General features: G+C 39.3%; 1 protein-coding gene across 1 annotated transcript; it reads left to right on the top strand.

Moving 5' to 3' along the window:
- The first annotated feature begins 240,393 nt into the window (after positions 1 to 240,393).
- On the top strand, positions 240,394 to 242,227 carry LOC126413300 (piggyBac transposable element-derived protein 4-like). Its single transcript, XM_050083199.1, has 2 exons — positions 240,394 to 240,508; positions 240,612 to 242,227. Exons 1-2 carry the CDS (start codon positions 240,394 to 240,396, stop codon positions 242,225 to 242,227), a joined length of 1,731 nt encoding a protein of 576 aa, XP_049939156.1.
- The last annotated feature ends 911,206 nt before the right edge of the window (positions 242,228 to 1,153,433 follow it).

The following is a 1,153,433-nucleotide window of genomic DNA, read 5'->3' as shown; positions in this document are numbered from 1 at the left end:
TAAGTACAAGAGGACTGACAATCTACCTTTCTATAATTTGAACCTCTCCTGTGAGTCCAGTTTTGGATTCCGATGCTACACTTCAGGTTCACTGTATTCCTTGGACCTTCTTATTGACAATGAAACACAGAAAAAGCATTGGAATTAAATTCAAAAAGGCACAATGCCGACTTAAGTACAAGAGAACTGACACTCTAACTTTCTATGGTTTGAACCTCTCCTGTGAGTCCAGTTTCAGATTCCGATGCTTCACTTCAGGTTTACTGTATCCCTTGGCCCTTCTAATTGACGATGAAACACAGAGTTTGCATCCGAATTTCATATAAAATGTACAATGCCGACGTAAGTACAAGAGGACTGACACACTAACTTTCTATGATTTGAACCTCTCCTGTGAGTCCAGTTTTAGATTCCGATGCTTCACTTCAGGTTTACTGTATCCCTTCGACCTTCTTATTGACGATGAAACACAGAAATTGCATGCGAATTTAATACAAATGGCACAATGCCGACTTAAGTACAAGAGGACTGACACTCTCACTTTCTATGATTTGAATCTCTCCTGTGAGTCCAGTTTTAGATTCCGATGCTTTACTTCAGGTTTACTGTATCCCTTGGACCTTCTTATTGACGATGAAACACAGAAATTGCATGCGAATTTAATACATATGGCACAATGCCGACTTAAGTACATGAGGACTGACACTCTCACTTTCTATGATTTGAACCTCTCCTGTGAGCCCAGTTTTAGATTCCGATGCTTCACTTCAGGTTTACTGTATCCCTTGGACCTTCTTATTGACGATGAAACACAGAGATTGCATCCGAATTTAATACAAATGGCGCAATGTCGACTTAAGTGCAAGAGGCCTGACAATCTTACTTTCTATGATTTGAACCTCTCCTGTGAGTCCAGTTTTAGATTCCGATGCTTCACTTCAGGTTTACTGTATACCTTGCACCTTCTTATTGATGATGAAACACAGAAATTGCATCCGAATTTAATACACAAGGCACAATGGCGACTTAAGTACAAGAGGACTGACATTCTAACTTTCTATGATTTGAACCTCTCCTGTGAGTCCAGTTTTAGATTCCGATGCTACACTTCAGGTTTACTGTATCCCTTGGACCTTCTTATTGACAATGAAACACAGAAAAAGCATTGGAATTAAATTCAAAAGGCACAATGACGACTTAAGTACAAGAGAACTGACACTCTAACTTTCTATGATTTGAACTTCTCCTGTGAGTCCAGTTTTAGATTCCGATGCTTCACTTCAGGTTTACTGTATCCCTTGGACCATTTAATTGACGATGAAACACAGAGTTTGCATCCGAATTTAATACAAAAGGTACAATGCCGACGTAAGTACAAGAGGACTGACACTCTAACTTTCTATGATTTGAACCTCTCCTGTGAGTCCAGTTTTAGATTCCGATGCTTCACTTCAGGTTTACTGTATCCCTTGGACCTTCTTATTGACGATGAAACACAGAAATTGCATGCGAATTTAATACAAATGGCACAATGGCGACTTAAGTACAAGAGGCCTGACACTCTCACTTTCTATAATTTGAATCTCTCCTGTGAGTCCAGTTTTTGGTTCCGATGCTTCACTTCAGGTTTACTGTATCCCTTGGACCTTCTTATTGACAATGAAACACAGAAATAGCATCGGAATTAAATTCAAAAAGCACAATGCCGACATAAGTACAAGAGGACTGACACTCTAACTTTTTATGATTTGAACCTCTCCTGTGAGTCCAGTTTTAGATTCCGATGCTTCACTTCATGTTTACTCTATCCCTTGGACATTATTGTTGACGATGAAACACAGAGTTTGCATCCGAATTTAATACAAAAGGCACAATGCCGACTTAAGTACAAGAGGACTGACACTCTAACTTTCTATGATTTGATCCTCTCCTGTGAGTCCAGTTTTAGATTCCGATGCTTCACTTCAGGTTTACTGTATCTCTTGGACCTTCCTATTGACGATGAAACACAGAAATTGCATCCGAATTTAATACCAAAATCACAATGGCGACTTAAGTACAAGAGGACTGACTCTCTCACATTCTATGATTTGATCATCTCCTGTGAGTCCAGGTTTTGATTCCGATGCTTCACTTCAGGTTTACTGTATCCCTTGGACCTTCTTATTGACGATGAAACACAGAAATTGCATCGGAATTAAATTCAAAACGCACAATGCCGACTTAAGTACAAGAGGACTGACTCTCTCACTTTCTATGATTTGATAATCTCCTGTGAGTCCAGTTTTAGATTCCGATGCTTCACTTCAGGTTTACTGTATCCCTTGGACCTTCTTATTGACGATGAAACACAGAAATTGCATCGGAATTAAATTCAAAACGCACAATGCCGGCTTAAGCAAAGGAAGGACTGACACTCTCACTTTCTATGATTTGAACCTCTCCTGTGAGTCCAGTTTTAGATTCCGATGCTTCACTTGAGGTTTATTGTATCCCTTGGACCTTCTTATTGACGACGAAACACAGAGTTTGCATCCGAATTTAATACAAAAGGAACAATGCCGACTTAAGTACAAGAGGACTGACACTCTAACTTTCTATGATTTGAACCTCTCCTGTGAGTCCAGTTTTGGATTCCGATGCTTCACTTCAGGTTTACTGTATCCCTTGGACCTTCTTATTGACGATGAAACACAGAAATTGCATCCGAATTTAATACAAAGGGCACAATGGCGACTTAAGTACAAGAGGACTGACACTCTCACTTTCTATGATTTGAACCTCACTTGTGAGTCCAGTTTTAGATTCCGATGCATCACTTCAGGTTTACTGTATCCCTTGGACCTTCTTATTGACGATGAAACACAGAAATTGCATCCGAATTTAATACAAATGGCACAATGTCGACTTAAGTACAAGAGGACTGACACTCTTACTTTCTATGATTTGAACCTCTCCTGTGAGTCCAGTTTTAGATTCCGATGCTTCACTTCAGGTTTACTGTATCCCTTGGACCTTCTTATTGACGATGAAACACAGAAATTGCATGCGAATTTAATACAAATGGCACAATGCCGACTTAAGTACAAGAGGACTGACACTCTCACTTTCTATGATTTGAATCTCTCCTGTGAGTCCAGTTTTAGATTCCGATGCTTTACTTCAGGTTTACTGTATCCCTTGGACCTTCTTATTGACGATGAAACACAGAAATTGCATGCGAATTTAATACATATGGCACAATGCCGACTTAAGTACATGAGGACTGACACTCTCACTTTCTATGATTTGAACCTCTCCTGTGAGCCCAGTTTTAGATTCCGATGCTTCACTTCAGGTTTACTGTATCCCTTGGACCTTCTTATTGACGATGAAACACAGAAATTGCATCCGAATTTAATACAAATGGCTCAATGTCGACTTAAGTGCAAGAGGCCTGACAATCTTACTTTCTATGATTTGAACCTCTCCTGTGAGTACAGTTTTAGATTCCGATGCTTCACTTCAGGTTTACTGTATACCTTGCACCTTCTTATTGATGATGAAACACAGAAATTGCATCCGAATTTAATACACAAGGCACAATGGCGACTTAAGAACAAGAGGACTGACATTCTAACTTTCTATGATTTGAACCTCTCCTGTGAGTCCAGTTTTAGATTCCGATGCTACACTTCAGGTTTACTGTATCCCTTGGACCTTCTTATTGACAATGAAACACAGAAAAAGCATTGGAATTAAATTCAAAAGGCACAATGACGACTTAAGTACAAGAGAACTGACACTCTAACTTTCTATGATTTGAACTTCTCCTGTGAGTCCAGTTTTAGATTCCGATGCTTCACTTCAGGTTTACTGTATCCCTTGGACCATTTAATTGACGATGAAACACAGAGTTTGCATCCGAATTTAATACAAAAGGTACAATGCCGACGTAAGTACAAGAGGACTGACACTCTAACTTTCTATGATTTGAACCTCTCCTGTGAGTCCAGTTTTAGATTCCGATGCTTCACTTCAGGTTTACTGTATCCCTTGGACCTTCTTATTGACGATGAAACACAGAAATTGCATGCGAATTTAATACAAATGGCACAATGGCGACTTAAGTACAAGAGGACTGACACTCTCACTTTCTATAATTTGAATCTCTCCTGTGAGTCCAGTTTTTGGTTCCGATGCTTCACTTCAGGTTTACTGTATCCCTTGGACCTTCTTATTGACAATGAAACACAGAAATAGCATCGGAATTAAATTCAAAAAGCACAATGCCGACTTAAGTACAAGAGGACTGACACTCTAACTTTTTATGATTTGAACCTCTCCTGTGAGTCCAGTTTTAGATTCCGATGCTTCACTTCATGTTTACTCTATCCCTTGGACATTATTGTTGACGATGAAACACAGAGTTTGCATCCGAATTTAATACAAAAGGCACAATGCCGACTTAAGTACAAGAGGACTGACACTCTAACTTTCTATGATTTGATCCTCTCCTGTGAGTCCAGTTTTAGATTCCGATGCTTCACTTCAGGTTTACTGTATCTCTTGGACCTTCCTATTGACGATGAAACACAGAAATTGCATCCGAATTTAATACCAAAATCACAATGGCGACTTAAGTACAAGAGGACTGACTCTCTCACATTCTATGATTTGATCATCTCCTGTGAGTCCAGGTTTTGATTCCGATGCTTCACTTCAGGTTTACTGTATCCCTTGGACCTTCTTATTGACGATGAAACACAGAAATTGCATCGGAATTAAATTCAAAACGCACAATGCCGACTTAAGCAAAAGAGGACTGACACTCTCACTTTCTATGATTTGAACCTCTTCTGTGAGTCCAGTTTTAGATTCCGATGCTTCACTTCAGGTTTACTGTATCCCTTGGACCTTCTTATTGACGATGAAACACAGAAATTGCATCGGAATTAAATTCAAATAGCACAATGCCGACTTAAGTACAAGAGGACTGACACTCTAACTTTCTATGATTTGAACCTAACCTGTGAATCCAGTTTTAGATTCCGATGCTTCACTTCAGGTTTACTGTATCTCTTGGACCTTCTTATTGACGATGAAACACAGAAATTGCATCCGAATTTAATACAAATGGCACAATGTCGACTTAAGTACAAGAGGACTGACTATCTTTCTTTCTATGATTTGAACCTCTCCTGTGAGTCCAGTTTCAGATTCCGATGCTTCACTTCCGGTTTACTGTATACCTTGCACCTTCTTATTGACGATGAAACACAGAAATTGCATCCGAATTTAATACACAAGGCACAATGCCGACCTAAGTACAAGAGGACTGACACTCAAACTTTCTATGATTTGAACCTCTCCTGTGAGTCCAGTTTTGGATTCCGATGCTTCACTTCAGGTTAACTGTATCCCTTGGACCTTCTTATTGACGATGAAACACAGAAATTGCATCCGAATTTAATACACAAGGCACAATGCCGACTTAAGTACAAGAGGACTGACACTCTCACTTTCTATGATTTGAATCTCTCCTGTGAGTCCAGTTTTAGATTCCGATGCTTTACTTCAGGTTTACTGTATCCCTTGGACCTTCTTATTGACGATGAAACACAGAAATTGCATGCGAATTTAATACAAATAGCACAATGCCGACTTAAGTACATGAGGACTGACACTCTCACTTTCTATGATTTGAACCTCTCCTGTGAGCCCAGTTTTAGATTCCGATGCTTCACTTCAGGTTTACTGTATCCCTTGGACCTTCTTATTGACGATGAAACACAGAAATTGCATCCGAATTTAATACAAATGGCGCAATGTCGACTTAAGTACAAGAGGACTGACAATCTTACTTTCTATGATTTGAACCTCTCCTGTGAGTCCAGTTTTAGATTCCAATGCTTCACTTCAGGTTTACTGTATACCTTGCACCTTCTTATTGATGATGAAACACAGAAATTGCATCCGAATTTAATACACAAGGCACAATGGCGACTTAAGTACAAGAGGACTGACACTCTAACTTTCTATGATTTGAACTTCTCCTGTGAGTCCAGTTTTAGATTCCGATGCTTCACTTCAGGTTTACTGTATCCCTTGGACCATCTAATTGACGATGAAACACAGAGTTTGCATCCGAATTTAATACAAAAGGTACAATGCCGACGTAAGTACAAGAGGACTGACACTCTAACTTTCTATGATTTGAACCTCTCCTGTGAGTCCAGTTTTAGATTCCGATGCTTCACTTCAGGTTTACTGTATCCCTTGGACCTTCTTATTGACGATGAAACACAGAAATTGCATGCGAATTTAATACAAATGGCACAATGGCGACTTAAGTACAAGAGGACTGACACTCTCACTTTCTTTAATTTGAATCTCTCCTGTGAGTCCAGTTTTTGGTTCCGATGCTTCACTTCAGGTTTACTGTATCCCTTGGACCTTCTTATTGACAATGACACACAGAAATAGCATCGGAATTAAATTCAAAAAGCACAATGCCGACTTAAGTACAAGAGGACTGACACTCTAACTTTTTATGATTTGAACCTCTCCTGTGAGTCCAGTTTTAGATTCCGATGCTTCACTTCATGTTTACTCTATCCCTTGGACATTATTGTTGACGATGAAACACAGAGTTTGCATCCGAATTTAATACAAAAGGCACAGTGCCGACTTAAGTACAAGAGGACTGACACTCTAACTTTCTATGATTTGAACCTCTCCTGTGAGTCCAGTTTTAGATTCCGATGCTTTACTTCAGGTTTACTGTATCCCTTGGACCTTCTTATTGACGATGAAACACAGAAATTGCATGCGAATTTAATACATATGGCACAATGCCGACTTAAGTACATGAGGACTGACACTCTCACTTTCTATGATTTGAACCTCTCCTGTGAGCCCAGTTTTAGATTCCGATGCTTCACTTCAGGTTTACTGTATCCCTTGGACCTTCTTATTGACGATGAAACACAGATATTGCATCCAAATTTAATACAAATGGCGCAATGTCGACTTAAGTGCAAGAGGCCTGACAATCTTACTTTCTATGATTTGAACCTCACCTGTGAGTCCGGTTTTAGATTCCGATGCTTCACTTCAGGTTTACTGTATACCTTGCACCTTCTTATTGATGATGAAACACAGAAATTGCATCCGAATTTAATACACAAGGCACAATGGCGACTTAAGTACAAGAGGACTGACATTCTAACTTTCTATGATTTGAACCTCTCCTGTGAGTCCAGTTTTAGATTCCGATGCTACACTTCAGGTTTACTGTATCCCTTGGACCTTCTTATTGACAATGAAACACAGAAAAAGCATTGGAATTAAATTCAAAAGGCACAATGACGACTTAAGTACAAGAGAACTGACACTCTAACTTTCTATGATTTGAACTTCTCCTGTGAGTCCAGTTTTAGATTCCGATGCTTCACTTCAGGTTTACTGTATCCCTTGGACCATTTAATTGACGATGAAACACAGAGTTTGCATCCGAATTTAATACAAAAGGTACAATGCCGACGTAAGTACAAGAGGACTGACACTCTAACTTTCTATGATTTGAACCTCTCCTGTGAGTCCAGTTTTAGATTCCGATGCTTCACTTCAGGTTTACTGTATCCCTTGGACCTTCTTATTGACGATGAAACACAGAAATTGCATGCGAACTTAATACAAATGGCACAATGGCGACTTAAGTACAAGAGGACTGACACTCTCACTTTCTATAATTTGAATCTCTCCTGTGAGTCCAGTTTTTGGTTCCGATGCTTCACTTCAGGTTTACTGTATCCCTTGGACCTTCTTATTGACAATGAAACACAGAAATAGCATCGGAATTAAATTCAAAAAGCACAATGCCGACTTAAGTACAAGAGGACTGACACTCTAACTTTTTATGATTTGAACCTCTCCTGTGAGTCCAGTTTTAGATTCCGATGCTTCACTTCATGTTTACTCTATCCCTTGGACATTATTGTTGACGATGAAACACAGAGTTTGCATCCGAATTTAATACAAAAGGCACAATGCCGACTTAAGTACAAGAGGACTGACACTCTAACTTTCTATGATTTGATCCTCTCCTGTGAGTCCAGTTTTAGATTCCGATGCTTCACTTCAGGTTTACTGTATCTCTTGGACCTTCCTATTGACGATGAAACACAGAAATTGCATCCGAATTTAATACCAAAATCACAATAACGACTTAAGTACAAGAGGACTGACTCTCTCACATTCTATGATTTGATCATCTCCTGTGAGTCCAGGTTTTGATTCCGATGCTTCACTTCAGGTTTACTGTATCCCTTGGACCTTCTTATTGACGATGAAACACAGAAATTGCATCGGAATTAAATTCAAAACGCACAATGCCGACTTAAGCAAAAGAGGACTGACACTCGCACTTTCTATGATTTGAACCTCTTCTGTGAGTCCAGTTGTAGATTCCGATGCTTCACTTCAGGTTTACTGTATCCCTTGGACCTTCTTATTGACGATGAAACACAGAAATTGCATCCGAATTTAATACACAAGGCACAATGCCGACTTAAGTACAAGAGGACTGACACTCTCACTTTCTATGATTTGAATCTCTCCTGTGAGTCCAGTTTTAGATTCCGATGCTTTACTTCAGGTTTACTGTATCCCTTGGACCTTCTTATAGACGATGAAACACAGAAATTGCATGCGAATTTAATACAAATAGCACAATGCCGACTTAAGTACATGAGGACTGAAACTCTCACTTTCTATGATTTGAACCTCTCCTGTGAGCCCAGTTTTAGATTCCGATGCTTCACTTCAGGTTTACTGTATCCCTTGGACCTTCTTATTGACGATGAAACACAGAAATTGCATCCGAATTTAATACAAATGGCGCAATGTCGACTTAAGTACAAGAGGACTGACAATCTTACTTTCTATGATTTGAACCTCTCCTGTGAGTCCAGTTTTAGATTCCAATGCTTCACTTCAGGTTTACTGTATACCTTGCACCTTCTTATTGATGATGAAACACAGAAATTGCATCCGAATTTAATACACAAGGCACAATGGCGACTTAAGTACAAGAGGACTGACACTCTAACTTTCTATGATTTGAACTTCTCCTGTGAGTCCAGTTTTAGATTCCGATGCTTCACTTCAGGTTTACTGTATCCCTTGGACCATCTAATTGACGATGAAACACAGAGTTTGCATCCGAATTTAATACAAAAGGTACAATGCCGACGTAAGTACAAGAGGACTGACACTCTAACTTTCTATGATTTGAACCTCTCCTGTGAGTCCAGTTTTAGATTCCGATGCTTCACTTCAGGTTTACTGTATCCCTTGGACCTTCTTATTGACGATGAAACACAGAAATTGCATGCGAATTTAATACAAATGGCACAATGGCGACTTAAGTACAAGAGGACTGACACTCTCACTTTCTATAATTTGAATCTCTCCTGTGAGTCCAGTTTTTGGTTCCGATGCTTCACTTCAGGTTTACTGTATCCCTTGGACCTTCTTATTGACAATGAAACACAGAAATAGCATCGGAATTAAATTCAAAAAGCACAATGCCGACTTAAGTACAAGAGGACTGACACTCTAACTTTTTATGATTTGAACCTCTCCTGTGAGTCCAGTTTTAGATTCCGATGCTTCACTTCATGTTTACTCTATCCCTTGGACATTATTGTTGACGATGAAACACAGAGTTTGCATCCGAATTTAATACAAAAGGCACAATGCCGACTTAAGTACAAGAGGACTGACACTCTAACTTTCTATGATTTGAACCTCTCCTGTGAGTCCAGTTTTAGATTCCGATGCTTTACTTCAGGTTTACTGTATCCCTTGGACCTTCTTATTGACGATGAATACAGAAATTGCATCCGAATTTAATACAAAAGGCACAATGGCGACTTAAGTACAAGAGGACTGACACTCTTACTTTCTATGATTTGAACCTCCCCTGTGAGTCCAGTTTTAGATTCCGATGCTTCACTTCAGGTTTACTGTATCCCTTGGACCTTCTTATTGACGACGAAACACAGAAATTGCATCCGAATTTAATACAAATGGGACAATTGCGACTTAAGTACAAGAGGACTGACACTCTCACTTTCTATGATTCGAACCTCTCCTGTGAGGTCAGATTTAGATTCCGATGCTTCACTTCAGGTTTACTGTATACCTTGCACCTTCTTATTGACGATGAAGCACAGAAATTGCATCGGAATTAAATTCAAAAGGCACCATGCCGTTTTAAGTACAAGAGGACTGATACTCTCACTCTCTATGAATTGAACCTCTCCTGTGAGTCCAGTTTTAGATTCCGATGCTTCACTTCAGGTTTACTGTATCCCTTGGACCTTCTAATTGACGATGAAACACAGAGTTTGCATCCGAATTAAATACAAAAGTACAATGCCGACGTAAGTACAAGAGGACTGACACTCTAACTTTCTATGATTTGATCCTCTCCTGTGAGTCCAGTTTTAGATTCCGATGCTTCACTTCAGGTTTACTGTATCTCTTGGACCTTCTTATTGACGATGAAACACAGATATTGCATTAGAATTTAATACCAAAATCACAATGGCGACTTAAGTACAAGAGGACTGACTCTCTCACTTTCTATGATTTGATCATCTCCTGTGAGTCCAGGTTTTGATTCCGATGCTTCACTTCAGGTTTACTGTATCCCTTGGACCTTCTTATTGACGATGAAACACAGAAATTGCATCGGAACTAAATTCAAAACGCACAATGCCGACTTAAGCAAAAGAGGACTGACACTCTCACTTTCTATGATTTGAACGTCTCCTGTGAGTCCAGTTTTAGATTCTGATGCTTCACTTCAGGTTTACTGTATCCCTTGGACCTTCTTATTGACGATGAAACACAGAAATTGCATCGGAATTAAATTCAAATGGCACAATGCCGACTTTAGTACAAGAGGACTGACACTCTAACTTTCTATGATTTGAACCTAACCTGTGAGTCCAGTTTTAGATTCCGATGCTTCACTTCAGGTTTACTGTATCTCTTGGACCTTCTTATTGACGATGAAACACAGAAATTGCATCCGAATTTAATACAAATGGCACAATGTCGACTTAAGTACAAGAGGACAGACTATCTTTCTTTCTATGATTTGAACCTCTCCTGTGAGTCCAGTTTCAGATTCCGATGCTTCACTTCCGGTTTACTGTATACCTTGCACCTTCTTATTGACGATGAAACACAGAAATTGCATCCGAATTTAATACACAAGGCACAATGCCGACTTAAGTACAAGAGGACTGACACTCTAACTTTCTATGATTTGAACCTCTCCTGTGAGTCCAGTTTTGGATTCCGATGCTTCACTTCAGGTTTACTGTATCCCTTGGACCTTCTTATTGACGATGAAACACAGAAATTGCATCCGAATTTAATACACAAGGCACAATGCCGACTTAAGTACAAGAGGACTGACACTCTAACTTTCTATGATTTGAACCTCTCCTGTGAGTCCAGTTTTAGATTCCATTGCTTCACTTCAGGTTTACTGTATCCCTTGGACCTTCTTATTGACGATGAAACACAGAAATTGCATTGGAATTAAATTCAAAAGGCACAATGCCGATTTAAGTACAAGAGGACTGACACTCTAACTATCTATGATTTGAACCTCTCCTGTGAGTCTAGTTTTAGATTCCGATGCTTCACTTCAGGTTTACTGTATGCCTTGCACCATCTTATTGACGATGAAACTCAGAGTTTGCATCCCAATTTAATACAAAAGGCACAATGCCGACTTAAGTACAAGAGGACTGACACTCTAACTTTCCATGATTTGAACCTCTCCTGTGAGTCCAGTTTTGGATTCCGATGCTTCACTTCACGTTTACTGTATCCCTTGGACCTTCTTATTGACGATGAAACACAGAAATTGCATCGGAATTAAATTCAAAAGGCACAATTCCGACATAAGTACAAGAGGACTGACACTCTCACTTTCTCTGATTTGAACCTCTCCTGTGAGTCCAGTTTTAGATTCCGATGCTTCACTTCAGGTTTACTGTATCCCTTGGACCTTCTAATTGACGATGAAACGCAGAGTTTGCATCCGAATTTAATACAAAAGGTACAATGCCGACTTAAGTACAAGAGGACTGACACTCTAACTTTCTATGATTTGAACCTCTCCAGTGAGTCCAGTTTTAGATTCCGATGCCTCACTTCAGGTTTACTGTACTCCTTGCACCTTCTTATTGAAGATGAAACACAGAAATTGCATCCGAATTTAATACAAAAATCACAATGGCGACTTAAGTACAAGAGGACTGACACTCTCACTTTCTATGATTTGAACATCTCCTGTGAGTCCAGTTTCAGATTCCGATGCTTCACTTCAGATTTACTGTATCCCTTGGACCTTCTTATTGACGATGAAACACAGAAATTGCATCGGAATTAAATTCAAATGGCAAAAAGCTGACTTAAGTACAAGAGGACTGACACTCTAACTTTCTATGATTTGTACCTCTCCTGTGAGTCCAGTTTTAGATTCCGATGCTTCACTTCAGGTTTACTGTATCCCTTGGACCTTCTTATTGACGACGAAACATAGAGTTTGCATCCGAATTTAATACAAAAGGCACAATGCCGACTTAAGTACAAGAGGACTGACACTCTAACTTTCTATGATTTGTACCTTTCCTGTAAGTTCAGTTTTGGATTCCGATGCTTCACTTCAGGTTTACTGTATCCCTTGGACCTTCTTATTGACGATGAAACACAGAAATTGCATCCGAATTTAATACAAAAGGCACAATGGCGACTTAAGTACAAGAGGACTGACACTCTCACTTTCTATGATTTGAACCTCTCCTATGAGTCCAGTTTTAGTTTCCGATGCTTCACTTCAGGTTTACTGTATCCCTTGGACCTTCTTATTGACAATGAAACACAGAAAAAGCATCAGAATTAAATTCAAAAGGCACAATGCCGACTTAAGTACAAGAGGACTGACACTCTAACTTTCTATTATTTGAACCTCTCCTGTGAGTCCAGTTTTAGATTCCGATGCTTCACTTCAGGTTTACTGTATCCCTTGGACCTTCTTATTGACGATGACACACAGAAATTGCATCCGAATTTAATACAAATGGCACAATGCCGACTTAAGTACAAGAGCACTGACACTCTCACTTTCCATGATTCGAACTTCTCCTGTGAGGTCAGATTTAGATTCCGATGCTTCACTTCAGGTTTACTGTACCCCTAGGACCTTCTTATTGACAATGAAACACAGAAATAGCATCGGAATTAAATTCAAAAGGCACAATGCCGACTTAAGTACAAGAGGATTGACACTCTAACTTTTTATGATTTGAACCTCTCCTGTGAGTCCAGTTTTAGATACCGATGCTTCACTTCATGTTTACTCTATCCCTTGGACATTCTTATTGACGATGAAACACAGAGTTTGCATCCAAATTTAATACAAAAGGCACAATGCCGACTTAAGTACAAGAGGACTGACACTCTAACTTTCTATGATTTGAACCTCTCCTGTGAGTCCAGTTTTAGATTCCGATGCTTTACTTCAGGTTTAATGTATCCCTTGGACCTTCTTATTGACGATGAATACAGAAATTGCATCCGAATTTAGTACAAAAGGCACAATGGCGACTTAAGTACAAGAGGACTGACACTCTCACTTTCTATGATTTGAACCTCCCCTGTGAGTCCAGTTTTAGATTCCGATGCTTCACTTCAGGTTTACTGTATCCCTTGGACCTTCTTATTGACGACGAAACACAGAAATTGCATCCGAATTAAATACAAATGGCACAATCGCGACTTAAGTACAAGAGGACTGACACTCTCACTTTCTATGATTCGAACTTCTCCTGTGAGGTCAGATTTAGATTCCGATGCTTCACTTCAGGTTTACTGTATACCTTGCACTTTCTTATTGACGATGAAGCACAGAAATTGCATCGGAATTAAATTCAAAAGGCACAATGCCGTATTAAGTAAAAGAGGACTGATACTCTCACTCTCTATGATTTGAACCTCTTCTGTGAGTCCAGTTTTAGATTCCGATGCTTCACTTCAGGTTTACTGTATCCCTTGGACCTATTAATAGACGATGAAACACAGAGTTTGCATCCGAATTTAATACAAAAGTACAATGCCGACGTAAGTACAAGAGGACTGACACTCTAAATTTCTATGATTTGATCCTCTCCTGTAAGTCCAGTTTTAGATTCCGATGCTTCACTTCAGGTTTACTGTATCCCTTGGACCTTCTTATTGACGATGAAACACAGAAATTGCATCCGAATTTAATACCAAAATCACAATGGCGACTTAAGTACAAGAGGACTGACTCTCTCACTTTCTATGATTTGATCATCTCCTGTGAGTCCAGTTTTTGATTCCGATGCTTCACTTCAGGTTTACTGTATCCCTTGGACCTTCTTATTGACGATGAAACACAGAAATTGCATCGGAATTAAATTCAAAACGCACAATGCCGACTTAAGCAAAAGAGGACTGACACTCTCACTTTCTATGATTTGAACCTCTCCTGTGAGTCCAGTTTTAGATTCCGATGCTTCACTTCAGGTTTACTGTATCCCTTGGACCTTCTGATTGACGATGAAACACAGAAATTGCATCCGAATTTAATACCAAAATCACAATGGAGACTTAAGTACAAGAGGACTGACTCTCTCACTTTCTATGATTTGATCATCTCCTGTGAGTCCAGTTTTTGATTCCGATGCTTCACTTCAGGTCTACTGTATCCCTTGGACCTTGTTATTGACGATGAAACACAGAAATTGCATCGGAATTAAATTCAAAACGCACAATGCCGACTTAAGCAAAAGAGGACTGACACTCTCACTTTCTATGATTTGAACCTCTCCTGTGAGTCCAGTTTTAGATTCCGATGCTTCACTTCAGGTTTACTGTATCCCTTGGACCTTCTTATTGACGATGAAACACAGAAATTGCATCGGAATTAAATTCAAATGGCACAATGCCGACTTAAGTACAAGAGGACTGACACTCTAACTTTCTATGATTTGTACCTCTCCTGTGAGTCCAGTTTTAGATTCCGATGCTTCACTTCAGGTTTACTGTATCCCTTGGACCTTCTTATTGACGACGAAACACAGAGTTTGCATCCGAATTTAATACAAAAGGCACAATGCCGACTTAAGTACAAGAGGACTGACACTCTAACTTTCTATGATTTGTACCTTTCCTGTAAGTTCAGTTTTGGATTCCGATGCTTCACTTCAGGTTTACTGTATCCCTTGGACCTTCTTATTGACGATGAAACACAGAAATTGCATCCGAATTTAATACAAAAGGCACAATGGCGACTTAAGTACAAGAGGACTGACACTCTCACTTTCTATGATTTGAACCTCTCCTATGAGTCCAGTTTTAGATTCCGATGCTTCACTTCAGGTTTACTGTATCCTTTGGACCTTCTTATTGACAATGAAACACAGAAAAAGCATCGGAATTAAATTCAAAAGGCACAATGCCGACTTAAGTACAAGAGGACTAACACTCTAACTTTCTATGATTTGTACCTCTCCTGTGAGTCCAGTTTTAGATTCCGATGCTTCACTTCAGGTTTACTGTATCCCTTGGACCTTCTTATTGACGATGACACACAGAAATTGCATCCGAATTTAATACAAATGGCACAATGCCGACTTAAGTACAAGAGCACTGACACTCTCACTTTCCATGATTCGAACTTCTCCTGTGAGGTCAGATTTAGATTCCGATGCTTCACTTCAGGTTTACTGTATCCCTTGGACCTTCTTATTGACAATGAAACACAGAAATAGCATCGGAATTAAATTCAAAAGGCACAATGCCGACTTAAGTACAAGAGGATTGACACTCTAACTTTTTATGATTTGAACCTCTCCTGTGAGTCCAGTTTTAGATTCCGATGCTTCACTTCATGTTTACTCTATCCCTTGGACATTCTTATTGACGATGAAACACAGAGTTTGCATCCGAATTTAATACAAAAGGCACAATGCCGACTTAAGTACAAGAGGACTGACACTCTAACTTTCTATGATTTGAACCTCTCCTGTGAGTCCAGTTTTAGATTCCGATGCTTTACTTCAGGTTTAATGTATCCCTTGGACCTTCTTATTGACGATGAATACAGATATTGCATCCGAATTTAGTACAAAAGGCACAATGGCGACTTAAGTACAAGAGGACTGACACTCTCACTTTCTATGATTTGAACCTCCCCTGTGAGTCCAGTTTTAGATTCCGATACTTCACTTCAGGTTTACTGTATACCTTGGACCTTCTTATTGACGACGAAACACAGAAATTGCATCCGAATTAAATACAAATGGCACAATCGCGACTTAAGTACAAGAGGACTGACACTCTCACTTTCTATGATTCGAACTTCTCCTGTGAGGTCAGATTTAGATTCCGATGCTTCACTTCAGGTTTACTGTATACCTTGCACCTTCTTATTGACGATGAAGCACAGAAATTGCATCGGAATTAAATTCAAAAGGCACAATGCCGTTTTAAGTAAAAGAGGACTGATACTCTCACTCTCTATGATTTGAACCTCTTCTGTGAGTCCAGTTTTAGATTCCGATGCTTCACTTCAGGATTACTGTATCCCTTGGACCTATTAATAGACGATGAAACACAGAGTTTGCATCCGAATTTAATACAAAAGTACAATTCCGACGTAAGTACAAGAGGAATGACACTCTAAATTTCTATGATTTGATCCTCTCCTGTAAGTCCAGTTTTAGATTCCGATGCTTCACTTCAAGTTTACTGTATCCCTTGGACCTTCTTATTGACGATGAAACACAGAAATTGCATCCGAATTTAATACCAAAATCACAATGGCGACTTAAGTACAAGAGGACTGACTCTCTCAATTTCTATGATTTGATCATCTCCTGTGAGTCCAGTTTTTGATTCCGATGCTTCACTTCAGGTTTACTGTATCCCTTGGACCTTCTTATTGACGATGAAACACAGAAATTGCATCGGAATTAAATTCAAAAGGCACAATTCCGACATAAGTACAAGAGGACTGACACTCTCACTTTCTCTGATTTGAACCTCTCCTGTGAGTCCAGTTTTAGATTCCGATGCTTCACTTCAGGTATACTGTATCCCTTGGACCTTCTAATTGACGATGAAACACAGAGTTTGCATCCGAATTTAATACAAAAGGTACAATGCCGACTTAAGTACAAGAGGACTGACACTCTAACTTTCTATGATTTGAACCTCTCCAGTGAGTCCAGTTTTAGATTCCGATGCCTCACTTCAGGTTTACTGTATCCCTTGGACTTTCTTATTGTAGATGAAACACAGAAATTGCATCCGAATTTAATACAAAAATCACAATGGCGACTTAAGTACAAGAGGACTGACACTCTCACTTTCTATGATTTGAACAACTCCTGTGAGTCCAGTTTCAGATTCCGATGCTTCACTTCAGATTTACTGTATCCCTTGGACCTTCTTATTGACGATGAAACACAGAAATTGCATCGGAATTAAATTCAAATGGCACAAAGCCGACTTAAGTACAAGAGGAGTGACACTCTAACTTTCTATGATTTGTACCTCTCCTGTGAGTCCAGTTTTAGATTCCGATGCTTCACTTCAGGTTTACTGTATCCCTTGGACCTTCTTATTGACGACGAAACACAGAGTTTGCATCCGAATTTAATACAAAAGGCACAATGCCGACTTAAGTACAAGAGGACTGACACTCTAACTTTCTATGATTTGTACCTTTCCTGTAAGTTCAGTTTTCAATTCCGATGCTTCACTTCAGGTTTACTGTGTCCGTTGGACCTTCTTATTGACGATGAAACACAGAAATTGCATCCGAATTTATTACAAAAGGCACAATGGCGACTTAAGTACAAGAGGACTGACACTCTCACTTTCTATGATTTGAACCTCTCCTATGAGTCCAGTTTTAGATTCCGATGCTTCACTTCAGGTTTACTGTATCCCTTGGACCTTCTTATTGACAATGAAACACAGAAAAAGCATCGGAATTAAATTGAAAAGGCACAATGCCTACTTAAGTACAAGAGGACTGACACTCTAACTTTCTATACTTTGAACCTCTCCTGTGAGTCCAGATTTAGATTCCGATGCTTCACTTCAGGTTTAATGTATCCCTTGCACCTTCTTATTGACGATGACACACAGAAATTGCATCCGAATTTAATACAAATGGCACAATGCCGACTTAAGTACAAGAGCACTGTCACTCTCACTTTCCATGATTCGAACTTCTCCTGTGAGGTCAGATTTAGATTCCGATGTTTCATTTAAGGTTTACTGTATACCTTGCACATTCTTATTGTCGATGAAACACAGAAAGTGCATCGGAATTAAATTCAAAAGGCACAATTCCGAGTTAAGTACAAGAGGACTGACACTCTCACTTTCTCTGCTTTGAACCTCTCCTGTGAGTCCAGTCTTAGATTCCGATGCTTCACTTCAGGTTTACTGTATCCCTTGGACCTTCTAATTGACGATGAAACACAGAGTTTGCATCCGAATTTAATACAAAAGTACAATGCCGACTTAAGTACAAGAGGACTGACACTCTAACTTTCTATGATTTGAACCTCTCCTGTGGGTCCATTTTTAGATTCCGATGCTTCACTTCAGGTTTACTGTATCCGTTGGACCTTCTTATTGACGATGAAACACAGAGTTTGCATCCGAATTTAATAGAAAAGGCACAATGCCGACTTAAGTACAAGAAGACTGACACTCTAACTTTCTATGATTTGATCATCTCCTGTGAGTCCAGTTTTTGATTCCGATGCTTCACTTCAGGTTTACTGTATCCCTTGGACCTTCTTATTGACGATGAAACACAGAAATTGCATCGGAATTAAATTCAAAACGCACAATGCCGACTTAAGCAAAAGAGGACTGACACTCTCACTTTCTATGATTTGAACCTCTCCTGTGAGTCCAGTTTTAGATTCCGATGCTATACTTCAGGTTTACTGTATCCCTTGGACCTTCTTATTGACGATGAAACACAGAAATTGCATCGGAATTAAATTCAAATGGGACAATGCCGACTTAAGTACAAGAGGACTGACACTCTAACTTTCTATGATTTGAACCTCTCCTGTGAGTCCAGTTTTAGATTCCGATGCTTCACTTCAGGTTTACTGTATCTCTTGGACCTTCTTATTGACGATGAAACACAGAAATTGCATCCGAATTTAATACAAATGGCACAATGTCGACTTAAGTACAAGAGGACTGACTATCTTACTTTCTATGATTTGAACCTCTCCTGTGAGTCCAGTTTCAAATTCCGATGCTTCACTTCCGGTTTACTGTATACCTTGCACCTTCTTATTGACGATGAAACACAGAAATTGCATCCGAATTTAATACACAAGGCACAATGCCGACTTAAGTCAAGAGGACTTACACTCTAACTTTCTATGATTTGAACCTCTCCTGTGAGTCCAGTTTTGGATTCCGATGCTTCACTTCAGGTTTACTGTATCCCTTGGACCTTCTTATTGACGATGAAACACAGAAATTGCATCCGAATTTAATACAAATGGCACAATGCTGACTTAAGTACAAGAGCACTGACACTGTCACTTTCCATGAATCGACCTTCTTCTGTGAGGTCAGATTTAGATACCGATGCTACACTTCAGGTTTACTGTATACCTTGCACCTTCTTATTGACGATGAAACACAGAAATTGCATCGGAATTAAATTCAAAAGGCACAATTCCGACATAAGTATAAGGGGACTGACACTCTCACTTTCTCTGATTTCAACCTCTCCTGTGAGTCCAGTTTTAGATTCCGATGCTTCACTTCAGGTTTACTGTATGCCTTGGACCTTCTGATTGACGATGAAACACAGAAATTGCATCCGAATTTAATACCAAAATCACAATGGAGACTTAAGTACAAGAGGACTGGCTCTCTCACTTTCTTTGATTTGATCATCTCCTGTGAGTCCAGTTTTTGATTCCGATGCTTCACTTCAGGTTTACTGTATCCCTTGGACCTTCTTATTGACGATGAAACACAGAAATTGCATCGGAATTAAATTCAAAACGCACAATGCCGACTTAAGCAAAAGAGGACTGACACTCTCACTTTCTATGATTTGAACCTCTCCTGTGAGTCCAGTTTTAGATTCCGATGCTATACTTCAGGTTTACTGTATCCCTTGGACCTTCTTATTGACGATGAAACACAGAAATTGCATCGGAATTAAATTCAAATGGGACAATGCCGACTTAAGTACAAGAGGACTGACACTCTAACTTTCTATGATTTGAACCTCTCCTGTGAGTCCAGTTTTAGATTCCGATGCTTCACTTCAGGTTTACTGTATCTCTTGGACCTTCTTATTGACGATGAAACACAGAAATTGCATCCGAATTTAATACAAATGGCACAATGTCGACTTAAGTACAAGAGGACTGACTATCTTACTTTCTATGATTTGAACCTCTCCTGTGAGTCCGGTTTCAGATTCCGATGCTTCACTTCCGGTTTACTGTATACCTTGCACCTTCTTATTGACGATGAAACACAGAAATTGCATCCGAATTTAATACACAAGGCACAATGCCGACTTAAGTACAAGAGGACTTACACTCTAACTTTCTATGATTTGAACCTCTCCTGTGAGTCCAGTTTTGGATTCCGATGCTTCACTTCAGGTTTACTGTATCCCTTGGACCTTCTTATTGACGATGAAACACAGAAATTGCATCCGAATTTAATACAAATGGCACAATGCTGACTTAAGTACAAGAGCACTGACACTGTCACTTTCCATGAATCGACCTTCTCCTGTGAGGTCAGATTTAGATACCGATGCTACACTTCAGGTTTACTGTATACCTTGCACCTTCTTATTGACGATGAAACACAGAAATTGCATCGGAATTAAATTCAAAAGGCACAATTCCGACATAAGTATAAGGGGACTGACACTCTCACTTTCTCTGATTTGAACCTCTCCTGTGAGTCCAGTTTTAGATTCCGATGCTTCACTTCAGGTTTACTGTATCCCTTGGACCTTCTAATTGACGATGAAACACAGAGTGTGCATCCGAATTTAATACAAAAGGTACAATGCCGACTTAAGTACAAGAGGACTGACACTCTAACTTTCTATGATTTGAACCTCTCCTGTGAGTACAGTTTTAGATTCCGATGCCTCACTTCAGGTTTACTGTATCCCTTGGACCTTCTTATTGAAGATGAAACACAGAAAAATGCATCCGAATTTAATACAAAAATCACAATGGCGACTTATGTACAAGAGGACTGACACTCTCACTTTCTATGATATGAACATCTCCTGTGAGTCCAGTTTCAGATTCCGATGCTTCACTTCTAATTTACTGTATAGCTTGGACCTTCTTATTGACGATGAAACACAGAAATTGTATCGGAATTAAATTCAAATGGCACAAAGCCGACTTAAGTACAAGAGGACTGACACTCTTTCTATGATTTGTACCTCTCCTGTGAGTCCAGTTTTAGATTCCGATGCTTCACTTCAGGTTTACTGTATCCCTTGGACCTTCTTATTGACGACGAAACACAGAGTTTGCATCCGAATTTAATACAAAAGGCACAATGCCGACTTAAGTACAAGAGGACTGACACTCTAACTTTCTATGATTTGTACCTTTCCTGTAAGTTCAGTTTTGGATTCCGATGCTTCACTTCAGGTTTACTGTATCCCTTGGACCTTCTTATTGACGATGAAACACAGAAATTGCATCCGAATTTAATACAAAAGGCACAATGGCGACTTAAGTACAAGAGGACTGACACTCTCACTTTCTATGATTTGAACCTCTCCTATGAGTCCAGTTTTAGATTCCGATGCTTCACTTCAGGTTTACTGTATCCCTTGGACCTTCTTATTGACAATGAAACACAGAAAAAGCATCGGAATTAAATTCAAAAGGCACAATGCCGACTTAAGTACAAGAGGACTGACACTCTAACTTTCTATGATTTGAACCTCTCCTGTGAGTCCAGTTTTAGATTCCGATGCTTCACTTCAGGTTTACTGTATCCCTTGCACCTTCTTATTGACGATGACACACAGAAATTGCATCCGAATTTAATACATATGGCACAATGCCGACTTAAGTACAAGAGCACTGTCACTCTCACTTTCCATGATTCGAACTTCTCCTGTGAGGTCAGATTTGAATTCCGATGCTTCATTTAAGGTTTACTGTATACCTTGCACCTTCTTATTGACGATGAAACACAGAAAGTGCATCGGAATTAAATTCAAAAGGCACAATTCCGACTTAAGTACAAGAGGACTGACACTCTCACTTTCTCTGATTTGAACCTCTCCTGTGAGTCCAGTCTTAGATTCCGATGCTTCACTTCAGGTTTACTGTATCCCTTGGACCTTCTAATTGACGATGAAACACAGAGTTTGCATCCGAATTTAATACAAAAGTACAATGCCGACTTAAGTACAAGAGGACTGGCACTCTAACTTTCTATGATTTGAACCTCTCCTGTGGGTCCAGTTTTAGATTCCGATGCTTCACTTCACGTTTACTGTATCCGTTGGACCTTCTTATTGACGACGAAACACAGAGTTAGCATCCGAATTTAATACAAAAGGCACAATGCCGACTTAAGTACAAGAGGACTGACACTCTAACTTTCTATGATTTGAACCTCTCCTGTGAGTCCAGTTTTAGATTCCGATGCTTTACTTCAGGTTTACTGTATCCCTTGGACCTTCATATTGACGATGAAACACAAAAATTGCATCCGAATTTAATACAAATGGCACAATGCCGACTTAAGTACAAGAGGACTGACACTCTCACTTTCTATGATTTGAATCCCTCCTGTGAGTCCAGTTTTAGGCTCCGATGCTTCACTTCAGGTTTACTGTATCCCTTGGACCTTCTTATTGACAATGAAACACAGAAATAGCATCGGAATTAAATTAAAAAGGCACTAAGCCGACTTAAGTCTAAGCGGACTGACACTCTACCTTTTTTTGATTTGAACCTCACCTGTGAGTCCAGTTTTAGAATCCGATGCTTCACTTCAGGTTTACTGTATCCCTTGGACCTTCTGATTGACGATGAAACACAGAGTTTGCATCCGAATTTAATACAAAAGGCACAATGCCGACTTAAGTACAAGAGGACTGACACTCTAACTTTCTATGATTTGAACCACTCCTGTGAGTCCAGTTTTAGATTCCGATGCTTTACTTCAGGTTTACTGTATCCCTTGGACCTTCTTATTGACGATGAAAACAGAAATTGCATCCGAATTTAATACAAAAGGCACAATGGTGACTTAAGTACAAGAGGACTGACACTCTCACTTTCTATGATTTGAACCTCCCCTGTGAGTCCAGTTTTAGATACCGATGCTTCACTTCAGGTTTACTGTATCCCTTGGACCTTCTTATTGACGACGAAACACAGAAATTGCATCCGAATTTAATACAAATGGCACAATTGCGACTTAAGTACAAGAGGACTGACACTCTCACTTTCTATGTTTCGAACCTCTCCTGTGAGGTCAGATTTAGGTTCCGATGCTTCACTTCAGGTTAACTGTATACCTTGCACCTTCTTATTGACGATGAAACACAGAAATTGCATCGGAATTAAATTCAAAAGGCACAATGCCGTCTTAAGTACAAGAGGACTGACACTCTCACTTTCTATGATTTGAACCTCTCCAGTGAGTCCAGTTTTAGATTCCGATGCTTCACTTCAGGTTTACTGTATCCCTTGGACCTTCTAATTGACGATGGAACACAGAGTGTGCATCCGAATTTAATACAAAAGGTACAATGCCAACGTAAGTACAAGGGGACTGACACTCTAACTTTCTATGATTTGAACCTCTCCTATGAGTCCAGTTTTAGATTCCGATGCTTCACTTCAGGTTTACTGTATCCCTTGGACCTTCTTATTGACGATGAATCACAGAAATTGCATCCGAATTTAATAACAAAATCACAATGGCGACTTAAGTACAAGAAGACTGACTCTCTCACTTTCTATGATTTGAACATCTCCTGTGAGTCCAGTATTAGATTCCGATGCTTCACTTCATTTTTACTGTATCCCTTGGACGTTCTTATTGATGATGAAACACAGAAATTGCATCGGAATTAAATTCAAAACGCACAATGCCGACTTAAGCAAAAGAGGACTGACACTCTCACTTTCTATGATTTGAACCTCTCCTGTGGGTCCTGTTTTAGATTCCATGCTTCACTTCAGGTTTACTGTATCCCTTGGACTTTCTTATTGACGATGAAACACAGAAATTGCATCGGAATTAAATTCAAATGGCACAATGCTGACTTAAGTACAAGAGGACTGATACTCTAACTTTCTATGATTTGAACCTCTCCTGTGAGTCCAGTTTTAGATTCCGATGCTTCACTTCAGGTTTACTGTATCCGCTGTACCTTCTTATTTACGACGAAACACAGAGTTTGCATCCGAATTTAATACAAAAGGCACAATGCCGACTTAAGTACAAGAGGACTGACACTCTCACTTACTATGATTTGAACCTCTCCTGTGAGTCCAGTTTTAGATTCCGATGCTTAACTTCAGGTTTACTGTATCCCTTGGACCTACTTATTGACGATGAAACACAGAAATTGCATCCGAATTTAATACAAATGGCACAATGCTGACTTAAGTACAAGAGCACTGACACTCTCACGTTCCATGAATCGAACTTCTCCTGTGAGGTCAGATTTAGATACCGATGCTACACTTCAGGTTTACTGTATACCTTGCACCTTCTTATTGACGATGAAAACCAGAAATTGCATCGGAATTAAACTCAAAAGGCACAATTCCGACATAAGTACAAGAGGACTGACACTCTCACTTTCTCTGATTTGAACCTCTCCTGTGAGTCCAGTTTTAGATTCCGATGCTTCACTTCAGGTTTACTGTATCCCTTGGACCTTCTAATTGACGATGAAACACAGAGTTTGCATCCGAATTTAATACAAAAGGTACAATGCCGACTTAAGTACAAGAGGACTGACACTCTAACTTTCTATGATTTGAACCTCTCCAGTGAGTCCAGTTTCAGATTCCGATGCCTCACTTCAGGTTTACTGTATCCCTTGGACCTTCTTATTGTAGATGAAACACAGAAATTGCATCCGAATTTAATACAAAAATCACAATGGCGACTTAAGTACAAGAGGACTGACACTCTCACTTTCTATGATTTGAACAACTCCTGTGAGTCCAGTTTCAGATTCCGATGCTTCACTTCAGATTTACTGTATCCCTTGGACCTTCTTATTGACGATGAAACACAGAAATTGCATCGGAATTAAATTCAAATGGCACAAAGCCGACTTAAGTACAAGAGGACTGACACTCTAACTTTCTATGATTTGTACCTCTCCTGTGAGTCCAGTTTTAGATTCCGATGCTTCACTTCAGGTTTACTGTATCCCTTGGACCTTCTTATTGACGACGAAACACAGAGTTAGCATCCGAATTTAATACAAAAGGCACAATGCCGACTTAAGTACAAGAGGACTGACACTCTAACTTTCTATGATTTGTACCTTTCCTGTAAGTTCAGTTTTCAATTCCGATGCTTCACTTCAGGTTTACTGTGTCCGTTGGACCTTCTTATTGACGATGAAACACAGAAATTGCATCCGAATTTAATACAAAAGGCACAATGGCGACTTAAGTACAAGAGGACTGACACTCTCACTTTCTATGATTTGAACCTCTCCTATGAGTCCAGTTTTAGATTCCGATGCTTCACTTCAGGTTTACTGTATCCCTTGGACCTTCTTATTGACAATGAAACACAGAAAAAGCATCGGAATTAAATTGAAAAGGCACAATGCCAACTTAAGTACAAGAGGACTGACACTCTCACTTTCTATGATTTGAACCTCTCCAGTGAGTCCAGTTTTAGATTCCGATGCTTCACTTCAGGTTTACTGTATCCCTTGGACCTTCTAATTGACGATGGAACACAGAGTGTGCATCCGAATTTAATACAAAAGGTACAATGCCAACGTAAGTACAAGGGGACTGACACTCTAACTTTCTATGATTTGAACCTCTCCTATGAGTCCAGTTTTAGATTCCGATGCTTCACTTCAGGTTTACTGTATCCCTTGGACCTTCTTATTGACGATGAATCACAGAAATTGCATCCGAATTTAATAACAAAATCACAATGGCGACTTAAGTACAAGAAGACTGACTCTCTCACTTTCTATGATTTGAACATCTCCTGTGAGTCCAGTATTAGATTCCGATGCTTCACTTCATTTTTACTGTATCCCTTGGACGTTCTTATTGATGATGAAACACAGAAATTGCATCGGAATTAAATTCAAAACGCACAATGCCGACTTAAGCAAAAGAGGACTGACACTCTCACTTTCTATGATTTGAACCTCTCCTGTGGGTCCTGTTTTAGATTCCATGCTTCACTTCAGGTTTACTGTATCCCTTGGACTTTCTTATTGACGATGAAACACAGAAATTGCATCGGAATTAAATTCAAATGGCACAATGCTGACTTAAGTACAAGAGGACTGATACTCTAACTTTCTATGATTTGAACCTCTCCTGTGAGTCCAGTTTTAGATTCCGATGCTTCACTTCAGGTTTACTGTATCCGCTGTACCTTCTTATTTACGACGAAACACAGAGTTTGCATCCGAATTTAATACAAAAGGCACAATGCCGACTTAAGTACAAGAGGACTGACACTCTCACTTACTATGATTTGAACCTCTCCTGTGAGTCCAGTTTTAGATTCCGATGCTTAACTTCAGGTTTACTGTATCCCTTGGACCTACTTATTGACGATGAAACACAGAAATTGCATCCGAATTTAATACAAATGGCACAATGCTGACTTAAGTACAAGAGCACTGACACTCTCACGTTCCATGAATCGAACTTCTCCTGTGAGGTCAGATTTAGATACCGATGCTACACTTCAGGTTTACTGTATACCTTGCACCTTCTTATTGACGATGAAAACCAGAAATTGCATCGGAATTAAACTCAAAAGGCACAATTCCGACATAAGTACAAGAGGACTGACACTCTCACTTTCTCTGATTTGAACCTCTCCTGTGAGTCCAGTTTTAGATTCCGATGCTTCACTTCAGGTTTACTGTATCCCTTGGACCTTCTAATTGACGATGAAACACAGAGTTTGCATCCGAATTTAATACAAAAGGTACAATGCCGACTTAAGTACAAGAGGACTGACACTCTAACTTTCTATGATTTGAACCTCTCCAGTGAGTCCAGTTTCAGATTCCGATGCCTCACTTCAGGTTTACTGTATCCCTTGGACCTTCTTATTGTAGATGAAACACAGAAATTGCATCCGAATTTAATACAAAAATCACAATGGCGACTTAAGTACAAGAGGACTGACACTCTCACTTTCTATGATTTGAACAACTCCTGTGAGTCCAGTTTCAGATTCCGATGCTTCACTTCAGATTTACTGTATCCCTTGGACCTTCTTATTGACGATGAAACACAGAAATTGCATCGGAATTAAATTCAAATGGCACAAAGCCGACTTAAGTACAAGAGGACTGACACTCTAACTTTCTATGATTTGTACCTCTCCTGTGAGTCCAGTTTTAGATTCCGATGCTTCACTTCAGGTTTACTGTATCCCTTGGACCTTCTTATTGACGACGAAACACAGAGTTAGCATCCGAATTTAATACAAAAGGCACAATGCCGACTTAAGTACAAGAGGACTGACACTCTAACTTTCTATGATTTGTACCTTTCCTGTAAGTTCAGTTTTCAATTCCGATGCTTCACTTCAGGTTTACTGTGTCCGTTGGACCTTCTTATTGACGATGAAACACAGAAATTGCATCCGAATTTAATACAAAAGGCACAATGGCGACTTAAGTACAAGAGGACTGACACTCTCACTTTCTATGATTTGAACCTCTCCTATGAGTCCAGTTTTAGATTCCGATGCTTCACTTCAGGTTTACTGTATCCCTTGGACCTTCTTATTGACAATGAAACACAGAAAAAGCATCGGAATTAAATTGAAAAGGCACAATGCCAACTTAAGTACAAGAGGACTGACACTCTAACTTTCTATGATTTGAACCTCTCCTGTGAGTCCAGTTTTAGATTCCGATGCTTCACTTCAGGTTTACTGTATCCCTTGCACCTTCTTATTGACGATGACACACAGAAATTGCATCCGAATTTAATACAAATGGCACAATGCCGACTTAAGTACAAGAGCACTGTCACTCTCACTTTCCATGATTCGAACTTCTCCTGTGAGGTCAGATTTAGATTCCGATGTTTCATTTAAGGTTTACTGTATACCTTGCACATTCTTATTGTCGATGAAACACAGAAAGTGCATCGGAATTAAATTCAAAAGGCACAATTCCGAGTTAAGTACAAGAGGACTGACACTCTCACTTTCTCTGCTTTGAACCTCTCCTGTGAGTCCAGTCTTAGATTCCGATGCTTCACTTCAGGTTTACTGTATCCCTTGGACCTTCTAATTGACGATGAAACACAGAGTTTGCATCCGAATTTAATACAAAAGTACAATGCCGACTTAAGTACAAGAGGACTGACACTCTAACTTTCTATGATTTGAACCTCTCCTGTGGGTCCATTTTTAGATTCCGATGCTTCACTTCAGGTTTACTGTATCCGTTGGACCTTCTTATTGACGATGAAACACAGAGTTTGCATCCGAATTTAATAGGAAAGGCACAATGCCGACTTAAGTACAAGAGGACTGACACTCTAACTTTCTATGATTTGATCATCTCCTGTGAGTCCAGTTTTTGATTCCGATGCTTCACTTCAGGTTTACTGTATCCCTTGGACCTTCTTATTGACGATGAAACACAGAAATTGAATCGGAATTAAATTCAAAACGCACAATGCCGACTTAAGCAAAAGAGGACTGACACTCTCACTTTCTATGATTTGAACCTCCCCTGTGAGTCCAGTTTTAGATTCCGATGCTTCACTTCAGGTTTACTGTATGCCTTGGACCTTCTGATTGACGATGAAACACAGAAATTGCATCCGAATTTAATACCAAAATCACAATGGAGACTTAAGTACAAGAGGACTGACTCTCTCACATTCTTTGATTTGATCATCTCCTGTGAGACCAGTTTTTGATTCCGATGCTTCACTTCAGGTTTACTGTATCCCTTGGACCTTCTTATTGACGATGAAACACAGAAATTGCATCGGAATTAAATTCAAAACGCACAATGCCGACTTAAGCAAAAGAGGACTGACACTCTCACTTTCTATGATTTGAACCTCTCCTGTGAGTCCAGTTTTAGATTCCGATGCTATACTTCAGGTTTACTGTATCCCTTGGACCTTCTTATTGACGATGAAACACAGAAATTGCATCGGAATTAAATTCAAATGGGACAATGCCGACTTAAGTACAAGAGGACTGACACTCTAACTTTCTATGATTTGAACCTCTCCTGTGAGTCCAGTTTTAGATTCCGATGCTTCACTTCAGGTTTACTGTATCTCTTGGACCTTCTTATTGACGATGAAACACAGAAATTGCATCCGAATTTAATACAAATGGCACAATGTCGACTTAAGTACAAGAGGACTGACTATCTTACTTTCTATGATTTGAACCTCTCCTGTGAGTCCAGTTTCAGATTCCGATGCTTCACTTCAGGTTTACTGTATCCCTTGCACCTTCTTATTGACGATGACACACAGAAATTGCATCCGAATTTAATACAAATGGCACAATGCCGACTTAAGTACAAGAGCACTGTCACTCTCACTTTCCATGATTCGAACTTCTCCTGTGAGGTCAGATTTAGATTCCGATGCTTCATTTAAGGTTTACTGTATACCTTGCACCTTCTTATTGACGATGAAACACAGAAAGTGCATCGGAATTAAATTCAAAAGGCACAATTCCGACTTAAGTACAAGAGGACTGACACTCTCACTTTCTCTGATTTGAACCTCTCCTGTGAGTCCAGTCTTAGATTCCGATGCTTCACTTCAGGTTTACTGTATCCCTTGGACCTTCTAATTGACGATGAAACACAGAGTTTGCATCCGAATTTAATACAAAAGTACAATGCCGACTTAAGTACAAGAGGACTGGCACTCTAACTTTCTATGATTTGAACCTCTCCTGTGGGTCCAGTTTTAGATTCCGATGCTTCACTTCAGGTTTACTGTATCCGTTGGACCTTCTTATTGACGACGAAACACAGAGTTAGCATCCGAATTTAATACAAAAGGCACAATGCCGACTTAAGTACAAGAGGACTGACACTCTAACTTTCTATGATTTGAACCTCTCCTGTGAGTCCAGTTTTAGATTCCGATGCTTTACTTCAGGTTTACTGTATCCCTTGGACCTTCATATTGACGATGAAACACAAAAATTGCATCCGAATTTAATACAAATGGCACAATGCCGACTTAAGTACAAGAGGACTGACACTCTCACTTTCTATGATTTGAATCCCTCCTGTGAGTCCAGTTTTAGGCTCCGATGCTTCACTTCAGGTTTACTGTATCCCTTGGACCTTCTTATTGACAATGAAACACAGAAATAGCATCGGAATTAAATTCAAAAGGCACTAAGCCGACTTAAGTCTAAGCGGACTGACACTCTATTTTTTTTTGATTTGAACCTCACCTGTGAGTCCAGTCTTAGAATCCGATGCTTCACTTCAGGTTTACTGTATCCCTTGGACCTTCTGATTGACGATGAAACACAGAGTTTGCATCCGAATTTAATACAAAAGGCACAATGCCGACTTAAGTACAAGAGGACTGACACTCTAAATTTCTATGATTTGAACCTCTCCTGTGAGTCCAGTTTTAGATTCCGATGCTTTACTTCAGGTTTACTGTATCCCTTGGACCTTCTTATTGACGATGAAAACAGAAATTGCATCCGAATTTAATACAAAAGGCACAATGGTGACTTAAGTACAAGAGGACTGACACTCTCACTTTCTATGATTTGAACCTCCCCTGTGAGTCCAGTTTTAGATACCGATGCTTCACTTCAGGTTTACTGTATCCCTTGGACCTTCTTATTGACGACGAAACACAGAAATTGCATCCGAATTTAATACAAATGGCACAATTGCGACTTAAGTACAAGAGGACTGACACTCTCACTTTCTATGATTCGAACCTCTCCTGTGAGGTCAGATTTAGGTTCCGATGCTTCACTTCAGGTTAACTGTATACCTTGCACCTTCTTATTGACGATGAAACACAGAAATTGCATCGGAATTAAATTCAAAAGGCACAATGCCGTCTTAAGTACAAGAGGACTGACACTCTCACTTTCTATGATTTGAACCTCTCCAGTGAGTCCAGTTTTAGATTCCGATGCTTCACTTCAGGTTTACTGTATCCCTTGGACCTTCTAATTGACGATGGAACACAGAGTGTGCATCCGAATTTAATACAAAAGGTACAATGCCAACGTAAGTACAAGGGGACTGACACTCTAACTTTCTATGATTTGAACCTCTCCTATGAGTCCAGTTTTAGATTCCGATGCTTCACTTCAGGTTTACTGTATCCCATGGACCTTCTTATTGACGATGAATCACAGAAATTGCATCCGAATTTAATAACAAAATCACAATGGCGACTTAAGTACAAGAAGACTGACTCTCTCACTTTCTATGATTTGAACATCTCCTGTGAGTCCAGTATTATATTCCGATGCTTCACTTCATTTTTACTGTATCCCTTGGACGTTCTTATTGACGATGAAACACAGAAATTGCATCGGAATTAAATTCAAAACGCACAATGCCGACTTAAGCAAAAGAGGACTGACACTCTCACTTTCTATGATTTGAACCTCTCCTGTGGGTCCTGTTTTAGATTCCATGCTTCACTTCAGGTTTACTGTATCCCTTGGACTTTCTTATTGACGATGAAACACAGAAATTGTATCGGAATTAAATTCAAATGGCACAATGCTGACTTAAGTACAAGAGGACTGATACTCTAACTTTCTATGATTTGAACCTCTCCTGTGAGTACAGTTTTAGATTCCGATGCTTCACTTCAGGTTTACTGTATCCGCTGTACCTTCTTATTTACGACGAAACACAGAGTTTGCATCCGAATTTAATACAAAAGGCACAATGCCGACTTAAGTACAAGAGGACTGACACTCTCACTTACTATGATTTGAACCTCTCCTGTGAGTCCAGTTTTAGATTCCGATGCTTCACTTCAGGTTTACTGTATCCCTTGGACCTACTTATTGACGATGAAACACAGAAATTGCATCCTAATTTAATACAAATGGCACAATGACGACTTAAGTACAAGAGAACTGACACTCTTACTTTCTATGATTTGAACCTCTCCTGTGAGTCCAGTTTTAGATTCCGATGCTTCACTTCAGGTTTACTGTATCCCTCGGAACTTCTAATTGACGATGAAACACAGAGTTTGCATCCGAAATTAATACAAAAGGTACAATGCCGACGTAAGTACAAGAGGACTGACAATCTAACTTTCTATGATTTGAACCTCTCCTGTGAGTCCAGTTTTAGATTCCGATGCTTTACTTCAGGTTTACTGTATCCCTTGGACCTTCGTATTGACGATGACACACAGAAATTGAATCGGAATTAAATTCAAATGGCACAATGCCGAAAAAGTACAAGAGGACTGACACTCTAACTTTCTGTGATTTGAACCTCTCCTGTGAGTCCAGTTCTAGATTCCGATGCTTCACTTCAGGTTTACTGTATCCCTTGGACCTTCTTATTGACGACGAAACACAGAGTTGGCATCCGTATTTAATACAAAAGGCACAATGCCGACTTAAGTACAAGAGGACTGACACTCTAACTTTCTTTGATTTGAACCTCTCCTGTGAGTCCAGTTTTCGATTCCGATGCTTCACTTCAGGTTTACTGTATCCCTTGGACCTTCTTATTGACGATGAAACACAGAAATTGCATCCGAATTTAATACAAAATGCACAATGGCGACTTAAGTACAAGAGGACTGACGCTCTCACTTTCTATGATTTGAACCTCTCCTGTGAGTCCAGTTTTAGATTCCGATGCATCGCTTCAGGTTTACTGTATCCCTTGGAACTTCTTATTGACGATGAAACACAGAAATTGCATCCGAATTTAATACAAATGGCACAATGTCGACTTAAGTACAAGAGGACTGACACTCTTACTTTCTATGATCTGAACCTCTCCTGTGAGTCCAGTTTTAGATTCCGATGCTTCACTTCAGGTTTACTGTATACCTTGCACCTTCTTATTGACGATGAAACACAGAAATTGCATCCGAATTTAATACACAAGGCACAATGCCGACTTAAGTACAAGAGGACTGACATTCTAACTTTCTATGATTTGAACCTCTCCTGTGAGTCCAGTTTTAGATTCCGATGCTACACGTCGGGTTTACTGTATCCCTTGGACCTTCTTATTGACAATGAAACATAGAAAAAGCATTGGAATTAAATTCAAAAGGCACAATGCCGACTAAAGTACAAGAGGACTGACACTCCAACTTTCTATGATTTGAACCGCTCCTGTGAGTCCAGTTTTAGATTCCGATGCTTCACTTCAGGTTTACTGTATCCCTTGGACCTTCTTAATGACGATCAAACACAGATATTGCATCCGAATTTAATACAAATGGCACAATGCTGACTTAAGTACAAGAGCACTGACACTCTCACTTTCCATGATTCGAACTTCTCCTGTGAGGTCAGATTTAGATTCCGATGCTTCATTTCAGGTTTACTGTATACCTTGCACCTTCTTATTGACGATGAAACACAGAAAGTGCATCGGAATTAAATTCAAAAGGCACAATTCCGACTTAAGTACAAGAGGACTGACACTCTCACTTTCTCTGATTTGAACCTCTCCTGTGAGTCCAGTCTTAGGTTCCGATGCTTCACTTCAGGTTTACTGTATCCCTTGGACATTCTAATTGACGATGAAACACAGAGTTTGCATCCGAATTTAATACAAAAGGTACAATGCCGACTTAAGTACAAGAGGACTGACACTCTAACTTTCTATGATTTGAACCTCTCCTGTGGGTCCAGTTTTAGATTCCGGTGCTTCACTTCAGGTTTACTGTATCCTTTGGACCTTCTTATTGACGACGAAACACAGAGTTTGCATCCGAATTTAATACAAAAAGCACAATGCCGTCTTAAGTACAAGAGGACTGACACTCTAACTTTCTATGATTTGAACCTCTCCTGTGAGTCCAGTTTTAGATTCCGATGCTTTACTTCAGGTTTACTGTATCCCTTGGACCTTCTTATTGACGATGAAACACAAAAATTGCATCCGAATTTAATACAAATGGCACAATGCCGACTTAAGTACAAGAGGACTGACACTCTCACTTTCTATGATTTGAATCTCTCCTGTGAGTCCAGTTTTAGGTTCCGATGCTTCACTTCAGGTTTACTGTATCCCTTGGACCTTCTTATTGACAATGAAACACAGAAATTGCATCGGAATTAAATTCAAAAGGCACAATGCCGACTTAAGTATAAGCGGACTGACACTCTAACTTTTTTTGATTTGAACCTCACCTGTGAGTCCAGTTTTAGATTCCGATGCTTCACTTCAGATTTACTGTATACCTTGCACCTTCTTATTGACGATGAAACACAGAAATTGCATCGAAATTAAATTCAAAAGGCACAATGCCGTCTTAAGAACAAGAGGACTGACACTCTCACTTTCTATGATTTGAACCTCTCCAGTGAGTCCAGTTGTAGATTCCGATGCTTCACTTCAGGTTACTGTATCCCTTGGACCTTCTAATTGACGATGAAACACAGAGTTTGCATCCGAATTTAATACAAAAGGTACAATGCCGACGTAAGTACAAGGGGACTGACACTCTAACTTTCTATGAATTGAACCCCTCCTATGAGTCCAGTTTTAGATTCCGATGCTTCACTTCAGGTTTACTGTATCCCTTGGACCTTCTTATTGACGATGAATCACAGAAATTGCATCCGAATTTAATACCAAAATCACAATGGCAACTTAAGTACAAGAAGACTGATCTCTCACTTTCTATCATTTGAACATCTCCTGTGAGTCCAGTATTAGATTCCGATGCTTCAGTTCAGGTTTACTGTATCCCTTGGACGTTCTTATTGACGATGAAACACAGAAATTGCATCGGAATTAAATTCAAAACGCACAATGCCGACTTAAGCAAAAGAGGACTGACACTCTCACTTTCTATGATTTGAACCTCTCCTGTGAGTCCTGTTTTAGATTCCGATGCTTCACTTCAGGTTTACTGTATCCCTTGGACTTTCTTTTTCACGATGAACCACAGAAATTGCATCGGAATTTAATTCAAATGGCACAATGCCGACTTAAGTACAAGAGGACTGATACTCCAACTTTCTATGATTTGTACCTCTCCTGTGAGTCTAGTTTTAGATTCCGATGCTTCACTTCAGGTTTACTGTATCCGCTGTACCTTCTTATTGACGACGAAACTCAGAGTTTGCATCCGAATTTAATACAAAAGGCACAATGCCGACTTAAGTACAAGAGGACTGACACTCTCACTTACTATGATTTGAACCTCTCCTGTGAGTCCAGTTTTAGATTCCGATGCTTCACTTCAGGTTTACTGTATCCCTTGGACCTTCTTATTGACGATGAAACACAGAAATTGCATCGGAATTAAATTCAAAACGCACAATCCCGACTTAAGCAAAAGAGGTCTGACACTCTCACTTTCTATGATTTGAACCTCTCCTGTGAGTCCTGTTTTAGATTCCGATGCTTCACTTCAGGTTTACTGTATCCCTTGGACCATCGTATTGACGATGAAACACAGAAATTGCATCGGAATTAAATTCAAAACGCACAATCCCGACTTAAGCAAAAGAGGTCTGACACTCTCACTTTCTATGATTTGAACCTCTTCTGTGATTCCAGTTTTAGATTCCGATGCATCGCTTCAGGTTTACTGTATCCCTTGGAACTTCTTATTGACGATGAAACACAGAAATTGCATCCGATTTTAATACAAATGGCACAATGTCGACTTAAGTACAAGAGGACTGACACTCTTACTTTCTATGATCTGAACCTCTCCTGTGAGTCCAGTTTTAGATTCCGATGCTTCACTTCAGGTTTACTGTATACCTTGCACCTTCTTATTGACGATGAAACACAGAAATTGCTCCGAATTTAATACACAAGGCACAATGCCGACATAAGTACAAGAGGACTGACATTCTAACTTTCTATGATTTGAACCTCTCCTGTGAGTCCAGTTATAGATTCCGATGCTACACGTCGGGTTAACTGTTTTCCTTGGACCTTCTTATTGACAATGAAACACAGAAAAAGCATTGGAATTAAATTCAAAAGGCACAATGCCGACTTAAGTACAAGAGGACTGACACTCTAACTTTCTATGATTTGAACCTCTCCTGTGAGTCCAGTTTTAGATTCCGATGCATCACTTCAGGTTAACTGTATCCCTTGGACGTTCTTATTGACGATGAAACACAGATATTGCATCCGAATTTAATACAAAAATCACAATGGCGACTTAAGTACAAGAGGACTGACACTCTCACTTTGTATGATTTGAACATCTCCTGTGAGTCCAGTTTCAGATTCCGATGCTTCACTTCAGATTTACTGTATCCCTTGGACCTTCTTATTGACGATGAAACACAGAAATTGCATCGGAATTAAATTCAAATGGCACAATGCCGACTTAAGTACAAGAGGACTGACACTCTAACTTTCAATGATTTGAACCTCTCCTGTGAGTCCAGTATTAGATTCCGATGCTTCACTTCAGATTTACTGTTTCCCTTGGACCTTCTTATGACGACGAAACACAGAGTTTGCATCCGAATTTAATACAAAAGGCACAATGCCGACTTAAGTACAAGAGGACTGACACTCTAACTTTCTATGATTTGAACCTTTCCTGTAAGTCCAGTTTTGGATTCCGATGCTTCACTTCAGGTTTACTGTATCCCTTGGACCTTCTTATTGACGATGAAACACAGAAATTGCATCCGAATTTAATACAAAAGGCACAATGGCGACTTAAGTACAAGAGGACTGACACTCTCACTTTCTATGATTTGAACCTCTCCTGTGAGTCCAGTTTTAGATTCCGATGCTTCACTTCAGGTTTACTGTATCCCTTGGACCTTCTATTTGACGATGAAACACAGAATTTGTATCCGAATTTAATACAAAACGTACAATGCCGACTTAAGTACAAGAGGACTGACACTCTCACTTTCTATGATTTGAACATCTCCTGTGAGTCCTGTTTCAGATTCCAATGCTTCACTTCAGATTTACTGTATCCCTTGGACCTTCTTATTGACGATGAAACACAGAAATTGCATCGGAATTAAAGTCAAATGGCACAATGCCGACTTAAGTACAATAGGACTCACACTCTAACTTTCTATGATTTGTACCTTTCCTGTAAGTTCAGTTTTGGATTCCGATGCTTCACTTCATGTTTACTGTATCCCTTGGACCTTCTTATTGACGATGAAACACAGAAATTGCATCCGAATTTAATACAAAAGACACAATGGCGACTTAAGTACAAGAGGACTGACATTCTCACTTTCTATGATTTGAACCTCTCCTGTGAGTCCAGTTTTAGATTCCGATGCTTCTCTTCAGGTTTACTGTATCCCTTGGACCTTCTTATTGACAATAAAACACAGAAAAAGCATCGGAATTAAATTCAAAAGGCACAATGCCGACATAAGTACAAGAGGACTGACACTCTAACTTTCTATGATTTGAACCTCTCCTGTGAGTCGAGTTTTAGATTCCGACGCTTCACTTCAGGTTTACTGTATCCCTTGGACCTTCTTATTGACGATGAAACACAGAAATTGCATCCGAATTTAATACAAATGGCACAATGAAGACTTAAGTACAAGAGCACTGACACTCTCACTTTCCATTATTCGAACTTCTCCTGTGAGGTCAGATTTAGATTCCGATGCTTCATTTCAGGCTTACTGTATACCTTGCACCTTCTTATTGACGATGAAACACGGAAAGTGCATCGGAATTAAATTCAAAAGGCACAATTCCGACTTAAGTACAAGAGGACTGACACTCTCACTTTCTCTGATTTGAACCTCTCCTGTGAGTCCAGTCTTCGATTCCGATGCTTCACTTCAGGTTTACTGTATCCCTTGGACCTTCTAATTGACGATGAAACACAGAGCTTGCATCCGAATTTAATACAAAAGGTACAATGCCGACTTAAGTACAAGAGGACTGACACTCTAACTTTCTATGATTTGAACCTCTCCTGTGAGTCCAGTTTTAGATTCCGATGCTTCACTTCAGGTTTAGTGTATCCGTGGGACCTTCTTATTGACGATGAAACACAGAGTTTGCATCCGAATTTAATACAAAAGGCACAATGCCGACTTAAGTACAAGAGGACTGACACTCTAACTTTCTATGATTTGAACCTCTCCTGTGAGTCCAGTTTTAGATTCCGATGCTTTACTACAGGTTTACTGTATCCCTTGGACCTTCTTATTGACGATGAAACACAGAAATTGCATCCGAATTTAATACAAAAATCACAATGCCGACTTAAGTACAAGAGGACTGACACTCTCACTTTCTATGATTTGAATCTCTCCTGTGAGTCCAGTTTTAGGTTCCGATGCTTCACTTCAGGTTTACTGTATCCCTTCGACCTTCTTATTGACAATGAAACACAGAAATAGCTTCGGAATTAAATTCAAAAGGCACAATGCCGACTTAAGTCTAAGCGGACTGACACTCTAACTTTTTTTGATTTGAACCTCACCTGTGAGTCCGGTTTTAGATTCCGATGCTTCACTTCAGGTTTACTGTATCCCTTGGGCCTTCTGATTGACGATGACACACAGAGTTTGCATCCGAATTTAATACAAAAGGCACAATGCCGACTTAAGTACAAGAGGACTGACACTCTAACTTTCTATGATTTGAACCTCTCCTGTGATTCCAGTTTTAGATTCCGATGCATCGCTTCAGGTTTACTGTATCCCTTGGAACTTCTTATTGACGATGAAACACAGAAATTGCATCCGAATTTAATACAAATGGCACAATGTCGACTTAAGTACAAGAGGACTGACACTCTTACTTTCTATGATCTGAACGTCTCCTGTGAGTCCAGTTTTAGATTCCGATGCTTCACTTCAGGTTTACTGTATACCTTGCACCTTCTTATTGACGATGAAACACAGAAATTGCATCCGAATGTAATACACAAGGCACAATGCCGACTTAAGTACAAGAGGACTGACATTCTAACTTTCTATGATGTGAACCTCTCCTGTGAGTCCAGTTTTAGATTCCGATGCTTCACTTCAGGTTTACTGTTTCCCTTGGACCTTCTTATTGACGACGAAACACAGAGTTTGCATCCGAATTTAATACAAAAGGCACAATGCCGACTTAAGTACAAGAGGACTGACACTCTCACTTTCTATGATTTGAACCTTTCCTGTAAGTCCAGTTTTGGATTCCGATGCTTCACTTCAGGTTTACTGTATCCCTTGGACGTTCTTATTGACGATGAAACACAGAAATTGCATCGGAATTAAATTCAAAACCCACAATGCCGACTTAAGCAAAAGAGGACTGACACTCTCACTTTCTATGATTTGAACCTCTCCTGTGAGTCCTGTTTTAGATTCCGATGCTTCACTTCTGGTTTACTGTATCCCTTGGACCTTCTTATTGACGATGCAACACAGAAATTGCATCGGAATTAAATTCAAATGGCACAATGCCGACTTAAGTACAAGAGGACTGACACTCTCACTTTCTATGATTTGAACCTCTCCTGTGAGTCCTGTTTTAGATTCCGATGCTTCACTTCAGGTTTACTGTATCCCTTGGACTTTCTTATTGACGATAAAACACAGAAATTGCATCGGAATTAAATTCAAATGGCACAATGCCGACTTAAGTACAAGAGGACTGATACTCTAACTTTCTATGATTTGAACCTCTCCTGAGAGTCCAGTTTTAGATTCCGATGCTTCACTTCAGGTTTACTGTATCCCTTGGACCTTCTTATTGACGACGAAACACAGAGTTGGCATCCGTATTTAACACAAAAGGCACAATGCCGACTTAAGTACAAGAGGACTGACACTCTAACTTTCTTTGATTTGAACCTCTCCTGTGAGTCCAGTTTTCGATTCCGATGCTTCAGTTCAGGTTTACTGTATCCCTTGGACCTTCTTATTGACGATGAAACACAGAAATTGCATCCGAATTTAATACAAAAGGCACAATGGCGACTTAAGTACAAGAGGACTGACACTCTCACTTTCTATGATTTGAACCTTTCCTGTGAGTCCAGTTTTAGATTCCGATGAATCGCTTCAGGTTTACTGTATCCCTTGGAACTTCTTATTGACGATGAAACACAGAAATTGCATCCGAATTTAATACATATGGCACAATGTCGACTTAAGTACAAGAGGACTGACACCCTTACTTTCTATGATCGGAACCGCTCCTGTGAGTCCAGTTTTAGATTCCGATGCTTCACTTCAGGTTTACTGTATCCCTTGGACCTTATTATTGACGATGAAACACATATATTGCATCCGAATTTAATACAAATGGCACAATGCTGACTTAAGTACAAGAGCACTGACACTCTCACTTTCCATGATTCGAACTTCTCCTGTGAGGTCAGATTTAGATTCCGATGCTTCACTTCAGGTTTACTGTATACCTTGCACCTTCTTATTGACGATGAAACTCAGACATTGTATCCGAATTTAATACAAAAATCACAATGGCGACTTAAGTACAAGAGGACTGACACTCTAACTTTCTATGATTTGAACCCCTCCTGTGAGTCCAGTTTTAGATTCCGATGCTTCACTTCAGGTTTACTGTATCCCTTGGACCTTCTTATTGACGATGAAACACAGAAATTGCATCCGAATTTAATACCAAAATCACAATGGCGACTTAAGTACAAGTGGACGGACTCTCTCAATTTCTATGATTTGAACATCTCCTGTGAGACCAGTTTTAGATTCCGATGCTTCACTTCAGGTTTACTGTATCCCTTGGACCTTCTTATTGACGATGAAACACAGAAATTGCATCGGAATTAAATTCAAAACGCACAATCCCGACTTAAGCAAAAGAGGACTGACACTCTCACTTTCTATGATTTGAACCTCTCCTGTGAGTCCTGTTTTAGATTCCGATGCTTCAATTCAGGTTTACTGTATCCCTTGGACCTTCTTATTGACGATGAAACACAGAAATTGCATCGGAATTAAATTCAAATGGCACAATGCCGACTTAAACACAAGAGGACTGACACTCTAACTTTCTGTGATTTGAACCTCTCCTGTGAGTCCAGTTTTAGATTCCGATGCTTTACTTCAGGTTTACTGTATCCCTTGGACCTTCTTATTGACGACGAAACACAGAGTTGGCATCCGTATTTAATACAAAAGGCACAATGCCGACTTAAGTACAAGAGGACTGACACTCTAACTTTCTTTGATTTGAACCTCTACAGTGAGTCCAGTTTTCGATTCCGATGCTTCACTTCAGGTTTACTGTATCCCTTGGACCTTCTTATTGACGATGAAGCACAGAAATTGCATCCGAATTTAATACAAAAGGCACAATGGCAACTTAAGTACAAGAGGACTGACACTCTCACTTTCCATGATTCGAACTTCTCCTGTGAGGTCAGATTTAGATTCCGATGCTTCACTTCAGGTTTACTGTATACCTTGCACCTCCTTATTGACGTTGAAACACAGACATTGTATCCGAATTTAATACAAAAATCACAATGGCGACTTAAGTACAAGAGGACTGACACTCTAACTTTCTATGATTTGAACCACTCCTGTGAGTCCAGTTTTACATTCCGATGCTTCACTTCAGGTTTACTGTATCCCTTGGACCTTCTTATTGACGATGAAAACAGAAATTGCATCCGAATTTAATACAAAAGGCACAATGGCGACTTAAGTACAAGAGGACTGACACTCTCACTTTCTATGATTTGAACCTCCCCTGTGAGTCCAGTTTTAGATTCCGATGCTTCACTTCAGGTTTACTGTATCCCTTGGACCTTCTTATTTACGACGAAACACAGAAATTGCATCCGAATTTAATACAAATGGCACAATTGCGACTTAAGTACAAGAGGACTGACACTCTCACTTTCCATGATTCGAACTTCTCCTGTGAGGTCAGATTTAGATTCCGATGCTTCATTTCAGGCTTACTGTATACCTTGCACCTTCTTATTGACGATGAAACACAGAAAGTGCATCGGAATTAAATTCAAAAGGCACAATGCCGACTTAAGTACAAGAGGACTGACACTCTAACTTTCTATGATTTGAACCACTCCTGTGAGTGCAGTTTTAGATTCCGATGCTTTACTTCAAGTTTACTGTATCCCTTGGACCTTCTTATTGACGATGAAAACAGAAATTGCATCCGAATTTAATACAAAAGGCACAATGGCGACTTAAGTACAAGACGACTGACACTCTCACTTTCTATGATTTGAACCTCCCCTGTGAGTCCAGTTTTAGATTCCGATGCTTCACTTCAGGTTTACTGTATCCCTTGGACCTTCTTATTTACGACGAAACACAGAAATTGCATCCGAATTTAATACAAATGGCACAATTGCGACTTAAGTACAAGAGGACTGACACTCTCACTTTCTATGATTCGAACCTCTCCTGTGAGGTCAGATTTTGATTCCGATGCTTCACTTCCGGTTTACTGTATACCTTGCACCTTCTTATTGACGATGAAACACAGAAATTGCATCGGAATTAAATTCAAAAGGCACAATGCCGTCTTAAGTACAAGAGGACTGACACTCTCACTTTCTATGATTTGAACCTCTCCAGTGAGTCCAGTTTTAGATTCCGATGCTTCACTTCAGGTTTACTGTATCCCTTGGAACTTCTAATTGACGATGAAACACAGAGTTTGCATCCGAATTTAATACAAAAGGTACAATGCCGACGTAAGTACAAGGGGACTGACACTCTAACTTTCTATGATTTGAACCTCTCCTATGAGTCCAGTTTTAGATTCCGATGCTTCACATCAGGTTTACTGTATCCCTTGGACCTTCTTATTGACGATGAAACACAGAAATTGCATCCGAATTTAATACCAAAATCACAATGGCGACTTAAGTACAAGAGGACTGACTCTCACACTTTCTATGATTTGAACATCTCCTGTGAGTCCAGTATTAGATTGCGATGCTTCACTTCAGGTTTACTGTATCCCTTGGACGTTCTTATTGACGATGAAACACAGAAATTGCATCGGAATTAAATTCAAAACCCACAATGCCGACTTAAGCAAAAGAGGACTGACACTCTCACTTTCTATGATTTGAACCTCTCCTGTGAGTTCTGTTTTAGATTCCGATGCTTCACTTCTGGTTTACTGTATCCCTTGGACCTTCTTATTGACGATGCAACACAGAAATTGCATCGGAATTAAATTCAAATGGCACAATGCCGACTTAAGTACAAGACGACAGACACTCACACTTTCTATGATTTGAACCTCTCCTGTGAGTCCTGTTTTAGATTCCGATGCTTCACATCAGGTTTACTGTATCCCTTGGACCTTCTTATTGACGATGAAACACAGAAATTGCATCCGAATTTAATACCAAAATCACAATGGCGACTTAAGTACAAGAGGACAGACTCTCTCACTTTCTATGATTTGAACATCTCCTGTGAGTCCAGTATTAGATTGCGATGCTTCACTTCAGGTTTACTGTATCCCTTGGACCTTCTTATTGACGATGAAACACAGAAATTGCATCCGAATTTAATACAAAAGGCACAATGGCGACTTATGTACAAGAGGACTGACACTCTCACTTTCTATGATTTGAACCTCTCCTGTGAGTCCAGTTTTAGATTCCGATGCATCGCTTCAGGTTTACTGTATCCCTTGGAACTTCTTATTGACGATGAAACACAGAAATTGCATCCGAATTTAATACAAATGGCACAATGTCGACTTAAGTACAAGAGGACTGACACCCTTACTCTCTATGATCTGAACCGCTCCTGTGAGTCCAGTTTTAGATTCCGATGCTTCACTTCAGGTTTACTGTATCCCTTGGACCTTCTTATTGACGATGAAACACAGATATTGCATCCGAATTTAATACAAATGGCACAATGCTGACTTAAGTACAAGAGCACTGACACTCTCACTTTCCATGATTCGAACTTCTCCTGTGAGGTCAGATTTAGATTCCGATGCTTCACTTATGGTTTACTGTATACCTTGCACCTTCTTATTGACGATGAAACACAGACATTGTATCCGAATTTAATACAAAAATCACAATGGCGACTTAAGTACAAGAGGACTGACACTCTAACTTTCTATGATTTGAACCTCTCCTGTGAGTCCAGTTTTAGATTTCGATGCTTCACTTCAGGTTTACTGTATCCCTTGGACCTTCTTATTGACGATGAAACACAGAAATTGCATCCGAATTTAATACCAAAATCACAATGGCGACTTAAGTACAAGTGGACGGACTCTCTCAATTTCTATGATTTGAACATCTCCTGTGAGACCAGTTTTAGATTCCGATGCTTCACTTCAGGTTTACTGTATCCCTTGGACCTTCTTATTGACGATGAAACACAGAAATTGCATCGGAATTAAATTCAAAACGCACAATCCCGACTTAAGCAAAAGAGGACTGACACTCTCACTTTCTATGATTTGAACCTCTCCTGTGAGTCCTGTTTTAGATTCCGATGCTTCAGTTCAGGTTTACTGTATCCCATGGACCTTCTTATTGACGATGAAACACAGAAATTGCATCGGAATTAAATTCAAATGGCACAATGCCGACTTAAGTACAAGAGGACTGACACTCTCACTTTCTATGATTTGAACCTCTCCTGTGAGTCCAGTTTTAGATTCCGATGCATCGCTTCAGGTTTACTGTATCCCTGGGAACTTCTTATTGACGATGAAACACAGAAATTGCATCCGAATTTAATACAAATGGCACAATGTCGACTTAAGTACAAGAGGACTGACACTCTTACTTTCTATGATTTGAACCTCTCCTGTGAGTCCTGTTTTAGATTCCGATGCTTCACTTCAGGTTTACTGTATCCCTTGGACTTTCTTATTGACGATGAAACACAGAAATTGCATCGGAATTAAATTCAAATGGCACAATGCCGACTTAAGTACAAGAGGACTGATACTCTAACTTTCTATGATTTGAACCTCTCCTAAGAGTCCAGTTTTAGATTCCGATGCTTCACTTCAGGTTTACTGTATCCGTTGTACCTTCTTATTGACGACGAAACAAAGAGTTTGCATCCGAATTTAATACAAAAGGCACAATGCCGACTTAAGTACAAGAGGACTGATACTCTCACTTACTATGATTTGAACCTCTCCTGTGAGTCCAGTTTTAGATTCCGATGCTTCACTTCAGGTTTACTGTATCCCTTGGACATTCTTATTGACGATGAAACACAGAAATTGCATCCGAATTTAATACCAAAATCACAATGGCGACTTAAGTACAAGTGGACGGAGTCTCTCACTTTCTATGATATGAATATCTCCTGTGAGTCCAGTTTTAGATTTCGATGCTTCACTTCAGGTTTACTGTATCCCTTGGACCTTCTTATTGACGATGAAACACAGAAATTGCATCGGAATTAAATTCAAAACGCACAATCCTGACTTAAGCAAAAGAGGACTGACACTCTCACTTTCTATGATTTGAACCTCTCCTGTGAGTCCTGTTTTAGATTCCGATGCTTCACTTCAGGTTTACTGTATCCCTTGGACCTTCTATTGACGATGAAACACAGAAATTGCATCGGAATTAAATTCAAATGGCACAATGCCGACTTAAGTACAAGAGGACTGACACTCTAACTTTCTGTGATTTGAACCTCTCCTGTGAGTCCAGTTTTAGATTCCGATGCTTCACTTCAGGTTTACTGTATCCCTTGGACCTTCTAATTGACGATGAAACACAGAGTTTGCATCCGAATTTAATACAAAAGGTACAATGCAGACGTAAGTACAAGGGGACTGACACTCTAACTTTCTATGATTTGAACCTCTCCTATGAGTCCAGTTTTAGATTCCGATGCTTCACTTCAGGTTTACTGTATCCCTTGGACCTTCTTATTGACGATGAAACACAGAAATTGCATCCGAATTTAATACCAAAATCACAATGGCGACTTAAGTACAAGAGGACTGACTCTCTCACTTTCTATGATTTGAACATCTCCTGTGAGTCCAGTATTAGATTGCGATGCTTCACTTCAGGTTTACTGTATCCCTTGGACGTTCTTATTGACGATGAAACACAGAAATTGCATCGGAATTAAATTCAAAACCCACAATGCCGACTTAAGCAAAAGAGGACTGACACTCTCACTTTCTATGATTTGAACCTCTCCTGTGAGTCCTGTTTTAGATTCCGACGCTTCACTTCTGGTTTACTGTATCCCTTGGACCTTCTTATTGACGATGCAACACAGAAATTGCATCGGAATTAAATTCAAATGGCACAATGCCGACTTAAGTACAAGAGGACTGACACTCTCACTTTCTATGATTTGAACCTCTCCTGTGAGTCCTGTTTTAGATTCCGATGCTTCACTTCAGGTTTACTGTATCCCTTGGACTTTCTTATTGACGATGAAACACAGAAATTGCATCGGAATTAAATTCAAATGGCACAATGCCGACTTAAGTACAAGAGGACTGATACTCTAACTTTCTATGATTTGAACCTCTCCTGAGAGTCCAGTTTTAGATTCCGATGCTTCACTTTAGGTTTACTGTATCCCTTGGACCTTCTTATTGACGACGAAACACAGAGTTGGCATCCGTATTTAACACCAAAGGCACAATGCCGACTTAAGTACAAGAGGACTGACACTCTAACTTTCTTTGATTTGAACCTCTCCTGTGAGTCCAGTTATCGATTCCGATGCTTCAGTTCAGGTTTACTGTATCCCTTGGACCTTCTTACTGACGATGAAACACAGAAATTGCATCCGAATTTAATACAAAAGGCACAATGGCGACTTAAGTACAAGAGGACTGACACTCTCACTTTCTATGATTTGAACCTCTCCTGTGAGTCCAGTTTTAGATTCCGATGCATCGCTTCAGGTTTACTGTATCCCTTGGAACTTCTTATTGACGATGAAACACAGAAATTGCATCCGAATTTAATACAAATGGCACAATGTCGACTTAAGTACAAGAGGACTGACACCCTTACTTTCTATGATCTGAACCGCTCCTGTGAGTCCAGTTTTAGATTCCGATGCTTCACTTCAGGTTTACTGTATCCCTTGGACCTTCTTATTGACGATGAAACACAGATATTGCATCCGAAATTAATACAAATGGCACAATGCTGACTTAAGTTCAAGAGCACTGACACTCTCACTTTCCATGATTCGAACTTCTCCTGTGAGGTCAGATTTAGATTCCGATGCTTCACTTCAGGTTTACTGTATACCTTGCACCTTCTTATTGACGATGAAACACAGACATTGTATCCGAATTTAATACAAAAATCACAATGGCGACTTAAGTACAAGAGGACTGACACTCTAACTTTCTATGATTTGAACCTCTCCTGTGAGTCCAGTTTTAGATTCCGATGCTTCACTTCAGGTTTACTGTATCCCTTGGACCTTCTTATTGACGATGAAACACAGAAATTGCATCCGAATTTAATACCAAAATCACAATGGCGACTTAAGTACAAGTGGACGGACTCTCTCAATTTCTATGATTTGAACATCTCCTGTGAGACCAGTTTTAGATTCCGATGCTTCACTTCAGGTTTACTGTATCCCTTGGACCTTCTTATTGACGATGAAACACAGAAATTGCATCGGAATTAAATTCAAAACGCACAATCCCGACTTAAGCAAAAAGGACTGACACTCTCACTTTCTATGATTTGAACCTCTCCTGTGAGTCCTGTTTTAGATTCCGATGCTTCAATTCAGGTTTACTGTATCCCTTGGACCTTCTTATTGACGATGAAACACAGAAATTGCATCGGAATTAAATTCAAATGGCACAATGCCGACTTAAGTACAAGAGGACTGACACTCTAACTTTCTGTGATTTGAACCTCTCCTGTGAGTCCAGTTTTAGATTCCGATGCTTTACTTCAGGTTTACTGTATCCCTTGGACCTTCTTATTGACGACGAAACACAGAGTTGGCATCCGTATTTAATACAAAAGGCACAATGCCGACTTAAGTACAAGAGGACTGACACTCTAACTTTCTTTGATTTGAACCTCTACTGTGAGTCCAGTTTTCGATTCCGATGCTTCACTTCAGGTTTACTGTATCCCTTGGACCTTCTTATTGACGATGAAGCACAGAAATTGCATCCGACTTTAATACAAAAGGCACAATGGCGACTTAAGTACAAGAGGACTGACACTCTCACTTTCTATGATTTGAACCTCTCCTGTGAGTCCAGTTTTAGATTCCGATGCATCGCTTCAGGTTTACTGTATCCCTGGGAACTTCTTATTGACGATGAAACACAGAAATTGCATCCGAATTTAATACAAATGGCACAATGTCGACTTAAGTACAAGAGGACTGACACTCTTACTTTCTATGATTTGAACCTCTCCTGTGAGTCCTGCTTTAGATTCCGATGCTTCACTTCAGGTTTACTGTATCCCTTGGACTTTCTTATTGACGATGAAACACAGAAATTGCATCGGAATTAAATTCAAATGGCACAATGCCGACTTAAGTACAAGAGGACTGATACTCTAACTTTCTATGATTTGAACCTCTCCTGAGAGTCCAGTTTTAGATTCCGATGCTTCACTTCAGGTTTACTGTATCCGTTGTACCTTCTTATTGACGACGAAACAAAGAGTTTGCATCCGAATTTAATACAAATGGCACTATGCCGACTTAAGTACAAGAGGACTGATACTCTCACTTACTATGATTTGAACCTCTCCTGTGAGTCCAGTTTTAGATTCCGATGCTTCACTTCAGGTTTACTGTATCCCTTGGACATTCTTATTGACGATGAAACACAGAAATTGCATCCGAATTTAATACCAAAATCACAATGGCGACTTAAGTACAAGTGGACGGAGTCTCTCACTTTCTATGATATGAATATCTCCTGTGAGTCCAGTTTTAGATTTCGAAGCTTCACTTCAGGTTTACTGTATCCCTTGGACCTTCTTATTGACGATGAAACACAGAAATTGCATCGGAATTAAATTCAAAACGCACAATCCTGACTTAAGCAAAAGAGGACTGACACTCTCACTTTCTATGATTTGAACCTCTCCTGTGAGTCCTGTTTTAGATTCCGATGCTTCACTTCAGGTTTACTGTATCCCTTGGACCTTCTATTGACGATGAAACACAGAAATTGCATCGGAATTAAATTCAAATGGCACATTGCCGACTTAAGTACAAGAGGACTGACACTCTAACTTTCTGTGATTTGAACCTCTCCTGTGAGTCCAGTTTTAGATTCCGATGCTTCACTTCAGGTTTACTGTATCCCTTGGACCTTCTAATTGACGATGAAACACAGAGTTTGCATCCGAATTTAATACAAAAGGTACAATGCCGACGTAAGTACAAGGGGACTGACACTCTAACTTTCTATGATTTGAACCTCTCCTATGAGTCCAGTTTTAGATTCCGATGCTTCACTTCAGGTTTACTGTATCCCTTGGACCTTCTTATTGACGATGAAACACAGAAATTGCATCCGAATGTAATACCAAAATCACAATGGCGACATAAGTACAAGAGGACTGACTCTCTCACTTTCTATGATTTGAACATCTCCTGTGAGTCCAGTATTAGATTGCGATGCTTCACTTCAGGTTTACTGTATCCCTTGGACGTTCTTATTGACGATGAAACACAGAAATTGCATCGGAATTAAATTCAAAACCCACAATGCCGACTTAAGCAAAAGAGGACTGACACTCTCACTTTCTATGATTTGAACCTCTCCTGTGAGTCCTGTTTTAGATTCCGATGCTTCACTTCTGGTTTACTGTATCCCTTGGACCTTCTTATTGACGATGCAACACAGAAATTGCATCGGAATTAAATTCAAATAGCACAATGCCGACTTAAGTACAAGAGGACTGACACTCTCACTTTGTATGATTTGAACCTCTCCTGTGAGTCCTGTTTTAGATTCCGATGCTTCACTTCAGGTTTACTGTATCCCTTGGACTTTCTTACTGACGATGAAACACAGAAATTGCATCGGAATTAAATTCAAATGGCACAATGCCGACTTAAGTACAAGAGGACTGATACTCTAACTTTCTATGATTTGAACCTCTCCTGAGAGTCCAGTTTTAGATTCCGATGCTTCACTTCAGGTTTACTGTATCCCTTGGACCTTCTTATTGACGACGAAACACAGAGTTGGCATCCGTATTTAACACCAAAGGCACAATGCCGACTTAAGTACAAGAGGACTGACACTCTAACTTTCTTTGATTTGAACCTCTCCTGTGAGTCCAGTTTTCGATTCCGATGCTTCAGTTCAGGTTTACTGTATCCCTTGGACCTTCTTACTGACGATGAAACACAGAAATTGCATCCGAATTTAATACAAAAGGCACAATGGCGACTTAAGTACAAGAGGACTGACACTCTCACTTTCTATGATTTGAACCTCTCCTGTGAGTCCAGTTTTCGATTCCGATGCTTCACTTCAGGTTTACTGTATCCCTTGGACCTTCTTATTGACGATGATGCACAGAAATTGCATCCGACTTTAATACAAAAGGCACAATGGCGACTTAAGTACAAGAGGACTGACACTCTCACTTTCTATGATTTGAACCTCTCCTGTGAGTCCAGTTTTAGATTCCGATGCATCGCTTCAGGTTTACTGTATCCCTGGGAACTTCTTAATGACGATGAAACACAGAAATTGCATCCGAATTTAATACAAATGGCACAATGTCGACTTAAGTACAAGAGGACTGACACTCTTACTTTCTATGATTTGAACCTCTCCTGTGAGTCCTGTTTTAGATTCCGATGCTTCACTTCAGGTTTACTGTATCCCTTGGACTTTCTTATTGACGATGAAACACAGAAATTGCATCGGAATTAAATTCAAATGGCACAATGCCGACTTAAGTACAAGAGGACTGATACTCTAACTTTCTATGATTTGAACCTCTCCTGAGAGTCCAGTTTTAGATTCCGATGCTTCACTTCAGGTTTACTGTATCCGTTGTACCTTCTTATTGACGACGAAACAAAGAGTTTGCATCCGAATTTAATACAAAAGGCACAATGCCGACTTAAGTACAAGAGGACTGATACTCTCACTTACTATGATTTGAACCTCTCCTGTGAGTCCCGTTTTAGATTCCGATGGTTCACTTCAGGTTTACTGTATCCCTTGGACATTCTTATTGACGATGAAACACAGAAATTGCATCCGAATTTAATACCAAAATCACAATGGCGACTTAAGTACAAGTGGACGGAGTCTCTCACTTTCTATGATATGAATATCTCCTGTGAGTCCAGTTTTAGATTTCGATGCTTCACTTCAGGTTTACTGTATCCCTTGGACCTTCTTATTGACGATGAAACACAGAAATTGCATCGGAATTAAATTCAAAACGCACAATCCTGACTTAAGCAAAAGAGGACTGACACTCTCACTTTCTATGATTTGAACCTCTCCTGTGAGTCCTGTTTTAGATTCCGATGCTTCACTTCAGGTTTACTGTATCCCTTGGACCTTCTATTGACGATGAAACACAGAAATTGCATCGGAATTAAATTCAAATGGCACAATGCCGACTTAAGTACAAGAGGACTGACACTCTAACTTTCTGTGATTTGAACCTCTCCTGTGAGTCCAGTTTTAGATTCCGATGCTTCACTTCAGGTTTACTGTATCCCTTGGACCTTCTAATTGACGATGAAACACAGAGTTTGCATCCGAATTTAATACAAAAGGTACAATGCCGACGTAAGTACAAGGGGACTGACACTCTAACTTTCTATGATTTGAACCTCTCCTATGAGTCCAGTTTTAGATTCCGATGCTTCACTTCAGGTTTACTGTATCCCTTGGACCTTCTTATTGACGATGAAACACAGAAATTGCATCCGAATTTAATAACAAAATCACAATGGCGACTTAAGTACAAGAGGACTGACTCTCTCACTTTCTATGATTTGAACATCTCCTGTGAGTCCAGTATTAGATTGCGATGCTTCACTTCAGGTTTACTGTATCCCTTGGACGTTCTTATTGACGATGAAACACAGAAATTGCATCGGAATTAAATTCAAAACCCACAATGCCGACTTAAGCAAAAGAGGACTGACACTCTCACTTTCTATGATTTGAACCTCTCCTGTGAGTCCTGTTTTAGATTCCGATGCTTCACTTCTGGTTTACTGTATCCCTTGGACCTTCTTATTGACGATGCAACACAGAAATTGCATCGGAATTAAATTCAAATGGCACAATGCCGACTTAAGTACAAGAGGACTGACACTCTCACTTTCTATGATTTGAACCTCTCCTGTGAGTCCTGTTTTAGATTCCGATGCTTCACTTCAGGTTTACTGTATCCCTTGGACTTTCTTATTGACGATGAAACACAGAAATTGCATCGGAATTAAATTCAAATGGCACAATGCCGACTTAAGTACAAGAGGACTGATACTCTAACTTTCTATGATTTGAACCTCTCCTGAGAGTCCAGTTTTAGATTCCGATGCTTCACTTCCGGTTTACTGTATCCCTTGGACCTTCTTATTGACGACGAAACACAGAGTTGGCATCCGTATTTAACACCAAAGGCACAATGCCGACTTAAGTACAAGAGGACTGACACTCTAACTTTCTTTGATTTGAACATCTCCTGTGAGTCCAGTTTTCGATTCCGATGCTTCAGTTCAGGTTTACTGTATCCCTTGGACCTTCTTACTGACGATGAAACACAGAAATTGCATCCGAATTTAACACAAAAGGCACAATGGCGACTTAAGTACAAGAGGACTGACACTCTCACTTTCTATGATTTGAACCTCTCCTGTGAGTCCAGTTTTAGATTCCGATGCATCGCTTCAGGTTTACTGTATCCCTTGGAACTTCTTATTGACGATGAAACACAGAAATTGCATCCGAATTTAATACAAATTGCACAATGTCGACTTAAGTACAAGAGGACTGACACCCTTACTATCTATAATCTGAACCGCTCCTGTGAGTCCAGTTTTAGATTCCGATGCTTCACTTCAGGTTTACTGTATCCCTTGGACCTTCTTATTGACGATGAAACACAGATATTGCATCCGAATTTAATACAAATGGCACAATGCTGACTTAAGTACAAGAGCACTGACACTCTCACTTTCCATGATTCGAACTTCTCCTGTGAGGTCAGATTTAGATTCCGATGCTTCACTTCAGGTTTACTGTATACCTTGCACCTTCTTATTGACGATGAAACACAGACATTGTATCCGAATTTAATACAAAAATCACAATGGCGACTTAAGTACAAGAGGACTGACACTCTAACTTTCTATGATTTGAACCTCTCCTGTGAGTCCAGATTTAGATTCCGATGCTTCACTTCAGGTTTACTGTATCCCTTGGACCTTCTTATTGACGATGAAACACAGAAATTGCATCCGAATTTAATACCAAAATCACAATGGCGACTTAAGTACAAGTGGACGGACTCTCTCAATTTCTATGATTTGAACATCTCCTGTGAGACCAGTTTTAGATTCCGATGCTTCACTTCAGGTTTACTGTATCCCTTGGACCTTCTTATTGACGATGAAACACAGAAATTGCATCGGAATTAAATTCAAATGGCACAATGCCGACTTAAGTACAAGAGGACTGACACTCTAACTTTCTGTGATTTGAACCTCTCCTGTGAGTCCAGTTTTAGATTCCGATGCTTTACTTCAGGTTTACTGTATCCCTTGGATCTTCTTATTGACGACGAAACACAGAGTTGGCATCCGTATTTAATACAAAAGGCACAATGCCGACTTAAGTACAAGAGGACTGACACTCTAACTTTCTTTGATTTGAACCTCTACTGTGAGTCCAGTTTTCGATTCCGATGCTTCACTTCAGGTTTACTGTATCCCTTGGACCTTCTTATTGACGATGAAGCACAGAAATTGCATCCGAATTTAATACAAAAGGCACAATGGCGACTTAAGTACAAGAGGACTGACACTCTCACTTTCTATGATTTGAACCTCTCCTGTGAGTCCAGTTTTAGATTCCGATGCATCGCTTCAGGTTTACTGTATCCCTGGGAACTTCTTATTGACGATGAAACACAGAAATTGCATCCGAATTTAATACAAATGGCACAATGTCGACTTAAGTACAAGAGGACTGACACTCTTACTTTCTATGATTTGAACCTCTCCTGTGAGTCCTGTTTTAGATTCCGATGCTTCACTTCAGGTTTACTGTATCCCTTGGACTTTCTTATTGACGATGAAAGACAGAAATTGCATCGGAATTAAATTCAAATGGCACAATGCCGACTTAAGTACAAGAGGACTGATACTCTAACTTTCTATGATTTGAACCTCTCCTGAGAGTCCAGTTTTAGATTCCGATGCTTCACTTCAGGTTTACTGTATCCGTTGTACCTTCTTAGTGACGACGAAACAAAGAGTTTGCATCCGAATTTAATACAAAAGGCACAATGCCGACTTAAGTACAAGAGGACTGATACTCTCACTTACTATGATTTGAACCTCTCCTGTGAGTCCAGTTTTAGATTCCGATGCTTCACTTCAGGTTTACTGTATCCGTTGGACATTCTTATTGACGATGAAACACAGAAATTGCATCCGAATTTAATACCAAAATCACAATGGCGACTTAAGTACAAGTGGACGGAGTCTCTCACTTTCTATGATATGAATATCTCCTGTGGGTCCAGTTTTAGATTTCGATGCTTCACTTCAGGTTTACTGTATCCCTTGGACCTTCTTATTGACGATGAAACACAGAAATTGCATCGGAATTAAATTCAAAACGCACAATCCTGACTTAAGCAAAAGAGGACTGACACTCTCACTTTCTATGATTTGAACCTCTCCTGTGAGTCCTGTTTTAGATTCCGATGCTTCACTTCAGGTTTACTGTATCCTTTGGACCTTCTATTGACGATGAAACACAGAAATTGCATCGGAATTAAATTCAAATGGCACAATGCCGACTTAAGTACAAGAGGACTGACACTCTAACTTTCTGTGATTTGAACCTCTCCTGTGAGTCCAGTTTTAGATTCCGATGCTTCACTGCAGGTTTACTGTATCCCTTGGACCTTCTTATTGACGACGAAACACAGAGTTGGCATCCGTATTTAATACAAAAGGCACAATGCCGACTTAAGTACAAGAGGACTGACACTCTAACTTTCTTTGATTTGAACCTCTCCTGTGAGTCCAGTTTCCGATTCCGATGCTTCGGTTCAGGTTTACTGTATCCCTTGGACCTTCTTATTGACGATGAAACACAGAAATTGCATCCGAATTTAATACAAAAGGCACAATGGCGACTTAAGTACAAGAGGACTGACACTCTCACTTTCTATGATCTGAACCTCTCCTGTGTGTCCAGTTTTAGATTCCGATGCTTCACTTCAGGTTTACTGTATACCTTGCACCTTCTTATTGACGATGAAACACAGAAATTGCATCCGAATTTAATACACAAGGCACAATGCCGGCTTAAGTACAAGAGGACTGACATTCTAACTTTCTATGATTTGAACCTCTCCTGTGAGTCCAGTTTTAGATTCCGATGCTACACGTCAGGTTTACTGTATCCCTTGGACCTTCTTATTGACAATGAAACACAGAAAAAGCATTGGAATTAAATTCAAAAGGCACAATGCCGACTTAAGTACAAGAGGACTGACACTCTCACTTTCTAAGATTTGAACCTCTCCTGTGAGTCCAGTTTTAGATTCCGATGCTTCACTTCAGGTTTACTGTATCCCTTGGACCTTCTAATTGACGATGAAACACAGAGTTTGCATCCGAATTTAATACAAAAGGTACAATGCCGACTTAAGTACAAGAGGATTGACACTCTCACTTTCTATGATTTGAACATCTCCTGTGAGTCCAGTTTCAGATTCCAATGCTTCACATCAGATTTACTGTATCCCTTGGACCTTCTTATTGACGATGAAACACAGAAATTGCATCGGAATTAAATTCAAATGGCACAATGCCGACTTATGTACAATAGGACTGACACTCTAACTTTCTATGATTTGAACATCTCCTGTGAGTCAAGTTTTAGATTCCGATGCTTCACTTCAGGTTTACTGTATCCCTTGGACCTTCTTATTGAAGACGAAACACAGAGTTTGCATCCGAATTTAATACAAAAGGCACAATGCCGACTTAAGTACAAGAGGACTGACACTCTAATTTTCTATGATTTGAACCTTTCCTGTAAGTCCAGTTTTGGTTTCCGATGCTTCACTTCAGGTTTACTGTATCCCTTGGACCCTCTTATTGACAATGAAACACAGAAAAAGCATCGGAATTAAATTCAAAAGGCACAATGCCGACTTAAGTACAAGAGCACTGACACTCTCACTTTCCATGATTCGAACTTCTCCTGTGAGGTCAGATTTCGATTCCGATGCTTCATTTCAGGTTTACTGTATACCTTGCACCTTCTTATTGACGATGAAACACAGAAATTGCATCCGAATTTAATACAAATGGCACAATGCTGACTTAAGTACAAGAGCACTGACACTCTCACTTTCCATGATTCGAACTTCTCCTGTGAGGTCAGATTTAGATTACGATGCTTCACTTCAGGTTTACTGTATACCTTGCACCTTCTTATTGACGATGAAACACAGAAATTGCATCCGAATTTAATACAAGAGGCACAATGGCGACTTAAGTACAAGAGAACTGACACTCTCGCTTTCTGTGATTTGAACATCTCCTGTGAGTCCAGTTTCAGATTCCGATGGTTCACTTCAGATTTACTGTATCCCTTGGACCTTCTTATTGACGATGAAACACAGAAATTGCATCGGAATTAAATTCAAATGGCACAATGCCGACTTAAGTACAGGAGGACTGACACTCTAACTTTCTATGATTTGAACCTCTCCTGTGAGTCCAGTTTTAGATTCCGATGCTTCACTTCAGGTTTACTGTATCCCTTGGACCTTCTTATTGACGACGAAACACAGAGTTTGCATCTGAATTTAATACAAAAAGCACAATGCCGACTTAAGTACAAGAGGACTGATACTCTAACTTTCTATGATTTGAACCTTTCCTGTAAGTCCAGTTTTGGATTCCGATGCTTCACTTCAGGTTTACTGTATCCCTTGGACCTTCTTATTGACGATGGAACACAGAAATTGCATCCGAATTTAATACAAAAGGCACAATGGCGACTTATGTACAAGAGGACTCACACTCTCACTTTCTATGATTTGAACATCTCCTGTGAGTCCAGTTTCAAATTCCGATGCTTCACTTCAGATTTACTGTATCCCTTAAACCTTCTTATTGACGATGAAACACAGAAATTGCATCGGAATTTATTTCAAATGGCACAATGTCGACTTAAGTACAAGAGGACTGACACTCTCACTTTCTATGATTTGAACATTCCCTGTGAGTCCAGTTTCAGATTCCGATGCTTCACTTCAGATTTACTGTATCCCTTGGACCTTCTTATTGACGATGAAACACACAAATTGCATCGGAATTAAATTCAAATGGCACAATGCCGACTCAAGTACAGGAGGACTGACACTCTAACTTTCTATGATTTGAACCTCTCCTGTGAGTCCAGTTTTAGATTCCGATGCTTCACTTCAGGTTTACTGTATTCCTTGGACCTTCTTATTGACGACGAAACACAGAGTTTGCATCCGAATTTAATACAAATGGCACAATACCGACTTAAGTACAAGAGGACTGACACTCTAACTTTCTAAGATTTGAACCTTTCCTGTAAGTCCAGTTTTGGATTCCGATGCTTCACTTCAGATTTACTGTATCCCTTGGACCTTCTTATTGACGATGAAACACAGAAATTGCATCGGAATTAAATTCAAATGGCACAATGCCGACTTGAGTACAGGAGGACTGACACTCTAACTTTCTAAGATTTGAACCTTTCCTGTAAGTCCAGTTTAGGATTCCGATGCTTCATTTCAGATTTACTGTATCCGTTGGACCTTCTTATTGACGATGAAACACAGAAATTGCATCGGAATTAAATTCAAATGGCACAATGCCGACTTGAGTACAGGAGGACTGACACTCTCACTTTCTATGATTCGAACTTCTCCTGTGAGGTCAGATTTAGATTCCGATGCTTCACTTCAGGTGTACTGTATATCTTGCACCTTCTTATTGACGATGAAACACAGACATTGTATCCGAATTTAATACAAAAATCACAATGGCGACTTAAGTACAAGAGGACTGCCACTCTAACTTTCTATGATTTGAACCTCTCCTGTGAGTCCAGTTTTAGATTCCGATGCTTCACTTCAGGTTTACTGTATCCCTTGGACCTTCTTAATGACGATGAAACACAGAAATTGCATCCGAATTTAATACCAAAATCACAATGGCGACTTAAGTTCAAGTGGACGGACTCTCTCACTTTCTATGATTTGAACATCTCCTGTGAGTCTAGTTTTAGATTCCGATGCTTCACTTCAGGTTTACTGTATCCCTTGGACCTTCTTATTGACGATGAAACACAGAAATTGCATCGGAATTAAATTCAAAACGCACAATCCCGACTTAAGCAAAAGAGGACTGACACTCTCACTTTCTATGGTTTGAACCTCTCCTGTGAGTCCTGTTTTAGATTCCGATGCTTCAATTCAGGTTTACTGTATCCCTTGGACCTTCTTATTGACGATGAAACACAGAAATTGCATCGGAATTAAATTCAAATGGCACAATGCCGACTTAAGTACAAGAGGACTGACACTCTAACTTTCTGTGATTTGAACCTCTCCTGTGAGTCCAGTTTTAGATTCCGATGCTTTACTTCAGGTTTACTGTATCCCTTGGACCTTCTTATTGACGACGAAACACAGAGTTGGCATCCGTATTTAATACAAAAGGCACAATGCCGACTTAAGTACAAGAGGACTGACACTCTAACATTCTTTGATTTGAACCTCTCCTGTGAGTCCAGTTTTCGATTCCGATGCTTCACTTCAGGTTTACTGTATCCCTTGGACCTTCTTATTGACGATGAAGCACAGAAATTGCATCCGAATTTAATACAAAATGCACAATGGCGACTTAAGTACAAGAGGACTGACACTCTCACTTTCTATGATTTGAACCTCTCCTGTGAGTCCAGTTTTAGATTCCGATGCATCGCTTCAGGTTTACTGTATCCCTGGGAACTTCTTATTGACGATGAAACACAGAAATTGCATCCGAATTTAATACAAATGGCACAATGTCGACTTAAGTACAAGAGGACTGACACTCTTACTTTCTATGATCGGAACCTCTCCTGTGAGTCCAGTTTTAGATTCCGATGCTTCACTTCAGGTTTACTGTATACCTTGCACCTTCTTATTGACGATGAAACACAGAAATTGCATCCGAATTTAATACACAAGGCACAATGCCGACTTAAGTACAAGAGGACTGACATTCTAACTTTCTATGATTTGAACCTCTCCTGTGAGTCCAGTTTTAGATTCCGATGCTACACGTCAGGTTTACTGTATCCCTTGGACCTTCTTATTGACGATGAAACACAGATATTGCATCCGAATTTAATACAAATGGCACAATCCTGACTTAACTACAAGAGCACTGACACTCTCACTTTCCATGATTCGAACTTCTCCTGTGAGGTCAGATTTAGATTCCGATGCTTCACTTCAGGTTTACTGTATACATTGCACCATCTTATTGACGATGAAACACAGAAATTGCATCCGAATTTAATGCAAAAATCACAATGGCGACTTAAGTACAAGAGGACTTACACTCTCACTTTCTATGATTTGAACATCTCCTGTGAGTCCAGTTTCAGATTCCGATTCTTCACTTGAGATTTACTGTATCCCTTGGACCTTCTTACTGACGATGAAACACAGAAATTGCATCCGAAATTAATACAAAAGGCACAATGGCGACTTAAGTACAAGAGGACTGACACTCTCACTTTATATGATTTGAACCTCTCCTGTGAGTCCAGTTTTAGATTCCGATGCTTCACTTCAGGTTTACTGTTTCCCTTGGACCTTCTTATTGACGACGAAACACAGAGTTTGCATCCGAATTTAATACAAAAGGCACAATGCCGACTTAAGTACAAGAGGACTGACACTCTAACTTTCTTTGATTTGAACTTTTCCTGTAAGTCCAGTTTTGGATTCCGATGCTTCACTTCAGGTTTACTGTATCCCTTGGACCTTCTTATTGACGATGAAACACAGAAATTGCATCCGAAATTAATACAAAAGGCACAATGGCGACTTATGTACAAGAGGACTGACACTCTCACTTTCTATGATTTGAACCTCTCCTGTGAGTCCAGTTTTAGATTCCGATGCTTCACTTCAGGTTTACTGTATCCCTTGGACCTTCTAATTGACGAAGAAACACAGAGTTTGCATCCGAATTTAATACAAAAGGTACAATGCCGACTTAAGTACAAGAGGACTGACACTCTCACTTTCTATGATTTGAACATCTCCTGTGAGTCCAGTTTCAGATTCCAATGCTTCACATCAGATTTACTGTATCCCTTGGACCTTCTTATTGACGATGAAGCACAGAAATTGCATCCGAATTTAATACAAAATGCACAATGGCGACTTAAGTACAAGAGGACTGACACTCTCACTTTCTATGATTTGAACCTCTCCTGTGAGTCCAGTTTTAGATTCCGATGCATCGCTTCAGGTTTACTGTATCCCTGGGAACTTCTTATTGACGATGAAACACAGAAATTGCATCCGAATTTAATACAAATGGCACAATGTCGACTTAAGTACAAGAGGACTGACACTCTTACTTTCTATGATCGGAACCTCTCCTGTGAGTCCAGTTTTAGATTCCGATGCTTCACTTCAGGTTTACTGTATACCTTGCACCTTCTTATTGACGATGAAACACAGAAATTGCATCCGAATTTAATACACAAGGCACAATGCCGACTTAAGTACAAGAGGACTGACATTCTAACTTTCTATGATTTGAACCTCTCCTGTGAGTCCAGTTTTAGATTCCGATGCTACACGTCAGGTTTACTGTATCCCTTGGACCTTCTTATTGACGATGAAACACAGATATTGCATCCGAATTTAATACAAATGGCACAATCCTGACTTAACTACAAGAGCACTGACACTCTCACTTTCCATGATTCGAACTTCTCCTGTGAGGTCAGATTTAGATTCCGATGCTTCACTTCAGGTTTACTGTATACATTGCACCATCTTATTGACGATGAAACACAGAAATTGCATCCGAATTTAATGCAAAAATCACAATGGCGACTTAAGTACAAGAGGACTTACACTCTCACTTTCTATGATTTGAACATCTCCTGTGAGTCCAGTTTCAGATTCCGATTCTTCACTTGAGATTTACTGTATCCCTTGGACCTTCTTACTGACGATGAAACACAGAAATTGCATCCGAAATTAATACAAAAGGCACAATGGCGACTTAAGTACAAGAGGACTGACACTCTCACTTTATATGATTTGAACCTCTCCTGTGAGTCCAGTTTTAGATTCCGATGCTTCACTTCAGGTTTACTGTTTCCCTTGGACCTTCTTATTGACGACGAAACACAGAGTTTGCATCCGAATTTAATACAAAAGGCACAATGCCGACTTAAGTACAAGAGGACTGACACTCTAACTTTCTTTGATTTGAACTTTTCCTGTAAGTCCAGTTTTGGATTCCGATGCTTCACTTCAGGTTTACTGTATCCCTTGGACCTTCTTATTGACGATGAAACACAGAAATTGCATCCGAAATTAATACAAAAGGCACAATGGCGACTTATGTACAAGAGGACTGACACTCTCACTTTCTATGATTTGAACCTCTCCTGTGAGTCCAGTTTTAGATTCCGATGCTTCACTTCAGGTTTACTGTATCCCTTGGACCTTCTAATTGACGAAGAAACACAGAGTTTGCATCCGAATTTAATACAAAAGGTACAATGCCGACTTAAGTACAAGAGGACTGACACTCTCACTTTCTATGATTTGAACATCTCCTGTGAGTCCAGTTTCAGATTCCAATGCTTCACATCAGATTTACTGTATCCCTTGGACCTTCTTATTGACGATGAAACACAGAAATTGCATCGGAATTAAATTCAAATGGCACAATGCCGACTTATGTATAATAGGACTGACACTCTAACTTTCTATGATTTGAACATCTCCTGTGAGTTCAGTTTTAGATTCCGATGCTTCACTTCAGGTTTACTGTATCCCTTGGACCTTCTTATTGACGACGAAACACAGAGTTTGCATCCGAATTTAATACAAAAGGCACAATGCCGACTTAAGTACAAGAGGACTGACACTCTAACTTTCTATGATTTGAACCTTTCCTGTAAGTCCAGTTTTGGATTCCGATGCTTCACTTCAGGTTTACTGTATCCCTTGGACCTTCTTATTGACGATGAAACACAGATATTGCATCCGAATTTAATACAAATGGCACAATGCTGACTCAAGTACAAGAGCACTGACACTCTCACTTTCCATGATTCGAACTTCTCCTGTGAGGTCAGATTTAGATTCCGATGATTCACTCCAGGTTTACTGTATACCTTGCACCTTCTTATTGACGATGAAACACAGAAATTGCATCCGAATTTAATACAAAAATCACAATGGCGACTTAAGTACAAGAGGACTCACACTCTCACTTTCTATGGTTTGAACATCTCCTGTGAGTCCAGTTTCAGATTCCGATGCTTCTCTTCAGATTTACTGTATCCCTTGGACCTTCTTATTGACGATGAAACACAGAAATTCCATCGGAATTAAATTCAAATGGCACAATGCCGACTTAAGTACAAGAGGACTGACACTCTAACTTTCTATGATTTGAACCTCTCCTGTGAGTCCAGTTTTAGATTCCGATGCTTCACTTCAGGTTTACTGTTTCCCTTGGACCTTCTTATTGACGACGAAACACAGAGTTTGCATCCGAATTTAATACAAAAGGCACAATGCCGACTTAAGTACAAGAGGACTGACACTCTAACTTTCTATGAATTGAACTTTTCCTGTAAGTCCAGTTTTGGATTCCGATGCTTCACTTCAGGTTTACTGTATCCCTTGGACCTTCTTATTGACGATGAAACACAGAAATTGCATCCGAATTTAATACAAAAGGCACAATGGCGACTTAAGTACAAGAGGACTGACACTCTCACTTTCTGTGATTTGAACCTCTCCTGTGAGTCCAGTTTTAGATTCCGATGCTTCACTTCAGGTTTACTGTATCCCTTGGACCTTCTAATTGACGATGAAACACAGAGTTTGCATCCGAATTTAATACAAAAGGTACAATGCCGACTTAAGTACAAGAGGATTGACACTCTCAGTTTCTATGATTTGAACGTCTCCTGAGAGTCCAGTTTCAGATTCCAATGCTTCACATCAGATTTACTGTATCCCTTGGACCTTCTTATTGACGATGAAACACAGAAATTGCATCGGAATTAAATTCAAATGGCACAATGCCGACTTATGTACAATAGGACTGACACTCTAACTTTCTATGATTTAAACATCTCCTGTGAGTCCAGTTTTAGATTCCGATGCTTCACTTCAGGTTTACTGTATCCCTTGGACCTTCTTATTGACGACGAAACACAGAGTTTGCATCCGAATTTTATACAAAAGGCACAATGCCGACTTAAGTACAAGAGGACTGACACTCTAACTTTCTAAGATTTGAACTTTTCCTGCAAGTCCAGTTTTGGATTCCGATGCTTCACTTCAGATTTACTGTATCCCTTGGACCTTCTTATTGACGATGAAACACAGAAATTGCATCGGAATTAAATTCAAATGGCACAATGCCGACTTGAGTACAGGAGGACTGACACTCTAACTTTCTATGATTTGAACCTCTCCTGTGAGTCCAGTTTTAGATTCCGATGCTTCACTTCAGGTTTACTGTATCCCTTGGACATTCTTATTGACGATGGAACACAGAAATTGCATCCGAATTTAATACAAAAGGCACAATGGCGACTTAAGTACAAGAGGACTGACACTCTCACTTTCTATGATTTGAACCTTTCCTGTAAGTCCAGTTTTAGATTCCGATGCTTCACTTCAGGTTTACTGGATCCTTTGGACCTTCTTATTGACGATGAAACACAGAAATTGCATCGAAATTAAATTCAAATGGCACAATGCCGACTTATGTACAATAGGACTGACACCCTAACTTTCTATGATTTGAACATCTCCTGTGAGTCCAGTTTTAGATTCCGATGCTTCACTTCAGGTTTACTGTATCCCTTGGACCTTGTTATTGACGACGAAACACAGAGTTTGCATTCGAATTTAATACAAAAGGCACAATGCCGACTTAAGTACAAGAGGACTGACACTCTAACTTTCTATGATTTGAACCTTTCCTGTAAGTCCAGTTTTGGTTTCCGATGCTTCACTTCAGGTGTACTGTATCCCTTGGACCTTCTTATTGACAATGAAACACAGAAAAAGCATCGGAATTAAATTCAAAAGGCACAATGCCGACTTAAGTACAAGAGCACTGACACTCTCACTTTCTATGATTTGAACATCTCCTGTGAGTCCAGTTTCAAATTCCGATGCTTCACTTCAGACTTACTGTATCCCTTGGACCTTTTTATTGACGATGAAGCACACAAATTGCATCGGAATTAAATTCAAATGGCACAATGCCGACTCAAGTACAGGAGGACTGACACTCTAACTTTCTATGATTTGAACCTCTCCTGTGAGTCCAGTTTTAGATTCCGATGCTTCACTTCAGGTTTACTGTATCCCTTGGACCTTCTTATTGACGACGAAACACAGAGTTAGCATCCGAATTTAATACAAAAGGCACAATGCCGACTTAAGTACAAGAGGACTGACACTCTAACTTTCTAAGATTTGAACCTTTCCTGTAAGTCCAGATTTGGATTCCGATGCTTCACTTCAGATTTACTGTATCCCTTAAACCTTCTTATTGACGATGAAACACAGAAATTGCATCGGAATTAAATTCAAATGGCACAATGCCGACTTGAGTACAGGAGGACTGAAACTCTAACTTTCTATGATTTGAACCTCTCCTGTGAGTCCAGTTTTAGATTCCGATGCTTCACTTCAGGTTTACTGTATCCCTTGGACATTCTTATTGACGATGGAACACAGAAATTGCATCCGAATTTAATACAAAAGGCACAATGGCGACTTAAGTACAAGAGGACTGACACTCTCACTTTCTATGATTTGAACCTTTCCTGTAAGTCCAGTTTTAGATTCCGATGCTTCACTTCAGGTTTACTGTATCCTTTGGACCTTCTTATTGACGATGACACACAGAAATTGCATCCGAATTTAATACAAATGGCACAATGTCGACTTAAGTACAAGAGGACTGACACTCTCACTTTCTATGATTTGAACCTCTCCTGTGAGTCCAGTTTTAGATTCCGATGCTTCACTTCAGTTTTACTGTATCCCTTGGACCTTCTTATTGACAATGAAACACAGAAAAAGCATCGGATTTAAATTAAAAAGGCACAATGCCGACTTAAGAACAAGAACACTGACACTCTCACTTTCCATGATTCGAACTTCTCCTGTGAGGTCAGATTTAGATTCCGATGCTTCACTTCAGGTTTACTGTATCGCTTGGACCTTCTTATTGACGATGAAACACAGAAATTGCATCGCGATTAAATTCAAAAGCACAGTGCCGACCTAAGTAAAAGAAGACTAACACTCTCACTTTCAATGATTTGAACCTTTCCTGTAAGTCCAGTTTTAGATTCCGATGCTTCACTTCAGGTTTACTGTATCCTTTGGACCTTCTTATTGACTATGAAACACAGAAATTGCATCGGAATTAAATTCAAATGGCACAATGCCGACTTATGTACAATAGGACTGACACTCTAACTTTCTATGATTTGAACCTTTCCTGTAAGTCCAGTTTTGGATTCCGGTGCTTCACTTCAGATTTACTGTATCCCTTGCACCTTCTTATTGACGATGAAACACAGAAATTGCATCGGAATTAAATTCAAATGGCACAATGCCGACTTAAGTGCAGGAGGACTGACACTCTAACTTTCTATGATTTTAACCTCTCCTGTGAGTCCAGTTTTAGATTCCGATGCTTCACTTCAAGTTTACTGTATCTCTTGGACCTTCTTATTGACGATGAAACACAGAGTTTGCACCTGAATTTAATACAAAAGGCACAATGCCGACTTAAGTACTACAAGACTGACACTCTAACTTTCTATGATTTGAACCTCTCCTGTGAGGCCAGTTTTAGATTCCGATGCTTCACTTCAGGTTTACTGTATCCCTTGGACCTTCTTATTGACGATGAAACACAGAAATTGCTTCCGAAATTAATACAAAAGGTACAATGGTGACTTAAGTACAAGAAGACTGACACTCTCACTTTCTATGATTTGAACATCTCCTGTGAGTCCAGTTTCAGATTCCGATGCTTCACTTCAGGTTTACTGTATCCCTTGGACGTTCTTATTGACGATGAAACACAGAAATTGCATCGCGATTAAATTCAAAAGCACAGTGCCGACCTAAGTAGAAGACGACTAACACTCTCACTTTCTATGATTTGAACCTATCCTGTGAGTCCAGTTTTAGATTCCGACGCTTCACTTCAGGTTTACTGTATACCTTGCACCTACTTATTGACAATGAAACACATAAATTGCATCGGAATTAAATTTAAAAGGCACAATGCCGACATAAGTACAAGAGGACTAACACTCTCACTTTCTATGATTTGAACCTCTCCTGTGAGTCCAGTTTTAGATTCCGATGCTTTACTTCAGGTTTACTGTATCCCTTGGACCTTCTAATTGACGATGAAACACAGAGTTTGCATCCGAATTTAATACAAAAGGAACAATGCCGACTTAAGTACAAGAAGACTGACACTCTAACTTTCTATGATTTGAACCTCTCCTGTGAGTCCAGTTTTAGATTCCGATGCTTCACTTCAGGTTTACTGTATCCCTTGGACCTTCTTATTGACGATGAAACACAGAAATTGCATCGCGATTAAATTCAAAAGCACAGTGCCGACCTAAGTAGAAGACGACTAACACTCTCACTTTCTATGATTTGAACCTATCCTGTGAGTCCAGTTTTAGATTCCGACGCTTCACTTCAGGTGTACTGTATACCTTGCACCTTCTTATTGACGATGAAACACAGATATTGCATCGGAAATGAATTTAAAACTCACATTGCCGACTTAAGTAAAAGAGGACTGACACTCTCACTTTCTATGATTTGAACCTCTCCTGTGAGTCCAGTTTTAGATTCCGATGCTTTACTTCAGGTTTACTATATCCCTTCGACCTTCTTATTGACGATGACACACAGAAATTGCATCCGAATTTAATACAAAAGGCACAATGGGGACTTAAGTACAGGAGGATTGACAATCTCACTTTCTATGATTTGAACCTCTCCTGTGAGTCCAGTTTAGATTCCGATGCTTCACTTCAGGTTTACTGTATCCCTTTGACCTTCTTATTGACGATGAAACACAGAAATTGCATTCGAAATTATTACATAAGTCACAATGGTGACTTAAGTACAAGAGGACTGACACTCTCACTTTCTATGATTTGAACATCTCCTGGGAGTCCAGTTTTAGATTCCGATGCTTCACCTCAGGTTTACTGTATCCCTTGGACCTTCGTATTGTCGATGAAACACAGAAATTGCATCCGAAATTAATACAAAAGTCACAATGGTGACTTAAGTACAAGAGGACTGACACCCTCACTTTCTACGATTTGAACCTCTCCTGTGAGTCCAGTTTTAGATTCCGATGCTTCACCACACGTTTACTGTATCTCTTGGACCTTCTTATTGACGATGAAACACAGAAATTGCATCCGAATTTAATACAAATGGCACAATGCCGACTTAAGTACAAGAGGACTGACACTCTCACTTTCTATGATTTGGACCTCTCGTGTGAGTCCAGGTTGAAATTACGATGCTTCACTTCAGGTTTACTGTATCCCTTGGACCTTCTAATTGACGATGAATCACAGAGTTTCCATCCGAATTTAATACAAAAGGTACAATGCCGACTTTAGTACAAGAGGACTGACACTCTAACTTTCTATGATTTGCACCTCTCCTGTGAGTCCAGTTTTAGATTCCGATGCTTCACTTCAGGTTTACTGTATACCTTGCACCTTCTTATTGACGATGAAACACAGAATTTGCATCGGAATTAAATTCAAAAGGCACAATACCGACTTAAGTACAAGAGGACTGACACTCTCACTTTCTATGATTTGGACCTCTCGTGTGAGTCCAGGTTGAAATTACGATGCTTCACTTCAGGTTTACTGTATCCCTTGGACCTTCTAATTGACGATGAAACACAGAGTTTCCATCCGAATTTAATACAAAAGGTACAATGCCGACTTTAGTACAAGAGGACTGACACTCTAACTTTCTATGATTTGCACCTCTCCTGTGAGTCCAGTTTTAGATTCCGATGCTTCACTTCATGTTTACTGTATCCCTTGTACTTTGTTATTGACGATAAAACACAGAAATTGCATCCGAATTTAATACAAAAATCACAATGGCGACTTTAGTAGAAGAGGACCGACAATCTCACTTTCTATGATTTGAACATCTCCTGTGAGTCCAGTTTTAGATTCCGATGCTTCACTTCAGGTTCAATGTATCCCTTGGACCTTCTTATTGACGATGAAACACAGATATTGCATCGGAATTAAATTTAAAAAACACAATGCCGACTTAAATAAAAGAGGAGTGACACTCTCACTTTCTATGGTTTGAACCTCTCCTGTGAGGTCAGATTTAGATTACGATGCATCACTTCAGGTTTACTGTATCCCTTGGACCTTCTTATTGACAATGAAACACAGAAATAGCATCGGAATTAAATTCAAAAGGCACAATGCCGACTTAAGTACAAGAGGACTGACACTTTCAATTCCTATGATTTGAACCTCTCCTCTGAGTCCAGATTTAGATTCAGATGCTTCACTTCAGGTTTACTGTATCCCTTAGACCTTCTTATTGTCGATGAAACACAGAGTTTGCATCCGAATTTAATATAAAAGGCACAATGCCGACTTAAGTACAAGAGGACTGACACTCTAACTTTCTATGATTTGAACCTCTCCTGTGAGTCCAGTTTTACATTCCGATGCTTTACTTCAGGTTTACTGTATCCCTTGGACCTTCTTATTGACGATGACACACAGAAATTGCATCCGAATTTAATACAAAAGGCACAATGGCAACTTAAGTACAAGAGGACTGACACTCTCACTTTTTATGATTTGAAACTCTCCTGTGAGTCCAGTTTTAGAATCCGATGCTTCACTTGAGGCTTACTGTATGCTTTGGACCTTCTTATTGACGATGAAACACAGAAATTGCATCCGAAATTAATACAAAAGTCACAATGGTGACTTAAGTACAAGAGGATTGACACTCTCACTTTCTATGATTTGAACCACTCCTGTGAGTCCAGTTTTAGATTCCGATGCTTCACTTCAGGTTTACAGTATCCCTTGGACGTTCTTACTGACGATGAAACACAGAAATTGCATCGGAATTAAATTCAAAAGGCACAGTGCCGACCTAAGTATAAGAGGATTAACGCTCTCACTTTCTATGATTTGAACCTCTCCTGTGAGTCCAGTTTTAGATTCTGAAGCTTCACTTCAGGTTTACTGTATACTTTGCAGCTTCTTATTGACGATGAAACACAGAAATTGCATCGGTATTAAATTCAAAAGGCACAATGCCGACTTAAGTACAAGAGGACTGACACTCTCACTTTCTATGATTTGAACCTCTCCTGTGAGTCGAGTTTTACATTCCGATGCTTCACTTCAGGTTTACTGTATCCCTTGGACCTTCTAATTGACAATGAAACACAGAGTTTGCATCCGAATTTAATACAAAACGTACAATGCCGACTTAAGTACAAGAGGCCTGACACTCTAACTTTCTATGATTTGCACCTCTCCTGTGAGTCCAGTTTTAGATTCCGATGCTTCACTTCAGGTTTACTGTATCCCTTGGACCTTCTTATTGACGATGAAACACAGAAATTGCATCCGAATTTAATACAAAAATCACAATGGCGGCTTAAGTACAAGAGGACTGACACTCTCACTTTCTATGATTTGAACATCTCCTGCGAGTCCAGTTTTAGATTCCGATGCTTCACTTCAGGTTTACTGTATCCCTTGGACCTTCTTATTGACAATGAAACACAGAAATTGCATCGGAATTAAATTCAAAAGGCACAATGCCGACTTAAGTACAAGAGGACTGACACTCTAACTTTCTATGATTTGAACCTCTCCTGTGAGTCCAGTTTTAGATTCCGACGCTTCACTTGTGGTTTACTGTATACCTTGGACCTTCTTATTGACGATGAAACACAGAGTTTGCATCCGAATTTAATACAAAAGGTACAATACCGACTTAAGTACAAGAGGACTGACACTCTAACTTTCTATGATATGAACCTCACCTGTGTATCCAGTTTTGGATTCCCATGCTTCACTTCAGGTTTACTGTATCCCTTGGACCTTCTTATTGACGATGAAACACAGAAATTGCATCCGAATTTTGTACAAAAGGCACAATGGCGACTTAAGTACAAGAGGACTGACACTCTCACTTTCTATGATTTGAACCTCTCCTGTGAGTCCAGTTTTAGATTCCGATGCTTCACTTAAGGTTTACTGTACCCCTTGGACCTTCTTATTGTCAATGAAGCACAGAAATTGCATCCGAATTTAATACAAATGGCACAATGGCGACTTAAGTACAAGAGGACTGACACTCTCACTTTCTATGATTTGAACCTCTCCTGTGAGTCCAGTTTTAGATTCCGATGCTTCACTTCAGGTTTGCTGTATACCTTGCACCTTCTTATTGACGATGAAACACAGAAATTGCATCCGAATTTAATACAAAAGGCACAATGCCAACTTAAGTACAAGAGGACTGACATTCCAACTTTCTATGATTTGAACCTCTCCTGTGAGTCCAGTTTTAGATTCCGATGCTTCACTTCAGGTTTACTGTATCCCTTCGACCTTCTTATTGACAATGAAACACAGAAAAAGCATCGGAATTAAATTCAAAAGGCACAATGCCGACTTAAATACAAGAGGACTGACATTCTAACTTTCTATGATTTGAACCTCTCCTAAGAGACCAGTTTTACATTCTGATGCTTCACTTAAGGTTTACTGTATCCCTTGGACCTTCTTATTGACGATGAAACACAGAGTTTGCATTCGAATTTAATACAAAGGGCACAATGCCGACTTAAGTACAAGAGGACTGACACTCTAACTTTCTATGAATTGAACCTCTCCTCTGAGTCCAGTTTTGGATTCCGATGCTTCACTTCAGGTTTACTGTATCCCTTGGACCTTCTTATTGACGATGAAACACAGAAATTGAATCCGAATTTAATACAAATGGCACAATGCCGACTTAAGTACAAGAGGACTGACACTCTCACTCTTTATGATTCGAACCTCTCCTGTAAGGTAATATTTAGATTCCGATGCTTCACTTCAGGTTTACTATATACCTTGCACCTTGTTATTGACGATGAAACACAGAAATTGCATCGGAATTAAATTCAAAAGGCACAATGCCGTCTAAAGTACAAGAGGACTGACACCCTCACTGTCTATGATTTGAACCACTCCTGTGAGTCCAGTTTTAGATTCCGATGCTTCACTTCATGTTTACTGTATCCCTGGGACCTTCTAATTGACGATGAAACACAAAGTTTGCATCCGAATTTAATACAAAAGGTACAATGCTGACTTAAGTACAAGAGGAGTGACACTCTAACTTTCTATGATTTGAACCTCTCCTGTGAGTCCAGTTTTAGATTCCGATGCTTCACTTCTGGTTTACTGTATCCCTTGGACCTTCTTATTGACGATGAAACACAGAAATTGCATCCGAATGTAATACAAAAATCACAATGGCGATTTAAGTCCAAGAGGACTGACACTCTCACTTTCTATGATTTGAACATCTCCTGTGAGTCCAGTTTTAGATTCCGACGCTTCACTTCTGGTTTAGTGTATCCCTTGGAATTTCTTATTGACGATGAAACACAGAAATTGCATCGGAATCAAATTCAAAACGCACATACCCGACATAAGTAAAAGAGGACTGACACTCTCACTTTCAATGATTTCATCCTCTCCTGTGAGTCCAGTTTTAGATTCCGATGCTTCACTTCAGGTTTACTGTATCCCTTGGACCTTCTTATTGACGATGAAATACAGAAATTCCATCGCGATTAAATTCAAAAGCACAGTGCCGACCTAAGTAGAAGACGACTAACACTCTCACTTTCTATGATTTGAACCTATCCTGTGAGTCCAGTTTTAGATTCCGATGCTTCACTTCAGGATTACTGTATCCTTTGGACCTTCTTATTGACGATGAAACACAGAAATTGCATCCGAATTTAATACAAATGGCACAATGTCGACTTAATTACAAGAGGACTGACACTCTAACTTTCTATGATTTGAACCTTTCCTGTAATTCCAGTTTTGGATTCCGATGCTTCACTTCAGATTTACTGTATCCCTTGGAGCTTCTTATTGACGATGAAACACAGAAATTGCATCGGAATTAAATTCAAATGGCACAATGCCGACTAAAGTACAGGAGGACTGACACTCTAACTTTCTATGATTTGAACCTCTCCTGTCAGTCCAGTTTTAGATTCCGATGCTTCACTTCAAGTTTACTGTATCTCTTGGACCTTCTTATTGACGATGAAACACAGAGTTTGCACCTGAATTTAATACAAAAGGCACAATGCCGACTTAAGTACTGCAAGACTGACACTCTAACTTTCTATGATTTGAACCTCTCCTGTGAGGCCAGTTTTAGATTCCGATGCTTCACTTCAGGTTTACTGTATCCCTTGGACCTTCTTATTGACGATGAAAGACAGAAATTGCATCGGAATTAAATTCAAACGGCACAGTGCCGACCTAAGTAGAAGACGACTAACACTCTCACTTTCTATGATTTGAACCTCTCCTGTGAGTGCAGTTTTAGATTCCGATGCTTCCCTTCAGGTTTACTGTATACCTTGCACCTTCTTATTGACGATGAAACACAGAAATTGCATCGGAATTAAATTCAAAAGGCACAATGCCGATTTAAGTACAAGAGGACTGACACTCTCACTTTCTATGATTTGGACCTCTCCTGTGAGTCCAGGTTTAAATTACGATGCTTCACTTCAGGTTTACTGTATCCCTTGGACCTTCTAATTGACGATGAAACACAGAGTTTCCATCCGAATTTAATACAAAAGGTACAATGCCGACTTTAGTACAAGAGGACTGACACTCTAACTTTCTATGATTTGCACCTCTCCTGTGAGTCCGGTTTTAGATTCCGATGCTTCACTTCATGTTTACTGTATCCCTTGGACCTTGTTATTGACGATAAAACACAGAAATTGCATCCGAATGTAATACAAAAATCACAATGGCGACTTTAGTAGAAGAGGACCGACAATCTCACTTTCTATGATTTGAACATCTCCTGTGAGTCCAGTTTTAGATTCCGATGCTTCACTTCAGGTTCAATGTATCCCTTGGACCTTCTTATTGACGATGAAACACAGATATTGCATCGGAATTAAATTTAAAAAACACAATGCCGACTTAAGTAAAAGAGGACTGACACTCTCACTTTCTATGGTTTGAACCTCTCCTTTGAGGTCAGATTTAGATTACGATGCTTCACTTCAGGTTTACTGTATCCCTTGGACCTTCTTATTGACAATGAAACACAGAAATAGCATCGGAATTAAATTCAAAAGGCACAATGCCGACTTAAGTACAAGAGGACTGACACTCTCACTTTCTATGATTTGAACCTCTCCTCTGGGTCCAGATTTAGATTCCGATGCTTCACTTCAGGTTTACTGTATCCCTTAGACCTTCTTATTGTCGATGAAACACAGAGTTTGCATCCGAATTTAATACAAAAGGCACAATGCCGACTTAAGTACAAGAGGACTGACACTCTAACTTTCTATGATTTGAAACTCTCCTGTGAGTCCAGTTTTAGATTCCGATGCTTCACTTCAGGTTTACTATATACCTTGCACCTTGTTATTGACGATGAAACACAGAAATTGCATCGGAATTAAATTCAAAAGGCACAATGCCGTCTAAAGTACAAGAGGACTGACACCCTCACTGTCTATGATTTGAACCTCTCCTGTGAGTCCAGTTTTAGATTCCGATGCTTCACTTCATGTTTACTGTATCCCTGGGACCTTCTAATTGACGATGAAACACAAAGTTTGCATCCGAATTTAATACAAAAGGTACAATGCTGACTTAAGTACAAGAGGAGTGACACTCTAACTTTCTATGATTTGAACCTCTCCTGTGAGTCCAGTTTTAGATTCCGATGCTTCACTTCTGGTTTACTGTATCCCTTGGACCTTCTTATTGACGATGAAACACAGAAATTGCATCCGAATGTAATACAAAAATCACAATGGCGATTTCAGTCCAAGAGGACTGACACTCTCACTTTCTATGATTTGAACAACTCCTGTGAGTCCAGTTTTAGATTCCGACGCTTCACTTCTGGTTTACTGTATCCCTTGGAATTTCTTATTGACGATGAAACACAGAAATTGCATCGGAATCAAATTCAAAACGCACATACCCGACATAAGTAAAAGAGGACTGACACTCTCACTTTCAATGATTTCATCCTCTCCTGTGAGTCCAGTTTTAGATTCCGATGCTTCACTTCAGGTTTACTGTATCCCTTGGACCTTCTTATTGACGATGACATACAGAAATTCCATCGCGATTAAATTCAAAAGCACAGTGCCGACCTAAGTAGAAGACGACTAACACTCTCACTTTCTATGATTTGAACCTATCCTGTGAGTCCAGTTTTAGATTCCGATGCTTCACTTCAGGATTACTGTATCCTTTGGACCTTCTTATTGACGATGAAACACAGAAATTGCATCCGAATTTAATACAAATGGCACAATGTCGACTTAATTACAAGAGGACTGACACTCTAACTTTCTATGATTTGAACCTTTCCTGTAATTCCAGTTTTGGATTCCGATGCTTCACTTCTGATTTACTGTATCCCTTGGACCTTCTTATTGACGATGAAACACAGAAATTGCATCGGAATTAAATTCAAATGGCACAATGCCGACTAAAGTACAGGAGGACTGACACTCCAACTTTCTATGATTTGAACCTCTCCTGTCAGTCCAGTTTTAGATTCCGATGCTTCACTTCAAGTTTACTGTATCTCTTGGACCTTCTTATTGACGATGAAACACAGAGTTTGCACCTGAATTTAATACAAAAGGCACAATGCCGACTTAAGTACTGCAAGACTGACACTCTAACTTTCTATGATTTGAACCTCTCCTGTGAGGCCAGTTTTAGATTCCGATGCTTCACTTCAGGTTTACTGTATCCCTTGGACCTTCTTATTGACGATGAAACACAGAAATTGCATCGGAATTAAATTCAAAAGGCACAGTGCCGACCTAAGTAGAAGACGACTAACACTCTCACTTTCTATGATTTGAACCTCTCCTGTGAGTCCAGTTTTAGATTCCGATGCTTCACTTCAGGTTTACTGTATACCTTGCACCTTCTTATTGACGATGAAACACAGAAATTGCATCGGAATTAAATTCAAAAGGCACAATGCCGATTTAAGTACAAGAGGACTGACACTCTCACTTTCTATGATTTGGACCTCTCCTGTGAGTCCAGGTTTAAATTACGATGCTTCACTTCAGGTTTACTGTATCCCTTGGACCTTCTAATTGACGATGAAACACAGAGTTTCCATCCGAATTTAATACAAAAGGTACAATGCCGACTTTAGTACAAGAGGACTGACACTCTAACTTTCTATGATTTGCACCTCTCCTGTGAGTCCGGTTTTAGATTCCGATGCTTCACTTCATGTTTACTGTATCCCTTGGACCTTGTTATTGACGATAAAACACAGAAATTGCATCCGAATGTAATACAAAAATCACAATGGCGACTTTAGTAGAAGAGGACCGACAATCTCACTTTCTATGATTTGAACATCTCCTGTGAGTCCAGTTTTAGATTCCGATGCTTCACTTCATGTTTACTGTATCCCTGGGACCTTCTAATTGACGATGAAACACAAAGTTTGCATCCGAATTTAATACAAAAGGTACAATGCTGACTTAAGTACAAGAGGAGTGACACTCTAACTTTCTTTGATTTGAACCTCTCCTGTGAGTCCAGTTTTAGATTCCGATGCTTCACTTCTGGTTTACTGTATCCCTTGGACCTTCTTATTGACGATGAAACACAGAAATTGCATCCGAATGTAATACAAAAATCACAATGGCGATTTAAGTCCAAGAGGACTGACACTCTCACTTTCTATGATTTGAACATCTCCTGTGAGTCCAGTTTTAGATTCCGACGCTTCACTTCTGGTTTAGTGTATCCCTTGGAATTTCTTATTGACGATGAAACACAGAAATTGCATCGGAATCAAATTCAAAACGCACATACCCGACATAAGTAAAAGAGGACTGACACTCTCACTTTCAATGATTTCATCCTCTCCTGTGAGTCCAGTTTTAGATTCCGATGCTTCACTTCAGGTTTACTGTATCCCTTGGACCTTCTTATTGACGATGAAATACAGAAATTCCATCGCGATTAAATTCAAAAGCACAGTGCCGACCTAGGTAGAAGACGACTAACACTCTCACTTTCTATGATTTGAACCTATCCTGTGAGTCCAGTTTTAGATTCCGATGCTTCACTTCAGGATTACTGTATCCTTTGGACCTTCTTATTGACGATGAAACACAGAAATTGCATCCGAATTTAATACAAATGGCACAATGTCGACTTAATTACAAGAGGACTGACACTCTAACTTTCTATGATTTGAACCTTTCCTGTAATTCCAGTTTTGGATTCCGATGCTTCACTTCAGATTTACTGTATCCCTTGGAGCTTCTTATTGACGATGAAACACAGAAATTGCATCGGAATTAAATTCAAATGGCACAATGCCGACTAAAGTACAGGAGGACTGACACTCTAACTTTCTATGATTTGAACCTCTCCTGTCAGTCCAGTTTTAGATTCCGATGCTTCACTTCAAGTTTACTGTATCTCTTGGACCTTCTTATTGACGATGAAACACAGAGTTTGCACCTGAATTTAATACAAAAGGCACAATGCCGACTTAAGTACTGCAAGACTGACACTCTAACTTTCTATGATTTGAACCTCTCCTGTGAGGCCAGTTTTAGATTCCGATGCTTCACTTCAGGTTTACTGTATCCCTTGGACCTTCTTATTGACGATGAAACACAGAAATTGCATCGGAATTAAATTCAAACGGCACAGTGCCGACCTAAGTAGAAGACGACTAACACTCTCACTTTCTATGATTTGAACCTCTCCTGTGAGTGCAGTTTTAGATTCCGATGCTTCCCTTCAGGTTTACTGTATACCTTGCACCTTCTTATTGACGATGAAACACAGAAATTGCATCGGAATTAAATTCAAAAGGCACAATGCCGATTTAAGTACAAGAGGACTGACACTCACACTTTCTATGATTTGGACCTCTCCTGTGAGTCCAGGTTTAAATTACGATGCTTCACTTCAGGTTTACTGTATCCCTTGGACCTTCTAATTGACGATGAAACACAGAGTTTCCATCCGAATTTAATACAAAAGGTACAATGCCGACTTTAGTACAAGAGGACTGACACTCTAACTTTCTATGATTTGCACCTCTCCTGTGAGTCCGGTTTTAGATTCCGATGCTTCACTTCATGTTTACTGTATCCCTTGGACCTTGTTATTGACGATAAAACACAGAAATTGCATCCGAATGTAATACAAAAATCACAATGGCGACTTTAGTAGAAGAGGACCGACAATCTCACTTTCTATGATTTCAACATCTCCTGTGAGTCCAGTTTTAGATTCCGATGCTTCACTTCAGGTTCAATGTATCCCTTGGACCTTCTTATTGACGATGAAACACAGATATTGCATCGGAATTAAATTTAAAAAACACAATGCCGACTTAAGTAAAAGAGGACTGACACTCTCACTTTCTATGGTTTGAACCTCTCCTTTGAGGTCAGATTTAGATTACGATGCTTCACTTCAGGTTTACTGTATCCCTTGGACCTTCTTATTGACAATGAAACACAGAAATAGCATCGGAATTAAATTCAAAAGGCACAATGCCGACTTAAGTACAAGAGGACTGACACTCTCACTTTCTATGATTTGAACCTCTCCTCTGGGTCCAGATTTAGATTCCGATGCTTCACTTCAGGTTTACTGTATCCCTTAGACCTTCTTATTGTCGATGAAACACAGAGTTTGCATCCGAATTTAATACAAAAGGCACAATGCCGACTTAAGTACAAGAGGACTGACACTCTAACTTTCTATGATTTGAAACTCTCCTGTGAGTCCAGTTTTAGATTCCGATGCTTCACTTCAGGTTTACTATATACCTTGCACCTTGTTATTGACGATGAAACACAGAAATTGCATCGGAATTAAATTCAAAAGGCACAATGCCGTCTAAAGTACAAGAGGACTGACACCCTCACTGTCTATGATTTGAACCTCTCCTGTGAGTCCAGTTTTAGATTCCGATGCTTCACTTCATGTTTACTGTATCCCTGGGACCTTCTAATTGACGATGAAACACAAAGTTTGCATCCGAATTTAATACAAAAGGTACAATGCTGACTTAAGTACAAGAGGAGTGACACTCTAACTTTCTATGATATGAACCTCTCCTGTGAGTCCAGTTTTAGATTCCGATGCTTCACTTCTGGTTTACTGTATCCCTTGGACCTTCTTATTGACGATGAAACACAGAAATTGCATCCGAATGTAATACAAAAATCACAATGGCGATTTAAGTCCAAGAGGACTGACACTCTCACTTTCTATGATTTGAACAACTCCTGTGAGTCCAGTTTTAGATTCCGACGCTTCACTTCTGGTTTACTGTATCCCTTGGAATTTCTTATTGACGATGAAACACAGAAATTGCATCGGAATCAAATTCAAAACGCACATACCCGACATAAGTAAAAGAGGACTGACACTCTCACTTTCAATGATTTCATCCTCTCCTGTGAGTCCAGTTTTAGATTCCGATGCTTCACTTCAGGTTTACTGTATCCCTTGGACCTTCTTATTGACGATGACATACAGAAATTCCATCGCGATTAAATTCAAAAGCACAGTGCCGACCTAAGTAGAAGACGACTAACACTCTCACTTTCTATGATTTGAACCTATCCTGTGAGTCCAGTTTTAGATTCCGATGCTTCACTTCAGGATTACTGTATCCTTTGGACCTTCTTATTGACGATGAAACACAGAAATTGCATCCGAATTTAATACAAATGGCACAATGTCGACTTAATTACAAGAGGACTGACACTCTAACTTTCTATGATTTGAACCTTTCCTGTAATTCCAGTTTTGGATTCCGATGCTTCACTTCTGATTTACTGTATCCCTTGGACCTTCTTATTGACGATGAAACACAGAAATTGCATCGGAATTAAATTCAAATGGCACAATGCCGACTAAAGTACAGGAGGACTGACACTCTAACTTTCTATGATTTGAACCTCTCCTGTCAGTCCAGTTTTAGATTCCGATGCTTCACTTCAAGTTTACTGTATCTCTTGGACCTTCTTATTGACGATGAAACACAGAGTTTGCACCTGAATTTAATACAAAAGGCACAATGACGACTTAAGTACTGCAAGACTGACACTCTAACTTTCTATGATTTGAACCTCTCCTGTGAGGCCAGTTTTAGATTCCGATGCTTCACTTCAGGTTTACTGTATCCCTTGGACCTTCTTATTGACGATGAAACACAGAAATTGCATCGGAATTAAATTCAAAAGGCACAGTGCCGACCTAAGTAGAAGACGACTAACACTCTCACTTTCTATGATTTGAACCTCTCCTGTGAGTCCAGTTTTAGATTCCGATGCTTCACTTCAGGTTTACTGTATACCTTGCACCTTCTTATTGACGATGAAACACAGAAATTGCATCGGAATTAAATTCAAAAGGCACAATGCCGATTTAAGTACAAGAGGACTGACACTCTCACTTTCTATGATTTGGACCTCTCCTGTGAGTCCAGGTTTAAATTACGATGCTTCACTTCAGGTTTACTGTATCCCTTGGACCTTCTAATTGACGATGAAACACAGAGTTTCCATCCGAATTTAATACAAAAGGTACAATGCCGACTTTAGTACAAGAGGACTGACACTCTAACTTTCTATGATTTGCACCTCTCCTGTGAGTCCGGTTTTAGATTCCGATGCTTCACTTCATGTTTACTGTATCCCTTGGACCTTCTTATTGACAATGAAACACAGAAATAGCTTCGGAATTAAATTCAAAAGGCACAATGCCGACTTAAGTACAAGAGGACTGACACTCTCACTTTCTATGATTTGAACCTCTCCTCTCGATCCAGATTTAGATTCCGATGCTTCACTTCAGGTTTACTGTATCCCTTAGACCTTCTTATTGTCGATGAAACACAGAGTTTGCATCCGAATTTAATACAAAAGGCACAATGGCGACTTAAGTACAAGAGGACTGACACTCTCACTTTTTATGATTTGAAACTCTCCTGTGAGTCCAGTTTTAGATTACGATGCTTCTCTTCAGGTTTACTGTATCCCTTGGACGTTCTTACTGACGATGAAACACAGAAATTGCATCGGAATTAAATTCAAAAGGCACAGTGCCGACCTAAGTAGAAGAGGATTAACGCTCTCACTTTCTATGATTTGAACCTCTCCTGTGAGTCCAGTTTTAGATTCTGAAGCTTCACTTCAGGTTTACTGTATACTTTGCAGCTTCTTATTGACGATGAAACACAGAAATTGCATCGGTATTAAATTCAAGAGGCACAATGCCGACTTAAGTACAAGAGGACTGACACTCTCACTTTCTATGATTTGAACCTCTCCTGTGAGTCCAGTTTAACATTCCGATGCTTCACTTCAGGTTTACTGTATCCCTTGGACCTTCTAATTCACAATGAAACACAGAGTTTGCATCCGAATTTAATACAAAACGTACAATGCCGACTTAAGTAAAAGAGGACTGACACTCTAACTTTCTATGATTTGCACCTCTCCTGTGAGTCCAGTTTTAGATTCCGATGCTTCACTTCAGGTTTACTGTATCCCTTGGACCTTCTTATTGACGATGAAACACAGAAATTGCATCCGAATTTAATACAAAAATCACAATGGCGGCTTAAGTACAAGAGGACTGACACTCTCACTTTCTATGATTTGAACATCTCCTGTGAGTCCAGTTTTAGATTCCGATGCTTCACTTCAGGTTTACTGTATCCCTTGGACCTTCTTATTGACAATGAAACACAGAAATTGCATTGGAATTAAATTCAAAAGGCACAATGCCGACTTAAGTACAAGGGGACTGACACTCTAACTTTCTATGATTTGAACCTCTCCTGTGAGTCCAGTTTTAGATTCCGACGCTTCACTTGTGGTTTACTGTATCCCTTGGACCTTCTTATTGACGATGAAGCACAGAGTTTGCATCCGAATTTAATACAAAAGGTACAATACCGACTTAAGTACAAGAGGACTGACACTCTAACTTTCTATGATATGAACCTCACCTGTGAGTCCAGTTTTGGATTCCCATGCTTCACTTCAGGTTTACTGTATCCCTTGGACCTTCTTATTGTCGATGAAACACAGAAATTGCATCCGAATTTTGTACAAAAGGCACAATGGCGACTTAAGTACAAGAGGACTGACACTCTCACTTTCCATGATTTGAACCTCTCCTGTGAGTCCAGTTTTAGATTCCGATGCTTCACTTCAGGTTTGCTGTATACCTTGCACCTTCTTATTGACGAAGAAACACAGAAATTGCATCCGAATTTAATACAAAAGGCACAATGCCAACTTAAGTACAAGAGGACTGACATTCTAACTTTCTATGATTTGAACCTCTCCTGTGAGTCCAGTTTTAGATTCCGATGCTTCACTTCAGGTTTAATGTATCCCTTGGACTTTCTTATTGACGATGAAACACAGAAATTGCATCCGAATTTAATACAAATTGCACAATGCCGACTTAAGTACAAGAGGACTGACACTCTCACTCTTTATGATTCGAACCTCTCCTGTGAGGTCATATTTAGATTCCGATGCTTCACTTCAGGTTTACTATATACCTTGCACCTTGTTATTGACGATGAAACACAGAAATTGCATCGGAATTAAATTCAAAAGGCACAATGCCGTCTAAAGTACAAGAGGACTGACACCCTCACTGTCTATGATTTGAACCTCTCCTGTGAGTCCAGTTTTAGATTCCGATGCTTCACTTCATGTTTACTGTATCCCTGGGACCTTCTAATTGACGATGAAACACAAAGTTTGCATCCGAATTTAATACAAAAGGTACAATGCTGACTTAAGTACAAGAGGAGTGACACTCTAACTTTCTATGATTTGAACCTCTCCTGTGAGTCCAGTTTTAGATTCCGATGCTTCACTTCAGGTTTACTGTATCCCTTGGACCTTCTTATTGACGATGAAACACAGAAATTGCATCCGAATGTAATACAAAAATCACAATGGCGACTTAAGTCCAAGAGGACTGGCACTCTCACATTCTATGATTTGAACATCTCCTGTGAGTCCAGTTTTAGATACCGACGCTTCACTTTTGGTTTACTGTATGCCTTGGAATTTCTTATTGACGATGAAACACAGAAATTGCATCAGAATCAAATTCAAAACGCACAATGCCGACATAAGTAAAAGAGGACTGACACTCTCACTTTCAATGATTTGAACCTCTTCTGTGAGTCCAGTTTTAGATTCCGATGCTTCACTTCAGGTTTACTGTATCCCTTGGACCTTCTTATTGACGATGAAACACAGAAATTGCATCGGAATTAAATTCAAAAGGCACAATGCCGACTTAAGTACAAGAGGACTGACACTCTAACTTCCTATGATTTGAACCTCTCCTGTGATTCCAGTTTTAGATTCCGATGCTTCACTTCAGGTTTACTGTATCCCTTGGACCTTCTTATTGACGATGAAACACAGAGTTTGCATCCGAATTTAATACAAAAGGCACAATGCCGACTTAAGTACAAGAGGACTGAGGCTCTAACTTTCTATGATTTGAACCTCTCCTAAGAGTCCAGTTTTGGATGCCGATGCTTCACCTCAGATTTACTGTATCCCTTGGACCTTCTTATTGACGATGAAACACAGAAATTGCAGCCGAATTTAATACAAAAGGCACAATCGCGACTTAAGTACAAGAGGACTGACACTTTCACTTTCTATGATTTGAACCTCTCCTGTGAGTCCTGTTTGAGATTCCGATGCTTCACCTCAGGTTTACTGTATCCCTTGGACATTCTTATTGACGATGAAACACAGAAATTGCATCCGAATTTAATACAAAAGGCACAATGCCGACTTAAGTAAAAGAGGACTGACACTCTAACTTTCAATGATTTGAACGTCTCCTGTGAGTCCAGTTTTAGATTCCGATGCTTCACTTCAGGTTTACTGTATACCTTGCTCCTTCTTACTTACGATGAAACACAGAAATTCCATCCGAATTTAATACAAAAGACACAATGCCGACTTAAGTACAAGAGGACGGACAGTCTAACTTTCTATGATTTGAACTTCTCCTGTAGGTCCAGTTTTAGATTCCGATGCTTCACTTCAGGTTTAATGTATACCTTGCACCTTCTGATTGACGATGAAACACAGACATTGCATCGGAATTTAATACAAAAGGCACAATACCGACTTAAGTAAAAGAGGACTGACACTCTGACATTCTATGATTTGAACCTCTCCTGCGAGTCCAGTTTTAGACTCCGATGCTTCACTTAATGTTTACTGTATCCCTTGGACCTTCTTATTGATGATGAAAAACAGAAATTACATCCGAATTTAATACAAAAGGCACAATTCCGACTTAAGTACAAGAGGAGTGACACTCTAACTTTCTATGATTTGAATCTCTGCTGTGAGTCCAGTTTTTGATTCCGATGCTTCACTTCAGGTTTACTGTATCCCTTTGACCTTCTTATTGACGATGACACACAGAAATTGCACCCGATTTTAATACAAAAGGCACAATACCGACTCAAGTACAAAAGGAGTGACACTCTAACTTTCTATGATTTGAACCTCTCCTGTGAGTCCAGTTTTAGATTCCGATGCTTCACTTCAGATTTATTGTATCCCTTGGATCTTCTTATTGACGATGAAACACAGAAATTGCATCCAAATTTAATACAAATGCCACAATGACGACTTAAGTACAAGAGGACTGACACTCTCACTTTCTATGATTTGAACCTTTCCTGTGAGTCAAGTTTTTGATTCCGATCCTTCACTTCAGGTTTACTGTACCACTTGGAACTTCTTATTGACGATGAAACCCAGAAATTGCACCCGAATTTAATACAAATGGCACAATGCCGACTTAAGTACAAGAGGACTGACACTCTCACTTTCTATGATTTGAACCTCTCCTGTGAGTCCAGTTTTAGATTCCGATGCTTCACTTCAGGTTTACTGTATCCCTTGGACCTTCTTATTGACAATGAAACACAGAGTTTGCATCCGAAATTAATACAAAAGGCACAATGCCGACTTAAATACTAGAGGAATGACACTCTAACTTTCTATGATGTGAACGTCTCCTGTGAGTCCAGTTTTGGATTCCGATGCTTCACTTCAGGTTAACTGTATCCCTTGGACCTTCTTATTGACGATGAAACTCAGAAATTGCATCCGAATTTAATACAAATGCCACAATGCCGACTTAAGTACAAGAGGACTGACACTCTCACTTTCTATGATTTGAACCTCTCCAGTGAGTCCAGTTTTAGATTCCCATGCTTCTCTTCAGGTTTACTGTATACCTTGCACCTTCTTATTGACGATGAAACACAGATATTGCATCCTAATTCAATACAAAAGTCACAATGCCGACTTAAGTACAAGAGGACTGACATTCTAACTTTCTATAATTTGAACCTCTCCTGTGAGTCCAGTTTTAGAGTCCGATACTTCACTTCAGGTTTACTGTATCCCTTGGACCTTCTTATTGACGATGACACACAGAAATTGCACCCGAATTTAATACAAAAGGCACAAAACCGACTCAAGTACAAGAGGAGTGACACTCTAACTTTCTATGATTTGAACCTCTCCTGTGAGTCCAGTTTTAGATTCCGATGCTTCACTTCAGGTTTATTGTATCCCTTCGACCTTCTTATTGACGATGAAACCCAGAAATTGCACCCGAATTTAAAACAAATGGCACAATGCCGACTTAAGTACAAGAGGACTGACACTCTAACTATCTATGATTTGAACCTCTCCTGTGAGTCCAGTTTTAGATTCCGATGCTTTACTTCCGGTTTACTGTATCCCTTGGACCTTCTTATTGACGATGACACACAGGAATTGCATCCGAATTTAATACAAAAGGCACAATGGCGACTTAAGTACAAGAGGACTGACACTCTCACTTTTTATGATTTGAAACTCTCCTGTGAGTCAAGTTTTAGATTCCGATGCTTCACTTCTGGTTTACTGTATGCTTAGGACCTTCTTATTGACGATGAAACACAGAAATTGCATCCGAAATTAATACAAAAGTCACAATGGTGACTTAAGTACAAGAGGATTGACACTCTCATTTATATGATTTGAACCTCTCCTCTGAGTCCAGTTTTAGATTCCGATGCTTCACCTCAGATTTACTGTATCCCTTGGACCTTCTTATTGACGATGAAACACAGAAATTGCATCCAAATTTAATACAAATGGCGCAATGACTACTTAAGTACTAGAGGACTGACACTCTCACTTTCTATGATTCGAACCACTCCTGTGAGTCCAGTTTTAGATTCCGATGCTTCACTTCAGGTGTACTGTATCCCTTGGACGTTCTTACTGACGATGAAACACAGAAATTGCATCGGAATTAAATTCAAAAGGCACAGTGCCGACCTAAGTAGAAGAGGATTAACGCTCTCACTTTCTATGATTTGAACCTCTCCTGTGAGTCCAGTTTTAGATTCTGAAGCTTCACTTCAGGTTTACTGTATACTTTGCAGCTTCTTATTGACGATGAAACACAGAAATTGCATCGGTATTAAATTCAAAAGGCACAATGCCGACTTAAGTACAAGAGGACTGACACTCTCATTTTCTATGATTTGAACCTCTCCTGTGAGTCCAGTTTTACATTCCGATGCTTCACTTCAGGTTTACTGTATCCCTTGGACCTTCTAATTGACAATGAAACACAGAGTTTGCATCCGAATTTAATACAAAACGTACAATGCCGACTTAAGTACAAGAGGACTGACACTCTAACTTTCTATGATTTGCACCTCTCCTGTGAGTCCAGTTTTAGATTCCGATGCTTCACTTCAGGTTTACTGTATCCCTTGGACCTTCTTATTGACGATGAAACGCAGAAATTCCATCCGAATTCAATACAAAAATCACAATGGCGGCTTAAGTACAAGAGGACTGACACTCTCACTTTCTATGATTTGAACATCTCCTGTGAGTCCAGTTTTAGATTCCGATGCTACACTTCAGGTTTACTGTATCCCTTGGACCTTCTTATTGACAATGAAACACAGAAATTGCATCGGAATTAAATTCAAAAGGCACAATGCCGACTTAAGTACAAGAGGACTGACACTCTAACTTTCTATGATTTGAACCTCTCCTGTGAGTCCAGTTTTAGATTCCGACGCTTCACTTGTGGTTTACTGTATCCCTTGGACCTTCTTATTGACGATGAAACACAGAGTTTGCATCCGAATTTAATTCAAAAGGTACAATACCGACTTAAGTACAAGAGGACTGACACTCTAACTTTCTATGATATGAACCTCACCTGTGAGTCCAGTTTTGGATTCCCATGCTTCACTTCAGGTTTACTGTATTCCTTGGACCTTCTTATTGACGATGAAACACAGAAATTGCATCCGAATTTTGTACAAAAGGCACAATGGCGACTTAAGTACCAGAGGACTGACACTCTCACTTTCTATGATTTGAACCTCTCCTGTGAGTCCAGTTTTAGATTCCGATGCTTCACTTAAGGTTTACTGTATCCCTTGGACCTTCTTATTGTCGATGAAACACAGAAATTGCATCCGAATTTAATACAAATGGCACAATGGCGACTTAAGTACAATAGGACTGACACTCTCACTTTCTATGATTTGAACCTCTCCTGTGAGTCCAGTTTTAGATTCCGATGCTTCACTTCAGGTTTGCTGTATACCTTGCACCTTCTTATTGACGATGAAACACAGAAATTGCATCCGAATTTAATACAAAAGGCACAATGCCAACTTAAGTACAAGAGGACTGACATTCTAACTTTCTAAGATTTGAACCTCTCCTGGGAGTCCAGTTTTAGATTCCGATGCTTCACTTCAGGTTTACTGTATCCCTTCGACCTTCTTATTGACAATGAAACACAGAAAAAGCATCGGAATTAAATTAAAAAGGCACAATGCCGACTTAAATACAAGAGGACTGACATTCTAACTTTCTATGATTTGAACCTCTCCTAAGAGACCAGTTTTACATTCTGATGCTTCACTTAAGGTTTACTGTATCCCTTGGACCTTCTTATTGACGATGAAACACAGAGTTTGCATTCGAATTTAATACAAAGGGCACAATGTCGACTTAAGTACAAGAGGACTGACACTCTAACTTTCTATGAATTGAACCTCTCCTCTGAGTCCAGTTTTGGATTCCGATGCTTCACTTCAGGTTTACTGTATCCCTTGGACCTTCTTATTGACGATGAAACACAGAAATTGAATCCGAATTTAATACAAAAGGCACAATGGCGGCTTAAGTACAAGAGGACTGACACTTTCACTTTCTATGATTTGAACCTTTCCTGTGAGTCCAGTTTTAGATTCAGATGCTTCACTTCAGGTTTACTGTATCCCTTGGACTTTCTTATTGACGATGAAACACAGATATTGCATCCGAATTTAATACAAATGGCGCAATGCCGACTTAAGTATAAGAGGACTGACACTCTAACTTTCTATGATTTGAACCTCTCCTGTGAGTCCAGTTTTAGATTCCGATGCTTCACTTCAGGTTTACTGTATACCTTGCACCTTGTTATTGACGATGAAACACAGAAATTGCATCGGAATTAAATTCAAAAGGCACAATGCCGTCTAAAGTACAAGAGGACTGACACCCTCACTGTCTATGATTTGAACCTCTCCTGTGAGTCCAGTTTTAGATTCCGATGCTTCACTTCATGTTTACTGTATCCCTGGGACCTTCTAATTGACGATGAAACACAAAGTTTGCATCCGAATTTAATACAAAAGGTACAATGCTGACTTAAGTACAAGAGGAGTGACACTCTAACTTTCTATGATTTGAACCTCTCCTGTGAGTCCAGTTTTAGATTCCGATGCTTCACTTCAGGTTTACTGTATCCCTTGGACCTTCTTATTGACGATGAAACACAGAAATTGCATCCGAATGTAATACAAAAATCACAATGGCGACTTAAGTCCAAGAGGACTGACACTCTCACTTTCTATAATTTGAACATCTCCTGTGAGTCCAGTTTTAGATTCCGACGCTTCACTTCTGGTTTACTGTATCCCTTGGAATTTCTTATTGACGATGAAACACAGAAATTGCATCGGAATCAAATTCAAAACGCACAATGCCGACATAAGTAAAAGAGGACTGACACTCTCACTTTCAATGATTTGAACCTCTCCTGTGAGTCCAGTTTTAGATTCCGATGCTTCACTTCAGGTTTACTGTATCCCTTGGACCTTCTTATTGACGATGAAACACAGAAATTGCATCAGAATTAAATTCAAAAGGCACAATGCCGACTTAAGTACAAGAGGACTGACACTCTAACTTTCTATGATTTGAACCTCTCCTGTGATTCCAGTTTTAGATTCCGATGCTTCACTTAAGGTTTACTGTATCCCTTGGACCTTCTTATTGACGATGAAACACAGAGTTTGCATCCGAATTTAATACAAAAGGCACAATGCCGACATAAGTACAAGAGGTCTGAGACTCTAACTTTCTATGATTTGAACCTCTCCTAAGAGTCCAGTTTTGGATTCCGATGCTTCACCTCAGATTTACTGTATCCCTTGGACCTTCTTATTGACGATGAAACACAGAAATTGCAGCCGAATTTAATACAAAAGGCACAATCGCGACTTAAGTACAAGCGGACTGACACTTTCACTTTCTATGATTTGAACCTCTCCTGTGAGTCCTGTTTGAGATTCCGATGCTTCACCTCAGGTTTACTGTATCCCTTGGACATTCTTATTGACGATGAAACACAGAAATTGCATCCGAATTTAATACAAAAGGAACAATGCCGACTTAAGTAAAAGAGGACTGACACTCTAACTTTCAATGATTTGAACGTCTCCTGTGAGTCCAGTTTTAGATTCCGATGCTTCACTTCAGGTTTACTGTATACCTTGCTCCTTCTTATTTACGATGAAACACAGAAATTCCATCCGAATTTAATACAAAAGACACAATGCCGACTAAAGTACAAGAGGACGGACAGCCTAACTTTCTATGATTTGAACTTCTCCTGTAGGTCCAGTTTTAGATTCCGATGCTTCACTTCAGGTTTAATGTATACCTTGCACCTTCTGATTGACGATGAAACACAGACATTGCATCGGAATTTAATACAAAAGGCACAATGCCGACTTAAGTAAAAGAGGACTGACACTCAAACTTTCTATGATTTGAACCTCTCCTGTGAGTCCAGTTTTAGATTCTGATGCTTCACTTGAGGTTTACTGTATCCCTTGGACCATCTTATTGATGATGAAACACAGAAATTGCATCGGAATTTAATACAAAAGGCACAATGCCGACTTAAGTAAAAGAGGACTGACACTCTGACATTCTATGATTTGAACCTCTCCTGCGAGTCCAGTTTTAGTTTCCGATGCTTGACTTAATGTTTACTGTATCCCTTGGACCTTCTTATTGATGATGAAAAACAGATATTCCATCCGAACTTAATACAAAAGGCACAATTCCGACTTAAGTACAAGGGGAGTGACACTCTAACTTTCTATGATTTGAATCTCTCCTGTGAGTCCAGTTTTTGATTCCGATGCTTCACTTCAGGTTTACTGTATCCCTTGGACTTTCTTATTGACGATGACACACAGAAATTGAACTCGAACTTAATACAAAAGGCACAATACCGACTCAAGTACAAGAGGATTGACACTCTAACTTTCTATGATTTGAACCTCTCCTGTGAGTCCAGTTTTAGATTCCGATGCTTCACTTCAGATTTATTGTATCCCTTGGACCTTCTTATTGACGATGAAACACAGAAATAGCATCCAAATTTAATACAAATGCCACAATGACGACTTAAGTACAAGAGGACTGACACTCTCACTTTCTATGATTTGAAGCTTTCCTGTGAGTCAAGTTTTTGATTCCGATCCTTCACTTCAGGTTTACTGTACCCCTTGGACCTTCTTATTGACGATGAAACCCAGAAATTGCACCCGAATTTAATGCAAATGGCACAATTCCGACTTAAGTACAAGAGGACTGACACTCTCACATTCTATGATGTGAACCTCTCCTGTGAGTCCAGTTTTAGATTCCGCTGCTTCACTTCAGGTTTACTGTATCCCTTGGACCTTCTTATTGACGTTGAAACACAGACATTGCATCGGAATTAAACTCAAAACGCACAATGCCGACTTAAGAAAAAGAGGACTGACACTCTCACTTTCTATGATTTGAAGCTCTCCTGTGAGTCCAGTCTTAGATTCCGATGCTTCACTCCAGGTTTACTGTATCCCTTGGACCTTCTTATTGACGATGAGTCACAGAAATTGCATCGAAATTAAATTCAAAAATCACAATGCCGACTTAAGTACAAGAGGACTGACACTCTAACTTTCTATGATTTGAACTTCTTCTGTGAGTCCAGTTTTAGATTTCGATGATTCACTTCAGGTTTACTGTATCCCTTGGACCTCCTTATTGACAATGAAACACAGAGTTCGCATCCGAAATTATTACAAAAGGCACAATGCCGACTTAAATACAAGAGGTATGACACTCTAACTTTCTATGATGTGAACGTCTCCTGTGAGTCCAGTTTTGGATTCCGATGCTTCACTTCAGGTTTACTGTATCCCTTGGACCTTCTTATTGATGATGAAACACAGAAATTGCATCGGAATTAAATTCAAAAGGCACAATGCCGACTTAAGTACAAGAGGACCGACACTCTCACTTTCTATGATTTGAATCTCTCCTGTGAGTCCAGTTTTAGATTCCGACGCTTCACTTGTGGTTTACTGTATCCCTTGGACCTTCTTATTGACGATGAAACACAGAGTTTGCATCCGAATTTAATACAAAAGGTACAATACCGACTTAAGTACAAGAGGACTGACACTCTAACTTTCTATGATATGAACCTCACCTGTGAGTCCAGTTTTGGATTCCCATGCTTCACTTCAGGTTTACTGTATCCCTTGGACCTTCTTATTGACGATGAAACACAGAAATTGCATCCGAATTTTGTACAAAAGGCACAATGGCGACTTAAGTACAAGAGGACTGACACTCTCACTTTCTATGATTTGAACCTCTCCTATGAGTCCAGTTTTAGATTCCGATGCTTCACTTAAGGTTTACTGTACCCCTTGGACCTTCTTATTGTCGATGAAACACAGAAATTGCATCCGAATTTAATGCAAATGGCACAATGGCGACTTAAGTACAAGAGGACTGACATTCTCACTTTCTATGATTTGAACCTCTCCTGTGAGTCCAGTTTTAGATTCCGATGCTTCACTTCAGGTTTGCTGTATACCTTGCACCTTCTTATTGACGATGAAACACAGAAATTGCATCCGAATTTAATACAAAAGGTACAATGCCAACTTAAGTACAAGAGGAATGACATTCTAACTTTCTATGATTTGAACCTCTCCTGTGAGTCAGTTTTAGATTCCGATGCTTCACTTCAGGTTTACTGTATCCCTTCGACCTTCTTATTGACAATGAAACACAGAAAAAGCATCGGAATTAAATTCAAAAGGCACAATGCCGACTTAAATACAAGAGGACTGACATTCTAACTATCTATGATTTGAACCTCTCCTAAGAGACCAGTTTTACATTCTGATGCTTCACTTAAGGTTTACTGTATCCCTTGGACCTTCTTATTGACGATGAAACACAGAGTTTGCATTCGAATTTAATACAAAAGGGCACAATGCCGACTTAAGTACAAGAGGACTGACACTCTAACTTTCCATGAATTGAACCTCTCCTCTGAGTCCAGTTTTGGATTCCGATGCGTCACTTCAGGTTTACTGTATCCCTTGGACCTTCTTATTGACGATGAAACACAGAAATTGAATCCGAATTTAATACAAAAGGCACAATGGCGGCTTAAGTACAAGAGGACTGACACTTTCACTTTCTATGATTTGAACCTTTCCTGTGAGTCCAGTTTTAGATTCAGATGCTTCAGTTCAGGTTTAATGTATCCCTTGGACTTTCTTATTGACGATGAGACACAGAAATTGCATCCGAATTTAATACAAATGGCACAATGCCGACTTAAGTACAAGAGGACTGACACTCTAACTCTTTATGATTCGAACCTCTCCTGTGAGGTCATACTTAGATTCCGATGCTTCACTTCATGTTTACTATATACCTTGCACCTTGTTATTGACGATGAAACACAGAAATTGCATCGGAATTAAATTCAAAAGGCACAATGCCGTCTAAAGTACAAGAGGACTGACACCCTCACTGTCTATGATTTGAACCTTTCCTGTGATTCCAGTTTTAGATTCCGATGCTTCACTTCATGTTTACTGTATCCCTGGGACTTTCTAATTGTTGATGAAACACAAAGTTTGCATCCGAATTTAATTCAAAATGCACAATGCCGACATAAGTAAAAGAGGACTGACACTCTCACTTTCAATGATTTGAACCTCTCCTGTGAGTCCAGTTTTAGATTCCGATGCTTCACTTCAGGTTTACTGTATCCCTGGGACCTTCTAATTGACGATGAAACACAAAGTTTGCATCCGAATTTAATACAAAAGGCACAATGCCGACTTAAGTACAAGAGGACTGAGACTCTAACTTTCTATGATTTGAACCTCTCCTAAGAGTCCAGTTTTGGATGCCGATGCTTCACCTCAGATTTACTGTATCCCTTGGACCTTCTTATTGACGATGAAACACAGAAATTGCAGCCGAATTTAATACAAAAGGCACAATCGCGACTTAAGTACAAGAGGACTGACACTTTCACTTTCTATGATTTGAAACTCTCCTGTGAGTCCTGTTTGAGATTCTGATGCTTCACCTCAGGTTTACTGTATCCCTTGGACATTCTTATTGACGATGAAACACAGAAATTGCATCCGAATTTAATACAAAAGGCACAATGCCGACCTAAGTAAAAGAGGACTGACACTCTAACTTTCAATGATTTGAACGTCTCCTGTGAGTCCAGTTTTAGATTCCGATGCTTCAGTTCAGGTTTACTGTATACCTTGCTCCTTCTTATTTACGATGAAACACAGAAATTCCATCCGAATTTAATACAAAAGACACAATGCCGACTTAAGTACAAGAGGACGGACAGTCTAACTTTCTATGATTTGAACTTCTCCTGTAGGTCCAGTTTTAGATTCCGATGCTTCACTTCAGGTTTAATGTATACCTTGCACCTTCTGATTGACGATGAAACACAGATATTGCATCGGAATTTAATACAAAAGGCACAATGCCGACTTAAGTAAAAGAGGACTGACACTCTAACTTTCTATAATTTGAACCTCTCCTGTGAGTCCAGTTTTAGATTCTGATGCTTCACTTGAGGTTTACTGTATCCCTTGGACCATCTTATTGATGATGAAACACAGAAATTGCATCGGAATTTAATACAAAAGGCTCAATGCCGACTTAAGTAAAAGAGGACTGACACTCTGACATTCTATGATTTGAACCTCTCCTGCGAGTCCAGTTTTATATTCCGATGCTTCACTTAATGTTTACTGCATCCCTTGGACCTTCTTATTGATGATGAAAAACAGAAATTCCATCCGAATTTAATACAAAAGGCACAATTCCGACTTAAGTACAAGAGGACTGACACTCTCACTTTCTATGATTTGAACCTCTCCTGTGAGTCCAGTTTTAGAATCCGATGCTTCACTTCAGGTTTGCTGTATACCTTGCACCTTCTTATTGACGATGAAACACAGAAATTTCATCCGAATTTAATACAAAAGGCACAATGTAAACTTAAGTACAAGAGGACTGACATTCTAACTTTCTATGATTTCAACCTCTCCTGTGAGTCCAGTTTTAGATTCCGATGCTTCACTTCAGGTTTACTGTATCCCTTCGACCTTCTTATTGACAATGAAACACAGAAAAAGCATCGGAATTAAAAATCAAAAGGCACAATGCCGACTTAAATACAAGAGGACTGACATTCTAACTTTCTATGATTTGAACCTCTCCTAAGAGACCAGTTTTACATTCTAATGCTTCACTTAAGGTTTACTGTATCCCTTGGACCTTCTTATTGACGATGAAACACAGAGTTTGCATTCGAATTTAATACAAAGGGCACAATGCCGACTTAAGTACAAGAGGACTGACACTCTAACTTTCTATGAATTGGACCTCTCCTCTGAGTCCAGTTTTGGATTCCGATGCTTCACTTCAGGTCTACTGTATCCCTTGGACCTTCTTATTGACGATGAAACACAGAAATTGAATCCGAATTTAATACAAAAGGCACAATGGCGTCTTAAGTACAAGAGGACTGACACTTTACTTTCTATGATTTGAACCTTTCCTGTGAGTCCAGTTTTAGATTCAGATGCTTCACTTCAGGTTTAATGTATCCCTTGGACTTTCTTATTGACGATGAAACACAGAAATTGCATCCGAATTTAATACAAATGGCACAATGCCGACTTAAGTACAAGAGGACTGACACTCTCACTCTTTATAATTCGAACCTCTCCTGTGAGGTCATATTTAGATTCCGATGCTTCACTTCAGGTTTACTATATACCTTGCACCTTGTTATTGACGATGAAACACAGAAATTGCATCGGAATTAAATTCAAAAGGCACAATGCCGTCTAAAGTACAAGAGGACTGACACCCTCACTGTCTATGATTTGAACCTCTCCTGTGAGTGCAGTTTTAGATTCCGATGCTTCACTTCATGTTTACTGTATCCCTGGGACTTTCTAATTGACGATGATACACAAAGTTTGCATCCGAATTTAATACAAAAGGTACAATGCTGACTTAAGTACAAGAGGAGTGACAGTCTAACTTTCTATGATTTGAACCTCTCCTGTGAGTCCAGTTTTAGATTCCGATGCTTCACTTCAGGTTTACTGTATCCCTTGGACCTTCTTATTGACGATGAAACACAGAAATTGCATCCGAATGTAATACAAAAATCACAATGGCGACTTAAGTCCAAGAGGACTGACACTCTCACTTTCTATGATTTGAACATCTCCTGTGAGTCCAGTTTTAGATTCCGACGCTTCACTTCTGGTTTACTGTATCCCTTGGAATTTCTTATTGACGATGAAACACAGAAATTGCATCGGAATCAAATTCAAAACGCACAATGCCGACATAAGTAAAAGAGGACTGACACTCTCACTTTCAATGATTTGAACCTCTCCTGTGAGTCCAGTTTTAGATTCCGATGCTTCACTTCAGGTTTACTGAATCCCTTGGACGTTCTTATTGACGATGAAACACAGAAATTGCATCGGAATTAAATTCAAAAGGCACAATGCCGACTTAAGTACAAGAGGACTGACACTCTAACTTCCTATGATTTGAACCTCTCCTGTGATTCCAGTTTTAGATTCCGATGCTTCACTTCATGTTTACTGTATCCCTTGGCCCTTCTTATTGACGATGAAACACAGGGTTTGCATCCGAATTTAATACAAAAGGCACAATGCCGACTTAAGGACAAGAGGACTGAGACTCTAACTTTCTATGATTTGAACCTCTCCTAAGAGTCCAGTTTTGGATTCCGATGCTTCACCTCAGATTTACTGTATCCCTTGGACCTTCTTATTGACGATGAAACACAGAAATTGCAGCCGAATTTAATACAAAAGGCACAATTGCGACTTAAGTACAAGAGGACTGACACTTTCACTTTCTATGATTTGAACCTCTCCTGTGAGTCCTGTTTGAGATTCCGATGCTTCACCTCAGGTTTACTGTATCCCTTGGACGTTCTTATTGACGATGAAACACAGAAATTGCATCGGAATTAAATTCAAAACGCACAATGCCGACATAAGTAAAAGAGGACTGACACTCTCACTTTCAATGATTTGAACCTCTCCTGTGAGTCCAGTTTTAGATTCCGATGCTTCACTTCAGGTTTACTGAATCCCTTGGACGTTCTTATTGACGATGAAAAACAGAAATTGCATCGGAATTAAATTCAAAAAGCACAATGCCGACTTAAGTACAAGAGGACTGACACTCTAACTTTCAATGATTTTAACGTCTCCTGTGAGTCCAGTTTTAGTTTCCGATGCTTCACTTCAGGTTTACTGTATACCTTGCTCCTTCATATTTACGATGAAACACAGAAATTCCATCCGAATTTAATACAAAAGACACAATGCCGACTTAAGTACAAGAGGACGGACAGTCTAACTTTCTATAATTTGAACCTCTCCTGTGAGTCCAGTTTTAGATTCTGATGCTTCACTTGAGGTTTACTGTATCCCTTGGACCATCTTATTGATGATGAAACACAGAAATTGCATCGGAATTTAACACAAAAGGCACAATGCCGACTTAAGTAAAAGAGGACTGACACTCTGACATTCTATGATTTGAACCTCTCCTGCGAGTCCAGTTTTAGATTCCGATGCTTCACTTAATGTTTACTGTACCCCTTGGACCTTCTTATTGATGATGAAAAACAGAAATTCCATCCGAATTTATTACAAAAGGCACAATTCCGACTTAAGTACAAGAGGACTGACACTCTCACTTTCTATGATTTGAACCTCTCCTGTGAGTCCAGTTTTAGAATCCGATGCTTCACTTCAGGTTTGCTGTATACCTTGCACCTTCTTATTGACGATGAAACACAGAAATTGCATCCGAATTTAATACAAAAGGCACAATGCCAACTTAAGTACAAGAGGACTGACATTCTAACTTTCTATGATTTGAACCTCTCCTGTGAGTCCAGTTTTAGATTCCGATGCTTCACTTCAGGTTTACTGTATCCCTTCGACCTTCTTATTGACAATGAAACACAGAAAAAGCATCGGAATTAAATTCAAAAGGCACAATGCCGACTTAAATACAAGAGGACTGACATTCTAACTTTCTATGATTTGAACCTCTCCTAAGAGACCAGTTTTACATTCTGATGCTTCACTTAAGGTTTACTGTATCCCTTGGACCTTCTTATTGACGATGAAACACAGAGTTTGCATTCGAATTTAATACAAAGGGCACAATGCCGACTTAAGTACAAGAGGACTGACACTCTAACTTTCTATGAATTGAACCTCTCCTCTGAGTCCAGTTTTGGTTTCCGATGCTTCACTTCAGGTTTACTGTATCCCTTGGACCTTCTTATTGACGATGAAACACAGAAATTGAATCCGAATTTAATACAAAAGGCACAATGGCGGCTTAAGTACAAGAGGACTGACACTTTCACTTTCTATGATTTGAACCTTTCCTGTGAGTCCAGTTTTAGATTCAGATGCATCACTTCAGGTTTAATGTATCCCTTGGACTTTCTTATTGACGATGAAACACAGAAATTGCATCCGAATTTAATACAAATGGCACAATGCCGAATTAAGTACAAGAGGACTGACACTCTCACTCTTTATAATTCGAACCTCTCCTGTGAGGTCATATTTAGATTCCGATGCTTCACTTCAGGTTTACTATATACCTTGCACCTTGTTATTGACGATGAAACACAGAAATTGCATCGGAATTAAATTCAAAAGGCACAATGCCGTCTAAAGTACAAGAGGACTGACACCCTCACTGTCTATGATTTGAACCTCTCCTGTGAGTCCAGTTTTAGATTCTGATGCTTCACTTTATGTTTACTGTATCCCTGGGACCTTCTAATTGACGATGAAACACAAAGTTTGCATCCGAATTTAATACAAAAGGTACAATGCTGACTTAAGTACAAGAGGAGTGACACTCTAACTTTCTATGATTTGAACCTCTCCTGTGAGTCCAGTTTTAGATTCCGATGCTTCACTTCAGGTTTACTGTATCCCTTGGACCTTCTTATTGACGATGAAACACAGAAATTGCATCCGAATGTAATACAAAAATCACAATGGCGACTTAAGTCCAAGAGGACTGACACTCTCACTTTCTATGATTTGAACATCTCCTGTGAGTCCAGTTTTAGATTCCGACGCTTCACTTCTGGTTTACTGTATCCCTTGGAATTTCTTATTGACGATGAAACACAGAAATTGCATCGGAATCAAATTCAAAACGCACAATGCCGACATAAGTAAAAGAGGACTGACACTCTCACTTTCAATGATTTGAACCTCTCCTGTGAGTCCAGTTTTAGATTCCGATGCTTCACTTCAGGTTTACTGAATCCCTTGGACCTTCTTATTGACGATGAAACACAGAAATTGCATCGGAATTAAATTCAAAAGGCACAATGCCGACTTAAGTACAAGAGGACTGACACTCTAACTTCCTATGATTTGAACCTCTCCTGTGATTCCAGTTTTAGATTCCGATGCTTCACTTCAGGTTTACTGTATCCCTTGGACCTTCTTATTGACGATGAAACACAGAGTTTGCATCCGAATTTAATACAAAAGGCACAATGCCGACTTAAGTACAAGAGGACTGAGACTCTAACTTTCTATGATTTGAACCTCTCCTAAGAGTCCAGTTTTGGATTCCGATGCTTCACCTCAGATTTACTGTATCCCTTGGACCTTCTTATTGACGATGAAACACAGAAATTGCAGCCGAATTTAATACAAAAGGCACAATCGCGACTTAAGTACAAGAGGACTGACACTTTCACTTTCTATGATTTGAACCTCTCCTGTGAGTCCTGTTTGAGATTCCGATGCTTCACCTCAGGTTTACTGTATCCCTTGGACATTCTTATTGACGATGAGACACAGAAATTGCATCCGAATTTAATACAAAAGGCACAATGCCGACTTAAGTAAAAGAGGACTGACACTCTAACTTTCAATGATTTGAACGTCTCCTGTGAGTCCAGTTTTAGATTCCGATGCTTCACTTCAGGTTTATTGTATACCTTGCTCCTTCTTATTTACGATGAAACACAGAAATTCCATCCGAATTTAATACAAAAGACACAATGCCGACTTAAGTACAAGAGGGCGGACAGTCTAACTTTCTATGATTTGAACTTCTCCTGTAGGTCCAGTTTTAGATTCCGATGCTTCACTTCAGGTTTAATGTATACCTTGCACCTTCTGATTGACGATGAAACACAGACATTGCATCGGAATTTAATACAAAAGGCACAATGCCGACTTAAGTAAAAGAGGACTGACACTCTAACTATCTATAATTTGAACCTCTCCTGTGAGTCCAGTTTTAGATTCAGATACTTCACTTGAGGTTTACTGTATCCCTTGGACCATCTTATTGATGATGAAAAACAGAAATTCCATCCGAATTTAATACAAAAGGCACAATTCCGACTTAAGTACAAGAGGAGTGACACTCTAACTTTTTATGATTTGAACCTCTCCTGTGAGTCCAGTTTTAGATTCCGATGCTTCACTTCAGGTTTACTGTATCCCTTGGACCTTCTTATTGACGTTGAAACACAGACATTGCATCGGAATTAAATTCAAAACGCACAATGCCGACTTAAGAAAAAGAGGACTGACACTCTCACTTTCTATGATTTGAAGCTCTCCTGTGAGTCCAGTCTTAGATTCCGATGCTTCACTCCAGGTTTACTGTATCCCTTGGACCTTCTTATTGACGTTGAATCACAGAAATTGCATCGGAATTAAATTCAAAAATCACAATGCCGACTTAAGTACAAGAGGACTGACACTCTAACTTTCTATGATTTGAACTTCTTCTGTGAGACCAGTTTTAGATTTCGATGCTTCACTTCAGGTTTACTGTATCCCTTGGACCTTCTTATTGACAATGAAATACAGAGTTTGCACCCGAAATTAATACAAAAGGCACAATGCCGACTTAAATACAAGAGGAATGACACTCTAACTTTCTATGATGTGAACGTCTCCTGTGAGTCCAGTTTTGGATTCCGATGCTTCACTTCAGGTTTACTGTATCCCTTGGACCTTCTTATTGACGATGAAACACAGAAATTGCATCCGAATTTAATACAAATGCCACAATGCCGACTTAAGTACAATAGGACTGACACTCTCACTTTCTATGATTTGAACCTCTCCAGTGAGTCCAGTTTTAGATTCCCATGCTTCTCTTTAGGTTTACTGTATACCTTGCACTTTCTTATTGACGATGAAACACAGAAATTGCATCCTAATTCAATACAAAAGTCACAATGCCGACTTAAGTACAAGAGGACTGACACTCTAACTTTCTATGATTTGAACCTCTCCTGTGAGTCCAGTTTTAGATTCCGATGCTTTACTTCAGGTTTACTGTATCCCTTGGACCTTCTTATGGACGATGACACACAGAAATTGCATCCGAATTTAATACAAAAGGCACAATGGCGACTTCAGTACAAGAGGACTGACACTCTCACTTTTTATGATTTGAAACTCTCCTGTGAGTCAAGTTTTAGATTCCGATGCTTCACTTCAGGTTTACTGTATGCTTTGGACCTTCTTATTGACGATGAAACACAGAAATTGCATCCGAAATTAATACAAAAGTCACAATGGTGACTTAAGTACAAGAGGATTGACACTCTCATTTATATGATTTGAACCTCTCCTCTGAGTCCAGTTTTAGATTCCGATGCTTCACCTCAGATTTACAGTATCCCTTGGACCTTCTTATTGACGATGAAACACAGAAATTGCATCCAAATTTAATACAAATGGCGCAATGACTACTTAAGTACAAGAGGACTGACACTCTCACTTTCTATGATTCGAACCACTCCTGTGAGTCCAGTTTTAGATTCCGATGCTTCACTTCAGGTTTACTGTATCCCTTGGACGTTCTTACTGACGATGAAACACAGAAATTGCATCGGAATTAAATTCAAAAGGCACAGTGCCGACCTAAGTAGAAGAGGATTAACGCTCTCACTTTCTATGATATGAACCTCTCCTGTGAGTCCAGTTTTAGATTCTGAAGCTTCACTTCAGGTTTACTGTATACTTTGCAGCTTTTTTTTGACGATGAAACACAGAAATTGCATCGGTATTAAATTCAAAAGGCACAATGCCGACTTAAGTACAAGAGGACTGACACTCTCATTTTCTATGATTTGAACCTCTCCTGTGAGTCCAGTTTTACATTCCGATGCTTCACTTCAGGTTTACTGTATCCCTTGGACCTTCTAATTGACAATGAAACACAGAGTTTGCATCCGAATTTAATACAAAACGTACAATGCCGACTTAAGTACAAGAGGACTGACACTCTAACTTTCTATGATTTGCACCTCTCCTGTGAGTCCAGTTTTAGATTCCGATGCTTCACTTCAGGTTTACTGTATCCCTTGGACCTTCTTATTGACGATGAAACACAGAAATTGCATCCGAATATAATACAAAAATCACAATGGCGGCTTAAGTACAAGAGGACTGACACTCTCACTTTCTATGATTTGAACATCTCCTGTGAGTCCAGTTTTAGATTCCGATGCTTCACTTCAGGTTTACTGTATCCCTTGGACCTTCTTATTGACAATGAAACACAGAAATTGCATCGGAATTAAATTCAAAAGGCACAATGCCGACTTAAGTACAAGAGGACTGACACTCTAACTTTCTATGATTTGAACCTCTCCTGTGAGTCCAGATTTAGATTCCGACGCTTCACTTGTGGTTTACTGTATCCCTTGGACCTTCTTATTGACGATGAAACACAGAGTTTTTCATCCGAATTTAATACAAAAGGTACAATACCGACTTAAGTACAAGAGGACTGACACTCTAACTTTCTATGATATGAACCTCACCTGTGAGTCCAGTTTTGGATTCCCATGCTTCACTTCAGGTTTACTGTATCCCTGGGACCTTCTTATTGTCGATGAAACACAGAAATTGCATCCGAATTAAATACAAATGGCACAATGGCGACTTAAGTACAAGAGGACTGACACTCTCACTTTCTATGATTTGAACCTCTCCTGTGAGTCCAGTTTTACATTCTGATGCTTCACTTAAGGTTTACTGTATCCCTTGGACCTTCTTATTGACGATGAAACACAGAGTTTGCATTCGAATTTAATACAAAGGGCACAATGTCGACTTAAGTACAAGAGGACTGACACTCTAACTTTCTATGAATTGAACCTCTCCTCTGAGTCCAGTTTTGGATTCCGATGCTTCACTTCAGGTTTACTGTATCCCTTGGACCTTCTTATTGACAATGAAACACAGAAATTGCATCGGAATTAAATTCAAAAGGCACAATGCCGACTTAAGTACAAGAGGACTGACACTCTCACTTTCTATGATTTGAACCTCTCCTGTGAGTCCAGTTTTAGATTCCGATGCTTCACTTCAGGTTTGCTGTATACCTTGCACCTTCTTATTGACGATGAAACACGGAAACTGCATCCGAATTTAATACAAAAGGCAAAATGCCAACTGAAGTACAAGAGGACTGACATTCTAACTTTCTATGATTTGAACCTCTCCTGTGAGTCCAGTTTTAGATTCCGATGCTTCACTTAAGGTTTACTGTATCCCTTGGACCTTCTTATTGTCGAAGAAACACAGAAATTGCATCCGACTTAAATACAAATGGCACAATGGCGACTTAAGTACAAGAGGACTGACACTCTCACTTTCTATGATTTGAACCTCTCCTGTGAGTCCAGTTTTACATTCTGATGCTTCACTTAAGGTTTACTGTATCCCTTGGACCTTCTTATTGACGATGAAACACAGAGTTTGCATTCGAATTTAATACAAAGGGCACAATGTCGACTTAAGTACAAGAGGACTGACACTCTAACTTTCTATGAATTGAACCTCTCCTCTGAGTCCAGTTTTGGATTCCGATGCTTCACTTCAGGTTTACTGTATCCCTTGGACCTTCTTATTGACGATGAAACACAGAAATTGAATCCGAATTTAATACAAAAGGCACAATGGCGGCTTCAGTACAAGAGGACTGACACTTTCACTTTCTATGATTTCAACCTTTCCTGTGAGTCCAGTCTTAGATTCAGATGCTTCACTTCAGGTTTACTGTATCCATTGGACTTTCTTATTGACGATGAAACACAGAAATTGCATCCGAATTTAATACAAATGGCGCAATGCCGACTTAAGTACAAGAGGACTGACACTCTCACTCTTTATGATTCGAACCTCTCCTGTGAGGTCATATTTAGATTCCGATGCTTCACTTCAGGTTTACTGTATACCTCGCACCTTGTTATTGACGATGAAACACAGAATTTGCATCGGAATTAAATTCAAAAGGCACAATGGCGTCTAAAGTACAAGAGGACTGACACCCTCACTGTCTATGATTTGAACCTCTCCTGTGAGTCCAGTTTTAGATTCCGATGCTTCACTTCATGTTTACTGTATCCCTGGGACCTTCTAATTGACGATGAAACACAACGTTTGCATCCGAATTTAATACAAAAGGTACAATGCTGACTTAAGTACAAGAGGAGTGACACTCTAACTTTCTATGATTTGAACCTCTCCTGTGAGTCCAGTTTTAGATTCCGATGCTTCACTTCAGGTTTACTGTATCCCTTGGACCTTCTTATTGGCGATGAAACACAGAAATTGCATCCGAATGTAATACAAAAATCACAATGGCGACTTAAGTCCAAGAGGACTGACACTCTCACTTTCTATAATTTGAACATCTCCTGTGAGTCCAGTTTTAGATTCCGACGCTTCACTTCTGGTTTACTGTATCCCTTGGAATTTCTTATTGACGATGAAAACACAGAAATTGCATCGGAATCAAATTCAAAACGCATAATGCCGACATAAGTAAAAGAGGACTGACACTCTCACTTTCAATGATTTGAACCTCTCCTGTGAGTCCAGTTTTAGATTCCGATGCTTCACTTCAGGTTTACTGTATCCCTTGGACCTTCTTATTGACGATGAAACACAGAGTTTGCAGCCGAATTTAATACAAAAGGCACAATCGCGACTTAAGTACAAGAGGACTGACACTTTCACTTTCTATGATTTGAACCTCTCCTGTGAGTCCTGTTTGAGATTCCGATGCTTCACCTCAGGTTTACTGCACCCCTTGGACATTCTTATTGACGATGAAACACAGAAATTGCATCCGAATTTGATACAAAAGGCACAATGCCGACTTAAGTAAAAGAGGACTGACACTCTAACTTTCAATGATTTGAACGTCTCCTGTGAGTCCAGTTTTAGATTCCGATGCTTCACTTCAGGTTTACTGTATACCTTGCTCCTTCTTATTTACGATGAAACACAGAAATTCCATTCGAATTTAATACAAAGACACAATGCCGACTAAAGTACAAGAGGACGGACAGTCTAACTTACTATGATTTGAACTTCTCCTGTAGGTCCAGTTTTAGATTCCGATGCTTCACTTCAGGTTTAATGTATACCTTGCACCTTCTGATTGACGATGAAACACAGACATTGCATCGGAATTTAATACAAAAGGCACAATGCCGACTTAAGTAAAAGAGGACTGACACTCTAACTTTCTATATTTGAACCTCTCCTGTGAGTCCAGTTTTAGATTCTGATGCTTCACTTGAGGTTTACTGTATCCCTTGGACCATCTTATTGATGATGAAACACAGAAATTGCATCGGAATTTAATACAAAAGGCACAATGCCGACTTAAGTAAAAGAGGACTGACACTCTGACATTCTATGATTTGAACCTCTCCTGTGAGTCCAGTTTTAGATTCCGATGCTTGACTTAATGTTTACTGTATCCCTTGGACCTTCTTATTGATGATGAAAAACAGAAATTCCATCCGAATTTAATACAAAAGGCACAATTCCGACTTAAGTACAAGAGGAGTGACACTCTAACTTTCTATGATTTGAATCTCTCCTGTGAGTCCAGTTTTTGATTCCGATGCTTCACTTCAGGTTTACTGTATCCCTTGGACCTTCTTATGGACGATGACACACAGAAATTGCACCCGAATTTAATACAAAAGGCACAATACCGACACAAGTACAAGAGGAGTGACACTCTAACTTTCTATGATTTGAACCTCTCCTGTGAGTCCAGTTTTAGATTCCGATGCTTCACTTCAGATTTATTGTATCCCTTGGACCTTCTTATTGACGATGAAACACAGAAATAGCATCCAAATTTAATACAAATGCCACAATGGCAACTTAAGTACAAGAGGACTGACACTCTCACTTTCTATGATTTGAACCTTTCCTGTGAGTCAAGTTTTTGATTCCGATCCTTCACTTCAGGTTTACTATACCCCTTGGACCTTCTTATTGACGATGAAACCCAGAAATTCCTGCCGAATTTAATACAAATGGCACAATACCGACTGAAGTACAAGAGGACTGACACTCTCACTTTCTATGATTTGAACCTCTCCTGTGAGTCCAGTTTTAGATTCCGATGCTTCACTTCAGGTCTACTGTATCCCTTGGACCTTCTTATTGACGTTGAAACACAGACATTGCATCGGAATTAAATTCAAAACGCACAATGCCGACTTAAGAAAAAGAGGACTGACACTCTCACTTTCTATGATTTGAAGCTCTCCTGTGAGTCCAGTCTTAGATTCCGATGCTTCACTCCAGGTTTACTGTATCCCTTGGACCTTCTTATTGACGATGAATCACAGAAATTGCATCGGAATTAAATTCAAAAATCACAATGCCGACTTAAGTACAAGAGGACTGACACTCTCACTTTCTATGATTTGAACCTCTCCAGTGAGTCCAGTTTTAGATTCCCATGCTTCTCTTCAGGTTTACTGTATACCTTGCACCTTCTTATTGACGATGAAACACAGAAATTGCATCCTAATTCAATACAAAAGTCACAATGCCGACTTAAGTACAAGAGGACTGACATTCTAACTTTCTATGATTTGAACCTCTCCTGTGAGTCCAGTTTTAGAGTCCGATGCTTCACTTCAGGTTTACTGTATCCCTTGGACCTTCTTATTGACGATGACACACAGAAAATGCACCCGAATTTAATACAAAAGGCACAAAACCGACTCAAGTACAAGAGGAGTGACACTCTAACTTTCTATGATTTGAACCTCTCCTGTGAGTCCAGTTTTAGATTCCGATGCTTCACTTCAGGTTTACTGTATCCCTTGGACCTTGTTATTGACAATGAAACACAGAGTTCGCATCCGAAATTAATACAAAAGGCACAATGCCGACTTAAATACAAGAGGAATGACACTCTAACTTTCTATGATGTGAACGACTCCTGTGAGTCCAGTTTTGGATTCCGATGCTTCACTTCAGGTTTAATGTATCCCTTGGACCTTCTTATTGACGATGAAACACAGAAATTGCATCCGAATTTAATACAAAAGGCACAATACCGAATTATTAACAAGAGGAGAAACACTCTAACTTTCTATGATTTGAATCTCTCCTGTGAGTCTAGTTTTAGATTCCGATGCTTCACTTCAGTTTTACTGTATCCTTTGGACCTTCTTATTGACGATGAAACACAGAAATTGCATCGGAATTAAATTAAAAAGGCACAATGCCGACCTAAGTAGAAGAGAACTGACACTCTCACCTTCTATGATTTGAACCTCACCTGTGAGTCCAGTTTTAGATACCGATGCTTCACTTCAGGTTTAATGTATCCCTCGGACCTTCTTATTGACGATGAAACACAGAAAATGCATCCGAATTTGATACAAATGCCCCAATGCCGACATAAGTACAAGAGGACTGACACTCTCCCTTTCTATGATTTGAACCTTTCCACTGAGTCCAGTTTTAGATTCCGATGCTTCACTTTAGGTTTGCTGTATACCTTGCACCTTCTTATTGACGTTGAAACACAGAAATTGCATCCGAATTTAATACAAAAGGCACAATGCCGACTTAAGTACAAGAGGACTGACATTCTAACTTTCTATGATTAGAACCTCTCCTGTGAGTCCTGTTTTAGATTCCGATGCTTCACTTCAGGTTTACTGTATCCCTTGGACCTTCTTATTGACAATGAAGCACAGAAATAGCATCGGCATTAAATTCAAAAGGCACAATGCCGACTTAAGTAAAAGAGGACTGACACTCTAACTTTCTATGATTTGAACCTCTCCTGTGAGTCCAGTTTTAGATTCTGATGCTTCACTTCAGGTTTACTGTATCCCTTGGACCTTCTTATTGACAATGAAACACAGAAATTGCATCCGAATTTAATACAAATGGCACAATGTCGACTTAAGTACAAGAGGACTGACACTATAACTTTCTATGATTTGAACCTCTCCTGTGAGTCCAGTTTTGGATTCCGATGCTTCACTTCAGGTTTACTATATCCCTTGGACCGTCTTATTGACGATGAAACAAAGAAATAGCATCGGAATTAAATTCAAAAGGCACAATGCCGACTTAAGTAAAAGAGGACTGACACTCTAACTTTCTATGATTTGAACCTCTCCTGTGAGTCCAGTTTTAGATTCCGATGCTTCACTTCAGGTTTACTGTATCCCTTGGACCTTCTTATTGACGATGAAACACAGATATTGCATCCGAATTTAATGCAAATGGCGCCATGTCGACTTAAGTACAAGAGGACTGACACTCTCACTTTCTATGATTTGAACCTCTCCTGTGAGTTCACTTTTAGATTCCGATGATTTACTACAGGTTTACTGTATACCTTGCGCCTTCTTATTGACGATGTAACACAGAAATTGCATCCGAATTTAATACAAAAGGCACAATGCCGACTTAAGTACAAGAGGAATGACATACTAACTTTCTATTATTTGAACCTCTCCTGTGAGTCCAGTTTTAGATTCCGATGCTTCACTTCGGGTTTACTGTATCCCTTGGATCTTCTTATTGACAATGAAATACAGAAATAACATCCTAATTAAATTCAAAAGGCACAATGGCGACTTAGGTACAAGTGGACTGACACTCTATTTTTCTATGATTTGAACCTCTCCTGTGAGGTCAGATTTAGATTCCGATGCTTCACTCCAGGTTTACTGTATACTTTGCACATTCTTATTGATGATGAAACACAGAAATTGCATCGGAATTAAATTCAAAAGGCACAATGCCGTCTTAAGTACAAGAGGACTGACACTCTCACTTTCTATGATTTGAACCTCTCCAGTGAGTCCAGTTTTAGATTCCGATGCTTCACTTCAGGTTTACTGTATCCCTTGGACCTTCTAATTGATGATGAAACACAGAGTTTGCATTCGAATTTAATACAAAATTTACAATACCGACTTAAGAACAAGAGGACTGACACTCTAACTTTCTATGATTTGAACCTCTCCTGTGAGTCCAGTTTTAGATTCCGACGCTTCACTTCAGGTTTACTGTATCCCTTGGACCTTCTTATTGACGATGAAACACAGAAATTGCATCCGAATGTAATACAAAAGGCAATATGCCGACTTAAGTACAAGAGGAATGACATTCTAACTTTCTATGATTAGAACCTCTCCTGTGAGTCCAGTTTTAGATTCCGATGCTTCACTTCAGGTTTACTGTATCCCTTGGACCTTCTTATAGACAATGAAACACAGCAATAGCATCGGAATTAAATTCAAAAGGCACAATGCCGACTTAAGTGAAAGAGGACTGACACTCTAACTTTCTATGATTTGAACCTCTCCTGTGAGTCCAGTTTTAGATTCCGATGCTTCACTTCAGGTTTACTGTATCCCTTGGACCTTCTTATTGACGATGAAACACAGATATTGCATCCGAATTTAATACAAATGGCACAATGTCGACATAAGTACAAGAGGACTGACACTCTCACTTTCTATGATTTGAACCTCTCCTGTGACTCCAGTTTTAGATTCCGATGCTTCACTTCAGGTTTACTGTATACCTTGCGCCTTCTTATTGACGATGAAATACAGAAATTGCATCCGAAATTAATACAAAAGGCACAATGCCGACTTAAGTACAAGAGGACTGACATCCTAACTTTCTATTATTTGAATCTCTCCTGTGAGTCCTATTTTAGATTCCGAGGCTTCACTTCGGGTTTACTGTATCCCTTGGATCTTCTTATTGACAATGAAACACAGAAATAGCATCAGAATTAAATTCAAAAGGCACAATGCCGACTTAGGTACAAGAGGACAGACACTCTCACTTTCTATGATTTGAACCTCTCCTGTGAGTCCAGTTTTAGATTCCGATGCTTCACTTCAGGTTTACAGTATCCCTTGGACCTTCTTATTGACGATGAAACACAGAAATTGCATCCGAATTTAATACAAATGGCACAATGCCGACTTAAGTACAAGAGGACAGACACTCTCACTTTCTATGATTCGAACCTCTCCTGTGAGGTCAGATTTAGATTCCGGTGCTTCACTCCAGGTTTACTGTATACCTTGCACCTTCTTATTGATGATGAAACACAGAAATTGCATCGGAATTAAATTCAAAAGGCACAATGCCGTCTTAAGTACAAGAGGACAGACACTCTCACTTTCTATGATTTGAACCTCTCCTGTGAGTCCAGTTTTAGATTCCGATGCTTCACTTCAGGTTTACTGTATCCCTTGGACCTTCTAATTGATGATGAAACACAGAGTTTGCATCCGAATTTAATACAAAAGGTACAATACCGACTTAAGGAAAAGAGGACTGACACCCTAACATTCTATGATTTGAACCTCTCCTGTGAGTCCAGTTTTAGATTCCGATGCTTCACTTCAGGATTACTGTATCCATTGGACCTTCTTATTGACGATGAAACACAGAAATTGCATCCGAATTTAATACAAAACTCACAATGGCGACTTAAGTAAAAGACGACTGACACTCTCACTTTCTATGAATTGAACCTCTCCTGTGAGCCCAGTTTTAGATTCCGATGCTTCACTTCAGGTTTACTGTATCCCTTGGACCTGCTTTTTGACGATGAAACACAGAAATTGCATCCGAATTTAATACAAAAGGCACAATGGCGACTTAAGTACAAGAGGACTGACACTCTCACTTTCTATGATTTAAACCTCTCCTGTGAGTCCAGTTTTAGATTCCGACGCTTCCCCTCAGGTTTACTGCATCCCTTGGACTTTCTTATTGATGATGAAACACAGAAATTGCATCCGAATTTAATACAAACGGCACAATGCCGACGTAAGTACAAGAGGGCTGACACACTCACTTTCCATGATTCAAACCCCTTCTGTGAGGTCAGATTTAGATTCCGAAGCTTCACTTTAGGTTTACTGTATCCCTTGGACCTTCTTATTGACGATAAAACACAGAAATCGCATTCGAATTTAATACAAATGGCACAATGCCGACTTAGGTACAAGAGGACTGACACTCTCACTTTCTATGATTTGAACCTCTCCTGTGAGACCGGATTTAAATTCCGATGCTTCAATTCAGGTTTACTGTATACCTTGCACTTTCTTATTGACGATGAAACATAGAAATTGCATCGGAATTTAATACAAAAGGCACAATGCCGACATAAGTAAAAGAGGGGTGACACTCTAACTTTCTATGATTTGAACCTCTCCTGTGAGTCCAGTTTTAGATTCCGATGCTTCACTTCAGCTTTACTGTATTCCTTGGACCTTCTTATTGACGATGAAACACAGAAATTACATCGGAATTTAATACAAAAGGCACAATGCCGACTTAAGTAAAAGAGGACTGACACTCTGACATTCTATGATTTGAACCTCTCCTGCGAGTCCAGTTTTAGATTCCGATGCTTCACTTAATGTTTACTGTATCCCTTGGACCTTCTTATTGACGATGAAACACAGAAATTGCATCCGAGTTTAATACAAAAGGCACAATACCGACTTAAGTACAAGAGTATTGACACTCTAACATTCTATGATTTGAATCACTCCTGTGAGTCCAGTTTTTGATTCTGATGCTTCACTTCAGGTTTACTGTATCCTTATGACCTTCTTATTGACGATGAAACACAGAAATTGCATCGGAAATAAATTCGAAAGGCACAATGCCGACCTAAGTAGAAGAGGACTGACACTCTCACTTTCTATGATTTGAACCTCTCCTGTGAGTCCAGTTTTACATTCCGATGCTTCACTTCAGGTTTACTGTATACCTTGCACCTTTTTATTGACGATGAAACATAGAAATTGCATCGGAATTTAATACAAAAGGCACAATGCCGACTTAAGTAAAAGAGGACTGCCACTCTAACTATCTGTGAATAAAACCTCTCCTGTGAGTCCAGTTTTAGATTCCGATGCATCACTTCAGGTTTTTTGTATCCCTTGGACAATCTTATTGACGATGAAACACAGAAATTGCATCCGAATTTAATACAAATTCCACAATGCCGACTTAAGTACAAGAGGAGTGACACTCCCACTGTCTATGATTTGAATCTTTCCTGTGAGTCCAGTTTTCGATTCCGATGCTTCACTTCAGGTTTACTGTATTCCTTGGACCTTCTTATTGACGATGAAACATAGAATTGGCATCGGAATTAAATTCAAAACGCACAATGCCGACTTAAGTAAAAGAGGACTGACACTCTCATTTTCTATGATTTGAACCTCTCCTGTGAGTCCAGTCTTAGATTCCAATGCTTCATTCCAGGTTTACTGTATCCCTTGGACCTTCTTATTGACGATGAAACACAGAAATTGCATCGGAATTAAATTCAAAAATCACAATGAAGAGTTAAGTACAAGAGGAATGACACTCTAACTTTCTATGATTTGAACCTCTCCTGTGAGTCCAGTTTTAGATTCCAATGCTTTACTTAACTTTTACTGTATCCCTTGGACCTTCCTATTGATGATGAAACACAGAAATTGCATCCGAATTTAATACAAAAGGCACGATAGCGACTTAAGTACAAGAGGAGTGACACTCTAGCTTTCTATGATATGAATCTCTCCTGTGAGTTCAGTTTTAGATTCCGATGCTTCACTTCAGCTTTACTGTATCCTTTGGACCTTCTTATTGACGATGAAACCCAGAAATTGCATCGACATTAAATTCAAAAGGCACAATGCCGACCTGAGTAGCAGAGGACTGACCCTCTCACTTTCTATGATTCGAACCTCTCTTGTGACTCCAGTTTTAGATTCCGATGCTTCACTTTAGGTTTACTGTATCCCTTGGACCTTCTTATTGACGATGAAACACAGAAATTGCACCCAAATTTAATACAAATGGCACAATGCCGACTTAAGTACAAGAGGACTGACACTTTCACTTTCTGTGATTTGAACCTCTCCTGTGAGTCCAGTTTCAGATTCCGATGCATCACTTCAGATTTACTGTATCCCTTGTACCTTCTAATTGACGATGAAACACAGAGTTTGCATCCGAATTTAATACAAAAGTCACAATGCCGACTTAAGTACAAAAGGACTGACACTCTAACTTTCTATGATTTGAACCTCTCCTGTTAGTCCAGTTTTAGATTCCGAAGCTTCACTTCAGGTTTACTGTATCCCTTGGACCTTCTTATTGACGATGAAACACAGAAATTGCATCCGAATTTAATACAAAAGGTACAATGGCGACTTAAGTACAATACTACTGACACTCTCACTTCCTATGATGTGAACCTCTCCTGTGATTCCAGTTTTAGATCCCGATGCTTCACTTCAGGTTTACTGTATCCCTTGGACCTTCTTATAGACGATTAAACACAGAGGTTGCATCCGAAATTAATACAAAGGGATCAATGCCGACTTAAGTACAAGAGGACTGACACTCTAACTTTCTATGATTTGAACCTCTCCTGTGAGTCCAGGTTTAGATTCCGATGCTTCACTTCAGGTTTACTGCATACCTTGCACCTTCTTATTGACGATGAAACACAGAAATTGCATCGGAATTAAATTCAAAATGCACAATACCGACTTAACTACAAGAGGACTGACACTCTCACTATCTATGATTTGAACCTCTCCTATGATTCCAGTTTTAGATCCCGATGCTTCACTTCAGGTTTACTGTATCCCTTGGACCTTCTTATTGACGATTAAACACAGAGTTTGCATCCGAAATTAATACAAAGGGATCAATGCCGACTTAAGTACAAGAGGACTGACACTCTAACTTTCTATGATTTGAACCTCTACTGTGAGTCCAGTTTTAGATTCCGATGCTTCACTTCAGGCTTACTGTATCCCTTGGACCTTCTTATTGACGATTAAACACAGAGTTTGCATCCGAAATTAATACAAAAGGCACATTGCCGACTTAAGTACAAGAGGACTGACACTCTAACTTTCTATGATTTGAACCTCTCCTGTGAGTCCAGTTTTAGATTCCGATGCTTTACCTAAGGTTTACTGTATCCCTTGGACCTTCTTATTGACGATGAAACACAGAAATTGCATCCGAATTTAATACAAATGCCACAATGCCGACTTAAGTACAAGAGGACTGACACTTTCACTTTCTATGACTTGAACCTTTACTGTGAGTCCAGTTTTTGATTTTGATGCTTCACTTCAGATTTACTGTATCGCTTGGACCTTCTTATTGACGATGAAACACAGAATTTGCATCGGAATTAAATTCAAAACCCACAATGCCCACTTAAGTAAAAGAGGACTGACACTCTCATTTTCTATGATTTGAACATCTCCTGTGAGTCCAGTCTTAGATTCCAATTATTCATTCCAGGTTTACTGTATCCCTTGGACCTTCTTACTGACGATGAAACACAGAAATTGCATCGGATTTAAATTCAAAAATCACAATGCAGAGTTAAGTACAAGAGGAACGACACTCTAACTTTCTATGATTTGAACCTCTCCTGTGAGTCCAGTTTTAGATTCCGACGCTTCACTTCAGCTTTACTGTATCCCTTGCACCTTCTTATTGACGATGAAACACAGAGTTTGCATCCAAAATTAATACTAAAGGCACAATGCCGACTTAAGTACGAGAGGACTGACACTCTAACTTTCTATGATTTGAACCTCTCCTGTGAGTCCAGTTTTAGATTCCGATGCTTTACTTAAGGTTTACTGTATCCCATGGACCTTCTTATTGATGATGAAACACAGACATTGCATCAGAATTTAATACAAAAGGCACAATGGCGACTTAAGTAGAAGACTACTGACACTCTCACTTTCTATGATGTGAACCTCTCCTGTGAGTCCAGTTTCAGATTCCGATGCTTGACTTCAGGTTTACTGTATACCTTGCACCTTCTTATTGACGATGAAACACAGAAATTGCATCGGAATTAAATTCAAAAGGCACAATGCCGACCTAAGTAGAAGAGGACTGACACTCTCACTTTCTATGATTTGAACCTCTCCTGTGAGTCCAGTTTTAGATTCCGATGCTTCACTTCAGGTTTACCGTATACCTTGCACCTTTTTATTGACGATGAAACAGTGAAATTGCATTGGAATTTAATACAAAAGGCACAATGCCGACTTAAGTAAATGAGGACTGACACTCTAACTTTCTATGATTTGAACCTCTCCTGTTTGTCCAGTTTTAGATTCCAATGCTTCACTTCAGGTTTATTGTATCCCTTGGACATTCTTATTGACGATGAAACACAGAAATTGCATCCGAATTTAATACAAATGCCACAATGCCGACTTAAGCACAAGAGGACTGACACTTTCACTTTCTATGACTTGAACCTTTACTGTGAGTCCAGTTTTTGATTCCGATGCTTAACTTCAGATTTACTGTATCGCTTGCACCTACTTATTGACGATGAAACACAGAATTTGCATCGGAATGAAATTCAAAACGCACAATGCCGCCTTAAGTGAAAGAGGACTGACACTCTCATTTTCTATGATTTGAACATCTCCTGTGAGTCCAGTCTTAGATTCCAATTATTCATTCCAGGTTTACTGTATCCCTTGGACCTTCTTACTGACGATGAAACACAGAAATTGCATCGGATTTAAATTCAAAAATCACAATGCAGAGTTAAGTACAAGAGGAACGACACTCTAACTTTCTATGATTTGAACCTCTCCTGTGAGTCCAGTTTTAGATTCCGATGCTTCACTTCAGTTTTACTGTATCCCTTGGACCTTCTTATTGACGATGAAACACAGAGTTTGCATCCGAAATTAATACTAAAGGCACAATGCCGACTTAAGTACATGAGGACTGACACTCTAACTTTCTATGATTTGAACCTCTCCTGTGAGTCCAGTTTTACATTCCGATGCTTTACTTAAGGTTTACTGTATCCCTTGGACCTTCTTATTGATGATGAAACACAGAAATTGCATCCGAATTTAATACAAAAAGCACAATACCGACTTAAGTACAAGAGGAGTGACGCTCTAGCTTTCTATGATTTGAATCTCTCCTGTGAGTTCAGTTTTAGATTCCGATGCTTCACTTCAGGTTTACTGTATCCCTTGGACCTTCTTATTGACGATGAAACACAGAAATTGCATCGGAATTTAATTCAAAAGGCACAATGCCGACCTAAGTAGAAGAGGACTGACACTCTCACTTTCTATGATTTGAACCTCTCCTGTGAGTCCAGTTTTAGATTCCGATGCTTCACTTCAGGTTTCCTGTTTACCTTGCACCTTTTTATTGACAGTGAAACATAGAAATTGCATCGGAATTTAATACAAAAGGCACAATGCCGATTTAAGTAAAAGAGGACTGACACTATAACTTTCTAGGATTTGAACCTCTCCTGTGAGTCCAGTTTTAGATTCCGATGCTTCACTTCAGGCTTACTGTATCCCTTGGACCTTCTTATTGACGATTAAACACAGAGTTAGCATCCGAAATTAATACAAAGGGATCAATGCCGACTTAAGTACAAGAGGACTGACACTCTAACTTTCTATGATTTGAACCTCTCCTGTGAGTCCAGGTTTAGATTCCGATGCTTCACTTCAGGTTTACTGCATACCTTGCACCTTCTTATTGACGATGAAACACAGAAATTGCATCGGAATTAAATTCAAAATGCACAATACCGACTTAACTACAAGAGGACTGACACTCTCACTATATATGATTTGAACCTCTCCTATGATTCCAGTTTTAGATCCCGATGCTTCACTTCAGGTTTACTGTATCCCTTGGACCGTCTTATTGACGATTAAACACAGAGTTTGCATCCGAAATTAATACAAAGGGATCAATGCCGACTTAAGTACAAGAGGACTGACACTCTAACTTTCTATGATTTGAACCTCTACTGTGAGTCCAGTTTTAGATTCCGATGCTTCACTTCAGGCTTACTGTATCCCTTGGACCTTCTTATTGACGATTAAACACAGAGTTTGCATCCGAAATTAATACAAAAGGCACATTGCCGACTTAAGTACAAGAGGACTGACACTCTAACTTTCTATGATTTGAACCTCTCCTGTGAGTCCAGTTTTAGATTCCGATGCTTTACCTAAGGTTTACTGTATCCCTTGGACCTTCTTATTGACGATGAAACACAGAAATTGCATCCGAATTTAATACAAATGCCACAATGCCGACTTAAGTACAAGAGGACTGACACTTTCACTTTCTATGACTTGAACCTTTACTGTGAGTCCAGTTTTTGATTTTGATGCTTCACTTCAGATTTACTGTATCGCTTGGACCTTCTTATTGACGATGAAACACAGAATTTGCATCGGAATTAAATTCAAAACCCACAATGCCCACTTAAGTAAAAGAGGACTGACACTCTCATTTTCTATGATTTGAACATCTCCTGTGAGTCCAGTCTTAGATTCCAATTATTCATTCCAGGTTTACTGTATCCCTTGGACCTTCTTACTAACGATGAAACACAGAAATTGCATCGGATTTAAATTCAAAAATCACAATGCAGAGTTAAGTACAAGAGGAACGACACTCTAACTTTCTATGATTTGTACCTCTCCTGTGAGTCCAGTTTTAGATTCCGACGCTTCACTTCAGCTTTACTGTATCCCTTGCACCTTCTTATTGACGATGAAACACAGAGTTTGCATCCAAAATTAATACTAAAGGCACAATGCCGACTTAAGTACGAGAGGACTGACACTCTAACTTTCTATGATTTGAACCTCTCCTGTGAGTCCAGTTTTAGATTCCGATGCTTTACTTAAGGTTTACTGTATCCCATGGACCTTCTTATTGATGATGAAACACAGACATTGCATCAGAATTTAATACAAAAGGCACAATGGCGACTTAAGTAGAAGACTACTGACACTCTCACTTTCTATGATGTGAACCTCTCCTGTGAGTCCAGTTTCAGATTCCGATGCTTCACTTCAGGTTTACTGCATACCTTGCACCTTCTTATTGACGATGAAACACAGAAATTGCATCGGAATTAAATTCAAAATGCACAATACCGACTTAACTTCAAGAGGACTGACACTCTCACTTTCTATGATTTGAACCTCTTCTATGAGTCCAGTTTTAGATCCCAATGCTTCACTTCAGGTTTACTGTATCCCTTGGACCTTTTTATTGACGATGATACACAGAGTTTGCATCCAAATATAATATAAAAGGTACAATGCCGACTTAAGTACAAGAGGACTGACACTCCTACTTTCTATGATTTGAACCTCTCCTGTGAGACCAGTTTTAGACTCCGATGTTGCACTTCAGGTTTACTGTATCCCTTGGACCTTCTTATTGACTATGAAACACAGGAATTGCCTCCGAATTTAATACAAATGGCACAATGCCAACTTAGGTACAAGAGGACTGACACTCTCTCTTTCTATGATTTGAACGTCTCCTGTGAGTCCGATTTTAAATTCCTATGCTTCACTTCAGGTTTACTGTATACCTTGCACCTTCTTATTGACGATGAAACACAGAAATTGCATCGGAATTAAATTCAAAAGGCACAATGCCGACCTAAGTAGAAGAGGACTGACACTCTCACTTTCTATGATTTGAACCTCTCCTGTGAGTCCAGTTTTAGATTCCGATGCTTCACTTCAGGTTTACCGTATACCTTGCACTTTTTATTGACGATGAAACAGTGAAATTGCATTGGAATTTAATACAAAAGGCACAATGCCGACTTAAGTAAATGAGGACTGACACTCTAACTTTCTATGATTTGAACCTCTCCTGTTTGTCCAGTTTTAGATTCCAATGCTTCACTTCAGGTTTATTGTATCCCTTGGACATTCTTATTGACGATGAAACACAGAAATTGCATCCGAATTTAATACAAATGCCACAATGCCGACTTAAGCACAAGAGGACTGACACTTTCACTTTCTATGACTTGAACCTTTACTGTGAGTCCAGTTTTTGATTCCGATGCTTAACTTCAGATTTACTGTATCGCTTGCACCTTCTTATTGACGATGAAACACAGAATTTGCATCGGAATGAAATTCAAAACGCACAATGCCGACTTAAGTGAAAGAGGACTGACACTCTCATTTTCTATGATTTGAACATCTCCTGTGAGTCCAGTCTTAGATTCCAATTATTCATTCCAGGTTTACTGTATCCCTTGGACCTTCTTACTGACGATGAAACACAGAAATTGCATCGGATTTAAATTCAAAAATCACAATGCAGAGTTAAGTACTAGAGGAACGACACTCTAACTTTCTATGATTTGAACCTCTCCTGTGAGTCCAGTTTTAGATTCCGATGCTTCACTTCAGTTTTACTGTATCCCTTGGACCTTCTTATTGACGATGAAACACAGAGTTTGCATCCGAAATTAATACTAAAGGCACAATGCCGACTTAAGTACATGAGGACTGACACTCTAACTTTCTATGATTTGAACCTCTCCTGTGAGTCCAGTTTTAGATTCCGATGCTTTACTTAAGGTTTACTGTATCCCTTGGACCTTCTTATTGATGATGAAACACAGAAATTGCATCCGAATTAATACAAAAAGCACAATACCGACTTAAGTACAAGAGGAGTGACGCTCTAGCTTTCTATGATTTGAATCTCTCCTGTGAGTTCAGTTTTAGATTCCGATGCTTCACTTCAGGTTTACTGTATCCCTTGGACCTTCTTATTGACGATGAAACACAGAAATTGCATCGGAATTTAATTCAAAAGGCACAATGCCGACCTAAGTAGAAGAGGACTGACACTCTCACTTTCTATGATTTGAACCTCTCCTGTGAGTCCAGTTTTAGATTCCGATGCTTCACTTCAGGTTTCCTGTTTACCTTGCACCTTTTTATTGACGATGAAACATAGAAATTGCATCGGAATTTAATACAAAAGGCACGATGCCGATTTAAGTAAAAGAGGACTGACACTATAACTTTCTAGGATTTGAACCTCTCCTGTGAGTCCAGTTTTAGATTCCGATGCTTCACTTCAGACTTACTGTATCCCTTGGACCTTCTTATTGACGATTAAACACAGAGTTTGCATCCGAAATTAATACAAAGGGATCAATGCCGACTTAAGTACAAGAGGACTGACACTCTAACTTTCTATGATTTGAACCTCTCCTGTGAGTCCAGTTTTAGATTCCGATGCTTCACTTCAGGCTTACTGTATCCCTTGGACCTTCGTATTGACGATTAAACACAGAGTTTGCATCCGAAATTAATACAAAAGGCACATTGCCGACTTAAGTACAAGAGGACTGACACTCTAACTTTCTATGATTTGAACCTCTCCTGTGAGTCCAGTTTTAGATTCCGATGCTTCACTTCAGGCTTACTGTATTCCTTGGACCCTCTTTTTGACGATTAAACACAGAGTTTGCATCCGAAATTAATACAAAAGGCACATTGCCGACTTAAGTACAAGAGGACTGACACTCTAACTTTCTATGATTTGAACCTCTCCTGTGAGTCCAGTTTTAGATTCCGATGCTTTACCTAAGGTTTACTGTGTCCCTGGGACCTTCTTATAGACGATGAAACACAGAAATTGCATCCGAATTTAATACAAATGCCACAATGCCGACTTAAGTACAAGAGGACTGACACTTTCACTTTCTATGACTTGAACCTTTACTGTGAGTCCAGTTTTTGATTTCGATGCTTCACATCTGATTTACTGTATCGCTTGGACCTTCTTATTGACGATGAAACACAGAATTTGCATCGGAATTAAATTCAAAACGCACAATGCCCCCTTAAGTAAAAGAGGACTGACACTCTCATTTTCTATGATTTGAACATCTCCTGTGAGTCCAGTCTTAGATTCCAATTATTCATTCCAGGTTTACTGTATCCCTTGGACCTTCTTACTGACGATGAAACACAGAAATTGCATCGGATTTAAATTCAAAAATCACAATGCAGAGTTAAGTACAAGAGGAACGACACTCTAACTTTCTATGATTTGAACCTCTCCTGTGAGTCCAGTTTTAGATTCCGATGCTTCACTTCAGCTTTACTGTATCCCTTGCACCTTCTTATTGACGATGAAACACAGAGTTTGCATCCGAAATTAATACTAAAGGCACAATGCCGACTTAAGTACGAGAGGACTGACACTCTAACTTTCTATGATTTGAACCTCTCCTGTGAGTCCAGTTTTAGATTCCGATGCTTTACTTATGGTTTACTGTATCCCTTGGACCTTCTTATTGATGATGAAACACAGACATTGCATCCGAATTTAATCCAAAAGGCACAATGGCGACATAAGTAGAAGACTACTGACACTCTCACTTTCTATGATCTGAACCTCTCCTGTGAGTCCAGTTTCAGATTCCGATGCTTCACTTCAGGTTTACTGCATACCTTGCACCTTCTTATTGACGATGAAACACAGAAATTGCATCGGAATTAAATTCAAAATGCACAATACCGACTTATCTTCAAGAGGACTGACACTCTCACTTTCTATGATTTGAACCTCTTCTATGAGTCCAGTTTTAGATCCCAATGCTTCACTTCAGGTTTACTGTATCCCTTGGACCTTTTTATTGACGATGATACACAGAGTTTGCATCCAAATTTAATATAAAAGGTACAATGCCGACTTAAGTACAAGAGGACTGACACTCCTACTTTCTATGATTTGAACCTCTCCTGTGAGACCAGTTTTAGATTCCGATGTTGCACTTCAGGATTACTGTATTCCTTGGACCTTCTTATTGACTATGAAACACAGGAATTGCCTCCGAATTTAATACAAATGGCACAATGCCAACTTAAGTACAAGAGGACTGACACTCTCTCTTTCTATGATTTGAACGTCTCCTGTGAGTCCGATTTTAAATTCCTATGCTTCACTTCAGGTTTACTGTATACCTTGCACCTTCTTATTGACGATGAAACACAGAAATTGCATCGGAATTAAATTCCAAAGGCACAATGCCGACCTAAGTAGAAGAGGACTGACACTCTCACTTTCTATGATTTGAACCTCTCCTGTGAGTCCAGTTTTAGATTCCGATGCTTCACTTCAGGTTTACCGTATACCTTGCACCTTTTTATTGACGATGAAACAGTGAAATTGCATTGGAATTTAATACAAAAGGCACAATGCCGACTTAAGTAAATGAGGACTGACACTCTAACTTTCTATGATTTGAACCTCTCCTGTGGGTCCAGTTTTAGATTCCAATGCTTCACTTCAGGTTTATTGTATCCCTTGGACATTCTTATTGACGATGAAACACAGAAATTGCATCCGAGTTTAATACAAATGCCACAATGCCGACTTAAGTACAAGAGGACTGACACTTTCACTTTCTATGACTTGAACCTTTACTGTGAGTCCAGTTTTTGATTCCGATGCTTAACTTCAGATTTACTGTATCGCTTGGACCTTCTTATTGACGATGAAACACAGAATTTGCATCGGAATGAAATTCAAAACGCACAATGCAGACTTAAGTGAAAGAGGACTGACACTCTCATTTTCTATGATTTGAACATCTCCTGTGAGTCCAGTCTTAGATTCCAATTATTCATTCCAGGTTTACTGTATCCCTTGGACCTTCTTACTGACGATGAAACACAGAAATTGCATCGGATTTAAATTCAAAAATCACAATGCAGAGTTAAGTACAAGAGGAACGACACTCTAACTTTCTGTGATTTGAACCCCTCCTGTGGGTCCAGTTTTAGATTCCGATGCTTCACTTCAGTTTTACTGTATCCCTTGGACCTTCTTATTGACGATGAAACACAGAGTTTGCATCCGAAATTAATACTAAAGGCACAATGCCGACTTAAGTACAAGAGGACTGACACTCTAACTTTCTATGATTTGAACCTCTCCTGTGAGTCCAGTTTTAGATTCCGATGCTTTACTTAAGGTTTACTGTATCCCTTGGACCTTCTTATTGATGATGAAACACAGAAATTGCATCCGAATTTAATACAAAAAGCACAATACCGACTTAAGTACAAGCGGAGTGACGCTCTAGCTTTCTATGATTTGAATCTCTCCTGTGAGTTCAGTTTTAGATTCCGATGCTTTACTTCAGGTTTACTGTATCCCTTGGACCTTCCTATTGACGATGAAACACAGAAATTTAATCCGAATTTAATACAAAAGGCACAATACCGACTCAGGTACAAGAGGAGTGACACTCTAACTTTCAATGATTTGAATCTCTCCTGTGAGTCCAGTTTTAGACTCCGATGCTTCACTTCAGGTTTACTGTATCCCTTGGACCTTCTTATTGACGATGAAACACAGAAATTGCATCGGAATTAAATTCAAAACGCACAATGCCGACCTAAGTAGAAGAGGACTGACACTCTCACTTTCTATGATTTGAACCTCTCCTGTGAGTCCAGTTTTAGATTCCGATGCTTCACTTCAGGTTTACTGTTTACTTTGCACCTTTTTATTGACGATGAAACATAGAAATTGCATCGGAATTTAATACAAAAGGCACAATGCCGACTTAAGTAAAAGAGGACTGACACTATAACTTTCTATAATTTGAACCTCTCCTGTGAGTTCAGTTTTAGATTCCGATGCTTCACTTCAGGCTTACTGTATCCCTTGGACCTTCTTATTGACGATTAAACACAGAGTTTGCATCTGAAATTAATACAAAGGGATCAATGCCGACTTAAGTACAAGAGGGCTGACACTCTAACTTTCTATGATTTGAACCTCTCCTGTGAGTCCAGTTTTAGATTCCGATGCTTCACTTCAGGCTTACTGTATCCCTTGGACCTTCTTATTGACGATTAAACACAGAGTTTGCATCCGAAATTAATACAAAAGGCACATAGCCGACTTAAGTACAAGAGGACTGACACTTTAACATTCTATGATTTGAACCTCTCCTGTGAGGCCAGTTTTAGATTCCGATGCTTTACCTAAGGTTTACTGTATCCCTTGGACCTTCTTATTGACGATGAAACACAGAAATTGCATCCGAATTTAATACAATTGGCACAATGCCGGCTTAAGTAAAAGAGGACTGACACTCTAACATTCTATGATTTGAACCTCTCCTGCGAGTGCATTTTTAGATTCCGATGCTTCACTTAAGGTTAACTGTATCCCTTGGACCTTGTTATTGACGATGAAACACAGAAATTGCATCCGAATTTAATACAAAAGGCACAATACTGACTCAAGTACAAGAGGAGTGACACTCTAACTTTCTATAATTTGAAGCTCTCCTGTGTGACCAGTTTTAGATTCCGATGCTTCACTTCAGGCTTACTGTATCCCTTGGACCTTCTTATTGACGATTAAACACAGAGTTTGCATCCGAAATTAATACAAAAGGCACAATGCCGACTTAAGTACAAGAGGACTGACATTCTAAATTTCTATGATTTGAACCTTTCCTGTGAGTCCAGTTTTAGATTCCGATGCTTCACTTCAGGTTTACTGTATCCCTTGGACCTTCTTATTGACGATGAAACACAGAAATTGCACCCGAATTTAATACAATTGGCACAATGCCGACTTAAGTAAAAGAGGACTGACACTCTAACATTCTTTGATTTGAACCTCTCCTGCGAGTGCAGTTTTAGATTCCGATGCTTCACTTAAGGTTAACTGTATCCCTTGGACCTTGTTATTGACGATGAAACACAGAAATTGCATCAGAATTTAATACAAAAGGCACAATACCGACTCAAGTACAAGAGGGGTGACACTCTCACTTTCTATGATTTGAACCTCTCCTGTGAGTCCAGTTTTAGATTACGATGCTTCACTTCAGGTTTACTGTATACCTTGCACCTTTTTATTGACCATGAAACATAGAAATTGCATCGGAATTTAATACAAAAGGCACAATGCCGACTTAAGTAAAAGAGGACTGACACTCTAACTTTCTATGATTTGAACCTCTCCTGTGAGTCCAGTTTTAGATTCCGATGCTTCACTTCATTCTTACTGTATCCCTTGGACCTTCTTATTGACGATTAAACACAGAGTTTGCATCCGAAATTAATACAAAAGGATCAATGCCGACTTAAGTACAAGAGGACTGACACTCTAACTTTCTATGATTTGAACCTCTCCTGTGAGTCCAGTTTTAGATTCCGATGCTTCACTTCAGGCTTACTGTATCCCTTGGACCTTCTTATTGACGATGAAACACAGAGTTTGAATCCGAAATTAATACTTAAGGCACAGTGCCGACTTAAGTACAAGAGGACTGACACTCTAACTTTCTATGATTTGAACCTCGTCTGTGAGTCCAGTTTTAGATTCCGATGCTTCACTTCAGGCTTACTGTATCCCTTGGACCTTCTTATTGACGATTAAACACAGAAATTTCTTCCGATTTTAATACAAAAGGCACAATGCCGACTTAAGTACAAGAGGACTGACATTCTAAATTTCTATGATTTGAACCTCTCCTGTGAGTCCAGTTTTAGATTCCGATGCTTCACTTCAGGTTTACTGTATCCCTTGGACCTTCTTATTGACGATGAAACACAGAAATTGCATCCGAATTTAATACAATTGGCACAATACCGACTTAAGTAAAAGAGGACTGACACTCTAACTTTCTATGATTTGAACCTCTCCTGTGAGTACAGTTTTAGATTCCGATGCTTCACTTCAGGCTTACTGTATCCCTTGGACCTTCTTATTGACGATTAAACACAGAGTTTGCATCCGAAATTAATACAAAAGGCTCAATGCCGACTTAAGTACAAGAGGACTGACACTCTAACTTTCTATGATTTGAACCTCTCCTGTGAGTCCAGTTTTAGATTCCGATGCTTTACTTAAGGTTTACTGTATCCCTTGGACCTTCTTATTGACGATGAAACACAGAAATTGCATCCGAATTTAATACAAATGCCACAATGCCGACTTAAGTACAAGAGGACTGACACTTTCACTTTCTATGACTTGAACCTTTACTGTGAGTCCACTATTTGATTTCGATGCTTCACTTCAGATTTACTGTATCGCTTGGAACTTCTTATTGACGATGAAACACAGAATTTGCATCGGAATTAAATTCAAAACGCACAATGCCGACTTCAGTAAAAGAGGACTGACACTCTCATTTTATATGGTTTGAACATCTCCTGTGAGTCCAGTCTTAGATTCCAATTATTCATTCCAGGTTTACCGTATCCCTTGGACCTTCTTACTGACGATGAAACACAGAAATTGCATCGGAATTAAATTCAAAAATCACAATGCAGAGTTAAGTACAAGAGGAACGACACTCTAACTTTCTATGATTTGAACCTCTCCTGTGAGTCCAGTTTTAGATCCCGATGCTTCACTTCAGGTTTACTGTATCCCTTGGACCTTCTTATTGACGATGAAACATAGAAATTGCATCGGAATTTAATGCAAAAGCCACAATGCCGACTTAAATAAAAGAGGACTAACACTCTAACTTTCTATGACTTGAACCTCTCCTGTGGGTCCAGTTTTTGATTCCGATGCTTCACTTCAGGTTTACTGTATCCCTTGGACCTTCTTATTGACGATGAAACACAGAAATTGCATCAGAATTTAATACAATTGGCACAATGCCGACGTAAGTAAAAGAGGACTCACACTCTAACATTCTATGATTTGAACCTCTCCTGTGAGTCCAGTTTTAGATTCCGATGCTTTACTTAAGGTTTACTGTATCCCTTGGACCTTCTTATTCACGATGAAACACAGAAATTGCATCCGAATTTAATACAAATGCTACAATGCCGACTTAAGTACAAGAGGACTGACACTCTCACTTTCTATGATTAGAACCTCTCCTGTGAGTCCAGTTTTAGTTTCCGATGCTTCACTTCAGGTTTCCAGTATACCATGCACCTTCTTATTGACGATGAAACACAGAAATTTCTTCCGATATTAATCCAAAAGGCATAATGCCGTTTTAAGTACAAGAGGACTGACATTCTAAATTTCTATGATTTGAACCTCTCCTGTGAGTCCAGTTTTAGATTCCGATGCTTCACTTCAGGTTTACTGTATCCCTTGGACCTTCTTATTGACGATGAAACACAGAAATCGCATCCGAATTTAATACAATTGGCACAGTGCCGACTTAAGTAAAAGAGGACCGACACTCTAACATTGTATGATTTGAACCTCTCCTGCGAGTGCAGTTTTAGATTCCGAAGCTTCACTTAAGGTTAACTGTATCCCCTGGACCTTGTTATTGACGATGAAACACAGAAATTGCATCCGAATTTAATACAAAAAGCACAATACCGACTTAAGTAAGGGAGGAGTGACGCTCTAGCTTTCTATGATTTGAATCTCTCCTGTGAGTTCAGTTTTAGATTCCGATGCTTCACTTCAGGTTTACTGTATTCCTTTGGACCTTCTTATTGACGATGAAACACAGAAATTGCACCCGAATTTAATACAAATGGCACAAAGTCGACTTAAGTACAAGAGGACTGACACTCTCACTTTCTATGATTTGAACCTCTCCTGTGAGTCCAGTTTTAGTTTCTGATGCTTCACATCAAGTTCCCAGTATACCATGCACCTTCTTATTGACGATGAAACTCAGAAATTTCTTCCGATTTTAATACAAAAGGCACAATGCCGACTTAAGTAGAAGAGGACTGACACTCTAACTTTCTATGATTTGAACCTCTCCTGTGAGTCCAGTTTTAGATTCCGATGCTTCACTTCAGGCTTACTGTATCCCTTGGACCTTCTTATTGACGATTAAACACAGAGTTTGCATCCGAAATTAATACATAAGGCACAATGCCGACTTAAGTACAAGAGGACTGACATTCTAAATTTCTATGATTTGAACCTCTCCTGTGAGTCCAGTTTTAGATTCCGATGCTTCACTTCAGGTTTACTGTATACCTTGCACCTTTTTATTGACGATGAAACATAGAAATTGCATCGGAATTTAATACAAAAGGCACAATGCCGACTTAAGTAAAAGAGGACTGACACTCTAACTTTCTATAATTTGAACCTCTCCTGTGAGTCCAGTTTTAGATTCCGATGTTTCACTTCAGGTTTACTGTATTCCTTGGACCTTCTTATTGACTAGAAACACAGGAATTGCATCCGAATTTAATACAAATGGCACAATGCCAACATAAGTACAAGAGGACTGAAACTCTCTCTTTCTATTATTTGAACCTCTCCTGTGAGTCCGGTTTTAAATTCCGATGCTTCACTTCAGGTTTACTGTATACCTTGCACCTTCTTATTGACGATGAAACATAGAAATTGCATCGGAATTTAATGCAAAAGCCACAATGCCGACTTAAATAAAAGAGGACTAACACTCTAACTCTCTATGATTTGAACCTCTCCTGTGGGTCCAGTTTTAGATTCCGATGCTTCACTTCAGGTTTACTGTATCCCTTGGACCTTCTTATTGACGATGAAACACAGAAATTGCATCCGAATTTAATACAATTGGCACAATGCCGACTTAAGTAAAAGAGGACTCACACTCTAACATTCTATGATTTGAACCTCTCCTGTGAGTCCAGTTTTAGATTCCGATGCTTTACTTAAGGTTTACTGTATCCCTTGGACCTTCTTATTCACGATGAAACACAGAAATTGCATCCGAATGTAATACAAATGCCACAATGCCGACTTAAGTACAAGATGACTGACACTCTCACTTTCTATGATTAGAACCTCTCCTGTGAGTCCAGTTTTAGTTTCCGATGCTTCACTTCAGGTTTCCAGTATACCATGCACCTTCTTATTGACGATGAAACACAGAAATTTCTTCCGATATTAATACAAAAGGCACAATGCCGTTTTAAGTACAAGAGGACTGACATTCTAAATTTCTATGATTTGAACCTCTCCTGTGAGTCCAGTTTTAGATTCCGATGCTTCACTTCAGGTTTACTGTATCCCTTGGACCTTCTTATTGACGATGAAACTCAGAAATTGCATCCGAATTTAATACAATTGGCACAGTGCCGACTTAAGTAAAAGAGGACTGACACTCTAACATTCTATGATTTGACCCTCTCCTACGGGTGCAGTTTTAGATTCCGAAGCTTCACTTAAGGTTAACTGTATCCCCTGGACCTTGTTATTGACGATGAAACACAGAAATTGCATCCGAATTTAATACAAAAAGCACAATACCGACTTAAGTACAAGAGGAGTGACGCTCTAGCTTACTATGATTTGAATCTCTCCTGTGAGTTCAGTTTTAGATTCCGATGCTTCACTTCAGGTTTACTGTATCCCTTGGACCTTCTTATTGACGATGAAACACAGAAATTGCACCCGAATTTAATACAAATGGCACAAAGTCGACTTAAGTACAAGAGGACTGACACTCTCACTTTCTATGATTTGAACCTCTCCTGTGAGTCCAGTTTTAGTTTCCGATGCTTCACTTCAGGTTCCCAGTATACCATGCACCTTCTTATTGACGATGAAACACAGAAATTTCTTCCGATTTTAATACAAAAGGCACAATGCCGACTTAAGTATAAGAGGACTGACACTATAACTTTCTATGATTTGAACCTCTCCTGTGAGTCCAGTTTTAGATTCCGATGCTTCATTTCAGGCTTACTGCATCCCTTGGACCTTCTTATTGACGATTAAAAACAGAGTTTGCATCCGAAATTAATACAAAAGGCACAATGCCGACTTAAGTACAAGAGGACTGACACTCTAACTTTCTTTGATTTGAACCTCTCCTGTGAGTCCAGTTTTAGATTCCGATGCTTTACCTAAGGTCTACTGTATCCCTTGGACCTTCTTATTCACGATGAAACACAGAAATTGCATCCGAATTTAATACAAATGCCACAATGCCGACTTAAGTACAAGAGGACTGACACTTTCACTTTCTATGACTTGAACCTTTACTGTGAGTCCAGTTTTTGATTTCGATGCTTCACTTCAGATTTACTGTATCGCTTGGACCTTCTTATTGACGATGAAACACAGAATTTGCATCGGAATTAAATTCAAAACGCACAATGCCCACTTAAGTAAAAGAGGACTGACACTCTCATTTTCTATGATTTGAACATCTCCTGTGAGTCCAGTATTAGATTCCAATTATTCATTCCAGGTTTACTGTATCCCTTGGACCTTCTTACTGACGATGAAACACAGAAATTGCATCGGAATTAAATTCAAAAATCACAATGCAGAGTTAAGTACGAGAGGACTGACACTCTAACTTTCTATGATGTGAACCTCTCCTGTGAGTCTAGTTTCAGATTCCGATGCTTCACTTCAGGTTTACTGCATACCTTGCACCTTCTTATTGACGATGAAACATAGAAATTGCATCGGAATTAAATTCAAAATGCACAATACCGACTTAACTACAAGAGGACTAACACTCTCACTTTCTATGATTTGAACCTCTTCTATGAGTCCAGTTTTAGATCCCAATGCTTAACTTCAGGTTTACTGTATCCCTTGGACCTTTTTATTGACGATGATACACAGAGTTTGCATCCAAATTTAATATAAATGGTACAATGCTGACTTAAGTACAAGAGGACTGACACTCCTACTTTCTATGATTTCAACCTCTCCTGTGAGACCAGTTTTAGATTCCGATGTTACACTTCAGGTTTACTGTATTCCTTGGACCTTCTTATTGACTATGAAACACAGGAATTGCCTCCAAATTTAATACAAATGGCACAATGCCGACTTAAGTAAAAGAGGACTGACAGTCTAACATTCTATGATTTGAAACTCTCCTGCGAGTGCAGTTTTACATTCCGATGCTTCACTTAAGGTTAACTGTATCCCTTGGACCTTGTTATTGACGATGAAACACAAAAATTGCGTCCGAATTTAATACAAAAGGCACAATACCGACTCAAGTACAAGAGGAGTGACACTCTAACTTTCAATGATTTGAATCTCTCCTGTGAGTCCAGTTTTAGACTCCCATGCTTCACTTAAGGTTTACTGTATCCCTTGGACCTCCTTATTGACGATGAAACACAGAAATTGCATCGGAATTAAATTCAAAAGGCACAATGCCGACCTAAGTAGAAGAGGACTGACACTTTCACTTTCTATGATTTGAACCTCTCCTGTGAGTCCAGTTTCAGAATCCGATGCATCACTTCAGGTTTACTGTATCCCTTGTACCTTCTTATTGACGATGAAACACAGAAACTGCATCGGAATTAAATTCAAAATGCACAATACCGACTTAACTACAAGAGGACTGACACTCTCACTATCTATGATTTGAACCTCTCCTATGAGTCCAGTTTTAGATCCCGATGCTTCACTTCGGGTTTACTGTATCCCTTGGACCTTTTTATTGACGATGAAACACAGAGTTTGCATCCAAATTTAATACAAAAGGTACAATACCGACTTAAGTACAAGAGGACTGACACTCTTACATTCTATGATTTGAACCTCTACTGTGAGTCCAGTTTTAGATTACGATGTTTCACTTCAGGTTTACTGTATTCCTTGGACCTTCTTATTGACTATGAAACACAGGAATTGCATCCGAATTTAATACAAATGGCACAACACAATGCCAACTTAAGTACAAGAGGACTGACACTCTCATTTTCTATGATTTGAACCTCTCCTGTGAGTCCAGTTTTAGTTTCCGATGCTTCACTTCAGGTTCCCAGTATACCATGCACCTTCTTATTGACGATGAAACACAGAAATTTCTTCCGATTTTAATACAATAGGCACAATGCCGACTTAAGTACAAGAGGACTGACATTCTAAATTTCTATGATTTGAACCTCTCCTGTGAGTTCAGTTTTAGATTCCGATGCTTCACTTCAGGTTTACTGTATCCCTTGGACCTTCTTATTGACGATGAAACACAGAAATTGCATCCGAATTTAATACAATTGTCACAATGCCGACTTAAGTAAAAGAGGACTGACACTCTAACATTCTATCATTTGAACCTCTCCTGCGAGTGCAGTTTTAGATTCCGATGCTACACTTGAGGTTAACTGTATCCCTTGGACCTTGTTATTGACGATGAAACACAGAAATTTAATCCGAATTTAATACAAAAGGCACAATACCAACTCAAGTACAAGAGGAGTGACACTCTAACTTTCAATGATTTGAATCTCTCCTGTGAGTCCAGTTTTAGACTCCGATGCTTCACTTCAGGTTTACTGTATCCCTTGGACCTTCTTATTGACGAAGAAACACAGAAATTGCATCGGAATTAAATTCAAAAGGCACAATGCCGACCTAAGTAGAAGAGGACTGACACTCTCACTTTCTATGATTTGAACCTCTCCTGTGAGTCCAGTTTTAGATTCCGATGCTTCACTTCAGGTTTACTGTATACCTTGCACCTTTTTATTGGCGATGAAACATAGAAATTGCATCGGAATTTAATACAAAAGGCACAATGTCCACTTAAGTAAAAGAGGACTGACACTATAACTTTCTGTGATTTGAACCTCTCCTGTGAGTCCAGTTTTAGATCCGATGCTTCACTTCAGGCTTACTGTATCCCTTGGACCTTCTTATTGACGATTAAACACAGAGTTTGCATCCGAAATTAATACAAAGGGATCAATGCCGACTTAAGTACAAGAGGACTGACACTCAAACTTTCTATGATTTGAACCCCTCCTGTGAGTCCAGTTTTAGATTACGATGCTTCACTTCAGGCTTACTGTATCCCTTGGACCTTCTTATTGACGATTAAACACAGAGTTTGCATCCGAAATTAATACAAAAGGCACAATCCCGACTTAAGTACAAGAGGACTGACACTCTAACTTTCTATGATATGAACCTCACCTGTGAGTCCAGTTTTAGACTCCGATGCTTCACTTCAGGTTTACTGTATCCCTTGGACCTTCTTATTGACGATGAAACACAGAAATTGCATCCGAATTTAATACAAATGCCACAATGCCGACTTAAGTACAAGAGGACTGACACTTTCACTTTCTATGACTTGAACCTTTACTGTGAGTCCAGTTTTTGATTTCGATGCTTCACTTCAGATTTACTGTATCGCTTGGACCTTCTTATTGACGATGAAACACAGAATTTGCATCGGAATTAAATTCAAAACGCACAATGCCCACTTAAGTAAAAGAGGACTGACACTCTCATTTTCTATGATTTGAACATCTCCTGTGAGTCCAGTCTTAGTTTCCAATTATTCATTCCAGGTTTACTGTATCCCTTGGACCTTCTTACTGACGATGAAACACAGAAATTGCATCGGATTTAAATTCAAAAATCACAATGCAGAGTTAAGTACAAGAGGAACGACACTCTAACTTTCTATGATTTGAACCTCTCCTGTGAGTCCAGTTTTAGATTCCGATGCTTCACTTCAGGTTTACTGTTTCCCTGGCACCTAATTATTGACGATGAAACACAGAATTTGCATCCGAAATTAATACTAAAGGCACAATGCCGACTTACGTACGAGAGGACTGACACTCTAACTTTCTATGATTTGAACCTCTCCTGTGAGTCCAGTTTTAGATTCCGATGCTTTACTTAAGGTTTACTGTATCCCTTGGACCTTCTTATTGATGATGAAACACAGAAATTGCATCCGAATTTAATACAAAAGGCACAATGTCGACTTAAGTAGAAAACTACTGACACTCTCACTTCCTATGATGTGAACCTCTCCTGTGAGTCCAGTTTCAGATTCCGATGCTTCACTTCAGGTTTACTGCATACCTTGCACCTTCTTATTGACGATGAAACACAGAAATTGCATCGGAATTAAATTCAAAATGCACAATACCGACTTAACTTCAAGAGGACTGACACTCTCACTTTCTATGATTTGAACCTCTTCTATGAGTCCAGTTTTAGATCCCAATGCTTCACTTCAGGTTTACTGTATCCCTTGGACCTTTTTATTGACGATGTTACTCAGAGTTTGCATCCAAATTTAATATAAAAGGTACAATGCCGACTTAAGTACAAGAGGACTGACACTCCTACTTTCTATGATTTGAACCTCTCCTGTGAGACCAGTTATAGATTCCGATGTTGCACTTCAGGTTTACTGTATTCCTCGGACCATCTTATTGACTGTGAAACACAGGAATTGCCTAAGATTATAATACAAATGGCACAATGCCAACTTAAGTACAAGAGGACTGACACTCTCTCTTTCTATGATTTGAACGTCTCCTGTGAGTCCGATTTTAAATTCCTATGCTTCACTTCCGGTTTACTGTATACCTTGCACCTTCTTATTGACGATGAAACACAGAAATTGCATCGGAATTAAATTCAAAAGGCACAATGCCGACCTAAGTAGAAGAGGACTGACACTCTCACTTTCCATGATTTGAACCTCTCCTGTGAGTCCAGTTTTAGATTCCGATGCTTCACTTCAGGTTTACTGTATACCTTGCACCTTTTTATTGACGATGAAACATACAAATTGCATCGGAATTTAATACAAAAGGCACAATGCCGACTTAAGTAAAAGAGGACTGACACTATAACTTTCTATGATTTGAACCTCTCCTGTGAGTCCAGTTTTAGGTTCCGATGCTTCACTTCAGGCTTACTGTATCCCTTGGACATTCTTATTGACGATTAAACACAGAGTTTGCATCCGAAATTAATACAAAGGGATCAATGCCGACTTAAGTACAAGAGGACTGACACTCTAACTTTCTATGATTTGAACCTCTCCTGTGAGTCCAGTTTTAGATTCCGATGCTTCACTTCAGGCTTACTGTATCCCTTGGACCTTCTTATTGACGATTAAACACAGAGTTTGCATCCGAAATTAATACAAAAGGCACAATGCCGACTTAAGTACAAGAGGACTGACACTCTAACTTTCTATGATTTGAACCTCTCCTGTGAGTCCAGTTTTAGATTCCGATGCTTTACCTAAGGTTTACTGTATCCCTTGGACCATCTTATTGACGATGAAACACAGAAATTGCATCCGAATTTAATACAAATGCCACAATGCCGACTTAAGTACAAGAGGACTGACACTTTCACTTTCTATGACTTGAACCTTTACTGTGAGTCCAGTTTTTGATTTCGATGCTTCACTTCAGATTTACTGTATCGCTTGGACCTTCTTATTGACGATGAAACACAGAATTTGCATCGGAATTAAATTCAAAACGCACAATGCCCACTTAAGTAAAAGAGGACAGACACTCTCATTTTCTATGATTTGAACATCTCCTGTGAGTCCAGTCTTAGATTCCAATTATTCATTCCAGGTTTACTGTATCCCTTGGACCTTCTTACTGACGATGAAACACAGAAATTGCATCGGATTTAAATTCAAAAATCACAATGCAGAGTTAAGTACAAGAGGAACGACACTCTAACTTTCTATGATTGGAACCTCTCCTGTGAGTCCAGTTTTAGATTCCGATGCTTCACTTCAGGTTTACTGTATCCCTGGCACCTTCTTATTGACGATGAAACACAGAGTTTGCATCCGAAATTAATACTAAAGGCACAATGCCGACTTAAGTACGAGAGGACTGACACTCTATCTTTCTATTATTTGAAACTCTCCTGTGAGTCCAGTTTTAGATTCCGATGCTTTACTTAAGGTTTACTGTATCCCTTGGACCTTCTTATTGATGATGAAACACAGAAATTGCATCCGAATTTAATACAAAAGGCACAATGGCGACTTAAGTAGAAGACTACTGACACTCTCACTTTCTATGATGTGAACCTCTCCTGTGAGTCCAGTTTCAGATTCCGATGCTTCACTTCAGGTTTACTGCATACCTTGCACCTTCTTATTGACGATGAAACACAGAAATTGCATCGGAATTAAGTTCAAAATGCACAATACCGACTTAACTACAAGAGGACTGACACTCTCACTTTCTATGATTTGAGCCTCTTCTATGAGTCCAGTTTTAGATCCCAATGCTTCACTTCAGGTTTACTGTATCCCTTGGACCTTTTTATTGACGATGATATACAGAGTTTACATCCAAATTTAATATAAAAGGTACAATGCCGACTTAAGTACAAGAGGACTGACACTCCTACTTTCTATGATTTGAACCTCTCCTGTGAGACCAATTTTAGATTCCGATGTTGCACTTCAGGTTTACTGTATTCCTTGGACCTTCTTATTGACTATGAAACACAGGAATTGCCTCCGAATTTAATACAAATGGCACAATGCCAACTTAAGTACAAGAGGACTGACACTCTCTCTTTCTATGATTTGAACGTCTCCTGTGAGTCCGATTTTAAAATCCTATGCTTCACTTCAGGTTTACTGTATACCTTGCACCTTCTTATTGACGATGAAACACAAGAATTGCATCGGAATTAAATTCAAAAGGCACAATGCCGACCTAAGTAGAAGAGGACTGACACTCTCACTTTCTATGATTTGAACCTCTCCTGTGAGTCCAGTTTTAGATTTCGATGCTTCACTTCAGGTTTACCGTATACCTTGCACCTTTTTATTGACGATGAAACAGTGAAATTGCATCGGAATTTAATACAAAAGGCACAATGCCGACTTAAGTAAAAGAGGACTGGCACTCTAACTTTCTATGATTTGAAACTCTCCTGTGAGTCCAGTTTTAGATTCCAATGCTTCACTTCAGGTTTATTGTATCCCTTGGACATTCTTATTGACGTTGAAACACAGAAATTGCATCCGAATTTAACACAAATGCCACAATGCCGACTTAAGTACAAGAGGACTGACACTTTCGATTTCTATGACTTGAACCTTTACTGTGAGTCCAGTCTTTGATTCCGATGCTTAACTTCAGATTTACTGTATCGCTTGGACCTTCTTATTGACGATGAAACACGGAATTTGCATCGCAATTAAATTCAAAACGCACAATGCCGACTTAAGTGAAAGAGGACTGACACTCTCATTTTCTATGATTTGAACAACCCCTGTGAGTCCAGTCATAGATTCCAATTATTCATTCCAGGTTTACTGTATCCCTTGGACCTTCTTACTGACGATGAAACACAGTAATTGCATCGGAGTTAAATTCAAAAATCACAATGCAGAGTTAAGTACAAGAGGAACGACACTCTAACTTTCTATGATTTGAACCTCTCCTGTGAGTCCAGTTTTAGATTCCGATGCTTCACTTCAGGTTTACTGTATCCCTTGGACCTTCTTATTGACGATGAAACACAGAGTTTGCATCCGAAATTAATACTAAAGGCACAATGCCGACTTAAGTACAAGAGGACTGACACTCTAACTTTCTATGAATTGAACCTCTCCAGTGAGTCCAGTTTTAGATTCCGATGCTTTACTTAAGGTTTACTGTATCCCTTGGACCTTCTTATTGATGATGAAACACAGAAATTGCATCCGAATTTAATACAAAAAGCACAATACCGACTTAAGTACAAGAGGAGTGACGCTCTAGCTTTCTATGATTTGAATCTCTCCTGTGAGTTCAGTTTTAGATTCCGATGCTTCACTTCTGGTTTACTGTATCCTTTGGACCTTGTTATTGACGATGAAACACAGAAATTGCACCCGAATTTAATACAAATGGCACAATGTCGACTTAAGTACAAGAGGACTGACATACTAAATTTCTATGATTTGACCCTCTCCTGTGAGTCCAGTTTTAGATTCCGATGCTTCACTTCAGGTTTACTGTATCCATTGGACCTTCTTATTGACGATGAAACACAGAAATTGCATCCGAATTTAATACAATTGGCACAATGCCGACATAAGTAAAAGAGGACTGACACTCTAACATTCTATGATTTGAACCTCTCCTGCGAGTGCAGTTTTAGATTCCGATGCTTCACTTAAGGTTAACTGCATCCCTTGGACCTTGTTATTGACGATGAAACACAGAAATTGCATCCGAATTTAATACAAGAGGCACAATACCGACTCAAGTACAAGAGGAGTGACACTCTCACTTTCTATGATTTGAACCTCTCCTGTGAGTCCAGTTTTAGATTCCGATGCTTCACTTCAGGTTTACTGTATACCTTGCACCTTTTTATTGACGATGAAACATAGAAATTGCATCGGAATTTAATACAAAAGGCACAATGCCGACTTAAGTAAAAGAGGACTGACACTCTAACTTTCTATGATTTGAACCTCTCCTGTGAGTCCAGTTTTAGATTCCGATGCTTCACTTCAGGCTTACTGTATCCCTTGGACCTTCTTATTGACGATTAAACACAGAGTTTGCATCCGAAATTAATACAAAAGGATCAATGCCGACATAAGTACAAGAGGACTGACACTCTAACTTTCTATGATTTGAACCTCTCCTGTGAGTCCAGTTTTAGATTCCGATGCTTCACTTCAGGCTTACTGTATCCCTTGGTCCTTCTTATTGACGATTATACATAGAGTTTGCATCCGAAATTAATACAAAAGGCTCAATGCCGACTTAAGTACAAGAGGACTGACACTCTAACTTTTTATGCTTTGAACCTCTCCTGTGAGTCCAGTTTTAGATTCCGATGCTTTACTTAAGGTTTACTGTATCCCTTGGACCTTCTTATTGACGATGAAACACATAAATTGCATCCGAATTTAATACAAATGCCACAATGCCGACTTAAGTACAAGAGGACTGACACTTTCACTTTCTATGACTTGAACCTCTCCTGTGAGTCCAGTTTTAGTTTCCGATGCTTCACTTTAGGTTCCCAGTATACCATGCACCTTCTTATTGACGATGAAACACAGAAATTTATTCCGATTTTAATACAAAAGGCACAATGCCGACTTAAGTACAAGAGGACTGACATTCTAAATTTCTATGATTTGAACCTCTCCTGTGAGTCCAGTCTTAGATACCGATGCTTCACTTCAGGTTTACTGTATCCCTTGGACCTTCCTATTGACGATGAAACACAGAAATTGCATCCGAATTTAATACAATTGGCACAATGCCGACTTAAGTAAAAGAGGACTGACACTCTAACATTCTATGATTTGAAACTCTCCTGCGAGTGCAGTTTTAGATTCCGATGCTTCACTTAAGGTTAACTGTATCCCTTGGACCTTGTTATTGACGATGAAACACAGAAATTGCATCCGAATTTAATACAAAAGGCACAATACCGACTCAAGTACAAGAGGAGTGAAACTCTCACTTTCTATGATTTGATCCTCTCCTGTGAGTCCAGTTTTAGATTCCGATGCTTCACTTGAGGTTTTCTGTATACCTTGCACCTTTTTATTGACGATGAAACATAGAAATTGCATCGGAATTTAATACAAAAGGCACAATGCCGACTTAAGTAAAAGAGGACTGACACTCTAACTTTCTATGATTTGAACCTCTCCTGTGAGTCCAGTTTTAGATTCCGATGCTTCACTTCAGGCTTACTGTATCCCTTGGACCTTCTTATTGACGATTAAACACAGAGTGTGCATCCGAAATTAATACAAAAGGATCAATGCCGACTTAAGTACAAGAGGACTGACACTCTAACTTTCTATGATTTGAACCTCTCCTGTGAGTCCAGTTTTAGATTCCGATGCTTCACTTCAGGCTTACTGTATCCCATGGACCTTCTTATTGACGATGAAACACAGAGTTTGCATCCGAAATTAATACTAAAGGCACAATGCTGATTTAAGTACAAGAGGACTGACACTCTAACTTTCTATGATTTGAACCTCTCCTGTGAGTCCAGTTTTAGATTCCGATGCTTCACTTCAGGCTTACTGTATCCCTTGGACCTTCTTATTGACGATGAAACACAGAGTTTGCATCCGAAATTAATACTAAAGGCACAATGCCGACTTAAGTACAAGAGGACTGACACTCTAACTTTCTATGATTTGAACCTCTCCTGTGAGTCCAGTTTTAGATTCCGATGCTTTACTTAAGGTTTATTGTATCCTTTGGACCTTCTTATTGATGATGAAACACAGAAATGGCATCCGAATTTAATACAAATAGCACAATACCGACTTAAGTACAAGAGGAGTGACGCTCTAGCTTTCTATGATTTGAGTCTCTCCTGTGAGTTCAGTTTTAGATTCCGATGCTTCACTTCAGGTTTACTGTATCCCTTGGCCTTCTTATTGACGATGAAACACAGAAATTGCACCCGAATTTAATACAAATGACACAATGTCGACTTAAGTACAAGAGGACTGACTCTCTCACTTTCTATGATTAGAAACTCTCCTGTGAGTCCAGTTTTAGTTTCCGATGCTTCACTTCAGGTTCCCAGTATACCATGCAGCTTTTTATTGACGATGAAACACAGAAATTTCTTCCGATTTTAATACAAAAGGCACAATGCCGACTTAAGTACAAGAGGACTGACACTCTAAATTTCTATGATTTGAACCTCTCCTGTGAGTCCAGTTTTAGATTCCGATGCTTCACTTCAGGTTTACTGTATCCCTTGGACCTTCTTATTGACGATGAAACACAGAAATTGCATCGGAATTTAATGCAATTGGCACAATGCCGACTTAAGTAAAAGAGGACTGACACTCTAACATTCTATGATTTGAACCTCTCCTGCGTGTGCAGTTTTAGATTCCGATGCTTCACTTAAGGTTAACTGTATCCCTTGGACCTTGTTATTGACGATGAAACACAGAAATTGCATCCGAATTTAATACAAAAGGCACAATACCGACTCAAGTACAAGAGGAGTGACACTCTCACTTTCTATGATTTGAACCTCTCCTGTGAGTCCAGTTTTAGATTCCGATGCTTCACTTCATGTTTACTGTATACCTTGCACCTTTTTATTGACGGTGAAACATAGAAATTGCATCGGAATTTAATACAAAAGGCACAATGCCGACTTAAGTAAAAGAGGACTGACACTCTAACTTTCTATGATTTGAACCTCTCCTGTGAGTCCAGTTTTAGATTCCGATGCTTCACTTCAGGCTTACTGAATCCCTTGGACCTTCTTATTGACGATTAAACACAGAGTTTGCATCCGAAATTAATACAAAAGGCACAATGCCGACTTAAGTACAAGATGACTGACACTTTCACTTTCTATGACTTCAACCTTTACTGTGAGTCCACTTTTTGATTTCAATACTTCACTTCAGATTTACTGTATCGCTTGGACCTTCTTATTGACGATGAAACACAGAATTTGCATCGGAATTAAATTAAAAACGCACAATGCCGACTTCAGTAAAAGAGGACTGACACTCTCATTTTCTATGATTTCAACATCTCCTGTGAGTCCAGTCTTAGATTCCAATTATTCATTCCAGGTTTACTGTATCCCTTGGACCTTCTTACTGATGATGAAACACAGAAATTGCATCGGAATTAAATTCAAAAATCACAATGCAGAGTTAAGTACAAGAGGAACGACACTCTAACTTTCTATAATTTGAACCTCTCCTGTGAGTCCAGTTTTAGATTCCGATGCTTTACTTAAGGTTTACTGTATCCCTTGGACCTTCTTATTGATGATGAAACAGAGAAATTGCATCCGAATTTAATACAAATAGAACAATACCGACTTAAGTACAAGAGGAGTGACGCTCTAGCTTTCTATGATTTGAGTCTCTCCTGTGAGTTCAGTTTTAGATTCCGATGCTTCACTTCAGGTTTACTGTATCCCTTGGACCTTCTTATTGACGATGAAACACAGAAATTGCACCCGAATTTAATACAAATGGAACAAAGGCGACTTAAGTACAAGAGGACTGACACTCTAACTTTCTATGATTTGAACCTCTCCTGTGAGTCCAGTTTAAGTTTCCGATGCTTCACTTCAGGTTCCCAGTATAGCATGCACCTTTTTATTGACGATGAAACACAGAAATTTCTTCCGATTTTGATACAATAGGCTCAATGAAGACTTAAGTACAAGAGGACTGACATTCTAAATTTCTATGATTTGAACCTCTCCTGTGAGTCCAGTTTTAGATTCCGATGCTTCACTTCAGGTTTACTGTATCCCTTGGACCTTCTTATTGACGATGAAACACAGAAATTGCATCCGAATTTAATACAATTGGCACAATGCCGACTTAAGTAAAAGAGGACTGACACTCTAACATTCTATGATTTGAACCTCTCCTGCGAGTGCAGTTTTAGATTCCGATGCTTCACTTAAGGTTAACTGTATCCCTTGGACCTTGTTATTGACGATGAAACACAGAAATTGCATCCGAATTTAATACAAAAGGCACAATACCGACTCAAGTACAAGAGGAGTGACACTCTCACATTCTATGGTTTGAACTTCTCCTGTGAGTCCAGTTTTAGATTCCGATGCTTCACTTCAGGTTTACTGTATACCTTGCACCTTTTTATTGACGATGAAACATAGAAATTGCATCGGAATTTAATACAAAAGGCACAATGCCGACTTAACTAAAAGAGGACTGACACTCTAACTTTCTATGATTTGAACCTCTCCTGTGAGTCCAGTTTTAGATTCCGATGCTTCACTTCAGGTTCCCAGTATACCATGCACCTTCTTATTGACGATGAAACACAGAAATTTATTCCGATTTTAATACAAAAGGCACAATGCCGACTTAAGTACAAGAGGACTGACATTCTAAATTTCTATGATTTGAACCTCTCCTGTGAGTCCAGTCTTAGATACCGATGCTTCACTTCAGGTTTACTGTATCCCTTGGACCTTCCTATTGACGATGAAACACAGAAATTGCATCCGAATTTAATACAATTGGCACAATGCCGACTTAAGTAAAAGAGGACTGACACTCTAACATTCTATGATTTGAAACTCTCCTGCGAGTGCAGTTTTAGATTCCGATGCTTCACTTAAGGTTAACTGTATCCCTTGGACCTTGTTATTGACGATGAAACACAGAAATTGCATCCGAATTTAATACAAAAGGCACAATACCGACTCAAGTACAAGAGGAGTGAAACTCTCACTTTCTATGATTTGATCCTCTCCTGTGAGTCCAGTTTTAGATTCCGATGCTTCACTTGAGGTTTTCTGTATACCTTGCACCTTTTTATTGACGATGAAACATAGAAATTGCATCGGAATTTAATACAAAAGGCACAATGCCGACTTAAGTAAAAGAGGACTGACACTCTAACTTTCTATGATTTGAACCTCTCCTGTGAGTCCAGTTTTAGATTCCGATGCTTCACTTCAGGCTTACTGTATCCCTTGGACCTTCTTATTGACGATTAAACACAGAGTGTGCATCCGAAATTAATACAAAAGGATCAATGCCGACTTAAGTACAAGAGGACTGACACTCTAACTTTCTATGATTTGAACCTCTCCTGTGAGTCCAGTTTTAGATTCCGATGCTTCACTTCAGGCTTACTGTATCCCATGGACCTTCTTATTGACGATGAAACACAGAGTTTGCATCCGAAATTAATACTAAAGGCACAATGCTGATTTAAGTACAAGAGGACTGACACTCTAACTTTCTATGATTTGAACCTCTCCTGTGAGTCCAGTTTTAGATTCCGATGCTTCACTTCAGGCTTACTGTATCCCTTGGACCTTCTTATTGACGATGAAACACAGAGTTTGCATCCGAAATTAATACTAAAGGCACAATGCCGACTTAAGTACAAGAGGACTGACACTCTAACTTTCTATGATTTGAACCTCTCCTGTGAGTCCAGTTTTAGATTCCGATGCTTTACTTAAGGTTTATTGTATCCTTTGGACCTTCTTATTGATGATGAAACACAGAAATGGCATCCGAATTTAATACAAATAGCACAATACCGACTTAAGTACAAGAGGAGTGACGCTCTAGCTTTCTATGATTTGAGTCTCTCCTGTGAGTTCAGTTTTAGATTCCGATGCTTCACTTCAGGTTTACTGTATCCCTTGGCCTTCTTATTGACGATGAAACACAGAAATTGCACCCGAATTTAATACAAATGACACAATGTCGACTTAAGTACAAGAGGACTGACTCTCTCACTTTCTATGATTAGAAACTCTCCTGTGAGTCCAGTTTTAGTTTCCGATGCTTCACTTCAGGTTCCCAGTATACCATGCAGCTTTTTATTGACGATGAAACACAGAAATTTCTTCCGATTTTAATACAAAAGGCACAATGCCGACTTAAGTACAAGAGGACTGACACTCTAAATTTCTATGATTTGAACCTCTCCTGTGAGTCCAGTTTTAGATTCCGATGCTTCACTTCAGGTTTACTGTATCCCTTGGACCTTCTTATTGACGATGAAACACAGAAATTGCATCGGAATTTAATGCAATTGGCACAATGCCGACTTAAGTAAAAGAGGACTGACACTCTAACATTCTATGATTTGAACCTCTCCTGCGTGTGCAGTTTTAGATTCCGATGCTTCACTTAAGGTTAACTGTATCCCTTGGACCTTGTTATTGACGATGAAACACAGAAATTGCATCCGAATTTAATACAAAAGGCACAATACCGACTCAAGTACAAGAGGAGTGACACTCTCACTTTCTATGATTTGAACCTCTCCTGTGAGTCCAGTTTTAGATTCCGATGCTTCACTTCATGTTTACTGTATACCTTGCACCTTTTTATTGACGGTGAAACATAGAAATTGCATCGGAATTTAATACAAAAGGCACAATGCCGACTTAAGTAAAAGAGGACTGACACTCTAACTTTCTATGATTTGAACCTCTCCTGTGAGTCCAGTTTTAGATTCCGATGCTTCACTTCAGGCTTACTGAATCCCTTGGACCTTCTTATTGACGATTAAACACAGAGTTTGCATCCGAAATTAATACAAAAGGCACAATGCCGACTTAAGTACAAGATGACTGACACTTTCACTTTCTATGACTTCAACCTTTACTGTGAGTCCACTTTTTGATTTCAATACTTCACTTCAGATTTACTGTATCGCTTGGACCTTCTTATTGACGATGAAACACAGAATTTGCATCGGAATTAAATTAAAAACGCACAATGCCGACTTCAGTAAAAGAGGACTGACACTCTCATTTTCTATGATTTCAACATCTCCTGTGAGTCCAGTCTTAGATTCCAATTATTCATTCCAGGTTTACTGTATCCCTTGGACCTTCTTACTGATGATGAAACACAGAAATTGCATCGGAATTAAATTCAAAAATCACAATGCAGAGTTAAGTACAAGAGGAACGACACTCTAACTTTCTATAATTTGAACCTCTCCTGTGAGTCCAGTTTTAGATTCCGATGCTTTACTTAAGGTTTACTGTATCCCTTGGACCTTCTTATTGATGATGAAACAGAGAAATTGCATCCGAATTTAATACAAATAGAACAATACCGACTTAAGTACAAGAGGAGTGACGCTCTAGCTTTCTATGATTTGAGTCTCTCCTGTGAGTTCAGTTTTAGATTCCGATGCTTCACTTCAGGTTTACTGTATCCCTTGGACCTTCTTATTGACGATGAAACACAGAAATTGCACCCGAATTTAATACAAATGGAACAAAGGCGACTTAAGTACAAGAGGACTGACACTCTAACTTTCTATGATTTGAACCTCTCCTGTGAGTCCAGTTTAAGTTTCCGATGCTTCACTTCAGGTTCCCAGTATAGCATGCACCTTTTTATTGACGATGAAACACAGAAATTTCTTCCGATTTTGATACAATAGGCTCAATGAAGACTTAAGTACAAGAGGACTGACATTCTAAATTTCTATGATTTGAACCTCTCCTGTGAGTCCAGTTTTAGATTCCGATGCTTCACTTCAGGTTTACTGTATCCCTTGGACCTTCTTATTGACGATGAAACACAGAAATTGCATCCGAATTTAATACAATTGGCACAATGCCGACTTAAGTAAAAGAGGACTGACACTCTAACATTCTATGATTTGAACCTCTCCTGCGAGTGCAGTTTTAGATTCCGATGCTTCACTTAAGGTTAACTGTATCCCTTGGACCTTGTTATTGACGATGAAACACAGAAATTGCATCCGAATTTAATACAAAAGGCACAATACCGACTCAAGTACAAGAGGAGTGACACTCTCACATTCTATGGTTTGAACTTCTCCTGTGAGTCCAGTTTTAGATTCCGATGCTTCACTTCAGGTTTACTGTATACCTTGCACCTTTTTATTGACGATGAAACATAGAAATTGCATCGGAATTTAATACAAAAGGCACAATGCCGACTTAACTAAAAGAGGACTGACACTCTAACTTTCTATGATTTGAACCTCTCCTGTGAGTCCAGTTTTAGATTCCGATGCTTCACTTCAGGTTTACTGTATCCCTTGGACCTTCTTATTGACGATGAAACACAGAGTTTGCATCCGAAATTAATACTAAAGGCACAATGCTGACTTAAGTACTAGAGGACTGACACTCTAACTTTCTATGATTTGAACCTCTCCTGTGAGTCCAGTTTTAGATTCCGATGCTTCACTTCAGGCTTACTGTATCCCTTGGACCTTCTTATTGACGATGAAACACAGAGTTTGCATCCGAAATTAATACTAAAGGCACAATGCCGACTTAAGTACAAGAGGACTGACACTCTAACTTTCTATGATTTGAACCTCTCCTGTGAGTCCAGTTTTAGATTCCGATGCTTTACTTAAGGTTTACTGTATCCCTTGGACCATCTTATTGATGATGAAACACAGAAATTGCATCCGAATTTAATACAAATAGCACAATACCGACTTAAGTACAAGAGGAGTGACGCTCTAGCTTTCTATGATTTGAGTCTCTCCTGTGAGTTCAGTTTTAGATTCCGATGCTTCACTTCAGGTTTACTGTATCCCTTGGACCTTCTTATTGACGATGAAACACAGAAATTGCACCCGAATTTAATACAAATGGCACAAAGTCGACATAAGTACAAGAGGACTGACGCTCTCACTTTCTATGATTTGAACCTCTCCTGTGAGTCCAGTTTTAGTTTCCGATGCTTCACTTCAGGTTCCCAGTATACCATGCACCTTTTTATTGACGATGAAACACAGAAATTTCTTCCGATTTTAATACAAAAGGCACAATGCCGACTTAAGTACAGGACGACTGACATTCTAAATTTCTATGATTTGAACCTCTCCTGTGAGTCCAGTTTTAGATTCCGATGCTTCACTTCAGGTTTACTGTATCCCTTGGACCTTCTTATTGACGATGAAACACAGAAAGTGCATCGGAATTTAATACAATTGGCACAATGCCGACTTAAGTAAAAGAGGACTGACACTCTAACATTCTATGATTTGAACCTCTCCTGCGAGTGCAGTTTAAGATTCCGATGCTTCACTTAAGGTTAACTGTATCCCTTGGACCTTGTTATTGACGATGAAACACAAAAATTGCATCCGAATTTAATACAAAAGGCACAATACCGACTCAAGTACAAGAGGAGTGACACTCTCACTTTCTATGATTTGAACCTCTCCTGTGAGTCCAGTTTTAGATTCCGATGCTTCACTTCAGGTTTACTGTATACCTTGCACCTTTTTATTGACGATGAAACATAGAAATTGCATCGGAATTTAATACAAAAGGCACAATGCCGACTTAAGTAAAAGAGGACTGACACTCTAACTTTCTATGATTTGAACCTCTCCTGTGAGTCCAGTTCTAGATTCCGATGCTTCACTTCAGGTTTACTGTATCCCTTGGACCTTCGTATTGACGATTAAACACAGAGTTTGCATCCGAAATTAATACTAAAGGCACAATGCTGACTTAAGTACAAGAGGACTGACACTCTAACTTTCTATGATTTGAACCTCTCGTGTGAGTCCAGTTTTAGATTCCGATGCTTCACTTCAGGCTTACTGTATCCCTTGGACCTTCTTATTGACGATAAAACACAGAGTTTGCATCCGAAATTAATACTAAAGGCACAATGCCGACTTAAGTACAAGAGGACTGACACTCTAACTTTCTATGATTTGAACCTCTCCTGTGAGTCCAGTTTTAGATTCCGATGCTTTACTTAAGGTTTACTGTATCCCTTGGACCTTCTTATTGATGATGAAACACAGAAATTGCATCCGAATTTAATACAAATAGCACAATACCGACTTAAGTACAAGGGGAGTGACGCTCTAGCTTTCTATGATTTGAGTCTCTCCTGTGAGTTCAGTTTTAGATTCCGATGCTTCACTTCAGGTTTACTGTATCCCTTGGACCTTCTTATTGACGATGAAACACAGAAATTGCACCCGAATTTAATACAAATGGCACAAAGTCGACTTAAGTACAAGAGGACTGACACTCTCACTTTCAATGATTTGAATCTCTCCTGTGAGTCCAGTTTTAGACTCCGATGCTTCACTTCAGGTTTACTGTATCCCTTGGACCTTCTTATTGACGATGAAACACAGAATTTGCAACGGAATTAAATTCAAAAGGCACAATGCCGACCTAAGTAGAAGAGGACTGACACTCTCACTTTCTATGATTTGAACCTCTCCTGTGAGTCCAGTTTTAGATTCCGATGCCTCACTTCAGGCTTACTGTATCCCTTGGACCTTATTATTGACGATTAAACACAGAGTTTGCATCCGAAATTAATACAAAAGGATCAATGCCGACTTAAGTAGAAGAGGACTGACACTCTAACTTTCTATGATTTGAACCTCTCCTGTGAGTCCAGTTTTAGATTCCGATGCTTCACTTCAGGCTTACTGTATCCCTTCGACCTTCTTATTGACGATTAAACACAGAGTTTGCATCCGAAATTAATACAAAAGGCACAATGCCTACTTAAGTACAAGAGGACTGACACTCTCATTTTCTATGATTTGAACATCTCCTGTGAGTCCAGTCTTGGATTCCAATTATTCATTCCAGGTTTACTGTATCCCTTGGACCTTCTTACTGACGATGAAACACAGAAATTGCATCGGAATTAAATTCAAAAATCACAATGCAGAGTTATGTACAAGCGGAACGACACCCTAAATTTCTATGATTTGAACCTCTCCTGTGAGTCCAGTTTTAGATTCCGATGCTTTACCTAAGGATTACTGTATCCCTTGGACCTTCTTATTGACGATGAAACCCAGAAATTGCATCCGAATTTAATACAAATGCCACAATGCCGACTTAAGTACAAGAGGACTGACACTTTCACTTTCTATGACTTGAACCTTTACTGTGAGTCCAGTTTTTGATTTCGATGCTTCACTTCAGATATACTGTATCGCTTGGACCTTCTTATTGACGATGAAACACAGAATTTGCATCGGAATTAAATTCAAAACGCACAATGCACACTTAAGTAAAAGAGGACTGACACTCTCATTTTCTATGATTTGAACATCTCCTGTGAGTCCAGTCTTAGATTCCAATTATTCATTCCAGGTTTACTGTATCCCTTGGACCTTCTTACTGACGATGAAACACAGAAATTGCATCGGAATTAAATTCAAAAATCACAATGCAGAGTTAAGTACAAGAGGAACGACACTCTAACTTTCTATGATTTGAACCTCTCCTGTGAGTCCAGTTTTTGATTCCGATGCTTCACCTCAGGTTTACTGTATCCCTTGGACTTTCTTATTGACGATGAAACACAGAGTTTGCATCCGAAATTAATACAAAAGGCACAATGCCGACTTAAGTACGAGAGGACTGACACTCTAACTTTCTATGATTTGAACCTCTCCTGTGAGTCCAGTTTTAGATTCCGTTGCTTTACTTAAGGTTTACTGTATCCCTTGGACCTTCTTATTGATGATGAAACACAGAAATTGCATCCGAATTTAATACAAAAGGCACAATGGCGACTTAAGTAGAAGACTACTGACACTCTCACTTTCTATGATGTGAACCTCTCCTGTGAGTCTGGTTTCAGATTCCGATGCTTCACTTCAGGTTTACTGCATACCTTGCACCTTCTTATTGACGATGAAACACAGAAATTGCACCGGAATTAAATTCAAAATGCACAATACCGACTTAACTACAAGAGGATTGACACTCTCACTTTCTATGATTTGAACCTTTTCTATGAGTCCAGTTTTAGATCCCAATGCTTCACTTCAGGTTTACTGTATCCCTTGGACCTTTTTATTGACGATGATACACAGAGTTTGCATCCAAATTTAATATAAAAGGTACAATGTCGACTTAAGTACAAGAGGACTGACACTCCTACTTTCTATGATTTGAACCTCTCCTGTGAGACCAGTTTTAGATTCCGATGTTGCACTTCAGGTTTACTGTATACCGTGGACCTTCTTATTGACTACGAAACACAGGAATTGCCTCCGAATTTAATACAAATGGCACAATGACGACTTAAGTAAAAGAGGACTGACACTCTAACATTCTATGATTTGAACCTCTCCTGCGAGTGCAGTTTTAGATTCCGATGCTTCACTTAAGGTTAACTGTATCCCTTGGACCTTGTTATTGACGATGAAACACAGAAATTGCATCCGAATTTAATACAAAAGGCACAATACCGACTCAAGTACAAGTGGAGTGACACTCTAACTTTCAATGATTTGAATCTCTCCTGTGAGTCCAGTTTTAGACTCCCATGCTTCACTTCAAGTTTACTGTATCCCTTGGACCTTCTTATTGACGATGAAACACAGAAATTGCATCGGAATTAAATTCAAAAGTCACAATGCCGACCTAAGTAGAAGAGGACTGACACTCTCACTTTCTATGATTTGAACCTCTCCTGTGAGTCCAGTTTTAGATTCCGATGCTTCACTTCAGGTTTACTGTATACCTTGCACCTTTTTATTGACGATGAAACATAGAAATTGCATCGGAATTTAATACAAAAGGCACAATGCCGACTTAAGTAAAAGAGGACTGACACTCTAACTTTCTATGATTTGAACCTCTCCTGTGACTCCAGTTTTAGATTCCGATGCTTCACTTCAGGCTTACTGTATCCCTTGGACCTTCTTATTGACGATTAAACACAGAGTTTGCATCCGAAATTAATACAAAAGGATCAAAGACGACTTAAGTACAAGAGGACTGACACTCTCACTTTCTATGATTTGAACCTCTCCTGTGAGTCCAGTTTTAGTTTCCGATGCTTCACTTCAGGTTCCCAGTATACCATGCACCTTCTTATTGACGATTAAACACAGAAATTTCTTCCGATTTTAATACAAAGGGCACAATGCCGACTTAATTACAAGAGGACTGACATTCTAAATTTCTATGATTTGAACCTCTCCTGTGAGTCCAGTTTTAGATTCCGATGCTTCACTTCAGGTTTACTGTATCCCTTGGACCTTCTTATTGACGATGAGACACAGAAATTGCATCCGAATTTAATACAATTGGCACGATGCCGACTTAAGTAAAAGAGGACTGACACTCTAACATTCTATGATTTGAACCTCTCCTGCGAGTGCAGTTTTAGATTCTGATGCTTCACTTAAGGTTAACTGTATCCCTTGGACCTTGTTATTGACGATGAAACACAGAAATTGCATCCGAATTTAATACAAAAGGCACAATACCGACTCAAGTACAAGAGGAGTGACACTCTAACTTTCAATGATTTGAATCTCTCCTCTGAGTCCAGTTTTAGACTCCGATGCTTCACTTCAGGTTCACTGTATCCCTTGGACCTTCTTATTGACGATGAAACACAGAAATAGCATCGGAATTTAATTCAAAAGGCACAATGCCGACCTAAGTAGAAGTGGACTGACACTCTCACTTTCTATGATTTGAACCTCTCCTGTGAGTCCAGTTTTAGATTCCGATGCTTCACTTCAGGTTTACTGTATACCTTGCACCTTTTTATTGACGATGAAACATAGAAATTGCATCGGAATTTAATACAAAAGGCAGAATGCCGACTTAAGTAAAAGAGGACTGACACTCTAACTTTCTATGATTTGAACCTCTCCTGTGACTCCAGTTTTAGATTCCGATGCTTCACTTCAGGTTTACTGTATACCTTGCACCTTTTTATTGACGATGAAACATAGAAATAGCATCGGAATTTAATACAAAAGGCACAATGCCGACTTAAGTAAAAGAGTACTGACACTATAACTTTCTATGGTTTCAACCTCTCCTGTGAGTCCAGTTTTAGATTCCGATGCTTCACTTCAGGCTTACTGTATCCCTTGGACCTTCTTATTGAAGATTAAACACAGAGTTTGCATCCGAAATTAATACAAAAGGCACAATGGCGACTTAAGTACAAGAGGACTGACACTCTAACTTTCTAGGATTTGAACCTCTCCTGTGAGTCCAGTTTTAGATTCCAATGCTTTACTTAAGGTTTACTGTATCCCTTGGACCTTCTTATTGACGATGAAACACAGAAATTGCATCCGAATTTAATACAAATGCTACAATGCCGACTTAAGTAGAAGAGGGCTGACACTTTCACTTTCTATGACTTGAACCTTTACTGTGAGTCCAGTTTTTGATTTCGATGCTTCACTTCAGATTTACTGTATCGCTTGGACCTTCTTATTGACGATGAAACACAGAATTTGCATCGGAATTAAATTCAAAACGCACAATGCCGACTTCAGTAAAAGAGGACTGACACTCTCATTTTCTATGATTTGAACATCTCCTGTGAGTCCAGTCTTAAATTATTCATTCCAGGTTTACTGTATCCCTTGGACCTTCTTACTGACGATGAAACACAGAAATTGCATCGGAATTAAATTCAAAAATCACAATGCAGAGTTAAGTACAAGAGAAACGACGGTCTAACTTTCTATGATTTGAACCTCTCCTGTGAGTCCAGTTTTAGATTCCGATGCTTCACTTCAGGTTTACTGTATCCCTTGGACCTTCTTATTGACGATGAAACACAGAGTTTGCATTCGAAATTAATACAAAAGGCACAATGCCGACTTAAGTACTAGAGGACTGACACTCTAACTTTCTATGATTTGAACCTCTCCTGTGAGTCCAGTTTTAGATTCCGATGCTTTACTTAAGGTTTACTGTATCCCTTGGACCTTCTTATTGATGATCAAACACAGAAATTGCATCCGAATTTAATACAAAAGGCACAATACCGACTCAAGTACGAGAGGAGTGACACACTAACTTTCAATGATTTGAATCTCTCCTCTGAGTCCAGTTTTAGACTCCGATGCTTCACTTCAGGTTTACTGTATCCCTTGGACCTTCTTATTGACGATGAAACACAGAAATTGCATCGGAATTAAATTCAAATGGCACAATGCCGACCTAAGTAGAAGAGGACTGACACTCTCACTTTCTATGATTTGAACCTCTCCTGTGAGTCCAGTTTTAGATTCCGATGCTTCACTTCAGGTTTACTGTATACCTTGCACCTTTTTATTGACGATGAAACATAGAAATTGCATCGGAATTTAATACAAAAGGCACAATGCCGACTTAAGTAAAAGAGGACTGACACTCTAACTTTCTATGATTTGAACCTCTCCTGTGAGTCCAGTTTTAGATTCCGATGCTTCACTTCAGGTTTACTGTATACCTTGCACCTTTTTATTGACGATGAAACATAGAAATTGCATCGGAATTTAATACAAAAGGCACAATGCCGACTTAAGTAAAAGAGACTGACACTCTAACTTTCTATGGTTTGAACCTCTCCTGTGAGTCCAGTTTTAGATTCCGATGCTTCACTTCAGGCTTACTGTATCCCTTGGACCTTCTTATTGACGATTAAACACAGAGTTTGCATCCGAAATTAATACAAAAGGCACAATGGCGACTTAAGTACAAGAGGACTGACACTCTAACTTTCTAGGATTTGAACCTCTCCTGTGAGTCCAGTTTTAGATTCCGATGCTTTACTTAAGGTTTACTGTATCCCTTGGACCTTCTTATTGACGATGAAACACAGAAATTGCATCCGAATTTTATACAAATGCCACAATGCCGACTTAAGTAGAAGAGGACTGACACTTTCGCTTTCTATGACTTGAACCTTTACTGTGAGTCCAGTTTTTGATTTCGATGCTTCACTTCAGATTTACTGTATCGCTTGGACCTTCTTATTGACGATGAAACACAGAATTTGCATCGGAATTAAATTCAAAACGCACAATGCCGACTTCAGTAAAAGAGGACTGACACTCTCATTTTCTATGATTTGAACATCTCCTGTGAGTCCAGTCTTAGATTCCAATTATTCATTCCAGGTTTGCTGTATCCCTTGCACCTTCTTACTGACGATGATACACAGAATTTGCATCCAAATTTAATATAAAAGGTACAATGCCGACTTAAGTACAAGAGGACTGACACTCCTACTTTCTATGATTTGAACCTCTCCTGTGAGACCAGTTTTAGATTCCGATGTTGCACTTCAGGTTTACTGTATTCCTTGGACCTTCTTGTTGACTATGAAACACAGGAATTGTCTCCGAATTTAATACATAAGGCACAATGCCAACTTAAGTACAAGAGGACTGACACTCTCGCTTTCTATGATTTGAACCTCTCCTGTGAGTCCGATTTTGAATTCCTATGCTTCACTTCAGGTTTACTGTATACCTTGCACCTTCTTCTTGACGATGAAACACAGAAATTGCCTCCGAATTTAATACAAAAAGGCACAATACCGACTCAAGTAGAAGAGGAGTGACACTCTAACTTTCAATGATTTGAATCTCTCCTGTGAGTCCAGTTTTAGACTCCGATGCTTCACTTCAGGTTCACTGTATCCCTTGGACCTTCTTATTGACGATGAAACACAGAAATTGCATCGGAATTATATTCACAAGGCACAATGCTGACCTAAGTACAAGAGGACTGACACTCTAACTTTCTATGATTTGAACCTCTCCTGTGAGTCCAGTTTTAGATTCCGATGCTTTACTTATGGTTTACTGTATCCCTTGGACCTTCTTATTGACGATGAAACACAGAAATTGCATCCGAATTTAATACAAATGCCACAATGCCGACTTAAGTACAAGAGGACTGACACTTTCACTTTCTATGACTTGAACCTTTACTGTGAGTCCAGTTTTTGATTCCGATGCATCACTTCAGATTTACTGTATCGCTTGGACCTTCTTATTGACGATGAAACACAGAATTTGCATCGGAATTACATTCAAAACGCACAATGCCGACTTAAGTAAAACAGGACTGACACTCTCATTTTCTAAGATTTGAACATCTCCTGTGAGTCCAGTCTTAGATTCCAATTATTCATTCCAGGTTTACTGTATCCCTTGGACCTTCTTACTGATGATGAAACACAGAGTTTGCATCCTAAATTAATACTAAAGGCACAATGCCGACTTAAGTAGAAAAGGACTGACACTCTAAGTTTCTATGATTTGAACCCCTCCTGTGAGTCCAGTTTTAGATTCCGATTTTTTACTTAAGGTTTACTGTATCCCTTGGACCCTCTTATTGATGATGAAACACAGAAATTGCATCCCAATTTAATACAAAAAGCACAATACCGACATAAGTACAAGAGGAGTAACGCTCTAGCTTTCTATGATTTGAATCTCTCCTGTGAGTTCAGTTTTAGATTCCGATGCTTCACTTCAGGTCTACTGTATCCCTTGGACCTTCTTATTGACGATGAAACACAGAAATTGCACCCGAATTTAATACAAATGGCACAATGCCGACTTTAGTACAAGAGGACTGACACTCTCACTTTCTATGATTTGAACCTCTCCTGTGAGTCCAATTTCAGATTCAGATGCATCACTTCAGGTTTACTGTATCCCTTGGACCTTCTAATTGACGATGAAACACAGAGTTTGCATCCAAATTTAATACAAAAGGTACAATGCCGACTTAAGTACAAGAGGACTGACACTATTACTTTCTATGATTTAAACCTCTCCTGTGAGTCCAGATTTAGATTCCGATGTTTCACTTCAGGTTTACTGTATTCCTTGGACCTTCTTATTGACTATGAAACACAGGAATTGCATCCGAATTTAATACAATTGGCACAATGCCAACTTCAGTACAAGAGGACTGACACTATCTCTTTCTATGATTTGAACCTCTCCTGTGGGTCCGGTTTTAAATTCCGATGCTTCACTTCAGGTTTACTGTATACCTTGCACCTTCTTATTGACGATGAAACATAGAAATTGGATCGGAATTTAATGCAAAAGCCACAATGGCGACTTAAATAAAAGAGGAGTAACACTCTAACTTTCTATGATTTGAACCTCACCTGTGAGTCCAGTTTTAGATTCCGATGCTTCACTTCAGGTTTACTGTATCCCTTGGACCTTCTTATTGACGATGAAACACAGAAATTGCATCCGATTTTAATACAAAAGGCACAATGCCGACTTAAGTACAAGAGGACTGACATTCTAAATTTCTATGATTTGAACCTCTCCTGTGAGTCCAGTTTTAGATTCCGATGCTTCACTTCAGGTTTACTGTATCCCTTTTACCTCCTTATTGACGATGAAACACAGAAATTGCATCCGAATTTAATACAAAAGGCACAATGCCGACTTAAGTAAAAGAGGACAGACACTCTAACATTCTATGATTTGAACCTCTCCTGCGAGTGCAGTTTTAGATTCCGATGCTTCACTTAAGGTTTGCTGTATCCCTTGGACCTTCTTATTGACGATGAAACACAGAAATTGCACCCGAATTTAATACAAATGGCACAATGCCGACTTAAGTACAAGAGGACTGACACTCTCACATTCTATGATTTGAACCTCTCCTGTGAGTCCAGTTTCAGATTCCGATGCATCACTTCAGGTTTACTGTATCCCTTGGACCTTCTAATTGACGATGAGACACAGGGTTTGCATCCGAATTTAATGCAAAACTCACAATGCCGACTTAGGTACAAAAGGACTGACACTCTAACTTTCTATGATTTGAACCTCTCCTGTGAGTCCAGTTTTAGATTCCGAAGCTTCACTTCAGGTTTACTGTATCCCTTGGACCTTCTTATTGACGATGAAACACAGAAATTCCATCCGAATTTAATACAAATTGCACAATGGCGACTTAAGTACAAGACTACTGACACTGTCACTTTCTATGATGTGAACCTCTCCTGTGAGTCCAGTTTCAGATTCCGATGCTTCACTTCAGGTTTACTGCATACCTTGGTCATTCTTATTGACGATGAAACACAGAAATTGCATCCGATTTTAATACAAAAGGCACAATTCCGACTTAAGTATAAGGGGACTGACATTCTAAATTTCTATGATTTGAACCTCTCCTGTGAGTCCAGTTTTAGATTCCGATGCTTCACTTCAGGTTTACTGTATCCCTTGGACCTTCTTATTGACGATGAAACACAAAAATTGCATCCGAATATAATACAAAAGGCACAATGCCGACTTAAGTAAATGAGGACAGACACTCTAACATTCTATGATTTGAACCTCTCCTGCGAGTGCAGTTTTAGATTCCGATGCTTCACTTAAGGTTTACTGTATCCCTTGCACCTTCTTATTGACGATGAAACACAGAAATTGCCTCCGAATTTAATACAAAAGGCACAATACCGACTCAAGTAGAAGAGGAGTGACACTCTAACTTTCAATGATTTGAATCTCTCCTGTGAATCCAGTTTTAGACTCCGATGCTTCACTTCAGGTTCACTGTATCCCTTGGACCTTCTTATTGACGATGAAACACAGAAATTGCATCGGAATTATATTCAAAAGGCACAATGCTGACCTAAGTACAAGAGGACTGACACTCTAACTTTCTATGATTTGAACCTCTCCTGTGAGTCCAGTTTTAGATTCCGATGCTTTACTTATGGTTTACTGTATCCCTTGGACCTTCTTATTGACGATGAAACACAGAAATTGCATCCGAATTTAATACAAATGCCACAATGCCGACTTAAGTACAAGAGGACTGACACTTTCACTTTCTATGACTTGAACCTTTACTGTGAGTCCAGTTTTTGATTCCGATGCTTCACTTCAGATTTACTGTATCGCTTGGACCTTCTTATTGACGATGAAACACAGAATTTGCATCGGAATTACATTCAAAACGTACAATGCCGACTTAAGTAAAACTGGACTGACAATCTCATTTTCTAAGATTTGAACATCTCCTGTGAGTCCAGTCTTAGATTCCAATTATTCATTCCAGGTTTACTGTATCCCTTGGACCTTCTTACTGATGATGAAACACAGAGTTTGCATCCTAAATTAATACTAAAGGCACAATGCCGACTTAAGTAGAAAAGGACTGACACTCTAACTTTCTATGATTTGAACCTCTTTTGTGAGTCCAGTTTTAGATTCCGATGCTTTACTTAAGGTTTACTGTATCCCTTGGACCTTCTTATTGACGATGAAACACAGAAATTGCACCCGAATTTAATACAAATGGCACAATGCCGACTTTAGTACAAGAGGACTGACTTTCTCACTTTCTATGATTTGAACCTCTCCTGTGAGTCCAATTTCAGATTCCGATGCATCACTTCAGGTTTACTGTATCCCTTTTACCTCCTTATTGACGATGAAACACAGAAATTGCATCCGAATTTAATACAAAAGGCACAATGCCGACTTAAGTAAAAGAGGACTGACACTCTAACATTCTATGATTTGAACCTCTCCTGCGAGTGCAGTTTTAGATTCCGATGCTTCACTTAAGGTTTGCTGTATCCCTTGGACCTTCTTATTGACGATGAAACACAGAAATTGCACCCGAATTTAATACAAATGGCACAATGCCGACTTAAGTACAAGAGGAGTGACACTCTCACTTTCTATGATTTGAACCTCTCCTGTGAGTCCAGTTTCAGATTCCGATGCATCACTTCAGGTTTACTGTATCCCTTGGACCTTCTAATTGACGATGAGACACAGGGTTTGCATCCGAATTTAATGCAAAACTCACAATGCCGACTTAGGTACAAGAGGACTGACACTCTAACATTCTATGATTTGAACCTCTCCTGTGAGTCCAGTTTCAGATTCCGATTCTTCACTTCAGGTTTACTGCATACCTTGCACCTTCTTATTGACGATGAAACACAGAAATTGCATCGGAATTAAATTCAAAATGCACAATACCGACTTAACTACAAGTGGAAAGACACTCTCACTTTCTATGATTTCAACATCTCCTATGAGTCCAGTTTTAGATCCCGATTCTTCACTTCAGGTTTACTGTATCCCTTCTACCTTTTTATTGACGATGAAACACAGAGTTTGCATCCAAATTTAATACAAAAGGTACAATGCCGACTTAAGTACAAGTGGACTGACACTCTTACTTTCTATGATTTGAACCTCTCCTGTGAGTCCAGTTTTAGATTCCGATGTTTCACTTCAGGTTTACTGTATTCCTTGGACCTTCTTATTGACTATGAAACACAGGAATTGCATCCGAATTTAATACAAATGGCACAATGCCACCTTAAGTACAAGACGACTGACACTCTCTCTTTCTATGATTTGAACCTCTCCTGTGAGTCCGGTTTTAAATTCTGATGCTTCACTTCAGGTTTACTGTATACCTTGCACCTTCTTATTGACGATGAAACATAGAAATTGCATCGGAATTTAATGCAAAAGGCACAATGCCGACTTAAATAAAACAGGACTAACACTCTAACTTTCTATGATTTGAACCTCTCCTGTGAGTCCAGTTTTAGATTCCGATGCTTCACTTCAGGTTTACTGCATCCCTTGGTCCTTCTTATTGACGATGAAACACAAAAATTGCATCCGATTTTAATACAAAAGGCACAATATCGACTTAAGTACAAGGGGACTGACATTCTAAATTTCTATGATTTGTACCTCTCCTGTGAGTCCAGTTTTAGATTCCGATGCTTCACTTCAGGTTTACTGTATCCCTTGGACCTTCTTATTGACGATGAAACACAAAAATTGCATCCGAATATAATACAAAAGGCACAATGCCGACTTAAGTAAATGAGGACAGACACTCTAACATTCTATGATTTGAACCTCTCCTGCGAGTGCAGTTTTAGATTCCGATGCTTCACTTAAGGTTTACTGTATCCCTTGGACCTTCTTATTGACGATGAAACACAGAAATTGCATCCGAATTTAATACAAAAGGCACAATACCGACTCAAGTAGAAGAGGAGTGACACTCTAACTTTCAATGATTTGAATCTCTCCTGTGAGTCCAATTTTAGACTCCAATGGTTCACTTCAGGTTCACTGTATCCCGTAGACCTTCTTATTGACGATGAAACACAGAAATTGCATCGGAATTATATTCAAAAGGCACAATGCTCACCTAAGTACAAGAGGACTGACACTCTAACTTTCTATGATTTGAACCTCTTCTATGAGTCCAGTTTTAGATCCCGATGCTTCACTTCAGGTTTACTGTATCCCTTGGACCTTTTTATTGACGATGAAACACAGAGTTTGCATCCAAATTTAATACAAAACGTACAATGCCGACTTAAGTACAAGAGGACTGACACTCCTACCTACTATGATTTGAACCTCTCCTGTGAGACCAGTTTTTGATTCCGATGTTTCACTTCAGGTTTACTGTATTCCTTGGACCTTCTTATTGACTATGAAACACAGGAATTGCCCTCGAATTTAATACAAATGGGACAATGCCAACTTAAGTACAAGAGGACTGACACTCTCGCTTTCTATGATTTTAACCTCTCCTGTGAGTCCGATTTTAAATTCCGATGCTTCACTTCAGGTTCACTGTATACCTTGCACCTTCTTATTGACGATGAAACACAGAAATTGCATCGGAATTAAATTCAAAAATCACAATGCAGAGTTAAGTACAAGAGGAACGACACTCTAACTTTCTATGATTTGAACCTCTGCTGTGAGTCCAGTTTTAGATTCCGATGCTTCACTTCAGGTTTACTGTATCACTTGGACCTTCTTATTGACGATGAAACACAGAGTTTGCATCCGAAATTAATACAAAAGGCACAATGCCGACTTAAGTACGAGAGGACTGACACTCTAACTTTCTATGATTTGAACCTCTCCTGTGAGTCCAGTTTTAGATTCCGATGCTTTACTTAAGGTTTACTGTATCCCTTGGACCTTCTTATTGATGATGAAACACAGAAATTGCATCCGAATGTAATACAAAAGGCACAATGGCGACTTAAGTACAAGACTACTGACACTCTCACTTTCTATGATGTGAACCTCACCTGTGAGTCCAGTTTCAGATTCCGATGCTTCACTTCAGGTTTACTGCATACCTTGCACCTTCTTATTGACGATGAAACACAGAAATTGCATCGGAATTAAATTCAAAATGCACAATACCGACTTAACTACAAGAGGACTGACACTCTCACTTTCTATGATTTTAACCTCTTCTATGAGTCCAGATTTAGATCCCGATGCTTCACTTCAGGTTTACTGTATCCCTTGGACCTTTTTATTGACGATGAAACACAGAGTTTGCATCCAAATTTAATACAAAAGGTACAATGCCGACTTAAGTACAAGAGGACTGACACTCCTACCTTCTATGATTTGAACCTCTCCTGTGAGACCAGTTTTAGATTCCGATGTTTCACTTCAGGTTTACTGTATTCCTTGGACCTTCTTATTGACTATGAAACACAGGAATTGCCTCCGAATTTAATACAAATGGCACAATGCCAACTTAAGTACAAGAGGACTGACACTCTCGCTTTCTATGATTTGAACCTCTCCTGTGAGTCCGATTTTAAATTCCGATGCTTCACTTCAGGTTCACTGTATACCTTGCACCTTCTTATTGACGATGAAACACAGAAATTGCATCGGAATGAAATTCAAAAGGCACAATGCAGACCTAAGTAGAAGAGGACTGACACTCTCAATTTCTATGACTTGAACCTCTCCTGTGAGTCCAGTCTTAGATTCCGATGCTTCACTTCAGGTTTACTGTATACCTTGCACCTTTTTATTGACGATGAAACAGTGAAATTGCATCGGAATTTAATACAAAAGGCACAATGCCGACTTAAGTAAAAGAGGACTGACACTCTAACTTTCTATGATTTGAACCTCTCCTGTGAGTCCAGTTTTAGATTCCGATGCTTCACTTCAGGTTTATTGTATCCCTTGGACATTCTTATTGACGATGAAACACAGAAATTGCATCCGAATTTAATACAAATGCCACAATGCCGACTTAAGTACAAGAGGACTGACACTCTCACTTTCTATGACTTGAACCTTTACTGTGAGTCCAGTTTTTGATTCCGATGCTTCACTTCAGATTTACTGTATCGCTTGGACCTTCTTATTTACGATGAAACACAGAATTTGCATCGGAATTAAATTCAAAACGCACAATGCCGACTTAAGTAAAAGCTGACTGACACTCTCATTTTCTATGATTTGAACATCTCCTGTGAGTCCAGTCTTAGATTCCAATTATTCATACCAGGTTTACTGTATCCCTTGGACCTTCTTATTGACGATGAAACACAGAGTTTGCATCCGAAATTAATACTAAAGGCACAATGCCGACTTAAGTACAAGAGGACTGACACTCTAACTTTCTATGATTTGAACCACTCCTGTGAGTCTAGTTTTAGATTCCGATGCTTTACTTAAGGTTTACTGTATCCCTTGGACCTTCTTATTGATGAAGAAACACAGAAATTGCATCCGAATTTAATACAAAAAGCACAATACCGACTTAAGTACAAGAGGAGTGACGCTCTAGCTTTCTATGATTTGAATCTCTCCTGTGAGTTCAGTTTTAGATTCCGATGCTTCACTTCAGGTTTACTGTATCCCTTGGACCTTCTTATTGACGATGAAACACAGAAATTGCACCCGAATTTAATACAAATGGCACAATGCCAACTTTAGTACAAGAGGACTGACACTCTCACTTTCTATGATTTGAACCTCTCCTGTGAGTCCAGTTTCAGATTCCAATGCATCACTTCAGGTTTACTGTATCCCTTGGACCTTCTTATTGACGATGAAACACAGAAATTGCACCCGAATTTAATACAAATGGCACAATGCCAACTTTAGTACAAGAGGACTGACACTCTCACTTTCTATGATTTGAACCTCTCCTGTGAGTCCAGTTTCAGATTCCGATGCATCACTTCAGGTTTACTGTATTCCTTGGACCTTCTTATTGACTATGAAACACAGGAATTGCATCCGAATTTAATACAATTGGCACAATGCCAACTTAAGTGAAAGAGGACTGACACTCTCTCTTTCTATTATTTGAACCTCTCCTGTGAGTCCAGTTTCAGATTCCGATGCTTCACTTCAGGTTTACTGCATACCTTGCACCTTCTTATTGACGATGAAACACAGAAATTGCATCGGAATTAAATTCAAAATGCACAATACCGACTTAACTACAAGAGGGCAGACACTCTCCCTTTCTATGATTTGAACCTCTCCTATGAGTCCAGTTTTAGATCCCGATGCTTCACTTCAGGTTTACTGTATCCCTTGGACCTTTTTATTGACGATGAAACACAGAGTTTGCATCCAAATTTAATACAAAAGGTACTATGCCAACTTAAGTATAAGAGGACTGACCCTCTTACTTTCTATGATTTGAACCTCTCCTGTGAGTCCAGTTTTAGATTCCGATGTTTCACTTCAGGTTTACTGTATTCCTTGGACCTTCTTATTGACTATGAAACACAGGAATTGCATCCGAATTTAATACAAATGGCACAATGGCACCTTAAGTACAAGAGGACTGACACTCTCTCTTTCTATGATTTGAACCTCTCCTGTGAGTCCGGTTTTAAAATCCGATGCTTCACTTCAGGTTTACTGTATACCTTGCACCTTCTTATTGCCGATGAAACATAGAAATTGCATCGGAATTTAATGCAAAAGCCACAATGCCGACTTAAATAAAAGAGGACTAACACTCTAATTTTCTATGATTTGAACCTCTCCTGTGAGTCCGGTTTTAGATTCCGATGCTTCACTTCAGGTTTACTGCATCCCTTGGTCCTTCTTATTGACGATGAAACACAGAAATTGCATCCGATCTTAATACAAAAGCCACAATGCCGACTTAAGTACAAGGGGACTGACATTCTAAATTTCTATGATTTGAACCTCTCCTGTGAGTCCAGTTTTAGATTCCGATGCTTCACTTCAGGTTTACTGTATCCCCTGGACCTTCTTATTGACGATGAAACACAGAAATTGCATCCGGATATAATACAAAAGGCACAATGCCGACTTAAGTAAATGAGGACTGACACTCTAACGTTCTATGATTTGAACCTCTCCTGCGAGTCCAGTTTCAGATTCCGATGCTTCACTTCAGGTTTACTGCATACCTTGCACCATCTTATTGACGATGAAACACAGAAATTGCATCGGAATTAAATTCAAAATGCACAATACCGACTTAACTACAAGAGGACTGACACTCTCACTTTCTATGATTTGAACCTCTTCTATGAGTCCAGTTTTAGATCCTGATGCTTCACTTCAGGTTTACTGTATCCCTTGGACCTTTTTATTTACGATGAGACACAGAGTTTGCATCCAAATTTAATACAAAAGTTACAATGCCGACTAAAGTACAAGAGGACTGACACTCCTACTTTCTATGATTTGAACCTCTCCTGTGAGACCAGTTTTAGAATCCGATGTTTCACTTCAGGTTTACTGTATTCCTTGGACCTTCTTATTGACTATGAAACACAGGAATTGCCTCCGAATTTAATACAAATGGCACAATGCCAACTTAAGTACAAGAGGACAGACACTCTCTCTTTCTATGATTTGAACCTCTCCTGTGAGTCCGATTTTAAATTCCGATGCTTCACTTCAGGTTTACTGTATACCTTGCACCTTCTTATTGACGATGAAACACAGAAATTGCATCGGAATGAAATTCAAAATGCACAATTCCGACCTAAGTAGAAGAGGACTGACACTCTCACTTTCTATGATTTGAACCTCCCCTGTGAGTCCAGTTTTAGATTCCGATGCTTCACTTCAGGTTTACTGTATACCTTGCACCTTTTTATTGACGATGAAACAGTGAAATTGCATCGGAATTTAATACAAAAGGCACAATGCCGACTTAAGTTAAAGAGGACTGACACTCTAACTTTCTATGATTTGAACCTCTCCTGTGAGTCCAGTTTTAGATTCCGATGCTTCACTTCACGTTTATTGTATCCCTTGGACATTCTTATTGACGATGAAACACAGAAATTGCATCCGAATTTAATATAAAAGCCACAATGCCGACTTAAGTACAAGAGGACTGACACTTTCACTTTCTATGGCTTGAACCTTTACTGTGAGTCCAGTTTTTGATTCCGATGCTTCACTTCAGATTTATTGTATCGCTTGGACCTTCTTATTGACGATGAAACACAGAATTTGCATCGGAATTAAATTCAAAATGCACAATGCCGACTTAAGTAAAAGAGGACTGACAATCTCATTTTCTATGATTTGAACATCTCCTGTGAGTCCAGTCTTAGATTCCAATTATTCATTCCAGGTTTACTGCCTCCCTTGGACCTTCTTTCTGACGATGAAACACAGAAATTGCATCGGAATTAAATTCAAAAATCACAATGCAGATTTAAGTACAAGAGGAACGACACTCTAACTTTCTATGATTTGAACCTCTCCTGTGAGTCCAGTTTTAGATTCCGATGCTTCACTTCAGGTTTACTGTATACCTTGGACCTTCTTATTGACGATGAAACACAGAGTTTGCATCCGAAATTAATACTAAAGGCACAATGCCGAGTTAAGTACAAGAGGACTGACACTCTAACTTTCTATGATTTGAACCCCTCCTGTGAGTCCAGTTTTAGATTCCGATGCTTTACTTAAGGTTTACTGTATCCCTTGGACTTTCTTATTTATGATGAAACACAGAAATTGCATCCGAATTTAATACAAAAAGCACAATGCCGACTTTAGTACAAGAGGACTGACACTCTCACTTTCTATGATTTGAACCTCTCCTGTGAGTCCAGTTTCAGATTCCGATGCATCACTTCAGGTTTACTGTATCCCTTGGACCTCCTTATTGACTATTAAACACAGGAATTGCATCCGAATTTAATACAAATGGCACAATGCCAACTTAAGTACAAGAGGACTGACACTCTCTCTTTCTATGATTTGAACCTCTCCTGTGAGTCCGGTTTTAAATTCCGATGCTTCACTTCAGGTTTACTGTATACCCTGCACCTTCTTATTGACGATGAAACATAGAAATTGCATCGGAATTTAATGCAAAAGCCACAATGCCGACTTAAATAAAAGAGGACTAACACTCTAACTTTCTATGATTTGTACCTCTCCTGTGAGTCCAGTTTTAGATTCCGATGCTTCACTTCAGTTTTACTGTATCCCTTGGACCTTTTTATTATCGATGAAACACAGAAATTGCATCCGAATTTAATACAAATGGCACAATGTCGACTTAAGTACAAGAGGACTGACACTCTCACTTTCTATGATTTGAACCTCTCCTGTGAGTCCAGTTTTAGATTCCGATGCTTCACTTCAGGTTTGCAGTATACCATGCACCTTCTTAATAACGGCGAAACACAGAAATTGCATCCAAATTTAATACAAAAGGCACAATGCCGACTTAAGTACAAGAGGACTGACATTCTAACTTTCTATGATTCTAACCTCTCCTGTGAGTCCAGTTTTAGATTCCGATGCTTCACTTCAGGTTTACTGTATCCCTTGGACCTTCTTATTGACGATGAAACACAGAAATTGCATCCGAATTTAATACAAAAGGCACAATGCCGACTTAAGTAAAAGAGGACTGACCCTCTAACATTCTATGATTTGAACCTCTCCTGCGAGTGCAGTTTTAGATTCCTTTTGCTTCACTTAAGGTTTACTGTATACCTTGGCCCTTCCTAATCACGATGAAACACAGAAATTGCATCCGAATTTATTACAAAAGGCACAATACCAACTCAAATACAAGAGGAGTGACACTCTAACTTTCAATGATTTGAATCTCTCCTGTGAGTCCAGTTTTAGACTCCGATGCTTCACTTCAGGTTTACTGTATCCCTTGGACATTCTTATTGACGATGAAACACAGAAATTGCATAGGAATTAAATTCAAGAGGCACAATGCCGACCTAAGTAGAAGAGACTGACACTCTCACTTTCTATGATTTGAACCTCTCCTGTGAGTCCAGTTTTAGACTCCGATGCTTCACTTCAGGTTTACTGTATCCCTTGGACCTTCTTATTGACGATGAAACACAGAAATTGCATCGGAATTAAATTCAAGAGGCACAATGCCGACCTAAGTAGAAGAGGACTGACACTCTCACTTTCTATGATTTGAACCTCTCCTGTGAGTCCAGTTTAAGATTCCGATGCTTCACTTCAGGTTTACTGTATCCCTTGGATCTTCTTATTGACGATGAAACACAGAAATTGCATCCGAATTTAATACAAAAATAAGAATGGCGACTTAAGTACAAGAGGACTGATACTCTCACTTTCTATGATTTGAACCTCTCCTGTGAGTCCAGTTTTAGATTTCGATGCTTCACTTCAGTTTTACTGTATCCCTTGGACCTTCTTATTGACGATGAAACACAGAAATTTCATCCGAATTTAATACAAATGCAACAATGCCGACTTAAGTACAAGAGGACTGACATTCTAACCTTCTATGATTTGTACCTCTCCTGTGAGTCCAGTTTCAGATTCCGATGCATCACTTCAGGTTTACTGTATCCCTTGGACCTTCTAATTGACGATGAAACACAGAGTTTGCATCCAAATTTAATACAAAAGGCACAATGCCGACTTAAGTACAAGAGGACTGACACTCTTACTTTCTATGATTTGAACCTCTCCTGTGAGTCCAGTTTTAGATTCCGATGTTTCACTTCAGCTTTGCTATATTCCTTGGACCTTCTTATTGACTATGAAACACAGGAATTGCATCCGAATTTAACACAAATGGCACAATGCCAACTTAAGTACAAGAGGACTGACACTCTCTCTTTCTATGATTTGAACCTCTCCTGTGAGTCCGGTTTTAAATTCCGATGCTTCACTTCAGGTTTACTGTATACCTTGCACCTTCTTATTGACGATGAAACATAGAAATTGCATCGGAATTTAATGCAAAAGCCACAATGCCAACTGAATAAAAGAGGACTAACACTCTAACTTTCTATGATTTGAACCTCTCCTGTGAGTCCAGCTTTAGCTTCCGATGCTTCACTTCAGGTTTACTGTATCCCTTGGACCTTCTTATTGACGATGAAACACAGAAATTGCATCCGAATTTAATACAAATGGCACAATGTCGAGTTAAGTACAAGAGGACTGACACTCTCACATTCTATGATTTGAACCTCTCCTGTGAGTCCAGTTATAGATTCCGATGCTTCACTTCAGGTTTACAGTATACCTTGCACCTTCTTATTGACGGTGAAACACAGAAATTGCATCCGAATTTAATACAACAGGCACAATGGCGACTTAAGTGCATGAGGACTGACATTCTAACTTTCTATGATTTGAACGTCTCCTGTGAGTCCAGTTTTAGTTTCCGATGCTTCACTTCAGGTTTACTGTATCCCTTGGACCTTCTTATTGACGTTGAAACACAGAAATTGCATCGGAATTAAATTCAAAAGGCACAATGCCGACCTAAGTAGAAGAGGACTGACACTCTCACTTTCTATGATTTGAACCTCTCCTGTGAGTCCAGTTTCAGATTCCGATGCATCACTTCAGGTTTACTGTATCCCTTGGACCTTCTAATTGACGATAAAACACAGAGTTTGCATCCGAATTTAATACAAAAGTCACAATGCCGACTTAAGTACAAAAGGACTGACATTCTAACTTTCTATGATTTGAACCTCTCCTGTGAATCCAGTTTGAGACTCCGAAGCTTCACTTCAGGTTTACTGTATCCCTTGGACCTTCTAATTGACGATGAAACACAGAAATTGCATCCGAATTTAATACAAACGGCACAATGGCGACTTATGTACAAGACAACTGACACTTTCACTTTCTATGATTTGAACATCTCCTGTGAGTCCAGTCTTAGATTCCAATGCTTCATTCCAGGTTTACTGTATCCCTTGGATCCTTCGTACTGACGAAGAAACACAGAAATTGCATCGGTATAAAATTCAAAAATCACAATGCAGAGTTAAGTACAAGAGGAATGACACTCTAATTTTCTATGATTTGAACCCCTCCTGTGAGTCCAGTTTTAGATTCCGATGCTTCACTTCAGGTTTACTATATCCCTTGGACCTTCTTATTGACGATGAAACACAGAGTTTGCATCCGAAATTAATACAAAAGCACAATGCCGACTTAAGTACAAGAGGACTGACACTCTAACTTTCTATGATTTGAACCTCTCCTGTGAGTCCAGTTTTAGATTCCGATGCTTTACTTAAGGTTTACTGTATCCCTTGGACCTTCTTATTGATGATGAAACACAGAAATTGCATCCGAATTTAATGCAAAAGCCAAAATGCCGACTTAAATAAAAGAGGACTAACACTCTAATTTTCTATGATTTGAACCTCTCCTGTGAGTTCAGTTTTAGATTCCGATGCTTCACTTCAGGTTTACTGCATCCCTTGGTCCTTCTTATTGACGATGAAACACAGAAATTGCATCCGATCTTAATACAAAAGCCACAATGCCGACTTAAGTACAAGGGGACTGACATTCTAAATTTCTATGATTTGAACCTCTCCTGTGAGTCCAGTTTTAGATTCCGATGCTTCACTTCAGGTTTACTGTATCCCCTGGACCTTCTTATTGACGATGAAACACAGAAATTGCATCCGGATATAATACAAAAGGCACAATGCCGACTTAAGTAAATGAGGACTGACACTCTAACGTTCTATGATTTGAACCTCTCCTGCGAGTGCAGTTTTTGATTCCGATGCTTCACTTAAGGTTTACTGTATCCCTTGGACCTTCTTATTGACGATGAAACACAGAAATTGCATCCGAATTTAATACAAAAGGCACAATGGCGACTTAAGTACAAGACTACTGACACTCTCACTTTCTATGATGTGAACCTCTCCTGTGAGTCCAGTTTCAGATTCCGATGCTTCACTTCAGGTTTACTGCATACCTTGCACCATCTTATTGACGATGAAACACAGAAATTGCATCGGAATTAAATTCAAAATGCACAATACCGACTTAACTACAAGAGGACTGACACTCTCACTTTCTATGATTTGAACCTCTTCTATGAGTCCAGTTTTAGATCCTGATGCTTCACTTCAGGTTTACTGTATCCCTTGGACCTTTTTATTGACGATGAGACACAGAGTTTGCATCCAAATTTAATACAAAAGTTACAATGCCGACTAAAGTACAAGAGGACTGACACTCCTACTTTCTATGATTTGAACCTCTCCTGTGAGACCAGTTTTAGATTCCGATGTTTCACTTCAGGTTTACTGTATTCCTTGGACCTTCTTATTGACTATGAAACACAGGAATTGCCTCCGAATTTAATACAAATGGCACAATGCCAACTTAAGTACAAGAGGACACACACTCTCTCTTTCTATGATTTGAACCTCTCCTGTGAGTCCGATTTTAAATTCCGATGCTTCACTTCAGGTTTACTGTATACCTTGCACATTCTTATTGACGATGAAACACAGAAATTGCATCGGAATGAAATTCAAAATGCACAATTCCGACCTAAGTAGAAGAGGACTGACACTCTCACTTTCTATGATTTGAACCTCTCCTGTGAGTCCAGTTTTAGATTCCGATGCTTCACTTCAGGTTTACTGTATACCTTGCACCTTTTTATTGACGATGAAACAGTGAAATTGCATCGGAATTTAATACAAAAGGCACAATGCCGACTTAAGTTAAAGAGGACTGACACTCTAACTTTCTATGATTTGAACCTCTCCTGTGAGTCCAGTTTTAGATTCCGATGCTTCACTTCACGTTTATTGTATCCCTTGGACATTCTTATTTACGATGAAACACAGAAATTGCATCCGAATTTAATATAAAAGCCACAATGCCGACTTAAGTACAAGAGGACTGACACTCTCACTTTCTATGATTTGAACCTCTCCTGTGAGTCCAGTTTCAGATTCCGATGCTTCACTTCAGGTTTACTGTATCCCTTGGACCTTCTTATTGACGATGAAACACAGAGTTTGCATCCGAATTTAATACAAAAGATACAATGCCGACTTCAGTACAAGAGGACTGACACTCTAACTTTCTATGATTTGAACGTCTCCTGTGAGTCCAGTTTCAGATTCCGATGCTTCACCTCAGGTTTACTGTATCTCTTGGATCTTCTTATTGACGATGAAACGCAGAAATTGCATCCAAATTTAATACAAAAATCGCAATGGCGACTTAAGTAAAAGAGGACTGACACTCTAACTTTCTATGTTTTGAACCTCTCCTGTGAGTCCAGTTTTAGATTCCGAAGCTTCACTTAAGGTTTACTGTATCCCTTGGACCTTCTTATTGACGATGAAACACAGAAATTGCTTCCGAATTTAATACAAAAGGCACAATACCGACTTAAGTACAAGAGGAGTGACACACTAACTTTCTATGATTTGAATCTCTCCTGTGAGTCCAGTTTCAGATTCCGATGCTTCACTTCAGGTTTACTGTATCCTTTGCACCTTCTTATTGACGATGAAACACAGAAAATGCATCGGAATTAAATTCAAAAGGCACAATGCCGACCTAAGTAGAAGTGGACTGACACTCTCATTTTCTATGATTTGAATATCTCCTGTGAGTCCAGTTTTTGATTCCGATGCTTCACTTCAGATTTATTGTATCGCTTGGACCTTCTTATTGACGATGAAACACAGAATTTGCATCGGAATTAAATTCAAAATGCACAATGCCGACTTAAGTAAGAGAGGACTGACAATCTCATTTTCTATGATTTGAACATCTCCTGTGAGTCCAGTCTTAGATTCCAATTATTCATTCCAGGTTTACTGCCTCCCTTGGACCTTCTTTCTGACGATGAAACACAGAAATTGCATCGGAATTAAATTCAAAAATCACAATGCAGATTTAAGTACAAGAGGAACGACACTCTAACTTTCTATGATTTGAACCTCTCCTGTGAGTCCAGTTTTAGATTCCGATGCTTCACTTCAGGTTTACTGTATACCTTGGACCTTCTTATTGACGATGAAACACAGAGTTTGCATCCGAAATTAATACTAAAGGCACAATGCCGAGTTAAGTACAAGAGGACTGACACTCTAACTTTCTATGATTTGAACCTCTCCTGTGAGTCCAGTTTTAGATTCCGATGCTTTACTTAAGGTTTACTGTATCCCTTGGACCTTCTTATTGATGATGAAACACAGAAATTGCATCCGAATTTAATACAAAAAGCACAATGCCGACTTTAGTACAAGAGGACTGACACTCTCACTTTCTATGATTTGAACCTCTCCTGTGAGTCCAGTTTCAGATTCCGATGCATCACTTCAGGTTTACTGTATCCCTTGGACCTTCTTATTGACTATTAAACACAGGAATTGCATCCGAATTTAATACAAATGGCACAATGCCAACTTAAGTACAAGAGGACTGACACTCTCTCTTTCTATGATTTGAACCTCTCCTGTGAGTCCGGTTTTAAATTCCGATGCTTCACTTCAGGTTTACTGTATACCTTGCACCTTCTTATTGACGATGAAACATAGAAATTGCATCGGAATTTAATGCAAAAGCCACAATGCCGACTTAAATAAAAGAGGACTAACACTCTAACTTTCTATGATTTGTACCTCCCCTGTGAGTCCAGTTTTAGATTCCGATGCTTCACTTCAGTTTTACTGTATCCCTTGGACCTTTTTATTATCGATGAAACACAGAAATTGCATCCGAATTTAATACAAATGGCACAATGTCGACTTAAGTACAAGAGGACTGACACTCTCACTTTCTATGATTTGAACCTCTCCTGTGAGTCCAGTTTTAGATTCCGATGCTTCACTTCAGGTTTGCAGTATACCATGCACCTTCTTAATAACGGCGAAACACAGAAATTGCATCCAAATTTAATACAAAAGGCACAATGCCGACATAAGTACAAGAGGACTGACATTCTAACTTTCTATGATTCTAACCTCTCCTGTGAGTCCAGTTTTAGATTCCGATGCTTCACTTCAGGTTTACTGTATCCCTTGGACCTTCTTATTGACGATGAAACACAGAAATTGCATCCGAATTTAATACAAAAGGCACAATGCCGACTTAAGTAAAAGAGGACTGACCCTCTAACATTCTATGATTTGAACCTCTCCTGCGAGTGCAGTTTTAGATTCCTTTTGCTTCACTTAAGGTTTACTGTATACCTTGGCCCTTCCTAATCACGATGAAACACAGAAATTGCATCCGAATTTATTACAAAAGGCACAATACCGACTCAAATACAAGAGGAGTGACACTCTAACTTTCAATGATTTGAATCTCTCCTGTGAGTCCAGTTTTAGACTCCGATGCTTCACTTCAGGTTTACTGTATCCCTTGGACATTCTTATTGACGATGAAACACAGAAATTGCATAGGAATTAAATTCAAGAGGCACAATGCCGACCTAAGTAGAAGAGACTGACACTCTCACTTTCTATGATTTGAACCTCTCCTGTGAGTCCAGTTTTAGACTCCGATGCTTCACTTCAGGTTTACTGTATCCCTTGGACCTTCTTATTGACGATGAAACACAGAAATTGCATCGGAATTAAATTCAAGAGGCACAATGCCGACCTAAGTAGAAGAGGACTGACACTCTCACTTTCTATGATTTGAACCTCTCCTGTGAGACCAGTTTAAGATTCCGATGCTTCACTTCAGGTTTACTGTATCCCTTGGATCTTCTTATTGACGATGAAACACAGAAATTGCATCCGAATTTAATACAAAAATAAGAATGGCGACTTAAGTACAAGAGGACTGATACTCTCACTTTCTATGATTTGAACCTCTCCTGTGAGTCCAGTTTTAGATTTCGATGCCTCACTTCAGTTTTACTGTATCCCTTGGACCTTCTTATTGACGATGAAACACAGAAATTTCATCCGAATTTAATACAAATGCCACAATGCCGACTTAAGTACAAGAGGACTGACATTCTAACCTTCTATGATTTGTACCTCTCCTGTGAGTCCAGTTTCAGATTCCGATGCATCACTTCAGGTTTACTGTATCCCTTGGACCTTCTAATTGACGATGAAACACAGAGTTTGCATCCAAATTTAATACAAAAGGCACAATGCCGACTTAAGTACAAGAGGACTGACACTCTTACTTTCTATGATTTGAACCTCTCCTGTGAGTCCAGTTTTAGATTCCGATGTTTCACTTCAGCTTTGCTATATTCCTTGGACCTTCTTATTGACTATGAAACACAGGAATTGCATCCGAATTTAATACAAATGGCACAATGCCAACTTAAGTACAAGAGGACTTACACTCTCTCTTTCTATGATTTGAACCTCTCCTGTGAGTCCGGTTTTAAATTCCGATGCTTCACTTCAGGTTTACTGTATACCTTGCACCTTCTTATTGACGATGAAACATAGAAATTGCATCGGAATTTAATGCAAAAGCCACAATGCCAACTGAATAAAAGAGGACTAACACTCTAACTTTCTATGATTTGAACCTCTCCTGTGAGTCCAGCTTTAGCTTCCGATGCTTCACTTCAGGTTTACTGTATCCCTTGGACCTTCTTATTGACGATGAAACACAGAAATTGCATCCGAATTTAATACAAATGGCACAATGTCGAGTTAAGTACAAGAGGACTGACACTCTCACATTCTATGATTTGAACCTCTCCTGTGAGTCCAGTTATAGATTCCGATGCTTCACTTCAGGTTTACAGTATACCTTGCACCTTCTTATTGACGGTGAAACACAGAAATTGCATCCGAATTTAATACAACAGGCACAATGGCGACTTAACTACATGAGGACTGACATTCTAACTTTCTATGATTTGAACGTCTCCTGTGAGTCCAGTTTTAGTTTCCGATGCTTCACTTCAGGTTTACTGTATCCCTTGGACCTTCTTAGTGACGTTGAAACACAGTAATTGCATCGGAATTAAATTCAAAAGGCACAATGCCGACCTAAGTAGAAGAGGACTGACACTCTCACTTTCTATGATTTGAACCTCTCCTGTGAGTCCAGTTTCAGATTCCGATGCATCACTTCAGGTTTACTGTATCCCTTGGACCTTCTAATTGACGATAAAACACAGAGTTTGCATCCGAATTTAATACAAAAGTCACAATGCCGACTTAAGTACAAAAGGACTGACACTCTAACTTTCTATGATTTGAACCTCTCCTGTGAATCCAGTTTGAGACTCCGAAGCTTCACTTCAGGTTTACTGTATCCCTTGGACCTTCTAATTGACGATGAAACACAGAAATTGCATCCGAATTTAATACAAACGGCACAATGGCGACTTATGTACAAGACAACTGACACTTTCACTTTCTATGATTTGAACATCTCCTGTGAGTCCAGTCTTAGATTCCAATGCTTCATTCCAGGTTTACTGTATCCCTTGGATCCTTCGTACTGACGAAGAAACACAGAAATTGCATCGGTATAAAATTCAAAAATCACAATGCAGAGTTAAGTACAAGAGGAATGACACTCTAATTTTCTATGATTTGAACCCCTCCTGTGAGTCCAGTTTTAGATTCCGATGCTTCACTTCAGGTTTACTATATCCCTTGGACCTTCTTATTGACGATGAAACACAGAGTTTGCATCCGAAATTAATACAAAAGGCACAATGCCGACTTAAGTACAAGAGGACTGACACTCTAACTTTCTATGATTTGAACCTCTCCTGTGAGTCTTGTTTTATATTCCGATGCTTTACTTAAGGTTTACTGTATCCCTTGGACCTTCTTATTGACGATGAAACACAGAAATTGCATCCGAATTTAATACAAAAAGCACAATACCGACTTAAGTACAAGAGGAGTGACACTCTCACTTTCTATGATTAGAACCTCTCCTGTGAGTCCAGTTCTAGATTCCGATGCTTCACTTCAGGTTTACTGTATCCCTTGGACCTTCTTATTGACGATGAAACACAGAAATTGCACCCGAATTTAATACAAAAGGCACAATGCCGACTTAAGTACAAGAGGACTGACACTCTCACTTTCTATGATTTGAACCTCTCCTGTGAGTCCAGTTTCAGATTCCGATGCATCACTTCAGGTTTACTGTATCCCTTGGACCTTCTAATTGACGATAAAACACAGAGTTTGCATCCGAATTTAATACAAAAGTCACAATGCCGACTTAAGTACAAAAGGACTAACACTCAAACTTTCTATGATTTGAACCTCTCCTGTGAATCCAGTTTGAGACTCCGAAGCTTCAATTCAGGTTTACTGTATCCCTTGGACCTTCTAATTGACGATGAAACACAGAAATTGCATCCGAATTTAATACAAACGGCACAAAGGCGACTTATGTACAAGACTACTGACACTCTCACTTTCTATGATGTGAACCTCTCCTGCGAATTCAGTTTCAGATTCCGATACTTCACTTCAGGTTTACTGCATACCTTGCACCTACTTATTGACGATGAAACACAGAAATTGCATCGGAATTAAATTCAAAATGCACAATACCGACTTAACTACAAGAGGACTGACACTCTCACTTTCTATGGGTTGAACCTCTCCTATGAGTCCAGTTTTAGATCCCGATGCTTCACTTCAAGTTTACTGTATCCCTTGGACCTTTATATTGACGATGAAACACAGAGTTTGCATCCAAATTTAATACAAAAGGCACAATGCCAAATTAAGTACAAGAGGACTGACACTCTTACTTTCTATGATTTGAACCTCTACTGTGAGTCCAGTTTTAGATTCCGATGTTTCACTTCAGGTTAACTGTATTCCTTGGACCTTCTTATTGACTATGAAACACAGGAATTGCATCCGAATTTAATACAAATGGCACAATGCCAACTTAAGTACAAGAGGACTGACACTCTCTCTTTCTATGATTTGAACCTCTCCAGTGAGTCCGGTTTTAAATTCCGATGCTTCACTTCAGGTTTACTGTATACCTTGCACCTTCTTATTGACGATGAAACATAGAAATTGCATCGGAATTTAATGGAAAAGCCACAGTGCCGACTTAAATAAAAGAGGACAAAACTCTAACTTTCTATGATTTGACTCTCTCCTGTGAGTCCAGTTTTAGATTCCGATGCTTCACTTCAGTTTTACTGTATCCCTTGGACCTTCTTATTGACGAAGAAACACAGAAATTGCATCCGAATTAAATACAAATGGCACAATGCCGACTTAAGAACAAGAGGATTGACACTCTAACTTTCTATGATTTGAACCTCTCCTGTGAGTCCAGTTTTAGATTCCGATGCTTCACTTCAGGTTTACAGTATACCTTGCACCGTCTTAATAACTGCGAAACACAGAAATTGCATCCAAATTTAATACAAAAGGCACAATGCCGACATAAGTACAAGAGGACTGACATTCTAACTTTCTATGATTTGAACCTCTCCTGTGAGTCCAGTTTTAGATTCCGATGCTTCACTTCAGGTTTACTGTATCCCTTGGACCTTCTTATTGACGATGAAACACAGAAATTGCATCCGAATTTAATACAAATGGCACAATGTCGAGTTAAGTACAAGAGGACTGACACTCTCACTTTCTATGATTTGAACCTCTCCTGTGAGTCCAGTTTTAGATTCCGATGCTTCACTTCAGGTTTACAGTATACCTTGCACCTTCTTATTGACGATGAAACACAGAAATTGCATCCGAATTTAATACAACAGGCACAATGCCGACTTAAGGACAAGAGGACTGACATTCTAACTTTCTACGATTTGAACGTCTCCTGTGAGTTCAGTTTTAGTTTCCGATGCTTCACTTCAGGTTTACTGTATCCCTTGCACCTTCGTATTGACGATGAAACACAGAAATTGCATCCGAATTTAATACAAAAGGCACAATGCCGACTTAAGTAAAAGAGGACTGACACTCTAACATTCTATGATTTGAACCTCTCCTGCGAGTGCAGTTTTAGATTCCGATGCTTCACTTCAGGTTTACTGTATCCCTTGGACCATCTTATTGACGATGAAGCAGGGAAATTGCATCCGAATTTAATACAAAAGGCACAATACCGACTCAAGTACAAGAGGAGTGACACTCTAGCTTTCTATGATTTGAACCTCTCCTGTGAGTCCAGTTTCAGATTCCGATGCATCACTTCAGGTTTACTGTATCCCTTGGACCTTCTAATTGACGATAAAACACAGAGTTTGCATCCGAATTTAATACAAAAGTCACAATGCCGACTTAAGTACAAAAGGACTAACACTCTAACTTTCTATGATTTGAACCTCTCCTGTGAATCCAGTTTGAGACTCCGAAGCTTCACTTCAGGTTTACTGTATCCCTTGGACCTGCTAATTGACGATGAAACACAGAAATTGCATCCGAATTTAATACAAACGGCACAATGGCGACTTATGTACAAGACTACTGACACTTTCACTTTCTATGATTTGAACCTCTCCTGTGAGTCCAGTTTCAGATTCCGATGCATCACTTCAGGTTTACTGTATCCCTTGGACCTTCTAATTGACGATAAAACACAGAGTTTGCATCCGAATTTAATACAAAAGTCACAATGCCGACTTAAGTACAAAAGGACTAACACTCAAACTTTCTATGATTTGAACCTCTCCTGTGAATCCAGTTTGAGACTCCGAAGCTTCACTTCAGGTTTACTGTATCCCTTGGACCTTCTAATTGACGATGAAACACAGAAATTGCATCCGAATTTAATACAAACGGCACAAAGGCGACTTATGTACAAGACTACTGACACTCTCACTTTCTATGATGTGAACCTCTCCTGCGAATTCAGTTTCAGATTCCGATACTTCACTTCAGGTTTACTGCATACCTTGCACCTACTTATTGACGATGAAACACAGAAATTGCATCGGAATTAAATTCAAAATGCACAATCCCGACTCAACTACAAGAGGACTGACACTCTCACTTTCTATGGGTTGAACCTCTCCTATGAGTCCAGTTTTAGATCCCGATGCTTCACTTCAAGTTTACTGTATCCCTTGGACCTTTATATTGACGATGAAACACAGAGTTTGCATCCAAATTTAATACAAAAGGCACAATGCCAAATTAAGTACAAGAGGACTGACACTCTTACTTTCTATGATTTGAACCTCTACTGTGAGTCCAGTTTTAGATTCCGATGTTTCACTTCAGGTTAACTGTATTCCTTGGACCTTCTTATTGACTATGAAACACAGGAATTGCATCCGAATTTAATACAAATGGCACAATGCCAACTTAAGTACAAGAGGACTGACACTCTCTCTTTCTATGATTTGAACCTCTCCAGTGAGTCCGGTTTTAAATTCCGATGCTTCACTTCAGGTTTACTGTATACCTTGCACCTTCTTATTGACGATGAAACATAGAAATTGCATCGGAATTTAATGGAAAAGCCACAGTGCCGACTTAAATAAAAGAGGACAAAACTCTAACTTTCTATGATTTGACTCTCTCCTGTGAGTCCAGTTTTAGATTCCGATGCTTCACTTCAGTTTTACTGTATCCCTTGGACCTTCTTATTGAAGAAGAAACACAGAAATTGCATCCGAATTAAATACAAATGGCACAATGTCGACTTAAATACAAGAGGACTGACACTCTCACTTTCTATGATTTGAACCTCTCCTGTGAGTCCAGTTTTAGATTCCGATGCTTCACTTCAGGTTTACAGTATACCTTGCACCGTCTTAATAACTGCGAAACACAGAAATTGCATCCAAATTTAATACAAAAGGCACAATGCCGACATAAGTACAAGAGGACTGACATTCTAACTTTCTATGATTTGAACCTCTCCTGTGAGTCCAGTTTTAGATTCCGATGCTTCACTTCAGGTTTACTGTATCCCTTGGACCTTCTTATTGACGATGAAACACAGAAATTGCATCCGAATTTAATACAAATGGCACAATGTCGAGTTAAGTACAAGAGGACTGACACTCTCACTTTCTATGATTTGAACCTCGCCTGTGAGTCCAGTTTTAGATTCCGATGCTTCACTTCAGGTTTACAGTATACCTTGCACCTTCTTATTGACGATGAAACACAGAAATTGCATCCGAATTTAATACAACAGGCACAATGCCGACTTAAGTACAAGAGGACTGACATTCTAACTTTCTATGATTTGAACGTCTCCTGTGAGTCCAGTTTTAGTTTCCGATGCTTCACTTCAGGTTTACTGTATCCCTTGCACCTTCTTATTGACGATGAAACACAGAAATTGCATCCGAATTTAATACAAAAGGCACAATGCCGACTTAAGTAAAAGAGGACTGACACTCTAACATTCTATGATTTGAACCTCTCCTGCGAGTGCAGTTTTAGATTCCGATGCTTCACTTCAGGTTTACTGTATCCCTTGGACCATCTTATTGACGATGAAGCAGAGAAATTGCATCCGAATTTAATACAAAAGGCACAATACCGACTCAAGTACAAGAGGAGTGACACTCTAGCTTTCTATGATTTGAACCTCTCCTGTGAGTCCAGTTTCAGATTCCGATGCATCACTTCAGGTTTACTGTATCCCTTGGACCTTCTAATTGACGATAAAACACAGAGTTTGCATCCGAATTTAATACAAAAGTCACAATGCCGACTTAAGTACAAAAGGACTAACACTCTAACTTTCTATGATTTGAACCTCTCCTGTGAATCCAGTTTGAGACTCCGAAGCTTCACTTCAGGTTTACTGTATCCCTTGGACCTGCTAATTGACGATGAAACACAGAAATTGCATCCGAATTTAATACAAACGGCACAATGGCGACTTATGTACAAGACTACTGACACTTTCACTTTCTATGATTTGAACATCTCCTGTGAGTCCAGTCTTAGATTCCAATGCTTCATTCCAGGTTTACTGTATCCCTTGGACCTTCGTACTGACGAAGAAACACAGAAATTGCATCGGTATAAAATTCAAAAATCACAATGCAGAGTTAAGTACAAGAGGAATGACACTCTAACTTTCTATGATTTGAACCCCTCCTGTGAGTCCTGTTTTAGATTCCGATGTTTCACTTCAGGTTTACTATATCCCTTGGACCTTCTTATTGACGATGAAACACAGAGTTTGCATCCGAAATTAATACAATAGGCACAATGCCGACTTAAGTACAAGAGGACTGACACTCTAGCTTTCTATGATTTGAACCTCTCCTGTGAGTCCAGTTTTAGATTCCGATGCTTCACTTCAGGTTTACAGTATACCTTGCACCGTCTTAATAACTGCGAAACACAGAAATTGCATTCAAATTTAATACAAAAGGCACAATGCCGACATAAGTACAAGAGGACTGACATTCTAACTTTCTATGATTTGAACCTCTCCTGTGAGTCCAGTTTTAGATTCCGATGCTGCACTTCAGGTTTACTGTATCCCTTGGACCTTCTTATTGACGATGAAACACAGAAATTGCATCCGAATTTAATACAAAAGGCACAATGCCGACTTAAGTAAAAGAGGACTGACACTCTAACATTCTATGATTTGAACCTCTCCTGTGAGTGCAGTTTTAGATTCTGATGCTTCACTTAAGGTTTACTGTATCCCTTGGCCCTTCTTATTGACGATGAAACACAGAAATTGCATCCGAATTTAATACAAAAAGCACAATACCGACTCAAGTACAAGAGGAGTGACACTCTAACTTTCAATGATTTGAATCTCTCCTGTGAGTCCAGTTTTGGACTCCAATGCTTCACTTCAGGTTTACTGTATCCCTTGGACGTTCTTATTGACGATGAAACACAGAAATTGCATCGGAATTAAATTCAAGAGGCACAATGCCGACCTAGGTAGAAGAGGACTGACACTCTAACTTTCTATGATTTGAACCTCTCCTGTGAGTCCGGTTTTAGACACCAATGCTTCACTTCAGGTTTACTGTATCCCTTGGACCTTCTAATTGACGATGAAACACAGAAATTGCATCCGAATTAAATTCAAAATGCACAATACCGACTTAACTACAAGAGGACTGACACTCTCACTTTCTATGATTTGAACCTCTCCTATGAGTCCAGTTTTAGATCCCGATGCTTCACTTTAATTTTACTGTATCCCTTGGACCTTTATATTGACGATGAAACACAGAGTTTGCATCCAAATTTAATACAAAAGGTACAATGCCAAATTAAGTACAAGAGGACTGACACTCTTACTTTCTATGATTTGAACCTCTACTGTTAGTCCAGTTTTAGATTCCGATGTTTCACTTCAGGTTAACTGTATTCCTTGGACCTTCTTATTGACTATGAAACACAGGAATTGCATCGGAATTAAATTCAAAATGCACAATACCGACTTAACTACAAGAGGACTGACACTCTCACTTTCTATGATTTGAACCTCTCCTATGAGTCCAGTTTTAGATCCCGATGCTTCACTTCAGGTTTATTGCATACCTTGCACCTTCTTATTGACGATGAAACACAGAAATTGCATCGGAATTAAATTCAAAACGCACAATACCGATTTAACTACACGAGGACTGACACTCTCACTTTCTATGATTTGAACCTCTCCTATGAGTCCAGTTTTAGATCCCGATGCTTCACTTCAATTTTACTGTATCCCTTGGACCTTTATATTGACGATGAAACACAGAGTTTGCATCCAAATTTAATACAAAAGATACAATGCCAAATTAAGTACAAGAGGACTGACACTCTTACTTTCTATGATTTGAACCTCTACTGTTAGTCCAGTTTTAGATTCCGATGTTTCACTTCAGGTTAACTGTATTCCTTGGACCTTCTTATTGACTATGAAACACAGGAATTGCATCCGAATTTAATACAAAAGGCACAATGCCGACTTAAGTAAAAGAGGACTGACACTCTAACATTCTATGATTTGAACCTCTCCTGTGAGTGCAGTTTTAGATTCCGATGCTTCACTTAAGGTTTACTGTATCCCTTGGCCCTTCTTATTGACGATGAAACACAGAAATTGCATCCGAATTTGATACAAGAGGCACAATACCGACTCAAGTACAAGAGGAGTGACACTCTAACTTTCAATGATTTGAATCTCTCCTGTGAGTCCAGTTTTGGACTCCAATGCTTCACTTCAGGTTTACTGTATCCCTTGGACCTTCTTATTGACGATGAAACACACAAATTGCATCGCAATTAAATTCAAGAGGCACAATGCCGACCTAGGTAGAAGAGGACTGACACTCTCACTTTCTATGATTTGAACCTCTCCTGTGAGTCCGGTTTTAGACACCGATGCTTCACTTCAGGTTTACTGTATCCCTTGGCCCTTCTTATTGACGATGAAACACAGAAATTGCATCCGAAATTAATACAAAAGGCACAATACCGACTTAAGTACAAGAGGACTGACACTCTTACTTTATATGATTTGAACCTCTACTGTTAGTCCAGTTTTAGATTCCGATGTTTCACTTCAGGTTAACTGTATTCCTTGGACGTTCTTATTGACTATGAAACACAGGAATTGCATCCGAATTTAATACAAATTGCACAATGCCAACTTAAGTACAAGAGGACTGACACTCTCTCTTTCTATGATTTGAACCTCTCCTGTGAGTCCGGTTTTAAATTCCGATGCTTCACTTCAGGTTTACTGTATACCTTGCACCTTCTTATTGACGATGAAACATAGAAATTGCATCGGAATTTAATGCAAAAGCCACAGTGCCGACTTAAATAAAAGAGGACTAACACTCTAACTTTCTATGATTTGAACCTCTCCTGTGAGTCCAGTTTTAGATTCCGATGCTTCACTTCAGTTTTACTGTATCCCTTGGACCTTCTTATTGACGATGAAACACAGAAATTGCATCCGAATTAAATACAAATGGCACAATGTCGACTTAAGTACAAGAGGACTGACACTCTCACTTTCTATGATTTGAACCTCTCCTGTGAGTCCAGTTTTAGATTCCGATGCTTCACTTCATGTTTACAGTATACCTTGCACCGTCTTAATAACTGCGAAACACAGAAATTGCATCCAAATTTAATACAAAAGGCACAATGCCGACATAAGTACAAGAGGACTGACATTCTAACTTTCTATGATTTGAACCTCTCCTGTGAGTCCAGTTTTAGATTCCGATGCTTCACTTCAGGTTTACTGTATCCCTTGGACCTTCTTATTGACGATGAAACACAGAAATTGCATCCGAATGTAATACAAAAGGCACAATGCCGACTTAAGTAAAAGAGGACTGACACTCTAACATTCTATGATTTGAACCTCACCTGTGAGTGCAGTTTTAGATTCCGATGCTTCACTTAAGGTTTACTGTATCCCTTGGCCCTTCTTATTGACGATGAAACACAGAAATTGCATCCGAAATTAATACAAAAATAACAATGGCGACTTAAGTACAAGAGGACTTACACTCTCACTTTCTATGATTTGAACCTCTCCTGTGAGTCCAGTTTTAGATTTCGATGCTTCACTTCAGTTTTACTGTATCCCTTGGACCTTCTTATTGACGATGAAACGCAGAAATTTCATCCGAATTTAATACAAATGCAACAATGCCGACTTAAGTACAAAAGGGCTGACATTCTAACTTTCTATGATTTGAACCTCTCCTGTGAGTCCAGCTTCAGATTCCGATGCATCACTTCAGGTTTACTGTATCCCTTGGACCTTCTAATTGACGATGAAACACAGAGTTTGCATCCAAATTTAATACAAAAGGTACAATGCCGACTTAAGTACAAGAGGACTGACACTCTTACTTTCTATGATTTGAACCTCTCCTGTGAGTCCAGTTTTAAATTCCGATGTTTCACTTCAGGTTTACTGTATTCCTTGGACCGTCTTATTGACTATGAAACACAGGAATTGCATCCGAATTTAATACAAATGGCACAATGCCAACTTAAGTACAAGAGGACTGACACTCTCTCTTTCTATGATTTGAAACTCTCCTGTGGGTCCGGTTTTAAATTCCGATGCTTCACTTCAGGTTTACTGTATACCTTGCACCTTCTTATTGACGATGAAACACAGAAATTGCATCCGAATTTAATACAAAAGGCACAATGCCGACTTAAGTACAAGAGGACTGACATTCTAGCTTTCTATGATTTGAACGTCTCCTGTGAGTCCAGTTTTAGTTTCCGATGCTTCACTTCAGGTTTACTGTATCCCTTGGACCTTCTTATTGACGATGAAACACAGAAATTGCATCCGAATTTAATACAAAGGCACAATGCCGACTTAAGTAAAAGAGGACTGACACTCAAACATTCTATGATTTGAACCTCTCCTGCGAGTCCAGTTTTAGATTCCGATGCTTCACTTAAGGTTTACTGTATCCCTTGGACATTCTTATTGACGATGAAACACAGAAATTGCATCCGAATTTAATACAAAAGGCACAATACCGACTCAAGTACAAGAGGAGTGACACTCTCACTTTCTATGATTTGAACCTCTCCTGTGAGTCCAGTTTTAGATTCCGATGCTTCACTTCAGGTTTACTGTATACCTTGCACCTTCTTATTGACGATGAAACACAGAAATTGCATCGGAATTAAATTCAAAAGGCACAATGCCGACTTAAGTACAAGAGGACTGACACTCTCACTTTCTTTGATTTGAACCTCTCCTGTGAGTCCAGATTTAGATTCCGATGCTTCACTTCAGGTTTACTGTATCCCTTGGACCTTCTTATTGACGATGAAACACAGAGTTTGCATCCGAATTTAATACAAAAGATACAATGCCGACTTCAGTACAAGAGGACTGACACTCTAACTTTCTATGATTTGAACGTCTCCTGTGAGTCCAGTTTCAGATTCCGATGCTTCACCTCAGGTTTACTGTATCTCTTGGATCTTCTTATTGACGATGAAACGCAGAAATTGCATCCAAATTTAATACAAAAATCGCAATGGCGACTTAAGTAAAAGAGGACTGACACTCTAACTTTCTATGTTTTGAACCTCTCCTGTGAGTCCAGTTTTAGATTCCGAAGCTTCACTTAAGGTTTACTGTATCCCTTGGACCTTCTTATTGACGATGAAACACAGAAATTGCTTCCGAATTTAATACAAAAGGCACAATACCGACTTAAGTACAAGAGGAGTGACACACTAACTTTCTATGATTTGAATCTCTCCTGTGAGTCCAGTTTCAGATTCCGATGCTTCACTTCAGGTTTACTGTATCCTTTGCACCTTCTTATTGACGATGAAACACAGAAAATGCATCGGAATTAAATTCAAAAGGCACAATGCCGACCTAAGTAGAAGTGGACTGACACTCTCATTTTCTATGATTTGAATATCTCCTGTGAGTCCAGTTTTTGATTCCGATGCTTCACTTCAGGTTTATTGTATACTTTGCACCTTCTTATTGACGATGAAACACAGGAATTGCATCGGAAATAAATTCAAAAGACACAATGCCGACTTAAGTACAAGAGGACTGACACTCTCAGTTTCTATGATGTGAACCTATCCTGTGAGTCCAGTTTTAGATTCCGATGCTTCACTTCAGGTTTACTGTATCCCTTGGACCCCCTTATTGACGATGAAACACAGAGTTTGCATCCGAATTTAATACAAAAGGTGCAATGCCGACTTAAGTACAAGAGGACTGACACTCTGACTTTCTATGATTTGAACCTCTCCTGTGAGTCCAGTTTAAGCTTCCGATGCATCACTTCAGGTATACTGTATCGCTTGGACCTTCTTATTGACGATGAAACACAGAAATTTCATCCGAATTTAATACAAAAATCACAATGGCGAATAAAGTACAAGAGTACTGACACTCTCACTTTCTATGAATTGAACCTCTCCTGTGAGTCCAGTTTTAGATTCCGATGCTTCACTTCAGGTTTACTGTATCCCATTGACCTTCTTATTGACGATGAAACACAATAATTCCATCCTAAGTAAATACAAATGCCACAATGCCGACTTAAGTACAAGAGGACTGACACTCTCATTTTCTATGATTTGAACCTCTCCTGTGAGTCCAGTTTTAGATTCCGATGCTTCACTTCAGGTTTACTGTATACCTTGGTCCTTCTTGTTGACGATGAGACACAGAATTTGCATCCGAATTTAATACAAAAGGCACAATGCCTACTTAAGTACAAGAGGACTGACATTCTAAATTTCTATGATTTGAACCTCTCCTGTGAATCCAGTTTTAGATTCCGATGCTTCACTTCAGGTTTACTGTATACCTTGGACATTCTTATTGACGATGAAACACAGAAGTTGCTCCCCAATTTAATACAAAAGCACAATACCGACTCAAGTACAAGAGGAGTGACACTCTAACTTTCTATGATTTGAACCACTCCTGTGAGTCCAGTTTTAGATTCCGATGCTTCACTTCAGGTTTATTGTATCCCTTGGACCTTCTTATTGACGATGAAACACAGAAATTGCACCCGAATTTAATACAAGTGACACAATGCCGACTTAAGTACAAGAGGACTGACACTCTCACTTTCTATGATTTGAACCTCTCCTGAGAGTCCAGTTTTAGATTCCGATGCTTCACTTCAGGTTTACTGTATCCCTTGGACCTTCTTATTGAAGATGAAACACAGAAATTGCATCGGAATTAAATTCAAAACGTACAATTCCGACTCAAGTAAAAGAGGACTGACACTCTCACTTTCTATGATTTGAACGTCTCCTGTGAGTCCAGTTTCAGATTCCGATGCTTCACTCCAGGTTTACTGTATCCCTTGGACCTTCTTATTGACGATGAAACACAGAAATTGCATCGGAATTAAATTCAAAAATCACAATGCCGACTTAAGTACAAGAGGACTGACACTCTAACTTTCTATGATTTGAACCTATCCTGTGAGTCCAGTTTTAGATTCCGATGCTTCACTTCAGGTTCGCTGTATCCCTTGGACCTTCTTATTGACGATGAAACACAGAAATTGCATCCGAATTTAATACAAAAATCACAATGGCGACTAAAGTACAAGAGTAATGACACTCTCACTTTCGATGAATTGAACCTCTCCTGTGAGTCCAGTTTTATATTCTGATGCTTCACTTCAGGTTTACTGTATCCCTTGGACCTGCTTATTGACAATGAAACACAGATATTTCATCCTAATTAAATACAAATGCCACAATGCCGACTTAAGTACAAGAGGACTGACACTCTCATTTACAATGATTTGAACCTCTCCTGTGAGTCCAGTTTTAGATTCCGATGCTTCACTTCAGGTTTACTGAATACCTTGGTCCTTCTTATTGACGATGAAACACAGAAATTGCATCCGAATTTAATACAAAGGGCACAATGCCGACTTAAGTACAGGAGGACTGACATTCTAACTTTCTATGATTTGAACCGCTCCTGTGAGTCCAGGTTTAGATTCCGATGCATCACTTCAGGTTTACTGTATCCCTTGGACCTTCTAATTGACGATGAAACACAGAGTTTGCATCCAAATTTAATACAAAAGGTACAATGCCGACTTAAGTACAAGAGGATTGACACTCTTACTTTCTATGATTTGAACCTCTCCTGTGAGTCCAGTTTTAAATTCCGATGTTTCACATCAGGTTTACTGTATTCCTTGGACCTTCTTATTGACTATGAAACACAGGAATTGCATCCGAATTTAATACAAATGGCACAATGCCAACTTAAGTACAAGAGGACTGACACTCTCTCATTCTATGATTTGAAACTCTCCTGTGAGTCCGGTTTTAAATTCCGATGCTTCACTTCAGGTTTACTGTATACCTTGCACCTTCTTATTGACGATGAAACACAGAAATTGCATCCGAATTTAATACAAATGGCACAATGTCGACTTAAGTACAAGAGGACTGACACTCTCACTTTCTATGATTTGAACCTCTCCTGTGAGTCCAGTTTTAGATTCCGATGCTTCACTTCAGGTTTACAGTATACCTTGCACCATCTTATTGACGATGAAACACAGAAATTGCATCCGAATTCAATACAAAAGGCACAATGCCGACTTAAGTACAAGAGGACTGACATTCTAACTTTCTATGATTTGAACGTCTCCTGTGAGTCCAGTTTTAGTTTCCGATGCTTCACTTCAGGTTTACTGTATCCCTTGGACCTTCTTATTGACGATGAAACACAGAAATTGCATCCGAATTTAATACAAAAGGCACAATGCCGACTTAAGTAAAAGAGGACTGTCACTCAAACATTCTATGATTTGAACCTCTCCTGCGAGTCCAGTTTTAGATTCCGATGCTTCACTTAAGGTTTACTGTATCCCTTGGACATTCTTATTGACGATGAAACACAGAAATTGCATCCGAATTTAATACAAAAGGCACAATACCGACTCAAGTACAAGAGGAGTGACACTCTCACTTTCTATGATTTGAACCTCTCCTGTGAGTCCAGTTTTAGATTCCGATGCTTCACTTCAGGTTTACTGTATACCTTGCACCTTCTTATTGCCAATGAAACACAGAAATTGCATCGGAATTAAATTCAAAAGGCACAATGCCGACTTAAGTACAAGAGGACTGACATTCTAACTTTCTATGATTTGAACGTCTCCTGTGAGTCCAGTTTCAGATTCCGATGCTTCACTTCAGGTTTACTGTATCTCTTGGATCTTCTTATTGACGATGAAACACAGAAATTGCATCCGAATTTAATACAAACATCGCTATGGCGACTTAAGTAAAAGAGGACTGACACTCTCACTTTCTATGATTTGAACCTCTCCTGTGAGTCCAGTTTTAGTTTCCGATGCTTCACTTCAGTTTTACTGTATCCCTTGGACCTTCTTATTGACGATGAAACATAGAAATTTCATCCGAATTTAATACAAATGCCACAATGCCGACTTAAGTACAACAGGACTGACACGCTCACTTTCAATGATTTGAACCTCTCCTGTGAGTCCAGTCTTAGATTCCGATGCTTCACTCCAGGTTTACTGTATCCCTGTGACCTTCTTATTGACGATGAAACACAGAAAATGCATCCGAATTAAATTCAAAAGTCACAATGCCGACTGAAGTACAAGAGGACTGACACTCTAACTTTCTATGATTTGAACCTCTCCTGTGTGTCCAGTTTTAGTTTCCGATGCTTCACTTCAGGTTTACTGTATCCCTTGGACCTTCTTATTAACGATGGAACACAGAGTTTACATCCGAATTTAATACAAAAGGCACAATGGAGACTTAAGTACAAGAGGACTGACACTCTAACTTTCTATGATTTGAACCTCTCCTGTGAGTCCAGTTTTAGATTCCGAAGCTTCACTTAATGTTTACTGTATCCCTTGGACCTTCTTATTGACGATGAAACACAGAAATTGCTTCCGAATTAAATACAAAAGGCACAATGCCGACTTAAGTACAAGAGGACTGACACTCTAACTTTCTTTGATTTGAACCGCTCCTTTGAGTCCAGTTTTAGATTCCGATGCTTCACTTCTGGTTTACTGTATCCCTTGAACCTTCTTATTGACGACGAAACACAGAAATTGGATCCGAATTTAATGCAAAAGGCACAATGGCGACTTAAGTACAAGAGAACTCACACTCTCACTTTCAATGATTTGAACCTCTCCTGTGAGTCCAGTTTCAGATGCCGATGCTTCACTTCAGGTTTACTGTATACCTTGCAACTTCTTATTGACGATGAAACACAGAAATTGCATCGCAATTAAATTCAAAAGACACAATGCCGACTTAAGTACAAGAGGACTGACACTCTCAGTTTCTATGATGTGAACCTATCCTGTGAGTCCAGTTTTAGATTCCGATGCTTCACTTCAGGTTTACTGTATCCCTTGGACCCCATTATTGACGATGAAACACAGAGTTTGCATCCGAATTTAATACAAAAGGTGCAATGCCGACTTAAATACAAGAGGACTGACACTCTGACTTTCTATGATTTGAACCTCTCCTGTGAGTCCAGTTTAAGCTTCCGATGGATCAATTCAGGTGTACTGTATCCCTTGGACCTTCTTATTGACGACGAAACACAGAAATTGCATCCGAATTTAATACAAAAATCACAATGGCGACTAAAGTACAAGAGTACTGACACTCTCACTTTCTATGAATTGAACCTCTCCTGTGAGTCCAGTTTTAGATTCCGATGCTTCACTTCAGGTTTACTGTATCCCATGGACCTTCTTATTGACGATGAAACACAATAATTCCATCCTAAGTAAATACAAATGCCACAATGCCGACTTAAGTACAAGAGGACTGACACTCTCATTTTCTATGATTTGAACCTCTCCTGTGAATCCAGTTTTAGATTCCGATGCTTCACTTCAGGTTTACTGTACCCCTTGGACATTCTTATTGACGATGAAACACAGAAATTGCTCCCCAATTTAATACAAAAGCACAATACCGACTGAAGTACAAGAGGAGTGACACTCTAACTTTCTATGATTTGAACCTCTCCTGTGAGACCAGTTTTAGATTCCGATGCTTCACTTCAGGTTTATTGTATCCCTTGGACCTTCTTATTGAAGATGAAACACAGAAATTTCAACCGAATTTAATACAAATGCCACAATGCCGACAAAAGTACAAGAGGACGGACACTCTCACTTTCTATGATTTGAACCATTCCTGTGAGTCCAGTTTTAGATTCCGATGTTTCACTTCAGGTTTACTGTATCCCTTGGACCTTCTTATTGACGATGAAACACAGAAATTGCACCCGAATTTAATACAAGTGACACAATACCGAATCAAGTACAAGGGGAGTGACACTCTAACTTTCTATGATTTGAACGTCTCCTGTGAGTCCAGTTTCAGATTCCGATGCTTCACATCAGGTTTACTGTATCCCTTGGACCTTCTTATTGACGATGAAACACAGAAATTGCATCCGAATTTAATACAAAAATCACAATGGCGAATAAAGTACAAGAGTAATGACACTCTCACTTTCGATGAATTGAACCTCTCCTGTGAGTCCAGTTTTAGATTCTGATGCTTCACTTCCGGTTTACTGTATCCCTTGGACCTTCTTATTGACAATGAAACACAGATATTTCATCCTAATTAAATACAAATGCCACAATGCCGACTTAAGTACAAGAGGACTGACACTCTCATTTTCTATAATTTGAACCTCTCCTCTGAGTCCAGTTTTAGATTCCAATGCTTCACTTCAGGTTTACTGAATACCTTGGTCCTTCTTATTGACGATGAAACACAGAAATTGCATCCGAATTTAATACAAAGGGCACAATGCCGACTTAAGTACAGGAGGACTGACATTCTAACTTTCTATGATTTGAACCTCTCCTGTGAATCCAGTTTTAGATTCCGATGCTTCACTACAGGTTTACTGTATCCCTTGGACATTCTTATTGACGATGAAACACAGAAATTGCTCCCCAATTTAATACAAAAGCACAATACCGACTCAAGTACAAGAGCAGTGACACTCTCACTTGCTATGATTCGAACCTTTCCTGTGAGTCCAGTTTTTGATTCCGATGCTTCACTTCAGGTTTACAGTATCCCTTGGACCTTCTTATTGACGATGAAACACAGAAATTGCACCCGAATTTAATACAAATGACACAATGCCGACTTAAGTACAAGAGGACTGACACTATCATTTTCTATGATTTGAACCTCTCCTGTGAGTCCAGTTTTAGATTCCGATGCTTCACTTCAGGTTTACTGTATCCCTTGGACCTTCTTCTTGACGATGAAACACAGAAATTGCATCCGAATGTAATACAAAAAGCAGAATGCCGACTTAAGTAAAAGAGGACAAACACTCTAACTTTCTATGATTTGAACCTCTCCTGTGAGTCCAGTTTTAGATTCCGATGCTTCACTTCAGGTTTACTGTATCCCTTGGACCTTCTTATTGACGATGAAACACAGAAATTGCATCCGAATTTAATACAAATGCCACAAAGCCGACTTAAGTACAAGAGGACTGACACTTTCACTTTCTATGATTTGAACCTCTCCTGTGAGTCCAGTTATAGATTCCGATGCTTCACTTCAGGTTTACTGTATCCCTTGGACCTTCTTGTTGACGATGAAACACAGAAATTGCTTCGGAATTAAATTCGAAACTCACAATGCCGACTTAAGTAAAAGAGGAGTGACACTCTCACTTTCTATGATTTGAACCTCTCCTGTGAGTCCAGTTTTAGATTCCGATGCTTCACTTCAGGTTTACTGTATCCCTTGGACCTTCTTATTGACGATGAAACACTGACATTGCACCTGAATTTAATACAAATGGCACAATGCCGACTTAAGTACAAGAGGACTGACACTTTCACTTTCTATGATTTGAACCTCTCCTGTGAGTCCAGTTTTAGATTCCGATGCTTCACTTCAGGTTTACTGTATCCCTTGGACCTTCTTGTTGACGATGAAACACAGAAATTGCTTCGGAATTAAATTCGAAACTCACAATGCCGACTTAAGTAAAAGAGGAGTGACACTCTCACTTTCTATGATTTGAACCTCTCCTGTGAGTCCAGTTTTAGATTCCGATGTTTCACTTCAGGTTTACTGTATCACTTAGACCTTCTTATTGACGATGAAATACAGAAATTGCATCAGAATTAAATTTAAAAGGCACAATGCCGACTTAAGTACAAGAGGACTGACACTCTCACTTTCTATGATTTGAACCTCTCCTGTGAGTCCAGTTTTAGATTCCGATGCTTCACTTCAGGTTTACTGTATCCCTTGGACCTTCTTATTGACGATGAAACACAGAGTTTGCATCCGAATTTAAAACAAAAGGTACAATGCCGACTTAAGTACAAGAGGACTGACACACTAACTCTCTATGATTTGAACCTCTCCTGTGAGTCCAGTTTTAGATTCCGATGCTTCACTTCAGGTTTACTGTATCCCTTGAACCTTCTTATTGACGACGAAACACAGAAATTGGATCCGAATTTAATCCAAAAGGCACAATGGCGACATAAATACAAGAGGACTGACACTCTCACATTCAATGGTTTGAACCTCTCCTGTGAGTCCAGTTTCAGATTCCGATGCTTCATTTCAGGTTTACTGAATTCCTTGCAACTTCTTATTGACGATGAAACACAGAAATTGCATCGGAATTAAATTTAAAAAGCCACAATGCCGACTTAAGTACAAGAGGACTGACACTCTCACTTTCTATGACTTGAACCTCTCCTGTGAGTCCAGTTTTAGATTCCGAAGCTTCACTTCAGGTTTACTGTATCCCTTGGACCTTCTTATTGACGATGAAACACAGAAATTGCATCCTAATTTAATACAAAAGGCACAATGCCGACTTAAGTACAAGAGGACTGACATTCTAACTTTCTATGATTTGAACCTCTCCTGTGAGTCCAGTTTTAGATTCGATGCTTCACTTCAGGTTTACAGTATCCCTTGGACTTTCTTATTGACGATGAAACACAGAAATTGCATCCGAATGTAATACAAATGGCACAATACCGACTTAAGTACAAGAGGACTAACACTCTCACTCTCTATGATTTGAACCTCTCCTGTGAGTCCACTTTTAGATTCTGATGCTTCAGTTCAGGTTTACTGTATACCTTGCACCTTCTGATTGACGATGAAACACAGATATTGCATCGGAATTTAATACAAAAGGCACAATACCGACCTAAGTAAAAGAGGACTGACACCCTAACTTTCTATGATTTGAACCTCTCCAGTGAGACCAGTTTTAGATTCCGATGCTTCACTTAAGGTTTACTGTATCCCTTGGACCTTCTTATTGACGATGAAAGACAGAAATTGCATCCGAATTTAATACAAAAGGCACAATACCGACTTAAGTACAAGGGGAGTGACACTTTAACATTCTATGATTTGAATCTCTCCTGTGAGTCCAGTTTCAGATTCCTATGCGTCATATCAGGTTTACTGTATAACTTGCACCTTCTTATTGACGATGAAACACAGAAATTGCATCGGAATTAAATTCAAAAGGCACAATGCCGACGTAAGTACAAGAGGACTGACATTCTCACTTTCTATGATTTGAACCTCTCCTGTGAGTCCGGTTTTAGATTCCCATGCTTCACTTCAGGTTTACTGTATCCCTTGGACCTTCTTATTGACGATAAAACAAATAAATTGCGTCCGAATTTAATACAAAAGGCACACTACCGACTTAAGTACAAGAGGACTGACACTGTCACTTTCTACGATTTGACCCTTTCCTATGAGTCCAGTTTTAGATTCCGATGCTTCACTTCTGGTTTACTGTATCCCTTGGACCTTCTTATTAACGATGAAACACAGAAATCGCAACCCGAATTTAATACAAATGGCACAATGCCGACTTAAGTACAAGAGGACTGACACTCTCACTTTCTATGATTTGAACCTCTCCTGTGAGTCCAGTTTTAGATTCCGATGCTTCACTTCTGGTTTACTCTATCCCTTGGACCTTCTTATTGACGATGAAACACAGAAATTGCATCCGAATTTAATACAAATGCCACAAAGCCGACTTAAGTATAACAGGACTGACACCCTCACTTTCTATGATTTGAACATTTCCTGTGAGTCCAGTTTTAGATTCCGATGCTTCACTTCAAGTTTACTGTTTCCCTTGGACCTTCTTATTGACGATGAAACACTGACATTGCACCTGAATTTAATACAAATGGCACAATGCCGACATAAGTACAAGAGGACTGACACTTTCACTTTCTATGATTTGAACCTCTCCTGTGAGTCCAGTTTTAGATTCCGATGCTTCACTTCAGGTTTACTGTATCCCTTGGACCTTCTTATTGACGATGAAACACAGAAATTGCATCGGAATTAAATTCGAAACTCACAATGCCGACTTAAGTAAAAGAGGACTGACACTCTCACTTTCTATGATTTGAACCTCTCCTGTGAGTCCAGTTTTAGATTCCGATGCTTCACTTCAGGTTTACTGTATCCCTTGGACCTTCTTGTTGACGATGAAACACAGAAATTGCTTCGGAATTAAATTCGAAACTCACAATGCTGACTTAAGTAAAAGAGGAGTGACACTCTCACTTTCTATGATTTGAACCTCTCCTGTGAGTCCAGTTTTAGATTCCGATGCTTCACTTCAGGTTTACTGTATCACTTAGACCTTCTTATTGACGATGAAATACAGAAATTGCATCAGAATTAAATTTAAAAGGCACAATGCCGACTTAAGTACAAGAGGACTGACACTCTCACTTTCTATGATTTGAACCTCTCCTGTGAGTCCAGTTTTAGATTCCGATGCTTCACTTCAGGTTTACTGTATCCCTTGGACCTTCTTATTGACGATGAAACACAGAGTTTGCATCCGAATTTAAAACAAAAGGTACAATGCCGACTTAAGTACAAGAGGACTGACACACTAACTCTCTATGATTTGAACCTCTCCTGTGAGTCCAGTTTTAGATTCCGATGCTTCACTTCTGGTTTACTGTATCCCTTGGACCTTCTTATTAACGATGAAACACAGAAATCGCAACCCGAATTTAATACAAATGGCACAATGCCGACTTAAGTACAAGAGGACTGACACTCTCACTTTCTATGATTTGAACCTCTCCTGTGAGTCCAGTTTTAGATTCCGATGCTTCACTTCAGGTTTACTCTATCCCTTGGACCTTCTTATTGACGATGAAACACAGAAATTGCATCCGAATTTAATACAAATGCCACAAAGCCGACTTAAGTATAACAGGACTGACACCCTCACTTTCTATGATTTGAACATTTCCTGTGAGTCCAGTTTTAGATTCCGATGCTTCACTTCAGGTTTACTGTTTCCCTTGGACCTTCTTATTGACGATGAAACACTGACATTGCACCTGAATTTAATACAAATGGCACAATGCCGACATTAGTACAAGAGGACTGACACTTTCACTTTCTATGATTTGAACCTCTCCTGTGAGTCCAGTTTTAGATTCCGATGCTTCACTTCAGGTTTACTGTATCCCTTGGACCTTCTTATTGACGATGAAACACAGAAATTGCATCGGAATTAAATTCGAAACTCACAATGCCGACTTAAGTAAAAGAGGACTGACACTCTCACTTTCTATGATTTGAACCTCTCCTGTGAGTCCAGTTTTAGATTCCGATGCTTCACTTCAGGTTTACTGTATCCCTTGGACCTTCTTGTTGACGATGAAACACAGAAATTGCTTCGGAATTAAATTCGAAACTCACAATGCCGACTTAAGTAAAAGAGGAGTGACACTCTCACTTTCTATGATTTGAACCTCTCCTGTGAGTCCAGTTTTAGATTCCGATGCTTCACTTCAGGTTTACTGTATCCCTTGGACCTTCTTATTGACGATGAAACACTGACATTGCACCTGAATTTAATACAAATGGCACAATGCCGACTTAAGTACAAGAGGACTGACACTTTCACTTTCTATGATTTGAACCTATCCTGTGAGTCCAGTTTTAGATTCCGATGCTTCACTTCAGGTTTACTGTATCCCTTGGACCTTCTTGTTGACGATGAAACACAGAAATTGCTTCGGAATTAAATTCGAAACTCACAATGCCGACTTAAGTAAAAGAGGAGTGACACTCTCACTTTCTATGATTTGAACCTCTCCTGTGAGTCCAGTTTTAGATTCCGATGCTTCACTTCAGGTTTACTGTATCACTTAGACCTTCTTATTGACGATGAAATACAGAAATTGCATCAGAATTAAATTTAAAAGGCACAATGCCGACTTAAGTACAAGAGGACTGACACTCTCACTTTCTATGATTTGAACCTCTCCTGTGAGTCCAGTTTTAGATTCCGATGCTTCACTTCAGGTTTACTGTATCCCTTGGACCTTCTTATTGACGATGAAACACAGAGTTTGCATCCGAATTTAAAACAAAAGGTACAATGCCGACTTAAGTACAAGAGGACTGACACACTAACTCTCTATGATTTGAACCTCTCCTGTGAGTCCAGTTTTAGATTCCGATGCTTCACTTCAGGTTTACTGTATCCCTTGAACCTTCTTATTGACGACGAAACGCAGAAATTTGATCCGAATTTAATCCAAAAGGCACAATGGCGACATAAATACAAGAGGACTGACACTCTCACATTCAATGGTTTGAACCTCTCCTGTGAGTCCAGTTTCAGATTCCGATGCTTCACTTCAGGTTTACTGAATACCTTGCAACTTCTTATTGACGATGAAACACAGAAATTGCATCGGAATTAAATTTAAAAAGCCACAATGCCGACTTAAGTACAAGAGTACTGACACTCTCACTTTCTATGATTTGAACCTCTCCTGTGAGTCCAGTTTTAGATTCCGAAGCTTCACTTCAGGTTTACTGTATCCCTTGGACCTTCTTATTGACGATGAAACACAGAAATTGCATCCTAATTTAATACAAAAGCCACAATGCCGACTTAAGTACAAGAGGACTGACATTCTAACTTTCTATGATTTGAACCTCTCCTGTGAGTCCAGTTTTAGATTCGATGCTTCACTTCAGGTTTACAGTATCCCTTGGACATTCTTATTGACGATGGAACACAGAAATTGCATCCGAATGTAATACAAATGGCACAATACCGACTTAAGTACAAGAGGACTAACACTCTCACTCTCTATGATTTGAACCTCTCCTGTGAGTCCACTTTTAGATTCTGATGCTTCAGTTCAGGTTTACTGTATACCTTGCACCTTCTGATTGACGATGAAACACAGATATTGCATCGGAATTTAATACAAAAGGCACAATACCGACCTAAGTAAAAGAGGACTGACACTCTAACTTTCTATGATTTGAACCTCTCCAGTGAGACCAGTTTTAGATTCCGATGCTTCACTTAAGGTTTACTGTATCCCTGGGACCTTCTTATTGACGATGAAAGACAGAAATTGCATCCGAATTTAATACAAAAGGCACAATACCGACTTAAGTACAAGGGGAGTGACACTTTAACATTCTATGATTTGAATCTCTCCTGTGAGTCCAGTTTCAGATTCCTATGCGTCATATCAGGTTTACTGTATAACTTGTAACTTCTTATTGACGATGAAACACAGAATTTGCATCGGAATTAAATTCAAAAGGCACAATGCCGACGTAAGTACAAGAGGACTGACATTCTCATTTTCTATGATTTGAACCTCTCCTGTGAGTCCGGTTTTAGATTCCCATGCTTCACTTCAGGTTTACTGTATCCCTTGGACCTTCTTATTGACGATAAAACAAATAAATTGCGTCCGAATTTAATACAAAAGGCACACTACCGACTTAAGTACAAGAGGACTGACACTGTCACTTTGTACGATTTGACCCTTTCCTATGAGTCCAGTTTTAGATTCCGATGCTTCACTTCTGGTTTACTGTATCCCTTGGACCTTCTTATTAACGATGAAACAAAGAAATCGCAACCCGAATTTAATACAAATGGCACAATGCCGACTTAAGTACAAGAGGACTGACACTCTCACTTTCTATGATTTGAACCTCTCCTGTGAGTCCAGTTTTAGATTCCGATGCTTCACTTCAGGTTTACTCTATCCCTTGGACCTTCTTATTGACGATGAAACACAGAAATTGCATCCGAATTTAATACAAATGCCACAAAGCCGACTTAAGTATAACAGCACTGACACCCTCACTTTCTATGATTTGAACATTTCCTGTGAGTCCAGTTTTAGATTCCGATGCTTCACTTCAGGTTTACTGTTTCCCTTGGACCTTCTTATTGACGATGAAACACTGACATTGCACCTGAATTTAATACAAATGGCACAATGCCGACATAAGTACAAGAGGACTGACACTTTCACTTTCTATGTTTTGAACCTCTCCTGTGAGTCCAGTTTTAGATTCCGATGCTTCACTTCAGGTTTACTGTATCCCTTGGACCTTCTTATTGACGATGAAACACAGAAATTGCATCGGAATTAAATTCGAAACTCACAATGCCGACTTAAGTAAAAGAGGACTGACACTCTCACTTTCTATGATTTGAACCTCTCCTGTGAGTCCAGTTTTAGATTCCGATGCTTCACTTCAGGTTTACTGTATCCCTTGGACCTTCTTGTTGACGATGAAACACAGAAATTGCTTCGGAATTAAATTCGAAACTCACAATGCCGACTTCAGTAAAAGAGGAGTGACACTCTCACTTTCTATGATTTGAACCTCTCCTGTGAGTCCAGTTTTAGATTCCGATGCTTCACTTCAGGTTTACTGTATCCCTTGGACCTTCTTATTGACGATGAAACACTGACATTGCACCTGAATTTAATACAAATGGCACAATGCCGACTTAAGTACAAGAGGACTGACACTTTCACTTTCTATGATTTGAACCTCTCCTGTGAGTCCAGTTTTAGATTCCGATGCTTCACTTCAGGTTTACTGTATCCCTTGGACCTTCTTGTTGACGATGAAACACAGAAATTGCTTCGGAATTAAATTCGAAACTCACAATGCCGACTTAAGTAAAAGAGGAGTGACACTCTCACTTTCTATGATTTGAACCTCTCCTGTGAGTCCAGTTTTAGATTCCGATGCTTCACTTCAGGTTTACTGTATCACTTAGACCTTCTTATTGACGATGAAATACAGATATTGCATCAGAATTAAATTTAAAAGGCACAATGCCGACTTAAGTACAAGAGGACTGACACTCTCACTTTCTATGATTTGAACCTCTCCTGTGAGTCCAGTTTTAGATTCCGATGCTTCACTTCAGGTTTACTGTATCCCTTGGACCTACTTATTGACGATGAAACACAGAGTTTGCATCCGAATTTAAAACAAAAGGTACAATGCCGACTTAAGTACAAGAGGACTGACACACTAACTCTCTATGATTTGAACCTCTCCTGTGAGTCCAGTTTTAGATTCCGATGCTTCACTTCAGGTTTACTGTATCCCTTGAACCTTCTTATTGACGACGAAACACAGAAATTGGATCCGAATTTAATCCAAAAGGCACAATGGCGACATAAATACAAGAGGACTGACACTCTCACATTCAATGGTTTGAACCTCTCCTGTGAGTCCAGTTTCAGATTCCGATGCTTCACTTCAGGTTTACTGAATACCTTGCAACTTCTTATTGACGATGAAACACAGAAATTGCATCGGAATTAAATTTAAAAAGCCACAATGCCGACTTAAGTACAAGAGGACTGACACTCTCACTTTCTATGATTTGAACCTCTCCTGTGAGTCCAGTTTTAGATTCCGAAGCTTCACTTCAGGTTTACTGTATCCCTTGGACCTTCTTATTGACGATGAAACACAGAAATTGCATCCTAATTTAATACAAAAGGCACAATGCCGACTTAAGTACAAGAGGACTGACATTCTAACTTTCTATGATTTGAACCTCTCCTGTGAGTCCAGTTTTAGATTCGATGCTTCACTTCAGGTTTACAGTATCCCTTGGACTTTCTTATTGACGATGAAACACAGAAATTGCATCCGAATGTAATACAAATGGCACAATACCGACTTAAGTACAAGAGGACTAACACTCTCTCTATGATTTGAACCTCTCCTGTGAGTCCACTTTTAGATTCTGATGCTTCAGTTCAGGTTTACTGTATACCTTGCACCTTCTGATTGACGATGAAACACAGATATTGCATCGGAATTTAATACAAAAGGCACAATACCGACCTAAGTAAAAGAGGACTGACACTCTAACTTTCTATGATTTGAACCTCTCCAGTGAGACCAGTTTTAGATTCCGATGCTTCACTTAAGGTTTACTGTATCCCTTGGACCTTCTTATTGACGATGAAAGACAGAAATTGCATCCGAATTTAATACAAAAGGCACAATACCGACTTAAGTACAAGGGGAGTGACACTTTAACATTCTATGATTTGAATCTCTCCTGTGAGTCCAGTTTCAGATTCCTATGCGTCATATCAGGTTTACTGTATAACTTGCACCTTCTTATTGACGATGAAACACAGAAATTGCATCGGAATTAAATTCAAAAGGCACAATGCCGATGTAAGTACAAGAGGACTGACATTCTCATTTTCTATTATTTGAACCTCTCCTGTGAGTCCGGTTTTAGATTCCCATGCTTCACTTCAGGTTTACTGTATCCCTTGGACATTCTTATTGACGATAAAACAAATAAATTGCGTCCGAATTTAATACAAAAGGCACACTACCGACTTAAGTACAAGAGGACTGACACTGTCACTTTCTACGATTTGACCCTTTCCTATGAGTCCAGTTTTAGATTCCGATGCTTCACTTCTGGTTTACTGTATCCCTTGGACCTTCTTATTAACGATGAAACACAGAAATCGCAAACCGAATTTAATACAAATGGCACAATGCCGACTTAAGTACAAGAGGACTGACACTTTCACTTTCTATGATTTGAACCTCTCCTGTGAGTCCAGATTTAGATTCCGATGCTTCACTTCAGGTTTACTGTATCCCTTGGACCTTCTTATTGACGATGAAACACAGAAATTGCATCGGAATTAAATTCGAAACTCACAATGCCGACTTAAGTAAAAGAGGACTGACACTCTCACTTTCTATGATTTGAACCTCTCCTGTGAGTCCAGTTTTAGATTCCGATGCTTCACTTCAGGTTTACTGTATCACTTAGACCTTCTTATTGACGATGAAACACAGAAATTACATCGGAATTAAATTCAAAAATCACAATGTCGACATAAGTACAAGAGGACTGACACTCTAACTTTCTATGATTTGAACCTCTCCTGTGTGTCCAGCTTTAGATTCCGATGCTTCACAGCAGGTTTACTGTATACCCTGCACCTTCTTATTGACGATGAAACACCGAAATTGCATCAGAATTAAATTTAAAGGGCACAATGCCGACTTAAGTACAAGAGGACTGACACTCTCACTTTCTATGATTTGAACCTCTCCTGTGAGTCCAGTTTTAGATTCCGATGCTTCACTTCAGGTTTACTGTATCCCTTGAACCTTCTTATTGACGATGAAACACAGAAATTGCATCCTAATTTAATACAAAAGGCACAATGCCGACTTAAGTACAAGAGGACTGACATTTTAACTTTCTATGATTTGAACCTCTCCTGTGAGTCCAGTTTTAGATTCCGATGCTTCACTTCAGGTTTACAGTATCCCTTGGACATTCTTGTTGACGATGAACCACCGAAATTGCATCGGAATTAAATTCAAAAGGCACAATGCCGACTTAAGTACAAGAAGGCTGACACTCTCACTTTCTATCATTTGAACCTCTCCTGTGAGTCCAGTTTTAGATTCCGATGCTTCACTTTAGGTTTACTGTATACCTTGCACCTTCTTATTGACGATGAAACACAGTAATTGTATCCTAATTTAATACAAAATGCACAATGCCGACTTAAGTACAAGAGGACTGACATTCTAACTTTCTATGATTTGAACCTCTCCTGTGAGTCCAGTTTTAGATTCCGATGCTTCACTTCAGGATTACAGTATCCCTTGGACTTTCTTATTGATGATGAAACACAGAAATTGCATCCGAATGTAATACAAATGGCACAATACCGACTTAAGTACAAGAGGAGTGACACTCTAACTTTCTATGATTTGAACCTCTCCTGTGAGTCCAGTTTTAGATTCCGATGCTTCACTTCAGGTTTACTGTATACCTTGGACCTTCTTATTGACGATGAAAGACAGAAATTGCATCCGAATTTAATTCAAAAGGCACAAAACCGACTTAAGTACAAGGGGAGTGACACTTTAACATTCTATGATTTGAATCTCTCCTGTGAGACCACTTTTAGATTCTGATGCTTCACTTCAGGTTTACTGTATACCTTGCACCTTCTGATTGACGATGAAACACAGAAATTGCATCGGAATTTAATACAAAAGGCACAATGCCGACCTAAGTGAAAGAGGACTGACACTCTAACTTTCTATGATTTGAACCTCTCCAGTGAGTCCAGTTTTAGATTCCGATGCTTCACTTAAGGTTTACTGTATGCCTTGGACCTTCTTATTGACGATGAAAGACAGAAATTGCATCCGAATTTAATACAAAAGGCACAAAACCGACTTAAGTACAAGGGGAGTGACACTTTAACATTCTATGATTTGAATCTCTCTCCTGTGAGTCCAGTTTCAGATTCCGATGCGTCATATCAGGTTTAATGTATACCTTGCACCTTCTTATTGACGATGAAACACAGAAATTGCATCGGAATTAAATTAAAAAATCACAATGCCGACTTAAGTACAAGAGGACTGACATTCTCACTTTCTTTGATTTGAACCTCTCCTGTGAGTCCGGTTTTAGATTCCGATGCTCCACTTCAGGTTTACTTATCCCTTGGACCTTCTTATTGACTATGAAACACAGGATTTGCATCCGAGTTTAATTCAAATGGCACAATGCCGACTTAAGTACAAGAGGACTGACACTCTCTCTTTCTATGATTTGAACCTCTCCTGATAGTCCGGTTTTAAATTCCGATGCTTCACTCCAGGTTTACTGTATACCTTGCACCTTCATGTTGACGATGAACATAGAATTTGCATGCGAATTTAATACAAAAGGTACAATGCCGACTTAAGTACAAGAGGACTGACACTCACACTTTTTATGATTTGAACCTCTCCTCTGAGTCCAGTTTCAGATTCCGATGCGTCAATTCAGGTTTACTGTATCCCTTGGACTTTCTTATTGACGATGAAACACAGAAATTGCATCCGAATGTAATACCAATGGCACAATACTGACTTAAGTACAACAGGAGTGACACTCTAACTTTCTATGATTTGAACCTCTCCTGTGAGTCCAGTTTTAGATTCCGATGCTTCACTTCAGGTGTACTATATCCCTTGGACCTTCTCATTGACGATGAAACACAGAAATTGCATCCGAATTTAATACAAATTCCACAATGCCGACTTAAGTACAAGAGGACTGACACTGTCACTTTCTATGATTTGAACCTTTCCTGTGAGTCCAGTTTTAGATTCCGATGCTTCACTTCTGGTTTACTGTATCCCTTGGACCTTCTTATTGACGATGAAACACAGAAATCGCACCCGAATTTAAAACAAATGGCACAATGCCGACTTAAGTACAAGAGGACTGACACTCTCACTTTCTATGATTTGAACCTCTCCTGTGAGTCCAGTTTTAGATTCCGATGCTTCACTTCAGGTTTACTGTATCCCTTGGACCTTCTTATTGACGATGAAACACAGAGTTTGCATCCGAATTTAATACAAAAGGCACAATGCCGACTTAAGTACAAGCGGACTGATACTCTAACTTTCTATGATTTGAACCCATCCTGTGAGTCAAGTTTTGGATTCCGATGCTTCACTTCAGGTTTACTGTATCCGAATGACCTTCTTATTGACGATGAAACACAAAAATTTGATCCGAATTTAATACAAAAGGCACAATGCTGACTTAAGTACAAGAGGACTAACAAACTAACTTTCTATGATTTGGACGTCTCCTGTGAGTCCAGTTTTAGATTCCGATGCTTCACTTCAGGTTTACTGTATACCTTGCACCTTCTGATTGACGATGAAACACAGAAATTGCATCGGAATTTAATACAAAATGCACAATGCCGACCTAAGTAAGAAGGACTGACACTCTAAGTTTCTACGATTTGAACCTCTCCAGTGAGTCCAGTTTTCGATTCCGATGCTTCACTAAAGGTTTACTGTATCACGTGGACCTTCTTATTGACGATGAAACACAGAAATTGCATCAGAATTTAATACAAAAGGCACAATACCGACTTAAGTACAAGAGGAGTGACACTTTAACTTTCTATGATATGAATCTCTCCTGTGAGTCCAGTTTTAGATTCCGATGCTTCACTTCATGTTTACTGTATCCCTTGGACCTACTAATTGTCGATGAAACACAGAAATTGCATCGGAATTTAATTCAAAAGGCACAATGCCGACCTAAGTAGAAGAGGACTGACACTCTCACTTTCTATTAATTGAACCTCTCCTGTGAGTCCAGTTTTAGATTCCGATGCTTCACTTCAGGTTTACTGTATCCCTTTGACATTCTTACTGACGATGAAACACAAAGTTTGCAACCGAATTTAATACAAAAGGTACAATGCCGACTTAAGTACAAGAGGACCGACACTCTCACTTTCTATGATTTGAACCTCTCCTGTGAGTCCAGTTTTTGATTCCGATGCTTCACTTCAGGTTCACTGTATCCCTTGGACCTTCTTATTGACGTTGAAACACAGAAATTGCACCCGAATTTAATACAAATGCCACAATGCCGACTTAATTACAAGAGGTCTGACACTCTCACTGTCTATGATTTGAACCTCTCCTGTGAGTCCAGTTTTAGATTCCGATGCTTCACTTCAGGTTTACTGTATACCTTGCACCTTCTTATTGACGATGAAACACAGAAATAGCATCCGAATTTAATACAAAAGGCACAATGCCGACTAAAGTACATGAGGAATGACATTCTAACTATCTATGATTTGAACCTCTTATGTGAGACCAGTTCTAGATTCCGATGCTCGATTCAGGTTAATGAATCCCTTGAACCTTCTTATTGACGATGATACACAGAAATTGCACCCGAATTTAATACAAAAGGCACAATACCGCCTCATGTACAAGAGGAGTGACACTCTAACTATCTATGATTTGAACTTCTCCTGTGAGTCCAGTTTTAGATTCCGATGCTTCACTTCAGGTTTACTGTATCCCTTGGACCTTCTTATTGACGATGAAACACAGAAATTGCATCAGAATTTAATACAAAAGGCACAATACCGGCTTAAGTACAAGAGGAGTGACACTTTAACTTTCTATGATACGAATCGCTCCTGTGAGTCCAGTTATAGATTCCGATGCTTCACTTCATGTTTACTGTATCCCTTGGACCTACTTATTGTCGATGAAACACAGAAATTGCATCGGAATTTATTCCAAAAGGCACAATGCCGACCTAAGTAGAAGAGGACTGACACTCTCACTTTCTATAATTTGAACCTCTCCTGTGAGTCCAGTTTTAGATTCCGATGCTTCACTTCAGGTTTACTGTATACCTTGCACCTTCTTATTGTCGATGAAACACAGAAATTGCATCGGAAATAAATTCAAAATGCTCAATGCCGGCTTAAGTACAACAGGACCGACACTCTCACTTTCTATGATTTGAACCTCTCCTGTGAGTCCAGTTTTAGATTCCGATGCTTCACTTCAGGTTTACTGTATCCCTTGGACCTTCATATTGACGATGAAACACAGAAACTGCACCCGAATTTAATACAAATGCCACAAAGCCGACTTAAGTACAAGAGGACTGACACCCTCACTTTCTATGATTTGAACATTTCCTGTGAGTCCAGTTTTAGATTCCGATGCTTCACTTCAGGTTTACTGTATCCCTTGGACCTTCTTATTGACGATGAAACACTGACATTGCACCTGAATTTAATACAAATGGCACAATGCCGACTTAAGTACAAGAGGACTCACACTTTCACTTTCCATGATTTGAACCTCTCCTGAGAGTCCAGTTTTAAATTCCGATGCGTCACTTCAGGTTTACTCTATCCCTTGGACCCTCTTATTGACGATGAAACACAGAGTTTGCATCCGAATTTAATACAAAAGGTACAATGCCGACTTAAGTACAAGAGGACTGACACACTAACTTTCTATGATTTGAACCCCTCCTGTGAGTCCAGTTTTAGATTCCGATGCTTCACTTCAGGGTTACTGTATCCCTTGAACCTTCTTATTGACGACGAAACACAGAAATTGGATCCGAATTAAATCCAAAAGGCACAATGGCGACTTAAATACAAGAGGACTGACTATCTCACATTCAATGATTTGAACCTCTCCTGTGAGTCCAGTTTCAGATTCCGATGCTTCACTTCAGGTTTACTGTATACCTTGCAACTTCTTATTGACGATGAAACACAGAAATTGCATCGGAATTAAATTCAAAAGGCACAATGCCGACTTAAGTACAAGAGGACTGACACTCTCACTTTCTATGATTTGAACCTCTCCTGTGAGGCCAGTTTTAGATTCCGAAGCTTCACTTCAGGTTTACTGTATCCCTTGGACCTTCTTATTGACGATGAAACACAGAGTTTGCATCGGAATTTAATACAAAAGGCACAATGCCGAATTAAGTACAAGAGGACAGACATTCTAACTTTCTATGATTTGAACCTCATCTGTGAGTCCAGTTTAAGATTCCGATGCTTCACTTCAGGTTTACAGTATCCCTTGGACTTTCTTATTGACGATGAAACACAGAAATTGCATCGGAATTTAATACAAAAGGCACAATGCCGACCTAAGTAAAAGAGGACTGACACTCAATCTTTCTATGATTTGAACCCCTCCAGTGAGTCCAGTTTTAGATTCCGATGCTTCACTTAAGGTTTACTGTATCCCTTGGACCTTCTTATTGACGTTGAAAGACAGAAATTGCATCCGAATTTAATACAAAAGGCACAATACCGACTTAAGTACAAGGGGAGTGACACTTTAACATTATGTGATTTGAATCTCTCCTGTGAGTCCACTTTTAGATTCCGATGCTTCACTTCATGTTTATTGTATCCCTTGGACATACTTATTGACGAAGAAACACAGAAATTGCAACGGAATTTAATTCAAAAGCACAACGCCGACCTAAGTAGATGAGGACTGACACTCTCACTTTCTATGATTTGAACCTCTCCTCTGAGTCCAGTTTCAGATTCTGATGCGTCATATCAGGTTTACTGTATACCTTGCACCTTCTTATTGACGATGAAATACAGAAATTGCATCGGAATTAAATTCAAAAGGCACAATGCCGACTTAAGTACAAGAGGACTGACATTCTCACTTTCTATGATTTGAACCTCTCCTGCGAATCCGGTTTTAGATTCCGATGCTTCACTTCAGGTCTACTGTATCCCTTGGACCTTCTTATTGACTATATAACACATAAATTGCGTCCGAATTTAATACAAAAGGCACAATACCGACTTAAGTACAAGAGGAGCGACACTCTAACTTCCTATGATTTGAACCTCTCCTGTGAGTTCAGTTTTAGATTCCGATGTTTAACTAACTTCAGGTTTACTTATCCCTTGGACCTTATTATTGACTATGAAACACAGGAATTGCATACAAGTTTAATACAAATGGCACAATGCCGACTTAAGTACAAGAGGACTGACACTCTCTCTTTCTATGATTTGAACCTCTCCTGATAGTCCGGTTTTAAATTCCGATGCTTCACTCCAGGTTTACTGTATACCTTGCACCTTCTTATTGACGAAGAACATAGAATTTGCATCCGAATTTAATACAAAAGGTACAATGCCGACTTAAGTACAAGAGGACTGACACTCTCACTTTCTATGATTTGAACCCATCCTGTGAGTCAAGTTTTGGATTCCGATGCTTCACTTCAGGTTTACTGTATCCGAATGACCTTCTTATTGACGATGAAACACAAAAATTTGATCCGAATTTAATACAAAAGGCACAATGCTGACTTAAGTACAAGAGGACTAACAAACTAACTTTCTATGATTTGGACGTCTCCTGTGAGTCCAGTTTTAGATTCCGATGCTTCACTTCAGGTTTACTGTATACCTTGCACCTTCTGATTGACGATGAAACACAGAAATTGCATCGGAATTTAATACAAAATGCACAATGCCGACCTAAGTAAGAAGGACTGACACTCTAAGTTTCTACGATTTGAACCTCTCCAGTGAGTCCAGTTTTCGATTCCGATGCTTCACTAAGGGTTTACTGTATCACGTGGACCTTCTTATTGACGATGAAACACAGAAATTGCATCAGAATTTAATACAAAAGGCACAATACCGACTTAAGTACAAGAGGAGTGACACTTTAACTTTCTATGATATGAATCTCTCCTGTGAGTCCAGTTTTAGATTCCGATGCTTCACTTCATGTTTACTGTATCCCTTGGACCTACTTATTGTCGATGAAACACAGAAATTGCATCGGAATTTAATTCAAAAGGCACAATGCCGACCTAAGTAGAAGAGGACTGACACTCTCACTTTCTATTAATTGAACCTCTCCTGTGAGTCCAGTTTTAGATTCCGATGCTTCACTTCAGGTTTACTGTATCCCTTGGACTTTCTTGTTGACGATGAACCACCGAAATTGCATCGGAATTAAATTCAAAAGGCACAATGCCGACTTAAGTACAAGAAGGCTGACACTCTCACTTTCTATCATTTGAACCTCTCCTGTGAGTCCAGTTTTAGATTCCGATGCTTCACTTTAGGTTTACTGTATACCTTGCACCTTCTTATTGACGATGAAACACAGTAATTGTATCCTAATTTAATCCAAAATGCACAATGCCGACTTAAGTACAAGAGGACTGACATTCTAACTTTCTATGATTTGAACCTCTCCTGTGAGTCCAGTTTTAGATTCCGATGCTTCACTTCAGGATTACAGTATCCCTTGGACTTTCTTATTGATGATGAAACACAGAAATTGCATCCAAATGTAATACAAATGGCACAATACCGACTTAAGTACAAGAGGAGTGACACTCTAACTTTCTATGATTTGAACCTCTCCTGTGAGTCCAGTTTTAGATTCCGATGCTTCACTTCAGGTTTACTGTATACCTTGGACCTTCTTATTGACGATGAAAGACAGAAATTGCATCCGAATTTAATACAAAGGCACAAAACCGACTTAAGTACAAGGGGAGTGACACTTTAACATTCTATGATTTGAATCTCTCCTGTGAGTCCACTTTTAGATTCTGATGCTTCACTTCAGGTTTACTGTATACCTTGCACCTTCTGATTGACGATGAAACACAGAAATTGCATCGGAATTTAATACAAAAGGCACAATGCCGACCTAAGTGAAAGAGGACTGACACTCTAACTTTCTATGATTTGAACCTCTCCAGTGAGTCCAGTTTTAGATTCCGATGCTTCACTTAAGGTTTACTGTATGCCTTGGACCTTCTTATTGACGATGAAAGACAGAAATTGCATCCGAATTTAATACAAAAGGCACAAAACCGACTTAAGTACAAGGGGAGTGACACTTTAACATTCTATGATTTGAATCTCTCTCCTGTGAGTCCAGTTTCAGATTCCGATGCGTCATATCAGGTTTAATGTATACCTTGCACCTTCTTATTGACGATGAAACACAGAAATTGCATCGGAATTAAATTAAAAAATCACAATGCCGACTTAAGTACAAGAGGACTGACATTCTCACTTTCTTTGATTTGAACCTCTCCTGTGAGTCCGGTTTTAGATTCCGATGCTCCACTTCAGGTTTACTTATCCCTTGGACCTTCTTATTGACTATGAAACACAGGATTTGCATCCGAGTTTAATTGAAATGGCACAATGCCGACTTAAGTACAAGAGGACTGACACTCTCTCTTTCTATGATTTGAACCTCTCCTGATAGTCCGGTTTTAAATTCCGATGCTTCACTCCAGGTTTACTGTATACCTTGCACCTTCATGTTGACGATGAACATAGAATTTGCATGCGAATTTAATACAAAAGGTACAATGCCGACTTAAGTACAAGAGGACTGACACTCACACTTTTTATGATTTGAACCTCTCCTCTGAGTCCAGTTTCAGATTCCGATGCGTCAATTCAGGTTTACTGTATCCCTTGGACTTTCTTATTGACGATGAAACACAGAAATTGCATCCGAATGTAATACCAATGGCACAATACTGACTTAAGTACAACAGGAGTGACACTCTAACTTTCTATGATTTGAACCTCTCCTGTGAGTCCAGTTTTAGATTCCGATGCTTCACTTCAGGTGTACTATATCCCTTGGACCTTCTCATTGACGATGAAACACAGAAATTGCATCCGAATTTAATACAAATTCCACAATGCCGACTTAAGTACAAGAGGACTGACACTGTCACTTTCTATGATTTGAACCTTTCCTGTGAGTCCAGTTTTAGATTCCGATGCTTCACTTCTGGTTTACTGTATCCCTTGGACCTTCTTATTGACGATGAAACACAGAAATCGCACCCGAATTTAATACAAATGGCACAATGCCGACTTAAGTACAAGAGGACTGACACTCTCACTTTCTATGATTTGAACCTCTCCTGTGAGTCCAGTTTTAGATTCCGATGCTTCACTTCAGGTTTACTGTATCCCTTGGACCTTGTTATTGACGATGAAACACAGAGTTTGCATCCGAATTTAATACAAAAGGCACAATGCCGACTTAAGTACAAGCGGACTGATACTCTAACTTTCTATGATTTGAACCCATCCTGTGAGTCAAGTTTTGGATTCCGATGCTTCACTTCAGGTTTACTGTATCCGAATGACCTTCTTATTGACGATGAAACACAGAAATTTGATCCGAATTTAATACAAAAGGCACAATGCTGACTTAAGTACAAGAGGACTAACAAACTAACTTTCTATGATTTGGACGTCCCCTGTGAGTCCAGTTTTAGATTCCGATGCTTCACTTCAGGTTTACTGTATACCTTGCACCTTCTGATTGACGATGAAACACAGAAATTGCATCGGAATTTAATACAAAATGCACAATGCCGACCTAAGTAAGAAGGACTGACACTCTAAGTTTCTACGATTTGAACCTCTCCAGTGAGTCCAGTTTTCGATTCCGATGCTTCACTAAAGGTTTACTGTATCACGTGGACCTTCTTATTGACGATGAAACACAGAAATTGCATCAGAATTTAATACAAAAGGCACAATACCGACTTAAGTACAAGAGGAGTGACACTTTAACTTTCTATGATATGAATCTCTCCTGTGAGTCCAGTTTTAGATTCCGATGCTTCACTTCATGTTTACTGTATCCCTTGGACCTACTTATTGTCGATGAAACACAGAAATTGCATCGGAATTTAATTCAAAAGGCACAATGCCGACCTAAGTAGAAGAGGACTGACACTCTCACTTTCTATTAATTGAACCACTCCTGTGAGTCCAGTTTTAGATTCCGATGCTTCACTTCAGGTTTACTGTATCCCTTTGACATTCTTACTGACGATGAAACACAAAGTTTGCAACCGAATTTAATACAAAAGGTACAATGCCGACTTAAGTACAAGAGGACCGACACTCTCACTTTCTATGATTTGAACCTCTCCTGTGAGTCCAGTTTTTGATTCCGATGCTTCACTTCAGGTTCACTGTATCCCTTGGACCTTCTTATTGACGTTGAAACACAGAAATTGCACCCGAATTTAATACAAATGCCACAATGCCGACTTAATTACAAGAGGTCTGACACTCTCACTGTCTATGATTTGAACCTCTCCTGTGAGTCCAGTTTTAGATTCCGATGCTTCACTTCAGGTTTACTGTATACCTTGCACCTTCTTATTGACGATGAAACACAGAAATAGCATCCGAATTTAATACAAAAGGCACAATGCCGACTAAAGTACATGAGGAATGACATTCTAACTATCTATGATTTGAACCTCTTATGTGAGACCAGTTCTAGATTCCTATGCTCGATTCAGGTTAATGAATCCCTTGAACCTTCTTATTGACGATGAAAGACAGAAATTGCACCCGAATTTAATACAAAAGGCACAATACCGCCTCATGTACAAGAGGAGTGACACTCTAACTATCTATGATTTGAACTTCTCCTGTGAGTCCAGTTTTAGATTCCGATGCTTCACTTCAGGTTTACTGTATCCCTTGGACCTTCTTATTGACGATGAAACACAGAAATTGCATCAGAATTTAATACAAAAGGCACAATACCGGCTTAAGTACAAGAGGAGTGACACTTTAACTTTCTATGATACGAATCGCTCCTGTGAGTCCAGTTATAGATTCCGATGCTTCACTTCATGTTTACTGTATCCCTTGGACCTACTTATTGTCGATGAAACACAGAAATTGCATCGGAATTTATTTCAAAAGGCACAATGCCGACCTAAGTAGAAGAGGACTGACACTCTCACTTTCTATAATTTGAACCTCTCCTGTGAGTCCAGTTTTAGATTCCGATGCTTCACTTCAGGTTTACTGTATACCTTGCACCTTCTTATTGTCGATGAAACACAGAAATTGCATCGGAAATAAATTCAAAATGCTCAATGCCGGCTTAAGTACAACAGGACCGACACTCTCACTTTCTATGATTTGAACCTCTCCTGTGAGTCCAGTTTTAGATTCCGATGCTTCACTTCAGGTTTACTGTATCCCTTGGACCTTCATATTGACGATGAAACACAGAAACTGCACCCGAATTTAATACAAATGCCACAAAGCCGACTTAAGTACAAGAGGACTGACACCCTCACTTTCTATGATTTGAACATTTCCTGTGAGTCCAGTTTTAGATTCCGATGCTTCACTTCAGGTTTACTGTATCCCTTGGACCTTCTTATTGACGATGAAACACTGACATTGCACCTGAATTTAATACAAATGGCACAATGCCGACTTAAGTACAAGAGGACTCACACTTTCACTTTCCATGATTTGAACCTCTACTGTGAGTCCAGTTTTAGATTCCGATGCTTCACTTCAGGTTTACTGTATCCCTTGGACCTTCTTATTGACAATGAAACACAGAAATTGCATCGGAATTAAATTCGAAACTCACAATGCCGACTTAAGTAAAAGAGGACTGACACTCTCACTTTCTATGATATGAACCTCTCCTGTGTGTCCAGTTTTAGATTCCGATGCTTCACTTCAGGTTTACTGTATACCCTGCCCTTTCTTATTGACGATGAAACACAGAAATTGCATCGGAATTAAATTTAAAAGGCACAATGCCGACTTAGGTACAAGAGGACTGACACTCTCACTTTCTATTATTTGAACCTCTCCTGAGAGTCCAGTTTTAGATTCCGATGCGTCACTTCAGGTTTACTCTATCCCTTGGACCTTCTTATTGACGATGAAACACTGAGTTTGCATCCGAATTTAATACAAAAGGTACAATGCCGACTTAAGTACAAGAGGACTGACACACTAACTTTCTATGATTTGAACCCCTCCTGTGAGTCCAGTTTTAGATTCCGATGCTTCACTTCAGGGTTACTGTATCCCTTGAACCTTCTTATTGACGACGAAACACAGAAATTGGATCCGAATTTAATCCAAAAGGCACAATGGCGACTTAAATACAAGAGGACTGACTATCTCACATTCAATGATTTGAACCTCTCCCGTGAGTCCAGTTTCAGATTCCGATGCTTCACTTCAGGTTTACTGTATACCTTGCAACTTCTTATTGACGATGAAACACAGAAATTGCATCGGAATTAAATTCAAAAGGCACAATGCCGACTTAAGAACAAGAGGACTGACACTCTCACTTTCTATGATTTGAACCTCTCCTGTGAGGCCAGTTTTAGATTCCGAAGCTTCACTTCAGGTTTACTGTATCCCTTGGACCTTCTTATTGACGATGAAACACAGAGTTTGCATCGGAATTTAATACAAAAGGCACAATGCCGAATTAAGTACAAGAGGACAGACATTCTAACTTTCTATGAATTGAACCTCATCTGTGAGTCCAGTTTAAGATTCCGATGCTTCACTTCAGGTTTACAGTATCCCTTGGACTTTCTTATTGACGATGAAACACAGAAATTGCATCGGAATTTAATACAAAAGGCACAATGCCGACCTAAGTAAAAGAGGACTGACACTCAATCTTTCTATGATTTGAACCCCTCCAGTGAGTCCAGTTTTAGATTCCGATGCTTCACTTAAGGTTTACTGTATCCCTTGGACCTTCTTATTGACGTTGAAAGACAGAAATTGCATCCGAATTTAATACAAAAGGCACAATACCGACTTAAGTACAAGGGGAGTGACACTTTAACATTATGTGATTTGAATCTCTCCTGTGAGTCCACTTTTAGATTCCGATGCTTCACTTCATGTTTATTGTATCCCTTGGACATACTTATTGACGAAGAAACACAGAAATTGCAACGGAATTTAATTCAAAAGCACAACGCCGACCTAAGTAGAAGAGGACTGACACTCTCACTTTCTATGATTTGAACCTCTCCTCTGAGTCCAGTTTCAGATTCTGATGCGTCATATCAGGTTTACTGTATACCTTGCACCTTCTTATTGACGATGAAATACAGAAATTGCATCGGAATTAAATTCAAAAGGCACAATGCCGACTTAAGTACAAGAGGACTGACATTCTCACTTTCTATGATTTGAACCTCTCCTGCGAATCCGGTTTTAGATTCCGATGCTTCACTTCAGGTTTACTGTATCCCTTGGACCTTCTTATTGACTATATAACACATAAATTGCGTCCGAATTTAATACAAAAGGCACAATACCGACTTAAGTACAAGAGGAGCGACACTCTAACTTCCTATGATTTGAACCTCTCCTGTGAGTTCAGTTTTAGATTCCGATGTTTAACTAACTTCAGGTTTACTTATCCCTTGGACCTTATTATTGACTATGAAACACAGGAATTGCATACAAGTTTAATACAAATGGCACAATGCCGACTTAAGTACAAGAGGACTGACACTCTCTCTTTCTATGATTTGAACCTCTCCTGATAGTCCGGTTTTAAATTCCGATGCTTCACTCCAGGTTTACTGTATACCTTGCACCTTCTTATTGACGATGAACATAGAATTTGCATCCGAATTTAATACAAAAGGTACAATGCCGACTTAAGTACAAGAGGACTGACACTCTCACTTTCTATGATTTGAACCTCTCCTCTGAGTCCAGTTTCAGATTCCGATGCGTCAATTCAGGTTTACTGTATCCCTTGGACTTTCTTAATGACGATGAAACACAGAAATTGCATCCGAATGTAATACAAATGGCTCAATAGCGACTTAAGAACAAGAGGAGTGACACTCTAACTTTCTATGATTTGAACCTCTCCTGTGAGTCCAGTTTTAGATTCCGATGCTTCACTTCAGGTTTACTATATCCCTTGGACCTTCTTATTGACGATGAAACACTGAAATTGCATCCGAATTTAATACAAATGCCACAATGCCTACTTAAGTACAAGAGGACTGACGCTGTCACTTTCTATGATTCGAACCTTTCCTGTGAGTCCAGTTTTTAATTCCGATGCTTCACTTCTGGTTTACTGTATCCCTTGGACCTTCTTATTGACGATGAAACACAGAAATCTCACCCGAATTTAATACAAATGGCACAATGCCGACTTAAGTACAAGAGGACTGACACTCTCACTTTCTATGATTTGAACCTCTCCTGTGGGTCCAGTTTTAGATCCCGATGCTTAACTTCAGGTTTACTGTATCCCTTGGACCTTCTTATTGACAATGAAACACAGAGTTTGCATCCGAATTTAATACAAAAGGCACAATGCCGACTTAAGTACAAGAGGACTGACACTCTGACTTTCTATGATTTGAACCCCTCCTGTGAGTCCAGTTTTAGATTCCGATGCTTCACTTCAGGTTTACTGTATCCGATGGACCTTCTTATTGACGATGAAACACAGAAATTGGATCCGAATTTATTACAAAATGCACAATGCCGACTTCAGTACAAGAGGACTGACATTCTAACTTTCTATGTTTTGAACCTCTCCTGGGAGTCCAGTTTTAGATTCTGATGCTTCACTTCATGTTTACTGTATCCCTTGGACCTTCTTATTGTCGATGAAACACAGAAATTGCATTGGAATTTAATTCAAAAGCACAATGCCGACCTAAGTAGAAGAGGACTGACACTCTCACTTTCTATTATTTGAACCTCTCCTGTGAGTCCAGTTTTGGATTCCGATGCTTCACTTCAGGGTTACTGTATACCTTGCACCCTCTTACTGTCGATGAAACACAGAAATTGCATCGGAAATAAATTCAAAATGCTCAATGCCGGCTTAAGTACTACAGGACTGACACTCTCACTTTCTATGATTTGAACCACTCCTGTGAGTGCAGTTTTAGATTCGGATGCTTCACTTCAGGTTTACTGTATACCTTGCACCTTCTTATTGACGATGAAACACAGAAATTGCATCCGAATTTAATACAAAAGGCACAATGCCGACCAAAGTACAGGAGGACTGACATTCTAACTATCTATGATTTGAACCTCTCCTGTGAGTCCAGTTCTAGACTCCGATGCTCGCTTCAGGTTACTGTATCCCTTGGACCTTCTTATTGACGATGAAACACAGAAATTGCACCCGAATTTAATACAAAAGGCACAATACCGACTTAAGTACAAGAGGAGTGACACTCTAACTTTCTATGAATTGTACCTCTCTTGTGAGTCCAGTTTTAGATTCCGATGCTTCACTTCAGGTTTACTGTATCGCTTGGACATTCTTATTGCCGATGAAACACAGAAATTACATCCGAATTTAATACAAATGCCACAAAGCCGACTTAAGTACAAGAGGACTGACACCCTCACTTTCTATGATTTGAACATTTCCTGTGAGTCCAGTTTTAGATTCCGATGCTTCACTTCAGGTTTACTGTATCCCTTGGACCTTCTTATTGACGATGAAACACTGACATTGCACCTGAATTTAATACAAATGGCACATTGCCGACTTAAGTACAAGAGGACTTACACTTTCACTTTCTATGATTTGAACCTCTCCTGTGAGTCCAGTTTTAGATTCCGATGCTTCACTTCAGGTTTACTGTATCCCTTGGACCTTCTTATTGACGATGAAACACAGAGTTTGCATCCGAATTTAATACAAAAGGTACAATGCCGACTTAAGTACAAGAGGACTGACACACTAACTTTCTATGATCTGAACCTCTCCTGTGAGTCCAGATTAAGAATCCGATGCTTCACTTCAGGTTTACTGTATCCCTTGGACCTTCTTATTGACGATCAAACACAGAAATTGCACCCGAATTTAATACAAATGGCACAATGCCGACTTAAGTACAAGAGGACTGACACTCTCACTATCTATGATTTGAACCTCTCCTGTGAGTGCAGTTTTAGATTCCGATGCTCCACTTCAGGTTTACTGTATCCCTTGGACCTTCTTATTGACGATGAAACACAGAGTTTGCATTAGAAATTAATACAAAAGGCACAATGCCGACTTAAGTACAAGAGTAATGACACTCCAACTTTCTACGATTTGAACCCCTCCTGTGAGTCCAGTTTTAGATTCCGATGCTTCACTTCAGGTTTATGAATCCTTTGGACCATCTTATTGACGATGAGACACAGAAATTGGATACGAATTTAATACAAAAGGCACAATGGCGACTTAAGTACAGGAGGACTGACACTCTCACTTTCTATGATTTGAACCTCTCCTGTGAGTCCAGTTTTAGATTCCGTAGCTTCACTTCAGGTTTACTGTATCCCTTGGACCTTCTTATTGACGATGAAACACAGAGTTTGCATCCAAATTTAATACAAAAGGCACAATGCCGACTTAGGTACAAGAGTAATGACACACTAACTTTCTATAATTTGAACCTCTCCTGTGAGTCCAGTTTAAGAATCCGATGCTTCACTTCAGGTTTACTGTATCCCTTGGACCTTCTTATTGACGATGAGACACAGAAATTGGATCCGAATTTAATACAAAAGGCACAATGGCGACTTAAGTACAAGAGGACTGACACTCTCACTTTCAATGATTTGATCCTCTCCTGTGAGTCCAGTTTCAGATTCCGATGCTTTACTTCAGGTTTACTGTATACCTTGCACCTTGTTATTGACGATGAAACACAGAAATTGCATCGAAATTAAATTCAAAAGGCACAATGCCGACTTAAGTACAAGAGGACTGACACTCTCACTTTCTATGATTTGAACCTGTCCTGTGAGTCCAGTTTTAGATTCCGATGCTTCACTTCAGGTTTACTGTATCCCTTGGACCTTCTTATTGACGATGAAACACAGAAATTGCATCGGAATTAAATTCGAAACTCACAATGCCGCCTTAAGTAAAAGAGGACTGACACTTTCACTTTCTATGATTTGAACCTCTCCTGTGAGTCCAGATAGATTCCGATGCTTATCTTCAGGTTTACTGTATCACTTAGACCTACTTATTGTCAATGAAACACAGAAATTGCATCGGAATTAAATTCAAAAATCACAATGCCGACTTCAGTACAAGAGGACTGACACTATAACTGTCTATGATTTGAACTTCTCCTGTGAGTCCACTTTTAGATTCCGTAGCTTCACTTCAGGTTTACTGTATCCCTTGGACCTTCTTCTTGACGATGAAACACAGAGTTTGCATCCGAATTTCATACAAAAGGCAGAATGCCGACTTAAGTACAAGTGGACTGACACTCTAACTTTCTATGATTTGAACCTCTCCTATGAGTCCAGTTTTAGATTCCGATGCTTCACTTCAGGTTTACTGTATACCCTGCACCTTCTTATTGACGATGAAACACAGAAATTGCATCGGAATTAAATTCAAAAGGCACAATGCCGACTTAAGTACAAGAGGAATGACACTCTCACTTTCTATGATTTGAATCACTCCTGTGAGTCCGGTTTTGGATTCCGATGCTTCACTTTAGGTTTACTGTATCCCTTGGACCTTCTTATTGACGATGAAACACAGAGTTTGCATCCGAATTTAATACAAAAGGTACAATGCTGACTTAAGTACAAGAGGACTCACACTAACTTTCTATGATTTGAACCTCTCCTGTGAGTCCAGTTTAAGTATCCGATGCTTCACTTCAGGTTTACTGTATCCCTTGGACCTTTTTAATGACGATGAAACACAGAAATTGCATCCGAATTTAATGCAAAAGGCACAATGGCGACTTAAGTACACGAGGACTGACACTCTCTCTTTCTATGATTTGAACCTCTCCTGTGAGTCCAGTTTTAGATTCTGATGCTTCACTTCAGGTTTACTTTATCCCTTGGACCTTCTTATTGACGATGAAACACAGAAATTTCATCCAAATTTAATACAAAAGGCACAATGCCGACTTAAGTAAAAGAGGACTGACACTCTAACTTTCAATGATTTGAACCTCTCCTGCAAGTCCAGTTTTAGATTCCGATGCTTCACTTCAGGTTTACTGTATACCTTGGACCTTCTTATTGAAGATAAAACACAGAAATTGCATCCAAACTTAATTCAAAAGGCACAATAGCGACTTAAGTACAAGAGGACTGACTCTCTAACTTTCTATGATTTGAACCTCTCCCGTGAGTCCAGTTTTAGATTCCGATGCTTCACTTCAGGTTTTCTATATCCCTTGGACCTTCTTGTTGACGATGAAACACAGAAATTGCATCCGAGTTTAATACAAATTCCACAATGCCGACTTAAGTACAAGAGAACTGACACTGTCACTTGCTATGATTTGAACCTTTCCTGTGAGTCCAGTTTTAGATTCTGATGCTTCACTTCAGGTTTACTGTATCCCTTGGACCTTCTTATTGACGATGAAACACAAAAATTGCAACCGAATTTAATACAAATGGCACAATACCGACTTAAGTACAAGAGGACTGACACTCTCACTATCTATGATTTGAACCTCTCCTGTGAGTCCAGTTTTAGATTCCGATGCTTCATTTCAGGTTTACTGTATCCCTTGGACCTTCTTATTGACGATGAAACACAGAAATTGCATCCGAATTTAATACAAATGCCACAAAGCCGACTTAAGTACAAGAAGACTGACACCCTCACTTTCTATGATTTGAACATTTCCTGTGAGTCCAGTTTTAGATTCCGATGCTTCACCTCAGGTTTACTGTATCCCTTGGACCTTCTTATTGACGATGAAACACAGAGTTTGCATTAGAATTTAATACAAAAGGCACAATGCCGACTTAAGTACAAGAGTAATGACACTCCAACTTTCTACGATTTGAACCCCTCCTGTGAGTCCAGTTTTAGATTCCGATGCTTCAATTCAGGTTTATGAATCCCTTGGACCTTCTTATTGACGATGAGACACAGAAATTGGATACGAATTTAATACAAAAGGCACAATGGCGACTTAAGTACAAGAGGACTGACACTCTCACTTTCTATGATTTGAACCTCTCCTGTGAGTCCAGTTTTAGATTCCGATACTCCACTTCAGGTTTACTGTATCCCTTGGACCTTCTTATTGACGATGAAACACAGAGTTTGCATCCGAATTTAATACAAAAGGCACAATGCCGACTTAGGTACAAGAGTAATGAAACACTAACTTTCTATGATCTGAACCTCTCCTGTGAGTCCAGATTAAGAATCAGATGCTTCACTTCAGGTTTACTGTATACCTTGCACCTTGTTATTGACGATGAAACACAGAAATTGCATCGAAATTAAATTCAAAAGGCACAATGCCGAGTTAAGTACAAGAGGACTGACACTCTCACTTTCTATGATTTGAACCTGTCCTGTGAGTCCAGTTTTAGATTCCGATGCTTCACTTCAGGTTTACTGTATCCCTTGGACCTTCTTATTGACGATGAAACACAGAGATTGCATCGGAATTAAATTCGAAACTCACAATGCCGACTTAAGTAAAAGAGGACTGACACTTTCACTTTCTATGATTTGAACCTCTCCTGTGAGTCCAGATAGATTCCGATGCTTATCTTCAGGTTTACTGTATCACTTAGACCTACTTATTGTCAATGAAACACAGAAATTGCATCGGAATTAAATTCAAAAATCACAATGCCGACTTAAGTACAAGAGGACTGACACTATAACTTTCTATGATTTGAACCTCTCCTGTGAGTCCACTTTCAGTTTCCGAAGCTTCACTTCAGGTTTACTGTATCCCTTGGACCTTCTTCTTGACGATGAAACACAGAGTTTGCATCCGAATTTAATACAAAAGGCAGAATGCCGACTTAAGTACAAGTGGACTGACACTCTCTCTTTCTATGATTTGTACCTCTCCTGTGAGTCCAGTTTTAGATTTTGATGCTTCACTTCAGGTTTACTGTATCTATTGGACCTTCTTATTGACGATGAAACACAGAAATTTCATCCGAATTTAATACAAAAGGCACAATGCCGACTTAAGTAAAAGAGGAATGACACTCTAACTTTCTATGATTTGAACCTCTCCTGCAAGTCCAGTTTTAGATTCCGATGCTTCACTTCAGGTTTACTGTATACCTTGGACCTTCTTATTGAAGATAATACACAGAAATGGCATCTGAATTTAATAAAAAGGCACAATACCGACTTAAGTACAAGAGGAGTGACACTCTAAATTTCTATGATTTGAATCTCTCCTGTGAGTCCAGTTTTAGATTCCAATGTTTCACTTCAGGTTTACTGTATCCCTTGGACCTTCTTATTGACTATGAAACACAGGAATTGCATCCGAATTTAATACAAATAGCACAATGCCGTTTTAAGTACAAGAGGACTGACACTCTAACTTTCTATGATTTGAACCTCTCCCGTAAGTCCAGTTTTAGATTCCGATGCTTCACTTCAGGTTTTCTATATCCCTTGGACCTTCTTATTGACGATGAAACACAGAAATTGCATCCGAATTTAATACAAATGCCACAATGCCGACTTAAGTACAAGAGAACTGACACTGTCACTTTCTATGATTTGAACCTTTCCTGTGAGTCCAGTTTTAGATTCTGATGCTTCACTTCAGGTTTACTGTATCCCTTGGACCTTCTTATTGACGATGAAACACAGAAATTGCACCCGAATTTAATACAAATGGCACAATACCGACTTAAGTACAAGAGGACTGACACTCTCACTATCTATGATTAGAACCTCTCCTGTGAGACCAGTTTTAGATTTCGATGCTTCACTTCAGGTTTACTGTATCACTTGGACCTTCTTATTGACGATGAAACACAGAGTTTGCATCCGAATTTAATACAAAAGGCACAATGCCGACTTAAGTACAAGAGTAATGACACTCTATCTTTCTATGATTTTAACCCCTCCTGTGAGTCCAGTTTTAGATTCCGATGCTTCACTTCAGGTTTACTGTATCCCTTGGACCTTCTTATTGACGATGAAACACAGAAATTGCATCCGAATTTGATACAAATGCCACAAAGCCGACTTAAGTACAAGAGGACTGACACCCTCACTTTCTATGATTTGAACATTTCCTGTGAGTCCAGTTTTAGATTCCGATGCTTCACTTCAGGTTTACTGTATCCCTTGGACCTTCTTATTGACGATGAAACACAGAGTTTGCATTAGAATTTAATACAAAAGGCACAATGCCGACCTAAGTACAAGAGTAATGACACTCCAACTATCTACGATTTGAACCCCTCCTGTGAGTCCAGTTTTAGATTCCGATGCTTCACTTCAGGTTTATGAATCCCTTGGACCTTCTTATTGACGATGAGACACAGAAATTGGATACGAATTTAATACAAAAGGCACAATGGCGACTTAAGTACAAGAGGACTGACACTCTCACTTTCTATTATTTGAACCTGTCCTGTGAGTCCAGTTTTAGATTCCGATGCTTCACTTCAGGTTTACTGTATCCCATGGACCTTCTTATTGACGATGAAGCTCAGAAATTGCATCGGAATTAAATTCGAAACTCACAATGCCGACTTAAGTAAAAGAGGACTGACACTTTCACTTTCTATGATTTGAACCTCTCCTGTGAGTCCAGATAGATTCCGATGCTTATCTTCAGGTTTACTGTATCACTTAGACCTACTTATTGTCAATGAAACACAGAAATTGCATCGGAATTAAATTCAAAAATCACAATGCCGACTTAAGTACAAGAGGACTGACACTATAACTTTCTATGATTTGAACCTCTCCTGTGAGTCCACTTTTAGTTTCCGAAGCTTCACTTCAGGTTTACTGTATCCCTTGGACCTTCTTCTTGACGATGAAACACAGAGTTTGCATCCGAATTTAATACAAAAGGCAGAATGCCGACTTAAGTACAAGTGGACTGACACTCTAACTTTCTATGATTTGAACCTCTCCTATGAGTCCAGTTTTAGATTCCGATGCTTCACTTCAGGTTTACTGTATACCCTGCACCTTCTTATTGACGATGAAACACAGAAATTGCATCGGAATTAAATTCAAAAGGCACAATGCCGACTTAAGTACAAGAGGACTGACACTATAACTTTCTATGATTTGAACCACTCCTGTGAGTCCAGTTTTAGATTCCGATGCTTCACTTTAGGTTAACTGTATCCCTTGGACCTTCTTATTGACGATGAAACACAGAGTTTGCATCCGAATTTAATACAAAATGTTCAATGCTGACTTAAGTACAAGAGGACTCACACTAACTTTCTATGATTTGAACCTCTCCTGTGAGTCCAGTTTAAGAATCCGATGCTGCACTTCAGGTTTACTGTATCCCTTGGACCTTTTTAATGACGATGAAACACAGAAATTGCAATCCGAATTTAATGCAAAAGGCACAATGGCGACTTAAGTACAAGTGGACTGACACTCTCTCTTTCTATGATTTGAACCTCTCCTGTGAGTCCAGTTTTAGATTCTGATGCTTCACTTCAGGTTTACTGTATTCCTTGGACCTTCTTATTGACGATGAAACACAGAAATTTCATCCGAATTTAATACAAAAGGCACAATGCCGACTTAAGTAAAAGAGGAATGACACTCTAACTTTCTATGATTTGAACCTCTCTTGCAAGTCCAGTTTTAGATTCCGATGCTTCACTTCAGGTTTACTGTATACCTTGGACCTTCTTATTGAAGATAATACACAGAAATGGCATCTGAATTTAATAAAAAGGCACAATACCGACTTAAGTACAAGAGGAGTGACACTCTAAATTTCTATGATTTGAATCTCTCCTGTGAGTCCAGTTTTAGATTCCAAAGTTTTACTTCAGGTTTACTGTATCCCTTGGACCTTCTTATTGACTATGAGACACAGGAATTGCATCCGAATTTAATACAAATAGCAGAATGCCGATTTAAGTACAAGAGGACTGACACTCTAACTTTCTATGATTTGAACCTCTCCCGTGAGTCCAGTTTTAGATTCCGATGCTTCACTTCAGGTTATCTATATCCCTTGGACCTTCTTATTGACGATGAAACACAGAAATTGCATCCGAATTTAATACAAATGCCACAATGCCGACTTAAGTACAAGAGAACTGACACTGTCACTTTCTATGATTTGAACCTTTCCTGTGAGTCCAGTTTTAGATTCTGATGCTTCACTTCAGGTTTACTGTATCCCTTGGACCTTCTTATTGACGATGAAACACAGATATTGCACCCGAATTTAATACAAATGGCACAATACCGACTTAAGGACAAGAGGACTGACACTCTCACTATCTATGATTTGAACCTCTCCTGTGAGACCAGTTTTAGATTTCGATGCTTCACTTCAGGTTTACTGTATCACTTGGACCTTCTTATTGACGATGAAACACAGAGTTTGCATCCGAATTTAATACAAAAGGCACAATGCCGACTTAAGTACAAGAGTAATGACACTCTATCTTTCTATGATTTTAACCCCTCCTGTGAGTCCAGTTTTAGATTCCGATGCTTCACTTCAGGTTTACTGTATCTCTTGGTCCTTCTAATTGACGATGAAACACAGAAATTGGATCCGAATTTAATACAAAAGGCACAATGGCGACTTAAGTACAAGAGGACTGACACTTTCACTTTCAATGATTTGAACCTTTCCTGTGAGTCCAGTTTCAGATTCCGATGCTTCACTTCAGGTTTACTGTATACCTTGCTCCTTCTTATTGACGATGAAACACAGAAATTGCATCGGAATTAAATTCAAAAATCACAATGCCGACTTAAGTACAAGAGGACTGACACTATTACTTTCTATGATTTGAACCTCTCCTGTGAGTCCAGTTTTAGATTCCGAAGCGTCACTTCAGGTTTACTGTATCCCTTGGACCTTCTTCTTGACGATGAAACACAGAGTTTGCATCCGAATTTAATACAAAAGGCACAATGCCGACTTAAGTACAAGTGGACTGACACTCTAACTTTCTATGATTTGAACCTCTCCTATGAGTCCAGTTTTAGATTCCGATGCTTCACTTCAGGTTTACTGTATACCCTGCACCTTCTTATTGACGATGAAACACAGAAATTGCATCGGAATTAAATTCAATAGGCACAATGCCGACTTAAGTACAAGAGGAATGACACTCTCACTTTCTATGATTTGAACCACTCCTGTGAGTCCAGTTTTAGATTCCGATGCTTCACTTTAGGTTTACTGTATCCCTTGGACCTTCTTATTGACGATGAAACACAGAGTTTGCATCCGAATTTAATACAAAATGTACAATGCTGACTTAAGTACAAGAGGACTCACACTAACTTTCTACGATTTGAACCTCTCCTGTGAGTCCAGTTTAAGAATCCGATGCTTCACTTCAGGTTTACTGTATCCCTTGGACCTTTTTAATGACGATGAAACACAGAAATTGCAATCCGAATTTAACGCAAAAGGCACAATGGCGACTTAAGTACAAGAGGACTGACACTCTCTCTTTCTATGATTTGAACCTCTCCTGTGAGTCCAGTTTTAGATTCTGATGCTTCACTTCAGGTTTACTGTATCCCTTGGACCTTCTTTTTGACGATGAAACAGAGAAATTTCATCCGAATTTAATACAAAAGGCACAATGCCGACTTAAGTAAAAGAGGAATGACACTCTAACTTTCTATGATTTGAACCTCTCCTGCAAGTCCAGTTTTAGATTCCGAATCTTCACTTCAGGTTTACTGTATACCTTGGACCTTCTTATTGAAGATAATACACAGAAATGGCATCTGAATTTAATAAAAAGGCACAATACCGACTTAAGTACAAGAGGAGTGACACTCTAAATTTCTATGATTTGAATCTCTCCTGTGAGTCCAGTTTTAGATTCCAATGTTTCACTTCAGGTTTACTGTATCCCTTGGACTTTCTTATTGACTATGAAACACAGGAATTGCATTAGAATTTAATACAAATAGCACAATGCCGTTTTAAGTACAAGAGGACTGACACTCTAACTTTCTATGATTTGAACCTCTCCCGTGAGTCCAGTTTTAGATTCCGATGCTTCACTTCAGGTTTTCAATATCCCTTGGACCTTCTTATTGACGATGAAACACAGAAATTGCATCCGAATTTAATACGAATGCCACAATGCCGACTTAAGTACAAGAGGACTGACACTTTCACTTTCAATGATTTGAACCTTTCCTGTGAGTCCAGTTTCAGATTCCGATGCTTCACTTCAGGTTTACTGTATACCTTGCTCCTTGTTATTGACGATGAAACACAGAAATTGCATCGGAATTAAATTCAAAAATCACAATGCCGACTTAAGTACAAGAGGACTGACACTATAACTTTCTATGATTTGAACCTCTCCTGTGAGTCCAGTTTTAGATTCCGATGCTTCACTTCAGGTTTACTGTATACCTTGCACCTTCTGATTGACGATGAAACACAGAAATTGCATCGGAATTTAATACAAAATGCACAATGCCGACCTAAGTAAGAAGGACTGACACTCTAAGTTTCTATGATTTGAACCTCTCCAGTGAGTCCAGTTTTGATTCTGATGCTTCACTAAAGGTTTACTGTATCACGTGGACCTTCTTATTGACGATGAAACACAGAAATTGCATCAGAATTTAATACAAAAGGCACAATACCGACTTAAGTACAAGAGGAGTGACACTTTAACTTTCTATGATATGAATCTCTCCTGTGAGTCCAGTTTTAGATTCCGATGCTTCACTTCATGTTTACTGTATCCCTTGGACCTACTTATTGTCGATGAAACACAGAAATTGCATCGGAATTTAATTCAAAAGGCACAATGCCGACCTAAGTAGAAGAGGACTGACACTCTCACTTTCTATTAATTGAACCTCTCCTGTGAGTCCAGTTTTAGATTCCGATGCTTCACTTCAGGTTTACTGTATCCCTTTGACATTCTTACTGACGATGAAACACAAAGTTTGCAACCGAATTTAATACAAAAGGTACAATGCCGACTTAAGTACAAGAGGACCGACACTCTCACTATCTATGATTTGAACCTCTCCTGTGAGTCCAGTTTTTGATTCTGATGCTTCACTTCAGGTTCACTGTATCCCTTGGACCTTCTTATTGACGTTGAAACACAGAAATTGCACCCGAATTTAATACAAATGCCACAATGCCGACTTAATTACAAGAGGTCTGACACTCTCACTGTCTATGATTTGAACCTCTCCTGTGAGTCCAGTTTTAGATTCCGATGCTTCACTTCAGGTTTACTGTATACCTTGCACCTTCTTATTGACGATGAAACACAGAAATAGCATCCGAATTTAATACAAAAGGCACAATGCCGACTAAAGTACATGAGGAATGACATTCTAACTATCTATGATTTGAACCTCTCCTGTGAGACCAGTTCTAGATTCCGATGCCCGATTGAGGTTAATGAATCCCTTGAACCTTCTTATTGACGATGAAACACAGAAATTGCACCCGAATTTAATTTCAAAAGGCACAATACCGCCTCATGTACAAGAGGAGTGACACTCTAACTATCTATGATTTGAACTTCTCCTGTGAGTCCAGTTTTAGATTCCGATGCTTCACTTCATGTTTACTGTATCCCTTGGACCTACTTATTGTCGATGAAACACAGAAATTGCATCGGAATTAAATTCAAAAATCACAATGCCGACTTAAGTACAAGAGGACTGACACTATTACTTTCTATGATTTGAACCCCTCCTGTGAGTCCAGTTTTAGATTCCGAAGCGTCACTTCAGGTTTACTGTATCCCTTGGACCTTCTTCTTGACGATGAAACACAGAGTTTGCATCCGAATTTAATACAAAAGGCACAATGCCGACTTAAGTACAAGTGGACTGACACTCTAACTTTCTATGATTTGAACCTCTCCTATGAGTCCAGTTTTAGATTCCGATGCTTCACTTCAGGTTTACTGTATACCCTGCACCTTCTTATTGACGATGAAACACAGAAATTACATCGGAATTAAATTCAAAAGGCACAATGCCGACTTAAGTACAAGAGGAATGACACTCTCACTTTCTATGATTTGAACCACTCCTGTGAGTCCAGTTTTAGATTCCGATGCTTCACTTTAGGTTTACTGTATCCCTTGGACCTTCTTATTGACGATGAAACACAGAGTTTGCATCCGAATTTAATACAAAATGTACAATGCTGACTTAAGTACAAGAGGACTCACACTAACTTTCTATGATTTGAACCTCTCCTGTGAGTCCAGTTTAAGAATCCGATGCTTCACTTCAGGTTTACTGTATCCCTTGGACCTTTTTAATGACGATGAAACACAGAGTTTGCATCCGAATTTAATACAAAAGGTACAATGCCGACTTAAGTACAAGAGGACTGACACACTAACTTTCTATGATTTGAACCCCTCCTGTGAGTCCAGTTTTAGATTCCGAAGCTTCACTTCAGGTTTACTGTATCCCTTGGACCTTCTTATTGACGATGAAACACAGAGTTTGCATCGGAATTTAATACAAAAGGCACAATGCCGAATTAAGTACAAGAGGACAGACATTCTAACTTTCTATGATTTGAACCTCATCTGTGAGTCCAGTTTAAGATTCCGATGCTTCACTTCAGGTTTACAGTATCCCTTGGACTTTCTTATTGACGATGAAACACAGAAATTGCATCGGAATTTAATACAAAAGGCACAATGCCGACCTAAGTAAAAGAGGACTGACACTCAATCTTTCTATGATTTGAACCCCTCCAGTGAGTCCAGTTTTAGATTCCGATGCTTCACTTAAGGTTTACTGTATCCCTTGGACCTTCTTATTGACGTTGAAAGACAGAAATTGCATCCGAATTTAATACAAAAGGCACAATACCGACTTAAGTACAAGGGGAGTGACACTTTAACATTATGTGATTTGAATCTCTCCTGTGAGTCCACTTTTAGATTCCGATGCTTCACTTCATGTTTATTGTATCCCTTGGATATACTTATTGACGAAGAAACACAGAAATTGCAACGGAATTTAATTCAAAAGCACAACGCCGACCTAAGTAGAAGAGGACTGACACTCTCACTTTCTATGATTTGAACCTCTCCTCTGAGTCCAGTTTCAGATTCTGATGCGTCATATCAGGTTTACTGTATACCTTGCACCTTCTTATTGACGATGAAACACAGAAATTGCATCGGAATTAAATTCAAAAGGCACAATGCCGACTTAAGTACAAGAGGACTGACATTCTCACTTTCTATGATTTGAACCTCTCCTGCGAATCCGGTTTTAGATTCCGATGCTTCACTTCAGGTTTACTGTATCCCTTGGACCTTCTTATTGACTATATAACACATAAATTGCGTCCGAATTTAATACAAAAGGCACAATACCGACTTAAGTACAAGAGGAGCGACACTCTAACTTCCTATGATTTGAACCTCTCCTGTGAGTTCAGTTTTAGATTCCGATGTTTAACTAACTTCAGGTTTACTTATCCCTTGGACCTTATTATTGACTATGAAACACAGGAATTGCATACAAGTTTAATACAAATGGCACAATGCCGACTTAAGTACAAGAGGACTGACACTCTCTCTTTCTATGATTTGAACCTCTCCTGATAGTCCGGTTTTAAATTCCGATGCTTCACTCCAGGTTTACTGTATACCTTGCACCTTCTTATTGACGATGTACATAGAATTTGCATCCGAATTTAATACAAAAGGTACAATGCCGACTTAAGTACAAGAGGACTGACACTCTCACTTTCTATGATTTGAACCTCTCCTCTGAGTCCAGTTTCAGATTCCGTTGCGTCAATTCAGGTTTACTGTATCCCTTGGACTTTCTTAATGACGATGAAACACAGAAATTGCATCCGAATGTAATACAAATGGCTCAATAGCGACTTAAGAACAAGAGGAGTGACACTCTAACTTTCTATGAATTGAACCTCTCCTGTGAGTCCAGTTTTAGATTCCGATGCTTCACTTCAGGTTTACTATATCCCTTGGACCTTCTTATTGACGATGAAACACTGAAATTGTATCCGAATTTAATACAAATGCCACAATGCCTACTTAAGTACAAGAGGACTGACGCTGTCACTTTCTATGATTCGAACCTTTCCTGTGAGTCCAGTTTTAGATTCCGATGCTTCACTTCTGGTTTACTGTATCCCTTGGACCTTCTTATTGACGATGAAACACAGAAATCGCACCCGAATTTAATACAAATGGCACAATGCCGACTTAAGTACAAGAGGACTGACACTCTCACTTTCTATGATTTGAACCTCTCCTGTGAGTCCAGTTTTAGATCCCGATGCTTAACTTCAGGTTTACTGTATCCCTTGGACCTTCTTATTGACAATGAAACACAGAGTTTGCATCCGAATTTAATACAAAAGGCACAATGCCGACTTAAGTACAAGAGGACTGACACTCTGACTTTCTATGATTTGAACCCCTCCTGTGAGTCCAGTTTTAGATTCCGATGCTTCACTTCAGGTTTACTGTATCCGATGGACCTTCTTATTGACGATGAAACACAGAAATTGGATCCGAATTTAATACAAAATGCACAATGCCGACTTCAGTACAAGAGGACTGACATTCTAACTTTCTATGATTTGAACCTCTCCTGTGAGTCCAGTTTTAGATTCTGATGCTTCACTTCATGTTTACTGTATCCCTTGGACCTACTTATTGTCGACGAAACACAGAAATTGCATTGGAATTTAATTCAAAAGCACAATGCCGACCTAAGTAGAAGAGGACTGACACTCTCACTTTCTATTATTTGAACCTCTCCTGTGAGTCCAGTTTTGGATTCCGATGCTTCACTTCAGGGTTACTGTATACCTTGCACCCTCTTACTGTCGATGAAGCACAGAAATTGCATCGGAAATAAATTCAAAATGCTCAATGCCGGCTTAAGTACAACAGGACTGACACTCTCACTTTCTATGATTTGAACCACTCCTGTGAGTCCAGTTTTAGATTCGGGTGCTTCACTTCAGGTTTACTGTATACCTTGCACCTTCTTATTGACGATGAAACACAGAAATTGCATCCGAATTTAATCCAAAAGGCACAATGCCGACTAAAGTACAGGAGGACTGACATTCTAACTATCTATGATTTGAACCTCTCCTGTGAGACCAGTTCTAGACTCCGATGCTCGCTTCAGGTTACTGTATCCCTTGGACCTTCTTATTGACGATGAAACACAGAAATTGCACCCGAATTTAATACAAAAGGCACAATACCGACTTAAGTACAAGAGGAGTGACACTCTAACTTTCTATGAATTGTACCTCTCTTGTGAGTCCAGTTTTAGATTCCGATGCTTCACTTCAGGTTTACTGTATCCCTTGGACCTTCTTATTGCCGATGAAACACAGAAATTACATCCGAATTTAATACAAATGCCACAAAGCCGACTTAAGTACAAGAGGACTGACACCCTCACTTTCTATGATTTGAACATTTCCTGTGAGTCCAGTTTTAGATTCCGATGCTTCACTTCAGGTTTACTGTATCCCTTGGACCTTCTTATTGACGATGAAACACTGACATTGCACCTGAATTTAATACAAATGGCACATTGCCGACTTAAGTACAAGAGGACTGACACTTTCACTTTCTATGATTTGAACCTCTCCTGTGAGTCCAGTTTTAGATTCCGATGCTTCACTTCAGGTTTACTGTATCCCTTGGACCTTCTTATTGACGATGAAACACAGAGTTTGCATCCGAATTTAATACAAAATGTACAATGCCGACTTAAGTACAAGAGGACTGACACACTAACTTTCTATGATCTGAACCTCTCCTGTGAGTCCAGATTAAGAATCCGATGCTTCACTTCAGGTTTACTGTATCCCTTGGACCTTCTTATTGACGATCAAACACAGAAATTGCACCCGAATTTAATACAAATGGCACAATGCCGACTTAAGTACAAGAGGACTGACACTCTCACTATCTATGATTTGAACCCCTCCTGTGAGTGCAGTTTTAGATTCCGATGCTCCACTTCAGGTTTACTGTATCCCTTGGACCTTCTTATTGACGATGAAACACAGAGTTTACATTAGAAATTAATACAAAAGGCACAATGCCGACTTAAGTACAAGAGTAATGACACTCCAACTTTCTACGATTTGAACCCCTCCTGTGAGTCCAGTTTTAGTTTCCGATGCTTCACTTCAGGTTTATGAATCCCTTGGACCATCTTATTGACGATGAGACACAGAAATTGGATACGAATTTAATACAAAAGGCACAATGGCGACTTAAGTACAGGAGGACTGACACTCTCACTTTCTATGATTTGAACCTCTCCTGTGAGTCCAGTTTTAGATTCCGATACTCCACTTCAGGTTTACTGTATCCTTTGGACCTTCTTATTGACGATGAAACACAGAGTTTGCATCCGAATTTAATACAAAAGGCACAATGCCGACTTAGGTACAAGAGTAATGACACACTAACTTTCTATAATTTGAACCTCTCCTATGAGTCCAGTTTAAGAATCCGATGCTTCACTTCAGGTTTACTGTATCCCTTGGACCTTCTTATTGACGATGAGACACAGAAATTGGATCCGAATTTAATACAAAAGGCACAATGGCGACTTAAGTACAAGGGGACTGACACTCTCACTTTCAATGATTTGATCCTCTCCTGTGAGTCCAGTTTCAGATTCCGATGCTTTACTTCAGGTTTACTGTTTACCTTGCACCTTGTTATTGACGATGAAACACAGAAATTGCATCGAAATTAAATTCAAAAGGCACAATGCCGACTTAAGTACAAGAGGACTGACACTCTCACTTTCTATGATTTGAACCTGTCCTGTGAGTCCAGTTTTAGATTCCGATGCTTCACTTCAGGTTTACTGTATCCCTTGGACCTTCTTATTGACGATGAAACACAGAAATTGCATCGGAATTAAATTCGAAACTCACAATGCCGACTTAAGTAAAAGAGGACTGACACTTTCACTTTCTATGATTTGAACCTCTCCTGTGAGTCCAGATAGATTCCGATGCTTATCTTCAGGTTTACTGTATCACTTAGACCTACTTATTGTCAATGAAACACAGAAATTGCATCGGAATTAAATTCAAAAATCACAATGCCGTCTTAAGTACAAGAGGACTGACACTATAACTTTCTATGATTTGAACTTCTCCTGTGAGTCCACTTTTAGATTCCGTAGCTTCACTTCAGGTTTACTGTATCCCTTGGACCTTCTTCTTGACGATGAAACACAGAGTTTGCATCCGAATTTCATACAAAAGGCAGAATGCCGACTTAAGTACAAGTGGACTGACACTCTAACTTTCTATGATTTGAACCTCTCCTATGAGTCCAGTTTTAGATTCCGATGCTTCACTTCAGGTTTACTGTATACCCTGCACCTTCTTATTGACGATGAAACACAGAAATTGCATCGGAATTAAATTCAAAAGGCACAATGCCGACTTAAGTACAAGAGGACTGACACTCTGACTTTCTATGATTTGAACCCCTCCTGTGAGTCCAGTTTTAGATTCCGATGCTTCACTACAGGTTTACTGTATCCGATGGACCTTCTTATTGACGATGAAACACAGAAATTGGATCCGAATTTAATACAAAATGCACAATGCCGACTTCAGTACAAGAGGACTGACATTCTAACTTTCTATGATTTGAACCTCTCCTGTGAGTCCAGTTTTAGATTCTGATGCTTCACTTCATGTTTACTGTATCCCTTGGACCTACTTATTGTCGATGAAACACAGAAATTGCATTGGAATTTAATTCAAAAGCACAATGCCGACCTAAGTAGAAGAGGACTGACACTCTCACTTTCTATTATTTGAACCTCTCCTGTGAGTCCAGTTTTGGATTCCGATGCTTCACTTCAGGGTTACTGTATACCTTGCACCCTCTTACTGTCGATGAAACACAGAAATTGCATCGGAAATAAATTCAAAATGCTCAATGCCGGCTTAAGTACAACAGGACTGACACTCTCACTTTCTATGATTTGAACCACTCCTGTGAGTCCAGTTTTAGATTCGGATGCTTCACTTCAGGTTTACTGTATACCTTGCACCTTCTTATTGACGATGAAACACAGAAATTGCATCCGAATTTAATACAAAAGGCACAATGCCGACTAAAGTACAGGAGGACTGACTTTCTAACTATCTATGATTTGAACCTCTCCTGTGAGTCCAGTTCTAGACTCCGATGCTCGCTTCAGGTTACTGTATCCCTTGGACCTTCTTATTGACGATGAAACACAGAAATTGCACCCGAATTTAATACAAAAGGCACAATACCGACTTAAGTACAAGAGGAGTGACACTCTAACTTTCTATGAATTGTACCTCTCTTGTGAGTCCAGTTTTAGATTCCGATGCTTCACTTCAGGTTTACTGTATCCCTTGGACCTTCTTATTGCCGATGAAACACAGAAATTACATCCGAATTTAATACAAATGCCACAAAGCCGACTTAAGTACAAGAGGACTGACACCCTCACTTTCTATGATTTGAACATTCCCTGTGAGTCCAGTTTTAGATTCCGATGCTTCACTTCAGGTTTACTGTATCCCTTGGACCTTCTTATTGACGATGAAACACTGACATTGCACCTGAATTTAATACAAATGGCACATTGCCGACTTAAGTACAAGAGGACTGACACTTTCACTTTCTATGATTTGAACCTCTCCTGTGAGTCCAGTTTTAGATTCCGATGCTTCACTTCAGGTTTACTGTATCCCTTGGACCTTCTTATTGACGATGAAACACAGAGTTTGCATCCGAATTTAATACAAAAGGTACAATGCCGACTTAAGTACAAGAGGACTGACACACTAACTTTCTATGATCTGAACCTCTCCTGTGAGTCCAGATTAAGAATCCGATGCTTCACTTCAGGTTTACTGTATCCCTTGGACCTTCTTATTGACGATCAAACACAGAAATTGCACCCGAATTTAATACAAATGGCACAATGCCGACTTAAGTACAAGAGGACTGACACTCTCACTATCTATGATTTGAACCTCTCCTGTGAGTGCAGTTTTAGATTCCGATGCTTCACCTCAGGTTTACTGTATCCCTTGGACCTTCTTATTGACGATGAAACACAGAGTTTGCATTAGAAATTAATACAAAAGGCACAATGCCGACTTAAGTACAAGAGTAATGACACTCCAACTTTCTACGATTTGAACCCCTCCTGTGAGTCCAGTTTTAGATTCCGATGCTTCACTTCAGGTTTATGAATCCCTTGGACCATCTTATTGACGATGAGACACAGAAATTGGATACGAATTTAATACAAAAGGCACAATGGCGACTTAAGTACAGGAGGACTGACACTCTCACTTTCTATGATTTGAACCTCTCCTGTGAGTCCAGTTTTAGATTCCGATACTCCACTTCAGGTTTACTGTATCCTTTGGACCTTCTTATTGACGATGAAACACAGAGTTTGCATCCGAATTTAATACAAAAGGCACAATGCCGACTTAGGTACAAGAGTAATGACACACTAACTTTCTATAATTTGAACCTCTCCTGTGAGTCCAGTTTAAGAATCCGATGCTTCACTTCAGGTTTACTGTATCCCTTGGACCTTCTTATTGACGATGAGACACAGAAATTGGATCCGAATTTAATACAAAAGGCACAATGGCGACTTAAGTACAAGAGGACTGACACTCTCACTTTCAATGATTTGATTCTCTCCTGTGAGTCCAGTTTCAGATTCCGATGCTTTACTTCAGGTTTACTGTATACGTTGCACCTTGTTATTGTCGATGAAACACAGAAATTGCATCGAAATTAAATTCAAAAGGCACAATGCCGACTTAAGTACAAGAGGACTGACACTCTAACTTTCTATGATTTGAACCTGTCCTGTGAGTCCAGTTTTAGATTCCGATGCTTCACTTCAGGTTTACTGTATCCCTTGGACCTTCTTATTGACGATGAAACACAGAAATTGCATCGGAATTAAATTCGAAACTCACAATGCCGACTTAAGTAAAAGAGGACTGACACTTTCACTTTCTATGATTTGAACCTCTCCTGTGAGTCCAGATAGATTCCGATGCTTATCTTCAGGTTTACTGTATCACTTAGACCTACTTATTGTCAATGAAACACAGAAATTGCATCGGAATTAAATTCAGAAATCACAATGCCGACTTAAGTACAAGAGGACTGACACTATAACTTTCTATGATTTGAACTTCTCCTGTGAGTCCACTTTTAGATTCCGTAGCTTCACTTCAGGTTTACTGTATCCCTTGGACCTTCTTCTTGACGATGAAACACAGAGTTTGCATCCGAATTTCATACAAAAGGCAGAATGCCGACTTAAGTACAAGTGGACTGACACTCTAACTTTCTATGATTTGAACCTCTCCTATGAGTCCAGTTTTAGATTCCGATGCCTCACTTCAGGTTTACTGTATACCCTGCACCTTCTTATTGACGATGAAACACAGAAATTGCATCGGAATTAAATTCAAAAGGCACAATGCCGACTTAAGTACAAGAGGAATGACACTCTCACTTTCTATGATTTGAATCACTCCTGTGAGTCCAGTTTTAGATTCCGATGCTTCACTTTAGGTTTACTGTATCCCTTGGACCTTCTTATTGACGATGAAACACAGAGTTTGCATCCGAATTTAATACAAAATGTACAATGCTGACTTAAGTACAAGAGGACTCACACTAACTTTCTATGATTTGAACCTCTCCTGTGAGTCCAGTTTAAGAATCCGATGCTTCACTTCAGGTTTACTGTATCCCTTGGACCTTTTTAATGACGATGAAACACAGAAATTGCATCCGAATTTAATGCAAAAGGCACAATGGCGACTTAAGTACAAGAGGACTGACACTCTCTCTTTCTATGATTTGAACCTCTCCTGTGAGTCCAGTTTTAGATTCTGATGCTTCACTTCAGGTTTACTTTATCCCTTGGACCTTCTTATTGACGATGAAACACAGAAATTTCATCCGAATTTAATACAAAAGGCACAATACCGACTTAAGTAAAACAGGACTGACACTCTAACTTTCTATGATTTGAACCTCTCCTGCAAGTCCAGCTTTAGATTCCGATGCTTCACTTCAGGTTTACTGTATACCTTGAACCTTCTTATTGAAGATAAAACACAGAAATGGCATCTGAATTTAATAAAATGGCACAATACCGACTTAAGTACAAGAGGAGTGACACTCTAAATTTCTATGATTTGAATCTCTCCTGTGAGTCCAGTTTTAGATTCCAATGTTTCACTTCAGGTTTACTGTATCCCTTGGACCTTCTTATTGACTATGAAACACAGGAATTGCATCCGAATTTAATACAAATAACACAATGCCGTTTTAAGTACAAGAGGACTAACGCTCTAACTATCTATGATTTGAACCTCTCCCGTGAGTCCAGTTTTAGATTCCGATGCTTCACTTCAGGTTTTCTATATCCCTTGGACCTTCATATTGACGATGAAACACAGAAATTGCATCCGAATTTAACACTCTAAGCGCCAAGCCCGTAAAATTTACGGGCCTGGGATCGCGCGAAAATCACCAAGCCCGTAAAATTTACGGGCCGCTACATTTAATTTCATTCAAAACACTGCAACGTTATTTCTACGGGTTTGGCCAGCGCTATACGTTTTTCAGATGTTTATTAACAAAATGCGTCCATAGATGTCACGGCAGCGCTGTAATTCATGTTAAAACTTATCTTTGCGTTCTCAGTCTGTATATCATTCAGTTGTTTGTCATCATGTTTCGGCGCGGTTTATCAGACGCAGAAATTGCGGATTTGATCAATCATAGCGACACTCTGGATAATGTAGAGAGTGATTCAGACGATTCTGAATGCAATGGTGTGTTTGAAGGTACGTATTTCCGAATTTTCCACGTAATTGTGCAGTACGCACATATCTGTTGAACATGTGTAAACGATGTATGTAGTTACACATAATGTGATATTCTTTTTAGAAGACGAGATTGATGACAGTTTGTCTTCAGATGAAGACGAGAATGATGTTGAAGGTGTTGCTTCAAATCCAGCAGCTGTGCCGTATCCGAAAGACAGTGAGTGGACTGCAGTTGACACCTACCGACCTCTGCCTGTCAACACGACACCCAGGCAGATACTAGTGGATATTGATGAGTCGAGTTCTGTACTGGATTGCAGTAAAGTGTTCCTTACTGACAGTGACGTAAATGAACTCAAGAGACAGACAAATTTGTATGCATCACAGACAATACAGAAGAAAAGAAGAGGAAATAATCTGAAGCCCCATTCAGTTTTGAGTTCGTGGAAGCCAGTGACTATAAGTGAGATGAGGCGTTTCTTGGGTATTATTTTCCACATGTGTGTTTCGAAAAAGCCAAAAATTGCGGACCATTGGAGCACTAATCCTGTTCTTAGTTGTAACTTTTGTCCCCATGTCATGAGCCGTTTGCGTTTCACTCAGATACTGTCATGCTTGCATCTTGTTGACAATTCAAATCAGAAAAAACCAGGCGAAGATGGATTTCATCCACTTTACAAAGTTTTGCCATATTATAATAATTTGAAGGAGCGATGTATCCAGGCATATCGTCCCTCAGAAAAAGTGACAATTGATGAAGGAATTTGCCCATTTCGAGGTCGTGTGAGTTTCCGTGTTTACATGCAAAATAAGCCTCATAAGTATGGACTGAAAGTATATGCTGTTGCTGAAGCCAGTAGTGGCTATGTTGTAAATTTTGAAGTTTATGCTGGTAAGCATATTGTTGACAATTCTTCGTCTGCGGTTATTTTGCGATTGTTGTCTGACAGCAGCTTGCTGAACAAAGGCCACACTGTGTATTTAGATCGATTTTATTCCAGTCCAGAGCTATTTCAGCAACTGGCAGAGAAAGGCACTGGAGCTGTTGGTACTGTGAACAAATCCAGGAAAGGATTGCCTAAAGATTTAGTATCTGCTAAGCTGAAAAAGGGCGAAATGTCTTTTCGGCGTAAAGATAATGTATTGGCAATGAAGTGGAAAGATAAGAGAGATGTGTATACATTGTCTACAAGGCATCAAGCAACATTTGGTACGCATACTAAGAGAAATGGGTCTGTAGTATTGAAACCACTTCAGGTACTTGATTACAACCTCAATAAAATTGGAGTGGATATTGGAGACCAACGCCTGCAGTACAATCCGTTCCAGCACAGAACTGTGAAATGGTGGCGAAAATTATATTTCCATTTGCTGCTTATGGGAGTATCAAATGCATTTTGGCTGTACAATGCAGTGCACAGGAAGAAAATTACAATAACAGACTTTATAACAGTGCTTGCAGTTCAGCTTGTTGAAGACGACACACTTGAATTCATTCCAAGAAATGAAGGAACTGTAGGTCGGCTAACAAAGAGACATTTTTTGCAGCACATACCTGCAACTACTAAGAAGTATGCTGCTCGTGTGTGTCACGTGTGCAGTTCCAGGAGCAAGAAACAGAGTGGCAAGGCTTCTCGCAAAGAGACACGATACGAATGTGAACAGTGTGGCGTTGCACTCTGCCTGGAACCTTGCTTTAAAATTTTCCACACTAAAAAACAATATGATTCTGTGTGAAATTTATATGTAATACTGTATACTATCAGAAACATGTAATGTAGTGCCACAATTTTGGTTAAAAATAAATCACAATTGTATTCCCTTATTCGTATGACTTTTTCTAAATTCTTAAAACATCTAAGTGATTTCTATAACTGTACCTTAAAGCTGTGCATTGTAAAGTAGTTTCTTTCACTCAGAATTAAAGTAGAAATGTGCAGCTTCAAGATGGTACCAAATTTGCCACAATCCAAACAGTAGATTTGATGCAGTAATTTTTTTAATATTGGTAAAATTGCCCGGTTTCTAGGGACGGGTGCATAAAATAGGCCTGGTACAGAGAGTGTTAATACAAATGCCACAATGCCGACTTAAGTACAAGAGAACTGACACTGTCACTTTCTATGATTTGAACCTTTCCTGTGAGTCCAGTTTTAGATTCTGATGCTTCACTTCAGGTTTACTGTATCCCTTGGACCTTCTTATTGACGATGAAACACAGAAATTGCACCCGAATTTAATACAAATGGCACAATACCGACTTAAGTACAAGAGGACTGACGCTCTCACTATCTGTGATTTGAACCTCTCCTGTGAGACCAGTTTTAGATTTCGATGCTTCACTTCAGGTTTACTGTATCACTTGGACCTTCTTATTGACGATGAAACACAGAGTTTACATACGAATTTAATACAAAAGGCACAATGCCGACATAAATACAAGAGTAATGACACTCTATCTTTCTATGATTTTAACCCCTCCTGTGAGTCCAGTTTTAGATTCCGATGCTTCACTTCAGGTTTACTGTATCCCTTGGTCCTTCTTATTGACGACGAAACACAGAAATTGGATCCGAATTTAATACAAAAGGCACAATGCCGACTTAAGTACAAGAGGACTGACACTCTCACTTTCAATGATTTGAACCTTTCCTGTGAGTCCAGTTTCAGATTCCGATGCTTCACTTCAGGTTTACTGTATACCTTGCTCCTTCTTATTGACGATGAAACACAGAAATTGCATCGGAATTAAATTCAAAAATCACAATGCCGACTTAAGTACAAGAGGACTGACACTATAACTTTCTATGATTGGAACCTCTCCTGTGAGTCCAGTTTTAGATTCCGAAGCTTCACTTCAGGTTTACTGTATCCCTTGGACCTTCTTCTTGACGATGAAACACAGAGTTTGCATCCGAATTTAATACAAAAGGCACAATGCCGACTTAAGTAGAAGTGGACTGACACTCTAACTTTCTATGATTTGAACCTCTCCTATGAGTCCAGTTTTAGATTCCGATGCTTCACTTCAGGTTTACTGTATACCCTGCACCTTCGTATTGACGATGAAACACAGAAATTGCATCGGAATTAAATTCAAAAGGCAGAATGCCGACTTAAGTACAAGAGGAATGACACTCTCACTTTCTATGATTTGAAGCGCTCCTGTGAGTCCAGTTTTAGATTCCGATGCTTCACTTTAGGTTTACTGTATCCTTGGACCTTCTACTTGACGATGAAACACAGAGTTTGCATCCGAATTTAATACAAAATGTACAATGTCGACTTAAGTACAAGAGGACTGACACACTAACTTTCTATGATTTGAACCTCTCCTGTGAGTCCAGTTTAAGAATCCGATGCTTCACTTCAGGTTTACTGTATCCCTTGGACCTTCTTAATGACGATGAAACACAGAAATTGCATCCGAATTTAATGCAAAAGGCACAGTGGCGACTTATAGTACAAGAGGACTGACACTCTCTCTTTCTATGATTTGAACCTCTCCTGTGAGTCCAGTTTTAGATTCTGATGCTTCACTTCAGGTTTAATGTATCCCTTGGGCCTTCTTATTGACGATGAAACACAGAAATTTCATCCGAATTTAATACAAAAGGCACAATGCCGACTTAAGTAAAAGAGGACTGACACTCTAACTTTCAATGATTTGAACCTCTCCTGCAAGACCAGTTTTAGATTCCGATGCTTCACTTCAGATTTACTGTATACCTTGGACCTTCTTATTGAAGATAAAACACAGAAATTGCATCCGAATTTAATACAAAAGGCACAATACCGACTTAAGTACAAGAGGAGTTACATTCTAACTTTCTATGATTTGAATCTCTCCTGTGAGTCCAGTTTTAGATTCCGATGTTTCACTTCAGGTTTACTGTATCCCTTGGACCTTCTTATTGACTATGAAACACAGGAATTGCATCCGAATTTAATACAAATGCCACAATGCCGACTTAAGTACAAGAGAACTGACACTGTCACTTTCTATGATTGGAACCTTTCCTGTGAGTCCAGTTTTAGATTCTGATGCTTCACTTCAGGTTTAATGTATCCCTTGGGCCTTCTTATTGACGATGAAACACAGAAATTTCATCCGAATTTAATACAAAAGGCACAATGCCGAGTTAAGTAAAAGAGGACTGACACTCTAACTTTCAATGATTTGAACCTCTCCTGCAAGTCCAGTTTTAGATTCCGATGCTTCACTTCAGGTTTACTGTATACCTTGGACCTTCTTATTGAAGATAAAACACAGAAATTGCATCCAAATTTAATACAAAAGGCACAATACCGACTTAAGTACAAGAGGACGGACACTCTAACTTACTATGATTTGAACCTCTCCCGTGAGTCCAGTTTTAGATTCCGATGCTTCACTTCAGGTTTTCTATATCCCTTGGACCTTCTTGTTGACGATGAAACACAGAAATTGCATCCGAATTTAATACAAATTCCACAATGCCGACTTAAGTACAAGAGAACTGACACTGTCACTTTCTATGATTTGAACCTTTCCTGTGAGTCCAGTTTTAGATTCTGATGCTTCACTTCAGGTTTACTGTATCCCTTGGACCTTCTTATTGACGATGAAACACAAAAATTGCAACCGAATTTAATACAAATGGCACAATACCGACTTAAGTACAAGAGTACTGACACTCTCACTATCTATGATTTGAACCTCTCCTGTGAGTCCAGTTTTAGATTCCGATGCTTCATTTCAGGTTTACTGTATCCCTTGGACCTTCTTATTGACGATGAAACACAGAAATTGCATCCGAATTTAATACAAATGCCACAAAGCCGACTAAAGTACAAGAAGACTGACACCCTCACTTTCTATGATTTGAACATTTCCTGTGAGTCCAGTTTTAGATTCCGATGCTTCACCTCAGGTTTACTGTATCCCTTGGACCTTCTTATTGACGATGAAACACAGAGTTTGCATTAGAATTTAATACAAAAGGCACAATGCCGACTTAAGTACAAGAGTAATGACACTCCAACTTTCTACGATTTGAACCCCTCCTGTGAGTCCATTTTTAGATTCCGATGCTTCAATTCAGGTTTATGAATCCCTTGGACCTTCTTATTGACGATGAGACACAGAAATTGGATACGAATTTAATACAAAAGGCACAATGGCGACTTAAGTACAAGAGGACTGACACTCTCACTTTCTATGATTTGAACCTCTCCTGTGAGTCCAGTTTTAGATTCCGATACTCCACTTCAGGTTTACTGTATCCCTTGGACCTTCTTATTGACGATGAAACACAGAGTTTGCATCCGAATTTAATACAAAAGGCACAATGCCGACTTAGGTACAAGAGTAATGAAACACTAACTTTCTATGATCTGAACCTCTCCTGTGAGTCCAGATTAAGAATCCGATGCTTCACTTCAGGTTTACTGTATACCTTGCACCTTGTTATTGACGATGAAACACAGAAATTGCATCGGAATTAAATTCGAAACTCACAATGCCGACTTAAGTAAAAGAGGACTGACACTTTCACTTTCTATGATTTGAACCTCTCCTGTGAGTCCAGATAGATTCCGATGCTTATCTTCAGGTTTACTGTATCACTTAGACCTACTTATTGTCAATGAAACACAGAAATTGCATCGGAATTAAATTCAGAAATCACAATGCCGACTTAAGTACAAGAGGACTGACACTATAACTTTCTATGATTTGAACTTCTCCTGTGAGTCCACTTTTAGATTCCGTAGCTTCACTTCAGGTTTACTGTATCCCTTGGACCTTCTTCTTGACGATGAAACACAGAGTTTGCATCCGAATTTCATACAAAAGGCAGAATGCCGACTTAAGTACAAGTGGACTGACACTCTAACTTTCTATGATTTGAACCTCTCCTATGAGTCCAGTTTTAGATTCCGATGCTTCACTTCAGGTTTACTGTATACCCTGCACCTTCTTATTGACGATGAAACACAGAAATTGCATCGGAATTAAATTCAAAAGGCACAATGCCGACTTAAGTACAAGAGGAATGACACTCTCACTTTCTATGATTTGAATCACTCCTGTGAGTCCAGTTTTAGATTCCGATGCTTCACTTTAGGTTTACTGTATCCCTTGGACCTTCTTATTGACGATGAAACACAGAGTTTGCATCCGAATTTAATACAAAATGTACAATGCTGACTTAAGTACAAGAGGACTCACACTAACTTTCTATGATTTGAACCTCTCCTGTGAGTCCAGTTTAAGAATCCGATGCTTCACTTCAGGTTTACTGTATCCCTTGGACCTTTTTAATGACGATGAAACACAGAAATTGCATCCGAATTTAATGCAAAAGGCACAATGGCGACTTAAGTACAAGAGGACTGACACTCTCTCTTTCTATGATTTGATCCTCTCCTGTGAGTCCAGTTTTAGATTCTGATGCTTCACTTCAGGTTTACTTTATCCCTTGGACCTTCTTATTGACGATGAAACACAGAAATTTCATCCGAATTTAATACAAAAGGCACAATACCGACTTAAGTAAAACAGGACTGACACTCTAACTTTCTATGATTTGAACCTCTCCTGCAAGTCCAGCTTTAGATTCCGATGCTTCACTTCAGGTTTACTGTATACCTTGAACCTTCTTATTGAAGATAAAACACAGAAATGGCATCTGAATTTAATAAAATGGCACAATACCGACTTAAGTACAAGAGGAGAGACACTCTAAATTTCTATGATTTGAATCTCTCCTGTGAGTCCAGTTTTAGATTCCAATGTTTCACTTCAGGTTTACTGTATCCCTTGGACCTTCTTATTGACTATGAAACACAGGAATTGCATCCGAATTTAATACAAATAACACAATGCCGTTTTAAGTACAAGAGGACTAACGCTCTAACTATCTATGATTTGAACCTCTCCCGTGAGTCCAGTTTTAGATTCCGATGCTTCACTTCAGGTTTTCTATATCCCTTGGACCTTCATATTGACGATGAAACACAGAAATTGCATCCGAATTTAATACAAATGCCACAATGCCGACTTAAGTACAAGAGAACTGACACTGTCACTTTCTATGATTTGAACCTTTCCTGTGAGTCCAGTTTTAGATTCTGATGCTTCACTTCAGGTTTACTGTATCCCTTGGACCTTCTTATTGACGATGAAACACAGAAATTGCACCCGAATTTAATACAAATGGCACAATACCGACTTAAGTACAAGAGGACTGACGCTCTCACTATCTGTGATTTGAACCTCTCCTGTGAGACCAGTTTTAGATTTCGATGCTTCACTTCAGGTTTACTGTATCACTTGGACCTTCTTATTGACGATGAAACACAGAGTTTACATACGAATTTAATACAAAAGGCACAATGCCGACATAAATACAAGAGTAATGACACTCTATCTTTCTATGATTTTAACCCCTCCTGTGAGTCCAGTTTTAGATTCCGATGCTTCACTTCAGGTTTACTGTATCCCTTGGTCCTTCTTATTGACGACGAAACACAGAAATTGGATCCGAATTTAATACAAAAGGCACAATGCCGACTTAAGTACAAGAGGACTGACACTCTCACTTTCAATGATTTGAACCTTTCCTGTGAGTCCAGTTTCAGATTCCGATGCTTCACTTCAGGTTTACTGTATACCTTGCTCCTTCTTATTGACGATGAAACACAGAAATTGCATCGGAATTAAATTCAAAAATCACAATGCCGACTTAAGTACAAGAGGACTGACACTATAACTTTCTATGATTGGAACCTCTCCTGTGAGTCCAGTTTTAGATTCCGAAGCTTCACTTCAGGTTTACTGTATCCCTTGGACCTTCTTCTTGACGATGAAACACAGAGTTTGCATCCGAATTTAATACAAAAGGCACAATGCCGACTTAAGTAGAAGTGGACTGACACTCTAACTTTCTATGATTTGAACCTCTCCTATGAGTCCAGTTTTAGATTCCGATGCTTCACTTCAGGTTTACTGTATACCCTGCACCTTCGTATTGACGATGAAACACAGAAATTGCATCGGAATTAAATTCAAAAGGCAGAATGCCGACTTAAGTACAAGAGGAATGACACTCTCACTTTCTATGATTTGAAGCGCTCCTGTGAGTCCAGTTTTAGATTCCGATGCTTCACTTTAGGTTTACTGTATCCTTGGACCTTCTACTTGACGATGAAACACAGAGTTTGCATCCGAATTTAATACAAAATGTACAATGTCGACTTAAGTACAAGAGGACTGACACACTAACTTTCTATGATTTGAACCTCTCCTGTGAGTCCAGTTTAAGAATCCGATGCTTCACTTCAGGTTTACTGTATCCCTTGGACCTTCTTAATGACGATGAAACACAGAAATTGCATCCGAATTTAATGCAAAAGGCACAGTGGCGACTTATAGTACAAGAGGACTGACACTCTCTCTTTCTATGATTTGAACCTCTCCTGTGAGTCCAGTTTTAGATTCTGATGCTTCACTTCAGGTTTAATGTATCCCTTGGGCCTTCTTATTGACGATGAAACACAGAAATTTCATCCGAATTTAATACAAAAGGCACAATGCCGACTTAAGTAAAAGAGGACTGACACTCTAACTTTCAATGATTTGAACCTCTCCTGCAAGACCAGTTTTAGATTCCGATGCTTCACTTCAGGTTTACTGTATACCTTGGACCTTCTTATTGAAGATAAAACACAGAAATTGCATCCGAATTTAATACAAAAGGCACAATACCGACTTAAGTACAAGAGGAGTTACACTCTAACTTTCTATGATTTGAATCTCTCCTGTGAGTCCAGTTTTAGATTCCGATGTTTCACTTCAGGTTTACTGTATCCCTTGGACCTTCTTATTGACTATGAAACACAGGAATTGCATCCGAATTTAATACAAATAGAACAATGCCGACTTAAGTACAAGAGAACTGACACTGTCACTTTCTATGATTGGAACCTTTCCTGTGAGTCCAGTTTTAGATTCTGATGCTTCACTTCAGGTTTAATGTATCCCTTGGGCCTTCTTATTGACGATGAAACACAGAAATTTCATCCGAATTTAATACAAAAGGCACAATGCCGAGTTAAGTAAAAGAGGACTGACACTCTAACTTCCAATGATTTGAACCTCTCCTGCAAGTCCAGTTTTAGATTCCGATGCTTCACTTCAGGTTTACTGTATACCTTGGACCTTCTTATTGAAGATAAAACACAGAAATTGCATCCAAATTTAATACAAAAGGCACAATACCGACTTAAGTACAAGAGGACGGACACTCTAACTTACTATGATTTGAACCTCTCCCGTGAGTCCAGTTTTAGATTCCGATGCTTCACTTCAGGTTTTCTATATCCCTTGGACCTTCTTGTTGACGATGAAACACAGAAATTGCATCCGAATTTAATACAAATTCCACAATGCCGACTTAAGTACAAGAGAACTGACACTGTCACTTTCTATGATTTGAACCTTTCCTGTGAGTCCAGTTTTAGATTCTGATGCTTCACTTCAGGTTTACTGTATCCCTTGGACCTTCTTATTGACGATGAAACACAAAAATTGCAACCGAATTTAATACAAATGGCACAATACCGACTTAAGTACAAGAGGACTGACACTCTCACTATCTATGATTTGAACCTCTCCTGTGAGTCCAGTTTTAGATTCCGATGCTTCATTTCAGGTTTACTGTATCCCTTGGACCTTCTTATTGACGATGAAACACAGAAATTGCATCCGAATTTAATACAAATGCCACAAAGCCGACTAAAGTACAAGAAGACTGACACCCTCACTTTCTATGATTTGAACATTTCCTGTGAGTCCAGTTTTAGATTCCGATGCTTCACCTCAGGTTTACTGTATCCCTTGGACCTTCTTATTGACGATGAAACACAGAGTTTGCATTAGAATTTAATACAAAAGGCACAATGCCGACTTAAGTACAAGAGTAATGACACTCCAACTTTCTACGATTTGAACCCCTCCTGTGAGTCCAGTTTTAGATTCCGATGCTTCAATTCAGGTTTACTGTATCCCTTGGACCTTCTTATTGACGATGAAACACAGAGTTTGCATCCGAATTTAATACAAAAGGCACAATGCCGACTTAGGTACAAGAGTAATGAAACACTAACTTTCTATGATCTGAACCTCTCCTGTGAGTCCAGATTAAGAATCCGATGCTTCACTTCAGGTTTACTGTATACCTTGCACCTTGTTATTGACGATGAAACACAGAAATTGCATCGAAATTAAATTCAAAAGGCACAATGCCGAGTTAAGTACAAGAGGACTGACACTCTCACTTTCTATGATTTGAACCTGTCCTGTGAGTCCAGTTTTAGATTCCGATGCTTCACTTCAGGTTTACTGTATCCCTTGGACCTTCTTATTGACGATGAAACACAGAAATTGCATCGGAATTAAATTCGAAACTCACAATGCCGACTTAAGTAAAAGAGGACTGACACTTTCACTTTCTATGATTTGAGCCTCTCCTGTGCGTCCAGATAGATTCCGATGCTTATTTTCAGGTTTACTGTATACCTTGCTCCTTCTTATTGACGATGAAACACAGAAATTGCATCGGAATTAAATTCAAAAATCACAATGCCGACTTAAGTACAAGAGGACTGACACTATAACTTTCTATGATTTGAACCTCTCCTGTGAGTCCACTTTCAGTTTCCGAAGCTTCACTTCAGGTTTACTGTATCCCTTGGACCTTCTTCTTGACGATGAAACACAGAGTTTGCATCCGAATTTAATACAAAAGGCAGAATGCCGACTTAAGTACAAGTGGACTGACACTCTCTCTTTCTATGATTTGAACCTCTCCTGTGAGTCCAGTTTTAGATTCTGATGCTTCACTTCAGGTTTACTGTATCCCTTGGACCTTCTTATTGACGATGAAACACAGAAATTTCATCCGAATTTAATACAAAAGGCACAATGCCGACTTAAGTAAAAGAGGAATGACACTCTAACTTTCTATGATTTGAACCTCTCCTGCAAGTCCAGTTTTAGATTCCGATGCTTCACTTCAGGTTTACTGTATACCCTGCACCTTCTTATTGACGATGAAACACAGAAATTGCATCGGAATTAAATTCAAAAGGCACAATGCCGACTTAAGTACAAGAGGAATGACACTCTCACTTTCTATGATTTGAATCACTCCTGTGAGTCCAGTTTTAGATTCCGATGCTTCACTTTAGGTTTACTGTATCACTTGGACCTTCTTATTGACGATGAAACACAGAGTTTGCATCCGAATTTAATACAAAATGTACAATGCTGACTTAAGTACAAGAGGACTCACACTAACTTTCTATGATTTGAACCTCTCCTGTGAGTCCAGTTTAAGAATCCGATGCTTCACTTCAGGTTTACTGTATCCCTTGGACCTTTTTAATGACGATGAAACACAGAAATTGCATCCGAATTTAATGCAAAAGGCACAATGGCGACTTAAGTACAAGAGGACTGACACTCTCTCTTTCTATGATTTGAACCTCTCCTGTGAGTCCAGTTTTAGATTCTGATGCTTCACTTCAGGTTTACTTTATCCCTTGGACCTTCTTATTGACGATGAAACACAGAAATTTCATCCGAATTTAATACAAAAGGCACAATACCGACTTAAGTAAAACAGGACTGACATTCTAACTTTCTATGATTTGAACCTCTCCTGCAAGTCCAGCTTTAGATTCCGATGCTTCACTTCAGGTTTACTGTATACCTTGAACCTTCTTATTGAAGATAAAACACAGAAATGGCATCTGAATTTAATAAAAAGGCACAATACCGACTTAAGTACAAGAAGACTGACACCCTCACTTTCTATGATTTGAACATTTCCTGTGAGTCCAGTTTTAGATTCCGATGCTTCACCTCAGGTTTACTGTATCCCTTGGACCTTCTTATTGACGATGAAACACAGAGTTTGCATTAGAATTTAATACAAAAGGCACAATGCCGACTTAAGTACAAGAGTAATGACACTCCAACTTTCTACGATTTGAACCCCTCCTGTGATTCCAGTTTTAGATTCCGATGCTTCAATTCAGGTTTATGAATCCCTTGGACCTTCTTATTGACGATGAGACACAGAAATTGGATACGAATTTAATACAAAAGGCACAATGCCGTTTTAAGTACAAGCGGACTGACACTCTAACTTTCTATGATTTGAACCTCTCCCGTGAGTCCAGTTTTAGATTCCGATGCTTCACTTCAGGTTATCTATATCCCTTGGACCTTCTTATTGACGATGAAACACAGAAATTGCATCCGAATTTAATACAAATGCCACAATGCCGACTTAAGTACAAGAGAACTGACACTGTCACTTTCTATGATTTGAACCTTTCCTGTGAGTCCAGTTTTAGATTCTGATGCTTCACTTCAGGTTTACTGTATCCCTTGGACCTTCTTATTGACGATGAAACACAGAAATTGCACCCGAATTTAATACAAATGGCACAATACCGACTTAAGGACAAGAGGACTGACACTCTCACTATCTATGATTTGAACCTCTCCTGTGAGACCAGTTTTAGATTTCGATGCTTCACTTCAGGTTTACTGTATCACTTGGACCTTCTTATTGACGATGAAACACAGAGTTTGCATCCGAATTTAATACAAAAGGCACAATGCCGACTTAAGTACAAGAGTAATGACACTCTATCTTTCTATGATTTTAACCCCTCCTGTGAGTCCAGTTTTAGATTCCGATGCTTCACTTCAGGTTTACTGTATCCCTTGGTCCTTCTTATTGACGATGAAACACAGAAATTGGATCCGAATTTAATACAAAAGGCACAATGGCGACTTAAGTACAAGAGGACTGACACTTTCACTTTCAATGATTTGAACCTTTCCTGTGAGTCCAGTTTCAGATTCCGATGCTTCACTTCAGGTTTACCGTATACCTTGCTCCTTCTTATTGACGATGAAACACAGAAATTGCATCGGAATTAAATTCAAAAATCACAATGCCGACTTAAGTACAAGAGGACTGACACTATTACTTTCTATGATTTGAACCTCTCCTGTGAGTCCAGTTTTAGATTCCGAAGCTTCACTTCAGGTTTACTGTATCCCTTGGACCTTCTTCTTGACGATGAAACACAGAGTTTGCATCCGAATTTAATACAAAAGGCACAATGCCGACTTAAGTACAAGTGGACTGACACTCTAACTTTCTATGATTTGAACCTCTCCTATGAGTCCAGTTTTAGATTCCGATGCTTCACTTCAGGTTTACTGTATACGCTGCACCTTCTTATTGACGATGAAACACAGAAATTGCATCGGAATTAAATTCAAAAGGCAGAATGCCGACTTAAGTACAAGAGGAATGACACTCTCACTTTCTATGATTTGAAGCGCTCCTGTGAGTCCAGTTTTAGATTCCGATGCTTCACTTTAGGTTTACTGTATCCTTGGACCTTCTACTTGACGATGAAACACAGAGTTTGCATCCGAATTTAATACAAAATGTACAATGTCGACTTAAGTACAAGAGGACTGACACACTAACTTTCTATGATTTGAACCTCTCCTGTGAGTCCAGTTTAAGAATCCGATGCTTCACTTCAGGTTTACTGTATCCCTTGGACCTTCTTAATGACGATGAAACACAGAAATTGCATCCGAATTTAATGCAAAAGGCACAGTGGCGACTTATAGTACAAGAGGACTGACACTCTCTCTTTCTATGATTTGAACCTCTCCTGTGAGTCCAGTTTTAGATTCTGATGCTTCACTTCAGGTTTAATGTATCCCTTGGGCCTTCTTATTGACGATGAAACACAGAAATTTCATCCGAATTTAATACAAAAGGCACAATGCCGACTTAAGTAAAAGAGGACTGACACTCTAACTTTCAATGATTTGAACCTCTCCTGCAAGACCAGTTTTAGATTCCGATGCTTCACTTCAGGTTTACTGTATACCTTGGACCTTCTTATTGAAGATAAAACACAGAAATTGCATCCGAATTTAATACAAAAGGCACAATACCGACTTAAGTACAAGAGGAGTTACACTCTAACTTTCTATGATTTGAATCTCTCCTGTGAGTCCAGTTTTAGATTCCGATGTTTCACTTCAGGTTTACTGTATCCCTTGGACCTTCTTATTGACTATGAAACACAGGAATTGCATCCGAATTTAATACAAATAGAACAATGCCGACTTAAGTACAAGAGAACTGACACTGTCACTTTCTATGATTGGAACCTTTCCTGTGAGTCCAGTTTTAGATTCTGATGCTTCACTTCAGGTTTAATGTATCCCTTGGGCCTTCTTATTGACGATGAAACACAGAAATTTCATCCGAATTTAATACAAAAGGCACAATGCCGAGTTAAGTAAAAGAGGACTGACACTCTAACTTTCAATGATTTGAACCTCTCCTGCAAGTCCAGTTTTAGATTCCGATGCTTCACTTCAGGTTTACTGTATACCTTGGACCTTCTTATTGAAGATAAAACACAGAAATTGCATCCAAATTTAATACAAAAGGCACAATACCGACTTAAGTACAAGAGGACGGACACTCTAACTTACTATGATTTGAACCTCTCCCGTGAGTCCAGTTTTAGATTCCGATGCTTCACTTCAGGTTTTCTATATCCCTTGGACCTTCTTGTTGACGATGAAACACAGAAATTGCATCCGAATTTAATACAAATTCCACAATGCCGACTTAAGTACAAGAGAACTGACACTGTCACTTTCTATGATTTGAACCTTTCCTGTGAGTCCAGTTTTAGATTCTGATGCTTCACTTCAGGTTTACTGTATCCCTTGGACCTTCTTATTGACGATGAAACACAAAAATTGCAACCGAATTTAATACAAATGGCACAATACCGACTTAAGTACAAGAGGACTGACACTCTCACTATCTATGATTTGAACCTCTCCTGTGAGTCCAGTTTTAGATTCCGATGCTTCATTTCAGGTTTACTGTATCCCTTGGACCTTCTTATTGACGATGAAACACAGAAATTGCATCCGAATTTAATACAAATGCCACAAAGCCGACTAAAGTACAAGAAGACTGACACCCTCACTTTCTATGATTTGAACATTTCCTGTGAGTCCAGTTTTAGATTCCGATGCTTCACCTCAGGTTTACTGTATCCCTTGGACCTTCTTATTGACGATGAAACACAGAGTTTGCATTAGAATTTAATACAAAAGGCACAATGCCGACTTAAGTACAAGAGTAATGACACTCCAACTTTCTACGATTTGAACCCCTCCTGTGAGTCCAGTTTTAGATTCCGATGCTTCAATTCAGGTTTATGAATCCCTTGGACCTTCTTATTGACGATGAGACACAGAAATTGGATACGAATTTAATACAAAAGGCACAATGGCGACTTAAGTACAAGAGGACTGACACTCTCACTTTCTATGATTTGAACCTCTCCTGTGAGTCCAGTTTTAGATTCCGATACTCCACTTCAGGTTTACTGTATCCCTTGGACCTTCTTATTGACGATGAAACACAGAGTTTGCATCCGAATTTAATACAAAAGGCACAATGCCGACTTAGGTACAAGAGTAATGAAACACTAACTTTCTATGATCTGAACCTCTCCTGTGAGTCCAGATTAAGAATCCGATGCTTCACTTCAGGTTTACTGTATACCTTGCACCTTGTTATTGACGATGAAACACAGAAATTGCATCGAAATTAAATTCAAAAGGCACAATGCCGAGTTAAGTACAAGAGGACTGACACTCTCACTTTCTATGATTTGAACCTGTCCTGTGAGTCCAGTTTTAGATTCCGATGCTTCACTTCAGGTTTACTGTATCCCTTGGACCTTCTTATTGACGATGAAACACAGAAATTGCATCGGAATTAAATTCGAAACTCACAATGCCGACTTAAGTAAAAGAGGACTGACACTTTCACTTTCTATGATTTGAGCCTCTCCTGTGCGTCCAGATAGATTCCGATGCTTATTTTCAGGTTTACTGTATACCTTGCTCCTTCTTATTGACGATGAAACACAGAAATTGCATCGGAATTAAATTCAAAAATCACAATGCCGACTTAAGTACAAGAGGACTGACACTATAACTTTCTATGATTTGAACCTCTCCTGTGAGTCCACTTTCAGTTTCCGAAGCTTCACTTCAGGTTTACTGTATCCCTTGGACCTTCTTCTTGACGATGAAACACAGAGTTTGCATCCGAATTTAATACAAAAGGCAGAATGCCGACTTAAGTACAAGTGGACTGACACTCTCTCTTTCTATGATTTGAACCTCTCCTGTGAGTCCAGTTTTAGATTCTGATGCTTCACTTCAGGTTTACTGTATCCCTTGGACCTTCTTATTGACGATGAAACACAGAAATTTCATCCGAATTTAATACAAAAGGCACAATGCCGACTTAAGTAAAAGAGGAATGACACTCTAACTTTCTATGATTTGAACCTCTCCTGCAAGTCCAGTTTTAGATTCCGATGCTTCACTTCAGGTTTACTGTATACCCTGCACCTTCTTATTGACGATGAAACACAGAAATTGCATCGGAATTAAATTCAAAAGGCACAATGCCGACTTAAGTACAAGAGGAATGACACTCTCACTTTCTATGATTTGAATCACTCCTGTGAGTCCAGTTTTAGATTCCGATGCTTCACTTTAGGTTTACTGTATCACTTGGACCTTCTTATTGACGATGAAACACAGAGTTTGCATCCGAATTTAATACAAAATGTACAATGCTGACTTAAGTACAAGAGGACTCACACTAACTTTCTATGATTTGAACCTCTCCTGTGAGTCCAGTTTAAGAATCCGATGCTTCACTTCAGGTTTACTGTATCCCTTGGACCTTTTTAATGACGATGAAACACAGAAATTGCATCCGAATTTAATGCAAAAGGCACAATGGCGACTTAAGTACAAGAGGACTGACACTCTCTCTTTCTATGATTTGAACCTCTCCTGTGAGTCCAGTTTTAGATTCTGATGCTTCACTTCAGGTTTACTTTATCCCTTGGACCTTCTTATTGACGATGAAACACAGAAATTTCATCCGAATTTAATACAAAAGGCACAATACCGACTTAAGTAAAACAGGACTGACATTCTAACTTTCTATGATTTGAACCTCTCCTGCAAGTCCAGCTTTAGATTCCGATGCTTCACTTCAGGTTTACTGTATACCTTGAACCTTCTTATTGAAGATAAAACACAGAAATGGCATCTGAATTTAATAAAAAGGCACAATACCGACTTAAGTACAAGAAGACTGACACCCTCACTTTCTATGATTTGAACATTTCCTGTGAGTCCAGTTTTAGATTCCGATGCTTCACCTCAGGTTTACTGTATCCCTTGGACCTTCTTATTGACGATGAAACACAGAGTTTGCATTAGAATTTAATACAAAAGGCACAATGCCGACTTAAGTACAAGAGTAATGACACTCCAACTTTCTACGATTTGAACCCCTCCTGTGAGTCCAGTTTTAGATTCCGATGCTTCAATTCAGGTTTATGAATCCCTTGGACCTTCTTATTGACGATGAGACACAGAAATTGGATACGAATTTAATACAAAAGGCACAATGCCGTTTTAAGTACAAGCGGACTGACACTCTAACTTTCTATGATTTGAACCTCTCCCGTGAGTCCAGTTTTAGATTCCGATGCTTCACTTCAGGTTATCTATATCCCTTGGACCTTCTTATTGACGATGAAACACAGAAATTGCATCCGAATTTAATACAAATGCCACAATGCCGACTTAAGTACAAGAGAACTGACACTGTCACTTTCTATGATTTGAACCTTTCCTGTGAGTCCAGTTTTAGATTCTGATGCTTCACTTCAGGTTTACTGTATCCCTTGGACCTTCTTATTGACGATGAAACACAGAAATTGCACCCGAATTTAATACAAATGGCACAATACCGACTTAAGGACAAGAGGACTGACACTCTCACTATCTATGATTTGAACCTCTCCTGTGAGACCAGTTTTAGATTTCGATGCTTCACTTCAGGTTTACTGTATCACTTGGACCTTCTTATTGACGATGAAACACAGAGTTTGCATCCGAATTTAATACAAAAGGCACAATGCCGACTTAAGTACAAGAGTAATGACACTCTATCTTTCTATGATTTTAACCCCTCCTGTGAGTCCAGTTTTAGATTCCGATGCTTCACTTCAGGTTTACTGTATCCCTTGGTCCTTCTTATTGACGATGAAACACAGAAATTGGATCCGAATTTAATACAAAAGGCACAATGGCGACTTAAGTACAAGAGGACTGACACTTTCACTTTCAATGATTTGAACCTTTCCTGTGAGTCCAGTTTCAGATTCCGATGCTTCACTTCAGGTTTACCGTATACCTTGCTCCTTCTTATTGACGATGAAACACAGAAATTGCATCGGAATTAAATTCAAAAATCACAATGCCGACTTAAGTACAAGAGGACTGACACTATTACTTTCTATGATTTGAACCTCTCCTGTGAGTCCAGTTTTAGATTCCGAAGCTTCACTTCAGGTTTACTGTATCCCTTGGACCTTCTTCTTGACGATGAAACACAGAGTTTGCATCCGAATTTAATACAAAAGGCACAATGCCGACTTAAGTACAAGTGGACTGACACTCTAACTTTCTATGATTTGAACCTCTCCTATGAGTCCAGTTTTAGATTCCGATGCTTCACTTCAGGTTTACTGTATACGCTGCACCTTCTTATTGACGATGAAACACAGAAATTGCATCGGAATTAAATTCAAAAGGCACAATGCCGACTTAAGTACAAGAGGAATGACACTCTCACTTTCTATGATTTGAACCACTCCTGTGAGTCCAGTTTTAGATTCCGATGCTTCACTTTAGGTTTACTGTATCCCTTGGACCTTCTTATTGACGATGAAACACAGAGTTTGCATCCGAATTTAATACAAAATGTACAATGCTGACTTAAGTACAAGAGGACTCACACTAACTTTCTATGATTTGAACCTCTCCTGTGAAACCAGTTTAAGAATCCGATGCTTCACTTCAGGTTTACTGTATCCCTTGGACCTTTTTAATGACGATGAAACACAGAAATTGCAATCCGAATTTAATGCAAAAGGCACAATGGCGACTTAAGTACAAGAGGACTGACACTCTCTCTTTCTATGATTTGAACCTCTCCTGTGAGTCCAGTTTTAGATTCTGATGCTTCACTTCAGGTTTACTGTATCCCTTGGACCTTCTTTTTGACGATGAAACACAGAAATTTCACCCGAATTTAATACAAAAGGCACAATGCCGACTTAAGTAAAAGAGGAATGACACTCTAACTTTCTATGATTTGAACCTCTCCTGCAAGTCCAGTTTTAGATTCCGAATATTCACTTCAGGTTTACTGTATACCTTGGACCTTCTTATTGAAGATAATACACAGAAAAGGCATCTGAATTTAATAAAAAGGCACAATACCGACTTAAGTACAAGAGGAGTGACACTCTAAATTTCTATGATTTGAATCTCTCCTGTGAGTCCAGTTTTAGATTCCAATGTTTCACTTCAGGTTTACTGTATCCCTTGGACTTTCTTATTGACTATGAAACACAGGAGTTGCATTAGATTTTAATACAAATAGCACAATGCCGTTTTAAGTACAAGAGGACTGACACTCTAACTTTCTATGATTTGAACCTCTCCCGTGAGTCCAGTTTTAGATTCCGATGCTTCACTTCAGGTTTTCTATATCCCTTGGACCTTCTTATTGACGATGAAACACAGAAATTGCATCCGAATTTAATACGAATGCCACAATGCCGACTTAAGTACAAGAGGACTGACACTTTCACTTTCAATGATTTGAACCTTTCCTGTGAGTCCAGTTTCAGATTCCGATGCTTCACTTCAGGTTTACTGTATACCTTGCTCCTTCTTATTGACGATGAAACACAGAAATTGCATCGGAATTAAATTCAAAAATCACAATGCCGACTTAAGTACAAGAGGACTGACACTATCACTTTCTATGATTTGAACCTCTCCTGTGAGTCCAGTTTTAGATTCCGAAGCTTCACTTCAGGTTTACTGTATCCCTTGGACCTTCTTCTTGACGATGAAACACAGAGTTTGCATCCGAATTTAATACAAAAGGCACAATGCCGACTTAAGTACAAGTGGACTGACACTCTAACTTTCTATGATTTGAACCTCTTCTATGAGTCCAGTTTTAGATTCCGATGCTTCACTTCAGGTTTACTGTATACCCTGCACCTTCGTATTGACGATGAAACACAGAAATTGCATTGCAATTAAATTCAAAAGGCACAATGCCGACTTAAGTACAAGAGGAATGACACTCTCACTTTCTATGATTTGAAGCGCTCCTGTGAGTCCTGTTTTAGATTCCGATGCTTCACTTTAGGTTTACTGTATCCTTGGACCTTCAATTTGACGATGAAACTCAGAGTTTGCATCCGAATTTAATACAAAATGTACAATGCCGACTTAAGTACAAGAGGACTGACACACTAACATTCTATGATTTGAACCTCTCCTGTGAGTCCAGTTTAAGAATCCGATGCTTCACTTCATGTTTACTGTATCCCTTGGACCTTCTTAATGACGATGAAACACAGAGTTTGCATCCGAAATTAATACAAAAGGCACAATGCCGACTTAAGTACAAGAGTAATGACACTCTATCTTTCTATGATTTTAACCCCTCCTGTGAGTCCAGTTTTAGATTCCGATGCTTCACTTCAGGTTTACTGTATCCCTTGGTCCTTCTTATTGACGATGAAACACAGAAATTGGATCCGAATTTAATACAAAAGGCACAATGGTGACTTAAGTACAAGAGGACTGACACTTTCACTTTCAATGATTTGAACCTTTCCTGTGAGTCCAGTTTCAGATTCCGATGCTTCACTTCAGGTTTACTATATACCTTGCTCCTTCTTATTGACGATGAAACACAGAAATTGCATCGGAATTAAATTCAAAAATCACTATGCCGACTTAAGTACAAGAGGACTGACACTATAACTTTCTATTATTTGAACCTCTACTGTGAGTCCAGTTTTAGATTCCGAAGCTTCATCTCAGGTTTACTGTATCCCTTGGACCTTCTTCTTGACGATGAAACACAGAGTTTGCATCCGAATTTAATACAAAAGGCACAATGCCGACTTATGTGCAAGTGGACTGACACTCTAACTTTCTATGATTTGAACCTCTCCTATGAGTCCAGTTTTAGATTCCGATGCTTCACTTCAGGTTTACTGTATACCCTGCACCTTCGTATTGACGATGAAACACAGAAATTGCATTGGAATTAAATTCAAAAGGCACAATGCCGACTTAAGTACAAGAGGAATGACACTCTCACTTTCTATGATTTGAACCTTTCCTGTGCGTCCAGTTTCAGATTCCGATGCTTCACTTCAGGTTTACTGTATCCCTTGGACCTTCTTAATGACGATGAAACACAGAAATTGCATCCGAATTTAATGCAAAAGGCACAGTGGCGACTTATAGTACAAGAGGACTGACACTCTCTCTTTCTATGATTTGAAACTCTCCTGTGAGTCCAGTTTTAGATTCTGATGATTCACTTCTGGTTTAATGTATCCCTTGGACCTTCTTATTGACGATGAAACACAGAAATTTCATCCGAATTTAATACAAAAGGCACAATGCCGACTTAAGTAAAAGAGGACTGACACTCTAACTTTCAATGATTTGAACCTCTCCTGCAAGTCCAGTTTTAGATTCCGATGCTTCACTTCAGGTTTACTGTATGCCTTGGACCTTCTTATTGAAGATAAAACACAGAAATTGCATCCGAATTTAATACAAAGGGCACAATACCGACTTAAGTACAAGAGGAGTTACGCTCTAACTTTCTATGATTTGAATCTCTCCTGTGAGTCCAGTTTTTGATTCCGATGTTTCACTTCAGGTTTACTGTATCCCTTGGACCTTCTTATTGACTATGAAACACAGGAATTGCATCCGAATTTAATACAAATAGAACAATGCCGACTTAAGTACAAGAGGACTGACACTCTAACTTTCTATGATTTGAACCTCTCCCGTGAGTCCAGTTTTAGATTCCGATGCTTCACTTCAGGTTTTCTATATCCCTTGGACCTTCTTGTTGACGATGAAACACAGAAATTGCATCCGAATTTAATACAAATGCCACAATGCCGACTTAAGTACAAGAGAACTGACACTGTCACTTTCTATGATTTGAACCTTTCCTGTGAGTCCAGTTTTAGTGTCTGATGCTTCACTTCAGGTTTACTGTATCCCTTGGACCTTCTTGTTGACGATGAAACACAGAAATTGCATCCGAATTTAATCTAAATGGCACAATACCGACTTAAGTACAAGAGGACTGACTCTCTCACTAACTATGATTTGAACCTCTCCTGTGAGACCAGTTTTAGATTTCGATGCTTCACTTCAGGTTTACTGTATCACTTGGACCTTCTTTTTGACGATGAAACACAGAGTTTGCATCCGAATTTAATACAAAAGGCACAATGCCGACTTAAGTACAAGAGTAATGACACTCTAACTTTCTATGATTTGAACCCCTCCTGTGAGTCCAGATTTAGATTCCGATGCTTCACTTCAGGTTTACTGTATCCCTTGGTCCTTCTTATTGACGATGAAACACAGAAATTGGATCTGAATTTAATACAAAAGGCACAATGGCGACTTAAGTACAAGAGGACTGACACTCTCACTTTCAATGATTTGAACCTTTCCTGTGAGTCCAGTTTCAGATTCCGATGCTTCACTTCAGGTTTACTGTATACCTTGCTCCTTCTTATTGACGATGAAACACAGAAATTGCATCGGAATTAAATTCAAAAGGCACAATGCCGACTTAATTACAAGAGGACTGACACTCTCACTTTCTATGATTAGAACCTCTCCAGTGAGTCCAGTTTTAGATTCTGAAGCTTCACTTCAGGTTTACTGTATCCCTTGGAGCTTCTTATTGACGATGAAACACAGTGTTTGCATCCGAATTTAATACAAAAGGATCAAGGCCGACTTAAGTCCAAGAGGACTGACATTCTAACTTTCTATGATTTGAACCTCTCCTGTGAGTCCAGTTTTAGATTCCGATGTTTCACTTCAGGTTTACTGTATCCCTTGGACTTTCTTATTGACGATGAAACACAGATATTGCATCCGAATGTAATACAAATGGCAAAATACCGACTTAAGTACAAGAGGAGTGACACTCTAACTTTCTATGATTTGAATCTCTCCTGTGAGTCCAGTTTTTGATTCCGATGCTTCACTTCAGGTTTACTGTATACCTTTGACCATCTGATTGACGATGAAACACAGAAATTTTATCCAAATTTAATACAAATGGCACAATGCCGGCTTAAGTACAAGAGGACTGACACTCTCACTTTCTATGATTTGAACCTCTCCTGTGAGTCCAGTTTTAGATTCCGATGCTTCACTTCAGGTTTACTGTGTACCTTGCACCTTCTGATTGACGATGAAACACAGAAATTGCATCGGAATTTAATACAAAAGGCACAATGCCGACCTAAGTAAAAGAGGACTGACACTCTAACTTTGTATGATTTGAACCTCTCCATTGTGTCCAGTTTTAGATTCCGATGTTTACCTTAAGGTTTACTGTATCCCTTGGACCTTCTTATTGACGATGAAACACAGAAATTGCATCCGAATTTAATACAAAAGGCACAATATCGACTTATGTACAAGAGGAGTGACACTTTAACATTCAATGATTTGAATCTCTCCTGTGAGTCCAGTTTTAGATTCCGATGCTTCACTTCATGTTTACTGTATCCCTTGGACCTACTTATTGACGATGGAACACAGAAATTGCAACGGAATTTAATTCAAAAGGCACAATGCCGACCTAAGTAGAAGAGGACTGACACTCTCACTTTCTATTATTTGAACCTCTCCTGTGAGTCCAGTTTTAGATTCCGATGTTTCACTTCAGGTTTACTGAATACCTTGCACCTTCTTATTGACGATGAAACACAGAAATTGCATCGGAATTAAATTCAAAAGGCACAATGCCGACTTAAGTACAAGAGGACTGACACTCTAACTTTCTATGATTTGAACCTCTCCTGTGAGTCCAGTTTTAGATTCCGATGCTTCACTTCTGGTTTGCTGTATCCCTTGGACCTTCATACTGACGATGAAACACAGAGTTTGCATCCGAATTAAATACAAAAAGTACAATGCCGACGTAAGTACTAGAGGACTGACACACTAACTTTCTATGATTTGAACCTCTCCTGTGAGTCCAGTTTAAGAATCCGATGCTTCACTTCAGGTTTACTGTATCCCTTGGACCTTCTTATTGACGATGAAACACAGAAATTGCATCCGAATTTTATACAAAAGGCACAATGGCGACTTAAGTACAAGAGGACTGACACACTCTCTTTCTATGATTTGAACCTCTCCTGTGAGTCCACTTTTAGATTCTGATGCTTCACTTCAGGTTTACTGTATCCCTTGGACCTTCTTATTGACGATGAAACACAGAAATTTCGTCCGAAGTTAATACAAAAGGCGCAATGCCGACTTAATTAAAAGAGGACTGACACTCTAACTTTCTATGATTTGAACCTCTCCTGCAAGTCCAGTTTTAGATTCCGATGCTTCACTTCATGTTTACTGTATCCCTTGGACCTACTTATTGACGATGAAACACAGAAATTGCAACGCAATTTAATTCAAAAGGCACAATGCCGACCTAAGTAGAAGAGGACTGACACTCTCACTTTCTATTATTTGAACCTCTCCTGTGAGTCCAGTTTTAGATTCCGATGTTTCACTTCAGGTTTACTGTATACCTTGCACCTTCTTATTGACGATGAAACACAGAAATTGCATCGGAATTAAATTCAAAAGGCACAATGCCGACTTAAGTACAGAGGACTGACACTCTCACTTTCTATGATTTGAACCTCTCCTGTGAGTCCAGTTTTAGATTCCGATGCTTCACTTCAGGTTTGCTGTATCCCTTGGACCTTCATACTAACGATGAAACACAGAGTTTGCATCCGAATTAAATACAAAAAGTACAATGCCGACTTAAGTACAAGAGGACGGACACACTAACTTTCTATGATTTGAACCTCTCCTGTGAGTCCATTTTAAGAATCCGATGCTTCACTTCAGGTTTACTGTATCCCTTGGACTTTCTTATTGACGATGGAACACAGAAATTGCATCCGAATTTAATACAAAAGGCACAATGGCGTCTTAAGTACAAGAGGACTGACACACTCTCTTTCTATGATTTGAACCTCTCCTGTGAGTCCAGTTTTAGATTCTGATGCTTCACTTCAGGTTTAATGTATCCCTTGGACATTCTTATTGACGATGAGACACAGAAATTTCATCCGAATTTAATACAAAAGGCACAATGCCGACTTAACTAAAAGAGGACTGACACTCTAACTTTCTATGATTTGAACCTCTCCTGCAAGTCCAGTTTTAGATTCCGATGCTTCACTTCAGGTTTGCTGTATACCTTGGACCTTCTTATTGACGATAAAACACAGAAATTTCATCCGAATTTAATACAAAAGGCACAATACCGACTTAAGTACAAGAGGAGTGACACTCTAACTTTGTATGATTTGAATCTCTCCTGTGTGTCCGTTTCAGATTCCTATGTTTCACTTCAGGTTTACTGTATCCCTTGGACCTTCTTATTGACTATGAAACACAGGAATTGCATCTGAATTTAATTCAAATGGCACAATGCCGACTTAAGTACAAGAGGACTGACACTCTCTCTTTCTATGATTTGAGCCTCTCCTGTGAGTCCAGTTTTAAATTACGAAGCTTCACTCCAGGTTTACTGTATACCTTGCACCTTCTTATTGACGATGAAACATAAAAATTGCTTCGGAATTTAATACAAAAGGCACAATGCCGACTTAAGTGAAAGAGGACAAACACTCTAACTTTCTATGATTTGAACCTCTCCTGTGAGTCTAGTTTTAGATTCCGATGCTTCACTTCTGGTTTACTGTATCCCTTGGTCCTTCTTATTGACGATGAAACACAGAAATTGGATCCGAATTTAATACAAAAGGCACAATGGCGACTTAAATACAAGAGGACTGACACTCTTACTTTCAATGATTTGAACCTTTCCTGTGAGTCCAGTTTCAGATTCCGATGCTTCACTTCAGGTTTACTGTATACCTTGCACCTTCTTATTGACGATGAAACACAGAAATTGCATCGGAATTAAATTCAAAAGGCACAATGCCGACTTAAGTACAAGAGGACTGACACTCTAACTTTCTATGATTTGAACCTCTCCTCCGTATCCAGTTTTAGATTCCGAGGCTGCACAACAGGTTTACTGTATCCCTTGGACCTTCTTATTGACGATGAAACACAGAAATTGCATCCGAATTTAATACAAAAATCACAATGGCGACTTAAGTACAAGAGGACTGACACTCTCACTTTCTATGATTTGAACCTCTCCTGTGAGTCCAGTTTTAGATTCCGATGCTTCACTTTAGGTTTACTGTATACCTTGCACCTTCTTATTGACGATGATACAAAGAAATTGCATCCGAATGTAATACAAATGGCACAATACCGACTTAAGTACAAGAGGAGTGACACTCTAACTTTCTATGATTTGAATCTCTCCTGTGAGTCCAGTTTTAGATTCCGATGCTTCACATCATGTTTACTGTATCCCTTGGACCTACTTATTGACGATGAAACACAGAAATTGCAACGGAATTTTATTCAAAAGGCACAATGCCGACCTAAGTAGAAGAGGACTGACACTCTCACTTTCTATTATTTGAACCTCTCCTGTGAGTCCAGTTTTAGATTCCGATGTTTCACTTCAGGTATACTGTATACCTTGCACCTTCTTATTGACGATGAAACACAGAAATTGCATCGGAATTAAATTCAAAAGGCACAATGCCGACTTAAGTACAAGAGGACTGACACTCTCACTTTCTATGATTTGAACCTCTCCTGTGAGTCCAGTTTTAGATTCCAATGCTTCACTTCAGGTTTGCTGTATCCCTTGGACCTTCATACTAACGATGAAACACAGAGTTTGCATCCGAATTAAATACAAAAAGTACAATGCCGACTTAAGTACAAGAGGACGGACACACTAACTTTCTATGATTTGAACCTCTCCTGTGAGTCCAGTTTAAGAATCCGATGCTTCACTTCAGGTTTACTGTATCCCTTGGACCTTCTTATTGACGATGAAACACAGAAATCGCATCCGAATTTAATACCAAAGGCACAATGGCGTCTTAAGTACAAGAGGACTGACACACTCTCTTTCTATGATTTGAACCTCTCCTGTAGGTCCAGTTTTAGATTCTGATGCTTCACTTCAGGTTTAATGTATCCCTAGGACATTCTTATTGGCGATGAAACACAGAAATTTCATCCGAATTTAATACAAAAGGCACAATGCCGACTTAACTAAAAGAGGACTGACACTCTAACATTCTATGATTTGAACCTCTCCTGCAAGTCCAGTTTAGATTCCGATGCTTCACTTCAGGTTTGCTGTATACCTTGGACCTTCTTATTGACGATAAAACACAGAAATTTCATCCGAATTTAATACAAAAGGCACAATACCGACTTAAGTACAAGAGGAGTGACACTAACTTTCTATGATTTGAATCTCTCCTGTGAGTCCAGTTTTAGATTCCGATGTTTCACTTCAGGTTTACTGTATCCCTTGGACCTTCTTATTGACTATGAAACACAGGAATTGCATCTGAATTTAATTCAAATGGCACAATGCCGACTTAAGTACAAGAGGACTGACACTCTCTCTTTCTATGATTTGAACCTCTCCTGTGAGTCCGTTTTTAAATTCCGAAGCTTCACTCCAGGTTTACTGTATACCTTGCACCTTCTTATTGACGATGAAACATAAAAATTGCATCGGAATTTAATACAAAAGGCACAATGCCGACTTAAGTGAAAGAGGACAAACACTCTAACTTTCTATGATTTGAACCTCTCCTGTGAGTCTAGTTTTAGATTCCGATGCTTCACTTCAGGTTTACTGTATCCCTTGGTACTTCTTATTGACGATGAAACACAGAAATTGGATCCGAATTTAATACAAAAGGCACAATGGCGACTTAAATACAAGAGGACTGACACTCTTACTTTCAATGATTTGAACCTTTCCTGTGAGTCCAGTTTCAGATTCCGATGCTTCACTTCAGGTTTACTGTATACCTTGCACCTTCTTATTGACGATGAGACACAGAAATTCCATCGGAATTAAACTCAAAAGGCACAATGCCGACTTAAGTACAAGAGGACTGACACTCTCACTTTCTATGATTAGAACCTCTCCTGTGAGTCCAGTTTTAGATTCCATGCTTCACTTCAGGTTTACTGTATACCTTGGACCTTCTTATTGACGATGAAACACAGTGTTTGCATCCGAATTTAATACAAAAGGTTCAATGCCGACTTAAGTACAAGAGGACTGACACTCTAACTTTCTATGATTTGAACCTCTCCTGCGTATCCAGTTTTAGATTCCGAGGCTGCACTACATGTTTACTGTATCCCTTGGACCTTCTTATTGACGATGAAACACAGAAATTGCATCCCAATTTAATACAAAAATCACAATGGCGACTTAAGTACAAGAGGACTGACACTCTCACTTTCTATGATTTGAACCTCTCCTGTGAGTCCAGTTTTAGATTCCGATGCTTCACTTCAGGTTTACTGTATCCCTTGGACTTTCTTATTGACGATGAAACACAGAAATTTTATCCAAATTTAATACAAATGGCACAATGCCGACTTAAGTACAAGAGGACTGACACTCTCACTTTCTATGATTTGAACCTCTCGTGTGAGTCCAGTTTCAGATTCCGATGCTTCACTTCAGGTTTACTGTATACGTTTGACCATCTGATTGACGATGAAACACAGAAATTTTATCCAAATTTAATACAAATGGCACAATGCCGACTTAAGTACAAGAGGACTGACACTCTCACTTTCTATGATTTGAACCTCTCCTGTGAGCCCAGTTTTAGATTCCGATGCTTCACTTCAGGTTTACTGTGTACCTTGCACCTTCTGATTGACGACGAAACACAGTAATTGCATCGGAATTTAATACAAAAGGCACAATGCCGACCTAAGTAAAAGAGGACTGACACTCTAACTTTCTATGATTTGAACCTCTCCATTGTGTCCAGTTTTAGATTCCGATGCTTCACTTAAGGTTTACTGTATCCCTTGGACCTTGTTAATGACGATGAAACACAGAAATTGCATCCGAATTTAATACAAAAGGCACAATACCGACTTATGTACAAGAGGAGTGACACTTTAACATTCTATGATTTGAATCTCTCCTGTGAGTCCAGTTTTAGATTCCGATGCTTCACTTCATGTATACTGTATCCCTTGGACCTACTTATTGACGATGAAACACAGAAATTGCAACGGAAATTAATTCAAAAGGCACAATGCCGACCTAAGTAGAAGAGGACTGACACTCTCACATTCTATTATTTAAACCTCTCCTGTGAGTCCAGTTTTAGATTCCGATGCTTCACTACAGGTTTACTGTATACCTTGCACCTTCTTATTGACGATGAAACACAGAAATTGCATCGGAATTAAATTCAAAAGGCACAATGCCGACTTAAGTACAAGAGGACTGACACTCTCACTTTCTATGATTTGAACCTCTCCTGTGAGTCCAGTTTTAGATTCCGATGCTTCACTTCAGGTTTGCTGTATCCCTTGGACCTTCATACTGACGATGAAACACAGAGTTTGCATCCGAATTTAATACAAAAAGTACAATGCCGACTTAAGTACAAGAGGACGGACACACAAACTTTCTATGATTTGAACGTCTCCTGTGAGTCCAGTTTAAGAATCCGAAGCTTCACTTCAGGTTTACTGTATCCCTTGGACCTTCTTATTGACGATGAAACACAGAAATTGCATCCGAATTTAATACAAAAGGCACAATGGCGACTTAAGTACAAGAGGACTGACACACTCTCTTTCTATGATTTGAACCTCTCCCGTGAGTCCACTTTTAGATTCTGATGCTTCACTTCAGGTTTACTGTATCCCTTGGACCTTCTTATTGACGATGAAACACAGAAATTTCATCCAAATTTAATACAAAATGCACAATGCCGTCTTAACTAAAAGAGGACTGACACTCTAACTTTCTATGATTTGAACCTCTCCTGCAAGTCCAGTTTTAGATTCCGATGCTTCACTTCAGGTTTACTGTATACCTTGGACCTTCTTATTGACGATAAAACACAGAAATTTCATCCGAATTTAATACAAAAGTCACAATACCGACTTAAGTACAAGAGGAGTGACATTCTAACTTTCTATGATTTGAATCTCTCCTGTGAGTCCAGTTTTAGATTCCGATGTTTCACTTCAGGTTTACTGTATCCCTTGGACCTTCTTATTGACTATGAAACACAGGAATTGCATCTGAATTTAATTCAAATGGCCCAATGCCGACTTAAGTACAAGAGGACTGACACTCTCTCTTTCTATGATTTGAACCTCTCCTGTGAGTCCGGTTTTAAATTCCGAAGCTTCACTCCAGGTTTACTGTATACCTTGCACCTTCTTATTGACGATGAAACGTAGAGATTGCATCGGTATTTAACACAAAAGGCACAATGCCGACTTAAGTAAAAGAGGACAAACGCTCTAACTTTCTATGATTTGAACCTCTCCTGTGAATCAAGTTTTAGATTCTGATGCTTCACATCAGGTTTACTGTATCCCTTGGTCCTTCTTATTTACGATGAAACACAGAAATTGGATCCGAATTTAATACAAAAGGCACAATGGCGACTTAAGTACAAGGGGACTGACACTCTCACTTTCAATTATTTGAACCTTTCCTGTGAGTCCAGTTTCAGATTCCGATGCTTCACTTCAGGTTTACTGTATACCTTGCACCTTCTTATTGACGATGAAACACAGAAATTGCATCGGAATTAAATTCAAAAGGCACAATGCCGACTTAAGTACAAGAGGACTGACACACTCACTTTCTATGATTAGAACCTCTCCTGTGAGTCCAGTTTTAGAGTCCGAAGCTTCACTTCAGGTTTACTGTATACCTTGGACCTTCTTATTGACGATGAAACACAGTGTTTGCATCCGAATTTAATACAAAAGGTTCAATGCCGACTTAAGTACAAGAGGACTGACACTCTAACTTTCTATGATTTGAACCTCTCCTGCGAATCCAGTTTTAGATTCCGATGCTTCACTACAGGTTTACTGTATCCCTTGGACCTTCTTATTGACGATGAAACACAGAAATTGCATCCGAATTTAATACAAAAATCTCAATGGCGACTTAAGTACAAGAGGACTGACACTCTCACTTTCTATGATTAGAACCTCTCCTGTGAGTCCAGTTTTAGATTCCGATGCTTCACTTCAGGTTTACTGTGTACCTTGCACCTTCTGATTGACGACGAAACACAGTAATTGCATCGGAATTTAATACAAAAGCACAATGCCGACTTAAGTGAAAGAGGACAAACACTCTAACTTTCTATGATTTGAACCTCTCCTGTGAGTCTAGTTTTAGATTCCGATGCTTCACTTCAGGTTTACTGTATCCCTTGGTACTTCTTATTGACGATGAAACACAGAAATTGGATCCGAATTTAATACAAAAGGCACAATGGCGACTTAAATACAAGAGGACTGACACTCTTACTTTCAATGATTTGAACCTTTCCTGTGAGTCCAGTTTCAGATTCCGATGCTTCACTTCAGGTTTACTGTATACCTTGCACCTTCTTATTGACGATGAAACACAGAAATTCCATCGGAATTAAATTCAAAAGGCACAATGCCGACTTAAGTACAAGAGGACTGACACTCTCACTTTCTATGATTAGAACCTCTCCTGTGAGTCCAGTTTTAGATTCCATGCTTCACTTCAGGTTTACTGTATACCTTGGACCTTCTCATTGACGATGAAACACAGTGTTTGCATCCGAATTTAATACAAAAGGTTCAATGCCGACTTAAGTACAAGAGGACTGACACTCTAACTTTCTATGATTTGAACCTCTCCTGCGTATCCAGTTTTAGATTCCGAGGCTGCACTACATGTTTACTGTATCCCTTGGACCTTCTTATTGACGATGAAACACAGAAATTGCATCCGAATTTAATACAAAAATCACAATGGCGACTTAAGTACAAGAGGACTGACACTCTCACTTTCTATGATTTGAACCTCTCCTGTGAGTCCAGTTTTAGATTCCGATGCTACACTTCAGGTTTACTGTATCCCTTGGACTTTCTTATTGACGATGAAACACAGAAATTTTATCCAAATTTAATACAAATGGCACAATGCCGACTTAAGTACAAGAGGACTGACACTCTCACTTTCTATGATTTGAACCTCTCGTGTGAGTCCAGTTTCAGATTCCGATGCTTCACTTCAGGTTTACTGTATACGTTTGACCATCTGATTGACGATGAAACACAGAAATTTTATCCAAATTTAATACAAATGGCACAATGCCGACTTAAGTACAAGAGGACTGACACTCTCACTTTCTATGATTTGAACCTCTCCTGTGAGCCCAGTTTTAGATTCCGATGCTTCACTTCAGGTTTACTGTGTACCTTGCACCTTCTGATTGACGACGAAACACAGTAATTGCATCGGAATTTAATACAAAAGGCACAATGCCGACCTAAGTAAAAGAGGACTGACACTCTAACTTTCTATGATTTGAACCCCTCCATTGTGTCCAGTTTTAGATTCCGATGCTTCACTTAAGGTTTACTGTATCCCTTGGACCTTGTTAATGACGATGAAACACAGAAATTGCATCCGAATTTAATACAAAAGGCACAATACCGACTTATGTACAAGAGGAGTGACACTTTAACATTCTATGATTTGAATCTCTCCTGTGAGTCCAGTTTTAGATTCCGATGCTTCACTTCATGTATACTGTATCCCTTGGACCTACTTATTGACGATGAAACACAGAAATTGCAACGGAAATTAATTCAAAAGGCACAATGCCGACCTAAGTAGAAGAGGACTGACACTCTCACATTCTATTATTTGAACCTCTCCTGTGAGTCCAGTTTTAGATTCCGATGCTTCACTACAGGTTTACTGTATACCTTGCACCTTCTTATTGACGATGAAACACAGAAATTGCATCGGAATTAAATTCAAAAGGCACAATGCCGACTTAAGTACAAGAGGACTGACACTCTCACTTTCTATGATTTGAACCTCTCCTGTGAGTCCAGTTTTAGATTCCGATGCTTCACTTCAGGTTTGCTGTATCCCTTGGACCTTCATACTGACGATGAAACACAGAGTTTGCATCCGAATTTAATACAAAAAGTACAATGCCGACTTAAGTACAAGAGGACGGACACACAAACTTTCTATGATTTGAACGTCTCCTGTGAGTCCAGTTTAAGAATCCGAAGCTTCACTTCAGGTTTACTGTATCCCTTGGACCTTCTTATTGACGATGAAACACAGAAATTGCATCCGAATTTAATACAAAAGGCACAATGGCGACTTAAGTACAAGAGGACTGACACACTCTCTTTCTATGATTTGAACCTCTCCCGTGAGTCCACTTTTCGATTCTGATGCTTCACTTCAGGTTTACTGTATCCCTTGGACCTTCTTATTGACGATGAAACACAGAAATTTCATCCAAATTTAATACAAAATGCACAATGCCGTCTTAACTAAAAGAGTACTGACACTCTAACTTTCTATGATTTGAACCTCTCCTGCAAGTCCAGTTTTAGATTCCGATGCTTCACTTCAGGTTTACTGTATACCTTGGACCTTCTTATTGACGATAAAACACAGAAATTTCATCCGAATTTAATACAAAAGTCACAATACCGACTTAAGTACAAGAGGAGTGACATTCTAACTTTCTATGATTTGAACCTCTCCTGCGAATCCAGTTTTAGATTCCGATGCTTCACTACAGGTTTACTGTATCCCTTGGACCTTCTTATTGACGATGAAACACAGAAATTGCATCCGAATTTAATACAAAAATCTCAATGGCGACTTAAGTACAAGAGGACTGACACTCTCACTTTCAATTATTTGAACCTTTCCTGTGAGTCCAGTTTTAGATTCCGATGCTTCACTTCAGGTTTACTGTGTACCTTGCACCTTCTGATTGACGACGAAACACAGTAATTGCATCGGAATTTAATACAAAAGGCACAATGCCGACCTAAGTAAAAGAGGACTGACACTCTAACTTTCTGTGATTTCAACCTCTCCAGTGAGTTTAGTTTTAGATCCCGATGCTTCACTTAAGGTTTACTGTATCCCTTGGACCTTCTTATGGACGATGAAACACAGAAATTGCATCCGAATTTAATACAAAAGGCACAATACCGACTTATGTACAAGAGGAGTGACACTTTAACATTCTATGATTTGAATCTCTCCTGTGAGTCAAGTTTTAGATTCCGATGCTTCACTTCATGTTTACTGTATCCCTTGGACCTACTTATTGACGATGGAACACTGAAATTGCAACGGAATTTAATTCAAAAAGCACAATGCCGACCTAAGTAGAAGAGGACTGACACTCTCACATTCTATTATTTGAACCTCTCCTGTGAGTCCAGTTTTAGATTCCGATGCTTCACTTCAGGTTTACTGTATACCTTGCACCTTCTTATTGACGACGAAACACAGAAATTGCATCGGAATTAAATTCAAAAGGCACAATGCCGACTTAAGTACAAGAGGACTGACACTCTCACTTTCTATGATTTGAACCTCTCCTGTGAGTCCAGTTTTAGATTCCGATGCTTCACTTCAGGTTTGCTGTATCCCTTGGACCTTCTTACTGACAATGAAACACAGAGTTTGCATCCGAATTAAATACAAAAGGTACAATGCCGACTTAAGTACAAGAGGAATGACACACTAACTTTCTATGATTTGAACCTCCCCTGTGAGTCCAGTTTAAGAATCCGATGCTTCACTTCAGGTTGACTGTATCCCTTGGACCTTCTTATTGACGATGAAACACAGAAATTGCATCCGAATTTAATACAAAAGGCACAATGGCGACTTAAGTTCAAGAGGACTGACACCCTCCCTTTCTATGATTTGAACCTGTCCTGTGAGTCCAGTTTTAGATTCTGATGCTTCACTTCAGGTTTACTGTATCTCTTGGACCTTCTTATTGACGATGAAACACAGAAATTTCATCCGAATTTAATACAAAAGGCATAATGCCGACTTAAGTAAAAGAGGACTGACACTTTAACTTTCTATGATTTGAACCTCTCCTGCAAGTCCAGGTTTAGATTCCGATGCTTCACTTCAGGTTTACTGTATACCTTGGACCTTCTTATAGACGATAAAACACAGAAATTTCATCCGAATTTAATACAAAAGGCACAATACCGACTTAAGTACAAGAGGAGTGACACTCTAACTTTCTATGATTTGAATCTCTCCTGTGAGTATAGTTTTAGATTCCGATGTTTCACTTCAGGTTTACTGTATCCCTTGGACCTTCTTATTGACTATGAAACACAGGAATTGCATCTGAATTTAATTCAAATGGCACAATGCCGACTTAAGTACAAGAGGACTGACACTCTCTCTTTCTTTGATTTGAACCTCTCCTGTGAGTCCGGTTTTTAATTCCGAAGCTTCACTCCAGGTTTACTTTATACCTTGCACCTTCTTATTGACGATGAAACATAGAAATTGCATCGGAATTTAATACAAAAGACACAATGCCGACTTAAGTAAAAGAGGACAAACACTCTAACTTTCTATGATTTGAACCTCTCCTGTGAATCTAGTTTTAGATTCCGATGCTTCACTTCAGGTTTACTGTATCCCTTGGTCCTTCTTATTTACGATGAAACACAGAAATTGGATCCGAATTTAATACAAAAGCACAATGGCGACTTAAGAACAAGAGGACTGACACTCTCGCTTTCGATGATTTGAACCTTTCCTGTGAGTCCAGTTTCAGATTCCGATGCTTCACTTCAGGTTTACTGTATACCTTGCACCTTCTTATTGACGATGAAACACAGAAATAGCATCGGAATTAAATTCAAAGGGTACAATGCCGACTTAAGTACAAGAGGACTGACACATTCACTTTCTATGATTAGAACCTCTCCAGTGAATCCAGTTTTAGATTCCGAAGCTTCACTTCAGGTTTACTGTATACCTTGGACCTTCTTATTGACGATGAAACACAGTGTTTGCATCCGAATTTAATACAAAAGGTTCGATGCCGACTTAAGTACAAGAGGACTGACACTCTAACTTTCTATGATTTGAACCTCTCCTGCGAATCCAGTTTTAGATTCCGATGCTTCACTACAGTTTTACTGTATCCCTTGGACCTTCTTATTGACGATGAAACACAGAAATTGCATCCGAATTTAATACAAAAATCACAATGGCGACTTAAGTACAAGAGGACTGACACTCTCACTTTCTATGATTTGAACCTCTCCTGTGAGTCCAGTTTTAGATTCCGATGCTTCACTTCAGGTTTACTGTATCCCTTGGACTTTCTTATTGACGATGAAACACAGAAAAATCATCCGAATGTAATACAAATGGCACAATAACGACTTAAGTACAAGAGGAGTGACACTCTAACTTTCTATGATTTGAATCTCTCCTGTGAGTCCAGTTTTAGATTCCGATACTTCACTTCAGGTTTACTGTATAGCTTTAGCCATATGATTGACCATGAAACACAGAAATTTTATCCAAATCTAATACAAATGGCACAATGCCAACTTAAGTACAAGTGGACTGACACTCTCACTTTCTATGATTTGAACCTCTCCTGTGAGTCCAGTTTTAGATTCCGATGCTTCACTTCAGATTTACTGTATACCTTGCACCTTCTGATTGACGATGAAACATAGATATTGCATCGGAATTTAATTCAAAAGGCACAATGCCGACCTAAGTAAAAGAGGACTGACGCTCTAACTTTCTGTGATTTGAACCTCTCCAGTGAGTCCAGCTTTAGATTCCGATGCTTCACTTAAGGTTTACTGTATCCCTTGGACCTTCTTATGGACGATGAAACACAGAAGTTGCATCCGAATTTAATACAAAAGGCACAATACCGACTTATGTACAAGAGGAGTGACACTTTAACATTCTATGATTTGAATCTCTCCTGTGAGTCAAGTTTTAGATTCCGATGCTTCACTTCATGTTTACTGTATCCCTTGGACCTACTTATTGACGATGAAACACTGAAATTGCAACGGAATTTAATTCAAAAAGCACAATGCCGACCTAAGTAGAAGAGGACTGACACTCTCACATTCTATTATTTGAACCTCTCCTGTGAGTCCAGTTTTAGATTCCGATGCTTCACTTCAGGTTTACTGTATACCTTGCACCTTCTTATTGACGATGAAACACAGAAATTGCATCGGAATTAAATCCTAAAGGCACAATGCCGACTTAAGTACAAGAGGGCTGACACTCTCACTTTCTATGATTTGAACCTCTCCTGTGAGTCCAGTTTTAGATTCCGATGCTTCACTTCAGGTTTGCTGTATCCCTTGGACCTTCTTACTGACAATGAAACACAGAGTTTGCATCCGAATTAAATACAAAAGGTACAATGCCGACTTAAGTACATGAGGACTGACACACTAACTTTCTATGATTTGAACCTCTCCTGTGAGTCCAGTTTAAGAATCCGATGCTTCACTTCAGGTTGACTGTATCCCTTGGACCTTCTTATTGACGATGAAACACAGAAATTGCATCCGAATTTAATACAAAATGCACAATGGCGACTTAAGTTCAAGAGGACTGACACCCTCCCTTTCTATGATTTGAATATCTCCTGTGAGTCCAGTTTTAGATTCTGATGCTTCACTTCAGGTTTACTGTATCCCTTGGACCTTCTTATTGACGATGAAGCACAGAAATTTCATCCGAATTTAATACAAAAGGCACAATGCCGACTTAAGTAAAAGAGGACTGACACTCTAACTTTCTATGATTTGAACCTCACCTGCAAGTCCAGGTTTAGATTCCGATGCTTCACTTCAGGTTTACTGTATACCTTGGACCTTCTTATTGACGATAAAACACAGAAATTGCATCCAAATTTAATACAAAAGGCACAATACCGACTTAAGTACAAGAGGAGTGACACTCTAACTTTCTATGATTTGAATCTCTCCTGTGAGTCCAGTTATAGATTCCGATGTTTCACTTCTGGTTTACTGAATCACTTGGACCTTCTTATTGACTATGAAACACAGAAATTGCATCGGAATTAAATTTAAAACTCACAATGCCGGCTTAAGTACAAGAGGACTGACACTCTAACTTTCTATGAATTGAACCTATCCTGTGAGTCCAGTTTTAGATTCCGATGCTTCACTTCAGGTTTACTGTATCCCTTGCACCTTCTTATTGACGATGAAAAACAGAAGTTGCATCGGAATTAAATTCAAAAGGCACAATGCCGACTTAAGTACAAAAGGACTGACACTCTCACTATCTATGATTTGAACGTCTCCTGTGAGACCAGTTTTAGACTCCGATGCTTCACTTCAGGTTTACTGTATCTCTTGGACCTTCGTATTGACGATGAAACACAGAGTATGCCTCCGAATTTAATACAAAAGCACAATGCCGACTTATTACAAGAGTAATGACACTCTAACTTTCTATGATTTGAACCCCTCCTGTGAGTCCAGTTTTAGATTCCGATGCTTCACTTCAGGTTTACTGTCTCCCTTGGTAATTCTTATTGACGATGAAACACAGAAATTGGATCCGAATTTAATACAAAAGGCACAATGGCGAGTTAAGTACAAGAGGACTGACACTCTCACTTTCAATGATTTGAACCTTTCCTGTGAGTCCAGTTTCAGATTCCGATGCTTCGCTTCAGGTTTACTGTATACCTTGCACCTTCTTATTGACGATGAAAAACAGAAGTTGCATCGGAATTAAATTCAAAAGGCACAATGCCGACTTAAGTACAAAAGGACTGACACTCTCACTTTCTACGATTTGAACCCCTCCTGTGAGTCCAGTTTTAGACTCCGATGCTTCACTTCAGGTTTACTGTATACCTTGCAGGTTCTGATTGACGATGAAACACTGAAATTGCATCGGAATTTAATACAGAAGGCACAATGCCGACCTAAGTAAAAGAGGACTGACATTCTAACTTTCTATGATTTGAACCTGTCCAGTGAGTCCAGTTTTAGATTCCGATGCTTCACTTAAGGTTTACTGTATCCCTTGGACCTACTTATTGACGAGAAACACAGAAATTGCTTCCGAATTTATTACAAAAATCACAATGGCGACTTAAGTACAAGAGGACTGACACTCTCACTTTCTATGATTTGAACCTCTCCTGTGAGTCCAGTTTTAGATTCTGAAGCTTCACTTCAGGTTTACTGTATCCCTTGGACCTTCTTATTGACGATGAAACACAGAGTTTGCATCCGAATATAATATAAAAGGTACAATGCCGACTTAAGTACAGGAGGACTGACACACTAACTTTCTATGATTTGAACCTCTCCTGTGAGTCCAGTTTTAGATTCCGATGCTTCACTTCAGGTTTACAGTATACATTGCACCTTCTTATTGACGATGAAACACAGAAATTGCATCGGAATTAAATCCTAAAGGCACAATGCCGACTTAACTACAAGAGGGCTGACACTCTCACTTTCTATGATTTGAACCTCTCCTGTGAGTCCAGTTTTAGATTCCGATGCTTCACTTCAGGTTTGCTGTATCCCTTGGACCTTCTTACTGACAATGAAACACAGAGTTTGCATCCGAATTAAATACAAAAGGCACAATGAGGACTTAAGTACAAGAGTAATGACACTCTAACTTTCTATGATTTGAACCCCTCCTGTGAGTCCAGTTTTAGATTCCGATGCTTCACTTCAGGTTTACTGTATCACGTGGACCTTCTTATTGACGATGAGACACAGAAATTGGATCCGAATTTAATACAAAAGGCACAATGGCGACTTAAGTACAAGAGGACTGACACTCTCACTTTCAATGATTTGAACCTCTCCTGTGAGTCCAGTTTCAGATTCCGATGCTTCACTTCAGGTTTACTGTATAACTTGCACCTTGTTGTTGACGATGAAAAACAGAAATTGCATCGGAATTAAATTCAAAAGGCACAATGCCGACTTAAGTACAAGAGTAGTGACACTTTAACTTTCTATGATTTGAACCCCTCCTGTGAGTCCAGTTTTAGATTCCGATGCTTCACTTCAGGTTTACTGTATCCCTTGGTCCTTCTTATTGACGATGAAACACAGAAATTGGATCCGAGTTTAATACAAAAGGCACAATGGCGACTTAAGTACAAGAGGACTGACACTCTCACTTTCAATGATTTGAACCTTTCCTGTGAGTCCAGTTTCAGATTCCAATGCTTGACTTCAGGTTTACTGTATACCTTGCACCTTCTAATTGACGATGAAACACAGAAATTGCATCGGAATTAAATTCAAAAGGCACAATGCCGACTTAAGTACAAGAGGACTGACACTCTCACTTTCTATGATTTGAACCTCTCCTGTGAGACCAGTTTTAGATTCCGATGTTTCACTTCATATTTACTGTATCCCTTGGACCTACTTATTGACGATGAAACACAGAAATTGCAACGGAATTTAATTCAAAAGGCACAATGCCGACCTAAGTAGAAGAGGACTGACACTCTAACTTTCTATTATTTGAACCGCTCCTGTGAGTCCAGTTTTAGATTCCGATGCTTCACTTCAGGTTTACTGTATACCTTGCACCTTCTTATTGACGATGAAACACAGAAATTGCATCGGAATTAAATTGAAAAGGCACAATGCCGACTTAAGTACAAGAGGACTGACACTCTCACTTTCTATGATTTGAACCTCTCCTGTGAGTCCAGTTTTAGATTCCGACGCTTCACTTCAGGTTTGCTGTATCCCTTGGACCTTCTTACTGACGATGAAACACAGAGTTTGCATCCGAATCAAATACAAAAGGTACAATGCCGACTTAAGTACAAGAGGACTGACACACTAACTTTCTATGATTTGAACCTCTCCTGTGAGTCCAGTTTAAGAATCCGATGCTTCACTTCAGGTTTACTGTATCCCTTGGACCTTCTTATTGACGATGAAACACAGAAATTGCAAACGAATTTAATACAAAAGGCACAATGGCGACTTAAGTACAAGAGGAGTGACACACTCTCTTTCTTTGATTTGAACCTCTCCTGTGAGTCCAGTTTTGGATTCTGATGCTTCACTTCAGGTTTACTGTATCCCTTGGACCTTCTTATTGACGATGAAACACAGAAATTTCATCCGAATTTAATACAAAAGCCACAATGCCGACTTAAGTAAAAGAGGACTGACACTCTAACTTTCTATGATTTGAACCTCTCCTGCAAGTCCAGTTTTAGATTCCGATCCTTGACTTCAGGTTTACTGTATACCTTGGACGTTCTTATTGACGATAAAACACAGAAATTGCATCCGAATTTAATACAAAAGGCACAATACCGACTTAAGTACAAGAGGAGTGACACTCTAACTTTCCATGATTTGAATCTCTCCTGTGAGTCCAGTTTCAGATTCCGATGTTTGACTTCAGGTTTACTGTATCCCTTGGACCTTCTTATTGACTATGAAACACAGGAATTGCATCCGAATGTAATATAAATGGCACAATGCCGACTTAAGTACAAGAGGACTGACACTCTCTCTTTCTATGATTTGAAACTCTCCTGTGAGTCCGGTTTTAAATTCCGATGCTTCACTCCAGGTTTACTGTATACCTTGCACCTTCTTATTGACGATGAAACATAGAAATTGCATCGGGATTTAATACAAAAGGCAGAAAGCCGACTTAAGTAAAAGAGGACAAACACTTTAACTTTCTATGATTTGAACCTCTCCTGTGAGTCTAGTTTCAGATTCCGATGCTTCATTTCAGGTTTACTGTATCCATTGGACCTTCTTATTGACGATGAAACACAGAAATTGCATCCTAATTTAATACAAACGCACAATGCCGACTTAAGTACAAGAGGACTGACACTGTCACTTTCAATGATTTGAACCTCTCCTGTGAGTCCAGTTTCAGATTCCGATCCTTCACTTCAGGTTTACTGTATACCTTGCACCTTCTTATTGACGATGAAACACAGAATTTGCATCCGAATTTAATATAAAAATCACAATAGCGACTTAAGTACAAGAGGACTGACATTCTAACTTTCTATGATTTGAACCTCTCCTGTTAGTCCAGTTTTAGATTCCGATGCTTCACTTCAGGTTTACTGTTTACCTTTGACCATCTGATTGACGATGAAACACAGAAATTTTATCCAAATTTAATACAAATGGCAGAATGCTGACTTAAGTACAAGAGGACTGACACTCTCACTTTCTATGATTTGAACCTCTCCTGTGAGTCCAGTTTCAGATTCCGATGCTTCACTTCAGGTTTACTGTATACCTTGCACCTTGTTATTGACGATGAAACACAGAAATTGCATCGGAATTAAATTCAAAAGGCACAATGCCGACTTAAGTACAAGAGGACTGACACTCTCATTATCTATGATTTGAACTTCTCCTGTGAGTCCAGTTTTAGATTCCGATGCTCCACTTCAGGTTTACTGTATCACTTGGACCTTCTTATTGACGATGAGACACAGAAATTGGATCCGAATTTAATACAAAAGGCACAATGGCGACTTAAGTACAAGAGGACTGACACTCTCACTTTCAATGATTTGAACCTCTCCTGTGAGTCCAGTTTCAGATTCCGATGCTTCACTTCAGGTTTACTGTATAACTTGCACCTTGTTGCTGACGATGAAAAACAGAAATTGCATCGGAATTAAATTCAAACGGCACAATGCCGACTTAAGTACAAGAGGACTGACACTCTCACTTTCTATGATTTGAACCTCTCCTGTGAGTCCAGTTTTAGATTCCGATGCTTCACTTCAGGTTTACTGTATCCCTTGGACCTTCTTATTGACGATGAAACACAGAGTTTGCATCCGAATTTAATACAAAAGGCACAATGCCGACTTAAGTACAAGAGGACTGACACTCTAACTTTCTATGATTTGAACCTCTCCTGTGAGTCCAGTTTTAGATTCCAATGCTTCACTTCAGGTTTGCTGTATCCCTTGGACCTTCTTACTGACGATGAAACACAGAAATTGCATCGGAATTAAATTCAAAAGGCACAATGCCAACTTAAGTACAAGAGGACTGACACTCTCACTTTCTATGATTTGAACCTTTCCTGTGAGTCCAGTTTTAGATTCTGTTGCTTCACTTCAGGTTTACTGTATCCCTTGGACCTTCTTATTGATGATGAAACATAGAAATTGCACCCGAATTTAATACAAATGGCACAATACCGACTTAAGTACAAGAGGACTGACACTCTCACTATCTATGATTTGAACCTCTCCTGTGAGACAAGTTTTAGATTCCGATGCTTCACTTCAGGTTTACTGTATCACTTGGACCTTCTTATTGACGATGAAACACAGAGTTTGCATCCGAATGTAATACAAAATGCACAATGCCGACATATGTACAAGAGTAGTGACACTTTAACTTTCTATGAATTGAACCCCTCCTGTGAGTCCAGTTTTAGATTCCGATGCTTCACTTCAGGTTTACTGTATCCCTTGGTCCTTCTTATTGACGATGAAACACAGAAATTGGATCCGAGTTTAATACAAAAGGCACAAAGGCGACTTAAGTACAAGAGGACTGACACTCTCACTTTCAATGATTTGAACCTTTCCTGTGAGTCCAGTTTCAGATTCCAATGCTTGACTTCAGGTTTACTGTATACCTTGCACCTTCTAATTGACGATGAAACACAGAAATTGCATCGGAATTAAATTCAAAAGGCACAATGCCGACTTAAGTACAAGAGGACTGACACTCTCACTTTCTATGATTTGAACCTCTCCTGTGAGACCAGTTTTAGATTCCGATGTTTCACTTCATATTTACTGTATCCCTTGGACCTACTTATTGACGATGAAACACAGAAATTGCAACGGAATTTAATTCAAAAGGCACAATCCCGACCTAAGTAGAAGAGGACTGACACTCTCACTTTCTATTATTTGAACCGCTCCTGTGAGTCCAGTTTTAGATTCCGATGCTTCACTTCAGGTTTACTGTATACCTTGCACCTTCTTATTGACGATGAAACACAGAAATTGCATCGGAATTAAATTGAAAAGGCACAATGCCGACTTAAGTACAAGAGGACTGACACTCTCACTTTCTATGATTTGAACCTCTCCTGTGAGTCCAGTTTTAGATTCCGACGCTTCACTTCAGGTTTGCTGTATCCCTTGGACCTTCTTACTGACGATGAAACACAGAGTTTGCATCCGAATCAAATACAAAAGGTACAATGCCGACTTAAGTACAAGAGGACTGACACACTAACTTTCTATGATTTGAACCTCTCCTGTGAGTCCAGTTTAAGAATCCGATGCTTCACTTCAGGTTTACTGTATCCCTTGGACCTTCTTATTGACGATGAAACACAGAAATTGCAAACGAATTTAATACAAAAGGCACAATGGCGACTTAAGTACAAGAGGAGTGACACACTCTCTTTCTTTGATTTGAACCTCTCCTGTGAGTCCAGTTTTAGATTCTGATGCTTCACTTCAGGGGTACTGTATCCCTTGGATCTTCTTATTGACGATGAAACACAGAAATTTCATCCGAATTTAATACAAAAGGTACAATGCCGACTTAAGTACAAGAGGACTGACACACTAACTTTCTATGATTTGAACCTCTCCTGTGAGACCAGTTTAAGAATCCGATGCTTCACTTCAGGTTTACTGTATCCCTTGGACCTTCTTATTGACGATGAAACACAGAAATTGCATCCGAATTTAATACAAAAGGAACAATGGCGACTTAAGTACAAGAGGAGTGACACACTCTCTTTCTATGATTTGAACCTCTCCTGTGAGTCCGGTTTTAAATTCCGATGCTTCACTCCAGGTTTACTGTATACCTTGCACCTTCTTATTGACGATGAAACATAGAAATTGCATCGGAATTTAATACAAAAGGCACAAAGCTGACTTAAGTAAAAAAGGACAAACACTCTAACTTTCTATGATTTGAACCTCTCCTGTGAGTCTAGTTTTAGATTCCGATGCTTCACTTCAGGTTTACTGTATCCCTTGGACCTTCTTATTGACGATGAAACACAGAAATTGCATTCTAATTTAATACAAAAGGCCTAATGCCGACTTAAGTACAAGAGGACTGACACTCTAACTTTCTATGATTTGAACCTCTCCCATGAGTCCAGTTTTAGATTCCGATGCTTCACTTCAGGTTTACTATATCCCTTGGACTTTCTTATTGACGATGAAACACAGAAATTGCATCCGAATTTAATACAAATGCCACAATGCCGACTTAAGTACAAGAGGACTGACACTGTCACTCTCTATGATTTGAACCTTTCCTGTGAGTCCAGTTTTAGATTCCGATGCTTCACTTAGGGTTTACTGTATCCCTTGCACCTTCTTATTGACGATGAAATACAGAAATTGCATCCGAATTTAATACAAAAATCACAATGGCGACTTAAGTACAAGAGGACTGACATTCTAAGTTTCTATGATTAGAACCCCTCCTGTGAGTTCAGTTTTAGATTCCGATGCTTCACTTCAGGTTTACTGTATCCCTTGGACTTTCTTATTGACGATGAAACAGAGAAATTGCATCCGAATGTAATACAAATGGCACAATACTGACTTAAGTACAAGAGGAGTGGCACTCTAACTTTCTATGATTTGAACCTCTCCTGTGAGTCCAGTTTTAGATTCCGATGCTTCACTTCAGGTTTACTGTATACCCTGCTCCTTCGTATTGACGATGAAACACAGAAATTGCATCGGAATTAAATTCAAAAGGCACAATGCCGACTTAAGTACAAGAGGACTGACACTCTCTCTTTCTATGATTTGAACCTCTCCTGTGAGTCCAGTTTTAGATTCCGATGCTTCACTTTAGGTTTACTGTATCCCTTGGACCTTCTTAATGACGATGAAACACAGAGTTTTCATCCGAATTTAATACAAAAGGTACAATGCCGACTTAAGTACAAGAGGACTGACACACTAACTTTCTATGATTTGAACCTCTCCTGTGAGTCCAGTTTAAGAATCCGATGCTTCACTTCAGGTTTACAGTATCCCTTGGACCTTCTTATTGACGATGAAACACAGAAATTTCATCCGAATTTAATACAAAAGGCACAATGCCGACTTAAGTAAAAGAGGACTGACACTCCAACTTTCTACGATTTGAACCTCTCCTGCAAGTCCAGTTTTAGATTCCGATGCTTCACTTCCGGTTTACTGTATCCCTTGGACCTTCTTATTGACGATGAAACACAGAAATTGCACCCGAATTTAATACAAATGGCACAATACCGACTTAAGTACAAGAGGACTGACACTCTCACTATCTATGATATGAACCTCTCCTGTGAGACCAGTTTTAGATTCCGATGCTTCACTTCAGGTTACTGTATCACTTGGACCTTCTTATTGACGATGAAACACAGAGTTTGCATTCGAATTAAATACAAATGGTACAATGCCGACTTAAGTACAAGAGGACTGACACACTAAGTTTCTATGATTTGAACCTCTCCAGTGAGTCCAGTTTGAGAATCCGATGCTTCACTTTTGTTTTACTGTATCCCTTGGACCTTCTTATTGACGATGAAACACAGAAATTGCATCCGAATTTAATACATAAGGCAAAATGGCGACTTAAGTACAAGAGGAGTGACACACTCTCTTTCTATGATTTGAACCTCTCCTGTGAGTCCAGTTTTAGATTCTGATGCTTCACTTCAGGTTTACTGTATCCCATTGACCTTCTTATTGACGATGAAACACAGAAATTCCATCCGAATTTAATACAAAATGCACAATGCCGACTTAAGTAAAAGAGGACTGACACTCTAACTTTCTATGATTTGAACCTCTCCTGCAAGTCCAGTTTTAGATTCCGATGCTTGAATTCAGGTTTACTGTATACCTTGGACCTTCTTATTGACGATAAAACACAGAAATTACATCCGAATTTAATACAAAAGGCACAATACCGACCTAAGTACAAGAGGAGTGACACTCTCACTTTCTATGATTTGAATCTCTAATGTGAGTCCAGTTTTAGATTCCGAAGTTTCACTTCAGGTTTACTGTATCCCTTGGACCTTCTTATTGACTATGAAACACAGGAATTGTATCCGAATTTAATATAAATGGAACAATGCCGACTTAAGTACAAGAGGACTTACACTCTCTCTTTCTATGATTTGAACCTCTCCTGTGAGTCCGGTTTTAAATTCCGATGCTTCACTCCAGGTTTACTGTATACCTTGCACCTTCTTATTGACGATGAAACATAGAAATTGCATCGGAATTTAATACAAAATGCACAAAGCCGACTTAAGTAAAAGAGGACAAAAACTCTTACTTTCTATGATTTGAACCTCTCCTGTGAGTCTAGTTTTAGATTCCGATGCTTCAGTTCAGGTTTACTGTATCCCTTGGACCTTCTTATTGACGATGAAACACAGAAATTGCATCCTAATTTAATACTAAAGGCACAATGCCGACTTCAGTACAAGAGGACTGACACTCTAACTTTCTATGATTTGAACCTCTCCCATGAGTGCAGTTTTAGATTCCGATGATTCACTTCAGGTTTACTATATCCCTTGGACCTTCTTATTGACGATGAAACACAGAAATTGCATCCGAATTTAATACAAATGCCACAATGCCGACTTAAGTACAAGAGGACTGACACTGTCACTTTCTATGATTTGAACCTTTCCTGTGAGTCCAGTTTTAGATTCCGATGCTTCACTTCGGGTTTACTGTATCCCTTGGACCTTCTTATTGACGATGAAACACAGATATTGGATCCGAATTTAATACAAAAGGCACAATGGCGCCTTAAGTACAAGAGGACTGACACTCTCACTTTCAATGATTTGAACCTCTCCTGTGAGTCCAGTTTCAGATTCTGATGCTTCACTTCAGGTTTACTGTATACCTTGCACCTTCTTAATGACGATGAAACACAGAAATTGCATCCGAATTTAATACAAAATTCACAATGGCGACTTAAGTACAAGAGGACTGACATTCTAACTTTCTATGATTTGAACCTCTCCTTTAAGTCCAGTTTTACATTCCGATAATTAACTTCAAGTTTACTGTATCACTTAGAAATACTTATTGACAATGAAACACAGAAATTGCATCGGAATTAAATTCAAAAATCACAATGCCGACTTAAGTACAAGAGGACTGACACTATAACTTTCTATGACTTGAATCTCTCCTGTGAGTCCAGTTTTAGATTCTGATGATTCACTTCAGGTTTACTGTATCCCTTGGACCTTCTTATTGACTATGAAACACAGGAATTGCATCCGAATTTAATATAAATGGCACAATGCCGACTTAAGTACAAGAGGACTGACACCTTCTCTTTCTATGATTTGAACCTCTCCTGTGAGTCCGTTTTTAAATACCGATGCTTCACTCCAGGTTTACTGTATACCTTGCACCTTCTTATTGACGATGAAACATAGAAATTGCATCGGAATTTAATACAAAAGGCACAATGCCGACTTAAGTACAAGAGGACTGACACTGTCACTTTCTATGATTTGACGCTTTCCTGTGAGTCCAGTTTTAGATTCCGATGCTTCACTTCGGGTTTACTGTATCCGTTGGACCTTCTTATTGACGATGAAACACAGAAATTGGATCGAATTTAATACAAAAGGCACAATGGCGACTTAAGTACAAGAGGACTGACACTGTCACTTTCTATGATTTGAACCTTTCCTGTGAGTCCAGTTTTAGATTCCGATGGTTCACTTCGGGTTTACTGTATCCCTTGGACCTTCTTATTGACGATGAAACACAGATATTGGATCCGAATTTAATACAAAAGGCACAATGGCGCCTTAAGTACAAGAGGACTGACACTCTCACTTTCAATGATTTGAACCTCTCCTGTGAGTCCAGTTTCAGATTCTGATGCTTCACTTCAGGTTTACTGTATACCTTGCACCTTCTTAATGACGATGAAACACAGAAATTGCATCCGAATTTAATACAAAATTCACAATGGCGACTTAAGTACAAGAGGACTGACATTCTAACTTTCTATGATTTGAACCTCTCCTTTAAGTCCAGTTTTACATTCCGATAATTAACTTCAAGTTTACTGTATCACTTAGAAATACTTATTGACAATGAAACACAGAAATTGCATCGGAATTAAATTCAAAAATCACAATGCCGACTTAAGTACAAGAGGACTGACACTATAACTTTCTATGACTTGAATCTCTCCTGTGAGTCCAGTTTTAGATTCTGATGATTCACTTCAGGTTTACTGTATCCCTTGGACCTTCTTATTGACTATGAAACACAGCAATTGCATCCGAATTTAATATAAATGGCACAATGCCGACTTAAGTACAAGAGGACTGACACTCTCTCTTTCTATGATTTGAACCTCTCCTGTGAGTCCGTTTTTAAATACCGATGCTTCACTCCAGGTTTACTGTATACCTTGCACCTTCTTATTGACGATGAAACATAGAAATTGCATCGGAATTTAATACAAAAGGCACAATGCCGACTTAAGTACAAGAGGACTGACACTGTCACTTTCTATGATTTGACGCTTTCCTGTGAGTCCAGTTTTAGATTCCGATGCTTCACTTCGGGTTTACTGTATCCGTTGGACCTTCTTATTGACGATGAAACACAGAAATTGGATCGAATTTAATACAAAAGGCACAATGGCGACTTAAGTACAAGAGGACTGACACTCTCACTTTCAATGATTTGAACCTCTCCTGTGAGTCCAGTTTCAGATTCCGATGCTTCACTTCAGGTTTACTGTATGCCTTGCACCTTCTTATTGACGATGAAACACAGAAATTGCATCCGAATTTAATACAAAAATCACAATGGCGACTTAAGTACAAGAGGACTGACATTCTAACTTTCTATGATTTGAACCTCTACTGTGAGTCCAGATTTAGATTCCGATGCTTCACTTCAGGTTTACTGTATCCCTTGGACTTTCTTATTGACGATGAAACACAGAAATTGCATCCGAATGTAATACAAATGGCACAATACTGACTTAAGTACAAGAGGAGTGACACTCTAACTTTCTATGATTTGAACCTCTCCTGTAAGTCCAGTTTTAGATTCCGATGCTTCACTTCAGGTTTACTGATTACCTTTGACCATCTGATTGACGATGAAACAGAGAAATATTATCCAAATTTAATACAAATGGCTCAATGCCGACTTAAGTACAAGAGGACAGACACTCTCACTTTCTATGATTTGAACCTCTCCTGTGAGTCCAGTTACAGATTCCGATGCTTCACTTCAGGTTTACTGTATACCTTGCACCTTGTTATTGACGATGATACACAGAAATTGCATCGGAATTAAATTCAAAAGGCACAATGCCGACTTAAGTACAAGAGGACTGACACTCTCATTCTCTTTGATTTGAACCTCTCCTGTGAGTCCAGTTTTAGATTCCGATGCTTCACTTCAGGTTTACTGTATCCCTTGGACCTTCTTATTGACGATGAAACACAGAATTTGCACCCAAATGTAATACAAATGGCACAAAGCCGACTTAAGTAAAAGAGGATAAACACTCTCACCTTCTATGATTTGAATCTCTCCTGTGAGTCTAGTTTAAGATTCCGATGCTTCACTTCAGGTTTACTGTATCCCTTGGACCTTCTTATTGACGATGAAACACAGAAATTGCATCCGAATTTAATACAAATGCCACAGTGCCGACTTAAGTACAAGAGGACTGACACTGTCAGTTTCTATGATTTGAACCTTTCCTGTGAGTCCAGTTTTAGATTCCGATGCTTCACTTCGGGTTTACTGTATCCCTTGGACCTTCTTATTGACGATGAAACACAGAAATTGCATCGGAATTAAATTCGAAACTCACAATGCCGACTTAAGTAAAAGAGGACTGACACTCTCCCTTTCTATGATTTGAACCTCTCCTGTGAGTCCAGTTTTAGATTCCGATGCTTAACTTCAGGTTTACTGTATCACTTAGACCTACTTATTGACAATGAAACACAGAAATTGCATCGGAATTAAATACAAAAATCACAATGCCGACTTAAGTACAAGAGGACTGACACTATAACTTTCTATGACTTAAACCTCTCCTGTGAGTCCAGTTTTAGATTCCGATGCTTCACTTCAGGTTTGCTGTATACCCTGCACCTTCGTATTGACGATGAAACACAGAAATTGCATCGGAATTAAATTCAAAAGGCACAATGCCGACTTAAGTACAAGAGGACTGACACTCTCTCTTTCTATGATTTGAAACACTCCTGTGAGTCCAGTTTTAGATTCCGATGCTTCACTTTAGGTTTGCTGTCTCCCTTGGACCTTCTAATTGACGATGAAACACAGAGTTTGCATCCAAATTTAATACAAAATGTACAATGCCAACTTAAGTACAAGAGGACAGACACACTAAATTTCTATGATTTGAACCTCTCCTGTGAGTCCAGTTTAAGAATCCGATGCTTCACTTCAGGTTTACTGTATCCCTTGGACCGTCTTAATGACGATGAAACACAGAAATTGCATCCGAATTTAATACAAAAGGCACAATGCCGACTTAAGTACAAGAGGACTGACACTCTAACTTTCTATGATTTGAACCTCTCCTGTGAGTCCAGTTTTAGATTCCGATGCTTCACTTCAGGTTTACAGTATACCCTGCACCTTCGTATTGACGATGAAACACAGAAATTGCATCGGAATTAAATTCAAAAGGCACAATGCCGACATAAGTACAAGAGGACTGACACTCTCTCTTTCTATGATTTGAACCTCTCCTGTGAGTCCGGTTTTAAATTCCGATGCATCACTCCAGGTTTACTGTATACCTTGCACCTTCTTATTTACGATGAAACATAGAAATTGCATCGGAATTTAATACAAAATGCACAAAGCCGACTTAAGTAAAAGAGGACAAAAACTCTAACTTTCTATGATTTGAACCTCTCCTGTGAGTCTAGTTTTAGATTCCGATGCTTCAGTTCAGGTTTACTGTATCCCTTGGACCTTCTTATTGACGATGAAACACAGAAATTGTATCCTAATTTAATACAAAAGGCACAATGCCGACTTAAGTACAAGAGGACTGACACTCTAACTTTCTATGATTTAACCCCTCCCATGAGTCCAGTTTTAGATTCCGATGCTTCACTTCAGGTTTACTATATCCCTTGGACCTTCTTATTGACGATGAAACACAGAAATTGCATCCGAATTTAATACAAATGCCACAATGCCGACTTAAGTACAAAAGGACTGACACTGTCAGTTTCTATGATTTGAACCTTTCCTGTGAGTCCAGTTTTAGATTCCGATGCTTCACTTCGGGTTTACTGTATCCCTTGGACCTTCTTATTGACGATGAAACACAGAAATTGGATCCGAAGTTAATACAAAAGGCACAATGGCGACTTAAGTACAAGAGGACTGACACTCTCACTTTCAATGATTTGAACCTCTCCTGTGAGTCCAGTTTCAGATTCCGATGCTTCACTTCAGGTTTACTGTATACCTTGCACCTTCTTATTGCCGATGAAACACAGAAATTGCATCCGAATTTAATACAAAAATCACAATGGCGACTTAAGTACAAGAGGACTGACATTCTAACTTTCTATGATTTGAACCTCTCCTGTGAGTCCAGTTTTAGATTCCGATGCTTCACTTCAGGTTTACTGTATCCCTTGGACCTTCTTATTGACGATGAAACACAGAAATTGCATCGGAATTAAATTCGAAACTCACAATGCCGACTTAAGTAAAAGAGGACTGACACTCTCCCTTTCTATGATTTGAACCTCTCCTGTGAGTCCAGTTTTAGATTCCGATGCTGAACTTCAGGTTTACTGTATCACTTAGACCTACTTATTGACAATGAAACACAGAAATTGCATCGGAATTAAATTCAAAATTCACAATGCCGACTTATGTACAAGAGGACTGACACTATAACTTTCTATGACTTGAACCTCTCCTGTGAGTCCAGTTTTAGATTCCGATGCTTCACTTCAGGTTTACTGTATCCCTTGGACCTTCTTATTGACGATGAAACACAGAGTTTGCATCCGAATTTAATACGAAAGGCACAATGCCGACTTAAGTACAAGAGGACTGACACTCTAACTTTCTATGATTTGAACCTCTCCTGTGAGTCCAGTTTTAGATTCCGATGCTTCACTTCAGGTTTACTGTATACCCTGCACCTTCGTATTGACGATGAAACACAGAAATTGCATCGGAATTAAATTCAAAAGGCACAATGCCGACATAAGTACAAGAGGACTGACACTCTCTCTTTCTATGATTTGAACCACTCCTGTGAGTCCAGTTTTAGATTACGATTCTTCACTTTAGGTTTACTGTATCCCTTGGACCTTCTAATTGACGATGAAACACAGAGTTTGCATCCGAATTTAATACAAAAGGTACAATGCCAACTTAAGTACAAGAGGACTGACACACTAACTTTCTATGATTTGAACCCCTCCTGTGAGTCCAGTTTTAGATTCCGATGCTTCACTTCAGGTTTACTGTATCCCTTGGTCCTTCTTATTGACGATGAAACACAGAAATTGGATCCGAATTTAATACAAAAGGCACAATGGCGACTTAAGTACAAGAGGACTGACACTCTCACCTTCAGTGATTTGAACCTTTCCGGTGAGTCCAGTTTCAGATTCCGATGCTTCATTTCAGGTTTACTGTTTACCTTGCACCTTCTTATTGACGATGAAACACAGAAATTGCATCGGAATTAAATTCAAAAGGCACAATGCCGACTTAAGTACAAGAGGACTGACACTCTCAGTTTCTATGATTATAACCTCGCCTGTGATTCCAGTTTTAGATTCTGAAGCTTCACTTCAGGTTTACTGTATCCCTTGGACCTTCTTATTGACTATGAAACACAGTGTTTGCATCCGAATTTAATAAAAAAGGTTTAATGCCGACTTAAGTACAAGAGGACTGACACTCTAACTTCCTATGATTTGAACCTCTCCTGTGAGTCCAGTTTTAGATTCCGATGCTTCACTACAGGTTTACTGTATCCCTTGGAACTTCTTATTGACGATGAAACACAGAAATTGCATCCGAATTTAATACAAAAATCACAATGGCGACTTAAGTACAAGAGGACTGACACTCTCACTTTCTATGATTTGAAACTCTTCTGTGAGTCCAGTGTTAGATTCCGATGCATCACTTCAAGGTTTACTGTATCCCTTGGACCTTCTTATTGACGATGAAACACAGAAATTGCATCCGAATTTAATACAAATGCCACAATGCCGACTTAATTACAAGAGGACTGACATTCTCACTTTCTATGATTTGAACCTCTCCTGTGAGTCCAGTTTTAGATTCCGATGCTTCACTTCAGGTTTACTGTATACCTTGCACCTTCTTATTGACGATGAAACACAGATATTGCATCCGAATTTAATAAAAAATGCACAATGCCGACTTAAGTACAAGAGGACTGACATTCTAACTTTCTATGATTTGAACCTCTCCTGCGAGTCCAGTTTTAGATTCCGATGCTTCACTTCATGTTTACTGTATCCCTTGGACTTTCTTATTGACGATGAAACACAGAAATTGCATCCGAATGTAATACAAATGGCAGAATACCGACTTAAGTACAAGAGGAGTGACACTCTAACTTTCTATGATTTGAATCTCTCCTGTGAGTCCAGTTTTAGATTCCGATGCTTCACTTCAAGATTACTGTATACCTTTGACCATCTGATTGACGATGAAACACAGAAATTTTATCCAAATTTAATACAAATGGCACAATGCCGACTTAAGTACAAGAGGACTGACACTCTCACTTTCTATGATATGAACCTCTCCTGTGAGTCCAGTTTTAGATTCCGATGCTTCACTTCAGGTTTACTGTATCCCTTGGACCTTCTTATTGACGATGAAACACAGAAATTGCACCCGAATTTAATACAAATGGCACAATACAGACTTAAGTACAAGAGGACTGACACTCTCACTATCTATGATTTGAACCTCTCCTGTGAGACCAGTTTTAGATTCCGATGCTTCACTTCAGGTTTACTGTATACCTTGCACCTTCTTATTGACGATGAAACACAGAAATTGGATCCGAATTTAATACAAATGGCACAATGGCGACTTAAGTACAAGAGGACTGACACTCTCACTTTCAGTGATTTGAACCTTTCCGGTGAGTCCAGTTTCAGATTCCGATGCTTCACTTCAGGTTTACTGTATACCTTGCACCTTCTTATTCACGATGAAACACAGAAATTGCATCGGAATTATATTCAAAAGGCACAATGCCGACTTAAGTACAAGAGGACTGACACTCTCACTTTCTATGATTATAAACTCGCCTGTGATTCCAGTTTTACATTCCGAAGCTTCACTTCAGGTTTACTGTATCCCTTGGACCTTCTTATTGACTATGAAACACAGTGTTTGCATCCGAATTTAATAAAAAAGGTTTAATGCCGACTTAAGTACAAGAGGACTGACACTCTAACTTTCTATGATTTGAACCTCTCCTGAGAGTCCAGTTTTAGATTCCGATGCTTCACTACAGGTTTACTGTATCCCTTGGAACTTCTTATTGACGATGAAACACAGAAATTGTATCCGAATTTAATACAAAAATCACAATGGCGACTTAAGTACAAGAGGACTGACACTCTCACTTTCTATGATTTGAAACTCTTCTGTGAGTCCAGTGTTAGATTCCGATGCATCACTTCAAGGTTTACTGTATCCCTTGGACCTTCTTATTGACGATGAAACACAGAAATTGCATCCGAATTTAATACAAATGCCACAATGCCGACTTAATTACAAGAGGACTGACATTCTCACTTTCTATGATTTGAACCTCAACTGTGAGTCCAGTTTTAGATTCCGATGCTTCACTTCAGGTTTACTGTATACCTTGCACCTTCTTATTGACGATGAAACACAGATATTGCATCCGAATTTAATAAAAAATGCACAATGCCGACTTAAGTACAAGAGGACTGACATTCTAACTTTCTATGATTTGAACCTCTCCTGTGAGTCCAGTTTTAGATTCCGATGCTTCACTTCATGTTTACTGTATCCCTTGGACATTCTTATTGACGATGAAACACAGAAATTGCATCCGAATGTAATACAAATGGCAGAATACCGACTTAAGTACAAGAGGGGTGACACTCTAACTTTCTATGATTTGAATCTCTCCTGTGAGTCCAGTTTTAGATTCCGATGCTTCACTTCAAGATTACTGTACACCTTTGACCATCTGATTGACGATGAAACACAGAAATTTTATCCAAATTTAATACAAATGGCACAATGCCGACTTAAGTACAAGAGGACTGACACTCTCACTTTCTATGATATGAACCTCTCCTGTGAGTTCAGTTTTAGATTCCGATGCTTCACTTCAGGTTTACTGTATCCCTTGGACCTTCTTATTGACGATGAAACACAGAAATTGCACCCGAATTTAATAAAAATGGCACAATACCGACTTAAGTACAAGAGGACTGACACTCTCACTATCTATGATTTGAACCTCTCCTGTGAGACCAGTTTTAGATTCCGATGCTTCACTTCAGGTTTACTGTATACCTTGCACCTTCTTATTGACGATGAAACACAGAAATTGCATCAGAATTAAATTCAAAAGGCAAAATGCCGACTTAAGTACAAGAGGACTGACACTCCATCTTTCTATGATTTGAACCTCTCCTGCAAGTCCAGTTGTAGATTCCGATGCTTCACTTCAGGTTTACTGTATACCTTGGACCTTCTTATTGACGATAAAACACAGAAATTGCTTCCGAATTTAATACAAAAGGCACAATACCGACTTAAGTACAAGAGGAGTGACACTCTAACATTCTATGATTTGAATCTCTCCTGTGAGTCCAGTTTTAAATCCCGATGTTTCACTTCAGGTTTACTGTATACCTTGGACCTTCTTATTGACTATGAAACACAGGAATTGCATCCGAATTTAATACAAATAGCACAATGCCGACTTAAGTACAAGAGGACTGACACTCTAACTTTCTATGATTTGAATCTCTCCCGTGAGTCCAGTTTTAGATTCCGATGCTTCACTTCAGGTTTACTAAATCCCTTGGACCTTCTTATTGACGATGAAACACAGAAATTGCATCCGAATTTAATACAAATGCCACAATGCCGACTTAAGTACAAGAGGACTGACACTCTCACTTTCTATGATTTGAACCTTTCCAGTGAGTCCAGTTTTAGAGTCTGATGCTTCACTTCAGGTTTACTGTATCCCTTGGTCCTTCTTATTGACGATGAAACACAGAAATTGCATCCGAATTTAATACAAAAGGCACAATGGCGACTTAAGTACAAGAGGACTGAAACTCTCACTTTCAGTGATTTGAACCTTTCCGGTGAGTCCAGTTTCAGATTCCGATGCTTCACTTCAGGTTTACTGTATACCTTGCACCTTCTTATTGACGATGAAACACAGAAATTGCATCGGAATTAAATTCAAAAGGCACAATGCCGACTTAAGTACAAGAGGACTGACACTCTCACTTTCTATGATTAGAACCTCCCTTGTGAGTCCAGTTTTAGATTCCGAAGCTTCCCTTCAGGTTTACTGTATTCCTTGGACCTTCTTATTGACTATGAAACACAGTGTTTGCATCCGAATTTAATACAAAATGTTTAATGCCGACTTAAGTACAAGAGGACTGACACTCTAACTTTCTATGTTTTGAACCTCTCCTGTGAGTCCAGTTTTAGATTCCGATGCTTCACTACAGGTTTACTGTATCCCTTGGACCTTCTTATTGACGATGAAACACAGAAATTGCATCCGAATTTAATACAAAAATCACAATGGCGACTTAAGTACAAGAGGACTGATCCTTTCACTTTCTATGATATGAACCTCTCCTGTGAGTCCAATTTTAGATTCCGATGCTTCACTTCAGGTCTACTGTATCCCTTGGACCTTCTTATTGACGATGAAACAAAGAAATTGCATCCGAATTTAATACAAAGGCACCATACCGACTTATGTACAAGAGGAGTGACATTTTAACATTCTATGATTTGAATCTCTCCTGTGAGTCCTGTTTTATATTTCGATGCATCACTTCATTTTTACTGTATCCCTTGGACCTACTTATTGACGATGAAACACAGAAATAGCAACGGAATTTAATTCAAAAGCCACAATGCCGACCTAAGTAGAAGAGGACTGACACTCTAACTTTCTATGATTTGAACCTCTCCAGTGAGTCCAGTTTAAATTCCGATGCTTCACTTAAGGTCTACTGTATCCCTTGGACCTTCTTATTGACGATGAAACAAAGAAATTGCATCCGAATTTAATACAAAGGCACCATACCGACTTATGAACAAGAGGAGTGACATTTTAACATTCTATGATTTGAATCTCTCCTGTGAGTCCTGTTTTATATTTCGATGCATCACTTCATGTTTACTGTATCCCTTGGACCTACTTATTGACGATGAAACACAGAAATAGCAACGGAATTTAATTCAAAAGCCACAATGCCGACCTAAGTAGAAGAGGACTGACACTCTCACTTTCTATTATTTGAACCTCTCCTGTGAGTCCAGTTTTTGATTCCGATGCTTCACTTCAGGTTTACTGTATACCTTGCACCTTCTTATTGACGATGAAACACAGAAATTGCATCGGAATTAAATTCAAAAATCACAATGCCGACTTATGTACAAGAGGACTGACACTATAACTTTCTATGACTTGAACCTCTCCTGTGAGTCCAGTTTTAGATTCCGATGCTTCACTTCAGGTTTACTGTATCCCTTGGACCTTCTTATTGACGATGAAACACAGAGTTTGCATCCGAATTTAATACGAAAGGCACAATGCCGACTTAAGTACAAGAGGACTGACACTCTAACTTTCTATGATTTGAACCTCTCCTGTGAGTCCAGTTTTAGATTCCGATGCTTCACTTCAGGTTTACTGTATACCCTGCACCTTCGTATTGACGATGAAACACAGAAATTGCATCGGAATTAAATTCAAAAGGCACAATGCCGACTTAAGTACAAGAGGACTGACACTCTCTCTTTCTATGATTTGAACCACTCCTGTGAGTCCAGTTTTAGATTACGATGCTTCACTTTAGGTTTACTGTATCCCTTGGACCTTCTAATTGACGATGAAACACAGAGTTTGCACCCGAATTTAATACAAAAGGTACAATGCCAACTTAAGTACAAGAGGACTGACACACTAACTTTCTATGATTTGAACCCCTCCTGTGAGTCCAGTTTTAGATTCCGATGCTTCACTTCAGGTTTACTGTATCCCTTGGTCCTTCTTATTGACGATGAAACACAGAAATTGGATCCCAATTTAATACAAAAGGCACAATGGCGACTTAAGTACAAGAGGACTGACACTCTCACCTTCAGTGATTTGAACCTTTCCGGTGAGTCCAGTTTCAGATTCCGATGCTTCATTTCAGGTTTACTGTTTACCTTGCACCTTCTTATTGACGATGAAACACAGAAATTGCATCGGAATTAAATTCAAAAGGCACAATGCCGACTTAAGTACAAGAGGACTGTCACTCTCAGTTTCTATGATTATAACCTCGCCTGTGATTCCAGTTTTAGATTCTGAAGCTTCACTTCAGGTTTACTGTATCCCTTGGACCTTCTTATTGACTATGAAACACAGTGTTTGCATCCGAATTTAATAAAAAAGGTTTAATGCCGACTTAAGTACAAGAGGACTGACACTCTAACTTTCTATGATTTGAACCTCTCCTGTGAGTCCAGTTTTAGATTCCGATGCTTCACTACAGGTTTACTGTATCCTTTGGAACTTCTTATTGACGATGAAACACAGAAATTGCATCCGAATTTAATACAAAAATCACAATGGCGACTTAAGTACAAGAGGACTGACACTCTCACTTTCTATGATTTGAAACTCTTCTGTGAGTCCAGTGTTAGATTCCGATGCATCACTTCAAGGTTTACTGTATCCCTTGGACCTTCTTATTGACGATGAAACACAGAAATTGCATCCGAATTTAATACAAATGCCACAATGCCGACTTAATTACAAGAGGACTGACATTCTCACTTTCTATGATTTGAACCTGTCCTGTGAGTCCAGTTTTAGATTCCGATGCTTCACTTCAGGTTTACTGTGTACCTTGACCCTTCTTATTGACGATGAAACACAGATATTGCATCCGAATTTAATAAAAAATGCACAATGCCGACTTAAGTACAAGAGGACTGACATTCTAACTTTCTATGATTTGAACCTCTCCTGTGATTCCAGTTTTAGATTCCGATGCTTCACTTCATGTTTACTGTATCCCTTGGACATTCTTATTGACGATGAAACACAGAAATTGCACCCGAATTTAATACAAATGGCACAATACCGACTTAAGTACAAGAGGACTGACACTCTCACTATCTATGATTTGAACCTCTCCTGTGAGACCAGTTTTAGATTCCGATGCTTCACTTCAGGTTTACTGTATACCTTGCACCTTCTTATTGACGATGAAACACAGAAATTGCATCAGAATTAAATTCAAAAGGCACAATGCCGACTTAAGTACAAGAGGACTGACACTCCATCTTTCTATGATTTGAACCTCTCCTGTGAGTCCAGTTTTAGATTCCGATGCTTCACTACAGGTTTACTGTATCCCTTGGACCTTCTTATTGACGATGAAACACAGAAATTGCATCCGAATTTAATACAAAAATCACAATGGCGACTTAAGTACAAGAGGACTGACACTATCACTTTCTATGATTTGAAACTCTTCTGTGAGTCCAGTGTTAGATTCCGATGCATCACTTCAGGTTTACTGTATCCCTTGGACCTACTTATTGACGATGAAACACAGAAATTGCATCCGAATTTAATACAAATGCCACAATGCCGACTTAAGTACAAGAGGACTAACACTCTCACTTTCTATGATTTGAACCTCTCCTGTGAGTCCAGTTTTAGATTCCCATGCTTCACTTTAATTTTACTGTATAGCTTGCACCTTCTTATTGACGATGAAACACAGATATTGCATCCGAATTTAATACAAAAGGCACAATGCCGACTTAAGTACAAGAGGACAGACATTCTTACTTTCCATGATTTGAACCTCTCCTGTGAGTCCAGTTTTAGATTCCGATGCTTCACTTCATGTTTACTGTATCCCTTGGACTTTCTTATTGACGATGAAACACAGAAATTGCATCCGAATGTAATACAAATGGCAGAATACCGACTTAAGTACAAGAGGAGTGACCCTCTAACTTTCTATGATTTGAATCTCTCCTGTGAGTCCAGTTTTGGATTCCGATGCTTCACTTCAGGTTTACTGTATACCTTTGACCATCTGATTGAAGATGAAACACAGAAATTTTATCCAAATTTAATACAAATGGCACAATGCCGACCTAAGTACAAGAGGACTGACACTCTCACATTCTATGATATGAACCTCTCCTGTGAGTCCAGTTTTAGATTCCGATGCTTCACTTCAGGTTTACTGTATACCTTGCACCTTCTGATTGACGATGAAACACAGAAATTGCATCGGAATTTAATACAAAAGGCACAATGCCGACCTAAGTAAAAGAGGAATGATGCTCTAACTTTCTATGATTTGAACCTCTCCAGTTTGTCCAGTTTTAGATTCCGATGCTTCACTTAATGTTTACTGTATCCCTTGGACCTACTTATTGACGATGAAACACAGAAATTGCATCCTAATTTAATACAAAAGCAAAATACCGACTTATGTACAAGAGGAGGGACACTTTAACATTCTATGATTTGAATCTCTCCTGTGAGTCCAGTTTTAGATTCCGATGCTTCACTTCAGGTTTACTGTATACCCTGCACCTTCGTATTGACGATGAAACACAGAAATTGCATCGGAATTAAATTCAAAAGGCACAATGCCGACTTAAGTACAAGAGGACTGACACTCTCTCTTTCTATGATTTGAACCACTCCTGTGAGTCCAGTTTTAGATTCCGATGCTTCACTTTAGGTTTACTGTATCCCTTGGACCTTCTTATTGACGATGAAACACAGAGTTTGCATGCGAATTTAATACAAAAGGTACAATGCCGACTTAAGTACAAGAGGACTGACACACTAGCTTTCTATGATTTGAACCTCTCCTGTGAGTCCAGTTTAAGAAGCCGATGCTTCACTTCAGGTTTACTGTATCCCTTGGACCTTCTTAATGACGATGAAACACAGAAATTGCATCCGAATTTAATACAAAAGGCACAATGGCGACTTAAGTACAAGAGGACTGACACTCTCTCTTACTATGTTTTGAACCTCTCCTGTGAGTCCAGTTTTAGATTCTGATGCTTCACTTCAGGTTTACTGTATCCCTTGGACCTTCTTATTGACGATGAAACACAGAAATTTCATCCGAATTAAATACAAAAGGCACAATGCCGACTTAAGTAAAAGAGGACTGACACTCTAACTTTCTATGATTTGAACCTCTCCTGCAAGTCCAGTTGTAGATTCCGATGCTTCACTTCAGGTTTACTGTATACCTTGGACCTTCTTATTGACGATAAAACACAGAAATTGCTTCCGAATTTAATACAAAAGGCACAATACCGACTTAAGTACAAGAGGAGTGACACTCTAACATTCTATGATTTGAATCTCTCCTGTGAGTCCAGTTTTAAATCCCGATGTTTCACTTCAGGTTTACTGTATACCTTGGACCTTCTTATTGACTATGAAACACAGGAATTGCATCCGAATTTAATACAAATAGCACAATGCCGACTTAAGTACAAGAGGACTGACACTCTAACTTTCTATGATTTGAATCTCTCCCGTGAGTCCAGTTTTAGATTCCGATGCTTCACTTCAGGTTTACTATATCCCTTGGACCTTCTTATTGACGATGAAACACAGAAATTGCATCCGAATTTAATACAAAAATCACAATGGCGACTTAAGTACAAGAGGACTGACACTCTCACTTTCTATGATATGAACCTCTCCTGTGAGTCCAATTTTAGATTCCGATGCTTCACTTCAGGTTTACTGTTTACCTTGCACCTTCTGATTGACGATGAAACACTGAAAATGCATCGGAATTTAATACAAAAGGCACAATGCCAACCTAAGTAAAAGAGGACTGACACTCTAACTTTCTATGATTTGAACCTCTCCAGTGAGTCCAGTTTAAATTCCGATGCTTCACTTAAGGTCTACTGTATCCCTTGGACCTTCTTATTGACGATGAAACAAAGAAATTGCATCCGAATTTAATACAAAGGCACCATACCGACTTATGTACAAGAGGAGTGACATTTTAACATTCTATGATTTGAATCTCTCCTGTGAGTCCTGTTTTATATTTCGATGCATCACTTCATGTTTACTGTATCCCTTGGACCTACTTATTGACGATGAAACACAGAAATACCAACGGAATTTAATTCAAAAGCCACAATGCCGACCTAAGTAGAAGAGGACTGACACTCTCACTTTCTATTATTTGAACCTCTCCTGTGAGTCCAGTTTTTGATTCCGATGCTTCACTTCAGGTTTACTGTATACCTTGCACCTTCTTATTGACGATGAAACACAGAAATTGCATCGGAATTAAATTCAAAATGCACAATGCCGACTTAAGTACAAGAGGACTGACACTCTCACTTTCTATGATTTGAGCCTCTCCTGTGAGTCCAGTTTTAGATTCCGATGCATCACTCCAGGTTTGCTGTATCCCTTGGACCTTCTTACTGACGATGAAACACAGAGTTTGCATCCGAATTAAATAAAAAAGGTACAATGCCGACTTAAATACAAGAGGACTGACTCACTAACTTTCTATGATTTGAACTTCTCCTGTGAGTCCAGTTTAAGAATCCGATGCTTCACTTCAGGTTTACTGTATCCCTTGGACCTTCTTATTGACGATGAAACACAGAAATTGCATCCGAATTTAATACAAAAGGCACAATGGCGACTTAAGTACAAGAGGACTGAAACACTCTCTTTCTATGATTTGAACCTCTCCTGTGAGTCCAGTTTTAGATTCTAATGCTTCACTTCAGGTTTACTGTATCTCTTGGACCTTCTTATTGACGATGAAACACAGAAATTTCATCCGAATTTAATACAAAAGGCACAATGCCGACTTAAGTAAAAGAGGACTGACACTCTAACTTTCTATGATTTGAACCTCTCCTGCAAGTCCAGTTTTTGATTCCGATGCTTCACTTCAGGTTTACTGTATACCTGGGACCTTCTTATTGACGATAATGCACAGAAATTGCATCCGAATTTAATGCAAAAGGCATAATACCGACTTAAGTACAAGAGGAGTGACACTCTAACATTCTATGATTTGAATCTCTCCTGTGAGTCCAGTTTTAGATTCCGATGCTTCACTTCAGGTTTACTATATCCCTTGGACCTTCTTATTGACGATGAAACACAGAAATTGCATCCGAATTTAATACAAATGCCACAATTCCGACTTAAGTACAAGAGGACTGGCACTGTCACTTTCTATGATTTGAACCATTCCTGTGAGTCCAGTTTTAGAGTCTGATGCTTCACTTCAGGGTTACTGAATCCCTTGGCCCTTCTTATTGACGATGAAACACAGAAATTGGATCCGAATTTAATACAAAAGGCACAATGGCGACTTAAGTACAAGAGGACTGACACTCTCACTTTCAGTGATTTGAACCTTTCCGGTGAGTCCAGTTTCAGATTCCGATGCTTCACTTCAGGTTTACTGTATACCTTGCACCTTCTTAATGACGATGAAACACAGAAATTGCATCGGAATTAAATTCAAAAGGCACAATGTCGACTTAAGTACAAGAGGACTGACACTCTCACTTTCTATGATTAGAACCTCTCCTGTGAGTCCAGTTTTAGATTCCGAAGCTTCACCTCAGGTTTACTGTATCCCTTGGACCTTCTTATTGACTATGAAACACAGTGTTTCCATCCGAATTTAATACAAAAGGTTTAATGCCGACTTAAGTACAAGAGGACTGACACTCTAACTTTCTATGTTTTGAACCTCTCCTGTGAGTCAAGTTTTAGATTCCGATGCTTCAATACAGGTTTACTGTATCCCTTGGACCTTCTTATTGACGATGAATTACAGATATTGAATCCGAATTTAATACAAATGCCACAATGCCGACTTAAGTACAAGAGGACTGACACTCTAACTTTCTATGATTTGAACCTCTCCTGTGAGTCCAGTTTTAGATTCCGATGCTTCACTTCAGGTTTACTGAATACCTTGGACCTTCTTATTGACGAAAAAACACAGAAATTGCATCCGAATTTAATACAAAAGGCACAATACCGAGTTAAGTACAAGAGGAGTGACACTCTAACTTTCTATGATTTGAATCTCTCCTATGAGTCCAGTTTTAGATTCCGATGTTTCACTCAGGTTTACTGTATCCCTTGGACCTTCTTATTGACTATGAAACACAGGAATTGCATCCGAATTTAATACAAATGCACAATGCCGACTTAAGTACACGAGGACTGACACTCCCTCTTTCTATGATTTGAACCTCTCCTGTGAGTCCGGTTTTAAATTACGATGCTTCACTCCAGGTTTACTGTATACCTTGCACCTCCTTATTGACGATGAAACATAGAAATTGCATCGGAATTTAATACAAAAGGCACAATGCCGACTTAAGTAAAAGAGGACAAACACTCTAACTGTCTATGATTTGAACCTCTCCCGTGAGTCCAGTTTTAGTTTCCGATGCTTCACTTCAGGTTTACTATATCCCTTGGACCTTCTTATTAACGATGAAACACAGAAATTGCATCCGAATTTAATACAAAAGCCACAATGCCGACTAAAGTACAAGAGGACTGACACTGTCACTTTCTATGATTTGAACATCTCCTGTGAGTCCAGTTTTAGATTCCGTTGCTTCACTTCAGGTTTACTGTATCCCTTGGACCTTCTTATTGACGATGAAACACAGAAATTGCATCCGAATTTAATACAAATGCCACAATGCCGACTTAAGTACAAGAGGACTGACACTCTCACTTTCTATGATTTGAACATTTCCTGTGAGTCCAGTTTTAGCTTGCGATGCTTCACTTCAGGTGTACTGTATCCCTTGGACCTTCTTATTGACGGTGAAACAGTGACATTGCACCTGAATTTAATACAAAAGGCACAATGCCGACTTAAGTACAAGAGGACTGACACTTTCACTTTCTATGATTTGAACGTCTCCAGTGAGTCCAGTTCTAGATTCCGACGCTTCACTTCAGGTTTACTGTATCCCTTGGACCTTCTTATTGACGATGAAACACAGAAATTGCATCCGAATTTAATACAAATGCCACAATGCCGACTTAAGTACAAGCGGACTGACACTGTCACTTTCTATGATTCGAACCTTTCCTGTGAGTCCAGTTTTAGATTCCAATGCTTCACTTCAGGTTTACTGTATCCCTTGGAACTTCTTATTGACGATGAAACACAGAAATTGGATAAGAATTTAATACAAAAGGCAGAATGGCGACTTAAGTACCAGAGGACTGACACTCTTACTTTCAATGATTTGAACCTATACTGTGAGTCCAGTTTCAGATTCCGATGCTTCACTTCAGGTTTACTGTATACCTTGCACCTTCATATTGACGATGAAACACAGAAATTGCATCGGAATTAAATTCAAAAGGCACAATGCCGACTTAAGTACAAGAGGACTGACACTCTCACTTTCTAGGATTTGAACCTGTCCTGTGAGTCCAGTTTTAGATTCCGAAGCTTCACTTCAGGTTTACTGTATCCCTTGGACCTTCTTATTGACGATGAAACACAGTGTTTGTATCCGAATTTAATACAAATGGTTCAATGCCGACTTGAGTACAAGAGGACTGACACTCTAACTTTCTATGATTTGAACCTCTCCTTTGAGTCCAGTTTCAGATTCCGATGCTTCACTACACGTTTACTGTATCCCTTGGACCTTCTTGTTGACGATGAAACACACAAATTGCATCCGAATTTAATAAAAAAATCACAATGGCGACTTAAGTACAAGAGGACTGACATTCTAACTTTCTATGATTTGAACCTTTCCTGTGAGTCCAGTTTTAGATTCCGATGCTTCACTTCAGGTTTACTAAATCCCTTGGTCTTTCTTATAGACGATGAAACACAGCAATTGCATCTGAATGTAATACAAATGGCACAATACTGACTTAAGTACTAGAGGAGTGACACTCTAACTTTCTATGATTTGAACCTCTCCTGTAAGTCCAGTTTTAGATTCCGATGCTTCACTTCAGGTTTACTGTATACCTTTGACCATCTGATTGACGATAAAACACAGAAATTTTATCCAAATTTAATACAAATGGCACAATGCCGACTTAAGTACAAGAGGACTTACACTCTCACTTTATATGATTTGAACCTCTCCTGCGAGTCCAGTTTTAGATTCCGATGCTTCACTTCAGGTTTACTGTATACCTTGCACCTTCTGATTGACGATGAAACACAGAAATTGCATCGGAATTTAATACAAAGGGCACAATGCCGACCTAAGTAAAAGAGGACTGACACTCTAACTTTCTATGATCTGAACCTGTCCAGTGAGTCCAGTTTCAGATTCCGATGCTTCACATAAGGTTTACTGTATCCCTTGGACCTTCTTATTGACGATGAAACACAGGAATTGCATCCGAATTTAATACAAAAGGCACAATACCAACTTATGTACAAGAGGGGTGACACTTTAACATTCTTTGATTTGAATCTCTCCAGTGAGTCCAGTTTTAGATTCCGATGCTTCACTTCATGTTTACTGTATCCCTTGGACCTACTTATTGACGATGAAACACAGAAATTGCATTCGAATTTAATACAAAAGGCACAATGCCGACTAAAGTACAGGTGGACTGACATTCTAACTTTCTATGATTTGAACCTCTCCTGTGAGTCCAGTTCTAGATTCCGATGCTCACTTCAGGTTACTGTATCCCTTGGACCTTCTTATTAACGATGAAACACAGAAATTGCATCCGAATTTAATACAAAAGGCACAATACCGACTCAAGTACAAGAGGAGTGACACTCTAACTTTCTATGATTTGAACCTCTCCTGTGAGTTCAGTTTTAGATTCCGATGCTTCACTTCAGGTTTACTGTATCCCTTGGACCTTCTTATTGACGATGAAACACAGAAATTGCATCCGAATTTAATACAAATGCCACAATGCCGACTTAAGTACAAGAGGACTGAGACTCTCACTTTCTATGATTTGAACATTTCCTGTGAGTCCAGTTTTAGCTTGCGATGCTTCACTTCAGGTGTACTGTATCCCTTGGACCTTCTTATTGACGATGAAACAGTGTCATTGCACCTGAATTTAATACAAATGGCACATTGCCGACTTAAGTACAAGAGGACTGACATTCTCACTTTCTATGATTTGAATCTCTCCTGTGAGTCCAGTTTTAGATTCCAATGCTTCACTTCAGGTTTTCTGTATCCCTTAGACCTTCTTATTGACGATGAAACACAGAAATTGCATCGGAATTAAATTAATAAATCACAATGCCGACTTAAGTACAAGAGGACTGAAACTATAATTTTCTATGATTTGAACCTCTCCTGTGAGTCCAGTTTAAGATTCCGATGCTTCACTTCAGGTTTACTGTATCCCTTGGACCTTCTTATTGACGATGAAACACAGAGTTTGCATCCGAATTTAATACAAAAGACACAATGCCGACTTAAGTACAAGAGGACTGACACTCTAACTTTCTATGATTTGTACCTCTCCTGTGAGTCCAGTTTTAGATTCCGATGCTTCACTTCAGGTTTACTGTATACCCTGCACCTTCTTATTGGCGATGAACACAGTAGTTGCATCGCAAATAAATTCAAATGGCACAATGCCGACTTAAGTACAAGAGGACTGACACTCTCACTTTCTATGATTTGAACCTCTCCTGTGAGTCCAGTTTTAGATTCCGATGCTTCATTTCAGGTTTACTGTATCCCTTGGACCTTCATATTGACGATGAAACACAGAGTTTGCATCCGATTTTAATACAAAAGGTACAATGCCGACTTAAGTACAAGCGGACTGTCACTCTAACTTTCTATGATTTGAACCTCTCCTGTGAGTCCAGTTTAAGAATCCGATGCTTCACTTCAGGTTTACTGTATCCCTTGGACCTTCTTATTGACGATGAAACACAGAAATTGCTTCCGAATTTAATACAAAAATCACAATTGCGACTTAAGTACAAGAGGACTGACACTCTCACTCTCTATGATTTGAACCTGTCCTGTGAGTCCAGTTTTAGATTCCGATGCTTCACTTCAGGTTTACTGTATATCTTGGACCTTCTTATTGACGTCGAAACACAGAAATTGCATCCGAATTTAATACAAGAGGCACAATGGCGGCTTAAGTAAAAGAGGACTGACACTCTCTCTTTCTATGATTTGAACCTCTCCTGTGAGTCCAGTTTCAGATTCCGATGCTTCACTTTAGGTTTACTGTATACCTTGCACCTTCTGATTGACGATGAAACACAGAAATTGCATCGGAATTTAATACAAAAGGCACAATGCCGACTTAAGTAAAAGAGGACTGACACTCTAACTTTCTATGATTTGAATCTCTCCAGTGAGTCCAGTTTTTGATTCCAATGCTTCACTTCATGTTTACTGTATCCCTTGGACTTACTTATTGATGATGAAACACAGAAATTGCATCCGAATTTAATACAAAAGGCACAATAGCTACTAAAGTACAGGAGGACTGACATTCTAACTTTCTATGATTTGAACCTCTCTTGTGAGTCCATTTCTAGTTTCCGATGCTCACTTCAGGTTACTGCATCCCTTGGACCTTCTTATTGACGATGAAACACTGAAATTGCATCGGAATTAAATTCGAAACGCACAGTGCCGACTTAAGTAAAAGAGGACTGACACTCTCACTTTCTATGATTTGAACCTCTCCTGTGAGTCCAGTTTTAGATTCCGATGCTTCACTTCAGGTTTTCTGTATCCCTTAGACCTTCCTATTGACGATGAAACACAGTAATTGCATCGGAATTAAATTAAAAAATCACAATGCCGACTTAAGTACAAGACGACTGACACTATAGTTTTCTATGATTTGAACCTCTCCTGTGAGTCCAGTTTTAGATTCCGATGCTTCACTTCAGGTTTACTGTATTCCTTGGACCTACTTATTGACGATGAAACACAGAGTTTGCATCCGAATTTAATACAAAAGGCACAATGCCGACTTAAGTACAAGAGGACTGACACTCTAACTTTCTATGATTTGAATCTCTCCTGTGAGTACAGTTTTAGATTCCGATGCTTCACTTCAGGTTTACTGTATCCCTTGGACCTTCTTATTCGCGATGAAACACAGAAATTGCATTGGAATTAAATTCAAAAGGCACAATGCCGACCTAAGTAGAAGAGGACTGACACTCTCACTTTCTATGATTTGAACCTCTCCTGTGAGTCCGGTTTTAGATTCCGATGCTTCACTTCAGGTTTATTGTATACCTTGCACCTTCTTATTGACGATGAAACACAGAAATTGCATCGGAACTAAATTCAAAAGACACAATGCCGACTTGAGTAAAGAATACAGACACTCTCACTTTCTATGATTTGGACCTCTCCTGTGAGTCCAGTTTTAGATTCCGATGTTTCACTTCAGGTTTGCTGTATCCCTTGGACCTTCTTACGGACGATGAAACACACAGTTTGCAACCGAATTTAATACAAAATGTACAATGGCGACTTAAGTACAAGAGGACAGACACTCTAACTTTCTATGATTTAAACCTCTCCTGTGAGTCCAGTTTAAGATTCCGATGCTTCACTTCAGGTTTACTGTATCCCTTGGAGCATCTTATTGACGATGAAACACAGAAATTGCATCCGAATTTAATACAAAAATCACAATGGCGGCTTAAGTACAAGAGGACTGACACTCTCACTTTCTATGATTTGATCCTCTCCTGTGAGTCCAGTTTTAGATTCCGATGCTTCACTTCAGGTTTACTGTATCCCTAGGACCTTCTTATTGACGATGAAACACAGAAATTGCATCCGAATTTAATACAAAATGCACAATGCCGACTAAAGTGCAAGAGGACTCACATTCTAACTTTCTATGATTCGAACCTCTCCTGTGAGTCCAGTTTTAGATTCCGATGCTTCACTTCAGGGTTACTGTATCCCTTATAGATTCGTATTGACGATGAAACACAAAAATTGCACCCGAATTTAATACAACAGGCACAATACCAACTCAAGTACAACAGGAGTGACACTCTAACATTCTATGATTTGAACCTCACCAGCGACTCCAGTTTTAGATTCCGATGCTTCATTTCAGGTTTACTGTATCCCTTAGACCTTCTTATTGACGATGAAACACAGAAATTGCATCTGAAATTAATACAAATGCCACAATGCCGACTTAAGTACAAGAGGACTGATACTCACACTTTCTATGATTTGAACCTTTCCTGTGAGTCCAGGTTTAGATTCCGATGCTTCACTTCAGGTTTACTGTATCCCTTGGACCTTCTTATTGACGATAAAACACTGAAATTGCACACGAAGTTAATACAAATGGCACAATGCCGACTTAAGTACAAGAGGACTGACGCTCTCACTTTCTGTGATTTGAACCTCTCCTGTGAGTCCAGTTTCAGATTCCGATGCTTCACTTCAGGTATACTGTATCCCATGGACCTTCTTATTGACGATGAAACACACAAATTGCATCGGAATTAAATTCAAATGGCACAATGCCGACTAAAGTAAAACAGGACTGACACTCTCACTTTCTATGATTCGAACGTCTCCTGTGAGTCTAGTTTTAGATTCCGATGCTTCACTTCAGGTTTACTGTATCCTTTGGACCTTCTTATTGACGAGAAACACAGAAATTGCATCGGAATTAAATTCAAAAATCACGATGCCGACTTAAGTACAAGAGGACTGACACTCTAACATTCTATGATTTGAACCTCTCCTGTAAGTCCAGTTTAAGATTCCGATGCTTCACTTCAGGTTTACTGTATCCCGTGGACCTTCTTATTGACGATGAAACACAGAGTTTGCATCCGAATTTAATACAAAAGGCACAATGCCGACTTAAGTACAATTGGACTGACACTCTAACTTTCTATGAATTGAACCTCTCCTGTGAGTCCAGTTTTAGATTCCAACGCTTCACTTCAGGTTTACTGTATCCCTTGGACCTTCTTATTGACGATGAAACACAGAAATTGCATCCGAATTTAATACAAAATGCTCAATGGTGACTTAAGTACAAGAGGACTGACACTCTCCTTTCTATGATTTGAACCTCTCCTGTGAGTCCAGTTTCAGATTGCGATGCTTCACTTCAGGTTTACTGTTTACCTTGCACCTTCTTATTGACGATGAAACTCAGAAATTGCATCGGAATTAAATTCAAAAGGCACAATGCCGACTTAAGTAAAAGAGGACTGATACTCTCTCTGTCTATGATTTGAACCTCTCCTGTGAGTCTAGTTTTAGATTCCGATGCTTCACTTCAGTTTTACTCTTTCCCTTGGACCTTCTTATTGACGATGAAACACAGAAATTGCATCCGAATTTAATACAAATGCCACAATGCCGACTTAAGTACAAGAGGACTGACACTTTCACTTTCTGTGATTTGAACCTTTAATGTGAGTCCAGTTTTAGATTCCGATGATTCACTTCAGGTTTACTGTATCCCTTGGACCTTCTTATTGATGATGAAATACAGAAATTGCACCCGAATTAAATACAAATGGCACAATGCCGACTTAAGTAAAAGAGGACTGACACTCTCACTTTCTGTGATTTGAACCTCTCCTGTGAGTCCAGTTTTAGATTCCGATGCATCACTTCAGGTTTATTGTATCCCTTGGACCTTCATATTGACGATGAAACACAGAGTTTGCATCCGAATTTAATACAAAAGGTACAATGCCGACTTAAGTACAAGCGGACTGTCACTCTAACTTTCTATGATTTGAACCTCTCCTGTGAGTCCAGTTTTAGATTCCGATGCTTCACTTCAGGTTTTCTGTATCCCTTAGACCTTCCTATTGACGATGAAACACAGTAATTGCATCGGAAATAAATTAAAAATTCACAATGCCGACTTAAGTACAAGAGGACTGACACTATAGTTTTCTATGATTTGAACCTCTCCTGTGAGTCCAGTTTTAGATTCCGATGCTTCACTTCAGGTTTACTGTATTCCTTGGACCTTCTTATTGACGATGAAACACAGAGTTTGCATCCGAATTTAATACAAAATGCACAATGCCGACTTAAGTACAAGAGGACTGACACTCTAACTTTCTATGATTTGAATCTCCCCTGTGAGTACAGTTTTAGATTCCGATGCTTCACTTCAGGTTTACTGTATCCCTTGGACCTTCTTATTCGCGATGAAACACAGAAATTGCATCGGAATTAAATTCAAAAGGCACAATGCCGACCTAAGTAGAAGAGGACTGACACACTCTCTTTCTATGATTTGAATCTCTCCTGTGAGTCCGGTTTTAGATTCCGATGCTTCACTTCAGGTTTACTGTATACTTTGCACCTTCTTATTGACGATGAAACACAGAAATTGCATCGGAACTAAATTCAAAAGGCACAATGCCGACTTAAGTAAAGAATACAGACACTCTCACTTTCTATGATTTGGACCTCTCCTGTGAGTCCAGTTTTAGATTCCGATGTTTCACTTCAGGTTTGCTGTATCCCTTGGACCTTCTTACTGACGATGAAACACACAGTTTGCAACCGAATTTAATACAAAATGTACAATGGCGACTTAAGTACAAGAGGACAGACACTCTAACTTTCTATGATTTAAACCTCTCCTGTGAGTCCAGTTTAAGTTTCCGATGCTTCACTTCAGGTTTACTGTATCCCTTGGAGCATCTTATTGACGATGAAACACAGAAATTGCATCCGAATTTAATACAAAAATCACAATGGCGGCTTAAGTACAAGAGGACTGACACTCTCACTTTCTATGATTTGATCCTCTCCTGTGAGTCCAGTTTTAGATTCCGATGCTTCACTTCAGGTTTACTGTATTCCTAGGACCTTTTTATTGACGATGAAACACAGAAATTGCATCCGAATTTAATACAAATGCCACAATGCCGACTTAAGTACAAGCGGACTGACGCTCTCACTTTCTATGATTTGAACCTCTCCTGTGAGTCCAGTTTCAGATTCCGATGCTTCACTTCAGGTATACTGTATCCCATGGACCTTCTTATTGACGATGAAACACACAAATTGCATCGGAATTAAATTCAAAAGGCACAATGCCGACTAAAGTAAAACAGGACTGACACTCTCACTTTCTATGATTCGAACGTCTCCTGTGAGTCCAGTTTTAGATTCCGATGCTTCACTTCAGGTTTACTGTATCCCTTGGACCTTCTTATTGACGAGAAACACAGAAATTGCATCGGAATTAAATTCAAAAATCACAATGCCGACTTAAGTACAAGAGGACTGACACTCTAACATTCTATGATTTGAACCTCTCCTGTAAGTCCAGTTTAAGATTCCGATGCTTCACCTCAGGTTTACTGTATCCCTTGGACCTTCTTATTGACGATGAAACACAGAGTTTGCATCCGAATTTAATACAAAAGGCACAATGCCGACTTAAGTACAATTGGACTGACACTCTAACTTTCTATGAATTGAACCTCTCCTGTGAGTCCAGTTTTAGATTCCAACGCTTCACTTCAGGTTTACTGTATCCCTTGGACCTTCTTATTGACGATAAAACACAGAAATTGCATCCGAATTTAATACAAAATGCACAATGGTGACTTAAGTACAAGAGGACTGACACTCTCACTTTCTATGATTTGAACCTCTCCTGTGAGTCCAGTTTCAGATTGCGATGCTTCACTTCAGGTTTACTGTTTACGTTGCACCTTCTTATTGACGATGAAACACAGAAATTGCATCGGAATTATATTCAAAAGGCACAATGCCGACTTAAGTACAAGAGGACTGACACTTTCACTTTCTGTGATTTGAACCTTTAATGTGAGTGCAGTTTTAGATTCCGATGCTTCACTTCAGGTTTACTGTATCCCTTGGACCTTCTTATTGATGATGAAATACAGAAATTGCACCCGAATTAAATACAAATGGCACAAAGCCGACTTAAGTACAAGTGGACTGACACTCTCGCTATCTATGATTTGAACCTCTCCTGTGAGTGCAGTTTTAGATTCCGATGATTGCCTTCAGGTTTACTGTATCCCTTGGACCTTCTTAATGACGATGAAACACAAAAATTGCATCGGAATTAAATTCAAAACGCACAATGCCGACTTAACTAAAAGAGGTGTGACACTCTATTTTTCTTTGATTTGAACCTCACCTGTGAGTCCAGTTTTAGATTCCGATGCTTCACTTCAGGTTTACTGTATCCCTTGGACCTTCTTATTGACGATGAAACACAGAAATTGCATCTGAATTAAATTCAAAAATCACTATGCCGACTTAGGTACAAGAGGACTGACACTGTAACATTCTATGATTTTATCTTCTCCTGTGAGTCCAGTTTTAGATTCCGATGCTTCACTTCAGGTTTACTGTATCCCTTGGACCTTCTTATTGAAGATCAAACACAGAGTATGCATCCGAATTTAATACAAAAGGCACAATGCCGACTTAAGTACAAGAGGACTGACACTCAAACTTTCTATGATTTGAACGTCTCCTGTGAGTCCAGTTTTAGATTCCGATGCTTCACTTCAGGTTTACTGTATCCCTTGGACCTTCTTATTGACGATGAAACACAGATACTGCATCCGAATTTAATACAAAAGGCACAATGGCGACTTTAGTACAAGAGGACTGACACTCTCACTTTCTATGATTTGAACCTTTCCTGTGAGTCCAGTTTTAGATTCCGATGCTTCACTTCAGGTTTAGTGCATCCCTTGGACCTTCTTATTGACGATGAAACACAGAAATTGCATCCGAATTTAATACAAATGGCACAATACCAACTTGGTACAAGAGGAGTGACACTCTAACTCTCTATGATTTGAAACTCTCCTGTGAGTCCAGTTTTAGATTCCGATGCTTCACTTCAGGTTTACTGTATCCCTTGGACCTTCTTATTGACGATGAAATACAGATACTGCATCCGAATTTAATACAAAAGGCACAATGGCGACTTAAGTACAAGAGGACTGACACTCTCACTTTCTATGATTGGAACCTCTCATGTGAGTCCAGTTTTAGATTCCGATGATTCACTTCAGGTTTGCTGTATCCCTTGGACCTTCTTATTGAAGATGAAACACAGAAATTGCATCCGAATTTAATACAAATGGCACAATGCCGACTTAAGTACAAGAGGACTGACACTCTCACTATCTATGATTTGAAGCTCTCCTGAGAGTCCAGTTTTAGATTTTGATGCATCACTTCAGGTTTACTGTATCCCATTGACCTTCTTATTGACGATGAAACACACAAATTGCATCGGAATTAAATTCAAAAGGCACAATGCCGACTTAAGTACAAGAGGACTGACACTCTAACTTTCTATGATTTGAACCTCTCCTGTGAGTCCAGTTTAAGATTCCGATGCTTCACTTCAGGTATACTGTATCCCTTGGACCTTCTTACTGACGATGAAACACAGAGTTTGCTTCCGAATTTAATACAAAAGGCACAATGCCGACTTAAGTACAATTGGACTGACACTCTAACTTTCTATGATTTGAACCTCTCCTGTGAGTACAGTTTTAGATTCCGACGCTTCACTTCAGGGTTACTGTATCCCTTGGACCTTCTTTTTGACAATGAAACACAGAAATTGCATCCGAATTTAATACAAAAGGCACAATGGTGACTTAAGTACAAGAGGACTGACACTCTCGCTTTCTTTGATTTGAACCTCTCCTGTGAGTCCAGTTTCAGATTCCGATCCTTCACTTCAGGTTTACTGTATACCTTGCACCTTCTTATTGACGATGAAACATAGAAATTGCATCGGAATTAAATTCAAAACGCACAATGCCGACTTAACTAAAAGAGGTGTGACACTCTATTTTTCTTTGATTTGAACCTCTCCTGTGAGTCCAGTTTTAGATTCCGATGCTTCACTTCAGGTTTACTGTATCCCTTGGACCTTCTTATTGACGATGAAACACAGAAATTGCATCTGAATTAAATTCAAAAATCACTATGCCGACTTAGGTACAAGAGGACTGACACTGTAACATTCTATGATTTGATCTTCTCCTGTGAGTCCAGTTTTAGATTCCGATGCTTCACTTCAGGTTTACTGTATCCCTTGGACCTTCTTATTGACGATGAAACACACAAATTGCATCGGAATTAAATTCAAAAGGCACAATGCCGACTAAAGTAAAACAGGACTGACACTCTCACTTTCTATGATTCGAACGTCTCCTGTGAGTCCAGTTTTAGATTCCGATGCTTCACTTCAGGTTTTCTGTATCCCTTGGACCTTCTTATTGACGAGAAACACAGAAATTGCATCGGAATTAAATTCAAAAATCACAATGCCGACTTAAGTACAAGAGGACTGACACTCTAACATTCTATGATTTGAACCTCTCCTGTAAGTCCAGTTTAAGATTCCGATGCTTCACCTCAGGTTTACTGTATCCCTTGGACCTTCTTATTGACGATGAAACACAGAGTTTGCATCCGAATTTAATACAAAAGGCACAATGCCGACTTAAGTACAATTGGACTGACACTCTAACTTTCTATGAATTGAACCTCTCCTGTGAGTCCAGTTTTAGATTCCAACGCTTCACTTCAGGTTTACTGTATCCCTTGGACCTTCTTATTGACGATAAAACACAGAAATTGCATCCGAATTTAATACAAAATGCACAATGGTGACTTAAGTACAAGATGACTGACACTCTCACTTTCTATGATTTGAACCTCTCCTGTGAGTCCAGTTTCAGATTGCGATGCTTCACTTCAGGTTTACTGTTTACGTTGCACCTTCTTATTGACGATGAAACACAGAAATTGCATCGGAATTATATTCAAAAGGCACAATGCCGACTTAAGTACAAGAGGACTGACACTTTCACTTTCTGTGAATTGAACCTTTAATGTGAGTCCAGTTTTAGATTCCGATGCTTCACTTCAGGTTTACTGTATCCCTTGGACCTTCTTATTGATGATGAAATACAGAAATTGCACCCGAATTAAATACAAATGGCACAAAGCCGACTTAAGTACAAGTGGACTGACACTCTCACTATCTATGATTTGAACCTCTCCTGTGAGTGCAGTTTTAGATTCCGATGATTGACTTCAGGTTTACTGTATCCCTTGGACCTTCTTAATGACGATGAAACACAAAAATTGCATCGGAATTAAATTCAAAACGCACAATGCCGACTTAACTAAAAGAGGTGTGACACTCTATTTTTCTTTGATTTGAACCTCACCTGTGAGTCCAGTTTTAGATTCCGATGCTTCACTTCAGGTTTACTGTATCCCTTGGACCTTCTTATTGACGATGAAACACAGAAATTGCATCTGAATTAAATTCAAAAATCACTATGCCGACTTAGGTACAAGAGGACTGACACTGTAACATTCTATGATTTTATCTTCTCCTGTGAGTCCAGTTTTAGATTCCGATGCTTCACTTCAGGTTTACTGTATCCCTTGGACCTTCTTATTGAAGATCAAACACAGAGTATGCATCCGAATTTAATACAAAAGGCACAATGCCGACTTAAGTACAAGAGGACTGACACTCAAACTTTCTATGATTTGAACGTCTCCTGTGAGTCCAGTTTTAGATTCCGATGCTTCACTTCAGGTTTACTGTATCCCTTGGACCTTCTTATTGACGATGAAACACAGATACTGCATCCGAATTTAATACAAAAGGCACAATGGCGACTTAAGTACAAGAGGACTGACACTCTCACTTTCTATGATTTGAACCTTTCCTGTGAGTCCAGTTTTAGATTCCGATGCTTCACTTCAGGTTTAGTGCATCCCTTGGACCTTCTTACTGACGATGAAACACAGAAATTGCATCCGAATTTAATACAAATGGCACAATACCAACTTGGTACAAGAGGAGTGACACTCTAACTCTCTATGATTTGAAACTCTCCTGTGAGTCCAGTTTTAGATTCCGATGCTTCACTTCAGGTTTACTGTATCCCTTGGACCTTCTTATTGACGATGAAATACAGATACTGCATCCGAATTTAATACAAAAGGCACAATGGCGACTTAAGTACAAGAGGACTGACACTCTCACTTTCTATGATTGGAACCTCTCATGTGAGTCCAGTTTTAGATTCCGATGATTCACTTCAGGTTTGCTGTATCCCTTGGACCTTCTTATTGAAGATGAAACACAGAAATTGCATCCGAATTTAATACAAATGGCACAATGCCGACTTAAGTACAAGAGGACTGACACTCTCACTATCTATGATTTGAAGCTCTCCTGAGAGTCCAGTTTTAGATTTTGATTCATCACTTCAGGTTTACTGTATCCCATTGACCTTCTTATTGACGATGAAACACACAAATTGCATCGGAATTAAATTCAAAACGCACAATGCCGACTTAAGTACAAGAGGACTGACACTCTAACTTTCTATGATTTGAACCTCTCCTGTGAGTCCAGTTTAAGATTCCGATGCTTCACTTCAGGTATACTGTATCCCTTGGACCTTCTTACTGACGATGAAACACAGAGTTTGCTTCCGAATTTAATACAAAAGGCACAATGCCGACTTAAGTACAATTGGACTGACACTCTAACTTTCTATGATTTGAACCTCTCCTGTGAGTACAGTTTTAGATTCCGACGCTTCACTTCAGGGTTACTGTATCCCTTGGACCTTCTTTTTGACAATGAAACACAGAAATTGCATCCGAATTTAATACAAAAGGCACAATGGTGACTTAAGTACAAGAGGACTGACACTCTCGCTTTCTTTGATTTGAACCTCTCCTGTGAGTCCAGTTTCAGATTCCGATCCTTCACTTCAGGTTTACTGTATACCTTGCACCTTCTTATTGACGATGAAACATAGAAATTGCATCGGAATTAAATTCAAAACGCACAATGCCGACTTAACTAAAAGAGGTGTGACACTCTATTTTTCTTTGATTTGAACCTCTCCTGTGAGTCCAGTTTTAGATTCCGATGCTTCACTTCAGGTTTACTGTATCCCTTGGACCTTCTTATTGACGATGAAACACAGAAATTGCATCTGAATTAAATTCAAAAATCACTATGCCGACTTAGGTACAAGAGGACTGACACTGTAACATTCTATGATTTGATCTTCTCCTGTGAGTCCAGTTTTAGATTCCGATGCTTCACTTCAGGTTTACTGTATCCCTTGGACCTTCTTATTGACGATGAAACACACAAATTGCATCGGAATTAAATTCAAAAGGCACAATGCCGACTAAAGTAAAACAGGACTGACACTCTCACTTTCTATGATTCGAACGTCTCCTGTGAGTCCAGTTTTAGATTCCGATGCTTCACTTCAGGTTTTCTGTATCCCTTGGACCTTCTTATTGACGAGAAACACAGAAATTGCATCGGAATTAAATTCAAAAATCACAATGCCGACTTAAGTACAAGAGGACTGACACTCTAACATTCTATGATTTGAACCTCTCCTGTAAGTCCAGTTTAAGATTCCGATGCTTCACCTCAGGTTTACTGTATCCCTTGGACCTTCTTATTGACGATGAAACACAGAGTTTGCATCCGAATTTAATACAAAAGGCACAATGCCGACTTAAGTACAATTGGACTGACACTCTAACTTTCTATGAATTGAACCTCTCCTGTGAGTCCAGTTTTAGATTCCAACGCTTCACTTCAGGTTTACTGTATCCCTTGGACCTTCTTATTGACGATAAAACACAGAAATTGCATCCGAATTTAATACAAAATGCACAATGGTGACTTAAGTACAAGAGGACTGACACTCTCACTTTCTATGATTTGAACCTCTCCTGTGAGTCCAGTTTCAGATTGCGATGCTTCACTTCAGGTTTACTGTTTACGTTGCACCTTCTTATTGACGATGAAACACAGAAATTGCATCGGAATTATATTCAAAAGGCACAATGCCGACTTAAGTACAAGAGGACTGACACTTTCACTTTCTGTGAATTGAACCTTTAATGTGAGTCCAGTTTTAGATTCCGATGCTTCACTTCAGGTTTACTGTATCCCTTGGACCTTCTTATTGATGATGAAATACAGAAATTGCACCCGAATTAAATACAAATGGCACAAAGCCGACTTAAGTACAAGTGGACTGACACTCTCACTATCTATGATTTGAACCTCTCCTGTGAGTGCAGTTTTAGATTCCGATGCTTGACTTCAGGTTTACTGTATCCCTTGGACCTTCTTAATGACGATGAAACACAAAAATTGCATCGGAATTAAATTCAAAACGCACAATGCCGACTTAACTAAAAGAGGTGTGACACTCTATTTTTCTTTGATTTGAACCTCACCTGTGAGTCCAGTTTTAGATTCCGATGCTTCACTTCAGGTTTACTGTATCCCTTGGACCTTCTTATTGACGATGAAACACAGAAATTGCATCTGAATTAAATTCAAAAATCACTATGCCGACTTAGGTACAAGAGGACTGACACTGTAACATTCTATGATTTGATCTTCTCCTGTGAGTCCAGTTTTAGATTCCGATGCTTCACTTCAGGTTTACTGTATCCCTTGGACCTTCTTATTGAAGATCAAACACAGAGTATGCATCCGAATTTAATACAAAAGGCACAATGCCGACTTAAGTACAAGAGGACTGACACTCAAACTTTCTATGATTTGAACGTCTCCTGTGAGTCCAGTTTTAGATTCCGATGCTTCACTTCAGGTTTACTGTATCCCTTGGACCTTCTTATTGACGATGAAACACAGATACTGCATCCGAATTTAATACAAAAGGCACAATGGCGACTTAAGTACAAGAGGACTGACACTCTCACTTTCTATGATTTGAACCTTTCCTGTGAGTCCAGTTTTAGATTCCGATGCTTCACTTCAGGTTTAGTGCATCCCTTGGACCTTCTTATTGACGATGAAACACAGAAATTGCATCCGAATTTAATACAAATGGCACAATACCAACTTGGTACAAGAGGAGTGACACTCTAACTCTCTATGATTTGAAACTCTCCTGTGAGTCCAGTTTTAGATTCCGATGCTTCACTTCAGGTTTACTGTATCCCTTGGACCTTCTTATTGACGATGAAATACAGATACTGCATCCGAATTTAATACAAAAGGCACAATGGCGACTTAAGTACAAGAGGACTGACACTCTCACTTTCTATGATTGGAACCTCTCATGTGAGTCCAGTTTTAGATTCCGATGATTCACTTCAGGTTTGCTGTATCCCTTGGACCTTCTTATTGAAGATGAAACACAGAAATTGCATCCGAATTTAATACAAATGGCACAATGCCGACTTAAGTACAAGAGGACTGACACTCTCACTATCTATGATTTGAAGCTCTCCTGAGAGTCCAGTTTTAGATTTTGATGCATCACTTCAGGTTTACTGTATCCCATTGACCTTCTTATTGACGATGAAACACACAAATTGCATCGGAATTAAATTCAAAAGGCACAATGCCGACTTAAGTACAAGAGGACTGACACTCTAACTTTCTATGATTTGAACCTCTCCTGTGAGTCCAGTTTAAGATTCCGATGCTTCACTTCAGGTTTACTGTATCCCTTGGACCTTCTTACTGACGATGAAACACAGAGTTTGCTTCCGAATTAAATACAAAAGGCACAATGCCGACTTAAGTGCAATTGGACTGACACTCTAACTTTCTATGATTTGAACCTCTCCTGTGAGTACAGTTTTAGATTCCGACGCTTCACTTCAGGGTTACTGTATCCCTTGGACCTTCTTTTTGACAATGAAACACAGAAATTGCATCCGAATTTAATACAAAAGGCACAATGGTGACTTAAGTACAAGAGGACTGACACTCTCGCTTTCTTTGATTTGAACCTCTCCTGTGAGTCCAGTTTCAGATTCCGATGCTTCACTTCAGGTTTACTGTATACCTTGCACCTTCTTATTGACGATGAAACATAGAAATTGCATCGGAATTAAATTCAAAACGCACAATGCCGACTTAACTAAAAGAGGTGTGACACTCTATTTTTCTTTGATTTGAACCTCTCCTGTGAGTCCAGTTTTAGATTCCGATGCTTCACTTCAGGTTTACTGTATCCCTTGGACCTTCTTATTGACGATGAAACACAGAAATTGCATCTGAATTAAATTCAAAAATCACTATGCCGACTTAGGTACAAGAGGACTGACACTGTAACATTCTATGATTTGATCTTCTCCTGTGAGTCCAGTTTTAGATTCCGATGCTTCACTTCAGGTTTACTGTATCCCTTGGACCTTCTTATTGAAGATCAAACACAGAGTATGGATCCGAATTTAATACAAAAGGCACAATGCCGACTTAAGTACAAGAGGACTGACACTCAAACTTTCTATGATTTGAACGTCTCCTGTGAGTCCAGTTTTAGATTCCGATGCTTCACTTCAGGTTTACTGTATCCCTTGGACCTTCTTATTGACGATGAAACACAGATACTGCATCCGAATTTAATACAAAAGGCACAATGGCGACTTAAGTACAAGAGGACTGACACTCTCACTTTCTATGATTTGAACCTTTCCTGTGAGTCCAGTTTTAGATTCCGATGCTTCACTTCAGGTTTAGTGCATCCCTTGGACCTTCTTATTGACGATGAAACACAGAAATTGCATCCGAATTTAATACAAATGGCACAATACCAACTTGGTACAAGAGGAGTGACACTCTAACTCTCTATGATTTGAAACTCTCCTGTGAGTCCAGTTTTAGATTCCGATGCTTCACTTCAGGTTTACTGTATCCCTTGGACCTTCTTATTGACGATGAAATACAGATACTGCATCCGAATTTAATACAAAAGGCACAATGGCGACTTAAGTACAAGAGGACTGACACTCTCACTTTCTATGATTGGAACCTCTCATGTGAGTCCAGTTTTAGATTCCGATGATTCACTTCAGGTTTGCTGTATCCCTTGGACCTTCTTATTGAAGATGAAACACAGAAATTGCATCCGAATTTAATACAAATGGCACAATGCCGACTTAAGTACAAGAGGACTGACACTCTCACTATCTATGATTTGAAGCTCTCCTGAGAGTCCAGTTTTAGATTTTGATGCATCACTTCAGGTTTACTGTATCCCATTGACCTTCTTATTGACGATGAAACACACAAATTGCATCGGAATTAAATTCAAAAGGCACAATGCCGACTTAAGTACAAGAGGACTGACACTCTAACTTTCTATGATTTGAACCTCTCCTGTGAGTCCAGTTTAAGATTCCGATGCTTCACTTCAGGTTTACTGTATCCCTTGGACCTTCTTACTGACGATGAAACACAGAGTTTGCTTCCGAATTTAATACAAAAGGCACAATGCCGACTTAAGTACAATTGGACTGACACTCTAACTTTCTATGATTTGAACCTCTCCTGTGAGTACAGTTTTAGATTCCGACGCTTCACTTCAGGGTTACTGTATCCCTTGGACCTTCTTTTTGACAATGAAACACAGAAATTGCATCCGAATTTAATACAAAAGGCACAATGGTGACTTAAGTACAAGAGGACTGACACTCTCGCTTTCTTTGATTTGAACCTCTCCTGTGAGTCCAGTTTCAGATTCCGATCCTTCACTTCAGGTTTACTGTATACCTTGCACCTTCTTATTGACGATGAAACATAGAAATTGCATCGGAATTAAATTCAAAACGCACAATGCCGACTTAACTAAAAGAGGTGTGACACTCTATTTTTCTTTGATTTGAACCTCTCCTGTGAGTCCAGTTTTAGATTCCGATGCTTCACTTCAGGTTTACTGTATCCCTTGGACCTTCTTATTGACGATGAAACACAGAAATTGCATCTGAATTAAATTCAAAAATCACTATGCCGACTTAGGTACAAGAGGACTGACACTGTAACATTCTATGATTTGATCTTCTCCTGTGAGTCCAGTTTTAGATTCCGATGCTTCACTTCAGGTTTACTGTATCCCTTGGACCTTCTTATTGACGATGAAACACACAAATTGCATCGGAATTAAATTCAAAAGGCACAATGCCGACTAAAGTAAAACAGGACTGACACTCTCACTTTCTATGATTCGAACGTCTCCTGTGAGTCCAGTTTTAGATTCCGATGCTTCACTTCAGGTTTACTGTATCCCTTGGACCTTCTTATTGACGAGAAACACAGAAATTGCATCGGAATTAAATTCAAAAATCACAATGCCGACTTAAGTACAAGAGGACTGACACTCTAACATTCTATGATTTGAACCTCTCCTTTAAGTCCAGTTTAAGATTCCGATGCTTCACCTCAGGTTTACTGTATCCCTTGGACCTTCTTATTGACGATGAAACACAGAGTTTGCATCCGAATTTAATACAAAAGGCACAATGCCGACTTAAGTACAATTGGACTGACACTCTAACTTTCTATGAATTGAACCTCTCCTGTGAGTCCAGTTTTAGATTCCAACGCTTCACTTCAGGTTTACTGTATCCCTTGGACCTTCTTATTGACGATAAAACACAGAAATTGCATCCGAATTTAATACAAAATGCACAATGGTGACTTAAGTACAAGAGGACAGACACTCTCACTTTCTATGATTTGAACCTCTCCTGTGAGTCCAGTTTCAGATTGCGATGCTTCACTTCAGGTTTACTGTTTACGTTGCACCTTCTTATTGACGATGAAACACAGAAATTGCATCGGAATTATATTCAAAAGGCACAATGCCGACTTAAGTACAAGAGGACTGACACTTTCACTTTCTGTGATTTGAACCTTTAATGTGAGTCCAGTTTTAGATTCCGATGCTTCACTTCAGGTTTACTGTATCCCTTGGACCTTCTTATTGATGATGAAATACAGAAATTGCACCCGAATTAAATACAAATGGCACAAAGCAGACTTAAGTACAAGTGGACTGACACTCTCACTATCTATGATTTGAACCTCTCCTGTGAGTGCAGTTTTAGATTCCGATGCTTGACTTCAGGTTTACTGTATCCCTTGGACCTTCTTAATGACGATGAAACACAAAAATTGCATCGGAATTAAATTCAAAACGCACAATGCCGACTTAACTAAAAGAGGTGTGACACTCTATTTTTCTTTGATTTGAACCTCACCTGTGAGTCCAGTTTTAGATTCCGATGCTTCACTTCAGGTTTACTGTATCCCTTGGACCTTCTTATTGACGATGAAACACAGAAATTGCATCTGAATTAAATTCAAAAATCACTATGCCGACTTAGGTACAAGAGGACTGACACTGTAACATTCTATGATTTGATCTTCTCCTGTGAGTCCAGTTTTAGATTCCGATGCTTCACTTCAGGTTTACTGTATCCCTTGGACCTTCTTATTGAAGATCAAACACAGAGTATGCATCCGAATTTAATACAAAAGGCACAATGCCGACTTAAGTACAAGAGGACTGACACTCAAACTTTCTATGATTTGAACGTCTCCTGTGAGTCCAGTTTTAGTTTCCGATGCTTCACTTCAGGTTTACTGTATCCCTTGGACCTTCTTATTGACGATGAAACAGAGATACTGCATCCGAATTTAATACAAAAGGCACAATGGCGACTTAAGTACAAGAGGACTGACACTCTCACTTTCTATGATTTGAACCTTTCCTGTGAGTCCAGTTTTAGATTCCGATGCTTCACTTCAGGTTTAGTGCATCCCTTGGACCTTCTTATTGACGATGAAACACAGAAATTGCATCCGAATTTAATACAAATGGCACAATACCAACTTGGTACAAGAGGAGTGACACTCTAACTCTCTATGATTTGAAACTCTCCTGTGAGTCCAGTTTTAGATTCCGATGCTTCACTTCAGGTTTACTGTATCCCTTGGACCTTCTTATTGACGATGAAATACAGATACTGCATCCGAATGTAATACAAAAGGCACAATGGCGATTTAAGTACAAGAGGACTGACACTCTCACTTTCTATGATTGGAACCTCTCATGTGAGTCCAGTTTTAGATTCCGATGATTCACTTCAGGTTTGCTGTATCCCTTGGACCTTCTTATTGAAGATGAAACACAGAAATTGCATCCGAATTTAATACAAATGGCACAATGCCGACTTAAGTACAAGAGGACTGACACTCTCACTATCTATGATTTGAAGCTCTCCTGAGAGTCCAGTTTTAGATTTTGATGCATCACTTCAGGTTTACTGTATCCCATAGACCTTCTTATTGACGATGAAACACACAAATTGCATCGGAATTAAATTCAAAAGGCACAATGCCGACTTAAGTACAAGAGGACTGACACTCTAACTTTCTATGATTTGAACCTCTCCTGTGAGTCCAGTTTAAGATTCCGATGCTTCACTTCAGGTTTACTGTATCCCTTGGACCTTCTTACTGACGATGAAACACAGAGTTTGCTTCCGAATTTAATACAAAAGGCACAATGCCGACTTAAGTACAATTGGACTGACACTCTAACTTTCTATGATTTGAACCTCTCCTGTGAGTACAGTTTTAGATTCCGACGCTTCACTTCAGGGTTACTGTATCCCTTGGACCTTCTTTTTGACAATGAAACACAGAAATTGCATCCGAATTTAATACAAAAGGCACAATGGTGACTTAAGTACAAGAGGACTGACACTCTCGCTTTCTTTGATTTGAACCTCTCCTGTGAGTCCAGTTTCAGATTCCGATGCTTCACTTCAGGTTTACTGTATACCTTGCACCTTCTTATTGACGATGAAACATAGAAATTGCATCGGAATTAAATTCAAAACGCACAATGCCGACTTAACTAAAAGAGGTGTGACACTCTATTTTTCTTTGATTTGAACCTCTCCTGTGAGTCCAGTTTTAGATTCCGATGCTTCACTTCAGGTTTACTGTATCCCTTGGACCTTCTTATTGACGATGAAACACAGAAATTGCATCTGAATTAAATTCAAAAATCACTATGCCGACTTAGGTACAAGAGGACTGACACTGTAACATTCTATGATTTGATCTTCTCCTGTGAGTCCAGTTTTAGATTCCGATGCTTCACTTCAGGTTTACTGTATCCCTTGGACCTTCTTATTGAAGATCAAACACAGAGTATGTATCCGAATTTAATACAAAAGGCACAATGCCGACTTAAGTACAAGAGGACTGACACTCAAACTTTCTATGATTTGAACGTCTCCTGTGAGTCCAGTTTTAGATTCCGATGCTTCACTTCAGGTTTACTGTATCCCTTGGACCTTCTTATTGACGATGAAACACAGATACTGCATCCGAATTTAATACAAAAGGCACAATGGCGACTTAAGTACAAGAGGACTGACACTCTCAATTTCTATGATTTGAACCTTTCCTGTGAGTCCAGTTTTAGATTCCGATGCTTCACTTCAGGTTTAGTGCATCCCTTGGACCTTCTTATTGACGATGAAACACAGAAATTGCATCCGAATTTAATACAAATGGCACAATACCAACTTGGTACAAGAGGAGTGACACTCTAACTCTCTATGATTTGAACCTCTCCTGTGAGTCCAGTTTTAGATTCCGATGCTTCACTTCAGGTTTACTGTATCCCTTGGACCTTCTTATTGACGATGAAACACAGATACTGCATCCGAATTTAATACAAAAGGCACAATGGCGACTTAAGTACAAGAGGACTGACACTCTCACTTTCTATGATTGGAACCTCTCATGTGAGTCCAGTTTTAGATTCCGATGATTCACTTCAGGTTTGCTGTATCCCTTGGACCTTCTTATTGAAGATGAAACACAGAAATTGCATCCGAATTTAATACAAATTGCACAATGCCGACTTAAGTACAAGAGGACTGACACTCTCACTATCTATGATTTGAAGCTCTCCTGAGAGTCCAGTTTTAGATTTTGATGCATCACTTCAGGTTTACTGTATCCCATAGACCTTCTTATTGACGATGAAACACACAAATTGCATCGGAATTTAATTCAAAAGGCACAATGCCGACTTAAGTACAAGAGGACTGACACTCTAACTTTCTATGATTTGAACCTCTCCTGTGAGTCCAGTTTAAGATTCCGATGCTTCACTTCAGGTTTACTGTATCCCTTGGACCTTCTTACTGACGATGAAACACAGAGTTTGCTTCCGAATTTAATACAAAAGGCACAATGCCGACTTAAGTACAATTGGACTGACACTATAACTTTCTATGATTTGAACCTCTCCTGTGAGTACAGTTTTAGATTCCGACGCTTCACTTCAGGTTTACTGTATCCCTTGGACCTTCTTTTTGACAATGAAACACAGAAATTGCATCCGAATTTAATACAAAAGGCACAATGGTGACTTAAGTACAAGAGGACTGACACTCTCGCTTTCTTTGATTTGAACCTCCCCTGTGAGTCCAGTTTCAGATTCCGATGCTTCACTTCAGGTTTACTGTATACCTTGCACCTTCTTATTGACGATGAAACATAGAAATTGCATCGGAATTAAATTCAAAAGGCACAATGCCGACTTAAGTAAAAGAGGACTGATTCACTGTCTATGATTTGAACCTCTCCTGTGAGTCCAGTTTTAGATTCCGATGCTTCACTTCAGTTTTACTCTTTCCCTTGGACCTTCTTATTGACGATGGAACACAGAAATTGCATCCGAATTTAATACAAATGCCACAATTCTGACTTAAGTACAAGAGGACTGACACTTTCACTTTCTGTGATTTGAACCTTTAATGTGAGTCCAGTTTTACATTCCGATGCTTCACTTCAGGTTTACTGTATCCCTTGAACCTTCTTATTGATGATGAAACACAGAAATTGCACCCGAATTTAATACAAATGGCACAAAGACGACTTAAGTACAAGAGGACAGACACTCTCACTTTCTATGATTTGAACCTCTCCTGTGAGTGCAGTTTTAGATTCCGATGCTTCACTTCAGGGTTACTGTATCCCTTGGACCTTCTTATTGACGATGAAACACAGAAATTGCATCGGAATTAAATTCAAAACGCACAATGCCGACGTAATTTAAAGGGGTCTGACACTCTAACTTTCAATGATTTGAACCTCTCCTGTGAGTCCAGTTTTAGATTCCGATGCTTAACTTCAGGTTTACTGTATCCCTTGGATCTTCTTATTGACGATGAAATACAGATACTGCATCCGAATTTAATACAAAAGGCACAATGGCGACTTAAGTACAAGAGGACTGACACTCTCACTTTCTATGATTTGAACCTTTCCTGTGAGTCCAGTTTCAGATTCCGATGCTTCACTTCAGGTTTACTGTATACCTTGTACCTTCTTATTGACGATGAAACACAGATATTGCATCGGAATTAAATTCAAAAGGCACAATGCCGACTTAAGTACAAGAGGACTGACACTCTCACTATCTATGATTTGAAGCTCTCCTGAGAGTCCAGTTTTAGATTCTGATGCTTCACTTCAGGTTTACTGTATCCCTTAAACCTTCTTATTATCGAAGAATCACAGAAATTGAATCCGAATTTAATACAAAAGGCACAAAGCCGACTTAAGTACAAGAGAACTGACACTCTATCTTTCTATGATTTGAACCTCTCCTGTGAGTCCAGTTTTAGAATCCGACGCTTCACTTCAGGTTTACTGTATCCCTTGGATCTTCATATTGACGATGAAACACAGAAATTGAATCCGAATTTATTACAAAAGCCACAATGGTGACTTAATTACAATCGGACTGACAATCTCACTTTCTGTGATTTGAACCTTTAATGTGAGTACAGTTTTAGATTCCGATGCTTCACTTCAGGTTTACTGTATCCCTTGGACCTTCTTATTGACGATGAAACACAGAAATTGCATCTGAACTAAATTCAAAAATCACTATGCCGACTTAAGTACAAGAGGACGGACACTGTAACATTCTATGATTTGACCCTTTCCTGTGAGTCCAGTTTTAGATTCCGATGCTTCACTTCAGGTTTACTGTATCCCTTGGACCTTCTTATTGATAATGAAACACAGAGTACGCATCCGAATTTAATACAAAAGGCATAATACCGACTTAAGTACAAGAGGACTGACACTCTAACTTTCTATGATTTGAACCTCTCCTGTGAGTCCAGTTTTAGATTCCGATGCTTCACTTCAGGTTTACTGTATCCCTCGGACCTTCTTATTGACGATGAAACACAGATACAGCATCCGAATTTAATACAAAAGGCACAATGGCGACTTAAGTACAAGAGGACTGACACTCTCACTTTCTATGATTTGAACCTTTCCTGTGAGTCCAGTTTCAGATTCCGATGCTTCACTTCAGGTTTACTGTATCCCTTGGACCTTCTTATTGACGATGAAACACAGATACTGCATCCGAATTTAATACAAAAGGCACAATGCCGACTTAAGTACAAATGGACTGACACTCTAACTTTCTATGATTTGAACCTCTCCTGTGAGTCCAGTTTTAGGTTCCGACGCTTCACTTCAGGTTTACTGTATCCCTTGGACCTTCTTATTGACGATGAAACACAGAAATTGCATCCGAATTTATTACAAAAGCCACAATGGTGACATAAGTACAAGAGGACTGACACTCTCACTTTCTGTGATTTGAACCTTTAATGTGAGTACAGTTTTAGATTCCGATGCTTCACTTCAGGGTTACTGTATCCCATGGACCTTCTTATTGACGATGAAACACAGAAATTGTATCTGAATTAAATTCAAAAATCCCTATGCCGACCTAAGTACAAGAGGACTGACACTGTAACATTCTATGATTTGATCCTCTCCTGTGAGTCCAGTTTTAGATTCCGATGCTTCACTTCATGTTTACTGTATCCCTTGGACCTTCTTATTGAAGATGAAACACAGATTATGCATCCGAATTTAATACAAAAGGCACAATGCCGACTTAAGTACAAGAGGACTGACACTCTTACTTTCTATGATTTGAACCTCTCCTGTGAGTCCAGTTTTAGATTCCGATGCTTCACTTCAGGTTTACTGTATCCCTTGGACCTTCTTATTCACGATGAAACACAGATACTGCATCCGAATTTAATACAAAATTCACAATGGCGTCTTAAGTACAAGAGGACTGACACTCTCACTTTCTATGATTTGAACCTTTCCTGTGAGTCCAGTTTCAGATTCCGATGCTTCACTTCAGGTTTACTGTATACCTTGTACCTTCTTATTGACGATGAAACACAGAAATTGCATCGGAATTAATTTCAAAAGGCACAATGCCGACTTAAGTACAAGAGGACTGACACTCTAACTTTCTATGATTTGAACTTCTCCTGTGAGTCCAGTTTTAGATTCCGATGCTTCACTTCAGGTTTACTGTATCCCTTGGACCATCTTAATGACGATGAAACACAGAAATTGCATCCGAATTTAATACAAATGGCACAATACCAACTTGGTACAAGAGGAGTGACACTCTAACTCTCTATTATTTTAACCTCTCCTGTGAGTCCAGTTTTAGATTCTGATGCTTCACTTCAGGTTTACTGTATATCATAAGCCTTCTTATTAACGAAGAATCACAGAAATTGAATCCGAATTTAATACAAAAGCACAAAGCCGACTAAAGTACAAGAGGACTGACTCTCTCACTTTCTATTTTTTGAACCTCTCCTGTGAGTCCAGTTTTAAATTCCGATGCTTCACTTCAGGTTTACTGTATCCATTGGACCTTCTTATTGACGATGAAACACAGAAATTGCATCGGAATTAAAATCAAAACGCACAATGCCGACTTAAATAAATAGGACTGACACTCTGACTTTCTATGATTTGAACCTCTCCTGTGAGTCCAGTTTTAGATTCCATTGCTTAACTTCAGGTTTACTGTATCCCTTGGACCATCTTATTGACGATGAAACACAGAAATTCCATCCGAATTTAATACAAATGGCACAATACCAACTTTGTACAAGAGGAGTGACACTCTAACTCTCTATTATTTTAACCTCTCCTGTGAGTCCAGTTTTAGATTCTGATGCTTCACTTCAGGTTTACTGTATCCCTTAAAACTTCTTATTAACGAAGAATCACAGAAATTGAATCCGAATTTAATACAAAAGCACAAAGCCGACTTAAGTACAAGAGGACTGACTCTCTCACTTTCTATGATTGGAACCTCTCCTGTGAGTCCAGTTTTAGATTCCGATGCTTCCCTTCAGGTTTGCTGTATCCCTTGGACCTTCTTATTGAAGATGAAATACAGAAATTGCATCCGAATTTAATACAAATGCCACAATTCCGACTTAAGTACAAGAGGACTGACACTTTCACTTTCTGTGATTTGAACCTTTAATGTGAGTCCAGTTTTAGATTCCGATGCTTCACTTCAGGTTTACTGTATCCCTTGGACCTTCTTATTGATGATGAAACACAGAAATTGCACCCAAATTTAATACAAATGGCACAAAGCCGACTTAAGTACAGGAGGACCGACACTCTCACTTTCTATGATTTGAACCTCTGCTGTGAGTGCAGTTTTAGATTCCGATGCTTCACTTCAGGTTTACTGTATCTCTTGGATCTTCTTATTGACGATGAAACACAGAAATTGCACCGGAATTAAATTCGAAACGCACAATGCCGACTTAAGTAAAAGTGGTCTGACACTCTAACTTTCTATGATTTGAACCTCTCCTGTGAGTCCAGTTTTAGATTCCTATGCTTAACTTCAGGTTTACTGTATTCCTTGGACCTCCTTATTGACGATGAAACACAGAAATTGCATCTGAATTAAATTCAAAAATCACTATGCCGACTTAATTACAAGAGGACTGACACTGTATCATTCTATGATTTGATCCTCTCCTGTGAGTCCAATTTTATATTCCGATGCTTCACTTCAAGTTTACTGTATCCCTTGGACCTTCTTATTGAAGATGAAACACAGAGTATGCATCCGAATTTAATACAAAATGCACAATGCCGACTTAAGTACAAGAGGACTGACACTCTAACTTTCTATGATTAGAACCTCTCCTGTGAGTCCAGTTTTAGATTCCGATGCTTCACTTCAGGTTTACTGTATCGCTTGGACCTTCTTATTGACGATGAAACACAGATACTGCATCCGAATTTAATACAAAAGGCACAATGGCGACTTAAGTACAAGAGGACTGACACTCTCACTTTCTATGATTTGAACATTTCCTGTGCGTCCAGTTTCAGATTCCGATGCTTCACTTCAGGTTTACTGTATACCTTGTACCTTCTTATTGACGATGAAACACAGAAATTGCATCGGAATTAATTTCAAAAGGCACAATGCCGACTTAAGTACAAGAGGACTGACACTCTAACTTTCTATGATTTGAACTTCTCCTGTGAGTCCAGTTTTAGATTCCGATGCTTCACTTCAGGTTTACTGTATCCCTTGGACCATCTTAATGACGATGAAACACAGAAATTGCATCCGAATTTAATACAAATGGCACAATACCAACTTGGTACAAGAGGAGTGACACTCTAACTCTCTATTATTTTAACCTCTCCTGTGAGTCCAGTTTTAGATTATGATGCTTCACTTCAGGTTTACTGTATATCATAAGCCTTCTTATTAACGAAGAATCACAGAAATTGAATCCGAATTTAATACAAAAGCACAAAGCCGACTAAAGTACAAGAGGACTGACTCTCTCACTTTCTATTTTTTGAACCTCTCCTGTGAGTCCAGTTTTAAATTCCGATGCTTCACTTCAGGTTTACTGTATCCATTGGACCTTCTTATTGACGATGAAACACAGAAATTGCATCGGAATTAAAATCAAAACGCACAATGCCGACTTAAATAAATAGGACTGACACTCTGACTTTCTATGATTTGAACCTCTCCTGTGAGTCCAGTTTTAGATTCCAATGCTTAACTTCAGGTTTACTGTATCCCTTGGACCATCTTATTGACGATGAAACACAGAAATTCCATCCGAATTTAATACAAATGGCACAATACCAACTTGGTACAAGAGGAGTGACACTCTAACTCTCTATTATTTTAACCTCTCCTGTGAGTCCAGTTTTAGATTCTGATGCTTCACTTCAGGTTTACTGTATCCCTTAAAACTTCTTATTAACGAAGAATCACAGAAATTGAATCCGAATTTAATACAAAAGCACAAAGCCGACTTAAGTACAAGAGGACTGACTCTCTCACTTTCTATGATTGGAACCTCTCCTGTGAGTCCAGTTTTAGATTCCGATGCTTCCCTTCAGGTTTGCTGTATCCCTTGGACCTTCTTATTGAAGATGAAATACAGAAATTGCATCCGAATTTAATACAAATGCCACAATTCCGACTTAAGTACAAGAGGACTGACACTTTCACTTTCTGTGATTTGAACCTTTAATGTGAGTCCAGTTTTAGATTCCGATGCTTCACTTCAGGTTTACTGTATCCCTTGGACCTTCTTATTGATGATGAAACACAGAAATTGCACCCAAATTTAATACAAATGGCACAAAGCCGACTTAAGTACAGGAGGACCGACACTCTCACTTTCTATGATTTGAACCTCTGCTGTGAGTGCAGTTTTAGATTCCGATGCTTCACTTCAGGTTTACTGTATCTCTTGGATCTTCTTATTGACGATGAAACACAGAAATTGCACCGGAATTAAATTCGAAACGCACAATGCCGACTTAAGTAAAAGTGGTCTGACACTCTAACTTTCTATGATTTGAACCTCTCCTGTGAGTCCAGTTTTAGATTCCTATGCTTAACTTCAGGTTTACTGTATTCCTTGGACCTCCTTATTGACGATGAAACACAGAAATTGCATCTGAATTAAATTCAAAAATCACTATGCCGACTTAATTACAAGAGGACTGACACTGTATCATTCTATGATTTGATCCTCTCCTGTGAGTCCAATTTTATATTCCGATGCTTCACTTCAAGTTTACTGTATCCCTTGGACCTTCTTATTGAAGATGAAACACAGAGTATGCATCCGAATTTAATACAAAATGCACAATGCCGACTTAAGTACAAGAGGACTGACACTCTAACTTTCTATGATTAGAACCTCTCCTGTGAGTCCAGTTTTAGATTCCGATGCTTCACTTCAGGTTTACTGTATCGCTTGGACCTTCTTATTGACGATGAAACACAGATACTGCATCCGAATTTAATACAAAAGGCACAATGGCGACTTAAGTACAAGAGGACTGACACTCTCACTTTCTATGATTTGAACATTTCCTGTGCGTCCAGTTTCAGATTCCGATGCTTCACTTCAGGTTTACTGTATACCTTGTACCTTCTTATTGACGATGAAACACAGAAATTGCATCGGAATTAATTTCAAAAGGCACAATGCCGAGTTAAGTACAAGAGGACTGACACTCTAACTTTCTATGATTTGAACCTCTCCTGTGAGTCCAGTTTTAGATTCCGATGCTTCACTTCAGGTTTACTGTATCCCTTGGACCTTCTTATTGACGATGAAACACAGAAATTGCATCCGAATTTAATACAAATGGCACAATAGCAACTTGGTACAAGAGGAGTGACACTCTAATTCTCTATTATTTTAACCTCTCCTGTGAGTCCAGTTTTAGATTCTGATGCTTCACTTCAGGTTTACTGTATCTCTTAACCCTTCTTATTAACGAAGAATGACAGAAATTGAATCCGAATTTAATACAAAAGGCACAAAGCCGACTTAAGTACAAGAGGACTGACACTCTCACTTTCCATGATTGGAACCTCTCCTGTGAGTCCAGTTTTACATTCCGATGCTTCACTTCAGGTCTGCTGTATCCCTTGGACCTTCTTATTGTAGATGAAACACAGAAATTGCATCCGAATTTAATACAAATGGCACAAGCCGACTTAAGTACAAGAGGACTGACACTCTCACTTCCTATGATTTGAACCTCTCCTGTGAGTCCAGTTTTAGATTCCGATGCTTTACTTCAGGATTACTGTATCGCTAGGACTTTCTTACTGACGATGAAACACAGAAATTGCATCCGAATTTAATACAAATGCTACAATGCCGACTCAAGTACAAGAGTACTGACACTCTCACTTTCTATGATTTGAACCTCTAATGTGAGTCCAGTTTTAGTTTCCGAAGCTTCACTTCTGTTTTACTGTATACCTTGCACCTTCTTATTGATGATGAAACACAGAAATTGAATCCGAATTTAATACAAAAGGCACAATGCCGACTTAAGTACAGGAGGACTGACATTCTAACTTTCTATGATTTGAAACTCTCCTGTGAGTCCAGTTTTAGATTCCGATGCTTCACTTTAGGTTCACTGTATCCCTTGGACCTTCTTATTGACGATGAAACACAGAGTTTGCATCCGAATTTAATACAAAAGGCACAATGCTGACTTAAGTAAAAGAGGACTGACACACTAACTTTCTATGATTTGAACCTCTCCTGTGAGTCCAGTTTTAGATTCCGATGCTTCACTTCAGGTTTACTGTATCCCTTGGACCTTCTTATTGACGATGAAACACAGAAATTGCATCCGAATTTAATACAAATGGCATAATGCCGATTTAAGTACAAGAGGACCGACACTCTCAATTTCTATGTTTTGAACCTCTCCTGTGAGTCCAGTTTTAGATTCCGATGCTTCACTTCAGGTTTACTGTATCCCTTGGACCTTCTTAGTGACGATGAATCACAGAAATTGCATCGGAATTAAATTGAAAAAGCACAATGCCGACTTAAGTAAAAGAGGACTGACACTCTAACTTTCTATGATTTGAACCTCTCCTGTGAGTCCGGTTTTAGATTCCGATGCTTCACTTCAGGTTTACTGTATCCCTTCGACCTTCTTATTGACGATGAAACACAGAGTTTGCATCCGAATTTAATACATAAGGCACAATGCCGACTTAAGTACAGGAGGACTGACACTCTAACTTTCTATGATTTGAACCTCTCCTGTGAGTCCAGTTTTAGATTCCGATGCTTCACTTCAAGTTTACTGTATCACTTGGACCTTCATATTGACGATGAGACACAGAAATTGCATCCGAATTTAATACAAAAAGCACAATGGCGGCTTAAGTACAAGAGGACTGACACTCTCACTTTCTATGATTTGAACCTCTCCTGTGAGTCCAGTTTTAGATTCCGATGCTTCACTACAGGTTTACTGTATACCTTGCACCTTCTTATTGATGATGAAACACAGAAGTTGCATCGGAGTTAAATTCAAAAGGAACCACGCCGACTTAAGTACAAGAGGACTGTCACTTTAACTTCCTATGATTTGAACCTCTCCTGCGAGTCCAGTTTTAAATTCCGATGCTTCACTTCAGGTTTACTGTATCCCTTAAACCTTCTTATTAACGAAGAATCACAGAAATTGAATCCGAATTTAATACAAAAGCACAAAGCCGACTTAAGTACAAGAGGACTGACACTCTCACTTTCTATGATTGGAACCTCTCCTGTGAGTACAGTTTTAGATTCCGATGCTTCACTTCAGGTTTGCTGTATCCCTTGGACCTTCTTATTGAAGATGAAATACAGAAATTGCATCCGAATTTAATACAAATGCCACAATGTCGACTTAAGTACAAGAGGACTGACACTTTCACCCTCTGTGATTTGAACCTTTAATGTGAGTCCAGTTTTGATTCTGATGCTTCACTTCAGGTTTACTGTATCCCTTGGACCTTCTTATTGATGATGAAACACAGAAATTGCACCCAAATTTAATACAAATGGCACAAAGCCGACCTAAGTACAGGAGGACTGACACTCTCACTTTCTATGATTTGAACCTCTGCTGTGAGTGCAGTTTTAGATTCCGATGCTTCACTTCAGGTTTACTGTATCGCTTGGATCTTCTTATTGACGATGAAACACAGAAATTGCACCGGAATTAGATTCGAAACGCACAATGCCGACTTAAGTAAAAGTGGTCTGACACTCTAACTTTCTATGATTTGAATCTCTCCTGTGAGTCCAGTTTTAGATTCCTATGCTTAACTTCAGGTTTACTGTATTCCTTGGACCTTCTTATTGACGATGAAACACAGAAATTGCATCTGAATTAAATTCAAAAATCACTATGCCGACATAAGTACAAGAGGACTGACACTGTATCATTCTATGATTTGATCCTCTCCTGTGAGTCCAGTTTTATATTCCGATGCTTCACTTCAAGTTTACTGTATCCCTTGGACCTACTTATTGAAGATGAAACACAGAGTATGCATCCGAATTTAATACAAAATGCACAATGCCGACTTAAGTACAAGAGGACTGACACTCTAACTTTCTATGATTTGAACCTCTCCTCTGAGTCCAGTTTTAGATTCCGATGCTTCACTTCAGGTTTACTATATCCCTTGGACCTTCTTATTGACGATGAAACACAGATACTGCATCCGAATTTAATACAAAAGGCACAATGGCGACTTAAGTACAAGAGGACTGAAACTCTCACTTTCTATGATTTGAACCTTTCCTGTGCGTCCAGTTTCAGATTCCGATGCTTCACTTCAGGTTTACTGTATACCTTGTACCTTCTTATTGACGATGAAACACAGAAATTGCATCGGAATTAATTTCAAAAGGCACAATGCCGAGTTAAGTACAAGAGGACTGACACTCTAACTTTCTATGATTTGAACCTCTCCTGTGAGTCCAGTTTTAGATTCCGATGCTTCACTTCAGGTTTACTGTATCACTTGGACCTTCATATTGACGATGAGACACAGAAATTGCATCCGAATTTAATACAAAAAGCACAATGGCGGCTTAAGTACAAGAGGACTGACACTCTCACTTTCTATGATTTGAACCTTTCCTGTGAGTCCAGTTTTAGATTCCGATGCTTCACTTCAGGTTTACTGTATCTCTTAAACCTTCTTATTAACGAAGAATCACAGAAATTGAATCCGAATTTAATACAAAAGGCACCAAGCCGACTTAAGTACAAGAGGACTGACACTCTCACTTTCTATGATTGGAACCTCTCTTGTGAGTCCAGTTTTAGATTCCGATGCTTCACTTCAGGTTTGCTGTATCCCTTGGACCTTCTTATTGTAGATGAAACACAGAAATTGCATCCGAATTTAATACAAATGGCACAAGCCGACTTAAGTACAATAGGACTGACACTCTCACTTCCTATGATTTGAACCTCTCCTTTGAGTCCAGTTTTAGATTCCGATGCTTTACTTCAGGATTACTGTATCGCTAGGACTTTCTTACTGACGATGAAACACAGATATTGCATCCGAATTTAATACAAATGCTACAATGCCGACTCAAGTACAAGAGTACTGACACTCTCACTTTCTATGATTTGAACCTCTAATGTGAGTCCAGTTTTAGTTTCCGAAGCTTCACTTCAGTTTTACTGTATTCCTTGCACCTTCTTATTGATGATGAAACACAGAAATTGAATCCGAATTTAATACAAAAGGCACAATGCCGACTTAAGTACAGGAGGACTGACATTCTAACTTTCTATGATTTGAAACTCTCCTGTGAGTCCAGTTATAGATTCCGATGCTTCACTTTAGGTTCACTGTATCCCTTGGACCTTCTTATTGACGATGAAACACAGAGTTTGCATCCGAATTTAATACAAAAGGCACAATGCTGACTTAAGTAAAAGAGGACTGACACACTAACTTTCTATGATTTGAACCTCTCCTGTGAGTCCAGTTTTAGATTCCGATGCTTCACTTCAGGTTTACTGTATCCCTTGGACCTTCTTAGTGACGATGAATCACAGAAATTGCATCGGAATTAAATTGAAAAGGCACAATGTCGACTTAAGTAAAAGAGGACTGACACTCTAACCTTCTATGATTTGAACCTCTCCTGTGAGTCCGGTTTTAGATTCCGATGCTTCACTTCAGGTTTACTGTATCCCTTCGACCTTCTTATTGACGATGAAACACAGAGTTTGCATCCGAATTTAATACATAAGGCACAATGCCGACTTAAGTACAGGAGGACTGACACTCTAACTTTCTATGATTTGAACCTCTCCTGTGAGTCCAGTTTTAGATTCCGATGCTTCGCTTCAGGTTTACTGTATCACTTGGACCTTCATATTGACGATGAGACACAGAAATTGCATCCGAATTTAATACAAAAAGCACAATGGCGGCTTAAGTACAAGAGGACTGACACTCTCACTTTCAATGATTTGAACCTCTCCTGTGAGTCCAGTTTTAGATTCCGATGCTTCACTTCAGGTTTACTGTATACCTTGCACCTTATTATTGATGATGAAACACAGAAGTTGCATCGGAGTTAAATTCAAAAGGAACCACGCCGACTTAAGTACAAGAGGACTGACACTCTAACTTCCTATGATTTGAACCTCTCCTGCGAGTCCAGTTTTAAATTCCAATGCTTCACTTCAGGTTTACTGTATCCCTTCGACCTTCTTATTGACGATGAAACACAGAGTTTGCATCAGAATTTAATACAAAAGGCACAATGCCGACTTAAGTACAAGAGGACTGACACACTAACTTTCTATGATTTGAACCCCTCCTGTGAGTCCAGTTTTAGATTCCGATGCTTCACTTCAGGTTCACTGTATCCCTTGAACCTTCTTATTGACGATGAAACACAGAAATTGCATCCGAACTTAATACAAATGGCACAATGCCGACTTAAGTACAAGAGGACCGACACTCTCATTTTCTCTGATTTGAAACTCTCCTGCGAGCCCAGTTTTAGATTCCGATGCTTCACTTCCGGTTTGCTGTATCCCTTGGACCTTCTTATTGACGATGAAACACAGAAATTGCATAGGAATTATATTCAAAAGGCACAATGCCGACTTAAGTAAAAGAGGACAGACACTTTCACTTTCTATGATTTAGATAATTCCTTTGAGTCCAGTTTTAGAATCCGATGCTTCACTTCAGGTTCACTGTATCCCTTGGACCATCTTATTGATGATCAAAAACAGAAATTGCATCCGAATTTAATACAAATGGCACAATGCCGACTTAAGTACAAGAGGACTGACACTCTCACTTTCTCTGATATGAACCTCTCCTGCGAGTCAAGTTTTGGATTCCGATGCTTCACTTCAGGTTTGCTGTATCCCTTGGACCTTCTTATTGACGATGAAACACAGAAATTGCATCGGAATTAAATTCAAAATGCACAATGCCGACTTAAGTAAAAGAGGACTGACACTCTCACTTTCTATGATTTAAATCTCTCCTGTGAGTCCAGTTTTAGATTACGATGCTTCACGTCAGGTTTACTGTATCCCTTGGACCTTCTTATTGACGATGAAACACAGAAATTGCATCCGAATGTAATACAAATGCCACAATGCAGACTTAAGTACAAGAGGACTGACACTTTCACTTTCTACGATTTGAACTTTTCCTGTGGGTCCAGTTTTGGGTTCCGATGCTTCACTTCAGGTTTACTGTATCCCTTGGACCTTCTTATTGAAGATGAAACACAGAAATTGCATCGGAATTAAATTCAAAAATCACAATGCCAACTTATGTACAAGAGGACTGACACTCTAACTTTCTATGATTTGAACCTCTCCCGTGAGTCCAGTTTTAGATTCCGATGCTTCACTTCAGGTTTACTGTATCCCTTGCACCTTCTTATTGACGATGAAACACAGAGATTGCATCGGAATTAAGTTCAAAATGCACAATGCCGACTTAAGTACAAGAGGACTGACACTCTAACTTTCTATGATTTGAACCTCTCCTGCGAGTCAAGTTTTGGATTCCGATGCTTCACTTCAGGTTTGCTGTATCACTTGGACCTTCATATTGACGATGAAACACAGAAATGGCATCCGAATTTAATACTAAAGGCACAATCCCGACTTAAGTACAAGAGGAGTGACGCTCTAACTTTCTATGATTTCAACCGCTCCTGTGAGTCCAGTTTAAGGTTCGGATGTTTCACTTCAGGTTTACTGTATCCCTTGGACCTTCTTATTGACCTTGAATCACAGGAATTGCATCCGAATTTAATACAAATGGCACAATGCCGACTTAAGTACAAGAGGACTGAGACTATCACTTTCTATGATTTGAACCTCTCCTGTGAGTCCGGTTTTAGATTCCGATGCTTCACTTCAGGTTTACTGTATATCTTGCACCTTCTTATTGACGATGAAACATAGAAATTGCATCGGAATTTAATACAAAAGGCACAATGCTGACTTAAGTAAAAGAGGATCGGACATGTAACTTTCTATGATTTGAACCTCTCCTAAGAGTCCAGTTTTAGATTCCGATGCTTCACTTAAGGTTTACTGCATCCCTTGGACCTTCTTATTGACGATGAAACACAGAATTTGCATTCGAATTTAATACAAAGGGCACAATGCCGACATAAGTACAAGAATACAGACACTCTAACTTTCTATGATTTGAACCTCTCCTGTGAGTCAAGTTTTAGATTCCGATGCTTCACTTCAGGTTTACTGTATCCCTTGGACCATCTTATTGACGAGGAAACACAGAAATAGCATCTGAATGTAATACAAAAAGCACAATACCGACTTTAGTACAAGAGGAGAGACACTCTAACTCTCTATGATTTGAACCTACCCTGTGAGTCCAGTTTTAGATTCTGATGCTTCACTTCAGGTTTACTGTATCCCTTGGACCTTCTTATTGACGAAGAATCACAGAAATTGCAACCGATTTTAATACAAAAGTCACAATGCCGACTTAAGTACAAGAGGACTGACACTCTCACTTTCTATGATTTGAACCTCTCCTGTGAGTCCGGTTTTAGATTCCGATGCTTCACTTCAGGTTTACTGTATACCTTGCACCCTCTTAGTGACGATGAGACATAGAAATTGCATCGGAATTTAATAGAAAAGGCACAATGATGACTTATGCAAAAGAGGACTGACACTCTAACTTTCTATGAATTGAACCTCTCCTGTGAGTCCAGTTTTAGATTCCGATGCCTCACTTCAGGTTTTTATGTATCCCTTGGACCTTCTTATTGACGATGAAGCACAGAAATTGCATCCGAATTTAATACAAAAGGCACAATACCGACTTAAGTACAAGAGGAGTGACACTATATCTATGATTTGAATCTCTCCTGTGAGTCCAGTTTTAGACTCCGATGCTTCACTTCAGGTTTACTGTATCCCTTGGACCTTCTTATTTACGATGAAACACAGAAATTGCATCCGAATTTAATACAGATGGCACAATGACGACTTAAGTACAAGAGGACCGACACTCTCACTATCTGTAATTTGAACCTCTCCTGTGAGTACAGTTTTAGATTCCGATACTTCACTTCAGGTTTACTGTATCCCTTGGACCTTCTTATTGACGATGAAACACAGAAATTGCGTCAGAATTAAATTCAAAAGGCACAATGCCGAATTAAGTAAAAGTGGACTGACACTCTCACTTTCTATGATTTGAACCTCTCCTGTGAGTCCAGTTTTAGATTCCGACGCTATATTTCAGGTTTACTGTATCCCTTGGACCTTCTTATTGACGATGAAACACAGAAATTGCATCCGAATTTAATACAAACGGCACAATGGCGACTAAAGTACAAGCGGACTGACACTCTCACTTTCTATGATTTGAACCTCTCCTGTGAGCCAAGTTTTAGATTCCGGTGCATCACTTCGGGTTTACTGTATACCTTGCACCTTCTTATTGACGATGAAACACAGAAGTTGCATCGGAATTAAATTCAAAAGGCACCACGCCGACTTAAGTACAAGAGGACTGACACTCTAACTTTCTGTATTTTGAACCTCTCCTGTGAGTCCACTTTTAGATTCCGATGCTTCACTTCAGGTTTACTGTATCCCTTGGACCTTCATATTGACGATGAAACACAGAGTTTGCATCCGAATTTAATACAAAAGGCACAATGCCGGCCTACGTGCAAGAGGACTGACACTCTAACTTTCTATGATTTGAACCTCTCCTGTGAGTCTAGTTTTAGTTTCCGATGCTTCACTTCAGGTTTGCTGTATCCCTTGGACCTTCCTATTGACGATGAAACACAGAAATTGCGTCCGAATTTAATACAAAAGGCACAATGGCGACTTTAGTACAAGAGGACTGAGACTCTCACTTTCTATGATTTGAACCTCTCCTGTGAGTCCAGTTTCAGATTCCGATGCTTCACTTCAGGTTTACTGTATACCTTGGACCTTCTTATTGACGATGAAACACAGAAGTTGCATCGGAATTAAATTCAAAAGGCACCACGACGACATAAGTACAAGAGGACTGACACTCTTACTCTCTATGATTCGAACCTCTCCTGTGAGGTCAGTATTAGGTTCGGATGCTTCACTTCAAGTTAAATGTATCCCTTGGACCTTCTTATTGACGAAAAAACACAGAAATTGAATCCGTATTTAATACAAATGGCACAATACCGACTTAAGTACAAGAGGAGTGACACTCTAACTTTCTATGATTTTAACCTCTCCTGTGAGTCCAGTTTTAGATTCCGATGCTTCACTTCAGGTTTACTGTATCCCTTGGACCTTCTTATTGACGATGAAACACAGGGTTTGCATCCGAATCTAATACAAAAGGCACAATGCCGACTTAAGTGCAAGAGGACTGACACCCTCACTTTCTATGATTTGAACCTCTCCTGTCAGTCCAGTTTTAGATTCCGATGCTTCACTTCAGGTTTACTGTATCCCTTGGACCTTCATATTGACGATGAAACACAGAAGTTGCATCGGAATTAAATTCAAAACGCACAATGCTGCTTAAGTAAAAGTGGACTGACACTCTCACTTTCTATGATTTGAACCTCTCCTTTGAGTCCAGTTTTAGATTCCGATGCTTAACTTCAGGTTTACTGTATCCCTTGGACCTTCTTATTGACGATGAAACACAGAAATTGCATCGGATTTAATTAAAAAATCACAATGCCGTCTTAAGTACAAGAGGACTGACACTCTAAATTTCTATGATTTGAACCTCTCCCGTGAGTCCAGTTTTAGATTCCGATGCTTCACTTCAGGTTTACTGTATCCCTTGGACCTTCTTATTGGCGATGAAACACAGAAATTACACCTGAATGTAATACAAAAGGCACAATACCGACTTAAGTACAAGAGGAGTGCCACTATATCTATGATTTGAATCTCTCCTGTGAGTCCAGTTTTAGATTCCGATGCTTCACTTCAGGTTTACTGTACCCCTTGGACCATCTTATTGACGATGATACACAGAAATTGCATCGAAATTAAATTCAAAAGGCACAATGCCGACTTAAGTACAAGAGGACTGACACTCAAACTTTCTATGATTTGAACCTCTCCTGTGAGTCTAGTTTTAGATTCCGATGCTTCACTTCAGGTTTATTGTATCCCTTGGACCTTCTTATTGGAGATGAAACGCAGAAATTGCATCCGAATTTAATACAAATTGCACAATGCCAACTTAAGTACAAGAGGACTGACACTCTCACATTCTATGATTTGAACCTTTCCTGTGAGTCCAGTTTTAGATTCCGATGCTTCACTTCAGGTTTACTGTATTCCTCGGACCTTCTTATTGACGATGAAACACAGAAATTGCATCGGAATTAAATTCAAAAGGGACAATGCCGACTTAAGTACAAGAGGACTGACACTCAAACTTTCTATGATTTGAACCTCTCCTGTGGGTCCAGTTTTAGATTCCGATGCTTCACTTCAGGTTTACTGTATCCCTTGGACCTTCGTATTGACGATGAAACACAGAGTTTGCATCCGAATTTAATACAAAAGGCACAATGCCGACTTAAGTACAAGAGGACTGACACTCTAACTTTCTATGATTTGAACCTCTCCTGTGAGTACAGTTTTAGATTCCGATACTTCACTTCAGGTTTACTGTATCCCTTGGACATTCTTATTGACGATGAAACACAGAAATTGCATCGGAATTAAATTCAAAAGGCACAATGCCGACTTAAGTAAAAGAGGACTGACACTCTCACTCTCTATGATTTGAACCTCTCCTGTGAGTCCAGTTTTAGATTCCGATGCTTCGCTTAAGGTTTACTGTATCCCTTGGGCCATCTTATTGACAAAGATACACAGAAATTGCATCGGAATTAAATTCAAAAAGCACAATGCCGACTTAAGTACAAGAGGACTGACACTCAAACTTTCTATGATTTGAACCTCTCCTGTGAGTCCAGTTTTAGATTTCGATGCTTCACTTCAGGTTTACTGTATCCCTTGGATCTTCTAATTGACCATGAAACACAGGGTTTGCATCCGAATCTAATACAAAAGGCACAATGCCGACTTTAGTGCAAGAGGACTGACACCCTTACTTTCTATGATTTGAACCTCTCCTGTCAGTCCAGTTTTAGATTCCGATGCTTCACTTCAGGTTTACTGTATCCCTTGGACCTTCATATTGACGATGAAACACAGAAATTGCATCGGAATTAATTTAAAAACGCACAATGCTGCTTAAGTAAAAGTGGACTGACACTCTCACTTTCTATGATTTGAACCTCTCCTTTGAGTCCAGTTTTAGATTCCGATGCTTAACTTCAGGTTTACTGTATCCCTTGGACCTTCTTATTGACGATGAAACACAGAAATTGCATCGGAATTAAATTCAAAAATCACAATGCCGTCTTAAGTACAAGAGGACTGACACTCTAAACTTCTATGATTTGAACCTCTCCCGTGAGTCCAGATTTAGAATCCGATGCTTCACTTCAGGTTTACTGTATCCCTTGGACCTTCTTATTGACGATGAAACACAGAAATTGCACCCGAATTTAATACAAAAGGCACAATACCGACTTAAGTACAAGAGGAGTGACACTATATCTATGATTTGAATCTCTCCTGTGAGTCAAGTTTTAGATTCCGATGCTTCACTTCAGGTTTACTGTATACCTTGGACCATCCTATTGACGATGATACACTGAAATTGCATCGAAATTAAATTCAAAAGGCACAATGCCGACTTAAGTTCAAGAGGACTGACACTCAAACTTTCCATGATTTGAACCTCTCCTGTGATTCCAGTTTTAGATTCCGATGCTTCACTTCAGGTTTACTGTATCCCTTGGACCTTCTTATTGACGATGAAACAGAGAGTTTGCATCCGAATTTAATACAAAAGGCTCAATTCCGACTTAAGTACAAGAGGACTGACACTCTAACTTTCTATGATTTGAACCTGTCCTGTGAGTCCAGTTTTAGATTCCGATGCTATACTTTAGGTTTACTGTATCCCTTGGACCTTCTTATTGACGATGAAACACAGAAATTGCATCCGAATTTAATACAAACGGCACAATGGCGACTAAAGTACAAGAGGACTGACACTCTCACTTTCTATGATATGAAACTCTCCTGTGAGCCCAGTTTTAGATTCCGGTGCTTCACTTCAGGTTTACTGTATACCTTGCACCTTCTTATTGACGATGAAACACAGAAGTTGCATCGGAATTAAATTCAAAAGGCACCACGCCGACTTAAGTACAAGAGGACTGACACTCTAATTTTCTAAGTTTTGAACCTCTCCTGTGAGTCCATTTTTAGATTCCGATGCTTCACTTCAGGTTTACTGTATGCCTTGGACCATTTTATTGACGATGAAACACAGAAAATGCATCCGAATTTAATCCAAAAGGCACAATACCGACTTAAGTACAAGAGGAGTGACACTCTAACTTTCTATGATTTGAACCTCTCCTGTGGGTCCAGTTTTCGATTCCGATGCTTCACTTCAGGTTTACTGTATCCCTTGGACCTTCCTATTGACGATGAAACACAGAGTTTGCATCCGAATTTAATACAAAAGGCACAATGCCGACTTAAGTACAAGAGGACTACCACTCTAACTTTCTATGGTTTGAACCTCTACTGTGAGTACAGTTTTAGATTCCGGTACTTTACTTCAGGTTTACTGTATCCCTTGGACCTTCTTATTGACGATGAAACACAGAAATTGCATCGGAATTAAATTCAAAAGGCACAATGCCGACTTAAGTAAAAGAGGACTGACACTCTCACTCTCTATGATTTGAACCTCTCCTGTGAGTCCAGTTTTAGATTCCAATGCTTCGCTTAAGGATTACTGTATCCCTTGGACCATCTTATTGACGAAGATACACAGAAATTGCATCGGAATTAAATTCAAAAGGCACATTGCCGACATAAGTACAAGAGGACTGACACTCAAACTTTCTATGATTTGAACCTCTCCTGTGAGTCCAGTTTTAGATTCCGATGCTATACTTTAGGTTTACTGTATCCCTTGGACCTTCTTACTGACGATGAAACACAGAGTTTGCATCCGAATTTAATACAAAAGGCACAATGCCGACTTACGTGCAAGAGGACTGACACTCTAACTTTCTATGATTTGAACCTCTCCTGTGAGTCTAGTTTTAGATTCCGATGGTTCACTTCAGGTTTATAGTACCCCTTGGACCTTCTTATTGACGATGAAACACAGAAATTGCATCCGAATTTAATACAAATGGCCCAATGCCGACTTAAGTACAAGAGGACCGACACTCTAACTTTCTATGATTTGACCATCTCCTGCGAGTCCAGTTTTAGATTCCGATGCTTCACTTCAGGTTTGCTGTATCCTTTGGACCTTCTTATTGACGATGAAACACAGAAATTGCATCGGAATGAAATTCAAAAGGCACAATGCCGACTTAAGTACAAGAGGACTGACACTCAAACTTTCTATGATTTGAACCTCTCCTGTGGGTCCAGTTTTCGATTCCGATGCTTCACTTCAGGTTTACTGTAGGCCTTGGACCATTTTATTGACGATGAAACACAGAAAATGCATCCGAATTTAATCCAAAAGGCACTATACCAACTTAAGTACAAGAGGAGTGACACTCTAACTTTCTATGATTTGAACCTCTCCTGTGGGTCCAGTTTTCGATTCCGATTCTTCACTTCAGGTTTACTGTATCCCTTGGACCTTCCTATTGGCGATGAAACACAGAGTTTGCATCCGAATTTAATACAAAAAGGCACAATGCCGACTTAAGTACAAGAGGACTACCACTCTAACTTTCTATGATATGAACCTCTCCTGTGAGAACAGTTTTAGATTCCGATACTTCACTTCAGGTTTACTGTATCCCTTGGACCTTCTTATTGACGATGAAACACAGAAATTGCATCGGAATTAAATTCAAAAGGCACAATGCCGACTTAAGTGAAAGAGGACTGACACTCTCACTCTCTATGATTTTAACCTCTCCTGTGAGTCCAGTTTTAGATTCCAATGCTTCGCTTAATGTTTACTGTATCCCTTGGACCATCTTATTGACGAAGATACACAGAAATTGCATCGGAATTAAATTCAAACGGCACAATGGCGACTAAAGTACAAGAGGACTGACACTCTCACTTTCTATGATTTGAACCTCTCCTGTCAGTCCAGTTTTAGATTCCGATGCTTCACTTCAGGTTTACTGTATACCTTGACCTTCTTATTGCCGATGAAACACAGAAGTTGCATGGGAATTAAATTCAAAAGGCACCACGCCGACTTAAGTACAAGAGGACTGACACTCTAACTTTCTATGATTTGAACCTCTCCTGTGAGTCCACATTTAGATTCCGATGTTTCACTTCAGGTTTACTGTATCCCTTAGACCTTCTTATAGACGATGAAACACAGGGTTTGCATCCGAATTTAATACAAAAGGCACAATGCCGACTTAAGTGCGAGAGGTCTGACACTCTCACTTTCTATGATATGAACCTCTCCTGTCAGTCCAGTTTTAGATTCCGATGCTTCTCTTCAGGTTTACTGTATCCCTTGGACCTTCTTATTGACGATGAAACACAGAAATTGCATCGGAATTAAATTCAAAAATCGCAATGCCGACTTAAGTACAAGAGGACTGACACTCTAACTTTCTATGATTCGAACCTTTCCCGTGAGTCCAGTTTTAGATTCCGATGCTTCACTTCAGGTTTACTGTATACCTTGGACCTTCTTATTGACGATGAAACACAGATATTGCATCCGAATTTAATACAAACACACAATGGCGACTTACGTACAAGAGGACGGACACTCTCACTTTCTATGATTTGAACCTCTCCTGTGAGTCCAAATTCAGATTCCGATGCTTCACTTCAGGTTTACTGTATACCTTGCACCTTCTAATTGACGATAAAACACAGAAATTGCATCGGAATTAAGTTCAAAATACACAATGCCGACTTAAGTACAAGAGGACTGACACTCTCACTTTCTATGATTTGAAACTCTCCTGTGAGTCAATTTTTAGATTCCTATGCTTCACTTCAGGTTTACTGTATACCTTGCACCTTCTTATTGACGATGAAACACAGAAGGTGCATCGAAATTAAATTCAAAAGGCACCACGAGGACTTAAGTTCAAGAGGACTGACACTCTAACTTTCTATGTTTTGAACCTCTCCTGTGAGTCCATTTTTAGATTCCGATGCTTCACTTCAGGTTTACTGTATCCCTTGGACCGTCTTATTGACGATGAAACACAGAAATTGCATCCGAATTTAATACAAAAATCACAATGGCGACTTAAGTGCAAGAGGACTGACACTCTCAATCTCTATGATTTGAACCTCTCCTGTTAGTCCAGTTTTAGATTCCGATGCTTCACTTCAGGTTTACTGTATCCCTTGGACCTTTTTATTTACGATGAAACACAGAAAATGCATCCGAATTTAATCCAAAAGGCACAATACCGACTTAAGTACAAGAGGAGTGACACTCTAACTTTCTATGATTTGAACCTCTCCTGTGAGTCCAGTTTTAGATTCCGATGCTCTACTTCAGGTTTACTGTATCCTTTGGCCTTCTTATTGACGATGAAACACAGAAATTGCATCCGAATTTAATACAAAAGGCACAATGGCGACTTAAGTACAAGAGGACTGACACTCTCACTTTCTATGATTTGAACCTCTCCTGTGAGTCCAGTTTTAGATTCCGATGCTTCACTTCAGGTTTACTGTATACCTTGCACCTTCTTATTGACGAAGAAACACAGAAGTTGCATGGGAATTAAATTCAAAAGGCACCACGCCGACTTAAGTACAAGAGGACTGACACTCTAACTTTCTATGATTTGAACCTCTCCTGTGAGTCCACTTTTAGATTCCGATGCTTCACTTCAGGTTTACTGTATCCCTTGGACCTTCTTATTGACGATGAAACACAGATATTGCTTCCGAATTTAATACAAACGCACAATGGCGACTTACGTATAAGAGGACGGACACTCTCACTTTCTATGATTTGAACCTCTCCTGTGAGTCCAAATTCAGATTCCGATGCTTCACTTCAGGTTTACTGTATACCTTGCACCTTCTTATTGACGATGAAACACAGAAATTGCATCGGAATTAATTTCAAAATGCACAATGGCGACTTAAGAACAAGAGGACTGACACTCTAACTTTCTATGATTTGAACCTCTCCTGTGAATCCAGTTTCACATTCCGATGCTTCACTTCATGTTCACTGTATCCCTTGGACCTTCTTATTGACGATGAAACATAGAAAATGCATCTGAATTTAATACAAATGGCACAAAGCCGACATAAGTAAAAGAGGACTGACATTCTAACTTTCTATGATTTGAACCTCCCCTGTGGGCCCAGTTTTAGATTCCGATGCTCCACTTCAGGTTTACTGTATCCCTTGGACCTTCTTATTGACGATGAAACACAGAAACTGCATCCGAATTTAATACATAAGGCACAATACCGACTTAAGTACAAGAGGAGTGACACTCTAACTTTCTATGATTTGATCCTCTCCTGTGAGTCCAGTTTTAGATTCCGATGTTTCACTACAGGTTTACTGTATCTCTTGGACCTTCTTATTGACTTTGAATCTTAGGAATTGCATCCGAATTTAATAAAAATGGCACAATGCCGACTTAAGTACAAGAGGACCGACACTCTCACTTTCTATGATTTGAACCTCTCCTGCGAGTCCAGTTTTAGATTCCGATGCTTCACTTCAGGTTTGCTGTATCCCTCGGACCTTCTTATTGACAATGAAACACAGAGATTGCATCGGAATTAAATTCAAAAGGCACAATGCCGACTTAAGTAAAAGAGGACTGACACTCTCACTTTCTATGATTTAAATCTCTCCTGTGAGTCCAGTTTTAGATTCCGATGCTACACTTCAGGTTTACTGTATCCCTTGGACCTTCTTATTGACGATGAAACACAGAATTTGCATCCGAATTTAATACAAAAGGCACAATGCCGACTTAAGTGCGAGAGGTCTGACACTCTCACTTTCTATGATATGAACCTCTCCTGTCAGTCCAGTTTTAGATTCCGATGCTTCTCTTCAGGTTTACTGTATCCCTTGGACCTTCTTTTGACGATGAAACACAGAAATTGCATCGGAATTAAATTCAAAAATCACAATGCCGACTTAAGTACAAGAGGACTGACACTCTAACTTTCTATGATTTGAACCTTTCCCGTGAGTCCAGTTTTAGATTCCCATGCTTCACTTCAGGTTTACTGTATCCCTTGGACCTTCTTATTGACGATGAAACACAGATATTGCATCCGAATTTAATACAAACGCACAATGCCGACTTACGTACAAGAGGACGGACACTCTCACATTCTATGATTTGAATCTCTCCTGTGAGTCCAAACTCAGATTCCGATGCTTCACTTCAGGTTTACTGTATACCTTGCACCTTCTTATTGACGATGAAACACAGAAATTGCATCGGAATTAAGTTCAAAATGCACAATGCCGACTTAAGTACAAGAGGACTGACACTCTCACTTTCTATGATTTGAAACTCTCCTGTGAGTCCATTTTTAGATTCCGATGCTTCACTTCAGGTTTACTGTATACCTTGCACCTTCTTATTGACGATGAAACACAGAAGTTGCATCGAAATTAAATTCAAAAGGCACCACGAGGACTTAAGTACAAGAGGACTGACACTCTAACTTTCTATGTTTTGAACCTCTCCTGTGAGTCCATTTTTAGATTCCGATGCTTCACTTCAGGTTTACTGTATCCCTTGGACAGTCTTATTGACGATGAAACACAGAAATTGCATCCGAATTTAATACAAAAATCACAATGGCGACTTAAGTGCAAGAGGACTGACACTCTCACCCTCTATGATTTTAACCTCTCCTGTGAGTCCAGTTTTAGATTCCGATGCTTCACTTCAGGTTTACTGTATGCCTTGGACCTTTTTATTGACGATGAAACACAGAAAATGCATCCGAATTTAATCCAAAAGGCACAATACCGACTTAAGTACAAGAGGACTGACACTCTCACTTTCTATGATTTGAACCTCTCCTGTGAGTCCAGTTTTAGATTCCGATGCTTCACTTCAGGTTTACTGTATACCTTGCACCTTCTTATTGACGAAGAAACACAGAAGTTGCATGGGAATTAAATTCAAAGAGCACCACGCCGACTTAAGTACAAGAGGACTGACACTCTAACTTTCTATGATTTGAACCTCCCCTGTGAGTCCACTTTTAGATTCCGATGCTTCACTTCAGGTTTACTGTATCCCTTGGACCTTCTTATTGACGATGAAACACAGGGTTTGCATCCGAATTTAATACAAAAGGCACAATGCCGACTTAAGTGCAAGAGGACTACCACTCTCACTTTATATGATTTGAACCTCTTCTGTCAGTCCAGTTTTAGATTCCGATGCTTCTCTTCAGGTTTACTGTATCCCTTGGACCTTCTTATTGACGATGAAACACAGAAATTGCATCGGAATTAAATTCAAAAATCACAATGCCGACTTAAGTACAAGAGGACTGACACTCTAACTTTCTATGATTTGAACCTTTCCCGTGAGTCCAGTTTTAGATTCCGATGCTTCACTTCAGGTTTACTGTATCCCTTGGACCTTCTTATTGACGATGAAACACAGATATTGCTTCCGAATTTAATACAAACGCACAATGGCGACTTACGTACAAGAGGACGGACACTCTAACTTTCAATGATTTGAACCTCTCCTGTGAGTCCAAATTCAGATTCCGATGCTTCACGTCAGGTTTACTGTATACCTTGCACCTTCTTATTGACGATGAAACACAGAAATTGCATCGGAATTAAGTTCAAAATGCACAATGCCGACTTAAGTACAAGAGGACTGACACTCTAACTTTCTATGATTTGAACCTCTCCTGTGAGTCCAGTTTTACATTCCGATGCTTCACTTCATGTTTACTGTATCCCTTGGACCTTCTTATTTACGATGAAACATAGAAATTGCATCCGAATTTAATACAAATGGCACAATGCCGACATAAGTAAAAGAGGACTGACATTCTAACTTTCTATGATTTGAAACACCCCTGTGGGTCCAGTTTTAGATTCCGATGCTTCACTTCAGGTTTACTGTATCCCTAGGACCTTCTTATTGACGATGAAACACAGAAATTGCATCCGAATTTAATACAAAAGGCACAATACCGACTTAAGTACAAGAGGAGTGACACTCTAAGTTTCTATGATTTGAACCTCTCCTGTGAGTCCAGTTTTAGATTCCGATGTTTCACTACAGGTTTACTGTATCTCTTGGACCTTCTTATTGTCTTTGAATCTTAGGAATTGCATCCGAATATAATAAAAATGGCACAATGCCGACTTAAGTACAAGAGGACCGACACTCTCACTTTCTATGATTTGAACCTCTCCTCCGAGTCCAGTTTTAGATTCCGATGCTTCACTTCAGGTTTGCTGTATCCCTCGGACCTTCTTATTGACGATGAAACACAGAAATTGCATCGGAATTAAATTCAGAAGGCACAATGCCGACTTAAGTAAAAGAGGACTGACACTCTCACTTTCTATGATTTAAATCTCTCCTGTGAGTCCAGTTTTAGATTCCGATGCTACACTTCAGGTTTACTGTATCCCTTGGACCTTCTTATTGACGATGAAACACAGAAATTGCATCCGAATTTTATACAAATGCCACAATGCCGACTTAAGTACAAGAGGACAGACACTCTCACTTTTTATGATTTGAACCTTTCCTGTGAGTCCAGTTTTAGATTCCGATGCTTCACTTCAGGTTTACTGTACACCTTGGACCTTCTTATTGACGATGAAACACAGAAATTGCACCTGAATTTATTACAAATGGCACAATGCCGACTTAAGTACAAGAGGACTGACACTCTCACTTTCTATGATTTGAACCTCTCCTGTTAGTCCAGTTTTAGATTCCGATGCTTCACTTCAGGTTTACTGTATCCCTTGGACCTTCTTATTGACGATGAAACACAGAAATTGCATCGGAACTAAATTCAAAACGCACAATGCCGACTTAAGTAAAAGAGGACTGACACTCTCACTTTCTATGATTTTAAACTCTCCTGTGAGTCCAGTTTTGACTTCTGATGCTTCACTTCAGGTTTACTGTATCCCATGGACCTTCTTATTGACGAAGAATCACAGAAATTGCATCCGATTTTAATATAAAAATCACAATGCCGACTTAAGTACAAGAGGACTGATACTCTAACTTTCTATGATTTGAACCTCTCCTGTAAGTCCAGTTTTAGATCCCGATGCTTCACTTCAGGTTTACTGTATCCCTTGGACCTTCTTATTGACGAGGAAACACAGAAATAGCATACGAATTTAATACAAAAGGCACAATACCGACTTAAGTACAAGAGGAGAGACACTCTAACTCTCATTGTATTGAACCTCCCCTGTGAGTCCAGTTTTAGATTCTGATGCTTCACTTCAGGTTTACTGTATACCTTGGACCTTCTTATTGACGAAGAATCACAGAAATTGCATCCGATTTTAATACAAAAGTCACAATGCCGCCTTAAGTACAAGAGGACTGACACTCTCACTTTCTATGATTGGAACCTCTCCTGTGAGTCCAGCTTTAGATTCCGATGCTTCACTTCAGGTTTACTGTATCCCTCGGACCTTCTTATTGAAGATGAAACACAGAATGTGCATCCGAATTTAATACAAATTGCACAATGCCGACTTAAGTACAAGAGGACTGACACTCTCACTTTCTATGATTTGAACCTCTCCTGTGAGTCCATTTTTAAATTCCGATGCTTCACTTCAGGTTTACTGTATCCCTTGGACCTTCTTATTGACGATGAAACACAGAAATTGCATCCGAATTTTTTACAAATGGCACAATGCCGACTTAAGTACAAGAGGACTGACACTCTCACTTTCTATGATTTGAACCTCTCCTGTGAGTCCAGTTTTAGATTCCAATGCTTCACTTCAGGTTTACTGTATCCCTTGGACCTTCTTATTGACGATGAAACACAGAAATTGCATCCGAATTTAATACAGATGGCACAACACCGACTTAAGTACAAGAGGACCGACACTCTCAATCTCTATGATTTGAACCTCTCCTCTGTGTACAGTTTTAGATTCCGATACTTCACTTCAGGTTTACTGTATCCCTTGGACCTTCTTATTGACGAAGAAACACAGAAGTTGCATGGGAATTAAATTCAAAAAGCACCACGCCGACTTAAGTACAAGAGGACTGACACTCTAACTTTCTATGATTTGAACCTCCCCTGTGAGTCCACTTTTAGATTCCGATGCTTCACTTCAGGTTTACTGTATCCCTTGGACCTTCTTATTGACGATGAAACACAGGGTTTGCATCCGAATTTAATACAAAAGGCACAATGCCGACTTAAGTGCAAGAGGACTACCACTCTCACTTTATATGATTTGAACCTCTTCTGTCAGTCCAGTTTTAGATTCCGATGCTTCTCTTCAGGTTTACTGTATCCCTTGGACCTTCTTATTGACGATGAAACACAGAAATTGCATCGGAATTAAATTCAAAAATCACAATGCCGACTTAAGTACAAGAGGACTGACACTCTAACATTCTATGATTTGAACCTTTCCCGTGAGTCCAGTTTTAGATTCCGATGCTTCACTTCAGGTTTATTGTATCCCTTGGACCTTCTTATTGACGATGAAACACAGATATTGCTTCCGAATTTAATACAAACGCACAATGGCGACTTACGTACAAGAGGACGGACACTCTAACTTTCAATGATTTGAACCTCTCCTGTGAGTCCAAATTCAGATTCCGATGCTTCACGTCAGGTTTACTGTATACCTTGCACCTTCTTATTGACGATGAAACACAGAAATTGCATCGGAATTAAGTTCAAAATGCACAATGCCGACTTAAGTACAAGAGGACTGACACTCTAACTTTCTATGATTTGAACCTCTCCTGTGAGTCCAGTTTTACATTCCGATGCTTCACTTCATGTTTACTGTATCCCTTGGACCTTCTTATTTACGATGAAACATAGAAATTGCTTCCGAATTTAATACAAATGGCACAATGCCGACATAAGTAAAAGAGGACTGACATTCTAACTTTCTATGATTTGAACCTCCCCTGTGGGTCCAGTTTTAGATTCCGATGCTTCACTTCAGGTTTACTGTATCCCTAGGACCTTCTTATTGACGATGAAACACAGAAATTGCATCCGAATTTAATACAAAAGGCACAATACCGACTTAAGTACAAGAGGAGAGACACTCTAAGTTTCTATGATTTGAACCTCTCCTGTGAGTCCAGTTTTAGATTCCGATGTTTCACTACAGGTTTACTGTATCTCTTGTACCTTCTTATTGTCTTTGAATCTTAGGAATTGCATCCGAATTTAATAAAAATGGCACAATGCCGACTTAAGTACAAGAGGACCGACACTCTCACTTTCTATGATTTGAACCTCTCCTCCGAGTCCAGTTTTAGATTCCGATGCTTCACTTCAGGTTTGCTGTATCCCTCGGACCTTCTTATTGACGATGAAACACAGAAATTGCATCGGAATTAAATTCAGAAGGCACAATGCCGACTTAAGTAAAAGAGGACTGACACTCTCACTTTCTATGATTTAAATCTCTCCTGTGAGTCCAGTTTTAGATTCCGATGCTACACTTCAGGTTTACTGTATCCCTTGGACCTTCTTATTGACGATGAAACACAGAAATTGCATCCGAATTTTATACAAATGCCACAATGCCGACTTAAGTACAAGAGGACAGACACTCTCACTTTTTATGATTTGAACCTTTCCTGTGAGTCCAGTTTTAGATTCCGATGCTTCACTTCAGGTTTACTGTATACCTTGGACCTTCTTATTGACGATGAAACACAGAAATTGCACCTGAATTTATTACAAATGGCACAATGCCGACATAAGTACAAGAGGACTGACACTTTCACTTTCTATGATTTGAACCTCTCCTGTTAGTCCAGTTTTAGATTCCGATGCTTCACTTCAGGTTTACTGTATCCCTTGGACCTTCTTATTGACGATGAAACACAGAAATTGCATCGGAGCTAAATTCAAAACGCACAATGCCGACTTAAGTAAAAGAGGACTGACACTCTCACTTTCTATGATTTTAAACTCTCCTGTGAGTCCAGTTTTGACTTCTGATGCTTCACTTCAGGTTTACTGTATCCCATGGACCTTCTTATTGACGAAGAATCACAGAAATTGCATCCGATTTTAATACAAAAATCACAATGCCGACTTAAGTACAAGAGGACTGATACTCTAACTTTCTATGATTTGAACCTCTCCTGTAAGTCCAGTTTTAGATCCCGATGCTTCACTTCAGGTTTACTGTATCCCTTGGACCTTCTTATTGACGAGGAAACACAGAAATAGCATACGAATTTAATACAAAAGGCACAATACCGACTTAAGTACAAGAGGAGAGACACTCTAACTCTCATTGTATTGAACCTCCCCTGTGAGTCCAGTTTTAGATTCTGATGCTTCACTTCAGGTTTACTGTATACCTTGGACCTTCTTATTGACGAAGAATCACAGAAATTGCATCCGATTTTAATACAAAAGTCACAATGCCGCCTTAAGTACAAGAGGACTGACAACCTCACTTTCTATGATTGGAACCTCTCCTGTGAGTCCAGCTTTAGATTCCGATGCTTCACTTCAGGTTTACTGTATCCCTTGTACCTTCTTATTGAAGATGAAACACAGAATGTGCATCCGAATTTAATACAAATTGCACAATGCCGACTTAAGTACAAGAGGACTGACACTCTCACTTTCTATGATTTGAACCTCTCCTGTGAGTCCATTTTTAAATTCCGATGCTTCACTTCAGGTTTACTGTATCCCTTGGACCTTCTTATTGACGATGAAACACAGAAATTGCATCCGAATTTTTTACAAATGGCACAATGCCAGCTTAAGTACAAGAGGACTGACACTCTCACTTTCTATGATTTGAACCTCTCCTGTGAGTCCAGTTTTAGATTCCAATGCTTCACTTCAGGTTTACTGTATCCCTTGGACCTTCTTATTGACGATGAAACACAGAAATTGCATCCGAATTTAATACAGATGGCACAACACCGACTTAAGTACAAGAGGACCGACACTCTCAATTTCTATGATTTGAACCTCTCCTCTGTGTACAGTTTTAGATTCCGATACTTCACTTCAGGTTTACTGTATCCCTTGGACCTTCTTATTGACGAAGAAACACAGAAGTTGCATGGGAATTAAATTCAAAAAGCACCACGCAGACTTAAGTACAAGAGGACTGACACTCTAACTTTCTATGATTTGAACCTCCCCTGTGAGTCCACTTTTAGATTCCGATGCTTCACTTCAGGTTTACTGTATCCCTGGGACCTTCTTATTGACGATGAAACACAGGGTTTGCATCCGAATTTAATACAAAAGGCACAATGCCGACTTAAGTGCAAGAGGACTACCACTCTCACTTTATATGATTTGAACCTCTTCTGTCAGTCCAGTTTTAGATTCCGATGCTTCTCTTCAGGTTTACTGTATCCCTTGGACCTTCTTATTGACGATGAAACACAGAAATTGCATCGGAATTAAATTCAAAAATCACAATGCCGACTTAAGTACAAGAGGACTGACACTCTAACTTTCTATAGTTGAACCTTTCCCGTGAGTCCAGTTTTAGATTCCGATGCTTCACTTCAGGTTTACTGTATCCCTTGGACCTTCTTATTGACGATGAAACACAGATATTGCTTCCGAATTTAATACAAACGCACAATGCAGACTTACGTACAAGAGGACGGACACTCTAACTTTCAATGATTTGAACCTCTCCTGTGAGTCCAAATTCAGATTCCGATGCTTCACGTCAGGTTTACTGTATACCTTGCACCTTCTTATTGACGATGAAACACAGAAATTGCATCGGAATTAAGTTCAAAATGCACAATGCCGACTTAAGTACAAGAGGACTGACACTCTAACTTTCTATGATTTGAACCTCTCCTGTGAGTCCAGTTTTACATTCCGATGCTTCACTTCATGTTTACTGTATCCCTTGGACCTTCTTATTTGCGATGAAACATAGAAATTGCATCCGAATTTAATACAAATGGCACAATGCCGACATAAGTAAAAGAGGACTGACATTCTAACTTTCTATGATTTGAACCTCCCCTGTGGGTCCAGTTTTAGATTCCGATGCTTCACTTCAGGTTTACTGTATCCCTAGGACCTTCTTATTGACGATGAAACACAGAAATTGCATCCGAATTTAATACAAAAGGCACAATACCGACTTAAGTACAAGAGGAGTGACACTCTAAGTTTCTATGATTTGAACCTCTCCTGTGAGTCCAGTTTTAGATTCCGATGTTTCACTACAGGTTTCCTGTATCTCTTGTACCTTCTTATTGTCTTTGAATCTTAGGAATTGCATCCGAATTTAATAAAAATGGCACAATGCCGACTTAAGTACAAGAGGACCGACACTCTCACTTTCTATGATTTGAACCTCTCCTGTGAGTCCAAATTCAGATTCCGATGCTTCACTTCAGGTTTACTGTATACCTTGCACCTTCTAATTGACGATGAAACACAGAAATTGCATCGGAATTAAGTTCAAAATACACAATGCCGACTTAAGTACAAGAGGACTGACACTCTCACTTTCTATGATTTGAAACTCTCCTGTGAGTCAATTTTTAGATTCCTATGCTTCACTTCAGGTTTACTGTATACCTTGCACCTTCTTATTGACGATGAAACACAGAAGGTGCATCGAAATTAAATTCAAAAGGCACCACGAGGACTTAAGTTCAAGAGGACTGACACTCTAACTTTCTATGTTTTGAACCTCTCCTGTGAGTCCATTTTTAGATTCCGATGCTTCACTTCAGGTTTACTGTATCCCTTGGACCGTCTTATTGACGATGAAACACAGAAATTGCATCCGAATTTAATACAAAAATCACAATGGCGACTTAAGTGCAAGAGGACTGACACTCTCAATCTCTATGATTTGAACCTCTCCTGTTAGTCCAGTTTTAGATTCCGATGCTTCACTTCAGGTTTACTGTATCCCTTGGACCTTTTTATTTACGATGAAACACAGAAAATGCATCCGAATTTAATCCAAAAGGCACAATACCGACTTAAGTACAAGAGGAGTGACACTCTAACTTTCTATGATTTGAACCTCTCCTGTGAGTCCAGTTTTAGATTCCGATGCTCTACTTCAGGTTTACTGTATCCTTTGGCCTTCTTATTGACGATGAAACACAGAAATTGCATCCGAATTTAATACAAAAGGCACAATGGCGACTTAAGTACAAGAGGACTGACACTCTCACTTTCTATGATTTGAACCTCTCCTGTGAGTCCAGTTTTAGATTCCGATGCTTCACTTCAGGTTTACTGTATACCTTGCACCTTCTTATTGACGAAGAAACACAGAAGTTGCATGGGAATTAAATTCAAAAGGCACCACGCCGACTTAAGTACAAGAGGACTGACACTCTAACTTTCTATGATTTGAACCTCTCCTGTGAGTCCACTTTTAGATTCCGATGCTTCACTTCAGGTTTACTGTATCCCTTGGACCTTCTTATTGACGATGAAACACAGATATTGCTTCCGAATTTAATACAAACGCACAATGGCGACTTACGTATAAGAGGACGGACACTCTCACTTTCTATGATTTGAACCTCTCCTGTGAGTCCAAATTCAGATTCCGATGCTTCACTTCAGGTTTACTGTATACCTTGCACCTTCTTATTGACGATGAAACACAGAAATTGCATCGGAATTAATTTCAAAATGCACAATGGCGACTTAAGAACAAGAGGACTGACACTCTAACTTTCTATGATTTGAACCTCTCCTGTGAGTCCAGTTTTACATTCCGATGCTTCACTTCATGTTCACTGTATCCCTTGGACCTTCTTATTGACGATGAAACATAGAAAATGCATCTGAATTTAATACAAATGGCACAAAGCCGACATAAGTAAAAGAGGACTGACATTCTAACTTTCTATGATTTGAACCTCCCCTGTGGGTCCAGTTTTAGATTCCGATGCTCCACTTCAGGTTTACTGTATCCCTTGGACCTTCTTATTGACGATGAAACACAGAAACTGCATCCGAATTTAATACATAAGGCACAATACCGACTTAAGTACAAGAGGAGTGACACTCTAACTTTCTATGATTTGATCCTCTCCTGTGAGTCCAGTTTTAGATTCCGATGTTTCACTACAGGTTTACTGTATCTCTTGGACCTTCTTATTGACTTTGAATCTTAGGAATTGCATCCGAATTTAATAAAAATGGCACAATGCCGACTTAAGTACAAGAGGACCGACACTCTCACTTTCTATGATTTGAACCTCTCCTGCGAGTCCAGTTTTAGATTCCGATGCTTCACTTCAGGTTTGCTGTATCCCTCGGACCTTCTTATTGACAATGAAACACAGAGATTGCATCGGAATTAAATTCAAAAGGCACAATGCCGACTTAAGTAAAAGAGGACTGACACTCTCACTTTCTATGATTTAAATCTCTCCTGTGAGTCCAGTTTTAGATTCCGATGCTACACTTCAGGTTTACTGTATCCCTTGGACCTTCTTATTGACGATGAAACACAGAATTTGCATCCGAATTTAATACAAAAGGCACAATGCCGACTTAAGTGCGAGAGGTCTGACACTCTCACTTTCTATGATATGAACCTCTCCTGTCAGTCCAGTTTTAGATTCCGATGCTTCTCTTCAGGTTTACTGTATCCCTTGGACCTTCTTTTGACGATGAAACACAGAAATTGCATCGGAATTAAATTCAAAAATCACAATGCCGACTTAAGTACAAGAGGACTGACACTCTAACTTTCTATGATTTGAACCTTTCCCGTGAGTCCAGTTTTAGATTCCCATGCTTCACTTCAGGTTTACTGTATCCCTTGGACCTTCTTATTGACGATGAAACACAGATATTGCATCCGAATTTAATACAAACGCACAATGCCGACTTACGTACAAGAGGACGGACACTCTCACATTCTATGATTTGAATCTCTCCTGTGAGTCCAAACTCAGATTCCGATGCTTCACTTCAGGTTTACTGTATACCTTGCACCTTCTTATTGACGATGAAACACAGAAATTGCATCGGAATTAAGTTCAAAATGCACAATGCCGACTTAAGTACAAGAGGACTGACACTCTCACTTTCTATGATTTGAAACTCTCCTGTGAGTCCATTTTTAGATTCCGATGCTTCACTTCAGGTTTACTGTATACCTTGCACCTTCTTATTGACGATGAAACACAGAAGTTGCATCGAAATTAAATTCAAAAGGCACCACGAGGACTTAAGTACAAGAGGACTGACACTCTAACTTTCTATGTTTTGAACCTCTCCTGTGAGTCCATTTTTAGATTCCGATGCTTCACTTCAGGTTTACTGTATCCCTTGGACAGTCTTATTGACGATGAAACACAGAAATTGCATCCGAATTTAATACAAAAATCACAATGGCGACTTAAGTGCAAGAGGACTGACACTCTCACCCTCTATGATTTTAACCTCTCCTGTGAGTCCAGTTTTAGATTCCGATGCTTCACTTCAGGTTTACTGTATGCCTTGGACCTTTTTATTGACGATGAAACACAGAAAATGCATCCGAATTTAATCCAAAAGGCACAATACCGACTTAAGTACAAGAGGACTGACACTCTCACTTTCTATGATTTGAACCTCTCCTGTGAGTCCAGTTTTAGATTCCGATGCTTCACTTCAGGTTTACTGTATACCTTGCACCTTCTTATTGACGAAGAAACACAGAAGTTGCATGGGAATTAAATTCAAAGAGCACCACGCCGACTTAAGTACAAGAGGACTGACACTCTAACTTTCTATGATTTGAACCTCCCCTGTGAGTCCACTTTTAGATTCCGATGCTTCACTTCAGGTTTACTGTATCCCTTGGACCTTCTTATTGACGATGAAACACAGGGTTTGCATCCGAATTTAATACAAAAGGCACAATGCCGACTTAAGTGCAAGAGGACTACCACTCTCACTTTATATGATTTGAACCTCTTCTGTCAGTCCAGTTTTAGATTCCGATGCTTCTCTTCAGGTTTACTGTATCCCTTGGACCTTCTTATTGACGATGAAACACAGAAATTGCATCGGAATTAAATTCAAAAATCACAATGCCGACTTAAGTACAAGAGGACTGACACTCTAACTTTCTATGATTTGAACCTTTCCCGTGAGTCCAGTTTTAGATTCCGATGCTTCACTTCAGGTTTACTGTATCCCTTGGACCTTCTTATTGACGATGAAACACAGATATTGCTTCCGAATTTAATACAAACGCACAATGGCGACTTACGTACAAGAGGACGGACACTCTAACTTTCAATGATTTGAACCTCTCCTGTGAGTCCAAATTCAGATTCCGATGCTTCACGTCAGGTTTACTGTATACCTTGCACCTTCTTATTGACGATGAAACACAGAAATTGCATCGGAATTAAGTTCAAAATGCACAATGCCGACTTAAGTACAAGAGGACTGACACTCTAACTTTCTATGATTTGAACCTCTCCTGTGAGTCCAATTTTACATTCCGATGCTTCACTTCATGTTTACTGTATCCCTTGGACCTTCTTATTTACGATGAAACATAGAAATTGCATCCGAATTTAATACAAATGGCACAATGCCGACATAAGTAAAAGAGGACTGACATTCTAACTTTCTATGATTTGAAACACCCCTGTGGGTCCAGTTTTAGATTCCGATGCTTCACTTCAGGTTTACTGTATCCCTAGGACCTTCTTATTGACGATGAAACACAGAAATTGCATCCGAATTTAATACAAAAGGCACAATACCGACTTAAGTACAAGAGGAGTGACACTCTAAGTTTCTATGATTTGAACCTCTCCTGTGAGTCCAGTTTTAGATTCCGATGTTTCACTACAGGTTTACTGTATCTCTTGGACCTTCTTATTGTCTTTGAATCTTAGGAATTGCATCCGAATATAATAAAAATGGCACAATGCCGACTTAAGTACAAGAGGACCGACACTCTCACTTTCTATGATTTGAACCTCTCCTCCGAGTCCAGTTTTAGATTCCGATGCTTCACTTCAGGTTTGCTGTATCCCTCGGACCTTCTTATTGACGATGAAACACAGAAATTGCATCGGAATTAAATTCAGAAGGCACAATGCCGACTTAAGTAAAAGAGGACTGACACTCTCACTTTCTATGATTTAAATCTCTCCTGTGAGTCCAGTTTTAGATTCCGATGCTACACTTCAGGTTTACTGTATCCCTTGGACCTTCTTATTGACGATGAAACACAGAAATTGCATCCGAATTTTATACAAATGCCACAATGCCGACTTAAGTACAAGAGGACAGACACTCTCACTTTTTATGATTTGAACCTTTCCTGTGAGTCCAGTTTTAGATTCCGATGCTTCACTTCAGGTTTACTGTATACCTTGGACCTTCTTATTGACGATGAAACACAGAAATTGCACCTGAATTTATTACAAATGGCACAATGCCGACTTAAGTACAAGAGGACTGACACTCTCACTTTCTATGATTTGAACCTCTCCTGTTAGTCCAGTTTTAGATTCCGATGCTTCACTTCAGGTTTACTGTATCCCTTGGACCTTCTTATTGACGATGAAACACAGAAATTGCATCGGAACTAAATTCAAAACGCACAATGACGACTTAAGTAAAAGAGGACTGACACTCTCACTTTCTATGATTTTAAACTCTCCTGTGAGTCCAGTTTTGACTTCTGATGCTTCACTTCAGGTTTACTGTATCCCATGGACCTTCTTATTGACGAAGAATCACAGAAATTGCATCCGATTTTAATATAAAAATCACAATGCCGACTTAAGTACAAGAGGACTGATACTCTAACTTTCTATGATTTGAACCTCTCCTGTAAGTCCAGTTTTAGATCCCGATGCTTCACTTCAGGTTTACTGTATCCCTTGGACCTTCTTATTGACGAGGAAACACAGAAATAGCATACGAATTTAATACAAAAGGCACAATACCGACTTAAGTACAAGAGGAGAGACACTCTAACTCTCATTGTATTGAACCTCCCCTGTGAGTCCAGTTTTAGATTCTGATGCTTCACTTCAGGTTTACTGTATACCTTGGACCTTCTTATTGACGAAGAATCACAGAAATTGCATCCGATTTTAATACAAAAGTCACAATGCCGCCTTAAGTACAAGAGGACTGACACTCTCACTTTCTATGATTGGAACCTCTCCTGTGAGTCCAGCTTTAGATTCCGATGCTTCACTTCAGGTTTACTGTATCCCTTGGACCTTCTTATTGAAGATGAAACACAGAATGTGCATCCGAATTTAATACAAATTGCACAATGCCGACTTAAGTACAAGAGGACTGACACTCTCACTTTCTATGATTTGAACCTCTCCTGTGAGTCCATTTTTAAATTCCGATGCTTCACTTCAGGTTTACTGTATCCCTTGGACCTTCTTATTGACGATGAAACACAGAAATTGCATCCGAATTTTTTACAAATGGCACAATGCCGACTTAAGTACAAGAGGACTGACACTCTCACTTTCTATGATTTGAACCTCTCCTGTGAGTCCAGTTTTAGATTCCAATGCTTCACTTCAGGTTTACTGTATCCCTTGGACCTTCTTATTGACGATGAAACACAGAAATTGCATCCGAATTTAATACAAATGGCACAACACCGACTTAAGTACAAGAGGACCGACACTCTCAATCTCTATGATTTGAACCTCTCCTCTGTGTACAGTTTTAGATTCCGATACTTCACTTCAGGTTTACTGTATCCCTTGGACCTTCTTATTGACGAAGAAACACAGAAGTTGCATGGGAATTAAATTCAAAAAGCACCACGCCGACTTAAGTACAAGAGGACTGACACTCTAACTTTCTATGATTTGAACCTCCCCTGTGAGTCCACTTTTAGATTCCGATGCTTCACTTCAGGTTTACTGTATCCCTTGGACCTTCTTATTGACGATGAAACACAGGGTTTGCATCCGAATTTAATACAAAAGGCACAATGCCGACTTAAGTGCAAGAGGACTACCACTCTCACTTTATATGATTTGAACCTCTTCTGTCAGTCCAGTTTTAGATTCCGATGCTTCTCTTCAGGTTTACTGTATCCCTTGGACCTTCTTATTGACGATGAAACACAGAAATTGCATCGGAATTAAATTCAAAAATCACAATGCCGACTTAAGTACAAGAGGACTGACACTCTAACATTCTATGATTTGAACCTTTCCCGTGAGTCTAGTTTTAGATTCCGATGCTTCACTTCAGGTTTACTGTATCCCTTGGACCTTCTTATTGACGATGAAACACAGATATTGCTTCCGAATTTAATACAAACGCACAATGGCGACTTACGTACAAGAGGACGGACACTCTAACTTTCAATGATTTGAACCTCTCCTGTGAGTCCAAATTCAGATTCCGATGCTTCACGTCAGGTTTACTGTATACCTTGCACCTTCTTATTGACGATGAAACACAGAAATTGCATCGGAATTAAGTTCAAAATGCACAATGCCGACTTAAGTACAAGAGGACTGACACTCTAACTTTTTATGATTTGAACCTCTCCTGTGAGTCCAGTTTTACATTCCGATGCTTCACTTCATGTTTACTGTATCCCTTGGACCTTCTTATTTACGATGAAACATAGAAATTGCTTCCGAATTTAATACAAATGGCACAATGCCGACATAAGTAAAAGAGGACTGACATTCTAACTTTCTATGATTTGAACCTCCCCTGTGGGTCCAGTTTTAGATTCCGATGCTTCACTTCAGGTTTACTGTATCCCTAGGACCTTCTTATTGACGATGAAACACAGAAATTGCATCCGAATTTAATACAAAAGGCACAATACCGACTTAAGTACAAGAGGAGAGACACTCTAAGTTTCTATGATTTGAACCTCTCCTGTGAGTCCAGTTTTAGATTCCGATGTTTCACTACAGGTTTACTGTATCTCTTGTACCTTCTTATTGTCTTTGAATCTTAGGAATTGCATCCGAATTTAATAAAAATGGCACAATGCCGACTTAAGTACAAGAGGACCGACACTCTCACTTTCTATGATTTGAACCTCTCCTCCGAGTCCAGTTTTAGATTCCGATGCTTCACTTCAGGTTTGCTGTATCCCTCGGACCTTCTTATTGACGATGAAACACAGAAATTGCATCGGAATTAAATTCAGAAGGCACAATGCCGACTTAAGTAAAAGAGGACTGACACTCTCACTTTCTATGATTTAAATCTCTCCTGTGAGTCCAGTTTTAGATTCCGATGCTACACTTCAGGTTTACTGTATCCCTTGGACCTTCTTATTGACGATGAAACACAGAAATTGCATCCGAATTTTATACAAATGCCACAATGCCGACTTAAGTACAAGAGGACAGACACTCTCACTTTTTATGATTTGAACCTTTCCTGTGAGTCCAGTTTTAGATTCCGATGCTTCACTTCAGGTTTACTGTATACCTTGGACCTTCTTATTGACGATGAAACACAGAAATTGCACCTGAATTTATTACAAATGGCACAATGCCGACTTAAGTACAAGAGGACTGACACTCTCACTTTCTATGATTTGAACCTCTCCTGTTAGTCCAGTTTTAGATTCCGATGCTTCACTTCAGGTTTACTGTATCCCTTGGACCTTCTTATTGACGATGAAACACAGAAATTGCATCGGAGCTAAATTCAAAACGCACAATGCCGACTTAAGTAAAAGAGGACTGACACTCTCACTTTCTATGATTTTAAACTCTCCTGTGAGTCCAGTTTTGACTTCTGATGCTTCACTTCAGGTTTACTGTATCCCATGGACCTTCTTATTGACGAAGAATCACAGAAATTGCATCCGATTTTAATACAAAAATCACAATGCCGACTTAAGTACAAGAGGACTGATACTCTAACTTTCTATGATTTGAACCTCTCCTGTAAGTCCAGTTTTAGATCCCGATGCTTCACTTCAGGTTTACTGTATCCCTTGGACCTTCTTATTGACGAGGAAACACAGAAATAGCATACGAATTTAATACAAAAGGCACAATACCGACTTAAGTACAAGAGGAGAGACACTCTAACTCTCATTGTATTGAACCTCCCCTGTGAGTCCAGTTTTAGATTCTGATGCTTCACTTCAGGTTTACTGTATACCTTGGACCTTCTTATTGACGAAGAATCACAGAAATTGCATCCGATTTTAATACAAAAGTCACAATGCCGCCTTAAGTACAAGAGGACTGACAACCTCACTTTCTATGATTGGAACCTCTCCTGTGAGTCCAGCTTTAGATTCCGATGCTTCACTTCAGGTTTACTGTATCCCTTGTACCTTCTTATTGAAGATGAAACACAGAATGTGCATCCGAATTTAATACAAATTGCACAATGCCGACTTAAGTACAAGAGGACTGACACTCTCACTTTCTATGATTTGAACCTCTCCTGTGAGTCCATTTTTAAATTCCGATGCTTCACTTCAGGTTTACTGTATCCCTTGGACCTTCTTATTGACGATGAAACACAGAAATTGCATCCGAATTTTTTACAAATGGCACAATGCCGACTTAAGTACAAGAGGACTGACACTCTCACTTTCTATGATTTGAACCTCTCCTGTGAGTCCAGTTTTAGATTCCAATGCTTCACTTCAGGTTTACTGTATCCCTTGGACCTTCTTATTGACGATGAAACACAGAAATTGCATCCGAATTTAATACAGATGGCACAACACCGACTTAAGTACAAGAGGACCGACACTCTCAATTTCTATGATTTGAACCTCTCCTCTGTGTACAGTTTTAGATTCCGATACTTCACTTCAGGTTTACTGTATCCCTTGGACCTTCTTATTGACGAAGAAACACAGAAGTTGCATGGGAATTAAATTCAAAAAGCACCACGCAGACTTAAGTACAAGAGGACTGACACTCTAACTTTCTATGATTTGAACCTCCCCTGTGAGTCCACTTTTAGATTCCGATGCTTCACTTCAGGTTTACTGTATCCCTGGGACCTTCTTATTGACGATGAAACACAGGGTTTGCATCCGAATTTAATACAAAAGGCACAATGCCGACTTAAGTGCAAGAGGACTACCACTCTCACTTTATATGATTTGAACCTCTTCTGTCAGTCCAGTTTTAGATTCCGATGCTTCTCTTCAGGTTTACTGTATCCCTTGGACCTTCTTATTGACGATGAAACACAGAAATTGCATCGGAATTAAATTCAAAAATCACAATGCCGACTTAAGTACAAGAGGACTGACACTCTAACTTTCTATGATTTGAACCTTTCCCGTGAGTCCAGTTTTAGATTCCGATGCTTCACTTCTGGTTTACTGTATCCCTTGGACCTTCTTATTGACGATGAAACACAGATATTGCTTCCGAATTTAATACAAACGCACAATGCCGACTTACGTACAAGAGGACGGACACTCTAACTTTCAATGATTTGAACCTCTCCTGTGAGTCCAAATTCAGATTCCGATGCTTCACGTCAGGTTTACTGTATACCTTGCACCTTCTTATTGACGATGAAACACAGAAATTGCATCGGAATTAAGTTCAAAATGCACAATGCCGACTTAAGTACAAGAGGACAGACACTCTAACTTTCTATGATTTGAACCTCTCCTGTGAGTCCAGTTTTACATTCCGATGCTTCACTTCATGTTTACTGTATCCCTTGGACCTTCTTATTTGCGATGAAACATAGAAATTGCATCCGAATTTAATACAAATGGCACAATGCCGACATAAGTAAAAGAGGACTGACATTCTAACTTTCTATGATTTGAACCTCCCCTGTGGGTCCAGTTTTAGATTCCGATGCTTCACTTCAGGTTTACTGTATCCCTAGGACCTTCTTATTGACGATGAAACACAGAAATTGCATCCGAATTTAATACAAAAGGCACAATACCGACTTAAGTACAAGAGGAGTGACACTCTAAGTTTCTATGATTTGAACCTCTCCTGTGAGTCCAGTTTTAGATTCCGATGTTTCACTACAGGTTTCCTGTATCTCTTGTACCTTCTTATTGTCTTTGAATCTTAGGAATTGCATCCGAATTTAATAAAAATGGCACAATGCCGACTTAAGTACAAGAGGACCGACACTCTCACTTTCTATGATTTGAACCTCTCCTCCGAGTCCAGTTTTAGATTCCGATGCTTCACTTCAGGTTTGCTGTATCCCTCGGACCTTCTTATTGACGATGAAACACAGAAATTGCATCGGAATTAAATTCAGAAGGCACAATGCCGACTTAAGTAAAAGAGGACTGACACTCTCACTTTCTATGATTTAAATCTCTCCTGTGAGTCCAGTTTTAGATTCCGATGCTACATTTCAGGTTTACTGTATCCCTTGGACCTTCTTATTGACGATGAAACACAGAAATTGCATCCGAATTTTATACAAATGCCACAATGCCGACTTAAGTACAAGAGGACAGACACTCTCACTTTTTATGATTTGAACCTTTCCTGTGAGTCCAGTTTTAGATTCCGATGCTTCACTTCAGGTTTACTGTATCCCTTGGACCTTCTTATTGACGAGGAAACACAGAAATAGCATACGAATTTAATACAAAAGGCACAATACCGACTTAAGTACAAGAGGAGAGACACTCTAACTCTCATTGTATTGAACCTCCCCTGTGAGTCCAGTTTTAGATTCTGATGCTTCACTTCAGGTTTACTGTATACCTTGGACCTTCTTATTGACGAAGAATCACAGAAATTGCATCCGATTTTAATACAAAAGTCACAATGCCGCCTTAAGTACAAGAGGACTGTCACTCTCACTTTCTATGATTTGAACCTCTCCTGTGAGTCCAGCTTTAGATTCCGATGCTTCACTTCAGGTTTACTGTATCCCTTGGACCTTCTTATTGACGAGGAAACACAGAAATAGCATACGAATTTAATACAAAAGGCACAATACCGACTTAAGTACAAGAGGAGAGACACTCTAACTCTCATTGTATTGAACCTCCCCTGTGAGTCCAGTTTTAGATTCTGATGCTTCACTTCAGGTTTACTGTATACCTTGGACCTTCTTATTGACGAAGAATCACAGAAATTGCATCCGATTTTAATACAAAAGTCACAATGCCGCCTTAAGTACAAGAGGACTGTCACTCTCACTTTCTATGATTTGAACCTCTCCTGTGAGTCCAGCTTTAGATTCCGATGCTTCACTTCAGGTTTACTGTATCCCTTGGACCTTCTTATTGAAGATGAAACACAGAATGTGCATCCGAATTTAATACAAATTGCACAATGCCGACTTAAGTACAAGAGGACCGACACTCTCACTTTCTATGATTTGAACCTCTCCTGTGAGTCCATTTTTAAATTCCGTTGCTTCACTTCAGGTTTACTGTATCCCTTGGACCTTCTTATTGACGATGAAACACAGAAATTGCATCCCAATTTTTTACAAATGGCACAATGCCGACTTAAGTACAAGAGGACTGACACTCTCACTTTCTATGATTTGAACCTCTCCTGTGAGTCCAGTTTTAGATTCCAATGCTTCACTTCAGGTTTACTGTATCCCTTGGACCTTCTTATTGACGATGAAACACAGAAATTGCATCCGAATTTAATACAGATGGCACAACGCCGACTTAAGTACAAGAGGACCGACACTCTCAATTTCTATGATTTGAACCTCTCCTCTGTGTACAGTTTTAGATTCCGATACTTCACTTCAGGTTTACTGTATACCTTGGACCATCTTATTGACGATGAAACACAGAAATTCCATCGGAATTAAATTGAAAAGGCACAATGCCGACTTAAGTACAAGAGGACTGAATCTCAAACTTTCTATGATTTGAACCTCTCCTGTGAGACCAGTTTTAGATTCCGATGCTTTACTCCAGGTTTACTGTATCCCTTGGACCTTCTTATTGACGATGAAACACAGAAATTGCATCCGAATTTAATACAAACGGCACAATGGCGACTGAAGTACAAGTGGACTGACACTTTCACTTTCTATGATTTGAACCTCTCCTGTGAGCCCAGTTTTAGATTCCGGTGCTTCACTTCAGGTTTACTGTATACCTTGCACCTTCTTATTGACGATGAGACACAGAAGTTGCATCGGAATTAAGTTCAAAATGCACAATGCCGACTTAAGTACAAGAGGACTGACACTCTCACATTCTATGATTTGAAACTCTCCTGTGAGTCCATTTTTAGATTCCGATGCTTCACTTCAGGTTTACTGTATACCTTGCACCTTCTTATTGACGATGAAACACAGAAGTTGCATCGATATTAAATTCAAAAGGCACCACGAGGACTTAAGTACAAGAGGACTGACACTCTAACTTTCTATGTTTTGAACCTCTCCTGTGAGTCCATTTTTAGATTCCGATGCTTCACTTCAGGTTTACTGTATCCCTTGGACAGTCTTATTTACGACGAAACACAGAAATTGCATCCGAATTTAATACAAAAATCACAATGGCGACTTATGTGCAAGAGGACTGACACTCTCACTCTCTATGATTTGAACCTCTCCTGTGAGTCCAGTTTTAGATTCCGATTCTTCACTTCAGGTTTACTGTATGCCTTGGACCTTTTTATTGACGATGAAACACAGAAAATGCATCCGAATTTAATCCAAAAGGCACAATACCGACTTAAGTACAAGAGGAGTGACACTCTAACTTTCTATGATTTGAACCTCTCCTGTGAGTCCAGTCTTAGATTCCGATGCTCTACTTCAGGTTTACTGTATCCCTTGGACCTTCTTGTTGACGATAAAACACAGAAATTGCATCCGAATTTAATACAAAAGGCACAATGGCGACTTAAGTACAAGAGGACTGACACTCTCACTTTCTATGATTTGAACCTCTCCTGTGAGTCCAGTTTTAGATTCCGATGCTTCACTTCAGGTTTACTGTATCCCTTGGACAGTCTTATTGACGACGAAACACAGAAATTGCATCCGAATTTAATACAAAAATCACAATGGCGACTTATGTGCAAGAGGACTGACACTCTCACTCTCTATGATTTGACCCTCTCCTGTGAGTCCAGTTTTAGATTCCGATGCTTCACTTCAGGTTTACTGTATGCCTTGGACCTTTTTATTGACGATGAAACACAGAAAATGCATCCGAATTTAATCCAAAAGGCACAATACCGACTTAAGTACAAGAGGAGTGACACTCTAACTTTCTATGATTTGAAACTCTCCTGTGAGTCCAGTCTTAGATTCCGATGCTCTACTTCAGGTTTACTGTATCCCTTGGACCTTCTTGTTGACGATAAAACACAGAAATTGCATTCGAATTTAATACAAAAGGCACAATGGCGACTTAAGTACAAGAGGACTGACACTCTCACTTTCTATGATTTGAACCTCTCCTGTGAGTCCAGTTTTAGATTCCGATGCTTCACTTCAGGTTTACTGTATACCTTGCACCTTCTTATTGACGAAGAAACACAGAAGTTGCATGGGAATTAAATTCAAAAGGCACCACGCCGACTTAAGTACAAGAGGACTGACACTCTAACTTTCTATGATTTGAACCTCCCCTGTGAGTCCACTTTTAGATTCCGATGCTTCACTTCTGGTTTACTGTATCCCTTGGACCTGCTTATTGACGATGAAACACAGGGTTTGCATCCGAATTTAATACAAAAGGCACAATGCCGACTTAAGTGCAAGAGGACTACCACTCTCACTATATATGATTTGAACCTCATCTGTCTGTCCAGTTTTAGATTCCGATGCTTCTCTTCAGGTTTACTGTATCCCTTGGACCTTCTTATTGACGATGAAACACAGATATTGCTTCCGAATTTAATACAAACGCACAATGGCGACTTACGTACAACAGGACGGACACTCTCACTTTCAATGATTTGAACCTCTCCTGTGAGTCCAAATTCAGATTCCGATGCTTCACGTCAGGTTTACTGTATACCTTGCACCTTCTTATTGACGATGAAACACAGAAATTGCATCGGAATTAAGTTCAAAATGCACAATGCCGACTTAAGTACAAGAGGACTGACACTCTAACTTTCTATGATTTGAACCTCTCCTGTGAGTCCAGTTTTACATTCCGATGCTTCACTTCATGTTTACTGTATCCCTTGGACCTTCTTATTGACGATGAAACATAGAAATTGCATCCGAATTTAATACAATGGCACAATGCCGACATAAGTAAAAGAGGACTGACATTCTAACTTTCTATGATTTGAACAACCCCTGTGGGTCCAGTTTTAGATTCCGATGCTTCACTTCAGGTTTACTGTATCCCTTGGACCTTCTTATTGACGATGAAACACAGAAATTGCATCCGAATTTAATACAAAAGGCACAATACCGACTTAAGTACAAGAGGAGTGACACTCTAACTTTCTATGATTTGAACCTCTCCTGTGAGTCCAGTTTTAGATTCCGATGTTTCACTACAGGTTTACTGTATCCCTTGGACCTTCTTATTGACGATGAAACACAGAAATTGCATCCGAATTTTATACAAATGCCACAATGCCGACTTAAGTACAAGAGGACAGACACTCTCACTTTTTATGATTTGAACCTTTCCTGTGAGTCCAGTTTTAGATTCCGATGCTTCACTTCAGGTTTGCTGTATCCCTCGGACCTTCTTATTGACGATGAAACACAGAAATTGCATCGGAATTAAATTCAAAAGGCACAATGCCGACTTAAGTAAAATAGGACTGACGCTCTCACTTTCTATGATTTAAATCTCTCCTGTGAGTCCAGTTTTAGATTCCGATGCTACACTTCAGGTTTACTGTATCCCTTGGACCTTCTTATTGACGATGAAACACAAAAATTGCATGCGAATTTTATACAAATGCCACAATGCCGACTTAAGTACAAGAGGACAGACACTCTCACTTTTTATGATTTGAACCTTTCCTGTGAGTCCAGTTTTAGATTCCGATGCTTCACTTCAGGTTTACTGTATACCTTGGACCTTCTTATTGACGATGAAACACAGAAATTGCACCTGAATTTATTACAAATGGCACAATGCCGACTTAAGTACAAGAGGACTGACACACTCACTTTCTATGATTTGAACCTCTCCTGTAAGTCCAGTTTTAGATTCCGATGCTTCACTTCAGGTTTACTGTATCCCTTGGACCTTCTTATTGACGATGAAACACAGAAATTGCATCGGAGCTAAATTCAAAACGCACAATGCCGACTTAAGTAAAAGAGCACTGACACTCTCACTTTCTATGATTTTAAACTCTCCTGTGAGTCCAGTTTTGACTTCTGATGCTTCACTTCAGGTTTACTGTATCCCATGGACCTTCTTATTGACGAAGAATCACAGAAATTGCATCCGATTTTAATACAAAAATCACAATGCCGACTTAAGTACAAGAGGACTGATACTCTAACTTTCTATGATTTGAACCTCTCCTGTAAGTCCAGTTTTAGATTCCGATGCTTCACTTCAGGTTTACTGTATCCCTTGGACCTTCTTATTGACGAGGAAACACAGAAATAGCATACGAATTTAATACAAAAGGCACAATACCGACTTAAGTACAAGAGGAGAGACACTCTAACTCTCTATGTATTAAACCTCCCCTGTGAGTCCAGTTTTAGATTCTGATGCCTCACTTCAGGTTTACTGTATACCTTGGACCTTCTTATTGACGAAGAATCACAGAAATTGCATCCGATTCTAATACAAAAGTCACAATGCCGCCTTAAGTACAAGAGGACTGACACTCTCACTTTTTATGATTGGAACCTCTCCTGTGAGTCCAGCTTTAGATTCCGATGCTTCACTTCAGGTTTATTGTATCCCTTGGACCTTCTTATTGAAGATGAAACACAGAATGTGCATCCGAATTTAATACAAATTGCACAATGCCGACTTAAGTACAAGAGGACTGACACTCTCACTTTCTATGATTTGAACCTCTCCTGTGAGTCCATTTTTAAATTCCGATGCTTCACTTCAGGTTTACTGTATCCCTTGGACCTTCTTATTGACGATGAAACACAGAAATTGCATCCGAATTTTTTACAAATGGCACAATGCCGACTTAAGTACAAGAGGACTGACACTCTCACTTTCTATGATTTGAACCACTCCTGTGAGTCCAGTTTTAGATTCCAATGCTTCACTTCAGGTTTACTGTATCCCTTGGACCTTCTTATTGACGATGAAACACAGAAATCGCATCCGAATTTAATACAGATGGCACAACGCCGACTTAAGTACAAGAGGACCGACACTCTCAATTTCTATGATTTGAACCTCTCCTCTGTGTACAGTTTTAGATTCCGATACTTCACTTCAGGTTTACTGTATCCCTTGGACCTTCCTATTGACGATGGAACACAGAAATGGCATCGGAATTAAATTCAAAAGGCACAATGCCGACTTAAGTAAAAGAGGACTGACACTCTCACTGTCTATGATTTGAACCTCTCCTGTGAGTCCAGTTTTAGATTCCGATGCTTCGCTTAAGGTTTACTGTATCCCTTGGACCATCTTATTGACGATGAAACACAGAAATTGCATCGGAATTAAATTGAAAAGGCACAATGCCGACTTAAGTACAAGAGGACTGAATCTCAAACTTTCTATGATTTGAACCTCTCCTGTGAGACCAGTTTTAGATTCCGATGCTATACTTCAGGTTTACTGTATCCCTTGGACCTTCTTATTGACGATGAAACACAGAAATTGCATCCGAACTTAATACAAACGGCACAATGGCGACTGAAGTACAAGTGGACTGACACTTTCACTTTCTATGATTTGAATCTCTCCTGTGAGCCCAGTTTTAGATTCCGGTGCTTCACTTCAGGTTTACTGTATACCTTGCACCTTCTCATTGACGATGAGACACAGAAGTTGCATCGGAATTAAATTCAAAAGGCATCACGTGGACTTAAGTAAAGAGGACTGACACTCTTACTTGCTATGATTCGAACCTCTCCTGTGAGGTCAGTTTTAGATTCGGATGATTCACTTCAGGTTAACTGTATCCCTTGGACCTTCTTATTGACGAAAAATCACAGAAATTGCATCCGTATTTAATAGAAGTGGCACAATAGCGAGTTAAGTACAAGAGGAGTGACACTCTAACTTTCTATCATTTGAACCTCTCCTGTGAGTCCAGTTTTAGATTCCGATGTTTCACTTCAGGTTTACTGTATCCCTTGGACCTTCTTATTGACGATGAAACACAGAAATTGCATCCGAATTTAATACAAAAATCACAATGGCGACTTATGTGCAAGAGGACTGACACTCTCACTCTCTATGATTTGAACCTCTCCTGTGAGTCCAGTTTTAGATTCCGATGCTTCACTTCAGGTTTACTGTATGCCTTGGACCTTTTTATTGACGATGAAACACAGAAAATGCATCCGAATTTAATCCAAAAGGCACAATACCGACTTAAGTACAAGAGGAGTGACACTCTAACTTTCTATGATTTGAACCTCTCCTGTGAGTCCAGTCTTAGATTCCGATGCTCTACTTCAGGTTTACTGTATCCCTTGGACCTTCTTGTTGACGATAAAACACAGAAATTGCATCCGAATTTAATACAAAAGGCACAATGGCGACTTAAGTACAAGAGGACTGACACTCTCACTTTCTAAGATTTGAACCTCTCCTGTGAGTCCAGTTTTAGATTCCGATGCTTCACTTCAGGTTTACTGTATCCCTTGGACAGTCTTATTGACGACGAAACACAGAAATTGCATCCGAATTTAATACAAAAATCACAATGGCGACTTATGTGCAAGAGGACTGACACTCTCACTCTCTATGATTTGACCCTCTCCTGTGAGTCCAGTTTTAGATTCCGATGCTTCACTTCAGGTTTACTGTATGCCTTGGACCTTTTTATTGACGATGAAACACAGAAAATGCATCCGAATTTAATCCAAAGGGCACAATACCGACTTAAGTACAAGAGGAGTGACACTCTAACTTTCTATGATTTGAACCTCTCCTGTGAGTCCAGTCTTAGATTCCGATGCTCTACTTCAGGTTTACTGTATCCCTTGGACCTTCTTGTTGACGATAAAACACAGAAATTGCATCCGAATTTAATACAAAAGGCACAATGGCGACTTAAGAACAAGAGGACTGACACTCTCACTTTCTATGATTTGAACCTCTCCTGTGAGTCCAGTTTTAGATTCCGATGCTTCACTTCAGGTTTACTGTATACCTTGCACCTTCTTATTGACGAAGAAACACAGAAGTTGCATGGGAATTAAATTCAAAAGGCACCACGCCGACTTAAGTACAAGAGGACTGACACTCTAACTTTCTATGATTTGAACCTCCCCTGTGAGTCCACTTTTAGATTCCGATGCTTCACTTCAGGTTTACTGCATCCCTTGGACCTGCTTATTGACGATGAAACACAGGGTTTGCATCCGAATTTAATACAAAAGGCACAATGCCGATTTAAGTGCAAGAGGACTACCACTCTCACTTTATATGATTTGAACCTCTTCTGTCTGTCCAGTTTTAGATTCCGATGCTTCTCTTCAGGTTTACTGTATCCCTTGGACCTTCTTATTGACGATGAAACACAGAAATTGCATCGGAGCTAAATTCAAAACGCACAATGCCGACTTAAGTAAAAGAGGACTGACACTCTCACTTTCTATGATTTTAAACTCTCCTGTGAGTCCAGTTTTGACTTCTGATGCTTCACTTCAGGTTTACTGTATCCCATGGACCTTCTTATTGACGAAGAATCACAGAAATTGCATCCGATTTTAATACAAAAATCACAATGCCGACTTAAGTACAAGAGGACTGATACTCTAACTTTCTATGATTTGAACCTCTCCTGTAAGTCCAGTTTTAGAATCCGATGCTTCACTTCAGGTTTACTGTATCCCTTGGACCATCTTATTGACGAGGAAACACAGAAATAGCATACGAATTTAATACAAAAGGCATAATACCGACTTAAGTACAAGAGGAGAGACACTCTAACTCTCTATGTATTAAACCTCCCCTGTGAGTCCAGTTTTAGATTCTGATGCTTCACTTCAGGTTTACTGTATACCTTGGACCTTCTTATTGACGAAGAATCACAGAAATTGCATCCGATTCTAATACAAAAGTCACAATGCCGCCTTAAGTACAAGAGGACTGACACTCTCACTTTTTATGATTGGAACCTCTCCTGTGAGTCCAGCTTTAGATTCCGATGCTTCACTTCAGGTTTACTGTATCCCTTGGACCTTCTTATTGAAGATGAAACACAGAATGTGCATCCGAATTTAATACAAATTGCACAATGCCGACTGAAGTACAAGAGGACTGACACTCTCACTTTCTATGATTTGAACCTCTCCTGTGAGTCCATTTTTAAATTCCGATGCTTCACTTCAGATTTACTGTATCCCTTGGACCTTCTTATTGACGATGAAACACAGAAATTGCATCCGAATTTTTTACAAATGGCACAATGCCGACTTAAGTACAAGAGGACTGACACTCTCACTTTCTATGATTTGAACCAATCCTGTGAGTCCAGTTTTAGATTCCAATGCTTCACTTCAGGTTTACTGTATCCCTTGGACCTTCTTATTGACGATGAAACACAGAAATCGCATCCGAATTTAATACAGATGGCACAACGCCGACTTAAGTACAAGAGGACCGACACTCTCAATTTCTATGATTTGAACCTCTCCTCTGTGTACAGTTTTAGATTCCGATACTTCACTTCAGGTTTACTGTATCCCTTGGACCTTCTTATTGACGATGGAACACAGAAATGGCATCGGAATTAAATTCAAAAGGCACAATGCCGCCTTAAGTAAAAGAGGACTGACACTCTCACTGTCTATGATTTGAACCTCTCCTGTGAGTCCAGTTTTAGATTCCGATGCTTCGCTTAAGGTTTACTGTATCCCTTGGACCATCTTATTGACGATGAAACACAGAAATTGCATCGGAATTAAATTGAAAAGACACAATGCCGACTTAAGTACAAGAGGACTGAATCTCAAACTTTCTATGATTTGAACCTCTCCTGTGAGACCAGTTTTAGATTCCGATGCTATACTTCAGGTTTACTGTATCCCTTGGACCTTCTTATTGACGATGAAACACAGAAATTGCATCCGAATTTAATACAAACGGCACAATGGCGACTGAAGTACAAGTGGACTGACACTTTCACTTTCTATGATTTGAACCTCTCCTGTGAGCCCAGTTTTAGATTCCGGTGCTTCACTTCAGGTTTACTGTATACCTTGCACCTTCTTATTGACGATGAGACACAGAAGTTGCATCGGAATTAAATTCAAAAGGCATCACGTGGACTTAAGTAAAGAGGACTGACACTCTAACTTTCTATGTTCTGAACCTCTTCTGTGAGTCCAGTTTTAGATTCCGATGCTTCACTTCAGGTTTACTGTATCCCTTGGACCTTCTTTTTGACGATGAAACACAGAGTTTGCGTCCAAATATAATACAAAAGGCACAATGCCGACTTACGTGCAAGAGGACTGACACTCTAACTTTCTATGATTTAAACCTCTCCTGTGAGTCTAGTTTTAGATTCCGATGCTTCACTTCAGGTTTACTGTATCCCTTGGACCTTCTTATTGAAGATGAAACACAAAAATTGAATCCGAATTTAATACAAATGGCACAACGCCGACTTAAGTACAAGAGGACTGACACACTCACTTTCTATGATTTGAACCTCTCCTGTGAGTCCAGTTTTAGATTCCAATGCTTCACTTCAGGTTTACTGTATTCCTTGGACCTTCTTATTGACGATGAAACACCGAAATTGCATCCGAATTTAATACAAATGGCACAATGCCGACTTAAGTACAAGATGACTGACACTCTTACTTGCTATGATTCGAACCTCTCCTGTGAGGTCAGTTTTAGATTCGGATGATTCACTTCAGGTTTACTGTATCCCTTGGACCTTCTTATTGACGAAAAATCACAGAAATTGCATCCGTATTTAATACAAGTGGCACAATAGCGAGTTAAGTACAAGAGGAGTGACACTCTAACTTTCTATCATTTGAACCTCTCCTGTGAGTCCAGTTTTAGATTCCGATGTTTCACTTCAGGTTTACTGTATCCCTTGGACCTTCTTATTGACGATGAAACACAGAAATTGCATCCGAATTAAATACAAATGGCACAATGGCGACTTAAGTACAAGAGGACTGAGACTCTCATTTTCTATGATTTGAACCTCTCCTGTGAGTCCAGTTTCAGATTCCGATTCTTCACTTCAGGTTTACTGTATACCTTGCACCTTCTTATTGACGATGAAACACAGAAGTTGCATCGGAATTAAATTCAAAAGGCACCACGCCGACATAAGTAGAAGAGGACTGACACTCTAACTTTCTATGACTTGAACGTCTCCTGTGAGTCCAGTTTTGATTCCGATTCTTCACTTCAGGTTTACTGTATCCCTTGGACCTTTTTACTGACGATGAAACACAGAAATTGTTTCCATATTTAATCCAAAAGGCACAATACCGACTTAAGTACAAGAGGAATGACACTCTAACTTTCTATGATATGAACCTCTCCTGTGAGTCCAGTTTTAGATTCCGATGCTTTACTTCAGGTTTACAGTATCCCTTGGACCTTCTTATTTACGATGAAACACAGAAATTGCATCCAAATTTAATACAAAAGGCACAATGGCGACTGAAGTACAAAAGGACTGACACTATCACTTTCTATGATTTGAACCTCTCCTGTGAGTCCAGTTTTAGATTCCGATGCTTCACTTCAGGTTTACTGTATACCTTGCACCTTCTTATTGACGATGAAACACAGAAGTTGCATGGGAATTAAATTCAAAAGGTACCACGCCGACTTAAATACAAGAGGAATGACACTCTAACTTTCTATGATTTGAAACTCTCCTGTGAGTCCAGTTTTAGATTCCGATGCTTCACTTCAGGTTTACTGTATCACTTGGACCTTCTTATTGACGATGAAACACAGGGTTTGCATCCGTATTTTATACAAAAGGCACAATGCCGACTTAAGTGCAAGAGGACTGACACACTAACTTTCTATGGTTTGAACCTCTCCTGTGAGTCTAGTTTTAGATTCCGTTGCTTCACTTCAGCTTTACTGTATCCCTTGGACATTCTTATTGAAGATGAAACACAGAAATTGCATCCGAATTTAATAGAAATGGCACAATTTCGACTTAAGTACAAGAGGAGTGACACTCTCACTTTCTATGATTCGAACCTCTCCCGTGAGGTCAGTATTAGATTCGGATGCTTCACTTCAGGTGTACTGTATCCCTTGGACCTTCTTATTGACGAAATAACACAGAAATTGCATCCGTATTTAATACAAATGGTACAATAACGACTTAAGTACAAGAGGAGTGACACCCTAATTTTCTATGATTTGAACCTCTCCTGTGAGTCCAATTTTAGATTCCGATGCTTCACTTCAGGTTTACTGTATCGCTTGGACCTTCATATTGAGGATGAAACACAGAAATTGCATCCGAATTTAATACAAATTGCACAATGCCGACTTAAGTACAAGAGGACCGACACTCTCACTTTCTATGATTTGAACCTCTCCTGCGAGTCCAGTTTTAGATTCCGATGCTTCACTTCAGGTTTGCTGTATCCCTTGGACCTTCTTATTGACGATGAAACACAGAAATTGCATCGGAATAAATTCAAAAGGCACAATGCCGACCTAAGTACAAGAGGACTGACACTCAAACTTTCTATGATTTGAACCTCTCCTGTGAATCCAGTTTTAGATTCCGATGCTTCACTTCAGGTTTACTGTATCCCTTGGACCTTCTTGTTGACGATGAAACACAGAAATTGCATCCGAATTTAATACAAACGGCACAATGCCGACTTTAGTACAAGAGGACTGACACTCTCAGTTTCTATGATTTGAACTTCTACTGTGAGTCTAGTTTTAGATTCCGATGCTTCACTTCAGGTTTACTGTATCCCTTGGTTCTTCTTATTGACGATGAAACACAGAGTTTGCATCTGAATTTATTACAAAAGGCACAATGCCGACTTAAGTAGAAGAGGACTACCACTCTAAATTTCTATGAATTCAACCTCTCCTGTGAGTCCACTTTTAGATTCCGATGCTTCACTTCAGGTTTACTGTATCCCTTGCACCTTCTTATTGACGATGAAACACAGAAATTGCATCCGAATTTAATACAAAAGGCACAATGGCGACTTAAGTACAAGAGGACTGACACTCTCACTTTCTATGATTTGAACCTCTCCTGTGAGTCCAGTTTTAGATTCCGATACTTCACTTCAGGTTTACTGTTTACCTTGGACCTTCTTATTTACGATGAAACACAGAAGGTGCATCGGAATTAAATTCAAAAGGCACCACGCCGACTTAAGTGCAAGAGGACGGACACTCTAAATTTCAATGATTTGAACCTCTCCTGTGAGTTCAGTTTTAGATTCCGATGCTTCACTTCAGGTTTACTGTATCCCTTGGAGCTTTTTATTCACTATGAAACACAGAAATTGCATCCGAATTTAATACGAAAGGCACAATACCGACTTAAGTACAAGAGGACTGACACTCTCACTTTCTATGATTTGGACCTCTCCTGTGAGTCCAGTTTTAGATTCCGATGCTTCACTTCAGGTTTACTGTATCCCTTGTTCCTTTTTGTTGACGATGAAACACAGAAATTGCATCCGAATGTAATACAAACGGCACAATGCCGACTTAAGTACAAGAGGACTGACATTCTAAGTGTCTATGATTTGAACCTCTCCTACGAGTCCAGTTTTAGATTCCGATGCTTCACTTCAGGTTTACTGTATACCATACACCTTCTTATTGACGATGAAACACAGAATTTGCATCCGAATTTAATACAAAAGGCACAATGCCGACTTAAGTACAAGAAGACTGACACTCTCACTTTCTATGATTTGAACCTTTACTGTGAGTTCAGTTTAGAATCCGATCCTTCACTTCAGGTTTACTGTATCCCTTGGCCCTTGTTATTGACGATGAAACACAGAGTTTGCATCCGACTTTAATACAAAAGGCACAATGATGACTTAAGTGCAAGAGGACTGACACTGTAAAATTCTATGATTTGAACCTCTCCTGTGAGTCTAGTTTTAGATTCCGATGCTTCACTTCAGGTTTACTGTATCTCTTGGACCTTGTTATTGACTATGAACCACAGGAATTGCATCCGAATTTAATACAAATGGCACAATGCCGACTTAGGTACAAGAGGACTGACACACTCACTTTCTATGATTTGAACCTCTCCTGTGAGTCCGGTTTTAGATTCTGATGCTTTACTTCAGGTTTACTGTATACCTTGCACCTTCTTATTGACGATGAAACATAGAAATTGCATCGGAATTTAATACAAATGGGCACAATGCTGACTTAAGTAATAGAGGACCGACACTCTAACTTTCTATGATTTAAACCTCTCCTGTGAATCCGGTTTTAGATTCTGATGCTTCACTTCAGGATTACTGTATCCCTTGGACCTTCTTATTGACGATGAAACACAGAAATTGCATCGGAATTAAATTCAATAGGCACCACGCCGACTTAAGTACAAGAGGACTGACACTCTAACTTTCTATGATTTGAACCTCTCCTGTGAGTCCAGTTTAGATTCCGATGCTTCACTCCAGGTTTTCTGTATCCCTTGGACCTTCTTATTGACGATGAAACACAGAAATTGCATCCGAATTTAATACAAAAGGGACAATGCCGACTAAAGTGCAAGAGGACTGACATTCTAATTATCTATGATTTGAACCTCTCCTGTGAGTCTACTTTTGGATTCCGATGCTTCACTTCAGGTTTACTGTATCCCTTGGACCTTCTTATTGAGGATGAAACACAGATATTGCATCCGAATTTTATACAAATGGCACAATGCCGACTTAAGTACAAGAGGACTGACACTCTCACTTTCTATGATTTGAACCTCTCCTGTGAGTTCCGTTTTAGTTTCCGATGCTTCACTTCAGGTTTACTGTATCCCTTGGACCTTCTTATTGACGATGAAACACAGAAATTGCATCTGAATTTAATACAAAAGGCACAATGACGACTCAAGTTCAAGAGGACTGACACTCTCACATTCTATGAGTTGAACCTTTCCTGTGAGTCCAGTTTTAGATTCCGATGCTTCACTTCAGGTTTACTGTATACCTTGCACCTTGTTATTGACGATGGAACACAGAAATTGCATCCGAATTTAATATAAAACGCACAATGCCGACATAAGTACAAGAGGACTGACACTCTCACTATCTATGGTTTGAACCTCTCTTGTGAGTCCAGTTTTAGATTCCGATGCTTCACTTCAGGTTTACTGTATACCTTGCACCTTCTTATTGACGATGAAAAACAGAATTTGCATACGAATTCAATACAAAAGGCACAATGCCGACTTAAGTACAAGAGGACTGACACTCTCACTTTCTGTGATTTGAACCTGTACTGTGAGTTCAGTTTAGATTCTGCTGCTTCAATTCAGGTTTACTATATCCCTTGGACCTTCTTATTGAGGATGATACACAGATATTGCATCAGAATTTTATACAAATGGCACAATGCCGACTTAAGTACAAGAGGACTGACACTCTCACTTTCTATGATTTGAACCTCTCCTGTGAGTTCCGTTTTAGTTTCCGATGCTTCACTTCAGGTTTACTGTATCCCTTGGACTTTCTTATTGACGATGAAACACAGAAATTGCATCTGAATTTAATACAAAAGGCACAATGACGACTCAAGTACAAGAGGACTGACACTCTCACATTCTATGAGTTGAACCTTTCCTGTGAGTCCAGTTTTAGAATCCGATGCTTCACTTCAGGTTTACTGTATACCTTGCACCTTGTTATTGACGATGAAACACAGAAATTGCATCCGAATGTAATACAAAACGCACCATGCCGACTTTAGTACAAGAGGACTGACACTTTCACTTTCTATGATTTGAACCTCTGCTTTGAGTCCAGTTTTAGATTCCAATGCTTCACTTCAAGTTTACTATATCCCTTGAACCCTCGTATTGACGATGAAACACAGATTTTGCATCCGAATGTAACAAAAAAGGGGCAATGCCGACATAAGTACAAGAGGACTGGCACTCTAACTTTCTAAGAATTGAACCTCTCCTGTGAGTCCAGTTTTAGGCTCCCATGTTTCACTTCAGGTTTACTATATCCCTTGGACTATCTTATTGACGATGAAACACAGAAATTGCATCCGAATTTTATACAAAAGGCACACTGCCGACTTAAGTACAAGAGGACTGACACTCTAACTCTCTATGATTGGAACCTCATTTGTGGGTCCAGTTTTAGATTCCGATGCTTCACTTATGGTTTACTGTATCCCTTGGAACTTCTTATTGACGATGAAACACAGAAATTGCAACCGGATTTAATACAAATGGCACAATGCCGACTTAAGTACAAGAGGACTGACACTCTCACTTTCTATGATTAGAACCTCTCCTGTGAGTCCAGTTTTAGATTCCGATGCTTCACTTCAGGTTTACAGTATACCTTCCACCCTCTATTGACGATGAAACACAGAAATAGCATCGGAATTAAATTCACAAGGCACAATGCCGACTTAATTATAAGATGACCGACACTCTCACTTTCTATGATTTGAACCTCTCCTGTGAGGCCAGTTTTAGATTCCGATGCTTCACTTCAGGTTTACTGTATCCCTTGGACCTTCTTATTGACGATGAAACACAGAAATTGCATCCGAATTTAATACAAAATGCACAATGCCGTCTTATGTAAAAGAGGACTGACACTCTAATATTCTATGTTTTGGACCTCTCCTGTGAGTCCAGTTTTAGATTCCGATGCTTCACATAAGGTTTACTGTATACCTTGTACCTTCTTATTGACGATGAAACACAGAAATTGCATACGAATTCAATACAAAAGTTACAATGCCGACTTAAGTACAAGAGGACTGACACTCTCACTTTCTATGATTTGAACCTCTCCTGTTAGTCCAGTTTTAAATTCCGATGCTTCACTTCAGGTTTACTGTATTCCTTGCACCTCCTTATCGACGTTGAAACACAGAAATTGCATCAGAATTAAATTCAAAATGCACAATGCCGACTTAAGTACAAGAGGACTGACACCCTAACTTTCTATGATTGGACCCTCTCCTGTGAGTCCAGTTTTAGAATCCGATGCCTCACTTCAGGTTTACTGTATCCCTTGGGCCTTCTTATTGACGATGAAACACAGAAATTGCAACCGAATTTAATTCAAATGGCACAATGCCGACTTAAGTACAAGAGGACTGACACTCTCACTTTCTATGATTTGAACCTCTCCTGTGAGTCCAGTTTTAGATTCCGATGCTTCACTTCATGTTTACTGTATCCCTTGAGACCTTCTTATCGGCGATGAAACACAGAAATTGCATCCGCATTTAATACAAATGGCACATAGCCGACTTAAGTGAAAGAGGAATGACACTCTCACTTTCTATAATTTGAACATCTCCTTTGAGTCCAGTTTTAGATTCCGATGCTTCACTTCAGGTTTACTGTATACCTTGCACCTTCTTATTGACGAAGAAACACAGAAATTGCATCTGAATTTAATACAAATCGCACCATGCCGACTTTAGTACTAAAGCACTGACACTCTCACTTTCTATGATTTGAACCTCTCCTGTGAGTCCAGTTTTAGATTCCGATGCTTCACTTCAGGTTTATTGTATCCCTTGGACCTTATTATTGACGACGAAACACAGAAATTGCATCCGAATTTAATATAATACGCACAATGCCGACATAAGTACAAGAGGACTGACACTCTCACTATCTATGGTTTGAACCTCTCTTGTGAGTCCAGTTATAGATTCCGATGCTTCACTTCAGGTTTACTGTATACCTTGTACCTTCTTATTGACGATGAAACACAGAAATTGCATACGAATTCAATACAAAAGTTACAATGCCGACTTAAGTACAAGAGGACTGACACTCTCACTTTCTATGGTTTGAACCTCTACTGTGAGTTCAGTTTAGATTCCGCTGCCTCAATTCAGGTTTACTGTATCCCTTGGACCTTCTTATTGACGAAGAAACACAGAGTTTGCATCCGAATTTAATACAAAAGGGACAATGCCGACTAAAGTGCAAGAGGACTGACATTCTAATTATCTATGATTTGAACCTCTCCTGTGAGTCTACTTTTAGATTCCGATGCTTCACTTCAGGTTTACTGTATCCCTTGGACCTTCTTATTGAGGATGAAACACAGATATTGCATCCGAATTTTATACAAATGGCACAATGCCGACTTAAGTACAAGAGGACTGACACTCTTACTTTCTATGATTTGAACCTCTCCTGTGAGTTCCGTTTTAGATTCCGATGCTTCACGTCAGGTTTACTGTATCCCTTGGACCTTCTTATTGACGATGAAACACAGAAATTGCATCTGAAATTAATACAAAAAGCACAATGACGACTCAAGTACAAGAGGACTGACACTCTCACATTCTATGAGTTGAACCTTTCCTGTGAGTCCAGTTTTAGATTCCGATGCTTCACTTCAGGTTTACTGTATACCTTGCACCTTCTTATTGACGATGAAACACAGAAATTGCATCCGACTTTAATACAAAACGCACCATGCCGACTTTAGTACAAGAGGACTGACACTCTCACTTTCCATGATTTGAACCTCTCCAGTGAGTCCAGTTTTAGATTCCAATGCTTCACTTCAAGTTTACTATATCCCTTGAACCCTCGTATTGACGATGAAACACAGATTTTGCATCCGAATGTAACAAAAAAGGGGCAATGCCGACTTAAGTACAAGAGGACTGACACTCTAACTCTCTATGATTGGAACCTCTCCTGTGGGTCCAGTTTTAGATTCCGATGCTTCACTTAAGTTTTACTGTATCCCTTGGAACTTCTTATTGACGATGAAACACAGAAATTGCAACCGGATCTAATACAAATGGCACAATGCCGACTTAAGTACAAGAGGACTTACACTCTCACTTTCTATGATTTGAACCTCTCCTGTGAGTCCAGTTTTAGATTCCGATGCTTCACTTCAGGTTTACAGTATACCTTCCACCCTCTTATTGACGATGAAACACAGAAATTGCATCGGATTTAAATGCACAAGGCACAATGCCGACTTAATTACAAGATGACCGACACTCTCACTTTCTATGATTTGAACCTCTCCTGTGAGGCCAGTTTTAGATTCCGATGCTTCACTTCAGGTTTACTGTATCCCTTGGACCTTCTTATTGACGATGAAACACAGAAATTGCATCCGAATTTAATACAAAAGGCACAAACCCGACTTAAGTACAAGCGGAGTGACACTCTAACTTTCTATGATTTGAATCTCTCCTGTGGGTCCAGTTTTAGATTCCGATGCTTCACTTCAGGTTTACTGTATCCCTTGGACCTTCTTATTGACGATGAAACACAGAATTTGCATCCGAATTTAATACAAATGGCACAATGCCGGCTTAAGTTCAAGAGGACTGACACTCTCACTTTCTATGATTTGAACCTCTCCTGTTAGTCCAGTTTTAAATTCCGATGCTACACTTCAGGTTTACTGTATACCTTGCACCTCCTTATCGACGATGAAACACAGAAATTGCATCCGAATTAAATTCAAAAGGCACAATGCCGACTTAAGTACAAGAGGACTGACACCCTAACTTTCTATGATTGGACCCTCTCCTGTGAGTCCAGTTTTAGATTCCGATGCCTCACTTCAGGTTTACTGTATCCCTTGCACCTTCTTATTGACGATGAAACACAGAAATTGCAGCCAGCCGAAGTGGCCGTGCGGTTAAAGGAGCTGCAGTCTGGAACCGCAAGACCGCTACGGTCGCAGGTTCGAATCCTGCCTCGGGCATGGATGTTTGTGATGTCCTTAGGTTAGTTAGGTTTAACTAGTTCTAAGTTCTAGGGGCCTAATGACCTCAGCAATTGAGTCCCATAGTGCTCAGAGCCATTTGAACCATTTTGAACAGAAATTGCATCCGAATTTAATACAAAACGCACCATGCCGACTTTAGTACAAGAGGACTGACACTCTCACTTTCTATGATTTGAACCTCTCCAGTGAGTCCAGTTTTAGATTCCAATGCTTCACTTCAGGTTTACTATATCCCTTGGACTATCTTATTGACGATGAAACACAGAAATTGCATCCGAATTTAATACAAAAGACACAATGCCGACTTATGTACAAGAGGACTGACACACTAAATTTCTATGATTTTAACGTCTTCTGTGAGAATAGTTTTAGATTCCGATGCTTCACTTCAGGTTTACTGTATACTTTGCACCCTTTTATTGACGATGAAACACAGAAATTGCATCCGAATTAAATACAAAAGGCACAATGCCGACTTAAGTACAAGATGACTGACACTCTCATTTTCTATGATTTGAACCTCTCCTGTGAGTCCAGTTTTAGAATCCGATGCTTCACCTCATGTTTACAGTATCCCTTGAGACCTTCTTATCTTCGATGAAACACAGAAATTGCATCCGAATTTAATACAAAATGCACAATGTCGTCTTAAGTAAAAGAGGACTGACACTCTAATGTTCTATGTTTTGAACCTCTCCTGTGAGTCCAGTTTTAGATTACGATGCTTCACATAAGGCTTACTGTATCCCTTGGACCTTCTTATTGACAATGAAACACAGAAATTGCATCCGAATTTAATACAAAAGGCACAAAACCGACTTAAGTACAGGCGGAGTGACACTCTAACTTTCAATGATTTGAATCTCTGCTGTGGGTCCAGATTTAGATTCTGATGCTTCACTTCAGGTTTACTGTATCCCTTGGACCTTCTTATTGACGATGAAAGACAGAAATTGCATCCGAATTTAATACAAATGGCACAATGCCGGCTTAAGTACAAGAGGACTGACACTCTCACTTTCTATGATTTGAACCTCTCCTGTGAGCCCAGTTTTAGATTCCGAGGCTTCACTTCAGGTTTACTGTATAGCTTGCACCTCCTTATTGACGATGAAACACAGAAATTACATCAGAATTAAATTCAAAAGGCACAATGCTGATTTAAGTACAAGAGGACTGACACTCTAACTTTCTATGATTGGACCCTCTCCTGTGAGTCCAGTTTTAGATTCCGATGCCTCACATCAGGTTTACTGTATCCCTTGGACCTTCTTAAAGACGATGAAACAAGGAAATTGCAACCGAATTTAATACAAATGGCACAATGCCGACTTAAGTACAAGAGGACTGACAATCTCACTTTCTATGATTTGAACCTCTCCTGTGAGTCCAATTTTAGATTCCGATGATTCACTTCATGTTTACTGTATCCCTTGAGAGCTTCTTATCGGCGATGAAACACAGAAATTGCATCCGCATTTAATACAAAAGGCACATTGCCGACTTAAGTACAAGAGCACTGACACTCTCACTTTCTATGATTTGAACCTCTCCTGTTAGTCCAGATTTAAATTCCGATGCTTCACTTCAGGTTTACTGTATACCTTGCACCTCCTTATCGACGATGAAACACAGAAATTGCATCAGAATTAAATTCAAAAGGCACAATGCCGACTTAAGTACAAGAGGACTGACACCCTAACTTTCTATGATTGGACCCGCTCCTGTGAGTCCAGTTTTAGATTCCGATGCCTCACTTCAGGTTTACTGTAACCCTTGCACCTTCTTATTGCCGATGAAACACAGAAATTGCAGCCGGCCGAAGTGGCCGTGCGGTTAAAGGCGCTGCAGTCTGGAACCGCAAGACCGCTACGGTCGCAGGTTCGAATCCTGCCTCGGGCATGGATGTTTGTGATGTCCTTAGGTTAGTTAGGTTTAACTAGTTCTAAGTTCTAGGGGCCTAATGACCTCAGCAATTGAGTCCCATAGTGCTCAGAGCCATTTGAACCATTTTGAACAGAAATTGCATCAGAATTTAATACAAAACGCACCATGCCGACTTTAGTACAAGAGGACTGACACTCTCACTTTCTATGATTTGAACCTCTCCAGTGAGTCCAGTTTTAGATTCCAATGCTTCACTTCAGGTTTACTATATCCCTTGGACTATCTTATTGACGATGACACACAGAAATTGCATCCGAATTTAATACAAAAGACACAATGCCGACTTATGTACAAGAGGACTGACACACTAACTTTCTATGATTTTAACGTCTTCTGTGAGAATAGTTTTAGATTCCGATGCTATACTTCAGGTTTACTGTATACCTTGCACCCTCTTATTGACGATCAAACACAGAAATTGCATCCGAATTAAATACAAAAGGCACAATGCCGACTTAAGTACAAGATGAGCGACACTCTCATTTTCTATGATTTGAACCTCTCCTGTGAGTCCAATTTTAGATTCCGATGCTTCACCTCATGTTTACTGTATCCCTTGAGACCTTCTTATCGGCGATGAAACACAGAAATTGCATCCGAATTTAATACAAAATGCACAATGTCGTCTTAAGTAAAAGAGGACTGACACTCTAATGTTCTATGTTTTGAACCTCTCCTGTGAGTCCAGTTTTAGATTCCGATGCTTCACATAAGGCTTACTGTATCCCTTGGACCTTCTTATTGACAATGAAACACAGAAATTGCATCCGAATTTAATACAAAAGGCACAAAACCGACTTAAGTACAAGCGGAGTGACACTCTAACTTTCAATGATATGAATCTCTGCTGTGGGTCCAGTTTTAGATTCTGATGCTTCACTTCAGGTTTACTGTATCCCTTGGACCTTCTTATTGACGATGAATGACAGAAATTGCATCCGAATTTAATACAAATGGCACAATGCCGGCTTAAGTACAAGAGGACTGACACTCTCACTTTCTATGATTTGAACCTCTCCTGTGAGCCCAGTTTTAGATTCCGAGGCTTCACTTCAGGTTTACTGTATAGCTTGCACCTCCTTATTGACGATGAAACACAGAAATTACATCAGAATTACATTCAAAAGGCACAATGCTGATTTAAGTACAAGAGGACTGACACTCTAACTTTCTATGATTGGACCCTCTCCTGTGAGTCCAGTTTTAGATTCCGATGCCTCACATCAGGTTTACTGTATCCCTTGGACCTTCTTAAAGACGATGAAACAAGGAAATTGCAACCGAATTTAATACAAATGGCACAATGCCGACTTAAGTACAAGAGGACTGACACTCTCACTTTCTATGATTTGAACCTCTCCTGTGAGTCCAATTTTAGATTCCGATGCTTCACTTCATGTTTACTGTATCCCTTGAGAGCTTCTTATCGGCGATGAAACACAGAAATTGCATCCGCATTTAATACAAAAGGCACATTGTCGACTTAAGTACAAGAGCACTGACACTCTCACTTTCTATGATTTGAAACTCTCCTGTGAGTCCAGTTTTAGATTCCGATGCTTCACTTCAGGTTTACTGTATCCCTTGGGTCCTCTTATTGACAATGAAACACAGAAATTGCATCCGAATTTAATACAAAAGGCACACTGCCGACTTCAGTACAAGAGGACTGACACTCTCACTTTCTATGATTTGAACCTCTCCTGTGAGTCCAGTTTTAGATTCCGAAGCTTCACTTCAGGTTTACAGTATACCATCCCCCCTTTTCTTGACGATGAAACACAGAAATTGCATCGGAATTAAATTCACAAGGCACAATGCCGACTTAATTACAAGATGATCGACACTCTCACTTTCTATGATTTGAACCTCTCCTGTGAGGCCAGTTTTAGATTCCCATGCTTCACTTCAGGTTTACTGTATCCCTTGGACCTTCTTATTGACGATGAAACACAGAAATTGCATCCGAATTTAATACAAAATGCACAATGCCGTCTTATGTAAAAGAGGACTGACACTCTAATATTCTATGTTTTGAACCTCTCCTGTGAGTCCAGTTTTAGATTCCGAAGCTTCACATAAGGTTTACTGTATCCCTTGGACCTTCTTATTGACGATGAAACACAGAAATTGCATCCGAATTTAATACAAAAGGCACAAAACCGACTTAAGTACAAGCGGAGTGACACTCTAACTTTCTATGATTTGAATCTCTACTGTGGGTCCAGTTTTAGATTCCGATGCTTGACCTCATGTTTACTGTATCCCTTGAGACCTTCCTATCGGCGATGAAACACAGAAATTGCATCCGCATTTAATACAAATGGCACATTGCCGACTTAAGTACAAGAGCACTGACACTCTCCCTTTCTATGATTTGAACCTCTCCTGTGAGTCCAGTTTTAGATTCCGATGCTTCACTTCAGGTTTACTGTATCCCTTGGGCCTTCTAATTGACGATGAAACACAGAAATTGAATCGCAATTAAATTGAAAAGGCACAATGCCGACTTAAGTGAAAGAGGACTGACACTCTCACTTCCTATAATTTGAACATCTCCTTTGAGTCCAGTTTTAAATTCCGATGCTTCACTTCAGGTTTACTGTATACCTTGCACATTCTTATTGACGATGAAACACAGAAATTGCATCCGAATTTAATACAAAACGCACCATGCCACTTTAGTACAAGAGGACTGACACTCTCACTTTCAATGATTTGAACCTCTCCAGTGAGTCCAGTTTTAGATTCCAATGCTTCACTTCAGGTTTACTATATCCCTTGAACCTTCGTATTGACGATGAAACACAGATTTTGCATCCGAATGTAACAATATAGGGGCAATGCCGACTTAAGTACAAGATGACTGACACTCTCACTTTCTATGATTTGAAACTCTCCTGTGAGGCCAGTTTTAGATTCCGATGCTTCACTTCAGGTTTACTGCATCCCGTGGACTTTCTTATTGACGATGAAACACAGAAATTGCATCCGAATTTAATACAAAATGCACAATGCCGTCTTAAGTGAAAGAGGACTGACACTCTAATATTCTATGTTTTGAACCTCTCCTGTGAGTCCAGTTTTAGATTCCGATGCTTCACATAAGGTTTACTGTATCCCTTGGACCTACTTATTGACGATGAGACACAGAAATTGCAACCGAATTTAATACAAAGGCACAAAACCGACTTAAGTACAAGCAGAGTGACACTCTAACTTTCTATGATTTGAATCTCTCCTGTGGGTCCTGTTTTAGATTCCGATGCTTCACTTCAGGTTTACTGTATCCCTTGGACCTTCTTATTGACGATGAAACACAGAAATTGCACCGGAATTAAATTCAAAAGGCACAATGCCGACTTAAGTACAAGACGACTGACACTCTAACTTTCTATGATTTGAACCTCTCCTGTGAGGCCAGTTTTAGATTCCGATGCTTCACTTCATGTTTACTGTATCTCTTGGACCTTCTTATTGACGATGAAACGCAGAAATTGCATCCGAATTTAATACAAAAGGCACAATACCGACTTAAGTACAAAAGGAGTGAGACTCTAACTTTCTATGATTTGACCTCTCCTGTGAGTCCAGTTTTAGATTCCGATGCTTCACTTCAGGTTTACTGTATCCCTTGGACCATCTTATTGACGATGAAACACAGAAATTGCATCAGAATTTAATACAAATGGCACAATGCCGACTTAAGTACAAGAGGACTGACACTCTCACTTTCTATGATTTGAACCTCTCCTGTGAGTCCAGTTTTAGATTCCCAGGCTTCACTTTAGGTTTACTGTATAGCTTGCACCTCCTTATTGACGATGAAACACAGCAATTGCATCAGAATTAAATTCAAAAGGCACAATGCTGATTTAAGTACAAGAGGACTGACACTCTAACTTTCTATGATTGGACCCTCTCCTGTGAGTCCAGTTTTAGATTCCGATGCCTCACTTCAGGTTTACTGTATCCCTTGGACCTTCTTAAAGACGATGAAACACAGAAATTGCAACCGAATTTAATACAAATGGCACAATGCCGACTTAAGTACAAGAGGACTGACACTCTCACTTTCTATGATTTGAACCTCTCCTGTGAGTCCAATTTTAGATTCCGATGCTTCACTTCATGTTTACTGTATCCCTTGAGAGCTTCTTATCGGCGATGAAACACAGAAATTGCATCCGCATTTAATACAAAAGGCACATTGCCGACTTAAGTACAAGAGCACTGACACTCTCACTTTCTATGATTTGAACCTCTCCTGTGAGTCCAGTTTTAGATTCCGATGCTTCACTTCAGGTTTACTGTATCCCTTGGGTCCTCTTATTGACGATGAAACACAGAAATTGCATCCGAATTTAATACAAAAGGCACTCTGCCGACTTAAGTACAAGAGGACTGACACTCTCACTTTCTATGATTTGAACCTCTCCTGCGAGTCCAGTTTTAGATTCCGATGCTTAACTTCAGGTTTACAGTATACCATCCCCCCTCTTATTGACGATGAAACACAGAAATTGCATCGGAATTAAATTCACAAGGCACAATGCCGACTTAATTACAAGATGATCGACACTCTCACTTTCTATGATTTGAACCTCTCCTGTGAGGCCAGTTTTAGATTCCGATGCTTCACTTCAGGTTTACTGTATCCCTTGGACCTTCTTATTGACGATGAAACACAGAAATTGCATCCGAATTTAATACAAAATGCACAATGCCGTCTTATGTAAAAGAGGACTGAAACTCTAATATTCTATGTTTTGAACTTCTCCTGTGAGTCCAGTTTGAGATTCCGAAGCTTCACATAAGGTTTACTGTATCCCTTGGACCTTCTTATTGACGATGAAACAGAGAAATTGCATCCGAATTTAATACAAAAGGCACAAAACCGACTTAAGTACAAGCGGAGTGACACTCTAACTTTCTATGATTTGAATCTCTACTGTGGGTCCAGTTTTAGATTCCGATGCTTCACTTCAGGTTTAATGTATCCCTTGGACCTTCTTATTGACGATGAAACACAGAAATTGCATCCGAATTTAATACAAATGGCACAATGCCGGCTTAAGTACAAGAGGACTGACACTCTCACTTTCGTTGATTTGAACCTCTCCTGTTAGTCCAGTTTTAAATTCCGATGCTTCACTTCAGGTTTACTGTATACCTAGCACCTCCTTATCGACAATGAAACACAGAAATTGCATCAGAATTAAATTCAAAAGGCACAATGCCGACTTAAGTACAAGAGGACTGACACCCTAACTTTCTATGTTTGGACCCGCTCCTGTGAGTCCAGCTTTAGATTCCGATGCCTCACTTCAGGTTTACTGTATCCCTTGGCCCTTCTAATTGACGATGAAACACAGAAATTGCAACCGAATTTAATACAAATGGCACAATGCCGACTTAAGTACAAGAGGACTGACACTCTCACTTTCTATGATTTGAACCTCTCCTGTGAGTCCAGTTTTAGATTCCGATGCTTGACCTCATGTTTACTGTATCCCTTGAGACCTTCTTATCGGCGATGAAACACAGAAATTGCATCCGCATTTAATACAAATGGCACATTGCCGACTTAAGTACAAGAGCACTGACACTCTCCCTTTCTATGATTTGAACCTCTCCTGTGAGTCCAGTTTTAGATTCCGATGCTTCACTTCAGGTTTACTGTATCCCTTGGGCCTTCTAATTGACGATGAAACACAGAAATTGCATCGCAATTAAATTGAAAAGGCACAATGCCGACTTAAGTGAAAGAGGACTGACACTCTCACTTCCTATAATTTGAACATCTCCTTTGAGTCCAGTTTTAGATTCTGATGCTTCACTTCAGGTTTACTGTATACCTTGCACCTTCTTATTGACGATGAAACACAGAAATTGCATCCGAATTTTATACAAAACGCACCATGCCGACTTTAGTACAAGAGGACTGACACTCTCACTTTCTATGATTTGAACCTCTCTAGTGAGTCCAGTTTTAGATTCCAATGCTTCACTTCAAGTTTACTATATCCCTTGACCCCTCGTATTGACGATGAAACACAGATTTTGCATCCGAATGTAACAAAAAAGGGGCAATGCCGACTTAAGTACAAGAGGACTGACACCCTAACCTTCTAAGAATTGAACCTCTCCTGTGATTCCCGTTTTAGACTCCCATGCTTCACTTCAGGTTTACTATTTCCCTTGGACTATCTTATTGACGATGAAACACAGAAATTGCATCCGAATTTAATACAAAAGACACAATGCCGACTTATGTACAAGAGGACTGACACTCTCACTTTCTATGATTTGAAACTCTCCTGTGAGGCCAGTTTTAGATTCCGATGCTTCACTTCAGGTTTACTGCATCCCGTGGACTTTCTTATTGACGATGAAACACAGAAATTGCATCCGAATTTAATACAAAATGCACAATGCCGTCTTAAGTAAAAGAGGACTGACACTCTAATATTCTATGCTTTGAACCTCTCCTGTGAGTCCAGTTTTAGATTCCGATGCTTCACATAAGGTTTACTGTATCCCTTGGACCTACTTATTGACGACGAGACTCAGAAATTGCAACCGAATTTAATACAAAGGCACAAAACCGACTAAAGGACAAGCAGAGTGACACTCTAACTTTCTATGATTTGAATCTCTCCTGTGGGTCCTGTTTTAGATTCCGATGCTTCACTTCAGGTTTACTGTATCCCTTGGACCTTCTTATTGACGATGAAACACAGAAATTGCACCGGAATTAAATACAAAAGGCACAATGCCGACTTAAGTACAAGACGACTGACACTCTAACTTTCTATGATTTGAACCTCTCCTGTGAGGCCAGTTTTAGATTCCGATGCTTCACTTCATGTTTACTGTATCCCTTGGACCATCTTATTGACGATGAAACACAGAAATTGCATCAGAATTTAATACAAATGGCACAATGCCGACTTAAGTACAAAAGGAGTGAGACTCTAACTTTCTATGATTTGACCTCTCCTGTGAGTCCAGTTTTAGATTCCGATGCTTCACTTCAGGTTTACTGTATCCCTTGGACCATCTTATTGACGATGAAACACAGAAATTGCATCAGAATATAATACAAATGGCACAATGCCGACTTAAGTACAAGAGGACTGACACTCTCACTTTCTATGATTTGAACCTCTCCTGTAAGTTCCGTTTTAGATTCCGATGCTTCACTTCAGGTTTACTGTATATCTTGGACCTTCTTATAGACGATGAAACACAGAAATAGCATCTGAATTTAATACAAAAGGCACAATGACGACTCAAGTACAAGAGGACTGAGACTCTCACATTCTATGAGTTGAACCTTTCCTGTGAGTTTAGTTTTAGATACCGATGCTTCACTTCAGGTTTACTGTATACCTTGCACCTTCTAATTGACGATGAAACACAGAAATTGCATCCGAATTTAATACAAAACGCACCATGCCGACTTTAGTACAAGAGGACTGACACTCTCACTTTCTATGATTTGAACCTCTCCAGTGAGTCCAGTTTTAGATTCCAATGCTTCACTTCAAGTTTACTATATCCCTTGACCCCTCGTATTGACGATGAAACACAGATTTTGCATCCGAATGTAACAAAAAAGGGGCAATGCCGACTTAAGTACAAGAGGACTGACACCCTAACCTTCTAAGAATTGAACCTCTCCTGTGATTCCCGTTTTAGACTCCCATGCTTCACTTCAGGTTTACTATATCCCTTGGACTATCTTATTGACGATGAAACACAGAAATTGCATCCGAATTTAATACAAAAGACACAATGCCGACTTATGTACAAGTGGACTGACACACTAACTTTCTATGATTTGAACGTCTTCTGTGAGAATAGTTTTAGATTCCGATGCTTCACTTCAGGTTTACTGTATTCCTTGCACCCTCTTATTGACGATGAAACACAGAAATTGCATCCGAATTAAATACAAAAGGCACAATGCCGACTTAAGTACAAGATGACTGACACTCTCATTTTCTATGATTTGAACCTCTCCTGTGAGTCCAGTTTCAGATTCCGATGCTTCACTTCAGGTTTACTGTATCCCTTGGACCTTCTTGTTGACGATGAAACACAGAAATTGCATCCGAAATTTATACAAATATCACAATGCCGACTTAAGTACAAGAGGACTGACACTTTCACTTTCTATGATTTGAACCTCTCCTGTGAGTCCAGTTTTAGATTCCGATGCTTCACTTCAGGTTTACTGTATCCCTTGGGCCCTCTAATTGACGATGAAACACAGAAATTGAATCGCAATTAAATTGAAAAGGCACAATGCCGACTTAAGTGAAAGAGGACTGACACTCTCACTTTCTATAATTTGAACATCTCCTTTGAGTCCAGTTTTAGATTCCGATGCTTCACTTCAGGTTTACAGTATACCTTCCACCCTCTTATTGACGAAGAAACACAGAAATTGCATCGGAATTAAATTCAAAAGGCACAATGCCGACTTAATTACAAGATGACTGACACTCTCACTTTCTATGATTTGAACCTCTCCTGTGAGGCCAGTTTTAGTTTCCGATGCTTCACTTCAGGTTTACTGTATCCCTTGGACCTTCTTATTGATGATGAAACCCAGAAATTGCATCCGAATTGAATACAAAATGCACAATGCCGTCTTAAGTAAAGGAGGACTGACACTCTAATGTTCTATGTTTTGAACCTCTCCTGTGGGTCCAGTTTTAGATTCCTATGCTTCACATAAGGCTTACTGTATCCCTTGGACCTTCTTATTCACGATGAAACACAGAAATTGCATCCGAATTTATTACAAAAGGCACAAAACCGACTTAAGTACAAGCCGAGTGACACTCTAACTTTCAATGATTTGAATCTCTCCTGTGGGTCCAGTTTTAGATTCCGATGCTTCACTTCAGGTTTACTGTATCCCTTGGAGCTTCTAATTGACGATGAAAGACAGAAATTGCATCCGAATTTAATACCAATGGCACAATGCTGGCTTAAGTACAAGAGGACTGACACTCTCACTTTCTATGATTTGAACGTCTGCTGTGAGTCCAGTTTTAGATTCCGATGCTTCACTTCAGGTTTACTATATACCTTGCACCTCCTTATTGACGATGAAACACAGAAATTACATCAGAATTAAATTCAAAAGGCACAATGCCGAATTAAGTACAAGAGGACTGACACTCTAACTTTCTATGATTGGACCCTCTCCTTTGAGTCCAGTTTTAGATTCCGATGCCTCACTTTAGGTTTACTGTATCCCTTGGACCTTCTTATAGACGATGAAACACAGAAATTGCAACCGAAATTAATACAAATGGCACAATGCCGACTTAGGTACAAGAGGACTGACACTCTCACTTTCTATGATTTGAACCTCTCCTGTTAGTCCAGTTTTAAATTCCGATGCTTCACTTCAGGTTTACTGTATACCTTGCACCTCCTTATCGACGATGAAACACAGAAATTGCATCAGAATTAAATTCAAAAGGCACAATGCCGACTTAAGTACAAGAGGACTGACACCCTAACTTTCTATGATTGGACCCCTCTCCTGTGAGTCCAGTTTTAGATTCTGATGCCTCACTTCATGTTTACTGTATCCCTTGAGACCTTCTTATCGGCGATGAAACACAGAAATTGCATCCGCATTTCATACAAATGGCACATTGCCGACTTAAGTACAAGAGCACTGACACTCTCCCTTTCTAAGATTTGAACCTCTCCTGTGAGTCCAGTTTTAGATGCCGATGCTTCACTTCAGGTTTACTGTATCCCTTGGGCCTTCTAATTGACGATGAAACACAGAAAATGAATCGCAATTAAATTGAAAAGGCACAATGCCGACTTAAGTGAAAGAGGACTGACACTCTCACTTTCTATAATTTGAACATCTCCTTTGAGTCCAGTTTTAGATTCCGATACTTCACTTCAGCTTTACTGTATACCTTGCACCTTCTTATTGACGATGAAACACAGAAATTGCATCCGAATTTAATACAAAACGCACCATGCCGACTTTAGTACAAGAGGACTGACACTCTCACTTTCTATGATTTGAACCTCTCCAGTGAGTCCAGTTTTAGATTCCAATGCTTCACTTCATGTTTACTATATCCCTTGAACCTTCGTATTGACGATGAAACACAGATTTTGCATCCGAATGTAACAAAAAAGGGGCAATGCCGACTTAAGTACAAGATGACTGACACTTTCACTTTCTATGATTTGAAACTCTCCTGTGAGGTCAGTTTTAGATTCCGATGCTTCACTTCAGGTTTACTGCATCCCTTGGCCCTTTTTATTGACGATGAAACACAGAAATTGCATCCGAATTTAATACAAAATGCACAATGCCGTCTTAAGTAAAAGAGGACTGACACTCTAATATTCTATGTTTTGAACCTCTCCTGTGGGTCCAGTTTTAGATTCCGATGCTTCACTTCAGGTTTACTGTATCCCTTGGACCTTCTTATTGACGATGAAACACAGAAATTGCATCCGAATTTAATACAAAATGCACAATGCCGTCTTAAGTAAAAGAGGACTGACACTCTAATATTCTATGTTTTGAACCTCTCCTGTGAGTCCAGTTTTAGATTCCGATGCTTCACTTCAGGTTTACTGTATCCCTTGGACCGTCTTATTGACGATGAAACACAGAAATTGCATCCGAAATTAATACAAAAATCACAATGGCGACTTAAGTGCAAGAGGACTGACACTCTCACTCTCAATGTATTGATCCTCTCCTGTGAGTCCAGTTTTAGATTCCGATGCTTCACTTCATGTTTACTATATACCTTGCACCTTCTTATTGATGATAAAACACAGAAATTGCACCGGAATTAAATTCAAAAGGCACAATGCCGACTTAAGTACAAGACGACTGACACTCTCACTTTCCATCATTTGAACCTCTCCTGTGAGTCCAGTTTTAGATTCCGAATCTTTAGGTTTACTGTATACCTTGCACTTTCTTATTGACGATGAAACACAGATATTGCATTCGAATTTAATACAAAAGTCACAATGCCGACTTTAGTACAAGACGAATAACATTCTAACATTCTATGATTTGAACCTCTCCTGTGAGCCCAGTTTTAGATTCCGATGCTTCACTTCAGGTTTACTGTATCCCTTGGACCTTCTTATTGACGATGAAACACAGAGTTTGCATCCGAATTTAATACAAAAGGCACAATACCGACTGAAGTACTAGAGGAGTGACACTCTAACTTTCTATGATTTGACCTCTCCTGTGAGTCCAGTTTTAGATTCCGATGCTTCACTTCAGGTTTACTGTATCCCTTGGACCTTCTTAATGACGATGAAACACAGAAATTGCATCCGAATTTAATACAAATGGCACAATGCCGACTTAAGTACAAGACGACTGACACTCACACTTTCTATGATTGGACCCTCTCCTGTGAGTCCAGTTTTAGATTCCGATGCCTCACTTCAGGTTTACTGTATCCCTTTGACCTTCTTATAGACGATGAAACACAGAAATTGCAACCGAATTTAATACAAATGGCACAATGCCGACTTAAGTAAAAGAGGACTGACACTCTCACTTTCTATGATTTGAACCTCTCCTGTGAGTCCAATTTTAGATTCCGATGCTTCACTTCATGTTTACTGTATCCCTTGAGACCGTCTTATCGGCGATGAAACACAGAAATTGCATCCGCATTTATTGCAAATGGCACATTGCCGACTTAAGTACAAGAGCACTGACACTCTCACTTTCTATGATTGGACCCTCTCCTGTGAGTCCAGTTTTAGATTCCGATGCTTCCCTTCAGGTTTACTGTATCCCTTGGACATTCTTATTGACGATGAAACACAGAAATTGCATCCGAATTTAATACAAAATGCACAATGCCGTCTTAAGTAAAAGAGGACTGACACTCTAATATTCTATGTTTTGAACCTCTCCTGTGAGTCCAGTTTTTGATTCCGATGCTTCACATAAGGTTTACTGTATCCCTTGGACCTACTTATTGACGATGAAACACAGAAATTGCATCCGAATTTAATACAAAAGGCACAAAAGCGACTTAAGTACAAGCAGAATGACACTCTAACTTTCTATGATTTGAATCTCTCCTGTGGGTCCAGTTTTAGATTCCGATGCTTCACTTCAGGTTTACTGTATCCCTTGGACCTTCTTATTGACGATGAAACACAGAAATTGCATCCGAATTTAATACAAAATGCACAATGCCGTCTTAAGTAAAAGAGGACTGACACTCTAATATTCTATGTTTTGAACCTCTCCTGTGAGTCCAGTTTTAGATTCCGATGCTTCACTTCAGGTTTACAGTATCCCTTGTACCGTCTTATTGACGATGAAACACAGAAATTGCATCCGAATTTAATACAAAAATCACAATGGCGACTTAAGTGCAAGAGGACTGACACTCTCACTCTCAATGATTTGATCCTCTATTGTGAGTCCAGTTTTAGATTCCGATGCTTCACTTCAGGTTTACTATATACCTTGCACCTTCTTATTGATGATGAAACACAGATATTGCACCGGAATTAAATTCAAAAGGCACAATGTCGACTTAAGTACAAGACGACTGACACTCTAACTTTCTATGATTTGAACTTCTCCTGTGAGGCCAGTTTTAGATTCCGATGCTTCACTTCAGGTTTACTGTATCCCTTGGACCATCTTATTGACGATGAAACACAGAAATTGCATCAGAATTTAAAACAAATGGCATAATGCCGACTTAATTACAAGATGACTGACACTCTCACTTTCTATGATTTGAACCTATCCTGTGAGTCCAGTTTTAGATTCCGATGTTTCACTTAAGGTTTACTGTATCCCTTGGACCATCTTATTGACGATCAAACTCAGAAATTGCATCAGAATTTAATACAAATGGCACAATGCCGACTTAAGTACAAGAGGACTGACACTCTCACTTTCTATGATTTGTACCTCTCCTGTGAGACCAGTTTAAAATTCCGGTGCTTTACATAAGGCTTACTGTATCCCTTGGACCTTCTTATTGAGGATGAAACACAGAAATTGCATCCGAATTTAATACAAAAGGCATAATACCAACTTAAGTACAAGCGGAGTGACACTCTAACTCTCTATGATTTGAATCTCTCCTGTGGGTCCAGTTTTAGATTCCGATGCTTCACTTCAGGTTTACTGTATCCCTTGGACCTTCTTATTGACGATGAAACACAGAAATTGCATCCGAATTTAATACAAATGGCCCAATGCCGGCTTAAGAACAAGAGGACTGACACTCTCACTTTCTATGATTTGAATCTCTCCTGTGAGTCCAGTTTTAGATTCCGATGCTTCACTTCAGGTTTACTGTATACCTTGCACCTCCTTATTGACGATGAAACACAGAAATTGCATCGGAATTAAATTCAAAAGGCACAATGCCGACTTAAGTACAAGAGGACTGACACTCAACCTTTCTATGATTGGAACCTCTCCTGTGAGTCCAGTTTTAGATTCCGATGCTTCACTTCAGGTTTACTGTATCCCTTGGACCTTCTTATTGAAGATGAAACACAGAAATTGCAACCGAATTTAATACAAATGGCACAGTGCCAACTTAAGTACAAGAGGACTGACACTCTCACTTTCTATGATTTGAACCTCTCCTGTGAGTCCAGTTTTAGATTCCGATGCTTCATTTCATGTTTACTGTATCCCTTGAGACCTTCATATCGGCGATGAAACACAGAAATTGCATCCGCATTTAATACAAATGGCACATTGCCGACTTAAGTACAAGTGCACTGACACTCTCACTTTCTATGATTTGAACCTCTCCTGTGAGTTCAGTTTTAGATTCCGATGCTTCACTTCAGGTTTACTGTATACCTTGCACCTTCTTATTGACGATGAAACACAGAAATTGCATCCGAATTTAATACAAATGGCCCAATGCCGGCTTAAGTACAAGAGGACTGACACTCTCACTTTCTATGATTTGAATCTCTCCTGTGAGTTCAGTTTTAGATTCCGATGCTTCACTTCAGGTTTACTAAATACCTGGCACCTTCTTATTGATGATGAAACACAGAAATTGCACCGGAATTAAATTCAAAAGGCACAATGCCGACTTAAGTACAAGACGACTGACACTCTAACTTTCTATGATTTGAACCTCTCCTGTGAGTCCAGTTTTAGATTCCGATGCTTCACTTCAGGTTTACTGTATCCCTTGGACCATCTGATTGACAATGAAACACAGAAATTGCATCAGAATTTAATACAAATGGCACAATGCCGACTGAAGTACAAGAGGACTGACACTCTCACTTTCTATGATTTGAACCTCTCCTGTGAGTCCAGTTTTAGATTCCGAATCTTCAGGTTTACTGTATACTTTGCACCTTCTTATTGACGATGAAACACAGAAATTGCATTCGAATTTAATACAAAAGGCACAATACCGACTTAAGTACAAGAGGAATAACATTCAAACTTTCTATGATTTGAACCTCTCCTGTGAGCCCAGTTTTAGATTCCGATGCTTCACTTCAGGTTTACTGTATCCCTTGGACCTTCTTATTGACGATGAAACACAGAGTTTGCATCCGAATTTAATACAAAAGGCACAATACTGACTGAAGTACAAGAGGAGTGACACTCTAACTTTCTATGATTTGACCTCTCCTGTGAGGCCAGTTTTAGATTCCGATGCTTCACTTCAGGTTTACTGTATCCCTTGGACCTTCTTATTGACGATGAAACACAGAAATTGCATCCGAATTTAATTCAAATGGCACATGGCCGACTTAAGTAAAGAGGACTGACACTCACACTTTCTATGATTTGAACTTTTCCTGTGAGTCCAGTTTTAGATTCAGATGCTACACTTCAGGTTTAATGTATCTCTTGGACCTTCTTATTGACCATGAAACACTGAAATTGCATCCGAATTCAATACAAATGGCATAATGCCGACTTAATTACAAGATGACTGACACTCTCACTTTCTATGATTTGAACCTATCCTGTGAGTCCAGTTTTAGATTCCGATGTTTCACTTAAGGTTTACTGTATCCCTTGGACCTTCTTATTGACGATGAAACACAAATTGCATCCGAATTTAATACAAAAGGCACAATACCGACTTAAGTACAAGCGGAGTGACACTCTAACTTTCTATGATTTGAACCTCTCCTGTGAGTCCAGTTTTAGATTCCGATGCTTCACTTCAGGTTTACTGTATCGCCTGGTCCTTCTTGTTGACGATGAATGACAGAAATTGCATCCGAATTTAATACAAAAGGCACAATGGCGACTTACGTACAAGTGGACTGACACTCTCACATTCTATGATTTGAACCTCTCCTGTGAGTCCAGTTTTAGATTCCGATGCTTCACTTCAGGTTTACTGTATACCTTGCACCTTCTTATTGACGATGAAACACAGAAATTGCATCGGAATTAAATTCAAAAGGCACAATGCCGACTTAAGTACAAGAGGAGTGACACTCTCACTTTCTCTAATTTGAACATCTCCTGTGAGTCCAGTTTTACATTTCCGATGCTTCATTTCAGGTTTACTGTATACCTTGCTCCCTCCTATTGACGATGAAACACAGAAATTGCATCGGAATTAAATTCAAAAGGCACAATGCCGACTTAATTACAAGATGACTTACTCTCTCACTTTCTATGATTTGAACCTCTCCTGTGAGTCCAGTTTTAGATTCCGATGCTTCACTTCAGGTTTACTGTATCCCTTGGACCTTCTTATTGACGATGAAACACAGAAATTGCATCCGAATTTATTACAAAATGCACAATGCCGTCTTAAGTAAATGAGGACTGACACTCTAATATCCTATGATTTGAACCTCTCCTGTGAGTCCAGATTTAGATTCCGATGCTTCACATAAGGCTTACTGTATCCCTTGGACCTTCTTATTGACGATGAAACACAGAAATTGCATACGAATTTAATACAAAAGGCACAAGACCGACTTAAGTACAAGCGCAGTGACACTCTAACTCTCTATGATTTGAATCTCTCCTGTGGGTCCAGTTTTAGATTCCGATGCTTCACTTCAGGTTTACTGTATCCCTTGGACCTTCTTATTGACGATGAAACACAGAAATTGCATCCGAATTTAATACAAATGGCACAATGCCGGCTTAAGTACAAGAGGACTGACACTCTCACTTTCCATGATATGAACCTCTCCTGTGAGTCCAGTTTTAGATTCTTATGCTTCACTTCAGGTTTACTGTATACCTTGCACCTCCTTATTGACGATGAAGCACAGAAATTGCATCGGAATTAAATTCAAAAGGCACAATGCCGACTTAAGTACAAGAGGACTGACACCCAAACTTTCTATGATTGGAACCTCTCCTGTGAGTCCATTTTAGATTCCGATGCTTCACTTCAGGTTTACTGTATCCCTTGGACCTTCTTATCGGCGATGAAACACAGAAATTGCATCCGCATTTAATACAAATGGCACATTGCCGACTTAAGTACAAGAGCACTGACACTCTTACTTTCTATGATTTGAACCTCTCCTGTGAGTTCAGTTTTAGATTCCGATGCTTCACTTTAGGTTTACTGTATACCTTGCACCTTCTTATTGTCGATGAGACACAGAGTTTGCATCCGAATTTAATACAAAGATCACAATGGCGACTTAAGTGCAAGAGGACTGACACTCTCACTCTCTATGACTTGAACCTCTCCTGTGAGTCCAGTTTTAGATTCCGATGCTTCACTTCATGTTTACTGTATCTCTTGGACCTTCTTATTGACGATGAAACACAGAAATTGCATCCGAATTTAATACAAATGGCATAATGCCGACTTAATTACAAGATGACTCACACTCTCACTTTCTATGATTTGAACCTATCCTGTGAGTCCAGTTTTAGATTCCGATGTTTCACTTAAGGTTTACTGTATCCGTTGGGCCTTCTTATTGACGATGAAACACAGAAACTGCATCCGAATTTAATACAAAAGGCACCATACTGACTTAAGTACAAGCGGAGTGACACTCTAACTTTCTATGATTTGTTCCTCTCCTGTGAGTCCAGTTTTAGATTCCGATGCTTCACTTCTGGTTTACTGTATCCCTTGGACCTTCTTATTGACGATGAAACACAGACATTGCATCGGAATTAAATTCAAAAGGCACAATGCCGACTTAAGTACAAGAGGACTGACACTCTAACTTTCTATGATTGGAACCTCTCCTGTGAGTCCAGATTTATATTCCGATTCTTCACTACGGGCTTACTGTATCCCTTGGACCTTTTTATTGACGATGAAACACAGAAATTGCATCCGAATTTAATACAAAAGGCACAATGCCGACTTAAGTAAAAGAGGACTGACACTCTCACTTTCTATAATTTGAACATCTCCAGTGAGTCCAGTTTTAGATTCCGATGCTTCATTTCAGGTTTACTGTATACCTTGCTCCCTCTTATTGACGATGAAACACAGAAATTGCATCGGAATTAAATTCAAAAGGCACAATGCCAACTTAAGAACAAGGGGACTGACACTCTCACTTTCTATGATTTGAACCGCGCCTGTGAGTCCAGTTTTAGATTCCGATGCTTCACTTCAAGTATACTGTATACTTTGCACCTTCTTATTGACGATGAAACACAGAAATTGCATCGGAATTTAATACAAACGGCACAATGCCGACTTAAGTACAAGAGGACTGACACTCTAACTTTCTATGATTTGAACCTCTACTGTGAGTCTAGTTTTAGGTTCCGATGCTTCACTTCAGGTTTACTGTATCCCTTGGTTCTTCTTATTGACGATGAAACACAGAAATTGCATCCGAATTTAATACAAATGGCATAATGCCGACTTAATTACAAGATGACTGACACTCTCACTTTCTATGATTTGAACCTATCCTGTGAGTCCAGTTTTAGATTCCGATGTTTCACTTAAGGTTTACTGTATCACTTGGACCTTCGTATTGACGATGAAACACAGAAATTGCATCCGAATTTAATACAAAAGGCACAATACCGACTTAAGTACAAGCGGAGTGACACTCTAACTTTCTATGATATGAACCTCTCCTGTGAGTCCAGTTTTAGATTCCGATGCTTCACTTCAGGTTTACTGTATCGCTTGGTCCTTCTTGTTGACGATGAAAGACAGAAATGGCATCCGAATTTAATACAAATGGCACAATGCCGACTTAAGTACAAGAGGACTGACACTCTCACTTTCTATAATTTGAACATCTCCTGTGAGTCCAGTTTTAGATTCCGAAGCTTCATTTCAGGTTTACTGTATATCTTGCTCCCTCTTATTGACGACGAAACACAGAAATTGCATCGGAATTAAATTCAAAAGGCACAATGCCGACGTAATTACAAGATGACTGACACTCTCACTTTCTATGATTTGAACCTCTCCTGTGAGTCCACTTTTACATTCCGATGCTTCACTTCAGGTTTACTGTATCCCTTGGACCTTCTTATTGACGATGAAACACAGAAATTGAATCCGAATTTAATACAAAAGGCACAATGCCGACTTAAGTACAAGTTGACCGACACTCTAACTTTCTATTATTTGAACAGCTCCTGTGAGTCCAGTTTTAGATTCCGATGCTTCACTTTAAGTTTACTGTATACCTTGCACCTTCTTATTGACGATGAAACACAGAAGTTGCATCGGAATTAAATTCAATAGGCAGTACGCCGACTTAAGTACAAGAGGACTGACACTCTAACTTTCTATGATTTGAACCTCTCCTGTGAGTCCAGTTAAGATTCCGATGCTTCACTTCAGGTTTACCGTATCCCTTGGTCCTTCTTATTGACGATGAAACACAGAAATTGCATCCGAATTTAATACAAAATGCACAATACCGACTTAAGTACAAGTGGAGTGACACTCTAACTCTCTATGATCTGAACCTCTCCTGTGAGTCCAGTTTTAGATTCCGATGCTTCACTTCAGGTTTACTGTATCCCTTGGACCTTCTTATTGACGATGAAACACAGAAACTGCATCCGAATTTAATACAAAAGGCACAATACTGACTTAAGTACAAGCGGAGTGACACTCTAACCTTCTATGATTTGTACCTCTCCTGTGAGTCCACTTTTAGATTCCGATGCCTCACTTCAGCTTTACTGTATCCCTTGGACCTTCTTATTGACGATGAAACACAGACATTGCATCGGAATTAAATTCAAAAGGCACAATGCCGACTTAAGTACAAGAGGACTGACACTCTAACTTTCTATGATTGGAACCTCTCCTGTGAGTCCAGATTTATATTCCGATTCTTCACTACGGGCTTACTGTATCCCTTGGACCTTTTTATTGACGATGAAACACAGAAATTGCATCCGAATTTAATACAAAAGGCACAATGCAGGCTTAAGTAAAAGAGGACTGACACTCTCACTTTCTATAATTTGAACATCTCCTGTGAGTCCAGTTTTAGATTCCGATGCTTCATTTCAGGTTTACTGTATACCTTGCTCCCTCTTATTGACGATGAAACACAGAAATTGCATCGGAATTAAATTCAAAAGGCACAAAGCCAACTTAAGACCAAGGGGACTGACACTCTCACTTTCTATGATTTGAACCGCGCCTGTGAGTCCAGTTTTAGATTCCGATGGTTCACTTCAAGTATACTGTATACTTTGCACCTTCTTATTGACGATGAAACACAGAAATTGCATCCGAATTTAATACAAACGGCACAATGCCGACTTAAGTACAAGAGGACTGACACTCTAACTTTCTATGATTTGAACCTTTACTGTGAGTCTAGTTTTAGATTCCGATGCTTCACTTCAGGTTTACTGTATCCCTTGGTTCTTCTTATTGACGATGAAACACAGAAATTGCATCCGAATTTAATACAAATGGCATAATGCCGACTTAATTACAAGATGACTGACACTCTCACTTTCTATGATTTGAACCTATCCTGTGAGTCCAGTTTTAGATTCCGATGATTCACTTAAGGTTTACTGTATCACTTGGACCTTCGTATTGACGATGAAACACAGAAATTGCATCCGAATTTAATACAAAAGGCACAATACCGACTTAAGTACAAGCGGAGTGACACTCTAACTTTCTATGATATGAACCTCTCCTGTGTGTCCAGTTTTAGATTCCGATGCTTCACTTCAGGTTTACTGTATCGCTTGGTCCTTCTTGTTGACGATGAAAGACAGAAGTGGCATCTGAATTTAATACAAAAGGCACAATGCCGACTTAAGTACAAGAGGACTGACACTCTCACTTTCTATAATTTGAACATCTCCTGTGAGTCCAGTTTAGGATTCCGAAGCTTCATTTCAGGTTTACTGTATATCTTGCTCCCTCTTATTGACGACGAAATAAAGAAATTGCATCGGAATTAAATTCAAAAGGCACAATGCCGACTTAATTACAAGATGACTGACACTCTCACTTTCTATGATTTGAACCTCTCCTGTGAGTCCAGTTTTAGATTCCGATGCTTCACTTCAGGTTTACTGTATCCCTTGGACCTTCTTATTGACGATGAAACACAGAAATTGCATCCGAATTTAATACAAAAGGCACAATGCCGACTTAAGTACAAGTTGACCGACACTCTAACTTTCTATTATTTGAACATCTCCTGTGACTCCAGTTTTAGATTCCGATGCTTCACTTTAAGTTTACTGTATACCTTGCACCTTCTTATTGACGATGAAACACAGAAGTTCCATCGGAATTAAATTCAATAGGCAGTACGCCGACTTAAGTACAAGAGGACTGACACTCTAACTTTCTATGATTTGAACCTCTCCTGTGAGTCCAGTTTAGATTCCGATGCTTCACTTCAGGTTTACTGTATCCCTTGGACCTTCTTATTGACGATGAAACACAGAAATTGCATCCGAATTTAATACAAAATGCACAATACCGACTTAAGTACAAGTGGAGTGACACTCTAACTCTCTATGATCTGTACCTCTCCTGTGAGTCCAGTTTTAGATTCCGATGCTTCACAGCAGGTTTACTGTATCCCTTGGACCTTCTTATTGACGATGAAACACAGAAATTGCATATGAATGTAATACAAAAGTCACAATGCCGACTTAAGTACAAGAGGACTGACACTCTCACTTTCTATGATTTGAACCTCTACTGTGAGTCCAGTTTTAGATACCGATGCTTCACTTCAGGTTTACTGTATACCTTGCACCTTCTTATTGACGATGAAACACAGAAATTGCATCCGAATTTAATACAAAAGTCTCAATGCCGACTTAAGTACAAGAGGACTGACACTCTCACTTTCTATGATTTGAACCTCTTCTGTGAGTTCAGTTTAGAATCCGATGCTTCACTTCAGGTTTACTGTATCCCTTGGACCTTCTTATTGACGATGAAACACAGAGTTTGCATCCGAATTTAATACAAAAGGCACAATGCCGACTTAAGTGCAAGAGAACTGACACTGTAAATTTCTATGATTTGAACCTCTCCTCTGAGTCTAGTTGTAGATTCCGATGCTTCCCTTCAGGTTTACTGTATCCCTTGGACCTTGTTACTGACTATTAACCACAGGAATTGCATCCGAATTTAATACAAATGGCACAATGCCGACTTAGGTACAAGAGGACTAACACTCTCACTTTCTATGATTTGAACCTCTCCTGTGAGTCCGGTTTTAGATTCCGATGCTTTACTTCAGGTTTACTGTATACCTTGCACCTTCTTATTGACGATGAAACACAGACATTGCATCGGAATTAAATTCAAAAGGCACAATGCCGATTAAGTACAAGAGGACTGACACTCTAGCTTTCTATGACTGGAACCTCTCCTGTGAGTCCAGATTTATATTCCGATTCTTCCCTACAGGCTTACTGTATCCCTTGGACCTTTTTATTGACGATGAAACACAGAAATTGCATCCGAATTTCATACAAAATGCACAATACCGACTTAAGTACAAGTGGAGTGACACTCTAACTCTCTATGATCCGAACCTCTCCTGTGAGTCCAGTTTTCGATTCTGATGCTTCACTTCAGGTTTACTGTATCCCTCGGACCTTCTTATTGACGATGAAACACTGAAATTGCATCCGAATTTAATACAAAACGCACAATGCCGACTTAAGTACAAGAGGACTGAAACTCTCACTTTCTATGGTTTGAAACTCTCTTGTGAGTCCAGTTTTAGATTCTGATGCTTCACTTCAGGTTTACTGTATCCCTTGGACCTATCTTATTGACGATGAAACACAGAATTTGCATATGAATTCAGTAAAAAAGGCACAATGCCGACTTAAGTACAAGAGGACTGACACTCTCACTTTCTATGATTTGAAGCTCTACTGTGAGTTCAGTTTAGATTCCGCTGCTTCAATTCAGGTTTACTGTATCCCTTGGACCTTCTTATTGACGATGAAACACAGACATTGCATCGGAATTAAATTCAAAAGGCACAATGCCGATTAAGTACAAGAGGACTGACACTCTAGCTTTCTATGACTGGAACCTCTCCTGTGAGTCCAGATTTATATTCCGATTCTTCCCTACAGGCTTACTGTATCCCTTGGACCTTTTTATTGACGATGAAACACAGAAATAGCATCCGAATTTAATACAAAAGGCACAATGCCGACTTAAGTAAAAGAGGACTGACACTCTCACTTTCTATAATGTGAACATCTCCTGTGAGTCCAGTTTTAGATTCCAATGTTTCATTTCAGGTTTACTGTATACCTTGCTCCCTATTATTGACGATGAAACACAGAAATTGCATCGGAAGTAATTCTAAAGGCACAATGCCAACTTAAGAACAAGAGGACTGACACTCTCACTTTCTATGATTTGAACCTCTCCTGTGATTCCAGTTTTAGATTCCGATGCTTCACTTCAGGTTTACTGTATACCTTGCACCTTCTTACTGACGATGAAACACAGAAATTGCATCCGAATTTAATACAAATGGCACAATGCCGACTTAAGTACAAGAAGACTGACACTCTCACTTTCTATGATTTGAATCTCTCCTGTGAGCCCCGTTTTAGATTCCGATGCTTCACTTCAGGTATACTGTATACTTTGCACTTTCTTATTGACGATGAAACACAGAAATTGCATCCGAATTTAATACAAACGGCACAATGCCGACTTAAGTACAAGAGGACTGACACTCTCACTTTCTATGATTTGAGCCTCTACTGTGAGTCTAGTTTTAGATTCCGATGCTTCACTTCAGGTTTACTGTATCCCTTGGTTCTTCTTACTGACGATGAAACACAGAAATTTCATCCGAATTTAATACAAATGGCATAATGCCGACTTAATTACAAGATGACTGACACTCTCACTTTCTATGATTTGGACCTATCCTGTGAGTCCAGTTTTAGATTCCGATGTTTCACTTAAGGTTTACTGTATAACTTCGACCTTCTTATTGACGATGAAACACAGAAATTGCATCCGAATTTAATACAAAAGGCACAATACTGACTTAAGTACAAGCGGAGTGACACTCTAACTTTCTATGATTTGAACCTCTCCTGTGAGTCCAGTTTTAGATTCCGATGCTTCACTTCAGGTTTACTGTATCGCTTGGTCCTTCTTGTTGACGATGAAAGACAGAAATTGCATCCGAATTTAATACAAAAGGCACAATGGCGACTTATGTACAAGTGGACTGACACTCTCACATTCTATGATTTGAACCTCTCCTGTGAGTCCAGTTTTAGATTCCGATGCTTCACCTCAGGTTTACTGTATACCTTGCAACTTCTTATTGACGATGAAACACAGAAGTTGCATCGGAATTAAATTCAATAGGCAGTACGCCGACTTAAGTACAAGAGGACTGACACTCTAACTTTCTATGATTTGAACCTGTGAGTCCAGTTTAGATTCCGATGCTTCACTTCAGGTTTACTGTATCCCTTGGACCTTCTTATTGACGATGAACCACAAAAATTGCATCCGAATTTAATACAAAATGCACAATACCGACTTAAGTACAAGTGCAGTGACACTCTTACTCTCTATGATCTGAACCTCTCCTGTGAGTCCAGTTTTTGATTCTGATGCTTCACTTCACGTTTACTGTATCCCTTGGACCTTCTTATTGACGATGAAACACAGAAATTGCATATGAATTCAATACAAAAGGCACAATGCCGACTTAGGTACAAGAGGACTCACACTCCCAATTTCTATGATTTGAACCTCTACTGTGAGTTCAGTTTAGATTCCGCTGCTTCAATTCAGGTTTACTGTATCCCTTGGACCTTCTTATTGACGAAGAAGCACAGAGTTTGCATCCGAATTTAATACAAATGGGACAATTAGGACTTAAGTGCAAGAAGACTGAAACTCTAATTTTCTTTGATTTGAACCTTTCCTGTGAGTCTACTTTTAGATTCCGATGCTTCACTTCAGGTTTACTGTATCCCTTGGTTCCTCTTATTGACGATGAAACACAGATTTTGCATCCGAATTTAATACAAAAGGCACAATGCCGACTTAAGTACAAGAGGACTGATACTCTAAGTTTCTATGGTTTGAACCTCTCCTGTGAGTCCAGTTTTAGATACCAATGCTTCACTTCAGGTTTACTGTATACCTTGCACCTTGTTATTGACGATGAAACACAGGAATTGCATCCGAATTTTATACAAAAGTCACAATGCCGACTTAAGTACAAGAGGACTGACACTCTCACTTTCTATGATTTGAACCTCTACTGTGAGTTCAGTTTAGAATCCGATTCTTCACTTCAGGTTTACTGTATCCCTTGGACCTTCTTATTGACGATGAAACACAGAGTTTGCATCCGAATTTAATACAAAAGGCACAATGCCGACTTAAGTGCAAGAGGACTGACACTGTAAATTTCTATGATTTGAACCTCTCCTGTGGGTCTAGTTGTAGATTACGATGCTTCACTTCAGGTTTACTGTATCCCTTGGACCTTGTTATTGACTATTAACCACAGGAATTGCATCCGAATTTAATACAAATGGCACAATGCCGACTTAGGTACAAGAGGACTGACACTCTCACTTTCTATGATTTGAACCTCTCCTGTGAGTACGGTTTTAGATTCCGATTCTTTACTTCAGGTTTATTGTATACCTTGCACCTTCTTATTGACGATGGAAGATAGAAATTGCATCGGAATTTAATACAAATTGGCACAATGTTGACTTAAGTAAAAGAGGACCGACACTCTAACTTTCAATTATTTGAACCTCTCCTGTGAGTCCAGTTTTAGATTCCGATGCTTCACTTCAGGTTTACTGTATCCCTTGGACCTTCTTATTGACGATGAAACACAGAAATTGCATCCGAAATTAATACAAAATGCACAATACCGACTTAGGTACAAGTGGAGTGACACTCTAACTCTCTATGATCTGAACCTCTCCTGTGAGTCCAGTTTTTGATTCTGATGCTTCACTTCAGGTTTACTGTATCCCTTGGACCTTCTTATTGACGATGAAACACAGAAATTGTATCCGAATTTAATAAAAAACGCACAATGCTGTTTTAAGTACAAGAGGACTGACTTAAGTACAAGAGGACTGACACTCTCACTTTCTATGGTTTGAACCTCTCTTGTGAGTCCAGTCTTAGGTTCTGATGCTTCACTTCAGGTTTACTGTATCCCTTGGACCTTCTTATTGACGATGAAACACAGAAATTGCATATGAATTCAGTACAAAAGGCACAATGCCGACATAAGTACAAGAGGTCTGACACTCTCACGTTCTATGATTTGAAGCTCTACTGTCAGTTCAGTTTAGATTCCGCTGCTTCAATTCAGGTTTACTGTATCGCTTGGACCTTCTTATTGACGAAGAAACACAGAGTTTGCATCCGAATTTAATACAAAAGGGACTATGCCGACTTAAGTGCAAGAGGACTGACACTCTAATTTTCTATGATTTGAACCTCTCCTGTGAGTCTACTTTCAGATTTCGATGCCTCACTTTAGGTTTACTGTATCCCTTGGACCTTCTTTTTGACGATGAAACACAGACATTGCATCCGAATTTAATACAAATGTCACAATGCCGACTTAAGTACAAGAGGACTGACACTCTCACTTTCTATGATTTGAACCTCTACTGTGAGTTCAGTTTAGATTCCGCTGCTTCAATTCAGGTTTACTGTATCCCTTGGACCTTCTTATTGACGAAGAAACACAGAGTTTGCATCCGAATTTAATACAAAAGGGACAATGCCGACTTAAGTGCAAGAGGACAGACACTCTAATTTTCTATGATTTGAAACTCTCCTGTGAGACTACTTTTAGATTCCGATGCTTCACTTCAGGTTTACTGTATCCCTTGGACCTTCTAATTGACTATGAAACACAGAAATTGCATCCGAATTTAATACAAAATGCACAATACCGACGTAAGTACAAGTGGAGTGACACTCTAACTCTCTATGATCTGAACCTCTCCTGTGAGTCCAGTTTTAGACTCTGATGCTTCCCTTCAGGTTTACTGTATCCCTTGGACCTTCTTATTGACGATGAAACACAGAAATTGCATCCGAATTTAATACAAAACGCACAATGCCGACATAAGTACAAGAGGACTGACACTCAAACTTTCTATGATTTGAACCTCTCCTGTGAGTATAGTCTTAGATTCCGCTGCTTCAGTTCAGGTTTACTTTATCCCTTGGACCTTCTTATTGACGAAGAAGCACAGAGTTTGCATCCGAATTTAATACAAATGGGACAATGAGGACTTAAGTGCAAGAGGACTGACACTCTAATTTTCTTTGATTTGAACCTTTCCTGTGAGTCTACTTGTAGATTCCGATGCTTCACTTCAGGTTTACTGTATCCCTTGGTTCCTCTTATTGACGATGAAACACAGAGTTTGCATCCGAATTTAATACAAAAGGCACAATGCCGACTTAAGTACAAGAGGACTGACACTCTAAGTTTCTATGGTTTGAACCTCTCCTGTGAGTCCAGTTTTAGATACCAATGCTTCACTTCAGGTTTACTGTATACCTTGCACCTTGTTATTGACGATGAAACACAGAAATTGCATCCGAATTTAATACAAAAGTCACAATGCCGACTTAAGTACAAGAGAACTGACACTCTCACTTTCTATGATTTGAACCTCTACTGTGAGTTCAGTTTAGAATCCGATTCTTCACTTCAGGTTTACTGTATCCCTTGGACCTTCTTACTGACGATGAAACACAGAGTTTGCATCCGAATTTAATACAAAAGGCACAATGCCGACTTAAGTGCAAGAGGACTGACACTGTAAATTTCTATGATTTGAACCTCTCCTGTGAGTCTAGTTGTAGATTACGATGCTTCACTTCAGGTTTACTGTATCCCTTGGACCTTGTTATTGACTATTAACCACAGGAATTGCATCCGAATTTAAAACAAATGGCACAATGCCGACTTAGGTACAAGAGGACTGTCACTCTCACTTTCTATGATTTGAACCTCTCCTGTGAGTCCGGTTTTAGATTCCGATGCTTTACTTCAGGTTTACTGTATACCTTGCACCTTCTTATTGACGATGGAAGATAGAAATTGCATCGGAATTTAATACAAATTGGCACAATGTTGACTTAAGTAAAAGAGGACCGACACTCTAACTTTCAATTATTTGAACCTCTCCTGTGAGTCCAGTTTTAGATTCCGATGCTTCACTTCAGGTTTACTGTATCCCTTGGACCTTCTTATTGACGATGAAACACAGAAATTGCATCCGAAATTAATACAAAATGCACAATACCGACTTAGGTACAAGTGGAGTGACACTCTAACTCTCTATGATCTGAACCTCTCCTGTGAGTCCAGTTTTTGATTCTGATGCTTCACTTCAGGTTTACTGTATCCCTTGGACCTTCCTATTGACGATGAAACACAGAAATTGCATATGAATTCAGTACAAAAGGCACAATGCCGACATAAGTACAAGAGGACTGACACTCTCACTTTCTATGATTTGAAGCTCTACTGTGAGTTCAGTTTAGATTCCGCTGCTTCAATTCAGGTTTACTGTATCCCTTGGACCTTCTTATTGACGAAGAAACACAGAGTTTGCATCCGAATTTAATACAAAAGGGACTATGCCGACTTAAGTGCAAGAGGACTGACACTCTAATTTTCTATGATTTGAACCTCTCCTGTGAGTCTACTTTCAGATTTCGATGCTTCACTTTAGGTTTACTGTATCCCTTGGACCTTCTTTTTGACAATGAAACACAGAAATTGCATCCGAATTTAATACAAATGTCACAATGCCGACTTAAGTACAAGAGGACTGACACTCTCACTTTCTATGATTTGAACCTCTACTGTGAGTTCAGTTTAGATTCCGCTGCTTCAATTCAGGTTTACTGTATCCCTTGGACCTTCTTAGTCACGAAGAAACACAGAGTTTGCATCCGAATTTAATACAAAAGGGACAATGCCGACTTAAGTGCAAGAGGACAGACACTCTAATTTTCTATGATTTGAAACTCTCCTGTGAGTCTACTTTTCGATTCCGATGCTTCACTTCAGGTTTACTGTATCCCTTGGACCTTCTTATTGACTATGAAACACAGAAATTGCATCCAAATTTAATACAAAATGCACAATACCGACTTAAGTACAAGTGGAGTGACACTCTAACTCTCTATGATCTGAACCTCTCCTGTGAGTCCAGTTTTAGACTCTGATGCTTCCCTTCAGGTTTACTGTATCCCTTGGACCTTCTTATTGACGATGAAACACAGAAATTTCATCCGAATTTAATACAAAACGCACAATGCCGACATAAGTACAAGAGGACTGACACTCAAACTTTCTATGATTTGAACCTCTCCTGTGAGTATAGTCTTAGATTCCGCTGCTTCAATTCAGGTTTACTGTATCCCTTGGCCCTTCATATTGACGAAGAAGCACACAGTTTGCATCCGAATTTAATACAAATGGGACAATGAGGACTTAAGTGCAAGAGGACTGACACTCTAATTTTCTTTGATTTGAACCTTTCCTGTGAGTCTACTTTTAGATTCCGATGCTTCACTTCAGGTTCACTGTATCCCTTGGTTCCTCTTATTGACGATGAAACACAGAGTTTGCATCCGAATTTAATACAAAAGGCACAATGCCGACTTAAGTACAAGAGGACTGACACTCTAAGTTTCTATGGTTTGAACCTCTCCTGTGAGTCCAGTTTTAGATACCGATGCTTCACTTGAGGTTTACTGTATACCTTGCACCTTCTTATTGACGATGAAACACAGAAATTGCATCCGAATTTAATACAAAAGTCACAATGCCGACTTAAGTACAAGAGGACTGACACTCTCAATTTCTATGATTTGAACTTCTACTGTGAGTTCTGTTTAGAATCCGATTCTTCACTTCAGGTTTACTGCATCCCTTGGATCTTCTTATTGACGATGAAACACAGAAATTGCATCCGAATTTAATACAAAAGGCACAATGTCGACTTAAGTGCAAGAGGACTGACACTGTAAATTTCTATGATTTGAACCTCTCCTGTGAGTCTAGTTGTAGATTACGATGCTTCACTTCAGGTTTACTGTATCCCTTGGACCTTGTTATTGACTATTAACCACAGGAATTGCATCCGAATTTAATACAAATGGCACAATGCCGACTTAGGTACAAGAGGACTGACACTCTCACTTTCTATGATTTGAACCTCTCCTGTGAGTCCGGTTTTAGATTCCGATGCTTTACTTCAGGTTTACTGTATACCTTGCACCTTCTTATTGACGATGAAAGATAGAAATTGCATCGGAATTTAATACAAATTGGCACAATGTTGACTTAAGTAAAAGAGGACCGACACTCTAACTTCCTATTATTTGAACCTCTCCTGTGAGTCCAATTTTACATTCCGATGCTTCACTTCAGGTTTACTGTATCCCTTGGACCTTCTTATTGACGATGAAACACAGAAATTGCATCCGAATTTAATACAAAATGCACAATACCGACTTAAGTACAAGTGGAGTGACACTCTAACTCACTATGATCTGAACCTCTCCTGTGAGTCCAGTTTTAGATTCTGATGCTTCACTTCAGGTTTACTGTATCACTTGGACCTTCTTATTGACGATGAAACACAGAAATTGCATCCGAATTTAATACAAAACGCACAATGCTGACTTAAGTACAAGAGGACTGACTTAAGTACAAGAGGACTGACACTCTCACTTTCTATGGTTTGAACCTCTCTTGTGAGTCCAGTCTTAGGTTCTGATGCTTCACTTCAGGTTTACTGTATCCCTTGGACCTTCTTATTGACGATGAAACACAGAAATTGCATATGAATTCAGAACAAAAGGCACAATGCCGTTATATGTACAAGAGGACTGTTACTCTCACTTTCTATGATTTGAAGCTCTACTGTGAGTTCAGTTTAGATTCCGCTGCTTCAATTCAGGTTTACTGTATCCCTTGGGCCTTCTTATTGACGATGAAACACAGAAATTGCATCCGAATTTAATACAAAATTCACAATACCGACTTCAGTACAAGTGGAGTGACACTCTAACTCTCTATGATCTGAACCTCTCCTGTGAGTCCAGTTTTAGACTCTGATGCTTCACTTCAGGTTTACTGTATCCCTTGGACCTTCTTATTGACGATGAAACACAGAAATTGCATCCGAATTTAATACAAAACGCACAATGCCGACATAAGTACAAGAGGACTGACACTCATACTTTCTATGATTTGAACCTCTCCTTTGAGTATAGTTTTAGATTCCGATGCTTCACTTCAGGTTTACTGTATACCTTGGACCTTCTTATTGACGATTAAACACAGAAATTGCATCCGAATTTAATACAAAACGCACAATGCCGACTGAAGTACAAGAGCACTGTCACTCTCACTTTCTATGATTTGAACCTCTCCTGTGAGTTCAGTTTTAGATTGCGATTCTTCACTTCAGGTTTATTGTATACCTTGCACCTTCTTATTGACGATGAAACACAGAGTTAGCATCCGAATTTAATACAAAAGGCACTATTGACTTAAGTACAAGAGGAGTGACACTCTAACTTTCTATGATTTGAACCTCTCCTGTGAGTCTACTTTTAGATTTCGATGCTTCACTTTAGGTTTACTGTATCCCTTGGACCTTCTTTTTGACGATGAAACACAGAAATTGCATCCGAATTTAATACAAATGTCACAATGCCGACTTAAGTATAAGAGGACTGACACTCTCACATTCTATGATTTGAACCTCTACTGTGAGTTCAGTTTAGATTCCGCTGCTTCAATTCAGGTTTACTGTATCCCTTGGACCTTCTTATTGACGAAGAAACACAGAGTTTGCATCCGAATTTAATACAAAAGGGACAATGCCGACTTAAGTGCAAGAAGACTGACACTCTAATTTTCTATGATTTGAAACTCTCCTGTGAGTCTACTTTTAGATTCCGATGCTTCACTTCAGATTTACTGTATCCCTTGGACCTTCTTATTGACGATGAAACACAGAAATTGCATCCGAATTTAATACAAAATTCACAATACCGACTTAAGTACAAGTGGAGTGACCCTCTAACTCTCTATGATCTGAACCTCTCCTGTGAGTCCAGTTTTAGACTCTGATGCTTCACTTCAGGTTTACTGTATCCCTTGGACCTTCTTATTGACGATGAAACACAGAAATTGCATCCGAATTTAATACAAAACGCACAACGCCGACATAAGTACAAGAGGACTGACACTCAAACTTTCTATGATTTGAACCTCTCCTGTGAGTATAGTTTTAGATTCCGATGCTTCACTTCAGGTTTACTGTATACCTTGCACCTTCTTATTGACGATGAAACACAGAAATTGCATCCGAATTTAATACAAAACGCACAATGCCGACTTAAGTACAAGAGCACTGACACTCTCACTTTCTATGATTTGAACCTCTCCCGTGAGTTCAGTTTTAGATTGCGATTCTTCACTTCAGGTTTATTGTATACCTTGCACCATCTTATTGACGATGAAACACAGAGTTTGCATCCGAATTTAATACAAAAGGCACTATTGACTTAAGTACAAGAGGAGTGACACTCTAATTTTCTATGATTTGAACCTCAACTGTGAGTTCAGTTTTAGATTCCGATGCTTCACTTCAGGTTTACTGTATCCCTTGGACCGTCTTATTGACGATGAAACACAGAAATTGCATCCGAATTTAATACAAAAATCACAATGGCGACTTAAGTACAAGAGGACTGACACTCCCACTCTCTATGATTTGAACCTCTCCGGTGATTCCAGTTTTAGATTCCGATGCTTCACTTTTGGTTTACTGTAAACCTTGCACCTTCTTATTGACGATGAAACACAGAAATTGCACCGGAATTAAATTCAAAGGGCACAATGCCGACTTAAGTACAAGACGACTGACAATCTACTTTCTATGATTTGAACCTCTCCTGTGAGGCCAGTTTTAGATTCCGATGCTTCACTTCATGTTTACTGTATCTCTTGGACCTTCTTATTGACGATGAAACGCAGAAATTGCATCCGAATTTAATAAAAAATGCACAATACCGACATAAGTACAAAAGGAGTGACACTCTAACTTTCTATCATTTGACCTTTCCTGTGAGTCCAGTTTTAGATTCCGATGCTTCACTTCAGGTTTACTGTATCCCTTGGACCTTCTTATTGACGATGAAACACAAAAATTGCATCCGAATTTAATACAAATGGCACAATGCCGACTTAAGTACAAGAGGACTGACACTCTCACTTTCTATGATATGAACCTCTCCTGTGAGTCCAATTTTAGATTCCGATTCTTCAGGTTTACTGTATACCTTGCACCTTCTTATTGACGATGAAACACAGAAATTGCATCCGAATTTAATACAAAAGGCACAATGCCGACTTGAGTACAAGAGGACTGACATTCTAACTTTCTATGATTTGAACCTCTCCTGTGAGCCCAGTTTTAGATCCCGATGCTACACTTCAGGTTTACTGTATCCATTGGTCCTTCTTATTGACGATGAAACACAGAGTTTGCATAAGAATTTAATACAAAAGGCACAATACCGACTCAAGTACAAGAGGAGTGACTCTCTAACTTTCTATTATTTTACCTCTCCTGTGGGTCCAGTTTTAGATTTCGATGCTTCACTTCAGGTTTACTGTATCCCTTGGAACTTCTTATTGACGATGAAACACAGAAATTGCATCCGAATTTAATACAAATGGCACAATGCCGACTTAAGTACAAGAGGACTGACACTCACACTTTCTCTGATTTGAACCTTTCCTGTAAGTCCAGTTCTAGATTCAGATGCTTCACTTCAGGTTTACTGTATCTCTTGGACCTTCTTATTGACGATGAAACACAGAAATTGCATCCGAATTTAATACAAATGGCATAATGCCGACTTAATTACAAGATGACTGACACTCTCACTTTCTATGATTAGAACCTATCCTGTGAGTCCACTTTTAGATTCCGATGTTTCACTTAAGGTTTACTGTATCCCTTGGACCTTCTTATTGACGATGAAACACAGAAATTGCATCCGAATTTAATACAAAATGCACAATACCGACTTAGGTACAAGAGGACTGAGGCTCTCAGTTACTATAATTTGAACATCTCCTGTGAGTCCAGTTTTAGATTCCGATGCTTCATTTCAGGTTAACTGTATACCTTGCACCCTCTTATTGACGATGAAACACAGAAATTGCATCGGAATTAAATTCAAAAGGCACAATGCCGACTTAATTACAAGATGACTGACACTCTCACTTTCTATGATTTGAACCTCTCCTGTGAGTACAGTTTTAGATTCCGATGCTTCACTTCAGGTTAACTGTATCCCTTGGACCTTGTTATTGACGATGAAACACAGAAATTGCTTACGAATTTAATACAAAATGCACAATGCCGACTTAAGTACAAGCGGAGTGACACTCTAACTTTCTATGATTTGAACCTCTCCTGTGAGTCCAGTTTTAGATTTCGATGCTTTACTTCAGGTTTACTGTATCCCTTGGACCTTCTTATTGACGATGGAACACAGAGTTTGCATTCGAAATTAATACAAAAGGCACAATGCCGACTTAAGTAAAAGAGGACAGACACTCTAACTTGCTATGATTTGAACCTCTCCTGCGAGTCCAGTTTTAGATTCCGATGCTTCACTTCAGGTTTACTGTATCCCTTGGAACTTCTTGTTGACAATGAATCACAGAAATTGCATCCTAATTTAATACAAAAGGCACAATGGCGACTTAAGTACAAGAGGACTGACACTCTAACTATCTATGATTTGAATCTCTCCTGTGAGTCCAGTTTTAGATTCCGATGCTTCACTACAGATTTACTGTATCCCTTGGACCTTCTTATAGACGATGAAACACAGACATTGCATCCGAATTTAATACAAAAGGCACAATGCCGACTTAAGTACAAGCGGAGTGACACTCTAACTTTCTATGATTTGAACCTCTCCTGTGAGTCCAGTTTTAGATTCCGATGCTTCATTTCAGGTTTACTGTATCCCTTGGACCTTCTTATTGACGATGAAACACAGACATTGCATCGGAACTAAATTCAAAAGGCACAATGCCGACTTAAGTAAAAGAGGACTGACACTCTCACTTTCTATGATTTGAACCTCTCCTGTGAGAACAGTCTTAGATTCCGATGCTTCACTTCAGGTTAACTGTATCCCTTGGACCTTCTTATTGACGATGAAACACAGAGTTTGCATTCGAAATTAATACAAAAGGCACAATGCCGACTTAAGTAAAAGAGGACTGACACTCTAACTTTCTATGATTTGAAGCTCTCCCGCGAGTACAGTTTTAGATTCCGATGCTTCACTTCAGGTTTACTGTATCCCTTGGACCTACTTGTTGACGATGAAAGACAGAAATTGCATCCGAATGTAATACAAAAGGCACAATGGCGACTTAAGTACAAGTCGACTGACACTCTCACATTCTATGATTTGAACCTCTCCTGTGAGTCCACTTTTAGATTCCGATGCTTCACTTCAGGTTTACTGTATACCTTGCACCTTCTTATTGACGATGAAACACAGAAATTGCATCGGAATTAAATTTAAAATGCACAATGCCGACTTAAGTACAAGAGGAGTGACACTCTAACTCTCTATGATTTGAACCTCTCCTGTGAGAACAGTCTTAGATTCCGATGCTTCACTTCAGGTTAACTGTATCCCTTGGACCTTCTTATTGACGATGAAACACAGGGTTTGCATTCGAAATTAATACAAAATTCACAATACCGACTTAAGTACAAGTGGAGTGACACTCTAACTCTCTATGATCTGAACCTCTCCTGTGAGTACAGTTTAAGACTCTGATGCTTAACTTCAGGTTTACTGTATCCCTTGGACCTTCTTATTGACGATGAAACACAGAAATTGCATCCGAATTTAATACAAAACGCACAATTTAGACATAAGTACAAGTGGACTGACACTCAAACTTTCTATGATTTGAACCTCTCCTGTGAGTATAGTTTTAGATTCCGATGCTTCACTTCAGGTTTACTGTATACCTTGCACCTTCTTATTGACGATTAAACACAGAAATTGCATCCGAATTTAATACAAAACGCACAATGCGACTTAAGTACAAGAGCACTGACACTCTCACTTTCTATGATTTGAACCTCTCCTGTGAGTTCAGTTTTAGATTGCGATTCTTCACTTCAGGTTTATTGTATACCTTGCACCTTCTTATTGACGATGAAACACAGAGTTTGCATTCGAATTTGATACAAAAGGCACTATTGACTTAAGTACAAGAGGAGTGACACTCTAACTTTCTATGATTTGAACCTCAACTGTGAGTCCAGTTTTAGATTCCGATGCTTCACTTCAGGTTTACTGTATCCCTTGGACCTTCTTATTGACGATGAAACACAGAAATTTCATCCGAATTTAATACAAATGGCACAATGCCGACTTAAGTACAAGAGGACTGACACTCTCACTTTCTATGATATGAACCTCTCCTGTGAGTCCAATTTTAGATTCCGATTCTTCAGGTTTACTGTATACCTTGCACCTTCTTATTGACGATGAAGCACAGAAATTGCATCCGAATTTAATACACAAGGCACAATGCCGACTTGAGTACAAGAGGACTGACATTCTAACTTTCTATGATTTGAACCTCTCCTGTGAGCCCAGTTTTAGATCCCGATACTTCACTTCAGGTTTACTGTATCCCTTGGACCTTCTTATTGACGATGAAACACAGAGTTTGCATAAGAATTTAATACAAAAGGCACAATACCGACTCAAGTACAAGAGGAGTGACACTCTAACGTTCTATGATTTTACCTCTCCTGTGAGTCCAGTTTTAGATTTCGATGCTTCATTTCAGGTTTACTGTATCCCTTGGAACTTCTTATTGACGATGAAACACAGAAATTGCATCCGAATTTAATACAAATGGCACAATGCCGACTTAAGTACAAGAGGAATGACACTCACACTTTCTCTGATTTTAACCTTTCCTGTAAGTCCAGTTTTAGATTCAGATGCTTCACTTCAGGTTTACTGTATCTCTTGGACCTTCTTATTGACGATGAAACACAGAAATTGCATCAGAATTTAATACAAATGGCATAATGCCGACTTAATTACAAGATGACTGACACTCTCACTTTCTATGATTTGAACCTATCCTGTGAGTCCACTTTTAGATTCCGATGTTTCACTTAAGGTTTACTGTATCCCTTGGACCTTCTTATTGACGATGAAACACAGAAATTGCATCCGAATTTAATACAAAATGCACAATACCGACTTAAGTACAAGCGGAGTGACACTCTAATTTTCTACGATTTGAACCTCTCCTGTGAGTCCAGTTTTAGATTCCGATGCTTCACTTCAGGTTTACTGTATCACTTGGTCCTTCTTGTTGACGATGAAAGACAGAATTTACATCCGAATTTAATAGAAAAGGCACAATGGCGACTTAAGTAAAAGTGGACTGACACTCTCACATTCTTTGTTTTGAACCTCTCCTGTGTGTCCAGTTTTAAATTCCGATGCTTCACTTCAGGTTTACTGTATACCTTGCACCTTCTTATTGGCAATAAAACACAGAAATTGCATCGGAATTAAATTCAAAAGGCACAATGCTGACTTAAGTACAAGAGAACTGACACTCTAACTTTCTATGATTGGAACCTCTCCTGTGAGTCCAGATTTTGATTCCGATGCTTCACTGCAGGTTACTGTATCCCTTGGACCTTCTTATTGACGATGAAACACAGAAATTGCATCCGAATTTCATACAAAAGGCACAATGCCGACTTAAGTACAAGAGGACTGAGGCTCTCAGTTACTATAATTTGAACATCTCCTGTGAGTCCAGTTTTTGATTCCGATGCTTCACTTCAGGTTTACTGTATCCCTTGGACCTTCGTGTTGACGATGAAACACAGAAATTGCATCCGAATCTAATACAAATGCACAAAGGCGACTTAAGTACAAGAGGACTGACACTCTCACTTTCTATGATTTGAACCTCTCCTGTGAGTTCAGTTTCAGATTCCCATGCTTCACTTCAGGTTTACTGTATCCCTTGGACCATCTTATTGACAATGATACACAGAGTTTGCATTCGAAATTAATACAAAAGGCACAATGGCGACTTAAGTACAAGACGACTGACACTCTAACTATCTATGATTTGAATCTCTCCTGTGAGTCCAGTTTTAGATTCCGATTCTTCACTACAGATTTACTGTATCCCTTGGACCTTCTTATAAACGATGAAACACAGACATTGCATCCGAATTTAATACAAATGGCACAATACCGACTTAAGTACAAGCGGACTGACACTCTCACTTTCTATGATTTGAACCTCTCCTGTGAGTCCAGTTTTAGATTCCGATGCTTCATTTCAGGTTTACTGTATCCCTTGGACCTTCTTATTGACGATGAAACACAGACATTGCATCGGAACTAAATTCAAAAGGCACAATGCCGACTTAAGTAAAAAAGGACTGACACTCTGACTTTCTATGATTTGAACCTCACCTGTGAGTCCAATTTTGGATTCCGACGCTTCACTTCAGGTTTACTGTATAACTTGGACCTTCTTATTGACGTTGAAACACAGAAATTGCATCGGAATTAAATTCAAAAGGCACAATGCCGACTTAACTACAAGAGAACTGACACTCTAACTTTCTGTGATTTGAACCTCTCCAGTGAGTCCAGCTTTAGATTCCGATGCTTCACTTCAGGTTTACTGTATCCCTAGGACCTTCTTATTGACGATGAAACACAGAGTTTGCATCCGAATTTAATACAAAAGGCACAATGGCGTTTTAAGTACAAGAGGACTGACACTCTATCTTTCAATGATTTGAACCTCTCCTGTGAGTGCAGTTTCAAATTTCGATGCTTCACTTCAGGTTTACTGTATCCCTTAAACCTTCTTATTGGCGATGAAACACAGAAATTGCATCCGAATTTAATACAAATGGCACAATGCCGACTTAAGTACAAGAGGACTGACTCTCTCACTTTCTAAGTTTTGAACCTTTATTGTGAGTCCAGTTTTAGATTCCGATGCTTCACTTCAGATTAACTGTATCCCTTGGACCTTCTTATTGACGATGAAACACAGAAATTGCTTCCGAATTTAATACTAAATGCACAATGCCGACTTAAGTAAAAGAGGACTGACACTCTAACATTCTATCTATCCTGTGAGTCCAGTTTTAGATACCGATGCTTCACTTAAGGTTTACTGTATCCCTAGGACCTTCTTATTGACGATGAAACACAGAAATTGTATCCGATTTTATTACAAAAGGCACAATACCGACTTAAGTACAAGCGGAGTGACGCTCTAACTTTCTATGATTTGAACCTCTCCTGTGAGTCCATTTTTAGATTTCAATGCTTCACTTCAGGTTTACTGTATCCCTTGGACCTTCTTATTGACGATGAAGCACAGAGTTTGCATTCGAAATTAATACAAAAGGCACAATGCCGACTTAAGAAAAAGAGGACTGACACTCTAACTTTCTATAATTTGAACCTCTCCTGTGAGTCCAATTTTGGATTCCGACGCTTTAGTTCAGGATTACTGTATCCCTTGGACCTTCTTATTGACGATGAAACACAGACGTTGCACCGGAACTAAATTCAAAAGGCACAATGCCGACTTAAGTAAAAGAGGACTGACACTCTCACATTCTATGATTTGAACCTCTCCTGTGAGTCCACTTTTGGTTTCCGACGCTTCACTTCAGGTTTACTGTATACCTTGCACTTTTTATTGACGAGGAAACACAGAAATTGCATCAGAATTAAATTCAAATGGCACAATGCCGACTTAAGTACAAGAGGACTGACACTCTAACTTTCTATGATTGGAACCTCTTCTGTGAGTCCAGTTTTAGATTCCGATGCTTCACTACAGATTTACTGTATCCCTTGGACCTTCTTATTGACGATGAAACACAGAAATTGCATCCGAATTTAATACAAGTGGCACAATGCCGACTTAAGTACAAGTGGACTGACACTCTCACTTTCTATGATTTGAACCTCTCCTGTGAGTCCAGTTTTAAATTCCGATACTTCACTTCAGGTTTACTGTTTCCCTTGGACCTACTTATTGACGATGAAACACAGAAATTGCATCCGAATTTAATACAAATGACACAATGCCGACTTAAGTACAAGAGGACTGACACTCTCACTTTCTATGATTTGAACCTCTCCGGTGAGTTCAGTTTTAGATTCACATGCTTCACTTCAGGTTTACTGTATACCTTGCACCTTCTTATTGACGATGAAACACAGAAATTGCATCGGAATTTAATACAAAAGGCAAAATGATGACTCAAGTAATAGAGGACTGACCCTCTAACTTTCTATGATTTGAACCTCTCCTGTGAGTCCTGTTTTAGATTCCGATGCTTCACTTCAGGTTTACTGTATACCTTGGACCTTCTTATTGACGATGAAACACAGAAATTGCATCCGAATTTAATACAAAAAACACAATACCGACTTAAGCACAAGAGGAGTAACACTCTATCTATATGTGATTTGAATCTCTCCTGTGAGTCCAGTTTTAGATTTCGATGCTTCACTTCAGGTTTAGTGTATCCCTTGGACCTTCTTATTGACGATGAATCACAGAAATTGCATCCGAATTTAATACAAATGGCACAATGCCGACTTAAGTACAATCGGATTGACACTCTCGCTTTCTATGATTTGAACCTCTCCTGTGACTCCAGTTTTAGATTCCGATGCTTCACTTCAGGTTTACTGTATCCCCTGGACCTTCTTATTGACGATGATACACAGAAATTGCATCCGAATGTAATACAAATGGCACAATGGCGACTTAAGTAAAGTGGACTGACACTCTCACTTTCTATGATTTGAACCTCTCCTGTGACACCAGTTTTAGATTCCGATGCGTCACTTCAGGTTTACTGTATACATTGCACCTTCTTATTGACGATGAAACAGAGAAATTGCATCGGAATTAAAATTAAAAGGCACAATGCCGACTTAAGTACAAGAGGACTGACACTCTACCTTTCAATGATTTGAACCTCTTCTGTGAGTCCAGTTTTAGATTCCGAAGCTTCACTTCAAGTTTAGTGTATCCCTTGGACCTTCTTATTGACGATGAAACACAGAAATTTCATCGGAATTAAATTCATAAGGCTCAATGCCGACTTAAGTACAAGAGGACTGACACTCAATTTTTCTACGATTTGAACCTCTCCTGTGAGTTCAGTTTTAGATTCCGATGCTTCAATTGAGGTTTACTGTCTCCCTTGGACCTTCTTATTGACGATAAAACACAGAGCTTGCATTCGAATTTAATACAAAAGGCACAATGACGACTTAAGTACAAGAGGACTGACACTCTAACTTTCTATGGTTCGAACCTCTCCTGTGAGTCCAGTTTTAGATTCCGATGCTTCACTTCAGGTATACTGTATCCCTTGGACCTTCTTGTTGACGATGAAACACAGAAATTGCATCCGAATCTAATACAAAAGGCACAAAGGCGACTTAAGTACAAGAGGACTGACACTCTCACTTTCTATGATTTGAACGTCTCCTGTGAGTTCAGTTTCAGATTCCCATGCTTCACTTCAGGTTTACTGTATACCTTGGACCTTCTTATTGACGATGAAACACAGACATTGCATCGGAAATAAATTCAAACGGCACAATGCCGACTTAAGTAAAAGAGGACTGACACTCTCACTTTCTATGATTTGAACCTCTCCTGTGAGTCCAATTTTGGATTCCGACGCTTCACTTCAGGTTTACTGTATCCCTTGGACCTTCTTATTGACGATGAAACACAGAAATTGCATCGGAATTAAAATTAAAAGGCACAATGCCGACTTAAGTACAAGAGGACTGACATTCTAACTTTCTATGATTGGAACCTCTTCTGTGAGTCCAGTTTTAGATTCCGATGCTTCACTACAGATTTACTGTATCCCTTGGACCTTCTTATTGACGATGAAACACAGAAACTGCATCCGAATTTAATACAAGTGGCACAATGCCGACTTAAGTACAAGTGGACTGACACTCTAACTTTCTATGATTGGAACATCTTCTGTGAGTCCAGTTTTAGATTCCGATCCTTCACTACAGATTTATTGTATCCCCTGGTCCTTCTTATTGACGATGAAACACAGAAATTGCATCCGAATTTAATACCAGTGGCAAATTGCCGACTTAAGTACAAGTGGACTGACACACTCACTTTCTATGATTTGAACCTCTCCTGTGAGTCCAGTTTTAGATTCCGATACTTCACTTCAGGTTTACTGTATCTCTTGGACCTTCTTATTGACGATGAATCACAGAAATTGCATCCGAATTTAATACAAATGGCACAATGCCGACTTAAGTACAAGAGGGCTGACACTCTCACTTTCTATGATTTGAACCTCTCCGGTGAGTTCAGTTTTAGATTCCCATGCTTCACTTCAGGTTTACTGTATACCTTGCACCTTCTTATTGACGATGAAACACAGAAATTGCATCGGAATTTAATACAAAAGGCAAAATGCCGACTCAAGTAAAAGAGGACTGACACTCTAACTTTCTATGATTTGAACCTCTCCTGTGAGTCCAGTTTTAGATTCCGATGCTTCACTTCAGGTTTACTGCATACCTTGGACCTTCTTATTGACGATGAAACAGAGAAATTGCATCGGAATTAAAACTAAAAGGCACAATGCCGACTTAAGTGCAAGAGGACTGACACTCTAACTTTCAATGATTTGAACATCTTCTCTGAGTCCAGTTTTAGATTCCGATGCTTCACTTCAGGTTTACTGTATCCCTTGGACCTTCTTATTGACGATAAAACACAGAGCTTGCATTCGAATTTAATACAAAAGGCACAATGACGACTTAAGTACAAGAGGACTGACACTCTAACTTTCTATGGTTTGAACCTCTCCTGTGAGTCCAGTTTTAGATTCCGATGCTTCACTTCAAGTTTACTGTATCCCTTGGACCTTCTTGTTGACGATGAAACACAGAAATTGCATCCGAATCTAAAACAAAAGGCACAAAGGCGACTTAAGTACAAGAGGACTGACACTCTCACTTTCTATGATTTGAACTTCTCCTGTGAGTTCAGTTTCAGATCCCATGCTTCACTTCAGGTTTACTGTATACCTTGCACCTTCTTTTTGACGATGAAACACAAATATTGCATCGGAATTTAATACTAACGGAACAATGCCGACTTAAGTAAAAGAGGACTGGCACTTTAACTTTCTATGATTTGAACCTCTCCTGCGAGTCCAGTTTTAGATTCCGATGCTTCACTTCAGGTTTAGTGTATCCCTTGGACCTTCTTATTGACGATGAAACACAGAAATTGCATCCGAATTTAATACAAATGGCACAATGCCGACTTAAGTACAATCGGGCTGACACTCTCACTTTCTATGATTTGAACCTCTCCTGTGACTCCAGTTTTAGATTCCGATGCTTCGCTTCAGGTTTACTGTATCCCTTGGACCTTCTTATTGACGATGAAACACAGAAATTGCATCGGAATTTAATACAAAAGGCAAAATGCCGACTCAAGTAAAAGAGGACTGACACTCTAACTTTCTATGATTTGAACCTCTCCTGTGAGTCCAGTTTTAGATTCCGATGCTTCACTTCAGGTTTACTGTATACCTTGGACCTTCTTATTGACGATGAAACACAGAAATTGCATCCGAATTTAATACAAAAGGCACAATACCGACTTAAGTACAAGAGGAGTGACACTCTAACTATCTGTGATTTGAATGTCTCCTGTGAGTACAGTTTTAGATTCCGATGCTTCACTTCAGGTTTAGTGTATCCCTTGGACCTTCTTATTGACGATGAATCACAGAAATTGCATCCGAATTTAATACAAATGGCACAATGCCGACTTAAGTACAATCGGGCTGACACTCTCACTTTCTATGATTTGAACCTCTCCTGTGACACCAGTTTTAGATTCCGATGCGTCACTTCAGGTATACTGTATACATTGCACCTTCTTATTGACGATGAAACACAGAATTTGCATCCGAATTTAATACAAAAGGCACAATACCGACTTAAGTACAAGAGGACTGACACACTAACTTTCTATGGTTTGAACCTCTCCTGTGCATCCAGTTTTAGATTCCGATGCTTCACTTCAGGTTTACTGTATCCCTTGGACCTTCTTGTTGACGATGAAACACAGAAATTGCATCCGAATCTAAAACAAAAGGCACAAAGGCAACTTAAGTACAAGAGGACTGACACTCTCACTTTCTATGATTTGAACTTCTCCTGTGAGTTCAGTTTCAGATCCCATGCTTCACTACAGGTTTACTGTATACCTTGCACCATCTTATTGACGATGAAACACAGAAATTGCGTCGGAATTAACTTCAAAAGGCACAATACTGACTAAAGTACAAGAGGACTGACACTCTAACTTTCTCTGGTTTGAACCTCTCCTGTGAGTCCAGTTTTAGATTCCGATGCTTCACTTCAGGTTTACTGTATCCCTTGGACCTTCTTATTGACGATGAAACACAGAAATTGCTTCCGAATTTAATACAAAATGCACAATGCCGACTTAAGTAAAAGAGGACTGACACTCTAACATTCTATCTATCCTGTGAGTCCAGTTTTAGATACCCATGCTTCACTTAAGGTTTACTGTATCCCTTGGACCTTCTTATTGACGATGAAACACAGAAATTGTATCCGATTTTAATACAAAAGGCACAATACCGACTTAAGTACAAGCGGAGTGACACTCTAACTTTCTACGATTTGAACCTCTCCTGTGAGTCCAGTTTTAGATTTCAATGCTTCACTTCAGGTTTACTGTATCCGTTGGACCTTCTTATTGACGATGAAACACAGAGTTTGCATTCGAAATTAATACAAAAGGCACAATGCCGACTTAAGTAAAAGAGGACTGACACTCTAAGTTTCTATGATTTGAATGTCTCCTGTGAGTCCAATTTTGGATTCCGACGCTTTAGTTCTGGTTTACTGTATCCCTTGGACCTTCTTATTGACGATGAAACACAGACATTGCATCGGAACTAAATTCAAAAGGCTCAATGCCGACTTAAGTAAAAGAGGACTGACACTCTCACATTCTATGATTTGAACGTCTCCTGTGAGTCCAATTTTGGATTCCGACGCTTCACTTCAGGTTTACTGTATACCTTGCACCTTCTTATTGACGATGAAACACAGAAATTGCATCGGAATTAAAATTAAAAGGCACAATACCAACTTAAGTACAAGAGGGCAGACACTCTAACTTTCAATGATTTGAACCTCTCCTGTGAGTCCACTTTTAGATTCCGATGCTTCACTACAGATTTACTGTATCCCTTGGACCATCTTATTGACGATGAAACACAGTAATGGCATCCGAATTTAATACAAGTGGCACAATGTCGCGTTAAGTACAAGTGGACTGACACTCTCACTTTCTATGATTTGAACCTCTCCTGTGAGTCCAGTTTTAGATTCCGATACTTCACTTCAGGTTTACTGTATCCCTTGGACCTACTTATTGACGATGAAACACAGAAATTGCATCCGAATTTAATACAAATGACACAATGCCGTCTTAAGTACAAGAGGACTGACACTCTCACTTTCTATGATTTGAACCTCTCCGGTGAGTTCAGTTTTAGATTCCCATGCTTCACTTCAGGTTTACTGTATACCTTGCACCTTCTTATTGACGATGAAACACAGAAATTGCATCGGAATTTAATACAAAAGGCAAAATGCCGACTCAAGTAAAAGAGGACTGACCCTCTAACTTTCTATGATTTGAACCTCTCCTGTGACACCAGTTTTAGATTCCGATGCGTCACTTAAGGTTTACTGTATACATTGCCCTTCTTATTGACGATGGAACAGAGAAATTGCATCGGAAATAAAATTAAAAGGCACAATGCCGACTTAAGTACAAGAGGACTGACACTCTAACTTTCAATGATTTGAACCTCTTCTGTGAGTCCAGTTTTAGATTCCGATGCTTCACTTCAGGTTTACTGTATACCTTGCACCTTCTTATTGACGATGAAACACAGAAATTTCATCGGAATTAAATTCAAAATGCTCAATGCCGACTTAGGTACAAGAAGACTGACACTCAAACTTTCTATGATTTGAACCTCTCCTGTGAGTTCAGTTTTAGATTCCGATGCTTCAATTGAGGTTTACTGTCTCCCTTGGACCTTCTTATTGACGATAAAACACATAGCTTGCATTCGAATGTAATACAAAAGGCACAATGACGACTTAAGTACAAGAGGACTGAAAGTCTAACTTTCAATGCTTTGAAACTCTCCTGTGAGTCCAGTTTTAGATTCCGATGCTTCACTTCAGGTTTACTGTATCCCTTGGACCTTCTTGTTGACGATTAAACACAGAAATTGCATCGGAAATAAATTCATACGGCACAATGCCGACTTAAGTAAAAGAGGACTGACACTCTCACTTTCTATGATTTGAACCTCTCCTGTGAGTCCAATTTTGGATTCCGACGCCTCACTTCAGGTTTACTGTATCCCTTGGACCTTCTTATTGACGATGAAACACTGAAACTGCATCCGAATTTAATACAAGTGGCACAATGCCGACTTAAGTACAAGTGGACTGACACTCTAACTTTCTATGATTGGAATCTCTTCTGTGAGTCCAGTTTTAGATTCCGATGCTTCACTACAGATTTATTGTATCCCTTGGACATTCTTATTGACGATGAAACACAGAAATTGCATCCGAATTTAATACAAGTGGCACAATGCCGACTTAAGTACAAGTGGACTGACTCTCTCACTTTCTATGATTTGAACCTCTCCTGTGAGTCCAGTTTTAGATTCCGATACTTCACTTCAGGTTTACTGTATCCCTTGGACCTTCTTATTGACGATGAATCATAGAAATTGCATCCGAATTTAATACAAATGGTACAATGCCGACTTAAGTACAAGAGGGCTGACACTCTCACTTTCTATGATTTGAACCTCTCCGGTGAGTTCAGTTTTAGATTCCCATGCTTCACTTCAGGTTTACTGTATACCTTGCACCTTCTTATTGACGATGAAACACAGAAATTGCATCGGAATTTAATACAAAAGGCAAAATGCCGACTCAAGTAAAAGAGGACTGACACTCTAACTTTCTATGATTTGAACCTCTCCTGTGAGTCCAGTTTTAGATTCCGATGCTTCACTTCAGGTTTAGTGTATCCCTTGGACCTTCTTATTGACGATGAATCACAGAAATTGCATCCGAATTTAATACAAATGGCACAATGCCGACTTAAGTACAATCGGACTGACACTCAAACTTTCTAAGATTTGAACCTCTCCTGTGAGTTCAGTTTCAGATCCCATGCTTCACTTCAGGTTTACCGTATACCTTGCACCTTCTTATTGACGATGAAACACAGAAATTGCGTCGGAATTAACTTCAAAAGGAAAAATGCCGACTAAAGTACAAGAGGACTGACACTCTAACTTTCTCTGGTTTGAACCTCTCCTGTGAGTCCAGTTTTAGATTCCGATGCTTCACTTCAGGTTTACTGTATCCCTTGGACCTTCTTATTGACGATGAAACACAGAAATTGCTTCCGAATTTAATACAAAATGCACAATGCCGACTTAAGTAAAAGAGGACTGACACTCTAACATTCTATCTATCCTGTGAGTCCAGTTTTAGATACCCATGCTTCACTTAAGGTTTACTGCATCCCTTGGACCTTCTTATTGACGATGAAACACAGAAATTGTATCCGATTTTAATACAAAAGGCACAATACCGACTTAAGTACAAGCGGAGTGACACTCTAACTTTCTATGATTTGAACCTCTCCTGTGAGTCCAGTTTTAGATTTCAATGCTTCACTTCAGGTTTACTGTATCCCTTGGACCTTCTTATTGCTGATGAAACACAGAGTTTGCATTCGAAATTAATACAAAAGGCACAATGCCTATTAAGTAAAAGAGGACTGACACTCTAAGTATCTATGATTTGAACCTCTCCTGTGAGTCCAATTTTGGATTCCGACGCTTTAGTTCAGGTTTACTGTATCCCTTGGACCTTCTTATTGACGATAAAACACAGACATTGCATCGGAACTAAATTCAAAAGGCTCAATGCCGACTTAAGTAAAAGAGGACTGACACTCTCACATTCTATGATTTGAACCTCTCCTGTGAGTCCAATTTTGGATTCCGACGCTTCACTTCAGGTTTACTGTATACCTTGCACCTTCTTATTGACGATGAAACACAGAAATTGCATCGGAATTAAAATTAAAAGGCACAATACCGACTTAAGTACAAGAGGGCAGACACTCTAACTTTCAATGATTTGAGCCTCTCCTGTGAGTCCACTTTTAGATTCCGATGCTTCACTACAGATTTACTGTATGCCTTGGACCATCTTATTGACGATGAATCACAGAAATTGCATCCTAATTTAATACAAATGGCACAATGCCGACTTAAGTACAATCGGACTGACACTCTCACTTTCTATGATTTGAACCTCTCCTGTGACTCCAGTTTTAGATTCCGATGCTTCACTTCAGGTTTACTGTATCCCTTGGACCTTCTTATTGACGATGATACACAGAAATTGCATCCGAACTTAATACAAAAGGCACAATGGCGACTTAAGTAAAGTGGACTGACACTCTCACTTTCTATGATTTGAACCTCTCCTGTGACACCAGTTTTCAATTCCGATGCGTCACTTAAGGTTTACTGTATACATTGCCCTTCTTATTGACGATGAAACAGAGAAATTGCATCGGAATTAAAATTAAAAGGCACAATGCCGACTTAAGTACAAGAGGACTGACACTCTAACTTTCTATGATTGGAACCTCTTCTGTGAGTCCAGTTTTAGATTCCGATGCTTCACTACAGATTTATTGTATCCCTTGGACCTTCTTATTGACAATGAATCACAGAAATTGCATCCGAATTTAATACAAGTGACACAATGCCGACTTAAGTACAAGTGGACTGACACTCTCACTTTCTATGATTTGAACCTCTCCTGTGAGTCCAGTTTTAGATTCCGATACTTCACTTCAGGTTTACTGTATCCCTTGGACCTTCTTATTGACGATGAATCATAGAAATTGCATCCGAATTTAATATAAATGGCACAATGCCGACTTAAGTACAAGAGGGCTGACACTCTCACTTTCTATGATTTGAACCTCTCCGGTGAGTTCAGTTTTAGATTCCCATGCTTCACTTCAGGTTTACTGTATACCTTGCACCTTCTTATTGACGATGAAACACAGAAATTGCATCGGAATTTAATACAAAAGGCAAAATGCCGACTCAAGAAAAAGAGGACTGACACTCTAACTTTCTATGATTTGAACCTCTCCTGTGAGTCCAGTTTTAGATTCCGATGCTTCACTTCAGGTTTAGTGTATCCCTTGGACCTTCTTATTGACGATGAATCACAGAAATTGCATCCGAATTTAATACAAATGGCACAATGCCGACTTAAGTACAATCGGGCTGACACTCTCACTTTCTATGATTTGAACCTCTCCTGTGACTCCAGTTTTAGATTCCGATGCATCACTTCAGGTTTACTGTATCCCTTGGACCTTCTCATTGACGATGAAACACGGAAATTGAATCCGAATTTAATACAAAAGGCACAATGGCGACTTAAGTAAAGTGGACTGACACTCTCACTTTCTATGATTTGAACCTCTCCTGTGACACCAGTTTTAGATTCCGATGCGTCACTTCAGGTATACTGTATACATTGCACCTTCTTATTGACGATGAAACAGAGAAATTGCATCGGAATTAAAATTTAAAGGCACAATGCCGTCTTAAGTACAAGAGGACTGACACTCTCACTTTCTATGGTTTGAACATCTCCTGTGAGTCCAGTTTTAGATTCCGATGCTTCACTTCAGGTTTACTGTATCCCTTGGACCTTCTTGTTGACGATGAAACACAGAAATTGCATCCGAATCTAATACAAAAGGCACAAAGGCGACTTAAGTCCAAGAGGACTGACACTCTCACTTTCTATGATATGAACTTCTCCTGTGAGTTCAGTTTCAGATCCCATGCTTCACTTCAGGTTTACTGTATACCTTGCACCTTCTTATTGACGATGAAACACAAAAATTGCATCGGAATTTAATACAAACGGAACAATGCCGACTTAAGTAAAAGAGGACTGGCACTTTAACTTTCTATGATTTGAACCTCTCCTGTGAGTCCAGTTTTATATTCCGATGCTTCACTTCAGGTTTACTGTATCCCTTGGACCTTCTTATTGACGCTGAAACACAGACATTGCATGGGAACTAAATTCAAAAGGCACAATGCCGAATTAATTAAAAGAGGACTGACACTCTCACTTTCTATCATTTGAACCTCTCCTGTGAGTCCAATTTTAGAATCCGACGTTTCACTGCAGGTTTACTGTATCCCTTGGACCTTCTTATTGACGATGAAACACAGAAATTGTATCCGAATTTAATACAAAAGGCACAATGGCGACTTAAGTAGAGAGGACAGACACTCTCACTTTCTATGATTTGAACCTCTCCTTTGAGACCAGTTTTAGATTCCGAAGCTTCACTTCAGGTTTACCGTATACCTTGCACCATCTTATTGACGATGAAACACAGAAATTGCATCGGAATTAAAATTAAAAGGCACAATGCCGACTTAAGTACAAGAGGACTGACACTCTAACTTTCAATGATTTGAACCTCTCCTGTGAGTCCACTTTTAGATTCCGATGCTTCACTTCAGGTTTACTGTATCCCATGGACATTCTTGTTGACGATGAAACACAGAAATTGCATCCGAATTGAATACAAATGACACAATACCGACTTAAAAACAAGAGGAGTGACACTCTAACTGTCGGCGATTTGATCCTCTCCTGTGAGTCCATTTTTAGGTTCTGATGCTTCACTTCAGGTTTACTGTATTCCTTGGACCTTCTTATTGACGATGAAACACAGAAATTGCATCCGAATTTAATACAAAAGGCACAATGCCGGCTTAAGTACAAGAGGACTGACACTCTTACTTTCAATGATTTGAACCTTTTCTGTGAAAAGGTTTTCAGAAATTACTGCAACCAGTCGCCTTTTATGTAGATGTATTTTATTTAACCATGACCGGTTTCGAGCTGCCTAGCAACTCATCATCAGATGGTATATACATTTAGTGCTTTTTTGTACCCATTGTGTGGGTGGTTGAGTATCTGTGGCGATAAATCTTTCTGCAGGTATATATATATCTCTTTTAGGACGTATTTTTGAAACCATTGTGTCTTGTTTTTCACAATTTCACAAATTAAAACTTTCACTAGATGTATATTACTTTTATGAGGCACTGTTGGAAACATATATCTTGTTTTTCGTAAACATCGCTGAATGTGTAAATCCTGTATTCGTATCTGTGGCTAAGTGTGTTCAGCGATGTTTACGAAAAACAAGATATATGTTTCCAACAGTGCCTCATAAAAGTAATATACATCTAGTGAAAGTTTTAATTTGTGAAATTGTGAAAAACAAGACACAATGGTTTCAAAAATACGTCCTAAAAGAGATATATATATACCTGCAGAAAGATTTATCTCCACAGATACTCAACCACCCACACAATGCGTACAAAAAAGCACTAAATGTATATACCATCTGATGATGAGTTGCTAGGCAGCTCGAAACCGGTCATGGTTAAATAAAATACATCTACATAAAAGGCGACTGGTTGCAGTAATTTCTGAAAACCTTTTCACACCACAGTCGCAGTGTTCCACATTCACAATGGATAAAAGTCTCCTTTTCTGTGAGTCCAGTTTTAGATTCCGATGCTTCACTTCAGGTTTACTGTATCCCTTGGACCTTCTTATTGACGATGAAACACAGAAATTGCATCCGAATTTAATACAAATGGCACAATGCCGACTTAAGTACAGGAGGACTGACACTCTGACATTCTATGATTTGAACCTCTCCTGTGAGGCCAGTTTTAGATTCCGATGCTTCACTTCAGGTTAACTGTATCCCTTAGACCTTCATATTGACGATGAAACACAGAAATTGCATCCGAATTTAATACAAATGACACAATGCCGACTTAGGTATAAGAAGACTGACACTCTAACTTTCTATGATTTGAACCTCTCCTGTGAGTTCAGTTTTAGATTCCGATGCTTCCGTTCAGGTTTACTGTATCCCTTGGACCTTCTTATTGACGATGAAACAAATAAATTGCATCCGAATTTAATACAAAGGGCACAATACCGACTTAAGTACAAGAGGAGTGACAGTCTAACTTTCTATGATTTGAACCTCTCCTGTGGGTCCAGTTTTAGATTCCGATGTTGCACTTCAGGTTTATTGTATCCCTTGGATTTTCTTATTGACGATGAAACACTGGAATCGCATCCGAATTTAATACAAATGGCACAATGCCGACTTAAGTACAAGAGGACTGACACTCTCACTAACTATGATTTGAACCTCTCCTGGGAGTCCGGTTTCATATTCCGATGCTTCACTTCAGGTTTACTGTATATCTTGCACCTTCTTATTGACGATGAAACACAAATATTGCATCGGAATTTAATACAAAAGGCACAATGCCGACTTAAGTAAAAGAGGACTGACACTCTTACTTTCTATGATTTGAACCACTCCCATGTGTCCAGTTTTAGATTCCGATGCTTCACTTCTGGTTTACTGTATCCCTTGGACCTTCTTATTGACGATGAACCACAGAGTTTGCATCCGAAATAATATAAAAGGCACAATGCTGACTTAAGTACAAGACGACTGACACTCTAACTTTCTATGATTTGAACCTCTCCTGTGAGTCCAGTTTTAAATTCCTATGCTTCACTTCAGGTTTACTGTATCCCTTGGACCTTCTTATTGACGATGAAACAGAGATATCGCATCCGAATTTAATACAAAAGGCACAATACTGACTTAAGTACAAGAGGAGTGACACTCTAACGCTCCATGGTTTGAACCTCTCCTGTGAGTCCAGTTGTAGATTCTGATGCTTCACTTCAGGTTTACTGTATCCCTTGGACCTTCTTATTGACGATGAAACACAGAAATTGCATCCGAATTTAATACAATGGGCACAATGCCGACTTAAGTACAAGAGAACTGACACTCTCACTTTCAATGATTTGGACCACTCCTGTGAGTCCAGTTTCAGATTTCGATGCTTCACTTCAGGTTTACTGTATAACTTGCACCTTCTAATTGACGATGAAACACAGAAATCGCATCCGAATTTAATACAAAAGGCACAATGCCGACTTAAGTACAATCGGACTGACACTCTCACTTTCTATGATTTGAACCTCTCCTGTGACTCCAGTTTTACATTCCGATGCTTCACTTCAGGTTTACTGTACCCCTTGGACCTTCTTATTGAAGATGAAACACAGAAATTGCATCCGAATTTAATACAAAGGGCACATTGGCGACTTAAGTAAAGACGACTGACACCCTCACTTTCTATGATTTGAACCTCTCCTGTGAGACCAGTTTTAGATTCCGATGCGTCACTTCAGGTTTACTGTATACATTGCACCTTCTTATTGACGATGAAACAGAGAAATTGCATCAGAATTAAAATTAAAAGGCACACTGCCGACTTAAGTACAAGAGGACTGACACTCAAACTTTCTATGATTTGAACCTCTCCTGTGAGTTCAGTTTTAGATTCCGAGGCTTCAATTGAGGTTTACTGTCTCCCTTGGACCATCTTATTGGCGATAAAACACAGAGCTTGCATTCGAATTTAATACAAAAGGCACAATGACGACTTAAGTACAAGAGGACTGACACTCTAACTTTCTATGGTTTGAACCTCTCCTGTAAGTCCAGTTTTTGATTCCGATGCTTCACTTCAGGTTTACTGTATACATTGCACCTTCTTATTGACGATGAAACAGAGAAATTGCATCGGAATTAAAATTAAAAGGCACAATGCCGACTTAAGTACAAGAGGACTGACACTCTAACTTTCAATGATTTGAACCTCTTCTGTGAGTCCAGTTTTAGATTCCGATGATTCACTTCAGGTTTATTGTATATCTTGGATTTTCTTATTGACGATGAAACACAGGAATCGCACCCGAATTTAATACAAAAGGCACAATGCCGACTTAAGTACAATCGGACTGACACTCTCACTTTCTATGATTTGAACCTCTCCTGTGACTCCAGTTTTAGATTCCGATGCTTCAATTCAGGTTTACTGTATCCCTTGGACCTTCTTATTGACGATGAAACACAGAAATTGCATCCGAATTTAATACAAAAGGCACATTGGCGACTTAAGTAAAGAGGACTGACACTCTCACTTTCTATGATTTGAACCTCTCCTGTGAGACCAGTTTTAGATTCCGATGCGTCACTTCAGGTTTACTGTATACATTGCACCTTCTTATTGACGATGAAACAGAGAAATTGCATCGGAATTAAAATTAAAAGGCACAATGCCGACTTAAGTACAAGAGGACTGACACTCTAACTTTCAATGATTTGAACCTCTTCTGTGAGTCCAGTTTTAGATTCCGATGCTTCACTTCAGGTTTACTGTATCCCTTGGATGTTCTAATTGACGATGAAACACAGAAATTGCATCCGAATTTAATACAAAAGGCACAATGCTGGCTTAAGTACAAGAGGACTGACACTCTCACTTTCAATGATTTGAACCTTTTCTGTGAGTCCAGTTTTAGATTCCGATGCTTCTCTTCAGGTTTACTGTATCCCTTGGACCTTCTTATTGATGATGAACCACAGAGTTTGCATCCGAATTAATATAAAAGGCACAATGCCGACTTAAGTACAAGACGACTGACACTCTAACTTTCTATGATTTGAACCTCTCCTGTGAGTCCGGTTTTAAATTCCGATGCTTCACTTCAGGTTTACTGTATCCCTTGGACCTTCTTATTGACGATGAAACACAGAAATCTCATCCGAATTTAAGACAAAAGGCACAATACTGACTAAAGTACAAGAGGAGTGACACTCTAACGCTCTATGATTTGAACCTCTCCTGTGAGTCCAGTTTTAGATTCTGATGCTTCACTTCAAGTTTACTGTATCCCTTGGACCTTCTTATTGACGATGAAACACAGAAATTGCATCCGAATTTAATACAATGTGCACAATGCCGACTTAAGTACAAGAGGACTGACACTCTCACTTTCAACGATTTGGACCACTCCTGTGAGTCCAGTTTTAGATTTCGATGCTTCACTTCAGGTTTACTGTATAAATTGCACCTTCTAATTGACGATGAAACACAGAAATTGCATCCCAATTTAATACAAAAGGCACAATGCCGACTTAAGTACAATCGGACTGACACTCTAACTTTCAATGAATTGAACCTCTTCTGTGATTCCAGTTTTAGATTCCGATGCTTCACTTCAGGTTTACTGTATCCCTTGGACCATCTTATTGACGATGAAACACAGAAATTTCATCGGAATTAAATTCAAAAGGCTCAATGCCGACTTAAGTACAAGAGGACTGACACTCAAACTTTCTATGATTTGAACCTCTCCTGTGAGTTCAGTTTTGGATTCCGATGCTTCAATTGAGGTTTACTGTCTCCCTTGGACCTTCTTATTGACGATAAAACACAGAGCTTGCATTCGAATTTAATACAAAGGGCACAATGACGACTTAAGTACAAGAGTACTGACACTCTAATTTTGTATGGTTTGAACCTCTCCTGTGAGTCCAGTTTTAGATTCCGATGCTTCACTTCAGGTTTACTGTATCCCTTGGACCTTCTTGTTGACGATGAAACACAGAAATTGCATCTGAATCTAATACAAAAGGCACATTGGCGACTTAAGTACAAGAGGACTGACACTCTCACTTTCTATGATTTGAACCTCTCCTGTGAGTTCAGTTTTAGATTCCCATGCTTCACTTCAGGTTTACTGTATACCTTGCACCTTCTTATTGACGATGAAACACAAAAATTGCATCGGAATTTAATACAAAAGGAACAATGCCGACTTAAGTAAAAGAGGACTGACACTCTAACTTTCTATGATTTGAACCACTCCCGTGTGTCCAGTTTTAGATTCCGATGCTTCACTTCTGGTTTACTGTATCCCTTGGACCTTCTTATTGACGATGAACCACAGAGTTTGCATCCGAAATAATATAAAAGGCACAATGCTGACTTAAGTACAAGACGACTGACACTCTAACTTTCTATGATTTGAACCTCTCCTGTGAGTCCAGTTTTAAATTCCTATGCTTCACTTCAGGTTTACTGTATCCCTTGGACCTTCTTATTGACGATGAAACAGAGAAATCGCATCCGAATTTAATACAAATGGCACAATGCCGACTTAAGTACAAGAGGACTGACACTCTCACTAACTATGATTTGAACCTCTCCTGGGAGTCCGGTTTCATATTCCGATGCTTCACTTCAGGTTTACTGTATATCTTGCACCTTCTTATTGACGATGAAACACAAAAATTGCATCGGAATTTAATACAAAAGGCACAATGCCGACTTAAGTAAAAGAGGACTGACACTCTTACTTTCTATGATTTGTACCACTCCCGTGTGTCCAGTTTTAGATTCCGATGCTTCACTTCTGGTTTACTGTATCCCTTGGACCTTCTTATTGACGATGAACCACAGAGTTTGCATCCGAAATAATATAAAAGGCACAATGCTGACTTAAGTACAAGACGACTGACACTCTAACTTTCTATGATTTGAACCTCTCCTGTGAGTCCAGTTTTAAATTCCTATACTTCACTTCAGGTTTACTGTATCCCTTGGACCTTCTTATTGACGATGAAACAGAGAAATCGCGTCCGAATTTAATACAAAAGGCACAATACTGACTTAAGTACAAGAGGAGTGACACTCTAACGCTCCATGGTTTGAACCTCTCCTGTGAGTCCAGTTGTAGATTCTGATGCTTCACTTCAGCTTTACTGTATCCCTTGGACCTTCTTATTGACGATGAAACACAGAAATTGCATCCGAATTTAATACAATGGGCACAATGCCGACTTAAGTACAAGAGAACTGACACTCTCACTTTCAATGATTTGGACCACTCCTGTGAGTCCAGTTTCAGATTTCGATGCTTCACTTCAGGTTTACTGTATAACTTGCACCTTCTAATTGACGATGAAACACAGAAATCGCATCCGAATTTAATACAAAAGGCACAATGCCGACTTAAGTACAATCGGACTGACACTCTCACTTTCTATGATTAGAACCTCTCCTGTGACTCCAGTTTTAGATTCCGATGCTTCACTTCAGGTTTACTGTACCCCTTGGACCTTCTTATTGAAGATGAAACACAGAAATTGTATCCGAATTTAATACAAAAGGCACATTGGCGACTTAAGTAAAGAGGACTGACACCCTCACTTTCTATGATTTGAACCTCTCCTGTGAGACCAGTTTTAGATTCCGATGCGTCACTTCAGGTTTACTGTATACATTGCACCTTCTTATTGACGATGAAACAGAGAAATTGCATCGGAATTAAAATTAAAAGGCACAATGCCGACTTAAGTACAAGAGGACTGACACTCAAACTTTCTATGATTTGAACCTCTCCTGTGAGTTCAGTTTTAGATTCCGAGGCTTCAATTGAGGTTTACTGTCTCCCTTGGACCATCTTATTGGCGATAAAACACAGAGCTTGCATTCGAATTTAATACAAAAGGCACAATGACGACTTAAGTACAAGAGGACTGACACTCTAACTTTCTATGGTTTGAACCTCTCCTGTAAGTCCAGTTTTTGATTCCGATGCTTCACTTCAGGTTTACTGTATCCCTTGGACCTTCTTGTTGACGATGAAACACATAAATTGCATCCGAATCTAATACAAAAGGCACAAAGGCGACTTAAGTACAAGAGGACTGACACTCTCACTTTCGATGATTTGAACCTCTCCTGTGAGTTCAGTTTTAGATTCCCATGCTTCACTTCAGGTTTACTGTATACCTTGCACCTTCTTATTGACGATGAAACACAGAAATTGCATCCGAATTGAATACAAATGACACAATACAGACTTAAGTACAAGAGGAGTGACACTCTAACTGTCTACTATTTGAACCTCTCCTGTGAGTCCAGTTTTAGATTCTTATGCTTCACTTCAGGTTTACTGTATCCCTTGGATCTTCTAATTGACGATGAAACACACAAATTGCATCCGAATTTAATACAAAAAGCACAATGCCGGCTTAAGTACAAGAGGACTGACACTCTCACTTTCAATGATTTGAACCTTTTCTGTGAGTCCAGTTTTAGATTCCGATTCAGGTTTACTGTATCCCTTGGACCTTCTTATTGACGATGAAACACAGAAATTGCATCCGAATTTAATACAAATGGCACAATGCCGACTTAAGTACAAGAGGAGTGACACTTTAACTTTCTATGATTTGAACCTCTCCTGTGGGTCCAGTTTTAGATTCCGATGATTCACTTCAGGTTTATTGTATACCTTGGATTTTCTTATTGACGATGAAACACAGAAATTGCATCCGAATTTAATACAATGTGCACAATGCCGACTTAAGTACAAGAGGACTGACACTCTAACTTTCAATGATTTGAACCTCTTCTGTGAGTCCAGTTTTAGATTCCGATGCTTCACTTCAGGTTTACTGTATCCCTTGGATGTTCTAATTGACGATGAAACACAGAAATTGCATCCGAATTTAATACAAAAGGCACAATGCTGGCTTAAGTACAAGAGGACTGACACTCTCACTTTCAATGATTTGAACCTTTTCTGTGAGTCCAGTTTTAGATTCCGATGCTTCTCTTCAGGTTTACTGTATCCCTTGGACCTTCTTATTGATGATGAACCACAGAGTTTGCATCCGAATTAATATAAAAGGCACAATGCCGACTTAAGTACAAGACGACTGACACTCTAACTTTCTATGATTTGAACCTCTCCTGTGAGTCCGGTTTTAAATTCCGATGCTTCACTTCAGGTTTACTGTATCCCTTGGACCTTCTTATTGACGATGAAACACAGAAATCTCATCCGAATTTAAGACAAAAGGCACAATACTGACTTAAGTACAAGAGGAGTGACACTCTAACGCTCCATGGTTTGAACCTCTCCTGTGAGTCCAGTTGTAGATTCTGATGCTTCACTTCAGCTTTACTGTATCCCTTGGACCTTCTTATTGACGATGAAACACAGAAATTGCATCCGAATTTAATACAATGGGCACAATGCCGACTTAAGTACAAGAGAACTGACACTCTCACTTTCAATGATTTGGACCACTCCTGTGAGTCCAGTTTCAGATTTCGATGCTTCACTTCAGGTTTACTGTATAACTTGCACCTTCTAATTGACGATGAAACACAGAAATCGCATCCGAATTTAATACAAAAGGCACAATGCCGACTTAAGTACAATCGGACTGACACTCTCACTTTCTATGATTAGAACCTCTCCTGTGACTCCAGTTTTAGATTCCGATGCTTCACTTCAGGTTTACTGTACCCCTTGGACCTTCTTATTGAAGATGAAACACAGAAATTGTATCCGAATTTAATACAAAAGGCACATTGGCGACTTAAGTAAAGAGGACTGACACCCTCACTTTCTATGATTTGAACCTCTCCTGTGAGACCAGTTTTAGATTCCGATGCGTCACTTCAGGTTTACTGTATACATTGCACCTTCTTATTGACGATGAAACAGAGAAATTGCATCGGAATTAAAATTAAAAGGCACAATGCCGACTTAAGTACAAGAGGACTGACACTCAAACTTTCTATGATTTGAACCTCTCCTGTGAGTTCAGTTTTAGATTCCGAGGCTTCAATTGAGGTTTACTGTCTCCCTTGGACCATCTTATTGGCGATAAAACACAGAGCTTGCATTCGAATTTAATACAAAAGGCACAATGACGACTTAAGTACAAGAGGACTGACACTCTAACTTTCTATGGTTTGAACCTCTCCTGTAAGTCCAGTTTTTGATTCCGATGCTTCACTTCAGGTTTACTGTATCCCTTGGACCTTCTTGTTGACGATGAAACACATAAATTGCATCCGAATCTAATACAAAAGGCACAAAGGCGACTTAAGTACAAGAGGACTGACACTCTCACTTTCGATGATTTGAACCTCTCCTGTGAGTTCAGTTTTAGATTCCCATGCTTCACTTCAGGTTTACTGTATACCTTGCACCTTCTTATTGACGATGAAACACAGAAATTGCATCCGAATTGAATACAAATGACACAATACAGACTTAAGTACAAGAGGAGTGACACTCTAACTGTCTACTATTTGAACCTCTCCTGTGAGTCCAGTTTTAGATTCCGATGCTTCACTTCAGGTTTACTGTATCCCTTGGACCTTCATATTGACGATGAAACACAGACATTGCATGGCAACTAAATTCAAAAGGCACAATGCCGAAATAAGTAAAAGAGGACTGACACTCTCACTTTCTATCATGTGAACCTCTCCTGTGAGTCCAATTATAGATTCCGACGTTTCACTTCAGGTTTACTGTATCCCTTGGGCCATCTTATTGATGATGAAACACAGATATTGCATCCGAATTTAATACAAAAGGCACCATGCCGGCTTAAGTACAAGGGGACTGACACACTCACTTTCAATGATTTGAACCTTTTCTGTGAGTCCAGTTTTAGATTCCGATGCTTCACTTCAGGTTTACTGTATCCCTTGGACCTTCTTATTGACGATGAAACACATAAATTGCATCCGAATTTAATACAAAGGGCACAATACCGACTTAAGTACAAGAGGAGTGACACTCTAACTTTGTATGATTTGAACCTCTCCTGTGGGTCCAGTTTTAGATTCCGATGATTCACTTCAGGTTAATTGTATCCCTTGGATTTTCTTATTGATGATGAAACACAGGAATCGCATCCGAATTTAATACAAATGGCACAATGCCGACTTAAGTACAAGAGGACTGACACTCTCACTAACTATGATTTGAACCTCTCCTGGGAATCCAGTTTTAGATTCCGATGCTTCACTTCAGGTTTGCTGTATCCCATGGACCTTCTTATTGACGATGAACCACAGAGTTTGCATCCGAATTAATATAAAAGGCACAATGCCGACTTAAGTACAAGACGACTGACACTCTCAACTTTCTATGATTTGAACCTCTCCTGTGAGTCCAGTTTTAAATTCCGATGCTTCACTTCAGGTTTACTGTATCCCTTGGACCTTCTTATTGACGATGAAACACAGAAATCGCATCCGAATTTAATACAAAAGGCACAATACTGACTAAAGTACAAGAGGACTGACACTCTCACTTTCAATGATTTGGACCACTCCTGTGAGTCCAGTTTTAGATTTCGATGCTTCACTTCAGGTTTACTGTATAACTTGCACCTTCTAATTGACGATGAAACACAGAAATAGCATCCGAAATTAATACAAAAGGCACAATGCCGACTTAAGTACAATCGGACTGACACTCTAACCTTCAATGATTTGAACCTCTTCTGTGATTCCAGTTTTAGATTCCGATGCTTCACTTCAGGTTTACTGTATCCCTTGGACCTTCTTATGGACGATGAAACACAGAAATTTCATCGGAATTAAATTCAAAAGGCTCAATGCCGACTTAAGTACAAGAGGACTGACACTCAAACTTTCTATGATTTGAACCTCTCCTGTGAGTTCAGTTTTAGATTCCGATGCTTCAATTGAGGTTTACTGTCTCCCTTGGACCTTCTTATTGGCGATAAAACACAGAGCTTGCATTCGAATTTAATACAAAAGGCACAATGACGACTTAAGTACAAGAGGACTGACACTCTAACTTTCTATGGATTGAACCTCTCCTGTGAGTCCAGTTTTAGATTCCGATGCTTCACTTCAGGTTTACTGTATCCCTTGGACCTTCTTATTGACGATGAAACACAGACATTGCATGGCAACTAAATTCAAAAGGCACAATGCCGAATTAAGTAAAAGAGGACTGACACTCTCACTTTCTATCATTTGAACCTCCCCTGTGAGTCCAATTTTAGATTCCGACGTTTCACTTCAGGTTTACTGTATCCCTTGGACCATCTTATTGTTGATGAAACACAGAAATTCCATCCGAATTTAATACAAAAGGCACTATGCCGGCTTAAGTACAAGAGGACTGACACTCTCACTTTCAATGATTTGTACCTTTTCTGTGAGTCCAGTTTTAGATTCCGATGCTTCACTTCAGGTTTACTGTATCCCTTGGACCTTCTTATTGACGATGAAACACAGAAATTGCATCCGAATTTAATACAAATGGCACAATGCCGACTTAAGTACAAGAGGACTGACACTCTCACATTCTATGATTTGAACCTCTCCTGTGAGGCCAGTTTTAGATTCCGATGCTTCACTTCAGGTTAACTGTATCCTGTAGACCTTCATATGACGATGAAACACAGAAATTGCATCCGAATTTAATACAAATGGCACAATGCTGACTTAAGTACAAGAAGACTGGCACTGTCACTTTCTATGATTTGAAGCTCTCCTGTGAGTTCAGTTTTAGATTCCGATGCTTCCGTTCAGGTTTACTGTAACCCTTGGACCTTCTAATTTGCGATGAAACACAGAAATTGCATCCGAATTTAATACAAAAGGCACAATACCGACTTAAGTACAAGAGGACTGACACTCTAACTTTCTATGGATTGAACCTCTCCTGTGAGTCCAGTTTTAGATTCCGAGGCTTCAATTGAGGTTTACTGTCTCCCTTGGACCATCTTATTGGCGATAAAACACAGAGCTTGCATTCGAATTTAATACAAAAGGCACAATGACGACTTAAGTACAAGAGGACTGACACTCTAACTTTCTATGGTTTGAACCTCTCCTGTAAGTCCAGTTTTTGATTCCGATGCTTCACTTCAGGTTTACTGTATCCCTTGGACCTTCTTGTTGACGATGAAACACATAAATTGCATCCGAATCTAATACAAAAGGCACAAAGGCGACTTAAGTACAAGAGGACTGACACTCTCACTTTCGATGATTTGAACCTCTCCTGTGAGTTCAGTTTTAGATTCCCATGCTTCACTTCAGGTTTACTGTATACCTTGCACCTTCTTATTGACGATGAAACACAGAAATTGCATCCGAATTTAATACAAATGGCACAATGCCGACTTAAGTACAAGAGGACTGACACTCTCACATTCTATGATTTGAACCTCTCCTGTGAGTCCAGTTTTAGATTCCGATGCTTCACTTCAGGTTTACTGTATCCCTTGGACCTTCTTGTTGACGATGAAACACAGAAATTGCATCCGAATTGAATACAAATGACACAATACAGACTTAAGTACAAGAGGAGTGACACTCTAACTGTCTACGATTTGAACCTCTCCTGTGAGTCCAGTTTTAGATTCTGATGCTTCACTTCAGGTTTACTGTATACCTTGGATCTTCTAATTGACGATGAAACATACAAATTGCATCCGAATTTAATACAAAAAGCACAATGCCGGCTTAAGTACAAGAGGACTGACACTCTCACTTTCAATGATTTGAACCTTTTCTGTGAGTCCAGTTTTAGATTCCGATTCAGGTTTACTGTATCCCTTGGACCTTCTTATTGACGATGAAACACAGAAATTGCATCCGAATTTAATACAAATGGCACAATGCCGACTTAAGTACAAGAGGAGTGACACTCTAACTTTCTATGATTTGAACCTCTCCTGTGGGTCCAGTTTTAGATTCCGATGATTCACTTCAGGTTTATTGTATACCTTGGATTTTCTTATTGACGATGAAACACAGGAATCGCACCCGAATTTAATACAAAAGGCACAATGCCGACTTAAGTACAATCGGACTGACACTCTCACTTTCTATGATTTGAACCTCTCCTGTGACTCCAGTTTTAGATTCCGATGCTTCACTTCAGGTTTACTGTATACCTTGGACCTTCTTATTGACGATGAAACACAGAAATTGCATCCGAATTTAATACAAAAGGCACATTGGCGACTTAAGTAAAGAGGACTGACACTCTCACTTTCTATGATTTTAACCTCTCCTGTGAGACCAGTTTTAGATTCCGATGCGTCACTTCAGGTTTACTGTATACATTGCACCTTCTTATTGACGATGAAACAGAGAAATTGCATCGGAATTAAAATTAAAAGGCACAATGCCGACTTAAGTACAAGAGGACTGACACTCTAATTTTCAATGATTTGAACCTCTTCTGTGAGTCCAGTTTTAGATTCCGATGCTTCACTTCAGGTTTACTGTATCCCTTGGATGTTCTAATTGACGATGAAACACAGAAATTGCATCCGAATTTAATACAAAAGGCACAATGCTGGCTTAAGTACAAGAGGACTGACACTCTCACTTTCAATGATTTGAACCTTTTCTGTGAGTCCAGTTTTAGATTCCGATGCTTCTCTTCAGGTTTACTGTATCCCTTGGACCTTCTTATTGATGATGAACCACAGAGTTTGCATCCGAATTAATATAAAAGGCACAATGCCGACTTAAGTACAAGACGACTGACACTCTAACTTTCTATGATTTGAACCTCTCCTGTGAGTCCGGTTTTAAATTCCGATGCTTCACTTCAGGTTTACTGTATCCCTTGGACCTTCTTATTGACGATGAAACACAGAAATCTCATCCGAATTTAAGACAAAAGGCACAATACTGACTAAAGTACAAGAGGAGTGACACTCTAACGCTCTATGATTTGAACCTCTCCTGTGAGTCCAGTTTTAGATTCTGATGCTTCACTTCAAGTTTACTGTATCCCTTGGACCTTCTTATTGACGATGAAACACAGAAATTGCATCCGAATTTAATACAATGTGCACAATGCCGACTTAAGTACAAGAGGACTGACACTCTCACTTTCAATGATTTGGTCCACTCCTGTGAGTCCAGTTTTAGATTTCGATGCTTCACTTCAGGTATACTGTATAAATTGCACCTTCTAATTGAAGATGAAACACAGAAATTGCATCCGAATTTAATACAAAAGGCACAATGCCGACTTAAGTACAATCGGACTGACACTCTAACTTTCAATGATTTGAACCTCTTCTGTGATTCCAGTTTTAGATTCCGATGCTTCACTTCAGGTTTACTGTATCCCTTGGACCATCTTATTGACGATGAAACACAGAAATTTCATCGGAATTAAATTCAAAAGGCTCAATGCCGACTTAAGTACAAGAGGACTGACACTCAAACTTTCTATGATTTGAACCTCTCCTGTGAGTTCAGTTTTAGATTCCGATGCTTCAATTGAGGTTTACTGTCTCCCTTGGACCTTCTTATTGACGATAAAACACAGAGCTTGCATTCGAATTTAAGACAAAGGGCACAATGACGACTTAAGTACAAGAGTACTGACACTCTAATTTTCTATGGTTTGAACCTCTCCTGTGAGTCCAGTTTTAGATTCCGATGCTTCACTTCAGGTTTACTGTATCCCTTGGACCTTCTTGTTGACGATGAAACACAGAAATTGCATCTGAATCTAATACAAAAGGCACAAAGGCGACTTAAGTACAAGAGGACTGACACTCTCACTTTCTATGATTTGAACCTCTCCTGTGAGTTCAGTTTTAGATTCCCATGCTTCACTTCAGGTTTACTGTATACCTTGCACCTTCTTATTGACGATGAAACACAAAAATTGCATCGGAATTTAATACAAAAGGAACAATGCCGACTTAAGTAAAAGAGGACTGCCACTCTAACTTTCTATGATTTGGACCTCTCCTGTGAGTACAGTTTTAGATTCCGATGCTTCACTTCAGGTTTACTGTATCCCTTGGACCTTCTTATTGACGATGAAACACAGACATTGCATGGCAACTAAATTCAAAAGGCACAATGCCGAATTAAGTAAAAGAGGACTGACACTCTCAATTTCTATCATGTGAACCTCTCCTGTGAGTCCAATTTTAGATTCCGACGTTTCACTTCAGGTTTACTGTATCCCTTGGGCCATCTTATTGATGATGAAACACAGATATTGCATCCGAATTTAATACAAAAGGCACCATGCCGGCTTAAGTACAAGGGGACTGACACACTCACTTTCAATGATTTGAACCTTTTCTGTGAGTCCAGTTTTAGATTCCGATGCTTCACTTCAGGTTTACTGTATCCCTTGGACCTTCTTATTGACGATGAAACACATAAATTGCATCCGAATTTAATACAAAGGTCACAATACCGACTTAAGTACAAGAGGAGTGACACTCTAACTTTGTATGATTTGAACCTCTCCTGTGGGTCCAGTTTTAGATTCCGATGATTCACTTCAGGTTTATTGTATCCCTTGGATTTTCTTATTGATGATGAATCACAGGAATCGCATCCGAATTTAATACAAATGGCACAATGCCGACTTAAGTACAAGAGGACTGACACTCTCACTAACTATGATTTGAACCTCTCCTGGGAGTCCAGTTTTAGATTCCGATGCTTCACTTCAGGTTTGCTGTATCCCATGGACCTTCTTATTGACGATGAACCACAGAGTTTGCATCCGAATTAATATAAAAGGCACAATGCCGACTTAAGTACAAGACGACTGGCACTCTCAACTTTCTATGATTTGAACCTCTCCTGTGAGTCCAGTTTTAAATTCCGATGCTTCACTTCAGGTTTACTGTATCCCTTGGACCTTCTTATTGACGATGAAACACAGAAATCGCATCCGAATTTAATACAAAAGGCACAATACTGACTAAAGTACAAGAGGACTGACACTCTCACTTTCAATGATTTGGACCACTCCTGTGAGTCCAGTTTTAGATTTCGATGCTTCACTTCAGGTTTACTGTATAACTTGCACCTTCTAATTGACGATGAAACACAGAAATTGCATCCGAAATTAATACAAAAGTCACAATGCCGACTTAAGTACAATCGGACTGACACTCTAACCTTCAATGATTTGAACCTCTTCTGTGATTCCAGTTTTAGATTCCGATGCTTCACTTCAGGTTTACTGTATCCCTTGGACCTTCTTATTGACGATGAAACACAGAAATTTCATCGGAATTAAATTCAAAAGGCTCAATGCCGACTTAAGTACAAGAGGACTGACACTCAAACTTTCTATGATTTGAACCTCTCCTGTGAGTTCAGTTTTAGATTCCGATGCTTCAATTGAGGTTTACTGTCTCCCTTGGACCTTCTTATTGGCGATAAAACACAGAGCTTGCATTCGAATTTAATACAAAAGGCACAATGACGACTTAAGTACAAGAGGACTGACACTCTAACTTTCTATGGATTGAACCTCTCCTGTGAGTCCAGTTTTAGATTCCGATGCTTCACTTCAGGTTTACTGTATCCCTTGGACCTTCTTATTGACGATGAAACACAGACATTGCATGGCAACTAAATTCAAAAGGCACAATGCCGAATTAAGTAAAAGAGGACTGACACTCTCACTTTCAATGATTTGAACCTTTTCTGTGAGTCCAGTTTTAGATTCCGATGCTTCACTTCGGGTTTACTGTATCCCTTGGACCTTCTTATTGACGATGAAACACAGAAATTGCATCCGAATTTAATACAAATGGCACAATGCCGACTTAAGTACAAGAGGACTGACACTCTCACATTCTATGATTTGAACCTCTCCTGTGAGGCCAGTTTTAGATTCCGATGCTTCACTTCAGGTTAACTGTATCCCTTAGACCTTCATATGACGATGAAACACAGAAATTGCATCCGAATTTAATACAAATGGCACAATGCTGACTTAAGTACAAGAAGACTGGCACTGTCACTTTCTATGATTTGAAGCTCTCCTGTGAGTTCAGTTTTAGATTCCGATGCTTCCGTTCAGGTTTACTGTAACCCTTGGACCTTCTAATTTGCGATGAAACACAGAAATTGCATCCGAATTTAATACAAAAGGCACAATACCGACTTAAGTACAAGAGGAGTGACACTCTAACTTTCTATGATTTGAACCTCTCCTGTGGGTCCAGTTTTAGATTCCGATGTTTCACTTCAGGTTTATTGTATCCCTTGGACCTTCTTATTGACGATGAAACAGAGAAATCGCATCCGAATTTAACACAAAAGGCACAATACTGACTTAAGTAGAAGAGGAGTGACACTCTAACGCTCTATGATTTGAACCTCTCCTGTGACTCCAGTTTTAGATTCCGATGCTTCACTTCAGGTTTACTGTATCCCTTGGACCTTCTTGTTGACGATGAAACACAGAAATTGCATCCGAATCTAATACAAAAGGCACAAAGGCGACTTAAGTACAAGAGGACTGACACTCTCACTCTCGATGATTTGAACCTCTCCTGTGAGTTCAATTTTAGATTCCCATGCTTCACTTCAGGTTTACTGTATACCTTGCACCTTCTTATTGACGATGAAACACAAAAATTGCATCGGAATTTAATACAAAAGGAACAATGCCGACTTAAGTAAAAGAGGACTGACACTCTAACTTCCTATGATTTGAACCTCTCCTGTGAGTCCAGTTTTAGATTCCGATGCTTCACTTCAGGTTTACTGTATCCCTTGGACCTTATAATTGACGATGAAACACAGAAACTGCATACGAATTTAATACAAAAGGCACAATGCCGGCATAAGTACAAGAGGACTGACACTCTCACTTTCAATGATTTTAACCTTTTCTGTGAGTCCAGTTTTAGATTCCGATGCTTCTCTTCAGGTTTACTGTATCCCTTGGACCTTCTTATTGACGATGAAACACATAAATTGCATCCGAATTTAATACAAATGGCACAATGCCGACTTAAGTACAAGAGGACTGACACTCTGACATTCTATGATTTGAACCTCTCCTGTGAGTCCAGTTTTAGATTCCGATGCTTCACTTCAGGTTAACTGTATCCCTTAGACCTTCATATTGACGATGAAACACAGAAATTGCATACGAATTTAATACAAATGGCAGAATGCCGACTTAAGTATAAGAAGACTGACACTCTCACTTTCTATGATTTGAACCTCTCCTGTGAGTTCAGTTTTAGATTCCGATGCTTCCGTTCAGGTTTACTGTATCTCTTGGACCTTCTTATTGACGATGAAACACAAAAATTGCATCCAAATTTAATACAAAGGGCACAATACCGACTTAAGTACAAGAGGAGTGCCACTCTAAAACTGGACCCACAGGAGAGGTTCAAATCATAGAAAGTTAGATTCCGATGATTCACTTCAGGTTTATTGTATCCCTTGGATTTTCTTATTGACGATGAAACACAGGAATCGCATCCGAATTTAATACAAATGGCACAATGCCGACTTAAGTACAAGAGGACTGACACTCTCACTAACTATGATTTGAACCTCTCCTGGGAGTCCAGTTTCATATTCCGATGCTTCACTTCAGGTTTACTGTATATCTTGCACCTTCTTATAGACGATGAAACACAAAAATTGCATCGGAATTTAATAAAAAAGGCACAATGCCGACTTAAGTAAAAGAGGACTGACACTCTAACTTTCTATGATTAGAACCACTCCTGTGAGTCCAGTTTTAGATTCCGATGCTTCACTTCAGGTTTACTGTATCCCTTGGACCTTCTTATTGACGATGAACCACAGAGTTTGCATCCGAATTAATATAAAAGGCACAATGCCGACTTAAGTACAAGACGACTGACACTCTAACTTTCTATGAATTGAACCTCTCCTGTGAGTCCAGTTTTAAATTCAGATGCTTCACTTCAGGTTTACTGTATCCCTTGGACCTTCTTATTGACGATGAAACACAGAAATCGCAACCGAATTTAATACAAAAGGCACAATACTGACTAAAGTACAAGAGGAGTGACACTCTAACGCTCTATGATTTGAACCTTTCCTGTGAGTCCAGTTTTAGATTCTAATGCTTCACTTCAAGTTTACTGTATCCCTTGGACCTTCTTATTGACGATGAAACACAGAAATTGCATCCGAATTTAATACAATGGGCAAAAGGCCGACTTAAGTACAAGAGGACTGACACTCTCACTTTCAATGATTTGGACCACTCCTGTGAGTACAGTTTTAGATTTCGATGCTTCACTTCAGGTTTACTGTATCACTTGCACCTTCTAATTGACGATGAATCACAGAAATTGCATCCGAATTTAATACAAAAGGCACAATGCCGACTTAAGTACAATCGGACTGACACTCTAACTTTCAATGATTTGAACCTCTTCTGTGATTCCAGTTTTAGATTCCGATGCTTCACTTCAGGTTTACTGTATCCCTTGGACCTTCTTATTGACGATGAAACACAGAAATTTCATCGGAATTAAATTCAAAAGGCTCAATGCCGACTTAAGTACAAGAGGACTGACACTCAAACTTTCTATGATTTGAACCTCTCCTGTGAGTTCAGTTTAAGATTCCGATGCTTCACTTCAGGTTTACTGTATCCCTTGGACCATCTTATTGATGATGAAACACAGAAATTGCATCCGAATTTAATACAAAAGGCACAATGCCGGCTTAAGTACAAGAGGACTGACACTCTCACTTTCAATGATTTGAACCTTTTCTGTGAGTCCAGTTTTAGATTCCGATGCTTCACTTCAGGTTTACTGTATCCCTTGGACCTTCTTATTGACGATGAAACACAGAAATTGCATCCGAATTTAATACAAATGGCACAATGCCGACTTAAGTACAAGAGGACTAACACTCTCACATTCTATGATTTGAACCTCTCCTGTGAGTCCAGTTTTAGATTCCGATGCTTCACTTCAGGTTAACTGTATCCCTTAGACCTTCATATTGACGATGAAACACAGAAATTGCATCCGAATTTAATACAAATGGCACAATGCCGACTTAAGTACAAGAAGACTGACACTCTCACTTTCTATGATTTGAACCTCTCCTGTGAGTTCAGTTTTAGATTCCGATGCTTCCGTTCAGGTTTACTGTATGCCTTGGACCTTCTTACTGACGATGAAACACAGAAATTGCATCCGAATTTAAAACAAAAGGCACAATACCGACTTAAGTACATGAGGAGTGACACTCTAACTTTCTATGATTTGAACCTCTCCTGTGAGTTCAGTTTTAGATTCCGATGCTTCCGTTCAGGTTTACTGTATCCCTTGGACCTTCTTATTGACGATGAAACACAGAAATTGCATCGGAATTTAATACAAAAGGCACAATGCCGACTTAAGTAAAAGAGGACTGACACTCTAACTTTCTATGATTTGAACCTCTCCTGTGAGTCCAGTTTTGGATTCCGATGCTTCACTTCAGGTTTACTGTATCCCTTGAACCTTCTTATTGACGATGAAACATAGAAATTGCATCCGAATTTAATACAAAACACACAATACCGACTTAAGTACAAGAGGAGTGACACTCTAACTATCTATGATTTGAATCTCTCCTCTGAGTCCAGTTTTAGTTTCCAATGCTTCTCTTCAGGTTTACTGTATCCCTTGGACCTTCTTATTGACGATGAACCACAGAGATTGCATCCGAATTAATACAAAAGGCACAATGCCGACTTAAGTACAAGACGACTGACACTCTAACTTTCTATGATTTGAACCTCTCCTGTGAGTCCAGTTTTAAATTCCGATGCTTCACTTTTGGTTTACTGTATCCCCTGGAACTTCATATTGACGATGAAACACAGAAATCGCATCCGAATTTAATACAAAAGGCACAATACTGACCTAAGTACAAGAGGAGTGACACTCTAAAGCTCTATGATTTGAACCTCTTCTGTGAGTCCAGTTTTAGATTCTGATGCTTCACTTCAGGTTTACTGTATCCCTTGGATCTTTCTTATTGTCGATGAAACACAGTAATTGCATCCGAATTTAATACAATGAGCACAATGCCGACTTAAGTACAAGAGGACTGACACTCTCACTTTCAATGATTTGGACCACACCAGTGAGTCCAGTTTTAGATTTCGATTCTTCACTTCAGGTTTACTGCACAACTTGCACCTTCTAATTAACGATGAATCACAGAAATTGCATTCGAATTTAATACAAAAGGCACAATGCCGACTTAAGTACAAGAGGACTGATACTCTCACTATCTATGATTTGAACCTCTACTGTGAGTCGAGTTTAGATTCCGATGCTTCACTTCATTTTTACTGTATCCATTGGACCTTCTTATTGACGATGAAACACAGAAATTACATCCGAATTTAATACAAAAGGCAAAATGCCGACTTAAGGACAAGAGGACTGACAATCTAACTTTCTATGATTTGAACTTCTCCTGTGAGTCCAGTTTTAGATTCCGATGCTTCACTTCAGGTTTACTGTATCCTTTGGACTTTCTTATTGACGATGTAACACAGAAATTGCATCTGAATTTAATACAAAAGGCACAATGCCGACTAAAGTAAAAGAGGACTGATACTCTCACTTTCTATGATTTGAACGTCTCCTGTGAGTCCAGTTTTAGATTCCGATGCTTCACTTCCGGTTTACTGTATCCCTAGGACCTACTTATTGAAGATGAAACACAGAAATTGCATCCGAATTTTATACAAAAGGCACAAAGCCGACATAAGTACAAGAGGACTGACACTCTCACTTTCTACGATTTGAACCTCTCCTTTGAAACCAGTTTTAGATTCCGATGCTTCACTTTAGGTGTACTGTATACCTTGCACCTTCTTATTGACGATGAAGCACAGAAATTGCATCCGAATTTAATACAAAAGGCACAATGCCGACTTAAGGACAAGAGGAGTGACACTCTAACGCTATATGATTTGAACCTCTTCTGTGAATCCAGTTTTAGATTCTGATGCTTCACTTCAGGTTTACTGTATCCCTTGGACCTTCTTATTGACGAAGAAACACAGAAATTGCATCCGAATTTAATACAATGGGCACAATGCCGACTTAAGAACCAGAGGACTGACACTCTCACTTTCTATGATTTGAACCTCTCCTGTGAGTCCAGTTTTAGATTCCGATGCTTCACTTTTGGTTTACTGTATACCTTGCACCTTCTAATTGACGATGAAACACAGAAATTGCATCCGAATTTAATACAAATGGCACATTGCCGACTTAAGTACAAGAGGACTGACACTCTCACTTTCTATTATTTGAACCTCTCCTGTGGGTTCAGTTTTAGATTCCCATGCTTCACTTCAGGTTTACTGTATACCCTGCACCTTCTTATTGACGATGAAACACAAAAATTGCATCGGAATTTAATACAAGAGGCACAATGCCGACTTAAGTAAAAGAGGACTGACACTCTAACTTTCTATGATTTGAACGTCTCCTGTGAGTCCAGTTTTAGATTCCGATGCTTCACTTCAGGTTTACTGCATCCCTTGGACCTTCTTATTGACGATGAAACACAGAAATTGCATCCGAATTTAATACAAAAGGCACAATACCGACTTAAGTACAAGAGGAGTGACACTCTAACTATCTGTGACTTGAATCTCTCCTGTGATTCCTGTTTTAGATTCCGATGCTTCACTTCAGGATTACTGTATCACTTGAACCTTCTTATTGACGATGAAACACAGAAATTGCATCGGAATTTAATACTAAAGGAACAATGCCAACTTAAGTAAAAGAGGACTGACACTCTAACTTTCTATGATTTGAACCTCTCCTGTGAGTCCAGTTTTAGATTCCGATGCTTCACTTCAGGTTTACTGTATCGCTCGGACCTTCTTATTGACGATGAAACACAGACATTGCATCGGAACTAAATTCAAAAGGCACAATGCCGAATTAAGTATAAGAGGACTGACACTCTCACTTTCTATTATTTGAACCTCTCCTGTGAGTCAAATTTTAGATTCCGACGCTTCACTTCAGGTTTACTGTATCCCTTGGACCTTCTTATTGACGAAGAAACACAGATATTGCATCCGAATTTAATACAAATGGCACAATGCCGACTAAAGTACAAGCGGACTGACACTCTCACTTTCTATGATTTGAACCTCTCCTGTGAGTCCAGTTTTAGATTCCGATGCTTCACATCAGGTTTACTCTATCCCTTAGACCTTCTTATTGACGATGAAACACAGACATTGCATCGGAAGTAAATTCAAAAGGCACAATGCCGAATTAAGTAAAGGAGGACTGACACTCTCACTTTCTATCATTTGAACCTCTCCTGTGAGTCCAATTTTAGATTCCGACGCTTCACTTCAAGTTTACTGTATCCCTTGGACCTTCTTATTGACGATGAAACACAGAAATTGCATCGGAAATAACTTCAAATGGCACAATGCCGACTAAGTACAAGAGGACTGACACTCTAACTTTCTATGATTTGAACCTCTCCTGTGGGTCCAGTTTTAGATTCCGATGCTTCACTTCAGGTTTACTGTATCCCTTGGACCTTCTTATTGACGATGAAACACAGAGTTTGCATCCGAATTTAATACAAAATGCACAATGCCAGCTTAAGTACAAGAGGGCTGACACTATAACTTTCTATGATTTGAACATCTCCTGTGAGTCCAGTTTCAAATTCCGACGCTTCACTTCAGGCTTACTGTATCCCTTGGACCTTCTTATTGACAATGAAACACAGAAATTGTATCCGAATCTAATACAAAATCACAAGGGCGACTTAAGTAAAGAGGACTGACACTCTCACTTTCTATGATTTGAACCTCTCCTGTGAGACCAGTTATAGATTCCGATGCTTCACTTCAGGTTTTCCGTATACCTTGCACCTTCTTATTGACGATGAAACACAGAAATTGCATCGGAATAAAAATTAAAAGGCACAATGCCGACTTAAGTACAAGAGGACTGACACTCTAACTTTCAATGATTTGAACCTCTCCTGTGAGTCCAGTTATAGATTCCGATGCTTCAGTTCAGGTTTACCGTATCCCTTGGACCATCTTATTGAAGATGAAACACAGAAATTGCATCCGAATTTAATACAAAAGGCACAATGCCGACATAAGTACAAGAGGACTGGCACTCTCACTTTCTACGATTTGAACCTCTCCTTTGAGACCAGTTTTAGATTCCGATGCTTCACTTTAGGTGTACCGTATACCTTGCACCTTCTTATTGACGAGGAAGCACAGAAATTGCATCCGAATTTAATACAAAAGGCACAATGCCGACTTAAGTACCAGAGGACTGACACTCTCACTTTCTATGATTTGAACCTCTCCTGTGAGTCCAGTTTAGAATCCGATGCTTCACATCTGGTTGACTGTATACCTTGCACCTTCTAATTGACGATGAAACACAGAAATTGCATCCGAATTTAATTCAAATGGCACATTGCCGACTTAAGTAAAAGAGGACTGACACTCTAACTTTCTATGATTTGAACCTCTCCTGTGAGTCCAGTTTTAGATTCCGATGCTTCAATTCAGGTTTACTGCATCCCTTGGACCTTCTTATTGACGATGAAACACAGAAATTGCATCCGAATTTAATACAAAAGGCACAATACCGACTTAAGTACAAGAGGAGTGACACTCTAACTATCTGTGATTTGAATCTCTCCAGTGATTCCTGTTTTAGATTCCGATGCTTCACTTCAGGATTACTTTATCCCTTGAACCTTCTTATTGACGATGAAACACAGAAATTGCATCCGAATTTAATACAAATGGCACAATGCCAACTTAAGTACAATCGGACTGACACTCTCACTTTCCATGATTGGAACCTCTCCTGCGAGTCCAGTTTTAGATTCCGATGCTTCACTAAAGGTTTACTGTATCCCTTGGACCTTCTTATTGACGATGAAACACAGAAATTGCATCCGAATTTAATACAAATGGCACAATGCCGACTTAAGTACAAGAGCACTGACACTCTCACTTTCTATGATTTGAACCTGTCCTGTGAATCCAGTTTTAGATTCCGATACTTCACTTCAGGTTTACTGTACCCCTTGGACCTTCTTATTAACGATGAAACACAGAAATTGCATCCAAATTTAATACAAATGGCACAATGCCGACATAAGTACAAGAGGACTGACACTCTTACTTTCTATGATTTGAACGTCTCCTGTGAGTTCAGTTTTAGAATCCCATGCTTCACTTCAGGTTTACTGTATACATTGCACCTTCTTATTGACGATGAAACACAAAAATTGCATCGGAATTTAATACTAAAGGAACAATGCCAACTTAAGTAAAAGAGGACTGACACTCTAACTTTCTATGATTTGAACCTCTCCTGTGAGTCCAGTTTTAGATTCCGATGCTTCACTTCAGGTTTACTGTATCCCTCGGACCTTCTTATTGATGATGAAACACAGACATTGCATCGGAAATAAATTCAAAAGGCACAATGGCGAATTAAGTAAAAGAGGACTGACACTCTCACTTTCTATGATTTGAACCTCTTCTGTGAGTCCAGTTTTAGATTCCGATGCTTCACTTCAGGTTTATCGTATACCTTGCAACTTCTTATTGTCGATGAAACACAGAAATTGCATCCGAATTGAATACAAATGGAACAATATCGACTTAAGTACAATAAGAGTGACACTCTAACTGTCTATGATTTGAACCTCTCCTGTGAGTCCAGTTTTAGATTCTGATGCTTCACTTCAGGTTTACTGTATTCCTTGGACCTTCTTATTGACGATGAATCACAGAAATTGCATCCGAATTTAATACAAAAGGCACAATGCCGGCTTAAGTACAAGAGGACTGACACTCTCACTTTCAATGATTTGAACCTCTTCTGTGAGTCCAGTTTTAGATTCCGATGCTTCACTTCAGGTTAACTGTATACCCTGCACCTTCTTATAGACGATGAAACACAAAAATTGCATCGGAATTTAATACAAAAGGCACAATGCCGACTTAAGTATAAGAGGACTGACACTCTAACTTTCTATGATTTGAACCTTTCCTGTGAGACCACGTTTAGATTCCGATGCTTCACTTCAGGTTTACTGTATCCCTTGGACCTTCTTATTGACCATGAAACACAGAAATTGCATCCGAATTTAATACAAAAGTCACAAAACCGACTTAAGTACAACAGGAGTGACACTGTAACTATCTATGATTTGAATCTCTCCTGTGAGTCCAGTTTTAGTTTCCAATGCTTCACTTCAGGTTTACTGTATCCCTTGGACCTTCTTATTGACGATGAACCACAGAGTTTGCATCCGAATTAATACAAAAGGCACAATGGCGGCTTAAGTACAAGAGGACTGACACTCTCACTTTCAATGATTTTAACCCCTCCTGTGAGTCCAGTTTTAGATTCCGATGCTTCACTTCAGGTTTAGTGTATACCTTGGACCTTCTTATTGACGATGAAACACAGAAATTGCATCGGAATTAAAATTAAAAAGCACAATGCCGACTTATGTACAAGAGGACTGACACTCTAACTTTCTATGATTTGAACCTCTCCTGTGAGTCCAGTTTTAGATTCCGATGCTTCACTTCAGGTTTACTGTATCCCTTGGACCTTCTTATTGACGATGAAACACAGACATTGCATCGGAACTAAATTCAAAAGGCACAATGCCGAATTAAATAAAAGAGGACTGACACTCTCTCTTTCTACCATTTGAACCCACCTGTGAGTCCAATTTTAGATTCCGACGCTTTACTTCAAGAGTACTGTATCCCTTGGAGCTTCTTATTGACGATGAAACACAGAAATTTGCTTCCGAATTTAATACAAACGGCACAATACCGACTTAAGTACAAGAGGAGTGACACTCTAACTTTCTATGATTAGAACCTCTCCTGTGAGTCCAGTTTTAGATTCCGATGTTTCACTTCAGGTTTACTGTATTCCTTGGATTTACTTATTGACGATGAAACACAAGAATCGCATCCGAATGTAATACAAATGGCACAATGCCGACTTAAGTACAAGAGGACTGACACTCTCACTTTCTATGATGAGAACCTCTCCTGGTTGTCCAGGTTCGGATTCCGATGCTTCACTTCAGGTTAACTGTATACCTTGCACCTTCTTATAGACGATGAAACACAAAAATTGCATCGGAATTTAATACAAAAGGCACAATGCCGACTGAAGTAAAAGAGGACTGACACTCTAACTTTCTATGATTTGAACCTTTCCTGTGAGTCCACGTTTAGATTCCGATGCTTCACTTCAGGTTTACTGTATCCCTTGGACCTTCTTATTGACCATGACACACAGAAATTGCATCCGAATTTAATACAAAAGTCACAATACCGACTTAAGTACAAGAGGAGTGGCACTCTAACTATCTATGATTTGAATCTCTCCTGTGAGTCCAGTTTTAGTTTCCAATGCTTCACTTCAGGTTTACTGTATCCCTTGGACCTTCTTATTGACCATGAAACACAGAAATTGCATCCGAATTTAATACAAAAGTCACAATACCGACTTAAGTACAAGAGGAGTGACACTCTAACTATCTATGATTTGAATCTCTCCTGTGAGTCCAGTTTTAGTTTCCGATGCTTCACTTCAGGTTTACTGTATCCCTTGGACCTTCTTATTGATGATGAACCAAAGAGTTTGCATCCGAATTAATACAAAATGCACCACGCCGACTTATGTACAAGAGGACTGACACTCTAACTTTCTATGATTTGAACATCTCCTGTGAGTCCAGTTTTAAATTCCGATGCTTCACTTAAGGTTTACTGTATCCCTTGGACCTTCTTATTGACGATGAAACACAGAAATTGCATCCGAATTTAATACAAAAGGCACAATACCGACTTAAGTACAAGAGGAGTGACACTCTAACTGTCTGTGATTTGAATCTCTCCAGTGATTCCTGTTTTAGATTCCGATGCTTCACTTCAGGATTACTGTATCCCTTGAACCTTCTTATCGACGATGAAACACAGAAATTGCATCCGAATTTAATACAAATGGCACAATGCCGACTTAAGTACAATCGGACTGACACTCTCACTTTCTATGATTGGAACCTCTCCTGCGAGTCCAGTTTTTGATTCCGATGCTTCACTACAGGTTTACTGTATCCCTTGGACCTTCTTATTGACGATGAAACACAGAAATTGCATCCGAATTTAATACAAATGGCACAATGCCGACTTTAGTACAAAGGCACTGACACTCTCACTTTCTATGATTTGAACCTGTCCTGTGAGTCCAGTTTTAGATTCCGATACTTCACTTCAGGTTTACTGTACCCCTTGGACCTTCTTATTAACGATGAAACACAGAAATTGCATCCGAATTTAATACAAATGGCACAATGCCGACATAAGTACAGGAGGACAGACACTCTAACTTTCTATGATTTGAACCTCTCCTGTGAGTTCAGTTTTAGAATCCCATGCTTCACTTCAGGTTTACTGTATACCTTGCACCCTCTTATTGATGATGAAACACAAAAATTGCATCGGAATTTAATACTAAAGGAACAATGCCGACTTAAGTAAAAGAGGACTGACACTCTAACTTTCTATGATTTGAACCTCTCCTGTGAGTTCAGTTTTAGATTCCGATGCTTCACTTCAGGTTTACTGTATCCCTCGGACCTTCTTATTGAAACACAGACATTGCATCGGAACTAAATTCAAAAGGCACAATGGCGAATTAAGTAAAAGAGGACTGACACTCTCACTTTCTATGATTTGATCCTATCCTGTGAGTCCAATTTTAGATTTCGACGCATCACTTCAAGTTGACTGTATCCCTTGGACCTTCTTATTGACGATGAAACACAGAAATTGCATCGGAATTAACTTCAGAAGGCAGAATGCCGACTTAAGTACAAGAGGATTGACACCCTAACTTTCTATGATTTGAACCTCTCCTGTGAGTCCAGTTTCAGATTCCGATGCTTCACTTCAGGTTTACTGTATCCCTTGGACCTTCTTATTGACGATGAAACACAGAAATTGTATCCGAATCTAATACAAAAGGCACAAGGGCGACTTAAGTAAAGAGGATAGGCACTCTCACTTTCTATGATTTGAACCTCTCCTGTGAGACTAGTTTTAGATTCCGATGCTTCACTTCAGGTTTTTCGTATACCTTGCAACTTCAAATTGACGATGAAACACAGAAATTGCATCGGAATAATAATGAAAAGGCACAATGCCGACTTAAGCACAAGAGGACTGACACTTTAACTTTCAATGATTTGAACCTCTCCTGTGAGTCCAGTTATAGATTCCGTTGCTTCACTTCAGGTATACCGTATCCCTTGGACCTTCTTATTGTCGATGAAACACAGAAATTGCATCCGAATTGAATACAAATGGCACAAGATCGACTTAAGTACAATAGGAGTGACACTCTAACTGTCTATGATTTGAACCTCTCCTGTGAGTCCAGTTTTAGATTCTGATGCTTCACTTCAGGTTCTTCTGTATTCCTTGGACCTTCTTATTGACGATGAAACACAGAAATTGCATCCGAATTTAATACAAAAGGCACATTGCCGGCTTAAGTACAAGAGGACTGACACTCTCACTATCAATGATTTGAACCTCTTCTGTGAGTCCAGTTTTAGTTTCCGATGCTTCACTTCAGGTTAACTGTATACCCTGCACCTTCTTATAGACGATGAAACACAAAAATTGCATCCGAATTTAATACAAAAGGCACAATGCCGACTTAAGTAAAAGAGGACTGACACTCTAACTTTCTATGATTTGAACAACTCCTGTGAGTCCAGTTTTTAATTCCGATGCTTCACTTAAGGTTTACTGTATCCCTTGGACCTTCTTATTGACGATGAAACACAGAAATTGCAACCGAATATAATACAAAAGGCACAATGGCGACTTAAGTACAAGAGGACTGACACTCTCACTTTCAATGATGTTAACCTCTCCTGTGAGTCCAGTTTTAGATTCTGATGCTTCACTTCAGGTTTACTGTATACCTTGCACCTTCTTATTGACGATGAAACACAGAAATTGCATCGGAATTAAAATTAAAAAGCACAATGCCGACTTATGTACAAGAGGACTGACACTCTAACTTTCATTGATTTTAACCTCTCCTGTGAGTCCAGTTTTAGATTCCGATGTTTCACTTCAGGTTTACTGTATTCCTTGGATTTAGTTATTGACGATGAAACACAGGAATCGCATCCGAATGTAATACAAATGGCACAATGCCGACTTAAGTACAAGAGGACTGACACTCTCACTTTCTATGATGTGAACCTCTCCTGGGTATCCAGTTTCCGATTCCGATGCTTCACTTCAGGTTTACTGTATACCTTGCACCTTCTTATTGACGATGAAACACAAAAATTGCATCGGAATTTAATACAAAAGGCACTATGCCGACTTAAGTAAAGGAGGAGTGACACTCTAACTTTCTATTATTTGAACCTTTCCTGTGAGTCCACGTTTAGATTCCGATGCTTCACTTCAGGTTTACTGTATCCCTTGGACCTTCTTATTGGCGATGAACCACAGAGTTTGCTTCCGAATTAATACAAAATGCACCACGCCGACTTATGTACAAGAGGACTGACACTCTAACTTTCTATGATTTGAACATCTCCTGTGAGTCCAGTTTTAAATTCCGATGCTTCACTTAAGGTTTACTGTATCCGTTGGACCTTCTTATAGACGATGAAACACAGAAATTGCATCCGAATATAATACAAAAGGCACAATGGCGACTTAAGAACAAGAGGACTGACACTCTCACTTTCAATGATTTTAACCTCTCCTGTGAGTCCAGTTTTAGATTCCGATGCTTCACTTCAGGTTTACTGTATACCTTGCACCTTCTTATTGACGATGAAACACAGAAATTGCATCGGAATGAAAATAAAAAAGCACAATGCCGACTTATGTACAAGAGGACGGACACTCTAACTTTCTATGATTTGAACCTCTCCTGTGAGTCCAGTTTTAGATTCCGATGCTTCACTTCAGGTTTACTGTATCCCTTGGACCTTCTTATTGACGATGAAACACAGAAATTGCATCCGAATTTAATACAAAAGGCCCAATACTGACTTAAGTACAAGAGGAGTGACACTCTAACGCTCTATGATTTGCACCTCTCCTGTGAGTCCAGTTTTAGTTTCTGATGCTTCACTTCAGGTTTACTGTATCACTTGGACCTTCTTATTGACGATGAAACACAGAAATTGCATCCGAATTTAATACAAAAGGCACAATGCCGACATAAGTACAAGAGGACTGATACTCTCACTTTCTATGATTTGAACCTCTACTGTGAGTCCAGTTTGGTTTCCGATGCTTCACTTCTGGTTTACTATATCCCTGGGACCTTCTTATTGACGATGAAACACAGAGTTTGCATCCGAATTTAATACAAAAGGCAAAATGCCGACTTAAGTACAACAGGACTGACACTCTAACTTTCTATGATTTGAACTTCTCCTGTAAGTCCAGTTTTAGATTCCGATGCTTCACTTCAGGTTTACTGTATCCCTGGGACCTTCTTATTGACGATGAAACACAGAGTTTGCATCCGAATTTAACACAAAAGGCACAATGCCGACTTAAGTACAAGAGGACAGACACTCTAATTTTCTATGATTTGAACCTCTCCTGTGAGTGCAGTTTTAAATTCCGATGCTTCACTTGAGGTTTACTGTATCCCTTGGACCTTCTTATTGACGATGAAACGCAGAAATTGCATCCGAATTTAATACGAAAGCACAATGCCGACATAAGTACTAGAGGACTGACACTCTCACTTTCCATGATTTGAACCTCTCCTGTGAGTCCAGTTCTTAGTTCCGATGCTTCACTTCAAGTTTACTGTATCCCTTGGTGATTCTTATTGACGATGAAACACAGAAATTGCATCCGAATTTAATACAATAGGCACAATACCGACTTAAGAACAAGAGGACTGACACTCTAACTATCTATGAATTGAACCTCTCCTGTGAGTCCAGTTTTAGATTCCGATGCTTCACTTCAGGTTTACTGCATCCTTTGGACTTTCTAATTGACGATGAAACACATAAATTGCATCCGAATTTAATACAAAAGGCACAATCCCGATTTAAGTGAAAGAGGACTGATACTCTCACTTTCTATGATTTGAACCTGTCCTGTGAATCCAGTTTTAGATTCCGATGCTTCACTTCAGGTTTACGGTATCCCTAGGACCTACTAATTGTCGATGAAACACAGAAATTGCATCCGAATTTCATACAAAAGGCGCAATGCCGACATAAGTACCAGAGTACTGACACTCTCACTTTCTACGATGTGAACCTCTCCTTTGAGAGCAGTTTTAGATTCCGATGCTTCACTTTAGGTGTACTGTATACCATGCACCTTCTTATTGACGATGGAGCACACAAATTGAATGCGAATTTAATACGAAATGCACAATGCCGACTTAAGTACCAGAGGACTGACACTCTCACTCTCTATGATTTGAACCTCTCCTGTGAGTCCAGTTTAAGATCCCGATGCTTCACTTCAGGTTTACTGTATCCCTTGGACATTCTTATTGACGATGAAACACAGAAATTACATCCGAATTTAACACAAAAGGCACAATGCCGACTTAAGTACAAGAGGACTGACGCTCTAACTTTCTACGATTTGAACCTCTACTGCGAGTCCAGTTGTAGATTCCGATGCTTCACTTCAGGTTTACTGTATACCTTGCACCTTCTTATTGACGATGAAACGCAGAAATTGCATCCGAATTTAATACAAAAGGCAAAATGCCGACTTAAGTATAAGAGGACTGACACTCTCACTTTCTACGATTTGAACCTCTCCTGTGAGTCCAGTTTTAAAATCCGATGCTTCACTTCAGGTTTACTGTATCCCTTGGACCTTCTTATAGACGATCAAACACAGAAATTGCACCCGAATTTAATACAAAAGGCACAAAGCCGACATAAGTACAAGAGGACTGACACTCTAACTTTCTATGATTTGAACCTCTCCTGTGAGTCCAGTTTTAGATTCTGATGCTTCACTTCGGGTTTACTGTATTCCTTGGACCTTCTTATTGACGATGAAACACAGAAATTGCATCCGAATTTAATACAAAAGGCACAAAACCGACTTAAGTACAAGAGGAGTGACACTCTAACGCTCTATGATTTGAACCTCTCCTGTGAGTCCAGTTTTAGTTTCTGATGCCTCACTTCAGGTTTACTGTATCCCTTGGACCTTCTTATTGACGATGAAACACAGAAATTGCATCCGAATATAATACAATAGGCACAATGCCGACTTAAGTACAGGAGAGGTGACACTCTCACTTTCAATGATTTGGACCACTCCTGTGAGTCCAGTTTTAGATTTCGAAGCTTCACTTCAGGTTTACTGTATCCCTTTGACCTTCTTATTGACGATGAAACAGAGAGTTTGCATCCGAATTTAACACAAAAGGCACAATGCCGACTTAAGTACAAGAGGACTGACACTCTAACTTTCTATGATTTGAACCTCACCTGTGAGTGCAGTTTTAAATTCCGATGCATCACTTCAGGTATACTGTATCCCTTGGACCTTCTTATTGACGATGAAACAGAGAGTTTGCATCCGAATTTAACACAAAAGGCACAATGCCGACTTAAGTACAAGAGGACTGACACTCTAACTTTCTATGATTTGAACCTCACCTGTGAGTGCAGTTTTAAATTCCGATGCATCACTTCAGGTATACTGTATCCCTTGGACCTTCTTATTGACGATGAAACACAGAAATTGCATCCGAATTTAATACAAAATCACAATGCCGACTTAAGTACAAGAGGACTCACACTCTCACTTTCCATGATTTGAACCTCTCCTGTGAGTCCAGTTTTTAGTTCCGTTGCTTCACTTCAGGTTTACAGCATCCCTAGGTCCTTCTTATTGACGATGAAACGCAGAAATTGCATCCGAATGTAATACAAAAGGCACAATGCCGAGTTAAGAACAAGAGGACAGACACTCTAACTATCTATGATTTGAACCTTTCCTGTGAGTCCAGTTTTAGATTCCGATACTTCACTTCAGGTTTACTGTATCCTTTGGACTTTCTTATTGACGATGAAACACATAAATTGCATCCGAATTTAATACAAAAGGCACAATGCCGACTTATGTAAAAGAGGACTGATACTCTCACTTTCTATGATTTGAACCTGTCCTGTGAGTCCAGTTTTAGATTCCGAAGCTTCACTTCAGGTTTACTGTATCCCTAGGACCTACTAATTGACGATGAAACACAGAAGTTGCATCCGAATTTAATAAAAAAGGCACAATGCCGACATAAGTACAAGAGGACAGACACTCTCACTTTCTACGTTTTGGACCTCTGCTTTGAGACCAGTTTTAGATTCCGATGCTTCACTTTAGGTGACTGTATACTTGCACCTTCTTATTGACGATGAAGCACAGAAATTGCATCCGAATTTAATACAAAAGGCACAATGCCGACTTAAGTACCAGAGGACTGACACTCTCACTTTCTATGATTTGAACCTCTCCTGTGAGTCCAGTTTTAGAACCTGATGCTTCACTTCTGGTTTACTGTATACCTTGCACCTTCTAATTGACGATGAAACACAAAAATTGCATCCGAATTTAATACAAAAGGCACAATGCCGACTTAAGTACAAGAGTACTGACACTCTCACTCTCTACGATTTGAACCTCTCCTGTGAGTCCAGTTATAGACTCCGATGCTTCACTTCTGGTTTTCTGTATCCCTTGGACCTTCTTATTGACAATGATAAACAGAAATTGCATCCGAATTTAATACAAAAGGCACAATGCCGACTTAAGTACAAGAGGACTGACACTCTCACATTGTACGATTTGAACCTCTCCTGTGAGTCCAGTTTTAGATTCCGATGCTTCACTTCAGGTTTACTGTATCCCTTGGACCTTCTTATTGACGATCAAACACAGAAATTACATCCGAATTTAACACAAAAGGCACAATGCCGACTTAAGTACAAGAGGACTGACGCTCTACCTTTCTATGACTTGAACCTCTCCTGCGAGTCCAGTTTTAGATGCCGATGCTTCACTTCAGGTTTACTGTATACCTTGCACCTTCTTATTGACGATGAAACACAGAAATTGCATCCGAATTTAATACAAAAGGCAAAATGCCGACTTAAGTACAAGAGGACTGACACTCTCACTTTCTACGATTTTAACCTCTCCTGTGAGTCCAGTTTTAAAATCCAATGCTTCACTTCAGGTTTACTGTATCCCTTGGACCTTCTTATAGACGGTGAAACACAGAAATTGCTTCCGAATTTAATACAAAAGGCACAATGCCGACTTAAGTACAAGAGGACTGACACTCTATGATTTGAACCTCTCCTGTGAGTCCAGTTTTACATTCCGATGCTTCACTTCAGGTTTACAGTATACCTTGGACTTTCTTATTGACGATGAAACACAGAAATTGCATCCAAATCTAATACATAAGTCACAATGCCGACTTAAGTAAAAGAGGACTGACACTCTCACTTTCTACGATTTGAACCTCTCCTGTGAGTCCAGTTTTAGATTCCGAAGCTTCACTTCAGGTTTACTGTATACCTTGCACCTTCTTATTGACGATGAAACACAAAAATTACATCCGAATTTAATACAAAAGCACAATGCCGACTTAAATACAAGAGGACTGACACGCTCACTTTCCATGATTTGAACCTCTCCTGTGAGTCCAGTTTTTAGTTCTGTTGCTTCACTTCAGGTTTACTGTATCCCTTGGTCCTTCTTATTGACGACGAAATACAGATATTGCATACGAATATAATACAAAAAGCACAATGCCGACTTAAGAACAAGAGGACAGACACTCTAACTATCTATGATTTGAACCACTCCTGTGAGTCCAGTTTTAGATTCCGGTGCTTCACTTCAGGTTTACAGTATACCTTGGACTTTCTTATTGACGATGAAACACAGAAATTGCATCCAAATTTAATACAAAAGGCACAATGCCGACTTAAGTAAAAGAGGACTGACACTCTCACTTTCTACGATTTGAACCTCTCCTGTGAGTCCAGTTTTAGATTCCGATGCTTCACTTCAGGTTTACTGTATACCTTGCACCTTCTTATTGACGATGAAACACAGAAATTGCATCCGAATTTAATACAAAAGCACAATGCCGACTTAAGTACAAGAGGACTGACACTCTCACTTTCCATGATTTGAACCTCTCCTGTGAGTCCAGTATTTAGTTCCGTTGCTTCACTTCAGATTTACTGTATCCCTTGGTCCTTCTTATTGACGACGAAACACAGAAATAGCTTCCGAATTTAATACACAAGGCACAATGCCGACTTAAGAACAAGAGGACTGACACTCCAACTATCTATGATTTGAACCTCTCCTGTGAGTCCTCTTGTTCTTAAGTCGGCATTGTGCCTTTTGTATTAAATTCGGATGCAATTTCTGTGTTTCATCGTCAATAAGAAGGACGAAGGGATACAGTAAACCTGAAGTGAAGCAACGGAACTAAAAACTGGACTCACAGGAGAGGTTCAAATCATGGAAAGTGAGAGTGTCAGTCCTCTTGTACTTAAGTCAGCATTGTGCTTATGTATTAAATTCGGCACAATGCCGACTTAAGAACAAGAGGACTGACACTCTAACTATCTATGATTTGAACCTCTCCTGTGAGTCCAGTTTTTGATTCCGATGCTTCGTTTCAGGTTTACTGTATCCTTTGGACTTTCTTATTGACGATGAAACACAGAAATTGCATCCGCATTTAATACAAAAGTCACAATGCAGACTTAAGTAAAAGATCACTTTCTATGATTTGAACCTGTCCTGTGAGTCCAGTTTTAGATTCCGATGCTTCACTTCAGGTTTACTGTATCCCTAAGACCTACTTATTGACGATGAAACACAGAAATTGCATCCAAATTTAACACAAAAGGCACAATGCCGACTTAAGTACAAGAGGACTGACGCTCTACCTTTCTATGATTTGAACCACTCCTGCGAGTCCAGTTTTAGATTCCGATGCTTCACTTCAGCTTTACTGTATACCTTGCACCTTCTTATTGACGATGAAACACAGAAATTGCATCCGAATTTAATACAAAAGGCAAATTGCCGACTTAAGAACAAGAGGACTGACACTCTCACTTTCTACGATTTGAACCTCTCCTGTGAGTCCAGTTCTAAAATCCGATGCTTCACTTCAGGTTTACTGTATCCCTTGGACCTTCGTATAGACGGTGAAACACAGAAATTGCATCCGAATTTAACACAAAAGGCACAATGCCGACTTAAGTACAAGAGGACTGACGCTCTACCTTTCTATGATTTGAACCACTCCTGCGAGTCCAGTTTTAGATTCCGATGCTTCACTTCAGCTTTACTGTATACCTTGCACCTTCTTATTGACGATGAAACACAGAAATTGCATCCGAATTTAATACAAAAGGCAAAATGCCGACTTAAGTACAAGAGGACTCACACTCTCACTTTCTACGATTTGAACCTCTCCTGTGAGTCAAGTTTTAAAATCCGATGCTTCACTTTAGGTTTACTGTATCCCTTGGACCTTCTTATAGACGGTGAAACACAGAAATTGCATCCGAATTTAGTACAAAGGCACAAAGTCGACTTAAGTACAAGAGGACTGACACTCTCACTTTCTACGATTTGAACCTCTCCTGTGAGTCCAGTTTTAGATTCCGATGCTTCACTTCAGGTTTACAGTATACCTTGGACCGTCTTATTGACGATGAAACACAGAAATTGCATCCAAATTTAATACAAAAGTTCGAATGCCAACTTAAGTAAAAGAGGACTGACACTCTCACTTTCTACGATTTGAACCTCTCCTTTGAGTATAGTTTTAGATTCCGATGCTTCACTTCAGGTTTACTGTATACCTTGCACCTTCTTATTGACGATGAAACACAGAAATTGCATCCGAATTTAACACACAAGGCACAATGCCGACTTAAGAACAAGAGGACTGACACTCTAAGTTTCTATGATTTGAAAATCTCCTGTGAGTCCAGTTTTAGATTCCGATGCTTCGCTTCAGGTTTACTGTATCCTTTGGACTTTCTTATTGACGATGAAACACAGAAATTGCATCCGAATTTAATACAAAAGGCACAATGCCGGCTTAAGTAAAAGAGGACTGATACTCTCACATTCTATGATTTGAACCTGTCCTGTGAGTCCAGTTTTGGATTCCGATGCTTCACTTCCGGTTTACTGTATCCCTTGGACCTTCTTATTGACGATGAAACACAGAAATTGCATCCGAATTTAATACAAAAGGCACAATGCCCACATAAGTACAAGAGGACTGACACTCTCACTTTCTACGATTTGAACCTCTCCTTTGAGACTAGTTTTAGGTTCCGATGCTTCACTTTAGGTGTACTTTATACCTTGCATCTTCTTATTGACGATGAATCACAGAAATTGCATCCGGATTTAATACAAAAGGAACAATGTCGACTTAAGTACAAGAGGACTGACACTCTCACACTCTACGATTTGAACCTCTTCTGTGAGTCCAGTTATAGACTCCAAAGCTTCACTTCAGGTTTACTGTATCCCTTGGACCTTCTTATTGACAATGAAACACAGAAATTGCATCCGAATTTAATGCAAAAGGCACAATGCCGACTTAAGTACAAGAGGACTGACACTCCCACTATGTTCGATTTTAACCTCTCCTGTGAGTCCAGTTTTAGATTCCGATGCTTCACTTCAGGTTTACTGTATCCCTTGGACCTTCTTATTGAGGATGAAACACAGAAATTACTTCCGAATTTAATACAAAAGCACAATGCCGACTTAAGTACAAGAGGACTGACCCTCTACCTTTCTATGATTTGAACCTCTCCTGTGAGTCCAGTTTTAGATTCCTATGCTTAACTTCAGGTTTACTGTATACCTTGGACCTTCTTATTGACGATGAAACACAGAATTTGCATCCGAATTTAATACAAAAGGCACAATGCCGACTTAAGTACAAGAGGACTGACACTCTAACTTTCTATGATTTGAACCTCTCCTGCGAGTCCAGTTTTAGATTCCAATGCTTCACTTCAGGTTTACTTGTTACCTTGGACCTTCTTATTGACGATGAAACACAGAAATTGCATCCAAATTTAATACAAAAGTAACAATGCCGACTTAAGTAAAAGAGGACCGACACACTCACTTTCTACGATATGAACCGCTAATGTGAGTCCAGTTTTAGATTCCGATGCTTCACCTCAGGTTTACTGTATACCTTGCACCTTCTAAATGACGATGAAATACAGAAATTGCATCCGAATTTAATACAAATGGCACAATGCCGACTTAAGTACAAGAGGACTGATACTCTCACTTTCTACGATTTGAACCTCTCCTGTGAGTCCAGTTTTATATTCCGATGCTTCACTTCTGGTCTAGTGTTTACCTTGCACCTTCTTATTGACGATGAAACACAGAAATTGCTTTTGAATGTAACACAAAAGGTACAATGCCGACTTAAGTAAAAGAGGACTGACACTCTCATTTTCTATGATATGAACCTCTACTGTGAGTACAGTTTGACATTCCGATGCTTCTCTTCAGGTTTACTGTGTACATTGCACCTTCTTATTGACGATGAAACACAGAAATTGCATCCGAATAAAATACAAATGGCACAATGCCGACTTAAGTACAAGAGGACTGACACTCTCACTTTCTACGATTTGAACCTCTCATGTGAGTCCAGTTTTAGATTCCGATGCTTCACTTTAGGTTTACTGTATACCTTGCACCTTCTTATTGAGGATGAAACACAGAAATTGCATTCGAATTTAATACAAAAGGCACAATGCCGACTTAAGCACTAGAGGACTGACACTCTCACTTTCTATGATTTGAACCTCTCCTGTGAGTCCAGTTTTAGATTCCGATGCTTCACTTCAGGTTTACTGTATCCTTTGGACTTTCTTATTCAAGATGAAACACAGAAATTGCATCCGAATTTAATACAAAAGGCACAATGCCGACTTAAGTAAAAGATCACTTTCTATGATTTGAACCTGTCCTGTGAGTCCAGTTTTAAATTCCGATGCTTCACTTTAGGTGTACTGTATACCTTGCATCTTCTTATTGACGGTGAAGCACAGAAATTGCATCCGAATTTAATACAAAAGGCACAATGCCGACTTAAGTAACAAAGGACTGACACTCTCATTTCGTATGATTTGAACCTCTCCTGTGAGTCCAGTTTTTAGTTCCGATGCTTCACTTCAGGTTTACTGTATCCCTTGGTCCTTCTTATTGACGACGAAACACAGAAATTGCATCCGCATTTAATACAAAAGGCACAATGCCGACTTGAGAACAAGAGGACTGACACTCTAATTTTCTATGATTTGAACCTCTCCTGTGAGTCCAGTTTTAGATTCCGATGCTTCACTTCAGGATTACTGTATCCTTTGGACTTTCTTATTGACGATGAAACACAGAAATTGCATCCGAATTTGATACAAAAGGCACAATGCCGACGTAAGTAAAAGAGGACTGATACTCTCACTTTCTATGATTTGAATCTGTCCTGTGAGTCCAGTTTTAGATTCCGATGCTTCACTTCAGGTTTACTGTATCCCTAGGACCTACTTATTGACGATGAAACACAGAAATTGAATCCGAATTTAATACAAAAGGCACATTGCCGACATAAGTACAAGAGGACTGACACTCTCACTTTCTACGATTTGAACCTCTCCTTTGAGACCAGCTTTAGATTCCGATGCTTCACTTTAGGTGTACTGTATACCTTGCATCTTCTTATTGACGATGAAGCACAGAAATTGCATCCGAATTTAGTACAAAATGAACAATGCCGACTTAAGTACCAGAGGACTGACACTCTCACTTTCTATGATTTGAACCTCTCCTGTGAGTCCAGTTTTAGATTCCGATGCTTCACTTCTGGTTTACTGTATACCTTGCACCTTCTAATTGACGATGAAACACAGAAATTGGATCCGAATTTGATACAAAATGCACAATGCCGACTTAAGTACAAGAGGACTGACACTCTCACACTTTACGATTTGAACCTCTCCTGTGAGTCCAGTTATAGACTCCGAAGCTTCACTTCAGGTTAACTGTATCCTTTGGACCTTCTTATTCACAATGAAACACAGAAATTGCATCCGAATTTAATGCAAAAGCACAATGCCGACTTAAGTACAAGAGGACTGACACTCTCACTATGTACGATTTGAACCTCTCCTGTGAGTCCAGTTTTAGATTCCGATGCTTCACTTCAGGTTTACTGTATCCCTTGGACCTTCTTATTGACGATGAAACACAGAACTTACTTCCGAATTTAATACAAAAGCACAATGCCGATTTAAGTACAAGAGGACTGACCCTCTACCTTCCTATGATTTGAACCTCTCCTGTGAGTCCAGTTTTAGGTTCCGATGCTTTACTTCAGGTTTACTGTTTCTTTTGGACCTTCTTATTGACGATGAAACACTGTAATTACATCCGAACTTAATTCAAAATCACAATGACCACTTAAGTGCGAGAGCACTGACACTCGAACTTCCTATGATCGGAACCTCTATTGTGCGTCCCGTTTTACATCCCGATGCTTCACTTCAGGTTTACTGTATTACTTGGACCTTCTTATTGACAATGAAACACAGAAACTGCATCCGAATTTAATACAAAGGCACAATGCCGACATAAGTACAAGAGGACTGGCACTCTAATTTTCTATGATTTGAACCTCTCCTGTCAGTCCAGTTTTAGATTCCGATGCTTCACTTCAGGTTTACTGTATCCCTTGGACCTTCTTATTGAAAATGAAACACAGAAATTGCATCGGAATTAAATTCAAAAAGCACAGTGCCGACTTAAGTACATACGGACTGACACTCTAACTTCCTAGGATTTGAACCTCTCCTGTGAGTCCAGTTTTAGATTCCGATGCTTCACTTCAGCTTAATTGTATCTTTTGGACCTTCTTATTGACGATGAAACTCAGAAATTGCATCCGAATTTAATCCAAAAGGCACAATGCCGACTTAAGTACAAGAGGACTGACACTCTATGACTTGAACCTCTCCTGTGAGTCCAGTTTTAGATTCCGATTCTTCCATCTCGGTTTACTGTATCCCTTGGACCTTCTTATTGACGATGAAACACAGTAATGGCATCGGAATTAAGTTTAAAAGGCACAATGCCGACTTAATTACAAGAGGACTGACACTCTAACTATATATGATTTGAACCTCTCCTGTGAATCCAGTTTTAGATTCCATTGCTTCACTTCAGGTTTAATGTTTCACTTGGACCTCCTTATTGACGGCGAAACACAGAAATTGCATCCGAAACTAATACGAAAGGCACAATGCCGATTTAAGTACAAGAGGACTGACACTCAAACTTTCTATGTTTTGAACCTCTCCTGTTGGTCCAGTTTTAGAAACCGATGCTTCACTTCAGTTTTACTGAATACCTTGGACCTTCTTATTGCCGATGAAGCACAGAAATTGCATCGGAATTAAAATCAAAAGGCACAATGCCGACATAAGTACAAGAGGACTGACACTCTAACTTTCTATGATTGGAACCTCTCCTAGAAGTCCAGTTTTAGATTCCGATGCTTCACTTCAGGTTTACTGTATACCTTGGACCTTCTTATTGGCGAGGAAACACAGAAATTGCAACGAATTAATTTCAAAAGGCACAATGCCGACTTAAGTACAATAGGAACGACACTCTAACTTTCTATGATTTAAACCTCTCCAGTGAGTCCACTTTTAGATTCCAACGCTTCGCTTCAGGTTTACTATATCCCATGGCCTTCTTCTTATTGACGATGAAACACAGAAATTGCATCCGAATTTAATACCAAAGGCACAATGCCGACTTAAGTACAAGAGGACTCACACTCTAACTTTCTATGATTTGAACCTCTCCTGTGAGTCCAGTTTTAGATTCCGATGCTTCACTTCAGGTTTTCTGTTTCCCTTGGACCTTCTTATTGACGATGAAACACTGTGATTGCATCTGAACTTAATTCAAAATCACAATGCCCACTTAAGTACAAGAGCACTGAGACTCTAATTTCCAATGATCGGAACCTCTCCTGTGAGTCCAGTTTTACATTCCGATGCTTCACTTCAGGTTTACTGTATTACTTGGACCTTCTTATTGACGATGAAACACAGAAATTGCATCCGAATTTAATACAAAAGTCACAATGACGACTTAAGTACAAGAGGACTGACACTCTAACTTTCTATGATTTGAACATCTCCTGTGAGTCGAGTTTTAAATTCCGATGCTTCTCTTCAGGTTTACTGTATCCCTTGGACCTTCTTATTGGCGATGAAACACAGAAATTGCATCCGAATTTAATGCAAAAGCCACAATGCCGACTTAAGTACAAGAGGACTCACACTCTAACTTTCTATGATTTGAACATCTCCTGTGAGTACAGTTTTAGATACCGATGCTTCATTTCAGGTTTACTGCATACCTTGGACCTTCTTATTGACGATGAAACACAGAAATTGATCGAATTAAATTCTTAAGGCACAATGCCGACTTAAGTACAAGGGGACTGACACTCTAACTTTCTATGATTTGAACCTCTCCTGTGAGTCCAGTTTTAGATTCCGATGCTTCGCTTCAGGTTTACTGTATCCCTTGGACCTTCTTAATGACAATGAAACACAGAAATTGCATCCGAATTTAATACAAAAGTCACAATGCCGACTTAAGTACAAGGGGACTGACACTCTAACTTTCTATGATTAGAACCTCTCCTGTGAGTCCAGTTTCAGATTCCGATGCTTCACTTCAGGTTTACTGTATACCTTGGACCTTCTTAAATCCGATGAAGCACAGAAATTGCATCGGATTTAAATTCAAAAGGCACAATGCCGACTTAAGTACAAGGGGACTGACACTCTAACTTTCTATGATTTGAACCTCTCTTGTGAGTCCTGTTTTAGATTCCGATGCTTCGCTTCAGGTTTACTATATCCTTTGGACCTTCTTATTGTCGATGAACCACAAAAAGTGCATCCAAATATACAAAAGGCACAATGCCGACTTAAGTACATGAGGACTGACACTCTAACTTTCTATGATTTGAACCTCACCAGTGAGTCCAGTTTTAGATTCCGATGCTTCACTTCAGCTTTACTGTATAACTTGGGGTTCCTTATTGACGGCGAAACACAGAAATTGCATCGGTATTAAATTGAAAAGGCACAATGCCGACTTAAGTACAAGATGACTGACGCTCTAACTTTCTATGATATGAACCGCTCCTGTGAGTCCAGTTATAGTTTCTGATGATTCCCTTCAGGTTTCCTGTATCCCTTGGACCTTCTTATTGACGATGAAACACAGAAATGGCATCGGAATTAAATTCAAAAGGCACAATGCCCACTTAAGTACAAGAGGACTGACACTCTAACTTTCTATGATTTGAAACTCTCCTGTGAGTCCAGTTTTAGATTCCATTGCTTCACTTCAGGTTTTATGTTTCACTTGGACCTTATTATTGACGGCGAAACACAGAAATTGCATCCGAAACTAATACAAAAGGCACAATGCCGACTTAAGGACAAGAGGACTGACACACTAACTTTCTATGATTTGAACCTCTCCTGTGGGTCCAGTTTTGGATTCCGATGCTTCACTTCAGGTTTACTGAATACCTTGGACCTTCTTATTGCCGATGGAGCACAGAAATTGCATCGGAATTAAAATCAAAAGGCACAATGCCGACTTAAGTACAAGAGGACTGACACTCTAACTTTCTATGATTGGAACCTCTCCTGTAAGTCCAGTTTTAGATTCCGATGCTTCACTTCAGGTTTACTGTATACCTTGGACCTTCTTATTGGCGAGGAAACACAGAAATTACAACGAATTAAATTCAAAAGGCACAATGCCGACTTAAGTAAAAGACAAATGACACTCTAAGTTTCTATGATTTGAACCTCTCCTGTGAGTCCAGTTTTAGATTCCAACGCTTCGCTTCAGGTTTACTGTATCCCTTGGATCTTCTTATTGACGATGAAAGACAGAAATTGCATCAGAATTTAATACAAAAGGCACAATGCCGACTTAAGTACAAGAGGACTCCCACTCTAACTTTCTATGATTTGAACCTCTCCTGTGAGTCCAGTTTTAGATTCCGATGCTTCACTTCAGGTTTACTGTTTCCCTTGGACCTTCTTATTGACGATGAAACACTGTAATTGCATCCGAACTTAATTCAAAATCACAATGCCCACTTAAGTACAAGAGCACTGACACTCTAACTTCCTATAATCGGAACCTCTCCTGTGAGTCCAGTTTTACATTCCGATGCTTCACTTCAGGTTTACCGTATTACTTGGACCTTCTTATTGACGATGAAACACAGAAATTGCATCCGAATATAATACAAAAGGCACAATGCAGACTTAAGTACAAGTGGACTGACACTCTAACTTTCTATGATTTGAACCTCTCCTGTGAGTCCAGTTTTAGATTACGATGCTTCACTTCAGGTTTACTGTATCCCTTGGACCTTCTTATTGACGATGAAACACAGAAATTGCATCCGAATATAATACAAAAGGCACAATGCCGACTTAAGTACAAGTGGACTGACACTCTAACTTTCTATGATATGAACCTCTCCTGTGAATCCAGTTCTGGATTCCGATACTTCACTTCAGCTTTATTGTATCTTTTGAACTTTCTTATTGACTATGAAACACAGAAATTGCATCCGAATTTAATACAAAACGCACAATGCCGACTTAAGTACAAGAGGACTGACACTCTATGACTTGAACCTCACCTGTGAGTCCAGTTTTAGATTCCGATTCTTCACTCTCGGTTTACTGTATCCCTTGGACCTTCTTATTGACGATGAAACACATAAACTGCATCCAAATTTAATACAAAAGGCCAAATGCCGACTTAGGTACAAGAGGACTGACACTCTAACTTTCTATGATTTGAACCTCTACTGTGAGTGCAGTTTTAGATTCCGATGCTTCGCTTGAGGTTTACTGTATCCCTTGGACCTTCTTATTGACGATGAAAAACAGTAATTGCATCCGAACTTAATTCAAAATAACAATGCCGACTTAAGTACAAGAGGACTGACACTCTAACTTTCTATTATCTGAAACTCTCCTGAGAGTCCAGTTTTAGATTCCGATGCTTCACTTCAGGTTTACTGTATCCCTTGCACCTTCTTATTGACGATGAAACACAGAAATTGCATCCGAATGTAATACAAAGTGCACAATGCCGACTTAAGTGCAAGAGCACTGACACTCTAAGTTTCTATGATTTGAACCTCTCCTGTGAGTCCAGTTTTAGATTCCGATGCTTCACTTCAGGTTTACTGTATCCCTTGGACCCTCTTATTGACGTTGAAACACAGAAATTGCATCGGAATTTAATTCAAAATGTGCAATGCCGACTTAAGTACAAGAGGATTGACACTCTAACGTTCTATGATTTGAACCTTTGCTGTGAGTCCACTTTTAGATTCCGATGCTTCACTTCAGGTCTACTGTATCCCTTGGACCTTCTTATTGACGATGAAACACATAAATTGCATCGGAAATAAATTCATATGGCACAATGCCGACTTAAGTACAAGAGGACTGACACTCTAACTTTCTATGATTTGAACCTCTCCTGTGGGTCCAGTTTTAGATTCCGATGCTTCACTTCAGGTTTACTGTATACCTTGGACATTCTTATTGCCGATGAAGCACAGAAATTGCATCGGAATTAAAATGAAAAGGCACAATGCCGACTTAAGTACAAGAGGACTGACACTCTAACTTTCTATGATTGGAACCTCTCCTGTAAGTCCAGTTTTAGATTCCGATGCTTCACTTCAGGTTTACTGTATACCTTGGACCTTCTTATTGGCGAGGAAACACAGAAATTGCAACGAATTAAATTCAAAAGACACAATGCCGACTTAAGTACAAGAGGAATGACACTTTAACTTTCCATGATTTGAACCTCTCCTGTGAGTCCAGTTTTAGATTCCGATGCTTCACTTCAGGTTTACTGTATCCCTTGGACCTTCTTATTGACGATGAAACACATAAATTGCATCGGAAATAAATTCATATGGCACAATGCCGACTTAAGTACAAGAGGACTGACACTCTAACTTTCTATGATTTTAACCTCTACTATGAGTCCAGTTTTAGATTCCGATGCTTCACTTCAGGTTTACTGTTTCACTTGGACCTTCTTATTGACGGCGAAACACAGAAATTGCATCCGAAATTAATACAAAAGCACAATGCCGACTTAAGTACAAGAGGATTGACACTCTAACTTTCTATGATTTGAACCTCTCCTGTGAGTCCAGTTTTAGATTCCGATGCTTCACTTCAGGTTTACTATATCCCTTGGACCTTCTTATTGACGATGAAACACAGAAACTGCATCCGAATTTAATACAAAAGGCCAATGCCGACTTAAGTACAAGCGGACTGACACTCTATCTATCTATGATATGAACCTCTCCTGTGAGTCCAGTTCTGGATTCCGAAGCTTCACTTCAGGATTACTGTATCCCTTGGACTCTCTTATTGACGATGAAGCACAGAAATTGCATCGGAATTCAATTCAAAAGGCACAATGCCGACTTAAGTACAAGAGGACTGAAACTCTAACTTTCTATGATTTGAACCTCTCTGTGAGTCCAGTTTTAGATTCCGATGCTTCACTTCAGGTTTACTGTATCCCTTGGAACCTCTTATTGACGTTGAAACACAGATATTGCATCGGAATTAAATTCAAAATGTGCAATGCCGACTTAAGTACAAGAGGACTGACACTCTAACTTTCTATGATTTGAACCTTTGCTGTGAGTCCAGTCTTAGATTCCGATGCTTCACTTCAGGTTTACTGTATCCCTTGGACCTTCTTATTGACGATGAAACACATAAATTGCATCGGAAACAAATTCAAAAGGCACAATGACGACTTAAGTACAAGAGGACTGACACTCTAACTTTCTATGATTTGAACCTCTCCTGTGGGTCCAGTTTTAGATTCCGATGCTTCACTTCAGGTTTACTGTATACCTTGGACCTTCTTATTGCCGATGAAGCACAGAAATTGCATCGGAATTAAAATGAAAAGGCACAATGCCGACTTAAGTACAAGAGGAATGACACTCTAACTTTCTATGATTTAAACCTCTCATGTGAGTCCAGTTTTAGATTCCGATGCTTCACTTCAGGTTTACTGTTTCCCTTGGACCTTCTTATTGACGATGACACACTGTAATTGCATCCGAACTTAATTCAAAATCACAATGCCCACTTAAGTACAAGAGCACTGACACTCTAACTTCCTATGATTGGAACCTCTCCTGTGAGTCCAGTTTTACATTCCGATGCTTCACTTCAGGTTTACTGTATTACTTGGACATTCTTATAGACGATGAAACACAGAAATTACATCCGAATTTAATACAAAAGGCACAATGCCAACTTAAGTACCAGAGGACGGACACTCTAACTTTCTATGATTTGAACCTCTCCTGTGAGTCCAGTTTTAGTTTCCGATGCTTCACTTCAGCTTTATTGTATTTTTTGGACCTTCTTTTTGACGATGAAACACAGAAATTACATCCGAATTTAGTACAAAAGGCACAATGCCGTCTTAAGTACAAGAGGACTGACACTCTATGACTTGAACCTCTCCTGTGAGTCCAGTTTTAGATTCCGATTCTTCACTCTCGGTTTACTGTATCCCTTGGACCTTCTTATTGACGATGAAACACAGAAACTGCATCAGAATTCTATACAAAAGGCCCAATGCCGACTTATGTACAAGAGGACTGACACTCTAACTTTCTATGAGTTGAACCCCTACTGTGAGTCCAGTTTTAGATTCCGATGCTTCACTTCAGGTTTACTGTATCCCTTGGACCTTCTTATTGACGATGAAACACAGATATTGCATCGGAAATAAATTCAAAAGGCACAATGCTGAGGTAAGTACAAGAGGACAGACACTCTAACTTTCTATGATTTGAACCTCTCCTGTGGGTCCAGTTTTACATTCCGATGCTTCACTTCAGGTTTACTGTATTACTTGGACCTTCTTATTGACGATGAAACACAGAAATTGCATCCGAATTTAATACAAATGGCACAATGCCGACTTAAGTACTAGTGGACTGACACTCTAACTTTCTATGATTTGAACCTCTACTGTGAGTCCAGTTTTAGATTCCGATGCTTCACTTCAGGTTTACTGTTTCACTTGGACCTTCTTATTGACGGCGAAACACAGAAATTGCATCCGAAATTAATACAAAAGCACAATGCCGACTTAAGTACAAGAGGACTGACACTCTAACTTTCTATGATTTAAAACCTCTCCAGTGAGTCCAGTTTTAGATTACGATGCTTCACTTCAGGTTTACTGTATCCCTTGGACCTTCTTATTGACGATGAAACACAGAAACTGCAATCGAATTTAATACAAAAGGCACAATGCCGACTTAAGTACAAACGGACTGACACTCTAACTTTCTATGATATGAACCTCTCCTGTGAGTCCAGTTCTGGATTCCGATGCTTCACTTCAGGATTACTGTATCACTTGGACTTTCTTATTGACGATGAAGCACAGAAATTGCATCGGAATTAAATTCAAAAGACACAATGCCGACTTAAGTACAAGAGGACTGACACTCTAACTTTCTATGATTTGAACCTCTCCTGTGATTCCAGTTTTAGATTCCGATGGTTCGCTTCAGGTTTATTGTATCCCTTGTACCTTCTTATTGACAATGAAACACAGAAACTGCATCCGAATTTAATACAAAAGGCACAATGCCGACACAAGTACAAGTGGACTGACACTCTAACTTTCTATAACTTGAACCTCTCCTGTGAGTCCTGTTTTAGATTCCGATGCTTCACTTCAGGTTTACTGTATCTCTTGGACTTTCTTATTGACGATGAAGCACAGAAATTGCATCGAATTAAAATCAAAAATCACTATGCCGACTTAAGTACAAGAGGACTGACACTCTAATTTTCAATGATTTGGACCTCTCCTGTCAGTCCAGTTTTAGATTCCGATGCTTCACTTCAGGTTTACTGTATCCCTTGGCCCTTCTTATTGACGATGAAACACAGAAATTGCATCCGAATTTAATACAATATGCACAATGCCGACTTAAGTACAAGAGGACTCACACTCTAACTTTCTATGATATGAACCTCCCCTGTGAGTCCAGTTTTAGATTCCGATGCTTCACTTCAGGTTTACTGTATCCCTTGGACCCTCTTATTGACGTTGAAACACAGAAATTGCATCGGAATGAAATTCAAAAGGCACAATGCCGACTTAAGTACAAGAGGACTGACACTCTAACTTTCTATGATTTGAACCTCTCCTGTGAGTCCAGTTTTAGATTCCGATGCTGCACTTCAGGTTTGCTGTTTCACTTGGACCTTCTTATTGACGGCGAAACACAGAAATTGCATCCGAAATTAATACAAAAGGCACAATGCCGACTTAAGTACAAGAGGACTGAAACTCTAACTTTCTATGATTTGAACCTCTCCTGTGAGTCCAGTTTTAGACTCCGATGATTCACTTCAGGTTTACTGCATCACTTGGACTTTATTATTGACGATGAAATACAGAAATTGCATCCGAATTTAATACAAAATGCACAATGCTGACATAAGTACAAGAGGACTGACACTCTAACTTTCTATGATTAGAACCTCTCCTGTGAGTGCAGTTTTAGATTCCGATGCTTCACTTCAGGTTTAATGTATACCTTGGACCTTCTTATTCACAATGAAACACAGAAATTGCATCGGATTTAAATTCAAAAGCCGCAATGCCGACATAAGTACAAGGGGATTGACACTCTAACTTTCTATGATTTGAACCTCTCCTGTGAGTCCAGTTTAAGATTCCGATGCTTCACTTCAGGTTTACAGTATACCTTGGACCTTCTTAGATCCGATGAAGCACAGAAATTGCATCGGATTTAAATTCAAAAGCCGCAATGCCGACATAAGTACAAGGGGATTGACACTCTAACTTTCTATGATTTGAACCTCTCCTGTGAGTCCAGTTTAAGATTCCGATGCTTCACTTCAGGTTTACTGTATACCTTGGACCTCCTTGTTGACGATGAAACACAGAAATTGTATCCGAATTTAATACAAAAGGCACAATGCCGACTTAAGTACAAGATGACTGACACTCTTTCTATGATATCAAACACTCCTGTCAGTCATGTTTTAGATTCCGATGCTTCACTTCAGGTTTATTGTATCCCTTGGACCTTGTTATTGGCGATGAAACACAGAAATTGCATCCGAATTTAATACAAAAGGCACAATGCCTACTTAAGCACAAGAGGTGTGACACTCTAACTTTCTATGATTTGAACCTCTCACGTGAGTCCAGTTTTAGACTCCGATGCTTCACTTCACGTTTACTGTATCCCTTGGACCTTCTTATTGACGATGAAATACAGAAATTGCATCCGAATTTAATACAAAAGGCACAATGTCGAATTAAGTACAAGAGGACTGACACTCTAAGTTTCTCTGATTGGAACCTCTCCTGTGAGTCCAGTTTTAGATTCCGATGCTTCACTTCAGGTTTACTGTATCCCTTGAACCTTCTTATTGACGATGAAACACAGAAACTGCATCCGAATTTAATACAAAAGGCACAATGCCGACTTAAGTACAAGCGGACTGACACTCTATCTATTTATGATATGAACCTCTCCTGTGAGTCCAGTTCTGGATTCCGAAGCTTCACTTCAGGATTACTGTATCCCTTGGACTCTCTTATTGACGATGAAGCACAGAAATTGCATCGGAATTCAATTCAAAAGGCAAAATGCCGACTTAAGTACAAGAGGACTGAAACTCTAACTTTCTATGATTTGAACCTCTCCTGTGAGTCCAGTTTTAGTTTCCGATGCTTCACTTCAGGTTTACTGTATCCCTTGGCCCTTCTTATTGACGATGAAACACAGAAATTGCATCGGAATTTAATACAATATGCACAATGCCGACTTAAGTACAAGAGGACTGACACTCTAACTTTCTTTGATTTGAACCTCTCCTGTGAGTCCAGTTTCAGATTGCGATGCTTCACTTCAGGTTTACAGTATACCTTGGACCTTCTTAGATCCGATGAAGCACAGAAATTGCATCGGATTTAAATTCAAAAGCCGCAATGCCGACATAAGTACAAGGGGATTGACTCTCTAACTTTCTATGATTTGAACCTCTCCTGTGAGTCCAGTTTAAGATTCCGATGCTTCACTTCAGGTTTACTGTATACCTTGGACCTCCTTGTTGACGATGAAACACAGAAATTGTATCCGAATTTAATACAAAAGGCACAATGCCGACTTAAGTACAAGATGACTGACACACTTTCTATGATATCAAACACTCCTGTCAGTCATGTTTTAGATTCCGATGCTTCACTTCAGGTTTATTGTATCCCTTGGACCTTGTTATTGACGATGAAACACAGAAATTGCATCCGAATTTAATACAAAAGGCACAATGCCTACTTAAGCACAAGAGGTGTGACACTCTAACTTTCTATGATTTGAACCTCTCCTGTGAGTCCAGTTTTAGACTCCGATGCTTCACTTCACGTTTACTGTATCCCTTGGACCTTCTTATTGACGATGAAATACAGAAATTGCATCCGAATTTAATACAAAAGGCACAATGTCGAATTAAGTACAAGAGGACTGACACTCTAAGTTTCTCTGATTGGAACCTCTCCTGTGAGTCCAGTTTTAGATTCCGATGCTTCACTTCAGGTTTACTGTATCCCTTGAACCTTCTTATTGACGATGAAACACAGAAAATGCATCCGAATTTAATACAAAAGGCACAATGCCGACTTAAGTACAAGCGGACTGACACTATATCTATTTATGATATGAACCTCTCCTGTGAGTCCAGTTCTGGATTCTGAAGCTTCACTTCAGGATTACTGTATCCCTTGGACTCTCTTATTGACGATGAAGCACAGAAATTGCATCGGAATTCAATTCAAAAGGCAAAATGCCGACTTAAGTACAAGAGGACTGAAACTCTAACTTTCTATGTTTTGAACCTCTCCTGTGAGTCCAGTTTTAGATTCCGATGCTTCACTTCAGGTTTACTGTATCCCTTGGAACCTCTTATTGACGTTGAAACACAGAAATTGCATCGGAATTAAATTCAAAATGTGCAATGCCGACTTAAGTACAAGAGGACTGACACTCTAACTTTCTATGATCTGAACCTTTGCTGTGAGTCCAGTTTTAGATTCCGATGCTTCACTTCAGGTTTACTGTATCCCTTGGACCTTCTTATTGACGATGAAACACATAAATTGCATCGGAAACAAATTCAAAAGGCACAATGCCGACTTAAGTACAAGAGGACTGACACTCTAACTTTCTATGATTTGAACCTCTCCTGTGGGTCCAGTTTTAGATACCGATGCTTCACTTCAGGTTTACTGTATACCTTGGACCTTCTTATTGCCGATGAAGCACAGAAATTGCATCGGAATTAAAATGAAAAGGCACAATGCCGACTTAAGTACAAGAGGACTGACACTCTAACTTTCTATAATTGGAACCTCTCCTGTAAGTCCAGTTTTAGATTCCGATGCTTCACTTCAGGTTTACTGTATACCATGGACCTTCTTATTGGCGAGGAAACACAGAAATTGCAACGAATTAAATTCAAAAGGCACAATGCCGACTTAAGTACAAGAGGAATGACACTCTAACTTTCTATGATTTAAACCACTCATGTGAGTCCAGTTTTGGATTCCGATGCTTCACTTCAGGTTTACTGTTTCCCTTGGACCTTCTTATTGACGATGAAACACTGTAATTGCATCCGAACTTAATTCAAAATCACAATGCCCACTTAAGTACAAGAGCACTGACACTCTAACTTCCTATGATTGGAACCTCTCCTGTGAGTCCAGTTTTACATTCCGATGCTTCACTTCAGGTTTACTGTATTACTTGGACATTCTTATAGACGATGAAACACAGAAATTACATCCGAATTTAATACAAAAGGCACAATGCCGACTTAAGTACAAGAGGACGGACACTCTAACTTTCTATGATTTGAACCTCTCCTGTGAGTCCAGTTTTAGTTTCCGATGCTTCACTTCAGCTTTATTGTATTTTTTGGACCTTCTTTTTGACGATGAAACACAGAAATTCCATCCGAATTTAATACAAAAGGCACAATGCCGTCTTAAGTACAAGAGGACTGACACTCTATGACTTGAACCTCTCCTGTGAGTCCAGTTTTAGATTCCGATTCTTCACTCTCGGTTTACTGTATCCCTTGGACCTTCTTATTGACGATGAAACACAGAAACTGCATCAGAATTCTATACAAAAGGCCCAATGCCGACTTAAGTACAAGAGGACTGACACTCTAACTTTCTATGATTTGAACCTCTACTGTGAGTCCAGTTTTAGATTCCGATGCTTCACTTCAGGTTTATGTATCCCTTGGACCTTCTTATTGACGATGAAACACAGAAATTGCATCGGAAATAAATTCAAAAGGCACAATGCTGACGTAAGTACAAGAGGACTGACACTCTAACTTTCTATGATTTGAACCTCTCCTGTGTGTCCAGTTTTACATTCCGATGCTTCACTTCAGGTTTACTGTATTACTTGGACCTTCTTATTGACGATGAAACACAGAAATTGCATCCGAATTTAATACAAAAGGCACAATGCCGACTTAAGTACTGGTGGACTGACACTCTAACTTTCTATGATTTGAACCTCTACTGTGAGTCCAGTTTTAGATTCCGATGCTTCACTTCAGGTTTACTGTTTCACTTGGACCTTCTTATTGACGGCGAAACACAGAAATTGCATCCGAAATTAATACAAAAGCACAATGCCGACTTAAGTACAAGAGGACTGACACTCTAACTTTCTATGATTTAAAACCTCTCCAGTGAGTCCAGTTTTAGATTACGATGCTTCACTTCAGGTTTACTGTATCCCTTGGACCTTCTTATTGACGATGAAACACAGAAACTGCATCCGAATTTAATACAAAAGGCACAATGCCGACTTAAGTACAAACGGACTGACACTCTAACTTTCTATGATATGAACCTCTCCTGTGAGTCCAGTTCTGGATTCCGATGCTTCACTTCAGGATTACTGTATCACTTGGACTTTCTTATTGACGATGAAGCACAGAAATTGCATCGGAATTAAATTCAAAAGGCACAATGCCGACTTAAGTACAAGAGGACTGACACTCTAACTTTCTATGATTTGAACCTCTCCTGTGAGTCCAGTTTTAGATTCCGATGCTTCGCTTCAGGTTTATTGTATCCCTTGTACCTTCTTATTGACAATGAAACACAGAAACTGCATCCGAATTTAATACAAATGGCACAATGCCGACATAAGTACAAGTGGACTGACACTCTAACTTTCTATAACTTGAACCTCTCCTGTGAGTCCTGTTTTAGATTCCGATGCTTCACTTCAGGTTTACTGTATCCCTTGGACTTTCTTATTGACGATGAAGCACAGAAATTGCATCGAATTAAAATCAAAAATCACTATGCCGACTTAAGTACAAGAGGACTGACACTCTAATTTTCAATGATTTGAATCTCTCCTGTCAGTCCAGTTTTAGATTCCGATGCTTCACTTCAGGTTTACTGTATCCCTTGGACCTTCTTATTGACGATGAAACACAGAAATTGCATCCGAATTTAATACAATATGCACAATGCCGACTTAAGTACAAGAGGACTCATACTCTAACTTTCTATGATATGAACCTCCCCTGTGAGTCCAGTTTTAGATTTCGATGCTTCACTTCAGGTTTACTGTATCCCTTGGGCCCTCTTATTGACGTTGAAACACAGAAATTGCATCGGTATTAAATTGAAAAGGCACAATGCCGACTTAAGTACAAGATGACTGACGCTCTAACTTTCTATGATATGAACCGCTCCTGTGAGTCCAGTTTTCGTTTCCGATGATTCCCATCAGGTTTCCTGTATCCCTTGGACCCTCTTATTGACGTTGAAACACAGAAATTGCATCGGAATGAAATTCAAAAGGCACAATGCCGACTTAAGTACAAGAGGACTGAAACTCTAACTTTCTATGATTTGATCCTCTCCTGTGAGTCCAGTTTTAGACTCCGATGATTCACTTCAGGTTTACTGCATCACTTGGACTTTTTTATTGACGATGAAATACAGAAATTGCATCCGAATTTAATACAAAAGGCACAATGCTGACATAAGTACAAGAGGACTGACACTCTAACTTTCTATGATTAGAACCTCTCCTGTGAGTGCAGTTTTAGATTCCGATGCTTCACTTCAGGTTTACTGTATCCCTTGGACCCTCTTATTGACGTTGAAACACAGAAATTGCATCGGAATGAAATTCAAAAGGCACAATGCCGACTTAAGTACAAGAGGACTGACACTCTAACTTTCTATGATTTGAACCTCTCCTGTGAGTCCAGTTTTAGATTCCGATGCTGCGCTTCAGGTTTGCTGTTTCACTTGGACCTTCTTATTGACGGCGAAACACAGAAATTGCATCCGAAATTAATACAAAAGGCAAAATGCCGACTTAAGTACAAGAGGACTGAAACTCTAACTTTCTATGATTTGAACCTCTCCTGTGAGTCCAGTTTTAGACTCCGATGATTCACTTCAGGTTTACTGCATCACTCGGACTTTTTTATTGACGATGAAATACAGGAATTGCATCCGAATTTAATACAAAAGGCACAATGCTGACATAAGTACAAGAGGACTGACACTCTAACTTTCTATGATTAGAACCTCTCCTGTGAGTGCAGTTTTAGATTCCGATGCTTCACTTCAGGTTTAATGTATACTTTGGACCTTCTTATTGACAATGAAACACAGAAATTGCATCGGAATTATATACAGAAGGCACAATGCCGACTTAAGTACAAGGGACCGACACTCTAACTTTCTATGATTTGAACCTCTCCTGTGAGTCCAGTTTCAGATTCCGTTGCTTCACTTCAGGTTTACTGTATACCTTGGACCTTCTTAGATCCGATGAAGCACAGAAATTGCATCGGATTTAAATTCAAATGTCATAATGCCGACTTAAGTACAAGGAGACTGACACTCTAACTTCTATGATTTGAACCTCTCCTGTGAGTCCAGTTTAAGATTCCGATGCTTCACTTCAGGTTTACTGTATACCTTGGACCTCCTTGTTGACGATGAAACACAGAAATTGTATCCGAATTTAATACAAAAGGCACAATCCCGACGTAAGTACAAGAGGACTGACACTCTTTCTATGATTTCAAACACTCCTGTCAGTCATGTTTTAGATTCCGATGCTTCACTGCAGGTTTATTGTATCCCTTGGACCTTGTTATAGACGATGAAACACAGAAATTGCATCCGAATTTAATACAAAAGGCACAATGCCTACTGAAGTACAAGAGGAGTGACACTCTAACTTTCTATGATTTGAACCTCTCCTGTGAGTCCAGTTTTAGACTCCGATGCTTCACTTCACGTTTACTGAATCCCTTGGACATTCTTATTGACGATGAAATACAGAAATTGCATCCGAATTTAATACAAAAGGCACAATGTCGAATTAAGTACAAGAGGACTGACACTCTAAGTTTCTCTGATTTGAACCTCTCCTGTGAGTCCAGTTTTAGATTCCGATGCTTCACTTCAGGTTTACTGTGTACCTTGAACCTCCTTATTGACGATGAAACATAGAAATTGCATCGAATTAAATTCAAAAGGCACAATGCCGACATAAGTACAAGAGGACTGACACTCTAACTTCCTATGATTTGAACCTCTCTTGTGAGTCCTGTTTTAGATTCCGATGCTTCGCTTCAGGTTTACTGTATCCTTTGGACCTTCTTATTGACGATGAACCACAGAAATCGCATCCGAATTTAATACAAAAGGCACAATGCCGACATAAGTACATGAGGACTGACACTCTAACTTTCTATGATTTGAACCTCTCCTGTGATTCCAGTTTTAGATTCCGATGCTTCACTTCAGCTTTACTGTATAACTTGGACTTTCTTATTGACGGCGAAACACAGAAATTGCATCGGTATTAAATTGAAAAGGCACAATGCCGACTTAAGTACAAGATGACTGACACTCTTTCTATGATTTCAAACTCTCCTGTCAGTCATGTTTTAGATTCCGATGCTTCACTTCAGGTTTATTGTATCCCTTGGACCTTCTTATTGACGGCGAAACACAGAAATTGCATCCGAAATTAATACAAAAGGCACAAGGCCGACTTAAGTACAAGAGGACTGAGACTCTAACTTTCTATGATATGAACCGCTCCTGTGAGTCCAGTTTTAGTTTCCGATGTTTCCCATCAGGTTTCCTGTATCCCTTGGACCTTCTTATTGACGATGAAACACAGAAATGGCATCTGAATTAAATTCAAAAGGCACAATGACGACTTAAGTACAAGAGGACTGACACTCTAACTTTCTATGATTTGAACCTCTCCTGTGAGTCCAGTTTTAGATTCCATTGCTTCACTTCAGGTTTAATGTTTCACTTGGGGCTTCTTATTGATGGCGAAACACAGAAATTGTATCCGAAGCTAATACAAAAGGCACAATGCCGACTTAAGTACAAGAGGACTGAGACTCTAACTTTCTATGATTTGAACCTCTCCTGTGTGTCCAGTTTTAGATTCCGACGCTTCACTTCAGGTTTATTGTATACCTTGGACCTTCTTATTGACGATGAAACACAGAAATTGCATCGGAAATATATACAAAAGGCACAATGCCGACTTAAGTACAAGGGGACTGACACTCTAACTTTCTATGATTTGAACCTCTCCTGTGAGTCCAGTTTCAGATTCCGATGCTTCACTTCAGGTTTACTGTATACCTTGGACCTTCTTAGATCCGATGAAGCACAGAAATTGCATCGGATTTAAATTCAAAAGCCACAATGCCGACTTAAGTACAAGGGGACTGACACTCTAACTTTCTATGATTTGAACCACTCCTTTGTGTCCAGTTTTAGATTCCGATGCTTCACTTCAGGTTTGCTGTTTCACTTGGACCTTCTTATTGACGGCGAAACACAGAAATTGCATCCGAAATTAATACAAAAGGCACAATGCCGACTTAAGTACAAGAGGACCGAAACTCTAACTTTCTATGATTTGAACCTCTCCTGTGAGTCCAGTTTTAGACTCCGATGATTCACTTCAGGTTTACTGCATCCCTTGGACTTTTTTATTGACGATGAAATACAGAAATTGCATCCGAATTTAATACAAAAGGCACAATGCCGACATAAGTGCCAGAGGACTGACACTCTAACTTTCTATGATTAGAACCTCTCCTGTGAGTGCAGTTTTAGATTCCGATGCTTCACTTCAGGTTTAATGTATACCTTGGACCTTCGTATTGACGATGAAACACAGAAATTGCATCGCAATTATATACAAAAGGCACAATGCCGACTTAAGTACAAGGGGACTGACACTCTAACTTTCTATGATTTTAACCTCTCCTGTGAGTCCAGTTTCAGATTCCGATGCTTCACTTCAGGTTTACTGTATACCTTGGACCTTCTTAGATCCGATGAAGCACAGAAATTGCATCGGATTTAAATTCAAAAGCCACAATGCCGACTTAAGTACAAGGGGACTGACACTCTAACTTTCTATGATTTGAACCTCTCCTGTGAGTCCAGTTTCAGATACCGATGCTTCACTTCAGGTTTACTGTATACCTTGGACCTCCTTATTGACGATGAAACACAGATATTGTATCCGAATTTAATACAAAAGGCACAATGCCGACTTAAGTACAAGAGGACTGACACTCTTTCTATGATTTCAAACTCTCCTGTCAGTCATGTTTTAGATTCCGATGCTTCACTTCAGGTTTATTTTATCCCTTGGACCTTGTTATTGACGATGGAACACAGAAATTGTATCCGAATTTAATACAAAAAGCACAATGCCTACTTAAGTACAAGAGGAGTGACACTCTAATTTTCTATGATTTGAACCTCTCCTGTGAGTCCAGTTTTAGACTCTGATGCTTCACTTCACGTTTACTGTATCCCTTGGACCTTCTTATTGACGATGAAATACATAAATTGCATCCGAATTTAATACAAAAGGCACAATGTCGAATTAAGTACAAGAGGACTGACACTCTAAGTTTCTCTGATTTGAACCTCTCCTGTGAGTCCAGTTTTAGATTCCGATGCTTCACTTCAGGTTTACTGTGTACCTTGGACCTCCTTATTGACGATGAAACATAGAAATTGCATCGAATTAAATTCAAAAGGCACAATGCCGACATAAGTACAAGAGGACTGACACTCTAACTTTCTATGATTTGAACCTCTCCTGTGAGTCCAGTTTTAGACTCCGATGCATCACTTCACGTTTACTGTATACCTTGGACCTCCTTATTGACGATGAAACACAGAAATTGTATCCGAATTTAATACAAAAGGCACAATGCCGACTTAAGTACAAGAGGACTGACACTCTTTCTATGATTTCAAACTCTCCTGTCAGTCATGTTTTAGATTCCGATGCTTCACTTCAGGTGTATTGTATCCCTTGGACCTTGTTATTGACGATGAAACACAGAAATTGCATCCGAATTTAATACAAAAGGCACAATGCCGACTTAACTACAAGAGGAGTGACACTCTAACTTTCTATGATTTGAACCTCTCCTGTGAGTCCAGTTTTAGACTCCGATGCATCTCTTCACGTTTACTGTATCCCTTGGACCTTCTTATTGACGATGAAATACAGAAATTGCATCCGAATTTAATACAAAAGGCACAATGTCGAATTAAGTACAAGAGGACTGACACCCTAAGTTTATCTGATTTGAACCTCTCCTGTGAGTCCAGTTTTAGATTCCGATGCTTCACTTCAGATTTACTGTGTACCTTGGACCTCCTTATTGACGATGAAACATAGAAATTGCATCGAATTAAATTCAAAAGGCACAATGCCGACATAAGTACAAGAGGACTGACACTCTAACTTTCTATGATTTGAACCTCTCTTGTGAGTCCTGTTTTAGATTCCGATACTTCGCTTCAGGTTTACTGTATCCTTTGGACCTTCTTATTGACGATGAACCACAGAAATTGCATCCGAATTTAATACAAAAGGCACAATGCCGACATAAGTACATGACGACTGACACTCTAACTATCTATGATTTAAACCTCTCCTGTGATTCCAGTTTTAGATTCCGATGCTTCACTTCAGCTTTACTGTATAACTTGGACTTTCTTATTGACGGCGAAACACAGAAATTGCATCGGTATTAAATTGAAAAGGCACAATGCCGACTTAGGTACAAGATGACTGACGCTCTAACTTTCTATGATATGAACCGCTCCTGTGAGTCCAGTTTTGGTTTCCGATGATTCCCATCAGGTTTCCTGTATCCCTTGGACCTTCTATTTGACGATGAAACACAGAAATGGCATCGGAATTAAATTCAAAAGGCACAATGACAACTTAAGTACAAGAGGACTGACACTCTAACTTTCTATGATTTGAACCACTCCTGTGAGTCCAGTTTTAGATTCCATTGCTTCGCTTCAGGTTTAATGTTTCACTTGGGCCTTCTTATTGACGGCGAAACACAGAAATTGCATCCGAAGCTAATACAAAAGGCACAATGCCGACTTAAGTACAAGAGGACTGAGACTCTAACTTTCTATGATTTGAACCTCTCCTGTGTGTTCAGTTTTAGATTCCGATGCTTCACTTCAGGTTTACTGTATACCTTGGACCTTCTTATTGCCGATGAAGCACAGTAATTGCATCGGAATTAAAATCAAAAGGCACAATGCCGACTTAAGTACAAGAGGACTGACACTCTATGACTTGAACCTCTCCTGTGAGTCCAGTTTTAGATTCCGAAGCTTCACTTCAGGTTTACTGTATCCCTTGGACCTTCTTATTGACGATGAAACACAGAAATTGCATCGGAATTATATTCAAAAGGCACAATGAAGACTTAAGTACAAGAGGACTGACACTCTAACTTTCTATGATTTGAACCTCTCCTGTGATTCCAGTTATAGATTCCGATGCTTCACTTCAGGTTTAATGTATACCTTGGACCTTCTTATAGACGATGAAACACAGAAATTGCATCGGAATTATATACAAAAGGCACAAAGCCGACTTAAGTACAAGGGGACTGACACTCTAACTTTCTACGATTTGAACATCTCCTGTGAGTCCAGTTTCAGATTCCGATGCTTCACTTCAGGTTTACTGTATACCTTGGACCTTCTTAGATCCGATGAAGCACAGAAATTGCATCGGATTTAAATTCAAAAACCACAATGCCGACTTAAGTACAAGGGGACTGACACTCTAACTTTCTATGATTTGAACCTCTCCTGTGAGCCCAGTTTCAGTTTCCGATGCTTCACTTCAGGTTTACTGTATACCTTGGACCTCCTTATTGACGATGAAACACAGAAATTGTATCCGAATTGAATACAAAAGGCACAATGCCGACTTAAGTACAAGAGGACTGACACTCTTTCTATGATATCAAACTCTCCTGTCAGTCATGTTTTAGATTCCGATGCTTCACTTCAGGTTTATTGTATCCCTTGGACCTTGTTATTGACGATGAAACACAGAAATTGCATCCGAATTTAATACAAAAGGCACAATGCCGACTTAAGTACAAGAGGAGTGACACTCTTACCTTCTATGATTTGAACCTCTCCTGTGAGTCCAGTTTTAGACTCCGATGCTTCACTTCACGTTTACTGTATCCCTTGGACCTTCTTATTGACGATGAAATACAGAAATTGCATCCGAATTTAATACAAAAGGCACAATGTCGAATTAAGTACAAGAGGACTGACACTCTAAGTTTCTCTGATTTGAACCTCTCCTGTGAGTCCAGTTTTAGATTCCGATGCTTCACTTCAGGTTTACTGTGTACCTTGGACCTCCTTATTGACGATGAAACATAGAAATTGCATCCAATTAAATTCAAAAGGCACAATGGGGACATAAGTACAAGAGGACTGACTCTCTTACTTTCTATGATTTGAACCTCTCTTGTGAGTCCTGTTTTAGATTCCGATGCTCCGCTTCAGGTTTACTGTATCCTTTGGACCTTCTTATTGACGATGAACCACAGAAATTGCATCCGAATTTAATACAAAAGGCACAATGCCGACATAAGTACATGAGGACTGACACTCTAACTTTCTATGATTTGAACCTCTCCTGTGATTCCAGTTTCAGATTCCGATGCTTCACTTCAGCTTTACTGTATAACTTGGACTTTCTTATTGACGGCGAAACACAGAAATGGCATCGGAATTAAACTCAAAAGGCACAATGACGACCTAAGTACAAGAGGACTGACACTCTAACTTTCTATGATTTGAACCTCTCCTGTGAGTCCAGTTTTAGATTCCATTGCTTCACTTCAGGTTTAATGTTTCACTTGGGCCTTCTTATTGACGGCGAAACACAGAAATTGCATCCGAAGCTAATACAAAAGGCACAATGCCGACTTAAGTACAAGAGGACTGAGACTCTATCTTTCTATGATTGGAACCTCTCCTGTGCGTCTAGTTTTAGATTCCGATACTTCACTTTAGGTTTACTGTATACCTTGGACCTTCTTATTGCCGATGAAACACAGTAATTGCATCGGAATTAAAATCAAAAGGCACAATGCCGACATAAGTACATGAGGACTGACACTCTAACTTTCTATGATTTGAACCTCTCTTGTGAGTCCTGTTTTAGATTCCGATGCTCCGCTTCAGGTTTACTGTATCCTTTGGACCTTCTTATTGACGATGAACCACAGAAATTGCATCCGAATTTAATAGAAATAGCACAATGCCGACATAAGTACAAGAGGACTGACACTCTAACTTTCTATGATTAGAACCTCTCCTGTGAGTGCAGTTTTAGATTCCGATGCTTCACTTCAGGTTTAATGTATTCCTTGGACCTTCTAATTGACGATGAAACACAGAAATTGCATCGGAATTATATACAAAAGGCACAATGCCGACTGAAGTACAAGGGGACTGACACTCTAACTTTCTATGATTTGAACGTCTCCTGTGAGTCCAGTTTTAGATTCCGATGCTTCACTTCAGGTTTACTGTATACCTTGGACCTTCTTAGATCCGATGAAGCACAGAAATTGCATCGGATTTAAATTCAAAAGCCACAATGCCGACTTAAGTACAAGGGGACTGACATTCTAACTTTCTATGATTTGAACCTCTCCTGTGAGTCCAGTTTCAGATTCCGATGCTTCACTTCAGGTTTACTGTATACCTTGGACCTCCTTATTGACGATGAAACACAGAAATTGTATCCGAATTTAATACAAAAGGCACAATGCCGACTTAAGTACAAGAGGACTGACACTCTTTCTATGATTTCAAACTCTCTTGTCAGTCATGTTTTAGATTCCGATGCTTCACTTCAGGTTTATTGTATCCCTTGGACCTTGTTATTGACGATGAAACACAGAAATTGCATCCGAATTTAATACAAAAGGCACAATGCCGACTTACGTACAAGAGGAGTGACACTCTAACTTTCTATGATTTGAACCTCTCCTGTGAGTCCAGTTTTAGACTCCGATGCTTCACTTCACGTTTACTGTATCCCTTGGACCTTCTTATTGACGATGAAATACAGAAATTGCATCCGAATTTAATACAAAAGGCACAATGTCGAATTAAGTACAAGAGGACTGACACTCTAAGTTTCTCTGATTTGAACCTCTCCTGTGAGTCCAGCTTTAGATTCCGATGCTTCACTTCAGGTTTACTGTGTACCTTGGACCTCCTTATTGACGATGAAACATAGAAATTGCATGGAATTAAATTCAAAAGGCACAATGCCGACATAAGTACAAGAGGACTGACTCTCTAACTTTCTATGATTTGAACCTCTCTTGTGAGTCCTGTTTTAGATTCCGATGCTTCGCTTCAGGTTTACTGTATCCTTTGGACCTTCTTATTGACGATGAACCACAGAAATTGCATCCGAATTTAATACAAAAGGCACAATGCCGACATAAGTACATGAGGACTGACACTCTAACTTTCTATGATTTGAACCTCTCCTGTGATTCCAGTTTTAGATTCCGATGCTTCACTTCAGCTTTACTGTATAACTTGGACTTTCTTATTGACGGCGAAACACAGAAATTGCATCGGTATTAAATTGAAAAGGCACAATGCCGACTTAAGTACAAGATGACTGACGCTCTAACTTTCTATGATATGAACCGCTCCTGTGAGTCCAGTTTTAGCTTCCGATGATTCCCATCAGTTTTCCTGTATCCCTTGGACCTTCTTATTGACGATGAAACACAGAAATGGCATCGGAATTAAATTCAAAAGGCACAATGACGACTTAAGTGCAAGAGGACTGACACTCTAACTTTCTATGATTTGAACCTCTCCTGTGAGTCCAGTTTTAGATTCCATTGCTTCACTTCAGGTTTAATGTTTCACTCGGGCCTTCTTATTGACGGCGAAACACAGAAATTGCATCCGAAGCTAATACAAAAGGCACAATGCCGACTTAAGTACAAGAGGACTGAGACTCTGACTTTCTATGATTTGAACCTCTCCTGTGTGTCCAGTTTTATATTCCGATCCTTCACTTCAGGTTTACTGTATACCTTGGACCTTCTTATTGACGATGAAGCACAGAAATTGCATCGGAAATATATACAAAAGGCTCAATGCCGACTTAAGTACAAGGGGACTGACACTCTAACTTTCTATGATTTGAACCTCTCCTGTGAGTCCAGTTTCAGATTCCGATGCTTCACTTCAGGTTTACTGTATACCTTGGACCTTCTTAAATCCGATGAAGCACAGAAATTGCATCGGATTTAAATTCAAAAGCCACAATGCCGACTTAAGTACAAGGGGACTGACACTCTAACTTTCTATGATTTTAATCTCTCCTGTGAGTCCAGTTTCAGATTCCGATGTTTCTCTTCAGGTTTACTGTATACCTTGGACCTTCTTAGATCCGATGAAGCACAGAAATTGCATCGGATTTAAATTCGAAAGCCACAATGCCGACTTAAGAACAAGGGGACTGACACACTAACTTTCTATGATTTGAACCTCTCCTGTGAGTCCAGTTTCAGATTCCGATGCTTCACTTCAGGTTTCCTGTATCCCTTGGACCTTCTTATTGACGATGAAACACAGAAATGGCATCGGAATTAAATTCAAAAGGCACAATGCCGACTTAAGTACAAGAGGACTGACACTCTACCTTTCTATGATTTGAACCTCTCCTGTGAGTCCAGTTTTAGACTCCGATGCTTCACTTCACGTTTACTGTATCCCTTGGACCTTGTTATTGACGATGAAACACAGAAATTGCATCCGAATTTAATACAAAAGGCACAATGCCGACTTAAGTACAAGAGGAGTGACACTCTAACTTTCTATGATTTGAAAATCCCCTGTGGGTCCAGTTTTAGACTCCGATGCTTCACTTCACGTTTACTGTATCCCTTGGACCTTCTTATTGACGATGAAATACAGAAATTGCATCCGAATTTAATACAAAAGGCACAATGTCGAATTAAGTACAAGAGGACTGACAGTCTAAGTTTCTCTGATTTGAACCTCTCCTGTGAGTCCAGTTTTAGATTCCGATGTTTCACTTCAGGTTTACTGTGTACCTTGGACCTCCTTATTGACGATGAAACATAGAAATTGCATCGAATTAAATTCAAAAGGCACAATGCCGACATATGTACAGGAGGACTGACTATCTAACTTTCTATGATTTGAACCTCTCTTGTGAGTCCTGTTTTAGATTCCGATGCTTCGCTTCAGGTTTACTGTATCCTTTGGACCTTCTTATTGACGATGAACCATAGAAATTGCATCCGAATTTAATACAACAGGCACAATGCCGACATAAGTACATGAGGACTGACACTCTGACTTTCTATGATTTGAACTTCTCCTGTGATTCCAGTTTTAGATTCCGATGCTTCACTTCAGCTTTACTGTATAACTTGGACTTTCTTATTGACGGCGAAACACAGAAATTGCATCGGTATTAAATTGAAAAGGCACAATGCCGACTTAAGTACAATGTGACTGACGCTCTAACTTTCTATGATATGAACCGCTCCTGTGAGTCCAGTTTTAGTTTCCGATGATTCCTGTCAGGTTTCCTGTATCCCTTGGACCTTCTTGTTGACGATGAAACACAGAAATGGCATCGGATTTAAATTCAAAAGGCACAATGACGACTTAAGTACAAGAGGACTGAGACTCTAACTTTCTATGATTTGAACCTCTCCTGTGAGTCCAGTTTTAGATTCCATTGCTTCACTTCAGGTTTAATGTTTCACTTGGGCCTTCTTATTGACGGCGAAACACAGAAATTGCATCCGAAGCTAATACAAAAGGCACAATGCCGACTTAAGTACAAGAGGACTGAGACTCTAACTTTCTATGATTTGAACCTCTCCTGTGTATCCAGTTTTAGATTCCGATGCTTCACTTCAGGTTTGCTGTTTCACTTGGACCTTCTTATTGACGGCGAAACACAGAAATTGCATCCGAAATTAATACAAAAGGCACAATGCTGACTTAAGTACAAGAGGACTGAAACTCTAAGTTTCAATGATTTGAACCTCTCCTGTGAGTCCAGTTTTAGACTCCGATGTATCACTTCAGGTTTACTGCATCACTTGGACTTTTTTATTGACGATGAAATACAGAAATTGCATCCGAATTTAATACAAATAGCACAATGCAGACATAAGTACAAGAGGACTGACACTCTAACTTTCTATGATTAGAACCTCTCCTGTGAGTGCAGTTTTAGATTCCGATGCTTCACTTCAGGTTTAATGTATTCCTTGGACCTTCTTATTGACGATGAAACACAGAAATTGCATCGGAATTATATACAAAAGGCACAATGCCGACTTAAGTACAAGGGGACTGACACTCTAACTTTCTATGATTTGAACCTCTCCTGTGAGTCCCGTTTCAGATTCCGATGCTTCACTTCAGGTTTACTGTATACCTTGGACCTTCTTAGATCCGATGAAGCACAGAAATTGCATCGGATTTAAATTCAAAAGCCACAATGCCGACTTAAGTACAAGGGGACTGACACTCTAACTTTCTATGATTTAACCTCTCCTGTGAGTCCAGTTTCAGATTCCGATGCTTCACTTCAGGTTTACTGTATACCTTGGACCTCCTTATTGACGATGAAACACAGAAATTGTATCCGAATTTAATACAAAAGGCACAATGCCGACTTAAGTACAAGAGGACTGACACTCTTTCTATGAAATCAAACTCTCTTGTCAGTCATGTTTTAGATGTCGATGCTTCACTTCAGGTTTATTGTATCCCTTGGACCTTGTTATTGACGATGAAACACAGAAATTGCATCCGAATTTAATACAAAAGGCTCAATGCCGACATAAGTACAAGAGGAGTGACACTCTAACTTTCTATGATTTGAACCTCTCCTGTGAGTCCAGTTTTAGACTCCGATGCTTCACTTCACGTTTACTGTATCCCTTGGACCTTCTTATTGACGATGAAATACAGAAATTGCATCCGAATTTAATACAAAAGGCACAATGTCGAATTAAGTACAAGAGGACTGACACTCTAAGTTTCTCTGATTTGAACCTCTCCTGTGAGTCCAGCTTTAGATTCCGATGCTTCACTTCAGGTTTACTGTGTACCTTGGACCTCCTTATTGACGATGAAACATAGAAATTGCATCGAATTAAATTCAAAAGGCACAATGCCGACTTAAGTACAAGGGGACTGTCACTCTAACTTTCTATGATTTGAACCTCTCTTGTGAGTCCTGTTTTAGATTCCGATGCTTCGCTTCAGGTTTACTGTATCCTTTGGACCTTCTTATTGACGATGAACCACAGAAATTGCATCCGAATTTAATACAAAAGGCACAATGCCGACATAAGTACATGAGGACTGACACTCTAACTTTCTATGATTTGAACCTCTCCTGTGATTCCAGTTTTAGATTCCGATGCTTCACTTCAGCTTTACTGTATAACTTGGACTTTCTTATTGACGGCGAAACACAGAAATTGCATCGGTATTAAATTGAAAAGGCACAATGCCGACTTAAGTACAAGATGACTGACGCTCTAACTTTCTATGATATGAACCGCTCCTGTGAGTCCAGTTTTAGTTTCCGATGATTCCCATCAGGTTTCCTGTATCCCTTGGACCTTCTTATTGACGATGAAACACAGAAATGGCATCGGAATTAAATTCAAAAGGCACAATGACGACATAAGTACAAGAGGACTGACACTCTAACTTTCTATGATTTGATCCTCTCCTGTGAGTCCAGTTTTAGATTCCATTGCTTCACTTCAGGTTTAATGTTTCACTTGGGCCTTCTTATTGACGGCGAAACACAGATATTGCATCCGAAGCTAATACAAAAGGCACAATGCCGACTTAAGTACAAGAGGACTGAGACTCTAACTTTCTATGATTTGAACCTCTCCTGTGTGTCCAGTTTTAGATTCCGATCCTTCACTTCAGGTTTACTGTATACCTTGGACCTTCTTATTGACGATGAAACACAGAAATTGCATCGGAAATCTATACAAAAGGCACAATGCCGACTTAAGTACAAGGGGACTGACACTCTAACTTTCTATGATTTGAACCTCTCCTGTGAGTCCAGTTTCAGATTCCGATGCTTCACTTCAGGTTTACTGTATACCTTGGACCTTCTTAAATCCGATGAAACACAGAAATTGCATCCGAATTTAATACAAAAGGCAGAATGCCGACTTAAGTACAAGAGGAGTGACACTCTAACTTTCTATGATTTGAACCTCTCCTGTGAGTCCAGTTTTAGACTCCGATGCTTCACTTCACGTTTACTGTATCCCTTGGACCTTCTTATTGACGATGAAATACAGAAATTGCATCCGAATTTAATACAAAAGGCACAATGTCGAATTAAGTACAAGAGGACTGACACTCTAAGTTTCTCTGATTTGAACCTCTCCTGTGAGTCCAGTTTTAGATTCCGATGCTTCACTTCAGGTTGACTGTTTACCTTGGACCTCCTTATTGTCGATGAAACATAGAAATTTCATCGAATTAAATCAAAATGCACAATGCCGACATAAGTACAAGAGGACTGACACTCTAACTTTCTATGATTTGAACCTCTCTTGTGAGTCCTGTTTTAGATTCCGATGCTTCACTTCAGGTTTACTGTTTCCCTCGGACCGTCTTATTGACGATGAAACACTGTAAATGCATCCGAACTTAATTCAAAATCACAATGCCCACTTAAGTACAAGAGCACTGACACTCTAACTTCCTATGATCGGGACCTCTCCTGTGAGTCCAGTTTTACATTCCGATGCTTCACTTCAGGTTTACTGTATTACGTGGACCTTCTTATTGACGGTGAAACACAGAAATTGCATCCGAATTTAATACAAAAGGCACAATGCCGACTTAAGTACAAGTGGACTGACACTCTAACTATCTATGATTTGAACCTCTCCTGTGAGTCCAGTTTTAGATTCCGATGCTTCACTTCAGGTTTACTGAATCCCTTGGACCTTCTTATTGACGATGAAACACAGAAATTGCATCGGAATTGAATTCAAAAGGCACAATACCGACTTAAGTACAAGAGGACTGACACTCTAACTTTCTATGATTTGAACCTCTACTGTGAGTCCAGTTTTAGGTTCCGATGCTTCACTTCGGGTTTACTGTTTCACTTGGACCTTCTAATTGACGGCGAAACACAGAAATTGCATCCGAAATTAATACAAAAGCACAATGCCGACATAAGTACGAGAGGACTGACACTCTAACTTTCTATGATTTGAACCTCTCCTGTTAGTCCAGTTTTAGATTCCAATGCTTCACTTCAGGTTTGCTGTTTCACTTGGACCTTCTTATTGACGGCGAAACACAGAAATTGCATCCGAAATTAATACAAAAGGCACAATGCTGACTTAAGTACGAGAGGACTGAAACTCTAACTTTCAATGATTTGAACCTCTCCTGTGAGTCCAGTTTTAGACTCCGATGTATCACTTCAGGTTTACTGCATCACTTGGACTTTTTTATTGACGATGAAATACAGAAATTGCATCCGAATTTAATACAAATAGCACAATGCAGACATAAGTACAAGAGGACTGACACTCTAACTTTCTATGATTAGAACCTCTCCTGTGAGTGCAGTTTTAGATTCCGATGCTTCACTTCAGGTTTAATGTATTCCTTGGACCTTCTTATTGACGATGAAACACAGAAATTGCATCGGAATTATATACAAAAGGCACAATGCCGACTTAAGTACAAGGGGACTGACACTCTAACTTTCGATGATTTGAACCTCTCCTGTGAGTCCAGTTTCAGATTCCGATGCTTCACTTCAGGTTTACTGTATACCTTGGACCTTCTTCGATCCGATGAAGCACAGAAATTACATCGGATTTAAATTCAAAAGCCACAATGCCGACTTAAGTACAAGGGGACTGACACTCTAACTTTCTAGGATTTGAACCTCTCCTGTGAGTCCAGTTTTAGACTCCGATGCTTCACTTCACGTTAACTGTATCCCTTGGACCTTCTTATTGACGATGAAATACAGAAATTGCATCCGAATTTAATACAAAAGGCACAATGTCGAATTAAGTACAAGAGGACTGACACTCTTTCTATGATTTCAAACTCTCTTGTCAGTCATGTTTTAGATGTCGATGCTTCACTTCAGGTTTATTGTATCCCTTGGACCTTGTTATTGACGATGAAACACAGAAATTGCATCCGAATTTAATACAAAAGGCACAATGCCGACATAAGTACAAGAGGAGTGACACTCTAACTTTCTATGATTTGAACCTCTCCTGTGAGTCCAGTTTTAGACTCCGATGCTTCACTTCACGTTAACTGTATCCCTTGGACCTTCTTATTGACGATGAAATACAGAAATTGCATCCGAATTTAATACAAAAGGCACAATGTCGAATTAAGTACAAGAGGACTGACACTCTAAGTTTCTCTGATTTGAACCTCTCCTGGGAGTCCAGCTTTAGATTCCGATGCTTCACTTCAGGTTTACTGTGTACCTTGGACCTCCTTATTGACGATGAAACATAGAAATTGCATCGAATTAAATTCAAAAGGCACAATGCCGACTTAAGTACAAGAGGACTGACACTCTTTCTATGATTTCAAACTCTCTTGTGAGTCCTGTTTTAGATTCCGATGCTTCGCTTCAGGTTTACTGTATCCTTTGGACCTTCTTATTGACGATGAACCACAGAAATTGCATCCGAATTTAATACAAAAGGCACAATGCCGACATAAGTACATGAGGACTGACACTCTAACTTTCTATGATTTGAACCTCTCCTGTGATTCCAGTTTTAGATTCCGATGCTTCACTTCAGCTTTACTGTATAACTTGGACTTTCTTATTGACGGCGAAACACAGAAATTGCATCGGTATTAAATCGAAAAGGCACAATGCCGACTTAAGTACAAGATGACTGACGCTCTAACTTTCTATGATATGAACCGCTCCTGTGAGTCCAGTTTTAGTTTCCGATGATTCCCATCAGGTTTCCTGTATCCCTTGGACCTTCTTATTGACGATGAAACACAGAAATGGCATCGGAATTAAATTCAAAAGGCACAATGACGACATAAGTACAAGAGGACTGACACTCTAACTTTCTATGATTTGAACCTCTCCTGTGAGTCGAGTTTTAGATTCCATTGCTTCACTTCAGGTTTAATGTTTCACTTGGGCCTTCTTATTGACGGCGAAACACAGATATTGCATCCGAAGCTAATACAAAAGGCACAATGCCGACTTAAGTACAAGAGGACTGAGACTCTAACTTTCTATGATTTGAACCTCTCCTGTGTGTCCAGTTTTAGATTCCGATCCTTCACTTCAGGTTTACTGTATACCTTGGACCTTCATATTGACGATGAAACACAGAAATTGCATCGGAAATCTATACAAAAGGCACAATGCCGACTTAAGTACAAGGGGACTGACACTCTAACTTTCTATGATTTGAACCTCTCCTGTGAGTCCAGTTTCAGATTCCGATGCTTCACTTCAGATTTACAGTATACCTTGGACCTTCTTATTGCCGATGAAGCACAGAAATTGCATCGCAATTAAAATCAAAAGGCACAATGCCGACTTAAGTATAAGTGGACTGACACTCTAACTTTCTATGATTGGAACCTCTCCTGTAAGTCCAGTTTTAGATTCCGATGCTTCACTTCAGGTTTACAGTATACCTTGGACCTTCTTAATGGCGAGGAAACACAGAAATTGCAACGAATTAAATTCAAAAGGCACAATGACGACTTAAGTACAAGAGGAATGACACTCTAACTTTCTATGATTTGAACCTCTCCTGTGAGTCCAGTTTTAGATTCCGGTGCTTCACTTCAGGTTTACTGTTTCCCTCGGACCGTCTTATTGACGATGAAACACTGTAAATGCATCCGAACTTAATTCAAAATCACAATGCCCACTTAAGTACAAGAGCACTGACACTCTAACTTCCTATGATCGGGACCTCTCCTGTGAGTCCAGTTTTACATTCCGATGCTTCACTTCAGGTTTACTGTATCCTTTGGACCTTCTCATTGACGATGAAACACAAAAACTGCATCCGAATTTAATACAAAAGGACAATGCCGACTTAAGTACAAGCGGACTGACACTCTAACTTTCTATGATATGAACCTCTCCTGTGAGTCCAGTTCTGGATTCCGATGCTTCACTTCAGGATTACTGTATCCCTTGGACTTTCTTATTGACGATGAAGCACAGAAATTGCATCGGAATTAAATTCAAAAGGCAGAATGCCGACTTAAGTACAAGAGGACTGACACTCTAATTTGCTATGTTTTGAACCTCTCCTGTCAGCCCAGTTTTAGATTCCGATGCTTCACTTCAGGTTTACTGTATCCCTTGGACCTTCTTATTGACGATGAAACACAGAAATTGCATCCGAATTTAATACAAAAGGCACAATGCCGACTTAAGTACAAGAGGACTGACTCTCTATGACTTGAACCTCTCCTGTGAGTCCAGTTTTAGATTCCGATTTTTCACTCTTGGTTTACTGTATCCCTTGGACCTTCTTATTGACGATGAATCACAGTTATGGCATCGGAATTAAATTCAAAAGGCACAATGCCGACTGAATTACAAGAGGACTGACACTCTAACTTTCTATGATTTGAACCTCTCCTGCGAGTCCAGTTTTAGATTCCATTGCTTCACGTCAGGTTTAATGTTTCACTTGGACCTTCTTATTGACGGCGGAACACAGAAATTGCATCCGAAACTAATACAAAAGCACAATGCCGACTTAAGTACTAGAGGACTGACACTCTAACTTTCTATGATTTGATCCTCTCCTGTGGGTCCAGTTTTAGATTCCGATGCTTCACTTCAGGATTACTGTATACCTTGGACCTTCTTATTGCCGATGAAGCACAGAAATTGCATCGGAATTAAAATCAAAAGGCACAATGCCGACTTAAGTACAAGAGGACTGACACTCTAACTTTCTATGATTGGAACCTCTCCTGTAAGTCCAGTTCTAGATTCCGATGCTTCACTTCAGGTTTACTGTATACCTTGGACCTTCTTATTGACGATGAAACACAGAAATTGCATCCGAAATTAATACAAAAGGCACAATGCCGACTTAAGTACAAGAGGACTGACACTTTACCTTTCTATGATTTGAACCTCTTCTGTGAGTCCTGTTTTAGATTCCGATGCTTCACTTCAGGTTTACTGTACCCCTTGGACCTTCTTATTGACGATGAAACATAGTAACTGCACACGAATTTAATACAAAAGTCACAATGCCGACTTAAGTACAAGCGGACTGACACTCTAACTTTCTATGATTTGATCCTTATCTGTGAGTCCAGTTTTAGATTCCGAAGCTTCACTTCAGGTTTACTGTATCCCTTGGACCTTCTTATTGACGATGAAGCACAGAAATCGCATCGGAATTAAATTCAAAAGGCACAATGCCGACTTAAGTACAAGAGGACTGACACTCTAATTTTCTATGATTTGAACCTCTCCTGTGAGTCCAGTTTTAGATTCCGATGCTTCACTTCAGGTTTGCTGTTTCACTTGGACCTTCTTATTGACGGCGAAACACAGAAATTGCATCCGAAATTAATACAAAAGGCACAATGCCGACTTAAGTACAAGAGGACTGACACTCTAACTTTCTATGATTAGAACCCCTCCTGTGACTGCAGTTTTAGATTCCGACGCTTCACTTCAGGTTTAATGTATACCTTGGACCTTCTTATTGACGATGAAACACAGAAATTGCATCGGAATTATATACAAAAGGCACAATGCCGACTTAAGTACAAGGTGACTGACACTCTAACTTTCTATGATTTGAACCTCTCCTGTGAGTCCAGATTCAGATTCCGATGCTTCACTTCAGGTTTACTGTATACCTTGGACCTTCGTAAATCCGATGAAGCACAGAAATTGCATCGGATTTAAATCCAAAAGCCAAGATGCCGACTTAAGTACAAGGGGACTGACACTCTAACTTTCAATGATTTGAACCTCTCCTGTGAGTCCAGTTTTAGACTCCGATGCTTCACTTCACGTTTACTGTATCCCTTGGACCTTCTTATTGACGATGAAATACAGAAATTGCATCCGAATATAATACAAAAGGCACAATGTCGAATTAAGTACAAGAGGACTTACACTCTAAGTTTCTCTGATTTGAACCTCTCCTTTGAGTCCAGTTTTAGATTCCGATGCTTCACTTCAGGTTTACTGGTTACCTTGTACCTCCTTATTGACGATGAAACATAGAAATCGCATCGAATTAAATTCAAATGGCACAATGCCGACATAAGTACAAGAGGACTGACACTCTAACTTTCTATGATTTGAACCTATATTGTTAGTCCTGTTTTAGATTCTGATGCTTCGCTTCAGGTTTACTGTATCCTTTGGACCATCTTATTCACGATGAACCACAGAAATTGCATCCGAATTTAATAAAAAAGGCACATGCCGACATAAGTACATGAGAACAGACACTCTAACTTCCTATGATTTGAACCTCTCCTGTGGGTCTAGTTTTAGATTCCGATGCTTCACTTCAGCTTTACTGTATAACTTGGACTTTCTTATTGACGGCGAAACACAGAAATTGCATCGGTAATAAATTGAAAAGGCACAATGCCGACTTAAGTAAAGGATGACTGACGCTCTAACTTTCTATCATATGAACCGCTCCTGTGAGTCTAGTTTTAGTTTCCGATGATTCCCTTAAGGTTTCCTGTATCCCTTGGAACTTCTTATTGACGATGAAACACAGAAATGGCATCGGAATTAATTTCAAAAGGCACAATGCCGACTTAAGTACAAGAGGACTGACACTCTAACTTTCTATGATTTGAACCCCTCCTGTGAGTCGAGTTTTAGATTCCATTGCTTCACTTCAGGTTTAATGTTTCAGTTGGACATTCTTATTGATGGCGAAACACAGAAATTGCATCCGAAGCTAATACAAAAGGCACAATGCCGACTTAAGTACAAGAGGACTGACACTCTAACTTTCTATGATATGAACGTCTCCTGTGAGTCCAGTTCTGGATTCCGATGCATCACTACTGGATTACTGTATCCCTTGGACTTTCTTATTGACGATGAAGCACAGAAATTGCATCGGAATTAAATTCAAAAGGCACAATGCCGACTTAAGTACAAGAGGACTGACACTCTAATTTTCTATGATTTGAACCTCTCCTGTCAGTCCAGTTTTAGATTCCGATGCTTCACTTCAGGTTTACTGTATCCCTTGGACCTTCTTATTGACGATGAAACACAGAAATTACATCCGAATTTAAGGGGATACGGAATCACCTATCCCCGCAATGTTAATATATGCCTACTATAGGGAACATTTTCTCACAAACTACTGGAGACAGAGAGGTAAAAATTTTACTGTATGTGCATTCATATGTTACAACAATACTGAAACAACAGTTTATTGTCAAAGTATTTTCTTACAGAGATATTGTACATTTATTTTTAAGTAAATTTTTTCCATCGCTTTTTACTAGACTATCACCCCTAAGTCTTTTGTAAATCAAGTAATTAAAAAATCGTTGTTTCAGTATGTAATAGGGACCTATGTCACTACGTCATAAAAATTTCAGACTTCTAGGTTGACCAGTACCTGAGATAATGTTCCTAGATGAAGTAAAAAGTAAACTTACGGGAAACGGAGAAAGAAGATTAAAACATTCCTGATCCGTAGCTAATACCCCCTTCACAGTCTTCATAATCATCTTCAAGTCTTCTTTTGGCACCCCTCTGCACCTGTCTTGCTTTTTTCACTAATGTCTTGATTATATTATCAGCATGCCTTAGTCTGTGCTGATCTAAAAAGAACATAGCACGTACCGTACGGGAACCAACACACATACCCAACTTTTGAAGGACCTGGCATTTAGTTATATTTCCGAGATTGAAGGTTGCCACAGCATCATACACACCAAAATGTAGTGTATTAATTCCGACAAACACTGTTTTTGGGAGACGATGCCATATCACACTATTCAAGCACTCGTTGGGGTTCTGCGTTTTTCCGTGAAGACATTTCATCAGAAGACTTCTGTCAGCCAGATCTCTGAAAATGGGCTTTATTTCTGCCATGATGGCTGATGGTAGACTGTGGTGGTGAATGTATTTCTCTCCTGTTGTTAGTCCCCTATTGTATTTACACCAGCTGTATTCACCTTTGGGGCACAAACCATGTTGTGGATGCTCATCCGTGGATGCGGTGTGGAAATATAAAGCCCATATAGCTCTCCTCATTTCTTCAAGATTGCCTGTATTTTGCCTGATTGCAAGGCCATAGCAGTTCTGAATGTGGTCTATTATGGAATCAGTCAATCTTCCTCTGCCATCCAAGGTTTTCCCATCATCTAGTTTTTTCCCTTTCATAACTGATTTTAACCTTCTCAGCCTGGCACCCATTCTCTTCTGCACATGTCCTATACATTCAAGTTTGCTTATATTTACACTGTTCCCATATGGTTTGCTTTCCAAAACTTCTTTGAATGCTTTAGAGTCACCATCTCCCAGATATTTGACATAGCGAACATTATACCACTGTGAAGAGCGATGAAAAATTTTCTTCACCCCAGCAACCTCCATGCCACCACTACTACCACAATAATTAGCAATACAGTCATCACTGTGTTCATTTTTCAGCCTGCCTGTGCACCTACAGTATTTAGACATTATTGCAACATCAATAACCTTGCCAGTATCAACACTAGTTGCTGTTACAACACCATTGTTGGAGGTGTGGCCCCTTTTCTGCCATGTGCCATCAAACGCCACTGTGAGGTCACGACTGCCGTCATTTTCTTCCACTGCTTCTTCCACAGCAACCTGCATTGACTTCTGTGCTACATCTTCAACTGCAGATCCTAGTACATAATTGTAAGCTTCAAACTTTGAAGGTGCACTTGGAAGATTTGGAACACCACATAGCATATCACCAGCTGCTTTGCCCTTACCAATTGCTCGCAATCCATAAACTAACCTAATATTTACACTATAAAGTTCAGTTTTCTTGTATCCATTATTTACAGTTACTGAAACCGAACTTGGAAACTTACAGCTGTATTTACATACACTGCATATTAAATTAAACTGGGCAGCCAGGCCAACATGGGATTCTACTTTCAGAGAAACGTTTCCATGACATTTTTTGCAGCACAAACTGTTTTCAAGAGCTTCATACAATATATTCGTATCAATGAGTTCAAAAACTTCATTCCCTCTATCAAGTAAATTATATTTCTCTTCCAAATCTCTTAGTTTTTACGAGAAGCACTGTTTTCATTTGGTGTAAGTTCGTTCGGCAAATCAGTAATAAGTGGATTCACATTTTCCAACAGTGATGATGATGAACTGCTTTGCTTTGCTAATGAATCATTATTTCTTTTCTTTTGCCAGTTCACACGCTTTTTAAATACTTTTGCTTTAGCTCTAGGCATTTTCACTGCGAAAAATGAAGCACTAAATACGAAATAACTCAACAACAACTACTTTCTTATATCACACTGTTTACAAAACAGTCCCGCCACAAAGTCAAAGAGTAACTTGAGGAAACCAGAGAGAAACATTTTCGGGCAACTAGTGTATAAATAGTCGCTGGAAACCGGGATATTTGAATTCATGTCACTTTAAAGGTACTGCCAAAAAGTTCATGGTCAGCCACGAGAGACGTGTATAACTAAAGCGCAATACCCGATCTCACAAATATATAAAAGTAAAATAGTTATAATTGTAGTAGAGCTATGTATGATACGTCATTTTAAAGAGGAAACATGGCAGAATATAATACGCCAATAAAAAAAAATTCGATTTTTTAACCCAAAATCCGATTCCGTATCCCCTTAATACAAAAGGCACAATGCCGACTTAAGTACAAGAGGACTGACACTCTAACTTTCTATGATTTGAACCTCTCCTGTGAGTCCAGTTTTAGATTGCGATGCTTCACTTCAGGTTTACTGTATGCCTTGGACCTTCTTATTGACTGCGAAACACAGAAATTGCATCCGAAATTAATACAAACGGCACAATGCCGACTTAAGTAGTAGAGGACTGACACTCTAACTTTCTATGATTGGAATCTCTCCTGTAAGTCCAGTTTTAGATTCCGATGCTTCACTTCAGGTTTACTGTATACCTTTGACCTTCTTATTGGCGAGGAAACACAGAAATTGCAACGAATTAAATTCAAAAGGCACAATGCCGACTTAAGTACAAGAGGAATAACACTCTAAATTTCTATGATTTAAACCTCTCCTGTGAGTCCAGTTTTAGATTCCAACACTTCGCTTCAGGTACACTGTATCCCTTGGATCTTCGTATTGACGATGAAACACAGAAACTGCATCCGAATTTAACACAAGAGGCACAATGCCGACTTAAGTACAAGAGGACTCACCCTCGAACTTTCTATGATTTGAACCTCTCCTGTGAGTCCAGTTTTAGATTCTGATGCTTCACTTCAGGTTTACTGTTTCCCTTGGACCTTCTTGTTGACGATGAATCACAGTAATTGCATCCGAACTTAATTCAAAATCACAATGCCCACTTGAGTACAAGAGCACTGACACTCTAACTTTCTATGATCGGAACCTCTCTTGTGAGTCCAGTTTTAAATTCCAATGCTTCACTTCAGGTTTACTTTATTACTTGGACCTTCTTATTGACGATGAAACACAGAAATTGCATCCGAATGTAATACAAAAGGCACAATGCCGACTTAAGTACAAGTGGACTGACACTCTAACTTTCTATGATTTGAACCTCTACTGTGAGTCCAGTTTTAGATTCCGATACTTCACTTCAGGTTTACTGTATCCCTTGGACCTTCTTATTGACGATGAAACACAGAAACTGCATCCGAATTTAATACAAAAGGCACAATGCCGACTAAAGTAAAAGCGGACTTACACTCTAACTTTCTATGATATGTACCTCTAATGTGAGTCCAGTTCTGAATTCCGATGCTTTACTTCAGGATTACTGAATCCCTTGGACTTTCTTATTGACGATGAAGCACAGAAATTGCATCGGAATTAAAGTCAAAAGGCACAATGCCGACTTAAGTACAGGAGGACTGACACTCTAACTTTCTATGATTTGAACCTCTCCTGTGATTCCAGTTTTAGATTCCGATGCTTCGCATCAGGTTTATTGTATCCCTTGGACCTTCTTATTGACGATGAAACACAGAAACTGCATCCGAATTTAAAACAAAAGGCACAATGCCGACTTAAGTACAAGCGGACTTACTCTCTAACTTTCTATGATATGTACCTCTCCTGTGAGTCCAGTTCTGGAATCCGATGCTTTACTTCAGGGTTACTGTATCCCTTGGACTTTCTTATTGACGATGAAGCACAGAAATTGCATCGAATTAAAATCAAAAGGCACTATGCCGACTTATGTACAAGAGGACTGACACTCTAACTTTCTATGATTTGAACCTCTCCTATCAGTCCAGATTTAGATTCCGATGCTTCACTTCAGGTGTACTGTTTCCCTTGGACCTTCTTATTGACGATGAAACACAGAAATTGCATCCGAATTTAATACAAAAGGCACAATGCCGACTTAAGTACAAGAGGACTGACACTCTAACTTTCTATGATTTGAACCTCTCCTGTGAGTCCAGTTTTAGATTCCGATGCTTCACTTCAGCTTTATTGTATCTTTTGGACCTTCTTATTGACGATGAAACACAGAAATTGCATCCGAATTTAATACAAAAGGCACAATGCCGACATAAGTAAATGAGGACTGACACTATAACTTTCTATGATTTGAACCTCTCCTGTGAGTCCAGTTTTAGACTCCGATGTATCACTTCAGGTTTACTGCATCACTTGGACTTTTTTATTGACGATGAAATACAGAAATTGCATCCGAATTTAATACAAAAGGCACAATGCCGACATAAGTACAAGAGGACTGACACTCTAACTTTCTATGATTAGAACCTCTCATGTGAGTGCAGTTTTAGATTCCGATGCTTCACTTCAGGTTTAATGTATACCTTGGACCTTCTTATTGACGATGAGACACAGAAATTGCATCGGAATTATATACAAAAGACACAATGCCGACTTAAGTACAAGAGGACTGACACTCTACCTTTCTATGATTTGAACCTCTACTGTGAGTCCAGTTTTGGATTCTGATGCTTCGCTTCAGGTTTACTGTATCCCTTGGACCTTCTTATTAACGATGAAACACAGAAATTGCATCCGAAGTTAATATAAAATGCACAATGCCGACTTAAGTACAAGAGGACTGACACTCTAACTTTCCATGATTTGAACCTCTCCTGTGAGTACAGTTTTAGATTCCGATGCTTCACTTCAGGTTTACTGTATCCCTTGGACCTTCTTATTGACAATGAAACACAGAAACTGCATCCGAATGTAATACAAAAGGCACAATGCCGACATAAGTACAAGTGGACTGACACTCTAACTTTCTATAACTTCAACCTCTCCTGTGAGTCCTGTTTTAGATTCCGATGCTTCACTTCAGGTTTACTGTATCCCTTGGACTTTCTTATTGACGATGAAGCACAGAAATTGCATCGAATTAAAATCAAAATGCACTATGCCGACTTAAGTACAAGAGGACCGACACTCTAACTTTCTATGATTTGACCCTCTCCTGTCAGTCCAGTTTTAGATTCCGATGCTTCACTTCAGATTTGCTGTATCCCTTGGACCTTCTTATTGACGATGAAACACAGAAACTGCATCCGAATTTAATACAAAAGGCCCAATGCCGACTTAAGTACAAGAGGACTGACACTCTAACTTTCTACGATTTGAACCTCTACTGTGAGTCCAGTTTTAGATTCCGATGCTTCGCTTCAGGTTTACTGTATCCCTTGGATCTTCGTATTGACGATGAAACACAGAAACTGCATCCGAATTTAACACAAGAGGCACAATGCCGACTTAAGTACAAGAGGACTCACCCTCTAACTTTCTATGATTTGAATCTCTCCTGTGAGTCCAATTTTAGATTCCGATGCTTCACTTCAAGTTTACTGTTTCCCTTGGACCTTCTTGTTGACGATGAAACACAGTAATTGCATCCGAACTTAATTCAAAATCACAATGCCCACTTGAGTACAAGAGCACTGACACTCTAACTTTCTATGATCGGAACCTCTCTTGTGAGTCCAGTTTTACATTCCAATGCTTCACTTCAGGTTTACTGTATTACTTGGACCTTCTTATTGACGATGAAACACAGAAATTGCATCCGAATTTAATACAAAAGGCACAATGCCGACTTAAGTACAAGTGGACTGACACTCTAACTTTCTATGATTTGAACCTCTACTGTGAGTCCAGTTTTAGATTCCGATACTTCACTTCAGGTTTACTGTATCCCTTGGACCTTCTTATTGACGATGAAACACAGAAACTGCATCCGAATTTAATACAAAAGGCACAATGCCGACTTAAGTACAAGCGGACTTACACTCTAACTTTCTATGATATGTACCTCTCCTGTGAGTCCAGTTCTGGATTCCGATGCCTTACTTCAGGATTAGTGAATCCCTTGGACTTTCTTATTGACGATGAAGCACAGAAATTGCATCGGAATTAAAGTCAAAAGCCACAATGCCGACTTAAGTACAAGAGGACTGACACTCTAACTTTCTAAGATTTGAACCTCTCCTGTGAGTCCAGTTTTAGATTCCGATGCTTCGCATCAGGTTTATTGTATCCCTTGGACCTTCTTATTGACGATGAAACACAGAAACTGCATCCAAATTTAATACAAAAGGCACAATGCCAACTTAAGTACAAGCGGGCTTACACTCTAACTTTCTATGATATGTACCTGTCCTGTGAGTCCAGTTCTGGATTCCGATGCTTTACTTCAAGTTTACTGTATCCCTTGGACTTTCTTATTGACGATGAAGCACAGAAATTGCATCGAATTAAAATCTAAAGGCACTATGCCGACTTATGTACAAGAGGACAGACACTCTAACTTTCTATGATTTGAACCTCTCCTATAAGTCCAGTTTTAGATTCCGATGCTTCACTTCAAGTGTACTGTTTCCCTTGGACCTTCTTATTGACGATGAAACACAGAAGTGGCATCGGCATTAAATTCAAAAGGCACAATGACGACTTAAGTACAAGAGGACTGACACTCTAACTTTCTATGATTTGAACCTCTCCTGTGAGTCCAGTTTTAGATTCCATTGCTTCACTTCAGGTTTAATGTTTCACTTGGGCCTTCTTATTGACGGCGAAACACAGAAATTGCATCCGAAGCTAATACAAAAGGCACTATGCCGACTTAAGTACAAGAGGACTGAGACTCTAACTTTCTATGATTTGAACCTCTCCTGTGTGTCCAGTTTTAGATTCCGATGCTTCACTTCAGGTTTACTGTATACCTTGGACCTTCTTATTGACGATGAAACACAGAAATTGCATCGGAAATATATACAATAGGCACAATGCGACTTAAGTACAAGGGGACTGACACTCTAACTTTCTATGATTTGAACCTCTCCTGTGAGTCCAGGTTCAGATTCCGATGCTTCACTTCAGGTTTACTGTATACCTTGGACCTTCTTAAATCCGATGAAACACAGAAATTGCATCGGATTTAAATTCGAAAGCCACAATGCCGACTTAAGTACACGGGGACTGACACTCTAAATTTCTATGATTTGAACCTCTCCTGTGAGTCCAGTTTCAGATTCCGAAGCTTCACTTCAGGTTTACTGTATACCTTGGACCTCCTTATTGACGATGAAACACAGAAATTGCATCCGAATTTAATACAAATGGCACAATGCCGACTTAAGTACAAGAGGACTGACACTCTTTCTATGATTTCAAACTCTCCTGTCAGTCATGTTTTAGATTCCGATGCTTCACTTCAGGTTTATTGTATCCCTTGGACCTTGTTATTGACGATGAAACACAGAAATTGCATCCGAATTTAATACAAAAGGCACAATGCCGACATAAGTACATGAGGACTGACACTCTAACTTTCTATGATTTGAACCTCTCCTGTGATTCCAGTTTTAGATTCCGATGCTTCACTTCAGGTTTACTGTATACCTTGGACCTTCTTATTGCCGATGAAGCACAGTAATTGCATCGGAATTAAAATCAAAAGGCACAATGCCGACTTAAGTACAAGAGGACTGACACTCTATGACTTGAACCTCTCCTGTGAGTCCAGTTTTAGATTCCGATGCTTCAATTTAGGCTTACTGTATATCTTGGTCCTTCTTATTGACCATGAAGCACAGGAATTGCATCGGCATTAAATTCAAGAGGCACAATGCCGACATAAGTACAAGAGGACTGACACTCTAACTTTCTATGATTTGAACGTCTCATAAGAGTCAAGTTTAGGATTCCGATGCTTCACTTCAGGTTTATTGTATACCTTGGACCTTACTATTGACTATGAAGCACAGTAATTGCATCGGAATTAAATTCAAAAGACACAATGCCGACTTAAGAACGAGAGGACTGACACTCTAACTTTCTATGATTTGAACCTCTCCTGTGAGTCCAGTTTTAGATTCCAATGCTTCACTTCAGGTTTACTGTATCCCTTGGACCTTCTTATTGACGATGAAACACAGAAATTGCATTAGAATTTAATACAAAATACACAATGCCGACTTAAGTACAAGAGGACTGACCCTCTAACTTTCTATGATTTGAATCTCTCCTGTGAGTCAAGTTTTACATTCCGATGCTTCACTTCAGGTTTACTGTATCCCTTGGACCTTCTTATTGACGACGAAACACAGAAATTGCATTGGAATTAAATTGAAACGGTACAATGCCGACTTAAGTACAAGAGGTCTGACACTCTAACTTTCTATGATTTGAACCTCTCCTGAGAGTCCAGTTTTAGATTCCGGTGCTTCATTTCAGGCTTACTGTATCCCTTGGACCTTCTTATTGACGATGAAACACAGTAATTGCATCCGAATTTAATACAAAAAGCACAACGCCGATTTAAGTACAAGAGGACTGACACTCTAACTTTCAATGATTTAAACCTCTCCTGTGAGTCCAGTTTTAGATTCCGATGCTTCACTTCAGGTTTACTGTATACCTTGCACCTTCTTATTGGCGATGAAACACAGAAATTGCATCGAATTAAATTCAAAAGGCACAATGACGACTTAAGTACAAGAGGACTGTCACTCTAACTATCTATGATTTGAACCTCACCTGTGAGTCCAGTTTTACATTCCGATGCTTCACTTCACGTTTACTGTATCCTTTGGACCTTCTTATTGACGATGAATCAGAGAAATTGCATCCGAATTTAACAAAAAATGCACAATGCTGACTTTAGTACAAGAGTACTGACACTCTAACTTTCTATGGTTTGAACCTCTCCTGTGAGACCAGTTTTAGATTCCGATGCTTCACTTCAGGTTTACTGTATACCTTGGACCTTCTTATTGACGATGAAACACAGAAATTGCAACGGAATTAAATTCAAAAGGCACAGTGCCGACTTATGTACAAGAGGACTGACACTCTAACTTTCTAGGATTTGAACCTCTCCTGTGAGTCCAGTTCTACATTCCAATGCTTCACTTCAGGTTTACTGTATCCCTTGGATCTTCTTATTGACGATGAAACACTGAAATTGTATTCGAATTTAATACAAAAGGCACAATGCCGACTTAAGTACAAGAGGTTTGACACTCTAACTTTCTATGATTTGAACATCTCCTGTGAGTCCAATTTTAGATTCCGATGCTTCACTTCAGGTTTACTGTATACCTTGGACCTTCTTATTGACGATGAAGCACAGAAATTGCGTCGGAATTAAATTCAAATGGCACAATGCCGACTTAAGTGCAAGAGGACTGACACTCTAACTTTCTATGATTTGAAGGTCTCCTAAGAGTCAAGTTTAGGATTCCGATGCTTCACTTCAGGTTTACTGAATACCTTGGTCCTTCCTATAGACGATGAAGCACAGTTATTGCATCGGAATTAAATTAAAAAGGCACAATGCCGACTTAAGTACAAGAGGACCGACACTCTAACTTTCTATGATTTGAACCTCTCCTGTGAGTCCAGTTTTAGATTCCGATGCTTCACTTCAGGTTTACTGTATCCCTTGGATCATCTTATTGACGATGAAACACAGAAATTGCATCCGAATTTAATACAAAAGGCACAATGCCGAGTTAAGTACAAGAGGACTGACGTTCTAACTTTCTATGATTTGAACCTCTCCAGTGAGTCCAGTTTTAGATCCCGATGCTTCAGTTCAGGTTTACTGTATACCTTGGACCTTCTTATTGACGATAAAGCAATGACATTGCCTTGGAATTAAATTCAAAAGGCAGAATGCCGACTTAAGTACAAGATGACTGACACTCTAACTTTCTATGATTTGAACCTCTCCTGTGAGTCCACTTTTAGATTCCGATGCTTCACTTCAGGTTTACTGTATACCTTGGACCTTCTTATTGATGATGAAACACAGAAATTGCATCGAATTAAATTCAAAAGGCACAATTCCGACTTAAGTACAAGAGGACTGACACTGTAACTATCTATGATTTGATCCTCTCCTGTGGGTCCAGTTTTAGATTCCGATGCTTCACTTCAGGTTTACTGTATCCCTTGGACCTTCTTATTGACGATGAAAGACAGAAATTGAATCCGAATTTAATACAAAAGTCACAATGCCGACTTCAGTACAAGAGGACTGACACTCTAATTTTCTATGATTTGAACATCTCCTGCGAGTCCAGTTTTACATTCCGATGCTTCACTGCAGGTTTACTGTGTACCTTGGATCTTCTTATTGACGATGAAACACAGAAATTGCATCCGAATTTAATACAAAAGGCACAATGCCGACTTAAGTACAAGAGGACTCACATTTTAACTTTCTATGATTTGAACCTCTCCAGTGAGTCCAGTTTTAGATTCCGATGCTTCACTTCTGGTTTACTGTATACCTTGGACCTTCTTATTGACGATGAAGCAATGAAATTGCGTCGGAATTAAATTCAAAAGGCACAATGCCGTCTTAAGTACAAGAGGAGTGACACTCTAACTTTCTATGATTTGAACCTCTCCTGTGAGTCCAGTTTTAGATTCCGATGCTTCACTTCAGGTTTACTGTATACCTTGGACCTTCTTATTGATGATGAAGCACAGAAATTGCGTCGGAATTAAATTCAAATGGCATAATGCCGACTTAAGTGCAAGAGGACTGACACTCTAACTTTCTATGATTTGAACCTCTCCTGTGAGTCCAGTTTTAGATTCCGATGCTTCACTTCAGGTTTACTGTAAATCTTGGTCCTTCTTATTGACGATGAAACACAGAAATTGCATCGGAATTAAATTCAAAAGGCACAATGCCGACTTAAGTACACGAGGACTGGCACTCTAACTTTCTATGATTTGAACGTCTGCTAAGAGTCAAGTTTAGGATTCCGATGCTTCACTTCAGGTTTACTGTACACCTTGGACCTTCCTATTGACGATGAAGCATAGTAATTGCTTCGGAATTAAATTCAAAAGGCACAATGCCGACTTAAGTACAAGAGGACTGACACTCTAACTTTCTATGATTTGAACCTCTCCTGTGAGTCAGGTTTTAGATTCCGATGCTTCACTTCAGGTTTACTGTATCCCTCGGATCTTCTTATTGACGATGAAACACAGAAATTGCATCCGAATATAATACAAAAGGCACAATGCCAAGTTAAGTACAAGAGGACTAACGTTCTAACTTTCTATGATTTGAACCTCTCCAGTGAGTCCTGTTTTAGATTCCGATGCTTCACTTCAGGTTTACTGTATACCTTGGACCTTCTTATTGACGATAAAGCAATGACATTGCCTCGGAATTAAATTCAAAAGGCAGAATGCCGACTTAAGTACAAGAGGACTGACACTCTAACTTTCTATGATTTGAACCTCTCCTGTGAGTCCACTTTTAGATTCCGATGCTTCACTTCAGGTTTACTGTATACCTTGGACCTTCTTATTGACGATGAAACACAGAAATTGCATCGAATTAAATTCAAAAGGCACAATGCCGACTTAAGTACAAGAGGACTGACACTCTAACTATCTATGATTTGAACCTCTCCTGTGAGTCCAGTTTTAGATTCCGATGCTTCACTTCAGGTTTACTGTATCCCTTGGACCTTCTTCTAGACGATGAAAGAGAGAAATTGCATCCAAATTTTATACAAAAGTCACAATGCCGACTTAAGTACAAGAGGACTGACACTCTAACTTTCTATGATTTGAACGTCTTCTAAGTGTCAAGTTTAGGATTACGATGCTTCACTTCAGGTTTACTGTATACCTTGGACTTTCTTATTGACGATGAAGCACAGAAATTGCATTGGAATTAAATTCAAAAGGCACAATGCCGACTTAAGTACATAAGGACTGACACTCCAACATTCTATGATTTGAACATCTCCTGCGAGTCCAGTTTTACATTCCGATGCTTCACTGCAGGTTTACTGTATCCCTTGGATCTTCTTATTGACGATGAAACACAGAAATTGCATCCGAATTTAATACTTAAGGCACAATGCCGACTTAAGTACAAGAGGACACACATTCTAACTTACTATGATTTGAACCTCTCCAGTGAGTCCAGTTTTAGATTCCGATGCTTCACTCCTGGTTTACTGTATACCTTGGACCTTCTTATTGACGATGAAGCAATGAAATTGCGTCGGAATTAAATTCAAAAGGCACAATGCCGACTTAAGTACAAGAGGAGTGACACTCTATCTTTCTATGATTTGAACCTCTCCTGTGAGTCCAGTTTTAGATTCCGATGCTTCACTTCAGGTTTACTGTATACCTTGGACCTTCTTATTGACGATGAAGCACAGAGATTGCGTCGGAATTAAATTCAAATGGCACAATGCCGACTTAAGTGCAAGAGGACTGACACTCTAACTTTCTATGAATGGAACCTCTCCTGTGAGTCCAGTTTTAGATTCCGATGCTTCACTTCAGGTTTACTGTATATCTAGGTCCTTCTTATTGACGATGAAACACAGAAATTGCATCGGAATTAAATTCAAAAGGCACAATGCCGACTTAAGTACAAGAGGACTGACACTCTAACTTTCTATGATTTGAACGTCTCCTAAGAGTCAAGTTTAGGATTCCGATGCTTCACTTCAGGTTTATACCTTGGACCTTCTTATTGACGATAAAGCAATGAATTTGCGTCGGAATTAAATTCAAAAGGCACAATGCCGACTTAAGTACACGTGGACTGACACTCTAACTTTCTATGATTTGAACCTCTCCTGTGAGTCCACTTTTAGATTCCGATGCTTCACTTCAGTTTTACTGTATACCTTGGACCTTCTTATTGACGATGAAGCACAGAAATTGCTTCGGAATTAAATTCAAAAGGCACAATGCCGACTTAAGTACAAGAGGAGTGACACTCTAACTTTCTATGATTTGAACATCTACTGTGAGTCCAGTTTTACATTCCGATGCTTCACTTCAGGTATACTGTATCTCTTGGACCTTTTTATTGACGATGAAACACAGAAATTGCATCCGAATTTAATACAATAAACACAATGCCGACATAAGTACAAGAGGATTGACACTCTAACTTTCTATGATTTGAATCTCTCCTGTGAGTCCAGTTTTACATTCCGATGCTTCACTTCAGGTTTACTGTATCCCTTGAACCTTCTTATTGACGACGAAACACAGATATTGCATTGGAATTAAGTTGAAACGGTACAATGCCGACTTAAGTACAAGAGGACTGACACTCTAACTTTCTATGATTTGAACCTCTCCTGAGAGTCCAGTTTTAGATTCCGGTGCTTCATTTCAGGCTTACTGTATCCCTTGGACCTTCTTATTGACGATGAAACACAGAAATTGCATCCGAATTTAATACAAAAAGCACAATGCCGACTTAAGTACAAGAGGACTGACACTCTAACTTTCAATGATTTAAACCTCTCCTGTGAGTCCAGTTTTAGATTCCGATGCTTCACTTCAGGTTTACTGTATACCTTGCACCTGCTTATTGACGATGAAACACAGAAATTGCATCAAATTAAATTCAAAAGGCACAATGACGACTCAAGTACAAGAGGACTGTCACTCTAACTATCTATGTTTTGAGCCTCTCCTGTGAGTCCAGTTTCACATTCCGATGCTTCACTTCACGTTTACTGTATCCTTTGGTCCTTCTTATTGACGATGAATCAGAGAAATTGCATCCGAATTTAACACAAAATGCACAATGCTGACTTAAGTACACGAGGACTGACACTCTAACTTTCTATGATTAGAACCTCTCCTGTGAGACCAGTTTTAGATTCCGATGCTACACTTCAGGTTTACTGTATACCTTGGACCTTCTTATTGACGATGAAACACAGATTTTGCAATGGAATTAAATTCAAAAGGTACAGTGCCGACTTATGTACAAGAGGACTGACACTCTAACTTTCTAGGATTTGAACCTCTCCTGTGAGTCCAGTTCTACATTCCAATGCTTCACTTCAGGTTTACTGTATCCCTTGGATCTTCTTATTGACGATGAAACACTGAAATTGCATTCGAATTTAATACAAAAGGCACAATGCCGACTTAAGTACAAGAGGTTTGACACTCTAACTTTCTATGATTTGAACATCTCCTGTGAGTCCAATTTTAGATTCCGATGCTTCACTTCAGGTTTACTGTATACCTTGGACCTTGTTATTGACGATGAAGCACAGAAATTGCGTCGGAATTAAATTCAAATGGCACAATGCCGACTTAAGTGCAAGAGGACTGACACTCTAACTTTCTATGTTTTGAACCTCTCCTGTGAGTCCAGTTTTAGATTCCGATTCTTCACTTCAGGTGTACTGTATATCTTGGTCCTTCTTGTTGACGATGAAACACAGAAATTGCATCGGAATTAAATTCAAAAGGCACAATGCCGACTTAAGTACAAGAGGACTGACACTCTAACTTTCTATGATTTGAACGTTTCCTAAGAGTCAAGTTTAGGATTCCGATGCTTCACTTCAGGTTTACTGAATACCTTGGTCCTTCCTATTGACGATGAAGCACAGTTATTGCATCGGAATTAAATTCAAAAGGCCCAATGCCGACTTAAGTACATAAGGACTGACACTCTAACCTTCTATGTTTTGAACATCTCCTGCGAGTCCAGTTTTACATTCCGATGCTTCACTGCAGGTTTACTGTATCCCTTGGATCTTCTTATTGACGATGAAACACAGAAATTGCATCCGAATTTAATACAAAAGGCACAATGCCGACTTAAATACAAGAGGACTCACATTCTAACTTTCTATGATTTGAACCTCTCCAGTGAGTCCAGTTTTAGATTCCGATGCTTCACTTCTGGTTTACTGTATACCTTGGACCTTCTTATTGACGATGAAGCAATGAAATTGCGTCGGAATTAAATTCAAAAGGCACAATGCCGACTTAAGTACAAGAGGAGTGACACTCTTTCTATGATTTGAACCTCTCCTGTGAGTCCAGTTTTAGATTCCGATGCTTCACTTCAGGTTTACTGTATACCTTGGACCTTCTTATTGATGATGAAGCACAGAAATTGCGTCGGAATTAAATTCAAATGGCACAATGCCGACTTAAGTGCAAGAGGACTGACACTCTAACTTTCTATGAATTGAATCTCTCCTGTGAGTCCAGTTTTAGATTCCGATGCTTCACTTCAGGTTTACTGTATATCTTGGTCCTTCTTATTGACGATGAAACACAGAAATTGCATCGGAATTAAATTCAAAAGTCACAATGCCGACTTAAGTACAAGAGGACTGGCACTCTAACTTCCTATGATTTGAAAGTCTCCTAAGAGTCAAGTTTAGGATTCCGATGCTTCACTTCGGGTTTACTGTATACCATGGACCTTCATATTGACGATGAAGCATAGTAATTGCATCGGAATGAAATTCAAAATGCACAATGCCGACTTAAGTACAAGAGGACTGACACTCTAACTTTCTATGACTTGAACCTCTCCTGTGAGTCAGGTTTTAGATTCCGATGCTTCACTTCAGGTTTACTGTATCCCTTGGATCTTCTTATTGACGATGAAACACAGAAATTGCATCCGAATTTAATACAAAAGGCACAATGCCAAGTTAAGTACAAGAAGACTGACGTTCTAACATTCTATGATTTGAACCTCTCCAGTGAGTCCAGTTTTAGATTCCGATGCTTCACTTCAGGTTTACTGTATACCTTGGACCTTCTTATTGACGATAAAGCAATGACATTGCCTCGGAATTAAATTCAAAAGGCAGGATGCCGACTTAAGTACAAGAAGACTGACACTCTAACTTTCTATGATTTGAACCTCTCCTGTGAGTCCACTTTTAGATTCCGATGCTTCACTTCAGGTTTACTGTATACCTTGGACCTTCTTATTGACGATGAAACACAGAAAATGCATCGAAGTAAATTCAAAAGGCACAATGCCGACTTAAGTACAAGAGGACTGACACTCTAACTATCTATGATTTGAACCTCTCCTGTGAGTCCAGTTTTAGATTCCGATGCTTCACTTCAGGTTTACTGTATCCCTTGGACCTTCTTATAGACGATGTAAGAGAGAAATTGCATCCGAATTTTATTCAAAAGTCACAATGCCGACTTAAGTACAAGAGGACTTACACTCTAACTTTCTATGATTTGAACGTCTTCTAAGTGTCAAGTTTAGGATTACGATGCTTCACTTCAGGTTTACCGTATACCTTGGACTTTCTTATTGACGATGAAGCACAGAAATTGCATCGGAATTAAATTCAAAAGGCACAGTGCCGACTTAAGTACATAAGGACTGACACTCCAACATTCTATGATTTGAACATCTCCTGCGAATCCAGTTTTACATTCCGATGCTTCACTGCAGGTTTACTGTATCCCTTGGATCTTCTTATTGACGATGAAACACAGAAATTGCATCCAAATTTAATACAAAAGGCACAATGCCGACTTAAGTACAAGAGGACACACATTCTAACTTTCTATGATTTGAACCTCTCCAGTGAGTCCAGTTTTAGATTCCGATGCTTCACTCCTGGTTTACTGTATACCTTGGACCTTCTTATTGACGATGAAGCAATGAAATTGCGTCGGAATTAAATACAAAAGGCACAATGCCGACTTAAGTACAAGAGGAGTGACACTCTAACATTCTATGATTTGAACCTATCCTGTGAGTCCAGTTTTAGATTCCGATGCTTCACTTCAGGTTTACTGTATACCTTGGACCTTCTTATTGACGATGAAGCACAGAGATTGCGTCGGAATTAAATTCAAATGGCACAATGCCGACTTAAGTGCAAGAGGACTGACACTCTAACTTTCTATGAATTGAACCTCTCCTGTGAGTCCAGTTTTAGATTCCGATGCTTCACTTCAGGTTTACTGTTTATCTTGGTCCTTCTTATTGACGATGAAAGTCAGAAATTGAATCCGAATTTAATACAAAAGTCACAATGACGACTTCAGTACAAGAGGACTGACACTCTAACTTTCTATGATTTTAACGTCTTCTAAGTGTCAAGTTTAGGATTCCGATGCTTCACTTCAGGTTTACTATATACCTTGGACCTTCTTATTGACGATAAAGCAATGAAATTGCGTCGGAATTAAATTCAAAAGGCACAATGCCGACTTATGTACACGAGGACTGACACTCTAACTCTCTATGATTTGAACCTCTCCTGTGAGTCCACTTTTAGATTCCGATGCTTCACTTCAGTTTTACTGTATACCTTTTGACCTTCTTATTGACGATGAAGCACAGAAATTGCTTCGGAATTAAATTCAAAAGGCACAATGCGGACTTAAGTACAAGAGGACTGACACTCTAACTTTTTATGATTTGAACATCTACTGTGAGTCCAGTTTCACATTCCAATGCGTCACTTCAGGTTTACTGTATCTCTTGGACCTTTTTATTGACATTCAAACACAGAAATTGCATCCGAATTTAATACAAAAGGCACAATGCCGACTTAAGTACAAGAGGACTGAAACTCTAACTTTCTATGATTTGAACCTCTCCTGTGAGACCAGTTTTAGATTCGGATGCTTTACTTCAGGTTTACTGTATACCTTGGACCTTCTTATTGACGATGAAGCACAGAAATTGCGTCGGAATTAAATTAAAAAGGCACAATGCCGACTTAAGTACAAGAGGACTGACACTCTAACTTTCTATGATTTGAACGTCTCATAAGAGTCAAGTTTAGGATTCCGATGCTTCACTTCAGGTTTACTGTATACCTTGGGCCTTCCTATTGACGATGAAGCACAGTAATTGCATCGGAATTAAATTCAAAAGACACAATGCCGACTTAAGTACAAGAGGACTGACACTCTAACTTTCTATGATTTGAACCTCTCCTGTAAGTCCAGTTTTAGATTCCGATGCTTCGCTACTGGTTTACTGTATCCCTTGGACCTTCTTATTGACGATGAAACAGAGAAATTTCATCCGAATTTAATACAAAAATCACAATGCCAAATTAAGTACAAGAGGACTGACACTCTAACTTTCTATGATTTGAACCTCTCCTGTGAGTCCACTTTTAGAATCCGATGCTTCACTTCAGGATTACTGTATACCTTGGACCTTCTTATTGACGATGAAGCAATGAAATTGCGTCGAAATTTAATTCAAAAGGCACAATGCGACATAAGTACAAGAGGAGTGACACTATAACTTTCTATGATTTGAATCTCTCCTGTGAGTCCAGTTTTAGATTCCGATGCTTCACTTCAGGTTTACTGTATACCTTGGACCTTCTTATTGACGATGAAACACAGAAATGGCATCGAATTAAATTCAAAAGGCACAATGCCGACCTAAGTAGAAGAGGACTGACACTCTAACTATCTATGATTTGATCCTATCCTGTGAGTCCAGTTTTAGATTCCGATGCTTCACTTCAGGTTTACTGTATACCTTGGACCTTCTTATTGACGATGGAGCACAGAAATTGCGTCGGAATTAAATTCAAAAGGCACAATGTCGACTTAAGTACAAGAGGACTGACACTCTAACTTTCTATGATTTGAACCTCTCCTGTAAGTCCAGTTTTAGATTCCGATGCTTCGCTACTGGTTTACTGTATCCCTTGGACCTTCTTATTGACGATGAAACAGAGAAATTTCATCCGAATTTAATACAAAAGTCACAATGCCAAATTAAGTACAAGAGGATTGACACTCTAACTTTCTATGATTTGAACCTCTCCTGTGAGTCCACTTTTAGATTCCGATGCTTCACTTCAGTTTTACTGTATACCTTGGAACTTCTTATTGACGATGAAGCACAGAAATTGAATCCGAATTTAATACAATAAACACAATGCCGACTTAAGTACAAGAGGATTGACACTCTAACTTTCTATGATTTGAACCTCTCCTGTGAGTCCAGTTTTAGATTCCGATGCTTCACTTCAGGTTTACTGTCTACCTTGGACCTTCTTATTGACGAAGAAGCACAGAAATTGCGTCGAAATTAAATTCAATAGGCACAATGCCGACTTAAGTACAAGAGGACTGACACTTTATCTTTCTATGATTTGAGCCTCTCCTGTGAGTCCAGTTTTAGATTCCGATGTTTCACTTCAGGTTTACTGTATATCTTGGTCCTTCTTATTGACGATGAAACACAGAAATTGCATCGGAATTAAATTCAAAAGGCACAATGCCGACTTAAGTACAAGAGGACTGACACTCTAACTTTCTATGATTTGAACGTCTCCTAAGAGTCAAGTTTAGGATTCCGATGCTTCACTTCAGGTTTACTGTATACCTTGGACCTTCTTATTGACGATAAAGGAATGAAATTGCATCGGAATTAAATTCAAAAGGCACAATGCCGACTTAAGTACACGAGGACTGACACTCTAACTTTCTATGATTTGAACCTCTCCTGTGAGTCCACTTTTAGATTCCGATGCTTCACTTCAGTTTTACAGTATACCTTGGACCTTCTTATTGACGATGAAGCACAGAAATTGCTTCGGAATTAAATTCAAAAGGCACAATGCTGACTTAAGTACAAGAGGACTGACACTCTAACTTTCTATGATTTGAACATCTACTGTGAGTCCAGTTTTACATTCCGATGCTTCACTTCAGGTTTACTGTATCTCTTGGACCTTTTTATTGACGATGAAACACAGAAATTGCATCCGAATTTAATACAATAAACACAATGCCGACATAAGTACAAGAGGACTGGCACTCTAACTTTCTATGATTTGAACGACTCCTAAGAGTCAAGTTTAGGATTCCGATGCTTCACTTCAAGTTTACTGTATACCTTGGACCTTCCTATTGACGATGAAGCATAGTAATTGCATCGGAATTAAATTCAAAAGGCACAATGCCGACTGAAGTACAAGAGGACTGACACTCTAACTTTCTATGATTTGAACCTCTCCTGTGAGTCCAGTTTTAGATTCCGATGCTTCACTTCAGGTTTACTGTATCCTTTGGATCTTCTTATTGACGATGAAACACAGAAATTGCATCCGAATTTAATACAAAAGGCACAATGTCAAGTTAAGTACAAGAGGACTGACGTTCTAACTTTCTATGATTTGAACCTATCCAGTGAGTCCAGTTTTAGATTCCGATGCTTCACTTCAGGTTTACTGTATACCTTGGATGTTCTTATTGACGATAAAGCAATGACATTGCCTCGGAATTAAATTCAAAAGGCAGAATGCCGACTTAAGTACAAGAGGACTGACACTCTAACTTTCTATGATTTGAACCTCTCCTGTGAGTCCACTTTTAGATTCCGATGCTACACTTCAGGTTTACTGTATACCTTGGACCTTCTTATTGACGATGATACACAGAAATTGCATCGAATTAAATTCAAAAGGCACAATGCCGACTTAAGTACAAGAGGACTGACACTCTAACTATCTATGATTTGAACCTCTCCTGTGAGTCCAGTTTTAGATTCCGATGCTTCACTTCAGGTTTACTGCATCCCTTGGACCTTCTTATAGACGATGAAAGAGAGAAATTGCATCCGAATTTAATACAATAGGCACAATCCCGACTAAAGTACAAGCGGACTGACACTCTAACTTTCTATGATTTGAACCTCTCCTGTGAGTCCAGTTTTAGATTCCGATGCTTCACTTCAGGATTACTGTATCCCTTGGATATTCTTATTGACGATGAAACACAGAAATTGCATCCGAATTTAATACAAAATGCACAATGCCGAGTTAAGTACAAGAGGACTGACATTCTAACTTTCTATGATTTGAACCTCTCCAGTGAGTCCAGTTTTAGATTCCGATGCTTCACTTCAGGTTTACTATATACCTTGGACCTTCTTATTGACGATAAAGCAATGAAATTGCGTCGGAATTAAATTCAAAAGGCACAATGCCGACTTAAGTACAAGAGGACTGACACTCTAACTTTCTATGATTTGAACCTCTCCTGTGAGTCCAGTTTTAGATTCCGATGCTTCACTTTAGTTTTACTGTATACCTTGGACCTACTTATTGATGATGAAGCACAGAAATTGCTTCGGAATTAAATTCAAAAGGCACAATGCCGACTTAAGTACAAGAGGACTGACACTCTAACTTTCTATGATTTGAACATCTACTGTGATTTCAGCTTTACATTCCGATGCTTCACTTCAGGTTTACTGTATCTCTTGGACCTTCTTATTGACGTTTAAACACAGAAATTGCATCCGAATTTAATACAAAAGGCACAATGCCGACTTAAGTACAAGAGAACTGGCACTCTAACTTTCAATGATTTGAACCTCTCCTGTGAGTCCAGTTTTAGATCCCGATGCTTCACTTCAGGCTTACTGTATATCTTGGTCCTTCTTATTGACGTTGAAACACAGAAATTGCATCGGCATTAAATTCAAAAGGCACAATGACGACTTAAGTACAAGAGGACTGACACTCTAACTTTCTATGATTTGAACGTCTCATAAGAGTCAAGTTTAGGTTTCCAATGCTTCACTTCAGGTTTACTGTATACCTTGGACCTTCCTATTGACGATGAAGCACAGTAATTGCATCGGAATTAAATTCAAAAGACACAATGCCGACTTAAGTAAGAGAGGACTGACACTCTAACTTTCTATGATTTGAACCTCTCCTGTGAGTCCAGTTTTACATTCCGATGCTTCACTTCAGGTTTACTGTATCCCTTGGACCTTCGTATTGACGACGAAACACAGATATTGCATCGGAATTAAATTCAAAAGGCACAATGCCGACTTAAGTACAAGAGGACTGACACTCTAACTTTCTATGATTTGAACCTCTCCTGTGAGTCCAGTTTTAGATTCCGATGCTTCACTTCAGGTTTACTGTATACCTTGCACCTTCTTATTGACGATGAAACACAGAAATTGCATCGAATTAAATTCAAAAGGCACAATGCCGACTTAAGAACAAGAGGACTGACACTCTAACTATCTATGATTTGAGCCTCTCCTGTGAGTCCAGTTTTACATTCCGATGCTTCACTTTACGCTTACTGTATCCTTTGGACCTTCTTATTGACGATGAAACTGAGAAATTGCATCCGAATTTAACACAAAAGGCACAATGCTGACTTAAGTACAAGAGGACTGACACTCTAAATTGCTATGATTTGAACCTCTCCTGTGAGTCCAGTTTTAGATTCCGATGCTTCACTTTAGTTTTACTGTATACCTTGGACCTACTTATTGATGATGAAGCACAGAAATTGCTTCGGAATTAAATTCAAAAGGCACAATGCCGACCTAAGTACAAGAGGACTGACACTCTAACTATCTATGATTTTAACCTCTCCTGTGAGTCCAGTTTCAGATTCCGATGCTTCACTTCAGTTTTACTGTATACCTTGGACCTTCTTATTGACGATGGAGCACAGAAATTGCGTCGGAATTAAATTCAAAGGGCACAATGCCGACTTAAGTACAAGAGGACTGACACTCTAACTTTCTATGATTTGAACCTCTCCTGTGAGTCCAGTTTTAGATTCCGATGCTTCGCTACTGGTATACTGTATCCCTTGGTCCTTCTTATTGACGATGAAGCAGAGAAATTTCATCCGAATTTAATACAAAAGTCACAATGCCAAATTAAGTACAAGAGGACTGACACTCTAACTTTCTATGATTTGAACCTCTCCTGTGAGTCCACTTTTAGATTCCGATGCTTCACTTCAGGTTTACTGTGTACCTTGGACCTTCTTATTGACGATAAAGCAATGAAATTGCGTCGAAATTTAATTCAAAAGGCACAATGCCGACATAAGTACAAGAGGAGTGACACTATAACTTTCTATGATTTGAATCTCTCCTGTGAGTCCAGTTTTAGATTCCGATGCTTCACTTCAGGTTTACTGTATACCTTGGACCTTCTTATTGACGATGAAACACAGAAATGGCATCGAATTAAATTCAAAAGGCACAATGCCGACTTAAGTACAAGAGGACTGACACTCTAACTATCTATGATTTGAACCTCTCCTGTGAGTCCAGTTTTAGATTCCGATGGTTCACTTCAGGTTTACTGTATACCTTGGACCTTCTTATTGACGATGGAGCACAGAAATTGCGTCGAAATTAAATTCAAAAGGCACAATGCCGACTTAAGTACAAGAGGACTGACACTCTAACTTTCTATGATTTGAACCTCTCCTGTGAGTAAAGTTTTAGATTCCGATGCTTCGCTACTGGTTTACTGTATCCCTTGGACCTTCTTATTGACGATGAAACAGAGAAATTTCATCCGAATTTAATACAAAAGTCACAATGCCAAATTAAGTACAAGAGGACTGACACTCTAACTTTCTATGATTTGAACCTCTCCTGTGAGTCCACTTTTAGATTCCGATGCTTCACTTCAGGTTTACTGTATACCTTGGACCTTCTTATTGACGATGAAGCACAGAAATTGCTTCGGAATTTAATTCAGAAGGCACAATGCAGACTGAAGTACAAGAGGACTGACACTCTAATTTTCTATGATTTGAACATCTACTGTGAGTCCAGTTTTAGATTCCGATGCTTCACTTCAGGTTTACTGTATCCCTTGGACCTTTTTATTGACGATGAAACACAGAAATTGAATCCGAATTTAATACAATAAACACAATCCCGACTTAAGTACAAGAGGATTGACACTCTAACTTTCTATGATTTGAACCTCTCCTGTGAGTCCAGTTTTAGATTCCGTTGCTTCACTTCAGGTTTACTGTATACCTTGTACCTTCTTATTGACGATGAAGCACAGAAATTGCGTCGAAATTAAATTCAATAGGCACAATGCCGACTTAAGTACAAGAGGACTTACACTCTAACTTTCTATGATTTGAACCTCTCCTGTGAGTCCAGTTTTAGATTCCGATGCTTCACTTCAGGTTTACTGTATATCTTGGTCCTTCTTATTGACGATGAAACACAGAAATTGCATCGGAATTAAATTCAAAAGGCACAATGCCGACTTAAGTACAAGAGGACTGACACTCTAACTATCTATGATTTGAACCCCTCCTGTGAGTCCAGTTTTAGATTCCGATGCTTCACTTCAGGTTTACTGTATCCCTTGGACCTTCTTATTGACGATGAAACAGAGAAATTGAATCCGAATTTAATACAAATATCACAATGCCGACTTAAGTACAAGAAGACTTACACTCTAACTTTCTATGATTTGAACCTCTCCTGTGAGTTCACTTTTAGATTCCGATGCTTCACTTCAGGTTTACTCTATACCTTGGACCTTCTTATTGACGACGAAACACAGAAATTGCATCGGAATTAAATTCAAAAGGCACAATGCCGACTAAAGTACAAGAGGACTGACACTCTAACTTTCTATGATTTGAACCTCTCCTGTGAGTCCAGTTTTAGATTCCGATGCTTCGCTTCAGGTTTACTGTATACCTTTGCCTTCTTATTGACGATGAAGCACAGAAATTGCATCGGAATTAAATTCAAAAGGCACAATGCCGACTTAAGTACAAGAGGACTGACACTTTAACATTCTATTATTTGAACATCTACTGTGAGTCCCGTTTTACATTCCGATGCTTCACTTCAGGTTTACTGTATCCCTTGGATCTCCTTATTGACGATGAAACACAGAAATTGCGTCGGAATTAAAATTCAAAAGGCACAATGCCGACTTAAGTACACGAGGACTGACACTCTAACTTTCTATGATTTGAACCTCTCCTGTGAGTCCAGTTTTAGATTCCGAAGCTTCACTTGAGGTTTACTGTATACCTTGGACCTTCTTATTGACGATGAAGCACAGAAATTGCGTCGGAATTAAATTCAAAGGGCACAATGCCGACTTAAGTACAAGAGGATTGACACTCGAACTTTCTATGATTTGAACCTCTCCTGTGAGTCCAGTTTTAGATTCCGATGCTTCACTTCAGGTCTACTGTATACCTTGGACCTTCTTATTGACGATGAAACACAGAAATTGCATCCGAATTTAATACAAAATACACAATGCCGACTTAAGTACAAGAGGACTGACACTCTAACTTTCTATGATTTGAACCTCTCCTGTGAGTCCAGTTTCAGATTCCGATGCTTCACTTCACGTTTGCTGTATACCTTGGACCTTCTTATTGACGACGAAACACAGATATTGCATCGGAATTAAATTCAAAAGGCACAATGCCGACTTAAGTACAAGGGGACCGACACTCTAACTTTCAATGATTTGAACCTCTCCTGGGAGTCCAGTTTTAGATTCCGATGCTTCACTTCAGGTTTACTGTATCCCTTGGACCTTCTTATTGACTATGAAACACAGAAATTGCATCCGAATGTAATACAAAATACACAATGCTGACTTAAGTAAAAGAAGACTGACACTCTAACTTTCAATGATTTGAACCTCTCCTGTGAGTCCAGTTTTAGATTCCGATGCTTCACTTCAGGTTTACTGTATCCCTTGGACCTTCTTATTGACGATGAAACACAGAAATTGCATCCGAATTTAATACAAAATACACAATGCCGACTTAAGTACAAGGGGACTGACCCTCTAACTTTTTATGATTTGAATCTCTCCTGTGAGTCCAGTTTTACATTCCGGTGCTTCACTTCAGGTTTACTGTATCCCTTAAACCTTCTTATTGACGACGAAACACAGATATTGCGTCGGAATTAAATTCAAACGGCACAATGCCGACTTAAGTACAAGAGGACTGACACTCTAACTTTCTATGATTTGAACCTCTCCTGTGAGTCCAGTTTTAGATTCCGATGCTTCACTTCACGTTTGCTGTATATCTTGGTCCTTCCTATTGACGATGAAACACAGAAATTGCATCGGAATTAAATTCAAAAGGCACAATGCCGACTTAAGTACAAGAGGACTGACACTCTAACTTTCTATGATTTGAACCTCTCCTGTGAGTCCAGTTTTAGATTCCGATGCTTCACTTCAGGTTTACTGTATCCCTTGGATCTTCTTATTGACGAAGAAACATTGAAATTGCATCCGAATTTGATACAAAAGGCACAATGCCGAGTTAAGTACAAGGGGACTGACATTCTATCTTTCTATGATTTGAACCTCTCCTGAGAGTCCAGCTTTAGATTCCGATGCTTCATTTCAGGCTTACTGTATCCCTTGGACCTTCTTATTGACGATGAAACACAGAATTTACATCCGAATTTAAACAAAATGCACAATGCTTACTTAAGTACAAGAGGACGGACACTCTAATTTTCAATGATTTAACCCTCTCCTGTGAGTCCAGTTTTAGATTCCGATGCTTCGCTACTGGTTTACTGTATCCCTTGGACTTTCTTATTGACGATGAAACAGAGAAATTTCATCCAAATTTAATACAAAAGTCACAATGCCAAATTAAGTACAAGAGGACTGACACTCTAACTTTCTATGATTTGAACCTCTCCTGTGAGTCCACTTTTAGATTCCGATGCTTCACTTCAGTTTTACTGTATACCTTGGACCTTCTTATTGACCATGAAGCACAGAAATTGCTTCGGAATGTAATTCAAAAGGCACAATGCAGACTGAAGTACAAGAGGACTGACACTCTAACTTTCTATGATTTGAACATCTACTGTGAGTCCAGTTTTAGATTCCGATGCTTCACTTCAGGTTTACTGTATCCCTTGGACCTTTTTATTGACGATGAAACACAGAAATTGAATACGAATTTAATACAATAAACACAATGCCGACTTAAGTACAAGAGGATTGACACTCTAACTTTCTATGATTTGAACCTCTCCTGTGAGTCCAGTTTTAGATTCCGTTGCTTCACTTCAGGTTTACTGTATACCTTGTACCTTCTTATTGACGATGAAGCACAGAAATTGCGTCGAAATTAAATTCAATAGGCACAATGCCGACTTAAGTACAAGAGGACTGACACTCTAACTTTCTATGATTTGAACCTCTCCTGTGAGTCCAGTTTTAGATTCCGATGCATCACTTCAGGTTTACTGTATATCTTGGTCCTTCTTATTGACGATGAAACACAGAAATTGCATCGGAATTAAATTCAAAAGGCACAATGCCGACTTAAGTACAAGAGGACTGACACTCTAACTATCTATGATTTGAACCTCTCCTGTGAGTCCAGTTTTAGAATCCGATGCTTCACTTCAGGTTTACTGTATCCCTTGGACCTTCTTATTGACGATGAAACAGAGAAATTGCATCCGAATTTAATACAAAAGTCACAATGCCGACTTAAGTACAAGAAGACTGACACTCTAACTTTCTATGATTTGAACCTCTCCTGTGAGTCCACTTTTAGATTCCGATGCTTCACTTCAGGTTTACTCTATACCTTGGACCTTCTTATTGACGACGAAACACAGAAATTGCATCGGAATTAAATTCAAAAGGCACAATGCCGACTAAAGTACAAGAGGACTGACACTCTAACTTTCTATGATTTGAACCTCTCCTGTGAGTCCAGTTTTAGATTCCGATGCTTCGCTTCAGGTTTACAGTATACCTTGGACTTCTTATTGACGATGAAGCACAGAAATTGCGTCGGAATTAAATTCAAAAGGCACAATGCCGACTTAAGTACAAGAGGACTGACACTTTAACATTCTATGATTTGAACATCTACTGTGAGTCCCGTTTTACATTCCGATGCTTCACTTCAGGTTTACTGTATCCCTTGGATCTCCTTATTGACGATGAAACACAGAAATTACGTCGGAATTAAATTCAAAAGGCACAATGCCGACTTAAGTACACGAGGACTGACACTCTAACTTTCTATGATTTGAACCTCTCCTGTGAGTCCAGTTTTAGATTCCGAAGCTTCACTTCAGGTTTACTGTATACCTTGGACCTTCTTATTGACGATGAAGCACAGAAATTGCGTCGGAATTAAATTCAAAGAGCACAATGCCGACTTAAGTACAAGAGGATTGACGCTCAAACTTTCTATGATTTGAACCTCTCCTGTGAGTCCAGTTTTAGATTCCGATGCTTCACTTCAGGTCTATTGTATACCTTGGACCTTCTTAATGACGATGAAACACAGAAATTGAATCCGAATTTAATACAAAATACACAATGCCGACTTAAGCACAAGAGGACTGACACTCTAACTTTCTATGATTTGAACCTCTCCTGTGAGTCCAGTTTCAGATTCCGATGCTTCACTTCACGTTTGCTGTATACCTTGGACCTTCTTATTGACGACGAAACACAGATATTGCATCGGAATTAAATTCAAAAGGCACAATGCCGACTTAAGTACAAGAGGACTGACACTCTAACTTTCTATGATTTGAACCTCTCCTGTGAGTCCAGTTTTAGATTCCGATGCTTCACTTCACGTTTGCTGTATATCTTGGTCCTTCTTATTGACGATGAATCACAGAAATTGCATCGGAATTAAATTCAAAAGGCACAATGCCGACTTAAGTACAAGAGGACTGACACTCTAACTTTCTATGATTTGAACCTCTCCTGTGAGTCCAGTTTTAGATTCCGATGCTTCACTTCAGGTTTACTGTATCCCTTGGATCTTCTTATTGACGAAGAAACATAGAAATTGCATCCGAATTTGATACAAAAGGCACAATGCCGAGTTAAGTACAAGAGGACTGACATTCTATCTTTCTATGATTTGAACCTCTCCAGTGAGTCCAGTTTTACATTCCGATGCTTCACTTCAGGTTTACTGTATCCCTTGGACCTTCGTATTGACGACGAAACACAGATATTGCATCGGAATTAAATTCAAAAGGCACAATGCCGACTTAAGTACAAGAGGACTGACACTCTAACTTTCTATGATTTGAACCTCTCCTGAGAGTCCAGCTTTAGATTCCGATGCTTCATTTCAGGCTTACTGTATCCCTTGGACCTTCTTATTGACGATGAAACACAGAATTTGCATCCGAATTTAAACAAAATGCACAATGCCGACTTAAGTACAAGAGGACGGACACTCTAACTTTCAATGATTTAACCCTCTCCTGTGAGTCCAGTTTTAGATTCCGATGCTTCGCTACTGGTTTACTGTATCCCTTGGACTTTCTTATTGACGATGAAACAGAGAAATTTCATGCGAATTTAATACAAAAGTCACAATGCCGACATAAGTACAAGAAGACTGACACTCTAACTTTCTATGATTTGAACCTCTCCTGTGAGTCCACTTTTAGATTCCGATGCTTCACTTCAGGTTTACTCTATACCTTGGACCTTCTTATTGACGACGAAACACAGAAATTGCATCGGAATTAAATTCAAAAGGCACAATGCCGACTAAAGTACAAGAGGACTGACACTCTAACTTTCTATGATTTGAACCTCTCCTGTGAGTCCAGTTTTAGATTCCGATGCTTCGCTTCAGGTTTACTGTATACCTTGGCCTTCTTATTGACGATGAAGCACAGAAATTGCGTCGGAATTAAATTCAAAAGGCACAATGCCGACTTAAGTACAAGAGGACTGACACTTTAACATTCTATGATTTGAACATCTACTGTGAGTCCCGTTTTACATTCCGATGCTTCACTTCAGGTTTACTGAATCCCTTTGATCTCCTTATTGACGAAGAAACACAGAAATTGCGTCGGAATTAAATTCAAAAGGCAAAATGCCGACTTAAGTACACGAGGACTGACACTCTAACTTTCTATGATTTGAACCTCTCCTGTGAGTCAAGTTTTAGATTCCGAAGCTTCACTTCAGGTTTACTGTATACCTTGGCCCTTCTTATTGACGATGAAGCACAGAAATTGCGTCGGAATTAAATTCAAAGGGCACAATGCCGACTTAAGTACAAGAGGATTGACACTCTAACTTTCTATGATTTGAACCTCTTCTGTGAGTCCAGTTTTAGATTCCGATGCTTCACTTCAGGTCTACTGTATACCTTGGACCTTCTTATTGACGATGAAACACAGAAATTGCATCCGAATTTAATACAAAATACACAATGCCGACTTAAGTACAAGAGGACTGACACTCTAACTTTCTATGATTTGAACCTCTCCTGTGAGTCCAGATTCAGATTCCGATGCTTCACTTCACGTTTGCTGTATACCTTGGACCTTCTTATTGACGACGAAACACAGATATTGCATCGGAATTAAATTCAAAAGGCACAATGCCGACTTAAGTACAAGGGGACCGACACTCTAACTTTCAATGATTTGAACCTCTCCTGGGAGTCCAGTTTTAGATTCCGATGCTTCACTTCAGGTTTACTGTATCCCTTGAACCTTCTTATTGACGATGAAACACAGAAATTGCATCCGAATTTAATACAAAATACACAATACCGACTTAAGTAAAAGAAGACTGACACTCTAACTTTCAATGATTTGAACCTCTCCTGTGAGTCCAGTTTTAGATTCCGATGCTTCACTTCAGGTTTACTGTATCCCTTGGACCTTCTTATTGACGATGAAACACAGAAATTGCATCCGAATTTAATACAAAATACACAATGCCGACTTAAGTACAAGAGGACTGACCCTCTAACTTTTTATGATTTGAATCTCTCCTGTGAGTCCAGTTTTACATTCCGATGCTTCACTTCAGGTTTACTGTATCCCTTAAACCTTCTTATTGACGATGAAACACAGAAATTGCATCGGAATTAAATTCAAAAGGCACAATGCCGACTTAAGTACAAGAGGACTGACACTCTAACTTTCTATGATTTGAACCTCTCCTGTGAGTCCAGTTTTAGATTCCGATGCTTCACTTCAGGTTTACTGTATCCCTTGGATCTTCTTATTGACGAAGAAACATAGAAATTGCATCCGAATTTGATACAAAAGGCACAATGCCGAGTTAAGTACAAGAGGACTGACATTCTATCTTTCTATGATTTGAACCTCTCCAGTGAGTCCAGTTTTACATTCCGATGCTTCACTTCAGGTTTACTGTATCCCTTGGACCTTCGTATTGACGACGAAACACAGATATTGCATCGGAATTAAATTCAAAAGGCACAATGCCGACTTAAGTACAAGAGGACTGACACTCTAACTTTCTATGAATTGAACCTCTCCTGTGAGTCCAGTTTTAGATTCCGATGCTTCACTTCAGGTTTACTGTATCCCTTGGATCTTCTTATTGACGAAGAAACATAGAAATTGCATCCGAATTTGATACAAAAGGCACAATGCCGAGTTAAGTACAAGAGGACTGACATTCTATCTTTCTATGATTTGAACCTCTCCAGTGAGACCAGTTTTACATTCCGATGCTTCACTTCAGGTTTACTGTATCCCTTGGACCTTCGTATTGACGACGAAACACAGATATTGCATCGGAATTAAATTCAAAAGGCACAATGCCGACTTAAGTACAAGAGGACTGACACTCTAACTTTCTATGATTTGAACCTCTCCTGAGAGTCCAGCTTTAGATTCCGATGCTTCATTTCAGGCTTACTGTATCCCTTGGACCTTCTTATTGACGATGAAACACAGAATTTGCAGCCGAATTTAAACAAAATGCACAATGCCGACTTAAGTACAAGAGGACGGACACTCTAACTTTCAATGATTTAACCCTCTCCTGTGAGTCCAGTTTTAGATTCCGATGCTTCGCTACTGGTTTACTGTATCCCTTGGACTTTCTTATTGACGATGAAACAGAGAAATTTCATGCGAATTTAATACAAAAGTCACAATGCCGACATAAGTACAAGAAGACTGACACTCTAACTTTCTATGATTTGAACCTCTCCTGTGAGTCCACTTTTAGATTCCGATGCTTCACTTCAGGTTTACTCTATACCTTGGACCTTCTTATTGACGACGAAACACAGAAATTGCATCGGAATTAAATTCAAAAGGCACAATGCCGACTAAAGTACAAGAGGACTGACACTCTAACTTTCTATGATTTGAACCTCTCCTGTGAGTCCAGTTTTAGATTCCGATGCTTCGCTTCAGGTTTACTGTATACCTTGGCCTTCTTATTGACGATGAAGCACAGAAATTGCGTCGGAATTAAATTCAAAAGGCACAATGCCGACTTAAGTACAAGAGGACTGACACTTTAACATTCTATGATTTGAACATCTACTGTGAGTCCCGTTTTACATTCCGATGCTTCACTTCAGGTTTACTGAATCCCTTTGATCTCCTTATTGACGAAGAAACACAGAAATTGCGTCGGAATTAAATTCAAAAGGCAAAATGCCGACTTAAGTACACGAGGACTGACACTCTAACTTTCTATGATTTGAACCTCTCCTGTGAGTCAAGTTTTAGATTCCGAAGCTTCACTTCAGGTTTACTGTATACCTTGGCCCTTCTTATTGACGATGAAGCACAGAAATTGCGTCGGAATTAAATTCAAAGGGCACAATGCCGACTTAAGTACAAGAGGATTGACACTCTAACTTTCTATGATTTGAACCTCTTCTGTGAGTCCAGTTTTAGATTCCGATGCTTCACTTCAGGTCTACTGTATACCTTGGACCTTCTTATTGACGATGAAACACAGAAATTGCATCCGAATTTAATACAAAATACACAATGCCGACTTAAGTACAAGAGGACTGACACTCTAACTTTCTATGATTTGAACCTCTCCTGTGAGTCCAGATTCAGATTCCGATGCTTCACTTCACGTTTGCTGTATACCTTGGACCTTCTTATTGACGACGAAACACAGATATTGCATCGGAATTAAATTCAAAAGGCACAATGCCGACTTAAGTACAAGGGGACCGACACTCTAACTTTCAATGATTTGAACCTCTCCTGGGAGTCCAGTTTTAGATTCCGATGCTTCACTTCAGGTTTACTGTATCCCTTGAACCTTCTTATTGACGATGAAACACAGAAATTGCATCAGAATTTAATACAAAATACACAATACCGACTTAAGTGAAAGAAGACTGACACTCTAACTTTCAATGATTTGAACCTCTCCTGTGAGTCCAGTTTTAGATTCCGATGCTTCACTTCAGGTTTACTGTATCCCTTGGACCTTCTTATTGACGATGAAACACAGAAATTGCATCCGAATTTAATACAAAATACACAATGCCGACTTAAGTACAAGAGGACTGACCCTCTAACTTTTTATGATTTGAATCTCTCCTGTGAGTCCAGTTTTACATTCCGATGCTTCACTTCAGGTTTACTGTATCCCTTAAACCTTCTTATTGACGATGAAACACAGAAATTGCATCGGAATTAAATTCAAAAGGCACAATGCCGACTTAAGTACAAGAGGACTGACACTCTAACTTTCTATGATTTGAACCTCTCCTGTGAGTCCAGTTTTAGATTCCGATGCTTCACTTCAGGTTTACTGTATCCCTTGGATCTTCTTATTGACGAAGAAACATAGAAATTGCATCCGAATTTGATACAAAAGGCACAATGCCGAGTTAAGTACAAGAGGACTGACATTCTATCTTTCTATGATTTGAACCTCTCCAGTGAGTCCAGTTTTACATTCCGATGCTTCACTTCAGGTTTACTGTATCCCTTGGACCTTCGTATTGACGACGAAACGCAGATATTGCATCGGAATTAAATTCAAAAGGCACAATGCCGACTTAAGTACAAGAGGACTGACACTCTAACTTTCTATGATTTGAACCTCTCCTGAGAGTCCAGCTTTAGATTCCGATGCTTCATTTCAGGCTTACTGTATCCCTTGGACCTTCTTATTGACGATGAAACACAGAATTTGCATCCGAATTTAAACAAAATGCACAATGCCGACTTAAGTACAAGAGGACGGACAATCTAACTTTCAATGATTTAACCCTCTCCTGTGAGTCCAGTTTTAGATTCCGATGCTTCACTTCAGGTTTACTGTATACCTTGGACCTTCTTATTGACGATGAAACACAGAAATTGCATCGGAATTAAATTCAAAAGGCACAGTCCCGACATAAGTACAAGAGGACTGACACTCTAACTTTCTATGATTTGAACCTCTCCTGTGAGTCCAGTTTTAGATTCCGATGCTTCACTTCACGTTTGCTGTAACCTTTGGACCTTCTTATTGACGATGAAACTGAGAAATTGCATCCGAATTTAACACAAAAGGCACAATGCTGACTTAAGTACAAGAGGACTGACACTCTAACTTGCTATGAATTGAACCTCTCCTGTGAGACCAGTTTTAGATTCCGATGCTTCACTTCAGGTTTACTGTATACCTTGGACCTTCTTATTGACGATGAAACACAGAAATTGCATCGGAATTAAATTCAAAAGGCACAGTCCCGACTTAAGTACAAGAGGACTGACACTCTAACTTTCTATGATTTGAACCTCTCCTGTGAGTCCAGTTTTAGATTCCGATGCTTCACTTCACGTTTGCTGTATATCTTGGTCCTTCTTATTGACGATGAAACACAGAAATTGCATCGGAATTAAATTCAAAAGGCACAATGCCGACTTAAGTACAAGAGAACTGACACCCTAACTTTCTATGATTTGAACCTCTCCTGTGAGTCCAGTTTTAAATTCCGATGCTTCACTTCAGGTTTACTGTATCCCTTTGATCTCCTTATTGACGAAGAAACACAGAAATTGCGTCGGAATTAAATTCAAAAGGCAAAATGCCGACTTAAGTACACGAGGACTGACACTCTAACTTTCTATGATTTGAACCTCTCCTGTGAGTCCAGTTTTAGATTCCGAAGCTTCACTTCAGGTTTACTGTATACCTTGGCCCTTCTTATTGACGATGAAGCACAGAAATTGCGTCGGAATTAAATTCAAAGGGCACAATGCCGACTCAAGTACAAGAGGATTGACACTCTAACTTTCTATGATTTGAACCTCTTCTGTGAGTCCAGTTTTAGATTCCGATGCTTCACTTCAGGTCTACTGTATACCTTGGACCTTCTTATTGACGATGAAACACAGAAATAGCATCCGAATTTAATACAAAATACACAATGCCGACTTAAGTACAAGAGGACTGACACTCTAACTTTCTATGATTTGAACCTCTCCTGTGAGTCCAGATTCAGATTCCGATGCTTCACTTCACGTTTGCTGTATACCTTGGACCTTCTTATTGACGACGAAACACAGATATAGCATCGGAATTAAATTCAAAAGGCACAATGCCGACTTAAGTACAAGGGGACCGACACTCTAACTTTCAATGATTTGAACCTCTCCTGGGAGTCCAGTTTTAGATTCCGATGCTTCACTTCAGGTTTACTGTATCCCTTGAACCTTCTTATTGACGATGAAACACAGAAATTGCATCCGAATTTAATACAAAATACACAATACCGACTTAAGTAAAAGAAGACTGACACTCTAACTTTCAATGATTTGAACCTCTCCTGTGAGTCCAGTTTTAGATTCCGATGCTTCACTTCAGGTTTACTGTATCCCTTGGACCTTCTTATTGACGATGAAACACAGAAATTGCATCCGAATTTAATACAAAATACACAATGCCGACTTAAGTACAAGAGGACTGACCCTCTAACTTTTTATGATTTGAATCTCTCCTGTGAGTCCAGTTTTACATTCCGATGCTTCACTTCAGGTTTACTGTATCCCTTAAACCTTCTTATTGACGACGAAACACAGATATTGCGTCGGAATTAAATTCAAACGGCACAATGCCGACTTAAGTACAAGAGGACTGACACTCTAACTTTCTTTGATTTGAACCTCTCCTGTGAGTCCAGTTTTAGATTCCGATGCTTCACTTCACGTTTGCTGTATATCTTGGTCCTTCTTATTGACGATGAAACACAGAAATTGCATCAGAATTAAATTCATAAGGCACAATGCCGACTTAAGTACAAGAGGACTGACACTCTAACTTTCTATGATTTGAACCTCTCCTGTGAGTCCAGTTTTAGATTCCGATGCTTCACTTCAGGTTTACTGTATCCCTTGGATCTTCTTATTGACGAAGAAACATAGAAATTGCATCCGAATTTGATACAAAAGGCACAATGCCGAGTTAAGTACAAGAGGACTGACATTCTATCTTTCTATGATTTGAACCTCTCCAGTGAGTCCAGTTTTACATTCCGATGCTTCACTTCAGGTTTACTGTATACCTTGGCCCTTCTTATTGACGATGAAGCACAGAAATTGCGTCGGAATTAAATTCAAAGGGCACAATGCCGACTTAAGTACAAGAGGATTGACACTCTAACTTTCTATGATTTGAACCTCTCCTGAGAGTCCAGTTTAGATTCCGATGCTTCATTTCAGGCTTACTGTATCCCTTGGACCTTCTTATTGACGATGAAACACAGAATTTGCATCCGAATGTAAACAAAATGCACAATGCCGACTTAAGTACAAGAGGACGGACACTCTAACTTTCAATGATTTAACCCTCTCCTGTGAGTCCAGTTTTAGATTTCGATGCTTCATTTCAGGTTTACTGTATACCTTGGACCTTCTTATTGACGATGAAACACAGAAATTGCATCGGAATTAAATTCAAAAGGCACAGTCCCGACATAAGTACAAGAGGACTGACACTCTAACTTTCTATGATTTGAACCTCTCCTGTGAGTCCAGTTTTAGATTCCGATGCTTCACTTCACGTTTGCAGTAACCTTTGGACCTTCTTATTGACGATGAAACTGAGAAATTGCATCCGAATTTAACACAAAAGGCACAATGCTGACTTAAGTACAAGAGGACTGACACTCTAACTTGCTATGATTTGAACCTCTCCTGTGAGACCAGTTTTAGATTCCGATGCTTCACTTCAGGTTTACTGTATACCTTGGACCTTCTTATTGACGATGAAACACAGAAATTGCATCGGAATTAAATTCAAAAGGCACAGTCCCGACTTAAGTACAAGAGGACTGACACTCTAACTTTCTATGATTTGAACCTCTCCTGTGAGTCCAGTTTTAGATTCCGATGCTTCACTTCACGTTTGCTGTATATCTTGGTCCTTCTTATTGACGATGAAACACAGAAATTGCATCGGAATTAAATTCAAAAGGCACAATGCCGACTTAAGTACAAGAGAACTGACACCCTAACTTTCTATGATTTGAATCTCTCCTGTGAGTCCAGTTTTAAATTCCGATGCTTCACTTCTGGTTTACTGTATCCCTTGGATCTTCTTATTGACGAAGAAACATAGAAATTGCATCCGAATTTGATACAAAATGCACAATGCCGAGTTAAGTACAAGAGGACTGACATTCTATCTTTCTATGATTTGAACCTCTCCAGTGAGTCCAGTTTTACATTCCGATGCTTCACTTCAGGTTTACTGTATCCCTTGGACCTTGTTATTGACGATGAAACACAGAATTTGCATCCGAAATTTAACAAAATGCACAATGCCGACTTAAGTACAAGAGGACGGACACTCTAACTTTCAATGATTTAACCCTCTCCTGTGAGTCCGGTTTTAGATTCCGATGCTTCGCTACTGGTTTAGTGTATCCCTTGGACCTTCTTTTTGACGATGAAACAGAGAAATTTAATCCGAATTTAATACAAAAGTCACAATGCCAAATGAAGTACAAGAGGACTGACACTCTAACTTTCTATGATTTGAACCTCTCCTGTGAGTCCACTTTTAGATTCCGATGCTTCACTTCAGTTTTACTGTATACCTTGGACCTTCTTATTGACGATGAAGCACAGAAATTGCTTCGGAATTTAATTCAAAAGGCACAATGCAGACTGAAGTACAAGAGCACTGACACTCTAACTTTCTATGATTTGAACATCTACTGTGAGTCCAGTTTTAGATTCCGATGCTTCACTTCAGGTTTACTGTATCCCTTGGACCTTCTTATTGACGATGAAACAGAGAAATTGCATCCGAATTTAATACAAAAGTCACAATGCCGACTTAAGTACAAGAAGACTGACACTCTAACTTTCTATGATTTGAACCTCTCCTGTGAGTCCACTTTCAGATTCCGATGCTTCACTTCAGGTTTACTCTATACCTTGGACCTTCTTATTGACGACGAAACACAGAAATTGCATCGGAATTAAATTCAAAAGGCACAATGCCGACTAAAGTACTAGAGGACTGACACTCTAACTTTCTATGATTTGAACCTCTCCTGTGAGTCCAGTTTTAGATTCCGATGCTTCGCTTCAGGTTTACTGTATACCGTGGCCTTCTTATTGACGATGCAGCACAGAAATTGCATCGGAATTAAATTCATAAGGCACAATGCCGACTTAAGTACAAGAGGACTGACACTTTAACATTTTATGATTTGAATCTCTCCTGTGAGTCCAGTTTTACATTCCGATGCTTCACTTCAGGTTTACTGTATCCCTTAAACCTTCTTATTGACGACGAAACACAGATATTGCGTCGGAATTAAATTCAAACGGCACAATGCCGACTTAAGTACAAGAGGACTGACACTCTAACTTTCTTTGATTTGAACCTCTCCTGTGAGTCCAGTTTTAGATTCCGATGCTTCACTTCACGTTTGCTGTATATCTTGGTCCTTCTTATTGACGATGAAACACAGAAATTGCATCGGAATTAAATTCAAAAGGCACAATGCCGACTTAAGTACAAGAGGACTGACACTCTAACTTTCTATGATTTGAACCTCTCCTGTGAGTCCAGTTTTAGATTCTGATGCTTCACTTCAGGTTTACTGTATCCCTTGGATCTTCTTATTGACGAAGAAACATAGAAATTGCATCCGAATTTGATACAAAAGGCACAATGCCGAGTTAAGTACAAGAGGACTGACATTCTATCTTTCTATGATTTGAACCTCTCCAGTGAGTCCAGTTTTACATTCCGATGCTTCACTTCAGGTTTACTGTATCCCTTGGACCTTCGTATTGACGACGAAACGCAGATATTGCATCGGAATTAAATTCAAAAGGCACAATGCCGACTTAAGTACAAGAGGACTGACACTCTAACTTTCTATGATTTGAACCTCTCCTGAGAGTCCAGCTTTAGATTCCGATGCTTCATTTCAGGCTTACTGTATCCCTTGGACCTTCTTATTGACGATGAAACACAGAATTTGCATCCGAATTTAAACAAAATGCACAATGCCGACTTAAGTACAAGAGGACGGACACTCTAACTTTCAATGATTTAACCCTCTCCTGTGAGTCCAGTTTTAGATTCCGATGCTTCACTTCAGGTTTACTGTATACCTTGGACCTTCTTATTGACGATGAAACACAGAAATTGCATCGGAATTAAATTCAAAAGGCACAGTCCCGACATAAGTACAAGAGGACTGACACTCTAACTTTCTATGATTTGAACCTCTCCTGTGAGTCCACTTTTAGATTCCGATGCTTCACTTCACGTTTGCTGTAACCTTTGGACCTTCTTATTGACGATGAAACTGAGAAATTGCATCCGAATTTAACACAAAAGGCACAATGCTGACTTAAGTACAAGAGGACTGACACTCTAACTTTCTATGATTTGAACCTCTCCTGTGAGTCCAGTTTTAGATTCCGATGCTTCACTTCACGTTTGCTGTATATCTTGGTCCTTCTTATTGACGATGAAACACAGAAATTGCATCGGAATTAAATTCAAAAGGCACAATGCCGACTTAAGTACAAGAGAACTGACACCCTAACTTTCTATGATTTGAACCTCTCCTGTGAGTCCAGTTTTAAATTCCGATGCTTCACTTCTGGTTTACTGTATCCCTTGGATCTTCTTATTGACGAAGAAACATAGAAATTGCATCCGAATTTGATACAAAAGGCACAATGCCGAGTTAAGTACAAGAGGACTGACATTCTATCTTTCTATGATTTGAACCTCTCCAGTGAGTCCAGTTTTACATTCCGATGCTTCACTTCAGGTTTACTGTATCCCTTGGACCTTGTTATTGACGATGAAACACAGAATTTGCATCCGAAATTAAACAAAATGCACAATGCCGACTTAAGTACAAGAGGACGGACACTCTAACTTTCAATGATTTAACCCTCTCCTGTGAGTCCGGTTTTAGATTCCGATGCTTCGCTACTGGTTTAGTGTATCCCTTGGACCTTCTTATTGACGATGAAACAGAGAAATTTAATCCGAATTTAATACAAAAGTCACAATGCCAAATGAAGTACAAGAGGACTGACACTCTAACTTTCTATGATTTGAACCTCTCCTGTGAGTCCACTTTTAGATTCCGATGCTTCACTTCAGTTTTACTGTATACCTTGGACCTTCTTATTGACGATGAAGCACAGAAATTGCTTCGGAATTTAATTCAAAAGGCACAATGCAGACTGAAGTACAAGAGCACTGACACTCTAACTTTCTATGATTTGAACATCTACTGTGAGTCCAGTTTTAGATTCCGATGCTTCACTTCAGGTTTACTGTATCCCTTGGACCTTCTTATTGACGATGGAACACAGAAATTGCATCCGAATTTAATACAAAAGTCACAATGCCGACTTAAGTACAAGAAGACTGACACTCTAACTTTCTATGATTTGAACCTCTCCTGTGAGTCCACTTTTAGATTCCGATGCTTCACTTCAGGTTTACTCTATACCTTGGATCTTCTTATTGACGACGAAACACAGAAATTGCATCGGAATTAAATTCAAAAGGCACAATGCCGACTAAAGTACTAGAGGACTGACACTCTAACTTTCTATGATTTGAACCTCTCCTGTGAGTCCAGTTTTAGATTCCGATGCTTCGCTTCAGGTTTACTGTATACCGTGGCCTTCTTATTGACGATGCAGCACAGAAATTGCATCGGAATTAAATTCATAAGGCACAATGCCGACTTAAGTACAAGAGGACTGACTCTTTAACATTTTATGATTTGAACATCTACTGTGAGTCCCGTTTTACATTCCGATGCTTCACTTCAGGTTTACTGTATACCTTGGACCTTCTTATTGACGACGAAACACAGATATTGCATCGGAATTAAATTCAAAAGGCACAATGCCGACTTAAGTACAAGGGGACCGACACTCTAACTTTCAATGATTTGAGCCTCTCCTGGGAGTCCAGTTTTAGATTCCGATGTTTCACTTCAAGTTTACTGTATCCCTTGGACCTTCTTATTGACGATGAAACACAGAAATTGCATCCGAATTTAATACAAAATACACAATGCCGACTTAAGTAAAAGAAGACTGACACTCTAACTTTCAATGATTTGAACCTCTCCTGTGAGTCCAGTTTTAGATTCTGATGCTTCACTTCAGGTTTACTGTATCCCTTGGACCTTCTTATTGACGATGAAACACAGAAATTGCATCCGAATTTAATACAAAATACACAATGCCGACTTAAGTACAAGAGGACTGACCATCTAACTTTTTATGATTTGAATCTCTCCTGTGAGTCCAGTTTTACATTCCGATGCTTCACTTCAGGTTTACTGTATCCCTTAAACCTTCTTATTGACGACGAAACACAGATATTGCGTCGGAATTAAATTGAAACGGCACAATGCCGACTTAAGTACAAGAGGACTGACACTCTAACTTTCTATGATTTGAACCTCTCCTGTGAGTCCAGTTTTAGATTCCGATGCTTCACTTCACGTTTGCTGTATATCTTGGTCATTCTTATTGACGATGAAACACAGAAATTGCATCGGAATTAAATTCAAAAGGCACAATGCCGACTTAAGTGCAAGAGGACTGACACTCTAACTTTCTATGATTTGAACCTCTCCTGTGAGTCCAGTTTTAGATTCCGATGCTTCACTTCAGGTTTACTGTATCCATTGGATCTTCTTATTGACGAAGAAACATAGAAATTGCATCCGAATATGATACAAAAGGCACAATGCCGAGTTAAGTACAAGAGGACTGACATTCTATCTTTCTACGATTTGAACCTCACCAGTGAGTCCAGTTTTACATTCCGATGCTTCACTGCAGGTTTACTGTATCCCTTGGACCTTCGTATTGACGACGAAACACAGATATGGCATCGGAATTAAATTCAAAAGGCACAATGCCGACTTAAGTACAAGAGGACTGACACTCTAACTTTCTATGACTTGAACCTCTCCTGAGAGTCCAGCTTTAGATTCCGATGCTTCACTTCAGGTTTACTGTATACCTTGCACCTTTTTATTGACGATGAAACACAGAAATTGCATCGAATTAATTTCAAAAGGCACAATGCCGACTTAAGTACAAGAGGACTGACACTCTAACTAACTAAGATTTGAGCCTCTCCTGTGAGTCCAGTTTTACATTCCGATGCTTCACTTCACGTTTACTGTACCCTATGGACCTTCTTATTGACGATGAAACTGAGAAATTGCATCCGAATTGAACACAAAAGGCACAATGCTGACTTAAGTACAAGAGGACTGACACTCTAACTTGCTATGATTTGAACCTCTCCTGTGAGACCAGTTTTAGATTCCGATGCTTCACTTCAGGTTTACTGTATACCTTGGACCTTCTTATTGACGATGAAACACAGAAATTGCATCGGAATTAAATTCAAAAGGCACAGTCCCGACTTAAGTACAAGAGGACTGACACTCTAACTTTCTATGATTTGAACCTCTCCTGTGAGCCTGTTTTATATTCCGATGCTTCACTTCAGGTTTACTGTATATCTTGGTCCTTCTTATTGACGATGAAACACAGAAATTGCATCGGAATTAAATTCAAAAGTCATAATGCCGACTTAAGTACAAGAGGACTGACACTCTGACTTTCTATGATTTTAACGTCTCCTAAGAGTCAAGTTTAGGATTCCAATGCTTCATTTCAGGTTTACTGTATACCTTGGACCTTTCTATTGACGATGAAGCACAATAATTGCATCGGAATTAAATTCAAAAGGCACAACGCCGACTTAAGTACAAGAAGACTGACACTCTAACTTTCTATGAATTGAACCTCATCTGTGAGTCCAGTTTTAGATTCCGATGCTTCACTTCAGGCTTACTGTATCCCTTGGACCTTCTTATTGACGAAGAAACACAGAAATTGCATCCGAATTTAATACAAAATGCACAATGCCGAGTTAAGTACAAGAGGACTGACATTCTAACTTTCTATGATTTGAACCTCTCCAGTGAGTCCAGTTTTAGATTCCGATGCTTCACTTCAGGTTTACTGTATACCTTGGACTTTCTTATTGACGAAAAAGCAATGAAATTGCGTCGGAATTAAATTCAATAGGCACAATGCCGACTAAAGTACAAGAGGACTGACACTCTAACTTTCTATGATTTGAACCTCTCCTGTGAGTCCACTTTTAGATTCCGATGCTTCGCTTCAGGTTTACTGTATACCTTGGCCTACTTATTGACGATGAAGCACAGAAATTGCATCGGAATTAAATTCAAAAGGCACAATGCCGACTTAAGTACAAGAGGACTGACACTTTAACATTCTATGATTTGAACATCTACTGTGAGTCCCGTTTTACATTCCGATGCTTCACTTCAGGTTTACTGTCTCCCTTGGTCCTTCTTATTGACGATGAAACACAGATATTGCATCGGAATTAAATTCAAAAGGCACAATGCCGACTTAAGTATACGAGGACTGACACTCTAACTATCTATGATTTGAACCTCTCCTGTGAGTCCAGTTTTAGATTCCGATGCTTCACTTCAGGTTTACTGTATCCCTTGGACCTTCTTATTGACGATGAAACAGAGAAATTGCATCCGAATTTAATACAAAAGTCACAATGCCGACTTAAGTACAAGAAGCCTGACACTCTAACTTTCTATGATTTGAACCTCTCCTGTGAGTCCACTTTTAGATTCCGATGCTTCACTTCAGGTTTACTCTATACCTTGGACCTTCTTATTGACGACGAAACACAGAAATTGCATCGGAATTAAATTCAAAAGGCACAATGCCGACTAAAGTACAAGAGGACTGACACTCTAACTTTCTATGATTTGAACCTCTCCTGTGAGTCCAGTTTTAGATTCCGATGCTTCGCTTCAGGTTTACTGTATACCTTGGACTTCTTATTGACGATGAAGCACAGAAATTGCGTCGGAATTAAATTCAAAAGACACAATGCCGACTTAAGTACAAGAGGACTGACACTTTAACATTCTATGATTTGAACATCTACTGTGAGTCCCGTTTTACATTCCGATGCTTCACTTCAGGTTTACTGTATCCCTTGGATCTCCTTATTGACGATGAAACACAGAAATTGCGTCGGAATTAAATTCAAAAGGCACAATGCCGACTTAAGTACACGAGGACTGACACTCTAACTTTCTATGATTTGAACCTCTCCTGTGAGTCCAGTTTTAGATTCCGATGCTTCACTTCACGTTTGCTGTATATCTTGGTCCTTCTTATTGACGATGAAACACAGAAATTGCATCGGAATTAAATTCAAAAGGCACAATGCCGACTTAAGTACAAGAGGACTGACACTCTAACTTTCTATGATTTGAACCTCTCCTGTGAGTCCAGTTTTAGATTCCGATGCTTCACTTCAGGTTTACTGTATCCCTTGGATCTTCTTATTGACGAAGAAACATAGAAATTGCATCCGAATTTGAAACAAAAGGCACAATGCCGAGTTAAGTACAAGAGGACTGAATTTCTATCTTTCTATGATTTGAACCTCTCCAGTGAGTCCAGTTTTACATTCCGATGCTTCACTTCAGGTTTACTGTATCCCTTGGACCTTCGTATTGACGACGAAACACAGATATTGCATCGGAATTAAATTCAAAAGGCACAATGCCGACTTAAGTACAAGAGGACTGACACTCTAACTTTCTATGATTTGAACCTCTCCTGAGAGTCCAGCTTTAGATTCCGATGCTTCATTTCAGGCTTACTGTATCCCTTGGACCTTCTTATTGACGATGAAACACAGAATTTGCATCCGAATTTAAACAAAATGCACAATGCCGACTTAAGTACAAGAGGACGGACACTCTAACTTTCAATGATTTAACCCTCTCCTGTGAGTCCAGTTTTAGATTCCGATGCTTCGCTACTGGTTTACTGCATCCCTTGGACTTTCTTATTGACGATGAAACAGAGAAATTTCATCCGAATTTAATACAAAAGTCACAATGCCAAATTAAGTACAAGAGGACTGACACTCTAACTTTCTATGATTTGAACCTCTCCTGTGAGTCCACTTTTAGATTCCGATGCTTCACTTCAGTTTTACTGTATACCTTGGACCTTCTTATTGACGATGAAGCACAGAAATTGCATCGGAATTTAATTCAAAAGGCACAATGCAGACTGAAGTACAAGAGGACTGACACTCTAACTTTCTATGATTTGAACATCTACTGTGTGTCCAGTTTTAGATTCCGATGCTTCACTTCAGGTTTACTGTATCCTTTGGACCTTTTTATTGACGATGAAACACAGAAATTGAATCCGAATTTATAGAATAAACACAATGCCGACTTAAGTACAAGAGGATTGACACTCTAACTTTCTATGATTTGAACCTCTCCTGTGAGTCCAGTTTTAGGTTCCGTTGCTTCACTTCAGGTTTACTGTATACCTTGTACCTTCTTATTGACGATGAAGCACAGAAATTGCGTCGAAATTAAATCCAATAGGCACAATGCCGACTTAAGTACAAGAGGACTGACACTCTAACTTTCTATGATTTGAACCTCTCCTGTGAGTCCAGTTTTAGTTTCCGATGCTTCACTTCAGGTTTACTGTATATCTTGGTCCTTCTTATTGACGATGAAACACAGAAATTGCATCGGAATTACATTCAAAAGGCACAATGCCGACTTAAGTACAAAGGGACTAACACTCTAACCATCTATGATTTGAACCTCTCCTGTGAGTCGAGTTTTAGATTCCGATGCTTCACTTCAGGTTTACTGTATCCCTTGGACCTTCTTATTGACGATGAAACAGAGAAATTGCATCCGAATTTAATACAAAAGTCACAATGCCGACTTAAGTACAAGAAGCCTCACACTCTAACTTTCTATGATTTGAACCTCTCCTGTGAGTCCAGTTTTTAGATTCCGATGCTTCACTTCAGGTTTACTGTATACCTTGCACCTTTTTATTGACGATGAAACACAGAAATTGCATCGAATTAATTTCAAAAGGCACAATGCCGACTTAAGTACAAGAGGACTGACACTCTAACTAACTATGATTTGAGCCTCTCCTGTGAGTCCAGTTTTACATTCCGATGCTTCACTTCACGTTTACTGTAACCTTTGGACCTTCTTATTGACGATGAAACTGAGAAATTGCATCCGAATTTAACACAAAAGGCACAATGCTGACTTAAGTACAAGAGGACTGACACTCTAACTTGCTATGATTTGAACCTCTCCTGTGAGACCAGTTTTAGATTCCGATGCTTCACTTCAGGTTTACTGTATACCTTGGACCTTCTTATTGACGATGAAACACAGAAATTGCATCGGAATTAAATTCAAAAGGCACAGTCCCGACTTAAGTACAAGAGGACAGACACTCTAACTTTCTATGATTTGAACCTCTCCTGTGAGTCCAGCTTTAGATTCCGATGCTTCATTTCAGGCTTACTGTATCCCTTGGACCTTCTTATTGACGATGAAACACAGAATTTGCATCCGAATTTAAACAAAATGCACAATGCCGACTTAAGTACATGAGGACGGACACTCTAACTTTCAATGATTTAACCCTCTCCTGTGAGTCCAGTTTTAGATTCCGAAGCTTCGCTACTGGTTTACTGTATCCCTTGGACCTTCTTATTGACGATGAAACAGAGAAATTTCATCCGAATTTAATACAAAAGTCACAATGCCAAATTAAGTACAAGAGGACTGACACTCTAACTTTCTATGATTTGAACCTCTCCTGTGAGTCTACTTTTAGATTCCGATGCTTCACTTCAGTTTTACTGTATACCTTGGACCTTCTTATTGACGATGAAGCACAGAAATTGCTTCGGAATTTAATTCAAAAGGCACAATGCAGACTGAAGTACAAGAGCACTGACACTCTAACTTTCTATGATTTGAACATCTACTGTGAGTCCAGTTTTAGATTCCGATGCTTCACTTCAGGTTTACTGTATCCCTTGGACTTTTTATTGACGATGAAACACAGAAATTGAATCCGAATTTAATACAAAAGTCACAATGCCTACTTAAGTACAAGAAGACTGACACTCTAACTTTCTATGATTTCAACCTCTCCTGTGAGTCCACTTTTAGATTTCGATGCTTCACTTCAGGTTTACTCTATACCTTGGACCTTCTTATTGACGACGAAACATAGAAATTGCATCGGAAATAAATTCAAAAGGCACAATGCCGACTAAAGTACAAGAGGACTGACACTCTAACTTTCTATGATTTGAACCTCTCCTGTGAGTCCAGTTTTAGATTCCGATGCTTCGCTTCAGGTTTACTGTATACCGTGGCCTTCTTATTGACGATGAAGCACAGAAATTGCATCGGAATTAAATTCAAAAGGCACAATGCCGACTTAGGTTCAAGAGGACTGACACTTTAACATTTTATGATTTGAAAATCTACTGTGAGTCCCGTTTTACATTCCGATGCTTCACTTCAGGTTTACTGTATCCCTTGGATCTCCTTTTTGACGATGAAACACAGAAATTGCGTCGGAATTAAATTCAAAAGGCACAATGCCGACTTAAGTACACGAGGACTGACACTCTAACTTTCAATGATTTGAACTTCTCCTGTGAGTCCAGTTTTAGATTCCGAAGCTTCACTTCAGGTTTACTGTATACCTTGGACCTTCTTATTGACGATGAAGCACAGAAATTGCGTCGGAATTAAATTCAAAGTGCACAATGCCGACTTAAGTACAAGAGGATTGACACTCTAACTTTCTATGATTTGAACCTCTCCTGTGAGTCCAGTTTTAGATTCCGATGCTTCACTTCAGGTCTACTGTATACCTTGGACCTTCTTATTGACGATGAAACACAGAAATTGCATCCGAATTTAATACAAAATACACAATGCCGACTTAAGTACAAGAGGACTGACACTCATACTTTCTATGATTTGAACCTCTCCTGTGAGTCCAGATTCAGATTCCGATGCTTCACTTCACGTTTGCTGTATACCTTGGACCTTCTTATTGACGACGAAACACAGATATAGCATCGGAATTAAATTCAAAAGGCACAACGCCGACTTAAGTACAAGGGGACCGACACTCTAACTTTCAATGATTTGAGCCTCTCCTGGGAGTCCAGTTTTAGATTCCGATGTTTCCCTTCAGGTTTACTGTATCCCTTGGACCTTCTTATTGACGATGAAACACAGAAATTGCATCCGAATTTAATACAAAATACACAATGCCGACTTAAGTAAAAGAAGACTGACACTCTAACTTTCAATGATTTGAACCTCTCCTGTGAGTCCAGTTTTAGATTCCGATGCTTCACTTCAGGTTTACTGTATCCCTTGGACCTTCTTATTGACGATGAAACACAGAAATTGCATCCGAATTTAATACAAAATACACAATGCCGACTTAAGTACAAGAGGACTGACCATCTAACTTTTTATGATTTGAATCTCTCCTGTGAGTCCAGTTTTACATTCCGATGCTTCACTTCAGGTTTACTGTATCCCTTAAACCTTCTTATTGACGACGAAACACAGATATTGCGTCGGAATTAAATTCAAACGGCACAATGCCGACTTAAGTACAAGAGGACTGACACTCTAACTTTCTATGATTTGAACCTCTCCTGTGAGTCCAATTTTAGATTCCGATGCTTCACTTCACGTTTGCTGTATATCTTGGTCCTTCTTATTGACGATGAAACACAGAAATTGCATCGGAATTAAATTCAAAAGGCACAATGCCGACTTAAGTACAAGAGGACTGACACTCTAACTTTCTATGATTTGAACCTCTCCTGTGAGTCCAGTTTTAGATTCCGATGCTTCACTTCAGGTTTACTGTATCCCTTGGATCTTCTTATTGACGAAGAAACATAGAAATTGCATCCGAATTTGATACAAAAGGCACAATGCCGAGTTAAGTACAAGTGGACTGACATTCTATCTTTCTATGATTTGAACCTCACCAGTGAGTCCAGTTTTACATTCCGATGCTTCACTGCAGGTTTACTGTATCCCTTGGACCTTCGTATTGACGACGAAACACAGATATTGCATCGGAATTAAATTCAAAAGGCACAATGCCGACTTAAGTACAAGAGGACTGACACTCTAACTTTCTATGATTTGAACCTCTCCTGAGAGTCCAGCTTTAGATTCCGATGCTTCATTTCAGGCTTACTGTATCCCTTGCACCTTCTTATTGACGATGAAACACAGAATTTGCATCCGAATTTAAACAAAATGCACAATGCCGACTTAAGTACAAGAGGACGGACACTCTAACTTTCAATGATTTAACCTTCTCCTGTGAGTCCAGTTTTAGATTCCGATGCTTCACTTCAGGTTTACTGTATACCTTGCACCTTTTTATTGACGATGAAACACAGAAAATGCATCGAATTAAATTCAAAAGGCACAATGCCGACTTAAGTACAAGAGGACTGACACTCTAACTAACTATGATTTGAGCCTCTCCTGTGAGTCCAGTTTTACATTCCGATGCTTCACTTCACGTTTACTGTATCCTTTGGACTTTCTTATTGACGATGAAACTGAGAAATTGCATCCGAATTTAACACAAAAGGCACAATGCTGACTTAAGTACAAGAGGACTGACACTTTAAATTGCTATGATTTGAACCTCTCCTGTGAGACCAGTTTTAGATTCCGATGCTTCACTTCAGGTTTACTGTATACCTTGGACCTTCTTATTGACGATGAAACACAGAAATTGCATCGGAATTAAATTCAAAAGGCACAGTCCCGACTTAAGTACAAGAGGACTGACACTCTAACTTTCTCTGATTTGAACCTCTCCTGTGAGCCTGTTTTATATTCCGATGCTTCACTTCAGGTTTACTGTATATCTTGGTCCTTCTTATTGACGATGAAACACAGAAATTGCATCGGAATTAAATTCAAAAGTCATAATGCCGACTTAAGTACAAGAGGACTGACACTCTGATTTTCTATGATTGTAACGTCTCCTAAGAGTCAAGTTTAGGATTCCAATGCTTCATTTCAGGTTTACTGTATACCTTGGACCTTCCTATTGACGATGAAGCACAATAATTGCATCGGAATTAAATTCAAAAAGCACAATGCCGACTTAAGTACAAGAAGACTGACACTCTAACTTTCTATGATTTGAACCTCATCTGTGAGTCCAGTTTTAGATTCCGATGCTTCACTTCAGGTTTACTGTATTCCTTGGATCTTCTTATTGACGAAGAAACACAGAAATTGCATCCGAATTTAATACAAAATGCACAATGCCGAGTTAAGTACAAGAGGACTCACATTCTAACTTTCTATGATTTGAACCTCTCCAGTGAGTCCAGTTTTAGATTCCGATGCTTCACTTCAGGTTTACTGTATTCCTTGGACTTTCTTATTGACGATAAAGCAATGAAATTGCGTCGGAATTAAATTCAAAAGGCACAATGCCGACTAAAGTACAAGAGGACTGACACTCTAACTTTCTATGATTTGAACCTCTCCTGTGAGTCCACTTTTACATTCCGATGCTTCGCTTCAGGTTTACTGCATACCTTGGCCTTCTTATTGACGATGAAGCACAGAAATTGCATCGGAATTAAATTCAAAAGGCACAATGCCGACTTAAGTACAAGAGGACTGACACTTTAACATTCTATGATTTGAACATCTACTGTGAGTCCCGTTTTACATTCCGATGCTTCACTTCAGGTCTACTGTATACCTTGGACCTTCTTATTGACGATGAAACACAGAAATTGCATCCGAATTTAATACAAAATACACAATGCCGACTTAAGTACAAGAGGACTGACACTCTAACTTTCTATGATTTGAACCTCTCCTGTGAGTCCAGTTTCAGATTCCGATGCTTCACTTCACGTTTGCTGTATACCTTGGACCTTCTTATTGACGACGAAACACAGATATTGCATCGGAATTAAATTCAAAAGGCACAATGCCGACTTAAGTACAAGGGGACCGACACTCTAACTTTCAATGATTTGAACCTCTCCTGGGAGTCCAGTATTAGATTCCAATGCTTCACTTCAGGTTTACTGTATCCCTTGGACCTTCTTATTGACGATGAAACACAGAAATTGCATCCGAATTTAATACAAAATACACAATGCCGACTTAAGTAAAAGAAGACTGACACTCTAACTTTCAATGATTTGAACCTCTCCTGTGAGTCCAGTTTTAGATTCCGATGCTTCACTTCAGGTTTACTGTATCCCTTGGACCTTCTTATTGACGATGAAACACAGAAATTGCATCCGAATTTAATACAAAATACACAATGCCGACTTAAGTACAAGAGGACTGACCCTCTAACTTTTTATGATTTGAATCTCTCCTGTGAGTTCAGTTTTACATTCCGATGCTTCACTTCAGGTTTACTGTATCCCTTAAACCTTCTTATTGACGACGAAACACAGATATTGCGTCGGAATTAAATTCAAACGGCACAATGCCGACTTAAGTACAAGAGGACTGACACTCTAACTTTCTATGATTTGAACTTCTCCTGTGAGTCCAGTTTTAGATTCCAATGCTTCACTTCACGTTTGCAGTATATCTTGGTCCTTCTTATTGACGATGAAACACAGAAATTGCATCGGAATTAAATTCAAAAGGCACAATGCCGACTTAAGTACAAGAGGACTGACACTCTAACTTTCTATGATTTGAACCTCTCCTGTGAGTCCAGTTTTAGATTCCGATGCTTCACTTCAGGTTTACTGTATCCCTTGGATCTTCTTATTGACGATGAAACATAGAAATTGCATCCGAATTTGATACAAAAGGCTCAATGCCGAGTTAAGTACAAGTGGACTGACATTCTATCTTTCTATGATTTGAACCTCTCCAGTGAGTCCAGTTTTACATTCCGATGCTTCACTTCAGGTTTACTGTATCCCTTGGACCTTCGTATTGATGACGAAACACAGATATTGCATCGGAATTAAATTCAAAAGGCACAATGCCGACTTAAGTACAAGAGGACTGACACTCTAACTTTCTATGATTTGAACCTCTCCTGAGAGTCCAGCTTTAGATTCCATTGCTTCATTTCAGACTTACTGTATCCCTTGGACCTTCTTATTGACGATGAAACACAGAATTTGCATCCGAATTTAAACAAAATGCACAATGCCGAATTAAGTACAAGAGGACGGACACTCTAACTTTCAATGATTTAACCCTCTCCTGTGAGTCCAGTTTTAGATTCCGATGCTTCACTTCAGGTTTACTGTATACCTTGCACCTTTTTATTGACGATGAAACACAGAAAATGCATCGAATTAAATTCAAAAGGCACTATGCCGACTTAAGTACAAGAGGACTGACACTCTAACTAACTATGATTTGAGCCTCTCCTGTGAGTCCAGTTTTAGATTCCGATGCTTCACTTCAGGTTTACTGTATCCCTTGGATCTTCTTATTGACGATGAAACATAGAAATTGCATCCGAATTTGATACAAAAGGCTCAATGCCGAGTTAAGTACAAGTGGACTGATACTCTAACTTGCTATGATTTGAACCTCTCCTGTGAGACCAGTTTTAGATTCCTATGCTTCACTTCAGGTTTACTGTATACCTTGAACCTTCTTATTGACGATGAAACACAGAAATTGCATCGGAATTAAATTCAAAAGGCACAGTCCCGACTTAATTACAAGAGGACAGACACTCTAACTTTCTATGATTTGAACCTCTCCTGTGAGTCCTGTTTTATATTCCGATGCTTCACTTCAGGTTTACTGTATATCTTGGTCCTTCTTATTGACGATGAAACACAGAAATTGCATCGGAATTAAATTCAAAAGTCATAATGCCGACTTAAGTACAAGAGGACTGACACTCTGACTTTCTATGATTTGAACGTCTCCTAAGAGTCAAGTTTAGGATTCCGATGCTTCATTTCAGGTTTACTGCATACCTTGGACCTTCCTATTGACGATGAAGCACAATAATTGCATCGGAATTAAATTCAAAAGGCACAATGCCGACTTAAGTACAAGAAGACTGACACTATAACTTTCTATAATTTGAACCTCATCTGTGAGTCCAGTTTTAGATTCCGATGCTTCACTTCAGGTTTACTGTATCCCGTGGATCTTCTTATTGACGAAGAAACACAGAAATTGCATCCGAATTTAATACAAAAGGCACAATGCCGAGTTAAGTACAAGAGGACTGACATTCTAACTTTCTATGATTTGAACCTCTCCAGTGAGTCCAGTTTTACATTCCGATGCTTCGCTTCAGGTTTACTGTATACCTTGGCCTTCTTATTGACGATGAAGCACAGAAATTGCATCGGAATTAAATTCAAAAGGCACAATGCCGACTTAAGTACAAGAGGATTGACACTTTAACATTCTATGATTTGAACATTTACTGTGAGTCCCGGTTTACATTCCGATGCTTCACTTCAGGTTTACTGTATCCCTTGGACCTCCTTATTGACAATGAAACACAGAAATTGCGTCGGAATTAAATTCAAAAGGCACAATGCCGACTTAAGTAGACGTGGACTGACACTCTGACTTTCTATGATTTGAACCTCTCCTGTGAGTCCAGTTTTAGATTCCGAAGCTTCACTTCAGGTTTACTGTATACCTTGGACCTTCTTATTGACGATGAAGCACAGAAATTGCGTCGGAATTAAATTCAAAGGGCACAATGCCGACTTAAGTACAAGAGGATTGACACTCTAACTTTCTATGATTTGAACCTCTCCTGTGAGTCCAGTTTTAGATTCCGATGCTTCACTTCAGGTCTACTGTATACCTTGGACCTTCTTATTGACGATGAAACACAGAAATTGCATCCGAATTTAATACAAAATACACAATGCCGACTTAAGTACAAGAGAACTGACACTCTAACTTTCTATGATTTGAACCTCTCCAGTGAGTCCAGTGTCAGATTCCGATGCTTCACTTCACGTTTGCTGTATACCTTGGACCTTCTTATTGACGACGAAACACAGATATTGCATCGGAATTAAATTCAAAAGGCACAATGCCGACTTAAGTACATGGGGACCGACACTCTAACTTTCAATGATTTGAACCTCTCCTGGGAGTCCAGTTTTAGATTCCGATGCTTCACTTAAGGTTTACTGTATACCTTGGACCTTCTTATTGACGATGAAACACAGAAATTGCATCCGAATTTAATACAAAATACACAATGCCGACTTAAGTAAAAGAACACTGACACTGTAACTTTCAATGATTTGAACCCCTCCTGTGAGTCCAGTTTTAGATTCCGATGCTTCACTTCAGGTTTACTGTATCCCTTGGACCTTCTTATTGACGATGAAACACAGAAATTGCATCCGAATTTAATACAAAAAACGCAATGCCGACTTAAGTACAAGAGGACTGACCCATTAACTTTTTATGATTTGAATCTCTCCTGTGAGTCCAGTTTTACATTCCGATGCTTCACTTCAGGTTTACTGTATCCCTTAAACCTTCTTATTGACGACGAAACACAGATATTGCGTCGGAATTAAATTCAAACGGCACAATGCCGACTTAAGTACAAGAGGACTGACACTCTAACTTTCTATGATTTGAACCTCTCCTGTGAGTCCAGTTTTAGATTCCGATGCTTCACTTCAGGTTTACTGTATACCTTGGACCTTCGTATTGACGACGAAACACAGATATTGCATCGGAATTAAATTCAAAAGGCACAATGCCGACTTAAGTACAAGAGGACGGACACTCTAACTTTCAATGATTTAACCCTCTCCTGTGAGTCCAGTTTTAGATTCCGATGCTTCACCTCAGGTTTACTGTATACCTTGCACCTTTTTATTGACGATGAAACACAGAAATTGCATCGAATTAAATTCAAAAGGCACAATGCCGACTTAAGTACAAGAGGACTGACACTCTAACTAACTATGAGTTGAGACTCTCCTGTGAGTCCAGTTTTACATTCCGATGCTTCACTTCACGTTTACTGTATCCTTTGGACCTTCTTATTGACGATGAAACTGAGAAATTGCATCCGAATTTAACACAAAAGGCACAATGCTGACTTAAGTACAAGAGGACTGACACTCTAACTTGCTATGATTTGAACCTCTCCTGTGAGACCAGTTTTAGATTCCGATGCTTCACTTCAGGTTTACTGTATACCTTGGACCTTCTTATTGACGATGAAACACAGAAATTGCATCGGAATTAAATTCAAAAGGCACAGTCCCGACTTAAGTACAAGAGGACTGACACTCTAACTTTCTATGATTTGAACCTCTCCTGTGAGTCCTGTTTTATATTCCGATGCTTCACTTCATGTTTACTGTATATCTTGGTCCTTCTTATTGACGATGAAACACAGAAATTGCATCGGAATTAATTTCAAAAGTCATAATGCCGACTTAAGTACAAGAGGAGTGACACTCTGACTTTCTACGATTTGAACGTCTCCTAAGAGTCAAGTTTAGGATTCCGATGCTTCATTTCAGGTTTACTGTATACCTTGGACCTTCCTATTGACGATGAAGCACAATAATTGCATCGGAATTAAATTCAAAAGGCACAATGCCGACTTAAGTACAAGAAGACTGACACTCTAAATTTCTATGATTTGAACCTCATCTGTGAGTCCCGTTTTAGATTCCGATGCTTCACTTCAGGTTTACTGTATCCCTTGGATCTTCTTATTGACGAAGAAACACAGAAATTGCATCCAAATTTAATACAAAAAGCACAATGCCGAGTTAAGTACAAGAGGACTGACATTCTAACTTTCTATGATTTGAACCTCTCCAGTGAGTCCAGTTTTAGATTCCGATGCTTCACTTCAGGTTTACTGTATACCTTGGACTTTCTTATTGACGATAAAGCAATGAAATTGCGTCGGAATTAAATTCAAAAGGCACAATGCCGACTTAAGTACAAGAGGTCTGACACTCTAACTTTCTATGATTTGAACATCTACTGTGAGTCCAGTTTTACATTCCGATGCTTCACTTCAGGTTTACTGTATCTCTTGGACCTTTTTATTGACGATGAAACACAGAAATTGCATCCGAATTTAATACAATAAACACAATGCCGACATAAGTACAAGAGGATTGACACTCTAACTTTCTATGATTTGAACCTCTCCTGTGAGTCCAGTTTTAGATTCCGATGCTTCACTTCAGGTTTACTGTATCCCTTCGACCTTCTTATTGACGTTTAAACACAGAAATTGCATCCGAATTTAATACAAAAGGCACAATGCCGACTTAAGTACAAGAATACTGACACTCTAACTTTCTATGATTTGAACCTCTCCTGTGAGTCCAGTTTTAGATACCGATGCTTCACATCAGGTTTACTGTATATCTTGGTCCTTCTTATTGACGATGAATCACAGAAATTGCATCGGCAAAAAATTCAAAAGGCACAATGCCGACTTAAGTACAAGAGGACTGACACTCTAACTTTCTATGATTTGAACCTCTCCTGAGAGTCCAGCTTTAGATTCCGATGCTTCATTTCAGGCTTACTGTATCCCTTGGACCTTCTTATTGACGATGAAACACAGAAATTGCATCCGAATTTAAACAAAATGCACAATGCCGACTTAAGTACAAGAGGACGGACACTCTAACTTTCAATGATTTAACCCTCTCCTGTGAGTCCAGTTTTAGATTCCGATGCTTCACTTCAGGTTTACTGTATACCTTGCACCTTCTTATTGACGATGAAACACAGAAATTGCATCGAATTAAATTCAAAAGGCACAATGCCGACTTAAGTACAAGAGGACTGACACTCTAACTAACTATGATTTGAGCCTCTTCTGTGAGTCCAGTTTTACATTCCGATGCTTCACTTCACGTTTACTGTATCCTTTGGACCTTCTTATTGACGATGAAACTGAGAAATTGCATCCGAATTTAACACAAAAGGCACAATGCTGACTTAAGTACAAGAGGACTGACACTCTAACTTGCTATGATTTGAACCTCTCCTGTGAGACCAGTTTTAGATTCCGAAGCTTCACTTCAGGTTTACTGTATACCTTGGACCTTCTTATTGACGATGAAGCACAGAAATTGCGTCGGAATTAAATTCAAAGGGCACAATGCCGACTTAAGTACAAGAGGATTGACACTCTAACTTTCTATGATTTGAACCTCTCCTGTGAGTCCAGTTTTAGATTCCGATGCTTCACTTCAGGTCTACTGTATACCTTGGACCTTCTTATTGACGATGAAACACAGAAATTGCATCCGAATTTAATACAAAATACACAATGCCGACTTAAGTACAAGAGAACTGACACTCTAACTTTCTATGATTTGAACCTCTCCAGTGAGTCCAGTGTCAGATTCCGATGCTTCACTTCACGTTTGCTGTATACCTTGGACCTTCTTATTGACGACGAAACACAGATATTGCATCGGAATTAAATTCAAAAGGCACAATGCCGACTTAAGTACATGGGGACCGACACTCTAACTTTCAATGATTTGAACCTCTCCTGGGAGTCCAGTTTTAGATTCCGATGCTTCACTTAAGGTTTACTGTATACCTTGGACCTTCTTATTGACGATGAAACACAGAAATTGCATCCGAATTTAATACAAAATACACAATGCCGACTTAAGTAAAAGAACACTGACACTGTAACTTTCAATGATTTGAACCCCTCCTGTGAGTCCAGTTTTAGATTCCGATGCTTCACTTCAGGTTTACTGTATCCCTTGGACCTTCTTATTGACGATGAAACACAGAAATTGCATCCCAATTTAATACAAAAAACGCAATGCCGACTTAAGTACAAGAGGACTGACCCATTAACTTTTTATGATTTGAATCTCTCCTGTGAGTCCAGTTTTACATTCCGATGCTTCACTTCAGGTTTACTGTATCCCTTAAACCTTCTTATTGACGACGAAACACAGATATTGCGTCGGAATTAAATTCAAACGGCACAATGCCGACTTAAGTACAAGAGGACTGACACTCTAACTTTCTATGATTTGAACCTCTCCTGTGAGTCCAGTTTTAGATTCCGATGCTTCACTTCAGGTTTACTGTATACCTTGGACCTTCGTATTGACGACGAAACACAGATATTGCATCGGAATTAAATTCAAAAGGCACAATGCCGACTTAAGTACAAGAGGACGGACACTCTAACTTTCAATGATTTAACCCTCTCCTGTGAGTCCAGTTTTAGATTCCGATGCTTCACCTCAGGTTTACTGTATACCTTGCACCTTTTTATTGACGATGAAACACAGAAATTGCATCGAATTAAATTCAAAAGGCACAATGCCGACTTAAGTACAAGAGGACTGACACTCTAACTAACTATGAGTTGAGACTCTCCTGTGAGTCCAGTTTTACATTCCGATGCTTCACTTCACGTTTACTGTATCCTTTGGACCTTCTTATTGACGATGAAACTGAGAAATTGCATCCGAATTTAACACAAAAGGCACAATGCTGACTTAAGTACAAGAGGACTGACACTCTAACTTGCTATGATTTGAACCTCTCCTGTGAGACCAGTTTTAGATTCCGATGCTTCACTTCAGGTTTACTGTATACCTTGGACCTTCTTATTGACGATGAAACACAGAAATTGCATCGGAATTAAATTCAAAAGGCACAGTCCCGACTTAAGTACAAGAGGACTGACACTCTAACTTTCTATGATTTGAACCTCTCCTGTGAGTCCTGTTTTATATTCCGATGCTTCACTTCATGTTTACTGTATATCTTGGTCCTTCTTATTGACGATGAAACACAGAAATTGCATCGGAATTAATTTCAAAAGTCATAATGCCGACTTAAGTACAAGAGGAGTGACACTCTGACTTTCTACGATTTGAACGTCTCCTAAGAGTCAAGTTTAGGATTCCGATGCTTCATTTCAGGTTTACTGTATACCTTGGACCTTCCTATTGACGATGAAGCACAATAATTGCATCGGAATTAAATTCAAAAGGCACAATGCCGACTTAAGTACAAGAAGACTGACACTCTAACTTTCTATGATTTGAACCTCATCTGTGAGTCCCGTTTTAGATTCCGATGCTTCACTTCAGGTTTACTGTATCCCTTGGATCTTCTTATTGACGAAGAAACACAGAAATTGCATCCAAATTTAATACAAAAAGCACAATGCCGAGTTAAGTACAAGAGGACTGACATTCTAACTTTCTATGATTTGAACCTCTCCAGTGAGTCCAGTTTTAGATTCCGATGCTTCACTTCAGGTTTACTGTATACCTTGGACTTTCTTATTGACGATAAAGCAATGAAATTGCGTCGGAATTAAATTCAAAAGGCACAATGCCGACTTAAGTACAAGAGGTCTGACACTCTAACTTTCTATGATTTGAACATCTACTGTGAGTCCAGTTTTACATTCCGATGCTTCACTTCAGGTTTACTGTATCTCTTGGACCTTTTTATTGACGATGAAACACAGAAATTGCATCCGAATTTAATACAATAAACACAATGCCGACATAAGTACAAGAGGATTGACACTCTAACTTTCTATGATTTGAACCTCTCCTGTGAGTCCAGTTTTAGATTCCGATGCTTCACTTCAGGTTTACTGTATCCCTTCGACCTTCTTATTGACGTTTAAACACAGAAATTGCATCCGAATTTAATACAAAAGGCACAATGCCGACTTAAGTACAAGAATACTGACACTCTAACTTTCTATGATTTGAACCTCTCCTGTGAGTCCAGTTTTAGATACCGATGCTTCACATCAGGTTTACTGTATATCTTGGTCCTTCTTATTGACGATGAATCACAGAAATTGCATCGGCAAAAAATTCAAAAGGCACAATGCCGACTTAAGTACAAGAGGACTGACACTCTAACTTTCTATGATTTGAACCTCTCCTGAGAGTCCAGCTTTAGATTCCGATGCTTCATTTCAGGCTTACTGTATCCCTTGGACCTTCTTATTGACGATGAAACACAGAAATTGCATCCGAATTTAAACAAAATGCACAATGCCGACTTAAGTACAAGAGGACGGACACTCTAACTTTCAATGATTTAACCCTCTCCTGTGAGTCCAGTTTTAGATTCCGATGCTTCACTTCAGGTTTACTGTATACCTTGCACCTTCTTATTGACGATGAAACACAGAAATTGCATCGAATTAAATTCAAAAGGCACAATGCCGACTTAAGTACAAGAGGACTGACACTCTAACTAACTATGATTTGAGCCTCTTCTGTGAGTCCAGTTTTACATTCCGATGCTTCACTTCACGTTTACTGTATCCTTTGGACCTTCTTATTGACGATGAAACTGAGAAATTGCATCCGAATTTAACACAAAAGGCACAATGCTGACTTAAGTACAAGAGGACTGACACTCTAACTTGCTATGATTTGAACCTCTCCTGTGAGACCAGTTTTAGATTCCTATGCTTCACTTCAGGTTTACTGTATACCTTGAACCTTCTTATTGACGATGAAACACAGAAATTGCATCGGAATTAAATTCAAAAGGCACAGTCCCGACTTAAGTACAAGAGGACAGACACTCTAACTTTCTATGATTTGAACCTCTCCTGTGAGTCCTGTTTTATATTCCGATGCTTCACTTCAGGTTTACTGTATATCTTGGTCCTTCTTATTGACGATGAAACACAGAAATTGCATCGGAATTAAATTCAAAAGTCATAATGCCGACTTAAGTACAAGAGGACTGACACTCTGACTTTCTATGATTTGAACGTCTCCTAAGAGTCAAGTTTAGGATTCCGATGCTTCATTTCAGGTTTACTGTATACCTTGGACCTTCCTATTGACGATGAAGCACAATAATTGCATCGGAATTAAATTCAAAAGGCACAATGCCGACTTAAGTACAAGAAGACTGACACTCTAACTTTCTATAATTTGAACCTCATCTGTGAGTCCAGTTTTAGATTCCGATGCTTCACTTCAGGTTTACTGTATCCCGTGGATCTTCTTATTGACGAAGAAACACAGAAATTGCATCCGAATTTAATACAAAAGGCACAATGCCGAGTTAAGTACAAGAGGACTGACATTCTAACTTTCTATGATTTGAACCTCTCCAGTGAGTCCAGTTTTACATTCCGATGCTTCGCTTCAGGTTTACTGTATACCTTGGCCTTCTTATTGACGATGAAGCACAGAAATTGCATCGGAATTAAATTCAAAAGGCACAATGCCGACTTAAGTACAAGAGGATTGACACTTTAACATTCTATGATTTGAACATTTACTGTGAGTCCCGGTTTACATTCCGATGCTTCACTTCAGGTTTACTGTATCCCTTGGACCTCCTTATTGACGATGAAACACAGAAATTGCGTCGGAATTAAATTCAAAAGGCACAATGCCGACTTAAGTAGACGTGGACTGACACTCTGACTTTCTATGATTTGAACGTCTCCTAAGAGTCAAGTTTAGGATTCCGATGCTTCATTTCAGGTTTACTGTATACCTTGGACCTTCCTATTGACGATGAAGCACAATAATTGCATCGGAATTAAATTCAAAAGGCACAATGCCGACTTAAGTACAAGAAGACTGACACTCTAACTTTCTATGATTTGAACCTCATCTGTGAGTCCAGTTTTAGATTCTGATGCTTCACTTCAGGTTTACTGTATCCCTTTGACCTTCTTATTGACGTTTAAACACAGAAATTGCATCCGAATTTAATACAAAAGGCACAATGCCGACTTAAGTACAAGAGGACTGACACTCTAACTTTCTATGATTTGAACCTCTCCTGTGAGTCCAGTTTTAGATACCGATGCTTCACGTCAGGTTTACTGTATATCTTGGTCCTTCTTATTGACGATGAATCACAGAAATTGCATCGGCAAAAAATTCAAAAGGCACAATGCCGACTTAAGTACAAGAGGACTGACACTCTAACTTTCTATGATTTGAACGTCTCATAAGAGTCAAGTTTAGGATTCCGATGCTTCACTTCAGGTTTACTGTATACCTTGGACCTTCCTATTGACGATGAAACACAGAAATTGCATCGAATTAAATTCAAAAGGCACAATGCCGACTTAAGTACAAGAGGACTGACACTCTAACTAACTATGATTTGAGCCTCATCTGTGAGTCCAGTTTTAGATTCCGATGCTTCACTTCAGGTTTACTGTATCCCTTGGATCTTCTTATTGACGAAGAAACACAGAAATTGCATCCAAATTTAATACAAAAAGCACAATGCCGAGTTAAGTACAAGAGGACTGACATTCTAACTTTCTATGATTTGAACCTCTCCAGTGAGTCCAGTTTTAGATTCCGATGCTTCACTTCGGGTTTACTGTATACCTTGGACTTTCTTATTGACGATAAAGCAATGAAATTGCGTCGGAATTAAATTCAAAAGGCACAATGCCGACTTAAGTACAAGAGGTCTGACACTCTAACTTTCTATGATTTGAACATCTACTGTGAGTCCAGTTTTACATTCCGATGCTTCACTTCAGGTTTACTGTATCTCTTGGACCTTTTTATTGACGATGAAACACAGAAATTGCATCCGAATTTAATACAATAAACACAATGCCGACATAAGTACTAGAGGATTGACACTCTAACTTTCTATGATTTGAACCTCTCCTGTGAGTCCAGTTTTAGATTCCGATGCTTCACTTCAGGTTTACTGTATCCCTTTGACCTTCTTATTGACGTTTAAACACAGAAATTGCATCCGAATTTAATACAAAAGGCACAATGCCCACTTAAGTACAAGAGGACTGACACTCTAACTTTCTATGATTTGAACCTCTCCTGTGAGTCCAGTTTTAGATACCGATGCTTCACATCAGGTTTACTGTATATCTTGGTCCTTCTTATTGACGATGAATCACAGAAATTGCATCGGCAAAAAATTCAAAAGGCACAATGCCGACTTAAGTACAAGAGGACTGACACTCTAACTTTCTATGATTTGAACGTCTCATAAGAGTCAAGTTTAGGATTCCGATGCTTCACTTCAGGTTTACTGTATACCTTGGACCTTCCTATTGACGATGAAGCACAGTAATTGCATCGGAATTAAATTCCAAAGACACAATGCCGACTTAAGTAAGAGAGGACTGACACTCTAACTTTCTATGATTTGAACCTCTCCTGTGAGTCCAGTTATACATTCCGATGCTTCACTTCAGGTTTACTGTATCCCTTGGACCTTCGTATTGACGACGAAACACAGATATTGCATCGGAATTAATTTCAAAAGGCACAATGCCGACTTAAGTACAAGAGGACTGACACTGTAACTTTCTATGATTTGAACCTCTCCTGAGAGTCCAGCTTTAGATTCCGATGCTTCATTTCAGGCTTACTGTATCCCTTGGACCTTCTTATTGACGATGAAACACAGAAATTGCATCCGAATTTAAACAAAATGCACAATGCCGACTTAAGTACAAGAGGACGGACACTCTAACTTTCAATGATTTAACCCTCTCCTGTGAGTCCAGTTTTAGATTCCGATGCTTCACTTCAGGTTTACTGTATACCTTGCACCTTCTTATTGACGATGAAACACAGAAATTGCATCGAATTAAATTCAAAAGGCACAATGCCGACTTAAGTACAAGAGGACTGACACTCTAACTAACTATGATTTGAGCCTCTTCTGTGAGTCCAGTTTTACATTCCGATGCTTCACTTCACGTTTACTGTATCCTTTGGACCTTCTTATTGACGATGAAACTGAGAAATTGCATCCGAATTTAACACAAAAGGCACAATGCTGACTTAAGTACAAGAGGACTGACACTCTAACTTGCTATGATTTGAACCTCTCCTGTGAAACCAGTTTTAGATTCCGATGCTTCACTTCAGGTTTACTGTATACCTTGGACCATCTAATTGACGATGAAACACAGAAATTGCATCGGAATTAAATTCAAAAGGCACAGTCCCGACTTAAGTACAAGAGGACTGACACTCTAACTTTCTATGATTTGAACCTCTCCTGTGAGTCCTGTTTTAAATTCCGATGCTTCACTTCAGGTCTACTGTATATCTTGGTCCTTCTTATTGACGATGAAACACAGAAATTGCATCGGAATTAAATTCAAAAGTCATAATGCCGACTTAAGTACAAGAGGACTGACACTCTGACTTTCTATGATTTGAACGTCTCCTAAGAGTCAAGTTTAGGATTCCGATGCTTCATTTCAGGTTTACTGTATACCTTGGACCTTCCTATTGACGATGAAGCACAATAATTGCATCGGAATTAAATTCAAAAGGCACAATGCCGACTTAAGTACAAGAAGACTGACACTCTAACTTTCTAAGATTTGAACCTCATCTGTGAGTCCAGTTTTAGATTCCGATGCTTCACTTCAGGTTTACTGTATCCCGTGGATCTTCTTATTGACGAAGAAACACAGAAATTGCATCCGAATTTAATACAAAAGGCACAATGCCGAGTTAAGTACAAGAGGACTGACATTCTAACTTTCTATGATTTGAACCTCTCCAGTGAGTCCAGTTTTACATTCCGATGCTTCGCTTCAGGTTTACTGTATACCTTGGCCTTCTTATTGACGATGAAGCACAGAAATTGCATCGGAATTAAATTCAAAAGGCACAATGCCGACTTAAGTACAAGAGGATTGACACTTTAACATTCTATGATTTGAACATTTACTGTGAGTCCCGGTTTACATTCCGATGCTTCACTTCAGGTTTACTGTATCCCTTGGACCTCCTTATTGACGATGAAACACAGAAATTGCGTCGGAATTAAATTCAAAAGGCACAATGCCGACTTAAGTAGACGTGGACTGACACTCTGACTTTCTATGATTTGAACGTCTCCTAAGAGTCAAGTTTAGGATTCCGATGCTTCATTTCAGGTTTACTGTATACCTTGGACCTTCCTATTGACGATGAAGCACAATAATTGCATCGGAATTAAATTCAAAAGGCACAATGCCGACTTAAGTACAAGAAGACTGACACTCTAACTTTCTATGATTTGAACCTCATCTGTGAGTCCAGTTTTAGATTCCGATGCTTCACTTCAGGTTTACTGTATCCCTTGGATCTTCTTATTGACGAAGAAACACAGAAATTGCATCCAAATTTAATACAAAAAGCACAATGCCGAGTTAAGTACAAGAGGACTGACATTCTAACTTTCTATGATTTGAACCTCTCCAGTGAGTCCAGTTTTAGATTCCGATGCTTCACTTCAGGTTTACTGTATACCTTGGACTTTCTTATTGACGATAAAGCAATGAAATTGCGTCGGAATTAAATTCAAAAGGCACAATGCCGACTTAAGTACAAGAGGTCTGACACTCTAACTTTCTATGATTTGAACATCTACTGTGAGTCCAGTTTTACATTCCGATGCTTCACTTCAGGTTTACTGTATCTCTTGGACCTTTTTATTGACGATGAAACACAGAAATTGCATCCGAATTTAATACAATAAACACAATGCCGACATAAGTACTAGAGGATTGACACTCTAACTTTCTATGATTTGAACCTCTCCTGTGAGTCCAGTTTTAGATTCCGATGCTTCACTTCAGGTTTACTGTATCCCTTTGACCTTCTTATTGACGTTTAAACACAGAAATTGCATCCGAATTTAATACAAAAGGCACAATGCCGACTTAAGTACAAGAGGACTGACACTCTAACTTTCTATGATTTGAACCTCTCCTGTGAGTCCAGTTTTAGATACCGATGCTTCACATCAGGTTTACTGTATATCTTGGTCCTTCTTATTGACGATGAATCACTGAAATTGCATCGGCAAAAAATTCAAAAGGCACAATGCCGACTTAAGTACAAGAGGACTGACACTCTAACTTTCTATGATTTGAACGTCTCATAAGAGTCAAGTTTAGGATTCCGATGCTTCACTTCAGGTTTACTGTATACCTTGGACCTTCCTATTGACGATGAAGCACAGTAATTGCATCGGAATTAAATTCCAAAGACACAATGCCGACTTAAGTAAGAGAGGACTGACACTCTAACTTTCTATGATTTGAACCTCTCCTGTGAGTCCAGTTATACATTCCGATGCTTCACTTCAGGTTTACTGTATCCCTTGGACCTTCGTATTGACGACGAAACACAGATATTGCATCGGAATTAATTTCAAAAGGCACAATACCGACTTAAGTACAAGAGGACTGACACTGTAACTTTCTATGATTTGAACCTCTCCTGAGAGTCCAGCTTTAGATTCCGATGCTTCATTTCAGGCTTACTGTATCCCTTGGACCTTCTTATTGACGATGAAACACAGAAATTGCATCCGAATTTAAACAAAATGCACAATGCCGACTTAAGTACAAGAGGACGGACACTCTAACTTTCAATGATTTAACCCTCTCCTGTGAGTCCAGTTTTAGATTCCGATGCTTCACTTCAGGTTTACTGTATACCTTGCACCTTGTTATTGACGATGAAACACAGAAATTGCATCGAATTAAATTCAAAAGGCACAATGCCGACTTAAGTACAAGAGGACTGACACTCTAACTAACTATGATTTGAGCCTCTTCTGTGAGTCCAGTTTTACATTCCGATGCTTCACTTCACGTTTACTGTATCCTTTGGACCTTCTTATTGACGATGAAACTGAGAAATTGCATCCGAATTTAACACAAAAGGCACAATGCTGACTTAAGTACAAGAGGACTGACACTCTAACTTGCTATGATTTGAACCTCTCCTGTGAAACCAGTTTTAGATTCCGATGCTTCACTTCAGGTTTACTGTATACCTTGGACCATCTAATTGACGATGAAACACAGAAATTGCATCGGAATTAAATTCAAAAGGCACAGTCCCGACTTAAGTACAAGAGGACTGACACTCTAACTTTCTATGATTTGAACCTCTCTTGTGAGTCCTGTTTTAAATTCCGATGCTTCACTTCAGGTCTACTGTATATCTTGGTCCTTCTTATTGACGATGAAACACAGAAATTGCATCGGAATTAAATTCAAAAGTCATAATGCCGACTTAAGTACAAGAGGACTGACACTCTGACTTTCTATGATTTGAACGTCTCCTAAGAGTCAAGTTTAGGATTCCGATGCTTCATTTCAGGTTTACTGTATACCTTGGACCTTCCTATTGACGATGAAGCACAATAATTGCATCGGAATTAAATTCAAAAGGCACAATGCCGACTTAAGTACAAGAAGACTGACACTCTAACTTTCTAAGATTTGAACCTCATCTGTGAGTCCAGTTTTAGATTCCGATGCTTCACTTCAGGTTTACTGTATCCCTTGGATCTTCTTATTGACGAAGAAACACAGAAATTGCATCCGAATTTAATATAAAAGGCACAATGCCGAGTTAAGTACAAGAGGACTGACATTCTAACTTTCTATGATTTGAACCTCTCCAGTGAGTCCAGTTTTAGATTCCGATGCTTCAATTGAGGTTTACTGTATACCTTGGACCATCTTATTGACGATAAAGCAATGAAATTGCGTCGAAATTTAATACAAAAGGCACAATGCCGACTTAAGTACAAGAGGACTGACACTCTAACATTCTATGATTTGAACCTCTCCTGTGAGTCCAGTTTTAGATACCGATGCTTCACATCAGTTTTACTGTATATCTTGGTCCTTCTTATTGACGATGAATCACAGAAATTGCATCGGCAAAAAATTCAAAACGCACAATGCCGACTTAAGTACAAGAGGACTGACACTGTAACTTTCTATGATTTGAACCTCTCCTGAGAGTCCAGCTTTAGATTCCGATGCTTCATTTCAGGCTTACTGTATCCCTTGGACCTTCTTATTGACGATGAAACACAGAAATTGCATCCGAATTTAAACAAAATGCACAGTGCCGACTTAAGTACAAGAGGACGGACACTCTAACTTTCAATGATTTAACCCTCTCCTGTGAGTCCAGTTTTAGATTCCGATGCTTCACTTCAGGTTTACCGTATACCTTGGACCTTCTTATTGACGATGAAACACAGAAAATGCGTCGGAATTAAATTCAAAAGGCACATTGCCTACTTAAGTACAAGAGGACTGATACTCTAACTTTCTATGATTTGAACCTCTCCTGTGAGTCCAGTTTTAGATTCCGATGCTTCGCTACTGGTTTACTGTATCCCTTGGACCGTCTTATTGACGATGAAACAGAGAAATGTCATCCGAAATTAATACAAAAGTCACAATGCCAAATTAAGTACAAGGGGACTGACACTCTATTTTTCTATGATTTGAACCTCTCCTGTGAGTCCACTTTTAGATTCCGATGCTTCACTTCAGGTTTACTGTATACCTTGGACCTTCTTATTGACGATGAAACACAGAAATTGCATCGGAATTAAATTCAAAAGGCACAATGCCGACTTAAGTACAAGAGGACTTACACTCTAACTTTGTATGATTTGAATCTCTCCTGTGAGTCCAGTTTTAGATTCCGATGCTTCACTTCAGTTTTACTGTATACCTTGGACCTTCTTATTGACGATGAAGCACAGATATTGCTTCGGAATTTAATTCAAAAGGTACAATGCCGACTGAAGTACAAGAGGACTGACACTCTAACTTTCTATGATTTGAACATCTACTGCGAGTCCAGTTTTACATTCCTATGTTTCACTTCAGGTTTACTGTACCCCTTGGACATTTTTATTGACGATGAAACACATTAATTGCATCCGAAGTTAATACAATAAACACAATGCCGACTGAAGTACAAGAGGATTGACACTCTAACTTTCTATGATTTGAACCTCTCCTGTGAGTCCAGCTTTAGGTTACGATGCTTCACTTCAGGTTTACTGTATACCTTGGACCTTCTTATTGACGATGAAGCACAGAAATTGCGTCGAAATTAAATTCAATAGGCACAATGCCGACTTAAGTACAAGAGGACTGACACTCTAACTTTCTATGATTTGAATCTCTCCTGTGAGTCCAGTTTTAGATTCCGATGCTTCACTTCAGGTTTACTGTATATCTTGGTCCTTCTTATTGACGATGAAACAAAGAAATTGCATCGGAATTAAATTCAAAAGGCACAATGCCGACTTAAGTACAAGAGGACTGACACTCTAACTATCTATGATTTGAATTTCTCCTGTGAGTCCAGTTTTAGATTCCGATGCTTCACTTCAGGTTTACTGTATCCCTTGGACCTTCTTATTGACGATGAAACACAGAAATTGCATCCGAATTTAATACAAAATACACAATGCCGACTTAAGTTCAAGAGGACTGACCCTCTAACTTTTTATGATTTGAATCTCTCCTGTGAGTCCAGTTTTACATTCCGATGCTTCACTTCAGGTTTACTGTATCCCTTAAACCTTCTTATTGACGATGAAACACAGATATTGCATCGGAATTAAATTCAAACGGCACAATGCCGACTTAAGTACAAGAGGACTGACACTCTAACTTTCTATGATTTGAACCTCTCCTGAGAGTCCAGTTTTAGATTCCGATGCTTCATTTCAGGCTTACTGTATCCCTTGGACCTTCTTAATGACGATGAAACACAGAAATTGCATCCGAATTTAATACAAAAGGCACAATGCCGACTTAAGTACAAGAGGACTGACACTCTAACTTTCAATGATTTAAACCTCTCCTGTGAGTCCAGTTATAGATTCCAATGCTTCACTTCAGGTTTACTGTATACCTTGCACCTTCTTATTGACGATGAAACACAGAAATTGCATCGAATTAAATTAAAAAGGCACAATGCCGACATAAGTACAAGAGCACAGAAACTCTAACTATCTATGATTAGAGCCTCTCCTGTGAGTTCAGTTTTACATTCCGATGCTTCACTTGACGTTTACTGTATCCTTTGGACCTTCTTATTGACGATGAAACAGAGAAATTGCATCCGAATTTAACACAAAAGGCACGTTGCTGACTTAAGTACAAGAGGACTGACACTCTAACTTTCTATGATTTGAACCTCTCCTGTGAGACCAGTTTTAGATTCCGATGCTTCACTTCAGGTTTACTGTATACCTTGGACCTTCTTATTGACGATGAAACACAGAAATTGCATCGGAATTAAATTCAAAAGGCACAGTGCCGACTTAAGTACATACGGACTGACACTCTAACTTCCTAGGATTTAAACCTCTCCTGTGAGTCCAGTTCTACATTCCAATGCTTCACTTCAGGTTTACTGTATCTCTTGGATCTTCTTATTGACGATAAAACACAGAAATTGCACCCGAATTTAATACAAAAGGCACAATGCCGACTTAAGTACATGAGGATTGACACTCTAACTTTCTATGATTTGAACCTCACCTGTGAGTCCAGTTTTAGATTCCGATGCTTCACTTCAGGTTTACTGTATACCTTGGACCTTCTTATTGACGATGAAGCATAGATATTGCGTCGGAATTAAATTCAAATGGCACAATGCCGACTTAAGTGCAAGAGGACTGACACTCTAACTTTCTATGATTTGAACCTCTCCTGTGAGTCCTGTTTTAGATTCCGATGCTGCACTTCAGGTTTACTGTATCCCTTGGACCTTCTTATTGACGATGAAGCACAGAAATTGCTTCGGAATTTAATTCAAAAGGCACAATGCCGACTGAAGTACAAGAGGACTGACACTCTAACTTTCTATGATTTGAACATCTACTGCGAGTCCAGTTTTACATTCCGATGCTTCACTTCAGGTTTACTGTATCCCTTGGACCTTTTTATTGACGATGAAACACATTAATTGCATCCGAAGTTAATACAATAAACACAATGCCGACTGAAGTACAAGAGGATTGACACTCTAACTTTCTATGGTTTGAACCTCTCCTGTGAGTCCAGTTTTAGATTACGATGCTTCACTTCAGGTTTACTGTATACCTTGGACCTTCTTATTGACGATGAAGCACAGAAATTGCGTCGAAATTAAATTCAATAGGCACAATGCCGACTTAAGTACAAGAGGACTGACGCTCTAACTTTCTATGATTTGAACCTCTCCTGTGAGTCCAGTTTTAGATTCCGATGCTTCACTTCAGGTTTACTGTATATCTTGGTCCTTCTTATTGACGATGGAACACAGAAATTGCATCGGAATTAAATTCAAAAGGCACAATGCCGACTTAAGTACAAGAGGACTGACACTCTAAGTATCTATGATTTGAAACTCTCCTGTGAGTCCAGTTTTAGATTCCGATGCTTCACTTCAAGTTTACTGTATCCCTTGGACCTTCTTATTGACGATGAAACACAGAAATTGCATCCGAATTTAATACAAAATACACAATGCCGACTTAAGTAAAAGAAGACTGACACTCTAACTTTCAATGATTTGAATCTCTCCCGTGAGTCCAGTTTTTGACTCCGATGCTTCACTTCAGGTTTACTGTATCCCTTGGACCTTCTTATTGACGATGAAACACAGAAATTGCATCCGCATTAAATACAAAATACACAATGCCGACTTAAGTTAAAGAGGACTGACCCTCCAACTTTTTATGATTTGAATCTCTCCTGTGAGTCCAGTTTTACATTCCGATGCTTCACTTCAGGTTTACTGTATCCCTTAAACCTTCTTATTGACGACGAAACACAGATATTGCATCGGAATTAAATTCAAACGGCACAATGCCGACTTAAGTACAAGAGGACTGACACTCTAACTTTCTATGATTTGAACCTCTCCTGAGAGTCCAGTTTTAGATTCCGATGCTTCATTTCAGGCTTACTGTATCCCTTGGACCTTCTTATTGACGATGAAACACAGAAATTGCATCCGAATTTAATATAAAAGGCACAATGCCGACTTAAGTTCAAGAGGACTGACACTCTAACTTTCAATTATTTAAACCTCTCCTGTGAGTCCAGTTATAGATTCCAATGCTTCACTTCAGGTTTACTGTATACCTTGCACCTTCTTATTGACGATGAAACACAGAAATTGCATCGAATTACATTAAAAAGGCACAATGCCGACATAAGAGCACTGACACTCTAACTATCTATGATTTGAACCTCTCCTGTGAGTCCAGTTTTACATTCCGATGCTTCACTTCACGTTTACTGTATCCTTTGGACCTTCTTATTGACGATGAAACAGAGAAATTGCATCCGAATTTAACACAAAAGGCACAATGCTGACTTAAGTACAAGAGGACTAACACTCTAACTTTCTATGATTTGAACCTCTCCTGTGAGACCAGTTTTAGATTCCGATGCTTCACTTCAGGTTTACTGTATACCTTGGACCTTCTTATTGACGATGAAACACAGAAATTGCACCGGAATTAAATTCAAAAGGCACAGTGCCGACTTAAGTACATACGGACTGACACTCTAACTTCCTAGGATTTGAACCTCTCCTGTGAGTCCAGTTCTACATTCCAATGCTTCACTTCAGGTTTACTGTGTCTCTTGGATCTTCGTATTGACGATAAAACACAGAAATTGCATCCGAATTTAATACAAAAGGCACAATGCCGACTTAAGTACAAGAGGATTGACACTCTAACTTTCTATGATTTGAACCTCTCCTGTGAGTCCAGTTTTAGATTCCGATGCTTCACTTCAGGTTTACTCTATACCATGGACCTTCTTATTGACGATGAAGCACAGAAATTGCGTCGGAATTAAATTCAAATGGCACAATACCGACTTAAGTGCAAGATGACTGACACTCTAACTTTCTATGATTTGAACCTCTCCTGTGAGTCCTGTTTTAGATTCCGATGCTTCACTTCAGGTTTACTGTATCCCTTGGACCTTCTTATTGACGATGAAACAGAGAAATTGCATCCGAATTTAATACAAAAGGCACAATGCCGACTTAGGTACAAGAGGACTGACACCCTAACTTTCTATGACTTGAACCTCTCCTGTGAGTCCAGTTTTAGATTCCGATGCTTCACTTCAGGTTTACTGTATACCTTGGACCTTCTTATTGACGATGAAGCACAGAAATTGCATCGGAATTAAATTCAAAAGGCACAATGCCGACTTAAGTACAAGAGGACTGATACTCTAACTTTCTTTGATTTGAACCTCTCCTGTGAGCCCAGTTTTAGATTCCGATGCTTCACTTCTGGTTTACTGTTTCCCTTGGCCCTTCTAATTGACGATGAAACACAGAAATTGTATCCGAATTTAATACAATAAACACAATGCTGACTTAAGTACAAGAGGATTGACACTCTAACTTTCTATGATTTGAACCTTTCCTGTGAGTCCAGTTTTAGATTCCGATGCTTCACTTCAGGTTTACTGTATACCTTGGACCTTCTTATTGACGTTGAAGCACAGAAATTGCGTCGAAATTAAATTCAATAGTCACAATGCCGACTTAAGTACAAGACGACTGACACTCTAACTTTCTATGATTTGAACCTCTCCTGTGAGTCCAGTTTTAGATTCCGATGCTTCACTTCAGGTTTACTGTATACCTTGGACCTTCTTATTGACGATGAAGCACAGAAATTGCGTCGAAATTAAATTCAATAGGCACAATGCCGACTTAAGTACAAGAGGACTGACACTCTAACTTTCTATGATTTGAACCTCTCCTGTGAGTCCAGTTTTAGATTCCGATGCTTCACTTCAGGTTTACTGTATGTCTTGGTCCTTCTTATTGACGATGAAACACAGAAATTGCATCGGAATTAAATTCAAAAGGCACAGTGCCGACTTAAGTACATACGGACTGACACTCTAACTTCCTAGGATTTCAACCTCTCCTGTGAGTCCAGTTTTAGACTCCGATGCTTCACTTCAGGTTTACTGTATCCCGTGGACCTTCTTATTGACGATGAAACACAGAAATTGCATCCGAATTAAATACAAAATACACAATGCCGACTTAAGTTCAAGAGGACTGACCCTCTAACTTTTTATGATTTGAATCTCTCCTGTGAGTCCAGTTTTACATTCCGATGCTTCACTTCAGGTTTACTGTATCCCTTGAACCTTCTTATTGACGACGAAACACAGATATTGCATCGGAATTAAATTCAAACGGCACAATGCCGACTTAAGTACAAGAGGACTGACACTCTAACTTTCTATGATTTGAACCTCTCCTGAGAGTCCAGTTTTAGATTCCGATGCTTCATTTCAGGCTTACTGTGTCCCTTGGACCTTCTTATTGACGATGAAACACAGAAATTGCATCCGAATGTAATACAAAAGGCACAATGCCGACTTAAGTACAAGAGGACTGACACTCTAACTTTCAATGATTTAAACCTCTCCTGTGAGTCCATTTATAGATTCCAATGCTTCACTTCAGGTTTACTGTATACCTTGCACCTTCTTATTGACGATGAAACACAGAAATTGCATCGAATTACATTAAAAAGGCACAATGCCGACATAAGTACAAGAGCACTGACACTCTAACTATCTATGATTTGAGCCTCTCCTGTGAGTCCAGTTTTACATTCCGATGCTTCACTTCACGTTTACTGTATCCTTTGGACCTTCTTATTGACGATGAAACAGAGAAATTGCATCCGAATTTAACACAAAAGGCACAATGCTGACTTAAGTACAAGAGGACTAACACTCTAACTGTCTATGATTTGAACCTCTCCTGTGAGACCAGTTTTAGATTCCGATGCTTCACTTCAGGTTTACTGTATACCTTAGACCTTCTTATTGACGATGAAACACAGAAATTGCATCGGAATTCAATTCAAAAGGCACAGTGTCGACTTAAGTACATACGGACTGACACTCTAACTTCCTAGGAATTGAACCTCTCCTGTGAGTCCAGTTCTACATTCCAATGCTTCACTTCAGGTTTACTGTATCTCTTGGATCTTCTTATTGACGATAAAACACAGAAATTGCATCCGAATTTAATACAAAAGGCACAATGCCGACTTAAGTACATACGGACTGACACTCTAACTTCCTAGGATTTGAAACTCTCCTGTGAGTCCAGTTTTAGATTGCGATGCTTCATTTCAGGCTTACTGTATCCCTTGGACCTTCTTATTGACGATGAAACACAGAAATTGCATCCGAATTTAATACAAAAGGCACAATGCCGACTTAAGTACAAGAAGACTGACACTCTAACTTTCTATGATTTGAACCTCTCCTGAGAGTCCAGTTTTAGATTCCGATGCTTCATTTCAGGCTTACTGTATCCCTTGGACCTTCTTATTGACGATGAAACAGAGATATTGCATCTGAATTTAACACAAAAGGCACAATGCTGACTTAAGTACAAGAGGACTAACACTCTAACTTTCTATGATTTGAACCTCTCCTGTGAGACCAGTTTTAGGCTCCGATGCTTCACTTCAGGTTTACTGTATCCCTTGGACCTTCTTATTGACGATGAAACACAGAAATTGCATCCGAATTAAATACAAAATACACAATGCCGACCTAAGTTCAAGAGGACTGACCCTCCAACTTTTTATGATTTGAATCTCTCCTGTGAGTCCAGTTTTACATTCCGATGCTTCACTTGAGGTTTACTGTATCCCTTAAACCTTCTTATTGACGACGAAACACAGATATTGCATCGGAATTAAATTCAAACGGCACAATGCCGACTTAAGTACAAGAGGACTGACACTCTAACTTTCTATGATTTGAACCTCTCCTGAGAGTCCAGTTTTAGATTCCGATGCTTCACTTCAGGTTTACTGTATACCTTGCACCTTCTTATTGACGATGAAACACAGAAATTGCATCGAATTACATTAAAAAGGCACAATGCCGACATAAGAGCACTGACACTCTAACTATCTATGATTTGAGCCTCTCCTGTGAGTCCAGTTTTACATTCCGATGCTTCACTTCACGTTTACTGTATCCTTTGGACCTTCTTATTGACGATGAAACAGAGAAATTGCATCCGAATTTAACACAAAAGGCACAATGCTGACTTAAGTACAAGAGGACTAACACTCTAACTTTCTATGATTTGAACCTCTCCTGTGAGACCAGTTTTAGATTCCGATGCTTCACTTCAGGTTTACTGTATACCTTGGACCTTCTTATTGACGATGAAACACAGAAATTGCATCGGAATTAAATTCAAAAGGCACAGTGCCGACTTAAGTACATACGGACTGACACTCTAACTTCCTAGGATTTGAACCTCTCCTGTGAGTCCAGTTCTACATTCCAATGCTTCACTTCAGGTTTACTGTATCTCTTGGATCTTCGTATTGACGATAAAACACAGAAATTGCATCTGAATTTAATACAAAAGCCACAATGCCGACTTAAGTACAAGAGGATTGACACTCTAACTATCTATGATTTGAACCTCTCCTGTGAGTCCTGTTTTAGATTCCGATGCTTCACTTCAGGTTTACTGTATCCCTTGTACCTTCTTATTGACGATGAAACAGAGAAATTGCATCCGAATTTAATACAAAAGGCACAATGCCGACTTAAGTACAAGAGGACTGACACTCTAACTATCTATGATTTGAACCTCTCCTGTGAGTCCACTTTTAGCCTCCGATGCTTCACTTTAGGTTTACTGTATACCTTGGACCTTCTTATTGACGATGAAACACAGAAATTGCATAGGAATTAAGTTCAAAAGGCACAATGCCGACTTAAGTACAAGAGGACTGACACCCTAACTTTCTATGACTTGAACCTCTCCTGTGAGTCCAGTTTTTGATTCCGATGCTTCACTTCAGGTTTACTGTATACCTTGGACCTTCTTGTTGACGATGAAGCACAGAAATTGCATCGGAATTAAATTCAAAAGGCACAATGCCGACTTAAGTACAAGAGGACTGATACTCTAACTTCCTATGATTTGAACCTCTCCTGTGAGCCCAGTTTTAGATTCCGATGCTTCACTTCAGGTTTACTGTTTCCCTTGGCCCTTCTAATTGACGATGAAACACAGAAATTGTATCCGAATTTAATACAATAAACACAATGCTGACTTAAGTACATGAGGATTGACACTCTAACTTTCTATGATTTGAACCTCTCCTGTGAGTCCAGTTTTAGATTCCGATGCTTCACTTCAGGTTTACTGTATACCTTGGACCTTCTTATTGACGATGAAGCACAGAAATTGCGTCGAAACTAAATTCAATAGGCACAATGCCGACTTAAGTACAAGAGGACTGACACTCTAACTTTCTATGATTTGAACCGTTCCTGTGAGTCCAGTTTTAGATTCCGATGCTTCACTTCAGGCTTACTGTATACCTTGGACCTTCTTATTGACGATGAAGCACAGAAATTGCGTCGAAATTAAATTCAATAGGCACAATGCTGACTTAAGTACAAGAGGACTGACACTCTAACTTTCTATGATTTGAACCTCTCCTGTGAGTCAAGTTTTAGATTCCGATGCTTCACTTCAGGTTTACTGTATATCTTGGTCCTTCTTATTGACGATGAAACACAGAAATTGCATCGGAATTAAATTCAAAAGGCACAATGCCGACTTAAGTAGAAGAGCACTGACACTCTAACTATCTATGATTTGAGCCTCTCCTGTGAGTCCAGTTTTACATTCCGATGCTTCACTTCACGTTTACTGTATCCTTTGGACCTTCTTATTGACGATGAAACAGAGAAATTGCATCCGAATTTAACACAAAAGGCACAATGCCGACTTGAGGACAAGAGGACTGACACTCTAACTTTCTATGATTTGAACCTCTCCTGTGAGACCAGTTTTAGATTCCGATGCTTCACTTCAGGTTTACTGTATACCTTGGACCTTCTTATTGACGATGAAGCACAGAAATTGCATCGGAATTAAATTCAAAAGGCACAATGCTGACTTAAGTACAAGAGGACTGACACTCTAACTTTCTATGATTTGAACCTCTCCTGTGAGTCCAGTTTTAGATTCCGATGCTTCACTTCAGGTTTACTGTATGTCTTGGTCCTTCTTATTGACGATGAAACACAGAAATTGCATCGGAATTAAATTCAAAAGGCACAGTGCCGACTTAAGTACATACGGACTGACACTCTAACTTCCTAGGATTACAACCTCTCCTGTGAGTCCAGTTTTAGACTCCGATGCTTCACTTCAGGTTTACTGTATCCCGTGGACCTTCTTATTGACGATGAAACACAGAAATTCCATCCGAATTAAATACAAAATACACAATGCCGACTTAAGTTCAAGAGGACTGACCCTCTAACTTTTTATGATTTGAATCTCTCCTGTGAGTCCAGTTTTACATTCCGATGCTTCACTTCAGGTTTACTGTATCCCTTGAACCTTCTTATTGACGACGAAACACAGATATTGCATCGGAATTAAATTCAAACGGCACAATGCCGACTTAAGTACAAGAGGACTGACACTCTAACTTTCTATGATTTGAACCTCTCCTGAGAGTCCAGTTTTAGATTCCGATGCTTCATTTCAGGCTTACTGTGTCCCTTGGACCTTCTTATTGACGATGAAACACAGAAATTGCATCCGAATGTAATACAAAAGGCACAATGCCGACTTAAGTACAAGAGGACTGACACTCTAACTTTCAATGATTTAAACCTCTCCTGTGAGTCCATTTATAGATTCCAATGCTTCACTTCAGGTTTACTGTTTACCTTGCACCTTCTTATTGACGATGAAACACAGAAATTGCATCGAATTACATTAAAAAGGCACAATGCCGACATAAGTACAAGAGCACTGACACTCTAACTATCTATGATTTGAGCCTCTCCTGTGAGTCCAGTTTTACATTCCAATGCTTCACTTCACGTTTACTGTATCCTTTGGACCTTCTTATTGACGATGAAACAGAGAAATTGCATCCGAATTTAACACAAAAGGCACAATGCTGACTTAAGTACAAGAGGACTAACACTCTAACTGTCTATGATTTGAACCTCTCCTGTGAGACCAGTTTTAGATTCCGATGCTTCACTTCAGGTTTACTGTATACCTTAGACCTTCTTATTGACGATGAAACACAGAAATTGCATCGGAATTCAATTCAAAAGGCACAGTGTCGACTTAAGTACATACGGACTGACACTCTAACTTCCTAGGATTTGAACCTCTCCTGTGAGTCCAGTTCTACATTCCAATGCTTCACTTCAGGTTTACTGTATCTCTTGGATCTTCTTATTGACGATAAAACACAGAAATTGCATCCGAATTTAATACAAAAGGCACAATGCTGACTTAAGTACATACGGACTGACACTCTAACTTCCTAGGATTTGAAACTCTCCTGTGAGTCCAGTTTTAGATTGCGATGCTTCATTTCAGGCTTACTGTATCCCTTGGACCTTCTTATTGACGATGAAACACAGAAATTGCATCCGAATTTAATACAAAAGGCACAATGCCGACTTAAGTACAAGAGGACTGACACTCTAACTTTCTATGATTTGAACCTCTCCTGAGAGTCCAGTTTTAGATTCCGATGCTTCACTTCAGGTTTACTGTATACCTTGGACCTTCTTATTGACGATGAAGCACAGAAATTGCGTCGAAATTAAATTCAATAGGCACAATGCCGACTTAAGTACAAGACGACAGACACTCTAACTTTCTATGATTTGAACCTCTCCTGAGAGTCCAGTTTTAGATTCCGATGCTTCACTTCAGGTTTACTGTATACCTTGGACCTTCTTATTGACGATGAAGCACAGAAATTGCGTCGAAATTAAATTCAATAGGCACAATGCCGACTTAAGTACAAGAGGACTGACACTCTAACTTTCTATGATTTGAACCTCTCCTGTGAGTCCAGTTTTAGATTCCGATGCTTCACTTCAGGTTTACTGTATGTCTTGGTCCTTCTTATTGACGATGAAACACAGAAATTGCATCGGAATTAAATTCAAAAGGCACAGTGCCGACTTAAGTACATACGGACTGACACTCTAACTTCCTAGGATTTGAACCTCTCCTGTGAGTCCAGTTTTAGACTCCGATGCTTCACTTCAGGTTTACTGTATCCCGTGGACCTTCTTATTGACGATGAAACACAGAAATTGCATCCGAATTAAATACAAAATACACAATGCCGACTTAAGTTCAAGAGGACTGACCCTCTAACTTTTTATGATTTGAATCTCTCCTGTGAGTCCAGTTTTACATTCCGATGCTTCACTTCAGGTTTACTGTATCCCTTGAACCTTCTTATTGACGACGAAACACAGATATTGCATCGGAATTAAATTCAAACGGCACAATGCCGACTTAAGTACAAGAGGACTGACACTCTAACTTTCTATGATTTGAACCTCTCCTGAGAGTCCAGTTTTAGATTCCGATGCTTCATTTCAGGCTTACTGTGTCCCTTGGACCTTCTTATCGACGATGAAACACAGAAATTGCATCCGAATGTAATACAAAAGGCACAATGCCGACTTAAGTACAAGAGGACTGACACTCTAACTTTCAATGATTTAAACCTCTCCTGTGAGTCCATTTATAGATTCCAATGCTTCACTTCAGGTTTACTGTATACCTTGCACCTTCTTATTGACGATGAAACACAGAAATTGCATCGAATTACATTAAAAAGGCACAATGCCGACATAAGTACAAGAGCACTGACACTCTAACTATCTATGATTTGAGCCTCTCCTGTGAGTCCAGTTTTACATTCCGATGCTTCACTTCACGTTTACTGTATCCTTTGGACCTTCTTATTGACGATGAAACAGAGAAATTGCATCCGAATTTAACACAAAAGGCACAATGCTGACTTAAGTACAAGAGGACTAACACTCTAACTGTCTATGATTTGAACCTCTCCTGTGAGACCAGTTTTAGATTCCGATGCTTCACTTCAGGTTTACTGTATACCTTAGACCTTCTTATTGACGATGAAACACAGAAATTGCATCGGAATTAAATTCAAAAGGCACAGTGTCGACTTAAGTACATACGGACTGACACTCTAACTTCCTAGGATTTGAACCTCTCCTGTGAGTCCAGTTCTACATTCCAATGCTTCACTTCAGGTTTACTGTATCTCTTGGATCTTCTTATTGACGATAAAACACAGAAATTGCATCCGAATTTAATACAAAAGGCACAATGCCGACTTAAGTACATACGGACTGACACTCTAACTTCCTAGGATTTGAAACTCTCCTGTGAGTCCAGTTTTAGATTGCGATGCTTCATTTCAGGCTTACTGTATCCCTTGGACCTTCTTATTGACGATGAAACACAGAAATTGCATCCGAATTTAATACAAAAGGCACAATGCCGACTTAAGTACAAGAGGACTGACACTCTAACTTTCTATGATTTGAACCTCTCCTGAGAGTCCAGTTTTAGATTCCGATGCTTCATTTCAGGCTTACTGTATCCCTTGGACCTTCTTATTGACGATGAAACAGAGATATTGCATCCGAATTTAACACAAAAGGCACAATGCTGACTTAAGTACAAGAGGACTAACACTCTAACTTTCTATGATTTGAACCTCTCCTGTGAGACCAGTTTTAGACTCCGATGCTTCACTTCAGGTTTACTGTATCCCTTGGACCTTCTTATTGACGATGAAACACAGAAATTGCATCCGAATTAAATACAAAATACACAATGCCGACCTAAGTTCAAGAGGACTGACCCTCCAACTTTTTATGATTTGAATCTCTCCTGTGAGTCCAGTTTTACATTCCGATGCTTCACTTCAGGTTTACTGTATCCCTTAAACCTTCTTATTGACGACGAAACACAGATATTGCATCGGAATTAAATTCAAACGGCACAATGCCGACTTAAGTACAAGAGGACTGACACTCTAACTTTCTATGATTTGAACCTCTCCTGAGAGTCCAGTTTTAGATTCCGATGCTTCATTTCAGGCTTACTGTATCCCTTGGACCTTCTTATTGACGATGAAACACTGAAATTGCATCCGAATTTAATACAAAAGGCACAATGCCGACTTAAGTACAAGAGGACTGACACTCTAACTTTCAATGATTTAAACCTCTCCTGTGAGTCCAGTTATAGATTCCAATGCTTCACTTCAGGTTTACTGTATACCTTGCACCTTCTTATTGACGATGAAACACAGAAATTGCATCGAATTACATTAAAAAGGCACAATGCCGACATAAGAGCACTGACACTCTAACTATCTACGATTTGAGCCTCTCCTGTGAGTCCAGTTTTACATTCCGATGCTTCACTTCACGTTTACTGTATCCTTTGGACCTTCTTATTGACGATGAAACAGAGAAATTGCATCCGAATTTAACACAAAAGGCACAATGCTGACTTAAGTACAAGAGGACTAACACTCTAACTTTCTATGATTTGAACCTCTCCTGTGAGACCAGTTTTAGATTCCGATGCTTCACTTCAGGTTTACTGTATACCTTGGACCTTCTTATTGACGATGAAACACAGAAATTGCATCGGAATTAAATTCAAAAGGCACAGTGCCGACTTAAGTACATACGGACTGACACTCTAACTTCCTAGGATTTGAACCTCTCCTGTGAGTCCAGTTCTACATTCCAATGCTTCACTTCAGGTTTACTGTATCTCTTGGATCTTCGTATTGACGATAAAACACAGAAATTGCATCCGAATTTAATACAAAAGCCACAATGCCGACTTAAGTACAAGAGGATTGACACTCTAACTATCTATGATTTGAACCTCTCCTGTGAGTCCTGTTTTAGATTCCGATGCTTCACTTCAGGTTTACTGTATCCCTTGTACCTTCTTATTGACGATGAAACAGAGAAATTGCATCCGAATTTAATACAAAAGACACAATGCCGACTTAAGTACAAGAGGACTGACACTCTAACTATCTATGATTTGAACCTCTCCTGTGAGTCCACTTTTAGCCTCCGATGCTTCACTTTAGGTTTACTGTATACCTTGGACCTTCTTATTGACGATGAAACACAGAAATTGCATAGGAATTAAGTTCAAAAGGCACAATGCCGACTTAAGTACAAGAGGACTGACACCCTAACATTCTATGACTTGAACCTCTCCTGTGAGTCCAGTTTTAGATTCCGATGCTTCACTTCAGGTTTACTGTATACCTTGGACCTTCTTATTGACGATGAAGCACAGAAATTGCATCGGAATTAAATTCAAAAGGCACAATGCCGACTTAAGTACAAGAGGACTGATACTCTAACTTCCTATGATTTGAACCTCTCCTGTGAGCCCAGTTTTAGATTCCGATGTTTCACTTCAGGTTTACTGTTTCCCTTGGCCCTTCTAATTGACGATGAAACACAGAAATTGTATCCGAATTTAATACAATAAACACAATGCTGACTTAAGTACATGAGGATTGACACTCTAACTTTCTATGATTTGAACCTCTCCTGTGAGTCCAGTTTTAGATTCCGATGCTTCACTTCAGGTTTACTGTATACCTTGGACCTTCTTATTGACGATGAAGCACAGAAATTGCGTCGAAATTAAATTCAATAGGCACAATGCCGACTTAAGTACAAGAGGACTGACACTCTAACTTTCTATGATTTGAACCGTTCCTGTGAGTCCAGTTTTAGATTCCGATGCTTCACTTCAGGTTTACTGTATACCTTGGACCTTCTTAATGACGATGAAGCACAGAAATTGCGTCGAAATTAAATTCAATAGGCACAATGCTGACTTAAGTACAAGAGGACTGACACTCTAACTTTCTATGATTTGAACCTCTCCTGTGAGTCCAGTTTTAGATTCCGATGCTTCACTTCAGGTTTACTGTATATCTTGGTCCTTCTTATTGACGATGAAACACAGAAATTGCATCGGAATTAAATTCAAAAGGCACAATGCCGACTTAAGTAGAAGAGCACTGACACTCTAACTATCTATGATTTGAGCCTCTCCTGTGAGTCCAGTTTTACATTCCGTTGCTTCACTTCACGTTTACTGTATCCTTTGGACCTTCTTATTGACGATGAAACACAGAAATTGCATCCGAATTTAACACAAAAGGCACAATGCCGACTTGAGGACAAGAGGACTGACACTCTAACTTTCTATGATTTGAACCTCTCCTGTGAGACCAGTTTTAGATTCCGATGCTTCACTTCAGGTTTACTGTATACCTTGGACCTTCGTATTGACGATGAAACACAGAAATTGCATCGGAATTAAATTCAAAAGGCACAGTGCCGACTTAAGTACATACGGACTGACACTCTAACTTCCTAGGATTTGAACCTCTCCTGTGAGTCCAGTTCTACATTCCAATGCTTCACTTCAGGTTTACTGTATCTCTTGGATCTTCTTATTGACGATAAAACACAGAAATTGCATCCGAATTAAATACAAAATACACAATGCCGACTGAAGTTCAAGAGGACTGACCCTCTAACTTTTTATGATTTGAATCTCTCCTGTGAGTCCAGTTTTACATTCCGATGCTTCACTTCAGGTTTTCTGTATCCCTTAAACCTTCTTATTGACGACGAAACACAGATATTGCATCGGAATTAAATTCAAACGGCACAATGCCGACTTAAGTACAAGAGGACTGACACTCTAACTTTCTATGATTTGAACCTCTCCTGTGAGACCAGTTTTAGATTCCGATGCTTCACTTCAGGTTTACTGTATACCTTGGACCTTCTTATTGACGATGAAACACAGAAATTGCATCGGAATTAAATTCAAATGCACAGTGCCGACTTAAGTACATACGGACTGACACTCTAACTTCCTAGGATTTGAACCTCTCCTGTGAGTCCAGTTTTAGACTCCGATGCTTCACTTCAGGTTTACTGTATCCCTTGGACCTTCTTATTGACGATGAAACACAGAAATTGCATCCGAATTAAATACAAAATACACAATGCCGACTTAAGTTCAAGAGGACTGACCCTCTAACTTTTTATGGTTTGAATCTCTCCTGTGAGTCCAGTTTTACATTCCGATGCTTCACTTCAGGTATACTGTATCCCTTAAACCTTCTTATTGACGACGAAACACAGATATTGCATCGGCATTAAATTCAAACGGCACAATGCCGACTTAAGTACAAGAGGACTGACACTCTAACTTTCTATGATTTGAACCTCTCCTGAGAGTCCAGTTTTAGATTCCGATGCTTCATTTCAGGCTTACTGTGTCCCTTGGACCTTCTTATTGACGATGAAACACAGAAATTGCATCCGAATTTAATACAAAAGGCACAATGCCGACTTAAGTACAAGAGGACTGACACTCTAACTTTCAATGATTTAAACCTCTCCTGTGAGTCCATTTATAGATTCCAATGCTTCACTTCAGGTTTACTGTATACCTTGCACCTTCTTATTGACGATGAAACACAGAAATTGCATCGAATTACATTAAAAAGGCACAATGCCGACATAAGTACAAGAGCACTGACACTCTAACTATCTATGATTTGAGCCTCTCCTGTGAGTCCAGTTTTACATTCCGATGCTTCACTTCACGTTTACTGTATCCTTTGGACCTTCTTATTGACGATGAAACAGAGAAATTGCATCCGAATTTAACACAAAAGGCACAATGCTGACTTAAGTACAAGAGGACTAACACTCTAACTTTCTATGATTTGAACCTCTCCTGTGAGACCAGTTTTAGATTCCGATGCTTCACTTCAGGTTTACTGTATACCTTTGACCTTCTTATTGACGATGAAACACAGAAATTGCATTGGAATTAAATTCAAAAGGCACAGTGTCGACTTAAGTACATACGGACTGACACTCTAACTTCCTAGGATTTGAACCTCTCCTGTGAGTCCAGTTCTACATTCCAATGCTTCACTTCAGGTTTACTGTATCTCTTGGATCTTCTTATTGACGATAAAACACAGAAATTGCATCCGAATTTAATACAAAAGGCACAATGCCGACTTAAGTACAAGAGGATTGACACTCTAACATTCTATGATTTGAACCTCTCCTGTGAGTCCAGTTTTAGATTCCGATGCTTCACTTCAGGTTTACTGTATACCATGGACCTTCTTATTGACGATGAAGCACAGAAATTGCGTCGGAATTAAATTCTAATGGCACAATGCCGACTTAAGTACAAGAGGACTGACACTCTAACTATCTATGATTTGAACCTCTCGTGTGAGTCCAGTTTTAGAATCCGATGCTTCACTTCAGGTTTACTGTATCCCTTGGACCTTCTTATTGACGATGAAACAGGGAAATTGCATCCGAATTTAATACAAAAGGCACAATGCCGACTTAAGTACAAGAGGACTGACACTCTAACTATCTATGATTTGAGCCTCTCCTGTGAGTCCACTTTTAGCTTCCGATGCTTCACTTTAGGTTTACTGTTTGCCTTGGCCCTTCTAATTGACGATGAAACACAGAAATTGTATCCGAATTTAATACAATAAACACAATGCTGACTTAAGTACATGAGGATTGACACTCTAACTTTCTATGATTTGAACCTCTCCTGTGAGTCCAGTTTTAGATTCCGATGCTTCACTTCAGGTTTACTGTATACCTTGGACCTTCTTATTGACGATGAAGCACAGAAATTGCGTCGAAATTAAATTCAATAGGCACAATGCCGACTTAAGTACAAGAGGACTGACACTCTAACTTTCTATGATTTGAATCGTTCCTGTGAGTCCAGTTTTAGATTCCGATGCTTCACTTCAGGTTTACTGTATACCTTGGACCTTCTTATTGACGATGAAGCACAGAAATTGCGTCGAAATTAAATTCAATAGGCACAATGCTGACTTAAGTACAAGAGGACTGACACTCTAACTTTCTATGGTTTGAACCTCTCCTGTGAGTCCAGTTTTAGATTCCGATGCTTCACTTCAGGTTTACTGTATATCTTGGTCCTTCTTATTGACGATGAAACACAGAAATTGCATCGGAATTAAATTCAAAAGGCACAATGCCGACTTAAGTACAAGAGCACTGACACTCTAACTATCTATGATTTGAGCCTCTCCTGTGAGTCCAGTTTTACATTCCGATGCTTCACTTCACGTTTACTGTATCCTTTGGACCTTCTTATTGACGATGAAACAGAGAAATTGCATCCGAATTTAACACAAAAGGCACAATGCCGACTTAAGTACAAGAGGACTGACACTCTAACTTTCTATGATTTGAACCTCTCCTGTGAGACCAGTTTTAGATTCCGATGCTTCACTTCAGGTTTACTGTATACCTTGGACCTTCTTATTGACGATGAAACAAAGAAATTGCATCGGAATTAAATTCAAAAGGCACAGTGCCGACTTAAGTACATACGGACTGACACTCTAACTTCCTAGGATTTGAACCTCTCCTGTGAGTCCAGTTCTACATTCCAATGCTTCACTTCAGGTTTACTGTATCTCTTGGATCTTCTAATTGACGATAAAACACAGAAATTGCATCCGAATTAAATACAAAATACACAATGCCGACTTAAGTTCAAGAGGACTGACCCTCTAACTTTTTATGATTTGAATCTCTCCTGTGAGTCCAGTTTTACATTCCGATGCTTCACTTCAGGTTTTCTGTATCCCTTAAACCTTCTTATTGACGACGAAACACAGATATTGCATCGGAATTAAATTCAAACGGCACAATGCCGACTTAAGTACAAGAGGACTGACACTCTAACTTTCTATGATTTGAAGCTCTCCTGTGAGACCAGTTTTAGATTCCGATGCTTCACTTCAGGTTTACTGTATACCTTGGACCTTCTTATTGACGATGAAACACAGAAATTGCATCGGAATTAAATTCAAAAGGCACAGTGCCGACTTAAGTACATACGGACTGACACTCTAACTTCCTAGGATTTGAACCTCTCCTGTGAGTCCAGTTTTAGACTCCGATGCTTCACTTCAGGTTTACTGTATCCCTTGGACCTTCTTATTGACGATGAAACACAGAAATTGCATCCGAATTAAATACAAAATACACAATGCCCACTTAAGTTCTAGAGGACTGACCCTCTAACTTTTTATGATTTGAATCTCTCCTGTGAGTCCAGTTTTACATTCCGATGCTTCACTTCAGGTTTACTGTATCCCTTAAACCTTCTTATTGACGACGAAACACAGATATTGCATCGGAATTAAATTCAAACGGCACAATGCCGACTTAAGTACAAGAGGACTGACACTCTAACTTTCTATGATTTGAACCTCTCCTGAGAGTCCAGTTTTAGATTCCGATGCTTCATTTCAGGCTTACTGTGTCCCTTGGACCTTCTTATTGACGATGAAACACAGAAATTGCATCCGAATTTAATACAAAAGGCACAATGCCGACTTAAGTACAAGAGGACTGACACTCTAACTTTCAATGATTTAAACCTCTCCTGTGAGTCCATTTATAGATTCCAATGCTTCACTTCAGGTTTACTGTATACCTTGCACCTTCTTATTGACGATGAAACACAGAAATTGCATCGAATTACATTAAAAAGGCACAATGCCGACATAAGTACAAGAGCACTGACACTCTAACTATCTATGATTTGAGCCTCTCCTGTGAGTCCAGTTTTACATTCCGATGCTTCACTTCACGTTTACTGTATCCTTTGGACCTTCTTATTGACGATGAAACAGAGAAATTGCATCCGAATTTAACACAAAAGGCACAATGCTGACTTAAGTACAAGAGGACTAACACTCTAACTTTCTATGATTTGAACCTCTCCTGTGAGACCAGTTTTAGATTCCGATGCTTCACTTCAGGTTTACTGTATACCTTTGACCTTCTTATTGACGATGAAACACAGAAATTGCATCGGAATTAAATTCAAAAGGCACAGTGTCGACTTAAGTACATACGGACTGACACTCTAACTTCCTAGGATTTGAACCTCTCCTGTGAGTCCAGTTCTACATTCCAATGCTTCACTTCAGGTTTACTGTATCTCTTGGATCTTCTTATTGACGATAAAACACAGAAATTGCATCCGAATTTAATACAAAAGGCACAATGCCGACTTAAGTACAAGAGGATTGACACTCTAACTTTCTATGATTTGATCCTCTCCTGTGAGTCCAGTTTTAGATTCCGATGCTTCACTTCAGGTTTACTGTATACCATGGACCTTCTTATTGACGATGAAACACAGAAATTGCGTCGGAATTAAATTCAAATGGCACAATGCCGACTTAAGTGCAAGAGGACTGACACTCTAACTTTCTATGATTTGAACCTCTCCTGTGAGTCCTGTTTTAGATTCCGATGCTTCACTTCAGGTTTACTGTATCCCTTGGACCTTCTTATTGACGATGAAACAGAGATATTGCATCCGAATTTAATACAAAATGCACAATGCCTACTTAAGTACAAGAGGACTGACACTCTAACTATCTATGATTTGAGCCTCTCCTGTGAGTCCACTTTTAGCTTCCGATGCTTCACTTTAGGTTTACTGTATACCTTGGACCTCCTTATTGACGATGAAACACAGAAATTGCATAGGAATTAAATTCAAAAGGCACAATGCCGACTTAAGTACAAGAGGACTGACACCCTAACTTTCTATGACTTGAACCTCTCCTGTGAGTCCAGTTTTAGATTCCGATGCTTCACTTCAGGTTTACTGTATACCTTGGACCTTCTTATTGACGATGAAGCACAGAAATTGCATCGGAATTAAATTCAAAAGGCACAATGCCGACTTAAGTACAAGAGGACTGATACTCTAACTTTCTATGATTTGAACCTCTCCTGTGAGCCCAGTTTTAGATTCCGATGCTTCACTTCAGGTTTACTGTTTCCCTTGGCCCTTCTAATTGACGATGAAACACAGAAATTGTATCCGAATTTAATACAATAAACACAATGCCGACTTAAGTACAAGAGGTTTGACACTCTAACTTTCTATGATTTGAACCTCTCCTGTGAGTCCAGTTTTAGATTCCGATGCTTCACTTGAGGTTTACTGTATACCTTGGACCTTCTTATTGACGATGAAGCACAGAAATTGCGTCGAAATTAAATTCAATAGGCACAATGCCGACTTAAGTACAAGAGGACTGACACTCTAACTTTCTATGATTTGAACCTCTCCTGTGAGTCCAGTTTTAGATTCCGATGCTTCACTTCAGGTTTACTGTATATCTTGGTCCTTCTTATTGACGATGAAACACAGAAATTGCATCGGAATTAAATTCAAAAGGCACAATGCCGACTTAAGTACAAGAGCACTGACACTCTAACTATCTATGATTTGAGCCTCTCCTGTGAGTCCAGTTTTACATTCCGATGCTTCACTTCACGTTTGATGTATCCTTTGGACCTTCTTATTGACGATGAAACAGAGAAATAGCATCCGAATTTAACACAAAAGGCACAATGCTGACTTAAGTACAAGAGGACTGACACTCTAACTTTCTATGATTTGAACCTCTCCTGTGAGACCAGTTTTAGATTCCGATGCTTCACTTCAGGTTTACTGTATACCTTGGACCTTCTTATTGACGATGAAACACAGAAATTGCATCGGAATTAAATTCAAAAGGCACAGTGCCGACTTAATTACATACGGACTGACACTCTAGCTTCCTAGGATTTGAACCTCTCCTGTGAGTCCAGTTCTACATTCCAATGCTTCACTTCAGGTTTACTGTATCTCTTGGATCTTCTTATTGACGATAAAACACAGAAATTGCATCCGAATTTAATACAAAAAACACAATGCCTACTTAAGTACAAGAGGACTGAAACTCTAACTTTCTATGATTTGAACCTCTCGTGTGAGTCCAGTTTTAGATTCCGAAGCTTCACTTCAGGTTTACTGTATACCTTGGACCTTCTTATTGACGATGAAGCACAGAAATTGCGTCGGAATTAAATTCAAAGGGCACAATGCCGAATTAAGTACAAGAGGATTGACACTCTAACTTTCTATGATATGAACCTCTCCTGTGAGCCCAGTTTTAGATTCCGATGCTTCACTTCAGGTCTACTGTTTCCCTTGGCCCCTCTAATTGACGATGAAACACAGAAATTGCATCCGAATTTAATACAAAATACACTATGCCGACTAAAGTACAAGAGGACTGACACTCTAACTTTCTATGATTTGAACATCTACTGCGAGTCCAGTTTTACATTCCGATGCTTCACTTCAGGTTTACTGTATCCCTTGGACCTTTTTATTGACGATGAAACACATTAATTGCATCCGAAGTTAATACAATAAACACAATGCCGACTGAAGTACAAGAGGATTGACACTCTAACTTTCTATGGTTTGAACCTCTCCTGTGAGTCCAGTTTTAGATTACGATGCTTCACTTCAGGTTTACTGTATACCTTGGACCTTCTTATTGACGATGAAGCACAGAAATTGCGTCGAAATTAAATTCAATAGGCACAATGCCGACTTAAGTACAAGAGGACTGACACTCTAACTTTCTATGATTTGAACATCTCCTGTGAGTCCAGTTTTAGATTCCGATGCTTCACTTCAGGTTTACTGTAAATCTTGGTCCTTCTTATTGACGATGAAACACAGAAATTGCATCGGAATTAAATTCAAAAGGCACAATGCCGACTTAAGTACAAGAGGACTGACACTCTAACTATCTATGATTTGAAACTCTCCTGTGAGTCCAGTTTTGGATTCCGATGCTTCACTTCAAGTTTACTGTATCCCTTGGACCTTCTTATTGACGATGAAACACAGAAATTGCATCCGAATTTAATACAAAATACACAATGCCGACTTTAATAAAAGAAGACTGACACTCTAACTTTCAATGATTTGAACCTCTCCTGTGAGTCCAGTTTTAGACTCCGATACTTCACTTCAGGTTTACTGTATCCCTTGGACCTTCTTATTGACGATGAAACACAGAAATTGCATCCGAATTTAATACAAAATACACAATGCCGACTTAAGTTCAAGAAAACTGACCCTCTAACTTTTTATGATTTGAATCTCTCCTGTGAGTCCAGTTTTACATTCCGATGCTTCACTTCAGGTTTACTGTATCCCTTAAACCTTCTTATTGACGACGAAACACAGATATTGCATCGGAATTAAATTCAAACAGCACAATGCCGACTTAAGTACAAGAGGACTGACACTCTAACTTTCTATGATTTGAACCTCTCCTGAGAGTCCAGTTTTAGATTCCGATGCTTCATTTCAGGCTTACTGTATCCCTTGGACCTTCTTATTGACGATGAAACACAGAAATTGCATCCGAATTTAATACAAAAGGCACAATGCCGACTTAAGTACAAGAGGATTGACACTCTAACTTTCTATGATTTGAACCTCTCCTGTGAGTCCAGTTTTAGATTCCGATGCTTCACTTCAGGTTTACTGTATACCATGGACCTTCTTATTGACGATGAAGCACAGAAATTGCGTCGGAATTAAATTCAAATGGCACAATGCCGACTTAAGTGCAAGAGGACTGACACTCTAACTTTCTATGATTTGAACCTCTCCTGTGAGTCCAGTTTTAGATTCCGAAGCTTCACTTCAGGTTTACTGTATACCTTGGACCTTCTTTTTTGACGATGAAGCACAGAAATTGCATCGGATTTAAATTCGAAATGCACAATGCCGACTTAAGTACAAGAGGACTGATACTCTAACTTTCTATGATTTGAACCTCTACTGTGAGCCCTGTTTTAGATTCCGATGCTTCACTTCAGGTTTACTGTTTCCCTTGGCCCCTCTAATTGACGATGAAACACAGAAATTGCATAGGAATTAAATTCAAAAGGCACAATGCCGACTTAAGTACATACGGACTGACACTCTAACTTCCTAGGATTTGAACCTCTCCTGTGAGTCCAGTTCTACATTCCAATGCTTCACTTCAGGTTTACTGTATCTCTTGGATCTTCTAATTGACGATAAAACACAGAAATTGCATCCGAATTAAATACAAAATACACAATGCCGACTTAAGTTCAAGAGGACTGACCCTCTAACTTTTTATGATTTGAATCTCTCCTGTGAGTCCAGTTTTACATTCCGATGCTTCACTTCAGGTTTTCTGTATCCCTTAAACCTTCTTATTGACGACGAAACACAGATATTGCATCGGAATTAAATTCAAACGGCACATTGCCGACTTAAGTACAAGAGGACTGACACTCTAACTTTCTATGATTTGAACCTCTCCTGTGAGTCCAGTTTTAGATTCCGATGCTTCACTTCAGGTTTACTGTATACCATGGACCTTCTTATTGACGATGAAGCACAGAAATTGCGTCGGAATTAAATTCAAATGGCACAATGCCGACTTAAGTGCAAGAGGACTGACACTCTAACTTTCTATGATTTGAACCTCTCCTGTGAGTCCAGTTTTACATTCCGATGCTTCACTTCACGTTTACTCTATCCTTTGGACCTTCTTATTGACGATGAAACAGAGAAATTGCATCCGAATTTAACACAAAAGGCACAATGCCGACTTAAGTACAAGAGAACTGACACTCTAACTTTCTATGATTTGAACCTCTCCTGTGAGACCAGTTTTAGATTCCGATGCTTCACTTCAGGTTTACTGTATACCTTGGACCTTCTTATTGACGATGAAACAAAGAAATTGCATCGGAATTAAATTCAAAAGGCACAGTGCCGACTTAAGTACATACGGACTGACACTCTAACTTCCTAGGATTTGAACCTCTCCTGTGAGTCCAGTTCTACATTCCAATGCTTCACTTCAGGTTTATTGTATCTCTTGGATCTTGTAATTGACGATAAAACACAGAAATTGCATCCGAATTAAATACAAAATACACAATGCCGACTTAAGTTCAAGAGGACTGACCCTCTAACTTTTTATGATTTGAATCTCTCCTGTGAGTCTAGTTTTACATTCCGATGCTTCACTTCAGGTTTTCTGTATCCCTTAAACCTTCTTATTGACGACGAAACACAGATATTGCATCGGAATTAAATTCAAACGGCACAATGCCGACTTAAGTACAAGAGGACTGACACTCTAACTTTCTATGATTTGAACCTCTCCTGTGAGACCAGTTTTAGATTCCGATGCTTCACTTCAGGTTTACTGTATACCTTGGACCTTCTTATTGACGATGAAACACAGAAATTGCATCGGAATTAAATTCAAAAGGCACAGTGCCGACTTAAGTACATACGGACTGACACTCTAACTTCCTAGGATTTGAACCTCTCCTGTGAATCCAGTTTTAGACTCCGATGCTTCACTTCAGGTTTACTGTATCCCTTGGACCTTCTTATTGACGATGAAACACAGAAATTGCATCCGAATTAAATACAAAATACACAATGCCGACTTAAGTTCTAGAGGACTGACCCTCTAACTTTTTATGATTTGAATCTCTCCTGTGAGTCCAGTTTTACATTCCGATGCTTCACTTCAGGTTTACTGTATCCCTTAAACCTTCTTATTGACGACGAAACACAGATATTGCATCGGAATTAAATTCAAACGGCACAATGCCGACTTAAGTACAAGAGGACTGACACTCTAACTTTCTATGATTTGAACCTCTCCTGAGAGTCCAGTTTTAGATTCCGATGCTTCATTTCAGGCTTACTGTGTCCCTTGGACCTTCTTATTGACGATGAAACACAGAAATTGCATCCGAATTTAATACAAAAGGCACAATGCCGACTTAAGTACAAGAGGACTGACACTCTAACTTTCAATGATTTAAACCTCTCCTGTGAGTCCATTTATAGATTCCAATGCTTCACTTCAGGTTTACTGTATACCTTGCACCTTCTTATTGACGATGAAACACAGAAATTGCATCGAATTACATTAAAAAGGCACAATGCCGACATAAGTACAAGAGCACTGACACTCTAACTATCTATGATTTGAGCCTCTCCTGTGAGTCCCGTTTTACATTCTGATGCTTCACTTCACGTTTACTGTATCCTTTGGACCTTCTTATTGACGATGAAACAGAGAAATTGCATCCGAATTTAACACAAAAGGCACAATGCTGACTTAAGTACAAGAGGACTAACACTCTAACTTTCTATGATTTGAACCTCTCCTGTGAGACCAGTTTTAGATTCCGATGCTTCACTTCAGGTTTACTGTATACCTTTGACCTTCTTATTGACGATGAAACACAGAAATTGCATCGGAATTAAATTCAAAAGGCACAGTGTCGACTTAAGTACATACGGACTGACACTCTAACTTCCTAGGATTTGAACCTCTCCTGTGAGTCCAGTTCTACATTCCAATGCTTCACTTCAGGTTTACTGTATCTCTTGGATCTTCTTATTGACGATAAAACACAGAAATTGCATCCGAATTTAATACAAAAGGCACAATGCCGACTTAAGTACAAGAGGATTGACACTCTAACTTTCTATGATTTGAACCTCTCCTGTGAGTCCAGTTTTAGATTCCGATGCTTCACTTCAGGTTTACTGTATACCATGGACCTTTTATTGACGATGAAACACAGAAATTGCGTCGGAATTAAATTCAAATGGCACAATGCCGACTTAAGTGCAAGAGGACTGACACTCTAACTTTCTATGATTTGAACCTCTCCTGTGAGTCCTGTTTTAGATTCCGATGCTTCACTTCAGGTTTACTGTATCCCTTGGACCTTCTTATTGACGATGAAACAGAGATATTGCATCCGAATTTAATACAAAAGGCACAATGCCTACTTAAGTACAAGAGGACTGACACTCTAACTATCTATGATTTGAGCCTCTCCTGTGAGTCCACTTTTAGCTTCCGATGCTTCACTTTAGGTTTACTGTATACCTTGTACCTCCTTATTGACGATGAAACACAGAAATTGCATAGGAATTAAATTCAAAAGGCACAATGCCGACTTAAGTACAAGAGGACTGACACCCTAACTTTCTATGACTTGAACCTCTCCTGTGAGTCCAGTTTTAGATTCCGATGCTTCACTTCAGGTTTACTGTATACCTTGGACCTTCTTATTGACGATGAAGCACAGAAATTGCATCGGAATTAAATTCAAAAGGCACAATGCCGACTTAAGTACAAGAGGACTGATACTCTAACTTTCTATGGTTTGAACCTCTCCTGTGAGCCCAGTTTTAGATTCCGATGCTTCACTTCAGGTTTACTGTTTCCCTTGGCCCTTCTAATTGACGATGAAACACAGAAATTGTATCCGAATTTAATACAATAAACACAATGCCGACTTAAGTACAAGAGGATTGACACTCTAACTTTCTATGATTTGAACCTCTCCTGTGAGTCCAGTATTAGATTCCGATGCTTCACTTGAGGTTTACTGTATACCTTGGACCTTCTTATTGACGATGAAGCACAGAAATTGCGTCGAAATTAAATTCAATAGGCACAATGCCGACTTAAGTACAAGAGGACTGACACTCTAACTTTCTATGATTTGAACCTCTCCTGTGAGTCCAGTTTTAGATTCCGATGCTTCACTTCAGGTTTACTGTATATCTTGGTCCTTCTTATTGACGATGAAACACAGAAATTGCATCGGAATTAAATTCAAAAGGCACAATGCCGACTTAAGTACAAGAGCACTGACACTCTAACTATCTATGATTTGAGCCTCTCCTGTGAGTCCAGTTTTACATTCCGATGCTTCACTTCACGTTTACTGTATCCTTTGGACCTTCTTATTGACGATGAAACAGAGAAATAGCATCCGAATTTAACACAAAAGGCACAATGCTGACTTAAGTACAAGAGGACTGACACTCTAACTTTCTATGATTTGAACCTCTCCTGTGAGACCAGTTTTAGATTCCGATGCTTCACTTCAGGTTTACTGTATACCTTGGACCTTCTTATTGACGATGAAACACAGAAATTGCATCGGAATTAAATTCAAAAGGCACAGTGCCGACTTAATTACATACGGACTGACACTCTAGCTTCCTAGGATTTGAACCTCTCCTGTGAGTCCAGTTCTACATTCCAATGCTCCACTTCAGGTTTACTGTATCTCTTGGATCTTCTTATTGACGATAAAACACAGAAATTGCATCCGAATTTAATACAAAAAACACAATGCCGACTTAAGTACAAGAGGACTGACACTCTAACTTTCTATGATTTGAACCTCTCCTGTGAGTCCAGTTTTAGATTCCGAAGCTTCACTTCAGGTTTACTGTATACCTTGGACCTTCTTATTGACGATGAAGCACAGAAATTGCGTCGGAATTAATTTCAAAGGGCACAATGCCGACTTAAGTACAAGAGGATTGACACTCTAACTTTCTATGATATGAACCTCTCCTGTGAGCCCAGTTTTAGATTCCGATGCTTCACTTCAGGTCTACTGTTTCCCTTGGACCCTCTAATTGACGATGAAACACAGAAATTGCATCCGAATTTAATACAAAATACACAATGCCGACTAAAGTACAAGAGGACTGACACTCTAACTTTCTATGATTTCAACATCTACTGCGAGTCCAGTTTTACAATCCGATGCTTCACTTCAGGTTTACTGTATCCCTTGGACCTTTTTATTGACGATGAAACACATTAATTGCATCCGAAGTTAATACAATAAACACAATGCCGACTGAAGTACAAGAGGATTGACACTCTAACTTTCTATGGTTTGAACCTCTCCTGTGAGTCCAGTTTTAGATTACGATGCTTCACTTCAGGTTTACTGTATACCTTGGACCTTCTTATTGACGATGAAGCACAGAAATTGCGTCGAAATTAAATTCAATAGGCACAATGCCGACTTAAGTAGAAGAGGACTGACACTCTAACTTTCTATGATTTGAACATCTCCTGTGAGTCCAGTTTTAGATTCCGATGCTTCACTTCAGGTTTACTGTAAATCTTGGTCCTTCTTATTGACGATGAAACACAGAAATTGCATCGGAATTAAATTCAAAAGGCACAACGCCGACTTAAGTACAAGAGGACTGACACTCTAACTATCTATGATTTGAAACTCTCCTGTGAGTCCAGTTTTGGATTCCGATGCTTCACTTCAAGTTTACTGTATCCCTTGGACCTTCTTATTGACGATGAAACACAGAAATTGCATCCGAATTTAATACAAAATACACAATGCCGACTTTAATAAAAGAAGACTGACACTTTAACTTTCAATGATTTGAACCTCTCCTGTGAGTCCAGTTTTAGACTCCGATGCTTCACTTCAGGTTTACTGTATCCCTTGGACCTTCTTATTGACGATGAAACACAGAAATTGCATCCGAATTTAATACAAAATACACAATGCCGACTTAAGTTCAAGAGGACTGACCCTCTAACTTTTTATGATTTGAATCTCTCCTGTGAGTCCAGTTTTACATTCCGATGCTTCACTTCAGGTTTACTGTATCCCTTAAACCTTCTTATTGACGACGAAACACAGATATTGCATCGGAATTAAATTCAAACGGCACAATGCCGACTTAAGTACAAGAGGACTGACACTCTAACTTTCTATGATTTGAACCTCTCCAGAGAGTCCAGTTTTAGATTCCGATGCTTCATTTCAGGCTTACTGTATCCCTTGGACCTTCTTATTGACGATGAAACACAGAAATTGCATCCGAATTTAATACAAAAGGCACAATGCCGACTTAAGTACAAGAGGACTGACACTCTAACTTTCTATGATTTGAACCTCTCCTGTGAGTCCAGTTTTAGATTCCGAAGCTTCACTTCAGGTTTACTGTATACCTTGGACCTTCTTATTGACGATGAAGCACAGATATTGCGTCGGAATTAAATTCAAAGGGCACAAAGCCGACTTAAGTACAAGAGGATTGACACTCTAACTTTCTATGATTTGAACCTCTCCTGTGAGTCCAGTTTTAGATTCCGATGCTTCACTTCAGGTTTACTGTATACCATGGACCTTCTTATTGACGATGAAGCACAGAAATTGCGTCGGAATTAAATTCAAATGGCACAATGCCGACTTAAGTGCAAGAGGACTGACACTCTAACTTTCTATGATTTGAACCTCTCCTGTGAGTCCAGTTTTAGATTCCGAAGCTTCACTTCAGGTTTACTGTATACCTTGGACCTTCTTTTTTGACGATGAAGCACAGAAATTGCATCGGATTTAAATTCGAAATGCACAATGCCGACTTAAGTACAAGAGGACTGATACTCTAACTTTCTATGATTTGAACCTCTACTGTGAGCCCAGTTTTAGATTCCGATGCTTCACTTCAGGTTTACTGTTTCCCTTGGCCCCTCTAATTGACGATGAAACACAGAAATTGCATAGGAATTAAATTCAAAAGGCACAATGCCGACTTAAGTACAAGAGGACTGACACTCTAAATTTCTATGATTTGAACCTCTCCTGTGAGTCCAGTTTTAGATTCCGATGCTTTACTTCAGGTTTACTGTATACCTTGGACCTTCTTATTGACGATGAAACACAGAAATTGCATCGGAATTAAATTCAAAAGCACAATGCCGACTTAAGTACATACGGACTGACACTCTAACTTCCTAGGATTTGAACCTCTCCTGTGAGTCCAGTTCTACATTCCTATGCTTCACTTCGGGTTTACTGTATCTCTTGGATCTTCTAATTGACGATAAAACACAGAAATTGCATCCGAATTAAATACAAAATACACAATGCCGACTTAAGTTCAAGAGGACTGACCCTCTAACTTTTTATGATTTGAATCTCTCCTGTGAGTCCAGTTTTACATTCCGATGCTTCATTTCAGGTTTTCTGTATCCCTTAAACCTTCTTATTGGCGACGAAACACAGATATTGCATCGGAATTAAATTCAAACGGCACAATGCCGACTTAAGTACAAGAGGACTGACACTCTAACTTTCTATGATTTGAACCTCTCCTGTGAGACCAGTTTTAGATTCCGATGCTTCACTTCAGGTTTACTGTATCCCTTAAACCTTCTTATTGACGACGAAACACAGATATCGCATCCGAATTAAATACAAAATACAAAATGCCGACTTAAGTTCTAGAGGACTGACCCTCTAACTTTTTATGATTTGAATCTCTCCTGTGAGACCAGTTTTAGACTCCGATGCTTCACTTCAGGTTTACTGTATCCCTTAAACCTTCTTATTGACGACGAAACACAGATATTGCATCCGAATTAAATACAAAATACACAATGCCGACTTAAGTTCTAGAGGACTGACCCTCTAACTTTTTATGATTTGAATCTCTCCTGTGAGTCCAGTTTTACATTCCGATGCTTCACTTCAGGTTTACTGTATCCCTTAAACCTTCTTATTGACGACGAAACACAGATATTGCATCGGAATTAAATTCAAACGGCACAATGCCGACTTAAGTACAAGAGGACTGACACTCTAACTTTCTATGATTTGAACCTCTCCTGAGAGTCCAGTTTTAGATTCCGATGCTTCATTTCAGGCTTACTGTGTCCCTTGGACCTTCTTATTGACGATGAAACACAGAAATTGCATCCGAATTTAACACAAAAGGCACAATGCTGACTTAAGTACAAGAGGACTAACACTCTAACTTTCTATGATTTGAACCTCTCCTGTGAGACCAGTTTTAGATTCCGATGCTTCACTTCAGGTTTACTGTATACCTTTGACCTTTTTATTGACGATGAAACACAGAAATTGCATCGGAATTAAATTCAAAAGGCACAGTGTCGACTTAAGTACATACGGACTGACACTCTAACTTCCTAGGATTTGAACCTCTCCTGTGAGTCCAGTTCTACGTTCCAATGCTTCACTTCAGGTTTACTGTATCTCTTGGATCTTCTTATTGACGATAAAACACAGAAATTGCATCCGAATTTAATACAAAAGGCACAATGCCGACTTAAGTACAAGAGGATTGACACTCTAACTTTCTATGATTTGAACCTCTCCTGTGAGTCCAGTTTTAGATTCCGATGCTTCACTTCAGGTTTACTGTATACCATGGACCTTCTTATTGACGATGAAACACAGAAATTGCGTCGGAATTAAATTCAAATGGCACAATGCCGACTTAAGTGCAAGAGGACTGACACTCTAACTTTCTATGATTTGAACCTCTCCTGTGAGTCCAGTTTTAGATTCCGATGCTTCACTTCAGGTTTACTGTATCCCTTGGACCTTCTTATTGACGATGAAACAGAGATATTGCATCCGAATTTAATACAAAAGGCACAATGCCTACTTAAGTACAAGAGGACTGACACTCTAACTATCTATGATTTGAGCCTCTCCTGTGAGTCCACTTTTAGCTTCCGATGCTTCACTTTAGGTTTACTGTATACCTTGGACCTCCTTATTGACGATGAAACACAGAAATTGCATAGGAATTAAATTCAAAAGGCACAATGCCGACTTAAGTACAAGAGGACTGACACCCTAACTTTCTATGACTTGAACCTCTCCTGTGAGTCCAGTTTTAGATTCCGATGCTTCACTTCAGGTTTACTGTATACCTTGGACCTTCTTATTGACGATGAAGCACAGAAATTGCATCGGAATTAAATTCAAAAGGCACAATGCCGACTTAAGTACAAGAGGACTGATACTCTAACTTTCTATGATTTGAACCTCTCCTGTGAGCCCAGTTTTAGATTCCGATGCTTCACTTCCGGTTTACTGTTTCCCTTGGCCCGTCTAATTGACGATGAAACACAGAAATTGTATCCGAATTTAATACAATAAACACAATGCCGACTTAAGTACAAGAGGATTGACACTCTAACTTTCTATGATTTGAACCTCTCCTGTGAGTCCAGTTTTAGATTCCGATGCTTCACTTCAGGTTTACTGTATATCTTGGTCCTTCTTATTGACGATGAAACACAGAAATTGCATCGGAATTAAATTCAAAAGGCACAATGCCGACTTAAGTACAAGAGCACTGACACTCTAACTATCTATGATTTGAGCCTCTCCTGTGAGTCCAGTTTTACATTCCGTTGCTTCACTTCACGTTTACTGTATCCTTTGGACCTTCTTATTGACGATGAAACAGAGAAATAGCATCCGAATTTAACACAAAAGGCACAATGCTGACTTAAGTACAAGAGGACTGACACTCTAACTTTCTATGATTTGAACCTCTCCTGTGAGACCAGTTTTAGATTCCGATGCTTCACTTCAGGTTTACTGTATACCTTGGACCTTCTTATTGACGATGAAACACAGAAATTGCATCGGAATTAAATTCAAAAGGCACAGTGCCGACTTAATTACATACGGACTGACACTCTAGCTTCCTAGGATTTGAACCTCTCCTGTGAGTCCAGTTCTACATTCCAATGCTTCACTTCAGGTTTACTGTATCTCTTGGATCTTCTTATTGACGATAAAACACAGAAATTGCATCCGAATTTAATACAAAAAACACAATGCCGACTTAAGTACAAGAGGACTGACACTCTAACTTTCTATGATTTGAACCTCTCCTGTGAGTCCAGTTTTAGATTCCGAAGCTTCACTTCAGGTTTACTGTATACCTTGGACCTTCTTATTGACGATGAAGCACAGAAATTGCGTCGGAATTAAATTCAATGGGCACAATGCCGACTTAAGTACAAGAGGATTGACACTCTAACTTTCTATGATATGAACCTCTCCTGTGAGCCCAGTTTTAGATTCCGATGCTTCACTTCAGGTCTACTGTTTCCCTTGGCCCCTCTAATTGACGATGAAACACAGAAATTGCATCCGAATTTAATACAAAATACACAATGCCGACTAAAGTACAAGAGGACTGACACTCTAACTTTCTATGATTTGAACATCTACTGCGAGTCCAGTTTTACATTCCCATGCTTCACTTCAGGTTTACTGTATCCCTTGGACCTTTTTATTGACGATGAAACACATTAATTGCATCCGAAGTTAATACAATAAACACAATGCCGACTGAAGTACAAGAGGATTGACACTCTAACTTTCTATGGTTTGAACCTCTCCTGTGAGTCCAGTTTTAGATTACGATGCTTCACTTCAGGTTTACTGTATACCTTGGACCTTCTTATTGACGATGAAGCACAGAAATTGCGTCGAAATTAAATTCAATAGGCACAATGCCGACTTAAGTACAAGAGGACTGACACTCTAACTTTCTATGATTTGAACATCTCCTGTGAGTCCAGTTTTAGATTCCGATGCTTCACTTCAGGTTTACTGTAAATCTTGGTCCTTCTTATTGACGATGAAACACAGAAATTGCATCGGAATTAAATTCAAAAGGCACAATGCCGACTTAAGTACAAGAGGACTGACACTCTAACTATCTATGGTTTTGAAACTCTCCTGTGAGTCCAGTTTTGGATTCCGATGCTTCACTTCAAGTTTACTGTATCCCTTGGACCTTCTTATTGACGATGAAACACAGAAATTGCATCCGAATTTAATACAAAATACACAATGCCGACTTTAATAAAAGAAGACTGACACTCTAACTTTCAATGATTTGAACCTCTCCTGTGAGTCCAGTTTTAGACTCCGATGCTTCACTTCAGGTTTACTGTATCCCTTGGACCTTCTTATTGACGATGAAACACAGAAATTGCATCCGAATTTAATACAAAATACACAATGCCGACTTAAGTTCAAGAGGACTGACCCTCTAACTTTTTATGATTTGAATCTCTCCTGTGAGTCCAGTTTTACATTCCGATGCTTCACTTCAGGTTTACTGTATCCCTTAAACCTTCTTATTGACGACGAAACACAGATATTGCATCGGAATTAAATTCAAACGGCACAATGCCGACTTAAGTACAAGAGGACTGACACTCTAACTTTCTATGATTTGAACCTCTCCTGAGAGTCCAGTTTTAGATTCCGATGCTTCATTTCAGGCTTACTGTATCCCTTGGACCTTCTTATTGACGATGAAACACAGAAATTGCATCCGAATTTAATACAAAAGGCACAATGCCGACTTAAGTACAAGAGGATTAACACTCTAACTTTCTATGATTTGAACCTCTCCTGTGAGTCCAGTTTTAGATTCCGATGCTTCACTTCAGGTTTACTGTATACCATGGACCTTCTTATTGACGATGAAGCACAGAAATTGCGTCGGAATTAAATTCAAATGGCACAATGCCGACTTAAGTGCAAGAGGACTGACACTCTAACTTTCTATGATTTGAACCTCTCCTGTGAGTCCAGTTTTAGATTCCGAAGCTTCACTTCAGGTTTACTGTATACCTTGGACCTTCTTTTTTGACGATGAAGCACAGAAATTGCATCGGATTTAAATTCGAAATGCACAATGCCGACTTAAGTACAAGAGGACTGATACTCTAACTTTCTATGATTTGAACCTCTACTGTGAGCCCAGTTTTAGATTCCGATGCTTCACTTCAGGTTTACTGTTTCCCTTGGCCCCTCTAATTGACGATGAAACACAGAAATTGCATAGGAATTAAATTCAAAAGGCACAATGCCGACTTAAGTACAAGAGGACTGACACTCTAACTTTCTATGATTTGAACCTCTCCTGTGAGTCCAGTTTTAGATTCCGATGCTTTACTTCAGGTTTACTGTATACCTTGGACCTTCTTATTGACGATGAAACACAGAAATTGCATCGGAATTAAATTCAAAAGCACAATGCCGACTTAAGTACACGAGGACTGACACTTTAACAATCTATGATTTGAACATCTACTGTGAGTCCAGTTTTACATTCCGATGCTTCACTTCAGGTTTACTGTATCCCTTGGACCTTCTTATTGACGATGAAACACTGAAATTGCTTCCGAATATAATACAAAAAACACAATGCCAACTTCAGTACAAGAGGACTGACACTCTAACTTTCTATGATTTGAACCTCTCCTGTGAGTCCAGTTTTAGATTCCGATGCTTCACTTGAGGTTTACTGTATACCTTGGACCTTCTTATTGACGATGAAGCACAGAAATTGCGTCGAAATTAAATTCAATAGGCACAATGCCGACTTAAGTACAAGAGGACTGACACTCTAACTTTCTATGATTTGAACCTCTCCTGTGAGTCCAGTTTTAGATTCCGATGCTTCACTTCAGGTTTACTGTATATCTTGGTCCTTCTTATTGACGATGAAACACAGAAATTGCATCGGAATTAAATTCAAAAGGCACAATGCCGACTTAAGTACAAGAGCACTGACACTCTAACTATCTATGATTTGAGCCTCTCCTGTGAGTCCAGTTTTACATTCCGATGCTTCACTTCACGTTTACTGTATCCTTTGGACCTTCTTATTGACGATGAAACAGAGAAATAGCATCCGAATTTAACACAAAGGCACAATGCTGACTTAAGTACAAGAGGACTGACACTCTAACTTTCTATGATTTGAACCTCTCCTGTGAGACCAGTTTTAGATTCCGATGCTTCACTTCAGGTTTACTGTATACCTTGGACCTTCTTATTGACGATGAAACACAGAAATTGCATCGGAATTAAATTCAAAAGGCACAGTGCCGACTTAATTACACACGGACTGACACTCTAGCTTCCTAGGATTTGAACCTCTCCTGTGAGTCCAGTTCTACATTCCAATGCTTCACTTCAGGTTTACTGTATCTCTTGGATCTTCTTATTGACGATAAAACACAGAAATTGCATCCGAATTTAATACAAAAAACACAATGCCGACTTAAGTACAAGAGGACTGACACTCTAACTTTCTATGATTTGAACCTCTCCTGTGAGTCCAGTTTTAGATTCCGAAGCTTCACTTCAGGTTTACTGTATACCTTGGACCTTCTTATTGACGATGAAGCACAGAAATTGCGTCGGAATTAAATTCAAAGGGCACAATGCCGACTTAAGTACAAGAGGATTGACACTCTAACTTTCTATGATATGAACCTCTCCTGTGAGCCCAGTTTTAGATTCCGATGCTTCACTTCAGGTCTACTGTTTCCCTTGGCCCCTCTAATTGACGATGAAACACAGAAATTGCATCCGAATTTAATACAAAATACACAATGCCGACTAAAGTACAAGAGGACTGACACTCTAACTTTCTATGATTTGAACATCTACTGCGAGTCCAGTTTTACATTCCGATGCTTCACTTCAGGTTTACTGTATCCCTTGGACCTTTTTATTGACGATGAAACACATTAATTGCATCCGAAGTTAATACAATAAACACAATGCCGACTGAAGTACAAGAGGATTGACACTCTAACTTTCTATGGTTTGAACCTCTCCTGTGAGTCCAGTTTTAGATTACGATGCTTCACTTCAGGTTTACTGTATACCTTGGACCTTCTTATTGACGATGAAGCACAGAAATTGCGTCGAAATTAAATTCAATAGGCACAATGCCGACTTAAGTACAAGAGGACTGACACTCTAACTTTCTATGTTTTGAACATCTCCTGTGAGTCCAGTTTTAGATTCCGATGCTTCACTTCAGGTTTACTGTAAATCTTGGTCCTTCTTATTGACGATGAAACACAGAAATTGCATCGGAATTAAATTCAAAAGGCACAATGCCGACTTAAGTACAAGAGGACTGACACTCTAACTATCTATGATTTGAAACTCTCCTGTGAGTCCAGTTTTGGATTCCGATGCTTCACTTCAAGTTTACTGTATCCCTTGGACCTTCTTATTGACGATGAAACACAGAAATTGCATCCGAATTTAATACAAAATACACAATGCCGACTTTAATAAAAGAAGACTGACACTCTAACTTTCAATGATTTGAACCTCTCCTGTGAGTCCAGTTTTAGACTCCGATGCTTCACTTCAGGTTTACTGTATCCCTTGGACCTTCTTATTGACGATGAAACACAGAAATTGCATCCGAATTTAATACAAAATACACAATGCCGACTTAAGTTCAAGAGGACTGACCCTCTAACTTTTTATGATTTGAATCTCTCCTGTGAGTCCAGTTTTACATTCCGATGCTTCACTTCAGGTTTACTGTATCCCTTAAACCTTCTTATTGACGACGAAACACAGATATTGCATCGGAATTAAATTCAAACGGCACAATGCCGACTTAAGTACAAGAGGACTGACACTCTAACTTTCTATGATTTGAACCTCTCCTGAGAGTCCAGTTTTAGATTCCGATGCTTCATTTCAGGCTTACTGTATCCCTTGGACCTTCTTATTGACGATGAAACACAGAAATTGCATCCGAATTTAATACAAAAGGCACAATGCCGACTTAAGTACTAGAGGATTGACACTCTAACTTTCTATGATTTGAACCTCTCCTGTGAGTCCAGTTTTAGATTCCGATGCTTCACTTCGGGTTTACTGTATACCATGGACCTTCTTATTGACGATGAAGCACAGAAATTGCGTCGGAATTAAATTCAAATGGCACAATGCCGACTTAAGTGCAAGAGGACTGACACTCTAACTTTCTATGATTTGAACCTCTCCTGTGAGTCCAGTTTTAGATTCCGAAGCTTCACTTCAGGTTTACTGTATACCTTGGACCTTCTTTTTTGACGATGAAGCACAGAAATTGCATCGGATTTAAATTCGAAATGCACAATGCCGACTTAAGTACAAGAGGACTGATACTCTAACTTTCTATGATTTGAACCTCTACTGTGAGCCCAGTTTTAGATTCCGATGCTTCACTTCAGGTTTACTGTTTCCCTTGGCCCCTCTAATTGACGATGAAACACAGAAATTGAATAGGAATTAAATTCAAAAGGCACAATGCCGACTTAAGTACAAGAGGACTGACACTCTAACTTTCTATGATTTGAACCTCTCCTGTGAGTCCAGTTTTAGATTCCGATGCTTTACTTCAGGTTTACTGTATACCTTGGACCTTCTTATTGACGATGAAACACAGAAGTTGCATCGGAATTAAATTCAAAAGCACAATGCCGACTTAAGTACACGAGGACTGACACTTTAACAATCTATGATTTGAACATCGACTGTGAGTCCAGTTTTACATTCCGATGCTTCACTTCAGGTTTACTGTATCCCTTGGACCTTCTTATTGACGATGAAACACTGAAATTGCTTCCGAATATAATACAAAAAACACAATGCCAACTTCAGTACAAGAGGACTGACACTCTAACTTTCTATGATTTGAACCTCTCCTGTGAGTCCAGTTTTAGATTCCGAAGCTTCACTTCAGGTTTACTGTATACCTTGGACCTTCTTATTGACGATGAAGCACAGAAATTGCGTCGGAATTAAATTCAAAGGGCACAATGCCGACTTAAGTACAAGAGGATTGACACTCTAACTTTCTATGATTTGAACCTCTCCTGTGAGTCCAGTTTTAGATTCCGTTGCTTCACTTTAGGTCTACTGTATACCTTGGACCTTCTTATTGACGATGAAACACAGAAATTGCATCCGAATTTAATACAAAATACACAATGCCGACTTAAGTACAAGAGGACTGACACTCTAACTTTCTATGATTTTAACCTCTCCTGTGAGTCCAGTTTTAGATTCCGATGCTTCACTTCACGTTTGCTGTATACCTTGGACCTTCTTATTGACGTCGAAACACAGATATTGCATCGGAATTAAATTCAAAAGGCACAATGCCGACTTAAGTACAAGGGGACCGACACTCTAACTTTCAATGATTTGAACCTCTCCTGGGAGTCCAGTTTTAGATTCCGATGATTCCCATCAGGTTTACTATATCCCTTGGACCTTCTTATTGACGAAGAAACACAGAAATTGCATCCGAATTTAATACACAATACACAATGCCGACTTAAGTAAAATAGGACTGACACTCTAACTTTCAATGATTTGAACCTCTCCTGTGAGTCCAGTTTTAGATTCCGATGCTTCACTTCAGGTTTACTGTATCCCTTGGACTTTCTTATTGACGATGAAACACAGAAATTGCATCCGAATTTAATACAAAATTCACAATGCCGACTTAAGTACAAGAGGACTGACCCTCTAACTTTTTATGATTTGAATCTCTCCTGTGAGTCCAGTTTTACATTCCGATGCTTCACTTCACGTTTACTGTATCCCTTAAACCTTCTTATTGACGACGAAACACACATATTGCATCGGAATTAAATTCAAACGGCACAATGCCGACTTAAGTACAAGAGGACTGACACTCTAACTTTCTATGATTTGAACCTCTCCTGAGAGTCCAGTTTTAGATTCAGATGCTTCATTTCAGGCTTACTGTATCCCTTGGACCTTCTTATTGACGATGAAACACAGAAATTGCATCCGAATTTAATACAAAAGGCACAATGCCGACTTAAGTACAAGAGGACTGACACTCTAACTTTCAATGATTTAAACCTCTCCTTTGAGTCCAGTTATAGATTCCGAAACTTCACTTCAGGTTTACTGTATACCTTGCACCTTCTTATTGACGATGAAGCACAGAAATTGCATCGGAATTAAATTCAAAAGGCACAATGCCGACTTAAGTACAAGAGGACTGATACTCTAACATTCTATGATTTGAAAATCTCCTGTGAGCCCAGTTTTAGATTCCGATGCTTCACTTCAGGTTTACTGTTTCCCTTGGACCTTCTAATTGACGATGAAACACAGAAATTGCATCCGAATTTAATACAAAAGGCACAATGCCGACTAAAGTGCAAGAGGACTGACACTCTACTTTCTATGATTTGAAACTCTCCTGTGAGTCCAGTCTTGGATACCCATGCTTCACTTTAGGTTCACTGTATACCTTGAAACCTTCTTATTGACGATGTAACACAGAAATTCCATCGGAATTAAATTCAAAAGGCACAATGCCGACTTAAGTACAAGAGGACTGACACTCTAACTTTCTATGATTTGACCCTCTCCTGTGAGTCCAGTTTTAGATTCCGATGCTTCACTTCAGGATTACTGTATCCCTTGGACTTTCTTATTGATGATGAATCACAGAAATCGCATCCGAATTTAATACAAAAGGCACAATGCCGACTTAAGTACAATAGGACTGACATTCTAACTTTCTATGATTTGAACCTCTCCAGTGAGTCAAGTTTTAGATTCCGATGCTTCACTTCAGGTTTACAGTATACCTTGGACCTCCTTATTGACGATGAAACACAGAAATTGCATCGGAATGAAATACAAAAGGCACAATGCCGACTAAAGTGCAAGAGGACTGACACTCTACTTTCTATGATTTGAAACTCTCCTGTGAGTCCAGTCTTGGATACCCATGCTTCACTTTAGGTTCACTGTATACCTTGAAACCTTCTTATTGACGATGTAACACAGAAATTCCATCGGAATTAAATTCAAAAGGCACAATGCCGACTTAAGTACAAGAGGACTGACACTCTAACTTTCAATGATTTAAACCTCTCCTTTGAGTCCAGTTATAGATTCCGAAACTTCACTTCAGGTTTACTGTATACCTTGCACCTTCTTATTGACGATGAAGCACAGAAATTGCATCGGAATTAAATTCAAAAGGCACAATGCCTACTTAAGTACATGAGGACTGACACTCTAACTTTCTATGATTTCAACATCTCCTGCGAGTCCAGTTTAACATTCCGATGCTTCACTTCAGGTTTACTGTATCCCTTGGATCTTCTTATTGACGATGAAACACAAAAATTGCATCCGAACTTAATACAAAAGGCACAATGCCGACTTAAGTACAAGAGGACTCACATTCTAAATTTCTATGATTAGAACCTCTCCAGTGAGTCCAGTTTTTGATTCCGATGCTTTACTTCAGGTTTACTGTATACCTTGGACCTTCTTATTGACGATGAAGCATTGAAATTGCGTCGGAATTAAATGCAAATGGCACAATGCTGACTTAACTACAAGAGGAGTGACACTCTAACTTTCTATGATTTGAACCTCTCCTGTGAGTCCAGTTTTAGATTCCGATGCTTCTCTTCAGGTTTACTGTATCCCTTGGACCTTCTTATTGACGATGAAACAGAGAAATTGCATCCGAATTTAATACAAAAGTCACAATGCCGACTTAAGTACAAGAGGACTGACACTCTAACTTTCTATGATTTGAACGTCTTCTAAGTGTCAAGTTTAGGATTACGATGCTTCACTTCAGGTTTACTGTATACATTAGACCTTCTTATTGACGATGATGCACAGAAATTGCTTCGGAATTTAATTCAAAAGGCACAATGCCGACTGAAGTACAAGAGGACTGACACTCTCACTTTCTATGATCTGAACATCTACTGTGAGTCCAGTTTTACATTCCGATGCTTCACTTCAGGTTTACTGTATCCCTTGGATCTTTTTACTGACGATGAAACACAGAAATTGCATCCGAATTTAATACAATAAACACAATGCCGACTTAAGTACAAGAGGATTGACACTCTAACTTCTATGATTTGAACCTCTCCTGTGAGTCCACTTTTAGATTCCGATGCTTCACTTCAGGTTTACTGTATACCTTGGACCTTCTTATTGACGACGAAACACAGAATTTGCATCGGAATTAAATTCAAAAGGCACAATGCCGACTAAAGTACAAGAGGACTGACACTCTAACTTTCTATGATTTGATCCTCTCCTGTGAGTCCAGTTTTAGATTCCGATGCTTCACTTCAGGTTTACTGTATACCTTGGCCTTCTTATGGACGATGAAGCACAGAAATTCCATCGGAATTAAATTCAAAAGGCACAATGCCGACTTAAGTACAAGAGGACTGACACTTTAACATTCTATGATTTGAACATCTACTGTGAGTCCAGTTTTACATTCCGATGCTTCACTTCAGGTTTACTGTATCCCTTGGACCTTCTTATTGACGATGAAACACAGAAATTGCATCCGAATTTAATACAAAAAACACAATGCCGACTTAAATACAAGAGGACTGACACTCTAACTTTCTATGATTTGAACCTCTCCTGTGAGTCCAGTTTTAGATTCCGATGCTTCACTTCAGGTTTACTGTATACCTTGGACCTTCTTTTTTGACGATGAAGCACAGGAATTGCATCGGAATTAAATTCAAAATGCACAATGCCGACTTAAGTACAAGAGGACTGATACTCTAACTTTCTATGATTTGAACCTCTACTGTGAGCCCAGTTTTAGATTCCGATGCTTCACTTCAGGTTTACTGTTTCCCTTGGCCCTTCTAATTGACGATGAAACACAGAAATTGCATAGGAATTAAATTCAAAAGGCACAATGCCGACTTAAGTACAAGAGGACTGACACTCTAACTTTATATGATTTGAACCTCTCCTGTGAGTCCAGTTTTAGATTCCGATGCTTTACTTCAGGTTTACTGTATACCTTGGACCTTCTTATTGACGATGAAGCACAGAAATTGCATCGGAATTAAATTCAAAAGGCACAATGCCGACTTAAGTACACGAGGACTGACACTTTAACAATCTATGATTTGAACATCTACTGTGAGTCCAGTTTTACATTCCGATGCTTCACTTCAGGTTTACTGTATCCCTTGGACCTTCTTATTGACGATGAAACACAGATATTGCTTCTGAATATAATACAAAAAACACAATGCCGACTTCAGTACTAGAGGACTGACACTCTATCTTTCTATGATTTGAACCTCTCCTGTGAGTCCAGTTTTAGATTCCGAAGCTTCACTTCAGGTTTACTGTATACCTTGGACCTTCTTATTGACGATGAAGCACAGAAATTGCGTCGGAATTAAATTCGAAGGGCACAATGCCGACTTAAGTTCAAGAGGATTGACACTCTAACTTTCTATGATTTGAACCTCTCCTGTGAGTCCAGTTTTAGATTCCGTTGCTTCACTTTAGGTCTACTGTATACCTTGGACCTTCTTATTGACAATGAAACACAGAAATTGCATCCGAATTTAATACAAAATACACAATGCCGACTTAAGTACAAGAGGACTGACACTCTAACTTTCTATGATTTTAACCTCTCCTGTGAGTCCAGTTTTAGATTCCGATGCTTCACTTCACGTTTGCTGTATACCTTGGACCTTCTTATTGACGTCGAAACACAGATATTGCATCGGAATTAAATTCAAAAGGCACAATGCCGACTTAAGTACAAGGGGACCGACACTCTAACTTTCAATGATTTGAACCTCTCCTGGGAGTCCAGTATTAGATTCCGATGATTCCCATCAGGTTTACTATATCCCTTGGACCTTCTTATTGACGAAGAAACACAGAAATTGCATCCGAATTTAATACACAATACACAATGCCGACTTAAGTAAAATAGGACTGACACTCTAACTTTCAATGATTTGAACCTCTCCTGTGAGTCCAGTTTTAGATTCCGATGCTTCACTTCAGGTTTACTGTATCCCTTGGACCTTCTTATTGACGATGAAACACAGAAATTGCATCCGAATTTAATACAAAATTCACAATGCCGACTTAAGTACAAGAGGACTGACCCTCTAACTTTTTATGATTTGAATCTCTCCTGTGAGTCCAGTTTTACATTCCGATGCTTCACTTCACGTTTACTGTATCCCTTAAACCTTCTTATTGACGACGAAACACAGATATTGCATCGGAATTAAATTCAAACGGCACAATGCCGACTTAAGTACAAGAGGACTGACACTCTAACTTTCTGTGATTTGAACCTCTCCTGAGAGTCCAGTTTTAGATCCAGATGCTTCATTTCAGGCTTACTGTATCCCTTGGACCTTCTTATTGACGATGAAACACAGAAATTGCATCCGAATTTAATACAAAAGGCACAATGCCGACTTAAGTACAAGAGGACTGACACTCTAACTTTCAATGATTTAAACCCCTCCTGTGAGTCCAGTTATAGATTCCGAAACTTCACTTCAGGTTTACTGTATACCTTGCACCTTCTTATTGGCGATGAAACACAGAAATTGCATCGAATTAAATTCAAAAGGCACAATGCCGACATAAGTACAAGAGTACTGACACTCCAACTATCTATGCTTTGAGCCTCTCCTGTGAGTCCAGTTTTACATTCCGATGCTTCACTTCACGTTTACTGTATCCTTTGGACCTTCTTATTGACGATGAAACAGAGAAATTGCACCCGAATTTAACACAAAAGGCACAATGCTGACTTAAGTACAAGAGGACTGACAATCTAACTTTCAATGATTTGAACCTCTCCTGTGAGACCAGTTTTAGATTCCGATGCTTCACTTCAGGTTTACTGTATACCTTGGACCTTCTTATTGACGATGAAACACAGAAATTGCATCGCAATTAAATTCAAAAGGCACAGTGCCGACTTAAGTACATAAGGACTGACACTCTAACTTTCTAGGATTTGAACCTCTCCTGTGAGTCCAGTTCTACATTCCAATGCTTCACTTCAGGTTTACTGTATCCCTTGGATCTTCTTATTGACGATAAAACACAGAAATTGCATCCGAATTTAATACAAAAGGCACAATGCCGACTTAAGTACAAGAGGATTGACACTATGATTTGAACCTCTCCTGTGAGTCCAGTTTTAGATTCCGATGCTTCACTTCAGGTTTACTGTATACCTTGGACCTTCTTATTGACGATGAAGCACAGAAATTGCGTCGGAATTAAATTCAAATGGCACAATGCCGACTTAAGTGCAAGATGACTGACACTCTAACTTTCTATTATTTGTACCTCTCCTGTGAGTCCTGTTTTAGATTCCGATGCTTCACTTCAGGTTTACTGTATCCCTTGGACCTTCTTATTGACGATGAAACAGAGAAATTGCATCCGAATTTAATACAAAAGCCACAATGCCGACTTAAGTACAAGAGGACTGACACTCTAACTATCTATGTTTTGAACCTCTCCTGTGAGTCCACTTTTAGATTCCGATGCTTCACGTTAGGTTTACTGTATACCTTGGACCTTCTTATTGACGATGAAACATAGAAATTGCATAGGAATTAAATTCAAAAGGCACAATGCCGACTTATGTACAAGAGGACTGACACTCTAACTTTCTATGATTTGAACCTCACCTGTGAGTCCTGTTTTAGATTCCGATGCTTCACTTCAGGTTTACTGTATACCTTGGACGTTCTTATTGACGATGTAGCACAGAAATTGCATCGGAATTAAATTCAAAAGGCACAATGCCGACTTAAGTACAAGAGGACTGATACTCTAACATTCTATGATTTGAACCTCTCCTGTGAGCCCAGTTTTAGATTCCGATGCTTCACTTCAGGTTTACTGTTTCCCTTGGACCTTCTAATTGACGATGAAACACAGAAATTGCATCCGAATTTAATACAAAAGGCACAATGCCGACTAAAGTGCAAGAGGACAGACACTCTACTTTCTATGATTTGAAACTCTCCTGTGAGTCCAGTCTTGGATACCCATGCTTCACTTTAGGTTTACTGTATACCTTGAAACCTTCTTATTGACGATGTAACACAGAAATTCCATCGGAATTAAATTCAAAAGGCACAGTGCCGACTTAAGTACAAGAGGACTGACACTCTAACTATCTATGATTTGAACCTCTCCTGTGAGTCCAGTTTTAGATTCCGATGCTTCTCTTCAGGTTTACTGTATCCCTTGGACCTTCTTATTGACGATGAAACAGAGAAAATGCATCCGAATTTAATACAAAAGTCACAATGCCGACTTAAGTACAAGAGGACTGACACTCTAACTTTCTATGATTTGAACGTCTTCTAAGTGTCAAGTTTAGGATTACGATGCTTCACTTCAGGTTTACTGTATACCTTGGACTTTATTATTGACGATGAAGCACAGGAATTGCATTGGAATTAAATTCAAAAGGCACAATGCCGACTGAAGTACATGAGGACTGACACTCTAACTTTCTATGATTTCAACATCTCCTGCGAGTCCAGTTTAACATTCCGATGCTTCACTTCAGGTTTACTGTATCCCTTGGATCTTCTTATTGACGATGAAACACAGAAATTGCATCCAAACTTAATACAAAAGGCACAATGCCGAGTTAAGTACAAGAGGACTCACATTCTAACTTTCTATGATTAGAACCTCTCCAGTGAGTCCAGTTTTTGATTCCGATGCTTCACTTCAGGTTTACTGTATACCTTGGACCTTCTTATTGACGATGAAGCATTGAAATTGCGTCGGAATTAAATGCAAATGGCACAATGCTGACTTAACTACAAGAGGAGTGACACTCTAACTTTCTATGATTTGAACCTCTCCTGTGAGTCCAGTTTTTGATTCCGATGCTTCACTTCAGGTTTACTGTATAACTTGGACCTTCTTATTGACGATGAAACACAGAAATTGCATCGAATTAAATTCAAAAGGCACAATGCCGACTTAAGTACAAGAGGACTGACACTCTAACTATCTATGATTTGAACCTCTCCTGTGAGTCCAGTTTTAGATTCCGATGCTTCTCTTCAGGTTTACTGTAATCCCTTGGACCTTCTTATTGACGATGAAACAGAGAAAATGCATCCGAATTTAATACAAAAGTCACAATGCCGACTTAAGTACAAGAGGACTGACACTCTAACTTTCTATGATTTGAACGTCTTCTAAGTGTCAAGTTTACGATTACGATGCTTCACTTCAGGTTTACTGTATACATTAGACCTTCTTATTGACGATGATGCACAGACATTGCTTCGGAATTTAATTCAAAAGGCACAATGCCGACTGAAGTACAAGAGGACTGACACTCTCACTTTCTATGATCTGAACATCTACTGTGAGTCCAGTTTTACATTCCGATGCTTCACTTCAGGTTTACTGTATCCCTTGGATCTTTTTACTGACGATGAAACACAGAAATTGCATCCGAATTTAATACAATAGACACAATGCCGACTTAAGTACAAGAGGATTGACACTCTAACTTTCTATGATTTGAACCACTCCTGTGAGTCCAGTTTTAGATTCCGATGCTTCACTTCAGGTTTACTGTATAACTTGGACCTTCTTATTGACGATGAAGCACAGAAATTGCGTCGAAATTAAATTCAATATGCACAATGCCGACTTAAGTACAAGAGGACTGACACTCTAACTTTCTTTGATTTGAACCTTTCCTGTGAGTCCAGTTTTAGATTCCGATGCTTCACTTCAGGTTTACTGTATATCTTGGTCCTTCTTATTGACGATGAAACACAGAAATTGCATCGGAATTAAATTCAAAAGGCACAAGGCCTTCTTAAGTACAAGAGGACTGACACTCTAACTATCTATGATTTGAACCTCTCCTGTGAGTCCAGTTTTAGATTCCGATGCTTCACTTCAGGTTTACTGTATCCCTTGGACCTTCTTATTGACGATGAAACAGAGAAATTGCATCCGAATTTAATACAAAAGTCACAATGCCGACTTAAGTACAAGAAGACTGACACTCTAACTTTCTATGATTTGAACCTCTCCTGTGAGTCCACTTTTAGATTCCGATGCTTCACTTCAGGTTTACTGTATACCTTGGACCTTGTAATTGACGACGAAACACAGAATTTGCATCGGAATTAAATTCAAAAGGCACAATGCCGACTAAAGTACAAGAGGACTGACACTCTAACTTTCTATGATTTGATCCTCTCCTGTGAGTCCACTTTTAGATTCCGATGCTTCACTTCAGGTTTACTGTATACCTTGGCCTTCTTATGGACGATGAAGCACAGAAATTCCATCGGAATTAAATTCAAAAGGCACAATGCCGACTTAAGTACAAGAGGACTGACACTTTAACATTCTATGATTTGAACATCTACTGTAAGTCCAGTTTTACATTCCGTTGCTTCACTTCAGGTTTACTGTATCCCTTGGACCTTCTTATAGACGATGAAACACAGAAATTGCATCCGAATTTAATACAAAAAACACAATGCCGACTTAAGTACAAGAGGACTGACACTCTAACTTTCTATGATTTGAACCTCTCCTGTGAGTCCAGTTTTAGATTCCTAAGCTTCACTTCAGGTTTACTGTATACCTTGGACCTTCTTATTGACGATGAAGCACAGAAATTGCGTCGGAATTAAATTCAAATGGCACAATGCCGACTTAAGTACAAGAGGATTGACACTCTAACTTTCTATGATTTGAACCTCTCCTGTGAGTCCAGTTTTAGATTCCGATGCTTCACTTCAGGTCTACTGTATACCTTGGACCATCCTATTGACGATGAATCACAGAAAATGCATCCGAATTTAATACAAAATACACAATGCCGACTTAAGTACAAGAGGTCTGACACTCTAACTTTCTATGATTTGAACCTCTCCTGTGAGTCCAGTTTTAGATTCCGATGATTCACTTCACGTTTGCTGTATACCTTGGACCTTCTAATTGACGACGAAACACAGATATTGCATCGGAATTAAATTCAAAAGGCACAATGCCGACTTAAGTACAAGGGGACCGACACTCTAACTTTCAATGATTTGAACCTCTCCTGGGAGTCCAGTTTTAGATTCCGATGCTTCACTTCATGTTTACTGTATCCCTTGGACCTTCTTATTGACGATGAAACACAGAAATTGCTTCCGAATTTAATACAAAATACACAATGCCGACTTAAGTAAAAGAGGACTGACACTCTAACTTTCAATGATTTGAACCTCTCCTGTGAGTCCAGTTTTAGATTCCGATGCTTCACTTCAGGTTTACTGTATCCCTTGGACCTTCTTATTGACGATGAAACACAGAAATTGCATCCGAATTTAATACAAAATACACAATGCCGACTAAAGTACAAGAGGACTGACCCTCTAACTTTTTATGATTTGAATCTCTCCTGTGAGTCCAGTTTTACATTCCGATGCTTCACTTCAGGTTTACTGTATCCCTTAAACCTACTTATTGACGACGAAACACAGAAATTGCATCGGAATTATATACAAAAGGCACAATGCCGACTAAAAAACAAGAGGACTGACACTCTAACTTTCTATGATTTGAACGTCTTCTAAGTGTCAAGTTTAGGATTCCGATGCTTCACTTCAGGTTTACTGTATACCTTGGACTTTATTATTGACGATGAAGCACAGAAATTGCATTGGAATTAAATTCAAAAGGCACAATGCCGACTTAAGTACATGAGGACTGACACTCTAACTTTCTATGATTTAAACATCTCCTGCGAGTCCAGTTTAACATTCCGATGCTTCACTTCAGGTTTACTGTATCCCTTGGATCTTCTTATTGACGATGAAACACAGAAATTGCATCCGAACTTAATACAAAAGGCACAATGCCGACTTAAGTACAAGAGGACTCACATTCTAACTTTCTATGATTAGAACCTCTCCAGTGAGTCCAGTTTTTGATTCCGATGCTTCACTTCAGGTTTACTGTATACCTTGGACCTCCTTGTTGACGATGAAGCATTGAAATTGCGTCGGAATTAAATGCAAATGGCACAATGCTGACTTAACTACAAGAGGAGTGACACTCTAACTTTCTATTATTTGAACCTCTCCTGTGAGTCCAGTTTTAGATTCCGATGCTTCACTTCAGGTTTACTGTATAACTTGGACCTTCTTATTGACGATGAAACACAGAAATTGCATCGAATTAAATTCAAAAGGCACAATGCCGACTTAAGTACAAGAGGACTGACACTCTAACTATCTATGATTTGAACCTCTCCTGTGAGTCCAGTTTTAGATTCCGATACTTCTCTTCAGGTTTACTGTATCCCTTGGACCTTCTTATTGACGATGAAACAGTGAAATTGCATCCGAATTTAATACAAAAGTCACAATGCCGACTTAAGTACAAGAGGACTGACACTCTAACTTTCTATGATTTGAACGTCTTCTAAGTGACAAGTTTAGGATTACGATGCTTCACTTCAGGTTTACTGTATACATTGGACCTTCTTATTGACGATGATGCACAGACATTGCTTCGGAATTTAATTCAAAAGGCACAATGCCAACTGAAGTGCAAGAGGACTGACACTCTCACTTTCTATGATTTGAACATCTACTGTGAGTCCAGTTTTACATTCCGATGCTTCACTTCAGGTTTACTGTATCCCTTGGACCTTTTTACTGACGATGAAACACAGAAATTGCATCCGAATTTAATACAATAAACACAATGCCGACTTAAGTACAAGAGGATTGACACTCTAACTTTCTATGATTTGAACCACTCCTGTGAGTCCAGTTTTAGATTCCGATGCTTCACTTCAGGTTTACTGTATAACTTGGACCTTCTTATTGACGATGAAGCACAGAAATTGCGTCGAAATTAAATTCAATAGGCACAATGCCGACTTAAGTACAAGAGGACTGACACTCTAACTTTCTATGATTTGAACCTCTCCTGTGAGTCCAGTTTTAGATTCCGATGCTTCACTTCAGGTTTACTGTATATCTTGGTCCTTCTTATTGACGATGAAACACAGAAACTGCATCGGAATTAAATTCAAAAGGCACAAGGCCTTCTTAAGTACAAGAGGACTGACACTCTAACTATCTATGATTTGAACCTCTCCTGTGAGTCCAGTTTTAGATTCCGATGCTTCACTTCAGGTTTACTGTATCCCTTGGACCTTCTTATTGACGATGAAACAGAGAAATTGCATCCGAATTTAATACAAAAGTCACAATGCCGACGTAAGTACAAGAAGAATGACACTCTAACTTTCTATGATTTGAACCTCTCCTGTGAGTCCACTTTTAGATTCCGATGCTTCACTTCAGGTTTACTGTATACCTTGGACCTTCTTATTGACGACGAAACACAGAATTTGCATCGGAATTAAATTCAAAAGGCACAATGCCGACTAAAGTACAAGAGGACTGACACTCTAACTTTCTATGATTTGATCCTCTCCTGTGAGTCCAGTTTTAGATTCCGATGCTTCACTTCAGGTTTACTGTATACCTTGGCCTTCTTATGGACGATGAAGCACAGAAATTCCATCGGAATTAAATTCAAAAGGCACAATGCCGACTTAAGTACAAGGGGACCGACACTCTAACTTTAATGATTTGAACCTCTCCTGGGAGTCCAGTTTTAGATTCCGATGCTTCACTTCATGTTTACTGTATTCCTTGGACCTTCTTATTGACGATGAAACACAGAAATTGCATCCGAATTTAATACAAAATACACAATGCCGACTTAAGTAAAAGAGGACTGACACTCTAACTTTCAATGATTTGAACCTCTCCTGTGAGTCCAGTTTTAGATTCCGATGCTTCACTTCAGGTTTACTGTATCCCTTGGACCTTCTTATTGACGATGAAACACAGAAATTGCATCCGAATTTAATACAAAATACACAATGCCGACTAAAGTACAAGAGGACTGACCCTCTACCTTTTTATGATTTGAATCTCTCCTGTGAGTCCAGTTTTACATTCCGATGCTTCACTTCAGGTTTACTGTATCCCTTAAACCTTCTTATTGACGACGAAACACAGATATTGCATCGGAATTAAATTCAAACGGCACAATGCCGACTTAAGTACAAGAGGACTGACACTCTAACTTTCTATGATTTGAACCTCTCCTGAGAGTCCAGTTTTACATTCCGATGCTTCACTTCACGTTTACTGTATCCTTTGGACCTTCTTATTGACGATGAAACAGAGAAATTGCATCCGAATTTAACACAAAAGGCACAATGCCGACTTAAGTACAAGAGGATTGACACTCTAACTTTCTATGATTTGAACCTCTCCTGTGAGTCCAGTTTTAGATTCCGATGCTTCACTTCAGGTTTACTGTATACCTTGGACCTTCTTATTGACGATGAAGCACAGAAATTGCGTCGAAATTAAATTCAATAGGCACAATGCCGACTTAAGTACAAGAGGACTGACACTCTAACTTTCTATGATTTGAACCTCTCCTGAGAGTCCAGTTTTAGATTCCGATGCTTCACTTCTGGTCTACTGTATACCTTGGACCATCCTATTGACGATGAATCACAGAAAATGCATACGAATTTAATACAAATTACACAATGCCGACTTAAGTACAAGAGGTCTGACACTCTAACTTTCTATGATTTGAACCTCTCCTGTGAGTCCAGTTTTAGATTCCGATGATTCACTTCACGTTTGCTGTATACCTTGGACCTTCTTATTGACGACGAAACACAGATATTGCATCGGAATTAAATTCAAAAGGCACAATGCCGACTTAAGTACAAGGGGACCGACACTCTAACTTTCAATGATTTGAACCTCTCCTGGGAGTCCAGTTTTAGATTCCGATGCTTCACTTCATGTTTACTGTATCCCTTGGACCTTCTTATTGACGATGAAACACAGAAATTGCTTCCGAATTTAATACAAAATACACAATGCCGACTTAAGTAAAAGAGGACTGACACTCTAACTTTCAATGATTTGAACCTCTCCTGTGAGTCCAGTTTTAGATTCCGATGCTTCACTTCAGGTTTACTGTATCCCTTGGACCTTCTTATTGACGATGAAACACCGAAATTGCATCCGAATTTAATACAAAATACACAATGCCGACTAAAGTACAAGAGGACTGACCCTCTAACTTCTTATGATTTGAATCTCTCCTGTGAGTCCAGTTTTACATTCCGATGCTTCACTTCAGGTTTACTGTATCCCTTAAACCTACTTATTGACGACGAAACACAGAAATTGCATCGGAATTAAATACAAAAGGCACAATGCCGACTAAAAAACAAGAGGACTGACACTCTAACTTTCTATGATTTGAACGTCTTCTAAGTGTCAAGTTTAGGATTCCGATGCTTCACTTCAGGTTTACTGTATACCTTGGACTTTATTATTGACGATGAAGCACAGAAATTGCATTGGAATTAAATTCAAAAGGCACAATGCCGACTTAAGTACATGAGGACTGACACTCTAACTTTCTATGATTTAAACATCTCCTGCGAGTCCAGTTTAACATTCCGATGCTTCACTTCAGGTTTACTGTATCCCTTGGATCTTCTTATTGACGATGAAACACAGAAATTGCATCCGAACTTAATACAAAAGGCACAATGCCGACTTAAGTACAAGAGGACTCACATTCTAACTTTCTATGATTAGAACCTCTCCAGTGAGTCCAGTTTTTGATTCCGATGCTTCACTTCAGGTTTACTGTATACCTTGGACCTTCTTGTTGACGATGAAGCATTGAAATAGCGTCGGAATTAAATGCAAATGGCACAATGCTGACTTAACTACAAGAGGAGTGACACTCTAACTTACTATGATTTGAACCTCTCCTGTGAGTCCAGTTTTAGATTCCGATGCTTCACTTCAGGTTTACTGTATAACTTGGACCTTCTTATTGACGATGAAACACAGAAATTGCATCGAATTAAATTCAAAAGGCACAATGCCGACTTAAGTACAAGAGGACTGACACTCTAACTATCTATGATTTGAACCTCTCCTGTGAGTCCAGTTTTAGATTCCGATACTTCTCTTCAGGTTTACTGTATCCCTTGGACCTTCTTATTGACGATGAAACAGAGAAATTGCATCCGAATTTAATACAAAAGTCACAATGCCGACTTAAGTACAAGAGGACTGACACTCTAACTTTCTATGATTTGAACGTCTTCTAAGTGTCAAGTTTAGGATTACGATGCTTCACTTCAGGTTTACTGTATACATTGGACCTTCTTATTGACGATGATGCACAGAAATTGCTTCGGAATTTAATTCAAAAGGCACAATGCCGACTGAAGTGCAAGAGGACGGACACTCTCACTTTCTATGATTTGAACATCTACTGTGAGTCCAGTTTTACATTCCGATGCTTCACTTCAGGTTTACTGTATCCCTTGGACCTTTTTACTGACGATGAAACACAGAAATTGCATACGAATTTAATACAATAAACACAATGCCGACATAAGTACAAGAGGATTGACACTCTAACTTTCTATGATTTGAACCACTCCTGTGAGTCCAGTTTTAGATTCCGATGCTTCACTTCAGGTTTACTGTATAACTTGGACCTTCTTATTGACGATCATGCACAGAAATTGCGTCGAAATTAAATTCAATAGGCACAATGCCGACTTAAGTACAAGAGGACTGACACTCTAACTTTCTATGATTTGAACCTCTCCTGTGAGTCCAGTTTTAGATTCCGATGCTTCACTTCAGGTTTACTGTATATCTTGGTCCTTCTTATTGACGATGAAACACAGAAACTGCATCGGAATTAAATTCAAAAGGCACAAGGCCTTCTTAAGTACAAGAGGACTGACACTCTAACTATCTATGATTTGAACCTCTCCTGTGAGTCCAGTTTTAGATTCCGATGCTTCACTTCAGGTTTACTGTATCCCTTGGACCTTCTTATTGACGATGAAACAGAGAAATTGCATCCGAATTTAATACAAAAGTCACAATGCCGACGTAAGTACAAGAAGAATGACACTCTAACTTTCTATGATTTGAACCTCTCCTGTGAGTCCACTTTTAGATTCCGATGCTTCACTTCAGGTTTACTGTATACCTTGGACCTTCTTATTGACGACGAAACACAGAATTTGCATCGGAATTAAATTCAAAAGGCACAATGCCGACTAAAGTACAAGAGGACTGACACTCTAACTTTCTATGATTTGATCCTCTCCTGTGAGTCCAGTTTTAGATTCCGATGCTTCACTTCAGGTTTACTGTATACCTTGGCCTTCTTATGGACGATGAAGCACAGAAATTCCATCGGAATTAAATTCAAAAGGCACAATGCCGACTTAAGTACAAGAGGACTGACACTTTAACATTCTATGATTTGAACATCTACTGTAAGTCCAGTTTTACATTCCGATGCTTCACTTCAGGTTTACTGTATCCCTTGGACCATCTTATTGACGATGAAACACAGAAATTGCATCCGAATTTAATACAAAAAACACAATGCCGACTTAAGTACAAGAGGACTGACACTCTAACTTTCTATGATTTGAACCTCTCCTGTGAGTCCAGTTTTAGATTCCGATGCTTCACTTCAGGTCTACTGTATACCTTGGACCATCTTATTGACGATGAAACACAGAAATTGCATCCGAATTTAATACAAAACACACAATGCCGACTTAAGTACAAGAGGTCTGACACTCTAACTTTCTATGATTTGAACCTTTCCTGTGAGTCCAGTTTTAGATTCCGATGATTCACTTCACGTTTGCTGTATACCTTGGACCTTCTTATTGACGACGAAACACAGATATTGCATCGGAATTAAATTCAAAAGGCACAATGCCGACTTAAGTACAAGGGGACCGACACTCTAACTTTAATGATTTGAACCTCTCCTGGGAGTCCAGTTTTAGATTCCGATGCTTCACTTCATGTTTACTGTATTCCTTGGACCTTCTTATTGACGATGAAACACAGAAATTGCATCCGAATTTAATACAAAATACACAATGCCGACTTAAGTAAAAGAGGACTGACACTCTAACTTTCAATGATTTGAACCTCTCCTGTGAGTCCAGTTTTAGATTCCGATGCTTCACTTCAGGTTTACTGTATCCCTTGGACCTTCTTATTGACGATGAAACACAGAAATTGCATCCGAATTTAATACAAAATACACAATGCCGACTAAAGTACAAGAGGTCTGACCCTCTAACTTTTTATGATTTGAATCTCTCCTGTGAGTCCAGTTTTACATTCCGATGATTCACTTCAGGTTTACTGTATCCCTTAAACCTTCTTATTGACGACGAAACACAGATATTGCATCGGAATTAAATTCAAACGGCACAATGCCGACTTAAGTACAAGAGGACTGACACTCTAACTTTCTATGATTTGAACCTCTCCTGAGAGTCCAGTTTTACATTCCGATGCTTCACTTCACGTTTACTGTATCCTTTGGACCTTCTTATTGACGATGAAACAGACAAATTGCAACCGAATTTAACACAAAAGGCACAATGCTGACTTAAGTACAAGAATACTGACACTCTAGCTTTCTATGACTTGAACCTCTCCTGTGAGTCCAGTTTTAGATTCCGATGCTTCACTTCAGGTTTGCTGTATACCTTGGACCTTCTTATTGACGATGAAGCACAGAAATTGCATCGGAATTAAATTCAAAAGGCACAATGCCGACTTAAGTACTAGAGGACTGATACTCTAACTCTCTATGTTTTGAACCTCTCCTGTGAGCCCAGTTTTAGATTCCGATGCTTCACTTCAGGTTTACTGTTTCCCTTGACCCTTCTAATTGACGATGAAACACAGAAATTGTATCCGAATTTAATACAATAAACACAATGCCGACTTAAGTACAAGAGGATTGACACTCTAACTTTCTATGATTTGAACCTCTCCTGTGAGTCCAGTTTTAGATTCCGATGCTTCACTTCAGGTTTACTGTATACCTTGGACCTTCTTATTGACGATGAAGCACAGAAATTGCGTCGAAATTAAATTCAATAGGCACAATGCCGACTTAAGTACAAGAGGACTGACACTCTAACTTTCTATGATTTGAACCTCTCCTGTGAGTCCAGTTTTAGATTCCGATGCTTCACTTCAGGTTTACTGTATATCTTGGTCCTTCTTATTGACGCTGAAACACAGAAATTGCATCGGAATTAAATTCAAAAGGCACAATGCCGACTTAAGTACAAGAGGACTGACACTCTAACTATCTATGATTTGAACCTCTCCTGTGAGTCCAGTTTTAGATTCCGATGCTTCACTTCAGGTTTACTGTATCCCTTGGACCTTCTTATTGACGATGAAACAGAGAAATTGCATCCGAATTTAATACAAAAGTCACAATGCCGACTTAAATACAAGAAGACTGACACTCTAACTTTCTATGATTTGAACCTCTCCTGTGGGTCCACTTCTAGATTCCGATGCTTCACTTCAGGTTTACTGTATCCCTTGGACCTTCTTATTGACGACGAAACACAGAAATTGCATCGGAATTAAATTCGAAAGGCACAATGCCGACTAAAGTACAAGAGGACTAACACTCTAACTTTCTATGATTTGAACCTCTCCTGTGAGTCCAGTTTTAGATTCCGATGCTTCACTTCAGGTTTACTGTATCCCTTGGCCTTCTTATTGACGATGAAGCACAGAAATTGCATCGGAATTTAATTCAAAAGGCACAATGCCGACTTAAGTACAAGAGGACTGACACTTTAACATTCTATGATTTGAACATCTACTGTGAGTCCAGTTTTACATTCCGATGCATCACTTCAGGTTTACTGTATCCCTTGGACCTTCTTATTGACGATGAAACACAGAAATTGCATCCGAATTTAATACAAAAAACACAATGCCGACTTAAATACAAGAGGACTGACACTCTAACTTTCTATGATTTGAACCTCTCCTGTGAGTCCAGTTATAGATTCCGATGCTTCACTTCAGGTTTACTGTATACCTTGCACATTCTTATTGACGATGAAACACAGAAATTGCATCGAATTAAATTCAAAAGGCACAATGCCGACATAAGTTCAAGAGGACTGAAACTCTAACTTTCTATGATTTGAAACTCTCCTGTGAGTCCAGTTTTAGATTCCGATGCTTCACTTCTGGTTTACTGTATACCTTGGACCTTCTTATTGACGATGAAGCACAGAAATTGCGTCGGAATTAAATTCAAAAGGCACAATGCCGACTTAAGTGCAAGAGGGCTGACACTCTAACTTTCTATGATTTTAACCTCTCCTGTGAGTCCTGTTTTAGATTCCGATGCTTCACTTCAGGTTTACTGTATCCCTTAGACCTTGTTATTGACTATGAAACAGAGAAATTGCATCCGAATTTAATACAAAATACACAATGCCGACTTAAGTACAAGAGGTCTGACACTCTAACTTTCTATGATTTGCACCTCTCCTGTGAGTCCAGTTTTAGATTCCGATGCTTCACTTCAGGTTTACTGTATACCTTGGACCTTCTTATTGACGATGAAGCACAGAAATTGCATCGGAATTAAATTCAAAACGCACAATGCCGACTTAAGTACAAGAGGACTGATACTCTAACTTTCTCAGATTTGAACCTCTACTGTGAGCCCAGTTTTAGATTCCGATGCTTCACTTCAGGTTTACTGTTTCCCTTGGCCCTTCTAATTGACGATGAAACACAGACATTGCATAGGAATTAAATTCAAAAGGCACAATGCCGACTTACGTACAAGAGGACTGACACTCTAACTTTCTATGATTTGAACCTCTCCTGTGAGTCCAGTTTTAGATTCCAATGCTTTACTTCAGGTTTACTGTATGCCTTGGACCTTCTTATTGACGATGAAGCACAGAAATTGCATCGGAATTAAATTCAAAGGGCACAATGCCGACTTAAGTACAAGAGGATTGACACTCTAATTTTCTATGATTTGAACCTCTCCTGTGAGTCCAGTTTTAGATTCCGTTGCTTCACTTTAGGTCTACTGTATACCTTGGACCTTCTTATTGACGATGAAACACAGAAATTGCATCCGAATTTAATACAAAATACACAATGCCGACTTAAGTACAAGAGGACTGACACTCTAACTTTCTATGATTTTAACCTCTCCTGTGAGTCCAGTTTTAGATTCCGATGCTTCACTTCACGTTTGCTGTATACCTTGGACCTTCTTATTGACGTCGAAACACAGATATTGCATCGGAATTAAATTCAAAAGGCACAATGCCGACTTAAGTACAAGGGGACCGACACTCTAACTTTCAATGATTTGAACCTCTCCTGGGAGTCCAGTTTTAGATTCCGATGCTTCACTTCAGGTTTACTATATCCCTTGGACCTTCTTATTGACGAAGAAACACAGAAATTGCATCCGAATTTAATACACAATACACAATGCCGACTTAAGTAAAATAGGACTGACACTCTAACTTTCAATGATTTGAACCTCTCCTGTAAGTCCAGTTTTGGATTCCGATGCTTCACTTCAGGTTTACTGTATCCCTTGGACCTTCTTATTGACGATGAAACACAGAAATTGCATCCGAATTTAATACAAAATTCACAATGCCGACTTAAGTACAAGAGGAATGACCCTCTAACTTTTTATGATTTGAATCTCTCCTGTGAGTCCAGTTTTACATTCCGATGCTTCACTTCACGTTTACTGTATCCCTTAAACCTTCTTATTGACGACGAAACACAGATATTGCATCGGAATTAAATTCAAACGGCACAATGCCGACTTAAGTACAAGAGGACTGACACTCTAACTTTCTATGATTTGAACCTCTCCTGAGAGTCCAGTTTTAGATTCAGATGCTTCATTTCAGGCTTACTGTATCCCTTGGACCTTCTTACTGACGATGAAACACAGAAATTGCATCCGAATTTAATACAAAAGGCACAATGCCGACTTAAGTACAAGAGGACTGACACTCTAACTTTCAATGATTTAAACCTCTCCTGTGAGTCCAGTTAGAGATTCCGAAACTTCACTTCAGGTTTACTGTGTACCTTGCACCTTCTTATTGACGATGAAACACAGAAATTGCATCGAATTAAATTCAAAAGGCACAATGCCGACATAAGTACAAGAGGACTGACACTCCAACTATCTATGATTTGAGCCTCTCCTGTGAGTCCAGTTTTACATTCCGATGCTTCACTTCACGTTTACTGTATCCTTTGGACCTTCTTATTGACGATGAAACAGAGAAATTGCATCCGAATTTAACACAAAAGGCACAATGCTGACTTAAGTACAAGAGGACTGACAATCTAACTTTCAATGATTTGAACCTCTCCTGTGAGACCAGTTTTAGATTCCGATGCTTCACTTCAGGTTTACTGTATACCTTGGACCTTCTTATTGACGATGAAACACAGAAATTGCATCGGAATTAAATTCAATAGGCACAGTGCCGACTTAAGTACATAAGGACTGACACTCTAACTTTCTAGGATTTGAACCTCTCCTGTGAGTCCAGTTCTACATTCCAATGCTTCACTTCAGGTTTACTGTATCCCTTGGATCTTCTTATTGACGATAAATCACAGAAATTGCATCCGAATTTAATACAAACGGCACAATGCCGACTTAAGTACAAGAGGATTGACACTATAACTTTCTATGATTTGAACCTCTCCTGTGAGTCCAGTTTTAGATTCCGATGCTTCACTTCAGGTTTACTGTATACCTTGGACCTTCTTATTGACGATGAAGCACAGACATTGCGTCGGAATTAAATTCAAATGGCACAATGCCGACTTAAGTGCAAGATGACTGACACTCTAACTTTCTATTATTTGAACCTCTATTGTGAGTCCTGTTTTAGATTCCGATGCTTCACTTCAGGTTTACTGTATCACTTGGACCTTCTTATTGACTATGAAACAGAGAAATTGCATCCGAATTTAATACAAAATACACAATGCCGACTTAAGTACAAGAGGTCTGACACTCTAACTTTCTATGATTTGAACCTCTCCTGTGAGTCCAGTTTTAGATTCCGATGCTTCACTTCAGGTTTACTGTATACCTTGGACCTTCTTATTGACGATGAAGCACAGAAATTGCATCGGAATTAAATTCAAAAGGCACAATGCCGACTTAAGTACAAGAGGACTGATACTCTAACTTTCTATGATTTGAACCTCTAGTGTGAGCCCAGTTTTAGATTCCGATGCTTCACTTCAGGTTTACTGTTTCCCTTGGCCCTTCTAATTGACGATGAAACACAGAAATTGCATAGGAATTAAATTCAAAAGGCACAATGCCGACTTAAGTACAAGAGGACTGACACTCTAAATTTCTATGATTTGAACCTCTCCTGTGAGTCCAGTTTTAGATTCCAATGCTTTACTTCAGGTTTACTGTATACCTTGGACCTTCTTATTGACGATGAAGCATAGAAATTGCATCGGAATTAAATTCAAAGGGCACAATGCCGACTTAAGTACAAGAGGATTGACACTCTAATTTTCTATGATTTGAACCTCTCCTGTGAGTCCAGTTTTAGATTCCGTTGCTTCACTTTAGGTCTACTGTATACCTTGCACCTTGTTATTGACGATGAAGCACAGAAATTGCATCGGAATTAAATTCAAAAGGCACAATGCCGACATAAGTACACGAGGACTGACACTTTAACAATCTATGATTTGAACATCTACTGTGAGTTCAGTTTTACATTCCGATGCTTCACTTCAGGTTTACTGTATCCCTTGGACCTTCTTATTGACGATGAAACACAGAAATTGCTTCCAAATATAATACAAAAAACACAATGCCGACTTCAGTACAAGAGGACTGACACACTAACTTTCTATGATTTGAATCTCTCCTGTGAGTCCAGTTTTAGATTCCGAAGCTTCACTTCAGGTTTACTGTATACCTTGGACCTTCTTATTGACGATGAAGCACAGAAATTGCGTCGGAATTAAATTCAAAGGGCACAATGCCGACTTAAGTACAAGAGGATTGACACTCTAACTTTCTATGATTTGAACCTCTCCTGTGAGTCCAGTTTTAGATTCCGTTGCTTCACTTTAGGTCTACTGTATTCCTTGGACCTTCTTATTGACGATGAAACACAGAAATTGCATCCGAATTTAATACAAAATACACAATGCCGACTTAAGTACAAGAGGACTGACACTCTAACTTTCTATGATTTTAACCTCTCCTGTGAGTCCAGTTTTAGATTCCGATGCTTCACTTCACGTTTGCTGTATACCTTGGACCTTCTTATTGACGTCGAAACACAGATATTGCATCGGAATTAAATTCAAAAGGCACAATGCCGACTTAAGTACAAGGGGACCGACACTCTAACTTTCAATGATTTGAACCTCTCCTGGGAGTCCAGTTTTAGATTCCGATGCTTCACTTCAGGTTTACTGTATCCCTTGGACCTTCTTATTGACGATGAAACACAGAAATTGCATCCGAATTTAATACAAAATTCACAATGCCGACTTAAGTACAAGAGGACTGACCCTCTAACTTTTTATGATTTGAATCTCTCCTGTGAGTCCAGTTTTTCATTCCGATGCTTCACTTCACGTTTACCGTATCCCTTAAACCTCCTTATTGACGACGAAACACAGATATTGCATCGGAATTAAATTCAAACGGCACAATGGCGACTTAAGTACAAGAGGACTGACACTCTAACTTTCTATGATTTTAACCTCTCCTGAGAGTCCAGTTTTAGATTCAGATGCTTCATTTCAGGCTTACTGTATCCCTTGGACCTTCTTACTGACGATGAAACACAGAAATTGCATCCGAATTTAATACAAAAGGCACAATGCCGACTTAAGTACAAGAGGACTGCCACTCTAACTTTCAATGATTTAAACCTCTCCTGTGAGTCCAGTTATAGATTCCGAAACTTCACTTCAGGTTTACTGTATACCTTGCACCTTCTTATTGACGATGAAACACAGAAATTGCATCGAATTAAATTCAAAAGGCACAATGCCGACATAAGTACAAGAGGACTGACACTCCAACTATCTATGATTTGAGCCTCTCCTGTGAGTCCAGTTTTACATTCCGATGCTTCACTTCACGTTTACTGTATCCTTTGGACCTTCTTATTGACGATGAAACAGAGAAATTGCATCCGAATTTAACACAAAAGGCACAATGCTGACTTAAGTACTAGAGGACTGACAATCTAACTTTCTATGATTTGAACCTCTCCTGTGAGACCAGTTTTAGATTCCGATGCTTCACTTCAGGTTTACTGTATACCTTGGACCTTCTTATTGACGATGAAACACAGAAATTGCATCGGAATTAAACTCAATAGGCACAGTGCCGACTTAAGTACTTAAGGACTGACACTCTAACTTTCTAGGATTTGAACCTCTCCTGTGAGTCCAGTTCTACATTCCGATGCTTCACTTCACGTTTACTGTATCCTTTGGACCTTCTTATTGACGATGAAACAGAGAAATTGCATCCGAATTTAATACAAAAGGCACAATGCCGACTTAAGTACAAGAGGATTGACACTATAAGTTTCTATGATTTGAACCTCTCCTGTGAGTCCAGTTTTAGATTCCGATGCTTCACTTCAGGTTTACTGTATACCTTGGACCTTCTTATTGACGATGAAGCACATAAATTGCGTCGGAATTAAATTCAAATGGCACAATGCCGACTTAAGTGCAAGATGACTGACACTCTAACTTTCTATTATTTGAACCTCTCCTGTGAGTCCTGTTTTAGATTCCGATGCTTCACTTCAGGTTCACTGTATCCCTTGGACCTTCTTATTGACGATGAAACAGAGAAATTGCATGCGAATTTAATACAAAAGCCACAATGCCGACTTAAGTACAAGAGGACTGACACTCTAACTATCTATGATTTGAACCTCTCCTGTGAGTCCACTTTTAGATTCCGATGCTTCACTTTAGGTTTACTGTATACCTTGGACCTTCTTATTGACGATGAAACATAGAAATTGCATAGGAATTAAATTCAAAAGGCACTATGCCGACTTATGTACAAGAGGACTGACACTCTAACTTTCTATGATTTGAACCTCTCCTGTGAGTCCTGTTTTAGATTCCGATGCTTCACTTATGGTTTACTGTATACCTTGGACCTTCTTATTGACGATGAAGCACAGAAATTGCATCGGAATTAAATTCAAAAGGCACAACGCCGACTTAAGTACAAGAGGACTGATACTCGAACATTCTATGATTTGAACCTCTCCTGTGAGCCCAGTTTTAGATTCCGATGCTTCACTTCAGGTTTACTGTTTCCCTTGGAACTTCTAATTGACGATGAAACACAGAAATTGCATCCAAATTTAATACAAAAGGCACAATGCCGACTTAAGTGCAAGAGGACTGACACTCTACTTTCTATGATTTGAAACTCTCCTGTGAGTCCAGTCTTGGATACCCATGCTTCACTTTAGGTTTACTGTATACCTTGAAACCTTCTTATTGACGATGTAACACAGAAATTCCATCGGAATTAAATTCAAAAGGCACAATGCCGACTTAAGTACAAGAGGACTGACACTCTAACTTTCTATGATTTGACCCTCTCCTGTGAGTCCAGTTTTAGATTCCGATGCTTCACTTCAGGATTACTGTATCCCTTGGACTTTCTTATTGATGATGAATCACAGAAATCGCATCCGAATTTAATACAAAAGGCACAATGCCGACTTAAGTACAATAGGACTGACATTCTAACTTTCTATGATTTGAACCTCTCCAGTGAGTCAAGTTTTAGATTCTGATGCTTCACTTGAGGTTTACAGTATACCTTGGACCTCCTTATTGACGATGAAACACAGAAATTGCATCGGAATTAAATACAAAATGCACAATGCCGACTAAAGTACAAGAGGACTGACACTCTAATTTTCTATGATTTGAACGTCTTCTAAGTGTCAAGTGTAGGATTCCGATGCTTCACTTCAGGTTTACTGTATTCCTTGGACTTTATTATTGACGATGAAGCACAGAAATTTCATTGGAATTAAATTCAAAAGGCACAATGCCGACTTAAGTACATGAGGACTGACACTCTAACTTTCTATGATTTCAACATCTCCTGCGAGTCCAGTTTAACATTCCGATGCTTCACTTCAGGTTTACTGTATCCCTTGGATCTTCTTATTGACGATGAAACACAGAAATTGCATCCGAATTTAATACAAAAGGCACAATGCCGACTTAAGTACAAGAAGACTCACATTCTAACTTTCTATGATTAGAACCTCTCCAGTGAGTCCAGTTTTTGATTCCGATGCTTCACTACAGGTTTACTGTATACCTTGGACCTTCTTATTGACGATGAAACATTGAAATTGCGTCGGAATTAAATGCAAATGGCACAATGCTGACTTAACTACAAGAGGAGTGACACTCTAACTTTCTATGATTTGAACCTCTCCTGTGAGTCCAGTTTTAGATTCCGATACTTCACTTCAGGTTTACTGTATAACTTGGACCTTCTTATTGACGATGAAACACAGAAATTGCATCGAATTAAATTCAAATGGCACAATGCCGACTTAAGTACAAGAGGACTGACACTCCAACTATCTATGATTTGAACCTCTCCTGTGAGTCCAGTTTTAGATTCCGATGCTTCTCTTCAGGTTTACTGTATCCCTTGGACCTTCTTATTGACGATGAAACAGAGAAATTGCATCCCAATTTAATACAAAAGTCACAATGCCGACTTAAGTACAAGAGGACTGACACTCTAACTTTCTATGATTTGAACGTCTTCTAAGTGTCAAATTTAGGATTACAATGCTTCACTTCAGGTTTACTGTATACATTGGACCTTCTTATTGACGATGATGCACAGAAATTGCTTCGGAATTTAATTCAAAAGGCACAATGCCGACTGAAGTACAAGAGGACTGACACTCTCACTTTCTATGATTTGAACATCTACTGTGAGTCCAGTTTTACATTCCGATGCTTCACTTCAGGTTTACTGTATCCCTTGGACATTTTTACTGACGATGAAACACAGAAATTGCATCCGAATTTAATACAATAAACACAATGCCGACTTAAGTACAAGAGGATTGACACTCTAACTTTCTATGATTTGAACCACTCCTGTGAGTCCAGTTTTAGATTCCGATGCTTCACTTCAGGTTTACTGTATAACTTGGACCTTCTTATTGACGATGAAGCACAGATATTGCGTCGAAATTAAATTCAATAGGCACAATGCCGACTTAAGTACAAGAGGACTGACACTCTAACTTTCTATGATTTGAACCTCTCCTGTGAGTCCAGTTTTAGATTCCGAGGCTTCACTTCAGGTTTACTGTATATCTTGGTCCTTCTTATTGACGATGAAACACAGAAATTGCATCGGAATTAAATTCAAAAGGCACAATGCCTTCTTAAGTACAAGAGGACTGACACTCTAACTATCTATGATTTGAACCTCTCCTGTGAGTCCAGTTTTAGATTCCGATGCTTCACTTCAGGTTTACTGTATCCCTTGGACCTTCTTATTGACGATGAAACAGAGAAATTGTATCCGAATTTAATACAAAAGTCACAATGCCGACTTAAGTACAAGAAGACTGACACTCCAACTTTCTATGATTTGAACCTCTCCTGTGAGTCCACTTTTAGATTCCGATGCTTCACTTCAGGTTTACTGTATACCTTGGACCTTCTTATTGACGACGAAACACAGAATTTGCATCGGAATTAAATTCAAAAGGCACAATGCCGACTAAAGTACAAGAGGACTGACACTCTAACTTTCTATGATTTGATCCTCTCCTGTGAGTCCAGTTTTAGATTCCGATGCTTCACTTCAGGTTTACTGTATACCTTGGCATTCTTATGGACGATGAAGCACAGAAATTCCATCGGAATTAAATTCAAAAGGCACAATGCCGACTTATGTACAAGAGGACTGACACTTTAACATTCTATGATTTGAACATCTACTGTAAGTCCAGTTTTACATTCCGATGCTTCACTTCAGGTTTACTGTAACCCTTGGACCTTCTTATTGACGATGAAACACAGAAATTGCATCCGAATTTAATACAAAAAACACAATGCCGACTTAAGTACAAGAGGACTGACACTCTAACTTTCTATGATTTGAACCTCTCCTGTGAGTCCAGTTTTAGCTTCCTAAGCTTCACTTCAGGTTTACTGTATACCTTGGACCTTCTTATTGACGATGAAGCACAGAAATTGCGTCGGAATTAAATTCAAAGGGCACAATGCCGACTTAAGTACAAGAGGATTGACACTCTAACTTTCTATGATTTGAACCTCTCCTGTGAGTCCAGTTTTAGATTCCGATGCTTCACTTCAGGTCTACTGTATACCTTGGACCATCTTATTGACGATGAAACACAGAAATTGCATCCGAATTTAATACAAAATACACAATGCCGACTTAAGTACAAGAGGTCTGACACTCTAACTTTCAATGATTTGAACCTCTCCTGTGAGTCCAGTTTTAGATTCCGATGCTTCACTTCAGGTTTACTGTATCCCTTGGATGTCTTATTGACGATGAAACACAGAAATTGCATCCGAATTTAATACAAAATACACAATGCCGACTAAAGTACAAGAGGACTGACCCTCTAACTTTTTATGATTTGAATCTCTCCTGTGAGTCCAGTTTTACATTCCGATGCTTCACTTCAGGTTTACTGTATCCCTTAAACCTTCTTATTGACGACGAAACACAGATATTGCATCGGAATTAAATTCAAACGGCACAATGTCGACTTAAGTACAAGAGGACTGACACTCTAACTTTCTATGATTTGAACCTCTCCTGAGAGTCCAGTTTTACATTCCGATGCTTCACTTCACGTTTACTGTATCCTTTGGACCTTCTTATTGACGATGAAACAGAGAAATTGCAACCGAATTTAACACAAAAGGCACAATGCTGACATAAGTACAAGAATACTGACACTCTAACTTTCTATGATTTGAACCTCTCCTGTGAGACCAGTTTTAGATTCCGATGCTTCACCTCAGGTTTACTGTATACCTTGGACCTTCTTATTGACGATGAAGCACAGAAATTGCATCGGAATTAAATACAAAAGGCACAATGCCGACTTAAGTAAAAGAGGACTGATACTCTAACTTTCTATGATTTGAACCTCTCCTGTGAGCCCAGTTTTGGATTCCGATGCTTCACTTCAGGTTCACTGTATCCCTTGGACCTTCTTATTGACGATGAAACAGAGAAATTGCATGCGAATTTAATACAAAAGCCACAATGCCGACTTAAGTACAAGAGGACTGACACTCTAACTATCTATGATTTGAACCTCTCCTGTGAGTCCACTTTTAGATTCCGAAGCTTCACTTTAGGTTTACTGTATACCTTGGACCTTCTTATTGACGATGAAACATAGAAATTGCATAGGAATTAAATTCAAAAGGCACTATGCCGACTTATGTACAAGAGGACTGACACTCTAACTTTCTATGATTTGAACCTCTCCTGTGAGTCCTGTTTTAGATTCCGATGCTTCACTTATGGTTTACTGTATACCTTGGACCTTCTTATTGACGATGAAGCACAGAAATTGCATCGGAATTAAATTCAAAAGGCACAATGCCGACTTAAGTACAAGAGGACTGATCCTCGAACATTCTATGATTTGAACCTCTCCTGTGAGCCCAGTTTTAGATTCCGATGCTTCACTTCAGGTTTACTGTTTCCCTTGGACCTTCTAATTGACGATGAAACACAGAAATTGCATCCGAATTTAATACAAAAGGCACAATGCCGACTTAAGTGCAAGAGGACTGACACTCTACTTTCTATGATTTGAAACTCTCCTGTGAGTCCAGTCTTGGATACCCATCCTTCACTTTAGGTTTACTGTATACCTTGAAACCTTCTTATTGACGATGTAACACAGAAATTCCATCGGAATTAAATTCAAAAGGCACAATGCCGACTCAAGTACAAGAGGACTGACACTCTAACTTTCTATGATTTGACCCTCTCCTGTGAGTCCAGTTTTAGATTCCGATGCTTCACTTCAGGATTACTGTATCCCTTGGACTTTCTTATTGATGATGAATCACAGAAATCGCATCCGAATTTAATACAAAAGGCACAATGCCGACTTAAGTACAATAGGACTGACATTCTAACTTTCTATGATTTGAACCTCTCCAGTGAGTCAAGTTTTAGATTCCGATGCTTCACTTCAGGTTTACAGTATACCTTGGACCTCCTTATTGACGATGAAACACAGAAATTGCATCGGAATTAAATACAAAATGCACAATGCCGACTAAAGTACAAGAGGACTGACACTCTAATTTTCTATGATTTGAACGTCTTCTAAGTGTCAAGTGTAGGATTCCGATGCTTCACTTCAGGTTTACTGTATTCCTTGGACTTTATTATTGACGATGAAGCACAGAAATTGCATTGGAATTAAATTCAAAAGGCACAATGCCGACTTAAGTACATGAGGACTGACACTCTAACTTTCTATGATTTCAACATCTCCTGCGAGTCCAGTTTAACATTCCGATGCTTCACTTCTGGTTTACTGTATCCCTTGGATCTTCTTATTGACGATGAAACACAGAAATTGCATCCGAATTTAATACAAAAGGCACAATGCCGACTTAAGTACAAGAAGACTCACATTCTAACTTTCTATGATTAGAACCTCTCCAGTGAGTCCAGTTTTTGATTCCGATGCTTCACTACAGGTTTACTGTATACCTTGGACCTTCTTATTGACGATGAAACATTGAAATTGCGTCGGAATTAAATGCAAATGGCACAATGCTGACTTAACTACAAGAGGAGTGACACTCTAACTTTCTATGATTTGAACCTCTCCTGTGAGTCCACTTTTAGATTCCGATGCTTCACTTCAGGTTTACTGTATACCTTGGACCTTCTTATTGACGACGAAACACAGAATTTGCATCGGAATTAAATTCCAAAGGCACAATGCCGACTAAAGTACAAGAGGACTGACACTCTAACTTTCTATGATTTGATCCTCTCCTGTGAGTCCAGTTTTAGATTCCGATGCTTCACTTCAGGTTTACTGTATACCTTGGCATTCTTATGGACGATGAAGCACAGAAATTCCATCGGAATTAAATTCAAAAGGCACAATGCCGACTTATGTACAAGAGGACTGACACTTTAACATTCTATGATTTGAACATCTACTGTAAGTCCAGTTTTACATTCCGATGCTTCACTTCAGGTTTACTGTAACCCTTGGACCTTCTTATTGACGATGAAACACAGAAATTGCATCCGAATTTAATACAAAAAACACAATGCCGACTTAAGTACAAGAGGACTGACACTCTAACTTTCTATGATTTGAACCTCTCCTGTGAGTCCAGTTTTAGCTTCCTAAGCTTCACTTCAGGTTTACTGTATACCTTGGACCTTCTTATTGACGATGAAGCACAGAAATTGCGTCGGAATTAAATTCAATGGGCACAATGCCGACTTAAGTACAAGAGGATTGACACTCTAACTTTCTATGATTTGAACCTCTCCTGTGAGTCCAGTTTTAGATTCCGATGCTTCACTTCAGGTCTACTGTATACCTTGGACCATCTTATTGACGATGAAACACAGAAATTGCATCCGAATTTAATACAAAATACACAATGCCGACTTAAGTACAAGAGGTCTGACACTCTAACTTTCTATGATTTGAACCTCTCCTGTGAGTCCAGTTTTAGATTCCGATGATTCACTTCACGTTTGCTGTATACCTTGGACCTTCTTATTGACGACGAAACACAGATATTGCATCGGAATTAAATTCAAAAGGCACAATGCCGACTTAAGTACAAGGGGACCGACACTCTAAGTTTCAATGATTTGAACCTCTCCTGGGAGTCTAGTTTTAGATTCCGATGCTTCACTTCATGTTTACTGTATCCCTTGGACCTTCTTATTGACGATGAAACACAGAAATTGCATCCGAATTTAATACAAAATACACAATGCCGACTTAAGTAAAAGAGGACTGACACTCTAACTTTCAATGATTTGAACCTCTCCTGTGAGTCCAGTTTTAGATTCCGATGCTTCACTTCAGGTTTACTGTATCCCTTGGATGTCTTATTGACGATGAAACACAGAAATTGCATCCGAATTTAATACAAAATACACAATGCCGACTAAAGTACAAGAGGACTGACCCTCTAACTTTTTATGATTTGAATCTCTCCTGTGAGTCCAGTTTTACATTCCGATGCTTCACTTCAGGTTTACTGTATCCCTTAAACCTTCTTATTGACGACGAAACACAGATATTGCATCGGAATTAAATTCAAACGGCACAATGTCGACTTAAGTACAAGAGGACTGACACTCTAACTTTCTATGATTTGAACCTCTCCTGAGAGTCCAGTTTTACATTCCGATGCTTCACTTCACGTTTACTGTATCCTTTGGACCTTCTTATTGACGATGAAACAGAGAAATTGCATCCGAATTTAACACAAAAGGCACAATGCTGACATAAGTACAAGAATACTGACACTCTAACTTTCTATGATTTAAACCTCTCCTGTGAGACCAGTTTTAGATTCCGATGCTTCACCTCAGGTTTACTGTATACCTTGGACCTTCTTATTGACGATGAAGCACAGAAATTGCATCGGAATTAAATACAAAAGGCACAATGCCGACTTAAGTAAAAGAGGACTGATACTCTAACTTTCTATGATTTGAACCTCTCCTGTGAGCCCAGTTTTGGATTCCGATGCTTCACTTCAGGTTCACTGTATCCCTTGGACCTTCTTATTGACGATGAAACAGAGAAATTGCATGCGAATTTAATACAAAAGCCACAATGACGACTTAAGTACAAGAGGACTGACACTCTAACTATCTATGATTTGAACCTCTCCTGTGAGTCCACTTTTAGATTCCGATGCTTCACTTTAGGTTTACTGTATACCTTGGACCTTCTTATTGACGATGAAACATAGAAATTGCATAGGAATTAAATTCAAAAGGCACTATGCCGACTTATGTACAAGAGGACTGACACTCTAACTTTCTATGATTTGAACCTCTCCTGTGAGTCCTGTTTTAGATTCCGATGCTTCACTTCAGGATTACTGTATCCCTTGGACTTTCTTATTGATGATGAATCACAGAAATCGCATCCGAATTTAATACAAAAGGCACAATGCCGACTTAAGTACAATAGGACTGACATTCTAACTTTCTATGATTTGAACCTCTCCAGTGAGTCAAGTTTTAGATTCCGATGCTTCACTTCAGGTTTACAGTATACCTTGGACCTCCTTATTGACGATGAAACACAGAAATTGCATCGGAATTAAATACAAAATGCACAATGCCGACTAAAGTACAAGAGGACTGACACTCTAATTTTCTATGATTTGAACGTCTTCTAAGTGTCAAGTGTAGGATTCCGATGCTTCACTTCAGGTTTACTGTATTCCTTGGACTTTATTATTGACGATGAAGCACAGAAATTGCATTGGAATTAAATTCAAAAGGCACAATGCCGACTTAAGTACATGAGGACTGACACTCTAACTTTCTATGATTTCAACATCTCCTGCGAGTCCAGTTTAACATTCCGATGCTTCACTTCAGGTTTACTGTATCCCTTGGATCTTCTTATTGACGATGAAACACAGAAATTGCATCCGAATTTAATACAAAAGGCACAATGCCGACTTAAGTACAAGAGGACTGACACTCTCACTTTCTATGATTTGAACATCTACTGTGAGTCCAGTTTTACATTCCGATGCTTCACTTCAGGTTTACTGTATCCCTTGGACATTTTTACTGACGATGAAACACAGAAATTGCATCCGAATTTAATACAATAAACACAATGCCGACTTAAGTACAAGAGGATTGACACTCTAACTTTCTATGATTTGAACCACTCCTGTGAGTCCAGTTTTAGATTCCGATGCTTCACTTCAGGTTTACTGTATAACTTGGACCTTCTTATTGACGATGAAGCACAGATATTGCGTCGAAATTAAATTCAATAGGCACAATGCCGACTTAAGTACAAGAGGACTGACACTCTAACTTTCTATGATTTGAACCTCTCCTGTGAGTCCAGTTTTAGATTCCGATGCTTCACTTCAGGTTTACTGTATATCTTGGTCCTTCTTATTGACGATGAAACACAGAAATTGCATCGGAATTAAATTCAAAAGGCACAATGCCTTCTTAAGTACAAGAGGACTGACACTCTAACTATCTATGATTTGAACCTCTCCTGTGAGTCCAGTTTTAGATTCCGATGCTTCACTTCAGGTTTACTGTATCCCTTGGACCTTCTTATTGACGATGAAACAGAGAAATTGCATCCGAATTTAATACAAAAGTCACAATGCCGACTTAAGTACAAGAAGACTGACACTCTAACTTTCTATGATTTGAACCTCTCCTGTGAGTCCACTTTTAGATTCCGATGCTTCACTTCAGGTTTACTGTATACCTTGGACCTTCTTATTGACGACGAAACACAGAATTTGCATCGGAATTAAATTCAAAAGGCACAATGCCGACTAAAGTACAAGAGGACTGACACTCTAACTTTCTATGATTTGATCCTCTCCTGTGAGTCCAGTTTTAGATTCCGATGCTTCACTTCAGGTTTACTGTATACCTTGGCATTCTTATGGACGATGAAGCACAGAAATTCCATCGGAATTAAATTCAAAAGGCACAATGCCGACTTATGTACAAGAGGACTGACACTTTAACATTCTATGATTTGAACATCTACTGTAAGTCCAGTTTTACATTCCGATGCTTCACTTCAGGTTTACTGTAACCCTTGGACCTTCTTATTGACGATGAAACACAGAAATTGCATCCGAATTTAATACAAAAAACACAATGCCGACTTAAGTACAAGAGGACTGACACTCTAACTTTCTATGATTTGAACCTCTCCTGTGAGTCCAGTTTTAGCTTCCTAAGCTTCACTTCAGGTTTACTGTATACCTTGGACCTTCTTATTGACGATGAAGCACAGAAATTGCGTCGGAATTAAATTCAAAGGGCACAATGCCGACTTAAGTACAAGAGGATTGACACTCTAACTTTCTATGATTTGAGCCTCTCCTGTGAGTCCAGTTTTAGATTCCGATGCTTCACTTCAGGTCTACTGTATACCTTGGACCATCTTATTGACGATGAAACACAGAAATTGCATCCGAATTTAATACAAAATACACAATGCCGACTTAAGTACAAGAGGTCTGACACTCTAACTTTCTATGATTTGAACCTCTCCTGTGAGTCCAGTTTTAGATTCCGATGATTCACTTCACGTTTGCTGTATACCTTGGACCTTCTTATTGACGACGAAACACAGATATTGCATCGGAATTAAATTCAAAAGGCACAATGCCGACTTAAGTACAAGGGGACCGACACTCTAAGTTTCAATGATTTGAACCTCTCCTGGGAGTCTAGTTTTAGATTCCGATGCTTCACTTCATGTTTACTGTATCCCTTGGACCTTCTTATTGACGATGAAACACAGAAATTGCATCCGAATTTAATACAAAATACACAATGCCGACTTAAGTAAAAGAGGACTGACACTCTAACTTTCAATGATTTGAACCTCTCCTGTGAGTCCAGTTTTAGATTCCGATGCTTCACTTCAGGTTTACTGTATCCCTTGGATGTCTTATTGACGATGAAACACAGAAATTGCATCCGAATTTAATACAAAATACACAATGCCGACTAAAGTACAAGAGGACTGACCCTCTAACTTTTTATGATTTGAATCTCTCCTGTGAGTCCAGTTTTTCATTCCGATGCTTCACTTCAGGTTTACTGTATCCCTTAAACCTTCTTATTGACGACGAAACACAGATATTGCATCGGAATTAAATTCAAACGGCACAATGTCGACTTAAGTACAAGAGGACTGACACTCTAACTTTCTATGATTTGAACCTCTCCTGAGAGTCCAGTTTTACATTCCGATGCTTCACTTCACGATTACTGTATCCTTTGGACCTTCTTATTGACGATGAAACAGAGAAATTGCATCCGAATTTAACACAAAAGGCACAATGCTGACATAAGTACAAGAATACTGACACTCTAACTTTCTATGATTTGAACCTCTCCTGTGAGACCAGTTTTAGATTCCGTTGCTTCACCTCAGGTTTACTGTATACCTTGGACCTTCTTATTGACGATGAAGCACAGAAATTGCATCGGAATTAAATACAAAAGGCACAATGCCGACTTAAGTAAAAGAGGACTGATACTCTAACTTTCTATGATTTGAACCTCTCCTGTGAGGCCAGTTTTGGATTCCGATGCTTCACTTCAGGTTTACTGTTTCCCTTGGCCCTTCTAATTGACGATGAAACACAGAAATTGCATCCAAATTTAATACAAAAGGCACAATGCCGACTGAAGTACAAGAGGACTGATACTCTACTTTCTATGATTTGAAACTCTCCTGTGAGTCCAGTCTTAGATTCCCATGCTTCACTTTAGGTTTACTGTATACCTTGAAACCTTCTTATTGACGATGTAACACAGAAATTCCATCGGAATTAAATTCAAAAGGCACAATGCCGACTTAAATTCAAGAGGACTGACACTCTAACTTTCTATGATTTGACACTCTCCTGTGAGTCCAGTTTTAGATTCCGATGCTTCACTTTTGGTTTACTGTATACCTCGGACCTTCTTATTGACGATGAAGCACAGAAATTGCATCGGAATTAAATACAAAAGGCACAATGCCCACTTAAGTACAAGAGAACTGACACTCTAACTTTCTATGATTTGAACCTTTCCTGAGAGTCCAGTTTTAGATTCCGATGCTTCACTTCAGGATTACTGTATCCCTTGGACTTTCATATTGACGATGAATCACAGAAATTGCATCCGAATTTAATACAAAAGGCACAATGCCGACTTAAGTACAATAGGACTGACATTCTAACTTTCTATGATTGGAACCTCTCCAGTGAGTCAAGTTTTACATTCCAATGCTTCACTTCAGGTTTACTGTATCCCTTGGACCTTCTTATTGACGATGAAACACAGAAATTGCATCCGAATTTAATCCAAAAGGCACAATGCGGACTTAAGTACAAGAGGACTCACACTCTAACTTTCTATGATTTGAACCTCTCCTGTGAGTCCAGTTTTAGACTCCGATGCTTCACTTCAGGTTTCCTGTATACCCTGGACATTCTTATTGACGATGAAACACAGAAATTGCATCGAATTAAATTCAAAAGGCACAATGCTGACTTAAGAACAAGAGGACTGAATCTGTAACTTTCTATGACTTGAAACCCTCCTGGGAGTCCAGTTTTAGATTCCGATGCTTCACTTCAGGTTTACTGTATACCTTGGACCTCCTTACTAACGATGAAACACAGAAATTGCATCGGAATTAAATACAAAAGGCACAATGCCGACTAAAGTACAAGAGGACTGACACTCTAACTTTCTATGATTTGAACGTCTTCTGAGTGTCAAGTTTAGGATTCCGATGCTTCACTTCAGGTTTACTGTATACCTTGGACTTTCTTATTGACGATGAAGCACAGAAATTGCATTGGAATTAAATTCAAAAGGCACAATGCCGACTTAAGTACATGAGGACTGGCACTCTAACTTTCTATGATTTCAACATCTCCTGCGAGTCCAGTTTAACATTCCGATGCTTCACTTCAGGTTTACTGTATCCCTTGGATCTTCTTATTGACGATGAAACACAGAAATTGCATCCGAATTTAATACAAAAGGCACAATGCCGACTTAAGTACAAGAGGACTCACATTCTAACTTTCTATGATTAGAACCTCTCCAGTGAGTCCAGTTTTTGATTCCGATGCTTCACTTCAGGTTTACTGTATACCTTGGACATTCTTATTGACGATGAAGCATTGAAATTGCGTCGGAATTAAATTCAAATGGCACAATGCTGACTTAACTACAAGAGGAGTGACACTCTAACTTTCTATGATTTGAACCTCTCCTGTGAGTCCAGTTTTAGGTTCCGATGCTTCTCTTCAGGTTTACTGTATCCCTTGGACCTTCTTATTGACGATGAAACAGAGAATTTGCATCCGAATTTAATACAAAAGTCACAATGCCGACATAAGTACAAGAGGACTGACACTCAAACTTTCTATGATTTGAACGTCTTCTAAGTGTCAAGTTTAGGATTACGATGCTTCACTTCAGGTTTACTGTATATCTTGGACTTTCTTATTGACGATGAATCACAGAAATTGCATCGGAATTAAATTCAAAAGGCACAATGCCGACTTAAGTACATGAGGACTGACACTCTAATTTTCTATGATTTGAACATCTCCTGCGAGTCCAGTTTTACACTCCGATGTTTCACTGCAGGTTTACTGTATCCCTTGGATCTTCTTATTGACGATGAAACACAGAAATTGCATCCGAATTTAATACAAAAGGCAAAATGCCGACTTAAGTACAAGAGGACTCACATTCTAACTTTCTATGATTTGAAAGTCTCCAGTGAGTCCAGTTTTAGATTCCGATGCTTCAATTCAGGTTTACTGTATACCTTGGACCTTCTTATTGACGATGAAGCAATGAAATTGCGTCGGAATTAAATTCAAAAGGCACAATGCCGACTTAAGTACAAGAGGAGTGCCACTCTAACTTTCTATGATTTGAACCTCTCCTGTGAGTCCAGTTTTAGATTCCCATGCTTCACTTCAGGTTTACTGCATACCTTGGACCTTCTTATTGACGATGAAACACAGAAATTGCATCGAATTAAATTGAAAAGGCACAATGCCGACTTAAGTACAAGAGGACTGGCACTCTAACTATCTATGATTTGAACCTCTCCTGTGAGTCCAGTTTTAGATTCCGATGCTTCACTTCAGGTTTACTGTATATCTTGGTCCTGCTTATTGGCGATGAAACACAGGAATTGCATCGGCATTAAATTCAAAAGGCACAATGCTGACATAAGTACAAGAGTACTGACACTCTAACTTTCTATGATTTGAACGTCTCATAAGAGTCAAGTTTAGGATTCCGATGCTTCACTTCAGGTTTACTGCATACCTTAGACCTTACTATTGACGATGAAGCACCGTAATTGCATCGGAATTAAATTCAAAAGACACAATGCCGACTTAAGAACGAGAGGACTGACACTCTAACTTTCTATGATTTGAACCTCTCCTGTGAGTCCAATTTTATTTTCCGATGCTTCACTTCAGGTTTACTGTATCCTTTGGACCTTCTTATTGACGATGAAACACAATAATTGCATCCGAATTCAATACAAAATGGACAATGCTTACTTAAGCACAAGAGGACTGACCCTCTAACTTTCTATGATTTGAACCTCTCCTGTGAGTACAGTTTTACATTCCGATGCTTCACTTCAGGTTTACTGTATCCCTTGGACCTTCTTATTGACGACGAAACACAGATATTGCATTGGAATTAATTCAAACGGCACAATGCCGTCTTAAGTACAAGAGGACTGACACTCTAAATTTCTATGATTTGAACCTCTCCTGAGAGTCCAGTTTTAGATTCCGATGCTTCATTTCAGGCTTACTGTATCCCTTGGACCTTCTTATTGACGATGAAACACAGAAATTGCATCCGAATTTAATACAAAAAGCACAATGCCGACTTAAGTACAAGAGGACTGACACTCTAACTTTCAATGATTTAAACCTCTCCTGTGAGTCCAGTTTTAGATTCCGATGCTTCACTTCAGGTTTACTGTATACCTTGCACTTTCTTATTGACGATGAAACACAGAAATTGCATCGAATTAAATTCAAAAGGCACAATGCCGACTTAAGTACAAGAGGACTGACACTCTAATTATCTATGATTTGAGCCTCTCCTGTGAGTCCAGTTTTACATTCCGATGCTTCACTTCCATTTTCTGTATCCTTTGGACCTTCTTATTGACGATGAAACAGAGAAATTGCATCCGAATTTAACACAAAATGCACAATGCTGACTTAAGTACAAGAGGACTGACACTCTAACTTTCTATGATTTGAACCTCACCTGTGAGACCAGTTTTAGATTCCGATGCTTCACTTCAGGTTTACTGTATACCTTGGACCTTCTAATTGACGATGAAACACAGAAATTGCAATGGAATTAAATTCAAAAGGCACAGTGCCGACTTAAGTACAAGAGGACTGGCACTCTAACTTTCTAGGATTTGAACCTCTCCTGTGAGTCCAGTTCTACATTCCAATGCTTCACTTCAGGTTTACTGTATCCCTTGGATCTTCTTATTGACGATGAAACATAGAAATTGCATCCGAATTTAATACAAAAGGCACAATGCCGACTTAAGTGCAAGAGGACTGACACTCTAACTTTCTATGATTTGAACCTCTCCTGTGAGTCCAGTTTTAGATTCCGATGCTTCACTTCAGGTTTACTGTATATCTTGGTCCTTCTTATTGACGATGAAACACAGAAATTGCATCGGAATTAAATTCAATAGCCACAATGCCGACTTAAATACAAGAGGACTGACACTCTAACTTTCTATGATTTGAACCTCTCCTAAGAGTCAAGTTTAGGATTCCGATGCTTCACTTCAGGTTCACTGTATACCTTGGACCTTCCTATTGACGATGAAGCACAGTAATTGCATCGGAATTAAATTCAAAAGGCACAATGCCGACTTAAGTACAAGAGGACTGACACTCTAATTTTCTATGATTTGAACCTCTCCTGTGAGTCAAGTTTTAGATTCCGATGCTTCACTTCAGGTTTACTGTATCCCTTGGATCTTCTTATTGACGATGAAACACAGAAATTGCATCCGAATTTAATACAAAAGGCACAATGCCGAGTTAAGTACAAGAGGACTGACGTTCTAACTTTCTATGATTTGAACCTCTCCAGTGAGTCCAGTTTTAGATTCCGATGCCTCACGTCAGGTTTACTGTATACCTTGGACCTTCTTATTGACGATAAAGCAATGACATTGCGTCGGAATTAAATTCAAAACCACAATGCCGACTTAAGTACAAGAGGACTGACACTCTAACATTCCATGATTTGAACCTCTCCTGTGAGTCCACTTTTATATTCCGATGCTTCACTTCAGGTTTACTGTATACCTTGGACCTTCTTATTGACGATGAAACACAAAAATTGCATCGGAATTAAATTCAAAAGGCATAAAGCCGACTTAAGTACAAGAGCACTGACACTCTAACTTTCTATGATTTGAACCTCTCCTGTGAGTCCAGTTTTAGATTCCGATGCTTCACTTCAGTTTTACTGTATACCTTGGACCTTCTTATTGACGATGAAGCACAGAAATTGCTTCGGAAGTAAATTCAAAAGGCACAATGCCGACTTAAGTACAAGAGGACTGACACTCTAACTTTCTATGATTTGAACGTCTCATAAGAGTCAAGTTTAGGATTCCGATGCTTCACTTCAGGTTTACTGTATACCTTGGACTTTCTTATTGACGATGAAGCACAGAAATTGCATCGGAATTAAATTCAAAAGGCACAATGGCGACATAAGTACATGAGGACTGACACTAAAACTTTCTATGATATGAACATCTCCTGCGAGTCCAGTTTTACACTCCGATGTTTCACTGCAGGTTTACTGTATCCCTTGGATCTTCTTATTGACGATGAAACACAGAAATTGCATCCGAAATAAATACAAAAGGCAGAATGCCGACTTAAGTACAAGAGGACTCACATTCTAACTTTCTATGATTTGAACCTCTCCTGTGAGTCCAGTTTTAGATTCCGATGCTTCACTTCAGGTTTACTGTATATCTTGGTCCTTCTTATTGACGATGAAACACAGAAATTGCATCGGAATTAATTTCAAAAGGCACAATGCCGACTTAAGTACAAGAGGATTGACACTCTAACTTTCTATGATTTGAACCTCTCCTGTGAGTCAAATTTTAGATTCCGATGCTTCACTTCAGGTTCACTGTATACCTTGGACCTTCCTATTGACGATGAAGCACAGTAATTGCATCGGAATTAAATTCAAAGGGCACAATGCCGAGTTAAGTACAAGAGGACTGACATTCTGACTTTCTATGATTTGAACCTCTCCAGTTAGTCCAGTTTTAGATTCCGATGCTTCACTTCAGGTTTACTGTATATCTTGGTCCTTCTTATTGACGATGAAACACAGAAATTGCATCGGAATTAAATTCAAAAGGCACAATGCCGACTTAAGTACAACAGGACTGACACTTTAACTTTCTATGATTAGAACGTCTCCTAAGAGTCAAGTTTAGGATTCTGATGCTTCACTTCAGGTTTACTGTATACCTTGGACCTTCCTATTGACGATGAAGCACAGTAATTGCATCGGAATTAAATTCAAAAGACACAATGCCGACTTAAGTACAAGAGGACTGACACTCAAACTTTATATGATTTGAACCTCTCCTCTGAGTCCAGTTTTAGATTCCGATGCTTCACTTCAGGTTTACTGTATCCCTTGGATCTTCTTATTGACGATGAAACACAGAAATTGCATCCGAATTTAATACAAAAGGCACAATTTCGAGTTAAGTACAAGGGGACTGACGTTCTAACTTTCTATGATTTGAACCTCTCCACTGAATCCAGTTTTAGATTCCGATGCTTCACGTCAGGTTTACTATATACCTTGAACCTTCTTATTGACGATAAAACAATGACATTGCGTCGGAATTAAATTCAAAAGCACAATGCCGACTTAAGTACAAGAGGACTGACACTCTAACTTTCTATGATTTGAACCTCTCCTGTGAGTCCACTTTTAGATTCCGATGCTTCACTTCAGGTTTACTGTATACCTTGGACCTTCTTAGTGAGGATGAAACACAGAAATTGCATCGAATTAAATTCAAAAGGCACAATGCTGACTTAAGTACAAGAGGACTGACACTCTAACTATCTATGATTTGAACCTCCCCTGTGAGTCCAGTTTTAGATTCCGATGCTTCACTTCAGGTTTACTGTATCCCTTGGACCTTCTTATTGACGATGAAAGAGAGAAATTGCATCCGAATTTAATACAAAAGTCACAATGCCAACTTCAGTACAAGAGGACTGACACTCTAACTTTCTATGATTTGAACGTCTTCTACGTGTCAAGTTTAGGATTACGATGCTTCACTTCAGGTTTACTGTATACCTTGGACTTTCTTATTGACGATGAAGCACAGAAATTGCATCGGAATTAAATTCAAAATGCACAATGCCGTCTTAAGTACATAAGGACTGACACTCTAACTTTCTATGATTTACACATCTCCTGCGAGTCCAGTTTTACATTCCGATGCGTCACTGCAGGTTTACTGTATCCCTTAGATCTTCTAATTGACGATGAAACACAGATAATGCATCCGAATTTAATTCAAAAGCACAATGCCGACTTAAGTACAAGAGGACTCACATTGTAACTTTCTATGATTTGAACCTCTCCAGTGAGTCCAGTTTTAGATTCCGATGCTTCACTTCTGGTTTACTGTATACCTTGGACCTTCTTATTGACGATGAAGCAATGAAATTGCGTCGGAATTAAATTCAAAAGGCACAATGCCGACTTAACTACAAGAGGAGTGACACTCTAACTTTCTATGTTTACAACCTCTCCTGTGAGTCCAGTTTTAGACTCCGATGCTTCACTTCAGGTTTACTGTATAACTTGGACATTCTTATTGACGATGAAGCACAGAAATTGCGTCGGAATTAAATTCAAATGGCACAATGCCGACTTAAGTACAAGAGGACTGACACTCTAACATTCAATGATTTGAACGTCTCCTGTGAGTCCAGTTTTAGATTCCGATGCTTCACTTCAGGTTAACTGTATATCTTGGCCCTTCTTATTGACGATGAAACACAGATATTGCATCGGAATTAAATTCTAAAGGCACAATGCCGACTTAAGTACAAGAGGACTGACACTCTAACATTTTATGATTTGAACGTCTCCTAAGAGTCAAGTTTAGGATTCCGATGCTTCCCTTCAGGTTTACTGTATACCTTGGACCTTCCTTTTGACGATGAAGCACAGTAATTGCATCGGAATTAAATTCAAAAGGCCCAATGCCGACTTAAGGACAAGAGGATTGACACTCTAACTTTCTATGATTTGAACCTCTCCTGTGAGTCCAGTTTTTGATTCCGATGCTTCACTTCAGGTTTACTGTATCCCTTGGATCTTCTTATTGACGATGAAACACAGAAATTGCATCAGAATTTAATACAAAAGGCACAATGCCGAGTTAAGTACAAGAGGACTGACATTCTAACTTTCTATGATTTGAACCTCTCCAGTGAGTCCAGTTTTAGATTCCGACGCTTCACTTCAGGTTTACTGTATACCTTGGACCTTCTTATTGATGATAAAGCAATGAAATTGCATCAGAATTTAATACAAAAGGCACAATGCCGAGTTAAGTACAAGAGGACTGACATTCTAACTTTCTATGATTTGAACCTCTCCAGTGAGTCCACTTTTAGATTCCGATGCTTCACTTCAGGTTTACTGTATACCTTGGACCTTCTTATTGACGATGAAACACAAAAATTGCATCGGAATTAAATTCAAAAGGCACAATGCCGACTTAAGTACAAGAGGACTGACACTCTAACTTTCTATGATTTGAACCTAATCTGTGGGTCCAGTTTTAGATTCCGATGCTTCACTTCAGTTTTACTGTATACCTTAAACCTTCTTATTGACGATGAAGCACAGAAATTGCTTCGGAAATAAATTCAAAAGGCACAATGCCGACTTAAGTACAAGAGGACTGACACTCTAACTTTCTGTGATTTGAGCATCTAATGTGAGTCCAGTTTTACATTCCGATGCTTCACTTCAGGTTTACTGTATCTCTTGGACCTTTTTATTGACGATGAAACACAGAAATTGCATCCGAATTTAATACAATAAACAAAATGCCGACATAAGTACAAGAGGATTGACACTCTAACTTTCTGTGATTTGAACCTCTCCTGTGAGTCCAGTTTTAGATTCCGATGCTTCACTTCAGGTTTACTGTATCCCTTTGACCTTCTTATTGACGTTTAAACACAGAAATTGCATCCGAATTTAATACAAAAGGCACACTGCTGACTTAAGTACAAGAGGACTGACACTCTAACTTTCTATGATTTGAACCTCTCCTGTGAGTCCAGTTTTAGATTCCAATGCTTCACTTCAGGTTTACTGTATACCTTGGACCTTCTCATTGACGATGTAGCAAAGAAATTGCGTCGGAATTAAATTCAAAAGGCACAATGCCGACTTAAGTACACGAGGACTGACACTCTAACTTTCAATGATTTGAACCTCTCCTGTGAGTCCAGTTTTAGATTCCGATGCTTCACTTCAGGTTTACTGTATATCTTGGTCCTTCTTATTGACGATGAAACACAGAAATTGCATCGGCATTAAATTCAAAAGGCACAATGCCGACTTAAGTACAAGAGGACTGACACTCTAACTTTCTATGATTTGAACGTCTCATAAGAGTCAAGTTTAGGATTCCGATGCTTCACCTCAGGTGTACTGTATCCTCTGGACCTTCTTATAGACGATGAAACACAGAAATTGCATCGGAATTAAATTCAAAAGGCACAATGCCGACTTAAGTACAAGAGGACTGACACTTTAACTTTCTATGATTTGAACCTCTCCTGAGAGTCCAGCTTTAGATTCCGATGCTTCATTTCAGGCTTACTGTATCCCTTGGACCTTCTTGTTGACGATGAAACACAGAAATTGCATCCGAATTTAATACAAAATGCACAATGCCGACATAAGTAAAAGAGGACGGACACTCTAACTTTCAATGATTTAAACCTCTCCTGTGAGTCCAGTTTTAGATTCCGATGCTTCACTTCAGGTTTACTGTATACCTTGCACCTTCTTATTGACGATGAAACACAGAAATTGCATCGAATTAAATTCAAAAGGCACAATGCCGACTTAAGTACAAGAGGACTGACACTCTAACTATCTATGATTTGAGCCTCTCCTGTGAGTCCAGTTTTACATTCCGATGCTTCACTTCACGTTTACTGTATCCTTTGGACCTTCTTATTGACGATGAAACAGAGAAATTGCATCCGAATTTAACACAAAAGGCACAATGCTGACTTAAGTACAAGAGGATTGACACTCCAACTTGCTATGATTTGAACCTCTCCTGTGAGACCAGTTTTAGATTCCGATGCTTCACTTCAGGTTTACTGTATACCTTGGACCTTCTTATTGACGATGAAACACTGAAATTGCATCGGAATTAAATTCAAAAGGCACAGTGCCGACTTAAGTACAAGAGGACTGACACTCTAACTTTCTATGATTTGAACCTCACCTGTGAGTCCTTTTTGAGATTCCAATGCTTCACTTCAGGTTTACTGTATATCTTGGTCCTTCTTATTGACGATGAAACACAGAAATTGCATCGGAATTAAATTCAAAACGCATAATGCCGACTTAAGTACAAGAGGACTGACACTCTGACTTTCTATGATTTGAACGTCTCCTAAGAGTCAAGTTTAGGATTCCGATGCTTCACTTCAGGTTTACTGTATACCTTGGACATTCCTATTGACGATGAAGCACAGTAATTGCATCGGAATTAAATTCAAAAGGCACAATGCCGACTTAAGTACAAGAAGACTGACACTCTAACTTTCTATGATTTGAACCTCATCTGTGAGTCCAGTTTTAGATTCCGATGCTTCACTTCAGGTTTACTGTATCCCTTGGATCTTCTTATTGACGTAGAAACACAGAAATTGCATCCGAATTTAATACAAAAGGCACAATGCCGAGTTAAGTACAAGAGGACTGACATTCTAACTTTCTATGATTTGAACCTCTCCAGTGAGTCCAGTCTTAGATTCCGATGCTTCACTTCAGGTTTACTGTATACCTTGGACCTTCTTATAGACGATAAAGCAATGAAATTGCGTCGAAATTTAATTCAAAAGGCACAATGCCGACATAAGTATAAGAGGAGTGACACTATAACTTTCTGTGATTTGAACCTCTCCTGTGAGTCCAGTTTTAGATTCCGATGCTTCACTTCAGGTTTACTGTATACCTTGGACCTTCTTATTGACGATGAAACACAGAAATTGCATCGAATTAAATTGAAAAGGCACAATGCCGTCCTAAGTACAATAGGAATGACACTCTAACTATCTATGATTTGAACCTCTCCTGTGGGTCCAGTTTTAGATTCCGATGCTTCACTTCAGGTTTACTTTATACCTTGGACCTTCTTATTGACGGTGAAGCACAGAAATTGCGTCGGAATTAAATTCAAAAGGCACAATGCCGTCTTAAGTACAAGAGGACTGACACTCTAACTTTCTATGATTTGAACCTCTCCTGTGAGTCCAGTTTTAGATTCCGATGCTTCGATACGGGTTTACTGTATCCCTTGGACCTTCTTATTGACGATGAAACAGAGAAATTTCATCCGAATTTTATACAAAAGCCACAATGCCAAATTAAGTACAAGGGGACTGACACTCTAACTTTCTATGATTTGAACCTCTCCTGTGAGTCCACTTTTAGATTCCGATGCTTCACTTGAGGTTTACTGTATACATTGGACCTTCTTATTGACGATGAAACACAGAAATTGCATCGGAATTAAATTCAAAAGGCACAATGCCGACTTAAGTACAAGAGGACTGACACTCTAACTTTCTATGATTTGAATCTCCCCTGTGAGTCCAATTTTAGATTCCGATGCTTCACTTCAGTTTTACTGTATACCTTGGACCTTCTTATTGACGATGATGCACAGAAATTGCTTCGGAATTTAATTCAAAAGGCACAATGCCGACTGAGGTACAAGAGGACTGGCACTCTAACTCTCTATGATTTGAACATCTACTGTGAGTCCAGTTTTACATTCCGATTCTTCACTTCAGGTTTACTTTATCCCTTGGACCTTTTTATTGACGATTAAACACAGAAATTGCATCCGAATTTAATACAATTAACACAATGCCGACTTAAGTACAAGAGGATTGACATTCTAACTTTCTGTGATTTGAACCTCTCCTGTGAGTCCAGTTTTAGATTCCGATGCTTCACTTCAGGTTTACTGTATACCTTGGACCTTCTTATTGACGATGAAGCACAGAAATTGCGTCGGAATTAAATTCAATAGGCACAATGCCGACTTAAGTACAAGAGGACTGACACTCTATCTTTCTATGATTTGAACCTCCCCTGTGAGTCCAGTTTTAGCTTCCGATGCTTCACTTCTGGTTTACTGTATATCTTGGTCCTTCTTATTGACGACGAAACACAGAAATGGCATCGGAATTAAATTCAAAAGGCACAATGCCGACTAAAGTACAAGAGGACTGACACTCTAACTGTCTATGATTTGAACCTCTCCTGTGAGTCCAGTTTTAGATTCCGATGCATCACTTCAGGTTTACTGTATACCTTTGCCTTCTTATTGACGGTGAAGCACAGAAATTGCATCGGAATTAAATTCAAAAGGCACAATGCCGACTTAAGTACAAGAGGACTGACACTTTAACATTCCATGATTTGAACATCTACTGTGAGTCCAGTTTTACATTCCGATGCTTCACTTCAGGTTTACTGTATCCCTTGGACCTTCTTATTGACGATGAAACACAGAAATTGCATCCGAATTTAATACAAAAAACACAATGCCGACTTAAGTACAAAAGGACTGACACTCTAACTTTCTATGATTTGAACCTCTCCTGTGAGTCCAGTTTTAGATTCCGAAGCTTGACTTCAGGTTTACTGTATACCTTGGACCTTCTTATTGACGATGAAGCACAGAAATTGCGTCGGAATTAAATTCAAAGGGCACAATGCCGACTTAAGTACAAGAGGATTGACACTTTAACATTCTATGATTTGAACATCTACTGTGAGTCCAGTTTTAGATTCAGATGCTTCACTTCAGGTTTACTGTATACCTTGGACCTTCTTATTGACGATGAAGCACAGAAATTGCGTCGGAATAAAATTCAAAGGGCACAATGCCGATTTAAGTACAAGAGGATTGACACTTTAACATTCTATGATTTGAACATCTACTGTGAGTCCAGTTTTACATTCCGATGCTTCACTTCAGGTTTACTGTATCCCTTGGATCTTCTTATTGACGTAGAAACACAGAAATTGCATCCGAATTTAATACAAAAGGCACAATGCCGAGTTAAGTACAAGAGGACTGACATTCTAACTTTCTATGATTTGAAACTCTCCAGTGAGTCCAGTTTTAGATTCCGATGCTTCACTTCAGGTTTACTGTATACCTTGGACCTTCTTATTGACGGTGAAGCACAGAAATTGCGTCGGAATTAAATTCAAAAGGCACAATGCTGTCTTAAGTACAAGAGGACTGATACTCTAACTTTCTATGATTTGAACCTCTCCTGTGAGTCCAGTTTTAGATTCCGATGCTTCGATGCAGGTTTACTGTATCCCTTGGACCTTCTTATTGACGATGAAACAGAGAAATTTCATCCGAATTTTATACAAAAGCCACAATGCCAAATTAAGTACAATGGGACTGACACTCTAACTTTCTATGATTTGAACCTCTCCTGTGAGTCCACTTCTAGATTCCGATGCTTCACTTGAGGTTTACTGTATACCTTGGACCTTCTTATTGACGATGAAACACAGAAATTGCATCGGAATTAAATTCAAAAGGCACAATGCCGACTTAAGTACAAGAGGACTGACACTCTAACTTTCTATGATTTGAATCTCCCCTGTGAGTCCAATTTTAGATTCCGATGCTTCACTTCAGTTTTACTGTATACCTTGGACCTTCTTATTGACGATGATGCACAGAAATTGCTTCAGAATTTAATTCAAAAGGCACAATGCCGACTGAGGTACAAGAGGACTGACACTCTAACTTTCTATGATTTGAACATCTACTGTGAGTCCAGTTTTACATTCCGATTCTTCACTTCAGGTTTACTTTATCCCTTGGACCTTTTTATTGACGATTAAACACAGAAATTGCATCCGAATTTAATACAATAAACACAATGCCGACTTAAGTACAAGAGGATTGACATTCTAACTTTCTGTGATTTGAACCTCTCCTGTGAGTCCAGTTTTAGATTCCGATGCTTCACTTCAGGTTTACAGTATACCTTGGACCTTCTTATTGACGATGAAGCACAGAAATTGCGTCGGAATTAAATTCAATAGGCACAATGCCGACTTAAGTACAAGAGGACTGACACTCTATCTTTCTATGATTTGAACCTCTCCTGTGAGTCCAGTTTTAGCTTCCGATGCTTCACTTCTGGTTTAGTGTATATCTTGGTCCTTCTTATTGACGACGAAACACAGAAATGGCATCGGAATTAAATTCAAAAGGCACAATGCCGACTAAAGTACAAGAGGACTGACGCTCTAACTGTCTATGATTTGAACCTCTCCTGTGAGTCCAGTTTTAGATTCCGATGCTTCACTTCAGGTTTACTGTATACCTTTGCCTTCTTATTGACGGTGAAGCACAGAAATTGCATCCGAATTTAATTCAAAAGGCACAATGCCGACTTAAGTACAAGAGGACTGACACTTTAAAATTCTATGATTTGAACATCTACTGTGAGTCCAGTTTTACATTCCGATGCTTCACTTCAGGTTTACTGTATCCCTTAGACCTTCTTATTAACGATGAAACACAGAAATTGCATCCGAATTAATACAAAAAACACAATGCCGACTTGAGTACAAAAGGAGTGACACTCTAAGTTTCTATGATTTGAACCTCTCCTGTGAGTCCAGTTTTAGATTCCGAATCTTGACTTCAGGTTTACTGTATACCTTGGACCCTCTTATTGACGATGAAGCACAGAAATTGCGTCGTAATTAAATTCAAAGGGCACAATGCCGACTTAAGTACAAGAGGATTGACACTCTAACTTTTATGATTAGAAGCTCTCCTGTGAGTCCAGTTGTAGATTCCGATGCTTCACTTCAGGTCTACTGTATACCTTGGACCTTCTTATTGACGACGAAACACAGAAATTGCATCCGACTTTAATACAAAATACACAATGCCGACTTAAGTAAAAGAGGACTGACACTCTAACTTTCTTTGATTTGAACCTCTCCTGTGAGTCCAGTTTTAGATTCCGATGCTTCACTTCACGTTTGCTGTATACCTTGGACCATCTTATTGACGACGAAACACAGAAATTGCATCGGAATTATATTCAAAAGGCACAATGCCGACTTAAGTACAAGGGGACCGACACTCTAACTTTCAATGATTTGAACTTCTCCTGGGAGTCCAGTTTTAGATTCCGATGCTTCGATACAGGTTTACTGTATCCCTTGGACCTTCTTATTGACGATGAAACAGAGAAATTTCATCCGAATTTTATACAAAAGCCACAATGCCAAATTAAGTACAAGGGGACTGACACTCTAACTTTCTATGATTTGAACCTCTCCTGTGAGTCCACTTTTAGATTCCGATGCTTCACTTGAGGTTTACTGTATACCTTGGACCTTCTTATTGACGATGAAACACAGAAGTTGCATCGGAATTAAATTCAAAAGGCACAATGCCGACTTAAGTACAAGAGGACTGACACTCTAACTTTCTATGATTTGAATCTCCCCTGTGAGTCCAGTTTTAGATTCCGATGCTTCACTTCAGTTTTACTGTATACCTTGGACCTTCTTATTGACGATGATGCACAGAAATTGCTTCGGAATATAATTCAAAAGGCACAATGCCGACTGAGGTACAAGAGGACTGACACTCTAACTTTCTATGATTTGAACATCTACTGTGAGTCCAGTTTAACATTCTGATTCTTCACTTCAGGTTTACTTTATCCCTTGGACCTTTTTATTGACGATTAAACACAGAAATTGCATCCGAATTTAATACAATAAACACAATGCCGACTTAAGTACAAGAGGATTGACATTCTAACTTTCTGTGATTTGAACCTCTCCTGTGAGTCCAGTTTTAGATTCCGATGGTTCACTTCAGGTTTACTGTATACCTTGGACCTTCTTATTGACGATGAAGCACAGAAATTGCGTCGGAATTAAATTCCATAGGCACAATGCCGACTTAAGTACAAGAGGACTGACACTCTATCTTTCTATGATTTGAACCTCTCCTGTGAGTCCAGTTTTAGCTTCCGATGCTTCACTTCTGGTTTACTGTATATCTTGGTCCTTCTTATTGACAACGAAACACAGAAATGGCATCGGAATTAAATTCAAAAGGCACAATGCCGACTAAAGTACAAGAGGACTGACACTCTTACTGTCTATGATTTGAACCTCTCCTGTGAGTCCAGTTTTAGATTCCGATGCTTCACTTCAGGTTTACTGTATACCTTTGCCTTCTTATTGACGGTGAAGCACAGAAATTGCATCGGAATTGAATTCAAAAGGCACAATGCCGACTTAAGTACAAGAGGACTGACACTTTAACATTCTATGATTTGAACATCTACTGTGAGTCCAGTTTTACATTCCGATGCTTCACTTCAGGTTTACTGTATCCCTTGGACCTTCTTATTGACGATGGAACACAGAAATTGCATCCGAATTTAATACAAAAAACACAATGCCGACTTAAGTACAAAAGGACTGACACTCTAATTTTCTATCATTTGAACCTCTCCTGTGAGTCCAGTTTTAGATTCCGAAGCTTGACTTCAGGTTTACTGTATACCTTGGACCTTCTTATTGACGATGAAGCACAGAAATTGCGTCGGAATTAAATTCAAAGGGCACAATGCCGACTTAAGTACAAGAGGATTGACACTCTAACTTTCTATGATTTGAACCTCTCCTGTGAGTCCAGTTTTAGATTCCGATGCTTCACTTCACGTTTGCTGTATACCTAGGACCTTCTTATTGACGACGAAACACAGATATTGCATCGGAATTATATTCAAAAGGCACAATGCCGACTTAAGTACAAGGGGACCGACACTCTAACTTTCAATGATTTGAACTTCTCCATGGAGTCCAGTTTTAGATTTCGATGCTTCACTTCAGGTTTACTGTATCCCTGGGACCTTCTTATTGGCGTTGAAACACAGAAATTGCATCCGAATTTAATGCAAAATACACACTGCCGACTTAAGTAAAAGAGGACTGACACTCTAACTTACAATGATTTGAACCTCTCCTGTGAGTCCAGTTTTAGATTCCGATGCTTCACTTCAGGTTTACTGTATCCCTTAGACCTTCTTATTGACGATGAAACACAGAAATTGCATCCGAATTTAATACAAAATACACAATGCCGACTTAAGTACAAGAGGAATGACTCTCTAACTTTTTAATGATTTGAATCTCTCCTGTGAGTCCAGTGTTACATTCCGATGCTTCACTTCAGGTTTACTGTATCCCTTAAACTTTCTTATTGACGACGAAACACAGATATTGCATCGGAATTAAATTCAAACGGCACAATGCCGACTTAAGTACAAGAGGACTGACACTCTAACTTTCTATGATTTGAACCTCTCCAGTGAGTCCAGTTTTAGATTCCGATGCTTCACTTCTGGTTTACTGTATACCTTGGACCTTCTTATTGACGATAAAGCAATGAAATTGCGTCGAAATTTAATTCAAAAGGCACAATGCCGACATAAGTACAAGAGGAGTGACACTATAACTTTCTGTGATTTGAACCTCTCCTGTGAGTCCAGTTTTAGATTCCGATGCTTCACTTCAGGTTTACTGTATACCTTGGACCTTCTTATTGACGATGAAACACAGAAATTGCATCGAATTAAATTCAAAAGGCACAATGCCGACCTAAGTACAAGAGGACTGACACTCTAACTTTCTATTATTTGAACCTCTCCTGTGAGTCCAGTTTTAGATTCCGATGCTTCGATACAGGTTTACTGTATCCCTTGGACCTTCTTATTGACGATGAAACAGAGAAATTTCATCCGAATTTTATACAAAAGCCACAATGCCAAATTAAGTACAAGAGGACTGACACTCTAACTTTCTATGATTTGAACCTCTCCTGTGAGTCCACTTTTAGATTCCGATGCTTCACTTCAGGTTTACTGTATACCTTGGACCTTCTTATTGACGATGAAACACAGAAATTGCAGTGGAATTAAATTCAAAAGGCACAATGCCGACTTAAGTGCAAGAGGACAGACACTCTAACTTTCTATGATTTGAACCTCTCCAGTGAGTCCAGTTTTAGATTCCGATGCTTCACTTCAGTTTTAATGTATCCCTTGGACCTTCTTATTGACGATAAAGCAATGAAATTGAGTCGGAATTAAATTCAAAAGGCACAATGCCGACATAAGTAAAAGAGGACTGACACTCTAACATTCAATGATTTGAACCTCTCCTGTGAGTCCACTTTTAGATTCCGATGCTTCACTTCAGGTTTACTGGATACCTTGGACCTTCTTATTGACGACGAAACACAGAAATTGCATCGGAATTAAATTCAAAAGGCACAATGCCGAGAAAAGTACAAGAGGACTGACACTCTAACTTTCTATGATTTGAACCTCTCCTGTGAGTCCAGTTTTAGATTCCGATGCTTCACTTCAGGTTTACTGTATACCTTGGCCTTCTTATTGACGATGAGGCACAGAAATATAATCGGAATTAAATTCAAAAGGCACAGTGCCGACTTAAGTACATAAGGACTGACACTCTAACTTTCTAGGATTTGAACCTCTCCTGTGAGTCCAGTTCTACATTCCAATGCTTCACTTCAGGTTTACTGCATCCCTTGGATCTTCTTATTGACGATGAAACACAGAAATTGCATCCGAATTTAATACAAAAGGCAGAATGCCGACTTAAGTACAAGAGGATTGACACTCTAACTTTCTTTGATTTGAACCTCTCCTGTGAGTCCAGTTTTAGATTCCGATGCTTCACTTCAGGTTTACTGTATACCTTGGACCTCCTTATTGACGATGAAGCACAGAAATTGCGTCGGAATTAAATTCAAATGGGACAATGCCGACTTAAGTGCAAGAGGACTGACACTCTAACTTTCTATGATTTGAACCTCTCCTGTGAGTCCTGTTATAGATTCCGATGCTTGACTTCAGGTTTACTGTATATCTTGGTCCTTCTTATTGACGTTGAAACACAGAAATTGCATCGGAATTAAATTCGAAAGGCATAATGCCGACTTAAGTACAAGAGGACTGACACTCTAACTTTCTATGATGTGGACGTCTCCTAAGAGTCAAGTATAGGATTCCAATGCTTCACTTCAGGTTTACTGTATACCTTTGACCTTCCTATTGACGATGAAGCACAGTAATTGCATCGGAATTAAATTCAAAAGGCACAATGCCGACTTAAGTACAAGAGGACTGACACTCTAACTTTCTATGATTTGAACCTCTCCTGTGAGTCCAGTTCTAGATTCCGATGCTTCACTTCAGGTTTACTTTATCCCTTGGATCTTCTTATTGACGAAGAAACACAGAAATTGCATCCGAATTTAATAAAAAAGGCACAATGCCGTGTTAAGTACAAGAGGACTGACATTCTAACTTTCTATGATTTGAACCTCTCCAGTGAGTCCAGTTTTAGATTCCGATGCTTCACTTCAGTTTTAATGTATCCCTTGGACCTTCTTATTGACGATAAAGCAATGAAATTGCGTCGGAATTAAATTCAAAAGGCACAATGCCGACAAAAGTAAAAGAGGAATGACACTCTAACTTTCTATGATTTGAACCTCTCCGGTGAGTCCACTTTTAGATTCCGATGCTTCACTTCAGGTTTACTGTATACCTTGGACCTTATTATTGACGATGAAACACACAAATTGCATCGGAATTAAATTTAAAAGGCACAATGCCGACAAAAGTACAAGAGGACTGACACTCTAACTTTCTATGATTTGAACCTCTCCTGTGAGTCCAGTTTTAGATTCCGATGCTTCACTTCAGGTTTACTGTATACCTTGGCCTTCTTATTGACGATGAAGCACAGAAATTGCATCGGAATTAAATTCAAAAGGCACAATGCCGACTTAAGTACAAGAGGACTGACACTTTAAAATTCTATGATTTGAACATCTACTGTGAGTCCAGTTTTATATTTCGATGCTTCACTTCAGGTTTACTGTATCGCTTGGACCTTCTTATTGACGATGAAACACAGAAATTGCATCCGAATTTAATACAAAAAGCACAATGCCGACTTAAGTACAGGAGGACTGACACTCCAACTTTCTATGATTTGAACCTCTCCTGTGAGTCCAGTTTTAGATTCCGATGCTTCACTTCAGGTTTACTGTATACCTTGGACCTTCTTATTGACGTTGAAGCACAGATATTGCGTCGGAATTAAATTCAAAGGGCACAATGCCGACTTAAGTGCAAGAGGATTGACACTCTAACTTTCTATGATTTGAACCTCTTCTGTGAGTCCAGTTTTAGATTCCGATGCTTCACTTAAGGTTTACTGTATACTTTGGACCTTCCTGTTGACGATGAAACACCGAAATTGCATCCGAATTTAATACAAAATACACAATGCCGACTTAAGTACAAGAGGACTGACCCTCTAACTTCTTATGATTTGAATCTCTCCTGTGAGTCCAGTTTTACATTCCGATGCTTCACTTCAGGTTTACTGTATCCCTTAAACCTTCTTATTGACGACGAAACACAGATATTGCATCGGAATTAAATTCAAACGGCACAATGCCGACTTAAGTACAAGAGGAATGACACTCTATCTTTCTATGATTTGAACCTCTCCTGTGAGTCCAGTTTTAGAATCCGATGCTTCACTTCAGGTTTACTGTATACCTTGGACCTTCTTATTGACGATGAAGCACAGAAATTGCGTCGGAATTAAATTCAAATGGCACAATGCCGACTAAAGTGCAAGAGGACTGACACTCTAACTTCTATGATTTGAACCTCTCCTGTGAGTCCTGTTTTTTGATTCCGATGCTTCACTTCAGGTTTACTGTATATCTTGGTCCTTCTTATTGACGATGAAACACAGAAATTGCATCGAAATTAAATTCAAAAGCCATAATGCCGACTTAAGTACAAGGGGACTGACACTCTAACTTTCTATGATTTGGACGTCTCCTAAGAGTCAAGTTTAGGATTCCGATGCTTCACTTCAGGTTTACTGTATACCTTGGACCTTACTATTGACGATGAAGCTCAGTAATTGCATCGGAATTAAATTCAAAAGGCACAATGCCGACTTAAGTACGAGAGGACTGACACTCTAACTTTCTATGATTTGAACCTCTCCCGTGAGTCCAGTTTTAGATTCCGATGCTTCACTTCAGGATTACTGTATCCCTTGGATCTTCTTATTGACGAAGAAGCACAGAAATTGCATCCGAATTTAATACAAAAGGCACAATGCCGTGTTGAGTATAAGAGGACTGACATTCTAACTTTCTATGATTTGAACCTATCCAGTGAGTCCAGTTTTAGATTCCGATGCTTCACTTCAGGTTTAATGTATACCTTGGACCTTCTAATTGACGATAAAGCAATGAAATTGCGTCGGAATTAAATTCAAAAGGCACAATGCCGACATAAGTACAAGAGGACTGACACTCTATCTTTCTATGATTTGAACCTCTCCTGTGAGTCCACTTTTAGATTCCGATGCTTCACTTCAGGTTTAGTGTATACCTTGGACCTTCTTATTGACGACGAAACACAGAAATTGCATCGGAATTAAATTCAAAAGGCACAATGCCAACTTAAGTACAAGAGGACTGACACTTTAAAATTCTATGATTTGAACATCTACTGTGAGTCCACTTTTACATACCGATGCTTCACTTCAGGTTTACTGTATCCCTTGGACCTTCTTATAGACGATGAAACACAGAAATTGCATCCGAATTTAATACAAAAAACACAATGCCGACTTAAGTACAAGAGGACTGACACTCTAACTTTCTATGATTTGAACCTCTCCTGTGAGTCCAGTTTTAGATTCCGATGCTTCACTTCAGGTTTACTGTATACCTTGGACCTTCTTATTGACGATGAAGCACAGAAATTGCGTCGGAATTAAATTCAAATGGCACAATGCCGACATAAGTGCAAGAGGACTGACACTCTAACTTTCTATGATTTGAACCTCTCCTGTGAGTCCTGTTTTAGATTCCGATGCTTCACTTCAGGTTTACTGTATATCTTAGTCCTTCTTATTGACGATGAAACACAGAAATTGCATCGGAATTAAATTCAAAAGGCATAATGCCGACTTAAGTACAAGAGGACTGACACTCTAACTTTCTATGATTTGGACGTCTCCTAAGAGTCAAGTTTAGGATTCCGATGCTTCACTTCAGGTTTACTGTATACCTTGGACCTTCCTATTGACGATGAAGCACAGTAATTGCATCGGAATTAAATTCAAAGGGCACAATGCCGACTTAAGTACAAGAGGACTGACACTCTAACATTCTATGATTTGAACCTCTCCTGTGAGTCCAGTTTTAGATTCCGATGCTTCACTTCAGGTTTACTGTATCCCTTGGATCTTCTTATTGACGAAGAAACACAGAAATTGCATCCGAATTTAATACAAAAGCACAATGACGTGTTAAGTACAAGAGGACTGACATTCTAACATTGTATGATTTGAACATCTCCAGTGAGTCCAGTTTTAGATTCCGTTGCTTCACTTCAGGTTTACTGTATCCCTTGGACCTTCTTATTGACGATGAAACATAGAAATTGCATCCGAATTTAATACAAAAGGCACAATGCCGACTTAGGTACAAGAGGACTGACACTCTAACTTTCTATGATTTGAACCTCTCCAGTGAGTCCAGTTATAGATTCCTATGCTTCACTTCAGGTTTACTGTATCCCTTGGACCTTCTTATTGACGATGAAACACAGAAATTGCATCCGAATTTAATACAAAAGGCACAATGCGGACTTAAGTACAAGCGGACTGACATTCTAACTTTCTATGATTTGAACCTCTCCAATGACCCCAGTTTTAGATTCCTATGCTTCACTTCAAATTTACTGTATCCCTTGGACCTTCTTATTGACGATGAAACACAGAAATTGCATCCGAATTTAATATGAAATACACAATGCCGACTTAAGTACAAGAGGACTACCCCTCTAACTTTTTATGATTTGAATCTCTCCTGTGAGTCCAGTTTTACATTCCGATGCTTCACTTCAGGTTTACTGTATACCTTGGACCTTCTTATTGACGATGAAACACAGAAATTGCATCGGAATTAAATTCAAAAGGCACAGTGCCGACTTAAGTACAAGAGTACTGACTCTCTAACTTTCTAGGATTTGAACCTGTCCTGTGAGTCCAGTTCTACATTGCAATGCTTCACTTCAGGTTTACTGTATCCCTTGGATCTTCTTATTGACGATGAAAGACAGAAATTGCATCCGAATTTAATACAAAAGGCACAATGCCGACTTAAGTACAAGAGGATTGACACTCTAACTTTCTATGATTTGAACCTCTCGTGTGAGTCCAGTTTTAGATTCCGATGCTTCACTTCAGGATTACTGTATACCTTGGACCTTCTTATTGACGATGAAGCACAGAAATTGCGTCGGAATTAAATTCAAATGGCACAATGCCGACTGAAGTGCAACAGGACTGACACTCTAACTTTCTATGATTTGAACCTCTCCTGTGAGTCCTGTTTTAGATTCCGATGCTACACTTCAGGTTTACTGTATATCTTGGTCCTTCTTATTGACGATGAAACACAGAAATTGCATCGGAATTAAATTCAAAAGGCATATTGCCGACTTAAGTACAAGAGGACTGACACTCAAACTATCTTTGATTTGGACGTCTCCTAAGAGTCAAGTTTAGGATTCCGATGCTTCACTTCAGGTTTACTGTATACCTTGGACCTTCCTATTGACGATGAAGCACAGTAATTGCATCGGAATTAAATTCAAAAGGCACAATGCCGACTTAAGTACAAGAGGACTGACACTCTAACTATCTATGATTTGAACCACTCCTGTGAGTCCAGTTTTAGATTCCGATGCTTCACTTCAGGTTTACTGTATCCCTTGGATCTTCTTATTGACGAAGAAACACAGAAATTGCATCCGAATTTAATACTAAAGGCACAATGACGTATTAAGTACAAGAGGACTGACATTCTAACATTCTATGATTTGAACCTCTCCAGTGAGTCCAGTTTTAGATTCCGATGCTTCACTTCAGGTTTACTGTATCCCTTGGACCTTCTTATTGACGATGAAACACAGAAATTGCATCCGAATTTAATGCAAAAGGCACAATGCCGACTTAGGTACAAGAGGGCTGACACTCTAACTTTCTATGATTTGAACCTCTCCAGTGAGTCCAGTTTTAGATTCCTATGCTTCACTTCAGGTTTACTGTATACCTTGGACCCTCTTATTGACGATGAAACACAGAAATTGATTCCGAATTTAATACAAAAGGCACAATGCGGACTTAAGTACAAGAGGACTGACATTCTCAATTTCTATGATTTGAACCTCTCCAGTGAGTCCAGTTTTAGATTCCTATGCTTCACTTCAAATTTACTATATCCCTTGGACCTTCTTATTGACGATGAAACACAGAAATTGCATCCGAATTTAATATAAAATACACAATGCCGACTTAAGTACAAGAGGACTGACCCTCTAACTTTTTATGATTTGAATCTCTCCTGTGAGTCCAGTTTTACATTCCGATGCTTCACTTCAGGTTTACTGTATCCCTTAAACCTTCTTATTGACGACGAAACACAGATATTGCATCGGAATTAAATTCAAAAGGCACAATGCCGACTTAAGTACAAGAGGACTGACACTCTAACTATCTATGATTTGAGCCTCTCCTGTGAGTCCAGTTTTACATTCCGATGATTCACTTCACGTTTACTGTATTCTTTGGACCTTCTTATTGACGATGAAACAGAGAAATTGCATCCGACTTTAACACAAAAGGCACAATGCTGACTTAAGTACAAGGGGGCTGACACTCTAACTTTCTATGATTTGAACCTCTCCTGTGAGACCAGTTTTAGACTCCGATGCTTCACTTCAGGTTTACTGTATACCTTGGACCTTCTTATTGACGATGAAACACAGAAATTGCATCGGAATTGAATTCAAAAGATACAGTGCCGACTTAAGTACAAGAGGACGGACTCTCTAACTTTCTAGGATTTGAACCTCTCCTGTGAGTCCAGTTCTACATTGCAATGCTTCACTTCAGGTTTACTGTATCCCTTGGATCTTCTTATTGACGATGAAAGACAGAAATTGCATCCGAAATTAATACAAAAGGCACAATGCCGACTTAAGTACAAGGGGATTGACACTCTAACTTTCTATGATTTGAACCTCTCCTGTGAGTCCTGTTTTAGATTCCGATGCTACACTTCAGGTTTACTGTATATCTTGGTCCTTCTTATTGACGATGAAACACAGAAATTGCATCGGAATTAAATTCAAAAGGCATATTGCCGACTTAAGTACAAGAGGACTGACACTCAAACTTTCTATGATTTGGACGTCTCCTAAGAGTCAAGTTTAGGATTTCGATGCTTCACTTCAGGTTTACTGTATACCTTGGACCTTCTTATTGACGATGAAACACAGAAATTGCATCGGAATTAAATTCAAAATGCACAATGCCGACTTAAGTACAAGAGGACTGACGCTCTAACTTTCTATGATTTGAACCTCCCCTGTCAGTCCAGTTATAGATTCCGATGCTTCACTTCAGGTTTACTGTATCCCTTGGACCTTCTTATTGACGATGAAACACAGAAATTGCATCCGAATTTAATACAAAAGACACAATGCCGACTTAGGTACAAGAGGACTGACACTCTAACTTTCTATGATTTGAACCTCTCCTGTGAGTCCAGTTTTAGATTCCGATGCTTCACTTTAGGTTTACTGTATACCTTGGACCTTCTTATTGACGATGAAACACAGAAATTGCATCGAATTAAATTCAAAAGGCACAATGCTGACTTTAGTACAAGAGGATTGACACTCTAACTTTCTATGAATTGAACCTCTCCTGTGAGTCCAGTTTTAGATTCCGATGCTTCACCTAAGGTTTAGTGTATACCTTGCACCTCCTTATTGACGATGAAACACAGAAATTGCATCGGAATGAAATACAAAAGGCACAATGCCGACTTAAGTACAAGTGGACTGACACTCTAACTTTCTATGATTTGAACGTCTTCTAAGTGTCAAGTTTAGCATTCCGATGCTTCACTTCAGGTTTACTGTATACCATGGACTTTCTTATTGACGAAGAAGCACAGAAATTGCATCGGAATTAAATTCAAAAGGCACAATGCCGACTTAAGTACAAGAGGACTCACATTCTAACTTTCTATGATTTGAACCTCGACAGTGAGTCCAGTTTTAGATTCCGATGCTTCACTTCAGGTTTACTGTATAACTTGGACCTTCTTATTGACGATGAAGCAATGAAATTGCGTCCGAATTAAATTCAAAAAGCACAATGCCGGCTTAAGTACAAGAGGACTGACACTCTAAATTTCTATGATTTGAACCTCTCCTGTGAGTCCAGTTTTAGATTCCGATGCTTCACTTCAGGTTTACTGTATCCCTCGGACCTTCTTATTGACGATGAAACACAGAAATTGCATTTGAATTTAATACAAAAGGCACAATGCCGAATTAAGTACAAGAGGACTGACACTCTAACTTTCAATGATATGAACCTCTCCAGTGAGTCCAGTTTTAGATTCCATTGCTTCACTTCTGGTTTACTATATCCCTTGGACCTTCTTATTGACGATGAATCACAGAAATTGCATCCGAATTTAATACAAAATGCACAATGCCGACTTAAGTACAAGAGGAGAGACACTCTAATTTTCGATGACTTGAACCTCTCCTGTGAGTCCAGTTTTAGATTCCGATGCTTCACTTCAGGTTTACTGTATCCCTGGGACCTTCTTATTGACGATGCAACACAGAAATTGCATCCGAATTTAATGCAAAAGGCATAATGCCGACTTAGGTACAAGAGGACTGACACTCTAACTTTCTATGATTTGAACCTCTCCAGTGAGTCCAGTTTTAGATTCCGTTGCTTCACTTCAGTTTTACTGTATCCCTTGCACCTTCTTACTGACGATGAAACACAGAAACTGCATCCGAATTTAATACAAAAGGCACAATGCGGACTTAAGTTTAAGCGGACTGACACTCTAACATTCTATGATTTGAACCTCTCCTGTGAGTCCAGTTTTAGATTCCGATGCTTCACTTCAGGTTTACTGTATCCCTTGGACCTTCTTATTGACGATGAAACACAGTAATTGCATCCGAATTTAATACAAAAGGCACAATGCCGTGTTGAGTATAAGAGGACTGACATTCTAACTTTCTATGATTTGAACCTATCCAGTGAGTCCAGTTTTAGATTCCGATGCTTCACTTCAGGTTTACTGTATCCCTTGGACCTTCTTATTGACGATGAAACACAGTAATTGCATCGGAATTAAATTCAAAAGGCACAATGCCGACTTAAGTACGAGAGGACTGACACTCTAACTTTCTATGATTTGAACCTCTCCCGTGAGTCCAGTTTTAGATTCCGATGCTTCACTTCAGGATTACTGTATCCCTTGGATCTTCTTATTGACGAAGAAGCACAGAAATTGCATCCGAATTTAATACAAAAGGCACAATGCCGTGTTGAGTATAAGAGGACTGACATTCTAACTTTCTATGATTTGAACCTATCCAGTGAGTCCAGTTTTAGATTCCGATGCTTCACTTCAGGTTTAATGTATACCTTGGACCTTCTAATTGACGATAAAGCAATGAAATTGCGTCGGAATTAAATTCAAAAGGCACAATGCCGACATAAGTACAAGAGGACTGACACTCTATCTTTCTATGATTTGAACCTCTCCTGTGAGTCCACTTTTAGATTCCGATGCTTCACTTCAGGTTTACTGTATACCTTGGACCTTCTTATTGACGATGAAACACAGAAATTGCATCGGAATTAAATTCAAAATGCACAATGCCGACTTAAGTACAAGAGGACTGACGCTCTAACTTTCTATGATTTGAACCTCCCCTGTCAGTCCAGTTATAGATTCCGATGCTTCACTTCAGGTTTACTGTATCCCTTGGACCTTCTTATTGACGATGAAACACAGAAATTGCATCCGAATTTAATACAAAAGACACAATGCCGACTTAGGTACAAGAGGACTGACACTCTAACTTTCTATGATTTGAACCTCTCCTGTGAGTCCAGTTTTAGATTCCGATGCTTCACTTCAGGTTTACTGTATCCCTTGGACCTTGTTATTGACGATGAAACACAGAAATTGCATCTTAATTTAATACAAAAGGCACAATGCGGACTTAAGTACTAGAGGACTGACACTCTAACTTTCTATTATTTGAACCTCTCCTGTGAGTCCAGTTTTAGCTTCCGATGCTTCACTTCAGGTTTACTGTATACCTTGGACTTTCTTATTGACGATGAAACACAGAAATTGCATCGAATTAAATTCAAAAGGCACAATGCTGACTTTAGTACAAGAGGATTGACACTCTAACTTTCTATGAATTGATCCTCTCCTGTGAGTCCAGTTTTAGATTCCGATGCTTCACCTAAGGTTTAGTGTATACCTTGCACCTCCTTATTGACGATGAAACACAGAAATTGCATCGGAATGAAATACAAAAGGCACAATGCCGACTTAAGTACAAGTGGACTGACACTCTAACTTTCTATGATTTGAACGTCTTCTAAGTGTCAAGTTTAGCATTCCGATGCTTCACTTCAGGTTTACTGTATACCATGGACTTTCTTATTGACGAAGAAGCACAGAAATTGCATCGGAATTAAATTCAAAAGGCACAATGCCGACTTAAGTACAAGAGGACTCACATTCTAACTTTCTATGATTTGAACCTCGACAGTGAGTCCAGTTTTAGATTCCGATGCTTCACTTCAGGTTTACTGTATAACTTGGACCTTCTTATTGACGATGAAGCAATGAAATTGCGTCCGAATTAAATTCAAAAAGCACAATGCCGGCTTAAGTACAAGAGGACTGACACTCTAAATTTCTATGATTTGAACCTCTCCTGTGAGTCCAGTTTTAGATTCCGATGCTTCACTTCAGGTTTACTGTATCCCTCGGACCTTCTTATTGACGATGAAACACAGAAATTGCATTTGAATTTAATACAAAAGGCACAATGCCGAATTAAGTACAAGAGGACTGACACTCTAACTTTCAATGATTTGAACCTCTCCAGTGAGTCCAGTTTTAGATTCCATTGCTTCACTTCTGGTTTACTATATCCCTTGGACCTTCTTATTGACGATGAATCACAGAAATTGCATCCGAATTTAATACAAAATGCACAATGCCGACTTAAGTACAAGAGGAGAGACACTCTAATTTTCGATGACTTGAACCTCTCCTGTGAGTCCAGTTTTAGATTCCGATGCTTCAATTCAGGTTTACTGTATCCCTGGGACCTTCTTATTGACGATGCAACACAGAAATTGCATCCGAATTTAATGCAAAAGGCATAATGCCGACTTAGGTACAAGAGGACTGACACTCTAACTTTCTATGATTTGAACCTCTCCAGTGAGTCCAGTTTTAGATTCCGTTGCTTCACTTCAGTTTTACTGTATCCCTTGCACCTTCTTACTGACGATGAAACACAGAAACTGCATCCGAATTTAATACAAAAGGCACAATGCGGACTTAAGTTTAAGCGGACTGACACTCTAACATTCTATGATTTGAACCTCTCCTGTGAGTCCAGTTTTAGATTCCGATGCTTCACTTCAGGTTTACTGTATCCCTTGGACCTTCTTATTGACGATGAAACACAGTAATTGCATCCGAATTTAATACAAAAGGCACAATGCCGTGTTGAGTATAAGAGGACTGACATTCTAACTTTCTATGATTTGAACCTATCCAGTGAGTCCAGTTTTAGATTCCGATGCTTCACTTCAGGTTTACTGTATCCCTTGGACCTTCTTATTGACGATGAAACACAGTAATTGCATCGGAATTAAATTCAAAAGGCACAATGCCGACTTAAGTACGAGAGGACTGACACTCTAACTTTCTATGATTTGAACCTCTCCCGTGAGTCCAGTTTTAGATTCCGATGCTTCACTTCAGGATTACTGTATCCCTTGGATCTTCTTATTGACGAAGAAGCACAGAAATTGCATCCGAATTTAATACAAAAGGCACAATGCCGTGTTGAGTATAAGAGGACTGACATTCTAACTTTCTATGATTTGAACCTATCCAGTGAGACCAGTTTTAGATTCCGATGCTTCACTTCAGGTTTAATGTATACCTTGGACCTTCTAATTGACGATAAAGCAATGAAATTGCGTCGGAATTAAATTCAAAAGGCACAATGCCGACATAAGTACAAGAGGACTGACACTCTATCTTTCTATGATTTGAACCTCTCCTGTGAGTCCACTTTTAGATTCCGATGCTTCACTTCAGGTTTACTGTATACCTTGGACTTTCTTATTGACGATGAAACACAGAAATTGCATCGGAATTAAATTCAAAATGCACAATGCCGACTTAAGTACAAGAGGACTGACGCTCTAACTTTCTATGATTTGAACCTCCCCTGTCAGTCCAGTTATAGATTCCGATGCTTCACTTCAGGTTTACTGTATCCCTTGGACCTTCTTATTGACGATGAAACACAGAAATTGCATCCGAATTTAATACAAAAGACACAATGCCGACTTAGGTACAAGAGGACTGACACTCTAACTTTCTATGATTTGAACCTCTCCTGTGAGTCCAGTTTTAGATTCCGATGCTTCACTTCAGGTTTACTGTATCCCTTGGACCTTGTTATTGACGATGAAACACAGAAATTGCATCTTAATTTAATACAAAAGGCACAATGCGGACTTAAGTACTAGAGGACTGACACTCTAACTTTCTATTATTTGAACCTCTCCTGTGAGTCCAGTTTTAGATTCCGTTGCTTCACTTCAGTTTTACTGTATCCCTTGCACCTTCTTACTGACGATGAAACACAGAAACTGCATCCGAATTTAATACAAAAGGCACAATGCGGACTTAAGTTTAAGCGGACTGACACTCTAACATTCTATGATTTGAACCTCTCCTGTGAGTCCAGTTTTAGATTCCGATGCTTCACGTCAGGTTTACTGTATCCCTTGGACCTTCTTATTGACGATGAAACACAGTAATTGCATCCGAATTTAATACAAAAGGCACAATGCCGTGTTGAGTATAAGAGGACTGACATTCTAACTTTCTATGATTTGAACCTATCCAGTGAGTCCAGTTTTAGATTCCGATGCTTCACTTCAGGTTTACTGTATCCCTTGGACCTTCTTATTGACGATGAAACACAGTAATTGCATCGGAATTAAATTCAAAAGGCACAATGCCGACTTAAGTACGAGAGGACTGACACTCTAACTTTCTATGATTTGAACCTCTCCCGTGAGTCCAGTTTTAGATTCCGATGCTTCACTTCAGGATTACTGTATCCCTTGGATCTTCTTATTGACGAAGAAGCACAGAAATTGCATCCGAATTTAATACAAAAAGCACAATGCCGTGTTGAGTATAAGAGGACTGACATTCTAACTTTCTATGATTTGAACCTATCCAGTGAGTCCAGTTTTAGATTCAGATGCTTCACTTCAGGTTTAATGTATACCTTGGACCTTCTAATTGACGATAAAGCAATGAAATTGCGTCGGAATTAAATTCAAAAGGCACAATGCCGACATAAGTACAAGAGGACTGACACTCTATCTTTCTATGATTTGAACCTCTCCTGTGAGTCCACTTTTAGATTCCGATGCTTCACTTCAGGTTTAGTGTATACCTTGGACCTTCTTATTGACGACGAAACACAGAAATTGCATCGGAATTAAATTCAAAAGGCACAATGCCGACTAATGTACAAGAGGACTGATACTTTAAAATTCTATGATTTGAACATCTACTGTGAGTCCACTTTTACATTCCGATGCTTCACTTCAGGTTTACTGTATCCCTTGGACCTTCTTATAGACGATGAAACACAGAAATTGCATCCGAATTTAATACAAAAAACACAATGCCGACTTAAGTACAAGAGGACTGACACTCTAACTTTCTATGATTTGAACCTCTTCTGTGAGTCCAGTTTTAGATTCCGATGCTTCACTTCAGGTTTACTGTATACCTTGGACCTTCTTATTGACGATGAAGCACAGTAATTGCGTCGGAATTAAATTCAAATGGCACAATGCCGACATAAGTGCAAGAGGACTGACACTCTAACTTTCTATGATTTGAACCTCTCCTGTGAGTCCTGTTTTAGATTCCGATGCTTCACTTCAGGTTTACTGTATATCTTAGTCCTTCTTATTGACGATGAAACACAGAAATTGCATCGGAATTAAATTCAAAAGGCATAATGCCGACTTAAGTACAAGAGGACTGACACTCTAACTTTCTATGATTTGGACGTCTCCTAAGAGTCAAGTTTAGGATTCCGATGCTTCACTTCAGGTTTACTGTATACCTTGGACCTTCCTATTGACGATGAAGCACAGTAATTGCATCGGAATTAAATTCAAAGGGCACAATGCCGACTTAAGTACAAGAGGACTGACACTCTAACATTCTATGATTTGAACCTCTCCTGTGAGTCCAGTTTTAGATTCCGATGCTTCACTTCAGGTTTACTGTATCCCTTGGACCTTCTTATTGACGATGAAACACAGTAATTGCATCCGAATTTAATACAAAAGGCACAATGCCGTGTTGAGTATAAGAGGACTGACATTCTAACTTTCTATGATTTGAACCTATCCAGTGAGTCCAGTTTTAGATTCCGATGCTTCACTTCAGGTTTACTGTATCCCTTGGACCTTCTTATTGACGATGAAACACAGTAATTGCATCGGAATTAAATTCAAAAGGCACAATGCCGACTTAAGTACGAGAGGACTGACACTCTAACTTTCTATGATTTGAACCTCTCCCGTGAGTCCAGTTTTAGATTCCGATGCTTCACTTCAGGATTACTGTATCCCTTGGATCTTCTTATTGACGAAGAAGCACAGAAATTGCATCCGAATTTAATACAAAAGGCACAATGCCGTGTTGAGTATAAGAGGACTGACATTCTAACTTTCTATGATTTGAACCTATCCAGTGAGTCCAGTTTTAGATTCCGATGCTTCACTTCAGGTTTAATGTATACCTTGGACCTTCTAATTGACGATAAAGCAATGAAATTGCGTCGGAATTAAATTCAAAAGGCACAATGCCGACATAAGTACAAGAGGACTGACACTCTATCTTTCTATGATTTGAACCTCTCCTGTGAGTCCACTTTTAGATTCCGATGCTTCACTTCAGGTTTACTGTATACCTTGGACCTTCTTATTGACGATGAAACACAGAAATTGCATCGGAATTAAATTCAAAATGCACAATGCCGACTTAAGTACAAGAGGACTGACGCTCTAACTTTCTATGATTTGAACCTCCCCTGTCAGTCCAGTTATAGATTCCGATGCTTCACTTCAGGTTTACTGTATCCCTTGGACCTTCTTATTGACGATGAAACACAGAAATTGCATCCGAATTTAATACAAAAGACACAATGCCGACTTAGGTACAAGAGGACTGACACTCTAACTTTCTATGATTTGAACCTCTCCTGTGAGTCCAGTTTTAGATTCCGATGCTTCACTTCAGGTTTACTGTATCCCTTGGACCTTGTTATTGACGATGAAACACAGAAATTGCATCTTAATTTAATACAAAAGGCACAATGCGGACTTAAGTACTAGAGGACTGACACTCTAACTTTCTATTATTTGAACCTCTCCTGTGAGTCCAGTTCTAGCTTCCGATGCTTCACTTCAGGTTTACTGTATACCTTGGACCTTCTTATTGACGATGAAACACAGAAATTGCATCGAATTAAATTCAAAAGGCACAATGCTGACTTTAGTACAAGAGGATTGACACTCTAACTTTCTATGAATTGAACCTCTCCTGTGAGTCCAGTTTTAGATTCCGATGCTTCACCTAAGGTTTAGTGTATACCTTGCACCTCCTTATTGACGATGAAACACAGAAATTGCATCGGAATGAAATACAAAAGGCACAATGCCGACTTAAGTACAAGTGGACTGACACTCTAACTTTCTATGATTTGAACGTCTTCTAAGTGTCAAGTTTAGCATTCCGATGCTTCACTTCAGGTTTACTGTATACCATGGACTTTCTTATTGACGAAGAAGCACAGAAATTGCATCGGAATTAAATTCAAAAGGCACAATGCCGACTTAAGTACAAGAGGACTCACATTCTAACTTTCTATGATTTGAACCTCGACAGTGAGTCCAGTTTTAGATTCCGATGCTTCACTTCAGGTTTACTGTATAACTTGGACCTTCTTATTGACGATGAAGCAATGAAATTGCGTCCGAATTAAATTCAAAAAGCACAATGCCGGCTTAAGTACAAGAGGACTGACACTCTAAATTTCTATGATTTGAACCTCTCCTGTGAGTCCAGTTTTAGATTCCGATGCTTCACTTCAGGTTTACTGTATCCCTCGGACCTTCTTATTGACGATGAAACACAGAAATTGCATTTGAATTTAATACAAAAGGCACAATGCCGAATTAAGTACAAGAGGACTGACACTCTAACTTTCAATGATTTGAACCTCTCCAGTGAGTCCAGTTTTAGATTCCATTGCTTCACTTCTGGTTTACTATATCCCTTGGACCTTCTTATTGACGATGAATCACAGAAATTGCATCCGAATTTAATACAAAATGCACAATGCCGACTTAAGTACAAGAGGAGAGACACTCTAATTTTCGATGACTTGAACCTCTCCTGTGAGTCCAGTTTTAGATTCCGATGCTTCACTTCAGGTTTACTGTATCCCTTGCACCTTCTTACTGACGATGAAACACAGAAACTGCATCCGAATTTAATACAAAAGGCACAATGCGGACTTAAGTTTAAGCGGACTGACACTCTAACATTCTATGATTTGAACCTCTCCTGTGAGTCCAGTTTTAGATTCCGATGCTTCACTTCAGGTTTACTGTATCCCTTGGACCTTCTTATTGACGATGAAACACAGTAATTGCATCCGAATTTAATACAAAAGGCACAATGCCGTGTTGAGTATAAGAGGACTGACATTCTAACTTTCTATGATTTGAACCTATCCAGTGAGTCCAGTTTTAGATTCCGATGCTTCACTTCAGGTTTACTGTATCCCTTGGACCTTCTTATTGACGATGAAACACAGTAATTGCATCGGAATTAAATTCAAAAGGCACAATGCCGACTTAAGTACGAGAGGACTGACACTCTAACTTTCTATGATTTGAACCTCTCCCGTGAGTCCAGTTTTAGATTCCGATGCTTCACTTCAGGATTACTGTATCCCTTGGATCTTCTTATTGACGAAGAAGCACAGAAATTGCATCCGAATTTAATACAAAAAGCACAATGCCGTGTTGAGTATAAGAGGACTGACATTCTAACTTTCTATGATTTGAACCTATCCAGTGAGTCCAGTTTTAGATTCCGATGCTTCACTTCAGGTTTAATGTATACCTTGGACCTTCTAATTGACGATAAAGCAATGAAATTGCGTCGGAATTAAATTCAAAAGGCACAATGCCGACATAAGTACAAGAGGACTGACACTCTATCTTTCTATGATTTGAACCTCTCCTGTGAGTCCACTTTTAGATTCCGATGCTTCACTTCAGGTTTAGTGTATACCTTGGACCTTCTTATTGACGACGAAACACAGAAATTGCATCGGAATTAAATTCAAAAGGCACAATGCCGACTAATGTACAAGAGGACTGATACTGTAACTTTCTATGATTTGAACCTCTCCTGTGAGTCCAGTTTTAGATACCGATGCTTCACTTCAGGTTTACTGTATACCTTGGCCTTCTTATTGACGATGAAGCACAGAAATTGCATCGGAATTAAATTCAAAAGGCACAATGCCAACTTAAGTACAAGAGGACTGACACTTTAAAATTCTATGATTTGAACATCTACTGTGAGTCCACTTTTACATTCCGATGCTTCACTTCAGGTTTACTGTATCCCTTGGACCTTCATATAGACGATGAAACACAGAAATTGCATCCGAATTTAATACAAAAAACACAATGCCGACTTAAGTACAAGAGGACTGACACTCCAACTTTCTATGATTTGAACCTCTCCTGTGAGTCCAGTTTTAGATTCCGATGCTTCACTTCAGGTTTACTGTATACCTTGGACCTTCTTATTGACGATGAAGCACAGAAATTGCGTCGGAATTAAATTCAAATGGCACAATGCCGACATAAGTGCAAGAGGACTGACACTCTAACTTTCTATGATTTGAACCTCTCCTGTGAGTCCTGTTTTAGATTCCGATGCTTCACTTCAGGTTTACTGTATATCTTAGTCCTTCTAATTGACGATGAAACACAGAAATTGCATCGGAATTAAATTCAAAAGGCATAATGCCGACTTAAGTACAAGAGGACTGACACTCTAACTTTCTATGATTTGGACGTCTCCTAAGAGTCAAGTTTAGGATTCCGATGCTTCACTTCAGGTTTACTGTATACCTTGGACCTTCCTATTGACGATGAAGCACAGTAATTGCATCGGAATTAAATTCAAAGGGCACAATGCCGACTTAAGTACAAGAGGACTGACACTCTAACATTCTATGATTTGAACCTCTCCTGTGAGTCCAGTTTTAGATTCCGATGCTTCACTTCAGGTTTACTGTATCCCTTGGATCTTCTTATTGACGAAGAAACACAGAAATTGCATCCGAATTTAATACAAAAGCACAATGACGTGTTAAGTACAAGAGGACTGACATTCTAACATTGTATGATTTGAACATCTCCAGTGAGTCCAGTTTTAGATTCCGTTGCTTCACTTCAGGTTTACTGTATCCCTTTGACCTTCTTATTGACGATGAAACATAGAAATTGCATCCGAATTTAATACAAAAGGCACAATGCCGACTTAGGTAAAAGAGGACTGACACTCTAACTTTCTATGATTTGAACCTCTCCAGTGAGTCCAGTTTTAGATTCCTATGCTTCACTTCAGGTTTACTGTATCCCTTGGACCTTCTTATTGACGATGAAACACAGAAATTGCATCCGAATTTAATACAAAAGGCACAATGCGGACTTAAGTACAAGCGGACTGACATTCTAACTTTCTATGATTTGAACCTCTCCAATGACCCCAGTTTTAGATTCCTATGCTTCACTTCAAATTTACTGTATCCCTTGGACCTTCTTATTGACGATGAAACACAGAAATTGGATCCGAATTTAATATGAAATACACAATGCCGACTTAAGTACAAGAGGACTGACCCTCTAACTTTTTATGATTTGAATCTCTCCTGTGAGTCCAGTTTTACATTCCGATGCATCACTTCAGGTTTACTGTATACCTTGGACCTTCTTATTGACGATGAAACACAGAAATTGCATCGGAATTAAATTCAAAAGGCACAGTGCCGACTTAAGTACAAGAGGACTGACTCTCTAACTTTCTAGGATTTGAACCTGTCCTGTGAGTCCAGTTCTACATTGCAATGCTTCACTTCAGGTTTACTGTATCTCTTGGATCTTCTTATTGACGATGAAAGACAGAAATTGCATCCGAATTTAATACAAAAGGCACAATGCCGACTTAAGTACAAGAGGATTGACACTCTAACTTTCTATGATTTGAACCTCTCGTGTGAGTCCAGTTTTAGATTCCGATGCTTCACTTCAGGTTTACTGTATACCTTGGACCTTCTTATTGACGATGAAGCACAGAAATTGCGTCGGAATTAAATTCAAATGGCACAATGCCGACTGAAGTGCAACAGGACTGACACTCTAACTTTCTATGATTTGAACCTATCCTGTGAGTCCTGTTTTAGATTCCGATGCTACACTTCAGGTTTACTGTATATCTTGGTCCTTCTTATTGACGATGAAACACAGAAATTGCATCGGAATTAAATTCAAAAGGCATATTGCCGACTTAAGTACAAGAGGACTGACCCTCAAACTATCTATGATTTGGACGTCTCCTAAGAGTCAAGTTTAGGATTCCGATGCTTCACTTCAGGTTTACTGTATACCTTGGACCTTCCTATTGACGATGAAGCACAGTAATTGCATCGGAATTAAATTCAAAAGGCACAATGCCGACTTAAGTACAAGAGGACTGACACTCTAACTATCTATGATTTGAACCACTCCTGTGAGTCCAGTTTTAGATTCCGATGCTTCACTTCAGGTTTACTGTATCCCTTGGATCTTCTTATTGACGAAGAAACACAGAAATTGCATCCGAATTTAATACTAAAGGCACAATGACGTATTAAGTACAAGAGGACTGACATTCTAACATTCTATGATTTGAACCTCTCCAGTGAGTCCAGTTTTAGATTCCGATGCTTCACTTCAGGTTTACTGTATCCCTTGGACCTTCTTATTGACGATGAAACACAGAAATTGCATCCGAATTTAATACAAAAGGCACAATGCCGACTTAGGTACAAGAGGGCTGACACTCTAACTTTCTATGATTTGAACCTCTCCAGTGAGTCCAGTTTTAGATTCCTATGCTTCACTTCAGGTTTACTGTATACCTTGGACCTTCTTATTGACGATGAAACACAGAAATTGATTCCGAATTTAATACAAAAGGCACAATGCGGACTTAAGTACAAGAGGACTGACATTCTAAATTTCTATGATATGAACCTCTCCAGTGAGTCCAGTTTTAGATTCCTATGCTTCACTTCAAATTTACTATATCCCTTGGACCTTCTTATTGACGATGAAACACAGAAATTGCATCCGAATTTAATATAAAATACACAATGCCGACTTAAGTACAAGAGGACTGACCCTCTAACTTTTTATGATTTGAATCTCTCCTGTGAGTCCAGTTTTACATTCCGATGCTTCACTTCAGGTTTACTGTATCCCTTAAACCTTCTTATTGACGACGAAACACAGATATTGCATCGGAATTAAATTCAAAAGGCACAATGCCGACTTAAGTACAAGAGGACTGACACTCTAACTATCTATGATTTGAGCCTCTCCTGTGAGTCCAGTTTTACATTCCGATGATTCACTTCACGTTTACTGTATCCTTTGGACCTTCTTATTGACGATGAAACAGAGAAATTGCATCCGACTTTAACACAAAAGGCACAATGCTGACTTAAGTACAAGGGGGCTGACACTCTAACTTTCTATGATTTGAACCTCTCCTGTGAGACCAGTTTTAGACTCCGATGCTTCACTTCAGGTTTACTGTATACCTTGGACCTTCTTATTGACGATGAAACACAGAAATTGCATCGGAATTGAATTCAAAAGACACAGTGCCGACTTAAGTACAAGAGGACGGACTCTCTAACTTTCTAGGATTTGAACCTCTCCTGTGAGTCCAGTTCTACATTGCAATGCTTCACTTCAGGTTTACTGTATCCCTTGGATCTTCTTATTGACGATGAAAGACAGAAATTGCATCCGAATTTAATACAAAAGGCACAATGCCGACTTAAGTACAAGGGGATTGACACTCTAACTTTCTATGATTTGAACCTCTCCTGTGAGTCCTGTTTTAGATTCCGATGCTACACTTCAGGTTTACTGTATATCTTGGTCCTTCTTATTGACGATGAAACACAGAAATTGCATCGGAATTAAATTCAAAAGGCATATTGCCGACATAAGTACAAGAGGACTGACACTCAAACTGTCTATGATTTGGACGTCTCCTAAGAGTCAAGTTTAGGATTTCGATGCTTCACTTCAGGTTTACTGTATACCTTGGACCTTCTTATTGACGATGAAACACAGAAATTGCATCGGAATTAAATTCAAAATGCACAATGCCGACTTAAGTAGAAGAGGACTGACGCTCTAACTTTCTATGATTTGAACCTCCCCTGTCAGTCCAGTTATAGATTCCGATGCTTCACTTCAGGTTTACTGTATCCCTTGGACCTTCTTATTGACGATGAAACACAGAAATTGCATCCGAATTTAATACAAAAGACACAATGCCGACTTAGGTACAAGGGGACTGACACTCTAACTTTCTATGATTTGAACCTCTCCTGTGAGTCCAGTTTTAGATTCCGATGCTTCACTTCAGGTTTACTGTATCCCTTGGACCTTGTTATTGACGATGAAACACAGAAATTGCATCTTAATTTAATACAAAAGGCACAATGCGGACTTAAGTACTAGAGGACTGACACTCTAACTTTCTATTATTTGAACCTCTCCTGTGAGTCCAGTTTTAGCTTCCGATGCTTCACTTCAGGTTTACTGTATACCTTGGACCTTCTTATTGACGATGAAACACAGAAATTGCATCGAATTAAATTCAAAAGGCACAATGCTGACTTTAGTACAAGAGGATTGACACTCTAACTTTCTATGAATTGAACCTCTCCTGTGAGTCCAGTTTTAGATTCCGATGCTTCACCTAAGGTTTAGTGTATACCTTGCACCTCCTTATTGACGATGAAACACAGAAATTGCATCGGAATGAAATACAAAAGGCACAATGCCGACTTAAGTACAAGTGGACTAACACTCTAACTTTCTATGATTTGAACGTCTTCTAAGTGTCAAGTTTAGCATTCCGATGCTTCACTTCAGGTTTACTGTATACCATGGACTTTCTTATTGACGAAGAAGCACAGAAATTGCATCGGAATTAAATTCAAAAGGCACAATGCCGACTTAAGTACAAGAGGACTCACATTCTAACTTTCTATGATTTGAACCTCGACAGTGAGTCCAGTTTTAGATTCCGATGCTTCACTTCAGGTTTACTGTATAACTTGGACCTTCTTATTGACGATGAAGCAATGAAATTGCGTCCGAATTAAATTCAAAAGGCACAATGCCGGCTTAAGTACAAGAGGACTGACACTCTAAATTTCTATGATTTGAACCTCTCCTGTGAGTCCAGTTTTAGATTCCGATGCTTCACTTCAGGTTTACTGTATCCCTCGGACCTTCTTATTGACGATGAAACACAGAAATTGCATTTGAATTTAATACAAAAGGCATAATGGCGACTTAGGTACAAGAGGACTGACACTCTAACTTTCTATGATTTGAACCTCTCCAGTGAGTCCAGTTTTAGATTCCGTTGCTTCACTTCAGTTTTACTGTATCCCTTGCACCTTCTTACTGACGATGAAACACAGAAACTGCATCCGAATTTAATACAAAAGGCACAATGCGGACTTAAGTTTAAGCGGACTGACACTCTAACATTCTATGATTTGAACCTCTCCTGTGAGTCCAGTTTTAGATTCCGATGCTTCACTTCAGGTTTACTGTATCCCTTGGACCTTCTTATTGACGATGAAACACAGTAATTGCATCCGAACTTAATCCAAAATCACAATGCCGACTTAAGTACAAGAGGACTGACACTCTAACTTTCTATGTGATGAACCTCTCCTGTGAGACCAGTTGTAGATTCCGATGCTTCACTTCAGGTTTACAGTATCCCTTGGACGTTCTTATTGACGACGAAAAACAGAAATTGCATCCGAAACTAATACAAAAGGCACAATGCCGACTCAAGGACAAGAGGAGTGACACTCTAACTCTCTGTGATTTGAACCTCTCCTGTGAGTCCAGTTTTAGATTCCGTGCTTCACTTCAGGTTTACTCTATACCTTCGTCGTTCTTATTGACGATGAAACACAGAAACTGCATCGAATTAATTTCAAAAGGCACAATAACGACTTAAGTACAAGACGACTGACAATCTAACTTTCTATGACTTGAACCACTCCTGGTAGTCCAGTTTTAGATTGCGATGCTTCACTTCAGGTTTAATGTATACCTTGGACCTCCTTATTGACGATGAAACACAGAAATTGCATCGGAATTAAATACAAAAACACAATGCCGACTTAAGTACAAGAGGACCTGACACTCTAACTTTCTATGATTTGAACGTCTTCTAAGTGTCAAGTTTAGGATTCCGATGCTTCACTTCAGGTTTACTGTATACCTTGGACTTTCTTATTGACGATGAAGCACAGAAATTGCATCGGAATTAATTTCAAAAGGCACAATGCCGACTTAAGTACAAGAGGATTGACACTCTAACTATCTATGATTTGAACCTCTCCTGTGAGTCCAGTTTTAGATTCCGATGCTTCACTTCAGGTTTACTGTATCCCTTGGATCTTCTTATTGACGAAGAAACACAGAAATTGCATCCGAATTTAATACAAAAGCACAATGACGTGTTAAGTACACGAGGACTGACATTCTAACATTGTATGATTTGAACATCTCCAGTGAGTCCAGTTTTAGATTCCGTTGCTTCACTTCAGGTTTACTGTATCCCTTGGACCTTCTTATTGACGATGAAACATAGAAATTGCATCCGAATTTAATACAAAAGGCACAATGCCGACTTAGGTACAAGAGGACTGACACTCTAACTTTCTATGATTTGAACCTCTCCAGTGAGTCCAGTTTTAGATTCCTATGCTTCACTTCAGGTTTACTGTATCCCTTGGACCTTCTTATTGACGATGAAACATAGAAATTGCATCCGAATTTAATACAAAAGGCACAATGCGGACTTAAGTACAAGCGGACTGACATTCTAACTTTCTATGATTTGAACCTCTCCAATGACCCCAGTTTTAGATTCCTATGCTTCACTTCAAATTTACTGTATCCCTTGGACCTTCTTATTGACGATGAAACACAGAAATTGCATCCGAATTTAATATGAAATACACAATGCCGACTTAAGTACAAGAGGACTGACCCTCTAACTTTTTATGATTTGAATCTCTCCTGTGAGTCCAGTTTTACATTCCGATGCATCACTTCAGGTTTACTGTATACCTTGGACCTTCTTAATGACGATGAAACACAGAAATTGCATCGGAATTAAATTCAAAAGGCACAGTGCCGACTTAAGTACAAGAGGACTGACTCTCTAACTTTCTAGGATTTGAACCTGTCCTGTGAGTCCAGTTCTATATTGCAATGCTTCACTTCAGGTTTACTGTATCTCTTGGATCTTCTTATTGACGATGAAAGACAGAAATTGCATCCGAATTTAATACAAAAGGCACAATGCCGACTTAAGTACAAGAGGATTGACACTCTAACTTTCTATGATTTGAACCTCTCGTGTGAGTCCAGTTTTAGATTCCGATGCTTCACTTCAGGTTTACTGTATACCTTGGACCTTCTTATTGACGATGAAGCACAGAAATTGCGTCGGAATTAAATTCAAATGTCACAATGCCGACTGAAGTGCAACAGGACTGACACTCTAACTTTCTATGATTTGAACCTCTCCTGTGAGTCCTGTTTTAGATTCCGATGCTACACTTCAGGTTTACTGTATATCTTGGTCCTTCTTATTGACGATGAAACACAGAAATTGCATCGGAATTAAATTCAAAAGGCATATTGCCGACTTAAGTATAAGAGGACTGACCCTCAAACTATCTATGATTTGGACGTCTCCTAAGAGTCAAGTTTAGGATTCCGATGCTTCACTTCAGGTTTACTGTATACCTTGGACCTTCCTATTGACGATGAAGCACAGTAATTGCATCGGAATTAAATTCAAAAGGCACAATGCCGACTTAAGTACAAGAGGACTGACACTCTAACTAACTATGATTTGAACCACTCCTGTGAGTCCAGTTTTAGATTCCGATGCTTCACTTCAGGTTTACTGTATCCCTTGGATCTTCTTATTGACGAAGAAACACAGAAATTGCATCCGAATTTAATACTAAAGGCACAATGACGTATTACGTACAAGAGGACTGACATTCTAACATTCTATGATTTGAACCTCTCCAGTGAGTCCAGTTTTAGATTCCGATGCTTCACTTCAGGTTTACTGTATCCCTTGGACCTTCTTATTGACGATGAAACACAGAAATTGCATCCGAATTTAATACAAAAGGCACAATGCCGACTTAGGTACAAGAGGGCTGACACTCTAACTTTCTATGAATTGAACCTCTCCAGTGAGTCCAGTTTTAGATTCCTATGCTTCACTTCAGGTTTACTGTATACCTTGGACCTTCTTATTGACGATGAAACACAGAAATTGATTCCGAATGTAATACAAAAGGCACAATGCGGACTTAAGTACAAGAGGACTGACATTCTAAATTTCTATGATTTGAACCTCTCCAGTGAGTCCAGTTTTAGATTCCTATGCTTCACTTCAAATTTACTATATCCCTTGGACCTTCTTATTGACGATGAAACACAGAAATTGCATCCGAATTTAATATAAAATACACAATGCCGACTTAAGTACAAGAGGACTGACCCTCTAACTTTTTATGATTTGAATCTCTCCTGTGAGTCCAGTTTTACATTCCGATGCTTCACTTCAGGTTTACTGTATCCCTTAAACCTTCTTATTGACGATGAAACACAGATATTGCATCGGAATTAAATTCAAAAGCCACAATGCCGACTTAAGTACAAGAGGACTGACACTCTAACTATCTATGATTTGAGCCTCTCCTGTGAGTCCAGTTTTACATTCCGATGATTCACTTCCCGTTTACTGTATCCTTTGGACCTTCTTATTGACGATGAAACAGAGAAATTGCATCCGACTTTAACACAAAAGGCACAATGCTGACTTAAGTACAAGGGGGCTGACACTCTAACTTTCTATGATTTGAACCTCTCCTGTGAGACCAGTTTTAGACTCCGATGCTTCACTTCAGGTTTACTGTATACCTTGGACCTTCTTATTGACGATGAAACACAGAAATTGCATCGGAATTGAATTCAAAAGACACAGTGCCGACTTAAGTACAAGAGGACGGACTCTCTAACTTTCTAGGATTTGAACCTCTCCTGTGAGTCCAGTTCTACATTGCAATGCTTCACTTCAGGTTTACTGTATCCCTTGGATCTTCTTATTGACGATGAAAGACAGAAATTGCATCCGAATTTAATACAAAAGGCACAATGCCGACTTAAGTACAAGGGGATTGACACTCTAACTTTCTATGATTTGAACCTCTCCTGTGAGTCCTGTTTTAGATTCCGATGCTACACTTCAGGTTTACTGTATATCTTGGTCCTTCTTATTGACGATGAAACACAGAAATTGCATCGGAATTAAATTCAAAAGGCATATTGCCGACTTAAGTACAAGAGGACTGACACTCAAACTGTCTATGATTTGGACGTCTCCTAAGAGTCAAGTTTAGGATTTCGATGCTTCACTTCAGGTTTACTGTATACCTTGGACCTTCTTATTGACGATGAAACACAGAAATTGCATCGGAATTAAATTCAAAATGCACAATGCCGACTTAAGTACAAGAGGACTGACGCTCTAACTTTCTATGATTTGAACCTCCCCTGTCAGTCCAGTTATAGATTCCGATGCTTCACTTCAGGTTTACTGTATCCCTTGGACCTTCTTATTGACGATGAAACACAGAAATTGCATCCGAATTTAATACAAAAGACACAATGCCGACTTAGGTACAAGAGGACTGACACTCTAACTTTCTATGATTTGAACCTCTCCTGTGAGTCCAGTTTTAGATTCCGATGCTTCACTTCAGGTTTACTGTATCCCTTGGACCTTGTTATTGACGATGAAACACAGAAATTGCATCTTAATTTAATACAAAAGGCACAATGCGGACTTAAGTACTAGAGGACTGACACTCTAACTTTCTATTATTTGAACCTCTCCTGTGAGTCCAGTTTTAGCTTCCGATGCTTCACTTCAGGTTTACTGTATACCTTGGACCTTCTTATTGACGATGAAACACAGAAATTGCATCGAATTAAATTCAAAAGGCACAATGCTGACTTTAGTACAAGAGGATTGACACTATAACTTTCTATGAATTGAACCTCTCCTGTGAGTCCAGTTTTAGATTCCGATGCTTCACCTAAGGTTTAGTGTATACCTTGCACCTCCTTATTGACGATGAAACACAGAAATTGCATCGGAATGAAATACAAAAGGCACAATGCCGACTTAAGTACAAGTGGACTAACACTCTAACTTTCTATGATTTGAACGTCTTCTAAGTGTCAAGTTTAGCATTCCGATGCTTCACTTCAGGTTTACTGTATACCATGGACTTTCTTATTGACGAAGAAGCACAGAAATTGCATCGGAATTAAATTCAAAAGGCACAATGCCGACTTAAGTACAAGAGGACTCACATTCTAACTTTCTATGATTTGAACCTCGACAGTGAGTCCAGTTTTAGATTCCGATGCTTCACTTCAGGTTTACTGTATAACTCGGACCTTCTTATTGACGATGAAGCAATGAAATTGCGTCCGAATTAAATTCAAAAGGCACAATGCCGGCTTAAGTACAAGAGGACTGACACTCTAAATTTCTATGATTTGAACCTCTCCTGTGAGTCCAGTTTTAGATTCCGATGCTTCACTTCAGGTTTACTGTATCCCTCGGACCTTCTTATTCACGATGAAACACAGAAATTGCATTTGAATTTAATACAAAAGGCATAATGCCGACTTAGGTACAAGAGGACTGACACTCTAACTTTCTATGATTTGAACCTCTCCAGTGAGTCCAGTTTTAGATTCCGTTGCTTCACTTCAGTTTTACTGTATCCCTTGCACCTTCTTACTGACGATGAAACACAGAAACTGCATCCGAATTTAATACAAAAGGCACAATGCGGACTTAAGTTTAAGCGGACTGACACTCTAACATTCTATGATTTGAACCTCTCCTGTGAGTCCAGTTTTAGATTCCGATGCTTCACTTCAGGTTTACTGGTTCCCTTGGCCCTTCTAATTAACGATGAAACACAGAAATTGCATCCGAATTTAATACAAAACGCACAATGCCGACTTAAGTACAAGAGGACTGACACTCTACTTTCTATGATATGAAACTCCCCTGTGTGTCCAGATTTAGATTCCGATGCTTCACTTTAGGTTTACAGTATCCCTTAGACCTTCTTATTGACGATGGAACACAGAAATTGCATCGAATTAAATTCAAAAGGCACAATGACGACTTAAGTACAAGAGGACTGACACTCTAACTTTCTATTATTTGAACCTCTCCTGGTAGTCCAGTTTTAGATTGCGATGCTTCACTTCAGGTTTATTGTATACCTTGGACCTCCTTATTGACGATGAAACACAGAAATTGCTTCGGAATTAAATACAAAAACACAATGCCGACTTAAGTACAAGAGGATCTGACACTCTAACTTTCTATGATTTGAACGTCTTCTAAGTGTCAACTTTAGGATTCCGATGCATCACTTCAGGTTTACTGTATACCTTGGACTTTCTTATTGACGATGAAGCACAGAAATTGCATCGGAATTAATTTCAAAAGGCACAATGCCGACTTAAGTACAAGAGGACTGACACTCTAACTATCTATGATTTGAACCTCTCCTGTGAGTCCAGTTTTAGTTTCCGATGCTTCACTTCAGGTTTACTGTATCCCTTGGACCTTCTTATTGACGATGAAACACAGAAATTGCATCCGAATTTAATACAAAAGTCACAATGCCGACTTAAGTACAAGAGGACTGATACTCTAACTTTCTATGATTTGAACCTCTCCTGTGAGTCCACTTTTAGTTTCCGATGCTTCACCTCAGGTTTACTGTATACCTTGGACCTTCTTATTGACGATGAAACACAGAAATTGCATCTGAATTAAATTCAAAAGGCACAATGCCGACTTAAGTACAAGAGGACTGACACTCAAACTATCTGTGATTTGAACCTCTCCTGTCAGTCCAATTTAAATTCCGATGCTTCACTTCAGGTTTACTGTATCCCTTGGACCTTCTTATTGATGATGAAACACAGAAATTGCATCCGAATTTAACACAAAAGGCAAAATGCCGACTTAGGTACAAGAGGACTGACACTCTAACTTTCTATGATTTGAACCTCTCCAGTGAGTCCAGTTTTAGATTCCTATTCTTCACTTCAGGTTTACTGTATCCCTTGGACCGTCTTATTGACGATGAAACATAGAAATTGCATCCGAATTTAATACAAAAGGCACAATGCGGACTTAAGTACATGAGGACTGACATTCTAACTTTCTATGATTTGAACCTCTCCTGTGAGTCCAGTTTTAGTTTCCGATGCTTCACTTCAGGTTTACTTTATCCCTCGGACCTTCTTATTGACGATGAAACACAGAAATTGCATCGAATTAAATTCAAAAGGCACAATGCTGACTTTAGTACAAGAGGACTGACACTCTAACTTTCTATGATTTGAACGTCTTCTAAGTGTCAAGTTTAGGATTCCGATGCTTCACTTCAGGTTTACTGTATACCAAGGACTTTCCTATTGACGAAGAAGCACAGAAATTGCATCGGAATTAAATTCAAAAGGCACAATGCCGACTTAAGTACAAGAGGACTGACACTCTAACTTTCTATGATTTGAACATCTCCTGCGAGTCCAGTTTTACATTCCGATGCTTCACTTCAAGTTTACTGTATCCCTTGGACCTTCTCATTGACGATGAAACACAGAAATTGCATCCGAATTTAATACAAAAGGCACAATGCGGACTTAAGCACAAGACGACTGACACTCTAACTTTCTATGATTTGAACCTCTCCTGTGAGTCCAGTTTTAGATTCCGATGCTCAACTTCAGGTTTACTGTATACCTTGGACCTCCTTATTGACGATGAAACACAGAAATTGCATCGGGATTAAATACAAAAGGCACAATGCCGACTTAAGAACAAGGGGACCTGACACTCTAACTTTCTATGATTTGAACGTCTTCTAAGTGTCAAGTTTAGGATTCCGATGCTTCACTTCAGGTTTAAAGTAAACCTTGGACTTTCTTATTGACGATGAGGCACAGAAACTGCATCGGAATTAATTTCAAAAGGCACAATGCCGACTTAAGTACAAGAGGACTGATACTCTAACTATCTATGATTTGAACCTCTCCTGTGAGTCCAGTTTTAGATTCCGATGCTTCACTTCAGGTTTACTGCATCCCTTGGACCTTCGTATTGACGATGAAACAGAGAAATTGCATCCGAATTTAATACAAAAGTCACAATGCCGACTTAAGTACAAGAGGACTGACACTCTAACTTTCTATGATTTGAACCTGTCCTGAGACTCCACTTTTAGATTCCGATGCTTCACTTTAGGTTTACTGTATACCTTGGACCTTCTTATTGACAATGAAACACAGAAATTGCATAGGAATTAAATTCAAAAGGCACAAAGCCGACTTAAGTACAAGAGGACTGACACTCTAACTTTCTATGATTTGAACCTCTCCTGTGAGTCCAGTTTTAGATTCCGATGCTTCACTTCAGGTTTACTGTATACCTTGGACCTCCTTATTGACGATGAAACACAGAAATTGCATCGGAATTAAATACAAAAGGCACAATGCCGACTTAAGTACAAGAGGACCTGACACTCTAACTTTCTATGATTTGAACGTCTTCTAATTGTCAAGTTTAGGATTCCGATGCTACACTTCAGGTTTACTGTAAACCTTGGATTTTCTTATTGACGATGAGGCACAGAAATTGCATCGGAATTAAATTCAAAAGGCACAATGCTGACTTAAGTACATGAATACTGACACTCTAACTTTCTATGATTAGAACATCTCCTGCGAGTCCAGTTTTACATTCCGATGCTTCACTTCAGGTTTACTGTATCCCTTGGATCTTCTTATTTACGATGAAACACAGAAATTGCATCCGTATTTAATACAAAAGGCACAATGCCGACTTAAGTACAAGCGACCTCACATTCTAACTTTCTATGATTTGACCCTCTCCAGTGAGTCCAGTTTTAGATTCCGATGCTTCACTTCAGGTTTACTGTATACCTTGGACCTTCTTATTGACGATGAAACAGAGAAATTGCATCCGAATTTAATACAAAAGTCACAATGCTGACTTAAGTACAAGAAGACTGACACTCTAACTTTCTATGATTTGAACCTCTCCTGTGAGTCCACTTTTAGATTCCGATGCTTCACTTCAGGTTTACTGTATACCTTGGACTTTCTTATTGACGATGAAACACAGAAATTGCATCGGAAATAAATTCAAAAGGCACAATGCCGACTTAAGTACAAGAGGACTGACACTCTAACTTTCTATGATTTGAACCTCTCCTGTCAGTCCAGTTTTAGATTCCGAAGCTTCACTACAGGTTTACTGTATCCCTTGGACCTTCTTATTGACGATGAAATACAGAAATTGCATCCGAATTTAATACAAAAGGCACAATGCCGACTTAGGTACAAGAGGACTGACACTCTAACTTTCTATGATTTGAACCTCTCCTGTGAGTCCAGTTTTAGATTCCGATGCTTCACTTCAGGTTTACTGTATCCCTTGGACCTTGTTATTGACGATGAAACACAGAAATTGCATCCGAATTTAATACAAAAGGCAGAATGCCGACTTAGGTACAAGAGGACTGACACTCTAACTTTCTATGATTTGAACCTCTCCTGTGAGTCCACTTTTAGATTCCGATGCTTCACTTTAGGTTTACTGTATACCTTGGACCTCCTTATTGACGATGAAACACAGAAATTGCATCGGAATTAAATACAAAAGGCACAATGCCGACTTAAGTACAAGAGGACCTAACACTCTAATTTTCTATGATTTGAACGTCTTCTAAGTGTCAAGTTTAGCATTCCGATGCTTCACTTCAGGTTTACTGTATACCATGGACTTTCTTATTGACGAAGAAGCACAGAAATTGCATCGGAATTAAATTCAAAAGGCACAATGCCGACTTAAGTACAAGAGGACTCACATTCTAACTTTCTATGATTTGAACCTCGACAGTGAGTCCAGTTTTAGATTCCGATGCTTCACTTCAGGTTTACTGTATAACTCGGACCTTCTTATTGACGATGAAGCAATGAAATTGCGTCCGAATTAAATTCAAAAGGCACAATGCCGGCTTAAGTACAAGAGGACTGACACTCTAAATTTCTATGATTTGAACCTCTCCTGTGAGTCCAGTTTTAGATTCCGATGCTTCACTTCAGGTTTACTGTATCCCTCGGACCTTCTTATTCACGATGAAACACAGAAATTGCATTTGAATTTAATACAAAAGGCATAATGCCGACTTAGGTACAAGAGGACTGACACTCTAACTTTCTATGATTTGAACCTCTCCAGTGAGTCCAGTTTTAGATTCCGTTGCTTCACTTCAGTTTTACTGTATCCCTTGCACCTTCTTACTGACGATGAAACACAGAAACTGCATCCGAATTTAATACAAAAGGCACAATGCGGACTTAAGTTTAAGCGGACTGACACTCTAACATTCTATGATTTGAACCTCTCCTGTGAGTCCAGTTTTAGATTCCGATGCTTCACTTCAGGTTTACTGGTTCCCTTGGCCCTTCTAATTAACGATGAAACACAGAAATTGCATCCGAATTTAATACAAAACGCACAATGCCGACTTAAGTACAAGAGGACTGACACTCTACTTTCTATGATATGAAACTCCCCTGTGTGTCCAGATTTAGATTCCGATGCTTCACTTTAGGTTTACAGTATCCCTTAGACCTTCTTATTGACGATGGAACACAGAAATTGCATCGAATTAAATTCAAAAGGCACAATGACGACTTAAGTACAAGAGGACTGACACTCTAACTTTCTATTATTTGAACCTCTCCTGGTAGTCCAGTTTTAGATTGCGATGCTTCACTTCAGGTTTATTGTATACCTTGGACCTCCTTATTGACGATGAAACACAGAAATTGCTTCGGAATTAAATACAAAAACACAATGCCGACTTAAGTACAAGAGGACCTGACACTCTAACTTTCTATGATTTGAACGTCTTCTAAGTGTCAACTTTAGGATTCCGATGCATCACTTCAGGTTTACTGTATACCTTGGACTTTCTTATTGACGATGAAGCACAGAAATTGCATCGGAATTAATTTCAAAAGGCACAATGCCGACTTAAGTACAAGAGGACTGACACTCTAACTATCTATGATTTGAACCTCTCCTGTGAGTCCAGTTTTAGTTTCCGATGCTTCACTTCAGGTTTACTGTATCCCTTGGACCTTCTTATTGACGATGAAACACAGAAATTGCATCCGAATTTAATACAAAAGTCACAATGCCGACTTAAGTACAAGAGGACTGATACTCTAACTTTCTATGATTTGAACCTCTCCTGTGAGTCCACTTTTAGTTTCCGATGCTTCACCTCAGGTTTACTGTATACCTTGGACCTTCTTATTGACGATGAAACACAGAAATTGCATCTGAATTAAATTCAAAAGGCACAATGCCGACTTAAGTACAAGAGGACTGACACTCAAACTATCTGTGATTTGAACCTCTCCTGTCAGTCCAATTTAAATTCCGATGCTTCACTTCAGGTTTACTGTATCCCTTGGACCTTCTTATTGATGATGAAACACAGAAATTGCATCCGAATTTAACACAAAAGGCAAAATGCCGACTTAGGTACAAGAGGACTGACACTCTAACTTTCTATGATTTGAACCTCTCCAGTGAGTCCAGTTTTAGATTCCTATTCTTCACTTCAGGTTTACTGTATCCCTTGGACCGTCTTATTGACGATGAAACATAGAAATTGCATCCGAATTTAATACAAAAGGCACAATGCGGACTTAAGTACATGAGGACTGACATTCTAACTTTCTATGATTTGAACCTCTCCTGTGAGTCCAGTTTTAGTTTCCGATGCTTCACTTCAGGTTTACTTTATCCCTCGGACCTTCTTATTGACGATGAAACACAGAAATTGCATCGAATTAAATTCAAAAGGCACAATGCTGACTTTAGTACAAGAGGACTGACACTCTAACTTTCTATGATTTGAACGTCTTCTAAGTGTCAAGTTTAGGATTCCGATGCTTCACTTCAGGTTTACTGTATACCAAGGACTTTCCTATTGACGAAGAAGCACAGAAATTGCATCGGAATTAAATTCAAAAGGCACAATGCCGACTTAAGTACAAGAGGACTGACACTCTAACTTTCTATGATTTGAACATCTCCTGCGAGTCCAGTTTTACATTCCGATGCTTCACTTCAAGTTTACTGTATCCCTTGGACCTTCTCATTGACGATGAAACACAGAAATTGCATCCGAATTTAATACAAAAGGCACAATGCGGACTTAAGCACAAGACGACTGACACTCTAACTTTCTATGATTTGAACCTCTCCTGTGAGTCCAGTTTTAGATTCCGATGCTTCACTTAAGGTTTACTGTATACCTTAGACCTTCTTCTTGACGATGAAACACAGAAATTCCATCGAATTAAATTCAAAAGGCACAATGCTGACTTAAGTACAAGAGGACTGACACTCTAACTTTCTATGATTTGAACGTCTTCTAAGTGTCAAGTTTAGGATTCCGATGCTTCACTTCAGGTTTACTGTATACCTTGGACTTTCTTATTGACGAATAAGCACAGAAATTGCATCGGAATTAAATTCAAAAGGCACAATGCCGACTTAAGTACAAGAGGACTCACATTCTAACTTTCTATGATTTGAACATCTCCAGTGAGTCCGGTTTTAGATTCCGATGCTTCACTTCAGGTTTACTGTATAACTTGCACCTTCTTATTGACGATGAAGCAATGAAATTGCGTCGAAATTAAACTCAAAAGGCACAATGCCGACTTAAGTACAAGAGGTGTGATACTCTAACTTTCTATGATTTGAACCTCTCCTGTGAGTCCAGTTTTAGATTCCGATGCTCAACTTCAGGTTTACTGTATACCTTGGACCTCCTTATTGACGATGAAACACAGAAATTGCATCGGGATTAAATACAAAAGGCACAATGCCGACTTAAGAACAAGGGGACCTGACACTCTAACTTTCTATGATTTGAACGTCTTCTAAGTGTCAAGTTTAGGATTCCGATGCTTCACTTCAGGTTTAAAGTAAACCTTGGACTTTCTTATTGACGATGAGGCACAGAAACTGCATCGGAATTAATTTCAAAAGGCACAATGCCGACTTAAGTACAAGAGGACTGATACTCTAACTATCTATGATTTGAACCTCTCCTGTGAGTCCAGTTTTAGATTCCGATGCTTCACTTCAGGTTTACTGCATCCCTTGGACCTTCGTATTGACGATGAAACAGAGAAATTGCATCCGAATTTAATACAAAAGTCACAATGCCGACTTAAGTACAAGAGGACTGACACTCTAACTTTCTATGATTTGAACCTGTCCTGAGACTCCACTTTTAGATTCCGATGCTTCACTTTAGGTTTACTGTATACCTTGGACCTTCTTATTGACGATGAAACACAGAAATTGCATAGGAATTAAATTCAAAAGGCACAAAGCCGACTTAAGTACAAGAGGACTGACACTCTAACTTTCTATGATTTGAACCTCTCCTGTGAGTCCAGTTTTAGATTCCGATGCTTCACTTCAGGTTTACTGTATACCTTGGACCTCCTTATTGACGATGAAACACAGAAATTGCATCGGAATTAAATACAAAAGGCACAATGCCGACTTAAGTACAAGAGGACCTGACACTCTAACTTTCTATGATTTGAACGTCTTCTAATTGTCAAGTTTAGGATTCCGATGCTACACTTCAGGTTTACTGTAAACCTTGGATTTTCTTATTGACGATGAGGCACAGAAATTGCATCGGAATTAAATTCAAAAGGCACAATGCTGACTTAAGTACATGAATACTGACACTCTAACTTTCTATGATTTGAACATCTCCTGCGAGTCCAGTTTTACATTCCGATGCTTCACTTCAGGTTTACTGTATCCCTTGGATCTTCTTATTTACGATGAAACACAGAAATTGCATCCGTATTTAATACAAAAGGCACAATGCCGACTTAAGTACAAGCGACCTCACATTCTAACTTTCTATGATTTGACCCTCTCCAGTGAGTCCAGTTTTAGATTCCGATGCTTCACTTCAGGTTTACTGTATACCTTGGACCTTCTTATTGACGATGAAACAGAGAAATTGCATCCGAATTTAATACAAAAGTCACAATGCTGACTTAAGTACAAGAAGACTGACACTCTAACTTTCTATGATTTGAACCTCTCCTGTGAGTCCACTTTTAGATTCCGATGCTTCACTTCAGGTTTACTGTATACCTTGGACTTTCTTATTGACGATGAAACACAGAAATTGCATCGGAAATAAATTCAAAAGGCACAATGCCGACTTAAGTACAAGAGGACTGACACTCTAACTTTCTATGATTTGAACCTCTCCTGTCAGTCCAGTTTTAGATTCCGAAGCTTCACTACAGGTTTACTGTATCCCTTGGACCTTCTTATTGACGATGAAATACAGAAATTGCATCCGAATTTAATACAAAAGGCACAATGCCGACTTAGGTACAAGAGGACTGACACTCTAACTTTCTATGATTTGAACCTCTCCTGTGAGTCCAGTTTTAGATTCCGATGCTTCACTTCAGGTTTACTGTATCCCTTGGACCTTGTTATTGACGATGAAACACAGAAATTGCATCCGAATTTAATACAAAAGGCAGAATGCCGACTTAGGTACAAGAGGACTGACACTCTAACTTTCTATGATTTGAACCTCTCCTGTGAGTCCAGTTTTAGATTCCGATGCTTCACTTCAGGTTTACTGTATACCTTGGACCTCCTTATTGACGATGAAACACAGAAATTGCATCGGAATTAAATACAAAAGGCACAATGCCGACTTAAGTACAAGAGGACCTAACACTCTAATTTTCTATGATTTGAACGTCTTCTAAGTGTTAAGTTTAGGATTCCGATGCTTCACTTCAGGTTTACTGTATACCTTGTACTTTCTTATTGACGATGAAGCACAGATATTGCATTGGAATTAAATTCAAAGGGCACAATGCCGACTTAAGTACATGAATACTGACACTCTTACATTCTATGATTTGAACATCTCCTGCGAGTCCAGTTTTACATTCCGATGCTTCACTTCAGGTTTACAGTATCCCTTGGATCTTCTTATTGACGATGAAACACAGAAATTGCATCCGAATGTAAACAAAATTCACAATGCCGACTTAAGTACAAGAGGACTGACACTCTAACTTTCTATGATTTGAACCTCTCCTGTGAGTCCACTTTTAGATTCCGATGCTTCACTTTAGGTTTACTGTATACCTTGGACCTTCTTATTGACGATGAAACACAGAAATTGCATCGGAATGAAATACAAAAGGCACAATGCCGACTTAAGTACAAGTGGACTAACACTCTAACTTTCTATGATTTGAACGTCTTCTAAGTGTCAAGTTTAGCATTCCGATGCTTCACTTCAGGTTTACTGTATACCATGGACTTTCTTATTGACGAAGAAGCACAGAAATTGCATCGGAATTAAATTCAAAAGGCACAATGCCGACTTAAGTACAAGAGGACTCACATTCTAACTTTCTATGATTTGAACCTCGACAGTGAGTCCAGTTTTAGATTCCGATGCTTCACTTCAGGTTTACTGTATAACTCGGACCTTCTTATTGACGATGAAGCAATGAAATTGCGTCCGAATTAAATTCAAAAGGCACAATGCCGGCTTAAGTACAAGAGGACTGACACTCTAAATTTCTATGATTTGAACCTCTCCTGTGAGTCCAGTTTTAGATTCCGATGCTTCACTTCAGGTTTACTGTATCCCTCGGACCTTCTTATTCACGATGAAACACAGAAATTGCATTTGAATTTAATACAAAAGGCATAATGCCGACTTAGGTACAAGAGGACTGACACTCTAACTTTCTATGATTTGAACCTCTCCAGTGAGTCCAGTTTTAGATTCCGTTGCTTCACTTCAGTTTTACTGTATCCCTTGCACCTTCTTACTGACGATGAAACACAGAAACTGCATCCGAATTTAATACAAAAGGCACAATGCGGACTTAAGTTTAAGCGGACTGACACTCTAACATTCTATGATTTGAACCTCTCCTGTGAGTCCAGTTTTAGATTCCGATGCTTCACTTCAGGTTTACTGGTTCCCTTGGCCCTTCTAATTAACGATGAAACACAGAAATTGCATCCGAATTTAATACAAAACGCACAATGCCGACTTAAGTACAAGAGGACTGACACTCTACTTTCTATGATATGAAACTCCCCTGTGTGTCCAGATTTAGATTCCGATGCTTCACTTTAGGTTTACAGTATCCCTTAGACCTTCTTATTGACGATGGAACACAGAAATTGCATCGAATTAAATTCAAAAGGCACAATGACGACTTAAGTACAAGAGGACTGACACTCTAACTTTCTATTATTTGAACCTCTCCTGGTAGTCCAGTTTTAGATTGCGATGCTTCACTTCAGGTTTATTGTATACCTTGGACCTCCTTATTGACGATGAAACACAGAAATTGCTTCGGAATTAAATACAAAAACACAATGCCGACTTAAGTACAAGAGGACCTGACACTCTAACTTTCTATGATTTGAACGTCTTCTAAGTGTCAACTTTAGGATTCCGATGCATCACTTCAGGTTTACTGTATACCTTGGACTTTCTTATTGACGATGAAGCACAGAAATTGCATCGGAATTAATTTCAAAAGGCACAATGCCGACTTAAGTACAAGAGGACTGACACTCTAACTATCTATGATTTGAACCTTTCCTGTGAGTCCAGTTTTAGTTTCCGATGCTTCACTTCAGGTTTACTGTATCCCTTGGACCTTCTTATTGACGATGAAACACAGAAATTGCATCCGAATTTAATACAAAAGTCACAATGCCGACTTAAGTACAAGAGGACTGATACTCTAACTTTCTATGATTTGAACCTCTCCTGTGAGTCCACTTTTAGTTTCCGATGCTTCACCTCAGGTTTACTGTATACCTTGGACCTTCTTATTGACGATGAAACACAGAAATTGCATCTGAATTAAATTCAAAAGGCACAATGCCGACTTAAGTACAAGAGGACTGACACTCAAACTATCTGTGATTTGAACCTCTCCTGTCAGTCCAATTTAAATTCCGATGCTTCACTTCAGGTTTACTGTATCCCTTGGACCTTCTTATTGATGATGAAACACAGAAATTGCATCCGAATTTAACACAAAAGGCAAAATGCCGACTTAGGTACAAGAGGACTGACACTCTAACTTTCTATGATTTGAACCTCTCCAGTGAGTCCAGTTTTAGATTCCTATTCTTCACTTCAGGTTTACTGTATCCCTTGGACCGTCTTATTGACGATGAAACATAGAAATTGCATCCGAATTTAATACAAAAGGCACAATGCGGACTTAAGTACATGAGGACTGACATTCTAACTTTCTATGATTTGAACCTCTCCTGTGAGTCCAGTTTTAGTTTCCGATGCTTCACTTCAGGTTTACTTTATCCCTCGGACCTTCTTATTGACGATGAAACACAGAAATTGCATCGAATTAAATTCAAAAGGCACAATGCTGACTTTAGTACAAGAGGACTGACACTCTAACTTTCTATGATTTGAACGTCTTCTAAGTGTCAAGTTTAGGATTCCGATGCTTCACTTCAGGTTTACTGTATACCAAGGACTTTCCTATTGACGAAGAAGCACAGAAATTGCATCGGAATTAAATTCAAAAGGCACAATGCCGACTTAAGTACAAGAGGACTGACACTCTAACTTTCTATGATTTGAACATCTCCTGCGAGTCCAGTTTTACATTCCGATGCTTCACTTCAGGTTTACTGTATCCCTTGGACCTTCTTATTGACGATGAAACACAGAAATTGCATCCGAATTTAATACAAAAGTCACAATGCCGACTTAAGTACAAGAGGACTGATACTCTAACTTTCTATGATTTGAACCTCTCCTGTGAGTCCACTTTTAGTTTCCGATGCTTCACCTCAGGTTTACTGTATACCTTGGACCTTCTTATTGACGATGAAACACAGAAATTGCATCTGAATTAAATTCAAAAGGCACAATGCCGACTTAAGTACAAGAGGACTGACACTCAAACTATCTGTGATTTGAACCTCTCCTGTCAGTCCAATTTAAATTCCGATGCTTCACTTCAGGTTTACTGTATCCCTTGGACCTTCTTATTGATGATGAAACACAGAAATTGCATCCGAATTTAACACAAAAGGCAAAATGCCGACTTAGGTACAAGAGGACTGACACTCTAACTTTCTATGATTTGAACCTCTCCAGTGAGTCCAGTTTTAGATTCCTATTCTTCACTTCAGGTTTACTGTATCCCTTGGACCGTCTTATTGACGATGAAACATAGAAATTGCATCCGAATTTAATACAAAAGGCACAATGCGGACTTAAGTACATGAGGACTGACATTCTAACTTTCTATGATTTGAACCTCTCCTGTGAGTCCAGTTTTAGTTTCCGATGCTTCACTTCAGGTTTACTTTATCCCTCGGACCTTCTTATTGACGATGAAACACAGAAATTGCATCGAATTAAATTCAAAAGGCACAATGCTGACTTTAGTACAAGAGGACTGACACTCTAACTTTCTATGATTTGAACGTCTTCTAAGTGTCAAGTTTAGGATTCCGATGCTTCACTTCAGGTTTACTGTATACCTTGGACTTTCTTATTGACGAATAAGCACAGAAATTGCATCGGAATTAAATTCAAAAGGCACAATGCCGACTTAAGTACAAGAGGACTCACATTCTAACTTTCTATGATTTGAACATCTCCAGTGAGTCCGGTTTTAGATTCCGATGCTTCACTTCAGGTTTACTGTATAACTTGCACCTTCTTATTGACGATGAAGCAATGAAATTGCGTCGAAATTAAACTCAAAAGGCACAATGCCGACTTAAGTACAAGAGGTGTGATACTCTAACTTTCTATGATTTGAACCTCTCCTGTGAGTCCAGTTTTAGATTCCGATGCTCAACTTCAGGTTTACTGTATACCTTGGACCTCCTTATTGACGATGAAACACAGAAATTGCATCGGGATTAAATACAAAAGGCACAATGCCGACTTAAGAACAAGGGGACCTGACACTCTAACTTTCTATGATTTGAACGTCTTCTAAGTGTCAAGTTTAGGATTCCGATGCTTCACTTCAGGTTTAAAGTAAACCTTGGACTTTCTTATTGACGATGAGGCACAGAAACTGCATCGGAATTAATTTCAAAAGGCACAATGCCGACTTAAGTACAAGAGGACTGATACTCTAACTATCTATGATTTGAACCTCTCCTGTGAGTCCAGTTTTAGATTCCGATGCTTCACTTCAGGTTTACTGCATCCCTTGGACCTTCGTATTGACGATGAAACAGAGAAATTGCATCCGAATTTAATACAAAAGTCACAATGCCGACTTAAGTACAAGAGGACTGACACTCTAACTTTCTATGATTTGAACCTGTCCTGAGACTCCACTTTTAGATTCCGATGCTTCACTTTAGGTTTACTGTATACCTTGAACCTTCTTATTGACGATGAAACACAGAAATTGCATAGGAATTAAATTCAAAAGGCACAAAGCCGACTTAAGTACAAGAGGACTGACACTCTAACTTTCTATGATTTGAACCTCTCCTGTGAGTCCAGTTTTAGATTCCGATGCTTCACTTCAGGTTTACTGTATACCTTGGACCTCCTTATTGACGATGAAACACAGAAATTGCATCGGAATTAAATACAAAAGGCACAATGCCGACTTAAGTACAAGAGGACCTGACACTCTAACTTTCTATGATTTGAACGTCTTCTAATTGTCAAGTTTAGGATTCCGATGCTACACTTCAGGTTTACTGTAAACCTTGGATTTTCTTATTGACGATGAGGCACAGAAATTGCATCGGAATTAAATTCAAAAGGCACAATGCTGACTTAAGTACATGAATACTGACACTCTAACTTTCTATGATTTGAACATCTCCTGCGAGTCCAGTTTTACATTCCGATGCTTCACTTCAGGTTTACTGTATCCCTTGGATCTTCTTATTTACGATGAAACACAGAAATTGCATCCGTATTTAATACAAAAGGCACAATGCCGACTTAAGTACAAGCGACCTCACATTCTAACTTTCTATGATTTGACCCTCTCCAGTGAGTCCAGTTTTAGATTCCGATGCTTCACTTCAGGTTTACTGTATACCTTGGACCTTCTTATTGACGATGAAACAGAGAAATTGCATCCGAATTTAATACAAAAGTCACAATGCTGACTTAAGTACAAGAAGACTGACACTCTAACTTTCTATGATTTGAACCTCTCCTGTGAGTCCACTTTTAGATTCCGATGCTTCACTTCAGGTTTACTGTATACCTTGGACTTTCTTATTGACGATGAAACACAGAAATTGCATCGGAAATAAATTCAAAAGGCACAATGCCGACTTAAGTACAAGAGGACTGACACTCTAACTTTCTATGATTTGAACCTCTCCTGTCAGTCCAGTTTTAGATTCCGAAGCTTCACTACAGGTTTACTGTATCCCTTGGACCTTCTTATTGACGATGAAATACAGAAATTGCATCCGAATTTAATACAAAAGGCACAATGCCGACTTAGGTACAAGAGGACTGACACTCTAACTTTCTATGATTTGAACCTCTCCTGTGAGTCCAGTTTTAGATTCCGATGCTTCACTTCAGGTTTACTGTATCCCTTGGACCTTGTTATTGACGATGAAACACAGAAATTGCATCCGAATTTAATACAAAAGGCAGAATGCCGACTTAGGTACAAGAGGACTGACACTCTAACTTTCTATGATTTGAACCTCTCCTGTGAGTCCAGTTTTAGATTCCGATGCTTCACTTCAGGTTTACTGTATACCTTGGACCTCCTTATTGACGATGAAACACAGAAATTGCATCGGAATTAAATACAAAAGGCACAATGCCGACTTAAGTACAAGAGGACCTAACACTCTAATTTTCTATGATTTGAACGTCTTCTAAGTGTTAAGTTTAGGATTCCGATGCTTCACTTCAGGTTTACTGTATACCTTGTACTTTCTTATTGACGATGAAGCACAGATATTGCATTGGAATTAAATTCAAAGGGCACAATGCCGACTTAAGTACATGAATACTGACACTCTTACATTCTATGATTTGAACATCTCCTGCGAGTCCAGTTTTACATTCCGATGCTTCACTTCAGGTTTACAGTATCCCTTGGATCTTCTTATTGACGATGAAACACAGAAATTGCATCCGAATGTAAACAAAATTCACAATGCCGACTTAAGTACAAGAGGACTGACACTCTAACTTTCTATGATTTGAACCTCTCCTGTGAGTCCACTTTTAGATTCCGATGCTTCACTTTAGGTTTACTGTATACCTTGGACCTTCTTATTGACGATGAATCACAGAAATTGCATAGGAATTAAATTCAAAAGCACAATGCCGACTCAAGTACAAGAGGACTGACACTCTAACTAACTATGATTTGAACCTCTCCTGTGAGTCCACTTTTAGATTTCGATCTTCACTTCAGTTTTACTGTATGCCTTGGAACCTCTTAGTGACGATGAAACACAGAAATTGCATCCGAATTTAATACAAAAGGCACAATGCCGACTTAGGTACAAGAGGACTGACACTCTAACTTTCTATGATTTGAACCTCTCCTGTGAGTCCAGTTTTAGATTCCGATGCTTCACTTCAGGTTTACTGTATCCCTTGGACCTTGTTATTGACGATGAAACACAGAAATTGCATCTGAATTTAATACAAAAGGCACAATGCGGACTTAAGTACAAGAGGACTGACAATCTAACTTTCTATGATTTGAACCTCTCCTGTGAGTCCGGTTTTAGATTCCGATGCTTCACTTCAGGTTTACTTTATCCCTTGGACCTTCTTATTGACGATGAAACACAGAAATTGCATCGAATTAAATTCAAAAGGCACAATGCTGATTTTAGTACAAGAGGACTGACACTCTAACTTTCTATGATTTGAACGTCTTCTAAGTGTCAAGTTTTGGATTCCGATGCTTCACTTCAGGTTACTGTATACCATGGACTTTCTTATTGACGAAGATGCACAGAAATTGCATCGGATTAAATTCAAAAGGCACAAAGCCGACTTAGGTACAAGAGGACTGACACTCTAACTTTCTATGATTTGAACGTCTTCTCAGTGTCAAGTTTAGGATTCCGATGCTTCACTTCAGGTTTACTGTATACCTTGGACCTCCTTATTGACGATGAAACACAGAAATTGCATCGGAATTAAATTCAAAAGGCACAATGCCGACTTAAGTACAAGAGGACCTAACACTCTAACTTTCTATGATTTGAACGGCTTCTAAGTATCAAGTTTAGTATTCCGATGCTTCCCTTCAGGTTTACTGTATACCTTGGACCTTCTTATTGACGATGAAACAAAGAAATTGCATCGGAATTAAATTCAAATGGCACAATGCCGACTTAAGTACAAGAGGACTGACACTCTAACTTTCTATGATTTGAACCTCTCCTGTGAGTCCAGTTTTAGATTCCGATGCTTCACTTCAGGTTTACTGTATCCCTTGGACCTTCTTATTGACGATGAGACACAGAAATTGCATCCGAATTTAATACAAAAGGCACAATTCCGACTTAGGTACAAGAGGAGTGACACTCTAACTTTCTATGATTTGAACCTCTCCTGTGAGACCAGTTTTAGATTCCGATGCTTCACTTCAGGTTTACTGTATCCCTTGGACCTTGTTATTGACAATGAAACACAGAAATTGCATCCGAATTTAATACAAAAGGCACAATGCGGATTTAAGTACAATTGGACTGACACTCTAACTTTCTATGATTTGAACCTCTCCTGTGAGTCCAGTTTTAGATTCCGATGCTTCACTTCAGGTTTACTGCATACCTTGGACCTTCTTACTGACGATGAAACACAGAAATTGCATCGAATTAAATTCAAATGGCACAATGCTTACTTTAGTACAAGAGGACTGACACTCTAACTTTCTATGATTTGAACGTCTTCTCAGTGTCAAGTTTAGGATTCCGATGCTTCACTTCAGGTTTACTGTATACCATGGACTTTCTTATTGACGAAGAAGCACAGAAATTGCATCGGAATTAAATTCAAAAGGCACAATGCCGACTTAGGTACAAGAGGACTGACACTCTAACTTTCTATGATTTGAACCTCTCCAGTGGGTCCAGTTTTAGATTCCGATGCTTCACTTCAGGTTTACTGTATCCCTTGGACCTTCTTATTGACGATGAAACACAGAAATTGCATCCGAATTTAATACAAAAGGCACAATGCGGACTTAAGCACAAGACGACTGACACTCTAACTTTCTATGATTTGAATCTCTCCTGAGAGTCCAGTTTTAGATTCCGATGCTTCACTTCAGGTTTACTGTATACCTTGGACCTTCTTCTTGACGATGAAACACAGAAATTGCATCGAATTAAATTCAAAAGGCACAATGCTGACATAAGTACAAGAGGACTGACACTCTAACTTTCTATGATTTGAACGTCTCCTAAGTGTCAAGTTTAGGATTCCGATGCTTCACTTCAGGTTTACTGTATACCATGGACTTTCTTATTGACCAAGAAGCACAGAAATTGCAAATGAATTAAATTCAAAAGGCACAATGCCGACTTAAGTACAAGAGGACTCACATTCTAACTTTCTATGATTTGAACCTCTCCAGTGAGTCCAGTTTTAGATTCCGATGCTTCACTTAAGGTTTACTGTATAACTTGCACCTTCTTATTGACGATGAAGAAATGAAATTGCGTCGAAATTAATCTCAAAAGGCACAATGCCGACTTAAGTACAAGAGGAGTGACACTCTAACTTTCTACGATTTGAATCTCTCCTGTGAGTCCAGTTTTAGATTCCAATGCTTCACTTCAGGTTTACTGTATACCTTGGACCTTCTTATTGACGATGAGACACAGAAATTGCATCGAATTAAATTCAAAAGGCACTATGCCGACTTAAGTACAAGAGGACTGACACTCTAACTATCTATGATTTGAACCTCTCCTGTGAGTCCAGTTTTAGATTCCGATGCTTCACTTCAGGTTTACTGTATCCCTTGGACCTTTTTATTGACGATGAAACAGAGAAATTGCATCCGAATTTAATACAAAAGTCACAATCCCGACTTAAGTACAAGGGGACTGACACTCTAACTTTCTATGATTTGAACCTCTCCTGTGAGTCCACTTTAAGATTCCGATGCTTCACTTTAGGTCTACTGTATATCTTGGACCTTCTTATTGACGATGAAACACAGAAATTTCATAGGAATTAAATTCAAAAGACACAAAGCCGACTTAAGTACAAGACGACTGACATTCTAACTTTCTATGATTTGAACCTCTCCTGTGAGTCCAGTTTTAGATTCCGATGCTTCACTTCAGGTTTACTGTAAACCTTGGACTTTCTTATTGACGATGAGGCACATAAATTGCATCGGAATTAAATTCAAAAGGCACAATGCTGACTTAAGTACATGAATACTGACACTCTAACTTTCTATGATTTGAACATCTCCTGCGAGTCCAGTTTTACATTCCGATGCTTCACTTCAGGTTTACTGTATCCCTTGGATCTTCTTATTTACGATGAAACACAGAAATTGCATCCGAATTTAATACAAAAGGCACAATGCCGACTTAAGTACAAGTGGACTCACATTCTAACTTTCTATGATTTGACCCTCTCCAGTGAGTCCAGTTTTAGATTCCGATGCTTCACTTCAGGTTCACCGTATACCTTGGACCTTCTTATTGACGATGAAGCAATGAAATTGCGTCGGAATTAAATTCAAAAGGCACAATTCCGACTTAAGTACAAGAGGAGTGACACTCTAACTTTCTATGATTTGAACCTCTCCTATGAGTCCAGTTTTAGATTCCGATGCTTCACTTCAGGTTTTCTGTATACCTTGGACCTTCTTATTGACGATGAAACACAGAAATTGCATCGAATTAAATTCAAAAGGCACAATGCCGACTTAAGTACAAGAGGACTGACACTCTAACTATCTATGATTTGAACCTCTCCTGTGAGTCCAGTTTTAGATTCCGATGATTCACTTCAGGTTTACTGTATACCTTGGACCTTCTTATTGACGATGAAGCAAATGAAATTGCGTCGGAATTAAATTCAAAAGCACAATGCCGACTTAAGTACAAGAGGGGTGCCACTCTAACTTTCTATGATTTGAACGTCTCCTGTGAGTCCAGTTTAAGATTCCGATGCTTCACTTCAGGTTTACTGTATACCTTGGACCTTCTTATTGACGACGAAACACAGTAATTGCATCGAATTAAATTCAAAAGGCACAATGCCGACTTCAGTACAAGAGGACTGACACTCTAACTATCTATGATTTGAACCTCTCCTGTTAGTCCACTTTTAGATTCCGATGCTTCACTTAAGGTTTACTGTATCCCTTGGACCTTCTTATTGACGATGAAACACAGAAATTGCATTCGAATTAAATACAAAAGTCACAATGCCGACTTAAGTACAAGAGGACTGACACTCTAACTTTCTATGATTTGAACCTCTCCTGTGAGTCCACTTTTAGATTCCGATGCTTCACTTCAGGTTTACTGTATACCTTGGACCTTCTTATTGACGATGAAACACAGAAATTGCATCGGAATTTAGTTCAAAAGGCACAATGCCGACTTAAGTACAAGAGGACTGACACTCTAATTTTCTATGATTTGAACCTCTCCTGTCAGTCCAGTTTTAGATTCCGATGCTTCACTTCAGGTTTACTGTATCCCTTGGACCTTCTTATTGACGATAAAACACAGAAATTGCATCCGAATTTAATACAGAAGGCACAATGCCGACTTAGGTACAAGAGGACTGACACGCTAACTTTCTATGATTTGAACCGCTCCAGTGAGTCCAGTTTTAGATTCCTATGCTTCACTTCAGGTTTACTGTATCCCTTGGACCTTCTTATTGACGATGAAACACAGAAACCGCATCCGAATTTAATACAAAAGGCACAATGCGGACTTAAGTACAAGACGACTGACACTCTAACTTTCTATGATTTGAACATCTCCTGCGAGTCCAGTTTCACATTCCGATGCTTCACTTCAGGTTTACTGTATCCCTTGGATCTTCTTATTGACGATGAAACACAGAAATTGCAACCGAATTTAATACAAAAGGCACAATGCTGACTTAAGTACAAGAGGACTCACATTCTAACTTTCTATGATTTGACCCTCTCCAGTGAGTCCAGTTTTAGATTCCGATGCTTCACTTCAGGTTTACTGTATACCTTGGAACTTCTTATTGACGATGAAGCAATGAAATTTCGTCGGAATTAAATTGAAAAGGCACAATGCCGACTTAAGTACAAGAGGAGTGAAACTCTAACTTTCTATGATTTGAACCTCTCCTGTGAGTCCAGTTTTAGATTCCGATGCTTCACTTCAGGTTTACTGTATCCCTTGGACCTTGTTATTGACGATGAAACACAGAAATTGCATCCGAATTTAATACAAAAGGCACAATGCGGACTTAAGTACAAGAGGACTGACACTCTAACTTTCTATGATTTGAACCTCTCCTGTGAGTCCGGTTCTAGATTCCGATGCTTCACTTCAGGTTTACGGTATACCTTGGACCTTCTTATTGACGATGAAACACAGAAATTACATCGAATTAAATTCAAAAGGCACAATGCTGATTTTAGTACAAGAGGACTGACACTCTAACTTTCTATGATTTGAACGTCTTCTAAGTGTCAATTTTGGGATTCCGATGCTTTACTTCAGGTTTACTGTATACCATGGACTTTCTTATTCACGAAGAAGCACAGAAATTGCATCGGAATTAAATTCAAAAGGCACAATGCCCACTTAGGTACAAGAGGACTGACACTCAAACTTTCTATGATTTGAACCTCTCCAGTGAGTCCAGTTTTAGATTCCGATGCTTCATTTCAGGTTTACTGTATCCCTTGGACCTTCTTATTGACGATGAAACACAGAAATTGCATTCGAATTTAATACAAACGGCACAATGCGGACTTAAGTACTTGAGGACTGACACTCTAACTTTCTATGATTTGAACCTCTCCTGTGAGTCCAGTTTTAGATTCCGATGCTTCACCTCAGGTTTACTGTATCCCTTGGACCTTCTTATTGACGATGAAACAGAGAAATTGCATCCGAATTTAATACAAAAGTCACAATGCCGACTTAAGTACAAGAGGACTGACACTCTAACTTTCTATGATTTGAACCTCTCCTGTGAGTCCACTTTTAGATTCCGATGCTTCACTTTAGGTTTACTGTATACCTTGGACCTTCTTATTGACGATGAAACACAGAAATTGCATAGGAATTAAATTCAAAAGGCACAAAGCCGACTTAAGTACAAGAGGACTGACACTCTAACTTTCTATGATTTGAACCTCTCCTGTGAGTCCAGTTTTAGATTCCGATGCTTCACTTCAGGTTTACTGTATACCTTGGACCTCCTTATTGATGATGAAACACAGAAATTGCATCGGAATTAAATACAAAAGGCACAATGCCGACTTAAGTACAAGAGGACCTAACACTCTAACTTTCTATGTTTTGAACGTCTTCTAAGTATCAAGTTTAGGATTCCGATGCTTCACTTCAGATTTACTGTATACCTTGGACCTTCTTATTGACGATGAAACACAGAAATTGCATCGGAATTAAATTCAAATGGCACAATGCCGACTTAAGTACAAGAGGACTGACACTCTAACTTTCTATGATTTGAACCTCTCCTGTGAGTCCAGTTTTAGATTCCGATGCTTCACTTCAGGTTTACTGTATCCCTTGGACCTTCTTATTGACGATGAAACACAGAAATTGCATCCGAATTTAATACAAAAGGCACAATGCCGACTTAGGTACAAGAGGACTGACACTCTAACTTTCTATGATTTGGACCTCTTCTGTGAGACCAGTTTTAGATTCCGATGCTTCACTTCAGGTTTACTGTATCCCTTGGACCTTGTTATTGACGATGAAACACAGAAATTGCATCCGAATTTAATACAAAAGGCACAATGCGGATTTAAGTACAATTGGACTAACAGTCAAACTTTCTATGATTTGAACCTCTCCAGTGAGTCCAGTTTTAGATTCCGATGCTTCACTTCAGGTTTACTGCATACCTTGGACCTTCTTATTGACGATGAAACACAGAAATTGCATCGAATTAAATTCAAAAGGCACAATGCTGACTTAAGTACAAGAGGACTGACACTCTAACTTTCTATGATTTGAACGTCTTCTAAGTGTCAAGTTTAGGATTCCGATGCTTCACTTCAGGTTTACTGTATACCATGGACTTTCTTATTGACCAAGAAGCACAGAAATTGCATCGGAATTAAATTCAAAAGGCTCAATGCCGACTTAAGTACAAGAGGCCTCACATTCTAACTTTCTATGATTTGAACCTCTCCAGTGAGTCCAGTTTTAGATTCCGATGCTTCACTTAAGGTTTACTGTATAACTTGCACCTTCTTATTGACGATGAAGCAATGAAATTGCGTCGAAATTAAACTCAAAAGGCACAATGCCGACTTAAGTACAAGAGGAGTGACACTCTAACTTTCTATGATTTGAACCTCTCCTGTGAGTCCAGTTTTAGATTCTGATCTTTCACTTCAGGTTTACTGTATACCTTGGACCTTCTTATTGACGATGAGACACAGAAATTGCATCGAATTAAATTCAAAAGGCACAATGCCGACTTAAGTACAAGAGGACTGACACTCTAACTAACTATGATTTGAACCTCTCCTGTGAGTCCAGTTTTAGATTCCGATGCTTCACTTCTGGTTTACTGTATCCCTTGGACCTTCTTATTGACGATGAAACAGAGAAATTGCATCCGAATTTAATACAAAAGTCACAATGCCGACTTAAGTACAAGGGGACTGACACACTAACTTTCTATGATTTGAACCTCTCCTGTGAGTCCACTTTTAGATTCCGATGCTTCACTTTAGGTTTACTGTATATCTTGGACCTTCTTATTGACGATGAAACACAGAAATTGCATAGGAATTAAATTCAAAAGGCACAAAGCCGACTTAAGTACAAGACGACTGACACTCTAACTTTCTATATTTGAACCTCTCCTGTGAGTCCAGTTTTAGGTTCCGATGCTTCACTTCAGGTTTACTGTATACCTTGGACCTCCTTATTGACGATGAAACACAGAAATTGCATCGGAATTAAATACAAAAGGCACAATGCCGACTTAAGTACAAGAGGACCTGACACTCTAAGTTTCTATGATTTGAACATCTTCTAAGTGTCAAGTTTAGGATTCCGATGCTTCACTTCAGGTTTACTGTAAACCTTGGACTTTCTTATTGACGATGAGGCACAGAAATTGCAACATAATTAAATTCAAAAGGCACAATGCTGACTTAAGTACATGAATACTGACACTCTAACTTTCTATGATTTGAACATCTCCTGCGAGTCCAGTTTTACATTCCGATGCTTCACTTCAGGTTTACTGTATCCCTTGGATCTTCTTATTTACGATGAAACACAGAAATTGCATCCGAATTTAATACAAAAGGCACAATGCCGACTTAAGTACAAGCGGACTCACATTCTAACTTTCTATGATTTGACCCTCTCCAGTGAGTCCAGTTTTAGATTCCGATGCTTCACTTCAGGTTTACCGTATACCTTGGACCTTCTTATTGACGATGAAGCAATGAAATTGCGTCGGAATTAAATTCAAAAGCCACAATGCCGACTTAAGTACAAGAGGAGTGACACTCTAACTTTCTATGATTTGAACCTCTCCTATGAGTCCAGTTTTAGATTCCGATGCTTCTCTTCAGGTTTTCTGTATACCTTGGACCTTCTTATTGACGATGAAACACAGAAATTGCATCGAATTAAATTCAAAAGGCACAATGCCGACTTAAGTACAAGAGGACTGACACTCTAACTATCTATGATTTGAACCTCTCCTGTGAGTCCAGTTTTAGATTCCGATGATTCACTTCAGGTTTACTGTATCCCTTGGACCTTCTTATTGACGATGAAACAGAGAAATTGCATCCGAATTTAATACAAAAGTCACAATGCCGACTTAAGTACAAGAAGACTGACACTCTACCTTTCTATGATTTGAACCTCTCCTGTGAGTCCACTTTTAGATTCCGAAGCTTCACTTCAGGTTTACTGTATACCTTGGACCTTCTTATTGACGATGAAACACAGAAATTGCATCGGAATTAAATACAAAAGGCACAATGCCGACTTAAGTACAAGAGGACCTAACACTCTAACTTTCTATGATTTGAACGTCTTCTAAGTGTCAAGTTTAGGATTCCGATGCTTCACTTCAGGTTCACTGTATACCTTGGACTTTCTTATTGACGATGAAGCACAGAAATTGCATTGCAATTAAATTCAAAAGGCACAATGCCGACTTAAGTACATGAATACTGACACTCTAACTTTCTATGATTTGAACATCTCCTGCGAGTCCAGTTTTACATTCCGATGCTTCACTTCAGGTTTACTGTATCCCTTGGATCTTCTTATTGACGATGAAACACAGAAATTGCATCCGAATTTAATACAAAAGGCACAATGCCGACTTAAGTACAAGAGGACTCACATTCTAACTTTCTATGATTTGAACCTCTCCAGTGAGTCCAGTTTTAGATTCCAATGCTTCACTTCAGGTTTACTGTATACCTTGGACCTTCTTATTGACGATGAAGCAAATGTAATTGCGTCGGAATTAAATTCAAAAGCACAATGCCGAGTTAAGTACAAGAGGGGTGACACTCTAACTTTCTATGATTTGAACGTCTCCTGTGAGTCCAGTTTAAGATTCCGATGCTTCACTTCAGGTTTACTGTATACCTTGGACCTTCTTATTGACGACGAAACACAGTAATTGCATCGAATTAAATTCAAAAGGCACAATGCCGACTTAAGTACAAGAGGACTGACACTCTAACTATCTATCATTTGAACCTCTCCTGTGAGTCCACTTTTAGATTCCGATGCTTCACTTCAGGTTTACTGTATACCTTGGACCTTCTTATTGACGATGAAACACAGAAATTACATCGGAATTAAATTCAAAAGGCACAATGCCGACTTAAGTACAAGAGGACTGACACTCTAATTTTCTATGATTTGAACCTCTCCTGTCAGTCCAGTTTTAGATTCCGATGCTTCACTTCAGGTTTACTGTATCCCTTGGACCTTCTTATTGACGATGAAACACAGAAATTGCATCCGAATTTAATGCAAAAGGCACAATGCCGACTTGGGTACAAGAGGACTGACACGCTAACTTTCTATGATTTGAACGTCTTCTAAGTGTCAATTTTTGAATTCCGATGCTTTACTTCAGGTTTACTGTATACCATGGACTTTCTTATTCACGAAGAAGCACAGAAATTGCATCGGAATTAAATTCAAGAGGCACAATGCCCACTTAGGTACAAGAGGACTGACACCCTAACTTTCTATGATTTGAACCTCTCCAGTGAGTCAAGTTTTAGGTTCCGATGCTTCACTTCAGGTTTACTGTATCCCTTGGACCTTCTTATTGACGATGAAACACAGAAATTGCATCCGAATTTTATACAAAAGGCACAATGCGGACTTAAGTACTTGAGGACTGACACTCTAACTTTCTATGATTTGAACCTCTCCTGTGAGTCCAGTTTTAGATTCCGATGCTTCACCTCAGGTTTACTGTATCCCTTGGACCTTCTTATTGACGATGAAACACAGAAATTGCATCCGAATTTAATACAAAAGTCACAATGCCGACTTAAGTACAAGAAGACTGACACTCTACCTTTCTATGATTTGAACCTCTCCTGTGAGTCCACTTTTAGATTCCGAAGCTTCACTTCAGGTTTACTGTATAACTTGGACCTTCTTATTGACGATGAAACACAGAAATTGCATCGAATTAAATTCAAAAGGCACAATGCTGACTTAAGTACAAGAGGACTGACACTCTAACTTTCTATGATTTGAACGTCTTCTAAGTGTCAAGTTTAGGATTCCGATGCTTCACTTCAGGTTTACTGTTTACCATGGACTTTCTTATTGACCAAGAAGCACAGAAATTGCATCGGAATTAAATTCAAAAGGCACAATGCCGACTTAAGTACAAGAGGCCTCACATTCTAACTTTCTATGATTTGAACCTCTCCAGTGAGTCCAGTTTTAGATTCCGATGCTTCACTTAAGGTTTACCGTATAACTTGCACCTTCTTATTGACGATGAAGCAATGAAATTGCGTCGAAATTAAACTCAAAAGACACAATGCCGACTTAAGTACAAGAGGAGTGACACTCTAACTTTCTATGATTTGAACCTCTCCTGTGAGTCCAGTTTTAGATTCTGATCTTTCACTTCAGGTTTACTGTATACCTTGGACCTTCTTATTGACGATGAGACACAGAAATTGCATCGAATTAAATTCAAAAGGCACAATGCCGACTTAAGTACAAGAGGACTGACACTCTAACTAACTATGATTTGAACCTCTCCTGTGAGTCCAGTTTTAGATTCCGATGCTTCACTTCTGGTTTACTGTATCCCTTGGACCTTCTTATTGACGATGAAACAGAGAAATTGCATCCGAATTTAATACAAAAGTCACAATGCCGACTTAAGTACAAGGGGACTGACACACTAACTTTCTATGATTTGAACCTCTCCTGTGAGTCCACTTTTAGATTCCGATGCTTCACTTTAGGTTTACTGTATATCTTGGACCTTCTTATTGACGATGAAACACAGAAATTGCATAGGAATTAAATTCAAAAGGCACAAAGCCGACTTAAGTACAAGACGACTGACACTCTAACTTTCTATGATTTGAACCTCTCCTGTGAGTCCAGTTTTAGATTCCGATGCTTCACTTCAGGTTTACTGTATACCTTGGACCTCCTTATTGACGATGAAACACAGAAATTGCATCGGAATTAAATACAAAAGGCACAATGCCGACTTAAGTACAAGAGGACCTGACACTCTAACTTTCTATGATTTGAACATCTTCTAAGTGTCAAGTTTAGGATTCCGATGCTTCACTTCAGGTTTACTGTAAACCTTGGACTTTCTTATTGACGATGAGGCACAGAAATTGCAACATAATTAAATTCAAAAGGCACAATGCTGACTTAAGTACATGAATACTGACACTCTAACTTTCTATGATTTGAACATCTCCTGCGAGTCCAGTTTTACATTCCGATGCTTCACTTCAGGTTTACTGTTCCCCTTGGATCTTCTTATTTACGATGAAACACAGAAATTGCATCCGAATTTAATACAAAAGGCACAATGCCGACTTAAGTACAAGCGGACTCACATTCTAACTTTCTATGATTTGACCCTCTCCAGTGAGTCCAGTTTTAGATTCCGATGCTTCACTTCAGGTTTACCGTATACCTTGGACCTTCTTATTGACGATGAAGCAATGAAATTGCGTCGGAATTAAATTCAGAAGCCACAATGCCGACTTAAGTACAAGAGGAGTTACACTCTAACTTTCTATGATTTGAACCTCTCCTATGAGTCCAGTTTTAGATTCCGATGCTTCACTTCAGGTTTTCTGTATACCTTGGACCTTCTTATTGACGATGAAACACAGAAATTGCATCGAATTAAATTCAAAAGGCACAATGCCGACTTATGTACAAGAGGACTGACACTCTAAATATCTATGATTTGAAACTCTCCTGTGAGTCCAGTTTTAGATTCCGATGATTCACTTCAGGTTTACTGTATCCCTTGGACCTTCTTATTGACGATGAAACAGAGAAATTGCATCCGAATTTAATACAAAAGTCACAATGCCGACTTAAGTACAAGAAGACTGACACTCTACCTTTCTATGATTTGAACCTCTCCTGTGAGTCCACTTTTAGATTCCGAAGCTTCACTTCAGGTTTACTGTATACCTTGGACCTTCTTATTGACGATGAAACACAGAAATTGCATCGGAATTAAATACAAAAGGCACAATGCCGACTTAAGTACAAGAGGACCTAACACTCTAACTTTCTATGATTTGAACGTCTTCTAAGTGTCAAGTTTAGGATTCCGATGCTTCACTTCAGGTTCACGGTATACCTTGGACTTTCTTATTGACGATGAAGCACAGAAATTGCATTGCAATTAAATTCAAAAGGCACAATGCCGACTTAAGTACATGAATACTGACACTCTAACTTTCTATGATTTGAACATCTCCTGCGAGTCCAGTTTTACATTCCGATGCTTCACTTCAGGTTTACTGTATCCCTTGGATCTTCTTATTGACGATGAAACACAGAAATTGCATCCGAATTTAATACAAAAGGCACAATGCCGACTTAAGTACAAGAGGACTCACATTCTAACTTTCTATGATTTGAACCTCTCCAGTGAGTCCAGTTTTAGATTCCAATGCTTCACTTCAGGTTTACTGTATACCTTGGACCTTCTTATTGACGATGAAGCAAATGAAATTGCGTCGGAATTAAATTCAAAAGCACAATGCCGAGTTAAGTACAAGAGGGGTGACACTCTAACTTTCTATGATTTGAACGTATCCTGTGAGTCCAGTTTAAGATTCCGATGCTTCACTTCAGGTTTACTGTATACCTTGGACCTTCTTATTGACGACGAAACACAGTAATTGCATCGAATTAAATTCAAAAGGCACAATGCCGACTTAAGTACAAGAGGACTGACACTCTAACTATCTATCATTTGAACCTCTCCTGTGAGTCCACTTTTAGATTCCGATGCTTCACTTCAGGTTTACTGTATACCTTGGACCTTCTTATTGACGATGAAACACAGAAATTACATCGGAATTAAATTCAAAAGGCACAATGCCGACTTAAGTACAAGAGGACTGACACTCTAATTTTCTATGATTTGAACCTCTCCTGTCAGTCCAGTTTTAGATTCCGATGCTTCACTTCAGGTTTACTGTATCCCTTGGACCTTCTTATTGACGATGAAACACAGAAATTGCATCCGAATTTAATGCAAAAGGCACAATGCCGACTTGGGTACAAGAGGACTGACACGCTAACTTTCTATGATTTGAACGTCTTCTAAGTGTCAATTTTTGAATTCCGATGCTTTACTTCAGGTTTACTGTATACCATGGACTTTCTTATTCACGAAGAAGCACAGAAATTGCATCGGAATTAAATTCAAAAAGCACAATGCCCACTTAGGTACAAGAGGACTGACACTCTAACTTTCTATGATTTGAACCTCTCCAGTGAGTCCTGTTTTAGATTCCGATGCTTCACTTCAGGTTTACTGTATCCCTTGGACCTTCTTATTGACGATGAAACACAGAAATTGCATCCGAATTTAATACAAAAGGCACAATGCGGACTTAAGTACTTGAGGACTGACACTCTAACTTTCTATGATTTGAACCTCTCCTGTGAGTCCAGTTTTAGATTCCGATGCTTCACCTCAGGTTTACTGTATCCCTTGGACCTTCTTATTGACGATGAAACAGAGAAATTGCATCCGAATTTAATACAAAAGTCACAATGCCGACATAAGTACAAGAGGACTGACACTCTAACTTTCTATGATTTGAACCTCTCCTGTGAGTCCACTTTTAGATTCCGATGCTTCACTTTAGGTTTACTGTATACCTTGGACCATCTTATTGACGATGAAACACAGAAATTGCATAGGAATTAAATTCAAAAGGCACAAAACCGACTTAAGTACAAGAGGACTGACACTCTAACTTTCTATGATTTGAACGTCTTCTAAGTATCAAGTTTAGGATTCCGATGCTTCACTTCAGATTTACTGTATACCTTGGACCTTCTTATTGACGATGAAACACAGAAATTGCATCGGAATTAAATTCAAATGGCACAATGCCGACTTAAGTACAAGAGGACTGACACTCTAACTTTCTATGATTTGAACCTCTCCTGTGAGTCCAGTTTTAGATTCCGATGCTTCACTTCAGGTTTACTGTATCCCTTGGACCTTGTTATTGACGATGAAACACAGAAATTGCATCCGAATTTAATACAAAAGGCACAATGTGGATTTAAGTACAATTGGACTAACAGTCAAACTTCCTATGATTTGAACCTCTCCAGTGAGTCCAGTTTTAGATTCCGATGCTTCACTTCAGGTTTACTGCATACCTTGGACCTTCTTATTGACGATGAAACACAGAAATTGCATCGAATTAAATTCAAAAGGCACATTGCTGACTTAAGTACAAGAGGACTGACACTCTAACTTTCTATGATTTGAACGACTTCTAAGTGACAAGTTTAGGATTCCGATGCTTCACTTCAGGTTTACTGTATACCATGGACTTTCTTATTGACCAAGAAGCACAGAAATTGCATCGGAGTTAAATTCAAAAGGCACAATGCCGACTTAAGTACAAGAGGCCTCACATTCTAACTTTCTATGATTTGAACCTCTCCAGTGAGTCCAGTTTTAGATTCCGATGCTTCACTTAAGGTTTACTGTATAACTTGCACCTTCTTATTGACGATGAAGCAATGAAATTGCGTCGAAATTAAACTCAAAAGGCACAATGCCGACTTAAGTACAAGAGGAGTGACACTCTAACTTTCTTTGATTTGAACCTCTCCTGTGAGTCCAGGTTTAGATTCCGATCTTTCACTTCAGGTTTACTGTATACCTTGGACCTTCTTATTGACGATGAGACACAGAAATTGCATCGAATTAAATTCAAAAGGCACAAAGCCGACTTAAGTACAAGAGGACTGGCACTCTAACTATCTATGATTTGAACCTCTCCTGTGAGTCCAGTTTTAGATTCCGATGCTTCACTTCAGGTTTACTGTATCCCTTGGACCTTCTTATTGACGATGAAACAGAGAAATTGCATCCGAATTTAATACAAAAGTCACAATGCCGACTTAAGTACAAGGGGACTGACACTCTAACTTTCTATGATTTGAACCTCTCCTGTGAGTCCAGTTTTAGATTCCGATGCTTCACTTCAGGTTTACTGTATACCTTGGACCTTCTTATTGACGATGAAACACAGAAATTGCATCGGAATTAAATTCAAATGGCACAATGCCGACTTAAGTACAAGAGGACTGACACTCTAACTTTCTATGATTTGAACCTCTCCTGTGAGTCCAGTTTTAGATTCCGATGCTTCACTTCAGGTTTACTGTATCCCTTGGACCTTGTTATTGACGATGAAACACAGAAATTTTATCCGAATTTAATACAAAAGGCACAATGTGGATTTAAGTACAATTGGACTAACAGTCAAACTTTCTATGATTTGAACCTCTCCAGTGAGTCGAGTTTTAGATTCCGATGCTTCACTTCAGGTTTACTGCATACCTTGGACCTTCTTATTGACGATGAAACACAGAAATTGCATCGAATTAAATTCAAAAGGCACAATGCTGACTTAAGTACAAGAGGACTGACACTCTAACTTTCTATGGTTTGAACGACTACTAAGTGACAAGTTTAGGATTCCGATGCTTCACTTCAGGTTTACTGTATACCATGGACTTTCTTATTGACCAAGAAGCACAGAAATTGCATCGGAGTTAAATTCAAAAGGCACAATGCCGACTTAAGTACAAGAGGCCTCACATTCTAACTTTCTATGATTTGAACCTCTCCAGTGAGTCCAGTTTTAGATTCCGATGCTTCACTTAAGGTTTACTGTATAACTTGCACCTTCTTATTGACGATGAAGCAATGAAATTGCCTCGAAATTAAACTCAAAAGGCACAATGCCGACTTAAGTACAAGAGGAGTGACACTCTAACTTTCTTTGATTTGAACCTCTCCTGTGAGTCCAGTTTTAGATTCCGATCTTTCACTTCAGGTTTACTGTATACCTTGGACCTTCTTATTGACGATGAGACACAGAAATTGCATCGAATTTAATACAAAAGTCACAATGCCGACTTAAGTACAAGGGGACTGACACTCTAACTTTCTATGATTTGAACCTCTCCTGTGAGTCCACTTTTAGATTCCGATGCTTCACTTTAGGTTTACTGTATATCTTGGACCTTCTTATTGACGATGAAACACAGAAATTGCATAGGAATTAAATTCAAAAGGCACAAAGCCGACTTAAGTACAAGACGACTGACACTCTAACTTTCTATGATTTGAACCTCTCCTGTGAGTCCAGTTTTAGATTCCGATGCTTCACTTCAGGTTTACTGTATACCTTGGACCTCCTTATTGACGATGAAACACAGAAATTGCATCCGAATTTAATACAAAAGGCACAATGCCGACTTAAGTACAAGAGGACCTGACACTCTAACTTTCTATGATTTGAACATCTTCTAAGTGTCAAGTTTAGGATTCCGATGCTTCACTTCATGTTTACTGTAAACCTTGGACTTTCTTATTGACGATGAGGCACAGAAATTGCATCGGAATTAAATTCAAAAGGCACAATGCTTACTTAAGTACATGAATACTGACACTCTAATTTTCTATGATTTGAACCTCTCCTGTCAGTCCAGTTTTAGATTCCGATGCTTCACTTCAGGTTTACTGTATCCCTTGGACCTTCTTATTGACGATGAAACACAGAAATTGCATCCGAATTTAATGCAAAAAGCACAATGCCGACTTGGGTACAAGAGGACTGACACGCTAACTTTCTATGATTTGAACCTCTCCAGTGAGTCCAGTTTTAGATTCCTATGCTTCACTTCAGGTTTACTGTATCCCTTGGACCTTCTTATTGACGATGAAACACAGAAATTGCATCCGAATTTAATACAAAAGGCACAATTCCGACTTAGGTACAAGAGGACTGACGCGCTAACTTTCTATGATTTGGACCGCTCCAGTGAGTCCAGTTTTAGATTCCTATGCTTCACTTCAGGTTTACTGTATCCCTTGGACCTTCTTATTGACGATGAAACAGAGAAACTGCATCCGAATTTAATACAAAAGGCACAATGCGGACTTAAGTACAAGACGACTGACACTCTAACTTTCTATGATTTGAACATCTCCTGCGAGTACAGTTTCACATTCCGATGCTTCACTTCAGGTTTACTGTATTCCTTGGATCTTCTTATTGACGATGAAACACAGAAATTGCAACCGAATTTAATACAAAAGGCACAATACCGACTTAAGTACAAGAGGACTCACATTCTAACTTTCTATGATTTGACCCTCTCCAGTGAGTGCAGTTTTAGATTCCGATGATTCACTTCAGGTTTACTGTATACCTTGGAACTTCTTATTGACGATGAAGCAATGAAATTTCGTCGGAATTAAATAGAAAAGGCACAATGCCGACTTAAGTACAAGAGGAGTGAAACTTTAACTTTCTATGATTTGAACCTCTCCTGTGAGTCCAGTTTTAGATTCCGATGCTTCACTTCAGGTTTTCTGTATACCTTGGACCTTCTTATTGACGATGAAACACAGAAATTGCATCGAATTAAATTCAAAAGGCACAATGCCGACTTAAGTACAAGAGGACTGACACTCTAACTATCTATGATTTGAACCTCTCCTGTGAGTCCAGTTTTAGATTCCGATGCTTGACTTCAGGTTTACTGTATCCCTTGGACCTTCTTATTGACGATGAAACACAGAAATTGCATCGGAATTAAATACAAAAGGCACAATGCCGACTTAAGTAGAAGAGGACTGACACTCTAAATTTCTTTGATTTGAACATCTCCTGCAAGTCCAGTTTTACATTCCGATGCTTCACTTCAGGTTTACTGTATCCCTTGGATCTTCTTATTGTCGATGAAACACAGAAATTGCATCCGAATTTAATACAAAAGGCACAATGCCGACTTAAGTACAAGAGGACTCACATTCTAACTTTCTATGATTTGACCCTCTCCAGTGAGTCCAGTTATAGATTCCGATGCTTCACGTCAGGTTTTCTGTATACCTTGGACCTTCTTACGGACGATGAAACACAGAAATTGCATCGAATTAAATTCAAAAGGCACAATGCCAACTTAAGTACAAGAGGACTGACACTCTAAATATCTATGATTTGAACCTCTCGTGTGAGTCCAGTTTTAGATTCCGATGCTTCACTTCAGGTTTGCTGTATCCCTTGGTCCTTCTTATTGACGATGAAACAGAGAAATTGCATCCGAATTTAATACAAAAGACACAATGCCGACTTAGGTACAAGAAGACTGACACTCTAACTTTCTATGATTTGAACCTCTCCTGTCAGTCCAGTTTTAGATTCCGATGCTTCACTTCAGTTTTACTGTATCCCTTGGACCTTCTTATTGACGATGAAACACAGAAATTGCATCCGAATTTAATACAAAAGTCACAATGCCGACTTAAGTACAAGAAGACTGACACTCTAACTTTCTATGATTTGAAGCTCTCCTGTGAGTCCACTTTTAGATTCCGATGCTTCACTTCGGGTTTACTGTATACCTTGGACCTTCTTATTGACGATGAAACACAGAAATTGCATCGAATTAAATTCAAAAGGCACAATGCTGACTTTAGTACAAGAGGACTGACACTCTAACTTTCTATGATTTGAACGTCTTCTAAGTGTCAAGTTTAGGATTCCGATGCTTCACTTCAGGTTTACTGTATACCATGGACTTTCTTATTGACGAAGAAGCACAGAAATTGCATCGTAATTAAATTCAAAAGGCACAATGCCGACTTAGGTACAAGAGGACTGACACTCTAACTTTCTATGATTTGAACCTCTCCAGTGGGTCCAGTTTTAGATTCCGATGCTTCACTTCAGGTTTACTGTATCCCTTGGACCTTCTTATTGACGATGAAACACAGAAATTTCATCCGAATTTAATACAAAAGGCACAATGCGGACTTAAGCACAAGACGACTGACACTCTAACTTTCTATGATTTGAACCTCTCCTGTGAGTCCAGTTTTAGATTCCGATGCTTCACTTCAGGTTTACTGTATACCTTGGACCTCCTTAATGACGATGAAACACAGAAATTGCATCGGAATTAAATACAAAAGGCACAATGCCGACTTAAGAATAAGAGGACCTGACACTCTAACTTTCTATGATTTGAATGTCTTCTAAGTGTCAAATTTAGGATTCCGATGCTTCACTTCAGGTTTAAAGTAAACCTTGGAATTTCTTATTGACGATGAGGCACAGAAACTGCATCGGAATTAAATTCAAAAGGCACAATGCCGACCTAAGTACAAGAGGACTGATACTCTAACTATCTATGATTTGAACCTCTCCTGTGAGTCCAGTTTTAGATTCTGATGCTTCACTTCAGGTTTACTGCATCCCTCGGACCTTCTTATTGACGATGAAACAGAGAAATTGCATCCGAATTTAATACAAAAGTCAAAATGCCGACTTAAGTACAAGAGGACTGACACTCTAACTTTCTATGATTTGAACCTCTCCTGTGAGTCCACTTTTATATTCCGATGCTTCACTTTAGGTTTACTGTATACCTTGGACCTTCTGATTGACGATGAAACACAGAAATTGCATAGGAATTAAATTCAAAAGGCACAAAGCCGACTTAAGTACAAGAGGACTGACACTCTAACTTTCTATGATTTGAACCTCTCCTGTGAGTCCAGTTTTAGATTCCGATGCTTCACTTCAGGTTTACTGTATACCTTGGACCTCCTTATTGACGATGAAACACAGAAATTGCATCGGAATTAAATACAAAAGGCACAATGCCGACTTAAGTACAAGAGGACCTGACACTCTAACTTTCTATGATTTGAACGTCTTCTAATTGTCAAGTTTAGGATTCCGATGCTACACTTCAGGTTTACTGTAAACCTTGGACTTTCTTATTGACGATGAGGCACAGAAATTGCATCGGAATTAAATTCAAAAGGCACAATGCTGACTTAAGTACATGAATACAGACACTCTAACTTTCTATGATTTGAACATCTCCTGCGAGTCCAGTTTTACATTCCGATGCTTCACTTCAGGTTTACTGTATCCTTTGGATCGTCTTATTTACGATGAAACACAGAAATTGCATCCGAATTTAATACAAAAGGCACAATGCCGACTTAAGTACAAGCGACCTCACATTCTAACATTCTATGATTTGACCCTCTCCAGTGAGTCCAATTTTAGATTCCGATGCTTCACTTCAGGTTTACTGTATACCTTGGACCTTCTTATTGACGATGAAACAGAGAAATTGCATCCGAATTTAATACAAAAGTCACAATGCCGACTTAAGTACAAGAAGACTGACACTCTAACTTTCTATGATTTGAACCACTCCTGTAAGTCCACTTTTACATTCCGATGCTTCACTTCAGGTTTACTGTATACCTTGGACCTTCTTATTGACGATGCAACACAGAAATTGCATCGGAATTAAATTCAAAAGGCACAATGCCGACTTAAGTACAAGAGGACTGACACTCTAAATTTCTTTGATTTGAACATCTCCTGCAAGTCCAGTTTTACATTCCGATGCTTCACTTCAGGTTTACTGTATCCCTTGGATCTTCTTATTGACGATGAAACACAGAAATTGCATCCGAATTTAATACAAAAGGCACAATGCCGACTTAAGTACAAGAGGACTCACATTCTAACTTTCTATGATTTGACCCTCTCCAGTGCGCCCAGTTTTAGATTCCGATGCTTCACTTCAGGTTTACTGTATACCTTGGACCTTCTTATTGACGATGAAGCAATGAAATTGCGTCGGAATTAAATTCAAAAGGCACAATGCCGACTTAAGTACAAGAGGAGTGACACTCTAACTTTCTATGATTTGAACCTCTCCTGTGAGTCCAGTTATAGATCCCGATGCTTCACGTCAGGTTTTCTGTATACCTTGGACCTTCTTACGGACGATGAAACACAGAAATTGCATCGAATTAAATTCAAAAGGCACAATGCCAACTTAAGTACAAGAGGACTGACACTCTAAATATCTACGATTTGAACCTCTCGTGTGAGTCCAGTTTTAGATTCCGATGCTTCACTTCAGGTTTACTGTATCCCTTGGACCTTCTTATTGACGATGAAACAGAGAAATTGCATCCGAATTTAATACAAAAGACACAATGCCGACTTAGGTACAAGAAGACTGACACTCTAACTTTCTATGATTTGAACCTCTCCTGTCAGTCCAGTTTTAGATTCCGATGCTTCACTTCAGTTTTACTGTATCCCTTGGACCATCTTATTGACGATGAAACACAGAAATTGCATCCGAATTTAATACAAAAGTCACAATGCCGACTTAAGTACAAGAAGACTGACACTCTAACTTTCTATGATTTGAACCTCTCCTGTGAGTCCACTTTTAGATTCCGATGCTTCACTTCAGGTTTACTGTATACCTTGGACCTTCTTATTGACGATGAATCACAGAAAATGCATCGAATTAAATTCAAAAGGCACAATGCTGACTTTAGTACAAGAGGACTGACACTCTAACTTTCTATGATTTGAACGTCTTCTAAGTGTCAAGTTTAGGATTCCGATGCTTCACTTCAGGTTTACTGTATACCATGGACTTTCTTATTGACGAAGAAGCACAGAAATTGCATCGTAATTATATTCAAAAGGCACAATGCCGACTTAGGTACAAGAGGACTGACACTCTAACTTTTTTATGAATTGAAGCTCTCCAGTGGGTCCAGTTTTAGATTCCGATGCTTCACTTCAGGTTTACTGTATCCCTTGCACCTTCTTATTGACGATGAAACACAGAAATTTCATCCGAATTTAATACAAAAGGCACAATGCGGACTTAAGCACAAGACGACTGACACTCTAACTTTCTATGATTTGAACCTCTCCTGTGAGTCCAGTTTTAGATTCCGATGCTTCACTTAAGGTTTACTGTATACCTTAGACCTTCTTCTTGACGATGAAACACAGAAATTGCATCGAATTAAATTCAAAAGGCACAATGCTGGCTTAAGTACAAGAGGACTGACACTCTAACTTTCTATGATTTGAACGTCTTCTAAGTGTCAAGTTTAGGATTCCGATGCTTCACTTCAGGTTTACTGTATACCTTGGACTTTCTTATTGACGAAGAAGCACCGAAATTGCATCGGAATTAAATTCAAAAGGCACAATGCCGACTTAAGTACAAGAGGACTCACATTCTAGCTTTCTATGATTTGAACCTCTCCAGTGAGTCCAGTTTTAGATTCCGATGCTTCACTTCAGGTTTACTGTATAACTTACACCTTCTTATTGACGATGAAGCAATGAAATTGCGTCGAAATTAAACTCAAAAGGCACAATGCCGACTTAAGTACAAGAGGTGTGACACTCTAACTTTCTATGATTTGAACCTCTCCTGTGAGTCCAGTTTTAGATTCCGATGCTCAACTTCAGGTTTACTGTATACCTTCGACCTCCTTATTGACGATGAAACACAGAAATTGCATCGGAATTAAATACAAAAGGCACAATGCCGACTTAAGAACAAGAGGACCTGACACTCTAACTTTCTATGATTTGAACGTCTTCTAAGTGTCAAATTTAGGATTCCGATGCTTCACTTCAGGTTTAAAGTAAACCTTGGACTTTCTTATTGACGATGAGGCACAGAAACTGCATCGGAATTAAATTCAAAAGGCACAATGCCGACCTAAGTACAAGAGGACTGATACTCTAACTATCTATGATTTGAACCTCTCCTGTGAGTCCAGTTTTAGATTCTGATGCTTCACTTCAGGTTTACTGCATCCCTCGGACCTTCTTATTGACGATGAAACAGAGAAATTGCATCCGAATTTAATACAAAAGTCAAAATGCCGACTTAAGTACAAGAGGACTGACACTCTAACTTTCTATGATTTGAACCTCTCCTGTGAGTCCACTTTTAGATTCCGATGCTTCACTTTAGGTTTACTGTATACCTTGGACCTTCTGATTGACGATGAAACACAGAAATTGCATAGGAATTAAATTCAAAAGGCACAAAGCCGACTTAAGTATAAGAGGACTGACACTCTAACTTTCTATGATTTGAACCTCTCCTGTGAGTCCAGTTTTAGATTCCGATGCTTCACTTCAGGTTTACTGTATACCTTGGACCTCCTTATTGACGATGAAACACAGAAATTGCATCGGAATTAAATACAAAAGGCACAATGCCGACTTAAGTACAAGAGGACCTGACACTCTAACTTTCTATGATTTGAACGTCTTCTAATTGTCAAGTTTAGGATTCCGATGCTACACTTCAGGTTTACTGTAAGCCTTGGACTTTCTTATTGACGATGAGGCACAGAAATTGCATCGGAATTAAATTCAAAAGGCACAATGCTGACTTAAGTACATGAATACAGACACTCTAACTTTCTATGATTTGAACATCTCCTGCGAGTCCAGTTTTACATTCCGATGCTTCACTTCAGGTTTACTGTATCCCTTGGATCTTCTTATTTACGATGAAACACAGAAATTGCATCCGAATTTAATACAAAAGGCACAATGCCGACTTAAGTACAAGCGACCTCACATTCTAACTTTCTATGATTTGACCCTCTCCAGTGAGTCCAATTTTAGATTCCGATGCTTCACTTCAGGTTTACTGTATACCTTGGACCTTCTTATTGACGATGAAACAGAGAAATTGCATCCGAATTTAAACAAAAGTCACAATGCCGACTTAAGTACAAGAGGACTGACACTCTAACTTTCTATGATTTGAACCTCTCCTGTGAGTCCACTTTTAGATTCCGATGCTTCACTTTAGGTTTACTGTATACCTAGGACCTTCTTATTGACGATGAAACACAGAAATTGCATAGGAATTAAATTCAAAAGCACAATGCCGACTTAAGTACAAGAGGACTGACACTCTAACTAACTATGATTTGAACCTCTCCCGTGAGTCCACTTTTAGATTCCGATGCTTCACTTCAGGTTTACTGGATCCCTTGGACCTTCTTATTGACGATAAAACACAGAAATTGCATCCGAATTTTTATACAAGAGGCACAATGCGGACTTAAGTACAAGAGGACTGACACTCTAACTTTCTATGATTTGAACCTCTCCTGTGAGTCCAGTTTTAGATTCCGATGCTTCACTTCAGGTTTACTGTATCCCTTGGACCTTCTTATTGACGATGAAACAGAGAAATTGCATCCGAATTTAATACAAAGGTCACAATGCCGACTTAAGTACAAGAGGACTGACACTCTAACATTCTATGATTTGAACCTCTCCTGTGAGTCCAGTTTTAGATTCCGATGCTTCACTTCAGGTTTACTGTATACCTAGGACCTCCTTATTGACGATGAAACACAGAAATTGCATCGGAATTAAATACAAAAGGCACAATGCCGACTTAAGTACAAGAGGACCTAACACTCTAACTTTCTATGATTTGAACGTCTTCTAAGTGTCAAGTTTAGGATTCCGATGCTTCACTTCAGGTTTACTGTATACCTTGGACCTTCTTATTGACGATGAAACACAGAAATTGCATCGGAATTAAATTCAAATGGCACAATGCCGAATTAAGTACAAGAGGACTGACACTCTAACTTTCTATGATTTGAACCTCTCCTGTGAGTCCAGTTTTAGATTCCGATGCTTCACTTCAGGTTTACTGTATCCCTTGGACCTTCATATTGACGATGATACACAGAAATTGCTTCCGAATTTAATACAAAAGGCACAATGCCGACTTAGGTACAAGAGGACTGACACTCTACCTTTCTATGATGTGAACCTCTCCTGTGAGACCAGTTTTAGATTCCGATGCTTCACTTCAGGTTTACTGTATCCCTTGGACCTTGTTATTGACGATGGAACACAGTAATTGCATCCGAATTTAATACAATAGGCACAATGCGGATTTAAGTACAATTGGACTGACATTCTAACTTTCTATGATTTGAACCTCTCCTGTGAGTCCAGTTTTAGATTCCGATGCTTCACTTCAGGTTTACTGCATACCTTGGACCTTCTTATTGACGATGAAACACAGAAATTGCATCGAATTAAATTCAAATGGCACAATGCTGACTTTAGTACAAGAGGACTGACACTCTAACTTTCTATGATTTGAACGTCTTCTCAGTGTCACGTTTAGGATTCCGATGCTTCACTTCAGGTTTACTGTATACCATGGACTTTCTTATTGACCAAGAAGCACAGAAATTGCATGGGAATTAAATTCAAAAGGCACAATGCCGACTTAAGTAGAAGAGGACTCACATTCTAACTTTCTATGATTTGAACCTCTCCTGTGAGTCCAGTTTTAGATTCCGATGCTTCACTTCAGGTTTACTGTATCCCTTGGACCTTCTTATTGACGATGAAACAGATAAATTGCATCCGAATTTAATACAAAAGTCACAATGCCGACTTAAGTACAAGAGGACTGACACTCTAACATTCTATGATTTGAACCTCTCCTGTGAGTCCAGTTTTAGATTCCGATGCTTCACTTCAGGTTTACTGTATACCTTGGACCTCCTTATTGACGATGAAACACAGAAATTGCATCGGAATTAAATACAAAAGGCACAATGCCGACTTAAGTACAAGAGGACCTAACACTCTAACTTTCTATGATTTGAACGTCTTCTAAGTGTCAAGTTTAGGATTCCGATGCTTCACTTCAGGTTTACTGTATACCTTGGACCTTCTTATTGACGATGAAACACAGAAATTGCATCGGAATTAAATTCAAATGGCACAATGCCGACTTAAGTACAAGAGGACTGACACTCTAACTTTCTATGATTTGAACCTCTCCTGTGAGTCCAGTTTTAGATTCCGATGCTTCACTTCAGGTTTACTGTATCCCTTGGACCTTCATATTGACGATGAAACACAGAAATTGCATCCGAATTTAATAAAAAAGGCACAATGCCGACTTAGGTACAAGAGGACTGACACTGTAATTTTCTATAATTTGAACCTCTAGAGTGAGTCCAGTTTTAGATTCCGATGCTTCACTTCAGGTTTACTCTATCCCTTGGACTTTGTTATTGACGATGAAACCTAGAAATTACATCGAAATTAAAACAAAAGGCACAATGCGGACTTAAGTACAAGAGGACTGACACTCTAACTTTCTATGATTTGAACCTCTCCTGAGAGTCCACTTTTAGATTCCGGTGCTTCACTTCAGGTTTACTGTATACCTTGGACCTTCTTATTGACGATGAAATACAGAAATTGCATCGAATTAAATTCAAAAGGTACAATGCTGACTTTAGTACAAGAGGACTGACACTCTAACTTTCTATGATTTGAACGTCTTCTAAGTGTCAAGTTTAGGATTCCGATGCTTCACTTCAGGTTTACTGTATACCATGGACTTTCTTATTGACGAAGAAGCACAGAAAATGCTTCGGAATTAAATTCAAAAGGCACAATGCCAACTTAAGTACAAGAGGACTGACACTCTAACTTTCTATGATTTGAACCTCTCCAGTGAGTCCAGTTTTAGATTCCGATGCTTCACTTCAGGTTTATGGTATCCCTTGGACCTTCTTGTTGACGATGAAACACAGAAATTGCATCCGAATTTAATACAAAAAGCACAATGCGGACTTAAGTACGAGAGGACTGACACTCTAACTTTCTATGATTTGAACCTCTCCTGTGAGTCCAGTTTTGAATTCCGATGCTTCACTTTAGGTTTACTGTATCCCTTGGACCTTCTTATTGACGATGAAACACAGAAATGGCATCCGAATATAATACAAAAGGCACAATGCGGACTTAAGTACAAGAGGACTGACACTCTAACTTTCTATGATTTGAACCTCTCCTGTGAGTCCAGTTTTAGATTCCGATGCTTCACTTCAGGTTTACTGTACACCTTGGACCTTCTCATAGACGATGAAACACAGAAATTGCATCGAATTTAATTCAAAAGGCACAATGCTGACTTTAGTACAAGAGGACTGACACTCTAACTTTCTATGATTTGAACCTCTCCTGGGAGTCCAGTTTTAGATTCCGATGCTTCACTTAAGGTTTACTGTATACCTTGCACCTCCTTATTGACGATGGAACACAGAAATTGCATCGCAATTAAATACAAAAGGCACAATGCCGACTTAAGTAAATGAGGACTGACACTCTAACTTTACATGATTTGAACATCTCCTGCGAGTCCAGTTTTACATTCCGATGCTTCACTTCAGGTTTACAGTATCCCTTGGATCTTCTTATTGACGATGAAACACAGATATTGCATCCGAATTTAATAAAAAAGGCACAATGCCGACTTAAGTACAAGAGCACTCACATTCTAACTTTCTATGATTTGACCCTCTCCAGTGAGTCCAGTTTTAGAATCCGATGCTTCACTTCAGGTTTACTGTATACCTTCGACCATCTTATTGACGATGAAGCAATGAAATTGCGTCGGAATTAAATTCAAAAGGCACAATGCCGACTTAAGTACAAGAGGAGTGACACTCTAAATTTCTATGATTTGAACCTCTCCTGTGAGTCCACTTTTAGATTCCGATGCTTCATTTCAGGTTTACTGTATACCTTGGACATTCTTATTGACGATGAAACACAGAAATTGCATCCGATTTTAATACAAAAGGCACAATGCCGACTTAGGTACAAGAGGACTGACACTCTAACTTTCTATGATTTGAACCTCTCCAGTGAGTCCAGTTTCAGATTCCGATGTTTCACTGAAGGTTTACTGTATCCCTTGGACCTACTTATTGACGATGAAACACAGAAATTGCATCCGAATTTAATACAAAAGGCACAATGCGGACTTAAGTACAAGAGGACTGACACTCTAACTTTCTATGATTTGAACCTCTCCTGTGAGTCCAGTTTTAGATTCCGATGCTTCACTTCAGGTTTACTTTATACCTTGGACCTTCTTATTGACGATGAAACACAGAAATTGCATCGATTTAAATTCAAAAGGCACAATGCTGACTTTAGTACAAGAGGACTGACAATCTAACTTTCTATGATCTGAACCTCTCCTGGGAGTCCAGTTTTAGATTCCGATGCTTCACTTCAGGTTTACTGTATGCCTTGCACCTCCTTATTGACGATTAAACACAGAAATTGCATCGGACTTAAATACAAAAGGCACAATGACGACTTAAGTGCAAGAGGACTGACACTCTCACTTTCTATGATTTGAACGTCTTCTAAGTGTCAAGTTTAGGATTGCGATGCTTCACTTCAGGTTTACTGTATACCTTGGACTTTCTTATTGACGATGAAGCACAGAAATTGCATCGGAATTAAATTCAAAAGCCACAATGCCGACTTAAGTACATGAATACCGACACTCTAACTTTCTATGATTTGAACATCTCCTGCGAGTCCAGTTATACATTCCGATGCTTCACTTCAGGTTTACTGTATCCCGTGGATCTTCTTATTGACGATGATACACAGAAATTGCATCCGAATTTAATACAAAAGGCACAATGCCGACTTCAGTACAAGAGGACTCACATTCAAACTTTCTATGATTTGAACCTCTCCAGTGAGTCCAGTTTTAGATTCCGATGCTTCACTTCAGGTTTACTGTATACCTTGGACCTTCTTATTGACGATGAAGCAAATGAAATTGCGTCGGAATTAAATTCAAAAGGCACAGTGCCGACTTAAGTACAAGAGGGGTGACACTCTAACTTTCTATGATTTGAACCTCTCCTGTGAGTCCAGTTTTAGATTCCGATGCTTCACTTCAGGTTTACTGTACCCTTGGACCATCTTATTGACGATGAAACACAGAAATTGCATCCGAATTTAATACAAAAGGCACAATGCGGACTTAAGTACAAGAGGACTGACACTCTAACTTTCTATGATTTGAACCTCTCCTGTGAGTCCAGTTTTAGATTCCGATGCTTCACTTCAGGTTTACTGTACACGTTGGACCTTCTTATTGACGATGAAACACAGAAATTGCATCGAGTTAAATTCAAAAGGCACAATGCTGACTTTAGTACAAGAGGACTGACACTCTAACTTTCTATGATTTGAACCTCTCCTGGGAGTCCTGTTTAAGATTCCGATGCTTCACTTAAGGTTTACTGTATACCTTGCACCTCCTTATTGACGATGGAACACAGAAATTGCATCGGAATAAAATACAAAAGGCACAATGCCGACTTAAGTACAAGAGGACTGACACTCTAACTTTATATGATTTGAACATCTCCTGCGAGTCCAGTTAGATTCCGATGCTTCACTTCAGGTTTACTGTATCCCTTGGACATTCTTATTGACGATGAAACACAGAAATTGCATCCGATTTCAATACAAAAGGCACAATGCCGACTTAGGTACAAGAGGACTGACACTCTAACTTTCTATGATTTGAACCTCTCCAGTGAGTCTAGTTTTAGATTCCGATGCTTCACTGAAGGTTTACTGTATCCCTTGGACCTACTTATTGACGATGAAACACAGAAATTGCATCCGAATTTAATACAAAAGGCACAATGCGGACTTAAGTACAAGAGGACTGACACTCTAACTTTCTATGATTTGAACGTCTTCTAAGTGTCAAGTTTAGGATTGCGATGCTTCACTTCAGGTTTACTGTATACCTTGGACTTTCTTATTGACAATGAAGCACAGAAATTGCATCGGAATTAAATTCAAAAGGCACAATGCCGACTTAAGTACTTGAATACTGACACTCTAACTTTCTATGATTTGAACATCTCCTGCGAGTCCAGATATACATTCCGATGCTTCACTTCAGGTTTACTGTATCCCTTGGATCTTCTTATTGACGATGATACACAGAAATTGCATCCGAATTTAATACAAAAGGCACAATGCCGACTTCAGTACAAGAGGACTCACATTCTAACTTTCTATGATTTGAACCTCTCCAGTGAGTCCAGGTTTTGATTCCGATGCTTCACTTCAGGTTTACTGTATACCTTGGACCTTCTTATTGACGATGAAGCAAATGAAATTGCGTCGGAATTAAATTCAAAAGGCACAGTGCCGACTTAAGTACAAGAGGGGTGACACTCTAACTTTCTATGATTTGAACCTCTCCTGTGAGTCCAGTTTTAGATTCCGATGCTTCACTTCAGGTTTACAGTACCCTTGGACCTTCTTATTGACGATGAAACACAGAAATTGCATCCGAATTTAATACAAAAGGCACAATGCGGACTTAAGTACAAGAGGACTGACACTCTAACTTTCTATGATTGGAACCTCTCCTGTGAGTCCAGTTTTAGATTCCGATGCTTCACTTCAGGTTTACTGTACACCTTGGACCTTCTTATTGACGATGATACACAGAAATTGCATCGAGTTAAATTCAAAAGGCACAATGCTGACTTTAGTACAAGAGGACTGACACTCTAACTTTCTATGATTTGAACCTCTCCTGGGAGTCCTGTTTAAGATTCCGATGCTTCTCTTAAGGTTTACTGTATACCTTGCACCTCCTTATTGACGATGGAACACAGAAATTGCATCGGAATTAAATACAAAAAGCACAATGCCGACTTAAGTACAAGAGGACTGTCACTCTAACTTTCTATGATTTGAACCTCTCCTGGGAGTCCACTTTTAGATTCCGATGCTTCACTTCAGGTTGAATGTATACCTTGGACCTTCTTATTGACGATGAAACACAGAAATTGCATCCGAATTTAATACAAAAGGCACAATGCCGACTTCAGTACAAGAGGACTCACATTCTAACTTTCTATGATTTGAACCTCTCCAGTGAGTCCAGGTTTTGATTCCGATGCTTCACTTCAGGTTTACTGTATACCTTGGACCTTCTTATTGACGATGAAGCAAATGAAATTGCGTCGGAATTAAATTCAAAAGGCACAGTGCCGACTTAAGTACAAGAGGGGTGACACTCTAACTTTCTATGATTTGAACTTCTCCTGTGAGTCCAGTTTTAGATTCCGATGCTTCACTTCAGGTTTACAGTACCCTTGGACCTTCTTATTGACGATGAAACACAGAAATTGCATCCGAATTTAATACAAAAGGCACAATGCGGACTTAAGTACAAGAGGACTGACACTCTAACTTTCTATGATTGGAACCTCTCCTGTGAGTCCAGTTTTAGATTCCGATGCTTCACTTCAGGTTTACTGTACACCTTGGACCTTCTTATTGACGATGAAACACAGTAATTGCATCGAATTAAATTCAAAAGGCACAATGCCGACTTAAGTACAAGAGGACTGACACTCTAACTATCTATGATTTGAACCTCTCCTGTTAGTCCACTTTTAGATTCCGATGCTTAACTTCAGTTTTACTGTATCCCTTGGACCTTCTTATTGACGATGAAACACAGAAATTGCATCCGAATTTAATACAAAAGTCACAATGCCGACTTAAGTATAAGAGGACTGACACTAACTTTCTATGATTTGAACCTCTCCTGTGAGTCCACTTTTAGATTCCGATGCTTCACTTCAGGTTTACTGTATACCTTGGACCTTCTTATTGACGATGAAACACAGAAATTGCATCGGAATTAAATTCAAAAGGCACAATGCCGACTTAAGTACAAAAGGACTGACACTCTAATTTTCTATGATTTGAACCTCTCCTGTCAGTCCAGTTTTAGATTCCGATGCTTCACTTCAGGTTTACTGTATCCCTTGGATGTTCTTATTGACGATGAATCACAGAAATTGCATCCGAATTTAATACAAAAGGCACAATGCGGACTTAAGTACAAGAGGACTGACACTCTAAATTTCTATGATTTGAACCTCTCCTGTGAGTCCTGTTTTAGATTCCGATGCTTCACTTCAGGTTTACTGTATACCTTGGACTTTCTTATTGTCGATGAAATACACAAATTGCATCGAATTAAATCCAAATGCACAATGCTGACTTTAGTACAAGAGGACTGACACTCTAACTTTCTATGATTTGAACGTCTTCTAAGTGTCAAGTTTAGGATTCCGATGCTTCACTTCAGGTTTACTGTATACCATGCACTTTCTTATTGATGAAGAAGCACAGAAATTGCATCGGAATTAAATTCAAAAAGCACAATGCCGACTTAGGTACAAGAGGACTGACACTCTAACTTTCTATGATTTGAACCTCTCCAGTGAGTCCAGTTTTAGATTCCGATGCTTCACTTCTGGTTTACTGTATCCCTTGGACCTTCTTATTGACGATGAAACACAGAAATTGCATCCGAATTTAATACAAAAAGCACAATGCGGACTTAATTACAAGAGGACTGACACTCTGACTTTCTATGATTTGAACCTCTCCTGTGATTTCAGTTTTAGATTCCGATGCTTCACTTCAGGTTTACTGTATCCCTTGGACCTTCTTATTGACGATGAAACACAGAAATTGCATCGGAATTAAATTCAAAAGGCACAATGCCGACTTAAGTACAAGAGGACTGACACTCTAACTTTCTATGATTTGAACCTCTCCTGTCAGTCCAGTTTTAGATTCCGATGCTTCACTTCAGGTTTACTGTATCCCTTGGACCTTCTTATTGACGATGAAACACAGAAATTGCATCCGAATTTAATACAAAAGGCACAATGCCGACTTAGGTAGAAGAGGACTGACTTTCTAACTTTCTATAATTTGAACCTCTCCAGTGAGTCCAGTTTTAGATTCCTATGCTTCACTTCAGGTTTACTATATCCCTTGGACCTTCTTATTGACGATGAAACACAGAAACTGCATCCGAATTTAATACAAAAGGCACAATGCGGACTTAAGTACAAGACGACTGACACTCTAACTTTCTATGATTTGAACATCTCCTGCGAGTCCAGTTTCACATTCCGATGCTTCACTTCAGGTTTACTGTATCCCTTGGATCTTCTTATTGACGATGAAACACAGAAATTGCAACCGAATTTAATACAAAAGGCACAATGCCGACTTAAGTACAAGAGGACTCACATTCTAACTTTCTATGTTTAGACCCTCTCCAGTGAGTCCAGTTTTAGATTCGGATGCTTCACTTCAGGTTTACTGTATACCTTGGAACTTCTTATTGACGATAAAGCAATGATAATTCGTCGGAATTAAATTCAAAAGGCACAATGCCGACTTAAGTACAAGAGGAGTGACACTCTAACATTCTATGATTTGAACCTCTCCTGTGAGTCCAGTTTTAGATTCCGATGCTTCACTTCAGGTTTGCTGTAACCCTTGGACCTTCTTATTGACGATGAAACAGAGAAATTGCATCCGAATTTAATACAAAAGTCACAATGCCGACTTAAGTACAAGAAGAGTGACACTCTAACTTTCTATGATTTGAACCTCTCCTGTCAGTCCAGTTTTAGATCCGATGCTTCACTTCAGGTTTACTGTATCCCTTAGAACTTCTTATTGACGATGAAACACAGAAATTGCATCCGAATTTAATACAAAAGGCACAATGCCGACTTAGGTACAAGAGGACTGACACTGTAACTATCTATGATTTGAACCTCTAGCGTGAGTCCAGTTTTAGATTCCGATGCTTCACTTCAGGTTTACTGTATCCCTTGGACCTTCTTATTGACGATGAAACCCTGAAATTGCATCCGAATTTAATACAAAAGGCACAATGCGGACTTAAGTACAAGAGGACTGACACTCTAACTTTATATGATTTGAACCTCTCCTGTGAGTCCAGTTTTGGATTCCGATGCTTCACTTCAGGTTTACTGTATACCATGGACTTTCTTATTGACGAAGAAGCACAGAAATTGCATCGGAATTAAATTCAAAAGGCACAATGCCGACTTAGGTACAAGAGGACTGACACTCTAACTTTCTATGATTTGAACCTCTCCAGTGAGTCCAGTTTTAGATTCCGATGCTTCACTTCAGGTTTACTGTATCCCTTGGACCTTCTTATTGACGATGAAACACAGAAATTGCATCCGAATTTAATACAAAAAGCACAATGCGGACTTAAGTACAAGAGGACTGACACTCTAACTTTCTATGATTTGAACCTCTCCTGTGATTCCAGTTTTAGATTCCGATGCTTCACTTCAGGTTTACTGTTTCCCTTGGACCTTCTTATTGACGATGAAACACAGAAATTGCATCCCAATGTAATACAAAAGGCACAATGCTGACTTAAGTACAAGAGGACTGACACTCTAACTTTCTATGATTTGAACCTCTCCTGTGAGTCCAGTTTTAGAGTCCGATGCTTCACTTCAGGTTTACTGTACACCTTGGACCTTCTTATTGACGATGAAACACAGAAATTGCATCGAATTAAATTCAAAAGGCACAATGCTGACATTAGTACAAGAGGACTGACACTCTAACTTTCTATGATTTGAACCTCTCCTGGGAGTCCAGTCTTAGATTCCGATGCTTCACTTAAGGTTTACTGTATACCTTGCACCTCCTTATTGACGATGGAACACAGAAATTGCATCCGAATTTAATACAAAAGGCACAATGCCGACTTAAGTACAAGAGCACTCACATTCTAACTTTCTATGATTTGACCCTCTCCAGTGAGTCCAGTTTTAGATTCCGATGCTTCACTTCAGCTTTAATGTATACCTTCGACCTTCTTATTGACGATGAAGCAATGAAATTGCATCCGAATTTAATACAAAAGGCACAATGCGGACTTAAGTACAAGAGGACTGACACTCTAACTTTCTATGATTTGAACCTCTCCTGTAAGTCCAGTTTTAGATTCTGATGCTTCACTTTAGGTTTACTGTATACCTTGGACCTTCTTATTGACGATGAAACACAGAAATTGCATCGAATTAAATTCAAAAGGCACAATGCTGACTTTAGTACAAGAGGACTGACAATCAAACTGTCTATGATCTGAATCTCTCCTGGGAGTCCAGTTTTAGATTCCGATGCTTCACTTCAGGTTTACTGTATGCCTTGCACCTCCTTATTGACGATTGAACACAGAAATTGCATCGGAATTAAATACAAAAGGCACAATGCCGACTTAAGTACAAGAGTACTGACACTCTAACTTTCTATGATTTGAACGTCTTCTAAGAGTCAAGTTTTGGATTCCGATGCTTCACTTCAGGTTTACTGTATACCATAGACTTTCTTATTGACGAAGAAGCACAGAAAGTGCATCGGAATTAATTTCAAAAGGAACAATGCCGACTTAAGTACAAGAGGACTGACACTCTAACTTTCTATGATTTGAACCTCTCCTGTGAGTCCACTTTTAGATACCAATGCTTCACTTCAGGTTTACTGTATACCTTTGACCTTCTTATTGACGATGAAACACAGAAATTGCATCGGAATTAAACTCAAAAGGCACAATACCGACTTAAGTACAAGAGGACCTACACTCTAACTTTCTATGATTTGAACCCCTCCTGTCAGTCCAGTTTTAGATTCCGATGCTTCACTTCAGGTTTACTGTATCCCTTGGACCTTCGTATTGACGATGAAACACAGAAATTGCATCCGAATTTAGTACAAAAGGCACAATGCTGACTTAGGTACAAGAGGACTGACACTCTAACTTTCTATGATTTGAACCTCTCCAGTGAGTCCAGTTTTAGATTCCGATGCTCCACTTCAGGTTCACTGTATCCCTTGGACCTTCTTATTGACGATGAAACACAGAAATTGCATCCGAATTTAATACCAAAGGCACAATGCGGACTTAAGTACAAGAGGACTGACACTCTATCTTTCTATGATTTGAACCTCTCCTGTGAGTCCAGTTTTAGATTCCGATGCTTCACTTCAGGTTTACTGTATACCTTGGACCTTCTTATTGACGATGAAACACAGAAATTGCATCGAATTAAATTCAAAAGGCACAATGCTGATTTTAGTACAAGAGGACTGACACTCTAACTTTCTATGATTTGAACGTCTCCTGGGAGTCCAGTTTTAGATTCCGATGCTTCACTTCCGGTTTACTGTATACCTTGCACCTCCTTATTGACGATGTTACACAGAAATTGCATCGGAATTAAATACAAAAGGCACAATGCCGACTTAAGTACAAGAGCACTGAAACTCTAACTTTCTATGATTTGAACGTCTTCTAAGTGTCAAGGTTAGGATTCCGGTGCTTCACTTCAGGTTTACTGTATACCATGGACTTTCTTATAGACGAAGAAGCACAGAAATTGCATCGGAATTAAATTCAAAAGGCACAATGCCGACTTAAGTACAAGAGGAGTGACACTCTAAATTCCTATGATTTGAACCTCTCCTGTGAGTCCAGTTTTAGATTCCGATGCTTCACTTCAGGTTTACTGTATACCTTGCACCTCCTTATTGACGATGGAACACAGAAATTGCATCGGAATTAAATACAAAAGGCACAATGCCGACTTAAGTACTAGAGGACCGACACTCTAACTTCATATGATTTGAACATCTCCCGCGAGTCCAGTTTTACATTCCGATGCTTCACTTCAGGTTTACTGTATCCCTTGTATCTTCTTATTGACGATGAAACACAGAAATTGCATCCGAATTTAATACAAAAGGCACAGTGCCGACTTAAGTTCAAGAGCACTCACATTCTAACTTTCTGTGATTTGACCCTCTCCAGTGAGTCCAGTTTTAGATTCCGATGCTTCACTTCAGATTTACTGTATACCTTCGACCTTCTTAATGACGATGAAGCAATGAAATTGCGTCGGAATTAAATTCAAAAGGCACAATGCCGACTTAAGTACAAGAGGAGTGACACTCTAACTTTCTATGATTTGAACCTCTCCTGTGAGTATAGTTTTACTTTCCGATGCTTCACTTCAGGTTAACAGTATCCCTTGGACCTCCTTATTGACGATGAAACAGAGAAATTGCGTCCGAATTTAATACAAAAGTCACAATGCCGACTTAAGTACAAGACGACTGACACTCTAAATTTCTATGATTTGAACCTCTCCTGTGAGTCTACTTTTAGATTCCGATGCTTCATTTCAGGTTTACTGTATACCTTGGACCTTCTTATTGACGATGAAACACAGAAATTGCACCGGAATTAAATACAAAAGGCACAATGCCGACTTAAGTACAAGAGGACTGACACTCTAACCTTCTATGATTTGAACCTCTCCTGTCAGTCCAGTTTTAGATTCCGATGCTGCACTTCTGGTTTACTGTATCCCTTGGACATTCTTATTGACGATGAAACACAGAAATTGCATCCGATTTTAATACAAAAGGCACAATGCCAACTTAGGTACAAGAGGACTGACATTCTAACATTCTATGATTCGAACCTCTCCAGTGAGTCCAGTTTTAGATTCCGATGCTTCACTTAAGGTTTACTGTATCCCTTGGACCTACTTATTGACGATGAAACATAGAAATTGCATCCGAATTTAATACAAAACGCACAATGCGGACTTAAGTACAAGAGGACTGACACTCTAACTTTCTATGATTTGAACCTCTCCTGTAAGTCCAGTTTTAGATTCCGATGCTTCACTTCTGGTTTACTGTATACGTTGGACCTTCTTATTGACGATGAAACACAGAAATAGCTTCGAATTAAATCCAAAAGGCACAATGCTGACTTTAGTACAAGAGGACTGACAATCTAACTTTCTATGATATGAACCTCTCCTGGGAGTCCAGTTTTAGATTCTGATGCTTCACTTCAGGTTTACTGTATGCCTTGCACCTCCTTATTGACGATTAAACACAGAAATTGCATCGGAATTATATACAAAATGCACAATGCCGACTTAAGTACAAGAGGACTGACACTCTAACTTTCTATGATTTGAACGTCTTCTAAGTGTCAAGTTTAGGATTCCGATGCTTCACTTCAGGTTTACTGTATACCATAGACTTTCTTATCGACGAAGAAGCACAGAAAGTGCATCGGAATTAAATTCAAAAGGCACAATGCCGACTTAAGTACAAGAGGACTCACATTCTACCTTTCTATGATTTGAACCTCTCCAGTGAGTCCAGTTTTAGATTCCGATGCTTCACTTCAGGTTTACTGTATAACTTGGACCTTCTTATTGACGATGAAGCAATGAAATTGCGTCGGAATTAAATTCAAAAGGCACAATGCTGACTTAAGTACAAGAGGAGTGACACTCTAACTTTCTATGATTTGAACCGCTCCTGTGAGTCCAGTTTTAGATTCCGAGGCTTCACTTCAGGTTTACTGTACACCTTGGACCTTCTTATTGACGATGAGACACAGAAATTGCATCGAATTAAATTCAAAAGGAACAATGCCGACTTAAGTACAAGAGGACTGACACTCAAACTTTCTATGATTTGAACCTCTCCTGTGAGTCCACTTTTAGATACCAATGCTTCACTTCAGGTTTACTGTATACCTTGGACCTTCTTATTGACGATGAAACACAGAAATTGCATCCGAATTAAATTCAAAAGGCACAATGCCAACTTAAGTACAAGAGGACTGACACTCTAACTTTCTATGATTTCAACCTCTCCTGTCAGTCCAGTTTTAGATTCCGATGCTTCACTTCAGGTTTACTGTATCCCTTGGACCTTCTTATTGACGATGAAGCAATGAAATTGCATCCGAATTTAATACAAAAGGCACAATGCGGACTTAAGTACAAGAGGACTGACACTCTAACTTTCTATGATTTGAACCTCTCCTGTAAGTCCAGTTTTAGATTCAGATGCTTCACTTTAGGTTTACTGTATACCTTGGACCTTCTTATTGACGATGAAACACAGAAATTGCATCGAATTAAATTCAAAAGGCACAATGCTGACTTTAGTACAAGAGGACTGACAATCAAACTGTCTATGATCTGAATCTCTCCTGGGAGTCCAGTTTTAGATTCCGATGCTTCACTTCAGGTTTACTGTATGCCTTGCACCTCCTTATTGACGATTGAACACAGAAATTGCATCGGAATTAAATACAAAAGGCACAATGCTGACTTAAGTACAAGAGTACTGACACTCTAACTTTCTATGATTTGAACGTCTTCTAAGAGTCAAGTTTAGGATTCCGATGCTTCACTTCAGGTTTACTGTATACCATAGACTTTCTTATTGACGAAGAAGCACAGAAAGTGCATCGGAATTAATTTCAAAAGGAACAATGCCGACTTAAGTACAAGAGGACTGACACTCTAACTTTTTTATGATTTGAACCTCTCCTGTGAGTCCACTTTTAGATACCAATGCTTCACTTCAGGTTTACTGTATACCTTTGACCTTCTTATTGACGATGAAACACAGAAATTGCATCGGAATTAAACTCAAAAGGCACAATACCGACTTAAGTACAAGAGGACTTACACTCTAACTTTCTATGATTTGAACCCCTCCTGTCAGTCCAGTTTTAGATTCCGATGCTTCACTTCAGGTTTACTGTATCCCTTGGACCTTCGTATTGACGATGAAACACAGAAATTGCATCCGAATTTAGTACAAAAGGCACAATGCTGACTTAGGTACAAGAGGACTGACACTCTAACTTTCTATGATTTGAACCTCTCCAGTGAGTCCAGTTTTAGATTCCGATGCTCCACTTCAGGTTTACTGTATCCCTTGGACCTTCTTATTGACGATGAAACACAGAAATTGCATCCGAATTTAATACCAAAGGCACAATGCGGACTTAAGTACAAGAGGACTGACACTCTATCTTTCTATGATTTGAACCTCTCCTGTGAGTCCAGTTTTAGATTCCGATGCTTCACTTCAGGTTTACTGTATACCTTGGACCTTCTTATTGACGATGAAACACAGAAATTGCATCGAATTAAATTCAAAAGGCACAATGCTGATTTTAGTACAAGAGGACTGACACTCTAACTTTCTATGATTTGAACGTCTCCTGGGAGTCCAGTTTTAGATTCCGATGCTTCACTTCCGGTTTACTGTATACCTTGCACCTCCTTATTGACGATGTTACACAGAAATTGCATCGGAATTAAATACAAAAGGCACAATGCCGACTTAAGTGCAAGAGCACTGAAACTCTAACTTTCTATGATTTGAACGTCTTCTAAGTGTCAAGGTTAGGATTCCGGTGCTTCACTTCAGGTTTACTGTATACCATGGACTTTCTTACAGACGAAGAAGCACAGAAATTGCATCGGAATTAAATTCAAAAGGCACAATGCCGACTTAAGTACAAGAGGTCTCACATTCTAACTTTCTATGATTTGAACCTCTCCAGTGAGTCCAGTTATAGATTCCGATGCTTCACTTCAGGTTTTGTATAACTTGGATCTTCTTATTGACGATGAAGCAATGAAATTGCGTCGGAATTAAATTCAAAAGGCACAATGCCGACTTAAGTACAAGAGGAGTGACACTCTAAATTCCTATGATTTGAACCTCTCCTGTGAGTCCAGTTTTAGATTCCGATGCTTCACTTCAGGTTTACTGTATACCTTGCACCTTCTTATTGACGATGAAACACAGAAATTGCATCGCATTAAATTCAAAAGGCACAATGCCGATCTAAGTACAAGAGGAGTGACACTCTAACTATCTATGATTTGAACCTCTCCTGTGAGTCCAGTTTTAGATTCCGATGCCTCACTTCAGGTTTACTGTATCCCTTGGACCTTCTTATTGACGATGAAACAGAGAAATTGCATCCTAATTTAATACAAAAGGCACAATGCCGACTTAAGTACAAGAGGACTGACACTCTAACTATCTATGATTTGAACCTCTCCTGTGAGTATACTTTTAGATTCCGATGCTTCACTTTAGGTTTACTGTATACCTTGGACTTTCTTGTTGACGATGAAACACAGAAATTGCATAGGAATTAAATTCAAAAGCCACAATGCCGACTTAAGTACAAGAGGACTGACACTCTAACTTTCTGTGATTTGAACCTCTCCTGTGAGTCCAGTTTATATTCTGATGCTCACTTCAGGTTTACTGTATACCTTGGACCTTCTTATTGACGATGAAGCACAGAAATTGCATCGGAATTAAATTCAAAAGGCACAATGCCGACTTAAGTACAAGAGGACTGATACTCTAACTTTCTGTGATTTGAACCTCTCCTGTGAGTCCAGTTTTAGATTCAGATGCTTCACTTCAGGTTTACTGTATCCCTTGGAACTTCTTATTGACGATGAAACACAGAAATTGCATCCGAATTTAATACAAAAGGCACAATGCCGACTTAGGTACAAGAAGACTGAGACTGTAACTTTCTATGATTTGAACCTCTAGAGTGAGTCCAGTTTTAGATTCCGATGCTTCACGTCAGGTTTACTGTATCCCTCGGACCTTCTTATTGACGATGAAACCCAGAAATTGCATCCGAATTTAATACAAAAGGCACAATGCGGACTTAAATACAAGAGGACTGACACTCTAACTTTCTATGATTTGAACCTCTCCTATGAGTCCAGTTTTAGATTCCGATGCTTCACTTCAGGTTTACTGTATACCTTGGACCTTCTTATTGACGATGAAATACACAAATTGCATCGAATTAAATTCAAAAGGCACAATGCTGGCTTTAGTACGAGAGGACTGACACTCTAACTTTCTATGATTTGAACGTCTTCTAAGTGTCAAGTGTAGGATTCCGATGCTTCACTTCAGGTTTACTGAATACCATGGACTTTCTTATTGACGAAGAAGCACAGAAATTGCATCGGAATTAAATTCAAAAGGCACAATGCCGACTTAGGTACAAGAGGACTGACACTCTAACTTTCTATGATTTGAACCTCTCCAGTGAGTCCAGTTTTAGATTCCGATGCTTCACTTCAGGTTTACTGTATCCCTTGGACCTTCTTATTGACGATGAAACACAGAAATTGCATCCGAATTTAATACAAAAAGCACAATGCGGACTTAAGTACAAGAGGACTGACACTCTAACTTTCTATGATTTGAACCTCTCCTGTGATTCCAGTTTTAGATTCCGATGCTTCAGTTCAGGTTTACTGTATACCTTGGACCTTCTTATTGACGATGAAACACAGAAATTGCATCGAATTAAATTCAAAAGGCACAATGCTGACTTTAGTACAAGAGGACTGACACTCTAAGTTTCTATGATTTGAACCTCTCCTGGGAGTCCAGTTTTAGATTCCGATGCTTCACTTAAGGTTTACTGTATACCTTGCACCTCCTTATTGACGATGGAACACAGAAATTGCATCGGATTTAAATACAAAAGGCACAATGCCGACTTAAGTACTAGAGGACCGACACTCTAACTTCATATGATTTGAACATCTCCCGCGAGTCCAGTTTTACATTCCGATGCTTCACTTCAGGTTTACTGTATCCCTTGTATCTTCTTATTGACGATGAAACACAGAAATTGCATCCGAATTTAATACAAAAGGCACAATGCCGACTTAAGTTCAAGAGCACTCACATTCTAACTTTCTGTGATTTGACCCTCTCCAGTGAGTCCAGTTTTAGATTCCGATGCTTCACTTCAGATTTACTGTATACCTTCGACCTTCTTAATGACGATGAAGCAATGAAATTGCGTCGGAATTAAATTCAAAAGGCACAATGCCGACTTAAGTACAAGAGGAGTGACACTCTAACTTTCTATGATTTGAACCTCTCCTGTGAGTATAGTTTTACTTTCCGATGCTTCACTTCAGGTTTACTGTATCCCTTGGACCTTCTTATTGACGATGAAACAGAGAAATTGCGTCCGAAATTAATACAAAAGTCACAATGCCGACTTAAGTACAAGACGACTGACACTTTAAATTTCTATGATTTGAACCTCTCCTGTGAGTCTACTTTTAGATTCCGATGCTTCATTTCAGGTTTACTGTATACCTTGGACCTTCTTATTGACGATGAAACACAGAAATTGCACCGGAATTAAATACAAAAGGCACAATGCCGACTTAAGTACAAGAGGACTGACACTCTAACCTTCTATGATTTGAACCTCTCCTGTCAGTCCAGTTTTAGATTCCGATGCTGCACTTCTGGTTTACTGTATCCCTTGGACATTCTTATTGACGATGAAACACAGAAATTGCATCCGATTTTAATACAAAAGGCACAATGCCAACTTAGGTACAAGAGGACTGACATTCTAACATTCTATGATTCGAACCTCTCCAGTGAGTCCAGTTTTAGATTCCGATGCTTCACATAAGGTTTACTGTATCCCTTGGACCTACTTATTGACGATGAAACATAGAAATTGCATCCGAATTTAATACAAAACGCACAATGCGGACTTAAGTACAAGAGGACTGACACTCTAACTTTCTATGATTTGAACCTCTCCTGTAAGTCCAGTTTTAGATTCCGATGCTTCACTTCTGGTTTACTGTATACCTTGGACCTTCTTATTGACGATGAAACACAGAAATAGCTTCGAATTAAATCCAAAAGGCACAATGCTGACTTTAGTACAAGAGGACTGACAATCTAACTTTCTATGATATGAACCTCTCCTGGGAGTCCAGTTTTAGATTCTGATGCTTCACTTCAGGTTTACTGTATGCCTTGCACCTCCTTATTGACGATTAAACACAGAAATTGCATCGGAATTAAATACAAAAGGCACAATGCCGACTTAAGTACAAGAGGACTGACACTCTAACTTTCTTTGATTTGAACGTCTTCTAAGTGTCAAGTTTAGGATTCCGATGCTTCACTTCAGGTTTACTGTATACCATAGACTTTCTTATCGACGAAGAAGCACAGAAAGTGCATCGGAATTAAATTCAAAAGGCACAATGCCGACTTAAGTACAAGAGGACTCACATTCTACCCATCTATGATTTGAACCTCTCCAGTGAGTCCAGTTTTAGATTCCGATGCTTCACTTCAGGTTTACTGTATAACTTGGACTTTCTTATTGACGATGAAGCAATGAAATTGCGTCGGAATTAAATTCAAAAGGCACAATGCTGACTTAAGTACAAGAGGAGTGACACTCTAACTTTCTATGATTTGAACCGCTCCTGTGAGTCCAGTTTTAGATTCCGAGGCTTCACTTCAGGTTTACTGTACACCTTGGACCTTCTTATTGACGATGAGACACAGAAATTGCATCGAATTAAATTCAAAAGGAACAATGCCGACTTAAGTACAAGAGGACTGTCACTCTAACTTTCTATGATTTGAACCTCTCCTGTGAGTCCACTTTTAGATACCATTGCTTCACTTCAGGTTTACTGTATACCTTGGACCTTCTTATTGACGATGAAACACAGAAATTGCACCGGAATTAAATACTAAAGGCACAATGCCGACTTAAGTACAAGAGGACTGACACTCTAACCTTCTATGATTTGAACCTCTCCTGTCAGTCCAGTTTTAGATTCCGATGCTGCACTTCTGGTTTACTGTATCCCTTGGACATTCTTATTGACGATGAAACACAGAAATTGCATCCGATTTTAATACAAAAGGCACAATGCCGACTTAGGTACAAGAGGACTGACATTCTAACTTTCTATGATTTGAATCTCTCCAGTGAGTCCAGTTTTAGATTCCGATGCTTCACTTAAGGTTTTCTGTATCCCTTGGACCTACTTATTGACGATGAAACACAGAAATTGCATCCGAATTTAATACAAAAGGCACAATGCGGACTTAAGTACAAGAGGACTGACACTCTAACTTTCTATGATTTGAACCTCTCCTGTAAGTCCAGTTTTAGATTCCGATGCTTCACTTCTGGTTTACTGTATACCTTGGACCTTCTTATTGACAATGAAACACAGAAATTGCTTCGAATTTAATCCAAAAGGCACAATGCTGACTTTAGTACAAGAGGACTGACAATCTAACTTTCTATGATATGAACCTCTCCTGGGAGTCCAGTTTTAGATTCCGATGCTTCACTTCAGGTTTACTGTATGCCTTGCACCTCCTTATTGACAATTAAACACAGAAATTGCATCGGAATTAAATTCAAAAGGCACAATGCCGACTTAAGTACAAGAGGACTGACACTCTAACTTTCCATGATTTGAACGTCTTCTAAGTGTCAAGTTTAGGATTCCGATGCTTCACTTCAGGTTTACTGTATACCATAGACTTTCTTATCGACGAAGAAGCAGCAGAAAGTGCATCGGAATTAAATTCAAAAGGCACAATGCCGACTTAAGTACAAGAGGACCCACATTCTAACTTTCTATGATTTGAACCTCTCCAGTGAGTCCAGTTTTAGATTCCGATGCTTCACTTCAGGTTTACTGTATAACTTGGACCTTCTTATTGACGATGAAGCAATGAAATTGCGTCGGAATTAAATTCAAAAGGCACAATGCTGACTTAAGTACAAGAGGACTGACACTCAAACTTTCTATGATTTGAACCTCTCCTGTGAGTCCAGTTTTAGATTCCGATGCTTCACTTCAGGTTTACTGTATACCTTGGACCTTCTTATTGACGATGAGACACAGAAATTGCATCGAATTAAATTCAAAAGGAACAATGCCGACTTAAGTACAAGAGGACTGACACTCAAACTTTCTATGATTTGAACCTCTCCTGTGAGTCCACTTTTAGATACCAATGCTTCACTTCAGGTTTACTGTATACCTTGGACCTTCTTATTGACGATGAAACACAGAAATTGCATCCGAATTAAATTCAAAAGGCACAATGCCAACTTAAGTACATGAGGACTGACACTCTAAATTTCTATGATTTCAACCTCTCCTGTCAGTCCAGTTTTAGATTCCGATGCTTCACTTCAGGTTTACTGTATCCCTTGGACCTTCGTATTGACGATGAAACACAGAAATTGCATCCGAATTTAATACAAAAGGCACAATGCTGACTTAGGTACAAGAGGACTGACACTCTAACTTTCTATGATTTGAACCTCTCCAGTGAGTCCAGTTTTAGATTCCGATGCTCCACTTCAGGCTTACTGTATCCCTTGGACCTTCTTATTGACGATGAAACACAGAAATTGCATCCGAATTTAATACAAAAGGCACAATGCGGACTTAAGTACAAGAGGTCTGACACTCTATCTTTCTATGATTTGAACCTCTCCTGTGAGTCCAGTTTTAGATTCCGATGCTTCACTTCAGGTTTACTGTATACCTTGGGCCTTCTTATTGACGATGAAACACAGAAATTGCATCGAATTAAATTCAAAAGGCACAATGCTGACTTTAGTACAAGAGGACTGACACTCTAACTTTCTATGATTTGAACTTCTCCTGGGAGTCCAGTTTTAGATTCCGATGCTTCACTTCAGGTTTTGTATAACTTGGATCTTCTTATTGACGACGAAGCACTGATATTGCGTCGGAATTAAATTCAAAAGGCACAATGCCGACTTAAGTACAAGAGGAGTGACACTCTAAATTCCTATGATTTGGACCTCTCCTGTGAGTCCAGTTTTAGAATCCGATACTTCACTTCAGGTTTACTGTATACCTTGGACCTTCTTATTGACGATGAAACACAGAAATTGCATCGCATTAAATTCAAAAGGCACAATGCCGATCAAAGTACAAGAGGAGTGACACTCTAACTAACTATGATTTGAACCTCTCTTGTGAGTCCAGTTTTAGATTCCGATGCCTCACTTCAGGTTTACTGTATCCCTTGGACCTTCTTATTGACGATGAAACAGAGAAATTGCATCCTAATTTAATACAAAAGGCACAATGCCGACTTAAGTACAAGAGGACTGACACTCTAACTATCTATGATGTGAACCTCTCCTGTGAGTCCACTTTCAGATTCCGATGCTTCACTTTAGGTTTACTGTATACCTTGGATCTTCTTATTGACGATGAAACACAGAAATTGCATAGGAATTAAATTCAAAAGGCACAATGCCGACTTAAGTACAAGAGGACTGACACTCTAACTTTCTGTGATTTGAACCTCTCCTGTGAGTCCAGTTTTAGATTCCGATGCTCACTTCAGTTTTACTGTATACCTTGGACCTTCTTATTGACGATGAAGCACAGAAATTACATCGGAATTAAATTCAAAAAGCACAATGCCGACTTAAGTACAAGAGGACTGACACTCTACTTTCTATGAATTGAAACTCTCCTGTGAGTCCGGTTTTAGATTCCCATGCTTCACTTTAGGTTTACTGTATACCTTGAAACCTTCTTATTGACGATGTAACACAGAAATTCCATCGGAATTAAATTCAAAAGGTACAATGCCGACTTAAGTACAAGAGGACTGACACTCTAACTTTCTATGATTTGAGCCTCTCCTGTGAGTCCAGTTTTAGATTCCGATGCTTCACTTCTGGTTTACTGTATACCTCGGACCTTCTTATTGACGATGAAGCACAGAAATTGCATCGGAATTAAATACAAAAGGCACAATGCCGACTTAAGTACAAGAGGACTGACACTCTAACTTTCTATGATTTGAACATCTACTGTGAGTCCAGTTTTAGATTCCGATGCTTCACTTCAGGTTTACTGTATCCCTTGGACCTTCTTATTGACGATGAAACAGAGAAATTGCATCCGAATTTAATACAAAAGTCACAATGCCGACTTAAGTACAAGAGGACTGACACTCTAACTTTCTATGATTTGAACCTATCCTGTGAGTCCACTTTTAGATTCCAATGCTTCACTTCAGGTTTACTGTATACCTTGGACCTTCTTATTGACGATGAAACACAGAAATTGCATCGGAATTAAATTCAAAAGGCACAATGGCGACTTAAGTACAAGAGGTCTGACACTCTAACTTTCTATGATCTGAACCTCTCCTGTCAGTCCAGTTTTAGATTCCGATGCTTCACTTCAGGTTTACTGTATCCCTTGGACATTCGTATTGACGATGAAATACAGAAATTGCATCCGAATTTATTACAAAAGGCACAATGCTGACTTAGGTACAAGAGGACTGACATTCTAACTTTCTATGATTTGAACGTCTCCTGTGAGTCCAGTTTTAGATTCCGATGCTCCACTTCAGGTTCACTGTATCCCTTGGACCTTCTTATTGACGATGAAACACAGAAATTGCATCCGAATTTAATACAAAAGGCACAATGCGGACTTAAGTACAAGAGGATTGACACTCTATCTTTCTATGATTTGAACCTCTCCTGTGAGTCCAGTTTTAGATTACGATGCTTCACTTCAGGTATACTGTATCCCTTGGACCTTCTTATTGACGATGAAACACAGAAATTGCATGCGAATTTAATACAAAAGGCACAATTCGGACTTAAGTACAAGAGGACTGACACTCTAACTTTCTATGATTTGAACCTCTCCTGTGAGTCCAGTTTTAGATTCCGATGCTTCACTACAGGTTTCCTGTGTACCTTGGACATTCTTATTGACGATGAAACCCAGAAATTGCATCGGAATTAAATACAAAAGGCACAATGCCGACTTAAGTACAAGAGGACTGACACTCTAACTTTCTATGATTTGAACGTCTTCTAAGTGTCAAGTTTAGGATTCCGATGCTTCACTTCAGGTTTACTGTATACCTTGGACTTTCTTATTGACGATGAAGCACAGAAATTGCATTGGAATTAAAATCAAAAGGCACAATGCCGACTTAAGAACATGAGGACTGACACTCTAACTTTCTATGATTTCAACATCTCCTGCGAGTCCAGTTTAACATTCCGATGCTTCACTTCAGGTTTACTGTATCCCTTGGCTCTTCTTATTGACGATGAAACACAGAAATTGCATCCGAACTTAATACAAAAGGCACAATACCGACTTAAGTACAAGAGGACTCACATTCTAACTTTCTTTGATTAGAACCTCTCCAGTGAGTCCAGTTTTTGATTCCGATGCTTCACTTCAGGTTTACTGTATACCTTGGACCTTCATATTGACGATGAAGCATTGAAATTGCGTCCGAATTAAATTCAAATATCACAATGCCGACTTAACTACAAGAGGAGTGACACTCTAATTTTCTATGATTTGAACCTCTCCTGTGAGTCCAGTTTTAGATTCCGATGCTTCACTTCAGGTTTACTGTATAACTCGGACCTTCTTATTGACGATGAAACACAGAAATTGCATCGAATTAAGTTCAAAAGGCACAATGCCGACTTAAGTACAAGAGGACTGACACTCTAACTATCTATGATTTGAACCTCTCCTGTGAGTCCAGTTTTTGATTCCGATGCTTCTGTTCAGGGTTACTGTATCCCTTGGACCTTCTTATTGACGATGAAACAGAGAAATTGCATCCGAAATTAATACAAATCCACAATGCCGACTTAAGTACAAGAGGACTGACACTCTAACTTTCTATGATTTGAACGTCTTCTAAGTGTCAAGTTTAGGATTCCGATGCTTCACTTCAGGTTTACTGTATACCTTGGACTTTCTTATTGACGATGAAGCCCAGAAATTGCATCGGAATTAAATTCAAATGGCACAAAGCCGACTTAAGTACATGAGGACTGACACTCTAACTTTCTATGATTTGAACGTCTCCTGCGAGTCCACTTTTGCATTCCGATGTTTCACTGCAGGTTTACTGTATCCCTTGGATCTTCTTATTGACGATGAAACAGAGAAATTGCATCCGAATTTAATACAAAAGGCACAATGCCGACTTAAGTACAAGAGGACTCACATTCAAACTTTCTATGATTTGAACCTCTCCTGTGAGTCCACTTCCAGATTCCGATGCTTCACATTAGGTTTACTGTATACCTTGGACCTTCTTATTGACGATGAAACACAGAAATTGCATAGGAATTAAATTCAAAAGGCACAATGCTGACTTTAGTACGAGAGGACTGACACTCTAACTTTCTATGATTTGAACGTCATCTAAGTGTCAAGTTTAGGATTCCGATGCTTCTCTTCAGGTTTACTGTATACCATGGACTTTCTTATTGACGAAGAAGCACAGAAATTGCATCGGAATTAAATTCAAAAGGCAGAATGCCGACTTAGGTACAAGAGGACAGACACTCTAACTTTCTATGATTTGAACCTCTCTAGTGAGTCCAGTTTTAGATTCCGATGCTTCACTTCAGGTTTAATGTATCCCTTGGACCTTCTTATTGACGATGAAACACAGAAATTGCATCCGAATTTAATACAAAAATCACAATGCGGACTTAAGTACAAGAGGACTGACACTCTAACTTTCTATGATTTGAACCTCTCCTGTGATTCCAGTTTTAGATTCCGATGCTTCAGTTCAGGTTTACTGTATACCTTGGACCTTATTATTGACGATGAAACACAGAAATTCCATCGAATTAAATTCAAAAGGCACAATGCTGACTTTAGTACAAGAGGACTGACACTCTAACTTTCTATGATTTGAACCTCTCCTGGGAGTCCAGTTTTAGATTCCGTTGCTTCACTTAAGGTTTACTGTATACCTTGCACCTCCTTATTGACGATGGAACACAGAAATTGCATCGGAATTAAATACAAAAGGCACAATGCCGACTTAAGTACAAGAGGACCGACACTCTAAATTTATATGATTTGAACATCTCCTGCGAGTCCAGTTTTACATTCCAATGCTTCACTTCAGGTTTACTGTATCCCTTGGATCTTCTTATTGACGATGAAACACAGAAAATGCATCCGAATTTAATACAAAAGGCACAATGCCGACTTAAGTACATGAGCACTGATACTGTAACTATCTATGATTTGAACCACTCCTGTGAGTCCAGTTTTAGATTCCGATGCTTCACTTCAGGTTTACTGTATCCCTTGGACCTTCTTATTGACTATGAAACAGAGAAATTGCATCCGAATTTAATACAAAAGTCACAATGCAGACATAAGTACAAGAGGACTGACACTCTAAATTTCTATGATTTGAACCTCTCCTGTGAGTCTACTTTTAGATTCCGATGCTTCATTTCAGGTTTACTGTATACCTTGGACCTTCTTATTGACGATGAAACACAGAAATTGCACCGGAATTAAATACAAAAGGCACAATGCCGACTTAAGTACAAGAGGACTGACACTCTAACCTTCTATGATTTGAACCTCTCCTGTCAGTCCAGTTTTAGATTCCGATGCTGCACTTCTGGTTTACTGTATCCCTTGGACATTCTTATTGACGATGAAACACAGAAATTGCATCCGATTATAATACAAAAGGCACAATACGGATTTAAGTACAAGAGGACTGACACTCTAACTTTCTATGATTTGAACCTCTCCTGTAAGTCCAGTTTTAGATTCCGATGCTTCACTTCAGGTTTACTGTATACCTTGGACCTTCTTATTGACGATGAGACACAGAAATTGCATCGAATTAAATTCAAAAGGAACTATGCCGACTTAAGTACAAGAGGACTGACACTCTAACTTTCTATGATTTGAATCTCTCCTGTGAGTCCACTTTTAGATACCAATGCTTCACTTCAGGTTTACTGTATACCTTGGACCTTCTTATTGACGATGAAACACAGAAATTGCATCTGAATTAAATTCAAAAGGCACAATGCCAACTTAAGTACAAGAGGACTGACACTCTAACTTCCTATGATTTGAACCTCTCCTGTCAGTCCAGTTTTAGATTCCGATGCTTCACTTCAGGTTTACTGTATCCCTTGGACCTTCGAATTGACGACGAAACACAGAAATTGCATCCGAATTTAATACAAAAGGCACAATGCTGATTTAGGTACAAGAGGACTGACACTCTAACTTTCTATGATTTGAACCTCTCCAGTGAGACCAGTTTTAGATTCCGATGCTCCACTTCAGGTTTACTGTATCCCTTGGACCTTCTTATTGACGATGAAACACAGAAATTGCATCCGAATTTAATACAAAAGGCACAATGCGGACTTAAGTACAAGAGGTCTGACACTCTACCTTTCTATGATTTGAACCTCTAATGTGAGTCCAGTTTTAGATTCCGATGCTTCACTTCAGGTATACTGTATACCTTGGACCTTCTTATTGACGATGAAACACAGAAATTGCATCGAATTAAATTCAAAAGGCACAATGCCGACTTAAGTACAAGAGGACTGAAACTCTAACTTGCTATGATTTGAACGTCTTCTAAGTGTCAAGGTTAGGATTCCGGTGCTTCACTTCAGGTTTACTGTATACCATGGACTTTCTTATAGACGAAGAAGCACAGAAATTGCATCGGAATTAAATTCAAAAGGCACAATGCCGACTTAAGTACAAGAGGACTCAAATTCTAACTTTCTATGATTTGAAACTCTCCAGTGAGTCCAGTTATAGATTCCGATGCTTCACTTCAGGTTTTGTATAACTTGGATCTTCTTATTGACGACGAAGCACTGAAATTGCGTCGGAATTAAATTCAAAAGGCACAATGCCGACTTAAGTACAAGAGGAGTGACACTCTAAATTCCTATGATTTGAACCTCTCCTGTGAGTCCAGTTTTAGATTCCGATGCTTCACTTCAGGTTTACTGTATACCTTGGACCTTCTTATTGACGATGAAACACAGAAATTGCATCGCATTAAATTCAAAAGGCACAATGCCGATCTAAGTATAAGAGGAGTGACACTCTAACTATCTATGATTTGAACCTCTCTTGTGAGTCCAGTTTTAGATTCCGATGCCTCACTTCAGGTTTACTGTATTCCTTGGACCTTCTTATTGACGATGAAACAGAGAAATTGCATCCTAATTTAATACAAAAGGCACAATGCCGACTTAAGTACAAGAGGACTGACACTCTAACTATCTATGATTTGAACCTCTCCTGTGAGTCCACTTTTAGATTCCGATGCTTCACTTTAAGTTTACTGTATACCTTGGACCTTCTTATTGACGATAAAACACAGAAATTGCATAGGAATTAAATTCAAAAGGCACAATGCCGACTTAAGTACAAGAGGACTGACACTCTAACTTTCTGTGATTTGAACCTCTCCTGTGAGTCCAGTTTTAGATTCCGATGCTCACTTCAGGTTTACTGTATACCTTGGACCTTCTTATTGACGATGAAGCACAGAAATTGCATCGGAATTAAATTCAAAAGGCACAATGCCGACTTAAGTACAAGAGGACTGACACTCTAACTATCTATGATTTGAACCTCTCCTGTGAGTCCACTTTTAGATTCCGATGCTTCACTTTAAGTTTACTGTATACCTTGGACCTTCTTATTGACGATAAAACACAGAAATTGCATAGGAATTAAATTCAAAAGGCACAATGCCGACTTAAGTACAAGAGGACTGACACTCTACTTTCTATGATTTGAAACTCGCCTGTGAGTCCAGTCTTAGATTCCAATGCTTCACTTTAGGTTTACTGTATACCTTGAAACCTTCTTATTGACGATGTAACACAGAAATTCCATCGGAATTAAATTCAAAAGGCACAATGCCGACTTAAGTACAAGAGGACTGACACTCTACTTTCTATGAATTGAAACTCTCCTGTGAGTCCAGTTATAGATTCCCATGCTTCACTTTAGATTTACTGTATACCTTGAAACCTTCTTATTGACGATGAAGCACAGATATTGCATCGGAATTAAATACAAAAGGCACAATGCCGACTTAAGTACAAGAGGACTGACACTCTAACTTTCTATGATTTGAACATCTACTGTGAGTCCAGTTTTAGATTCCGATGCTTCACTTCAGGTTTACTGTATCCCTTGGACCTTCTAATAGACGATGAAACAGAGAAATTGCATCCGAATTTAATACAAAAGTCACAATGCCGACTTAAGTACAAGAGGACTGACACTCTAACTTTCTATGATTTGAACCTCTCCTGTGAGTCCACTTTTAGATTCCAATGCTTCACTTCAGGTTTACTGTATACCTTGGACCTTCTTATTGACGATGAAACACAGAAATTGCATCGGAATTAAATTCAAAAGGCACAATGCCGACTTAAGTACAAGAGGACTGACACTCTAACTTTCTATGATCTGAACCTCTCCTGTCAGTCCAGTTTTAGATTCCGATGCTTCACTTCAGGTTTACTGTATCCCTTGGACATTCGTATTGACGATGAAATACAGAATATGCATCCGAATTTAATACAAAAGGTACAATGCTGACTTAGGTACAAGAGGACTGACATTCTAACTTTCTATGATTTGAACATCTACTGTGAGTCCAGTTTTAGATTCCGATGCTTCACTTCAGGTTTACTGTATCCCTTGGACCTTCTAATTGACGATGAAACAGAGAAATTGCATCCGAATTTAATACAAAAGGACAATGCGGACTTAAGTACAAGAGGACTGACACTCTATCTTTCTATGATTTGAACCTCTCCTGTGAGTCCAGTTTTAGATTCCGATGCTTCACTTCAGGTATACTGTATCCCTTGGACCTTCTTATTGACGATGAAACACAGAAATTGCATCCGAATTTAATACAAAAGGCACAATTCGGACTTAAGTACAAGAGGACTGACACTCTAACTTTCTACGATTTGAACCTCTCCTGTGAGTCCAGTTTTAGATTCCGATGCTTCACTTCAGGTTTCCTGTGTACCTTGGACATTCTTATTGACGATGAAACACAGAAATTGCATCGAATTAAATTCAAAAGGCACAATGCCCACTTAAGAACAAGAGACTGACACTCTAACTTTCTATGATTTGAAACTCTCCTGGGAGTCCAGTTTCAGATTCCGATGCTTCACTTCAGGTTTACTGTATACCTTGGACCTCCTTATTGACGATGAATCACAGAAATTGCATCGGAATTAAATACAAAAGGCACAATGCCGACTTAAGTACAAGAGGACTGACACTCTAACTTTCTATGATTTGAACGTCTTCTAAGTGTCAAGTTTAGGATTCCGATGCTTCACTTCAGGTTTACTGTATACCTTGGACTTTCTTACTGACGATGAAGCACAGAAATTGCATTGGAATTAAATTCAAAAGGCACAATGCCGACTTAAGAACATGAGGACTGACACTCTGACTTTCTATGATTTGAACATCTCCTGCGAGTCCAGTTTAACATTCCGATGCTTCACTTCAGGTTTACTGTATACCTTGGATCTTCTTATTGACGATGAGACACAGAAATTGCATCCGAATTTAATACAAAAGGCACAATGCTAACTTAAGTACAAGAGGACTCACATTCTAACTTTCTTTGATTAGAACCTCTCCAGTGAGTCCAGTTTTTCATTCCGATGCTTCACTTCAGGTTTACTGTATACCTTGGACCTTCATATTGACGATGAAGCATTGAAATTGCGTCGGAATTAAATTCAAATTTCACAATGCCGACTTAACTACAAGAGGAGTGACACTCTAACTTTCTATGATTTGAACCTCTCCTGTGAGTTCAGTTTTAGATTCCGATGCTTCACTTCAGGTTTACTGTATAACTTGGACCTTCTTATTGACGATGAAACAGAGAAATTGCATCCGATTTTAATACAAAAGCCACAATTCCGACTTAAGTACAAGAGGACTGACACTCCAACTTTCTATGATTTGAACGTCTTCAAAGTGTCAAGTTTAGGATTCCGATGCTTCACTTCAGGTTTACTGTATACCTTGGACTTTCTTATTGACAATGAAGCACAGAAATTGCATCGGAATTAAATTCAAAAGGCACAAAGCCGACTTAAGTACATGAGGACTGACACTCTAACTTTCTATGATTTGAACGTCTCCTGCGAGTCCAGTTTTGCATTCCGATGTTTCACTGCAGGTTTACTGTATCCCTTGGATCTTCTTATTGACGATGAAACAGAGAAATTGCATCCGAATTTAATACAAAAGGCACAATGCCGACTTAAGTACAAGAGGACTCGCATTCTAACTTTCTATGATTTGAACCTCTCCTGTGAGTCCACTTCCAGATTCCGATGCTTCACTTTAGGTTTTCTGTATACCTTGGACCTTCTTATTGACGATGAAACACAGAAATTGCATAGGAATTAAATTCAAAAGGCACAAAGCCGACTTAAGTACAAGAGGACTGACACTCTAACTGTCTATGATTTGAACCTCTCCTGTGAGTCAAGTTTTAGATTCCGATGCTTCACTTCAGGTTTACTGTATACCTTGGACCTTCTTATTGACGATGAAGCACAGAAATTGCATCGGAATTAAATTCAAAAGGCACAATGCCGACTTAAGTACAAGAGGACTGATACTCTAACTTTCTATGATTTGAACCTCTCCTGTGAGCCCAGTTTTATATTCCGATGCTTCACTTCAGGTTTACTGTTTCCCTTGGCCCTTCTAATATACGATGAAACACAGAAATTGCATCCGAATTTAATACTAAAGGCACAATGCCGACTTAAGTACAAGAGGACTGACACTCTACTTTCTATGAATTGAAACTCACCTGTGAGTCCAGTTTTAGATTCCCATGCTTCACTTTAGGTTTACTGTATACCTTGAAACCTTCTTATTGACGATGTAACACAGAAAATCCATCGGAATTAAATTCAAAAGGTACAATGCCGACTTAAGTACAAAAGGACTGACACTCTAACTTTCTATGATTTGAGCCTCTCCTGTGAGTCCAGTTTTAGATTCCGATGCTTCACTTCTCGTTTACTGTATACCTCGGACCTTCTTATTGACGATGAAGCACAGAAATTGCATCGGAATTAAATACAAAAGGCACAATGCCGAGTTAAGTACATGAGGACTGACACTCTAACTTTCTATGATTTGAACATCTACTGTGAGTCCAGTTTTAGATTCCGATGCTACACTTCAGGTTTACTGTATCCGTTGGACCTTCTTATTGACGATGAAACAGAGAAATTGCATCCGAATTTAATACAAAAGTCACAATGCCGACTTAAGTACAAGAGGACTGACACTCTAACTTTCTATGATTTGAACCTCTCCTATGATTCCACTTTTAGATTCCAATGCTTCACTTCAGGTTTACTGTATACCTTGGACCTTCTTATTGACGATGACTCACAGAAATTGCATCGGAATTAAATTCAAAAGGCACAATGCCGACTTAAGTACAAGAGGTCTGACACTCTAACTTTCTATGAATTGAACCTCTCATGTCAGTCCAGTTTTAGATTCCGATGCTTCACTTCAGGTTTACTGTATCCCTTGGACCTTCTTATTGACCATGAAATACAGAAATTGCAACCGAATTTAATACTAAAGGCACAATGCCGACTTAAGTACAAGAGGACTGACACTCTACTTTCTATGAATTGAAACTCTCCTGTGATTCCAGTTTTAGATTCCCATGCTTCACTTTAGGTTTACTGTATACCTTGAAACCTTCTTATTGACGATGTAACACAGAAATTCCATCGGAATTAAATTCAAAAGGTACAATGCCGACTTAAGTACAAGAGGATTGACACTCTAACTTTCTATGATTTGAACCTCTCCTGTGAATCCACTTTTAGATTCCAATGCTTCACTACAGGTTTACTGTATACCTTGGACCTTCTTATTGACGATGAAACACAGAAATTGCATCGGAATTAAATTCAAAAGGCACAATGCTGACTTAAGTACAAGAGGACTGACACTGTAACTTTCTATGTTCTGAACCTCTCCTGTCAGTCGAGTTTTAGATTCCGATGCTTCACTTCAGGTTTACTGTATCCCTTGGACATTCGTATTGACGATGAAATACAGAAATTGCATCCGAATTTAATACAAAAGGCACAATGCTGACTTAGGTACAAGAGGACTGACATTCTAACTTTCTATGATTTGAACGTCTCCTGTGAGTCCAGTTTTAGATTCCGATGCTCCACTTCAGGTTTTCTGTATCCCTTGGACCTTCTTATTGACGATGAAACACAGAAATTGCATCCGAATTTAATACAAAAGGCACAATGCGGACTTAAGTACAAGAGGACTGACACTCTATCTTTCTATGATTTGAACCTCTCCTGTGAGTCCAGTTTTAGATTCCGATGCTTCACTTCAGGTATACTGTATCCCTTGGACCTTCTTATTGACGATGAAACACAGAAATTGCATCCGAATTTAATACAAAAGGCACAATGCGGACTTAAGTACAAGAGGACTGACACACTAACTTTCTATGATTTGAACACCTCCTGTGAGTCCAGTTTTAGATTCCGATGCTTCACTTCAGGTTTCCTGTATACCTTGGACATTCTTATTGACGATGAAACACAGAAATTGCATCGAATTAAATTCAAAAGGCACAATGCCCACTTAAGAACAAGAGGACTGACACTCTAACAATCTATGATTTGAAACTCTCCTGGGAGTCCAGTTTCAGATTCCGATGCTTCACTTCAGGTTTACTGTATACCTTGGACCTCCTTATTGACGATGAAACACAGAAATTGCATCGGAATTAAATACAAAAGGCACAATGCCGACTTAAGTACAAGAGGACTCACATTCTAACTTTCTATGATTAGAACCTCTCCAGTGAGTCCAGTTTTTGATTCCGATGCTTCACATCAGGTTTACTGTATACCTTGGACCTTCATATTGACGATGAAGCATTGAAATTGCGTCGGAATTAAATTCAAATATCACAATGCTGACTTAACTACAAAAGGAGTGACACTCTAATTTTCTATGATTTGAACCTCTCATTTGAGTCCAGTTTTAGATTCCGATGCTTCACTTCAGGTTTACTGTATAACTTGGACCTTCTTATTGACGATGAAACACAGAAATTGCATCGAATTAAGTTCAAAAGGCACAATGCCGACTTAAGAACAAGAGGACTGACACTCTAACTATCTATGATTTGAACCTCTCCTGTGAGTCCAGTTTTAGATTCCGATGCTTCTGTTCAGGTTTACTGTATCCCTTGGACCTTCTTATTGACGATGAAACAGAGAAATTGCATACGAATTTAATACAAAAGCCACAATGCCGACTTAAGTACAAGAGGACTGACACTCTAACTTTCTATGATTTGAGCCGCTCCAGTGAGTCCAGTTTTAGATTCCGATGCTTCACTTCTGGTTTACTGTATACCTCGGACCTTCTTATTGACGATGAAGCACAGAAATTGCATCGGAATTAAATACAATAGGCACAATGCCGACTTAAGTACATGAGGACTGACACTCTAACTTTCTATGATTTGAACATCTACTGTGAGTCCAGTTTTAGATTCCGATGCTACACTTCAGGTTTACTGTATCCCTTGGACCTTCCTATTGACGATGAAACAGAGAAATTGCATCTGAATTTAATACAAAAGTCACAATGCCGACTTAAGTACAAGAGGACTGACACTCTAACTTTCTTTGATTTGAACCGCTCCTGTGATCACACTTTTAGATTCCAATGCTTCACTTCAGGTTTACTGTATACCTTGGACCTTCTTATTGACGATGAATCACAGAAATTGCATCGGAATTAAATTCAAAAGGCACAATGCCGACTTAAGTACAAGAGGACTGACACTCTAACTTTCTATGATTTGAACCTCTCCTGTCAGTCCAGTTTTAGATTCCGATGCTTCACCTCAGGTTTACTGTATCCCCTGGACCTTCGTATTGACGATGAAACACAGAAATTGCATCGTATTAAATTAAAAACGCACAATGCTGACTTTAGTACAAGAGGACTGACGGTCTTACTTTCTATGATTTGAACTTCTACTGGGAGTCCAGTTTTAGATTCCGATGCTTCACTTCAGGTTTACTGTATACCTTGCACCTCCTTATTAACGATGAAACACAGAAATTGCATCGTAATTAAATACAAAAGGCACAATGCCGACTTAAGTACAACAGGACTGAAACTCTAACTTTCTATGATTTGAATGTCTTCTAAGTGTCAAGTTTAGGATTCCGGTGCTTCACTTCAGGTTTAGTGTATACCATGGACTTTCTTATAGACGAAGAAGCACAGAAATTGCATCGGAATTAAATTCAAAAGGCACAATGCCGACTTAAGTACAAGAGGACTCACATTATAACTCTCTATGATTTGAACCTCTCCTGTGAGTCCAGTTTTAGGTTCCGATGCTTCACTTCAGGTTTACTGTATACCTTGGACCTTCTTATTGACGATGAAACACAGAAATTGCATCGAATAAATTTCAAAAGGCACAATGCCGATCTAAGTACAAGAGGACTGACACTCTAACTATCTATGATTTGAACCTCTCCTGTGAGTCCAGTTTTAGATTCCGATGCTTCACTTCAGGTTTACTGTATACCTTGGACCTTGTTATTGACGATGAAGCACAGAAATTGCATCGGAATTAAATTCAAAAGGCACAATGCCGACTTAAGTACAAGAGGACTGATACTCTAACTTTCTATGATTTGAACCTCTCCTGTGAGCCCAGTTTTAGATTCCGATGCTACACTTCAGGTTTACTGTTTCCCTTGGCCCTTCTAATTGACGATGAAACACAGAAATTGCATCCGAAATTAATACAAAAGGCACAATGCCGACTTAAGTACAAGAGGACTAACACCCTACTTTCTATGATTTGAAACTCTCCTGTGAGTCCAGTCTTAGATTCCCATGCTTCACTTTAGGTTTACTGTGTACCTTGAAACATTCTTATTGACGATGTAACACAGAAATTCCATCGGAATTAAATTCAAAAGGCACAATGCCGACTTCAGTACAAGAGGACTGCCACTCTAACTTTCTATGATTTGACCCTCTCCTGTGAGTCCAGTTTTAGATTCCGATGCTTCACTTCTGGTTTACTGTATACCTCGGACCTTCTTATTGACGATGAAGCACAGAAATTGCACCGGAATTAAATACAAAACGCACAATGCCCACTTAAGTACAAGAGGACTGACACTCTAACTTTCTATGATTTGAACCTTTCCTGTGAGTCCAGTTTTAGATTCCGATGCTTCACTTCAGGATTACTGTATCCCTTGGACTTTCTTATTGACGATGAATCACAGAAATTGCATCCGAATTTAATACAAAAGGCACAATGCCGACTTAAGTACAATAGGACTAACATTCCAACTTTCTATGATTTGAAACTCTCCAGTGAGTCAAGTTTTAGATTCCGATGCTTCACTTCAGGTATACTGTATCCCTTGGACCTTCTTATTGACGCTGAAACACAGAAATTGCATCCGAATTTAATACAAAAGGCACAATGCGGACATAAGTACAAGAGGACTGACACTCTAACCTTCTATGACATGACCCTCTCCTGTGAGTCCAGTTTTAGATTCCGATGCTTCACTTCAGGTTTCCTGTATACCTTGGACATTCTTATTGACGATGAATCACAGAAATTGCATAGAATTAAATTCAAAAGGGACAATGCCGACTTAAGAACAAGAGGACTGACACTCTAACTTTCTATGATTTGAATCTCTCCTGGGAGTCCAGTTTCAGATTCCGATGCTTCACTTCAGGTTTACTGTATACCTTGGACCTCCTTATTGACGATGAAACACAGAAATTGCATCGGAATTAAATACAAAAGGCACAATGCCGACTTAAGTACAAGAGGACTGACACTCTAACTTTCTATGATTTGAACGTCTTCTAAGTGTCAAGTTTAGGATTCCGATGCTTCACTTCAGGTTTACTGTATACCTTGGACTTTCTTATTGACGATGAAGCACAGAAATTGCATTGGAATTAAATTCAAAAGGCACAATGCCGACTTAAGTACATGAGGACTGACACTCTAACTTTCTATGATTTCAACATCTCCTGCGAGTCCAGTTTAACATTCCGATGCTTCACTTCAGGTTTACTGTATCCCTTGGATCTTCTTATTGACGATGAAACACAGAAATTGCATGCGAATTTAATACAAAAGGCACAATGCCGACTTAAGTACTAGAGGTCTCACATTCTAACTTTCTATGATTAGAACCTCTCCAGTGAGTCCAGTTTTTGATTACGAAGCTTCACTTCAGGTTTACTGTATACCTTGGACCTTCTTATTGACGATGAAGCATTGAAATTGCGTCGGAATTAAATTCAAATATCACAATGCTGACTTAACTACAAGAGGAGTGACACTCTAACTTTCTATGATTTGAACCGCTCCTGTGAGTCCAGTTTTAGATTCCGATGCTTCACTTCAGGTTTACTGTATAACTTGGACCTTCTTATTGACGATGAAACACAGAAATTGCATCGCATTAAATTCAAAAGGCACAATGCCGACTTAAGTACAAGAGGACTGACACTCTAACTATCTATGATGTGAACCTCTCCTGTGAGTCCAGTTTTAGATTCCGATGCTTCTGTTCAGGTTTACTGTATCCCTTGGACCTTCTTATTGACAATGAAACAGAGAAATTGCATCCGAATTTAATACAAAAGCCACAATGCCGACTTAAGTACAAGAGGACTGACACTCTAACTTTCTATGATTTGAACGTCATCTAAGTGTCAGGTATAGGATTCCGATGCTTCACTTCAGGTTTACTGTATACCTTGGACTTTCTTATTGACGATGAAGCACAGAAATTGCATCGGAATTAAATTCAAAAGGCACAATGCCGACTTAAGTACATGAGGACTGACACTCTAACTATCTATGATGTGAACCTCTCCTGTGAGTCCAGTTTTGGATTCCGATGCTTCTGTTGAGGTTTACTGTATCCCTTGGATCTTCTTATTGACGATGAAACACAGAAATTGCATCCGAATTTAATACAAAAGGCACAATGCCGACTTAAGTACAAGTGGACTCACATTCTAACTTTCTATGATTTGAACCTCTCCAGTGAGTCCTGTTTTAGATTCCGATGCTTCACTTCAGGTTTACTGTATACCTTGGACCTTCTTATTGACGATGAAGCACAGAAATTGCGTCGGAATTAAATTCAAAGGGCACAATGCCGACTTAAGTACAAGAGGATTGACACTCTAACTTTCTTTGATTTGAACCTCTCCTGTGAGTCCAGTTTTAGATTCCGATGCTTCTGTTCAGGTTTACTGTATCCCTTGGACCTTCTTATTGACGATGAAACAGAGCAATTGCATCCGAATTTAATACAAAAGCCACAATGCCGACTTAAGTACAAGAGGACTGACACTCTAACTTTCTATGATTTGAACGTCATCTAAGTGTCAAGTTTAGGATTCCGATGCTTCACTTCAGGTTTACTGTATCCATTGGATCTTCTTATTGATGATGAAGCACAGAAATTGCATCGGAATTTAATTCAAAAGGCACAATGGCGTCTTAAGTACAAGAGCAGTGACACTCTGCCTTTCTATGATTTGAACATCTACTGTGAGTCCAGTTTTAGATTCCGATGCTTCATTTCATGTTTACTGTATCCCTTGGACCTTCTTATTAACGTTGAAACACAGAAATTGCATCCGAATTTAATACAAAAGGCAAAATGCCGACTTAAGTACAAGAGGACTGACACTCTAACTTTCTATGATTTGAACCTCTCCTGTGAGTCCAGTTTTAGATTCCGATGCTTCACTTCAGGTTTACTTATACCTTGGACCTTCTAATTGCCGATGAAGCACGGAAATTGCGTCGGAATTAAATTCAAAAGGCACAATGCCGACATAAGTACACGAGGACTGCCACTCTAACTTTACATGATTTGAGCCTCTCCTGTGAGTCCAGTTTTAGATTCCGATGCTACACTTCAGGTTTACTGTATATCTTGGTCCTTCTTATTGACGATGAAACACAGGAATTGCATCGGCATTAAATTCAAGAGGCACAATGCCGACATAAGTACAAGAGGACTGACACTCTAACTTTCTATGATTTGAACGTCTCATAAGAGTCAAGTTTAGGATTCCGATGCTTCACTTCAGGTTTACTGTATCCCTTGGACATTCTTATTGACGATGGAACACAGAAATTGCATCCGAATTTAATACAAAATACACAATGCCGACTTAAGTACAAGAGGACTGACCCTCTAACTTTCTATGATTTGAAACTCTCCTGTGAGTCCAGTTTTACATTCCGATGCTTCACTTCAGGTTTACTGTATCCCTTGGACCTTCTTATTGACGACGAAACACAGATATTGCATTGGAATTAAATTGAAACGGTACAATGCCGACTAAAGTACAAGAGGACTGACACTCTAACTTTCTATGATTTGAACCTCTCCTGAGAGTCCAGTTTTAGATTCCGATGCTTCTTTTCAGGCTTAATGTATCCCTTGGACCTTCTTATTGACGATGAAACACAGAAATTGCATCCGAATTTAATACAAAAAGCACAATGCCGACTTAAGTACAAGAGGACTGACACTCTAACTTTCAATGATTCAAACCTCTCCTGTGAGTCCAGTTTTAGCTTCCGATGCTTCACTTCAGGTTTACTGGATACCTTGCACCTTCTTATTGACGACGAAACACAGATATTGCATTGGAATTAAATTGAAACGGTACAATGCCGACTAAAGTACAAGAAGACTGACACTCTAACTTTCTATGATTTGAACCTCTCCTGAGAGTCCAGTTTTAGATTCCGATGCTTCTTTTCAGGCTTACTGTATCCTTTGGACCTTCTTATTGACGATGATACACAGAAATTGCATCCGAATTTAATACAAAAAGCACAATGCCGACTTAAGTACAAGAGGACTGACACTCTAACTTTCAATGATTCAAACCTCTCCTGTGAGTCCAGTTTTAGCTTCCGATGCTTCACTTCAGGTTTACTGGATACCTTGCACCTTCTTATTGACGATGAAACACAGAAATTGCATCGAATTAAATTCAAAAGGCACAATGACGACTTAAGTACAAGAGGACTGTCACTCTAACTATCTAAGATTTGAGCCTCTCCTGTGAGTCCAGTTTTACATTCCGATGCTTCACTTCACGTTTACTGTATCTTTTGGACCTTCTTATTGACGATGAATCAGAGAAATTGCATCCGAATTTAACACAAAATGCACAATTCTGACTTAAGTACAAGAGGACAGACACTCTAACTTTGTATGATTTGAACCTCTCCTGTGAGACCAGTTTTAGATTCCGATGCTTCACTTCAGGTTTACTGTATACCTTGGACCTTCTTATTGACGATGAAACACAGAAATTGCAATGGAATTAAATTCAAAAGGCACAGTGCCGACTTATGTACAAGAGGACTGACTCTCTAACTTTCTAGGATTTGAACCTCTCCTGTGAGTCCAGTTCTACATTCCAATGCTTCACTTCAGGTTTACTGTATCCCTTGGATCTTCTTATTGACGATGAAACACAGAAATTGCATCCGAATTTAATACAAAAGGCACAATGCCGACTTAAGTACAAGAGGATTGACACTCTTACCTTCTATGATTTGAACCTCTCCTGTGAGTCCAATTTTAGATTCCGATGCTTCACTTCAGGTTTACTGTATACCTTGGACCTTCTTATTGCCGATGAAGCACAGAAATTGCGTCGGAATTAAATTCAAATGGCACAATGCCGACTTAAGTGCAATGGGTCCGACACTCTAACTTTCTATTATTTGAACCTCTCCTGTTAGTCCAGTTTTAGTTTCCGATGCTTCACTTCAGGTTTACTGTATATCTTGGTCCTTCTTATTGACGATGAAACAGAGAAATTGCATCCGAATTTAATACAAACGCCACAATGCCGACTTAAGTACAAGAGGACTGACACTCTAACTTTCTATGATTTGAACGTCATCTAAGTGTCAAGTTTAGGATTCCGATGCTTCACTTCAGGTTTACTGTATCCATTGGATCTTCTTATTGACGATGAAGCACAGAAAATGCATCGGAATTTAATTTAAAAGGCACAATGCCGTCTTAAGTACAAGAGGAGTGACACTCTACCTTACTATGATTTGAACATCTACTGTGAGTCCAGTTTTAGATTCCGATGCTTCATTTCAGGTTTACTGTATCCCTTGGACCTTCTTATTGACGTTGAAACACAGAAATTGCATCCGAATTTAATACAAAAGGCACAATGCCGACTTAAGTACAAGAGGACTGACACTCTAACTTTCTATGATTTGAACCTCTCCTGTGAGTCCAGTTTTAGATTCCGATGCTTCACATCAGGTTTACTTATACCTTGGACCTTCTAATTGCCGATGAAGCACGGAAATTGCGTCGGAATTAAATTCGAAAGGCACAATGCCGACATAAGTACACGTGGACTGCCACTCTAACTTTACATGATTTGAACCTCTCCTGTGAGTCCAGTTTTAGATTCCGATGCTACACTTCAGGTTTACTGTATATCTTGGTCCTTCTTATTGACGATGAAACACAGGAATTGCATCGGCATTAAATTCAAGAGGCACAATGCCGACATAAGTACAAGAGGACTGACACTCTAACTTTCAATGATTTGAACGTCTCATAAGAGTCATGTTTAGGATTCCGATGCTTCACTTCAGGTTTACTATATACCTTGGACCTTACTATTGACGATGAAGCACAGTAATTGCATCGGAATTAAATTCAAAAGACACAATGCCGACTTAAGAACGAGAGGACTGAACTCTAACTTTCTATGATTTGGACCTCTCCTGTGAGTCCAGTTTTAGATCCCGATGCTTCACTTCAGGTTTACTGTATCCCTTGGACATTCTTATTGACGATGGAACACAGAAATTGCATCCGAATTTAATACAAAATAAACAATGCCGACTTAAGTACAAGAGGACTGACCCTCTAACTTTCTATGATTTGAATCTCTCCTGTGAGTCCAGTTTTACATTCCAACGCTTCACTTCGTGTTTACTGTATCCCTTGGACCTTCTTATTGACGACGAAACACAGATATTGCATTGGAATTAAATTGAAACGGTACAATGCCGAGTAAAGTTCAAGAGGACTGACACTCTAACTTTCTATGATTTGAACCTCTCCTGAGAGTCCAGTTTTAGATTCCGATGATTCTTTTCAGGCTTACTGTATCCCTTGGACCTTCTTATAGACGATGAAACACAGAAATTGCATCCGAATTTAATACAAAAAGCACAATGCCGACTTAAGTACAAGAGGACTGACACTCTAACTTTCAATGATTCAAACCTCTCCTGTGAGTCCAGTTTTAGATTCCGATGCTTCACTTCAGGTTTACTGGATACCTTGCACCTTCTTATTGACGATGAAACACAGAAATTGCATCGAATTAAATTCAATAGGCACAATGACGACTTAAGTACAAGAGGACTGTCACTCTAACTATCTATGATTTGAGCCTCTCCTGTGAGTCCAGTTTTACATTCCGATGCTTCACTTCACGTTTACTGTATCCTTTGGACCTTCTTATTGACGATGAATCAGAGAAATTGCATCCGAATTTAACACAAAATGCACAATGCTGACTTAAGTACAAGAATACTGACACTCTTACTTTGTATGATTTGAACCTCTCCTGTGAGACCAGTTTTAGATTGCGATGCTTCACTTCAGGTTTACTGTATACCTTGGACCTTCTTATTGACGATGAAACACAGAAATTGCAATGGAATTAAATTCAAAAGGCACAGTGCCGACTTATGTACAAGAGGACAGACACTCTAACTTTCTAGGATTTGAACCTCTCCTGTGAGTCCAGTTCTACACTCCAATGCTTCACTTCATTTTTACTGTATCCCTTGGATCTTCTTATTGACGATGAAACACAGATATTGCATCCGAATTTAATACAAAAGGCACAATGCCGACTTAAGTACAAGAGGATTGACACTCTTACTTTCTATGATTTGAACCTCTCCTGTGAGTCCAATTTAAGATTCCGATGCTTCACTTCAGGTTTACTGTATACCTTGGACCTTCTTATTGACGATGAAGCACAGAAATTGCGTCGGAATTAAATTCAAATGGCACAATGCCGACTTAAGTGCAATGGGGCCGACACTCTAACTTTCTATAATTTGAACCTCTCCTGTGAGTCCAGTTTTAGATTCCGATGCTTCACTTCAGGTTTACTGTATATCTTGGTCCTTCTTATTGACGATGAAACACAGAAATTGCATCGGAATTAAATTCAAAAGGCACAATGCCGACTTAACTACAAGAGGACTGACACTCTAACTTTCTATGATTTGAACGTCTCCTAAGAGTCAAGTTTTGGATTCCGATGCTTCACTTCAGGTTTACTGAATACCTTGGACCTTCCTATTAACGATGAAGCACAGTAAATGCATCGGAACTAAATTCAAAAGGCACAATGCCGACTTAAGTACAAGAGGACTGACACTCTAACTTTCTATGATTTGAACCTCTCCTCTGAGTCCAGTTTTAGATTCCGATGCTTCACTTCAGGTTTACTGTATCCCTTGGATCTTCTTATTGACGATGAAACACAGAAATTGCATCCGAATTTAATACAAAAGGCACAATGCCGAGTTAAGTACAAAAGGATTGACGTTCTAACTTTCTATGATTTGAACCTCTCCAGTGAGTCCAGTTTTAGATTCCGATGCTTCACTTCAGGATTACTGTATACCTTGGACCTTCTTATTGACGATAAAGCAATGATATTGCCTCGGAATTAAATTCAAAAGGCAGAATGCCGACTTAAGAACAAGAGGACTGACACTCTAACTATCTATGATTTGAACCTCTCCTGTGAGTCCAGTTTTAGATTCCGATGCTTCACTTCAGGTTTACTGTATCCCTTGGACCTTCTTATTGACGATGAAAGAGAGAAATTGCATCCGAATTTAATTCAAAAGTCACAATGCCGACTTAAGTACGCGAGGACTGACACTCTAATTTTCTATGATTTGAACGTCTTCTATGTGTCAAGTTTAGGATTACGATGCTTCATTTCAGGTTTACTATATACCTTGTACTTTCTTATTGACGATGAAGCACAGATATTGCATCGGAATTAAATTCAAATGGCACAATGCCGACTTAAGTACATAAGGACTGACAGTATAACTTTCTATGATTTGAACATCTCCTGCGAGTCCAGTTTTACATTCCGATGCTTCACTGCAGGTTTTCTGTATCCCTTGGATCTTCTTATTGACGATGAAACACAGAAATTGCTTCGGAATTTAATTCAAAAGGCACAATGCCGTCTTAAGTACAAGAGGAGTGACACTCTACCTTTCTATGATTTGAACATCTACTGTGAGTCCAGTTTTAGATTCCGATGCTTCATTTCAGGTTTACTGTATCCCTTGGACCTTCTTATTGACGTTGAAACACAGAAATTGCATCCGAATTTAATACAAAAGGCACAATGCCGACTTAAGTACAAGAGGACTGACACTCTAACTTTCTATGATTTGAACCCCTCCTGTGAGTCCAGTTTTAGATTCCGATGCTTCACTTCAGGTTTACTTATACCTTGGACCTTCTAATTGCCGATGAAGCACGGAAATTGCGTCGGAATTAAATTCGAAAGGCACAATGCCGACATAAGTACACGTGGACTGCCACTCTAACTTTACATGATTTTAACCTCTCCTGTGAGTCCAGTTTTAGATTCCGATGCTACACTTCAGGTTTACTGTATATCTTGGTCCTTCTTATTGACGATGAAACACAGGAATTGCATCGGCATTAAATTCAAGAGGCACAATGCCGACATAAGTACAAGAGGACTGACACTCTAACTTTCAATGATTTGAACGTCTCATAAGAGTCAACTTTAGGATTCCGATGCTTCACTTCAGGTTTACTATACACCTTGGACCTTACTATTGACGATGAAGCACAGTAATTGCATCGGAATTAAATTCAAAAGACACAATGCCGACTTAAGAACGAGAGGACTGAACTCTAACTTTCTTTGATTTGGACCTCTCCTGTGAGTCCAGTTTTAGATTCCGATGCTTCACTTCAGGTTTACTGTATCCCTTGGACATTCTTATTGACGATGGAACACAGAAATTGCATCCGAATTTAATACAAAATACACAATGCCGACTTAAGTACAAGAGGACTGACCCTCTAACTTTCTATGATTTGAATCTCCCCTGTGAGTCCAGTTTTACGTTCCAACGCTTCACTTCGTGTTTACTGTATCCCTTGGACCTTCTTATTGACAACGAAACACAGATATTGCATTGGAATTAAATTGAAACGGTACAATGCCGAGTAAAGTACAAGAGGACTGACACTCTAACTTTCTATGATTTGAACCTCTCCTGAGAGTCCAGTTTTAGATTCCGATGATTCTTTTCAGGCTTACTGTATCCCTTGGACCTTCTTATAGACGATGAAACACAGAAATTGCATCCGAATTTAATACAAAAAGCACAATGCCGACTTAAGTACAAGAGGACTGACACTCTAACTTTCAATGATTCAAACCTCTCCTGTGAGTCCAGTTTTAGATTCCGATGCTTCACTTCAGGTTTACTGGATACCTTGCACCTTCTTATTGACGATGAAACACAGAAATTGCATCGAATTAAATTCAATAGGCACAATGACGACTTAAGTACAAGAGGACTGTCACTCTAACTATCTATGATTTGATCCTCTCCTGTGAGTCCAGTTTTACATTCCGATGCTTCACTTCACGTTTACTGTATCCTTTGGACCTTCTTATTGACGATGAATCAGAGAAATTGCATCCGAATTTAACACAAAATGCACAATGCTGACTTAAGTACAAGAATACTGACACTCTAACTTTGTATGATTTGAACCTCTCCTGTGAGACCAGTTTTAGATTCCGATGCTTCACTTCAGGTTTACTGTATACCTTGGACCTTCTTATTGACGATGAAACACAGAAATTGCAATGGAATTAAATTCAAAAGGCACAGTGCCGACTTATGTACAAGAGGACTGACACTCTAACTTTCTAGGATTTGAACCTCTCCTGTGAGTCCAGTTCTACATTCCAATGCTTCACTTCATTTTTACTGTATCCCTTGGAACTTCTTATTGACGATGAAACACAGATATTGCATCCGAAATTAATACAAAAGGCACAATGCCGACTTAAGTACAAGAGGATTGACACTCTTACTTTCTATGATTTGAACCTCTCCTGTGAGTCCAATTTAAGATTCCGATGCTTCACTTCAGGTTTACTGTATACCTTGGACCTTCTTATTGACGATGAAGCACAGAAATTGCGTCGGAATTAAATTCAAATGGCACAATGCCGACTTAAGTGCAATGGTGCCGACACTCTAACTTTCTATTATTTGAACCTCTCCTGTGAGTGCAGTTTTAGATTCCGATGCTTCACTTCAGGTTTACTGTATATCTTGGTCCTTCTTATTGACGATGAAACACAGAAATTGCATCGGAATTAAATTCAAAAGGCACAATGCCGACTTAACTACAAGAGGACTGACACTCTAACTCTCTATGATTTGAACGTCTCCTAAGAGTCAAGTTTAGGATTCCGATGCTTCACTTCAGGTTTACTGAATACCTTGGACCTTCCTATTAACGATGAAGCACAGTAAATGCATCGGAATTAAATTCAAAAGGCACAATGCCGACTTAAGTACAAGAGGACTGACACTCTAACTTTCTATGATTTGAACCTCTCCTCTGAGTCCAGTTTTAGATTCCGATGCTTCACTTCAGGTTTACTGTATCCCTTGGATCTTCTTATTGACGATGAAACACAGAAATTGCATCCGAATTTAATACAAAAGGCAGAATGCCGAGTTAAGTACAAAAGGACTGACGTTCTAACTTTCTATGATTTGAACCTCTCCAGTGAGTCCAGTTTTAGATTCCGATGCTTCACTTCAGGATTACTGTATACCTTGGACCTTCTTATTGACGATAAAGCAATGATATTGCCTCGGTATTAAATTCAAAAGGCAGAATGCCGACTTAAGTACAAGAGGACTGACACTCTAACTATCTATGATTTGAACCTCTCCTGTGAGTCCAGTTTTAGATTCCGATGCTTCACTTCAGGTTTACTGTATCCCTTGGACCTTCTTATTGACGATGAAAGAGAGAAATTGCATCCGAATTTAATTCAAAAGTCACAATGCCGACTTAAGTACGCGAGGACTGACACTCTAATTTTCTATGATTTGAACGTCTTCTATGTGTCAAGTTTAGGATTACGATGCTTCATTTCAGGTTTACTATGTACCTTGTACTTTCTTATTGACGATGAAGCACAGAAATTGCATCGGAATTAAATTCAAATGGCACAATGCCGACTTAAGTACATAAGGACTGACACTATAACTTTCTATGATTTGAACATCTCCTGCGAGTCCAGTTTTACATTCCGATGCTTCACTGCAGGTTTACTGTATCCCTTGGATCTTCTTATTGACGATGAAACACAGAAATTGCATCCGAATTTAATACAAAAGGCACAATGCCGACTTAAGTACAAGAGGACTCACATTCTAACTTTCTATGATTTGAACCTCTCCAGTGAGTCCAGTTTTAGATTCCGATGCTTCACTTCTGGTTTACTGTATACCTTGGACCTTCTTATTGACGGTGAAGCACAGAAATTGCGTCGGAGTTAAATTCAAATGGCACACTGCCGACTTAAGTGCAAGAGGACTGCCACTCTAACTTTCTATGATTTGAACCTCTCCTGTGAGTCCAGTTTTAGATTCCGATGCTTCACTTCAGGTTTACTGTATCCCTTGGATCTTCTTATTGACGATGAAACACAGAAATTGCATCCGAATTTAATACAAAAGGCACAATGCCGAGTTAAGTACAAGAGGACTGACACTCTAACTTTCTATGATTGGAACGTCTCCTAAGAGTCAAGTTTAGGATTCCGATGCTACACTTCAGGTTTACTGTATACCTTGGACCTTCCTATTGACGATGAAGCACAGTAATTGCATCGGAATTAAATTCAAAAGGCACAATGCCGACTTAAGTACAAGAGGACTGACACTCTAACTTTCTATGATTTGAACCTCTCCTGTGAGTCCAGTTTTAGATTCCGATGCTTCACTTCAGGTTTACTGTATCCCTTGGATCTTCTTATTGACGATGAAACACAGAAATTGCATCCGAATTTAATACAAAAGGCACAATGCCGAGTTAAGTACAAGAGGACTGACGTTCTAACTTTCTAGATTTGAACCTCTCCAGTGAGCCCAGTTTTAGATTCCGATGCTTCACTTCAGGTTTACTGTATACCTTGGACCTTCTTATTGACGATAAAGCAATGACATTGCCTCGGAATTAAATTCAAAAGGCAGAATGCCGACTTAAATACAAGAGGACTGACACTCTAACTTTCTATGATTTGAGCCTCTCCTGTGAGTCCACTTTTAGATTCCGATGCTTCACGTCAGGTTTATGGTATACCTTGGACCTTCTTATTCACGATGAAACACAGAAATTGCATCGAATTAAATTCAAAAGGCACAATGCCGACTTAAGTACAAGAGGACTGACACTCTAATTATCTATGATTTGAACCTCTCCTGTGAGTCCAGTTTTAGATTCCGATGCTTCACTTCAGGTTTACTGTATCCCATGGATCTTCTTATTGACGATGAAACACAGAAATTGCATCCGAATTTGATACAAAAGGCACAATGCCGAGTTAAGTACAAGAGGACTGACATTCTAACTTTCTATGATTTGAACCTCTCCAGTGAGTCCAGTTTTAGATTCCGATGCTTCACGGCAGGTTTACTGTATACCTTGGACCTTCTTATTGACGATAAAGCAATGAAATTGCGTCGGAATTAAATTCAAAAGGCACAATGCCGACTTAAGTACAAGAGGAGTGACACTCTAACTTTCTAAGATTTGAACCTCTCCTGTGAGTCCAGTTCTACATTCCAATGCTTCACTTCAGGTTTACTGTATCCCTTGGATCTTCTTATTGACGATGAAACACAGAAATTGCATCCGAATTTAATACAAAAGGCGCAATGCCGACTTAAGTACAAGAGGATTGACACTCTTACTGTCTATCATTTGAACCTCTCCTGTGAGTCCAATTTTAGATTCCGATGCTTCACTTCAGGTTTACTGTATACCTTGGACCTTCTTATTGACGATGAAGCACAGAAATTGCGTCGGAATTAAATTCAAATGGCTCAATGCCGACTTAAGTGCAATGGGGCCGACACTCTAACTTTCTATTATTTGAACCTCTCCTGTGAGTCCAGTTTTAGATTCCGATGCTTCACTTCAGGTTTACTGTATATCTTGGTCCTTCTTATTGACGATGAAACACAGAAATTGCATCGGAATTAAATTCAAAATGCACAATGCCGACTTAAGTACATAAGGACTGACACTCTATCTTTCTATGATTTGAACCTCTCCTGTGAGTCCACTTTTAGATTCCGATGCTTCATTCAGGTTTACTGTATACCTTGGACCTTCTTATTGACGATGAAACACAGAAATTGCAACGAATTAAATTCAAAAGGCACAATGCCGACTTAAGTACAAGAGGACTGACACTCTAACTATCTATGATTTGAACCACTCCTGTGAGTCCAGTTTTAGATTCCGATGCTTCACTTCAGGTTTACTGTATCCCTTGGACCTTCTTATTGACGACGATAGAGAGAAATTGCATCCGAATTTAATTCAAAAGTCACAATGCCGACTTAAGTACAAGAGGACTGACACTCTAATTTTCTATGATTTGAACGTCTTCTAAGTGTGAAGTTTAGGATTACGATGCTTCACTTCAGGTTTACTATATACCTTGGACTTTCTTATTGACGATGAAGCACAGAAATTGCATCGGAATTAAATTCAAAATGCACAATGCCGACTTAAGTACTTAAGGACTGACACTATAACTTTCTATGATTTGAACATCTCCTGCGAGTCCAGTTTTACATTCCGATGCTTCACTGCAGGTTTACTGTATCCCTTGGATCTTCTTGTTGACGATGAAACACAGAAATTGCATCCGAATTAAATACAAAAGGCACAATGCCGACTTAAGTACAAGAGGACTCACATTCTAACATTCTATGATTTGAACCTCTCCAGTGAGTCCAGTTTTAGATTCCGATGCTTCACTTCTGGTTTACTGTATGCCTTGGACCTTCTTATTGACGATGAAGCACAGAAATTGCGTCGGAATTAAATTCAAATGGCACAATGCCGACTTAAGTGCAAGAGGACTGACACTCTAACTTTCTATGATTTGAACCTCTCCTGTGAGTCCAGTTTTAGATTCCGATGCTTCACTTCAGGTTTACTGTGTATCTTGGTCCTTTGTATTGACGATGAAACACAGAATTTGCATCGGAATTAAATTCAAAAGGCACAATGCCGACTTAAGTACAAGAGGACTGACACTCTAACTTTCTATGATTTGAACGTCTCCTAAGAGTCAAGTTTAGGATTCAATTGCTTCACTTCAGGTTTACTGTATACCTTGGACCTTCCTTTGGACGATGAAGCACAGTAATTGCATCGGAATTAATTTCAAAAGGCACAATGCCGACTTAAGTACAAGAGGAGTGACACTCTAACTTTCTAAGATTTGAACCTCTCCTGTGAGTCCAGTTCTACATTCCAATGCTTCACATCAGGTTTACTGTATCCCTTGGATCTTCTTATTGACGATGAAACACAGAAATTGCATCCGAATTTAATACAAAAGGCGCAATGCCGACTTAAGTACAAGAGGATTGACACTCTTACTTTCTATCATTTGAACCTCTCCTGTGAGTCCAATTTTAGATTCCGATGCTTCACTTCAGGTTTACTGTATACCTTGGACCTTCTTATTGACGATGAAGCACAGAAATTGCGTCGGAATTAAATTCAAATGGCACAATGCCGACTTAAGTGCAATGGGGCCGACACTCTAACTTTCTATTTTTTGAACCTCTCCTGTGAGTCCAGTTTTAGATTCCGATGCTTCACTTCAGGTTTACTGTATATCTTGGTCCTTCTTATTGACGATGAAACACAGAAATTGCATCGGAATTAAATTCAAAAGGCACAATGCCGACTTAAGTACATAAGGACTGACACTCTATCTTTCTATGATTTGAACCTCTCCTGTGAGTCCACTTTTAGATTCCGATGCTTCATTCAGGTTTACTGTATACCTTGGACCTTCTTATTGACGATGAAACACAGAAATTGCAACGAATTAAATTCAAAAGGCACAATGCCGACTTAAGTACAAGAGGACTGACACTCTAACTATCTATGATTTGAACCTCTCCTGTGAGTCCAGTTTTAGATTCCGATGCTTCACTTCAGGTTTACTGTATCCCTTGGACCTTCTTATTGACGACGATAGAGAGAAATTGCATCCGAATTTAATTCAAAAGTCACAATGCCGACTTAAGTACAAGAGGACTGACACTCTAATTTTCTATGATTTGAACGTCTTCTAAGTGTCAAGTTTAGGATTACGATGCTTCACTTCAGGTTTACTATATACCTTGGACTTTCTTATTGACGATGAAGCACAGAAATTGCATCGGAATTAAATTCAAAATGCACAATGCCGACTTAAGTACTTAAGGACTGACACTATAACTTTCTATGATTTGAACATCTCCTGCGAGTCCAGTTTTACATTCCGATGCTTCACTGCAGGTTTACTGTATCCCTTGGATCTTCTTGTTGACGATGAAACACAGAAATTGCATCCGAATTAAATACAAAAGGCACAATGCCGACTTAAGTACAAGAGGACTCACATTCTAACATTCTATGATTTGAACCTCTCCAGTGAGTCCAGTTTTAGATTCCGATGCTTCACTTCTGGTTTACTGTATGCCTTGGACCTTCTTATTGACGATGAAGCACAGAAATTGCGTCGGAATTAAATTCAAATGGCACAATGCCGACTTAAGTGCAAGAGGACTGACACTCTAACTTTCTATGATTTGAACCTCTCCTGTGAGTCCAGTTTTAGATTCCGATGCTTCACTTCAGGTTTACTGTGTATCTTGGTCCTTTGTATTGACGATGAAACACAGAATTTGCATCGGAATTAAATTCAAAAGGCACAATGCCGACTTAAGTACAAGAGGACTGACACTCTAACTTTCTATGATTTGAACGTCTCCTAAGAGTCAAGTTTAGGATTCAATTGCTTCACTTCAGGTTTACTGTATACCTTGGACCTTCCTTTGGACGATGAAGCACAGTAATTGCATCGGAATTAAATTCAAAAGGCACAATGCCGACTTAAGTACAAGAGGAATGACACTCTAACTTTCTATGATTTGAACCTCTCCAGTGAGTCCAGTTTTAGATTCCGATGCTTCACTTCAGGTTTACTGTATCCCTTGGATCTTCATATTGACGATGAAACACAGAAATTGCATCCGAATTTAATACAAAAGGCACAATGCCGAGTTAAGTACAAGAGGACTGACGTTCTAACTTTCTATGATTTGAACCTCTTCAGTGAGTCCAGTTTTAGATTCCGATGCTTCACTTCAGGTTTACTGTATACCTTGGACTTTCTTATTGACGATAAAGCAATGACATTGCCTCGGAATTAAATTCAAAAGGCAGAATGCCGACTTAAGTACAAGAGGACTGACACTGTAAGTTTCTATGATTTGAACCTCTCCTGTGAGTCCACTTTTAGATTCCGATGCTTCACATTTAGGTTTACGGTATACCTTGGACCTTCTTATTGACGATGAAACACAGAAATTGCATCGAATTAAATTCAAAAGGCACAATGCCGACTTAAGAACAAGACGACTGACACTCTAATTATCTATGATTTGAACCTCTCCTGTGAGTCCAGTTTTAGATTCCGATGCTTCACTTCAGGTTTACTGTATCCCTTGGATCTTCTTATTGACGATGAAACACAGAAATTGCATTCGAATTTGATACAAAAGGCACAATGCCGAGTTAAGTACAAGAGGACTGACATTCTAACTTTCTATGATTTGAACCTCTCCAGTGAGTCCAGTTTTAGATTCCGATGCTTCACTTCAGGTTTACTGTATACCTTGGACTTTCTTATTGACGATAAAGCAATGAAATTGCGTCGGAATTAAATTCAAAAGGCACAATGCCGACTTAAGTACACGAGGACTGAGACTCTAACTTTCTATGATTTGAACCTCTCCTGTGAGTCCACTTTTAGATTCCGATGCTTCACTTCAGGTTTACTGTATACCTTGGACCTTCTTATTGACGATGAAGCACAGAAATTGCTTCGGAATTAAATTCGAAAAGCACAATGCCGACTTAAGTACAAGAGGACTGACACTCAAACTTTCTATGATTTGAACATCTACTGTGAGTCCAAATTTACATTCCGATGCTTCACTTCAGGTTTACTGTATCTCTTGGACCTTTTTATTGACGATGAAACACAGAAATTGCATCCGAATTTAATACAATAAACACAATGCCGACATAAGTACAAGAGCATTGACACTCTAACTTTCTATGATTTGAACCTCTCCTGTGAGTCCAGTTTTAGATTCCGATGCTTCACTTCAGGTTTACTGTATCCCTTTGACCTTCTTATGTACGTATAAACACAGAAATTGCATCCGAATTTAATACAAAATGCACAATGCCGACTTAAGTACAAGAGGACTGACACTCTAACTTTCTATGATTTGAACCTCTCCTGTGAGTCCAGTTTTAGATTCCGATGCTTCACTTCAGGTTTACTGTATACCTTGAACTTTCTTATTGACGATGAAGCACAGCAATTGCGTCGGAATTAAATCCAAAAGGCACAATGCCGACTTAAGTACACGAGGACTGGCACTCTAACTTTCAATGATTTGAACCTCTCCTGTGAGTCCAGTTTTAGATTCCGATGCTTCACTTCAGGTTTACTGTATATCTTGGTCCTTCTTATTGACCATGAAACACAGAAATTGCATCGGCATTAAATTCAAAAGGCACAATGCCGACTTAAGTACAAGAGGACTGACACTCTAACTTTCTATGATTTGAAACTCTCCTCTGAGTCCAGTTTTAGATTCCGATGCTTCACTTCAAGTTTACTGTATCCCTTGGATCTTCTTATTGACGATGAAACACAGAAATTGCATCCGAATTTAATACAAAAGGCACAATGCCGAGTTAAGTACAAAAGGACTGACGTTCTAACTTTCTATGATTTGAACCTCTCCAGTGAGTCCAGTTTTAGATTCCGATGCTTCACTTCAGGATTACTGTATACCTTGGACCTTCTTATTGACGATAAAGCAATGATATTGCCTCGGAATTAAATTCAAAAGGCAGAATGCCGACTTAAGTACAAGAGGACTGACACTCTAACTATCTATGATTTGAACCTCTCCTGTGAGTCCAGTTTTAGATTCCGATGCTTCACTTCAGGTTTACTGTATCCCTTGGACCTTCTTATTGACGATGAAAGAGAGAAATTGCATCCGAATTTAATTCAAAAGTCACAATGCCGACTTAAGTTCAAGAGGACTGACACTCTAATTTTCTATGATTTTAACGTCTTCTATGTGTCAAGTTTAGGATTACGATGCTTCACTTCAGGTTTACTATATACCTTGTACTTTCTTATTGACGATGAAGCACAGAAATTGCATCGGAATTAAATTCAAATGGCACAATGCCGACTTAAGTACATAAGGACTGACACTATAACTTTCTATGATTTGAACATCTCCTGCGAGTCCAGTTTTACATTCCGATGCTTCACTGCAGGTTTACTGTATCCCTTGGATCTTCTTATTGACGATGAAACACAGAAATTGCATCCGAATTTAATACAAAAGGCACAATGCCGACTTAAGTACAAGAGGACTCACATTCTAACTTTCTATGATTTGAACCTCTCCAGTGAGTCCAGTTTTAGATTCCGATGCTTCACTTCTGGTTTACTGTATACCTTGGACCTTCTTATTGACGATGAAGCACAGAAATTGCGTCGGAGTTAAATTCAAATGGCACAATGCCGACTTAAGTGCAAGAGGACTGACACTCTAACTTTCTATGATTTGAACCTCTCCTGTGAGTCCAGTTTTAGATTCCGATGCTTCACTTCAGGTTTACTGTATATCTTGGTCCTTCGTATTGACGATGAAACACAGAAATTGCATCGGAATTAAATTCAAAAGGCACAATGCCGACTTAAGTACAAGAGGACTGACACTCTAACTTTCTATGATTGGAACGTCTCCTAAGAGTCAAGTTTAGGATTCCGATGCTACACTTCAGGTTTACTGTATACCTTGGACCTTCCTATTGACGATGAAGCACAGTAATTGCATCGGAATTAAATTCAAACGGCACAATGCCGACTTAAGTACAAGAGGACTGACACTCTAACTTTCTATGATTTGAACCTCTCCTGTGAGTCCAGTTTTAGATTCCGATGCTTCACTTCAGGTTTACTGTATCCCTTGGATCTTCTTATTGACGATGAAACACAGAAATTGCATCCGAATTCGATACAAAAGGCACAATGCCGAGTTAAGTACAAGAGGACTGACATTCTAACTTTCTATGATTTGAACCTCTCCAGTGAGTCCAGTTTTAGATTCCGATGCTTCACTTCAGGTTTACTGTATACCTTGGACCTTCTTATTGACGATAAAGCAATGACATTGCCTCGGAATTAAATTCAAAAGGCAGAATGCCGACTTAAATACAAGAGGACTGACACTCTAACTTTCTATGATTTGAACCTCTCCTGTGAGTCCACTTTTAGATTCCGATGCTTCACGTCAGGTTTACGGTATACCTTGGACCTTCTTATTCACGATGAAACACAGAAATTGCATCGAATTAAATTCAAAAGGCACAATGCCGACTTAAGTACAAGAGGACTTACACTCTAATTATCTATGATTTGAACCTCTCCTGTGAGTCCAGTTTTAGATTCCGATGCTTCACTTCAGGTTTACTGTATCCCTTGGATCTTCTTATTGACGATGATACACAGAAATTGCATCCGAATTTGATACAAAAGGCACAATGCCGAGTTAAGTACAAGAGGACTGACATTCTAACTTTCTATGATTTGAACCTCTCCAGTGAGTCCAGTTTTAGATTCCGATGCTTCACGGCAGGTTTACTGTATACCTTGGACCTTCTTATTGACGAAAAAGCAATGAAATTGCGTCGGAATTAAATTCAAAAGGCACAATGCCGACTTAAGTACAAGAGGAGTGACACTCTAACTTTCTATGATTTGAACCTCCCCTGTGAGTCCAGTTCTACATTCCAATGCTTCACTTCAGGTTTACTGTATCCCTTGGATCTTCTTATTGACGATGAAACACAGAAATTGCATCCGAATTTAATACAAAAGGCGCAATGCCGACTTAAGTACAAGAGGATTGACACTCTTACTTTCTATGATTTGAACCTCTCCTGTGAGTCCAATTTTAGATTCCGATGCTTCACTTCAGGTTTACTGTATACCTTGGACCTTCTTATTGACGATGAAGCACAGAAATTGCGTCGGAATTAAATTCAAATGGCACAATGCCGACTTAAGTGCAATGGGGCCGACACTCTAACTTTCTATTATTTGAACCTCTCCTGTGAGTCCAGTTTTAGATTCCGATGCTTCACTTCAGGTTTACTGTATATCTTGGTCCTTCTTATTGACGATGAAACACAGAAATTGCATCGGAATTAAATTCAAAAGGCACAATGCCGACTTAAGTACATAAGGACTGACACTCTAACTTTCTATGATTTGAACCTCTCCTGTGAGTCCACTTTTAGATTCCGATGCTTCATTCAGGTTTACTGTATACCTTGGACCTTCTTATTGACGATGAAACACAGAAATTGCAACGAATTAAATTCAAAAGGCACAATGCCGACTTAAGTACAAGAGGACTGACACTCTAACTATCTATGATTTGAACCTCTCCTGTGAGTCCAGTTTTAGATTCCGATGCTTCACTTCAGGTTTACTGCATCCCTTGGACCTTCTTATTGACGATGAAAGAGAGATATTGCATCCGAATTTAATTCAAAAGTCACAATGCCGACTTAACTACAAGAGGACTGACACTCTAATTTTCTATGATTTGAACGTCTTCTAAGTGTCAAGTTTAGGATTACGATGCTTCACTTCAGGTTTACTATATACCTTGGACTTTCTTATTGACGATGAAGCACAGAAATTGCATCGGAATTAAATTCAAAAGGCACAATGCCGACTTAAGTACTTAAGGACTGACACTATAACTTTCTATGATTTGAACATCTCCTGCGAGTCCAGTTTTACATTCCGATGCTTCACTGCAGGTTTACTGTATCCCTTGGATCTTCTTATTGACGATGAAACACAGAAATTGCATCCGAATTTAATACAAAAGGCACAATGCCGACTTAAGTACAAGAGGACTCACATTCTAACTTTCTATGATTTGAACCTCTCCAGTGAGTCCAGTTTTAGATTCCGATGCTTCACTTCTGGTTTACTGTATACCTTGGACCTTCTTATTGACGATGAAGCACAGAAATTGCGTCGGAATTAAATTCAAATGGCACAATGCCGACTTAAGTGCAAGAGGACTGACACTCTAACTTTCTATGATTTGAACCTCTCCTGTGAGTCCAGTTTTAGATTCCGATGCTTCACTTCAGGTTTACTGTATATCTTGGTCCTTTGTATTGACGATGAAACACAGAAATTGCATCGGAATTAAATTCAAAAGGCACAATGCCGACTTAAGTACAAGAGGACTGACACTCTAACTTTCTATGATTTGAACGTCTCCTAAGAGTCAAGTTTAGGATTCCGATGCTTCACTTCAGGTTTACTGTATACCTTGGACCTTCCTTTGGACGATGAAGCACAGTAATTGCATCGGAATTAAATTCAAAAGGCACAATGCCGACTTAAGTACAAGAGGAATGACACTCTAACTTTCTATGATTTGAACCTCTCCTGTGAGTCCAGTTTTAGATTCCGATGCTTCACTTCAGGTTTACTGTATCCCTTGGATCTTCTTATTGACGATGAAACACAGAAATTGCATCCGAATTTAATACAAAAGGCACAATGCCGAGTTAAGTACAAGAGGACTGACGTTCTAACTTTCTATGATTTGAACCTCTCCAGTGAGTCCAGTTTTAGATTCCGATGCTTCACTTCAGGTTTACTGTATACCTTGGACTTTCTTATTGACGATAAAGCAATGACATTGCCTCGGAATTAAATTCAAAAGGCAGAATGCCGACTTAAGTACAAGAGGACTGACACTGTAAGTTTTGTATGATTTGAACCTCTCCTGTGAGTCCACTTTTAGATTCCGATGCTTCACATTTAGGTTTACGGTATACCTTGGACCTTCTTATTGACGATGAAACACAGAAATTGCATCGAATTAAATTCAAAAGGCACAATGCCGACTTAAGAACAAGAGGACTGACACTCTAATTATCTATGATTTGAACCTCTCCTGTGAGTCCAGTTTTAGATTCCGATGCTTCACTTCAGGTTTACTGTATCCCTTGGATCTTCTTATTGACGATGAAACACAAAAATTGCATCCGAATTTGATACAAAAGGCACAATGCCGAGTTAAGTACAAGAGGACTGACATTCTACCTTTCTATGATTTGAACCTCTCCAGTGAGTCCAGTTTTAGATTCCGATGCTTCACTTCAGGTTTACTGTATACCTTGGACCTTCTTATTGACGATAAAGCAATGAAATTGCGTCGGAATTAAATTCAAAAGGCACAATGCCGACTTAAGTACACGAGGACTGAGACTCTAACTTTCTATGATTTGAACCTCTCCTGTGAGTCCACTTTTAGATTCCGATGCTTCACTTCAGTTTTACTGTATACCTTGGACCTTCTTATTGACGATGAACCACAGAAATTGCTTCGGAATTAAATTCGAAAGGCACAATGCCGACTTAAGTACAAGAGGACTGACACTCTAACTTTCTATGATTTGAACTTCTACTGTGAGTCCAAATTTACATTCCGATGCTTCACTTCAGGTTTACTGTATCTCTTGGACCTTTTTAATGACGATGAAACACAGAAATTGCATCCGAATTTAATACAATAAACACAATGCCGACATAAGTACAAGAGCATTGACACTCTAACTTTCTATGATTTGAACCTCTCCTGTGAGTCCAGTTTTAGATTCCGATGCTTCACTTCAGGTTTACTGTATCCCTTTGACCTTCTTATTGACGTATAAACACAGAAATTGCATCCGAATTTAATACAAAATGCACAATGCCGACTTAAGTACAAGAGGACTGACACTCTAACTTTCTATGATTTGAACCTCTCCTGTGAGTCCAGTTTTAGATTCCGATGCTTCACTTCATGTTTACTGTATACCTTGAAATTTCTTATTGACGATGAAGCACAGCAATTGCGTCGGAATTAAATCCAAAAGGCACAATGTGAACTTAAGTACACGAGGACTGGCACTCTAACTTTCAATGATTTGAACCTCTCCTGTGAGTCCAGTTTTAGATTCCGATGCTTCACTTCAGGTTTACTGTATATCTTGGTCCTTCTTATTGACCATGAAACACAGAAATTGCATCGGCATTAAATTCAAAAGGCACAATGCCGACTTAAGTACAAGAGGACTGACACTATAACTTTCTATGATTTGAACGTCTCCTAAGAGTCAAGTTTAGGATTCCGATGCTTCACTTCAGGTTTACTGTATAACTTGGACCTTCCTATTGACGATGAAGCACAGTAATTGCAACGGAATTAAATTCAAAAGGCACAATGCCGACCTAGGTACAAGAGGACTGACACTCTAACTTTCTATGATTTGAACCTCCCTGTGAGTCCAGTTTTAGATTCCGATGCTTCACTTCAGGTTTACTGTATCCCTTGGATCTTCTTATTGACAATGAAAGACAGAAATTGCATCCGAATTTAATACAAAAGGCACAATGCCGAGTTAAGTACAAGAGGACTGACGTTCTAACTTTCTATGATTTGAACCTCTCCAGTGAGTCCAGTTTTAGATTCCGATGCTTCACTTCAGGTTTACTGTATACCTTGGACCTTCTTATTGTCGATAAAGCAATGAGATTGCCTCGGAATTAAATTCAAAAGTCAGAATGCCGACTTAAGTACAAGAGGACTGACACTCTAACTTTCTATGATTTGAACCTCTCCTGTGAGTCCACTTTTAGATTCCGATGCTTCACTTCAGGTTTACGGTATACCTTGGACCTTCTTATTGACGATGAAACACAGAAATTGCATCGAATTAAATTCAAAAGGCACAATGCCGACTTAAGTACAAGAGGACTGACACTCTAACTATCTATGATTAGAACCTCTCCTGTGAGTCAAGTTTTAGATTCCGATGCTTCACTTCAGGTTTACTGTATCCCTTGGATCTTCTTATTGACGATGAAACACAGAAATTGCATCCGAATTTGATACAAAAGGCACAATGCCGAGTTAAGTACAAGAGGACTGACATTTTAACTTTCTATGATTTGAACCTCTCCAGTGAGTCCAGATTTAGATTCCGATGTTTCACTTCAGGTTTACTGTATACCTTGGACCTTCTTATTGACGATAAAGCAATGAAATTGCGTCGGAATTAAATTCAAAAAGCACAAAGCCGACTTAAGTACACGAGGACTGAGACTCTAACTTTCTATGATTTGAACCTCTCCTGTGAGTCCACTTTTAGATTCCGATGCTTCACTTCAGTTTTACTGTATACCTTGGACCTTCTTATTGACGATGAAGCACAGAAATTGCTTCGGAATTAAATTCAAAAGGCACAATGCCGCCTTAAGTACAAGAGGACTGACACTCTAACTTTCTATGATTTGAACATCTACTGTGAGTCCAGTTTTACATTCCGACTCTTCACTTCAGGTTTACTGTATCTCTTGGACCTTTTTATTGACGATGAAACATAGAAATTGCATCCGAATTTAATACAATAAACACAATGCCGACATAAGTACAAGAGGATTGACACTCTAACTTTCTATGATTTGAACTTCTCCTGTGAGTCCAGTTTTAGATTCCGATGCTTCACTTCAGGTTTACTGTATCCCTTTGACCTTCTTATTGACGTTTAAACACAGAAATTGCATCCGAATTTAATACAAAAGGCACAATGCCGACTTAAGTACAAGAGGACTGACACTCTAACTCTCTATGATTTGAACCTCTCCTGTGAGTCCAGTTTTAGATTCCGATGCTTCACTTCAGGTTTACTGTATATCTTGGTCCTTCTTATTGACGATGAAACACAGAAATTGCATCGGCATTAAATTCAAAAGGCACAATGCCGACTTAAGTACAAGAGGACTGACACTCTAACTTTCTATGATTTGAACCTCTCCTGTGAGCCCACTCTTAGATTCGGATGCTTCACTTCAATTTTACTGTATACCTTGGACATTCTTATTGACGATGAAGCACAGAAATTGCTTCGGAATTAAATTCAAAAGGCACAATACCGACTTAATTACAAGAGGACTGACACTCTAACTTTCTATGATTTGAACATCTACTGTGAGTCCAGTTTTACATTCCGATGCTTCACTTCAGGTTTACTGTATCTCTTGGACCTTTTTATTGACGATGAAACACAGAAATTGCATCCGAATTTAATACAATAAACACAATGCCGACATAAGTACAAGAGGATTGACACCCTAACTTTCTATGATTTGAACATCTCCTGCGAGTCCAGTTTTAGATTCCGATGCTTCACTTCAGGTTTTCTGTATACCTTGGACCTTCTTATTGACGATGAAGCACAGAAATTGCGTCGGAATTAAATTCAAAAGGCACAATGGCGACTTAAGTACACGTGGACTGGCACTCTAACTTTCAATGATTTGAACCTCTCCTGTGAGTCCAGTTTTAGATTCCGATGCTTCACTTCAGGTTTACTGTATATCTTGGTCCTTCTTATTGACGATGAAACACAGAAATTGCATCCGAATTTAATACAAAAGGCACAGTGCCGAGTTAAGTACAAGAGGACTGACATTCTAACTTTCTATGATTTGAACCTCTCCAGTGAGTCCAGTTTTAGATTCCGATGCTTCACTTCAGGTTTACTGTATACCTTGGACCTTCTTATTGACGATAAAGCAATGAAATTGCGTCGGAATTGAATGCAAAAGGCACAAGGCCGACTTAAGTACAAGAGGACTGACACTCTAACTTTCTATGATTTGAACCTCTCCTGTGAGTCCAGTTTTAGATTCCGATGCTTCAGTTCAGTTTTACTGTATACCTTGGACATTCTTATTGACGATGAAGCACAGAAATTGCTTCGGAATTAAATTCAAAAGGCACAATGCCGACATAAGTACAAGAGGACTGACACTCTAACTTTCTATGATTTGAACAACTACTGTGAGTCCAGTTTTACATTCCGATGCTTCACTTCAGGTTTACTGTATCTCTTGGACGTTTTTATTGACGATGAAACACCGAAATTGCATCCGAATTTAATACAATAAACACAATGCCGTCATAAGTACAAGAGGATTGACACTCTAACTTTCTATGACTTGAACATCTCCTGCGAGTCCAGTTTTACATTCCGATGCTTCACTTCAGGTTTACTGTTTCCCTTGGCCTTTCTAATTGACGATGAAACACAGAAATTGCCTCCGAATTTAATACAAAAGGCACAATGCCGACTTAAATACAAGAGGACTGACACTCTACTTTCTATGATTTGAAACTCTCCTGTGAGTCCAGTCTTAGATTCCCATGCTTCACTTTAGGTTTACTGTATACCTTGCAACCTTCTTATTGACGATGTAACACAGAAATTCCATCGGAATTAAATTCAAAAGGCACAATGCCGACTTAAGTACAAGAGGACTGACACACTAACTTTCTACGATTTGACCCTCTCCTGTGAGTCCAGTTTTAGATTCGGATGCTTCACTTCTGGTTTACTGTATACCTCGGGCCTTCTTATTGACGATGAAGCACAGAAATAGCATCGGAATTAAATACAAAACGCACAATGCCCACTAAGTACATGAGGACTGACACTCTAACTTTCTATGATTTGAACCTTTCCTGTGAGTCCAGTTTTAGATTTCGATGCTTCACTTCAGGATTACTGTATCCCTTGGACTTTCGTATTGACGATGAATCACAGAAATTGCATCCGAATTTAATACAAAAGGCACAATGCCGACTTAAGTACAATAGGACTGACATTCTAACTTTCTATGATTTGAACCTCTCCAGTGAGTCAAGTTTTAGATTCCGATGCTTCACTTCAGGTATACTGTATCCCTTGGACCTTCTTATTGACGATGAAACACAGAAATTGCATCCGAATTTAATACAAAAGGCACAATGCGGACTTAAGTACAAGAGGACTGACACTCTAACTTTCTATGATTTGAACCTCTCCTGTGAGTCCAGTTTTAGATTCCGATGCTTCACTTCAGGTCTCCTGTATACCTTGGACATTCTTATTGACGATGAAACACAGAAATTGCATCGAATTAAATTCAAAAGGCACAATGCTGACTTAAGAACAAGAGGACTGACACTCTAACTTTCTATGATTTGAAACTCTCCTGGGAGTCCAGTTTCAGATTCCGATGCTTCACTTCAGGTTTACTGTATACCTTGGACCTCCTTATTGACGATGAAACACAGAAATTGCATCCGAATTAAATACAAAAGGCACAATGCCGACTTAAGTACAAGAGGACTGACACTCTAACTTTCTATGATTTGAACGTCTTCTAAGTGTCAAGTTTAGGATTCCGATGCTTCACTTCAGGTTTACTATAAACCTTGGACTTTCTTATTGACGATGAAGCACAGAAATTGCATTGGAATTAAATTCAAAAGGCACAATGCCGACTTAAGTACATGAGGACTGACACTCTAACTTTCTATGATTTCAACATCTCCTGCGAGTCCAGTTTAACATTCCGATGCTTCACTTCAGGTTTACTGTATCCCTTGGATCTTCTTATTGACGATGAAACACAGAAATTGCATCCGAATTTAATACAAAAGGCACAATGCCGACTTAAGTACAAGAGGACTCACATTCTAAGTTTCTATGATTAGAACCTCTCCAGTGAGTCCAGTTTTTGATTCCGATGCTTCACTTCAGGTTTACTGTATACCTTGGACCTTCTTATTGACGATGAAGCATTGAAATTGCGTCGGAATTAAATTCAAATATCACAATGCTGACTTAACTACAAGAGGACTGACATTCTAACTTTCTATGATTTGAACCTCTCCAGTGAGTCCAGTTTTAGATTCCGATGCTTCACTTCAGGTTTACTGTATACCTTGGACATTCTTATTGACGATAAAGCAATGACATTGCCTCGCAATTAAATTCAAAAGGCAGAATGCCGACTTAAGTACAAGAGGACTGACACTCTAACTTTCTATGATTTGATCCTCTCCTGTGAGTCCACTTTTAGATTCCGATGCTTCACTTCAGGTTTACTGTACACCTTGGACCTTCTTATTGACGATGAAGCACAGAAATTGCGTCGGAATTAAATTCAAAAGGCACAATGGCGACTTAAGTACACGAGGACTGGCACTCTAACTTTCAATGATTTGAACCTCTCCTGTGAGTCCAGTTTTAGATTCCGATGCTTCACTTCGGGTTTACTGTATATCTTGGTCCTTCTTATTGACGATGAAACACAGAAATTGCATCGGCATTAAATTCAAAAGGCACAATGCCGACTTAAGTACAAGAGGACTGACACTCTAACTTTCTATGATTTGAACGTCTCCTAAGAGTCAAGTTCAGGATTCCGATGCTTCACTTCAGGTTTACTGTATACCTTGGACCTTCCTATTGACGATGAAGCACAGTAATTGCATCGGAATTAATATCAAAGGGGACAATGCCGAGTTAAGTACAAGAGGACTGACATTCTAAGTTTCTATGATTTGAACCTCTCCAGTGAGTCCAGTTTTAGATTCCGATGCTTCACTTCAGGTTTACTGTATACCTTGGACCTTCTTATTGACGATAAAGCAATGAAATTGCGTCGGAATTAAATTCAAAAGGCACAAGGCCGACTTAAGTACAAGAGGACTGACACTCTAACTTTCTATGATGTGTCCAGTTTTAGATTCCGATGCTTCACATCAGTTTTACTGTATACCTTGGACATTCTTATTGACGATGAAGCACAGAAATTGCTTCGGAATTAAATTCAAAAGGCACAATGCCGACTTATGTACAAGAGGACTGACACTCTAACTTTCTATGATTTGAACAACTACTGTGAGTCCAGTTTTACATTCCGACGCTTCACTTCATGTTTACTGTATCTCTTGGACGTTTTTATTGACGATGAAACACCGAAATTGCATCCGAATTTAATACAATAAACACAATGCCGACATAAGTACAAGAGGATTGACACTCTAACTTTCTATGACTTGAACATCTCCTGCGAGTCCAGTTTTACATTCCGATGCTTCACTTCAGGTTTACTGTTTCCCTTGGCCTTTCTAATTGACGATGAAACACAGAAATTGCCTCCGAATGTAATACAAAAGGCACAATGCCGACTTAAGTACAAGAGGACTGACACTCTACTTTCTATGATTTGAAACTCTCCTGTGAGTCCAGTCTTAGACTCCCATGCTTCACTTTAGGTTTACTGTATACCTTGCAACCTTCTTATTGACGATGTTACACAGAAATTCCATCGGAATTAAATTCAAAAGGCACAATGCCGACTTATGTACAAGAGGACTGACACTCTAACTTTCTACGATTTGACCCTCTCCTGTGAGTCCAGTTTTAGATTCGGATGCTTCACTTCTGGTTTACTGTATACCGAGGACCTTCTTATTGACGATGAAGCACAGAAATAGCATCGGAATTAAATACAAAACGCACAATGCCCACTTAAGTACAAGAGGACTGACACTAACTTTCTATGATTTGAACCTTTCCTGTGAGTCCAGTTTTAGATTCCGATGCTTCACTTCAGGATTACTGTATCCCTTGGACTTTCGTATTGCCGATGAATCACAGAAATTGCATCCGAATTTAATACAAAAGGCACAATGCCGACTTAAGTACAATAGGACTGACATTCTAACTTTCTATGATTTGAACCTCTCCAGTGAGTCAAGTTTTAGATTCCGATGCTTCACTTCAGGTATACTGTATCCCTTGGACCTTCTTATTGACGATGAAACACAGAAATTGCATCCGAATTTAATACAAAAGGCACAATGCGGACTTAAGTACAAGAGGACTGACACTCTAACTTTCTATGATTTGAACCTCTCCTGTGAGTCCAGTTTTCGATTCCGATGCTTCACTTCAGGTCTCCTGTATACCTTGGACATTCTTATTGACGATGAAACACAGAAATTGTATCGAATTAAATTCAAAAGGCACAATGCTGACTTAAGAACAAGAGGACTGACACTCTAACTTTCTATGATTTGAAACTCTCCTGGGAGTCCAGTTTCAGATTCCGATGCTTCACTTCAGGTTTACTGTATACCTTGGACCTCCTTATTGACGATGAAACACAGAAATTGCATCGGAATTAAATACAAAAGGCACAATGCCGACTTAAGTACAAGAGGACTGACACTCTAACTTTCTATGATTTGAACGTCTTCTAAGTGTCAAGTTTAGGTTTCCGATGGTTCACTTCAGGTTTACTGTATACCTTGGACTTTCTTATTGACGATGAAGCACAGAAATTGCATTGGAGTTAAATTCAAAAGGCACAATGCCGACTTAAGTACATGAGGACTGACACTCTAACTTTCTATGATTTCAACATCTCCTGCGAGTCCAGTTTAACATTCCGATGCTTCACTTCAGGTTTACTGTATCCCTTGGATCTTCTTATTGACGATGAAACACAGAAATTGCATCCGAATTTAATACAAAAGGCACAATGCCGACTTAAGTACAAGAGGACTCACATTCTAAGTTTCTATGATTAGAACCTCTCCAGTGAGTCCAGTTTTTGATTCCGATGCTTCACTTCAGGTTTACTGTATACCTTGGACCTTCTTATTGACGATGAAGCATTGAAATTGCGTCGGAATTAAATTCAAATATCACAATGCTGACTTAACTACAAGAGGACTGACATTCTAACTTTCTATGATTTGAACCTCTCCAGTGAGTCCAGTTTTAAATTCCCATGCTTCACTTCAGGTTTACTGTATACCTTGGACATTCTTATTGACGAAAAAGCAATGACATTGCCTCGCAATTAAATTCAAAAGGCAGAATGCCGACTTAAGTACAAGAGGACTGACACTCTAACTTTCTATGATTTGAACCTCTCCTGTGAGTCCAGTTTTAGATTCCGATGCTTCACTTCAGGTTTACTGTATATCTTGGTCCTTCTTATTGACGATGAAACACAGAAATTGTATCGGCATAAATTCAAAAGGCACAATGCCGACTTAAGTACAAGAGGACTGACACTCTAACTTTCTATGATTTGAACGTCTCCTAAGAGTCAAGTTCAGGATTCCGATGCTTCACTTCAGGTTTACTGTATACCTTGGACCTTCCTATTGACGATGAAGCACAGTAATTGCATCGGAATTAAATTCAAAAGGCACAATGCCTACTTAAGTACAAGAGGACGGACACTCTAACTTTCTATGATTTGAATCTCTCCTGTGAGTCCAGTTTTAGATTCCGATGCTTCACTTCAGTTTTACTGTATACCTTGGACATTCTTATTGACGATGAAGCACAGAAATTGCTTCGGAATTAAATTCAAAAGGCACAATGCCGACTTAAGTACAAGAGGACTGACACTCTAACTTTCTATGATTTGAACATCTACTGTGAGTCCAGTTTTACATTCCGATGCTTCACTTCAGGTTTACTGTATCTCTTGGACCTTTTTATTGACGTTTAACACAGAAATTGCATCCGAATTTAATACAATAAACACAATGCCGACATAAGTACAAGAGGATTGACACTCTAACTTTCTATGATTTGAACATCTCCTGCGAGTCCAGTTTTAGATTCCGATGCTTCACTTCAGGTTTACTGTATACCTTGGACCTTCTTATTGACGATGAAGCACAGAAATTGCGTCGGAATTAAATTCAAAAGGCAATATGGCGACTTAAGTACACGAGGACTGGCACTCTAACTTTCAATGATTTGAACCTCACCTGTGGGTCCAGTTTTAGATTCCGATGCTTCACTTCAGGTTTACTGTATACCTTGGACCTTCTTATTGACGATGAAGCATTGAAATTGCGTCGGAATTAAATTCAAATATCACAATGCTGACTTAACTACAAGAGGACTGACATTCTAACTTTCTATGATTTGAACCTCTCCAGTGAGTCCAGTTTTAGATTCCGATGCTTCACTTCAGGTTTACTGTATACCTTGGACATTCTTATTGACGTTAAAGCAATGACATTGCCTCGCAATTAAATTCAAAAGGCAGAATGCCGACTTAAGTACAAGAGGACTGACACTCTAACTTTCTATGATTTGAACCTCTCCTGTGAGTCCACTTTTAGATTCCGATGCTTCACTTCAGGTTTACTGTATCCCTTGGATCTTCTTATTGACGATGAAACACAGAAATTGCATCCGAATTTAATACAAAAGGCACAATGCCGAGTTTAGTACAAGAGGACTGACATTCTAACTTTCTTTGATTTGAACCTCTCCAGTGAGTCCAGTTTTAGATTCCGATGCTTCACTTCAGGTTTACTGTATACCTTGGACCTTCTTATTGACGATAAAGCAATGTAATTGCGTCGGAATTAAATTCAAAAGGCACAAGGCCGACTTAAGTACAAGAGGACTGACACTCTAACTTTCTATGATTTGAACCACTCCTGTGAGTCCAGTTTTAGATTCCGATGCTTCACTTCAGTTTTAATGTATACCTTGGACATTCTTATTGACGATGAAGCACAGAAAATGCTTCGGAATTAAATTCAAAAGGCACAATGCCGACTTAAGTACAAGAGGACTGAGACTCTAACTATCTATGATTTGAACCTCTCCTGTGAGTCCAGTTTTAGATTCCGATGCTTCACTTCAGGTTTACTGTATCCATTGGATTTTCTTATTGACGAAGAAGCACAAAAATTGCATCGGAATGAAATTCAAAAGGCACAATGCCGACATAAGTACACGAGGACTGCCTCTCTAACTTTCCATGATTTGAACCTCTCCTGTGAGTCCAGTTTTAGATTCCGATGCCTCACTTTAGGTTTACTGTATATCTTGGTCCTTCTTATTGACCATGAAACACAGGAATTGCATCGGCATTAAATTCAAGAGGCACAATGCCGACATAAGTACAAGAGGACTGACACTCTAACTTTCTATGATTTGAACGTCTCATAAGAGTCAAGTTTAGGATTCCGATGCTTCACTTCAGGTTTACTGTATACCTTGGACCTTACTATTGACGATGAAGCACAGTAATTGCATCGGAATTAAATTCAAAAGACACAATGCCGACTTAAGAACGAGAGGACTGACACTCTAACTTTCTATGATTTGAACCTCTCCTGTGAGTCCAGTTTTAAATTCCGATGCTTCACTTCAGGTTTACTGTATCCCTTGGACCTTCTTATTGACGATGAAACACAGATATTGCATCCGAATTTAATACAAAATACACAATGCCGACTTAAGTACAAGAGGACTGACCCTCTAACTTTCTATGATTTGAATCTCTCCTGTGAGCCCAGTTTTACATTCCGATGCTTCACTTCAGGTTTACTGTATCCCTTGGACCTTCTTATTGACGACGAAACACAGATATTGCATTGGAATTAAATTGAAACGGTACAATGCCGACTTAAGTACAAGAGGACTGACACTCTAACTTTCTATGATTTGAACCTCTCCTGAGAGTCCTGTATTAGATTCCGATGCTTCATTTCAGGCTTACTGTATCCCTTGGACCTTCTTATTGACGATGAAACACAGAAATTGCATCCGAATTTAATACAAAAAGCACAATGCCGACTTAAGTACAAGAGGACTGACACTCCAACTTTCAATGATTTAAACCTCTCCTGTGAGTCCAGTTTTAGATTCCGATGCTTCACTTCAGGTTTACTGTATCCCTTGGATCTTCTTATTGACGATGAAACACAGAAATTGCATCCGAATTTAACACAAAATGCACAATGCTGACTTAAGTACAAGAGGACTGACACTCTAACTTTCTATGATTTGAACCTCGCCTGTGAGACCAGTTTTAGATTCCGATGCTTCACTTCAGGTTTACTGTATACCTTGGACCTTCTTATTGACGATGAAACACAGAAATTGCAATGGAATTAAATTCAAAAGGCACAGTGCCGACTTATGTACAAGAGGACTGACACTCTAACTTTCTAGGATTTGTACCTCTCCTGTGAGTCCAGTTCTACATTCCAATGCTTCACTTCAGGTTTACTGTATCCCTTGGATCTTCTTAGTGACGATGAAACACAGAAATAGCATCCGAATTTAATACAAAAGGCACAATGCCGACTTAAGTACAAGAGGACTCACATTCTAACTTTCAATGATTTGAACCTCTCCAGTGAGTCCAGTTTTAGATTCCGATGCTTCACTTCTGGTATACTGTATACCTTGGACCTTCTTATTGACGATGAAGCAATGAAATTGCGTCGCATTAAATTCAAAAGGCACAATGCCGACTTAAGTACAAGAGGAGTGGCAATCCAACTTTCTATGATTTGAATCTCTCCTGTGAGTCCAGTTTTAGATTCCGATGCTTCACTTCAGGTTTACTGTATACCTTGGACCTTCTTATTGAAGATTAAGCACAGAAATTGCGTCGGAATTAAATTCAAATGGCACAATGCCGACTTAAGTGCAGGAGGACTGACACTCTAACTTTCTATGATTTGAACCTCTCCTGTGAGTCCAGTTTTAGATTCCGATGCTTCACTTCAGGTTTACTGTATATCTTGGTCCTTCTTATTGACGATGAAACACAGAAATTGCATCGGAATTAAATTCAAAAGGCACAATGCCGACTTAAGTACAAGAGGACTGACACTCTAACTTTCTATGATTTGAACGTCTCCTAAGAGTCAAGTTTAGGATTCCGATGCTTCACTTCAGGTTTACTGTATACCTTGGAACTTCCTATTGACGATGAAGCACAGTAATTGCATCGGAATTATATTCAAAAGGCACAATGCCGACTTAAGTACAAGAGGACTGACACTCTAACTTTCTATGATTTGAACCTCTCCTGTGAGTCCAGTTTTAGATTCCGATGCTTCACTTCAGGTTTACTGTATCCCTTGGATCTTCTTATTGACGATGAAACACAGAAATTGCATCCGAATTTAATACAAAAGGCACAATGCCGAGTTAAGTACAAGAGGACTGACGTTCTAACTTTCTATGATTTGAACCTCTCCAGTGAGTCCAGTTTTGGATTCCGATGCTTCACTTCAGGTTTACTGTATCCCTTGGACCTTCTTATTGACGATGAAAGAGAGACATTGCATCCGAATTTAATACAAAAGTCACAATGCCGACTTAAGTACAAGAGGACTGACACTCAAACTTTCTATGATTTGAACGTCTTCTAAGTGTCAAGTTTAGGATTACGATGCTTCACTTCAGGTTTACTGTATACCTTGGACTTTCTTATTGACGTTGAAGCACAGAAATTGCATCTGAATTAAATTGAAAAGGCACAATGCCGACTTAAGTACATAAGGACTGACACTCTAACTTTCTATGATTTGAATATCTCCTGCGAGTCCAGTTTTACATTCCGATGCTTCACTGCAGGTTTACTGTATCCCTTGGATCTTCTTATTGACGATGAAACACAGAAATTGCATCTGAATTTAATACAAAAGTCACAATGCCGACTTAAGTACAAGAGGACTCACATTCTAACTTTCTATGATTTGAACCTCTCCAGTGAGTCTAGTTTTAGATTCCGATGCTTCACTTCTGGTTTACAGTATACTTTGGACCTTCTTATTGACGATGAAGCAATGAAATTGCGTCGGAATTAAATTCAAATCGCACAATGCCGACTTAAGTACAAGAGGAGTGACACTCTAACTTTCTATTATTTGAACCTCTCCTGTAAGTCCAGTTTTAGATTCCGATGCTTCACTTCAGGTTTACTGTATCCCTTGGACCTTCCAATTGACGATGAAGCACAGTAATTGCATGGGAATTAATTTCAAAAGGCACAATGCCGACTTAAGTACAAGAGGACTGACACTCTAACTTTCTATGATTTGAACCTCTCCTGTGAGTCCAGTTTTAGATTCCGATGCTTCTCTTCAGGTTTACTGTATCCCTTGGATCTTCTTATTGACGATGAAACACAGAAATTGCATCCCAATTTAATAAAAAAGGCACAATGCCGAGTTAAGTACAAGAGGACTGACGTTCCAAATTTCTATGATTTGAACCTCTCCAGTGAATCCAGTTTTAGATTCCGATGCTTCACTTCAGGTTTACTGTACACCTTGGACCTTCTTATTGACGATAAAGCAATGACTTTGCCTCGGAATTAAATTCAAAAGGCAGAATGCCGACTTAAGAACAAGAGGACTGACACTCTAACTTTCTATGATTTGAACCTCTCCTGTGAGTCCACTTTTAGATTCCGATGCTTCACTTCAGGTTTACTGTATACCTTGGACCTTCTTATTGACGATGAAACACAGAAATTGCATCGAATTAAATTCAAAAGGCACAATGCCGACTTAAGTACAAGAGGACTGACACTCTAACCATCTATGATTCGAACCTCTCCTGTGAGTCCAGTTTTAGATTCCGATGCTTCACTTCAGGTTTACTGTATCCCTTGGACCTTCTTATTGACGATGAAAGAGAGAAATTGCATCCGAATTTAATACAAATGTCACAATGCCGACTTAAGTACATGAGGACTGACACTCTAACTTTCTATGATTTGAACGTCTTCTAAGTGTCAAGTTTAGGATTACGATGCTTCACTTCAGGTTTACTGTATACCTTGGACTTTCTTATTGACGATGAAGCACAGAAATTGCATCGGAATTAAATTCAAAAGGCACAATGCCGACTTAAGTACATAAGGACTGACACTCTAACTTTCTATGATTTGAATATCTCCTGCGAGTCCAGCTTTACATTCCGATGCTTCACTGCAGGTTTACTGTATCCCTTGGATCTTCTTATTGACGATGAAACACAGAAATTGCATCCGAATTTAATACAAAGGGCACAATGCCGACTTAAGTACAAGAGGACTCACATTCTAACTTTCTATGATTTGACCTCTCCAGTGGGTCTAGTTTTAGATTCCGATGCTTCACTTCTGGTTTACTGTATACCTTGGACCTTCTTATTGACGATGAAGCAATGAAATTGCGTCGGAATTAAATTCAAAATGCACAATGCCGACTTACGTACAAGTCGAGTGGCACTCTAACTTTCTATGATTTGAACCTCTCCTGTGAGTCCAGTTTTGGATTCCGATGCTTCACTTCAGGTTTACTGTATACCTTGGACCTTCTTATTGACAATCAAGCACAGAAATTGCGTCGGAATTAAATTCAAATGGCACAATGCCGACTTAAGTGCAAAAGGACTGACACTCTAACTTTCTATGATTTGAACCTCTCCTGTGAGTCCAGTTTTAGATTCCGATGCTTCACTTCAGGTTTACTGTATATCTTGGTCCTTCTTGTTTACGATGAAACACAGAAATTGCATCGGAATTAAATTCAAAAGGCACAATGCCGACTTAAGTACAAGAGGACTGACACTCTAACTTTCTATGATTTGAACGTCTCCTAAGAGTCAAGTTTAGGATTCCGATGCTTCACTTCAGGTTTACTGTATACCTTGGACCTTCCTATTGACGATGAAGCACAGTAATTGCATCGGAATTAAATTCAAAAGGCACAATGCCGACTTAAGTACAAGAGGACTGACACTCTAACTTTCTATGATTTGAACCTCTCCAGTGAGTCCAGTTTTAGATTCCGATGCTTCACTTCAGGTTTACTGTATGCCTCGGATCTTCTTATTGACGATGAAACACAGAAATTCCATCCGAATTTGATACAAAAGGCACAATGCCGAGTTAAGTACAAGAGGACTGACATTCTAACTTTCTATGATTTGAACCTCTCCAGTGAGTCCAGGTTTAGATTCCGATGCTTCACTTCAGGTTTACTGTATACCTTGGACATTCTTATTGACGATAAAGCAATGAAATTGCGACGGATTTAAATTCAAAAGGCACAATGCCGACTTAAGTACACGAGGACTGACACTCTATCTTTCTATGATTTGAACCTCTCCTGTGAGTCCAGTTTTAGATTCCGATGCTTCACTTCAGTTTTACTGTATACCTTGGACATTCTTATTGACGATGAAGCACAGAAATTGCTTCGGAATTAAATTCAAAAGGCACAATGCCGACTTAAGTACGAGAGGACTGACACTCTAACTTTCTATGATTTGAACATCTAGTGTGAGTCCAGTTTTACATTCCGATGCTTCACTTCAGGTTTACTGTATCTCTTGGACCCTTTTATTGACGATGAAACACAGAAATTGCATCCGAATTTAATACAATAAACACAATGCCGACATAAGTACAAGAGGATTGACACTCTAACTTTCTATGATTTGAACCTCTCCTGTGAGTCCAGTTTTAGATTCCGATGCTTCACTTCAGGTTTACTGTATACCTTGGACCCTCTTATTGACGATGAATCACAGAAATTGCGTCGGAATTAAATTCAAAAGGCACAATGCCGACTTAGGTACACGAGGACTCGCACTCTAACTTTCAATGATTTGAACCTCTCCTGTGAGTCCAGTTTTAGATTCCGATGCTTCACTTCAGGTTTACTGTATATCTTGGTCCTTCTTATTGACGATGAAACACAGAAATTGCATTGGCATTAAATTCAAAAGGCACAATGCCGACTTAAGTATAAGAGGACTGACACTCTAACTTTCTATGATTTGAACGTCTCCTAAGAGTCAAGTTTAGGATTCCGATGCTTCACTTCAGGTTTACTGTGTACCTTGGACCTTCCTATTGACGATGAAGCACAGTAATTGCATCGGAATTAAATTCAAAAGGCACAATGCCGACTTAAGTACAAGAGGACTGACACTCTAACTATCTATGATTTGAACCTCTCCTGTGAGTCCAGTTTTAGATTCCGATGCTTCACTTCAGTTTTACTGTATACCTTGGACATTCTTTTTGACGATGAAGCACAGAAATTGCTTCGGAATTAAATTCAAATGGCACAATGCCGACCTAAGTACGAGAGGACTGACACTCTAACTTTCTATGATTTGAACATCTATTGTCAGTCCAGTTTTACATTCCGATGCTTCACTTCAGGTTTACTGTATCTCTTCGACCTTTTTATTGACGATGAAACACAGAAATTGCATCCGAATTTAATACAATAAACACAATGCCGACATAAGTACAAGAGGATTGACACTCTAACTTTCTATGATTTGAACCTCTCCTGTGAGTCCACTTTTAGATTCCGTTGCTTCACTTCAGGTTTACTGTATACCTTGGACCTTCTTATTGACGATGAAACACAGAAATTGGATCGAATTAAATTCAAAAGGCACAATGCCGACTTAAGTACAAGAGGACTGACACTCTAACTATCTTTGATTTGAACCTCTCCTGTGAGTCCAGTTTTAGATTCCGATGCTTCACTTCAGGTTTACTGTATCCCTTGGACCTTCTTATTGACGATGAAAGAGAGAAATTGCATCCGAATTTAATACAAAAGTCACAATGCCGACTTAAGTACAAGAGGACTGACACTCTAACTTTCTATGATTTGAACGTCTTCTAAGTGTCAAGTTTAGGATTACGATGCTTCACTTCAGGTTTACTGTATACCTTGGACTTTCTTATTGACGATGAAGCACAGAAATTGCATCGGAATTAAATTCAAAAGGCACAATGCCGACTTAAGTACATAAGGACTGACACTCTAACTTTCTATGATTTGAATATCTCCTGCGAGTCCAGTTTTACATTCCGATGCTTCACTGCAGGTTTACTGTATCCTTTGAATCTTCTTATTGACGATGAAACACAGAAATTGCATCCGAATTTAATACAAAAGGCACAATGCCGACTTAAGTACAAGAGGACTCACATTCTAACTTTCTATGATTTGAACCTCTCCAGTGAGTCTAGTTTTAGATTCCGATGCTTCACTTCTGGTTTACTGTATACTTTGGACCTTCTTATTGACGATGAAGCAATGAAATTGCGTCGGAATTAAATTCAAAACGCACAATGCCGACTTAAGTACAAGAGGAGTGGCACTCTAACTTTCTATTATTTGAACCTCTCCTGTGAGTCCAGTTTTAGATTCCGATGCTTCACTTCAGGTTTACTGTATACCTTGGACCTTCTTATTGACGATCAAGCACAGAAATTGCGTCGGAATTAAATTCAAATGGCACAATGCCGACTTAAAAGCAAGAGGACTGACACTCTAACTTTCTATGATTTGAACCCCTCCTGTGAGTCCAGTTTTAGATTCCGATGCTTCACTTCAGGTTTACTGTATACCTTGGTCCTTCTTATTGACGATGAAACACAGAAATTGCATCGGAATTAAATTCAAAAGGCACAATGCCGACTTAAGTGCAAGAGGACTGACACTCTAACTTTCTATGATTTGAACGTCTCCTAAGTGTCAAGTTTAGGATTCCGATGCTTCACTTCAGGTTTACTGTATACCTTGGACCTTCCTATTGACGATGAAGCACAGTAATTGCATGGGAATTAAATTCAAAAGACACAATGCCGACTTAAGTACAAGAGGACTGACACTCTAACTTTCTATGATTTGAACCTCTCCTGTGAGTCCAGTTTTAGATTCCGATGCTTCACTTCAGGTTTATTGTATCCCTTGGATCTTCTTATTGACGATGAAACACAGAAATTGCATCCCAATTTAATACAAAAGGCACAATGCCGAGTTAAGTACAAGAGGACTGACGTTCTAACTTTCTATGATTTGAACCTCTCCAGTGAGTCCAGTTTTAGATTCCGATACTTCACTTCAGGTTTACTGTACACCTTGGACCTTCTTATTGACGATAAAGCAATGACATTGCCTCGGAATTAAATTCAAAAGGCAGAATGCCGACTTAAGTACAAGAGGACTGACACTCTAACTTTCTATGATTTGAACCTCTCCTGTTAGTCCACTTTTAGATTCCGATGCTTCACTTCAGGTTTACTATATACCTTGGACCTTCTTATTGACGATGAAACACAGAAATTGCATCGAATTAAATTCAAAAGGCACAATGCCGACTTAAGTACAAGAGGACTGACACTCTAACTATCTATGATTCGAACCTCTCCTGTGAGTCCAGTTTTAGATTCCGATGCTTCACTTCAGGTTTACTGTATCCCTTGGACCTTCTTATTGACGATGAAAGAGAGAAATTGCATCCGAATTTAATACAAAAGTCACAATGCCGACTTAAGTACAAGAGGACTGACAGTCTAACTTTCTATGATTTGAACGTCTTCTAAGTGTCAAGTTTAGGATTACGATGCTTCACTTCAGGTTTACTGTATACCTTGGACTTTCTTATTGACGATGAAGCACAGAAATTGCATCGGAATTAAATTCAAAAGGCACAATGCCGACTTAACTACATAAGGACTGACACTCTAACTTTCTATGATTTGAATATCTCCTGCGAGTCCAGCTTTACATTCCGATGCTTCACTGCAGGTTTACTGTATCCCTTGGATCTTCTTATTGACGATGAAACACAGAAATTGCATCCGAATTTAATACAAAGGGCACAATGCCGACTTAAGTACAAGAGGACTCACATTCTAACTTTCTATGATTTGACCTCTCCAGTGGGTCTAGTTTTAGATTCCGATGCTTCACTTCTGGTTTACTGTATACCTTGGACATTCTTATTGACGATAAAGCAATGAAATTGCGACGGAATTAAATTTAAAAGGCACAATGCCGACTTAAGTACACGAGGACTGACACTCTATCTTTCTATGATTTGAACCTCTCCTGTGAGTCCAGTTTTAGATTCCGATGCTTCACTTCAGTTTTACTGTATACCTTGGACATTCTTATTGACGATGAAGCACAGAAATTGCTTCGGAATTAAATTCAAAAGGCACAATGCCGACTTAAGTACGAGAGGACTGACACTCTAACTTTCTATGATTTGAACATCTAGTGTGAGTCCAGTTTTACATTCCGATGCTTCACTTCAGGTTTACTGTATCTCTTGGACCTTTTTATTGACGATGAAACACAGAAATTGCATCCGAATTTAATACAATAAACACAATGCCGACATAAGTACAAGAGGATTGACACTCTAACTTTCTATGATTTGAACCTCTCCTGTGAGTCCAGTTTTAGATTCCGATGCTTCACTTCAGGTTTACTGTATATCTTGGTCCTTCTTATTGACGATGAAACACAGAAATTGCATTGGCATTAAATTCAAAAGGCACAATGCCGACTTAAGTATAAGAGGACTGACACTCTAACTTTCTATGATTTGAACGTCTCCTAAGAGTCAAGTTTAGGATTCCGATGCTTCACTTCAAGTTTACTGTGTACCTTGGACCTTCCTATTGACGATGAAGCACAGTAATTGCATCGGAATTAAATTCAAAAGGCACAATGCCGACTTAAGTACAAGAGGACTGACACTCTAACTATCTATGATTTGAACCTCTCCTGTGAGTCCAGTTTTAGATTCCGATGCTTCACTTCAGTTTTACTGTATACCTTGGACATTCTTATTGACGATGAAGCACAGAAATTGCTTCGGAATTAAATTCAAAAGGCACAATGCCGACCTAAGTACGAGAGGACTGACACTCTAACTTTCTATGATTTGAACATCTATTGTCAGTCCAGTTTTACATTCCGATGCTTCACTTCAGGTTTACTGTATCTCTTCGACCTTTTTATTGACGATGAAACACAGAAATTGCATCCGAATTTAATACAATAAACACAATGCCGACATAAGTACAAGAGGATTGACACTCTAACTTTCTATGATTTGAACCTCTCCTGTGAGTCCAGTTTTAGATTCCGATGCTTCACTTCAGGTTTACTGTATATCTTGGTCCTTCTTATTGACGATGAAACACAGAAATTGCATTGGCATTAAATTCAAAAGGCACAATGCCGACTTAAGTACAAGAGGACTGACACTCTAAATTTCTATGATTTGAACCTCTCCTGTGAGTCCACTTTTAGATTCCGTAGCTTCACTTCAGGTTTACTGTATACCTTGGACCTTCTTATTGACGATGAAACACAGAAATTGGATCGAATTAAATTCAAAAGGCACAATGCCGACTTAAGTACAAGAGGACTGACACTCTAACTATCTATGATTTGAACCTCTCCTGTGAGTCCAGTTTTAGATTCCGATGCTTCACTTCAGGTTTACTGTATCCCTTGGACCTTCTTATTGACGATGAAAGAGAGAAATTGCATCCGAATTTAATACAAAAGTCACAATGCCGACTTAAGTACAAGAGGACTGACACTCTAACTTTCTATGATTTGAACGTCTTCTAAGTGTCAAGTTTAGGATTACGATGCTTCACTTCAGGTTTACTGTATACCTTGGACTTTCTTATTGACGATGAAGCACAGAAATTGCATCGGAATTAAATTCAAAAGGCACAATGCCGACTTAAGTACATAAGGACTGACACTCTAACTTTCTATGATTTGAATATCTCCTGCGAGTCCAGTTTTACATTCCGATGCTTCACTGCAGGTTTACTGTATCCTTTGAATCTTCTTATTGACGATGAAACACAGAAATTGCATCCGAATTTAATACAAAAGGCACAATGCCGACTTAAGTACAAGAGGACTCACATTCTAACTTTCTATGATTTGAACCTCTCCAGTGAGTCTAGTTTTAGATTCCGATGCTTCACTTCTGGTTTTCTGTATACTTTGGACCTTCTTATTGACGATGAAGCAATGAAATTGCGTCGGAATTAAATTCAAATGGCACAATGCCGACTTAAGTACAAGAGGAGTGACACTCTAACTTTCTATTATTTGAACCTCTCCTGTGAGTCCAGTTTTAGATTCCGATGCTTCACTGCAGGTTTACTGTATACCTTGGACCTTCTTATTGACGATCAAGCACAGAAATTGCGTCGGAATTAAATTCAAATGGCACAATGCCGACTTAAAAGCAAGAGGACTGACACTCTAACTTTCTATGATTTGAACCCCTCCTGTGAGTCCAGTTTTAGATTCCGATGCTTCACTTCAGGTTTACTGTATACCTTGGTCCTTCTTATTGACGATGAAACACAGAAATTGCATCGGAATTAAATTCAAAAGGCACAATGCCGACTTAAGTGCAAGAGGACTGACACTCTAACTTTCTATGATTTGAACGTCTCCTAAGTGTCAAGTTTAGGATTCCGATGCTTCACTTCAGGTTTACTGTATACCTTGGACCTTCCTATTGACGATGAAGCACAGTAATTGCATGGGAATTAAATTCAAAAGGCACAATGCCGACTTAAGTACAAGAGGACTGACACTCTAACTTTCTATGATTTGAACCTCTCCTGTGAGTCCAGTTTTAGATTCCGATGCTTCACTTCAGGTTTATTGTATCCCTTGGATCTTCTTATTGACGATGAAACACAGAAATTGCATCCCAATTTAATACAAAAGGCACAATGCCGAGTTAAGTACAAGAGGACTGACGTTCTAACTTTCTATGATTTGAACCTCTCCAGTGAGTCCAGTTTTAGATTCCGATACTTCACTTCAGGTTTACTGTACACCTTGGACCTTCTTATTGACGATAAAGCAATGACATTGCCTCGGAATTAAATTCAAAAGGCAGAATGCCGACTTAAGTACAAGAGGACTGACACTCTAACTTTCTATGATTTGAACCTCTCCTGTTAGTCCACTTTTAGATTCCGATGCTTCACTTCAGGTTTACTGTATACCTTGGACCTTCTTATTGACGATGAAACACAGAAATTGCATCGAATTAAATTCAAAAGGCACAATGCCGACTTAAGTACAAGAGGACTGACACTCTAACTATCTATGATTCGAACCTCTCCTGTGAGTCCAGTTTTAGATTCCGATGCTTCACTTCAGGTTTACTGTATCCCTTGGACCTTCTTATTGACGATGAAAGAGAGAAATTGCATCCGAATTTAATACAAAAGTCACAATGCCGACTTAAGTACAAGAGGACTGACAGTCTAACTTTCTATGATTTGAACGTCTTCTAAGTGTCAAGTTTAGGATTACGATGCTTCACTTCAGGTTTACTGTATACCTTGGACTTTCTTATTGACGATGAAGCACAGAAATTGCATCGGAATTAAATTCAAAAGGCACAATGCCGACTTAACTACATAAGGACTGACACTCTAACTTTCTATGATTTGAATATCTCCTGCGAGTCCAGCTTTACATTACGATGCTTCACTGCAGGTTTACTGTATCCCTTGGATCTTCTTATTGACGATGAAACACAGAAATTGCATCCGAATTTAATACAAGGGGCACAATGCCGACTTAAGTACAAGAGGACTCACATTCTAACTTTCTATGATTTGACCTCTCCAGTGGGTCTAGTTTTAGATTCCGATGCTTCACTTCTGGTTTACTGTATACCTTGGACCTTCTTATTGACGATGAAGCAATGAAATTGCGTCGGAATTAAATTCAAAAGGCACAATGCCGACTTAAGTACGAGAGGACTGACACTCTAACTTTCTATGATTTGAACATCTAGTGTGAGTCCAGTTTTACATTCCGATGCTTCACTTCAGGTTTACTGTATCTCTTGGACCTTTTTATTGACGATGAAACACAGAAATTGCATCCGAATTTAATACAATAAACACAATGCCGACATAAGTACAAGAGGATTGACACTCTAACTTTCTATGATTTGAACCTCTCCTGTGAGTCCAGTTTTCGATTCCGATGCTTCACTTCAGGTTTACTGTATACCTTGGACCTTCTTATTGACAATCAAGCACAGAAATTGCGTCGGAATTAAATTCAAATGGCACAATGCCGACTTAAGTGCAAGAGGACTGACACTCTAACTTTCTAAGATTTGAACCTCTCCTGTGAGTCCAGTTTTAGATTCCGATGCTTCACTTCAGGTTTACTGTATATCTTGGTCCTTCTTGTTGACGATGAAACACAGTAATTGCATCGGAATTAAATTCAAAAGGCACAATGCCGACTTAAGTACAAGAGGACTGACACTCTAACTTTCTATGGTTTGAACCTCTCCAGTGAGTCCAGTTTTAGATTCCGATGCTTCACTTCAGGTTTACTGTATGCCTTGGATCTTCTTATTGACGATGAAACACAGAAATTGCATCCGAATTTGATACAAAAGGCACAATGCCGAGTTAAGTACAAGAGGACTGACATTCTAACTTTCTATGATTTGAACCTCTCCAGTGAGTCCAGGTTTAGATTCCGATGCTTCACTTCAGGTTTACTGTATACCTTGGACATTCTTATTGACGATAAAGCAATGAAATTGCGTCGGAATTAAATTAAAAAGGCACAATGCCGACTTAAGTACACGAGGACTGACACTCTATCTTTCTATGATTTGAACCTCTCCTGTGAGTCCAGTTTTAGATTCCGATGCTTTACTTCAGTTTTACTGTATACCTTGGACATTCTTATTGACGATGAAGCACAGAAATTGCTTAGGAATTAAATTCAAAAGGCACAATGCCGACTTAAGTACGAGAGGACTGACACTCTAACTTTCTATGATTTGAACATCTAGTGTGAGTCCAGTTTTACATTCCGATGCTTCACTTCAGGTTTACTGTATCTCTTGGACCTTTTTATTGACGATGAAACACAGAAATTGCATCCGAATTTAATACAATATACACAATGCCGACATAAGTACAAGAGGATTGACACTCTAACTTTCTATGATTTGAACCTCTCCTGTGAGTCCAGTTGTAGATTCCGATGCTTCACTTCAGGTTTACTGTATACCTTGGACCCTCTTATTGACGATGAATCACAGAAATTGCGTCGGAATTAAATTCAAAAGGCACAATGCCGACTTAGGTACACGAGGACTGGCACTCTAGCTTTCAATGATTTGAACCTCTCCTGTGAGTCCAGTTTTAGATTCCGATGCTTCACTTCAGGTTTACAGTATATCTTGGTCCTTCTTATTGACGATGAAACACAGAAATTGCATTGGCATTAAATTCAAGAGGCACAATGCCGACTTAAGTACAAGAGGACTGACACTCTAACTTTCTATGATTTGAACGTCTCCTAAGAGTCAAGTTTAGGATTCCGATGCTTCACTTCAGGTTTACTGTGTACCTTGGACCTTCCTATTGACGATAAAGCACAGTAATTGCATCGGAATTAAATTCAAAAGGCGCAATGCCGACTTAAGTACAAGAGGACTGACACTCTAACTATCTATGATTTGAACCTCTCCTGTGAGTCCAGTTTCAGATTCCGATGCTTCACTTCAGTTTTACTGTATACCTTCGACATTCTTATTGACGATGAAGCACAGAAATTGCTTCGGAATTAAATTCAAAAGGCACAATGCCGACCTAAGTACGAGAGGACTGACACTCTAACTTTCTATGATTTGAACATCTAGTGTGAGTCCAGTTTTACATTCCGAAGCTTCACTTCAGGTTTACTGTATCTCTTCGACCTTTTTATTGACGATGAAACACAGAAATTGCATCCGAATTTAATACAATAAACACAATGCCGACATAAGTACAAGAGGATTGACACTCTAACTTTCTATGATTTGAACCTCTCCTGTGAGTCCAGTTTTAGATTCCGATGCTTTACTTCAGGTTTACTGTATACCTTGGACCCTCTTATTGACGATGAATCACAGAAATTGCGTCGGAATTAAATTCAAAAGGAACAATGCCGACATAGGTACACGAGGACTGGCACTCTAACTTTCAATGATTTGAACCTCTCCTGTGAGTCCAGTTTTAGATTCCGATGCTTCACTTCAGGTTTACTGCATATCTTGGTCCTTCTTATTGACGATGAAACACAGAAATTGCATTGGCATTAAATTCAAAAGGCACAATGCCGACTTAAGTACAAGAGGACTGACACTCTAACTTTCTATGATTTGAACGTCTCCTAAGAGTCAAGTTTAGGATTCCGATGCTTCACTTCAGGTTTACTGTGTACCTTGGACCTTCCTATTGACGATGAAGCACAGTAATTGCATCGGAATTAAATTCAAAAGGCACAATGCCGCCTTCAGTACAAGAGGACTGACCCTCTAACTTTTTATGATTTGAATCTCTCCTGTGAGTCCAGTTTTAGATTCCGATGCTTCACTTCAGGTTTACTGTATCCCTTAAACCTTCTTATTCACGACGAAACACAGATATTGCATTGGAATTAAATTCAAACGGCACAATGCCTACTTAAGTACAAGAGGACTGACACTCTAACTTTCAATGATTTGAAACTCTCCTGTGAGTCCAGTTTTAGATTCCGATGCTTCACTTCACGTTTGCTGTATATCTTGGTCCTTCTTATTGACAATGAAACACAGAAATTGCATCCGAATTTGATACAAAAGGCACAATGCCGAGTTAAGTACAAGAGGACTGATATTCTAACTTTCTATGATTTGAACCTCTCCAGTGAGTCCAGGTTTAGATTCCGATGCTTCACTTCAGGTTTACTGTATACCTTTGACATTCTTATTGACGATAAAGCAATGAAATTGCGTCGGAATTAAATTCAAAAGGCACAATGCCGACTTAAGTACACGAGGACTGACACTCTATCTTTCTATGATTTGAACCTCTCCTGTGAGTCCAGTTTTAGATTCCGATGCTTCACTTCAGTTTTACTGTATACCTTGGACATTCTTATTGACGATGAAGCACAGAAATTGCTTCGGAATTAAATTCAAAAGGCACAATGCCGACTTAAGTACGAGAGGACTGACACTCTAACTTTCTATGATTTGAACATCTAGTGTGAGTCCAGTTTTACATTCCGATGCTTCACTTCAGGTTTACTGTATCTCTTGGACCTTTTTATTGACGATGAAACACAGAAATTGCATCCGAATTTAATACAATAAACACAATGCCGACATAAGTACAAGAGGATTGACACTCTAACTTTCTATGATTTGAACCTCTCCTGTGAGTCCAGTTTTAGATTCCGATGCTTCACTTCAGGTTTACTGTATACCTTGGACCCTCTTATTGACGATGAATCACAGAAATTGCGTCGGAATTAAATTCAAAAGGCACAATGCCGACTTAGGTACACGAGGACTGGCACTCTAACTTTAAATGATTTGAACCTCTCCTGTGAGTCCAGTTTTAGATTCCGATGCTTCACTTCAGGTTTACTGTATATCTTGGTCCTTCTTATTGACGATGAAACACAGAAATTGCATCGGCATTAAATTCAAAAGGCACAATGCCGACTTAAGTACAAGAGGACTGACACTCTAACTTTCTATGATTTGAACCTCTCCTGTGAGTCCAGTTTTAGATTCCGATGCTTCACTTCAGGTTTACTGTATCCCTTGGATCTTCTTATTGACGATGAAACACAGAAATTGCATCCGAATTTAATACAAACGGCACAATGCCGAGTTAAGTACAAGAGGACTGACATTCTAACTTTCTATGATTTGAACCTCTCCAGTGAGTCCAGTTTTAGATTCCGATGCTTCACTTCAGGTTTACTATATACCTTGGATCTTCTTATTGACGATAAAGCAATGAAATTGCGTCGGAATTAAATTCAAAAGGCACAATGCCGACTTAAGTACAATAGGACTGACACTCTAACTTTCTATGATTTGAACCTCTCCTGTGAGTCCAGTTTTAGATTCCGATGCTTCACTTCAGTTTTACTGTATACCTTGGACCTTCTTATTGACGATGAAGCACAGAAATTGCTTCGGAATTAAATTCAAAAGGCACAATGCCGACATAAGTACAAGAGGACTGACACTCTAACTTTCTATGATTTGAACATCTACTGTGAGTCCAGCTTTACATTCCGATGTTTCACTTCAGGTTTACTGTATCTCTTGGTCCTTTTTATTGACGATGAAACACAGAAATTGCATCCGAATTTAATACAATAAACACAATGCCGACATAAGTACAAGAGGATTGACACACTAACTTTCTATGATTTGAACCTCTCCTGTGAGTCCAGTCTTAGATTCCGATGCTTCACTTCAGGTTTACTGTATCCCTTTGACCTTCTTATTGACGTTTAAACACAGAAATTGCATCCGAATTTAATACAAAAGGCACAATGCCGACTTAAGTACAAGAGGACTGACACTCTAACTTTCTATGATTAGAACCTCTCCTGTGAGTCCAGTTTTAGATTCCGATGCTTCACTTCAGGTTTACTGTATACCTTGGACCTTCTTATTGACGATGAAGCACAGAAATTGCGTCGGAATTAAATTCAAAAGGCACAATGCCGACATAAGTACACGAGGACTGGCACTCTAACTTTCAATGATTTGAACCTATCCTGTGAGTCCAGTTTTGGATCCCGATGCTTCACTTCAGGTTTACTGTATATCTTGGTCCTTCTTATTGACGTTGAAACACAGAAATTGCATCGGCATTAAATTCAAAAGGCACAATGCCGACTTAAGTACAAGAGGACTGACACTCTAACTTTCTATGATTTGAACCTCTCCTGAGAGTCCAGCTTTAGATTCCGATGCTTCATATCAGGCTTACTGTATCCCTTGGACCTTCTTATTGACGATGAAACACAGAAATTGCATCCGAATTTAAACAAAATGCACAATGCCGACTTAAGTACAAGAGGACGGAAACTCTAACTTTCAATGATTTACACCTCCACTGTGAGTCCATTTTTAGATTCCGATGCTTCACTTCAGGTTTACTGTATACCTTGCACCTTCTTATTGACGATGAAACACAGAAATTGCATCGAATTAAATTCAAAAGGCACAAAGCCGACTTAAGAACAAGAGGACTGACACTCTAACTATCTATGATTTGAACCTCTCCTGTGAGTCCAGTTTTACATTCCGATGCTTCACTTTACGTTTACTGTATCCTTTGGTCCTTCTTATTGACGATGAAACTGAGAAATTGCATCCGAATTTAACACAAAAGGCACAATGCCAAATTAAGTACAAGAGGACTGATACTCTAACTTTCTATGATTTGAACCTCTCCTGTGAGTCCACTTTTAGATTCCGATGCTTCACTTCAGGTTTACTGTATACCTTGGACCTTCTTATTGACGATGAAACACAGATATTGCATCGGAATTAAATTCAAAAGGCACAATGCCGACTTAAGTACAAGAGGACTGACACTCTAACTTTCTATGATTTGAATCTCTCCTGTGAGTCCAGTTTTAGATTCCGATGCTTCACTTCAGTTTTACTGTATACCTTCGACCTTCTTACTGACGATGAAGCACAGAAATTGCTTCGGAATTTAATTCAAAAGGCACAATGCCGACTGAAGTACAAGAGGACTGACACTCTAACTTTCTATGATTTGAACATCTACTGTGAGTCCAGTTTTAGATTCCGATGCTTCACTTCAGGTTTACTGTATCCCTTGGACCTTTTTATTGACGATGAAACACAGAAATTGCATCCGAATTTAATACAATACACACAATGCCGACTTAAGTACAAGAGGATTGACACTCTAACTTTCTATGATTTGAACCTCTCCTGTGAGTCCAGTTTTAGATTCCGATGCTTCACTTCAGGTTTACTGTATACCTTGGACCTTCTTATTGACGATGAAGCACAGAAATTGCGTCGGAATTAAATTCAAAAGGCACAATGCCGACTTAAGTACACGAGGACTGGCACTCTAACTTTCAATGATTTGAACCTCTCCTGTGAGTCCAGTTTTAGATCCCGACGCTTCACTTCAGGTTTACTGTATATCTTGGTCCTTCTTATTGACGTTGCAACACAGAAATTGCATCGGCGTTAAATTCAAAAGGCACAATGCCGACTTAAGTACAAAAGGACTGACACTCTAACTTTCTATGATTTGAACCTCTCCTGAGAGTCCAGCTTTAGATTCCGATGCTTCATTTCAGGCTTACTGTATCCCTTGGACCTTCTTATTGACGATGAAACTGAGAAATTGCATCCGAATTAAACACAAAAGGCACAATGCCAAATTAAGTACAAGAGGACTGACACTCTAACTTTCTATGATTTGAACCTCTCCTGTGAGTCCAGTTTTAGATTCCGATGCTTCACTTCAGGTTTACAGTATACCTTGGACCTTCTTATTGACGATAAAACACAGAAATTGCATCGGAATTAAATTCGAAAGGCACAATGCCGACTTAAGTACAAGAGGACTGACACTCTAACTTTCTATGATTTGAATCTCTCCTGTGAGTCTAGTTTTAGATTCCGATGCTTCACTTCAGTTTTACTGTATACCTTGGACTTTCTTATTGACGATGAAGCTCAGAAATTGCTTCGGAATTTAATTCAAAAGGCACAATGCCGACTGAAGTACAAGAGGACTGACACTCTAACTTTCTATGATTTGAACATCTACTGTGAGTCCAGTTTTAGATTCCGATGCTTCACTTCAGGTTTACTGTATCCCTTGAACCTTTTTATTGACGATGAAACACAGAAATTGCATCCGTATTTAATACAATAAAAACAATGCCGACCTAAGTACAAGAGGATTGACACTCTAACTTTCTATGATTTGAACCTCTCCTGTGAGTCCAGTTTTAGATTCCGATGCTTCACTTCAGGTTTACTGTATACCTTGGACCTTCTTATTGGCGATGAAGCACAGAAATTGCGCCGAAATTAAATTCAATAGGCACAATGCCGACTTAAGTACAAGAGGACTGACACTCTAACTTTCTATGATTTGAACCTCTCCTGTGAGTCCAGTTTTAGATTCCGATGCTTCACTTCAGGTTTACTGTATATCTTGGTCCTTCTTATTGACGATGAAACACAGAAATTGCATCGGAATTAAATTCGAAAGGCACAATGCCGACCTAAGTACAAGAGGACTGACACTCTAACTAACTATGATTTGAACCTCTCCTGTGAGTCCAGTTTTAGATTCCGATGCTTCACTTCAGGTTTACTGTATCCCTTGGACCGTCTTATTGACGATGAAACAGAGAAATTGCATCCGAATTTAATACAAAAGTCACAATGCCGACTTAAGTACAAGAAGACTGACACTCTAACTTTCTATGATTTGAACCTCTCCTGTGAGTCCACTTTTAGATTCCGATGCTTTACTTCAGGGTTACTGTATACCTTGGACCTTCTTATTGACGACGAAACACAGAAATTGCATCGGAATTAAATTCAAAAGGCACAATGACGACTAAAGTACAAGAGGACTGACACTCTAACTTTCTATGATTTGGAAATCTCCTGTGAGTCCAGTTTTAGATTCCGATGCTTCACTTCAGGTTTACTGTATACCTTGGCCTTCTTATTGACGATGAAGCACAGAAATTGCATCGGAATTAAATTCAAAAGGCACAATGCCGACTTAAGTACAAGAGGACTGACACTTTAACATTCTATGATTTGAACATCTACTGTGAGTCCAGTTTTACATTCCGATGCTTCACTTCAGGTTTAGTGTATCCCTTGGACCTTCTTATTGACGATGAAACACAGAAATTGCATCCGAATTTAATAGAAAAAACCCAATGCCGACTTAAGTACAAGAGGACTGACACTCTAACTTTCTATGATTTGAACCTCTCCTGTGAGTCCACTTTTAGATTCCGAAGCTTCACTTCAGGTTTACTGTATATCTTGGACATTCTTATTGACGATGAAGCACAGAAATTGCGCCGGAATTAAATTCAAAGGGCACAATGCCGACTTAAGTACAAGAGGATTGACACTCTAACTTTCTATGATTTGAACCTCTCCTGTGAGTCCAGCTTTAGATACCGATGCTTCACTTCAGGTCTACTGTATACCTTGGACCTTCTTATTGACGATGAAACACAGAAATTGCATCCGAATTTAATACAAAATACACAATGCCGACTTAAGTACAAGAGGACTGACACTCTAACTTTCTATGATTTGAACCTCTCCTGTGAGTCCAGTTTTAGATTCCGATGCTTCACTTCACGTTTGCTGTATACCTTGGACCTTCTTATTGACGACGAAACACAGATATTGCATCGTAATTAAATTCAAAAGGCACAATGCCGACTTAAGTACAAGGGGACCGACACTCTAACTTTCAATGATTTGAACCTCTCCTGGGAGTCCAGTTTTAGATTCTGATGCTTCACTTCAGGTTTACTGTATCCCTTGGACGTTCTTATTGACGATGAAACACAGAAATTGCATCCGAATTTAATACAAAATACACAATGCAGACTTAAGTACAAGAGTACTGACCCTCTAACTTTTTATGATTTGAATCTCTCCTGTGAGTCCAGTTTTACATTCCGATGCTTCACTTCAGGTTTAATGTATCCCTTAAACCTTCTTATTCACGACGAAACACAGATATTGCATTGGAATTAAATTCAAACGGCACAATGCCGACTTAAGTACAAGAGAACTGACACTCTAACTTTCAATGATTTGAAACTCTCCTGTGAGTCCAGTTTTAGATTCCGATGCTTCACTTCACGTTTGCTGTATATCTTGGTCCTTCTTATTGACGATGAAACACAGAAATTGCATCCGAATTTGATACAAAAGGCACAATGCCGAGTTAAGTACAAGAGGACGGACATTCTAACTTTCTATGATTTGAACCTCTCCAGTGAGTCCAGGTTTAGATTCCGATGCTTCACTTCAGGTTTACTGTATACCTTGGACATTCTTATTGACGATAAAGCAATGAAATTGCGTCGGAATTAAATTCAAAAGGCACAATGCCGACTTAAGTACACGAGGACTGACACTCTAACTTTCTATGATTTGAACCTCTCCTGTGAGTCCAGTTTTAGATTCCGATGCTTCACTTCAGTTTTACTGTATACCTTGGACACTCTTATTGACGATGAAGCACAGAAATTGCTTCGGAATTAAATTCAAAAGGCACTATGCCGACTTAAGTACGAGAGGACTGACACTCTAACTTTCTATGATTTGAACATCTAGTGTGAGTCCAGTTTTACATTCCGATGCTTCACTTCAGGTTTACTGTATCTCTTGGACCTTTTTATTGACGATGAAACACAGAAATTGCAACCGAATTTAATACAATAAACACAATGCCGACATAAGTACAAGAGGATTGACACTCTAACTTTCTATGATTTGAACCTCTCCTGTGAGTCCAGTTTTAGATTCCGATGCTTTACTTCAGGTTAACTGTATACCTTGGACCCTCTTATTGACGATGAATCACAGAAATTGCTTCGGAATTAAATTCAAAAGGCACAATGCCGACTTAGGTACACGAGGACTGGCACTCTAACTTTCAATGATTTGAACCTCTCCTGTGAGTCCAGTTTTAGATTCCGATGCTTCACTTCAGGTTTACTGTATATCTTGGTCCTTCTTATTGACGATGAAACACAGAAATTGCATCGGCATTAAATTCAAAAGGCACAATGCCGACTTAAGTACAAGAGGACTGACACTCTAACTTTCTATGATTTGAACCTCTCCTGTGAGTCCAGTTTTAGATTCCGATGCTTCACTTCAGGTTTACTGTATCCCTTGGATCTTCTTATTGACGATGAAACACAGAAATTGCATCCGAATTTAATATAAACGGCACAATGCCGAGTTAAGTACAAGAGGACTGACATTCTAACTTTCTATGATTTGAACCTCTCCAGTGAGTCCAGTTTTAGATTCCGATGCTTCACTTCAGGTTTACTATATACCTTGGACCTTCTTATTGACGATAAAGCAATGATATTGCGTCGGAATTAAATTCAAAAGGCACAATGCCGACTTAAGTACAATAGGACTGACACTCTAACTTTCTATGATTTGAACCTCTCCGGTGAGTCCAGTTTTAGATTCCGATGCTTCACTTCAGTTTTACTGTATACCTTGGACCTTCTTATTGACGATGAAGCACAGAAATTGCTTCGGAATTAAATTCAAAAGGCACAATGCCGACTTAAGTACAAGAGGACTGACACTCTAACTTTCTATGATTTGAACATCTACTGTGAGTCCAGCTTTACATTCCGATGCATCACTTCAGGTTTACTGTATCTCTTGGACCTTTTTATTGACGATGAAACACAGAAATTGCATCCGAATTTAATACAATAAACACAATGCCGACATAAGTACAAGAGGATTGACACTCTAACTTTCTATGATTTGAACCTCTCCTGTGAGTCCAGTCTTCGATTCCGATGCTTCACTTCAGGTTTACTGTATCCCTTTGACCTTCTTATTGACGTTTAAACACAGAAATTGCATCCGAATTTAATACAAAAGGCACAATGCCGACTTAAGTACAAGAGGACTGACACTCTAACTTTCTATGATTAGAACCTCTCCTGTGAGTCCAGTTTTAGATTCCGATGCTTCACTTCAGGTTTACTGTATACCTTGGACCTTCTTATTGACGATGAAGCACAGAAATTGCGTCGGAATTAAATTCAAAAGGCACAATGCCGACTTAAGTACACGAGGACTGGCACTCTAACTTTCAATGATTTGAACCTCTCCTGTGGGTCCAGTTTAAGATCCCGATGCTTCACTTCAGGTTTACTGTATATCTTGGTCCTTCTTATTGACGTTGAAACACAGAAATTGCATCGGCATTAAATTCAAAAGGCACAATGCCGACTTAAGTACAAGAGGACTGACACTCTAACTTTCTATGATTTGAACCTCTCCTGAGAGTCCAGCTTTAGATTCCGATGCTTCATTTCAGGCTTACTGTATCCCTTGGACCTTCTTATTGACGATGAAACACAGAAATTGCATCCGAATTTAAACAAAATGCACAATGCCGACTTAAGTACAAGAGGACGGACACTCTAACTTTCAATGATTTAAACCTCTACTGTGAGTCCAGTTTTAGATTCCGATGCTTCACTTCAGGTTTACTGTATACCTTGCACCTTCTTATTGACGATGAAACACAGAAATTGCGTCGAATTAAATTCAAAAGGCACAAAGCCGACTTAAGAACAAGAGGACTGACACTCTAACTATCTATGATTTGAACCTCTCCTGTGAGTCCAGTTTTACATTCCGATGCTTCACTTTACGTTTACTGTATCCTTTGGACCTTCTTATTGACGATGAAACTGAGAAATTGCATCCGAATTTAACACAAAAGGCACAATGCCAAATTAAGTACAAGAGGACTGACACTCTAACTTTCTATGATTTGAACATCTACTGTGAGTCCAGTTTTAGATTCCGATGCTTCACTTCAGGTTTACTGTATCCCTTGAACCTTTTTATTGACGATGAAACACAGAATTTGCATCCGAATTTAATACAATAAAAACAATGCCGACTTAAGTACAAGAGGATTGACACTCTAACTTTCTATGATTTGAACCTCTCCTGTGAGTCCAGTTTTAGATTCCGATGCTTCACTTCAGGTTTACTGTATACCTTGGACCTTCTTATTGGCGATGAAGCACAGAAATTGCGCCGAAATTAAATTCAATAGGCACAATGCCGACTTAAGTACAAGAGGACTGACACTCTAACTTTCTATGATTTGAACCTCTCCTGTGAGTCCAGTTTTAGATTCCGATGCTTCACTTCAGGTTTACTGTATATCTTGGTCCTTCTTATTGAAGATGAAACACAGAAATTGCATCGGAATTAAATTCAAAAGGCACAATGCCGACTTAAGTACAAGAGGACTGACACTCTAACTAACTATGATTTGAACCTCTCCTGTGAGTCCAGTTTTAGATTCCGATGCTTCACTTCAGGTTTACTGTATACCTTGCACCTTCTTATTGACGATGAAACACAGAAATTGCATCGAATTAAATTCAAAAGGCACAAAGCCGACTTAAGAACAAGAGGACTGACACTCTAACTATCTATGATTTGAACCTCTCCTGTGAGTCCAGTTTTACATTCCGATGCTTCACTTTACGTTTACTGTATCCTTTGGACCTTCTTATTGACGATGAAACTGAGAAATTGCATCCGAATTTAACACAAAAGGCACAATGCCAAATTAAGTACAAGAGGACTGACACTCTAACTTTCTATGATTTGAACATCTACTGTGAGTCCAGTTTTAGATTCCGATGCTTCACTTCAGGTTTACTGTATACCTTGGACATTCTTATTGACGATGAAGCACAGAAATTGCTTCGGAATTAAATTCAAAAGGCACAATGCCGACTTAAGTACGAGAGGACTGACACTCTAACTTTCTATGATTTGAACATCTAGTGGGAGTCCAGTTTTACATTCCGATGCTTCACTTCAGGTGTACTGTATCTCTTGGACCTTTTTATTGACGATGAAACACAGAAATTGCATCCGAATTTAATACAATAAACACAATGCCGACATAAGTACAAGAGGATTGACACTCTAACTTTCTATGATTTGAACCTCTCCTGTGAGTCCAGTTTTAGATTCCGATGCTTCACTTCAGGTTTACTGTATACCTTGGACCCTCTTATTGACGATGAATCACAGAAATTGCGTCGGAATTAAATTCAAAAGGCACAATGCCGACTTAGGTACACGAGGACTGGCACTCTAACTTTCAATGATTTGAACCTCTCCTGTGAGTCCAGTTTTAGATTCCGATGCTTCACTTCAGGTTTACTGTATATCTTGGTCAGTCTTATTGACGATAAAGCAATGAAATTGCATCGGCATTAAATTCAAAAGGCACAATGCCGACTTAAGTACAAGAGGACTGACACTCTAACTTTCTATGATTTGAACCTCTCCTGTGAGTCCAGTTTTAGATTCCGATGCTTCACTTCAGGTTTACTGTATCCCTTGGATCTTCTTATTGACGATGAAACACAGAAATAGCATCCGAATTTAATACATACGGCACAATGCCGAGTTAAGTACACGAGGACTGACACTCTAACTTTCTATGATTTGAACCTCTCCTGTGAGTCCAGTTTTAGATTCCGATGCTTCACTTCTGTTTTACTGTATACCTTGGACCTTCTTATTGACGATGAAGCACAGAAATTGCTTCGGAATTAAATTCAAAAGGCACAATGCCGACTTAAGTACAAGAGGACTGACACTCTAACTTTCTATGATTTGAACATCTACTGTGAGTCCTGCTATACATTCCGATGCTTCACTTCAGGTTTACTGTATCTCTTGGACCTTTTTATTGACGATGAAACTCAGAAATTGCATCCGAAATTAATACAATAAACACAATGCCGACATAAGTCCAAGAGGATTGACACTCTAACTTTCTATGATTTGAACCTCTCCTGTGAGTCCAGTCTTAGATTCCGATGCTTCACTTCAGGTTTACTGTATCCCTTTGACCTTCTTATTGACGTTTAAACACAGAAATTGCATCCGAATTTAATACAAAAGACACAATGCCGACTTAAGTACAGGAGGACTGACACTCTAACTTTCTATGATTAGAACCTCTCCTGTGAGTCCAGTTTTAGATTCCGATGCTTCACTTCAGGTTTACTGTATACCTTGGACCTTCTTATTGACGATGAAGCACAGAAATTGCGTCGGAATTAAATTAAAAAGGCACAATGCCGACTTAAGTACACGAGGAATGGCACTCTAACTTTCAATGATTTGAACCTCTCCTGTGAGTCCAGTTTTAGATCCCGATGCTTCACTTCAGGTTTACTGTATATCTTGGTCCTTCTTATTGACGTTGAATCACGGAAATTGCATCGGCATTAAATTCAAAAGGCACAATGCCGACTTAAGTACAAGAGGACTGACACTCTAACTTTCTATGATTTGAACCTCTCCTGAGAGTCCAGATTTAGATTCCGATGCTTCATTTCAGGCTTACTGTATCCCTTGGACCTTCTTATTGACGATGAAACACAGAAATTGCATCCGAATTTAAACAAAATGCACAATGCCGACTTAAGTACAAGATGACGGACACTCTAACTTTCAATGATTTAAACCTCTACTGTGAGGCCAGCTTCAGATTCCGATGCTTCACTTCAGGTTTACTGTATACCTTGGACCTTCTTATTGACGATAAAGCAATGAAATTGCGTCGGAATTAAATTCAAAAGGCACAATGCCGACTTAAGTACAATAGGACTGACACTCTAACTTTCTATGATTTGAACCTCTCCGGTGAGTCCAGTTTTAGATTCCGATGCTTCACTTCAGTTTTACTGTATACCTTGGACCTTCTTATTGACGATGAAGCACAGAAATTGCTTCGGAATTAAATTCTAAAGGCACAATGCCGACTTAAGTACAAGAGGACTGACACTCTAACTTTCTATGATTTGAACCTTTCCAGTGAGTCCAGTTTTAGATTCCGATGCTTCACTTCAGGTTTACTATATACCTTGGACCTTCATATTGACGATAAAGCAATGAAATTGCGTCGGAATGAAATTCAAAAGGCACAATGCCGACTTAAGTACAATAGGACTGACACTCTAACTTTCTATGATTTGAACCTCTCCGGTGAGTCCAGTTTTAGATTCCGATGCTTCACTTCAGTTTTACTGTATACCTTGGACCTTCTTATTGACGATCAAGCACAGAAATTGCTTCGGAATTAAATTCAAAAGGCACAATGCCGACTTAAGTACAAGAGGACTGACACTCTAACTTTCTATGATTTGAACATCTACTGTGAGTCCAGCTTTACATTCCGATGCTTCACTTCAGGTTTACTGTATCTCTTGGACCTTTTTATTGACGATGAAACACAGAAATTGCATCCGAATTTAATACAATAAACACAATGCCGACATAAGTACAAGAGGATTGACACTCTAACTTTCTATGATTTGAACCTCTCCTGTGAGTCCAGTCTTAGATTCCGATGCTTCACTTCAGGTTTACTGTATCCCTTTGTCCTTCTTATTGACGTTTAAACACAGAAATTGCATCCGAATTTAATACAAAAGGCACAATGCCGACTTAAGTACAAGAGGACTGACACTCTAACTTTCTATGATTAGAACCTCTCCTGTGAGTCCAGTTTTAGATTCCGATGCTTCACTTCAGGTTTACTGTATACCTTGGACCTTCTTATTGACGATGAAGCACAGAAATTGCGTCGGAATTAAATTCAAAAGGCATAATGCCGACTTAAGTACACGAGGACTGGCACTCTAACTTTCAATGATTTGAACCTCTCCTGTGAGTCCTGTTTTAGATCCCGATGCTTCACTTCAGGTTTACTGTATATCTTGGTCCATCTTATTGACGTTGAAACACAGAAATTGCATCGGCATTAAATTCAAAAGGCACAAAGCCGACTTAAGAACAAGAGGACTGACACTCTAACTATCTATGATTTGAACCTCTCCTGTGAGTCCAGTTTTACATTCCGATGCTTCACTTTACGTTTACTGTATCCTTTGGACCTTCTTATTGACGATGAAACTGAGAAATTGCATCCGAATTTAACACAAAAGGCACAATGCCAAATTAAGTACAAGAGGACTGACACTCTAACTTTCTATGATTTGAACCTCTCCTGTGAGTCCACTTTTAGATTCCGATGCTTCACTTCAGGTTTACTGTATACCTTGGACCTTCTTATTGACGATGAAACACAGAAATTGCATCGGAATTAAATTCAAAAGGCACAATGCCGACTTAAGTACAAGAGGACTGACACACTAACTTTCTATGATTTGAACCTCTCCTGTGAGTCCAGTTTTAGATTCCGATGCTTCACTTCAGTTTTACTGTATACCTTGGACCTTCTTATTGACGATGAAGCACAGAAATTGCTTCGGAATTTAATTCAAAAGGCACAATGCCGACTGAAGTGCAAGAGGACTGACACTCTAACTTTCTATGATTTGAACATCTACTGTGAGTCCAGTTTTAGATTCCGATGCTTCACTTCTGGTTTACTGTATCCCTTGGACCTTTTTATTGACGATGAAACACAGAAATTGCATCCGAATTTAATACAATAAACACAATGCCGACTTAAGTACAAGAGGATTGACACTCTAACTTTCTATGATTTGAACCTCTCCTGTGAGTCCAGTTTTAGATTCCGATGCTTCACTTCAGGTTTACTGTATACCTTGGACATTCTTATTGGCGATGAAGCACAGAAATTGCGCCGAAATTAAATTCAATAGGCACAATGTCGACTTAAGTACAAGAGGACTGACACTCTAACTTGCTATGATTTGAACCTCTCCTGTGAGTCCAGCTTTAGATTCCGATGCTTAACTTCAGGTTTACTGTATATCTTGGTCCTTCTTATTGACGATGAAACACAGAAATTGCATCGGAATTAAATTCAAAAGGCACAATGCCGACTTAAGTACAAGAGGACTGACACTCTAACTATCTATGATTTGAACCTCTCCTGTGAGTCCAGTTTTAGATTCCGATGCTTCACTTCAGGTTTACTGTATCCCTTGGACCTTCTTATTGACGATGAAACAGAGAAATTGCATCCGAGTTTAATACAAAAGTCACAATGCCGACTTAAGTACAAGAAGACTGACACTCTAACTTTCTAAGATTTGAACCTCTCCTGTGAGTCCACTTTTAGATTCCGATGCTTTACTTCAGGTTTACTGTATACCTTGGACCTTCTTATTGACGACGAAACACAGAAATTGCATCGGAATTTAATTCAAAAGGCACAATGACGACTAAAGTACAAGAGGACTGACACTCTAACTTTCTATGATTTGAACCTCTCCTGTGAGTCCAGTTTTAGATTCCGATGCTTCACTTCAGGTTTACTGTATTCCTTGGCCTTCTTATTGACGATGAAGCACAGATATTGCATCGGAATTAAATTCAAAAGGCACAATGCCGACTTAAGTACAAGAGGACTGACACTTTAACATTCTATGATTTGAACATCTACCGTGAGTCCAGTTTTACATTCCGATGCTTCACTTCAGGTTTACTGTATCCCTTGGACCTTCTTATTGACGATGAAACACAGAAATTGCATCCGAATTTAATACAAAAAACACAATGCCGACTTAAGTACAAGAGGTCTGACACTCTAACTTTCTATGATTTGAACCTCTCCTGTGAGTCCAGTTTTAGATTCCGAAGCTTCACTTCAGGTTTACTGTATACCTTGGACATTCTTATTGACGATGAAGCACAGAAATTGCGCCGGAATTAAATTCAAAGGGCACAATGCCGACTTAAGTACAAGAGGATTGACACTCTAACTTTCTATGATTTGAACCTCTCCTGTGAGTCCAGCTTTAGATACCGATGCTTCACTTCAGGTCTACTGTATACCTCGGACCTTCTTATTGACGATGAAACACAGAAATTGCTTCCGAATTTAATACAAAATACACAATTCCGACTTAAGTACAAGAGGACTGACACTCTAACTTTCTATGATTTGAACCTCTCCTGTGAGTCCAGTTTTATATTCCGATGCTTCACTTCACGTTTGCTGTATATCTTGGTCCTTCTTATTGAAGATGAAACACAGAAATTGCATCGGAATTAAATTCAAAAGGCACAATGCCGACTTAAGTACAAGAGGACTGACACTCTAACTAACTATGATTTGAACCTCTCCTGTGAGTCCAGTTTTAGATTCCGATGCTTCACTTCAGCTTTACTGTATACCTTGCACCTTCTTATTGACGATGAAACACAGAAATTGCATCGAATTAAATTCAAAAGGCACAAAGCCGACTTAAGAACAAGAGGACTGACACTCTAACTATCTATGATTTGAACCTCTCCTGTGAGTCCAGTTTTACATTCCGATGCTTCACTTTACGTTTACTGTATCCTTTGGACCTTCTTATTGACGATGAAACTGAGAAATTGCATCCGAATTTAACACAAAAGGCACAATGCCAAATTAAGTACAAGAGGACTGACACTCTAACTTTCTATGATTTGAACATCTACTGTGAGTCCAGTTTTAGATTCCGATGCTTCACTTCAGGTTTACTGTATACCTTGGACATTCTTATTGACGATGAAGCACAGAAATTGCTTCGGAATTAAATTCAAAAGGCACAATGCCGACTTAAGTACGAGAGGACTGACACTCTAACTTTCTATGATTTGAACATCTAGTGGGAGTCCAGTTTTACATTCCGATGCTTCACTTCAGGTGTACTGTATCTCTTGGACCTTTTTATTGACGATGAAACACAGAAATTGCATCCGAATTTAATACAATAAACACAATGCCGACATAAGTACAAGAGGATTGACACTCTAACTTTCTATGATTTGAACCTCTCCTGTGAGTCCAGTTTTAGATTCCGATGCTTCACTTCAGGTTTACTGTATACCTTGGACCCTCTTATTGACGATGAATCACAGAAATTGCGTCGGAATTAAATTCAAAAGGCACAATGCCGACTTAGGTACACGAGGACTGGCACTCTAACTTTCAATGATTTGAACCTCTCCTGTGAGTCCAGTTTTAGATTCCGATGCTTCACTTCAGGTTTACTGTATATCTTGGTCAGTCTTATTGACGATAAAGCAATGAAATTGCATCGGCATTAAATTCAAAAGGCACAATGCCGACTTAAGTACAAGAGGACTGACACTCTAACTTTCTATGATTTGAACCTCTCCTGTGAGTCCAGTTTTAGATTCCGATGCTTCACTTCAGGTTTACTGTATCCCTTGGATCTTCTTATTGACGATGAAACACAGAAATAGCATCCGAATTTAATACATACGGCACAATGCCGAGTTAAGTACACGAGGACTGACACTCTAACTTTCTATGATTTGAACCTCTCCTGTGAGTCCAGTTTTAGATTCCGATGCTTCACTTCTGTTTTACTGTATACCTTGGACCTTCTTATTGACGATGAAGCACAGAAATTGCTTCGGAATTAAATTCAAAAGGCACAATGCCGACTTAAGTACAAGAGGACTGACACTCTAACTTTCTATGATTTGAACATCTACTGTGAGTCCTGCTATACATTCCGATGCTTCACTTCAGGTTTACTGTATCTCTTGGACCTTTTTATTGACGATGAAACTCAGAAATTGCATCCGAAATTAATACAATAAACACAATGCCGACATAAGTCCAAGAGGATTGACACTCTAACTTTCTATGATTTGAACCTCTCCTGTGAGTCCAGTCTTAGATTCCGATGCTTCACTTCAGGTTTACTGTATCCCTTTGACCTTCTTATTGACGTTTAAACACAGAAATTGCATCCGAATTTAATACAAAAGACACAATGCCGACTTAAGTACAGGAGGACTGACACTCTAACTTTCTATGATTAGAACCTCTCCTGTGAGTCCAGTTTTAGATTCCGATGCTTCACTTCAGGTTTACTGTATACCTTGGACCTTCTTATTGACGATGAAGCACAGAAATTGCGTCGGAATTAAATTCAAAAGGCACAATGCCGACTTAAGTACACGAGGAATGGCACTCTAACTTTCAATGATTTGAACCTCTCCTGTGAGTCCAGTTTTAGATCCCGATGCTTCACTTCAGGTTTACTGTATATCTTGGTCCTTCTTATTGACGTTGAATCACGGAAATTGCATCGGCATTAAATTCAAAAGGCACAATGCCGACTTAAGTACAAGAGGACTGACACTCTAACTTTCTATGATTTGAACCTCTCCTGAGAGTCCAGATTTAGATTCCGATGCTTCATTTCAGGCTTACTGTATCCCTTGGACCTTCTTATTGACGATGAAACACAGAAATTGCATCCGAATTTAAACAAAATGCACAATGCCGACTTAAGTACAAGATGACGGACACTCTAACTTTCAATGATTTAAACCTCTACTGTGAGGCCAGCTTCAGATTCCGATGCTTCACTTCAGGTTTACTGTATACCTTGGACCTTCTTATTGACGATAAAGCAATGAAATTGCGTCGGAATTAAATTCAAAAGGCACAATGCCGACTTAAGTACAATAGGACTGACACTCTAACTTTCTATGATTTGAACCTCTCCGGTGAGTCCAGTTTTAGATTCCGATGCTTCACTTCAGTTTTACTGTATACCTTGGACCTTCTTATTGACGATGAAGCACAGAAATTGCTTCGGAATTAAATTCTAAAGGCACAATGCCGACTTAAGTACAAGAGGACTGACACTCTAACTTTCTATGATTTGAACCTTTCCAGTGAGTCCAGTTTTAGATTCCGATGCTTCACTTCAGGTTTACTATATACCTTGGACCTTCATATTGACGATAAAGCAATGAAATTGCGTCGGAATGAAATTCAAAAGGCACAATGCCGACTTAAGTACAATAGGACTGACACTCTAACTTTCTATGATTTGAACCTCTCCGGTGAGTCCAGTTTTAGATTCCGATGCTTCACTTCAGTTTTACTGTATACCTTGGACCTTCTTATTGACGATCAAGCACAGAAATTGCTTCGGAATTAAATTCAAAAGGCACAATGCCGACTTAAGTACAAGAGGACTGACACTCTAACTTTCTATGATTTGAACATCTACTGTGAGTCCAGCTTTACATTCCGATGCTTCACTTCAGGTTTACTGTATCTCTTGGACCTTTTTATTGACGATGAAACACAGAAATTGCATCCGAATTTAATACAATAAACACAATGCCGACATAAGTACAAGAGGATTGACACTCTAACTTTCTATGATTTGAACCTCTCCTGTGAGTCCAGTCTTAGATTCCGATGCTTCACTTCAGGTTTACTGTATCCCTTTGTCCTTCTTATTGACGTTTAAACACAGAAATTGCATCCGAATTTAATACAAAAGGCACAATGCCGACTTAAGTACAAGAGGACTGACACTCTAACTTTCTATGATTAGAACCTCTCCTGTGAGTCCAGTTTTAGATTCCGATGCTTCACTTCAGGTTTACTGTATACCTTGGACCTTCTTATTGACGATGAAGCACAGAAATTGCGTCGGAATTAAATTCAAAAGGCATAATGCCGACTTAAGTACACGAGGACTGGCACTCTAACTTTCAATGATTTGAACCTCTCCTGTGAGTCCTGTTTTAGATCCCGATGCTTCACTTCAGGTTTACTGTATATCTTGGTCCATCTTATTGACGTTGAAACACAGAAATTGCATCGGCATTAAATTCAAAAGGCACAAAGCCGACTTAAGAACAAGAGGACTGACACTCTAACTATCTATGATTTGAACCTCTCCTGTGAGTCCAGTTTTACATTCCGATGCTTCACTTTACGTTTACTGTATCCTTTGGACCTTCTTATTGACGATGAAACTGAGAAATTGCATCCGAATTTAACACAAAAGGCACAATGCCAAATTAAGTACAAGAGGACTGACACTCTAACTTTCTATGATTTGAACCTCTCCTGTGAGTCCACTTTTAGATTCCGATGCTTCACTTCAGGTTTACTGTATACCTTGGACCTTCTTATTGACGATGAAACACAGAAATTGCATCGGAATTAAATTCAAAAGGCACAATGCCGACTTAAGTACAAGAGGACTGACACACTAACTTTCTATGATTTGAACCTCTCCTGTGAGTCCAGTTTTAGATTCCGATGCTTCACTTCAGTTTTACTGTATACCTTGGACCTTCTTATTGACGATGAAGCACAGAAATTGCTTCGGAATTTAATTCAAAAGGCACAATGCCGACTGAAGTGCAAGAGGACTGACACTCTAACTTTCTATGATTTGAACATCTACTGTGAGTCCAGTTTTAGATTCCGATGCTTCACTTCTGGTTTACTGTATCCCTTGGACCTTTTTATTGACGATGAAACACAGAAATTGCATCCGAATTTAATACAATAAACACAATGCCGACTTAAGTACAAGAGGATTGACACTCTAACTTTCTATGATTTGAACCTCTCCTGTGAGTCCAGTTTTAGATTCCGATGCTTCACTTCAGGTTTACTGTATACCTTGGACATTCTTATTGGCGATGAAGCACAGAAATTGCGCCGAAATTAAATTCAATAGGCACAATGTCGACTTAAGTACAAGAGGACTGACACTCTAACTTGCTATGATTTGAACCTCTCCTGTGAGTCCAGCTTTAGATTCCGATGCTTAACTTCAGGTTTACTGTATATCTTGGTCCTTCTTATTGACGATGAAACACAGAAATTGCATCGGAATTAAATTCAAAAGGCACAATGCCGACTTAAGTACAAGAGGACTGACACTCTAACTATCTATGATTTGAACCTCTCCTGTGAGTCCAGTTTTAGATTCCGATGCTTCACTTCAGGTTTACTGTATCCCTTGGACCTTCTTATTGACGATGAAACAGAGAAATTGCATCCGAGTTTAATACAAAAGTCACAATGCCGACTTAAGTACAAGAAGACTGACACTCTAACTTTCTAAGATTTGAACCTCTCCTGTGAGTCCACTTTTAGATTCCGATGCTTTACTTCAGGTTTACTGTATACCTTGGACCTTCTTATTGACGACGAAACACAGAAATTGCATCGGAATTTAATTCAAAAGGCACAATGACGACTAAAGTACAAGAGGACTGACACTCTAACTTTCTATGATTTGAACCTCTCCTGTGAGTCCAGTTTTAGATTCCGATGCTTCACTTCAGGTTTACTGTATTCCTTGGCCTTCTTATTGACGATGAAGCACAGATATTGCATCGGAATTAAATTCAAAAGGCACAATGCCGACTTAAGTACAAGAGGACTGACACTTTAACATTCTATGATTTGAACATCTACCGTGAGTCCAGTTTTACATTCCGATGCTTCACTTCAGGTTTACTGTATCCCTTGGACCTTCTTATTGACGATGAAACACAGAAATTGCATCCGAATTTAATACAAAAAACACAATGCCGACTTAAGTACAAGAGGTCTGACACTCTAACTTTCTATGATTTGAACCTCTTCTGTGAGTCCAGTTTTAGATTCCGAAGCTTCACTTCAGGTTTACTGTATACCTTGGACATTCTTATTGACGATGAAGCACAGAAATTGCGCCGGAATTAAATTCAAAGGGCACAATGCCGACTTAAGTACAAGAGGATTGACACTCTAACTTTCTATGATTTGAACCTCTCCTGTGAGTCCAGCTTTAGATACCGATGCTTCACTTCAGGTCTACTGTATACCTCGGACCTTCTTATTGACGATGAAACACAGAAATTGCTTCCGAATTTAATACAAAATACACAATTCCGACTTAAGTACAAGAGGACTGACACTCTAACTTTCTATGATTTGAACCTCTCCTGTGAGTCCAGTTTTATATTCCGATGCTTCACTTCACGTTTGCTGTATACCTTGGACCTTCTTATTGACGATGAAGCACAGTAATTGCATCGGAATTAAATTCAAAAGGCACAATGCCGACTTAAGTACAAGGGGACTGTCACTCTAACTTCTATGATTTGAACCTCTCCTGTGAGTCCAGTTTAGATTCCGATGCTTCACTTCAGGTTTACTGTATCCCTTGGATTTTCTTATTGACGATGAAACACAGAAATTGCATCCGAATTTAATACAAAAGGCACAATGCCGACTTAAGTACAAGAGGACTCACATTCTAACTTTCTATGATTTGAACCTCTCCAGTGAGTCCAGTTTTAGATTCCGATGCTTCACTTCAGGTTTACTGAATACCTTGGACCTTCGTATTGACGATAAAGCAATGAAATTGCGTCGGAATTAAATTCAAAAGGCACAATGCCGACTTAAGTAGAAGAGGACTGACACTCTAACTTTCTATGATTTGAACCTCTCCTGTGAGTCCAGTTTTAGATTCTGATGCTTCACTTCAGTTTTACTGTATACCTTGGACCTTCTTATTGACGATGAAGCACAGAAATTGCTTCGGATTTAAATTCAAAAGGCACAATGCCGACTTAAGTGCAAGAGGACTGACACTCCAACTTTCTATGATTTGAACATCTCCTGTGAGTCCAGTTTTACATTCCGATGCTTCACTTCAGGTTTACTGTATCTCTTGGACCTTTTTATTGACGATGAAACACAGAAATTGCATCCGAATTTAATACAATAAACACAATGCCGACATAAGTACAAGACGATTGATACTCTAACTTTCTATGATTTGAACCTCTCCTGTGAGTCCAGTTTTAAATTCCGATGCTTCACTTCAGGTTTACTGTATATCTTTGACCTTCTTATTGACGTTTGAACACAGAAATTGCATCCGAGTTTAATACAAAAGGCACAATGCCGACTTAAGTACAAGAGGACTGACAATCTAACTTTCTATGATTTGAACCTCTCCTGTGAGTCCAATTTTAGATTCCGATGCTTCACTTCAGGTTTACTGTATATCTTAGTCCTTCTTATTGACGATGAAACAGAGAAATTGCATCGGCATTAAATTCAAAAGGCACAATGCCGACTTAAGTACAAGAGGACTGACACTCTAACTTTCGATGATTTGAACCTCTCCTGAGAGTCCAGCTTTAGATTCCGATGCTTCATTTCAGGCTTACTGTATCCCTTGGACCTTCTTATTGACGATGAAACACAGAAATTGCATCCGAATTTAAACAAAATGCACAATGCCGTCTTAAGTACAAGGGGACTGACACTCCAACTTTATATGATTTGAACATCTACTGTGAGTCCAGTTTTACATTCCGATGCTTCACTTCAGGTTTACTGTATCCCTTGGATCTTCTTATTGGCGAAGAAACACAGAAATTGCATCCGAATTTAATACAAAAGTCACAATGCCGAGTTAAGTACAAGAGGACTGACATTCTAACTTTCTATGATTTGAACCTCTCCAGTGAGTCCAGTTTTAGATTCCGATGTTTCACTTCAGGTTTACTGTATACCTTGGACCTTCTTATTGACGATAAAGCAATGAATTTGCGTCGAAATTTAATTCAAAAGGCACAATGCCGACATAAGTACAAGAGGAGTGACACTATATCTTTCTATGATTTGAACCTCTCCTGTGAGTCCAGTTTTAGATTCCGATGCTTCACTTCAAGTTTACTGTATACCTTGGACCTTCTTATTGACGATGAAGCACAGAAATTGCATCGAATTAAATTCAAAAGGCACAATGCCGACATAAGTACAAGAGGAGTGACACTATAACTTTCTATGATTTGAACCTCTCCTGTGAGTCCAGTTTTAGATTCCGATGCTTCACTTCAGGTTTACTGTATACCTTGGACCTTCTTATTGACGATGAAGCACAGAAATTGCGTCGGAATTAAATTCAAGAGGCACAATGCCGACTTAAGTACAAGAAGTCTGACACTCTAACTTTCTATGATTTGAACCTCTCCTGTGAGTCCAGTTTTAGATTCTGATGCTTCGCTACTGGTTAACTGTATCCCTTGGACCTTCTTATTGACGATGAAACAGAGAAATTTCATCCGAATTTAATACAAAAGTCACAATGCCAAATTAAGTAGAAGAGGACTGACACTCTAACTTTCTATGATTTGAACCTCTCCTGTGAGTCCACTTTTAGATTCCGATGCTTCACTTCAGGTTTACTGTATACCTTGGACCTTCTTATTGACGATGAAGCACAGAAATTGCTTCGGAATTTAATTCAAAAGGCACAATGCCGACTGAAGTACAAGAGGACTGACACTCTAACTTTCTATGATTTGAACATCTACTGTGAGTCCAGTTTTACATTCCGATGCTTCACTTCAGGTTTACTGTATCCCTTGGACCTTTTTATTGACGATGAAACACTGAAATTGCATCCGAAGTTAATACAACAAATACAATGCCGACTTAAGTACAAGAGGATTGACACTCTAACTTTCTATGATTTGAACCTCTCCTGTGATTCCAGTTTTAGATTCCGATGCTTCACTTCAGGTTTACTGCATACCTTGGACCTTCTTATTGACGATGAAGCACAGAAATTGCGTCGAAATTAAATTCAATAGGCACAATGCCGACTTAAGTACAAGAGGACTGACAATCTAACTTTCTATTATTTGAACCTCTCCTGTGAGTCCACTTTTAGATTCCGATGCTTCACTTCAGGTTTACTGTATACCTTGGACCTTCTTATTGACGACGAAACACAGAAATTGCATCGGAATTAAATTCAAAAGGCACAGTGCCGACTAAAGTACAAAAGGACTGACACGCTGACTTTCTATGATTTGAACCTCTCCTGTGAGTCCTGTTTTAGATTCCGATGCTTCACTTCAGGTTTACTGTATACCTTGGCCTACTTATTGACGATGAAGGACAGAAATTGCATCGGAATTAAATTAAAAAGCCACAATGCTGACTTAAGTACAAGAGGACTGACACTTTAACATTCTTTGATTTGAACATCTACTGTGAGTCCAGTTTTACATCCGATGCTTCACTTCAGGTTTACTGTATCCCTTGGACCTTCTTATTGACGATGAAACACAGAAATTGCATCCGAATTTAATACAAAAAACACAATGCCGACTTAAGTACAAGAGGACTGACACTCTAACTTTCTATGATTTGAACCTCTCCTGTGAGTCCAGTTTTAGATTCCGAAGCTTCACTTCAGGTTTACTGTATACCTTGGAAAATCTTATTGACGATGAAGCACAGAAATTGCGTCGGAATTAAATTCAAAGGGCACAATGCCGACTTAAGTACAAGAGGATTGACACTCTAACTTTCTATGATTTGAACCTCTCCTATGAGTCCAGTTTTAGATTCCGATGCTTCACTTCAGGTCTACTGTATACCTTGGACCATCTTATTGACGATGAAACACAGAAATTGCATCCGAATTTAATACAAAATACACAATGCCGACTTAAGTACAAGAGGACTGACACTCTAACTTTCTATGATTTGAACCTCTCCTGTGAGTCCAGTTTTAGATTCCGATGCTTCACTTCACGTTTGCTGTATACCTTGGACCTTCTTATTGACGACGAACACAGATGTTGCATCGGAATTAATATCAAAAGGCACAATGCCGACTTAAGTACAAGGGGACCGACACTCTAACTTTCAATGATTTGAACCTCTCCTGGGAGTCCAGTTTTAGATTCCGATGCTTCACTTTAGGTTTACTGTATCCCTTGGACCTTCTTATTGACGATGAAACACAGAAATTGCATCCGAATTTAATACAAAATACACAATGCCGACTTAAGTTCAAGAGGACTGACCCTCTTACTTTTTATGATTTGAATCTCTCCTGTGAGTCCAGTTTTACATTCCGATGCTTCACTTCAGGTTTACTGTATCCCTTAAACCTTCTTTTGACGACGAAACACAGATATTGCATCGGAATTAAATTCAAACGGCACAATGCCGACTTAAGTACCAGAGGATAGACACTCTAACTTCCAAGGATTTGAACCTCTCCTGTGAGTCCAGTTCTACATTCCAATGCTTCACTTCAGGTTTACTGTATCTCTTGGATCTTCTTATTGACGATAAAACACAGAAATTGCATCGGAATTAAATTCAAAACGCACAATGCCGACTTAAGTACAAGAGGACTGATACTCTAACTTTCTATGATTTGAACCTCTCCCGTGAGACCAGTTTTAGATTCCGATGCTTCACTTCAGGTTTACTGTCTCCCTTGGCCCTTCTAATTGACGATGAAACACAGAAATTGTATCCGAATTTAATACAATAAACACAATGCCGACTTAAGTACAAGAAGATTGACACTCTAACTTTCTATGATTTGAACCTCTCCTGTGAGTCCAGTTTTAGATTCCGATTCTTCACTTCAGGTTTACTGTATACCTTGGACCTTCTTATTGACGATGAAGCACAGAAATTGCGTCGAAATTAAATTCAATAGGCACAATGCCGACTTAAGTACAAGAGGACTGACACTCTAACTTTCGATGGTTTCAACCTGCCCTGTGAGTCCAGTTTTAGATTTCGATGCTTCACTTCAGGTTTACTGTATGTCTTGGTCCTTCTTATTGACGATGAAACACAGAAATTGCATTGGAATTAAATTCAAAAGGCACAATGCCGACTTAAGTACAAGAGGACTGACACTCTAACTATCTATGATTTGAACCTCTCCTGTGAGTCCAGTTTTAGATTCCGATGCTTCACTTCAGGTTTACTGTATCCCTTGGACCTTCATATTGACGATGAAACAGAGAAATTGCATCCGAATTTAATACAAAAGCCACAATGCCGACTTAAGTACAAGAAGACTGACACTCCAACTTTCTATGATTTGAACCTCTCCTGTGAGTCCAGTTTTAGATTCCGATGCTTCACTTCACGTTTGCTGTATACCTTGGACCTTCTTATTGACGACGAAACACAGATATTGCATCGGAATTAAATTCAAAAGGCACAATGCCGACTTAAGTACAAGGTTACCGACACTCTAACTTTCAATGATTTGAACCTCTCCTGGGAGTCCAGTTTTAGATTCCGATGCTTCACTTCAGGTTTACTGTATCCCTTGGACCTTCTTATTGACGATGAAACGCAGAAATTGCATCCGAATTTAATACAAAATACACAATGCCGACTTAAGTAAAAGAAGACTGACACTCTAACTTTCAATGATTTGAACCTCTCCTGTGAATCCAGTTTTAGATTCCGATTCTTCACTTCAGGTTTACTATATCCCTTGGACCTTCTTATTGACGATGAAACACAGAAATTGCATCCGAATTTAATACAAAACACACAATTCCGACTTAAGTACAAGAGGACAGACCCTCTAACTTTTTATGATTTGAATCTGTCCTGTGAGTCCAGTTTTACAATCCGATGCTTCACTTCAGGTTTACTGTATCCCTTAAACCTTCTTTTTGACGACGAAACACAGATATTGCATCGGAATTAAATTCTAACGGCACAATGCCGACTTAAGTTTAAGAGGATTTTTACTCTAACTTTCTATGATTTGAACCTCTCCTGTGAGCCCAGTTTTAGATTCCGATGCTTCACTTCAGGTTTACTGTTTCCCTTGGCCCTTCTAATTGACGATGAAACACAGAAATTGCATAGGAATTAAATTCAAAAGGCACAATGCCGACTTTAGTACAAGAGGCTTTTTACTCTACCTTTCTATGATTTGAACCTCTCCTGTGAGTCCAGTTTTAGATTCCGAAGCTTCACTTCAGGTTTACTGTATACCTTGGACCTTCTTATTGACGATGAAGCACAGAAATTGCGTCGGAATTAAATTCAAAGGGCACAATGCCGACTTAAGTGCAAGAGGATTGACACTCTAACTTTCTATGATTTGAACCTCTCCTGTGAGTCCAGTTTTAGATTCCGTTGCTTCACTTCAGGTCTACTGTATACCTTGGACCTTCTTATTGACGATGAAACACAGAAATTGCATCCGAATTTAATACAAAATACACAATGCCGACTTAAGTACAAGAGGACTGACACTCTAACTTTCTATGATTTGAACCTCTCCTGTGAGTCCAGTTTTAGATTCCGATGCTTCACTTCACGTTTGCTGTATACCTTGGACCTTCTTATTGACGACGAAACACAGATATTGCATCGGAATTAAATTCAAACGGCACAATGCCGACTTAAGTACAAGAGGATTTTTACTCTAACTTTCTATGATTTGAACCTCTCCTGTGAGACCAGTTTTAGATTTCGATGCTTTACTTCAGGTTTACTGTATACCTTGGACCTTCTTATTGACGATGAAACACAGAAATTGCATAGGAGTTAAATTCAAAAGGCACAATGCCGACTTAAGTACAAGAGGACTGACACTCTAACTTTCTATGACTTGAACCTCTCCTGTGAGTCCAGTTTTAGATTCCGATGCTTCACTTCAGGTTTACTGTATACCTTGGACCTTCTTATTGACGATGAAGCACAGAAATTGCATCGGAATTAAATTCAAAAGGCACAATGCCGACTTAAGTACAAGAGGACTGATACTCTAACTTTCTATGATTTGAACCTCTCCTGTGAGCCCAGTCTTAGATTCCGATGCTTCACTTCAGGTTTACTGTTCCCCTTGGCCCTTCTAATTGACGATGAAACACAGAAATTGCATAGGAATTAAATTCAAAAGGCACAATGCCGACTTAAGTACAAGACGATTGACACTCTAACTTTCTATGATTTGAACCTCTCCTGTGAGTCCAGTTTTAGATTCCGATGCTTCACTTCAGGTTTACTGTATACCTTGGACCATCTTATTGACGATGAAGCACAGAAATTGCATCGGAATTAAATTCAAAAGGCACAATGCCGACTTAAGTACACGAGGACTGACACTTTAACAATCTATGATTTGAACATCTACTGTGAGTCCAGTTTTACATTCCGATGCTTCACTTCAGGTTTACTGTATCCCTCGGACCTTCTTATTGACGATGAAACACAGAAATTGCATCCGCATTTAATACAAAAAACACAATGCCGACTTAAGTACAAGAGGACTGACACTCTAACTTTCTATGATTTAAACCTCTACTGTGAGTCCAGTTTTAGATTCCGAAGCTTCACTTCAGGTTTACTGTATACCTTGGACCTTCTTATTGACGATGAAGCACAGAAATTGCGTCGGAATTAAATTCAAAGGGCACAATGCCGACTTAAGTACAAGAGGATTGACACTCTAACTTTCTATCATTTGAACCTCTCCTGTGAGTCCAGTTTTAGATTCCGTTGCTTCACTTCAGGTCTACTGTATTCCTTGGACCTTCTTATTGACGATGTAACACAGAAATAGCATCCGAATTTAATACAAAATACACAATGCCGACTTAAGTACAAGAGGACTGACACTCTAACTTTCTATGATTTTAACCTCTCCTGTGAGTCCAGTTTTAGATTCCGATGCTTCACTTCACGTTTGCTGTATACCTTGGACCTTCTTATTGACGACGAAACACAGATATTGCATCGGAATTAAATTCAAAAGGCACAATGCCGACTTAAGTACAAGGGGACCGACACTCTAACTTTCAATGATTTGAACCTCTCCTGGGAGTCCAGTTTTAGATTGCGATGCTTCACTTCAGGTTTACTGTATCCCTTGGACCGTCTTATTGACGATGAAACACAGAAATTGCATCCGAATTTAATACAAAATACACAATGCCGACTTAAGTAAAAGAGGACTGACACTCTAACTTACAATGATTTGAACCTCTCCTGTGAGTCCAGTTTTAGATTCCGATGCTTCACTTCAGGTTTACTGTATCCCTTGGACCTTCTTATTGACGATGAAACACAGAAATTGCATCCGAATTTAATACAAAATACACAATGCCGACTTAAGTACAAGAGGACTGATCCTCTAACTTTTTATGATTTGAATCTCTCCTGTGAGTCCAGTTTTACATTCCGATGCTTCACTTCAGGTTTACTGTATCCCTTAAACCTTCTTATTGACGACGAAACACTGATATTGCATCGGAATTAAATTCAAACGGCACAATTCCGACTTAAGTACAAGAGGACTGACACTCTAACTTTCTATGATTTGAACCTCTCCTGAGAGTCCAGTTATAGATTCCGATGCTTCACTTCAGGTTTACTGTATACCTTGCACCTTCTTATTGACGATGAAACACAGAAATTGCATCGAATTAAATTCAAAAGGCACAATGCCGACATAAGTACAAGAGGACTGACACTCCAACTATCTATGATTTGAGCCTCTCCTGTGAGTCCAGTTTTACATTCCGATGCTTCACTTCACATTTACTGTATCCATTGGACCTTCTTATTGACGATGAAACAGAGAAATTGCATCCGAATTTAACACAAAAGGCACAATGCTGACTTAAGTACAAGAGGACTGACAATCTAACTTTCTATGATTTGAACCTCTCCTGCGAGACCAGTTTTAGATTCCGATGCTTCACTTCGGGTTTACTGTATACCTTGGACCTTCTTATTGACGATGAAACATAGAAATTGCATCGGAATTAAATTCAAAAGGCACAGTACCGACTTAAGTACATAAGGACTGACACTCTAACTTTCTAGGATTTGAACCTCTCCTGTGAGTCCAGTTCTACATTCCAATGCTTCACTTCAGGTTTACTGTATCCCTTGGATCTTCTTATTGACGATAAAACACAGAAATTGCATCCGAATTTAATACAAAAGGCACAATGCCGACTTAAGTACAAGAGGATTGACACTCTAACTTTATATGATTTGAACCTCTCCTGTGAGTCCAGTTTTAGATTCCGATGCTTCACTTCAGGTTTACTGTATACCTTGGACCTTCTTATTGACGATGAAGCACAGAAATTGCGTCGGAATTAAATTCAAATGGCACAATGCCGACTTAAGTGCAAGAGGACTGACACTCTAATTTTCTATGATTTGAACCTCTCCTGTGAGTCCTGTTTTAGATTCCGATGCTTCACTTCAGGTTTACTGTATCCCTTGGACCTTCTTATTGACGATGAAAATGAGAAATTGCATCCGAATTTAATACAAAAGGCACAATGCCGACTTAAGTACAAGAGGACTGACACTCTAACTATCTATGATTTGAATCTCTCCTGTGAGTCCAGTTTTACATTCCGATGCTTCACTTAAGGTTTACTGTATACCTTGCACCTTCTTATTGACGATGAAACACAGAAATTGCATCGAATTAAATTCAAAAGGCACAATGCCGACATAAGTACAAGAGGACTGACACTCCAACTATCTATGATTTGAGCCTCTCCTGTGAGTCCAGTTTTACATTCCGATGCTTCACTTCACATTTACTGTATCCATTGGACCTTCTTATTGACGATGAAACAGAGAAATTGCATCCGAATTTAACACAAAAGGCACAATGCTGACTTAAGTACAAGAGGACTGACAATCTAACTTTCTATGATTTGAACCTCTCCTGCGAGACCAGTTTTAGATTCCGATGCTTCACTTCAGGTTTACTGTATACCTTGGACCTTCTTATTGACGATGAAACACAGAAATTGCATCGGAATTAAATTCAAAAGGCACAGTGCCGACTTAAGTACATAAGGACTGACACTCTAACTTTCTAGGATTTGAACCTCTCCTGTGAGTCCAGTTCTACATTCCAATGCTTCACTTCAGGTTTACTATATCCCTTGGATCTTCTTATTGAAGATAAAACACAGAAATTGCATCCGAATTTAATACAAAAGGCACAATGCCGACTTAAGTACAAGAGGATTGACACTCTAACTTTCTATGATTTGAACCTCTCCTGTGAGTCCAGTTTTAGATTCCGATGCTTCACTTCAGGTTTACTGTATACCTTGGACCTTCTTATTGACGACGAAACACAGATATTGCATCGGAATTAAATTCAAAAGGCACAATGCCGACTTAAGTACAAGGGGACCGACACTCTAACTTTCAATGATTTGAACCTCTCCTGGGAGTCCAGTTTTAGATTGCGATGCTTCACTTCAGGTTTACTGTATCCCTTGGACCTTCTTATTGACGATGAAACACAGAAATTGCATCCGAATTTAATACAAAATACACAATGCCGACTTAAGTAAAAGAGGACTGACACTCTAACTTTCAATGATTTGAACCTCTCCTGTGAGTCCAGTTTTAGATTCCGATGCTTCACTTCAGGTTTATTGTATCCCATGGACCTTCTTATTGACGATGAAACACAGAAATTGCATCCGAATTTAATACAAAATACACAATGCCGACTTAACTACAAGAGGACTGACCCTCTAACTTTTTATGATTTGAATCTCTCCTGTGAGTCCAGTTTTACATTCCGATGCTTCACTTCAGGTTTACTGTATCCCTTAAACCTTCTTATTGACGACGAAACACAGATATTGCATCGGAATTAAATTCAAACGGCACAATGCCGACTTAAGTACAAGAGGACTGACACTCTAACTATCTATGATTTGAACCTCTCCTGAGAGTCCAGTTTTAGATTCCGATGCTTCATTTCAGGCTTCCTGTATCCCTTGGACCTTCCTATTGACGATGAAACACAGAAATTGCATCCGAATTTAATACAAAAGGCACAATGCCGACTTAAGTACAAGAGGACGAACACTCTAACTTTCAATGATTTAAACCTCTCCTGTGAGTCCAGTTATAGATTCCGATGATTCACTTCAGGTTTACTGTATACCTTGCACCTTCTTATTGACGATGAAACACAGAAATTGCATCGAATTAAATTCAAAAGGCACAGTGCCGACTTAAGTACATAAGGACTGACACTCTAACTTTCTAGGATTTGAACCTCTCCTGTGAGTCCAGTTCTACATTCCAATGCTTCACTTCAGGTTTACTATATCCCTTGGATCTTCTTATTGAAGATAAAACACAGAAATTGCATCCGAATTTAATACAAAAGGCACAATGCCGACTTAAGTACAAGAGGATTGACACTCTAACTTTCTATGATTTGAACCTCTCCTGTGAGTCCAGTTTTAGATTCCGATGCTTCACTTCAGGTTTACTGTATACCTTGGACCTTCTTATTGACGACGAAACACAGATATTGCATCGGAATTAAATTCAAAAGGCACAATGCCGACTTAAGTACAAGGGGACCGACACTCTAACTTTCAATGATTTGAACCTCTCCTGGGAGTCCAGTTTTAGATTGCGATGCTTCACTTCAGGTTTACTGTATCCCTTGGACCTTCTTATTGACGATGAAACACAGATATTGCATCCGAATTTAATACAAAATACACAATGCCGACTTAAGTAAAAGAGGACTGACACTCTAACTTTCAATGATTTAAACCACTCCTGTGAGTCCAGTTTTAGATTCCGATGCTTCACTTCAGGTTTACTGTATCCCATTGACCTTCTTATTGACGATGAAACACAGAAATTGCATCCGAATTTAATACAAAATACACAATGCCGACTTAAGTACAAGAGGACTGACCCTCTAACTTTTTATGATTTGAATCTCTCCTGTGAGTCCAGTTTTACATTCCGATGCTTCACTTCAGGTTTACTGTATCCCTTAAACCTTCTTATTGACGACGAAACACAGATATTGCATCGGAATTAAATTCAAACGGCACAATGCCGACTTAAGTACAAGAGGACTGACACTCTAACTTTCTATGATTTGAACCTCTCCTGAGAGTCCAGTTTTAGATTCCGATGCTTCATTTCAGGCTTCCTGTATCCCTTGGACCTTCCTATTGACGATGAAACACAGAAATTGCATCCGAATTTAATACAAAAGGCACAATGCCGACTTAAGTACAAGAGGACTGACACTCTAACTTTCAATGATTTAAACCTCTCCTGTGAGTCCAGTTTTACATTCCGATGCTTCACTTCACATTTACTGTATCCATTGGACCTTCTTATTGACGATGAAACAGAGAAATTGCATCCGAATTTAACACAAAAGGCACAATGCTGACTTAAGTACAAGAGGACTGACAATCTAACTTTCTATGATTTGAACCTCTCCTGTGAGACCAGTTTTAGATTCCGATGCTTCACTTCAGGTTTACTGTATACCTTGGACCTTCTTATTGACGATGAAACACAGAAATTGCATCGGAATTAAATTCAAAAGGGACAGTGCCGACTTAAGTACATAAGGACTGACACTCTAACTTTCTAGGATTTGAACCTCGCCTGTGAGTCCAGTTCTACATTCCAATGCTTCACTTCAGGTTTACTGTATCCCTTGGATCTTCTTATTGACGATAAAACACAGAAATTGCATCGAATTTAATACTAAAGGCACAATGCCGACTTAAGTACAAGAGGATTGGCACTCTAACTTTCTATGATTTGAACCTCTCCTGTGAGTCCAGTTTTAGATTCCGATGCTTCACTTCAGGTTTACTGTATACCTTGGACCCTCTTATTGACGATGTAGCACAGAAATTGCGTCGGAATTAAATTCAAATGGCACAATGCCGACTTAAGTGCAAGAGGACTGACACTCTTACTTTCTATGATTTGAACCTCTCCTGTGAGTCCTGTTTTAGATTCCGATGCTTCACTTCAGGTTTACTGTATCCCTTGGACCTTCTTATTGACGATGAAACAGAGAAATTGCATCCGAATTTAATACATGAGGCACAATGCCGACTTAAGTAGAAGAGGACTGACACTCTAACTATCTATGATTTGAACCTCTCCTGTGAGTCCACTTTTAAATTCCGATGCTTCACTTTAGATTTACTGTATACCTTGGACATTCTTATTGACGATGAAAGACAGAAATAGCATCGAATTAAATTCAAACGGCACAATGCAGACTTAAGAACAAGAGGACTGACACTGTAACTTTCTATGATTTGAAACTCTCCTGGGAGTCCAGTTTTAGATTCCGATGCTTCACTTCAGGTTTACTGTTTACCTTGGACCTCCTTATTGACGATGAAACACAGAAATTGCATCGGAATTAAATACAAAATGCACAATGCCGACTAAAGTACAAGAGGACTGACACTCTAACTTCCTATGATTTGAACGTCTTCTAAGTGTTAAGTTTAGGATTCCGATGCTTCACTTCAGGTTTACTGTATTCCTTGGACTTTATTATTGACGATGAAGCACAGAAATTGCATTGGAATTAAATTCAAAAGGCACAATGCCGACTTAAGTACATGAGGACTGACACTCTCTTTCTATGATTTCAACATTTCCTGCGAGTCCAGTTTAACATTCCGATGCTTCGCTTCAGGTTTACTGTATCCCTTGGATCTTCTTATTGACGATGATACACAGAAATTGCATCCGAATTTAATACAAAAGGCACAATGCCGACATAAGTACAAGAGGACTCACATTCTAACTTTCTATGATTAGAACCTCTCCAGTGAGTTCAGTTTTTGATTCCCATGCTTCACTTCAGGTTTACCGTATACCTTGGACCTTCATATTGACGATGAAGCATTGAAATTGCGTCGGAATTAAATGCAAATGGCACAATGCTGACTTAACTACAAGAGGAGTGACACTCTAACTTTCTATGAATTGAACCTCTCCTGTGAGTCCAGTTTTAGTTTCCGATGCTTCACTTCAGGTTTACTGTATAACTTGGACCTTCTCATTGACGATGAAACACAGAAATTGCATCGAATTAAATTCAAAAGGCACAATGCCGACTTAAGTACAAGAGGACTGACACTCTAACTATCTATGATTTGAACCTCTCCTGTGAGTCCAGTTTTAGATTCCGATGCTTCTCTTCAGGTTTACTGTATCCCTTGGACCTTCTTATTGACGATGAAACAGAGAAATTGCATCCGAATTTAATACAAAAGTCACAATGCCGACTTAAGTACAACTTTACTCTAACTTTCTATGTTTTGAACGTCTTCTAAGTGTCAAGTTTAGGATTACGATGCTTCACTTCAGGTTTACTGTATACCTTGGACCTTCTTATTGACGATGATGCACAGAAATTGCATAGGAATTTAATTCAAAAGGCACAATGCCGACATAAGTACAAGCGGACTGACACTCTAACTTTCTATGATTTGAACATCTACTGTGAGTCCAGTTTTACATTCCGATGCTTCACTTCAGGTTTACTGTATCCCTTGGACCTTTTTATTGACGATGAAACACAGAAATTGCATCCGAATTTAATACAATAAACACAATGCCGACTTAAGTACAAGAGGATTGACACTCTAACTTTCTATGATTTGAACCTCTCCTGTGAGTCCAGTTTTAGATTCCGATGCTTCACTTCAGGTTTACTGTATACCTTGGACCTTCTTATTGACGATGAAGCACAGATATTGCGTCGGAATTAAATTCAAATTGCACAATGCCGACTTAAGTGCAAGAGAACTGACACTCTAACTATCTATGATTTCAGCCTCTCCTGTGAGTCCAGTTTTACATTCCGATGCTTCGCTTCACGTTTACTGTATCCTTTGGACCTTCTGATTGACGATGAAACAGAGAAATTGCATCCGAATTCTATGATTTGAACCTCTCCTGTGAGTCCAGTTTTAGATTCCGATGCTTCACTTCAGGTTTACTGTATACCTTGGACCTTCTTATTGACGATGAAGCACAGAAATTGCGTCGGAATTAAATTCAAATTGCACAATGCCGACTTAAGTGCAAGAGAACTGACACTCTAACTATCTATGATTTCAGCCTCTCCTGTGAGTCCAGTTTTACATTCCGATGCTTCGCTTCACGTTTACTGTATCCTTTGGACCTTCTTATTGACGATGAAACAGAGAAATTGCATCCGAATTTAACACAAAAGGCACAATGCTGACTTAAGTACAAAAGGACTGACACTCTAACTTTCTATGTTTTGAACTTCTCCTGTGAGACCAGTTACAGATTCCGATGCTTCAATTCTGGTTTACTGTATATCTTGGACCTTCTTATTGACGATGACACACAGAAATTGCATCCGAATTAAATTCAAAAGGCACAGTGCCGACTTAAGTACATACGGACTGACACTCTAACTTCCTAGGATGTGAACCTCTCCTGTGAGTCCAGTTCTACATTCCAATGCTTCACTTCAGGTTTACTGTATCTCTTGCATCTTCTTATTGACGATAAAACACAGAAATTGCATCCGAATTTAATACAAAAGGCACAAAGCCGACTTAAGTACAAGAGGATTGACACTCTAACTTTCTATGATTTGAACCTCTCCTGTGAGTCCAGTTTTAGATTCCGATGCTTCACTTCAGGTTTACTGAATACCTTGGACCTTCTTATTGACGATGAAGCACAGAAATTGCGTCGGAATTAAATTGAAATTGCACAATGCCGACTTAAGTGCAAGAGGACTGACACTCTAACTTTCTATGATTTGAACCGCTCCTGTGAGTCCTGTTTTAGATTCCGATGCTTCACTTCAGGTTTACTGTATCCCTTGGACCTTCTTATTGACGATGAAACAGAGAAATTGCATCCGAATATAATACAAAAGGCACAATGCCGACTTAAGTACAAGAGGACTGACACTCTAACTATCTATGATTTTAACCTCTCCTGTGAGTCCACTTTTAGATTCCGATGCTTCACTTTGGGTTTACTTTATACCTTGGACCTTCTTATAGACGATGAAACAGAGAAATTGCATAGGAATTAAATTCAAAAGGCACAATGCCGACTTAAGTACAAGTGGACTGACACTCTAACTTTCTATGACTTGAACCTCTCCTGTGAGTCCAGTTTTAGATTCCGATGCTTCACTTCAGGTTTACTGTATCCTTTGGATCTTCTTATTGACGATGAAACACAGAAATTGCATCCGAATTTAATACAAAAGGCACAATGCCGACTTAAGTACAAGAGGACTCACATTCTAACTTTCTATGATTAGAACCTCTCCAGTGAGTCCAGTTTTTGATTCCAATGCTTCACTTCAGGTTTACTGTATACCTTGAACCTTCTTATTGACGATGAAGCATTGAAATTGCGTCGGAATTAAATGCAAATGGCACAATGCTGACTTAACTACAAGAGGAGTGACACTCTAACTTTCTATGATTTGAACCTCTCCTGTGAGTCCAGTTTTAGATTCCGATGCTTCACTTCAGGTTTACTGTATAACTTGGACCTTCTTATTGACGATGAAACACAGAAATTGCATAGAATTAAATTCAAAAGGCACAATGCCGACTTAAGTACAAGAGGACTGACACTCTAACTATCTATGATTTGAACCTCTCCTGTGAGTCCAGTTTTAGATTCCGATGCTTCTCTTCAGGTTTACTGTATCCCTTGGACCTTCTTATTGACGATGAAACAGAGAAATTGCATCCGAATTTAATACAAAAGTCACAATGCCGACTTAAGTACAAGAGGACTGACACTCTAACTTTCTATGATTTGAACATCTACTGTGAGTCCAGTTTTACATTCCGATGCTTCACTTCAGGTTTACAGTATCCCTTGGACCTTTTTATTGACGATGAAACACAGAAATTGCATCCGAATTTAATACAATAAACACAATGCCGACTTAAGTACAAGAGGATTGACACTCTAACTTTCTATGAATTGAACCTCTCCTGTGAGTCCAGTTTTAGATTCCGATGCTTCACTTCAGGTTTACTGTATACCTTGGACCTTCTTATTGACGATGAAGCACAGAAATTGCGTCGGAATTAAATTCAAATTGCACAATGCCGACTTAAGTGCAAGAGGACTGACACTCTAACTATCTATGATTTGAGCCTCTCCTGTGAGTCCTGTTTTACATTCCGATGCTTCACTTCACGTTTACTGTATCCTTTGGACCTTCTTATTGACGATGAAACAGAGAAATTGCATCCGAATTTAACACAAAAGGCACAATGCTGACGTAAGTACAAGAGGACTGACACTCTAACTTTCTATGTTTTGAACCTCTCCTGTGAGACCAGTTATAGATTCCGATGCTTCACTTCAGGTTTACTGTATATCTTGGACCTTCTTATTGACGATGAAACACAGAAATTGCATCGGAATTAAATTCAAAAGGCACAGTGCCGACTTAAGTATATACGGACTGACACTCTAACTTCCTAGGATTTGAACCTCTCCTGTGAGTCCAGTTCTACATTCCAATGCTTCACTTCAGGTTTACTGTATCTCTTGGATCTTCTTATTGACGATAAAACACAGAAATTGCATCCGAATTTAATACAAAAGGCACAAAGCTGACAAGAGGATTGACACTCTAACTTTCTATGATTTGAACCTCTCCTGTGAGTCCAGTTTTAGATTCCGATGCTTCACTTCAGGTTTACTGAATACCTTGGACCTTCTTATTGACGATGAAGCACAGAAATTGCGTCGGAATTAAATTCAAATTGCACAATGCCGACTTAAGTGCAAGAGGACTGACACTCTAACTTTCTATGATTTGAACCTCTCCTGTGAGTCCTGTTTTAGATTCCGATGCTTCACTTCAGGTTTACTGTATCCCTTGGACCTTCTTATTGACGATGAAACAGAGAAATTGCATCCGAATTGAATACAAATGGCACAATGCCGACTTAAGTACAAGAGGACGGACACTCTAACTATCTATGATTTGAACCTCTCCTGTGAGTCCACTTTTAGATTCCGATGCTTCACTTTAGGTTTACTGTATACCTTGGACCTTCTTATTGACGATGAAACACAGAAATTGCATAGGAATTAAAATCAAAAGGCACAATGCCGACTTAAGTACAAGAGGACTGACACTCTAACTTTCTATGACTTGAACCTCTCCTGTGAGTCCAGTTTTAGATTCCGATGCTTCACTTCAGGTTTACTGTATACCTTGGACCTTCTTATTGACGATGAAGCACAGAAATTGCGTCGAAATTAAATTCAATAGGCACAATGCCGACTTAAGTACAAGAGGACTGACACTCTAACTTTCTATGATTTGAACCTCTCCTGTGAGTCCAGTTTTAGATTCCGATGCTTCACTTCAGGTTTACTGTATAGCTTGGTCCTTCTTATTGACGATGAAACACAGAAATTGCATCGGAATTAAATTCAAAAGGCACAATGCCGACTTAAGTACAAGAGGACTGACACTCTAACTTTCTATGATTTGAACCTCTCCTGTGAGTCCAGTTTTAGATTCCGATGCTTCACTTCAGGTTTACTGTATCCCTTGGACCTTCATATTGACGATGAAACAGAGAAATTGCATCCGAATTTAATACAAAAGTCACAATGCCGACTTAAGTACAAGAAGACTGACACTCTAACTTTCTATGATTTGAACCTCTCCTGTGAGTCCACTTTTAGATTCCGATGCTTCACTTCAGGTTTACTGTATACCTTGGACCATCTTATTGACGACGAAACACAGAAATTGCATCGGAATTAAATTCAAAAGGCACAATGCCGACTAAAGTACAAGAGGACTGACACTCTAACTTTCTATGATTTGAACGTCTCCTGTGAGTCCAGTTTTAGATTCCGATGCTTCACTTCAGGTTTACTGTTTCCCTTGGCCTTGTTATTGACGATGAAGCTCAGAAATTGCATCGGAATTAAATTCAAAAGTCACAATGCCGACTTAAGTACAAGAGGACTGACACTTTAACATACTATGATTTGAACATCTACTGTGAGTCCAGTTTTACATTCCGATGCTTCACTTCAGGTTTACTGTATCCCTTGGACCTTCTTATTGACGATGAAACACAGCAATTGCATCCGAATTTAATACAAAATACACATATCCCACTTAAGTACAAGAGTAAAGACCCTCCAACTTTTTATGATTTGAATCCCTCCTGTGAGTCCAGTTTTAGATTCCGATGCTTCACTTCAGGTTTACTGTTTCCCTTGGCCTTGTTATTGACGATGAAGCTCAGAAATTGCATCGGAATTAAATTCAAAAGGCACAATGCCGACTTAAGTACAAGAGGACTGACACTCTAACTTTCTATGATTTGAACGTCTCCTGTGAGTCCAGTTTTAGATTCCGATGCTTCACTTCAGGTTTACTGTTTCCCTTGGCCTTGTTATTGACGATGAAGCTCAGAAATTGCATCGGAATTAAATTCAAAAGTCACAATGCCGACTTAAGAACAAGAAGACTGACACTCTAACTTTCTATGATTTGAACCTCTCCTGTGAGTCCACTTTTAGATTCCGATGCTTCACTTCAGGTTTACTGTATACCTTGGACCATCTTATTGACGACGAAACACAGAAATTGCATCGGAATTAAATTCAAAAGGCACAATGCCGACTAAAGTACAAGAGGACTGACACTCTAACTTTCTATGATTTGAACCTCTCCTGTGAGTCCAGTTTTAGATTCCGATGCTTCACTTCAGGTTTACTGTATCCCTTGGACCTTCTTATTGACAATAAAACACAGAAATTGCATCCGAATTTAACACAAAAGGCACAATGCTGACTTAAGTACAAGAGGACTGACACTCTAACTTTCAATGATTTGAACCTCTCCTGTGAGACCAGCTTTAGATTTCGATGCTTTACTTCAGGTTTACTGTATACCTTAGACCATCTTATTGACGATGAAACACAGAAATTGCATAGGTATTAAATTCAAAAGGCACAATGCCGACTTAAGTACAAGAGGACTGACACTCTAACTTTCTATGACTTGAACCTCTCCTGTGAGTCCAGTTTTAGATTCCGATGCTTCACTTCAGGTTTACTGTATACCTTGGACCTTCTTATTGACGATGAAGCACAGAAATTGCATCGGAATTAAATACGAAAGGCACAATGCCGACTTAAGTACAAGAGGACTGATACCCTAACTTTCTATGATTTGAACCTCTCCTGTGAGCCCAGTTTTAGATTCCGATGCTTCACTTCAGGTTTACTGTTTCCCTTGGCCCTTCTAATTGACGATGAAACACAGAAATTGCATAGGAATTAAATTCAAAAGGCACAATGCCGACTTAAGTACAAGAGGATTGACACTCTAACTTTCTATGATTTGAACCTCTCCTGTGAGTCCAGTTTTAGATTCCGATGCTTCACTTCAGGTTTACTGTATACCTTGGACTTTCTTATTGACGATGAAGCACAGAAATTGCATCGGAATTAAATTCAAAAGGCACAATGCCGACTTAAGTACACGAGGACTGACACTTTAACAATCTATGATTTGAACATCTACTGTGAGTCCAGTTTTACATTCCGATGCTTCACTTCAGGTTTACTGTATCCCTTGGACCTTCTTATTGACGATGAAGCACAGAAATTGCGTCGGAATTAAATTCAAAGGGCACAATGCCGACTTAAGTACAAGAGGATTGACACTCTAACTATCTATGATTTGAACCTCTCCTGTGAGTCCAGTTTTAGATTCCGATGCTTCACTTCAGGTTTACTGTATCCCTTGGACCTTCATATTGACGATGAAACAGAGATATTGCATCCGAATTTAATGCAAAAGTCACAATGCCGACTTAAGCACAAGAAGACTGACATTCTAACTTTCTATGATTTGAACCACTCCGGTGAGTCCACTTTTAGATTCCGATGCTTCACTTCAGGTTTACTGTATACCTTGGACCTTCTTATTGACGACGAAACAAAGAAATTGCATCGGAATTAAATTCAAAAGGCACAATGCCGACTAAAGTACAAGAGGACTGACACTCTAACTTTCTATGATTTGAACCTCTCCTGTGAGTCCAGTTTTAGATTCCGATGCTTCACTTCAGGTTTACTGTATCCCTTGGACCTTCTTATTGACGATGAAGCACAGAAATTGGATCGGAATTAAATACAAAAGGCACAATGCCGACTTAAGTACAAGAGGACTGATACCCTAACTTTCTATGATTTGAACCTCTCCTGTGAGCCCAGTTTTAGATTCCGATGCTTCACTTCAGGTTTACTGTTTCCCTTGGCCCTTCTAATTGACGATGAAACACAGAAATTGCATAGGAATTAAATTCAAAAGGCACAATGCCGACTTAAGTACAAGAGGATTGACACTCTAACTTTCTATGATTTGAACCTCTCCTGTGAGTCCAGTTTTAGATTCCGATGCTTCACTTCAGGTTTACTGTATACCTTGGACTTTCTTATTGACGATGAAGCACAGAAATTGCATCGGAATTAAATTCAAAAGGCACAATGCCGACTTAAGTACACGAGGACTGACACTTTAACAATCTATGATTTGAACATCTACTGTGAGTCCAGTTTTACATTCCGATGCTTCACTTCAGGTTTACTGTATGCCTTGGACCTTCTTATTGACGATGAAACACAGAAATTGCATCCGCATTTAATACAAAAAACACAATGCCGACTTAAGTACAAGAGGACTGACACTCTAACTTTCTGTGATTTGAACCTCTCCTGTGAGTCCAGTTTTAGATTCCGAAGCTTCACTTCAGGTTTACTGTATCCCTTGGACCTTCTTATTGACGATGAAGCACAGAAATTGCGTCGGAATTAAATTCAAAGGGCACAATGCCGACTTAAGTACAAGAGAATTGACACTCTAACTATCTATGATTTGAACCTCTCCTGTGAGTCCAGTTTTAGATTCCGATGCTTCACTTCAGGTTTACTGTATCCCTTGGACCTTCATATTGACGATGAAACAGAGATATTGCATCCGAATTTAATGCAAAAGTCACAATGCCGACTTAAGCACAAGAAGACTGACATTCTAACTTTCTATGATTTGAACCACTCCGGTGAGTCCACTTTTAGATTCCGATGCTTCACTTCAGGTTTACTGTATACCTTGGACCTTCTTATTGACGACGAAACAAAGAAATTGCATCGGAATTAAGTTCAAAAGGCACAATGCCGACTAAAGTACAAGAGGACTGACACTCTAACTTTCTATGATTTGAACCTCTCCTGTGAGTCCAGTTTTAGATTCCGATGCTTCACTTCAGGTTTACTGTATCCCTTGGACCTTCTTATTGACGATGAAGCACAGAAATTGGATCGGAATTAAATACAAAAGGCACAATGCCGACTTAAGTACAAGAGGACTGATACCCTAACTTTCTATGATTTGAACCTCTCCTGTGAGCCCAGTTTTAGATTCCGATGCTTCACTTCAGGTTTACTGTTTCCCTTGGCCCTTCTAATTGACGATGAAACACAGAAATTGCATAGGAATTAAATTCAAAAGGCACAATGCCGACTTAAGTACAAGAGGATTGACACTCTAACTTTCTATGATTTGAACCTCTCCAGTGAGTCCAGTTTTAGATTCCGATGCTTCACTTCAGGTTTACTGTATACCTTGGACCTTCTTATTCACGATGAAGCACAGAAATTGCATCGGAATTAAATTCAAAAGGCACAATGCCGACTTAAGTACACGAGGACTGACACTTTAACAATCTATGATTTGAACATCTACTGTGAGTCCAGTTTTACATTCCGATGCTTCACTTCAGGTTTACTGTATCCCTTGGACCTTCTTATTGACGATGAAACACAGAAATTGCATCCGCATGTAATACAAAAAACACAATGCCGACTTAAGTACAAGAGGACTGACACTCTAACTTTCTGTGATTTGAACCTCTCCTGTGAGTCCAGTTTTAGATTCCGAAGCTTCACTTCAGGTTTACTGTATACCTTGGATCTTCTTATTGACGATGAAGCACAGAAATTGCGTCGGAATTAAATTCAAAGGGCACAATGCCGACTTAAGTACAAGGGGATTGACACTCTAATTATCTATGATATGAACCTCTCCTGTGAGTGCAGTTTTAGATTCCGATGGTTCACTTCAGGTTTACTGTATCCCTTGGACCTTCATATTGACGATGAAACAGAGATATTGCAACCGAATTTAATACAAAAATCACAATGCCGACATAAGTACAAGAAGACTGACACTCTAACTTTCTATGATTTGAACCACTCCTGTGAGTCCACTTTTAGATTCCGATGCTTCACTTCAGGTTTACTGTATACCTTGGACCTTCTTATTGACGACGAAACAAAGAAATTGCATCGGAATTAAATTCAAAAGGCACAATGCCGACTAAAGTACAAGAGGACTGACACTCTAACTTTCTATGATTTGAACCTCTCCTGTGAGTCCAGTTTTAGATTCCGATGCTTCACTTCAGGTTTACTGTATACCTTGGCCTTGTTATTGACGATGAAGCACAGAAATTGCATCGGAATTAAATTCAAAAGGCACAATGCCGACTTAAGTACAAGAGGACTGACACTTTAACATACTATGATTTGAACATCTACTGTGAGTCCAGTTTTACATTCCGATGCTTCACTTCAGGTTTACTGTATACCTTGGACCTTCTTATTGACGATGAAGCACAGATATTGCGTCGGAATTAAATTCAAAGGGCACAATGCCGACTTAAGTACAAGAGGACTGACACTCTAACTATCTAAGATTTGAACCTCTCCTGTGAGTCCAGTTTTAGATTCCGATGCTTCACTTCAGGTTTACTGTATCCCTTGGACCTTCATATTGACGATGAAACAGAGAAATTGCATCCGAATTTAATACAAAATTCACAATGCCGACTTAAGTACAAGAAGACTGACACTCTAACTTTCTATGATTTGAACCTCTCCTGTGAGTCCACTTTTAGATTCCGATGCTGCACTTCAGGTTTACTGTATACCTTGGACCTTCTTATTGACGACGAAACACAGAAATTGCATCGGAATTAAATTCAAAAGGCACAATGCCGACTAAAGTACAAGAGGACTGACACTCTAACTTTCTATGATTTGAACATCTCCTGTGAGTCCAGTTTTAGATTCCGATGCTTCACTACAGGTTTACTGTTTCCCTTGGCCTTGTTATTGACGATGAAGCTCAGAAATTGCATCGGAATTAAATTCAAAAGTCACAATGCCGACTTAAGTACAAGAGGACTGACACTTTAACATACTATGATTTGAACATCTACTGTGAGTCCAGTTTTACATTCCGATGCTTCACTTCAGGTTTACTGTATCCCTTGGACCTTCTTATTGACGATGAAACACAGAAATTGCATCCGAATTTAATACAAAATACACAATTCCGACATAAGTACAAGAGTACAGACCCTCCAACTTTTTATGATTTGAATCTCTCCTGTGAGTCCAGTTTTACATTCCGATGCTTCACTTCAGGTTTACTGTATCCCTTAAACCTTCATATTGACGACGAAACACAGATATTGCATCGGAATTAAATTCAAACGGCACAATGCCGACATAAGTACAAGAGGACTGACACTCTAACTTTCTATGATTTGAACATCTCCTGAGAGTCCAGTTCTACATTCCAATGCTTCACTTCAGGTTTACTGCATCCCTTGGATCTTCTTATTGACGATAAAACACAGAAATTGCATCCGAATTTAACACAAAAGGCACAATGCTGACTTAAGTACAAGAGGACTGACACTCTAACTTTCAATGATTTGAACCTCTCCTGTGAGACCAGTTTTAGATTTCGATGCTTTACTTCAGGTTTACTGTATACCTTGGACCTTCTTATTGACGATGAAACACAGAAATTGCATAGGAATTAAATTCAAAAGGCACAATGCCGACTTAAGTACAAGAGGACTGACACTCTAACTTTCTATGACTTGAACCTCTCCTGTGAGTCCAGTTTTAGATTCCGATGCTTCACTTCAGGTTTACTGTATACCTTGGACCTTCTTATTGACGATGAAGCACAGAAATTGCATCGGAATTAAATTCAAAAGGCACAATGCCGACTTAAGTACACGAGGACTGACACTTTAACAATCTATGATTTGAACATCTACTGTGAGTCCAGTTTTACATTCCGATGCTTCACTTGAGGTTTACTGTATCCCTTGGACCTTCTTATTGACGATGAAACACAGAAATTGCATCCGCAATTAATACAAAAAACACAATGCCGACTTAAGTACAAGAGGACTGACACTCTAACTTTCTGTGATTTGAACCTCTCCTGTGAGTCCAGTTTTAGATTCCGAAGCTTCACTTCAGGTTTACTTTATACCTTGGACCTTCTTATTGACGATGAAGCACAGAAATTGCGTCGGAATTAAATTCAAAGGGCACAATGCCGACTTAAGTACAAGAGGATTGACACTCTAACTATCTATGATTTGAACCTCTCCTGTGAGTCCAGTTTTAGATTCCGATGCTTCACTTCAGGTTTACTGTATCCCTTGGACCTTCATATTGACGATGAAACAGAGATATTGCATCCGAATTTAATACAAAAGTCACAATGCCGACTTAAGTACAAGAAGACTGACACTCTAACTTTCTATGATTTGAACCACTCCTGTGAGTCCACTTTTAGATTCCGATGCTTCACTTCAGGTTTACTGTATACCTTGGACCTTCTTATTGACGACGAAACAAAGAAATTGCATCGGAATTAAATTCAAAAGGCACAATGCCGACTAAAGTACAAGAGGACTGACACTCTAACTTTCTATGATTTGAACCTCTCCTGTGAGTCCAGTTTTAGATTCCGATGCTTCACTTCAGGTTTACTGTATCCCTTGGACCTTCTTATTGACGATGAAGCACAGAAATTGCATCGGAATTAAATACAAAAGGCACAATGCCGACTTAAGTACAAGAGGACTGATACCCTAACTTTCTATGATTTGAACCTCTCCTGTGAGCCCAGTTTTAGATTCCGATGCTTCACTTCAGGTTTACTGTTTCCCTTGGCCCTTCTAATTGACGATGAAACACAGAAATTGCATAGGAATTAAATTCAAAAGGCACAATGCCGACTTAAGTACAAGAGGATTGACACTCTAACTTTCTATGATTTGAACCTCTCCTGTGAGTCCAGTTTTAGATTCCGATGCTTCACTTCAGGTTTACTGTATACCTTGGACCTTCTTATTGACGATGAAGCACAGAAATTGCATCGGAATTAAATTCAAAAGGCACAATGCCGACTTAAGTACACGAGGACTGACACTTTAACAATCTATGATTTGAACATCTACTGTGAGTCCAGTTTTACATTCCGATGCTTCACTTCAGGTTTACTGTATCCCTTGGACCTTCTTATTGACGATGAAACACAGAAATTGCATCCGCATGTAATACAAAAAACACAATGCCGACTTAAGTACAAGAGGACTGACACTCTAACTTTCTGTGATTTGAACCTCTCCTGTGAGTCCAGTTTTAGATTCCGAAGCTTCACTTCAGGTTTACTGTATACCTTGGACCTTCTTATTGACGATGAAGCACAGAAATTGCGTCGGAATTAAATTCAAAGGGCACAATGCCGACTTAAGTACAAGAGGATTGACACTCTAACTATCTATGATTTGAACCTCTCCTGTGAGTCCAGTTTTAGATTCCGATGGTTCACTTCAGGTTTACTGTATCCCATGGACCTTCATATTGACGATGAATCAGAGATATTGCATCCGAATTTAATACAAAAGTCACAATGCCGACATAAGTACAAGAAGACTGACACTCTAACTTTCTATGATTTGAACCACTCCTGTGAGTCCACTTTTAGATTCCGATGCTTCACTTCAGGTTTACTGTATACCTTGGACCTTCTTATTGACGACGAAACAAAGAAATTGCATCGGAATTAAATTCAAAAGGCACAATGCCGACTAAAGTACAAGAGGACTGACACTCTAACTTTCTATGATTTGAACCTCTCCTGTGAGACCAGTTTTAGATTCCGATGCTTCACTTCAGGTTTACTGTATCCCTTGGCCTTGTTATTGACGATGAAGCACAGAAATTGCATCGGAATTAAATTCAAAAGGCACAATGCCGACTTAAGTACAAGAGGACTGACACTTTAACATACTATGATTTGAACATCTACTGTGAGTCCAGTTTTACATTCCGATGCTTCACTTCAGGTTTACTGTATACCTTGGACCTTCTTATTGACGATGAAGCACAGAAATTGCGTCGGAATTAAATTCAAAGGGCACAATGCCGACTTAAGTACAAGAGGATTGACACTCTAACTATCTATGATTTGAACCTCTCCTGTGAGTCCAGTTTTAGATTCCGATGGTTCACTTCAGGTTTACTGTATCCCTTGGACCTTCATATTGACGATGAAACAGAGATATTGCATCCGAATTTAATACAAAAGTCACAATGCCGACATAAGTACAAGAAGACTGACACTCTAACTTTCTATGATTTGAACCACTCCTGTGAGTCCACTTTTAGATTCCGATGCTTCACTTCAGGTTTACTGTATACCTTGGACCTTCTTATTGACGACGAAACAAAGAAATTGCATCGGAATTAAATTCAAAAGGCACAATGCCGACTAAAGTACAAGAGGACTGACACTCTAACTTTCTATGATTTGAACCTCTCCTGTGAGACCAGTTTTAGATTCCGATGCTTCACTTCAGGTTTACTGTATCCCTTGGCCTTGTTATTGACGATGAAGCACAGAAATTACATCGGAATTAAATTCAAAAGGCACAATGCCGACTTAAGTACAAGAGGACTGACACTTTAACATACTATGATTTGAACATCTACTGTGAGTCCAGTTTTACATTCCGATGCTTCACTTCAGGTTTCCTGTATACCTTGGACCTTCTTATTGACGATGAAGCACAGAAATTGCGTCGGAATTAAATTCAAAGGGCACAATGCCGACTTAAGTACAAGAGGACTGACACTCTAACTATCTAAGATTTGAACCTCTCCTGTGAGTCCAGTTTTAGATTCCGATGCTTCACTTCAGGTTTACTGTATCCCTTGGACCATCATATTGACGATGAAACAGAGATATTGCATCCGAATTTAATACAAAAGTCACAATGCCGACTTAAGTACAAGAAGACTGACACTCTAACATTCTATGATTTGAACCTCTCCTGTGTGTCCACTTTTAGATTCCGATGCTTCACTTCAGGTTTACTGTATACCTTGGACCTTCTTATTGACGACGAAACACAGAAATAGCATCGGAATTAAATTCAAAAGGCACAATGCCGACTAAAGTACAAGAGGACTGACACTCTAACTTTCTATGATTTGAACCTCTCCTGTGAGTCCAGTTTTAGATTCCGATGCTTCACTTCAGGTTTACTGTATCCCTTGGCCTTGTTATTGACGATGAAGCACAGAAATTGCATCGGAATTAAATTCAAAAGGCACAATGCCGACTTAAGTACACGAGGACTGACTCTTTAACATACTATGATTTGAACATCTACTGTGAATCCAGTTTTACATTCCGATGCTTCACTTCAGGTTTACTGTATCCCTTGGACCTTCTTAGTGACGATGAAACACAGAAATTGCATCCGAATTTAATACAAAAAACACAATGCCGACTTAAGTACAAGAGGACTGACACTCTAAGTTTCTATGATTTGAACCTCTCCTGTGAGTCCAGTTTTAGATTCCGAAGCTTCACTTCAGGTTTACTGTATACCTTGGACCTTCTTATTGACGATGAAGCACAGAAATTGCGTCGGAATTAAATTCAAAGGGCACAATGCCGACTTAAGTACAAGAGGATTGACACTCTAACTTTCTATGATTTGAACCTCTCCTGTGAGTCCAGTTTTAGATTCCGATGCTTCACTTCAGGTCTACTGTATCCCTTGGACCTTCTTAGTGACGATGAAACACAGTAATTGCATCCGAATTTAATACAAAATACACAATTCCGACTTAAGTACAAGAGGACAGACCCTCTAACTTTTTATGATTTGAATATCTCCTGTGAGCCCAGGCTTCACTTCAGGTTTACTGTATCCCTTAAACCTTCTTATTGACGACGAAACACAGATATTGCATCGGAATTAAATTCAAACGGCACTATGCCGACATAGGTACAAGAGGACTGACACTCTAACTAACTATGATTTGAACCTCTCCTGAGAGTCCAGTTCTACATTCCAATGCTTCACTTCAGGTTTACTGCATCCCTTGGATCTTCTTATTGACGATAAAACACAGAAATTGCATCCGAATTTAACACAAAAGGCACAATGCTGACTTAAGTACAAGAGGACTGACACTCTAACTTTCAATGATTTGAGCCTCTCCTGTGAGACCAGTTTTAGATTTCGATGCTTTACTTCAGGTTTACTGTATACCTTGGACCTTCTTATTGACGATGAAACACAGAAATGGCATAGGAATTAAATTCAAAATTCACAATGCCGACTTAAGTACAAGAGGACTGACACTCTAACTTTCTATGACTTGAACCTCTCCTGTGAGTCCAGTTTTAGATTCCGATGCTTCACTTCAGGTTTACTGTATACCTTGGACCTTCTTATTGACGATGAAGCACAGAAATTGCATCGGAATTAAATTCAAAAGGCACAATGCCGATTTAAGTACAAGAGGACTGATAATCTAACTTTCTATGATTTGAACCTCTCCTGTGAGCCCAGTTTTAGATTCCGATGCTTCACTTCAGGTTTACTGTTTCCCTTGGCCCTTCTAACTGACGATGAAACACAGAAATTGCATAGGAATTAAATTCAAAAGGCACAATGCCGACTTAAGTACAAGAGGATTGACACTCTAACTTTCTATGATTTGAACCTCTCCTGGGAGTCCAGTTTTAGATTCCGATGCTTCACATCAGGTTGACTGTATACCTTGGACCTTCTTATTGACGATGAAGCACAGAAATTGCATCGGAATTAAATTCAAAAGGCACAATGCCGACTTAAGTACACGAGGAGTGACACTTTAACAATCTATGATTTGAACATCTACTGTGAGTCCAGTTTTAAATTCCGATGCTTCACTTCAGGTTTACTGTATCCCTTGGACCTTCTTATTGACGATGAAACACAGAAATTGCATCCGCATTTAATACAAAAAACACAATGCCGACTTAAGTACAAGACGACTGACACTCTAACTTTCTATGATTTGAACCTCTCCTGTGAGTCCAGTTTTAGATTCCGAAGCTTCACTTCAGGTTTACTGTATACCTTGGACCTTCTTATTGACGATGAAGCACAGAAATTGCGTCGGAATTAAATTCAAAGGGCACAATGCCGACTTAAGTACAAGAGGATTGACACTCTAACTTTCTATGATTTGAACCTCTCCTGTGAGTCCAGTTTTAGATTTCGATGCTTTACTTCAGGTTTACTGTATTCCTTGGACCTTCTTATTGACGATGAAACACAAAAATGACATAGGAATTAAATTCAAAATTCACAATGCCGACTTAAGTACAAGAGGACTGACACTCTAACTTTTTATGATTTGAATCTCTCCTGTGAGTCCAGTTTTACATTCCGATGCTTCACTTCAGGTTTACTGTATACCTAGGACCTTCTTATTGACGATGAAACACAGAGATTGCATCGGAATTAAATTCAAAAGGCACAGTGCCGACTTAAGTACATAAGGACTGACACTCTAACTTTCTAGGATTTGAACCTCTCCTGTGAGTCCAGTTCTACATTCCAATGCTTCACTTCAGGTTTACTGTATCCCTTGGATCTTCTTATTGACGATAAAACACAGAAATTGCATCCGAATTTAATACAAAAGGCACAATGCCGACTTAAGTACAAGAGGATTGACACTCTAACTTTCTATGATTTGAACCTCTCCTGTGAGTCCAGTTTTAGATTTCGATGCTTTACTTCAGGTTTACTGTATTCCTTGGACCTTCTTATTGACGATGAAACACAAAAATGACATAGGAATTAAATTCAAAATTCACAATGCCGACTTAAGTACAAGAGGACTGACACTCTAACTTTCTATGACTTGAACCTCTCCTGGGAGTCCAGTTTTAGATTCCGATGCTTCACTTCAGGTTTACTGTATACCTTGGACCTTCTTATTGACGATGAAGCACAGAAATTGCATCGGAATTAAATTCAAAAGGCACAATGCCGACTTAAGTACACGAGGACTGACACTTTAACAATCTATGATTTGAACATCTACTGTGAGTCCAGTTTTAAATTCCGATGCTTCACTTCAGGTTTACTGTATCCCTTGGACCTTCTTATTGACGATGAAACACAGAAATTGCATCCGCATTTAATACAAAAAACACAATGCCGACTTAAGTACAAGACGACTGACACTCTAACTTTCTATGATTTGAACCTCTCCTGTGAGTCCAGTTTTAGATTCCGAAGCTTCACTTCAGGTTTACTGTATACCTTGGACCTTCTTATTGACGATGAAGCACAGAAATTGCGTCGGAATTAAATTCAAAGGGCACAATGCCGACTTAAGTACAAGAGGATTGACACTCTAAATTTCTATGATTTGAACCTCTCCTGTGGGTCCAGTTTTAGATTCCGTTGCTTCACTTCAGGCCTACTGTATACCTTGGACCTTCTTATTGACGATGAAACACAGAAATTGCATCCGAATTTAATGCAAAATACACAATGCCGACTTAAGTACAAGAGGACTGACACTCTAATTTTCTATGATTTTAACCTCTCCTGTGAGTCCAGTTTTAGATTCCGATGCTTCACTTCACGTTTGCTGTATACCTTGGACCTTCTTATTGACGACGAAACACAGATATTGCATCGGAAATTAATTCAAAAGGCACAATGCCGACTTAAGTACAAGGCGACCGACACTCTAACTTTCAATGATTTGAACCTCTCCTGGGAGTCCAGTTTTAGATTGCGATGCTTCACTTTAGGTTTACTGTATCCCTTGGACCTTCTTATTGACGATGAAACACAGAAATTGCATCCGAATTTAATACAAAATACACAATGCCGACTTAAGTAAAAGAGGACTGACACTCTAACTTTCAATGATTTGAACCTCTCCTGTGAGTCCAGTTTTAGATTCCGATGCTTCACTTCAGGTTTACTGTATCCTTTGGACGTTCTTATTGACGATGAAACACAGAAATTGCATCCGAATTTAATACAAAATACACAATGCCGACTTAAGTACAAGAGGACTGACCCTCTAACTTTTTATGATTTGAATCTCTCCTGTGAGTCCAGTTTTACATTCCGATGCTTCACTTCAGGTTTACTGTATACCTTGGACCTTCTTATTGACGATGAAACACAGAAATTGCATCGGAATTAAATTCAAAAGGCACAGTGCCGACTTAAGTACATAAGGACTGACACTCTAACTTTCTAGGATTTGAACCTCTCCTGTGAGTCCAGTTCTACATTCCAATGCTTCACTTCAGGTTTACTGTATCCCTTGGATCTTCTTATTGACGATAAAACACAGAAATTGCATCCGAATTTAATACAAAAGGCACAATGCCGACTTAAGTACAAGAGGATTGACACTCTAACTTTCTATGATTTGAACCTCTCCTGTGAGTCCAGTTTTAGATTCCGATGCTTCACTTCAGGTTTACTGTATCCCTTGGACCTTCTTATTGACGATGAAACAGAGATATTGCATCCGAATTTAATACAAAAGGCACAATGCCGACTAAAGTACAAGAGGACTGACACTCTAACTTTCTATGATTTGAACGTCTTCTAAGTGTCCAGTTTAGGATTCCGATGCTTCACTTCAGGTTTACTGTATACCTTGGACTTTATTATTGACGATGAAGCACAGAAATTGCATTGGAATTAAATTCAAAAGGCAAAATGCCGACTTAAGTACATGAGGACTAACACTCTAACTTTCTATGATTTCAACATTTCCTGCGAGTCCAGTTTAACATTCCGATGCTTCACTTCAGGTTTACTGTATCCCTTGGATCTTCTTATTGACGATGAAACACAGAAATATCATCCGAATTTAATACAAAAGGCACAATGCCGACTTAAGTACAAGAGGACCCACATTCTAACTTTCTATGATTAGAACCTCTCCAGTGAGTCCAGTTTTTGATTCCGATGCTTCACTTCAGGTTTACTGTATACCTTGGACCTTCTTATTGACGATGAAGCATTGAAATTGCGTCGGAATTAAATGCAAATGGCACAATGCTGACTTAACTACAAGAGGAGTGACACTCTAACTTTCTATGATTTGAACCTCTCCTGTGAGTCCAGTTTTAGATTCCGATGCTTCACTTCAGGTTTACTGTATAACTTGGACCTTCTTATTGACGATGAAACACAGAAATTGCATCGAATTAAATTCAAAAGGCACAATGCCGACTTAAGTACAAGAGGACTGACACTCTAACTATCTATGATTTGAACCTCTCCTGTGAGTCCAGTTTTAGATTCCGATGCTTCTCTTCAGGTTTACTGTATCCCTTGGACCTTCTTCTTGACGATAAACAGAGAAATTGCATCCGAATTTAATACAAAAGTCACAATGCCGACTTAAGTACAAGTGGACTTACCCTCTAACTTTCTATGATTTGAACGTCTTCTAAGTGTGAAGTTTAGGATTACGATGCTTCACTTCAGGTTTACTGTGTACCTTGGACCTTCATATTGACGATGATGCACAGAAATTGCTTCGGAATTTAATTCAAAAGGCACAATGCCGACTGAAGTACAAGAGGACTGACACTCTAACTTTCTATGATTTGAACATCTACTGTGAGCCCAGTTTTACATTCCGATGCTTCACTTCAGGTTTACTGTATCCCTTGGACCTTTTTATTGACGATGAAACACAGAAATTGCATCCGAATTTAATACAATAATCACAATGCCGACTTAAGTACAAGAGGATTGACACTCTAACTTTCTATGATTTGAAACTCTCCTGTGAGTCCAATTTTAAATTCCGATGCTTCACTTCTGGTTTACTGTATACCTCGGACCTTCTTATTGACAATGAAGCACAGATATTGCATCGGAATTAAATACAAAAGGCACAATGCCGACTTAAGAACAAGAGGACTGAAAATGTAACTTTCTATGATTTGAAACTCTCCTGGGAGTCCAGTTTTAGATTCCGATGCTTCACTTCAGGTTTACTGTATACCTTGGACCTCCTTATTGACGATGAAACACAGAGATTGCATCGGAATTAAATACAAAGGGCACAATGCCGACTTAAGTACAAGAGGACTGACACTCTAACTTTCTATGATTTGAACGTCTTCTAAATGTCAATTTTAGGATTCCGATGCTTCACTTCAGGTTTACTGTATACCTTGGACTTTCTTATTGACGATGAAGCACAGAAATTGCATTGGAATTAAATTAAAAAGGCACAATGCCGACTTAGGTACATGAGGACTGACACTCTAACTTTCTATGATTTGAACATCTCCTGCGAGTCCAGTTTTACACTCCGATGTTTCACTGCAGGTTTACTGTCTCCCTTGGATCTTCTTATTGACGATGAAACACAGAAATTGCATCCGAATTTAATACAAAAGGCACTATGCCGACTTAAGTACAAGAGGACTGACACTCTAACTATCTATGATTTGAACCTCTCCTGTGAGTTTACTTTTAGATTCCGATGCTTCACTTTAGGTTTACTGTATACCTTGGACCTTCTTATTGACGATGACACATAGAAATTGCATAGGAATTAAATTCAAAAGGCACAATGCCGACTTATGTACAAGAGGACTGACACTCTAACTTTCTATGATTTGAACCTCTCCTGTGAGTCCAGTTTGAGATTCCGATGCTTCACTTCAGGTTTACTGTATACCTTGGACCTTCTTATTGACGATGAAGCACAGAAATTGCATCGGAATTAAATTCAAAAGGCACAATGCCGACTTAAGTACAAGAGGACTGATACTCTACTTTCTATGATTTGAAACTCTCCTGTGAGTCCAGTCTTAGATACCCATGCTTCACTTTAGGTTTACTGTATACCTTGAAACCTTCTTATTGACGATGTAACACAGAAATTCCATCGGAATTAAATTCAAAAGGCACAATGCCGACTTAAATACAAGAGGACTGACACTCTAACTTTCTATGATTTCAACATCTCCTGCGAGTCCAGTTCAACATTCCGATGTTTCACTTCAGGTTTACTGTATCCCTTGGATCTTCATATTGACGATGAAACACAGAAATTGCATCCGAATTTAATACAGAAGGCACAATGCCGACTTAAGTACAAGAGGACTCACATTCTAACTTTCTATGATTAGAACCTCTCCAGTGAGTCCAGTTTTTGATTCCGATGCTTCACTTCAGGTTTACTGTATACCTTGGACCTTCTTATTGACGATGAAGCATTGAAATTGCGTCGGAATTAAATGCAAATGGCACAATGCTGACTTAACTACAAGAGGAAAGACACTCTAACTTTCTATGATTTGACCCTCTCCTGTGAGTCCAGTTTTAGATTCTGATGCTTCACTTCTGGTTTACTGTATACCTCGGACCTTCTTATTGACGATGAAGCACAGAAATTGCATCGGAATTAAATATAAAAGGCACAATGCCCACTTAAGTACAAGAGGACTGACACTCTAACTTTTCTATGATTTGAACCTTTCCTGTGAGTCCAGTGTTAGATTCCGATGCTTCACTTCAGGATTACTGTATCCCTTGGACTTTCTTATTGATGATGAATCACAGAAATTGCATCTGGATTTAATACAAAAGCACAATGCCGACTTAAGTACAATAGGACTGACATTCTAACTTTCTATGATTTGAACCTCTCCAGTGAGTCAAGTTTTAGATTCCGATGCTCCACTTCACGTTTACTGTATCCCTTGGACCTTCTTATTGACGATGAAACACAGAAATTGCATCCGAATTTAATACAAAAGGCACAATGCGGACTTAAGTACAAGAGGACTGACACTTAAACTTTCTATGATTTGAACCTCTCCTGTGAGTCCAGTTTTAGATTCCGATGCTTCACTTCAGGTTTCCTGTATACCTTGGACATTCTTATTGACGATGAAACACAGTAATTGCATCGAATTAAATTCAAAAGGCACAATGCCGAATTAAGAACAAGAGGACTGACACTGTAACTTTCTATGGTTTGAAACTCTCCTGGGAGTCCAGTTTTAGATTCCGATGCTTCACTTCAGGTTTACTGTATACCTTGGACTTTATTATTGACGATGAAGCACAGAAATTGCATTGGAATTAAATTCAAAAGGCACAATGCCGACTTAAGTACATGAGGACTGACACTCTAACTTTCTATGATTTCAACATCTCCTGCGAGTCCAGTTCAACATTCCAATGTTTCACTTCAGGTTTACTGTATCCCTTGGATCATCTTATTGACGATGAAACACAGAAATTGCATCCGAATTTAATACAAAAGGCACAATGCCGACATAAGTACAAGAGGACTCACATTCTAACTCTCTATGATTAGAACCTCTCCAGTGAGTCCAGTTTTTGATTCCGATGCTTCACTTCAGGTTTACTGTATACCTTGGACCTTCTTATTGACGATGAAGCATTGAAATTGCGTCGGAATTAAATGCAAATGGCACAATGCTGACTTAACTACAAGAGGAGTGACACTCTAAATATCTATGATTTGAACCTCTCCTGTGAGTCCAGTTTTAGATTCCGATGCTTCTCTTCATGTTTACTGCATCCCTTGGACCTTCTTATTGACGATGAAACAGAGAAATTGCATCCGCATTTAATACAAAAGTCACAATGCCGACTTAAGTACAAGAGGACTGACACTCTAACTTTCTATGATTTGAACGTCTTCTAAGTGTCAAGTTTAGGATTACGATGCTTCACTTCAGGTTTACTGTATACCTTGGACCTTCTTATTGACGATGATGCACAGAAATTGCTTCGGAATTTAATTCAAAAGGCACAATGCCGACTGAAGTACAAGAGGACTGACACTCTAACTTTCTATGATTTGAACATCTACTGTGAGTCCAGTTTTACATTCCGATGCTTCACTTCAGGTTTACTGTATCCCTTGGACCTTTTTATTGACGATGAATAACAGAAATTGCATCCGAATTTAATACAATAAACACAATGCCGACTTAAGTACAAGAGGATTGAAACTCTAACTTTCTATGATTTGAACCTCTCCTGTGAGTCCAGTTTTAGATTCCGATTCTTCACTTCAGGTATACTGTATACCTTGGACCTTCTTATTGACGATGAAACACAGAAATTGCATCGGAAGTAAATTCAAAAGGCACTATGCCGACTTAAGTACAAGAGGACTGACACTCTAACTATCTATGATTTGAACCTCTCCTGTGAGTCCAGTTTTAGATTCCGATGCTTCACTTCAGGTTTACTGTATACATTGGCCTTCTTATGGACGATGAAGCACAGAAATTGCATCGGAATTAAATTCAAAAGGCACAATGCCGACTTAAGTACAAGAGGACTGACACTTTAACATTCTATGATTTGAACTTCTACTGGGAGTCCAGTTTTACATTCCGATGCTTCACTTCAGGTTTACTGTATCCCTTGGACCTTCTTATTGACGATGAAACACAGAAATTGCATCCGAATTTAATACAAAAAACACAATGCCGACTTAAGTACAAGAGGACTGACACTCTAACTTTCTATGATTTGAACCTCTCCTGTGAGTCCAGTTTTAGATTCCTAAGCTTCACTTCAAGTTTACTGTATACCTTGGACCTTCTTATTGACGATGAAGCACAGAAATTGCGTCGGAATTAAATTCAAAGGGCACAATGCCGACTTAAGTACAAGAGGATTGACACTCTAACTTTCTATGATTTGAACCTCTCCTGTGAGTCCAGTTTTAGATTCCGATTCTTCACTTCAGGTATACTGTATACCTTGGACCTTCTTATTGACGATGAAACATAGAAATTGCATCCGAATTTAATACAAAATACACAATGCCGACTTAAGTACAAGAGGACTGACACTCTAACTTTCTATCATTTGAACCTCTCCTGTGAGTCCAGTTTTAGATTCCGATGCTTCACTTCACGTTTGCTGTATACCTTCTACCTTCTTATTGACGACGAAACACAGATATTGCATCGGAATTAAATTCAAAAGGCACAATGCCGACTTAAGTACAAGGAGACCGACACTCTAACTTTCAATGATTTGATCCTCTCCTGGGAGTCCAGTTTTAGATTCCGATGCTTCACTTCAGGTTTACTGTATCCCTTGGACCTTCTTATTGACGATGAAACACAGAAATTGCATCCGAAGTTAATACAAAATACACAATGCCGACTTAAGTAAAAGAGGACTGACACTCTAAGTTTCAATGATTTGAACTTCTCCTGTGAGTCCACTTTTAGATTCCGATGCTTCACTTCAGGTTTACTGTATCCCTTGGACCTTCTTATTGACGATGAAACACAGAAATTGCATCCGAATTTAATACAAAATACACAATGCCGACTAAAGTACAAGAGGACTGACCCTCTAACTTTTTATGATTTGAATCTCTCCTGTGAGTCTAGTTTTACATTCCGATGCTTCACTTCAGGTTTACTGTATCCCTTAAACCTTCTTATTGACGACGAAACACAGATATTGCATCGGAATTAAATTCAAACGGCACATTGCCGACTTAAGTACAAGAGGACTGACACTGTAACTTTCTATGATTTGAACCTCTCCTGAGAATCCAGTTTTAGATTCCGATGCTTCATTTCAGGCTTACTGTATCCCTTGGACCTTCTTATTACCGATAAAACACAGAAATTGCATCCGAATTTAATACAAAAGGCACAATGCCGACTTAAGGACAAGAGGACAAATACTCTAACTTTCAATGATTTAATCCTCTCCTGTGAGTCCAGTTATAGATTCCGATGCTTCACTTCAGGTTTACTGTATACCTTGCACCTTCTTATTGACGACGAAACACAGAAATTGCATCGAATTAAATTCAAAAGGCACAATGCAGACATAAGTACAAGTGGACTGACACTCAAACTAACTATGATTTGAGCCTCTCCTCTTAGTCCAGTTTTACATTCCGATGCTTCACTTCACGTTTACTGTATCCTTTGGACCTTCTTATTGACGATGAAACAGAGAAATTGCATCAGAATTTAACACAAAAGGCACAATGCTGACTTAAGTACAAGAATACTGACACTCTAACTTTCTATGATTTGAACCTCTCCTGTGAGACCAGTTTTAGATTCCGATGCTTCACTTCAGGTTTACTGTATACCTTGGACCTTCTTATTGACGATGAAGCACAGAAATTGCATCGGAATTAAATTCAAAGGGCACAATGCCGACTTAAGTACAAGAGGACTGATACTCTAACTTTCTATGATTTGAACCTCTCCTGTGAGCCCAGTTTTCGATTCCGATGCTTCACTTCAGGTTTACTGTTTCCCTTGGCCCTTCTAATTGACGATGAAACACAGAAATTGCATCCGAATTTAATACAAAAGGCACAATGCCGACTTAAGTACAAGAGGACTGATACTCTATTTTCTATGATTTGAAACTCTCCTGTGAGTCCAGTCTTAGATTCCCATGCTTCACTTTAGGTTTACTGTATACCTTGAAACCTTCTTATTGACGATGTAACACAGAAATTCCTTCGGAATTAAATTCAAAAGGCACAATGCTGACTTAAATTCAAGAGGACTGACACTCTAACTTTCTATGATTTGACCCTCTTCTGTGAGTCCAGTTTTAGATTCCGATGCTTCACTTCTGGTTTACTGTATACCTCGGACATTCTTATTGACGATGAAGCACAGAAATTGCATCGGAATTAAATACAAAAGGCACAATGCCCACTTAAGTACAAGAGGACTGACACTCTAACTATGATTTGAACCTCTCCTGTGAGTCCAGTTTTAGATTCCGATGCTTCTCTTCAGGTTTACTGTATCCCTTGGACCTTCTTATTGACGATGAAACAGAGAAATTGCATCCGAATTTAATACAAAAGTCACAATGCCGACATAAGTACAAGAATACTGACACTCTAACTTTCTATGATTTGAACGTCTTCTAAGTGTCAAGTTTAGGATTACGATGCTTCACTTCAGGTTTACTGTATACCTTGGACTTTCTTATTGATGATGAAGCACAAAAATTGCATCGGAATTAAATTCAAAAGGCACAATGCCGACTTAAGTACAAGAGGACTGACACTCTAATTTTCTATGATTTGAACATCTCCTGCGAGTCCAGTTTTACACTCCGATGTTTCACTGCAGGTTTACTGTATCCCTTGGATCTTCTTATTGACGATGAAACAGAAATTGTATCCGTATTTAATACAAAAGGCACAATGCCGACATAAGTACAAGAGGACTGACACTCTAACTTTCTATGATTTGAACGTCTTCTAAGTGTCAAGTTTAGGATTACGATGCTTCACTTCAGGTTTACTGTATACCTTGGACTTTCTTATTGACGATGAAGCACAAAAATTGCATCGGAATTAAATTCAAAAAACACAATGCCGACTTAAGTACAAGAGGAGTGACACTCTAACTTTCTATGATTTGAACCTCTCCTGTGAGTCCAGTTCTAGATTCCCACTGCTTCACTTCAGGTTTACTGTATACCTTGCACCTTCTTATTGACGATGAAACACAGAAATTGCATCGAATTAAATTGAAAAGGCACAATGCCGACTTAAGTACAAGAGGACTGACACTCTAACTATCTATGATTTGAACCTCTCCCGTGAGTCCAGTTGTACATTCCAATGCTTCACTTCAGGTTTACTGTATCCCTTGGATCTTCTTATTGACGATGAAACACAGAAATTGCATCCGAATTTAATACAAAAGGCACAATGCCGACTTAAGTACAAGAGGATTGACACTCTAACTTTCTATGATTTGAACCTCTCCTGTGAGTCCAATTTCAGATCCCGATGCTTCACTTCAGGTTTACTGTATACCTTGGACCTTCTTATTGACGATGAAGCACAGAAATTGCGTCGGAATTAAATTCAAATGGCACAATGCCGACTTAAGTGCAAGAGGACTGACACTCTAACTTTCTATGATTTGAACCACTCCTGTGAGTCCAGTTTTAGATTCCGATGCTTCACGTCAGGTTTACTGTATATCTTGGTCCTTCTTATTGACGATGAAACACAGAAATTGCATCGGAATTAAATTCAAAAGGCACAATGCCGACTTAAGTACAAGAGGACTGACACTCTAACTTTCTATGATTTGAACGTCTCCTAAGAGTCAAGTTTTGGATTTCGATGCTTCACTTCAGGTTTACTGTATACCTTGGACGTTCTTTTGACGATGAAGCACAGTAATTGCATCGGAATTAAATTCAAAAGGCACAATACCGACTTAAGTACAAGAGGACTAACACTCTAACTTTCTATTATTTGAACCTATCCAGTGAGTCGAGTTTTAGATTCCGATGCTTCACGTCAGGTTTACTGTATACCTTGGATCTTCTTATTGACGATAAAGCAATGACATTGCGTCGGAATTAAATTCAAAAGCACAATGCCGACTTAAGTACAAGGGGACTGACACTCTAACTATCTATGATTTGAACCTCTCCTGTGAGTCCAGTTTTAGATTCCGATGCTTCACTTCAGGTTTACTGCTTACCTTGGACCTTCTTATTGACGATGAAGCACAGAAATTGCGTCGGAATTAAATTCAAATGGCACAATGCCGACTTAAGTGCAAGAGGACTGACACTCTAACTTTCTATGATTTGAACCTCTCCTGTGGGTCCTGTTTTATATTCCGATGCTTCACTTCAGGTTTACTGTATACCTTGGACCTTCCTTTTGACGATGAAGCACAGTAATTGCATCGGAATTAAATTCAAAAGGCCCAATGCCGACTTAAGTACAAGAGGACTGACACTCTAACTTTCTATGATTTGAACCTCACCTGTGAGTCCAATTTTAGATTCCGATGCTTCACTTCAGGTTTACTGTATCCCTTGGATCTTCTTATTGACGATGAAACACAAAATTGCATCCGAATTTAATACAAAAGGCACAATGCCAAGTTAAGTACAAGAGGACTGACATTCTAACTTTTTCTATGATTTGAACCTCTCCAGTGAGTCCAGTTTTGGATTCCGATGCTTCACTTCAGGTTTACTGTATACCTTGGACCTTCTTATTGACGTTAAAGCAATGAAATTTCGTCGGAATTAAAATCAAAAGGCACAATGCCGACTTAAGTACAAGAGGACTGACACTCTAACTTTCTATGATTTGAACCTCTCCTGTGAGTCCAGTTTTAGATTCCGATGCTTCACTTCAGGTTTACTGTATCCCTTTGACCTTCTTATTGACGTTTAAACACAGAAATTGCATCCAAATTAAATACAAAAGGCACATTGCCGACTTAGGTACAAGAGGACTGACACTCTAACTTTCTATGATTTGAACCTCTCCTGTGAGTCCAGTTTTAGATTCCGATGCTTCACTTCAGGTTTACTGTATACCTTGGACCTTCTTATTGATGATGAAGCACACAAATTGCGTCGGAATTAAATCCAAGAGGCACAATGCCGACTTAAGTACACGAGGACTGACACTCTAACTTTCAATTATTTGAACCTCTCCTGTGAGTCCAGGTTTAGATTCCGATGCTTCACTTCAGGTTTACTGTATATCTTGGTCCTTCTTATTGACGATGAAACACAGAAATTGCATCGGCATTAAATTCAAAAGGCACAATGCCGACTTAAGTACAAGAGGACTGACACTCTAACTTTCTATGATTTGAACGTCTCATAAGAGTCAAGTTTAGGATTCCAATGCTTCACTTCAGGTTTACTGTATACCTTGGACTTTCTTATTGACGATGAAGCACAGAAATTGCATCGGAATTAAATTCAAAAGGCACAATGCCGACTTAAGTACATGAGGACTGACACTCTAACTTTTTATGGTTTGAACATCTCCTGCGAGTCCAGTTTTACACTCTGATGTTTCACTGCAGGTTTACTGTATCCCTTGGATCTTCTTATTGACGATGAAACACAGAAATTGCATCCGAATTTAATACAAAAGGCACAATGCCGGCTTAAGTACAAGAGGACTCACATTCTAACTTTCTATGATTTGAACCTCTCCAGTGAGTCCAGTTTTAGATTCCGATGCTTCACTTCTGGTTTACTGTATACCTTGGACCTTCTTATTGACGATGAAGCAATGAAATTGCGTCGGAATTAAATTCAAAAGGCACAATGCCGACTTAAGTGCAAGAGGACTGACACTCTAACTTTCTATGATTTGCACCTCTCCTGTGAGTCCAGTTTTAGATTCCGATGCTTCACTTCAGGTTTACTGTATATCTTGGTCCTTCTTATTGACGATGAAACACAGAAATTGCATCGGAATTAAATTCATTAGGCACAATGCCGACTTAAGTACAAGAGGATTGACACTCTAACTTTCTATGATTTGAACCCCTCCTGTGAGTCCAATTTTGGATTCCGATGCTTCACTTCAGGTTTACTGTATACCTTGGACCTTCTTATTGACGATGAAGCACAGAAATTGCGTCGGAATTAAATTAAAATGGCACAATGCCGACTTAAGTGCAAGAGGACTGACACTCTAACTTTCTATGATTTGAACCTCTCCTGTGAGTCCAGTTTTAGTTTCCGATGCTTCACTTCAGGTTTACTGTATATCTTGGTCCTTCTTATTGACGATGAAACACAGAAATTGCATCGGAATTAAATTCAAAAGGCACAATGCCGACTTAAGTACAAGAGGACTGACACTCTAACTTTCTGTGATTTGAACGTCTTCTAAGTGTCAAGTTTAGGATTACGATGCTTCACTTCAGGTTTACTGTATACCTTGGACTTTCTTATTGACGATGAAGCACAGAAATTGCATCGGAATTAAATTCAAAAGGCACAATGCCGACTTAAGTACATAAGGGCTGACACTCTAACTTTCTATGATTTAAACATCTCCTGCGAGTCCAGTTTTACATTCCGATGCTTCACTGCAGGTTTACTGTATCCCTTGGATCTTCTTATTGACGATGAAACACAGAAATTGCATCCGAATTTAATACAAAAGGCCCAATGCCGACTTCAGTACAAGAGGACTCGCATTCTAACTTTCTATGATTTGAACCTCTCCAGTGAGTCCAGTTTTAGATTCCGATGCTTCACTTCAGGTTTACTGTAAACCTTGGACCTTCTTATTGACGATGAAGCAATGAAATTGCGTCGGAATTAAATTCAAATAGCAGAATGCCGACTTAAGTACAAGAGGAGTGGCACTCTAACTTTCTATGATTAGAACCTCTCCTGTGAGTCCAGTTTTAGACTCCGATGCTTCACTTCAGGTTTACTGTATACCTTGGCCCTTCTTATTGACGATGAAACACAGAAATTGCATCGGAATTAAAATCAAAAGGCACAATGCCGACTTAAGTACAAGAGGACTGACACTCTAACATTCTATGATTTGAACGTCTCCTAGGAGTCAAGTTTAGGATTCCGATGCTTCACTTCAGGTTTACTGTATACGTTGGACCTTCCTTTTGACGATGAAGCACAGTAATTGCATCGGAATTAAATTCAAAAGGCCCAATGCCGACTTAAGTACAAGAGGACTGACACTCTAACTTTCTATGATTTGAACCTCTCCTGTGAGTCCAGTTTTAGATTCCAATGTTTCACTTCAGGTTTACTGTATCCCTTGGATCTTCTTATTGACGATGAAACACAGAAATTGCATCCGAATTTAATACAAAAGGCACAATGCCGAGTTAAGTACAAGAGGACTGACATTCTAACTTTCTATGATTTGAACCTCTCCAGTGAGTCCAGTTTTAGATTCCAATGTTTCACTTCAGGTTTACTGTATACCTTGGACCTTCTTATTGACGATGAAGCACAGAAATTGCGTCGGCATTAAATTCAAAAGGCACAATGCCGACTTAAGTACAAGAGGACTGACACTCTAACTTTCTATGAATTGAACGTCTCATAAGAGTCAAGTTTAGGATTCCGATGCTTCACCTCAGGTGTACTGTATCCTTTGGACCTTCTTATAGACGATGAAACACAGAAATTGCATCGGAATTAAATTGAAAAGGCACAATGCCGACTTATGTACAAGAGGACTGACACTCTAACTTTCTATGATTTGAACCTCTCCTGAGTGTCCAGCTTTAGATTCCGATGCTTCATTTCAGGCTTACTGTATCCTTTGCACCTTCTTATTGACGATGAAACACAGAAATTGCATCCGAATTAAATTCAAAAGGCACAATGCCGACTTAAGTACAAGAGGACTGACACTCTAACTATCTATGATTTGAGCCTCTCCTGTGAGTCCAGTATTACATTCCGATGCTTCACTTCACGTTTACTGTATCCTTTGGACCTTCTTATTGACGATGAAACAGAGAAATTGCATCCGAATTTAACACAAAAGGCACAATGCTGACTTAAGTACAAGAGGACTGACACTCTAACTTGCTATTATTTGAACCTCTCCTGTGAGACCAGTCTTAGAATCCCATGCTTCACTTCAGGTTTACTGTATCCCTTGGACCTTCTTATTGACGATGAAACACAGAAATTGCATCGGAATTAAATTCAAAAGGCATAATGCCGACTTAAGTACAAGAGGACTGACACTCTGACTTTCTGTGATTTGAACGTCTCCTAAGAGTCAAGTTTAGAATTCCGATGCTTCACTTCAAGTTTACTGTATACCTTGGACCTTCCTATTGACGATGAAGCACAGTAATTGCATCGGAATTAAATTCAAAAGGCACAATGCCGACTTAAGTACAAGAAGACTGACACTCTAACTTTCTATGATTTGAACCTCATCTGTGAGTCCAGTTTTAGATTCCGATGCTTCACTTCAGTTTTATTGTATCCCTTGGATCTTCTTATTGACGAAGAAACACAGAAATTGCATCCGAATTTAATTCAAAAGGCACAATGCCAACCTCAGTACAAGAGGACTGACACTCTAACTATCTATGATTTGAACCTCTCCTGTGAGTCCAGTTTTAGATTCCGATGCTTCACTTCAGGTTTACTGTATACCTTGGACCTTCTTATTGACGATGAAGCACAGAAATTGCGTCGGAATTAAATTCAAAAGGCACAATGCCGACTTAAGTACAAGAGGACTGACACTCTAACTTTCTATGATTTGAACCTCTCCTGTGAGTCCAGTTTTAGGTTCCGATGCTTCGATACAGGTTTACTGTATCCCTTGGACCTTCCTATTGACGATGAAATAGAGAAATTTCATCCGAATTTTTTACAAAAGTCACAATGCCAAATTAAGTACAAGAGGACTGACACTCTAACTTTCTATGATTTGAACCTCTCCTGTGAGTCCACTTTTAGATTCCGATGCTTCACTTGAGGTTTACTTTATACCTTGGACCTTCTTATTGAAGATGAAACACAGAAATTGCATCGGAATTAAATTCAAATGGCACAATGCCGACTTAAGTACAAGAGGACTGACACTCTAACTTTCTATGATTTGAATCTCCCCTGTGAGTCCAGTTTTAGATTCCGATTCTTCACTTCAGTTTTACTGTATACCTTGGACCTTCTTATTGACGATGAAGCACAGAAATTACTTCGGAATTTAATTCAAAAGGCACAATGCCGACTGAGGTACAAGAAGACTGACACTCTAACTTGCTATGATTTGAACCTCTCCTGTGAGACCAGTTTTAGATTCCGATGCTTCACTTCAGGTTTACTGTATCCCTTGGACCTTCTTATTGACGATGAAACACAGAAATTGCGTCGGAATTAATTTCAAAAGGCACAGTGACGACTTAAGTACAAGAGGACTGACACTCTAACTTTCTATGATTTGAACCTCGCCTGTGAGTCCTGTTTTAGATTCCGATGCTTCACTTCTGGTTTACTGTATATGTTGGTCCTTCTTATTGACGATGAAACACAGAAATAGCATCGGAATTAAATTCAAAAGGCATAATGCCGACTTAAGTACAAGAGGACTGACACTCTGACTTTCTATGATTTGAACGTCTCCTAAGAGTCAAGTTTAGGATTCTGATGCTTCACTTCAGGTTTACTGTATACCTTGGACCTTCCTATTGACGATGAAGCACAGTAATTGCATCGGAATTAAATTCAAAAGGCACAATGCCGACTTAAGTACAAGAAGACTGACACTCTAACTTTCTATGATTTTAACCTCATCTGTGAGTCCAGTTTTAGATTCCGATGCTTCACTTCAGGTTTACTGTATCCCTTGGATCTTCTTATTGACGAAGAAACACAGAAATTGCATCCGAATTTAATACAAAAGGCACAATGCCGAGGTAAGTACAAGAGGACTGACATTCTAACTTCCAATGATTTGAACCTCTCCAGTGAGTCCTGCTTTAGATTCCGATGCTTCACTTCAGGTTTACTGTATACCTTGGACCTTCTTATTGACGATAAAGCAATGAATTTGCGTCGAAATTTAATTCAAAAGGCACAATGCCGACTTAAGTACAAGAGGACTGACACTCTAACTTTCTATGATTTGAACCTCTCCTGTGTGTCCAGTTTTAGATTCCGATGCTTCACTTCAGGTTTACTGTATACCTTGGACCTTCTTATTGACGATGAAACACAGAAATTGCGTCGGAATTAAATTCAAAAGGCACAATGCCGACTTAAGTACAAGAGGACTGACACTCTAACTTTCTATGATTTGAACCTCTCCTGTGAGTCCAGTTTTAGATTCCGATGCTTCGATACAGGTTTACTGTATCCCTTGGACCTTCTTATGGACGATGAAACAGAGAAATTTCATCCGAATTTTATACAAAAGTCACAATGCCAAATTAAGTACAAGAGGACTGACACTCTAACATTCTATGATTTGAACCTCTCCTGTGAGCCCACTTTTAGATTCCGATGCTTCACTTGAGGTTTACTTTATACCTTGGACCTTCTTATTGACGATGAAACACAGAAATTGCATCGGAATTAAATTCAAAAGGCACAATGCCGACTTAAGTACAAGAGGACTGACACTCTAACATTCTATGATTTGAATCCCCCTGTGAGTCCAGTTTTAGATTCCGATGATTCACTTCAGGTTTACTGTATACCTTGGACCTTCTTATTGACGATCAAGCACAGAAATTGCGTCGGAATTAAATTCAATAGGCACAATGCCGACTTAAGTACAAGAGGACTGACACTCTAACTTTCTATGATTTGAACCTCTCCTGTGAGTCCAGTTTTAGATTCCGATGCTTCACTTCAGGTTTACTGTATATCTTGGTCCTTCTTATTGACGACGAAACACAGAAATTGCATCGCAATTAAACTCAAAAGGCACAATGCCGACTAAAGTACAAGAGGACTGACACTACAACTGTCTATGATTTAAACCTCTCCTGTGAGTCCAGTTTTAGATTCCGATGCTTCACTTCAGGTTTACTGTGTACCTTGGCCTTCTTATTGACGATGAAACACAGAAATTGCATCGGAATTAAATTCAAAAGGCACAATGCCGACTTAAGTACAAGAGGACTGACACTTTAACATTCTATGATTTGAACATCTACTGTGAGTCCAGTTTTACATTCCGATGCTTCACTTCAGGTTTACTGTATCCCTTGGACCTTCTTATTGACGATGAAACACGGATATTGCATCCGAATTTAATACAAAAAACACAATGCCGACTTAAGTACAAGAGGACTGACACTCTAACTTTCTATGATTTGAACCTCTCCTGTGAGTCCAGTTTTAGATTCCGATGCTTCACTTCACGTTTGCTGTATACCTTGGACCTTCTTATTGACGACGAAACACAGATATTGCATCAAAATTAAATTCAAAAAGCACAATGCCGACTTAAGTACAAGGGGACCGACACTCTAACTTTCAATGATTTGAACCTCTCCTGGGAGTCCAGTTTTGGATTTCGATGCTTCACTTCAGGTTTACTGTATCCCTTGGACCTTCTTATTGACGATGAAACACAGAAATTGCATCGGAATTAAATTCAAAAGGCACAATGCTGACTTAAGTACAAGAGGACTGACACTCTAACTTGCTATGATTTGAACCTCTCCTGTGAGACCAGTTTTAGATTCCGTTGCTTCACTTCAGGTTTACTGTATCCCTTGGACCTTCTTATTGACGATGAAACACAGAAATTGCATCGGAATGAAATTCAAAAGGCACAGTGACGACTTAAGTACAAGAGGACTGACACTCTAACTTTCCATGATTTGAACCTCGCCTGTGAGTCCTGTTTTAGATTCCGATGCTTCACTTCTGGTTTACTGTATATCTTGGTCCTTCTTATTGACGATGAAACACAGAAATAGCATCGGAATTAAATTCAAAAGGCACAATGCCGACTTAAGTACAAGAGGACTGACACTTTAACATTCTATGATTTGAACATCTACTGTGAGTCCAGTTTTAGATTCCGATGATTCACTTCAGGTTTACTGTATACCTTGGACCTTCTTATTGACGATCAAGCACAGAAATTGCGTCGGAATTAAATTCAATAGGCACAATGCCGACTTAAGTACAAGAGGACTGACACTCTGACTTTCTATGATTTGAACGTCTCCTAAGAGTCAAGTTTAGGATTCCGATGCTTCACTTCAGGTTTACTGTATACCTTGGACCTTCCTATTGACGATGAAGCACAGTAATTGCATTGGAATTAAATTCAAAAGGCACAATGCCGACTTAAGTACAAAAGACTGACACTCTAACATTCTATGATTAGAACCTCATCTGTGAGTCCAGTTTTAGATTCCGATGCTTCACTTCAGGTTTACTGTATTCCTTGGATATTCTTATTGACGAAGAAACACAGAAATTGCATCTGAATTTAATACAAAAGGCACAATGCCGAGTTAAGTGCAAGAGGACTGACATTCTAACTTTCTATGATTTGAACCTCACCAGTGAGTCCAGTTTTAGATTCCGATGCTTCACTTCAGATTTACTGTATACCTTGGACCTTCTTATTGACGATAAAGTAATGAAATTGCGTCGAAATTTAATTCAAAAGGCACAATGCCGACATAAGTACAAGAGGAGTGACACTATAACTTTCTGTGATTTGAACCTCTCCTGTGAGTCCAGTTTTAGATTCCGATGCTTCACTTCAGGTTTACTGTATACCTTGGACCTTCTTATTGACGATGAAACACAGAAATTGCATCGAATTAAATTCAAAAGGCACAATGCCGACCTAAGTACAAGAGGACTGACACTCTAACTATCTATGATTTGAACCTCTCCTGTGAGTCCAGTTTTAGATTCCGATGCTTCACTTCAGGTTTACTGTATACCTTGGACCTTCTTATTGACGATGAAGCACAGAAATTGCATCGGAATTAAATTAAAAAGGCACAATGCCGACTTAAGTACATAAGGACTGACACTCTAACTTTCTATGATTTAAACATCTCCTGCGAGTCCAGTTTTACATTCCGATGCTTCACTGCAGGTTTACTGTATCCCTTGGATCTTCTTATTGACGATGAAACACAGAAATTGCATCCGAATTTAATACAAAAGGCACAATGCCGACTTAAGTACAAGAGGACTCGCATTCTAACTTTCTATGATTTGAACCTCTCCAGTGAGTCCAGTTTTAGATTCCGATGCTTCACTTCAGGTTTACTGTATACCTTGGACCTTCTTATTGACGATGAAGCACAGAAATTGCGTCGGAATTAAATTCAAATGGCACAATGCCGACTTATGTGCAAGAGGACTGGCACTCTAACTTTCTATGATTTGAACCTCTCCTGTGAGTCCAGTTTTAGATTCCGATGTTTCACTTCAGGTTAACTGTATATCTTGGCCCTTCTTATTGACGATGAAACACAGAAATTGCATCGGAATTAAATTCAAAAGGCACAATGCCGACTTAAGTACAAGAGGACTGACACTCTAACATTCTATGATTTGAACGTCTCCTAAGAGTCAAGTATAGGATTCCGATGCTTCACTTCAGGTTTAGTGTATACCTTGGACCTTCCTTTTGACGATGAAGCACAGTAATTGCATCGGAATTAAATTCAAAAGGCCCACTGCCGACTTAAGTACAAGAGGACTGACACTCTAACTTTCTATGATTTGAACCTCTCCTGTGAGTCCAGTTTTAGATTCCGATGCTTCACTTCAGGTTTACTGTATCCCTTGGATCTTCTTATTGACGATGAATCACAGAAATTGCATCCGAATTTAATACAAAAGGCACAATGCCGAGTTAAGTACAAGAGGACTGACATTCTAACTTTCTATGATTTGAACCTCTCCAGTGAGTCCAGTTTTTGATTCCGATGCTTCACTTCAGGTTTACTGTATACCTTGGACCTTCTTATTGACGATGAAACAGAGAAATTGCATCCGAATTTAATACAAAAGTCAGAATGCCGAATTAAGTACAAGAGGACTGACACTATAACTTTCTATGATTTGAACCTCTCCTGTGAGTCCACTTTTAGATTCCGATGCTTCACTTCAGGTTTACTGTATACCTTGGACCTTCTTATTGAAGATGAAGCACAGAAATTGCTTCGGAATTAAATTCAAAAGGCACAATGCCGACTTAAGTACAAGAGGACTGACACTCTAACTTTCTATGATTTGAACATCTACTGTGAGTCCAGTTTTACATTCCGATGCTTCACTTCAGGTTTACTGTATCTATCGGACCTTTTTATTAACGATGAAACACAGAAATTGCATCCGAATTTAATACAATAAACTAAATGCCGACATAAGTACAAGAGGATTGACACTCTAACTTTCTATGATTTGAACTTCTCCTGTGAGTCCAGTTTTAGATTCCGATGCTTCACTTCAGTTTTACTGTATACCTTGGACCTTCTTATTGACGATGAAGCACAGAAATTGCTTCGGAATTAAATTCAAAAGGCACAATGCCGACTTAAGTACAAGAGGACTGACACTCTAACTTTCTATGATTTGAACATCTACTGTGAGTCCAGTTTTACATTCCGATGCTTCACTTCAGGTTTACTGTATCTATCGGACCTTTTTATTAACGATGAAACACAGAAATTGCATCCGAATTTAATACAATAAACTAAATGCCGACATAAGTACAAGAGGATTGACACTCTAACTTTCTATGATTTGAACCTCTCCTGTGAGACCAGTTTTATATTCCGATGCTTCACTTCAGGTTTACTGTATCCCTTTGACCTTCTTATTGACGTTTAAACACAGAAATTGCATCCGAATTTAATACAAAGGGCATATTGCCGACTTAAGTACAAGAGGACTGACACTCTAACTTTCTATGATTTGAACTTCTCCTGTGAGTCCAGTTTTAGATTCCGATGCTTCACTTCAGGTTTACTGTATACCTTAGACCTTCTTATTGACGATGAAGGTCAGAAATTGCGTCGGAATTAAATTCAAAAGGCACAATGCCGACGTAAGTACACGAGGACTGACACTCTATTTTTCAATGATTTGAACCTCTCCTGTGAGTCCAGTTTTAGATTCCGATGCTTCACTTCAGGTTTACTGTATATCTTGGTCCTTCTTATTGACGAAGAGACACAGAAATTGCGTCGGCATTAAATTCAAAAGGCACAATGCCGACTTAAGTACAAGAGGACTGACACTCTAACTTTCTATGATTTGAAAGTCTCATAAGAGTGAAGTTTAGGATTCCGATGCTTCACGTCAGGTGTACTGTATCCTTTGGACCTTCTTATAGACGATGAAACACTGAAATTGCATCGGAATTAAATTCAAAAGCACAATGCCGACTTAAGTACAAGAGGACTGACACTCTAACTTTCTATGATTTGAACCTCTCCTGAGAGTCCAGCTTTAGATTCCGATGCTTCATTTCAGGCTTACTGTATCCTTTGGACCTTCTTATTGACGATGAAACACAGAAATTGCATCCGAATTTAATAAAAAATGCACAATGCCGACTTAAGTACAAGATGACGGACACTCTAACTTTCATTGATTTAAACCTCTCCTGTGAGTCCAGTTTTAGAATCCGATGCTTCACTTCAGGTTTACTGTATACCTTGCACCTTGTTATTGACGATGAAACACAGAAATTGCATCGAATTAAATTCAAAAGGCACAATGCCGACTTAAGTACAAGAAGACTGACACTCTAACTATCTATGATTTGAGCCTCTCCTGTGAGTCCAGTTTTACATTCCGATGCTTCACTTCACGTTTACTGTATACTTTGGACCTTCTTATTGACGATGAAACAGAGAAATTGCATCCGAATTTAACACAAAAGGCACAATGCTGACTTAAGTACAAGAGGACTGACTCTCTTACTTGCTATTATTTGAACCTCTCCTGTGAGACCAGTTTTAGATTCCGATGCTTCACTTCAGGTTTACTGTATCCCTTGGACCTTCTTATTGACGGTGAAACACAGAAATTGCATCGGAATTAAATTCAAAAGGCACAGTGCCGACTTAAGTACAAGAGGACTGACACTCTAACTTTCTATGATTTGAACCTCTCCTGTGAGTCCTGTTTTAGATTCCGATGCTTCACTTCTGGTTTACTGTATATCTTGGTCCTTCTTATTGACGATGAAACACAGAAATAGCATCGGAATTAAATTCAAAAGGCATAATGCCGACTTAAGTACAAGAGGACTGACACTCTGACTTTCTGTGATTTGAACGACTCCTAAGAGTCAAGTTTAGAATTCCGATGCTTCACTTCAGGTTTACTGTATACCTTGGACCTTCCTATTGACGATGAAGCACAGTAATTGCATCGGAATTAAATTCAAAAGGAACAATGCCGACTTAAGTACAAGAAGACTGACACTCTAACTTTCTATGATTTGAACCTCATCTGTGGGTCCAGTTTTAGATTCCGATCCTTCACTTCAGGTTTACTGTATCCCTTGGATCTTCTCATTGACGAAGAAACACAGAAATTGCATCCGAATTTAATTCAAAAGACACAATGCCGACCTCAGTACAAGAGGACTGACACTCTAACTATCTATGATTTGAACCTCTCCCGTGAGTCCAGTTTTAGATTCCGATGCTTCACTTCAGGTTTACTGTATACCTTGGACCTTCTTATTGACGATGAAGCACAGAAATTGCGTCGGAATTAAATTCTAAAGGCACAATGCCGACTTAAGTACAAGAGGACTGACACTCTAACTTTCTATGATTTGAACCTCTCCTGTGAGTCCAGTTTTAGATTCCGATGCTTCGATACAGGATTACTGTATCCCTTGGACCTTCTTATTGACGATGAAACAGAGAAATTTCATCCGAATTTTATACAAAAGTCACAATGCCAAATTAAGTACAAGAGGACTGACACTCTAACTTTCTATGATTTGAACCTCTCCTGTGAGTCCACTTTTAGATTCCGATGCTTCACTTGAGGTTTACTTTATACCTTGGACCTTCTTATTGAGGATGAAACACAGAAATTGCATCGGAATTAAATTCAAAAGACACAATGCCGACTTAAGTACAAGAGGACTGACACTCTAACTTTCTATGATTTGAATCTCCCCTGTGAGTGCAGTTTTAGATTCCGATTCTTCACTTCAGTTTTACTGTATACCTTGGACCTTCTTATTGACGATGAGGCACAGAAATTACTTCGGAATTTAATTCAAAAGGCACAATGCCGACTGAGGTACAAGAGGACTGACACTCTAACTTTCTATGATTTGAACATCTACTGTGAGTCCAGTTTTACATTCCGATGCTTCACTTCAGGTTTACTGTATCCCTTGGACCTTTTTATTGACGATTAAACACAGAAATTGAATCCGAATTTAATAAAAAATTCACAATGCCGACTTCAGTACAAGAGGACGGACACTCTAACTTTCAATGATTTAAACCTCTCCTGTGAGTCCAGTTTTAGATTCCGATGCTTCACTTCAGGTTTACTGTATACCTTGCACCTTCTTATTGACGATGAAACACAGAAATTGCATCCGAATTTAATAAAAAATGCACAATGCCGACTTAAGTACAAGAGGACGGACACTCTAACATTCAATGATTTAAACCTCTCCTGTGAGTCCAGTTTTAGATTCCGATGCTTCACTTCAGGTTTACTGTATACCTTGCACCTTCTTATTGACGATGAAACACAGAAATTGCATCGAATTAAATTCAAAAGGCACAATGCCGACTTAAGTACAAGAGGACTGACACTCTAACTATCTATGATTTGAGCCTCTATTGTGAGTCCAGTTTTACATTCCGATGCTTCACTTCACGTTTACTGTATCCTTTGGACCTTCTTATTGACGATGAAACAGAGAAATTGCATCCGAATTTAACACAAAAGGCACAATGCTGACTTAAGTACAAGAGGACTGACACTCTAACTTGCTATGATTTGAACCTCTCCTGTGAGACCAGTTTTAGATTCCGATGCTTCACTTCAGGTTTACTGTATCCCTTGGACCTTCTTATTGACGATGAAACACAGATATTGCATCGGAATTAAATTCAAAAGGCACAGTGACGACTTAAGTACAAGAGGACTGACACTCTAACTTTCTATGATTTCAACCTCGCCTGTGAGGCCTGTTTTAGATTCCGATGCTTCACTTCTGGTTTACTGTATATGTTGGTCCTTCTTATTGACGATGAAACACAGAAATAGCATCGGAATTAAATTCAAAAGGCATAATGCCGACTTAAGTACAAGAGGACTAACACTCTGACTTTCTATGATTTGAACGTCTCCTAAGAGTCAAGTTTAGGATTCCGATGCTTCACTTCAGGTTTACTGTATACCTTGAACCTTCCTATTGACGATGAAGCACAGTAATTGCATCGGAATTAAATTCAAAAGGCACAATGCCGACTTAAGTACAAGAAGACTGACACTCTAACTTTCTATGATTTGAACCTCATCTGTGAGTCCAGTTTTAGATTCCGATGCTTCACTTCAGGTTTACTGTATCCCTTGGATCTTCTTATTGACGAAGAAACACAGAAATTGCATCTGTATTTAATACAAAAGGCACAATGCCGAGTTAAGTACAAGAGGACTGACATTCTAACTTCCTATGATTTGAACCTCTCCAGTGAGTCCTGTTTTAGATTCCGAAGCTTCACTTCAGGTTTACTGTATACCTTGGACCTTCTTATTGACGATAAAGCAATGAAATTGCGTCGAAATTTAATTCAAAAGGCACAATGCCGACATAAGTACAAGAGGAGTGACACTATAACTTTCTGTGATTTGAACCTCTCCTGTGAGTCCAGTTTTAGATTCCGATGCTTCACTTCAGGTTTACTGTATACCTTGGACCTTCTTATTGACGATGAAACACAGAAATTGCATCGAATTAAATTCAAAAGGCACAATGCCGACCTAAGTACAAGAGGACTGACACTCTAACTATCTATGATTTGAACCTCTCCTGTGAGTCCAGTTTTAGATTCCGATGCTTCACTTCAGGTTTACTGTATACCTTGGACCTTCTTATTGACGATGAAGCACAGAAATTGCGTCGGAATTAAATTCAAAAGGCACAATGCCGACTTAAGTACAAGAGGACTGACACTCTAACTTTCTATGATTTGAACCTCTCCTGTGAGTCCAGTTTTAGATTCCGATGCTTTGATACAGGTTTACTGTATCCCTTGGACCTTCTTATTGACGATGAAACAGAGAAATTTCATCCGAATTTTATACAAAAGTCACAATGCCAAATTAAGTACAAGAAGACTGACACTCTAACTTTCTATGTTTTGAACCTCTCCTGTGAGTCCACTTTTAGATTCCGATGCTTCACTTGAGGTTTACTTTATACCTTGGACCTTCTTATTGACGATGAAACACAGAAATTGCATCGGAATTAAATTCAAATGGCACAATGCCGACTTAAGTACAAGAGGACTGACACTCTAACTTTCTATGATTTGAATCTCCCCTGTGGGTCCAGCTTTAGATTCCGATTCTTCACTTCAGTTTTACTGTATACCTTGGACCTTCTTATTGACGATGAAGCACAGAAATTACTTCGGAATTTAATTCAAAAGGCACAATGCCGACTGAGGTACAAGAGGACTGACACTCTAACTTTCTATGATTTGAACATCTACTGTGACTCCAGTTTTAGATTCCGATGCTTCACTTCAGGTTTACTGTATACCTTGGACCTTCTTATTGACGATCAAGCACAGAAATTGCGTCGGAATTAAATTCAATAGGCACAATGCCGACTTAAGTACAAGAGGACTGACACTCTAACTTTCTATGATTTGAACCTCTCCTGTGAGTCCAGTTTTAGATTCCGATGCTTCACTTCAGGTTTACTGTATATCTTGGTCCTTCTTATTGACGACGAAACACAGAAATTGCATCGGAATTAAATTCAAAAGGCACTATGCCGACTAAAGTACAAGATCACTGACACTCAAACTGTCTATGATTTAAACCTCTCCTGTGAGTCCAGTTTTAGATTCCGATGCTTCACTTCAGGTTTACTGTATCCCTTGGACCTTCTTATTGACGATGAAACACGGATATCGCATCCGAATTTAAAACAAAAAACACAATGCCGACTTAAGTACAAGAGGACTGACACTCTAACTTTCTATGATTTGAACCTCTCCTGTGAGTCCACTTTTAGATTCCGATGCTTCACTTCACGTTTGCTGTATACCTTGGACCTTCTTATTGACGACGAAACACAGATATTGCATCGGAATTAAATTCAAAAAGCACAATGCCGACTTAAGTACAAGGGGACCGACACTCTAACTTTCAATGATTTGAACCTCTCCTGGGAGTCCAGTTTTGGATTCCGATGCTTCACTTCAGGTTTACTGTATCCTTTGGACCTTCTCAATGACGATGAAACACAGAAATTGCATCGGAATTAAATTCAAAAGGCACAATGCTGACTTAAGTACAAGAGGACTGACACTCTAACTTGCTATGATTTGAACCTCTCCTGTGAGACCAGTTTTAGATTCCGATGCTTCACTTCAGGTTTACTGTATCCCTTGGACCTTCTTATTGACGATGAAACACAGAAATTGCATCGGAATTAAATTCAAAAGGCACAGTGACGACTTAAGTACAAGAGGACTGACACTCTAACTTTCTATGATTTGAACCTCGCCTGTGAGTCCTGTTTTAGATTCCGATGCTTCACTTCTGGTTTACTGTATATCTTGGTCCTTCTTATTAACGATGAAACACAGAAATAGCATCGGAATTAAATTCAAAAGCATAATGCCGACTTAAGTATAAGAGGACTGACACTCTGACTTACTATGATTTGAACGTCTCCTAAGAGTCAAGTTTAGGATTCCGATGCTTCACTTCAGGTTTACTGTATACCTTGGACCTCCCTATTGACGATGAAGCACAGTAATTGCATCGGAATTAAATTCAAAAGGCACAATGCCGACTTAAGTACAAGAAGACTGACACTCTAACATTCTATGATTTGAACCTCATCTGTGAGTCCAGTTTTAGATTCCGATGCTTCACTTCAGGTTTACTGTATCCCTTGGATCTTCTTATTGACGAAGAAACACAGAAATTGCATCCGAATTTAATACAAAAGGCACAATGCCGAGTTAAGTACAAGAGGACTGACATTCTAACTTTCTATGATTTGAACTTCTCCAGTGAGTCCAGTTTTAGATTCCGATGCTTCACTTAAGGTTTACTGTATACCTTGGACCTTCTTATTGACGATAAAGCAATGAAATTGCGTCGAAATTTAATTCAAAAGGCACAATGCCGACATAAGTACAAGAGGAGTGACACTATAACTTTCTGTGATTTGAACCTCTCCTGTGAGTCCAGTTTTACATTCCGATGCTTCACTTCAGGTTTACTGTATACCTTGGACCTTCTTATTGACGATGAAACACAGAAATTGCATCGAATTAAATTCAAAAGGCACAATGCCGACCTAAGTACAAGAAAACTGACACTCTAACTATCTATGATTTGAACCTCTCCTGTGAGTCCAGTTTTAGATTCCGATGCTTCACTTCAGGTTTACTGTATACCTTGGACCTTCTTATTGACGATGAAGCACAGAATTTACTTCGGAATTTAATTCAAAAGGCACAATGCCGACTGAGGTACAAGAGGACTGACACTCTAACTTTCTATGATTTGAACATCTACTGTGAATCCAGTTTTACATTCCGATGGTTCACTTCAGGTTTACTGTATCCCTTGGACCTTTTTATTGACGATTAAACACAGAAATTGCATCCGAATTTAATACAATAAACACAATGCCGACATAAGTACAAGAGGATTGACACTCAAACTTTCTGTGATTTGAAGCTCTCCTGTGAGTCCAGTTTTAGATTCCGATGCTTCACTTCAGGTTTACTGTATACCTTGGACCTTCTTATTGACGATCAAGCACAGAAATTGCGTCGGAATTAAATTCAATAGGCACAATGCCGACTTAAGTACAAGAGGACTGACACTCTAACTTTCTATGATTTGAACCTCACCTGTGAGTCCAGTTTTAGATTCCGATGCTTCACTTCAGGTTTACTGCATATTTTCGTCCTTCTTATTGACGACGAAACACAGAAATTGCATCGGAATTAAATTCAAAAGGCACAATGCACACTAAAGTACAAGAGGACTGACACTCCAACTGTCTATGGTTTAAACCTCTCCTGTGAGTCCAGTTTTAGATTCCGATGCTTCACTTCAGGTTTACTGTATACCTTGGCCTTCTTATTGACGATGAAACACAGAAATTGCATCGGAATTAATTTCAAAAGGCACAATGCCGACTTAAGTACAAGAGGACTGACACTTTAACATTCTATGATTTGAACATCTACTGTGAGTCCAGTTTTACATTCTGATGCTTCACTTCAGGTCTACTGTATCCCTTGGACCTTCTTATTGACGATGAAACACGGATATTGCATCCGAATTTAATACAAAGAACACAATGCCGACTTAAGTACAAGAGGACTGACACTCTAACTTTCTATGATTTGAACATCTCCTGTGAGTCCAGTTCTAGATTCCGATGCTTCACTTCACGTTTGCTGTATACCTTGGACCTTCTTATTGACGACGAAACACAGATATTGAATCTGAATTAAATTCAAAAAGCACAATGCCGACTTAAGTACAAGGGGACCGACACTCTAACTTTCAATGATTTGAATCTCTCCTGGGAGTCCAGTTTTGGATTTCGATGCTTCACTTCATGTTTACTGTATCCCTTGGACCTTCTTCTTGACGATGTAACACAGAAATTGCATCCGAATTTAGTACAAAGTACACAATGCCGACTTAAGTAAAAGAGGACTGACACTCTAACTTTCAATGATTTGAACCTCTCCTGTGAGTCCAGTTTCAGATTCCGATGCCTCACTTCTGGTTTACTGTATCCCTTGGACCTTCTTATTGACGATGAAACACAGAAATTGCATCCGAATTTAATACCAAATACACAATGCCGACTTAAGTACAAGAGGACTGACCCTCTAACTTTTTATGATTTGAATCTCTCCTGTGAGTCCAGTGTTACATTCCGATGCTTCACTTCAGGTTTACTGTATCCCTTAAATCTTCTTATTGACGACGAAACACAGATATTGCATCGGAATAATATTCAATCGGCACAATGCCGACTTAAGTACAAGAGGACTGACACTTTAACTTTCTATGATTTGAACCTCTCCTGAGAGTCCAGTTTTAGATTCCGATGCTTCATTTCAGTCTTACTGTATCCCTTGGACCTTCTTATTGACGATGAAACACAGAAATTGCATCCGAATTTAATACAAAAGGCACAATGCCGACTTAAGTACAAGAGGACTGAAACTCTAACTTTCAATGATTTAAACCTCTCCTGTGAGTCCAGTTATAGATTCTGATGCTTCACTTCAAGTTTACTGTATACCTTGCACCTTCTTATTGACGATGAAACACAGAAATTGCATCGAAATAAATTGAAAATGCACAATGCCGACATAAGTACAAGAGGACTGACACTCTAACTTTCTATGATTTGGACGTCTCCTAAGAGTCAAGTTTAGGATTCCGATGCTTCACTTCAGGTTTACTGTATACCTTGGACCTCCTTATTGACGATGAAGGACAGAAATTGCGTCGGAATTAAATTCAAATGGCACAATGCCCACTTAAGTGCAAGACGACTGACACTCTAACTTTCTATGATTTGAACCTCTTCTGTGAGTCCTGTTTTAGATTCCGATGCTTCACATCAGGTTTACTGTATATCTTGGTCCTTCTTATTGACGTTGAAACACAGAAATTGCTTCGGAATTAAATTCAAAAGGCATAATGCCGACTTAAGTACAAGAGGACTGACACTCTAACTTTCTATGATTTGGACGTCTCCTAAGAGTCAAGTTTAGGATTCCGATGCTTCACTTCAGGTTTACTGTACACCTTGGACCTTCCTATTGACGATGAAGCACAGTAATTGCATCGGAATTAAATACAAAATACACAATGCCGACTTAAGTACAAGAAGGCTGACACTCTAACTTTCTATGATTTGAATCTCTCCTGTGAGTCCAGTTTTAGATTCGGATGCTTCACTTCAGTTTTACTGTATACCTTGGACCTTCTTATTGACGATGAAACACAGAAATTGCATCGAATTAAATTCAAAAGGCACAATGCCGACCTAAGTACAAGAGGACTGACACTCTAACTATCTATGATTTGAACCTCTCCTGTGAGTCCAGTTTTAGATTCCGATGCTTCACTTCAGGTTTACTGTATACCTTGGACCTTCTTATTGACGATGAAACACAGAAATTGCATCGAATTAAATTCAAAAGGCACAATGCCGACCTAAGTACAAGAGGACTGACACTATAACTATCTATGATTTGAACCTCTCCTGTGAGTCCAGTTTTAGATTCCGATGCTTCACTTCAGAATTACTGTATACCTTGGACCTTCTTATTGACGATGAAGCACAGAAATTGCGTCGGAATTAAATTCAAAAGGCACAATGCCGACTTAAGTACAAGAGGACTGACTCTCTAACTTTCTATGATTTGAACCTCTCCTGTGAGTCCAGTTTTAGATTTCGATGCTTCGATACAGGTTTACTGTATCCCTTGGACCTTCTTATTGACGATGAAACAGAGAAATTTCATCCGAATTTTATACAAAAGTCACAATGCCAAATTCAGTACAAGAGGACTGACACTCTAACTTTCTATGATTTGAACCTCTCCTGTGAGTCCACTTTTAGATTCCGATGCTTCACTTGAGGTTTACTTTATACCTTGGACCTTCTTATTGACGATGAAACACAGAAATTGCATCGGAATTAAATTCAAAAGGCACAATGCCGACTTAATTACAAGAGGACTGACACTCTAACTTTCTATGATTTGAATCTCCCCTGTGAGTCCAGTTTTTGATTCCGATGCTTCACTTCAGTTTTACTGTGTACCTTGGACCTTCTTATTGACGATGAAACACAGAAATTGCATCCGAATTTAATAAAAAATGCACAATGCCGACTTAAGTACAAGAGGACGGACACTCTAACTTTCAATGATTTAAACCTCTCCTGTGAGTCCAGTTTTAGATTCCGATGCTTCACTTCAGGTTTACTGTATACCTTGCACCTTCTTATTGACGATGAAACACAGAAATTGCATCGAATTAAATTCAAAAGGCACAATGCCGACTTAAGTACAAGAGGACTGACACTCTAACTATCTATGATTTGAGCCTCTATTGTGAGTCCAGTTTTACATTCCGATGCTTAACTTCACGTTTACTGTATCCTTTGGACCTTCTTATTGACGATGAAACAGAGAAATTGCATCCGAATTTAACACAAAAGGCACAATGCTGACTTAAGTACAAGAGGACTGACACTCTAACTTTCTATGATTTGAACCTCTCCTGTGAGACCAGTTTTAGATTCCGATGCTTCACTTCAGGTTTACTGTATCCCTTGGACCTTCTTATTGACGATGAAACACGGAAATTGCATCGGAATTAAATTCAAAAGGCACAGTGACGACTTAAGTACAAGAGGACTGACACTCTAACTTTCTATGATTTCAACCTCGCCTGTGAGGCCTGTTTTAGATTCCGATGCTTCACTTCTGGTTTACTGTATATGTTGGTCCTTCTTATTGACGATGAAACACAGAAATAGCATCGGAATTAAATTCAAAAGGCATAATGCCGACTTAAGTACAAGAGGACTGACACTCTGACTTTCTATGATTTGAACGTCTCCTAAGAGTCAAGTTTAGGATTCCGATGCTTCACTTCAGGTTTACTGTATACCTTGAACCTTCCTATTGACGATGAAGCACAGTAATTGCATCGGAATTAAATTCAAAAGGCACAATGCCGACTTAAGTACAAGAAGACTGACACTCTAACTTTCTATGATTTGAACCTCATCTGTGAGTCCAGTTTTAGATTCCGATGCTTCACTTCAGGTTTACTGTATCCCTTGGATCTTCTTATTGACGATGAAACACAGAAATTGCATCGAATTAAATCCAAAAGGCACAATGCCGACCTAAGTACAAGAGGACTGACACTCTAACTATCTATGATTTGAACCTCTCCTGTGAGTCCAGTTTTAGATTCCGATGCTTCACTTCAGGTTTACTGTATACCTTGGACCTTCTTATTGACGATGAAGCACAGAAATTGCGTCGGAATTAAATTCAAAAGGCACAATGCCGACTTAAGTACAAGAGGACTGACACTCTAACTTTCTATGATTTGAACCTCTCCTGTGAGTCCAGTTTTAGATTCCGATGCTTCGATACAGGTTTACTGTATCCCTTGGACCTTCTTATTGACGATGAAACAGAGAAATTTCATCCGAATTTTATACAAAAGTCACAATGCCAAATTAAGTACAAGAAGACTGACACTCTAACTTTCTATGTTTTGAACCTCTCCTGTGAGTCCACTTTTAGATTCCGATGCTTCACTTGAGGTTTACTTTATACCTTGGACCTTCTTATTGACGATGAAACACAGAAATTGCATCGGAATTAAATTCAAATGGCACAATGCCGACTTAAGTACAAGTGGACTGACACTCTAACTTTCTATGATCTGAACCTCTCCTGTGAGTCCAGTTTTAGATTCCGATGCTTCACTTCAGGTTTACTGTATATCTTGGTCCTTCTTATTGACGACGAAACACAGAAATTGCATCGGAATTAAATTCAAAAGGCACTATGCCGACTAAAGTACAAGAGCACTGACACTCAAACTGTCTATGATTTAAACCTCTCCTGTGAGTCCAGTTTTAGATTCCGATGCTTCACTTCAGGTTTACTGTATCCCTTGGACCTTCTTATTGACGATGAAACACGGATATTGCATCCGAATTTAATACAAAAAACACAATGCCGACTTAAGTACAAGAGGACTGACACTCTAACTTTCTATGATTTGAACCTCTCCTGTGAGTCCAGTTTTAGATTCCGATGCTTCACTTCACGTTTGCTGTATACCTTGGACCTTCTTATTGACGACGAAAGACAGATATTGCATCGGAATTAAATTCAAAAAGCACAATGCCGACTTAAGTACAAGGGGACCGACACTCTAACTTTCAATGATTTGAACCTCTCCTGGGAGTCCAGTTTTGGATTCCGATGCTTCACTTCAGGTTTACTGTATCCTTTGGACCTTCTCATTGACGATGAAACACAGAAATTGCATCGGAATTAAATTCAAAAGGCACAATGCTGACTTAAGTACAAGAGGACTGACACTCTAACTTGCTATGATTTGAACCTCTCCTGTGAGACTAGTTTTAGATTCCGATGCTTCACTTCAGGTTTACTGTATCCCTTGGACCTTCTTATTGACGATGAAACACAGAAATTGCATCGGAATTAAATTCAAAAGGCACAGTGACGACTTAAGTACAAGAGGACTGACACTCTAACTTTCTATGATTTGAACCTCGCCTGTGAGTCCTGTTTTAGATTCCGATGCTTCACTTCTGGTTTACTGTATATCTTGGTCCTTCTTATTAACGATGAAACACAGAAATAGCATCGGAATTAAATTCAAAAGGCATAATGCCGACTTAAGTATAAGAGGACTGACACTCTGATTTACTATGATTTGAACGTGTCCTAAGAGTCAAGTTTAGGATTCCGATGCTTCACTTCAGGTTTACTGTATACCTTGGACCTTCCTATTGACGATGAAGCACAGTAATTGCATCGGAATTAAATTCAAAAGGCACAATGCCGACTTAAGTACAAGAAGACTGACACTCTAACATTCTATGATTTGAACCTCATCTGTGAGTCCAGTTTTAGATTCCGATGCTTCACTTCAGGTTTACTGTATCCCTTGGATCTTCTTATTGACGAAGAAACACAGAAATTGCATCCGAATTTAATACAAAAGGCACAATGCCGAGTTAAGTACAAGAGGACTGACATTCTAACTTTCTATGATTTGAACCTCTCCAGTGAGTCCAGTTTTAGATTCCGATGCTTCACTTAAGGTTTACTGTATACCTTGGACCTTCTTATTGACGATAAATCAATGAAATTGCGTCGAAATTTAATTCAAAAGGCACAATGCCGACATAAGTACAAGAGGAGTGACACTATAACTTTCTGTGATTTGAACCTCTCCTGTGAGTCCAGTTTTACATTCCGATGCTTCACTTCAGGTTTACTGTATACCTTGGACCTTCTTATTGACGATGAAACACAGAAATTGCATCGAATTAAATTCAAAAGGCACAATGCCGACCTAAGTACAAGAGGACTGACACTCTAACTATCTATGATTTGAACCTCTCCTGTGAGTCCAGTTTTAAATTCCGATGCTTCACTTCAGGTTTACTGTATACCTTGGACCTTCTTATTGACGATGAAGCACAGAAATTGCGTCGGAATTAAATTCAAAAGGCACAATGATGACTTAAGTACAAGAGGACTGACACTCTAACTTTCTATGATTTGAACCTCTCCTGTGAGTCCAGTTTTAGATTCCGATGCTTCGATACAGGTTTACTGTATCCCTTGGTTCTTCTTATTGACGATGAAACAGAGAAATTTCATCCGAATTTTATACAAAAGTCACAATGCCAAATTAAGTACAAGAGGACTGACACTAACTTTCTATGATTTGAACCTCTCCTGTGAGTCCACTTTTAGATTCCGATGCTTCACTTGAGGTTTACTTTATACCTTGGACCTTCTTATTGACGATGAAACACAGAAAATGCATCGGAATTAAATTCAAAAGGCACAATGCCGACTTAAGTACAAGGGGTCTGACACTCTAACTTTCTATGATTTGAATCTCCCCTGTGAGTCCAGTTTTAGATTCCGATTCTTCACTTCAGTTTTACTGTATACCTTGGACCTTCTTATTGACGATGAAGCACAGAATTTACTTCGGAATTTAATTCAAAAGGCACAATGCCGACTGAGGTACAAGAGGACTGACACTCTAACTTTCTATGATTTGAACATCTACTGTGAATCCAGTTTTACATTCCGATGCTTCACTTCAGGTTTACTGTATCCCTTGGACCTTTTTATTGACGATTAAACACAGAAATTGCATCCGAATTTAATACAATAAACACAATGCCGACATAAGTACAAGAGGATTGACACTCAAACTTTCTGTGATTTGAAGCTCTCCTGTGAGTCCAGTTTTAGATTCCGATGCTTCACTTCAGGTTTACTGTATACCTTGGACCTTCTTATTGACGATCAAGCACAGAAATTGCGTCGGAATTAAATTCAATAGGCACAATGCCGACTTAAGTACAAGAGGACTGACACTCTAACTTTCTATGATTTGAACCTCACCTGTGAGTCCAGTTTTAGATTCCGATGCTTCACTTCAGGTTTACTGCATATTTTGGTCCTTCTTATTGACGACGAAACACAGAAATTGCATCGGAATTAAATTCAAAAGGCACAATGCACACTAAAGTACAAGAGGACTGACACTCCAACTGTCTATGATTTAAACCTCTCCTGTGAGTCCAGTTTTAGATTCCGATGCTTCACTTCAGGTTTACTGTATACCTTGGCCTTCTTATTGACGATGAAACACAGAAATTGCATCGGAATTAATTTCAAAAGGCACAATGCCGACTTAAGTACAAGAGGACTGACACTTTAACATTCTATGATTTGAACATCTACTGTGAGTCCAGTTTTACATTCCGATGCTTCACTTCAGGTCTACTGTATCCCTTGGACCTTCTTATTGACGATGAAACACGGATATTGCATCCGAATTTAATACAAAGAACACAATGCCGACTTAAGTACAAGAGGACTGACACTCTAACTTTCTATGATTTGAACATCTCCTGTGAGTCCAGTTCTAGATTCCGATGCTTCACTTCACGTTTGCTGTATACCTTGGACCTTCTTATTGACGACGAAACACAGATATTGAATCGGAATTAAATTCAAAAAGCACAATGCCGACTTAAGTACAAGGGGACCGACACTCTAACTTTCAATGATTTGAATCTCTCCTGGGAGTCCAGTTTTGGATTTCGATGCTTCACTTCATGTTTACTGTATCCCTTGGACCTTCTTCTTGACGATGTAACACAGAAATTGCATCCGAATTTAATACAAAGTACACAATGCCGACTTAAGTAAAAGAGGACTGACACTCTAACTTTCAATGATTTGAACCTCTCCTGTGAGTCCAGTTTCAGATTCCGATGCCTCACTTCTGGTTTACTGTATCCCTTGGACCTTCTTATTGACGATGAAACACAGAAATTGCATCCGAATTTAATACCAAATACACAATGCCGACTTAAGTACAAGAGGACTGACCCTCTAACTTTTTATGATTTGAATCTCTCCTGTGAGTCCAGTGTTACATTCCGATGCTTCACTTCAGGTTTACTGTATCCCTTAAATCTTCTTATTGACGACGAAACACAGATATTGCATCGGAATAATATTCAATCGGCACAATGCCGACTTAAGTACAAGAGGACTGACACTCTAACTTTCTATGATTTGAACCTCTCCTGAGAGTCCAGTTTTAGATTCCGATGCTTCATTTCAGTCTTACTGTATCCCTTGGACCTTCTTATTGACGATGTAACACAGAAATTGCATCCAAATTTAATACAAAGTACACAATGCCGACTTAAGTAAAAGAGGACTGACCCTCTAACTTTTTATGATTTGAATCTCTCCTGTGAGTCCAGTGTTACATTCCGATGCTTCACTTCAAGTTTACTGTATACCTTGCACCTTCTTATTGACGATGAAACACAGAAATTGCATCGAAATAAATTGAAAATGCACAATGCCGACATAAGTACAAGAGGACTGACACTCTAACTTTCTATGATTTGGACGTCTCCTAAGAGTCAAGTTTAGGATTCCGATGCTTCACTTCAGGTTTACTGTATACCTTGGACCTCCTTATTGACGATGAAGGACAGAAATTGCGTCGGAATTAAATTCAAATGGCACAATGCCCACTTAAGTGCAAGACGACTGACACTCTAACTTTCTATGATTTGAACCTCTTCTGTGAGTCCTGTTTTAGATTCCGATGCTTCACATCAGGTTTACTGTATATCTTGGTCCTTCTTATTGACGTTGAAACACAGAAATTGCTTCGGAATTAAATTCAAAAGGCATAATGCCGACTTAAGTACAAGAGGACTGACACTCTAACTTTCTATGATTTGGACGTCTCCTAAGAGTCAAGTTTAGGATTCCGATGCTTCACTTCAGGTTTACTGTACACCTTGGACCTTCCTATTGACGATGAAGCACAGTAATTGCATCGGAATTAAATACAAAATACACAATGCCGACTTAAGTACAAGAAGACTGACACTCTAACTTTCTATGATTTGAATCTCTCCTGTGAGTCCAGTTTTAGATTCGGATGCTTCACTTCAGTTTTACTGTATACCTTGGACCTTCTTATTGACGATGAAACACAGAAATTGCATCGAATTAAATTCAAAAGGCACAATGCCGACCTAAGTACAAGAGGACTGACACTCTAACTATCTATGATTTGAACCTCTCCTGTGAGTCCAGTTTTAGATTCCGATGCTTCACTTCAGGTTTACTGTATACCTTGGACCTTCTTATTGACGATGAAACACAGAAATTGCATCGAATTAAATTCAAAAGGCACAATGCCGACCTAAGTACAAGAGGACTGACACTATAACTATCTATGATTTGAACCTCTCCTGTGAGTCCAGTTTTAGATTCCGATGCTTCACTTCAGAATTACTGTATACCTTGGACCTTCTTATTGACGATGAAGCACAGAAATTGCGTCGGAATTAAATTCAAAAGGCACAATGCCGACTTAAGTACAAGAGGACTGACTCTCTAACTTTCTATGATTTGAACCTCTCCTGTGAGTCCAGTTTTAGATTCCGATGCTTCGATACAGGTTTACTGTATCCCTTGGACCTTCTTATTGACGATGAAACAGAGAAATTTCATCCGAATTTTATACAAAAGTCACAATGCCAAATTCAGTACAAGAGGACTGACACTCTAACTTTCTATGATTTGAACCTCTCCTGTGAGTCCACTTTTAGATTCCGATGCTTCACTTGAGGTTTACTTTATACCTTGGACCTTCTTATTGACGATGAAACACAGAAATTGCATCGGAATTAAATTCAAAAGGCACAATGCCGACTTAATTACAAGAGGACTGACACTCTAACTTTCTATGATTTGAATCTCCCCTGTGAGTCCAGTTTTTGATTCCGATGCTTCACTTCAGTTTTACTGTGTACCTTGGACCTTCTTATTGACGATGAAGCACAGAAATTGCTTCGGAATTTAATTCAAAAGGCACAATGCCGACTGAGGTACAAGAGGACTGACACTCTAACTTTCTATGATTTGAACATCTACTGTGAGTCCAGTTTTACATTCCGATGCTTCACTTCCGTTTTCTGTATCCCTTGGACCTTTTTATTGACGATTAAACACAGTAATTGCATCCGAATTTAATACAATAAACACAATGCCGACTTAAGTACAAGACGATTCACACTCTAACTTTCTGTGATTTGAACCTCTCCTGTGGGACCAGTTTTAGATTCCGATGCTTCACTTCAGGTTTACTGTATACCTTGGACCTTCTTATTGACGATGAAACACAGAATTTGCATCGGAATTAAAATCAAAAGGCACAGTGCCGACTTAAGTACATAAGGACTGACACTCTAACTTTCTATGATTTGGACGTCTCCTAAGAGTCAAGTTTAGGATTTCGATGCTTCACTTCAGGTTTACTGTATACCTTGGACCTTCTTATTGACGATGAAACACAGAAATTGCATCCGAATTTAATACAAAAGGCACAATGCCGACTTAAGTACAAGAGGATTGACACTCTAACTTTCTTTGATTTTAACCTCTCCTGTGAGTCCAGTTTTAGATTCCGATGCTTCACTTCAGGTTTACTGTATACCCTGGACCTTCTTATTGACGATGAAGCACAGAAATTGCGTCGGAATTAAATTCAAATGGCACAATGCCGACTCAAGTGCAAGAGGACTGACACTCTAATTTTCTGTGATTTGAACCTCTCCTGTGAGTCCTGTTTTAGATTCCGATCCTTCACTTCAGGTTTACTGTATATCTTGGTCCTTCTTATTGACGATGAAACACAGAAATTGCATCGGAATTAAATTCAAAAAGCATAATGCCGACTTAAGTACACGAGGACCGAAACTCTAACTTTCTATGATTTGGACGTCTCCTAAGAGTCAAGTTTAGGATTCCGATGCTTCACTTCAGGTTTACTGTATACCTTGGACCTTCTTATTGACGATGAAACACAGAAATTGCATCGAATTAAATTCAAAAGCACAATGCCGACCTAAGAACAAGAGGACTGACACTCTAACTATCTATGATTTGAACCTCTCCTGTGAGTCCAGTTTTAGATTCCGATGCTTCACTTCAGGATTACTGTATACCTTGGACCTTCTTATTGACGATGAAGCACAGAAATTGCGTCGGAATTAAATTCAAATGGCACAATGCCGACTTAAGTGCAAGAGGACTGACACTCTAAGTTTTTATGATTTGAACCTCTCCTGTGAGTCCAGTTTTAGATTCCGATGCTTCACTTCAGGATTACTGTATACCTTGGACCTTCTTATTGACGATGAAGCACAGAAATTGCGTCGGAATTAAATTCAAAAGGCACAATGCCGACTTAAGTACAAGAGGACTGACACTCTAACTTTCTATGATTTGAACCTCTCCTGTGAGTCCAGTTTTAGATTCCGATGCTACGATACAGGTTTACTGTATCCCTTGGACCTTCTTATTGACGATGAAACAGAGAAATTTCATCCGAATTTTATACAAAAGTCACAATGCCAAATTAAGTACAAGAGGACTGACACTCTAACTTTCTATGATTTGAACCTCTCCTGTGAGTCCACTTTTAGATTCCGATGCTTCACTTGAGGTTTACTTTATACCTTGGACCTTCTTATTGACGATGAAACACAGAAATTGCATCGGAATTAAATTCAAAAGGCACAAAGCCGACTTAAGTACAAGAGGACTGACACTCTAACTTTCTATGATTTGAATCTCCCCTGTGAGTCCAGTTTTAGATTCCGATGCTTCACTTCAGTTTTACTGTATACCTTGGACCTTCTTATTGACGATGAAGCACAGAAATTGCTTCGGAATTTAATTCAAAAGGCACAATGCCGACTGAGGTACAAGAGGACTGACACTCTAACTTTCTATGATTTGAACATCTACTGTGAGTCCAGTTTTACATTCCGATGCTTCACTTCAGGTTTACTGTATCCCTTGGACATTTTTATTAACGATTAAACACAGAAATTGCATCCGAATTTAATACAATAAACACAATGCCGACTTAAGTACAAGAGGATTCACACTCTAACTTTCTGTGATTTGAAGCTCTCCTGTGAGTCCAGTTTTAGATTCCGATGCTTCACTTCAGGTTTACTGTATACCTTGGACCTTCTTATTGACGATGAAGCACAGAAATTGCGTCGGAATTAAATTCAAAGGGCACAATGCCGACTTAAGTACAAGAGGATTGACACTCTAACTTTTATGGTTTGAACCTCTCCTGTGAGTCCAGTTTTAGATTCCGATGCTTCACTTCAGGTCTACTGTATACCTTGGACCTTCTTATTGACGATGAAACACAGAAATTGCATCCGAATTTAATACAAAATACACAATGCCGACTTAAGTACAAGAGGACTGACACTCTAACTTTCTATGATTTGAACCTCTCCTGTGAGTCCAGTTTTAGATTCCGATGCTTCACTTCAGTTTTACTGTATACCTTGGACCTTCTTATTGACGATGAAGCACAGAAATTGCTTCGGAATTTAATTCAAAAGGCACAATGCCGACGGAGGTACAAGAGGACTGACACTCTAACTTTCTATGATTTGAACATCTACTGTGAGTCCAGTTTTACATTCCGATGCTTCACTTCAGGTTTACTGTATCCCTTGGACCTTTTTATTGACGATTAAACACAGAAATTGCATCCGAATTTAATACAATAAACACAATGCCGACTTAAGTACAAGAGGATTCACACTAACTTTCTGTGATTTGAAGCTCTCCTGTGAGTCCAGTTTTAGATTCCGATGCTTCACTTCAGGTTTACTGTATCCCTTGGACCTTCTTATTGACGATGAAACACAGAAATTGCATCCGAATTTAATACAAAATACACAATGCCGACTTAAGTACAAGAGGACTCATATTCTATCTTTCTATGATTTGAACCTCTCCAGTGAGTCCAGTTTTAGATTCCGATGCTTCACTTCAGGTTTACTGTATACCTTGGACCTTCTTATTGACGTTGAAGCAATGAAACTGCGTCGGAATTATATTCAAAAGGCACAATGCCGACTTAAGTACAAGAGAATTGACACTCTAACTTTCTATGATTTGAACCTCTCCTGAGAGTCCAGTTTTAGATTCCGATGCTTCATTTCAGGCTTACTGTATCCCTTGGACCTTCTTATTGACGATGAAACACAGAAATTGCATCCGAATTTAATACAAAAGGCACAATGCCGACTTAAGTACAAGCGGACTGATACTCTAACTTTCAATGATTTAAACCTCTCCTGTGAGTCCAGTTATAGATTCCGATGCTTCACTTCAAGTTTACTGTATACGTTGCACCTTCTTATTGACGATGAAACACAGAAATTGCATCGAATTAAATTCAAAAGGCACAATGCCGACATAAGTACAAGAGGACTGACACTCTAACTATCTATGATTTGAGCCTCTCCTGTGAGTCCAGTTTTACATTCCGATGCTTCACTTCACGTTTACTGTATCATTTGGACCTTCTAATTGACGACGAAACAGAGAAATTGCATCCGAATTTAACACAAAAGGCACAATGCTGACTTAAGTACAAGAGCACTGACACTCTAACTTTCTATGATTTGAACCTCTCCTGTGAGTCCAGTTTTAGATTCCGATGCTTCACTTCAGGTTTACTGTATACCTTGGACCTTCTTATTGACGAAGAAACACAGAAATTGCATCCGAATTTAATACAAAAGGCACAATAACGACTTAAGTACATAAGGACTGACACTCTAACTTTCTAGGATTTGAACCTCCCCTGTGAGTCCAGTTCTACATTCCTATGCTTCACTTCAGGTTTACTGTATCCCTTGGTCCTTCTTATTGACGAAGAAACACAGAAATTGCATCCGAATTTAATACAAAAGGCACAATGCCGACTTAAGTACAAGAGGACTGACACTCTAACTTTCTAGGATTTGAACCTCCCCTGTGAGTCCAGTTCTACATTCCAATGCTTCACTTCAGGTTTACTGTATCCCTTCGTCCTTCTTATTGACGAAGAAACACAGAAATTGCATCCGAATTTAATACAAAAGGCACAATGCCGAGTTAGGTACAAGAGGACTGACATTCTAACTTTCTATGATTTGAACCTCTCCTGTGAGTCCAGTTTTAGATTCCGATGCTTCACTTCAGGTTTACTGTATACCTTGGACCTTCTTATTGACGATGAAGCACAGAAAATGCTTCGGAATTTAATTCAAAAGGCACAATGCCGACTGAGGTACAAGAGGACTGACACTCTAACTTTCTATGATTTGAACATCTACTGTGAGTCCAGTTTCACATTCCGATGCTTCACTTCTGGTTTACTGTATCCCTTGGACCATTTTATTGACGATTAAACACAGAAATTGCATCCGAATTTAATACAAGAAACACAATGCCGACTTAAGTACAAGAAGATTGACACTCTAACTTTCTGTGATTTGAAGCTCTCCTGTGAGTCCAGTTTTAGATTCCGATGCTTCACTTCAGGTTTACTGTATACCTTGGACATTCTTATTGACGATGAAGCACAGAAATTGCGTCGGAATTAAATTCAATAGGCACAATGCCGACTTAAGTACAAGAGGGCTGACACTCTAACTTTCTATGATTTGAACCTCTCCTGTGAGTCCACTTTTAGATTCCGATGCTTCACTTGAGGTTTACTTTATACCTTGGACCTTCTTATTGACGATGGAGCACAGAAATTGCTTCGGAATTTAATTCAAAAGGCACAATGCCGACTGAGGTACAAGAGGACTGACACTCTAACTTTCTATGATTTGAACATCTACTGTGAGTCCAGTTTTACATTCCGATGCTTCACTTCTGGTTTACTGTATCACTTGGACCTTTTTATTGACGATTAGACACAGAAATTGCATCCGAATTTAATACAATAAACACAATGCCGACTTAAGTACAAGAGGATTGACACTCTAACTTTCTGTGATTTGAAGCTCTCCTGTGAGCCCAGTTTTAGATTCCGATGCTTCACTTCATGTTTACTGTATATCTTGGTCCTTCTTATTGACGACGAAACACAGAAATTGCATCGGAATTAAATTCAAAAGGCACAATGCCGACTAAAGTACAAGAGGACTGACACTCTAACTGTCTATGATTTGAACCTCTCCTGTGAGTCCAGTTTTAGATTCCGATGCTTCACTTCAGGTTTACTGTATACCTTGGCCTTCTTATTGACGATGAAGCACAGAAACTGCATCGGAATTAAATTCAAAAGGCACAATGCCGACTTAAGTACAAGAGGACTGACACTTTAACATTCTATGATTTGAACATCTACTGTGAGTCCAGTTTTACATTCCGATGCTTCACTTCATGTTTACTGTATCCCTTGGACCTTCTTATTGACGATGAAACACAGAAATTGCATCCGAATTTAATACAAAAAACACAATGCCGACTTAAGTACAAGAAGACTGACACTCTAACTTTCTATGATTTGAATCTCTCCTGTGAGTCCAGTTTTACATTCCGATGCTTCACTTCAGGTTTACTGTATACCTTGGACCTTCTTATTGACGATGAAACACAGAAATTGCATCGAATTAAATTCAAAAGGCACAATGCCGACCTAAGTACAAGAGGACTGACACTCTAACTATCTATGATTTGAACCTCTCCTGTGAGTCCAGTTTTAAATTCCGATGCTTCACTTCAGGTTTACTGTATACCTTGGACCTTCTTATTGACGATGAAGCACAGAAATTGCGTCGGAATTAAATTCAAAAGGCACAATGATGACTTAAGTACAAGAGGACTGACACTCTAACTTTCTATGATTTGAACCTCTCCTGTGAGTCCAGTTTTAGATTCCGATGCTTCGATACAGGTTTACTGTATCCCTTGGTTCTTCTTATTGACGATGAAACAGAGAAATTTCATCCGAATTTTATACAAAAGTCACAATGCCAAATTAAGTACAAGAGGACTGACACTAACTTTCTATGATTTGAACCTCTCCTGTGAGTCCACTTTTAGATTCCGATGCTTCACTTGAGGTTTACTTTATACCTTGGACCTTCTTATTGACGATGAAACACAGAAAATGCATCGGAATTAAATTCAAAAGGCACAATGCCGACTTAAGTACAAGGGGTCTGACACTCTAACTTTCTATGATTTGAATCTCCCCTGTGAGTCCAGTTTTAGATTCCGATTCTTCACTTCAGTTTTACTGTATACCTTGGACCTTCTTATTGACGATGAAGCACAGAATTTACTTCGGAATTTAATTCAAAAGGCACAATGCCGACTGAGGTACAAGAGGACTGACACTCTAACTTTCTATGATTTGAACATCTACTGTGAATCCAGTTTTACATTCCGATGCTTCACTTCAGGTTTACTGTATCCCTTGGACCTTTTTATTGACGATTAAACACAGAAATTGCATCCGAATTTAATACAATAAACACAATGCCGACATAAGTACAAGAGGATTGACACTCAAACTTTCTGTGATTTGAAGCTCTCCTGTGAGTCCAGTTTTAGATTCCGATGCTTCACTTCAGGTTTACTGTATACCTTGGACCTTCTTATTGACGATCAAGCACAGAAATTGCGTCGGAATTAAATTCAATAGGCACAATGCCGACTTAAGTACAAGAGGACTGACACTCTAACTTTCTATGGTTTGAACCTCACCTGTGAGTCCAGTTTTAGATTCCGATGCTTCACTTCAGGTTTACTGCATATTTTGGTCCTTCTTATTGACGACGAAACACAGAAATTGCATCGGAATTAAATTCAAAAGGCACAATGCACACTAAAGTACAAGAGGACTGACACTCCAACTGTCTATGATTTAAACCTCTCCTGTGAGTCCAGTTTTAGATTCCGATGCTTCACTTCAGGTTTACTGTATACCTTGGCCTTCTTATTGACGATGAAACACAGAAATTGCATCGGAATTAATTTCAAAAGGCACAATGCCGACTTAAGTACAAGAGGACTGACACTTTAACATTCTATGATTTGAACATCTACTGTGAGTCCAGTTTTACATTCCGATGCTTCACTTCAGGTCTACTGTATCCCTTGGACCTTCTTATTGACGATGAAACACGGATATTGCATCCGAATTTAATACAAAGAACACAATGCCGACTTAAGTACAAGAGGACTGACACTCTAACTTTCTATGATTTGAACATCTCCTGTGAGTCCAGGTCTAGATTCCGATGCTTCACTTCACGTTTGCTGTATACCTTGGACCTTCTTATTGACGACGAAACACAGATATTGAATCGGAATTAAATTCAAAAAGCACAATGCCGACTTAAGTACAAGGGGACCGACACTCTAACTTTCAATGATTTGAATCTCTCCTGGGAGTCCAGTTTTGGATTTCGATGCTTCACTTCATGTTTACTGTATCCCTTGGACCTTCTTCTTGACGATGTAACACAGAAATTGCATCCGAATTTAATACAAAGTACACAATGCCGACTTAAGTAAAAGAGGACTGACACTCTAACTTTCAATGATTTGAACCTCTCCTGTGAGTCCAGTTTCAGATTCCGATGCCTCACTTCTGGTTTACTGTATCCCTTGGACCTTCTTATTGACGATGAAACACAGAAATTGCATCCGAATTTAATACCAAATACACAATGCCGACTTAAGTACAAGAGGACTGACCCTCTAACTTTTTATGATTTGAATCTCTCCTGTGAGTCCAGTGTTACATTCCGATGCTTCACTTCAGGTTTACTGTATCCCTTAAATCTTCTTATTGACGACGAAACACAGATATTGCATCGGAATAATATTCAATCGGCACAATGCCGACTTAAGTACAAGAGGACTGACACTCTAACTTTCTATGATTTGAACCTCTCCTGAGAGTCCAGTTTTAGATTCCGATGCTTCATTTCAGTCTTACTGTATCCCTTGGACCTTCTTATTGACGGTGTAACACAGAAATTGCATCCAAATTTAATACAAAGTACACAATGCCGACTTAAGTAAAAGAGGACTGACCCTCTAACTTTTTATGATTTGAATCTCTCCTGTGAGTCCAGTGTTACATTCCGATGCTTCACTTCAAGTTTACTGTATACCTTGCACCTTCTTATTGACGATGAAACACAGAAATTGCATCGAAATAAATTGAAAATGCACAATGCCGACATAAGTACAAGAGGACTGACACTCTAACTTTCTATGATTTGGACGTCTCCTAAGAGTCAAGTTTAGGATTCCGATGCTTCACTTCAGGTTTACTGTATACCTTGGACCTCCTTATTGACGATGAAGGACAGAAATTGCGTCGGAATTAAATTCAAATGGCACAATGCCCACTTAAGTGCAAGACGACTGACACTCTAACTTTCTATGATTTGAACCTCTTCTGTGAGTCCTGTTTTAGATTCCGATGCTTCACATCAGGTTTACTGTATATCTTGGTCCTTCTTATTGACGTTGAAACACAGAAATTGCTTCGGAATTAAATTCAAAAGGCATAATGCCGACTTAAGTACAAGAGGACTGACACTCTAACTTTCTATGATTTGGACGTCTCCTAAGAGTCAAGTTTAGGATTCCGATGCTTCACTTCAGGTTTACTGTACACCTTGGACCTTCCTATTGACGATGAAGCACAGTAATTGCATCGGAATTAAATACAAAATACACAATGCCGACTTAAGTACAAGAAGACTGACACTCTAACTTTCTATGATTTGAATCTCTCCTGTGAGTCCAGTTTTAGATTCGGATGCTTCACTTCAGTTTTACTGTATACCTTGGACCTTCTTATTGACGATGAAACACAGAAATTGCATCGAATTAAATTCAAAAGGCACAATGCCGACCTAAGTACAAGAGGACTGACACTCTAACTATCTATGATTTGAACCTCTCCTGTGAGTCCAGTTTTAGATTCCGATGCTTCACTTCAGGTTTACTGTATACCTTGGACCTTCTTATTGACGATGAAACACAGAAATTGCATCGAAATAAATTCAAAAGGCACAATGCCGACCTAAGTACAAGAGGACTGACACTATAACTATCTATGATTTGAACCTCTCCTGTGAGTCCAGTTTTAGATTCCGATGCTTCACTTCAGAATTACTGTATACCTTGGACCTTCTTATTGACGATGAAGCACAGAAATTGCGTCGGAATTAAATTCAAAAGGCACAATGCCGACTTAAGTACAAGAGGACTGACTCTCTAACTTTCTATGATTTGAACCTCTCCTGTGAGTCCAGTTTTAGATTCCGATGCTTCGATACAGGTTTACTGTATCCCTTGGACCTTCTTATTGACGATGAAACAGAGAAATTTAATCCGAATTTTATACAAAAGTCACAATGCCAAATTCAGTACAAGAGGACTGACACTCTAACTTTCTATGATTTGAACCTCTCCTGTGAGTCCACTTTTAGATTCCGATGCTTCACTTGAGGTTTACTTTATACCTTGGACCTTCTTATTGACGATGAAACACAGAAATTGCATCGGAATTAAATTCAAAAGGCACAATGCCGACTTAATTACAAGAGGACTGACACTCTAACTTTCTATGATTTGAATCTCCCCTGTGAGTCCAGTTTTTGATTCCGATGCTTCACTTCAGTTTTACTGTGTACCTTGGACCTTCTTATTGACGATGAAGCACAGAAATTGCTTCGGAATTTAATTCAAAAGGCACAATGCCGACTGAGGTACAAGAGGACTGACACTCTAACTTTCTATGATTTGAACATCTACTGTGAGTCCAGTTTTACATTCCGATGCTTCACTTCCGTTTTCTGTATCCCTTGGACCTTTTTATTGACGATTAAACACAGTAATTGCATCCGAATTTAATACAATAAACACAATGCCGACTTAAGTACAAGACGATTCACACTCTAACTTTCTGTGATTTGAACCTCTCCTGTGGGACCAGTTTTAGATTCCGATGCTTCACTTCAGGTTTACTGTATACCTTGGACCTTCTTATTGACGATGAAACACAGAATTTGCATCGGAATTAAAATCAAAAGGCACAGTGCCGACTTAAGTACATAAGGACTGACACTCTAACTTTCTATGATTTGGACGTCTCCTAAGAGTCAAGTTTAGGATTCCGATGCTTCACTTCAGGTTTACTGTATACCTTGGACCTTCTTATTGACGATGAAACACAGAAATTGCATCCGAATTTAATACAAAAGGCACAATGCCGACTTAAGTACAAGAGGATTGACACTCTAACTTTCTTTGATTTTAACCTCTCCTGTGAGTCCAGTTTTAGATTCCGATGCTTCACTTCAGGTTTACTGTATACCCTGGACCTTCTTATTGACGATGAAGCACAGAAATTGCGTCGGAATTAAATTCAAATGGCACAATGCCGACTCAAGTGCAAGAGGACTGACACTCTAATTTTCTGTGATTTGAACCTCTCCTGTGAGTCCTGTTTTAGATTCCGATCCTTCACTTCAGGTTTACTGTATATCTTGGTCCTTCTTATTGACGATGAAACACAGAAATTGCATCGGAATTAAATTCAAAAGGCATAATGCCGACTTAAGTACACGAGGACCGAAACTCTAACTTTCTATGATTTGGACGTCTCCTAAGAGTCAAGTTTAGGATTCCGATGCTTCACTTCAGGTTTACTGTATACCTTGGACCTTCTTATTGACGATGAAACACAGAAATTGCATCGAATTAAATTCAAAAGCACAATGCCGACCTAAGAACAAGAGGACTGACACTCTAACTATCTATGATTTGAACCTCTCCTGTGAGTCCAGTTTTAGATTCCGATGCTTCACTTCAGGATTACTGTATACCTTGGACCTTCTTATTGACGATGAAGCACAGAAATTGCGTCGGAATTAAATTCAAATGGCACAATGCCGACTTAAGTGCAAGAGGACTGACACTCTAAGTTTTTATGATTTGAACCTCTCCTGTGAGTCCAGTTTTAGATTCCGATGCTTCACTTCAGGATTACTGTATACCTTGGACCTTCTTATTGACGATGAAGCACAGAAATTGCGTCGGAATTAAATTCAAAAGGCACAATGCCGACTTAAGTACAAGAGGACTGACACTCTAACTTTCTATGATTTGAACCTCTCCTGTGAGTCCAGTTTTAGATTCCGATGCTACGATACAGGTTTACTGTATCCCTTGGACCTTCTTATTGACGATGAAACAGAGAAATTTCATCCGAATTTTATACAAAAGTCACAATGCCAAATTAAGTACAAGAGGACTGACACTCTAACTTTCTATGATTTGAACCTCTCCTGTGAGTCCACTTTTAGATTCCGATGCTTCACTTGAGGTTTACTTTATACCTTGGACCTTCTTATTGACGATGAAACACAGAAATTGCATCGGAATTAAATTCAAAAGGCACAAAGCCGACTTAAGTACAAGAGGACTGACACTCTAACTTTCTATGATTTGAATCTCCCCTGTGAGTCCAGTTTTAGATTCCGATGCTTCACTTCAGTTTTACTGTATACCTTGGACCTTCTTATTGACGATGAAGCACAGAAATTGCTTCGGAATTTAATTCAAAAGGCACAATGCCGACTGAGGCACAAGAGGACTGACACTCTAACTTTCTATGATTTGAACATCTACTGTGAGTCCAGTTTTACATTCCGATGCTTCACTTCAGGTTTACTGTATCCCTTGGACATTTTTATTAACGATTAAACACAGAAATTGCATCCGAATTTAATACAATAAACACAATGCCGACTTAAGTACAAGAGGATTCACACTCTAACTTTCTGTGATTTGAAGCTCTCCTGTGAGTCCAGTTTTAGATTCCGATGCTTCACTTCAGGTTTACTGTATACCTTGGACCTTCTTATTGACGATGAAGCACAGAAATTGCGTCGGAATTAAATTCAAAGGGCACAATGCCGACTTAAGTACAAGAGGATTGACACTCTAACTTTTATGGTTTGAACCTCTCCTGTGAGTCCAGTTTTAGATTCCGATGCTTCACTTCAGGTCTACTGTATACCTTGGACCTTCTTATTGACGATGAAACACAGAAATTGCATCCGAATTTAATACAAAATACACAATGCCGACTTAAGTACAAGAGGACTGACACTCTAACTTTCTATGATTTGAACCTCTCCTGTGAGTCCAGTTTTAGATTCCGATGCTTCACTTCAGTTTTACTGTATACCTTGGACCTTCTTATTGACGATGAAGCACAGAAATTGCTTCGGAATTTAATTCAAAAGGCACAATGCCGACGGAGGTACAAGAGGACTGACACTCTAACTTTCTATGATTTGAACATCTACTGTGAGTCCAGTTTTACATTCCGATGCTTCACTTCAGGTTTACTGTATCCCTTGGACCTTTTTATTGACGATTAAACACAGAAATTGCATCCGAATTTAATACAATAAACACAATGCCGACTTAAGTACAAGAGGATTCACACTAACTTTCTGTGATTTGAAGCTCTCCTGTGAGTCCAGTTTTAGATTCCGATGCTTCACTTCAGGTTTACTGTATCCCTTGGACCTTCTTATTGACGATGAAACACAGAAATTGCATCCGAATTTAATACAAAATACACAATGCCGACTTAAGTACAAGAGGACTCACTTCTATCTTTCTATGATTTGAACCTCTCCAGTGAGTCCAGTTTTAGATTCCGATGCTTCACTTCAGGTTTACTGTATACCTTGGACCTTCTTATTGACGTTGAAACAATGAAACTGCGTCGGAATTATATTCAAAAGGCACAATGCCGACTTAAGTACAAGAGAATTGACACTCTAACTTTCTATGATTTGAACCTCTCCTGAGAGTCCAGTTTTAGATTCCGATGCTTCATTTCAGGCTTACTGTATCCCTTGGACCTTCTTATTGACGATGAAACACAGAAATTGCATCCGAATTTAATACAAAAGGCACAATGCCGACTTAAGTACAAGCGGACTGATACTCTAACTTTCAATGATTTAAACCTCTCCTGTGAGTCCAGTTATAGATTCCGATGCTTCACTTCAAGTTTACTGTATACGTTGCACCTTCTTATTGACGATGAAACACAGAAATTGCATCGAATTAAATTCAAAAGGCACAATGCCGACATAAGTACAAGAGGACTGACACTCTAACTATCTATGATTTGAGCCTCTCCTGTGAGTCCAGTTTTACATTCCGATGCTTCACTTCACGTTTACTGTATCCTTTGGACCTTCTAATTGACGACGAAACAGAGAAATTGCATCCGAATTTAACACAAAAGGCACAATGCTGACTTAAGTACAAGAGCACTGACACTCTAACTTTCTATGATTTGAACCTCTCCTGTGAGTCCAGTTTTAGATTCCGATGCTTCACTTCAGGTTTACTGTATACCTTGGACCTTCTTATTGACGAAGAAACACAGAAATTGCATCCGAATTTAATACAAAAGGCACAATAACGACTTAAGTACATAAGGACTGACACTCTAACTTTCTAGGATTTGAACCTCCCCTGTGAGTCCAGTTCTACATTCCTATGCTTCACTTCAGGTTTACTGTATCCCTTGGTCCTTCTTATTGACGAAGAAACACAGAAATTGCATCCGAATTTAATACAAAAGGCACAATGCCGACTTAAGTACAAGAGGACTGACACTCTAACTTTCTAGGATTTGAACCTCCCCTGTGAGTCCAGTTCTACATTCCAATGCTTCACTACAGGTTTACTGTATCCCTTCGTCCTTCTTATTGACGAAGAAACACAGAAATTGCATCCGAATTTAATACAAAAGGCACAATGCCGAGTTAGGTACAAGAGGACTGACATTCTAACTTTCTATGATTTGAACCTCTCCTGTGAGTCCAGTTTTAGATTCCGATGCTTCACTTCAGGTTTACTGTATACCTTGGACCTTCTTATTGACGATGAAGCACCGAAAATGCTTCGGAATTTAATTCAAAAGGCACAATGCCGACTGAGGTACAAGAGGACTGACACTCTAACTTTCTATGATTTGAACATCTACTGTGAGTCCAGTTTCACATTCCGATGCTTCACTTCTGGTTTACTGTATCCCTTGGACCATTTTATTGACGATTAAACACAGAAATTGCATCCGAATTTAATACAAGAAACACAATGCCGACTTAAGTACAAGAAGATTGACACTCTAACTTTCTGTGATTTGAAGCTCTCCTGTGAGTCCAGTTTTAGATTCCGATGCTTCACTTCAGGTTTACTGTATACCTTGGACATTCTTATTGACGATGAAGCACAGAAATTGCGTCGGAATTAAATTCAATAGGCACAATGCCGACTTAAGTACAAGAGGGCTGACACTCTAACTTTCTATGATTTGAACCTCTCCTGTGAGTCCACTTTTAGATTCCGATGCTTCACTTGAGGTTTACTTTATACCTTGGACCTTCTTATTGACGATGGAGCACAGAAATTGCTTCGGAATTTAATTCAAAAGGCACAATGCCGACTGAGGTACAAGAGGACTGACACTCTAACTTTCTATGATTTGAACATCTACTGTGAGTCCAGTTTTACATTCCGATGCTTCACTTCTGGTTTACTGTATCACTTGGACCTTTTTATTGACGATTAGACACAGAAATTGCATCCGAATTTAATACAATAAACACAATGCCGACTTAAGTACAAGAGGATTGACACTCTAACTTTCTGTGATTTGAAGCTCTCCTGTGAGCCCAGTTTTAGATTCCGATGCTTCACTTCATGTTTACTGTATATCTTGGTCCTTCTTATTGACGACGAAACACAGAAATTGCATCGGAATTAAATTCAAAAGGCACAATGCCGACTAAAGTACAAGAGGACTGACACTCTAACTGTCTATGATTTGAACCTCTCCTGTGAGTCCAGTTTTAGATTCCGATGCTTCACTTCAGGTTTACTGTATACCTTGGCCTTCTTATTGACGATGAAGCACAGAAACTGCATCGGAATTAAATTCAAAAGGCACAATGCCGACTTAAGTACAAGAGGACTGACACTTTAACATTCTATGATTTGAACATCTACTGTGAGTCCAGTTTTACATTCCGATGCTTCACTTCATGTTTACTGTATCCCTTGGACCTTCTTATTGACGATGAAACACAGAAATTGCATCCGAATTTAATACAAAAAACACAATGCCGACTTAAGTACAAGAGGACTGACACTCTAACTCTCTATGATTTGAACCTCTCCTGTGAGTCCAGTTTTAGATTCCGAAGCTTGACTTCAGGTTTACTGTATACCTTGGACGTTCTTATTGACGATGAAGCACAGAAATTGCGTCGGAATTAAATTCAAAGGGCACAATGCCGACTTAAGTACAAGAGGATTGACACTCTAACTTTTATGATTTGAACCTCTCCTGTGAGTCCAGTTTTAGATTCCGATGCATCACTTCAGGTTTACTGTATCCCTTGGACCTTCTTATTGACGATGAAACACAGAAATTGCATCCGAATTTAATACAAAATACACAATACCAACTAAAGTAAAAGAGGACTGACACTCTAACTTTCAATGATTTGAACCTCTCCTGTGAGTCCAGTTTTAGATTCCGATGCTTCACTTCAGGTTTACTGTATCCCTTGGACCTTCTTATTGACGATGAAACACAGAAATTGCATCCGAATTTAATACAAAATACACAATGCCGACTTAAGTACAAGAGGACTGACCCTCTAACTTTTTATGATTTGAATCTCTCCTGTCAGTCCAGTGTTACATTCCGATGCTTCACTTCAGGTTTACTGTATCCCTTAAACCTTCTTATTGACGACGAAACACAGATATTGCATCGGAATTAAATTCAAACGGCACAATGCCGACTTAAGTACAAGAGGACTGACACTCTAACTATCTATGATTTGAGCCTCTCCTGTGAGTCCAGTTTTACATTCCGATGCTTCACTTCACGTTTACTGTATCCTTTGGACCTTCTTATTGACGATGAAACAGAGAAATTGAATCCGAATTTAACACAAAAGGCACAATGCTTACTTAAGTACAAGAGGACTGACACTCTAACTTTCTATGATTTGAACCTCTCCTGTGAGACCAGTTTTAGATTCCGATGCTTCACTTCAGGTTTACTGTATACCTTGGACCTTCTTATTGACACTGAAACACAGAAATTGCATCCGAATTTAACACAAAAGGCACAATGGTGACTTAAGTACAAGAGAACTGACACTCTAACTTTCTATGATTTGAACCTCTCCTGTGAGACCAGTTTTAGCTTCCGATGGTTCACTTCAGGTTTACTGTATACCTTGGACCTTCTTATTGACGATGAAACACAGAAATTGCATCGGAATTAAATTCAAAAGGCACAGTGCCGACTTAAATACATAGGGACTGACACTCTAACTTTCTAGGATTTGAACCTCGCCTGTGAGTCCAGTTCAACATTCCAATGCTTCACTTCAGGTTTACTGTATCCCTTGGATCTTCTTATTGACGATGAAACACAGAAATTGCATCCGAATTTAATACAAAAGGCACAATGCCGACTTAAATTCAAGAGGATTGACACTCTAACTTTCTTTGATTTGAACCTCTCCTTTGAGTCCAGTATTAGATTCCGATGCTTCACTTCAGGTTTACTGTATACCATGGACCTTCTTATTGACGATGAAGCACAGAAATTCTGTCGGAATTAAATTCAAATGGCACAATGCCGACTTAAGTGCAAGAGGACTGACACTCTAACTTTCTATGATTTGAACCTCTCCTGTGAGTCCTGTTTTAGATTCCGATGCTTCACTTCAGGTTTACTGTATATCTTGGTCCTTCTTATTGACGATGAAACACAGAAATTGCATCGGAATTAAATTCAAAAGGCAAAATGCCGACTTAAGTACAAGAGGACTGACACTCTAACTTTCTATGATTTGGACGTCTCCTTAGAGTCAAGTTTAGGATTCCGATGCTTCACTTCAGGTTTACTATATACCTTGGACCTTCCTATTGACGATGAAGCACAGAAATTGCATCGGATTTAAATGCAAAAGGCACAATGCCGACAAAAGTACAAGAGGATTGACACTCTAACTTTCTATGATTTGAACATCTCCTGTGAGTCCAGTTTTAGATTCCGATGCTTCACTTCAGGTTTACTGAATACCTTGGACCTTCTTATTGACGACGAAACACAGAAATTGCATCGGAATTAAATGCAAAAGGCACAATGCCGACAAAAGTACAAGAGGACTGACACTCTAACTTTCTATGATTTGAACATCTCCTGTGAGTCCAGTTTTAGACTCCGATGCTTCACTTCAGGTTTAGTGTATACCTTGGCCTTCTTATTGACGATGAAGCACAGAAATTACATCGGAATTAAATTCAAAAGGCACAATGCTGACTTAAGTACAAGAGGACTGACACTTTAAAATTCTATGATTTGAACATCTACTGTGAGTCCAGTTTTACATTCCGATGCTTCACTTCAGGTTTACTGTATCCCTTGGACCTTCTTATTGACGATGAAACACAGAAATTGCATCCGAATTTAATACAAAAAACACAATGCCGACTTAAGTACAAGAGCACTGACACTCTAACTTTCTATGATTTGAACCTCTCCTGTGAGTGCAGTTTTAGATTCCGATGCTTCACTTCAGGTTTACTGTATACCTTGGACCTTCTTATTGACGATGAAGCACAGAAATTGCGGCGGAATTAAATTCAAAGGGCACAATGCCGACTTAAGTACAAGAGGATTGACACTCTAACTTTCTATGATTTGAACCTCTCCTGTTAGTCCAGTTTTAGATTCCGATGCTTCAATTCAGGTTTACTGTATCCCTTGGACCTTCTTGTTGACGATGAAACACAGAAACTGCATCCGAATTTAATACAAAATACACATTACCGACATAAGTACAAGAGGACTGACCCTCTAACTTTTTATGATTTGAATCTCTCCTGTGAGTCCAGTTTTACATTCCGATGCTTCACTTCAGGTTTACTGTATCCCTTAAACCTTCTTATTGACGACGAAACACAGATATTGCATCGGAATTAAATTCAAACGGCACAATGCCGACTTAAGTACAAGAGGACTGACACTCTAACTTTCTATGATTTGTACCTCTCCTGAGAGTCCAGTTTTAGATTCCGATGCTTCATTTCAGGCTTACTGTATCCCTTGGACCTTCTTATTGACGATGAAACACAGACGTTGCATCCGAATTTAATACAAAAGGCACAATGCCGACTAATGTACAAGAGGACTGACACTCTAACTTTCAATGATTTAAACCTCTCCTGTGAGTCCAGTTATAGATTCCGATGCTTCAGTTCAGGTTTACTGTATACCTTGCACCTTCTTATTGACGATGAAACACAGAAATTGCATCGGAATTAAGTTCAAAAGGCAAAGTGCCGACTTAAGTACATAGGGACTGACACTCTAACTTTCTAGGATTTGAACCTCTCCTGTGAGTCCAGTTCTACATTCCAATGCTTCACTTCAGGTTTACTGTATCCCTTGGATCATCTTATTGACGATGAAACACAGAAATTGCATCCGAATTTAATACAAAAGGCACAATGCCGACTTAAGTACAAGAGGATTGACACTCTAACTTTCTATGATTTGAACCTCTCCTGTGAGTCCAGTTTTAGATTCCGATGCTTCACTTCAGGTTTACTGTATACCTTGGCCTTCTTATTGACGATGAAGCACAGAAATTGCATCGGAATTAAGTTCAAAAAGCACAATGCCGACTTAAGTACAAGAGGACTGACACGTTAAAATTCTATGATTTGAACATCTACTGTGAGTCCAGTTTTACATTCCATTGCTTCACTTCAGGTTTACTGTATCCCTTGGACCTTCTTATTGACGACGAAACACAGAAATTGCATCCGAATTTAATACAAAAAACACAATGCCGACTTAAGTACAAGAGGACTGACACTCTAACTTTCTTTGATTTGAACCTCTCCTGTGAGTCCAGTTTTAGATTCCGATGCTTCACTTCAGGTTTACTGTATACCTTGGACCTTCTTATTGACGATGAAGCACAGAAATTGCGTCGGAATTAAATTCAAAGGGCACAATGCCGACTTAAGTACAAGAGGATTGACACTCTAACTTTCTATGATTTGAACCTCTCCTGTTAGTCCAGTTTTAGATTCCGATGCTTCACTTCGGGTTTACTGTATACCATGGACCTTCTTATTGACGATGAAGCACAGAAATTGCGTCGGAATTAAATTCAAATGGCACAATGCCGACTTAAGTGCTAGAGGACTGACACTCTAACTTTCTATGATTTGAACCTCTCCTGTGAGTCCTGTTTTAGATTCCGATGCTTCACTTCAGGTTTACTGTATATCTTGGTCCTTCTTATTGACGATGAAACACAGAAATTGCATCGTAATTAAATTCAAAAGGCAAAATGCCGACTTAAGTACAAGAGAACTGACACTCTAACTTTCTATGATTTGGACGTCTCCTAAGAGTCAAGTTTAGGATTCCGATGCTTCACTTCAGGTTTACTATATACCTTGGACCTTCCTATTGACGATGAAGCACAGAAATTACATCGGAATTAAATGCAAAAGGCACAATGCCGACAAAAGTACAAGAGGATTGACACTCTAACTTTCTATGATTTGAACCTCTCCTGTGAGTCCAGTTTTAGATTCCGATGCTTCACTTCATAATTACTGTATACCTTGGACCTTCTTATTGACGATGAAGCACAGAAATTGCGTCGGAATTAAATTCAAATGGCACAATGCCGACTTAAATGCAAGAGGACTGACACTCTAACTTTCAATGATTTGAACCTCTCCTGTGAGTCCTGTTTTAGATTCCGATGCTTCACTTCAGGTTTACTGTATATCTTGGTCCTTCTTATTGACGATGAAACACAGAAATTGCATCGAAATTAAATTCAAAAGCCATAATGCCGACTTAAGTACAAGAGGACTGACACTCTAACTTTGTATGATTTGGACGTCTCCTAAGAATCAAGTTTAGGATTCCGATGATTCGCTTCAGGTTTACTGTATACCTTGGACCTTCCTATTGACGATGAAGCACAGTAATTGCATCGGAATTAAATTCAAAAGGCACAATGCCGACTTAAGTACAAGAGGACTGACACTCTAACATTCTATGATTTGAACCTCTCCTGTGAGTCCAGTTTTAGATTCCGATGCTTCACTTCAGGTTTATTGTAACCCTTGGATCTTCTTATTGACGAAGAAACACAGATATTGCATCCGAATTTAATACAAAGGGCACAATGCCGTGTTAAGTATAAGAGGACTTACATTCTAACTTTCGTTGATTTGAACCTCTCCAGTGAGTCCAGTTTTAGATTCCGATGCTTCACTTCAGGTTTAATGTATACCTTGGACCTTCTTATTGACGATAAAGCAATGAAATTGCGTCGGAATTAAATTCAAAAGGCACAATGGCGACTTAAGTACAAGAGGACTGACACTCTAACTTTCTGTGATTTGAACCTCTCCTGTGAGTCCACTTTTAGATTCCGATGCTTCACTTCAGGTTTACTGTATACCTTGGACCTTCGTATTGACGACGAAACACAGAAATTGCATCGGAATTAAATTCAAAAGGCACAATGCCGACTAAAGTACAAGAGGACTGACACTCTAACTTTCTATGATTTGAACCTCTCCTGTGAGTCCAGTTTTAGATTCCGATGCTTCACTTCAGGTTTAATGTATACCTTGCCCTTCTTATTGACGATGAAGCACAGAAATTGCATCGGAATTAAATTCAAAAGGCACAATGCCGACTTAAGTACAAGAGGACTGACACTTTAAAATTCTATGATTTGAACATCTACTGTAAGTCCAGTTTTACATTCCGATGCTTCACTTCAGGTTTACTGTATCCCTTGGACCTTCTTATACACGATGAAACACAGAAATTGCATCCGAATTTAATACAAAAAACACAATGCTGACTAAAGTACAAGAGGACTGACACTCTAACTTTCTATGATTTGAACCTCTCCTGTGAGTCCAGTTTTAGATTCCGATGCTTCACTTCAGGTTTACTGTATACCTTGGACCTTCTTATTGACGATGAAGCACAGAAATTGCGTCGGAATTGAATTCAAAAGGCACAATGACGACTTAAGTACAAGAGGATTGACACTCTAACTTTCTATGATTTGAACCTCCTGTGAGTCCAGTTTTAGATTCCGATTCTTCACTTCAGTTATACTGTATATCTTGGTCCTTCTTATTGACGATGAAACACAGAAATTGTATCGGAATTAAGTTCAAAAGGCACAATGCCGACTTAAGTACAAGTGGACTGACACACTATTTTTCTATGATTTGAACTTCTCCTAAGAGTCAAGTTTAGGATTCCGATGCTTCACTTCAGGTTTACTGTATACCTTGGACCTTCTTATTGACGATGAAGCACAGAAATTGCGTCGGGATTAAGTTCAAATGGCACAATGCCTACTTAAGTGCAAGAGGACTGACACTCTAACTTTCTATGATTTGAACCTCTCCTGTGAGTCCTGTTTTAGATTCCGATGCTTCACTTCAGGTTTACTGTATATCTTGGTCCTTCTTATTGACGATGAAACACAGAAATTGCATCGGAATTCAATTCAAAAGGCATAATGCCGACTTAAGTACAAGAGGACTGACACTCTAACTTTCTTTGATTTGGACGTCTCCTAAGAGTCAAGTTTAGGATTGCGATGCTTCACTTCAGGTTTAATGTATACCTTGGACCTTCTTATTGACGATAAAGCAATGAAATTGCGTCGGAATTAAATTCAAAAGGCACAATGCCGACATAAGTACAAGAGGACTGACACTCTAACTTTCTATGATTTGAACCTCTCATGTGAGTCCACTTTTAGATTCCGATGCTTCACTTCAGGTTTACTGTATACCTTGGACCTTCTTATTGACGACGAAACACAGAAATTGCATCGGAATTAAATTCAAAAGGCACAATGCCGACTTAAGTACAAGAGGACTGACACTCTAACTTTCTATGATTTGAACCTCTCCTGTGAGTCCAGTTTTAGATTCCGATGCTTCACTTCAGGTTTACTGTATACCTTGGACCTTCTTATTGACGATGAAGCACAGAAATTGCGTCGGAATTAAATTCAAAGGGCACAATGCCGACTTAAGTACAAGAGGATTGACACTCTAACTTTCTATGATTTGAACCTCTCCTGTTAGTCCAGTTTTAGATTCCGATGCTTCACTTCGGGTTTACTGTATACCATGGACCTTCTTATTGACGATGAAGCACAGAAATTGCGTCGGAATTAAATTCAAATGGCACAATGCCGACTTAAGTGCTAGAGGACTGACACTCTAACTTTCTATGATTTGAACCTCTCCTGTGAGTCCTGTTTTAGATTCCGATGCTTCACTTCAGGTTTACTGTATATCTTGGTCCTTCTTATTGACGATGAAACACAGAAATTGCATCGGAATTAAATTCAAAAGGCAAAATGCCGACTTAAGTACAAGAGAACTGACACTCTAACTTTCTATGATTTGGACGTCTCCTAAGAGTCAAGTTTAGGATTCCGATGCTTCACTTCAGGTTTACTATATACCTTGGACCTTCCTATTGACGATGAAGCACAGAAATTACATCGGAATTAAATGCAAAAGGCACAATGCCGACAAAAGTACAAGAGGATTGACACTCTAACTTTCTATGATTTGAACCTCTCCTGTGAGTCCAGTTTTAGATTCCGATGCTTCACTTCATAATTACTGTATACCTTGGACCTTCTTATTGACGATGAAGCACAGAAATTGCGTCGGAATTAAATTCAAATGGCACAATGCCGACTTAAATGCAAGAGGACTGACACTCTAACTTTCTATGATTTGAACCTCTCCTGTGAGTCCACTTTTAGATTCCGATGCTTCACTTCAGGTTTACTGTATACCTTGGACCTTCGTATTGACGACGAAACACAGAAATTGCATCGGAATTAAATTCAAAAGGCACAATGCCGACTAAAGTACAAGAGGACTGACACTCTAACTTTCTATGATTTGAACCTCTCCTGTGAGTCCAGTTTTAGATTCCGATGCTTCACTTCAGGTTTAATGTATACCTTGCCCTTCTTATTGACGATGAAGCACAGAAATTGCATCGGAATTAAATTCAAAAGGCACAATGCCGACTTAAGTACAAGAGGACTGACACTTTAAAATTCTATGATTTGAACATCTACTGTAAGTCCAGTTTTACATTCCGATGCTTCACTTCAGGTTTACTGTATCCCTTGGACCTTCTTATACACGATGAAACACAGAAATTGCATCCGAATTTAATACAAAAAACACAATGCTGACTAAAGTACAAGAGGACTGACACTCTAACTTTCTATGATTTGAACCTCTCCTGTGAGTCCAGTTTTAATTTCCGATGCTTCACTTCAGGTTTACTGTATACCTTGGACCTTCTTATTGACGATGAAGCACAGAAATTGCGTCGGAATTGAATTCAAAAGGCACAATGACGACTTAAGTACAAGAGGATTGACACTCTAACTTTCTATGATTTGAACCTCCTGTGAGTCCAGTTTTAGATTCCGATTCTTCACTTCAGTTTTACTGTATATCTTGGTCCTTCTTATTGACGATGAAACACAGAAATTGTATCGGAATTAAGTTCAAAAGGCACAATGCCGACTTAAGTACAAGTGGACTGACACACTATTTTTCTATGATTTGAACTTCTCCTAAGAGTCAAGTTTAGGATTCCGATGCTTCACTTCAGGTTTACTGTATACCTTGGACCTTCTTATTGACGATGAAGCACAGAAATTGCGTCGGGATTAAGTTCAAATGGCACAATGCCTACTTAAGTGCAAGAGGACTGACACTCTAACTTTCTATGATTTGAACCTCTCCTGTGAGTCCTGTTTTAGATTCCGATGCTTCACTTCATGTTTACTGTATATCTTGGTCCTTCTTATTGACGATGAAACACAGAAATTGCATCGGAATTCAATTCAAAAGGCATAATGCCGACTTAAGTACAAGAGGACTGACACTCTAACTTTCTTTGATTTGGACGTCTCCTAAGAGTCAAGTTTAGGATTCCGATGCTTCACTTCAGGTTTAATGTATACCTTGGACCTTCTTATTGACGATAAAGCAATGAAATTGCGTCGGAATTAAATTCAAAAGGCACAATGCCGACATAAGTACAAGAGGACTGACACTCTAACTTTCTATGATTTGAACCTCTCATGTGAGTCCACTTTTAGATTCCGATGCTTCACTTCAGGTTTACTGTATACCTTGGACCTTCTTATTGACGACGAAACACAGAAATTGCATCGGAATTAAATTCAAAAGGCACAATGCCGACTTAAGTACAAGAGGACTGACACTCTAACTTTCTATGATTTGAACCTCTCCTGTGAGTCCAGTTTTAGATTCCGATGCTTCACTTCAGGGTTACTGTATCCCTTGGATCTTCTTATTGACGAAGAAACACAGAAATTGCATCCGAATTTAATACAAAAGGCACAATGCGGTGTTAAGTACAAGAGGACTGACATTCTAACTTTCTGTGATTTGAACCTCTCCAGTGAGTCCAGTTTTAGATTCCGATGCTTCACTTCAGGTTTAATGTATACCTTGGACCTTCTTATTGACGATAAAGCAATGAAATTGCGTCGGAATTAAATTCAAAAGGCACAATGCCGACATAAGTACAAGAGGACTGACACTCTAACTTTCTTTGATTTGAACCTCTCATGTGAGTCCACTTTTAGTTTCCGATGCTTCACTTCAGGTTTACTGTATACCTTGGACCTTCTTATTGACGACGAAACACAGAAATCGCATCGGAATTAAATTCAAAAGGCACAATACCGACTAAAGAACAAGAGGACTGACACTATAACTTTCTATGATTTGAACCTCTCCTGTGAGTCCAGTTTTAGATTCCGATGCTTCACTTCAGGTTTACTGTATACCTTGGCCTTCTTATTGACGATGAAGCACAGAAATTGCATCGGAATTAAATTCAAAAGGCACAATGCCGACTTAAGTACAAGAGGACTGACACTTTAAAATTCCATGATTTGAACATCTACTGTGAGTCCAGTTTTACATTCCGATGCTTCACTTAGGGTTTACTGTATCCCTTGGACCTTCTTATAGACGATGAAACACAGAAATTGCATCCGAATTTAATACAAAAAACACAATGCCGACTTAAGTACAAGAGGACTGACACTCTAACTTTCTATGATTTGAACCTCTCCTGTGAGTCCAGTTTTAGATTCCGATGCTTCACTTCAGGTTTACTGTATACCTTGGACCTTCTTATTGACGATGAAGCACAGAAATTCCGTCGGAATTAAATTCAAAGGGCACAATGCCGACTTAAGTACTAGAGGATTCACACTCTAACTTTCTATGATTTGAACCTCTCCTCTGAGTCCAGTTTTAGATTCCGATGCTTCACTTCAGGTTTACTGTGTATCTTGGTCCTTCTTATTGACGATGAAACACAGAAATTGTATCGGAATTAAGTTCGAAAGGCACAATGCCGTCATAAGTACAAAAGGACTGACACTCTAACTATATTTGATTTGAGCCTCTCCTGTGAGTCCAGTTTTACATTCCGATGCTTCACTTCACGTTTACTGTATCCTTTGGACCTTCTTATTGACGATGAAACAGAGAAATTGCATCCGACTTTAACACAAAAGGCACAATGCTGACTTAAGTGCAAGGGGGCTGACACTCTAACTTTCTATGATTTGAACCTCTCCTGTGAGTCCAAATTTAGATTCCGATGCTTCACTTCAGGTTAACTGTATCCCTTGGACCTTCTTATTGACGATGAAGCACAGAAATTGCATCGGAATTAAATTCAAAATGCACAATGCCGACTTAAGTACAAGAGGTCTGACACTCTAACTTTCTATGATTTGAACATCTACTGTGAGTCCAGTTTTACGTTCGGATGCTTCACTTCTGGTTTACTGTATCCCTTGGACCTTCTTATTGACGATGAAACACAGAAATTGCATCCGAATTTTATACAAAAAACACAATGCCGACTAAAGTACAAGAGGATTGACACTCTAACCTTCTATGATTTGAACCGCTCCTGTGAGTCCAGTTTTAGATTCCGATGCTTCACTTCAGGTTTACTGTATACCTTGGACCTTCTTATTGACGATGAAGCACAGAAATTGCGTCGGAATTAAATTCAAAAGGCACAATGCCGACTTAAGTACGAGAGGACTCACATTCTAACTATCTATGATTTGAACCTCTCCAATGAGTCCAGTTTTAGATTCCGATGCTTCACTTCAGGTTTACTGTATACCATGGACCTTCTTGTTGACGATGAAGCAATCAAATTGCGTCGGAATTATATTCAAAAGGCACAGTGCCGACTTAAGTACAAGAGGACTGACACTCTAACTTTCTATGATTTGGACGTCTCCTAAGAATCAAGTTTAGGATTCCGATGCTTCACTTCAGGTTTACTGTATACCTTGGACCTTCTTAATGACGATGAACCACAGAAATTGCGTCGGGATTAAATTCAAATGGCACAATGCCGACTTAAGTGCAAGAGGACTGACACTCTAACTTTCTATGATTTGAACCTCTCCTGTGAGTCCTGTTTTAGATTCCGATGCTTCACTTCAGGTTTACTGTATACCTTGGACCTTCTTATTGACGACGAAACACAGAAATTGCATCGGAATTAAATTCTAAAGGCACAATGCCGACTTAAGTACAAGAGGACTGACACTCTAACTTTCTATGATTTGAACCTCTCCTGTGAGTCCAGTTTTAGATTCCGATGCTTCACTTCAGGGTTACTGTATCCCTTGGATCTTCTTATTGACGAAGAAACAGAATTTGCATCCGAATTTAATACAAAAGGCTCAATGCGGTGTTAAGTACAAGAGGACTGACATTCTAACTTTCTATGATTTGAACCTCTCCAGTGAGTCCAGTTTTAGATTCCGATGCTTCACTTCAGGTTTAATGTATACCTTGGACCTTCTTATTGACGATAAAGCAATGAAATTGCGTCGGAATAAAATCAAAAGGCACAATGCCGACATAAGTACAAGAGGACTGACACTATAACTTTCTATGATTTGAACCTCTCATGTGAGTCCACTTTTAGATTCCGATGCTTCACTTAAGGTTTACTGTATACCTTGGACCTTCTTATTGACGACGAAACACAGAAATTGCATCGGAATTAAATTCAAAAGCACAATACCGACTAAAGGACAAGAGGACTGAGACTCTAACTTTCTATGATATGAACCTCTCCTGTAAGTCCAGTTTTAGATTCTGATGCTTCACTTCAAGTTTACTGTATACCTTGGCCTTCTTATTGACGATGAAGCACAGAAATTGCATCGGAATTAAATTCAAAAGGCACAATGCCGACTTAAGTACAAGAGGACTGACACTTTAAAATTCTATGATTTGAACATCTACTGTGAGTCCAGTTTTACATTCCGATGCTTTACTTCAGGTTTACTGTATCCCTTGGACCATCTTATAGACGATGAAACACAGAAATTGCATCCGAATTTAATACAAAAAACACAATGCCGACTTAAGTACAAGAGGACTGACACTCTAACTTTCTATGATTTGAACCTCTCCTGTGAGTCCAGTTTTAGATTCCGATGCTTCACTTCAGGTTTCCTGTACACCTTGGACCTTCTTATTGACGATGAAGCAATGAAATTGCGTCGGAATTAAATTCAAAGGGCACAATGCCGACTTAAGTACTAGAGGATTCACACTCTAACTTTCTATGATTTGAACCTCTCCTGTGAGTCCAGTTTTAGATTCCGATGCTTCACTTCAGGTTTACTGTGTATCTTGGTCCTTCTTATTGACGATGAAACACAGAAATTGTATCGGAATTAAGTTCAAAAGGCACAATGCCGTCATAAGTACAAAAGGACTGACACTCTAACTATATATGATTTGAGCCTCTCCTGTGAGTCCAGTTTTACATTCCGATGCTTCACTTCACGTTTACTGTATCCTTTGGACCTTCTTATTGACGATGAAACAGAGAAATTGCATCCGACTTTAACACAAAAGGCACAATGCTGACTTAAGTACAAGGGGGCTGACACTCTAACTTTCTATGATTTGAACCACTCCTGTGAGTCCAGTTTTAGATTCCGATGCTTCACTTCCGGTTTACTGTATCCCTTGGATCTTCTTATTGACGAAGAAACACAGAAATTGCATCCGAATTTAGTACAAAATGCACAATGCCGAGGTAAGTACAAGAGGACTGACATTCTAACTTTCTATGATTTGAACCTCTCCAGTGAGTCCAGTTTTAGATTCCGATGCTTCAGTTCAGGTTTACTGTATCCCTTGGACCTTCTTATTGACGATGAAGCACAGAAATTGCATCGGAATTAAATTCAAAAGGCACAATGCCGACTTAAGTACAAGAGGAATGACACTCTAACTTTCTATGATTTGTACATCTACTGTGAGTCCAGTTTTACGTTCCGATGCTTCACTTCAGGTTTACTGTATACCTTGGCCTTCTTATTGACGATGAAGCACAGAAATTGCATCGGAATTAAATTCAAGAAGCACAATGCCGACTTCAGTACAAGAGGACTGACACTCTAACTTTCTATGATTTGAACCTCTCCTGTGAGTCCAGTTTTAGATTCCGATGCTTCACTTCAGGTTTACTGTATCCCTTGGACCTTCTTATTGACGATGAAACACAGAAATTGCATCCGAATTTAATACAAAAGGCACAATGCCGACTTAAGTACAAGAGGACTGACACTCTAACTTTCAATGATTTAAACCTCTCCTGTGAGTCCAGTTATAGATTCCGATGCTTCAGTTCAGGTTTACTGTATACCTTGCACCTTCTTATTGACGATGAAACACAGAAATTGCATCGGAATTAAATTCAAAAGGCAAAAGGCCGACTTAAGTACATAAGGATGACACTCTAACTTTCTAGGATTTGAACCTCTCCTGTGAGTCCAGTTCTACATTCAAATGCTTCACTTCAAGTGTACTGTATCCCTTGGATCTTCTTATTTACGATGAAACACAGAAATTGCATCCGAATTTAATACAAAAGGCACAATGCCGACTTAAGTACATGAGGATTGACACTCTAACTTTCTATGATTTGAACATCTCCTGTGAGTCCAGTTTTAGATTCCGATGCTTCACTTCAGGTTTACTGTATACCTTGGACTTTCTTATTGACGATGAAGCACAGAAATTGCGTCGGAATTAAATTCAAATGGCACAATGCCGACTTAAGTGCAAGAGGACTGACACTCTAACTTTCTATGATTTGAACCTCTCCTGTGAGTCGTGTTTTAGATTCCGATGCTTCACTTCAGGTTTACTGTATATCTTGGTCCTTCTTATTGACGATGAAACACAGAAATTGCATCGAAATTAAATTCAAAAGCCATAATGCCGACTTAAGTACAAGAGGACTGACACTCTAACTTTCTATGATTTGGACGTCTCCTAAGAGTCAAGTTTAGGATTCCGATGCTTCACTTCAGGTTTTCTGTATACCTTGGACCTTCCTTTTGACGATGAAGCACAGTAATTGCATCGGAATTAAATTCAAAAGGCACAATGCCGACATAAGTACAAGAGGACTGACACTCTAACTTTCTATGATTTGAACCACTCCTGTGAGTCCAGTTTTAGATTCCGATGCTTCATTTCCGGTTTACTGTATCCCTTGGATCTTCTTATTGACGAAGAAACACAGAAATTGCATCCAAATTTAGTACAAAAGGCACAATGCCGAGGTAAGTACAAGAGGACTGACATTCTAACTTTCTATGATTTGAACCTCTCCAGTGAGTCCAGTTTTAGATTCCGATGCTTCACTTCAGGTTTACTGTATCCCTTGGACCTTCTTATTGACGATGAAGCACAGAAATTGCATCGGAATTAAATTCAAAAGGCACTATGCCGACTTAAGTACAATAGGAATGACACTCTAACTTTCTATGATTTGTACATCAACTGTGAGTCCAGTTTTACGTTACGATGCTTCACTTCAGGTTTACTGTATCCCTTGGACCTTCTTATTGACGATGAAACACAGAAATTGCATCCGAATTTAATACAAAAGGCACAATGCCGACTTAAGTACAAGAGGATTGACACTCTAACTTTCTATGATTTGAACCTCTCCTGTGAGTCCAGTTTTAGATTCCGATGCTTCACTTCAGGTTTACTGTATACCTTGGCCTTGTTATTGACGATGAAGCACAGAAATTGCATCGGAATTAAATTCAAAAAGCACAATGCCGACTTCAGTACAAGAGGACTGACACTCTAACTTTCTATGATTTGAACCTCTCCTGTGAGTCCAGTTTTAGATTCCGATGCTTCACTTCAGGTTTACTGTATACCTTGGACCTTCTTATTGACGATGAAGCACAGAAATTGCGTCGGAAGTAAATTCAAAGGGCACAATGCCGACTTAAGTAAAAGAGGATTGACACTCTAACTTTCTATGATTTGAACCTCTCCTGTGAGTCCAGTTTTAGATTCCGATGCTTCACTTCAGGTTTACTGTATCCCTTGGACCTTCTTGTTGACGATGAAACACAGAAATTACATCCGAATTTAATACAAAAAACACAAAGCCGACTTAAGTACAAGAGGACTGACCCTCTAACTTTTTATGATTTGAATCTCTCCTGTGAGTCCAGTTTTACATTCCGATGCTTCACTTCAGGTTTACTGTATCCCTTAAACCTTCTTATTGACGACGAAACACAGATATTGCATCGGAATTAAATTCAAAAGGCAAAAGGCCGACTTAAGTACATAAGGATGACACTCTAACTTTCTAGGATTTGAACCTCTCCTGTGAGTCCAGTTCTACATTCAATTGCTTCACTTCAGGTTTACTGTATCCCTTGGATCTTCTTATTTACGATGAAACACAGAAATTGCATCCGAATTTAATACAAAAGGCACAATGCTGACTTAAGTACAAGAGGATTGACACTCTAACTTTCTATGATTTGAACCTCTCCTGTGAGTCCAGTTTTAGATTCCGATGCTTCACTTCAGGTTTACTGTATACCTTGGACCTTCTTATTGACGATGAAGCACAGAAATTGCGTCGGAATTAAATTCAAATGGCACAATGCCGACTTAAGTGCAAGAGGACTGACACTCTAACTTTCTATGATTTGAACCTCTCCTGTGAGTCCTGTTTTAGATTCCGATGCTTCACTTCAGGTTTACTGTATATCTTGGTCCTTCTTATTGACGATGAAACACAGAAATTGCATCGAAATTAAATTCAAAAGCCATAATGCCGACTTAAGTACAAGAGGACTGACACTCTAACTTTCTATGATTTGGACGTCTCCTAAGAGTCAAGTTTAGGATTCCGATGCTTCACTTCAGGTTTTCTGTATACCTTGGACCTTCCTATTGACGATGAAGCACAGTAATTGCATCGGAATTAAATTCAAAAGGCACAATGCCGACATAAGTACAAGAGGACTGACACTCTAACTTTCTATGATTTGAACCTCTCCTGTGAGTCCAGTTTTAGATTCCGATGCTTCACTTCAGGTTTACTGTAACCCTTGGATCTTCTTATTGACGAAGAAACACAGATATTGCATCCGAATTTAATACAAAAGGCACAATGCCGTGTTAAGTATAAGAGGACTTACATTCTAACTTTCGTTGATTTGAACCTCTCCAGTGAGTCCAGTTTTAGATTCCGATGCTTCACTTCAGGTTTAATGTATACTTTGGACCTTCTTATTGACGATAAAGCAATGAAATTGCGTCGGAATTAAATTCAAAAGGCACAATGCCGACGTAAGTACAACAGGACTGACACTCTAACTTTCTATGAATTGAACCTCTCCTGTGAGTCCACTTTTAGATTCCGATCCTTCACTTCAGGGTTACTGTATACCTTGGACCTTCTTATTGACGACGAAACACAGAAATTGCATCGGAATTAAATTCAAAAGGCACAATGCCGACTAAAGTACAAGAGGACTGACACTCTAACTTTCTATGATTTGAACCTCTCCTATGAGTCCAGTTTTAGATTCCGATGCTTCACTTCAGGTTTAATGCATACCTTGCCCTTCTTATTGACGATGAAGCACAGAAATTGCGTCGGAATAAAATTCAAAAGGCACAATGCCGACTTAAGTACAAGAGGACTGACACTTTAAAATTCTATGATTTGAACATCTACTGTAAGTCCAGTTTTACATTCCGATGCTTCACTTCACGTTTACTGTATCCCTTGGACCTTCTTATAGACGATGAAACACAGAAATTGCATCCGAATTTAATACAACAAACACAATGCCGACTTAAGTACAAGAGGACTGACACTCAAACTTTCTATGATTTGAACCTCTCCTGTGAGTCCAGTTTTAGATTCCGATGCTTCACTTCAGGTTTACTGTATACCTTGGACCTTCTTATTGACGATGAAGCACAGAAATTGCGTCGGAATTGAATTCAAAGGGCACAATGCCGACTTAAGTACAAGAGGATTGACACTCTAACTTTCTATGATTTGAACCTCTCCTGTGAGTCCAGTTTTAGATTCCGATGCTTCACTTCAGGTTTACTGTATATCTTGGTCCTTCTTATTGACGATGAAACACAGAAATTGTATCGGAATTAAGTTCAAAAGGCACAATGCCGACTTAAGTACAAGAGGACTGACACACTATTTTTCTATGATTTGAACGTCTCCTAAGAGTCAAGTTTAGGATTCCGATGCTTCACTTCAGGTTTACTGTATACCTTGGACCTTCTTATTGACGATGAAGCACAGAAATTGCGTCGGGATTAAATTCAAATGGCACAATGCCGACTTAAGTGCAAGAGGACTGACACTCTAACTTTCTATGATTTGAACCTCTCCTGTGAGTCCTGTTTTAGATTCCGATGCTTCACTTCAGGTTTACTGTATATCTTGGTCCTTCTTATTGACGATGAAACACAGAAATTGTATCGGAATTAAGTTCAAAAGGCACAATGCCGACTTAAGTACAAGAGGACTGACACACTATTTTTCTATGATTTGAACGTCTCCTAAGAGTCAAGTTTAGGATTCCGATGCTTCACTTCAGGTTTACTGTATACCTTGGACCTTCTTATTGACGATGAAGCACAGAAATTGCGTCGGGATTAAATTCAAATGGCACAATGCCGACTTAAGTGCAAGAGGACTGACACTCTAACTTTCTATGATTTGAACCTCTCCTGTGAGTCCTGTTTTAGATTCCGATGCTTCACTTCAGGTTTACTGTATATCTTGGTCCTTCTTATTGACGATGAAACACAGAAATTGCATCGGAATTCAATTCAAAAGGCATAATGCCGACTTAAGTACAAGAGGACTGACACTCTAACTTTCTATGATTTGGACGTCTTCTAAGAGTCAAGTTTAGGATTCCGATGCTTCACTTCAGGTTTAATGTATACCTTGAACCTTCTTATTGACGAAAAAGCAATGAAATTGCGTCGGAATTAAATTAAAAGGCACAATGCCGACATAAGTACAAGAGGACTGACACTCTAACTTTCTATGATTTGAACCTCTCATGTGAGTCCACTTTTAGATTCCGATGCTTCACTTCAGGTTTACTGTATACCTTGGACCATCTTATTGACGACGAAACACAGAAATTGCATCGGAATTAAATTCAAAAGGCACAATGCCGACTTAAGTACAAGAGGACTGACACTCTAACTTTCTATGATTTGAACCTCTCCTGTGAGTCCAGTTTTAGATTCCGATGCTTCACTTCAGGGTTACTGTATCCCTTGGATCTTCTTATTGACGAAGAAACACAGAAATTGCATCCGAATTTAATACAAAAGGCACAATGCGGTGTTAAGTACAAGAGGACTGACATTCTAACTTTCTATGATTTGAACCTCTCCAGTGAGTCCAGTTTTAGATTCCGATGCTTCACTTCAGGTTTAATGTATACCTTGTACCTTCTTATTGACGATAAAGCAATGAAATTGCGTCGGAATTAAATTCAAAAGGCACAATGCCGACATAAGTACAAGAGGACTGACACTCTAACTATATATGATTTGAGCCTCTCCTGTGAGTCCAGTTTTACATTCCGATGCTTCACTTCACGTTTACTATATCCTTTGGACCTTCTTATTGACGATGAAACAGAGAAATTGCATCCGACTTTAACACAAAAGGCACAATGCTGACTTAAGTACAAGGGGGCTGACACTCTAACTTTCTATGATCTGAACCTCTCCTGTGAGTCCAGTTTTAGATTCCGATGATCCACTTCAGGGTTACTGTATCCCATGGACCTTCTTATTGACGATGAAGCACAGAAATTGCATCGGAATTAAATTCAAAATGCACAATGCCGACTTAAGTACAAGAGGACTGACACTCTAACTTTCTATGATTTGAACATCTACTGTGAGTCCAGTTTTACGTTCCGATGCTTCACTTCAGGTTTACTGTATCCCTTGGACCTTCTTATTGACGATGAAACACAGAAATTGCATCCGAATTTTATACAAAAAGCACAATGCCGACTAAAGTACAAGAGGATTGACACTCTAACCTTCTATGATTTGAACCGCTCCTGTGAGTCCAGTTTTAGATTCCGATGCTTCACTTCAGGTTCACTGTATACCTTGCACCTTCTTATTGACGATGAAGCACAGAAATTGCGTCGGAATTAAATTCAAAAGGCACAATGCCGACTTAAGTACAAGAGGACTCACATTCTAACTATCTATGATTTGAACCTCTCCAATGAGTCCAGTTTTAGATTCCGATGCTTCACTTCAGGTTTACTGTATACCATGGACCTTCTTGTTGACGATGAAGCAATCAAATTGCGTCGGAATTAAATTCAAAAGGCACAGTGCCGACTTAAGTACAAGAGGACTGACACTCTAACTTTCTATGATTTGGACGTCTCCTAAGAGTCAAGTTTAGGATTCCGATGCTTCGCTTAAGGTTTACTGTATACCTTGGACCTTCCTATTGACGATGAAGCACAGTAATTGCATCGGAATTAAATTCAAAAGGCACAATGCCGACTTAAGTACAAGAGGACTGACACTCTACATTTCTATGATTTGAACCTCTCCTGTGAGTCCAGTTTTAGATTCCGATGCTTCACTTCCGGTTTACTGTATCCCTTGGATCTTCTTATTGACGAAGAAACACAGAAATTGCATCCGAATTTAATACAAAAGACACAATGCCGAGGTAAGTACAAGAGGACTGACATTCAAACTTTCTATGATTTGAACCTCTCCAGTGAGTCCAGTTTTAGATTCCGATGCTTCACTTCAGGTTTACTGTATACCTTGGCCTTCTTATTGACGATGAAGCACAGAAATTGCATCGGAATTAAATTCAAAAAGCACAATGCCGACTTAAGTACAAGAGGACTGACACTCTAACTTTCTATGATTTGAACCTCTCCTGTGAGTCCAGTTTTAGATTCCGATGCTTCACTTCGGGTTTACTGTATACCTTGGACCTTCTTATTGACGATGAAGCACAGAAATTGCGTCGGAATTAAATTCAAAGGGCACAATGCCGACTTAAGTACAAGAGGATTGACACTCTAACTTTCTACGATTTGAACCTCTCCTGTGAGTCCAGTTTTAGATTCCGATGCTTCACTTCAGGTTTACTGTATCCCTTGGACCTTCTTGTTGACGATGAAACACAGAAATTGCATCCGAATTTAATACAAAAAACACAATGCCGACTTAAGTACAAGAGGATTGACCCTCTAACTTTTTATGATTTGAATCTCTCCTGTGAGTCCAGTTTTACATTCCGATGCTTCACTTCAGGTTTACTGTATCCCTTAAACCTTCTTATTGACGACGAAACACAGATATTGCATCGGAATTAAATTCAAACGGCACAATGCCGACTTAAGTACAAGAGGACTGACACTCTAACTTTCTATGATTTGAACCTCTCCTGAGAGTCCAGTTTTAGATTCCGATGCTTCATTTCAGGCTTACTGTATCCCTTGGACCTTCTTATTGACGATGAAACACAGAAATTGCATCCGAATTTAATACAAAAGGCACAATGCCGAATTAAGTACAAGAGAACTGACACTCTAACTTTCAATGATTTAAACCTCTCCTGTGAGTCCAGTTATAGATTCCGATGCTTCAGTTCAGGTTTACTGTATACCTTGCACCTTCTTATTGACGATGAAACACAGTAATTGCATCGGAATTAAATTCAAAAGGCAAAAGGCCGACTTAAGTACATAAGGATGACACTCTAACTTTCTAGGATTTGAACCTCTCCTGTGAGTCCAGTTCTACATTCCAATGCTTCACTTCAGGTTTACAGTATCCCTTGGATTTTCGTATTGACGATGAAACACAGAAATTGCATCCGAATTTAATACAAAAGGCACAATGCCGACTTAAGTACAAGAGGATTGACACTCTAACTTTCTATGATTTGAACCTCTCCTGTGAGTCCAGTTTTAGATTCCGATGCTTCACTTCAGGTTTACTGTAACCCTTGGATCTTCTTATTGACGAAGAAACACAGATATTGCATCCGAATTTAATACAAAAGGCACAATGCCGTGTTAAGTATAAGAGGACTTACATTCTAACTTTCGTTGATTTGAACCTCTCCAGTGAGTCCAGTTTTAGATTCCGATGCTTCACTTCAGGTTTAATGTATACTTTGGACCTTCTTATTGACGATAAAGCAATGAAATTGCATCGGAATTATATTCAAAAGGCACAATGCCGACATAAGTACAACAGGACTGACACTCTAACTTTCTATGATTTGAACCTCTCCTGTGAGTCCACTTTTAGATTCCGATCCTTCACTCCAGGTTTACTGTATACCTTGGACCTTCTTATTGACGACGAAACACAGAAATTGCATCGGAATTAAATTCAAAAGGCACAATGCCGACTAAAGTACAAGAGGACTGACACTCTAACTTTCTATGATTTGAACCTCTCCTGTGAGTCCAGTTTTAGATTCCGATGCTTCACTTAAGGTTTACGGTATACCTTGGACCTTCTTATTGACGATGAAGCACAGAAATTGCGTCGGGATTAAATTCAAATGGCACAATGCCGACTTAAGTGCAAGAGGACTGACACTCTAACTTTCTATGATTTGAACCTCTCCTGTGAGTCCTGTTTTAGATTCCGATGCTTCACTTCAGGTTTACTGTATATCTTGGTCCTTCTTATTGACGATGAAACACAGAAATTGCATCGGAATTCAATTCAAAAGGCATAATGCCGACTTAAGTACAAGAGGACTGACACTCTAACTTTCTATGGTTTGGACGTCTTCTAAGAGTCAAGTTTAGGATTCCGATTCTTCACTTCAGGTTTAATGTATACCTTGGACCTTCTTATTGACGAAAAAGCAATGAAATTGCGTCGGAATTAAATTCAAAAGGCACAATGCCGACATAAGTACAAGAGTACTGACACTCTAACTTTCTATGATTTGGACGTCTCCTAAGAGTCAAGTTTACTATTCCGATGCTTCGCTTAAGGTTTACTGTATACCTTGGACCTTCTTATTGACGACGAAACACAGAAATTGCATCGGAATTAAATTCAAAAGGCACAATGCCGACTTAAGTACAAGAGTACTGAAACTCTAACTTTCTATGATTTGAACCTCTCCTGTGAGTCCAGTTTTAGATTCCGATGCTTCACTTCAGGGATACTGTACCCCCTGGATCTTCTTATTGACGAAGAAACACAGATATTGCATCCGAATTTAATACAAGAGGCACAATGTGGTGTTAAGTACAAGAGGACTGACATTCTAACTTTTTATGATTTGAACCTCTCCAGTGAGTCCAGTTTTAGATTCCGATGCTTCACTTCAGGTTTAATGTATACCTTGGACCTTCTCATTGACGATAAAGCAATGAAATTGCGTCGGAATTAAATTCAAAAGGCACAATGCCGACATAAGTACAAGATTACTGACACTCTAACTTTCTATGATTTGAACCACTCATGTGAGTCCACTTTTAGATTCCGATGCTTCACTTCAGGTTTACTGTATACCTTGGACCTTCTTATTGACGACGAAACACAGAAATTGCATCGGAATTAAATTCAAAAGGCACAATACCGACTAAAGAACAAGAGGACTGACACTCTAACTTTCTATGATTTGAACCTCTCCTGTGAGTCCAGTTTTAGATTCCGATGCTTCACTTCAGGTTTACTGTATACCTTGGCCTTCTTATTGACGATGAAGCACAGAAATTGCATCGGAATTAAATTCAAAAGGCACAATGCCGACTTAAGTACAAGAGGACTGACACTTTAAAATTCTTTGATTTGAATATCTACTGTGAGTCCAGTTTTAGATTCCGATGCTTCACTTCAGGTTTACTGTATCCCTTGGATCTTCTTATAGACGATGAAACACAGAAATTGCATCCGAATTTAATACAAAAAACACAATGCCGACTTAAGTACAAGAGGACTGACACTCTAACTTTCTATGATTTGAACCTCTCCTGTGAGTCCAGTTTTAGATTCCGATGCTTCACTTCAGGTTTACTGTATACCTTGGACCTTCTTATTGACGATGAAGCACAGAAATTGCATCGGAATTAAATTCAAAATGCACAATGCCGACTTAAGTACAAGAGGACTGACACTCTAACTTTCTATGATTTGAACATCTACTGTGAGTCCAGTTTTACGTTCCGATGCTTCACTTCAGGTTTACTGTATCCCTTGGACCTTCTTATTGACGATGAAACACAGAAATTGCATCCGAATTTTATACAAAAAACACAATGCCGACTAAAGTACAAGAGGATTGACACTCTAACCTTCTATGATTTGAACCGCTCCTGTGAGTCCAGTTTTAGATTCCGATGCTTCACTTCAGGTTTACTGTATACCTTGGACCTTCTTATTGACGATGAAGCACAGAAATTGCGTCGGAATTAAATTCAAAAGGCACAATGCCGACTTAATTACAAGAGGACTCACATTCTAACTATCTATGATTTGAACCTCTCCAATGAGTCCAGTTTTAGATTCCGATGCTTCACTTCAGGTTTACTGTATACCATGGACCTTCTTGTTGACGATGAAGCAATCAAATTGCGTCGGAATTAAATTCAAAAGGCACAGTGCAGACTTAAGTACAAGAGGACTGACACTCTAACTTTCTATGATTTGGACGTCTCCTAAGAGTCAAGTTTACTATTCCGATGCTTCGCTTAAGGTTTACTGTATACCTTGGACCTTCCTATTGATGATGAAGCACAGTAATTGCATCAAATTAAATTCAAAAGGCACAATGCCGACTTAAGTACAAGAGGACTGACACTCTAAGTTTCTATGATTTGAACCTCTCCTGTGAGTCCAGTTTTAGATTCCGATGCTTCACTTCCGGTTTACTGTATCCCTTGGACCTTCTTATTGACGATGAAGCATAGAAATTGCATCGGAATTAAATTCAAAAGGCACAATGCCGACTTAAGTACAAGAGGAATGACACTCTAACTTTCTATGATTTGTACATCTACTGTGAGTCCAGTTTTACGTTCCGATGCTTCACTTCAGGTTTACTGTATCCCTTGGACCTTCTTATTGACGATGAAACACAGAAATTGCATCCGAAATTAATATAAAAAACACAATGCCGACTAAAGTACTAGAGGATTGACACTCTAACTTTCTATGATTTGAATCTCTCCTGTGAGTCCAGTTTCAGATTCCGATGCTTCACTTCAGGTTTACTGTATACCTTGGACCTTCTTATTGACGATGAAGCACAGAAATTGCGTCGGAATTAAATTCAAAAGGCACAATGCCGACTTAAGTACAAGGGGACTGACACTAACTTTCTATGATTTGAACCTCTCCTGTGAGTCCAGTTTTAGATTCCGATGCGTCACTTCAGGTTTACTGTATCCCTTGGACCTTCTTATTGACGATGAAACAGAGAAATTTCATCCGAATTTAATACAAAAGTCACAATGCCGAATTAAGTACAAGAGGACTGACACTCTAACTTTCTATGATTTGAACCTGTCCTGTGAGTCCACTTTTAGATTCCGATGCTTCACTTCAGGTTTACTGTATACCTTGGACCTTCTTATCGACGGTGAAACACAGAAATTGCATCGGAATTAAATTCAAATGGCACAATGCCGACGTAAGTACAAGAGGACTGACACTCTAACTTTCTATGATTTGAACCTCTCCTGTGAGTCCAGTTTTAGATTCCGATGCTTCACTTCAGTTTTACTATATCTTGGACCTTCTTATTGACGATGAAGCACAGAAATTGCTTCGGAATTTAATTCAAAAGCACAATGCCGACTTAAGTACAAGAGGACTGACACTCTAACTTTCTATCTTTTGAACATCTACTGTGAGTCCAGTTTTACATTCCGATGCTTCACTTCCGGTTTACTGTATCCCTTGGACTTTTTTTTGACGATGAAACACAGAAATTGCATCCGAAATTAATACAATAAACACAATGCCGACTTAAGTACAAGGGAATTGACACTCTTACTTTCTATGATTTGAACCTCTCCTGTGAGTCCGGTTTTAGATTCCGATGCTTCACTTCAGGTTTACTGTACAGCTTGGACCTTCTTATTGACGAGGAAGCACAGAAATTGCGTCGGAATTTAATTCAATAGGCACAATGCCGACTTAAGTACAAGAGGACTGAGACACTAACTTTCTATGATTTGAACCTCCCCTGTGAGTCCAGTTTTAGATTCCGATGCTTCACTTCAGGTTTACTGTATATCTTGGACCTTTTTATTGACGATGAAACACAGAAGTTGCATCCGAATTTAATACAAAAGGCACAATGCCGACTTAAGTACAAGAGGACTCACATTCTAACTATCTATGATTTGAATCTCTCCAGTGAGTACAGTTTTAGATTCCGATGCTTCACTTCAGGTTTACTGTATACCTTGGACCTTCTTATTGATGTTGAAACACAGAAATTGCATCGAATTAAATTCAAAAGGCACAATGCCGACTTAAGTAAAAGAGGACTGACGCTCTAACTTTCAATGATTTGAACCTCTCCTGGGAGTCCAGTTTTAGATTCCGATGCTTCACTTCAGGTTTACTGTATCCCTTGGACCTTCTTATTGACGATGAAACACAGAAATTGCATCCGAATTTAATACAAAATACACAATGCCGACTTAAGTAAAAGAGGACTGACACTCTAACTTTCAATGATTTGAACCTCTCCTGTGAGTCCAGTTTTAGATTCCGATGCTTCACTTCAGGTTTACTGTATCCCTTGGACCTTCTTATTGAAAATGAAACACAGAAATTGCATCCGAATTTAATATAAAATACACAATGCCGACTTAAGTACAAGAGGACTGACCCTCTAACTTTTTATGATTTCAATCCCTCCTGTGAGTCCAGTTTTACATTCCGATGCTTCACTTCAGGTTTACTGTATCCCTTAAACCTTCTTATTGACGACGTAACACAGATATTGCATCGGAATTAAATTCAAAAGGCACAATGCCGACTTAAGTACAAGAGGACTGACACTCTAACTTTCTATGATTTGAACCTCTCCTGAGAGTCCAGTTTTGGATTCCGATGCTTCACTTCAGGTTTACTGTATACCTTGCACCTTCTTATTGACGATGAAACACAGAAATTGCATCGAATTAAATTCAAAAGGCACAATGCCTACATTAGTACATAAGGACTGACACTCTAACTATCTATGATTTGAGCCTCTCCTGTGAGTCCAGTTTTACATTCCGATGCTTCACTTCTCGTTTACTGTATCCTTTGGACCTTCTTATTGACGATGAAACAGAGAAATTGCATCCGACTTTAACACAAAAGGCACAATGCTGACTTAAGTACAAGGGGGCTGACTTTCTAACTTTCTATGATTTGAACCTCTCCTGTGAGTCCAGTTTTAGATTCCGATGCTTCACTTCAGGTTTACTGTATCTCTTGGATCTTCTTTTTGACGAAGAAACACAGAAATTGCATACGATTTTAATACAAAAGGCACAATGCCTAGTTAAGTACAAGAGGACTGACATTCTAACTTTCTATGATTTGAACCTCTCCAGTGAGTCCAGTTTTAGATTCCGATGCTTCACTTCAGGTTTAATGTATACCTTGGACCTTCTTATTGATGATAAAGCAATGAAATTGCGTCGGAATTAAATTCAAAAGGCACAATGCCGACATAAGTACAAGAGGAGTGACAATATAACTTTCTATGATTTGAACCTCTCCTGTGAGTCCAGTTTTAGATTCCGATGCTTCTCTACAAGTTTACTGTATACCTTGGACCATCTTATTGACGATGAAACACAGAAATTGCATCGACTTAAATTCAAAAGGCACAATGCCGACTTAAGTACAAGAGGACTGACACTCTAACTATCTATGATTTGAACCTCTCCTGTGAGTCCAGTTGTAGATTCCGATGCTTCACTTCAGGTTTATTGTATACCTTGGACCTTCTTATTGACGATGAAGCACAGAAATTGCGTCGGAATTAAATTCAAATGGCACAATGCCGACTGAAGTGCAAGAGGACTGACACTCTAACTTTCTATCATTTGAACCTCTCCTGTGAGTCCTGCTTTAGATTCCGATGCTACACTTCAGGTTTACTGTATATCTTGGTCCTTCTTATTGACGATGAAACACAGAAATTGCATCCGAATTTAATACAAAAGGCACAATGCCGACTTAAGTACAAGAGGTCTCACATTCTAACTATCTATGATTTGAACCTCTCCAGTGAGTACAGTTTTAGATTCCGATGCTTCACTTCAAGTTTACTGTATACCTTGGACCTTCTTATTGACGATGAAGCACAGAAATTGAGTCGGAAATAAATTCAAAAGGCACAATGCCGACTTAAGTACAAGAGGATTGACACTCTAACTTTCTATGATTTGAACCTCTCCTGTGAGTCCAGTTTTAGATTCCGATGCTTCACTTCAGGATTACTGTAGACCTTGGACCTTCTTATTGACGATGAAACACAGAAATTGCATCGAATTAAATTCAAAAGGCACAATGCCGACTTAAGTACAAGAGGACTGACACTCTAACTATCTATGATTTGAACCTCTCCTGTGAGTCCAGTTTTAGATTCCAATGCTTCACTTCAGGTTTACTGTATCCCTTGGACCTTCTTATTGACGATGAAACAGAGAAATTGCATCCGAATTTAATACAAAAGTCACAATGCCGACTTAAGTACAAGAGGACTGACACTCTAACTATCTATGATTTGAACCTCTCCTGTGAGTCCAGTTTTAGATTCCGATGCTTCACTTCAGGTTTACTGTATACCTTGGACTTTCTTATTGACGATGAAGCACAGAAACTGCGTCGGAATTAAATTCAAAGGGCACAATGTCGACTTAAGTACAAGAGGACTAACACTCTAACTTTCGATGATTTGAACCCCTCCTGTGAGTCCTGTTTTACATTCCGATGCTTCACTTCAGGTTTACTGTATCCCTTGGACCTTCTTATTGACGATGAAACACAGAAATTGCATCCGAATTTTATATAAAATACACAATGCCGACTTAAGTACAAGAGGACTGATCCTCTAACTTTTTATGATTTGAATCTCTCCTGTGGGTCCAGTTTTACATTCCGATGCTTCACTTCAGATTTACTGTATCTCTTAAACCTTCTTATTGACGACGAAACACAGATATTGCATCGGAATCAAATTCAAAAGGCACAATGCCGACTTAAGTACAAGAGGACTGACACTCTAACTTTCTATGATTTGAACCTCTCCTGAGAGTCCAGTTTTAAATTCCGATGCTCCACTTCAGGTTTGCTGTATACCTTGCACCTTCTTATTGACGATGAAACACAGAAATCGCATCGATTTAAATTCAAAAGGCACAATGCCGACATAAGTACAAAAGGACTGACACTCTAACTATCTATGATTTGAGCCTCTGCTGTGAGTCCAGTTTTACATTCCGATGCTTCACTTCACGTTTACTGTATCCTTTTGACCTTCTTATTGACGATGAAACAGAGAAATTGCATCCGACTTTAACACAAAAGGCACAATGCCGACTTAAGTACAAAAGGATTGACACTCTAACTTTCTATGATTTGAACCTCTCCTGTGAGTCCAGTTTTAGATTCAGATGCTTCACTTCAGGTTTACTGTATACCTTGGACCAACTTATTGACGATGAAGCACAGAAATTGCGTCGGAATTAAATTCAAATGGCACAATGCCGACTGAAGTGCAAGAGGACTGACACGCTAACTTTCGATGATTTGAACCTCTCCTGTGAGTCCTGTTTTAGATTTCGATGCTTCACTTCAGGTTTACTGTATATCTTGGTCCTTCTTATTGACGATGAAACACAGAAATTGCATCGGAATTAAATTCAAAAGGCATATTGCCGACTTAAGTACAAGAGGACTGACACTCAAATTTTCTATGATTTGGACGTCTCCTAAGAGTCAAGTTTAGGATTCCGATGCTTCACTTCAGGTTTACTGTATACCTTGGACCTTCCTATTGACGATGAAGCTCAGTAATTGCATCGGAATTAAATTCAAAAGGCACAATGCCGACATAAGTACAAGAGGAGTGACACTCTAACTTTCTATGATTTGAACCTCTCCTGTGAGTCCAGTTTTAGATTCCGATGCTTCACTTCAGGTTTACTGTATCTCTTGGATCTTCTTATTGACGTTGAAACACAGAAATTGCATCCGAATTTAATACAAAAGGCACAATGCCTAGTTAAGTACAAGAGGACTGACATTCTAACTTTCTATGATTTGAACCTCTCCAGTGAGTCCAGTTTTAGATTCCGATGCTTCACTTCAGGTTTAATGTATACCTTGGACCTTCTTATTGACGATAAAGCAATGAAATTGCGTCGGAATTAAATTCAAAAGGCACAATGCCGACATAAGTACAAGAGGAGTGACAATATAACTTTCTATGATTTGAACCTCTCCTGTGAGTCCAGTTTTAGATTCCGATGCTTCTTTTCCGGTTTACTGTATACCTTGGACCTTCTTATTGACGATGAAACACAGAAATTGCATCGAATTAAATTCAAAAGGCACAATGCCGACTTAAGTACAAGAGGACTGACACTCTAACTATCTATGATTTGAACCTCTCCTGTGAGTCCAGTTTTAGATTCCGATGCTTCACTTCAGGTTTACTGTATCCCTTGGACCTTCTTATTGACGATGAAGCACAAAAATTGCATCGGAATTAAATTCAAAATGCACAATGCCGACTTAAGTACAAGAGGACTGACACTCTAACTTTCAATGATTTGAACATCTACTGTGAGTCCAGTTTTACGTTCCGATGCTTCACTTCAGGTTTACTGTATCCCTTGGACCTTCTTATTGACGATGAAACACAGAAATTGCATCCGAATTTTATACAAAAAACACAATGCCGACTAAAGTACAAGAGGATTGACACTCTAACTTTCTATGATTTGAACCGCTCCTGTGAGTCCAGTTTTAGATTCCGATGCTTCACTTCAGGTTTACTGTATACCTTGGACCTTCTTATTGACGATGAAGCACAGAAAGTGCGTCGGAATTAAATTCAAAAGGCACAATGCCAACTTAAGTACAAGAGGACTCACATTCTAACTATCTATGATTTGAACCTCTCCTATGAGTCCAGTTTTAGATTCCGATGCTTCACTTCAGGTTTACTGTATACCATGGACCTTCTTGTTGACGATGAAGCAATCAAATTGCGTCGGAATTAAACTCAAAAGGCACAGTGCCGACTTAAGTACAAGAGGACTGACACTCTAACTTTCTATGATTTGGACGTCGCCTAAGAGTCAAGTTTAGGATTCCGATGCTTCACTTAAGATTTACTGTATACCTTGGACCTTCCTATTGACGATGAAGCACAGTAATTGCATCGGAATTAAATTCAAAAGGCACAATGTCGACTTAAGTACAAGAGGACTGACACTCTAAATTTCTATGATTTGAACATCTCCTGTGAGCCCAGTTTTACATTCCGATGCTTCACTTCCGGTTTACTGTATCCCTTGGATCTTCTTATTGACGAAGAAACACAGAAATTGCATCCGAATTTAATACAAAAGGCACAATGCCGAGTTAAGTACAAGAGGACTAACATTCTAACTTTCTATGATATGAACCTCTCCAGTGAGTCCAGTTTTAGATTCCCATGCTTCACTTCAGGTTTACTGTATCCCTTGGACCTTCTTATTGACGATGAAGCACAGAAATTGCATCGGAATTAAATTCAAAAGGCACAATGCCGACTTAAGTACAAGAGGACTGACACTCTATCTTTCTATGATTTGAACATCTACTGTGAGTCCAGTTTTACGTTCCGATGCTTCACTTCAGGTTTATTGTATCCCTTGGACCTTCTTATTGACGATGAAACACAGAAATTGCATCCGAAATTAATATAAAAAACACAATGCCGACTAAAGTACTAGAGGATTGACATTCTAACTTTCTATGATTTGAACCTCTCCTGTGAGTCCAGTTTTAGATTCCGATGCTTCACTTCAGGTTTACTGTATACCTTGGGCCTTCGTATTGACGATGAAGCACAGAAATTGCATCGGAATTAAATTCAAATGGCACAATGCCGACTTAAGAACAAGGGGACTGACACTCTAACTTTCTATGATTTGAACCTCTCCTGTGAGTCCAGTTTTAGATTCCGATGCTTCACTTCAGGTTTACTGTATCCCTTGGACCTTCTTATTGACGATGAAACAGAGAAATTTCATCCGAATTTAATACAATACTCACAATGCCGAATTAAGTACAAGAGGACTGACACTCTAACTTTCTATGATTTGAACCTGTCCTGTGAGTCCACTTTTAGATTCCGATGCTTCACTTCAGGTTTACTGTATACCTTGGACCTTCTTATTGACGATGAAACACAGAAATTGCATCGGAATTAAATTCAAAAGGCACAATGCCGACGTAAGAACAAGAGGATTGACACTCTAACTTTCTATGATTTGAACCTCTCCTGTGAGTCCAGTTTTAGATTCCAATGCTTCACTTCAGGTTTACTGTATCCCTTGGACCTTCTTATTGACGATGAAACAGAGAAATTGCATCCGAATTTAATACAAAAGTCACAAAGCCGACTTAAGTACAAGAGGACTGACACTCCAACTTTCTATGATTTGAACCTCTCCTGTGAGTCCAGTTTTAGATTCCGTTGCTTCACTTTAGGTTTACTGTATACCTTGGACCTTCTTATTGACGATGAAGCACAGAAATTGCGTCGGAATGAAATTCAAAATCACAATGCCGACTTAAGTACAAGAATACTGACACTCTACCTTTCTATGATTTGAACCTCTCCTGGGAGTCCAGTTTTAGATTCCGATGCTTCACTTCAGGTTTTCTGTGTACCTTGGACCTTCTTATTGACGATGAAGCACAGAAATTGCGTCGGAATTAAATTCAAAGGGCACAATGCCGACTTAAGTACAAGAGGACTGACACTCTAACTTTCGATGATTTGAACCTCTCCTGTGAGTCCTGTTTTACATTCCGATGCTTCACTTCAGGTTTACTGTATCCCTTGGACCTTCTTATTGACGATGATACACAGAAATTGCATCCGAATTTAATATAAAATACACAATGCCGACTTAAGTACAAGAGGACTGATCCTCTAACTTTTTATGATTTGAATCTCTCCTGTGGGTCCAGTTTTACATTCCGATGCTTCACTTCAGGTTTACTGTATCTCTTAAACCTTCTTATTGACGACGAAACACAGATATTGCATCGGAATCAAATTCAAAAGGCACAATGCCGACTTAAGTACAAGAGGACTGACACTCGAACTTTCTATGATTTGAACCTCTCCTGAGAGTCCAGTTTTAAATTCCGATGCTCCACTTCAGGTTTGCTGTATACCTTGCACCTTCTTATTGACGATGAAACACAGAAATTGCATCGAATTAAATTCAAAAGGCAAAATGCCGACATAAGTACAAAAGGACTGACACTCTAACTATCTATGATTTGAGCCTCTCCTGTGAGTCCAGTTTTACATTCCGATGCTTCACTTCACGTTTACTGTATCCTTTGGACCTTCTTATTGACGATGAAACAGAGAAATTGCATCCGACTTTAACACAAAAGGCACAATGCTGACTTAAGTACAAGGGGGCTGACACTCTAACTTTCTATGATTTGAACCTCTCCTGTGAGACCAGTTTTAGATTCCGATGCTTCACTTCAGGTTTACTGTATATCTTGGACCTTCTTATTGACGATGAAACACAAAAATTGCATCGGAATTTAATTCAAAAGGCACAATGCCGACTTAAGTACAAGAGGACTGACACTCTAACTTTCGATGATTTGAACCTCTCCTGTGAGTCCTGTTTTACATTCCGATGCTTCACTTCAGGTTTACTGTATCCCTTGGACCTTCTTATTGACGATGAAACACAGAAATTGCATCCGAATTTAATATAAAATACACAATGCCGACTTAAGTACAAGAGGACTGATCCTCTAACTTTTTATGATTTGAATCTCTCCTGTGGGTCCAGTTTTACATTCCGATGCTTCACTTCAGGTTTACTGTATCTCTTAAACCTTCTTATTGACGACGAAACACAGATATTGCATCGGAATCAAATTCAAAAGGCACAATGCCGACTTAAGTACAAGAGGACTGACACTCTAACTTTCTATGATTTGAACCTCTCCTGAGAGTCCAGTTTTAAATTCCGATGCTTCACTTCAGGTTTACTGTATAACTTGGACCTTCTTATTGACGATGAAACACAGAAATTGCATCGGAATTAATTCAAAAGGCACAGTGCCGACTTAGGTACAAGAGGACTGACTCTCTAACTTTCTAGGATTTGAACCTCTCCTGTGAGTCCGGTTCTACATTACAATGCTTCACTTCAGGTTTACTGTATCCCATGGATCTTCTTATTGACGATGAAACACAGAAATTGCATCCGAATTTAATACAAAAGGCACAATGCCGACTTTAGTACAAGAGGATTGACACTCTAACTTTCTATGATTTGAACCTCTCCTGTGAGTCCAGTTTTAGATTCAGATGCTTCACTTCAGGTTTACTGTATATCTTGGTCCTTCTTATTGACGATGAAACACAGAAATTGCATCGGAATTAAATTCAAAGTGCATATTGCCGACTTAAGTACAAGAGGACTGACACTCAAATTTTCTATGATTTGGACGTCTCCTAAGAGTCAAGTTTAGGATTCCGATGCTTCACTTCAGGTTTACTGTATACCTTGGACCTTCCTATTGACGATGAAGCACAGTAATTGCATCGGAATTAAATTCAAAAGGCACAATGCCGACATAAGTACAAGAGGACTGACACTCTAACTTTCTATGATTTGAACCACTCCTGTGAGTCCAGTTTTAGATTCCGATGCTTCCCTTCAGGTTTACTGTATCTCTTGGATCTTCTTATTGACGTTGAAACACAGAAATTGCATCCGAATTTAATACAAAAGGCACAATGCCTAGTTAAGTACAAGAGGACTGAAATTCTAACTTTCTATGATTTGAACCTCTCCAGTGAGTCCAGTTTTAGATTCCGATGCTTCACTTCAGGTTTAATGTATACCTTGGACCTTCTTATTGACGATAAAGCAATGAAATTGCGTCGGAATTAAATTCAAAAGGCACAATGCCGACATAAGTACAAGAGGAGTGACAATATAACTTTCTATGATTTGAACCGCTCCTGTGAGTCCAGTTTTAGATTCCGATGCTTCACTTCAGGTTTACTGTATACCTTGGACCTTCTTATTGACGATGAAGCACAGAAATTGCGTCGGAATTAAATTCAAAAGGCACAATGCCAACTTAAGTACAAGAGGACTCACATTCTAACTATCTATGATTTGAACCTCTCCAATGAGTCCAGTTTTAGAATCCGATGCTTCACTTCAGGTTTACTGTATACCATGGACCTTCTTGTTGACGATGAAGCAATCAAATTGCGTCGGAATTAAACTCAAAAGGCACAGTGCCGACTTAAGTACAAGAGGACTGACACTCTAACTTTCTATGATTTGGCCGTCGCCTAAGAGTCAAGTTTAGGATTCCGATGCTTCACTTAAGGTTTACTGTATACCTTGGACCTTCCTATTGACGATGAAGCACAGTAATTGCATCGGAATTAAATTCAAAAGGCACAATGCCGACTTAAGTACAAGAGGACTGACACTCTAAATTTCTATGATTTGAACCTCTCCTGTGAGTCCAGTTTTACATTCCGATGCTTCACTTCCGGTTTACTGTATCCCTTGTATCTTCTTATTGACGAGGAAACACAGAAATTGCATCCGAATTTAATACAAAAGGTACAATGCCGAGTTAAGTACAAGAGGACTAACATTCTAACTTTCTATGATTTGAACCTCTCCAGTGAGTCCAGTTTTATATTCCGATGCTTCACTTCAGGTTTACTGTATCCCTTGGACCTTCTTATTGACGATGAAGCACAGAAATTGCATCGGAATTAAATTCAAAAGGCACAATGCCGACTTAAGTACAAGAGGACTGACACTCTATCTTTCTATGATTTGAACATCTACTGTGAGTCCAGTTTTACGTTCCGATGCTTCACTTCAGGTTTACTGTATCCCTTGGACCTTCTTATTGACGATGAAACACAGAAATTGCATCCGAAATTAATATAAAAAACACAATGCCGACTAAAGTACTAGAGGATTGACACTCTAACTTTCTATGATTTGAACCTCTCCTGTGAGTCCAGTTTTAGATTCATATGCTTCACTTCAGGTTTACTGTATACCTTGGGCCTTCTTATTGACGATGAAGCACAGAAATAGCATCGGAATTAAATTCAAAAGGCACAATGCCGACTTAAGAACAAGGGGACTGACACTCTAACTTTCTATGATTTGAACCTCTCCTGTGAGTCCAGTTTTAGATTCCGATGCTTCACTTCAGGTATACTGTATCCCTTGGACCTTCTTATTGACGATGAAACAGAGAAATTTCATCCGAATTTAATACAAAAGTCACAATGCCGAATTAAGTACAAGGGGACTGACACTCTAACTTTCTATGATTTGAACCTGTCCTGTGAGTCCACTTTTAGATTCCGATGCTTCACTTCAGGTTTACTGTATACCTTGGACCTTCTTATTGACGATGAAACACAGATATTGCATCGGAATTAAATGCAAAAGGCACAATGCCGACGTAAGAACAAGAGGACTGACACTCTAACTTTCTATGATTTGAACCTCTCCTGTGAGTCCAGTTTTAGATTCCGATGCTTCACTTCAGGTTTACTGTACACCTTGGACCTTCTTATTGACGTGGAAGCACAGAAATTTCGGCGGAATGAAATTCAATAGGCACAATGCCGACTTAAGTACAAGAGGACTGACACTCTAACTTTCTATGATTTGAACCTCCCCTGTGAGTCCAGTTTTAATTTCCGATGCTTCACTTCAGGTTTACTGTATATCTTGGTCCTTCTTATTGACGATGAAACACAGAAATTGCATCCGAATTTAATACAAAAGGCACAATGCCGACTTAAGTACAAGAGGACTCACTTTCTAACTATCTATGATTTGAACCTCTCCAGTGAGTACAGTTTTAGATTCCGATGCTTCACTTCAGGTTTACTGTATACCTTGGACCTTCTTATTGATGATGAAACACAGAAATTGCATCGAATTAAATTCAAAAGGCACAATGCCGACTTAAGTAAAAGAGGACTTACACTCTAACTTTCAATGATTTGAACCTCTCCTGGGAGGCCAGTTATAGATTCCGATGCTTCACTTCTGGTTTACTGTATCCCTTGGACCTTCTTATTGACGATGAAACAAAGAAATTGCATCCGAATTTAATACAAAATACACAATGCCGACTTAAGTAAAAGAGGACTGACACTCTAACTTTCAATGATTTGAACCTCTCCTGTGAGTCCAGTTTTAGATTCCGATGCTTCACTTCAGGTTTACTGTATCCCTTGGACCTTCTTATTGACGATGAAACACAGAAATTGCATCCGAATTTAATATAAAATACACAATGCCGACTTAAGTACAAGAGGACTGACCCTCTAACTTTTTATGATTTCAATCTCTCCTGTGAGTCCAGTTTTACATTCCGATGCTTCACTTCAGGTTTACTGTATCCCTTAAACCTTCTTATTGACGAGGAAACACAGATATTGCATCGGAATTAAATTCAAAAGGCACAATGCCGACTTAAGTACAAGAGGAATGACACTCGAACTTTCTATGTTTTGAACCTCTCCTAAGAGTCCAGTTTTAGATTCCGATGCTTCACTTCAGGTTTACTGTATACCTTGCACCTTCTTATTGACGATGAAACACAGAAATAGCATCGGAATTAAATTCAAAAGGCACAATGCCGAATTAAGTACAAAAGGACTGACACTCTAACTATCTATGATTTGAGCCTCTCCTGTGAGTCCAGTTTTACATTCCGATGGTTCACTTCACATTTACTGTATCCTTTGGACCTTCTTATTGACGATGAAACAGAGAAATTGCATCCGACTTTAACACAAAAGGCACAATGCTGACTTAAGTACAAGGGGGCTGACACTCTAACTTTCTATGATTTGAACCTCTCCTGTGAGACCAGTTTTAGATTCCGATGCTTCACTTCAGGTTTACTGTATACCTTGGACCTTCTTATTGACGATGAAACACAGAAATTGCATCGGAATTAAATTCAAAAAGCACAGTGCCGACTTAAGTACAAGAGGACTGACTCTCTAACTTTCTAGGATTTGAACCTCTCCTGTGAGTCCAGTTCTACATTGCAATGCTTCACTTCAGGTTTACTGTATCCCTTGGATCTTCTTATTGACGATGAAACACAGAAATTGCATCCGAATTTAAAAGAATAGGCACAATGCCGACTTAAGTACAAGAGGAATGACACTCTAACTTTCTATGATTTGAACCTCTCCTGTGAGTCCTGTTTTAGATTCCGATGCTACACTTCAGGTTTACTGTATATCTTGCTAATTCTTATTGACGATCAAACACAGAAATTGCATCGGAATTAAATTCAAAAGGCATATTGCCGACTTAAGTACAAGAGGACTGACACTGAAACTTTCTATGATTTAGACGTCTCCTAAGAGTCAAGTTTAGGATTCCGATGCTTCACTTCAGGTTTACTGTATACCTTGGACCTTCCTATTGACGATGAAGCACAGTAATTGCATCGAAATTAAATTCAAAAGACACAATGCCGACTTAAGTACAAGAGGACTGACACTCTAACTTTCTATGATTTGAACCTCTCCTGTGAGTCCAGTTTTAGATTCCGATGCTTCACTTCAGGTTTACTGTATCTCTTGGATCTTCTTATTGACGAAGAAACACAGAAATTGCATCCGAATTTAATACAAAAGGCACAATGCCGACTTAAGTACAAGAGGACTGACATTCTAACTTTCTATGATTTGAACCTCTCCAGTGAGTCCAGTTTTAGATTCCGATCCTTCACTTCAGGTTTAATGTATACCTTGGACCTTCTTATTGACGATAAAGCAATGAAATTGCGTCGGAATTAAATTCAAAAGGCACAATGCCGACATAAGTACAAGAGGAGTGACAATATAACTTTCTATGATTTGAACCTCTCCTGTGAGTCCAGTTTTAGATTCCGATGCTTCTCTTCCGGTTTACTGTATACCTTGGATCTTCTTATTGACGATGAAACACAGAAATTGCATCGAATTAAATTCAAAAAGCACAATGCCGACTTAAGTACAAGAGGACTGACACTCTAACTATCTATGATTTGAACGTCTCCTGTGAGTCCAGTTTTACGTTCCAATGCTTCACTTCAGGTTTACTGTATCCCTTGGACCTTCTTATTGACGATGAAACACAGAAATTGCATCCGAATTTTATACAAAAAACACAATGCCGACTAAAGTACAAGAGGATTGACACTCTAACTTTGTATGATTTGAACCGCTCCTGTGAGTCCAGTTTTAGATTCCGATGCTTCACTTCAGGTTTACTGTATACCATGGACCTTCTTCTTGACGATGAAGCAATCAAATTGCGTCGGAATTAAATTCAAAAGGCACAGTGCCAACTTAAGTACAAGAGGACTGACACTCTAACTTTCTTTGATTTGGACGTCTCCTAAGAGTCAAGTTTAGGATTCCGATGCTTCACTTAAGGTTTACTGTATACCTTGGACCTTCCTATTGACGATGAAGCACAGTAATTGCATCGGAATTAAATTCAAAAGGCACAATGCCGACTTAAGTCCAAGAGGACTGACACTCTAAATTTCTATGATTTGAACCTCTCCTGTGAGTCCAGTTTTAGATTCCGATGCTTCACTTCCGGTTTACTGTATCCCTTGGATCTTCTTATTGACGAAGAAACACAGAAATTGCATCCGAATTTAATACAAAAGGCACAATGCCGAGTTAAGTACAAGAGGACTAACATTCTAACTTTCTATGATTTGAACCTCTCCAGTGAGTCCAGTTTTAGATTCCGATGCTTCACTTCAGGTTTACTGTATCCCTTGGACCTTCTTATTGACGATGAAGCACAGAAATTGCATCGGAATTAAATTCAAAAGGCACAATGCCGACATAAGTACAAGAGGAGTGACAATATAACTTTCTATGATTTGAACATCTACTGTGAGTCCAGTTTTACGTTCCGATGCTTCACTTCAGGTTTACTGTATCCCTTGGACCTTCTTATTGACGATGAAACACAGAAATTGCATCCGAAATTAATATAAAAAACACAATGCCGACTAAAGTACTAGAGGATTGACACTCTAACTTTCTATGATTTGAACCTCTCCTGTGAGTCCAGTTTTATATTCCGATGCTTCACTTCAGGTTTTTCTGTATACCTTGGACCTTCTTATTGACGATGAAGCACAGAAATTGCGTCGGAATTAAATTCAAAAGGCACAATGCCGACTTAAGTACATGGGGACAGACACTCTAACTTTCTATGATTTGAACCTCTCCTGTGAGTCCAGTTTTAGATTCCGATGCTTCACTTCAGTTTTACTATATATCTTGGACCTTCTTATTGACGATGAAGCACAGAAATTGCTTCGGAATTTAATACAAAAGCACAATGCCGACTTAAGTACAAGAGGACTGACACTCTAACTTTCTATGATTTGAACACCTACTGTGAGTCCAGTTTTACATTCCGATGCTTAGCTTCCGGTTTACTGTATCCTTTGGACCTTTTTATTGACGATGACACACAGAAATTGCATCCGAATTTAATACAATAAACACAATGCCGACTTAAGTACAAGAGGATTGACACTCTAACTTTCTATGATTTGAAACTCTCCTGTGAGTCCAGTTTTAGATTCCGATGCTTCACTTCAGGTTTACTGTACACCTTGGACCTTCTTATTGACGAGGAAGCACAGAAATTGCGTCGGAATTAAATTCAATAGGCACAATGCCTACTTAAGTACAAGAGGACTGGCACTCTAACTTTCTATGATTTGAACCTCCCCTGTGAGTCCAGTTTTAGATTCCGATGCTTCACTTCAGGTTTACTGTATACCTTGGACCTTCTTATTGATGATGAAACACAGAAATTGCATCGAATTAAATTCAAAAGGCACAATGCCGACTTAAGTAAAAGAGGACTGACACTCTAACTTTCAATGATTTGAACCTCTCCTGGGAGTCCAGTTTTAGATTCCGATGCTTCACTTCAGGTTTACTGTATCCCTTGGACCTTCTTATTGACGATGAAACACAGAAATTGCATCCGAATTTCATACAAAATACACAATGCCGACTTAAGTAAAAGAGGACTGACACTCTAACTTTCAATGATTTGAACCTCTCCTGTGGGTCCAGTTTTAGATTCCGATGCTTCACTTCAGGTTAACTGTATCCCTTGGACCTTCTTATTGACGATGAAACACAGAAATTGCATCCGAATTTAATACAAAAGACACAATGCCGACTTAAGAACAAGAGGATTGACACTCTAACTTTCTATGATTTGAACCTCTCCTGTGAGTCCAGTTTTAGATTCCGATGCTTCACTTCAGGTTTACTGTATACCTTGGACCTTGTTATTGACGATGAAGCACAGAAATTGCGTCGGAATTAAATTCAAATCGCACAATGCCGACTGAAATGCAAGAGGACTGACACTCTAACTTTCTATGATTTGAACCTCTCCTGTGAGTCCAGTTTTAGATTCCGATGCTTCACTTCAGGTTTACTGTATCTCTTGGATCTTCTTATTGACGAAGAAACACGGAAATTGCATCCGAATTTAATACAAAAGGCACAATGCCTAGTTAAGTACAAGAGGACTGACATTCTAACTTTCTATGATTTGAACCTCTCCAGTTAGTCCAGTTTTAGATTCCGATGCTTCACTTCAGGTTTAATGTATACCTTGGACCTTCTTATTGACGATAAAGCAGTAAAATTTCGTCGGAATTAAATTCAAAAGGCACAATGCCGACATAAGAACAAGAGGAGTGACAATATCACTTTCTATGATTTGAACCTCTCCTGTGAGTCCAGTTTTAGATTCCGATGCTTCTCTTCCGGTTTACTGTATACCTTGGACCTTCTTATTGACGATGAAACACAGAAATTGCATCGAATTAAATTCAAAAGGCACAATGCCGACTTAAGTACAAGAGGACTGACACTCTAACTATCTATGATTTGAACCTCTCCTGTTAGTCTAGTTTTAGATTCCGATGCTTCACTTCAGGTTTACTGTACACCTTGGACCTTCTTATTGACGAGGAAGCTCAGAAATTGCATCGGAATTAAATTCAATAGGCACAATGCCGACTTAAGTACAAGAGGACTGACACTCTAACTTTCTATGATTTGAACCTCCCCTGTGAGTCCAGTTTTAGATTCCGATGCTCCACTTCAGGTTTACTGTATATCTTGGACCTTTTTATTGACGATGAAACACAGAAATTGCATCCGAATTTAATACAAAAGGCACAATGCCGACTTAAGTACAAGAGGACTCACATTCTAACTATCTATGATTTGAATCTCTCCAGTGAGTACAGTTTTAGATTCCGATGCTTCACTTCAGGTTTACTGTATACCTTGGACCTTCTTATTGATGATGAAACACTGAAATTGCATCGAATTAAATTCAAAAGGCACAATGCCGACTTAAGTAAAAGAGGACTGACACTCTAACTTTCAATGATTTGATCCTCTCCTGGGAGTCCAGTTTTAGATTCCGATGCTTCACTTCAGGTTTACTGTATCCCTTGGACCTTCTTATTGACGATGAAACACAGAAATTGCATCCGAATTTAATATAAAATACACAATGCTGACTTAAGTACAAGAGGACTGACCCTCTAACTTTTTATGATTTCAATCTCTCCTGTGAGTCCAGTTTTAGATTCCGATGCTTCACTTCAGGTTTACTGTATCCCTTAAACCTTCTTATTGACGACGAAACACAGATATTGCATCGGAATTAAATTCAAAAGGCACAATGCCGACTTAAGTACAAGAGGACTGACTCTCTAACTTTCTATGATTTGAACCTCTCCTGAGAGTCCAGTTTTAGATTCCGATGCTTTACTTCAGGTTTACTGTATACCTTGCACCTTCTTATTGACGATGAAACATAGAAATTGCATCGAATTAAATTCAAAAGGCACAATGCCGACATAAGTACAAAAGGACTGACACTCTAACTATCTATGATTTGAGCCTCTCCTGTGAGTCCAGTTTTACATTCCGATGCTTCACTTCACGTTTACTGTATCCTTTGGACCTTCTTATTGACGATGAAACAGAGAAATTGCATCCGACTTTAACACAAAAGGCACAATGCTGACTTAAGTACAAGGGGGCTGATACTCTAACATTCTATGATTTGAACCTCTCCTGTGAGACCAGTTTTAGATTCCGATGCTTCACTTCAGGTTTACTGTATACCTTGGACCTTCTTATTGACGATGAAACACAGAAATTGCATCGGAATGAAATTCAAAAGGCACAGTGCCGACTTATGTACAAGAGGACTGACTCTCTAACTTTCTAGGATTTGAACCTCTCCGGTGAGTCCAATTCTACATTGCAATGCTTCACTTCAGGTTTACTGTATCCCTTGGATCTTCTTATTGACGATGAAACACAGAAATTGCATCCGAATTTAATACAAAAGACACAATGCCGACTTAAGAACAAGAGGATTGACACTCTAACTTTATATGATCTGAACCTCTCCTGTGAGTCCAGTTTTAGATTCCGATGCTTCACTTCAGGTTTACTGTATACCTTGGACCTTGTTATTGACGATGAAGCACAGAAATTGCGTCGGAATTAAATTCAAATCGCACAATGCCGACTGAAATGCAAGAGGACTGACACTCTAACTTTCTATGATTTGAACCTCTCCTGTGAGTCCAGTTTTAGATTCCGATGCTTCACTTCAGGTTTACTGTATCTTTTGGATCTTCTTATTGACGAAGAAACACGGAAATTGCATCCGAATTTAATACAAAAGGCACAATGCCTAGTTAAGTACAAGAGGACTGACATTCTAACTTTCTATGATTTGAACCTCTCCAGTTAGTCCAGTTTCAGATTCCGATGCTTCACTTCAGGTTTAATGTATACCTTGGACCTTCTTATTGACGATAAAGCAGTAAAATTGCGTCGGAATTAAATTCAAAAGGCACAATGCCGACATAAGAACAAGAGGAGTGACAATATCACTTTCTATGATTTGAACCTCTCCTGTGAGTCCAGTTTTAGATTCCGATGCTTCTCTTCCGGTTTACTGTATACCTTGGACCTTCTTATTGACGATGAAACACAGAAATTGCATCGAATTAAATTCAAAAGGCACAATGCCGACTTAAGTACAAGAGGACTGACACTCTAACTATCTATGATTTGAACCTCTCCTGTTAGTCTAGTTTTAGATTCCGATGCTTCACTTCAGGTTTACTGTACACCTTGGACCTTCTTATTGACGAGGAAGCTCAGAAATTGCATCGGAATTAAATTCAATAGGCACAATGCCGACTTAAGTACAAGAGGACTGACACTCTAACTTTCTATGATTTGAACCTCCCCTGTGAGTCCAGTTTTAGATTCCGATGCTCCACTTCAGGTTTACTGTATATCTTGGACCTTCTTATTGACGATGAAACACAGAAATTGCATCCGAATTTAATACAAAAGGCACAATGCCGACTTAAGTACAAGAGGACTCACATTCTAACTATCTATGATTTGAACCTCTCCAGTGAGTACAGTTTTAGATTCCGATGCTTCACTTCAGGTTTACTGTATACCTTGGACCTTCTTATTGATGATGAAACACTGAAATTGCATCGAATTAAATTCAAAAGGCACAATGCCGACTTAAGTAAAAGAGGACTGACACTCTAACTTTCAATGATTTGATCCTCTCCTGGGAGTCCAGTTTTTGATTCCGATGCTTCACTTCAGGTTTACTGTATCCCTTGGACCTTCTTATTGACGATGAAACACAGAAATTGCATCCGAATTTAATACAAAATACACAATGCCGACTTAAGTAAAGGAGGACTGACAATCTAACTTCCAATGATTTGAACCTCTCCTGTGAGTCCAGTTTTAGATTCTGATGCTTCACTTCAGGTTTACTGTAATCCTTGGACCTTCTTATTGACGATGAAACACAGAAATTGCATCCGAATTTAATATAAAATACACAATGCTGACTTAAGTACAAGAGGACTGACCCTCTAACTTTTAATGATTTCAATCTCTCCTGTGAGTCCAGTTTTAGATTCCGATGCTTCACTTCAGGTTTACTGTATACCTTGCACCTTCTTATTGACGATGAAACACAGAAATTGCATCGAATTAAATTCAAAAGGCACAATGCCGACATAAGTACAAAAGGACTGACACTCTAACTATCTATGATTTGAGCCTCTCCTGTGAGTCCAGTTTTACATTCCGATGCTTCACTTCACGTTTACTGTATCCTTTGGACCTTCTTATTGACGATGAAACAGAGAAATTGCATCCGACTTTAACACAAAAGGCACAATGCTGACTTAAGTACAAGGGGGCTGATACTCTAACATTCTATGATTTGAACCTCTCCTGTGAGACCAGTTTTAGATTCCGATCCTTCACTTCAGGTTTACTGTATACCTTGGACCTTCTTATTGACGATGAAACACAGAAATTGCATCGGAATGAAATTCAAAAGGCACAGTGCCGACTTAAGTACAAGAGGACTGACTCTCTAACTTTCTAGGATTTGAACCTCTCCGGTGAGTCCAATTCTACATTGCAATGCTTCACTTCAGGTTTACTGTATCCCTTGGATCTTCTTATTGACGATGAAACACAGAAATTGCATCCGAATTTAATACAAAAGACACAATGCCGACTTAAGAACAAGAGGATTGACACTCTAACTTTCTATGATCTGAACCTCTCCTGTGAGTCCAGTTTTAGATTCCGATGCTTCACTTCAGGTTTACTGTATACCTTGGACCTTGTTATTGACGATGAAGCACAGAAATTGCGTCGGAATTAAATTCAAATCGCACAATGCCGACTGAAATGCAAGAGGACTGACACTCTAACTTTCTATGATTTGAACCTCTCCTGTGAGTCCAGTTTTAGATTCCGATGCTTCACTTCAGGTTTACTGTATCTCTTGGATCTTCTTATTGACGAAGAAACACGGAAATTGCATCCGAATTTAATACAAAAGGCACAATGCCTAGTTAAGTACAAGAGGACTGACATTCTAACTTTCTATGATTTGAACCTCTCCAGTTAGTCCAGTTTTAGATTCCGATGCTTCACTTCAGGTTTAATGTATACCTTGGACCTTCTTATTGACGATAAAGCAGTAAAATTGCGTCGGAATTAAATTCAAAAGGCACAATGCCGACATAAGAACAAGAGGAGTGACAATATCACTTTCTATGATTTGAACCTCTCCTGTTAGTCTAGTTTTAGATTCCGATGCTTCACTTCAGGTTTACTGTACACCTTGGACCTTCTTATTGACGAGGAAGCTCAGAAATTGCGTCGGAATTAAATTCAATAGGCACAATGCCGACTTAAGTACAAGAGGACTGACACTCTAACTTTCTATGATTTGAACCTCCCCTGTGAGTCCAGTTTTAGATTCCGATGCTCCACTTCAGGTTTACTGTATATCTTGGACCTTCTTATTGACGATGAAACACAGAAATTGCATCCGAATTTAATACAAAAGGCACAATGCCGACTTAAGTACAAGAGGACTCACATTCTAACTATCTATGATTTGAACCTCTCCAGTGAGTACAGTTTTAGATTCCGATGCTTCACTTCAGGTTTACTGTATACCTTGGACCTTCTTATTGATGATGAAACACTGAAATTGCATCGAATTAAATTCAAAAGGCACAATGCCGACTTAAGTAAAAGAGGACTGACACTCTAACTTTCAATGATTTGATCCTCTCCTGGGAGTCCAGTTTTAGATTCCGATGCTTCACTTCAGGTTTACTGTATCCCTTGGACCTTCTTATTGACGATGAAACACAGAAATTGCATCCGAATTTAATACAAAATACACAATGCCGACTTAAGTAAAAGAGGACTGACAATCTAACTTTCAATGATTTGAACCCCTCCTGTGAGTCCAGTTTTAGATTCTGATGCTTCACTTCAGGTTTACTGTATCCCTTGGACCTTCTTATTGACGATGAAACACAGAAATTGCATCCGAATTTAATATAAAATACACAATGCTGACTTAAGTACAAGAGGACTGACCCTCTAACTTTTTATGATTTCAATCTCTCCTGTGAGTCCAGTTTTAGATTCCGATGCTTCACTTCAGGTTTACTGTATCCCTTAAACCTTCTTATTGACGACGAAACACAGATATTGCATCGGAATTAAATTCAAAAAGCACAATGCCGACTTAAGTACAAGAGGACTGACACTCTAACTTTCTATGACTTGAACCTCTCCTGAGAGTCCAGTTTTAGATTCCGATGCTTCACTTCAGGTTTACTGTATACCTTGCACCTACTTATTGACGACGAAACACAGAAATTGCATCGTATTAAATTCAAAAGGCACAATGCCGACATAAGTACAAAAGGACTGACACTCTAACTATCTATGATTTGAGCCTCTCCTGTGAGTCCAGTTTTACATTCCGATGCTTCACTTCACGTTTACTGTATCCTTTGGACCTTCTTATTGACGATGAAACAGAGAAATTGCATCCGACTTTAACACAAAAGTCACAATGCTGACTTAAGTACAAGGGGGCTGACACTCTAACTTTCTATGATTTGAACCTCTCCTGTGAGACCAGTTTTAGATTCCGATGCTTCACTTCAGGTTTACTGTATACCTTGGACCTTCTTATTGACGATGAAACACAGAATTTGCATCGGAATTAAATTCAAAAGGGACAGTGCCGACTTAAGTACAAGAGGACTGACTCTCTAACTTTCTAGGATTTGAACCTCTCCGGTGAGTTCAATTCTACATTGCAATGCTTCACTTCAGGTTTACTGTATCCCTTGGATCTTCTTATTGACGATGAAACACAGAAATTGCATCCGAATTTAATACAAAAGGCACAATGCCGACTTAAGTACAAGAGGATTGACACTCTAATTTTCTATGATTTGAACCTCTCCTGTGAGTCCAGTTTTAAATTCCGATGCTTCACTTCAGGTTTACTGTATACCTTGGACCTTGTTATTGACGATGAGGCACAGAAATTGCGTCGGAATTAAATTCAAATCGCACAATGCCGACTGAAGTGCAAGAGGACTGACACTCTAACTTTCTATGATTTGAAACTCTCCTGTGAGTCCTGTTTTAGATTCCGATGCTACACTTCAGGTTTACTGTATATCTTGGTCCTTCTTATTGACGATGAAACACAGAAATTGCATCGGAATTAAAATCAAAAGGCATATTGCCGACTTAAGTACAAGAGGACTGACACTCAAACTTTCTATGATTTGGACGTCTCCTAAGAGTCAAGTTTAGGATTCCGATGCTTCACTTCAAGTTTACTGTATACCTTGGACCTTCCTATTGACGATAAAGCACAGTAATTGCATCGGAATTAAATTCAAAAGGCACAATGCCGACTTACGTACAAGAGGACTGACACTCTAACTTTATATGATTTGAACCTCTCCTGTGAGTCCAGTTTTAGATTCCGATGCTTCACTTCAGGTTTACTGTATCTCTTGACTCTTCTTATTGACGAAGAAACACAGAAATTGCATCCGAATTTAATACAAAAGGCACAATGCCTAGTTAAGTACAAGAGGACTGACATTCTAACTTTCTATGATTTGAACCTCTCCAGTGAGTCCAGTTTTAGATTCCGATGCTTCACTTCAGGTTTAATGTATGCCTTGGACCTTCGTATTGACGATAAAGCAATAAAATTGCGTCGGAATTAAATTCAAAAGGCACAATGCCGACATAAGTACAAGAGGAGTGACAATATAACTTTCTATGATTTGAACCTCTCCTGTGAGTCCAGTTTTAGATTCCGATGCTTCTCTTCCGGTTTACTATATACCTTGGACCTTCTTATTGACGATGAAACACAGAAAATGCATCGAATTAAATTCAAAAGGCACAATGCCGACTTAAGTACAAGAGCACTGACACTCTAACTATCTATGATTTGAACCTCTCCAGTGAGTACAGTTTTAGATTCCGATGCTTCACTTCAGGTTTACTGTATACCTTGGACCTTGTTATTGATGATGAAACACAGAAATTGCATCGAATTAAATTCAAAAGGCACAATGCCGACTTAAGTAAAAGAGGACTGACACTCTAACTTTCAATGATTTGAACCTCTCCTGGGAGTCCAGTTTTAGATTCCGATGCTTCACTTCAGGTTTACTGTATCCCTTGGACCTTCTTATTGACGATGAAACACAGAAATTGCATCCGAATTTCATACAAAATACACAATGCCGACTTAAGTAAAAGAGGACTGACAATCTAACTTTCAATGATTTGAACCTCTCCTGTGAGTCCAGTTTTAGATTCTCATGCTTCACTTCAGGTTTACTGTATCCCTTGGACCTTCTTATTGACGATGAAACACAGAAATTGCATCCGAATTTAATATAAAATACACAATGCTGACTTAAGTACAAGAGGACTGACCCTCTAACTTTTTATGATTTCAATCTCTCCTGTGAGACCAGTTTTACATTCCGATGCTTCACTTCAGGTTTACTGTATCCCTTAAACCTTCTTATTGACGACGAAACACAGATATTGCATCGGAATTGAATTCAAAAGGCACAATGCCGACTTAAGTACAAGAGGACTGACACTCTAACTTTCTATGATTTGAACCTCTCCTGAGAGTCCAGTTTTAGATTCCGATGCTTCACTTCAGGTTTACTGTATACCTTGCACCTTCTTATTGACGATGAAACACAGAAATTGCATCGGAATTAAATTCAAAAGGCACAGTGCCGACTTAAGTACAAGAGGACTGACTCTCTAACTTTCTAGGATTTGAACCTCTCCGGTGAGTCCAATTCTACATTGCAATGCTTCACTTCAGGTTTACTGTATCCCTTGGATCTTCTTATTGACGATGAAACACAGAAATTGCATCCGAATTTAATACAAAAGGCACAATGCTGACTTAAGTTTAAGAGGATTGACACTCTAACTTTCTATGATTTGAACCTCTCCTGTGAGTCCAGTTTTAGATTCCGATGCTTCACTTCAGGTTTACTGTATACCTTGGACCTTCTTATTGACGACGAAGCACAGAAATTGCGTCGGAATTAAATTCAAATGGCACAATGGCGACTGAAGTGCTAGAGGACTGACACTCTAACTTTCTATGATTTGAACCTCTCCTGTGAGTCCTGTTTTAGATTCCGATGCTACACTTCAGGTTTACTGTATATCTTGGTCCTTCTTATTGACGATGAAACACAGAAATTGCATCGGAATTAAATTCAAAAGGCATATTGCCGACTTAAGTACAAGAGGACTGACACTCAAACTTTCTATGATTTGGACGTCTCCTAAGAGTCAAGTTTAGGATTCCGATGCTTCACTTCAGGTTTACTGTATACCTTGGACCTTCCTATTGACGATGAAGCACAGTAATTGCATCGGAATTAAATTCAAACGGCACAATGCCAACTTAAGTACAAGAGGACTGACACTTTAACTTTCTATGATTTGAACCTCTCCTGTGAGACCAGTTTTAGATTCCGATGCTTCACTTCAGGTTTACTGTATCTCTTGGATCTTCTTATTGACGAAGAAACACAGAAATTGCATACGAATTTAATACAAAAGGCACAATGCCTAGTTAAGTACAAGAGGACTGACATTCTAACTTTCTATGATTTGAACCTCTCCAGTGAGTCCAGTTTTAGATTCCGATGCTTCACTTCAGGTTTAATGTATACCTTGGACCTTCTTATTGACGATAAAGCAATGAAATTGCGTCGGAATTAAATTCAAAAGGCACAATGCCGACATAAGTACAAGAGGAGTGACAATATAACTTTCTATGATTTGAACCTCTCCTGTGAGTCCAGTTTTAGATTCCGATGCTTCTCTTCCGGTTTACTGTATACCTTGGACCTTCTTATTGACGATGAAACATAGAAATTGCAACGAATTAAATTCAAAAGGCACAATGCCGACTTAAGTACAAGAGGACTGACACTCTAACTATCTATGATTTGAACCTCTCCTGTGAGTCCAGTTTTAGATTCCGATGCTTCACTTCAGGTTTACTGTAGCCCTTGGACCTTCTTATTGACGATGAAGCACAGAAATTGCATCGGAATTAAATTCAAAATGCACAATGCCGACTTAAGTACAAGAGGACTGACACTCTAACTTTCTATGATTTGAACATCTACTGTGAGTCCAGTTTTACGTTCCGATGCTTCACTTCAGGTTTACTGTATCCCTTGGACCTTCTTATTGACGATGAAACACAGAAATTGCATCCGAATTATATACAAAAAACACAATGCCGACTAAAGTACGAGAGGATTGACACTATAACTTTCTATGATTTGAACCGCTCCTGTGAGTCCAGTTTTAGATTCCGATGCTTCACTTCAGGTTTACTGTATACCATGGACCTTCTTGTTGACGATGAAGCAATGAAATTGCGTCGGAATTAAGTTCAAAAGGCACAGTGCCGACTTAAGTACAAGAGGAGTGACACTCAAACTTTCTATTATTTGAACCTCTCCTGTGAGTCCAGTTTTAGATTCCGATGCTTCACTTCAGGATTACTGTAGACCTTGGACCTTCTTATTGACGATGAAACACAGAAATTGCATCGAATTAAATTCAAAAGGCACAATGCCGACTTAAGTACAAGAGGACTGACACTCTAACTATCTATGATTTGAACCTCTCCTGTGAGTCCAGTTTTAGATTCCAATGCTTCACTTCAGGTTTACTGTATCCCTTGGACCTTCTTATTGACGATGAAACAGAGAAATTGCATCCGAATTTAATACAAGAGTCACAAAGCCGACTTAAGTACAAGAGGACTGACACTCCAACTTTCTATGATTTGAACCTCTCCTGTGAGTCCAGTTTTAGATTCCGTTGCTTCCCTTTAGGTTTACTGTATACCTTGGACCTTCTTATTGACGATGAAGCACAGAAATTGCGTCGGAATTAATTCAAAGTCACAATGCCGACTTAAGTACAAGAGGACTGACACTCTAACTTTCTATGATTTGAACCACTCCTGAGAGTCCAGTTTTAGATTCCGATGCTTCACGTCAGGTTTACTGTATACCTTGGACTTTCTTATTGACGATGAAACACAGAAATAGCATCGAATTAAATTCAAAAGGCACAATGCCGACTTTAGTACAAGAGGACTGACACTCTAACTTTCTATGATTTGAACCTTTCCTGAGAGTCCAGTTTTAGATTCCGATGCTTCACTTCAGGTTTACTATATACCTTGGACCTCCTTATTGACGATGAAACACAGAAATTGCATCGGATTTAAATACAAAAGGCACAATGCCGACTTAAGTACAAGAGGACTGACACTCTAACTTTCTATGATTTGAACGTCTTCTAAGTGTCAAGTTTAGGATTCCGATGCTTCACTTCAGGTTTACTGTATACCTTGGGCTTTCTTATTGACGATGAAGCACAGAAATTGCATCGGAATTAAATTCAAAAGGCACAATGCCGACTTAAGTACTTGAGGACTGACACTCTAACTATCTATGATTTGAACCTCTCCTGTGAGTCCAGTTTTAGATGCCAATGCTTCACTTCAGGTTTACTGTATCCCTTGGACCTTCTCATTGACGATGAAACAGAGAAATTGCATCCGAATTTAATACAAAAGTCACAATGCCGACTTAAGTACAAGAGGACTGACACTCCAACTTTCTATGATTTGAACCTCTCCTGTGAGTCCACTTTTATATTCTGATGCTTCACTTCAGGTTTACTGTATACCTTGGACCTTCTTATTGACGATGAAACACAGAAATTGCATCGGAATTAAATTAAAAAAGCACAATGCCGACTTAAGTACAAGAGGACTGACACCCTAACTATCTATGATTTGAACGTCTTTTAAGTGTCAAGTTTAGGATTCCGATGCTTCACTTCAGGTTTACTGTATACCTTGGACTTTCTTATTGACGATGAAGCACAGAAGTTGCATCGGAATTAAATTCAAAAGGCACAATGCCGACTTAAGTACAAGAGGACTGACACTCTAACTTTCTATGATTTGAACATCTCCTGTGGGTCCAGTTTTACATTCCGATGCTTCACTTCAGGTTTACTGTATCCCTTGGATCCTCTTATTGACGATGAAACACAGAAATTGCATCCGAATTTAATACAAAAGGCACAATGCCTACTTAAGTACAAGAGGACTCACATTCTAACTATCTACGATTTGAACCTCTCCAGTGAGTCCTGTTTTATATTCTGATGCTTAACTTCAGGTTTACTGTATACCTTGGACCTTCTTATTGACGATGAAACACAGATATTGCATCGGAATTAAATTCAAAAGGCAGAATGCCGACTTAAATACAAGAGGACTGACACTCTAACTTTCTATGATTTGAACGTCATCTAAGTGTCAAGTTTAGGATTCCGATGCTTCACTTCAGGTTTACTGTATACCTTGGACTTTCTTATTGACGATGTAGCACAGAAATTACATCGGAATTAAATTAAAAAGGCACAATGCCGACTTAAGTACTTGAGGACTGACACTCTAACTTTCTATTATTTGAACCCCTCCTGTGAGACCAGTTTTACATTCCGATGCTTCACTTCAGGTTTACTGTATCCCTTGGATCTTCTTATTGACGATGAAGCACAGAAATTGCATCCGAATTTAATACAAAACGCACAATGCCGACTTAAGTACAAGAGGACTCACATTCTAACTATCTATGATTTGAACCTCTCCAATTAGTCCACTTTTAGATTCCGATGCTTCACTTCAGGTTTACTGTATACCATGGACCTTCTTGTTGACGATGAAGCAATGAAATTGCGTCGGAATTAAGATCAAAAGGCACAGTGCCGACTTAAGTACAAGAGGAGTGACACTCAAACTTTCTATTATTTGAACCTCTCCTGTGAGTCCAGTTTTAGATTCCGATGCTTCACTTCAGGATTACTGTAGACCTTGGACCTTCTTATTGACGATGAAACACAGAAATTGCATCGAATTAAATTCAAAAGGCACAATGCCGACTTAAGTACAAGAGGACTGACACTCTAACTATCTATGATTTGAACCTCTCCTGTGAGTCCAGTTTTAGATTCCAATGCTTCACTTCAGGTTTACTGTATCCCTTGGACCTTCTTATTGACGATGAAACAGAGAAATTGCATCCGAATTTAATACAAGAGTCACAAAGCCGACTTAAGTACAAGAGGACTGACACTCCAACTTTCTATGATTTGAACCTCTCCTGTGAGTCCAGTTTTAGATTCCGTTGCTTCCCTTTAGGTTTACTGTATACCTTGGACCTTCTTATTGACGATGAAGCACAGAAATTGCGTCGGAATTAATTCAAAGTCACAATGCCGACTTAAGTACAAGAGGACTGACACTCTAACTTTCTATGATTTGAACCACTCCTGAGAGTCCAGTTTTAGATTCCGATGCTTCACGTCAGGTTTACTGTATACCTTGGACTTTCTTATTGACGATGAAACACAGAAATAGCATCGAATTAAATTCAAAAGGCACTATGCCGACTTTAGTACAAGAGGACTGACACTCTAACTTTCTATGATTTGAACCTCTCCTGAGAGTCCAGTTTTAGATTCCGATGCTTCACTTCAGGTTTACTATATACCTTGGACCTCCTTATTGACGATGAAACACAGAAATTGCATCGGATTTAAATACAAAAGGCACAATGCCGACTTAAGTACAAGAGGACTGACACTCTAACTTTCTATGATTTGAACGTCTTCTAAGTGTCAAGTTTAAGATTCCGATGCTTCACTTCAGGTTTACTGTATACCTTGGGCTTTCTTATTGACGATGAAGCACAGAAATTGCATCGGAATTAAATTCAAAAGGCACAATGCCGACTTAAGTACTTGAGGACTGACACTCTAACTATCTATGATTTGAACCTCTCCTGTGAGTCCAGTTTTAGATGCCAATGCTTCACTTCAGGTTTACTGTATCCCTTGGACCTTCTCATTGACGATGAAACAGAGAAATTGCATCCGAATTTAATACAAAAGTCACAATGCCGACTTAAGTACAAGAGGACTGACACTCCAACTTTCTATGATTTGAACCTCTCCTGTGAGTCCACTTTTATATTCTGATGCTTCACTTCAGGTTTACTGTATACCTTGGACCTTCTTATTGACGATGAAACACAGAAATTGCATCGGAATTAAATTAAAAAAGCACAATGCCGACTTAAGTACAAGAGGACTGACACCCTAACTATCTATGATTTGAACGTCTTTTAAGTGTCAAGTTTAGGATTCCGATGCTTCACTTCAGGTTTACTGTATACCTTGGACTTTCTTATTGACGATGAAGCACAGAAGTTGCATCGGAATTAAATTCAAAAGGCACAATGCCGACTTAAGTACAAGAGGACTGACACTCTAACTTTCTATGATTTGAACATCTCCTGTGGGTCCAGTTTTACATTCCGATGCTTCACTTCAGGTTTACTGTATCCCTTGGATCCTCTTATTGACGATGAAACACAGAAATTGCATCCGAATTTAATACAAAAGGCACAATGCCTACTTAAGTACAAGAGGACTCACATTCTAACTATCTACGATTTGAACCTCTCCAGTGAGTCCTGTTTTATATTCTGATGCTTAACTTCAGGTTTACTGTATACCTTGGACCTTCTTATTGACGATGAAACACAGATATTGCATCGGAATTAAATTCAAAAGGCACAATGCCGACTTAAGTACAAGAGGACTGACACTCTAACTTTCCATGATTTGAACCTTGACTGTGAGTCCAGTTTTAGATTCCGATGCTTCACTTCAGGTTTACTGTATATCTTGGTCCTTCTTATTGACGATAAAACACAGAAATTGCATCGGAATTAAATTCCAAAGGCACAATGCCGACTTAAGTACAGGAGGACTGACACTCTATCTTTCTATGATTTGAACGTCTCCTAAGAGTCAACTTTAGGATTCCGATGATTCACTTCTGGTTCACTGTTTACCTTGGACTTTCTTATTGACGATGAAGCACAGAAATTGCATCAGAATTAAATTAAAAAGGCACAATGCCGACTTAAGTACTTGAGGACTGACACTCCAACTTTCTATGATTTGAACCTCTCCTGTGAGTCCAGTTTTAGATTCCGTTGCTTCACTTTAGGTTTACTGTTTACGATGGACCTTCTTGCTGACGATGAAGCAATGAAATTGCGTCGGAATTAAATTCAAAAGGCACAGTGCCGACTTAAGTACAAGAGGAGTGACACTCTAACTTTCTATGATTTGAACCTCTCCTGTGAGTCCAGTTTTAGATTCCGATGCTTCACTTCAGGATTACTGTAGACCTTGGACCTTCTTATTGACGATGAAACACAGAAATTGCATCGAATTAAATTCAAAAGGCACAATGCCGACTTAAGTACAAGAAGACTGACACTCTAACTATCTATGATTTGAACCTCTCCTGTGAGTCCAGTTTTAGATTCCAATGCCTCACTTCAGGTTTACTGTCTCCCTTGCACCTTCTTATTGACGATGAAACAGAGAAATTGCATCCGAATTTAATACAAAAGTCACAAAGCCGACTTAAGTACAAGAGGACTGACACTCCAACTTTCTATGATTTGAACCTCTCCTGTGAGTCCAGTTTTAGATTCCGTTGCTTCACTTTAGGTTTACTGTATACCTTGGACCTTCTTATTGACGATGAAGCACAGAAATTGCGTCGGAATTAAATTCAAAGTCACAATGCCGACTTAAGTACAAGAGGACTGACACTCTAACTTTCTATGATTTAAACCTCTCCTGTGAGTCCAGTTTTAGATTCCGATGCTTCACTTCAGATTTACTGTATACCTTGGACCTTCTTATTGACGATGAAGCACAGAAATTGGGTCAGAATTAAATTCAAAGGGCACAATGCCGACTTAAGTACAAGAGGACTGACACTCTAACTTTCGATGATTTGAACCTCTCCTGTGAGTCCAGTTTTAGATTCCGATGCTTCACTTCTGGTTTACTGTATATCTTGGTCCTTCTTATTGACGATGAAACACGGAAATTGTATCGGAATTAAGTTGAAAAGGCACAATGCCGACTTAAGTACAAGAGGACTGACGCTCTCTCTTTCTATGATTTGAAGGTCTCCTAAGAGTCAAGTTTAGGATTCCAATGCTTCACTTCAGGTTTACTGTATACCTTGGACTTCCTTATTGACGATGAAACACAGAAATTGCATCGGAATTAAATACAAAAGGCACAATGCCGACTTAAGTACAAGAGGACTGACACTTTAACTTTCTAAGAATTTAACGTCTTCTAAGTGTCAAGTTTAGGATTCCGATGCTTCACTTCTGGTTTACTGTATACCTTGGACTTTCTTATTGACGATGAAGCCCAGAAATTGCATCGGAATTAATTTCAAAAGGCACAATGCCGACTTAAGTACATGAGGACTGACACTCTAACTTTATATGATTTGAACATCTCCTGTGAGTCCAGTTTTACATTCCGATGCTTCACTTCAGGTTTACTGTATCCCTTGGATCCTCTTATTGACGATGAAACACAGAAATTGCATCCGAATTAAATTCAAAAGGCACAATGCCGACGTAAGTACAAGAGGACTGACACTCTAACTTTCTATGATTTGAACATCTACTATGAGACCAGTTTTACATTCCGATGCTTCACTTCCGGTTTACTGTATCCCTTGGACCTTTTTATTGACGATGAAACACAGAAATTGCATCCGAATTTAATACAATAAACACAATGCCGACTTAAGTACAAGAGGATTGCCACTCTAACTTTCTATGATTTGAACCTCTCCTGTGAGTCCAGTTTTAGATTCCGATGCTTAACTTCAGGTTTACTGTACACCTTGGACCTTCTTATTGACGAGGAAGCACAGAAATTGGGTCGGAATTAAATTCAATAGGCACAATGCCGACTTAAGTGCAAGAGGACTGACACTCTAACTTTCTATGATTTGAAGCTCCCCGGTGAGTCCAGTTTTAGATTCCGATGCTTCACTTCAGGTTTACTGTATATCTTGGTCCTTCTTATTGACGATGAAACACAGAATCTGCGTCCGAATTTAATACAAAAGGCACAATGCCGACTTAAGTACAAGAGGACTCACATTCTAACTATCTATGATTTGAACCTCTCCAGTGAGTACAGTTTTAGATTCCGATACTTCACTTCCGGTTTACTGTGTCCCTTGGACCTTCTTATTGACGATGAAACACAGAAATTGCATACGAATTTAATACAAAGTACACAATGCCGACTTAAGTACAAGAGGACTGACACTCTAAATTTCTATGATTTGAACCTTTCCTGTGAGTCCAGTTTTAGATTCCGATGCTTAACTTCAGGTTTGCTGTATACCATGGACCTTCTTATTTACGACGAAACACAGATATTGCATCGGAATTAAATTCTAAAGGCACAATGCCGACTTAAGTGCAACAGGACAGACACTCTAACTTTCTATGATTTGAACCTCTCCTGAGAGTCCAGTTTTAGATTCCAATGCTTCACTTCAGGTTTACTGTATACCTTGGACCTCCTTATTGACGATGAAACACAGAAATTGCATCGGAATTGAATTTAAAAGGCACAATGCCGACATAAGTACAACAGGACTGACACTCTAACTTTCTATGATTTGAACGTCATCTAAGTGTCAAGTTTAGGATTCCGATGCTTCACTTCAGGTTTACTGTATACCTTGGACTTTCTTATTGACGATGTAGCACAGAAATTACATCGGAATTAAATTAAAAAGGCACAATGCCGACTTAAGTACTTGAGGACTGACACTCTAACTTTCTATGATTTGAACCCCTCCTGTGAGACCAGTTTTACATTCCGATGCTTCACTTCAGGTTTACTGTATCCCTTGGATCTTCTTATTGACGATGAAGCACAGAAATTGCATCTGAATTTAATACAAAACGCACAATGCCGACTTAAGTACAAGAGGACTCACATTCTAACTATCTATGATTTGAACCTCTCCAATGAGTCCACTTTTAGATTCCGATGCTTCACTTCAGGTTTACTGTATACCATGGACCTTCTTGTTGACGATGAAGCAATGAAATTGCGTCGGAATTAAATTCAAAAGGCACAGTGCCGACTTAAGTACAAGAGGAGTGACACTCTAACTTTCTATTATTTGAACCTCTCCTGTGAGTCCAGTTTTAGATTCCGATGCTTCACTTCAGGATTACTGTAGACCTTGGACCTTCTTATTGACGATGAAACACAGAAATTGTATCGAATTAAATTCAAAAGGCACAATGCCGACTTAAGTACAAGAGGACTGACACTCTAACTATCTATGATTTGAACCTCTCCTGTGAGTCCAGTTTTAGATTCCAATGCTTCACTTCAGGTTTACTGTATCCCTTGGACCTTCTTATTGACGATGAAACAGAGAAATTGCATCCGAATTTAATACAAAAGTCACAAAGCCGACTTAAGTACAAGAGGACTGACACTCCAACTTTCTATGATTTGAACCTCTCCTGTGAGTCCAGTTTTAGATTCCGTTGCTTCCCTTTAGGTTTACTGTATACCTTGGACCTTCTTATTGACGATGAAGCACAGAAATTGCGTCGGAATTAAATTCAAAGTCACAATGCCGACTTAAGTACAAGAGGACTGACACTCTAACTTTCTATGATTTGAACCTCTCCTGAGAGTCCAGTTTTAGATTCCGATGCTTCACGTCAGGGTTACTGTATACCTTGGACTTTCTTATTGACGATGAAACACAGAAATTGCATCGAATTAAATTCAAAAGGCACAATGCCGACTTTAGTACAAGAGGACTGACACTCTAACTTTCTATGATTTGAACATCTCCTGAGAGTCCAGTTTTAGATTCCGATGCTTCACTTCAGGTTTACTGTATACCTTGGACCTCCTTATTGAAGATGAAACACAGAAATTGCATCGGATTTAAATACAAAAGGCACAATGCCGACTTAAGTACAAGAGGACTGACACTCCAACTTTCTATGATTTGAACGTCTTCTAAGTGTCAAGTTTAGGATTCCGATGCTTCACTTCAGGTTTACTGTATACCTTGGACTTTCTTATTGACGATGAAGCACAGAAATTGCATCGGAATTAAATTCAAAAGGCACAATGCCGACTTAAGTACTTGAGGACTGACACTCTAACTTTCTATGATTTGAACCCCTCCTGTGAGACCAGTTTTACATTCCGATGCTTCACTTCAGGTTTACTGTATACCTTGGATCTTCTTATTGACGATGAAGCACAGAAATTGCATCCGAATTTAATACAAAACGCACAGTGCCGACTTAAGTACAAGAGGAGTGACACTCTAACTTTCTATGATTTGAACCTCTCCTGTGAGTCCAGTTTTAGATTCCGATGCTTCACTTCAGGATTACTGTAGACCTTGGATCTTCTTATTGACGATGAAACACAGAAAAATGCATCGAATTAAATTCAAAAGGCACAATGCCGACTTAAGTACAAGAGGACTGACACTCTAACTAACTATGATTTGAACCTCTCCTGTGAGTCCAGTTTTAGATTCCAATGCTTCACTTCAGGTTTACTGTATCCCTTGGACCTTCTCATTGACGATGAAACAGAGAAATTGCATCCGAATTTAATACAAAAGTCACAATGCCGACTTAAGTACAAGAGGACTGACACTCCAACTTTCTATGATTTGAACCTCTCCTGTGACTCCACTTTTATATTCTGATGCTTCACTTCAGGTTTACTGTATACCTTGGACCTTCTTATTGACGATGAAACACAGAAATTGCATCGGAATTAAATTAAAAAAGCACAATGCCGACTTTAGTACAAGAGGACTGACACCCTAACAATCTATGATTTGAACGTCTTTTAAGTGTCAAGTTTAGGATTCCGATGCTTCACTGCAGGTTTACTGTATACCTTGGACTTTCTTATTGACGATGAAGCACAGAAGTTGCATCGGAATTAAATTCAAAAGGCACAATGCCGACTTAAGTACAAGAGGACTGACACTCTATCTTTCTATGATTTGAACGTCTCCTAAGAGTCAACTTTAGGATTCCGATGATTCACTTCTGGTTCACTGTTTACCTTGGACTTTCTTATTGACGATGAAGCACAGATATTGCATCAGAATTAAATTAAAAAGGCACAATGCCGACCTAAGTACTTGAGGACTCACACTCTAACTTTCTATGTTTTGAACCCCTCCTGTGAGACCAGTTTTACATTCCGATGCTTCACTTCAGGTTTACTGTATCCCATGGATCTTCTTATTGACGATGAAGCACAGAAATTGCATCCGAATTTAATACAAAACGCACAATGCCGACTTAAGTACAAGAGGACTGACACACTAACTATCTATGATTTGAACCTCTCCTGTGAGTCCAGTTTTTGATTCCAATGCTTCACTTCCGGTTTACTGTCTCCCTTGGACCTTCTTATTGACGATGAAACAGAGAAATTGCATCCGAATTTAATACAAAAGTCACAAAGCCGACTTAAGTACAAGAGGACTGACACTCCAACTTTCTATGATTTGAACCTCTCCTGTGAGTCCAGTTTTAGATTCCGTTGCTTCACATTAGGTTTACTGTATACCTTGGACCTTCTTATTGACGATGAAGCACAGAAATTGCATCGGAATTAAATTCAAAGTCACAATGCCGACTTAAGTACAAGAGGACTGACACTCTAACTTTCTATGATTTAAACCTCTCCTGTGAGTCCAGTTTTAGATTCCGATGCTTCACTTCAGGTTTACTGTATACCTTGGACTTTCTTATTGACGATGAAGCACAGAAATTGGGTCAGAATTAAATTCAAAGGGCACAATGCCGACTTAAGTACAAGAGGACTGACACTCTAACTTTCGATGATTTGAACCTCTCCGTTGAGTCCAGTTTTAGATTCCGATGCTTCACTTCTGGTTTACTGTATATCTTGGTCCTTCTTATTGACGATGAAACACAGAAATTGTATCGGAATTAAGTTCAAAAGGCACAATGCCGACTTAAGTACAAGAGGACTGACACTCTATCTTTCTATGATTTGAACGTCTCCTAAGAGTCAAGTTTAGGATTCCAATGCTTCACTTCAGGTTTACTGTATACCTTGGACTTCCTTATTGACGATGAAACACAGAAATTGCATCGGAATTAAATACAAAAGGCACAATGCCGACTTAAGTACAAGAGGACTGACACTTTAAATTTCTATGATTTGAACGTCTTCTAAGTGTCAAGTTTAGGATTCCGATGCTTCACTTCTGGTTTACTGTATACCTTGGACTTCCTTATTGACGATGAAGCACAGAAATTGCATCGGAATTAATTTCAAAAGGCACAATGCCGACTTAAGTACATGAGGACTGACACTCTAACTTTATATGATTTGAACATCTCCTGTGAGTCCAGTTTTACATTCCGATGCTTCACTTCAGGTTTACTGTATCCCTTGGATCCTCTTATTGACGATGAAACACAGAAATTGCATCCGAATTTAATACAAAAGGCACAATGCCGACTTAACTACAAGAGGACTCACATTCTAACTATCTATGATTTGTACCTCTCCAGTGAGTCCAGTTTTAGATTCCGATGCTTCACTTCAGGTTTACTGTATACCTTGGACCTTCTTATTGATGATGAAGCACAGAAGTTGCATCGGAATTAAATTCAAAAGGCACAATGCCGATTTAAGTACAAGAGGACTGACACCCTAACTTTCTATGATTTGAACATCTCCTGTGAGTCCTGTTTTACATTCCGATGCTTCACTTCAGGTTTACTGTATCCCTTGGATCCTCTTATTGACGATGAAACACAGAAATTGCATCCGAATTTAATACAAAAGGCACAATGCCTACTTAAGTACAAGAGGACTCACATTCTAACTATCTACGATTTGAACCTCTCCAGTGAGTCCTGTTTTATATTCTGATGCTTAACTTCAGGTTTACTGTATACCTTGGACCTTCTTATTGACGATGAAACACAGAAATTGCATCGGAATTAAATTCAAAAGGCACAATGCCGACTTAAGTACAAGAGGACTGACACTCTAACTTTCTATGATTTGAACCTCGCCTGTGAGTCCAGTTTTAGATTCCGATGCTTCACTTCAGGTTTACTGTATATCTTGGTCCTTTTTATTGACGATAACACACAGAAATTGCATCGGAATTAAATTCCAAAGGCACAATGCCGACTTAAGTACAAGAGGACTGACACTCTATCTTTCTATGATTTGAACGTCTCCTAAGAGTCAACTTTAGGATTCCGATGATCCACTTCTGGTTCACTGTTTACCTTGGACTTTCTTATTGACGATGAAGCACAGAAATTGCATCAGAATTAAATTAAAAAGGCACAATGCCGACTTAAGTACTTGAGGACTGACACTCTAACTTTCTATGTTTTGAACCCCTCCTGTGAGACCAGTTTTACATTCCGATGCTTCACTTCAGGTTTACTGTATCCCATGGATCTTCTTATTGACGATGAAGCACAGAAATTGCATCCGAATTTAATACAAAACGCACAATGCCGACTTAAGTACAAGAGGACTCACATTCTAACTATCTATGAATTGAACCTCTCCAATGAGTCCACTTTTAGATTCCGATGCTTCACTTCAGGTTTACTGTATACCATGGACCTTCTTGTTGACGATGAAGCAATGAAATTGCGTCGGAATTAAATTCAAAAGGCACAGTGCCGACTTAAGTACAAGAGGAGTGACACTCTAACTTTCTATGATTTGAACCTCTCCTGTGAGTCCAGTTTTAGATTCCGATGCTTCACTTCAGGATTACTGTAGACCTTGGACCTTCTTATTGACGATGAAACACAGAAATTGCATCGAATTAAATTCAAAAGGCACAATGCCGACTTAAGTACAAGAAGACTGACACTCTAACTATCTATGATTTGAACCTCTCCTGTGAGTCCAGTTTTAGATTCCAATGCTTCACTTCAGGTTTACTGTCTCCCTTGGACCTTCTTATTGATGATGAAACAGAGACATTGCATCCGAATTTAATACAAAAGTCACAAAGCCGACTTAAGTACAAGAGGACTGACACTCCAACTTTCTATGATTTGAACGTCTCCTGTGAGTCCAGTTTTAGATTCCGTTGCTTCACTTTAGGTTTACTGTATACCTTGGACCTTCTTATTGACGATGAAGCACAGAAATTGCGTCGGAATTAAATTCAAAGTCACAATGCCGACTTAAGTACAAGAGGACTGACACTCTAACTTTCTATGATTTAAACCTCTCCTGTGAGTCCAGTTTTAGATTCCGATGCTTCACTTCAGGTTTACTGTATACCTTGGACCTTCTTATTGACGATGAAGCACAGAAATTGGGTCAGAATTAAATTCAAAGGGCACAATGCCGACTTAAGTACAAGAGGACTGACACTCTAACTTTCGATGATTTGAACCTCTCCTGTGAGTCCAGTTTTAGATTCCGATGCTTCACTTCTGGTTTACTGTATATCTTGGTCCTTCTTATTGACGATGAAACACAGAAATTGTATCGGAATTAAGTTCAAAAGGCACAATGCCGACTTCAGTACAAGAGGACTGACACTCTATCTTTCTATGATTTGAACGTCTCCTAAGAGTCAAGTTTAGGATTCCAATACTTCACTTCAGGTTTACTGTATACCTTGGACTTCCTTATTGACGATGAAACACAGAAATTGCATCGGAATTAAATACAAAAGGCACAATGCCGACTTAAGTACAAGAGGACTGACACTTTAACTTTCTATGATTTGAACGTCTTCTAAGTGTCAAGTTTAGGATTCCGATGCTTCACTTCTGGTTTACTGTATACCTTGGACTTTCTTATTGACGATGAAGCACAGAAATTGCATCGGAATTAATTTCAAAAGGCACAATGCCGACTTAAGTACATGAGGACTGACACTCTAACTTTATATGATTTGAACATCTCCTGTGAGTCCAGTTTTACATTCCGATGCTTCACTTCAGGTTTACTGTATCCCTTGGATCCTCTTATTGACGATGAAACACAGAAATTGCATCCGAATTTAATACAAAAGGCACAATGCCGACTTAACTACAAGAGGACTCACATTCTAACTATCTATGATTTGTACCTCTCCAGTGAGTCCAGTTTTAGATTCCGATGCTTCACTTCAGGTTTACTGTATATCTTGGACCTTCTTATTGACGATGAAGCACAGAAATTGGGTCAGAATTAAATTCAAAGGGCACAATGCCGACTTAAGTACAAGAGGGCTGACACTCTAACTTTCGATGATTTGAACCTCTCCTGTGAGTCCAGTTTTAGATTCCGATGCTTCACTTCTGGTTTACTGTATATCTTGGTCCTTCTTATTGACGATGAAACACAGAAATTGTATCGGAATTAAGTTCAAAAGGCACAATGCCGACTTAAGTACAAGTGGACTGACACTCTATCTTTCTATGATTTGAACGTCTCCTAAGAGTCAAGTTTTGGATTCCAATGCTTCACTTCAGGTTTACTGTATACCTTGGACTTCCTTATTGACGATGAAACACAGAAATTGCATCGGAATTAAATACAAAAGGCACAATGCCGACTTAAGTACAAGAGGACTGACACTCTAACTTTCGATGATTTGAACCTCTCCAGTGAGTCCAGTTTTAGATTCCGATACTTCACTTCAGGTTTACTGTATCCCTTGGACCTTCTTATTGACGATGAAACACAGAAATTGCATACCAATTTAATACAAAACACACAATGCCGACTTAAGTACAAGAGGACTGACACTGTAACTTTCTATGATTTGAACCTCTCCTGTGAGTCCAGTTTTAGATTCCGATGCTTCACTTCAGGATTACTGTAGACCTTGGACCTTCTTATTGACGATGAAACACAGAAATTGCATCGAATTAAATTCAAAAGGCACAATGCCGACTTAAGTACAAGAGGACTGACACTCTAACTATCTATGATTTGAACCTCTCCTGTGAGTCCAGTTTTAGATTCCAATGCTTCACTTCAGGTTTACTGTCTCCCTTGGACCTTCTTATTGACGATGAAACAGAGAAATTGCATCCGAATTTAATACAAAAGTCACAAAGCCGACTTAAGTACAAGAGGACTGACACTCCAACTTTCTATGATTTGAACCTCTCCTGTGAGTCCAGTTTTAGATTCCGTTGCTTCACTTTAGGTTTACTGTATACCTTGGACCTTCTTATTGACGATGAAGCACAGAAATTGCGTCGGAATTAAATTCAAAGTCACAATGCCGACTTAAGTACAAGATGACTGACACTCTAACTTTCGATGATTTGAACCTCTCCTGTGAGTCCAGTTTTAGATTCCGATGCTTCACTTCTGGTTTACTGTATATCTTGGTCCTTCTTATTGACGATGAAACACAGAAATTGTATCGGAATTAAGTTCAAAAGGCACAATGCCGACTTAAGTACAAGAGGACTGACCCTCTATCTTTCTATGATTTGAACGTCTTCTAAGTGTCAAGTTTAGGATTCCGATGCTTCACTTCTGGTTTACTGTATACCTTTGACATTCCTATTGACGATGAAGCACAGAAATTGCATCGGAATTAATTTCAAAAGGCACAATGCCGACTTAAGTACATGAGGACTGACACTCTAACTTTATATGATTTGAACATCTCCTGTGAGTCCAGTTTTACATTCCGATGCTTCACTTCAGGTTTACTGTATCCCTTGGATCCTCTTATTGACGATGAAACACAGAAATTGCATCCGAATTTAATACAAAAGGCACAATGCCGACTTAACTACTAGATGACTCACATTCTAACTATCTATGATTTGTACCTCTCCAGTGAGTCCGGTTTTAGATTCCGATGCTTCACTTCAGGTTTACTGTATACCTTGGACCTTCTTATTGATGATGAAGCAATGAAATTGCGTCGGAATTTAATTCAAAGGGCACAATGCCGACATAAGTACAAGAGGAGTAACACACTAACTTTCTATGATTTGAACCTCTCCTGTGAGTCCAGTTTTAGATTCTGATGCTTCACTTCAGGTTTACTGTATACCTTGGACCTTCTTATTGATGATGAAACACAGAAATTGCATCGGAATTAAATTCAAAAGGCACAATGCCGATTTAAGTACAAGAGGACTGACACTCTGACTTTCTATGATTTGAACCTTTCCTGTGAGTCCAGTTTTAGATTCCGATACTTCACTTCTGGTTTACTGTATCCCTGGGACCTTCTTATTGACGATGAAACACAGAAATTGCATACGAATTTAATACAAAACACACAATGTTGACTTAAGTACAAGAGGACTGACACTGTAACTTTCTATGATTTGAACCTCTCCTGTGAGTCCAGTTTTAGATTCCGATGCTTCACTTCAGGTTTGCTGTATACCATGGACCTTCTTATTGACGACGAAACACAGATATTGCATCGGAATTAAATTCTAAAGGCACAATGCCGACTTAAGTACAAGAGGACTGACACTCTAACTTTCTATGATTTGAACCTCTCCTGAGAGTCCAGTTTTAGATTCCGATGCTTCACGTCAGGTTTACTGTATACCTTGGACGTTCTTATTGACGATGAAACACAGAAATTGCATCGAATTAAATTCAAAAGGCACAATGCCGACTTTAGTACAAGAGGACTGACACTCTAACTTTCTATGATTTGAACCTCTCCTCAGAGTCCAGTTTTAGATTCCGATGCTTCACTTCAGGTTTACTGTATACCTTGGACCTCCTTATTGACGATGAAACACAGAAATTGCATCGGATTTAAATACAGAAGGCACAATGCCGACTTAAGTACAAGAGGACTGACACTCCAACTTTCTATGATTTGAACGTCTTCTAAGTGTCAAGTTTAGGATTCCGATGCTTCACTTCAGGTTTACTGTATACCTTGGACTTTCTTATTGACGATGAAGCACAGAAATTGCATCCGAATTTAATACAAAACGCACAGTGCCGACTTAAGTACAAGAGGACTGACACTCTAACTTTCGATGATTTGAACCTCTCCTGTGAGTCCAGTTTTAGATTCCGATGCTTCACTTCTGGTTTACTGTATATCTTGGTCCTTCTTATTGACGATGAAACACAGAAATTGTATCGGAATTAAGTTCAAAAGGCACAATGCCGACTTAAGTACAAGAGGACTGACCCTCTATCTTTCTATGATTTGAACGTCTCCTAAGAGTCAAGTTTAGGATTCCAATGCTTCACTTCAGGTTTACTGTATACCTTGGACCTCCTTATTGACGATGAAACACAGAAATTGCATCGGAATTAAATACAAAAGGCACAATGCCGACTTAAGTACAAGAGGACTGACACATTAACTTTCTATGATTTGAACGTCTTCTAAGTGTCAAGTTTAGGATTCCGATGCTTCACTTCTGGTTTACTGTATACCTTGGACATTCTTATTGACGATGAAGCACAGAAATTGCATCGGAATTAATTTCAAAAGGCACAATGCCGACTTAAGTACATGAGGACTGACACTCTAACTTTATATGATTTGAACATCTCCTGTGAGTCCAGTTTTACATTCCGATGCTTCACTTCAGGTTTACTGTATCCCTTGGATCCTCTTATTGACGATGAAACACAGAAATTGCATCCGAATTTAATACAAAAGGCACAATGCCGACTTAACTACTAGATGACTCACATTCTAACTATCTATGATTTGTACCTCTCCAGAGAGTCCGGTTTTAGATTCCGTGGCTTCACTTTAGGTTTACTGTATACCTTGGACCTTCTTATTGACGATGAAGCACAGAAATTGCGTCGGAATTAAATTCAAAGTCACAATGCCGACTTAAGTACAAGAGGACTGACACTCTAACTTTCGATGTTTTGAACCTCTCCTGTGAGTCCAGTTTTAGATTCCGATGCTTCACTTCTGGTTTACTTTATATCTTGGTCCTTCTTATTGACGATGAAACACAGAAATTGTATCGGAATTAAGTTCAAAAGGCACAATGCCGACTTAAGTACAAGAGGACTGACACTTTAACTTTCTATGATTTGAACGTCTTCTAAGTGTCAAGTTTAGGATTCCGATGCTTCACTTCAGGTTTACTGTATACCTTGGACCTTCTTATTGATGATGAAGCAATGAAATTGCGTCGGAATTTAATTCAAAGGGCACAATGCCGACATAAGTACAAGAGGAGTAACACTCTAACTTTCTATGATTTGAACCTCTCCTGTGAGTCAAGTTTTAGATTCTGATGCTTCACTTCAGGTTTACTGTATACCTTGGACCTTCTTATTGATGATGAAACACAGAAATTGCATCGGAATTAAATTCAAAAGGCACAATGCCGATTTAAGTACAAGAGGACTGACACTCTGACTTTCTATGATTTGAACCTCTCCTGTGAGTCCAGTTTTAGATTCCGATACTTCACTTCTGGTTTACTGTATCCCTTGGACCTTCTTATTGACGATGAAACACAGAAATTGCATACGAATTTAATACAAAACACACAATGTTGACTTAAGTACAAGAGGACTGACACTGTAACTTTCTATGATTTGAACCTCTCCTGTGAGTCCAGTTTTAGATTCCGATGCTTCACTTCAGGATTACTGTAGACCTTGGACCTTCTTATTGACGATGAAACACAGAAATTGCATCGAATTAAATTCAAAAGGCACAATGCCGACTTAAGTACAAGAGGACTGACACTCTAACTATCTATGATTTGAACTTCTCCTGTGAGCCCAGTTTTAGATTCCAATGCTTCACTTCAGGTTTACTGTCTCCCTTGGACCTTCTTATTGACGATGAAACAGAGAAATTGCATCCGAATTTAATACAAAAGTCACAAAGCCGACTTAAGTACAAGAGAACTGACACTCCAACTTTCTATGATTTGAACCTCTCCTGTGAGTCCAGTTTTAGATTCCGTGGCTTCACTTTAGGTTTACTGTATACCTTGGACCTTCTTATTGACGATGAAGCACAGAAATTGCGTCGGAATTAAATTCAAAGTCACAATGCCGACTTAAGTACAAGAGGACTGACACTCTAACTTTCGATGTTTTGAACCTCTCCTGTGAGTCCAGTTTTAGATTCCGATGCTTCACTTCTGGTTTACTTTATATCTTGGTCCTTCTTATTGACGATGAAACACAGAAATTGTATCGGAATTAAGTTCAAAAGGCACAATGCCGACTTAAGTACAAGAGGACTGACACTCTATCTTTCTATGATTTGAACGTCTCCTAAGAGTCAAGTTTAGGATTCCAATGCTTCACTTCAGGTTTACTGTATACCTTGGACCTCCTTATTGACGATGAAACACAGAAATTGCATCGGAATTAAATACAAAAGGCACAATGCCGACTTAAGTACAAGAGGACTGACACTTTAACTTTCTATGATTTGAACGTCTTCTAAGTGTCAAGTTTAGGATTCCGATGCTTCACTTCTGGTTTACTGTATACCTTGGACTTTCTTATTGACGATGAAGCACAGAAATTGCATCGGAATTAATTTCAAAAGGCACAATGCCGACTTAAGTACATGAGGACTGACACTCTAACTTTATATGATTTGAACATCTCCTGTGAGTCCAGTTTTACATTCCGATGCTTCACTTTAGGTTTACTGTATCCCTTGGATCCTCTTATTGACGATGAAACACAGAAATTGCATCCGAATTTAATACAAAAGGCACAATGCCGACTTAACTACAAGAGGACTCACATTCTAACTATCTATGATTTGTACCTCTCCAGTAAGTCCAGTTTTAGATTCCGATGCTTCTCTTCAGGTTTACTGTATACCTTGGACCTTCTTATTGATGATGAAGTAATGAAATTGCGTCGGAATTAAATTCAAAAGGCACAATGCCGACATAAGTACAAGAGGAGTAACACTCTAACTTTCTATGATTTGAACCTCTCCTGTGAGTCCAGTTTTAGATTCTGATGCTTCACTTCAGGTTTACTGTATACCTTGGACCTTCTTATTGATGATGAAACACAGTAATTGCATCAGAATTAAATTCAAAATTCACAATGCCGATTTAAGTACAAGAGGACTGACACTCTGACTTTCTATGATTTGAACCTCTCCTGTGAGTCCAGTTTTAGATTCCGATGCTTCACTTCAGGTTTGCTGTATACCATGGACCTTCTCATTGACGACGAAACACAGATATTGCATCGGAATTAAATTCTAAAGGCACAATGCCGACTTAAGTACAAGAGGACTGACGCTCTAACTTTCTATGATTTGAACCTCTCCTGAGAGTCCAGTTTTAGATTCCGATGCTTCACGTCAGGTTTACTGTATACCTTGGACGTTCTTATTGACGATGAAACACAGAAATTGCATCGAATTAAATTCAAAAGGCACAATGCCGACTTTAGTACAAGAGGACTGACACCCTAACTTTCTATGATTTGAACCTCTCCTCAGAGTCCAGTTTTAGATTCCGATGCTTCACTTCAGGTTTACTGTATACCTTGGACCTCCTTATTGACGATGAAACACAGAAATTGCATCGGATTTAAATACAAAAGGCACAATGCCGACTTAAGTACAAGAGGACTGACACTCCAACTTTCTATGATTTGAACGTCTTCTAAGTGTCAAGTTTAGGATTCCGATGCTTCACTTCAGGTTTACTGTATACCTTGGACTTTCTTATTGACGATGAAGCACAGAAATTGCATCGGAATTAATTTCAAAAGGCACAATGCCGACTTAAGTACATGAGGACTGACACTATAACTTTATATGCTTTGAACATCTCCTGTGAGTCCAGTTTTACATTCCGATGCTTCACTTCAGGTTTACTGTATCCCTTGGATCCTCTTATTGACGATGAAACACAGAAATTGCATCCGAATTTAATACAAAAGGCACAATGCCGACTTAACTACAAGAGGACTCACATTCTAACTATCTATGATTTGTACCTCTCCAGTGAGTCCAGTTTTAGATTCCGATGCTTCACTTCAGGTATACTGTATACCTTGGACCTTCTTATTGATGATGAAGCAATGAAATTGCGTCGGAATTAAATTCAAAAGGCACAATGCCGACATAAGTACAAGAGGAGTAACACTCTAACTTTCTATGATTTGAACCTCTCCTGTGAGTCCAGTTTTAGATTCTGATGCTTCACTTCAGGTTTACTGTATACCTTGGACCTTCTTATTGACGATGAAACACAGAAATTGCATACGAATTTAATACAAAACACACAATGTTGACTTAAGTACAAGAGGACTGACACTGTAACTTTCTATGATTTGAACCTCTCCTGAGAGTCCAGTTTTAGATTCCGATGCTTCACGTCAGGTTTACTGTATACCTTGGACGTTCTTATTGACGATGAAACACAGAAATTGCATCGAATTAAATTCAAAAGGCACAATGCCGACTTTAGTACAAGAGGACTGACACTCTAACTTTCTATGATTTGAACCTCTCCTCAGAGTCCAGTTTTAGATTCCGATGCTTCACTTCAGGTTTACTGTATACCTTGGACCTCCTTATTGACGATGAAACACAGAAATTGCATCGGAATTAAATACAAAAGGCACAATGCCGAATTAAGTACAAGAGGACTGACACTATAACTTTATATGATTTGAACATCTCCTGTGAGTCCAGTTTTACATTCCGATGCTTCACTTCAGGTTTACTGTATCCCTTGGATCCTCTTATTGACGATGAAACACAGAAATTGCATCCGAATTTAATACAAAAGGCACAATGCCGACTTAACTACAAGAGGACTCACATTCTAACTATCTATGATTTGTACCTCTCCAGTGAGTCCAGTTTTAGATTCCGATGCTTCACTTCAGGATTACTGTAGACCTTGGACATTCTTATTGACGATGAAACACAGAAATTGCATCGAATTAAATTCAAAAGGCACAATGCCGACTTAAGTACAAGAGGACTGACACTCTAACTATCTATGATTTGAACCTCTCCTGTGAGTCCAGTTTTAGATTCCAATGCTTCACTTCAGGTTTACTGTATCCCTTGGACCTTCTTATTGACGATGAAACAGAGAAATTGAATCCGAATTTAATACAAAAGTCACAAAGCCGACTTAAGTACAAGAGGACTGACACTCCAACTTTCTATGATTTGAACCTCTCCTGTGAGTCCACTTTCATATTCCGATGCTTCACTTCAGGTTTACTGTATACCTTGGACCTTCTTATTGACGACGAAACACAGAAATTGCATCGGAATTAAATTCAAAAGGCACAATGCCGACTTAAGTACAAGAGGACTGACACTCTAACTATCTATGATTTGAACGTCTTCTAAGTGTCAAGTTTAGGATTCCGATGCTTCACTTCAGGTTTACTGTATACCTTGGACTTTCTTATTGACGATGAAGCACAGAAGTTGCATCGGAATTAAATGCAAAAGGCACAATGCCGACTTAAGTACAAGAGGACTGACACTCTAACTTTCTATGATTTGAACATCTCCTGTGAGTCCAGTTTTACATTCCGATGCTTCACTTCAGGTTTACTGTATCCCTTGGATCCTCTTATTGACGATGAAACACAGAAATTGCATCCGAATTTAATACAAAAGGCAAAATGCCTACTTAAGTACAACAGGACTCACATTCTAACTATCTATGATTTGAACCTCTCCAGTGAGTCCTGTTTTATATTCAGATGCTTAACTTCAGGTTTACTGTATACCTTGGACCTTCTTATTGACGATGAAACACAGAAATTGCATCGGAATTAAATTCAAAAGGCACAATGCCGACTTAAGTACAAGAGGACTGACACTCTAACTTTCTATGATTTGAACCTCTCCTGTGAGTCCAGTTTTAGATTCCGATGCTTCACTTCACGTTTACTGTATGTCTTGGTCCTTCTTATTGACGATAAAACACAGAAATTGCATAGGAATTAAATTCAAAAGGCACAATGCCGACTTAAGTACAAGAGGACTGACACTCTATCTTTCTATGATTTGAACGTCTCCTAAGAGTCAAGTTTAGCATTCCGATGCTTCACTTCTGGTTCACTGTATACCTTGGACTTTCTTATTGACGATGAGGCACAGAAATTGCATCGGAATTAAATTCAAAAGGCACAATGCCGACTTAACTACATGAGGACTGACACTCTAACTTTCTATGATTTGAACCTCTCCTGTGAGTCCAGTTTTATACTCCGATGCTTCATTTCAGGTTTACTGTATACCTTGTGTTGTGTCGGTAGCTGGGCCGACACCGTGAAGTTGTGATGGCTGAAAAGGCAATCTAGACTAACACGGTAGCCGATAGGGCACGCACGGCTGAAGCAGACGGGCGTGAAGTCTGGAACATGAGAACTTATAAATGAATAAGAAGAAAAGTATGTAGATGCTTATTACTTATCTTTTTATTAGTCCTTGGAATACATCTCTCTTGAATACTCGTAAGCTATAGGCACTGATACCAATGGCGCCTTGCTAGTTCGTAGCCATTAACTTAGCTGATGGCTATTCTGTCTCTCGGCTAATGAGAGAAAGGCTTCGTACAACTGGGCGGTAGCTAGGTTCTCGTACAACTGGGCGGTAGCTAGGTTCTCGTACAACTGGGGCGAGTCCACTCTCGTATCACGAGACCTGCCTTGGTGGTGGCGCTAGGTCTGCGATCACAGTGGCGACACGCGGGTCCGACATGTACTACATGGACCGCGGCCGATTTAAGCTACCACCTAGCAAGTGTGGTGTCTGGCGGTGACACCACATTCCTCCCCCGCAAATCGGCGAACGGTCGTGAGATAAGGCTTCCGCCCGCCGTGGGGAGGACCACATGTTGACGTATGCGATGAGGTGGGGAGCCTAACAACAGGCGAGGCTGTACCACCCGCACCCGGCCATACGGTCCGAGGGGAGCTAGGAAACGCCTGAAAAACTAATCCAGGGTGCACGTCAACATGCGGTGTATGCGCCCGTAATGAGACAGGAGGGGCCGTAGGGTCGATCTCCATTGCGTCGGGGTACCCGACGCGCGATGACGTCATGTGGTCCGGAGCGGGCGGGAGTTCCATGGCGGAGGACAGCTGGTCACGGGAAGCGATCGGCGGCGCGTGACCCTGGGAGGCGCTTGGCGGCTGCAACGAAGCGTCGAACGCGGGCGGCGCCGGCGGGAGAACAAGCGGCGGCGGCGGCGGCTGCTGCTGCTGCGGCGGCGGCGGCGGCGCGTCGCCATGGGGCAAAATGGAAGGCATCGTCGGTAACACCTGGGGATGAGGCGAGCCAGTAGATGGGTCCCCAGGGCGCTGACCGGACGGCACCGTCGCTGAAAGCAGACGGGGAGCGGCAGAACCCGAGCGACGACAGAGGCGCAGCTGATTGAGATGCAGACGCACCTCACCAGAGGCCCCCAAAACCAAATACATCGCGCGGCCGAGGCAGCGAAGAATGCGCCCTGCGAGCCAACGCCGTGAACCTCGATAGTTGCGATAAAATACAACGTCGCCTGGAGCAAAAGCAGGAGTCTGCCGCTGCACAGGAACCTGATGCGGCGGATGCAGCAAAGACATCAAGGTGCGATGAGGACGACCGTGGAGCAACTCAGCCGGCGAGCGACCATCTCGGGGCTGAGAGCGATACGAAGACAAAAAGAGCAACAATGCGTCCTCCCGAGAATGCGACTCTTTCAATTTCAACATCTGTGACTTGAAAGTCCGGACCAATCGTTCAGCGGCACCGTTGGACTGAGGCGAAAACGGCGCGGATGTCAGATGTTGAATACCATTGGCCTGGCAGAATGACTGAAATTCTGCGGACATGAATTGTGGGCCATTGTCGGAAACAATAGTCTGCGGAAGACCTTCAATGCAAAAGATAGCAGACAACGCTTGGATGGTGGCGGAGGACGTCGTGGAAGACATCCGGACAACAAAAGGAAAATTACTGAAGGCATCGACCAGAACCAACCATCGAGCATTCCAGAATGGACCAGCAAAATCAATGTGCAAGCGGTGCCAAGGGGAAGTGGCTTTTGGCCACGCAAAGACTTTCCGCGGTGGTGCGGACTGTTGTTCGGCACACGCCGGGCACGAAGAACACATATTCGTAATCGCAGCATCGATTCCGAACCAAGTACAGTGCTGACGAGCAAGGTGTTTCGTTCGCACTATACCCCAATGTCCTTGGTGAAGAAGCCGTAAAACAGAGGACTGTAACGAACGTGGGACCACGACTCTGGACTGATCATTATCAGAACGCAACAACAAAACACCACGTCGAACAAAAAGTCTCTCCTTGTGAGCAAAAAATCGGCGAACCAACGGATCCTCGATCCGAGACTTTGACAAAGGCCATTGCGTAGCAACAAAACGTAAAACAGTAGCAAGGACAGGGTCAGCAGCTGTGGCTGTAGCGACACGACGAAAATCAATCGGAAACGATTCGACCACTTCATCGGTTTCCGCATCAATGAACATGCAAGCAAGTTCGGAAGAATCGAATGCTTTATCCTCAGCAACAGGCAAACGGGACAACGCATCGGCGTTTCCGTGCTTAGCAGTGGACCGATACAAGATATCGTAGCGGTACTGCGAGAGGAAAAAAGACCAGCGAATGAATTTCTGCGCTGTACGTGGAGGTACAGGCTTGGTCGGATGAAAAAGCGATGTCAAAGGTTTGTGGTCTGTGATGATGGTAAAGTGACGACCATACAAGAAATCATGGAACTTAGTAACACCAAACACGAGAGCCAAAGCTTCTTTCTCTATCTGTGAATAATTTCGTTGCGCAGACGAGAGCAATTTGGACGCAAAGGCAATAGGGCGATCATGGGAGCCAACTTTGTGCGCAAGCACAGCACCGATCCCGAAATCCGAGGCATCTATCATCAACAAAAGGGGTTTCTGGGGATCGAATGGCGTAAGGCAAGTATTAGAAAGCAACGCCGATTTCAACTGGCGAAAGGCGCGTTCGCATTCCGTCGTCCAGAGAAACGGAACACCTGTACGGCGTAAGCGATGAAGCGGAGCTGAAATGAAAGAGGCATTGCGCACATTCACTCACACCTTGTGATTCTACATTGTTCAACGTTCTTGCGACCTCCTGACGCAATGCGTGGGGAACATTGCGCGCTCTGAAAAATTTCGGTTGCGCGTTTCCTCCCAGTTCCAAATGTGCTTCATAGTTTTTAGCGCAACCTAAACCCGGTGCAAAAATGTCTGCAAATTCGTCACACAGCCGAGAAACACTGTCTGTAGGCACAGTCTGAGTCACTGATAGCACCTGATTTACAATAGACATGTTAAACAACTTAAATAAATCTAGACCAAACAAGTTCACAGGAGAAGAAGAACGAAGAACGTAAAATGACACAAGTTTTGTTTGTCCCTTGTATGTTGCAAGAAGGCTGCACTGTCCTAACACAGGAATTTTCTGTCCGGAATATGTAGTTAGCTTAACATTTGCGGAACGCAACGGAGGTTTGCCCAGTTGTTTGTACGTGTCATGATTGAGCAATGAAACTGCAGCTCCGGTATCGAGCTGGAATGGTATCACTTTGCCTTCAAAGTCTAAGTCCACAAAAAGTTTATTGTCCTGCTGACGACAAGAGCGACTGTTTTGTGCAATTGGAACAGACACTGGTACAGAATCACTTGCTAATTGACGTGATTTCCGGCGACGTCGACGCACAGTTTTTGTGGGACGAACACAGTCACTGTTAGAGAAAGTGTCACTGGACGAAGTGGAATTAACGACATGAATGTCCATAGGCGAAGGTCCACGAGCCTGAGTGTCCTTGGTTCGATTCCGGCGCGAAGCAAAGGGCCTGGAATGATTGTGATTGTCTGATCTGAGCTTTTTCTGGCAAACACTTTGAACATGTCCTTTCTTATTGCAGAAAAAGCAAATAGCTTGGCGTGACGGGCAATGTTCACGCGAATGTCTAGTAGCACACCGCGGGCATGATTTCACTGCATTTGTGGGCTGGCGCGGCACACCTGGCTTAGCACGCGGCGGTCGCTGTGTCGACGTGCGCAAGGCCCGGTTACCGGGCCGCGCAGCGCGTCCAGCGGGCCGGTTAATGTTACACACGGCTGGCGAAGTTTCAAAAGATTCCTGAGCACAGTCAAGTGTGTCCTGTCTATCCAATATGTCTATCACATGTTGAAGGGAGGGATTAACTAGTTTCAAAATTTGCTCCCGTATGCGAACATCAGAAACGTTCTGTGCAATTGCATCACGCACCATTGTATCTGAATAAGAAAGACCACAGTCACATTCAAAGGCACAGTCCCTAGTAAGTCCTTGCAATGTTGCTACCCACTCCCTATTAGTTTGACCGGCCGTACGTTTTGTACGAAAAAACGTATACCGTTTTGCAACCACATTAACTGTTTCTTTGAAATAGGCATCTAATGCAGACAAAATTTCCTCGTAGGACAGAGTTGCTACGTCGCGTCGGGGAAACAATTTCACTATCACACGGTATGTGGACACACCGACACAAGAAAGCAAAAACGGCTGCCGCTCATTACCTTGAATTCTGTAGGCAGCGAGGTGAAAGTTGAACTGGCGAGACCACTCGTGCCAGGTCTCATCGGCTGCCACGTATGGTCGAAAGGGAGGTGCAACAGCAGGTTGTGGCTGCGGTAGCGGTGAAGCGGCGGCGGCCGCATCGGTTTGAATGGTACGTTGACCCTGGACGAGCTGTCCAAGGGCATCCAGTAACGCCTGCGTCTGCTGATTCTGCAAGCGATAAAATTCGGACAGTACATCTGGAGAATGTGGCGAAGCCATGACACAATTAAATGTAAGCAATCAGAACACTTTAAAGCGTCGCCAATGTTGCAAACGAATTAATACAAACTCTTTTGCTCGTCGCCAATAAATGTTGTGTCGGTAGCTGGGCCGACACCGTGAAGTTGAGATGGCTGAAAAGGCAATCTAGACTAACACGGTAGCTGATAGGGCACGCACGGCTAAAGCAGACGGGCGTGAAGTCTGGAACATGAGAACTTATAAATGAATAAGAAGAAAAGTATGTAGATGCTTATTACTTATCTTTTTATTAGTCCTTGGAATACATCTCTCTTGAATACTCGTAAGCTATAGGCACTGATACCAATGGCGCCTTGCTAGTTCGTAGCCATTAACTTAGCTGATGGCTATTCTGTCTCTCGGCTAATGAGAGAAAGGCTTCGTACAACTGGGCGGTAGCTAGGTTCTCGTACAACTGGGCGGTAGCTAGGTTCTCGTACAACTGGGGCGAGTCCACTCTCGTATCACGAGACCTGCCTTGGTGGTGGCGCTAGGTCTGCGATCACAGTGGCGACACGCGGGTCCGACATGTACTACATGGACCGCGGCCGATTTAAGCTACCACCTAGCAAGTGTGGTGTCTGGCGGTGACACCACACCTTGGACCTCCTTATTGACGATGAAACACAGAAATTGCATCGGAATTAAATACAAAAGGCACAATGCCGACTTAAGTACAAGAGGACTGACACTCTAACTTTATATGAAATGAACGTCTTCTAAGTGTCAAGTTTAGGATTCCGATGCTTCACTTCAGGTTTACTGTATACCTGGGACATTCTTATTGACGATGAAGCACAGAAATTGCATCGGAATTAAATTCAAAAGGCACAATGCCGAGTTAAGTACTTGAGGACTGACACTCTAACTTTCTATGATTTGAACCTCTCCTGTGAGACCAGTTTTACATTCCGATGCTTCACTTCAGGTTTACTGTATCCCTTGGATCTTCTTATTGACGATGAAGCACAGAAATTGCATCCGAATTTAATACAAAACGCACAAAGCCGACTTAAGTACAAGAGGACCCACATTCTAACTATCTATGATTTGAACCTCTCCAATGAGGCCAGTTTTAGATTCCGATGCTTCACTTCATGTTTACTGTATACCATGGACCTTCTCGTTGACGATGAAGCAAACAAATTGCGTCGGAATTAAATTCAAAAGGCACAGTGCCGACTTAAGTACAAGAGGAGTGACACTCTAACTTTCTATGATTTGAACCTCTCCTGAGAGTCCAGTTTCAGATTCCGATGCTTCACTTCAGGTTTACTGTATACGTTGGACGTCCTTATTGACGATGAAACACAGAAATTGCATCGAATTAAATTCAAACGGCACAATGCCGACTTTAGTACAAGAGGACTGACACTCTAACTTTCTATGATTTGAACGTCTTCTAAGTGTCAAGTTTAGGATTCCGATGCTTCACTTCAGGTTTACTGTATACCTTGGACCTTCTTATTGACGATGAAACACAGAAATTGCATCGGAATTAAATTAAAAAGGCACAATGCCGACTTAAGAACAAGAGGACTGACACTCTAACTTTCTATGATTTGAACCTCTCCTGTGAGTCCAGTTTTAGATTCCGATGCTTCACTTCAGGTTTACTGTATACCTTGGACCTTCTTATTGACGATGAAGCACAGAAATTGCGTCGGAATTAAATTCAATAGGCACAATGCCGACTTAAGTACAAGAGGACTGACACTCTAACTTTCTATGATTTGAACCTCTCCTGTGAGTCCAGTTTTAGATTCCGACGCTTCACTTCAGGTTTACTGTATATCTTGCTCCTTCTTATGGACGATGAAACACAGAAATTGCATCCGAATTTCATACAAAATACACAATGCCGACTTAAGTACAAGAGGACTGACACTCTAACTATCTATTATTTGAACCTCTCCTGTGAGTCCAGTTTTAGATTCCGATGCTTCACTTCAGGTTTACTGTATGCCTTGGACCTTCTTATTGACGATGAAACAGAGAAATTCCATCCGAATTTAATACAAAAGTCACAATGCCGACTTAAGTACAAGAGGACTGACACTCTAACTTTCTATGACTTGAACCTCTCCTGTGAGTCCAGTTTTAGATTCCGATGCTTCACTTCAGGTTTACTGTACACCTTGGACCTTCTTATTGACGAGGAAGCACAGAAATTGCGTCGGAATTAAATTCAATAGGCACAATGCCGACTTGAGTACAAGAGAACTGACACTCTAACTTTCTATGATTTGAACCTCCCCTGTGAGTCCAGTTTTAGATTCCGATGCTTCACTTCAGGTTTACTGTATATCTTGGTCCTTCTTATTGACGATGAAACACAGAAATTGCTTCCGAATGTAATACAAAAGGCACAATGCCGACTTAAGTACAAGAGGACTCACATTCTAACTATCTATGATTTGAACCTCTCCAGTGAGTACAGTTTTAGATTCCGATGCTTCACTTCAGGTTTGCTGTATACCATGGACCTTCTTATTGACGACGAAACACAGATATTGCATCGGAATTAAATTCTAAAGGCACAATGCCGACTTAAGTGCAAGAGGACAGACACTCTAACTTTCTATGATTTGAACCTCTCCTGAGAGTCCAGTTTTAGATTCCGATGCTTCACGTCAGGTTTACTGTATACCTTGGACGTTCTTATTGACGATGAAACACAGAAATTGCATCGAATTAAATTTAAAAGGCACAATGCCGACTTTAGTACAAGAGGACTGACACTCTAACTTTCTATGATTTGAACCTCTCTTGAGAGTCCAGTTTTAGATTCCGATGCTTCACTTCAGGTTTACTGTATACCTTGGACCTCCTTATTGACGATGAAACACAGAAATTGCATCGGAATTAAATACAAAAGGCACAATGCCGACTTAAGTACAAGAGGACTGACACTCTAACTTTCTATGATTTGAACGTCTTCTAAGTGTCAAGTTTAGGATTCCGATGCTTCACTTCAGGTTTACTGTATACCTTGGACTTTCTTATTGACGATGAAGCACAGAAATTGCATCGGAATTAAATTAAAAAGGCACAATGCCGACTTAAGTACTTGAGGACTGACACTCTAACTTTCTATGATTTGAACCCCTCCTGTGACACCAGTTTTACATACCGATGCTTCACTTCAGGTTTACTGTATCCCTTGGATCTTCTTATTGACGATGAAGCACAAAAATTGCATCCGAATTTAATACAGAACGCACAATGCCGACTTAAGTACAAGAGGACTCACATTCTAACTATCTATGATTTGAACCTCTCCAATGAGTCCACTTTTAGATTCCGATGCTTCACTTCAGGTTTACTGTATACCATGGACCTTCTTGTTGACGATGAAGCAATGAAATTGCGTCGGAATTAAATTCAAAAGGCACAGTGCCGACTTAAGTACAAGAGGAGTGACACTCTAACTTTCTATGATTTGAACCTCTCCTGTGAGTCCAGTTTTAGATTCCGATGCTTCACTTCAGGATTACTGTAGACCTTGGACCTTCTTATTGACGATGAAACACAGAAATTACATCGAATTAAATTCAAAAGGCACAATGCCGACTTAAGTACAAGAGGACTGAAACTCTAACTATCTATGATTTGAACCTCTCCTGTGAGTCCAGTTTTAGATTCCGATGCTTCACTTCAGGTTTACTGTATATCTTGGTCCTTCTTATTGACGATGAAACACAGAAATTGTATCGGAATTAAATTCAAAAGGCACAATGCCGACTTAAGTACAAGAGGACTGACACTCTAACTTTCTATGATTTGAACGTCTCCTAAGAGTCAAGTTTAGGATTCCGATGCTTCACTTCAGGTTTACTGTATACCTTGGACCTCCTTATTGACGATGAAACACAGAAATTGCATCGGAATTAAATACAAAAGGCACAATGCCGACTTAAGTACAAGAGGACTGACACTGTAACTTTATATGATTTGTACATCTCCTGTGAGTCCAGATTTACATTCCGATGCTTCACTTCAGGTTTACTGTATCCCTTGGAACCTCTTATTGACGATGAAACACAGATATTGCATCCGAATTTAATACAAAAGGCACAATGCCGACTTGACTACAAGAGGACTCACATTCTAACTATCTATGATTTGTACCTCTCCAGTGAGTCCAGTTTTATATTCTGATGCTTCACTTCAGGTTTACTGTATACCTTGGACCTTCGTATTGATGATGAAACACAGAAATTGCATTGGAATTAAATTCAAAAGGCACAATGCCGTTTTAAGTACAAGAGGACTGACACTCTAACTTTCTATAATTTGAACCTCTCCTCTGAGTCCAGTTTTAGATTGCGATACTTCACTTCAGGTTTACTGTATCCCTTGGACCTTCTTATTGACGATGAATCACAGAAATTGCATACGAATTTAATACAAAATACACAATGCCGACTTAAGTACAAGAAGACTGACACTCAAACTTTCTATGATTTGAACCTCTCCTGTGAGTCCAGTTTTAGATTCCGATGCTTCACTTCAGGTTTGCTGTATACCATGGACCTTCTTATTGACGACGAAACACAGATATTGCATCGGAATTAAATTCTAAAGGCACAATGCCGACTTAAGTACAAGAGGACTGACACTCTAACTTTCTATGATTTGATCCTCTCCTGAGAGTCCAGTTTTAGATTCCGATGCTTCACGTCAGGTTTACTGTATACCTTGGACCTTCTTATTGACGATGAAACACAGAAATTGCATTGAATTAAATTCAAAAGGCACAATGCCGACTTAAGTACAAGAGGACTGACACATTAACTTTCTATGATTTGAACCTCTCCTGAGAGTCCAGTTTTAGATTCCGATGCTTCACTTCAGGTTTACTGTATACCTTGGACCTACTTATTGACGATGAAACACAGAAATTACATCGGAATTAAATACAAAAGGCACAATGCCGACTTAAGTACAAGAGGAGTTACACTCTAACTTTCTATGATTTGAACCTCTCCTGTGAGTCCAGTTTTAGATTCCGATGCTTCACTTCAGGATTACTGTAGACCTTGGACCTTCTTATTGACGATGAAACACAGAAATTGCATCGAATTAAATTCAAAAGGCACAATGCCGACTTAAGTACAAGAGGACTGACACTCTAACTATCTATGATTTGAACCTCTCCTGTGAGTCCAGTTTTAGATTCCAATGCTTCACTTCAGGTTTACTGTATCCCTTGGACCTTCTCATTCACGATGAAACAGAGAAATTGCATCCGAATTTAATACAAAAGTCACAATGCCGACTTAAGTACAAGAGGACTGACACTCCAACTTTCTATGATTTGAACCTCTCCTGTGAGTCCACTTTTATATTCCGATGCTTCACTTCAGGTTTACTGTATACCTTGGACCTTCTTATTGACGATGAAATACAGAAATTGCATCGGAATTAAATTCAAAAAGCACAATGCCGACTTAAGTACAAGAGGACTGACACTATAACTTTCTATGATTTGAACGTCTTCTAAGTGTCAAGTTTAGGATTCCGATGCTTCACTTCAGGTTTACTGTATACCTTGGACTTACTTGTTGACGATGAAGCACAGAAATTGCATCGGAATTAAATTCAAAAGGCACAATGCCGACTTAAGTACAAGAGGACTGACACTCTAACTTGCTATGATTTGAACATCTCCTGTGAGTCCAGTTTTACATTCCGATGCTTCACTTCAGGTTTACTGTATCCCTTGGATCCTCTTATTGACGATGAAACACAGAAACTGCATCCGAATTTAATACAAAAGGCACAATGCCGCCTTAAGTACAAGAGGACTCACATTCCAACTATCTATGATTTGAACCTCTCCTGTGAGTCCAGTTTAAGATTCCGATGCTTCACTTCAGGTTTACTGTATACCTTGGACCTTCTTATTGACGATGAAGCACAGAAATTGCGTCGGAATTAAATTCAATAGGCACAATGCCGACTTAAGTACAAGAGGACTGACACGCTAACTTTCTATGATTTGAACCTCTCCTGTGAGTCCAGTTTTAGATTCCGATGCTTCACTTCAGGATTACTGTAGACCTTGGACCTTCTTATTGACGATGAAACACAGAAATTGCATCGAATTAAATTCAAAAGGCACAATGCCGACTTAAGTACAAGAGGACTGAAACACTAACTATCGATGATTTGAATCTCTCCTGTGAGTCCAGTTTTAGATTCCGATGCTTCACTTCAGGTTTACTATATACCATGGACCTTCTTATTGACGACGAAACACAGATATTGCATCGGAATGAAATTCTAAAGGCACAATGCCGACTTAAGTACAAGAGGATTGACACTCTAACTTTCTATGATTTGAACCTCTCCTGAGAGTCCAGTTTTAGATTCAGATGCTTCACGTCAGGTTTACTGTATACCTTGGACCTTCTTATTGACGATGAAACACAGAAATTGCATTGAATTAAATTCAAAAGGCACAATGCCGACTTTAGTACAAGAGGACTGACACTCTAACTTTCATGGATTTGAACCTCTCCTGAGAGTCCAGTTTTAGATTCCGATGCTTCACTTCAGGTTTACTGTATACCTTGGACCTACTTATTGACGATGAAACACAGAAATTACATCGGAATTAAATACAAAAGGCACAATGCCGACTTAAGTACAAGAGGAGTGACACTCTAACTTTCTATGATTAGAACCTCTCCTGTGAGTCTAGTTTTAGATTCCGATGCTTCACTTCAGGATTACTGTAGACCTTGGACGTTATTATTGACGATGAAACACAGAAATTGCATCGAATTAAATTCAAAAGGCACAATGCCGACTTAAGTACAAGAGGACTGATACTATAACTTTTTATGATTTGAACGTCTTCTAAGTGTCAAGTTTAGGATTCCGATGCTTCACTTCAGGTTTACTGTATACCTTGGACTTTCTTGTTGACGATGAAGCACAGAAATTGCATCGGAATTAAATTCAAAAGGCACAATGCTGACTTAAGTACAAGAGGACTGACACTCTAACTTGCTATGATTTGAACATCTCCTGTGAGTCCAGTTTTACATTCCGATGCTTCACTTCAGGTTTACTGTATCCCTTTTATCCTCTTATTGACGATGAAACACAGAAACTGCATCCGAATTTAATACAAAAGGCACAATGCCGCCTTAAGTACAAGAGGACTCACATTCAAACTATCTATGATTTGAACCTCTCCTGTGAGTCCAGTTTAAGATTCCGATGCTTCACTTCAGGTTTACTGTATACCTTCGACCTTCTTATTGACGATGAAGCACAGAAATTGCGTCGGAATTAAATTCAATAGGCACAATGCCGACTTAAGTACAAGAGGACTGACACTCTAACTTTCTATGATTTGAACCTCTCCTGTGAGTCCAGTTATAGATTCCGATGCTTCACTTCAGGTTTACTGTATATCTTGGTCCTTCTTATTGACGATAAAACACAGAAATTGCATCGGAATTAAATTCAAAAGGCACAATGCCGACTTAAGTACAAGAGGACTGACACTCTAACTATCTATGATTTGAACCTCTCCTGTGAGTCCAGTTTTAGATTCCGATGCTTCCCTTCAGGTTTACTGTATGCCTTGGACCCTCTTATTGACGATGAAACTGAGAAATTGCATCCGAATTTAATACAGAAGTCACAATGCCGACTTAAGTACAAGAGGACTGACACTCTAACTTTCTATGATTTGAACCTCTCCTGTGAGTCCACTTTTAGATTCCGATGCTTCACTTAAGGATTACTGTATACCTTGGACCTTCTTATTGACGACGAAACACAGAAATTGCATCGGAATTAAATTCAAAAGGCACAATGCCGACTTAAGTACAAGAGGACTGACACTCTATCTCTTTATGATTTGAACGTCTCCTAAGAGTCAAGTTTAGGATTCCGATGCTTCACTTCTGGTTCACTGTATACCTTTGACTTACTTATTGACGATGAAGCACAGAAATTGCATCGGAATTAAATTCAAAAGGCACAATGCCGACTTAACTACATGAGGACTGACACTCTAACTTTCTATGATTTGAACATCTCCTGTGAGTCCATTTTTACATTCCAATGCTTCACTTCAGGTTTACTGTATATTTTGGTCCTCCTTATTGACGATGAAACACAGAAATTGCATCGGAATTAAATTCAAAAGGCACAATGCCGACTTAAGTACAAGAGGACTGACACTCTAACTTTCTATGATTTGAACCTCTCCTGAGAGTCCAGTTTTAGATTCCGATGCTTCACTTCAGGTTTACTGTATACCTTGGACCTTCTTATTGACGACGAAACACAGATGTTGCTTCGGAATTAAATTCAAAAGGCAGAATGCCGACTTAAGTACAAGAGGACTGACACTCTAACTTTCTATGATTTGAACCTCTCCTGAGACCCCAGTTTTAGATTCCGATGCTTCACGTCAGGTTTACTGTATACCTTGGACGTTATTATTGGCGATGAAAAACTGAAATTGCATCGAATTAAATTCAAAAGGCACAATGCCGACTTTAGTACAAGAGGACTGACACTCTAACTTTATATGATTTGAACCTCTCCTGTGAGTCCAGTTTTATACTCCTGTGCTTTACTTCAGGTTTACTGTATACCTTGGACCTCCTTATTGACGATGAAACACAGAAATTGCATCGGAATTAAATACAAAAGGCACAATGCCGACTTAAGTACACGAGGACTGACACTCTAACTTTCCATGATTTGAACCTCTCCTGTGAGACCAGTTTTACATTCCGATGCTTCACATCAGGTTTACTGTATCCCTTGGATCTTCTTATTGACGATGAAGCACAGAAATTGCATCCGAATTTAATACAAAACGCACAAAGCCGACTTAAGTACAAGAGGACTCACATTCTAACTATCTATGATTTGAACCTCTCCAATGAGTCCAGTTTTAGATTCCGATGCTTCACTTCAGGTTTACTGTATACCATGGACCTTCTTGTTGACGATGAAGCAATCAAATTGCGTCGGAATTAAATTCAAAAGGCACAGTGCCGACTTAAGTACAAGAGGGGTGACACTCTAACTTTCTATGATTTGAACCTCTCCTGTGAGTCCAGTTTTAGATTCCGATGCTTCACTTCTGGTTTACTGTATATCTTAGTCCTCCTTATTGACGATGAAACACAGAAATTGAATCGGAACTAAATTCAAAAGGCACAATGCCGACTTAAGTACAAGAGGACTGACACTCTAACTTTCTATGATTTGAACCTCTCCTGAGAGTCCAGTTTTAGATTCCGATGCTTCACTTCAGGTTTACTGTATACGTTGAACGTCCTTATTGACGATGAAACACAGAAATTGCATCGAATTAAATTCAAACGGCACAATGCCGACTTTAGTACAAGAGAACTGACACTCTAACTTTCTATGATTTGAACCTCTCCTGGGAGTCCAGTTTTTGATTCCAATGCTTCACTTCAAGTTTACTGTATACCTTGGACATCCTTATTGAAGATGAAACACAGAAATTGCATCGGAATTAAATACAAAATGCAGAATGCCGACTGAAGTACAAGAGGACAGACACTCTAACTTTCTATGATTTGAACGTCTTCTAAGTGTCAAGTTTAGGATTCCGATGCTTCACTTCAGGTTTACTGTATACCTGGGACATTCTTATTGACGATGAAACACAGAAATTGCATCGGAATTAAATTCAAAAGGCACACTGCCGACTTAAGTACATGAGGACTGACACTCTAATTTTCTTTGATTTGAACATCTCCTGTGAGACCAGTTTTACATTCCGATGCTTCACTTCAGGTTTACTGTACCCCTTGGATCTTCTTATTGACGATGAAGCACAGAAATTGCATCCGAATTTAATACAAAAGGCACAATGCCGACTTATGTACAAGAGGACTCACATTCTAACTATCTAAGATTTGAACCTCTCCAGTGAGTCCAGTTTTAGATTCCGATGCTTCACTTCAGATTTACTGTATACCATGGACCTTCTTATTGACGATGAAGCAATGAAATTGCGTCGGAATTAAATTCAAAAGGCACAATGCCGACTTAAGTATAAGAGGGGTGACACTCTAACTTTCTATGATTTGAACCTCTCCTGTGAGTCCAGTTTTAGATACCGATGCTTCACTTCAGGTTTACTGTATACCTTGGACCTTCTTATTGACGATGAAACACAGAAATTGCATCGAATTAAATTCCAAAGGCACAATGCCGACTTAAGTTTAAGAGGACTGACACTCTAACTATCAATAATTTGAACCTCTCCTGTGAGTCCAGTTTTGGATTCCGATGCTTCACTTCAGGTTGCTGTATACCTTGGACCTTCTTATTGACGACGAAACACAGAAATTGCATCGAATTAAATTCAAAAGGCACAATGCCGACTTTAGTACAAGAGGACTGACACTCTAACTTTCTATGATTTGAACGTCTTCTAATTGTCAAGTTTAGGATTCCGATGCTTCACTTCAGGTTTACTGTATACCTTGGACTTTCGTATTGACGATGAAGCACAGAATTTGCATCAGATTTAAATTCAAAAGGCACAATGCCGACTTAAGAACTTGAGGACTGACACTCTAAATTTTTATGATTTGAACCTCTCCTGTGAGACCAGTTTTTCATTCCGATGCTTCACTTCAGGTTTACTGTATCCCTTGGATCCTCTTATTGACGATGAAACACAGATATTACATCCGAATTTAATACAAAAGGCACAATGCCGACTTCAGTACAAGAGGACCCACATTCTAACTATCTATGATTTGAACCTCACCAGTGAGTCCTGTTTTATATTCTGATGCTTCACTTCAGGTTTACTGTATACCTTGGACCTTCTTATTGATGATGAAGCAATGAAATTGCGTCGGAATTAAATTCAAAATGCACAATGCCGACTTAAGTACAAGAGGAGTGACACTCTAACTTTCTATGATTTGAACCTCTCCTGTGAGTCCAGTTTTAGATTCCGATGCTTCACTTCAGGTTTACTGTATCCCTTGGACCTTCTTATTGACGATGAAACAGAGAAATTGCATCCGAATTTAATACAAAAGTCACAATGCCGACTTAAGTATAAGAGGACTGACACTCTAACTTACTATGACTTGAACCTCTCCTGTGAGTCCAGTTTTAGATTCCGATGCTTCACTTCAGGTTTACTGTACACCTTGGACCTTCTTATTGACGAGGAAGCACAGAAATTGCGTCGGAATTAAATTCAATAGGCACAATGCCGACTTAAGTACAAGAGAACTGACACTCTAACTTTCTATGATTTGAACCTCCCCTGTGAGTCCAGTTTTAGATTCCGATGCTTCACTTCAGGTTTACTGTATATCTTGGTCCTTCTTATTGACGATGAAACACAGAAATTGCTTCCGAATTTAATACAAAAGGCACAATGCCGACTTAAGTACAAGAGGACTCACATTCTAACTATCTATGATTTGAACCTCTCCAGTGAGTACAGTTTTTAATTCCGATGCTTCACTTCAGGTTTGCTGAATACCATGGACCTTCTTATTGACGACGAAACACAGATATTGCATCGGAATTATATTCTAAAGGCACAATGCCGACTTAAGTTCAAGAGGACAGACACTCTAACTTTCTATGATTTGAACCTCTCCTGAGAGTCCAGTTTTAGATTCCGATGCTTCACGTCAGGTTTACTGTATACCTTGGACGTTCTTATTGACGATGAAACACAGAAATTGCATCGAATTAAATTTAAAAGGCACAATGCCGACTTTAGTACAAGAGGACTGACACTCTAACTTTCTATGATTTGAACCTCTTCTGAGAGTCCAGTTTTAGATTCCGATGCTTCACTTCAGGTTTACTGTATACCTTGGACCTCCTTATTGACGATGAAACACAGAAATTGCATCGGAATTGAATACAAAAGGCACAATGCCGACTTAAGTACAAGAGGACTGACACTCTAACTTTCTATGATTTGAACCCCTCCTGTGAGACCAGTTTTACATTCCGAAGCTTCACTTCAGGTTTACTGTATCCCTTGGATCTTCTTATTGACGATGAAGCACAGAAATTGCATCCGAATTTAATACAGAACGCACAATGCCGACTTAAGTACAAGAGGACTCACATTCTAACTATCTATGATTTGAACCTCTCCAATGAGTCCACTTTTAGATTCCGATGCTTCACTTCAGGTTTACTGTATACCATGGACCTTCTTGTTGACGATGTAGCAATGAAATAGCGTTGGAATTAAATTCAAAAGGCACAGTGCCGTCTTAAGTACAAGAGGAGTGACACTCTAACTTTCTATGATTTGAACCTCTCCTGTGAGTCCAGTTTTAGATTCCGATGCTTCACTTCTGGTTTACTGTATATCTTGGTCCTCCTTATTGACGATGAAACACAGAAATTGCATCGGAACTAAATTCAAAAGGCACAATGCCGACTTAAGTTTAAGAGGACTGACACTCTAACTATCAATAATTTGAACCTCTCCTGTGAGTCCAGTTTTGGATTCCGATGCTTCACTTCAGGTTTGCTGTATACCTTGGACCTTCTTATTGACGACGAAACACAGATATTGCATCGGAATTAAATTCAAAAGGCACAATGCCGACTTAAGTACAAGAGGACTGACACTCTAACTTTCTATGATTTGAACCTCTCCTGAGAGTCCAGTTTTAGAATCCGATGCTTCACGTCAGGTTTACTGTATACCTTGGACGTTCTTATTGACGATAAAACACAGAAATTGCATCGAATTAAATTCAAAAGGCACAATGCCGACTTTAGTACAAGAGGACTGACACTCTAACTTTCTATGATTTGAACCTCTCCTGGGAGTCCAGTTTTAGATTTCGATGCTTCACTTCAGGTTTACTGTACACCTTGGACCTCCTTATTGACGATGAAACACAGAAATTGCATCGGAATTGAATACAAAAGGCACAATGCCGACTTAAGTACAAGAAGACTGACACTCTAACTTTCTATGATTTGAACCCCTCCTGTGAGACCAGTTTTTCATTCCGATGCTTCACTTCAGGTTTACTGTATCCCTTGGATCCTCTTATTGACGATGAAACACAGATATTGCCTCCGAATTTAATACAAAAGGCACAATGCCGACTTCAGTACAAGAGGACTCACATTCTAACTATCTATGATTTGAACCTCACCAGTGAGTCCTGTTTTATATTCTGATGCTTCACTTCAGGTTTACTGTATACCTTGGACCTTCTTATTGATGATGAAGCAATGAAATGGCGTCGGAATTAAATTCAAAAGGCACAATGCCGACTTAAGTACAAGAGGAGTGACACTCTAACTTTCTATGATTTGAACCTGTCCTGTGAGTCCAGTTATAGATTCCGATGCTTCACTTCAGGTCTACTGTATATCTTGGTCCTTCTTATTGACGATGAAACACAGAAATTGCTTCCGAATTTAATACAAAAGGCACAATGCCGACTTAAGTACAAGAGGACTCACATTCTAACTATCTATGATTTGAACCTCTCCAGTGAGTACAGTTTTAGATTCCGATGCTTCACTTCAGGTTTGCTGTATACCATGGACCTTCTTATTGACGACGAAACACAGATATTGCATCGGAATTATATTCTAAAGGCACAATGCCGACTTAAGTGCAAGAGGACAGACACTCTAACTTTCTATGATTTGAACCTCTCCTGAGAGTCCAGTTTTAGATTCCGATGCTTCACGTCAGGTTTACTGTATACCTTGGAGGTTCTTATTGACGATGAAACACAGAAATTGCATCGAATTAAATTTAAAAGGCACAATGCCGACTTTAGTACAAGAGGACTGACACTCTAACTTTCTATGATTTGAACCTCTCCTGTGAGTCCAGTTTTAGATTCCGATGCTTCACTTCAGGTTTACTGTATACCTTGGACCTCCTTATTGACGATGAAACACAGATATTGCATCGGAATTAAATACAAAAGGCACAATGCCGACTTAAGTACAAGAGGACTGACACTCTAACTTTCTATGATTTGAACCCCTCCTGTGAGACCAGTTTTACATTCCGATGCTTCACTTCAGGTTTCCTGTATCCCTTGGATCTTCTTATTGACGATGAAGCACAGAAATTGCATCCGAATTTAATACAGAACGCACACTGCCGACTTAAGTACAAGAGGACTCACATTCTATCTATGATTTGAACCTCTCCAATGAGTCCACTTTTAGATTCCGATGCTTCACATCAGGTTTACTGTATACCATGGACCTTCTTGTTGACGAAGAATCAATGAAATTGCGTCGGAATTTAATTCAAAAGGCACAGTGCCGACTTAAGTACAAGAGGAGTGACACTCTAACTTTCTATGATTTGAATCTCTCCTGTGAGTCCAGTTTTAGATTCCGATGCTTCACTTCAGGATTACTGTAGACCTTGGACCTTCTTATTGACGATGAAACACAGAAATTGCATCGAATTAAATTCAAAAGGCACAATGCCGACTTAAGTACAAGAGGACTGAAACTCTAACTATCTATGATTTGAACCTCTCTTGTGAGACCAGTTTTAGATTCCGATGCTTCACTTCAGGTTTACTGTATATCTTGGTCCTTCTTATTGACGATGAAACACAGAAATTGTATCGGAATTAAGTTCAAAAGGCACAATGCCGACTTAAGTACAAGAGGACTGACACTCTAACTTTCTATGATTTGAACGTCTCCTAAGAGTCAAGTTTAGGATTCCGATGCTTCATTTCAGGTTTACTGTATACCTTGGACCTCCTTATTGACGATGAAACACAGAAATTGCATCGGAATTAAATACAAAAGGCACAATGCCGACTTAAGTAGAAGAGGACTGACACTTTAACTTTCTATGTTTTGAACGTCTTCTAAGTGTCAAGTTTAGGATTCCGATGCTTTACTTCTGGTTTACTGTATACCTTGGACTTTCTTATTGACGATGAAGCACAGAAATTGCATCGGAATTAAATTCAAAAGGCACAATGCCGACTTAAGTACTCGAGGACTGACACTCTAGCTTTATATGATTTGTACATCTCCTGTGAGTCCAGATTTACATTCCGATGCTTCACTTCAGGTTTACTGTATCCCTTGGAAGCTCTTATTGACGATGAAACACAGAAATTGCATCCGAATTTAATACAAAAGGCACAATGCCGACTGGACTAAAAGAGGACTCACATTCTAACTATCTATGATTTGTACCTCTATATTGAGTCCAGTTTCAGATTCCGATGTTTCACTTCAGGTTCACTGTATACCTTGGACCTTCTTATTGATGATGAAGCAATGAAATTGCGTCGGAATTAAATTCAAGAGGCACAATGCCGACATGAGTACAAGAGGAGTAACACTCCAACTTTCTATGATTTGAACCTCGCCTGTGAGTCCAGTTTTATATTCTGATGCTTCACTTCAGGTTTACTGTATATCTTGGTCCTTCTTATTGACGATAAAACACAGAAATTGCATCGGAATTAAATTCAAAAGGCACAATGCCGACTTAAGTACAAGAGGACTGACACTCTAACTATCTATGATTTGAACCTCTCCTGTGAGTCCAGTTTTAGATTCCGATGCTTCCCTTCAGGTTTACTGTATGCCTTGGACCTTCTTATTGACGATGAAAGAGAGAAATTGCATCCGAATTTAATATAGAAGTCACAATGCCGACTTAAGTACAAGAGGACTGACACTCTAACTTTCTATGATTTGAACCTCTCCTGTGAGTCCACTTTTAGATTCCGATGCTTCACTTAAGGATTACTGTATACCTTGGACCTTCTTATTGACGACGAAACACAGAAATTGCATCGGAATTAAATTCAAAAGGCACAATGCCGACTTAAGTACAAGAGGACTGACACTCTATCTCTCTATGATTTGAACGTCTCCTAAGAGTCAAGTTTAGGATTCCGATGCTTCACTTCTGGTTCACTGTATACCTTGGACTTTCTTATTGACGATGAAGCACAGAAATTGCATCGGAATTAAATTCAAAAGGCACAATGCCGACTTAACTACATGAGGACTGACACTCTAACTTTCTATGATTTGAACATCTCCTGTGGGTCCATTTTTACATTCCTATGCTTCACTTCAGGTTTACTGTATATCTTGGTCCTCCTTATTGACGATGAAACACAGAAATTGCATCGGAATTAAATTCAAAAGGCACAATGCCGACTTAAGTACAAGAGGACTATCACTCTAACTTTCTATGATTTGAACCTCTCCTGAGAGTCCAGTTTTAGATTCCGATGCTTCACTTCAGGTTTACTGTATACCTTGGACCTTCTTATTGACGACGAAACACAGATATTGCTTCGGAATTAAATTCAAAAGTCAGAATGCCGACTTAAGTACAAGAGGACTGACACTCTAACTTTCTATGATTTGAACCTCTCCTGAGACCCCAGTTTTAGATTCCGATGCTTCACGTCACGTTTACTGTATACCTTGGACGTTATTATTGGCGATGAAACACAGAAATTGCATCGAATTAAATTCAAAAGGCACAATGCCGACTTTAGTACAAGAGGACTGACACTCTAACTTTCTATGATTTGAACCTCTCCTGTGAGTCCAGTTTTATACTCCGATGCTTTACTTCAGGTTTACTGGATACCTTGGACCTTCTTATTGATGATGAACCACAGAAATTGCATTGGAATTAAATTCAAAAGGCACAATGCCGTTTTAAGTACAAGAGGACTGACACTCTAACTTTCTATGATTTGAACCTCTCCTGTGAGTCCAGTTTTAGATTGCGATACTTCACTTCAGGTTTACTGTATCTCTTGGACCTTCTTATTGACGATGAAACACAGAAATTGCATACGAATTTAATACAAAATACACAATGCCGACTTCAGTACAAGAGGACTGACACTCTAACTTTCTATGATTTGAACCTCTCCTGTGAGTCCAGTTTTAGATTCCGATGCTTCACTTCAGGTTTGCTGTATACCATGGACCTTCTTATTGACGACGAAACACAGATATTGCATCGGAATTAAATTCTAAAGGCACAATGCCGACTTAAGTACAAGAGGACTGACACTCTAACTTTCTATGATTTGAACCTCTCCTGAGAGTCCAGTTTTAGATTCCGATGCTTCACGTCAGGTTTACTGTATACCTTGGACCTTCTTATTGACGATGAAACACAGAAATTGCATTGAATTAAATTCAAAAGGCACAATGCCGACTTTAGTACAAGAGGACTGACACTCTAACTTTCTATGATTTGAACCTCTCCTGAGAGTCCAGTTTTAGATTCCGATGCTTCACTTCAGGTTTACTGTATACCTTGGACCTACTTATTGACGATGAAACACAGAAATTACATCGGAATTAAATACAAAAGGCACAATGCCGACTTAAGTACAAGAGGAGTGACACTCTAACTTTCTATGATTTGAACCTCTCCTGTGAGTCCAGTTTTAGATTCCGATGCTTCACTTCAGGATTACTGTAGACCTTGGACCTTCTTATTGACGATGAAACACAGAAATTGCATCGAATTACATTCAAAAGGCACAATGCCGACTTAAGTACAAGAGGACTGACACTCTAACTATCTATGATTTGAACCTCTCCTGTGAGTCCAGTTTTAGATTCCAATGCTTCACTTCAGGTTTACTGTATCCCTTGGACCTTCTCATTGACGATGAAACAGAGAAATTGCATCCGAATTTAATACAAAAGTCACAATGCCGACTTAAGTACAAGAGGACTGACACTCCAACTTTCTATGATTTGAACCTCTCCTGTGAGTCCACTTTTATATTCCGATGCTTCACTTCAGGTTTACTGTATACCTTGGACCTTCTTATTGACGATGAAATACAGAAATTGCATCGGAATTAAATTCAAAAAGCACAATGCCAACTTAAGTACAAGAGGACTGACACTATAACTTTCTATGATTTGAACGTCTTCTAAGTGTCAAGTTTAGGATTCCGATGCTTCACTTCAGGTTTACTGTATACCTTGGACTTTCTTATTGACGATGAAGCACAGAAATTGCATCGGAATTAAATTCAAAAGGCACAATACCGACTTAAGTACAAGAGGACTGACACTCTAACTTGCTATGATTTGAACATCTCCTGTGAGTCCAGTTTAACATTCCGATGCTTCACTTCAGGTTTACTGTATCCCTTGGATCCTCTTATTGACGATGAAACACAGAAACTGCATTCGAATTTAATACAAAAGGCACAATGCCGCCTTAAGTACAAGAGGACTCTCATTCTAACTATCTATGATTTGAACCTCTCCAGTGAGTCCTGTTTTATATTCTGATGCTTAACTTCAGGTTTACTGTATACCTTGGAACTTCTTATTGATGATGAAGCAATGAAATTGCGTCGGAATTAAATTAAAAAGGCACAATGCTGACTTAAGTACAAGAGGAGTGACACTCTAACTTTCTATGATTTGAACCTCTCCTGTGAGTCCAGTTTTAGATTCCGATGCTGCACGTCAGGTTTACTGTATACCTTGGACCTTCTTATTAACGATGAAACACAGAAATTGCATCGGAATTAAATTCAAAAGGCACAATGCCGACTTAAGTACAAGAGGACTGACACTCTAACTTTCTATGATTTGAACCTCTCCTGTGAGTCCAGTTTAAGTTTCCGATGCTTCACTTCAGGTTTACTGTATACCTTGGACCTTCTTATTGACGATGAAGCACAGAAATTGCGTCGGAATTAAATTCAATAGGCACAATGCCGACTTAAGTACAAGAGGACTGACACTCTAACTTTCTATGATTTGAACCTCTCCTGTGAGTCCAGTTTTAGATTCCGATGCTTCACTTCAGGTTTACTGTATATCTTGGTCCTTCTTATTGACGATAAAACACAGAAATTGCATCGGAATTAAATTCAAAAGGCACAATGCCGACTTAAGTACAAGAGGACTGACACTCTAACTATCTATGATTTGAACCTCTCCTGTGAGTCCAGTTTTAGATTCCGATGCTTCCCTTCAGGTTTACTGTATGCCTTGGACCTTCTTATTGACGATGAAACAGAGAAATTGCATCCGAATTTAATACAGAAGTCACAATGCCGACTTAAGTACAAGAGGACTGACACTCTAACGTTCTTTGATTTGAACCTCTCCTGTGAGTCCACTTTTAGATTCCGATGCTTCACTTAAGGATTACTGTATACCTTGGACCTTCTTATTGACGACGGAACACAGAAATTGCATCGGAATTAAATTCAAAAGGCACAATGCCGACTTAAGTACAAGAGGACTGACACTCTATCCCTCTATGATTTGAACGTCTCCTAAGAGTCAAGTTTAGGATTCCGATGCTTCACTTCTGGTTCACTGTATACCTTGGACTTTCTTATTGACGATGAAGCACAGAAATTGCATCGGAATTAAATTCAAAAGCACAATGCCGACTTAACTACATGAGGACTGACACTCTAACTTTCTATGATTTGAACATCTCCTGTGAGTCCATTTTTACATTCCAATGCTTCACTTCAGGTTTACTGTATATCTTGGTCCTCCTTATTGACGATGAAACACAGAAATTGCATCGGAATTAAATTCAAAAGGCACAATGCCGACTTAAGTACAAGAGGACTGACACTCTAACTTTCTATGATTTGAACCTCCCCTGAGAGTCCAGTTTTAGATTCTGATGCTTCACTTCAGGTTTACTGTATACCTTGGACCTTCTTATTGACGACGAAACACAGATATTGCTTCGGAATTAAATTCAAATGGCAGAATGCCGACTTAAGTTCAAGAGGACTGACACTCTAACTTTCTATGATTTGAACCTCTCCTGAGACCCCAGTTTTAGATTCCGATGCGTCACTTCAGGTTTACTGTATATCTTGGTCCTCGTTATTGACGATGAATAACAGAAATTGCATCGGAATTAAATTCAAAAGGCACAATGCCGACTTAAGTACAAGAGGACTGACACTCTAACTTTATATGATTTGAACCTCTCCTGTGAGTCCAGTTTTAGATTCCGATGCTTCACTTCAGGTTTACTGTATATCTTGGTCCTTCTTATTGACGATAAAACACAGAAATTGCATCGGAATTAAATTCAAAAGGCACAATGCCGACTTAAGTACAAGAGGACTGACACTCCAACTTTCTATGATTTGAACCTCTCCTGTGAGTCCACTTTTATATTCCGATGCTTCACTTCAGGTTTACTGTATACCTTGGACCTTCTTATTGACGATGAAATACAGAAATTGCATCGGAATTAAATTCAAAAAGCACAATGCCAACTTAAGTACAAGAGGACTGACACTATAACTTTCTATGATTTGAACGTCTTCTAAGTGTCAAGTTTAGGATTCCGATGCTTCACTTCAGGTTTACTGTATACCTTGGACTTTCTTATTGACGATGAAGCACAGAAATTGCATCGGAATTAAATTCAAAAGGCACAATACCGACTTAAGTACAAGAGGACTGACACTCTAACTTGCTATGATTTGAACATCTCCTGTGAGTCCAGTTTAACATTCCGATGCTTCACTTCAGGTTTACTGTATCCCTTGGATCCTCTTATTGACGATGAAACACAGAAACTGCATTCGAATTTAATACAAAAGGCACAATGCCGCCTTAAGTACAAGAGGACTCTCATTCTAACTATCTATGATTTGAACCTCTCCAGTGAGTCCTGTTTTATATTCTGATGCTTAACTTCAGGTTTACTGTATACCTTGGAACTTCTTATTGATGATGAAGCAATGAAATTGCGTCGGAATTAAATTAAAAAGGCACAATGCTGACTTAAGTACAAGAGGAGTGACACTCTAACTTTCTATGATTTGAACCTCTCCTGTGAGTCCAGTTTTAGATTCCGATGCTGCACGTCAGGTTTACTGTATACCTTGGACCTTCTTATTAACGATGAAACACAGAAATTGCATCGGAATTAAATTCAAAAGGCACAATGCCGACTTAAGTACAAGAGGACTGACACTCTAACTTTCTATGATTTGAACCTCTCCTGTGAGTCCAGTTTAAGTTTCCGATGCTTCACTTCAGGTTTACTGTATACCTTGGACCTTCTTATTGACGATGAAGCACAGAAATTGCGTCGGAATTAAATTCAATAGGCACAATGCCGACTTAAGTACAAGAGGACTGACACTCTAACTTTCTATGATTTGAACCTCTCCTGTGAGTCCAGTTTTAGATTCCGATGCTTCACTTCAGGTTTACTGTATATCTTGGTCCTTCTTATTGACGATAAAACACAGAAATTGCATCGGAATTAAATTCAAAAGGCACAATGCCGACTTAAGTACAAGAGGACTGACACTCTAACTATCTATGATTTGAACCTCTCCTGTGAGTCCAGTTTTAGATTCCGATGCTTCCCTTCAGGTTTACTGTATGCCTTGGACCTTCTTATTGACGATGAAACAGAGAAATTGCATCCGAATTTAATACAGAAGTCACAATGCCGACTTAAGTACAAGAGGACTGACACTCTAACGTTCTTTGATTTGAACCTCTCCTGTGAGTCCACTTTTAGATTCCGATGCTTCACTTAAGGATTACTGTATACCTTGGACCTTCTTATTGACGACGAAACACAGAAATTGCATCGGAATTAAATTCAAAAGGCACAATGCTGACTTAAGTACAAGAGGACTGACACTCTATCCCTCTATGATTTGAACGTCTCCTAAGAGTCAAGTTTAGGATTCCGATGCTTCACTTCTGGTTCACTGTATACCTTGGACTTTCTTATTGACGATGAAGCACAGAAATTGCATCGGAATTAAATTCAAAAGCACAATGCCGACTTAACTACATGAGGACTGACACTCTAACTTTCTATGATTTGAACATCTCCTGTGAGTCCATTTTTACATTCCAATGCTTCACTTCAGGTTTACTGTATATCTTGGTCCTCCTTATTGACGATGAAACACAGAAATTGCATCGGAATTAAATTCAAAAGGCACAATGCCGACTTAAGTACAAGAGGACTGACACTCTAACCATCTATGTATTGAACCTCTCCTGTGAATCCAGTTTTAGATTCCGATGCTTCACTTCAGCTTTACTGTATCCCTTGGACCTTCTTATTGACGATGAAACAGAGACATTGCATCCGAATTTAATACAAAAGTCACAATGCCGACTTAAGTACAAGAGGACTGACACTCTAACTTTCTATGATTTGAACCTCTCATGTGAGTCCACTTTTAGATTCCGATGCTACACTTCAGGTTTACTGTATACCTTGGACCTTCTTATTGACGATGAAACACAGAAATTACATCGGAATTAAATTAAAAGGCACAATGCCGACATAAGTACAAGAGGAGAGACACTCTAACTTTCTATGATTTGAACCTCTCCTGTGAGTCCAGTTTTAGATTCCAATGCTTCACTTCAGGTTTACTGTATACCTTGGACCTTCTTATTGACGATGAAGCACAGAAATTGCATTGGAATTAAATTCAAAAAGCACAATGCCTACTTAAGTACAAGAGGACAGACACTCTAACTTTCTATGATTTGAACCTCTCCTGTGAGCTCAGTTTTAGATTCCGATGCTACACTACTGGTTTACTGTTTCCCTTTGCCCTTCTTATTGACGATGAAACACAGAAATTGCATCCGAATTTATTACAAAAGGCACAATGCCGACTTAAGTACAAGAGGACTGACACTCTAACTTTCTATGATTTGAACCTCTCCTGTGAGTTCAGTTTTAGATTCCGATGCTTCACTTCAGGTTTACTGTATCCCTTGGACCTTCTTATTGACGATGAAACACAGAAATTGCATCCGAATTTAATACGAAAGGCAGAGTGCCGACTGAAGTACAAGAGGACACACTCTCTAATTTTCTATGATTTGAACCACTCCTGTGAGTCCAGTTTTAGATTACGATGCTTCACTTCAGGTTTACAGTATCCCTTGGACCTGCTTATTGACGATGAAACACTGAAATTGCATCCGAATTTAATACAAAAGGCACAATGCCGACTTAGGTAGAAGAGGACTGACACTCTAACTTTCTATGATTTGAAGATCTCCTGTGAGTCCAGTTTTACATTCCGATGCTTCACTTCAGGTTTTCTGTATCCCTTGTATCTTCTTATTGACGAAGAAACACAGAAATTGCATCCGAATGTAATACAAAAGGCACAATGTCGACTTAAGTACAAGAGGACTCACATTCTAACTTTCTATGATTTGAACCTCTCCAGTGAGTCCAGTTTTAGATTCCGATGCTTCACTTCAGGTTTACTGTATATCTTGGACCTTCTTATTGACGATGAAGCAATGAAATTGCGTCGGAATTAAATTCAAAAGGAACAATGCCGACTTAGTACAAGTTTAGTGACACTCTAACTTTCTATGATTTGAACCTCTCCTGTGAGTCCAGTTTTAGATTCCGATGCTTCACATCAGGTTTACAGTATACCTTGGACCTCCTTATTGACGATGAAACACAGAAATTGCATCGAATTAAATTCAAAAGGCACAATGCCGACTTAAGTACAAGAGGACTGACACTCTAACCATCTATGATTTGAACCTCTCCTGTGAGTCCAGTTTTACATTCCGATGCTTCACTTCAGGTTTATTGTATCCCTTGTATCTTCTTATTGACGATGAAACACAGAAATTGCATCCGAATGTAATACAGAAGGCACAATGTCGACTTAAGTACAAGAGGACTCACATTCTAACTTTCTATGATTTGAACCTCTCCAGTGAGTCCAGTTTTAGATTCCGATGCTTCACTTCAGGTTTACTGTATACCTTGGACCTTCTTATTGACGAAAGAAGCAATGAAATTGCGTCGGAATTAAATTCAAAAGGAACAATGCCGACTTAGTACAAGTGGAGTGACACTCTAACTTTCTATGATCTGAACTTCTCCTGTGAGTCCAGTTTTAGATTCCGATGCTTCACATCAGGTTTACTGTATACCTTGGACCTTCTTATTGACGATGAAACACAGAAATTGCATCGAATTAAATTCAAAAGGCACAATGCCGACTTAAGTACAAGAGGACTGACACTCTAACAATCTATGATTTGAACCTCTCCTGTGAGTCCAGTTTTAGATTCCGATGCTTCACTTCAGGTTTACTGTATACCTTGGACCTTCTTATTGGCGGCGAAACACAGAAATTGCAACGGAAATAAATTCTAAAGGCACAATGCCGACTTAAGTACAAGAGGACTGACACTCTAACGTTCTATGATTTGAACCTCTCCTGTGGGTCCAGTATTAGATTCTGATGCTTCACTTCAGGTTTACTGTATACCTTGGACCTTCTTATTGGCGGCGAAACACAGAATAGCATCGGAAATAAATTCAAAAGGCACAATGCCGACTTAAGTACAAGAGGACTGACACTCTAACTTTCAATAATTTGAACCTCTCCTGTGAGTACAGTTTTAGATACCGATGCTTCACTTCAGGTTTACTGTATCCCTTGGCCCTTCTTATTGACGATGAAACACAGAAATTGCATCCGAATTTAATACAAAAGGCACAATGCCGACTTAAGTACAAGAGGACTGACAATCTAACTTTGTATGATTTGAACCTCTCCTGTGAGTATAGTTTTAGATTCCGTTGCTTCACTTCAGGTTTACTGTATACCTTGAACCTTCTCATTGACGATGTAACACAGAAATTCCATCAGAATTAAATTCAAAAGGCACAATGCCGACTTAAGTACAAGAGGACTGACACTCTAACTTACCATGATTTAAACCTCTGCTGTGAGTCCAGTTTTAGATTCCGATGCTTCACTTCAGGTTTACTGTATACCTCGGACCTTCTTATTGACGATGATGCACAGATATTGCATCGGAATTAAATACAAAAGCCACAATGCCGACTTAAGTGCAAGAGGACTGACTCTCTAACTTTCGATGATTTGAACCTCTCCTGTGAGTTCAGTTTTAGATTCCGATGCTTCACTTCAGGTTTACTGTATCCCTTGGACCTTCTTATTGACGATGAAACACAGAAATTGCATCCGAATTTAATACGAAAGGCACAGTGCCGACTGAAGTACAAGAGGACACACTCTCTAATTTTCTATGATTTGAACCGCTCCTGTGAGTCCAGTTTTAGATTACGATGCTTCACTTCAGGTTTACAGTATCCCTTGGACCTGCTTATTGACGATGAAACACAGAAATTGCATCCGAATTTAATACAAAAGGCACAATGCCGACTTAGGTAGAAGAGGACTGACACTCTAACTTTCTATGATTTGAACATCTCCTGTGAGTCCAGTTTTACATTCCGATGCTTCACTTCAGCTTTACTGTATCCCTTGGACCTCCTTATTGACGATGAAACAGAGAAATTGCATCCGAATTTAATACAAAAGTCACAATGCCGACGTAAGTACAAGAGGACTGACACTCTAACTTTCTATGATTTGAACCTCTCATGGGATCCACTTTTAGATTGAGATGTTTCACTTCAGGTTTACTGTATACCTTGAACCTTCTTATTGACGATGAAGCACAGAAATTGCATCGGAATTAAATACAAAAGGCACAATGCCGACTTAAGTGCAAGAGGACTGACACTCTAAGTTTCTATGATTTGAACCTCTCCTGTGAGCCCAGTTTTAGATTCCGATGCTTCACTACAGGTTTACTGTTTCCCTTGGCCCTTCTTATTGACGATGAAACACAGAAATTGCACCCGAATTTAATACAAAAGGCACAATGCCGACTTAAGTACAAGAGGACTGACAATCTAACTTTGTATGATTTGAACCTCTCCTGTGAGTATAGTTTTAGATTCCGTTGCTTCACTTCAGGTTTACTGTATACCTTGAACCTTCTTATTGACGATGTAACACAGAAATTCCATCAGAATTAAATTCAAAAGGCACAATGCCGACTTAAGTACAAGAGGACTGACACTCTAACTTACCATGATTTAAACCTCTGCTGTGAGTCCAGTTTTAGATTCCGATGCTTCACTTCACGTTTACTGTATCCCTAGGACCTTCTTATTGACGATGAAACACAGAAATTGCATCCGAACTTAATACAAAAGGCACAATGCCGACTTAGGTACAAGAGGACTGACACTTTAACTTTCTATGCTTTGAACATCTCCTGTGATTCCAGTTTTACATTCCGATGCTTCACTTCAGGTTTACTGTATCCCTTGTATCTTCTTATTGACGATGAAACACAGAAATTGCAACCGAATTTAATACAAAAGACACAATGCCGACTTAAGTACAAGAGGACTCACATTCTAACTTTCTATGATTTGAACCTCTCCAGTGAGTCCAGTTTTAGATTCCGATGCTTCACTTCGGTTTACTGTATACCTTGGACCTTCTTATTGGCGATGAAGCAATGAAATTGCGTCGGAATTAAATTCAAAAGGAACAATGCCGACTTAGTACAAGTGGAGTGACACTCTAACTTTCTATGATTTGAACCTCTCCTGTGATTCCAGTTTTAGATTTCGATGCTTCACATCAGGTTTACTGTATACCTTGGACCTTCTTATTGACGATGAAACACAGAAATTGCATCGAATTAAATTCAAAAGGCACAATGCCGACTTAAGTACAAGAGGACTGACACTCTAACCATCTATGATTTGAACCTCTCCTGTGAGTCCAGTTTTAGATTCCGATGCTTCACTTCAGGTTTACTGTATACCTCAGACCTTCTTATTGACGATGAAGCACAGATATTGCATCGGAATTAAATACAAAAGGCACAATGCCGACTTAAGTGCAAGAGGACTGACACTCTAACTTTCTATGATTTGAACCTCTCCTGTGGGTCCAGTATTAGATTCTAATGCTTCACTTCAGGTTTACTCTATACCTTGGACAATCTTATTGACGATGAATTACAGAAATTGCATCGGAATAAAATTCAAAAGGCACAATGCCGACTTAAGTATAAGAGGACTGACACTGTAACTTTCTATGATTTGAACCTCTCCTGTGAGCCCAGTTTTAGATTCCGATGCTTCACTTGAGGTTTACTGTTTCCCTTGGCCCATCTTATTGACGATGAAACACAGAAATTGCATCCGAATTTAATACAAAACGCACAATGCCGACTTAAGTACAAGAGGACTGACACTCTAACTTTGTATGATTTGAAACCTCTCCTGTGAGTCCAGTTTTAGATTCCGATGCTTCACTTCAGGTTTACTGTATCCCTTGGACCTTCTTATTGACGATGAAACACAGAAACTGCAATCGAATTTAATACAGAAGGCACAATGCCGAATTAAGAACAAGAGGACTGACACTCTAACTTTCAATAATTTGAACCTCTCCTGTGAGTACAGTTTTAGATACCGATGCTTCACTTCAGGTTTACTGTATCCCTTGGACCTTCTTATTGACGATGAAATTCAGAAATTTCATCCGAATTTAATACAAAAGGCACAATGCCGACTTAAGTTTAAGCGGACAGACACTCTAAATTTCTATAATTTGAACCTCTCCTGTGAGTCCAGTTTTAGGTTCCGATGCTTCACTTCAAGTTTACTGTATCCCTAGGACCTTCTTATTGACGATGAAACACAGAAATTGCATCCGAAATCAATACAAAAGGCACAATGCCGACTTAAGTACAAGAGGACTGACACTCTAACTTTCTATGATTTGAACCTCTCCTGTGAGTTCAGTTTTAGATTCCGATGCTTCACTTCAGGTTTGCTGTTTCCCTTGGCCCTTCTTATTGACGATGAAACTCAGAAATTGCATTAGAATTTAATACAAAAGGCACAATGCCGACTTAAGTACAAGAGGACTGACACTCTAACTTTGTATGATTTGAACCTCTCCTGTGAGTCCAGTTTTAGATTCCGATGCTTCACTTCAGGTTTACTGTATACCTTGAACCTTCTTAATGACGATGTAACACAGAAATTCCATCGGAATTAAATTCAAAAGTCTCAATGCCGACTTAAGTGCAAGAGGACTGACACTCTTACTTTCTATGATGTGAACCTCTCCTGTGAGTTCAGTTTTAGATTCCGATGCTTCACTTCAGGTTTACTGCATCCCTTGGACCTTGTTATTGACGATGAAGCAATGTAATTGCGTCGGAATTAAATTCAAAAGGAACAATGCCGACTTAGTACAAGTGGAGTGACACTCTAACTTTCTATGATTTGAACCTCTCCTGTGAATCCAGTTTTAGATTCCGAAGCTTGCCATCAGGTTTACCGTATACCTTGGACCTTCTTCTTGACGATGAAACACAGAAATTGCATCGAATTAAATTCAAAAGGCACAATGCCGACTTAAGTACAAGGGGACTGACACTCTAACCATCTATGATTTGAACCTCTCCTGTGAGTCCAGTTTAAGATTCCGATGCTTCATTTCAGCTTTACTATATCCCTTGGACATCCTTATTGACGATGAAACAGAGAAATTGCATCCGAATTTAATACAAAAGTCACAATGCCGACGTAAGTATAGAGGACTGACACTCTAACTTTCTATGATTTGAACCGCTCATGTGAGTCCACTTTTAGATTCCGATGTTTCACTTCAGGTTTACTGTATATCTTGAACCTTCTTATTGACGATGAAACACAGAAATCACATCCGAATTTAATACGAAAGGCACAATGCCGACTTCAGTACAAGGGGACACACTCGCTAATTTTCTATGATTTGAACCGCTCCTGTGAGTCCAGTTTTAGATTCCGATGCTTCACTTCAGGCTTACTGTATCCCATGGATGTTCTTATTGACGATGAAACACAGATATTGCATCCGAATTTAATACTAAAGGCACAATGCCGAGTTAGGTACAAGAGGACTGACAATCTAACTTTCTATGATTTGAACCTCTCCAGTGAGTCCAGTTTTAGATTCCGATGCTTCACTTAAGGTTTACTGTATCCCTTGGACCTTCTTATTGACGATGAAACACAGAAATAACATTCGAATTTAATACAAAGGACACAATTCGGACTTAAGTACAAGTGGACTGACACCTTAACTTTCTATGATTTGAACCTCTCCTGTGAGTCCAGTTTTAGATTCCGATGCTTCACTTCAGGTTTACTGTATACCTTGGACCTCCTTATTGACGATGAAACACAGAAATTGCATCGGAAATAAATTCATAAGGCACAATGCCGACTTAAGTACAAGAGGACTGACACTCTAACGTTCTATGATTTGAACCTCTCCTGTGAGTCCAGTTTTAGATTCCGATGCTTCACTTCAGGTTTACTGTATACCTTGAACCTTCTTATTGACGATGTAACACAGAAATTCCATCGGAATTAAATTCAAAAGTCTCAATGCCGACTTAAGTGCAAGAGGACTGACACTCTTACTTTCTATGATGTGAACCTCTCCTGTGAGTTCAGTTGTAGATTCCGATGCTTCACTTCAGGTTTACTGCATCCCTTGGACCTTCTTATTGACGATGTAGCAAGGTAATTGCGTCGGAATTAAATTCAAAAGGAACAATGCCGACTTAGTACAAGTGGAGTGACACTCTAACTTTCTATGATTTGAACCTCTCCTGTGAATCCAGTTTTAGATTCCGATGCTTGACATCAGGTTTACTGTATACCTTGGACCTTCTTATTGACGATGAAACACAGAAATTGCATCGAATTAAATTCAAAAGGCACAATGCCGACTTAAGTACAAGAGGACTGACACTCTAACCATCTATGATTTGAACCTCTCCTGTGAGTCCAGTTTTAGATTCCGATGCTTCATTTCAGCTTTACTATATCCCTTGGACATCCTTATTGACGATGAAACAGAGAAATTGCATCCGAATTTAATACAAAATTCACAATGCCGACGTAAGTACAAGAGGACTGACACTCTAACTTTCTATGATTTGAACCTCTCATGTGAGTCCACTTTTAGATTCCGATGTTTCACTTAAGGTTTACTGTATCCCTTGGACCTTCTTATTGACGATGAAACACAGATATTGCATCGAATTAAATTCAAAAGGCACAATGCCGACTTAAGTACAAGAGGACTGACACCTTAACTTTCTATGATTTGAACCTCTCCAGTGAGTCCAGTTTTAGATTCCGATGCTTCACTTCAAAATTACTGTATCCCTTGGACCTTCTTATTGACGATGAAACCCAGAAATTGCATCCGAATATAATACAAAAAGCACAATGCCGACTTAGGTACAAGAGGACTGACACTCTAACTTTCTATGATTTGAACATCCCCTGTGAGTCCAGTTTTACGTTGCGATGCTTCACTTCAGGTTTACTGTATCCCTTGTATCTTCTTATTGACGATGAAACACAGATATTGCATCCGAATTTAATACCAAAGGCACAATGCCGACTTAAGTACAAGAGGACTCACATTTTAACATTCTATGATTTGAACCTCTCCTGTGCGTCCAGTTTTAGATTCCGATGCTTCACTTCAAGTTTACTGTATCCCTTAGACCATCTTTTTGACGACGAAACACAGAAATTGCATCCGAAATTAATACAAAAGGCACAATGCCGACTTAAGTACAAGAGGACTGACACTCTAACTTTCTATGATTTGAACCTCTCCTGTGAGTCCTGTTTTAGATTTTGATGCTTCACTTCAGGTTTACTCTATACCTTCGATGTTCTTATTGACGGTGAAACACTGAAATTGCATCGAATTAAATTCAAAAGGCACTATAACAACTTAAGAACAAGAGGACTGACACTCTAACTTTCTATGATTTGAACCTCTCCTGTGGGTCCAGTATTTGATTGCGATGCTTCAGTTCAGGTTTACTGTATACCTTGGACGTTCTTATTGGCGGCGAAACACAGATATTGCATCAGAAATAAATTCAAAAGGCACAATGCCGACTTAAGTAGAGGAGGACTGACACTCTTACGTTCTATGATTTGAACCTCTCCTGTGAGTCCAGTTTTAGATTCCGATGCTTCACTTCAGGTTGACTGTATCCCTTGGACCTTCTTATTGACGATGAAACAGAGACATTGCATCCGAATTTATTACAAAAGTCACAATGCCGACTTAAGTACATGAAGACGGACACTCTAACTTTCTATGATTTGAACCTCTCATGTGAGTCCACTTTTAGATTCCGATGCTTCACTTCAGGTTTACTGTATACCTTGAACCTTCTTATTGACGATGTAACACAGAAATTCCATCGAAATTAAATTCAAAAGGCACAATGCCGACTTAAGTACAAGAGGACTGACACTCTAACTTTCCATGATTTGAACGTCTCCTGTGAGTCCAGTTTTAGATTCCAATGCTTCACTTCAGCTTTACTGTATACCTTGGACCTTCTTATTGACGATGAAACACAGAAATTACATCCGAATTTAATACGAAAGGCACAATGCCGACTTCAGTACAAGAGGACACACTCTCTAATTTTCTATGATTTGAACCGCTCCTGTGAGTCCAGTTTTAGATTCCGATGCTTCACTTCAGGTTTACTGTATCCCTTGGACGTTCTTATTGACGATGAAACACAGAAATTGCATCCGAATTTAATACAAAAGGCACAATGCCGAGTTAGGTACAAGAGGACTGACACTCTAGCTTTCTATGATTTGAACCTCTCCAGTGAGTCCAGTTTTAGAGTCCGATGCTTCAGTTAAGGTTTACTGTATCCCTTGGACCTTCTTATTGACGATGAAACACAGAAATAGCTTCCGAATTTAATACAAAAGGCACAATTCGGACTTAAGTACAAGTGGACTGACACCTTAACTTTCTATGATTTGAACCTCTCCTGTGAGTCCAGTTTTAGATTCCGATGCTTCACTTCAGGTTTACTGTATACCTTGGACCTTCTTATTGACGATTAAACACAGAAATTGCATCGAATGAAATTCAAAAGGCACAATGCCGACTTAAGTACAAGAGGACTGACACTCTAACTTTCTATGATTTGAACCTCTCCTGGGAGTCCAGTTTTAGATTCCGATGCTTCACTTCAGGTTTACTGTACACCTTGGACCTCCTTATTGACGATGAAACACAGAAATTGCATCGGAATTGATTACAAAGGGCACAATGCCGACTTAAGTAGAAGAGGACTGACACTCTAACTTTCTATGATTTGAACCTCTCCTGTGAGTCCAGTTTTAGATTCCGATGCTTCACTTCAGGTTTACTGTATCCCTTGGACCTTCTTATTGACGATGAAACACAGAAACTGCATCCGAATTTAATACAAAAGGCACAATGCCGTATTAAGTACTAGAGGACTGACACTCTAACTTTCAATAATTTGAACCTCTCCTGTGAGTACAGTTTTAGATTCCGATGCTTCACTTCAGGTTTAATGTATCCCTTGGACCTTCTTATTGACGATGAAACACAGAAATTTCATCCGAATTTTATAAAAAAGGCACAATGCCGACTTAAGTACAAGAGGACATACACTCTAACTTTCTATAATTTGAACCTCTCCTGTGAGTCCAGTTTTAGATTCCGATGCTTCACTTCAAGTTTACTGTATCCCTTGAACCTTCTTATTGATGATGAAACCCAGAAATTGCATCGGAAATAAATTCAAAAGGCACAATGCCGACTTAAGTACAAGAGGACTGACACTCTTACGTTCTATGATTTGAACCTCTCCTGTGAGTCCAGTTTTAGATTCCAATGCTTCACTTCATGTTTACTGTATCCCTTGGACCTTCTTATTGACGATGAAACACAGAAACTGCATCCGAATTTAATACAAAAGGCACAATGCCGAATTAAGTACAAGAGGACTGACACTCTAACTTTCAATAATTTGAACCTCACCTGTGAGTACAGTTTTAGATACCGATGCTTCACTTCAGGTTTACTGTATCCCTTGGACCTTCTTATTGACGATGAAACACAGTAATTGCATCCGAATTTAATACAAAAGGCACAATGCCGACTAAGGTACAAGAGGACTGACACTCTAACTTTCTATGATTTGAACATCTCCTGTGAGTCCAGTTTTACATTCCGATGCTTCACTTCAGGTTTACTATATCCCTTGTATCTTCTTATTGACGATGAAACACAGAAATTGCATCCGAATTTAATACAAAAGGCACAATGCCGACTTAAGTACAAGAGGACTCACATTCTAACTTTCTATGCTTTGAACCTCTCAAGTGAGTCCAGTTTTAAATTCCGATGCTTCACTTCAGGTTTACTGTATACCTTGAACCTTCTTATTGACGATGAATCAATGAAATTGCGTCGGAATTAAATTCAAAAGGAACAATGCCGGCTTAGTACAAGTGGAGTGACACTCTAACTTTCTATGATTTGAACCTCTCCTGTGAGTCCAGTTTTAGATTCCGATGCTTCACATCAGTTTTACTGTATACCTTGGACCTTCTTATTGACAATGAAACACAGAAATTACATCGAATTAAATTCAAAAGGCACAATGCCTACTTAAGTACAAGAGGACTGACACTCTAACCATCTATGATTTGAACCTCTCCTGTGAGTCCAGTTTTAGATTCCGATGCTTCACTTCAGCTTTACTGTATCCCTTGGACCTTCTTATTGACGATGAAACAGAGACATTGCATCCGAATTTAATACAAAAGTCACAATGCCGACTTAAGTACAAGAGGACAGACACACTAACTTTCTATGATTTGAACCTCTCATGTGAGTCCACTTTTAGATTCCGATGCTTCACTTCAGGTTTACTGTATACCTTGGACCTTCTTATTGACGATGAAACACAGAAATTGCATCGGAATTAAATTCAAAAGGCACAATGCCGACATAAGTACAAGAGGACAGACACTCTAACTTTCTATGATTTGAACCTCTCCTGTGAGTCCAGTTTTAGATTCCGATGCTTCACTTCAGGTTTACTGTATACCTTGGACTTCTTATTGACGATGAAGCTCAGAAATTGCATCGGAATAAAATTCAAAAGGCACAATGCCGACTTTAGTACAAGATAACTGACACTGTAACTTTCTATGATTTGAACCTCTCCTGTGAGCCCAGTTTTAGATTCCGATGCTTCACTTGAGGTTTACTGTTTCCCTTGGCCCTTCTTATTGACGACGAAACACAGTAATTGCATCCGAATTTAATACAAAAGGCACAATGCCGACTTAAGTACAAGAGGACTGACACTCTAACTTTGTATGATTTGAACCTCTCCTGTGAGTCCAGTTTTAGATTCCGATGCTTCACTTCAGGTTTACTGTATCCCTTGGACCTTCTTATTGACGATGAAACACAGAAACTGCATCCGAATTTAATACAAAAGGCACAATGCCGAATTAAGTACAAGAGGACTGACACTCTAACTTTCAATAATTTGAACCTCACCTGTGAGTACAGTTTTAGATACCGATGCTTCACTTCAGGTTTACTGTATCACTTGGACCTTCTTATTGACGATGAAACACAGAAATTGCATCCGAATTTAATACAAAAGGCACAATGCCGACTAAGGTACAAGAGGACTGACACTCTAATTTTCTATGATTTGAACATCTCCTGTGAGTCCAGTTTTACATTCCGATGCTTCACTTCAGGTTTACTATATCCCTTGTATCTTCTTATTGACGATGAAACACAGAAATTGCATCCGAATTTAATACAAAAGGCACAATGCCGACTTAAGTACAAGAGGACTCACATTCTAACTTTCTATGCTTTGAACCTCTCAAGTGAGTCCAGTTTTAAATTCCGATGCTTCACTTCAGGTTTACTGTATACCTTGAACCTTCTTATTGACGATGAATCAATGAAATTGCGTCGGAATTAAATTCAAAAGGAACAATGCCGGCTTAGTACAAGTGGAGTGACACTCTAACTTTCTATGATTTGAACCTCTCCTGTGAGTCCAGTTTTAGATTCCGATGCTTCACATCAGTTTTACTGTATACCTTGGACCTTCTTATTGACAATGAAACACAGAAATTACATCGAATTAAATTCAAAAGGCACAATGCCTACTTAAGTACAAGAGGACTGACACTCTAACCATCTATGATTTGAACCTCTCCTGTGAGTCCAGTTTTAGATTCCGATGCTTCACTTCAGCTTTACTGTATCCCTTGGACCTTCTTATTGACGATGAAACAGAGACATTGCATCCGAATTTAATACAAAAGTCACAATGCCGACTTAAGTACAAGAGGACTGACACTCTAACTTTCTATGATTTGAACCTCTCATGTGAGTCCACTTTTAGATTCCGATGCTTCACTTCAGGTTTACTGTATACCTTGGACCTTCTTATTGACGATGAAACACAGAAATTGCATCGGAATTAAATTCAAAAGGCACAATGCCGACATAAGTACAAGAGGACAGACACTCTAACTTTCTATGATTTGAACCTCTCCTGTGAGTCCAGTTTTAGATTCCGATGCTTCACTTCAGGTTTACTGTATACCTTGGACTTCTTATTGACGATGAAGCACAGAAATTGCATCGGAATAAAATTTAAAAGGCACAATGCCGACTTTAGTACAAGAGGACTGACACTGTAACTTTCTATGATTTGAACCTCTCCTGTGAGCCCAGTTTTAGATTCCGATGCTTCACTTGAGGTTTACTGTTTCCCTTGGCCCTTCTTATTGACGACGAAACACAGTAATTGCATCCGAATTTAATACAAAAGGCACAATGCCGACTTAAGTACAAGAGGACTGACACTCTAACTTTGTGTGATTTGAACCTCTCCTGTGAGTCCAGTTTTAGATTCCGATGCTTCACTTCAGGTTTACTGTATCCCTTGGACCTTCTTATTGACGATGAAACACAGAAACTGCATCCGAATTTAATACAAAAGGCACAATGCCGAATTAAGTACAAGAGGACTGACACTCTAACTTTCAATAATTTGAACCTCTCCTGTGAGTACAGTTTTAGATACCGATGCTTCACTTCAGGTTTACTGTATCCCTTGGACCTTCTTATTGACGATGAAACACAGAAATTTCATCCGAATTTAATACAAAAGGCACAATGCCAACTTAAGTACAAGCGGTCAGACACTCTAAATTTCTATAATTTGAACCTCTCCTGTGAGTCCACTTTTAGATTCCGATGCTTCACTTCAAGTTTACTGTATTCCTTGGACCTTCTTATTGACGATGAAACACAGAAATTGCATCCGAATTTAATACAAAAGTCACAATGCCGACTTAAGTACAAGAGGAATGACACTCTAACTTTCTATGATTTGAACCTCTCATGTGAGTCCACTTTTGATTCCGATGCTTCACTTCAGGTTTACTGTATACCTCGGACCTTCTTATTGACGATGAAACACAGAAATTGCATCGGAATTAAATTCAAAAAGCACAATGCCGACATAAGTACAAGAGGACAGACACTCTAACTTTCTATGATTTGAGCCTCTCCTGTGAGTCCAGTTTTAGATTCCGATGCTTCACTTCATGTTTACTGTATACCTTGGACCTTCTTATTGACGATGAAGCACAGAAATTGCATCGGAATTAAATTCAAAAGGCACAATGCCGACTTAAGTACAAGAGGACTGACACTCTAACGTTCTATGATTTGAATTTCTCCTGTGAGTCCAGTTTTAGATTCCGATGCTTCACTTCAGGTTTACTGTATCCCTTGGACCTTCTTATTGACGATGAAACACAGAAACTGCATCCGAATTTAATACAAAAGGCACAAAGCCGAATTAAGTACAAGAGGGCAGACACTCTAACTTTCAATAATTTGAACATCTCCTGTGAGTACAGTTTTAGATACCGATGCTTCACTTCAGGTTTACTGTATCCCTTGGACCTTCTTATTGACGATGAAGCACAGATATTGCATCGGAATTAAATACAAAATGCACAATGCCGACTTAAGTACAAGAGGACTGACACTCTAACCATCTATGATTTGAACCTCTCCTGTGAGTCCAGTTTTAGATTCCGATGCTTCACTTCAGCTTTACTGTATCCCTTGGACCTTCTTATTGACGATGAAACAGAGAAATTGCATCCGAATTTAATACAAAAGTCACAATGCCGACTTAAGTACAAGAGGACTGACACTCTAACTCTCTATGATTTGAACCTCTCATGTGAATCCACTTTTAGATTCCGATGTTTCACTTCAGGTTTACTGTATACCTTGGACCTTCTTATTGACGATGAAACACAGAAATTGCATCGCAATTAAATTCAAAAGGCACAATGCCGACATAAGTACAAGAGGACAGACACTCTAACTTTCTATGATTTGAACCTCTCCTGTGAGTCCAGTTTTAGATTCCGATGCTTCACTTCAGGTTTACTGTATACCTTGAACCTTCTTATTGACGATGAAGCACAGAAATTGCATCGGAATTAAATACAAAAGGCACAATGCCGACTTAAGTGCAAGAGGACTGACACTCTAACTTTCTATGATTTGAACCTCTCCTGTAAGTTCAGTTTTAGATTCCGATGCTTCACTTCAGGTTTACTGTATCCCTTGGACCTTCTTATTGACGATGAAACACAGAAATTACATCCGAATTTAATACGATAGGCACAATGCCGACTTAAGTACAAGAGGACACACTCTCTAATTTTCTATGATTTGAACCGCTCCTGTCAGTCCAGTTTTAGATTCCGATGCTTCCCTTCAGGTTTACTGTATCCCTTGGACGTTCTTATTGACGATGAAACACAGAAATTGCATCCGAATTTAATACAAAAGGCACAATGCCGAGTTAGGTACAAGAGGACTGACACACTATCTTTCTATGATTTGAACCTCTCCTGTGAGTTCAGTTTTAGATTCCGATGCTTCACTTCAGGTTTACTGTATCCCTTGGACCTTCTTATTGACGATGAAGCAATGAAATTGCGTCGGAATTAAATTCAAAAGGAACAATGCCGACTTAGTACAAGTGGAGTGACACTCTAACCATCTATGATTTGAACCTCTCCTGTGAGTCCAGTTTTAGATTCCGATGCTTCACTTCAGGTTTACTGTATCCCTTGGACGATCTTATTGACGATGAAATACAGAAATTGCATCCGAATTTAATACAAAAGGCACAATGTCGAGTTAGGTACAAGAGGACTGACACGCTAACTTTCTATGATTTGAACCTCTCCTGAGAGCCCAGTTTTAAATTCCGATGCTTCACTTCAGGTTTACTGTTTCCCTTGGCCCTTCTTATTGACGATGAAACACAGAAATTGCATCTGAATTTAATACAAAAGGCGCAATGCTGACTTAAGTACAAGAGGACTAACACTCTAACTTTCCATGATTCGAACCTCTCCTGTGAGTCCAGTTTTAGATTCCGATGTTTCACTTCAGGTTTACTGTATCCCTTGGACCTTTCTATTGACGATGAAACACAGAAATATCATCCGAATTTAATACAAAAGGCACAATGCCGAGTTAGGTACAAGAGGACTGACACTCTAACTTTCTATGGTTTGAACCTCTCCAGTGAGTCCAGTTTTAGATTCCGATGTTTCACTTCAGGTTTACTGTATCCCTTGGACCTTCTTATTGACGATGAAACACAGAAATAGCATCCGAATTTAATACAAAAGGCACAATTCGGACTTAAGTAGAAGAGGACTGACACTCTAACTTTCTATGATTTGAACCTCTCTTGTGAGTCCAGTTTTTGATTCCGATGCTTCACTTCATGTTTACTGTATACCTTGGACCTTCTTATTGACGATGAAGCCAGAAATTGCATCGGAATTAAATTCAAAAGTCACAATGCCGACTTAAGTACAAGAGGACTGACACTCTAACTTTCTATGATATGAACCTCTCATGTGAGTCCACTTTTAGATTCCGATGCTTCACTTCAGGTTTACTGTATACCTCGGACCTTCTTATTGACGATGAAACACAGAAATTGCATCGGAATTAAATTCAAAAAGCACAATGCCGACATAAGTACAAGAGGACAGACACTCTAACTTTCTATGATTTGAGCCTCTCCTGTGAGTCCAGTTTTAGATTCCGATGCTTCACTTCATGTTTACTGTATACCTTGGACCTTCTTATTGACGATGAAGCACAGAAATTGCATCGGAATTAAATTCAAAAGGCACAATGCCGACTTAAGTACAAGAGGACTGACACTCTAACTTTCTATGATTTGAACCTCTCCTGTGAGCCCAGTTTTAGATTCCGATGCTTCACTTGAGGTTTACTGTTTCCCTTGGCCCTTCTTATTGACGACGAAACACAGTAATTGCATCCGAATTTAATACAAAAGGCACAATGCCGACTTAAGTACAAGAGGACTGACACTCTAACTTTGTGTGATTTGAACCTCTCCTGTGAGTCCAGTTTTAGATTCCGATGCTTCACTTCAGGTTTACTGTATCCCTTGGACCTTCTTATTGACGATGAAACACAGAAACTGCATCCGAATTTAATACAAAAGGCACAATGCCGAATTAAGTACAAGAGGACTGACACTCTAACTTTCAATAATTTGAACCTCTCCTGTGAGTACAGTTTTAGATACCGATGCTTCACTTCAGGTTTACTGTATCCCTTGGACCTTCTTATTGACGATGAAACACAGAAATTTCATCCGAATTTAATACAAAAGGCACAATGCCAACTTAAGTACAAGCGGTCAGACACTCTAAATTTCTATAATTTGAACCTCTCCTGTGAGTCCACTTTTAGATTCCGATGCTTCACTTCAAGTTTACTGTATTCCTTGGACCTTCTTATTGACGATGAAACACAGAAATTGCATCCGAATTTAATACAAAAGTCACAATGCCGACTTAAGTACAAGAGGAATGACACTCTAACTTTCTATGATTTGAACCTCTCATGTGAGTCCACTTTTAGATTCCGATGCTTCACTTCAGGTTTACTGTATACCTCGGACCTTCTTATTGACGATGAAACACAGAAATTGCATCGGAATTAAATTCAAAAAGCACAATGCCGACATAAGTACAAGAGGACAGACACTCTAACTTTCTATGATTTGAGCCTCTCCTGTGAGTCCAGTTTTAGATTCCGATGCTTCACTTCATGTTTACTGTATACCTTGGACCTTCTTATTGACGATGAAGCACAGAAATTGCATCGGAATTAAATTCAAAAGGCACAATGCCGACTTAAGTACAAGAGGACTGACACTCTAACGTTCTATGATTTGAATTTCTCCTGTGAGTCCAGTTTTAGATTCCGATGCTTCACTTCAGGTTTACTGTATCCCTTGGACCTTCTTATTGACGATGAAACACAGAAACTGCATCCGAATTTAATACAAAAGGCACAAAGCCGAATTAAGTACAAGAGGGCAGACACTCTAACTTTCAATAATTTGAACATCTCCTGTGAGTACAGTTTTAGATACCGATGCTTCACTTCAGGTTTACTGTATCCCTTGGACCTTCTTATTGACGATGAAGCACAGATATTGCATCGGAATTAAATACAAAATGCACAATGCCGACTTAAGTACAAGAGGACTGACACTCTAACCATCTATGATTTGAACCTCTCCTGTGAGTCCAGTTTTAGATTCCGATGCTTCACTTCAGCTTTACTGTATCCCTTGGACCTTCTTATTGACGATGAAACAGAGAAATTGCATCCGAATTTAATACAAAAGTCACAATGCCGACTTAAGTACAAGAGGACTGACACTCTAACTCTCTATGATTTGAACCTCTCATGTGAATCCACTTTTAGATTCCGATGTTTCACTTCAGGTTTACTGTATACCTTGGACCTTCTTATTGACGATGAAACACAGAAATTGCATCGCAATTAAATTCAAAAGGCACAATGCCGACATAAGTACAAGAGGACAGACACTCTAACTTTCTATGATTTGAACCTCTCCTGTGAGTCCAGTTTTAGATTCCGATGCTTCACTTCAGGTTTACTGTATACCTTGAACCTTCTTATTGACGATGAAGCACAGAAATTGCATCGGAATTAAATACAAAAGGCACAATGCCGACTTAAGTGCAAGAGGACTGACACTCTAACTTTCTATGATTTGAACCTCTCCTGTAAGTTCAGTTTTAGATTCCGATGCTTCACTTCAGGTTTACTGTATCCCTTGGACCTTCTTATTGACGATGAAACACAGAAATTACATCCGAATTTAATACGATAGGCACAATGCCGACTTAAGTACAAGAGGACACACTCTCTAATTTTCTATGATTTGAACCGCTCCTGTCAGTCCAGTTTTAGATTCCGATGCTTCCCTTCAGGTTTACTGTATCCCTTGGACGTTCTTATTGACGATGAAACACAGAAATTGCATCCGAATTTAATACAAAAGGCACAATGCCGAGTTAGGTACAAGAGGACTGACACACTATCTTTCTATGATTTGAACCTCTCCTGTGAGTTCAGTTTTAGATTCCGATGCTTCACTTCAGGTTTACTGTATCCCTTGGACCTTCTTATTGACGATGAAGCAATGAAATTGCGTCGGAATTAAATTCAAAAGGAACAATGCCGACTTAGTACAAGTGGAGTGACACTCTAACCATCTATGATTTGAACCTCTCCTGTGAGTCCAGTTTTAGATTCCGATGCTTCACTTCAGGTTTACTGTATCCCTTGGACGATCTTATTGACGATGAAATACAGAAATTGCATCCGAATTTAATACAAAAGGCACAATGTCGAGTTAGGTACAAGAGGACTGACACGCTAACTTTCTATGATTTGAACCTCTCCTGAGAGCCCAGTTTTAAATTCCGATGCTTCACTTCAGGTTTACTGTTTCCCTTGGCCCTTCTTATTGACGATGAAACACAGAAATTGCATCTGAATTTAATACAAAAGGCGCAATGCTGACTTAAGTACAAGAGGACTAACACTCTAACTTTCCATGATTCGAACCTCTCCTGTGAGTCCAGTTTTAGATTCCGATGTTTCACTTCAGGTTTACTGTATCCCTTGGACCTTTCTATTGACGATGAAACACAGAAATATCATCCGAATTTAATACAAAAGGCACAATGCCGAGTTAGGTACAAGAGGACTGACACTCTAACTTTCTATGGTTTGAACATCTCCAGTGAGTCCAGTTTTAGATTCCGATGTTTCACTTCAGGTTTACTGTATCCCTTGGACCTTCTTATTGACGATGAAACACAGAAATAGCATCCGAATTTAATACAAAAGGCACAATTCGGACTTAAGTAGAAGAGGACTGACACTCTAACTTTCTATGATTTGAACCTCTCTTGTGAGTCCAGTTTTTGATTCCGATGCTTCACTTCATGTTTACTGTATACCTTGGACCTTCTTATTGACGATGAAGCCAGAAATTGCATCGGAATTAAATTCAAAAGTCACAATGCCGACTTAAGTACAAGAGGACTGACACTCTAACTTTCTATGATATGAACCTCTCATGTGAGTCCACTTTTAGATTCCGATGCTTCACTTCAGGTTTACTGTATACCTCGGACCTTCTTATTGACGATGAAACACAGAAATTGCATCGGAATTAAATTCAAAAAGCACAATGCCGACATAAGTACAAGAGGACAGACACTCTAACTTTCTATGATTTGAGCCTTTCCTGTGAGTCCAGTTTTAGATTCCGATGCTTCACTTCATGTTTACTGTATACCTTGGACCTTCTTATTGACGATGAAGCACAGAAATTGCATCGGAATTAAATTCAAAAGGCACAATGCCGACTTAAGTACAAGAGGACTGACACTCTAACTTTCTATGATTTGAACCTCTCCTGTGAGCCCAGTTTTAGATTCCGATGCTTCACTTTAGGTTTACAGTTTCCCTTGGCCCTTCTTATTGACGCTGAAACACGGGAATTGCATCCGAATTTAATAGAAAAAGCACAATGCCGACTTAAGTACAAGCGGACTGACACTCTAACATTGTATGATTTGAACCTCTCCTGTGAGTCCAGTTTTAGATTCCGATGCTTCACTTCAGGTTTACTGTATACCTTGAACCTTCTTATTAACGATGTAACACAGAAATTCCATCGGAACTAAATTCAAAAGGCACAATGCCGACTTAAGTACAAGAGGACTGACACTCTAACTTTCCATGATTTGAACCTCTCATGTGAGTCCAGTTTTAGATTCCGATGCTTCACTTCAGGTTTACTGTATACCTCGGACCTTCTTATTGACGATGAAGCACAGATATTGCATCAGAATTAAATACAAAAGGCACAATGCCGACTTAAGTGCAAGAGGACTGACACTTTATTTTTCTATGATTTGAACCTCTCCTGTGGGTCCAGTATTAGATTGCGATGCTTCACTTCAAGTTTACTGTATACCTTGGACCTTCTTATGGGCAACGAAACACAGAAATTGCATCGGAAATAAATTCAAAAGGCACAATCCCGACTTAAGTACAAGAGGACTGACACTCTAACGTTCTATGATTTGAATTTCTCCTGTGAGTCCAGTTTTAGATTCCGATGCTTCACTTCAGGTTTACTGTATCCCTTGGACCTTCTTATTGACGATGAAACACAGAAACTGCATCCGAATTTAATACAAAAGGCACAATGCCGAATTAAGTACAAGAGGGCAGACACTCTAACTTTCAATAATTTGAACCTCTCCTGTGAGTACAGTTTTAGATACCGATGCTTCACTTCAGGTTTACTGTATCCCTTGGACCTTCTTATTGACGATGAAGCACAGATATTGCATCGGAATTAAATACAAAATGCACAATGCCGACTTAAGTACAAGAGGACTGACACTCTAACCATCTATGATTTGAACCTCTCCTGTGAGTCCAGTTTTAGATTCCGATGCTTCACTTCAGCCTTACTGTATCCCTTGGACCTTCTTATTGACGATGAAACAGAGAAATTGCATCCGAATTTAATACAAAAGTCACAATGCCGACTTAAGTACAAGAGGACTGACACTCTAACTCTCTATGATTTGAACCTCTCATGTGAATCCACTTTTAGATTCCGATGTTTCACTTCAGGTTTACTGTATACCTTGGACCTTCTTATTGACGATGAAACACAGAAATTGCATCGCAATTAAATTCAAAAGGCACAATGCTGACATAAGTACAAGAGGACAGACACTCTAACTTTCTATGATTTGAACCTCTCCTGTGAGTCCAGTTTTAGATTCCGATGCTTCACTTCAGGTTTACTGTATACCTTGAACCTTCTTATTGACGATGAAACACAGAAATTGCATCGGAATTAAATACAAAAGGCACAATGCCGACTTAAGTACAAGAGGACACACTCTCTACTTTTCTATGATTTGAGCCGCTTCTGTGAGTCCAGTTTTAGATTCCGATGCTTCCCTTCAGGTTTACTGTATCCCTTGGACGTTCTTATTGACGATGAAACACAGAAATTGCATCCGAATTTAATACAAAAGGCACAATGCCGAGTTAGGTACAAGAGGACTGACACACTAACTTTCTATGATTTGAACCTCTCCTGTGAGTTCAGTTTTAGATTCCGATGCTTCACTTCAGGTTTACTGTATCCCTTGGACCTTCTTATTGACGATGAAGCAATGAAATTGCGTCGGAATTAAATTCAAAAGGAACAATGCCGACTTAGTACAAGTGGAGTGACACTCTAACTTTCTATGATTTGGACCTCTCCTGTGAGTCAAGTTTTAGATTCCGATGCTTCACATCAGGTTTACTGTATACCTTGGACCTTCTTATTGACGATGAAACACAGAAATTGCATCGAATTAACTTCAAAAGGCACAATGCCGACTTAAGTACAAGAGGACAGACACTCTAACCATCTATGATTTGAACCTCTCCTGTGAGTCCAGTTTTAGATTCCGACGCTTCACTTCAGGTTTACTGTATCCCTTGGACGATATTATTGACGATGAAATACAGAAATTGCATCCGAATTTAATACAAAAGGCACAATGTCGAGTTAGGTACAAGAGGACTGACACGCTAATTTTCTATGTTTTGAACCTCTCCTGTGAGCCCAGTTTTAGATTCCGATGCTTCACTTCAGGTTTACTGTTTCCCTTGGCCCTTCTTATTGACGATGAAACACAGAAATTGCATCCGAATTTAATACAAAAGGCGCAATGCTGACTTAAGTACAAGAGGACTAACACTCTAACTTTCCATGATTTGAACCTCTCCTGTGAGTCCAGTTTTAGATTCCGATGTTTCACTTCAGGTTTACTGTATCCCTTGGACCTTCTTATTGACGATGAAACACAGAAATAGCATCCGAATTTAATACAAAATGCACAATTCGGACTTAAGTACAAGAGGACTGACACTCTAACTTTCTATGATTTGAACCTCTCTTGTGAGTCCAGTTTTTGATTCCGATGCTTCTCTTCAGGTTTACTGTATACCTTAGACCTTCTTATTGATGATGAAACACAGAAATTGCATCGAATTAAATTCAAAAGGCACAATGCCGACTTAAGTACAAGAGGACTGACACTCTAAATTTCTATGATTTGAACTTCTCCTGGGAGTCCTGTTTTAGATTCCGATGCTTCACTTCAGGTTTACTGTATACCTTGGACCTCCTTATTGACGATGAATCACAGAAATTGCATCCGATTTAATACAAAAGGCACAATGGCGACTTAAGTACAAGAGGACTGACACTCTAACTTTCTATGATTTGAACCTCTCCTGTGAGTCCAGTTTTAGATTCCGATGCTTCACTTCAGGTTTACTGTATCCCTTGGACCTTCTTATTGACGATGAAACACAGAAACTGCATCCGAATTTAATACAAAAGGCACAATGCCGAATTAAGTACAAGAGGACTGTCACTCTAATTTTCAATAATTTGAACCTCTCCTGTGAGTACAGTTTTAGATACCGATGCTTCACTTCAGGTTTACTGTATCCCTTGGACCTTCTTATTGACGATGAAACACAGAAATTTCATTAGAATTTAATACAAAAGGCACAATGCCGACTTAAGTACAAGAGGACAGACACTCTAACTTTCTATAATTTGAACCTCTCCTGTGAGTCCAGTTATAGATTCCGATGCTTCACTTCAAGTTTACTGTATCCCTTGGACCTTCTTATTGACGATGAAACACAGAAATTGCATCCGAATTTAATACAAAAGGCACAATGCCGACTTAGGTACAAGAGGACTGACACTCTAACTTTAAATGATTTGAACATCTCCTGTGAGTCCAGTTTTACATTCCGATGCTTCACTTCAGGTTTACTGTATCCCTTGTATCTTCTTATTGACGATGAAACACAGAAATTGCATCCGAATGTAATACAAAAGGCACAATGCCGACTTAAGTACAAGAGGACTCACATTCTAACTTTCTATGATTTGAACCTCTCCAGTGAGTCCAGTTTTAGATTCCGATGCTTCACTTCAGGTTTACTGTATACCTTGGACCTTGTTATTGACGATGAAGCAATGAAATTGTGTCGGAATTAAATTCAAAAGGAACAATACCGACTTAGTACAATTTGAGTGACACTCTAACTTTCTATGATTTGAACCTCTCCTGTGAGTCCAGTTTGAGATTCCGATGCTTCACATCAGGTTTACAGTATACCTTGGACCTCCTTATTGACGATGAAACACAGAAATTGCATCGAATTAAATTCAAAAGGCACAATGCCGATTTAAGTACAAGAGGACTGACACTCTAACCATCTATGATTTGAACCTCTCCTGTGAGTCCAGTTTTATATTCCGATGCTTCACTTCAGGTTTACTGTATTCCTTGTATCTTCTTATTGACGATGAAACACAGAAATTGCATCCGAATGTAATACAAAAGGCACAATGCCGACTTAAGTACAAGAGGACCCACATTCTAACTTTCTATGATTTGAACCTCTCCTGTGGGTCCAGTATTAGATTGCGATGCTTCACTTCAGGTTTACTGTATACCTTGGACCTTCTTATTGGCGGCGAAACACAGAAATTGCATCGGAAATAAATTCAAAAGGCACAATGCCGACTTAAGTACAAGAGGACTGACACTCTAACGTTCTACAATTTGAACCTCTCCTGTGAGTCCAGTTTTAGATTCCGATGCTTCACTTCAGGTTTACTGTATCCCTTGGACCTTCTTATTGACGATGAAACACGGAAACTGCATCCGAATTTAATTCAAAAGGCACAATGCCGAATTAAGTACAAGAGGACTGACGCTCTAACTTTCTATGATTTGAACCTCTCCTGTGAGTCTAGTTCTAGATTCCGATGCTTCACTTCAGGTTTACTGTATACCTTGAACCTTCTTATTGACGATGAAGCACAGAAATAGCATCGGAATTAAATACAAAAGGCACAATGCCGACTTAAGTGCAAGAGGACTGACACTCTAACTTTCTATGATTTGAACCTCTCCTGTGAGTTCAGTTTTAGATTCCGATGCTTCACTTCAGGTTTACTGTATTCCTTGGACCTTCTTATTGACGATGAAACACAGAAATAGCATCCGAATTAATTACAAAAGGCACAATTCGAAATTAAGTACAAGAGGACTGACACCTTAATTTTCTATGATTTGAACCTCTCCTGTGAGTCCAGTTTTAAATTCCGATGCTTCACTTCAGGTTTACTGTATACCTTGGACCTTCTTATTGACGATGAAACACAGAAATTGCATCGGAATTAAATTCAAAAGGCACAATGCCGACATAAGTACAAGAGGACAGACACTCTAACTTTCTATGATTTGAACCTCTCCTGTGAGTCCAGTTTTAGATTCCGATGCTTCACTTCAGGTTTACTGTATCCCTTGGACCTTCTTATTGACGATGAAACACAGAAATTACATCCGAATTTAATACGAAAGGCACAATGCCGACTTAAGTACAAGAGGACACACTCTCTAATTTTCTATGATTTGAACCGCTCCTGTGAGTCCAGTTTTAGATTCCGATGCTTCACTTCAGGTTTACTGTATTCCTTGGACGTTCTTATGACGATGAAACACAGAAACTGCATCCGAATTTAATACAAAAGGCACAATGCCGAGTTAGGTACAAGAGGACTGACACTCTAACTTTCTATGATTTGAACCTCTCATGTGAGTCCACTTTTAGATTCCGATATTTCACTTCAGGTTTACTGTATACCTTGGACCTTCTTATTGACGATGAAACACAGAAATTGCATCGGAATTAAATACAAAAGGCACAATGCCGACATAAGTACAAGAGGACAGACACTCTAACTTTCTATGATTTGAACCTCTCCTGTGAGTCCAGTTCTAGATTCCGATGCTTCACTTCAGGTTTACTGTATACCTTAAACCTTCTTATTGACGATGAAGCACAGAAATAGCATCGGAATTAAATACAAAAGGCACAATGCCGACTTAAGTGCAAGAGGACTGACACTCTAACTTTCTATGATTTGAACCTCTCCTGTGAGTTCAGTTTTAGATTCCGATGCTTGACTTCAGGTTTACTGTATCCTTTGGACCTTCTTATTGACGATGAAACACAGAAATTACATCCGAATTTAATACGAAAGGCACAATGCCGACTTAAGTACAAGAGTACACACTCTCTAATTTTCTATGATTTGAACCGCTCCTGTGAGTCCAGTTTTAGATTCCGATGCTTCACTTCAGGTTTACTGTATTCCTTGGACGTTCTTTTGACGATGAAACACAGAAACTGCATCCGAATTTAATACAAAAGGCACAATGCCGAGTTAGGTACAAGAGGACTGACACTCTAACTTTCTATGATTTGAACCTCACTTGTGAGTCCACTTTTAGATTCCGATATTTCACTTCAGGTTTACTGTATCCCTTGGACCTTCTTATTGACGATGAAACACAGAAATTACATCCGAATTTAATACGAAAGGCACAATGCCGACTTAAGTACAAGAGGACACACTCTCTAATTTTCTATGATTTGAACCGCTCCTGTGAGTCCAGTCTTAGATTCCGATGCTTCACTTCAAGTTTACTGTATCCCTTGGACCTTCTTATTGACGATGAAACACAGAAATTACATCCGAATTTAATACGAAAGGCACAATGCCGACTTAAGTACAAGAGGACACACTCTCTAATTTTCTATGATTTGAACCGCTCCTGTGAGTCCAGTTTTAGATTCCGATGCTTCACTTCAAGTTTACTGTATCCCTTGGACGTTCTTATTGACGATGAAACACAGAAATTGCATCCGAATTTAATACAAAAGGCACAATGCCGAGTTAGGTACAAGAGGACTGACACTCTAACTTTCTATGATTTGAACCTCTCCAGTGAGTCCAGTTTTAGATTCCGATGCTCCACTTAAGGTTTACTGTATTCCTTGGACCTTCTTATTGACGATGAAACACAGAAATAGCATCCGAATTAATTACAAAAGGCACAATTCGAAATTAAGTACAAGAGGACTGACACCTTAATTTTCTATAATTTGAACCTCTCCTGTGAGTCCAGTTTTAAATTCCGATGCTTCACTTCAGGTTTACTGTATACCTTGGACCTTGTTATTGACGATGAAACACAGAAATTGCATCGGAATTAAATTCAAAAGGCACAATGCCGACATAAGTACAAGAGGACAGACACTCTAACTTTCTATGATTTGAACCTCTCCTGTGAGTCCAGTTTTAGATTCCGATGCTTCACTTCAGGTTTACTGTATCCCTTGGACCTTCTTATTGACGACGAAACACAGAAATTACATCCGAATTTAATACGAAAGGCACAATGCCGACTTAAGTACAAGAGGACACACTCTCTAATTTTCTATGATTTGAACCGCTCCTGTGAGTCCAGTTTTAGATTCCGATGCTTCACTTCAGGTTTACTGTATTCCTTGGACGTTCTTATGACGATGAAACACAGAAACTGCATCCGAATTTAATACAAAAGGCACAATGCCGAGTTAGGTACAAGAGGACTGACACTCTAACTTTCTATGATTTGAACCTCTCATGTGAGTCCACTTTTAGATTCCGATATTTCACTTCAGGTTTACTGTATACCTTGGACCTTCTTATTGACGATGAAACACAGAAATTGCATCGGAATTAAATACAAAAGGCACAATGCCGACATAAGTACAAGAGGACAGACACTCTAACTTTCTATGATTTGAACCTCTCCTGTGAGTCCAGTTCTAGATTCCGATGCTTCACTTCAGGTTTACTGTATACCTTAAACCTTCTTATTGACGATGAAGCACAGAAATAGCATCGGAATTAAATACAAAAGGCACAATGCCGACTTAAGTGCAAGAGGACTGACACTCTAACTTTCTATGATTTGAACCTCTCCTGTGAGTTCAGTTTTAGATTCCGATGCTTGACTTCAGGTTTACTGTATCCTTTGGACCTTCTTATTGACGATGAAACACAGAAATTACATCCGAATTTAATACGAAAGGCACAATGCCGACTTAAGTACAAGAGGACACACTCTCTAATTTTCTATGATTTGAACCGCTCCTGTGAGTCCAGTTTTAGATTCCGATGCTTCACTTCAGGTTTACTGTATTCCTTGGACGTTCTTTTGACGATGAAACACAGAAACTGCATCCGTATTTAATACAAAAGGCACAATGCCGAGTTAGGTACAAGAGGACTGACACTCTAACTTTCTATGATTTGAACCTCTCATGTGAGTCCACTTTTAGATTCCGATATTTCACTTCAGGTTTACTGTATCCCTTGGACCTTCTTATTGACGATGAAACACAGAAATTACATCCGAATTTAATACGAAAGGCACAATGCCGACTTAAGTACAAGAGGACACACTCTCTAATTTTCTATGATTTGAACCGCTCCTGTGAGTCCAGTCTTAGATTCCGATGCTTCACTTCAAGTTTACTGTATCCCTTGGACGTTCTTATTGACGATGAAACACAGAATTTGCATCCGAATTTAATACAAAAGGCACAATGCCGAGTTAGGTACAAGAGGACTGACACTCTAACTTTCTATGATTTGAACCTCTCCAGTGAGTCCACTTTTAGATTCCGATATTTCACTTCAGGTTTACTGTATCCCTTGGACCTTCTTATTGACGATGAAACAGAGAAATTGCAGCCGAATTTAATACAAAAGTCACAATGCCGACTTAAGTACAAGAGGACTGACACTCTAACTCTCTATGATTTGAACCTCTCATGTGAGTCCACTTTTAGATTCCGATGTTTCACTTCAGGTTTACTGTATACCTTGGACCTTCTTATTGACGATGAAACACAGAAATTGCATCGGAATTAAATTCAAAAGGCACAATGCCGACATAAGTACAAGAGGACAGACACTCTAACTTTCCATGATTTGAACCTCTCCTGTGAGTCCAGTTTTAGATTCCGATGCTTCACTTCAGGTTTACTGTATACCTTGAACCTTCTTATTGACGATGAAACACAGAAATTGCATCGGAATTAAATACAAAAGGCACAATGCCGACTTAAGTGCAAGAGGACTGACACTCTAACTTTCTATGATTTGAACCTCTCCTGTGAGTTCAGTTTTAGATTCCGATGCTTCACTTCAGGTTTACTGTATCCCTTGGACCTTCTTATTGACGATGAAACACAGAAATTACATCCGAATTTAATACGAAAGGCACAATGCCGACTTAAGTACAAGAGGACACACTCTCTAATTTTCTATGATTTGAACCGCTCCTGTGAGTCCAGTTTTAGATTCCGATGCTTCACTTCAGGTTTACTGTATTCCTTGGACGTTCTTTTGACGATGAAACACAGAAACTGCATCCGAATTTAATACAAAAGGCACAATGCCGAGTTAGGTACAAGAGGACTGACACTCTAACTTTCTATGATTTGAACCTCTCATGTGAGTCCACTTTTAGATTCCGATATTTCACTTCAGGTTTACTGTATACCTTGAACCTTCTTATTGACGATGAAGCACAGAAATAGCATCGGAATTAAATACAAAAGGCACAATGCCGACTTAAGTACAAGAGGACACACTCTCTAATTTTCTATGATTTGAACCGCTCCTGTGAGTCCAGTCTTAGATTCCGATGCTTCACTTCAAGTTTACTGTATCCCTTGGACGTTCTTATTGACGATGAAACACAGAAATTGCATCCGCATTTAATACAAAAGGCACAATGCCGACTTAGGTACAAGACGACTGACACTCTAACTTTCTATGATTTGAACCTCTCCAGTGAGTCCAGTTTTAGATTCCGATGCTTCACTTAAGGTTTACTGTATCCCTTGGACCTTCTTATTGACGATGAAACACAGAAATTGCATCAAATTAAATTCAAAAGGCACTATAACAACTTAAGAACAAGAGGACTGACACTCTAACTTTCTATGATTATAACCTCCCCTGTGGGTCCAGTATTTGATTGCGTTGCTTCAGTTCAGGTTTACTGTATACCTTGGACGTTCTTATTGGCGGCGAAACACAGAAATTGCATCGGAAATAAATTCAAAAAGCACAATACCGACTTAAGTAGAAGAGGACTGACACTCTTACGTTCTATGATTTGAACCTCTCCTGTGAGTCCAGTTTTAGATTCCGATGCTTCACTTCAGGTTTACTGTATCCCTTGGACCTTCTTATTGACGATGAATCACAGAAATTGCATCCGAATTTAATACAAAAGGCACAATGCCGACTTAAGTACAAGAGGACTGACACTCTAACTTTCTATGATTTGAACCTCTCCTGTGATTCCAGTTTTAGATTCCGATGCTTCACTTCAGGTTTACTGTATCCCTTGGACCTTCTTATTGACGATGAAACAGAGAAATTGCATCCGAATTTATTACAAAAGTCACAATGCCGACTTAAGTACAAGAGGACGGACACTCTAACTTTCTATGATTTGAACCTCTCATGTGAGTCCACTTTTAGATTCCGATGCTTCACTTCAGGTTTACTGTATACTTTGGACCTTCTTATTGACGATGAAACACAGAAATTGCATCGGAATTAAATTCAAAAGGCACAATGCCGACTTAAGTACAAGAGGACTGACACTCTAACTTTCTATGATTTGAACCTCTCCTGTGAGCCCAGTTTTAGATTTCGATGCTTCATTTCAGGTTTACTATTTCCCTTGGTCCTTCTTATTGACGATGAAACACAGAAATTGCATCGGAATTAAATTCAAAAGGCACAATGCCGACATAAGTACAAGAGGACAGACACTCTAACTTTCTATGATTTGAACCTCTCCTGTGAGTCCAGTTCTAGATTCCGATGCTTCACTTCAGGTTTACTGTATACCTTGAACCTTCTTATTGACGATGAAGCACAGAAATGGCATCGGAATTAAATACAAAAGGCACAATGCCGACTTAAGTGCAAGAGGACTGACACTCTAACTTTCTATGATTTGAACCTCCCCTGTGAGTTCAGTTTTAGATTCCGATGCTTGACTTCAGGTTTACTGTATCCCTTGGACCTTCTTATTGACGATGAAACACAGAAATTACATCCGAATTTAATACGAAAAGCACAATGCCGACTTAAGTACAAGAGGACACACTCTCTAATTTTCTATGATTTGAACCGCTCCTGTGAGTCCAGTCTTAGATTCCGATGCTTCACTTGAAGTTTACTGTATCCCTTGGACGTTCTTATTGACGATGGAACACAGAAATTGCATACGAATTTAATACAAAAGGCACAATGCCGAGTTAGGTACAAGAGGACTGACACTGTAACTTTCTATGATTTGAACCTCTCCAGTGAGTCCAGTTTTAGATTCCGATGCTTCACTTAAGGTTTACTGTATCCCTTGGACCTTCTTATTGACGATGAAACACAGAAATAGCATCCGAATTAATTACAAAAGGCACAATTCGAAATTAAGTACAAGAGGACTGACACCTTAATTTTCTATGATTTGAACCTCTCCTGTGAGTCCAGTTTTAGATTCCGATGCTTCACTTCAGGTTTACTGTATACCTTGGACCTCCTTATTGACGATGAAACACAGAAATTGCATCGGAATTGAATACAAAAGGCACAATGCCGACTTAAGTAGAAGAGGCCTGACACTCTAACATTCTATGATTTGAACCTCTCCAGTGAGTCCAGTTTTAGATTCCGATGCCTCCCTTCAGGTTTACTGTATCCCTTGGACCTTCTTATTGACGATGAAACACAGAAACTGCATCCGAATTTAATACAAAAGGCACAATGCCGAATTAAGTACTAGAGGACTGACACTCTAACTTTCAATAATTTGAACCTCTCCTGTGAGTACAGTTTTAGATTCCGATGCTTCACTTCAGGTTTAATGTATCCCTTGGACCTTCTTATTGACGATGAAACACAGAAATTGCATCGGAATTATGTCGGCATTGTGCCTTTTGAATTTAAGTACAAGAGGACAGACACTCTAACTTTCTATGATTTGAACCTCTCCTGTGGGTCCAGTTCTAGATTCCGATGCTTCACTTCAGGTTTACTGTATACCTTGAACCTTCTTATTGACGATGAAGCACAGAAATAGCATCGGAATTAAATACAAAAGGCACAATGCCGACTTAAGTGCAAGAGGACTGACACTCTAACTTTCTATGATTTGAACCTCTCCTGTGAGTTCAGTTTTAGATTCCGATGCTTGACTTCAGGTTTACTGTATCCCTTGGACCTTCTTATTGACGATGAAACACAGAAATTACATCCGAATTTAATACGAAAGGCACAATGCCGACTTAAGTACAAGAGGACACACTCTCTAATTTTCTATATTTGAACCGCTCCTGTGAGTCCAGTTTTAGATTCCGATGCTTCACTTCAGGTTTACTGTATTCCTTGGACGTTCTTTTGACGATGAAACACAGAAACTGCATCCGAATTTAATACAAAAGGCACAATGCCGACTTAAGTACAAGAGGACTGACACTCTAACTTTCTATGATTTGAACCTCTCCTGTGAGCCCAGTTTTAGATTTCGATGCTTCATTTCAGGTTTACTATTTCCCTTGGTCCTTCTTATTGACGATGAAACACAGAAATTGCATCGGAATTAAATTCAAAAGGCACAATGCCGACATAAGTACAAGAGGACAGACACTCTAACTTTCTATGATTTGAACCTCTCCTGTGAGTCCAGTTCTAGATTCCGATGCTTCACTTCAGGTTTACTGTATACCTTGAACCTTCTTATTGACGATGAAGCACAGAAATAGCATCGGAATTAAATACAAAAGGCACAATGCCGACTTAAGTGCAAGAGGACTGATACTCTAACTTTCTATGATTTGAACCTCTCCTGTGAGTTCAGTTTTAGATTCCGATGCTTGACTTCAGGTTTACTGTATCCCTTGGACCTTCTTATTGACGATGAAACACAGAAATTACATCCGACTTTAATACGAAAGGCACAATGCCGACTTAAGTACAAGAGGACACACTCTCTAATTTTCTATGATTTGAACCGCTCCTGTGAGTCCAGTCTTAGATTCCGATGCTTCACTTCAAGTTTACTGTATCCCTTGGACGTTCTTATTGACGATGAAACACAGAAATTGCATCCGAATTTAATACAAAAGGCACAATGCCGAGTTAGGTACAAGAGGACTGACACTCTAACTTTCTATGATTTGAACCTCTCCAGTGAGTCCAGTTTTAGATTCCGATGCTTCACTTAAGGTTTACTGTATTCCTTGGACCTTCTTATTGACGATGAAACACAGAAATAGCATCCGAATTAATTACAAATTCGAAATTAAGTACAAGAGGACTGACACCTTAATTTTCTATGATTTGAACCTCTCCTGTGAGTCCAGTTTTAGATTCCGATGCTTCACTTCAGGTTTACTGTATACCTTGGACCTTCTTATTGACGATGAAACACAGAAATTGCATCGGAATTAAATTCAAAAGGCACAATGCCGACATAAGTACAAGAGGACAGACACTCTAACTTTCTATGATTTGAACCTCTCCTGTGAGTCCAGTTTTAGATTCCGATGCCTCACTTCAGGTTTACTGTATACCTTGAAAATTCTTATTGACGATGAAGCACAGAAATTGCATCGGAATTAAATACAAAAGGCACAATGCTGACTTAAGTGCAAGAGGACTGACACTCTAACTTTCTATGATTTGAACCTCTCCTGTGAGTTCAGTTTTAGATTCCGATGCTTCACTTCAGGTTTACTGTATCCCTTGGACCTTCTTATTGACGATGAAACACAGAAATTACATCCGAATTTAATACGAAAGGCACAATGCCGACTTAAGTACAAGAGGACACACTCTCTAATTTTCTATGATTTGAACCGCTGCTGTGAGTCCAGTTTTAGATTCCGATGCTTCACTTCAGGTTTACTGTATTCCTTGGACGTTCTTATGACGATGAAACACAGAAACTGCATCCGAATTTAATACAAAAGGGCACAATGCCGAGTTAGGTACAAGAGGACTGACATTCTAACTTTCTATGATTTGAACCTCTCATGTGAGTCCACTTTTAGATTCCGATATTTCACTTCAGGTTTACTGTATACCTTGGACCTTCTTATTGACGATGAAACACAGAAATTGCATCGGAATTAAATTCAAAATGCACAATGCCGACATAAGTACAAGAGGACTGACACTCTAACTTTCTATGATTTGAACCTCTCCTGTGAGTCCAGTTTTAGATTCCGATGCTTCACTTCAGCTTTACTGTATCCCTTGGACCTTCTTATTGACGATGAAACAGAGAAATTGCAGCCGAATTTAATACAAAAGTCACAATGCCGACTTAAGTACAAGAGGACTGACACTCTAACTCTCTATGATTTGAACCTCTCATGTGAGTCCACTTTTAGATTCCGATGTTTCACTTCAGGTTTACTGTATACCTTGGACCTTCTTATTGACAATGAAACACAGAAATTGCATCGGAATTAAATTCAAAAAGCACAATGCCGACATAAGTACAAGAGGACAGACACTCTAACTTTCTATGATTTGAACCTCTCCTGTGAGTCCAGTTTTAGATTCCGATGCTTCACTTCAGGTTTACTGTATACCTTGAACCTTCTTATTGACGATGAAGCACAGAAATTGCATCGGAATTAAATACAAAAGGCACAATGCCGACTTAAGTGCAAGAGGACTGACACTCTAACTTTCTATGATTTGAACCTCTCCTGTGAGTTCAGTTTTAGATTCCGATGCTTCACTTCATGTTTACTGTATCCCTTGGACCTTCTTATTGACGATGAAACACAGAAATTACATCCGAATTTAATACGAAAGGCACAATGCCGACTTAAGTACAAGAGGACACACTCTCTAATTTTCTATGATTTGAACCGCTCCTGTGAGTCCAGTCTTAGATTCCGATGCTTCACTTCAAGTTTACTGTATCCCTTGGACGTTCTTATTGACGATGAAACACAGAAATTGCATCCGCATTTAATACAAAAGGCACAATGCCGACTTAGGTACAAGACGACTGACACTCTAACTTTCTATGATTTGAACCTCTCCAGTGAGTCCAGTTTTAGATTCCGATGCTTCACTTAAGGTTTACTGTATCCCTTGGACCTTCTTATTGACGATGAAACACAGAAATTGCATCGAATTAAATTCAAAAGGCACTATAACAACTTAAGAACAAGAGGACTGACACTCTAACTTTCTATGATTATAACCTCCCCTGTGGGTCCAATATTTGATTGCGTTGCTTCAGTTCAGGTTTACTGTATACCTTGGACGTTCTTATTGGCGGCGAAACACAGATATTGCATCGGAAATAAATTCAAAAAGCACAATACCGACTTAAGTAGAAGAGGACTGACACTCTTACGTTCTATGATTTGAACCTCTCCTGTGAGTCCAGTTTTAGATTCCGATGCTTCACTTCAGGTTTACTGTATCCCTTGGACCTTCTTATTGACGATGAATCACAGAAATTGCATCCGAATTTAATACAAAAGGCACAATGCCGACTTAAGTACAAGAGGACTGACACTCTAACTTTCTATGATTTGAACCTCTCCTGTGAGCCCAGTTTTAGATTTCGATGCTTCATTTCAGGTTTACTATTTCCCTTGGTCCTTCTTATTGACGATGAAACACAGAAATTGCATCGGAATTAAATTCAAAAGGCACAATGCCGACATAAGTACAAGAGGACAGACACTCTAACTTTCTATGATTTGAACCTCTCCTGTGAGTCCAGTTCTAGATTCCGATGCTTCACTTCAGGTTTACTGTATACCTTGAACCTTCTTATTGACGATGAAGCACAGAAATGGCATCGGAATTAAATACAAAAGGTACAATGCCGACTTAAGTGCAAGAGGACTGACACTCTAACTTTCTATGATTTGAACCTCCCCTGTGAGTTCAGTTTTAGATTCCGATGCTTGACTTCAGGTTTACTGTATCCCTTGGACCTTCTTATTGACGATGAAACACAGAAATTACATCCGAATTTGATACGAAAGGCACAATGCCGACTTAAGTACAAGAGGACACACTCTCTAGTTTTCTTTGATTTGAACCGCTCCTGTGAGTCCAGTCTTAGATTCCGATGCTTCACTTGAAGTTTACTGTATCCCTTGGACGTTCTTATTAACGATGAAACACAGAAATTGCATCCGAATTTAATACAAAAGGCACAATGCCGAGTTAGGTACAAGAGGACTGACACTCTAACTTTCTATGATTTGAACCTCTCCAGTGAGTCCAGTTTTAGATTCCGATGCTTCACTTAAGGTTTACTGTATCCCTTGGACCTTCTTATTGACGATGAAACACAGAAATAGCATCCGAATTAATTACAAAAGGCACAATTCGAAATTAAGTACAAGAGGACTGACACCTTAATTTTCTATGATTTGAACCTTTCCTGTGAGTCCAGTTTTAGATTCCGATGCTTCACTTCAGGTTTACTGTATACCTTGGACCTCCTTATTGACGATGAAACACAGAAATTGCATCGGAATTGAATACAAAAGGCACAATGCCGACTTAAGTAGAAGAGGCCGGACACTCTAACATTCTATGATTTGAACCTCTCCAGTGAGTCCAGTTTTAGATTCCGAAGCCTCCCTTCAGGTTTACTGTATCCCTTGGACCTTCTTATTGACGATGAAACACAGAAACTGCATCCGAATTTAATACAAAAGGCACAATGCCGAATTAAGTACTAGAGGACTGATACTCTAACTTTCAATAATTTGAACCTCTCCTGTGAGTACAGTTTTAGATTCCGATGCTTCACTTCAGGTTTAATGTATCCCTTGGACCTTCTTATTGACGATGAAACACAGAAATTGCATCGGAATTAAATTCAAAAGGCACAATGCCGACATAAGTACAAGAGGACAGACACTCTAACTTTCTATGATTTGAACCTCTACTGTGAGTCCAGTTCTAGATTCCGATGCTTCACTTCAGGGTTACTGTATACCTTGAACCTTCTTATTGACGATGAAGCACAGAAATAGCATCGGAATTAAATACAAAAGGCACAATGCCGACTTAAGTGCAAGAGGACTGACACTCTAACTTTCTATGATTTGAACCTCTCCTGTGAGTTCAGTTTTAGATTCCGATGCTTGACTTCAGGTTTACTGTATCCCTTGGACCTTCTTATTGACGATGAAACACAGAAATTACATCCGAATTTAATACGAAAGGCACAATGCCGACTTAAGTACAAGAGGACACACTCTCTAATTTTCTATGATTTGAACCGCTCCTGTGAGTCCAGTCTTAGATTCCGATGCTTCACTTCAAGTTTACTGTATCCCTTGGACGTTCTTATTGACGATGAAACACAGAAATTGCATCCGAATTTAATACAAAAGGCACAATGCCGAGTTAGGTACAAGAGGACTGACACTCTAACTTTCTATGATTTGAACCTCTCCAGTGAGTCCAGTTTTAGATTCCGATGCTTCACTTAAGGTTTACTGTATCCCTTGGACCTTCTTATTGACGATGAAACACAGAAATAGCATCCGAATTAATTACAAAAGGCACAATTCGAAATTAAGTACATGAGGACTGACACCTTGATTTTCTATGATTTGAACCTCTCCTGTGAGTCCAGTTTTAGATTCCGATGCTTCACTTCGGGTTTACTGTATCCCTTGGACCTTCTTATTGACGATGAAACACAGAAACTGCATCCGAATTTAATACAAAAGGCACAATGACGAATTAAGTACTAGAGGACTGACACTCTAACTTTCAATAATTTGAACCTCTCCTGTGAGTCCAGTTTTAGATTCCGATGCTTCACTTCGGGTTTACTGTATCCCTTGGACCTTCTTATTGACGATGAAACCCAGAAATTGTATCCGAATATAATACAAAAGGCACAATGCCGACTTAGGTACAAGACGACTGACACTCTAACTTTCTATGATTTGAACATCTCCTGTGAGTCCAGTTTTACATTCCGATGCTTCAATTCAGGTTTACTCTATACCTTCGATGTTCTTATTGACGATGAAACACAGAAATTGCATCGAATTAAATTCAAAAGGCACTATAACAACTTAAGAACAAGAGGACTGACACACTAACTTTCTATGATTATAACCTCCCCTGTGGGTCCAGTATTTGATTGCGTTGCTTCAGTTCAGGTTTACTGTATACCTTGGACGTTCTTATTGGCGGCGAAACACAGAAATTGCATCGGAAATAAATTCAAAAAGCACAATACCGACTTAAGTAGAAGAGGACTGACACTCTTACGTTCTATGATTTGAACCTCTCCTGTGAGTCCAGTTTTAGATTCCGATGCTTCACATCAGGTTTACTGTATACCTTGGACCTTCTTATTGACGATGAAACACAGAAATTGCATCGAATTAACTTCAAAAGGCACAATGCCGACTTAAGTACAAGAGGACAGACACTCTAACCATCTATGATTTGAACCTCTCCTGTGAGTCCAGTTTTAGATTCCGATGCTTCACTTCAGGTTTACTGTATCCCTTGGACCTTCTTATTGACGATGAATCACAGAAATTGCATCCTAATTTAATACAAAAGGCACAATGCCGACTTAAGTACAAGAGGACTGACACTCTAACTTTCTATGATTTGAACCTCTCCTGTGATTCCAGTTTTAGATTCCGATGCTTCACTTCAGGTTTACTGTATCCCTTGGACCGTCTTATTGACGATGAAACAGAGAAATTGCATCCGAATTTATTACAAAAGTCACAATGCCGACTTAAGTACAAGAGGACGGACACTCTAACTTTCTATGATTTGAACCTCTCATGTGAGTCCACTTTTAGATTCCGATGCTTCACTTCAGGTTTACTGTATACTTTGGACCTTCTTATTGACGATGAAACACAGAAATTGCATCGGAATTAAATTCAAAAGGCACAATGCCGGCATAAGTACAAGAGGACTGACACTCTAACTTTCTATGATTTGAACCTCTCCTGTGAGTCCAGTTCTAGATTCCGATGCTTCACTTCAGGTTTACTGTATCCCTTGGACCTTCTTATTGACGATGAAACAGAGAAATTGCATCCGAATTTATTACAAAAGTCACAATGCCGACTTAAGTACAAGAGGACGGACACTCTAACTTTCTATGATTTGAACCTCTCATGTGAGTCCACTTTTAGATTCCGATGCTTCACTTCAGGTTTACTGTATACTTTGGACCTTCTTATTGACGATGAAACACAGAAATTGCATCGGAATTAAATTCAAAAGGCACAATGCCGACTTAAGTACAAGAGGACTGACACTCTAACTTTCTATGATTTGAACCTCCCCTGTGAGTTCAGTTTTGGATTCCGATGCTTGACTTCAGGTTTACTGTATCCCTTGGACCTTCTTATTGACGATGAAACACAGAAATTACATCCGAATTTAATACGAAAGGCACAATGCCGACTTAAGTACAAGAGGACACACTCTCTAATTTTCTATGATTTGAACCGCTCCTGTGAGTCCAGTCTTAGATTCCGATGCTTCACTTGAAGTTTACTGTATCCCTTGGACGTTCTTATTGACGATGAAACACAGAAATTGCATCCGAATTTAATACAAAAGGCACAATGCCGAGTTAGGTACAAGAGGACTGACACTCTAACTTTCTATGGTTTGAACCTCTCCAGTGAGTCCAGTTTTAGATTCCGATGCTTCACTTCAGGTTTACTGTATCCCTTGGACCTTCTTATTGACGATGAAACACAGAAATAGCATCCGAATTAATTACAAAAGGCACAATTCGAAATTAAGTACAACAGGACTGACACCTTAATTTTCTATGATTTGAACCTCTCCTGTGAGTCCAGTTTTAGATTCCGATGCTTCACTTCAGGTTTACTGTATACCTTGGACCTCCTTATTGACGATGAAACACAGAAATTGCATCGGAATTGAATACAAAAGGCACAATGCCGACTTAAGTAGAAGAGGCCTGACACTCTAACATTCTATGATTTGAACCTCTCCAGTGAGTCAAGTTTTAGATTCCGATGCCTCCCTTCAGGTTTACTGTATCCCTTGGACCTTCTTATTGACGATGAAACACAGAAACTGCATCCGAATTTAATACAAAAGGCACAATGCCGAATTAAGTACTAGAGGACTGACACTCTAACTTTCAATAATTTGAACCTCTCCTGTGAGTACAGTTTTAGATTCCGATGCTTCACTTCAGGTTCAATGTATCCCTTGGACCTTCTTATTGACGATGAAACACAGAAATTTCATTCGAATTTAATAAAAAAGGCACAATGCCGACTTAAGTACAAGAGGACCGACACTCTAACTTTCTATAATTTGAACCTCTCCTGTGAGTCCAGTTTTAGATTCCGATGCTTCACTTCAGGTTTACTGTATCCCTTGGACCTTCTTATTGACGATGAAACCCAGAAATTGCATCGAATTTAATACAAAAGGCACAATGCCGACTTAGGTACAAGACGACTGACACTCTAACATTCTATGATTTGAACATCTCTTGTGAGTCCAGTTTTACATTCCGATGCTTCACTTCAGGTTTACTCTATACCTTCGATGTTCTTATTGACGATGAAACAGAGAAATTGCATCCGAATTTATTACAAAAGTCACAATGCCGACTTAAGTACAAGAGGACGGACACTCTAACTTTCTATGATTTGAACCTCTCATGTGAGTCCACTTTTAGATTCCGATGCTTCACTTCAGGTTTACTGTATACTTTGGACCTTCTTATTGACGATGAAACACAGAAATTGCATCGGAATTAAATTCAAAAGGCACAATGCCGACTTAAGTACAAGAGGACTGGCACTCTAACTTTCTATGATTTGAACCTCTCCTGTGAGCCCAGTTTTAGATTTCGATGCTTCATTTCAGGTTTACTATCTCCCTTGGCCCTTCTTATTGACGATGAAACACAGAAATTGCATCCGAATTTAATACAAAAGGCACAATGCCGACTTAAGTACAAGAGGACTGACACTCTAACTTTGTATGATTTCAACCTCTCCTGTGAGTCCAGTTTTAGATTCCGATGCTCCACTTCAGGTTTACTGTATACCTTGAACCTTCTTATTGTCGATGTAACACAGAAATTCCATCGGAATTAAATTCAAAAGGCACAATGTCGACTTACGTACAAGAGGACTGACACTCTAACTTTCCATGATTTGAACCTCTCCTGTGAGTCCAGTTTTAGATTCCGATGCTTCACTTCAGGTTTACTGCATACATCGGACCTTCTTATTGACGATGAAGCACAGAAATTGCATCGGAATTAAATGCAAAAGGCACAATGCCAACTTAAGTGCAAGAGGACTGACACTCTAACTTTCTATGATTTGAACGTCTTCTAAGTGTCATGTTCAGGATTCCGATGCTTCACTTCAGGTTTACTGTATACCTTGGACTTTCTTATTGACGATGAAGCACAGAAATTTCATCGGAATTAAATTCAAAAGGCACATTGCCAACTTAAGTACATGAGGACTGACACTCTAAATTTCTATGATTTGAACATCTCCTGTGAGTCCAGTTTTACATTCCGATGCTTCACTTCAGGTTTACTGTATCCCTTGGACCTCCTTATTGACGATGAAACACAGAAATTGCATCGGAATTGAATACAAAAGGCACAATGCCGACTTAAGTAGAAGACGCCTGACACTCTAACTTTCTATGATTTGAACCTCTCCAGTGAGTCCAGTTTTAGATTCCGATGCTTCACTTCCGGTTTACTGTATCCCTTGGACCTTCTTATTGACGATGAAACACAGAAACTGCATCCGATTTTAATACAAAAGGCACAATGCCGAATTAAGTACTAGAGGAGTGACACTCTATCTTTGTATGATTTCAACCTCTCCTGTGAGTCCAGTTTTAGATTCCGATGCTCCACTTCAGGTTTACTGTAGACCTTGAACCTTCTTATTGACGATGTAACACAGAAATTCCATCGGAATTAAATTCAAAAGGCACAATGCCGACTTAAGTACAAGAGGACTGACACTCTAACTTTCCATGATTTGAACCTCTCCTGTGAGTCCAGTTTTAGATTCCGATGCTTCACTTCAGGTTTACTGTATCCCTTTGACGTTCTTATTGACGATGAAACACAGAAATTGTATCCGAATTTAATACAACAGGCACAATGCCGAGTTAGGTACAAGAGGACTGACACTCTAAGTTTCTATGATTTGAACCTCTCCAGTGAGTCCAGTTTTAGATTCCGATGCTTCACTTAAGGTTTACTGTATCCCTTGGACCTTCTTATTGACGATGAAACACAGAAATAGCATCCGAATTTAATACAAAAGGCACAATTCGAACTTAAGTACAAGAGGACTGACACCTTAACTTTCTATGATTTGAACCTCTCCTGGGAGTCCAGTTTTAGATTCCGATGCTTCACTTCAGGTTTACTGTATACCTTGGACCTCCTTATTGACGATGAAACACAGAAATTGCATCGGAATTGAATACAAAAGGCACAATGCCGACTTAAGTAGAAGACGCCTGACACTCTAACTTTCTATGATTTGAACCTCTCCAGTGAGTCCAGTTTTAGATTCCGATGCTTCACTTCAGGTTTACTGTATCCCTTGGACCTTCTTATTGACGATGAAACACAGAAACTGCATCCGAATTTAATACAAAAGGCACAATGCCGAATTAAGTACTAGAGGACTGACACTCTAACTTTCAATAATTTGAACCTCTCCTGTGAGTACAGTTTTAGATTCCGATGCTTCACTTCAGGTTTAATGTATCCCTTGGACCCTCTTATTGACGATGAAACACAGAAATTTCATTCGAATTTAATATAAAAGGCACAATGCCGACTTAAGTACAAGAGGACCGACACTCTTTCTATAAATTGAACCTCTCCCGTGAGTCCAGTTTTAGATTCCGTTGCTTCACTTCAGGTTTACTGTATCCCTTGGACCTTCTTATTGACGATGAAACCCAGAAATTGCACCCGAATTTAATACAAAAGGCACAATGCCGACTTAGGAACAAGAGGACTGACACTCAAACTTTCTATGATTTGAACCTCTCCTGTGATTCCAGTTTTAGATTCCGATGCTTCATTTCAGGTTTACTGTATCCCTTGGACCTTCTTATTGACGATGAAACAGAGAAATTGCATCCGAATTTATTACAAAAGTCACAATGCCGTCTTAAGTACAAGAGGACGGACACTCTAACTTTTTATGATTTGAACCTCTCATGTGAGTCCACTTTTAGATTCCGATGCTTCACTTCAGGTTTACTGTATACCTTGGACCTTCTTATTGACGATGAAGCACAGAAATTGCATCGGAATTAAATACAAAAGGCACAATGCCAACTTAAGTGCAAGAGGACTGACACTCGAACTTTCTATGATTTGAACCTCTCCAGTGAGTCCAGTTTCAGTTTCCGATGCCTCACTTCAGTTTTACTGTATCCCTTGGACCTTCTTATTGACGATGAAGCACTGAAATAGCATCCGAATTTAATACAAAAGGCACAATTCGGACTTAAGTACAAGAGGACTGACACTCTAACTTTCTATGATTTGAACCTCTCCTGTGAGTCCAGTTTTAGATTCCGATGCTTCACTTCAGGTTTACTGTATACCTTGGACCTTCTTATTGACGATGAAACACAGAAATTGCATCGGAATTAAATACAAAAGGCATAATGCCGACTTAAGTACAAGAGGACCTACACTCTAACTTTCTATGATTTGAACGTCTTCTAAGTGTCATGTTCAGGATTCTGACGCTTCACTTCAGGTTTACTGTATACCTTGGACTTTCTTATTGACGATGAAGCACAGAAATTTCATCGGAATTTAATACGAAAGGCACAATGCCGACCTAAGTACAAGAGGACACACTCTCTAATTTTCTATGATTTGAACCGCTCCTGTGAGTCCAGTTTTAGATTCCGATGTTTCACTTCAGGTTTACTGTTACCCTTGGACCTTCTTATTGACGATGAAACACAGAAATTGCATCGAATTAAATTCAAAAGGCACAATATCGACTTAAGTACAAGAGGACTGACACTCTAACTTTCTATGATTTGAACCTCTCCTGGGAGTATAGTTTTAGATTCCGATGCTTCACTTCAGGTTTACTGTATACCTTGGACTTCCTTATTGACGATGAAACACAGAAATTTCATCAGAATTAAATTCAAAAGGCACATTGCCGACTTAAGTACATGAGGACTGACACTCTAAATTTCTATGATTAGAACATCTCTTGTGAGTCCAGTTTTACATTCCGATGCTTCACTTCAGGTTTACTGTATCCCTTGGATCTTCTTATTGACGATGAAACACAGAAATTACATCCGAATATAATACGAAAGGCACAATGCCGACTTAAGAACAAGAGGACACACTCTCTAATTTTCTATGACTTGAACCGCTCCTGTGAGTCCAGTTTTAGATTCCGATGCTTCACTTCAGGTTTACTGTATCCCTTGGACGTTCTTATTGACGATGAAACACAGAAATTGTATCCGAATTTAATACAACAGTCACAATGCCGAATTAAGTACTAGAGGACTGACACTCTAACTTTCAATAATTTGAACCTCTCCTGTGAGTACAGTTTTAGATTCCGATACTTCACTTCAGGTTTAATGTATCCCTTGGACCTTCTTATTGACGATGAAACACAGAAATTTCATTCGAATTTAATAAAAAAGGCACAATGCCGACTTAAGTACAAGAGGACCGACACTCTAACTTTCTACAAATTGAACCTCTCCTGTGAGTCCAGTTTTAGATTCCGATGCTTCACTTCAGGTTTACTGTATCCCTGGGACCTTCTTATTGACGATGAAACACAGAAATAGCATCCGAATTTAATACAAAAGGCACAATTCGGACTTAAGTACAAGAGTTTTAGATTCCGATGCTTCACTTCAAGTTTACTGTATCCCTTGGACCTTCTTATTGACGATGAAACCCAGAAATTGCACCCGAATTTAATACAAAAGGCACAATGCCGACTTAAGTACAAGAGGACGGACACTCTAACTTTTTATGATTTGAACCTCTCCTGTGAGTCCAGTTTTAGATTCCGATGCTTCACTTCAGGTTTACTGTATACCTTGGACCTTCTTATTGACGATGAAACACAGAAATTGCATCGAATTAAATTCAAAAGGCACTATAACAACTCTTTTTGACGATGAAACACAGAAATTGCATCGGAATTAAATTCAAAAGGCACAATGCCGACTTAAGTACAAGAGGACTGACACTCTAACTTTCTATGATTTGAACCTCTCCTGTGAGCCCAGTTTTAGATTTCGATGCTTCATTTCAGGTTTACTGTTTCCCTTGGCCTTTCTTATTGACTATGAAACACAGAAATTGCATCCGAATTTAATACAAAAGGCACAATGCCGACTTAAGTACAAGAGGACTGACACTCTACCTTTGTATGGTTTCAACCTCTCCTGTGAGTCCAGTTTTAGATTCCGATGCTCCACTTCAGGTTTACTGTATACCTTGAACCTTCTTATTGACGATGTAACACAGAAATTCCATCGGAATTAAATTCAAAAGGCACAATGCCGACTTAAGTACAAGAGGACTGACACTCTAACTTTCCATGATTTGAACCTCTCCTGTGAGGCCAGTTTTAGATTCCGATGCTTCACTTCTGGTTTACTGCATACATCGGACCTTCTTATTGACGATGAAGCACAGAAATTGCATCGGAATTAAATACAAAAGGCACAATGCCAACTTAAGTGCAAGAGGACTGACACTCTAACTTTCTATGATTTGAACCTCTCCAGTGAGTCCAGTTTTAGATTCCGATGCTTCACTTCAGGTTTACTGTATCCCTGGGACCCTCTTATTGACGATGAAACACAGAAATAGCATCCGAATTTAATATAAAAGGCACAATTCGGACTTAAGTACAAGAGGACTGACACTCTAACTTTCTATGATTTGAACCTCTCCTGTGAGTCCAGTTTTAGATTCCGATGCTTCACTTCAGGTTTACTGTATACCTTGGACCTTCTTATTGACGATGAAACACAGAAATTGCATCGAATTAAATTCAAAAGGCACAATATCTACTTAAGTACAAGAGGACTGACACTCTAACTTTCTATGATTTGAACCTCTCCTGGGAGTCCAGTTTTAGATTCCGATGCTTCACTTCAGGTTTACTGTATACCTTGGACTTCCTTATTGACGATGAAACACAGAAATTGCATCGGAATTAAATACAAAAGGCATAATGCCGACTTAAGTACAAGAAGACTCACATTCTAACTTTCTATGATTTGAACCTCTCCAGTGAGTCCAGTTTTAGATTACGATGCTTCACTTCAGGTTTACTGTATACCTTGGACGTTCTTATTGACGATGAAGCAATGAAATTGCGTCGGAATTACACTCCTGGAAATTGAAATAAGAACACCGTGAATTCATTTTCCCAGGAAGGGGAAACTTTATTGACACATTCCTGGGGTCAGATACATCACATGATCACACTGACAGAACCACAGGCACATAGACACAGGCAACAGAGCATGCACAATGTCGGCACTAGTACAATGTATATCCACCTTTCGCAGTAATGCAGGCTGCTATTCTTCCATGGAGACGATCGTAGAGATGCTGGATGTAGTCCTGTGGAACGGCTTGCCATGCCATTTCCACCTGGCGCCTCAGTTGGACCAGCGTTCGTGCTGGACGTGCAGCCCGCGTGAGACGACGCTTCATCCAGTCCCAAACATGCTCAATGGGGGACAGATCCGGAGATCTTGCTGGCCAGGGTAGTTGACTTACACCTTCTAGAGCACGTTCGGTGGCACGGGATACATGCGGACGTGCATTGTCCTGTTGGAACAGCAAGTTCCCTTGCCGCTCTAGGAATGGTAGAACGATGGGTTCGATGACGGTTTGGATGTACCGTGCACTATTCAGTTTCCCCTCGACGATCACCAGTGGTGTACAGCCAGTGTAGGAGATCGCTCCCCACACCATGATGCCGGGTGTTGGCCCTGTGTGCCTGGGTCGTATGCAGTCATGATTGTGGCGCTCACCTGCACGGCGCCAAACACGCATACGACCATCATTGCCACCAAGGCAGAAGCGACTCTCATCGCTGAAGACGACACGTCTCCATTCGTCCCTCCATTCACGCCTGTCGCGACACCGCTGGAGGCGGGCTGCACGATGTTGGGGCGTGAGCGGAAGACGGCCTAACGGTGTGCGGGACCGTAGCCCAGCTTCATGGAGACGGTTGCGAATGGTCCTCGCCGATACCCCAGGAGCAACAGTGTCCCTAATTTGCTGGGAAGTGGCGGCGCGGTCCCTTACGGCACTGTGTAGGATCCAATGGTCTTGGCTTGCATCCGTGCGTCGCTGCGGTCCGGTCCCAGGTCGACGGACACGTGCACCTTCCGCCGACCACTGGCGACAACATCGATGTACTGTGGAGACCTCACGCCCCACGTGTTGAGCAATTCAGCGGTACGTCCACCCGGCCTCCCGCATGCCCCCTATACGCCCTCGCTCAAAGTCCGTCAACTGCACATACGGTTCACGTCCACGCTGTCGCGGCATGCTACCAATGTTAAAGACTGCGATGGAGCTCCGTATGCCACGGCAAACTGGCTGACACTGACGGCGGCGGTGCACAAATGCTGCGCAGCTAGCGCCATTCGACGGCCAACAGCGCGGTTCCTGGTGTGTCCGCTGTGCCGTGCGTGTGATCATTGCTTGTACAGCCCTCTCGCAGTGTCCGGAGCAAGTATGGTGGGTCTGACACACCGGTGTCAATGTGTTCTTTTTCCCATTTCCGGGAGTGTAAATTCAAAAGGCACAATGCCGACTTAAGTACAAGAGGAGTGACACTCCAACTTTCTATGATTTGAACCTTTCCTGTGAGTCTAGTTTTAGATTCCGATGCTTCACTTCAGATTTACTCTATACCTTGGACCTTCTTATTGACGATGTAACACAGAAATTCCATCGGAATTAAATTCAAAAGGAACAATGCCGACTTAAGTACAAGAGGACTGACACTTTAACTTTCTATGATTTGAACGTCTTCTAAGTGTCAAGTTTAGGATTCCGATGCTTCACTTCAGAATTACTGTATCCCTTGGACCTTCTTATTGACGATGAAACACAGAAATTTCATCCGAATTTAATACAAAAGGCACAATGCCGACCTAAGTACAAGAGGACAGACACTCTAACTTTCAATAATTTGAACCTCTCCTGTGAGTCCAGTTTTAGATTCCGATGCTTCACTTCAGATTTACTCTATACCTTGGACCTTCTTATTGACGATGAAATACAAAAATTGCATCCGAATTTAATACAAAAGGCACAATGCCGACTTAGGTACAAGCGGACTGTTACTCTAACTTTCTATGATCTGAACATCTCCTGTGAGTCCAGTTTTACATTCCGATGCTTCACTTCAGGTTTACTGTATACCTTGGACCTTCTTATTGACGATGAAGCAATGAAATTGCGTCGGAATTAAATTCAAAAGGAACAATGCCGACTTAGTACAAGTGGAGTGACACTCTAACTGTCTATGATTTGAACCTCTCCTGTGAGTCCAGTTTTAGATTCCGATGCTCCACATCAGGTTTACTGTATGCCTTAGATCTTCTTATTGACGATGAAACACAGAAATTGCATCGAATTAAATTCAAAAGGCACAATGCCGACTTAAGTACAAGAGGACTGACACTCTAACCATCTATGATTTGAACCTCTCCTGTGAGTCCTGTTATAGATTCCGATGCTTCACTTGAGGTTTACTCTATACCTTCGATGTTCTTATTGACGGTGAAACACAGAAATTGCATCGGAAATAAATTCAAAAGGCACAATGCCGACTTAAGTACAAGAGGACTGACACCTTAACTTTCTATGATTTGAACCTCTCCTGTGAGCCCAGTTTTAGATTCCGATGCTTCACTTCAGGTTTACTGTATACCTTGGACCTTCTTATTGACGATGAAACACAGAAATTGCATAGAATTAAATTCAAAAGGCAATATGCCGACTTAAGTACAAGAGGACTGACACTCTAACTTTCTATGATTTGAACATCTCCTGTGAGTCCAGTTTTACATTCCGATGCTTCACCTCAGGTTTACTGTATCCCTTGTATCTTCTTATTGACGATGAAACACAGAAATTGCATCCGAATTTAATACAAAATACACAATGCCGACTTAAGTACAAGAGGACTGACACTCTAATTTTCTATGATTTGAACCTCTCCTGTGAGTCCAGTTTTAGATTCCGATGCTTCACTTCAGGTTTGCTGTATACCTTGGACGTTCTTATTGACGATGAAGCAATGAAATTGCGTCGGAATTACACTCCTGGAAATTGAAATAAGAACACCGTGAATTCATTGTCCCAGGAAGGGGAAACTTTATTGACACATTCCTGGGGTCAGATACATCACATGATCACACTGACAGAACCACAGGCACATAGACACAGGCAACAGAGCATGCACAATGTCGGCACTAGTACAATGTATATCCACCTTTCGCAGCAATGCAGGCTGCTATTCTCCCATGGAGACGATCGTTGAGATGCTGGATGTAGTCCTGTGGAACGGCTTGCCATGCCAGTTCCACCTGGCATCTCAGTTGGACCAGCGTTCGTGCTGGACGTGCAGACCGCGTGAGACGACGCTTCATCCAGTCCCAAACATGCTCAATGGGGGACAGATACGGAGATTTTGCTGGCCAGGGTAGTTGACTTACACCTTCTAGAGCACGTTCGGTGGCACGGGATACATGCGGTTGTGCATTGTCCTGTTGGAACAGCAAGTTCCCTTCCGCTCTAGGAATGGTAGAACGATGGGTTCGATGACGGTTTGGATGTACCGTGCACTATTCAGTTTCCCCTCGATGATCACCAGTGGTGTACAGCCAGTGTAGGAGATCGCTCCCCACACCATGATGCCGGGTGTTGGCCCTGTGTGCCTGGGTCGTATGCAGTCCTGATTGCGGCGCTCACCTGCACGGCGCCAAACACGCATACGACCATCATTGGCACCAAGGCAGAAGCGACTCTCTTCACTGAAGACGACACGTCTCCATTCGTCCCTCCATTCACGCCTGTCGCGACACCACTGGAGGCGGGCTGCACGATGTTGGGGCGTGAGCGGAAGACGGCCTAACGGTGTGCGGGACCGTAGCCCAGCTTCTTGGAGACGGTTGCGAATGGTCCTCGCCGATACCCCAGGAGCAACAGTGTCCCTAATTTGCTGGGAAGTGGCGGCGCGGTCCCTTATGGCACTGTGTAGGATCCAATGGTGTGGGCGTGCGTCCGTGCGTCGCTGCGGTCCGGTCCCAGGTCGACGGACACGTGCACCTTCCGCCGACCACTGGCGACAACATCGATGTACTGTGGAGACCTCACGCCCCACGTGTTGAGCAATTCGGCGGTACGTCCACCCGGCCTCCCGCATGCCCCCTATACGCCCTCGCTCAAAGTCCGTCAACTGCACATACGGTTCACGTCCACGCTGTCGTGGCATGCTACCAATGTTAAAGACTGCGATGGAGCTCCGTATGCCACGGCAAACTGGCTGACACTGACGGCGGCGGTGCACAAATGCTGCGCAGCTAGCGCCATTCGACGGCCAACACCGCGGTTCCTGGTGTGTCCGCTGTACCGTGCGTGTGATCATTGCTTGTACAGCCCTCTCGCAGTGTCCGGAGCAAGTATGGTGGGTCTGACACACCGGTGTCAATGTGTACTTTTTCCCATTTCCGGGAGTGTAAATTCAAAAGGCACAATGCCGACTTAAGTACAAGAGGAGTGACATTCCAACTTTCTATGATTTGAACCTTTCCTGTGAGTCTAGTTTTAGATTCCGATGCTTCACTTCAGGTTTACTGTATACCTTGAACCTTCTTATTGACGATGTAACACAGAAATTCCATCGGAATTAAATTCAAAAGGCACAATACCGACTTAAGTACAAGAGGTCTGACACTCTAACATTCTATGATTTGAACCTCTCCTGTGAGTCCAGTTTTAGATTCCGATGCTTCACTTCAGGTTTACTGTATACCTCGGACCTTCTTATTGACGATGAAGCACAGAAATTGCATCGGAATTAAATACAAAAGGCACATTACCGACTTAAGTACAAGTGGACTGACGCTCTAACTTTCTATGATTTGAACAACTACTGTGAGTCAAGTTTTACAATCCAATGCTTCACTTCAGGTTTACTGTATCCCTTGGACCTTCTTATTGACGGTGAATCACAGAAATTGCATCCAAATTTAATACAAAAGGCACAATGCCGACTTAAGTACAAGAGGACTGACACTCTAACTTTCTATGATTTGAACCTCTACTGTGATTCCAGTTTTAGGTTCCGATGCTTGACTTCAGGTTTACTGTATCCCTTGGACCTTCTTATTGACGATGACAAACAGAAACTGCATCCGAATTTAATACAAAATGCACAATGCCGAATTAAGTACAAGAGAACTGACAGTCTAACTTTCAATAATTTGAACCTCTCCTGTGAGTACAGTTTTAGATCCCGATGCTTCACTTCAGGTTTACTGTATTCCTTGGACCTTCTTATTGACGATGAAACACAGAAATTTCATCCGAATTTAATACAAAAGGCACAATGCCGACCTAAGTACAAGAGGACAGACACTCTAACTTTCTATAACTTGAACCTCTCCTGTGAGTCCAGTTTTAGGTTCCGATGCTTCACTTCAAGTTTACTGTATCCCTTGGACCTTCTTATTGACGATGAAACACAGAAATTGCATCCGAATTTAATACAAAAGGCACAATGCTGACTTAGGTACAAGAGGACTGTTACTCTAACTTTCTATGATTTGAACATCTCCTGTGAGTCCTGTTTTAGATTCCGATGCTTCACTTGAGGTTTACTCTATACCTTCGATGTTCTTATTGACGGTGAAACACAGAAATTGCATCGGAAATAAATTCAAAAGGCACAATGCCGACTTAAGTACAAGAGGACTGACACTCTTACGTTCTATGATTTGAACCTCTCCTGTGAGTCCAGTTTTAGATTCCGATGCTTCACTTCAGGTTTACTGTATCTCTTGGACCTTCTTATTGTCGATGAAACACAGAAATTGCATCCGAAATTAATACAAAAGCCACAATGCCGACTTAAGTACAAGAGGACTGACACTCTAACTTTCTATGATTTGAACCTCTCCTGTGAGTCCTGTTATAGATTCCGATGCTTCACTTGAGGTTTACTCTATACCTTCGACGTTCTTATTGACGGTAAAACACAGAAATTGCATCGGAAATATATTCAAAAGGCACAATGCCGACTTAAGTACAAGAGGACTGACACTCTTACGTTCTATGATTTGAACCTCTCATGTGAGTCCAGTTTTAGATTCCGATGCTTCACTTCAGGTTTACTGTATCCCTTGGACCTTCTTATTGACGATGAATCACAGAAATTGCATCCGAATTTAATACAAAATGCACAATGCCGAATTAAGTACAAGAGAACGGACACTCTAACTTTCAATAATTTGAACCTCTCCTGTGAGTACAGTTTTAGATCCCGATGCTTCACTTCAGGTTCACTGTATTCCTTGGACCTTCTTATTGACGATGAAACACAGAAATTTCATCCGAATTTAATACAAAAGGCACAATGCCGACCTAAGTACAAGAGGACAGACACTCTAACTTTCTATAACTTGAACCTCTCCTGTGAGTCCAATTTAGATTCCGATGCTTCACTTCAAGTTTACTGTATCCCTTGGACCTTCTTATTGACGACGAAACACAGAAATTGCATCCGAATTTAATACAAAAGGCACAATGCTGACTTAGGTACAAGAGGACTGTTACTCTAACTTTCTATGATTTGAACATCTCCTGTGAGTCCAGTTTTACATTCCGATGCTTCACTTCAGGTTTACTGTATCCCTTGTATCTTCTTATTGACGATGAAATACAGAAATTGCATCCGAATTTAATACAAAAGTCACAATGCCGACTTAAGTACAAGAGGACTCACATTCTAACTTTCTATGATTTGAACCTCTCCTGTGAGTCCAGTTTTAGATTCCGATGCTTCACATCAGGTTTACTGTATACTTTAGACCTTCTTATTGACGATGAAACACAGAAATTGCATCGAATTAAATTCAAAAGGCACAATGCCGACTTAAGTACAAGAGGACTGACACTCTAATTTTCTATGATTTGAACCTCTCCTGTGAGTCCAGTTTTAGATTCCGATGCTTCACTTTAAGTTTACTGTATCCCTTGGACCTTCTTATTGACGATGAAACACAGAAATAGCATCCGAATTTAATACAAAACACACAATTCGGACTTAAGTGCAAGAGGACTGACACTCTAACTTTATATGATTTGAACCTCTCCTGTGAGTCCAGTTTTAGATTCCGATGCTTCACTTCAGGTTTACTGTATACCTTGGACCTTCCTATTGACGATGAAACACAGAAATTGCATCCGAATTTAATACAAAATACACAATGGCGACTTAAGTACAAGAGGACTGACACTCTAATTTTCTATGATTTGAACCTCTCTTGTGAGTCCAGTTTTAGATTCCGATGCTTCACTTCAGGTTTGCTGTATACCTTGGACCTTCTTATTGACGACGAAACACAGTTATTGCATCGGAAATAAATTCAAAAGGCACAATGCCGACTTAAGTACAAGAGGACTGACACTCTAACGTTCTATGATTTGAACCTCTCCTGTGAGTCCAGTTTTAGATTCCGATATTTCACTTCAGGTTTACTGTATACCTTGGACCTTCTTATTGACGATGAAGCAATGAAATTGCGTCGGAATTAAATTCAAAAGGAACAATGCCGACTTAGTACAAGTGGAGTGACACTCTAACTTTCTATGATTTGAACCTCTGCTGTGAGTCCAGTTTTAGATTCCGATGCTTCACATCAGGTTTACTGTATACCTTAGACCTTCTTATTGACGATGAAACACAGAAATTGCATCGAATTAAATTCAAAAGGCACAATGCCGACTTAAGTACAAGAGGACTGACACTCTAACTATCTATGATTTGAAACTCTCCTGTAAGTCCAGTTTTAGATTCCGATGCTTCACTTCAGGTTTACTGTATCCCTTGGACCTTCTTATTGACGATGAAACAGAGAAATTGCATCCGAATTTATTACAAAAGGCACAATGCCGACTTAAGCACAAGAGGACAGACACTCTAACTTTCTATAATTTGAACCTCTCCTGTGAGTCCAGTTTTAGATTCCGATGCTTCACTTTAAGTTTCTGTATCCCTTGGACCTTCTTATTGACGATGTAACACAGAAATTGCATGCGAATGTAATACAAAGGCACAATGCCGACTTAGGTACAAGAGGACTGACACTCTAACTTTTCTATGATTTGAACATCTCCTGTGAGTCCAGTTTTACATTTCGATGCTTCACTTCAGGTTTACTGTATCCCTTGTATCTCCTTATTGACGATGATACACAGAAATTGCATCCGAATTTAATACAAAAGGCACAATGCCGACTTAAGTACAAGAGGACTCATATTCTATCTTTCTATGATTTGAACCTCTCCAGTGAGTCCAGGTATAGATTCCGATGCTTCTCTTCAGGTTTACTGTATACCTTGGACCTTCTTATTGACGACGAAACACAGATATTGCATCGGAATTAAATTCAAAAATCACAATGCCGACTTAAGTACAAGAGGACTGACACTCTAACTTTCTGTGATTTGAACCTCTCCTCAGAGTCAAGTTATAGATTCCGATGCTTCATTACATGTTTACTGTATCTCTTGGACCTTCTTATTGACGATGAAACACAGAAATTGCATCCGAAATTAATACAAAAGCCACAATGCCGACTTAAGTACAAGAGGACTGACACTCTAACGTTCTATGATTTGAACCTCTTCTGTGAGTCCAGTTTTAGATTCCGATGTTTCACTTCAGGTTTACTGTATCCCTTGGACCTTCTTATTGACGATGAATCACAGAAATTGCATCCGAATTTAATACAAAAGGCACAATGCCGACTTAAGTACAGGAGGACTGACACTCTAACTTTCAATAATTTGAACCTCTCCTGTGAGTAAAGTTTTAGATTCCGATGCTTCACTTCAGGTTTACTGTATCCCTTAAACCTTCTTATTGACGATGAAACACAGAAACTGCATCCGAATGTAATACAAAGGCACAATGCCGACTTAGGTACAAGAGGACTGACACTCTAACTTTCTGTGATTTGAACATCTCCTGTGAGTCCAGTTTTACATTCCGATGCTTCACTTCAGGTTTACTGTATCCCTTGTATCTTCTTATTGACGATGAAACACAGAAATTGCATCCGAATTTAATACAAAAAGCACAATGCCGACTTAAGTACAAGAGGACTAATATTCTATCTTTCTATGATTTGAACCTCTCCAGTGAGTCCAGGTTTAGATTCCGATGCTTCACTTCGGGTTTACTGTATACCTTGGACACTCTTATTGACGATGAAGCAATGAAATTGCGTCGGAATTAAATTCAAAAGGAACAATGCCGACTTAGTACAAGTGGAGTGACACTCTAACTTTCTATGATTTGAACCACTCCTGTGAGTCCAGTTTTAGATTCCGATGCTTCACTTCAGGTTTACTGTATCCCTTGGACGTTCTTATTGACGATGAAACACAGAAATAGCATCCGAATTTAATACAAAACACACAATTCGGACTTAAGTGCAAGAGGACTGACACTCTAACTTTCTATGATTTGAACCTCTCCTGTGAGTCCAGTTTTAGATTCCGATGCTTCACTTCAGGTTTACTGTATACCTTGGACCTTCTTATTGACGATGAAACACAGAAATTGCATCGAATTAAATTCAAAAGGCACAATGCCGACTTAAGTACAAGAGGACTGACACTCTAACTTTCTATGATTTGAACCTCTCCTGGGAGTCCAGTTTTAGATTCCGATGCTTCACTTCAGGTTTACTGTATACCTTGGACCTCCTTATTGACGATGAAACACAGATATTGCATCGGAATTAAATACAAAAGGCACAATGAAGACTTAAGTACAAGAGGACTGACACTTTAACTTTCTATGATTTGAACGTCTTCTAAGTGTCAAGTTTAGGATTCCGATGCTTCACTTCAGGTTTGCTGTATACCTTGGACTTTCTTATTGACGATGAAGCACAGAAATTGCATCGGAATTAAATTCAAAAGGCACAATGACGACTTAAGTACATGGGGACTGACACTCTAAATTTCTATGATTTGAACATCTCCTGTGAGTCCAGTTTTACATTCCGATGCTTCACTTCAGGTTTACTGTATTCCTTGGATCTTCTTATTGACGATGAAACACAGAAATTGCATCCAAATTTTATACAAAAGGCACAATGCCGACTTAAGTACAAGAGGACTCACATTCTAACTTTCTATGCTTTGAACCTCTCCAGTGAGTCCAGTTTTAGGTTCCGATGTTTCACTTCAGGTTTACTGTATACCTTGGACGTTCTTATTGACGATGAAGCACAGAAATTGCATCGGAATTAAATTCAAAAGGCACAATGCCGACTTAAGTACAAGAGGACTGGCACTCTAACTTTCTATGATTTGAACCTTTCCTGTGAGTCCAGTTTTAGATTCCGATGCTTCACTTCAGGTTTACTGTATTGTACAGGATGGCGGGTATGGGCAGGCGGTGGGCGTTATGGAATAATAGTGTAAATTTTAGAGAAAGGGCATTTATTGGCTAAAGAATGATGAAAAGGGGCTACATAGGCCTAGGGAGGTGAGGGTGAGCCAGAGCTTACAATTTGGCGAACATTGTTCGCGAAGCTACCGAAAGTTGTTGTCTGCCAAAACTAAGTCCACAGTGCGGCAGCACCGGGAGAAGCGGGTGATGTTCAATGCTACAGGACGCGCATCCGACTCGCGGGTGAGCAAGAATACAAGAGAGCGGGCCCGGCGACGGGCGGCCGGGTATGTACGACCCACCACGCGTCTTCCTCCACCCTGATTGGTCAGGACCGAGCAAACCGTGCGGGCGGCATGGAACTTTCCAGAGCGTTGCCTGCTAAGCGACGCCTGGGACGGCGTTACCTCGTCAGCACATGAGAGAAGCGCGTGAACAAGGTGCCCTTCATCGGTGCTGACTTCCTGTTACTAAACCGTGGGACGAAAGAATTTACAGGCAGCTAACACTGCCGTCCGTGGCTTGGCCGCAATGGAAAAACGAAGTTAACGGTTTGGAGGCTCATATAATAAAGTAAAATCTCCTATTGTCTGGCTCATCCTTTACATTCCTCCCCCTTCCGTGGGAGCGGAGAACGTATGTGAATTCGCTCAATGTAATTATTATTTGAATGTAAACAAATTTAGCTTGTAAAGCAAAGTAAACATTACTTGATTAAGAATGGCCCTCACGGAAGACGTCAGGGGTCTTAATCTATGGGAGGGTATAGAGACTCTAAAGACCTCCTAAGGGTCGCAAGGGGACTTACATCAACAATATTGTGTGCATACCTGAATCATCATAAAACATCAAAACATCGTAAAACATCAGAACATCATAAAATATCATAGAATATCAAAACAAAATTAGAACAAAACATAACAGTGTGAATTAGGTAAACATGCTAAGTGTTCTTGTTGCTAAGATGAGGTAAAAATGTCTTTTTTTTTTGCTTTTGTTTGAATAAGTTGAAAATTTAAACACATCACCACTGATGAGTCACGGCGAGGGCGACAGACGCGAGGCGGCGTGGGGTGTTGTCGTCAGCGGGAAGCGCGCAGGCTGCCGGCAGGAAGGGGGCGTGGCCGTGGCCAGGTCCGTGCACTGGAACTCAGCGCATTGTAGGGGGGTATGAGGGGAGGTACACATGTTTCAAAACACAGTTGAAAAGGGAGTTATCACTAAGGGAACACTTCACTACACTACGCTAGTTTTTCCACATTAGTTGACATCTCAGTTTCACTCTTAAAACTAAGAGAGGGCACATGCCTGATAGGTTTTTGTTTTCTACTTTTTGTTTAGTTCGTGGCTGTTTGCCATTAATTTGTGTCAACAGGCGAACGTAAGAAATTTTTCCTTTCTTCATTTTTTAGCAAATCATGAAGTGACGTTAGGATGTGATTATTTGATTTATTAGATAAAACTTGAACGTTAGCTGACAAGGGAATCATGAATGAGCTTTCAGGTATAAAAAACATAATTAAAGGAGTGCGAATACTAAGTGAGTAAGCCGTAGAGGCATGAAAGGTTATTAATGGTGTTCCAACAGGAACTGTTTGCTAAAGATCTGCGCGGACGCTACGCCATAGCGGCAGGTGACTGTCAGACCGAATCTCGCGCTGCGTCAGAAAGGCGCGTGGCAGATAACTTCCAAGGCCAGCGCGTCGTCAGATCTGCACGCGGCAGTTGAGGAGCGAAGCTGAGCCGCCTACGACTGTCAAACGCCGCACGCAGCGAGCACGTGCGCGGCGCAGGAAGCAAGCGTCAGGTTTAAAAGCAAGAGAGAGAGAGAGAGAGAGAGAGAGAGAGATGAAGCCTACCGACGCTGTTCGCTGCGCTGTCTGTACTTTACACTGTCTCAAAAGGGAAATAGATATGCGTAATCGATATGGTTTATACACCGATGACAAACAAATTAGAAGTGGGATTACGCGTGACATCATGTTAGATGCGTTGTTACAGCGGCTACTGTTTAAAATTACTTTATGCCATAGTAAATTGGTTTAAAAGTGACAGATACCTCACAACCCCGTAACATAGGTCCTATGAAATCCATTTTAACCCAGACATAATTGTTATATAAACATGAAAATACAAAAGTGAAGTACACAAATATCATATTAAATTTACTGCGTATTCCATATCAGTAAACAAAGAAAGTTAAGTGCCCCTTTGGGCTGACCCTCTACGTGTAATAACATTCACATTTTGAGAAGAATTTTCTCGTCACTCAATATATTTGCTGCACGCCATTAAGTGAGAGTGACGAAGAAAAGTTACACCAGTTTGGTGCAGGTGGGACATAGATTGTGTCGTAGGATGTCAACGCTGTTGCTAACAAGAGGAGAAAAACAAAACTCGACAAGAATCTAGAGATTTCCATAGTGGGAACAGAAAGTGTAAGGATTTGAATTAGAATCAACTAAGTTGAGCGTAATTTCTGAAGGACTTTTCCTTCATGAAAGTATAGTGCGCGGTGCATCGTTGACACGACGTTATCGCCTTCTTAACTGTGTAAATGACAATTCTGCGACTCCAAGATAGCTACTTCATACTTCTTCTTCTTCTTCAAACTCGACTTCTCTCACCTAAAACAAAACTTCACTGCGCGACAAAATTCACCGTCTTCATCCTCTCAACATCTTGCGACTAACTTTACTTTGCGACCAAATTCGCCGTCTTCATCCTCTCAACATCTTGCGACTAACTTTACTTTGCGACCAAATTCGCCGTCTTCATCCTCTCAACATTTTGCGACTAAACTCGCTGTCTCTGTTAACTCCATGGTGCTGGCCTTATTGGGCCCAGCTGGTTGCTTAAAACTCCGTCTATCCTTGCTTGTATCGCAGTGTCCTGGGACACGTCATACAGTTAAATGCTACTACTTCAATAGTCGGTATTCCTTCGGAAAATACAATGGGGAAACAAAGAAGGCTCAAGGTTTTGAACAGAGATTTCCGCTTACTATCGTTTAGCTGCGGGCTAGACGCGGTTAGCGTCTGATGTTGCCTGATCAGCTGTCGTCAGAGAGCACGGAACACTGTTCTCGTGAACTCTTCTTCGAGATGGAAGATCAAAGTCTGGGCTGAATAGTTTTGTGTCTGTTGAAAGTTGACAGATCAAAGTGGGTAAGATGGACTGTGCCGCGAAACTGAAAAGTGAAGAAACGACACAGACAGCTAAGGGTCCGCACGGGAGCCAGCCGCGTCACGTAAGGTACGTGCCCTTGCGGGTGGTGTATGACTCTTCATGTGTTGTGTTGAGAGAGGAAAGATGAAAGTGGGTAGGATGGACTATGTCGCGAAACTGAAAACTGAAGAAACGACACAGACAGCTAAGGGACCGCGCGGGTGCCAGCCGCGTCACGTAAGGTACGTGCCCTCGCGGGTGGTTCTCTTGTTCATCCAACAGACTAGGTATATGGCCAAAGCTTGCTCGTTCTGTGAGTGTGATTCACTCTGTTTACCTTATCTATCACGGGGGTAGGCATGTGGTTTGTCCCTCCAGATAAACATTCAAATACAAATGAAAATAAAGCATGGTTACATCCTAAATTACTCTTCCAAAACAATTTATCACCTAAGACATCATTATTATTAAACAAATAATTGGCAGTACTCGGGAACTTACTCTAGCATCCTTTAAATTCTACAAAATGATTATCCTCGTCAATCTAGTAGCACAGTGACACATGGAAACACTAGGCTGATACAAATACTAAATTACTGGTGTTGGCCAACTCTAGCTAAAACTGTCTAAACATTTGATAATAGCATAAATAAGACCTGGACAAAATGAACAATAGTAAAAATAATACATCGAATTAGTAATTAGACATAACTAATTGGATGCAAGTAATTGGACATAAGCAATTGGACATAATCAATTAGACACAAGCAATTTGACATAAGTAATTGGCAACTCGTCATAGTGATATAAGCGGTGGCAAAACCGTAACAAATGCAAAAGTTTAAAATATTATTTCCTTCAAACAAAACTTCCTTATCCTCCAGTTACATTTCGTAGCAAAATGAATGTAAGCATCCCCTTGTATTCCTTTATGCTCTCGTTTGTGTTTTCATTCCAACCGATCTTTGGTACTTCTACCCACAAGAAAACTGTCATTAAGTAATGGCAATGTTGTGTGTAATGCTGTGGAATAGTGTAATGTCACGTTAATACTTCCTTTAAGAAGATTCTGATGAAAAATGATTTTATGTCTCCTTCAATGGACAGACCAATAATTATTAAACGTGTGATAAACCGTTTCCTGTGTTGATTTGTTTTTGCAAATATTTGTGATTATCAGTCACCCAGTCAATCGTTCAGGGAAATGATTGTTGTTCCTTTTGTTAATTCCCTCACTTACCTGCTTCCATATAATCAATATTGGCGGCTCGACGAAGCTGGTTGCATCTCGAAGATGTCGGTATGACTTACCTGTCGGTGCTTTGGTTTTTAATAAAATTAGAGTTCATTTGTCATATAAAAAGTGTGTAGGGAGCAAAGTAAGTTCCTGACTATTGAAAATGTGCATTTATGGCCTGGAGTGGGTCTTGCGAGGCAGGTGCCTCTACGGGGGTATCCCGTTCCGTCGCTCGTGTCCCTATCGGCATGTTTACAATTTTATGGGACGCTAGTGACCAGAAAAAAGTAATGATTGTTACAAAAAAAGGACGGCCACAAAGATTCTCATTCCAGCGCCGGAAGATCGTCGAAGATATAGTTGTAAGCATCGCGGCGACTTACATGGTGATGGCGATGGTGCGACGCATTGGTGGCGGCGACGGCATGGTGCAGTGGCAGCGAGCGGTGGTCGGCGGGCGGCGGCGACGGCGTCCGGACCCGTGGGCGGCGGCAAATGTGTTGGCGGCGGACGGCGCTGGCTCGGCCGGTCGGCGATGGCGGCAGGCCCCTGGCGCGTCGTTGACAGCGGCGGGCGACGGTGGGCGGCGCGGCGACGGCGGACGACGGCGCCCCGGCCCCGTCGCGCAGCGCAGCGCAGCGCAGGCCCCTCCAACTCAAGCAGCGGGCAGCGCGGTGGCGTCCAGCTCACGTGGCTGACTAGCGTGGGCTGCCTCGCAGCAGCGCGCACCCTGTGCGTGTTTAGTGGAGCAGCCACGGCTCACGTGGAGCAAACGTGGCGGCCGGTTGGCGCATTCCATGCGCGAAGTGTACGGCGTCTTGCCGGGAGAAATTTAGTGTATCGACAAAGTCACTACGGGAACGGATCCCACTCCTGACACCAATTGTACAGGATGGCGGGTATGGGCAGGCGGTGGGCGTTATGGAATAATAGTGTAAATTTTAGAGAAAGGCCATTTATTGGCTAAAGCATGATGAAAAGGGGCTACATAGGCCTAGGGAGGTGAGGGTGAGCCCGAGCTTACAATTTGGCGAACATTGTTCGCGAAGCTACCGAAAGTTGTTGTCTGCCAAAACTAAGTCCACAGTGCCGCAGCACCGGGAGAAGCGGGTGATGTTCAATGCTACAGGACGCGCATCCGACTCGCGGGTGAGCAAGAATACAAGAGAGCGGGCCCGGCGACGGGAGGCCGGGTATGTTCGACGCACCACGCGGCTTCCTCCACCCTGATTGGTCAGGACCGAGCAAACCGTGCGGGCGGCATGGAACTTTCCAGAGCGTTGCCTCCTAAGCGACGCCTGGGACGGCGTTACCTCGTCAGCACATGAGAGAAGCGCGTGAACAAGGTGCCCTTCATCGGTGCTGACTTCCTGTTACTAAACCGTGGGACGAAAGAATTTACAGGCAGCTAACACTGCCGGCCGTGGCTTGGCCACAATGGAAAAACGAAGTTACTGGTTGGAAGCTCATATAATACAGTAAAATCTCCTATTGTCTGGCTCATCCTTTACAGTATACCTTGAACCTTCTTATTGACGATGTAACACAGAAATTCCATCAAAATTAAATTCAAAAGGCACAATACCGACTTAAGTACAAGAGGACCGACACTCTAACTTTCTATGATTTGAACCTCCCCTGTGAGTCCAGTTTTAGATTCCGATGCTTCACTTCAGGTTTACTGTATACCTCGGACCTTCTTATTGACGATGAAGCACAGAAATTGCATCGGAATTAAATACAAAAGTCACATTGCCGACTTAAGTACAAGTGGATTGACACTCTAACTTTCAATGATTTGAACCTCTCCTGTGAGTCCCGTTTTAGATTCCGATGCGTCACTTCAGGCTTACTGTATACCGTGGACCTTCTTATTGACGATGAAGCACAGAAATTGCGTCGGAATTAAATTCAAAAGGCACAATGCCGACATAAGTACGAGAGGACTGACACTCTAACTTTCTATGATTTGAACCTCTCCTGTGAGTCAAGTTTTAGATTCCCATGCATCACTTCAGGTTTACTGTATACCTTGGACCTTCCTATTGACGATGAAGCACAGTAATTGCATCGGAATTAAATTCAAAAGGCACATTGCCGACTTAAGTACAAGAGGACTGACACTCTAACTTTCCATGATTTGAACCTCTCCAGTGAATCAAGTTTTAGATTCCGATGCTTCACATCAGGTTTACTGTATACTTTGGACCTTCTTATTGACGATGAAACACAGAAAATGCATCGAATTAAATTCAAAAGGCACAATGCCGACTTAAGTACAAGAGGACTGACACTCTAACTTTCTATGATTTGAACCTCTCCATTGGGTCCAGTATTAGATTGCGATGCTTCACTTCAGGTTTACTGTATACCTTGGACGTTCTTATTGGCGACGAAACACAGAAATTGCATCGGAAATAAATTCAAAAGGCACAATGCCGACTTAAGTACAAGAGGACTGACACTCTAAGGTTCTATGATTTGAACCTCTCCTGTGAGTCCAGTTTTAGATTCCGATGCTTCACTTCAGGTTTACTGTATCCCTTGGACCTTCTAATTGACGATGAATCACAGAAAATGCATCCGAATTTAATACAAAAGGCACAATGCCGACATAAGTACGGGAGGACTGACACTCTAACTTTCTATGATTTGAACCTCTCCTGTGAGTCCAGTTTTAGATTCCGATGCTTCACTTCAGGTTTACTGTATCCCATAGACCTTCTTATTGACGATGAAACACAGAAACTGCATCCGAATTTAATACAAAAGGCACAATGCCGAATTAAATACAAGAGGACTGACACTCTAACTTTCAATAAATTGAACCTCTTCTGTGAGTACACTTTTAGATTCCGATGCTTCACTTCAGGTTTTCTGTATCCCTTGGACCTTCTTATTGACGATGAAACACAGATATTTCATCCGAATTTAATACAAAAGGCACAATGCCGACTTAAGTACAAGAGGACAGACACTCTAACTTTCTATAATTTGAACCTCTCCTGTGAGTCCAGTTTTAGATTCCGATGCTTCACTTCAAGTTTACTGTATCCCTTGGACCTTCTTATTTACGATGAAACACAGAAATTGCATCCGAATTTAATACAAAAGGCACAATGCCGACTTAGGTACAAGAGGACTGACACTCTAACTTCCTATGAGTTGAACATCTCCTGTGAGTCCAGTTTTACATTCCGGTGCTTCACTTCAGGTTTTCTGTATCCCTTGTATTTTCTTAATGACGATGAAACACAGAAATTGCATCCGAATTTTATACAAAAGGCACAATGCCGACTTAAGTACAAGAGGACTCACATTCTAACTTTCTATGATTTGAACCTCTCCAGTGAGTCCAGTTTTAGATTCCGATGCTTCACTTCAGGTTTACTGTATACTTTGGACCTTTTTATTGACGATGTAACACAGAAATTCCATCGGAATTAAATTCAAAAGGCACAATACCGACTTAAGTACAAGAGGACTGCCACTCTAACATTCTATGATTTGAACCTCTCCTATGAGTCCAGTTTTAGATTCCAATGCTTCACTTCAGGTTTTCTGTATACCTCGGACGTTCTTACTGACGATAAAGCACAGAAATTGCATCGGAATTAAATACAAAAGCCACATTCCCGACTTAAGTACAAGTGGACTGACGCTCTAACTTTCTATGATTTGAACAACTACTGTGAGTCAAGTTTTACATTCCGATGCTTCACTTAAGGTTTACTGTATCCCTTGGACCTTCTTATTGACGATGAAACACAGAAATTGCATCCGAATGTAATACAAAAAACACAATGCCGACTTAAGTACAAGTGGATTGACACTAACTTTCAATGATTTGAATCTCTCCTGTGAGTCCCGTTTTAGATTCCGATGCTTCACTTCAGGTTTACTGTGGACCTTCTTACTGACGATGAAGCACAGAAATTGCGTCGGAATTAAATTCAAAAGGCACAATGCCGACTTAAGTACAAGAGGACTGACACTCTAACTTTCTATGATTTGAACCTCTCCTGTGAGTCCAGTTTTAGATTGCGATGTTTCACTTCAGGTTTACTGTATACCTTGGACCTTCCTATTGACGATGAAGCACAGTAATTGCATCGGAATTAAATTCAAAAGCCACATTGCCGACTTAAGTACAAGAGGACTGACACTCTACCTTTCCATGATTTGAAGCTCTCCTGTGAGTCCAGATTTAGATTCCGATGCTTCACTTCAGATTTACTGTATACCTCGGACCTTCTTATTGACGATGAAGCACAGATATTGCATCGGAATTAATTATAAAAGGCACAATGCCGACTTAAGTGCAAGAGGTCTGACACTCTAACTTTCTATGATTTGAACCTCTCCTGTGATTCCAGTTTTAGATTCCGATGCTTCACTTCAGGTTTACTGTATACCTCGGACCTTCTTATTGACGATGAAACACAGAAATTGCATCGAATTAAATTCAAAAGGCACAATGCCGACTTAAGTAAAAGAGGACTGACACTCTAACATTCTATGATTTGAACCTCTCATGGGAGTCCAGTTTTAGATTCCGATGCTTCACTTCAAATTTACTGTATCTCTTGGACGTTCTTATTGACGATGAAACACAGAAATTGCATCCGAATTTAATACAAAAGGCACAATGCCGAGTTAGGTACAAGAGGACTGACACTCTAACTTTCTATGATTTGAACCTCTCCAGTGAGTCCAGTTTTAGTTTCCGATCCTTCACTATAGGTTTACTGTATCCCTTGGACCTTCTTATTGACGATGAAACACAAAAATTGCATCCGAATTTAATACAAAATGCACAATGCCGACTTAAGTACAAGAGGACACACTCTCTTATTTAGTATGATTTGAACCTCTCCTGTGAGTCCAGTTTTAGACTGCGATGTTTCACTTCAGGTTTACTGTATACCTTGGACCTTCCTATTGACGATGAAGCACAGTAATTGCATCGGAATTAAATTCAAAACGCACATTGCCGACTTAAGTACAAGAGGACTGACACTCTACCTTTCCATGATTTGAAGCTCTCCTGTGAGTCCAGATTTAGATTCCGATGCTTCACTTCAGATTTACTGTGTACCTTGGACCATCTTATTGACGATGAAACACAGAAATTGCACCCGAATTTAATACAAAAGGCACAATGCCGACTTAAGTACAAGAGGCCACACTCTCTAATCTTCTATGATTTGATCCGCTCCTGTGAGTCCAGTTTTAGATTCCGATGCTTCACTTCAGGTTTACTGTATCCCTTGGACGTTCTTATTGACGATGAAACACAGAAATTGCATCTGAATTTAATACAAAAGGAACCATGCCGAGTTAGGTACAAGAGTACTGACACTCTAATTTTCTATGATTTGAACCTCTCCTGTGATTCCAGTTTTAGATTCCGATGCTTCACTTCAGGTTTACTGTATACCTCGGACCTTCTTATTGACGATGAAACACAGAAATTGCATCGAATTAAATTCAAAAGGCACAATGCCGACTTAAGTACAAGAGGACTGACACTCTAACATTCTATGATTTGAACCTCTCCTGGGAGTCCAGTTTTAGATTCCGATGCTTCACTTCAAATTTACTGTATCACTTGGACGTTCTTATTGACGATGAAACACAGAAATTGCATCCGAATTTAATACAAAAGGCACAATGCCGAGTTAGGTACAAGAGGACTGACACTCTAATTTTCTATGATTTGAACCTCTCCAGTGAGTCCAGCTTTAGTTTCCGATCCTTCACTATAGGTTTACTGTATCCCTTGGACCTTCTTATTGACGATGAAACACAAAAATTGCATCCGAATTTAATACAAAATGCACAATGCCGACTTAAGTACAAGAGGACACACTCTCTAATTTAGTATGATTTGAACCGCTCCTGTGAGTCCAGTTTTAGATTCCGATGCTTCAATTCAGGTTTACTGTATCTCTTGGACCTTCTTATTGACGATGAAACACAGAAATAGCATCCGAATTTAATACAAAAGGCACAATTCGGACCTAGTACAAGAGGACTAACACTCTAACTTTCTATGATTTGAACCTCTCCTGTGAGTCCAGTTTTAGATTCCGATGCTTAACTTCAGGTTTACTGTATACCTTGGACCTTCTTATTGACGATGAAACACAGAAATGGCATCGAATTAAATTCAAAAGGCACAATGCCGACTTAAGTACAAGAGGACTGACACCCTAACTTTCTATGATTTGAACCTCTCCTGGGAGTCCAGTTTTGGATTCCGATGCTTCACTTCAGGTTTAATGTATACCTTGGACCTCCTTATTGACGATGAAACACAGAAACTGCATCCGAATTTAATACAAAAGGCACAAAGCCGACTTAAGTACAAGAGGACTGACACTCTAACTTTCTATGATTTGAACCTCTCCTGTGAGCCCAGTTTTAGATTCCGAAGCTTCACATCAGGTTTACTGTATACCTTGAACCTTCTTATTGACGATGTAACACAGAAATACCATCGGAATTAAATTCAAAAGTCACAATGCCGACTTAAGTACAAGAGGACACACTCTCTAATTTAGTATGATTTGAACCTCTCCTGTGAGTCCAGTTTTAGATTCCGATGCTTCACTTCAGGTTTACTACATACCTCGGACCTTCTTATTGACGACGAAACACAGATATTGCATCAGAATTAAATTCAAAAATCACAATGCCGACTTAAGTACAAGAGGACTGACACTCTAACTTTCTATGATTTGAACCTCTCCTGTGAGTCCAGTTTTAGATTCCGATGCTTAACTTCAGATTTACTGTATACCTTGGACCTTCTTATTGACGACGAAACACAGAAATTGCATCGGAAATATATTCAAAAGGCACAATGCCGACTTAAGTACAAGAGGACTGACACTCTAACTTTCTATAATTTGAACCTCTCCTGTGAGTCCAGTTTTAGATTCCGATGCTTCACTTCAAGTTTACTGTATCCCTTGGACCTTCTTATTGACGATGAAACACAGAAATTGCATCCGAATTTAATACAAAAGTCACAAAGCCGACTTAAGTACAAGAGGACTGACACTCTAACTTTCTATTATTTGAACCTCTCCTGTGAGTTCAGTTTTAGATTCCGATGCTTCACTTCAGGTTTACTGTATACCTTGCACCTTCTTATTGACGATGAAACACAGAAATTGCATCGAATTAAATTCAAAAGGCACAATGCCGACTTAAGTACAAGAGGACTGACACTCTAACTTTCTATGATTTGAACCTCTCATGGGAGTTCACTTTTAGATTCCGATGCTTCACTTCAGGTTTACTGTATACCTTGGACCTTGTTATTGACGATGAAACACAGAAATTGCATCGGAATTAAATTCAAAAGGCACAATGCCGACATAAGTACAAGAGGACTGGCACTCTAACTTTCTATGATTTGAACCTCTCCTGTGAGTCCAGTTTTAGATTCCGATGCTTCACTTCAGGTTTACTGTATACCTTGGACCTTCCTATTGACGATGAAGCACAGTAATTGCATCGGAATTAAAATCAAAAGGCACATTGCCGATTTAAGTACAAGAGGACTGACACTCTACCTTTCCATGATTTGAAGCTCTCCTGTGAGTCCAGATTTAGATTCCGATGCTTCACTTCAGATTTGCTGTATACATCGGACCTTCTTATTGACGATGAAGCCCAGAAATTGCATCGGAATTAATTATAAAAGGCACAATGCCGACTTAAGTGCAAGAGGTCTGACACTCTTACTTTCTATGATTTGAACCTCTCCTGTGAGTTCAGTTTTAGATTCCGATGCTTCACTTCAGGTTTACTGTATACCTTGCACCTTCTTATTGACGATGAAACACAGAAATTGCATCCGAATTTAATACAAAAGGCACCATGCCGAGTTAGTTACAAGAGGACTGACACTCTAACTTTCTATGATTTGAACCTCTCCAGTGAGTCCAGTTTTAGATTCCGATGCTTCACTTCAGGTTTACTGTATCCCTTGGACCTTCTTATTGACGATGAAACACAGAAATTGCATCCGAATTTAATACAAAAGGCACAATGCCGACCTAAGTACAAGAGGACACACTCTCTAATCTTCTATGATTTGAACCGCCCCTGTGAGTCCAGTTTTAGATTCCGATGCTTCACTTCAGGTTTACTGTATCCCTTGGACCTTCTAATTGACGATGAAACACAGAAATAGCATCCGAATTTAATACAAAAGGCACAATACGGACTTAAGTACAAGAGGACTGACACTCTAACTTTCTATGATTTGAACCTCTCCTGTGAGTCCAGTTTTAGATTCCGATGCTTCACTTCAGGTTTACTGTATACCTTGGACCTTCTTTTTGACGATGAAACACAGAAATTGCATCGAATTAAATTCAAAAGGCACAATGCCGACTTAAGTACAAGAGGACTGACACTCTAACTTTCTATGATTTGAACCTCTCCTGGGAGTCCAGTTTTAGATTCCGATGCTTCACTTCAGGTTTAATGTATACCTTGGACCTCCTTATTGACGATGCAACACAGATATTGCATCGGAATTAAATACAAAAGGCACAATGCCAAAATAAGTACAAGAGGACTGACACTCTTTCTATGATTTGAACCTCTCCTGTGAGTCCAGTTTTTGATTCCGATGCTTCACTTCAGGTTCACTGTATACCTTGAACCTTCTTATTGACGATGTAACACAGAAATTCCATCGGAATTAAATTCAAAAGGCACAATACCGACTTAAGTACAAGAGGACTGACACTCTAACATTCTATGATTTGACCCTCTCCTGTGAGTCCAGTTTTAGATTCCAATGCTTCACTTCAGGTTTACTGTATACCTCGGACGTTCTTATTGACGATGAAGCACAGAAATTGCATCGGAATTAAATACAAAAGCCACATTGCCGACTTAAGTACAAGTGGACTGACGCTCTAACTTTCTATGATTTGAACAACTACTGTGAGTCAAGTTTTACATTCCGATGCTTCACTTCAGGTTTACTGTATCCCTTGGACCTTCTTATTGACGATGAAACACAGAAATTGCATCCGAATGTACTACAAAAAACACAATGCCGACTTAAGTACAAGTGGATTGACACTCTAACTTTCAATGATTTGAATCTCTCCTGTGAGTCCCGTTTTAGATTCCGATGCTTCACTGCAGGTTTACTGTGGACCTTCTTATTGACGATGAAGCACAGAATTTGCGTCGGAATTAAATTCAAAAGGCACAATGCCGACTTAAGTACAAGAGGAGTGACACTCTAACTTTCTATGGTTTGAACCTCTCCTGTGAGTCCAGTTTTAGATTCCGATGCTTCACTTCAGGTTTACTGTATACCTTGGACCTTCCTATTGACGATGAAGCACAGTAATTGCATCGGAATTAAATTCAAAAGGCACATTGCCGACCTAAGTACAAGAGGACTGACACTCTACCTTTCCATGATTTGAAGCTCTCCTGTGAGTCCAGATTTAGATTCCGATGCTTCACTTCAGATTTACTGTATACCTCGGACCTTCTTATTGACGATGAAGCACAGAAATTGCATCGGAATTAATTATAAAAGGCACAATGCCGACTTAAGTGCAAGAGGTCTGACACTCTAACTTTCTATGATTTGAACCTCTCCTGTGAGTTCAGTTTTAGAGTCCGATGCTTCACTTCAGGTTTGCTGTATCCCTTGGACTTTCTTATTGACGATGAAACACAGAAATTGCATCCGAATTTAATACAAAAGGCACAATGCCGAGTTAGGTACAAGAGGACCGACACTCTAACTTTCTATGATTTGAACCTCTCCATTGAGTCCCGTTTTAGATTCCGATGCTTCACTTCAGGTTTACTGTGGACCTTTTTATTGACGATGAAGCACAGAACTTGCGTCGGAATTAAATTCAAAAGGCACAATGCCGACTTAAGTACAAGAGGACTGACACTCCAACTTTCTATGATTTGAACCTCTCCTGTGAGTCCGGGTTTGGATTCCGATGCTTCCCTTCAGGTTTACTGTATACCTTGGACCTTCCTATTGACGATGAAGCACAGTAAGTGCATCCGAATTAAATTCAAAAGGCACATTGCCGACTTAAGTGCAAGAGGACTGACACTCTACCTTTCCATGATTTGTACCTCTGCAGTGAGTCCAGTTTTAGATTCCGATGCTTCACTTCAGGTTTACTGTATCCCTTGGACCTTCTTATTGACGATGAAACACAGAAATAGCATCCAAATTTAATACAAAAGGCACAATTCGGACTTAAGTACAAGAGGACTGACACTCTAACTTTCTATGATTTGAACCTCTCCTGTGAGTCCAGTTCTAGATTCCGATGCTTCACTTCAGGTTTACTGTATCCCTTGGACCTTCTTATTGACGTTGAATCACAGATATTTCATCCGAATTTAATACAAAAGGCACAATGCCGACTTAAGTACAAGAGGACAGACACTCTAACTTTCTATGATTTGAACCTCTCCTGTGAGTCCAGTTTTAGATTCCGATGCTTCACTTCAGGTTTACTGTATACCTTGGACCTTCTTATTGACGATGAAACACAGAAATTGCATCGAACTAAATTCAAAAGGCACAATGCCAACTTAAGTACAAGAGGACTCACACTCTAACTTTCAATGATTTGAACCTCTCATGGGAGTCCACTTTTAGATTCCGAAGCTTCACTTCAGGTTTACTGTATACCTTGGACCTTGTTATTGACGATGAAACACAGAAAATGCATCGGAATTAAATTCAAAAGGCACAATGCCGACATAAGTACAAGAGGACTGACACTCTAAGTTTCTATGATTTGAACCTCTCCTGTGAGTCCAGTTTTAGATTCCGATGCTTCACTTCAGGTTTACTGTATACTGTGGACCTTCTTATTGACGATGAAGCACAGAAATTGCGTCGGAATTAAATTCAAAAGACACAATGCCGACTTAAGTACAAGAGGACTGACACTCTAACTTTCTATGATTTGAACCTCTCCTGTGAGTCCAGTTTAAGATTCCGATTCTTCACTTCAGGTTTACTGTATACCTTGGACCTTCCTATTGACGATGAAGCACAGTAATTGCATCGGAATTAAATTCAAAACGCACACTGCCGACTTAAGTACAAGAGGACTGACACTCTACCTTTCCATGATTTGAACCTCTCCTGTGAGTCCAGTTTTAGATTCCGATGCTTCACTTCAGGTTTACTGTATACCTCGGACCTTCTTATTGACGATGAAGCACAGAAATTGCATCGGAATTAATTACAAAAGGCACAATGCCGACTTAAGTACAAGAGGACACACTCTCTAATCCTCTATGATTTGAACCGCTCCTGTGAGTCCAGTTTTAGATTCCGATGCTTCACTTCAGGTTTACTGTATCCCTTGGACGTTCTTATTGACGATGAAACACAGAAATTGCATCCGAATTTAATACAAAAGGCACCATGCCGAGTTAGTTACAAGAGGACTGACACTCTAACTTTCTATGATTTGAACCTCTCCAGTGAGTCCAGTTTTAGATTCCGATGCTTCACTTCAGGTTTACTGTATCCCTTCAACCTTCTTATTAACGATGAAACACAGAAATAGCATCCGAATTTAATACAAAAGGCACAATTCGGACCTAAGTGCAAGAGGTCTGACACTCTACCTTTCTATGATTTGAACCTCTCCTGTGAGTTCAGTTTTAGATTCCGATGCTTCACTTCAGGTTTACTGTATCCCTTGGACCTTCTTATTGACGATGAAACACAGAAATTGCATCCGAATTTAATACAAAAGGCACAATGCCGACTTAAGTACAAGAGGACACACTCTTAAATCTTCTATGAATTGAACAGATCCTGTGAGTCCAGTTTTAGATTCCGATGCTTCACTTCAGGTTTACTGTATCCCTTGGACGTTCTTATTGACGATGAAACACAGAAATTGCATCCGAATATAATAGAAAAGGAATCATGCCGAGTTAGGTACAAGAGGACCGACCCTCTAACTTTCTATGATTTGAACCTCTCCAGTGAGTCCAGTTTTAGATTCCGATGCTTCACTTCAGGTTTACTGTATACCTTGGACCTTCGCATTGACGATGAAACACAGAAATAGCATCCGAACTTAATACAAAAGGCACAATTCGGACCTAAGTACAAGAGGACTGACACTCTAACTTTCTATGATTTGAACCTCTCCTGTGAGACCAGTTTTAGATTCCGATGCTTAACTTCAGGTTTACTGTATACCTTGTACCTTCTTATTGACGATGAGACACAGAAATTGCATCGAATTAAATTCAAAAGGCACAATGCCGACTTAAGTACAAGAGGACTGACACTCTTTCTATGATTTGAACCTCTCCTGTGAGTCCAGTTTTAGATTCCGATGCTTCACTTCAGGTTTACTGTATACCTTGAACCTTCTTATTGACGATGTAACAGAGAAATTCCATCGGAATTAAATTCAAAAGGCACAATTCCGTCTTAAGTTCAAGAGGACTGACACTCTAACATTCTATGATTTGAACCTCTCCTGTGAGTCCAGTTTTAGATTCCAATGCTTCACTTCAGGTTTACTCTATACCTCGGACGTTCTTATTGACGATGAAGCACAGAAATTGCATCGGAATTAAATACAAAAGCCACATTGCCGACATAAGTACAAGTGGACTGACGTTCTAACTTTCTATGATTTGAACAACTACTGTGAGTCAAGTTTTACATTCCGATGCTACACTTCAGTTTTATTGTATCCCTTGGACCTTCTTATTGACGATGAAACACAGAAATTGCATCCGAATGTAATACAAAAATCACAATGCCAACTTATGAACAAGTGGATTGACACTCTAACTTTCAATGATTTGAATCTCTCCTGTGAGTCCCGTTTTAGATTCCGATGCTTCACTTCAGGTTTACTGTGGACCTTTCTATTGACGATGAAGCACAGAACTTGCGTCGGAATTAAATTCAAAAGGCACAATGCCGACTTAAGTACAAGAGGACTGACACTCCAACTTTCTATGATTTGAACCTCTCCTGTGAGTCCAGTTTTAGATTCCGATGCTTCACTTCAGGTTTACTGTATACCTTGGACCTTCCTATTGACGATGAAGCACAGTAATTGCATCCGAATTAAATTCAAAAGGCACATTGCCGACTTAAGTGCAAGAGGACTGACACTCTACCTTTCCATGATTTGAAGCTCTCCTGTGAGTCCAGATTTAGATTCCGATGCTTCACTTCAGGTTTACTGTATCCCTTGGACATTCTTATTGACGATGAAACACAGAAATTGCATCCGAATTTAATACAAGAGGCACAATGCCGACTTAAGTACAAGAGGACACACTCTCTAATCTTCTATGATTTGAACCGCTCCTGTGAGTCCAGTTTTAGATTCCGATGCTTCACTTCAGGTTTACTGTATCCCTTGGACGTTCTTATTGACGATGAAACACAGACATTGCATCCGAATTTAATACAAAAGGAACCATGCCGAGTTAGGTACAAGAGGACCGACACTCTAACTTTCCATGATTTGTACCTCTGCAGTGAGTCCAGTTTTAGATTCCGATGCTTCACTTCAGGTTTACTGTATCCCTTGGACCTTCTTATTGACGATGAAACACAGAAATAGCATCCAAATTTAATACAAAAGGCACAATTCGGACTTAAGTACAAGAGGACTGACACTCTAACTTTCTATGATTTGAACCTCTCCTGTGAGTCCAGTTCTAGATTCCGATGCTTCATTTCAGGTTTACTGTATCCCTTGGACCTTCTTATTGACGATGAATCACAGATATTTCATCCGAATTTAATACAAAAGGCACAATGCCGACTTAAGTACAAGAGGACAGACACTCTAACTTTCTATGATTTGAACCTCTCCTGTGAGTCCAGTTTTAGATTCCGATGCTTCACTTCAGGTTTACTGTATACCTTGGACCTTCTTATTGACGATGAAGCACAGAAATTGCATCGGAATTAATTATAAAAGGCACAATGCCGACTTAAGTGCAAGAGGTCTGACACTCTTACTTTCTATGATTTGAACCTCTCCTGTGAGTTCAGTTTTAGATTCCGAAGCTTCACTTCAGATTTACTGTATACCTCGGACCTTCTTATTGACGATGAAGCACAGAAATTGCATCGGAATTAATTATAAAAGGCACAATGCCGACTTAAGTGCAAGAGGTCTGACACTCTTACTTTCTATGATTTGAACCTCTCCTGTGAGTTCAGTTTTAGATTCCGATGCTTCACTTCAGGTTTACTGTATACCTTGGACCTTCTTATTGACGATGAAACACAGAGTGTCAGTCCTCTTGTACTTAAGTTGGCATTGTGCCTTTTGAATTTAGTTCGATGCAATTTCTGTGTTTCATCGTCAATAACAAGGTCCAAGGTATACAGTAAACCTGAAGTGAAGCTTCGGAGTCTAAAAGTGGACTCCCATGAGAGGTTCAAATCATAGAAAGTTAGAAATTGCATCGAACTAAATTCAAAAGGCACAATGCCAACTTAAGTACAAGAGGACTGACACTCTAACTTTCTATGATTTGAACCTCTCATGGGAGTCCACTTTTAGATTCCGAAGCTTCACTTCAGGTTTACTGTATACCTTGGACCTTGTTATTGACGATGAAACACAGAAATTGCATCGGAATTAAATTCAAAAGGCACAATGCCGACATAAGTACACGAGGACTGACACTCTAACTTTCTATGATTAGAACCTCTCCTGTGAGTCCAGTTTTAGATTCCGATGCTTCACTTCAGGTTTACTGTATACTGTGGACCTTCTTATTGACGATGAAGCACAGAAATTGCGTCGGAATTAAATTCAAAAGACACAATGCCGACTTAAGTACAAGAGGACTGACACTCTAACTTTCTATGATTTGAACCTCTCCTGTGAGTCCAGTTTAAGATTCCGATTCTTCACTTCAGGTTTACTGTATACCTTGGACCTTCCTATTGACGATGAAGCACAGTAATTGCATCGGAATTAAATTCAAAACGCACACTGCCGACTTAAGTACAAGAGGACTGACACTCTACCTTTCCATGATTTGAACCTCTCCTGTGAGTCCAGTTTTAGATTCCGATGCTTCACTTCAGGTTTACTGTATACCTCGGACCTTCTTATTGACGATGAAGCACAGAAATTGCATCGGAATTAATTACAAAAGACACAATGCCGACTTAAGTACAAGAGGACACACTCTCTAATCCTCTATGATTTGAACCGCTCCTGTGAGTCCAGTTTTAGATTCCGATGCTTCACTTCAGGTTTACTGTATCCCTTGGACGTTCTTATTGACGATGAAACACAGAAATTGCATCCGAATTTAATACAAAAGGCACCATGCCGAGTTAGTTACAAGAGGACTGACACTCTAACTTTCTATGATTTGAACCTCTCCAGTGAGTCCAGTTTTAGATTCCGATGCTTCACTTCAGGTTTACTGTATCCCTTGGACGTTCTTATTGACGATGAAACACAGAAATTGCATCGGAATTAAATACAAAAGCCACATTGCCGACATAAGTACAAGTGGACTGACGCTCTAACTTTCTATGATTTGAACAACTACTGTGAGTCAAGTTTTACATTCCGATGCTACACTTCAGGTTTATTGTATCCCTTGGACCTTCTTATTGACGATGAAACACAGAAATTGCATCCGAATGTAATACAAAAATCACAATGCCAACTTATGAACAAGTGGATTGACACTCTAACTTTCAATGATTTGAATCTCTCCTGTGAGTCCCGTTTTAGATTCCGATGCTTCACTTCAGGTTTACTGTGGACCTTTTTATTGACGATGAAGCACAGAACTTGCGTCGGAATTAAATTCAAAAAGCACAATGCCGACTTAAGTACAAGAGGACTGACACTCCAACTTTCTATGATTTGAACCTCTCCTGTGAGTCCAGTTTTAGATTCCGATGCTTCTCTTCAGGTTTACTGTATACCTTGGACCTTCCTATTGACGATGAAGCACAGTAATTGCATCCGAATTAAATTCAAAAGGCACATTGCCGACTTAAGTGCAAGAGGACTGACACTCTACCTTTCCATGATTTGAAGCTCTCCTGTGAGTCCAGATTTAGATTCCGATGCTTCACTTCAGGTTTACTGTATCCCTTGGACATTCTTATTGACGATGAAACACAGAAATTGCATCCGAATTTAATACAAGAGGCACAATGCCGACTTAAGTACAAGAGGACACACTCTCTAATCTTCTATGATTTGAACCGCTCCTGTGAGTCCAGTTTTAGATTCCGATGCTTCACTTCAGGTTTACTGTATCCCTTGGACGTTCTTATTGACGATGAAACACAGACATTGCATCCGAATTTAATACAAAAGGAACCATGCCGAGTTAGGTACAAGAGGACCGACACTCTAACTTTCCATGATTTGTACCTCTGCAGTGAGTCCAGTTTTAGATTCCGATGCTTCACTTCAGGTTTACTGTATCCCTTGGACCTTCTTATTGACGATGAAACACAGAAATAGCATCCAAATTTAATACAAAAGGCACAATTCGGACTTAAGTACAAGAGGACTGACACTCTAACTTTCTATGATTTGAACCTCTCCTGTGAGTCCAGTTCTAGATTCCGATGCTTCATTTCAGGTTTACTGTATCCCTTGGACCTTCTTATTGACGATGAATCACAGATATTTCATCCGAATTTAATACAAAAGGCACAATGCCGACTTAAGTACAAGAGGACAGACACTCTAACTTTCTATGATTTGAACCTCTCCTGTGAGTCCAGTTTTAGATTCCGATGCTTCACTTCAGGTTTACTGTATACCTTGGACCTTCTTATTGACGATGAAGCACAGAAATTGCATCGGAATTAATTATAAAAGGCACAATGCCGACTTAAGTGCAAGAGGTCTGACTCTCTTACTTTCTATGATTTGAACCTCTCCTGTGAGTTCAGTTTTAGATTCCGATGCTTCACTTCAGGTTTACTGTATACCTTGGACCTTCTTATTGACGATGAAACACAGAAATTGCATCGAACTAAATTCAAAAGGCACAATGCCAACTTAAGTACAAGAGGACTGACACTCTAACTTTCTATGATTTGAACCTCTCCTGTGAGTTCAGTTTTAGATTCCGATGCTTCACTTCAGGTTTACTGTATACCTTGGACCTTCTTATTGACGATGAAACACAGAAATTGCATCGAACTAAATTCAAAAGGCACAATGCCAACTTAAGTACAAGAGGACTGACACTCTAACTTTCTATGATTTGAACCTCTCATGGGAGTCCACTTTTAGATTCCGAAGCTTCACTTCAGATTTACTGTATACCTCGGACCTTCTTATTGACGATGAAGCACAGAAATTGCATCGGAATTAATTATAAAAGGCACAATGCCGACTTAAGTGCAAGAGGTCTGACACTCTTACTTTCTATGATTTGAACCTCTCCTGTGAGTTCAGTTTTAGATTCCGATGCTTCACTTCAGGTTTACTGTATACCTTGGACCTTCTTATTGACGATGAAACACAGAAATTGCATCGAACTAAATTCAAAAGGCACAATGCCAACTTAAGTACAAGAGGACTGACATTCTAACTTTCTATGATTTGAACCTCTCATGGGAGTCCACTTTTAGATTCCGAAGCTTCACTTCAGATTTACTGTATACCTCGGACCTTCTTATTGACGATGAAGCACAGAAATTGCATCGGAATTAATTATAAAAGGCACAATGCCGACTTAAGTGCAAGAGGTCTGACACTCTTACTTTCTATGATTTGAACCTCTCCTGTGAGTTCAGTTTTAGATTCCGATGCTTCACTTCAGGTTTACTGTATACCTTGGACCTTCTTATTGACGATGAAACACAGAGTGTCAGTCCTCTTGTACTTAAGTTGGCATTGTGCCTTTTGAATTTAGTTCGATGCAATTTCTGTGTTTCATCGTCAATAACAAGGTCCAAGGTATACAGTAAACCTGAAGTGAAGCTTCGGAGTCTAAAAGTGGACTCCCATGAGAGGTTCAAATCATAGAAAGTTAGAAATTGCATCGAACTAAATTCAAAAGGCACAATGCCAACCTAAGTACAAGAGGACTGACACTCTAACTTTCTATGATTTGAACCTCTCATGGGAGTCCACTTTTAGATTCCGAAGCTTCACTTCAGGTTTACTGTATACCTTGGACCTTGTTATTGACGATGAAACACAGAAATTGCATCGGAATTAAATTCAAAAGGCACAATGCCGACATAAGTACAAGAGGACTGACACTCTAACTTTCTATGATTTGAACCTCTCCTGTGAGTCCAGTTTAAGATTCCGATTCTTCACTTCAGGTTTACTGTATACCTTGGACCTTCCTATTGACGATGAAGCACAGTAATTGCATCGGAATTAAATTCAAAACGCACACTGCCGACTTAAGTACAAGAGGACTGACACTCTACCTTTCCATGATTTGAACCTCTCCTGTGAGTCCAGTTTTAGATTCCGATGCTTCACTTCAGGTTTACTGTATACCTCGGACCTTCTTATTGACGATGAAGCACAGAAATTGCATCGGAATTAATTACAAAAGACACATTGCCGGCTTAAGAACAAGTGGACTGACGCTCTAACTTTCTATGATTTGAACAACTACTGTGAGTCAAGTTTTACATTCCGATGCTTCACTTCAGGTTTACTGTATCCCTTGGACTTTCTTATTGACGATGAAACACAGAAATTGCATCCGAATTTAATACAAAAGGCACAATGCCGACATAAGTACAAGAGGACACACTCTCTAATTTTCTATGATTTGAACCGCTCCTGTGAGTCCAGTTTTAGATTCCGATGCTTCACTTCAAATTTACTGTATCTCTTGGACGTTCTTATTGACGATGAAACACAGAAATTGCATCCGAATTTAATACAAAAGGCACAATGCCGAGTTAGGTACAAGAGGACTGACACTATAACTTTCTATGATTTGAACCTCTCCAGTGAGTCCAGTTTTAGATTCCGATGCTTCACTTCAGGTTTACTGTATCCCTTGGACCTTCGTATTGACGATGAAACACAGAAATAACATCCGAATTTAATACAAAAGGCACAATTCGGACCTAAGTACAAGAGGACTGACACTCTAACTTTCTATGATTTGAACCTCTCCTGTGAGTCCAGTTTTAGATTCCGATGCTTAACTTCAGGTTTACTGTATACCTTGTACCTTCTTATTGACGATGAAACACAGAAATTGCATCGAATTAAATTCAAAAGGCACAATGCCGACTTAAGTACAAGAGGACTGACACTCTTTCTATGATTTGAACCTCTCCTGTGAGTCCAGTTTTAGATTCCGATGCTTAACTTCAGGTTTACTGTATACCTTGGACCTTCCTATTGACGATGAAGCACAGTAATTGCATCGGAATTAAATTCAAAACGCACACTGCCGACTTAAGTACAAGAGGACTGACACTCTACCTTTCAATGATTTGAATCTCTCCTGTGAGTCCCGTTTTAGATTCCGATGCTTCACTTCAGGTTTACTGTGGACCTTTTTATTGACGATGAAGCACAGAACTTGCGTCGGAATTAAATTCAAAAGGCACAATGCCGACTTAAGTACAAGAGGACTGACACTCCAACTTTCTATGATTTGAACCTCTCCTGTGAGTCCAGTTTTAGATTCCGATGCTTCCCTTCAGGTTTACTGTATACCTTGGACCTTGTTATTGACGATGAAACACAGAAAATGCATCGGAATTAAATTCAAAAGGCACAATGCCGACATAAGTACAAGAGGACTGACACTCTAAGTTTCTATGATTTGAACCTCTCCTGTGAGTCCAGTTTTAGATTCCGATGCTTCACTTCAGGTTTACTGTATACTGTGGACCTTCTTATTGACGATGAAGCACAGAAATTGCGTCGGAATTAAATTCAAAAGACACAATGCCGACTTAAGTACAAGAGGACTGACACTCTAACTTTCTATGACTTGAACCTCTCCTGTGAGTCCAGTTTAAGATTCCGATTCTTCACTTCAGGTTTACTGTATACCTTGGACCTTCCTATTGACGATGAAGCACAGTAATTGCATCGGAATTAAATTCAAAACGCACACTGCCGACTTAAGTACAAGAGGACTGACACTCTACCTTTCCATGATTTGAACCTCTCCTGTGAGTCCAGTTTTAGATTCCGATGCTTCACTTCAGGTTTACTGTATACCTCGGACCTTCTTATTGACGATGAAGCACAGAAATTGCATCGGAATTAATTACAAAAGGCACAATGCCGACTTAAGTACAAGAGGACACACTCTCTAATCTTCTATGATTTGAACCGCTCCTGTGAGTCCAGTTTTAGATTCCGATGCTTCACTTCAGGTTTACTGTATCCCTTGGACGTTCTTATTGACGATGAAACACAGAAATTGCATCCGAATTTAATACAAAAGGCACCATGCCGAGTTAGTTACAAGAGGACTGACACTCTAACTTTCTATGATTTGAACCTCTCCAGTGAGTCCAGTTTTAGATTCCGATGCTTCACTTCAGGTTTACTGTATCCCTTGGACCTTCTTATTGACGATAAAACACAGAAATAGCATCCGAATTTAATACAAAAGGCACAATTCGGACCTAAGTACAAGAGGACTGACACTCTAACTTTCTTTTATTTGAACCTCTCCTGTGAGTCCAGTTTTAGATTCCGATGCTTAACTTCAGGTTTACTGTATACCTTGGACCTTCTTATTGACGATGAAACACAGAAATTGCATCGAATTAAATTAAAAAGGCACAATGCCGACTTAAGTACAAGAGGACTGACACTCTTTCTATGATTTGAACCTCTCCTGTGAGTCCAGTTTTAGATTCCGATGCTTCACTTCAGGTTTACTGTATACCTTGGACCTTCCTATTGACGATGAAGCACAGTAATTGCATCGGAATTAAATTCAAAAGGCACATTGATGACTTAAGTAAAAGAGGACTGACACTCTACCTTTCCATGATTTGAAGCTCTCCTGTGAGTCCAGATTTAGATTCCGATGCTTCACTTCAGATTTACTATATACCTCGGACCTTCTTATTGACGATGAAGCACAGAAATTGCATCGGAATTAATTATAAAAGGCACAATGCCGACTTAAGTGCAAGAGGTCTGACACTCTACCTTTCTATGATTTGAACCTCTCCTGTGAGTTCAGTTTTAGATTCCGATGCTTCACTTCAGGTTTACTGTATCCCTTGGACCTTCTTATTGACGATGAAACACAGAAATTGCATCCGAATTTAATACAAAAGGCACAATGCCGACTTAAGTACAAGAGGACACACTCTTAAATCTTCTATGAATTGAACAGATCCTGTGAGTCCAGTTTTAGATTCCGATGCTTCACTTCAGGTTTACTGTATCCCTTGGACGTTCTTATTGACGATGAAACACATAAATTGCATCCGAATTTAATACAAAAGGAATCATGCCGGGTTAGGTACAAGAGGACCGACACTCTAACTTTCTATGATTTGAACCTCTCCTGTGAGTCCAGTTTTAGATTCCGATGCTTCACTTCAGGTTTACTGTATACCTTGGACCTTCGCATTGACGATGAAACACAGAAATAGCATCCGAATTTAATACAAAAGGCACAATTCGGACCTAAGTACAAGAGGACTGACACTCTAACTTTCTATGATTTGAACCTCTCCTGTGAGTCCAGTTTTAGATTCCGATGCTTAACTTCAGGTTTACTGTATACCTTGTACCTTCTTATTGACGATGAAACACAGAAATTGCATCGAATTAAATTCAAAAGGCACAATGCCGACTTAAGTACAAGAGGACTGACACTCTTTCTATGATTTGAACCTCTCCTGTGAGTCCAGTTTTAGATTCCGATGCTTCACTTCAGGTTTACTGTATACCTTGAACCTTCTTATTGACGATGTAACAGAGAAATTCCATCGGAATTAAATTCAAAAGGCACAATACCGTCTTAAGTTCAAGAGGACTGACACTCTAACATTCTATGATTTGAACCTCTCCTGTGAGTCCAGTTTTAGATTCCAATGCTTCACTTCAGGTTTACTCTATACCTCGGACGTTCTTATTGACGATGAAGCACAGAAATTGCATCGGAATTAAATACAAAAGCCACATTGCCGACATAAGTACAAGTGGACTGACGCTCTAACTTTCTATGATTTGAACAACTACTGTGAGTCAAGTTTTACATTCCGATGCTACACTTCAGGTTTATTGTATCCCTTGGACCTTCTTATTGACGATGAAACACAGAAATTGCATCCGAATGTAATACAAAAATCACAATGCCAACTTATGAACAAGTGGATTGACACTCTAACTTTCAATGATTTGAATCTCTCCTGTGAGTCCCGTTTTAGATTCCGATGCTTCACTTCAGGTTTACTGTGGACCTTTTTATTGATGATGAAGCACAGAACTTGCGTCGGAATTAAATTCAAAAGGCACAATGCCGACTTAAGTACAAGAGGACTGACACTCCAACTTTCTATGATTTGAACCTCTCCTGTGAGTCCAGTTTTAGATTCCGATGCTTCCCTTCAGGTTTACTGTATACCTTGGACCTTGTTATTGACGATGAAACACAGAAAATGCATCGGAATTAAATTCAAAAGGCACAATGCCGACATAAGTACAAGAGGACTGACACTCTAAGTTTCTATGATTTGAACCTCTCCTGTGAGTCCAGTTTTAGATTCCGATGCTTCACTTCAGGTTTACTGTATACTGTGGACCTTCTTATTGACGATGAAGCACAGAAATTGCGTCGGAATTAAATTCAAAAGACACAATGCCGACTTAAGTACAAGAGGACTGACACTCTAACTTTCTATGACTTGAACCTCTCCTGTGAGTCCAGTTTAAGATTCCGATTCTTCACTTCAGGTTTACTGTATACCTTGGACCTTCCTATTGACGATGAAGCACAGTAATTGCATCGGAATTAAATTCAAAACGCACACTGCCGACTTAAGTACAAGAGGACTGACACTCTACCTTTCCATGATTTGAACCTCTCCTGTGAGTCCAGTTTTAGATTCCGATGCTTCACTTCAGGTTTACTGTATACCTCGGACCTTCTTATTGACGATGAAGCACAGAAATTGCATCGGAATTAATTACAAAAGGCACAATGCCGACTTAAGTACAAGAGGACACACTCTCTAATCCTCTATGATTTGAACCGCTCCTGTGAGTCCAGTTTTAGATTCCGATGCTTCACTTCAGGTTTACTGTATCCCTTGGACGTTCTTATTGACGATGAAACACAGAAATTGCATCCGAATTTAATACAAAAGGCACCATGCCGAGTTAGTTACAAGAGGACTGACACTCTAACTTTCTATGATTTGAACCTCTCCAGTGAGTCCAGTTTTAGATTCCGATGCTTCACTTCAGGTTTACTGTATACCTTGGACCTTCTTATTGACGATGAAACACAGAAATTGCATCGAATTAAATTCAAAAGGCACAATGCCGACTTAAGTACAAGAGGACTGACACTCTTTCTATGATTTGAACCTCTCCTGTGAGTCCAGTTTTAGATTCCGATGCTTCACTTCAGGTTTACTGTATACCTTGGACCTTCCTATTGACGATGAAGCACAGTAATTGCATCGGAATTAAATTCAAAAGGCACATTGATGACTTAAGTAAAAGAGGACTGACACTCTACCTTTCCATGATTTGAAGCTCTCCTGTGAGTCCAGATTTAGATTCCGATGCTTCACTTCAGATTTACTATATACCTCGGACCTTCTTATTGACGATGAAGCACAGAAATTGCATCGGAATTAATTATAAAAGGCACAATGCCGACTTAAGTGCAAGAGGTCTGACACTCTACCTTTCTATGATTTGAACCTCTCCTGTGAGTTCAGTTTTAGATTCCGATGCTTCACTTCAGGTTTACTGTATCCCTTGGACCTTCTTATTGACGATGAAACACAGAAATTGCATCCGAATTTAATACAAAAGGCACAATGCCGACTTAAGTACAAGAGGACACACTCTTAAATCTTCTATGAATTGAACAGATCCTGTGAGTCCAGTTTTAGATTCCGATGCTTCACTTCAGGTTTACTGTATCCCTTGGACGTTCTTATTGACGATGAAACACAGAAATTGCATCCGAATTTAATACAAAAGGAATCATGCCGGGTTAGGTACAAGAGGACCGACACTCTAACTTTCTATGATTTGAACCTCTCCTGTGAGTCCAGTTTTAGATTCCGATGCTTCACTTCAGGTTTACTGTATACCTTGGACCTTCTTATTGACGATGAAACACAGAGTGTCAGTCCTCTTGTACTTAAGTTGGCATTGTGCCTTTTGAATTTAGTTCGATGCAATTTCTGTGTTTCATCGTCAATAACAAGGTCCAAGGTATACAGTAAACCTGAAGTGAAGCTTCGGAATCTAAAAGTGGACTCCCATGAGAGGTTCAAATCATAGAAAGTTAGAAATTGCATCGAACTAAATTCAAAAGGCACAATGCCAACTTAAGTACAAGAGGACTGACACTCTAACTTTCTATGATTTGAACCTCTCATGGGAGTCCACTTTTAGATTCCGAAGCTTCACTTCAGGTTTACTGTATACCTTGGACCTTGTTATTGACGATGAAACACAGAAATTGCATCGGAATTAAATTCAAAACGCACACTGCCGACTTAAGTACAAGAGGACTGACACTCTACCTTTCCATGATTTGAACCTCTCCTGTGAGTCCAGTTTTAGATTCCGATGCTTCACTTCAGGTTTACTGTATACCTCGGACCTTCTTATTGACGATGAAGCACAGAAATTGCATCGGAATTAATTACAAAAGACACAATGCCGACTTAAGTACAAGAGGACACACTCTCTAATCCTCTATGATTTGAACCGCTCCTGTGAGTCCAGTGTTAGATTCCGATGCTTCACTTCAGGTTTACTGTATCCCTTGGACGTTCTTATTGACGATGAAACACAGAAATTGCATCCGAATTTAATACAAAAGGCACCATGCCGAGTTAGTTACAAGAGGACTGACACTCTAACTTTCTATGATTTGAACCTCTCCAGTGAGTCCAGTTTTAGATTCCGATGCTTCACTTCAGGTTTACTGTATCCCTTGGACCTTCTTATTGACGATGAAACACAGAAATAGCATCCGAATTTAATACAAAAGGCACAATTCGGACCTAAGTACAAGAGGACTGACACTCTAACTTTCTTTTATTTGAACCTCTCCTGTGAGTCCAGTTTTAGATTCCGATGCTTAACTTCAGGTTTACTGTATACCTTGGACCTTCTTATTGACGATGAAACACAGAAATTGCATCGAATTAAATTCAAAAGGCACAATGCCGACTTAAATACAAGAGGACTGACACTCTTTCTATGATTTGAACCTCTCCTGTGAGTCCAGTTTTAGATTCCGATGCTTCACTTCAGGTTTACTGTATACCTTGGACCTTCCTATTGACGATGAAGCACAGTAATTGCATCGGAATTAAATTCAAAAGGCACATTGCCGACTTAAGTACAAGAGGACTGACACTCTACCTTTCCATGATTTGAAGCTCTCCTGTGAGTCCAAATTTAGATTCCGATGCTTCACTTCAGATTTACTATATACCTCGGACCTTCTTATTGACGATGAAGCACAGAAATTGCATCGGAATTAATTATAAAAGGCACAATGCCGACTTAAGTGCAAGAGGTCTGACACTCTAACTTTCTATGATTTGAACCTCTCCTGTGAGTTCAGTTTTAGATTCCGATGCTTCACTTCAGGTTTACTGTATCCCTTGGACCTTCTTATTGACGATGAAACACAGAAATTGCATCCGAATTTAATACAAAAGGCACAATGCCGACTTAAGTACAAGAGGACACACTCTTAAATCTTCTATGAATTGAACAGATCCTGTGAGTCCAGTTTTAGATTCCGATGCTTCACTTCAGGTTTACTGTATACCTTGGACCTCCTTATTGACGATGAAACACAGAAATTGCATCGGAATTAAATACAAAAGGCACAATGCCGACTTAAGTACAAGAGGACTGACACTCTAACTTTCTATGATTTGAACCTCTCCTGTGAGTCCAGTTCTAGATTCCGATGCTTCACTTCAGGTTTACTGTATACCTCGGACGTTCTTATTGACGATGAAGCACAGAAATTGCATCGGAATTAAATACAAAAGCCACATTGCCGACTTAAGAACAAGTGGACTGACGCTCAAATTTTCTATGATTTGAACAACTACTGTGAGTCAAGTTTTACATTCCGATGCTACACTTCAGGTTTACTGTATCCCTTGGACCTTCTTATTGACGATGAAACACAGAAATAGCATCCGAATTTAATACAAAAGGCACAATTCGGACCTAAGTACAAGAGGACTGACACTCTAACTTTCTATGATTTGAACCTCTCCTGTGAGTCCAATTTTAGATTCCGATGCTTCACTTCAGGTTTACCGTATCCCTTGGACCTTCTTATTGACGATGAAGCACAGAAATTGCATCCGAATTTAATACAAAAGGCACAATGCCGACTTAAGTAAAAGAGGACTGACATTTCTTACATTCTATGATATGAACACCTCCTGTGAGACCGGTTTTAGATTCCGATGCGTCACTTCAGGTTTACTGTATCCCTTGGACCTTCTTATTGACGATGAAACACAGAAATAGCATCCGAATTTAATACAAAAGGCACAATTCGGACCTAAGTACAAGAGGACTGACACTCTTTCTATGATTTGAACCTCTCCTGTGAGTCCAGTTTTATATTCCGATGCTTGACTTCAGGTTTACTGTATACCTTGGACCTTCTTATTGGCGATGAAGCACAGAAATTGCATCGGAGTCAAATTCAAAAGGCACAATGCCGACATAAGTACAAGAGCACTGACTCTTCTTACTGTCTATGTTTAGAACCCCTCCTGTGGGGGCAGTTTTAGATTCCGATGCTTCACTTAAGGTTTACTGTATCCCTTGGACCTTCTTATTGACGATGAAACACAGAAATTGCATCCGAATGTAAAACAAAAGGCACAATGCCGACTTAAGTAAAAGAGGACTGACATTTCTTACATTCTATGATATGAACACCTCCTGTGAGACCGGTTTTAGATTCCGATGCGTCACTTCAGGTTTACTGTATCCCTTGGACCTTCTTATTGACGATGAAACACAGATATTGCATCCGAATTTAGTACAAAAGGCACATTGCCCACTTAAATACAAGAGGGCTGACTCTTCTTACTGTCTATGTTCGGAACCTTTCCTGTCAGACCAGTTTTAGATTCCATAACTTAACTTCCGCTTTACTGTATCCCTTGGACTTGCTTATTGACGATCAAACACAGAAATTGCATCCAAATTAAATTCGAAAGGCACAATGCCGTCTTAAGTACAAGAGGACTGACTCTTCTTACTGTCTATGTTTAGAACCTCTCCTGTGAGTCTGGTTTTAGATTCCGATGCCACACTTCAGGTTTACTGTATACCTTGGACCTTCTTATTGAGGATGAAACACAGAAATTGCATTCAGATTTTAATACAAAATACACAATGCCGACCTAAGTACAAGAGGACTAACACTCTAACTTCCTATGATTGGAACCTCTCCTGTGAGACCAGTTTTAGATACCGATGCTTCACTTCAGGTTTACTGTGTACCTTGGACCTTTGTATTGACGATGAAGCACAGAAATTGCATCCGAATTAAATTCAAAAGGCACAATGACGACTTAAGTACAAGAGGAGTGACTCTTCTTACTGTCTATGTTTAGAACCTCTCCTTTGAGTCCAGTTTTAGATTCCGATGCTTCACTTCAGGTTTACGGTATACCTTGGACCTTCTTATTGACGATGAAGCACAGAAATTGTATCCGAATTTAGTACAAAAGGCACAATGCCGACTTAAGTAGAAGAGGACTGACACTCTAACTTTCTATGATTTAAACCTCGCCTGTGAGACCAGTTTTAGATTCCGATGCTTCACTTCAGGTTTACTGTGTACCTTGGACCTTTGTATTGACGATGAAACACAGAAATTGCATCAGAATTAAATTAAAAACGCACAATGCCGACTTAAGTACAAGAGGACTGACACTTCTTACATTCTATGTTTTGAACCTCTCCTGTGAGACCGGTTTTAGGTTCCGATGCTTCACTTCAGGTTTACTGTATCCCTTGAACCTTCTTTTTGACGATGAAACACAGATATTGCATCCGAATTTAGTACAAAACGCACATTGCCCACTTAAATACAAGAGGACTGACTCTTCTTACTGTCTATGTTCGGAACCACTCCTGTGAGACCAGTTTTAGATTCCGAAGCTTCACTTCAGGTTTACTGTATACCTTGGACCTTCAAATTGACGATGAAACATAGAAATTGCATCCGAATTTAATAAATAAGGCACAATGTCGGCTTAAGTACAAGAGAGCTGACACTCTAACTTCCTATGATTGGAACCTCTCCTGTGAGTCCAGTTTTAGATTCCGATGCTTCACTTCAGGTTTACTGTGTACCTTGGACCTTCGTATTGACGATGAAGCACAGAAATTGCATCCGAATTAAATTCAAAAGGCACAATGACGACTTAAGTACAAGAGGACTGACTCTTCTTACTGTCTATGTTCAGAACCTCTCCTGTGAGTCCAGTTTTAGATTCCGATGCTTCACTTCAGGTTTACTGTGTACCTTGGACCTTTGTATTGACGATGAAACACAGAAATTGCATCAGAATTAAATTAAAAACGCACAATGCCGACTTAAGTACAAGAGGACTGACACTTCTTACATTCTATGTTTTGAACCTCTCCTGTGAGACCGGTTTTAGGTTCCGATGCTTCACTTCAGGTTTACTGTATCCCTTGAACCTTCTTTTTGACGATGAAACACAGATATTGCATCCGAATTTAGTACAAAACGCACATTGCCCACTTAAATACAAGAGGACTGACTCTTCTTACTGTCTATGTTCGGAACCATTCCTGTGAGACCAGTTTTAGATTCCGAAGCTTCACTTCAGGTTTACTGTATACCTTGGACCTTCAAATTGACGATGAAACATAGAAATTGCATCCGAATTTAATAAATAAGGCACAATGTCGGCTTAAGTACAAGAGAGCTGACACTCTAACTTCCTATGATTGGAACCTCTCCTGTGAGTCCAGTTTTAGATTCCGATGCTTCACTTCAGGTTTACTGTGTACCTTGGACCTTCGTATTGACGATGAAGCACAGAAATTGCATCCGAATTAAATTCAAAAGGCACAATGACGACTTAAGTACAAGAGGACTGACTCTTCTTACTGTCTATGTTCAGAACCTCTCCTGTGAGTCCAGTTTTAGATTCCGATGCTTCACTTCAGGTTTACTGTATACCTTGGACCTTCTAATTGACGATGAAACACAGAAATTGCATCCGAATTTAATACAAAAGGCTCAATGCCGACTTAAGTACAAGAGGAATGACACTAACTTTCTATGATTTGGACCTCTCCTGTGAGACCGGTTTTAGATTCCGATGCTTCACTTCAGGTTTACTGTATACCTTGGACTTTCTAATTGACGATGAAGCACAGAAATTGCATCCGAATTTAATACAAAAGGCACAATGCCGACTTAAGTACAAGAGGACTGACACTCTAACTTTCTATGATTTAAACCTCTCCTGTGAGACCGGTTTTAGATTCCGATGCTTCACTTCAGGTTTACTGTATCCCTTGGACCTTCTTATTGACGATGAAACACAGAAATTGCATCCGAATTTAATACAAAAGGCACAATGCCGACTTAAGTACAAGAGGACTGACACTCTAACTTTCTATGATTTGAAACTCTCCTGTGAGTCCAGTTTTAGATTCCGATGCTTCACTTCAGGATTACTGTATACCTTGGAGCTTCGTATTGACGATGAAACACAGAAATCGCATCGGAATTAAATTCCATAGGCACAATTCCGACATAAGTACAAGAGGACTGACACTCTAACTGTCTATGATTTGAACCTCTCCGGAGAGTTCAGTTTTAGATTCTGATGCTTCACTTCAGGTTTACTGTATACCTTGGACCTTCTTGTTGACGATGAAACACAGAAATCGCATCGGAATTAAATTCGAAAGGCACAATGCCGACTTAACTACAAGCGGACTGGCACTCTAACTTTCTATGATTTGAACCTCTCCTGTGTGTCAGATTTTAGATTCCGATGCTTCACTTCAGGATTACTGTTATAAAATTAATAAAAAAAATAAAAAAATAATGTTGTTGTTATTTTTTTAAATATGTTAATTATTCTATCTGTATGATGGTGATTGTGATTGCAATTGTGTTCGCTTATCTGGAACGTGGACGTTTGATTATTTGTTATCAGACGCTTGACAATGCCTTTTTCGTAAAGGCAATGTTACTCATAGACCGTGAAATAAAACTGAATAATCGGACGTCGTAATTAAATCGTTTCCAAAGACTGCTGCGGTAGGTGCGGACTCATAATCTAAATCTGAATATTACAATAATTTGCCAGCCATGCCACTACGTCGTACAGAGGTGATTGTCTACTAAACATAAAAAAGTTACAGAGTTAGTTAAATCAGATATATTCAATGAATAAGCCTACAGTTCATAATCCTACTTACTATTATAAATATAATACTTTACAGAATCGAGTGCCTAGTGTGGTTGCAACTCGTAGTATTCTTCTATAACATGAAATATGGCGGTGTGCCAGACAATAAAATAAAATACGTGCTTCTCGCACCACTTCTACCAGAGCTCTCCTTTCTTAATCAAACATAAGAGTAACGTAATTGTGCTTTTGTTTTATCAGCGACACAGCGCTGCAGTTGTGTGCCATAGGCTTTATTTATTTGTCACTGATTATTTATTTAATTAATATTTCGCGTTTCCGAGGAAACTCACGCTCGGCATGCAAATGTGCCTTTATATTGCCCCCTGAATTGCGAGGCGAAAGGACACACCTGCAGGCGAGCAATTCACCTAAAGGCACAAGAAAATCTAAGTTATCTGCAACTACTTACTTGACTTACATTACACATTATACACATTATATACAAAATTTAAATGACGCGGGTGCGCCGTAAAAGTTCTAATGTTGGCAGATAGAGTGCGCGCATGCGCAGAAGCGTCTGTGTAACTGCGGCACTGCCGTTATATCGTACAGTTTGATCACGTGGCACAGTATTGCAGTTCATATTGTTCGTGTGCACGCGTTTTTCAGTCGTTGCACAAAGAAAATATTCAACCAAGATTACATATGAAGACTACATTCTATGACAGGTAACTTAGTTTTAAATTTACAATATTTGTTATAACACAATACAACTTAGATTGTTGAATGTTCTTAGTTACATAGTATTGTTTTGAAATACTTCAAAGAAAAATGTCCGTACGTTTCAGGTGCGTTGACCTATACACATCGTGTCGTTATTACAGTTCATATTCATCCGCTGCACAATAATTTTTTACAGGTTAGTATCGTCGTGGTAAAGTTTTTTGATCACAGTAACATCGTTGTATAACAACGTGATTAATACATAAGCGTGTCCATTTCTCATTTCCATTATAGTCGTAGTGATGCAGTTCGTTGTGACTAAAAGCATTGCTTATTACAGATCAGACGTGACCCGTCGAGTAATTGGTCCACGTGCAGTTCGTTTTTTACATTCCGTGGAAGCTTGGTTGCAGAACCTCGGACGGCACATAGCTGGCGTCGATCCTTGGACAGTCCAGGTAAGAGTGTCCGTCACATTTCGAGAACATTTCATTCCCTGAAGTTCCAACCAAAATTCTTCCATCCGTCGTGTTGTTCTCTGGACAGGCACTTTGTGTCCATTTAATCCAGTTAACATCTTGAAGTTGGGTACTGTAGTAATGTCACTAGACGATGCACGAATTATGCACTTCACATTTTCAGTTTTTTTTTTGCTGAATATAGCTCACCTAAATGTTCGTAGTTATTAATCAAGGAAATCGTTCATCGCGTTTACATAGATACGCTGCATAATGTATGGCATTAACAGTTTCTTTCACATAGGTTTTCGCGTAGTTGCAGAGTTAGTAATGTTCGTTAATGTCCGTGAACAGTGGTTCACTATGCAATGTCTTTTTGGCACTCGTTTTGTTCAAATTTTTACATAGTAACAGTTACACTATACATCAGTTAAAAAAATAAGTAATTATACATACACACGTCACATATTTTCTTAGCATAAACATAATATAGTTGCACATAAACATGTTTACATCATCATTCCATCGCTATAGCTTATTACATTGTGTCACATTTGATTACATGAATTGCAGATATTTACATCCTCTTTAGCGGTTTTGCTGGGATATTATCGATGTTTTTTGTGATGTCATCTGAAATTAAGATAGGTTAGACACAACATTCATTACATCAGTAGGCAAGACCAGGCGTTTTCACTACTCAATAAATATTCAAAATAGTAAGAGAGAGAAAATGTTCGATTCCTCGCGTTTTGTGCGTGTGTGTAGAGTGTCTGTGTGGCCTTGACTACTGATAGATGCTTTTCGTGTTGAGAGATGTGCGTCTAATCTATTTCTCAAAGTAAAAGATCGCTTCACAGATGACGTCTGTCAGTTCGTCAGGTGTCACACCAAATCAGTGGTACCTTCAGTAACAAATGTTCCGTGAAAAATTAATATGTCATCCACTGCTACGTAATCATAAATTTTACTTTAATATTCCGTCTTTCAGGCGGAGGCGCGCGCTGAAAGAAGAGTTCTTCTGTCTTCAACTGCGTCACTGGAACCGCTGAAATGAAAATTTCTATACTACTTATTATCTGTGTTGTAACAACAGAGTTTTTCGAGTTGCTTAGCAATATTTTGATGGGTATGACTTTGACATTATTCAGCATGAAATGCTCTAAGATCTCGGTGTGCGTATAGCCCAATAATTTTGTTAGTTCTAGGATGTTGTAACAGATACGCTCCAGGATGCGGTATGTTAACAATTATATATGGTCCTTCATATAGCAGACGCCACTTAGCGTTGCGTCGTTTCAGTGCTACAGATTTATGATGAGTACGAAGTAGTACAAGCATTCCTACCTCGAATTTTTTGTTTTCTTTTTATTATGATTCTGTGATGTTTGTTTCGTATTTTGTGCGTGATGTGTCAATGTAGTCAATACTTCTTTTATTTTCTGTTCAGGTGTGATTTCCTTGTCTGACAACTTAGGTAATGGTTCTATCCACTGATCGTTCTGTTTGCAATTGAACATGATCTCGTTAGGTGTGTAATTCGTATCGTAAATATTTAAGTTATTGTGTACGTCTTCGAAAAGACTTAGGTAGGACACCCAATTAGTATGTTTTGATGAAATATAGGTCCTCATGAATCGATTTAATTCTCGGAAAAGTCTCTCAGTCGCGTTACATTGTGGACTAAACCTCGAAATAAATATACTTTTGATGTTATTGTCCTTCAAGAAATTTCTCCATTTGTACCCAGAGTAGTATGCTGCATTATCTGATAGAATTGCTTTAGGTTTTCCCACGTGCGTCAGGTAATCACTTGAGAATCTTCGTATTATAGCATTTGCAGTGGCGGATTTTAAAGCATAAAGTTTTACATGTTTAGAAAATATATCGTAAAAAGCTAAGATATATTTGACGCCTCCAGAGCTTGCTGGATGCGGTCCACTGATGTCAGTACACAGAATTTCCAGGGGTTTACTGGGTAAAATAGAATGTAAATCTGTTTTCGTGGATAAATTCTGAGGTTTTGATTTTTGACATATGACACATGCTTTTAGTTCCCTGTAACTTTTTCTTCTCATATTGCTAAAATAACAGTATGTGCTGAGCTTTGGCAAACACTTTTTCGTCCCATAATGACCCCAAACTAAGTGTGTGTGCCAAATTAGATTACGTTCAGACTCTTTGGGAATGCATACACACCAGTTAGTAGCATTTGGATGTCGGCGATAAAATAACACATCATTGTGTAACTTGTAATACTTAGTCAAAGGATGATTGTGTTTTTCTACCAGTAATGTTATTATCTTATACCAGTGAGGATCAGATTTTTGTAATTCAGCCATGTTTCTGCACATATCAATATAATATTGGTGATACTGCTTGTCTTGCATTAAGAGAATCCTGTAGTCATTTATATTTTCTAAGTCACTGTTGGTATCATTCATACCTTGCGGAAGTCTAGACAAAGTGTCTGCAATGGTGTTGTCCTTACCTCTTATGTACTTAATTTCAAAAGAGTAGTTCTGAAGTGTAACTGCCCATCGTGATAGTCTAGGATGTACAAGTTTACAAGTTAACAAAAATGTCAGGGCCTGGTGATCGGTGTAAATTACCATATGTTTTCCAAATAAATTATAATTGAATTTCTTGAATGCCCATACTATGGAAAGTGTTTCTAACTCAGTAGTGGAGTATGTACGCTCACATTCAGTTAGAGTGCGACTCGCAAACCCAATAATTCTTATCTGTTCCTCCTCATTATTCTTTACAACTTGAAATAAGCAACAGCCCAAGCCAGTACGTGAAGCGTCACAAGTCATACAAAAATCTAAATTGAAATCTGGATGGCTCAATATGTTAGCATTCACTAAAGCATGTTTAATTGTATTAAAGTCATTCTGGCACTGTTCCGACCAGATCCAAACTTGATTCTTTCTGAGTAGATTTAGCAGATGTTTACTGTTCAAAAGTGGTTGTGGCAAAAAACGTCTGAAAAATGAACATAGCCCAAGGAATGATTTTAACTGCTTTTTAGTTCGAGGGCTAGGCAAGTTTCTGATAGCATCTAATTTACTGGGATCCGGACGTATGCCCTGTGAATTAATGATATGTCCTAAATACTTTATCTCACTGCAACCAAACTTTGATTTTCTTAGGTTGGCTGTGACTCCAGCTTGTGCAAATTTTTCTAAAATTCTTTGAAGTGTGTCAACGTGTTCATTCCAAGACTGTGTAGCTATCAGTATATCATCTACATAGTGTGTGACTGTCTCAACTAAATCGTCGCCAAGCACGGTATCCAGGGCTGTAATGAATACCCCAGAGCCGACATTCAGTCCGAAGGGTAGAACACAAAACTGATAGGTTCGCCCCCCGAACATAAATGCAGTATATTTCCGAGAATCAGGAGTGATACCCACCTGCCAAAACGAATTAGCGAGATCTATTGTGGAAAAATATTTTGCATCTAGAAATTTCTGTAATTGCTCTTCTAAATTTTCAGGTTTTGTGTGAACCGGTAGAATTATTTCATTAATAGCTCGTGCGTCTAACACTAACCTAATGCTTCCATTTGATTTTTTGACAACAAGTAGAGGACTACAATAAGGTGAGGTGGATGGTTCAATGACCTTCCAGTCTAACATTTGTTTTAATTCTTGCCACACAGCAGGTCGTTGAGATAACGGTACGTTATATGTCTTATGGTAGAAGATCTTGTGAGGCTTAACTTCAATCTTGTACACATACGTGTTGATAACACCTAATCGTTTGGTAAAAACTTGTAAATATTTGGATAACACTTCCTGTAGTTTTATACGTTCATGTACACTGAGAGCTGTAGCTTCACTTATCTTATGATCAAGCAATGTTTTCAAGTCCATTAGCTCTGTGTCAGATGAGTGTGTTTGCATGTCTTGAATGTCATTGTCAAGTACTAACTGAACCTTGTACCCTGTACAGTGTTTGTCATGCTTTAGAGTTCTCCTGTCCAAATCAATAATAATTACACTGCCTTTATCATTTAAAATACATTTACCTTTGGAGAAGTCTATAATGCAGTCCTTCTCGCTCATAATATTTATTCCTAATATGCAATTTGTCACAAGGTTTTGTACAACCAGGAATGGCCATTGTACGGTTCCATTACCTATTTTAACGTTTACAAAAACTTGCTTCGTAACCCTACATGACTTATTACCTAGTGCAGTAGTTATTTTACAGTTTTGGGCAGGAAACTCAGGCACAGGTTCCAATTCACACATCTTTTTATAGAAATTAAAAGACAAAACGCTCACAGCTGCACCTGTATCTAGGATAATAGTAGTTGGAATCCCACCTACTACACCAGTAGTAGAAGCTAAAACAATTTCATTTGTGTTTAAACGACATTGTGTACTGTCTTGTAAAAGTTCATCTGATATATTGTTATTGTGGTTGTATCTTATAAATAAAACAGGTAGTTTTTGTTTAGAATTACTCGGCATATCATTATTCTGTTGTTCAAGTGTGGTGTCAAATAACTGATTAACATTGAAGTCGCCCCCCAAGAATTCTTCAGCCACGACCTGGGGCAAAGTAGTGACTGTTTCTAGTTTGTTGGATTATCATTTGTACTAGGTACTGACACAGATTGAGGTTGTGCATCAGGTGTCATTTCTATTATATTCACATTCGGATATTGCCTATTATGATATCCAAACTTTTGCGGTTGTTGTTGCTGTTGCGCATTATAACTTACCTGTCGGTCGTAAGGTATGCTCCAATTTTGACCTGGTGGCTGCTGTGGTAAAGCAGAGTTTGAATGAAAGTACTGATCGTTACGAGTCCAACCTTGATGCTGTCTTGGCTCGTAGTTATTATTATTTCTATTTCTGTTTGTGTTTTTGTTATTACCTTTGTATCCGTTGTTACCGTTGTAGTTATTACCGCGGTGCCTTTTGTATGGATTGCCGCATGAAATGTTATTACTGTTGTAACTATTGTTTGTATTGGAATACGCGTGTTGATTTTGATTTCCGTACTGAGGCGGCATGTGAGTTTGCTGTTTTTGTTTCCAACTGTGGGCGCGCCAGAATTGAGTTGGCAAGCCTGCATGTTTTGCATACCACTAGTGTAAACATTGTGGCTGCTGTTTTGCCGCGCGAAGCGCTGATCTTCAAGTAACATGTCAACCGAATCTAAAGCTGTTAAAAAATAATCTGAATCGTCATCCGGGATATGTAGAAGTTTTTCTTTAATGTTGAAAGGCAATTTGGCCTTCAACGCTCGGAGTATATCACGCGTTGCGAATGGTTTGTCTAAAAAGTGTCCCATGTTCAAGTATTTTTCAAAATATCTGCGTAAGTTACCATTTTTACTGTTAAAAGTTTCAGGTTCTAAAATTTGTCTTCTGAGTCGCTCCTGGACGGATTGCGACCAGAATTTGTTCAGAAAAGCACGCTCAAGCTCACTGTACGTGGTACATACGTTAGCTTGACTGTATGCCCAGACAGCTGCATCGCCTTGGATGTAACCGACAATATATGAAATCTTTTTCCGGTCACTCCAAGTGCGTGGAAATGCGTTACTAAAAGATTTAAGAAAAATCACCGGATGAATGGTTCGTTTTTCTGGGATAAAAATCTGAAATTGCCTGTGTTTCATTAAGCTTTCATCTTCCTTCGCATTGTGATATGGATTTATTCCACTGTAATTACTGGTATGTTCAGCTGGCGAGTAATTACGATAATGTTGCTGTGGTTTACCATGATAATAGCTTGTGTTTGTGTTTCCACATCGTGGTATGTGTTGTAGTCGTGGTGTGTTTTGTTCTTGTGTATTTGTCGTGTGCGAAATGTGTGTATCATACTCGAATGTATATTGGTTTCTGAACTGTACATTTTGACTGATATTTTCGTTACATTCAGACTGTAGTTGATCGGTGAATTGTCTCATGGGTGCAGTGACGGATTGTACTGCGTCACTGATCAGCTGTTTGTTATTAGTAATGTATTGCGTGCGCTACGGAGTCGTGCACAATTGCTGGTAAATTTTCACGTAAGCATCTATCAAAATGTTTGTCTTTGTTCTCAACCCAATCATGAAATTCTTTATTAATATTTTGAAAATGAGCTGTGGCATCTGATTGTAAGATGTCAGTCAGGTGTTGTTCAACATTGTCAAATTTATTCTGTACGTCAGTAATTCGTTTTTCAAGATTGTCATGTACTGAAGGATATGTTTGAATTTGTTCAGTAAGAACTTCACACGTGACATTAAGGTTTTTTACTTGTGTCTGTAAAAGTGCTACGTCAGTTGTAGTCTTTTCTTGTCTCGTATTGAGCTGGGAAAATTTAGTACTGAGTTCGGTCATCTGTTTGGTCAGTGTGGCGTCTATAAGTTCCACACGTTTACACAAAGTGTCATTACCTATCTTGATTGCTATGAGATCAGATTTGATTTCGTCATTTTGTGTTTTTAACTGTTCATTTTGTGTCTCTAATTGTGCCTTTAAGGTTGCCATGTTTTCGGCGTTTTGTTTCATTAGCATTTGTAACATGTCGGCAATGTTTACCGTTTGCAAGGTCTCTGCCCCCGCCGCATCATTAGACGTGACGTCATGCATTAACATGGGCTCTGATTGAGATTTTGAAATTTTTGTAGTGGACGGCCTATCGTCAAAATTTTCGTCAACACTTGCGTCAATGTTTGATGAATCGTCACTACCGGTTGCTGTCGTAAAGTCATTTTCTAACACTTGTCTCACGTCCGAGTCGGATTGCGTCTGAATAGTACGTCCTTGCTGTTCCATTTTTGCGTATTGTTTTCTAGTTATTACCATGCCACACGTGATATATGTTTCAAGAAAATTTTTGACACTGATTTTAAAATAAAATGTAGTTGAGCATGAATCGCTCGTAGCAACAATGGCTGTCTGTTAATTTAAAAATATAAACTGAATTTGAGATTATTGGTAATGGCTGCTGGCCATGTTACATGATATCGTACAGAAGTCGGCCATATTGTACACTCGTGTATTGGTATTGTTGCATACGTTATTGTTTAGGGAAAAGTACTGAGAATGAAATTTATCACTGAAACTGTTATGCAGAAAAGAAACACTACAGAATTTACTGAAAAGCTAATACACTGAATTATACATCTGGTAAAGCCTACCAATGCAAAGATGCTGCGTCTTACCTTATTTTGCTGGAAGTTTCATTGCGTCTTCCGGCACAATTTCAGAATTGGAAAATATCTTCAGATTTTGTTATCTCTCATACATTGACGTCCAGGTCCAGAAAGTTGATTTTTTACATGAAACAAAGAGAACAATGTAACAAATGACAAAATAACAAGTCCGACACGCAGTCGCCAATATAAAATAAATTTAAAAAAATAATGTTGTTGTTATTTTTTAAATATGTTAATTATTCTATCTGTATGATGGTGATTGTGATTGCAATTGTGTTCGCTTATCTGGAACGTGGACGTTTGATTATTCGTTATCAGACGCTTGACAATGGCTTTTTCCTAAAGGCAACGTTACTCGTAGTTGACCGTGAAATAAAACTGAATAATCGGACTTCGTAATTAAATCGTTTCCAAAGACTGCTGCGGTAGGTGCGGACTCATAATCTAAATCTCAATATTACAATAATTTGCCAGCCATGCCACTACGTCGTACAGAGGTGATTGTCTACTAAACATAAAATAGTTACAGAGTTAGTTAAATCAGATGTATTCAATGAATAAGCCTACAGTTCATAATCCTACTTACTTTTATAAATATAATTCTTTACAGAATCGAGTGCCTAGTGTGGTTGCAACTCGTAGTATTCTTCTATAACATGAAATATGGCGGTGTGCCAGACAATAAAATAAAATACGTGCTTCTCGCACCACTTCTACCAGAGCTCTCCTTTCTTAATCAAACATAAGAGTAACGTAATTGTGCTTTTGTTTTATCAGCGACACAGCGCTGCAGCTGTGTGCCATAGCCTTCATTTATTTGTCACTGATTATTTATTTAATTAATATTTCGCGTTTCCGAGGAAACTCACGCTCGGCATGCAAATGTGCCTTTATACTGTATACCTTGGACCTTCTTATAGACGATGAAACACAGAAATTGCATCGGAATTAAATTCAAAAGCCACAATACCGACTTAAGTACAAGAGGACAGACACTCTAACTTTCTATGATTTGAACCTCTCCTGTGAGTCCAATTTTGGATTTCGATGCTTCACTTTGGGATTACAGTATCCCTTGGACCTTCTTATTGACGATGAAACACAGAAATTGCATTGGAATTAAATACAAAAGGCACAATGCCGACTTAAGTACAAGAGGACTGACACTTCTTATAATCTATGATTTAAACCTCTCCTGTGAGACCGATTTTAGATTCCGACGCTTCACTTCAGGTTTACGGTATCCCTTGGACCTTCTTATTGACGATGAAAAACAGAAATTGCATCCGAATTTAATACAAAATGCACAATGCCGACTTAAGTACAAGGGGACTGACTCTTCTTACTGTCTATGTTAGAACCTCTCCTGTGAGTCCAGTTTAGAATCCGATGCTTCACTTCAGGTTTACTGTATCCCTTGGACCTTCTTATTGACGATGAAGCACAGAAATTGCTCCCGATTTTAATACAAAAGGCACAATGCCGACTTAAGTACAAGAGGACTGACACTCTAACTTTCTATGATTTGAACCTCTCCTGTGAGTCCAGTTTTAGATTCCGATGCTTCACTTCAGATTTACTGTATACCTTGGACATTCTTATTGACGATGAAGCACAGAAATTGCATTGGAATTAAATTCAAAAGGCACAATGCCGACTTACGTACAAGGGGACTGACACTCTATTTTTCTATGATTTGAACCTCTCCTGTGAGTCCAGTTTAAGATTCCGATGCTTCACTTCAGGATTACTGTATACCTTGGACGCTCTTATTGACGATGATGCACAGAAATTGCATCGGAATTAAATTCAAAAGGCACAACGCCGACTTCAGTACAAGAGGACTGACACTATAACTTTCTATGATTTGAACCTCTCCTGTGAGTCCAGTTTTAGATTCCGATGCTTCACTTCAAATTTACTGTTTCGCTTGGACCTTCTTATTGACGATGAAACACCGAAATGGTATCGTAATTAGATACAAAAGACACAATGCCGACTTCAGTACAAGAAGACTTACTCTTCTTACTATCTATGTTATGAACCCTTTAGTGTGAGACCAGTTTTAGACTCCGATGCTTCACTTCCGGTTTACTGTATCCCTTGGACCTTCTTATTGTCGATGAAACACAGAAATTGCATCGGAATTAAATACAAATGGCACAATGACGACTTCAGTACAAGAAGACTGACTCCTCTTACTATCAATGAAATGAACCTTTAGTGTGAGACCAGTTTTAGATTCCGATGCTTCACTTAAGGTTTACTGTATCGCTTGGACCTTCTTATTGACGATGAAACACAGAAATTGCATCGTAATTAGATACATAGGCCACAATGCCGACTTCAGTACAAGAAGAGTGACTCTTCTAACTATCTATGTTATGAACATTTAGTGTGAGACCAGTTTTAGATTCCGATGCTTCACTTCAGGTTTACTGTATCCCTTGGACTTTCTTACTGACGATGAAACACAGAAATTGCATCCGAATTTAATACAAATGGAGCAATGCCGACTTAAGTACAAGAGGACTGACACTCTAACTCTCTATGATTTGAACCTGTCCTGTGAGTCCAGTTTTAGATTCCGATGCTTCACTTCAGGTTTACTGTATCCCTTGGACCTTCTTATTGACGATGAAACAATGAAATTGCATCCGAATTTAATACAAAAGGCACAATGCCGACTTAAGTACAGGAGGACTGACAGTCTAACTCTCTATGATTTGAACCTCTCCTGTGAGTCCAGTTTTAGATTCCGATGCTTCACTTCAGGTTTACTGTATCCCTTAGACCTTCTTATTGACGTTGAAGCACAGATATTTCATCGGAATAAAATTCTAAAGGCGCAATGCCGACATAAGTACAAGTGGACTGACACACTAACTTTCTATGATTTGAAGCTCTCCTGTGTGTCCAGTTTTATATTACGATGCTTCACTTCAGGTTTACTGTATACCTTGGACCTTCTTTTTGACGATTAAACACAGAAATTGCATCGGAATTAAATTCAAAAGCACAATGCCGACTTGAGTACACGAAGACTCACTCTTCTTACTATCTATGTTATGAACCTTTAGTGTGAGACCGGTTTTAGATTCCGATGCTTCACTTCAGGTTTACTGTATCGCTTGGACCTTCTTATTCACGATGAAACACCGAAATTGCATCGTAATTAGATACAAAAGGCACTATGCCGACTTCAGTAAAAGAAGACTGACTCTTCTTACTATCTATGTTATGAACCTTTAGTGTGAGAGATGTTTTAGACTCCGATGCTTCACTTCCGGTTTACTGTATCCCTTGGACCTTCTTATTGACGATGAAACACAGACATTGCATCGTAATTAAATACAAAAGGCACAATGCCGACTTTAGTACAAGAAGGCTGACTCTTCTTTTATCTATGATGTGAACCATTAGTGTGAGTCCAGTTTTAGATTCCGATGCTTCACTTCCGGTTTACTGTATCCCTTGGACCTTCTTATTGACGATGAAACACAGAAATCGCATGGGAATTAAATACAAACGGCACAATGCCGACTTAAGTACAAGAAGGCTGACTCTTCTTACTATCTAATTTATGAACGTTTAGTGTGAGACCAGTTTTAGATTCCGATGCTTCACTTCAGGTTTACTGTAACCCTTGGACCTTCTTATTGACGATGAAACACAGAAATTGCATCGTAATTAAATAGAAAAGGCACAATGCCGACTTCAGTACAAGAAGACTGACTCTTCTTACTATCTATCTTATGAACCTTTAGTGTGAGACCAGTTTTAGTTTCCGATGCTTCACTTCCGGATTAGTGTATACCTTGGACCTTCTTCTTGACGATGAAGCACAGAAATTGCATCGGAATTAAATGCAAAATGCACAATGCCGACTTAAGTACGCGAGGACTGACACTCTAACTTTCTATGATTTGAACCTCTCCTGTGAGTCCAGTTTTAGATTACGATGATTCACTTCAGGTTTACTGTATACCTTGGACCTTCTTATTGACGATGAAGCACAGATATTGCATCGGAATTAAACACAAAAGGCACAATGCCGACTTAAGTACAAGAGGACTGACACTCTTACTTTCTATGATTTGAACCTCTCCTATGAGTCTAGTTTTAGATTCCGATGTTTCACTTCAGGTTTACTGTATACCTTGGACCTTCTTATTGATGATGAAGAACAGATAATCCATCGGAATTAAATTCAAAAGGCACAATGCCGTCTTAAGTACATGAGGACTAACACTCTAATTCTCTATGATTTGAACCTCTCTTGTGAGTTCAGTTTTAGATTCCGATGCTTCACTTCAGGTTTACTGTATCCCTTGGACCTTCTTACTGACGATGAAACACAGAAATTGCATCCGAATATAATACAAATGGAACAATGCCGACTTATGTACAAGAGGACTGACACTATAACTTTCTATGATTTGAACCTCTCCTGTGAGTCCAATTTTAGATTCCGATGCTTCACTACTGGTTTACTGTATCCCTTGGTCCTTCTTTTTGACGATGAAACACGGAAATCGCATCGGAATTAAATAAAAACGGCACAATGCCGACTTAAGTACAAGAAGACTGACTCTTCTTACTATCTATGTTCTGAACCTTTAGTGTGAGACCAGTTTTAGATTCCGATGCTTCACTTCAGGTTTACTGTATCCCTTGGACCTTCTTATTGACGATGAAACACAGAAATCGCATGGGAATTAAATAAAAACGGCACAATGCCGACTTAAGTGCAAGAAGACTGACTCTTCTTACTATCTATGTTATGAACCTTTAGTGTGAGACCAGTTTTAGATTCCGATGCTTCACTTACGGTTTACTGTATCCCTTGGACCTTCTTATTGACGATGAAACACAGACATTGCATCGTAATTAAATACAAAAGGCACAAATACGACTTCAGTACAAGAAGGCTGACTCTTCTTCTATCTATGATTTGAACCTCTCCTGTGAGTCCAGTTTTAGATTCCGATGTTTCTCTTCAGGTTCACTGTATACCTTGGACGTTCTAATTGACGATGATGCACAGAAATTGCATCGAAATTAAATTAAAAAGTCACAATGCCGACTTAAGTACAAGAGGACTGAAACTCTAACTTTCTATGATTTGAACCTCTCCTGTGAGTCCAGTTTTAGATTCCGATGCTTCACTTCAGGTTTACTGTATCGCTTGGACCTTCCTATTGACGATGAAACGCCGAAATTGTATCGTAATTAGATACAAAAGGCACAATGCCGACTTCAGTACAAGAAGACTGACTCTTCTTGCAATCTATGTTATGAACCTTTAGTGTGAGACCAGTTTTAGACACCAATGCTTCACTTCAGGTTTACTGTATACCTTGGACCTTCTTATTGACGATGAAGCACAGAAATAGCATCGGAATTAAATTCAAAAGGCACAATTGCGACTTAAGTACAAGAGGACTGACACTCTAACTTTCTATGATTTGAACCTCTCCTGTGAGTCCAGTTTAAGATTCCGATGCTTCACTTCAGGTTTACTGTATTGCTTGGACCTTCTTATTGACGATGAAACACAGAAATTGCATCGTAATTAGATACATAGGGCACAATGCCGACTTCAGTACAAGAAGACTGACTCTTCTTACTATCTATCTTATGAACCTTTAGTGTGACACCAGTTTTACTTTCCGATGCCTCACTTCCGGATTACTGTATACCTTCGACCTTCTTATTGACGATGAAGCACATAAATTGCATCGGAAATAAATGCGAAATGCACAATGCCGACTTAAGTACGTGAGACTGACACTCTAACTTTCTATGTTTTGAACCTCTCCTGTGAGTCCAGTTTTAGATTCCGATGCTTCACTTCAGGTTTACTGTATACCTTGGACCTTCTTATTCACGATGAAGCACAGATATTTCATCGGAATTAAACACAAAAGGCACAATGCCGACTTAAGTACAAGATGACTTTCACTCTTACTTTCTATGATTTGAACCTCTCCTGTGAGTCCAGTTTTAGATTCCGACGCTTCACTTCAGGTTTTCTGTATACCTTGGACCATCTTATTGACGATGAAGAACAGATATTCCATCGGAATTAAATTCAAAAGGCACAATGCCGACTTAAGTACAAGAGGACTGACACTCAAACTTTCTATGATACGAACCTCTCCTGTGAGTCCAGTTTTAGTTTCCGAAGCTTCACTTCAGGTTTACTGTATACCTTGGACCTTCTTATTGACGATGAAGCACAGAAATTGCATCG

Source organism: Schistocerca serialis, chromosome 7, assembly GCF_023864345.2.
Source record: "Schistocerca serialis cubense isolate TAMUIC-IGC-003099 chromosome 7, iqSchSeri2.2, whole genome shotgun sequence".
NCBI classification, from domain to species: domain Eukaryota; kingdom Metazoa; phylum Arthropoda; class Insecta; order Orthoptera; family Acrididae; genus Schistocerca; species Schistocerca serialis.
Note: the sequence above shows the minus strand (reverse complement) of the source record. Positions and strands in the feature narration are given on the sequence as shown.

Excerpts from the sequence above, each read along its gene's own strand:
- LOC126413300 (XM_050083199.1), top strand. The coding sequence starts at position 240,394 with ATGTTTCGGCGCGGTTTATCAGACGCAGAAATTGCGGATTTGATCAAT. Across the intron at positions 240,509-240,611 it reads ATGCAATGGTGTGTTTGAAG|AAGACGAGATTGATGACAGT; the intron begins GTACGTATTTCC and ends TATTCTTTTTAG.